The sequence below is a fragment of the Stenella coeruleoalba genome, assembly GCF_951394435.1.
Source record: "Stenella coeruleoalba genome assembly, chromosome: 9".
NCBI classification, from domain to species: Eukaryota; Metazoa; Chordata; class Mammalia; order Artiodactyla; family Delphinidae; genus Stenella; species Stenella coeruleoalba.
In genome coordinates, this window is record NC_137155.1 from 75189475 (window position 1) to 76062643 (window position 873169).

Sequence of the window (873169 nt, forward strand, 5' to 3'; positions counted from 1 at the left end):
CATATTTTCATGTACCTGTTGGCCATCTCTATAGCTTCTTGGAAAAAAAATATTTATCAGTTCTTCTGCCCATTTTTTTTTTATGCTGAGTTGTATCAGCTGTTCATGTGTTTTGGATATTAACCCCTTATTGGTCATGTCATTTGCAAATACTTTTTTTCCCATTCAGTAGGTTGTCTTAGTATCTTACCACCTTTTATGTCACACTTACTGATTGTTCATATTTGGGCTTTGGGCGCCCAAGATTGGTTTTTAAGGTTCAAATAATCATAAATCTTTTTTTTCTTTTTGAAGAGTGGTTTGGTAACATAGCGGAGCTTAGTAATAGTGGAACTTAGTAATAGAGTAAATTAGTAAAAACTTAGTGGGTAAAAGCTTAATAGGCTTTTGAAAAATAAAACAGGCTTCCGATCTATTTGCTTCTATGAAGATCCATGTTACAGTAACATTTTTCTCATACCTTAGTTGTTTTCTCATACCAATTTCTCCATTTCATTTTAAATATGCTTCTCTCTAAACAAGCTAAAAATTGTAAGCTTGGCAGGAAAGCCACATTAATATTGTGAACTTTGCTTTATTTCAGAATAACTTTGCCTAATTGAATAGTCTTCATAGGCCATGGTTGCACAGATATTTTCAGTCTTATTTGCACCTGTTTTGAGGCTAGAAGAAGTCAAATTATCTAGACTCATTATATTATTTTTGCATATCTGCTTATAACCTTGCCAAATTTTTCTTGAGCTCTTCTATTTTATTATAATTGCCAAAGTCAGTGGGGGGAGAGTTAACACCCAACACCCATTAGATTTTTAGATTTCTCCAAACACTTTCTGTAGAGATTCATGCTCAGGAAGAACTTTAAAGTTATCACAGAAGATAATTTACCGAATAAAGGAGCCAACAGGGATTACCACCATTTTTGCCTTTTCTTTACTTTCTTCCAGACTGCTTATTTAATACCATACATTCTTGTTTAGAGGGTTTTTTTCCCCCCCAGGAGCTACCTAGAATGCATGTAAAATACTGAATAATTAAGGCAGGTTAACTTCTGCAACAAATAACTTCTACAATGTCCAAATACTCAGTCTAATAGAATATATGATCTTAATAAAATCACAAACAAGCAAAAGAGGCTTCCATATAGGCCATGACAGTGTAGTTGGAAGTATATTTACCTTACTGTTAAGTGACTATTATATATGAGGAAACAGTTTTTAGTCACTGGACAACAGTCTGAACTTTGAGAGAAGAAAAAATGAGATGATCCCACATTCATCCCGGTGTGTGTCTGGGGTACATTCCAAGCCCTCAAGAAATAAAAACTGCGTGTGGGGTGAGGGAACCAGAAGATGCTGTAGGTAACCAAAACAGTATGGTTTCTTCACAGGGTAGAGAAGGCAGAGAGTAAGGTTCAGGGCTGTTGATGAGGAGTTTGTGAGAAAACATACTAAAATGGAGCTGTTTATCTTGAGCACAGAGTTGAAACCCCAAATGTGCCGTGCCAAAAGGTGAAGGAACAAAGTGTAGGGTACAGAACATGCCTTAGGAGTAAAGAGTCGGGGCAGGGGGAATGGAAACAGACTTGCATTAATATAGAAAAAAAGATAGAAACCTGACAGCAATCAGAAAATTAATCATTAATTTATCTACATACATAACAAAATTTAGTATCATTTAAATGACGAAAACACAGTCCAGACTCCCTAGCACGTATCATGTTTGGCATACAGTTAACCCTTACTAGGTAAGTGAAAAAGCAAGCAAATTTGACCTATAAACAATAAATAGAAATATATACTGGGTTTTAGGGTTTCAAAAAGAGTCATGTACCACAATGTTCATTGCAGCACTATTTACAATAGCCAGGACATGGAAGCAACCTAAGTGTCCATCGACAGATGAATGGATAAAGAAGATGTGGCACATATATACAATGGAATGTTACTCAGCCATAAAAAGAAATAAAATTGAGTTATTTGCAGTGGGGTGGATGGACCTAGAGACTGTCATACAGAGTGAAGTAAGTCAGAAAGAGAAAAACAAATACCATATGCTAACACATATATATGGAGTCTAAAGGAAAAAAAAAAAAGGTCCTGATGAACCTAGGGGCAGGACGGGAATAAAGACGCAGATGTAGAGAATGGACTTGAGGACACAGGGAGGGGGAAGGGTAAGCTGGGACGAAGTGAGAGAGTGGCATGGACATATATACACTACCAAATGTAAAATAGATAGCTAGTGGGAAGCAGCAACATAGCACAGGGAGAGCAGTTCTGTGTTTTGTGACCACTTGGAGGGGTGGGATAGGGAGGGTGGGAGGGAGACACAAGAGGGAGGAGAAATGGGAATATATGTATATAGCTGATTCACTTTGTTACACAGCAGAAACTAATAAACCATTGTAAAGCAATTATACTCCAATAAAGATGTTAAAAATAAAAGCTCAGGGTTCTAGTGAGAGAATAAATACGTGTTGTTACATGATTAAAGTGTACGCACAGTGTGAATCATATATAATTTGGATAAATTTAAAATAGACATATTCAAATATATCCTGAGTAAAGAGGATCCTCTCAGTTTAAATCAGTTAATGTGAAATTTCAAAGTAAAAGCTCTTTAAGTAATTAGACAGCACAGTGCCACTAACCACTTTTATGTTACATTTTTAAATGTTTTTTTTTTTTTTTTTTTTTGGTGGTGCTTAGGCCTCTCACTGTTGTGGCCTCTCCTATTGCGGAGCACAGGCTCCGGACGCACAGGCTCAGCGGCCATGGCTCACGGGCCCAGCCACTCTGCAGCATGTGGGATCGTCCCGGACCGGGGCACAGACCCGTGTCCCCTGCATTAGCAGGCGGACTCTCAACCACTGCGCCACCAGGGAAGCCCTTAAATGCTTCTTTTTAATGTATATTTATAATGTTTTGTTTTTTGCCAAGGATTTAAAACTTTATCCAATATATATATACATATATATATGTATATATATACACACTGGGAAAAGCTAGATACTATATATAGCAGAAAGGGACTTTTAAAGCAACTATAATATATTTTAATTGTCTTAAGAAGAATTAAAAATAATAGGTGAACAGATAGGGAATCAAAGCAAGTAAATGGAAATTATGTAAGTAGTATTTCAAAACTCTTAAATGTAAAATTCAGTGGATGGGTTATAATAAAGATGGGAGCAGGTTGAAGCCAGCAGAAAATAACAGTGGTAAATGGAGACACATCATCATAAATTATCCAATCCAAAGAAAAGAAAGCAAGGGATAAAAAATAAAGAGGAGGGCTTCCCTGGTGGCGCAGTGGTTGAGAGTCCGCCTGCCGATTCAGGGGACGCGGGTTGGTGCCCCTGTCCGGGAAGAACCCACATGCCGCGGAGCGGCTGCGCCCGTGAGCTATGGCCGCTGAGCCTGCGCGTCCGGAGCCTGTGCTCCGAAACGGGAGAGGCCACAACAGTGAGAAGCCCACGTACCACAAAAAAAAAAAAAAAAAAAAAAAAGGAAAAAATAAAATAAATAGGTTCAGTGAACAGTGGGATATTATCCCATGATCCAAAATATGCTTCATGGGAATTTCTGAATAAGAAAAAAAAGTTCGGCCTACCGTCTTGAAATCTGTGAAAACCCAAGCAGGATAGATGAATGGTATGTCTAACAGCCAAAAACATACAGAAAAAAGAAGTATCATAGATGGATGGTGAGGAGTAGGGGAAGACAGTACAAATAATTGATGACTTAACAACAAAAGGGAGCTGGAAGATAATGGGATGACATGTTTAATTTGCTGAAAGGAATAAAAAAAATTTTCAATCCAGATACCTATAAACAGCCAGAACAGTTCTTCAAAGAACTGAGAGTAAAGTAGATTTTCAAATAACAAAAAGCTATAACAATTTAAACAGCAGTATATCTTTAGTATGTTAACTCCTAAAGATCTTCATACTGAAGGGAAATGAAACCACCATAAGGAAACTGGGATCCGGGGGAGGGGAGTAGGGGGGGGAGTGCACCAGAAATGGTAAATATGTAAGTAATGTAAATGGCTTTCTACTAATTTCTCCTAAACTGACCTGCATCTATGATTCATAACGTATATAGAAATAAAATAAGTGATATCAGTAGCCCTTTGGATGCATGAAAATAAATTACATTGTTGAAATAGTCTTATATTTTGCACAGTACGGTAAAATACAAGGCCACTATCACTCATTAATATAAAAGCCACATTCCTTAACCAGTATCAGCAAATTAAATCCAGCAATATGTAAAAGTTACGATATAATCAAGGGGATTATTCCAGGAACCTAAGGACTTATTTTACATCTTGTTTTTGTTTTTTACATCTGACAATAGTTCATCACATTAACAGGATAAATAATAAAATCATGAGTTGATTTCAATACATCAGTAAAAACATTTGAAAAAGTCTAATACATATCCATAATAACTCTCAAGTATCTACTAATGGAAGGGAACTTTGTTCATTTAATAAAGGGCAATTACCAAAACGCTCAGATAACATCATACCTAATGGTGAAATACTGAATGCTTTCCCCTATAAATTGGGTTCAGAGAAAGGATGAACATGCTTCTATTCAACATTTTATTCAATACTTCTATTGAAATAGTGAAACTCTTTCTAATAAGATAGCGAATAAGTCAAGGCTGTTAAATCTCACTTCTATTTAATATCTTATTTGATTTCTAGCCAGTGAAGTAATGGAAGATAAAATTAATAAAGGGCTATTAATTAAGAAGGTACAAGTAAAATTGTCTTTATATGCTGATAATGTGATTTTTTTCCTTAGAAGTACTAAGTGATTTTATATATGTGTGTATATGTTACTTATATATAAATAGTTACAACTAATAAATTTGGTTGCTTGATTCAAGGCTAACATATATATATATAATATGTTTATATGGGAAACAATTGGCAAATAAAATTATAAATCAATTCCACTTATAATATAGTATCAAAAAATTAGAAATGAACTTAAGGAAAGTCATGTGAATTCTAGAAAATTTTCTGAAATTCTGAAACATTGGAAATTTCAAAATATTTACTAAAATAAAAAACCACCTAAATGAATATTTACTGTGTAACAGTTTCAAAAACTCCGAATGATGATGTCATTACTTTTTGTATGCTCAGTGTGAATGCAAACCAAGTACCTGCAGAATTGTTTGTGGAAATTAGCAAGCTCATTCTAAACATGTATTTAAACATATAGAAGATCTGGAATAGGAAACATTAAGGCCTTTCTGATAAGCTAACCTTGAGTCCTGACACCAAGGAACTAGTGATCATATCCTTCAGCCATCAATTTCTAGTTTCTTGTTAACATGCATGACCTAGTAAGTCCTAGTAATGTTACCAACCAGAGTTCTTGGCCTCCTTAATCAGTAGAAATTGATCAGAGGCCAGACAAGAAATTCAGGCAAGGCTTTTTGGGGGCCCTTGCTGCAGTGGGAGGGGAGGGAGAACAAACAACAGGTTACCTTGTTCGCTCCCCAAGGTGGGGCAAGCTTGCTTGTTCCTTATATGGGGTTAGCGTAGGGGTGGCTTAGCCGTTTTACCCACCCCGTAGGTGGTGGTGTGTGCAGGGGGCATGATCAGTGCCCTCCTTTTGCTACAGGCTCTTCAGAAGTGGCATATGGGTTTTTTGGTCTCTCTGTCTTTTGTCCAGGATTTGTCCTAATTGTGCATGCATGCAGTTATCTTTAGTCCCATACAGTTTCTTTGTATTTTGTAGCTCGAGGAGACATTTGTCCAGGTGCAAGCATTGCAGCACTGCAACAAAGGGTCCCAGGCCTGTCTCAGTAACATTCCAGTGAGGAATGTATAAACTTGGTCTAAATAAGAAAAAACAAAAAACTTATTTTCTAGATTAGATCTATGAAATCAACAGCAAAAGGTAAAAGAGGTTTCAGTAGCTTATTAAAGTAATAATCTTGGTTTGTCCAACTTGCATTGCCTTATATCTGATGTAATATTTACTATAAATTATGTAAATCAAATTGCACGATTTGACAAACCAAAAGTAATTGGTAATTATGAATATCATAATCCTCCTATGCTTAAAGAAATGCATTTTATAGCACTATCGGTACAGAGTTGAACCTGATTTCATGTTAATACTGTCACTTAGCTTTCATTTGACAGTTCTGCAGAGATTTATTAAAATTCCTTCTGAGAATATTTTTGGAATTCAAGAATTTAGAGACCTAATTCATGAATCCACGTGAATGTAAAAATTCTAAAAAAAAAAAAATATAGATCAAGTAAACAATTGGGAAATTGGAGCTTTAGTGAAAAATGAGAAAATAGCTGAAATGTTCAATGATATGCAAATATTTATCCTCAAACTGGACACAAGGTCACACACAGCAGGAGGTAATGGAACAGGTTTTTAAAACTCGCTAAACTACTCAAGGAAAATACAACCTCATCTTTATAATAGATTTATAGATTTTTCTGTGTATATATCATCTTTAAAATTTGAGTGCTTATGAAGAATATTTTTGCATATCTCTCCAAGTTCCCCTATGATGATTCATTATCAAGAGGAACTGATTGACCTGAAAGTGTATCATACGTATCTAAATAAACAAACTCATGTTATTTAGGTGCTAGGTTTATGAATTGCATATATTTCTGATAATGTGGCCAAACTCTGCATAATCTTGTAGCTACATGATTCTGAACATGTCTTATTTTCATGAAACTGTTTGAGTCCAACGACCTTCAACCATGCAACAAATGTTAATGCTCGAGTCAAAATTGTAATTATCCTCTCTGCCCCTCCATATACACTGAGACTAGTTTAGTGTATAAAACTACTGTATTTAAATTTCTTCACTCAAATTGATAAAAAGCTTAATGTTAGAACCCTGTAGTTATTTACCTATTAAGGATTCATTTTGGTAATGCTAAATTGTGAAGTTATTACCTAACATGCTATAATTCACCACGCTAGTTATTTAGGAAAAACTGTAGATATTTGGCAGATCATGTAATAAAGAATGACACTGAATCTCTTTTATATGAAGGCCCTTCTTTCATTTTACTATTAGAAATTTGACATTTAGAAATTTGGTAAACTCATACAGTACAGTACAAACCAAACTCATACAGTACAGTGTTCACAAAATCATTACTTACACTGCATTGCTTATTATACTACAGCAAGTAGAAGGGAATGCTGTGAAATCACCCTGGATTGTATATCCAGAGAAATGTTAGCCTGTAGTAATCTAGAGTCTTAAAAGAATTAGACATTTTAGTAAGACTTTATCTAATGAGAGTATATTAAATAAGCTCACAAAGGTTAAATCAGAAGTATAGGGTTGGGCATATATATCATATGTGGTATAGGGTAAAGAGGGAATACTGTATCTAAGGAAAAGTGAAAAAAGTGGTAAAAAGAAATTTCTGTTTTTACCAATACAGAATGTGAACAATCTGGGGATTTTCCCCCCACTACAACAGACAAGAAGTGAAGCATTCAGAGAAAAGAATTGGTGACTTCAAGTTTAGTCACACTTACACAAAGAACTGAAGCCTGATTGCATATATTCATGGATATTAAAATGAGAGGAAGATGTATCAGGAAATCTTTAAAGGCTTTTGTGTTCCCTGTAGAGTCAACTCACTTTTTTTTCTTGCCCATAGCAAGGGCCCTGTTTCTGTGAGTACTAAAGAAGATATATTACCTCTGTGAATACAGTTTTTAAAAAAATGCATCCGTCATAGGTAGAAAAGAATTTTTAAATTGTGACCCATATAGAGTCTCATTTTAGGCTGATGAATCATTTGTTCCCACATAATTTAAAAGTGTTGGTACTAAATAGCCTATGGCTTTACCTTTCAGTATGTTTATTTCTTTTTATTCTTTGCCTGTACCAAAGTGGGCCATCATTTATTTTGAGCATAGTTTGTTGCATACGTATATAATAAAAATCAATATAACATGATGAGCTTTTAGTATGTGCTATGCCTGGTGCTCAATATTTGGCATATATTAACACATTCAGTGTATCCGCCAAACTATGAGGCAGGCAGGATTATTAGCACCAGTTCACAAACTGAAGGAGTGGAGCTTTGAAGGTCATAGTAACTTGTCCAAGCTCAGAAAGCTAGTAGATACTGGAATCAGGAGCTGAACTCATACAGTCTGAATCGAAAAGTCAACCTTTAAATCATTATGCTATGTTACATGTGAATATATTGATCACTTAGTTGAACAGTTTTTCATGAATCAGTAATAACTCCAGGCAAAACTGTTAAGCCTAATTCTTACTGATATCGTTTTTTTGGACTATATACAAGAGTAAGCTCAAATTAATAATGGCTAAAACAATTTTCCCTCTTGAACAAGTCCAAACCTAAGCCTTGAAGGGCTGCTGTGTTGACTCTGCCTTGTCCAGGATCCAGTGATTCGAGTCTTTCCCTTCATGATTCCTAGATTATGACGTTTGTCCGTGATAGCCAAATGTCAGCCATTATTTCCATGTTCTAAGAAACTGAATGGAAGAGAGTGAAGATGTTTAATTGAAACAAATAGACTGCCAGATATTTCTCCAGCAAAGATGGGTTTATTTGGGATCTGCAGAGAATTGCAGTTCAGGGTCTGCAACCATGGTGAGCCACCTGCTAGTCCCCACATGGCAGGGGAAGAAGAACTCTTTTATAGAGGGAAGAGGAAGTTGGGAGGATTCTAGTAAACAAAGAGTACATGGCATTTCATTGGCTGAGTCCTTGCTAGGAAAGAAGAGGAATCTGTCTTCTCCCTGTTGGATTCTGATATGGTTGCAGGGTGTGAGAGCTTCACTTTCTGGCCTCCCAACTCTGTTTAGTTGAGGTTCTTGTTTGTTAATTTTTACAAGGTTAAGGGACATAACTTCATTTTCTGTCCTAGAAATTGTAATATCACATTCCTGCACAGCTTATTGACCATAAATTAGTCAATGTCCACATCTAAAAAAATGATGGTGGGAAATGTTTTTATGTGAGTGTAAGAATTGCTTAATTTAAAGGTTCTATTGCTATATAACAAGAGATACTAGGAGGTAAATTTTCTAGTTTTTGTCACGCACATACCTAAAGTTAAGAAAAACTTGAGTTGCCAGGCTCCAGAATAAAAAGGAACATAAAAAGTAGCATATTTTTAATTAAATTAACTCTATAAAATTGCTAGAAATAATGGTAAAACCGAACTTTTGACCTTCAGCAAATAGAATATAATCTTATAAAATAAAATACTTAATAGGCATATGTATTTTCTTGCCCTAGAAAAGGAAACTTACAAAAAAAACCCCAAAAACCAAAAAACAGTGTAATAAGGAAAATTTTCTACAAACTGGCTGTATTCACAAAGTCTGAACCAATTTCAGACCATCAGTTTGGGTCCACCAGAAGCAGCAGTTGAGATGGAGTTTAGGGTGCAGGATGTTAATTAGGGATCAAGGTCTCTGAAGGGAGCCGGGAGGAAGAAGAGTCGAACAGAGGATGAAACCAAGCTATGAGGTGAACTTGTCAGAGCTTTGACCAATTTAGTGGGAGATGTGGAGCTAGGATTGCCTGGCAGAGTTGCCTTCTGTTGACCTGAAAAGCCAGGCATGTCTAGCTTACTTCTGTCTCTAGATGTGATCAGCCTTGAGAAAGGGACGACTTGGGCCACTTTCGTAACTGAGGTGCTGGTCATCAAATGTGTTCTCCCTGCTTCTTTCTCTAGCACCCTGGTGGCTGGTCCAATTGACTCTTCCTGATCAGTCCTTTGTGAGCTGCATTATTGTGTGGCGCTTCCAGGCTGGAGCAATGCATTCTTATGTCCGACCCTTCAGAGCTCTTGTTCTTCCCTGTAGCATAGTGATCAGCAATTTATGAGGTAGTGGTTGCTCAGTCAGTCTGGGCCTCTGAAAGACCATCATGAGCAGAGCCCTCCTGCATGAAATAAATAAGTACACTGCTCAGATTAGGGGTTTATTACCGCAGCATAACTCAGTCCATCCTCACAGATACCCTCATGATTTCTTTGATAATAGAATTCTTACATTTAAGTAGGCGTATTCATATAGTTTCTCACTAAAGCTTATGTCCAGATAGAAGTCATACATACATAATACATTTTATGTATCTCTCTTACAAGCAGTGTATACTTTAAAAATGTAGTGTGATAAGCTTTTCCTTTTTTGGATATTTTTATATTGAAATATAATTCACAGAACATTATATTAATTTCAGATATGCAACATAATGATTCAGTATTTGTATATATTGCAAAATAACCACAATACGTCTAGTTAACATCATAACCATACATAGTTACAATTTTTTTTGCTTGTGATGTGAACTTTTAAAACTCATTATCTTAGCGACTTTCAAATATGCAAAACAGTATTATGAACTATAGTCACCATACTGTATATTGCATCCCCATGACTTGTTTATATTATAACTGGAAGTTCGTACTTTTGACCCTCTTCACCTATTCTTCCTACCCCACCCCCACCCCTGGCAACCACCAATCTATTCTCTATCTATAAACTTGGTTTTGTTTTTTTGGGGTTACTTTTAGATTCTGCATGTAAGTGAAATCATATGGTAGTTGTCTTTCTTTGTCTGACTTATTTCATTTAGCCTAATGCCTTTAAAGTCCATCTATATTGCCGTAAATGGTAAGATTTCCTTCTTTTTTATGGCTTCTTTTTTTATTTCCTTCTTTTTTCCTTCTTTTCTATGGCTGAATAATATTCCACTGTATATAGATATAGGTAGTTAGATACATATAGATAACCACAGTTTCTTTATCCATTCATCTGTTGATGGACACTTCGGTGTTTTCCATATTTTGGCTGTTATAATTAGTGCTCTAATGAGCATGAGGTACATATATCTCTTTTGAATTAGTGTTTACATTTTCTTTGGGTAAATATTCAGAATTAGAATTGCTGGATCATATGGTAGTTCTACTTTTAATTTTTTGACGAACCTCCAAAGTGTTTTCCAAGTGGATACACGAATTTATATTCCTACCAACAGTGCACAGGATTCCTTTTCTCCACATCTTTGCCAACACTTGTTATTTCTTGTCTCTTTTTTAAAAAAAATATTTATTTTTGGCAGTGTTGGGTCTTCACTGCTGCATGCGGGCCCCCTCCAGCTGCAGCGAGCAGGGGCCACCCCTCGTTGCAGTGCGTGGGCCTCTCACCGCGACGGCCTCTCCCGGTGTGGAGCATGGGCTCCAGGCACGCGGGCCTCAGCAGCTGTGGCATGCGGGCTCAGCAGTTGTGGTGCTCAAGCCCAGCTGCTCCGCGGCATGTGGGATCCCCCCAGACCAGGGCACGAACCCGTGTCCCTGCATTGGCAGGCAGACTCCCAACCACTGTGCCACCAGGGAAGCCCTTCTTGTCTGTTTGATAATAGCCATTCTAACACATATCAGGTGACATCTCATTGTGGTTTTGATTTGTATTTCCCTGATGGTTAGTGATGCTGAGCATCTTTTCATGTGCCTGTTGGCCTTGTGTATGTCTTTCATGGGAACTGTTTAAGTCCTTTGCCCATTTTTAAGTTCGATTGTTTGCTTTTTGTTCTTGAGTTGTATTAGTTATTTGTTTTGGATATTAACCCCGTATCATATATATCACTTGCAAATATTTTCTTCCATTCTGTAGGTTGCTTTTTCATTTTGTTGGTTTCCTTTGCTATGCAGCTTTTCAGTTTGATGTAGTTCCACTTGTTTATTTTTGCTTATGTTGACTTTGCTTTTGGAGTCATATCAAAAAAATAATTACCAAGACCAGTGTCAAGGAGCTTACCACCTATGCTTCCTTCTAGGAGTTTCATGGTTTCAGATTTTATGTTCAAGTTTTTAATCCACTTTTAGTTGATTTTTGTGAATGGTATAAGATAATAGGTTCAGTTTCATTCTTTTGCATGTGGCTGTCTAGTTTCCCCAGTGCCATTTATTGAAGAGACTGTCCTTACTTCATTGTATATTCTTGGCTATTTTATCATAACTTAGTTGAACCTATATGCATGGGTTTATTACTGGGCTCTTTATTCAGTTTCATTGATCTATGTGTCTCTTTTTATACCAGTATCATCCTGTTTTGATTACTATAGCTTTGTAATATAGTTTGAAATCATGGAGTGTGATGCTTCCAGCTTTGTTCTTCCTAAGACTGCTTTGGCTATTTGGGTTTGTGTGTGTACGTGTGTTGTGTGGTTTTCTATAAATGTAGGATCATTTGTTCTATTTCTATGAAAAATGCCCATTGGAATTTTGATAGGGGTTGCATTGAATCTGTAGATTGTTTTGGGTGGTATGGACATTTTAACACTATTAATTCTTCCAACTCATTGGACATATTTCCATTTATTTGTGTGTTATTCAGTTTCTTTTATCAGTGTCTTATAGATTTCAGTATATGGGTCTTTCCCCTCGGTTAAATTTATCCTAGATGTTTCATTCTTTTTGATACAATTATATAGAGAGTCATTTTTCTTAATTGTCTTTATGATAGTATTTGGCTTAACTGCTTATCAGATTAATACACTAATAAAAAACTGTTGGATTCAAGTATCAAAGGATGTTATGAAGCCAAGCACTGCAATTCTTTTTTTTTTTTTTTTTTTTTGCGGTACGTGGGCCTCTCACTGTTGTGGCCTCTCCCGTTGTGGAGCACAGGCTCCGGATGCGCAGGCTCAGCGGCCATGGTTCATGGGCCCAGCCACTCCACGGCATGTGGGATCTTCCCGGACCGGGGCACGAACCCGTGTCCCCTGCATCGGCAGGCGGACTCTCAACCACTGCGCCACCAGGGAAGCCCAAAGCACTGCAATTCTGAACATACAAGATACTGCACACAGTTCAGCCAGTCAGTGACTACATTCATTGTCAGGGAATGACAGGAAAGGAGATGGACACTGACAGCATATGTACAAAAAAAAAAAAGAACGGAATCCACTGCACAGAGCATAATCAAAGTTGAAATCCAAAACAATTCGTTTAACTTTATTTTTTAACATCTTTATTGGAGTATAATTGCTTTACAATGGTGTGTTACTTTCTGCTTTATAGCAAAGTGAATCAGCTATACATATACATATATCCCCATATCTCCCTCTTACATCTCCCTCCCACCCTCCCTATCCCACCCCTCTAGGTTGTCACAAAACACTGAGCTGATCTCCCTGTGCTATGCGGCTGCTTCCCACTAGCTATCTGTTACATCTGGTAGTGTATATATGCCCATGCCGCTCTCTTTGTCCCAGCTTACCCTTCCCACTCCCCATGTCCTCAAGTCCATTCTCTACGTCTGCATCTTTACTCCTGCCCCTAGGTTCTTCAGAACCTTTTTTTTTTTTAGATTCCATATATATGTGTTAGCACATGGTATTTGTCTCTCTTTTTTCAGACTTCACTCTGTATGACAGACTGTAGGTCCATCCACCTCACTACAAATAACTCAATTTCATTTCTTTTTACGGCTGAGTAATATTCCATTGTATACATGTGCCACATCTTCTTTATCCATTAATCTGTCAGTGGACACTTAGGTTGCTTCCGTGTCCTGGCTGTTGTAAACAGAGCTGCAGTGAACATTGTGGTACATGACTCTTTTTGAATTATGGTTTTCTCAGGGTATATGCCCAGTAGTGGGATTGCTGGGTCGTCTGGTAGTTCTATTTTTAGTTTTTTAAGGAACCTCCATACTATTCTCCATAGTGGCTGTGTCAATTTACATTCCCACCAACAGTGCAAGAGGGTTCCCTTTTCTCCACACCCTCTCCAGCATTTATTGTTTGTAGATTTTTTGATGATGGCCATTCTGACTTGTGTGAGGTGATACCTCATTGTAGTTTTGATTTGCATTTCTCTAATGATTAGTGATGTTGAGCATCTTTTCATGTGTTTGTTGGCAATCTGTATATCTTCTTTGGAGAAACGTCTGTTTAGGTCTTCTGCCCATTTTTGGATTGGGTTGTTTGTTTTTTTGATATTGAGCTGCATGAGCGGCTTGTAAATTTTAGAGATTAATCCTTTGTAAGTTGCTTCATTTGCAAATATTTTCTCCCATTCAGAGGGTTGTCTTTTGGTCTTGTTTATGTTTTTCTTTGCTGTGCAAAAGCTTTTACATTTCATTAGGTCCCATTTGTTTATTTTTGTTTTTATTTCCATTTCTCTAGGAGGTGGGTCAAAAAGGATCTTGCTGTGATTTATGTCATAGAATGTTCTTCCTATGTTTTCCTCTAAGAGTTTTGTAGTGTCTGGTCTTACATCTAGGTCTTTAATCCATTTTGAGTTTATTTTTGTGTATGGTGTTAGGGAGTGTTATAATTTCATTCTTTTACATGTAGCTGTCCAGTTTTCCCAATACCACTTATTGAAGAAGTTGGCTTTTCCCCATTGTATATTCTTGCTTCCTTTATCAAAACTAAGGTGACCATATGTGTGATAAAATACTTAGGAATAAAGCTATCTAAGGAGACAAAAGGCCTGTATGCAGAAAACTGTAAGACACTGATGAAAGAAATTAAAGATGATACAAGCAGATGGAGAGATATACCATGTTCTTGGATTGGAAGAATCAACATTGTGAAAATGACTATACTACCCAAAGCAATCTACAGATTAAGTGCAATCCCTATCAAACTACAAGTGGCATTTTTCACAGAACTAGAACCCAAAATTTCACAATTTGTATGGAAACACAAAAGACCCCAAGTAGCCAAGGCAATCTTGAGAAAAAAAACGGAGCTGGAGATATCAGGCTTCAGACTTCAGACTATACTACGAAGCTACAGTAATCAAGACAGTATGGCACTGGCACAAAAACAGAAATATAGGTCAGTGGAACTGGATAGAAAGCCCAGAGATAAACACACACACAAAACTTTCTTTTAGAAGCATAGGAAAAATTGTCAGAGAGGTGGAAGTTAATGGCTTATATGAGAAATTAAACCTGGATAGGGAACTGGGGTGAGCCTATCAAACCTGCTATTCCAATTGTTAACTGAGTTCGGAGAAGCAAGAGAAACAGGTTTTTCCTTCATTTAAATTCCTACCATGTACACTGTTTATACCATTTACTTGTCAACTAATCCTGTGCTGTTTTGTGAGCTTTCATACTATCTTTATATGTCATTTATAACATGCATTGCACATTTATTTTTATTGTGGTTATCTCTTTTTCCTAAATAGACAGCCATTTAAAAGCAGAAACTCTATGGGTTATGTAGGCAAAATGCCCTATAGCATATAATACAGAACCTATTGTATTATAGAACCTGATGTATTAGAAACAATTTAATATTGATAAGTATTTTTTCTATGTTCAGATATTGCCTACACTATTTACTCTCTGTTATCAGAAATTTTCTAGTCATGTTAACAAACCATGTGGACAAATTGGGTAAAAGAATGTGCTTTTCCCAGGTGCCTTAACAAATGGAGAAGTAGAAATTATTTATCTGTGCCCCAAATTTTTTGATAAAAATATGTATTGTCTTTATCAGTACAGTCAGATGGCCATTATGTCAAAATATTCATCAGTACAGGAAACTTGATTCTTAAATTATCACTGACTTGGATGTATTTGGAAAAGTTAAATTCTCTGATTCTTTGCTTTGCACATGAAAATGACAGATACAACATTTTAAATTTCCATTTTATCACATACTTCTCCATTGATTCCTCAGAACAAAACAAAGAGATGAATATACTACCTTCATTACTAGTTTTATTTTTAAGATGAAAAACAAAGGCATTCAAGACTATGTTACTTATAATAAGTGAGGAAAATGGGTTTGAATTTAGGCTAAATCTTAAATGTCTTCAGTACCTAAGTTAAATTGTTGTAATGAATGAAATCATCTATAGGTACAAATACAACATGGATTAGAAAATAGAGAAAGGGCCAATATTTAAACAATAACACCAAAAATAGATTCGTTATTCTCTTTGAAGTTAGGCTAAATCTAAACTTCCTTTTTATAATACCACCAAGAAAACAGTTACGTTGGGGCCTAGGGTCGGCTGCTTCCAAACATGCCTCAATGGCACATTACTTATTTTGAATTAAAGTTACATAGGAAATGCCCAAGGCAAAAGGGACACTGTGACCCTCCTTTCTTTCTCCCTGAAAGCAGGAAAGTAATCTCTCATGTGAAAGGTACCCTCCACACATTTAGAAGTAGAAATACACCCTTGTCACCAAAGATATGGAGCTCATGCCTAGAAGTCTAATTAAACAAACCTGTTACCTCTTTAATTTACTACCCCAAGCCCAAACTCGGTTTAGATTTTTCAGTAATTGGACACCCAAAACCTAAGTTTCTTTGTCCTGTCACTTCCTCCCAAATTTATTGTTTCTTTGTCTAAAAATATTAAAAGCTGCCTCCTTTGGCCACTTCTTAGATCTCATTTCTATGGGACTCCCCTGCACATGAATTTAAATGTTTCTCTTTCTTATTTTTCTCCTATTAACCTGTCTGTGTCAATTTTATTATTAGTCCAGCCACAAGAACTCGAGTATACCTCTTGAGGATATTTCCCTCTCCCTGACAGTTACCATACAAAATAAATATATAACATTATCTGAGTTTTTAATATGAACTATTTTAAAGAAGCTAACATAATACAACACATACCAATCTTAGTTATTTGAAATGAGGTAGGTGATGTAAGATAATTAGAAAAATACATGACTGGGAGTTAAAATAAGCAGTAGTATGAATATTTCTAGTTAGGGTACATTCTATGTTCCAAAATCTTGAACTATGTAGTAATTATAGTTATCATCCAACTTGAATTTGTTTTGGAGGTTTGCTGTTGAGAACAGAGAGTAAGAACAGAGCTCATGTCTTCCATTAGGTCGATCAGTATTTTTACATGTAGCTTTGATTGTTTTTAAAAAAAAAACAACTGCCTTTCTTCTTTAAGAGGTAAAAATATCTGAAATATATTCCACTAACTTTTAAAAATTAAATCTTTAAATTACTTATTTGGTATAGCTAACACATGCATATAGGTAACGTGAATAATTTTGCATAAAAATGAGTAATGGATGGTTCATCTCCTGTCCCATAAAATATGAACTTGTTTTGGTAGTGTTTTCACCTTACTTTGCAAGGTGAAAACATGTTGTTTTTAGGAAATATGATAAACATGTTTATTTAAAACTTGTTTTTGAACATGTTGTTTTTGAGAAAAGTTAAAAAGTGGAAAACATGTTTTTACCTAGAAAGTGTGTAATGGAAATAAGATGTTTGCATGAGAAAGAAAGCACAGGGAAACAGTAACAAGGATCTATGCTGTGACCTCTGGCTCCTTCACCTCCCTGTCCCTTACTAAAAGTTTTAATATTATGGCCTGCCCACTCATGCTGCCATTGAACTTTGAGCACCAAACATTAACCCCCTGTGTCTCTCATGGGAAGATCACATACTCTGCAGATGGTGACACACTAACTCTGAAGCGATTGCACTGTTCTTTTCAGAACAAAAATATCTTGCTAGTACAGTTGTGATTCAAAGGGTCACTGCGCTTCAAAGGCGGTGAGAGGCTGGCCATTTCTGATGATGTAGTATGTCCCTAATCCCCTTGCTCCTCCTGTGTTCACTACCTCAGCTAGTGGAACAAAAATATATGTAAATTTTACATTAAACAAGAGTGTGCTTGTCATCAGTGATACCTCACCATATTGTCTGCCTTTTTGTCCCCTAAACTTAAGCCTAGCGACCCCAAGCAGTGTTGAGAGACAGATAGGCAAGGCAGAAAATGTGGTAAAATCTAAAAGCTTAACTGTCTACCAGATGATAACCTATATGGTCCTAGTTCTATAGATTGCCTGGTATAAAGGCTGATGATAATGGTGGGTCCCTGATAGCTAGAGCAATGAGTTATAGAAAAGATTTAAAATGGAAAAGATTTAAAATGGAGGAGGTCACAGGAACCAGCTCATACATTAGGGCAGACCTACAAAATGTAAGGAAAGCGTTCTGCTGTGAGTCAGGAACATCAGAAGCTCCATGGCTCCTATTTATTTAAAGGAAGAAGATATCGGTTTCTGGCAGAGGAAGAGGAGAGCTAGAGAAATGTCACATATAATTAAAAATCAAAAAAACAATAGTCATGCCTAAAAATATTACCAAGTCTTTACTGAGGTGGATGTTCAAAGAATGGAAACATTGATGGCCTGAGCCTAATAAAGCCATCGTAACCCATAATAGCAGCCATTGAATTAGTAACCATATTGGTAGAATTAAATGGATATACTAATCACGACCAGAAAGGTTGGAGGACTGGCCTCTATATGTAGAAGAAACGGAATAAATTAAGAAGAGAGTAATGAGATCTGCACCACCAACAGAACAAAACTAAATCATGTAGCATTAGAGCTGCTATAGGAAAAAATTGAGGGATTGATAGATGCTTTGAGAATGACTGAGAAAATGCTCAGTATAAATCTGATGCTTCAAAAGTTAAATATAAAAAACACTACATATAAATACACACACATAGATGTGTGTGTACATGTGTGTTCAGCTGTTATTTATGAAGAAATACAGAGAAAAATATCTTAATTCATAATTGATAGGAACATCCCTAAAGACAAAATATGTTTATTACCTATAGGTAGCATGAAAGAACATTCATATATAATAAAAATGATAATTCAATGGCAAAAGGAGGAATGAAAACAAGGAAACACCCTTCACTGAAAACATTTTATGCCAGTAATACATAAACCCTGGTAGAATCCAGATCATTAGAAAAAGCTATGAAAGCCCTGGTAGAGAAACCATGTGTCTTATATAGAAAGCAAGACTTGGATTAAAAAACAAGACAAGAACACAAGGGAAAAAACAATGTACTCTAGCCTTACAGGGCTACAAGTCATCTAAACCCTCAGGTTAGGAAATAAATGACCTATATAGTTGCGGTGGTCCCAGATTTTGGTCAGGTCAGTGGAATTGCCTGTACACATACCATAACCATTAAGCATAAGTCCCAAAATGATAAAGAAGAAAATCAGTATGATTGACAGATACATATAGGCTCACAGGTAACAATAATTGCAGGGCAAGTTAGCCATTGGGAATGAAAAGAGGTAAAAATAAGGTTTCCTGAAGAGCAATAACCAAATGACAGGAAAGTGAACAATGGAGACAGTTTTCAGGATGGCCATGAAAAAATATATATAACGTGTAAAAAGCACCAATTTATGAATGAATAATAGGGGTGGGTATTATTTGGGGAAAAACTCAGAAAAATTGGGGACAAATAAAATTTAACAGCATGTAAAAAAAGATTAAAATACATGCAATCTTGATATACACAACATCAAATTGTAAATACTCATCAATATAATATCAGTAGTATTGGAAGATATCATAAAATATCTTTTAGAAAAATTCCTGATTAAACAAACACTATGTCCATATAACTCTCCACTTAGCTAGAAAAGAAAGTCTATGGGAAATAGAGGGTGGTTTTTTGGACCATTTTTCTTTTAACTCTTTTTCTTTAAATTTTTATCTAAAAACAACAAAAAAATATTGGAAACAAGGTTCAACTGGGGAGAAAGGAGAGGAGGAGATTCCTGTTGATTTTAGGAATTAAATAGAAAATATCACTGAAATAGCAGGATCACTTTACAACAAAGGATAATTGTTACACAAGATTTCAAACAGCCCTTAAAAATGCATGTCAGTCATATGTTTGAGCAGTATAGATTTTGCAGTATTACTAGTGTAAGAAAATCATGCCCACTTAGCCTTCACAAAGAAAGGTGCCTTATGTACAATTACTAGATTAATATAAGGGTGTATAAATAGTCTGGCAGTTGCAAACAATCTATATAGAGTTTTGTTGTATTTTTTAAGTCAATTAAAAGCAAGGTGTAGGGAAGGAAGAATAATCTTTCCTCAACCCTTCTAGGTTCTTGACTGAGACCGCTTATAATAAAAAACTTGATTAATGGGAGAAAAACAGAAGTTTCATAACATATATACGTCCTCTATACATGGGAGAGACCCAGGAGAACTGAGAAATTCCCTGAAATGGTCCAAGCCACCACCTTAAATACCATTTCCAGCTAAGGGCAAAAGATGATGATGGGGGATGGAGGAGACAGTTATGGGGGGCTATCAGGAGAAGCATAGTAAACAAAGGGTAAAGTTGTGCACATTCAGGTCATCTGCTTCTCTATTGATAAGAGTTTCTAGAGATTTAGTCATCCTTCTCTTGTACAGGGAGGGAGACGTCCTTACAAATAGAGATTTCCCTTATAAACATAAGCTTCTCTTACACAAGGGTAACTTCTACTGGTTTTCAGAGCTTTTCTTATGTCTACTTGGTTCTTAATAATCAGCCTAAAATAATTCTTATGCCAAAGATGCGTGTTTTAGGGTGGCAAGTTCTGCCCTTCAAAGGATTAATAACAGAATATTTTATTGATAATATATCAAGGGTGGGGGAAATAAGTAATAGGTAATTAAGAAATAAAAGATAATAATTGTGTGACTATAAAATAGTAGATAGTGTACGCTACAACTGTCAGTAAAATTGGCAAAAAATATGATTAAATTTTTAAGATAAAGCCTTGGGAAGTTAATTTACAACTGCAAAAATAGAGAATTTGGGAGAATTACTTACTTCTTAGATGTTTGTGTTTCCACTTCACGGGGAAATGAGAGCAGGACTTAGAAGACATCTGTAGGTCTTAAAGATGGGACATGCCCAGATTTATCTTGCCCTTGGGGAGATGTATTTATATTCTCAAAGATTAGAGTGACAACCCAGGATTCTATCCATTCTGTCGAAGGAGCAAAGGATTTTCTCTCTCCCTTCAGAAGGGGGATTAGTGAGAGGTAGCAGGTTTCTCCTAAGCAGAGAAGCCCATTTTCCTCTGTTGTCTATGTTACAGACTTTGTATCAGTAAAATATTTGACCTGGTTTTCATTGTATTATCCCAGGTATAAAAATAGGGGTATAGAAAAACAGAGTCACTGTCTACCGAGGTTATATTGCTGAGCACAATGTAAGAGTCGTGAGTTTAAGTTTTATTCAGGGTCTTACCGAGGACTATAGCCTGGGAAACAGTCTCTCAGTAGCTCCCAGAAAACCGCTCTGTGGAGATAGGGGAGAAGGCAGTATATATATGACTTTGGCTAAGGAATATGTGCAGTCAACTTGGTAAAAGGTTACTGTTAGTCCCAAGGAACAGATATCTCAGTTAATGATTTTAGTGCTTTTTCTATGTATAGGAAGATTCAGGAATCTAGCTTCATTAAAATTCTTCCTGAGGTATACATCTAACTATTTAAGGGGCCTGTTTTTCCAAAGCACAGAGTGTCTCATCTTGTTTTTCATCCTGCATTCCTCTCAGGGGGCACTGTTGGTCAACAACTGCAGTGGCTAATGAATTGATGCTTTAAAACTAGATAGTGAGCACTGTTTGTTTTACATCATTATTTGCTTTTTATTCGAATAATGATAATATGCCTCTGATACAGAGCCCCTTATGTGTACATTCAGGATAAAAATGAGATGGATACTAAAAATACAACAAGGACTCTTACTAAAATCTAAGAGAAAACAGTATTTAGTGGATGTCTGCACAGGAGTAGGGATGCCCTACCTGAGTATCTAAGAATTATTCAGTGTCCACTTCAAAGGGATTAATTAATAATTTGGAAGTCATCATTTGATGAAATGGTAGGTCTCTAATCAGTCAGATCCAGGGATTTATTTCACAGCTAAAGCAGTTCAGAATCAGACTAACAGAAATGGTATTATGTGAAACTTGTGCCTATCTTCTTGCCCCAAAACAAAAAATAGAGAAGTGGAATGAACTATTAAAAACAGATATAAAGGAAAAAATAAGTTCAAAATAAATTAATGAAAAATTGATGTAAATACTGCCAGATTTCCATTAGATAACTAAGAAAATATAAAAAGGATAATTTACCTTCTTCAGTATAGACGAATATTCCCCATTTACTACTGGAATAACTCCATCTTTGAAAAGTAGGAGGATTAGTTCCACTTAATGTATACATATATGTACATTATGGAGTAATGGTAAAAATTATCATTTACAGAGTAAATGATAAAAATTAATGTGATTCCTGGAAAGATGGTGGCCAAAGTAGCTACCCCCGCCCTGGTCCGGTACAAGAGGGGTAACAGTGGAAAAATATAATTTTCTATAAAGATATGAAAATATACTATATTGTTTTCTAGACAGGTATTTTCATTAAAACCATATTTTCTTTTACAAGCAATAATTTAGAGTTTTATGAGATTAGTTACAATAAAAAAGCTTGCTGATCCCCAATTCTGAACAGTTTTGAAAAGTATAAAGATATATTTAATAGGTAATTGCAAATTTCCACTTCTTGTTTGAAAACTGGTTATTAAATGATCATGCAGAAATCAAATACAATTGATGGTTTATTAGACTGAGTTATTTTTCAAACAATTATAAAAATATGGTTGTAGTTATAGACCAATATGTAAACAATTACAAGATTTATGAATCTACTGACAACCCTTTAGGATCAACTCATTTATATGTTGATGAAGCTTACTAATGTTTTGGAACAAACTGACAGTTATATTACTTAAAGGAAGCAACTTGTTTATTACTAACCAGATAACCTCATAACATTAATTTTTAATCACTTTAGTGATGACTTTAAATATTTTTAGTCACTGAAAATATAGCCAAATATACTATGATATTTTAGGTACTGTAGGGAAATGATTACTCTCTCCAAGGATTAATTTCTGAAATACTGCCATCTTGTGGTGGTCTTCACAGAACCTCTAAGAGTCATAAGGACTTTCGGTGAAAACAAAATTGTCCTCTAATGAGATAGACCCAAGTGAATACCCTGGAAACCTGGGGAGTGAAAATAATCTTTATCTTATCAATTATGAAATATCTCTTTAGTATGCATCTAGATGGAGAATTCTAGTGCAGTATTTCAGAAACAGAAGAAGTAATCTTATTTGCCTATACATTTCTTAATAGGAACTAATTCAAGGAGAAATCTAATCAAATATTGACGCTAATGAATATTCTTTCTGGAGAGAGAACTTTGTCTCGGATCAATTTATTTCAGTATAACAACTACTTAATGAGTATATTTTATATAAGTTTTACACATTACTTGGCAAACGGACACGGGACAGTGGCTACACTTTGACTTCCTTTTGGCTCTGGATGGTATCCAGTCTTAACTTGCGTTGTAATTTGGGCTATTGAGTTCCAGGGGATGTTTTCGTATTTTGACAGAGTTGAATTGTTTTATGCTCCAGGATCATTTAAATTTTCTTTACTCTGTCTAGCCACAGCATATAGAAATACAACTAATATAGAAAAGCAAGTCTTAGCTTACAGTCTGTTTCATTCTATCACTGAAATACGATTATTTTAGTTTATTTGTTCCCTTATCTACTAGTTTGACTCCAAATTAAGCTCAGCTGTTTCCAAAAAGCAACGCTACCTCTGTTGAAGGTAGGTAAAAAGATACTAAACATGATTTGCAGACCATTTCACAACTTTTTCATAAGGAACTCGCAAAATCACAATCTCCATTTGCATCTATAGACTCTAACTTGTTAACTCAAATGATCAATTATGTTAATTTTTGGCTTATTTTGTAAAGGTTCTTTGTTACATAAATATTAAATAAAAATAAGACTATCATGAAAATTTAGTTTTTAGTTAGAAGAAGGAGAATTTCTGTGGTCTTCTGTACCAAGAGAGTGCCTAGACCTGTAATGATGCACTGAGAGCATTTGATTATGAACATAAGAAAGAGGCCCGTAAACACTCAAGATCAGATTAGGCTTCCTCTGGTAACTGAAGCAGAAGGAAGCATTTTCAAAGTGATGCCAGGGTAAAATGCCCTAAAGCTTTGAGTATTTAAGCAGTTTTCACACAATGAAAGGAAAACTCCTTATTGGGCAACTTTGCCCTTGCTCCCAAGACACTCTTTTATTTTCTGCAGCGGAAATTAATGTGAGCACTATCGATGAACTCAACCTTGTAATAAGCTCTGGTTATATCTTTGCCAAATGTTTTGTGTGTGTCTCCATCCCATTCCAAAAATTCAAGTGCTTTTACTTTCCACAATGAAACATTAACTTACGGAGAAACCTCAGTATTTTCCTTCAGGATTGAACCCCTGACCCTGAAACATAATCAAGAATATTACTGCCCTTACTTTTCATGTCTTCAAATACTCAATTTCAAAGTAATCAATTTTAATAAGAGGAGAAAGCTTACTGGTTTTGACAAGAACCGTTGCTCATGTGGCAAGAACAAAATAATCTATTTTCCCATGAATGATACGGCCTCCACTAATGCTCATTACTGTTAATATTTTAGTTCAGAATAACATTTGAATATAATCCATAATGTGAAAGAAAAGCAATTTTATCGATAAAAATTGAAGCATGATTAGAAATGACAAAATAAGAATCTTAGCAAAATGCCACTTAATAAAAACATAATTATTTTTTTCTTCCAGTTTTATTGAGATATAATTGACATATAGCACTGTACAAGTTTAAGGTGTACAGCGTAATGGTTTGAGTTACATGCCTCATGAAATGATTATCCCAGTAACTTTAGTGAACATTCATCATCTCGTAGATACAAAAATAAACAGAAAAAAATGTTTTCCTTGTGATCAGAACTCTTAGGGTTTACTCTTACCAACTTTCATATATAACACGCAGCAGTGTTAATTCTATTTATCATGGTGTGCATTACATCCTTAGTACTTCTTTATCTTATAACTTCAGGTTTGTACCTTTTGGCTGCCTTCATCTGATTCACCCTATTCCCATCCCCTGCCTCTGGTAACCACATATCTTTTTCTTTGACTTTGTTTTTGAAATGTAATTGGCCTACAACACTATGTTAGTTCCTGTTACACAGGGATGTTTCTGTACATTTCAAAATGATCACCATCGTCAATCTAGTTACAATATGTCAGCATTCAAATATATTAGTTATTGATTATATTCCCCATACTGTACATTTCATGCCCATGACTCATTTATTTTGCAACGGGAAGTTTGTACCTCTTAATCTCCCTCACCTATTTCTTTCCTCCCCGCCCCAGCCTCCTCCCCTCTGATAGCAACCTGTTTGTTCTCTGTATCTATAACTCTGTTTTGTTTGTTCATTTATTTTGTTTTTTATATTCCACCTATAAGTGAAATACAGTATTTGACTTACTTCACTTAGCACAGGTGAAATAGGTTCATCCATGTTGTCGCGAATGGCAATATTTCATTCTTTTATATGCCTGAGTAACATTCCATTGTGTGTATGTGTGTGCACGCGATGTGTATATACATATACCACACGTTTATCCAGCAGTCTGTCTGTGGGACTTAGGTTGCTTCTGTATCTTGGCAATTGTAAATAATGCTGCTATGAAAATTGGGCTGCATGTGTATCTTTTCTAATTAGTTTTTTTGTTTTTCTTTGGATAAATACCCAGCAGTGAAATTCTTGGATCACATGGTAGCTCTATTTGTAATTTTTTGAGCAATCTCCATACTGTTTTCCATAGTGGCTGCATCAACTTACATTCCCACCAACAGTACACAAGGGTTCCTTTTTCTCCACATCCTTTCCAGCACTTGTTATTTATTGTCCTTTTGATGATGGCCATTCTGACAGGTGTGAGGTGATACCTCATTGTGACTTTGATTTGCATTTCCCTGATGATTAGTGATGTTGAGCATCTTTTTAAGTGCCTGTTGATCATCTGTATGTTGTCTTTGGAAAAATGTTTATTCAGGTCCTCTGCCCATTTTTTTAATTGGGTTTTTTTGATGTTGAGTTCTATGAATTCTTTATATATTTTGGATATTAACCCCTTGTTGGATATATCATTTGTAAGTAGAAAAGCATATAATTATTTTGGGAATATAAAATAATATGGACATATTAAATATGTAGCTCATGCACCTGGCATTACATACATATAAAGAAGATGCTTTATTATATCATGGTTTGTGTAATATAAAGGCACACTGTACCTGAAAAACTGTATGTTAATTACATTAATATAAAAATATTATAGATTGAGTTAAATAATCAATATTTCTAGAAAACATGAAAATTTTTAAATAATTTAAATCACTTCAATGCAAGTCTTTTTGGAATGAAAATACACATATTTAATATATAGATATTTGTACATATTTGTTGTTAGAACTTCTTTAAAGATATATATATTTTAAACAAGCATTTTACAGATGTCATTCTGAACATAAAACTAAGAAGATGCAAAAAAATCATATGTATTTAATTAAATCCTAAGGAGAAACTCAAATGTGCTCTGTTAAAAGGTAAAGAGGCACACTAACATTTTTTTTCCAAGAGTTTATCTATGCATACATATTTTGGAATCTTGTAGTGCCAATACCAAAGGTGGTTAGGGTAGCTCCACAGAAGCTAGGAGAGCGGTTTCTATAGGAAAGATCAGGAAGCAAAGCAAGGAAATTGGCTATAGCTTAAACAGTTGGCTTATTTAGTAAAGCCTAAGTGGTCGGTTGTGATTGTTCTTAAGTTTTATTTTCTTGGATTCGAGTACATTAACTCTGACTTAGGTTTTGCCTTGCTTGCACAGGCTACCAAGTAATCAGAGCCACCTCAGTCTAATGGCCTCTTTGTTTAAATATAGATTGTGTTTTATTTTTTCACACAGGATGGAAGTTTTGCTGAAATCTATCCTCATCAATTTTTGCCGTTTTTTTCCTTTGTTTTTGTTTTTGCTTCCCTCCACCCTCCATCAACCCAGTAGTGAGAAGGACAATTCTAGGAATTGTCCTTCTTTGGAATAAATCTAAACATGACCTTAAATTGTCCCTTCAAGCATACATACAAAGATATGAAATGATTAATAATTATTTGCAAGCAAATCACTATAGAAAAATAGTTCATTCTTTATAATTAGAACTAATCAATCTAAAATAAAACGACTTCAAAAAAAATAAATAAAACAACTTCAGATTATATAATTATGAAGAAAATATCCACAGTACAAGCATAGATTTGTTCATCCATGTCGTGTAATATCAGGGAAAACATTTGAAACCTGAATGAGTTAAACTTTGAGACTGAAAACCATTCATTGAGATTCTCTGTTTATGGGAATATTGTTGAAATACTTATTAATTTGGAAATTTTTTAAATAAAAATTTACCCTTGTGAAAATTTCAAAAGTATAAGAATTTTTGAAATTTAAGAAATTAGCACAGACTTAGTGAAACTGGCCATCTACTTTAACTTCTGCGGTGTTGTAGCCCAGGTTCAAGTTTTCAAGTTTCAGGTCTACAGCCTTCTCTCTGGACCAGGGCATGTGGAGGTGACAACCGCTTGAAGCTATCCTGGGCAGGCTGGCACATGTTTAGTGGGCAATAAATAGTGAATGAACAGAATTCTGGGAATGAAAAGAGAATATGGAATTTTTCCTCTGCTTGGACATTTATTAAGCAAGAATTGAGGATAAAGTCCATAAGAAGAGACGAAGAGTAGTGAGTTTGGCATTGTTTTGTTCAGTCATTCAACTTTCTACATAGTACCTGTTGTGTGATATGTGTTCAGCATTTAGAGAGCTATGTGTCCAGAAGTTAAACTCAATAGCTTTTAGATTCTAACCGGAGCTCTTGATTATATTTTCCCCTCTGTCAAAAATACAAACACTACATTCAGATGGTCAACATCAACATAATCTTTAATAAGAACCACAAGTGTGTCCCTGAAGTAGAGCAATAACAACCGTGTTTCCTCATCACATTTGTTTCCAGTGCTGAACAGAATACGAAGGTGGATACAAATGGAGACTAATTGAAAAGCCAAACATTTTTCTAAAATTCCCTCTGTACTTCCGCTGGATCTTTGTTTTATGATGTTATTATTTCAATATTCAGATCCCTTTGTAGAGTCTAAGAAGCATAAATTAAAAGTGGGGATGGAAACAAGAGACTTTGTTTTTCATGTATATATATTTTGACAGTTACCTATGCTAAGATTGTTTTAAAGCAAAATATATCAATGTACTTAGATAATTTTCAGCTTTATGGATCATTTTACTTGATATAAATTCAAATTTGTCTAATAACAGGGTGAAGGGGAAGGAATATAACCACTATTAATTTTAAAAATTGGGTGCCACATTATTTTTTCTAAGACCTTTTGATGAAACTATCATTTTCTCTAAAGTATATATTCATAGTATATAATAAATTGTTTTGTAAAGAAAGTTTTATTTCCAAATGCTCATTTAACCTTGTTAAGCTATTCATTTTCTTTCATTTAGCACAAGAGACATACTTAGAATAAGTTATTTTAATATAGTAGCTATTTCCATTATTTTATATATCAGTGATCCCATCTCTTGATACTTTTTGCTCCAAGTACTATCATGAAATATAGGAGGAATGCATGAGAGAAGGAAACTTTTGGGAAGGCCAGGGAAGACTGTTTGAAATGTAACTTTTGATCAGTATGTTGTGTTTGTTCCTGGCATGGTTTAAATAGTGTTGTTTAAACTTTCTCTGTTATTTTAGGTGTGAGCTTCCATTTTTTTTTCTTTCCCCACCATCCTAATCTTTACTGAAAATAGCATTTTTCAAATGTTGTGTTTCTCTTTGCTTTATAAATCTTTTTTATGCTGTTTATTTTTAGCATTTTTGCTTTTTTCAGCATAATACTTTTAGTATTATTGAACTGGGAAGCATGTTATGTTGTTTCAAATCACAAGTATTTTATCAAATAAATTTTTTGGCATGTATTATTAACATAGTATATATTTAACATAATCTATGACAAATTCTAGGTTTTATAATGGTTTTCCATAAGTAAGAAAAAGAGTTTTTGCATGTTCTGATTATTTATAAGAAAGATGGCTATTAATTCTGTTGGTCTGTTGATTCAAAATGTTAATATAAATATTTTTTGTAAAGCGTAGATTGTATTGCACAAAATATAAACTCATTCACTCATGAACCTAGAAAAATTACCAGTGAGAATTCATCATTATATTGTGCATAAAGATTAGCTGTGGTTGGGCATCGGATAAAATTATTTTTTCACCAATATACTTTATTGCATTTTGACTTAACAGCAAATATAACAGCCTTGCAAACTTAGTTGAATTTTTGAAGATTTAATCAATTTGAACATAATTTTTGCCTATTTCTCTTATTCTAACTAGTTTAAATTTCCTTTCTGCCCCTTCAGCTTTCACTTTTGTCATCAGCCTAGACAATGGCCTAGAATATGTTAACATTACAATATTTCTATAAATCAATGTATATGACAAAATGTGACAGATACATTTTTACTTCCATCTCCCCAGCAAGGCTGACTTGTATGTGCATGTGTATGTTTCCATTTGTGCTTTGTAGTTTTCTGTTTATAAGGTATCTGGATAAGTTTAAATTGGCTACCAGCATAATTCTTATGAGTTTCTCTAAAACCAAAGTATAGGAAACTTGGGAAGTTATAACAGAAGAATCTTAAATGGATTGCAATGTACCTAAAACTTAGAGCATTCTTAAAATCATCGGAAGCAAATTAAAAGATTATAAAACAATATATGACATTAAATTTTTAAAAAAACTAAGAGGTGTTCAGAAATAAAAAGGAAGATAGATGAGATGGTAAATTTATGATTTGAAATTACCCAATGCTTTTAAACAACAATGGCAAATTTTGCATTTTAGAAAACAGAATCAGTAATGTTGAAGGCAAAACTGAGAATTTCCTAGAATGAAAAGGCAAAGCAAAATTTAAAAGGTGATAATAAGAAATTTAATATATGAAGGTAACCAGTGTGATGAATAATTTGAACTTTCTAGAATAAACATCTTTATTTTTCACCACTTCAAGCTTCCTTGAATATCCATTTCCTGTCTCTTGTTGATACCTTGGGCTTATTCTACAGCTGTCTATTCATGTTCATTAATAAGAACACTATCCCTGTGGTAATTAAGACTCACTTTGTAATTAAAATGAGTTTACTGCATTCTAAACCATCACTTCATTCTAAACCATCACTTCAGTCGTATACCCAGCTCAATGCTTTGTCCCTCACTGTATTGGAGACTTGATTTGTGGCCAATATACCAGCAATAAGAAGGACGGTTCATTTCTTCTTTGGATCCTTATTTTTCACTCCAATTTGCATATCCTCTACCTTTTGTTTTTCATTCGCCGAAGAAAAAACAAGGTGAAAGGAGGTTAAAGAGGCTGATTCTCTTTTCTGGTTAGGCATTCCGATATTGCCACCTCACAGAATATATAAGTGTGCTTTTGTCCTGGAGGTTCTGTAGGAGCTTTCCCCATCGAAGAGAGTTCGGATATGATACATCCCCCTGGTGGTAACAACTTTCCATGCACAACCTCCAGATGTCACTCTCCAGAGTACATACCACAGCCCCTGGCCACATGGGACCTTTGGCCTAATCAGCTTTTTGGGCTGGAGCATCAGCAAGAGAGCTCAAGCTCAACTCCTTTCTGTGGCATCTACACAGCCCATGGTAAGGTCATATCCATTTGCCTTTCCAAAGGGAGGAGTAGTGACTCCATCTTTGGACCCCCTCTCCACCCTCTGTATTACCCAGTCTTCCAGGAATATGTGTTAGGCTCTTTCCAGAAATCTCTTATCACACTGAACTCCACAGTGGCCCTGAGGGCCAGAGGGAGACACCTGAAATTTTGTGGGCATCCTCAAAATCCATTAACAGTTTCTGTGGACTCCTCATGATTTGGCTTGGGAAGGAAAGACCCATTCCCTCACTTAAGGGTAGGGGATGGGAAGGAAACTGAAAACAAAAACAAAAAGGAAAGAAGAAGAATACTCCCAGTTTGAATTAGTATTCCTATTTTAGTATTTGAAGTAGAATCCAATTAATGAACAAAAATGTTCTGAGGGCTTACTAATACCTAGTACTTATTGCCAAGTATAGTATTTTGCCCTCTATGTTAGCACCTCACATTTATGTAATATTTTCAGTTTATTAAGTGTAGTCATTCATTTCTTGGTATCCACAGGGGATTGGTTCCAGGACCCCTCAGAATACCAAAATCTGCAGATGCTCAAGTCCCTTATGTAAACTGGCATAGTATTTGCATATAACCTACACATATCCTCCTGCATACTTTAAGTCATCGTTAGATTACTTATAATGCAGTGTAAATGCTATATAAATAGTCACTGGCATGTTGCGAGTTCAAGTTTTGCTTTTTGGAATTTTCTGAAAATTTTTTTCTAAATATTTTGATCATTGGTTGCATGCAAAACCCACAGATAACGAGGGCTGATGGTACACCCAGTCTCATGGTTTCATGTAAGTTTCACATAAAATTGTAAAAAGAGGTATGGAAGACATTTTTAATTTCACATTTACAGGTGAGGTAATGGAGGATCAGAAACGTTAAGTGGTTTGGTATGGCTAAACAGCTATTAAGTCAGAAGGCAGGTTATCTTAAATGATGTCTGGTATCATTTCCAGTTCTCCCTCAGCCCAAATTAATTATAAATGTGATTCATATAAGTATAAAGCAATCAGTTATTTTGATCCTATTTGAATGTTAATCTTTCATAATGCTAAAATGAGTATTCTAACATATGTGCTAGGGGTTAATATATAATTTTATTTATTTATTTATTTTTTTTTGGGTACGCGGGCCTCTCACTGCTGTGGCCTCTCCCGTTGCGGAGCACAGGCTCCGGACGCACAGGCTCAGCGGCCATGGCTCACAGGCCCAGACGCTCCGCGGCGCATGGGATCCTCCCAGACCGGGGCATGAACCCGTGTCCCCTGCATCGGCAGGCGGACTCTCAACCACTGCGCCACCAGGGAAGCCCTTAATATATAATTTTAAAGACACAGAAGAAAAATAAAAACAGTATATTACCCATGCTTGATAAGAGACTTGAGGAAGCTTATGTTAAGCAAAGTTATGTAAGCATTATGTAAGCAAAGTTTCATTGTTCCAGTTAAATAGATGAACTTGACCAAAGAGTTTCAAACAAGTAGCTAACTCCTTCTTTACTTTACTTGTCATGTTTATATATATTTATGTATGTATCTGTGTATAGTTAATATTATATTGAAACTCATTTACATGTGAAAAACTACATTTGCAAATAGTTATATTAATTTAAAAATTCTGTCCTTTTATACAATGAATACTAAAAAAAAATCTGACATTCAAGACTAGAGCCCAATCCTCATGGTTGTACAAATTCCATTCCATTTAATTATATTTAAGGGAATCACAAATACATTTACTAAGTTAATGTTAAAAAGAGAAATTCCACTGTATTTTTATAATTCTCAAATCATTGATAAAACTTATTTAGAACAAAGCAGACTTCAGTTTTCTTAATCTAATGAGTATCATCTGGAATGTGTATTATATGAATGTGTCATGTATTTGTAGATCTCAACATGACGTTTTATTTAACTGTCTGCACATAGCCAGTTCTACCAGAAATATAAAATCCGTAAGATATTGGTTAAGTAAACCTTAGGAAGAAATATTTACTTGGAAGTAGAGAAAAAAAAATCAAATACACTGTGTGCTCTGGCAGTCTGTGTCTTTTATTTTTCTCTCTAAAGTTAAAGGACAGTTGCAACCAAATAGCACATAGATATTTGTCCATTCATTAAATAAGTCTGTATATATTTCTTATGCTTCAGAACAAATGTCCTCAAATATTACGTGATAATCGATAATTCTTGACCTCTTGCCTGATGAGTTTCTGAATTAGTTGCCAGAGTAGGACTAGTAGTACCTCCATATTTATCGCTTACTGCCTTGCCAGCTTTTCCCTTCGACAACAGCAGCCTTGCCCTTGACTTATAAACATGTGCCGTCTGATGTTCAATCAAATAAAATACGGTCCTCACAGTACATCACGAGGAGATGAGTTTTAGTGAATCTGGTAACCATTAAAGTGATAAGTTCTTGTAAAACAGTTTGTGTGTATGTGTGTGATAGCAAGTGCAGTGGAAGTGCTCAGAAAACAAAAATCAAATTTGCATTCTTCTAGCTTTCCTAGAGAAGGCATCTGAAACAAGCAAGTCATTTAAATTCTTGGGCTAGAATCCTAGAATTTGATAGTCTCTCAAACCATTTCTTATTTAACTAAAGTCCCAGAGGCTATTCCCAAATTGTAGAATGTGCTGCAAGTTGTTTATTGTAAACATGAAGATATTGAAATTCCATTCAGAGTAAAACAAGTTGAGATCTAGTGAGCTTGAAGGTAAGCATTACAGTTTCAGCTATAGCTATCAGCTGGCTGGAGTGGACACAATTGTAATGAGCATATCTGAGACGGTTCATTTGTGCACTTTTTTATTTTTTGGGCTTCAACAGCATTTATTCAACAGAGCCTTCTGTTCTAGTGTAAAAGTTAATCATTTGAATATATTGAATATTCAAATAAGCACATAATTATCATAAGTCCTCTGTGAAAATTAAAGAATAAATATAATTTGCCCTCATGGAATATTTATTCTATGTAATAAGAGGAGAACAAAACATCCTTTGTGACTTGTATGATGTCATTGAGAATTAATACCTTAATGATATGTTTTGGGGAGCTTTGGTATATGGTTGTTTATTGCCAAAGTGATGGGTGAGACCACAGGTAAATGAGGCTGTTTGTAGATCATTGTAATACATTGCTCTTTAGAGATCTTAGTGACTAAAGAGGTAAATCATCAGCAAAGCAAATTAACTTATATATCAAATCATTTTTCTTGCTATTTTACTTTTTAATTAGTTATATCTCTCTAGTAGCTAGCAACAGGACAACCCATTCACATCAGCTAGATCAAAAACAGAATTCATTATCTTGCTTACCTAAGCAGTCTAGAGGTAATAGTGGTTCAAGTAGAGCTATTTGCTTAAATAATATACTTGATAAATTTTCTTGATCCTTTTACATTTCTGTCCAACTGGCTTTGCTCTCAGATTTTATGAGGTAGCCTCTATTTTATATCTCTCAGTGCAGCCAGTGAAAACAGTGGGCACTTTACATAATGACAGAAACAAAGAACTACTTAGAGTTCACACTTTTTGACCAACCACATTCACACATATATGTACATGTATGTGTATAGTATATATCATATATATATTTCCAAAAGGAAATAATCTCATAGTCATGACATCCAGCTTCAAATCCAGGCTTTATAGGTGATGTTAAGCTCAGTTATAAGTCATCAACATCTGATAACTTATAGTTGAAGTGTACATTTAGCCACAAATGTAATAAAAGCAGAAAAAAGATAGGGATAAGTTGTTTTTTTGTGTTTTTTTTGCGGTACGCGGGCCTCTCACTGTTGTGGCCTCTCCCATTGCGGAGCACAGGCTCCGGACGTGCAGGCTCAGCGGCCATGGCTCACGGGCCCAGCTGCTCCGTGGCATGTGGGATCCTCCCGGACCGGGGCACGAACCCGTGTCCCCTGCATCGGCAGGCAGACTCTCAACCACTGCGCCACCAGGGAAGCCCAGGGATAAGTTTTTAATTTGAGAGGAGAGGATGGAAAATGTCATATCACTGTTATTAATTCAAAACATACATATCCTAAAATAAGGAAGAGAAGGGACTCCCAAAGCTAGCAATGAACTAAGGTTTGTGTGGGTTTTTTTTTTTTTTGCTGTTATTTTGTTTTGTATTTTTACATCATCTGTACTCCCCTATTTGTTCTTACCCATTTTGAACATATCTGAGAAAAACATGCATGTGGCCTTCCATTCTGCAAGGTGTAGTCCTCAGTGGCCGATATCTTGTAAGCATGGCTTAGAAGGACAGGCAGAGAGTAGTAGCCTAAGGGTTTTGCTAATGCAGGTATTTATAGACCAGGCTTAAGATATATATTTTTTAAACGTCTGTCAAAAATATAACTTTTTTTTTTTAAATCAACTTCTTAGTTTATTTTTATTGAAATCCAGAGTCTATTAAGCAATGCTGCAGATCTTGCAACTTATACTTTTCTATCTAGAAAGCTGTCTCTGGTCAGCAGGCTTCTGTGCTCTGTTTATCCTGTTAGGATTCATGTTCTGGTTTCCATCTGGACCACTGGAAATGGTCCTTTTTGGCCTCTACACCCATTTTAACCTCTGACTTGGGAAATTCAGAATAATGGTCTGATGGGTTATGAGGAAGCACAGGCTGCTTGTCTCCTAAACTTTAGGCAGAGAGTTTCTGAGAGAAGTACATTAAATAAAACCAGGAAAATACAGCTTTTTTTTTCATATTATTATTTTCCCAAACTTGTCTTTAATATTATTATCTTGGTTCCCAGTATGGATCTCCTCCAACCCTGCCAGTGTCCAGGTTAAGTAATCTTGAATTATACGACACAAGAATAAATGTCTTCTTGTTTTATCTTCTTTATATTTTCAGAAAGTTTATTTTCTTAATTCTGGTCCTCTAGGAAACAGAACTTGAGAAAAGAATTAAGGTGATAATATTTCATTGTAGAGGAGTAAGTCCAAAACTATGAGAAAGGTGATGGCAAAGGAAGACATTACTGGTTCTCTACCCTCTTCTACTACTTTCTTATGTGCACTGATTTTTATTCTTCTGAAGGAATTTTAAAAAACAAAAATCTAAGATCATATTGTAGAAGATTTAAGTTCCTTCTTTTCAACATACGTAGTTTATTATTCTGTTTTAATTATTACTTATTATTAGTCGTCTTTGAAGTCTGTATTTAATGCATCACCATTTTTAACTACCCCACAAGAAGGTGTAATCCATTTCTAGAAAGAATAGCTAAATACCAAGTTATAAAGCTAAAATATGAAGTCTAGAAGATGGCTAAGAGTGACCATTTATTTCTCTCTCAATAATTTTTTTATTCTACCATAGTCTCAACTAAAATATCTACTCTAAGGCAAACTTTTAATGTGATGATAATAACTGCCCCTTAAAGCTTATTCTGTGTTCTATTATGTTTAAATCTTTATTTCCTTTGACTTAACAAAACTCTCATGACGATCAATTTGTATTTCAGGTTTTTGCAAGGCTGTTGTAATAATTGATGTTACACATGATGGTTGCTGTTATTGAAGTAGTTGACAGTACAGATGGAAAGGAATTGAAACATTTAAGACTTACATGGAGTATAGAATTGATAGGACTTTGTAATACAGGAGGTATGTGAGAGGAATAAAATTATTAGCTTAAGCTAATTAAGGGAATGGCAGTTCTTGTAATTTTCTATGATACCTTATTCATACAAACATAAACACAGGTGTGTTCCATTATTTCAATTCTTGATTCTGATGTATTCAGGTTCAATTAATATAGCTTTGAGTATTTTTATATCCAATAGTCATGTCCTACATTATCATAATAATTTATTAACATTTTGGAACTTGTTAAAGCCTGAATATTTTTATAAATGTTTCTTAGAATGGCATTATATAGTTTAACTAAAATAAATCATATTAAGTATTTGGGGAATGATGTTACAGCTATAGATTAATACTTGTAGGGACCTCCCTGGTGGTCCAGTGGTTAAGACTCCTCACTCCCAACGCAGTGGGCACAGGTTTGATCCCTGACAGGGGAACTAAGATCCTGCATGCTCCTCGGTGCAGCCAAAAAAAAAAAAAACTGCTTCTAATAAACTTATGGTTACCGGGAGTAAGGGTGGGGGAGGGAATAAATTGGGAGATTGAGATTGACATATACACACTACTATGTGTAAAATAGATAACTAATAAGGACCTATTGTATAGCACAGGGAACTCTACTCAATACTCTGTAATGGCCTATATGGGAAAAGAAGCTAAAAAAGAGTGGATATAGTATGTATATGTATGGCAGATTCACTTTGCTGTACACCTGAAACTAACACCACATTGTAAATTATACCCCAATGAAAATTTAAAAAAATATAAATCAGAGATACGTAGAAAAAAATTAATACTTGTAAGCAAGATACATGATTTGCGTCTCTAAATTGATAAAACATTTTTTATATTTCTTAATACTATTTTTTGAACTTATTTTATATTTTTATTGAAGTGTATTGATTTACAATGTTGTGTTAGTCTCAGGTGTACAGCAAAGTGATTCAGTTATACATATGTCTATATATATTCTTTTTTCAGATTCTTTTCTCTTATAGGTATTATAAACTATTGAGTGTAGTTCACTGTGATATACAGTAAGTCCTTGTTGGTTATTTATTTTATATATAGTAGTGAGTTTATGTTAATCCCAAACTCCTAATTTATCCCTCCCCCCATTTCCCCTTTGGTAACCATGTTTGTTTTCTATAGCTGTGGGTCTATTTCTGTTTTGTATTTAAGTTCATTTGTATCAATTTTTTTTTTAGATTCCACATATAAGTGATATCATATGACATTTATCTTTGGCTTACTCCACTTAATATAATAAACTCTAGATCCATCCGTGTTGGTGCAAATGGCATTATTTCATTCTTTATTATGGCTGAGTAATATTCCATTATACATATATCACATCATCTTTATCCATCCACATCTTCAATACTATTTTAATATGTATAAGCCGCATATATTTTTGTTCCTCTTAAAAAAAATTGGTTCCCAAATATTTTCTCTAGTTTATTATTGCTGGTGTAAGGAAATATGCTAATTTTATTGATTTTTATTTGTGTAATTTCTTGTACTTTTGTTTTTCCTCTCCAATAGATATTTGTCTTTTGTCTGAATCATCATTTAACTTTTCATGCTTCTAGAAAAGTTATTAAATGATAACAATAGTTAATAGTAGGCTTTGTTACCTTTATTTTTTTGTTGAATGAGAATAAGTATTTCTCTTATTTTTTGCCATAATCTCTCCTCATTCATGACTGCTCTTGGAGTAGCTTTGTAGAAACAGTAGAGTTCTCCAAAGCATGAACTGTTACTTTGAAGAATATCATTTAAATTTTATATCATTCAAATGCAGGTATTTAAAATTATCAAAAGATTGATAACTTTCAGAAATAGTCCCTAGTATTGCCCAATCTCAGTGTCCAAGTGTAGTTTGGCCACTGTTTCCAAAGTATTCAACACACCAGATTCTGTATCTGATGGTGCCAGAACCTGAAACCATTTCAGGACACAAACATCTTACAGATTATTGGCTGTGAATTAAAGAAAAAATAAAGGAAGAGTGAAGTGGGGGAAATAAACTACCCATGTGTGATAATTTAAGTGATGGAGAGGAGTATGTATACAGACACACTAAGATATATTTTATTAATTTTTTTAACATCTTTATTGGAGTATAATTGCTTTACAATGGGTGTTAGTTTCTACTTTATAACAAAGTGAATCAGTTATACATATACATATGTTCCCATATCTCTTCCCTCTTGTGTCTCCCGCCCTCCCACCCTCCCTATCCCACCCCTCTAGGTGGTCACAAAGCACCGAGCTGATCTCCCTGTGCCATGCGGCTGCTTCCCACTAGCTATCTATTTTACGTTTGGTAGTGTATATATGTCCATGCCACTCTCTCACTTTGTCACAGCTTACCCTTCCCCCTCCCCATATCCTCAAGTCCATTCTCTAGTAGGTCTATGTCTTTATTCCCGTCTTACCCCTAGGTTCTTCATGACCTTTTTTTTTTTCCCCTTAGATTCCATATATATGTGTTAGCATACGGTATTTGTTTTTCTCTTTCTGACTTACTTCACTCTGTATGACAGACTCTAGGTCCATCCACCTCACTACAAATAACTAAGATATATTTTAAGATGTGTTGAAGGAACAGTTTGGCTGAGGGGGTTGAAAGATTAGCAATAGAGCAAAGTGAATTATTTATGAGATCCCAGAAAGCGAGTGGCTGTTCATTTACAAAGCCCAACAACCTGAAGCAAATAATCCAGAATCTCAGCTATAATAGTACTGGAGCTTTTGAATAGAACAAGGGAGAACTGTCTGGTGACTTTGATGCACAGGAATATAAGCTTCAACATTTATAAAAATCAGGAGTCATTGAAATCAGTCATGAGATACAGTTAATTCTTATGGAGAAGATTCTTTCTATGTGTGAAGGGGACCCAGATACAGAAAAGGTAGAATTGGTTTTATGTTTAAGAGCATTATTTTTGTTGTTTAAAAATGACATGATAAGTAGATTGATAAGGATGTTTCTGTATAAATCATAATGGAATTTCAAGAAAAGACTGATAAAATCTTTATATATTATTTCATATATTTGATTTTTTTTTCAAAAACCTATGTCAGACTCATTTTTTGTTGACTTTTTTTTATAATAATAAAAAAAAGATTTGTCTTAAACAAGAGAGTATTTAAGAACAGAGAGGTAACATGTTCACAGTGAAAGAGTACCAGTAACTTGCTCAGGGTCACAGAAGAAGACTTGGAAACAAAAGAAGATACTTCAAAATTTTCCTGAGATTTTAAATAGAGCAGGAAGAGGGAAAACTGAGTTAAGTGTGATACAATTTTAATTGAGCCAAGATACCACACACAAAAAGCCTTTAAATTGGAATGACTACACATAAAAAATTTTCTTTCAGTGTTTGTTTTTATGTTCCAGACAGTAGCAGTGGTGAATCCAAGTTTTGTGGGAGCTTAAATTTAGACAATTTGCGAGACATCTTTAGATAAAAAATAAATGCAAAATTATTTTCAAAGGTTATATATGGTAAAGGGTACTTATTTAGAGAAAATAGATCATAACACTATCAATTTTAAATAGCTGACACATGACACAAACATAATAAAATCCAGAAAAATACTTATATTAATTATGTGACATACTGTGCATTATATTATTTGTTGGTCATCTTTTAGATAATAATCTGTAATATTATTTTTATAGAGAAAATAGAAAGCCTATCTTATTTTCCCCCTATTTCATTGGTTAAAATTTGTTATTATTGATAATTGTTAAATTTTACTCATCTTCAAAACTTGTTGCTATACTGGTGACTTAAACTTCTGGCCATCACGGAGTAACAGATTTACTCTGTCATCTTAAACAACTAAAAAACAGGAAAAAATGTATGAAAAGAATTTTCAGACACTGAAAAATAAGTGGTAAAGGCAGTAATTCTTGAGAGAAGGAAAGCTAATGAGGTTAGCTATGGATTATATCATGCCTGTTGCCTGGAGAGAATGCTTAGGCCACAGCAAAGGAAGTTTGCTGAGTTGTGGAAATAGTTTAGAGTTTAGGGAAACCAAGGTGGCAAGAATTCACAAGAGTACTGAAGAGAAGAAACCTACACGTAGAAGTCTGGTTGAGTCTTTTGCTTGATACCAAGCAGTGTACACCTAAAGCCAAAGCAACCACTCATGCCAACAGCAGGACAGAATTCCCAGAGGTCAGTAGGGCTCAGCATAGACAGAGTAGAAAAACCTACCAAGATACTACAAATCATGTAAAGTACACAGAAACATTTTGCCTTATTAGTGACGCCAACTTTTACCTAGGAAAGGTTACACTAGTCTCTGGGAATTTAAACGTAGCAAAAGTTAAAATCACACATTGAAAGGATCAAATCAGTTTTAAGTAATGTAACTAAATCACAGAAAAAATGCTAAAAATATTTCAAAGAATATAACCATCCTCTCCAATAAGTCTGGCACCCAGATAAAGTTCAAATGTATGATATTCAATTATTAAACATACCAAGAAGCTGAAAAATAATTCATAATTAGGCAAATCAGCAAATACTTCTAGATCTGGAAATAACAAAATTATTAGACAAGGCAATTATCACAGCTATTAAAAAGACTTCAATGTTGAAGGTAGAAAAACATACACATGATAGGGAAACACCTGGAAGTACAAAAAACACATATCGAACTTAGAGGAATAAAAATATAACATTAGAGAATACCAAATGATATTAATATCAATTTAGATATTGCATTCAAATAGAACCTGTCCAAAATTTTAAAAAGCCAGAACACACTAAACTGTGTTCCATCGATGAGCTGTAAGTCAGCATTAAGCATCTTAATATTTGTGTAGGGCCCTAGAAAGAGAAGTTAAGGATGTGGAGACAGCAGAAAAACATACTAACTGGTTGCCCACAATTTGTCAAAAATTGACAAAAACTCTAAACCCGCAGAAGCAAGAATTTCAAACACCAGCCACAATAAACATGAAGAGAACTACACCAAGGCACTTTATACTAAAACTAATGCTAGAGATGAAGAGAAATCGTAAAAGCAGCTAAGAAAGACATTGTACAGAAGAGAGAGACATGCCCAAAGGAGCAAAGGAGGATGACAGAACTTTTTTTGGAAATGAAGTAAGCTATGATGTTGTAAAGCAACATCCTTATGATTTTGAAAGAAACTTTCAAACTTACAACAAATGAAGAAAATGTCATTGGCTGCAGGCCAGGACTCTAAGAAACATGAAGTCCTTCAGGTAGAAGGAAACTGATACCAGATGGAAATTTAGATCTACAGAGAGAATAATTACTGAAAATGATAGATATACGGTAAATATAAAGTATATTTTATTTCAGAAGTCTTACAAAAGTTTCAAAGTTTAATGCAAAAAATAATTTTAACAAGTACTGTGGAGTGTATAGTGTATGTGGAAGTAAAACATATGACAATGATAGTGTGAACACCAGCTTAGGAAAAATGGAAGTATACTATGGTACAGTAGTATATGTGAAACGAAATAATATTATTTGAACATTGAATATGATAACTAACACACTTGTAAGCCCTAAAATAACCAATTAAAAATCAAAACAAAGATACAGGGGTAAGAAAAATCAGTGAAATAGATAAAGTGGAGTGATACGAATATTGAATCAAAAGAAGATAATGAAAAAAAGAACAAAAGTAGATAGTTAAAATAGAAAACAGTTACTAACATGGTAGATTTAAATCCAAATATATTAATAATCACAGCTTGTAAATGGTTTAAATATACAAATTAAAAGGCAGAGACTGTCAGTTTGGATTAAAATATTTAAAACAACTACTACAGCAAAAGGCACAACCATCTGAAGAACCGACTAGTTTAAGAATGGAAGAAGATATACTATGCTGGTATTAGTGGAAATAAAACTGGTCTGGTTATATTATTATTGAAATAATCATCTCTGATTGGTGGGAGCTCAAACCGATGCAGCCCCTTTGGAAAATATTTTGGCAGTTTCTTTTCAAGTTAAACGTACGCTTATCATTTGGCCCAGCAATCCCACAACTAGCTGTTTACCGAACAGAATTGAAAACATATGTTTAACAAAAAACTGTATGCGAATGTTTATAGTGTCTTTATAGATAAACTCCCCCATATGGAAACAACCAAAATGTCCTTTAAAAGATGAATGGACAGTGTTCCACTCACACAATAAAATACTACTCAGCAATAAATGCGAAGTCCAGATTCATTTCAACATGGATTACATCACAAATTATCCATAATGACAGAAGACACATACTCAGTGTTCAGATGATAATGTGTTACTTCACATACAGTATAAGTATACAACAGCTTACTTCCACTTCCCCTTATTTTGTGCTTGTGTCATTGTCATATATTTTATTTCTACATATGTTCACATATCTGTTGTGTAAATACGTGGGAATGATAATGGCTAAGTAATAATAGCCTAGAAGGAAAGAAAATGCAATTGATTTCCTACAGAGCATTTGGACATGAGACACATTATCTAGAGGTTGATTAGTTGGACTGTAGTGGACTATTTGCTGACCCCTTGGGATATCAGCTGTGATTGTCTTATGTAATTCAGTTCACTCTCAGAATCACTGCTTTGATTAGTGGCTCCACATTCAAAAATGGACATTAGAGGGAGAGAAGCCATTTTAAAGCTCTCAATTATTATCAGCATTGCTCAGCTATCTAGGATTAAATCTCTTTGTCATATGTATTGCTTCCAGGTAGTTCACTGCAAAGTAGTTGAATCATAAAAAATCAAAATTATGACTGAATATATTCGAATATGAAGTCTGAAGCATTCAGGACTTACAGGCCAGTTATCGATTACCATTACATTTTTAAATTACTAAGTTTTTAAACAAATTTTAATTATCCCAGGTAATTAAAAATTATGCCATCCAGATAGAAAAGATTAAAAAATTCTGTGGCCTATATTACTTGGAAAACTCCCTAATACTCTATTTTGTATTAAGTTTGCAGTGATGCACACATTTCAGTATCATCATTTATTATTCTTTGAAGTGTCCTAGGTATTGATTAACTTTGGGCATTCAGTAAATTTAATAAATAAAAAATATTGAGAGACATACTGCAGTGGTAAGGAAATTTCCTATTTATATACCCATTAACTTGAGTTATGAAGTAATGGACTTTATAGTTGGGTTCAAAGGCAAATCAATGTCATGCAGAATGGGACAATAAAATTGTGCCTCGTAAAGCTTGTCTTGAATATCAGCCAAATCATGGAATATTTGGCAGAATTCCTAGAGTTTTCTTGCAGAATGCAACTTTAGAATGCCTTAAAACATTCATAAGCACATTTAATATACATGTAGTCAGTAAACTAGAAAGCTGTAATAACTGTTCATTACTCTGATATTCAGAAGCTAGTTATAATCTCCAACAGCTCAAAACGTTTAAATCAGAAAACAAGTTGAATTATCTTAGAAAACGGAATTATCCATGTCAAGAGAGTGTACTGACCACAGGAGAGCTCTAGTGGTCTGGTCTGAGAAGTCTGAATGGAATATGGGGGTTAGTTAAAGCAGTAAGTGGCTGGAACTGAAAGGAGGTGACAAATGGGAATTGAATGGGTATATATTTAGAGCTTGAATCCTAATTTCACAAATGTATGAGGCAAGGAAATGCAGATGAATAGGAGATTCTCGAACAGCATACAAATCAAGGACATTAACAAAAAACTTTAAAGAATTTTGAAGAGAACCAGGGCAGATATTACACTGTTGGGCTTAGACACCCAATAGGAGTATCCTCAGAGAAAATGATAGGTTGCAAAAATGGAGTCGGGCAGAGTAAACAAATTTCCATGTTTGGAAGTGAGGAATTTTTAAACCCTAGCCAGTTGGAAATATTATCATGATACATCTAGATGTTGTATCTTCATTTATTCATGCTATTATTTAGCCAACTGATTTTACATTTGCCAATTTTGATTTTCTCTATTCCATTTGTTTAAATATACATTTCCAGGAGTTCCTCATAGGAAAAATACTGGAAATTCTGTACCTCCATATCAATGCTCTACATCCCTGGGACTTTTCTTCCTTGTCATCTACTGACTTTTGTACTATGTGTTAGAATTGGTGACTACAAAATGGACCTGATGCAGTTTCGGAGTCCCAGAATCTGATTCTCAATGTCTCTTATGTCAGTTTAGCTTTTGACTGTGTAGTCTTCCTTCTCAGAAAATATTTCTCCTTGTGATCTCAAGAGGGCAGCAGCAACAGCTGCTCCAGACCTCACAGGAGACCCAGGAACTTAGAGTGAAGGAGAGGTGGATTTTCAAAAGAAAAGAAAGATGTTAGCACAAGATCTAGAGGGTATGCGTGCTGAGTTGAAAAGAACAATAAAACAACAACAGCCATAGAAGGCACATTGTAATTTGAGTGAATTCTTGGACTCACTAATTTTTCTCTTTAGTTTTTCCGATTTTGCTCTTTAGCTCCCATTATAAGCTGGGTTGCATATGGCAGTAACTATTCTCTGGCTTGGTGGGCTTCCCCATGCTCCTGGATTTCTTCTGCCACTCAGCCAGCTCTTCCCCTAGCTCTCAAACTCACTGATCCTGCTACCCTGCTCACCATCATTAACAAAATGTTGATTTGCATGGTGGGTTCTGCTCCAGCACTCCAGAGTCGATCTAAATGTTGACTCAACGGTAACTCTCGTAAATCATATCTATTATCTTTTGCATTAGTCTGTTCCTGCTCACTTGGAGTTTTGGTTTCCTTTTTCATTCAAATCCATGTGTCTTTTCATAAAAATATACCTCCTTTTTTTACATTATTCAGTTATTTCTAGGGTTTTGGGCTCTATCTTCTACTCAATTTTCACATTTTGCTTCTATCCATAGCACTAAAATAAACACCATATTCCATTATCACCCATTCCTCCCAAATTGTAGATACTTTCTTTCTTTCCAAAAATACTATGGGTTTTCCTTTGTTGAGATGAAACCCGTTTTCACTTACTGGTCAGGACCAATGTTATTGTGAAACTCTCTTGTCATAGCATTCACTTCATTGCCTTAGCATGTTTATTTACTCTTTTGCATATGCATGTTTTACTTTGGAACACGGCTTTCATTTATATTGTGGGCTAAAATCATTTCTGTAGGACACTCTAAGTTATAGTAAATGTCAAGAAATGTTATTAGATTCAAATTGATATACTTACAAGTTTTCAGGAAAGTAGCCATTTTTACAACAAGGAAAATGTGTTTCGGTATATAAATATAATTGAATTTTGATTGTACTTATTGCTTAAAATATTTATATTTTAATGGTCGCAGATGCCACTGAATAATTGCATTTAAGCTTTTTGGAAAAAAGGAGAGATGTGCTTCCATCAGTTCTTTTCTAGCTGGTGTTCTGTATTCTTGCCATGTTTGTTCAACTTTAGAATTCCAGAACACTTTTTATATCTAGTATTGTGCTCCCACAGCAGGTGGGAGTTCAGCCTACTCATAGGCTACATTTATATAGCATTTAAAGCTCAGCTGCATAATTTACAGTGTTCTACAGTGTAGTTTCTCTTCGTGTACGTACGGTATAGAAGGTACTTGCCAGGGACACTTATTAGTCACATGAATTTTAAAACACATGAGCAGCTAATGATACCATTGCAGGCAATTATATAGTTATCGCACACTGACTAATCCACTTCTGGCAAATTATCAAAGACCCAAAAATAAGTAAGTAATGAATGGAGGGTCTATGTACTATTTTAAATGCAGATAGGAAAAACTTTAATAAGTTTAATAAGTTATTATTACATTAATGACACATATCATAACTAAAATATACAATTATATAATCCTTTTACATTATTAAAATTGGATAAATGATTGACGATTTTATTTACTGAAGCTACTAGTTAATTTAGAATAAAAACATTTTGAAAAGTATTTTCTCCAAACAATATGGAAAATAGAGATTTAGGAAACTAATTTCTATCTGGTGCTCAGATAACAGGAGATTTCAGAGCAGAATATGCCTAGGGTTTATCTACATGATTTATTTACTTATTGTAATAACAGTTATAGAATCATGTCAAGTTTTCTCTCCCATGAATAAAATAATCACTATTTCCTGATTTTGTAGGGAATAAGTATGTCCGTAGCCCATAGTCCATCTTTGGTGGAACAGATACATTGTTCTGCTATAAAAGACATGTGACAATCATAAGTGGCTCTTAATTGTCTTCTAAAATTTTACTTTTTAAGCCTTTAGGAAGTTGAATGTTTGTTAATAAAAATAAAATTTTATAAGAGTGATTTTTGAGAGCTTATTGGCACCAAATTCCCATCTGCCCAGTTGAGACCACCAGACTTTTTTATTCAGCAAGGTTGAATCAGTCAGGCAAGGGTGCTTACTTCAGGATTAGAATAGTTCTCTTTTCCCTGCTGCCCTATGCGAGAAGAGTCTGAAAACAAGCGAATTGGACTATGGAAAAATAAAGTGCCCATATAAATTTTGCCTTTGTCATGCTATATATATGTGTATACATACATATATATATATATATATATATATATATAGTCAATCAGTGTGAAGTGTGAACAATCTAATCACATCACGATTTTGATACGTGTCAGGAAATAGCTAGTTTGAATCGCTTTGATTTTCTTATTGAACTGGTGATTTAGGACAAGACAACTTAAGGATAGTAGCACATTGACCTGAAATATATTTATTTCTGGAGAGAAAAGGAAAATGGAAGGCAAGGAAGTAAAAAATTGAACAAAAATAAAATTTTGTGAACTCTAATGGGATATAAAAACAAGCCATAGAAGGAAGTACTGGTACAATATCATGTAAGTAAAAACAGTAATTTATTTTGCTTGACAAACATCTTAGAGCAGCAGATGAAAATGTCTAAGTCTCTAAGTCCTTATGTGTATTTACTCATTTTAGTGAAAACATGTTATTTCCATAGAAACCAGTAGCAGTAGAGTTACTGTTAAATATCATTCTGTGAATAAAGACCAAAAGGATGAAAGAACTAGCTATACCTTTCCAGGATACTTCCAGAACTTTTATGGAAAAGAGATGAAAGACACGATAATCTAAAACCAATTAGACCCTGTTAAAATGCATCTCTTTATTACCAGTTAATGAAAGATAGACAGTTATAGCTGATTTGACTATGAAATGGAAGCCCTTGCAGTCTTTTTGAAATGTCTGTCAACACTTCAGTGTGAACCCCTCCCAATAAACCATCTGCTTATAATTTACTTGAATCCCATTACCAGCAAAGTGTATCAAATCAGTGCAACAGGCAAGAGGATTTACATGATCTGTCTACTGAGATATTGTACCTAATATTTCTTAAACAAATCACCTCTTTATAGTCGCATACCTTATTTTTATTAACGATGTAGCTGTGTATTTTTTATCTAGAAAATAAATAACACAGCACTAGGAAATCATGATTTGCCAAATCATATAAAAGTGTAGATTCTTTTCTTCTTTTTCACTTACACGATACCCACGTACATTTGAGCTGTGTCAGCTGGCCTGTTCTGAACTAAAATGGCAATACCCCTACCCATCTCCTTTAAAAAAAAAAAATTCAATCTTCCATAGCTTAGTTGCCATATTCAAAATCAGTGAATCACTGGGTAATGACCTAATCATCTGATGTTGATTTTTGAAAGCAAAATACTGTTTTGGTTACAGTTATGATTTTAGTTTGTGTCTGCAGTGGAAATCTGTTTCCTTTATTTTCATGAGCCCATTGTTTCTGTATGACTCATATTGCTCATATCATACAAACTGAGCACATGGGAAACTGATGGCCACCGTATACAGCGATTTGAACTTGGTAGTGCTTAGATTACTAAGGATGGAATGTGCAACATAGATGAGACAAGGAAAGCATAATTTAAGTTTTTTGACTCTAATGCTTGGTAGTTAGTTCACACACAGACACATACTCCTATGTAAAACAGTGATAGAAGTAAATATCTGATAGTCCTTATATATCTTTTAGCCAGAGGTTCTTACATGTGTTTATAATTACAACACCTGGAAAGGGCTTTCTTTTCTTTTTTAAATTTTTATTGGAGTATAGTTGATTTACAATTTTGTGTTTCAGGTGTACAGCAAAGTTAATCAGTTATACATATACATATATCCACTCTTTTTTTAGATTCTTTTTCCATATAGGTCATTACAGCATATTGAGTAGAGTTCCCTTTTCTATACAGTAGGTCCTTATTAGTTGTCTATTTTATAAATAGTAGTGTGTATATGTCAATCCCAATCTCCCAGTTTATCCCTCCCCACCCCTTTCCTCCCTGGTAACCATAGGGTTTTCTCTTAATTATTTGTTTTTATTTTGTTTTATTTTGCTTTTTAAAAGAAGAGGGATTCTGAGGTTGCACCCGTAGAGATCTAGAGATTCTGGATCACTTAACTGTGGCAGGGTGTGAATATGTTTATAAAGCTCTTCAGATGGTCCTTGTGGCTACTAGGTTTGGAACCATATTTTAAAGCCAAGTCTTAGTTAACCTGATGCTTTGGTTCATCCAACATGTGTGTTTCATATTTAGAATATGCTAGATTTCTTTGCTCATTTGACAGAAATTGTCCTGCAGCATGGGTTTATCATGATAATTGTTCTAACATGAGATGGGAGAATGACTGTTTAATTTTATAAAAACACATGGAAATAAATGCATATGTTTGTGTTTCCATTCAATCAATATCTACTTTAAAAATCAGTTTCTCAAAAATTTGAAATTTGTGACTGGAAATGGACTAGAGAAAAAATTTGACCATGTCTAATATAACACATTGCCAAACTGTAACTCTTATTCTCCCTATTAATTCATATTAAATTGATTGATTTAACAAATACTTTATATAGCATTTACTGTCAAAATGTTTTCCTAGCATTTTACAAATATTGCCTAATTTGATTTTCAAAATAACCCTTATAAATTAAGTGCCATTTTTATTCCTGTTTACAGATGAGGAAACTGAAACACAGAGATAGGTTATTAAGTGGTTTTTACACGTCACAACAGCTGATGAATATTAGAACCAGGAGAAGTTTAATTTCAGGTACTCTCTGGCTCCTGAGTTTAAACTCTGAGCTATACAGCTAGATTTAGCTTCAAAACATAGATGGGCAACTTTATAACATTGCAGTGATTAATATAGTTTTAATTTGGAATGTCTAAAACATTTTTCTTTTAAAATAAAAATTGTCAACTTGTATTTAATTTATAAATTAATGGAATTTAAACACGTATGATGGCCCTATCAAATGATCAAGCTATTTTCATAATTCATGTGTAGGGATTCAAGATTATAACATACTGCATAGGGAGTCAATGCAAAGGGTAGGATCTGACCTACTGTCCTCATCTCTTTAGAAATTCTAAATGAAAGGTAGGTTTCCATTCTTCAGTGGTCAGTAATTTATGTCACTAAAAATGATCAAACTGATGTAAGCTAATGGAGGCTCCATGACCTTGTTCCAGCATCAAAGGAAAAAAGCTTCTTATCCTCTAAAATGACATATATCCTTATACTATGACTCAAATATTTCTCAGAAACCTCTGACTTCTAGAATCCTTACTAGTTATTAAAACTTATCAGTTAAGAATATAATTATTTGAGTTATTCATGTCCTTGATTATTAAAGAGTCCAACTTGAAAATATTCTTTTCTGTTCACCAATTCAATCCTATACCCAAATGTATGTATTTAGAATTTAATACATATTTTTCCAGAACCGGAATTTTTTCACATAATGATATATTGGAACACTTTCTTTGTCAAAGTGTATAGATTTACCTTATTCTACGTAACTGCATCCTTATATTCCTTTGATGAAATATACCATAATTTGTTACCATAAAAAATAAGTTCTTTTTTCCTAATATAGTGATGATGTATATAGGTGGTAATATTTTTCAAATGGACCAGAAAAATATAGAATTCAAAATAAAAGCCTTCATCTGTGTCATTCACGAAGACAGCCAGTGCTAAAAGTTCGTTTTCAGTCTTCTAATGTTTATATTTATCATTATGTATAAAGTTTATCGCTATCTTGAGCCTGTTTCCTTATTTATTAATTTTTAAGAGCATTTGTTGATGTACCATCATGAAATAGAATGCTTACCTTAATCATTATTTCTTACTCTTTTCATATGTATTAATAGGGATATTTTTATAATTACCTCTTGTGTTATTTTTATGATGTAACTTTTACATTAAAACATTATGTCTTGATTTGTAAACTAAGCAGGTCCTGTTGCCTATGTAAAATGTTGCTTTAGCAATTATCCACATTTTTTCCTCCATCCTCAGTTTTTTCATGTTCTACTGCATCATTTCCATGAACACACAATCCCAGTCTTCCTTCTTAAAAAAAAAAAATAATAGTACTGTTCTTATCCGCACTTTTCTACCAGCTACTATGTTCCTTTTTTCTCTACTTTGTAGTAAGACTCCTTTGAAGTAGTTGATTATAATTTCTGTCTTTCCATTCAATTTATTCATATTCATTTTAAAACATTTGATCTAAGAGTTTATTTTTTAAATCAAAAGGAATCAGTGCTAATAGGTCTGTGTGTTCATATTTTTTATGATTACTGATTTCTTTGGAATTACTTGATTTTTTTTTCTTAATCCATAAAATGTATATGGTTTTTAAGGGAGTGTTGAATCTATTCATATTCATTATGATTGCTTATTTATTTGAAATTACTTAACTGTATCATTCTGTATTTTGTGTGTAACATTTTTTTGTGAGCTTCCTTCATTAATCTTCCCTGACATCTCTTACACTGACTGGATTTCTTTGACTTTCAGTTTTCTTACTCTGTTGGTTTGGATGATGTATGCTTCTACACATACTTTTAGGTTTTCTTTCCTTAAATTTTAACAAAAATTACATATTTGTGCATATTTTCAGTAAATTAAAAGTTTGCTTTAATTTTCTTTTCAACTTTCTATTTGCTAATTTAGATATTACCAATATCTAAACTTTTAATTTTAAACACATCAAATTGGGTTATTCTAATTACAGTTTTTAAAATATAGTTATATGGATTAGCAATATAATTTACTGATTTAGTTGCTTACTTGTTCTTCTTGGAGAAGAACTTTTTTCCTGTGGTGCTTTTTAATTTTCTTTGTGAAATATATTCATCCTCTGAGAGTTTATGTACTCTCAGATAAATCAAAATACATTTATTTTCCTAATGAATAACAGACTGCTATTTCCTTGTAGCCAATCTAATCTGTAAAGGTTATCTATATTTTCTTTTTCTCCTCTTTGTTTTTGAGTATTTTTGTTTGGAGATCTTTCCTTTTCTACTCCATAAATATTTTCCTTCTTGTTTTCAAGATGCAGTATGGCTTTATTCCAGTATTTAATCATAAACACTTTCCTTTTTACAGAAGTTGTCTTCGCATTTGAAGTCAGCTAAAGTATTGAGAATATTTCAACAAAGTATTCTGGCATTCCTAGTTAGGAAAATATTCAGAGAAGGTAATACTGCATCTTTTACCATGATACAACCTTACATCATCAAACACACTCAACATACTGAATAAATTTCCCTGATAATGTACAGTTTACTGAACTGTTTCTCTTTGTACAAAAAGTGCTAGAAAATGTATTGCTTCTGAAGGAATTAAAGGGCCAGGAAACATTTTTTCAGATATCAGTGTCCTTTCTTGAAAGATTACTCTTTTGTCCTAATCCCCTAAGCTGAGGAAACTGAGTTATATCACCTCCCCATTCCTAGCCTCTTTGTCAACACCATTTCTCAATTTCCTGAGTCAGCGAAAGTCGGTCCGCTTATCACTATCTCTTGTCTACCCAGTTCAACAAATGGAGGAAACTGACCCTTGCTTCAATCACCTGAATCATCAGTTCATCTTGTATCTCCTGGAAATGCCTACAACTACCATAAGACTTTTCTTTGGTCTAGGATAAACATGTTATTCAGTTCTTTAACTTGCTTCTATTATTTCAGATGGTATCTTCTGGGTTTTCTTCATACCGAGTCTCTTTCTATGCATTAGCATGTATAGCTGAGTGTATCACTGTTCCATATGATCATATACTTTAGATATATGTATATATGCAGAAAATATTATTTGTATCCTAAAAGTCCCAAGCTCTGTTCTAACTCACAGATTTGCTTAATTTCTTCTCCTTAAGTAGAAATCATGCCCTCTCAGAGAAAGCATGTAAGTTGAATTAACCGTACATTTTCAATTTTGAAATACCCTGATTCTTCAACCTTCCTACCCCACTCCTCTACTTTCCCCACCTCCTTCCTATTGTTTATTTTATTCAAGTCATGTTTTTCTTTCTTCTTTTAGTCTTTCATAAAGTTTCTATAGGAAATTTGTGTGCTCACTAATATCTCCACTGCTTTTCCACTCTTCTTTCTGTGGCTAGAGTTACCCTTACAGATAATTTTTCAGTATTGAAAAAGACAACAGCAGCTATGTGATCCTCCAAATCCCTATTTAAACTATTCTATCTTAATATAATAAAACCATGTAAAATATTGTAGCAGTGTATGGATGATGCAAAGCTACTCAAAAGGGTTATTTATTGACATCTTTGTGATAAGGGAAAGATTAAGAATTGAAAGAGGCATTGTTTTAATTTTCACAAGGAATTATTTAGGCAAAGAGAAGTATGTTTAGATGCTTGTAGTACAGTGCCCAGAAAATAATTATTACATTAACAACTTCATTAAAAATCAAAACAAGCTCATTTAATTGAATTACTTGTAATTACAAATCAATTAGAAACACATCCAGAAAGGTTATGGCATTCTTGGGCTTCAGGTTAGATAACTCTCAGGGGAGAGAACGCTCATTAACGGTTCCCTGTTTAAAGATGAAATAAATTAAGACCTAGGCTTGTAAAGATTTAGACAATTTCTTGGAACATTTTAAATAAAATGTTAAGAAAAGGAATGAGAGTATGAAACAGATTTCTGCAGGATTCAAGATTGGAATGTAGTTCACATCCAAACAGTACACAGCTATGTAGTATAATTCCTAATAAAAATTATTTAAACTTTTTAGTGTTTTTATATTGTTGTCATCAAAATCGCATCTTCTATCAGTGATCTGGCATTGTCCTGCAGTTCAAACTTTGCAAGAAACTTAAGCCCTATAAACCATGTTAATACCTCAAATACTATTTCCCAGTTGTGTGACCCTGGCGAATTAACACTGTCTCTCTGTTTCCTGATCTGTAAAATGAGGTTAGTAATAGTATCTGCTTCTTGGTTATTTTGAGAAATAATATGTGCAAAGTCCAAATTGAAGAATATTTAGTAATTTTATTGGTTGCTGTTATTACAATAATAGTTAATAGTAATTATTAGTAATTGCTAATATCACACTTTGCTTTCTGCCCACTTGTACATTTCCATTTTGGGTTTACATGTGAAGGACAATTTATCATCTAGAGCTCCAAGCACAATCCACAATTTCCCTCAAATTCGTACCTTGGTACGTCTCTCCTCTAATGAGACAGCATCCTCTTGCAACCCTCCTATTTGATGATCTGTACCTCTGACATAAGAAAAATTTTTCCACTCTACCTTTTCTTTCTAGTGCTTTATTTGTGGAGACTGTACAGTTGAATTTAAAATCCACTGCTAGCTGCCCCCCAACACACACGCACACACACGCGCACACACACACACACACACATTTTTCTTATCTGCCATAATTTTTTTCTCTCTCCTGAGAATTGCTACCTTTGAATGCTTGTGGAATATGGTAGGTAACTGAAAGATCAGTACTTTGTCTAAAAGAAAAAGCATCAGCAAACAGCCAAAACAGGTTTGGTTTGCTCAGTTTTCTAGTCATAAAGACTGATTTTTTTGACTCACTGGATAGGCTATAAGAAAAATTTAAGGCACCTTCTACCATTTCCCAAGCAGTCTCTGTATAATGAGAAAGAGAAAAAGGGAGAGAGAAATGAAAAGGAACAAAAAAACATGCTAGGTGATAAAGGGAATCTCCGTAAGTTCTTCACAATAAAATTCCTGGGTCTTGGATAGGGGAGCATACGACAAGATTCTAACATTATATACTTCTCTTTATTCTGATTTTTAGAACTGTGAGTTTTCATAATTTTGTATGTACTTATAAGTATTTTAGTGGAGTGCTGGAAGATAATATTTTGGAGGTTGCTCATTCTCAAATGCTATTTAAATCCACAAGATTCAATAATTCTGTATATTTCTGGACTTCAGGAAAATGTCAAAGCTTGAAGGGTGGGTGTGCATGCGTCCTTGCGTGTGCACGTGAGAGAGAGAGAGTAAGTTTAACTTGTGTGTTCATGTTTAAGAGAGGAATAGGAAAAAAGAATGAGAAAAATTTTAACAAAATTTTTGTTTTTTTCACTGGGTCTCTGTCAGCAGGCCTTTCCCTGCTGATGCATATATTGATTTTCTCTAATATGTTTATACTCTGTACCTCAGTTCAAGACTTATGGAGCTTGAGTCAGTTTTTTTTCTGTAAATGAAAACAACTGTGACGTATCCCAAGCAGGATGCATGATTTTATGGACTAAAACATACCTAAGGCAAGACAACCTTTAACAGAAGCATAATCTTGTTAATCAATTGATATTATACAATCATGCCTTCATTAACTTGTTAGAGTAGCAATGTTAGTAAAGTATCAGTGGGTACTGCTAGAAATATTCCAACTTGGAAAGGGCCTGGTGCTCCTAATACCACAGAGTAATAATTAGACAGAAATAATGCCAACACATTTTGAAAATCATCTGATAACATGAAGACTTAAAGTTGTTGCCAATAATCATAGACTGTATTTACAGGTTAAATGTTGGATTGTCTTAAAAGAAAAGACATTTGAAGAGAATGTGTTAAAGTAGCTACATGCAACCCTGGGGTTTCTGAACCGTAAGACACCCGTATGTGTGTTTGTGTGTTAAATACACTGTGTTGTAGAGAAAATCTTGATAAATCTATTGATAATTGTATGCTTTATATAAGAAAGTTTTATGATACATAAAACTTTAAAAATTTTTTCAGTATTTTCACCATTTATATTTTCAACATCCAGACTCAAAGATACAGAAGAAAGTGTTCAGTTGATATTTCTTGAATGAAAGAATGCATGTAATTGTTTGTACACCATGTATTTTTTTCAGAAAAGATTTGTCAGTTTGTAGTCACTGATAAACATACATTTGAACGTTTCATAAAATAAAATAAAATTGATTTTAGCAATGTAATATAGACTCAGGAGAGCAGTTGCACACAATATCATGGAATTCCTATTTCTAAATTTGGGGCTTTATTAAAAAAACATTTTTAGGTAAGTTAAATTGTCTTACTAAAGCATTAATGGAGAAACATTTCTCCAAATCTACACATAGCTATACCCATTAATTTTCTTCTAAATAGACTTAATTGTTTAGAACAGTTTTAGATTTACAGAAAATGAGACAATATAGTAAAATGAGACCGTTTTAATCATTACTGATCATATATTTCATATAATATCCATCTGTTGGGATCTGTCTCCTTACTGGACTATGATTGTTTTTTGGGAGCAAGATCACAGAGGTAAAGTGCCGTTTTCATTATATCACTTTAAGGGCACACACCATTGGCGTTAATTATAACTGTTAATATTGATCTCGATCACCTTGCTGAGGTGGTGTATGTCAGGTTTCTCCACTGTTAAGTTACTATTGTTCCCCCTTTACATAGTACATTCTTGAGAAGAAAGTTACTCTAGGAAGCCCACATCTAAGAGGTAGAGAGTTATGCTACAACTCTTTGAAGATGTAGAGTGGATATAAATTACTTAGAATTCTGCAGGGGAAATTTTTCTCTTCACCATTTTTTAAATTAAGTCATTTATATACATCAGTATGTACTCATGGATATTTATTTTGGCAAACACTTTTTCTGCTTTAATTGATGTGATCACTTGGTTATTATTCTTTATACTGTTCATAAAAGGTGGATGGATTACCTTATTTCATTTTCAAATGTTGAACCAGTGTTGAGCACCTTCAGTAAATCTCAGTTGTTTGGGATGTATAATTTTTTGTATATTAATAGATTCAGTTTGCTAATATTTCATTATTAATTTTTAAAAACATCAGCCCTGGTATACTTTATGCATGTATGTTGATCAAAAGATAGATTGATTTATATAAATTGATATTAAAATAGTTCAAGATTCCTATGCTATACTTAAAGAAACTCATTAATCTTTAATATAACATCAGAAAATAAAGTAAAATAAAAACACTGTGGATGTTCTAATTTTAAAAAATTCACTACAAAACATGTGGATCTCTAAAAGATTATTCTATGGATAAGAAAAGCAATTATGGAACATGTTAAGACTGGAATCCTTAGGTAATTTTTAACTGTTTTTATTCTAAAATTCACCACTTTACTAAGTCATTAAGACTCTTAAACATCTTTTAAATGCTTTTTTCATTTTTAAATTTTTGTTAGTAATATTATTATTATTATATCATAACAACTTATAACATCTTAAGTCTGTTAGGTAAACATTTATATTAGTTATATTTTAAATGAACTCGTATTCCAAGCCTTTTTCTTCTTGAATTCTTTACTTAGGCCATTTCTTAATTGGTTGGATTTTGTCTTCAAGTAGATATATCAAGGAAGGTTCATGTCTGTTGTCATCCCAGCGTTCTTCCATAGTTGACACTGCCTATTAGTTTATATCCTACACTTGGAAAAAATCTAAATTGAATACAATATTCTTAGGTTACACTTTCCATCATTCAGAGCTTTTCAGCTCTGTTTTTAAGCATTTTATGGTATTAGGGACGTTTGATTCTGTGCTGACTGGTTCTCCTTTATAAAAGGTTTTTACCCATTTGGTGGCTAAAATAACTCTTTCCTCATACTTCAAGTTCTGTAACGTTTCTCTTTATTATAAGGATCATAAAGAGTCTATATCATTATGTCATTTCTACCTTGTACATTCTGTTTCTTGCTATTTTGAATTTTATTTTCCCAAATGCTATTTTTGCCCTTGATCTGACTTAAGTCTGCAAAGCTACATTTGTATCCCACTTTTTTCCCTTTACATTGTCTTAGAGGTATTGTTTTTTAATTAAAACATTAATACACTATTTTAAGTGTTTAAATCATTTATCAGAAATTTTCTTCTCTTTCAGCACCATACAAACTAGTCTACATTGTGCATAATATGATGCTTACCTTTATTTACATGAATTAGTTTGCATTGCTACCATTCTGTTTCTCTTTACTTTCTTCTTGCTTGTCCAGATCTTTTCTTTGCTCTCTGACATGTCTTCACTGTGATCTCACCATATCTATATTGTTCTGTTTTTCCTGCTTTCTTACTGTTTAATACTAAGTTATTTCCTGTTTTAACCACATTTCTGTAGCCCGAGAGCATGGCAGGTAAAGGAGAAAGCTCAAGTGAGCATGTGCCATCCTTGTTAGAAAACCCAAGTTCTGTTTTGGTTTCTGCAATAATGTTGAATGCTCATACACTTTGTCCTCAGTGCCTGCCATGGAATCTGGCACATTGTAGATGCTCAGTAAATGATTATTGACTGAAAGAAGGAGTAAATATCTTACACCAAAACACCTGTCATGTAATTGGATGGTTATTACCCTTCTACTACAGATTATTGTCCCTATTCCTTATACTTGAAATTCACACTTCAATTAGAATTAGCAGACTCATGCAATGCTAGGAAAACTGGAATTGACACACTGTTGCATTCATTCGTAATTTATTAGCCCAAGCAAGGTACACGGTTGGCCTGATATTGGGGGAAAAATATATCTGCCATCCTTAGGGAGGCACTAAAAATACCAGTGGGAAGAGGGTGGATACTTCACGTGAAGTGAATAAATATTCAGGAACAAAAATACAGTGGACCTTAATATTGTTCCATTCCTTTCATGTAGGCGGTCCTTTCTTACCAGTCTTAATAAATGTAAGATAAAGACACAGTCTCAGATTTTTATTCTTCATATTTGAGGCTAATATTAAGAATTTTCTGTCCTCTTTTTGCCTATCCTATGTCCCTCTGGGTATGTAGGCTTCAATAATCTTGACTGCCAATACTCTTGGCAGTTTTTCCAATTTCTAAAATCATATGTTAATTTGCTTAGTGGACATTTTTTAAGGGTTTTCTTTATAATGTCTAATTATTTTAATTAAAGAAAATGATAATGTGATGCAGTTCAGTTCTGGCATTTTTACATGATCTGTTCAGACTCAAGTTTTGGCCAAGGTCTCTAAAGCAATAATATGTACTCTGGTATTCTTTCACACTATCACCTCTCAACATTATGACCTTATGTGTAAGTTAGTTTTATCCATGCATACTTTCAGATATTTAATATATGATACATTCTAGATGGTTAGTCTGGTGTTATGCCTCTGATAATATTTTCTTTATTGCCTATTAATATTATTCACATTGAAGATTAAGAATTTATTTAAGAATTTGATTTATACACTTCTTTTTAAAGTTCAGGAACAAAGGCACTTCCTAAAATTTGCCAATATTTTAAATTTTATATTAATTTCTTCACCTTCTAAACTATTTTTTGAAAGCAATTAAATCTTTTTTAAAAATGTGCCCTTCACCTTAAACACTTTTAACAATATGGTGTTCTCCACATCTTTGCCATGTTCTATTAGGATCTGTAAGAAAATTGCTAGGTGGTGGGTCATATTTTTTGTATCAGAGCAATCTCAGGACTTCTACATAACCAGAATCTACATCCTCATCCCATTTGTTATCATTGGTCTTTTTGATGATAGCCTTTCTAACAGGAGGTGTGAGGTGATATCTCATTGTTTTTGATTTGCATTTGCCCAGTATTTAAGGATGTTGAGCACCTCCTCATGTACCTGTTGGCCATTTGAATATCCTCTGGAAAATTGTCTATTCAGGTCGTTTGCCCACTATTTAATTAAATTATTTGTTTTTTTGCTATAGAGTTGTATGAATTCCTTATATATTTTGGTTATTAACCCCTTATCAGATGTGTAGTTTGGAATGTGTAGTCCCATTCCACAGGTTGCCTTTTCATTTTGTGACTGTTTCTTTTGCTGTGCAGAAGCTTTTTAGTTTGGTCATCCCACTTGTTTTTTATTTCGGTTTTCATGTCTTAGCTGCCATATAAAAATGGATCTTGGATCCATTGCCAAGATCCATGTCGAGAAACTTTTTCTCCATTTTCTTCTAGGACCTTCATAGTCTTATATTTAAGTCTTTAATCCATTTTGAGTTCATTTTTTGTGAGTGGTGCACAATGTTTTTATTCTTTTTTTATATATTTTTCTGTTTTCATTCTTATTCTATTTTCATTCTTTTGCATATGAATATCCCATTTTTTAAATTAAAGAGATTGTCTTTCTTCCACTGGGTATTCTTGGCTTCCTTGTCCAATAATATTATTTTGCCCCCTTAACCATCTCTATCTCTACCTCTTTTATATTACAGGATATGAATATATCCAGCTATTGTTCTTTCTTTCCAGTTTAATATATAATATATTTTTTCACTGTAAGGTACTTGAATTTTATAAGAGCTTATGAAAGTGTGGAGGTGTTTGATAGGTGAAAACATGTCAGCATTGTTAAAGCTAATTGCCCAAAGATTTACAAGTGAAGACACATTTAAAGGCACAGTCATTACAGTAATTGCTGCATTGCATGCTGTGAACTTTCAATATATTATTTAATCAATGCTCTAGAGAGGTGTCATTTCTAACACATTATTTTTGATATGGCATCTCTTAGACATTTGCCAGCAAATGCCAAATTTATCACTGAGTATATATTTCTACAATTATGTATTAAATCATCCATAATCAATGAAAAAGTTATCATTCCAAAACACAGATCTCATCTACAATTAAAAGTATGAAGAATTAGATTTTAATATCTGTGGCTATAAAATAGCTTAAAATAAAATCAAAGAATTTTACTTGGTTAAAAAACAATTTTAAGGGTAAGATTATTAAAACTACAATACCACAGCCACCTGGTTTTTTAAAGTAAATACAAATGATGGCGCTTGCATAGTTTTAAAAACCAAATGCCTCAATGAAGGATAAATCTTTTTTTTTACAGTTTAGTAAAGGATAAACATAATTTAGTATAAATTATCTTTAGAAAGATAAATTATTTAATTGAGAAGGATAAATTATGTTTTTTACTGTTTAGTTTCACACTCTGTGTAAGGTGAATTGTAACAAAATTAATTTACTCAATCCAAAAAATCTCTACTCTTCTAGTTACTGAAATTCAATACGTGTATCTCTGAATGTAGGTGATAGTTGAACATCACTCAGAGGGGTTTGAGTCTCATGCCGAGGTTACAAGTGGCATCATTTGGAAGATCTGCTTTTAGTTTGAGATTTTCAGTTGGTATTGATCAAGATGGCCTTAATGTCCCCCCCCCCACCCCAGCTTTACTAAACTTTAGATAAGCTTCTTAATACTAACTATAGGCCTCTGACCTCCCTTAGAGCATTTACTTTAGAAAACTTGTAATTGTAAATTCTTCCTCTGCCCTTTTGAGATGTAAAACTTTTTAAAAGCCTCTTGCGAGTTTTACAACCTAGGAATGTTTTTCTCAAGGAATTGAGAACCACTTATTTGAAATATAATCATCAAGGGTGATAGTACAGGCATACCTCCCTAATTTTATTGTACTTCACTTTATTGTGCTTTGCAGATACTGTGTTTTTTGTTTTACAAATTGAAGGTTTGTAAACCTGCATCCGGGAAAGCTTATCAGCACCATTTTTCCAACAGTATTGGCTCACTTCACTTCTCTGTGTCACAGTTTTGTAATTCTTGCAACATTTCAAACTTTTTCATTGCTATTATATTTGTTACGGTAATCTGTGATTAGTGAACTTTGATGTTGTTATTGTAATTGTTTTGGGGTGTCATGAACCACACCCATATAAGGTGGCAAACTTCATCAGTGAAAGTTGTGTGTGTTCTGACTGCTCCACCAACCAGCCTTCCCCTCTCCTCTCTCCCCCTCTCCTTGGGCCTCCCTATTCCCTGAGACACAGCAACATTGAAATTAGGCCAGTTAGTAACCCTACAATGGCCTCTAAGTGTTCAAGTGAAAGAAAGAATCCCAAGTCTTTAACTTAAAACCAAAAGCTAGAAATGATTAAGCTTAGTAAGGAAGGTTTATCAAAAGCACAGACAGGCTGAAAGGTAGGCCTCTTGTGCCAGTTAGCCAAGTTGTGAATGTAAAGGAAACGTTTTTGGAGGAAATTAAACTTGCTACTCCAGTGAACACAATTATGGTAAGAAAGTGAAATGGCCTTATTGCTGTGATATGGAGAAAGTTTTAGTGATCTGGATAGAAGATCAAACCAGCCACAACATTCCCTTAAGCCAAAGCCCAATCGAGTGCAAAGCCCTAACTCTCTTCAGTTCAGTGAAGACTGAGAAAGGTGAGGAAGCTGCAGAAGAAAAGTCTGAAGCTAGCAGAGGCTGGGTCATGAAATTTAAGGAAAGAAGCCATTTCCATAACATAACGGTGCAAAGTGAAGCAGCAAATGCTGATGTAGAAGCTTAAACAAGTTATCCAGAAGACCTAGCTAAGATAATGAAGGTGGCTACACTAAGCAACAGTTTTTCAATGTAGACTAAACAGCCTTCTATTGGAAGAAGATGCCATCTAGGACTCTCATAGCTAGAGAGGAGAAGTCAATGCCTGGCTTCAAAGGACAGCTGACTCTCCTGTTAGGGGCTAACGCAGCTGGTCACTTTAAGTCAAAGCTGATGCTCATTTACCACTCTGAAAATCCTTGGGCCCTTATAAATTATGCTAAATCTACTCTACCTGTTCTCTGTAAATGGAAAAACAAAGCCTTGATGACAGCACATCTCTTAATAACATGATCTACTGTATATTTTAAGCCCACTGTTGAGACCTACTGCTCAGAAAAATAGATTCTTTCAAAACTGTTACTGCTCATTGGCAATGTACCTGGTCACCTAAGAGATTTGATGGAAATGTACAATGAGATTAATGTTGGTTTTCATGCTTGCTAACACAACATCCATTCTGCATGGACCAAGAAGTCATTTCAACTTTCAAGTCATGACCTATCACATCCTCCAGTAAATTTCCACTAGCTCATTCCAGCCTTGAGAAAGCCTACTATCCTGTACTACACAGGAGTTGAGTTTGAACTTAGTTCTAGCCTCTGTCCTCTATTGCAATAGTCTTGAATGCCTTCACTGCCTGATTAACTTTGTCCCGTTCAGTGTAGACTCAAGGTTCAAATTATTTTAGTAATTTTTGAAGGGACCTTTAACTTAGCTTATTTAGTTTCACAGTGGGAAACAGAGCAAAATAAAATATCTGACCTTGAATAACATAATCTGGATTTGAGTCCATTTCCTCCATTTGCAAATTATTAAAGGATATATAGGTCATATTTTTTCTGTAATCACCAAGTAAACATTAGCAACACACTAATGTAAAGATGGGATACATATTTTTTACTAACACTTGCTATGTGCTGGATATTTATGTCCCCCCCAAAATCAAACGTTGAAACCTAATCTTCCATGTGATGGTATTTGGAGGTGGGACCTTTGGTGAGTGATTAGGTCACAAGGGTAGAGTCCTTGTGACTGGGATCAGTGCCCTTATAAAAGAGACCTCCTCCGTTCTGGCACAGGAAGAAGACAGTGTCTGTGAACCAGGAAGTGGGCTCTCAGTGGATGCTGAATCTGCTGGTGCCTTAATCTTGGACTTCCCCCTCCACCAGAACTGTGAGAAATAAATTTCCGTTGTTTATAAGCCACCCACCCAGTTTTTGCTATTTCTGTTGCAAGAGCCCAAATGGACTAAAGGCCTTAAAGGCCTTATACTTATTTACCATTACCAGATTCATTTTTGTTTTCCTTCTAGTGGATAGACTTAGTGATGGCACAGGGTATGAATAATTAATCAGGAGCATGATTAAATTAGGTCTGAACATTATTTTTACATATTTTTTAAATCAGTATCTTAGAGAAAAGTACAATATTTTCTTAATGTAGTTTGTAGTTCTGGCAAACATTAGCAAATCTAAAGATGAATCAATTTAAATAAGAAAGAACACAGCAAGATTTATATAAAAAACATATGCTTATCATCATTCTAAATGGTAAAGCAGAGTTGTTATGAGATTTGCATAGACATCATCAAATGGCACTGTATGATCAGCAGTGACAACACACCTTCAGTCTACATATCCTTCCTGGTTGTGTGATATGCCTTTGATATAAGACTGATGTTACAATAATTATAATCACATTCACTAATTTACAGTTGCTTTATAAAAAATATTCTCTGAGTTGAATTATTTCATCCAGAGTTCCTGCCACTTAACTTGATTTTGGTTCGGAAAGATGGTAAGAGGAAAATCAGAAGCTATCAGGAAAAAGGCCAGCAGATTTGCCTACATAAAATGAAGATCTTCTGTATTAAAAATATCATAAATACAGTCAATAGACAAACAACAATTAGGGAAGATATTCTCAACATATATAGAAGGCAAAAGATTAAAGATTTCCTAAAATAAGCATATAAAATTAGTAGACAAAGGAAAGATGAAGCAATTTATTTTTTAAAAAATAAACTCTATTTTGTAAAAAAAAAAAAAAAAAAACAGAAAAAAGATGCTCAACAAAACCACCAAATTTTAATAAAAATCAAAACAAAAAATTGTTCATCTATCAGATTATTTAAAATGTAAGATTGTTAATATACAGTACTATTGATATTAATGATATCATTTTACCGAAAATGTTGATTTCTACAGAAATAATCCAAATATCTTGCATGTATATGAATGTTTACTGCAGCATTGCTATAATGACCACATACTACTAATAACATAAATGTCCACTTATGAGGGAATGATTAAATAAACTGATACACTCATATAAAAGAAAATTACAAAATCATTATATATAAATAGCAAGAGCAAAGAGATCTAACATAATGTTCTAGGAAAAGAGATTTTAACAGAAGCAAAATCGCAAGTTGCAAAATTATGTACAAGAAAGTACATTTTATTCCATATGTGTTAAAAACAATTATGTTTGTGTCTACACACACATAAACGCACACAAATATTTTACATATTCATATCAAATTTTTCCTGATTGTCACCTATGGGTTGTTGAGAGATTGGAGAATTAAAGCAGAGCTTTTACTTTTTTATCATGTTTGCTGCTTTAGTTTTTAACTACTGTGTATTCTTTTTACATGAGAATACATTGATGTGCTACTAGTTTTCTTACCTTTTTTAGTTCTGAAAGAGATAAAATATAAACGGTTTGATATCAAAATTATTCCAAATTATAATTATTTTAGAAAAGTTTTACCTGGAGTGAAAATTTCCATAAAGCTATATTTTAAAAATTCAATGATGGGTAAATTATTGAATTTTTGTTATTTTTGTTGTTGTTTTGTTTTGTTTAGTGTTTTATTACTAAGAAATTCTTTTTTTTATTCAAAGTCACAAAAATTATAATCATCCTCATCAGTTCACTCAATGCCATGCAATTGTTTTTTTCATCTTGATCTTTTGTTAGCACTTTTATGAATTCATCAGTTTTCCATTACAGTCCTGAAAATGCTTATTCATTCAGTTCAGCAATATAGTCAGTTACCAGAAACCTGTGCTTGTCAGAGTCTTTTCCATGAATTTACTGAAGATGAAACCCTTTTATAGGAACATTTTTGCAAAAGCATCAGAGTACACCCAGAACTGTCTGTAAATGACAAAAGACTTAAAAATGACCACGGTTAAAGATTTGATGAAAGTTCGTAATAATGCAATTGACAAGGAAATTTAGTTATTTCTGAGGTATACATTTTAAAATAATAACTAGGGCTTCCCTGGTGGCGCAGTGGTTGAGAGTCCGCCTGCCGATGCAGAGGACACGGGTTCGTGCCCCAGTCTGGGAAGATCCCACATGCCGCGGAGCGGCTGGGCCCGTAAGCCATGGCCGCTGAGCCTGCGCATCCAGAGCCTGTGCTCCACAACAGGAGAGGCCACAACAGTGAAAGGCCCGCGTACCACAAAAAAAATAAAAATAATAACTAGAATTATTACTTATAACATTATACCAGAACATATAAGATTTTTAGGAATTTCATGTAATGTCTGAAACATTTATATTAACATACTTCCATACAAATAACCCAATGAAAGTTTAGTATTAGTTGTTCTTTTTAATTTTTTAATTTAATTTTATTTTTTTATACAGCAGGTTCTTATTAGTCATCACTTTTATACACATCAGTGCATACAGGTCAATCCCAATCGCCCAATTCATCACACCACCATCCCCACCCCGCCGCGGCTTTCCCCCCTTGGTGTCCATACGTTTGTTCTCTACATCTGTGTCTCAACGTCTGCCCTTCAAACCGGCTCATCTGTACCATTTTTCTAGGTTCCACATACATGCGTTTATATACGATATTTGTTTTTCTCTTTCTGACCTACTTCACTCTGTATGACAGTCTCTAGATCCATCCACGTCTCAACAAATGACCCAATTTCATTCCTTTTTATGGTTGAGTAATATTCCATTGTATATATGTACTACAACTTCTTTATCCATTTGTCTGTTGATGGGCATTTAGGTTGCTTCCATGACCTGGCTATTGTAAATAGTGCTGCAGTGAACATTGGGGTGCATGCGTCTTTTTGAATTATGGATTTCTCTGGGTATATGCCCAGTATTGGGATTGCTGGATCATATGTAATTTTATTTTTAGGGTTTTGTTTTGTTTTGTTTTTGTTTTTGTGGTACGCAGCCTCTCACTGTCGCGGCCTCTCCCTTTGCGGAGCACAGGCCCTGGACATGCAGGCCCAGCAGCCATGGCCCACAGGCCCAGCCACTCCGCGGCATGTGGGATCCTCCCGGACCGGGCCATGATCCCGTGTCCCCTGCATCGGCAGGCAGACTCCCAACCACTGCGCCACCAGGGAAGCCCTATTTTTAGGTTTTTAAGGAACCTCCATACTGTTCTCCACGGTGGCTGTATCAATTTACATTCCCACCAACAGTGCACGACAGTTCTCTTTTCTCCACACCCTCGGCAGCATTTGTTGTTTGTAGATTTCCTGAGGATGCCCATTCTAACTTGCGTGAGGTGATACCTCATTGTAGTTTTAATTTGCATTTCTCTATTAATTAGTGATGTTGAGCAGATTTTCATGTGCCTCTTGGCCATCTGTATGTCTTCTTTGGAGCAATGTCTATTTAGGCCTTCTGCCCATTTTTGGATTGGGTTGTTTGTTTCTCTGATATTGACTGCATGAGCTGTTTATATATTTTGGAGATTAATCCTTTCTTCATTGATGCATTTGCAAAATTTTCTCCCATTCTGAGGGTTGTCTTTTCGTTTTGTTTATGGTTTCCTTTGCTGTGCAAAAGCTTTTAAGTTTCATTAGGTCCCATTTGTTTATTTTTGTTTTTATTTCCATTACTCTAGGAGGTGGATCAAAAAAGATCTTGCTGTGATTTATGTCAAAGAGTGCTCTTCCTATGTTTTCCTCTTAGAGTTTTATAGTGTCCAGTCTTACACTGAGATCTCGAATCCATTTTGAGTTTATTTTTGTGTATGGTGTTAGGGAGTGTTCTAATTTCATTCTTTTACATGGAGCTGTCCAGTTTTCCCAGCACCACTTATTGAAGAGACTGTCTTTTCTCCATTGTATATCCTTGCCTCCTTTGTCATAGATTAGTTGACCATGGGTGCGTTGGTTTATCTCTGGGCTTTCTATCTTGTTCCATTGATCTGTTTCTGTTTTTGTGCCAGTACCATATTGTCTTGATCACTGTAGCTTTGTAGTATAGTCTGAAGTCAGGGAGTCTGATTCCTCCCGCTCCATTTTTTTCCACTCAAGACTGCTTTGGCTATTTGGGATCAATTGTGTCTCCATACAAATTTTAAGATTTTTTTTGTTCTAGTTCCATAAAAAATGCCATTGGTAATTTGACAGGGATTATATTGAATCTGTAGATTGCTTTGGGTAGTATAGTCACTTTCACAATATTGATTCTTCCAATCCAAGAACATGGTATATCTCTCCATCTGTTGGTATCATCTTTAATTTCTTTCATCAGTGTCTTATACTTTTCTGCATACAGGTCTTTTGTCCCCCTAGGTAGGTTTATTCCTAGGTATTTTATTCTTTTTGTTGCAGTGGTAAATGGGAGTGTTTCCTTAATTTCTCTTTCAGATTTTTCATCATTAGTGTATAGGAATGCAAGAGATTTCTGTGTATTAATTTTGTATACTGCGACTTTACCGTATTCATTGATTAGCTCTAGTAGTTTTCTGATGGCATCTTTAGGATTCTCTATGTATAGTATCATGTCATCTGCAAACAGTGACTGTGTTATTTCTTCTTTTCCAATTTGTATTCATTTTATTTCTTGTTCTTCTCTGATTGCTGTGGCTAGGACTTCCAAAACTATTTTGAATAATACTGGTGAGAGTGGACATCCTTGTCTTGTTCCTGATCTTAGAGTAAATGCTTTCAGTTTTTCACCATTGAGAATGATGTTTGCTGTGGGTTTGTAGTATATGGCCTTTATTACGTTGAGTTAGGTTCCCTCTATGCCCACTTTCTGGAGAGTTTTTATCATAAATGGGTGTTGAATTTTGTCAGAAGCTTTTTCTGCATCTATTGGGATGATCATACAGTTTTTATTCTTCAATTTATTAATATGGTGTATCACATTGATTGATTTGCATATATTGAAGAATCGTTGCATCCCTGGAATAAATCCCACTTGATCATGGTTTATGACGCTTTTAATGTTTTGTTGGATTCTGTTTGCTAGTATTTTGTTGAGGATTTTTGCATCTATATTCATCAGTGGTATTGGTAATTTTTCTTTTTTGTAGTATCTTTGTCTGCTTTGGGTTTCAGGGTGATGGTGGCCTCATAGAATGAGTTTGGGAGTGTTACTTCCTCTGCAATTTTTTGGAAGAGTCTGAGAAGCATGGGTGGGGCTAATGACAGACTCTGGGAGGGCTCATGCAAGGGAGTACTTCCCAGAACTTCTGCTGCCAATGTCCTTGTCCCCTTGGTGAGCCACAGCACCCCTCGCCTCTGCAGGAGACCCTCCAACACTAGCAGGTAGGTCTGGTTCAGTCTCCTATGGGGTCACTGCTCCTTCACCTGGGTCCCCATGCGCACACTACTTTGTGTGTGCCCTCCAAGAGTGTAGTCTCTGTTGCCCCCAGTTCTCTCGAAGTCCTGCAATCAATTCCCACTAGGCTTCAAAGTCTGATTCTCTAGGAATTCCTCCTCCCTTTGCCAGACCCCCAGGTTGGGAAGCCTGACATGGGGCTCAGAACCTTCACTCCAGTGGGTGGACTTCTGTGGTGTAAGTGTTCTCCAGTCTGTGAGTCACCCACCCAGCAGTTATGGGATTTGATTTTGCTGTGATTGCACCCCTCCTACTGTCTCATTGTGGCTTCTCCTTCGTCTTTGGATGTGGGGTATTTTTTTGGTGAGTTCCAGTGTCTTCCTGTCAATTATTGTCCAGCAGCTAGTTGTGATTCTGGTGTTCTCACAAGAGGGAGTGAGAGCACCTCCTTCTACTCTGCCATCTTGGTTCTTCTTCCTAGATTTCTTAATTACAGGAATTCTCCTGAGCATCTAGCCTCCCCTTAGACAAACTAGAGCTGGTGGATGGATGACTACTCTGGTTACAGCTGCACGGGGAAGCTCAGCTGGTTATTTTAGCAATTTTTGTTATTTAGACATGCCATTTCTTCATAAAGTGATATTACACTTTTATAATTTTCATACTGTGAATATATAAATTAAAAAAAAATTATCCTGAATTCATTACTTTAGGTGAAATGATCAAAAGAGGCATTAGAGTTTACTATGAATTCTTTTCTTTTTTGAAGTATAGTTCGTGGACAATATTATATAAATTATAGGTGTACAATATAGTAATTGACAATTTGTAAAGGTTCTGTTCCATTTATTGTTATTGTAAAATATTGGCAATATTCCCTGTGTTGTACAGGATGTCTTTGCACTTTTCTTTTAATATGTAATAGTTTGTACCTCTTAATTCCTTACCCCTATATTGCCTCTTCCCCCTTCCCTCTCCCCACTGATAACCACTAGTTTGTTCTCTATATCTGTGAGTCTGCTTCTTTTTTGTTATATTCCCTAGTTTGTTGTAGTTTTTAGGTTCCACATATAACGGATACCATACAATATTTGTTTTCCTCTGACTTGTTTCACTTAGCGTAATGCTCTCTAAGTCCATCCGTGTTGCTGCAAGTAAAAAACTTCATTTTTTATGGCTAAGTAGTATTCTGTTGTATATATATTCCACATCTTCTTTAGCTAGTCACCTGTTGATGGATACTTAGGTTACTTCCATATCTTGGCAATTGTAAATAATGCTGCTGTGAACATTGAGGTGCATGTATCTTTTCAAATCAGTGTTTTGGGTTTTTTTGGATACGTACCCAAGAGTGGCATTGCTGGGTCATATGGTAGTTCTGTTTTTAGTTTTTTGAGAAACTTTCATACTGTTTTCCACAGTGGCTGTGGAACATTGTACAAAGGTTCCTTTCTTTCCCCCATCCTCACCAGCATTTGTTATTTGTGTTCTCTTTGATGATAGCCATTCTAATAGGTGTGAAGTGATACCTCATTGTGGTTTTGATTTGCGTTTTCCTGATTATTAAGAATGTTGAGCATCTTTTCATGGGCCAGTTGGCCATCTGCATTTCCTCTATGGAAAAATGTCCATTTCTAAATCAGGTTGTTTATATTTTTGATGTTGAGCTGTATGAGCTATTTACATATTAATTCTTATCAGTGGTAGTTGATTGGGGCCCCATGGGGTCCTGTGATCATTTATCAAAAACAAGATAAACTCATAGGTCATTTCTGATAATCACATTCTTATCAGATAACCTTTATTTCTGACAGTAACTTATCAAGTGGAACCCAAATTACTCTTCCAAAGGGTGTCACATTTAAGGGAGTAGACTATGATTTTCCACTGATACTGAGGATACTGAGTTAACCATGATCTTCAAAGCCAGCCTAACTGGTATAGGAATTGGACATAAATCTTCATCTGCCTTTAGGGTTTGGCTCTACTACTACACAGAAACAGTGCCTTAGTTTGTCACTTATGTAACTTGTTTCTACTGATACTTATTCTTTTGTTTTCAGGTGCATCAGAGAAAAGCCGGCAGCTGTTGACAGTTCTTCGGTGGAAAAGTAAGTTGCATATTACACAAGCTGCCCTAATGATCATCAAGCCCAAGTTATGTTTTACAAATACAGGTTTAAAGATACACTAAAGAAACCATACAGACACCCCCAACAGTATAAAAATTTGACAGTGAAGTTTAAGGATGTAGGAAAGTCAAATATGACAACACACATGAATAATTTATAAAATAAGCCTTTCAATCCTAGAAAACTAAAATGGGAAGACCTCAGGAATGGTAACGAACATAAAGTGAGAGCTAATAGCAAATGAAACAACCCCAAACATTTTCCCAATGACTAAGCTACATTCTTAAGCTACAGAATGTGATTTAATATAATTAAATTGCATATGTTTTATTTTTTGTCTTTTTGTTTTATGAGCAGCTGTATCATTCACTACTGGAATTTTAAAGAACGATAATTGTCAAAGAACGTTAAGCCCTTGTATGTTCTTTCATATTCAAGTAGAGAGAAAGCATTTCTAGTGGAGGTTGCAATCCATATTTTTTGCAAACCATATGCTAACCCTGAGAAGCCCTTAATGAATAGTAGCCCTTTCTGTTCCCTGGTTTCTGAATAGACTGAATGGTGATAATAGCTAACATTTTTACAGTTTTTGTAATGTACCAGATGAGAGTCTAAGTTACACTCTTCTTTATTCCTCAGAACTGTATGAGGTGACTGGAATTTTATTCTCATTTTATAGATTAGGAAAGTGAGGAAGAAAGAAGTGAAATAAGTCAGCCAAGATCATATATCCGGTAAGTAGCGGGGCTCTGATTTGAATCTAAGTTATTAGGCTTCAAAGGTTATTTCTTTTTCTTTCTTCCTTTTTGTTTTGTTTGTAGTGTTGTGATTATTTCTGCCTTTAGACTGCACTTCAGATATCAAATCAATTTATACATGAAGAAAGTGTTCACAGAGCTGAGATTCAAATCCAGGCAGTCTGATTCAGAAGCCAGGCTCTGAACCACTGCTTTGTACTGTGTCTTATTTCTATATCTATATCTATGCTTGTATATACCTATCAGTCTATATTTACATAGCATATATATGCATATATGAGCTTAATTTGCATAGCATGCAAAACACAGTTATTGTATTTCAGAGAAAATATTTATGTACCTTATAACTTACATTTTCCCAAAAACTAGCTCATCAGGCCTAATGGAGACTGATACGTGGAGCTCATCTTATTTGCGGGGCCTGTGTATGGGATTGGTTCCTTTGCTGTGAACTAGAGACAACTTACTGTGGCCATCTGGGACTGAAAACCAAGGGAGGTCCCTTATTCCCCAAGCAGAAACAGAGAACCTTATGAAACACCATAGTCAACGATGCAGCACTTTAGGGAGTCAAGTGAGAGTTTTGCCTCTAAGAATCTGTGGAACTGAACACAGCATTCTTCTGTCTTATCACCCATGGCAATTGGTCTTTCATGGGTTGGGATTTGTGGTGACAAGAAAGGTGGTATGGACCATGGACAAAGTTATTCAACTTGGCTAAGCTTAAATTTCCCCCTGTATAATTTAGGAATAGGAACTAAACTACTGTTTGTAATAAGTTTCTGGTAAGTAGTAAGTCCCCAGTGAAAACACAAATTACCACAAATTAAAAATTATCATAATCACTATCACCAGTCAAGTGATCTTTCTTGAGAGGAAGGAGAAAGTACAAACTGTAAGTTAGAGTAGAACAGGAGCATAATCTGAAGATGATCTTGAGGAAACATGCCCTGGGGATGTAAAATTAAAGAACAAGAAGCACAGAGAATGGAAGGGAGACCAAGGACGCTGTTCATCCTATACCTACAGTTAAAAGAATCTGGAGACAGATGCTGAGATTTGAAGAACTACTTTCATTTTTAAATTCAGCATTTTGGGAAAGTCTCAGGATTTGAAAAGCTACTTTCATTTTTAAATACAGCATGTTTTGGAAAGGCTCTAGAGTGACATTTCTCTAGAACTATAAAAAAAATTCTTAAGGGGCTTCCCTGGTGGCGCAGTGGTTGAGAGTCCACCTGCCGATGCAGGAGACACGGGTTTGTGCCCCGGTCCAGGAAGATCCCATATGCCGTGGAGTGGCTGGGCCCGTGAGCCATGGCCGCTGAGCCTGCGCGTCCGGAGCCTGTGCTCCACAGCGGGAGAGGCTACAACAGTGAGAGGCCCGTGTACTGCTAAAAAAAAAAAAAAAAAAAAAAAAAAAAAAAAAAAAAAATAGAATACAAGTAATGATATGTAATAGGACGAAAAATAAAGTAGGCTAAGGATATAAAGTCACTGGAAATTCTGCTTCAGATAATGTGGCAACAAGCTGACATTTGAACATGAACTTGAATTAAGTCTGAGAGCCAGTTATGCAAATATCTGGGGAAGAATATTCCAGATGAAGGACACATCAAGGGCAAAGATCTTGAGATGGATTGATAATTGGCATATTTGATAAACAGCGAGGTGTCCACTGTATTCTAAGCATGGGAGAGAAACAAGGGATTGATAGAGAAGTAGTCAGGAGCCAAACATATAGAGCTATTTAGGCAAAGATAAAGAGTTTGAATTTTATTCTAAATATGGGGGAATTTGGAGTAGAATAATAAGATGACCTGAGTCAAAATAAAAAAAATAGTCACTCTGTATTCTCTAGAAAGAATAGTCTAAGGGAGGAAGATTTATTCAGGGAGACTAGTTAGGAAGTGATTGTAGTAGTTTACATGAAAGATGAATGATTTTATGCCCTAGAACTTGTGACCTGTTCTTTCAGTACTCCTTCCATGTATTAGTTTTATGCCTGTTTTGAAATCAAACTCTATTCCTTTCTATATTTTTCAGATAATCATACAGTTTTTTCACTTAGATGTAAGAGGGCCAATTGAAACACTGGGTCAGGAAAACATATATAACCTAAATGTGATTTGACACCTGCAATAAGTCTCTTGATGGTTTCTCTTATTACTTGCCAAAACATTCCCCAATTACTACTTTGCATTTTCTTCATAAGACTCAGCATCATCTTCTGTCATCTCTGGACCAGCTGTTCTGATTGTGAAACTTCAAATAGTTTCTCTAATCACCAACCTCCCATGACTGTGTTTTAAGTTCTGAAAACAACCTGGGATAAATTTAGAAATCAAGAACAAAGCACATATGAGATTCAAGATTTAACAGCTTGTGCCTTTTAATGGCATCTGTCATCATGTATTTGAAAAACTATTTATCACCACAATTGCCTTCTGTACTGTTTTGAAATGGTGGCCTTTTTATCTTCTTCACCCAAATATTTCATGTAAGCAAAATCACTAGGATGAGAATAGGAATATCATATTTGATAAATAACCAATTTCTGTGTGCATTGGACAAACTTAAAGGTTTCTGCATCAGATAGATAAAAGTAAACATGAGATTTCCCCAAAGATTTTAAAATATTTATATCCAACATTACCAGGTCACATATCAAGTTAGACTTTTTTCAGCTTCACACAAGCATGGACAACGTGTGATATAGCAGAACAGAGTGGCTCATAAGAGTAAGAAGGCTCATATTAATGGTTTATTCTATGCTGTTGGGCATGAGCATCAACCATATGGGCTACAATTATCTCATTTGAGAAATTAGAAATTTCAATTAAGCATATTTAAGTTCCCTTTGTGGTATGAATATGTATACCTTTCTGAGGAATAAGATAAATCTTCCAGGTTTAGTTCCCCAACAAGATGATAGCATGAATCACTAAGAAAAAGGATACATTAGATCTTTAGCTCTACTGGTTCAGTGCAATCCATTATCAAGACAGATTTTTACTCCTGAAGTGCTTATTAAATTAGTAACACACAAAACAAAGTAATTTAGCTTGTAATTTTTAGTAGTTGCACAATGGGATTCTGTTGTATACTTTTAGAAAAATCATTATTTTTACACATTTTAAGAACGTAAGTCTGGTAAGATTCTCTTTACAATAAGTTCTCTTTACAATAAATGGTATCTTTTTCTCTCGCACCTGCATTAATAATACAAGTTTCCTCTCCTCTTTATTTTCAGCATCTCCCCAGTGTTCTTCTCTGAGAGTGTCAAAGTTAGTTTGCTAGCAGTAGATTATAAAGCAAACTAATCTCATCAGCACGAGGATGTTATTGGGCTCAAAATCTTGCCTGTCTGTGGACACATTTTTTGTCAGGGTCCTGCCATCTCTCTCTCCACAAATTTTCTTCTGCAGGCTCTTTGCTGAAATGAACAAGGCTACTCTGTGAAATGTAACATGCTGTTACATACTATTCTTTCCTGTTATATTTGCTTTACAGAAACTCTACAGGCCACATCAATTTAAACTATGAATAAACTCCATATTATCATGGAATGATAATTCAGGACATTTTTATTTTGTAGACAATTTCCCATCTATAGAAAATTAATATTTAATTTCACTGGGAAATGTTTAGTATAAGTATGTGTCAATTTGCCATTGTGGTGTTTTCTGTCAATTTCCTGTCCCCTGTGTTCTGAGTGATAGCGATTGATGCATCAGTAGGACAAACCAAGGTACTCTGTTCAGCCCTTCAGGCAGCTAAACTGGAATCTTCCTGCAGTGAGATAACAGCCAGTACAGGCATGAGCACTAGCAGAGAACTGAGTTAGTTCTACAGTTTTAGAAATAGTGAACTCAGTTTTTTTTTTTTTCAAGGAAAAGACAAATCATCTGTTAGTCATAGTCATAAACACGTGCAGGTCAAAATTAACTTTCTAAAGCTTCACCCTACACCCCCCCCCGACACACACACACACACACACGCACGCACACAGACACACACAAAGCAGAGGACCAATTGAGGCAGCGTGAATGATACATGTGTTACTATCAATTTCCAGTAACAAGATGTATCAGTAAGTTATCCAGATAGTGACCTCCCTTCACTTTCTTTTATCTGGTTAAATATAGCATTGGATGCTTTGTTAAAAAGGTTTTGTTTGGTTTTTTTCCTTCATCAGGGAGACTTTCTTCTACTCTTCCTTACATTTGGACACTGTCATGTTCTTAGACAAGAATATGACAAATACCCTTATTCAATTAGTTAACAAATCGCAGAGGTATATATGTGATAACATAGAGGGGATATCACCTCTATCAGTTTCCTTGATTTAGAGTTGCTAGGTTTTATGGTGATTCCTGTGTTAACTTCAGATTTCAGCTGTCAGTTTTATTTTACCTCGCTTCCATGTACACATTATTTCCAGCTGTTACAGCAGAGTGCCAATTATTTTGTACTATAGCTTGTTAGAATTTAGTAAACCTTAAGTATAGATGAAACTACACAAGGAGAAATGAGGATTTATGTGGCTTATGAGTATGTTTTAAGAAAAACATACTAGACAGTTATAAAAGTAAGTTTATTTGCCTACATATCTTATTTGAAGTGATGAGAATTGCCATACAGTTTACAGAAACCACTGAAATTATTTCATTCAGTCCTGTGACTCTTGAAACAATTTGATATAGTGATAAAATGCATGCACTATTTGCTATCCCTTCTCAGTGTGTTTGTTTTTAATTGACTGGTTTTTAAATTGGAAATTGTTTGATGTGTATTTATCTTCTATTGATACTTGATGTGAACATTGTGATATTTCTTGTGCATAAAATGAGATGTTAGTTTAGGGATACATTTTTGAAATATTCTTTACCCTCAAGTATGTCACTGGTGTTTTCTGCTATATATAGACCCCCTCATTCCTTAACCATGGTGCCAAACTGAAGATTTATATTGGATTTAAGCACAATACTAAATGCACCTTTATGTATATCTTCATGTGACCATAACTTTAGAACCAAACAGCAATATATGTGTTCTTACAAGTATAAAGATGATTTTTAGATAAGTAAAAACATATTTAATATAGGATTATTTTTGAAAAGCCAAAAGACAATGGATTGGAATATTAGATTGGATGCAAATTAGGTCCCAGGGCCCAATCTGGGACCTAATTAGTTTCCAAATGTAGAAATTCAAACTCAATTCCAAAATGATCTTTCATTACATCATTATATCAGTTAGACTCAAAGTGAATTAGCAGACATTTAAAAACCTTTTTATAAGAGTAGCTTTTTAACTTTGCTATAGACTTTTAATGAATCAACTTATTTTTTTACATCTTGATTTATAACTAGAATCTTTAGAAATACAATATTCTAAGAAATGATTGAGTACCCATTACCACCCATGGCCTAGCAGTTTAGGATGATCATCATTAGATAAATTAGGTTCCCAATTGCCATAAACTAGAGATAAATTGGAACTCAGAAACCATTTTACTTTTAACATAATTTGATCTCAAATGGGTAATCTTAATGAGAGTATCAAAAGGATTCTTAAGAAGATTCCAATTAATTTACCATGTGAGCTGAAGGGGAATGAACTGCACTAACATGAAGCAAAAAAAAAAAAAAAAGTAGAATTAATATAGCAAAAATTGTCATACTGCAAGCAATTACACTTATATTTTCAACAGAAAAATATTAGAAAACCTCAAGTGACTTGTTAGGGGGCATGACTATGGAACACATTTTTAATAATCAGAAATATAAGCCAAATTGCTTTTTTAAATTAGTATTTATTTGAAATAAATGTGTTGTCAGATAAAACTGGTTAAAAAAAAAAAACTATCCCTGAAATGATTATTTTTTAGAAATCATTCCTTGACACTTTAAGACCTGTCCTACACCTCAGAAACAAACACATTTAAAATTTAGCTATTTTATTTGGTAATTATCTCCATAGGTCAAAAGAATATCAATGTAGTGTTATATCTTGCTTAATCAATTTAAATCTTACCTGACAACTTCTTTCGTAAGATTTAATCATTTTGACTCAATTTTACCCTCTATTTTTCTCTCAATATAATTATGCCTCAATTTTTGCTTAAAAACATTGTGTTTCCATGATGACTTTTTAAATATTGTTCACTGCTGAGCCAAGAAAATGCATCTGATTACATTTACTTCCTCTACTTCTTTTTTTTTTTTTTTTTTTACTGGAGTTAAAAATTGCCCCCTTTTGACTTGGTTTACTTTCAGCCTATGACTGTCACCCCAGAAAAGCTCTGTGAAATGCCTCATTTTTTCATATGATCATAGCCTTTATCTCATTTTCAAGCATATTTTATTTTTCTGAATACCTGCCTAGCGGAGACATTTGACCTCCTGCTAAAATATGTACTCTAGGCCTACTATACAGCTATCATATGGATACTTCCTTTTTGCCATGATCCTGGGATTTTTTTCACCTTTCTGCTGTGTTAGATCTCCTGTTGCCTGGATCACAGTTCTCTTCTCTCTTGGTTTATTTCCTTGTTTTGACAGAAATCATCCTTAGATAGCTTCCTGAAAAAGGTACAGGAGAGTCAAATTTTCTATACTTTGAAAGTCTAAAAGTACTTTTATTCTTCTCTGATATTTATTAGGTAATCTGAAGGGATGGAGCATTTGAAGTTGTAAATAGATTTTTCCTCAGAATTTTGAAAACATTATTCAAAATTCTTCTTGTTTCTACTGCTGCATTTGAGAATCTGTCATTCTGATTCACCATCCTTTGTACTGGACCTGCCTATTCTTTCAAATATTTTAGTGTTTGTCTCCTATTCACCCCGTTAATGAGGGAGGGTCTCACACTCTATGGCTACAGGGATGTCTGAACATATGACCCTGACACTGAGCAGAGGATATTAACAGGGTTTTATTAGTCACGTGTACTTACTGTCCAGGGGAGGAGGATACTTCAGGGAGGTGCACTTGGGTAAAGGGCAGGGGGCCAGGGGAGGCAGGCTTTGTAATACCAAGGGGTTGGGCTGCACTTCACACCTGTGGGAGGATGTGATTGGCTTGTCTAAATCCCCTGGGCTGACAGGGAACTGAACCCCAGGGATAGGTAGGAACTCTGCCCGATCTCTTTGATAAGGAGTGTTGTTTGGCTAGGGAACCTTCTCTGCAGGAGCAGAGGGGGGTGGGGAGCAGGCCATTGACACAGTCCAGATTTTACCGAATATTAAGGCAGTGAAGAACATTAAATTGGGGACTTACACCCCATTTAGGAATTTCCTCTTACTTTCTATGTTCTAAAATTTTATGGTAAAATGTTTTAATAAGAGAGTCGTTTTCATTCCCTGTACCAAGCATTTTTTGGACCCTATCTCTCTGAAAAGCCATGTACCTATTTCTGAGATTTTTATTTTAATGATTGGTTTCAGAAGTTCATTTCCTTTAGTTTCACTTTTCTGCTTTTGTTGAAGTTCTCATAGCCAGATTTTTGATTACTTCAATTTCTCTACTAATTTTCTAATCTGTTTCCTCCTATTGAACATCATCTTGTCTTCTTTTTATTTTCCTGAGAGATAAGACTTGACTTTTCTTCCAAATAATTTTCTATTTTTATAGCTATTATATTTACATTTCCAAGACCCCTTTCTTTTTCTCTAAATGATATTTTAGTATTGTTTAATACTTCTCCAGTATCTCTGAAGGCATTATTAATATATATTTTTTCTTTCATCATTGTCACCATTTCCTTTTTTCCATTTGCTTGCTTTGTCTAAATCATTCATCCTTAAATGTTGGCAGCTCATTTATATTTACAAATGAGGTACTAAAAATTTATTGGAAGCTCTGTGTGCATTGAATTTACTGTAAAGCAGTCAGCTGTCCTGCCTGGGTGCAATAAATCTGGCTGCTGTTTTTCTGGATCTACTTAGGCAAAAGGTCAGGTAGTCCAAGATGAACCTAATGCACAAAATACATTCCACATTGTGCACCTACATTGGGTATAAAGCCTGGAGAAAAATATAGACTTTCCCCACCCCTACTTTTAATCAACTTTCCACCAGGCTCTCAGTTTTTGCACCTGTACCCACACTCAAACAGTATCGAGTATGTCAGATCCTGAAGCTTTCCAAAGGTTATACTGGCTTTTCCATTAGCCTTCCCGTTCCTTCACTCCCACTCCAACTTGAAGGCAGTTACGTATGACTTCTTCCTCTCTGCTCAGTCTTTCATCATTTATTTTTCTGCCTCATAATATGCAAATACTGTGGGACAGGTTTGCAGATTTATCCTACTCCCATTGAAAATGGATTCTGGGGTGTACAGTCTTGAATTTTTCTCCTTTTTTGATTTTCTTATTATTAAGGGAAATATTCTTAAGGTTAAGATCAAGGGTACTAAAGCTCAAAAATACCTTTTTTGAGACATTCACAGAAAGATAGACAAAATGAAAAGGCAGAAGGCTATGTACCAGATGAAGGAACAAGATAAAATCCCAGAAAAACAACTAAATGAAGTGGAGATAGGCAACCTTCCAGAAAAATAATTCAGAATAATGATAGTGAAGATGAACCAGGGCCTCAGAAAAAGAATGGAGGCAAAGATCAAGAAGATACAATAAATGTTTAACAAAGACCTAGAAGAATTAAAGAACAAACACCTGGAAAAGTTAAAGAACAAAGAAACAGAGATGAACAATACAATAACTGAAGTGAAAAATACACTAGAAGGAATCAATAGCAGAATAACTGAGGCAGAAGAACTGACAAGTGACCCGGAAAACAGAAAGGTGGAATTCACTGCTTCGGAACAGACTAAAGAAAGAATGAAAAGAAGTGAGGACAATCTCAAGAGACCTCAGGGACAACATTAAACGCAACAACATTCACGTTATAGGGGTCCCAGAAGGAGGAGAGAGAGAGAAAGGACCCGAGAAAATATTTGAAGAGATTATAGTCGAAAACTTTCCTAACAAGGGAAAGGAAATAGCCACCCAAGTCCAGGAAGCCCAGAGAGTTCCAGGCAGGATAAACCCAAGGAGAAACACACCGAGACACATAGTAATCAAACTGACAAAAATTAAAGACAAAGAAAAATTATTGAAGGCAACAAGGGGAAAATGACAAAAACCATACACGGGAACTCCCATAAGGTTAACAGCTGATTTCTCAGCAGAAACTCTACAAGCCAGAAGGGAGTGGCATGATATATTTAAAGTGATGAAAGGGAAGAACCTACAACCTAGATTACTCTACCCAGCAAGGATCTCATTCAGATTCGATGCTTTACAGACAAGCAAAAGCTAAGAGAATTCAGCATAACCAAACCAGCTTTACAACAAATGCTAAAAGAACATCTCTAAGTGGGAAACACAAAAGAAGAAAAGGACCTACAAAAATAAACCCATAACAATTAAGAAAATGGTAATAGGAACATACATATCGATAACTACCTTAAACTTGAATGGATTAAATGCTCCAACCAAAAGACACAGGCTCGCTGAATGGATACAAAAACAAGACCCGTTTAAATGCTATCTACAAGAGACCCACTTCAGACCTAGGGACACATACAGGCTTAAAGTGAGGGGATGGAAAAAGCTATTTCTTGCAAATGGAAATCAAAAGAAAGCTGGAGTAGCCATACTCAGATAAAGTAGACTTTAAGATAAAGAACGTTACAAGAAACAAGGAAGGACACTACATAATGATCAAGCAATCAATTCAACAAGATATAACGATTATAAGTATATATGTACCCAACATAGGAGCACCTCAATACATAAGGCAACTGCTAACAGCTATAAAAGAGGAAATTGACAGTAACACAATAATAGTGGGGGACTTTAACACCTCACACCAATGGACAGATCCTCCAGACAGAAAATTAACAAGGAAACACAAGCTTTAAATGACATCATAGACAAAGTATATTTAATTGATACTTATAGGACATTCCATCTAAAAACAGCAGATTACACTTTTTCTCCAGGATAGATCACATTTTGGGTCACAAACCAAGCCACAGTAAAGTTAAGAAAACTGAAATCATATCAAGCATCTTTTCCGACCACAATTCTATGAGATTAGAAATCAATTACAGAGGAAAAAAATGTAAAAAACACAAACACATGGAGACTAAACAATACATTACTAAATAACCAAGAGATCACTGAAGAAATTAAAGGGGAAATCAAAAAATACCTAGAGACAAATTACAATGAAAACGTGATGATTGAAAACCTATGGGATGCAGCAAAAGCAGTTCTAAGAGGGAAGTTTATAGCAATACCAGCCTACCTCAAGAAATAAAAATCTCAATCTAACCTTACACCTAAAGAAACTAGAGAAAGAAGAACAAACAAAACCCAAAATTAGTAGAAGAAAGAAATCATAAAGATCAGAGCAGAAATAAATGAAATAGAAACAAAGAAAACAATAGCAAAGATTAATAAAACTAAAGCTGGTTCTTTGAGAAGATAAACAAAATTGATAAACCTTTAGCCAGACTCATCAAGAAAAGGAGGGAGAGGACTCAAATCAATAAAATTAGAAATGAAAAAGGAGAAGTGACATAGAACACTGCAGAAATACAAAGCATACTAAGAGACTACTACAAGCAACTCTATGCCAATAAAATGGACAACTTGGAAGAAACGGACAAATTCTTAGAAAGGTATAAACTTCCAAGACTGAACCAGGAAGAAATAGAAAACATAAAGAGATCAATCACAAGTAATGAAATTTAAACTATAATTAAAAATCTTCCAACACACAAAAGTCCAGGACCAGATAGCTTCACAGGTGAATTCTATCAAACATTTAGAGAAGAGCCAACACCCGTCTTTCTCAAACTCTTCCAAAAAAATGAAGAGGAACACTCCCAAACTCATTCTATGAGGCCACTATCACCCTGATACCAAAACCAGACAAAGATACTACAAACAAAGGAAAATTACAGACCAATATCAGTGACGACTCTAGATGCAAAAGTCCTCAACAAAATACTAGCAAACAGAATCCAACAACACATTAAAAGGATCATACACCATAATCAACTGGGATTCATCTCAGGGATGTAAGGATTCTTCAATATATACAAATCAATCAATGTGATACACCATATTAACAAATTGAAGAATAAAAACCATATGACCTTCTCAATAGGTGCAGAAAAAACTTTTGACAAAATTCAACACCCATTTATGGTAAAAACTCTCCAGAAAGTGGGCATAGAGGGAACCTACCTCAACATAATAAAGGCCATATACGACAAACCCACAGCCAACATCATTCTCAATGGTGAAAAACTGAAAGCATTTCCTCTAAGATCAGGAACAAGACAAGGATGTCCACTCTCACCACTATTATTCAACATAGTTTTGCAAGTCCTAGCTATGACAATCAGAGAAGACAAAGAAATGAAAGGAATACAAATTGGAACAGAAGAGGTAAAACTCATTTGCAGATGACATGATACTATACATAGAGAATCCTAAAGATGCCATCAGAAAACTACTAGAGCTAATCAATGAATTTGGTAAAGTTGCAGGATACAAAGTTAATGCGCAGAAATCTCTTGCATTCCTGTACACTAACAATGAAAGATCAAAAAGAGAAATTAAGGAAACAATCCCATTCACCATTGCAACATAAAGAATAAAATACCTAGGAATAAACCTACCTAGGGAGGTTAAAAGACCTGTACTCAGAAAACTATAAGACACTGATGAAAGAAATCAAAGATGATACCAACAGATGGAGTGATATACCATGTTCTTGGATTGGAAGAATCAATATTGTGAAAATGACTATACTACCCAAAGCAATTTACAGATTCAATGCAATCCCTATCGAATTACCATTGGCATTTTTTACAGAACTAGAATAAAAAATCTTAAAATCTGTATAGACACAAAAGACCCCGAATAGCCAAAGAAGTCTTGAGGGAAAAAAATGGAGCTGGAAGAATCAGACTCCCTGACTTCAGACTATACTACAAAGCTACAGTAATCAGACAATATGGTACTGGCACAAAAAAAGAAATATAGGTAAATGGAACAGTATAGAAAGCCCAGAGATAAACCCACACACCTATGGTCAACTAATCTATGACAAAGCAGGCAAGGATGTACAATGGAGAAAAGACAGTCTCTTCAATAAGTGGTGCTGGGAAAACTGGACAGCTACATGTAAAAGAATGAAATGAAAGAATGAAATTACTAACACCATACACAAAAATAAACTCAAAATGGATTAGAGACTTAAATGTAAGACCAGACACTATAAAACTCTTAGAGGAAAACATAGGCAGAACACTCTTTGTCATAAATCACAGCAAGGTCTTTTTTGATCCACCTCCTAGAGTAATGGAAATAAAAACAAACAAATGGGACCTAATGAAACTTAAAAGCTTTTGCAAAGCAAAGGAAACTACAAACGGGGTGAAAAGACAACCCTCAGAATGGGAGAAAATATATGCAAACAAATCAACAGATAAAGGATTAATCTCCAAAATATATAAACAGCTCATGCAGCTCAATATTAAAAAAAAAACCCAAGCCAAAAATGGACAGAAGACCTAAATAGGCATTTCTCCAAAGAAGGCATACAGATGGCCAAGAAGCACTTGAAAAGCTGATCAACATCACTAATTATTAGAGAAATGAAAATCAAAACTACAATGAGGTATCACCTCACACCAGTTAGAATGGGCATCATCAGAAAATCTACAAACAACAAATGCTGGAGAGGGTGTGGAGAAAAGGGAACCCTCTTGCACTGTTGGTGGGAATGTAAATTGATACAGCCACCATGGATAACAGTATGGAGGTTCCTTAGAAAACTAAAAATAGAACTACCGTATGACCCAGCAATCCCACTAATGGGCATATACCCAGAGAAAACCATAATTCAAAAAGACACATGCACCCCAATGTTTATTGAAGCATTATTTACAATAGCCAGATCATGGAAGCAACCTAAATGCCCATCAACAGACGAATGAATAAAGAAGAAGTGGCACATATATACAATGGAATATTACTCAGTCATAAAAAGTCATAAAAAGGAATGAAATTGGGTCATTTGTAGAGACGTGGATAGATCTAGAGACTGTCATACACAGTGAAGTAAGTCAGAAAAAGAAAAACAAATGTCATATATTAACGCGTATATGTGGAACCTAGAAAAATGGTAGAGATGAACAAGTTTACAGGGCAGAAATGGAGACACAGATGTAGAGAACAGAAGTATGGACACCAAGGGGGGGAAGTGGTGGGGAGGGTGTGGTGGTGGTGGTATGAATTGCAAGATTGGGATTTACATATATACACTAATAAGTATACAATAGATAACTAATAAGAACCTGCTGTATAAAAAAAAAAAAATTCAAAACAAAATCTTTCTGAATCCTGATGTCATCCCTTCCTCTAAACTTTCTGGGCAACACTCTCCCTATATTTAAACAAAAAACAAGGAAAAATTATAATATAGACATCATACACGTGTTCTGGGGATTAAATCTGAAAATCATTAAAAATAACTGGAAGAGTGGTTAGCATATAGTAGAAGCTAAATGTCATATTATTGTTTCCATTTTCAGCAGCAGCAACATCGTCTGAATCTTTTTCATATCAGTCCAAATAACTGTTCTGCAGTCGCACTTCTCTATTTACCTTGCTTACCATTTTTCATTTAAATGTAGGCTTTCTAAATGTGAACATCTTTGGATTTCTCTTTATAGTTTCTGAACTTCGATACTTCCATTGTTTTAATCATCTCTATATTGTTGAGTATTGACAGAACCTCACCTCTAGATATTACCTGTTTCTAGAAATCCTGTCCTATGATTATGACTTTATTCTACCTAACTTCACCTCAGTCTTCCATTTGCTGTTGAAATTTAACATGTCCCCAAACACCAATGCCCCCACTATTTTTAAACTCTTTGCCTTTAACACTTGTAGGTTGATGACTTGTTCTCCATTCTTTAAAGTTCTCACAATTAAAACCTTAGAATCAACTTCGATTTTCTTAAAACTCATTGTTTTCATTACCAGTGCCCTGTCCTATTTCATGCCTTAATTTCTACTTGATTAGAAAATTAGTCTTCACACTAGTTTAGTCATCTCTATACATATAATTCTTTCAGTCATTCAGAAAGCATTTTTTGCTGTGTCCAACAGTATACCAACTTCTGTAAATGAGTGCATTGGTGGTGCCGTGTGAGGTGTATGGATAAAGTGATAAACTCAATTTTAGGAGTCAGTACTCTGTAATCTACATAAAAGCCTTTGAAAAATAGAGTTGGAAAAGTGTCATTTTTCCTGTGTGCTCAGCTCTTAACAGTGCAATATTAGAAACCCACAGTCTGCCAGAGCAGACTTGCCCTAGCCATGGGACAGGCCACACAGTATCTAGGACTGATGGCTCAATCAGGAATTGGATCCTGTGCTTTTGCCACAGTGGGAGACTACCTACATTAGCTATGCATTTATGGAGCTCACACTTACATTGTGGCATATAGTCAACATGGAAGTAGACCAGTTCTGCTGATTTGAAATTTAGATTTTTTCAGTTTTGTACTGGGGACAGGTTTTTGTTGCTTTACATTGCTTCCTTGTTTACAGTATGATGCAAATGATTTTCTAACTTAGTGTTAGGAGAAATTATTTTCCATCTTTAACCTCTTAGCTGTCTAAGAGTTAAATATTACTGAATTTCAGACGTTCAGATTGATCATCACAAATCCTTTAAAACAATTTCCTAAAAGGAACAAAAAATCCTGCCTTCTTTGTTGTGGGGAGAGAGGAGGGAAGGAAACGGAACAAGTTGTGTTTGTGTTAGCATATGGGTGATGTAAACTTCAAATTGGGAGGTGTTCTGACCCCCGCTCCCGTGTAAGCAATTCAATCAGTGTAACTTACAAAATGCATAAACATCTGACAGTTTGAATTTATAGTGTTGATGGAAGAAATCATTTTTAATGTGTACTGTAAAACTTGAAATACTCAGGAACTGAGTGAATCTGTTTGTTGCTACTTACAATCCCGACCTGTAAATCCCAGTAGTTTTGTTTTAACATGGTCTTTTTCAACTTTGTTTCCTGTTTAACTACAGATGACTTCTGTTGTAGACTCACAAGTTTAATTGTTATACTATAGCAGTATTACATGTCAACAGTGTGGTCATGACCTTTATTTATATAAAAACCAAATATTTAGTCAGTTTACTGTGTCTTAATTTAATCTTTGTACACCTTCCATTTTTAAGTGCTTAAATGAGTACTATTTGCAATAAAAATGTAGTGATATAATTAACCAGCCATTAAAAATTTACTTCCACAGATAAATAAACAAATGAGTTGGAAAAGTGTCAAGTCATTCTGTAGACAATTACTAAATTAAACTTTCTTATTCATACACATACTTATTCAAAAAGTTTCAGTTTCTTCATTTCCTATCAAGTAAAATCTAGCATATTCAGCTTGATATTCAGCCTTTTGACAATATGAGCCAATCATACTTTCAGCCTTCATATCCCAGTACCTATTTAGGTGCTTAAACTATTTTCTAATGTATCTGGATTGCTCATAGTTTCTTCAAACACTAGCCCCCCCCTCTTTTTTTGGTTATAGTCTCTTTTTTATTTCCTCATTTCGAGTATCTACCCTCAGTTTTTTCCTCTGACATTTCTGCTTGTGAAGCCCTATTTATATCCTCATTGAAGCATTTTCTGATATTTTTCCCGTATTATCCTTTTTTCCACAAACTTCCCTCATTGCATAATTTAATGTCTTTTGTAGTATTTATGATATTCAGCTTTTTATTATGTCTGTACTGGATTATAAACTACTTGAGGATTCCCTTTTGCTTATTAATGTGTCTTTCATAACAAACTGTGCTGTATTTAATAGGTGTTCAAATATTTGTTGACTTACATTTGATTTTTAATGCCAAGTTGATAATATAATCTTTTTCCCCCAAAACAAAAACTTTCCTGAAAGTTTTATTTTTCATAAATATTGTGTCTTCAGCAATTATGCTGAGTTTAACATCTAATTTTTTCCAAAGTAAGAGTGTTTTAAAATAACAATCAAGCCTCCAGTGCAAGTATCATTACTGAGTTTCTTCAGAGGTAGGAATTATCATAAGATGTTTGCTGTATAAATTTCAACTTAAGCTGAACTGCCAGGAAGCAGGAAAAAAACACAAATTGTCTTCAAAGCTAAGAAGAGCCTCACCTTTTTTTTTTTTTTTTTTTTTTTTTTGCGGTACGCAGGCCTCTCACTGCTGTGGCCTCTCCCATTGCGGAGTACAGGCTCCAGACGCGTGGGCTCAGCGGCCATGGCTCACAGGCCCAGGCGCTCCGCGGCACGTGGGATCTTCCCGGACTGGGGCATGAACCTGTGTCCCCTGCATCAGCAGGCGGACTCTCAACCACTGCACCACCAGGGAAGCCCAGAAGGTATGTTTAAAAATATCATAATCTATTAAACTTGAAGCTATTCACAGAATATTCCCATTTATGTATAATTCTTCTCAAGTTCCTATACTGCATTAATTTAACAAGATGCAAAATGTAATTCTTAATTGACCTTCTTAATAGTTATATTTATTATTTCTATATTTTATTACTTACTAAATGTATTATTTGCTTTTGATGTATGCCTTTGCCTATTTCTAACAGATGTTGTATTGTAAGTCATGAGTACACATATGTCACTTAGAGGGTTTCTTGTGGAAAAAATATCTGAGTACATATAGGATGGCTTTAGTGAGAACTCAAGATCCTACAGAAGAAAGGAATGGATCCGTAATATTTTCTTCCAGTCAGCACCTCTCCTGAGATTAGATTTTTGCCATTCCATTTCCAACTTAATAGCTATTTTAGTCATAAGAATGGACGAATATTGTGTCTTTTTCAGTCTCCATTACAATTTTTGTGATGAGACTATGGTATGGAAACGTTAATGTTTTATATATTTCTGACAGTAGTAATGTACAATTCTATTTTGACCTTTCCAGTATGATACAGATCGATTAGCTGGGCACTTTATTTCTTCCTTTGTCTACTGCTGTAATAGTCTATTAAGAAAAAGGGCAAAATGATCGATCAATCAAACTTTCTAATGTATTAGATAATAGTCCTCAACTTTGCCTAGTTAAGATAGACGTATGTTCATTGTTTAAATATACCCATAAATATATTCATGTCAGCATAGTGTTCTATTATTTTGAATATAGATTATAAATTTTTCCTTCTGAATTTTAGTTTTATTTAATATCTAACCTCATGCTCTCGACTGCCGGTTATGGATATTGGGGGAAAAAAAAGGAAGTAGCTTTTAGCTTCTAGTTTCTAGAAACTTGGGGTGCCTTTTTGGACAAAATGATTGTTCTAGGTATGTTGGACAAAGTAGTGGGGTCCCTAGGTATTATTTCAAAATAATAAAAGATCTTGAGGTTTCTGCACATATTGCAATACAAGCAACATGACTGAACTGAATATTTGAATACATAGTTTCAAATTATTTACCTATGATAATGCAGACAGAGGAAAGAACAATTCAAGTCTCTCCCTTTCAAAGGATCAATGTATTACTATATAGCTTAAACTGACTGGTTCTTATTTGTTCCATACAAAGGTACCTCTGTTCTGAAAACCAAACATTTCACTCCGAAAACTCTGCATGCAGTATTAAAAGCACTGCATTACAAGTGGGAGAGAGGTCTAATAAGTAGTGTCCTGCTGGCTCTGGCTCATTCTTAAGGAAATCAATTAATAGCAATACAGTGATTAACAGCACTGTAGGCTGAGTTCCCAGAGTCAATAATTTCCATTTTCACCACTGCAGGGATATCATAAAAGAAATACAATCTGTTATCCTGAAGTTAAAAGTAGTGTTTTTGCCACCTATTTGGCAGCCTTCAAAGCATTGCAAATTATTGAGGGTCACTGCTTATATAGTCCAGGTGACTATTAAACAATATTGACTCCCAGTTCGAGAATATTATTTGAATATTTGCAATAAAAAGTGTAGTGTGCATCTCTTTCCAAAGTGAAATAAAAATGTAATACAGTTTTACTATTTGGGGAGGACACAGCATGGTTTGAGATGCTGTAAACGAAAAGAACTGGAATTGCTTATCTTGTCCCCTGGTAACCTTTGACATCCACTCAATTTTTCCAACACATTTTTCCAGTGTAAAATACAAGGTAGATTACACTGTTTCATTAAAGAAAGGAGAAGGAGAAAGAAGAAAAGGAGTTACAAGCTGACACTTATTTGTATTCATGTGGAAATAAATGGTACAATTAAACACTTAAAACTCATACCTGTAACCCTGGAGTGATCCCTTCCTGAGTTTGATAACTGTCTCCTACACCATCTATATCCAATGGATAGTCAAGGCTATGCTTCCCCTCCTTACTGTCTCTACTACCACTGTCTCCTTTTACATTCAACCCATATTTGTCCAGTTCTCAGTTTGTGACAGGCACTCTGTCTTGAATTTTTGCACCTATTTATGTTGCTCGTGCCTCTAGGTTAGCCTCATCCATGACCTTCACTACCCTGCTGTTAGATCATTTTAGTGTCTCTAGATACAAGATATAAAGGGATTCACATACCTTTTACAGTTTGGACCCATAAACATTAATGTAATCACATATTCCTTAAAGAATTGGCGACTAACCCGCTCTCCAATAGAATCTCTTTTCTCTCACCTGGAAAATATTTAAAATTACCTAACAATACTCAGAAATAATGTTTTAGACTAAACTACATTGTTTGCATAAACTAATCTTTATTCCTGGACTTCTTTAACTTGCAATTGCTTAATTTCATTCTACTCAATCTCTTTAACCTACCAATCTAGATTATATAGCCCTATTATGTGCCCCCATAACAACTTGTGCTTTTTTTATCTTAGCACTTATCACTTTGCATTTCAGTTTTATCTCAAGTAAACCTTTTAGTTGGAGATCGTTGTAGGTTCATAGGCAGCGGTAAGAAATAATACAGAGAGACCTGTGTGCCCTTTATCCAGTTTCCCCCCATGGTAATGTCTTGCAAAGCATAATATTACAACCAGGTTACTAACATTGATGTAATCTACTGATATTACTCAGATCTACTCAGATTTATTGGACTGTGTGTGTGTGTGTGTGTGTGTGTGTATTTGGTCCTGTGCAATTTTAGCACAAGTGTAGGTTTGTGTATCACCCCCACAGTCAAAATACAGAACAGTTCCACCACCACAGGGATTCCTCAGGTTTACCTTAATGTGCTTAATTTCCCCTCTGTGTTTTAACCTGTCCTAACTGCAAGATAAACTCCATGAGATTGGGCCTATTGCTGTTTAATAAAATAAATATTGGATATTTTCTGGTTGAATGCTTGTGTGTGTGTGTGAATGGATGGATAGATAAACATACATATACAAACACAAAGATACATATATAGTTCTTTGAATTTTTTTTGTTAAATTGACGTTGATGAAAGTTCTTGTCAGTATCTTTGATTCACACATCCAAATGCTTTATTTCTTTTAATATGATAATTGCTATATAATGCTGTAGCAAAGCACATGGTTGGGAAGAGTGTGTGTGTGTGTGTGTGTGGTGTGACGCTAGAAGTTTGACCCTAAAAAGCTTAGTACAAATTGTGGCACAGAGAATATAGTGTTTTTGGAAGCTTGGATAAATCAGGAAATGTGTGATTTAGCACTTCGCATGATTACCATGATTCACACATATTTGAATTCATGCTGATGCTCTGCACTAAATTCAGTTAGGTGCCAAGATTTGGAATTTGGGTGCATCCACAATATTTTCCCCTTTTCTGTCTATCTGCTTATTGTGATTGGTGATTACCAGCAGCTGCTGTGCACATTTGCTGATAATAAGAAATGTTTAGAGTTTTGTATCCAGTTTCTCTTGCTTCAAACCTTCCGTGATAATCAGCTTATCTACATTTGGCTTTGACTCGATAAGATTATCTTTCCCCCTGTGAGTTTAGTCCTTCCATCATGGATATAAATCGCTGTGATTGGGCACACAGAGTTGTTGGCTAGAGAACAGGCAAGAATAGGGCTCATTCTGGCTCAGTAATTGGAATCTGCCCTCATTCCTTCTAGAAAAGATCTAGAGTTGGTCATCAAACATGCTTGTCTGCATATCTTCTCATTGTTAACTGGTCCCTGGGGATGGAAGACTGTTTCTTAATAGTGCTTCTGTGAAGAAGACCCAACCAACAGCCAGAACACTGCAAACGGATGCTCAGAGGTTCCTCATAGTTAGATGTTAGTGTGAGTGTGAGGTTATCAAAGGAAGGTTTCAGAGATGGTCAGCAGTCATTCTTCTCTTCCATTTGCATAGTTCAGTCATGATATGTGATCCAGAATGGTATACCTGGAAGTAGAGTCTAAAAGCCCATATTCTCTGCTCCAGTTCATGTCCCTGTCAGTATCTTTGTGCCAGAGTAGACAATCCAAGAGAGGCTAAGATAGAGCCACTCTCTTAGCCTCTGAGCCACCAGGGAAGCCCAAGCACCCCTATTAATGGTAAAGTCTAAATATTTACAAAATATTTTTGTTTCAGATTTCCTATTTCTGTGTCCTAACACATCTCAACAAAACTCATGATGGCTTCTCTGTTAGCTTTAAGAGTTAGAGGCATATAATTACATTCACTAAAATGTAGAGAGAACAGTTTGATGACCTTTGACAAATGTATACACCCATGTAAGGAACCCTTCAAGATATGTATTTTCGGGCTTCCCTGGTGGCGCATTGGTTGAGAGTCCGCCTGCCGATGCAGGGGACACGGGATCGTGCCGCGGTCCGGGAGGATCCCACATGCCGCGGAGCGGCTGGGCCCGTGGGCCATGGCCGCTGAGCCTGCTCGTCTGGAGCCTGTGCTCCGCAACGGGAGAGGCCACAACGGTGAGAGGCCCACGTACTGCCTATATATATATATATATATATATATATATATATATATATGTATGTATTTTCACTGTTCTTTTTTTTTTTCTTTTTTTTTTCACTGTTCTTATTTCCATCTCCATGCACCATGATTTTTAATGACTGGGTGGTTTTCGTTTGTATGGATGTATGTATGTTTGTCGGTGTCCTATTGATAAACATTTCTGCTGTTTCCATTTCCTCCACTATTAAATTTAAAATCAATATCCATGTGCATATATATCTGTGCACATGTATAAAATGTCTCCAGGGTAGATACCCAGAAGTATAGACAAGGCACATGTATCTGTTTACTTGTAATAATACTTCCAAATTACTTTATATTGTTTTAGATGGCTTGCCAGTTTTCCTTCAGATTGTGGAAATAGGGATCCAGATGGTGACCCCTATAATGACCAGGTTGAGCAGGGCTTTACATTGGACCGTGAACATTGTAGTGTGTTTCAGCAGTGGAGCTGACCTTTCTCCTTCTCACTCATTATTACTCCATATTTACTGTGAAAATGCAGATTTATATTAAGCTTTGCTGCTCTTTCTCTCTCTGGCCCCAATAACCATGGAAGAAGTCCCCACCACTTTGAGTTTAGGAGTTTATCTAGAGGTAAACATAACAGTACAGCTATTTCTGTAGCCATGAGTGGTTGATCTGTTTCTCATGCTGTCCTTCCATTAAGTACTTGTACTCAGCTGACTTTTTAGTTGTTTATAAACTTAAGAGTTTTCCAGTAGATTCCATGGCAAAGGCTGTTATTACCTATGGAACAGTTCTGTTTTGTGCCTATTATGGCTTATAGTTGCTTTTTATTTTCCACATATGATCTCATCTGTTTTTCTTCTAGTTTTTGTTACCTTTACCATTTCTTGTTTTATTGCTATTACATATTTAAAATAAATATCCTTTCTGATAATTCAAAGAAATTGAATTGAACGTAGGTAGAAGGGAGTAATAAATGCGTGTGTCCCATCTGCCACCTGCGAGTAGAATCCCTCTTTTGCTTCCAGTAATCACAACTTACACAGTTTCCATGACTGTCATCAACCCATAGTATAGAAGTAGTATCTCCTCACATTTTTATTCTCTTCCTGAAGCTAATAATCATGATACTATGTTGTTCACTGTTCTTTAACACAAAAAGGAGACAAATATTAAAAGAAAAAATAACAGTATTTGATTTAAACTCTTTGCTAGTATTGGTTTATTACTGCTATCTGAGCATTTCTGGTTGTTTGTATATGCATACATCTGTGGATGGATATGTATTTGCTGGAGTTCAGGGGGTAGTTTCAAACTGAGATAATCCTTGACTCAAGAGTTATTGCTGAAGAATGGATAATGGGTGCTTGATTCCATAAACAGATCATGAGAACTCACGCTGCCTTCTCTACTTTTCTGTGATTCCTTTAACTACCTTTTTCTGAATTAAAAAAATAAAATAGATTCTCAAAATTTGCAGGCACCAAGACACTTCTGGTCCTGATCTCAGTTCAAGATATGAGAAGAAATTGGATGGCATTAAAAAAATTGGCTTAGATGAGTTGTAACAAGTTACACTAAAAGCACAAGAAACCACTGACTTAAGAGAAAAGCAATGGAATTTAGTGTATAAGAAGGCCTAGTTCCAATTTTTAAATTGTATGTGAGTCTAACTAGGGCACAAACTTTTTGCAGGAAAGTGACATCTATAAAGGTCTGCTTTGATAGAAGATCCCTCTAAGTATTTTAGTATTTTGGTCATGGCTAACCAAAAAAGAATTTGGGGGACGTTTTTTGTTTTGTTTTGATTTTTTTATTATCTACACAAAAAGTAAGATAATGAAATGAGAAGAAATTTGCCCTGAACCCCACAGGACTCCTTCATATGCATAGCTTTAGACCAAAGGCTGCCAGGGACCTTGACCTTGAATGTTCCTGGCATAATATATACAGTTTGATAAATTGGAGCTCTTCCAGAACATCTTGGGAAATTTTAGTAACTTTAGAATCATGACCCTTATTAATACTTTTCCAATTAGGTGCAAAGATATTTTAATAATATACAGGACTATGGTTCACTAATAGGTTTTACATTTTTAAAATGTTTAAAATCTTATGTGAAAAACTTTGATAACTGTGCTTCAGAAGAATGCCCTAAAGTTTGGCATACTTATATGTGTTGAAATAGAGAAAATTTCAGGTCCAAATTAGGGTTTTATCATTTTGACTCATTATCTTAAGTTAAGGAGAAGTATTATAAGAACTTGATTTTCACATATTTGAACTACATGACTAAGAATGTTAGGGCACTTCAACCAAGACGTGGTACTTTAAAAGAACTCTCCATTAGGGGCTTCCTTGGTGGCGCAGTGGTTGAGAGTCCGCCTGCCGATGCAGGGGACACGGGTTCGTGCCCCGGTTCGGGAAGATCCCATATGCCACGGAGCGGCTGGGCCCGTGAGCCATGGCCACTGAGCCTGTGCGTCCGGAGCCTGTGCTCTGCAACGGGAGAGGCCACAACAGTGAAAGGCCTGCATACTGCAAAAAAAAAAAAAAGAACTCTCCATTAAAATGAAACATTCTTTGGAGGTTAATAATGGTATTACTAATACTTTTAGGTTTTGCTTGTAATGTGTAAAATGTTATTAGCTATAAAGAAAAAATATACAATGGGTTAATTTTTGATCTTATCAAATGAGTTTATTTGATCAAGAAGTAAGTGAATCATACTAACAGGCTACAAAGTTGTGTTTACCTGTAATATAGTATGTTTCATAAACACAGAATGAGAATTTAGAGATTCTGTGCCAGGTAGGGTAAGGTAAGCTACAGTAACAAATATACACAACATGTTACAGACTTAAGCAAAAGACAGTGTATTTCTCTCTTATCTAATAGTAGAAGGCTGATGTTCCAAGTCAGTGAGAAAAGATGTGTATTTGTAGCAGTTGTAGTGTTGGGATGGGGGTTCTTGCATTTTTGCATTCATTTCGAGTCCCAGACTAATAGAAACTCTTCAGTCTTCAACACATGGCCTCTCTATTCTAGGTAACGGCAACAACAACGAAAAAAGAAGGGGAGGGTTTAGAACATGTAAGAGTGCTCACAGATTTTAAAGGTCTGTTCTAGAGGTAGGCACATACCACTCCCTTCCCATTACTTTGATTGTAACTGAGTTTTGTAGCCACATCTAGCTGCAGTAAAGGTCAGGATGCTAGTGTTTGTAGTGTGCCCAGGTGAAAAATAGGAGAAACACAGAAAAGCAGAAACAAGAAAAAACAATATGCATGACTAATTTCTGGATGCAAGTTTGCTTTCTTTATGTCCATGGATCCTAAATACTTGAAGAGAGACTATTTAGTTTCCTCATAAACATGATCTGTTCTCCTTCTTTTTAGAATACTATACAACAGGCCTTTTAGCTCTTACACGTGTGTGTACGCACACGTAGATTGATTCTGTACTTGGAACAAGCCAAAAGCGGTATTTGAAAGGTAAATTTTCTGACCCTAGGGTACCGGTTTGGTTTCCTCTTGAACAATCAGCTGTGCTACGTCATGCCAGGTAAAGACATGAAGACAGGGAAGGTCGCAGGAGTGGGAGGGGCTGCAGGATGTGACAGCGGAAAGGAGTAGCCCATTACTCAATCACTTGTGCTGTAAGTGCAGTCACAGCTCAGACTGGTTTCCCCTCTTGTGAAAAAGGGTGCTGCCAAACAGTAGAAACAAGGGACTTCTGGGCAATTAGGAGCCCAAGACAGAGTAAAAGCAGGCAAGAGGACTTCCATCATCTTACAGCCATGGCCGCCTTCAGGCCTGCTTCTAAACCTTCTCCGTCCTTTGCAGAAGGGCGTACTGTACGAGGCACCAAGGTTTCTGACTGAGCATAGTTAGATTTCAAGCACTTAACCATCTACTCCTGGATTATCTTTCAAGAATCCTCACACTTTTTTTTGTTTACATCTTTATTAGAGTATAATTGCTTTACAATGGTGTGTTAGTTTCTGCTTTATAACAAAGTGAATCAGTTATACATATACATATGTTCCCATATCTCTTCCCTCTTGCGTCTCCCTCCCTCCAACCCTCCCTATCCCACCCCTCTAGGTGGTCACAAAGGACCGAGCTGATCTCCCTGTGCTATGCAGCTGCTTCCCACTAGCTATCTACCTTACATTTGGTAGTGTGCACTTTGAAGAGTCTTCCTTCCGTATTCTGTTTTGCAGTCCTTGGAAGTATTATACCACATGTTCGGAACACTCTCCTTTTTCTACCTCTACCACACTCACAAATCTATTCAGCTGATAATTGTTTTCTTCAGATCCCAGTGCCCTTGACTCCCTGAACATCCTAGACTGAATTAGCTCTCCCAAGTTGGGGTTACTCCCTTAGCAATCTGTACTTCCCCTTTTAGACAGATGCTGCACATCTGTTGATCTGTTAAATGCTTGCCTCGCCCTATTAAACTGTAAACTCCCTGTGGACGAGGAGTATCCACATTACACCACCCAGGGCAGAGCACAGCCCTTGGCATTTGTAGGTGCCAGTAAATAGGGTGAAAAATGTTTTATTATGTATCTTCCAATACATACCATATATCAGTCAACCCTTATCATAGACCATTCACATAACTGAAGCAATTATTTTAACCTTAGAGTCCCTGTACTAATTCCAGAAAATTGTTAGGGCTCAGAATTGAAGATATCCTACTTCATTCTGAAATCAAGTGTTTCCTGTGTTTATTTCAGTTGACCAAGCACCTGCGTGGTCAAGATTGTAGCACACCGTAGATTATCTCGCTAGTGTATGTTTTCACCATAAAGGATTACAAGCATGTGAATGGACATTGCAGGTCCGTCCCTATAAGCAAAACAAAGTAATTTAAAACAAATATTCCATCTCTGGATCGGTAGATTCGTGTGTTCAAAAGATTTCACAGAACCATAAAGGTAAGGTGTTAGGATAGCAGTATTTTCCAAAGTTACAGAAGGGTGTGACGTATCATAGTAGTTAAGAACATAGATTCTAGAATCAGATCATGAAGGTTCAAATCTCAGTTCCATTGTCTGTGTGACTTTGGGGGAGTTATGTAGCTTCTCTGTGTACCTAGTTCCTCACTGGTGGTGAAAAGGAATGAAAATAAAATCTTTTTTATAGATTATATCATACATACTTTGTTCCTTCTCCAACTCTTCCTTTTTCATTTGCTTATTAATTTTCAGAAGAATCGTACAGAAATATTATGTAGTTTGGGAAGCATCAACAGAACATGATTTCTGAAATTGTGTAGTCAATCGGCCATCGAAATAAGAACTCTACTGACTTATAAATTCAATACTATTTTTGTTAGATTACACTCAAGTAATGGTTGTATATACTGCAAAGCTTAAACCAATACCATGACTATATTATTTTTAAAAGCTACCCTATAGAAACTAAAACTTAAGCCTGAGATATTTCATCAAGACTATGTTCTTACTCTCAAATGGAGTAATGTTGAAAAATACTAATTATATCCAATCATAGCTTTAGTATCTCAAATTAAGAAAATTGTATCACCAAGCAACATTTTGCTTTGTGCAATTTAGGTTTTTCCTGATAAATGCTGATCCATTCTACTTGAATCAAACCTGTAGATACTACTTACAAAATATAATATTATTCAAAGAATCTTTTAAAAATGAAAGGGAAAAAAAAATAGGCAGCATGTAAGAAAAGCCACTCTTAGTACCAACCAGAAAATGTCATGTGTGAGATGATGTGTGTAAGAATTAAAAGACTATGTTGCAGGCAGAATGAGCCAGCTTTGGACACGGGTCACAGCAGAGTGGCTCTGTTCTACTGTGCTGACACATGGGCCGGTGACATAATTTGCCGATTGTCAAAATATTGCCTCTTAGTTTATTTATGATTGTATGTAGCACTATTCTGTGGAAGCATTTAATATTATTTTGAATGCTCTAGAGTTTTCCTGTAGGATTTATATGTATTGCATAGAATTTGGCTATTGTAATTATAACCCTAAAGTCAATTGCAACATTCCTTTAAACTTAGCATCTGTAGCCTGGCTACACTGTGTAGAATATCATTCTGGCTATATTTTTTAGTCTAGATGACCAATTATAATTATTCCACAGCATGCCACCATTGTGATCCATTTATCCAGGTCTGCTTATGAAAGAAATAGCTGATCATGGCGGGGGGGTGGATTTTATACTGTAAATTCGGAAAATGTTTCTTCCTGAGAACCTAGGAACAGAGAGATATTTGGCTTTAATAGTGTATAAATAACATTGGAAAATATAATTACTAAGATAAAATATCAATATTATATTCCCCAAATTTATCAGCCATTTTACAGTACAGACACTATCACCTGTGTCTTACAGTCCAGACCTAAGATTTCTATATCAAATATTGAAAACCAGAGTAATATTTTCACAGTTTCAAATCCATTGGCTGCAGGGGAGTGGAACTATCCATGGTCCCTAATCTATTCTCGTGACTGAAATGCCTCATGGACTCCATTTACGTAGTAAGACACAATCCAGTACTGTGCTCACAGCACAAATCTGCCACTTACTTGTTGTAGCTTTGGGTAAATATAATAATATATAAATATAATAAAATATAATGTTAACTGTAGTACAGTGCCTATATCACAGAATTCTGAGGATTAAATAAGCACATACTTAGAAAGCATTTACCACATGCCTAATAAGAGCTTACTGATTAATAAATTTTAAGTATTAATATTTTAAACATGAAAAAATATATTAATTCCTCTTTACTAGTATTCTTTCCACAAAACTCATACTCCCGAGTACTAAGTAATAGTCTCTTAAATAATAGATTTATATGTGCAAATGTTTTAGCTAAATTAATGATGAAATAAAAATATAGGCAAAGTAAAATTTCAGGTAAAACAGTTTCAAAAAGAGCAGTTATATGATGTATTTTAAGTAATTTCACTTTTAAGCAAAAATCAATTTACTTTTCTGTTTTTAAGTGTAACACTTAAAACATTAACAGTTCTCTTTTTAAAGGATCAGATTAACTCATAATAAGCATTTAGAATTCCCTGTAAACTAATTACTATTTAATAGAATGATCTTAACTTTATTACATTATAACTAAGCAAAGATGCACATTCCCAAGAACTCTTATATTAACAGAGTGTGCAGCTGTCAAGTATTTTTTGAAACGGCAATCAAAATAACTGAGAAACTAATTTTTGTGGATGACATAATCCAAGTGCTGAAATGCACTAGGACGTTCTCTGCATATTCTAGAGTTTAATGACCAGTCTCATCTTCATTCACCATTTTTCAACTACTTATGCTTAAAAGGATAGAAGTAGTTCTAAAGTCATCTTTCATACAAACACAGTATATACCTCTACAAAGCAGAAGAGCTGTAGGAAATGCAAATGTAATACATTTTCTGAGCAAAACATTAGTCCCTTACTTCTGATATTGCTTCACAGCTTTACCTTTGAAAGGTACTGCCAATTGCAAATCAGCAAACTGTGTGAAATCTTTTTCAGTGGAAGTGCACAAAGTTTAACAATTATTAAAGTTAGATAAAATTAAATACAACAAAGCTGTGTGAAAAACAGAATGAGATATCTTTTTTATAAGTACATTTATTGGGTGCAGATAACATATTGAAATTAATTTTTGGGCCCTTTCTGTTTGGAATAAAGAGCATCGCTAACTTTGGGATACCGAAGGATCAAATGTTACCATGCCAAATGATCAAAATGATCTCCTTATCCAGCAATTAATAGCCTCATTTAACACAAAAACATTTTACTGGAATGAAAACAACCTGTTTGATAATTTTTCATTTATAGATAACGACATCCTTCGATGGCGATGTTAACTTTGTTCTTTACATTACATTTTAATATATATCATGAGCAAATGTAAGTCATTTCAGAAGACAGTTTTGAGTCATTTTCAGGAGCCATAATGATTTTTTATTAGTTGATTTGTGTATGCAAAACTTCCATCTAGTCACCTCAGTTAGAAACATCTTTCTTTTATGGACTAGGTTTGGGTTAGAGGCTTTTTTGTGATTTTTAAATCTAGTGCTTTCAGGTAAAGGAAATTGTCAACCAAACATAAATATTTTTAAATTTATTATCACAGAGCATTCATATATTAAACTAGGTGAAGAGGTGAGATGTTTTACCCCAACCTCAGAATTTGGGGTTTCTTCTGAGCGGTCCCAGCTCATCCCCACCCTCTTCTACTTCGAGTAAGGTAATGAACTGAAAGTATTCAGGTTGGCAGCTTACTCCCTTCTGATTAGTTCAAAATGCGTTCCCCATCATTATTTTCCCTGTTCAACAATCTATTCCATTCCAGGATTGTGACAATGGTGTTTTCTCTTACGGAGCCATTGTGCTACTGAATTAATGTCTGTTACATACTTGGAGATCCTTGGATGTTAGATGATATTCTGGTGCCAAGTACATTATTATTTCATTAAAATTAATGCCAGGATGAAACATAATGTGGAAGGTCATGGCCTGGAAATTATTTCGTCTTAGCAAATGCAAGGGATATATTTGTTTGGCGGCTTTCTGAGTACAGTGTAAGCAGGTGGCCACCAGCAAACTGATACATAGAAGAGAAATATTTCACCCAGATAATTTAGATTTTAATTGAATTATTTACAAAGTATACAAAGTCTGGATTTCATTTGCAAAGTGGAGATTTAGATCAATTACTTTGTGAGAGGACAAATAGAAACCTGTAAGGAAAAAAAAAGTTTCAAATTAAATCACCAAAAAACACTTAATGTAGTGAAAGAGTATGAGCCTATGGTCAAGCAGATGGGCTTGAATCCAGGGTCTGTCAATGTTGAAGTTGCTTGACACACAGAATAGATCTGTCTTCTTCACTCCTGCATTCCGGCAGATAAAACTTATTCGGCACTTATTAGGGACTCAAAATCTATTTGTAAATGAATAAATGTGTGCATGACTTTGGGTAAGACGTTATAATGCAAATCTTTACTACAAAGCATTATGAAAGTTAACTTGGATAATAGATATAAATGCTTTGTAAGTATAATAGGACATAAATATTAATAAAATAGTCTATTGTTCTAAACCTTTTTATATAACATCTCCATAGGATTAAAAATAAACAAATCTGCTGACTTAGATAAGGATGTTGTTTATTTACCCTCTCTAGTTTAAATTTCCTCCTTTCAGTTTGAACTCAAGTCTAGAACCAGCCATACCCTATGTCCCTGACACCACAATACATGAAACAACACAGATTAATTTATAAAACATCGATTATAAAATTCTGAAATCCACTAATATTTATCTTATAAGACATGGAAAATATAGCAAAGGGTAAAGAATACATTTTAAATAAACTCTAGTACCACTACTTGGAGAAAATAATCACTGGCATTTTTCTTTACTCTGGTGCACACACATACACACACTCACAGACACATGTAAATACATAAACACATGCATGCTGCATTTTCATTTCCTGTTCTGAATCATTAAATATTCCTCAAAATATTATTTTGAGTGGCTACTAAATATATATTACTATTTATTTAAAAATTAATAGTTTATCATCTCTCCAGTGTTTAATTAAAATAAATAATAGTGTGATAAAATGCATATGTGAAAACTTCACAACCATAGCTTTTTATTTCCTGAACATAGATCAATTGATGAATTTTTGTTTAAAAGAGCATTAATAATAATTTAATGTTCTGATACAAAATGTGCAATAGCCCTCAAGAGTGTAAAAATGACGCTGCCATCAGCAGTTCCCTCATACTTAAGCTTATTGCTTGTTTATAGTTCATACTTTCTGACATATATGTCCATATTCTTTGCCCATTTTAGCGTTGTGCTTGATGCTTTTTATTCGGTTTATAATGAATTATATGTAAAATGTAGAACATGCTTTTTGTGTAATAAAAACATTATTTGTCATATATTTTCCCATTTGGAACAAAATTTCTTAGGCAGGAACATCCCCAGAGTGTTAGAGGGAGAGGAAAGCGGCCACTTGAGTGGAAAGGAATGAAGCAGATAATTTTAAAACATGATGTCTGAAGTGGGGGACTGAGGGCATATGGGCCTTGCAGGAAGTGTAAGATCATTAGCATTAACTTGAAGTAAAATGGGGAGCTACTGCAGGGTTTTGAGGAGAGGAGTCACTTAGCTTTTTAAAACATGACTTGACTCTGGCTACTGTCTTTTTTTTTTGTAATTTTTATTGGAGTATAATTGATTTACAATGTTGTGTTAGTTTCAGGTGTACAGCAAAGTGAATCAGTGATACACACACATATATCCACTCTTTTTTAGCTTCTTTTCCCATATAGGCCATTACAGAGTATTGAGTAGAGTTCCCTGTGCTATACAGTAGGTCCTTATTAGTTATCTGTTTGGCTACTGTCTTGAGAACAGCTTGTGAAGGAGGCAAAGTAAAAACAGAAAGACAAGTTAGGAAATATTATAGAAATCAGAGGAGAGATAATGTAGCCTTTTAGACTACGAGAGAAGTAGTGAAGGTGGTCAGAAAAAATCAGGCTCTGGAAATATTTTAAAGGTATCGCTGAAAGGATCATTGATTAGACATTTATTCTGATGTGATGTTGGCGATTATATATACAAGTCTGGATTTCAGGAGAAAAATCTGAGTTGGAGATGTAAATCTTAGAATTGCCAGCACAGAAGTAGTACTTAAAGCGCTGGGAATGAATGAGATCCCAAAGGGAACATAGGAGAACATGCAGTGAGCTCTGGGCCACTTTAACACTGAAAGGAAAGAAGGGAGGGAAGAGACAGCAAAGGAAGCTGTAAAAGGGGTGAAAAGTGAGGTATGAGGAAAGTCAGGAAAAATGGAAGAAGGTGAGTCAAAGAGAAGAGCTTGGGCAGCTGTGACAAATACTAATTGCAAGTCAAGTGTGCCACTGATTTAACAATGTGGACGCCATGACCACGGTGTCTGTGGAGCAATAGCCTAATTGCACTGGGTTTAAGTGAGAATTGGAGTGGAGGAAAGGAGGGTAGACAAGTTATTTTTACTGTAAAATGGGAGGGAAACAATGGGTAAATAGCAGGCAGGGAAAGTGGGTTTAAGTGAAACTTTATATTTCATTTCATACTTAGAATGGGAGCAATACAGTCTATCTGTAAGCTAATGAGAAGTACCTAGTAGAGAGCAGGCATTTGAATGTGTCAATTAAAAAAGCAAGATTCCATATATATGGAATCTAAAGAAAAAAACGTGGTTCTGAAGAACCTAGGGGCAGGACAGGAATAAAGACGCAGACGTAGAGAATGGACTTGAGGACACGGGGAGGGGGAAGGGTAAGCTGGGACGAAGTGAGAGAGTAGCATGGACATATACACTACCAAATATAAAATAGATAGCTAGTGGGAAGCAGCTGCATAGCACAGGGAGATCAGCTCGGTGCTCTGTGACCACCTAGTGGGGTGGGATAGGGAGGGTGGGAGGGAGACGCAAGAGAGAGGAGATATGGGGATATATGTATATGTATAGCTGATTCACTTTGTTATACAGCAGAAACTAACACACCACTGTAAAGCAATTATACTCTAATAAAGGTGTTAAAAAAATGGCAGTATGAAATTTAGTGCAGATGTATAGAATTTGGTTTTACATAGGAATAAGAATAACGCCCTTTGAGCCATGAAGTCGGGGCAAATGCTGTAGGTGTGTAGAAACGGTAATGGGAGTCTGTGGAAATTGTGTTCTCACAGTGTCTGATCCTTATTCCTTGTTCATGTTTTTTCTTGAGTGAACATTCTAATTTTTGATGTATTCAATCTTACTAATCTTTTCTTATAGGATTTGCAGTTTTCACATCTTTCATTAAAACATCTTCCCTTACTCGATATGATTAAGATATATTCCTATACAGTTCACCCTTGAACAACACAGGTCTGAACAGCATGGATCTAATTATATGCCGATTTTTTTTTTTCAGTAAATATATACTGTAGGACTACAACATCCACAGTTGGTTGAATCTGTGGATGTGGAACCACAGATGCAGAGAGCCGACTGTAAAATTCTACATGGATTTTCGGTGGCACAAGACATCAGCTCCCCTAACCACCCCCCATGTTTGTTGTTCAAGGATCAACTGCACTTTATTCCATAAATTTTGCTTTTTACATTTAATTCTTTAATCTACCTGGATTGCACTTTTAGATTAATAAGTATAAAAGGTAGAAGAAACGTTAGTAATCTAATTTGAATTTTAAATACTAAAAATGTGTTTGGGGGATAATATACAAATACTGTCTCATAATAATACATTATGCCGTTTCATTTATTGTGGTTTATTTTCTTTTAATAAAGTCCTACACATATGTTGTTAGTTATTTTAGGTACTTAATTGTCTGTGTTAGTACTGTAGGTAGTATACTTTTTTTAAAAGTTATTTAAGTATCTGCTTAAAGTACTGAACTTGGAAGAATAAATCAGGAAGCATCTATATTTTCATCCAACAACTGCCCTTAAACTGTTTAATCTCCTTCCCTCCTCCCCCGCCCCTTGAATAGCTCCTGAGACAAAAGCCATCCCTTTCAGAACACTTTCAGTGACAATTACAAAACAAATTTTATCTCAGTAATTACAACTCACTATTCAGTATTAAAATGATGGTTCTAATAGTTCAATTGAAAATTTAAATCTCACTCTCAGGTCATAGATTTTCCCTTTCCCTACCTCCGGGCTGACTTATGCCTTGGAGACCTGGAATAGAAGATTCTTTTACTGTTCCTTCCCTGTTCATTACTTTCCCAACCTCTCTGCAACTTCTGGGTTTCCCTTCCCTCTCCAAAGTAAGGGTGGTGTCAAAGCAAAGATTTCATTGGACAAAGTTAAACAGGCAAGGAAGATTTATTCAAGACTATTGCAATAGGGAAGAGAGGCCAGAGCCCAGTCTGAAATAAAGGGCTGGAGAGTTTTTAAGACCTGGAGTTGGGGAGTCTTAGGCCACCTGTGTTTGCTAATTGGCTTTGCCCAAGGGAAAAGTAAACTTTCTCTTCTCTTCATAAGAGGAAAGAGTTTTACAACTTGGAGCAAGGCTCCCACTGAAGTCAGGCTCCGTCCTCCCACAGAGAGACTGGGAGATAGTTGCTCTATCTTCCTTGATGATTACATTTTGAAGGTTGGCTCCCAGATCCTTGAGAAAGACAGTTTAGGTTGTAAAACCGGCAAGAGGCTTTTAAAAAGATTTACATGTCAACGTGGCAGGGGAAGAATTTACAAGTACACTTTTTACTAAAGTAAATGTTTTAAGTGAAGGGAGGTCAGGGCCTTGAGTCAGGAAGAAACTTGTCTAAAATTTAATCAAGCTGAGGGGGAGATTAAGGCCATCTTGCTCAGGGGGTGCACATTGCTCTTCCCTTTCTTTTGCCTTAGCCAAAATTTAAAGACAATAGGAAGATCCCTTTTTCATTTGTAACTTTTTCTAATTGTTTATGCTGGTGTTTAGAAATAAAATTGATTTGTGTAAATTGCCTTTGTATTAGTCCAGAAAACATATGGACCTCTTTTTTTTTAAATTGTTTCTAATCAAGTCTCTTGGGTTTCGTAGGTAATTATCTTGCCAGCAAATTATGACAGTTTTCCTTATTTGAGATTAATATTTCCTTTTTCATTTGATTTTTTACTTTCTGTGCTTACCAGCGCCTTCCTTATGATGTTCAATATATGCAGTGATGGAAGGCATTCTTTTCTTATGCCTGACTTTAAAGAGAATGCTACTAATATCTCACCTTTAAGAATGAAATCTGATGTAAGGTATTTGGTAGCATTCTACTGAAGAAGACAATACCTTTATATTTTTATTTTATTAAGAGCTTTTACCTAGAGATTACTTTTACAAAGGGATTTGCTCCCATTTTCGTAGGTTTGGAAATAGTTATAAATTTAATATATTTAAAGTTAGCAATGTTTTTGTTCTCTATGCTTTTTTTCTTTTAGCTATTTATACATTTTTTATTTGGAGATGAAATAGAAATTCACTGATGCTTCAAGTAATTTTTAAATGTTATCTTTTACTTATAAATATTTAGTGCCTCTGGAATTAATGTTGGTGAATGCTGTGCCATAGGGCTCTAGTAATTTTCCTTATTTGTGATATCATTAGAATTATCTAGAACATGTGCTATTATGATTTGTTTCTTGACACAGTTCTTTATAATACAATGGTGGATATCATACTGTGGAGCCTGAATACTCAGGTTCAGGATTTAGCTGCTCTACCTTTGCCTTTGTGTCTCTGGTGGATATTTAACCCCTTAGTGCCGAGTTTACTCATCTGTAAAGTTGAGGTAAGAATAGAAGTATGGCAGGGAAAATTCTAAAGATGTTCCCCAAGGATTCTCACCTCCCAGTTATTCCATCAAATGCTAACCTAGATACTGCTCTGAAGGGACTTTGCAGATGAATTAAGGTTACAGAGAGATTATCCTGAATTATCCAGGTGGGGTTAATGTAATTACTAGAGCCCTTAAAAGCAGAAAAGGAAGAAAGGAGGAGGAAGGTGGTCAAAGATATTTGGCTAAAGAAGCAGCAGAAGAGAGATGCAGTTGCAGGGAAAGTCAGAGAGATTCTGGGTATAAGAAGGACTCATTCCATGCTTGCTGGCTCTGAAAATGGGAAAAGAGGCCACACACATGTTATGGAATGTGGGCAGCCTCTAGAAGCTGAAAATGATACCTGGCTGAGAGCCAGCAAGGAAATGGAGACCTCAGTCCTACAACCACAAGGAAATTAATTTGGCCAACAATCCGAATGAATTTGGAGGTGGATTCTTCTCCAGAACCACCAGTAAGGAACACAGCCCCAAGACACCTTGATTTTAGGCTGGCAAAAGTCTTGTTTGACATCTGACATATAGAAACTGTGGATAACACATCTTTGGGTTTTTTTTGTTTTTATTTATTTATTTATTTATTTATTTATTTTTGGCTGTGTTGGGTCTTCATTGCGGTGCATGGGCTTCTCACTGAGGTGGCCTCTCTTGCTGCAGAGCACAGGCTTTAGGCATGCGGGCTCAGTAGTTGTGGCTCACGGGCTCCAGAGTGCAGGCTCAGCAGTTGTGACACACGGGCTCAGCCGCTCTGTGGCATGTGGGATCCTCCCGGACCAGGGCTCGAACCCGTGTCCCCTGCATTGGCAGGCGGATTCTTAACCACTGAGCCACCAGGGAAGCCTCTTTGTTGTTTTAAGCCACTAAATTTGAGGTAATCTGTCATGGCAGCAACAGAAAACTAATACCAGTGCATACATGAAAGAATTACTGTGCATGTTAAATGAGTTCATTTGTGTAAAATGCTAATAATAATACCTAGCTGGTATTAAGTGATATGTAAATTCTGACTTATTAAGCTACACCTATATTATTTCATTCACTCAAATCAGATCTTATTTATTATAGTGTTATAATACATATATCTGGTATAAAATTACTGACATTATTTTTCTTTTAAAATATGTTCTTGGATATTCTCATTCATTTATCCTTCCTCATTCTGTCAAATTTAAATCACCATTGGAATTTCTATTACATGTATACATTTGAGTCTATCAATACATTTTTACTGATAAAATCATATATTTTATAACCAGATTGTTATATGCTTAGTATGTTTGTGCTTTCTCAAGAATTACTTTTGCTGTTTCTCTCACTCTGATATCCATGTTTATATTACCTGAAGTCAGCTTTCCTTTCATTTTCAAGGATACATGTTATATTTTGTTTCATTTCATTCTCTTTTTTGTATCTGTTATTTATTGCTGTCATATTATTAATACCCCATATTTAATATACTAATGCTCTCTCATTCTAAATATTTGTCTTTATTCTCTAGACTATAAGTGACAGTCCTACAGTTTTCCTCTATAATACTGATTCTAATTTATATAGTTTTCATTCAAAAATAGATCAAGTTTTAGGAACTTTTTAGTTTTCCTTATAATATTTTCATATCCCAATGAGATTCCTCTTCCTCCCTTTCTCTCTGTTCTTCATTTTTATCAAAACTTTTGATTTCATTGTGTTATCTCATCTTTTATCTACTCTTTATGGTCAGCATTTTCTTGAATTTTAAAGAATACATAATTATATTTTTCATATTTATCTTCATTGCTATTTTACTTTTTATGTTGACTTTTTATCGGTTTAATTACAAAATTCAGGTGTTCTTTGTTTCCCAATCTTAAATGGAAAGGGCTCCAGGGTGGCTTAGGTTTTGATATAAATAGCATGGGTAAATTATTTCTGCTCTCCTAATTCTTTGAGTCAGAAAATAATCTGGATTGTAAAATATGTGTACCCAACTGTCTGCTGTTTAACATTCACATCTCACATGATTCTTCTGAAATTAAAGGGCTTTCATTTTTTCAATGATAGGAATTTATTACTGGAATATTTGAAGCAGGATGCGATCCTTTCCTTTTCAGAAACAGTACATGAGCCACTGTAACCCATAACATACCAACACTCCAGCTTTTTCCATCTCTGTCCTGCCCTATGATGGACTTCTCATCCTAGGGTGTAACAGGTCACTGGATGTCAAACTCAGCCCTGAAATGGAAATAAATGAGAACAAAAGCAGTTAGTGTAGTCACACTCTTGGGGAAGAAAACAGAAAGCTACTCCTATAAGGTGTATTCATGTATATTTTGGGTAGATAAAGGAATAGATATTTCCCCCTTCTAGTCTGGGAAGATTTGTTTGCTTTGCGATTGGTTGGAAATCTGCCATCATCTTCTTAAAGCTTTTCATTTTTTGCTTTAGGGTCTCATCTCTGTTATGGTTCAGAACTGTTTCTTTAGGGACCTGGCAAATCCTTGACCAGTGTTCACAGTTTTTAGTGTTATAACTTTGTATCTCTTGCTGTGTTTTCATGGGCATTTCAATGGGAATTTCGTAGCCTCAACTAGCAGTCGTTATTTCAAATTGTACTCAAATTTTTCTTTGTTTTTGCTATATGTTTCATCAAACGGTAGTTAGCAGAAAATCATGTGAGATTTTGGCAATAGATTGACTGCTGGTCTTTCCTTGTGAGGCTGAAATTTGGGGTACTATTTTGTATCTTTAAAGTATTTGAAATATTTTATGAAAACTGGGCAATGCAGTGTTTGGTAGCAGCTTATTTGATAATCATAAAAACGAAAATGTGATGAATAAGAAAAATGAAACTGAAATTCAGAATTTAAGGTAACTCATCCTTCCATCTATTTTCAAATTATTTGTTCACAAAAAGAAGATATTTTTGACATACTGCCATGTTTAGTCATAGTTTTCAGGAGAGAAGTCCTTTATGTGTTATGTGTCAGTAATAAACCCGCATAACTTTTTTTTTTTTAAGAAGATGTTCGGGGTAGGAGTTTATTAATTAATTAATTAATTTTTGCTGTGTTGAGTCTTCGTTTCTGTGCAAGGGCTTTCTCTAGTTGTGGCAAGCGGGGGCCACTCTTCATCGCGGTGCGCGGTCCTCTCACTATCGCGGCCTCTCTTGTTGCCAGGCTCCAGACGCGCAGGCTCAGTAGTTGTGGCTCACGGGCCTAGTTGCTCCGCGGCATGTGGGATCCTCCCAGACCAGGGCTCGAACCCGTGTCCCCTGCATTAGCAGGCAGATTCTCAACCACTGCGCCACCAGGGAAGCCCCAACCAGCATAACTTGATGGATAATGATATGAATGTCCACAGGCTGTGTCTTATTTTGGTGATGTTTTTCCAGTGCAATGCAACCACATAATAAAATTCTATATGTATGCTGACTAGGAGACTACATGTTATTAAACTCATTTTGAACAGCTGACATCAAGAAAGTCTCAAATGTTCTGACCTGTTTTAAGTAAGTCACAAAGATATTTCTCACCCAATTTCTCAGTTCCTATTATTGTTTTTCTATCTTATTCTTTTGAAAATAATTGACTTTCATGCCTCCTTTCATCTTTTTAAAAGCTGAATGAGAGCCTTTAAAAGAAGCAGACTGGGCAAAAAAAAAGAGAGAGAGAGAGAAAATGCTTCAAAGAAACAGTAAAGCACGATTTGAAACTGTCACAGCACTGGGAGCTGCTGAAAGACAGAAATGTACTCAGGCTTATGGAGAGCTGCCTGCATGGACCATGACTCCTCCAGTAACTCCTTTGGAGACTTATAAGCAGCGATGCATTCACTAAATCACAGCTTTGAACCCCAGTCAAAGAAGTGTCTCTCCTTCAGTGCAGCACTGCCAGTATTTGGCATCCACTTGGCTAGCTTTTGACCCTTTCCTCTAAGACAGACCTCTTATTTATATCACGCACTCCTGTCTTAGCCCTGCTCCTCTCTCTAAAATCACAAACAAAGGAAGGGAAAAAGGAAATATATCAGGATTTTTGATGGGAGGAACCATTCAGTGCTCTCTCCTTCTCTTTGCTCAACTCATACCCAGTCCAAGTCACAACCACAGGATATAGACATGAAATGTTATTAACCACCTGGAAAATATACAGTAGCCATATAAATAAACAGAAGATGAAGTAGATTTGTTTTCATGCCCATAGAGCATGATCTTTTTTATCTACTGATAAGCAACAGGAAGCTGAGCACACAGGGCTTTAAGTAACCACCACTTTATGTTTTGTGAGGCATAACTATGGGCACAGGCACACAGGTGATTCTTCTGTTCCATTGGGCATCAGCTCCTCAGTAATCATATTTTTCTGGCACCTAGATTGATCTGGATGGTCTGAGATGATTTTACTCATCTGTCTGGCAACCTTGGGAAGGAAGGAAAGGCTGAAGGCTGAGCTCAGCTAGACCCCTCTGTGATGTAGTCGTAGGGCCTCTCCAAGTGATCTCCCCAGCCAAGTAGTTGGACATCATCCATGGTGACTCAGACTTCCAAGAGACTAAGATAGTACTTGCTACATGTTTTAGAGCTTAAGCACAGAGTGTCACCCTTATTCATCAAAGCAGTCTTGAGCCAGCCCAGATTCAAGGAAAATAAGAATATACTACAGCTCTCAACAAAAGGGGAATTAAAGAATTTGTGGCATCCTGTTACCATCTCAGGACACCGTATATTTTCAGGGCTTAATAATAATATATGGAATAGTTAGTGTCCTTCAAGTTAGTTCCCCATGTGTGCACTAGGCTCAGTTCAGTGCTTGTTAATGCAGTGCTGCAGGTGACAGACAGGAATTCACATTTCAGTACAGTCACTCTGTACTGTGTGTGTGCACACACATGCAAGCAAGTCTTACCCCCCCAAATCATCTATGTTACAGAGTAAATTTGAGGCAGCTAGACTGAGTTCCAAAGCATTTTAAAGTGGTATGCAATAACAATCAAAGAAGATCATTTCTCTCTAGGGAACAATATGTCATAAGCACTGTACATTCAGCAGTGGGTGGGTTAATCACATGTTATTTATAAATTATAAATGAAAATCAAATTGCCAGTGGTTGATGAACCCAGGCATAACTTCTCTGAGCTCATCATCTGCTCTATCTTTAGGCAAAGACATTGGTGGTGAAGGCTGCAAAATGAGAGCTAGTAAAGTTGAAAGTGGTAAATCATGATAAAAAGAAGAAAATAGAGTATTCTTGTCTACCTGACTATAATAGAATAGAATTATACAAAGGAAAAAAAGAGGGAGGGAAATGTGAAAGAGAAGGATGAAAGCAAGCGGAGGGGAGGAAAAATACAAAAAGGGAAAAGAGGTAGAGAAGGAAACACTTCTCTAAAGAAGAGGTAGAGAAAGGAAACACTTCTCCTAGATACTTTCTTCATCTCAGATACAAATAATTTGTGTCCTGCCGAGTATCTACCTACACAAAATACGCTTTGCTGCCATGACGGCTATCCCCAGATAAATTATTTTAAGCTGCTTATTAACTACTAAAAGGGAAGAATTGCTTTGTTTACTTCATGGCCTTTCAAGTACTTGACATAATGTTAGGAATTGTGTACATATTAAAGCCAGGTTACATGAAAGAAAGATAATTCAATCTAAACATATGCCCAGGTTGGGATATAATGAATGGATCACAGGTATTGGCTTTATTATTACATTAAATGTACTACTTTATATCACCTTTGTAGATATCAAAGTAAAGCAATGAAAAGAATATTAAAGCAATTAGATATTTTGTCTTAATAACTAGATATTTCATCCTAATAACTAGATAAAAGGTCCTTTTCACTTCCTTGATAAAAACTTGCAAACTTGGTTAAGGATATGTCTGAGATGGGAAGGTAAGTATTAGCATATATCTAATGAACATCACACTTATATTTAGAACTAGTCTTTTTTTTTCCACAATGCACAGTTTCCCATATTCATCACAATGCCTATGACATACACAAAGCCATCATTGCCCTGTGGCATAACACTACCCATTACTGTAGCAAAATTGTGACTTGTTTTCAGGCCTCTCTTTTAGGAATCTAGAGTGAGGTTGCCATCTTAAGAAAGGCTATTCTAAGAATCTCAGGTCATTAAAAACAAATCTACACAGATTTGTTTTGGGATTCCAAAGGCATCTTCAGCTGAACATAAAGAACACCTTGTGAGTGTAGATTAAGAAATACATCACCTCTAATTATACATTATTTCTCTTTTATAATGTATCATATAAATATATAAATTTTAGGAACATACACATCAAAATCTTATGCAAACCTAAGAATGTAGCTTGACACGTATTACTGTGAAATTATATGTCTGATAGAAATGATTCCTGGCAAATAGTTATCTTGTTTATATGACCATGATTTTGTACTTGTTTTGTCAGTTTCTGGAATCAGTTGTATATAAATATTTTAAATAATCTTCATGTGAAACTATCAAGTTATAAGGGCTTTATATAAACACTATTTACTATAGAATTTAACTAGAGCCTCTACTTCACGTGTGAGTGTGTGTATGTGTGTGTGTGTGTGTGTGTGTAGTATATGTAGTAATTTCCTTGGAATGCCTCAGGGTTTATTAGTGCTATAATATTATACACCTTATCAGTGGTTCAAAATGTTTATCCAAGGCAATCTGCATCATATATTTCAAAGAAGAAGAAACAACAAAGACTATATTTATATAGCACTGTTGTTCTAGTAAAGCTATTCCTGGAAGGAAGGGTCTCTACTATTTATTTAGAAATTTATGATTTTTCAATATTTATTGTTTCAGAGAAAAGCAAAAGAAGACAGAAATTTCTTTAACTTATTATACATACTTCTCATAAATGTATCTTCTCCAAAATTCCCTATTATTTGTATATAAGAAATACACTTTATATAGGGTATTTCTGAAACTGTGTGTTTTGGGCATGCTCACCCCTACCAAGCACCAACTTCAACAGAATTATCACTGTATTTAAAGCTTTCCTCAACCAGTTTCAATTGCAGAACATTCTCGATAAAATTTTAGAATAATTAAAATACCTTTTTTTCTCCCCTAAACTCTGCAGCTAACTCACTATCAAAATTTAAATATGTGGGAGAAAAATGTATGCAGAAATTGCTTGATAGCAAATATGAAAATTAAAGTACTAATATAATAATTTCAAGATATTTAAATTAATGCTTAAATTAAGTCCATGCATATATACTTTGGACAGATAAGGTAGTGCATATTTCGTATCTGGTGTTATGGTACGTGCTGGAGATTTAATAATTATACATATGCTCTGTACACAGTTTATGAGATTTCCTAAGAGAAAAGATATATCCAAGTTGAATCAAAGTATATTCTTTGGTGACATGAAATATTTCTAATATTATTCTTTAATTCTAAAAGACTAATAGTATTTGCAGGTTACATCAAGAATCAAAACAAATGGTAAAATTAAATCACTACTCCTCTCAAAGTCAGAAGGGTTTAATTATCACTTAATCGAACATATAATCCACTAATCATTCTACATTATCCTTGACACATAAAAATTCAACTGTTTAATTCAAGAGCAGTCTGTTTCTTTCTTTTTTTTTTTTTGGCTACCTATAGGGGAAAGTTCTTACTTAAAATGAACAAAAACCTGCTGGTTGTCATTCCCAGGTTCGTTGGGGAGGGGAGTGTAGACAACTTAACTATCTAAATCCTAAATATTTTATTATCTATATCTCTTAAGTATATAATCATTTGCTTTTTATTTTAACATCTTTCTTTCCCACTGGAATACAATTTCCACAAGAGTAAGGATTTTCTTTTGTTGACTGCTGTTTTCCAAACATTTAGAACAGATCTTTCCCACTAAAAGGTGTTCCATAAATAATAGATGAATAGATAAACAGATACAATATCACAAGTATAAAGTAGAATGTGGCAGATGCTGTTGAAGAAGCAGCACATTGCCTTGGGCCATGTGAGTTCACCTGTTGCTACAGACTTTTTCCAACATGCTGACTGCATCTGTCTCCCTTCACTGCCTGAGGGCTTTCTCCAGAACCAAGGGAGCTTACTCCCCACCCTCAGATGAATTCTGTAGTGTGGTGGATTTATCACCCTTGAGAGCAATGCTCCACCAACACAGGATGAGAGTTAGTAGATAAACGCTAGAGTCTACCTTCCCTCGGGCAAAACAATTCTGGGAGTTTTTCCACAATAGTTTTCAGACCTTCCCCACACCCCGGGAGGATTGATTGAGCCTTAGTTGTCCTGAATTAGGAAGAGAACAAATTTGGGAGTCATCAAAATGCTACATTAAAATAACTTGTTCAATACTTAAACAAAAAGTACTAATAGATTTCAGGTATGTTCTGTGCAGCAATGTGTATCATCTTTAGACTTTCTGTCAGTGCCTGTCACCCTGCCATTCCTAAGTGCCCTTTTGGGTTTAAATTGTAGAGAAGAAGGCATCTTATACAAAACATAGAGTTATCATTTCATATTTAACAGTTATCTTTCCCAAAGCTTAAATAATTATATTTCAACACAGTTAAAACAATGAAATCTTTAATCTTGTATATTTCTTATCAACAAGGATTTCCAGACTTTGTGTATAAACATTACAAATATCATTTTGAATATTAGTTGTTTTCAGTGAGTTCAACTATGTTTGATTTTTGAAATATCTCTTCTTGAAAAGATAAACTTTAAAAAAGTGATGTGGAGTAACTCATTTTAACTTAAAATGAGGAACATCAAAACTGACATATGTTTTTGCATATATATAACTTAGTGGTACTTATTGCTATTTGGTGTGTTTATTTTGTGTGATTTTGTAAAATAATGTATAATGAGATCTGTCTTTTCCATTATCAAAAACATATTATTAACTAACCCATGTGATGAAAAGTGAAGAGGGATTCTACATTTGGTGAGAGATTCTATCTTAACATTTCTTTATGTACATGCTACGTAAGAAGGTACTATTAAAATGACTATGCCTTGTTGCTAAATCAAATGACCATAATGGGTTCAAGCCCCATAATACAGTGTCTGAAAAAAACAAAGTCTATTTCTTTTCTGTACTAGTTCTAAAGACAATTCTGTTCTACACGGACATTCGGAGACTCAGATATCTTCCATCATTTTGCAGCCACATCCCGCAAACCATTTTCATGTCTCAAAGCTGTATCACCGTTGGTTCTAATTATTATGTCCTTCTTGAGGACTAAACACAGAAGTAGAAACATCCCTTCTGCTCACATTCCACTGACAATCACTTAGTCATACAGACACACTTCTCCGCAACGGAAGTGAGACATAGAGTTTAACCATGTTACCAGAAAGAAGGGAAGACAATTTTTGGAGGACCACTCACTATTCCCTAAGGAAATGGTTAGGGCTTAGTCGCTTATAAGTATAAAACCATTTCATATAATTAGAATTCTTGAGATTGGTATAAGTTTAAAAGACAATATATATTGTATTCATCCCCACTGGGTTTGCTTAACAAGTGATGTTTGACCAGTTCTTATGAACAAGAATTTTAATTTCTAATATACAACTCAAATCTAGTTTATGACATACTTTAATATAATATTGATGTAAAGTAATCAGTAACCTGTCACATTCAAGGAAGTTTAGAAGCACAACATCTCATGGAGGCATGTATAACTGCTTGAACATATATTTACTTCAGAATTATTACAGAATCATTCTGATTCATAACCATTGCTAGATTTTTTTTTTGCAAAAGCTGAGATTTAGAAATTGCAATTATTGCACACATTCCTCCCTGGTGATAAAATTAATGGCACTGAGCCCATGCTCAGCAAAGACAGCTTCATTTTTCAGTGAGCTTATGTGTACATTAATAACATAACAAATAAAAATCCCAAATCCTCTCCTATTACTGCTCCTTAGAGAGATGAAAATGCCTAGTAATTTCATCTTTCAACACAGCATAATATAAAGTTGGTGAAATTGATTAGCCAAACAAACAATATTGTTAGAAACATTTACCTGATCTGGATATTATCATAAACTTTAAATATCTATCAGTATAATTATGATTATTATTTAATAATAATTGTCTCAGCCTTTCAGAGTTTCAGAAACAAGCTTCTTTGTACTGTTCTATTATGTGGAGATTGAAAACTATATAAAATTGATGATTTATGTACAAAACCATTAGCATTAATTTTACAAAACAAGGCCAAAATGAGTCAACTTGATAATAGTTTCATCTAGCTTAGTGAAATACGTTTCAATAGTACTTATTTTTGAAAGAAAGTAGGCTAATGGCCAGGACATAAAAATGCAAGGGTATTTATCTAGTTTACTAGGTATGTATGTAGATTTACTAGGTATGTAGATTGTATTATTTAATCATGATTCTGCTTCCTCATGCCATGGTTTAATATGGAAAAAAAATATTTTTCCACTGACTTTTGCCTTGGCCAGGTAATTTTTTTTCCACCAGTAGAAGGTGGATAGAACAGAGTTCGCCAGTACCAAGCAGAGGTTTTCAGAGACGTTTTGTGTTTTCTTTCACCACTCCAGTTTTTCTGTCTTCTACTATGAGAACATGTCTTATATAAGATACACTCCTTCATCCTGGTTCTCAAAGCAAGGAGACATGTGAAGCAGTAGTTCACCCAACTTGCATCCTACATCCAAGTCTAGCAGAGAAGCCCCATAGAGCTCTCAAGAGGAGTCATGACAAATTGTCAAACACGAAAGCAAGATAGAAATGCAAGGCATTGTAAATGTCAGTGTTGTCAGCTGAATGTTATGCACGATTATAACAAAACCAAACTAATACAGAAATTGATACCAGATGTAGAATGCTGCCACAACAAAACATGAAGTATGTGTCACTGACATAACAGGTACACGGTGGTTAGCCATTAGGCTGTTATTACAGACAATTTTCAACCCATGTACAACAATGGAACTAATTTGACAAAACTGCATCCTGAAATAACTTGGGGTAGAAATGTTCCTAATGAATTTCTGAATGAGGGCACAGAAGTCCCTTGAGCTGAAGTGATGCGTGCAGGTTCTGCGCAGAAACCTTAAGAGGCATCACATGTTTCTGTTTACCCCTCTTGCACTCTTCCCTCTTTCAGGAAAGCCGCATGTCCCACATGAGAGGTACTCCCTTAGTTTGTGTCCCACAGTGAGGAGGCATGTGGAACAGACTTAATCCTAATACTCACCCTGTGGCCCATCTCAGCAGAATCTAGCAGAGGTAATCTCAGCAAATCCCAGTAAATATATCTAAGTAAAGAAGCAGTCAAAAAATGCATAGCTCTAATGTGCAATTAACAAATGAAAGTTGCCGTAACCCACTGGGTTTCAAGCTTCTTTATTAATCAGCACTATCACAGCAAAACCTGATGAATTATACTAAAATGCGGTCCCTAGTTTACTTGTTTGTCATTATCAGCTTTGTGAACTTAAAGAAAAATAAACAACGTAAGAGTTGTGAGTTTCAATTTTATTCAGGGTCTTGCTGAGGACTGTAGCCAGGGAGACAGCCTCTCAGTAGCTCTGAGAGAACTGCTCTGAAAAGGCAGGGGAGAGGACCGCTGATGTATGGTTTCTGGCTGAGGAATACGTGTATCCAAGCATACACGTATTAGTAAATTAGCATACACGTTCTTAGTAAAAGATTACCACTAGTCACAAAGAACAGGTATCTCAAGTTGGTGCTTTTTAGTGTATGGGAAGATGCAAGTATGTGGGTTCATTAAAATTCTCCCTGAGATACACATCTAACTATTTGTGGGGCCTGTTTTTCTAAAGCACAGAATGCCTCATCCTGTTTGTCATCGTGAATCCCTTTGATGGTGCACTGCGGGTCAGCAACTGCACAGGTTACAACTCAGTCCTTCTTCCTTGCTTACCCCTTAGTCATCACTTTTACTTTATTTTGACCATTTTTTCTTAGAAAGTACATTGTTTCCTGACAGTATTTACTGTTATACAAAAACAACTGCACATATTTTTTATGGGCAATGCCATTCAACAGAAATAGAAGTTATTTGCAAGTAGGATGAATTCTACTTTATATGCATCCATTATAGTTCTTAATAGTTTCTTGGTTGAATCTAAAATTTTTCTTAAAGTATAATCTCAAGTGATCTTCAGTGTGCATTAAGTATTCTTGGGTGTTCTAATTGTATGTTTAAATTTCTTTAATGATTTAATGGATAAATTTAAATACTCAATCTTTCCAGTTATCTTCTCAAAAAGATCAGAAACCTGATTTTGTTTACAAAGTTATCATAAATATAAAATAATACACAAGGAAAGCTGAGAAACATGTTATAGTGTAGAGATTTTTTTTCTAAACCTAATTAGATATGCTAGAATATTAAGTAACTTTAGTAAAATCTGTGCAATGAGTAATTTACTTGAAATAATCTAAAAGGTAACCTATATATAAGAAAACAGTTTGGCTTTTTGTTTCTTTGACAAACAATTTAACCTTTATCATTCTTGGTTAGACTGGAAATCTTTGAATGACCTCATGATCATTTTTGGCCACAAGGAAATACAGTGTTTTATACATTGTATGTAAGAGAACAGATCTACTGTGCCACTTTGTAAAGAATCAGAGCACTGCCTCATGCAGTCTTGGACCATAGCAGTACACACAAATCTAGAAAAAAACAGGTTTACCTTCAACTCAAAACTTACCACCATTATAGAAATTTTATTACACAGATATGACATGACAGATATAATCAGATAATTAAAATTTCACTTTCACTGACAAAAATATTATTTTTGTTACTAAAATATTTTGAAAACAATTTTTTTACTTCACTAATATTTTTAAATTTATGAAATGATTGCATTTGTAATCCATTTAAATGTTTATCCTATTATAATTTTGTCTTTATATTGCTGCCCTATATCTTAGAGTCTTTTTGTGTGTGTGTGTGGTACACGGGCCTCTCAATGTTGTGGTCTCTCCCGTTGTGGAGCACAGGCTCCGGACCCGCAGGCTCAGCGGCCATGGCTCATGGGCCCACCCGCTCCGCAGCATGTGGGATCCTCCCGGACCGGGACACGAACCCGTGTCCCCTGCATCGGCAGGCGGACTCCCAACCACTGCGCCACCAGGGAAGCCCTAGAGTCTTGATATAGATAAATAAATCTTTTTTATTTAAGTACTCTTTCACCTAATAGAGGTATGAGTCTGGGATATCACTTTAGATTCTTGTGAGGAAAAAAATTAGTTGCTGGTTTCAATTAGAGGTTGAGCCAATTAAAAAAAAAAAATTCTAAGTTAGCTGGTGTTTGAATTGCATATATTCTAATATTCTCATTAAAGGCATACATCAATAACTTACCTAGGGATAATATTTTAGCAGGCAGTGTTTAAAAGAGTTTTATGAATTACAAAATCATTCACAAATCATTCCTCATCTATAAAAGATTCCTTCAATATTTTTTTGCCTGATTTCAGATTTTATATTAGTAATTACAAGGTTTTAAAACCTATCAGCCATATGCCTCAGTATCTTTCCAAACAAAATATCATATACTAAGTCACACTTTTCATAATACTTAAAAAGGTAAGTGTTTCAAATATGAATGTTCTTAGTAGCTATTTTGCAGTATTTTAATCTAAACTTCAGGCTACAAAAAATATTGGTAATAAGGAGATGAAAATATAATAATAGTTCAACTCTTTCTTGTAAAATGATTCCTAAATAACTTATGTATCCGTTTTGAGTAACCTGGTTTTCCTGTAGGTGGTTTTGTTCCTGTGTCATCTTTATATTGGATCAATTCAGTAACTCTTCCAGTCAGAATATTAGATTTAAATCTCCATCTATTATCACTTGTGCAAAGTGAAAGAAATTCATTTTTGTCTCTATTGCTTCATTTAAATGTGGACAATAATATCACTCATTTAGTTATTATGAGTAAAATTACTTATACCCAGGAGAGTATGTAGTATATAATTATCATGTAAATGTTTGTGCATTTCCATTTCACTGGGAAATTCTCATTTCACCCATATGTGATCACCAACATTGTTTCCAGAAGTCTTATTAGTAAAAATAATTTTATCTTCATACTTAGCACTGCCTATGAAGAATAGACAAAATATTCTGGTGCTCCATTGTACAAAGCAGACCAGTATATATTTGTATACATATAGGTCACAATTCTCAACACGTATGTATGCAGTTGTATTCTTAGAGAAATGTATATGGATATGTATGTGGGTGTGTGTGTATGGGTATGTGTGTGTGTATGTGTGTGCGTTTATTTATCAACATATTGTGAAAGAGGGAAAAGGATATGCTTTTTAATAGATAAGACAGGCTCTGTTAGAGTACAAATGATAAACAGCAGTAATAATGTGTAGCTTTGATTAATTTTTGAAATGACTTTCCTTCCCAAATGTAAGTGAACAAAATCAAAAATTTTAATTTGTCTATAATTAAAGTTCTGGTTCTTAACAAACGCCCATTTATTGAGCTACAACGATAAAAACGAGTACCGACACTTTTAGGCCCTGAATCTTTTCTCTGCCCATTGTTTGCCGTGACCCGTGGCTCTGCAGTTTTGGAAACTCCCCTTTATCCACTGTTCTCCTTGACCATATCTGAATTGAAGATTTTGGAGCATGCCATCCTCAGGACTGTACGGACTTTAAAGCTTACTGCTCATGTAAGACTAGGGGGTCTCAATGATTCCAAAAGTCAAAGGTATTTTTAGTTCAGCCGTATGGTTTCTTTACTAATAAGATGCCTTCACACATTGACTAGGCATTGCATTCACTGCTAACCACACCAGAAGTTCCTTCTTAATTCATGTCTCAAATCTGCATTATTTTTCTGCCACTTTGCTCTCATGTATCCCACCTCAACTTGGTCCTTAAGGTGGTCTCTGCTCCTTTCTCCCTCCCCCCCCACCCCCTTTCTTTCTTATACATTGTTCATCTAAGATATTTTACCAAAACTTTGGTTCCCATATCCCATTGTTTGGAGTTAGAAACCAGTGGCTTTTCAACCTGGAAGACCCTTTTATCCCTTCATTTCTGACCATAAACTGGCCGGTTTGTTCATGTGTTAAACTATCCCTTAGAACGTGTTTTTTAAATCCATCCCATAGAAGCCAACACACCCTAACAAGGTTTTATGTTCTAAGTCCTGCTTTCTAGACTTTTCCCCTCAAGTGGCTGACGCAGCAAATACATGCGTTTTTCTTTATTACTGCCGGTGACGACTTAGTAAATCTTTTGCAGTTACAAACATGGATTGCCATTTTTTATATCTCCAATATTAGTTTCCTCACTTCTGCCATCCAATGGCTAAGTCGATGCCACATATTTTTGGGTTTTGCTAAGGCAGAACCCTACTTCAAAAAGTCACTTTCTGTATTAGTTAGGAAACTAACTTTCTATATTAGTTAGGAACTGTATTTAAGAATGAGAAAGAAAAACTATTCATCAAATAACCTTTATCCTAGAATTTTAATGACATCAAAAAGAATGTTCAAGAAACCAGTTACTTTATGGTAAATGTGTAGAAAACTCAAAATATGAAGTCGGCTTGAGAAGTAATAATGAAATACAATGAAGGTGACATCCCCCCCAAGGAAAAGAAAAATACAATATAAATCATCTCTTAAAATACTTCCACTGCATTTTTAAAAATTGTGAATTAGGGGTTATGTTTACCTAACTAATCTTCCTCCAGATATCAAGGAAACAGAAAAAAAAAACAAAAACCTTCAAATAGAACAAAGAAATCGTTTCTTTACTGCTGAGCCAACATCTTCGTATACAATCCTGACTTTTTAGATGAATAATAAATAACAAATAAGTTGTTTAGAAATGGCTAATGATACCCTTCCCTCCGAATCAAATAAGGATAAAAACATTAGCTATAGAACAGAAGTTGTATATGTAACAAGGGATTAATTAAAGACACCCACAGCGTTTTATTCAAGGGTGGAGAGAGAGGCAAGTTTGAGTGAAGATTTCCTAAATATAAACAGAGGGGAAAAAGGAAATTATTTTGTTAAAGAAATAAGCTTCAAGAAATTGATTTCTTCTAATGATAATAGATAGAAATGTTCTCAGGAAAGCAAGTTCAAAAGGTAAATGAGTCCAGGAAATCTCAGTGCCACTTGCAGGAATTATTCCAGCTGTATTTTCTACATGTATGTAGAGAATAGGAAAAAGAACAAAAACCGTCTAAACTCAGAGCTACATAATAATGTGAAATTTAAATCTGCTAACATGGAAATAGAAGAACAATCAGGATAAAGGTACTTCAAAGATATACTTCTAGAATACAAAATAGAGGGACAGGGCTTCCCTGGTGGTGCAGTGGTTGAGAGTCCGCCTGCCGATGCAGGGGACACGGGTTTGTGCCCCTGTCCGGGAGGATCCCACATGCCGTGGAGCGGCTAGGCCCGTGAGCCATGGCCGCTGAGCCTGCGCGTCCGGAGCCTGTGCTCCACAACGGGAGAGGCCACAACAGTGAGAGGCCCGCGTACCGCAAAAAAAAAAATAGAGGGACATCTTTAAGATATATTTTGCATTTATGAAGAGAGAAAATAAAGCATCAATAATTTATGTGGCAGTAAATGGAATAGATGAGATACTAATGATAGTAATTAATGTGTAGAATTCTTTTTAATGTTTTATTTATATATTTTATCTATTTTTCCATTGGTAACAGTAATACCTAAGATATGGAAAAACTAAACCTCTACCTTAACCCTGCCCCTGGCTTCTCGTCATCCTTTCAGAGGCAGTCACTGTTGTCAGTCCTTGTTTGTGCTTTCAAAGATAGTCTCAAAGATATTTTAGGTATATATTAGCATATATCATATACAGTTATCCACATATGCATATTTAATTAGAAATATATCTTGAAATTTTTTTTTTTTTTTTTTTTTGCGGTACGCGGGCCTCTCACCGCTGTGGCCTCTCCTGTCGCGGAGCACAGGCTCCGGACGCGCAGGCTCAGCGGTCATGGCTCACAGGCGCAGCCGCTCCGCGGCATGTGGGATCTTCCCGGACCGGGGCACGAACCCGCGTCCCCTGCATTGGCAGGCGGACTCTCAACCACTGCGCCACCAGGGAAGCCCTCTTGAAATTTTTATATAAATAGATATGTAGCTTCTGTATTCTTAATAGCTACATATGTAGGCATATATATGCACACCTGTGTGTAGCTGTACTATAATTAGTTATTGTCAGCCTTATAATAAATCAAATAATACAATTGCTGTGTCAGAGAACATGTGAAATCTTAATTTTAATAAATATTTCTGTCTTAGAGTTGAACTCCAAAATATCAAAGTACAACAGTGCCTGTTGTCTCACTTTCACTCAGAGTATGTTATCAGAATGTGATTGTGCCTAAAGAAACTGTGAAAAATAGCATCTCATGATTTTAATATTTATTTTATGAGATCAAATATTCATATATTTGAAAGCTATTTATATTGACTTTCAGTTGAATTATCTGTCTACGTCCTTTGTGTTTTCATAATGTTACTGGATATATCATGTTGACTTTTCAAGTGTATTTAAAAATTAAAGAACTGGGGACTTCCCTGGTGGTCCAGTGGTTGGGACTTTGCCTTCCAATGCAGGGGGTGTGTGTTCGATCCCTGGTCGGGGAGCTAGGATCCCACATGCCTTGCAACCAAGGGACCAGGGCATAAACAGAAGCAGTATTGGAAAAAATTCAATAAAGACATAAAAAAGAAGTGGTCCATATCAAAAAAGAAAATCTTTAAGAATTAGAGAACTTAGCCCTTTTTATGTGATATAAGTTGCAAATATATTCCCATTCTTCCACTTGTCATTTTATGTATTTCTTCTTCATGCATATATTTTAAATGCATTTGAAATCATCAATTTTATGATGTCTAAATATTGTGTCAGATTTATTCACTCCAATATTATTATAAAATTATCCAATATTTTTGAAACTTTTATGTTTCAATTTCTCATGTTTTAGTTTCAGATTCATGTAGAAATTTGAAATGTATAATGTGGTAGAAAAGGATGGAACTTTGCATTTTTATGATGACAATCTGTTGTCCCAGTTGTCCCAACATCATGAATTGCATAATTTTAACCTACTGATATAATACATTAAACTCAAATGTGTATTTTTTCTAGACTTTCTAGTCTATCTATTTATTCAGCCATATAGCACTTTTTAAATAATTTCAGTATCTATTTTATTTCAAACTTTGGTAAGCCCACATAATTCTTATTTGTTTTGAAGTTTATTTACTAGCTTATGTTTTTTTTAAGTTTCTAAATCCAAAAAATTTTGTGTATTTTATTAAACCCTTAAAAAATTTACATGTAAACTTAGGAAAAATTAAACTCTTTAGGATGTTTAATAGTCCTGTCAAGAAATGTGGGATGTTTTTCTGTTTGTTTACATAATTTGTGTCCCAGGATATCATATAATGTTGTTTCTGTAGTTGAGATAATTGTAGATTCATTGAAGAGTATAATACCTTAATACATTGTTGGATTTTATTTGCCATATTTTGTTGAGAGTATCTGCATCTCTATTAAAGATAGATTGATCTGTAGTTTTCTTTTTTGTAGTGAATTTATCTGCATAGGTTTTTTGTTTTGTTTTGTTTTTGCGGTACGTGGGCCTCTCACTGTCGCGGCCTCTCCCGTTGCGGAGCACAGGCTCCGGACACGCAGGCTCCGCGGCCATGGCTCACGGGCCCAGCCGCTCCGCAGCATGTGGGATCCTCCTGGACCGGGGCACGAACCCGTGTCCCCTGCATCGGCAAGCGGACTCTCAACCACTGCGCCACCAGGGAAGCCCTGCATAGGTATTACTGAATCAAATTATTTAGTAGATATAGGTCTAGTCATATCATTGATTTCTCCTTGTGTGAGATTTGGGAGTCTGTGCTTTTTAATTAATCGTTCTATTTCATCTAAGTTATTAAATTTGTAGGCATGGAGCTGTCTGTATTATTCTGTTATAATCCTTTTATAAGATTATAGTTTCATGGGGTCAGAAGTGATGACCCTCTCTCATTTCTGATGTTAGTCATTTGTGTCTTCTCTTCTGTTTCCTTGGTTAGACCAGCTGTGAGTTTTTCAATTTTATTCACCTTTTCAAAGAACTAGCTTTTGGTGGTGTTGATTTTCTCCACTGTTTTCTTGCTTTCAATTTCATGTGTTCTGCAGTATTTATTATGTCTTTCTGCTTGCTTTAGACTTAAAATTGCTCTTATTGCTCTAATTTCCTGAAGTGGAAATGTAGATTATTGATTTTGGCTCTTTCTTCTTTTCTCACATATGCATTCGATAATATAACTTTCCCTCTAAACACTGCTTTTGCTGCATCCCACAAATGTTTATAAGTTGTATTTATATTTCCATTACATTCAAAATGTTTTTCTCTTGAGAATTTGAGTCATGTATTATATTAAAATTGTGTTGTTTAATGTCTAAATATTTGAGGATTTCTCAGCTGTTACTTGTTTCTAGGTTAAATCCATGTGTTCTGAGAACATGCTTTGTATGATTTCTATTCTTTTATATTCATCAAGCTATCTTTTGTGGTGCAGAAGGTGGTCTCTCCTGGCAAATGTTCCATGTGAACTTGAGAATAATGTGTACTTTGCTATTTGTTGGGTCATGCTTTCCATAAGTGTTATTTTCAGATAGCAGAAATTTTCTGTATGAGTGAGTTTCTTTATTCTTTGCTTTCCTCAAGCCAACCAAGAGCAGCGACTGTCTGGCTGCTCCCCTACAGTCTGTTTCATCACCCCTGCATTTCTGCCTCACTGAGATATTGCTTCCTTCAAAATTCCTTGTCTGTGTAATTCCTCAGTAAACATCATCTCCTTTGCTTATCTTTAGAATCACCCCAGACCATGCACTGATATAGCTATTGTTTCAAATACATGGTAGGTTTTTCAGAGAAGGCATACTCCACTTTTCAGAATATGGAGGATCCTGTTGGCTACAGGATTGCCCTACATCCACAGTGGTAAGTAGATCAATACACTGTGGTTAGTCAGATATTTCAGAGTTTTGTCAGGCAAGGCCACTTATTTACATGAGAATCACTTGATATTACTCTAATAAGAGTAATTTTCTAAAAAGCATTCTAAAGTAAAAATTCTTGAAAAAATTATATTTTTAATAAATAGCCTAACTAGGTGCTAAATATATAAAAGTTTGGGGAAAATGTGTTGATAAACTGCAGGGGGCAGAATAAGTAATCAGAAAAAGAATTTATTCAAAATTAAGTAAGCACTTTGTAATAATATGCTAATTATAAAACCAATATTTGAAATCACCCATTGTATGTTTTGTATGAAATGTTTGTTATAATGAGTGTAATTTAAAAGAAATGGAGACACTGATGAGGTAATGGAGCTGAAATAATCTCAGTTTTCTTTCTCTTAAGCAAATGTGCTCAACAGTCATTTGCAATATGCATATCAACCTCTTGTAGGCCAGAACTGTGATAGAAAACTATAACTGTGGTAGAAATTCAAGCAGTTGGTTGAAAACAGTTATCTTTAATATTTACATAATTGTCTGGTACTGAAGTGTATGTTTTAAATGAGTGTTATTTACTTAATCTATAAAAAGTCATCTAATTCCACCATAGATTTTCCTTATGTCAAAGCCTGTTAGAGTCTTCCCAGTGAAATATTAAACCCTTAGGTTATAAAACTTACAAATGAGCCATTGCTGTCTATTAGGTCAGTACAGGTGCTCTGTATGGGCCATCTCTTGGTTAAAACGGCTTATAATATTTCAGAGATAAAAATATCAGCCTGTATTACAATGATTTACTATAAAAGATGCCAAAAAACTGAAATACATAACGTTTTCCAAAAAAAACTTGAGATGTTTGAAAAAAATTTAATTTCTAAACATTTTTTTAAAATATTTCAAAAAATTATGCGGCTGTAAATTTTTTAGAAAAGTATATATTTATAGATTATTCAAATGCTATTCTAATTTATTCCCAGTTATGTGGGAATAAAACTGGAGGAATTATCCTAATTTATTCCCGAGGCTGGAGGAACGAGACCAGAGAAGAAGATGGAAAATTAGCAGTGTTGGGAAGAGGGAAAAGCACAGAACTTAGCATCCAGAGATCTGTATTGCAATCTGAGCTCTGACACTAACTAGCTCTGTTATCCTGGAGAGTCGTTGTACTCATTGTGTCTTCATTCTTACTGGCTCTAAAATAAGGAGCTTAGAGTGTAATTTCTAAGGACAATCTCTGGGTTAATTAAGTTCTCGATTATAAGTATTCAATACCTTATTTTTTTAAAGTTGAATTTCAAAATCAAATGTAATTTTTAATAAAACAAGTACTTAAAGTACTTGAGTACTTAAAATGCTTAAATCTAGTAGAGTCTCAAACTTTAGTTAATAATAATGGGTCTATATTGTTTCACTAATTATGATAAATATATGGTACTATGTAAGATGTTAACTGGGCACAGGGCATATGGAAATAGTACTATCTTCAAAACTTTCCTGTAAGTCTATTCTAAAATTAATTTTTTTTCTAGATGAAAAAATTCTTGTTAGCCTAGCTAGTTTATCGATTTTATTGAAATTTTCAAAGAGCTAGCTTTAGGGTTTGTTAATGTTTTCTATTTTATTTTACATTTCATTGATTTCTACTCTGATTTTTATTGCTGCTTTTCTTCTACTTGCTTTAGGCTTAAAATATTCCTATTTCTCTAACCTCCTAAGGTGATAGCTTACATTATTGATTTTAGATCAACCTTCTTTTCCAATATATTCATTTCGTCCTATAAAATTCCTTTTAACCACTCCTCTTGCTGCATCCCACACATTTTTATACATTGTATTTTCACATTCACATACTTCAGAATATTTTATATTATACCTTTTTTGTCTCATATATTACTAGTAGTATATTGATTAATTCCCAGTTAGAGATTTTCCAGTTATCCTTCTGTTTTTTAGCTCTAGTTTAATTCCATTTTGTCCTGAGAACATCATTTTTATAATTTCTATTTTAAAATTTGTTTAAGTATGTTTTATGACTCTGATCGTAGTAAATCTTAATGAATACATGTGAACTTGAAAATAATGTGAATATCGTATATTCTGCTATTGTTGGATGGAGCATTCTATAAATGTCACTTAGAACAAATACATTTGTATTACTGTTCAGGTCAACTATATCCTACTGATTTTCTTTTCTGTTTGCCCTATCAGTTCCCAAATGAAAGGTGCTGAAGTCTCCAACTAAAATAGTAGATTTGCCTATTTTCTTTTTAATTCTGTCAGTTTTTCTTTCTCATACATTTTACACTCTATTTTTGAGTGCATCTACATTTTGGGTTGTTTATTTTCTTGAAGGAGTGAGCCCTTGATTATTTAACACATCCCTTTAACCCGATAATCTTTCTTATTCATAGTGGGCTTTATCTGACATTAGCTAATTCAGATTTAATTTTGATTACTGTTAGTATATTTTTCTCCATCCCCTTGCTGTCCTTATGTCTGTTTCTTTGTATTGAAAGTGAGTTACTTTTAGACAAGATACAGTTGGACCTTTGTGTTTATTTTAATCATTTAGACCATTTGTATTTAAAGTAATTATTGCTATAGTTGGATAAATATGACACATGTATAACTGTTTTCTATTTGTCATATTTGTTCTTTGTTTCATTTGTTCCTTTGCCTTTTCTGCTTTTTTTTCATTGAGCGTTTTATAAGATTGTCTCTCTTACTACATCAATTACACTGCTTTTTTAAAAATTTTAGTAGTTGCTCTAGAATTTTCAATACAAATTTTTAACTGTTCTAAGTCCACCTTCAATTAACATTATACTGCTTTATATGTAGTACAGATACTTAAAATAGAGAATTCCCAATTCTTTCCTCTCATTCCTTGTAACATCACTGTCATTTTACTTATCCATATGATATAATCCCCAAAACATTGTTACTGATATTAAAGTAAGCATGTACCTTTAAGATCAATTCATAATAAAAGACTTTATTTTACCTTTATTTACTCCTTCTTTGTTTTCTTTCACTTTATATTGATCCAAGTTTCTGATCTATCTTTTCTTTCTGCTTGGAGAACTTCTAAGATTTGCAGGGCAAGTCTGTTTAGCAATAAATTCCCTCAGTTTTTGTTTTTATGAGAAAAATATTTCTTCATTTTTGAAGGATGGTTTCAATAGATGTGGGCATTTTTCAAATCTATATATATATATCTATAAATATATTTACTCCATTCTATTCTCTCTCTTACAGTTTCTGACAAGAAATCCACTGTAATGTTAAATTTGTTCATAAATAGGTAAGATGATTTTTTTCTTAGGCTTATTTTAACATTTATCTTTGCAGTTTGAAAATAATATATTTAGCTGTAGTGAGGTTTTGGGGGGTTTTGTTTTTTGGTTATTGTTTGTTCATGTTGTTTCAGTGTTGTTCTGTTTAGTGTTGTCTGAGCTTTTTGGTTCTGTGGTTCAATGTCTATCATCAGTTTTGGAAACTTCTCTGCCATTATTACTTCAAATATTCTTCTGATCCTTTCTCTCTTCTCTACTCTAGCATTCATTACACATTTTACACTTTTGAAATTGTCCCAAAGTTCTTGGATATTCTATTCTCTTTCCTCATTCTTTGTGTGTGTTTCACTTTGTTGTGTTATAAGGTGTGAGGAGAGTGAGCATTCTCTAATCTTCCAACTTAAATCTCCTTATTTTTTAGTGGCCTGTTTTTTAGGGGTGTGACCTTCACATGTGTTTCTCCAGTGGTATAGTTTTTCTTCCTCTGCTGCCTGTTTCTAGTATATAACAGCATTCCAGAACAGTTTTTCACCCCTCTTAGTTAAAACAGGAGGCTATATGGGGCTGAGATTAGGCTCAGAACTAAAGTTCTTTCCCCTGGAGAGTATACCTTTATTATGGTGAAGGTCTGGACATACTGCATTTTGTTACTCCTATCTTCTCCCTACCAGAGCCATGAAGCATCTTTCTTGGATCCTCACTGTGAGAAATTGGTGGGATTTCTAGAGATATTGGAGTCTCCCAAGACTATGATCCTGAGGACTTTCTCATTCTTGCACTAGTCACATTCAGCAATCCATCAAAATTATTTGGTAAGTGTTCCTACCACTTTAGGGCTCCAGTGCCATCTACTCCAGGTAAGCAGATCCCAGTTGTTAGAGCTCTCTGGCTACACCTGTTTCTAAAGATTTGGGCTATGCAACCTCAGTTCTGAGATGTGTCTTAAAAATCATTCAATTTCTGTTTTTCTAGCTTTTTTTGATGTAAGGATAGTGTAATGATTTCCAAGCTTTTTACATGTAAGAAATGAGATGTAAAGTGTAATTAAGTGCTTTTAAGCATAAAATTCTTAACTAGTGGTTCCCAGATGCCTGGTTTATTTTTCTTTTATTGAAATGGCTGTGTAAGCACCATTCAGGAAATTCTTAGAAAAACAGATCCCTAGAGATTTTGTTTCAGCAATTTTTCGGATCCAGACACCAGTATTATTAAAAACTACACTTAGTGATTCTTCTGTACAACCAGGTTATAGAAACTAATGTTCTCAAAAATAAAGGTTATTTTTGGCTAGAGCTATCAATTCATTATTCTCTGTTTTTCACCTCTTTTAAATGTCTGACCTACAGCTTAACTTATTTTAAAGCAGTTACTATGATCTTACATAGTCTATTTACCATTTTCCTTCAAGAATCTGGTCCCACAAAATACAATAATCAAACTGTTGGTTATCATCAATATGTCTCAAACTTGATTGGAATCAAGGTATCCATTAAAATTCTAGAAAGCCCTCAAAAGATGATACATGGAAGTATTAATCAGTTTCCTTAAATGATAGAGCAGTCCATTCAAATCATTGACAGGAAGGGAATACCCAAAGACACATTTAAAATTTTGTAGTAGAAAATGATTAAAATTAGGAAGATATAATTGCGGGGCTGGAAAATTTTATATGTAAAGTGAAGTTGGGGACCATGTTTAATGTTCTGTTAATAAAAGAATTAATTCAGATCCAAGAACACCCTTGACCTGTCACTACATAGTGCAAAACTAAACAAATAGAGCACTGGAGTGTTTGATGAAAAATTTATTATCTCAAAATCAAGGCTCATAATTTTGATGCAAGTTTTATTTATTGCTATAAGCAATATGTGTATATTTATGTATATGTTGACATATTCTCTCACAAGATTAAAGTTATGGAAGATTTGGAGAGACAGAGAACTAGAAAGCCATGTATGTGCGAAGTCTAGATTTTTAATGGAAAAGATTAACCTGGAGGGTGCTGTTCCTTTGAGCCCTGAAGGTTTTAGTCCTGCAGAGCATGTTATCTCTCCCAAAACTTTGATATGGATAAGGAAAAATTTTAAATCAAAGTTCTGTGCTACTAAAATACTAATACTCCAAGTTTCAGAAGCCTGAGCAAGAGATGTCACTCGGCCACAATCTATTAAAAAACTTAGCCAGTAACTTATTATTCCAAATAAGGATATAATGGTAGCAGCCTTAACTAAAATATTTAGAGACTTATGCCCTATACAGAGTGCCTAAAACATAAGCAAAGTGTACTGGTGCTAATACACTGAACTATTTCCTAGTCAATATTCCTCAAATTAGGTAGTTAAGATACAACACAGCCAAGTGTCAAAAATAGCAAAATAACAGTAGTTTCTCCTTCTCCAAATTTCAGTTCAAATTTTTCACTTCTCATTGATCTTTGACGCCCCCGCCACCCACCCAAATTAAATGTATTTTGCCATTGGAGGAGAAATGATATAGCAGGCTTTGTGTGGTTTGCCTCCTACCAATTACAGTATTAACCGTGAAAGTAAAATACACTGTGAATCCAGTAGCTTGCTTATGATTGTAAACTAACTGCATTGAGAAGATGCTTCACTTGGTCCCAAAAGGTGAGTACAAGTTCATTTAAAGTCAGCTTAGTTAGCAAGTTGTCTTCATGGTATATAATAAGATTTCTGGTACCCTGGATAAGAATAAGGAGATAAAACTTAAATCATAGTACATGATACTTGAAAACGTTTTTTCTCTCACCTAATTTAAGATTCATAACTAAAGCCAGGCTATGATTTTATTCTGACATTTCATCTGTTTAGCATAAGGAAGAGTCATCATGACCTCAGAATCTGAGCCAGCCACAGTCATCCAGCAATCTAATTTTATACACAGTAGGCTGGAATACTTTTCATCATTCTGGAAATGTTCTGGTTCATCTAGGAAACACTGGTTCTTGTATTTTTATTTTCTTAAATAGATAATCTTAGTCTGCATGATCACTGCTACTCCATTAAGTTCATTTAATGGTTTTAAAATGTAGATTTTTAAAAATCTTGTTAATGAGAATAATCCTCTTTAGGTATTTTGACAGATGCTTGGTAACAACTGTCTGTAGTGCAATTTATCCTGAGATATTTGCTTCTTGAAGTTTTCCTGATTAAGTGAATCAGAAGTACATAGAATGAAATTTATACTCCTCTCAGTTCCATATTGATCTGCAACACGAATTACTGTTAACTGTTAAAAATTTTCATTTTCATCCTTTCTTTTTCAAATTTTTGTGTACCTAATACTTTCCCTTTGTAACTTGGTTTTAATCTGATGCAATTCTATTCAGCATATATAAAGCTGGTGACATAAGAATCTATAACTCTTTTAAAGAATTACATTTCAAGATTCTGGCTCTTCTGCTGTAGATGAATAACACATTTTTGAATGGTGTTATTAATCCTACTAAACTCTAGATAAAAACTGAGTCCCATTTATGATTCACTAAAGCATCAGGATACACTGAGGGCTTTAGGCAGAGATAAAAACAAATCAGCAAGTTGGGTGTTGTGGGTAAGATCTCTAAGGAAAAGAGAATTGGGAAGAATATATATTTGATTAAATGAGAATGCTTCTAACAATTACATAGATCTGAAATCTTATAGTCAGTTTTAAAAGTATTTTTTAAACTGCCCACACAAATCTCAAAAAAGTGGAATGCTATGGCTGAAGCAGAAAATCAAGGAAGGGAGGAATATCCTTCCAGCTAATTATCTGCTCATTTTCCCCTTGAAGTAGCCCCAGAATTATCTCCAAATAACCCAAAGATTATAAGCTTATCTGCAGCAGTTTTTCAAAATTATTTTTTTAGTATTATGTCTCTCAGCAGTGCTTTTAGAAGTGTCTCTTAAAGGTGATGAGGTCAAAGAGAGTTATGACATTTATTAATGATGTTTAAAAGGTCAAAACCATTGAGCATGTGAAGCATGAAATAAAATAGCATTCTAGGGGTAGATCTATTAATACCTTACAGCTAAGAGCTGAGTTGGCTTGAAGCTATTACTGAAACTACAGGTAAATAAAGACATAGAAGCTCACAGACATGCACTGAACAAGATTAATAGCTCTCCAGATGTGATTTACAGGAAACTGGCTGTCCCCAAGGACATTGCTGGTTGCCTGCCAGCCCAGGTCTGTTGAATTAATGTTTATATTATTTATTTATATCCTGCCTAATTCCAAAGGTGATTTGGATTTAAAATACATACTACAGGAAAATGGAGTAAATTAGCTAAGATCCAAAGTATGATACATCCATGGAGATGTCATTACTTAAAATAATACAGGAAGTCCTACATCACTGTAGGAATTGATATAAAAACTAGGATGCATTCACAAATGTCTAACATAAGGAAGAATAATTATAGTGTCCATGACATAGTACCTACCTTCTCAGTGCTTACAGTCCAATCTATGAAACAAATATCCAGTTTCAATCCACTGCCTTATGGAAACCAATTATGATAAATTGGTCAAAACATGTGGCCTAGTGTAGTACAGGATAGACAGCAATGACACACATTGGAATGATGTTCTAGTAACCCAGGCAACTAAGGTAGTTGTAGTGGGAATAGAGAGAGAGAGAAAAGAAGTGGAAATTTACAAAATTCAGTGATTGCTTGTATATGGAACATGAAAAAATAGGAGGAACCAAGAAGGAATAGCACCATATCTTTGGTTGAGTGCACCATTTTCTAAGATTAAGAAACAGGAGGAGGAGTGTGTTCTGAGCAAGTAGAGATGAGTTTCATTTTGGACAAGGTTTGAGGCTGCTTAGGAGAAGTAGAACTATTTCTGGAACTAAGGACAGTGAATTTTTCCCCATGGGTCTTCTTCAAGAGAAGACAGTGAAACACAGTGAACAACTTTCTCAACACCATCTTTATAATAAATAACATACAGGATTTCTTAGGTCATGTCTTATATATTCCTCTACATAGTCCAAACATAATATTAAATATAGTTTAAAGGTTTTCAAAAGTATGTATTATCCAGGTAGACACCTTGAAGGGTTAGGCTGTGGATAATTTTCTTAAATTCTTTGAGTTATTACAATGGAAACTTGATCTCTTTGGGGATTATTGGGAAAACTATTTTTGCCTCTCCCTTCACCCTTGTAACTATTTCTTCTCAGGAGGAATGATTTATCTGATTGGTGGAATGACAAGAATCTCACAGCTATTGGTACTCCTTACTCCTTCCTTGGTTATTAAGGACTCCTTCCTTTGTTATTAAGGGTTGAGGTGTTAAAGACGACAGTTTCTATGTTATTTTCACTTTGCCTCTCTCTTCACCCTTGTAACTATTTCTTCTCAGGAGGAATGATTTATCTGATTGGTGGAATGACAAGAATCTCACAGCTATTGGTACTCCTTACTCCTTCCTTGGTTATTAAGGACTCCTTCCTTTGTTATTAAGGGTTGAGGTGTTAAAGACGACAGTTTCTATGTTATTTTCACTTTTAGGCTAGCTTATAGCAACAGACCATTCCTCATGGAATCCAGGTTTCATAAAATAAGCACATCTGGGTACAAGTCTGGGTCTGCCTTTTAGAAGCAGGTTTGAATGGGAGCCTAATTTCCACCCCAGCCCCACAGGACAAGATGAGTATAAAACAGTGACTTTTTCTTAGGCTGCCTGAGAAAATATTCAACTGCAGACCAAATCTCCTTTTGCATGGGTCTTAGATCTGGATTTTGGAAAACGTGGCAGAAATCTTTATTTTTGCAGCTTCTTATCTAATCTACTTTTCCCAGAAAGAAAATTGATATTTTGATGCCAATTTGATGTTTGTATACTTCAGATCTTCAAAAATTTGTAGTAGTAGTAGGGGTAAAATTGTACCCCAAAAAGAACACACACAGTCTCTCACTGGGATGAATTTTGGAGTATTCAAAGAATATAGGATGGGTGGTATACATTGCACTTAAAGTCTAGAGTAGCACTTTGGTTAGAGTAGCACTTTGGTTAGTATTTCTTTGGAAGTGTTTCTAGGTGTTTTGGTACTTAGGTTTACTGGAGAAAGAGCGAAAATGCATATTTCCCAACTCTTACCACAGATTCCAGATAAAATAGAGCTGGAGTGTAATCCAGTATATCTTTAACAAGAAGGACAGAATATTCTGATTCAGGTATTCATAAACCTTACTTAAGAGACAGTTATCAGTTTGGGAGCAAAACAGCAAATCTCTCAATCAAGCTTTTTGTTGAGTGTTATCCACCTTGGAGTCTAAAACTTTACAAAAGCTACCTGAAAAATAACCCTAGCTGTTATGAGTTGAAACAGTGTTGGGTATCTGACTCAAACTGATGGTGACCTATATTGCAGAATGAAATAACTTAGTAATGGGAACTGGAAAACACAAAAAGAGTGAGTAGGTAGCAATAGGATCAAAAGCCACAGTCACAGTTTATCACCTTTCCACTGAGTTCTGAAGAAGCAAAAATCAGAAACTATGCATATACTGTTATGAAACTGAGAAAAGATATTAGAGCAGAAAATAAGCCAGCTGGTAACAAGATAGAAAGAAATATCACATGGAGCAATGGAGTCATGCCCACGTTCAGTGATACCAAAGCAATAGCCAAACTCCACCCTATAGTTACCTGCTCTAAGTCTTTATTTGGATTTTGTGTGGTGGTTTGATGCATATTAATCATTACATTAAATTCCAAATTACTTTGTATAAGTTGTGTTATATTTATTTTTTATAAATGTGTTAAAATAGATGCCTCTCCTGGGCATCATTTTAACATGGTATCTAATCCAGAGGCCATAGACTTTATTTTGTTCACTTTCTGTTTACCCACAGTGTATGATATAATATTAACAAGAATACTTTAATACGTTATCACTATTATTGAATAAATAATACATAATTGTAGTATGCCATCTTTAATTTTTTTAACTCAGTTTTCAAAATATTGGAAGAGAACTTCTCTGTTAACTGAAGTACCACCTAGTTATTGTCCCTTGTGCATCTGCCTTTGGTGTTTGTCACCATTTTGCTAGAATTTTCACCTGCTCAAATTGTGTACTGTTTCTTTAATTTACCCCATCTGTGGGCCTTATTTAATAGTATCAGATTTGCTGAGGATTTTTACTTTTTGTTATGTAGCAAACTTAGGGACTTTAAAAATATTTTTATTAATTCTGAACATTTCTAGGGATGTTTTTAGATTAGTCTTGGTTTTCTTCCTTTAACACGAATTGGATCAGTCAGGATCCATCTAGAAATTGGAAACCAGTTTAATTATTTCTCATAGGGAATTGGTTGCATCATTGTTGGAAGACCAAAAGAGCAAACATGGGACTTTCTCAGAGAAAATGAAGAATTAATAATTACTGGAAGCAGCTACCACTTCTAAGTCTAGGGGAAAAGAGGAAGAGGTGGAGTCATAAGAACCTAATAGCTCAGAAGGGGCCTCACAGAGCTGGTGCTCAGACATCTGTAAAGTGAGTACTTCTCAATGCTTCTGCTACCTGGGGTGGAATACAGTCAGACTGGCTCTGAAAATGAAAAAACAAACAAAAAACCCCAGAAATATGGAGATTAAAGTTTGTTGCTGCTTCTACAGCAGCACTGATCCAGGGAAAACAGGAAGTAGTAAATACCTTCTTCTCAACTCCCACATTCCAAGCTTTCTCTAGTTGATATTGTCTGACCTAAATTAAAGCCAGCTAACAATGAAATGAATCCCAATAGAATCAGAGCAGAGTATAGAAGGTTTAATTTAGTACTGAAAAATAAACTTCACTGAAAAAATTACTTTCATATGTGATTTTTTATGTTATATACTTATTTTATACTTCTCATTAAACTTTCCTGTGAGTATATATGTTTTCATTTTAAGACTGTGACAACAAAAGCATATAAATTATAAATAAAATTATGATTCTTGCACAGAGAACTGCCATCCTACATGTAGCACAGGGTATTTTATGACTATTCAACTTGTAGCTCCTTGAAATATTTCATTCTTTTTTCTGTTCCAGTATATGCATTTAAAGCTGTAAATGTCTCTATATATGCTTTGTTGCAGGTGCATTGCACAAGTTTTGATAAGCCATGTTATTTCTTTTCAATGCAAAGTATTTTATAATTGTCATTCCAATTTTTTTTGACTCATTGAAGTTTATGCTTAATTTCCAAACATTTGAAGAGTTCCTAATTATTCTGTTGTTGCTTTCTAGTTTAATTCCCCTTTGATAAGAAAACTTCCTCTGTATTATTTGAATACTTTGCAATTTGTTTATACTTGCTTAAGTGTCTAGCATATAAATTCATTTTGGAAAGTACCCCATCGTTACTACAAATGATGTACATTTTCCTCCTCTTAAGTGTAGGACTCTATAAATGTCAAATAGAACAGAATTGTTAATTGTGTTGTTCAAACATTATATATTCTTTACAGTTTTGTGTTAGCCTTTCCTAATAGTTGCCAAGATTTGTGTTCATATATCCAAGTGTGATTGTGAATTTGTCTGTTTATCTTCTTATATCTTTAAATTTTGGCTTTTTGCATTTTGAAGGAAATTAGGATTGTTATATCTCCATTTATATAAAGACCATTTTATCCATATAAAAATGTCTTTCCTTGCCCCTAATATTTCCTATATCAAAGTTTTTTATGTTATGTAGTATAGTTACATCAAATTTATTTTGGTTACTATTCTATTTTCACAGTATACTTTTTTGAAGTCACTATCTATAGTCTCACCTAAAATGTGACTTTCATACAGACAGAATGGTGGAGTAGAAGGACAGAAGCTCACCTCTTCTTACAGAAACATGAAAATCACAAATAACTGCTAAAGAACCATTGACCAAAAAAATGCTGGAACCTACCAAAAAAGATACCCTACATGCAAAGACAAAGAAGAAGCCACAGTGAGATGGTAGGAGGAGCACAATCATGATAAAATCAAATCCCATACGTGCCAGGTGGGCGACCCACAAACTGGAAAATAATTATACCACATAAGTTCTCCCACAGCAGGGAGAGTTCTGAGCCCCATGTCAGGATTCCCAGCCTGGGGGTCTGGCAATGGAAGGAAGAGCCCCCAGAGAATCTGGCTTTGAAGGCCAGCAAGGTTTGATCACAGGAATTTCACAGGACTGAGAGAAACAGAAACTCCACTCTTGGAGGGCACTCACAGGATCTCATGCATACCAGGACCCAGGGAGACCTCGTAAGAGATTTGGACCAGACTTACCTGCTAGTATTGCCCCTGAAGAGGCAGGGGAGTGGCTATGGCTCACTGTGTGGGACACTGGTGGTGGTAGCTCTGGTGAATACTCACTGGCATGAGCCCTCTTGGAGGCTGCCATTCTCTAACCAAGACCTGGCCCCACCCAACAGCCTATAGGCTCCAGTGCTGGGACGCCTCGGGGCAAACAACCAACAGGGAAGGAACACAGCCCCACCCATAAGCTGACAGGCTGCTTAAAGTCATCCTGAGTACATGGCTACCCGATAAACACACCCCCTGACACAGAATCAATAGCAGAATAAATGAGGCAGAAGAACAGATAAGTGAGCTGAAAGACAGAATGGTGGAAATCACTGGTGTCAAAGAGAATAAAGAAAAGAGAATGAAAAAAAAAAAGGAAAGTCTAAGAGATCTCTGGGACAACTTTAAATGCATCAACATTCATATTACAGGGGTCCCAGAAGGAGAAGAGAGAAAAGGCCTGAGAAAATATTTGAAGAGAAATTAACTGAAAACTTGCCCAACATGGGGAAGGAAACAGTCACCCAAGTCCAGGAAATTCAGAGTCCCACACAGGATAAGGCCAAGGAGGAACACATACTAATCCAATTGACAAAAATTAAAGACAAAGAAAAAAAAATTAAAAGCAACAATGGAAAAGCAACAAATAATATACAAAGGAATCCCCCTAAGCTTATCAGCTGGTTTTTCACCAGAAACTCAGCAGGCCATAAGGGAGTGGCACAATATATATAAAGTGATGAAAGGGAAAAAACCTACAACCAAGAATACTCTACCCAGCCAGGCTCTAATTCAGATTTGATGGAGAAATCAAAATCTTTAACACCCCACTTTCATCAGTGGACAGATCATCCAGACAGAAAATCAATAAAGAAACATGGACCTTAAATGACACATTAGATCAGATGGACTTAATTGATATTTACAGAGCATTCAATCCAAAAGCAGAAGAATACACATTCTTCTCAAGTGCACATGGAACATTCTCCAGAATCACATTCTGGGCCACATAGGGAGCTTTGGTAAATTTAAGAAAACTGAAATCATATCAAGCATCTTTTCTGACCATGACCACACAAAATCAGAAGTCAACTACAAGAAAAAACTGTAAAAAGAAAAAAATAAGCATGTGGAGGCTAAACAATATCCTACTAAATAGCCAATGGATCACTGAAGAAATTGAAAAGGAAATCAAAAAAAATGCCTAGAGACAAATGAAAATACAATGATCCAAAACGTATGGGACCTTTTATGCTGACTCTAGAGTAGAGTCATGGCACTTTCAATTTTGTGGTAAAAGAGAGAAGGCATTGGCTGGTTGAGATGTCTCTGGTAAGACCTCATGTGTGAGGACAAAAGGGTATACTCTATTGCATAGCATTGACTGGGATTGGGATTTTGGTTGGACACCTTGTCATTTGACTCCGTCCCTAAAGTGGAGAATTGCATTGATTGATTTTCTCTTTTAGACTGAGGAGACTCTTGGATACTTGGCAGTATCCGTGGTAGTGGTTGGGAATCTCCTGTTCTCAAGTTAGAGAACTGTGACCCTGAGAGGCCAGTATGCGTTGCATTGATTTGTTTGCTGTCTAACAACACTGGAAGTGAATAATTAATAATGGGTAATCAGAGCCTTATTTCAGCTTGTAGTCCCTTAGAGTGTATTTTGGGAAATTTTGTTATTCTCCTATTTAAAAAAATGGGATTTTGAATGGGATGAAATACCTTATGTGTAGGCTTTTATGCTGTTATATCAAAGTGAGCCTTTTGGAATTGGTTTGGCTTTGATCATGTGTGTGAGAGTGTATATTTACATTAAAGGTGCACTATTTTAATTGGAAGGCATGGGAAACAAACATTCAGTTTCTAAAGATAGTCCTTTAGGACATGTCCTACAAAACTGGACCACCTTTAGTTCTGGTTCCATGACTAAAGCAAGAAAGATAATTTTTTCATAAAACCATGCGGCTATAACATTCTTTAGATTCCAGAAAAGAATGGCCAAGATGGAGCTCTTTTGACATTCTAAAGCTGGTTTTTCATGCGGTTAAAGAAATCCAGCTTGATAAAAATCTTCAGGATTCTGACCCTAAGGAAACAAATCCTTCTACAAGGAACTTGCATTTCTCTCCCTATGCTTTTGAGATGTAACTATTTACCTGGGCTCTCAGGAACGTTAATCTGAGCACCTAATTCCTGAGACAGAAGAGAAAAAGGTGGAAAAGATGCCTTTTTAAACTCAAGCTGAAAAACTATTAGATCTTTGTTGTCTATATGCATGTGTTATGTGAACAGTATAGATATGACATGTCTTTCCCTTCAGATGGTATTATCAAAATTACTTTGTAAATAAGCTTGATTTAATTCGCTGAAAGGAAATGAAACACCTATGTAAATTTTCAGAAACATAAAAGAAACTAACTCAGATGAATTTTAGGTTCACGTGATCTGGGAAATATTTAGTATTAATGTCTGGTATTAAAGTTAGTTTAAGCTTGTTGGTTTAATTCATATAGACATGTCTTTAAGGTCATCAACATTAAGCACAATTTTAACTGTACTTAGGGTTATTAGGAGTCAAATAAGATCTTATAAATAAGTTATTGGGTCAACACTTTGGGAATGATTATTTTTTAGGAATGTCTACTCAGTCTCTCCCAATTTTTGTAACTTGAAACTGTAGAGTTCTACTAAATTAAGGTAAATGATGGAAGGTTATAAACTATCTAGATCATTCCCAAATAAGATGTTGAAGCATTAATTACAAATACAGCCTTCCTTTATTACAAATACAGGCTTCCTTTTACAGAGAAACAAAAGATATTTAGGACTATTAGTAAGTTTGGTGCTACAAAGATATTTTCTATAAGGAAGCACATGATTTTAGAAATTATGAATAGTATTTATAAGCTTGCCAAGCTACAGGATGCTAATATAAAAGACAATTTGTAATTGCTTATTTCTTAGTTTTCACTAGAAATAAAGGTTTTATGAGTTAAGAATTCTAATTAAATATATAATTGAAACTAAAAGTTACACATGAAAACATCATTGTATGCAAGGAAAAAATATAAGAAACAAATACATTTTGTTAAGGGAAGGGAAAGTGATTTTGTCCTAAAGCTGGTTATTTCTAAATAGAAAAGAAATAGGGGATATACAGGGATATAGAAGATTTATGGAAAAGGAACCCTAAGAAAAGTGTTTTGTGCATGGTTAGGCTACATATGGATTAAATTTAATTAGGTAAATAGATTACTGAAAGTAGGCTGGTGCAGGATTGGAATTTGGTTTTTCTCTCCCTGTTAATAGATTGAGTTTTTTTGCCTTTTAAGTGATCTGTCGTACCTTTCTGTATTTGCCTCTAAAGTCTTTTATTGTTACTTTTGTTTAGTAGGTAAGTATTATTTCACAGAGACTTATAATCCTGTTTGCCCAAGGGTTTTGAAACTTTTGGTTATTTTTGACCAACTTCCCAAATTCCAATTAAATTTCATTTGACTTATAGCTCACTTTGAGTTTTCCAAAGGGCCTCTGAAGCATCTCCAACAGAGAGATTAAACCAATTGAGATTATGTTAAGTTACATGGGAAAGTGTTGTCAAATGAGTGGTAAGAAAGCTTTCTAGGTTATACTATAGGGGTACATGTCATTAATATAAATATTCTGGAAATTATATGGAATTCCTGAAAATTGGGTATGTCCTAATAAAATGTTATGTCATAATTCTAGTTATTATCTTAAAATGTTGTGGTCATAACAGTAACCAAGTTTCTTTATCAATTCCATTATAATCGAATATTTAACCATGCCTTTTTAAGTCTTTTGTCATTTATAGGCAGTTAATATTTTACTCTGATGCTTTTGCAGAAATGCTTCATCTTCAAGAAGACTCACAGAAAGTACTTTTTGACAAGTACAGGTTTCTGAACAACTTAAAATGGATTAGTTACATAGGACTGAGTGAACTGGTGAATGTGATTATAATTTTTATGGTTTTTGTCTGAAATACTGTGTCTTAATCTGTGTTTTCCAGATATAAGGAAACCTTTCCCCTCACACTAATTATGACTTAGAGCAACTTGGTAAATTATACTTTGTAAGCAGAATTGAAACATTTATCTTTTATCTCTACCTGATCCCTCCAGAAATTGGAAACTCTTAGGTCCCCAGCAGCATTATCATGTGAATAAGGGAGGTCACCTCCTGGCAGGTGCAGGAATCTCAAGATATTTTGGGGCCCTTAAGAAGAGAAGAATTCCCTCAAATCTATAGATAACACAGGCAGAATCTGTGACAAGCCCTTGGCATGCCTTTCTTGGCCTTGAGAGGCCTTTTAAAAGTTCAGCCTGAGATTTCTTATGAAAAGTTCCAGCACAGCCTATGTGATCAATTAACCAAAATTATTTTTCAAACAAATTAGTCTTAATTTGGATATATCTGATAGAAATGAGGGTAATTTTAGAGGCAAAAAGACTGTGTATAAATTCTAGTTTTCTTAATTGAGGTCTATACTTACTGCCTAAGACTCACTTCCCAGATAGCACTTTGTTGCTATGTTCTATTATTGTAAATTTTAATTGAATTATTAAAAGGACACTCTAAGTTTGTTTCTGAAGTTTATCCTAGCAATCTGTCTTTGGATGAAGATCAAATTCCCCATGACCTGCAACCAGGAGATTATGCATACTAGAAAAGGCATCATTTAAAGGACTGTCTCCAACCTAGAAAAAAGGACCCCTTTCAGGTACTCTTACAGTGAAAGAGAAGGGAACTGACTCTTGAGTTCATATTTCCCACTTAAGAAGAACCTTTGCACTGGACTGGTCTATAAAAAGGACTGCTGACCTCAAATGACACCCACACCAGGATGTAAAGAAGATGACAGCAGTGCTAGGCAGCTGACTAAAGAATCCAGACCAGGCCTGTAAGACCCACCCTACTAATTCAAGTGAACTGTTTAGCAAATGTTTGTCTCCCTAACAAAATTGAAATTTACTGTGTTACTTCTAACCATATTGTTACCCCCAGTGTTCAGGATAGAAAGGAAAGTCTCTAGTGAAGTTGTCAGAGTATAACTACTCATGACATGTATCACTGCTTGCCTTAAGTCTACTGGTAAAAGCACGTGTACAATGTTTGTGTAACAATTTGGTATAAATGATAAAATATATAGCCTATGTTTCCCCATTAGCATACTTGAGTTTGTCCACTATGTCTAATTAGTTTTCCCCCAATGTTAGTAACTAAGCAAGTATGTATGTGTGTGTGTGTATACACACAGACAACTTGGACCTAGCACCAAGGAACACGATGGACCCAGGACAGGGAACAACCACCCTGGCATTGAGAGAGAAATATTTTGATCATCAAAAGATTTGCAAACAAATTGGGTATATGATGATAGAAGAACTTTTCACATATTGTAGTATGGGGAAGTCATTCTGGCTTATACATGATTTAACTTAAACTAGAACAGCCTATTCTGTGGCTATCAAACATGCATTGTACATCTGCTTTAACTATTAAGGAAAAGAATTTAAAAATCAAAATAGAGTAACTGGTTCAGGCATCTTACTGAGAACTTGAATTTTCTGAACTGTATCAGACTCAAGGACACCACCAGTCTCTCTCCAAACAATATCTACTAGTAAATGCCAACTGCAACCTTATGATCTCAAGGTCTCCTCTTATAACTAGGAAATCTTTCTCTTACTTTAGGAATAGTAGTGGCAAATGAGACAGCTCAAATCTTAGCCTCCTAGCAGAAGGCACTAGATTCTTCAGCCAGAATGGTACTAGACAATAAAATTGCTTTAGATTAGATTTTAGGAGAAAAAGGAGACATATATGTAGTGGCCAATAGCTCTTGTTATGTATATGTAAATACCACATCAGAAGTTAACACCTTAGATAAAATTTGAAACTGGATACCTTACTACAGGTCTCCTCAGAAATGCCAAGTCCAGACTGCTTTTCAGGCTTATTCTCCTGAATTCCTCAGGGAATGAGATACATTCTCCAAGGTTTAAATGTTCAGATTGTCACTCCTCCTACTACTTCTACCAAAACAGTAGACCAAGGGACTAAGATCCTAAGCATGCAAGACTCAGATCCAAGACCTGGGACTTGGGAGTATTTCCAGCTCTGTGTCCATTCCCAAATTGAGGCAGGGTTATGCCCTGTTTCAGCAGGAAGTACCCAGAGCAGTCATCACCCCCACTTTCTCAAAGATTTGGAGAAAGTTAAAACGAGAGTAGGAATTGAAATGGAAGTTTCCCCCCACAAAAAATGTTCTCCTGCCAAGTTTAAAATTAACCTCTATCCAAAACTTTATTTCCGGTTATCCTGTTCTTAGGATTGAGGAGTATCAAAGAGAAGGGATGACTGAAATCAAGCAGAACCTTGTGAAGCCTTGCAGCACAATTTCCCTGTGTCCCCTACCTCTTTGTGGGAAAAGCTTTATCTCCTAGGCATCCCTGAGTTCCAAAGATCAGGCTCAAGCAGTTAACCAGTTAAGAAGGGACAGGAATGGGAAAAAGAAGAGGCAGTTGAGCAAGGAAGGAGATAATACCTTAAGCAGTATCAAACTGAGATGGGTTCACAGGACCTTAACTCTCCTTTAGGAAAACAGATAACAATGTCTGACACACATTCTGAAGTTGTTTTTACAGAAACCAGACCCCCACCAGGTGGAAACTGCTGACCTCAAACATGTAGACCATAGACTGGTTGGAGTCAGAAGGTTGATTCCTGAAACACCACCCTGCTACCTCACCACCAACCAATCAAACTGTCCACAAGCTGATGACACATCCTATGACCCATTTCCCGTAACATTGTCTTTTAAATACCCTTGCCTGAAAGCCAGTGGTAGTTTGGGTCTTTTGAGCACTAACTCCTTGTTCTTCTTGCTTGGTGCCCTGCAGTAAATGTTGTGCCTTCCTTCGTCACAACCTGGTGTGAGTGGATTGGCTTTGCTGCATGTTGGGTGAGCAGACCTAAGTCCTGCAAGTATTTACAAATGCATAAAATATTATGAGCAAACAGTTAAATCAATCCCTGCATATTATAATCTCAAAGTTTCAATTTGGACCTTTTATGCTGACTCTACTTTAGAACTTTGCTACAGTTTTTCATTATTTTTCCATATTATACCTACTTCTGTCTTCCAGAACAGAGGCAGAGCATTTTACTTTGCCTCTTCAGAGGCTTAGATAAGTTTTGATATTTAATAAGTGTTCATAATTTTAAAGTCTGAAATAAAAGTGACTTGTGGTATTCTAAAATGAATGCAATTTTAAATGATATATGACAGTATAATAAGACAAAAGAAATAGCTTGGGCTTCCCTGGTGGCGCAGTGGTTGAGAGTGCATCTGCTGAGGCAGGGGACATGGGTTCGTGCCCCGGTCCAGGAAGATCCCACATGCCGCGGAGCAGCTGGGCCCGTGAGCCATGGCCGCTGAGCCTGCGCGTCCGGAGCCTGTGCTCCGCAACAGGAGAGGCCACAACAGTGAGAGGCCTGAGTACGCCAAAAAAAAAAAAAAAAAAAAAAAAGAAATAGCTAATCAAAGAAAATATAAACAACTGAAAATTTTAAATGGTTGCTGAAGTATTTTTAAAATATTAAAATGGTAGTTATGCTGCTTATTTATTTTTAGGAGCTAAATAGCATATTACTTTTCTAAAAGATATAGCCATGGAATTTATACAGAATGCAGCACAAAGGGACTGGCAGTGAAAAGTGTGGGGGGGAAAAAAAAAGACAAACGAGGTAGTAAATAGAAAACAGACATTCTAAATCCCTGTAAAGGTAAATGAAGGAGAAAAGAGAATGGAAGAAAGGTTCTCTTTAAAGAAATAGAATACTCCAAAACTGAGGAAAGATGTGTATACACAGATTGAAAAGTCCAGGAATTGCTGGGCAGAAAAATACATGCAAATAAATATATGCAGTAGAATTATTAACATCAAAATAATTCTGAACCATGGCCATCATTAAAAATTCTACAAGTAACACTGGAGAGGGTTTGGAGAAGAGGGAACCCTCTCCTATACTGTTGGTAGGAATGTAAGTTGGTACAGCCACTATGGTAAACAGTATGGAGGTTCCTCAAACTAAAAATAATAGCTGCCATATGATTCAGCAATACCACTCCTGGGCATATATCTGCACAAAACTATAATTAAAAAAAAAATACATCCTTATGTTCATAGCAGCACTATTCACAATAGTCAAGACGTGGAAACAACCTAAACAAGCTAAATTTAGGTTGTTTCAACATTTAGGTTGAAACATTAGGTTGTTTCAATGACAGATGAATGTATAAAGAAGGTGTAGTACATATATACAACGGACTATCACTCAGCCATAAAAAACAATGAAATAATGCCACTTGCAGAAACATGGATGCAACTAGAGATTATCATACCAAGTGAAGTAAGTCAAAGAAAAAGACAAATACAGTATGATATCACTTATATGTGGAATCTAAAATATGGCACAAATGAACCTATCTACAAAACAAACAGACTCACAGACGCAGAGAACAGACTTGTGGTTACCAGCAGGGAGGGGTGGTTGGGGAGGGATAGATTGGGAGTTTGGAATTAGCAGATGCAAACTATGATATATGGAATGGATAAACAGCAAGGTCCTACTATATATAGCACAAGGAAATGTAGTCAGTATCTTGTGATAAATCATAATGGAAAACAATATAAAAAAATATATACACATTTATATAACTGAATCACTTTGCTGTACAGAAGAAATTAACAACATTGCAAATCAACTATACTTCAATAAAAAAATAATCTGAATGCTTTCAGACAAAAGAATATTAGATTTATAATAAACCAGAATCAGGGCTAACCAGAAGATGGCAGAGTAGAAAGACATGACCTCACTCCTCTCATGGAAACATCAAAATCACAACTATCTGCTGAACAACCATTGACAAAAAAAACCCTGGAAACTACCAAAAAGGTATTCTACATTTAAAGACAAGCCACAACGAGAGGTAGGGGTAGCACAATTGTGATAAAATCAAATCCCCTACCTGCCAGGTGGACGACCTACAAACTAGAAAATAATTATGTCACAGATGTTCTCCCACAGGAGTGAGAGTTCTGAACTCCATTTCAGGCTCCCCAGCCTGGGGGTCTGGCATTGGGAGGAAGAGCCCCCAGAGCATTTGAAGGCCAGTGGGGTTTGATCACAGGAATTCCACAGGACTGGGAGAAAAAGAAACTCCACACTTGGAGGGTGCACACAAGGTCTCATGCACACTGCAACCCAGGGAAAAAGCACTGACTTGATAGTAGCCTGGGCCAGACCTACCTGATGGTCTTTGAGGGTCCCTTGGGAAGGTGGCAGGGGGGAAGGCTGTGGTTCACTGTAGGGACGAAGGCACTGGTGGTGGTAGCTCTGGGGAGTACTCGTTGGCATGAGCCTGCCTGTCGGCCACTATTTTCTCACCAAGAACTGGCCTCACACAATAGCCTGTAGGCCCAGTGCCTGAATGCCTCAGGCCAAACAACCAATAGGACAGGAACACGGCCCCGCCCATCAGCAGACAGTCTGCCTAAAGTCTTCCTGAGCCCACAGCCACCTGATAAACACACCCCTTTATACAGCCATGCCCACCAGAGGGACAAGACCCAGCTCCACCCACCAGTGGGCAGGGTACCAATCCCTCCCAAAAGGAAGCCTGCAGAAGCCTCTTAGATCAGCTTTATCCACCAGGGACAGACTTCAGAAGCAAGAAGAACTACAATCCTGCAGCCTGCTGAATGGAAGTTGCAAACACAAAGTCAGACCAAATGAGATGGCAGAGGAATACGTTCCGGTTAAGGAACAAGATAAAACCCCAAAGAACAACTAAGTATAGTGGAAATAGGCAATCTTCCCCCAAAATAATTCAGAGTAATGATAGTAAAGATGATCCAAGATCTCAGAAAAAGAATGGAGGCACAGACCAAAAAGTTACAAGAGATGTTTAACAAAGAGCTAGAAGATCTAAAGAACAGAGATGAACCGTACAATAACAAATGAAAAATACAACAGAAGGAATTAATAGCAGAATAAATGAGGCAGAAGAACGGATAAGTGAGCTGAAACACTGGTGGAATCACTGCCATGAAACAGAATAAAGAAAAGAGAATGAAAAGAAATGAGGACAGTCTAAGAGATCTCTGGGAAAACTTTAAATGCACCAACATTCACATTATAGGGGTCCCAGAAGGAGAAGAGAGAGAGAAAGGGCCTGAGAAAATATCTGAAGAGACAATAACTGAAAACTTCCCTAACATGGGAAAGGAAACAGTCACCCAAGTCCAGGAAGCACTGAGAGTCCCAGGCAGTATAAACCAAGGAGGAACATGCCAAGATACAGTCTTTAATTTTTGTCAGTTTGATTACTAAGAGAAAATATTAAAAGCAACAAGGGAAAAGCAACAAATAACATACAAGGGAGTCCCCATAAGGTTATCAGCTGATTTTTCAGCAGAAACTCAGCAGGGCAGAAGGAAATGGCATGATATATTTAAAGTGATGAAAGGGAAAATCCTACAACCAAGAATATCCAGCAAGGCTCTCATTCAGATTTGATGGAGAAAAAATCTTTACAGACAAACAAAACATAAGAGAATTCACCACCAAACCACCTTTACAACATATGCTAAAGGAGCTTATCTAGGCAGAAAAGAAAAGGCTACAACTAGAAACAAGAAAATTATGAATGGAAAAGCTCACCAGTAAAGGAAAACATACAGTGAAGGTATGAAATCATTCACACACAAATGTGATATCAAAACTAACAGTCATGAGAAGATGAGGGTACAGATGCAGGATATTGGAAATACATTTGAAATTAAAAGACCAGCAACCTAAAACAATCTTGTTTATAGATAGACTGCTATATCAAAACCTCATGGTAAATGCAAACAGAAAATCTACAATAGGTACACACACAAAAAAGAAAAAGGAATCCAACACAACACTAAAGTTAATTACCAAATCACAAGAGGAAGGGAAGAAGAAAACACCTAGGAAAACAAATCTGAAACAATTAACAAAATGGCAGTAAGAATATACGTATCAATAATTGCCTTAAACGTAAATGGATTAAATGCTCCAAAAAAAAGACATAAACCGGCTAAATGGATACAAAAACAAGACATATATATATAATATATATATATAATATATATATATTATATATATATATACTGTCTAAAAGAGACCCACTTCAGAGCTAGGGACACATATATACTGAAACGGAGAGGATGGAAAAAGATATTCCATGCAAATGGAAATCAGAAGAAAGCTGGAGTAGCAATTCTCATATCAGACAAAATAGACTTTAAAATAAAGACTATTACAAGAGACAAAGAAGGACACTACCTGATGATCAAGGGATCAATCCAAGAAGAAAATATAACAATTGTAAATATTTATGCACCCAACACAGGAGCACCTCAACATATCAGGCAGATACTAACAGCTATAAATGGAGAAATCAACAGTAACACAATAGTAGTGGGGGACTTTAACACCACACTTTCATCAATGGACAGATCATCCAGACAGAAAATGAATAAAGAAAAACAGGCCTTAAAAGACACATTGGAACAAATGGACTTAATTGATATTTATAAAGCATTCCCACACAAAAGCAGCAGAATACACATTCTTCTCAAGTGCACATGGAACATTCTCTAGGATTGACTACATGATGGGACACAAAGGGAGCCTAGGTAAATTTAAGAAAATTGAAATCATATCAAGCATCTTTTCCAATGCTATGAGATTAGAAATCAACTACAAGAAAAAAACTATGAACACAAACACGTGGAGGCTAAACAGTATGCTACTAAACAACCAGTGGATCACTGAAGAAATCAAAGAGGAAATCAAAAAAAATACCTAGAGACAAATGAAAATGAAAACACTGTGATTCAAAACGTATGGGATGCAGCAAAAGCAGTTCTAAGAGGGACGTTTATAGCAATACAATCTAACCTCAGGAAACAAGAAAAATCTCAAACAACCTAACCTTACACCTAAAGCAACTAGAGAAAGAAGAACAAACAAAACCCAAAGTTAGAAGGAAAGAAATCATTAAGATCAGAACAGAAATAAATGAAATAGTCAAAACAATAGAAAAGATCAGTGAAACTAGAAGATGGTTCTTTGAAAAGATAAAATTTAGAAAGCTTTAACCAGACTCATCAAGAAAAAAATGGAGAGGGCTCAAAGCAATTGAATTAGAAATGAAAAAGGAGAAGTTACAACAGACACCACAGAAATACAAAGGATCATAAGAGACTACTACAAGCAAACATCAATATATGCCAATAAAACAGCCACCCTAGAAGAAATGGACAAATTCTTAGAAAGGTAAAACCTTCCAAGACTGAATCAGGAAGAAACAGAAAATATGAAGAGACCAATTTCAAGTACTGAAACAAACTGTGATTTAAAAACTCCCAGCAAACAGAAGTCCAGGACCAGATGGCTTCACAGGCAAATTCTATCAAACATTTACAGAAGAGTTAACACCTATCCTTCTGAAACTCTTACAAAAAATCACACGGGAAGGAACCCTCCCAAACTCATTCTATGAGGCCACCATCACCCGGATACCAAAACCAGGCAAAGATACCACACAAAAAGAAAATTATAGGCCAATGTCACTGACGAACATAGATGCAAAAATTCCTCAACAAAATACTAGCAAATTGAATCCAGCAATACATTAAAAGGATCATACACCATGATCCAGTGGGATTTATCCCAGGGATGCAAGGATTTTTCAGTATCCACAAATTATGATACACCTCATCAATAAATTCAAGAATAAAAACCATATGATCATCTCAATAGATGCAGAAAAACCTTCTGACAAAATTCAACACCGGTTTGTGATAAAAACTCTCCAGAAAGTGGGCAAAGAGGGAACATACTTCAACATAATAAAGGCCATATATGACAAACCCACAGCTAACATCATACTCAACAGTGAAAAGCTGAAATCATTTCCTCTAAGATCAGGAAAAAGACAAGGATGTCCACTCTTTACACTTCTATTCAATGTATGTTTGGAAGTCCTACCACAGCAATCAGAGAAAGAAATAAAAGGAATCCAAAAGAAAAAAATCTCCTATAATACAAACTTTCTTGGACATATTACAAAGAGAGAAAAGAAAACATGTTACAATCTCAAATGATAGAATACCTTATCTAATAAAATAAAATTAGAAACAGCAAGGAAGAATAGTTATTGCTGAAATCTGTATTCTCACTTTAAACACTGAGGAAAAGGACAAAGATTAGTGTGATAAGAATGAGATAATAGATACAAAGAGACTGACGATCCAAAAGAAATATCCTAAAATGGAGAACGCATCAGTGGAAATCTTAAAAATGAATTCAGAGAAATGACACAGCAAAACTTCCCTGAAATGAAAAACTGCATAAGTAGATTAAACATTCCAATTATACCAAAATGAATTAAAAGATAAAAATCAACATTGAGTTACATACTGGATGTTAAAAAGGTCAAATATTTTAAAAGTATATTTCATCTAGGTAGAAAAAAGGAAGTCATCAGCAAAGGGAAAATCAGGCTCGACTCAGGCTTATTTGCAAAACCAGAAAGAGTAAAGCAAATTTTTGAAAGCAATGAGGAAATATTGTTATGAAGAAAATTATATTCACCCTAATTTTCATTCAAGTATAAAAACAAAAGGAATATATTCTCAAATATGAATAAACTCAAAAACAGCATTCATGAGTCCTTTTGGGAAAACTACTTAATGAAATTTAGCTAACCAAGAGACAGTGAAAAGATACAATTCGGAAATGGAGATGCCATTTAGAGGAACTGCTGGTGTTTACTGAAATCATATAAATACAGAACTAAGATTTTGAAACATGGAGAACTGAAGAGACAGACCAGAAATGTAAGTGCTACAAACTCTAACCAGGTCCGAATGTATTCTAAAAAAAACACAAAAGTTGTAGGGAGGGAGAAATTGGAGTGAAAGTTATAGTGATAATATCTTCATCTCTCATAGTAGGAAGTTAATTTAAAAAATTATTACAATAGAAATATAAAATGGAATTATTATAAAGAAATAACACATTAATATTAGAAAACAGAAAGAGTTTAAGACGAAATTATTTCAACATATCCCAAACCCATTAGAGCAAAACTCTGAAAATGTGTTTTCTCTTCTGAACCTGATACAATCTAGTCCTTCACTCCCACTACCCCATAGAAACTGCTTTTGTTAACGTCGCCAACGAACTCCATGTTGTCATACACCATGGCTGTTTCTCAGCCCACATCTTATCTGCCCTATGTGCATCATTTGACACTTGGATTACACACTTCTTCTGGCAAGACTTACTTTCTTTATACAGGATATCAGAGTATGTCCTGATTTTTCTTCGACCTCATGGCCTACAGCTTTTTAACATTTCAATTAATCTTTCTCATACTAGCAGTTGTAAAAGTTATAGTGTTCCTAGGTTATGTCCTTAAACAACTTCTCTGTCTATACTGACTTCTTTGGGGATCATACATAATTTTCTCAATATACAAAATGAACTGACAGCATCTATATACTGTCAATTTTTAAAATTTTGTATCCAGCCTAAACCTGTCCCTGAATTCTAGACTCAAATATTCAGCCACTTCTTAGACATCTAAATGTGAATAACTAATAGACGTCTTAAACTTAACATGTCAACAGTGGAACTCCTGATACCACATCCCACCCCACTCCCCTTTTCACATCCTACTGCTCATCCAGTCTTCCCCATATTAGTAATTGGCAACATTATCTTTTCCATTGGCTCCTTGCTGTCATATCTGCAGTTACTCATCAAATCCCGTTCATTCTATCTTTAAAAGATATCCATCTCCATTTGTAGCTTGTACAAGCCACTATTATCTGTCAACTGTATCATTCCAATGACTTCTTACTGGCCTCTCTGCTTTTATCTTTGTTCCTATAGTCTACTCTCAGCAGAGCACTGAGAAGGAACCTATTAAAAATTCAATCATTTTATTTCCTTTTGTGCTCAAAACCAACTAATATATTCCTACCTGTCTCACAGTAAAATATAATAATAAAGCTTTCATTGGTTTTTACCAATGTAAGTCTGACCTCCATTACATCTCGGCCTCTTAGGTAATAACTTTTGGTCATCTGGAATGAAGGACTTATTGAAGGCAAGGCTTTGAAGGACCAGTAAAGCCACTATCGTAGAAAAATATGTAATGAGTAATAAGTAAGCCAAGGTGTTGGTTTGTTAGTTGTTTCTAAACACTGAATTTTTTTAAGGAAAATGGATTATAAATTTGAAGTCCGGGCTTCCCTGGTGGCGCAGTGGTTGAGAATCTGCCTGCCAATGCAGGGGACACGGGTTCGAGCCCTGGTCTGGGAAGATCCCACATGCTGCGGAGCAACTAGGCCCGTGAGCCACAACTACCGAGCCTGCATGTCTGGAGCCTGTGCCCTGCAATGAGAGGCTGCGACAGTGAAAGGCCCGCGCACTGCGATGAAGAGTGGCCCCTGCTTGCTGCAACTAGAGAAAGCCCTCACACAGAAACGAAGACCCAACACAGCCATAAATAAATAAAGTTTCTTTAAAAAAAAAAATTTGAAGTCCAAAATTCTTGCTTCAAAATCTAACCAGGAGATGAGGGATTTCTCTGATTCTATGTAAGAATTAATTGTAGGGGGGACCTTGAAGATGGCGGAAGAGTAAGACGCAGAGATCACCTTCCTCCCCACAGATACACCAGAAATACATCTACACGTGGAACAACTACAGAACACCTACTGAAGGCTGGCAGAAGACCTCAGACCTCCCAAAAGGCAAGAAACTCCCCACGTACCTGAGTAGGGCAAAAGAAAAAAAAAAAAAAAAACAGAGACAAAAGAATAGGGACAGCACCTGCACCAGTGGGAGGGAGCTGTGAAGGAGGAAAAGTTTCCACACACTAGGAAACCCCTTCGCGGGCGGAGGCTGCGGGAGGCGGAGGGGGGAGCTTCGAAGCCGCGGAGGAGTGCACAGCAACGGGTGCGGAGGGCAAAGCGGGGAGATTCCCGCACAGAGGATCAGTGCCGACCAGCACTCACCAGCCCGAGAGGCTTGTCTGCTCACCCGCCGGGGCGGGCGGGGCTGCGAGCTGAGGCTCTGAGGCTCGGGTTCGGTTTCGGACGGAGCGCAGGGAGAGGACTGGGGTTGGCGGCTTGAACACAGCCTGAAGGGGTTAGTGCACCACGGCTAGCCGGGAGGGAGTCCGGGGGAAAGTCTGCACCTGCCGAAGAGGCAAGAGACTTTTTCTTCCCTCTTTGTTTCCTGGTGCCTGAGGAGAGGGGTTTAAGAACGCTGCTTAAAGGAACTCCAGAGACGGGCGCGAGCCGCGGCTGAAAGCGCGGAATCCAGAGACGGGCGCGAGCCGCGGCTGAAAGCGCGGAATCCAGAGACGGGCGCGAGCCGCGGCTGAAAGCGCGGACCCCTGAGGCGGGCGGGAGACATTAAGGCTGCTGCTGCCGCCACAAAGGGGCCTGTGTGCGAGCACAGGTCACTCTCCACACCCCTCTTCCGCGGAGCCTGTGCAGCCCGCCACTGCCAGGTTCCCGGGATCCAGGGACAACTTCCCCCGGAGAACGCACAGCGCGCCTCAGGCTGGTGCAAAGTCACGCCGGACTTTGCCGCCGCAGGCTCGCCCCGCACGCCGTGCCCCTCCCTCCTCGCCAGCCTGAGTGCGCCAGAGCCCCCGAATCAGCAGCTCCTTTAACCCCGTCCTGTCTGAGCAAAAAACAGACGCCCTCCAGCGACCTACACGCAGAGGCAGGGCCAAATTCAAAGCTGAGCCCCTGTGAGCTGTGAGAACAAAGAAGAGAAAGGGAAATCTCTCCCAGCAGCCTCAGAAGCAGCGGATTAAAGCTCCACAATCAACTTGATATACCCTGCATCTGTGGAATACCTGAATAGACAACCAATCATCCCAAATTAAGGAAGTGGACTTTAGGAGCAAGATCTATGATTTTTTTCCCTATTCCTCTTTTTGTGAGTGTGTATGTGTATGCTTCTGTGTGAGATCTTGTCTGTATAGTCTTGCTTCCACCATTTGTCCTAGGGTTCTATCCATCCATGGTTTTTTTTTTAAATTTTTTTCTTAATAATCAATTTTAATTTTAATAACGTTATTATACTTTACCTTCGTTCTTTCTTTCCTTCCTTCCTTCCCTCCTTTAGACGACGAATCATCCCAAATTGAGGAGGTGGTCTCTGACAGCAAGATTTATGATTTTCCCCCTTTACCTCTTTTAGTGAGGGTGTATGTGTATGCTTCTGTGTAAGATTTTGTCTGTATAGCTTTGCTTCCAACATTTGTCCTAAGGTTCTATCTGTCCCTTTTCTTTTTTTTCCTCTAAATAAGAATTTTTTAATCCAATAACTTTATTATACTTTATTTTTACTGTATCTTCTTTCTTTCTGTCTTTATTCCTTCTTTCCCTCCTTCCTTCCTTCCTCCCTCCCTCCCTTCTTTCCTTCTTGCCTTCTTTCCTTCTTTCTTTCTTCCTTTCTTCCCTCCTTTCCTTCTTTCTTTCCTCATACTTCTACTAATTGCTTCTACTTTTTCTCCCTTTTATTCTGAGCTGTGTGGATGAAAGGCTTTTGGTGCTCCAGCCAGGAGTCAGGGCTCTGCCTCTCAGGTAGCAGAGCCAACTTCAGGACACTGGTCCACAAGAGACCTCCCAGCTCTACGTAATATCAAACGGCGAAAATCTCCCAGAGACCTCCATCTTAACACCAGCACCCAGCTTCACTCAACGACCAGCAAGCCACAGTGCTGGAAAACCTATGACAAACAACTAGCAAAACAGGAACACAACCCCACCCATTAGCAGAGAGGCTGCCTAAAATCATAATAAGGCCACAGACACCCCAAAACACACCACCAGACGTGAACCTGCCCACTAGAGAGACAAGATCCAGCCTCATCCACCACGACACAGGCACTAGTCCCCTCCACCAGGAAGCCTACACAACCCACTGAACCAACCTTAGCCACTGGCGACAGACATCAAAAACAGCGGGAACTACGAACCTGCAGTCTGCAAAAAGGAGACCCCAAACACAGTAAGATAAGCAAAATGAGAACACAGAAAAACACACAGCAGATAAACGAGCAAGATAAAAATGCACCAGACCTAACAAATGAAGAGGAAATAGCCAGTCTACCTGAAAAAGAATTCAGAATAATGATAGTAAGGATGATCCGACATCTTTGAAATACAATGGACAAAATGCAAGAGACAGTTAACAAGGACCTAGAAGAAATAAAGATGAAACAAGCGACGATGAACAACACAATAAATAAAATTAAAAGTACTCTAGATGGGATCAATAGCAGAATAACTGAGGCAGAAGAACGGATAAGTGACCTGGAAGATAAAATAGTGGAAATAACTACTGCAGAGCAGAATAAAGAAAAAAGAATGAAAAGAACTGAGGACAGTCTCAGAGACCTCTGGGACAACATTAAACACACCAACATTCGAATTATAGGGGTTCCAGAAGAAGAAGAGAAAAAGAAAGGGACTGAGAAAATATTTGAAGAGATTATAGTTGAAAACTTCCCTAATATGGGAAAGGAAATAGTTAATCAAGTCCAGGAAGCACAGAGAGTCCCATACAGGATAAATACAAGGAGAAATATGCCAAGACACATATTAATCAAACTGTCAAAAATTAAATACAAAGAAAGCATATTAAAAGCAGCAAGGGAAAAACAACAAATAACACATAAGGGAATCCCCATAAGGTTAACAGCTGATCTCTCAGCAGAAACCCTACAGGCCAGAAGGGAGTGGCAGGACATACTGAAAGTGATGAAGGAGAAAAACCTGCAGCCAAGACTACTCTACCCAGCAAGGATCTCATTCAGATTTGATGGAGAAATTAAAACCTTTACAGACAAGCAAAAGTTGAGAGAGTTCAGCACCACCAAACAAGCTCTACAACAAATGCTAAAGGATCTTCTCTAGGCAAGAAACACAAGAGAAGGAAAAGACCTATAATAACAAACCCAAAACAATTTAGAAAATGGGAATAGGAACATACATATCAATAATTACCTTAAATGTAAAAGGACTAAATGTTCCCACCAAAAGACACAGATTAGCTGAATGGATACACAAACAAGACCCTTACATAGGCTGTCTACAAGAGACCCACTTCAGACCTAGAGACACATACAGACTGAAAGTAAGGGGATGGAAAAAGATATTCCATGCAAACGGAAACCAAAAGAAAGCTGTAGTAGCAATTCTCATATCAGACAAAATAGACTTTAAAATAAGGACTATTAAAAGAGACAAAGAAGGACACTACATAATGATCAAAGGATCGATCCAAGAAGAAGATATAACAATTGTAAATATTTATGCACCCAACATAGGAGCACCTCAATACATAAGGCAAATACTAACAGTCATGAAAGGGGAAATCGACAGTAACACATTCATAGTAGGGGACTTCAACACCCCACTTTCACCCATGGACAGATCATCCAAAATGAAAATAAATAAGGAAACACAAGCTTTAAATGATACATTAAACAAGATGGACTTAATTGATATTTATAGGACACTCCATCCAGAAACAATGGAATACACATTTTTCTCAAGTGCTCATGGAACATTCTCCAGAATAGATCATATCTTGGGTCACAAATCAAGCCTTGGTAAATTTAAGAAAATTGAAATTGTATCAAGTATCTTTTCTGACCACAACGCCATGAGACTAGATATCAATTACAGGAAAAGATCTGTAAAAAATACAAACACATGGAGGCTAAACAATACACTACTTAATAATGAAATGATCACTGAAGAAATCAAAGAGGAAATCAAAAAATACCTAGAAACAAATGACAATGGAGACATAACGACCCAAAACCTGTGGGATGCAGCAAAAGCAGTTCTAAGGGGGAAGTTTATAGCAATACAAGCCCACCTTAAGAAGCAGGAAACATCTCAAATAAACAACCTAACCTTGCACCTCAAGCAATTAGAGAAAGAAGAACAAAAAAACCCCAAAGCTAGCAGAAGGAAAGAAATCATAAAAATCAGATCAGAAGTAAATGAAAAAGAAATGAAGGAAACAATAGCAAAGATCAATGAAACTAAAAGCTGGTTCTTTGAGAAGATAAACAAAATAGATAAACCACTAGCCAGACTCATCAAGAAAAAAAGGGAGAAGACTCAAATCAATAGAATTAGAAATGAAAAAGGAGAGGTAACAACTGACACTGCAGAAATAAAAGAGATCATGAGAGATTACTACAAGCAACTCTATGCCAATAAAAAGGACAATCTGGAAGAAATGGACAAATTCTTAGAAATGCACAACCTGCCAAGACTGAATCAGGAAGAAATAGAAAATATGAACAGACCAATCACAAGCACTGAAATTGAAACTGTGATTAAAAATCTTCCAACAAAGAAAAGCCCAGGACCAGACGGCTTCACAGGCGAATTCTATCAAACATTTAGAGAAGAGCTAATACCTATCCTTCTCAAACTCTTCCAAAATATAGCAGACGGAGGAACACTCCCAAACTCCTTCTACGAGGCCACCATCACCTTGATACCAAAACCAGACAAGGATGTCACAAAGAAAGAAAACTACAGGCCAATATCACTGATGAACATAGATGCAAAAATCCTCAACAAAATACTAGCAAACAGAATCCAACAGCACATTAAAAGGATCATACACCATGATCAAGTGGGGTTTATTCTAGGAATGCAAGGATTCTTCAATATACGCAAATCTATCAATGTGATAAACCATATTAACAAATTGAAGGAGAAAAACCATATGATCATCTCAATAGATGCAGAGAAAGCTTTTGACAAAATTCAACACCCATTTATGATAAAAACCCTGCAGAAAGTAGGCATAGAGGGAACTTTCCTCAACATAATAAAGGCCATATATGACAAGCCCACAGCAAACATCATCCTCAATGGTGAAAAACTGAAAGCATTTCCACTAAGATCAGGAACAAGACAAGGTTGCCCACTTTCACCTCTTATTCAACATAGTTTTGGAAGTTTTAGCCACAGCAATCAGAGAAGAAAAGGAAATAAAAGGAATCCAAATCGGAAAAGAAGAAGTAAAGCTGTCACTGTTTGCAGATGACATGATCCTATACATAGAGAATCCTAAAGATGCTACCAGAAAACTACTAGAGCTAATCAATGAATTTGGTAAAGTGGCAGGATACAAAATTAATGCACAGAAATCTCTGGCATTCCTATATACTAATGATGAAAAATCTGAAAGTGAAATCAAGAAAACACTCCCATTTACCATTGCAACAAAAAGAATAAAATATCTAGGAATAAACCTACCTAAGGAGACAAAAGACCTGTATGCAGAAAATTATAAGACACTGATGACAGAAATTAAAGATGATACAAATAGATGGAGAGATATACCATGTTCTTGGATTGGAAGAATCAACATTGTGAAAATGACTCTACTACCCAAAGCAATCTACAGATTCAATGCAATCCCTATCAAACTACCACTGGCATTTTTCACAGAACTAGAACAAAAAGTTTGCAATTTGTATGGAAACACAAAAGACCCCGAATAGCCAAAGCAATCTTGAGAACGAAAAAACGAACTGGAGGAATCAGGCTCCCTGACTTCAGACTATACTACAAGGCTACAGTTATCAAGACGGTATGGTACTGGCACAAAAACAGAAAGATCAATGGAACAGGATAGAAAGCCCAGAGATAAACCCATGCACATATGGACACCTTATCTTTGATAAAGGTGGCAGGAATGTACAGTGGAGAAAGGACAGCCTCTTCAATAAGTGGTGCTGGGAAAACTGGACAAGTACATGTAAAAGTATGAGATTAGATCACTCCCTAACACCATACACAAAAATAAGCTCAAAATGGATTAAAGACCTAAATGTAAGGCCAGAAACTATCAAACTCTTAGAGGAAAACATAGGCAGAACACTCTATGACATAAATCACAGCAAGATCCTTTCTGACCCACCTCCTACAGTAATGGAAATAAAAACAAAAATAAACAAATGGGACCTAATGAAACTTCAAAGCTTTTGCACAGCAAAGGAAACCATAAACAAGACCAAAAGACAACCCTCAGAATGGGAGAAAATATTTGCAAATGAAGCAACTGACAAAGGATTAATCTCCAAAATTTACAAGCAGCTCATGCAGCTCAATAACAAAAAAAACAAACAACCCAATCCAAAAATGGGCAGAAGACCTAAATAGACATTTCTCCAAAGAAGATATACAGACTGCCAACAAACATATGAAAGAATGCTCAACATCATTAATCATTAGAGAAATGCAAATCAAAACTACAATGAGATATCATCTCACACCAGTCAGAATGGCCATCACCAAAAAATCTAGAAACAATAAATGCTGGAGAGGGTGTGGAGAAAAGGGAACACTCTTGCACTGCTGGTGGGAATGTGAATTGGTTCAGCCACTATGAAGAACAGTATGGAGGTTGCTTAAAAAACTACAAATAGAACTACCATGTGACCCAGCAATCCCACTACTGGGCATATACCCTGAGAAAACCAAAATTCAAAAAGAGTCATGTACTAAAATGTTCATTGCGGCTCTATTTACAATAGCCCGGAGATGGAAACAACCTAAGTGCCCATGATCGGATGAATGGATAAAGAAGATGTGGCACATATATACAATGGAATATTACTCAGCCATAAAAAGAAACGAAATTGAGCTATTTGTAATGAGGTGGATAGACCTAGAGTCTGTGATACAGAGTGAAGTTAGTCAGAAAGAAAAAGACAAATACCGTATGCTAACACATATATATGGAATTTAAGAAAAAAAAATGTCATGAAGAACCTAGGGGTAAGGCAGGAATAAAGACGCAGACCTCCTAGAGAACAGACTTGAGGTTATGGGGAGGGGGAAGGGTGAGCTGTGACAGGGCGAGAGAGAGGCATGGACATATACACACTAACAAACGTAGTAAGGTAGATAGCTAGTGGGAAGCAGCCGCATGGCACAGGGATATTGGCTCGGTGCTTTGTGACAGCCTGGAGGGGTGGGATTCGGGAGGGTGGGAGGGAGGGAGACGCAAGAGGGAAGACATATGGGAACATATGTTTATGTATGACTGATTCACTTTGTTATAAAGCAGAAACTAACACACCATTGTAAAGCAATTATACCCCAATACAGATGTTAAATTAAAAAAAAAAGAATTAATTGTAGCCATTGCATTTAACCTACATTTAACCAAATTATAATATCAGCTGAATTCAGAGCTTTGAGCAGACTCACATGTGAAAAGAAAAGGGCCTGTAAAGCAACATAAAAACTCCTATTTTATGAGGGTCTTGATACGTTCCCTGAAGATATTGTGATGATGTCTCTAAGGCACTTTATTGGCCAAGGAAAGCACATTTATTTCATTACTCACTTCCAAACAACCTCCAGGCTTCTAGAGTCGGAGTCCAGCATTCCTCAAATGAATAATATAAATTTAAGCTCCCAAAGAGTATAAACTCAAATCTCAAGATATCCATCACCTTACATAATTACTTTTTCTGGTGAGACACTTTCATGTATATATTATTAACTATAGTCATCATTAGATCCCCAGACATTATTCATCTTATAACTGGAAGTGTATATCATTTGATCACTGTCCCCCCGTTTTCTCCATCCCCCAGCCCTTGGCAACCACAATTCTACTCTTGATTCTATGAGTTGGAATTTTTTAAATTCCACATATAAAACAGATCATACAATATTTGTCTTTCTCTGTCTGACTTATTTCACTTATTATAATGCCCTCAAGGTCCACACATGTTGTCACAAATGACAGGATTTCTTTCTTTTTTATGGTTGAATAACATACCTCTATATGTATGTGTTATATATATACACCACATTTTCTTTATCCATTCATCCATCAATGGTCACTTAGGCTGTTTCCATTCCTTGGCTATTGTGAATAATACTGCAGGGAACATGGAGGTATAGATACCTCTTCAAGATAATGATTTCATTTTCTTCATGTATATACTCAGATGTGGGATTGCTGAATCATATGGTAGTTCTATTTGTAATCTTTTGAGAAATTTCGAAATTGTTTTCCATAGTAGCTGCACCAATCTAAATTCCCACCAAGAGAGTACAAGGGGTCCATTTTTCCACATCCTTACCAGCATGTTATCTTGATTTTTTAGTAACAGCCATTCTGATAGGTGTGAGGTGATATGTCACTGTGGTTTTGATTTGCATTTCCCTGATGATTAGTGATGTTGAACAACTTTTCATATGCCTGTAGGTCATTTGAATATCTTCTTTGGAAAAATGTCTATTCATTTCCACTGCCAATTTTTAATCAGATTTTTTCGTTTCTGCTACTGAGGGTATTTTTTTCATATTTCGTTAAAACCCTTATCAGATATGATTTGCAAATATTTTTTCTTACTCTGTATGTCGCCTTTTTTGTTTTTTTTTTTTTTGTTTTTGTTATGTAGAAGCTTTTATTTGATGTAGTCCCACTTATTTACTTTTGCTTTTGTTGCTTGTGCTTTTAGTGTCCAATCCAAAAAATTATTGCCAAGACTGATGTCAAGGAGGTTCCTCCCTATGTTCAAATGGCTGTTTCTGGGATGCGATGAGTGTTAGAAACTCCTATGCCACCATCTTTATGATGTCACTCTCACAGCAGTTTTTTTGGTATAAATGTTAAGCAATTTCTAAAATTTATATGAAAATTCATGGGACATAGAATAGCCAAAATTAACTTGAAAAAGAAGAACAAAAAATTAACTTGAAAAAGAAGAACAAATTTGGAGAATGTGCACTGATCTCAGTACTTCCTATAAAATCAAGATAGTGTGGAAATAGTGTAGACATAGACAAATAGATCAATGCCAAGAACAGAATCACTAGAAATAGATCCACACATAAACAGTCAACTGCTTTTTGACTCAAAGCAATTTGATAGGGAAAGGAAGGTTTTTTCAAGATGGTGTTGAAATAGATGTATAGGAAATAAATGAAACCTCATACCATAACAAAAATTAATTTCAGCAGTATCATAGACCCAAATGTAAAAGATAAAATAATGTTTTAGAAGAAAGCAAAGATTATCTGCAAACCTGAGGTATGCAAAGAATTCTGAGAGCACAAAAAGCAATGACTATATAAAAAATAATAAATATGACCTCATCAAAATTAAAAATTTCTGCTTATCAAAATAAACCATTAAGAAATGAGAAAGCCACAGATTAAGAGAAAAATCTCCTAACTCACATGTCTGACAACCAACTTGTATGCAGAATATATTTAAACAACCCTATAACTTAAGAAAAAAATAAGTTTGGGGCCATTTTAACAGGTAAAATTCCGTGTTGACTTACAATTAAGTATAAATTAAATTTGGGTAATTCTAGATTTCATAAATAGTGTTCAATCTTACCCTATCCTTTGCAATATGACTTCAGAACTCCTCCCACTGAGGGGGGCTGGCACTGTGACTTCCATGGGCCAGTAAAAAGCAGGGTAATCATGATGGGCCATTTCCAGGCTCATGCACCAGGGAACCTTACATGGTTCTTCTCTCTTATATATCGGGTTGGCCAAAAAGTGCCTTTTTAAGAAAAATAAAAGACACATTTTTCATTTTCACCAAGAAATTTATTGAACAACATATTCACCCTTTTGTTCCAGTACATTCTGCCATTTTTCAGGCAACTTAATAATTCCATCTTCCCAAAACTTTTTATCTTTTTGAGCAGAGAACTGTTCCAGGTGCCTTCTACAGTCTTCCAGGGAATAGAAATTTTTTCCACTAAGAGAATTTTGTAAAGACCAAAATAAATGGAAATCCGAAGGTGCAATGTCTGGTGAATAAGGCAGATGAATCAGAACTTCCCAGCCAAGCTGAAACAGTTTTTGCCTGGTCATCAAAGAAACATGCGGTCTTGTGGCATTCTGATGGAAGATTACATGTTTTCTGTTTACTGATTTCAGACACTTTTGGTCGAGTGCTTCTTTCAGTTGGTCTAAGTGGGAGCAGTACTTGTTGGAATTAATTGTTCGGTTTTCTGGAAGGAGCTCATAACAGAGGACTCCCTTCCAATCCCACCATATACACAACATCACTGTCTTTGGATGGAGACTGGCATTTGGTGTGGTTGGTGGTGGTTCATTTCGCTTGCCCCACAATCTCTTCCATTCCGCATTATTGTACAGTATCCACTTTTCATCTCCCATTACAATTTGTTTTAAAAATGGAATATTTTCATTACATTTCAGTAGAGAATTGCATGCAGAAATATGGTCAAGAAGGTTGATTTCACTTAACTTATGTGGAACCCACACATCAAAGCGATTAACATAAATAACCAAGTTGGTGCTAATGATTTTCAATGCTTGATTTGGATATTCTGAGTATGTGGGCTATCTCCCATGTGGTATAACATTGATTGTTCTCAGTTAATGTCTGAATTTGATCACTATCAACTTCAACTGGTCTACCCGACCGTGGAGCATGGTCCAGTGAGAAATCTCCAGCATGAAACTTCTCAAACCACTTTAGACACGTTTGATCAGTCACAGCACCTTCTGCATACGCTGTACAAATCTTTTTTTGTGTTTCAATTGTGTTCTTACCTTTCTTCCCCTCTGTCTTCAATATTAAAATGGCTACACAAAAATTCACCAATTTTGATGTCTTTTTTTAAATGCACACTGATGTGACAGCTGTCACGTACAATCTAACAAAATTGTTTCAAATGAAGTTAAAGACAAGTAAGTGCTACTAGAGCCATCTTATGGAAGAAAACTGAAGGAACCTTTTGGCCAACCCAATAACTTTACCTACTTTCCATGCAAACACGCCCAAGCACACCTGTTGAGGATTAAGAGAACATAAGAAGAGATGACCTTTCTCACTTTAGGCCCTCCTAGACGAGCCCAACTTCACCCACTCAGCAGCTGACTACAAATGCATGTGTGAGCTCAGCCAAGACCAAAAAAAGCACCCATCCGAGCCCAGCACAAATTGTTTACTCACAGAATTACAAGCTAAACAAATGATTGTTGTTTTCAACCACCTTTTATAAAACTATCTCTTTACTTGTTAAAAGTCTATTTATATTTTGTTTTTCCTCTTTAAATATTTGCTAGAATTCACCAGTGAAGCCATCTGGGCCTGGACTTTTCTTTTTAGGAGGAATCACTCTTCTATTGTGTTAGATTCCCCTCCCCGCCCCCCACTGTATTCCCAGCAGTTAAAGCAAAGTTTAGCAATTAAAATGCTATTGGATTAGTTTCCCAGCAGGAATTGGGTGGCACACTCAATTTGGGATAATTCAAGGAATGTTTAATGAAGGGCAAACTTAACAGATGTGACCAGGTAGGAGAGATCATAAGGGATATTTTAGTTCCCTGGGTCTAGCAGCACTGATACAATACTGATACCCAAAGGATCAAGGGAATAGTGATTACTGGAATCTGGGAGAAGAGAAGAGGTATGCCCTCCTTTTAAGGGATATACTCAGCCCAAACAAACCAAACAGAGAGGGAGCCTCAACTTTACTTTCCTCCATCCTTCTGCTTTTTGTCACATCTTTGAGCTTGAACTCAATTGGAAACCAAAAAGTGGGAAGTCCATTCATATGGATAAATAGGTGACCCTCCTAGGGCAAAGAACAGGGCACAAAAAAGGATATATAATGATCTGGGAAAGCAAAATGATATAACTTGTATAGCACTCAAGAAAATACACATTTTTAAAATATATATATATATATACACATATTATGAATTAATAAATGGATGAATGTTGCTGTATAAATTGTTGCAGTTCCTCTAAAGGCAATTTGGAAGCATTCATTGGCATTTAAAATATTTGATTTCATATTTCAGAACCTAAAGAAGTATAGTATAAATGCACCAGGAGGTAAGTTTTGGAACAATAACTAAAGAGATACCTTTGGTAGCCATCTGGGATTAGTGTAAGCTTTAAGGAGAATCTTTATATTATCTGTAGTTTTTTAAAAATTAAAAGGATACTTTATACATATACTGCTTTAATAAAAGAATTTAAATTTTAGAAAAACAAATATAGTAATTGTACTAGAGCCAAGATAAGATAATTCTTGCCATTAATCATTCTATCCATGTGGCTTTTTGGTTCCTGGCTAAGGAAAATGAACAATATAAAAGACTACATAATATCCATTCATCAGTTGATAGATATGTGGATTTTTTCTACTTTCCGCCTATTATGAATAATGCTGTAATGAATGTTTGTGTATGGACACATGTTTTTAATTTTCTTTGATTTTAGTTGCTGAGTCAGATGGTAACTATATGTTTATTATTTCAGTAACTGTCAGATGGTTTTCCAAAGTGGCTGTACCATTTTACATTCCCACCAGAAGGGAATGAGGGTTCTAATTTCTCTACATTTTCACCAGCACGTTATTGTCTTTTTTTTTATTATAGTCATCCTAGTGGGTATGAAACGGAATTTCACCGTGTTTTTTTAAAATTTTATTTTCTTAATTAATATATTTTATTTTATTTTTGGCTGCGTTGGGTCATCATTGCTGTGTGCGGGCTTTCTCTAGTTGGGGTGAGCAGGGGCTACTCTTAGTTGTGGCACACGGGCTTCTCATTGTGGTGGCTTCTCTTGTTGCGGAGCACAGGCTCTAGGCATGTGGGCTTCAGCAGTTGTGGCGTACAGGCTCAGTAGTGTGGCTCGTGGGTCCTAGAGTGCAGGCACTGAGGTTGCTTCCATAACTTGGCTATTGTAAATAGTGCTGCAAGGAACACTGGGGTGCATGTGTCTTTTGGAATTATGGTTTTCTCTGGGTATATGCCCAGTAGTGGGAATGCTCGGTCATATGCTAATTCTATTTTTCGTTTTTTAAGGAACCTCCATACTGTTCTCCACAGTGGCTGTATCAATTTACATTCCCACCAACAGTGCAAGAGGGTTCCCTTTTCTCCACACCCTCTCCAGTATTTGTTATTTGTAGAATTTCTGATGATGCCCATTCTAACCGGTGTAAGGTGATACCTCATTGTAGTTTTGATTTGCATTTCTCTAATAATTAGTGATATTGAGCAGCTTTTCATGTGCCTTTTGGCCAACTGTATGTCTTCTTTGGAGAGATGTCTATTAAGGTCATCTGCCCATTTTTCGATTGGGTTGTTTGTTTAATATTGAGCTGCATGAGCTGTTTGTACATTTTGGAGATTAATCCTTTGTCCATGGATTCGTTTGCAAATATTTTCTCCCATTCTGAGGGTTGTGTTTTCGTCATGTTTATGCTTTCCTTTGATTTACAAAAGCTTTGAAGTTTCATTAGGTCCCATTTGTTTATTTTTTGGTTTTATTTCCATTACTCTAGGAGGTGGATCAAAAAACATCTTGCTGTGATTTATGTCAAAGAGTGTTGTTCCTATGTTTTCCTCTAAGAGTTTTACAGTGTCCAGTCTTACATTGAGATCTTTAATCCATTTTGAGATTATTTTTATCTATGGTGTTAGGAAGTGTTCTAATTTCATCCTTTTACATGTAGCTGTCCAGTTTTCCCAGCACCACTTATTGAAGAGACTGTCTTTTCTCCATTGTATATCCTTGCCTCCTTTGTCATAGATTAGTTGACCATAGGTATGTGGGTTTATCTCTGGGCTTTCTATCCTGTTCCATTGATCTATGTTTCTGTTTTTCTGCCAATACCATATTGTCTTGATTACTGTAGCTTTGTAGTATAGTCTGAAGTCAGGGAGTCTGATTCCTCCAGCTCCGTTTTTTGCCCTCAAGACTACTTTGGCTATTCGGGGTCTTTTTTATCTATATACAAATTTTAAGATTTTTTGTTCTAGTTCTGTAAAAAATGCCATTGGTAATTTGATAGGGATTGCATTGAATCTGTAGATTGCTTTGGGTAGTATAGTCATTTTCACAATATTGATTCTTCCAATCCAAGAGCATGGTATATGTCTCCATCTCTTTGTGTCATCTTTGAGTTCTTTCAACAGGGTCTTACAGTTTTCTGAGTATAGGAGTTTACCTCCTTAGGTAGCTTTATTCCTAGGTATTTTATTCTTTTTGTTGCAATGATGAATGGGATTGTTTCCTCTCTTTCTGATCTTTCGTTGTCAGTGTATAGGAATGCGAGAGATTTCTTTGCATTAATTTTGTATCCTGAAACTTTACCAAATTCATTGATTAGCTCTAGTAGTTTTCTGGTGGCATCTTTAGGATTCTCTATGTATAGTATCATGTCATCTGCAAACAGTGACAGTGTTACTTCTTCTTTTCCAGTTCCTTTTACTTCTTTTTCTTCCCTGATTGCCATGGCTAGGACTTCCAAAGCTATGTGGAATAACAGTGGTGAGAATGGGCATCCTTGTCTTGTTCCTGATCTTAGAGAAAATGCTTTCAGTTTTTCACCATTGAGAATCATGTTGGCTGTGGGTTTGTCATATATGGGCTTTATTATGCAGAGGTAAGCTCGCTCTGTGCCCACTTTCTGGAGAATTTTTATCATAAATAGGTTTTAAATTTTGTCAAAAGCTTTTTCTGCATCTATTGAGATGATCATATGGTTTTTATTTTTCAATTTTTTAATATGGTGTATCACATTGATTGATTTACATATATTGAAGAATCCTTGCATCTCTGGGATAAATCCCACTTGGTCATGGTGTATGATCCTTTTAATGTGTTGTTGGATTCTGTTTGCTAGTATTTTGTGAGGATTTTTGCATCTATATTCATCAGTGATACTGGTCTGTAATTTTCTTTTTTTGTGGTATCTTTCTCTGATTTTGTATCAGGATGATGGTGCCTTCATAGAATGAGTTTGGCATTGCTTGGTTTTAAATGAATCAATGTATCTGATATCACCTGAGAGAGTTTTTCTCCAGATTTTATGAAGGACACTGGACCACTAACTGGCCCAAGGTCAAAGAGAAGGAAGGAATTTTAATCCAGGTCTATCTGATTCCAAAGTTCCACTAATAAGTTACAATTTATAATAAAATAAGGCATTGAATTTAGTACTCCAAGCTATAAAAAATGTTTTACTGGATTGAATAGTGTCCCATAAAAATCCACATCCACCCAGAATCTCATAATGTGACCTTATTTGGAAATAGGGCCTTTGCAGATGTAATTACTTAAGATGAGATCATTATGGATCAGAGTTGGCCCTAAATACAAATTCTGAAGATGAGATCATTATGGATCAGAGTTGGCCCTAAATACAAATTCTGATATCCTTATAAGAAGGTCTTGTGAAGACACAGAGACACAGACACACAGCACAGAGGGAAGAAGGCCATGAGAAAACAGAGGCAGAAATTGGTGTGATGCAGGTACAGTCCAAGGCATGCCAAAGATTCCCAACAACCCCCAGAAGCTAGGAATAAGGAAGGATTCTTCCCTTTAACTTTCAAATGAAGCATGGTCTCACCAGTGCCTTGATCATAAGAGAATAAATTTGTTATCTTAAGCCACCAAGTTTGTGGTATTTTGTAGGCAGCCCTAGTAAACTAATACAAAGGCCAATTAATAAAGAAGGTATGACTTGCTTGTCACAGTGCTACTAGAAATAAATGTTCTTTAATTAATAATGTAGAGGAGGCTTTAGAACCTAGTACTTCCTCAAAATCATAATTAAAATCATTAATCATCCATCACAATTTTCTGGGTTTTTTAAAAAATTTGTTTATTGCCTATTGCCTAATTTGACTACAATGTTCCCTCTGTAGAGCCAAACCCAAGCATTCAACCCAGCATATTCTCAGTGCTCAAGTATTTGTCGGAGAAATGATTTAATGAAAGGTTAGCAGGATTCATCATTGAAACTCCCAGAGTACATGTATGGAAAAGCTGACTAGTTGAAAGTCCTAATAAAAATTTTGGCAAAACATTCAAAGCAGGGACTTCCCTGGTGGCACAGTGGTTGAGAGTCCGCCTGCCGATGCAGGGGACACGGGTTCATGCCCCAGTCCGGGAAAATCCCACATGCCGCGGAGCAGCTGGGCCCATGAGCCATGGCTGCTGAGCCTGCACGTCCGGAGCCTGTGCTCCGCAATGGGAGAGGCCACAACAGTGAGAGGCCCGCGTACCGCAAAAACAAAAAACATTCAAAGCAAATATGGGACCTATGTACCTGACTTTTCTCTTACATATACAAAAAACATATAAAGATGATGAAATGGCTGAAGAACTAAACTCTATCATTTTTACTCACAGCTACTGCCATTTGAAAGAACACTTGCCAAAATGTTGGACAAAGTAAGAACAGAATATATGGTTTGAGAAAAATAACTCTCAGATTGTCCCATCTCAGTAAAAGAGAAATTTTACCAGAAATTTCTGCACACAGGAGTCATGTCTCCAGCACCACCAAAAATCTCAGTAACAATAAAAACTGGAAAACTAAAGCTATTCAGTACAAGTTGATAAAGTTTCTGTATATTAATACCTAAACTTTAAACAACTGCAAAAAGAAACACTTTGCAATTATGAAGTTATCCTCATCCAAGAATCTACCTGGAAAAATGTGAACTGATTTGAACTGGCTTCTTAGAAGAGAAGCCAAATTCAAGAATAATAAAAAAGGAGCTCTAGACCAAGATAGGTCTCCATTGCCCTTAGTTCGGTAATTAATTCCACAACCACACCTTTAGATCTATCTATATGCTGTATTTTTTTTGACTTTCATATTTATGTTTAAGTCATCTGTTTAAACTTTGTGTCTTTCACACGTCTTTTCTGTGGTCAGTAAAACTCTTTTCTCACCAGGCAAGAGAAAATAAAGCTCACAATCTTCAAAACAGGAAGAAGAGATTGGCTAAATCTACTACTTATGCTTTGTGAAAAAAGAAAAATCCTCTCTTCATCTATTGAACTTATGCAGTAGCCATCAGCTCTGCACCCAACAATTTAGCGCTTTTAATCAAGTTGGAACAAAAAGACTGTGATATAACTGGACATATGATCCAAGAGTCTAAGCTGCCTTTTGTTTGGCCCTCTTGTTTCCATAGCTTCTCTGAATCCTAGAAGCTGAGTCCTAGAAGTTGCTGAGCGTGGCTGACATCACATTTCGCAGGTGTTCAGAGCCTCCTTGATGTTAACAACGCAGGACAAGAGAGATCTATCCTTAGGCACAGTGTGGATCTCCATGGGGACAACTCATTTCCTTTTGCTCTCTAACTTGCTGTAAAACACATTTTTTTTCTACAACTTTGTGCTTAAAGAAAAGATTAAGTTGTCCACAGTTAAAAATTAATAAAAACACTGCTTATAAATTTACTGAACTTGATTAGACCCTCTCAAGAGTCTCAGTGTTTTTGACAATTTAAATAAGAATTACTAAGTGGGTAAATTTTTTTCATCTGTTTTGACATATTTTACAAGTACTTCCATAATGGAAATAAAGTATTGTATATACACATTTCCAGTAAAATATATCCTTGTATAGAAAGCATATTAGACTCGCAACCAAAATCTTAATTAATAGCAATGTATTTAAATAGAACACTAACCCAGAAGACAACTCAGGTTATACTCCTTGCACCACTTATGAAAATGTAACCCGAGGCAAGTTATTTCACCTCTTTGAGCCTCAAACTTTTATCTGAAAACTCTGAATAAGAAGATATTCCCTATCGAACTTTATGGACTAATAACTGTGTTATTAGAATTACACAGGATATTAAGAAAGCAATATGAAATAAATGCATCCTTAAAATGTAGATATTTTACTTTAAATTGTTTTATTTTAAAAAAATCAAGCACGTAGTTTTAAAAAAATTCCCTAGTGTTAAAAAAAAAAAGTCAAAAATAATCATCTCCTTCTCCACACTTCTCTATCCCTTAGTCTTACTTCCCATATCAGCCACCTGCAGTACTCTTAAGTATTTCTTCTGCCATTAATCTCCATATTTCTAAATATGCTTATATAATTATTTCCATATTTAGAGTCACAGAATATTGATATTCTGTTATGAGTCACTTAGCTTTTTTGGATCTTCTGCTCTACCCTGTATTCCAAAACCCTTACCCTATCCATCCTATCAAAATTGCGTTACTGTTGACTATGTAATATACTAGTATTAAGTTTCCATTCTTGTAAAATTTTGCCTAGGGTTATTACTCATTTTGTTTATCTATGTCTCTGTAGCTAATTTTTAATATGCTCCAACAGATCTGTAAAAGCACAATAATTGTTCCAAATGCCCAGGTACCTCAGGTTCCTTTTTTCCCCTTGAACACCACCCTTCCATAGCTATCTTTCTAATTTCACTTGGACAGCTGTCAATATTGGGAACTGCTTCCATGATTCACCTTTGGGAGTCTCTTGTTTCATGAATGCTATCTCTTTTATGTTTCTTTCTTAGCATATTCTCCTGTCTTTTCTAAAAGAGGGAATTACAAGAGACATATATACTGTTTTCTGATTCCTTGCATACTTTAAAATCTTATAATGCATCCTGTCACTTGAGTGAACCTGGCCAACTATAGATATCTCTCTCTCCACCCTCACTGTATGGTCCCTTCTCAGAGGCTACATAAGTCAGCACTGGGCTGTTGAGTACTACAGTCTTGATTCAGCTGATAAGCACACCCAAAGGCATGGACTCTAGTGCCTTCCAGCACAAACCCTGTCCTTGCAGTGATACAGATAAGGTAGCAGACAAAGCAATGTGAATCTGCTAACACTGAAAAACATTAAGCTTACCAGCCTCCATGCCAGTGAGAGAAAAGAGGTTTAGAGTACCCAGAAGTTCCCAAATGCACAGGCTGGAATTTACATATACAAATCATTCTTTCTGTCCAAGATTCTGACCTTATCTAATTTTCCATCTAATGTCTCACTCAGGGTAGGGCCACAGATCTGCTTTCTTCTCTCCCCAAATCAGCCTGCTTACCTATAATGTTAAAATATACTGAGTGAGCTGGGCTTTTAGGCTGTATTTTTCATGCCTCAACAGCCATTTCTTATATTATGTATCTCTTTGAAATCTTTGCAGAGAAAGAGAATATCCTTTCCTTAAAATCTTATAGACAACATGGAATCCATATTAAATGGAATCCATCTGTTTTTTTCCCTACTTTAAGTACTTTGGGTTCCATTTTTTAATGCAAACCATTTTTCCCCCTCCAGATTGCTAGCAATACTTCTAAAATGCTATGTTAAGTTGAATTTGCTTATATATTTTATTGTCAATTGTACTCCCTTTCAATTTCCTCTCCAAGGTTGAAAATGAAATACCTTCTATTCCACTCTGATTCTTAGTTTGGATGTTTGCTTGTTGTATCTGAGTGGACTTCACTAAAGAGCAAGCAAATAGTAAGCTGACCCTTTTTTGAGGGTGTCCAGAAACTTCAAGGTAAAAGGATGAAATAAAACATTCAGAAGTAGAAATATATTTGCAAGAAGACCTGGTGTTTCAATTACTTCCCTATTTTTGCAGTTTCAAACTTTAATATTTTATAAGTGTACTAGGAAATAAAATTTATAAACCAAACACAGATACAGAGACTCTTATGGGAAAAAAAGTCTCTTTGGTAGCTAAAGGAGCAGACTGCATTGTGACTTAAATACAGAAATGTGATTCCCTAACATAAAAATGTTTATCATTAAAACATAAAATGCCAATAATTCCAGCTAAATTGCAACAAATACGACATCAAGCTCTGCATATTGGCCTGTTTTCCTGCTTCATGGTAATTGCCTCTGCTTATCATTTATTTCCTTTTTTTTTACAAATCCAACTCAAAGGTATCTATGAGCCTAAGACTATTTTGAACAGTTGAAGAAAATGGATAATTGTCAAATAGAACTAAATATAAATATATAATGAAGAGAAGCTGCCAAATTAAAAAATACATAAAAGCACATGTCCAAAATCATATATTGACCATCTGCACAACCTTAACACACAAGACAACAGGTCAGATTTTAACCTCATTTTTCAACATATTTTCATTGAGTAATAGTGAGGGTAAAAGAAATTTCCAAGTTCCTGTCCTTTCTGATCCACTGATTTGCTCTACGACCTTCTGTCTTGACACTGTTGGACCCCAATTTCACAATCTATAAAACCATTCCTGCTAGATTTACTATTGGACCAATCACTCTAGTATTCAGATACTTTAGGGAAAAAAAAGATGACACATCCATCCCACCTCTTTATAATACACGATTCAAAATAATGCATGCTTTCTATATTACCTATGCCACTCTATAATCTAAATTTCACAGATTATATTTTTAATTATTTTGATGTATTTTATATAAGTTTAAAATATTGTATTAGTGGTGATTGAAAAAAGAATCTTTATAAATTTGATTTAAAATACAATTGGAAAACTATAGAAAATATGAAATACATAATGGCCAAAATTGTATTTCTATAATAATTTTTTTTCTTCTTCTTGGAGAAAAAGGTTTCTTCTAATAGCACTGAAGAAAAAGATAATATCTAGAATTCTCAGTATGAAATACAACTTTCATGGACCCCTTACATAGACTGGATATACTATTCTCCTCTTTGCAGATATGAGCATTTTTGGTTCTCTAATATATATATTATAAAGTAGAGAAATTGAAAAGAAAGTTTGGTGATAATGACAATTGGGATTTTCATCCCAGGATGCACAGAGTAAATATTTTACATAAATTTGATGCAAAATGTATCCAAGTTGAGATATACTATCACCTCAACTTCTTTAGTCTTCATGCCTTTAGGTGGCCTTTGCAAACTTTGTAATGGAGACTGTTAGCATCTTCTCCAAACCTTCTTTGTTCACCCTTACTAAATCTTAAATATTGTTACATGAATAAAGCAGTATCATGAGGGGATTTAAAAATTATTTCATTCATAACTCAGGATTGTTAATCCTGAGATCAGTGTAATTGAATATTTTAACATTAGCCACTTAATATCTTTATAATGAAAAAGTTGCCTTCAATTTTGTTAAAAGTGAAAACTTCACCTTTACATTTATTTTAATTATATTTTTCGTCCTTGAGTGTGAGTCAATATAACTGGGTAGGTGGAATTGTTAAATTATGAAGGGCAAAAGGAAGCACATACGCCCTCAGTATAACAACGACTCTAACGGCACTTTTGAGAAAGGTTTCCTCACTAACCATAGAAATAAAATTAAGACAGGCTGAACTCAAATTTCCTTACTCCACACCTAAGCATCTGAAACCCTTACCTTAAGAGGAAAGGGAGCAACTTAAGTTGCTCACATAGTACTTCACACGTCTCCTTCAAATATTTATAGGCCATTTATTAAGAAACAAAATGTCAGCAAGTAGACTCTAAGTCAAAAGACACTTTACTAGTGTGAAATATCTTACGTGTAATGTAGCAAGAATAAACTGGACTTCATAAAACATACTGGCTGGAACATTAATTGTATGTTAATTTTATGGTTAATGTGTAATTAATAGAATATATTTGCATACAGTATATTTTGTACTAATACAAACATAATTAGTACAACTGAATAAAACAATTGATATATAGTACAATAATGTATATGATTAATACAATATGTTTAGTAAAAGGAATTTGGGAAGCAAACTTTTCCATTAGGGAAATATCTCTGGGTTTAAAGACCTAAAACTATTTTCCTAAAGGGTTCCTCTCAAAGCATCTAACTGCAATATTGTAACCCTAACCAATAAAATACATGTATAAAAATCAACTTTTATTTAATTATGACCTAAATTTGTTTGAGTCTTAAATATTCAGGTACAGTACCCCCAGAATCTATATAAAAGGGTTGTTTGAAAGGTTACCAAGAGGAGCAACTGTCTATTTCTCTAAAATATAGACATTTTAGGTTGTTTGATATTTGTTCAAAATGCTATGCTTTATTTTCTCCTCAAAGATTCTGCAAATCTCATTTTTTAGATTGACTGAGGGTTAAAAGTGTTTAGGTACAACCATTATGCTAATATTTTATGTGTGTGTGTGTTTGTGTGTGTATTGCTTTGTTTGTGTAAGAAAATTGCTGTAAACAATGTAAGATTTCATTACAATATTTTGATCCAAGATTCATAGCCCTTAATTAAATTGTCAGGAATGTCTATCAGTTAAGCAAGATGACTCATACATCATGTTATTGATTTACCTTTCTGCTCAGTATTTTGATGTTATTTCAAGAATAAGAGTAAAGAGAAGATAGTTTCTGGTAAATGAAATTCCAATTTCAAATTGTGTAGTTTAGGGCTGAATTATCACTTTGTCTTATTTGACCAAGCAATTATATTAAGATATATATTTTAAGTGTGTTGGATGCTTGCCCTCTTGCCATTACATAAAATAATGTCCTCAGTGCTGCCTACATGGTTTTAGCATTTTAATTGTTAATAGCATCAGAAAAGAGCCCAACCATCTATCACCTCTATACTGCACTTCCATCCTGCCCCATCGTGCACCCCCAGCACATCTGCGACACTTCTGATGGAGGGAACAGCACAGTGACTTTCTTTTCTAGGCACCTCTCTCTAAGCAATCTGACTTGCTACTTAGGCTCTGGTATCCTTGCATAGTGTACTTAACGAATACAAGAGAGAATAAATTGTCCAGGATTTGTGTGTATTCCTATTATATAACATTAGGGCAACAGAAGGCTAGACAGATTTCAGTTTTATATGATGTATGGCTAGCAATCAAGATTTCTGGAATTGACATGAGTCTACATTAGCTCCAGATTGCAGTTTTCATGTCAATTGCATAAGATGGCAATTTTGTTGAAAATTTGGCAATAGTTTGGAATTCAATCTTTAACTTTAAGCGTTTTGACTTTGATGAATCTTCATAGATACTTTAGAGGGAAAATAAAATACCATAGAAGCAAAACCCTATTATGGTCAACTAGCTATCAAAAAGGAGGTATGATTCCTCTTCCTTATTAGCTACTGCTGACATCAAGATTAAAGTACTATATTAACATAAAAGTGGGTGATAATCTTTAGTCTGAGCTAACACTGGAACAGAGAGCTATATGTTGTCTAGACTATAAGATAGTCATTTCTTTGAAAACAGTCACATACATACACTCACACACATGCACAGTGTCCTATTTTATATGCACTACATCGGAAATCCACACTGGCAATATTAACAAAAGTTTTACTTGAGTCGGCAGCTGTCTTGAAGGACAAATTTGTGGATTTCTCCAGCGTGGAAAGGAAAATGAAAAATAAGATAAATGGAAGGATGCCAGAGAAAATACATCAAACAAAAAATATTTCCAAATAATTATAGATATTTCTCAGGAAGAATCATAATAAATCCCTAGAAACATACAACCTATCCAAACTGAATTATGAAGAAATAGAAAATCTGAAAAGAGTAAGGAGGTTGAATTAATAATCAAACACCTCCAAACAAAGAGAAGTCCAGGACTAGATGGGCTCACTGGTGAAGTCTATCAAATATTTAAAGAATAACTAATGCCAATCATTTTCAAACTCTTCCAAAAATTCAAGGATAGGAAACATATCCAAACTCATTTTACTAGCCAGCACTACCCTAATACTGAACCCAAACAAGGACACTACAACAAAAGAAAATTACAGGCCAATATCCCTGATGAACTTAGATGCAAAAATCCTCAATAAAGTATTAGCAAACTGATTTATACTGCACATTAAAAGGATCATATAGCATGATCAAATGAGATTTATTCCTGCAATGCAAAGATGGTTCAGCAGTTGCAAACGGATTGACATAATACAAGATGGCAGAGTAAGAAGATCCTGAGCTCACTTCATCTCATGGGCACACCAAAATTACAACTATTTACAGAGAAACCACTGATGAGAAATACAGTCTACCAGAAAAGATCTTCTAAAAACTAAAGATATAAAAAAGGAACCACAAGGAGACAGGTAGAAGGGGCAGAGTCACAGTATAGTCAAGACCCATACCCCTGGTGGGTGCCTTACAAATGGGAGAGTAATTACAATTGCAGAGGTTCTTCCCAAGGAGTAAGGAGACTTAGCCCCACATCAGACTCCCCAACCCAGGTATCCTGCTCCGGGAAGACAAGCCCTGAGAATGTTTGGCTTTGAAGGCCAGCAGGGCTTACTTAGGGGAGACCCAGAGGGCTGTGTGAAGTACAGATCCTATTCTCAAAGGGTGCACACAAAATCTCATACATTCCAGCACCCAGGATAGAAGAAGTCATGTGAAAGGAGCCTAGGTCAAATGCACCTGCTGATACTGGAGAATCTCCCAGAGAGGCAAAAGACAACTGGAACTCACTGTGGGGGCAAAGACACTAGCAGCTGCCATTTTGGGGAGCTCATTCTACCATGTGGACACTGGCACTGGAAAGCACTAACCTGGAATCCTCCCTTGAGCTTATTAACCTCAGGACACAGCCCCACCAACCAGCCTGTAGGGTTGTTACTGGGATACCTCAGGCCAAGCAACTACTGGGCGAGGACACAGCCCCACTTACCAGAAGGAAGGCTGCCTTAGGACCCCCTGAGCCCACAGCCACCCCCAGACATGTCCCTATCCACCAGATGGCCCAGCACCCAGCGCCGCACACCAGCACACAGGCATAGACCCAGGACCCACAAGGCCCTGCCGCCAGAGACCCTGGGACTCAGTACTACCCACCAGTGGACAGGCACCAACCCCAGGACCACAGGACTCAGCTTTATACACTGGTGGGTGGGGGCACCAGGCCTGGGATCTCCTAGAAAATGACCCCACCCCCCACTGGGCACACACCAGCCCCAGGACCACAGCCGTCCTCCAGCCTGCCTTCTCAAGATCCAGCCAGCACACCAGCAGACCAGCCCCAGCCCTGGGACTCCCAGGTTCCAGCCCTGCTCACCAGCAGGTCAACTCCAGCTCTGAGACACTTTGGGCTTCTCAGCCAGTAGGCCCTGGATCCAGCCCTACCAAACAGCATACTGACACCAGCTTTGGTACCCCCAGGGCCCTGCAGCCAGAGACCCTAGGACTTGGCTCTGCCCACCACCATGCCAACTCCAGCTCTGAAATACCTTTGACTCTCCAGCCAGCCATCCTGGGATCCAATCCCACTAACCAGTGGGCCAACACAAGCTTTGGGACACCCCAGAATTCAAAGCCAGTCATGTCAAAAACCAGCCCCACACAAGACCAGGCCAACACTAGATCTGGGAACACTGCCCCCCCCTCCGCAATCACCCACCCCAGAACCCAGCTTTTCCTGCCAGTGAGCCAGCTCTAGCCCCAGGAACCTCCAGGTTTCCACAGCCATATGCCTTGTGACCCAGCCCTACCAAACACTGGCCACCAGCCTCCATACAAGGCAGGGCCTGGCAACCAACTGGACAGGGGCCAGCTACACCTACCAGACAACTCATAGTCAGCCTACAACAACAGACACACCCACCCAGCCCACAGAAGTGACACCACTAGAGCATATAGCTCTGGTGACCAGAAAGGCGTGTGCTGCTGGGACACATAGGGCTTCTATAAAAGGCAATTTCTCCAAGGTCAAGAAATGTAACCAACCTACAAGATACATAGAAATAAAAGCAGCAAATTAGGAAAAATGAGGTGACAGAGGAACATGTTCCAGTAAAGAAACAGGATACAACCCTAGAAGAAAAATTAAGTGAAATGGAGATAGGCAATCTACCCAATAAAGAGCTCAAAATAAAAATCATATAGGTGGATCAAAGAACTTGGGAGAAGAATGGATGCAAAGAACAAGAAGTCAGAAGCTTTCAACAAAGAGTTAGAAAATATAAAGAACAACCAGAAAGGAATACAATAACTGAAATGAAAAATACACTAGAAGAAATCAATAGTAGATTAAATGATACAGAGGAATGGATCAGTGAGCTGGAAGACTGAATGGTGGAAATCAAAGAAGCTGAACAGAAAAAAAGAATAAAGAATAAAAAGATATGAGGACAGTTTAAGAGACTTCACATTATAGGGGATCCAGAAGAAGAAAGAGAAAGAGGCAGAGAACACATCTGAACACATGATAGCTGAAAACTTCCGTAACCTGGGAAAAGAAACAAACATCCAGGTCCAGGATGAGTCCCAACCCAAAGAGGACCACACCAAGAAACACACATTTTAATTGAAATGGCAAAAATTAAAGCTAAAGAAAGAATATTAAAAGCAGCAATGGAAAAGCAATAAGTTACCTATAAGGGAACTCCCATAAGGCAATCAGCTGACTTTTCAGCAGAAACTCTGCAGTACAGAAGATAGCAGCATGATATATTTAAAGTGATGAAAGGGAAAACCTACAACAAAGAATACTCTACACAGCAAGGCTTTCATTCAGATTTAATGGAGAGATCAAAAGATTTACTGACAAGCAAAAGCTAAAAGATTCAGCACCACCAAATCCGCTTTACAAGGTATGTTAAGGGGACTCCTCTAAGTGAAAAAGAAAAAGCCACAACTAGAAACATGAATATTAGGAAAGGAAAAAACTCACTGGTAATGGCAAAAATACAGTAATGGTAGTAAATCAACTACATACAAAGCTAGTTGAAAGGTTAAAAGACAAAAGTAGGAAAATCATCTGTATCTGCAATAAGTAGCTAAAAGATACACAAAAGATGTAAAATACAATGTCAGAAAGAGTAAATGGGGGGTGAGGGAGTAAAAATGCAGGGTTTTTTAAATGCATTTGAGATGAGAAGATCAGCAATTTAAAATAATCATATGTATGTATATACACACACACATATCAAACTTAAAATCATAAACACACACACATACACATTGCTATATATAAACCTCATGGTAACCACAAATCAAAAATCTATAAAAGATACACATACAAAAGAAATCCAAACATCACACTAAAGATAGTCATTAAATAACAAGGGAAGAGAACAAAAGAAGAACAAAAAAGAACTACAAAAATAACCTCAAAATAATTAACAAAATAACAATAAGTACATACCTATTAACAATTACTTTAAGTGCAAATGGACTAAATGCACCAATCAAAAGACACAGTGGCTGAATAGATAAAAAAGCAAAATCCATATACATTCTGCCTACAGGAGACTCACTTCAGATCTAAAGAAAGACCAAGACTGAAAGTGAGGGTATGGAAAAAGGTATTTCATGCAAATGGAAATCAAAGTAAAAGCAATATGTATATCAGACAAAATAGACTTTAAAACATAGACTGTAACAAGTGAAAAAGAAGGACATTACATAATGATCAAGGGATCAATCCAAGAAGATAAACAATTGTAAATGCACCCAAGATAGAAGTATCTAAATACACAGAGCAAACATTAACAGACATAAAGGGAGATATCAACAGTAACACAATAATAGTAGGGAACTTTAAAACCCCACTTACATCAATGGACAGATCATTCAGACAGAAAATCAATAAGGAAACATTGGCCTTAAATGATGCATTAGATGAAATGGACTTAAAGGATGTATGTGGAACATTCCATCCAAACGCAGCAGAATACACATTCTTTTCAAGTGCACACGGAACATTCTCCAGGATTGTTACATGCTAGGCCACAAAACAAGCATTGTTAAATTTAATAAAGCTGAAATCATATCAAGCATCTTTTCCGATCACAATGCTATGAGAGTAGAAATCAAGTACAAGGAAAAAACTGCAAAAAACACAAACACGTGGAGGCTAAAAAAAATATGCCACTTACCAATGGATCACTGAAGAAATCAAAGAAGAAATTAAAAAGCACCTGGAGACAAATTAAAATGAAAACACAACAATCCAAAATCTATGGGATACAGCAAAAGCAGTTCTAAGAGGGAAACTTGGAGCCATACAAGCTTACAACAGGAAACAAGAAAAGTCTCAGATAAACACCCCAACTTACACCTAAAGGAACTAGAAAAAGAACAAAACCCAAAAGTAGTAGAAGAAAATAATCACAAAGATCAGAGCAGAAATAAATAAAATAGGGACTAAAGAAGCTAGAAAAGATGAATGAAACTAAGAGCTAGGTATTTGAAAAGATTTAAAAAAAAAAAACTGATAAACCTGGAGCTAGACTCATCACAGAAAAAGGGGGCCCAAATCAATAAAATCAGAAATGAAAAAGGAGAAGTTATAACTGACACCACAGAAATGCAAAGGATCATAAGAGATTGCTATGAACAACCATGGGCTATTAAAATGGACAACCTTGAAGAAACGGACAAATTTCGTAGAAGTGTACAATCTTCCAAGACTGAACCAGGAAGAGACAGAAAATTAGAACAGACCAATTGCTAAGAATGAAATTGAATCCATAACTTAAAAACTCCCAACAAACAACAGTCCAGGACAAGATGGCTTCACAGGTGAATTCTAACATATTCTTCACAGGTGAATTCTAACAAATTTAGAGAAGGGTAACAGCATATCCTTTTCAAACTATTCCAGAAACTTGTAGAGGAAGAAACACTTCCAAATTCATTCTATGAGGCCAACATCACCCTGATTCCAAAACCAGACAAAGGTATCACAAAAAAGAAATTCACAGGCTAATATCACTGATGAACACAGATGCAAAAATCCTCAACAAAATATTAGCAAACTAAATCCACAACACGTTAAAAGGATCATACACCATGATCAAGTGGGATTTATCCCAGTAATGCAAGGATGATTCAATATCTGCAAATCAATGTGATACACCACATTAACAAAATGAATAAAAATCATATAATCATCTCAATATGTGCAGATAAGGCTTTTGACAAAATTCAACATCCATTTATGATAAAAACTCTCCAAAAATCCAGTATAGAGGGAACATACCTCAAAATAATAAAGGTCCTATATGATAAGCCCACAGTTACCATCATACTTAAGGGTGAAAGGCTAAAAGCATTCCCTCTAAGATTGGGAACAAGACAAGGATGCCCACTCTCATCACTTTTATTCAACTTAGTATTGGAAGTCCCAGCCACAGCAATCAGATAAGAAATTAAAGGAATCCAAATTGGAAAGGAAGAAATAAAACTATCACTGTTTGCAGATGACATGATACTATACATAGAAAATCCTAAAGACACCACCAAAAAACTACTACTAGAACTTATCAATGAATTTAGTAAAGTTGCATGTTACAAAATTAATATACAGAATCTGTTGTGTTTCTATACAATAATAATAAACTAACAGAAAGTGAAATTAAGAAAAAAACCCATTTATAATCTCATCAGAAAGAATAAATTACCTAAGAATAAATCTAAGGAGATAAAAGACCTGTACTCAGAAAACTAAGACACTGATGAAAGAAATCGAAGATGAGATGACACAAAGAGATGGAATAACATACCATGTTCATGGACTGCAAGAATATTATTAAAATGATCACACTTCCCAAGGCAATCTAGAGAGTCAATGAAATCCCTATCAAAATATCAATAGCATTTTTCATAGAACTGGAACAAGTAATTCTAAAATTTGTATGGAACCGCATAAGATTCTTAATAGCAAAAACCATCTTGAGAAAGAAAAACAGAGCTGGAAGTATCATGCCCCCTGAATTTAGACTATACTTGAAAGCCCCAATAATCAAAACAGTACAGTAGTGGCACAAAAACAGGCATGTAGGTGAATGGAACAGTATAGAAAGCCCAGAAATAAATCCACCACTTATGTTCAATTAATGTATGACAAAGGATGCAAGAATAAACCATAAGGAAAGACAGTCTTTTCAATAAGTGGTGCTGGGAAAACTGAACAGCTACATGTAAAAATGAAATTAGAACATTTTCTCATACCATATATAAAAATAAACTCAAAATGGATTAAATGCCTAAATGTAAAACTGGAAACCATAAGACCCTTAGAATAAAACATAGAACACTCTTTGACATAATCATAGTATTTTTTTGGATCTAAGGCCAAGGAAACAAGAACAAAAATAAACAAATGGACCTAATTAAACTTAAAAGCTTTTACATCACAAAGGAAACCATCAACAAAATGAAAAGACAACCTACTGAATGGGAGAAAAATTTGCAAATGATACGACCGATCAGTTGCTGGTTATAACCAACAACTATAAACAGCTCATACAACTCATCAAAAAAATAAACAACCCGATTTAAAAAAATGGATGGAAGACCTAAATAGACATTTTTCCAAAGACGACATACAGATGACCAACAGGCACATGAAAAAATGCTCAATATCATTAATCAGAGAAACGCAAATCAAAACCACAATGAGATACCACCTCACACCAGTCAGAATGGCTGTCATCAAAAAGACCACAAATAACAAATATTTGTGAGGATCTGGAGAAAAGTGAACACTTGTACACTGTTGATGGGAATGTAAACTGATGCAGCCACTGTGGAAAACAGTATGGAGTTTCCTCAAAAAAATGAAAATAGAACTAACATACAATCCAGCAATGCCACTCCTGAGTATACATCTGAAGAAAATAAAACACTAATTCGAAAAGATACATGCACCACAATATTCACAGCAGCATTATTTACAATACCCAAGAAATGGAAGTAACCTTAGTGTCCATCAACAGATAAATGGATAAAAGAGTCGTGATATATATACATACATATATATGGGTCTTCTTTTTGTATCCATTCAGCCAGTCTATGTCCTTCGGTTGGAGCACTTAGCCCATTTACATTTAATGTATGATATGTATGTTCCTATTACCATTTCTTTTAACTGTTTTGGGTTTGCTACTGTAGGTAGCAGAGGCCAGCATGACATTTCAACAGTGAGGTACACCGTGTATTCTTCCAGGGAACTTGTCCCAAGATCGCGGGACCCTGGCAGTGGCGTGCTACACAGGCTCGTGGGGGGGGAGTGTGGATAGTGACCTGTGCTTGCGCACATGATTCTTGGTGGCTGCAGCAGCAGCCTTAGCCTTTCATGCCCGTCTCTGGTGTCCACGCTGATAGCTGCAGCTCGTACCTGTCTCTGGAGCTTGTTTAGGCAGTACTCTGAATCCCCTCTCCTCACGCACCCGAAACAATGGTCTCTTGCCTCTTAGGAAGTTCCAGACTTTTTCCCAGGCTCCCTCCTGAATAGCTTTTGCGCACTAGCCCCCTTCAGGCTGTGTTCACGCAGCCAACCCCAGTCCTCTCCCTGGGATCTGACCTCCGAAGCCCAAGCCTCAGCTCCCAGCCCCGCCCGTCCCGGCGGGTGAGTGGACAAGCCTCTTGGGCTGGTGAGTGCTGGTCGGCACTGATCCTTTGGGCGGGAATCTCTCCGCTTTGCCCTCTGCACCCCTTGCTGCGCCCTCCTCCGTGGCCCTGAAGCTCCCCCCCTCCGCCACCCGCAGTCTCCACCAGTGAAGGGGCTTCCTAGTGTGTGGAAACTTTTCCTCCCTCACAGCTCCCCCACAGAGGTGCAGGTCCTGTCCCTATTCTTTTGTCTCTGTTTTTTTTTTCTCTTTTGCCCTACCCAGGTACATGGGGATTTTCTTGCCTTTTAGGAAGTCTGAGGTATCCTGCCAGCAGTTAGTAGGTGTTCTGTAGGAGTTGTTCCACATGTAGATGTATTTTTGATGTATTCATGGGGAGGAATGTGATCTGCCCGTCTTATTCCTCCTCCATCTTGAAGGTCCGGCCTTGACATTTATTTTAATAGTTAAACTTACTGAAATGTAGAATGTAGGCACCCATATCCCAAACATGGAGAACAAAGTCTGAAGATCAGTGAGTGTTCAATAACAAGTATTTGTTAAATTTATTAGCTTTTGTTCAACGATATAAGTTTTGGTTTTTGAAACCTAGTTTGAATCTCAAAATATATTGATATCATCCATTCCCAATTTTGTTTTACCTGCATTACAAGATCCACTGCCCTAATATCACGGTATGTTGACCTGTTCTGCTAGCACTATTAAAATTGTATGCATGCCTCATTCGTATTTTATGATAATTGTATCATTTAGAAAATTCGTCTCCTAGGAGATGAGGACTTTTGTGTCTTATCAATTCTTTTTTTGAAACATCTGACCTAGGAAACAATTTAATCACAATATTGAACTTTTTTGTAGTTGCTCACAACCACTGTGACGACCAATGCAATTAACTGTTCAACCCCAGTATAATTTGTCCTGTCTAATTGATATTACCAGTACTTACCTGAATCAGTTATGATTGCTTCTGAAATACCTAGTGTTATAACTCAGTTCCCAGTCTTTACTGGTTCTTGCCTACATCCTAGGTTTTTTGTATCACAATTGCCTTCTGTAATCACAATTACTACTACCTCTTTCTATCTGAGTATTAGTCAGGGTAAGTAATGTTAGCTGTGTAATAAACAACCCTCAAATCTTGGAGGACTGATAATATAAATGTTAATTGGTGGCTGTTGACTTGTGCCAAAGTACAAAATGGTCCCCCAACTGTGGGAAGAAAAGGTTCTAATGCGTGCAGAATTTCAGAGAGCCAGTACGACTGACTCTTGGCCATTTCTAATATATGGCTTCAAATTCACATCCAGTCAACAGAACAGGGAAAGAAACAGATTGTGGAGCAATTCTTAACTGCCTTACCCCAGAAGTGGTAAGGGGTCACTTCTGCTCACACTTCATTGGTGGCAACCAACCAGTCTTATGACTCCACTTAGAATCAAAAGAACTAGAAAATAGTTTGTACTCAAGAGAAAGGAAAAACCTAATAAGCATCTGACCAATCTTTGACACAAATTTCACATAAACTCATGGATCTTACAGATTCAACTTGTTCAAAATAATTATTTTTTATCACTATCATCTTGATACAAAAACTGCCATGACATTTCCAGTGCAAGCTTTCACTACTTCCTGAAAGGATGTTAAGTCTGAAAAAAATCTAGGCAATTAAAATATATAAAAAGATCCTACTGATCTTTTTTATACTCAAGACAGGAAGTCAGCTAAGGTCCCAATTCCTTTCAAATGGAGAATAGTAGTAAAATCCAACATAAGGGCACTAGGGATAGACAAGGGTCAAGACTACTGCAACTGCTGGGTCAGTTTTAGCAGTGACATAATGGAAGACGTACCTGTAAGATTATAAATTGAAGTTTATTTTTTAATATATTATATCACTGTACTTTTTTTTTTTTTTTTTAATAGCAATGGGGTTCTAAGACTTTGACAGTAGTTACCTTGGACTTCAGTTAAAGCCTCTCCAGGCTCAGTTGGGAGCCTAATCAGAGTATTTCCAGGTAAATGATGCTTGAGTCCAGTTGTTTTTGAAATATACCTTTCTACTTATGACTATAATCAGAACGTTGGTCTCACTTCAATAGCTGATAGCCAAACTGTGTCAAAATTTTCCTGATCAGATAAATGGTAAATTGTACTAAAGATATACTATATTCTCTTATAGGGAGAATTCAGCTTACCATGCTATCACAAATTGTTATAAAATTTTAAAACTTTATATCTAACTCACAGTTTCAGGTTTCCTTGTTCCCTTCACACTTTGAACGGAAAAGCATCATCACTTATTTTTATTACTGAATCCTGAAATTCTAAAAGTTACTTTGCGTATTTCATTTGCTGGGCCTTTTCTGTTCCAGAATTCATTCATATGCAGAATTACCCATGATATTCTGAAGAAAACAGGATGTCATTCTCTAAATGAAACACTTGGAAGGAGGATTATTTCTATTTCAAGCCTCCAGTTTATTTTAATTTATTTGCTGATGGAGCCAAGATCTGCAAGAACAGTCCCACGTTCTCATGCTGATTCTAACTGCAAAAATCTACATCATGACCTCTGTATTAACAGACACAATATATCTTTAAAAATAGTGTTCCAGCTGTATGTGCCAGGGCCTTAGTGGCTTCAAATCTAAACAGACAACATTACTACAGAAAAGCTTCGGTCTTGAGAAGAGTGCCTTTCACACAATTGAATAAGAATTTTAGTTTTTTAAAAAAAAGCAAGTGCTGAGCTTAAAATACATTGTCAGAGTACCAGCGTCCAAAATAGAGTGAAAATGTATGCCTCAACTGAAGCAGTTTTAGTCTGTCACTCATTTCATGGTTTATAATCATTCTCAAGTGAATATTAGCAAGAAGGTGCTTTTGTCTCCCTCTCCCCTGGGTGTACCCTTCTGTACCTCCATGAACAATCCTCAGAGGAGCCTTAGAGGAAGACTGAGTTTGCTATTCACATTTGATGGCACAAGCTCCTGGGATGGGGTCAAATCAGTGATTTAGGAGCCTTTCTGTCTGTTCATGCTCATTCTTCTCCCTCTTCTAGGACCACAGAAGAAGATAAACAGCCACTAGCACGTTTAGAGTAAGCTATATGATGTCAAAATAATTGAATAGCTGATGTTTTGTTAGGATATAGATTGTCACTGATTAATATATCCTTGGAGGCCAACATCATTATTGTAAAGGAGAAGGAACTGTTGAAACTGATGGGCATGTGGTCAATGGGGACCAGAGATGCCCTTAAATGAACTAGCAGTTTGGATGTTTTCCTCAGAAGGTGGGGAAACAGATGCCGATTACAGTGTCAATTAACAGTGTATAGCATTGTAGACATTCCTGTGGATGACTTATTCAATAAGTGAAACCTGCAAGTTAGATGGCATAGGTATTCTCTACACTTTTCAGCTGAAGAAATGAAGATTTGGAGAATTTAAGTGATTTAGCCCATCTTCAAGTTAGGATGTGCTCGAGTCAGCATTTTATAAAACTGTTCCTGTGATTCAAAATCCTATGCACGCTCTCTTTTTACTACACTAGTGATTTTTTTCAGATTGTATTCTGCAGTGATATGGCTCTCTGGAATGGAACTTTAAGGATTGCCGTAAGGGGAAAGCAGAGAATCCAAGCAAGTGGGAATGCCAATAGCATCTTCTCTTAATTCAATCAAAGCAACCCCATGTCTATTGTTTAAATTGGGATTTGACATTAAGATTACACTTGAAAATTTTTTAAAAGTCATAATTGCAATAACTAAACAAAAGTTTTTAGCACAAAATATTGTACTATGTCATGTTTCTTTTACCAAATAAGGACTGCTCAAAGTGATTCCTAGGTAAAAAGTTCATCTAACAAGCTTACCTAGAACTCAAGACCTTCAGGTTGTGAGACCGATGCACTGCTGGCTACACCAAGATGGCAGCTCTAAGTTTACCTAGAGAAACACAGGAATTGAAAGATAAGGATATTCTTAAGGCTAACAAATTTATGTATGTATTTTCTCTGCTAATCTTGTTTAAAGATCAAGTTGTAGTTGATTTAATTTATTAGATTTAGCAGGTGTCCTACTGGGGGTCTGCACACCAGTTTTTCTATGAGAAAGGCAATGGATCCTTCTAAGACAGGACCCTGAATCCTGCCACAGCTGATTAAGGTTGACACCTAACCCAAGTTGGGCCAATTTCGTTACCTTCCACACACAGACACACACACAAGAGCCACCATCACTACAGTTAGGTACATCAAGCTGAATCTGAGTCACATTAATAGTGTAGCTACACAAACTACAAAACTTCCCAGGTTTCTTCTCATTCTGAAACTTATTTTCAATATTTCCTTTGACTCCTTGGCATTCATTTTTATTGTTTAAGGAGTTCTAGCTTTTGTTTTTCCTCTTTTGCAACAAACAATATCTTACCTATGAGCAGTAATTAAAAAAAAAACTACTTGTGGAAGCAGTTGTGTTCTATAATTCAGGGTGCTTTTTCTTTTTATCCTCCCTTATTAATGAGCTTAAGAAAAATACTTAATTACTATTACAGTTTACAGTAAGTCAAATACCCAAGTTTAAGAATTTTCTTAATTTGTTTCTAGGGTTTTTTTTTTGTTTTTTGCGGTACGCGGGCCTCTCACCACTGTGACCCCTCCCGTTGCGGAGCACAGGCTCCGGACGTGCAGGCCCAGTGGCCACGGTCCATGGGCCCAGCCGCTCCGCGGCACGCGGGATCCTCCCAGACCGGGGCACGAAACCGCGTCCCCTGCATCGGCAGGCGGACTCTCAACCACTGCGCCACCAGGGAAGCCCTCTAGTGTATTTTTATAATAAATACTAATGATTCAAATATAGGTAAAATTATATCCTTGTAAAGCCTATTAAAATCACAAATGACAAGGTTTTTCAGATATTAAATTCAATTTCTCTTTTCTTAATTTCTACCACTAATCCTAGAAATGCATTTCTGTATTTGAAGACTCTTCTGTTTTTTATGGTTATTGCTCTAAAATATTTGAAAACAGGCTACTTAATTTTACAATACTCTGATATGATGATTGCATATGGGTTTTTATCTGAGTACATACTCTAAAATAAGACTGTTCTTAAATAATCACCGAATAAAGTAAAATCCCTATTTTACACCACATTCTATTAGCAGAAATGTGAACTGTACAAAATGAGTAATTATATATAAAGGAAGATTTTACTGATGATTAAACTTCTGAAATTGTATTGTATTTCACAGTGTATTGTTTTATTAACCTGGGGAAAAGAGGACACTTTGCACATCTTTTAGCACCCATCCATCACTATTCAATTAAACAGACTATTTGAGAACTAAAATTCTCACGGTAAGCTGCTGAATTGGGCCATTCTGAAAGTCTTCTAATCATTTTTACGCTTTGTTCTTATTAGTTGTACATTACTGCCTTCTGTTTCCTTGGTTCAGATACCTATCAATTCACAATTGATTACAATAACCTCTCAACTGTCCTTCAGGTCCCTGGCTCTTTTGTCACCCCAAATGCAAGTCAACCTATACCCAACTTCTACATTAATCCTCATAAATACCTCATTCACCTCTCAGCTTGTTAAAATGGGATTAAAGTACTTTTCTGTTAATTTAACACTCCTGGGAGGTATTCAAGGGTCTCCAAGTTAACACTACCTTGCCCAATACAAACTACTTTTATAGAGTCAAGCATTTGTAATGCATTTTCTCTAATCCTCATAATATACATGTTAAGTATACTTAGTTATTCCAGTTTTACAACTGAAGAAACTGAGGCCCAGAGAATTTAACTGATTTTCCAAAGTTATATAGCTAATAAGTAGAGGCATCTGTTTTTGGACCCAAGTATATCTGGATTCCATAAAAGACTTCATTAAAAATAGGTTCCAAGTTCACATAAATTTAGGAAAATAATCTATAGCATATCCATCTTGGAAATTCAAAGTTTTCATTAGTATTTGAAGGAACTGAATAGTCCTGCCTTAACAAATGCTTTCCAATTTGATTAACCCAGCATTTTCCTAACACATTGAATCTCACTATCTTTTATCATGTTCTGCTAATAGCATTACTAGTAGACTATTACAGAAGTATTTTTGTCTACCTAATATACATTCACATGCCCCTTTTCAGGGCTTCACTAGGAATTTCCTTCTCTGTGTGGCCACAGTTGTGCTGTCAATACCCGCCTCTTTCCACTGCAGTGGTATATGCACTACCCAGGTTGTTCAATGAGAGTACCACATACTGTGGGACACAGTGATTACTTCACCCTTAGCAAATGACCTAGGCAAGGCCAATTCCAATCTTGCCTAGGCATTAGAAAAGTTACCTTTACAGAGGTAGCTTTATATGTGTATAGAATAAAGCAAATAAAGCCAAAGATATAGAAAGTAAGTAACTGAAACCTCTAGGTCCACGTATGTCTAAAGTAAACTTGACCCTTGAATTCCACAGACACAAATGACAATGAATTTTCATTTGGACTAAGAAAATTTGCATTGCGATTCTATGCTTGTAATCAACTAGTCCTGACACAAAGAACTATAAAATTTATGTATCAACCAAGGCACTTTGGCAAAAACTGCAGTCTATGCTAAAAAATGCTTTTAATTTTCTTCATAATACTGTAGATTGCAGTAAGCATTTTTTCCAGATGTGTTTTCAACTATTGTTTCCCTGTGATGTGATGTATATTTAACTACATGTCAAAAAGCTGCTAGGTTCTTTTTTTTTTGTATTATATTTACCTATAAGCTTGATTCATATTACTATTCAGCCAGTTACTACAACCTTGTCTTAGATGCTCTAGAAGCTTAGTCCCTGGATGGGGATTCTTGAGGCAGTGACTAAAATATTATTCTCAGGTGAAACATTTAAGGGGGTGAGAAAGACAGGAAAGGGGCAGAAGCCTATACAACACGTGCATGCAGATGAAATCCAGCCTCAGCCTAATCCTATGGGGAGTTCTAAGCAGAGGAACGTCCACAGAGCCTACCTACCCTGAAGCAAACTATCTCCCACACTCTAAGGGGAGTTCTAGGAAGAATGGTTTAGCTTCAACTGTTAGTAGCCCACATTCACAGAACCTGGGAGATGGGTGACCTCAGATCAGTAAAGGGAATCCTGGCAAGGCAACAACCGTCTACTACAACGAGCAGCTGCTTCCCAAACACACTTAAACTGCACAACATAGGCTAGAAAGAACTCGATTGTTCCAATCAGATTAATCTAGGCTAAACTCCAGCTCTGGAATCTCTGGGTCAACTTGAACAAGTTATTTCTCATCTATTGGCCTAGGAACTTTCGTCATGACTAGAGGTAATGTACTAGGTACTAAGTAGCTAATAATTGTTAATACGCACATATAAAATCAGGTACTTGGTAGCTTTTCTAATCTCTGCTAATCCAGAGAACATTTATTCGATATACAAAAATAATTTAAAATTTTGCTGCAGTCTCTCTCAAAAAAAAAAAAAAGGCCGATAGAGGTTACCTACATAATAAATGTCAAACTGCCTTACAATCTTCATTCTTAAACTCTGTCCTAAACTTGAAACTGCAAGTAGCTTGCCCTAAGGTTTCAGGCATTCTTCTAAAATATTCCAATCTACCTTCCAGAACACAGTAATTATTTGAGCATTTTGAATTTTTCCTTTTGTATTCGTTTGCAAGGGCTACCATAAAAAAGTACCACAAGCTGCGTGGCTTGACAAGAATGTGTCTTCTCACAATTCTGGAGGCTGAAGTCTGATATCAATGTGTTGCCAGGGTTGGTTTCTTCTGAAGCCTCTCTTCTTGGCTCACAGATGGTTGTCTTCTACGTTTCTTCATATGGTCTTCCTTCTGAGACATCTGTATCCTAATCTTGCCTTTTCTTATAAGGACACCAGTCATATTAGATTAGGGACCACCCTAATTACCTCATTTTAATTAATGACCTTCCTAAAGGCCCTATCTCCAAATATGGTCACATTCTGAGGTACCAGGGTTAGGATTTCAACATCTGAATTGGGGGAGAAAAACACAAGTTTGGCCTTAATACATTCACTTGGCTTGTAGCTAACGTTTACCAGACACACGGTTCTTTCCAATGTAAAGCCTATTGGCCTTTCTGGCTTCATGACATTGCTTGTCACTCTTTATTGTGATGTGTAAAAATGGCCCAGGAACCTCTCGGGCAAAGGAAAACTCTACTGGGTACTTCTGGGGCAGGTGAGAGTGAGTAACATGAATGGTCATGAATTAACATTTTTTCTGTTGCATTTTATAATTAAAAAGCATGTTAAAAATAGATCTTATAGTAAAACATCTCATTGAGATTCAACACTGGTAGTAGTAAAATATGATACAGCAGGCAGTGGTCATCTTACCAGAGATGTGAGGGAGAGCTGAAAGAAAACGTACTCTGTGAACCTGAGATTATTAGTTGAAGACAGTATGACTACTTCACCTTTTCCTCAGGCAAGGTTTTGTTTCATTTAATTTCAAATTCAGAGTGGAAAATAGACTGAACTCTTACAGAGATGGTGTTTACTTTATAAAATGTAGAGCTCTTGCAAACAGATATGATTACTAGAAAGAAAATGACAAGATCGAGATTATTTTGTTTACATATATATCCTACATATCATATATACCATGTCATAATTCTAGAGAGCTTAGTGTTATGCTTGCCTGTAACTGCTGCCTGAAGGCAGTGCCAGGGCTGGGCAAACACAGGCCAAAGAGAGGATCTCTGACATTTTGGGAGTGGGAGAGTCAGCTAGTGGGCTGGCTACCAGCCAGAAGGAGTCCCTTGTCTGAAGAGAAGAGTGTATCCTCCAGCTCAGAGAAATGGAAATCACTGTTGAAACAGCGTTAGGATCAAAATCCAGAGCCAGATAAGGAGGAGGTGAGAGATAGAGGCTATAACTTTACAAATTATTTAAAACAGAGAGAGAGAAAGAGAGAGAGAAACTTAAGACCAGTTATTAATATTTTTATTTAACTCTCATTTCTCTAAAGGAGATATTCACCATATTTTCTTAGCATTTAAGAAGTAATTTTCCAAGATCAATTTTCCTTGATTATTGATAAATAATCCAAAGCTTCCCATTCCTTTATTTCTTTCCAGTATGAATTTTTTAAAATGATCTCAATAGCTCAGAACCTTCAGAATCATCATTAACTTACCAGCCTTTATTTATTAATGTTCCTTCCTTACATCTTTTGCTCCCTTTTCTCTCAAGTATTTGTAAAATTCTATTCTCTTTAAACCCTTTGGCTACCATGAATTATTTCTGCCTTTTCCTCAGACTGAAAACTACAAATAATGTAACGTGTCTTTAAGTTTCTTCTTTTCCTTTTCTCCATTTTCAGTATCAGCTTTTATTATGTTAAAAAGAATCATAATCAGATTTTTATAAAACACTAATGACAATAGTATGACTTGTGATAATTATATTTTTCAGATGGCCTGGAACTATGTAAACATAAGACCCATGTAAATTTATGATGAATATATCTGTACATATATAAATTTATATATAATGGTGCATTCACATGTTGATGACATTATATACTAATACTAGCAATATGTACTAGGAATATTTGACAAAGTATTTAAGACAGATCTTATGTCAATCTCACTTAAAATATATTTTCTGGAGTGTAGTATGTGCCACCTAGATTCCCCTTCCAACCTTCTAACCTAAGCACACCTTCTCCCAGCTGCTGGGAGTGTTGGCTACTGATGGCTCTTAGCTGATTCTGTCTCAGGTAGTTGTTCTCAGCTGAAAAGAATATACTTATCTGAAGTCACATCTCCCTCCTAAAGGTCAGTGTGCATCCAGGGCCTGGGTGATACTGTGATATTAACAGCTGGTGTCCTTGCCTCAAGATGGAGCAATCTCAAGTATTGTTCCATCCCTAGAGCTCCCAAAGGAGAGACTGAGACCTATTGGTCTACATCACAGTTGAGTTCTTCCCTGTTTAATCTTGTTTCCTTTACTCTTCCACAGATATTGACCCTGAAGGTAGTCCCTTATAAATTTTCAGCATAAAAATTTCTGCCTCATAATCTGTTTTCCAGGCAAACCACCATAAAACTGTTGGTACCTGGAGGGGTCCAAGGAAGCAGGCTCTAAAACAGAATTTTGGAGATGGACCACCTGACAACCAGGTGCAAAATAAGACCCCATTGGTTGCAGACTGTTGCAATGCAACTGTTACATTTTGCCAATAGTTAATGTCTTATTTTTGAGATAAAACAAATATTATACCTGCCAGTATATATATCTTAAGTCCCTTGGAAGAGCAAGTTATAAGAACAATCCTATCTTGATAATTCTTGCTAAGTGCCATTTACAGACTGGAGGAAGACATTAAAAAGCAGGTGACTGGGCTTCCCTGGTGGCGCAGTGGTTGAGAGTCCGCCTGCCGATGCAGGGGACACGGGTTCGTGCCCCGGTCTGGGAGGATCCCACATGCCGCGGAGCGGCTGGGCCCGTGAGCCATGGCCACTGAGTCTGCACGTCCGGAGCCTGTGCTCCGCAACGGGAGAGGCCACAACAGTGAGAGGCCCGCGTACCGCAAAAAAAAAAAAAAAAAAAAAAAAAAAGCAGGTGACTAATCACTGAATAAAAGTAAGTGTGCAAGGCAGAAGTCCTCCTTGGTAGCATGAAAAGACTCATCTCCTATAGCCAGAGGGCAGTAAAGCTAAGGAAGAAACCCACAACTTAATTATGAAGAGTAGCAGAGTTCCAGGGAAGAGAGGATAGCTAATGAATTGGACCAGCAATTCAATGTAACTCAATGTAAGTAGCAAAGTTCAGGGAAGGTTAACTCTTAGCCCCGTCCACGTAACCCACATTTGCTATGCCAAGTGTGGTTGGGAAAAATGGAGTATTAAGACCTGGCTTGAGGACAGATGTTTCACTGCAGTCAAAATCCTTGAGACTCCGGAGTCCACTGAAGTCTCTCTGGACCTGCCAAAGCGGCCCACTCCTTACTGTTACAGGGTAGAACTACTAAAGCTATAGCAGACGCCTCTGCTTTCAAGACAACACGTGTACCCTTTCACACTTCATCTCATGGCCAGCCACCAAAGCCAAGTCACAACATGCCTGGGGAAGCTCTGGGCATTCTCCTAAGTTACAGGATATAATACTTTGGCAGGGATCTCAGGAAACAATATTAACATACAACTCCTGAAGTATAGAGAAAGTAATGGTCCACACTAAGTTAAATAGAAATGCCTGTGGTAGATGCTGAAAGGATCAAAAGGCTCAGAAGCAGGCATGTTAGAGTGGCTATGCTGTGTAAGGCTGGAAAATCCACTAGCTACCTATGTTCTGCACAAGGACCTGATGGGTACCCTATGTACCAAAATGGTAGAGAATGCACTAGTTAGAGGAACACACGCATTACTGTAAACCTCAATGGTTGCTGTCCCTTGTAACAGGGACAATGGTAATACTGTCATAGAATTAAGTTCACTGATAGTAATGAGGATTGCACGCTCCCTCTCCCCTTATAACAGAGGCCAGGTGGAAGTATTTAACCAGCAGAAGCAAGTAGAGTTACCATTATATTAATGAGAGACGAGGTTGGAGTAAAGGTCAAGAAAGCCTGATTGAAAAGAGGTGTGGATGTAGTTAATAGGATACAGCGTCTCTAGGGTCAAGAAAGTTGGACAGCTAACGAAGGAAGAACCCTGCAACACCACATCAAAAGCATGTGGCCCAGATCTCCATGGCATTTACCACTGCTGCACTCATGTCTCTACCTTTCACCTGGGGCACATGGGGGTAGAGTGCAGTCTCTATCAGCAAATGACAGAGGAAGGAAAGTAGCAAGCTTTGCTCAGAGGTAGGTTGGCTCGGTAGGTGGAAGCAGGCTAAAATGTTCTGCTGCTGTACTTGTGCCCCACTGAAGACAGCAGTAGGGGGAGTTCTCTTATTGAGCAAAGCTTCAGACAGTATGCTTAGTTACCACTTTGTGCTGGGGCCCAACGGAAAATCACTTAAGACACAGGCAGTGAGAAAAGACTGGGCTGGGGCTTCCCTGGTGGCGCAGTGGTTGAGAGTCTGCCTGCCGATACAGGGGACGCGGGTTCGTGCCCCGGTCCAGGAAGACCCCACATGCCGCGGAACGGCTGGGCCCGTGAGACGTGAACGCTGAGCCTGCGCGTCTGGAGCCTGTGCTCCGCAAAAAAAAAAAAAAAAAAAAAGACTTGGCTGATTGGGCCAGGCCTGGAAAGGGAAAATCCTAAAGATCAGGGCTAAGGGTGCAGGGGAGAGGCATGGTGACACCACCACTGACGTGAGCACAGAGGGTGAGGCTCTCTGTATTCCTTATTAACCCCCAACAGAGTATCCACCACAGAAGGAGCACTAAACAACAAAGGTGACAGAATTACTTGACCAGTAATTCTGATTTGATCAGCTGGCCTCTGTCATTGTCTGCCCCACAGCAGGCACGGTTAGGTTCACAAAGACTCATGGTGATAAGGATGAAAGATACCCATAGGGCCAACTGTGTAAGTTCCCACTCCACAAAGCTGATTTAGCCATTGCCGTTGCTAAACATCCAACTCTTAGCCACAAACACCAACACTATGTCCTGATATGGCATCCTACCTGGAGGAGGCAAATCCGCCCCTTGGTGTTACCGAACCAGGTTCCTCCTGCTCGAGCACAGTGAGCGAAAACACCGAGACATCAAGGTTTGCAGCGAAGTGAGGGTTTACTCAGGAGTCAGCCAAGCGAGGAGACCGCAGAACAAATCTCAGATCAACCTCCTTGAAGGCAAGGAGACTGGGTGTCTGTAGGCATAACAACGAAGCAGAGCAGGCTCAGGCGTGGGGAACGCGGGGAGCATGGGGAAAGGTGATCGGAAAAACGGTGCGGTGATGTCTTTCTGCGCAGGCGTAACTAAGCTCCAGGCTCTGCTCTTTTTAAAGGCCGCTGAATATGGACGCTTGCGCATGCCCAGTGGAAGGGTCCGTGGTCCGAGCCTGTCTTAACCAGTTCAACTGGAACTAGATGCAGCTGATTCCAAGTTCATAGAAAACAACTCAGGCAAACATCTTATTGGCTAGGCTACCTGCTGTTTGGAGGACATGCAAGTCTTAACAGGACCTTGATTAGTGAAGGCAGGTGAAATGGATTTAACCCACGGTTTCAGTGGCACGTTGATTACATTCAACTCCTTCCACCTTGTAAAAGCCAACAATTTTGAATAGAAAGAATACGAATCTAGGGCATAGGTTTGCCTTTTCTGCACCGCTATTTAAAAACATAAAAAGCATTTAATCCACTGACAGACCCAGCATAACACTGCCTTGCACTTGGACTAAGGAACCACGTCACAGCAAAGGGGTGCAATAGTACGCACATGACCACTGAATCCCCCAGTCTTATCAGATATCACGCCTCCCAGCAGCTCTTGACCTGGTGTGTTTTCAAGGGGTAGAATATATACATCTAGCAGCCATGCATGGAAGGAGTAAAAAAACAAAAAAAGAACTCTACCTAACCTCATCAAATGCTTACATTATTACTTTAAGAAAGATTAAGTACAATTCCCAATGTGGAAACACCTAGAAAGAAGAGTGAGAATTTCGACCTTGAACTCTTTGACTTACCTTTCGTCCACTATGCATCACTGCCTTTCCATATTTGCACCAAAATCGAAGGACTGAAAAAAGAGGCAGAAGAACAGCAGTGAAACTACACGTAAAACATTGACCAGCTTAAACTGGTTTTGTTTCCCTAAAACGCGTTGTTGATTAATCAAACCTGGAGTTGTTTTACAGAGACAGCCCTGCGCATGTGCGAGATGGGAACCCACGTCTCCAGGATGACCCCGGAGCAGTGGAAAGAATCAGAACATGTGAAATTCCTTAAAAATTAATTACTTAAATAATTTTGCCTGTTACACTTAATTAAAAAAAGAAACCCTTAAAAAAAAGGATATGAAACTCAATAGAAACGTTGCCACCTGACCTCTTTACAAAGCAAGAAGTCCTTCAATAAGAAAAATCTAGCTTCCAGCAACCTGAGTAGCTGGATTACCATATATGGACTGATTAGAGACTAGCCAATCATCTTCTGCCAAGTTTGAAATTCCCCTAACCGCTTAAATTTTACCCCAACCCTGGATGGAGGAGACAGAGTTGAGCCCTTCCCCCTGTCTCCTCGCTTGCCTATCAACCTCGAAATAAAGCTCTTTCTTTTCTCAAAAGCCAGTGCCATAGTACTGGCTTCTATGGGCTTCAGGCAGCAAGACTTTGCTTGGTATCAACAGCAGTAAACTGTCTCTCAGAAGTAGGTGACCAAGATTGCATGTTAGGGACTCATTTATATACATCATGTTCTTATTTGTTTCAATATTGACAAACTGAAATCAACCTAAATCGTCTAATAGGGAATTACTTAAATTATGGTATATATACAGGATGGATGAGCATGCAACCATTTAAAATCTTATTTTTCTATTGATTGATTTACCCACATTATAGTTAGTTACTGGTAGCACCTAGCCTACAACACAGGATGTTTAATGTCTAATTCAATGAGCTATTGACCGTATACTATTGGATTGGTCTTAATCTCCTTAGATATAACACACTAGCACCATCGCTCTCCCATCCTCAATCCATTACCTGTCCTTCCAAATTATGTACTTTATGTTGAAAGATGTAATCAAGTCCTGATTAGTAATCCCTATATGTGCCTATAATTCATAAATAAGTTTCATATCTGCCATTATTAGAAACAAATACATTTTATCTTGTTTTTTAAAGTACATAATGGCATAATTATCACTATATAACATTATGTAAAAAATCAGAATAAACATAAAACGTGTAAGCATGGTCTCATTTATAAACATTGGGTATTAACCATAATATGATGAAATTTGGTGTATATTTGTTGGGCTGCACCCCAGAGGCCTACAAGCCCTGTGCTTGCCCAGCTTCAAGACTGATGAAAGAGCCCAGTGTCAGCAATAGAGATATCAATGGTTTAATGGACGGGGGAGCTTACACGTCCGAAGCAAGGTCCTGGAGCGACACCCCACCGTATGCAACAGTTGACTGGCAGGACATGATAGCAGTCTTTGCTGTGGGGCCGGGGTGTGGGTGGGGGTGTGGAATTACCAGTTATAGGGGAATTGACATCAGGTGGGCTCATTGGTTACCAGGGAAACCAGCAGAGGGGCCCGCCCCTCACTGCCCCTTTGATAAGAACGATCACTAGCTGGGCCTGGGGCAAGTACAGAGGAAGGTCAGTCATGTGCTTAGGGTGTAGGTGAAGCAGGCAGTTGTCCGGCAGGGGACGTACAGAGAGCAAGAGAATAGCCTTCTTGCGTGGCCTGACCATACAATATTATTTCCTTCTTATAGTTTTCAAATAATTTTACAGTTTTATAATCTGAAAATGAGCTATATTAAGACAAAAATAAGGAAAAGTAAGCAAGAAAGAATGCAAAAAAACAAGTTAAACGATATAAAGCCCTACCCCAAATCTCTTGTGTAACTGATTTGAAACATTTTAAAGACGTTTTTAGAAGTGGTGTTTCTTTGTTGAGCATATTTCAATAATCTCTAAGTGAATTGAAGTAAATAACATTTCGCCTAAATGAATGCTAGCAAAGTTGTTCTCCAGGGAACAAAATTTGCTTGAAGAAAAGGCAGGGTCCATTAGGATTTAGAAGGAACACACAAGTTAGTACACTAGGTCAAATGTAAGCAGAAATTGCTTCTAAGGCCTGATGTTGCCTCTTTCAATCTCACTCCTCCTAATTCTTGTATATTAGTTTACCAGTGAAGTGGAAATGAATATTTGTCACACTCTTCCTCAATTAAGAATTAAAGCTCCACCCTGATACATATGAGAAAGAAATAAGGACTTAAATCAGGCAGTTTATTACTTAGAAAGCCACCTTAGTCTACACCTTTCTGTCTGTGTTCTACCCAAGTGATACAGCTACACTGAAGACAAAACCATTCCCTCCAATTTTAAACAATTGGTATAAATAAATAATACATTGGACATGATGCATGATAATTGTATGCCTCCTCTTTTCATGCAATGATACTTCATGGTAGCTACATTAAAGAGCCCAGTCATTCCCTGTTTTACCTCACCTCTTATGTGCAGTAAATTATTGCAATTTCTTTGCCCATTTGTATAGCTAACAAATCTTGATATACTAGTAAATACTGTTTGTTACCTAGTCACATTAAACTTCAAAATAGCTTTGAAATTACTACCCATGTGAAAATAAGCCATATAATCAGAAGGCAAGGAAGTGGTTGTTTAATTTCTAATATATTTCACCATATTTTATATGATTGGATGCTCAACAGAAATTCCATTAGCACACTCAAAATAGGATATACTTCAAGGACTGTTTATATAGGGGTTATTTACAAAGAGTGAGAGTTGGGGAACCAAGGATAGTGCAGTAACCTGGAGTTAGTAGTGAGCTTGGAGGTCAAAGGGTGGAGAAAGACTAGTTCCTAGAATCTGGGAGGAAAACGTCCTACAGAATCAATAGCCTTGGGAGGAAGAGTAATCTTCCATTGAGAGGCACAACCAATCCAAGGCATCCTAGCAGGAGCAAAGCCACATCATATCCCCTGATCTCAGTCTCCTCCTTCCCTCTGACTTCCTGCTTTGTTTGCCCATTTTCAAAATCCAACCTGATACAGAAGGCAAGAAAGCTCATAGATACAATCTATAAAGTTCAGTTTGTCAGGGCAGAGAGCAGGGGGAGAGCATGAAATGTGCATCTGCAGGGACAAAAAGAAAACATTCCACACGATCAGTGAACTTTTTCTCCTTCAACTTGAACATAAAAATATAATGCTAATAACAATAATAATAACAGCTTATATTTGGGTAGGTCTTTAGTTAATCTATATGTATGTTTAGAGAGTTCGGACTAGCTTTTTTATGATTTCTTCATCCATTACAATGTGATATGATATCCAGAATGGAATTTAATTTTCTAGGGGCTCACCAGTTCAAAGTCTCCTAGATTTCCAAGAGTAAAGTCAGAAAATGAATTGCTTTATATGTTACATTTGTTTAACCAGTGAAGAAAAATCTGTATTTTAAGGTTCAGTTTTAATTGCTGTCAAAATTATTCATGTTAATAAGTCAGTTATATAAAGTTTGCTGTGAAAAATAATAGTTCCCACCTCCACACTCCTCAATTATCCCTCTCTTTTAGAATTTATTTATCTTCTTTGCTCTATGGGACATTCTTGTAATGTGACTTTTTGATTGTTCAATTTCAGGTATTCATTTATTAGTTTTCTAGCACTGCTGTAACAAAATGTCACAGACCTGGTAGCTTAAACAACAGAAATTTATTTTCTTGCAGTCCAAAAGACAGAGCCTGACTGTCGGGGTTCTAGGAGACAAGTCGGGGGATGAGGGGACGAGGACTGAAATTTGTTATGTGTGTATTTCCTTAGCTCTCTTGCTCTCAGTACAGTATAACAACCCTCACTTATCCTCGTGTGCTCCTTCCAAAATTCCTGCTATTATACCTGCTCTTCTGGGGGTCTGGGAAGTCACCCCAACTGTGATGAGTAGAGATCTATGGATCTGACTGCTTGTGAAATAGTCTTAAAGAATGGAATATTACTCAGCCATAAAAAGAAACGAAATTGAGCTATTTGTAATGAGGTGGATAGACCTAGAGTCTGTCATACAGAGTGAAGTAAGTCAGAAAGAGAAAGACAAATACTGTATGCTAACACATATATATGGGATTTAAGAAAAAAAAAAGTCATGAAGAACCTAGGGGTAAGACAGGAATAAAGACACAGACCTACTAGAGAATGGACTTGAGGATATGGGGAGGGGGAAGGGTAAGCTGTGACAAAGTGAGAGAGTGGCATGGACATATATACACTACCAAACATAAGGTAGATAGCTAGTGGGAAGCAGCCACATAGCACAGGGAAATCAGCTTGGTGCTTTGTGACCACCTGGAGGGGTGGGATAGGGAGGGTGGGAGGGAGGGAGACGCAAGAGGGAAGAGATATGGGAACATATGTATATGTATAACTGATTCACTTTGTTATAAAGCAGAAACTAACACACCATTGTAAAGCAATTATACCCCAATAAAGATGTTAAAAAAAAAAAAAGAAATCCTCCTTCTTTCAAATTCCTTCCACTTTAAGAGATAGCTGGTTGTGACAATTCCTGAGAGTTTGGGGGATCATGTGATAAATTTGATTACTTTTGGTATTCCCCATTGCTGGATTAATTCTCACTTTTGACAATATGTTGAATAATTTACCACTTATCTTTGCATTTCAGCTTTGAAAACTGTGTTGCTCAAGTTTCTTTTCCTTTTCTCCTGACTTTGTGAATCTGTGTCTTACCAAATACATCCTTCTATTGTTTTAGTGGGTCTTCCAGAGAAAGCAAAGTCTGCCAACTTTAACTGAATGTCCAATATTTTTTCTTTCTGTTTTCTTAAGAACTAAATAAATTCATAGTTAGCAAAAATGCTAAAACAATATTGCAGTCCACTCAGCAACTACCATCAACGTTTTATTCTGTTACTAATGTAACAAAGAGCTTCTTTAAAAAAGGGGTTTAAAATGCTCTCGAGTTCATCCTGCGTCTTTTTCTTACTTCATTCCTAATATGGACCAACTCATATTTCCTGATAACATAACCAAATTATTCAGAATTACTGACCTGAAACTTAGTAAAGGTAAACTGTGACTCAGTTTTTTCTAATACCCTCATCTTTCCCTCCTCAGCAATATACTTTTACTCTGACCTCTGCTTTCCAGGGTCTCAGTTTTTTGGCCTCATTATAATTATTTCTTTGAAAACTTGTCACTTCTTTGTGTTTGATTTTCACTTAAGTACGGATAATGTCATCACATTTATATCCCGGCTCTCTCATTGGTCATTCAACTTTATATTCACAAGGCTTACATGATGTTTCCATATTCAAAATAAGCTATTGAATATGCTATTTCAGAGTAAGCATGTCCATATATTAACTCTTCTTCCCTCCCAGGGTATGTTATCTTTTCCCTATTCCTCAATTTTCCTTTAAGAAACTATCATTCTTCTGATTACTGAGGTTAGACAGTAGACCTTTTCCTGTCTGCTTCATCATTTTGCTTCATCTAACACGCCAATCAATCCTACCATATCTTTCTTTAAATAATCTCAAGATTTCCACTTCCTCTGCTCTCTTGGTATCTCTTTTCTAGTTCATCTTCTTGCCACTGAAATATCCACTCGGTAAACACGAGGCCATTTAATAAATATGTGTTAGATTGTCCAAATGATAGATTTTGCACACACAATAATCCAAGATGAATGTTGGAAATGTTTCAACCTCAAATTAAGGTAAAACCTGCTTCTATTAATTTAATCTACATAAGTATCACAAGGTATTGATCTCTGAAAGTGAAAGAAGAAACAAGAACCAAGTGAATAAATAGTCAGTGTTTTATTATTACATCATTGACTTAATTCATATGGACTTTGGAAAACACTTTCCCCAATATCTATTAAGGTAAAAGCATGTTAATATTTATTCAACATTGATTAGTTTATTCAGCACCTACTATGTGTCAGTTATTGTGCTGGGGTTTGGTTGTGCTTGGATGAGGATACAAATTTAAATAACGAAATGAGAATGTGACTTCCCAATGTTCCAAGCCAAGCAGGATGGCAAGCTTTTCTACAACAGGGTGTGATAAGTGCTAAAATAGAGGTAGGGACAAGGCAGATGGGGATAGAAAGAGTAATTTTCAACTCCATCCAACCATGTCCTGCTGTTAAGGACGGCTTCTCAGAGGAGGAAGCACTTGAAATGGGTATGGGTTGTTACGGGGGAGGACATTCCAAGCAAAGACACCAAAGAGGCAGAAGGACATGTTTAGGCAGCTGTGTATTAATTATCTTTTCACAAGTCATCTTTGTATTTCTAACACCTGGGATAGATCACAGCTCATACTATGTACTCATTAAAATGTTTTTGAAAATTTATTACGTTTTATTAATTTAAATGGACGGACCATACATGTTCATTAAAAATATATATATACTACAGGGTAATGCCCTTGGGTTTTTGATAGGTATAATTTATCTTTGCTCTTGGAACTATGCTTTACATACTGTAGTTCCCTCCTTCCGAATGATGAATATCCCTGTTGAAAATGACTGAGACTCATGCAAATGGCACATAATAGAACAATCTGTATGTATGCATGCGAAGTAGGAGGCTTTGTAAAAAGAGCTCTGAACCAGAAATCAAGAAACCTAGGTTCTATTCCCAGACTTCCCTCTAATTAGCTGTGTGACCTTTTTAGAATCAATTATCCTTTCTGTGTCCCATGTTCTTAATTTAAAGAGTGACTTGCACTAGATAACAACTATGCTTCTTTTCAGCTTCTAAGTTATACATGTCAGTAAAATGACAAACGGACAATTTCCCTTGCCTCTATTTCTTCATAATTGTGTCTGGCAAGGTTTGACCTTTGTTTCTAAGGTCAGCACAGAAGCCAACTTGTCTCTCTTCTGAACTCCCATAGAATTGTATTTCTAGCTCTCTCAAGGTTTAGTGTAGAATAAGATTTAGAGGGTAGGTTCTGGTGCCAGACTGCCTGGTTTTATGATCCAGTTTTGCCACTTACTAGCTGTATGATCTTGAAAAGTTTCTTTAATCTCTCTGTTTATTTGTTTCCTCACCTATTTATGGGGATTCCAATACTACCTACCTCATAAAGAGGCTGAAATAGGTTAATGATTTTAAAGTGTTTAGAAGAGGACTTGGCACAGAGTAATTGTTCAATAGATGATAAATTATTACTTAAGATATTTACATTCCCAGTGACACCCAGCCCATCCCCTGCAAAAAGAATTGGTAAGATACAGGACAGATAAACTACTGCTCTTTTGCAAGTGTAGAAAACCGTGAAGTGAAATCTTGTCTTCTCTTACTCTGTAGCACACATGTTCATTCTTCTTAGATGTCTGATGAAGGAGTATGGAATCCTAACTCCTTTGCCACAAAAAAAAAAAAAAAAAAAGCCTTGACTGGGGCACTGATTTCTTTGTGTCCCTTATAGCATCTAATAACGTGCCTTCATCTGATCCTTCATCCCTGTAAGTGAGGAAAAACTGAGAAATAAGATTAAGTAAACAGAACCAGCTACATAATTTGTGGGTCCTTGTACAAAATGCAAATACGGGATCCTTGTTCAAAAACATAAAAAGCTGCTAAACTATAAAACTTTTTCTTTCTTCTTCATACCTCCTCTGTTCATGCATATGCACCAGTGTTGCATCAGATTTCACTGAAAAAGCACCAATTCAAAGATAAAATTAAGAATTTCAAAACACTTACAGCAGATCATTAAACCAGAGAATCAAAATCTGCAAATCTGTATAGGTGAGACTCCCAGAAAGATGAGTTTATAGCTGAGAAAGACAGAGAGAGAAACCAAGAGAGAGCGAGACCCAGAGATGGAGAGAAAGACAGGGAGGGGACACAGGGAATGGAGAGGGAGGGAGCTGATTAAGGTATTCTCTACTCCATAATGTAAAATCAAACCTATCTATTGCTCTAATGTTGCCAGGGCCTTGTGTTATCAATGATAATTTAAAGGGGAAAAAGATATAAAATTAAACCTAGCATCTAGCATATTAAATTCATCATGTAACTCCTCCACTGTTCAGTGGTTCCCCAACATATCTGGGTAAAAATCTAAGTTTTTGAAATGGTTAAAACACTCTGCTGATCTGGACCTGTTCTACCACTCTGTCCTCAAGCCATACCATTTCTCCCCATTTCACTCTATTCCAAGCACGCTAGGTTCATTTCTGTTGCTAAAAAATGTTAATCAACCTCTTGTCTCCTTGCCTTAGCATTTTATCTTATATTGGCCTGGAATTTTTTCCCAAATGTCCACATGATCCATTCGCTTACTTTTCTCTTATTTCTTGAAGTTCTCTGATTAACCGGCACATATTAGAGGGTACCTCTATGACATTCCTAACAGAAAAATCTGTCTTTCCTTCTCTGCCTCTTTCTCTGTCTCTGTCACTCTCCACTCCTTCTTGCTTCATCTCCTTTGTAGCATTTATCATTACTTTTCATACTTTATTTATCTATTGCCTTATCACAGTATACTATACCACCATGTAGTATATGGTCAATAAATATTTGGAGGCATGAAAAAAAGGTATGAAGTAATATAGTCTATAGTCACTAGAGCTGTAGAACAAAGAGATAGACAAAAGAGGTAGAAAAATTTAATTAACATTTCAGAGACATTTCATAGATACCATCTACCTTAATAAGATTTTTTTAAAAAGCAAATTAAATCCAAAATAACCATAAGGAAAGAAATAGTAAAAGCAGAAATCAAAAAAATGCAAATGAACAAGTAATAGAAAAGGACAATGAAAACTCATTTTCTTGAAAAATCCACAAAGTTTATAAACCTGTAGCTAGAATTATCAAGATAAAAAGAGGTAAGACACATTTCAATATCATGAGTGAAAGAAGAAGATCACTACAGAGCTTACTGACATTGAATGAAATAAATACAAACACATTTATGCCCAACAAACATTTGATTAACTTTGACACTACAGATAACTTCCTTGAAAGACATACACTACTACACAACAAAAGTTCACTCAATATGAGAGAGAAGCGACAGCATTATATCTTTTTAAAAAGTGAAATTTTAATTAAATACCATCTCACAGAGAAAACTCCATACCGAGATGGCGTCACTGGTGAATTTTATCAACATTTTAGGAAGAAGTAATAAAAATCTTATACAACTCTTATAGAAAATAGAGGAAGAGAAACCTCATTTTATGAGGCGAGCATTACCCTATAGCAAAACCAGACATAGTCAGTATAAGAAAAGAAAACTAAAGATTAATATCTTTTATGGTCATGGGTACATAAAATCTTTATTAAAACATTAGCAAATCTAATCCAGCATTATGTAGACAAGAAAATAAACCATGAACAAGTGTATTTTGGTATGGCAGGTTTAGTATTCACAAATTAAATAGTGTATTTCATTATCTTATCAATACAAAGGAGAAAAATCATATTACTTCAAAAGATACAGAAAAATAATTTCAAAAATTGAATATTCATTCATGGTAAATAAAATACCCAGCCTATTAAGAATAAAAAGGAATTTCTTCAATCTGCTAATGGTAATCTAGGAAAAATACACTGCTAACATTATACATAAGAGTAAAAGACTGAATGCTTTTTCTCTAAGACCAGCGACAAGGTAAGATATCCATTTTCACCACTTCAACTGAATATTGTGTTAGGGACTCAAACCACTGCAGTAAGGTAAGAAAAATAAATAAAAGTTTTAAAAATTGGAAAAGAATTCAAGTCATCTTCCCATGCAGACCACAGCAACATTGAAAACCTAAATCAATCAATCAACCAGTCAAATAAGCAAGCAATCAAGCTACAAAAAAGCTACTAGGCTACTTAGCTTACCAAGGTTGCATGACACAAGGTCAAAACAAATTAGATTGTGTTTCTATATACTAGCAAGGAACAATTGAAAATGAAAAAATATTTTAAAAGCACTGTACAACAGCATTCAAAGATATAAAGTAATTAGGCATGAATTCACAAAATACTCTGCAAGTTACAAAACACTGCTGCGAGAAAATGAAGGAAACAAAGCAGTGGAAAGCTATATTACATTCATTCATCATGAACTGGCAATTATTCTCAACTGATCTATAAATTCATTGCAATTTCAACAAAACTTCTACAGGCTTTTTATGTAGAAATTAATAAGATGATTCTAAAATGTGTATAGATGTACAACAGATCAGGTGTAGAAAAAACAATTTTGAAATTATGAACACAGTAGGAGGACTATGACTACCTGCTTTTGAGACTTATAAACTATCTATTATAAAGCTACTAGTGTAGTCAAAGAAGTATAGTACTGATGTAAGGATACAGCTATAGATGAGTGGAGCAGAACAGAGAATCCAGAGATAGACACATATATATGGGCAATTAATTTTCAAAAGTTACCAAGGTGCTTCAATGGGGAAAAACGAGTCTTCAATAAAGGGTCCTCAAGCAAACTACATATTCATATAGAAAATAATAAACTTTGACCCTGATCTCTTGTAATACATACAAATTGACTCAAAATGAGTCACAGACCTAAATGTAAAAGATAAAACTAAACTAAAATAAAACTTTAGAACAAAATATAGGAGAAAAACTACAAGGTTTGGGATAGGCAAAACTTTCTTGGGACAGAAAAATCATTAACATGAAAAATAATTGACAGATTGAACTTCAACAAAATGACAAACTCTTCAAAAGAGTCTACAAAGAAACTGAAAAGGCAAGCCATAGAGTAGGAGAAGGTATACACCAGGGGTCCTTAACCCCCAGGCTTGGCAGTCCAAGGCCTGTGAGGAACTGGGTGGCACAGCAGGAGGTGAGCGGCGGGAAGGAGAGCGAAGCTTCATCTGCCGCTCCCCATCGCTCCCCATCATTCGCATTACCGCTGATATACACGATACATGTATCAAACTTTGAATTTGCATAACGAATATTTTTTAAAATGTTACAATTGAAAATTGAGTAACTAACCCAATCAAACTAGGCAAGAGATTTAAACAGACACCTGACAAAAAAGTTATCTAAGTGGACAAAAGGTACATGAAAATACTCTACATCATTTGTTATTAGGGAAATGCAAATTAAATCCACAATTAGATACCAATACATATTCATTAAAATGGCTAAAACTGAAAAGATTTACCATGCCAACTGTTGGTGAGGTTGTGGAGCAATTAGAACTGAAGGGAATATAAATTCTACAACTACTTTGTGAAATGTTTGTGGCAGTTTATTAAGTAACTAAACACGTATCATAAAACCTAGCAATTCCTATCCTAGGTATTTATGTAAGAGAAATGAAGATATATGTCCCCAAAATACTTGTGAACAAATCTTCCTAGGACGTTTATTCAGACATCAAGGACATGCCCTATGATTGCTTTTACTTGAAACTTTAGAAAAGAGAAATTTAATTTATAATGAAGAAAAGCAGATCAGCGGTTTTCTGGGGTTGATTATAGGGGCTTGAATTGACTGCAAGTGTACATGGGAAACATTTTTGGGTGCTACAAGTATTCCATAGTTTGACTGTGGCTACTCATTAAAATACACACTTATGTGGGGAAATTTTATTGCATGTAAATCAAACTGAATTAATTATATTTCAAAAAGATTTCAGGGTGTGTTTTAGATGATCAGTCCACTAATCATCTCCGAATTTATCACATCCTTCCGTATCCTGTGGTGTGAACTCTACCTAGGCAAGTCCTGAAGCTGAACTAGTCATCTTAGCCCCATTCTCAAGCAATCCTTCTCTTTACTAAAATTCCAAGATGCCTCGTAATGGAAGCCTCAAATTCGTGGAGGAAAAAAAATCCTGTCCTCACATGTAGCAGCACTTCTGCTGTCATATTTCTTCTGGAAATAACTTTGCTGATATTAAAGTTTGCATTTAGAAAATATACTCTGTTTAAGCTATTCATGACTCTACTATATTTCAAGTGAGAATTATATAATTGAATATGTAAAAAATTGAAATGCTTTGAACTCTAGAAATAACCTATGATTATATTCTATACAACCTGAAGTATGTTTCAAGAGGATTTAGAGAGATTTATAAAGAAATTATATCAAAAATATAAATTTAAATTATTTTCAAATGTTTGCCCCTCCTCTTTTCTGTTCCCAGAAATTACCTTCTCTGCTGGGTCCATAAGCATAGAATTAATCATGAGGCAGTAACTATGGCAATATAGTCTAGACTAGACAATTCACACAATTACTGATCGATTTCCTGTATAAAACACTAAAGTTTACTTTTATTTCCATCAAGTCAAAGACATTATAGTATTATTTTTTTTAATGATCACGTTTGCCCTTATTAGAAGTGTTTGTACTTTACTGTAAAAGTCAAAACTCAGGTAAGTCTTACGGATACTCCATCGGAAAATGATGCTGGGATTAAAGTAGAATGTATCCAGTTTTACATCCCATAAAAGTGAGAACTACATGATATGTGAGGCTGGCTGACTCTACTCTTTAACATGTTATCTAGACAATTCATTGTGGTGCCCAGCTAAATGATACACATATTAAAGTGACCTTGTTAGACTGGTTAGCTTACAATCTACTGTATTTGTTTATATATCCAATTAAAAACCTTTGGTAAATTTAGGGAAAGTGGGGGAGGGATAAACTGGGAGATCGGGATTGACATATCCACACTACTATATATAAAATAGAAAACTAATACGAACCTGTATAGCACAGGGAACTCTACTCAATACTCTGTAATGGCCTATATGGGAAAAGAATCTAAAAAAAGAGTGGATATATGTATATGTATAACTGATTCACTTTGCTGTACACCTGAAACTAACACAACATTGTAAATCAACTATACTCCAATAAAAACTAAAACAAAACAAAATAAAACCTTTGGTAAATTAAGTATTAATCATGATTTTCTTGTCACATATTTTTAAAATTTACATTTATGACTTAGCATAATATCCATTTGTTCAATTATTCAAACTCAACATTGCCATTTTGGGTGTTGTAAGTTGTCTGCAGAATTTTTATTTTACTCAAATAAGTATAAGTAGCTGGAGATATCCCTATTGACTGTACATATGAAGAGGCTCAACAGCTTACTGTAATTGCTCTAAAGATGATAAGACTTTGCCTAGACATAAAAATTCAATAATGAACATGTTTTATAAACTGAAATTGATGAGAGAATAAATCCAGGTAGAGTCTAGATACTTTGCAGCTTGTTACTTGAAGTCAAATTCTCTTTCCTTTCATAAAGTATATCTCTTGACTATAAGTGTCAATCCACCAACAATATTCTATGCAGGCACTAGAATAATGCCACCAGAATGGTGAGGAAAGAGAAGTACCTAACAGTCTAATGAATTTGGAAAAGTATAGCAACACCACTTACCATCCCTAATTCCAATTCCAAGTAATATAGCTACTTATATAGCAGAAATACATACAAGCAATGTTTTAAATATATACTGGTAAACTATTTTTATAGTGTCATTTAGGTTCCTCAATCAATTCTGAAATGTTTTGTTAATATCTATGCCTACAAACATGTCTTTAAAATGATGGATAAACTCAAAGTTCTTCTAAGATGGAATTTTATTATCTTTTTGTAACTCAGCTTGTTTTAAATTATGTTCACTTGATAAGTGCTTCTCCTGTTTTTCTTTTCTCAAGAGTAATGAGTAATGGAACAGTAAAAAACACTGTATTTAGGGGCTGAAGACAGCACCTACTACGGGTCGATCAAGTGAGATGCAAAGATAAATTGAATCCTATTCCATCCTTGCAGAATTTAAAACAGGGTAAATACTGTCACACAGGTATAAGGTTCTATGAGAGTAAAGAGGAGGAAGCATGCAGCTTATGGTTTTGAAGAAAACTTTTAAAGAGTAGGACATACTTGAGTAAGAAGTTACCAGATAGAGACGGGGAGGAATGGCATTTACATCAGAGGATATGGAAACAACAACAAAGAAATACAAAAAAATCTGGAAATGGCTAGTATTCTGACATATGTCTGTGTAGGTGATTGTTTGGGGTTATGGGGAGGGGAGGGACGTGCGTAGATTGCAGAAAATGAAATGGAACCATTGCAGGACCATGGTAACTTTATGCTCCGGATAATGATGAGCTCTTCAAAGTTCAGCAGAGGAGTGAAATACACGTTTTGTTTTTATCTTCTAATTTCCAATATATCACTGTGCACTGTAGACTTTGGGTGGAAAGAAAACTTGTTGGGGCCTCCCTGGCAGTCCAGTGGTTAAGACTCCAGGCTTCCACTGCAGGGGGCACGGATTCTATAGGTCAGTGAGGAGTCTATGGCCTTGGGCCAACAGATGAAAAGAGTTTATAGAAAGAATAGGAATGAAAGGAATGCATGCAAAGATTTGAGAGTAATTTTATACCTTGTTACAAGCACTTTACTCACAAAAGTAGCTAGTAAACTTTTCAATGACTCAATACAGAGACACTACAAGTATTTCAATTCAAATTCTTATTTTGCCCTATGCAATTACATTTTCTCATACAGCCAAGGGCTACATTGTTACCTCAGGAAGCAATGCCATTTTTTTCTGATCCAAGCTTTCCACCTCGTTTTCTAAAAATGACTCATCTTGTTAGGATCACTCTCACTCTAATACATCATTATGCTTCTCTTCATTTTCCCACCTAGGTCAGAAGTTACTTCTCCTTCTTTGCTCTGTGTTGTATTACTTATACCTTCTGTTCTAGCTCTTATTTTCTTTGCTGCCTTTACTATCTTATAGAATCCTTGAGGGTGGGGATGATGCTGTATTTGACCATCTGTGACAGATTTCTTTGATCATGACACTGGATAAATGTATGTTTAAAAGAAAAATAATTGACTCAAACTCAACCATAATTTCGTAATTTTATCTTCAAGTCATAAGAAACTGCCATGTGATACCTGTCATAACATAACACAGAATCCCTAGTCTATGGTTTTTTATGGGTATATTCATCTTTATTTATGTTTATATACAAAAGATAAGCATGCCTTTGAATTCCATCTATAAATGTGAGAGATAATTCTTATTCTCAAATATATTCGTGTACAATATTTCACATTTATTTTATTGTAATTTTGATTATGAAGAGTTTTATCATAACATCTAACTTCTAAGTTGATTTATTCAAGTTATTCATTACTACTAATAGCAAACTACTGGTCACAGAGAGTTTGATTACATTTAAATAACGTCATCTCAGTGACTAGAATAGAACACTAGAATGAAGTTTATACTTTATTGGCCTGTAGTTTATTGATAAGACTGAGTTATGAGTCCTGACGAGTTATTCTAACTGTACCTCCATTATTAGGGTACTTTGATGTGAGACCTTGATTCTTAAAAAAATTCAAGTCTTTAACATGTGGTCATCCATAATTTCACAAACACTACAATACTTTATACCTCAAAAGTATGATAATATTTCCCCAGACATTACAGTTACGATAGATGGTACTTTTCAAAAATGGCGGCAACAATATTTCTAGCCCCACATGATCTAGAATCTTGCCCCTCTTCCATCAGAGGTTGGAGTCTATGTCCTCTTCCCTTTACCTTGGAAGAGCCTGTGGAGGCAATAATAGAGTGCCGCTATGTGACAGCCAAGTTTAGACATGAAAGCAGTAAAGCTTCTGTCTGGGGATGGCTCTGATGCCTTCCCTGGGAATGCAGCCATCATGCTGTGAGGAAGACCTGGCTACATGGGGAAGTCTGCGTGTCTGAGCCCCGACCCAACAACTAGAACCAAACGTCAGCTGCATGAGTATAGGTCACATGGCTTAGAGACAAGCCTTCGTTGCCAAGCCCTAACCACGTTACAGATTTATGAGCAAAAGAAAATGACTGTTGTTTGAGGCCACGCAGGATTGTCAAAAAGCAATAGTCACATGAGCAAAAGTAAATAAAGCATTTGTAAGAGGTACATCTTGCTTTATAGAGTATTTCCTTGTAATGTGAATGTGAATGTCACCTCCAGAACAGCAGTGCTTGCTCTGTTTGGTTGGCTTCTGTATTCCTGGTGCTTAGAACAGGAGTTCTAAGCTCAGAGTATTCAGTACATAAAATAATAATAAATTTATGATGAGATCCATATAAATCAAGGATAATAAAGGCTTTTGAAAAACATGCAAACAAAAATGTTTGCAAAGTGAAATTTGTCAAAATGTTCCCCGAATTTATGAAAATATTAGTATACTTAAGAATTAGCAAAAAAAAATTTTTTTTGTACATTTAGAGCTATAAGAAACTCAAAATGTATTACATACCTTTTTTTCACATTCAATTCTTGTTTTGTTTCAAATATGCGTTACATAGGTTGACCTTCAACACTACTGCTAATTTAGCAAACAAATTTTTGACTTAGCTGTCTGTATTTGTTCATTTAATTTTACTATTACCTGAAGTACAGGAATTTATTTAATATCTCAAAAATATGATACTATATTTTAAGCTGTTGACACAGTATTTCATATTGCATACAATACATAAGTGATATTTTTCATTTTGTAGATGCATTATATTTTGAAACGTATAGGGTAGTTCTTAAGCTGACAAACACCCCTAAACATATAAAACAAAATGCTAATATCACTGAATAAAGAATGCAAAATTTATCGCCTCTTCTAATATTTATCCGAATTTATGAATAGGATAAAAGTGTCTATTGCAAGGAACTGTTAAGTTGAAGAGAATTTTAACATGATTTTCTTTCGAAAATGTAGAATACCAAATAGCTAATTGGTTAGTAATTTTCCAGACTAATAAGTTACTAATAATAACAAATAATTTTACTCAAAAGTATGAATAATAAGGATAAAAACCTATCTTATTCGTTCACTTTCCCAAATATCTATTGAATCCTTCAATTTTATTTATTCCTCATCTTGAATACTTCCTAAAGTATTAAGAAGTGATACTAGATAGAAGGGCTTCTGAGCTCCACCTTCTGCTTGTATCTTCTGACACTGCTTTCCTTAAACTTACTGCTTAGGAAACAATGAATGAGTTGTAGATCCCCATTTGATTCCTACTTCCATACTTTTTTTCTTTTTTTTTTTTTCCTGCTGTATCTTCTGGCCAGAAATGCTCTCAATGCCATCTTCACTTGATGAAATTTGGCTCAGAGAACTTAAAACTCAGTTCAGAGGTGTGTTGGGTGTCCCCAAGACCACCCCCACTATCAGAGATTGGCTGGAAAGACTCACAGCAGTCAGCAGATAGGTGTACTCCCCACTAAGATTTATTACAGCAATGGAGTAAGACTAATGGCTGGATCATATGGGAGAAAGGCACCATCTCTGGAGAAGTCCAATTTCCTACGTCTCTCCATTACATAAGGTGTCACACAGAGTGTACTCTTCCTTCAGTAACAAAATGCAGCTACATTTGTGTGATGTTTCTACCCAGAGAAGCCCATGAGAGACCTAGCTGGGGGCTGGTCATGCAGGCACCCTCTGCCTAGCATGTACTAACATTCCAGACTCCCAGAAGGGAAAGATAAAGTGTTCAGCATAAACCATACGGTTTGCACTGTCTAGGCAGAGTGAACCTTCATCTGTTAACTACTGACTCAGGGCCGAGTTTCCAGGTACCAGTCAAGGGCCAATCTTTCAAGCAGGCCTTTCTAAAGGTCGCTGCCTCCAGCCTGCTGTGATAATTCTTGTCTGCACATGAAGTAACCTGCAAAGGATTTAACTCTGATTCCTGGAGAGGGAGACACTGATCCTCAGTGCTCCAGGCCTGGATATCTCTCAGTATTTCCTACTTTGGAGCACCATTACTTGTACTTCTAGCCCTCTCTCCCACATTACTCCTGATACTTTTTCACATGAAACTTTGATGAAAATCTAAATAATAGAGCATCAAGTTCCTTTACTTGAAGGTTTAAAGTCTGTGCAGTTCATCCCCTCTCCCATCCCCTTTCTATCCTGAACAATTCATCCCTAATATCGGTAAGTAAGGCTGAACAAATATATGTCCATGTGTCAGGTGGAAAGGAGGCTGGTTGAGCTGTGGTGCTCCCACACAGGGTGTTAGGGATGCATGAGGAAAGGAGGGATTCCACAGGGTAGGGGAACCTGTATAGGATGTTGGAGTCCAAGTATGATGAGGAAGGTGTCCCAGTGGGGAGGTAACCCAACATGCAGTGTCCCAGCCTAGAGGGGTGAGGAGGGCAGCCAAGCAGGGGGAGGCCCAAGGGAGGATTTGGGATCTTGGGGCAGGAGCGGGGGAGGGGGGGAACAACTGGTAGAGAGTATTGGAAGTTAAATGGGGAAGAGTGGCAGAAATGAGTGATTGGCTTCGTAAAGGAAGATCAATAAAACAAATAAACCTACCTAGGATAATGAGAGATAGGACTCTCATTGTCAGAGAAAGGCACTCCAACCATGGAAAGGAAGATAACAAGAAGGTTGGATTGGGAGTATTGGAATGAACTCGTGTTTTTTTACGATGCAGAGAGACAGAGACAGAGAGACAGAGGGAAAGAGAAAGATTTACATGTATATATTTAAATTATTTATAACAATAGGCAACACGTATGTTGCTATTCTCTGTGGTCCTACTTTATGAGTACAAGAGAATCTGAAAATTTTTTTTAATGCTCTTTAACCAAATAGTCCATTGGCTATTTTGATGAAAATATATTCCTCTGTTAGGGAGAGAGAAGTTATTAAGGAAATAGAATATGAGCACCAGTGAAATGTATTACGGCTCTTGACCGCTAACAGGTTCTTACAGATTTTTATTTTCCCTCTTTCAGGAGTAAGTCACTGCATCTAAGAGAACTAGAAGTGAAATTACAGATCTAGATCAGGATCTGTACTAGTACAGATGTACAGTACAGATGTACTGTACAGGATCTGTACATTGGATACTAGTGTCCAAATGTTTAATATGAAAATATAAATTTGTAGAAGGACTGGAACCGTAAACTTAGGGCTTCCATTAAAGCCATACTATCTTGTGCACATAACGCTTACTGCAACCTCTGCCTTAATAATATGCCATTGTGGAAGGTAGCTCCTTCTTTCCCTAAATAAGTTTTCCTTCTATTTCCCTGTTTCTCATACTTATTCTCCCAGTCACTGGGCTCACAATTGGTGGCACGTTATCTTTTTCGCCTTAGCTTTCTATGCTCAGCAAATAATCATACGTGCTACATTTTTTTTCTCATAATTTGTCTTAAGTTCACCCTTCATTTACCTTTTATTGTACACTTTACTTGAAATAGCTGGGTTTTTTTTCTTTTAGTCTTTTCTCTTTTAGCTTTCTCCTACATGCAGCTATAATTATAAACATATTTGTTATTTTCTCTTTAAATCAACTAGAGAACTAGACATAGACAAAAAGTGTTGGAAAATCTTTTCAAACTCCTTTCTCCTCTAACTTCACAATTTCTTTTCCATGCAAGCAATACCTGTTTCCCCTACAGGACCTTCACCTCACATCATGCATTATCCCAACTTCTTTTTTCATAGTTTATGTTTTAAATGTGTTTACATATCGTAAAATATGTTTTAAATACTTAGGTCATTCTTTACACCTCCTTTTTACTATGAAATCTTTTGCTAGGGTAGAAAAGCTGAGCTTTCCAAAATGTTCTATTCGGAGTACAATTCATATTTCCAAAAAAATGGTATTGAAAATTAGACGCCTATAGGTCAAAACATCAAAGGCAATTACTTAATTAGCATTCTAAGCTTGCTGCCCTCCCCAAATCTATATGCACAGAACTCTTTTTAAAGTCAGTAGGAGTTCTGTCCTAACAAAGACTTCACCCAAGGGGAAAAGAAAAAGGATTTAAACATAAATAAGTAGAACAGATTTTAATAAGCTCTCTCTCAATGAGTATTTACCTGAGGGACTAGAACAGCTGCAATGTAAAAACCTGTTTAATAACCCTCTATTAAATAGTTTTCTTTGTTTAAATTAAAATCCAATGCAGGCTAAGTTGTAAACAAACAAGATTTACATAATATCAATTTCTAAAAGTAAGGTAATACAGGGATCTTCTATTAACCAAATATTTTTAAGTACTGTATTGTTCTGCTTTTCTTTTCACTCTGCTATTTTGAATGGTTTAGTAAAGCCAACTACATAATTGTGTATAGAAATAATGAAGCAAACATACTTTGTGTAGCAAAGTGGCTTGCTAGAGCACATCAAGTACTTTTAAAGAAAGTAAATAAATTAATTGCCAATTTTCTCACAGAATGTGGCTTCTTAAATGATGAAAACCTTATAAGACTTCTTTAAGATTTTCAACAACCGTAAACTATTGAAGAGTAATTTACCTGCTTTGCCAATGTTAGTAACATATGCAAGAATTTACCTTCCTCAGGTTTCAGAAAAATAAGGCTTTTGTTTCTTCAGAACTCGCACTGCTTCTTTCTCATTTGTAGTCACAATTCTCAGTTTATAGCACTGGAATTATTCCATGGCAATTAATCCAAAGTTATAAATATGATAATGAGTCCAAGAAGCAAATTTATACGGTCCTTCTTATCTTCCCTCTTTTCCCATCTTTAACAAATAAACAGTTGCTCAGAATAAAACACTTAGGGAAAATATTCTGAAGTGAAACTGACAAGCAATGCTATCTTCGAATTGAAAGAGATTTCCATGCTCTTTTTCCTCATCCCAGATATCAAGCTCCCTGACGGCAGGTTGACCTTGAACAGCTTGGTTCATGCTAATGTCCAACTTGGTCTTGCACATCTTAAGGGATCAGTAATAACAATGTGTTAAAAACTGATTTTTCCCCCTCTTCTTCTATCATAGGAACAACATGTGCATCACCATTTATGAGATCATGAATATTTTAACAACAAAAGTATATTCTTTATATTAAAACAACCACTGTGTTCCTTCATGACAGCCATCCCATGAGGCAGAATTGAAGCTATAACATGAGGGTTAGACTTTGTACATCTATTTACAAAATTTATTAGCCTTTCGGAGTTCCAATCACATAGAATGTGACAGGGTCTCAGGGCAGCATTGTGGGAACTTTGAAAGTCTAGTCCATTTTATTATATAAAATATATTTAAGATTTTCTGTATATGAGGAATAAAGCTTCTGAAAATGGGTTATTTTTAATAGGAGATGTTCAAAGTCTAAAAGGTAAAGAAGGGACAATCCTTTGAAGAGGATTTTGAAAAGGACTTTGAAAGTATTAATAAAGGGAAAAAGAAGTTAAGCTTAGGTTGCCAACTTATCTTTTTAATAGTGGTCTAAAAAAAGACACAGGGTCATTGCCCTTTCCTTGATGACCATATTCTAGGGACATTGAGGTATCTGAAATCTCAAATATGTTTTAGGCATTTAAATAGCCTTACCAATGCTGTTACTTTCTCTTGTCCCCTATACCTTTCTAGTATGTCAGATTTTATTTCTCTGAGGAACAAAGGCCGAAAAGAGACAGAGAGAGAGAGAGAGAGACGGCTTCTGTACATCTTCCAAAGAATAAAGAATCCAAACCAAAATTACCATTGGAAAAGTACATTTGCTAAACACAAAATAATATGGAACCTAGAAAGTTAATAAAAATAAACTGTATATTTTTCTATGGAATCATAGTTTTTGTGAAATGTTTGTAATTTATGATCAAATATTTGAAGGTAAAAATGTTGATTTTTTCTTAACATTTAACACTAAAACAAATGTGTTGTTTTAAGAAAAAATATGATATATAAAATTTGAAGTTGCTAGACCTTAAGGTGTAACTCACAAAATTTCAATTACTGGCTAAAGGTTTTGCTTATTTTTCCAGTTGATTGAATTTCTTTCTTAATTCAGGACTTTTTTTTTCCTAATAAGAGTATACTATGTTAAAATAACTTAATACAGCGTATTTAGGAAATGGGTGAAGGTGGTCAAAAGGTACAAACTTCCAATTATAAGATAAATAAGTCCTGGGGATGTAATGTACAGCATGATAACTACAGTTAACAATATTGTATCGTATATTTGAAAGCTGCAAAAATACAAATATTGTAAATGTGAGAGTACATCTTAAATGTTCTCATCACAAGAAAAAATTGTAACAATGTATGGTGATGGATGCTAACTAAACTTAAAATTTTATTGTGGAGATAAATTCACAATATATACATCTATCATATCATATATCAATCACATTGTATACCTAAAACTAATACGATGTTATATGTCAATTATATCTCAATAAAAACATAAAAATAAAATAAAATAACCTAATACAAACTCTTAGAGTTGTCTGAGAAGAGATTCTAAGAATATAGTTAGATATACTAATATATATACATATATATAAAATCTAGATATTAAAATTTGCTTATAACTGTGAAAAGTTAGCATAAGTGATTAAAATATGGGTTGAACATATGAAGTGCTCCCCTTCTCCATGGACATAGACTGACTCCCTTCCCTGGCCAGAGACCTCCTAGAGATGTGCCATGGGGGATGAGTAAGACAGTATGTATTGAATACCTGTCTGTGCAAATTCATCATCAGTACAAAAAACAACAAACTGGCAAAGAGAATTAACTATTGCAGATATTGGTGTGTTTATAGACCTAAAGGGATATGTGATTTAGGGTCAGAAGACCTGGGAATGAGAAAGTTTTTGACTCAGATGTACAATATAATCTTGGAAAATCATATAACCTCCTTGAGCTTTGTTTCCTATTGGCTAAAGTAAACATAAGAATAACACCCACCTCACAAGGCCTTTTTGAGAATCAACTGTAGTAGGTACACTGAGAAAGCACTTTTTTAAACAGCTATACACATGTGCATCATTTGTCTCATTGTTAAAGTAATTTGTTTTCCACTGTTCATCTTGGTATTAGATCAGCTTGATTCTCTATGAGTCTTTTAGAGAGTTATCATAATAATCTATAATGGAAAAAAGTACAAATTAACCATCTAATTACTCATTCATTCACTCAACAAACATTCACTCTGTTTCTACCGTGTGCCGAGTACAATGGTAGATACAGAGGTTACAGAGATAAAAGACCACTGCCTTCTCTTAAAGAGGTTACAGTCTAGTAGCTAAGAACAAGAAGGAAAGACAAATCTCATCTAATGTATTATAGCCTCTGATAGAGCACTTGAGGTGGACATCATTTTAAAGAGGTTAGAAAATGGTTCCTGGCTCTTGAGCTGAGTACTTGAGATGTGGGAAAGAGACTCATGAATCAAGACCCAGAATCAAGATAAAATACACCCAATTGTGAAAACTAAAAATAGCTGACCAAGACTGTGACTAAGCTAATATTAAGATATCATGAGATGAGACTTAACAGTTAGAAGAAGTTGAGACCCTGAAGGGTTCTATATTCTCTGCTAAGGACTGATTTCTGAAAAAAGATGGAAGAATACTGAAAGGGGTAGTGACATGATTACAAGTGCATTAAAAAAAAAAAAAAAAAAAAAAAAAAAAAAAAAAACACTGAATAAAAGACATACAGGGGCTTCCCTCGTGGCGCAGTGGTTGAGAGTCCGCCTGCCGATGCAGGGGACACGGGTTCGTGCCCCGGTCCGGGAAGATCCCACATGCCGCGGAGCGGCTGGGCCCGTGAGCCATGGCCGCTGAGCCTGCGCGTCCGGAGCCTGTGCTCCCCAATGGAGAGGCCACAACAGTGAGAGGCCCGTGTACCGCAAAAAAAAATCCCAAAACAAAAAGACATACAGACTGCGAAGGAAGAAATAATATTGACCCTGTCTTCAGGTAACATGATTTTTCCACATAGAAAACCCAAGAACTAATAAGGAAGTGCAACAAAATTGCAGCTACATGGGATGAAGTGAGAGAGTGGCATGGACATATATACACTATCAAATGTAAAATAGGTAGCTAGTGGGAAGCAGCTGCATAGCACAGGGAGATCAGCTCGGTGCTTTCTGACCACCTAGAGGGGTGGAATAGGGAGGGTAGGAGGGAGACACAAGAGGGAGGAGATATAGGGATATATGTGTATGTATAGCTGATTCACTTTGTTACAAAGCAGAAACTAACATACCATTGTAAAGCAATTATACTCTAATAAAGATGTTAAAAGAATTTTTTTAAAAATTGCAGTACAAGATCAATACACAACAACCAATTGCATTTCTATATACTAACAATGAACATATAGAAACCGAAAATTTAAAAACGTACAATACTATTTACAATTGTGCCAAAGAAAATGAAACACTTAGTTATAGATATAATAAAACATGTACAGGATCTGCATATGCTGATGAAAGAAATTTAAAAAAAAAAGAGACCTAAATAAACAGAGAGACATACTGTGCTTATGGACTGAAAGACTCAACATAGTGAACGTGTACATTCTATTAAATAGATTTATAGTTGTAATGCAGTGCCTATTAAAATCCCAGAAAGGTGTTTTGTAAACTTAGACAAGTTAATTCTAAAATTTATATAGAAAGACAAGGACCTAGAATAGCTAAATCAATTTTGCAAAAGTATAATTAGGTGGAAGGAATAACTGCTTCACATTAAGAGTTAAGATACAATTACAGTAATCAGGAAAGAGAGGTGTTAGTGAGGGGATAACACATATCAATGAAATAAAATAGAGAACCTAAAAATGGACCACAAAACTATACCCAACTGATTTTTGACCAAGTTGCAAAAGCAATTTGATACAGAAAGGATAGGCTTTTCAAGAGATGTTGTTGAAGGAACCAGCTATCCATAGGCAAAAAAAAAAAAAAGAAAAAAAAAGAAAAAGAATGTTGCCCTAAACTTTATATCTTATACAAAAAATTAAGTCAAAAATAAATGGACTTAAATTTAAAGTGTAAAACTATAAAACATTTAGAAAAAATAGAGAACATCTTTGGAACCTAGGACTAGGCAGAATTGTTAGACTTGACACCAACAGCATGATCCATAAAAAAAAAATTAAGAAAGGGAAAAATTCATTATACTCTTCTTTCTGTTTTTATGTATATTCACAACTTTCCATAATAAGTTTTTGCTGTTTGGTGTTTTTTTTTTTTGCGGTACGCGGGCCTCTCACTATTGTGGCCTCTCCCTGTTGCGGAGCACAGGCTCCGGATGCGCAGGCTCATCGGCCATGGCTCACTGGCCCAGCAGCTCCGCGGCATGTGGGATCTTCCCGGACCAGGGCACGAACCCGTGTCCCCTGCATCGGCAGGCGGACTCTCAACCACTGCGCCACCAGGGAAGCCTGCTGTTTGTTTTATAAAAAGGAAAATTTGATAGACTGGACTTCAACAGAGTTAAAAATTCTTTTGCTTTGCAAAACATCTTGTGAGGAGGATGAAAAGACAAGCTATGTATTAGGCGAAAATATTTGCAGACAACATATCTGACAAAGAACAATTGATAGAATATATAAAGAGCTCTCCTAAGTCAACAGTAAAAAAACCCAAAACCAAAACAAACAATCCAATTAAAAAATGGGCAAAAAAAGGAACATACATTTTGCTGAAGAGTATACAGATGGCAAGTACGCACATAAAAATATGTTCAACAAAATTAGCCATTAGAGAAATGCAAATTAAAACCACAATAAGATGTCATTATACACTGTCAGAATGGCTGAAACAAAAATTAGTGCTGATGCCAAATATTGGTGAGGATGCTGAAAAACCTTAACTGGTGGTACATAAAATGATGCAGCCACTCTGGAAAAGATTATGACAGCTTCTCACCAAACTAAACATATACTATCCTGCCCCTAGGTTCTTCATAACCAATTTTTTTTTAGATTCCATATGTATGTGTTAACATACGGTATTTGTTTTTCTCTTTCTGACTTACTTCACTCTGTATGACACACTCTAGGTCCAATAAAGACGCAGACGTAGAGAATGGACTTGAGGACACAGGGAGGGGGAAGGGTAAGCTGGGACAAAGTGAGAGAGTGGCATGGACTTATATATAGTGCCAAATGTAAAATAGATAGCTAGTGGGAAGCAGCTGCATAGCACAGGGAGATCAGCTTGGTGCTTTGTGACCACCTAGAGGGGTGGGATAGGGAGGGTGGGAGGGAGACACAAGAGGGAGGAGATATGGGGATATATGCATATGTATAGCTGATTCACTTTGTTATTCACTTTGTTATAAATTCACTTTGTTATAAAGCTGATTCACTTTGTTAACAGACCATTGTAAAGCAATTATACTCCAATAAAGATGTTAAAAAAAAACACCCTAAACATATACTTATCATACAACGCAGCAATTGTAACTCTTGGTTATACATCCCAAAGAAATGAAAACTTATGTTCACACAATAACTTGTACATGAATGTTCATAGCAGCTTTATTCATAATAGCCCCAAACTGGAATCAACCCAAATGTCCTCCAGTGGGTGAATGTTTAATCATAGTGTGGTACTTGTCATCAATAAAAAGGAATGAGCTATCGATACATGCAACAATTTGGATGGATCTCAATATAACTGGACTGAGTGAAAAAAGACACTCTCTAATGGTTACATATTGCATGATTTCCTACATATAACATACTTGAATTGATACATTATAGAGGAGAACAGATTAGTGGTTGACAAGAGATAGGGGGCAGTGAAGGAGATGGTTATGGCTATTAAAGGGGATCCTTGTAATGGAAATCTTCTATATGTTCACTGTGATGGTGGTCACATAAATCTACATGTATGATAAAATTAAACAGAACTAAGTATAAACACATAAAAATTAGTGTATGTAAAACTGGTGAAATCTTAATAAGGTCCATGGATTCTATCAATGTCAATATCCTGGTTGTGAAATTGTACTATAATATGCAACAGTTCACTTTTGGGGGAAACTAGGTAATAGGTATAAGGGATTCCTATTATTTCTGTATGAATCTATATAGAACGTATATGAATCTATAATTATCTCAAAATAGTTTAAAAAAATCACTCTAGGTACAGTATAAGGATAGAACGGTAATGAGGGTGGAATACACAAGGATCATTGGATGAGTGTGTGTATTTGTTGGGGGAAGTACTGAAAAACAGGACATGGACTATGAGGCCTGCCAGGTTTCTTCCTTGGGCTTTATTCATCCCAAGGAGAGGAAACAGAAGGAGTAGCTGACTGGAGAAGAGAAATGATGAATTCAATTTTGATTTTGCTGAGTTTATTTTCAATCAGCCAAGCAGAGTATGTAAAATGATAATACAAGAAGGAAAACCAGGAATTTCTGGACAAGGGAAGAATATAGTGTTCTGCTGGATTCTGTATGCATACTCTTCATATAGAATTTCAACACCTGAATGAATATTAAAATATCAGTTACCTGCATATCATGGCACAGGAATTTTTGAACTCAGAGGCAAGAGTAAATATACTAAAATAGCTGAATCAAATGAATTGCATTTCCATAATGCATTAAAGTGAAAAGGAACTGAGTTACCCTCCATGTGTGTCAAGTTCTACATTGGCGTTCAGAAGTATTTTTCTGCTTAATCTTCATGATAGGCCTCAAAAGTTAAGTTTTATTATCTATAATTTCTAAACAGAGAAGTTAAGTAATTTGCCAAATGAAACAAAGGCAATGAGTAACTTATTGGGCTAGAATTTGAATCTAGCTGTGTTTAACTTCTAAGCCTACATCTTTCCACTATCTCAAGAAGCCTGTGGAGAGTCGGGGAGAGCAGACCATAAAACCTTCTTAAAAATGCAGGCTCTATATTATTGCTTATTTAGATGTTTTGTAGGGTTAAACATATGCGTTTAGATTTGTAAGCGTTCAGTTCCCTACAGGCAAATTTTAAAGGTTCTGTTTAGGTCACTTGTCTCATCTCTACAGGATGGCATGCCAGTTTGGCATCAACTGATCATTCATGGCTTTCCATTCCCTGGATGCACCTGCATGTCTGCGTTAGGAAGGGGTTAACTTTCTTATACTAATTGCTAAGTAGTCCCCTTCTTTTTATTTTCCAGTTAACAGGTCAGGTCGTTGCTGTTGTTTTCAGGTATACAGGCTATACAGATTCTTTAACAAGTATCTTTCTGCTCAACTAAGACAAACAGATGAACAGCAGATATCTTCAGTTCTGTGATCCCAAACTTACACGATGCGTTAGCTATGACTTCATTAATTACTAACTTGGGATTCCCTAAGCCTCTACACCAGTAAACAAGTAAACAAACCAAAAATACCTTTCCATCTCTACAGAAAATCCTGTGCATTATAAGGTTTGTTTTTCTGCTTCTCTGGTGACTTTCTATATACTCCGTTTTTCAGTTCATGTCTTTTCTTTGAGGTATTCTATTTCAAAATTTTAAGGTTGACACATCACGCCTAAGATCTCTAGGGCCTGAAAGTTGATTCAATTTAAGGCTATACATCACAGTCCACTTACTTTACAAACCAAGAAGAGTCCAACTAGATCTTGAAAAGGTAATTTTCAGGTAGAAATTGGGCTTCTCTCCTTAGTCAACATAGATGAAGCTTCACTGTTTCCAAACACTCTTATTATTGTTGTTGTTGTTCTTGTTATTACTCAGTAATCTACATTTAATTTTGAAAGGCATTTCAACAGAAACTCTCCACATTACATCCCATATCCATCAAAATGCAGGCGTAGACCTGAGTAGCATATCTCCTATAAAGACTAAAAAGGTTGGTGGGGGCTGGATTTGAGGATATTTATGTGATCTGATGCTCTGTTGGGTCAGTTCATTTTGATCCTTCACCTTTCTAAAGCATCCAGACCTGAGGTGTGGATTTAACTTCTCACCATTCACGCCACCTAGTGGTTATAAATGTTAGATGCTTGGTTTTAAGGAAGATTCCTAATGACTTGGGGGCGGGGTACCCGAAAAACAAAACCGTTGAAAGCGACAATTTCCTAGTCTCCCACATTACTTACCCCTCACAGGGACCCCTTTACTTTAATCATTTTAGGTGTGCGCATGGATGCGCAGAGAAAATGAACGGGAAGGCACACTCACGGAGACGCACGCCCCTCGACGCTGACATTTAGAAAAGGGTTCTAAATCCTTCCTGTCATTTGCAAAGGACAGGAAAAGGAGTTGTGGCAAGACCCCGACCAAGGAGGCTGTCTGACTTTTCAGCAAGTGGGACAGATGACATATTAACTCTTGCAACGTTAACATCTGGTTCGAACAAACCGAAAGACCGAGAAAGAGGAAAAAGCGCTTAAAAATTCCGCCGCGGGGCTTTGCAGGTCTTGCTACCCAAGAGCCCTCAGAAGACAGCCAATTCCTGCGTTTTCCGCTCTGCTCACCCTCCTACCCAGCTTCTCTCTCTCTCTCTCTTTTTCCTTCACTCCCGCCTCCCCGCCCCCCCCACGCCCTCACGCTCGCCTTGAACCGGGACCCAGGGAGGCAGAAGCAAGGCATCGGTCCCCTTCCTCCTCTCCTCCACCAAACCGCCGCAGGCGAGCGCGTGAAGCTTCCCTTTGTTCAACGAGGCTCGCACTCCTCCCCAGCAGATCCACCTGGATGCTCTCCCTCGGTGACATTTTGCGCCGGGGCTGGTGCGTGGCTGGGGTGGAGCGAGAGGAGCCCGAGGGGGCGGGGGCAGAGAAAGGTCAAGTCGAGGGAAAGGCAGGAGACGCCTTGCATAACCTGCGTGGTGGGGCGTGCGCGCGGTTATTTATTTATTTTCTCCTCATTTATTGATCGCACGAGCAAGAGCGGAGCGGGGAGCCCGGGGAGATGCAGGACCACCCACTGGCGGGGAAGCAGCAAGCAGCCCTCCCGCGCCCCCGCGCTGCTGAGCGCCTCTTGCCTCCGCGCTCCGGCGTTTGCCCGCGCCGGCCCCGGCCCCGCCGCGCCGCCGCCGCCGCCGCCGCCGCCGCCACCGCTCGCCCGGCCGCCCCGCAGCCCCGCAGCCCCGCAGCCCCGCACCGCGCCGCTCGGGCCCCGGCAACCGCCGCGGCGCAGTAAGTTGGCAGGAGCGAGTCCCCTCCGTTCTCGACTCCCCCGCACCTTTTGAACTTGTTGCTGCTGCTCGGCTCGCCTGCGCCTGGCTTTTGGAAGGTGAAAAGGAGGAGGGAGGCACGGAGGAATGGGGGAAGGGGGAGGAGAGCTCGCTTGAGCTTTATTTATGCTCCCTCGGCGCATCGGATTCGGCTGCTCGCGAGCTGCTTTCTCAGCTTTTCCCGTTCCGGGTGCACCGCGAGGAGAAAGTCTCCGCAACTCAGCTCCGGCGCGCACTTCGCCAGGTATGTACCGCGGCCGAGGCGCGTTGTGCGCGGAAGCAGATGTTGCTGCCGCGGCGGCAGTGGCGGCTGCCAGCTCCCGGGCTCTGTAGCTGTCACACTGCACCTGAGCTGAACTTGACAAGAGAGTAAAGGGGAGATTGGGCGAATGCTTTTGGCAGACACGGCGGGTGCTCGTAGACGTGAGAGAGGAGGATCTATATTAATGCCCTCTAGCCGCGTCCAACGCACAGCACTTCCGTCTCTGCAAATACGTCCCGAGGAGTAGAGGTGGCGACCGGACTCCCAAAGAGACGTGGGGCAGCGGCTGTGACCGAACCTCGGAAGCTACAACAACAGGTCTCCTTCTTGAGATTCCTTTGGCGGGAAGGGCCACTTGAAAAGGGAAGGTTTGAAAGAGCTGAAAAGGAAGGTGGAAGGGTTCCCTAATTCTTCAAAAGAATACCACTGAGTGTCTGTCCTTCGTCTCCTCTATCCTGCACGACACACACTCCAGACTGTGTTAAGGGAGAAATCAAAGACACCTGTTTGAAGAAATTGAGGCATCGAAAGTCACCTGTGTACTTATTTGTGCCGGGGCTAGCCTGGTCCGACTGCAGGAAGAGGTTTGATTAGGTTTTGTTGGGTGTGATTGTTAGGACATTGTATTTTCCCCCCGTTACTCCAAATACCTGTCTTTGAGGGAAACTTGCCCTCTGAGAACTGTGACTTCACCAGGAGCCCTACCTTGGAGTAAGGCTGATACCTCTGGACCAGTAATATTTGTTTGACGGGAGGAAGTGGGTGATTGTGGCTACTTTGAGTGACCCATTGTAGAGACTTGGTTGCCCTTCTGGCCTGCACTTGAAGGAACCATGGCTGCGGGGGTAGCAGCGTGGCTGCCCTTTGCAAGGGCAGCGGCCATTGGGTGGATGCCTGTGGCCTCGGGGCCCATGCCAGCTCCCCCGAGGCAGGAGAGGAAAAGGACTCAGGATGCTCTAATTGTGCTGAATGTGAGTGGCACTCGTTTCCAGACATGGCAGGACACCCTGGAACGGTACCCAGACACTCTGCTGGGCAGTTCGGAGAGGGACTTTTTCTACCATCCAGAGACTCAGCAGTATTTTTTTGACCGTGACCCAGACATCTTCCGCCACATCCTGAATTTCTACCGCACTGGGAAACTCCACTACCCTCGCCATGAGTGCATCTCCGCTTATGATGAAGAATTAGCCTTCTTTGGCCTCATCCCAGAAATTATTGGCGACTGCTGTTATGAGGAGTACAAGGATCGCCGGCGAGAGAACGCGGAGCGTCTTCAGGACGATGTTGATACCGACAACACCGGAGAGAGCGCGCTGCCCACTATGACGGCTCGGCAGAGGGTCTGGCGGGCTTTTGAGAACCCTCACACCAGCACAATGGCCCTGGTGTTCTACTATGTTACCGGCTTCTTCATTGCCGTCTCAGTCATCGCTAATGTGGTAGAAACAGTGCCCTGTGGGTCTAGCCCAGGTCACATTAAAGAACTGCCCTGTGGGGAGCGGTACGCCGTGGCCTTCTTTTGCTTGGATACAGCCTGTGTCATGATCTTCACAGTTGAGTACTTGCTTCGCCTGGCAGCAGCTCCTAGTCGTTACCGTTTTGTGCGTAGCGTCATGAGTATCATCGATGTGGTGGCCATCCTGCCTTATTACATTGGGCTGGTGATGACAGACAATGAGGATGTCAGTGGAGCCTTTGTCACACTCCGCGTCTTCCGGGTCTTCCGGATCTTTAAGTTTTCCCGCCACTCTCAAGGCCTGCGCATCCTGGGGTACACACTGAAGAGCTGTGCCTCTGAATTGGGCTTCTTGCTCTTCTCGCTCACCATGGCTATCATCATCTTCGCTACGGTTATGTTCTACGCAGAGAAGGGGTCTTCCGCTAGCAAGTTCACCAGCATCCCTGCTGCCTTCTGGTACACCATCGTCACCATGACAACACTAGGGTAGGTGCCATCAAGGGAAATGGGATGGAGGTGGTATATGTGTGTGGTGGTTGTGCACCCATTTAAGTTATATACTTACTAAGAGCAAATAATCTTTCTCTTTCTTAAATGGGTTCAGGAAAATATTATCTAAATGGTTCTGAAGAACTCTTTTGATCTATGATATGAGTATGATGTAGTGATTGAAGTATCTAGGAAGTTGCTGGCCAGTGTTGAGTATTGATGCCTGAAAGTGATAAATCCAGAAAGAAATTTAGGAATTCCTGAATATAAAGATCATCAGTATTATATGTATGAAGACATAAAAATATAATGATAATGAAAAACACAAAATTTGTGTTCAAGTAAAGGTATGAAAATACACAGTGTATATTGAAATGCCTAGAAAGTGCTTCAGTGTATTGAACTGAAAAGTTTCCACGTATATTTGAAATATTATTTTCATGTGAATACTTCTGGCATGCATTTTCCCTCTCAGAACCATAATTCTCATTTTACAGCATTTTAAGACATAGATTATAGATATTATCAAAGGATTTTGTAATGTGTATGCACATATTCATATATATGCATTTTCATTATGGCTGATAAGTTATGCAGTGTTTTAGAATATCAGGGCTGAAACTGATCAACTCTACAAAATGCAGTGGAATGATATTTGCAACATATTTAAGTTTCTGCGTTCATAGTTTCAAATAAAGAAGCAAGTGACTCTTACCACACTTTTTTTAAGAAACTACAGATCCCATCAGGCAATGGGCGCATATTCATTAAATACACAGAGGGCAGAGCAGTATCTGATGAGATTGATGGTCACCAAGGGCTGGTTGCATTAGAGAATTTTGGGCCCCAATTTCCTTTTAGAATTCTTTTCTTTATTATTTTATTTGGTGGTAATCGTGTTTTGCCACCAAAGGGACATATTCTGAATTAATATTGTTCTTTAAAATAAAATTTAAGCTAGAATTAAGATTTTTAGATGATTGAAGAAAGATATGACATTACTAATAATGTTAAACTGCAGAAAAGTAGCAGCATTTATATATTAGAGTATATAGTAAAGTAAAATGGTAAGAGCCTTTTACTTTTATGAGTTCTTAGATAAGCCAAGTAGTGATGTTAGTGCCCTTTCTTCAGCTTTATGCTGCTTTTCTTGCATGGTTAATCAGTTCAATAGGATTTGGTAATGGCTGTAATAGAAAAAGTTATTCCCAAGGCTGCTTTTTAAATTTTGTGTTTCAGCCTAATTTAATTGCCTTCTTTAAATGACAATGTGGTTAAAGTCAACTTAATTTTATTAGACATATTGTGTTGAACAGAATTCTCATGTTGTCCTATGGCTAACTAATGGAATATTTTATATGTGAAGAATTTTGGGCTGAGTCAAGAAATGATGTTAAAGTAAAATATAATGACTTATGATTTTGATTTAGTCTCACATATTTTTGAAGGCCTAATAGTGGATTTTCAAAAATGAATCAGTGAAAATTCTATAACCTACTGTTTATATTTCCCTTTTATCCTGTTGGTAATTTTGTGACACATTTTGAAGAACATGCAGAATACCTTAGCAGTGCAGGTGCTTAGTTGTAACCAAGAGGTTTGTGTCTTGTTGTCTTTATGTCATTTGAAGTCTTTATTAAGGACAGTTGGATAGTATAAATCACTATCAGGACTTCAAATTAAAAGTACCTATGAATAAAAAGAGGACTCTATGTTAAGAGGAAATGAAAGAAGTATTAAAAGGAAATATATTTTTAAAAATTAGGTGTCTGTGACAGTGTTTTTCATGAAGTATCAGTAAGTCATTTTAATACTATATGCCCTCTACCTGATTGAATTTGAGCATTGTTACAATGAATGTTGATGAGATGCTAATTTCATCTGGCTAGAAATTTCTATTCTAGACTTGAGAAGTTAGTATTATTTTAAAACTTGTTTTCTGAAATGACTTTCAAATTTTTATTTTATTATGAAATCTATTTTTGTTTTCAGGAAAAGATGAGGAATTGTTAACCACTGATGACAATTTTTATTATATAAATAAAATGCTTAGAAGCATCTGCTTTTTGAAATGAATTAAGAAACTAAATCACAATACCTGAGTAAAATCTATGAAATGGTTTTAGTTCACGTGTTCTGAATGTTAGTATGTAAGAAAAATTAAATACACACACTTTCTCAGAACTTGGAAGTAAAATGGGAGTTACTTCTAAGACTTAAGTTCCACTATAGATGAAAATTTTAATTTTCAGGAAATTAAGGTAATTAATGATCCTGGTGTAATATAGCAGTCATGCTTTAAAGATGTAGAAATGTTGCAATCAAGATACAACCCATTTATCGGAGAATATATACAAACATTTAACAAAGCATATGCTTTATAATGTAGCAAAGTTTTCTCAAAAATGTCTTCTGTTTCTCATCAAAATATATTTTAAATGTATTATACTTTTCTGAAAAAATAGATTAAAAAAAATCCTGCCTTTTTGGTGTCTTAACTTTGGTTGCATTGTGACTCAATAGCTTCATTTAAGAATAGAAAGTATTAACAAAAGCCATTGCTTGAATTTATTTTTTACACTGTAGTCTTATACGATGAAGTGTAAGATACAAACTTTTTGGAAAATACTCAGTAGTTGCAGCTAAAATCAATCCATGTCCGATAGATGACCAGGAATTTCCCATTACAGTCAATGAACTCTTTTTATGTGGCTGTTATTTTTAATGGAGCTAATATTCATCAATTAATGATAATAGAAGTGAAAATGCAATCCTAGACAGTGGTGTTTGAAAGTTCCAGCTCATACAGACATTATCTACATGAAAAGAAAGGGCCAAGAATTTTGTAATTCAGGACTGGCAGAATTATCTGCTACCTCTCAGGTCATTTTAGACAATATTCAGTTGGTTTTTCGGTCTGAAGAAATGAGTGGGTCTATTGTGTATTCATCTAATCATTTTTGTGCTCCTTGAAATAGCATATATATCATTATTCCATATTTTAACCATGCTCGTTACGTAAGTAATTATTTAATTTGCTAGTAAAGTGAATGCTTTAAAATATAATTTGAAGTCTACCCATTTCCTATTAATTAAAGTATGAAACATCAAGAGCACAATTTTAGAAATCCATGAAAGAATGTCAGAAAGGTTTTTTTAAAACAATGTTTAAATTGGGTGGCCCTGTATATTTCTTCCTCCATTCAGTCCTTTCTTTCTGAGCATACTTGTTGACCTGCACTGGGCCCTGATGACCCTTTTACTTCCGGCCTCCCTCTTTTCTGCAATGTAACCTCTAGTTACTACCCTCAACTGCCTTGGGAGAATAAGAACCTGGAAGTCCTCTTTTGTCTTAATGACCTCTGGGCAGTAACATCCTGTTGTTATTTTTCATTTAGGTGGTAGTACTTAAATGGTGTCAAATTTAGGAAATTTCCAAACATTCACCCGTAATCAAAAACGATTTTACAAACATATATTTAGGTTCAGTTTACCATTGAACCTTAGGCTCATGACTTGTGAATTAGAAGAGGTACCAGGTGGCACATTAAATATTTGGGGAGCTATTATTTTAGGCAATACCTGCATTCTTGGTTTCCCTGCAAACCTGGGAAAACAAAAATTTCATTTATAGTGTACATTCATCAGAAACAAATATGGTAGAATTACGACTATGCTCCTAGAAAACTTAGTGTAGTTGTCTATTTATAAGACTATCAAAACTAAATCTATAATATTTTAATTTTGATATAGTTGGTAAATTGCTATTTTAAGAAACAAAAAAGCAAAATACTTTTACTGTAATTTTCCTAACAATGTATGAGGAAAATTCCTCTTTTTAGAATGGCATAATTGTAGGGGGATTATATATTTATATAAAATATGTCATATGTATGTCATATATGTTCTATTTCATATAACATACAAGTATGCTATATATCCCATACAACATATACATATATTAACTGTGTTGTATATGTTATATACTTTATATAGTATATGTTATAAAGTATATATTATTAAAAAGAAGAAGAAACTTTGAAATATCTTCCTTCTATTCATCACTATTCTGACTACATGGCTTTAGGGAATGTTGGGAGTGTATCTTGTGGAATCATTTATGTAGAGACTTCTGGTTTACCCAGCAATACTGAAAATGGGTGGAATTATAGTTTCTCCTGTGCCAGCACCTATGCATGAATATTGCTAACGTGTTAATCAAATACATCTTCACGAGGTGCCGGGCCGGGGGCGCGGCAGGGGGACCAAAATTTATCTTTTGGGTGAAGAGCCATTCCATGAGTAACATCCATTTTTCTTTTGGCATACTATACCACATTTTTTACAGAGTTCTTTATAGAGCATGTTAATTGATGAGAGCTGAAAATGAACTTTTAAAGAGATGTAGAAAATGTGATATGTATTCCTCCTTTAGCATTACAGGGAACCAAATCTTAAGTGTCTTCATTTTGTTTTAGTCACCATTTGAATTAGAGATAATATTTGATGTGACGTATGTATTTTTTGAAAGTGTGTATTCACCCAGCTTTCTATGTCTTTTTCTATAAGCCTTTGCTTGGTTGCAAGACAGAGGTATGTCAGGAGGAGATGAGATGTGTTCTCCTGGCACGGCATCCTAGAAAAGGGCCCGGTTTCTAATTTTCAGTGGGTCTGTTATGATTTTTTTTTTTCTTTTCAGGATTTCCCTTTAGAGTACAGATAGACTTGATCTTATATATATTTTATTTGTATAATTACTTCATTTAATTCTGATGTCATGTATTTGTCTAAACTTTTCTCCCAATTATACTCAACTTTGAAAACGAGTTCATGAAGTTCAAATTTCTTATTCCCTAATTTCTGAATTCCTGGTGGAAGGAAACTTAGCTGTTGTCTATTTAAAATCCGTCATTTTACACATACACAATTGTTTTTGGCCTGCCCATAGTTACACAATTAAATATCAGTAGTGCTTTTTGAAATTTCAATTTTCTACTCTTTTTTTTCCCCTGAAGACCTTAAAACATTATCTAGAAATGTGCAGTACTAATTAGCTGGGGGTTACTGCAGATGCTCAGGGATAAGAAAGGAATAAGTATGTTCTTTATTCTATTATTTTAATGCATTTCTCTCCTAGTTCTACTCTCTGTGACTCACTCTTTCCACATCCCTCAGTATCACTGCTAGCTCTGCATTTATTCATACAGTACTGGAGTTTATCATGAGGTGCCCAGTTGATATAACGCAACCCTGTGTTTCTCATCTGGTGAACTCTTAGGTCATTTGGGGGAAAACTACTTAATGGTGAAATTTTACCTGGCCTGATGGAGAAGAAAATAAATCAGTTACTTTGTCTGAATTATCTATAAAGGAGTTGGCCTGTAGATTGTTAAAAACTGTACAATTTAACTTCTCTTTCATTGAAAGAAGGGGAAAGGTGAAAAGAACTTTCCCTGAAAAGGAGGTATGATTCTTCCTGCAGAGCTGTAAAAATGATTTCACTCTTTTATTTCCCTACTCTCCATGTGTCTTATATTGTTTTCCGAGCATGAGTATATATATAGAAATAGGCATTGTTCTCCCACTAACTTCAGCAGATAGATTTGACGGTGTGAGTTATGATCTGGTATTGAAAAGAAACCCAGGGTGAAACACCATCTCTACACATTTCTGTGTACATTTACATATCTCCTTGCATTAGTAGATTCCACTGGATTTTTTTGCCCTTTAATTTTCTCCTTTGAGAGCCAGTCTTTACACTGACCTTCTCCATGAAGCCTTCTCAACCTCCCAAGCCTACATCTTCTATAGTTGGAATTACACTTGACATTAGTAAGTGCTATTTTTTTATATAATTTATGGTTTTACTTCTTGCCTGCCTAACTACATGGAAAGGCTTTTGAGGTTTGGGTCTATACCTTTTGGAGACTTATTACCTGGTTACTGTGTTGCTGGTCATGCTGTGAGATGATACATGCACACCATGGAGAGCTCCTTAGCCATGGAGCAGTGCCATCTCAACATTAGCAAGAATCGACTAATCTAATCACATGCTTTGTTCAATGTTAACAAATTTCAAGTTTTTTTTTTTATTTGAACACTTTGTCTTTGAATGCACTACAATCCATCCTTTTTATTTTTTCTCTTTTAACTAGGGAGGGCTGTAACTCATTCTTCTCTGCAAAGGTTAGAATTAATGGCTGTCGATGGCTATTTCCTTAATCAGTTTGCTTTCTGGTGAAGGCTGGGTAGATTGCAGGTGCCTCTGGGAAGCATATGGAGCTATGTTATAATGTAAGTGAATCTGCACAGAAATGTACTGCCTTCTCTTTCAAGTTCAGTCCCCTATCTAAATACGAGTAGCCCAAGTGACACATGGGTCAAAAAGATACCTGGGTGACAGTCACTAGAAAGGTGTTCTTTTTCTTACCCAGTAAACACAAATTGGCACTTTTTTCCTTTATTCAGGTGCACTCATTTCTGCATAGAATGGAATTGTTTAAAAATAGAGAACTATTGTCTGTAAATGACACATGAGATAAATGTATTCTCTGTTCAGGAAGAAGTTTTCATTCTAAGCGATTAAAAGGCAGTTTTACAAAATGTAAGTATACATGTAGATACCTATCCTGGCATGGTGCAATCCATTTTGCGTTGGAAGTTTTGACAAGTCTGTTATGTAAAGAAGATCATAATCATAAAAAGTGTGCGGAGAATAAGTGAGTTATCAGAAGTTAATAATGAGAAAAAATAATGTAAAAGAGTAGGAAGACAGTTGAAATAATGTCAAATAGAATGGGAAGGTTTTGTTCTAAAAGTAAAAGGTCTTGTCTTTTTTGCTCTTATGTGGGCCTGATTCTTCCATCTTCCTCACTTTCCTCACTTTTAAAAATACCAGTAATAGTGCTTTGGGAAACCCAAAGTCTCACCAGTAACTTATGCTCTTAGGAAATCAAAATGTGACTCATAGTGTTCAATTCCATTTAGCAGACTTTGGTTGATCATTTACTGCCTGTCATTGACCATGGCAGTAAGCATAACTGCTAACTTCCAGACCTTAAGAACTGTGTATTCTAGTAGGAGAGGCAGAAAGTGAACACAGATATATAATTCCAGGCAGTGGTGGGTGCTATTAATAAAATAAATCAGGGTAAGAAGTGTGCTGTTTTGTATAGGGGACAGACAAAGCCTTTCCTAGGGGAATATCTGAGCTGATGGCTTTCTGAAGGGATGAAGGGAGTCCTGTGAATATCTGGATGAAGAGTTTAGAAGAAGAGAGAAAAGTACCAAGACCACAAGGTGTATTCTCCCTAAGGCCACTGTAATTGAAGTAAAGCAGGGGAGGGGCTTCGTAGCAAATACTGTCTGAAAGGTTGTTGGGATGAGATGATGTAGGACATTGTGGACCACAACAAAGATCTTTGGTTTCATTTGAGACATAATAGACATTAGAGAGTTGTGAGCATGGTAGGGATGGGATATCATTTCTATATTACAAGATTCATTTGTAGAGTTGAGAAAATTCTGGGTGATGTTTCTTAGTGTGGATGGAAAGGCCATCAGAATTAGGACCACCTGGGACACTTACAAAAATGTAGACCCTTAGCAGCCACCTAAAACAATTGAAATAATGTCTGGAGGTGGGAACCATGACAACTGCATTTTCACTTCTCTCATAAAATTTTAAGAACCAGTGATTCTTAAAATTTCCAGTGATCTGGAAGATTGTATGTTGAGGATAGCTCTGATATTCTAATCTGGGAATATTTTTGATCTTGAGCTAGTAATCTTTTGAAAGGAGGTTAAAATACACTGTTTAAAACAATGACTCTTTGATCCATGGGTGAATTGAAGTGCATTTCTAATATGCAAGTGGGTTTAATTTCTATATAATTTTGTAATTTGTCTGTAAATAAGGGAACACTGAAAAATGACACTTTGGTACTTGTTTGTTTATTGTACTGGCCTCCTATGGCAAGTACTTGACATCCCTTAGGCATTATATACATATTCCACCTTTCTCTCTTAAGAGAAAACTAACTTTTCATTGGTCTGAAGAGCTTTATTCCATTTCCTTGATAACAGATAGTTGGCATATATTCGTGAGTATGCAAAGTTCATCATACAGTCTCATGTGAATTATTTTCATCTTTTGTCCTTAATTATTTGTCATTCCTTCTGGCTGGGATTTGGGCTGTGGAATTTGCATTGAGAGAGACCTGTGAGGGACAATAAAAACTAGAGCTGGAGATGAAAAAAAAACCAAAACCAAAACAATGATCTAGACGAAGTAGCAAAAGTGCTAGTTTTTAATATTACCTAATGAATATATATGTAGGAAGATAGATAGAAATTGAATAATCTTCAGTGTAGGTGATAAATGGATTCTTTTTTGCAAAAGCCCTATCTTATCTTGTGCCAAGGAACAAGGTGATGTGGATAATGGACATTAGTACTACTCTTCTGCAGAGCAACTAGAATAAAGACGATACAGCTGCTTCCTTTCGGGAGTTGGGGATTGTGAGCTTTTAAACTTACTGATTTCCTAAACTGTCAGGCATGAGTGGGCTGAGCTTTCCTCAGTGGGGGCAGAAGCTAACTGGCCAACTGATCATAATGAACATAAGGAATATGGAGTCTTAGATCGGGGTCTGTGAGTTAGGGAAAAGCTTATGAGAAGCCAAGACAGCACCCAGCGTAAAGTCAATCTAAATCTCATGAGACCAGAATTTTCTTAGAGTATATTTTTTTCTCTTTTTCCTCTTTTTTTTTCTTCTATACAAGCAGAAAATTGATTCAAAAGGATTTACTTTTCAAAGAGGATAATTTTTAATCACATGTCAGGGATTTCAACTGTGGAGGACCTAAATATAGAAAACAAATTACTAGTGCATTCTTAGATTATAATTGAGCATAAGGGAAGTTTTGTGTAAAAATCCACAGAATGGCTGATTTGATGTTGAGCTTTTTAATTGGCTTTTCATGGCTGCTAGCCTGTCCAAAATGACTTCATAGTCTTTCCTGGTAAATATAGGGAAGTATGTAATGAACGTTTTCCCGTGAGGTCTAGGTGCAAAGAAGGGTCTTGGGAAAGGTTGATTGAAGATTCCTATGGCCAGGAATTGAAATTCACTTCCTGCCTTGAAGGATGCTGTCTGATTAGCTGTGGCTACAGGATTTCTGGTTATTAACTTTGGTAAAAGTAGGAAACTTTTGGTCAAAAGTTATGATTCAGTCATAAAAGTCCTGATAAATGTAATCTCATGGAAACTTAAATGTCTCTTAGTGTCAAGATCAAGAGACCTGCCATGACATTTCGAAATCTTGGTTTGAAGTGAGATTAGTTAGATGATGCAGGTTTATTCCAAGTCAGATAAATAGGAAAGACAGTTTTATCAACCCTCTGTAATGCCACTTTTGCTGAACAAAATATATTTGGGGAGAGAGAAAAAGGGAAGGAGGGAAGGAGAGGGAGGGAGAATATGAATGAATGAATGAATTGTATGTGTGTAAGGAGATAATCTGACTTACAATAGGGCAAGGAAGAGTCTAGATTTATTGGGCCCATACTTTCTGGCAGGCACCACCTCCATAGACATAGCAGTGATATTTTTTCATACCATGCATGGGCTGTCCTTGCTTTGCCACATTTTCATTCCCGTTGTCAAGAATGATCAATGAAAATAAGTTAAATAATTATTCAATAAAATGGGAGCAAACCAAAATACGGCCTCTCCTTCAGAAACATGTTTTAGTTCACACAGCTAGAACTGTTATTTAAAAAAATCAAGCAAATTCTTTTAGTTAAAATAGGAAGCTGTGACCAAAACCAATAGAACATGTTTGAGAAACAAGTCTGAATTTGGATATGAAGTTCTTCTAGGAGAATATCAGAGAATATTCAACAGAAATTCATGATCCTGATCAGGTACCCCAGTAAAAGAATCTTAGGCTTCTACCAAAGATTGGAGCCAGACAGAAACATCAGACAAATACCACTCGCACCGTGCTTCAAAGTTCTGACCTGCTACTGAAATCTGCAATATTTAAAAAAATGGATTTAAAAATTTTAATCCAGAATATATTTTAATTGGGTCTATAATTTTTGTTCACTTTTATTTTAGTTGATTTAGAAGAATCTTTTATTGAAGAGCTACACATGCAATTTATTTTTAATAATTTGTTTCTGAGCTCATATTGTATTTCTGTTCATTTGCAGTATCCCTAGGAACCAATTAAGAAAAACAATCCCTGGATCAAAAATGATCTACCTGTAGCCTTGTTGTGTTTAAGGTGCCTCAATATGCCTGCTGACAAAAGTTCTCTCTTCAGAGAACCTCAGACTTTAGTTGAAATCTCTCCTGCAGGTTTTATAACAATGCCTAGAACATTGCTTTGTGGATCATGGATGCTTAATAAAGATTTTTTTTTCCTTTTTACTGTAGAGTTAAGTGTCCAACCCACTTTAGGTACTTATATCACTCATAATACTTTGTAGCTACTTCTCTCTCAGCTACACACATTCTCTGACACACAAATATCTGCATACAGAAATAAAATTCCCGCAGATGCAAAGTCTTCAGCTCAACGTACATTAAAAAATTACACATGAAATAAATGTCTAGAGTTTTGACATGCTGATTTTATTCCTCTGTAAAACTGTTCTCAAAATCCTTATTCACTTTCCTTAACCTTCTAAAGAAATCCTCTACATTTCTGTATTATTTCTCTCATCTCTGTGCTGTTGGCTCATAGCTATACCTATCTATCCTGGGCCATTGTTCTGAGCTTCAACAAAAATTTCCAGATTTATGTCATCAGGAAATATTATGGCCTTGGCTTTTATAGACAATCAGCGTAAGAAATGGCCATTTAGAGAATATTTCCAAATCTGATGCAAAACCATTAGACATAGACTATTGTCTAGCTAGCACGTTACTCACTATCCCATGTACTAAGAGCTATGGAAGTGTATATGTATATTTTTTTTCTTGTATGCTAACTCCATTAGAATTTAGAAGTTTCCTGTGTGACTGGTGAGAAGAATTTTCAGGCATGTCTAGGGTCACCAGTAATGGATGGCATGGCCAATTAGTGATGTCAGCCATGGTGGGGCATAGAGGAGGCTTTTGTTACGTGGCATAAGCAGCCTCAGTGGCAGAAAAATGCAGAGTGTATTCTGGGCACAGTGCATAGATTCCTTTGGCATTCAAATATCTGTCTAATGTTGACTGAACAAAAATCTGGAATTACTTGTCACGTTTTAAATCTTAATAAATTCTGCTCTGAATTAATTTGAAAGTAATTATTGTCACACAAATAATAATACCTTCACTTATAAGTTATATTTGTTCTCATATGTGTATGTTTTACTTTTCTCATGTGTTTTGACCCTCATAAGTGATCAATAAATATCCTTGGAATAAATGAAAGTAAATTAAAAATGTCTTTCTGAATACAAAAAAATTCAATTCATATTTGTGAAATTAGAGAAACAGTTCTAGCAGGAGGATGGAATAGAGATTGAATTAGATGACATTTGAATCTTGTTTTATGGTCTTAACACTTGAGCACCCTAAATAATCTGTGATACATGACATATGACTTTACCTCTCTATAACATTGTTCTCTGTAACTGTCTCTCACCATCACCTTAGAATTGGTATTTATTAATAATCTATGAAATTGTTGTACATCAGGTGTTGCATTCAGTTGAACATGCTGGAACATTACTGTTTAACAGAAAAAAATATGATGCCCAGAAAAACAGAAAAATAAATGCACGGTCATATGCAAAACCTAACAAATAAACATAGAATCCAGATTTCATTTAACTCAATTTATTGACTATCCCTATGTGCCAGACAATATATGCTTGGCACTATGAAGAAAAGATATAAGTATGAAAGAATAATTTCTATGCAGAACTGGAATTTTAAATCCTGGCTCTTCTCACTGGCTGACTCTACAGAGCCTGGATGCAGTTTAAAGATATATTTGTGTTTGCACTGTATAAGATGTGTGAAGAACTTTTTAACGCTCTGAAATGAGTGATTGTTTGCCTGGGTTGGAAAGAACAAGAGTCAATCATCAATTCTTGTAGTCAAGTTAGAGACTGTGGAGCAAATGAAATTACAAGGGTATTTGAACAGGGTTATTCTCCTATCGGGGCCTCCTTTCCTCCTTTGAGGCCTGTCCTAGTAAATAGGAAAGAATGGCTAGGATGCATGTGAGCTAACTTTTGAGTTCTGTAGCTGTTGGTTTTCTCTTAATTTTTTTGTGGGTAAAATATAATTGGTATTTGCTTTTTTCCAAATGGTTTAAGAGTGCCTATATCCATTGTAGTTTCAAATGATTCAAAACATCAATTTATAAATAGTTTAGTATTACCATTGAAAATATTATAATATTTGCTCTTTAATATAAATATGTTGATTCAGAGATAAGTACACTGAAATATATTAAGTCTTTACGTGTTCTATATTTTGAAAGACCCATTTCTATAATAAGAAAGCAATTAATTTAAATATTACCTCTCAATTTTCTTAGTGCTTTTGCTTCCTTTGTTCTAATTAACTTTTACTTATTTGCAGCGATATCCAAATCCCATTTGATTTCATGTTATTTGCTTAAGCCATCATACTCCATGAGACTTACATAAATTCAGTAACATGTTCATAGATACAGACATTTAAGTGAGATTTTTCAAACAGTAGTTCTTTATATTCTTAGAATCATAGAATCTTGAAACTAAAAACTTCTTGTAGATCACCTGGCTCAAACTTCTACCAGTTGAAAGCCCCTCTTTCTAATGTATTCTCTATATTTATATGGCCTTCTATGAACTTTTCTGAATAATCTGTGTAATTGGAAGTTTAAGGCAGCACAACTCACGTTTTTATCAAGTTTTAAAACGTTGAGCTGACATGGAACACTTTTCTCTATCACTGGTTTATCCAGATTAGGTTTTAGCGACAGAACAGAATGTTTTCTTTTTCACATCTTTTCCAGGGCTGTACTTGAAGAGAGATATCATGGCCCTCCTTAGGCTTTTCTCTGCTAGGGTGACTTTCTTAAGTCATTCAAACTTTGTCATGTAGTGTGATTTCTGGACTCCCCTCATTGCCTTGATCTCAGATATCTGAAGTTGATCTGACTGGAAGAAAGTACATTGAGGTCATGACCTACAGTGACACTAATACTGTGTATCTCTGAATAGGGCCTAAATGCAATGACTTCTACCGATCTTGCGGTAAAATAACAGGTCTTTTATTTTTACTTGAAGTGCTATAAAACCTTTCTTTCTTCTCTTTCCTTATACTGTTTACTACTTGAGCATAAATTCTATCAGATTTTTTAAATCCTTGCGAAATTTCATTCTGTGAGCTAATAAAAGTGCATTGTTTGAATGTTAACCTAGCTACATGGCTCAGATTTCTCCATGCATCTGTTTAATTGTATTATAAAAATGAAACAGAACACACAATAGACAATGTTCTTCTGGAAAAGCTATGTAGGAGTCCTCATCAATGGAAGTGTTTATCCATATCATTGTACCTGAAAGCATCTACCCAGTGCAAACAGACATTTAAAATCCAGTAGGGAAGGGAGAAGAGAAGGAGAGAGTATATTAAAAAATCCTAATTGAATTGTTCTAGCACCCACAGGCTAGTCTGGTTCTGTTTGACCAGAGGCTGAGGTTCATTCAGGTTTCTGATGATTTTTCCCATCACTCCCTAGGAAGATCATTAATAATGAGCCTATTAAGATAACTGGGATGGAGAGAGGAAAAGGGTCAGACATGCAGCTTTCCTGTTCCTCCTTATTTGATCAGATTAATTCCATGACATAAAAAATGGAGATGATGATGATCATGGTCATCATCATCATTATAACAGGAGCTCTCATTTAATGAGTAATTACCCTGGGTCAGGCACTACACTAATCTCTGCTTTACATACATTGTTTCTTATAACATGTGATTCTGCAATATAGGCTTTGCTTTTATTTCACAGGTAAACAAAATGTGACTTAGAAAGAATTGATTAGTTCTGTCTCCAAAACATGTACACTATCCTCAGAAACACGTAAGTCTAGAAATTATTTATATTTGTCAAGTAACTAGTAGTAGGACTGTAAACTGCTTTTCTAGAGGTAGAAATGCTGTAGAAAAAGGCTTGGTTCAAAGTGTGTCAAGACCAGCAATGACAAAACTAGATTTCCTGCTCTTGAAGTGTATTTAGAAAGACTATTATAATAGACTGTTCTAGCATGTGTTGTTTGTGATTTGCATCGTTCCTAATTGAAGTCATTCAAGACGAAACCTAATCCTTAACACAGTCATTCTAAAATAGTTTAGTGAAAAGGTGGGCAGGTTGTGGAGCCTTGTTTATTTTATCTTATTGCAGAGGGAAAAAGAACCTCTAGGATGTTTTCTAACATCTTCTGTTTGAAGTTATCCAAGCATCTTTGAAATGATACATGACTGGATAAAATACACATTCAGTACAGCAGAGAGGATTGATTGTGTCACTACTTTAGAAATAGACTTTATATTGGCTACAAGAAGTTAGTTGTAGGGGCTTCCCTTCCCTGGTGGTGCAGTGGTTGAGAGTCCGCCTGCCGATGCAGGGAACACGGGTTCATGCCCCGGTCCGGGAAGATCCCACATGCCGCGGAGCGGCTGGGCCCGTGAGCCATGGCCGCTGAGCCTGCGCATACGGAGCCTGTGCCCCGCAACGGGAGAGGCCACAACAGTGAGAGGCCCGTGTACGGCAAAAAAAAAAAAAAAAAAAGTTAGTTGTAGACTTTCATCTGACTTGCTTATTAGTATGTCAGTGGTAATGAACATATATAAGTCAGAAAATGATGCCAGCTTACACTTGATAAATGGACAAACAATATTTTCAACAATCTTCATCTCTTTGTTTCTTCCTGGAAGTAACTTATTACGTTATCCCTGATTTATAAAATCACTAGATTATTAGTGCCTTAAAAAATAAACAGGTATGATTACAAAGTAAATATTTATAAAGACATTTTCATGTAACTTAAAATTTAGAGACAACATACATTCAGGTTATAATGAGCATCTTAGAATGGTTTCATAGTTTACTAAAAATTAATTAGGACTTGACTGAAAGCCATTCCTATGATGAAAAATTTATAAAAATCATTAATGTGGTGAAGATTTCCAAGGAAACTATGCTTGTTAGGTAAACACTATGGCCTGTTATTGTGCATTTCACTTCTCTACATTTCTATTATGTATATTGTAGCTATGTACATAGATATGTACACATACATACATACAGAATATATTTGAGAGGCATCTATGTTTATTTATCTTGTACTTTCTCTCTTGTATTAAAAACTTTTAGAGGTCAGGAACTGTATCTAACTTAATTTGATCCAGCACTCTGGGCATTGAATACATTATTTTGCTGATTTTTATGTTGGTTTTGATTAAAATATGCAGTATACTGTTTATAAAGGGAAATTATCTCAGCTTGGAGATAATGATTTTCAATATGTAGCACTCAGAATTCATATTGAAAACAAGGAAGCAAACTCAATAAAACATCAGTTTAGTTCAGCTTTGGCTGCAAGAATATTAAAATGTTCTGTTTCAGTAGCTGTTAGAAAATATCAAGATTCTATTCTTTCATTTATTCAGAAAATATTTGCATTCCTACTCTGGGCATGCTCTTGCTAAGTGTTAGGGATACAAAGATGAATGAGGCATAGTTTCTGCCTTGAAGGCATATGCGACAGTGTAGTCTCTCTCTCTCACAATACACACACACACACACACACACACACACACACACTCTCACACTCACACACACATGCACATTACAATGTGAAGGGTACAGTAATAAAGTTATGCCAGGGAATTATAGGAGCCTTGGAGAGGGACACCTAATCTAGCTGGGAGTCTCATAGAGGGCTTGCTGATAGTGAGTCTTGAATGAACTACTTAAGGATGAGTATGGGCTCTTAAAAGAAATGAGGATGGAGGGAATAACAAAAGCAAAGGTCTAAGTAGGGTATTTTAGCAATAATACGAATATTAGATATTATGTGTTAGTATTTACTATGTATTAGTAATTGTGCTAATGGTTTTACATGGATCCTCTAGTTTTTGTCGTACTATAACTTTATAGAAATTTGCAATTTCTATCAATATTTTGCAGATGAGTTAGTACAAACTCAAGAGTCCAAATATGGGCAAGTTAGGATTCAAGTGCAGGCATCCTGACTCCAAAATCCCTGCTAGCAAGCACCTTTATACAGCCTTGACTTTTGGGTTGGGATACTCTCAATGCTTTAGAGTGGCTATAAACTGCTCCCCAAAGAAGGATTCACAACGATTGGGCTGGACTCCCTACCGTGAGAGTTCATGGAAATTTTTGAGGTAAACACTGAATACTCAAGTATAACCTAAAACAATTGGACTTCTTTTTCATGTGCAGTACTAAAGACTTAATTCTGTTTTTCACACATTGAAAAGGTTGGCATAACTCTTCTAGTGCTGGAGAATTTATCTGTAGTCATTCAGTATTCTTTTGACAGGTCAGGATTGCATTCGTGTACAGTATCAAGAAGTGTAAGTGTTGCATCTGAAGTTGACATGTCTTCCAATTCCTGAAAGCTGTGTTTAAAACAGACTGTTTTGTTCCAACTGACGTGTTTGAGGTCATGCTTCAAATGTGGTGACTTGTCCCACAACATTTTCAAAAAGTTTCAAAGTGCTGGATCTCATCAAGTTTAATTCCTAGGACCATGGAGAAAGGAAATCTCTATTTCAGTTTAATCTCTTAAAAGTGGATTCCTGATTTCAGATAATTTTTCTGAGAAACACTTCATCCTAATGACTAGCTCCATATTATCCTTCACTTTTAGAAAGGCAGAACTGAATATGTGCCTATAGTCTGATCATACGGGAATATTGATTATTTTTTTGAAGAAGCCTCTTTTAGTCCATAGTGAAGTAGTCTAAGAGTGAATTCTTTATAGTCATCCTAATTATCTGGGTGGTGCTCATCATATAAATTTGGAAGAATGCTTTAAATGCGATACTGTACTATACATAGTTACTGAGAGAAGCAGTGTTCCAATACTTAGAGAAATGAAGAATCAAACATTTGAAGTAGTCTTTGGATCTTCTGGCTAGGTCAGAAGAAACCAGAGCCAGAGCTGGAAAAGAGACATCATTACAAAGAGCCAACTGGGCTTCCCTGGTGGCGCAGTGGTTGAGAGTCCGCCTGCCGATGCAGGGGACACGGGTTCGTGCACCGGTCCGGGAAGATCCCACGTGCCGCAGAGCGGCTGGGCCCGTGAGCCATGGCCGCTGGGCCTGCGCGTCTGGAGCCTGTGCTCCTCAACGGGAGAGGCCGCAGCTGTGAGAGGCCCGCATACCGCAAAACAAAACAAAACAAACAAACAAAAAAAGAGCCAAGAAAGAACAATTAGAGTTCCCAAACACTAAACCTTCCATCCAGTTAGCAATTATTTTCTAAGAATTGTTTAAGCTATTGGTTTTTAAAGAATTATAACTTTGGTATGATAAGGAGACTGATTCCATTGTTTTTTATTAGTTGAACACTCTTACTTGACATTTATATTTCCATGATGCCTCTTTTAAATCAGATTATTTTTAAATAGCTTCTCTGCATTAATCTTATTTTTCAGAAACTCTATTTTTTTTAAACATTTCTAGTCATGGCTATTTTATGAATAGCTATCATTTCCCATGGTGTTTCAAGCCTCCTGGTCTCTAACTGAAATCTTTTGGACATTTTTCTTTTTATATTTTCTAAATTTGTTCTGTTGAGTAAACATTTTTAAATTAATACTCTTTCAAAGTGTGTTGATACATGAAAATCTAGTTCAGTGTTATCCAGTAGAACTTTCTGTGATGGTGGAAATGTTCTATGTCTTTTTTATTCAAAAGAGTAGCCACTAGCCAAGTGTGTCTGTTGAGCACATGCAATGTGGCTAGGGTGCCTGAGGAATTGCATTTTTAATATTATTTAATATTAATTATTTAACATTTAATAAGTCGCACGTGGCTAGTAGCTACCTTGTCATGTAGAGCAATTCTAGTTACTATATTTTAAGTGTGTGGCTAGTAAACTTTTGTATTACTAAAGATGTATAATTGAGGTATTAATTTAGAAAGGCAAGCACATCGTAAAAACGTCTCTATACACAGGTATCCCAGGCTTCTACAAGGACTGTCTTCTCCCTAGGTAATTTTATCGTAAAATTAGAACAATCACCAAAAATGGGAAACTCATTTAACTAGGGCACCTCGACCATGCTACTGTGCTACGATGTTGTTGAAAACAAAAATAAGTCTTCACATTGAGAACAACTGGAAATATGAACTATACCAGTCCACTGACTAAAATTTTCTGGCCGGGGCTTCCCTGGTGGCGCAGTGGTTGAGAGTCCGCCTGCCGATGCAGGGGACGCGGGTTCGTGCCCCGGTCCGGGAAGATCCCACACATGCCGCGGAGCGGCTGGGCCCGTGAGCCATGGCCGCTGAGCCTGCGCGTCCGGAGCCTGTGCTCCGCAACGGGAGAGGCCACAACAGTGAGAGGCCCGCATACCGCAAAAAGAAAAGGAAAAACAAAAAAAAAACCCCAAAAAACAAAAACTTCCTGGCCACTGATACTTTTCAGTCTAGCTATTTAGTGATTGATGAGTTCGTGATTTTAAATTGAATACTCAGTGTGATTCAGATGATGGATGATTGAGAGTACTTCCTTATCCAGCCATACATTTCTGGTGCTCCTGCTAATAAACTCTAAAAATAAGTGTAGAGAACCAGCACAAAAAAGTTTTCTGAGAGAAGGATGTTGATTTAAGCATTTCTTTTCATTTCTGCTTTGATGAATTCAAAACAATATATGTCAGAGCAAAGTAGGGAATGTTTCTAAAGCCTAATCTTGGAGAAAACACACAGAGGATTAAGATCCATTTTTATTCAGCTCATGCACAGTAATAATTGAGCACTGCTATTAGAAAGTATAGCTCTTAAGCTATGTCCAATACGGCTACTGGCTCTTGATCCAAGTAAAAGGGTTGAGGACAGATTCGCTGGTTAATGCAACATATATCGTTTAGCCTTACTTGTTATTACTGTTTGGTTCTGTTTCATCTCGTTTTCTTAGTAATACTTTGTACTGTCAGTAAAAGAAATAGGCAAATGCCATTCATAAACAAAAGTAAATAAATGAGTTACAATCAGTGAGTTAAGAGTTTGATAAGGAGACTGTCATAGCTTTTACACTTTTGTCCTTGTGTGTGTGTGTGTGTGTGTGTGTGTGTGTATGTGTATGTGTGTGAGAGAGAGAGAAAGAGAAACTTGCATGAGAAAATTCTCCTGGATATCTGAGGTTTTCACTATCTTGTTATTTTATTAATATTCACTCATTTTTAAACACCACACTTAATGTAGTTTAGACTTAGATTTAGCTATGAGTAACAGAAAACCTGAAATTAAAATGGCTTAAACAAGAGAGACATTTCTTTATTTCTTAAATAAATGAAGTCAATATTCCAGAGCTGTTTTGGCCATTTCTTCATCAGAGACACAGGCTTCTTTTATCAGGTTCTCTACCAAGTTCAACACATGGCTTCTACCTTAGGGTCAAGGTGGTTAATTGAGTTCTAGTTATCACATCTGCATTCCATATAGTAAGAAGAAGAAAAGGAAAAAAAGCGGGCAAAGTCTTTATAGATGTCTTTCGAGAGATTTCTTAGTAGTTTCCATAGGCAATTCCAGGCCTGATATGACCATGTCTCCCTGTGAGGTAGCTCATCCAGGGGTTTTTGACAGAAGAGATGAAACATTTAGGTTCCAGTAGTAAGATTTCCTTTTGAAGATTAATGCTGAAGTATTGACAGTCAGTAGATGACTTTCCTGCCTTATTGTAGAAATAGACAATTATTTTGGCACATACTAGAACTATGATATATTCAAAGCTCTGCAAATGAAAATCCAGAACTGGTTCTCTGTTGCAGCAAAGTTGGCATTAAGGAAGATCCACAGTAAAAGGGGTTGGTCCCGTTGAGGGAAACATTAGCGGTCCCAGGCCCTAATAAAGATATACTTGATAAGTGACAAACTTCTTTTAGAACAGTTTGGAAAAGATTCACTTCACTAGATTGAATTAACTTAGAATGGACTAATTCATGTTAGTAGGACATTTATGATTTTATAATTCCATTGTATTTTGTCCAGAAAATAAGAGGCAAGTGATAAAACTCATAAGAACTCCTCACAACCAACAAGTATAATAACTAAATGGTGTTTCCACAACAAGGAATCATAAATTCGTATAATGTCCTTGAGTACTGGATTTGCATTCTGATGCTGAATCATATTGTTTATCTTTAAAATATATAATGAACATGGATATTACTCAGGAAAAAAAACACTGAGTGGTGAACATATGCTAAGATTATATTTTCTTTTTGATTAAGTTATTTGTATAGTGACTGATGCATTGTGAAATATTCTCACAAATTTAACAAAACAGATTAATTATGGTTAAATGAAACTCTTCATTATCATCCAGGAACTTAACAGCTAAGAACTGTTCTCCCCCATATACTCCAAGTTCACTAAGCTTCCGATATCCACAAGTGAACTTCACATTAAGCACAGTTTCTATGGCCATTACTTTTTGAGGGTCCATGAGAATGGTTTACTTACTTTTAAAGTAACAGGAAAAAATGAACTTTTAGGTAAAAATATTTTAATATTTAATATTCATTTATTCATATTTATACCAACACAGTTGTAAAATATCATTTTTAATTCTTTAAGGGAGGAAGGCCCCACAAAAGTTATAATGTCCCCTTGGATAGCCAATAAGAATCTGAAGAAATACCTCCATTGGACATGAAGAATTGCATGTAACAATCACACAATAACACATAACAAACAATAACTTAAGCTTCTATAGTATTAACTATGGAGCCAATGCTCTTGTGTTTTATATTAATTAATTCATTGAATCCTTACAGCAAGCTTCTGAGGCAAGTATTGCTATTATAAACATTCCCATTTTTATGTGGTCGATGCCACTCTTTCACTTCTAGGCAAGATCTGGAAATATCTGCTTCTGAGCAGTAAACGTAAAAATGCTACAGCCACTGCATTATTATCTGCTTAGTAAAGCAATGAAGTAGAATTAGTCATCAAGTGAACGTTGAGTTTCTCCCGCCACATTTACCAAAGATCTCCTTATTTGGGGGGTGCATTACCATCCAAGAGCTTAAACAGGCTTTAAAGGGTTTTTTTCTGCTGCCGTAGTTGTTTCTGAGCTTAATGAAATGTTAGAATGATTTCTGCCAATTTATTAAATCCTGGAGTCACTTACTTTCTTTATAAATAAGAACTACAAAAACTACCACCATGTTGGCTCCAATTCCATGGCAGCTCAGTTTCTTCAGAGGAATGTGGTAACCTCTGAAATTATATTATTTCAATGTTATCTTTGCTGGCAATAGAATATGAGTTTTTCCAACTTAGAAATTTTGCTTGAGTTATGCACATAAAGGCAGCATTTCTATAAGCTAAGATTCAAATACGGACTATATATTGAAAGTATATTAATTAATCAACAAAAATGACAGAAATTGTGCTGCCGTCATGTTTTGCATAACCCCACCAGTGCTTACTTGAATAAGGGAACAGGGCAAACTGAAACAGGTAACTAGATGACTATTTCTTACTAAAATGCATGTTTGCTAGAATTGTATGTATAATTTCTGTATTCTTGCATTACTTGTTTCATCGCTAAATATGGCTTTAATTTACTTGTTGGAAGTTAGAACAAACTACACACAAGCTAGTATTTCGACATGTTGCTATTAGATTCTTTCTATCTTATATATTTATATATATGATATATATATAATACAGAGAACTATTTGCCTAGTTAATTTATCTGCAATAACCAGTATCACTAGTGAAGACTTCCTATATGTTCAAACCAGTTCTCTCTAACAACTTATCTAGCTATATTATTACTGTAATAAAATGAATTATTGCATATTCTATGCACTTTAAATAATATTAATTAATACACTAAGCATGCTATTAAAAAGGGTCTTAAATGTTTCATGTATAGTTGAAATGTTTGGATCTAAAAGAGTGATATAAAAACAGCTTATTAATTTTATTCTACCGGAGAATATAACGTCTTTTTGTTAGAACTCATGCACAAACTGTATTTAAAAGCATATTTCTGAACTAAGAAATATGGAATGTCTTTTAACCAGAAACCATCCCAGGACCATAGACAGTTTATCAGAATAAATCATATATTTGGAGAGCTTGAGTAGATTTTAGAGGGTACCTCATCTAATGCTCTCATTTTACATATGAGAAAAATGAGATGCACAAAGGTGAAGTGATCTTTACAAGGTTGCTCAGCTGTTTAGAAGCAGAGGTAGAGTAGAAATGAAAAATAAGATATTAGAACCTCAGTCTCCTCATTACTATCCTTTACAATACACTTTGCTACCTGTGTTACGTGTAGTACAATTCAAAGTTCTGTTGCTAATATATTTTACATTGTTTGGTAAACACATGTTATAAAGAAAAGATGGGAGATGTATATTACAAGTCAAAATGACTTGAGAGCTGTCTTTTGGCAATAAAATTTCCATAGATTATAGCAGGGAGAGATGAAGCAATTACTTCATGAAAGAAGATACTATAGTTTTTGAGAAAGAGTAGATGAGGTTTATTCCCAGAGATCTATGAACAGACTCACCTATAATTGTGAAAAACACAGCTAGTCTTCCTCTGTGGATTATGAAACAACAAAATTGGGGATCTTTTCCCACAGAAGTTGAGAATTGCATTTCCAAACAGAGCTACTATTTACTTTTTTGGAATAAGAGGTTTTAGAGGTTAAAGATCAGATCATTAAATACTTGTCCTTGAAAACTCAGAAAAGGCATTACAGTCAGGTTTTCATACCCATGGGTTCCACATCTGATTGTACTATGCCATTTTATATGAGGGACTTGAACATTCTTGGATTTTGGTATCCACCGGGGTCCTGGAACCAATTCCCCGAGGATACTGAATATGTTTGCTTATTGCTTCTTGATATTCTACCAAGGACAAAGTTTTGATTTTGGTAGAATTAGGGGAAATGCCTTTTATGACTTCAACCTCTTCTTGGACATGGCAAGATTTAGAACTAACTTTCATGGATATTCATCTGGAGCAGGAAATATAAGTTCAGACTGTCTTGCTAAGCATCCTGAGGTGGGTGAAATAGAGAATGTGCCTTTCTACTCTCATTCTGAATATATATATGTGTGTGTGTGTGTGTGTGTGTGTGCATACATATATATGTGTACACACATCTTTCTTCTGTGTGTCAATGTCTCTTTTAAAATAGTGTCTGCACAAGTGAATAACTAAAAAATTGATCTGTCCAAGAAAAAGCACAGTGGGATCCTTTTTTTCTCTTAGGGCTGTTGGGAGAATTAAATATTGTAACACATGTAAAATAAAGCACTTAGTCAAATGTCTGGCACAGAGTAAGTGCTCAATTACTGTTACTAATTGTGGGTGCAATGGTACCTTTAGCTGTTGAGTTGGTAAGGCTTTTTTCATATAGCACCAAAAGATGTTCTGAAACAACTGGGGCAAATCATACTTGCACCAGCAATGAATGAGAATGCCCATTTTTCTGTCACTACCCCATCAGCATAAATGTGCACTGCTTTCTTGTTTCTTTTTTTTTGCACCTCTGATATGTAGTGAAATATAAAATAAATCCATTTAATCATAGCAGAAATAGAAGTAATAATGATTCTATCCTAGGAATAGGTAGGAAAAGTTCAATGTCTTAAAACAACACAGCACATAGAAAGAATAATGACTTTTAGAAATATGGTTATTGAGACAAATTTTCTTAATAAGGTAAGGAGCAAACTGAATGACACCTGTTCTTTTCTTGGTAAGATTCCATATAGGTGGAGGCCTATAACAGTGTTCTCAAAGTGTGGTCCCCAGACCAGCAGCACTAGTGTCACCTGGGAACTTTTTAGATATGCAAACTCACATGCCCCACCCAAGGCAGTCTGCGTTAAGAACTCTGGGTGTGAGACCCATCAATCTGTGTTTTAAAAAGCCCTCCAGCTTATTCTGATGCCCGTTAAAGTGAAGAACCACTAATATATACGAAAGGCCTCTCTCACCCTCTTCCTCTTTCCATGTCTCCCTTTCAGTCTTCCTTCCCTTTACCACCATCTCTTCCTCTCTCTCTCATTCATCTCCCTCTTTCTCTCCCCAGTCTTCCCTTTCTGTTCCTCCTATCCTCCCTCTACTGTGAATAGGTGCTCGAAAGTAGGCAGTGAATTATTGTGAAACTAGAGAAGTTGACTAGTTTGACCTAAATACTCAGCTGATGATTAAATGAGCCTGATAGGAGTGCCTGTCTCCTTGCCTTCAGCCTGACATTCTTTTCACTGTGCCACAGTCTGCTAATAGGTTGAAATGCTCTTGAAGAAACCTCCTTCTATTGTCAATATTATTGTCCTCAGAGACACTGTCTCCCTGAATATAATAGAATTTCAAAGCTTACTGATTTAATCTTTCATGCTTCAGATCCAGACACTGCGCTATATTCTAGGTGAAAGATTGCTATTTCTTTATTATTAAAGGAGGAATTGTGTCCTAGCTATAACTAGTTACATCAGCCTTCACATCAAAAGGGTAGTAATTTTCTGAACCAGAGTTTGGAAAAGTAGTAAGAAAATAATTTTACAAGTGTCTTTTTCAAGAGCATGAAAATTATGAGGCTGTAGGTTCAAACTGTTCAGTTGAAAATGTGTCCAAGTTAAGCCAGACATAAATTTATATTCTTTCTATCTTTTTCTTTTCTTGTGGCCCTTCTACGTTGCTATGACATTTTATCTTACCCCGAAGGCATCATGAGGAGATGGCTAGATAAGTAAAAAAGTAGACAACCTGTAATAAAGGAAATTAAGTAGGTGACATCTTCAACCCAGAGGTAATAAGGGATTTTTTTCTTATATCTTAATGAAGCAATGATAAAGCCTTACCTATTCTCTGCTTCCAACTTCAGTCTCCTTTTTCCTCAACCATGAACTCATTGTTCTCCAAAGCGTTCCACTTGCATTTTCCTGCTCCTCAGTGGCTTTGCAGAGTCTATGGGTTCATTGCTCTTTCCTCAACACTCCAAATATTTCCTCCCTCGATTTCTATCTTTAAGTTCTATTCCCCTAAATGAAGCCAAACTTGTCTGTACTGAGTTTAGCCCAGGTTTTCTTGGAGGCATCCTGTAGAATTAAAGTCATTATAAGCTCTTAGTAATAAACTTTCTTACTGCTAACTTAAAATTCTTTTTTATAGATTCTTTTTTTTTATAAATTCGTTTTTTTAATATTTAATTTCGGGTACGTTGGGTCTTCATTGCTGCACGTGGGCTCTCTCTAGTTGTGGCGAGCGGGGGGCTACTCTTCGTTGTGGTGCGCGGGCTTCCCGTTGCTGTGGCTTCTCTTGTTGTGGAGCATGGGCTCTAGGTACATGGGCTTCGGTAGTTGTGGCACACGGGCTCAGTAGTTGTGGCTCATGGGTTATAGAGTGCAGGCTCAGTAGTTGTGGTGCACAGCCTTAGTTGCTCTGCGGCATGTGGGATCTTCCTGGACCAGGGATCAAACCCGTGTCTCCTCATTGGCAGGAGGATTCTTAACCACTGCATCACCAGGGAAGTCCCTACTTACTTAATTTTAATTTCGTGAGCAGGGTCTTAAATTTGAATGCTTTTTAAGGGCCCGGCCACTGGTAGCAGATCATTTTGTGAGAATATTCAAATTTACCTGGCTTTCATCTTTGCCAAGGCTTTCACCTGGCTTTCATCTTTAACATGTATAAGAATGGTACTAATCTTAAGATGTGGGCAGAAATGCGTATAGGGTAGAGAAGTTTGAGGATTTGTTGAAATGACATATGTAAAGTGGCTAGTGTGTAGTGGACCCAGACTTGTTCCTTCAGCTAGAATTTTGTGGCTCTTCTCTTAGCATCGGAAATCCTGTGTTGCTTTACAGTCTCTCTCCAGGGCCTCATCCATAAAACATCACTTAGACGTTACTCACAAAATTTACATATATTTTATAACCATACTTCTTTCTATTTGTTAATAGGCAACTATCTTCTTTTCTTAAACCCAAACATGATTTTTTGTTAAAAATTAGTATTTTTGAACAGTTGTTTAGTCATTGTTTTGAGCTCTTTATGGTGCCCTGTTTATGGAAAATATTCAATAGTTTCTGATGAATTTAGTTTTAAACTTAAAAAAGTAAAAATGAAATAGCAAAGTTTAGAAGAGGGTGAGACAAGTTGAAATATTACTTGTCACACTGTACATAAATAATATTTAACAGAAGTCCATTGCTTATGTTTCTTACTACCATTGTAAAAAACAAATGTTTTTGCAAGAAGTATCCCTAACTTTGTGAGGCCGTGTTCTTCATCAACTTACAATTGCCAGATTACTCAAAAACCTCTATAAAACAACAGGTTTCTCTGTGTGTAAGTGGAGGAGGGAGTTGTGTGTATAGGACTTTTTCACATGTTGACTTCTACACCTTCTGCTTTTTTCCTCTCTTCTTCCACCCAAATATTTTATATTTCCAATAACTTAAAAAAATATGGTGAGGCATGAAAAATCATCAGGGATAGCTAGAGACAGGGGAAAGAAGAGAAGAAATACCTCTAGGAGTAGGATAAAGCAGAAAAATAGAGAGTATTTATACCACTTTTTAGACTGGTAGCTTAACACTTTACCTTCCAGGACATTGTATTATCACAGCGTAATCGTCAGCTGAATAAAAGTGACTAGAAAGTGAAAATGTCACAGATTGATAAAAATAGTAAGTCACAAATCATATATGATTAGCAGCTATTACAATCAGGGATATATATAAAATATATATATACATACATTTTAAATAATCCTATTTCATGAACTTGTTTTTTTTTTGTCAAATTGGTCATAACGCCAGTAAATGGGGAAGACCAAACCGTCATAATAAAAAAGCACAAATCTTCCTCCCAGATAAGTGCACGCTGGACTATTGGGGGCTTGGAATACCTCTCAGGTTATTCTACCTTAAACTAAGACCTTATGGCTCTTGATATTTCGAGATATCTGAGATGGAGTACACAGAAGAGAACTTTTTAAAACAACAATTTCAAAAATACTTTTGAAATGAATTAAGGGAATTTAATCATGGTTAACTGTCAATTATTTAAATTTAAATTGGGGACTCTGAAGAACATAACATAATATGCTGTAACACATAAAACCATTCTCTATTAAGTTGTTAGGCGATCCAGCTGATTTTTGAAATGAGTTAGGTAAAATGTTACTAACATTTCTATGGTAGAAGCTATACAGAAATATTAATTACCACCCTGATGAAAGTCTTAATCAAAACAACCTTTATGTTAATGGCTATTATTATATCCGATGATAAGAAATACATATTTTTTACAATTGCCTAAATGTATGTTTACAACTATTAAAATAAAATAAAGGTGATAAATATGCATTTCTTATATAACTGACTTAAAAAAATTTTAGGGGTTTGAACATTACCTAACTACTTGTTAATACAATTAAATATTTAAGAAAAATCCAAGGGAATATTATTAGTTCATAAATATTACTCAGCGTCAAAATTACTGAAACATGTATGTACTAAATATCCCTCAGAGTTCTGCACTGTAGTCTTTCATACAAATTGTGAATCTGAGCCAATACCCTGCCCCAACCCTGGCAAAAAATAAGATATTTATTCTTAGAGGAAATTAAACTGCACTTTAAATAGTGAACAATATGCAGACGTAAGCATCATCCAGTCACTCTATGGTTTTGATTAAAGTCAAAGTTTATTCATAGGTTCACTTTTGAAATCCACGCTGTGTTTAAGATTAGGAGCAAGTTTTCATGTCTTATATGATATGTTTCTTTCCTCTACTAGATTTTTTTTTAAAATCTCATGTCGTCAGATAAGAGGCATATATCCTTTTGGGGAGCTTCACTTGTACAGGAAAAATAAAACTTTCATAGCAATTAAGGGGAGCATATGTTATTATGACTAGTCTTTTCCTTGTACTGATTTCTTTCAACAGTGGGAATTGTCAGCAAAAGGTGAATGTTTTTAGAAATAGCATGTGAGAATTTTTGTGATTGTTCTTTTACAAGGTGGCAAAAGTATACAAATATGGGGATAGTGATGTACCTACCTACTCAGTGCCTCTCTTACAGGTTTCCTATACAGGTTTCCTATTGTACCAATACAGTCTTATCTCTTGAACATAGTGCATTCATAATGTCATGATATTTGGGTAAAAACTATGACAAGCATGATTTCTTTCTCTTCTTCTTCTTGAAAATGGTTTCAAGAACTAGAAATTTGACATTTACCTCATTTCTGAAGTGAGACAATCTTCCCAGTAGTATAAGGAGGTTGAACAAGTAGAGAGAAGTGTTTAAACATGCCTGTGTGGTCAGATATCGGTTGTATCACGGCATGCATTACTCATGTTGCATAATCTACCCTGGAAGCATGCCTCAGCCACCTGAGTGCGGCATATCAGTGTGTAAAAATTGGAGTCACTCTGTAGAACGGAAGCAGGCTTTAATAGATGCTGCGCAAGCTTCTGAGACCAGACACCATGAAGATTCTCTGGGCTATTTCATTAACAAATTGTATCTCTGCAGCCTGCATTTCTCTACTTATTTATTGAACAGATAATAGGAAACAACTACTTTCTTTGTGAAGTCGTAAATAATATGACAGAAGGATATTAAATGCACTGAGATGTGACAGAAGAGCTTAAACTTGTGGGTTTTAGAATTTTATGATGCAACCTTTTTTTTTTCTTCATGAGTACATGTAAAGTAAACAGATATATTTGAGCTGTTTATGTGGGCAATTACCAATTTAACATTACAGCAGCTGAAATGCAACTATCTTAAACTCAGAACAACTTCTTATACTTCTTCCTGGAATACCACTTACTGAAGCGCTTTACTAAGAAAAAAAAAGTTATCTCTTAGCCTTATCCATAGTCCAACTTCAAATGATGTAAAACCTTTTATGATTATAAAGGTGGTTTTATGTCCATGCTTCTCATAATCACTGTGTGGCTCCTATAAAGGTGATAGGAGGGCACCAGCTCCTCTGGTCTAACATAGCTTTATCCTGTTTACTGAAATAGTTCCAAGCAGTACCATGCCGAGATGATACATTACCATTCTTACTGCTATCATGAGAGCTCTTTTGGTTTGTCTTTTGAGGGCTTAGTAGGATTTTACGATTATTTTTTAACAGTAAGTGAACAAAAACTCAAGTAGAGATAAAATTGGAGAATTAAGATTTCAAGGGGCCTAGGCATTGTATTTCTTATTATCAAAATTATCTCAAATTCTATTGGTCAATATACTTTGTTGATTCAAACACTGTTTTCACTTATTACTGATAACTGAAACATGTCTTAGATATGATCGTTTTGGTTTCCTTATCAAGAAGTCGTATTTGTTTTGTCTAAAGAAGTACAGGGGGCAGGAGAAAAATGGCCTTGGAGGCAGATACATCTAGAATTAATTTTGTCTTTGACCAGTTATCAGCTGTGTAAATGACAAGTTACTTAACTTCTCTGAGACTCAGTTTCCCTACCTGAATACAAAAAGTGAATGTTTCTAGTTTACAAATTAACTTGAACATACTTATCTCTACTCCTTTCTGAGACCTCATTAAACTGAGAGCAAAGACTAGGAGAGGAGGTGACAACAAATGAATGTTTACCATAAGTTTTTAAGGAATGGGAAATGTGTGGACAGTGGTAAATGACTCAGTAGATCAGATATGCTAAGACCTAAATGTTTTCTACAGGGAACACCAACAGAAAACAACGCAATGTGGTGTGCTGCAGGAAACCATGCAGCTCAAGAAGTGGAAAGACTTGGTATTTTGGAAGAAATGAGTGGGGAATGAGTTAAAGGTCTTTTTTGGGAATAGTTGTGAAGTACTTAGAACAGAGCTGGAGACCTAGTGAGCTGTCTAAAAAACAAACAAATACTTAATATTATATTTTATCTATTCCCTAGAGAAACTCTCTTATTCTTATGCATGTTACTTTCTTTTTTCTCTAGGGATCTATCCAGTTACATATAAAATAGTATGTTGACCTTCTGTAAATGTCAACCTTCTCTTATTAATATGGTGTCTCACCTCTATTCTCTGTTGCACGAAGCTTCTCTTTCTATAAAAGTTTTCTGGTTGAATTTCGATGAAGAATAATTCTCTTACCATTTGCCAGGGTCAGGGAAGAGTAGTTGCTTGGATGCAACAGGTGAAACACTGGGAAGGAGGTCTAACTATCCACGTAATGCCCAATTCATCCATGTGAGGTGGTGTTACTGATTCATCTCCTGCCTTTAGATTAACCTTAGCCCCTCTATCCAATCTCTGATCTTGTCATTCTCTAACTTAAAACTGTTCAGTAACAACTCTCTGTATACAAAAATCCAAACTTTTTATTTTGGCCTTCAAGAAAATCTCTTTATTGTCTACACACCAATCATGGGGAATTCTTTGACACAAGCAAACTTCTCTCATACGTTTTTGCCTTTATGCATTCTATCCCTTCTGCCTTACACTCTTTAAACTCTTGTGTACTTGAAGGATTTTCTACAATTTCTTCAAATCTTATTTCAATTGTTACTTTTCTGTGACTCCTTTTGACTAACCCAAAGGAACTGTTTTTTTTTTTTTTTTCATGTTTGCAGAGCACATGGAACATTTCAGAGAAAGGGAGAGAGAGAAAATGAGAAAGAGAATAACATTAACAACACACAATGTTAATTATAGGATTAAGAAGAGCTTTAAACTGTGTAAATAAAGAATAATGATTTATCAGAAGCTAAGTCACTTGTATTAACCTAAATTTTAAAAAATTTCATATCTTTCATAATAACAAATAAATAAGTTCATAGAACTTGTAATTATCTTTCAGTTAGTAGCACACCATATATTACAGTTTCTAAGGGCATTGAAGAACAATTGAACTTGATTTATCCTCCCTTATATTTTCTTTAAAAGAAAAATTTTCCAATACATAGATAATTGACACCTGTCAGCTATTATTTGCAGAAATCTCACATTGATATCTGGCTTATAACATGCGGATTGACACAGTCAGAGTATTGAGTCTGTTTTTATTCCTTTATTTCCCCCTATAGAATTACTATTAGTGTATATAATTGTGTTTAAGTAATGTGATTAAAGAAAAGCTAATATATATTATAGAAAGTTAAAGTATATATTGCAGTTTATATTTTGCTGGGTTGGTGGGTACCTTAGACTTATTGTATTCTTCCTTTCATAACATATACAGTTTTTTCTTTTTCCTTTTCTTTATTTAGGTTCTTGATAAAGAGCATAGAGGTGTGCCCCATCCTCTTGTTAGCAGAACTGTGCTCTTTGGGAATTTTTGCCAACATATCCATAATTCTTAGTGGAAGTTTCAAGAAGCTGAGATAACAATGTACATTTTAAAGATCTTTTAAGGGTTTTGTAGATAATTATTAAAGTGGCCTTTGTTATAAAGAAAAAAATTAGAGAGAACAATGTAAATATTTTATGTCAGAATTTCCCATTACAATGATAGTAGGGATTTTAATTAATTACAGAATAATTGGGATAGAGTGGGACCTTTTCATTTGAAGAAGACTTGGGAATGAGCCCAAAGTTTCTAAACTGCCTCCTTTTAGTAATAGCAATGACTGCTATTAGTACACACAATATTACACCTACGATATTAGAGGAACTATCCTGAATGGATTATCTCCTTATATCCTCAGAACTCTTAAGTGACAGGGACTTCTTTTACCCACATTTTTTAGATGGGTAAACTGATACAGAATTGTAAAGCAATTGCTAAGTTCACGCAGGTAGAAGATGATTGTGTAGAAGATATTTAGAAGGGATATTTGATTCAGTTGTGGGTATTTAAACATTGACATTCATGGGTATGGCAATGAACATCTTTAAGTACAGCCTCAGAGTATTATGTAAAGGCTTAACTAATTTTCCCAGGTTTTATTCATTTCCTAGATCAGTAAATGATAGTTCTAGCTTAGTCTTGAATGGATGAGCAAGAAGAAGCATTATCATCATTGGAATTACAGAAAATAAACACAAATGAATGGATATTGATAGTAGTAAGGATAAAAACCACAAAATAAAGTTGAATAAATGGATATATGAATGGTAAATGGGTAGGTGGATGGGTCTCCATCAACTATTTCAAAAAGATCCAAAAGGAGCTGTTTTGGTTTTTTTTTGGTCTGATGGGATCCTTCCCAACATTTTCACAAATCTTGGGCTTCCAGCTCTGATGGCATTACCTGATCTAGAAGGATCTAACATGGCACAGGGCATGGCACAGTTAAAGGCATTCTAAGGGCTTTTCCATTGCAGAAATTTGAAAAAGTGAATTTACTTACGGTAGTTCTTTTGATCATTTGGAACTTTATTAACCAACTCTGCACCCAGGAGGCCAAGAATTGTCTGTTTACTCACACATTTCCATTTTTCTTTGTGTGCACATGAAAACTTCTCTGGAAGTATTCTATCTGGTTCAGCAGAAGGTCAGTTTGAAGTAAACATACATAGAGATGCTTGTGGAATAGAAATTTACCCTCTGTTACTGCTGATTAGGAAATTATCTTAAATGAATTGATAAAGATAGTTTTTCATCTTATTATTCTAAGAGATATGGTATTTCTATTGTATATGTGTATACATGTATGCATGAAAATTAGATAGTAGATAGCTTGTTTCATTGTTAAGGTAAGGACTTTCGGGGGACTGAGAACATTTGTTGTTAAATGTTTTCTTGTGAAAAGAAACATCACTAAAATTTAAAAAATACATTATAACAATATTAAGTATAGAAAGCATAACTGTAGTTAATTGAACGCCAACCACATTTTCTGTCCCTTCTGTTTTTCCTTTCAGTAGTAATTACAAGAATTGGATGACAGAGATAGGAAGACTACTTGAAGTTGTAGCAGCTGAGTCTTTGTTGAATGCCTGTTGGTTTCTAAATTTCTTCTAGGTCTGTCCCTGCTGGTGGAGTACCTAAGCTTTGTCCTTTTTTAGAAAACTCTGCTCAAGATGTCTACAGGGAATTTTTTGTAAATTTAAAGAACAATGTCCTTCTTTGGAAACATGCAATATTTTTAGAATCCTGTGATATTATACTGTAAGACATAAGCCAACAGTTTACACATCCCTGTCCAGGAAGCTGAATAATAAGTAATCCTGGGAATTTAAACCTCTATTTTAAGCCTCCTTAAGGATACTCTCATTTCTTTTGTATAAATTCAAAAAAAGCAGAGTCTGATCTTTGACTCACTTCAAAAATAGCCTTATACTAGGGTAGAAAAATGAACAAGTGCAGGTGGAAAGAGCACTATTCAGATTGAGTGAACATATTTCCTATTTTTTGAAATTACTTTTGTGAAAGGTTATGTATAACGTGGGAGATATATTTATTATTTTCCAAATGCATTTTTTTGTATGTGTTACTTGATTGTTTAAGGTCAAACAAACAAGATCAAAGACCATATGGACCTCTTCTTTTTCTCTAACTCTTGGCTTAAAAGGCTAATTAGTAAGATGAATAATTTATAGACAGTATGAAAGAATAAATGCATAATCAAATTAGTACTTAGTAATTCTCTGGCATTTCATATATTTTATTCTGATTATCCCACAGTACCATAAAAAAGAAATTATAAATCCCCTTTTATGCATAGGGAACCAGATTTTAGAAGCTTGACTGGTCATTCATTCAGTAAATGTGTGTCAGAGCTGGGATAAGCAATGGATCTATAAACAACATAAAGAATGCCAGAATAATTACAGATTTGTTGCCTGTATACATTGCAATGCAAACCAGTACATAATTATAGCCAATCACCAAGATATATGTATGTAGCTTGCAATTCATAATAATCTCTACATACAACACGAGCAGAGAAATCTACACGAAATATGAAAAAATAATGAAATGTTATTATAAAAAGTTAAGTGTGTTAAAATTGCCTCTTCCCATTAGCTACATTGGAAGCTTATGTCACAGAGCTGTTTCTTTGCTGAAATACCTACATTATCATCACTGATAATCATCACTTTAAGGGAAACACACACACACACACACACACACACACGATATGCAGAGAATATGAAAAGTACAATGATTGAAAGATATATTGAAGTAAATTATCAATTTATTAATTGATCAAAGCTTAGTCCACTGTGAATTGCTTTGTAAAGGGGGAAAAACATTAATAAGATTTATTTCAGACCCATGCAACCTTGAAGGAATTGAACCTTGCTCAGCATTTCATTAGAGCTTCTGCTACTTTCTCCTCTCCCCTCCACCACCACATATACATGTGACTCACACTCACAAAAGCAGAGTTTGAGCAGACCCAGAATTTTCTGTGGAAATTGATGCATTCATAGGAAACAGTGTTCGAGTTAATAATTATCATACTTTAATCTGAAAAATCCTGGTTATTTTACAGTGACACAGCAAAACTAGAAAGAGTGGAACCCTGTGGTACTTGAGTTTTTCAAAGCAAAGTGGAAGACTCAGAAGCAGAATGGTACCTAAAACTGTCTACTCCTGCAATGAAACTCAGTATCTCTTACTTAGCTAGGCATAGAAAATAGCACATTTTTTGACTACGAAATATTTGACACATTTTGGTGCCGCTCTTCTGCCAACATTCTATTCTGGAGTGGTCCCTGAAGCCCCAGATGTGGGGGTCACTCTGACTCTGATAATGTCCCCTAGATCAGCATGTTGTAAATTTCCTGGTTCTCAACCACTATTACAAATGTAGGGAAAGTCAAGCAGTGAGGTATTGAGTGCCTTGTGGTTTTTCCTTGACCTGTTTTTTGTCCTTTTTTAATACTTAGTATTTTTAGAATTAGTGACTAGCTTCAACTTGGGAGTAAGCGGATTACTAAATCCAATGATGGTATACATTTTAGAGTGCACAGATCTTTAAATCAAAGGAAAGTATGTGCAATAAACTGTGGGTCTTTGGCATCTCTTAGCTGTTTGGTTTATATTGAACAAATGGCTTTTGCATATTTGATATATAAGTGTTTACACACATTGTGTTTAACTCTTGAAGGAGTATTTCTAGACATGAAGATCCAGTTATAAGATATAATTTTGATGATATTTTAAAAAACAATGGCTATATTTAGCATAATATTTGTAATTCCCCTTTCCCCTTACATATTCATATAAATTACCCTGTTAGGTAAATATTCAAATTATATTATATTCACCTTAAAAATTAGATAGTTATTATCTTACTAGGTTTTTTAGGTGAATAAACAAATTTAAACTAAAATCTTTGGGGTGAATTTCCAAGACTAAATGATCTTATTTAGATTGCTTAAAAATTATGTTTCAGTAGTGATGAAAATAATGAATGAATAGAACCTCAGTTTTCTTCCAAAATAATACCTGTTAAGTTTTATTATCAGAAGTAACATGTGGGTTATGACACTCCACAATTTGGGAAGTATAGCAATAAGTTCACAATACTGAATTATGTGATGTAGTACTCAAATAGAAAACAGACGGATTCATCAATTGAAACTAATTTTTAAAAATTTTCCAGACTTTTAGCATTCATATATCTATCTTTGAGTTTTTTTACCACTATCAAGTGGCATTTATGACCAATAATAGACTATTCTAATTTGTAGCTGACTGAGAAACAGCAAATATTGGTGAAGAGCTACAAAGTAACTCTTACTGGGATCCCTATGACCAATTGAGTTTCATGATGCTCTCTCCCTAATAATTGGGAGAGAAAAAGATTCTTAGAATTGTTTTTTGTTATCTGGGCTTTCATATCCAAGAAGAATGAATATGGAGATAACTAATGCTGACACATATTCTTAGATAAGACTTCTTTCCCTAAAAGTACAAATCAAAGCACTAGGAGAAAGAGAAGTTATCAGGACAAATATAGTTTTAAAAATAAAGCACAGATAAGTTACTTTCTCTTGATGTTACATCATTGTACTTCTTTATAATGGTAACAATTTTGATCTATTTTTGTCTTTTGATGTTATAAGAAGTGGTTTCAAGGGACTGCAAAAAGTGTGTCAGCGCTCAAGACATTTTTACTTCACTATTTGGACTGAACTAGCTAGGTTGAAGACTAGCTATTCATTCCTGAGAAGTGACCATAGCATAGATGAACTTTCATCTCTCATACTTGGAGGAAATGAATTATTTGAATTAGTGTCATGCTTAAAATGTTTATGTAGCTATTTTTTTTTCCCTTAGGGGAACTTCAGCAGTAGTGTTTGCTCAGCTCTACCTGTTAATGTCGAGTCTAGAAGGCTGATAGATGTGAAAATGTTGGGATTTTATTATATTTGGCATGGGTCTCTGAAGCATTCCTCAACATATTGGAAATTAGATGGTTCAACAAGACCTGGAAAATTAGTAAGATTTAGGACTGCCAAATTAATAGTACGTGAGATGAGGAAAACCAACTAGAGAAGTCAAAAGACTGCTTGATAAACAAGGAGTAAGAAAGTGCATTAGGGTGTGAACAGATTTCATCAGCAATAGGACTTCCTGGCAAACTATTAATCAGAAGAGAATGTGTGCACTCACCCAATCCTGGGCAGGTTCATCGTAGGAAGTGCAGCAGACTTAAGTACAGAGCACAGAATCTGCTAAAATCATCTCCTAGAATAGTTTGGAAGAAATAACAGCAACATAGTTTTTTTCCTAGAACTGTGCAGAATTCTGTCTCCTACTTGAACCCTCTAAGACTTAGTCTTTCAGTTTGTCATGCATGATGCATGTGTACTTAATGGCACAAACATATCCAATTTTTTTAATCCACTACTCTCTCTGTCTATTTTTCTTAAGCACTTTTCACCTAAGCGCCTATGACAATACTTGATGCTTATATTAGCTTTCTCAAACCCAAGGAAACCTAGCAGCTATCACACAGCCTTGCTGGTATTTTTGTGTCCGTTTTGCCATTGCTGTCACAGTTATTATACTTAGTGAACCTGGGTATTCAGCATCAGACTAAGAAATCTATCCATTGCAAACTGATGAAAATTGAAGATGATTAAATCATTGGTAACATTGCCAAAGCAGAGTTTTTATAGATGCATCAAAATTCCAGGCATCTGGAAGGAGTAGGCATAGCTTGAAACAAAAAAAGAAAAGTATAAAGAAATAAATGCATAAATACATCAATAATCAGTTTATGTCATTCTGAGGGAGGAACGTTGGAAATATTATTTGTTTATTCCAAAAATTTAAATATATCCACGGCTGATAAAGTCATAGTACATTATAAAAGAAGAATAAAAGTATCTCCACTTTTAGAAATTTAAAAGCTAAAACCATATTCTTTTTCATCTGCTTTAATGTGTTTCATAAGATATGGAAATCCAGGTGCTTCTGGTTTCCGTACCACTTTTCCTTGCACCTATTAAAATTCCAATTTTGCTTTGAGAGAAAGAAAAATGATTCCATTTCTAGGATTATTTAGCTAGCTAAGTGATGCAAAGACTGTTTTCAGATTTACATTCTTATCACTGCTCTGTAAGCTCAATTATTTTAACAAGATCTTTCCAATTTCCCCTAATGTTTTTCATAACTACCTCAAGCTTATGTTTAAATCAAAACTCCTTTTTGAAATAACTTATTTCTCCTAGACTTTTGAAGCTTTCAGCATCGTACTTGTATGAAGTTCCTGCTTCTACATGTGAAGTTTGGTATAAAGATTTTCTTTTTCTTCCAGTTGGTTTATTTGAGCTACAGCCAAAGTCATTAACGTGAATTTTAGGTTTACATTTTACGGGATATTTTCAAATCATGTTGATGTATTGACTACTTATTCTGGTTACTATGAAGAAGGACTAACCAAACTTCAAAACAGTAAAATTTCCATTATATGTGATAAACAGGTTCTCGAGATCAGTTTCACAATATCGTACTTACAGTTAACGATACTGTATTGCACAGTTAAAAACTTAGGAGAGTAAATATTTAGTTAATTGTTCCTAGCAGGAAAAAAAAAGTAAGTGTAAAGCTTTATATTTGGCAAAGAAATGGTATAGCTTTTTATTGTACTAAAGTATTGTGCTTTATGTTCAAGATTAAAAAAAAATCAAATCGTGACATACTACTTGCAGATCATTTTTGTAAATCATTTATGTATTCAGTGCTTTATTGAGCAGAAATATTATATATCTCAAACTTCTGAAAGAAGCTGTTAGGACTACTTTTATATCAGTCTATTTTATGATGAATGGTAAATGTTCTGAGAAAAATAAAGCCATCAAAACATGGCATCACATCCTCTAAAAAATGCATTAATTGTAAATTAGAATATTTTTACATGAATATTTCATTAACCTTTAAGATATTTCAACCACATTGTATATTTGTCATACCTACGTTGACACATAGCAAGTTTGTGTCCTTACTTGTAATTACATCCTTCTCCAAAAAAAGGAATGCGTTATGCTTTCTGCATTCAGATGTGCACAGCCTGAATTACATATCTTTCAATGAGAACATCTCACTAATTAAAAATGCTCATTTACAATATTTGGTCCTAATATGACTTGCAAGTTACAAGTTACCAAAGATTTAAAGATAGGTTTAGAGTCCTGCAAAGGGAGACAGATTGGTTTTCATCCTCCAACTTCATCCCACTTTGATTTGTGCGAATCTATGATTTGGCTGAGATTACAGTACATAGCTTAGAAATTAAATTGCCTTTGGAGATTATTGCTACCGTGCATGTGTAATTAAGTGTTCTCGTTATTGTCTGTAAAGCTGTACAAACCTGCAGTTTTATGGGAAGAGTGTAAAACCAATGATTTCAAATCAAATCAGTTGGAGAGAGTTTTGAGATGTTCCAACCATTAGTTTTGTGAAAAACTTAAAGAAACACAATCTTCCTGCAGTCAGCCTAGATGGATAAAGTAGTAAAAGCTATGCCATGTTAATTAAACAAGCATTTATTTAGCACCTGCTGTGTATTTGCCACTGTGTACGCTAGGGTGTGAAGGCTGTTATGAAAGATGTAAGAGTTAGGGAATGTTAGATTTGGGAAGAACTTTAGAGAAAATCTTGGTCCAATTTTTTTACTTTGTTGTTGAGACCTAGAAAATGTTAGTGACTTAAGCTCTCATATCTAAAATTAGTGTCGGTACTAAAATTAGAATGCACAAGAGAAAACACAGTTAAGCAAGTGAACCTAAGAACGCAGAGTAGGTGTTGGGTTGACTAAAGATAGTAAAGTGTAACTGTTCAAATAAAAGAGTGATGCTGGGCTTCCCTGGTGGCGCAGTGCTTGAGAGTCTGCCTGCCGATGCAGCGGACACGGGTTCGTGCCCTGGTCCGGGAAGATCCCACATGCCGTGGAGCGGCTAGGCCCAAGAGTGATGCCATAGGAGGGAAAGTCAAGGAATGATTAAATATAAAATTCTATTTTATTGTTATATCTATTTTATTGTTATATCTAGATCATAGACCTTATATTTTTCAAATGCAATCAACTATCACTGATTCCATGTGAAAGATGAATTCTCTGTTGATTAATTCATAATGACCAAAACATGTGGTGAATTAATTAACACTTTCATAATACTTTAAATTTAATTGTAACATTAACAGAACTCTTACATGTTTATGCAGCATATCTGTTTGCTCTAACGGCAATGCTTGCTGCTCGTGTGGCTTCAAAATACCGATACCTTGAAAAAACTCCCTAGTGGTCTAAATCCAGAGGTTGGGAATCAAATAAAAAGTGATGAGAAAGTTTTTCCTTCAGTGGTGTATGTAACATTTTTAGGGCTTCAAGGCTCTCTTCCAGGCCGCACATCATGAAGAACAAGGAAATACTTTTTTGTTTTTTGTTTGTTTTTTTTTTGCAGTACGCGGGCCTCTCACTGCTGTGGCCTCTCCCGTTGCGGAGCACAGGCTCCGGATGCGCAGGCTCAGCGGCCATGGCTCACGGGCCCAGCCGCTCCGCGGCATGTGGGATCTTCCCGGACCAGGGCACGAACCCGTGTCCCCTGCATCGGCAGGCAGACTCTCAACCACTGCGCCACCAGGGAAGCCCAAGGAAATATTTTTTATCAATCTAAACAAATAAAATTCATAGTGAATACTAGCATGCCAGATTCAAAAGATGGCTTTCAAAAATTTGTATTGATCATCATTACTATATTTCATAGCAATCTGGAAATTAAACAAAATAACCTATGTCGACATATGGTAGACTTCTCATTGTGTAAAGATTATTTGTATTTTAAATTATTCACCTATAATTTAGGGACAGTTTGATGCTATTGTTATCATCCCTGTTAGATAGTTTTCCTTTCACCCAGTATTTTTTACCCTTCTTGTTCCCTATAACATTACTACATGGAAGCATCAGAGCATTTCGTTTTATATTTTCTGAGCTATGGTTCCCTTCCATTAACCTAGTTAATAGAGATGATTCTAATACCTTTCTTCCTGAATGAACCCTAAATTTGCTGTTTGGTCTTTTTCTTATTTCTTGTAGGGCTCTAAATATAATCTCTGGCATTCCTCCAAAATCACCATGGAACAACGAGGGACTAGCTATAGAGCTATTTTTAGTTTTAAAAGAAAAACTGTAGAATAGTAATACACTGTACCAAATTATGCTTTTCTTAAACAAAAATCTAAGCCAAAAATAGGACACAGGGCTTACATTCTATATTCTGTTCCATAAGCTTCATACGTTATAGTAGACTTTATTATTAACGAAAGGCACAGGTTCTGGGCATTTAAACTTCTTTGTAAGGTAGAAAAGCTTTTCAAAATGTTGGTTATGAAATTGAAGGCAAGTGGAATATAGAAGCAAATTCTTTTCTCTGCTTCTAAAGGTAGGTCACAATAAATAACACTATAGTTAATTCACCTAAATGTGCCATGTTTTTAAACCTTCTTGCTTTAAGCCATTGAAGAAACAAAATCATGTCAAAATCACTTTGGAATTATTTAAAAATATCCTTTAGATAACTGTATTGCTAAATCAATACTTTAAATATTTCAAGAAACTAGAGATAAGATTTAATATAATTATATTCTTTATTCCATGAAGTCTTACTATATAAACATTTTTGCCCTCCATTTAATGTAGAAGTCATATAATCAATATTATACTTCATGTTTCTTGCTATATATTCTAATTAGCATCATGTTATCTTTTAAGCACTGAAGTATTTTCCTAACATTCAGATTTTAGCTGGTCAGCATTTAAAAGGTCCTGACACGAATTCCAATGTGTGAAGAGAGGGGTTTTCGCCGCACATACATCAAACAATGCTACAGACACCAGCCTGGTGGCCTACAATCAGACTCCACAGGCTAAGGGAGAAACAGTACAAGACCAGCCCCTTCCCCTACTTTTTTGATGCCAGGTGCATGCTTGGCATCACCTGTATTTATGACCAACTGGCTGTAAATCAGAGGTTCCCACGACCCCCTCTTTAGGTTTGATTAATTTGATGAAGTGGCTCACAGAACTTAGAGAACATTTTTCTTACTAGATCATCGGTTTATTATGAAAGAATGTAATTCAGGAACAGCCAGAGGGAAGAGATGCATAGGGCAAGATATGGGGAAAGGGTACTGAGCTTCCATGTCCTCTGCAGGTGCACTACTCTCCCTACATCTCCACGTGTTCACCAACCCAGAAACTCTCCAAACCTAGTCCTTTTGGGGATTTTATGGAGGTTTCATTACAAAGATATGATTGATTAAATCACTGGCCCTTAGTGACTGAACTCTCTCAGTCTCCAGCCACTCTCCCCTCCTCGGAATTCAGAGGGTGGGACTGAAAGTTCCAACCCTTTAATCACATGACTGACTCCACTGGCAACTAGCCCCCATCCTTGGGCACTTTCCAAAAGTCACCTCATTAACATAACAAACAAAAGATACCTTTATTTCTCTCGACACTTAGGAGATTCCAAGGGTTTTGGGAGTTGTGAGCAAGAAACCATGGAGGAAGACCAAATATATACAAGGAATATACTTTGGTCATCTGAATGAACAAATATGTATTTTTCTTATGAGTCACAATATCACAGTATTAAATATTAAAGTACATATATTACTTTAGGCTATAAAAATACAAAAGTAAGAAAATCATTTTTTAAATTTTAACAGGAAATATACTGAAATTAAAGTCTGTCTAGTCAGTTAGCCTGCCTGAGTGATTCTGTCCCACCTAGAGCTCTTTCGTCAGTTGGTACTACCCGCATAATAACAAACACTGAATAGTTTTAGAACTGTATGTGCCGGGCACTAGAAGTACACAGAAGTTGAGTAGCTCACAGACCCATAACATAGAGAAGTGTACAATGGATTACATAGAGATACAGGGGTATTAAAAAGGAAAGAGTAATCATATCTGTAGAGGGGACTTAAGGAAAACTTCACAAAGGAAGTGTCACTTCAGTCTGGCCAGGTAGAGTGACTATGACCCTGCCAGGTGTTCAAGATTGGAAAGAACATCCAAGGACTATCAGATACAAAACCTAGAAGTATGAGAATTTGGTATGTCTGTATGGTTCCGTGTGTCTATGTGAAGCATATAATGCAGTCGGGGTGAAGTCATGTAGGCTGCAAATAAGGGAGATGCCTCTGTGCTCAACAAAAGGACTTCAAAGACAGGAGCTTACTAAGGAATTTCAAGTCAAGAAGTACGATGTGGCTGCACTTTGGAAAATTGAGTAAAGTGGGTTGAAATTTAAAGCAGAAAAGCCAATTAAGAGTTTATCATAATGGCTGAAAAGGAAGAAAATGAGAGGGAAGATTGTTACAAAGGAGAGAGACACGGTTAGAAAGTAGAAACAAAGGAATGAATATAGTGACAACCTGAAAATGGGAGTTGGAGGGAGGAAGGTGATTACTGTGCCTCTGACCTGGTGGGGTAGAACAAGACAAAGAATGCAAGAACAGCAGGCCTGTTGAAGAAGAGAGGTTCAGTTTTGGATATATTAAAACTAAAGGGTTTGTGGAGATGCTTGGTACCCATAACAAAATACTTTATAAATGAATTAAGGATTGTTCAGTAAGCCTGTGTTGCTGTGCTTAGAATCTATATCCAAAGTGTAGTGTTTGAGAGTGTCCAATTCACAATATCTTCTAGTGTTAAGTGCTATCATTTCCATTCACTATTCATGCATTCATTAGTTAGTTCATTCAAGAGATAGTCGAAGATTTTGCTGTGTAGGCATGTTGCTGCATCATTAAAGACCACAGTCCAGCCTTCTACTAGTTTAATTTAGCAGGAAATACTAACAGATAAACTAACAATTACAGTACTGTGTGACTTACTCCATTGGAAATGGTAGTTTGTTGTTTAATTTGCATGTATGTGATTATTAGGACAAACATTTAAATCAATAGTTGTGTTTCTGTCTATGGTTTTTCTGTGTATATCTTTGGACCATCTCTTTGTTAAGAAGTCATGAGTTTAAACATCATTTGTCTAAGGCAAATGATTATTTTTTGTAATAATAATAAGCTTTGTTTATTGAAAATTGTATTGTCCACCTTTATATCTGATAATTTGTTGATTTTATTCTACTATTAAAACTACAAGCATGTGTTCACACTTTAAATTTAAAGATATCTCAGGTAGAGATGGAGACTACATGTGTGAAATGCATTGCATTGTGCCTCACAGAGAATATACACATCAACACTTTATTCTTCCATTCTTTGGCTTTTCTTTCTAGTCCCTTTCTTCCCATATACTGGCTAATGTTCTAGTTATGTCCAACACACTCTCTCTTCCATGCTTCAGAAATATATCTTGGAAAGAGGAAACCAAAATTTGGATATCTTTCTGTGCTCACCAATCCCTATCACAATTAATCACTCACACAATAAGCATTTATTGAGTATAGCATTCTGGAGATGTTAACATACATAAAATATGCCTAAAGTGCATTATAGAAGCTCAGAAGAGGTGACATTTACAGTAATGAGAAAAGATGAGTAGGAAATTGCCCCCAAAATACCCAGAGAAAGAGTAAGGATATTACAAGTAGAAAGACTAGGTTCAAAGATTACTAGGCATTAAATGATAAGTATATTGGAGGCAAAAGATGGTTCAGTTTGGCTGGAGAACTGCACACATAGGAGAAAGTCATGCAGGGTGGGAAAGGTAGCCTAGGTCAGATTGTGAAGGGTTTGTTGTGCCTTACTAAGAAACTTTAAGGTTCTTTTGGATTTTTGTTTGTTTGTTAGACATTGAGAGATGCCAAGCATTTAAATCAGGAGAATGATATAGACACACATTAAATGTTAAAAGGTGCCTCTTTTCATATTCGAGGGGATGACGGAAGAGGAGAGATGCTGAACATATTAATACATACTGATTTACTGCTAGATGGAGTTTTTAACTATTTTGTTTGTGCCTGTGTTATGTGTGTGTGTATGTGCTTGTGTCTGATTTCTGAAAAATGCATGTTGAGTATGCATGTTTGGTAGGGAGGGATAGAGGGTATATGGTAAAGATGCACAACTTTTATAGAAAGTATATCGAATTTAGACAGTTTAATGCCTGTGTTGATGAAGAATGATTGTTGAGTATTGAGACCGGGACATCTCCTGGAGAGGAATGGGAAGATTAGAGTCATTTTTCAGCTCTAAAATTCTATCCTTGATTCTAACAACCATGTTTTGTTTTATTTTTTTCATTATTATCAGTACTGTCAAAAGATAATTACTAGTAACAGGGAGAAGTTTGTGTTAAAGGAGTTAACATAGACATAGTCACTGAAATGTATGTTTTAAAAATTGAAAACATACTGGAATTAATAAAGTGCACACTAGCTATTGATCTGAGAATTAACAATAACATTAAAATAAAACAAAAGCCAGTATTTGTCAAGCAACACAGTGGTAGGGTTTTATGTTTTCATTGTGGGCATGCCAAATATACTTTTTGTGAGATTTTATATTTTCAGATCTATAAATGACCAATTGAGTTTGAGCAAGTGAGTATAAGGACCATTTAAAGAGTATCTTTTGAGCTGCAGAAGCTACAAATATGGAGTAAGAGATTAAGAAATAGAAAAAGGCAATTTGGACAATGAAACAGGAAAATAATAAGGCTGATGGATTAGTTTAATCACACACTATAAAGATTTGGGGATCTAATTTATTACATGGCATTTCTAAAAGGTCCTAAAGAGAAGCTATCATAAAACATCTTGAATATCTGTGAAGTAATCATTTACTGGAAAAGGAACTAGACGTAGGAGGAGGTAGTTCATGGTTAAGGCTGATGGCTCAGATTAATTGCACCTATTTTATTTATTTGGTCATTCCTAAATTCTTCAACATAGTAACTTGGCAAAGAGTCTTTACTTCTCTAGGAACCAACTCCAACTTTTATCGTAAACCTGGGTGAGAAGCAATCTATAATCTCCATTTTACCATTAATTAGTTTTTGTTACAGAGTAAAGAAAACTTAATTTCAGGTGAAATGAATCAGTATTGCAGTGAAAGAATTCTTTTAAAAAAGCATACTTGAGGACTTCCCTGGTGGCGCAGTGGTTGACAGTCCGCCTGCCGATGCAGGGGACGCGGGTTCGTGCCCCGGTCCGGGAAGATCCCACATGCCGCGGAGCGGCTGGGCCCGTGATCCATGGCTGCTGAGCCTGCACGTCCGGAGCCGGTGCTCCGCAACGGGAGAGGCTGCAGGAAAAAAAAAAAAAAAAGCATACTTGAAATCAATGGGGTATATAAATTAGTCTAGTTCATAACACTTTTTACGTCAAATATAAGCTACCTTTATAGGCTTTTAAGTTTTAGAAGTATAAGAAAATTCAACACTGAATTGTTCTAGATTCCATACTTTGCAAGTGGGGAAAACTGAATTGTTCTAGATTCCATACTTTGCAAGTGGGGAAACTAAGACCAAGGGGTACTAAATACCTCACGTGAGGTAGCATTTCCAGTCAGTGACAGGATTTGGAGAAAATCCAACTCCCTTCCCTTGTCCTTGGCTCTTTCTGCCACGCAGCAAGGACATGTTATGTCATATATTAAAGTTTAGGGTATTTTAAAGGAAACGGGTCATAAAGTAAACAAAATTATTTCTAATTATTATAATGTAACTTATGTGTCTTGAGATTGTTGTTCTAGTCTTGCATAGCTTAAATAAGATGTTATGCGTACTTCAAACAACTTATCCATTTAAGGAAGAAAATATTTATTTTTAATTTTGCCACTGACATCATCTAACATTTAGAAAATGTCTGTATACTGTTCCCTGGGTGTTACATCACTGTAAGAATGAAAGATGGCACTCCTCTCTTTGTTAGCTAGTTAGCTGTTAATATTGTCTATGATTTGAGTAAAACTCAGTAAGTAGTATTATTGGCAAGATAGGTAATGGCTGTCTTTTGATAACAATTTGTTCCGATAAATGACTTTTAGGTGTTGGATCAATGAATACTTGGCTTTTTATCTTGTGCCATTAAGCTGAAAGTTTTAAGCTAAATCCTAGATATTACTAAAAATAGTTTTTTAGTATAAATGTAATTTTCTGATTAATTTTGGCCGCACCATGTGGCATATGGGATCCTAGTTCCCCAACCAGGGATTGAACCCTCACCTCCTGCAGTGGAAATGTGGAGTCTTAACCACTGGACAGCCAGAGAAGTCCCAATTTTCTGATTTATTTAAAAAAAACAAAAAGAAAACACAGTTCTGAAACAAAGTCATTGATCAACACAATGGCTTTAATTACTGGATTCAAATAATGACCTGGAAAAAAAAACTGTTAGTATTTAAAAATAGAATCAGCCATTTGAGAATAACAGTGTCAGCTGGGTGTGAGATGACTGGTGATTCATATCAACGAGGTGACATTGACCTGTAATGCCACGTGGGGTCGACCTTTGGTCATAAAGGAGCCCAGTACCCACAGCAGGAGAAGACAACTGACATCAAAGGGAAAGCAGTAGAATAATAGTTCAGTAACCAGTGAAATTACGAACCCTGGTTTTCAAAGTTTTTCTTAATTGCAGAAATGGATTTCTTTAAAGACGCGAGTTTGATGAGTTTGATAAATGACATGGGGTTGGGCCCACATAAAAACTTACAAATGTAAAAAAAATAATAATAATTAAAAAAAACCAAAACTTATAAATGAAAGCCTCTCTGGGCACATTCTATTTTCTTAATAGATTTTTTTTTTTTTTTTTTTTTGTGGTACGCGGGCCTCTCACTGTTGTGGCCTCTCCCGTTGCGGAGCACAGGCTCCGGACGCGCAGGCTCAGCAGCCATGGCTCACGGGCCCAGCCACTCCGCGGCATGTGGGATCTTCCCGGACCGGGGCACGAACCCGCGTCCCCTGCATCGGCAGGCGGACTCTCAACCACTGCGCCACCAGGGAAGCCCCTTAATAGATTATGAAAATATTTGTATATACATTTAAATATTTATATTTAGTAAATATATGACTCTTTATTCATATGTTAAATATGCATTTCCTTGATTGGGAAAGACTGATATAGAATATATCCACGCACAGATGCTGCCTACTCTTCTTTTGAGCTACCTGAGAGGAGCACTCTGATAAATTGAATGTAGCCATTTTAGTACAGTTCATTAATAAATGTTTCATTACTTTATGACAGAGTGGAATAGAAAAATGACACTTGTTTTATACTTTGATCATGGACATCTGGTCAAAAAAAAGAGTGGAAACGTCTGACTTAAAGCAAAAGGTTCAAAAGGAAAGTGATTACATTGAATATTCTCATTAATCTATTTCTTTAAGTGACTTGTTCAGTCACAGCAATATGCATAAATGTGCATAAACATCCATGCATATTTATAGATACGGAAGTAAAATCAAGAATAATTGGTAACCTACTATTGTAGGAAAAATTTATTTCAATTTGTCTTTAAAATGGAGAATTGGGGGCTTCCCTGGTGGCACAGTGGTTGAGAGTCCACCTGCCGATGCAGGGGACACGGGTTCGTGCCCCGGTCCGGGAAGATACCACAGGCCGCAGAGCGGCTGGGCCCGTGAGCCATGGACGCTGAGCCTGCACATCCAGAGCCTGTGCTCCGCAACGGGAGAGGCCACAGCAGTGAGAGGCCCGCGTACCGCAAAAAAAAAAAAAAAAAAAATGGAGAATTAGAAGAACTCTTCTAGAATGTTTTACAGATAATTACAATCAGATTCCCTCAGAATAGGAATATAAAGTAATAAATCAAAATAAATATTTATTCATTTTGTTCTTTCACATGTTCTACAAATATGTATTCAGAGTCTATTTGTTTATCTTCTATCTTGCCCACAAGAATATAAACCACAGGAAAGCAGTGATATGGTCTGCCTTGATTACTGCATTATACCCTGCACCCCTAACTGTGCCTAGACAGTAATAGACATTCAATAAACATAGATGAATGAATGAATGCCTGTTAATGAATGATAGGTGTATGCTGGTGACCAAAATAGGCCTAGCCAGCTGCCTTAATGTCTAGCTGAGGAAGTGAGATAGGATGAAAAAATCAAATACTTACATCAATAAATATTTAGTGACAATTGTGTTAAACACTATGGAAAAAAATGACATTTTTTTCAGATTTGAAAATGTTAGTTTGTTGATAATAAATTTATCTTCTATGTTGTCATAAAATATGCAATCTACAAGGCTTGCTAAGTGACTTAAGTTTAGACTCAAAAGGAGAAAAGAAAAAGAATAAAATCTATGACTTTTCTGGCAGTTTGCATTCTAGAACTAAGGGCATGTATTTGAATATTGTTACCCATGGTGACCTATTAGCATAAAAGGTCTTTAGAGAGTGCAGGTGGTATTATGCAGGAACTATGTCAAAACTTGAAGATACAGATGTCCCAACATGAATTTTCACACACCCTAGGAGGAAAGGTTAATGATCACTAAATTCAGAATGTGTTTGTAAATGTTTTTATCTCTACATTTATCTAAAATATTTCTTATATAGACTAGTTAACGTTTAGAATTCCATCTCCCTCTCTTCCTGTATCAAGAATTACTCTCCCAAAAGTGTAAATAGGAGGATTTACTATTTCAAGACTATAGACAAAGCTTTGTTTGCTAGAATCGGTCCCAAATTACAGAACCTAAATAAATTTATGAATTAATTAGATTACAGGAAATAATTAATTTTTTTTTTTTTTTTTTTTTTTTTTTTGTGGTACGCGGGCCTCTCACTCTTGTGGCCTCTCCCGTTGCGGAGCACAGGCTCCGGATGCGCAGGCTCAGCGGCCATGGCTCACGGGCCCAGCCGCTCCGCGGCATGTGGGATCTTCCCGGACCGGGGCACAAACCCGCGTCCCCTGCATCGGCAGGCGGACTCCCAACCACCGCGCCACCAGGGAAGCCCAGGAAATAATTAATTTTAATATGAGACACATAATACACTGTTCGACACCTTTATAGCCTTCTTGAAATTGACTGAAAAAAAAAAAAAAGCACAACCTAAAGGCTGAGAATTCTGTTTCATTTGGTGGACTTGCTGAGAACTTAAGCCAAGGAGACAGTCTCTCAGAGAGCTCTGAGGGACTATTCTGAAGAGGTAAGGGAGGAGCCAGGATATATAGGAGTTTCACAACAAACAACCCCAGATAGTCAGAACATCAAAAGATGACTGGTAATTAAAGAAAAATCAGATCTCTCTAGTTAATGTATTTAGCACTTTTCTATGTATGGGAAGGTGCAAAGGTCTGGGCTTATTGAAATCATTCCTTTGATATGCACCTTAACTACCTAGGGCCTGTATCCCATTTTTCTCCATCCTGAATCCCCTCAGGTTATACAGGTGGGTGTGGCTGCAGTGACAGACTGCTTGATGGTCACAGCATACTTTGTTTACTGATATGGCAGGCGACAGACATTCTTTGTCCTCGTTGCACTTATTCAACTCTGTTTCATCATAAAGGAATGGAAAATATATAAACTCAGGTTTTTGGAAAGTACGTTACAGAGATGGTCGCTCTTGGTGTAGAAGAGGTCCTCTTTTAGAAAGCTTTAAACAAAACTTTTTAGGTTTTTTTTTTTTAATTGAATCTTCGTATCCACGAATGTGGTATAACGCTTCACTTATTCAAGTCTTTATTATTCTGAATAAAGTTTATAGATTTCATGTAAAAAAAATAAGAGCTAGGCGTATGTTGCTATTTCCTAATAGCAACATGTGTTCCTATTTCCTAATTATTTATACTTGTTATTATTATAATGTAGGATTTTTAATTATCTTGTAACTGGCAACATAACCTTTTAAAAAGCAAACTGTCCCAGGTCATCAAGAATTTTTGGCATTTATTTTTAAATTAAGTTATATAACATTTGTGAAAATATCTGTTATATAACATGATCGAATTCCCACTGAGTCCTTTCTTCCTTGGGTGAGTTTCAGAGCATGCCACAGCAATTAGGTTCCTAAGTCTTCAGGTTCAATGTTGTCCCAGATCTCATTGAGCACCTGCTAAGATCTATAACACATAATCACCCACTAAGACACATATCTTAATTTTGCTCAATTACTTCCTGTATTTTTTCCGCCTGCTACAGTTCTTGTATTTTATTTGTATTTCATGATGTACTGTCATGGCATTCCCAACTGGACTTTCTGGTAACATCTTGCAATAGCTCAGTCTTTATTGATAGAGGTTTCATTGTTTATTTCCATAGAACACTACACAGCTCTTATGAGGTGTTACAGAAAGATTTCCTAAGTGCTTCAGTAGTCAAAGTCATTATTAATTTTTTACTCAATATTTGATAATATTTTTTGAATATTAACTTTGTGCTAGGCTCTGTACATTATCTCCTTTAAATTTTAGAACCACCCTATTGAGTAGATGCTATTATTATTCTCACTTTATACATGAGGAAGCTGATGCTTAGAGAAAGTAATTTGCCAACAGCCATAACTAGTAAATAACAAGGCTGGGAATCTAGGATTATCTGTTTCCTAAGTAAGCATACTTAAGGACTGTGCTGTGAATAGATGGATCTGTTCAATTATAACATCAGGAGGAGACATTTTATCTTAAATAATGAATGAATGAACGAATGAATCAGTGAGTGAGTAAATTAGTACATAAAACGTGTCTCAACACTAAAGAAAGGCAGGAAAATATTATTAAGAAATGTAGCAAAATTTTAATCTATAGGTTGCTTATCTATCATTTTCAGGTTTTGGTTCTGAACTTCAAAATAGGAAAATAATTTTCTGAGCTTATATATAAGATGCATAGGCATACTACAGCCTTAATTTTCCTCAAGTATTGAGTCTACATATACATTCGAATTTGTTTTAGTTACATATTCTTTATATATAAATTATGTGAGTTAACAGATGATATTTCAATAAGTATGCATTTAATGTTTGTGAAACTCAGCTTTCAGTACTTTTAACCATCATGTTTTTATCTCACTGAAGTCATCTGAGAAATACCATAAAAATATCTCACTATAAATTGTTCAATTGGTTACTTATTTGCCCTGTCTTAATTCAGTTATGAATCCCCTTAATCTAGCTATTGGGCAGCTACTGCAATCTATTGTCATGGAAATAAAATAATACCATGTGGTAAGATGAAACTACAAGATAATGAAAATATAACTAGCTTAGTATGTATTTATACTCACGCATACTTTCTGATTCAGAACCTTAATATGAATTTTCCTTGCTATTTCAAAATTAAGTTACATCTCCCAAGAGTTCATTCTGATGCTGTTTTCATGAAAATTTCAAAATTTAATGAATTTTAAAGGAAAGAATTCTTGCTTTTCCCAGCAGAAAATGATGGATTTTTGTTCAATAAAGTGAGGACATATATCTTTTAATTGTCATGTTGTCTTTTCTGAACTGACCTCCTGCTTGCTCAAGTCCTTTTTGACAATGAACTATTCTGAGCTTCAGAATTTGCAATGATTTGATAAGAATTTTTCAGTTTATTCTTAAACTGGCCACTCTGGGTGCCAAATAACTGATTCTGTATAGGGAGTGAAGGAAGTTCTCTCTGCTATTATCCACACAATTAAGAGTTTTGTTTTTTTTTTTTTGCGGTTCGCGGGCCTCTCACTGTTGTGGCCTCTCCCGTTGTGGAGCACAGGCTCTGGACGCGCAGGCTCAGCGGCCATGGCCCACGGGCCCAGCCGCTCCGCGGCATGTGGGATCTTCCTGGACTGGGGCACGAACCCGTGTCCCCTGCATTGGCAGGCGGACTCTCAACCACTGCGCCACCAGGGAAGCCCTGTTTTTGTTTTAATTTAAGAGTCCAGTAAATTTCAGAATTTCAGAAAATGTAGAAAATGCTTGTTGATTGTGCTACAGATTTGTCCAGGTTATTCATGACTTTAAAATTCACGTATATTACATTTTATTTTACATCCCAAATGATTAAAGAAAATGCTCTGTTAATATTCACAACTGAGAAGTGTTTTCCATTTGTTAGTTTCTTTTGTTTTACTATAAATAAAACAAGATCTATAGAGGGAGTATATTGATCCAGTCTCTAGAACTGTATAGCCTGGGTTGAAACCCTAGCTCCCATTCACTAGATAGGTAAACCTTGGGCAAGTTGCTTAAACTTTTTATGTGTTAGTTTCTTCTTCTTTAAAATGAGAATCACAAAATACCTCCTCTAGATGGGTGTTGAAAGGACAAAATGAGTCCATCTATTTTAAATATGCAAAAGAGTGCCTGGCATATTAAAAAAAAAAATCAGTTGGCATTTGCTAACATTACTATTCTCAATATAGACTTTTTCATCAAACTCAAACACAAAAGCTGCTGAAATAAGAAAAAGGCACAAGAAACTGGTTGTACACTGATATCAAAAATGATGGATGAGTTCCACTTCAGAATGTGAAAAATGATAGAACAATCATGCATGTGCAGAGAAATTAATATATGTAAATATTTGGCTATTTCATTATTTTTATGCTACTGTTTCTAAATAAAGCATGATGCTTTCAATACCTCAGAAAGGATTTTAAAAGTAGATTATTAAGCATCAACGTTGTTAACTATGTAAAATTTACATACGAACCTAAGTGAAATTAAAATGAGGAATGAAACAGGTTCCGAACTGATTTGAGGATTAAAAAACAAGAATATTAAGTGGAAAATAACCTTTTAATGAAAACTGCATAGTGTGACTTTGTAATCAATTTCTTTCTTAATCAATTTTTTAAGATTTCAAAACAATATTGTTTTCCTGTGTTTTAGCTTTTCACCCTACCGGAGTTAACAACCATATAGCATGAAACATTTAAGGAAATAACATTTTTCCAGATTTAAATTTTAAACATATGTCTTATTGAATGTACTCATTTTAGTATTAGATAGTAATATTCAAGTAAATTAATATGCTTTAATTATAATTTAGTCACTATGATTCAAATTTGTAATGAAAAAGGATCAAGGTAAAGAACCTTTGCTTTTCCTTTTTTTACCTTATCCCTTTTTAAAAAAGTATTCTATTTTTAATAGTTGAATATTTTGATCTTGATAGTTTTCAAAATTGTTTTGTCCTTGGCCTGGGCTCTCAGGAGTGGTTTTTCATTATGAAAAAAGAAAGAAATAGAGACAGAAGGAGAAAAATACGTGTGTAGTCGAGGAGGGATTAGAAAGGTAGATTTTGCTGGTTTTAACCCTATTAACACAAGTAACAGAAAAGTGTTTTTGCTTTGCTTTAGCTTTTATAATACCACAAGTAATTGAATAAATTAACAATGGTTATAAAGTAGTCACTACGCTTATAATTTATTTTCTGGAAAAACATGTAAGAATATGCCATATTAAAAGAAAAATGCCACCATAATAAATTGTCTTGTGGTTCTTCTGAGGTAAGTGAAAGAATCCAAAGAACTCAAAAATCACCCTGATGCTTTGGCCGCACGTTTAAGTACCATATTCTAAGACTTTAGATTACCTTGATTTTATCCCATTCTCTCTAGCCAAAGGTCTCTCTTTTGCTTTTTGATTCTCCTTTTAAAATTTCATTTGTGTCCCATTCTCCAGCTCTACTTTCAGTGTCTTTACCCCACTATAGCCAATACCTACTGCAGTGGTATTAGTGAAATGTAAAGTAGTAAGCGAGTTTGTATCAGAAGCAGCTCTTTACCTTCCACCCGATAAAAACAGTAATGAAATAATTACCCTTAAAAATATCAGAGAAAGGCAAATATCCACTTGTTGAATCATTTTAAGTGTTCATAACTTTAAGCCAATTATCAATTCCTATTGCAGCATATCAAAACTGACTTTTCAGCGCTGCCTAACGTGAGACATAAGGCAATTTGCCAAATATACATTTTTTTGAATTTTATTTTTTTTATACAGCAGGTTCTTATTAGTTATCTATTTTATACATATTAATGTATACACGTCAATCCCAATCTGCCAATTCATCCCTGCCCCCCCACTTTCCCACCTTGGTGTCCATACGTTTGTTCTCAACATCTATGTCTGTATTTCTGCCTTGCAAACGGGTTTATCTTTACCACTCCTCTAGATTCCAATATTTGTGTTAATATGCGATATTTGTTTTTCTCTTTCTGACTTACTTCAATCTGTATGACAGTCTCTAGGTCCATCCGTGTCTCTACAAATGACCCGATTTTGTTCCTTTTTATGGCTGAGTAATATTCCATTGTATATATGTACCACATCTTCTTTAACCATTCATCTGTCAGTGGGCATTTAGGTTGCTTCCATGACCTGGCTATTGTAAATAGTGCTGCTGTCAACATTGGGGTGCATGTGTCTTTTTGAATTATGGTTTTCTCTGGGTATATGCCCAGGAGTGGGATTGCTGGGTCATATGGTAATTCTATTTTTCGTTTTTTAAGGAACCTCCATACTGTTCTCCATAGTGGCTGTATCAATTTACATTCCCACCAATGCTGCAAGAGGGTTCCCTTTTCTCCACACCCTCTCCAGCATTTGTTGTTTGTAGATTTTCTGATGATGCCTATTCTAACTGGTGCAAGGTGATACCCCATTGTAGTTTTGATTTACATTTCTCTAATAATTAGTGAAGTTGAGCAACTTTTCATGTGCCTCTTGGCCATCTGTATGTCTTCTTTGGAGCAATGTCTATTTAGATCTTCTGGCCATTTTTTGATTGGGTTGTTTGTTTTTTCAATATTGAGCTGCATGGGCTGTTTATATATTTTGGAGATTAATCCTTTATCCGTTGATTTGATTGCAAATATTTTCTCCCATTCTGAGGGTTGTCTTTTCGTCTTGTTTATAGTTTCCTTTGCTGTGCAAAATCTTTTAAGCCTCATTAGGTCCCATTTGTTTATTTTTGTTTTTATTTCCATTACTCTAGGAGGTGGGTCAAAAAAGAGCTTGCTGTGATTTATATCAAACAGTGTACTTTCTATGTTTTCCTCTAAGAGTTTTATAGTGTCTGGTCTTACATTTAGTCTTTACTCCATTTTTAGTTTATTTTTGTGTATGGTGTTAGGGAGTGTTCTAATTTCATTTTTTTACATGTAGCTGTCCAGTTTTCCCAGCACCACTTATTGAAGAGAATATCTTTTCTTCATTTTATATCCTTGCCTCCTTTGTCATAGATTAGTTGACCATAGGTGCATGGGTTTATCTCTGGGCTTTCTATCCTGTTCCATTGATCTATATTTCTTTTTTTCTGCCAGTACCATATTGTCTTGATTACTGTAGGTTTGTAGTATAGTCTGAAGTCAAGGAGTCTGATTTTCCAGCTCTGTTTTTCTTTCTCAAGATTGCTTTGGCTATTTGGGGTCTTTTGTGTTTCTATACAAATTTTAAGATTTTTTGTTCTAGTTCTGTAAAAAATGCCATTGATAATTTGTTAGGGATTGCACTGAATATGTAGATTGCTTTGAGTAGTAGAGTCATTTTCACAATATTGATTTTTCCAATCCAAGAACATAGAATATCTCTCCATCTGTTTGTGTCATCTTTGATTTCTTTCATCAGTGTCTTATAATTTTCTGAGTACAGGTCTTTTACCTCCTTGTAGGTTTATTCCTAGGTATTTTATTCTTTTTGTTGCAGTTGTGAATGGGATTTTTTCCTTATTTTCTCTTTCTGATCTTTCATTGTTAGTGTATAGGAATGCAAGGGATTTCTGTGCATTAGGTTTGTATCCTGCAACTTTACCAAGTTCATTGATAAGCTCTAATACTTTTCTGGTGGCATCTTTAGTATTCTCTATGTATAGTATCATGTCATCTGCAAACAGTGACAGTTTTACTCCTTCTTTTGAGGTTTGTATTCCTTTTATTTCTTTTTCTTCTCTGATTGCCATGGCTAGGAGTTCCAAAACTATGTTGAATAATACTGGTGAGAGTGGACATCCTTGTCTTGTTCCCGATCTTTGTATATGGCCTTTATTATGTTGAGGTCGGTTCCCTCTATGCCCACTTTCTGGAAAGTTTTTATCATAAATAGATGCTGAATTTTGTCAAAAGCCTTTTCTGCGTCTGTTGAGATGATCATATGGTTTTTATTCCTCAATTTGTTAATATGGTGTATCAGATTGATTGATTTGTGTATATTGAAGAATCCTTGCATCCCTGGGATAAATCCCACTTGATCATGGTGTATGATCCTTTTAATATGTTGTTGGATTCAGTTTGCTAGTATTTTGTTGAGGAGTTTTGCATCTATGTTCATCAGTGATATTGGTCTGTAATTTTCGCTTTTTGTGGTATCTTTGTCTGGTTTTGGTATCAGGATGATGGTGGCCTTGTAGAATGAGTTTGGGAGTGTTTCTTCCTATGAAGTTTCTTGGAAGAGTTTGAGAAGAATGGGTGTTAGCTCTTTGCTAAATGTTTGATAGAATTCACCTGTGAAGCCATCTGGTCCTGGACTTTTGTTTGTTGGAAGATTTTTAATCACAGTTTCAGTTTCATTACTTGTGATTCATCTGTTCATATTTTCTGTTTCTTCCTGGTTCAGTCTTGGAAGTTATACCTTTCTAAGAATGTGTCCATTTCTTTCAGGTTGTCCATTTTATCGGCATAGAGTTGTTTGTAGTAGTCTCTTATGATGCTTTGTATTTCTGCAGTGTCCATTGTAACTTCTCCTTTTTCATTTTTGATTTTATTGATTTGAGCCCTCTTCCTCTTTTTCTTGATGAGTCTGGCTAAAGCGTTATCATTTTTGTTTATCTTCTCAAAGAACCAGCTTTTAGTTTAATTGATCTTTGCTACTGTTTTCTTGGTTTCTATTTCATTTATTTCTTCTCTGATGTTTATGGTTTCTTTCCTTTTACTATTTGTTCTTCTTTCTCTAGTTCCTTTAGGTGTAAGGTTAGATTGTTTATTTGAGATGTTTCATGTTTCTTGAGGTAGGATTGTATTGCTATAAACTTCCCTGTTAGAACTGCTTTTGCTGCATCCCATAGGTTTTGGATCATGATGTTTTCATTGTCATTTTTCTCTAGGTATTCTTTGCTTTCCTCTTTGATTTCTTCAGTGAGCTCTTGGTTATTTAGTAACGTATTGTTTAGCCTCTGTGTGTTTGTGTTTTTTACATATTTCTTACCTGTAATTGATTTCTAACCTCACAGTGTTGTGGTCGGAAAAGATGCTTGGTATGATTTCAATTTTCTTAAATTTACCAAAGCTTGATTTGTGATCCAGGATGTGATCTGTCCTGAAGAATGCTCTGTGTGCACTTGAGAAGAAAGTGTAGTGTGCTGTTTTTGGATGGAATGTCCTATAAATATCAATTAAATCTATCTGGTCTGTTGTGTCATTTAAAGCTTGTATTTCCTTGTTCATTTTCTGTCTGGATGATCTGTCCATAGGTGTAAGTGAGGTGTTAAAGTCCCCCACTATTATTGTATTACTGTCGATTTTCTCTTTTATGGTTGTTAGCGTTTGCCTTATGTATCGAGGTGCTCCTAAGTTGGGTGCATATACATTTATAATTGTTATATCTTCTTCTTGGATTGATCCCTTGATCATTATGTAGTGTCCTTCCTTGTCTCTTGTAATATTCTTTATTTTAAAGTCTATTTTATCTGATATGAGTACTGCTACTCCAGCTTTCTTTTGATTTCCATTTGTATGGAATATCTTTTTCCTTCCCCTCACTTTAAGTCTGTATGTGTCCCTAGGTCTGAAGTGGGTGTCTTGTAGACAGCATATATATGGGTCTTGTTTTTGTATCCATTCAGTGAGCTTGTGTCTTTTGGTTGGAGCATTTAATCTGTTCACATTTAAGGTATCCATCAATATGTATGTTCCTATGACCACTTTCTAATTGTTTTGGGTTTGTTTCTGTAGGTCCTTTTCTTCTCTTGTGTTTCCCACTTAGAGAACTTCCTTCAGCATTTGTTTTAGAGCTGGTTTGGTGGTGCTGAATTCTCTTAGCTTTAGCTTGTCTATAAAGCTTTTGATTTCTCCATCGAATCTGAATGAGATCCTTGCTGGGTAGAGTAATCTTGGTTTTAGGTTCTTCATTTTCATCACTTTAAATATATTGTGCCACTTCCTTCTGGCTTGTAGAGTTTCTGCTGAGAAATCAGCTGTTAATCTTATGGGGGTTCTCTTGTATGTTATTTGTTGTTTTTCCCTTGTTGCTTTTAATAATTTTTCTTTGTCATTAATTTTTGTCAATTTTATTACTCTGGGTCTTGGCATGTTTTTCCTTGGGTTTATCCTGCCTGGGACTCTGCAATTCCTGAACTTGGATACCTATTTCTTTTCCCATGTTAGGGAAGTTTTCGACTATAATCTCTTCAAGTATTTTCTTGGGTCCTTTCTCTCTCTCTTCTCCTTCTGGGACCCCTATAATGCGAATGTTGGTGCGTTTAATGTTGTCCCAGAGGTCTCTTAGGCTGTCTTCATTTCTTCTCATTCTTTTTCCTTATTCTGTTCTGCAACAGTGAATTCCACCTTTCTGTTTTCCGGGTCACTTATCAGTTCTTCTGCCTCAGTTATTCTGCTATTGATTCCTTCTAGTGTATTTTTCATTTCAGTTATTGTATTGTTCATCTCTATTTGTTTGTCCTTTAATTCTTCCAGGTCTTTGTTAAACATTTCTTGCATCTTCTCTACCTTTGCCTCCATTTTTTTTCTGAGGTCCAGGATCATCTTCACTATCATTATTCTGAATTCTTTTTCTGGAAGGTTGCCTATCTCCACTTCATTTAGTTTTTTTTCTGGGGTTTTATCTTGTTCCTTCATCTGGTATATAGTCCTCTCCCTTTTCATTTTGTCTGTCTTTCTGTGAATGTGGTTTTCATTCCACAGGGTGCAGCATTGTAGTTCTTCTTGCTTCTGCTGTCTTCCCTCTGGTGGATGGGGCTCCACATATATTTTATTCATGCTTAAAAATTAGTGATACATTTACAAAACAAGTTTGAGGGGAGTAATTATGTCGAGTAAGGAAAAGTAGGTAGATGTGGGTGACATTTTTTGGAAGGTTCTTTACAAAATGTAAGAAACCCAATGCAGTTAGATTTTCATTTAATCAAGTAGTGTTTCCAGTACAAATGAATGGCTGTTGATGCCTTTATATCCCATACTTCTTCTTAAATGCTTCACTGAAATTTTAATACCCCGGCATCCCAGTTTGGAGCTTCTTTTAAAGGAGTCTTTCAGAAAACTTGGGACAGAAACCTGCTCTAGATGACCACATGGAGAGTTTTACAAAAGAGCAACAAATTATAAAAGCTCAGTGTTACTTGGTTGTTTAAAATGTGTCTTTCCTCTTCCCCCTTTCTCCCTCTTTCGTTTTACAGAATATATTGATATTAATCACTGACCTACTTTAGCTTATGGAGCCTAAATTTGACAATTTTATATAAAGGTTCACATAAAATCATTTTATAATAAGTGAAAAAAGAACTAGACAAGCCTTTTGAAATTAAGCAATCAGAAATTTGGCCAACACAATAAAGACAACTTATTTAGCAGATTCAAAATCATTTCACTTCACATGCTATTATAAATTATGTAAATCAATAAATGCATCCAGATTTGCTGTGGACAGTCTTTGGTGTTTTGGGTATCTTCTAGACTTTATCTTCATATCAGGTATTCCTTACAGAATTGTCTGACAATTGGAAGAGCATGGGGCTGGAGAACAAATACCTGAGTCTGATTCTGTTTCAGTCACTTACTTATCTTGTTATTCTGATGTGTTAAGAAAATTGAGGTTCAGCAAGATTATCTGTAAAAGAGGGTTAATAATTCATTTCTTGAATTCTTCGTAGGTTTATTGCCAGAATTAATGGAAATGATGTTTGTTTTCAAATTATAAAGAGCTTATAGTGATCAGAGATTATTATAACTACAGATTAGTTGATGTCATTATGTTCCAATGTATTTTTACTAGTTGAGTGGGTTTTACGAAGGCTGAGTTTCTTTTTCCAGTCAGATCAGCCACCCTGCAGATGGTTGCTGTCAATCACCAGAAGAAAACGATGGACAGATTCTTAGCAATTCAACCCCATTTGTTGAAAAGTAACCTAAACTGTACTCAAACTAGCAAACTCAGTTTCTAATGAAGCACTTCAGGACCTTTGCCACAATGGCACAGTTGGCAGGGTAAGAAAAATAAAATTTGAAAGTTGTGCAAAGAATTTAAATATATATATTTTCTAGAATGCAATCCACTTGTTGCATTAATTTTGACTCTCTGAAATTTAACTGATTATATTATAAGTATTCTTTCATTTTGATCAATACAGATATTTTAACTAGCCAGTTCCATCCATGATAACACTTTGGTACTGGATTCAGTAGAATAGCTATTAGCGTTAATAAAAATAAATTATTGTTGCCAGAATTCTACTCCATTTCATGTATTTGTAGGCAGTCTTTGAGGACCATCTTCCAAAATACTTTTCAAAACATCTCTCGGTGCCTTAGATCTTTACAACTTGTTAGTAAGTTTAAAATTTTTTACTTTTAAATGTCATGTAAATGTAATTTTTATTTCATATAAATTAGTCATAATCAGAATTTTGTCAGTGTCAGGGTGGAGAGATACTAGGTTCTTGAGGTAATATATCTGTTTGACATTTTAAGCTACTTTTATCTTCGTTTTCTGTTGTAGTGGACAGTTCTTTAAGAGGAGCAGAGGAAACTCTAGGTTTAGAAGAAGATAAAGTCTTAAATCCCTGTCATGGGAGCATCAAACTTGGTAAAATAGCCGTGGCAGATTAGCCTATAGAATAGAATATTTAAGCAACAGAATAGAAATTTCAAAATAGTTGAATGGATGACATTCTGAAGACTGATGATAAGTATTCTACCTATTTACAAAGGCTAGAACTAATGGCAGTCAGTGGTGATTCCAGGGTCACTCATTTCATCTTGTCTCTTTGGAAAAATGTTCAATTTTCTAATCATTTTCATCACATGTCTATAGAATTAGTTGCTTTCTTCTTTTGATCATTCTCATTTGTTTGGGCTAGGTTCACTATGTTTCTGCAGTAACTTATGTGTCCTTACGAGAGAGATGATAATTATTTCTGACTTGAAGAACATACATTTCAATCCAGGTCTGGAGTAAAAGTTAACCGTCTGAGAGCCTACAAACAAACCAATCAATGACATTCAGCAAAACCTTACTCTCCGTATTTTAGTGTTTGTCCTAAGAGTCTAGGCAACTTGGCTCATGGGTAAAAGGTATGCAGGGGCTCCACTTCGAAAACTTGCCCTCTGATAGGGAGAAGGGAATATGCGTGTCACTTCATCTTTAAATTCTAACAGGTCCTGGGGTCAGCAGTAGAAACTGTTTATTTGTGTCACTCCCAGGACCCACTATGCTAAAGTATCATGAGTCTTCCTAGTATGTAAGTTTTTTAGACATAAGATTTTAATCTGTGATGCAGTAAATAAAGAAAAACTAGCTTTTCCTTTTTTTTACCCAATTCTTTTCTGCACAGTAGGATACTGTCACAGTTTAAGAACCTATTCTCCAAGATGGATGTGACAAGTCATCTGGAGATGACTCCTTGAAGACTACAGCCTGACTGTGCTAAGTCCCCATCAAGTCACACCCCTCCTCCCACTGATGAGGTGAGGGTAGGGAGAGTAGGATTGGGTTTCAAGAAGTAGTACAGATAGGAGACATATAAATGACCCTGCTAGCAAGTCAAGGTGTGTCCATGTCTTTTATTTTTCTTTAATTTACTTCTTCCTTGCCTTGCCTGGCAGCAATAGTATGGGGATTGCCTTTTATAGTAAAACTTCCCCAAAGTTACTGCATTGGTAGCACAGTTTAATTGCTACATTCATTTTAATCATGGCTTTTTCCTATGTGGCTCAAATACTTAATCAAACTTAGGGAAGCACAAAGAAGCAATATCACAATCAATATTGCTAAGAAGTAAAAACTTATCCTAGTGTAAAAACTCAAAGCCATATATTCTAATTATTTTTTGCTAACCCTGTTGTTTAAAATGGGATAAACATTTTACATTTTTAAAAAATTTCCTGTCTCATTCCTGTCACAGAAAGTATTTAATCAGAAACTATCAAGGCCTTGTCAAGAATATTATATAATTAGGATAGGGTGGGTAACTATATTGGATAATGTCTTTAGCTATCTCCAAATCTGAGAGTCTTTGATTCTGTTAATAGTCACCCTGCTTTTTCACTTCAGTCTCCTAACCTTGAAACTGCCCCTAAATTGGCTATATTGTCATCCAAGATGAAAGTTCCACCTACTTTTTTGTGTGTGGTTAATATATTAGCTTGAGTTATTTCCAGATCCCTTGACAAATTCTGTCATGTGTTTGCCTATGTAACTTCTTCCCTAGGAATACCTTTGAAATCAGGTTCCAGGAATGGTAAAAATGTTTATATCTATTTCCTGAAGTTTAGTAGCATAGGGATATACTTAGTGGCAATAATATTCCTCTTAAAAATGGCTAAATAATTACACAAATCTTTCAGATTCTGAGTTGTGCTCAAGCCAAAATAATTCTCTATATGTCGAGGCAGTTAGAGTTATTCCAGTTCTCGAATTAAGTACTTTTGTGAAACAATCAGTATACTAAAGGTCGAGGGCAGACAGGATGAGAAAAATGTTTCCCTTAACCTTACAGATACACCCAGTGCCTTAGTATCAAGTAGGATGCTTATTAAAATCTCCAAGTAGGTAGAGGTCGGGGTTGCATTGACAGGAGAGCCTAGATCTGTATTTTGAAAAGGATTACTAGGCAATTCTCATAAACACTAAAATAGAAAAAAACAAAACAAACACTGGTCTAAGAAATTATCTTTTCTCCAGCAAGGATTTGTTTACAATCCCAAACTCTGTTCCCACATGAACAGTCACAACTGACTATGCACCGCAAGTAATTTTGTCAGCACTGGTTTGGTCTGCTTTTTTGTTGTAGTTTTTGTTTTCTTTGTAGAACTATATAATAAGGAAAAGAAAGAAAAATAATAGATGTCCTCACGAATGTACATACTTACCATACTTCAGGGTGTGACCCATATCTTTAAAATAGTATCTTTTTTAGCTTTGAAATAAGAGCAAGCATATAATATTATTTCTCTTTACCTGGCAAATCAACTGTGGTTCTTACATTTATTTAACCTTTGCAGGTAAGTAATTTAAAACATGAAGGATATTGTGAATGACTTTCCATGCAGGTAGTAATCTTTGCAGTTGAAGTCATTTTTTAATCTATTCAAACAAAGATCTTCAAACCTAATATGTATATGACATAAAATATAAGGGTCCATCAGAGATTCTATTTAACCTGGATTCTGTTGATGTGTTTGTTTTTAAATTTTGTTCACTTCTGTTCCTCTGTTGGTAAAATCTGGAGGTTGGAGTAGATTCCCAGTAAATTTCCTTACAATTCTAAAGTCCTATTCCCGTAACTTTAACTTTCTAGACCCAAGAAACTAATATATACATTTGTATAATGTATATATAAGCAAATGCATATATATATTATATATGTATATAATATGTATATAATGACAAAACAAGAGCACAAGTAGATATAGAGAGTCTTTGGAGGAAAAATACTCAAGAGAATCAGTTTACAAATATTTTAATGTGGTGTGGTTTTTGTTTTAAAAACAAAGTTTTTCCGTTTTCTAACATGGTAACAAGAATTTGCTCCTTCTGAGAAATGATTCTAAGACACTGTGTTCTTTTGAAGTTTTAAAAGTTTTTTTTTAAACATCTTTATTGGAGTATAATTGCTTTACAATGGTGTGTTAGTTTCTGCTGTATAACAAAGTGAATCAGCTATACATATACATATATCCCCATATCTCCTCCCTCTTGTGTCTCCCTCCCACTCTCCCTATCCCACCCCTCTAGGAGGTCACAAAGCACCGAGCTGATCTCCCTGTGCTATGCGGCTGCTTCCCACTACCTATCTATTTTACATTTGGTAGTATATATAATTGAGCTGCACAGAATAAAGTCTGTTTGAGCATGATATGCTGTGACATGGTGCATCAAAAATGTCAAGCTGTTTTACATTTCAGAGTCTCACAGTAATAAAAATTGTCCTTTTATCCGTTAAATATAACACCTTTACAGAAGAACTCTGACAGGAAGATCTTTAGAAATTTAAGCAGTTTAATGACACCACTGAGCACTTTGTTATTCGTGATGGCTGTGTTGTCTTTAGACACCCTAATTATGACCATTTCATTGACTCTTGTAATTTATTAGTTTTTTCTTCCTTTGTATCACAGCATGCTATGGTGAGCAGAGTTCCAAAACATAATTAAAATATGAAAAACTCACAATTCAGACATACTCTGTGGGTTTTGTTTCTTTTTAGTACCTCTTTCTAGTCACCTAGTAGTAGAACGTACAGTGACTTTTCTAAGTGATAGAGTCAGTCTTTGCTTGAGTTATTTTGGGAGGGAAACTTTAAAGGGCTTTGTTTTATCTACATTATTTCTGTTCTTGCTTTCATTTTTGTCTTCTTTCTAACGTGAAGGCAGATTTCTTAGAGCGTAGTATAGTGGTGTTTTGAAGTTACCAGTGGAATTCTCTACCTCAGATATTTTGTGAATTCTCTTTCCCTAGGCGTAGTATCAGTTGATGCTACTATTTTATCAACCTCATTGCCCGATAATGAGAAAACTTACAAAAGAGTTTCAATTTTAAAATGAGTGAGTGTTTTTCAAGGTTTTTTTTTGAGGGTTATCTACATCTGTAGACTCTTGATAATGTTTTTAAATTGACTGCAATTATATAAAAATTTTGTAACTGCCAGTTTTAAAGAAGTCATTTGGTTGATTCAGTAAACATATGTTTAAATGCACTAAAGGTTTTCTATACAGAGTTGAGTGTAATGAAGGGTACTAGCAGGCAAGAGACCTGGTTTCAGATTCTATCATTCCTACTGTCTTTAACTGCTGTAAAATATCAAGCAACATTAACCAACCTTGAATTTCAGTTGTCTCATTGCCAATTATGCAAAAGGTCCTCCATTACTGCAGTATTCAGGAATAGACTAGAAAATTATTATGGGAAAACATGTAGAAGAAACATAAACATCGCATACAAGGCTGGATTATATGAGCTTTAAGGTTCTTCACAATTTTGAGACTCTATTATTCTGTATATAGAATTATTAATTATCATTTAGATGTATATTATCATCATATTTTAATTATAAAGGATAAATTTCCAATTCTCTTTAGAGCTGTGTGTGTGTGTGTGTGTGTGTGTGTGTAGGGTGTAGGTTTGATAAGCTTATACTTCATTATTTGATCCATTTATTATTTTATATATTAATTGAGCACATACCATGTGTCTACTATTCTAGGCACTAGGGTTACATTAGGGGAACACACATACACACAGACACACAAAATATTTAGATAAGAGAAAGTAATAAATGCTATAGAAAACAAAGCAGAGCTAAGGAGAAGGGGGTTGGGTTGCATTTTTCACTTAAATGGTGAAAATTGATGTCATTGAGAAGATGTTATCTGAACAAAGACTTGATGTAGTTCAGGGCCATAGGCAAGCACATATCTGGAGGACAACATCCCAAGAAAGAGTTATGCTAGTGAAAGCCTTTAGAGCATAAGTATGTCTGGTGTGTTCAGTAAGGAGTTCAGGTGGCTGGAGGTGAATGAGTGAGGGAACAATTAGATCAGAAAGGAAGTGGAGCCTGATCTTGCAGTTACTATAGTACCTTGTTGGTGCTTGTAATGACTTGAGTTTCACTCTAAGAAGAGGAACTGGTAGAGGGTTTGGAGCAGAGGAGAGATTTGATACGATTTAGATTTGACAAGGATCACTGGCTGTTGTGTTGAAATCATTTGCACATAGGTGGAAGCAGGAAAATCAGTTAAGAGATGATTTCAGTAATCACTGGGATAATAATAATCATGGCTTGGTATCAAGTTGGTAGCAATGAGAATTGTGAGAAATGATTAGGTACTGGATATATTTTAAGATATTACAACAGGATTTCCCAAAAATTGGATATGGATGTGAGAAGGGAAAAATCTGGAATGAAGCCGAGATTTTTGTCTGAAAGCAACTGAAAGGATGGGTCATCCATTTAAATGAAAAAACAAAACAGACTGAGTGGAATAGGTTTGCAGGAGGAAGGGAATGAGACGTTCAGTTTTGGCCAAGTCAGTGGGAGATATCTATTTGGCAACTCAATGCATCTGGCAGGTAGGCAGTTGTGTATAGGAGTTTGAAGTTCAGAAAACATGTCTGGGAAAGAAGTTTAAATTCGGGTGACATGGCTGCTGTTATTAAAATGTATATGCTGATTGAGGCCACGGTGTAGTGGATGCAGACAGAGGAGAGGGAGAGAATACAGGACTGAGATCTAGGGAACTCCAGCATTAAGAGGTCTGGAAGAGGAGGAGAAACCAACAAAGAAGGTTGAGATGTAAAAATAATATTGTTAGAAGAGAATCAAGAGTGTGGTATCATGCAAGCAAAGTGAAGAAAATATGTCAAGGACAATATACTTGATGTTGATAAGAACTGAAAAGTGACCATTGGATTTAGCAATTTGGAGGTAATTGGTGATCTTGACATGAATAGTTTTGGTGTAATGATCAGGGGGCAAATCTGACTGGCGAGGATTAAGGAGCATTAGGAGAAATGGAATTGATATTACTGGGTATAGTCAAATATCTGAAGATATTTTGCTGCAGAAGGGAGAAGATAATCAGTTATAGCTGGTAGGTGAAACGGGGTTTAAAAGATGATTCTTTTAAAATGGGAGAAAAATAACATTTTTGCTGGTGGTGATTTTCTCTACTACATAATAAAAAATTAATAATGCAGAGAAAAGGGAATCAATTCCATTGTGCAGTTCTTGGATAGGTGATGGAAATTGTATTTAGTGCACAAGGGAAGGTTTTAGAGAGGAGTAAATAATCATTATCCAGAAACTTGAGAGAAAGCAAAGTATACGGGTTCAATTGTGGGTGAATACATGTCGCTGTGAGAGTTTCTGGAGATTCCTTCTAGTTGCTTCAGTTTTCTCAGTGGAAACAAAGCAAAGCCATCAACTGGGAGTATTAGGATGGAGGTGTTAGAAATTTAAGAAGAAAGGAGAAGGTATGAAATCGTCCTCAAGGAGAGTGGAAAGTACATGTACTAGTGAAATATAGTATGATTGTGGGCAGCCTTCAGAGTCCTCCAACACTTTTTCAAATTGAATTTTTGAAGTGAGATCATTCAGAGTTGCTGTGTGTTTCTACATGCATATTTAGCTGTACAAGTGTAGGTGTTGAAGAGATTTAAATCCAAGCAGAATTGTAATTTTGCCTAGTGAAGGGAGTTGACGGACTGAGATGTGTGTCCTTCAATAGATTGAAGGTCCCAGTGGGCATATGACTGTTAAGGTTGAGATACTGCAGCAAATGAGCTGGAAAAAGAGGAGATGATGGTCGGAGAACTGAGGCTGCATGAAACAGAATTGTGAAAGTATGGGCATTACTAACAATGAATAGGTCTAGAAATGGCCAGGCAGTTAATTGGCTGAGATAATAGGGAAGACAAGATATTTAGAGGGAAGAAGATTAAGCAAGCAAGAGGCCACATGTCAGGAAGGATCATATATGTATATATTGAAGTTGTCAATTAAATCAAGAGTCATGTTGGAGCGTATCCGGCCGCCGCCACGAGAGGAGCTGCCGCCATGTCAGCACATCTGCAAGGGATGATCATGCGGAACTGCTCCAGCCTCTTGATCAAGAGGAACAAGCAGACGTATAGCACCGAGCCCAATAACCTGAAGGCCTGCAGCTCCTTCCGGTACAACAGGTTCATTCACCGCCGGACTGTGGGCATGGAGCTGGCGGCAGACGGCAAAGGGGTCGTGGTGGTCATGAAGCGGAGATCCGGTCAGCGAAAGGCAGCCACTTCCAACATGCGGACCACCATCAACAAGAATGCCCGGGCCGCCCTCGGCAGCATCCGGCACGTGATCCGAAAGAACAAGTACCGCCCGGGTTTGCGCGTGGCCGCCATCCGGCAGGCCTGCGCGCCAGAAGCCTGTGATGGCGAAGAGAAAGCGGACTCGCCCTACCAAGAGCTCCTGAGCGATCTATCCACTTCCCCAATGCAGTAAAGCTGTCAGCTGACTTGCCTGAAAAAAAAAAAAAGAAAAAAGGAGTCATGTTGGAAAGAGTGACCGTTAGGCCAGAGCTAAAATATTTGGGAAACTTGGAGGAGTTAATTGCAAGGTTATTAAGTGACTTCAACAATGAAGAAAATGAGCAATATAATCTGGTGACAGGAGATTAAAAAACAGGATTTACAGGGAGGAGAAGAGAAAAATGGTATAGAAAGGATCATCTATAATGGAAGTGGACATCTTTCAATGTGACCTTTCATAAACGGCAAACTCTTACATGAGTTTTAAAACTTTATTCTGTCTAGCATAGTGTTGACACTCACTAAATAATTATAACTGGTTGAACTTTTATGTTGATATTTGGAATAGAGAAGTAAAGTACTTTAAACACAAAGTGTCGTGAAAAAGTACATAGATGAGAGATGCTAGAGAGAATTCTGTGTTAGAGAGAAAAAATATGAAAGAATAAGGCAGGTGTGGGTTCCAGTCAGGGCTCAGCCATTTGTGAGCTGCGTTCTTTCTTCATTAAGGTATTTCATCTCTGCAATGGGGATAAAAATAACTACCTCAAGGAGTTGTTGTGAGGGGTAAGTACAATGATTTATGTAAAGCACCTGGCACAGAATAAGCCTTCAATTAATGTTAGTTCCCTCCCTAAAAGTAGAGATTCAAATATTGAACATATTTACAGGGTACTGTAACAAAGATAGACTTCTGAGGGAAATAATTTCTATTTCTGTCACCACTGATAAATGATTCATGAACTCATTCATACACCAACTGTGTGTTATTTCAGTGACTTGAGAATGTGTTCATGGACTCTTACAGATTTTCTTTTTTCAATTTCTAGCTTTATATTACTTATTATAGCACCTACAGAGAACACCAATCAGAAGAAAATCTGGCCATTATTCTCTTTCATAGTGAATACTAAAGCGTTAATTTTTTGTTTTACTTTTTAAAATTATACAGATATATGATTAGCATGATCATTGAATAGTATGCAATTTTTAAAAATAATTAAATATTTAGAATATTTTATGAATATGGAATGCATATTATTGAATGATGAGAGTATAAATCTAAAGACAATATGCATTTTCTATTAAAATATGCTCATGTTGGGCTTCCCTGGTGGTTCAGTGGTTGAGAGTCCGCCTGCTGATGCAGGGGACACGGGTTCGTGCCCCGGTCCGGGAAGATCCCACATGCCGTGGAGCGGCCCGTGAGCCATGGCCGCTGAGCCTGCGCGTCCGGAGCCTGTGCTCCACAACGCGAGAGGCCACAACAGTGAGAGGCCCGCATACCGCAAAAAAAAAAAAAAAAATGCTTATGTTGAATGAATGTTATTAAATAATTGTATTTGCTTATATACAGAATTCCAAAAAGCATTGAGGTATATTCTCAGTCATTTATGGTCAATGAGGGAAGTAAAAAACGACCCAAGAAACACAAGGGTACCATATAAAGTTGTATATTGGGGCAGAGGGAGGAGCTTCATTCCATCCCTTCATTCATGGAGGTACTTAGGACCTTTGTGATCACCTAGAAGCTTATAGTCCTTATTGAATCCTCTGTGTACAGCCAGAAGAAAAGTACAAAGGAGGAAAGTGCATGAAATATTTTAAAAGTTTCATAGGCCAGGCATCAGAGTAGTTGAATGTCGTATTTGCCCACATGGCATTGGCCGGAACTAGTCATAAGGTTCACCCAGATGCAAAGAGGTTGGGCAATGCAGTCTAAACGTGTGGCAAGAAGGAGGATATGTGCTTATGGATGAACTAGCTGCTCTATTCTGGAGTTGATGTATTACTAGGTGTTAAATTAGAAGTTAGGGATGAATTCTGTGGTACTACAAAAATGTAGAAAATGGATAGGTCATTTTAAGCTCTCTGAGTACTAGATAGCCCGATAATGCTTCACAGAAGATATGAACGATCCAGGTAGGCCTTGCAAAACTCAGGGTATTTGGTTTGTCAGGAAAGGGTCTGATATGTTTTTCAAGGAGCAAATAACAGTGAGAGTAGGAATAAACTTGCAGTATATTTCAGCGATGAAATTAGTCTGAGGGGGAAATTGGCTTTAATTACTAAGGCATAAGATATCCTCATATATTGATTGGATATGTAAGTTGGACCAGACTAATGTCCGTACTGGATACCAAGATGAGAAATTGTGTGATTATTGAGAAGCCATATTTGCAATTATGTTGTATTGAAAGTAGTATAATGTTGACAATATACTTACTTGAGAAGTTCATAGCAAATGCAAGCATAATCTGGCATTCTACAGTTCGAATTTTTTATTTTATGTTAATCTGAATAAAGAAGTATTTTAACATGATATTCAGGGTAGCTTCTTTTTATAGAAAGCATTGTATAAACTGTTGAGTACTTATGCTTATTTCCAGGCAAGGGCTTAGAACCTCAACTATCATTCTAGACATTACTGATACTGATAGATCCATAATTTTAGACTTGGAAAGAACTTTTGAGGTAATCGAGTCCTAAGGCGTCAAAAGACTTTTCTAAAGCATCACAGTTTATCCTAAATCTAAATCTAGATACAGATCTCCTAAATTCTACAGTTTAAGATTGTTATGAAGGAAATCATATTTTCTGTTGTCTTAATTATACCAACTAAAGTGTGCATATCTTACATAGAAAGGGTCTTCATTAGGTTGTCGTATTACTTTGAAAAATAGCTTAATTTAGCTGCAGTTTAAGGAAAACTAGAATAACTAATGTGACACACAAGTGGATATACATTAGAAAACAAATTATGGAGAACAGACTATACCGCCTACTCAGAACTGAACCAGACAAGATAAAGCATATAAGAACAGATATTGCAGTAATGAGAGTGCAGCTGTTTAGGATTCTACGGAAATGTGGGAGACATTATTCATGGAACAAAGAAACTAAAGACAACTTTGAAGCAGCACCTTCATATTTAGCTTTATATTGCATATTTTACATATTTTAATCATATCTCACTTCCTTCCGAAATAGACTTGAGATAGTTTATAACAAGATAATGTTACAGTAGCATGGATGCAAGGATAAGAGAGGATGGGGTATTGGTGTAATAATACCAGATTACTCATACTAGTTTACTAATGCTAGGGGTAAACTTTTATTTAGGACAAACTTTTGGCATTTAGTTTCTTGATATTCAAATCAAAAAAGAAAAACAAAATTATATTTTATTTTTTGGTAAAATAATATTTAGTAAGATGAAGGAACAAGTGGGCTTTTATCCCCCCATAGTTCTGATCTCTAAGAGGAACTAATTTCTCAATTATTTAATAAGATGGTTTTACAAGAGTTAGCTTCACCATTATCCCATAAATAAATACTAAGCTTTTATTTCTTGCCTGGCTCTCTGCTGAGTTCTTGGGACACATAGATGAAGAGGAAGCATGCTTACCCTTAAGGAGCTCACAGATAGGAAAAAGGTAATTGGGCAGTAAATTCAATAAATGAGTTACTTGTAAGCCATAATGGTAGCCCACAGGAAAGAGTGTTCAGCACAGTCAGAGAGAGAAGACCCCCCACAGGGTAAGAAATGTTGAATTGATCTTAAAGTATGAATAGATCAAAGATTAAAAGAGAAATGAGCAGAACTTTCTCTTAAAAAATGCATAATTTTATGCAGCTATTTCTGAGAGACTCTTTGGAGAACCAAAACAGTATAGTTCAGATGCTTAAAACTTAGGATAACTGGCTGGATAAAAAGTACTAAAGAGGGGCTTCCCTGGTGGCGCAGTGGTTGAGAGTCCGCCTGCTGATGCAGGGAACACGGGTTCGTGCCCCGGTTTGGGAAGATCCCACATGCCGCGGAGCGGCTGGGCCCGTGAGCCATGGCCGCTGAGCCTGCGCGTCCGGAGCACAAAAAAAAAAAAAAAAAAAAAAAAAAAGTACTAAAATTTGAGGAATGAGCATTTGATTGATCCCTTCGACCCTATTTGAACATAATTGGTCATATATTTTTCACCTGGCAGTATGCTTTTCTGCCACATAAGTTGTAAGATTGAGACATTACAAATTTTTTTTTTTACTAAAGTCTGGATTATTTTTAATTGTGGTAGAATACATATTACATTAAATTTATCATCTTAACCATTTTTAAGTGTGTAATTCAGTATTGTTAAATATATTTAAATTATTGTGCAGCCAATCTCCAGAACCTTTTCATCTTGCACAACAAACTCTATATCTATTAAATAACTCCCCCTAAATGCCCATCGATAGACGAATGGATAAAGAAGATGTGGTACATATATACAATGGAATATTACTCAGCCATAAAAAGGAATGAAATTGGGTCATTTGTAGAGATGTGGATGGATCTAGAGACTGTCATACAGAGTGATGTAAGTCAGAAAGAGAAAAACAAATGTATATTAACACGTATATGTGGAATCTAGAAAAATTGTACAGATGAACCAGTTTGCAGGGCAGAAATAGAGACACATATAGAGAACAAACTTATGGACACCAGTGGGGGAAAGTGGCAGGGGGGTGGTGGTGGTGGGATGAATTGGGAGATTGGGAGTGATGTATATACACTAATATGTATAAAACAGATAACTAATAAGAACCTGCTGTATAAAAAAATTAATTAAATTAAAAAAATTTAAACAACAACAACTCCCAGTTTTCCTCTCCTCCGTTCCGTAGTAACCATCATTCTACTTTCTATGAATTTGACTATTCTAGGTCTCTTGTGTTAGTGGAATCATACAATTTTTTTTTTTTTTTTGCAGTACACGGGCCTCTCACTGTTGTGGCCTCTCTGGTTGCGGAGCACAGGCTCCGGACGCGCAGGCTCAGCGGCCATGGCTCACGGGCCCAGCTGCTCCGCGGCATGTGGGATCTTCCCGGACCGGGGCGCGAACCTGTGTCCCCTGCTTCGGCAGGCGGACTCTCAACCACTGTGCCACCAGGGAAGCCCCATAAAATATTTTTTAATTGGCTTATTTCTCTTAGCATGATGTCCTCGAAGTTCAGCCATGTGGTCAGAATCTCCTTCCTTTAAAGGGTGAATAATATTCTATTGTATGTATATACCACATTTTATATAACCATTCATACATCCATGGACATTTCTACCTTTTAACTGTTATGAATATTGCTGCTATGAACATACGTGTACAGATATCTCTTAGAGACCCTACTTTCAGTTCATTTGGATATACACCCAGAAATGGAATTGCTGAATATATGGTAATTCTATTTTTAACTTTTTGAAGAATCACTATACTGTTTTCCATAGTGGCTGCACCATTTTACATTTCCACCAGCAGTGCAGAAGAGTTCCAATTTCTCCACATTCTCCCTAACATTGATTATTTTATGTTTTTCTGATCATAGCCATCCTGACGGGTATAAGTGGTATCTCATTGTGGTTTTGATTTGCATTTTTCCAACAATTAGTGATGTTGAGCATGTTTTCATATGCTCCATGTTTTCATATTTATAATATTCGGTGAAAAAAATGTCTATTCAAGTTCTTTGCCCATTTTTTAATTGAGTTATTTAGGGTTTTTGTTGTTGGTTTTAGTTCTCTATATATTCTAAATATTAACAGCTTTTAGATATATGATTTGCAAATATTTTCCACCATTCTTTAGGTTGCCTTTTCACTCTGTTGATTGTGTCACTCAAAATGTTTTTTGAAAAAAATCAGAGGAAATCCAGCAGCTGAGATGTTAGTGGAATAGGGAAGGAGAGTCTTTGTCCTGGAAGGAAAATGAGAGTGTGAGTCACTAATTAATTCTATTTTAAAATATTAGTCGTTAATGCTTATCTTGACAAGGCTGAGATTATGGCTTTCAAGTCCATAAACCCAGAACAGACTATGTTGTCCCATGCCATATCTAATAAAAATGAAAAGACAATTTCAACTGTAAAATTTTGACTTTTCCAAATATGAGAAAAATGTATATTTATTATGAAAGTAAGTAGTTTCTTCAGAATTTTCTGCCTTTATCTCTCTTTTTCTCGTCTCTCTTTCTCAATCTCTCTTCTTCTCTGTTTCTGTCTTTCTCTTGCTAAATTTCTTTATACTTCTCCTGCCTGACTGGTGCCTTGGTCTCTCTATTATGTAATCTAGCACACTGTCTTGATGAAAATGTGAGAGAAACTTCTTTTAGATATTTCACTGACTGATATGAGCATTATTAATAAGAGCTGTCATTTCTGTTGTACATGCTAAGTGCTATTTTTGCTCTGCTCTGGAAAAGAGGAGGATATGAGAGGTTATTTCCCACATAGTTCTTTCCCTCAAAGACATAGTTCAATGGGGAAATGTGAGGAAATAAAACTGGATGAAATATGTTTGTGGCCTTCAGTGTCCCATAACTATTTTTCATTGAAACTGTAGTATGAACGACATTTACCCAAGTAGTTAAGTCCAGATCTTTATGTTGTTCTGAATAAGTTGCTTCTAAGAGGGTTTAAACTAAAAAATGTTAACTAGCATCTATATGATCTGTTGCTTTGAAGATTTTCCAAGCCTTTTTTTGGCCTTCCAATAAATAGTTCTTAAACTCATTATCAGGGTCTTCCAGCCCTTCAAATACTCAAGTAGTCCTAACAGGTTTTGGGCTGTGTATATACAGTTATGAAGACAAAGAGGCCTCATTCTTACCCAGCTTTTTAACTTCTGCCTCTGGGCCCTTCACTTATGTGGATTTGCAAACTCAGCAGCAACTGCATTAAGGAGCTGAGTAAGCTCAAGAAGGAAGCTCTCATGTTTGACACTAAAAAGTACATTTTCTAGATGAAGATAAATAGGAAATTATTGAACACTATAATGCTGCCTCTTTGATTTCAAATATGGTGAAGATTTCTCTCAGGTGTCCTACAAACCACCATTCTACAGAATGAACTGATTGTTACAGATGAGTCTGGCCACAGTTTTCCTCCTGTTACGGACTGAATGTTTGTGTCCCCTCACAGAATTCCTTTGTTGGAATCCTAACTCTCAAGGGGATTGACATTAGGAGGTGGGGCATTTGGAAGGTGATTAGGTCTTGATGGTAGAGCCCTTATAAAAAGATACCCCCAAACACTAGTTTGCCCCTTCCACCACGTGAGGTTACATCTAGAAGGTGCCCTCTCTGAACCAGAAGGCAGGCTCTCACCAGATAACGAGTGAACTGTGAGAAATAAATTTTTGTTGTAATAAGCCAGTCTGTGGTATTTTGTTATAGCAGCCTGAACAGACTAAGACACCTCCCTAAAAGGGCTAACAGAGGCATGGCTTCTGGGGATGCTGGCAGCTCTTGGAGGTCTTTCTGAATCGAACTTTAAGAAGCCATTGCTGATTGTGTTACTAAAGCCTCTAATGATTATTTTGTTGTTCAAATGATATTAAAAGATTGAAAAGGCTATCAATTTAGAACCAAACAAAGTGGGCTCATGTGCCTTGACAAAGATAATATATATCTTGCGAGACAAAGGTCAGGTCTTATCTGAGTCAGGAGTTTAGCACTAACCATTTTTGTACATGCAAGGCAGCTGAGACATAGTTCCTCTGAAATAAACAGAGATCAGAGCAGCCAGCCTGCTCTATCCTCCATAAAACCTGATCAAAACATACCTCACAAGCTCATTGTGAGTAAATGCAGTCTCCTAGATCCAGCATTCTTTCTAACAAAGAATATGAAAGACCAAAGTGAAAGGGTCCTATCTTGCTGCACCTTAATAGATGTGCTTTAGCCATTATTAAAGGTATGTTTAGGGATTAATCATATCTGTACTTTTTAGAAATATAAGATTGTACATTTCTAACTTTATGTGTTTTGACTGTTGCTTCTTAATTCCTGTAGTTTATTATAATATCCTTAGAAGGCAGATGCTATGCCTTACTCATCGGCATATCACTGGCATATCGGCATATCACAGGACTTGAACATGTGTCGCCTTCCTAGAGGGCCCATAATAATATACCAGATACTCAATAAATATTTGTTGAATATGTGAATAAACAAGTTGACATATATATTTGTGCTATAGGTTCCAAAGAATAATTTTAATTGACCCACTCTAGAATGGGTATCATTCCACTCTGTTAACATCTCCCCATGTCTCCCATTTATGGGAGGCTTATACTACTTGCCATTACCTCTTTCTCAATCCTCTTAAGATATTTAATTTTGTCCTTTTGCATCCACCTAAGGAAGACTCACCACGCTTTCCTGATGCTTCTCAGGGATTAATTAGATGAACATCTCAAGTGATGTGAGAAATATGAGACCATCATCATCACCACCATCATCACCAACACCACCATCACCATATCATGTATGAGCTACTCCCCCACCCCACACACATGATGCTTTCCAAGGGAATGTGATCATTTTAATAGTGTCTTTCTGAATTTAATGCACCTACCTTCGATGTTTATCCCCATGAGGTAACTATGAGTAAAATAGCCTGAAGTGCAGCCACTAGTCTCAGATAATATCCTTGGATGGATTTTCATTGTGGAAATACTTGACTTTGCTGGTCTTTTTTTTTTTTTTTGGAGTGCATAGTTGCTATGCTGGTTACTCAAATTTGCCCTGCTGTTAAACCTTTCTCAAGGACTCTTACTACCTATAAAGAGGAGCTTTTGAACTTCTGTATTATTGAAGATACCATCCAAGTTAATTTATTCAACAAATGTTTCTGTGCAGCTATTACAGCCCAGATACTGTTCTATACACTTTATGTGTCACTGAACAAACCCTGCAAAGACTCTGGCCCTCTTGGGGGGTTTAATTTTATTTTATTATTTTTTTATTTTAAAGTTTACTTATCATTTATGTTTGTTTTTCTATCTTTCATTCCTTTTAGTCTGTAGTTCTTTACAAACTTCATAAGAACAATGGGATCGTAATGTTATTTATTATTCCTTCTATCAAGTGCTTTTTTAGTTCCTTTACAAATGCAATAACAGTAATTGAATTAATTACATATTTGACAGGTAGATAACACTATACTGTATATGAATTTGTCTCCATTATTTAATGGATAAGAATTTTGATAACTTCATATAACATTATTTTACAGATTTTGTAGGTATATACAATAATATCGTTTTATGAGGTAACTTTATCAGTGTTTATAAAAACTACTAAGTTATTAAAGTTTTCATCTGTTACCATTAAATGAGGTGCTCTAAGTGTTCCATTCAAGAACACAGACAGCATTTTCATTGAGTGAGCATAGTTCATTTTCTCAACCAGTTTGTTTCATTAAATTGCAGAATCTTATGCTAATACAATGTTAAGATTGCAGATTTCAACCTTCATAACTCAAGGGAGTGAAAAGTCAGAGTTTTAATAACAGCATTAATTTCTTTACATTTCTTATGCCTTATAATAAAGTGTACACTTAGAACACTAACCAGCAATAGTGGAATTATATATAATCAATGTCGGACAAGTTAATGTTACTAAGAGGATCTTAACTTTCATATTCTCTGATTTGTTTTTATCTTTTTTTTAACATCTTTATTGGAGTATAATTGCTTTACAATGGTGTGTTAGTTTCTGCTTTATAACAAAGTGAATCAGTTATACATATACATATGTCCCCATATATCTTCGCTCTGGCATCTCCCTCCCTCCCACCCTCTCTATCCCACCCCTCCAGGCTGTCACAAAGCACCGAGCTGATCTCCCTCCCTGTGCTATGTGGCTGCTTCCCACTAGTTATCTATTTTACGTTTGGTACTGTATATATGTCAATGCCACTCTCTCACTCTGTCACAGCCTACCCTTCCCCCTGCCCCTATCCTCAAGTCCATTCTCTAGTAGGTCTGTGTCTTTATTCCCATCTTGCCCCTAGGTTCTTCATGGCCACTTTTTTTTTTTAGATTCCATATATATGTGTTAGCATACAGTATTTGTTTTTCTCTTTCTGACTTACTTAACTCTGAATGACAGTCTCTAGGTCCATCCACCTCACTACAGATAACTCAGTTTCGTTCCCTTTTATGGCTGAGTAATATTCCATTGTATATATGTGCCACATCTTTATCCATTCATCTGTTGATGGACACTTCGGTTGCTTCCATGTCCTGGCTATTGTAAATAGAGCTGCAATGAACATTTTGGTACATGACTGTTTTTGAATTATGGTTTTCTCAGGGTATATGCCCAGTAGTGGGATTGATGTGTCTATGGCAGTTCTATTTTTAATTTTTTTAAGGAACCTCCATACCGTTCTCTATAGTGGCTGTATCAATTTCCATTCCCACCAACAGTGCAAGAGAGTTCTCTTTTCTCCACACTCTCTCCAGCATTTATTGTTTCTAGATTTTTTTTTTTTTTTTTTTTGCGGTACGCGGGCCTCTCACTGTTGTGGCCTCTCCCGTTGCGGAGCACAGGCTCCAGACGCGCAGGCTCAGCGGCTATGGTTCACGGGCCCAGCCGCTCCGCGGCATGTGGGATCTTCCCGGACTGGGGCACGAACCCGTGTCCCCTGCATTGGCAGGCGGACTCTCAACCACTGCACCACCAGGGAAGCCCTTGTTTGTAGATTTTCTGATGATGGCCATTCTGACCGGTGTGAGATGATACCTCATTGTAGTTTTGATTTGCATTTCCCTAATGATTAGTGATGTTGAGCATCCTTTCATGTGTTTGTTGGCAATCTGTATATCTTCTTTGGATAAATGTCTATTTAGGTCTTCTGCCCATTTTTGGATTGGGTTTTTTGTTTTTTTGATATTGAGCTGTATGAACTGCTTATAAATTTTGGAGATTAATCCTTTGTCAGTTGCTTCATTTGCAAATATTTTCTCCCATTCTGAGGGTTCTCTTTCCATCTTGTTTATGGTTTCCTTTGCTGTGCGAAAGCTTTTAAGTTTCATTAGGTCCCATTTGTTTATTTTTGTTTTTATTTCCATTTCTCCAGGAGGTGGGTCAAAAAGGATCTTGCTGTGATTTATGTCATAGACTGTTCTGCCTATGTTTTCCTCTAAGAGTTTGATGGTGTCTGGCCTTACATTTAGGTCTTTAATCCATTTTGAGTTTATTTTTGTGTGTGGTGTTAGGGAGTGTTCTAATATCATTCTTTTACATGTAACCGTCCAGTTTTCCCAGCACCACTTATTGAAGAGGCTGTCTTTTCTCCATTGTATATTCTTGCCTCCTTTATCAAAGATAAGGTGACCATATGTGCGTGGGTTTATCTCTGGGCTTTCTATCCTGTTCCATTGATCTATATTTCTGTTTCTGTGCCAGCACCATACTGTCTTGATTACTGTAGATTTGTAGTATAGTCTGAAGTGAGGGAGCCTGATTCCTCCAACTCCGTTTTTCTTTCTCAAGTTTGCTTTGGCTATTTGGGGTCTTTTGTGTTTCCATACAAATTGTGAAATTTTTTGTTCTAGTTCTGTGAAAAATGCCAATGGTAGTTTGATAGGGATTGCACTGAATCTGTAGATTGCTTTGAGTAGTAGAGTCCTTTTCACAATGTTGATTCTTCCAATCCAAGAACATATTATATCTCTCCATCTATTTATATCATCTTTAATTTCTTTCATCAGTGTCTTATAATTTTCTGCATACAGGTCTTTTGTCTCCTTAGGTAGGTTTATTCCTAGATATTTTATTCTTTTTGTTGCAGTGGTAAATGGGAGTATTTTCTTAATTTCACTTTCAGATTTTTCATCATTGGTGTTTAGGAATGCAAGAGATTTCTGTGCATTAATTTTGTATCCTTCTACTTTACCAAATTCATTGATTAGCTCTACTAGTTTTCTGGTAGCATCTTTAAGATTCTCTATGTATGGTATCGTGTCATCTGCAAACAGTGACAGCTTTACTTCTTCTTTTCTGATTTGGATTCCTTTTATTTCTTTTTCTTCTCTGATTGCTGTGGCTAAAACTTCCAAACTATTTTGAATGATAGTGGTGAGAGTGGGCAACCTTGTCTTGTTCCTGATCTTAGTGGAAATGGTTTCACTTTTTCACCATTCAGAAGGATGTTGGCTGTGGGTTTGTCGTATATGGCCTTTATTATGTTGAGGAAAGTTCCCTCTATGCCCACTTTCTGAAGGTTTTTTTTTATCATAAATGGGTGTTGAATTTTGTCAAAAGCTTTCTCTGCATCTATTGAGATGATCATATGGTTTTTCTCCTTCAATTTGTTAATATGGTGTATCATGTTGATTGATTTGCGTATATTGAAGAATCCTTGCATTCCTGGGATAAAAACCCCACTTGATCATAGTGTATGATCCTTTTAATGTGCTGTTGGATTCTGTTTGCTAGTATTTTGTTGAGGATTTTCACATCTATGTTTATCAGTGATACTGGCCTATAGTTTTCTTTCTTTGTGACATCTTTGTCTGGTTTTGGTATCAGGGTGGTGGTGGCCTCATAGAATGAGTTTGGGAGTGTTCCTCCGTCTGCTATATTTTGGAAGAGTTTGAGAAGGATATTTGTTTGTTTGGTAGAATTCGCCTGTGAAGCCATCTGGTCCTGGGCTTTTGTTTGTTGGAAGATTTTTAATCACAGTTTCCATTTCAGTGCTTGTGATTGGTCTGTTCATATTTTCTATTTCTTCCTGGTTCAGTCTCAGAAGGTTGTGCATTTCTAAGAATTTGTCCATTTCTTCCAGTTTGTCCATTTTATTGGCATAGAGTTGCTTGTAGTAATCTCTCATGATCCTCTGTATTTCTGCAGTGTCAGTTTTTACTTCTCCTTTCTCATTTCTAATTCTATTGATTTGAGTCTTCTCCCTTTTTTTCTTGATGAGTCTGGCTAATGGTTTATCAATTTTGTTTATCTTCTCCAAGAACCAGCTTTTAGTTTTATTGATCTTTGGTATCATTTCCTTCATTTCTTTTTCATGTATTTCTGATTTGATCTTTATGATTTCTTTCCTTCTGCTAACTTTGGGGTTCTTTTGTTCTTCTTTCTCTGATTGCTTTAGGTGTAAGTTTAGGTTGTTTATTTAAGATGTTTCTTGTTTCTTAAGGTAGGATTGTATTGCTATATACTTCCCTCTTAGAACTGCTTTTGCTACATCCCATAGGTTTTGGGTCATCATGTTTTCATTGTCATTTGTTTCTAGGTATTTTTTGATTTCCTCAGTGATCTCTTGGTTATTAAGTAATGTGTTGTTTAGCCTCCATGTGTTTATATTTCTTACAGATTTTTTCCTGTAATTGATATCTAGTCTCACAGCGTTGTGGTCGGAAAAGATACTTGATACGATTTCAATTTTCTTAAATTTACCAAGGCTTGATTTGTGACCCAACATATGATCTATCCTGGAGAATGTTCCAGGAGCACTTGAGAAGAATGTGTATTCTGTTGTTTTTGGATGGAATGTCCTATAAATATCAACTAAGTCCATCTTGTTTAATGTATCATTTAAAGCTTGTCTTTCCTTATTTATTTTCATTTTGGATGATCTGTCCATTGGTGAAAGTCTGATTTGTTTTTAAATTTACAGCTTTAACAGTGCAGTAATGGAAAGATTTTGCATTTAATTTTCTAATTTTTCTGAAGCAGACAAGAACAGATAATAAAGGTAGAAAAGTTGATAATGATTATTTCAGCATGATGACTATTTTATTAGATAATTTAGAGACAATCCTGTGAATTTTTAATCAGTGTGTTTGACTTCAGAATGTTTATGCTTATAATATGTCCATGTTATTTCTTACCTCAACTCCTTCGGAAATTTCAACTTAGGGACAGATTTCTATTCACATGATAGCCTGTAGCTGAACACCTTTTTAACATATACTGCAAGTAAAATTAATTGTCAAGTCCTAAATTGTGGTCCCAATCATACTTATATTTTGACAAATACTGGTTTAAGCAATATACACCCAGGTCCACTCTGTGTATTTAACTGTTAAATCACATAAATTTGTAACACTGCCAAAATGAATCAAAGAAAAATCTATCTTAAACTGGTATATCCCTAGTAAATGTTGTTGTAAAGATATTTAAATGTAGTTATTTTAAAAAATGGCTTTTCATTACTTTAGAGAGTAATGGCTTCAAATTATATTTTATATAAAAATCTTGTGAATTAGCTACAAATATGCAAATTATTCTATTATGATGGAAAAGCCAGAATTTTGTAGAAAACATTTTTCTGTATTATACATTACATATCATATAAACTTTATTTTATGTTGCATATTACAGTTTACATTTTGTGTTACATATGTTTTTAATGTATATTCATAGTACATATCATGTTATATATATTATGTATCATATGTTACTTTTAAAAATTTACTCATTAGTTTAAATTGGATTACCTAAAAAATTGGGAGGATGCATATACACATACACACACACACACAAACAAAATCCAAGATTATCATTATCACAGACTCTCTCTAAGCCCCCTGCAGTGTTGGCAACAAACACAAGGTAGACCGTGAAGCATGTAGCAACATTGACACTGTGATTTAATGATCTTATTTATTGGTTAGAGGTCAGGTACTTGCATTCAGGGTTGTGGATTTCATGACTTTTATTTTCAAAGTTTAGATGAATATACACTTGGTAGGTAGTTGTCTTCATTGTATGATCTGACATATTCCAAAAAGTTTCATGCTGAAAAATATATCTCCACCTGTCTGCCATGAACCCAGCCAACTCCTGGTACCATATTCTCTGTCATCTTTTGTATCAGTGGTTATTCACCTTGTCTGGATAACAGATCTCATTTGAGAATGTGAAGAAAGCAAAATGCATTCTTCCCTCCAACATGCATACATGATATTCTCTAAAAATTACATATAATTTAATGAGTTGTATAGACCCACCTTACCCTTCCTCAAGCCCATCAATGGACATGTTAAGACTTGCTTTTACAAGTTTTTAGAAGACGTGTTTTAAAAATGGCTTAGGATTTTGCCAATTGAGGACAATATGTCAGCAGGTCAATCCTAGTATATAACTTAGCTTGTATGTGTTTATATATTACAGTATATTTTCATCTGGTAATTAGGTAGAATCTTCAAGAATTGAGACATAAGACAAAAAATTCAAAGTCTACACTTGTGGATAATTCAGAGAACACTTTGCAGTCATTAACTGATAATTATTAAGCATCAACTATGTTTCAAACGCTGTGCTGTGCCCTGGGATAAAGTGAAGATAAGGTAAAGTTTCTAACTTCAAGGAGATCATAGTCTAGAAGTGAGAAAGACATGTCGGATAATGTTTACAATAAAATTGGGAGAATTTTAAGGAGGGAATTGACAAAATAATAATCCTTAACATTTATTGCTATCGCTAGATGTCAGGCTATGTGATAACACTCTTATGAATTCATCTAGATAACATTCTGTGTGAATTATCTCATTCTGTCTTTGCAACCATATGTGATAAATACTTTTACTAATTTTGTCTTTTACAAAGGCAAAAGTATAACAGAGAGAGCTTGAGTAATTTGCCAAGGTCACTCAGCTGAGAAGTGGCAGAGGAGGAATTAAGGTCAGTATGTGTGACGCAGAGCCTCTGTTTCTCCATATTGCATCATCAGAATTTGCTTTTTCAAAGGCTAACTTTAGTAGGAGAGTAGAGGATGCATAGGAGGAGAAGGAGATTAGGGGAAGAAAACTGGTTATAGGGCAGTTTTTTGAGATGCTAAAGGCTTGAACTAACTCAATCTTAATAGTGTTGGACAGAAATGAATAAATGTAAGAGATCAGACTTGGTGACTAATTAGATATAAAGGGTTACAGAGAAAAACAATCAAGAGTGACTCCCAGGTCTTTAGCTTGAGTGATTTGTGTAATGATGGTGTCAGAGACAGGAAATGAAAGAGGAACAGCTTGAGGGAAAAGGAAGAAATATGACCAATAATCAGTTAAGATCCTTGAAAGAGCAGTGCCTATAAGACATCTACTGGACCCTTGAACATATGGGTCTAGAGCTCAAGAAAGGGTTTTGAGCTTGTGCAGGGTGCTCAAAGTGTGCTCCATACCCCGCTAGGGGTCTCTTAGATACTCTTAGGAAATCCATGGGGTCAAACCTTCTAAATACCATTCAAAGACTTTATTTGCCTTTTTCACAGTATTGATATTTGCACTGATGCTGCAAAAGCAATACTGAATAGAGATGCCTTAGCACAAATGAAGGCAGGGATACCAAATTTTCATATTCTTCATCACCACATTTTCACTGTTTAAAAATAAACAGCCGGGCTTCCCTGGTGGCGCAGTGGTTGAGAGTCCGCCTGCTGATGTAGGGGACACGGGTTCATGCCCCGGTCCGGGAAGATCCCGCATGCTGCGGAGCAGCTGGGCCCGTGAGCCATGGCCGCTGAGCCTGCGCGTCCGGAGCCTGTGCTCCGCAACGGGAGAGGCCACAACACTGAGAAGCCCGTGTACCGCCAAAAAAAAAATAAAAATAAAGAACCAGTTTCAGTTAAGAATGTGGAAGTGGTAAAAGTTATTAATCTTATTAAATTTCAACCTTTGAGGGTTTTAATATTTAAATATTTTGTGTGATGAAATGGTAAGTATTCACAGAGCACTTCTGCTTCAAACAAAATACTCTTGGTTGTCTCAAGAAGAAACACTTGTGCACTTGCTCAGGTGGCAAACTGAAGTAGCCACTTTTTTCAATGTAATACCATTGTTTTTGAAAGAACAATTGACATGCCTCCTGTGATTATTGAGATGTGGGTGTTTGGTAGACATTTGCTCAAAAATGAAAGAGGTGAGCCTGTCGTAGCCACTACAATGAGTTTTCCAGCTTCCTTAATACTTAGAGACTTTTATGATAAGGTGGGGTCTATGTTGAATATGTGTTTTTTTATATATTTGGTATATAATGTGGCAACATTTGAAAAGTGAGTATAACTCAGGGAACTGTATTTCACAAATGTTCAGTTCAAGGTGTTACAAAATCATGCATGGGCAAAAGATCCATTCACAGCGCAAAACAGAGGGATGGATTTTAATGTAAGAGAATATGGAAACTTCATCGATGGGCTTTCAGATTCCACCTTGCAAGTACTTTTAGAAACTGCCGCTAGTCAAGATTTGGTATAGTATCAAAGAAGAATATCCACAGTTATCTGAGAATGCTATTAAAATGCACCACCCTTTCCCAAATATATATCTTTGTTAGGCGGAATTGTCTTCATATGCTTCAACCAAAAGAACATATCTTAACAGATTGAATACAAAAGCAGGTAGGAGAATCCAGCTCTTTTCTATTAAACTGGCCATTAAAGAGATTTACAAAACTGCTAAACAAAAAGGCACTCTTTCAATTCATTTTAGAAAGTATAGTTATTTTTAATGATAAAGATGTTATTTATGTGAACAAATAATGCGTTTATTATTGCTTTTCTAAAGTAATAAAACCAAGAAGTGACCCTCTCTGCCTTGCTTTCTTGTTTATTGAAGCTCACTGGCACACATGTATCTTCTAGTAGGAAATTCATGCAGCAGAAACCACATTTTATCAATTTTTATCATTATTTGTAATTTCTGAGGAACTTAATAGTATTTCTAAATCCTCCATGAAAATTTCTTGCAATAAATGAAAATGTCTCTATCACTTCAGCAAATTTGCACAATTAATTTGTACTTAGCTACTTGGAGAACATTGTGTTTTTGTTTTTCCTGAATTCTGACAGTAAGGAGCTTTTAAAATGTTATATTTTAGAGGTAAGAGCTCCTAGGATATCAAAGAACTCATTTAGATGAGGAAACATTATGAGAAAGGGCAAACCAGTCTCAATGGGAGTATGAATTCTGTGATTCCTATGTGTTAACCTTGAACTGAGGGAGGGCACCTAATTCTTTATGCCAACTCCATATCAGTGATGCTCTAATGGAAAACCGCTGAGATGTTATATGCTCCCTGAGCAGACGGGATGCCATCCCTGGTGATTATATAATTATAACATTTTTTACAAAGCCATGAAATAATGTGTGCTCCCAGAGGTATGCCATTAACATCATACAAACTATAATTACACTGCTGAGAGTACCTACTTTAAGGATAACAGCAAGTAGTAGGCTCTATCTTTATAAACATAACATCTTAAGACATTGTAATGGCAATCCTGCATCCTAGATGAACATTTGGAATGACTACAGGTCCTACAGTAGTGAATCATGACAGTAGGTAAGAAATGAGATGATCATAAAATTGCAATTGTTGCCATGAATTAATTGAAAACAGGTGATCAGAGTAGAGGCCCACCCCCCCACACACACACACACACCCCCACCCCCCGCCCCTCCAGTGTGGCTCACTGTCTGGGTATAACCAGGTGTGGAATTTTGAAAAGCCATAGTTTTGTTAAAGTCAAGAAATAACTGAAATGGAAGCAGGAAAAAAAATCATGATTTTCATTCCCACATCCTCCCTTGCTGTCAGGTCCTTTCTGGCTTGCCATATTTTCTTATCCAGCATAGACTAAGAATCTAATATTTCTCATTCTCTCTGTATATTCTTTTATTTTGGCCACACTCTCCAGACTGGTCTCAAGCTCCCTGTGAATCCAGTCACTCTCTTTTATTTCCAGGCTAGTTAGCAGTGCTGGAAAGAACTATGTGCCCCTGTGGATAGCTATAAAAAGTTGGGGTAACAGACCGCGCTGTGCTTTTCAGTACTGCCTTGTCCCTAGTAAGCTCTTTATTTTTTTGTCTTCTGTACTTCACCTGCATCTATCAGACCTCTCATAATACATTTACCGCCTTTTGTCAGGTTTTTCCCTACCTTATTCTTTTTCTAATTGTACTATGTAAAATTGTCAAAATAGCCAATGTTTATTAAGCAAGTGTCACCAGAAATTAGTCAGTGCTTAACAATTTCTTTTAATTCTAATAATACTGAAAGTTAAGTGTTATTATTATCCAATTTTTAAATGATTAAACTGAAGGCCAACCTACACAGTTATTAATTGGAGGAGCCAGGATTCAAAGTCAGGGTTTTATGATTCCTAAGTCAAAATCATTTCCATTACAATGCGCTCTTCCTGTTTTATACCGGGATTCTTAAGTGATTTTTAACTCTCCTATACTAGCAGTAGTTTAAATCTTCCTTAAAGAGTACTTTCCTCTATAAGAATCTGAAATTCACTCATTCGTGTATACAAACATTTAATCATCTAACATTATTGCAACAAATCAAATATCCTGAGCAGTATAAGAGATTTTGTAAAAATTGGATAATTTTATTTCCTGCCCTGCAGAGTATCGAAGTCAAATAAGGGAGATATGAAAAGTATTCAGTAAATGCAGGTAGTGTATTAGTTTTCCAGGGCTGCCATAACAAAATACCACAAACTGGGTGCCTTAAACAAAAGAAATGTATCTCTCACAGTTCCGTAGGCTGTCCGTCCAAGATCAAGGTGTGTGCAGGTTTGGTTTCTCCTGAGGCCTGTCTCCTCAGCTTGCAGACAGCTGCCTCTTTGCCAGTGTTCTCACATGGGCTTTCCCCCATGTGTGTGCTCCTGGTATCTCCCACTCTTATAAGGACGCCAGTTCTAGGATTAGGGCCCCACCCGTTGACCTCATTTAACTTTAATTACCTTTTTTAAAGGCTTTATCTCTAAATACGGTCGCATTGTTGGGGAGAGAGAAGTTGGGCTTCAGCAGATGAATTTTGGGAAGACATAATTCAGTGTATAACAGGCAGCAAATATAATAATTGTCACCAGTGAGATTTTTAAAAAATACCATGGACGTTTAGAAAATTGAGAGTTAAGTATAGTACGGATGGAGGTGATCGTGACACATATGCTGGAGAAAAGGAGATACAAACTAGAACTTAAGTGGATAATTATAATCAAGAAAATTTGACACAGGAGAAACAGTACTTCTTATGATGGAAACTGTAAGAGCAAAGTTACTTCTCTAGGAATTAGTGAGGTATGTATAACTGGTGTATACAACAGGCTTTGGAAGATATGCCAATGCAGATGGTGATGGCTTTGAAAAATCCTCTCAGAGTTGGCATTAGGGTAGTCCTTCTTCATCCATAGCATAATCTAGCAGACTTCGGGTGTTTTGTTTCAAATATCAATACATAGGGGCTTCCCTGGTGGCGCAGTGGTTGGGAGTCCGCCTGCTGATGCAGGGGACGCGGGTTCGTGCCCCGGTCCTGGAGGATCCCACGTGCCGCGGAGCAGCTGGGCCCGTGAGCCATGGCCGCTGAGCCTGCGCGTCCGGAGCCTGTGCTCCGCAACGGGAGAGGCCACAACAGTGAGAGGCCCGCGTGCCACAAGGAAAAAAAGAAAAAAAAAAAGCAAATATCAATACATAATCTAAATTGGATTGATTCAAAGCTAAAATGATCTGTTGGTGGTAGATGAGGTAAATAATTACCATCGTTGCCCTGAGTTCAAACTTTTCATTTTAGTGCTGTAATGCTTGCAGTTTAAGGTTTCATTTTCTCTGTCCTGCATTATCTCATTCTTTCCCCCTCAAGAACCCTGAGTTTCTACTAGCTCAATATCAGCAGTAGCCTTCATTTATAGACCCTGTATCTAAGTCTGTCCTTATGCCTTTGCTCATCAGTTTATCTTACTTGAAGCGTTCCACCTAACTACTCTTCATTATTTTAATTGTTTTGTAAAGGCTGTATTTAAGTTCAGCTTGCATAGGTGTAAGCCTTGCTTGAGGTTTGTAATCAGTGAATTCCTAAACTATGTTTAGGGAAGCATTTGATAATATGCTAGCTATCTTGCATGTAACTTTGGATGTTCCGTGCAGGTAAATTTCGTCTCACTGTTAGAAGCAAGGATCTCATTTGGGGCCTCTGCATTGCATTGTGCATACAGCATATACATTGTAAACTTTTTTGACTACAACAGCAGGGTCTACTCTTGTGGCATAGGTCAGATACTTAAAAAGAGAGAGAGAAAGAGACCCTCACTAGCCACAGGTGGTATTCATTCATTGCTCCTTAGTGTTTCATCTTTCCCATTATGCTTCATGAGGGGTTAGTAGTAGTGGTATTTTACAAACTGGAATAAATAATCAGGTTATGATATTCAGTGCTTCCGATAATGGAACATATTGAGCTCTGTCTGAAGCCTGCCTTATGAATGGCAACTTTGGAAAAGATTCTATACCCTTTGCTTAAGAAATTTCTTGAATTTTCTGCCAATAAAGGCGCCCTTCCTCTCTTCTAACAGCACACATTCTGCGCATTAAAAGTAAAGTTGTTTAGACAATATGTGGGAGGAGGGGAAATTGTTTTATATTTGCCTCTCTCGTGACCTTCTGAACATACTGTGGCTTGTACCACCACCAGCGTAGGCCACAAAGTGTTTGACGTCTCCGAGCGTTTCAGATATTATGAGACCTCATGATATTTTAAGATCTTATGTATCTTCACAATGTTAAGTACCCGTACAAATTAAAAAATATAACAAGTTACATCTATTTTGTATAAATAGCAAGGTAAATTTTAATTCTCATTGTTCCCTTATCTTTTCTGTAAAAATAAGTGCCAGTATAAATAAGGGAGGGAGACTTTAATGGTAGTTGTATTTTTTTTTTTTTTTTGCGGTACGCAGGCCTCTTACTGTTGTGGCCTCTCATGTTGCGGAGCACAGGGTCCAGACGCTCAGGGTCAGCGGCCATGGCTCACGGGCCCAGCCGCTCCGCAGCATGTGGGATCCTCCCGGACCGGGGCACGAACCCACGTCCCCTGCATCGGCAGGCAGGCTCTCAAGCACTGCGCCACCAGGGAAGCCCGGGAGGGAGACTTTAAGAACATCTTCTTTGATAATGAAAAGTGCTTAGTTTGGGAACAAGTCCTGCATCATAAAAGCTTTTAACCAGAGAATCTACGTGTGAAAATTATGTAAATATGGCCTTTTGCTTTGGGGGCAGTATAACTCTCCATGCAGAATTCCAGGTAGGCTACTGAGAAAGATGGTAATGATTACTCCCACCAGCTCATTTTCACTATGTCAATTCAATACATTTTACTGACCTTTATTATGTATCAAATCTCCGATAGGTTTTGCAGGGAGAGGGCAAAGAGGTACCTGTCTTGATCTCAAAGGGCTATATAAGGTTATCTTTTGGTCTAATAATTTTTCTGACCAAAGATTTCCAAGGACCTTCTAATAGAGATAAAGTTTATCAAAGTCTTCTCCACCTACCCTTCATTTTACTGTGTGTGCTATCCTCTTGTCACATTATCTCATACTTTAATCTCTGATCTGGAAGCTTTTGAAAATCATCAGACTTAAAAGTTACAAGAATTTAACAGAATATACCCAAGCCCTGTATAAAGATGATGCCTTTGTGCTTTAAATGTAAAACTATTATTTGGCTTTATATGACATTCACTTTGAAAGTAGACTGAGTGGCTCTAAATAAATTTTTAATTAAGCATCTGATTTAGATGATTTGGGACAGAGTGAAGCTTAATTTCTTTTCCCTGTCTCATGAACCCTTTTTTCCATATCCTTTCTTCATTAAAGGAAATGTGATTTGGTGCTTACCTCTCAATATTGATGCTATTATTGCATATATTTCACTTAAAACTTAAATTTTAGGTACAAGAAAACAATAAATGGGACACAAATAAAATTCACAATTTTCAAAAAATGGAAATGGCTTTTAGTCCATTTTACTTCATCAAAGCCTTAAAATGATGTGTTCATTTTGTTTTTCTTTTTTTTCCCCCACTTTGTGTTATTTATGAGCCTACTGTCTGTAAGCAACAGGTAAAATTCTTTTAAAACATTTGTGCAGACAATGTCATATGTCTTTGTTTAAATAAAATTAAGTTCACCTCAAATACTCACTCTTTTTCTATAGACACACGTATTGGTAGGACTTTCAATATTGGACATTTATTGTGGCAGGAGAATCCACACTTGTCTGTGTGACTACGTACGGGTTTGGTGGTGCTTACATGAATCCCCAAAGTGGTCCCTCTGTTTTGACTTGCACAGTAGCCTTTATTCCTACAGGCTGAAAGTTACTGTAACCCAAGTGTACAGTGAATGCCTGAATTAAACCTTGAAACCAAGGGCTGCTTAATGAGTTGCCTTTAGCCCATCCTATCCTAAACATTTTCCTGTCTCGCTCTGGAAAACAAAATAAAAATCTCTTTCTCACTCCTTCATATAAGCAGAGCTCAGTCCCTAGAAATAATTTCTTATTGCATTCTGGAAGATGAGACAGATTCCCTTTTGTTCCCTAATGAATATAGCTTAGAAATAATACATAAGTTAATCTCTCAGTAGATTATCTGCCTGCATTAAATTTCCAATAAATCACCTTCCTGTGCTTATTAAAAAGGACAATTTGTAAAAGCCATTGATTCGGGGTGGAGACTTGGGATTTGAGGTGTTCAGGACAGATGAGAAGAATGAGAAACACTACCACACGGTGAGTGAGTTGCATGTTAAGTATGTGTGTGAAAAGGAGAGAGCCATGATGGAAGACTGAAGAGCAGAAAGGCAAAATCAGAAGTGGTTGAAAACACAGCTTTGACATTTGCACATACTGATTTGCTATAATCGCATTAATCCCTATTTGGCTCATTAATGTAATGAGAGAACCTGGTTGAAAGGAAGTTTCAAAGTAAGTTCTAATTCTCTTTTAAAGATTTTTGTGTGGCTGTCTATTTAATTACCTTAAGGGAGTCTAGTCTATTTCTACAGTCGGAGCTAAATAGGATGTACAGTTCCCGAAGAATCTAGTAGCTTCTTTGCAAATCCAGTCAACATTATGGCTGTGTGAGGATTTCCTGAAAAAGATATAGAAAGTACAGCTGAAAAAATAACCAAACCAATAACCTTCCATTTTATATAACTATAGGAGGTTATAATTAAAGCTACACAGTATTACCTAACTGCGTGGTATTTAATGTCATTTATTTTCATTTGATCCCAGATTCTTCCGGATGAAATTATAACTAAACCTGTAGTAGAAGAAAGTGCTGCTGTAAAATCTTAAGAAAATTTTTTTCTGAATTATGATAGTCCGGCACTCTCTCCATAAATAATTTTTTTGGAACTATTGTAATGTCATGGTTTTTATATAGCCCAACTCTACTCATTTAAATGTCTTTCAAAGTTAAAAGTTACATTTTTTTCTGGTTTCAATCCCAGACCATCTTATTGGTGCAAATCATTTATCTGCTTGACGTTTTACAATCCATAGTCCTATCCATCTTGAGGTTAACTGAAGGTCTGAACAGGCATAGAAGAAGAAGGAAAAGAAAAAGTTTTGTTTTCAAGGCCAGGAAAGTGGTGACCCTATGCTAATGGTCTGGTATTTAATTATATTTCCAAGTAAAAGTATGTAAATAGACCTTGAATGCTGCAGGATATGAATAATGGCAAAAGCAGGAAATCAGTTGAGAGCCCATGTGCTCTAATAGCTTACAGGATCTCCGGGTTCTAGCTCTAGCTCTGTAATAACTAGACGACTGACCTTTTGAAAGTCATTTATCCTCCCTGGGCTTCAGCTTCCTCAAGTATAAAATAAGAGGTTGCCTAATAACTTATTCTGCATAAGTTTCCTAAAAGTCATTAATTCTCTGACATAGGCTATATATTATATGGCTTCCTATCAGAATCCGTTCAACAACGAAATATATTTTATCTTTGGAAATTACACAATATATTTTCTGCTTTTCTACTGAACACTACTGTAGGTTGGACCAATGGTGAACAGAAGCAGGAAAGATTCCAGCAGAATATTTTCCCAATAAATTATGAATTGGGAGATAGGGAGGGGGAGGAGTGAAAGGGGAGAAGAGAGTTTTTTTTGTTTTGTTTTGTTTTGTTTTGCGGTACGCGGGCCTCTCACTGTTGTGGCCTCTCCGGTTGCGGAGCACAGGCTCCGGACGCGCAGGCTCAGCGGCCATGGCTCACGGGCCCAGCCGCTCCGCGGCATGTGGGATCTTCCCGGAACGGGGCACGAACCCGTGTCCCCTGCATCGGCAGGCGGACTCTCAACCACTGCGCCACCAGGGAAGCCCCCGAGAGTTATTTTTTAGGGTGACTCTGATATAAATCCTCGAGTGCCTAGTAAATCTCTCAGACTACATATGCGCAAACTTAAACTTCTGATCTTTTGCACAAAATCTCCTCTAGCTACGTCTTTGCTATCTCAGTTAATGGAAAACCATGTCCTTCCAATTTCCAGGTGAAACATCTTGGAGCGTCCTTGATTCCGAGCTCTTTCTCACATCCCACATGTTATCTAAGACTTTATGTTCTAAATTTATCCAGAAAGCAGCCGCTTCACATCGCTACTGCACTGGCCAGAGCCATTGTCGTCACTTACCTCAATCATCCCACCCTCCACTTAACCGGAATCTCTGCTCAACCCTTCCCGCATTCAGTGGCCAGAGTTTTCTTGTCAAAACCTGAGTTTGATCATGTTACTTCTCTACTCAGAGATGTGTCCTAGCTTCCCATTTGAAACAGAGTAAAATCCAAAGTCTTTATAATAGTCAACGTGGCCTTACATGGTCTTCTCCCATCCTGGCAGTCTTCCCTGACATCTCCTTACTTTTCTGCCCTTCTGATATGTCTCCTCCAGCTGTTCCTCTTTTTCACTTTGCCTCAGCCTCATTGGCCTTTTTACTGCTTTTCTTACTCCTGGAGCACGTGAGGGGCCTTTGTACTCACTGTCCCTTTGCCTGGAACACTTTTTCCCAGATATCCACTTGGCTAACTGCATCACCTCCTTCAAGATTCTGCATTATCATGTTACTGAATTATCATGTTATCATGATTATCATGTTACTGAATCCTGCAGCTTGGTCTGGTTCACTGATGCATCCCAAGCATCTAGAACAGTTCCTGGCACAGAGTAGATACTCAGGGAATATGTGTTGAGTGTATTAATCTTAGGTGCTGTATTTCTACCACTGGAACTTGTCTTACTTTCTTAGTTGCTAACCTCATCCACGGTGTGTCTAGTTTATAAATTCAACCCTGATATCAGCTTCGTACTTCGTTTTGCCAGGTTCTTTAAGGGGGACTTCACCATTGCCCAGTGTGCTATCTACAACGATGTACTAAATGTTCTCCAGAAGGAAGCTTGGTTTAGTAAATGGGGGCATTTTTGATATTCGGGTTTCTCTGGAGTAAAGCAATGAGAAAAGAGATCAGCTTTCAAAGTAAAACCATCCACAGACTAGGAGACGCACCTTACGGCTTGGATAAGTTGAGGCGATGACAGGAGAACAGAGATTGTAAGAAGCAAAAGAGAAAAGTTACAAACTATCACAAAGAACATATTGGCTTGCACAATTGATATTGTTGACAAAGGTGTAAAACTAGGCACTTAAAGATATAACAAGATGGTGATGCTATGACAAAGCTAAGGTGAAATTCACAGCTGTTGCTTATCTCCTCATATTCAGCTTTGAGATAGGAAGGAAGGAATGAAGGAAGGAAGGAAAGTAGGTGCTAGTTCAAGAGTACTAACTGACAAAGCCTGCTTTTGAGATGTATCCCGAGCCACGGAATCACTGTTAGACATGGGCAGCAAGAGTTCAAGGCTAGGTAGACAAGTCAAGACCAGGTATCATTTCAGACTGTAGCGATCCAGCAGGTTTCACGATGGGTCAAGACCCTAGAGACTAAGAAGACTGAAAGGCCTGGTCCAACATAGGCCGAAGGTCAGTGTATCAGCTAGAGATCCTGTTCCTCTTTTCAGTCTCTACTCAGAGAGCTCAGAAGAGTGTGTTTGCCTTTATTGTGGCCGTGGGTTTAGTCAGTGCCCCTAACAATCCTACCTTCACCTGAGGAAGGTAAGGACGGAGGTGCTAGGCCTGTAGGGGATGAATGCAGAGATGAGAAAAATACTGGCATGTCAATTGTGCAATTACTTAATACTTTTTGATGGGCATGGTTTAGGCTACAGAAAAAGAAGGAAATGGAAAATGTACCTGCAAGAAAAGAAAAATGAGGTTTTTTTCAAACTGAATGCTCTTGTTCTAAATAGAAGCTCTATGCACAGTATTAATGTAAATTTCTTTAAGTATGACAAACAGGTGTTTAGGTGAAGAATCATATATGTGTTAAAAACAACTTGTAAATAAGACAGTTACGGTGATCATCACTGTGATAGTTAACATCTCCTTCTAAAGCGCCTCTGGGACAGCCCAGCCCAGGAGACTTTGCAGGCTGCACATGGAGCATGGCATGGCTGCAAGGTGAGTGACAAGTCAGGAACCTGGGCAGGGATTGGTAGAGAGGATTGAACTAACCACCGTTACCAAGCCTCAGACGTGGTAAACTGCGAAAGGCTGCCTTTGGCCCCATAACCAGGGCTGAAAAGAAATCAGGCAGCAGAACGGAGAGAATTCAATAGTGGGCCTATTGTTAAGAGTTATCACCTGGGCTTCCCTTGGTCTGTTTTGGTTGGCTTTACTGGCAGATAACTTTGTGTGAAGAGGATGAGTCCCTGAGGGTGACCCCACCTGCTTCCACTCTACAGCCACACCGACCCTTCTACAGGGTTCTGAACACCTTCTCCAGCCTAATGGAACGCAGGCCACACACCCACATCCATGCAGATTCTAGAAACCTCCCAGAATACACCATGTGTGTCCAGGCAGGACCACTGTGCTTGATGCTATATGACATTGTGTCTATATGAAAGAGGAAATATCAGAGAGTCCAGAATCACATCCTGCCTCCTCACATCTTTTAGATGGTAAACTGAGTGAAGGCCGGCAGGACGAGGGGGTAACCCTTAGAAATATTGGTAGGTTTAAGGCACATGAAGTTCTGGGCAGAACTTCATTGGTTTAATTTCCAGGCAGACTGGTTCTCAGACACTTTCTAATGAGATGGACCGAAGGACCCTCATGGAATGTTCCTCCTAGGACTCCCTGCCATCACCTGTCTGCTGAATTCTACCCTCCGTGAAGGCCCCACTCAGTTCTCACCTACCTAGTGAAGCCTTCTCCAAATATTTGCTTCTAGAGGAGATTCTGCCTGTCCCACGCCCTTGGCAATAGTCACATATGCTTTCAAAAGAAGTATTATGGCCTTTGTTTTTTCTCCCAGTACAATGCACTGCACATAGTAGGTGCTCAATTAGTATCCGTTGATCTGTTTTGTTTTTGTTTTCATGAGTATTTTCGGCTTTTGCATTAACAGTCAATAAAACCACATTGATTTAGCCCCTAAAGTGTCAGAAAATTTAGATGTGGTTTGTGGTATAAAGTGATTGCTATTCAGCACAAATTAGAGCTTTTTATTCTAACTCCAGTAAATAGGGCTTGTGAGTTTAAAAATATATATTTTTAGTTTGCAATGTGTGATTACATAATGGAGGCCTAGTAATTTTTTTTCATTAATATTCATTTCACTTAGCAGTTCCTTTCTGTGTCTTTGTTTCTGATTCAAGCTGTCGTTCAATTTATTAAAATGGCATTCCTTTAAAAGAAGTTCTGTAGCAGACTTTTAAACTGGCATTCCCCACCCCTGTATTTCAGACTGGCCTGTGCCTGGGGCAGGTAGTTTGGAGTCAGTGGATTCATCTCCCGTTTTACAGGTGGGTTAGTAAAGCTCTGTTATCAAGCAGACCACCCCCCTCCCCGCCACCCCGCCGCAAGGGGTCAGCCCTTTGTAGGGAGACAGTCTGGTGCAGAGGGATCAACAGCATGGGTGAGGTGTCTGTGATGTAGGTGTCTATACCAGAACTAGAGGTGTGAACTCAGATAATTTAACCTCTCTGAGCCACAGTTTCCTCATCTTTAAAATGGGGATGCTAAGTCCTAGATTAGAAACTGCACCTGGCACGTGGCAGGCACTCAATTAATTATCTTATTGTGCATGGAGACCATGTGGACATCATTGGGTGCCTTGCTGCTTCTTCAGCTGACTTCATTCCAAGAGGTAAGCCGTATCTACCAAAGCCAGAACCCTGAGCTCTGAGCAAAGACAAAGTCCCCAAATCTGAGTACAGGGCAACACAGCAGGAGCTAGTGCAGACCACAGAGAGGATTAATGAAGAGCAACAAGAAATATGCCAGAGAGACGCATTGCAAAAGATAAGAATGCTAGAAAGAATGCCTGCTGGAGAAGTGGTAAATACACTTGACCATATTTGAGGTCAGGACAACCACACCCTAGGAATAAACTATTTTGTCCTGAGTAAATGTAGAGTCAGCCTACAGCAAGACACCAAGAGAGCACAGAAGAGCATAATCGATTATGATCAAGAGCAAGAAATGACACGGTGACCAATCCCCTGCTGTCCGGGGAAGATTCTCTCCCTGGGGAGGGACCCATGGTCAAAGTTAAACTCACACTTTTAGAATATGTGTGTAATTAGTGGAAAAGCTTAATTTAGCAGTTTGGTAAATTCCATTAGCAGTTTATCTAGGGTATGAAATGAAGCCATTTTCAAGCAAATTCTTTTGGGCTAAAGGCTCCAGTTGAGAATCCTGATGGAAGATGGTTCGTAGAATACATACCCAAATCCATGCAGATTCTAGAAACCTTCTAGAGCAGACACTCACGTAAGAGTCAGGGCTGGCTGTACTTGATTCTATATGACATTCCTAACGAGATGGAGGAGGCTAGATCAGAGAGTCCAGAATCAAATCCTGGCTCTGAAATTACTATGACCTGGAGTATGGTACATTTCTGATGTTGCTCCCTCATCTGGAAAGGGTGGTTGATAATAACTGCCTTATAGGACCTTTGGGAGAAATATATGAGGTGCTGCATAAACGGCTTAGCTCAGAGTCCAGTCCAGAGGAGGGGAGTCTCACAGAAGCTCATTGGCTGAACCAAGAGAATTAAACCAAAAAATAACAAGAAACAGCAGCAGAAGGATTGCCTGAGTGGAGAGGGCATCTGATGGCAAAACCAGTGTGCAGAGGAGGGAAACTGAGGCACAGCAAGATTGTGAGGGTCTCTGGAGCCAGGGTTAATACTAAACCCTGTCAGCTGAGAAGGTGAAAAAAGCCCTGGTGGTGGTGATGGTGGTGACAGTGGCACAACACTGTGAATGTTCCTAGTACCACTGAACTGTATACTTAAACATGGTTAACATTGTCAATTTTATGTATATTTTAGTCCAATAAAAAAAAGACCAAGTTAAAAAAAAAGCTTGTAAATATAATTGAAAAATAAAATATAGCACTTTGTACTAATTTAAATAGGAGTAAAATAACAATGTTTAATAGAAGTTTAAAATTATTATTCCAGAGTTTATTTAAAATATTCAAATGGAGAAAGTCAAATCTAAAAGGGCTTGTAGGGGTTGACAACTGTGCCCTTACTCGTAAGTGATTTTAGACAACTGTTAATTAAAGTAGAGATGATTCCAATTAGCAAACAGCAGCACAGTGAATCACATAGGCCCATGAAAAGTAAACTGATTTACTGAGAAATAAACTGAGAAAACCTTGAGTTGTGATGATTAAACACAAGCAGGGCAATGTGTAGAAGGAACAGTAGGGTAGGAGTCAAGGAGATTTTCACTTAGAGTTCACTACAATTTTTGAGGGAGGAAGGCCAAGGGGTGGTGATCTAGGAAATGTATCTCCGGCTAGCTGACTTTTATATTCCTTTCCCATGGAATTTTCTGAATCCAAACTTCCAAAACCAAGAAGTCACTTGGTGTCCTGAAGTTAAACTTTGCTACTGAGGATTTACAATGTAATAACTACAACTGGACACAGTATTTTGATGCACTATAGATAGTCTTCACGCCTTCATGCCTTCACGATTTTATCTTTTGAAATCCTGTTTCTATGAGGCAGCAAGTCCATCAATCTGGATATGTCCTGGGATTGGAAAGGTTGGGAGTCTTAATGGAATCAGAGGCAGAAAGTGTGAATGGAACAAATAGTGGGACCAAAGAAAGAAACGGCAGAAGAGAAGGGACTCAGCCCTAGTCCTGACTGTGTAGTCAGTGTTCAGGCCCTGCAGACAAATATGTGGGCAGTTCTGGGCTGTCCACTTGGCCAACTGGGTGTGTGATAAGGGTACCAATAAAGCTGAGATTATTTTAAAAATTAAATTAACTTTGTGTTTAAAATTTCTAAACAAGTGTTAAAATGGTCGCGCTGGGTAGAGTTCTATGTTGGTCTTCTCGGCCTTAGTTTAGGGTTTAGTACTCTTTTGTTAATGTTAAATTGTGCAACATAATTTTGTGTGGGGGCATTATTCATATAATCACTTTTTCAATTCTTAGGGCTGGTAATACAGCCCTGGGTATGGACATGGAAAGTAAACAGGGCTTGGGATTTGGGGAGAATCTCCTGACTGCTCCAGAATAACGTACAGACCTTTTTCTCCTAAGCTCCGGGCGCAGTACATTCACTATATGCTTGCTCTATCCCTGCTCTTTGCCTGGAACCCAACATGTGAGGAAGCTAGGTGTAGTTAGAAGACAGCTGTCCTAGAAAACAGCACACCAGTTTGGTTCTAACTTTCTCACTTGAAGTTCTCTGAACTTTTATCTATTCAGTTGTCAAAAGCACAGATTGAGCCAAATTATTTCCAGAATCTGAATCGTTATCATTACTGTGTGACCTTGGGTAGTTTACCAACTTTTTGGTCTGTTGTTTCCTCATCTGTTCAATTAAGTGGGATAATAGTTGTCAGCCTCACACATCTCTCCCTCCTTTCCTTCCTTCTTTCTTTATTCTAAGAAGTGAATGAGACAATACATGGGAGAGCATTTGAAGAATTCAAAATGTGTTATATAACCTCAAGGCGTTACTTCAGTTTCTATAGGTTAACAGCTGTTGAATGTTATGTGTCAGGCACATGATGTGTTTATAATGCATGGGTTTATAATATTGCATATTATAGTATATAATTTATAATGTCTTATCTCATACAGGCTTAGTAAATTGACAAGGTGCTTATTATACCTTTGCTAGCTGGCATTCATGGATGTGAAGGGATATGTTTAAGGTCAAAACATAAATAGCAGAATTTAGGATTCAGACCCTGGTGCGCCTGATGCCATTCTCCCAAGCTTGTTTCCTGTGGTTTTTAGAGAAGCAGATTCATGAGGTGAACCAAAGGGATCAAGCCATCTGGGGTTTTCTTGTTCTGTACTGTTCTGACAGAATATAATGACTACTCTTCTGTTATCTTTGAAGAAAGATAAAGGGGGTCTGAATAGCTTCTTCTATGGGGTAGAGCTGGGAGATAATTTTGGAAATAGTGTTTCTTTCCCTTGCGATATTAGCATCACTGCAGTATGTCATCACTAGCATCTTGAAGTTTTAATAATTGTTCTAAAGTCACTGTTGAAGAGGAAGTGCCTCTATGGGGAATTTCAGGACATGAATAACTTTAAAAATCCCCATAGGTGATTTAAACAGACCTTCCTTCCAATGAGAACGTCTATTCTATGGTTTAAAGCATTTAAAAAAAAAGTGGAGGGTGGGGAGAGGTCCTTGGCAAATTTTAGAAGTGTCATTCTGATTACTAAATAGCTGTGGGTTTGCTTTTCAGAAGAAGGCCCAGAGACTCAGCTTGTAGGGTCAATTAGTTTCAGAAAATAGTGATCAATTAATTTCATAATCATTTTCAAAAGGAACACATACCAATGAGGACACAGCTGTTAATAGCAAATCTTTCTCTTTCATTGTCCTATCAAGGTGACCAGGCAAGGGCTGCATCAATCCTGACAAATATCTGCTTTAAAGGTTTAAGTTCCTTTGGGATCTTTCTTGCCGGAGTGTAAAAAGGCCTGGGATAGTTGTTTTATTTGATATTAATTCAGCCGGGCAAGCCATAACCAGGAGTGTCACATCTAAATGTCTGAACACACAGCTCATCTTCCACCGTCATTGGTCTCAGATTATAGTACTGTGTCAAGGTTCATTTGATCCAAAGCATTTCAGCTTTAGCTTTTACCTCTCGCTGGCTCCAATGAAAGAAATTTCCAGAATGTAAAGGTCAAAGATTTCTTAACCTTTAATAATTTTATTATATTACGGTTCAGAATCTTCTTGCAGATCTTGAGATAATTTTCTCCTTAGTGGTGAAACTGCTAATTGTTGAGAATAGAATAGAGAGTTTTTATTTTTAGTGTAACTTCCTTGGGTTTCAACGTATTTCTTAACAATTAAGTATTTTTTTGTGTGGAAGCCAAGCTACTACACTGAAAGAAACCCATTGATGTATCCTTGATGTAAATTTTTGAAGTCTACTTAAAGTGCTTCTTAGTAAACACGGTAATGACCAAATTATCTTTGTTATTCTAAAAGCTAATTTTGCCTGCTAGAGGAAATCTGATTGTAACTTAAGAGCATTTGACAGCATTTTTATTTCTAATAAAATGTACAAATTTATCCCAAAGTGTATAAGCTCTCTATACATTCTATTTAAATTTTCAAGAGCAATCATTTTTACTAATTCTCCTTTATCATTTTTAGTTTGGTTAGTAATATGACGGTGTTTACAGGAAATTTAACTGTAAGTCAGATCTCTTGGATGTAATTATTAGTTTCCATTGAAAACTGAAAAGGAAGAAGGCTATAATGGAGACAGAGAATGCTTTCCTGGAAAATGAAGGACAGAACTAAATCAAACAGGGCATTGCGGAGAAATTGAACCACTAAGTTTCTCCTCAGATATTTTTACTTCATCAGATTTCAGTTATTCATTGTCCTTAATTCTGAGGATAATCTACAGCTGCTCATTTCCCAAATAAAACTGGAGTTACTGTTTGGACACACCTGAGTATGTTGATGGGCACTGCAGTAGAGGTGGTCTTTGGTATTGGTTTTATTATTTTTGCTCCTTCTTCTTTGATCAATGTACATGAGCTAGAGTTTGAGAGTTGACAGTGTTTTGGGGGTTGAGGTGAATTGGTTAAAGTAGAAAGGAATTTTGAAAAGTATAATAGCTTCAATTAATATTTCACTAGGATCCACTCAAACTACCCAAATGTGCACCAACCTGCTTTGTTGTTGTCTCAAAAAATAAACAAACAAAAAAAACCCCACAGACCCCACAAACCACCTGCAAAGCATGTGGCTAATTAGTTATCTCGTATTTTGCTTCAGTTTATTTTCAGCTCTGTGAAGTTAGAAAGATGTCACATCAGTGACTTGTAAAGATGCAAAAAGAAAAAGAAAAAAGGCACTATTTTAACCTTCAAAACACAACAGCTTGCAGGGGGTCAATCTTTTAAAGTATATGCTTCACTGGTTGCAATTATTAATCCGTTTCCTTCAGGAAATGTATGAAATTAAATATTAAAGTAGAGATCTAAACAGTGCTACAGTCTCAGGGCTTCTGAGAGCATGATTTTCTTATTAGCCTGAAATAACTGACCTTCCTCATTCTAAATGTAGAATCTGCATGAATATGAAATCTCTCATTCTGTCTCTATACCTCATCATTTGGGCTTTATTTACCTGTTAGCACTTCCTCTCTTAATGGGCACAGTTTCTTAGCAGTTAACTTTCCATGATGGCATAGTTCACTGCTAAATAAAGATTTTGTTTATAAAAAGGAGGCTTTCACATCATGCTCACTTTGTTGTTGGTTCACTCAGCTGACAATATTTATTTTCCCCCTATCCTGTGCCAGACGCTACTCGAATTGCTTGGAATCAGTGAACACAGCAAAGAACCCTAGCCTCCTGAAGCTTTCATTGTTATGGAAGCTAAAATATATTAAGCATATATCATAAGCAAATTACATGGTGATAAGTGCTGTGACAAAACTAGAAAAGAAAACGTAGACAAGTAAAGGGAGTCACGAGGGCCGATTGCACGTGTGGTGGGGAGGACAGTTACAGTTTTAAAAAGGATGACCTGTTTGCCTTGTTAGGAAGGTGGCATTTGGACAGAGACTTGAAGGAAGTGAGGGACTTAGCAGTGGGAATACCTCGAGGAAGAATATTCCAAGCAGAGGGAGAAGCTAGAGCAAAGACTCAAGATCAAAAGCATTTCCTGGACTGTTTAAGGGCCAGCACAAGACAGTTTGCCTGGAGGAGACTGAGCAAGGGGGTGGCAGGAGACGAGATTAGCGAGGGACCAGAGGGTGTGGCCCTGTGCAGGCCTCAGCGGGCATGAGTGACTATGCGAGGACCCAGTGATTCCTCTGAAAAAACTGGGAAGCTACTACAAAGGTTTGAGCGCAGAGTGATATCATCTGATTTATTTGAATTCTGGATACTTTCTGAAAATTGAGTCAACAGGAATTTCTGCTGGATTAGAACTGAGTTCAGGAAGATGCACAATTACATGTATTACCTGTGGAAAGCAGAGATATCTTGGTAACTAATCTTCATAGCAAATAATAATAGTAATAGTCACAGTAAATATTAATATCCAAAGCATTGTCGTATGTCAGATACTTCCTCTGTTTTACATGTGCAAACTTCATCAATCCTCACAACATACTCATGGAGGTAAACCATTATTATTCCTATTTTACAGAAGAAGAATGTGAGGCACAGAAAATTAAGTTCCTAGTCCAAGATCACACAGTGGAAAAGGGACAGAGTTGAATTTAAATCCAGCATTACAGGGTGCCCTGATCATAACCTGAACTTTTTATATGTTGAAGCAAAGATTATTCATAGGAAAAGCCCCAAATAGGAAAAGGTAATGAATTCCTCTTAATTTAGAATGGATCTTATTTTGCTTCTTTACAAGGAAAAGATTACAAAGCTGGGAAGTATTGACGACGCTGGGGGGAGTGACTATATTACATCAGATGGTGATATCTTATGTTTATGTTGAGGGGACAACCACAGTTTCTGAATGAAGGTTTATTTCTCCCTGGTGTGACACGTCTCTCAAGAGCCAGCTGCAGCTTCACTTCTTACTATCTTCATTCTTGGACTCAGGTGGAACGAACAGCCCTTATCTGGGACAGGTCCGTATCATAAATGATGGTAGAGAATGTGCCAGGCCACAGGCTCCCTCTTAAATCTGTCAGGAGACACACGTGGCTTCTGCCCACCTTTCGTTGGCCAAAGCAAGTCACATGACCACTCCTAAGCTCAACAGAGCAGTGCTATACACACATCCCACAGGGACAGGCCCCATAGAGAGGGACATGAAATTATGAGTAGATTGTAATCTACCACAGTGGCACTGGCTTCAGTTTAAGCCTACTTTGCAGCTCCCAATGTCCTGGCATTTTCCAAGGCTGGACCAAACCTATAAATAAAGCAACACACAGCACAGCTAATGGATTCCTTAGGTTGGAAGATCTCTTAGACTATTTAAATCAGTGCCTAGGCAGAGAACGCTTGTGAAGAACTGTGACAGGTTTCCTGATTGGGGCTCAGTGGGGGAACGGAGAGGAGGAGTGTTCTTCTGTATTTTTCTCAGCAAATGGATTTTAAGATTCCGTGAAAACCGTTTCTCCTGAAGGAAAATAAAAATACCATACCCTAAAATGCTCGGTGGTAATCTGAACTTCAGCCAGCCATACATATCTCATGAAGGGAGAGAATTAATAGGAGCTAAGTAAACTATTATTTCACTATCATATCTTCTTCCTTTTATTAGAAGACATATGTAATCTCATAATGTATCTGTTTGCACATTTCTCCCATGCAATGTGAGCTCCTTGAAAACAAAGCCTGTATATTGTCAGCTTTCTCTCTAAAGAGAAAAAGCTTTGTGTACTATCTGGCCTAGTACTTAGCAAATAGAGAATAGTCAGAATTCATGGAATGAATAAGTGAATGATGAATGAAATGGCTAACTCAAAACCAGGTGACTTTATTTGATCAGAGTTATCCTGAAAGCAAGTGGTATGCCAGCAGTTCTAATAATTTAATATTTGCTCTTTGTGCTTCACTTCATGAAATCTTTTTAAAATTTTTTTTTATTGAATGCAAGATTCTTTAAATTCTATAGTACATTACAATTTTCAAAAGCTTCACACACATGATTTCGTATAATCCCATAATAACCCTTTTTGCCCCTACCCCTGTATTGCCCTTCCCTCCTTCCCTCTCTCCACTTATAACCACTAGTTTGTTCTCTATATCTGTTGAGTCTGCTTCTTTTTCGTTTTATTCACTAGTTTGTTGTATTTTTTTAGATTCCACATATAACTGATATGATATCATACAGTATTTGTCTTTCTCTGTCTGAATTATTTCACTTAGTGCAATGCCCTCCAAGTCCATTCATGTTGCTGCAAATGACAAAATTTCATTATTGTTTATGGCTGAGTAGTATTCCACTGTGTGTGTGTGTGTGTGTGTGTGTGTGTGTGTGTGTGTGTGTGTGTATACATATATATATGTATATATACACACAAATGAACTTATTTACAAAACAGAAACAGACTCACAGACATAAAAAGCAATCTTATAGTTACCAAAGGCAAAAGGTGGGGCAGGGAGAAGTAAATTAGGAGTTTGGGATTAATAGATACACACTAGTATATATAAAATAGATAAACAAGGACCTACTATATAGCATAGGGAACGATACTCAATATCTTGTAATAATGTATAATAGAAAAGAATTTGAAAAAATATATATGTGTGTAAAAACTGATTCACTTTGCTGTACACCTGAAACTAACAGAACATTGTAAATAAGCTACCCTTCAATTATCTCACACCTTCTTTATCCATTCCTCTGCTGATGAACATTTAGGCTGCCTTCCATGTCTTGGCTATTGTAAATAATGCTGCTATGAACATTGAGCTGCATGTATCTTTTAGAATTAGTGTTTTTGGATTTCGAGGGATATATACCAAGGAGTGGAATTGCTGGGTCATATGGTAGTTCTATTTTTAGTTTTTTGAGAAACCTCCATAATGTTTTCCACAGGGGCTGCACCAATTTACAATCTCACCAACAGTGTAGGAGGGTTTCCTTTTCTGAAGTTCCTCATCAACATTTGTCATTTGTGTTCTTTTTGATGATAGCTATTCTGACAGGTGTGAGGTGATACTTCATTGTGGTTTTAATTTGCATTTCCCTGATGATTAGTGATGTTGAGCATACAACTCAACATCAAAAAATAAACAACCCAATTAAGAAACGGGCAGAAGAACTGAATAGCCATTTTTTCCAAAGAGGACATGCAGATGGCCACTCCATGAAATTATGAATGGATCTGCAGGATTGATTTTTCTCCACAGAGTTGGACTGTGTGCTAGAAAGCCTTCCTTAGGAATGGGCTGCTCAAGGGGAAGTAGACACTCTTGAATGTCATAAAAATGGTCTTTTATATGTCAGAGAACATGTTTTTTGTTTGTTAGTTTTGCTCTGTCCTCTCAGAGTCTCTGGTATTGTTTTAGATACGAGTTACAAACTGTGGTAGAAATTTTCTATCACACAGATTTAGGATAAGAGATTTAGGATAATTTTATGATACTTTTATGAGAGTAATTTACCCTGGTTATTTCTTGAAGTACTTGTTTTGCTGAAGATTCTCCAGTGTCCACATATTCAGTCTAATTTCTCCATAAACCTCATGCTCCCCCGCCCCCCGCCATTTCGTATACATCTAGAATTGCTCTAAATCAAACTGATCTGAAAAGGGAAAAATGTGGAATTCTCTCATGAAGAAATACTTTCAAAATTTAATATCACTATTATTATTCTACTATGCAATGACTAAAGGTTAATATTTTAAAATCTGAATTTATTTTATTTTTGTAAAATAATTTACTTCTATATATATGTATATATATGAACTAAATAGGTTTGCTTTGTTTTATTTTGCTGTGTTTTTGAAGATGAAAATGTCCTTTTACTTTGTAGATCTAGGGAAAAAATATCACAAAATTTGGAATGATGTTCCATTTTTTACAAAGAAAAAACTGTCTTATTGAATTGTAGACCCATTTCATAACAACTCTCGTTTCTTTCCTTTTTTGAAATTATAATTATAGAGCTTTTGCCCAAATGGTCAAAACTATGGGTAGAAAGTTATCTTTTTGGTTTTCTGGTAAACTTCTTTCGAGATAGGTGCGTTTTCCCATAGAGAAACAGGACTGCTAAGTTTGGCACTGTCAAATACTCCAGGATCAAAGCCTCTGCTCAGTCTCCAAAATGGAATAGCTGCCACCAGTCTTTCGACTATAAGTCTTTATGAACTTGGACATTTTGGACGCAAGTTAGAAGTCTGTCAGCTGAATTCCATTTATAAAGTTTTACTTCAGTTAGGTGCCCTTAGCTTCCTTTCCCCTCAGGGATCCTGTAACTTCACTAGAATTTTCTCTGAAAAAAATGATACCTTTCAGTGACTTGTGCCTGAGTCCTGTTGGAATTTTCATATTAGTTGCCAATGCCCTAGTACTTTTTTCCTTCCATATCTAACTAATTTTTAAATTCAGGATGTAATTTACTTGATTTTTATAGAGATTATTTCTACCCTGGGAGTTTTTCATCTTATTTTTGCCTTCCTCTGATCTAGTACTATATTTTTTAAAAAATATAACATTGATTTACTTCTTTTTTCCTCCTATAAAGAAGGTAGAAAAATACAGTAACCTGATCCTTTTGCTAGGTGGAGAGCAGAACTTGTACCTAGGTCCTGATCTCACTTCTGACTAGTATTAACTGGCATATTTCAATCCAGAATAACTAGTGTACATTTATCATCTCGAATTAGAAAGCAGGAGACTCTTTTATAAGAAATGATTCGTACGCAGGTCTAAGAAGCTCTTTACCTCCTCCTTACAATTGACTCAGCTTTCACTTGCTTCTTCAGTTTTGAAAGTGGTAATAAACTTAATTGTTCTTCAGGCCTGTCTGTGCTACTGTAAGGAGGGACATTCCATAGTTTTGGGGTTTGGTCAAGAGCTGTCTCCACACAGGAAAGAAGTGGTCATGAGTATAAACACTTAAAGCTTTAAATATCTAATACCTTCAGAATATGAACATTTAGATCTATGGATAGTAGACAAAATTTAAAAATCTATATGTTAACAAGACTTGTTAGACTGGCTTTTCCTTTAAACATTTCTTTATTTGTGTGGGTATTGTAAGGGAGAAAAAAATATTTTCCCTCTATACTTCTAGGTTCTTGACTGAGGCACCCCCCGCCACCCCTCTACCCCTGTAATAAAAGACAGATTAACAGGAGAAAAACCCACAGAAGTTTAATAACATGCATACTCGGGTATACATGGGAGATACCCAGGAAAACTGAGTAACTCCCGAAATGGCCTAAACCAACTGCTTAAATACCTTCTCCAACTAAAGACAGAAGAGGATGTTGTGAGCCAGGGATCCAGTTATGGGAGGTTTTCAGGCAACAGCACAGTAAACACAGGTATGGTTGTTATGTAGGTTTAAGTCTGTGTCTTCTCCATTGATAAGAGTTTCTAGAGATTGTCATCTTCCTCTTATGGTACAGAAAGGAAGACACCCTTACACATGGAAGTTTCCCTTATAAATGTAAATGTCTTTTACAAAAAGGTAGCTTTTGCTTGAGTCCTGTGTCTTCTGTTTCTTAAAAAAATAACCAGCTCAAGATAATCCCTACGCAAAAGAGACGTATTTTGGGGTGGCAAATTCTGCTCGCCTTCAGTATCAAATTTGCACTCAGAAAAATACCACAGGAAATTTGCTGACAAGTTTTCCTCTCCACTGTTAAAGAATGAAGGCAATGTCATTCAAATTAAACAAACCCGAAGTTTCTCGATCTCTATTATGAAAATGTCAGAAAGATTTGAAATATCATGAAAATTAGACAGTAATTTTATATTCTATAGTTCTGTATCTTCTGGCTGGTTAATAAGCCCAGAAATATAAACAGTTAAAATAGTTGATCCTACTACTAGCTTATTTATGGTTAAAAAAGTGGGATTCATAATTAGCATAATTTTGTTGAAAGTGCAGATTGAAACTATTGTTTTAAATTGCTTAAAATTGCCTTTTTGAGTAAGTTTTTACCTTATTTCATCTGTCCTAAGGAGAAGCTTGTCTATTCTAGCCTGAGATTAGGTTAGTTATATTTTGATTAAATGTAATTTTTGGCAGTTATGTTCATGATTATCATATAATTGTTTGACCTTTACATTTGTTTATTCTTATTACAGTGGTTACTCGTTAGTAGATATTCAAGTAACAAATCTTTAAACAAAATTTTAAAGGGAACCAAAAGGTATTTGTGATCAAAGATATTGCATTATTAATGAGCATTTTATAATTCTTCTTAGCTGGTTTACTTCCTTATACAATACAGTTTTGGGGGGGGATGAAAAAGAAGGTAGATTTAGACTAAAGACTAGCACAGTTATATTTTCTATTACTATTTTAAGATATTCCTTAGCTGAATTACTGCAAGTTCTCTCTCTGCCTTGCCCTGTTTAAAGATCACACATTGCTTTTCAGATAAAATTTAGAATGTGTAATGGGCAACCTCAGTCCTTTGTCATATGGCCCTACTTTTTCTTTCATCCGCAAACCCTTGTAGGGCATGTTCTAAATTGCTAAAGCACTTCTCCCAAAAGCACTTTGCCCTTTGGTATTTCCGTACCTTTAAAATTGTATTTCTTTTGCCTGAGTGAACATCTCCCCCTTCACCTGCCCTACTATATTTTAATAGTCCTTTAAGATATGTCTGATATCTGCCCTCCACAGCCCCAGATGCGGAAACCACAGATAAGGAGGGCCGACTGTGCTGTGCCTTTTTATACAAGGGATTGGAGCAGCCGCAGATTTTGGTATCCATGGGGGTCCTGGAATACAACATGGGGGTCCAGGAACCAATCCTCTCCTCAACTGTATATGTTCTGATGAGCTTCACCAATCCTCATCTATTCAGACCCAAATACTAGCTCTTTTCAGTGTTTACAGACCTTGCACCTTTCTGGAAAAGAAACGTATATCCCTGCCTTTTAATCATTTCTCACATTGGAACCTAAGCTTCTTTAGAAGAGTAGTCAGTTGCCTCGTGCTCAACGTTGGCAAAGTGCTGGGAACGTATTAGGTGCACAATGCATGGTTTTGTTTTGTTTTTCAGTTTTTATTTTGTTGTTTAATGAGTATTCCACAAACTCTGACTTAAAATCTTGAAAGTCTCTTAGACTGTGGTATTTATGATTTGTGTAGATATTGTTTGTTTTCAGTGGAACATACATTTTTGAAGGAATAAGTAAAACAGCTATCTTTTTCTTCACAAAACACTATTAAAAATAACAGCTTATTACGAATTATTAACTGAGGACTTCTGTCCATGCCACTTCTAATCAGAATATACTTGGAAATTCAGATTCCTTCAAGCTCCTGTATGTAAATGCTGTGTGGCATAATGCTTATCACATAGGATAGAAAGTCTTTTTAGAAGGAAGAATCACTGTTCACTTCTATTCCTTGTCAGTTTAAATGTACCATAACAATGGAAATATGCCTTTTCAACATGCTACATGAATTTCTATCAAGGCTTGATAACTGAACTGTCAGAAATCCTAAATTCATCAGAGACTGCATTATTTTTATGTAGATAAAAAGATATGGTTCTAGGGCTTCCCTGGTGGCGCAGTGGTTGGGAGTCCGCCTGCCGATGCAGGGGACACAGGTTCGTGCCCCGGTCCGGGAGGATCCCACATGCCGCGGAGCAGCTGGGCCCGTGAGTCACGGCCGCTGAGCCTGCGCATCCGGAGCCTGTGCTCCGCAACGGGAGAGGCCACAACAGTGAGAGGCCCGCGTACCGCAAAAAAAAAAAGAAGATATGGTTCTCCATTCTGTTATATTAATTGTCTTCACAATATTACGGTTAAAGCTAATGAACCATTCTCTGGCGTTTGAAAAGCCAGTTAACGTAGAGTTTACTTGCCGAAGCTCAAGTTTATAAATGAATTAAGTCTGTTTATGTGGTCGTTGTAATGATCATGGAATTATTTCTCAACATTATGAAATAACCCCTTTTTGCTCCCAGCTCAGGCTGGCATGACATACAAAAAGTAACAAGTCATTTATTTAATCAAAACAAGTTATGTAGGGCTTTAAGGGGGGCAGATAATCCTATAAGGAAAATTAATTGTCATAGCAAATATATCTTATTGAAATCTGAGTATTTGGTTTAAAGCAAAGTTTTTGTTTTCATTTTCTTTCCCTAATCGGTCAATCCCAGTGAAGCACACACACTGCAATGCGCTTGATATACTTCTACTGTAAGTAGACTTCCTTGTCTGTCAAACAAGCAACTATTGAGACTTTCTTGTCTCTTAAACAAGCAACTATTTTTTTTAAAAGTATCACATAAAATTCCCAGGGGGTTTTAATCTATATTCTGCTCCCTCGTCTTGAAATTACATTGAATTTTAGTTGAATTTCAGATATCAAAAGAAGGCAGTTGAATGGGGGGAAGTCACACTTACATTGTGAACCAAGAACCCAGTTACAAATAGACAATCCTTGCAAAAACCTCTTAGCAACTTTTGAGGAAATAATTTCAGATTTTCTTTGCCTTATTAAGAGAGTAAGTTATTGAAAAACATCATTTATGTTCACTTAATGGTAATTGACATTTCCTTATTGTTATTTTTTAAAAACTTTCTCTTATTTTCTTCTTATATAAAAATAAATACATTTAAATACAAAGTATTTTATAACATGAATGTAACTATAAAATAAGACATTATATGTATTTATATCTATGCATTCTATTAGAATCCCTCGACCTGAACTCACCCTCTTTGAAATATTTTTAGCCTATTGACACCATTTATTTCCATTCATTAGCTAATACTGCCTTTCAAGAATCATGAAAAACTTGAGGCTCTATCAGTTTTAGCTCAACGGGATGCTATAATGACAACATAAAAAATTCTTCCATACTGAGATTTTAAAAAATTTCTACATGTCTCTTTTAAAACATTTAGATGACTCTAAATTTTTTATTTTTGTTCAGCTCTTCTGGTAGTATTGGCAGAATCTATAGGTCAGGTTTTTTCTCTCACATAGGAGATGGGCTCTTTTGTGTATGTCTTCTATTAACAGTGTCTCTTAATGTTTTGACTTAAGGGGAAATGTTTTCAAATTAGAATTAGGGTTTTTGGTTAACAGTAGATATGGTATTGAAGAAAATGCTGAGATTGAACTCTGAAGAACTGGGTCCAGATTCTGTCTCAGCCATATATCAGCTGTGAGATTTTAGACACTTAACTTCTATAAAAGTTAACTTTGTCCTTCTAAACCTGAAAGTAATCATCTTGACTTAATTCCCTCTGGGAATTTTTAGAAGGATCAGAGAAATATGGGGTATAGATTTAATTTTAAAAGCAAATTATGTTATGTAGGTGAAGCATTTATCACAGAACATTATAATTCATTCCTTAATTTGTTGCAGGAAAATACATCCGTAGAAGGCAAACAACTAGAAATGTGGTGGACTCAAGGTTCCAAAGCCAGGAAGAGTTTATGTTAGGATTATTAAAGTTTGATTTTTTCACCCCTTGACTGGCTTTCTAAAATATATCCTATTTAATTTCCAAAATCAGTGAGTAGTATGTTAGTAGTTTTCCTAGATATGACAGAATTTTTAAAGATACCAATTTTGTATACCTGTCATTCCCTACGCCCTGACCTTAATAAAGAAAAGAGGGGCTTCACCGTAGCACAGTGGTTTAGACTCCACATTCCCAATTCAGGGGGCCCAAATTCTATCCCTGGTCAGGAAACTAGATTCCCACGTGCCGCCACTAAGAGTTCGCATGCCACAACTAAGGAGTCCACCTGCTGCAACTAAAACCCGGCGCAACCAAATAAATCAACAAACAAATATCTTAAGAAAAGAATATATAGGGTCAAGGCAGTATATTAAGGAGTCAAACATAAGTGTATATTCAGGCGTCCCACTAAGAGTCTTAAACTCTCTGTCTTTATTTGTGAGAATGGGAGCCAATATACTTATTTTGTACTATATTTTTAAATGACACATATTCTAGGAACTTACAATATTCTATCATATTTCCATGGTTTTGCACATGCTGTCCTGCCTGGAATGCTCTTACCCAATCTGTCCACGTAGAAAGCCTCTGTATATCCTTTACATTTTATCTCAAAAGGTGTGATGTCCTCAGCAATGCCTCCTGGAGTGCAGTCAGACAGCTTAGGTGTGCCTCTTCATGTGCTCACCCTACATATGAAATGTGACCCCCAGTAGAGCTGTTAAATTATTGGTTCATTGCTTTTTTTTTTGGCCTACCCTTTCCCAACTAGACTGTATACTTTTAGAGGAAAGAGAATGATGTGTAAGAAGTACTAGATAATTACTTAATAAGTGAATGAACATAGGAAACACCTAAGCCTAACATTTAAGGCAAATAAAAAGTGTTAGCTTAACATTTCCCTCCCCTTTATTTAAAAAAAAATGGTTTATATATATACCTTATATCTGTGGTCAAAATTATATACACATATGTATATATATGTGTGTATATAATTTTAACTTTCAAATAAGACTTTAAAATAATTTATATATGCAATAGTTAAAAATTTACCTTATGATTACCACACACCATGATTAGCATTTTGAGGAATAAAAAGATGACTTGTTAAAGGTGCAGAAATACATCAAAAAACATGTATTATGTGGCTTTCTTTCAGTAAGTACAAATTTTGACAAAGACATTCGGAATATAAACTTAGACCAGCAATCACAAAGTTTGTAGATCTCCTTTGATTAAACTCACACCAGCTGAAATGGAAGTTTTTTTCCCATGCAGTATTTTGTGGGAATTAAGGAATAAACTACTTAATTAAGGTATCTCAATAAATTATATATCTAAATTAGAAATTTCTTTAGTGACCCTCTATTTTCTCTAGTGACACAAACACAGGATTTTAAGTAAGTACAATAACTTAACTGAATACAATACAATAATAATTGTATAAAAGTCTTGTGTTAACTCTAAAAGATGTTTGAAATAATAGGTATTGTTATAAAAAATAAACTACATGCAAAGCAGTTTCACAAAAATGTGATTTTTCTTTTTTTTTACTGCATTACCTAGCCATATAAATCTTTTGGGATAATTTCTGCTTTCAACATAACTTTAAGAGCTCATTGTTAAGTACCAGCTCAAAAATGCCAACATCTCAAAAATGTGGCAAGAAATATAGAAAGTTTCCTTGAATAATTTGCTTTTTTTTGTTTGACTCTTACTTTTTAAAGAATATGGAATATCATATACTAGAACTATTGTAAGGATTAAAAGGGTGATAAAATCTTAGTTGTAATATTCCTTTTCTCAGTAGCAAATGGCAAATGTCTTCTGTAATCTATGTGGGAAATTTATATGCATGTTTAAGAGGAGAACTCATTTGTTACTGAAAATACAATAAAATGGAAATAAGTGGCCAGGAAATTTTAATAGTTGTTTAAAAGCAGGCAGATCTCTACCCATGCATATATTTGATACAAGAAATGTTTAATGTGCTTTTTCTTCAAGGTTAGCTCTTTCTTAAGAATGGAATAAGAAAGATGATTCTGACATATAGCATAGTCCAGGAAAGCAAGACAGTGTATTTTCTATGAACCATGGAATTTCCAATCTTGGTAATGCAGTTAAATTTGAAAATATCACTGATAATATTTTGGTTATGGGCATGCAGCCATGGAAGAAGTCCTTCATCCATATGTAATAACATATGTCAGGGAAATAGAAATGATTACTGAATTATTATTATTACTCTTATTTGGTTGATGGAATGATGGCACAGAAAAATTAGGTAAGGTGTTAGACTTTAGGGTCACAATTGATCAATTTCAACTTAAATTTCATGACCCTAGCTTCCTTGCCAGTTGACTATACTGCTTTGAAAAATGATATGTTAAATATTGTTTATTTCCATGAAATAAAATACACTCAAAAGTCTTTGGGTGGCTTCCAAAGGAATTTCAAATTGGCCTTTCTTGAAGTCATCCTTAAAATCCCCGCACACACAATCCATTTCTGTCTGTGGCCTAGAAACCTTTCTAAAAGATTTGTTTCTTATTCCTTCTTGTTGAGTACACATGAAAGTAGACTTTCCAAATGTCTTGAGTTAGTCAGACTATATAATGTTCTGCCCAATAAAACGTAATTTTGGGGAAATATGTGTGACATCTGGGCAGGGGCAGGGAAACACCACTACCCAAGCCTCTTGTCCAGAAGGGGGATGCACAAAGTCCAGCTGTCCTGGATCACTAGGTGTATCACATGTACAATAGCCCTGGAGTACTGCAGATACCAACTTTATATCAATGAGATATCAATTTTTCATTGACGCTAGTTATGATATTATGATAAGATACTGAGCTTTGGAGTTTGTTTGTTCCCACAACATAACCTATACTATCCTGATATATATCTTTTTTTTCTGAAGGAAATATGACATATGATATCTGCAATAAGTGTATTTATCTACTATGTGAAAATATGAATTTATGAGAAAAGTATGGCAAGCATCATAATGCCAGTTCAAATTGTAGATAGCTTTTAGAAATACTTACTGCACAAAGAAAAGGACATCAGTGGTTTTGAGTATTTTATACGGGAATATTATAAAACCTTACCAGAATTGCTTTACCAACATCATCATTAATAATACTAGAAACAGTACCAATAGGGACTGCAGTTATGTGGCTAATTGGTGTATTGCAGGATAGCATTGTCTTTGCCCATTCATCTATGTCTTTTCTCTTCCTGTTTATAAAGGACTGTATTTGTTCTGAAGTGAGTAGGATCTCTAAGTTGGGGGAGTGTGTGGATGGAGAATTGGTGCCTGACAGCTAAAGATCTGTGGTGGCTTCTGGTGCAGCACAAATTCCTAAGTAGTATGACTTTGGGAAATGACCAAGAAAACAAAAAAAGAATCAATTAATACGTTTTCAAACCTAACTCATCATCAGATGGAAAATATTTAATAAATTTTACTCCTTTTGTGGTTTTGCTATGAGCAAATTTTAGAGCTACAGACTTACTAATGATATCACATTAAATATTTTTGTAAGGAACCTATTCAGTTTTATATAGGTATTGACTACTTTAGGGACAAATCATGGCCACAATATATAGAAAATGCTGACAAAGAAAAATAGGGTAAGTCCTTTCCCTAAATCCAAACTGAGACAGCATTCTGCCCTACAGTATATAACCAGGTTTGGGGAATTTAAGTATGCATATGTATATATTATTAAAATTTTTTAGATGTAATTATCTCAAGAGCACTGACAATTTACCAACAATAGTGGGTTAATTAGATTATTTTAAATTCACAAAATGGTTTCTTAAGGAGTTGTCAAAAACACCAAAAATTTAAAGGTGTTACTCACAGAAAGTTTGAAGATATGAAAAATTTTCAGAATATATTGCTAAAGAAATCAGGTAACAAAATAATACACATAATGCAATTTTTATTTCATGAAGGTAATTATATACTGTAATTCGTTTTTGCTCAAGGGAAGTGATTTCAAGTTTTATTGTTAATAATATGATACACAATGAAAATAAGATATGGCAGATTTATTTGTGGCTACATTCTACCAAATTCTTTATTGTCTTGTTAATTTGATATAATGAGAGGGATGAAAGAAAGCCTTTTTTTAGTGCTAGATGGAAAAATAAGTAGTAAATTAATGGGGATAGAATAATACATAGAAGTGTTGTTTATAATTTCAAATATAACTGAGGAAGATTCAATTACCCTCAGAGATAAGATACTCCCAAATATTATGAAGAAACAAGGAATGTCAAAATTATGAGTAGATGGTTTCTATGAATGTGTAATTGTAAGGTTTGATTAGATTTAAATTTTATTTCTGCTAGAAGGTATTTTTAGGTAGGTAAAAACAATTTATATTTAAATGTGACTATGCCGTTAACTTTTAAGAATGAGAAAGGAGGGAACTAGTACTTTCTTATTAGATTTAATGGAAAACTAAACAATGATAAAACTCAAAAGTCAAATGCATAATTTTTGTATTTATAGAGATAAGAGTATAGTCAGTGGTTTTATATGATTTATTTACTTGACTTTATAGTTCATCTAGAATCCAATCAACTTTGTCATGCTGAACACATTTTTATTTTTCCTTAAGGAGTTCAAAGAATATGTAGCTGATTATGAAGCATATTCCAACTAGGAGAAAGCATTTTTTCTTTCTATTTTAATTCAAGAAAATAGGGAAATGTTTTAGAGTCTAAAAATATCCAACCTTCTTTTCCTCTCCCCAGATAATCTTCTCATTGTGTAAAGAATGAATATGAGACCAGTCCTAATCGGTTAGATATTGATTGGGTCATTTAAGAACACAGATGAAAATTTTATATAGCATAAATTTCCATGCTGGGAACAAGAACATGGTAAATTTGTTAAGCTACTGGGAGAGTACGAGCATAGAAAGTATTCTATTCATTTTAGAATATTTATAGTACATTTTCTGTCCCAAATGAAATAATGATGTTTACCATTAATAAAACTGAAATACAAACATAATGACTTAGTGATTTTTTTTTTTAAGTCCTACATGTTGCTAAAATTTCACTTTGAAACAGAAGTATCTGCTCCGATAACTCCTGTTAACTTCTTACCTTTTGCTACTCTGAGTTAATGATTAACATTAACAGGCAAACTTAAGTTTCTTTCCTTGAGTGTATTTTTCTCTTTTCTTCTTCCACTTTTATTGAGATATAATTGACATACAGCACTGTATAAGTTTAAGGTGTATGTGATTTGACTTACAGACATCATGAAGTGATTACCACAGTAGTTTAGTGAACATTCATCGTCTCATATAGATATAAAATTAAAGAAATAAAAACATATTTCCTCGCGATGAGGACTTTTAGGATTTACTCTCTTAACTTTCATATATAACTTACAGCAGTGTTCATTGTATTTATCATGTTGTACGTTATATCCCTAGTACTTATTTATCTTGTAAGTGGAAGTTTGTACCTTTCAACTACCTTCATTCACTCTTCCCCCTCCTCCTTCCCGCACAGTTGTCTCTGGTAACCACAAATCTGATCTCTTTTTCTATGAGATTGTGTGTTTGTTTGTTTTTGAAGTATAATTGACCCACAACACTATGTTAGTTCTTCGTACACAAAGGAGTGATTTGATATTTGTATACATTTCAAAATGATCACCATATGTCTAGTTATCATTCATCCTAACTTTCATATAACTAAAAAGTAGCAGCTAAGCAATAGTCAAATTGAATTATATTGTAGTATTGTGAAGACTTTGGGGATATTTACTAAAAAGATTCTATGGAGGCTTTCCAAGGATTACTCTTTAATTACATTTTAGATCATCTTTAAGTTGAAAATATAAGTTGAAAATGCATTTAGTACACCTAACCTCCGGAACATCATAGCCTAGTCTACTTTAAAAGTGCTCGAACGCGGGCTTCCCTGGTGGCGCAGTGGTTGAGAGTCCGCCTGCCGATGCAGCGGACACGGGTTCGTGCCCCGGTCCGGGAAGATCCAACATGCCGCGGAGCGGCTGGGCCCGTGAACCTTCGCCGCGAGCCTGTGCTCGACAACAGGAGAGGCCACAACAGTGAGAGGCCCGCGTACCGCAAAAGAAAAAAAAAAAAAGTGCTCGAACGCTTACGTTAGACTACAGTTGGACCAAATCATCTAACACAAAGCTTATTTCAGAATAAAGTGTTGAATAGCTCATGTAATTTATTGAATACTGTACTGAAAGTGAAAAACAGAAGGGTTGTCTGGGTACGGAATGGTTGTAAGTGTATCAGTTGTTTATCCTCATGATCGACTAGGAGCTGCGGCTCACTGCTGCTGCCCAGCATCACAAGAGTATCATACCACATATTGCTAGCCTGGGAAAAGATCAAAATTCAGAATTCGAAGTATGGTTTCTACCTAATTGCTTTCACACTGTCATAAAGTTGAAAACTCATAAGTTAAACCATCAGAAGTCGGGAACCATCTGTATTGCATTCTGTCTTCTCAGTTATATGTCTATTGATAACTTTTATGAATATATTAACAGGAAGCAAAAGACTGTCAACAAAGTAAATATTTAAAAAGTGCTACAGTATTAGTCACTACTAGCTCCATCAGCACAAATGGCTCCCCTTCCCTCCATCCATGACGCATAATTTCAGCGTGCATCTGATACTCCTATGCCTGAATAACATGCTCTATAGTTTTACAGTGAATTTTTGTGGGACTATTTTTTTTGAAATTGGACATGTGTGTCAGTTATCTATTGCTGCATAATGAACCATCCCCAAAACTTCATAGCTCAGAACAACAACAGTCATTCTTTTTGTTCATGAATCTTCTATTTGGGCAGGATTCAACAGTTACAACTGGTTTATGCCGTGCTGCATCACCTGGGGCATCTCCACTAGGGGCTGAAGGAGCCATGTCCAAGATGGTGCACTTATGTGGTGGGTGGGCTGGTTGAGGTATGCAGAATACTGCATACCAGTTGAAACCGTCCACTAGATGACTTGATCTAAATCTCTTTTACACGGGCATACAAAATCTTTTTAGGACTTTTGATTTTCCTGCCTAGAAGATGTTAGGCACGATATAGGTAGCAGGCTAAGTGAATCTTTGCTTAAAAATAACACTCCCAGATATTTTGAGAGCAAAATTCAGAACTGGTTCATATCACTGCCACTCACATTCAAGTGGTCAGAACTTAATCACATGGCCATCCTAGCTGCAGAGAAGGCTGGTAGTGTAGTCTTGAGCAAGGGGACCTTATGCCTAACCAAAACTCTATTCTTATAGAAGAAAGAATGAGTATTTAGTGAAAACTAGCAGTCTTTCATAACTTCGCAGACTGTTTAGTTATTCTTCCCTTTGTGTAAACAAAGATATTTGTACATAACTTCACGTAAAGCATGGATCCTGCCATTTTGTAAGGATGAGTTTTTTGAATGCAGGAATTCCCTGTGTATCTCTGAATATCCCATGCCTAGATCCATGCCTGGCCAAAAAAAGTAGGTGCTTAGTAAATATTAGTTGAATGGATGCATTTTGCAAAAACGTCCACGTTGTCACCAGTCATATTTACCTACCCCAATGTAAGGAGAATTAGCCAATAGATGAATACTGAAAAGGGGCAAATTTAACTTCTAATTTGGCATAGAAAAAGACTACTCAATTCTTCCAAATTCTTAGTCAGTAAAAAACCGCTATCAAAGCCAATAATTCAGACAGGAAAAAAATGCACAGTTCCAAGGGATATGATGTTTTCATTTGTAGACTCTTTACTGTTCTAGAAATAGCTGAACTGTGAGCCATGCCTAGCCAAAGACAACATTAAAGGTTTTGAGGAAAGAAAAATGTTCTTGATATACACAGTTTCATCAGTCCTATACCAGTATTTTCATATGTTTCTCCTTTTCTTTACAATTATAGCTCAGTTGGCCTATGCACTGGTTTCCAGTCGTTCTGCATTGAGCTATTTTCATTCTAGCACATAGTTATTTTCGGTCTCACCTGGAAATAAGTGCAGTGACCACCTGATGATACTGATTCCATCTAACCTTTGTATTCCAAGACGGAGCACACATTATTTTTGGTTTGACACTGCTTTGTATTGATCCTGAGAATTCAGTGCAAGCCTTTCCTTTTTTTTTTTTTTTTTGTCTAGCCCCAGGAGTCTGTCAGAATGACACAGCCATTAAAATGTAGGTTTGACGGTAGGACAGGCAAAGTCAGAAGCATTTGTACATTGTTTACGTCAGGAGTCGTTGCACTCAGATTTCAACTTGGAAGAGGACACTAGAATAGTTCAGGATATAGAAATATTTCTCAAGAGTTAAACGTATTTATTTTTATGTTTGTTCCACATCCACCTGTGAGATCTGTTTTATATGATCGTGTGTAATTGATGCATCACAGGTGATTAGTTTCTCTTGCCAACACCTTTCTCCTCTGGCGTTTGCTACCTTCTTGCCTCTCCCTTCTCAGTAGCTCTTTAGAGCACAGGGTTACCGAGGATGTCTCCAGGTATTTCAGGGCTAGCTGGAAACCACAGGAGGTGGCCCTGAACAGTTCCGTGCAAAGGGCCCAAATAGAAAGAGTAAATATAGTTCCAAATATGCCTTGGTAATCAGTTACCAATACTTATTAAAAAGGCAAAAGAGTTAGAATTAAGGCATCCCTTTCTTTTATATTTAGGAATTCAGAAATCTTTATGGGATCTGTCTTCTTTTTTTAGTTTTTTTTAACCTAAGAAGTACAAACCATTTACATTTATATTCTACTGACAAATGCTGACATTTCCAGAAATTTCACTGTTGAATGAAACATCTGGTCATTCTTACCTCCTCATAAAGAAGTGTCTTAGCATTCTTAACACTGTCTTAACATTGCTCGTTATTGAAGCTACTTTTCAGAAATTTCCTTGAAGGAAATTGAGGGGAAAATATTGAGGAATTATATTCTACTTAACATTTTCGTAAGTATCTACAATCAAAGTATGACAGTAATTAAAGGATGTTTCTGTCTTTACCAACTTCAGTTCTTTATTCAATGTAATTTTTCCAGCGAGGTCATTCTAACTAAACTAAATCACCATGTCCATCACCACTTGCTTTATTTTTCTTCTGGGCACTTGCCACTGTCTAATTTACTATATACTTTGTTTGTTGTCTTGTTTGTCATCTCCCTTCCGCCACTAGAATGTAAGCTCCTTGAAAGTACAGACTTTTATTCTATTTTGATTACTGCTAGATTCCCAGCTGCTAAAACAGTGTCTGCCACATAGCAGACTCTCAGTAAATATTTGTTATATGAATAATTGAGTGACACATTGAATGAATATACATGTGATATTTCCTTAAAATTCCATGTTATTTGTGAGATTCTCCAAGTTATTGTCAAAGAATTTTGGTATTAATTGATGTTTATGTAACTTTATTTTGCCTCTTAAAGGAAGTAAAGATGGTGACTTGGGAAAATTGCCACAAATGCTAAAAATTATGATTGTTTTCTTTTCTAATGGACAATTTAATGAAGAGTTTTTATTTTTTAATCATTTTTACATTTGAGTGGCTTATTTTTACGTATATGTCACTGCATAAGCCAAATGGGGACTTTTGCTCTAAATTTCTAAGCACATGGTATCTGTACCCCTCTCCCCTGGGTCTTATCATTATTCAAGCTATTAAGAAAGCAGCATGAAATCCCAATTGTATTTTATAAATTGATTAGGAATATAATTCTTCAAAATGTCCTTTTGTGAATGACAAAGATAGGGAAACCTTGATCACCAGAAGGTTGGACTAAATGAATATTCTCTTTTAACTTTTATCCTTTAACAGTTGAGGATTTATTTTTTCAGTAAGCAGTGCAACTTCTATTTGTTTTAATTTTATGGTACAAAAATAAACCTCCTCCAATAGTGCCTATCCTTTCTTAATAGGATACTGGTGATAGTACATTATTATTTTTACAAATATTATTATTACTATCACTAGTGAGGATTTTGCAATGTCTTTTGGCCATCATGACAGGTGAATAACAGTCATCAGTATACATTTATATAATCAAAGAAAGTATATGAGATTCTTAGGCTAAAATTCTGATATATTTGTGTTAACTGGCCATTGCCTGTTTTCCATAGAACTAGATTATTGTAAATGTGTTTATATTTTTAAAGTTTTGATATATTTAATTGTTTTAATTGAATGGGTTATTGTTTAAGTGTTTACTAATTATTTCTGGGAAAAATAGAAGTTTAAAGCATCTGGAATCGATCAAATTATTGGTAAAGTAGAAAACTTTATGGTGATGTAGAAATTAACCCCTGCCCCCAGGAAAAGTATTTTTATAGAATTGAATAAAAGCCAACTTTTAAATTCAGCTGTGTAGAGTTCTCTATGATCAGTGAAATATAACTGCTGATACAGATGAGAGTTTAGCAAGAAATATTCTGGCCTATTGTCATCAGCATAATCCATCGCCCTCTCCCCAGTGCCGACATAGGGTATTAGTGTGCAGAGTAGGTGCCCAATAAGTATGTGCTGAATGAATGAATGAGTGCTTGGTTAAATCCTCTTTTCTCAGCAAGGCAGAGGCCTGGGTTTCTGACTCAGATTAGGGTAAGAGAGGGATGTGATGGGGTGGGGGGTAAAACCTGTTTGTAGTTTCAGAGAGGGGGAACAACGGAACCAGAATTAAATTACCAAGCCAGGAAGTTTGGAAATAAAAGGATAGTTGGCAAACTTTAAATCCTTGGGAGCTAACTGAAAGCAAAAACCACCCCAGTGAAGGTTCTGCCAGAGAAATCAATCCAGATGGACTAAAGCAAAGCTGCTTCCATGGGCTTCCATGGGCATATTCTCAGACATGTGAGTGTTCTCTACAATAATTCTGCTTTAGAATGAGTGATACCTCTTTGCTGATAATCTAAAATAAATTAATATAAGCCTCTTTCTTGTTGAATATATATATTCTGCTGCTAGATTTTACTCTTCACTTTAAAATTTTTATGTACAAACATTTTGCTTCTATGTTGTTCTATTTAATTGTCTAGGGCTACTGAGAAAAGATAGAAGTAGACAATACATAAATAATACATTTTCATTAAAGGGAGGTCAAATGACCTTAGTCCACACAGTAGAAAGATGAATTTACATTGTCCAGTAGGGAAAGTGAGGGAAGAATGATTTTCACATAGCATGTTCAATAGGGTGGGCTTAGTGAATTCAAAAGGTCCATAAAGTAGCAGTTACTTAACTTGCCATGTGCTAAAAATTATAAAATTTAAAAATCATCCTTCACATTAACTTGTTAATGTAATTTAGAATTAACCTGATTTGTATTGGTTTTACGTTCTGTTGTGTTTAAATTGTAGCATTTTAGTTATTTTAGGCTTATGACAATTATAAGCATAAGAAATGTTTAACATAGATCTATATTTATATGGTTGTGCAGTATAGAAACAAACCTCTCCTGGGTTGTTGAAACCTTTATATGGAGCCCTTGGCATTTCTCAAGTTTCAGTTCAAGAAGTGGAGTCAAGAGAAATTCCTTTGGTCAGCTATTAAGGAGAGAGAGCTGGTTTGGACTTTTAAATCTCATTATAAATTCATGTTCATGGTCCTTATTGATTAAATGGATGGAAATTATTATTTCCTATTACAGTCTTTAAGATTACATTAACTAATGAGGGAAAAGTGAGCACATTAGCAATATCTCAAACCAAATACTTTCTTTTTTTTTTTGATTGGAGTATAATTGATTCACAATGTTGTGTTAGTTTCAGGTGTACAGCAAAGTGAATCAGTGATACGTATACATATATCCACTCTTTTTTAGATTCGTTTCCCATAGAAGCCATTGCAGAGTATTGAGTAGAGTTCCTTGTGCTATACAGTAGGTCCTTATTAGTTATCTATTTTATATATAGTAGTGTGTATATGTCAATCTCAGCGTCACAATTTATCCCTCCCCCCCAATCAAATACTTTTTGTATTACTTTTCTTTGATTTGATTTCATAAATATAAGATGTCTCACTACCTACTAATGAAAATATAAAAATGCATGACACAGAGTTTAAAAAGTGACATATTCCTTGTTTATAGGGATACATTTTGTGATGATGACTCTGATCACAATGATAATAATTTCTATCACTTAAGGGGAACTTACCACTTGCTAGTGGTATGGTTTATGTTATATGGTCGGCACTTGTATATTTTATCTAATTTAATCCTCACGGTAACCTCATGAGAAAGATACAGTTATTATTCCTGTTTTACAGATAACAAAAACTGAGTCTTTGAGAGCTTAGATAATTGAGCTAAGGTCACACAGTTCTTGCAAAGTAGAACTGGATGGGGTTCAATTTAATCTCTAAGCTACATAGTTCCCCTCAAAAGTGATATTAAAGTATTTTTATGTTTAAGATACAGTATTAAATAATGTAGTAATCAAAAGATAATTTAAGTAAGATAATTTGAGTAATCAAAAGATAGTTATGAGTTTTAGTCTTCTTCACTTTGTGTATCAATAAATACGTCTTTGTTCCTAATTTTTTACTTGTTCAATAATAGATACATATGAAACTTATATGTCATTCATCATTCCCTGGATAATTCACATTTAAAATTTGTATAGATTAGAAGTGGATGATGTTGCCCTTTCTTCTCCATTCATTCAAATATCAAATATCCAAAATATCAAATATCAAAAAACTTGGTTTTTAAAATGTTTAGAATGTTTTGAAAGAGAATATCTCTTCAAAGTTAGACCTATTAATAGTTTCCAGATTTATTGTATGAATATTATGACTAATTTTGTCCTTATATCTAATTTGTTCTCCAGGCTATTTTACGTAGAAAGATATTTAGCACAACAAAGCCGATGTTAATGACCTTGAAAATGATCTCCTTACTGGGGTGATTTTTTTGCTATTCTAGAATTGCTCCCTCAGAACTGTCATAAGCACCATTCTTCCTCTTGTAATGTTTATGTTACAATTAGTTAGTTCACAGGCACAGAGCTGATGTTGTCATTTAACATAACTACTGTATATAGGATATTAAAATTGACGAATACAAATATCATAGAATTCAGAGATATTTTATTAATCCTAAACTATTTACCAATCTGGCTTCCCTCTCCTATATCAATTTCAGTGGTAAGAATACATATTTAAAGCAAATATTATTTATCACATAAAATTCATATTTATTAACATACTACGTTGCTTTCACTTTTTTCCTCCAAACACTGTAATGGAGATGTTTGATACTCAATATGAAAAATGAAAGTTAATAGAATGAAGTTTGATAGCCTCAATTTATTTTCTTTTGTTTTCTGAATTGTCCAAAATACCCAGACCTTTTGAATTAATGGACTTTGAGTTCATTTCCAATCTAATGGAATTTACTATGTGACCTTGAAAAATATTTAATTTCTTTGAGCCTTAAGATAAATATATATAAAAAATAGGAATAGGAGTACACAACTATCAGACTTGGGAGAAATAAATCAGATACCAGTATGTTAATTACCTAGCATAGTACCAGGCTCAGAGAGAGACTGTGAATATTAGTTACTTTTACCTAATAAGCACTGAAAAATCATTCAAAATTCTTTAACTCTTAATCTTAGATACCTTCACAGAGAGAAATTTCTTAGTATCAAAGAAATACATTGACTTCTCACATCTCTTTAAGCAGGTGAAATGCACACGTGTACTGCTCAGAAGTTTTATGTGATGTTTGCAATGTTTGATGTACTTTCTTTCCTCTTTATCATATATCAATATAACCTTGCTAACGTATAGTTTGTTTAAACACCATATATCCTATGACGTTTGATTATGGAAATTTGTGAAGATTTAAGATTCAGAAATTTCAGGCGATTACTTTGTTTTGGTGCTTAGGTTACTTAAAAAATTTTTCATGTGATGATTTCCTCAGCACCTCACTGAAATGTCTCCAGATAAAGCCATCAGGCAACATGGTGAACAGGCGCATTCCTTTCTGTTTTTAATGCTTGAAATGTATTCTTAGAAATTTCTTGCAATTCTGTTGTGTTTAGTAATCCAAAGATATAAAATTCTCTAATCACCATAAATCTCAAATGGTGAAATTTTTGGAAGGAGAGCAACTTTTCACACTACTTTAAAAAACATATGACTTCATAAGGGAGAGATGTGTGATAAATTAATATAGGCAGATAATATATTCTATTTTAGGGCATAAATAATTGTTCTAACTATGTGCTATAATGAACTTGTAGGAGGAAAAATAACCAGGAATGGAAGGGACTTCTAGTGACTATCTGTTAGCTCTTCCTGCTGTCAAGTCACCACTTAAACCATCTAAATCAAATGAAATGTTCATATACGTCTTAAGATAAAAGTTGCTTTTACCTGCCTTTGGCTGAATGAGAAGAGAAGTAGTTTCTTTTAGCTTTATCTGCAAAGAAGCAGATTGTTCTTTGGCTACTTGATTGTCAGAAACATGCTGTTCTATGCCATTCAAATTAATGATGCTAAGTTTAGATTCCTTATTATTGAAACTCTCTTACTTTAAAAACTCCTCTAACCTTTATATACTTGATGCTTAGCTATGCGGGAGTTTATTTCTGAAGATTTTCTAGTTTCACATATCAATGGAGGTGACATTATTTCTGCAAAGAATTTGGCTTTCTTTGTATTTTTTTTTTTAATCTTCAATGTATGGTGAACTCTAAAAGATCATTCCACATTCTTTAGGTACAATTTTACATTGTACGTAGTAAACGTATTTGAGACAGTTTCCAGTAACTATTCTAATATTTAATTTCAAACTCAATATAGCTCAATATAAGTGAATGTTAACTAGTAAAACGGCTCCAGTTCTTTGACTTCTTATTTAATTTTCAAGGTAGGAACGTTAACATTGGCTTGGAGTATTGAATAAGTAATTTTTCCAGTGACATAGAAATCACATTTTTTTCCTCCCTAACCACAGTTACACAAAATTTTCTACTTTCCGCGTATGTAAATTGCCTATTTTACTTGGGGCTACACTTTATGTTCACCTACAACTTCCAACAGAGCAAATCCCAGAAGTTCAGCCATACACTGAGGTAAATAGATTACCCAAATTAATAGCTGAACTTCCAAATACAGTCAGATTAATAGGTACAAGTCCATAGTCTGACCTGGCCACATGCCAGCAATTACTTGTTTAATTTGATCCATGTAGATAGCTAAGTTGGTCAATGTCAAACCCAATATTCACTCTTTGACCTAAATGTACATTCTGTGTTGGTCAAATTAATTATAAGATCAATTAGTTTTCCTCCTTATTGTTGAGGACATTATGTGAGGCTGTGTGTAGAGCTTCGCAGAATCAACTAGTGTGCCTCAGCTAATAGTTTTCTGATTTATATCCTCAGGGTCAAGAAGTGTTTCTTATGTTAAATGTCCATGACACTCTGCTGACTTAGCCTGGAACAACTCCAAATGATTTATTCTTTGGGATGGCTATAATAGTTATATTTTAACATTAATAATGACTTTATTATATTATCTATATTATTATATATTCAATAGAACATTAGTCACCTAACTTGAAATTATATTTTTCACTGAGTTTGGTTTTTTTGGTTGTTTTTTTTTTTGCGGTACGCAGGCCTCTCACTGTTGTGGCCTCTTCTGTTGCGGAGCACAGGCTCCGGAGGCGCAGGCTCAGCGGCCATGGCTCACGGTCCCAGCCGCTCTGCGGTATGTGGGATCTTCCTGTACCGGGGCACGAACCCGTGTCCCCTGCATTGGCAGGCGGGCTCTCAACCACTGTGCCACCAGGGAAGCCCTGAGTTTGTATTTTTAACTGGCTGCATTGATTATTATTTGTGAGTTCTTATTAACATCAGGAAACAGTGTACTTCCAGGCAACTCAGTTAATTAGAAGGTAAGTGTTCAGTATTCCTGAGTTTAATTTAGCTTTTGTGTGTGCATATGTGTATGTGTGTCTAAGTATAACTCTAATAATTTCTGTATGTTTAACGAGTGTGAGCCATTAGTCATAGGGAGAGTAAATGGCAAGGGCAAGAACCTTTCAGATTCATCTCTGACACGCCACAGAATACCATGACCATATTATAAAACAGACCAGACATTAATGGGTTTTTGTTATTGTTGTTATTTTACCAAATGACCTGTCTTGCTAAATGACTTTACTGTTGTATTTTGTCAGTATTTAGCATGTCCCTCTAGGCTTTGGAAAGCCAAGCTATCCACATTTAATTATTTTCCATTTTCCTTAAGTTAATCTTTCTGAGTTGTTCCTGCGTTGCTTATCTGATTTTCTTTCTTAGTCTATCTGCGTGTTCCTAGGAATGAAGGCCCTGTATCTATGCACACATTTCATTCTCCATAGAATAAATAATGAGGTATTACCTTAACTCTTCACTTGGTTGAGAGAGATTACGTAGCAGCCAATATAAAAGTGCCTATTTTAACAGCTAAAATTAGCAAAATTCAAGTTAAATTTGGAGTCTTTTCATTAAGCTAGTTCACCAAAGTAGAAAATATCATTTTAATAAGATTCAAAACATATCCATGAATATTAGTAAAGTACCTGGCATGTATGACTACATATTTTGAACAGATTCTCCACTTATCCAATCAGTAGTTGGTATTTCTTTCCCTTATTCCACTGTTATATATAAGGTCCCTCGACTACAACTACAATACAGAATAAAAAGTTAGAAATTCTAAAGGATGTGTTTCTTTTTCTTGTATCATTGTCCTGCCAAGTCATGGACTTTAAAGCTGTCAGTTGTAGTACTATAAATAGTTTCTACATTTGCGCAGTGCTCCTCATTTTCTTTAAATTTTGCTATTTAACAACTAAATCATAACTTCGGTTAATCTATTTACTTGGTGACTGAGACCAAAATCTAATGACAAGCAATGGAATGAACATATTCAGGTTATAGTTTTAGCCTTTCTGTTAGATGGATTTACTTAAATAATCATAATGTCCTGGTAATTTGTATGTGTAAGGGTTTCAAATAAGTATAAAGTGCTCTGTAGCTATTGCTTCTTTTTTTGTTTGTTGTTGTTTAACTCGATATGAACAAACTAAGATGGTTTATAGAAAAATAGAAACGGAAAAAAGACATATAGATTCAGTCATTTAAAAACCGCTTTGAAGTTGGAGAAATGTCATTAAGGATAAAATAATAACCAATTTCAATATTAGAGGCAGCTGTATCATTATAAACTGAGTTTGAAAACTTTTGTTTACAAAGGGAAAATTTATTGGCAGTGAAAGACACATGCAGAGAATATCTTAATAGCGTGTTCAAGTAATCATGACAATTGATATGACACCCAAAGTCCTCAGTATATTCCAAACAGGCAAAGAAGAATAAACATTATTACCTAAGTATTTAATTGATGTTCATAGTGATTATCATGGTGATTTTGGTCAGTTCATCTTTATTGCTGTTGGTCCTTTCTTAAATTTCTGATTGTTTTATTTCTCTACTAAAATCACCAACCAAGCAGCCAGGCAACGAGCCTACCTGCCTTCTACCTACCTACCTACTGCATAAGCAAACAACAAATAAAGACATCCTGCGGTAAACAAACTAACAAATGAAAACATTCTCTAGCTCTTTATTATATAGGATGAAATGAAAATCCATTAGTGTGTGTTTGGTTCACTTTTGCCCATTTTTCTTTTCCAGAGTTATCTCCTGTCGTTCTTAGGGTCAATACAAAACCAGACACAGAGGACACTTCACTTTTCTCACCCAAAACTTCCTTTGAACCTCCATTGCCTCTGCTCTTGCCGCTTCTTTTGAGGCACTGGTTTTCTTCTCCATCAACTCAGCCTAATTCAAACTTTAAACTCCAATTCATCTCAATTTTCTAACCCTTTCCCCTCCTACCTCCGTAAATTTCCATAATACCTTGTAAATACATAGGTTATTTTCTTAGGCACTGCTTAGTAGCTAGAACTTGGGATTCATGAGGGTAGTAAAACATTTTGGTCATTACGAATTTAGCACAGTATTGACACCTATTAGACTCTCATCCATAGGTTACTGAAGGAATAAATGAAAAAAATGAAGGGAGCAATAAAGAGGTATCATTGTATTTTTACTAATAATTTAAAGTTCCCTGGGGGCTCTCATAAAAATTAGCATTTATCATACATCTGTAATCATTTTATGGCACGTGGGGCATGTTTTTATTAAAGTTTTATACACACACACACACAAACACATGATTCTACGGCTAGTGCTTGGGAAAATAATAAATTTGTTTTCCAGTGTTGTTTTCTCTTAAATGTCTTCCTAGACTCCACAATGTATATTTTACTCAAGTGTCTTTCATCCTAGTATCTATCCTGTTTTGTAACTCATTGTTCACATAACAGTATGTAATTAACATTTCCCCATATGATTAAATATTCTTCTATATTATCATGTTAGAAATTTCAGATATCTCAAGGTTTTATCTGTTTAAAAATATTGCTGTACTAAACAAGATTAGAGTTAAATGATTAAATACAATTATTTATGGTGAACAACTTTCTAAAAACTGAATCACTGCTTCCAATAGCTTGAACAATTTATATATATATACACACACACACACACACACACACACACACACACACACACACACACACAAATATATATATATTGCTCTTTTGCCTGCCAGATATATTATAAGCAATTATATGTCAACCAGCTGGTTGTAAAATTGGCCATTTTCTGAATGCATAGCAGCAGTACTGGGATAAATGTATGTGTGTGTGTGTGTGTGTGTGTGTGCGCGCGCGCGCACATGCGCAACTTCCTTTAACAACAAAATAATGACATTGTCCTAGTAGAAGTGATAATTGAAAGTAACACTAATAAATTTTGTAAAAGCAAACTAGGAAAAAATGTACATTGAGAACTATCCTGGATATAATATGAAACTTCTGTTCAATGATTATTCATTCATTCATCTTTCATTCACTTTTGTATATAAAAAATTATTTACTGAACACACACTATATTCCAGGCACTGTGCTGGATGACTGGGATACAAAGATCAGTGGGCCACGGCCCTTAGCCTTACACCTCTGCAGAGTATACTTACATAAAATAGATCCATTACTGTAAAACATGGCTGCAAGAGATACCTGAACAAAGTGTCCTGTGAGTGAGTGAGTGAGTGGGTGGGTGGGGAAGTTGGTAGAGGCTTCACAGAGAAGCTACTTGAGCTAGCTCTAATAGTATAAGTAGGAGTTTATCAAAAAGTAAAGGAAAAAGTAAGAAAAGTAAGCACAAACAAATGTATATAGTTCAAATAATGAATAAGTATTTGCTTGGTTGATTTTTATTTTTTATTTTTTTTTAAGTTTAAAAAAAAACTTTATTTCAGGTAAAATTATTTCCATTATTAAGGATAAAGCAAACACACTTCCTTGAGTCCATCATTTCAGGTGACTGTGATTTCCATGAACATTGGCGTTCCTGAGTATCATTTGAATAGTTGCCTACATGCTTGTGGGAAGCTTCCTCAGCCTTTTCCTGGTAGGAATTCCAGTTTTTCTGAATTCTTCCCTTTGCTTCAGGTATTCCATTTTGCATTCTTCATGAAAGTCTGGATCATTATAGTAAGCAGTTAGACATTCTTTCAATGCAGAATTTTCTTTCTGGCATTTTACTACCCCAAGGATTCCAGAGTCCTTGCAACATTTAGTGAAATCTTGAACTTGTTCAGAACATCTCTCTCGGGCCTTTTCTCTCATTATTTTAGGGATCAAAACATCTTTTTCGACTCGTCTGAGATGCGGCTCTGCGGGGTCGAGCGCCATGTCTGCGCCTGGGAGGTGGCAGCGGCCCACACAGGTCTGGTTGGTTTTTAAATGAAAGAGAAATATGATTTGGGCCCACATTGTGGAATACTGAGTGGCCCATACCTTGATAAGAAGTTCCATAATTAGTGTAAAAAGCAAGCGAATAGGTTTTTTTACTTTGATACATTTGTATGTTGTAGTATGATTGCCACTGAGGCAATATTTATCGCATTACATTATTATAGTACAGTATTATTGACTATGTTTCTTATACTGTGCATTAGATCCCTATGGCTTATTATTTACTGCTAGTTACAAGTTTGTACCCTTAAACACCATCAATCTAATTTCCCCCACCCCCCATCCCCTGGTAACCATCATTTTACTCTCTTTTGTACAGATCAGACTTTTTTAGATTCTACATATAAGTGATATTGTACAGTATTTGTCTTTCTCTGTCTGACTTACCTTGTTTAGCACAATGTGCTCAAGGTCCATCCTTGTCGTAAATGACAGGATATCTTCCTTTCTCATGGCTGAATAGTATTCAGTTGTGTATATATGTACCACATCTTTTTTAGCCATTTATCCATTGGTGGGCATTTGGGCTGTTTCCATATCTTGCCTGTTGTGAATAATGCTGCAATAAATATGGGTGTGCATAGATCTCATCAAAACCCTGTTTTCATTTCCTTTGGATTTTTACCCAGAAATGGAATTGCTGGATCATATGGTAGATATAATTTTAATATTTGAGGAACCTCCATATAGTTTTTCCTAGTGGTTGGACTAATTTACATTCCTACCAACAGTGTATAAGGGTTCCCTTTTCACCACATCCTCACCAGCATCTGTTTGTCTTTTTGACAATAGCCGTCCTAATAGGTGTGAGGTGATATCTCACTCTAGTTTTGATTTGCGTTTCCGTGATGATTAGTGATGTTGAACATTTTTTTCATGTACCTGTTGGCCATTTCGATGTTCTCTCTGGAAAAATGTCTAATTAGTTCGTCTGCCCATGTTAATATCAGATTTTGTTTGGGTTTTTTGTTATTCATATATGTTAATTCTTTATATATTTTGGATATTAACCCCTTATTCAAAATATGGTTTGCAAAATTTTTTATTCTATAGGCTGCCGTTTCATTTTGTTGACTTTTTTTTTTTTGGCCGTGTAGAAGCTTTTGAATTTGATGTTGTCCCATTTGTTGATTTTTTACTTTTGTCATTTGTGCTAGCAAAAGAGGTTTTTCAATAAGAGAGTGACAAACTGTTCATATAAGAAAAATACCATAAAGCAATGTAGAGAATAGACCAGAGTGGAGGAGAAACTTGTAGTAAGAAAATAATGAGGAAACTGTTAGAATAGGCCCCCTGATAGAGGCCATGGCTTAGCGGTGGTGGCAATGGAGAGAAGCTAGATTATCGTACCTACTGGGTGTGTTGGTTGAACAGAAGGGAAGAAGTAAAGATCTGAGGTTGCAAAGAAACCTTATTACAGAATAAGCTCCTTTACCATTCTACTGCCTGTGTTCTAGGGTACCATCCTCTCCTGGGATCCCAATCCTGAGGTACAGGGATCCCAGAGACATGAGAGGGCCAGTGAATGCACTGAATTTATGGGCAACAATTTGGAGACATGAAGATCCATAGTCTTCATCAGATTCTCATCTCAGATTCAAGGGGAAAACTTTTAAAAATTGTAAGTCGATGTGTTTAATAGGTACTTTGCTAGGGAGAGACTCCATGTTTTTCATCAGTTCCTTTTAGTAGATTATAACACCAAATAGCTGAAGACCACTGATCTATCTGAATACCCTTTTATGTTTTCACAGATTTTTCTTTGTATTTAGGTCCAGTTGTTAGGACAGGGATGCAGGGCAGTGTGGCGTAAAATACATGGGTTTAAGTCAGAGATACCTGGGATGGCATCCAGGCTCTTCAGTAATGCTGCGTGACCTAGGCAGAATTGCTTAAACTCTAATAACTGCAGTTTCTTCATTTATAAAATGAAGAGAGTAACATCTAGTTCAAATATGGGGCTATTCATAAGAACTTATTAGCCCAGCATTTAGTTGAGTGGCTGGTCAATAGAAGGCATTCAATAAGTGGTAGCAATAATGAACACTGTTTTTACATTTATTAGATAGCCATGCTGAGGCTCATCTCAGTTCTCTCCCCTCTATGAAGCCTTCATTTATCACCCCATCTAAAGTCAATCTCACCCTTTTCTGAGCTCTTTGCTTGTACTTCCTCTTGAGATCTACCTTACTTTTACTGAGATTATAGTGTATATGTCTTCGTCTCGTCCAGTTTACTAGATATTAGGGCTTTATTCATCTTGTATTCCCTTTAGTGGTGGCGATCATACATTCTACACAGGTGAGGCACAAAAGTTAAATATTTTGTATACAACACAGTATTTCATATTTTCACAGTATATTTGGTTCAGTGGCACCTATCAGAGCACTTGTCACACCAGATTGTCTCCCTGACAACACAGTGGATTCTGTGGGCAGAGTCTGTTGTGTATTCATGGTGCTTACATTGCATTAGAGAAAGAAAAGTTTGATCATGGGCTTCTTGCACTTGAAAAAACTTGGCTTTTACTTTTACTCTTTAAAAAATAAATATTAGATGTCCTGTCACTTATGTGATATGATATAAAACCTTAAATCTTTATATAGTGTTGGAAGTGTTGTATTAAAATGTCCCATATTTTCTAAAACCTCATGTAACTCAAACATCTGGAAAAACCTAGTAACAAATAATGTATCGATAGTTCAGATTTGGTTTTGATACTGTCATCCTTCACATAATAATTTCTGTATGTATTTTTCCGGTAAGTAATTTATCCCAAACTAATTATGTAAATTAAAATTTCAGGAAGGCTATGAAACACTAACAACTCAGTTATATTATCTCAAAACATTATAATCACCTCACTGAGTAGCAAAAATAGAGGTCAAAGCATTTTGGTTGTCTCAATGTGGCTCTTCTGTTTTGATTTTTTTAAAGTTACATCTGAACACAATTTTTTATATCAACAATGATGCCATTTTAAAATATCTAAATGCAAAAGGGCTGTACAATAAGGAAAAACACTGCGGTCTCATTGGAAAAATTTTAAAGAAACATTTTGTGATTTTTTTAAGTGTATAAAGTAGACAGAAAACAACTGGCACCCCATTAAAGCAAACTCATGTAATCATAGTGCACAGCTGTCAGACAACCACGTTCCAAAACATCTAAACCTTCCACATGCTTAGACGGCCCTGTGCTTATTTATCATAGCACCAATCGCTCTATTTCCATCATCTATTGACTTGTCTGTCTTCCACACTGGAAGGCATTACTTTCTTTTCAAACCATCTTTACATTCCCAGAGCCTATCTAGTACCTGGCACGTGGAAGGCAATAAATTGTTGTTTATGGAATCAATTAACAAAGTAAATAATTATCTAATTAATTAAATGACCTCTGTGTTTTCTAACAATTTTCAAACTTCCATGTGCAGAAAAATTACCTGCAAATTTAGTTTTAAAATGTAAAGCGATAACTTCTGCACACATGGATTCTAATTCCATAGGTTATGCAGCCTGAGAACATGCATCTTAACAAGGCCACCAGTGTTTCTGCTTCAGGAGCAAAGATCACTCTTTAAAAACATTGATAGAATATCATTCATGTGATTAAGAACTCTTCTTGATTTAGGTAAACTTCTGCAAAATCATTGGGCTGTTGTTCACTGATTCTGAATTGAGAGGGTCAGAGTGAGTGAGGACTGAACAGTGTAAGAAAAGTCCTGAGGGGCTCATGGGGCACGCTGGTGAAAGGCTTTGCTCAAACTTTCCCTGATTCTGTGTCTGTTAGATTTGTGAGGTTTGCATGAATAGCAGGTAAAGCTAAAGACAAACTTGACAATGCGGGCAGACTGCAGGACAGCCTAAGGATCCAAATAAAGTCTGGTCTTCCAGCTGGGCTGCACTGGGGTCACTGTCCAAGAAATAAGCAGGGAGAAAAAATCTAGGCCAGGTAACAGAAGAGCATCTCAAGATAACAGATCATGCAAGCATACTGACACCAGAAAACTCTGAGTGTGGCTTTGGATACCTGGACAAAGCCATCCTTCCTCAGTTCCTATTTTAAGTTTCTCAGTGTTAGCTGATGGGAGCTAGCAAAGTATCTGCTGCTCCCAGAGTTGGATAGGCTTCTTAGGTATTGGTCATAGTGGACTGTTAGATCATCTAAAGTGTTTATACTTTCAGATTCCCCAGAACCTTTGAAAAATATTGGTCAAATTCTTGGACTCTAAGCCAGATCTAATAAATCAGTATCTCCGGGGAGCACACGATGGGAATTGATCTATGAGCATTCTTTAGGTGGTTCAGATGATTGGCCTGGTGTGGGAGCCATAACTTTAAAAAGCCTTCATAGATATTTCATTAATGAAAAATTTGTATTGTATTTATTAGGAGTCATATCTTTCTGCCCCCCATCTTTAGCCCCACACATTTCTGCCTCTTGCACACAACTCCTGTCCTCATATGTCTCTTAGTAGCCTCCTGTCCAAAATTACTTTGTCGTAGACTTGCTTTTTTAGGTATTCTAACCCTCTACACTTAATATTAATTTCCTCCATTCCTTTTCCATCAATTTTCAGTCTAAAGACTTATTTTTCTCTCGTTTTATTTCCTCTGCACAATTTGTATCCTAAAGCACATTCAGATTTCATGTCATAATGTCATACACCCTCTCCCCACCCACTTTTTCATGCATACGCACATAGGTAGCACGTTAGCTGGCTTACATTTCTAAAAACAATCAGGGGCCGATGACTCTGTGTGAACAAGTGAGCAAGGTCATTATTAATCTTAAAATGTCAGAATAAAGTTCTAAAATGGAGAAAGTTGCTTAGAAAAATGGAAGATGAGTTCACAATTGAGCAGGACGCCTAAGACATTTTACATTCCGGCTCGTTTTAACAAGATTCTACTGCTTTGTAATTCATTTACAGAATGGTTATAGCCTCGCATTGGCTCAGTGCTCCCATTTATTCAGCGACTGTAAATAATAGCCATCAGCAAAGCTTTTGAAATCTTCAGATGAAAGGAACTAAATTAAGGAAGCTTCCCCTGTTCATCCCTTTCCCACAAGATGGATGCTGACTAAAACACAGAAAGCAAAGAACAGTGTAGTAATCTTACAACCCAGTATAGTCCACCTTTTGAGAACCATGAATGCTTCTTTTCTATGTACTGAAAGTTTTTTTTTAATAAATATTTTTTTTTTTGTGTGTGTGTGTGTTACGCGGGCCTCTCACTGTTGTGGCCTCTCACTGTTGTGGCCTCTCCCGTTGCGGAGCACAGGCTCCGGACGCGCAGGCTCAGCGGCCATGGCTCACGGGCCCAGCCGCTCCGCGGCATGTGGGATCTTCCCGGACTGGGGCACGAACCCGTGTCCCCTGCATCGGCAGGCGGACTGTCAACCACTGCGCCACGAGGGAAGGCCTAAATATTTTTTTCTCAATTGGAACATGGTATTTTGTCTTAAGCTGTGAGAGAGATTGGAAAAGGCAATATCAAATCAGTTACATTATGTGGATTAATGGCGCAGTAGTTTCTTTCTTCAGTTATTGCAAGCTGGTTGCTATTTTAAGGTTATTATTATCACATACTACTGTACCTGAGAGTGAAATTTTTCATTACCATCCAAAGATGCTTCATTTTGTTGCTTAGCAGGGGAAACTCTGATAAATAAATTCCAGCATTTTTTTATGTTCCCATGGACTTAAAATGTACCTGCAATTTTAAAAATTTTATACAGATTATCTTTTTATATTGTTTACTTACACAGTCTACATTTTTTAAATTATTAGATGATTGAGCTAGCAGTGGATGAGGTTATAATTTTAATGAAGTGCTAAACCTTCCCATGATATTACAGTTGAGTTAGGGAACCAGTCAGTACTCACTACTCTGGGCCAATGGTGTTTAATTAGATCAGTGTGATAAATAAAATTGGGAAGCATTACTTGAAATATAGAATATACTTAACTTAGATAACAATGAATTGGCAATTTAAAAATTTATATTAAAGCTCTTTGTCATTTAATCACTGTACTATATCTGATAATGTCAGTATTCAGTACTGCAGAATGCAGTAAGCAAAAGCAATGTTGCCTACTAAGATCAAGTTACTGCTGGGCACTGTATGGGATGTAAGAAATACAGACATGTTCTCAGCCTTCCAGGACCTCAAAATGCATTTGAGGGACAGATAGATAGATAGGTAAGTAGATAGATGGAGAGATAGAGAGATAGAATAGATAGATAGATAGATAGATAGATAGATAGATAGATAGATAGATAAAAGGATAGGTAAGATATATGGCATTTGTTTTCAGTAACACACATCTCACACTCCTTATTTTTCATGCAACTCAGCTGGCAATTATCTATACCATATAGCCTCTCCTATTCTGTAGCTTTAAATAGTTATTTAAATTCATGAACTTTTTGTACCTTAGAGAAGATACATTTGCTTGGTTTTTTGTATTTGTTTTCTAGAATAACTTAGGTATTGTGGATAAAGGAAAGCCCTGTTAAGTGCTAAAGTGTTCATTGTCGTCCTCATTATCATTTTGTTATTATAGGATGTAAGCATTTTTAAATGCACTGTTTATTTCCTTGATGTCTTAAAAAGAAAAAAATCGAGTATTTTTTTTTTTTTCTATTTAGAGGCATCATTATGTTCATCAGGGTTTGTGATCATTGAAAGGGAAATTGTCACTATAGAATGGAAATGATGGAAATCTCTTGGTTTCCCGGAAAAATGCATTATTGATCTACCTTTATGTCATTTTTATTTTTTCTCCTAAAAATGTGTGAGACAGGTGATTTCCTGCACCCCTTCTACTAAATTACTACTAAATTTAATAAGTGAATCAAAGGCTAAAGCATACTTCTTCCAAGGGGTAGTTTCATTCTGTAGAAAACTATCAACTCTATTATTGATATCAATGATCCTGAGTTTGTCAGTATCTTTGAAATGTCATCTCAGAGTTCCTCATCACCAATGTGAAGGATCGTCTACAAGACTGCAGTATTCACCCTGTCCTCTCTAGCACTTGCTTTGATTTTACTCCCAATGTAGGAAGGAGGAGTATTTTTAACTTCTGTAGTTTTTTAAAGAGAATTACATTTTTAGGGATGGAGAGCTGGAGTGTGGGCAGGATTTTTGTGACATATCAAAAGGTTAATAAAATTAGAAATCCCATGCTTAATGTTATGGCAATAATAAAATTAATAACTATTTGATAATGTCATGTTATCCTGAGAATCCTTCATTCCTAAATTACATTTGTTTTGTGAACATTCCAGAAGTTAGACTGTATTAAGAAATGAGTTTTCTACAAGATCATGAAATTCTTTTAAAGCTTCAAGGTTTTGCTTGCTATCTTTTTTTAAATGTCTGATGTAATTATCCCATTTCAAATGCCAAAGCTTGATTCTGTGACTAATACAGCTTAGTAAGCTGTATCTACTTATTTGTAAAATGCTTTTTTTAGCGAATGTGGTAGCAATAGTAATGGTCTCCCACAAAGATGCCTACATTCTAATCCTCAGAATCTATCAAAATGTTATGTTACATGGCAAAGGGCTGACCTTAAGATAAGTAGATTATCTATATTGTCCTGTTGGACCAAGGCTCCCTACAGAGGGAAGAGTGAGGCAGAAGAGTAAGAACCAGAGGGACGTCATCCTGAGAAGGGCTCAGATCATCGCTGGTTTTGATGCTAGAAGCGGGACGTGGCCCAAGGACTAGGGGAAGCCTGTAGAACCCGGAAAGTGAAAGAAAATGGTTTCTCTTCTAGAGCCCCAGGAAGGAAAGTAGCCCAGTGAGACCCATTTCAGATTTCTGACCTCCAAAAGTGTAAGATGATAAATTTGTGTTGTTTTAAGCCACTAGGGTTTGGTAATTTGTTCCAGCGGCAATAGGAAACTAAAACAGTGGGTATTCGAGTCAAAGGTAGGAGCATTCTTATGCTGTTTCCTGGAGAGTCAGTCAAACAAAATTGCTGAATTCCCATGTTTTGGTGATTGTGTGTAAGGGTGCTTCTCTGAAATTTGCATCATTCAGATCTTTGTACAGCACAAATAGATACACATCCCTAGGCCTAATGCAGAGCCAGGGTAGATGAAATACCTCTGCACTGACACATCAACATTTTCCTGTATTTCTTTTTAAAAGTAAAATTATAGAATCATCTTCTTATTTCAGTTTACATTGACTTTTCAAGTTATTAGACATCAAATTAGAAGTCTTATAAATGTTTTCTCTTTCTGTAATATTCTTGTTATGGTATGGTGCTCCCAGCTTAGCATTCCTGCTATGGCATACAATGAAATAGGCCACTGTGCCAGTTCTGTGTTTCGGCTTAGTGTGTCAGGATGCAGTTGCTTTAAGCCTTCGAGAACCCAGTACTGACAAGCCTCTGAGGCGACTGAGGTACAGTTAGGTTGGGTCCTATATCTGCAGGCTAGCCATAGGCTGAGAAATATAATATATAAAAATAACTGCAACTGTATAGCACAGGGAACTCTACTCACTGCCCTGTGGTGACCTAAATGAGAAGGAAATCCAAAAAAGAAGGGATATATGTATCTGTAGAGCTGATTCACTTTGCTGTACAGTATAAACTAACACAATATTGTAAAGCAACTATACGCCAATAAAAATTTTTTTTTAATGACTGGAAAAAAAATTTTTTTTAATAAAAATAAAAACAACACGCACACACACAAAATAACGGCAGTGACTACAGGTGCCAGTTGGGAATGGACCTGGACTCAATCAAGGATAAGCTCTTCTCCCCACAACCGTTATTCAATATCTGAAACTGATTTAACTCCACAGATGAGAATCAGCAGGACTCTGGAATTTGGAGATTGACTCTGAAGTATCGAAAGATTCCACTTGTTTTTATTTATCGGTTAAGTAGGGTTTCTCAGCCTCAGCGCTATTGGTGTCTGGATCAGATAATCCTTTACTGTGCAGGGCCATCCTGGGAAGTGCACGATGTTGAGAAGTATCCGGGGCCTCTGCCCACTGGATGTCACTAACAATCCCCTACTCTGGTTGTAACAGCCAACAAGGTCTCCAGATGTTGCCAAATATCCCCAAAGGGGCAAAATCGCCTCTGGTCGAGAACCACGGGGTTTCTGTACTCGAGCACTTAACCTTTTTTTCTGCAACCAGACTCCATTTTATAACCCACTTTTAGTAGATGAGCTCTGTTGTAACAGCACCTTTCAAGGTATCTGTATTTATAGCCACAAAGGGAACAGCCCCAAATTTAAATACTGTATTCTCCCTAGATCTCAGTCACCACGAGCAGTCATATTCTCAGCTATGAGATTGCACAATATCCTTCCTCCCTGCTCTTTTACCATGAACTATCTATCTGTAAAGCCTCTCTGATAAAATATTCTACCCTGCCAGATTTTGTACATTGACTTCTGGAGGCATCTTCCCTGATGGACCCAGCCTGATGGATACCTATAATTTTTTCATCCCATTAATCTGTAGTTTGTCCCATTCTACCAGAGCCTTATTTCTGGCAGTCTAATTTATTTTAAAAAAACAAATCTATCCTCATGTCATTTTCACACATACACCACCACCACCACCAACAGTTGAGGCCTGGGTACCAAGTAAGACTCTATTTACAAGTAACAGAAACCAAACCGAGAAAGCTTAAGTAGAAAAGCAATGCAAAGCAAACAAGAAATAAATGGTTAACTGATTAAATATAAGTTGTCTCAGAAAAATCAAAGCATGCAGAATGACCTCAGGATTGCATGCAAGAATTGGGAAGTGGTCCGGACCTCAGGGAATGTATGCATCCTTCTTCTGTCTCTGTCTCCTCCGTATTTCCATGATTCTCTTTTTTTCGGCAGGCTGGCTTTCTCGCATGCACTGTCCACATGACAAGATGGCTGAACCAAAGCTCCCAAGAGTTTATAAGCTCTGTTTTTCAGAGATTAACCCAAACTGAACTATATATTTGTGACCATAGGTGTGTGACAAAAATGCCTTTTCTGTGTAGGGAAATAGACATTTAATTTTTCTTCTGCATATAAATAAATAAATAAAAATATCAGGATATTTGAAAAAAAATTTCTAAGGGTTTTTGCACATTGTTGAAACTAATGTAAAAATAGAAATCTATTTCCAAGACAAAAAGGATAATACAGCCTTTGTGTGAAGGCACAATGATGAGTTTTTTCTGTAAAGCATGTTTGTTCAGACCATGCTTGAAAATTAATATTTCAGTAGAGAGCATACAGGAAATTTCAGTATGTTAAGACAAAAAACTGGGAAGTTTGGATGTTTATGTTTTCCTAGTAAGGAGGCTCTGCTTTATTTTCTGACAAGTTCACTGACAGAACTTTAGAGGTAACATAACGGTATCTGCACTTAGCTGTCAGCCAGGAATGAGTCACTCTTGAATTTACTAAAAATGACATGATCAACATGGCATAGTAATGAACCCTGGGGAGGATTTTAAGATACTATGTGGCACCAGATCCTCTCATTAGTGCCATGGGTCTTATTAGTACATGTCACTTTCTAACCTTTACAGCATGGCTGGTAGAATACAGCAAACACTGAATCTCTCTACATTTGTGACACCTCTTAATGTCACATCTCTTAATAAAAAAATACTGTTTATAGCTTGTTGAATTTTCTAAACATGTTTTAAAGATGCGGAAATGACATAAAGCAAGGAAAATGAGAAAAACCCTTAGATTTTATGAAAAATAAAAAGGTATGCTAATACAGTGAGTGGGAAGAGGTGCTTATTTCCTGTCAGTCCTTATATCCCAGGGAGGCAGCATCCCATAGGGGCTAGAGCCTGTGCTTCAGGCTAGGGTTCTAGACCCAGCTCTGCCAGCAATAACTTGAGTTTCTCTTAACCTCTCTTAGATTCATTTTTGAAATGCGTGATATAGGAAAAGAGCTATAGGATTGTTTTTTATTACACTTGTTTTTTTTTCAGCGCTCTTTGTGAATGTTTCCTCTTGTATCCCCCTCTCTCCATGGATGGATCAAATAACAAATGCCAGGCATAGTGATAGGCACCGCAGATAAAATCAGGGACTTCATTCTATATAGGTAAAGTTGAAATAAGATTGTAATATGTAAGTGGATTCATTCACCCCCCCCCAAATTCATATTTGACTGTATAAAAACCCTTTGGGGAACAAATTTAACAAAGTTTGAATGCTGTTTATTTGCAGTTAACAAGATGATGGAGAGAAGCTGCTGGATTTGGGATTTAAATGCCTCCATCTAAATTTCACAACTTATCTTGAGAAAGCAGAGGATCCACATTTTTTCAAAAGGACCAGAAATAAAAATATCCAGTTTAGCTTTAGCATTTTAAAGGCCAAAACATGTAATAAAGATTGTGTTAAAGTAAGTCCAGTACATCATTTGTTATTTTCAGTTTTTAAGTTAACATTTACCATGTGCTACTTCAAACCGACTTTACAAAGTCTATCATGGCTAGTACCTTGTGTGGCAAATCCCAGGGGTGTCCCGACCTTCCTCAAGGGTGACTGATAGTTGGGCAGGTCCAGGTGTACTGAGTGGTGAGGACTGATATGGCTACAACTGGGGTTTAGAAACAAGGAAGAGTAATGGAAAATACATCTTACTCAAAGATGGCATCTTATTCTGATGACTTGCCAAAAATACAGAATAATTTTTCATGTGAGATTTATAAAGAACACATTTCCATGTATATTTACATAAATATTTCAAGTAAAATGAGTAAATAAGCACTAAAATATATCAGCTACATGCACACCATTACAAGGTTATATCTGACAAGTTCATAACAATAAATGTCATCTCCAAATCAAAATTAAGAGAACAACAGAGTTTTTAAAAGTCTGATTTGTCAGGTAGTTACCGAACTACCTATCATCATATGACTAAATTGTCTTTCTAAAGGCAGAATCGTGACAGATATTAAATGTAGAATGAAGGTAGGAGGATTCAGTACTTTTCAAGGTAGTGGTTTAGACATCAGGAAAGCTATTGGGGAAATACCATATGCTAGTGCAACTGTAAATTGCATTGAGTGTTTATTGGTTTCTGTCATGCTATGGTAGGTATTGGTTAGTGATAAAAATGAAGGAAAATTCATTTGTTTGTAGCTTTCATTTTTCAGTTGTGTGCTTTCTGGTAGGTGTATTTGTCTTGTGTAGGAGGCAGAAAGGTGCTCCTTTAGAATTCAATTCTAATCACAGAAAAAATATTTTAATGTAATTGATTTGTTCTCCAGTGGAATAGGAGAGGTATAAAATATCTGATGAAGTAACTATGATGCATCAATAGTTAATCATAATGGATGAAATTTGTCTTTACTTCTTGAATACGGTTATTTTTCCCTGTCAAAGAATAATTATTTCAAATAAAATTCAAAGCACTGTCTTTAAGATATGCATTATTTCTTCTAGGAATCTCAAAGTCAGCCTCGTTTGCACAACATAAAATATGTAAATTCCCCATCATTTGAAATTCTCTTTCACTGCATTAATATAAAAGCTTATGATTTTAGTAAATCCCTTCTGCTGGTTTAGAAGCAGCAACAAAGGATCAGCCATTTATGGTGTGCCTGCTATATATAGTTGCCCTGGGTGGACAGTAAGAGAATCCAGGTATAGGTCAAAGGGTTTTAAGACATTTTTTGAAAAGCAAAACAGATGCATGCTAAAAATTTAAATAACTTTCTAGTCAATAGCAGAAATATGTGACAAAGTAGTACATGATTAATTGCAAAGTAATGGCTTAGGCAATAATTGCTAAAGGGGTTCATAGAAAAAGATCACTTCATTGAAGAGGTGAGCCACACATTAAACCAAGGGGAGGAATTGAGTTGAATAATGAAGGATGGGTCAGGGCCAGAGAGGCATTCTAGGCTGATAAATGCCCAGAGCTCAGACAGAGAGATGAGAAAGTAAAATGATTTTTTTAGATAAGAGTGAGTATGGATATATGAAGAGCTTTTGTATGGAGTGGAAAGGCTGGAAAATTAGCTGAGAGTTGGGGAATAATGTCTTTTGAATGTCTGGCTAAGTGATTTTTTTTTTTTTACAGCTTTATTGGAGTATAATTGCTTTACAATGGTGTGTTAGTTTCTGCTTTATAACAAAGTGAATCAGTTATATATATACGTATGTTCCTATATCTCCTCCCTCTTGCGTCTCCCTCCCTCCCACCCTCCCTATCCCACCCCTCTAGGTGGTCACAAAGCACGGAGCTGATCTCCCTGTGCTATGCGGCTGCTTCCCACTAGCTATCTACCTTATGTTTGGTAGTGTATATATGTCCATGGCACTCTCTCACTTTGTCACAGCTTACCTTTCCCCCTCCCCATATCCTCTGGCTAAGTGATTTTGATTTCATCCGTTGAATAAGTATTTTCTAGATCATAGTCATCAAAACTTCAGAAAGTCCTATGAGATGTGATTGCTATTCCTGGGGAAGGAGTAAAGGTAGGAGTGAAATTTAGAAGTTCAATATATTTGGGAACTTCTCAATTTAAAAAAAAAGTAAGCAAGTTCCCATATAACAGGTCTTCACAGAGCCCTTAACATATTAATGTGCATTGTGAAACTATAAGAGATACACCTTCATATATGCTAGAAATTTAAAATAATTTGATATTACTGAACAGTACTATATGAATAGGTAAGAGGTGAAAGGTGAGGCTGGAGAGTCATACTGAAGAGTTTTCACTTGATTGTGCAGGTTCTTGATTAAGTAGGTGATGGGGAGTCAAGGAAAGGTTATAGGAAGATTGTCATATTCAGGTTTACAGTTTTGAAAGGTCATCCTGGTGACAAGCCAAGAGGCTCCTATAATCACTCATTTAAGAAATGGGGGGGCTTCCCTGGTGGCGCAGTGGTTGGGAGTCCGCCTGCCGACGCAGGGGACACGGGTTTGTGCCCGGTCTGGGAAGGTCCCACATGCCGCGGAGCGGCTAGGCCTGTGAGCCGTGGCCGCTGAGCCTGTGCGTCCGGAGCCTGTGCTCCGCAACGGGAGAGGCCAAAACAGTGAGAGGCCCGCGTACCGCAAAAAAAAAAAAAAAAGAAATGGGGACCTGAACCAAGGCAGTGGCAGCAGAAATGGACAAGAAAGGTCTAGTTCAAAAATATCTAAGGATTGTCTTTTTGTCTTGTTTATGGTTTCCTTTGCTGTGCAAAGGCTTTGAAGTTTCATTAGGTCTCATTTGTTTATTCTTGTTTTTATTTCCATTTCTCTAGGAGGTGGGTTAAAAAGGATGTTGCTGTGATTTATGTCATAGAGTGTTCTGCCTATGTTTTCCTCTAAGAGTTTGATAGTGTCTGGCCTTACATTTAGGTCTTTAATCCATTTTGAATTTACTTTTGTGTATGGTGTTAGGGAGTATTCTAAGTTCATACTTTTACATATACCTGTCCAGTTTTCCCAGCACCACTTATTGAAGAGGCTGTCTTTTTTCCACTGTATATTCTTGCCTCCTTTATCAAAGATAAGGTGACCATATGTGTGTGGGTTTATCTCTGGGCTTTCTATCCTGTTGTGTTTTTGTGCCAGTACCATTGATCTATATTTCTGTTTTTGTGCCAGTACCATACTGTCTTGATTACTGTAGCTTTGTAGTATAGTCTGAAGTCCGGGAGCCTGATTCCTCCAGCTCCGTTTTTCTTTCTCAAGATTGCTTTGGCTATTCAGGGTCTTTTGGGAGAAAATATTTGCAAATGAAGCAACTGAAAAAGGATTAATCTCCAAAATTTACAAGCAGCTCATGCAGCTCAATGTCAAAAAAACAAACAACCCAATCCAAAAATGGGCAGAAGATCTAAATAGACATTTCTCCAAAGAAGATATACAGATTGCCCACAAACACATGAAAGGATGCTCGACATCATTAATCACTAAAGAAATGCAAATCAAAACTACAATGAGATGTCATCTCACACAGGTTAGAATGGCCATCATCGAAAAATCTACCAACAGTAAATGCTGGTGAGGGTGTGGAGAAAAGGGAACCCTCTTGCACTGTTGGTGGGAATGGAAATTGATACAGCCACTATGGAGAACAGTATGGAGGTTCCTTAAAAAACTAAAAATAGAACTACCGTATGACACAGCAATCCCACTACTGGGCATATACCCTGAGAAAACCATAATTCAAAAACAGTCATGTACCAAAATGTTCATTGCAGCTGTATTTACAGTAGCCAGGACATGGAAGCAACCGAAGTGTCCATCAACAGATGAATGGATAAAGAAGATGTGGCACATATATACAATGGAATATTACTTGGCCATAAAAAGAAACGAAATTGAGTTATTTGTAGTGAGGTGGATGGACCTAGAGTCTGTCATACAGAGTGAAGTAAGTCAGAAAGAGAAAAACAAATACTGTATGCTATCACATATGTGTGGAATCTAAGAAAAGAAAAACATGGTCATGAAGAACCTAGGGGCAAGATGGGAATAAAGACACAGACCTACTAGAGAATGGACTTGAGGATATGGGGAGGGGGAAGGGTAAGCTGTGATAAAGTGAGAGAGTGGCATGGACATATATACACTATCAAACTATCTATATACATATAGCTAGCTAGCTATCTATATGTATAGATAGCTAGTCGTTTGGTAGCGTATGTATGTATAGATAGCTAGTCGGAAGCAGCCGCATAGCACAGGGAGATCAGCTCGGTGCTTTGTGACCACATAGAGGGGTGGGATAGGGAGGGTAGGAGGGAAGGAGATGCAAGAGGGAGGAGATATGGGGATATATGTATATGTATAGCTGATTCACTTTGTTATAAAGCAGAAACTAACACACCATTGTAAAGCAATTATACTCCAATAAAGATGTTAAAAAAAAAATCTAAGGAATATAATCCTAAACTCCTGATGACTGAAGGGATATGAAAGTCAGGAAGGAATTAACAATGAGTGTTGAGCTTGTAGCTCTGGAAACTGAGTGAAAAGCAGTATCAGTCATCAATTCAGGGAACAAAAGAAGAGCAGAATGGGGTGAAGGGCAGGCATAATGAAGGAAGACAAACAGTGAGATGAATCTGTGGTGGGTGTTGGGCTTGAGGTCCCAGCAGTATATCCAGAGGAATCTATCGAAGAGATATTCAAATTTACATATCTGGAACCCAGGAGAGAGATCTGATCTAGAGTAAAGGTTTGCAAGTCACTGCATGCCATGATACAACATGTGAAGACATGGGAGATGATAACACTTACACAGACCATATAGTGAAGATAGTAAGATCACAAAGACATCGTCTGAGAAAAATGAAGAATATACAACAAAAGAGATTAAGATTAGCATTATCCAAACACAGTATTAGAAATTGTTTTATACTCCATTAGTATTCAGTTCAAAATGGGACTCCCTATTACTTCATGAGTTAGTTGTGACCAATGACCTCTCTCCACACACACACACACACACACACACACACACACGCACACACATACACACATACACACCCCACAGGGAGTTTGGGGCTCTTATTCACTGAGGAGCAGAATCAGATATAGATTATTCTCTTTTTTCCCCCCTTATTTATTTATTTATTTATTTAAATATGGATATCTAGTTGTGACAGTGCTGTTGGTTGAGAATACTACCCTTTCTCATTGCTTACCTTTGCTCATTGAAAATCATCTGACCCCGTGTGTAGGAGTCAGTTTTTGGACTCCATATTCTATTCCATTAATGAATATGCCTGTCTTTATGCTAATATGACACTTATTTCTATACCACTACACTTATAGGATTATACTGAGTCTTTAAATGAAATAGTGCAATTCCTCCAATTATGTTCATTAGAATTCTTTTGGCTATGATAGGCCCTTTGTAATTCTGTGTAAATTTAGATTAAGTTTGTCACTTTCTACAAAAATCCCTTCTGAAATTTTAATTGACATTGCATTAAATGTGTAGATTAATTTGGTAAATATTGGCAACTTAATAGTATTGTGTCATCTATTCCCTGACCATGGTATGTCCAATACTTATGTCTTTTTTACTTTCTCTTAGCAATCTTCTGTAGTTTTCAAGGTAAATATCCTGAGCATATTTTTATAAGTTTATTCCTATGCATTTCATGTTTTTAGATACTACCATAAATGGTATTTTTTTTAATTTAAATTTTTACTTGTCCATTATCCTTGAAGATTGTTGAGACAGTACCTATGGGGAAAAGCACACATCTTTTTACTCTTACTTTATACCTGGTTATATGTTGACCAGCTTAACTTATTTTCTTGCAATCACTATTTTCAAGAACTTAGCTTCAGATACAGATATTGGTGACCCCAATAAATTCTTTACGGTTCAAATTTAACAATGCTAAAAGAAGTTAAAAAGAAGAAATATTTCTGTTCTAACTACAGTTATCTATCAAGTTAGCCCGGTCAGATCCACTCTTTGGGTGTGACTATATGTATGTGTGAATAAAAGAAAGAGAGGGAGGTATACATAGAAAGAAAAGACCCTGGATACATAGGTATACATAAAAGAAAAGAGGAAGAAAGAGCACCAGACACCGAAGAAGTATTTGAAAATATACTAGCAAGAAAAGAACATGTAATACCTGTTTTTTACTTCTATATTTTCATAGTGAATGCTCAAACATCATATAATGTATAGGTTATATTACTAATTATTTACAGAAGAAGAGATTGAGGATTGGAAATATAGTGTCTCGCAGTATTATGGAAATGGTAAGTAGCAAATGATGTAGCAGTACTTGGGCCTTGTGAATCTCTTTTGATTGTACTATTTTCTTCAGTTACCTGGTTAGGGCTTTTGCAACTCATATAACTAAGTGCATCTTTCAAGAACTATACATAGGCATAATTATCCCTGCCTGAGTACCATCTAGCAGCCAGATGGTCAGTAGGTAAAGCTGGGTTCATGTATTTTACTTCTAACAATATCATACTACATTTTATTTTTTTAATTTATGTTCTTCCTGGTCCAAAAGAATCTTAAAGAGAAGGCTTCGCTGGGATTGCTCAATCAGGAGACAAGCGAAAAGAGGTTGATTTACAATAATTAATCCAATTATGGATAAACTGGATAACTGAGTCACTGAGAAGTTACATGTTTAATCAAACAAATAAATAAAAATTAAATTCAGAATTACTGAATTGTCATGAGCATAGTTTTAATATCATCTCTCTCTCTAGGAAATCAACAATGGTTGTCTTGTGATTGGGTTATCATAAGTTCTGCTCAGTTCTGTTCTTCTGTTTTCAAAGTCTTGATGTGCCATTTTCTTATCATGTAGGTTGCAGGGAGAGCTTAAGAATCTCACTATACTAGGTTTGCAGGTAATCTGTTACCAAGACTTTACTTTTTTATTTGGATTCACCTTGGTTCTTCATCTTTTCTTACTCCTTTTGAAAAATTTACGAATAGTACATGCACTATACCACTCCTTGTGGTCTCCTATATAGTTTATTTTTCTGTAGTTTCTGTTTTTCACCTCTAAGCCTGAAAATAACTATGTGGCTGATGTCACTCTATCCTGAGCTCCCCACTCTGTTTGATCACCAAGGATCTTTGTATTGCTAGCTTTTTCGAAGACAGTGCATTCACTGAAGCTATAGTAGTTTGAAATATATTCTAAATGCCTTCTGAGCTATTAATTTCTTCAGGAAACTCTGGCAGGTTTGCTTTCTAGTAGAGTATCATCCTGGATTGTCACCCAACATCCTAATGCTTTCATTTTAAGATTCTTCAGGCAACATTAAAACAGCAGCCCTTTGAAATCTACAACTTCTGCAGAAGCTCTGGCATTACTTCTTTATACCAGATCAAGTATTCTGCATTCGCATGTTAAATATAAATTCCCTGCTTTTGGTTAGTTCTATTGAAATCCTAACCAATGAAAAAGCTTGAAAATTTCCTGCAGTAGAAGTTTGATATGATATGGATAGAGTAGGAATTGTGACTAGTAGCACCATCCTCCCAATACTGTAATTAAGAAGACTTTATTTAAGAAGTAGGATATTTAAAGGAAGATTCAACATTCACATCAGTGTTGACCATGTTGATAGTGGCTAGTTAATGGAAATCTGCTGAACAATCCAGTGACACGGTAAAGTACCATTTGAGTAAAATAAAAATTTCAAGAATTATTGAAGACTGTTATCTATAGCATCAAACATTAATATTTCATTTAGATAAATGAATTTTTCAACTAGGAAATAACTAACAGTAGAAGAATTTTCAGGTACTAAATAAACCATAACTTTTCCTGGATTTATTTGTCCAGATGTCTCTACATTTGCATTTTATTAGAGAAAAATGTGTGTTTAATTTTTGACATTTCTTTGATATATAATAGCAGTAACTGTTCAATTCTCCCAAATATGTATATACACATGTATACATATACACTCATATATCTAGAGAAAGAATAATCTCAAACTATTAAATACAACATACTGGGGCTTCCCTGGTGGCGCAGTGGTTGAGAATCTGCCTGCCAATGCAGGAGACAAGGGTTCGAGCCCTGGTCTGGGAAGATCCCACATGCCGCGGAGCAACTAAGCCCGTGAGCCACAACTACTGAGCCTGCGCATCTGGAGCTTGTGCTCCACAACAAGAGAGGCCACGACAGTGAGAGGCCCGCGCACCTCGATGAAGAGTGGCCTCCGCTCGCCGCAACTGGAGAAAGCCCTCGCGCAGAAACGAAGACCCAACACAGCCAAAAATAAATAAATACAAATTTAAGAAAAATACAACATACTGAAATTATATTTTAGTAGCAATTTGATCCTTTTCGTGTAAGTTATCCTTGAAATTCTGAAGAAGCATTATACTACAGTTTACAATAAAACACCAAGGAAAAGTTCTTCAACTTGATAGGAAAAGAGAAATTCATGTTACTACCTGTTAGTTGACATTCCCTATCTGAATATTTTAAATAAATGCTTCATGTCAGGTGACTAACATTGGCTAGCTAGGGGTTTTTCTCTGTGGAAGACTTAGATAAATCAGTGCTTCCAGGATGATTTTTTGGCATTACAATATATAGTACTGTTTTATTCCTTAAACTGATTTATTATGTTTCAGATAATTCCTAAGGCAATTTCCTTTTTTCAGAACATGTACAGTAAGTTAGTCTATTAGACTGAAGTTCAATTTTTTCCTCTTGTACTAAATCTGATGATGAGGTTATAATTCTCTCCTGCTAGGAAAAAAAACCAGAAAATACAGAATTAAATCATCTATTTGGAAAACTTCTTCATCCTTTCTCATTCTTCATATTTTTTTATTTCATATTGAGAAGAGTCTAATTGTGTCATGCTTTAAAAATAACAATAACAAAGACTCACTCTAATACTTAATTTATATAGAAAATATGGTTCCAGAGGCAGAAACTTAAGACACTGCATTTTAAAATAGTTGAAACAGATTATTCTACTTTCACTTAGATCAAAAGCCATTTGGGATTATTCCAGAAAGTTTCCCACAAACAGTCACAAAATAATCACCAATTTTCTGGTTACCATTATCTCCATTTGACTATTTTGCTACTGTAGATCATTTAATTAATATTTATTGAGCACACTTATTTCAGTTTTCTTCTGCAACCCAGTTCTTTTTTTTCTTTAACATCTTTATTGGAGTATAATTGCTTTACAATGTTGTGTTAGTTTCTGCTGTATAACAAAGTGAATCAGCTATACATATACATATATCCCCAGATCTCCTCCCTCTTGCGTTTCCCTCCCACCCTCCCTATCCCACCCTTCTAGGTGGTCACAAAGCACCGAACTGATCTCCCTGTGCTATGCAGCTGCTTTTCACTATTTTAAGTTTGGTAGTGTATATATATCAATGCCACTCTCTCACTTCGTCCCAGCTTACCTTTCCCACTCCCCGTGTCCTCAAGTCCATTCTCTAGTAGGTCTGTGTCTTTATTCCTGTCCTGCCCCTAGGTTCTTCAGAACCATTTTTTTTTTTTTTTTAGATTCCATATGTGTGTTAGCATACAGTATTTGTTTTTCTCTTTCTGATTTACTTCACTCTGTATGACAGACTCTAGGTCCATCCACCTCACTACATAACTCAATTTCGTTTCTTTTTATGTCTGAGTAATATTCCATTGCATATATGTGCCACATCTTGTTTATCCATTTGTCTGTTGATGTGCATTTAGGTTGCTTCCATGTCCTGGCTATTGTAAATAGTGCTGCAATGAGCATTGGGGTGCATGTGTCTTTTTGAATTATGGTTTTCTCAGGGTATATGCCCAGTAGTGGGATTGCTGGGTTGTATGCTAGTTCTGTTTTTAAGGAACCTCCATACTGTTCTCCGCAGTGGCTGTATCAATTTCCATTCCCACCAACAGTGCAAGAGGGTTCCCTTTTCTCCACACCCTCTCCAGCATTTATTGTTTGTTGATATTTTGATGATGGCCATTCTGACCGGTGTGAGGTGATACCTCACTGTAGTTTTTTGTTTTTGTTTTTTTTTTTTGCGTTACTGGGGCCTCTCACTGTTGTGGCCTCTCCCGTTGCGGAGCACAGGCTCCGGACACGCGGGCTCAGCGGCCATGGCTCATGGGCCCAGCCGCTCCGCGGCATGTGGGATCTTCCCGGACCGGGGCATGAACCCGTGTCCCCTGCATTGGCAGGCGGACTCTCATCCACTGCACCACCAGGGAAGCCCGTAGTTTTGATTTGCATTTCTCTAATGATTAGTGATGTTGAGCATCCTTTCAGGTGTTTTGCAACCCAATGCTTGCAGTGATGGGTTGGTGCATGTTGGTGTGATACCCTAGTTGCTAGAGTCTAGTGCCTCATTTTGACCTCCTCATCTCCCACAAACGTTTCTGCTATGATTCAGGCAGTCAGTCTCACAACCGTGCTGTATATTTACCCCTCAAAACCATATCACCTCCACTAATTTAAGCTTCTTACTTTGTGAGTACACCTTTAATATTGAAGTATACCCCATAGGACGATTTTCCACTTCATCGTCACCTCAGTTTCCTTGATGTTACTGTAATTGTCCTCTCTTCATTCATCAGCTTGATTGTTGAAGTACCCCCGTATGATCATTCTTTCACCCCATCTGAAGGAGAGGCCTCTGACACCTTGTCATTATCAGAGGCCTCTCTTTCTTCCTTAGCTGCTCCCACTCTTTCCCACTAGTTTCATTTTTCTTCTTAACTAGGTTGAATTGCATGGATCATCATGTCACTATGTTCATGTCAATACCCCAGGTTCCGTTGCTCCACTGGCTTTCGCCTTTTGATCACGAAAATCCTCAAACCCTGATGAAGGCAACTACTTGTTTTATCTGGCCTGTATCTGTATAGCTGGGCTCAGCCAGATACAATAACAGTGCACGTCAAATTAATGCCACTATAATTAGTGTGTGTTGATTAACCTCAACGGGACTATCATTGCCATGTAATCCTACTACATTTTGTCATTCCCACCTTCTGAAAAGATTATTTCAAGCCTGCTCTATGCTCTACAAAACTCCAACATCCCTATTACTCCGTTCATTCCCTGTACATAACCTAGCCAAAACAAGAAAAAACAAAATGAAACAAAACCCTCTTGATAGCAACTTTCTCAAACCTTGCTATGACACCCCACCTGCATTTACACTGTCCACTTTTTATCCCGGCATGTTTTTAAATCCAGTCAAAATTTTTGGGTCTTCGGCTTATGGGATCACACCTTCCTTCTTGTTTTTTTTTTCCTATACCAACATAATTTTTTGTGTTGTTTTCCTCCTACCTCTCTGTTCCCACCTTCTCAATGACCTTTGCTTGCCCACTTTCCTCTACTTTCTGTTAAATCCTGGGATATTATAGGCTCAGTCTGAGGCCTGCCCTTCCCCCTCCATTCTATGTTTCATCCTAGGCTAGTTAACCCAGTGAATGGCTTCAGCTCAAAACCAGTCATTCATACCAATGACTCTGATTATATTTCCATCGCATTTCTCTCCTGACCTCCAGAGGAGTATATCAGCTGTCTTCTAGATATTACCAGTTAGATGTTCAAAAAAGCACATCAAATTCAACATGTTCCAAGTTATACATACTCAGTTATACAAGTTATACAGCCTTCCTCCTATGTTCCATCCCTTAATGGAACGGACAGCCATCTTCCTGTTTACAGAACCAGAAACTTGAGAGTCATTCTGAACATCTTTTTTTCTTTCACCTCTTATTCAATTCATTAGCAAGCCTTGTTGATTTAGGCTCCAAATATGTTTGAGTCACTCTTCTCAACATCACCATCATTATCACACCCAAGTACATCTTCTCTTGCCTGAACTGCTTCAATGGTATCCTGTCTGGCCTGCTCATATCTTTTCTCAGATCTCTCTCTTTTTTCTATAACAGCCAGAAATAGTTTGAATTATTAATCTTTCTTGGCTTAAAACTATTCTACCCCACTTTGTGCTCCAGCAACATTGGCTTTTATTTAATGTGTCAACCCCCTATCTATCTCAGGGCCTTTCACATACTCTTGCCTCTATTTCAAAGGTACCCCCCACTCCCTGCCTTGCCTTTCTCCCTCCATCCCACCACCACCCTTACCTACTTGTTTTTATGGTCTTGGCTCAGATATCACTTCTTCAAAGAAGTCTCCTTTGACACTCTAGATAATATTAGTTTCCTGCAGTTGGCTTTCACAGTATCTTATAACTGTTTGCCATAAAATCTGGTTTAACAACTCTAAGTATGTATTGAAATAATGATCAATTTCATGAGAAACAATCAGTCCAATTCAGCAAACGTTTACTGAGTGTCTAACACCAGACCCAGTCTATGCTCTTGAAAATCTCATAATCAGAGAAGTCACCCACATTTTTAAAAAAATAAGTGAAATGATACTTTCAAAGAATAATGCAGCCGTTATTTCAATTGAATGAATGTTTTCCAAGTAACTACCTTATGCCAGGCACAAAGGAAAAACATAAACCTGGCACTAAAGGGACTTAGACTATCAGGGAAAATATTTTAAAAAATAATAATATAATGAGCTATAGATAATGCAGATATTAAGGAAGTTTTCTGATGAGGAAAAGGTTGGGCAAGCCTGATAAGTATTTTAAAGTAAATACCCTGCTAGTTGGGGCTTCCCTGGTGGCGCAGTGGTTGAGAGTCCGCCTGCCGATGCAGGGGACATGGGTTCGTGCCCTGGTCCGGGAAGATCCCACATGCCGCGGAGCGGCTGGGCCCGTGAGCCATGGCCGCTGAGCCTGCGCTCCGCAACGGGAGAGGCCACAGCAGTGAGAGGCCAGCGTACCGCAAAAAAATAATAATAATAAAATAAAAATTAAAAAAACTCTGCGAGTAGGACATCTAGTTCTTAAATCCATGTTAATCACAGGAAATGACTGTGCCCCCCCAGGCAAGAAACATTTTAGTCTGTGGAAATGAAATTTCAAAGGGACTTATACAGAATCATGCATTTGGTTTCCTTGGTTGTTAGAATAAATCTGAGCTAATCATGTCCCATCCCCCTCATCGCTCCAAGCTTTTCATTTTTTCAGATGACTGAAGAGATTTATTGAGACCTTACGGCTGTTCACTCCCTAATAAAGTTCTCCCTCAGTCATCCTGCTAATTTGGTTGACTGGTCTATTTCTAAAAATTAGCAGTTTTCAGAAACAGCCTCCAGTATTGTGGCTGTGAAAAATCTGTTGAGAAGAAATAAAAGGCTAAAACAAAATCGAATACTGTAAGCAAGTATAAATTTTTTGGAATGATATACAATCCTGTGTTGTGCCACTTTAGTCCCTCAGGCAGGAAAAAAAGCAATCCGATTTTCTGAAACATTCAAATTTCTCACCTAAGCTCAGCTAAGAATACATCATTATGGGAAGCAGAGTGGAAAGTCACCATTTTATCCTTTAATTTACAGTGTCAGTGGGAACAGCACAGCACAGAATCCAAAGTTCAAAGAAAGAAAAATATCTGGCTTATGGTGAATATAAACCTAATTTCTTTGAACCAGGTATCCAGGCCCTGCTGTGTAGCTTTAACACTGGGCATTCTAAGACTTCTTTTAATGGCCTTTTATAAATTTCAGAAATATAATAAAATATTCACTTAAAAGAAATCACTAAATACCCACCTGGTAAAAACTGATCCAAGAAAAGATTTCATTTGGATTATGAAGTATTTTACTTGTTTTAAGATAGAACAACTTTTTTTAGATTGTCCTTTGTTTAATACAAAAGGTCAATTTTACTTTCTTCCTCAGTTTTGATATTCATCTCTGGTTTTTGCTCTAAATCCTATTAAGAGAGAGTAGAAGCTTAACTTTATCATCTTAATGCCAAGATCTGAGCAGCATTTATCTAGCTATAAACAAGGATGCCTTTCAGAAGGTTATATTCTCACTGTGATAATGAAGAAAGGGGCTCATACATTAATTACCATGATTTCACAAAATGTAGTGTTTAGTTAAGATTCATAAGCACCTTTTATTATTTTCCCAACCTGATAAGCAAGAAAAGTGAAGGAAAATTTATCTTGTGATAAAAAGATACACCTCAGGAACCAACTACTTTCAGCAACAAAGGTCTGCCTTGAACTGGACTTAATATAGATCCAAGACACCAACTGATCTCAACCCAAGCAGCTTATTAGAAGCACCCTGTACAGGAAGTGGGTGGCTTTCAGAAGTACCCATTCCCCAGATGCCTGACACACAGAGATTCTAATGAAATTGGTCTCAAATGAGGCTCTGTCATGGGTAATCGTTGATTAGTTTACCACGTGATGCCTATATTCATCCAGGCTTGAGAATCACTGGCTAGATGCTTGACCCCAGCTCACCTCTCTCAATTAATTGAGCAACAGCGTTCAGGTTAAAGAAACAACTTTGACTAACTGAAACTCAACTCTGAGAATGCCATCTGGCCTCCCACCCATACCACCCACAAGGAGTTGGACCATTTTTTTCACTTAATTCTTCCACCAAACAGATCCATTGCTTTAATATCCTAACCATTGCTAAAACGAGGCATTACTTTATTCAGGAAGGCAGGTCGTTCAGTGAAAAACAAAATCATGAGTTAAATCACTTGCTTAGCTAAATTGACACTTGCTCTCTGCTGAATATTTAGTCAGATAGCCCTTCCCCAAGTCCTCTGTTGGTGAAATAATTTATCACTGTACCACTGAATCCTTCTGCCTTTTTAAAAATATATAATTGAATATGAGTGACTCCCTGCATTATATTTTCCTCTAAAAAAGTACTGTTCCTATTGTCAAATCGGAACATATTTTACTTCCTATATATATCACCCACAAGTCATTTTTAAACCTGGATCACTGTCTATCCTGAAATAAAAGGTCTACTACAAGGGAGGGGCAACTTTTTCCTCCTGCATCTCTTAAGCTTCAATTCCCATCTGCTATGCATTGCCGAAGGGGCTGCTAATGCCTTTTCCATAGCTTCTGCATTTTTAGGAAGCAGAATTAAAATGATTGGTCAAAGAAAAGAAAACCCTTTAGTTATAAGTGATTTCTGTTAAATTTAAGTATATTTAGAACACAGATGAATCCCATTTGTCCTGGCAACGTGTTACCGGCATTTGTATATACAAAGGAATCTCCTTTTAATGCAGTTGACTAAACAGTGGGATCCGATATGAAGCCTCTCTTGGAGCTGATCCAAAGTGTGTTCTTGGCTACTGGTAACACCTCAATTGACAAGGCAGGAAGTGGCAGTGGTGGGAGGTTGTGTACATACAGTTGACCCTTGAACAACATGGGTTTCAACTGCATGGGTCCATTTATATGTGGATTTTTTAAAATAGTAAATACAACAGTACTACACATCTGCCATTGTTTGAATCTGGAAGCTGAACCTCGGTTACAGAGGAACCACAGTACGTGGATTTTTCTCTGTGTGAGGGAAGGCTCCCCTCACCCCTTCACTGTTCAAGTGTCAGCTATATGTGTGTGTGTGTATATTTACACACACGCATATATGTACACACATGCATATAAACACATACATATGTGTGTGTGTGTATATATACACACGTATGTGAGGACATAGAAAAAGTTAAAATCAAAAACACTATCAAAAGCTGATGGCCACAACCTATAGTCATGATCTAAGAATTAATTCCACTATTGTCAGGTTTTTAAAACTGGATTAGGAAAAATAAACATGGCTGGCCTAAATAAACTTCACTCCCAGTGACCCTCACTGCCTGAACAAAAAAAAAAAAAATTGTAGAAAAGTACTTTTTTTTTTCCTTCCTGACCCCTACTAACTGATCTCTGGGCAGATAATCAAGAACTGAAGGTCATCAGTTTTGCATAATGGTAAAAGTACAGTTCTCTGAATTTGAGTGCTGGCTTTGCCAGGTTGTTGCAGTTTGGCCTTAAGAAATTTTCTAATCTAGCTATGTATCTGTTTCTTTTTAAAAATTTATAACGAAAGAGATCTACCTTAGTGTTGTTATGAGTACTATATACAATTAATCCATGCAAAGTCGTTAGTTAGTGCCTAGCATCGAATAAGTTCTCTATAATTAGTAATGATTAATATTGCATTCCAAGAAAGATATTTTTACACGTGGACGTCATACCCATTTTACTTTTTTTTTTTTTTTTTTTTTTTGCAGTACACAGGCCTCTCACTGTTGTGGCCTCTCCCATTGCGGAGTGCAGGCTCCGGACACACAGGCTTAGCTGCCATGGCTCACGGGCCCAGCCGCTCCGTGGCATGTGGGATCTTCCCAGACCGGGGCACGAACCCGTGTCCCCTGCATCGGCAGGCGGACTCTCAACCACTGCGCCACCAGGGAAGCCCCCATTTTACTTTTACAAATATTCAGAGATTTAAAATTACAGAAAACAGAGACACAAAGAATTTATATACAGGAACCCACTACCTCATGCAGTTAGTGGGTCAATAGAAGAGACTCAGGGTAAGATTGCCTGTTTGGTTGAAGGCGCTCAACAATTATTTGCAGAATTAATGAAAATAGGTCTTGATGGGGGAGAAGGGGAAAGGAAGAGTTTGGTGATGGTGCCTCTTAAAAGAGCAGTTTCCCAGGTACTTAATGAGATGAGCTTCAGGTAAGTAGTTGGGAGACAATCGTACCTACAACTGCACGTTCAATAGTCAAGGACAGCTTCAGTAGAAGAGGTTTATATCCATCTGGAGTGGAGAGAGAAGTGTCTAAAAAAGGCATCTGATCAGCCTGCAAGTAGACAGGTGAAACAAAATCCATAATCTTGTCACCTTGTCTCTTGATGACTAAGGAGGTGGGATACATCTTCATTATCTGAGTACTGTATAGGTAAGAAGGAAAAAAAAACCCCAAATTCAAACTAAAAAAAAAACTATAAAGACCAAAGGAAGAGAACAACATCTTCAGAATGATGGCTGGCAAATATATCCTCTGAAAACTATTAACATAGGAATCAAGCATTTATATAATTTGGCATACATAAAATCATGAGCTATGTGAGACAGAAATTTATGAGAACAAATTGGAGTGCTGAGTGATATTGTTATAACAGTAACAATATACTATACTTTTTACAATAACAATCATAATTATGGCTGTTAATATTGTGGCAAGTATTCAATCCTATAAAACATAAAATATATCAATAAAAATACATAACAATAAGATATGACCAAAATATATTTTAAGTTATGATATTATACTTGACACTGTTAGATTTCCTAATCATAGTACTTGCAGTTCAAGTATCGCCACTTTAGTTAGTGACAGGTGTGGGTAACAGGGGTGATGCTCAGTCATCAACAACAATAATGTCAATGTCCTTTATGTATGAATTGAGCACTGTTATCATATTGTCATAGTAATTGTAAATGTAGATAATTACCTCTATTCTAGAGATGATGAAACTTTGGCTCAGAAAGCTTAGACAATTTACTCTGAGATAGAAGTACAGGGTAGAGCCCTTGTCTGTGGCCAGGACACTTCAGCCTTTCCTATGAAGTGACCTGCACACATGACATCCGTGCTGAAACTCAGGTTTCTATTTTGAATATTGGAGAACTGGACGTGTTCATCACAAAAAAGCAAGATGAAAGTGTTTTAAACATTTTACCATATTGTTGGGTCTGACCATGACGAGACTAGGAGTCTTTTTCCAGAGCTCCATGAGTGATTGTTAATTTTCAGCCAGGTTTAGAGCTTACCATTTGGAAACACCCTGATGAGAATCTGGCATGAACCATTCAATCTCACCTACTCCTTGATCTCAATTTATAGAGCATTCCCGTTTTTAGTTAGGACCATATGAATACCAGTCATCATTTCAAGCTGCTCCCTCTTTATTGAGGTACCACACTCTGAATTGCTAGGCTAGTCTACTTACAACCTAGATAGCAAGGCAGAACCCCTCCATCCACAATCTCAGTACCAGCCAGCCCAACACAACTACTCCTCACAAGGAAAGTGGTGGGAACCACGGACTTGCAGTCGCTTTTTAAGGAGTTGTGCACTGTGGAGCATCACATGTCAGAAGCATGGCTTCTGGGAAATTCCTTGTGGAGATGCAGCAGGACGGCAGCATGGCAGAAGGCTGTTCAGTACATTCTCCTTGCACAGTCTTTAGGAAAATTACTAAGTTCATGAAATGCTAAATGTAGAAAAAGAGTGAAGGGGTGGATCCTCTCATCTGGGCCTGACATATGTACCATGGTTGAAATTTTGCACACTCTGATGCAGATATGCCAAAAGCTGTACCTTCTTTATGTTCTCTGAGGATCTAAATATCCTCAGGGGCCTTACCGTTCTGGCTGGTAGAAAATAAATATAAGGTTCTCAAGCTTTCCTTATTTAAAACCTTTTGTTGTTCTTCAAAACATTTTGAAGCATCTCAAGAAAATATGCGATCAATTCAAATCCCAAATCCCACTCAGTGCTGTTTTTCCCTCTTCTCCCTCCTTCCTCAGTGCAGTTATCCTTATGAAATTGGAAAAGGATCCATTTTCCTTGGGCTAGCTTCTGGGTTGGTTCTGGTCCTACCTTCATGTGGTATGGTGGGTCTGTGGCATGGGGTACCCATTTCTGTGGGTCTCTGGCCTTTGGCGACTGCTGAGGCATTTCGAGCCCTCTTTGGTTCTCATGTGTTCCCTGTGAGTAGCCTCTGTTGCTGAGACTATCCACTGGAGATAACCATGATGTTCTGATTCTTCCCACCTGGTTCTCTGGACTCTACTTCTTTCACAGATGCCGTAAAACCTGAGGCTCAGACCCTTCCTCCATCCAATCCCCTGCTTTGGGTTCCCTAGTCTGTAGGCTTAGCTACTTGGTTACTCCACTCGCTGTGAATCTAGCTTCATGGCAGCCCTCTGGCCCTCAACTCAGCAGTTTTCCCCCTGTACACATTGTGACCCTGTGCGATTTGGGGAATTTCTTATACTCCAGGAGTCAGAGTAGCAGAGTCAGTTCACCTCATGCCGTTTTGTGTCTGCTCACTGTACTCCGTGTTTGCAAGGGAGCATGCTACAAGGCAGTCTGTCCCAGCCCTCAGTCTGCATTGATCCTTCCCACAGACACTTCTGAACTGCTGCCATGTATGTAGCTGCAGTGTCCTGCTGAACACAGGCCTTCTCTCAGAAGCTTGTGATCATTATGGGCTACACCCCGAGAAGAAAGATGCAAATCTCCTGCCATGGGACTTTCCCAAACTATCTGCTCTATTGTTTTGACCTTAAATGGAGACCTTGGTGTCCAACCTCTGACTTGACCTCTTCTCTGCCCGCAACTACCTCCCTTAGACCAGAGGACATTCATTTACTTACCCTCCTGTTTCACAAAATTCTCCCTTTTAGTCACGTTGCCTCCTCTAAAAGTAGCACGTGCCTTTCTTTCTAACCTGGGGTCATATGGTTGGAAGGGTTGCTGGTGAATATGATTTATTCATCATTCAGCTCAATGCTATTTGAAAAGTTTTCCTTTTACATTAGATTTGACACTAGAATCTGACGGAGGCAGTTCTTTGGGTATATCAGAAGTAAATTGTCAGGCTAAACCTTCAGCTTAACCCCAAAAGTAAGAGCATCCTGTGTTCTTAAATGTGCCTTACAGATCACACCTAAATTGATGCTTGGGTTGGTTGGTTGGTTTGTTTTTCTCTCATAAAGCTGCTTACAGAGTCTCCGTATGGTCTGAGCACAAGAATCTACCCCATTGAAGACGGGACACAGTTGAAACTGGGCTGACTTGTCTTCCTTTACTCTCTATGACAGACAGGAAATATTTCTCTCTCTGGAAGAACCCATTACACTCATGCTGCATTACTGGCTTTTATAACAAAATGTTACATTTTATTGCCTTGTTTACTAACCCTTCCTGTTCTGGTACACACTGCTGGCATTTTAAAATTTGGCTATCAAAACCAAACTGCTTCTTTTAGTATTTTACTCTTTATTTTCTGTCAGATTGTTTTAACTCAACTTGAGCAAAATAAATATAATAATTTTGGATATATTAATTCCCACAGCCCTTTAAGATAGATTTGCTTGTTTCATACTAGGTTTAACAATAAGACACTTTTCTTAATTCTTCTCATTTGATAAAAATATTAAAATGGTAGGTTATCCTATAGGCTTCTGAGGAAATGATTAATTATTCTGTATTTCCTTTAAGTTCTGGCGATAGCTGTGCCGTTGACAAACTGTTACAGCTTATGTTAATATTGATGACAAAGTTAACGTTATTTCAATAGGACTTGACTCTCAAGTCGGTGGAGCTTAGTAGCTACGAAACTTTGGGATCAGAACCTTGGGAGTTCAAGTCCTAGCACAGCCACCATTGGATTTGTGACCCTGTGCATGTTAATAATGTCTCTAAGGTTGTCATCTCCAAATTGCAGGTGATGTTAAATACTTGACGGAACTGAATGATGCCTACATGAGATAAAGTATGTAAAGAGTCTGGCTCAGCGTAAGACCTGTATGAAAGGAGTAAATATGTTATCTAGTGGTTCGTCACATACAATTTAGGGCAACTAATTAAGATGGTGATATCGGCATTGCCATGCAAAACAATCACAAGGAATAAAAGCGGTGGGATATTTTGGTCACAATCACTTCTATTAATGGTCATGAGCCTAGCTCTGGAAGCCAACAACAGATGCCACAGGAAGAAAGATGTAGTTGCTCGGGAGGTTTTTGCAATGTCTTCGGAAATAGTTCCCCTGTTTAATAAACAATGCATTCCTACAGCTGGATTTGACCTCATCCTCCACTTCATAAGTAGAGACCAGAAATCAGACCGTGTAAGAAATCTGAACCTAGCTACTAAAGAAAATAATAAGAGGTTTAAAAGTAAATGAAGTTACAAATAAATTGCCGGCTTATGGGACGATATCTGTGAAGTCAGGTTTAATCTACCCCTTAATCTAAAGGCAAATTAGGGAAGGACTTTTTTTGTTTTCCACAGCTTTAAGACAGAGCTAAGTATATTTGTGCTTTAGTGTGACATGCATTTTGCTAGTTTATTTCCACAGTTAATATCTGCTACTATCATAGATTTGTCTTGGAAAAAAAAAAACATTTCAAGGCAGCGTTTACTAAAAGGGGGAACAGATTGATTCAATTTTTCTAGTGAAACTTCAGAATCGTTACTCTCTCCCTGTTCTTTTTCAAAGGTGTATATAATTAGTTTTCTTTGTATTGCATATTTGTATATTCTTTTTCCTTTCCTTATGCTCTGCTATGTTTATATTTATATAACAGGTGCAAACTGAGCATCAAATGGAGTGAGAAAAGCAGTAATAAATAGTGACATCTTGGCACATCCCCTCCACCTAGGTTGTTAGAAATGCATCTTGCCCTATCCACTCTCATTATATAGAACATTTTGCCACTTTGCAAAGGATATTGGAATGAACACACAGGATATAACACACACTCACACACACACACACACACACACACCATTGCCAAGGCCACAGATATGTAATGCTTGCATGAGACAGTGTTTCTCAACATTTATTCAGTCAACAGCTATTTTTTGGGAGGGATTAATATGCTAAGGGACATGACATACAGTGATGAAATAGCTGAAGTAGACACATGAATTCTGCCTTCATGATGACCCCAGTGCCAGCATCACCTATTTAATTTGCACCTACCACTGCTGTACATTCTAGCTACTTTTATACTGTAGACATTTTCCATTCTCTGTCACAGGGTTTTCTCTGTAACTCAACTCTACTCAGATTCTCCCTTTGTTATTTAGCATAGCAGCATCTTGCTGTGAGCGTGCTGCAAAGCCCCTTCCTCTGATTCTAGACTGCACCATCCACCGAAGTCACATCATTTCTTTTCAGAGATGTACTGGAAGCACATTAATCCTGGCCCTATTGCCGTGCTGAATCATGCTTCCCCCTGGCTTGTGGGGAGAAGCAAATCAACCTTCTCAATCACCTCATCTGCTACACCATTCTTTTGTGTTTTTTTAAAATTCCCTCCTAAATTTCAGCAGGTTTTCTTTTGTCCCTCTCTCTCTCCCTTACAGTCTTCCCCCATTCCTGTCTCATTTTTATTTTTTATAACTTGCCAATTTTATTTTGGAAGGGAATTACCTGAAAATAGTACTAACTTCTCTATTTATATGTAAATTATCTTAGGTGTATCACTAATTGATCGTATTTTTAGAAATGAATGAGAAAATATCTCCCAGGTCTAAAATGAAGAGAGCACATAATTAGGTTTGTATGCAATTATAATGCTTCACTAAATGAAGGGAAGAAATAAAAAATTCTATTTCTTATACATATAATATTCCCTTAAACTGGAATTATTTTCTATATGTTAACCTCCCCAAAATATAAAATCCTATCCAAATTTAATTTTCATAACACTCTTTTATGTCATAAAGACAAGGATATTCATTTAGTAGAAATCAAATGGAAGAAAGAACTTAGGATTTCTCCGTGTTCTAAGAGACTTCTATAACATTGAAAAGTGATTTACATTTTTGTATTTTCAAGATGCTGATGACCAATTTAATTTTGGGCTTCACTCTTAAAAGTTAAATAACCAAACTAAATTCAAATGTTGTAATCATATTTCCTGCAGCCTTAGAATACACTACTCTCTTTGGAGAATAACATAGGAGCAACGTACTCTTTATATGCAGGTCTCCCTTGCATTTATAATATTACTTCTGATAAGTGGAAAAATCTCCATGGGAAATGTCTTCATTGTCAAGTGTATGTGGTGAATACAGAAAAATCCCAGACTGGCATTTTAAGCTAGTCATGTTCTCTCAAGTTTGCTTTGATGTAGAGAGTGGTCTCAGAGCAAACCCCCCAGTGTTTCCCAGTGCCTTTGTCACTGTTTGTTTCATGTTTACTTTCCCTAAGTTAGTGTCATTTTACTGTTTTGATCATAAACCAGCATCTGCCAGTATTTCACACAAATTTAAATTACATAAAGATCCCAAATTCCTAGGGCATAGCACATAGTTCCTTCTCGCAGCCCTTTTCCCATATCCCCTGCCACTGCTCAGGAACACCCTGTTCTAAGCAGTCTTGTCACTCTGCCCCTGTGGTCTGCACCACACACTCAAACATCATTCAGTGGACCAGACGATCTTGACGAATTTTAGCCGGAACCTTGGACTGACCATTTTTGGTCTCCACATGAGAAATCTCTTCAGACCGTTAACATCCACAAATGGGAAGGACTGAGCTGGGCATCTCAACATTTCACCCACTACTCTAGCAATGCCAAGGCTCTGGTATCAAGTACAATGAGTTGTGAATGGATTATTAAAAGCTGGCAACAAATGTGTATTTTTTTTACATGTGAAACAAACATAAAAATCTAAGAATATAAAAATATGTGAGAAAATGTTTATCCATTTTTATTTTTATAAGAACCTTTGTATCAAGGAATTCTTTAACTCTAGTAAAAAGATAATGCTGATATATTTTATTTAAAAAATTGAGATTCTTGTTTCGTTCGCTACTATTTTTTTTAACTCCATTGCTGCTGTGACTCTTTTCTCAATAGAGGTAACACAGTTATCTAATCATTGAAAAAGACGCCTATATCAGTCTCTCCCTCCTTTAAGTCTTTGACATGTCTGAAAATCTTTCAAGGTTATACATTTTTGTACCAATAGTATCCTTCTGTATTATCATAAAATTCTCAGAGCTATATTTTTCAATTTGACTATTATAAACACTTGAACCTAGGGCATTAAAACAAAGCACATTTATCAGGTTGAACTTGATGTTTTATATTATGGATATCAACCCATTTTTTAAACGTCTGCTCTACAATTAAAATTCTATAAAACCAAGTCAACAGGCAACTGCCTTAGTTGATTATGTGATGACTACTAAGAGTACTTGTTCTCATAGTGCTTAATATCTAACAGGGGCTGCATGCAGTAAAGCAATCAGTTCCAATATACTGTAGTAAATGCTGTGATAAAAGAGGTACAGATGCTGTGGGAGCAGAATTGAACAATGATGAAGTGTTGAAACCATAGCATTAAAGGGGCAAGAATAGGAAGTGAATATCAGGAGAAAAGAAAGAATGTTCCACTCAAAGAGGATAACATATGTGATGACTAGGAATCTGGGAAGAAAGAATATCATATTGAAGAAACTGAAGATGTGTTTGACTTTATCATGAAGCTTGATGTAGATGTGGTAAATGACAAAAGAGGAAACAGTTAAGCAGGGTCAAATTAGAAAGTACTAAACTATGAGAAAGCATTTGGGACTTTTTATTGAGGGAAATGGAGAACCATTAAAGAGTTGTAAGTGAATCAATGAACTCTGACTCTACAAGGAGGAATAAATTGGTGCAGTGCATAACATTGAAATAATATTGAAATAATTTGATTGAGAGATGTTTTCTGAACTAAGTAAGAGCATTGGTGATGGATTTTTCAATCAAAAGAAAAAATCAAAATTAATTTATAACTTACTCGGTTTCTTGCCTTTAATTCTGGACTACAAAAAGAACACAGGGCTTCCCTGGTGGCACGGTGGGTGAGAGTCTGCCTGCCGATGCAGGGGACGTGCATTTGTGCCCCGGTCTGCGAAGATCCCACATGCCGTGGAGCGGCTGGACCCGTGAGCCATGGCCGCTGAGCCTGCGCGTCCGGAGCCTGTGTTCTGCAACGGGAGAGGCCACAACAGTGAGAGGCCCGCGTACCGCAAAACAAACAAACAAACAAACAAAAAAACACACATAAGACTCTGTAACATTTCTTAAAAGTCCTCTATTTTGCCTCTAAATTTGTTAACCTCTATTCTTCTGATTCTCCATCACAAAACCAAGAACAGGGAATTGAAATGATTCTAGATGGCAGTCTTAAGGAAACATGTACATGGCGGTGCCTACCAGTGAGAGGGGAAGCAGGGAGAGGCTCAGTCCTAGAGGGAGGAAAATTAGCTCAGTGTGGAATCTTTTGAATGTTAGGTTTCCAGGGAAGAGACTAGCTCAAGGTGAGATTCATTGACCTCTAGGGTTCCCCAGGATGTTTCTGGGAATTCACAAGATCAAATCTAATTTCATAACATTATTAAGATGTTATTTTCTTTTTTCTCACTGTGTTGGTTTACTAATGGTGCAAAAGCAGTGGTGGGTAAAACTCTTGATAGTTTTGTAATAGTCTGTTGTAGTCATTATATTCCTCACTTGCAAAAAAAACCTTTAAAAGCCAGTAAATTACTAATTTTAATAAATGTCAACCCCTCGGTACTCATTTTTTAATAATATTGCTACCTAATGGGAGGTGTGCAAGGAGAGCTTGCACTGCATATAGATTGTCTTGAGGGGGAAGGGGGGAAGGCAAAGAAACCCTTGTGTGATTGTCTCAATTTGAGCTGAAGTAGCCAGTTTTTTCTTGGAGCACCATTTTTACCTGAAAGAACAACTGATAGACAGACTGATTGTTCAGATTTGGTCATCTGGCTGACATATCAAAATTGAATAAAATGAGGCCTTCACTTAAAGAAAAACTACTGACAGTATTTGTTGTCAAGAATAAAATTCATGTATTCTGGTAAAAATCAGAAAGTTGCAAAACTAGTGTCTGTCAATGTAAGCTTAACATCTAATAAAGACATTCTTGATGGGATTGGAATATCTTTTTAATATGACTTTTTTATTTGGCATAATGAAATATGTCAACATTTGGAAAATCTGTGTACCTCAATGAATTAGTATTTTCCAAATGACCTGTCTATGATTTTACAAAATTATGCGTAGCTAACAGATCCATTCAAAGTGAAAGCTGGACCAATGGATTTTAGTGTTACAGAGTCCTGAAGTTTCACTGATCTGTGTATTAGTTTGCTAGGGCTGCCATGACAAAGTAGCACAAGCAGGGTGGCATAACAGAAATTTGTTTTCTCACTGTTCTGAGGGCTATATGTTCAAGATCAAGGTGCCAGCAGATTTGATTTCTCCTGAGGCCTCTTTCCTAGGCTGGCAGATGGCTGTCCTCTTGCTCTGTCCTCACATGGACTTCTCCATCCCTCATGTCTCTCCTCTTCTTATAAGGGTACAAGTCATTTTATATTAGGGCCTCACACTTATAACCCCATTTAATCTTAGCTGCTTCTTTGAAAGCCCTATCTCCATAAACAGGCACGCTGGGGGTTAGGGCTTCAAACATAAAATGGGGGGGACATAATTCAGTACATAATAATCTGTTTTCAGATTCCACATTGAAATCAACTTTTTTTTTTTTTTTTTTTCCGGTATGCGGGCCTCTCACTGCTGTGGCCTCTCCCGCTGCGGAGCACAGGCTCCGGACGCGTAGGCTCAGCGGCCATGGCTCACAGGCCCAGCCACTCCGCGGCATGTGGGATCTTCCTGGACCGGGGCACGAACCCATGTCCCCTGCATCGGCAGGCGGACTCTCAACCACTGCGCCACCAGGGAAGCCCTGAAATCAACTTTTAAGCATATGTCACTTTCCAAGTTTTGGGGTAGTACTGAAGAATATCCATAATTACCTGATCAGGGTGTTGAACTACTACTCCCTTTCTCAAATAGATATTTTTGTGAAGCCAGATTTTCTTCACATACTTCAACCAAGACAGAGTATCATAAAAGACTGAATGTTTGCATCCAGCTGCCTGTATTAAGCCACACATTTGCAAAACGTACAACAATGCCACTCTTCCACTAAATTTTTACTTTCAAAGATATTTATCATAAAAACATGCTTTTAAAATACACAATGGAATTTTTGCTATTATTTTTAGTGAATCAATAAATTTTTATCTTAATCTAACATGGTCAATATCAATAAATACAACACACATAAACAAAAGCTCTTTAGGGTCCTCATTACTTTCTAAGTGTCCAAAGGGTTACTTAGGCCAAAAAGTTTAACATCTACTGCTTAAGAATATCAGCATAGATGTTAGCTATGTGAGTTTAGAACTTGTGGTTATCCTGAAGATGATTCATCAAAGTCAAAGAACAAGTACGAAGAAATCAGTAATTGACTTTATTTTTTTTTTTTTTTGCGGTACGCGGGCCTCTCACTGTTGTGGCCTCTCCTGTTGCGGAGCACAGGCTCCGGACGCACAGGCTCAGCGGCCATGGCTCACGGGCCCAGCCGCTCCGCGGCGTGTAGGATCTTCCCGGACTGGGGCATGAGCCCGTCTCCCCTGCTTCGGCAGGCAGACTCTCAACCACTGCGCCACCAGGGAAGCCCAAGTAACTGATTTTAAAAAATGCCTGAGAAATACCTGTATTTAAGGATCACGTAGAGAAAAATGAGCTGGAAAAGAAGAATGACAAGGAAGACCTACTTTTTGTTAGGTGCTATGCTGAGATCTAGGTACACAGAAATAAGCAAAACAAACATGGCCCATGCTTTCACTGGGTTTATAGTTCAGTGGAAAAAAGGCAGAAACACCTTTTCTTTGAAGGGCCAGGAAAACTAGTTTCAAGGAGGGAGAGGTCAGTGTCAATGACAACAGAGAATTCAGTTAGCTAAGGGCAGAAAGGTACTCCCTGTGGAATCAAGGGGTTGGTTTTGGTGAGCTTGTTGAAAGCAGAGTCAGTGGGTGAGGAATGGGTGTAAGATCTGGAGGCTTCTGCCTTTTCAGCACTTAGGGAAAATTTAGGGATCATCTTCCAGTCCTGTCTCAGATGAGAAAGGAGAATTGTCCAGAGTCTTTGAGGGAAGGAAAGCTTCTGGGTTACTCAGCCTCATCATCATTGTTTGGTTCCCATAACCCTAAGTTTCTCTCAGTATAACCACCTCTCTCTCCCTCTCTCTCTCTCTCTCTCTCTCTCTCTCTCTCTCTCTCTCTCTCTCTCTCTCTCTCTCTCTCTCACACACACACACACACACACACAGCCTTCCATTTGGAACTGTTCCTGAGAACTTAGATTAGTACGCAGTGGTAGGAGGGTTATCACTTCATGCAAAACATAAACCCCTGTTGATCAGTTCTAATTCCTAAAGCGCATGGCCTCAGGATGAATCTACATTTAACTCCACTAAATGTATGCTCATCCATCCTGGAGGAATCCTAGAAAACATCTTCTGAATCAATCAAAACATTAATATTTTCACTATTACAGAAGTTCAGATATTTAAAGACAGTCATTACTTATTCCTTTAGTATTTTGTTCCCCAATGTAAATATCACCAATTCTTTGAAGCAGTTCTCAGATGACAAGATTTCTATTACCCCATCCATCCTGATAGCTCCCCTCAAGACTTATCTTGGTATATTAATGCCTCTATAAAGATTGCTCAGGATTGCATACTGTGTTTCCTTAGGTGTGTTTACAGTTATGTACGTACATTGGAACTATTATTGCACTTCTTGACATAGACACTACATTTTTCTTAATAACTTAAGAAAACATCATATCAATGTACATGTACTTGTCTAGCGTGGCAAGGATAATGCTCAGTTTTGTAGAGATGTGTTTAAAATAGAATAATACCATTCATGCTTTTTATATATGCGTGAGTACACATCACACACATATATGTGTATGTGTATACAGTCACCATTTTTAGAAAGCAACTTGAAAATAGCTTTGAAGAGAAATGAAAATAGTTGTAACATTTTACTGAGTAGCACCATTCCTGATAATTAATTTTATAGCAATAATTTTTGAAAAGGAGAACCCCTCTGCAGTTGCGTGAGCTTGAACATCATTGTGTCTCTGCTGGAGAATCATTCGTCTCATCTGCAGTCCCTTCCTTGTCAGTCTGTCCGCTACATCATTCCCAGACGTATTATTCTAAGTCCCAATTTAGTCATTTCATGGCGCTACTTCAGAACCCTTCATGGTTCCCCATCAATTGCAAGGCCAGATCCCCTAATCCGATTTCCATGGCCTTTCACAATCTGGATCCTGCCTGTTTCCACTTCCATCTCCTGCTACTCCTCAACTGCGCCTCCAAGCTTCAATCACATAGGGTGGATGGGTCTCGCATCTCCAGCTGTGACTTTTTGGAGGATGCAGGAAGAGGATTTGGGAAGGGTGAGAAGGGAATAATAATCAGTATCATCTGGAATCTGTACATGCCCCTCTCCCACTTCTCAGATATTCACATCCCCCAACCAGAGGTGGGACCCCTTGTTGAGTGTGGCTGCAGTGATAAGCCATTGTTAACAATGAGAGAATGTCATGTCCTCTAGCTGAATCAGAAAAGATAAAAGATGCAGCAGCACTGCTCTCCCTATCTGTGTGCTATGTAAAATCCAAATCTTTCTTCAGAACTCTGTTCAAATTATTACCTCTACTCTGAAGCCCTGTCTGTCTCCTATCATCAGGGGTTCTATACATATTGTATTCAGTTGAACTAGGACAACCGAGTATTATTTGGTTATTTTGGGCCCTCAGGAAACTCACTGTAATATCATTCAATCTACTAGCAGATCTCTGAGCACATATCTCACAGCATTTAATCCTTCGTTTATAAATAAGTCTGTCTACCACTTAGACTGTTACCTCTCGAGCTTAGAAATCACACTGTATCCCTGATAACCAGCACTATTGCCTGGCATGTAGTAAATGCTCAGTAAATGAGTATTGAATAAAATGATGATTAGTAAAAAAAACTTTTAACCTAATACTCAACAGTAGAAGAAATATGACGTTTTATGATCATCAAAATTAGTCCAGCATTGAGAACATGAGCAAACATGCACTAATACTTACAGTATAACAACGGGATTAAAATACTATAGAAGATGGTTTATGCAAGTAGACGAAATTTGAAAAGAAGCAGGAAGTGTTAGGATAAGTGATGAGGTTATAATTATTTTTCTACTTTAAAAATTATGGTTTTTTACTTAATATTTTTAAAAGAAATGCATTTTTAAGCTTGGGTTAAATGCAGATTTGGTGTGTGACATACTATTTGCTTACTGTTGAGGGCCTAGAATGCTTTAAATCTTTGCATCGCCATAAATTTTCATAATGCAGGTGTGTTATATATAGATGACCAACAACCATTAGTTAAACAAATGGGAAATTTAAGTGCCCAAAAGATAGGTAAGGGAAGTAATGGCTAGAAAATATTTTGTTAAGGGATTCCAGTGAGTCAAAGCTAAACTTGCTTCATTGCGTTTGGAAGAAGCACTGGTGAAACAAATAAAAATGGGTCCAATACTGTTGGGGGTCTGACTCCCTCAGATCCCCTACCTGTATCCTTAAGGTGGTGGTGAAGCCAAGCTTCCTGGGAGAGTTTGACTAAACCACAGGAGGGATCTACCAGAGAAAAGATGGCAAGTTCTTGTTAGTTTTACTTTTTGTCTTTTTTTTTTCCTTTCGTGCAGTGGATGAAATTATCAAAGGAATAAAAGCAGGTGTGTCCATGCCTGGAATTTCTATCTCTTTCAGTGCTGCCAGTGTAGAGTTTCCAGAGAAGCCTGGGGCAGCTGAAGAATCATGCTCCTGACCCCTGGTTGTGAGCACTGTCTCTCATAAGCAGGGCCTTATGGTACTTGTGTCTGAGCAGAGGCTATTGGTCTAGAAAATACCATTTCTTGCTTGTTTCTCTTTCCTTTCTTGCATCTTATTTATCCCTCTATACCAATTTTCTCCTCTGTGAACAAGGCAGGAATTCATGTGCAATGAATTGAAGGAGAAACTACACTAAAAGAAGAAATAGTTAAACCAAGAGCTCCTATTCTGGCTGGAGTTTATTGCTTGTTTGCCTTTGGACAGTGGCCTCTTGTGGGGACACAAACTAGAGAGACCGTCAAAGCTCATGGGTCCCAATGTGATGCTTTGACCTAATTAGTTTATTTTCACTGCTGTGTAAAAAGATCTTAGAGAAAAAAAATAGACCTTTCCAGGTGTGAGCTATTACACTGAAATAGCATTTCCCACCTGCACTAGTCTGTAATCACTGTCCATTAGTAGATGTCAGAGGACACATTGTCTTCTATTTAAGACTCACAGGACTAGGGGATTTAAAAAAAAAAAGAAAGAAATGTGATATATTTGCATAGTAGAGAACTATTCACATCTAATCTGTAGGGAGAAAACATGAATAATTTATCTCGTGAATATTAAAATTCATATATAGAATAGAAAAAATAAACTTTAGACTAGCTACCCTCCCATTCCTTCTAGTTTACATTATGTTTTAGAAAACCTGTGTTTCTTAAACTTTAAAAGTAACTGGATACACAGTAAGGAAATCACCTCATTTTATAGGAAATATTATAAAGCGCAGGGTAATGATGGTTGTAACAAATGCAGAACCTTAGGAAAAAATGAATTGTGCATTCATACAATTTAGAACCGATTGAAACTTAAATTGGACATTAATAATAACATTAACAACAATAACAACAGAATTCAAAGGGGACCTAAATCACTAAACTGAACTACAGTTCCCTTGTACGCATGTTATAGCTGGCCTCAATGGAGCCCATCATCTCTGCCCTTTCCCATTTTTCCCTTTCTCAGTGGAGTATGCCGATTTGAATATTTGGGCAGTGGAAGTGTTTTCTCAGCTCCCCTAGCAGAGTTTGCTGCCCCATTAAGGCACTGTGCACTGTATTGAAGAAAATTAAGATCCAGGATTTAGATCTGCAGCCCTGTGATACCTGGTCTAATCAGATGCAAATGTTAGGAAATTGGTCTAAGACTGGAATATGAAGGCTGCAATGCTGACCATAACAAATTACCGTATGACCACAGACTGGAAAATTACAGTGCTTGAAACTAAAATAAAGAGACACACAAACAATAAAAGAAGGGAAGACCATCAAACTTTATTATACTTCTAAGATGGATAAACTATTGTTACATATAAAAAGATTACATTATTTCCAATAAAAATTGGCCTTCATCACTTTGACAAGCTTAAGGGGAGTATAAGAAAAAAAAAAAAAGGTAGAGAGGGTAGACAAATAGTTTCATGGTAGATATTAATATGTACTAAGATTCAGGGATGAAGGGTAATCTATACATAAAATAATGATAATATGTAGTTTAGTTAGGGAATAGAGATTAGAAGTTAAAAATTATTAGGTAGATTATGTAAATACAATATGTAAATACAATATGTAAATACAAAAATACATAGATTATGTAAATACAAAAATAATTAGGTAGATTATGTAAATACAATAATTAGAATGCAATATTTGATTAATAAGAGTTTTCCTATGTGTCATTCATAGACTCGTAGCAGAGAGAAGTCTCAGTGTATAAGCTCAGGTGTTCAAGCATGCAAAAAACACCGTCTTCTATATTTTTCTCTGGCTGAACTTAATTTGTATTCTGGGCCCCAGTTCCATCAAGTGGCAGAAACTCAATCTCAATGAGCTTTCACCGACTCTCCTGCAGGACTGTGTCTACAAATTGCCAGGTGGGGGAGGTTCCTTAAAAATGGAACCTCTGTATGGAGGTTCCTTAAAAATAGAACTACCATACGGCCCAGCAATCCCACTACTGGGCATATACCCTGAGAAAACCATAATTCAAAAAGAGTCATGTACCACAATGCTTATTGCAGCTCTATTTACAATAACCAGGAAGCAACCTAAGTGTCCATCTACAGATGAATGGATAAAGAAGATGTGGCACATATATGCAATGGAATATTACTCAGCCATAAAAAGCAATGAAATTGAGTTATTTGTAGTGAGGAGGATGGACCTAGAGTCTGTCATACAGAGTGAAGTAAGTCAGAAAGAGAAAAACAAATACCGTATGCTATCACATATATATGGAATCTAAAAAAAAATAGGTTCTGAAAAAAACAAGGTTCTGCCTAGGGGCAGGACAGGAATAATGACGTAGACATAGAGAATGGACTTGAGGACATGGAGAGTGGGAAGGGTAAGCTGGGACGAAGTGAGAGAGTGGCATTGACATATATACACTACCAAATGTAAAATAGCTAGTGGGAAGCAGCCGCATAGCACAGGGAGATCAGCTCGGTGCTTTGTGACCACCTAGAGGGATGGGATAGGGAGGGGGGGAGGGAGACGCAAGAGGGAGGAGATCTGGGGATATATGTATATGTATAGCTGATTCACTTTGTTATAAAGCAGAAACTAACACACCGTTATAAAGCAATTATACTCCAATAAAGATGTTTTTAAAAAAAGAGAATATATAGCTTCAATTATAAATAATATACTTAAGGTCCTTACAATCCTGAGATTTGAATTTATGATTATATTACATTTTCTTGTGTGTTATATCATTATATTTTGCAAAATAGTGAAACTAACAATGAACAATGAGAAGTTCCATATGCCTAATTTTTACACTGGAAAAATATGACATGTTAATCAACTTTTTTATTTAGTGCTCTTATAAGTGAAAGTGTTATAAATTCCTTAGAGAAACAATCAAACAAAAAATCAGATTTTATTGTATACATTCAGCCTGACTCATAGCTTGTTTTTGTTCATTTTCAATTTATTTATATATAGTTATTGAAATTATAAACCACATTATATTGTTTTAAGCAGCTTTTTTTTCCCCCATAACATTCATGCACTACTCAATTCACAGATGTTTATTTACCTTCTTACTCATGTCAGAACCCTGTTCTAGAAACTTAAATCATGTTCAGGATGGCTGGGTCTTAGTTCAAGAAGGTCAGTAGCGGAATAGCCGTACCTGATACTGCTTTGCCCCATACTTGAAATATTGGGTTGACAGAATCAAACCTCCACTTAATTAAGAAAGCAGACATTATGTTTTGAAAGACATTGAACTTTGAATTGCCTTTTAGGGGAAGTTAGTGTATACTGTGCTTCAAATATATGTTGCAGGTGCCATGTTTAAGGAAATAATTGAAATAAATTTTTCTCAGGATTTAGAGCCTACCAATTGCAATAGGATTTAATTGATTTTGAGTCAGAGGATCTTCAGCTAGTGTTTTGTTTTGAAATATGTAATAAAAATAATAGTTGTGGGAGGAACAATTGAGTTCCAATCTCAGATGCATCTTGGCTCTATAAAAGTAGATGCATTAACATAAAATTCTGAGAAATACTTGAATTTCCATTCTTCAGCATCAGTTCAATCATTTATACATCATTATCAAATAAATGCTAAATATTAACTGAATCCCTGTTCTGTGTTGGTCAGCATGGTAGACCTGGGTATAAAAGTACTGACAAGGCCTCCTCTTTAGAATTTAAAATCTTGGTTTATGCATGCACCTGTTTTTCCCACAACCTGACTCCTGAAATTATATCATAAAAATTGACCTTCCTCATTGATTCTCCAGGTATTTCCTATATACAGATTTTCAGGGAAAATACAAACCTGATAATGAGGTTGAATGTACTTATTTCCTACATAGCCTCTTCCGGGTTCTCTCTTTCATGCTACCTTGCCAAAAAAGAATATGTGTGTGCCCGTCGGGGTGCTTTTATTTACCTCTTAGAATCTCTACTCAAACCAGAAGTTAGAATGGCACAAATAACATTTGTAATTCATACTATTTTAAACATAATCCAATCTTTGAAGATTCAGAAGGCACAGAGGATTTTATAGTGATGCCTTCATCATTATGTAACATTATTTTTCAATCTCCTGTAAACGTACTGAATGTTGGATAGTAAGGAATTCCATTTGGTATATCATCAAATAAACCATACCAAATTGTAATTGAATTCTAGGTTTCCTGGAATCATGTTTACTTTCAGTATAGGATTATATTCGTTGGGACTCAGTATAGAAAAAGAAATTCTTAAGCTAGCTCAGTGATCTTGGTCAGTCCTCCTTGAAGAATTGTTGAAAACAAATATCATATTTTGTACTCATGTTCTAGGGAAGGAAGAGTAACAGGAATAAAATACAATTTAATATTTGACTTTTAGATGAGGCTGTTTACAAAATCAAAACAGATGGCTAGTGATTTCAGATGAGAGGTGGTGAACAATTTTCAAAAATGCAAGAATTTATTTCATTTTATTCATCCAGGTAGAAAGCAAGGTTTTCTTTAGTTACTTGTAGGTTTCTGAATTCACTTTGCTGTACAGAAATTGAGGGAATGAAGGCAGGTAACAAAATACTAACAAAATGTTTTAAAAGGAGAGTAGTTAACCCCAAATGTGTACTTAGAACTTCTGTCTCTCATTTGTTTTCATTCATATTCGTCCCAGAGAGGCGCTTCCAGAGCTCCCTGTATAACCAGCTCCCTCCCTGACCTCTCGCACACTGAATTGTGCTTGCCTATGCATCCTCCTGAAATGAGTGCAGAAATATTTTCTGAATCTCAGGGTTTCTGTGATCCTGGTGAGCTTTAATATATTCCTGGGTTACATCTTTCCGGGATTAATATATTCCGGGTTACATCTTTCCTGGGTTACATTTTCCGAGATTCTCTGAAGATATCTCTAATTATTCTATCTTTGCAAAAGAGAAATATCTTTAACATCAAGGACAGTTTTTCAATAAGCAAGTAACCAAAAATGCTCAAATTTTGAGGGTGTCTTTTTTCTGTGTCTGTAGTAATCTTTCAGTTGAGTGAGAAGTAGTCAGAACCTTTGTGCTGTTGATTCAACTTCCATTATGCACACTGATGGCACATGGAAATAAAATAATACAAGAGCACCTCACATTACACTACAACTAGCAATTTCATGGAAGACAAAATACATCAAACCAATTGCCTGGCTTTGGAAAGACAAAACTAGTTAGTGAATAAAAGGATAATTTCACAGATATTTTGAAATTAAACAATGTTCCGTAGTACCAGAGGGACCTGCATTTGAATCTTGAGTCTTTTCTTTGTAGTTTTGTGAAATTGTCCAAGTTATGTAACTTCTCTGTTATACAAATTGTTCACCTATTTTAATAAAATATGCCTAAAAGCTGTTAGGAGAATGAAATTAGTGTGAAATTTAGTATTATGATTAACATCAGAGGTATATGAGTATGTGGCACACAGTAGGACCTTAATATATATTTCTTTTATTTGTTGCACAACAAGTGGGCACAATCCTATTCATTTTGTTCTTCAGGAAGTAGCTCTTTGACTTTGAGGCTCATTTATCCAAGTAGGGGTTTACTTTTAATTCTGGAAACAAATGGCAGGGTGGGCTTTGTTTACTTTTTCTTTATGTAAAGAGCAAACATGAACTCTATAATAGTCTATAAAATAATAAATGACTTGTAAAAATAAATGGGTATCTAACAGGCAACCCAGAGAAAATGGGACAAAAAGTTATCTTTTGTGCAACATGTAATTAACCTGTAGACATTCTTCCTACACCTAGTTAGACAACAACTAATTGCTGAGTGAGTTTAACAAATGGTTAGTTATGGAACTGAAATTAATTAGGGGAAATCTCATGGTGCTTCAGGGAATCAGCTTATCAGAAAATAATGCATGTGCTCAAGATTTATGGTTACTACACTTTGCCCATGGCTGTAAATTTCTTTCTGGCACCTTGACTATTATTGTGAGTTTGTGTAAACTACCAGCAGGTTGGCAGCCAGGTGATATCCAAGCAAGTTCTTCCTAGTTTCCACTTCTTATCTTTTCCCTTTGGTTAACTGACGTCCAGGGAAACTCATTCAGAATCAGGGACAAGTCCTAGTTCTTGGTTAAAAAGTACCACAGACCCTGGCATATACTTTCTTGCAATTGAAACAGAGACTGCACACCACAGCTTTTTTCCAGATTCCACAGAGGAAGCTCAGAAGTTCCAGCATCAGGGCACGCTGCCTATTACTAAAAAAGAGAATCTTCCACGGACTGTACTATGTGGATCCCCCATTAGCAATTAAAGAAATGAAGGAAGGAAGCATTATGGTCTGGGATCTCAGGCTTGCAGTCCATGGGTCTAATGCAGTCAGTACATACATTGTGTGTCTCCAGCATGGTGATGGTTAATAGCACTGAATGCCAATACCGCTAAGTTCAGTGTGCTTTTCCTAGTCTACTACCATTCCCTCTGCAACCTGTTATCTTAAATTTGTGGATCTGAGTTTGCAACTCTTGATATAGAACCAAGAGTTGCAAACTCAGCTCCTCCTTTTATTGGATTAAATAATTAAACCTTTCTTTAATTGAGAAGGCAAATAATAAGTAGAGATTTTAACGAATTTTATAAAATACCAAATGCTATGCAAAAATATAAGTGGGAACCTAAAAGTCAGCAGAGTGAAAAAAGAAAACAGCAAATCTTTTTTGAAGCAACATGTAATTAACCTATGGAATATCATGATTTGCATAGCTGGAAAGGAATTAATTGCTGGGTATGTTAATATAACACACATCAAGTAATTTTTATAGACACACATCTAAGAAGTCACAGAACTTTTTCTAGAACACAAAATAGTCTTGTGACTGGTTCTAAGAGCACACTGTACATAGCCGTCAGTGCCCTCTGTACAGAGCTGGCTGGTGAGGCTGGCCGTGTGTGTCCATCATTTCCAGTTTTTGCTTTAAACCAAACTCAGGAAGAAACAGTCTAAGGCTATTTGAATTTTTTTTTTTTTTTTTTTTGCGGTACGCGGGCCTCTCCCGTTGCGGAGCACAGGCTCTGGACGCACAGGCTCAGCGGCCATGGCTTACGGGCTCAGCCGCTCCGCGGCATGTGGGATCCTCCCGGACCGGGGCACGAACCCGTGTCCCCTGCATCGGCAGGCGGACTCTCAACCACTGCGCCACCAGGGAAGCCCTATTTGAATTTTTAAAGATAAAGTAAAAGAAGAAATTTAAGGTCCATAAATGTTTTTAGGATTATTAATTGGCCACCTTTATTTCGGTCTGGGAGAGAAAGGGTATACAAGACTGTGCATACAGATGTGTGCATGCTTGTGTGTGTGTGACTCACTCTATCACTTCCAAGTATTTCTGGGCTAGTAGCTCTTAGTCATGAAGCACTGGAGCTGTGTCAGGTTTGACAGACAACCTCAGGTGTGTAGCCCCAGAGCAGCAGCTCCTGTGCTTGCTTTTAACAGCTAATCAGGGCGAGGCGTGCTGCTGAAATTGCGTTTCTGATGCTTGCTTTCCCACTATCTCTCTCAAGGCAATGTTACTGTGACAGACTAAAGAGTTAGGTAGAAGAAATTCTGGCTTTGAAAGATTAGATGGGATTTTCCTCCCCTTCTCAGGTCCTAAGCCCTCAGAAAAACTTGAATGTCTCACTAGTTAACGATTTCCAAGGATGGATGTTGGGGGAAGACGAGTTCTCCTACAGAGGAAAAGAATATGAGTAAGAGATTGGGGCCACAGCCTCTTTCCATGGGGAAATTGGCTTTGCCGCTATTCCTCTCCTGTTCCTTCTCACTGCCTATAAACTCCACCTGACTCACCTCCCCTTTGCCAGTTTTTCCCAACTCACTCACCTTTCCGATGAGTGCCAAATTCCTCCTGTTGAATCATAATATTCCTTATTCTCAATGCTTTCAAAGACTCATCATATCATTCCTCAATTACAAAACTTTCAAAGACACCCCATTGAAAAAGACAAAAAGTCTGCTAATTAAGACACACTTATTTGCATGGCATCTGATGTCCAGCATGAAATGGAGCCCGCTTTCCAACTTCATTTCTTACTGCTTCGTTTCATAGACCGTATCCTTCAGTTTTCCTCAACTGGATTGCTTTTGGCATTCTTGCAGGGGGTTTTGTTGTACGGCACTAATTAAAGAACCTTTAGCCTCCTTGGCTTTAGTGCAGTCCATGCCAACAGCACCTGTCAGTCATAGTGACAAAGGAAAATGCCCCACCCATTTCTGAACCTTCAGTGGGAGTGCTTTACTCCCCTTCAAGATGAGACCTGTTCTTGAACTTCACTTGCCTTTCTGCCTTCATTCCTTATTCATGCTGTTTCCTTGGCTTGAAATGTCCCTTATGTCTTCATACACTGACTCACGATGCCTTAATGAAATTACCGCAATCCCTAGTTCAAAGAGATTTCCCCTTCCTTTTGAATTCCCAAGGCAATTCATATTCATCGAATACCTACACATGCCAGGCAGTCTTGCTAATTGCTTTATATGCATTATTTCCACTTAACTTTGTCCTTCCTGGCTCACAATGAGTGGTATTGAAACTTACTTCCCGGAGGTCACCCCTCCCTACCTCTCCCATCTTCTTCCCACCAGAGGTCAAGGTAGAGGTTAAATCTAAGCTCTCTAATCTTATTAGACCTTTAACATTTAGCAGTTTCTATCCTAGGTATAAAGCACCTTTTACTAATTTTCATAAAGGCAATATATTGACTTAGTTATTGCCTAGACTTGCCATTTTCATATCTTACCTTCTCTACCAGACAGTAGCCCTTTAAAGTAAAGGCATCTGATTTTTCTTATTTACTAAGGACCCCTGCAGAGTACACTGGGGTCTCCAATAGGTCTCAGAAAATGTTTGCTGTAAAAATCTGGACACTGAAAAAATGACTCATGGATTCTAATTTTCACTGCTTATTTTAAAGCCCAGAGCAGTTCAAAAGAGTCAAGATCTAGAATATCAGGCTGCTGGTTGGGGTTGGGGGTGGTTGGGTGAGAACAGCTTAAAAAATTAAAACCAAGGAAACTTACGGAAGTAAACTTCAGCCTTTCAAACAAATACATAATAACGATGTCATACTATAAAACCAACATAAAATACCGGGAAAAATTTGGTATTTTAAGGATGTTAATGGGTAACCATTCAGAGCACATTAAGAAAGGGGATTGCACAATTCCCATTACCATCAATGAAACTCATATGGTAAAATTCACACATACTGCAGTGGAAGCATGACCTCAACTGTCATTGGACATGTTACTTTTCGTGGTGTGTGATTTCCTCCTCTAATTTGAGGCAATTTAATTTTCTGCCCACTTCACAAAGAAATGTCAGGCTGAATGACTAGAGCATTGATGTTGAACATCTTTCTTCATACATTGTATTTACAGTAAAATTGATTCTGTTATCCTTGATAACACCAAATAAAAAGCAAAAACTGCGATATTCTTTAACAGATACTCCCCTTTGAAAATCAGAATTTGGACACAAATTACAGTCATACTTGGAGAACATCTTAGTAGGAATTTGAAATTTTAAAAACAATTTTTTTTTGTGAACAAATAAGAAAATCCATTATTGAAGAACAATAATATATATTTGTCTTACTGTAAAATTTCGGGATGAACTATATATTGGCAAATTTTCAATACTTGGATTCTGTGTTCATTTTAAATTTCATAAATCAAATATGGAGTAGTGGTTAAAAGGACAGTCTCTGGAACCAGACTGTTCACAGATTGGCTCTACTGGTTATTGGCTTTGTCATCTTGGGTGAGTAATTTAACATTCCTGGGCCTCAGTTTCCTTACTGATTAATTGAGAATATTAGAATTTCTACCTCATAAGATTAATAACTTTAAAGCACTTTTAAGAGTACTTAGCTCATGGAGATGTCCAGTAAATGTTCATTATCGATATTATCTTATTATAAATATGGTAGATATTGTATTGGAAGAAACATAAATCAGTTCTCACATTTGTTTTATTATTATGCTCTTTCAAAATATATTTGCTATGATTATTCTATTTTGTTGTATATTAGGGAAAAGGATATCAGTGTAACACATATGTTATATAATTATTTTAGAGGACTCTTAATGCCTAAATATCAGTGAATAACCAAGAATGGGACTCATTAACTAATCCATATACAGTTTTTTATCTACTTCTCCCTCTCTTAATCCAACACAGCCATTCAATCTAATTGCTTGACCACTTCCACTGGATTCTTCATTTTTATCATTTAACTCTGGCTTGGCACATAGTAAGCATTCAGTAAATATTAATTTAATCCACTCTTTTTCAAAATAAGTATTTCATTTTATTTCTACAATTCTCCATCTAGTCAGTACGCCCAGCCATCCTTCATCATGCCCTGGGGGCTTTGATCTTTTGTCTTTCCCATCTGAGGAGCAGTTTAAGCTCCATCACCTCCTGATTCTTATATACTGCTTTTAGTCCACCCTAATCGCTGTCTCAACTCTCTCACAACCAGATTCAGTGCAATAGAATTTAGCGCTACATTTATTTAGTTTCATGTTGAATTTGACTCTTCAACTAGATCATAGGCATTTTAAGGGCAGAGATGAATTTGATACTTTTTTGTAATATCTCAGTTTGGTTAGAGTGTAATTGTTCCAATGTTAAAGCAAGGAAGAGTTGCAATATTGCATTTGTATATTACATATTTATAGATACAAATATATTATCATATGAAGTTGGGGAGTTAGGGCAGGATTCTAGCTTCTAACTCACTTATACTCATAGGCCAACTATGAGTTGGCTCTGTACTCAGTTTCTACTGTTATGGGAGATGGGGGATGGCAAAGCAAATATCTTGGAGTTTACTAGGAGTCTAATACAGCTATTAATCAGAGACCATTGAAATTGAATTAATATAATTTCACATGCCTTTCTAATGTATTCTGCATCTCTCAAAATTTGATGTACCTGGTTCTAATTCTGTAAAGACTCAAAGAGATTCAAAGTTATAGGGCAGTTAATCAAATAATGCAGTGTTTCACTATATAAATTGTAAGCATATATTTTATAAGTAATAGCTCTCCTTAATTGAGTTTGATACTGTTTTTTTTGTTTTGTTTTGTTTTTGTTTTCGTTTTGTTTTTTTGCGGTACACGGGCCTCTCGCTGTTGTGGCCTCTCCCGTTGCGGACCACAGGCTCCGGACGCGCAGGCTCAGCGGCCATGGCTCACGGGCCCAGCCACTCCGCGGCATATGGGATCTTCCCGGACCGGGGCACGAACCCGCGTCCCCTGTATCGGCAGGCAGACTCTCAACCACTGCGCCACCAGGGAAGCCCGAGTTTGCTACTGTTTTATCCCCATTTATATAGATGAGGAAATTGAAACTCCAAGAGGTTAAATAATTACTCAAGATCACACAGATTGGAAATGGATGAGCTGGGATTCAAAGCTAGGAAGTCTGGCACCACAGCCCACATCATAGCTACCATGCCATACCCCGTAGGTTGCTTACACAAAGCCTCTCCCACCCACTTCCTTTCTGAGAGCCCTTCTGTGTGATAGTCACTTTCCTGGTCTCCCTGAAGGCAAGGATGGATTATATAACCTAGGTCTGGCCAACAGGATTAGAAGAAATGCCTTCTGGGTCTTTAATTTTCTACACTGGCAAAAATAAATAAATAAAAAGATGTGTTAAAGGAGGCCCAGTTTTTTCCCTAATTTTAGGTATTGACATGTGATGATGCAATGCTTAGAGCTTCTGTAGCCATCTTGCAACTGAAAAGAAGGTCGAGAGAATTACAGAATCACTCAGTGGCTATAAATATTTAGGCTTGTGTACCAGCCCTGTATCTCCGTTCTTATGAATGTCTTGTACTGCGAGAATAATATATATATATATTTTTTTGCTTAAGTTACTTTTTGTTGGATATTGTTACCTGCAGTTCAAAACCTCCTAAAAGATGAAACTATAAATCTCTATCATTTCTTCTACTCTTAGACCTTGTCATAAAATATGACATTTTACTTCTAATTAGCAAGATTAGTATTCCCATCTGAATATTTATGAGCATCTTACATTATTTCAGGTTTTCATATGGGTATGATTGTATTTATAAGACTGGTTTTTTTTTCCAGTGTATAGCTACTTTTTATTCTTGGCCCGACATGAAATAAATACAATACTTTTATCTTTTCCAGTTTACTTTTTACTAATTATTAGATCACCACCTTGACTCATGAATTACTAGTTTTAAAAAATGTTCTAAATTGCACTGGCAAATTTGACAAAGAAAGCCTTAATTTTTGAAATGTGGATTCATTTGAATTATTTGCCCTTTTCATATCAGATAATAGTCACTGTTAGAAAAATGAAAGTATATTTCAGTTTCATTCCCTTCTTTATATTTAAATGGAACTTAAACTTGTATTAATATATTAGCATCTATCATACGACCTTCACCAGGCCCCTCTCACCTAAATCAACAATCATACATGAAGAACTGTAAATCTTTCCTTCAAATTGAAAAATTTGGTCACATTGCCCCTCTGCCTTTCCCTGAACAGATTGAAGGTAAGAATCAATCACCATTTAAGAAGATTTTAGATTCTCTGTAAGAGAAGGTAATATATTCCCAGTTTGTTTTAGTTTTCTGCTTATTTTTATAAAACATTGGTTCATTAGCAGCTAAACATTTTTAATATTTGAAAAATACATCTTCATTTAAAGCTACGAGTTTAACTTCATTGTGATAGGCTAGGATGTGAAGACTTAGATTTATTAGCATTAATAGAAGCAAATGCATGTTTAAACCATTAAGATAAGAAAATCATCCCTTAGGGAGTATTTCAACTGAGGAAGCAAAAAAAAAAAAAAAGTCCTTAGATAAGCATGCCATTCACCCTATAATTTAGTTGCAGTGCCTGACAACTGTGATGTCAGAGTACATAGCACCGCAGCCTGCTCTGCTCATTTCAAGTCTGAAATCGTAATGACGAAGTGCCAGTTTCAGCCTTTTGTGAATAAGATCATTGAGCAAAATTCAGAGGTTTGGATATATCACTGCAGTCACTCTCTATAGTATGAAATTTTGAAAAAGCAAATCAGTTAAGAATTCCTACAGTGAGACATCATAATAGTGTCCTCTGAAGATTCCATTGCATGAATTACTTTAATACATGTGTTTGGTTTATGTGAAGAAACTACCATTCTCCACCTAAGTACATAATAGGGGTTCAATATACGTTTACTGGTTTGAATGCGTGGTCTGATTTTGAGGTACTAGGAGAAGAGACAGAGGACATACAATTTGTCTGAGAGTGAGTATACAATCATCTAAAGTCATAGGCTGGGGGTCATGTTTGGGATAGAGCACATGTCCTTCATCTCATATTTTCATAAAGAGATTGAGACTTCTCATCCACTGTCCAGGAGAGAAGATATTAAAGTGAACGTTTATGATACATCTCCCTACTTAGCCTTCCCTGAAGAGGAGATGGGGGGACTTACCTGTTGGTGAGACTGAGGAACCTAACATCCACTGGGCCGTGCCCCAAGAATGGGCTGAATTTCCTTTAACTAAAAGTAGAAAGCAATCGTCTGCAATTCTCACTCTCATTCTCACTCCTCTTCCTTCTCACTCCCTCTCTCCTTCTCTCTCTTGCCTTTTTCTCAAGCAAAGCATTTCCCATCCCCTTTGCTTCCTATGTGCCCGTAGCTCAGGCAGAACTTTTTCATCGCAATGGTCCATTCGGTTTGAGGTAGAAGGCCTGAGTTTTCTGTTGTTGCATGTGACAATAGCGAAGCCGGTGCTGTATCGGCTTGTCATGTGGCTGTCTGTGTCTGCTAGCAGTTGGTTGGAATTTACAGGAGGAAACGGGTCGACTGCTTGGCTGACCTTGATGTCCAATAAATCACTAAATCCTAGGGAGCATCAGCTCTCAAGAAAAAAAATGTATTTAGGAGAACTCTGGGGACAGAGTGGGGAATTTGAATGACAGGCACTTTTGTTATATGATTCTGTGCAGAAGTAAGACATCGATAAAAGTTTTGTAGCTTATTTAGATGTTTCTTACAAAAAATAAAATAATAAAAATAATAGTAGGTATAATTGATTGAATATATTGTTATAGGCTTATATCAGTTATTCCTGACAGCTTCCAAGTACAGACTGACAAACTCCTAATACTAAATAATAGTGACTACAGTGTCTCTGTAGACTGGTAAAGCCCAAATGAATGACATAAGGTTTATACAGAATAGCTAGACACATGGCTCTGGTGATGTCACCTCTCCTTCCAAGACCATTTCAGACTTTGCTAATCAATCACAACATAATCACTACCAATCAATCTGTACTGACTCAGAGAGATGAAATGTCTTTGCCATCATGGTGCTGTCATAACCCCAGAAGGGTCTAAACTCTTGATTTCCTATGCTTAGTTGTCACTTAGAATTCTAGAAATATCAATGGCTTAGAAGAATGTTCCAAATAGCAAGTCATAGGCTAGGCCCACATGTACTGATGAATCAAAGGAATCATTTCCAGTACTCTTCCTGTTTTGTGAACTGTCTGGATAATAATCTATGTCTGTGATTACCTAAACTACAACAGAAATCAATAAAAGATTTTTTACTGATAAAATACTTTCTAATCTTATCATTTTCTTCCTATTTAAGAGCACATTTTACAGACTTTGAGAGGCAAGAAAAATATGAATATAGAACAGAACAATAAAGTCTATTAAAATGCATAACATTTTTAAATTGAAGGTCTTTGCAGCCTAGTGACTTAGAGAACAGGCTTTGGTGTCAAATATCTCTGGGTTCAGGTTCCAGCTCTGTCACTCTATTTCCCTGTGCAGGTTCTTAATAGCTCTACTCCTTGATTTGTACTCATTGTATAGGTTTGATGGAAAGATGAGTGAGATGAGATTTTTGAACGCACTTAGCATGGAGCCTTCACACATATAGGCCATTATTATTATTTTTACTTGAAGTATAGTTGATTTATAATGTTGTGTTAGTTTCTGGTGTACAGCAGAAGTAATTCAGTTATACATATATCTATATATCTATATATTCTTTTTCGTGATGGGTTATTACAAGGTATTGAATATAGTTCCCTGTACTATATTAACAAGGTCCAACAGTAGGACCTTGTTATCTGTTTTATACATAGTAATTTGTATCTGCTAATCCCAAACTCCGAATTTATCCCTTCCCCCTTTCCCCTTTGGTAACCATAGGTTTGTTTTCTATGTCTGTGAGTCTGCTTTTTAAATAAGTTCATTTGTGTCATATTTTAGATTCCACTTATAAGTGATATCATATGATATTTGTCTTTCTCTGTCTGACTTACTTCACTTAGTATGGTATCTCTAGGGCAATTATTTTTTAACTATTATTGCATATTAATGCCAGAAGACAGAGTTGATAGAGTGCAGAGCCTTCAAACCATGCTCCTCATGGAGAAGACTGGCAGGCCCGTCAGTGTCTTCCTCTTCAACTCCGCTTTTATCTGATTCACATGCATGGGTTTGGCTATAAAATTTCATTTGAACAAATAGTAATATGATGTTTTTGTCTTAAAATGACTGGTCTAATGAAAGGATTTCCTTTATAAGTAATGACTGGTTGGGTGACATTGTGCAATTGACCTAGCTTCTCTGAAACCCATTATTATAAAATAATGGCATTGGTTTGGATGATCTTTAATAATCTGTACAAATCTCAGAATCTATTCTTTAGTTGGTATTAATTTTTAGCATTGATTTAGCACTTCAAACTTTAATTCATGTACCCTTATCTTTGGTTTTCACAATATTAATATCTTTATATCAATATAGTACCTAGAGAAATTCAACTATTTATTTCTGTTTTCCTGGTTTACTTTCTCTCTGGGAATATCACAATAAGTAAATGCAATTTCATTACTATGAAACTGATTATCGTATTAGCTATAAATTTGAAATTATTGTCATGTTAATTATGTGTGTAAAGCAGCATTGTAAGAACAGATTTAGTCTAGTATTTATTTCACCTTTTAAAATGTGTTATTGAAAGCTATATAAAATTTTATCAAAGAGAGAGGATGCCAAAGGATTTGATCTCATTAAAACTGCATGAAAAAAGTCTGTGCTTTTGCTTATGTGCAATTTTGTATGGCAAGAATCCATACAATTTATCAGGTTTTCAAATTGTCAGTGACCCCGAAATCAGAAACGATTTCCATTACTTCTCATCTACTTCCTATCAAATCCCACCTGAGCTGCATTCTTTGCCTTCAATATGCTCCTCCCTATTTTTGCAAGTGACAAATAGGAAGACAGAAGTGGGGATTTGCAAACCACTATCTTCTATTCCATCTCAGGGTAATGCATATACATTTTGAAAAGTGGGATGTGACATTTATTATTTCATTAAATGGTTATTTATTGAGCACTGCATTGGTGAGGATTCTTCATTCCAAGTAACAAAGCCAAGTTTGGCTATTTAAGGAGAAATAAGTTATGAAAGGATATTGGGTAACTCATAGTGCAGTTGAGAAGTTTACAGAACGAAGCATAGGACTCAGCAAGCAAGAATTTCACCCAAAGCCATACCTCAGAACTAATCTGATAAGGAAAGAGCAGCTAAGAAAAGGACATGCTAACCGTCCCCTGCATCATGTGTACTAACTCTCCAGGCTGCGTTCTCTACGGCTGTCTCTGCAAGGAGGACCCCAGATCACAAATCTGGGCCCAGGACACAAAGGAAGCTGGGGAAGCAAATATTTAACACGTTTACCTTCTGCAAGTCAGACAGTCTTTGATTATCAACCAAGACTCATTGATGAGTCTTCCCACAACTTAGAAATGGTTTCAGATGCTAGAAGGCCAAAATGAATAAAAGTGTTTATTATTCTATTATTATTATCAGAATAATAATAATTATTGTAATAATAATATAATTATATTATATAATATATAAAATATAATATGTGATTATATAATATTATAATTATATAATGATAATAATTATTATTATTCATGCACTTATTATTCACCATAACCAGACAGTGTGTGTCAGGCCCTGTACCAGCCCTGAGAAAATGAAAATGAATAATTCATGTTCCTTGTTTCCAAGAGAAACAGTGTCTAATGAGAGTGATGGGCAAATGGAAAATTTAAATCTTATGTGATAGGGTCTATGGGACCATAAAATGAGAACCCCTGACTGACAAGATGAAAATATATACCAGAATTATTTGAGAATTGTCCAGTTATTAACTTTAAATCAAGAAAATGAATGGAGCATTCTTTCTACATAGAAAAATCCTTGGATTTTCATCCTTAACTGTGCTCTTTTTCTCACACCTTATATCTGATCCACCAGCAAATCCTGTTGACTCTTCCTTCAGTTTGTACCCTGAAAAGTATTATTATTATTTCCTAAAGCCTACTGTCTTTGCAAAACAAAGCAGCCAATGTGAACCAATTAAAGTGGAAGAGCATGGCCCTCAGAACCTTCCAATGGCCCTCAGTCTCTCCCAGAAGAAAATCCCCAGTAGTTAGAGTAGCCTGCAAAGCCCTGCAAGACTTGGCCTGTCATCTCCACCACTGCTGCGCTGGCCACTTCCTCCCTCATTCCTGTGGTCTGACCACACTTGCCTCCTGACTGTTCTCCCGGCACAGAAGATACGTCCCTACCTAGGGTGCTTGATCTCACTTGGTTCTTGTTTGTTCCTTCTTCTTACAATGTTCTTCCCCAAATTATCTGCATAGCATGGTCCTTCACTTCCTTTAGTCTTTACTCACATATACCTTTCTCTGAACACCCTATATAAAATTTCAGTGACTATTCCCACCCCCAACATGGCACTCCCCATCCCACTTCCTTGCTTTACATTCTTCCATAGCAGTTATCGCTGTCTAGTGTTTTACATCACTTGTTTATTTTGTGTGCTGCTTATATACTCCTCCCCTAGAATGTAAGCTCCATGAGAGCAAGGATTTCTGTCTGTCTGATTAGTTCTCCATCTGCAGTGCCTAAAACCCAGTAAGTTCTTGGCATATGGTAAACACTCAAAAATATTTGTCCAGTACATGATTGAATAAAGACCCCAAATGAAGGATAAAAACACATACAGATTTCCCTTTCTGCCATAACATTTTCTCCTTGTGCCTTGGAATTTATTTTCATAGTAATTTAACTTTAGAATCTTTTATTTGAACATCATATTTACATCCTCACCCCTATGAACCCACAGTCCAGGAATCCTCCTTGTGTTCCAGATAAATACCCTCTTTTCTTGTCCTCCAAATATCAGAGATAAAAGAACATGGAAATAGCACAATTAATAAACTGAGACTGCATCTTCTATTTGTTTCTTTTTCAATGCCTCCTTCCTTTTGCTTCTCTCTGGTAATGATTCTCATCCTAGAATTTAATCTAGGCAGAAGAGAATGTTTTCCTTGTTCAAACTTAGGTGAGGGAAATTCTTTTCCTAAGTGTGTCCTAGGCCACCAGCTTCCTCCATAACTAAACATAACATTATTATCTCTGTGCAGACTTAGTTGAGCTCTCCTTAGAGAATTTTAGTAAATGAGGACTATAGACCAGGCACCCTTTAGGAGCTTTCAAAGCTGTAATATAATTTAATTCCAAGAACAATATTAGAGCTCTAAATTATTATCCCCATACTACAGTTTAAAAAACTGAAGTTGGACAAAAATAGGCAGTGTGCCCACAGTCAGCTATCTAGTGATGGAGCTTACATCCAGACTCACGTCAGCCTGACTCCAGAAATGGTTCTTTTTCCACTTTCTTGTATCCTGATTGCAGACGTCTCTTCATGCATCCTCTCTCCTGTTTCATCATTCCAGTTTTATTCTCAGCCCCCAAAGACATCCTTAAGTTACTAAAAAACTTAAGAGAATTTGTTTCAACACCAAGACCTTTTTTTTTTTTCATTTTAACATTTGTAATTAGAATCTAGAATATAAACCACAGAAGCAATTATCCATTTTGAACACATGAAGGGAAGTAAGTTACCAAAAAAGCTAAAAACAGCCTGTGGAAGTATCAGAGGCATTTATATACTGATGCTGATTGTATTTTACAGGCTAACCAGAAACTAGAGGCGATCACCCTAAGTTGGGGGTTCAGTTTGCCCCTGACCACTTTCTTTCAATCTAAACAAAAAGAAGCACAAAGAATACAAAAAGATTTAAGAGGCTTGACACTTTTCTTTACAAATTCAACCAAGACAAGCAGTTCTTTTTTTATAGACTATTGGAAAAAAATTAATACCTTCCCAGGTAATTGAGACATGTTTGTTTTACTGCTTTGATACATTGCTTGGAAAAAAAGTTCTACTTCATGCTTTATTGTTAAACCTAACGTCTGACTTTTGTTCTGCTGTCACCCAGCACCTTCCTTGTTCCTGGATGCCAAAAGTCATAGGAGACAATGTGCTGCCTCGGGCCTCCTTGTTTGTGGTTATGGTGTCATTAGCACCTTCTGCCCCAGGCACCCCTGTTTAAAGAACTCCTGCAGCTCTTACAATGATTTGTACCACTGACAGGATAGCAGCTAATTAGCCTTGGTGGTTGGTCAGCTGCCACTGAGGTCACTCTCTTCTGTCCTTTTTGTGGAAAATATTCCTGAAAGCAGGTGCTTTTCCACTAAGACTCCTAGAGTAAATTATAATTACATTGTTTTCTCAGATTGAAAAAAACAATATTTCTTCCATCACTGCTGTTATCTTCAAGCAGCTGGGTATTTCAGGTATTTTGCTACCATGCCTCCCCCCGACCTGCCACTCCTGGTTCACTTTTTTTTTTTTTTTTAATGGTACGCGGGCCCCCCACCGCTGCGGCCCCTCCCGTTGCGGAGCACAGTCCCCGGACGCGCAGGCCCAGCGGCCACGGCTCACGGGCCCAGCCGCTCCGCGCCACGCGGGACCCTCCCGGATCGGGACACGAACCCGCGTCCCCTCCATCAGCAGGCGGACTCCCAACCACTGCGCCACCAGGGAAGCCCCTCCTGGTTCATTTTTAAGACACACAGATTCTTTCATCAATGCCCAGTTAAAACCTACTTGGCTCTGTCTCTTAGTTTCCTTTTCATTGATGTTATTCTTTTCACCACATGTATAGTTTTAGATATTTGGGGAGGTTGCTAAATATTTGAGCTACTATTTGAAGTTATATAATTGACAGAGACTTCTACTAACTGTCAGTTTTCTAAGAGGTGCAGGATGCTTTTTCAAAGCAAACTATAAATATGTATGTAGATTAATGGAAATTGTTATTTTTGTGATATAGAATGCTATTTTTTTTTTTGCGGTACGCGGGCCTCTCACTATTGTGGGCTCTCCCGTTGCGGAGCACAGGCTCCGGACGTGCAGGCCCAGCGGCCATGGCTCACGGGCCCAGCCGCTCTGTGGCATGTGGGATCTTCCCAGACCGGGGCACGAACCTGCGTCCCCTGAATCGGCAGGCAGACTCTCAACCACTGCGCCACCGGGGAAGCCCTTTTTGGGTTTTTTTTGAAAAAAAAAAACAACAGATTTCTGCCCTCATTTACTTTTGCTTTTGTCACCTTTCTAAAATCATAATCTTCCCACTCCTGTACTTGTAGTTTTCCATTGCAGGTCTAACAAATCATGCTTAGTAAATTCACAAAATTTTAAAATGTACTAGAGAAAGTTGGATCCTTACATGCATTCCTCTTTAACAGTAACCAAAAAGACAATTATTTTCATCAATCTAAATGGAAATTAAGGCACTTAGGATATTAAAAATGTCAGAAATAAAGTAATACGATTAAGTTCTTCACACAGTGGCCTGAGATGTGTAAGAAGATGCTGACAAATTTTTAGTATTGATTAATCTCTCTACACATAATTTCACTGATGTTTCCTTAGCACACTTCAAAACGTATTGTACAAAAAAATCCCCCCAAGGGCTTCCCTGGTGGCGCAGTGGTTGAGAGTCCGCCTGCCGATGCAGGGTACACGGGTTCGTGCCCTGGTCTGGGATAATCCCACATGCCGCGGAGCGGCTGGACCCGTGAGCCATGGCCGCTGAGCCTGCGCGTCTGGAGCCTGTGCTCCGCAACGGGAGAGGCCACAACAGTGAGAGGCCCGCGTACCACAAAAAAAAAAAAAAAAGAAAAAAAAAATCCCCCCCAAAAAGTGGATTTTTTTGGTGTGCAGTGGGCTACAAAGTTAAGGCCTTCAGCAGATACTTAAAATTTGTTATCTGAAATGAAATCCTATAAACAAGTTTATTAAACATGATAACATTAATACAAATAGAGTATCAACCTTTTAAAAGAGGAAAGTCCAACATGAATACTCACCGTTTGACACTGGTATAAAGTCTAGATTCTGCGATTCAGTCAGCTTTGCCTTGTTTAGAATAAATTTGCAGGTAAATGAGCATTGTAAAGAGTGTAGATAGTGAAAACCCTAACTGTAATGGGTCTCCGGCCAGGGAGAAATATTACCATTTCTAATAGTGCTGTTGTAATAGAATAATACTTATGATTATATAAGCCCCTAAAATGCTTTTGAAAATATATCATTATAGGAAATAGAAGAGTAAATACTTTCTGCCCTGAGTCCTTTCTCTGGTTGGCTTCAATAATCATCTATCTTATTACTTCATTCTGTATTAAGTAATCATAATCCCTATTTTATCATACAGCTCTTTCCATGAAAAGAAATGAAACAGGAATATAACTAGTAGAAAGGCACAAGAAAGGAAAAACAAATGAACTTTTCAAATAAGAACCACAATACAAAAACCATATCACTATAATTGATTCTCAGTGGAGTGTACAAATACTGAATATTAAAAAAGTGAGTACACTAGTTTGTTGCTCTGCTTTAATCCTGTTTTCTGTTTATATATTCACCCATACTCATTTTCTTACCATCTGTATGTCAGACTAAGACAGGTCGTGCACCTACTACTAGTTACCAATCACAAAATCTCAAAGTTTAGCGCAGCATAAGCTTATTTGTTCCCCTTTGAAGTCTTGTGGAGATCAGTGAAAGTAGCCTATAATTTACTAGTTTGTTCTGGTATCTATTTTTTTTAACGGAATCTTTCCCATACAAGCTAGGATAATTAAATCATGACTTAATTTTAAACGTTGGCAATATAGTGTGTCCTTCAAGACAGAAGAATTATGTCTTTTCAATTGTAATGATATAATCTAGAAGAATATATTAATTAAATCTCTCTTAAATCTCTCATAGTAAATGTAACTGATAATATCCTTAAAGTGCTGTCTTTTAAAGTTACTTGAGGGTTTTATTTTTCACATTTGTAATCTCTGAAGTCAGATCCATAGGTGTGTAAATGAGCATTAAGTGTTTCTTTTATTCTTCAAATTAGTTTGTATTGCAAAGTATTACAGGCAACACAGTGTGATAAGCAGAATTCCTCTATGCCTTTGGGTTACTCTGTCTTGTTCTTTTCCATTTTGATATGACCTAGTCTAAAATGAGAGACACATTCTTTCAAGTGGCTAATCTGTATAGTTTAAACAAAATCATTCAGCTGTCAGTCTTCTCTCTTTACTCCTGGGTTGTAAATTATAGGTTGAATTTACCAGGATCCACAATATTTGATTTACAGAAGGAAACAAAGGAGGCATCTTTGGTTGCAACCTCTTTTACCATTTATATCTTGGTTTATCAGAATTGAAGGTGACATTGCTGATTATATTACTCCAAGAAAAGGACTGCTGGTCATGGATTGAACTTTTAACCACACACGTGAAATCTTTGTGTATAGAAAATAATGCCAGTCTATTCTTGAAGGGTAAGAATTGAGGCATGGATATTGCAGTGGAATATCCTGACTGAATGCATTGGATAGTGCAAAGGTTTCTCATTTCTTCCTCTTGCAGCTGAGCCTGTTTTTTCAAGAAGAGCGTGTACTGAGCCACCCCAAAGCATATCACAGCACTGCCTGGTTTTCCCCAGGCTGTCATTTAGGCTCTACTGCTATATCAGATTGGGTTGTCAGGGATCCTGGCTCTGGCTGAGTCTATCCTTACAAGCTAGTTAGATAGTTTGATTTGCCTCTTTAAGGTTATAAATGTTTATTTCCACAGAGCCAAACTAATAGTATAACTAATTATCTGTCACATGAAATTTTTTACCTCCTTTGTTTATTTATTCCTTAGATATTATGTGAATAATATACAATGCCCACCTATCTTTAGGACACAAAAGCTAGTGGCTGAGGGAGCAGATACATGTAGGAATCCTACTAGCTGTTTGAACTGTGGTGTAGAATAAGGAGTGATTCATTCACTGAGATAAAGGGAGAGCTGGGGCTTGCTTAGGGTATTTGTTTTTTATTGCTACCTAGAAAATCACCACAAAATTAGCAGCTTAAAACAACAGTCATTTATTATCTCACAGTTCTCTAGGTTTGAAGTTCCAGGGGGTTTGCCTGGATTTTCTGCTCTGGGTCTCACAAGGCTGAAGTCAAGATGTCAGCTAAGTTCAGCTCTTACCTAGAGGCTCTGGGGGAGAATCTGTTTCCAATCCCTCTCAGGTTGTTGGCTGAGTCCCGTTCTTTGGGGCTGTAGGTCTGAGCTTCTGGTTTCCTTGATGGCTGTGGGCCTGGGGGTCACCATCTGCTCCTGGAGGCCACCTGCCTTCTTTTTCATGGGGTCCCCTTCATCTTCAAATCTAGCAATGGCATTTGAAGCCCTCATACCTCTTATGTCTCTGACTTTTCCCTTTTGCTACCAGCCAGAAAAAAACTCATAACTTTTTAAGGGCTCATATAATTAGAATAAACCTACCTAGGCAATCTCATATTTTATTTTATTATTTTTATTTATTTAGTTTTGGCTGCGTTGGGTCTCCGTTGCTGAGCACGGGCTTTCTCTAGTTACAGCGAGCGGGGGCTACTCTTGGTTGCGGTGCGCAGGCTTCTCGATACGGTGGCTTCTCTTTGTTGCGGAGCACGGGCTCTAGGTGCGCGGGCTCAGTAGTTGTGGCTCACAGGCCCTAGAGCGCAGGCTCAGTAGTTGTGGTGCACGGGCTTAGTTCCTCAGCGGCATGTGGGATCTTCCCGGACCAGGGCTCGAACCCGTGTCCCCTGCATTGGCAGGCGGATTCTTAACCACTGCGCCACCTGGGAAGTCCAACAATCTCTTATTTTAAAATTAACTGATGAGTGATCTTAATTAGAAGGGCAAATCCCATTTGCCACGTAAGGTCACATAATCACTAGAGTAACATCAGGGAGCAGAGGCCATGGGGGCCAGTCTAGAATTCTGAACACTAAGTTAGAGAAGTCTTTTTACAGATCTAAGGTTGAACCCCAGTATTTGGGAGAGAAAGGACAGAGAAATGGGACATTAAAGTTAAGGTCATATTGTGAAGGCAGCTGGGAAAGTCCAGTGTGGTTGTATCCAAACCCTCAAGTAATACCCATCTTGGATTCTTAGGGGAAAATATTATGCGATGTCATAGACTTTAATTCCTATGCAGCTAAGTGCAAATACCATATGGCAAACTGTATAACTGATGTATCAAGAGAAGGATACAATGAGACATAAAGAATGAGCACAGAGGAAGGGCATCTTACTCAGCTCTGGGCAGCTGGAGGTATCCAGAAAGATTTCCATGAAGAAACTTGAACTGAATTTTTAAAAATAAGCGTATATGCCAGGTAAGTGGGTGGGAATAATGAGTGGACCATGAAGAGAGAAATAAAATATCAAAGAGGGGAAGAAAGTGGTATGTGCAAGAGGAAGAGTACATTTCAGTGTTAAACTGATGAGATCAGTTTGTATGTGTTCAGTTAGAGGTGTTTGAAACGAAGAAAGGGAAATGCCTAGCCAGCTGTCCCTTAGACCTACTTGTCTGAGGTTTGGAGGTGGAACTGGTTAAATATAAAGATGTGAGCAACACTTGTGTATTGGGAGTATTTAAAGTCAGGGCTTTGAGAAAGTCATCCCAAAGGAGAGCATAAGGGTATAGGAGTAGAAATCAACATGCAGTAGTAAAGGATTAACGGGAAATAAATAGAGTAGAAAATATGAGTGGAGGCTACTCTTTCAAGAGGGTTGGCTTAGAGGAAAATGAGTGTTAATAACGTTAGTTAAAGAATGATGTGTCTTCTCAAACAGGGTTTCTTAACAGCCAATAGACATTTAAGGATGCATAACTTTACTACGGGGGGCTGTTCTGTGCATTATAAAGTATTTAGCAGCCATCCCTGAGCTCTACCCACTGGATGCCAGCAGTATAGCCCCTGCAAGCTGTGACAGCCAGAATATCTCCAATCATTACCAAATGCCTTCTGGGGGCAAATTCATCCCCAGTTGAGAACCATTGTTCTAGAAGGAGTTCATTTTAAATAAATAATCAATAAGCATAAATGCAGTTAGAAGAGGATAAGACTGAATATTGAAAGATCCAGTGGGGAAAGAGAAGCAGTCTGTTGATGGGATCACTGGGAAGAAGAGAGGAAAGAAGGAGGAAAATATGAAGAGTAATACTGTTCACAGGGTTTGGAGGAAAACTGAGAGAGGCTGCCAGACAATGCTATCATAGCCTATGATATTCTTATCATTAGATAGTTTTAAAAGGAAGCCAATTGTCTCTGTTCCTACCTGAAGACAGTCCTCCCACTTGTGTCCTGGATTCCAGCCATTCTCACCTTCTCGAGAACATTGCTCAAGCAATGCTCCCTTACTCTTCCTCAGTAATAAATTGTCCCTCTCTACAGATTATTTCTGTGGTAAAAATAATTCAAGATTCTGTGAAAAGAGCTCTTGACCCCACAGACAGGAAAGATTATGTGCATTACTTTCTTGTTGCTGCCGTAACAAATTACCCCAAACTTAGTGTTTAAAACAATGCAAATTTACTTGCTTACAGTTTTCGAGTCCAAAAGTCTGAAATGAGCATTATGGGGTTAAAATCAAGGTGCCTGTTGGTACTGTGTTCTTCTGAAGACTCCAGGGCAGGATCCGTTCCCTTGTCTTTTCCACCTCCTAGAGTCTGCCTGCATCTCTCCGCTCACGATCCCGCGTCTGTCTTTAACGTGCATCATTTCAACCTCTGCTTCCATCATCCCATCTCTTTCTTATGACTTTGACTTTTTTGCCTCTATCTTAGAAGGATATTTGGGATTACATTGGGCCCACATGGACATTCCAGGATAATCTTCCCATCTCAAGATCTTTAAAACATCTCCAGGGCTTCCCTGGTGGCGCAGTGGTTGAGAGTCCGCCTGCCGATGCAGGGGACACGGGTTCGTGCCCCGGTCCAGGAAGATCCCACATGCCGCGGAGCGGCTGGGCCCATGAGCCATGGCTGTTGAGCCTGCGCGTCCGGAGCCTGTGCTCCACAATGGGAGAGGCCACAACAGTGAGAGGCCCGCGTACCGCAAAAAAAAAAAAAAAAAAATCCTCCAAATTCCCTTTTGCCATGTAAGGTAACATACTAAGAGGTAGCAAGGATTGGGATGTGGGCATATTTGGGGGGCCTACTACTGTTTGGTGAAAGGAAGACTATGACAACATGATGAGAATTATGTAGGTTAGTTACATGGGATGGAGGAGGAAGAATTACATCTAGAAGACATTTTGGCTGAAAATAAAGTCAAACCTTGGTCATAATATGTGGAATAAAAGAGATGGGCCTATCCGTCTGTCGCTTGATTCTCAAGACTGAGTTAGAATAGGACCTGTGTCCCTAAGGAAAGGGTAATGCATGGTGGTTGTTAATGTGCACTCCGTGTCATTCTCATTTTTATCAGTCTACTAGAAAATTTAGCAGTTTAATTTCTGGTGCATTTGGAGACCATCAGGTGTTCTTTGAATGCAGCCTCTCAAGAAAATAAAGTTTCATCAGCACCATCTGGAAAGTCTGCATTCACAAGGGAACCAAGTGGCAGACCCAACCTGCTTAGGATACACATTTCAGGCCAATGTGTTAGGGCACAGATGCTACTGGTCTCACGTCTGAAATGGTCAATGGAGGTTGTGTTATTGCTGTTCTATTATTAGCAATATGAAATTCCCAATCTGTTTACTTTGTTTTGACACCTGAGATCAATTTCATAATAAGCTACACAGAACACATTCTACTAAGCACTGACTCAGGAAAGAAAAAACGATTGTAACCAGAAGTGGGTGTTGATGCCTAATACATGTAAATGTAGCAAAAAAACATTAGACAATGAAAGTTAGCTCCCAGATGGTACTACCATCTGGAACATAAATCCATAAAGGTACTTCTGTAGTATTTTTGTAATGAAAAATCAGGCCTTACTGAGAATTTTTAATGGCCACTTACAAAGCTCACTGTTAACATTAGTGTTGATAAATGATAATTATGCATATATATATATAAACATTCATCAAGGTACGATCTGGAAGCTTTGGACCTCTGTTAAAGAAAAAGTGTGTTGTAAACTAATTGGTCTCTGGGAGAATGCATGCAGCTGGTTTAGTAACCGGGGTGTGAAAAATTTTAATTCCCGTCTAAGTACAGAAAGCAGCATTTGTCTATTAGGATTTTTCTCTTTGTTTTCCCATTTAAATCCCTCACAAATATTAACTAAGTACTTTACTTAATTCTCTCTTACATTCTCATTTCACAGCTAGATGAGTAAGAGAAAGACAATTAGTAATTTATTTGCAGCTTTAAAGTAAATAACAAATGGAATCTCCCTGCTATAATACGATTTTCTCTAAAGCAGATAGGGAAATGAGGATGGCTTTGTCTGAACACTGTTTAAGGAGTTTCCTTCTTTTAATGTCATTACCTTATTCATGATACACATCTGTAGCACCCCCAGATAGTACTGTAATAATGGCTCTTTCCACTGATTATTTGCATGAATATTCCATAATTTATACTTGTAACATTCCTTTCCGGAAAAAAATCAAGTGACTTCTACTTGGAAACTTAATTTTCTATAGGATATTTTTAGAAAATTGTATTCTTTTATGGATATTTAAAAGGCCATAGCAGCAACAAGCCTATCTATATGCCACGATTTTATTTACATATTTATGTATTTTTTAACATTGAATTGGTTCCACTGTTGCTGTCTTCTACGGGATGAAAGTTGAAGAACTTTAGGGCTGAATTTCAATGTGATCTATCTGAGAAATGTGCAGTAAACAGCAGACAGATTGATTGCCTAGAAACCTGTCATAATGAGATTGCACAGGATATAGGCCCAGCTTCAGGCTTATTCTTCATTGATCCCCGACTGAAAGCAGGGATACTGCTGACCATGAAATCCCACTTGTTTCCATATTAGAACCTACTTAGGAAACATGGCCTCTGGATGATAATGGCAGATTCTGGAAAGATCCTTATGTATATGGCATGTAGATACACAGACACACACATGAAGTGCCTCTTATCCTCAAAGTTCCCCTCCACACCTTAAGTCCCTATATTTGAAAATTAAATTGAAAACTTACTAACTTTTGATCCAGTATGCATTTCATTGGTATAAATTCCTCACATGTCAAGCATGAGTAATTCACAAAACATAGATGAATTAGATCCTCTCATTTGTGAAGCTTGACACTTCATCTTTGTCATACCTCTCTAATGGAATAGGTTTAGTTATTAGCTGAATATAACCTTATAAAGATGTGTATTTGAAATTAAAATGGAATTCATGTTTTCATCCATGAGTGGCATGTTTAAATTCTGTTCACAGTAAAGTGCTACGTATACTTTCACTTTGGAATTCTAAATGCCTTTAGTGGATGCATAGCTTTTTAGCATTAAGTATGTCCTGCGTGTTCATTCTTAGCTCCCCGGTGCCAGAAAACTTCAACAAAAGGATATGGGAGAGTCTAACAACACTAATATTGTTAGGGAAATCATCATTAGTCAATGCTGTATTTCAGTAGAAGAGGATTGGGGAGCTCAAGTCCCATTTCCGTTTCTGTCTGTTTTTAACTGCCAGATGCATAGGCTATTTCCCCAGAAAGGTTCAGTGGGATATGACAGAGTCAAAAACCAAATTAGCGACCCTGGACGGTGGCCATGAACTGGGGTGAAATATAGATCAGCACAAATGTCTCTCATCTTCTCTGTTAGACCAATTGTGAGTGTTTTTCTGATGGAAACACTTATAAATCTGATCTGAGTCTGTTCAATTGAAAACTACCAAAATAACTGCATGATACGAGCATCGGTATTACTCCAATCAGAGGCTGAAAAATCTGTCTCTGGTTCATGAAGAAAGAAAAACACTGAATTTTTATGTCCTATTAGTAGTGTAAAAATATCACACTTGCCATTTTGGTTCGTTATACAGATTACAAATATTGGTTGAGCATTACTCTGAGATCTGAGATTATGACTAGTCATTGACCTCTTATGATAGGAGATGTAGTAAAATTTCACTTCACTTTCTTACTGAGTGTTGAACATAGATTCCTAGGGTGACATGATATCTGAAATTGTTTTCCTTTTATTAATAACAAGATTAATAGTCCTTCCATACTCGTGTATGATAATTGGTATACACAGTACCTCTCTTCCTGAGAAACACTCATGCAATCACAAAATAATAAAACTCAAACCTCGCATAGCACCATTTCACCACTACCACTACCAGCTGCATCTACTCAAAAGGAAGAGATAAAATTTACTTACATTATTAAATGAATTAAATTTTTGCCAACTAGGAATATCCCGAAGTCTGGGCTATTTATCCCTGAAAGCCCCCGGTTCCTTTTCCACTCAACGCACAAGGACTTTAACATAAGTGCATTGTGTGTGCCTTGCCTATTTGTCTCTTCCCTAGGTGAGCTAGTGTCAGCTTTTTTAATACAGATTGAGGGTTTATGTCCTAGATCTAACACCATAGTAACATTTTTTTTAAACTTAACCATGCAAAGGCTATTCTTCCCCTCATAGGCTATTCCTCCCTCAGTTCTCATCCAACTTCCGTAAACTTTTTAAATAGAGAATGTGGTTTTTTTTTGCTGGTGGTGGTTGCTTTTTTTTTTTTTTGCTTTCAGAGAAAATGGTAAGTAGAGATGAGAAGGAACTAGGTGACCTTTAACTTCCCTTCCGAAGCTAAGAGAGTTTAGGGGTTTATGATTCTATAAGAATTGATAACTTGTCTAGAAAAGGCATAGAATGGAACCATCATAGTGGACAAGGGGGAATAGAGAGGGATGGATGTCATGGTAACTCAATGCATTTGTTAGAATATCATGCATGTACTATTATATGACACTATATATGTAACATAGAATGTAGTTAAAATGCATCCAGTCTTCATTTATGGATTGAATTAATGTTCTTGGTAATACCTCACAGGCCAATGTGTGAATTGGTAACAGGGCTTAATAACTTCCCATATACATTTCATTAACTTAAATAAGAAAAAAGAAAAATGTGTGTGTGTATAACATTAAAACCATTAGAAATTACAAGTGAACCATCAATTAACCTACATGGAAGACACTGGAATTGGTTAATATGCTGATCAAAATTCCATGTAATTAACTGTCACACTGACTTATAGGCAAACCATACTTTTTATATATATATGTGTATATATATATATATATATCTATCTCAATCACGTAAATGAAGAACCTTTTAAGTGAGCTACTATGTTTTAATATGATAGGAAAGACTACATAGCTTCATTTATTAGCAGTACTTCTTAAGAATCTACTGGAAAGGTATTATCTTTTTTGCCTACCTGTCCTCAAATTGAAGATACCATTATTTTTTTCATAGTATAAATCCTCAAAATAAAGATAAATTATTGTGGCAGGTGTACAAATAATAGCAACTTATGGTTGTCTTGACTGGAATTATACATTCCTCTAAATGTTTAACTGGAAGAAACAATTCTTTTAAAAATATCTCCAAATTATCCCGAAATAGAAAACACATGCATGAAATATTGACACCACAGATATGGAATCGCTTACGTTTGATACTGCAGGGTATACCTTCTTTGACTTGGGTAGCATTCTAATAATGAGTGTCCAGAAATTTGAGCTCTTTACTGTCACTATCTGCCCACTTCACTCATAGCCAAGCTATTCAATCTCTCTGAGACTTTAATTCACTATAACCTCACAAGCACTGTCCTCAGGGACTATGCCGTGAGGAGACTAATGATGACAAGAGAACATTATTCTTTTGAAAATTAAACTTATTGGATAGGATACTGAATTCTACTCTCAGTTACAAAATATCAGAGTGTATGTCAAATATTCTTTAAAATTGACTAATGTAAAGTGTTGGAGCAAAGTTGTAATAATATGGTAATATTCAGTAAAGCAAAATGTAGGGGAAAGGAATCACATACCTTCCGTGGGGTTGAGGATCATTAACGGTAAAATCTTCGAAGAACATGTGGCCAATAACAAAACAACAATTAGACTAGAAGAATAAGCATTTATCATGCATCGAGTCTTACCTCAGTTAACCCTCACTGTATTACTATAATTATTATCCCCATTTTAGAAATAAGGAAAACAAAATTCAGGAAAGTGTTATAATTTACCTGAGGTTGTATTGCTACCAAGTGGCAAGTGGGTGGGAGTCTTGCTAAAAGGAATATGCCAGGATAGTGTGACCTCAGGAATGAGTGAAAAGCAGGCCAGGAAAAATGCCAGAAGAGATAGCACCTGGAGTAAAAGTCCACTGTGTCACAGTGGAAAGTGCATAGGCTTTAGAATAACGTTGCACTAATAGCAAATCCCTGTCATCAGCTTGTGATCATGGGCAATTTACCTTCAAGCCTCAAGTTCTTGTAAAATAGTGATAATAATATATTTTCTCATAAGATTGTTGTGAGGCTTGAAATACGTATACACACAGACTCGCACGGACACGAACAGACACACACATAGTTTGTTTTTCAGTTCTTTGTTGGTTGGTTGGTAGGTTGTGTTTTTGTTTTTGTTTTAACTTTCTGGAGGAAGCTTGGAGTATTGTGAAAGTTTCAAGCTTTAAAACAACCATAACTAGACTCTGTGAACTAGACTCTTAAAACTTAGGAATCACAAGGATACAGAATGCTATGAACAATAGAAAATCCAAAACTGACTATAATTGTAAGTTTGTGAAGGCAAATGGTGGCACTAGGGAAGACGCGCAGGAAAAGGTACAGCTGTGAACCTGGGAATCAGCATGTGGCTGAAATCCACAAGGAGTCAGTAAGAGTTGACAAAGGATTGTTAACAGTTAATAAAACTAGGAAGCAAAACCAAAAAGAAATCCATCTGTGAAAATATAGACCATGACAGTTAGGAGTGCCCTGATGGCAAGGATGGCTGGAGCCGGACCCGGAATGTGGAGCTTTCCAGCCACAACCAGCCCTGGGGCCTGCATGGGGCCAGCACACAGCCCCAGGTTTGCATGGAGGCAATGCTGAGGCTAGGATGCAGCCCTCAGGGGTGGAGGAAACTGAGCTCTGAGGAACGTGTGAGAGCTGGGTGTGGAGCTTGTGACTGAGCTGGTGGTTGATGGAACGTGATCTGAAGCGACAATGGGTTATGCTGAACTTAGAGGACTGAACCTTGCATGGCCACTCTCACAGGGAATAATGTGTCTGGTGACAACAACAAAAAGCACATTTTTGGAAGGCATCCAGGTCAGGTTTCATGACTTGGGGGCTCTGCACTTTCTGTGACTGAAAGACTCTCCACTGTGATCATTCAGCTCAGTCTTTTAACCATTCAGTGTGCTGCTCCAGTGCCATCTCCTTCAAAGGGCCTCCTCTGATCACCACACATAATAGTTCTTCTTCCTCCACCCTCAGTTATTTTTGTATCAGGATAGTAAATGTCACTCAACACCAACTCATGCTTAGAGGTAATGTAATTTCTTTTTATGTGTATGATTAACCTAGCTTCCTTTATGCTTAACCTATGCAGTGGTTAATAAGAAAAAAAAGCTTCTAATCCAACCAAAAGTATTTTTTTAATTCAATAATTTTAACAGTGTGGAGGAACATTCAGCTTTTATGGATAGAAATGCTCAGTCTTTTAGCTATTCTCCCGTAACTCTGCTTCCCTTCTCTAGTCACTGGGTATATCGGGGGAAGGAGGAGGGTTTGTGACCATATCATGAGAAGAGAGATTCAGTATCCCTGGGAGGAGATCCCAGGTCCTTGGGACTCAAGGTGGTGTTCTTTATTCAACTAGTTGATGCTCCTCCTGTGGTCATCCTTGACTGAAGTCTGTAGTCATGTCATTTTGATGTGGTTTAATGATGCCCCTTCCCCATATCCCATTAATCTCAGTGGTCCCTTCACGATGGCACTCCATGGTCTTGCTGCTCTTGTTGTCAGCCCCAGCTTCAGTGATGCCCAGTCCTTTCCACAAAGGCACTGTCCCAACTATTTTCTATGGCATCCTCCACCCACAAATTCCCTAGCCACAGCTTCTAATTAGGTGTTGTGGATGCCACATGGACACGGAGGTCTGCCGGTGCCTGACCATTCTGCTCTGCCAAGTTCATGTGAAAGCATCAGAGGGGCGTGTGGGGTCACCTGAGCGGTGGCTTCTTTTCAGAGTCCTTAATGAGGAATAAAAGCGAGAGCATTCTCTGCCCTTTGCTGCTTCTCTCAACTATGTAATATCCCCTAACCACCATCTCCCCACCTCAACACTGGTGATCTTCATCTAGTTTCTCCAGGGAAGGAGGGCAGGGGATGTCAAGGTCATTTGCTTCTCTACGTATTCTCGTTCTAGCCCTTGCCAATCAGGACCTCTGTCATCTTCTCTCCTCAGGGCATTCACTTTTGACCCTATAGGACCTGGTTTTAGATACAGTGAAATGTACCTTGCTCACCCAAAGTGAGCATTGTCCGTTTCACTCTTTGAGAAATTTTGCTGTGAGAAATGCTGATTCCTTCCAGACATTTTTACTCAGAAAAGTCTTACGTTCAGAAAGGCAAAAGAGAAAAAAGGGATTAAGAGTTTCTAAACATTATGCCCTTAAGAAACAAGAGGTAATTATATTTCTCTGTGTTTTCTTCAGTTTGGTTCTTAAAGTTGTACATAAATACATAGGAATACATTCTAGTGTATATCAGTGGAAAAGATAAAGTGAACTAACGTTTGTTGAGGGACTGATATGCACAGGGTGCTGCTCTGTCATTTCCTTCCCTCCTCCCTTAAGTAGGATCTTTGTAATGATCTCGCATACTGCTTGCTACAGAATAGGCTAAATGCTCTATCCCTTTCTTTAAAATTATTTGTAACTGAAAATGTGAATACTTTCTAAAAATGTCAAAGCCTTTTTATTTACATTTTTCCTGTGAGATCCTCACACCAGCTCTGTTGCTGTGGAAGAAGGTTACTGGTAGCTCTGTTTCAGAGGGAGAACCTGAGGTTCCCAGACTTTACATGACTGGTTCCAATGTCAAATAACAGAGCATGGTGGACGAGGAATGGAATGCATGGACGGAATGAATGTCATTTTGCTCTTCTCTTCCAAGTTTCCTCGTGTTTTTATAGCATTATAGTAAGCAACAGAATGTTTAATGTGGCGTTATATACGTTGTGTAACATTGCGCCAATATAACATTGCTGAATGTTCATCTTAACACAGATCTGACCAATTTGCTTAAATTTGGTTAAAATTAAAGACAGAAGAGACAAAATATTGTAGAGTTCCCACCAAATCAAATCCTGGTACCTCAAATTATATACTGACAACTGCCAGAAAATGGTTATGGGAGGATGCAAAATGCAACAAGTTTCAAAGGTGAATGTTCATCGTTATAACCAACCTAAGAAGTGCTACTTAATTCCATTAGAAAAGAATGTATGAGTTTTCAGAAAACAGTGGCTTTATGAATGTTAATCTTTATTTCTGTGTGACCTCAGCTATATAAGTGGTTGAGTGCATACAACCTAGGGAGAAATAATCCCAGTGACTCAGTTTTCTCATCTGTGTTAATAGTTCCTATCTGATGAGGTTGTCGTGAGATTTAAAACACGTAAACCAACTTTAACAGTGCCTGGCGCAGAGCAAGAAGTGTTTAGCTGTCACTAGAGTGTAAGCTCCTGAAAGCAGAAATTCTTGTCTGATTTCTTCACTACTATAATTCCAGTGTCTATAACAGTACTTAACCTAGAAAGATACTTTCAAATTTGTGGCAATTAATTGAACACTTTTTATTTCATCAAATAGGCAAACTAGACAATGTGAAGCTAACCAGCCCATCGCATTCTATTCATACCATGAACCCTTTAAGTCAATTAACACTTTAGACTTGACTCACCCTTCCTCATATTGAATTGTTGCTTTTCTGGTACTTGGTTTGCATATAGGTGTCTCTGTGGGAAGGGTGAAGCGGGGTAGGTGAGAAATAGTGCTTTTATACATATCCTTACTAATTGCACCCTTACTCCTCCTTTCAAAATATCCATTATACTCTTTCTCTTTTCAAAAGAAATTTGTCTGACTTATGTTAGAGTACAACACAACCTAATAAAGTAGAAAGAGGAAACTTTCAATCAATAAAAGGAAAAGAAAGAAATATCTAAACAGTAAGAGCCATTGCTGTGTTTGAGCATCACAATGGACTTGAAACACTTGCACAGCCCTTGACCTTCACAAATACCATCCAGCAGGGCTGGCCTCATCTCGTGACTAAAGCGGTATGTTAGGTAGCTATTACCACAGGACATTTTTGAGAAGTAGTTAGATTGTTCTATAACACCAGCATATTTCTCCCTTTGACCTAACGTCAGTGTATGAATGTTTAGATACAGATATGTAAGAGAGTAGCTACAGGATAGCTTGAATTTGTTTAGAAGTACCTCACTCTATACTACTGCTTTACTATAAGCTATCTATCTTACTGTATGCTAACTATCTTGCTATGTATTAAGTAGCTTAGAGAGGCATTCTGAACATTAAAATTTAATTTTAAGAGAAGAGAGAAAGAATTGCATGAAACGATTTACTAAGGCAGTTGGTCTGAGTAAGGCACTGCAGTCAAACATGCTGGACAAATTGGGATGGCATTTATCTAGCAACGAGTAAATTAGAATAATATAGGGCCTACTGAGTATTTCAGCAACATTGTTGGATATTCCTCATTTGGACTCCCTACTTGTAAGGTGAGATCAGCGTGAGTATCTTTAATTATTAGAAGACACATAAATTGGAGTCAAAACTAGTGGTAAGAATTGCTTTCTTTTTCAAAATTCTGCTCACAGACCTGTCCATTTATCTCTCATCACTAGCTTTTCTCTTCCAAATGCTTAAAGTGGATTCTGTCCCTTTTATGTGAATGCTAAGAATATAATAATAATTATTATAATAGTTATTTTAATCATTTGTTTATCTTTACTACAATTAATTCATCAACAATTTGTAGCAAAAATAAAAAAGAAATAGACCATATAAAGTCAATTACATTTATAATCCTTATGCTCTTAAAATTGCCCCTAAATGTAGCCCAAATGAGAAATCTGTCCTAAAACACTTGCACTTGTTAAAGCATTCTTCAAGCATAAAAGATTCTGTGCTGTAATATTATATATGATACTCTTAAATGGTGCTTTTATCACTCATAAATTTTCAGTATGTCATACATTGAAATTTACCTTATATCACCTATAAATTATCACTTAGTCATACTGGCTACCCCACTGATATCAACAAGTAAGGGCTGCTCATTTTCAGGTAAGAAAGAAAAAAACCTTGTCAATGAAGTAAGATTTTCACTTTACTATAGGGATGGTACTGGCACCAAATTCTGCTACTGTCCTCATTTTTTCTTTATACCAGAGGCCCATGGAAAGAGTGGAAATTAATTTAGCCTCAACTTAGATAATGAATCATGAAAAAAGATTTCTTTTCCTGATGTAATATGAAAAATAAAGAACTTAAAAAATTTTTAAATCTCTTATGATCTGGGTAAAGAATTGCTTAAATATTTTTGAATAGTATAATTACAGCCATAAGAAAAAAATTGAGTTGGAGAAAAAGCCCTACTAACAATTCATATTTCCAACTCTATAACAATTTCTTGTACTGGCCTCTGGCTGTAATGTTTTCTATCAGACTCCAGAGACAGGATCTTTTATCTCTTTCTTAGACAATCCGGGAAAATAACCATACGGGGCTTTTATAATTATATCCATGTAAAATAGAAGGAAACTTGATCCTCTCTACTTTAATAATGTATTAAACCATTAATATTTTTCTCCCTCATTATGCATTTTTATAGGAAGGATAGTACCTTAGAGTCTTCTTCTTGTTTCAAATGATATAATTCATTTGAATTTGATACTAACCAGGGAAATAAGTATTTTCTGCATCTTTGCTATAGGGAACAGTTTAAACAAATGCATTGAAATTCATGACTCACACTTGACTACAGACAATATCAACTTAAAATTCAAGGTTGTAGTGTTACAGATGTGTTGTGAGGCTTCATACATACAAGTTCATCAATGAGAGGCAAAGGAACAGCAAAACCTCATAATTTTTTTCCTAAGAAGCTTAAAATACATTCTTTTAGTGCCAGCTACATTGGTGTTTGTTTATCAGAAAAATTCTGAGTACATATTACAGATTTCTGTTTGTTTTCATTTCACATACAGAACATAGAGTTAAAGTCATATTTCAACTTTAATTACAGATTTAGTAGATCATTCTTATCCACTCAGATTTCGCCATTATATGTATTCTAGTAGAACATTGATCATACATATCCGTATAACAATAAGTTAAGATGAAAATTATACTGGGTGTTTATAAAATTTCAGCTTTCTTGTATAACAAAATTAACCTAACATTTTAAAAAGAGGTATATTATCAAACATTAAAATCTGTTTTTATCAACCCATGGAAATAAAATGGTATTTTCTTTGGCTTGATTTTGAAATACTTTTTAATTTAGTGAGTTAGTGAACTTTAAAGACAAGAAAGAAGTATAAGCATACAAAGTTACAAAAGAACTAGAAAAAATGTGTTTAACTACAAAGGACTTTTTATTCCTTAAAGCGTTCCTGTAACGAACCTCAAAACATATATCATTATTTTCAACAGTAGTTACTATTTCTTTTTTTTAGTAGTTACTTTTTATGGAAGAGTTATTTCAAAAAATATTTTTAAAATATATTCTGCTGTATTTCAAGGGATTTCTAAAATGTTTATTCTGGTAATTCTCAGCATGAATTTTCTATTTGGTTTGTATAAATATCCCTCTAAAAGGAGAGAGAATCAGAATACAGTACTCAAATAGAGAAGGAGTATATATAAACCATTATTACATGGTAGTATTGGGATGGTGATGAAGGCTGATACCTGCCCAAAACATAAATTTCTGTGCTCAATTATCAAGAACTTTATTCATAAAAGACTTCAACGTTTAAACTGATAAGATTACCATGTCTTATTGTTGACTATGTTTTGACCATATATATCAGCTTTCATGTGGTGATTAAATGAGTGCATTTAATATTGTTTGTAATTAGGTCTGTGCATATGCTAAATTTTCTTTCACCATTCAGAAGGAAGGTGTTTTAACACTAAGGTCGGTGGATGCCTGCAATAAAGGAAGAATACATAATAGAAATGACAAAGCATTTGCAAAGTGTTCTTCCTTTTTGATAAGGCATCATTTGAAAACTTTTGACATACATGTTGCCAAACCGCTAGAAGACACATGGTAGAGACACATTGTCAATTAATGATTGAATACTATTTTCTAAAAGGTATCATTTTGATAAAATGACATGATATAGGAATTTGTTTTAAAATACTTCAGGAAATTGTAGAGAGAGTAGTTGAAGTGAATGGGCAAAATCATGAAAACTGTTGAATCTGATGGTTTTATGAGGATTTGGTTTATTTTTAACTCTAGATTCCTATGTTTAATTTTTTCATAAAGTTTTTGAAAGATATCTTTTGACCATTAAAACTCATAAATTTATGGCTTCCCTGGTGGCGCAGTAGTTGAGAGTTCACCTGCCAATCCAGGGACACGGGTTCGTGCCCCGGTCCGGGAAGATCCCACATGCTGTGGAGCGGCTAGGCCCATGAGCCATGGCCACTGAGCCTGCATGTCTGGAGCCTGTGCTCCGCAACGGGAGAGGCCACAACAGTGAGAGGCCCGCGTACCGCAAAAAAAAAAAAATCATAAATTTATAATATGCAGGCATTTGTCATATTTGAAATCAGATTTAATTATCTTATTTCTGTGCTAATTTTAACATTCCTAACTTTAGAAATATATGGGGAAAATATGTCTTGAATTCTTTCGGGTCATTAAAATAAAATTTTTGTGGCATTTTTTAGATATCTAAAAAATTATGTCCAGAAAGCTCTTAGAAATCTGTAAGTCAGAATCTTTTCTTCTTACTTTTAAAGGCCAAATTGATTTTTTTTCACATTCTCATACATTTCCCATTTCACTTAGCATGTAAAGTTGCAGTCCATACACTACTCAAATTAGTTCTAAATGTGAATCTAAGGAGCGGTGAAACAAGACTCTCATCATATTTCTTGAGTTTAACCTGTAAACTTATCTATAAGTGCTCTTGTCCTAGAAGTAATCACAGGGTAACTTAATTGCATTAAGTAAGCTCTACAGCTGATATAATCAAGTCTAATTGGCTAATCTTGCTGAACCTGAAACTACCATAGTCTTTGGGGCAGTGAAGGTTAGTTGCCTACCTGAAGATCCACTCATTTTTCTCCTTACCTTATTCACAATGGCCCTGCACTCAACAAAAGGAGATATTTCACAGACTTTCTTGCAGCTATATTTTGAGAAACAAAAATTAGGCAACTTCCAGGAAATCTTTTTAAAGAGAGAAAGCGTACCCTTTATTATTTTATTCTTTATTATTTTACTGGTGCTCTCCTCTAGCTCAAACTGCCATTTGGGAGCATACCCTATACTCTAATAGTTGCATTGTATTTTTAATCATCATCACCACCACCATCATCATCATCATCATCATCATCACTGGCATTTATTGAGTATTTGTGTTCTGAGAACAGTGATAAATTGCTTATGATTAACAGTGTCACATTACTGATAACCCTTTAAATTAGGTTCTGTTATTATCTTCATTTAACATGTGAGAAAACCAAGGCTTAGCAAGGTTAAATGGTTTGAGAAAGTTCACAGCATCACTATGAGGTACAGCTGAGATTTAAACCCGAGGCTGTCTGACTTGAAAGTTTAGGTTCTTAACCACTGTGCTATAGGGCTTTTTGAAATAAAGCCTTTATATTTCATTTAGGAATTGACTTTTAAAAAAATTTCAATTAGCCTTTTTTACTGACACAATCAGAGACTTTAAGAAGAACGTAGTATTTGCATCAGATCTTGAAAAGTGTGTGACTTTCAACAAGGGGAATGCTGAGGAGAAAATCTCAAGAAAAGGAAACATGGTGATTTAGAATTTGTTCAGATTGAGTTTGAGATGCTGAATGATAAAGACGTGGAAGTAATCAACAGGCAACTAGAATATGAATCTGTATCCCTCAGCTTTTTAAAAGGTCAGGGCTATACATATAGGTATGAGAGTTATTTGCTTAGAAGTGATATTTTTCAATAGAAATATCTGAGATTATCTGAAAGGAACAGCAGAAAGCTAAAAACAAAAAATTGGTGAAGGATTCTTGAAAATATCTGCATTTAGAGAAAGGGAAATGAAGAATGTAGCAATGGCAACTGAGAGGATTCGGAGAGGTGAGAGGAAGCCAGTTAGGAACATCACTGTCAAAGTAGCCAAGGAGAAAAACAGTGAAAGAGAGAAACAGTGGTAGAAAATGTTACAGATACATTCAATAGGGCAGAGACTCAAGAGTTGAAAATTAGAAGGGTACTCGTAGCCTTGAAGAAAGCAATTTCATCCAACTTGTAAAATGATATAGGCTGTTTGTGTTACTGATAAGTAAATATCCGTTGAAGAATTAGACACACCAAGTATAGAATATTGTTTCTAGACGTTTGACAAGAGGGAAGAATGGGTATGATCGGGTATCTGAGTGGGGAGAAGAATCCAAAGAAGATGCTTTTGTTGTTATTGTCTTGTTTGAAAATTTCTTTTAGCATGGAGCAGTTTGAATTTGTGATAGCTGAAAACAATGGTTAAAGTGTTTTAATGTGAAGATTAAAAAAAGACAAAACAGAAATTTATGAGGAGCAAGGTAATTTATTGGAGATAGGAAGTGAGGGCAAGGCAGGTGTGGACAAAGGGCACTCTGATGTGACTATTATTAATCTATTTCATTATGAGTTTTTATTATCGGCTAATCCTTCATTTCTGCTTCTAGATTTGGAAAGGTCTCATAGCTATGGTTAAGATTTCAGGGGGTTGGACAGGTGTCCCTTGTCCTCTTGAGGTCACCAATTGTGGAGTTATTTTCCATAATTCTATAAAGGGTTTACACCTACTTTCTTTTATGTAGCTATGGAATCTAGCTTATTACATAGGAGGAGAAACAGACATCGCCAAAACGCAACACATTTCTAATATGGAATGCATTTCTGTTGAAATACGTTCCAACAAATACTTTTTTCCCTAAAATTAAAATGGTCCTTTTCAACATTCCCAGTTGAACTTGCTTACTATACCTTTTAATGCTTTTTCCATTCTAAGTGGTTTCATGTTTTTTCTAATGTATTTTATAGAACATATCAAATATATAATATAAAGCTCTTGCAGTCTCCAGTTGAGAGATAGATCTACCATTTATGTGACCCCCTCATTTTATTTTACAAACTTGTCAAGGTTGTATTGTTTAAGAAAAGCTATCAATATGAGAGTCTTATACCTTTGGGTTTTTTTTCTTCATAGTAAAATAAAATCACAAACATACCCTATTTCTAAGATCCAGGCTTACCTACGTTGTATGTATATGTGTGTACACACACACACACACACACATACACACATTTTCATATACATATATATGTAAAGAAAAATTAAAACAAAAATGCTTTGGAGGCATTTTAGGAAACATTGTGAAAACCTTTAATGTTTATGCTTTTATGTTTTTATTTTTAGTTTTGGATGAACTAGAAAATAATCTTTCATTTAATGTAGTACTTGCACCCATCAACATTTTGTTACAATAACTGGAGTTTTGTATTGTATTAATGATGAAATTTCTGTTGTATTCTGGACATTACTTCTTCAGCTTGTAAAACTCTCATCTACATCTCAAATCCTAAAATGCCCAGGGTTAATTATCCGAGAGTAATAAAATCTCCATTGTCCCTTCAAATAATGCCAAGAAAGAATTGACTGCATGGCAACATGAAATATCAAGGTGTGGGAATGGAAATACAGTGCCTGAACCGGAATCTGAACAATGACATATGACCATAGCTTTTCATAAAGCACAAAAGAAGAGAACAGTAGTCCTTGATTTGGTCAGACAGAAGAGTGACCTCGAGGTGTTCCACAGAAGACTTGCCTCGACTGGATTCCCTATGGACAAAAGATGTGCTCTGTGTGTGGAAGACACTAGAGAATTTTTTGAATCAACTAGGAAATATAAAAAAGAAAATTGATAACAATTGCCACCTCATCAAAGATGCTATCTGTTCTTCTTTGTGAAATAGTAACTTGAAGACCCTTCACAATATTTTATTATTTTTCCTAGCATGTGTTATGACCACACACTATGTTTCTTTGTTCTCTAGAAAATAAGCTACAAGAGAGAAGGGACCTTGTGTTATTCATTGCTGTATTACCAGCCCCTAATATATATAATGTGTTCAGTAAATATTTTAAATGCATAAATGAATGAATGAACAGATCTGAATGATTTGAATTCATTCACCCATGAGTTAATGTATTTTTGATGTACAAAATATTAATATAATAATTTGTGACAAGCTAATTATAAGCTATATGATAATGAAAACTATATCTAATATGTTTGAATGCTATTAACACAACCTTTGAGTTGTATTTCTGGGGAAAATTTTTGTTGGAAATTAACACTTAGATATGTTTGGTATAAGTGAAGATATATGTTTAGCTCTCCCCCATCCAGGAGGCCTACCAAGGTTATAATAATATAAAATAAAAAGGCAAAAAACTAGGGAAGTCGAAGAGAATATGAAGAGAAATGATGAATGAAAAATATCATAGAAATTTTGGAAGCCCAGCAGTGGAGGAGAGGAATGGTAGTTGACTCAGAAGACCAGAAAACAGGAAACCTAAGCCTACAGGAAGAAGCCAGAGGGTGTAAGGTGATTAATGCTGCAGAGCTCTAGAAGAAACACTCAGAAATTGCAGGTACCAAATTCTTCTGAAGGTAGAAGAGTTAGGTAAGACAGATTGATTACAAGTTAAGATGCGCAGGAGTTAGCCAGCCAACAGCGGTACTAGGAAAGGACCAGAGGTTTCCATTCCACAAAATGGAATCAGAAAACCTGTATGTAGATTCATGGACTCCAGATGCAGATAGATCAACGAAATGAACACAAAGAGAATGAGTAAACATTTCCATGCTGAATGGTGAGAAACGGCAGGCTTCTTTCTGTGTCTGGCTCGCTTCTTGTCTTCTTTCTGGTTTGGCTAACCCACAAATTACGTGAATCAGTTACAGTAATTGAGACAATGCAAAGGGAAATTGTAAAATACTACTGCCTACCAATGCTGTCCTTTTAAATATATATATAATAAGCCCAAATATATTTGACTAGACCTTGAGGAATGCTAGACATTAAAAAGCAAAATCAATGTTAACTTTCAATCCCAATTTAAATGAATTGAACTATTGAAAAATCAGAGCCACAAAGGAAACATGCTACCACAGAACAATTTCAATGTTTTTGACTGATGTAAGCAAATTGGAACTATATGAAGGATCAGGGCTGCAAATGGCTTTGAAAGCCATAAATTGTAAAACTCAATGCGCTAAGCTGCTGGAATCCAATGTGAAAAGCATGGTCCAGGAAAACTCTGGCGATCAGCCTCGCTCCCACCAAAACTGGTATCCATTCTGTAAGTTACATTTTAACAGGTTTAGCTTTCTTGCCACATAGGCCTACACATCTTACTAGAAATAAGGCATATTTTTTAAGTTAAGGAGAAAAAAGGATACCCTTAATATTAAAGCAAGCAACAATTTAGCTCTCAGTATCAGAAACTGAGGTAAATCACTCGTCTATGTACAACTAAGCACCAAAGTCCAAATAGGAGAAAAATGAACAACTATTTGAAAAATGGAATATCAGGAAAAATGAAGGACCTGGAAGATATGAGATAGAATTTTAAAAAGAGAGGGAGAAAAATAGAATGTCTTCAGCTATCTCCAAAGTCACTAAACTTCACAGAGTCTAAACAACAGTTCCAAGTGCATGGGACATGCACAGTCCCCCCAAGCCTTCCCCATCTATGAGGTGGTGTATAAAAGCTCTGTTGGGACAGCATCACCATCATTATGCTTGAAATTCTTGGAAAGGCAAGGTAATAAAATACTGAAACCGCATCTCACCTCAACTGCCCAGACTTCACCTCAGCTAAGACCTTTTTTCAAATAATATGAAAAAGATCTGAAGATTTGACATATCAAGTACAAAAACAGAATCAAAATAGTTATCCATTATGCAGACACTGATACAAAAAATGTGCAATTAAAAAGGGGGGCCAGGGTGGTACTACCAGTGGCTTTATTTTCATAGAAGGACTAAGGGTATATTGTTTAAAATATTTGTAAATCTTTTATTTAAGTATTTTCTGTAATTATGTATTAATACTTTAAAAATATTGTTTGTAGAAGATTATGTTATTTAAACATTAAAATAATGTATGTTAATGTAAAATAAAATAGGTTTCTTTATTTGGGAAAAAATGTTATCCTCATGCTTTTTATTTAACTTATTTCATGTTTATTTACTAATTCTGTATTCCCATTTATGAATGTCTTTTCAGTCCATTATTCTGTATTTGAAAAAAATTAAATTTAAAAAACATTATTGTCCTTTAAATAGAAGTAATATTAATAGGAAAGTCAACTTAATCACTTGTGACTTATTTTAGGTATCCAACATGCTAATTAAAGCCAAAGTATATTTTCCAGATTTTAAAAAAATAAGCACGTATTCAATAAGTGACTCTAAATAATCTGTCCAATTTTCCCTAACCATTTGAAAGTATAGAATGTTAGATCATTAGGATAAATCAACAATTACAGCTAAATGTTAACAAGTATCCTGATTAAAATTACCATTCTGCTGGAAATAAATTCTGTCTTTCTGCATATATATTAATATTCTGTATATTAAACATAAGCCAAAATAATCCTATACTCCCATCTAGAATAGTTTGTATTTGTGTAACTAATACATCATATCTAAACACTTAGCGTAAATAGGAATTAATTCATGCATAATAAAAAGGACCTTTATATCTATAGATCATTTTATTATTGTTATAACTATATTATAAGTTAGTTCTCTTTAATTGATATATGAATGAGTCAGATATGGGTATAAATTATATATGTTAATATTATTTATATATTATATGTACACAGTATACAAATTAAAGATTAATAACCTTAATAGAATAATAGTTCTATTTGGTTAGTGAATTTCTTTCTTGTTTTTCCTTTTTTTTTTTTTTTTAAAGAAGATGTTGGGGGTAGGAGTTTATTAATTTATTTATTTATTTTTGCTGTGTTGGGTCTTTGTTTCTGTGCGAGGGCTTTTTCTAGTTGTGGCAAGCAGGGGCCACTCTTCATCGCAGTGCGCGGGCCTCTCCCTATCGCGGCCTCTCTTGTTGCGGAGCACAGGCTCCAGACGCGCAGGCTCAGTAGTTGTGGCTCACGGGCCCAGCCGCTCCGCGGCATGTGGGATCCTCCCAGACCAGGGCTCGAACCCGTGTCCCCTGCATTAGCAGGCAGATTCTCAACCACTGCGCCACCAGGGAGGCCCACTTTCTTGTTTTTCTTTTGAAAGACAGGCATTTATACAATTAACACAGTTATACAAGTTAAGGTACAAACTTCCAACTGAAATAAAAGTCATCATCACATGCTCTAAATAAGTAACTTTCACAGAAATTCCACATCCACTACAAAGATCTCCTCCCCCTATCCCTGATGGATCGTCTGACTTGCTGACGAGGCATATTCTATAAAGTTATTTTTCCATGTTGCATTAACAGCGATTGCAATAGAGATGAAAGTGCTTTCATTTCAGTTGCTGTTATTCACTCAATCACACCGTTATCAGACTCAGTGCTAATCTGAAAAGTGGTGGTATTTTTTGTAGTTAAAGAAAGCACTAGGCTTCTTGTCCCATCCCAAAGGGACATAGAAGGAGTATCAGATTTAAAGCAGTAAACATTGTGGATCCTGTAAAGTTAAGAAATTATTAAAGATTACCTATATTTCCATTATGTGTGCTCTATGATAATTTTGGCAGACATACAGAAGATACCTGAAAGCATTTTAGATGGCAACTCAATCTAACATCCACCTTTATAGGTGGGCCAGCCAGATGAGCAAAAAAAATGGGCAATGAGGCGACTCATCCTGTCATTCTGTAAACAAAGAAGCACCTTCATTAAACTACACTTAAAACCTAGGCTTTGTCAGGGCAATCTGGAAGCCTAAACCCTAGGAGGGTGACCAGAATGCTCTGTCTCCACATCTCCCCTGGGCAGAGGACAATAGGGTTTGGAGAACAAGAATCAGAGATTTCAGTAATACTCTAGTGTCTGGAAACTTGGGTGGAAACAAAATTATTTCATTTTTTCCCAATCTCATTGATATTTATCATTTCCTCAAATGTGAATTTTCCTCAAATTTAGCATTTCCGTCAAATATTTGTAAGCAACAAACACAATAGTATCACTATCCTGCTGTGTCATCATATCATATTGCATTATGCTAGTTGCACTCATATAGAGTTTCAACTCATCTCTACTTTGTGATTCAGGTAGTGATTAGAATGCAATCCTAGATATTATCTTATCTGATTTGTTGATAACAAAGCATATCATGATTTAGTTTCTAATACATTTATAACCGAACTTCGGTATTAATGGTTTTTGTTTTAATCCCATGTATTTATTTTATGCATTTTAGAACTCTATTCAGAAAAGGAACCCATATATTTCATCAAAATTCCAAAGGCGTGCATGACACATAAACAATGAAGATGCTCAAAATACAGACCACGAGTTAAGCAGCAGTATCAGATCACATCAAGTCTAAGATGTTGAGTGATTTTTATGCCATAACTCTGTGGCTCTAGTCTGTACCTTAAGCACTCCCTAGGAGATTGCAAAAATGCTAAATAGCCACAAAGAGATTTGGAGTGATTGGATGGAAGAATTATTTACAAAAAACAAATATGGATAGCTCAGGAAATAAAATTTCTCTCCATATTCAGCATTAGTCATCACCATCTGGCATAAAACTGCTAAAGCAAGTAAATCTGTCATCTCATTGCTGAAGTTATACTGAGGTTCCGAGAATGATTGGACGAAGTACGCAGGCCACATCTACAAACCAGAGCGAGGGACTTAGTAGATGCTTAGTGACTAGTAAAGACCAAATGACCAAAGAGCTTCTTTTATGCTTTCACACTGATAGGACGTAGGAGAGAAGACCTGCCACCCAGGCTTCTAATATAGGATTAACAAAATAGCTCCAAATCATCAAAAAATAAGCAGAGACTTTCACATGTGTTCATCACAATAAGATTCTGAATCATGTTTAAGAAACATGAACACATATCACATTCCAAGTGTTGAGTTCACTGGGTTGAAGATACCACGGAGGAGCAAGAAAACTTCCTTATTGGGTAATACTGTGTTCCCTGAAATGTAAATGTATCAGTTAATCATGGGACAAGTAGCAATGGGGTGCCCACTGTGGGCTAGGCACTAATGTGTCATTCCTACAGCAATAGGAGACATATGATATCAGACATTCTAGCAACTTAAAGAAAGCTTTTCTAGTATTATAGAAAGGTTTCTCTTTCTTTTGAAGAGGTAGAATACTATGGTTGTTAGCCTATATTCATAATTAAAGGTAACTTCTTTTTATGTTTCATGGAGCTATAGTAAAAAGGCTCACCTCAGGCATACGGGAATAATAGTCTAGATTCCTAGTATATAACAGAGCAAGTTCTGTGAAGATTCACAGCAAGTAATCATATCTTTAAGTGTTAAATGCATAGGAATAATATAAAATCTTAGCAGAATACCTGTGGATTTATTTTAAGTCCTATGAACACTCTAACTCATTTAAAAAATGAAATCTCAGAATTCTGTCATCTCTTCATTTTAATTTTAGCTTTAATTCTCATTTCATGTATTTAAAATTTTAGAAGCAATTAGGAAATGTTTGAAAGTGCTACTACTATTGGCACTATTTATGTGATTAGTGCAATTATGTAATTAATGTAAATAATTACAACCTAGCAATTCTAGCTTATTATGTTTTAATGAAATATCTATAATGCTAAGAAACTTCATATAACAGTCGGAATTTTAATTTAAATCTTTGGCCTTTTGAATCATGTCTAATCAAAAATTTTATTAATAGTGCTGTGCAAAATAACAGTTACAATTTCATGTTTTCAAATGGAGAAATGTCTTCTTTATGCCTTGTATAAGTCTATTCCAGACATCAGTATTTTCCTGACCACACTATTTCAGGGCCATCAATCAAATAAGAAGCAATTTATTTCTCTAGATCTTGGAACATTTCAATTCCCATCTCTACTTATTCTTGTGGAATGAGGATCTACTAAAAAGTAAGATACACATGCAGACAGAAAATTATATATTCTCTGTAGTAACAAAATCATAACATAATGTGTGATTTAGAAGGAAGGTCTTAAGGTAGGAGGATTTCTTGAAGTCACTTTATAGATAAGCTCTTGTGTTCCACACCAAAATTTGTTAGCATCTCTCTACTAATACATTGTTTTATATATATATATATGCACATTGACATATGTATATAATGTGTATATATATACAAACATATATATATGCTTAGAAGGAAGCTTCTGTTTCCTTTCCAAACCCTTCCTATCCCATCATCTTATAAGCATCCCATAGAACAATGATTAGTATTTTTCTTAATGATTTAAGAAGAAATTTTAGCAAAAGAAACATGTTCTCTGCAAAAGAGAGAAATATATAATTGAACCACGATGATGATCATTGGGGATATAACAACAAAGAAGGTACAATCCTTCCTTTCAAGGAATTTAGAGTTTAATAGGCTGGAGACAGACATCTGAAGAAACAAGATGTGATTTCATAAAGAATTGATGCAAATGCAGAAGAAAAAAGGCAAATAGAAAAATTGGCAAAAATCATAAACAGGCATTTTCTTTTCCCAGAAGAGCAAACACAGAAACACCATAAACCTATAAAAAGATTCTCAATACTATCAAAAATAAGAGAATACAAATTAAGACCATAATAAAATAACATTCGACACCTACTATTATTTGTGAAAATTAAGAATTTTAACAAGGGCAAGATTTTAGTGAAGATATGAAACTTTGCAAACTCATATATGTTGCATGGGAGTAGAAACTGATACCATCAATCATGAAACTCTTGAATATTTGTATCAGGACATATGATCCAGAGTATACTCCTATACTCATAGGAGAATAGTCAGAATAGTGTTAAACAAGAAACATCTCAAATATACAGTTGGTAAATAAATCACAATATATTTATACAATGGTATCTTAAATCAGCCATAAAAGTTACTGACCTACAGGTAATTACATTCAAAAGGAATGGATCATAAAATAGTAGAAACATAGATAAGTATCATTTGATTATGTAGAGAACAGTATAGTTTTTTGACAGTTTAAAAATCAGCAAACAAAACAATTAGAGACACATATATGTGGAGAAAAAGCTACATCTTAAAGCAGTAAAATCATAAAATAAAGCGTAGCATAGCTGTTTCTTTTGGTGGGGAAGATGGAAGATGACACCCAGAAGGAGCAGTCAGGTAGTATCAAGAAGCAATAATGTCTGGACATTAAGTTAACTGATGAGTTTTCAGGTGTACATTATCATTATGCCCTTTAGTTTAGTATGCATTACATATGCTTTTTTTTCTATATATTATGACAACATGTTTAAAAGGAAAGAATTTAAATAAGATACTTATGTCACGTGAAAACGTGTCTCTAAAAAGAGCAACATTTAGAAAGCATTGCAGAGGAGCTGCGGTTGCAGTGGAGAGAGAAATCACCTGGAAAAGCTATATTTAGGTTAGACTAGCATAAAAAGTAAAAATTCGATAAGGCACGGGTCTGTATAGGAAAGTATCTCATGGCTTATGGACAGTTTTTGTTTACCTTAAAAATACATTAATGCTCCAAAGAAAAGTGCATTTAAACAATTCTAAAAATATCCAAATTTCCTCACTAAATCGCCCTGCTGTGGAAGCCAAATGATATTTTAATCTTCTAAAATATGGTTGGGGAATGTATTCTAATGCAATTTAAATTCTGCAGGAATTTGTGTGCATGGCATGCCATTTTATTTTTCGGTGCTCTAGACTAATGCATTCTTACAGGCAATGATTATATCACTGCATGTTAAAGTGTATCACATGTCTGAAAATAGTCAAAATATATGTAAATCAGTATTTCAAGTAGAACCTAATGGAACCATTTAAACAGGCTTGTTGAAGTTTGACCCATAATTGTGATTACGCCACTGTGTTGTCAATTTGACTTCCCACTGCTAGTTGATCACCAGAGGACATAAATAGCCCTGGAGTGTATAATTGGTGCTGCCTTGCCACAAGTAGTTATTTAAATTCAGCTTCTCTCTACTCCCCTGAAATCATGTGCATTAGTAATAATAAAGCTGCCAAAATAAGTGGATGCTTTGGAAATATAATCAAATCTTTAAAACGTGTTAGTTTTTTTTTTTTCTCCCTAGTATACTAACCTGGAAACCCTTCATGTTTACATTTTATAAAAGCTAACATTCAAACCTATTCTACAAGCAGTAGAAAAATGCAGGCTGTTTTTAAGCACAGTGTTGTTTTGAAAATTCATGAGATCAAACATTCCATTTCCAAAACAAAAATATTAGCAACCCACTCTTGGATATTTTAAAGCAGGACAGAATGATAACTGTATTTTAACCAATTCAATATGATCCAGCTCTTCGATGAGACCTTCTTTATCATGGTGAGATAAGAAACAAGCCTGTCAAACCAATTTGCCCGGGTCCTTGTGTCCCTTTCAATCAGGAAAGTTGGGGCTGTAATGTTACTGACCCAGAACTATGCAGATCGTTCATTAGCATGATGGCTGATCAACCAAGTGCATTTTAATGCCATTAACTTTTCCCCATCCCCAGGAAGGAGAAGAAAGTTAGATAGCTACAATTTTAGATTTGTCATGGGTAGATTTTCGGTTGAGATCCTCTTTTTCCTGAATTTCATAGGCTCAGAGTCACTCATAAACCTTCACTTCTGGCTGAGGTCAAGATTGGTAGGTGGATTACTAGAAAGAAAAGTGAAGACAACAGTCCTAAGTACTCTACCCATGTCCTGCTCCACCCACCTTAGGAGAAGTGTCTTCCTCAGTCTCAATCAGTAACTCTGTCTTTAAGGCAGCAAGAAGGATAAGAACTTCTTAGGCTTTGAGAAAGTATAATATTCTACCCTATGGTTGTTTAACAGGCAGTATACCAGGGACAGGCAGCAGGTATGTGACATAGCCAAAGAAATGCTAGAAGGGGATGAATTAACACAAGAGGCAGGCAAAATCAAATAAAGAAAAGATCGATATAGACAGGTAGCTTCAGGACTAAATACAAGTAAGAGGAGTCATTTTCAGAGGTTGTGGGAATCAAGAAGGCAAGATCAACGGCTGTTAGAAGAAAAGAGATCTTCTCTGGCTTAGAGACCTCCCTGGGCAAAAGCTGTTCTATAAACATCACTCTCCCTGAGAAGTTTCCTTGGTAGATAGATGTTGGAGGACTTGGATCGCTAATCTCAGACTTACTTGATAGTGTCACTCTTGGTCCGAGTTGAGGCCACAGTTGGCATCAGATGAGAAGGCCACGTGTTCTAAACTGTCTCGCAGCAGGTGGATGTGTTAACTGCTACCTGCTTCTTGAAGCTTTTCCTAATCTCTGCCCACTGGCCCTTACCTTTCTTTTCTCCAAATCTCTGTTGTACTTTGTAGCAGGTTTCGTACTCTGGTTTGTGTTTTAATTATTTTTGTCTTACCTTCCCTATAAGATGCTAGCCTCCCTAACATTTGGAATTACAGGTAATTTGTATACACCCCCTGTACTACCTAGTACAATCACTTGTTAAGCCGAAGAAAATTCATTATCCAACCTCATGAAAAGCTATTAATCTGGCTTAATGATGATGATGATGGCATTTGAATTTGTCCAGGTTCTTTTTAAGATAAAGATAATTTACAAGAACTGTCATATATTTGAGACTATGATAATATCCTTTCTCTGCTAAGTGTTATGTGTAGCATGTAAAAATACTGATTAATTATTCTCTTTGTTAACTAGACTGAAATGTGAAGTGAAAATAAAGGATACTGCTAACATTTAGAGATAAAATTATAAGCACATAAGAGCATCCAATTCTATCAAGATCTCTTTAATTGCATGGTTATTAATTTCCAGCAAGCTCCCACGGTTCCCTTCCTGTGATGTATATTTTAAGAGATCATCTTGCCCTTATGGTCCCTTTGGAGGGTCAGTATGGCCACAATTGGAAAATGAAATTATTCATAAGGGCAGGATACTGCTCGATCTTGGAAAACTTTCTGAAAAAGGTGAATCCTCAGAATGTTTAAAAGATCAGAGTTAACAAGTTGTATTCCCTAAGTTTAGGTTCACGTGTTTATTTAAGTTAGGATCATGTTAATAGGTTTTCAAAAGATCGAGATTTATATTTCCTTTGTGTCAGGAGGTAAATGTGGCTCTGCTCCACAAAGTCCGCAGGGACTCAGGCACCTGCCAGCCATCCCAGGTGTAACCATCCTTCTCACTTTCCAAGATGACAAGTGTCGCTTCATCCATTACACTCAATATCCATGGACAGGGGGAAAAGTGGCAAAGGTTGTAGCACTACCATGTTTTAAGGAATGATCCCAGAAGCCAGAAGCACAGAAGCACAGGACGTTCCCAACTGCATTTTATTGACGTGAATTTATTACATAGTCAAACTTAATACGAAAGAACCCAGGAAAGTAGTTTTACTTCAAATATTCACTCAAGTAAAAGTCAGGGGTTTGACTTTAGTGGGAGAAGACTAGTATGGATAGCAGAGGTCACCTAGCAACCTCTGCCACAAAACAGTATCCATTAAAAAGAAGGTTTTTAGAGAAATAAATGAATGAAACAAGAGTAGAGGAAGAAACAAGGTCTTCATAATGTTTGCAATTTGCCATGAAGGCTCTTATTGAATAATCACTTTGAAGAGATATCCATTTACCAACATTTTGTAAGGATCAGGTACCATTTTCATTGAGATAGATACCTTATAAGGCACGGTAGCTTCTAGGGGCTATTAAAAGAGCATTCAATAAACCAAATGAGAACAATATATTAAAAGGCACCCTGGAAACCCGAGCATGTTAGTGTCTACCTACAGGAAATAAATTTTGTTCAAAAGGCCTAAGCTGATCAGTGTAAAAAGTTTTTGTGTTTTTTAATTGCTTTTAAGGAGGACGAATGAATTGCTCTAGATACAATTTTCCAGCATGGTCACTTGAAGATATGAGTAAAAATATTAATATACTATTCACTTCATAGGAAAATTTTTCTTTGGGACTAACACAAGAAATCTGTGATTTGACTTGCATTTAAAATTATGGGCAGGAAGCAGTTCATCCACATGAGCCATGTATCATAAATTATATTCTAATTGCCTAACATGTCAAGTTTCTATACTAATAAATATTCAGCTGAAGCAAAGGGAGGAAAACCTCATTATATACTGAGCTGTATTTAAATGGATTCTCTGATAAGGGAAATTTTACAAAGTCTGCTCAGACTTATGGAAATTAATGAATGTTCAAAATATATTCATGTATTTTATCATAAGTACATTACAACTCAATTAAAAACAAATAATAATCTATATTATCCTGTTAGTTTTATATTTAAAGTTCCATAACAAAGGAGAAACCGTATTTCCATATTTTTATCATCAGTAGCAAAAAGACATTTTATTTCTGATTTTATATGCCATATTTGGGATCTGTACAATGTATATTTTAAAAATTGCAGCCTTACTTTTTAAGAACATAAAGCCATTTTCAAGTAATAATTTTCATCACAGAAGTTCTTATAAGTAGCGTGGCACTTTTCATCATATTGTTCTCTTTATCTAGAATGTCCTTCAATTTGCTCCAATCCCCTCTGCCCGTGTTCCCTCCCCATCACACACCCTTCTGTTAGAGCAAGTCCTACTTTTAAGACCCAGTTTACATGCTATTATGAAAATATTTTATACTGTCTCCACCTAAAATCCATGCCTAACTCTTTTGCCTTCCACATGTACTTGTCTGATGTATCATACAGCACATACTTCTATGGTATAGAATCCTGACTTCACCTTGTCTCTTCTATTAGATGCCTCATTTTTTGAGCACCAGATCCCTATCTGATTAATTCTGGTACCACCACTTGCCCCCATGTAGCACAGGGTACCCGGCACATAGTGAATGCTCAAAAAATACAGTAGTTGTGGATGTAAGATATAGCAACACTTAAATAAACACTGGATTATATTGGCATTTTCATTACATTATGTTTTGTACATGGACTTTTTTAGTTCCAAAGAGCTGATTCGCTCTGTTTCCTGATAATTGTTTTACTAAATTAGATACTGTTCTCAGAGATCAGAGAAGGTTTCTGACCATTTCTGGCAGTTTTTGGTGTGAGTTAAGAAGATTTTATTCGAACTGACAACAAAGTCCAGAGGTGGGAAATGACTGATTATTCTGTGCTTCACCAAATGCTAGCAAGGAAGGGCCCTGCTAGGTACAGCCTCTATTTAACCTATCATCTCCACCAATCATCTTAAACATTAAGTCAGTGTTCTTGTACTTAAACACTTCGCTTTTCCGTAGCTATAGTATCAGTGCTTATTACTTCTCCTATCGAGTTATAAAGTACAGTGTGTTTTCTGGCATATCTGACTTGATGCTAAGCCCTCACTCTGGGAACACTGTTGCAAATTTTGTGAGGAATGTCACAATTCCCAGTGTTAGAAGTTCCCAGGTGCTTGTACTTCTTTGAAATGCTTCCAAAGAAACATTTTTCTGGATAAGATGTTAAAAAAACCTTTAAATATCCTAAAGTAATTCAATAAAAAACCCCAAACTGATTACACCAAAGAATCTAACAGACAACAGCAATAGCAAAATAAAACCAGAACTCTAGGTTATGCAACTTTCCAAAGGAAAACAGAATTTCATCATTACATAACTTAAAATTTTACCTCATTTCATAAACTTTATTTTTTTAAAACATATGCATCTGTGAGTTATGATGAATGTGGTGTAAGTATTATTACTGAGAACATTCCTCCTCTAATGCCAAAACGTGAATAAATAATGTGACTTTTGGTTCACTTTTTCATTCTCTTGTACCACAAATAATGGTTAAATTTGTATTTGACTTCTGGCTAGAATTCGTTCTTTTTGTGTGGAAAAAAAAATGCAATGCTAAATTCACTAGGCTTTGTGAGAACGCATCAAATTTTAGCTAAAACCTAAAGCCATGTTTTCAGTATGTTTTTCTAGTAAGATTAGTTACCCCAGAATCTGTTAGTCCATGTTCTTTGTTTCTTAGTTGCACGAGTCTTTCTGCTTTGACATATGTCATCTTGGGGAACAGCCTCACAGCACAGTAATGACCTTGTCAAGGACCAAGAGGTGTGTCTTAAAGAATTATAATCTCTTGTTAGTCGATTTATGTGATTACTGTATAAAACAGAACTTGTTCAGTAATGATGGATGGCAATGCTGCAGGTATTGACTGATCTTTAGAAATATTTATATGACAGGTCCCTTAAGGTTTTGTACATTATAGTAGAGAATAACTGCATACAGAAAAGGAATGAGGTGTGATTCAGTTCTTGAACAATGCACTTAATTATCATATTTCTTCCATGCCCAGTCTAAAAACTGAACATCTGCCAGTGTAGTAGAAATAAGTGGCATGTAAATAAACGCCCTCTGCCCTTTCAGAGCATCATCTTTGTAAAAAAAAAATTATGATTTTGAAGAAAACAACAAAATTATTTGTTAGGTGAAGAACTTATGTAAAATCAAAATCTACTTGAATTATTTAGCTTCTAAAGTCAACATGCTCTCTGATACATTTCTAGGCTGGGAACTGCAGACAGACACAGACACACAAACATAAGAAATTCAGCCTATGCTGACAATTCTGCTTTGTTTAGGGAATTCCAACTGTTGTACATGAGATCATGTATTTCCATCTGTGGCTTTCTGTATTTCCCTGGGTGTTTCAGATTTTTTTAAATCTTCACTTTTAAATTTTAATTTTCCATGAAATACTTACTTCAGGTGACTAGAAGAAAAATGTTTGACAGAATTAAAGTTTTTCAGAACATGTACTTTAAAAATGTTTCAGTTAATTAATTAAACAAAGGATATTCACAGAAAAACAATCTGTAAAATTTATAAAATGTTTGTAAGCAGTGCTTTGAATGAGCCGAATGAATGTGATATAATCAAAAAGCATCTTTATTTTTACTTTGCTATCATTTTAAAATTTACTCCATGGGGGGAGGTCTCTAGCCAGTGGTTGAAATGTAATGTAAGGAGCCCATTAACTGCTACCTTGTTTAATAGCAAACTGAGTCCCCTATAACAATCAGTTCTATATGATAATCAAAACACTGATTTAACTGTAAAGTTTTTCATCTCCCAAAGCTGAGGCCTGATAATGGTTGGCTACTGGCTTAGAGAATGTAAGATATTGCCTTTCTTATCTCCTTCCCTCCTCCCAAGCTTTCACTCCTTTTTCCACCATCTTGTGAACTAAATTTTCTGACCTCAGCAGAGTTGCAGAAGAATGGAGAGAGGCAAACAGAGAGGAGAGGTAGAGCTCCTGACTGGTACCATGGCTTCACCTTGCCTGAGCCTAGCAGGTGTTTAGATTCTCTCATGGGCCACTTGACCTGGGGTCTGTCATCTAAAGTTCCCTCAGTCTGGATGAATGCTTCTCTATTCCAGCTGGTTGCTTCTTGCTTCAGCAGCAACTAGGAATTCACCAATCCACTTCCGGCTTTGGTTGGCTGAGGAGGTCCTATCAAAACAGGATTCTGTGTTCCTTTTCTTGAACAAACTGTAGGAATTCAAGTTAATTCCAACACAGCAGCCGTTCTCCTTCAGTCCAGCACCCAAGCAGTTAGCGAGCTTCTATCCTGTTAGGTCTCCTGGCTGGAAGTCAGACTCTGGTTCTTTGTATCTCCCATCTACAGGGAAACATATAAAGGTTTTCTAAGTGGTCTCATTAAATGCTGTCTGTCCTGACATGCACAGTCTCTCTCTCCAGGAAATCTGCTCTGTAAACCTACCACTTCATATCTCCTTTCCTAACCATGTCATGTGCTTGAAGTAGGTAAGGCGAAACTGGTTTTTCAGTTTTTACTTATCTGTTTTGAATTTTTTTGCAGGGTACATCCTCTTAACTTATCTGCTACCTATTGCCTTAGGGTCTAGGCTGAAATCCATTTTAACATCTTGCAAATGTAATCTCCTGCACTACAGCCACTTAGCAGTTCCTTTGCAAGCATCCTAAAGTGGATCGAATTCAAAGAGGAAAATAGAGGAGGAAGAGGAAGTTCCCATGTTGAATGAATATTGTGAGATTTTTCTCCAATTCATATTTTATGAAATAAAAATTCAGTGGCATATCCAAGATAAAAGTAACAATAATCCATACAAATATTGCAGAGTTGATGTTTTAAAACTTGAGATTACAAATTCATTTCTAAAGTAAGAGGGTTGAGGGACTTTCCTGGCGGTCCAGCGGTTAAGACTCTGTGCTTCCAGTGCAGGGGGAACAGGTTCGATCCCTGGTCGGGATATAAGACGCCACATGCCATGAGGCGTGGCCAAAAAAAAGATGGAACTAAAGTGAGAGGGTTGAAAGTTGTGGCCAAGAACACACGTGAGACTCGTGTGTCCTCTTTTCCGTCCCTAAGACTCAAATGATTTTCCACATAAGTTTTTTAAGCTTTCTGCTCTTTCTTCTACATCCCTCCCTTATACTCTCTTCCTTTCCTCCACCTTTCCTACCCCACTTTTCTTCACCTTTCTGCGTGCTGTCCTTTGCTCTTCCTCTATATTTGCTTGTGAAGATGATGAAAACTTGTCCACGTTCGTTCAGCTCATAATTCTTCAGTTTCCTCTACATTTAGTTCCTTCTCGATCCTGAGGTCCCCAGCTAGTTAAAACTGAAAAGACTTCCAGATGTTCATATTTACACACAGGTGTATCTTTTTTATGAAGCCTGCAGCCTTATACAGTTTGGGGTAGGGAGGAAACCATGGTAAGCGATAGAAATAAAATACAAAATAAGGACTATAAATTAAGTTCGGGACCTTGGAAAAGACCCTTGCAAGGAAAGGGCCCTGAAGCTTCATTAGCTTCGCAGCAGTCCGCCTCTGCATCCATATATAAAAAGCCTTGAAAACTCTTTTGCTCCTTCCTTCTGTCTTTCTAAAACAGTCGTAATTAGATAGCTGCTTCCCTATGTCTTTCCCCTAGGTTATATAAGAATAAATAATGAAAAACACTTGTTCTTTCAGCTCTTCAAGATCTGATTCTTACGTGGGTATTAAATATGAAAGATACATCACAGTAATTAGGTAACTCTTTTTGGTATACACAAATATAGTGTACAAAAACATAATTTTAGCTCATTCAACACCCTCACACTTACATAACTAGTAATGATGCCAAAATAATATTACTATGTCTCTTAAAATAATTCTTTAGTTCAAAACGTGCAATAAACAGAATGATTTTTGAGTTCTTAGACAGTTCCTTATTATGCTAACAAGATTACTTCAACCCCATGAAATATGGAACGTGTTCGCTTTCTCTTGTTTCACTATTATTTTGCATAAACCTTAAAATATAACCTCAAGAATATGGATCTATTTTTATCACTCATTGAAAAAAGCCTTCATGTTGCTTCTTATTGTAAATAACTAAATTTACAATGCTTGTCCCTTGTGTTATATTTGATGGCAGTTAATTGTTAGTTGGTTTTAATTATACGTCATAGTCTTTGTTCTGGAGACAATCCAAAGAGTAGATCATCTTGGTGTGTAATTTACTGAAACGGTTTCTAGGCAGGCTGCCATACTAAAGACCATGTGGTACAATTGTCATTAAAATTAAAAAAAATATGGGTATACATGTTTGAATTAAGGATTAGGGGGTGGTTCTATAAATTACGGAAAGCTCAGCAAAGTATTAAGAAGGTTTGAGTTCAGCCAAAGGCCTAATTTCTAAATATCATTACAATACACAGATGTACTTCTTGTACTTGTGGTAAGACTTTGATGATCACTGCTTCTGCTGGTAGAATTTTGGATCACTCATAAGTATTGATATATTCTTTTTTAGCAGGTGAGTAGGTAAATATTGTTAGCATCTGGTATTGGATAAGACACTAAGAAATCTTGTCCCATTATAAAATATAGAGCACTTTAGCTTTTTAAAATAAAGGGCCCAAATTCTGGTTAATATTTGTTAAAGATAACATTTTACCCAATTTCAAAAATAGTAAAAATGCTCAGGCAGTATTTAGTGTCATAAATTTATTCTCACGAATTTTAAAACAACTGCTCTGCTAGCTACCATTGAATAGCATCATTAAACGTTATTTTATTTTTGTAACTCAGTAAAAATGTGTCAGGCAGAGACTAGCATGAGCTGGCTGAAGATAAAAGCACTAGGCGGGCTTCCTTGGTGGCACAGTGGTTGAGAGTCCGCCTGCCGATGCAGGGGACACGGGTTCGTGCCCCAGTCTGGGAAGATCCCACATGCCGCGGAGCGGCTGGGCCCGTGAGCCATGGCCGCTGAGCCTGCGCGTCCGGAGCCTGTGCCCCGCAATGGGAGAGGCCACAACAGTGAGAGGCCCGCGTACAGCAAAAAAAAAAAAAAGAAAGAAAGAAAAACAAGCACTAGGCACTATTTTAAAATAAAAGGCATGTCTTTCCGCTCCTTCTTCCTCTTGACATCTATCTGAGGAATCTTCAAAAACAAATCTCAGGGCAGAGAGCAAAAGAAACAAAACAAGACACAGAAACAGAACTTGGGTTTGCTGAAGTAAAGCAGTGAGCTGCAAATACAACTCTGAAAATCTCAATCAATTGCTTTTATTTTAGTATTATGCCAAAACATTATTCTTTTACAGTAAAACTTAGGAAAATATAGAGAAACTGCATGTTTGTAATAAAATAACAAAAAACATATTTTTGGTTTTTTCTAAAATGGAATTTTATCATGTCAATCAAAAATCTAAGTTTCAATAAAGTCTCTTGCCCCTGGCCCTATGTCAGCTTACACACTCTCCAGCTTTGACAGTTCCCCCTCCAGGTCAACCTAAAACCAAGGAGCTATTTGCATGATATATGAATAGCTAGCATAGTGGTAAGAATTCTGGACTCAGAGTCGATATAATAGATAAATGAGAAAAACATACTACTGGAGTAGGGTCGTAAGGACCGACCTGCTTACTCATGTATAATTTTACTCACCATTCATTGTCTGGGTGCTAGTTGCTCTTCTAACGTCTAATTTCCTTTTTGACCTTGTATGGAAAAAGCACATTTGGCATTAAAATCTATTTTCTCATCAAAACATGTAGATAATTTCCTTTTAATGTTTTTATTCTTTAAATTTAATACAAGAATTTTAAGTTTTTTCTACAGTATATTTGCTTCCAATAATTTAAACTAATTGTTGATTTGAATCCCTGAAAAGGAAAAATGGCAATCTTGCCTTCTCTTTCAAAATTCTTTTTTTTAATTGTTTTTTTCCCCACAAAATTTGGAAGTAAGAAGAAATACATAAAGGAAGCAGATATTTTTTAAAGTGAAGATTATGGGATTATAGTTTTATTCAATAAATATCAAGCTCAATTCATGTGCCAGGAAATGTGCTAGATTCTGGGTACAAAATAAATATGATTCCTGCCCTTGAGCAGCATATAGGCAAGGGCAGTGGCTAGTTAATTGGATTAGAGCAGTGTACTAAATGATGCCAAGATCATAGATTCCACTTATGGACCAATTAGCTCATCTTTGTTCTATGGCCATAGATTGCATACAGACTAGATACTTTCATGGGTTTGTGCATTTGTATCTATTTCTCGCCAAAAAGAACTTGAAAGAGCATCCAGCAAAGATATATAGAGTACAGAAACTCTGTGGAAGATAATAGAAAATGTTTTTTGAGACCGTATTTCATAAGGCTATTCAAATGTACAAAAAATTTATTTCTATTTTAGCCTATGAAACACATTGAAACCGAAATGTACTTATTAATTCAGTAATCTGGAAAATATTTAAAACTGTGAAATATTTTAATAAAGAAATTTAACAATTCCCTAATTCATTTATTATAAACCAAGCCTTAAATATAGACTCTAGATTAAGGTTAACAGATACAAATACCCAAAGATAATAATATGCAGAATGAGAGATTTCTTAGTTGTAGCTAGACTATCTGTAAACAAATTTTCCGCAATAGAATTATCGGTTAGTCCTTTTTAATTTTCTTATTTAATTAATTTCTATATTATTTGCATAAGTCTTTCATTGTTGTAGGAATCATAATAATCATAATTTTATTCATTTTCTGAGGAATCCCACAAATAAGAAGAAAGTAAGGATGGAATTTCTGACAAATATCAGAGGCTATATCTATGCAGTTATATATGTTACATATTATGTATACATTGTTTTATAGTAATAAATTAACCAGTTGGCTTAATTAGTTCAGTTAAACATTTTTTCAAATGGTTATTTGACATTATTTAGTAAGACCACATATGATCATGGACCTTATTCTTCATCTTTTAATAAAATGTATTAAACATTTTAAGAAAATAATTTTTCTTAGTCTTGTTCTTCCAGTGCAGGGACTTGGAAAGGAGAGCAAGATTTAGATGTTGGATCTATAACAAACCCTTTTATGAATAGGATTTCTACTTATTTACCAGATTTGTGCTGAATGGGGACATCTGTTGATTTTTCTGTACCCACATACAGGGCAGAGACTTGCTGGTTACCCTGCATGTCAGTCCTTTTCTTCTTCCTTACTAATAAGCCCTGATTTTTAGCTAGACTTATGACCACATGGAATAAAGACCACATCTTTCAGCCTTCCTGCAGTTAGGTGGGACCAAGAGATGAAGTTCTGGCTAATGGGTTGTAAGCAGAAGTCTTAAATGTGCAATTTATAAGAAAGTTCCCCATATGTCCATTCCGCTTCCACCTCTCTGTTGGTTGGAATGTGCACCTGATGACTAATACTTCAACAGTTATCTTGAAATGTGAGGTGACCTGAGAAGGGGAGCCTACGCGTTATGGAATGTCAGGATAGAATGTGTCTGCATCCCTTTTATCATGAAGCTCCTTTTAGCTCTATACCTCTTAGTTGTGGACTTTTGGGTGAGAAAGAAATATATTCTTATGTTACATAAGGCACTGTTGTTGTTGGGTTTCTTTTTTAGATTTTTTTTTTTACTTGCATTCCAAACTAGTTATACTTAACATATAAAAAAAGCATTTTTGACATAACAGAGCATTATTATTATATAATATGTTGAAGTTGATTTTCATAATAGCATTTCATCAACCTAAGCTCCTTGGGGGTAAGTGTCAAATATTTGAAATTTTATTTTAAAACTACATTACCCTTAATTTAATGATAAGCTTGTTCTCTTTAGAATTGTTAAGAGGTATTGAGTCTATATTGGTACTTTGATTATTTTAATGAAATTCAGAGTTTTCTTTCCTTATTAGCCACAATGCAAACCAAGGCACATTTATAAGATTTTAATTAGTCTTTTATTTTAAAAAATAAAAATCATCAACAGAAAGAATTGGTTGATTTTTTCCCTTTTTAAAAAAATTTCTAAGTAGTTTCTAGAACAAATCAAAATTTTTTCTTATAATTAAAATATCACTTTTTCTATTATTAATATTATATCCTTTGCTGATATCCACAGTTTTACATTCTATTAGAAAGCTTGTTTAAAAAATCAATTGTAATATATTTTTGTTCTCTGGGGATCTGAGATTTCCAATCAGAAACGAGTATTTAACATTATCTGAAACTCTAAACAAGAGCTCTATTATTTTTTATAACACCCAAAATGAACTGATAGATTTTGAAGATTTCATACTCAAAGGAAGTTGCTAGAAAGATGGTCTCAAGGAAAGTAGCAGTAGATATAATTCTCCCATTCATTCTGCCCTCTGGCTGCCATACACTACTTATTCCTAGTAAGGTAGAAAGAAAAGAAAAGCTGTGTTTAAAAAATTAAATTATATCTCCCAAAATGATTGCTCTAACAGTCTTTTTCTAATAGTCTTTCACTACTGGTCTTAAAGGAGGTCAAGGTGATAGATGTCAACTAGACTTACTGTGGTGATCATTTTGCAATGTATACAAATAGTGAATCATTATGCTGTACACCTGAAATGAATATAATGTTACATGTTAATTATACCTCAATTAAAAAATGAATTAGGGATTCCCTGGTGGCGCAGTGGTTGAGAGTCCGCCTGCCGATGCAGGGAACACGGGTTCGTGCCCCGGTCCGGGAAGATCCCACATGCCGCGGAGCGGCTGGGCCCGTGAGCCATGGCTGCTGAGCCTGAGTGTCCAGAGCCTGTGCTCCGCAACGGGAGAGGCCACAACAGTGAGAGGCCCGCGTACCGCAAAAAAATAAATAAATAAATAAAAAAGAATTAAAAAATAAGTAAAAGGAAGCCATAATCAATGTGAAAAATCACAAATCCTTCAAATTCCAAAAATGCCCATCTTAGCTGTTCCCAAAATTCTGTAAGTTACTTTAAAAATTGTTCCGAACAGTCTATAAAATCATTGATCCAAACTATAGAAAGTTTGTTGTGCCACAAGAATTGTATATATTTTCTGCCAATTTTGTGGCATCCGCCAATGTTATTACCAAGGCAAACTAGATGAATCCACTTTTATCCTCTTCCAGATACACACTTTCAGGTTGCAAGTTACCTTCTATGACTTATTTTTTCCTTCAATAGTCCCTTTTAAAGAAATTAGGGAACAAGCTGTGCTTTTTCCCCAGCCTACTGTTTCCAGAGACTGGCACTAATTAAAGATTAGCTGAAATATTGGATACTAATAAAATACTAGCCATTGATAAAATATTAGAAACAAAACATATTTGTGAATATGCATGTGACATAAACTGGCAAAACATGAAAGAAATGTTTCTGCCAAGCAGTTTTCAAATCAGCATAAGGATGAATCAATTAAAACTTTTATTTCACTTGTAATTATACTTATAATGTAAAAATATTAGGGTCACTGTCACAGCCAAGACAAGTCCAAGAAAAAAATGACTACTAAATATAATGGGGTATCCTAAGTGGGATCCTGGAACAGAAAGGGGACATTAGGTAAAAACTAAGGAAATCTGAATAAATTATGGGCTTTATTTAATAACACTGTATCAATATAGCTTTATTAATTATAATAAATGTGCCACACTAATGTAAGATGCTAAGAATAGGGGAAATTGAGTGTGGAATATATATGGGAACTCTCTATACTCTGCAATTTTTCTGTAAATGTAAAACAGTTCTAAAATAAAAAGTGCATTTAAAAAAATACATTAAAATATTATGTGGTCGGGCTTCCCTGGTGGCGCAGTGGTTGAGAGTCCGCCTGCCGATGCAGGGGACACGGGTTTGTGCCCCGGTCCGGGAAGATCCCACATGCCGCGGAGCGGCTAGGCCCGTGAGCCATGGCCGCTGAGCCTGCGCGTCCAGGGCCTGTGCTCCGCAACAGGAGAGGCCACAACAGTGAGAGGCCCGCGTACCACAAAAAAAAAAAAAAAAAAAAAAAAAAAAAAAATATATATATATATATATATATATATATATATATATGTTATGTGGTCTAGAGATAGGCATTCAAAACGAATCTTATTTAGGCTGGAATTCTCACTTCAGTTTACAAGCTTCACAAAGATCGAATGTTTTACCTCTTTTGGCAACACACTAGAGAGGTCATATGGCTTGTTGGAGATCAAATACCATCTTAATTTTTTGGATGTTGTGTATTGGCATTTATTATATTTGTGCATAGAATGTCAGGTGCACCCAACATATTAATAAGTGGCTGCAATGGCATTTTCTGTGTTATGTCAATGCAATGTAAAAACAATTTCCAGTTGCACAACTATTTGCCAATTTATGTTCATGTAGTTAAAATGGATTTTGCCTCTCGTTCAGGAAATAATTCCTACAATTCTTGCAGTAAGGTATACAATACCTACCTAGGACTCAATATGTTAACCTTTGGATAGCCTTTGGTTCTTTCTTCTAACCAAGCGCTTGCCCAGGAGCAGGGACTTGTGAGGTAGCTATTGTGGTGAAAATACTCTCTCTCTTACATCTCTTACATCATTTATGACCATCTAGTTATAAAACCCTACAGGTTGTCAGTCTGTTTCTCCTCTATCATGTCTTGTGCTTCAGTGTTTGAAGGTTAACGTTTATGTTTTCCTATGTGACAAGAAATTCCCTAGTATATACATCACTAGCGCCAACGTTTGGGCTAAGAGGCCTTGATTTCCTGGCCTCAAAGACGCCCTTTTCAGCAAAATAGGTTGATGTTAGCATATGAAATATGGCATGTTCTAGCTGCCAGAGACAACTAGGCAATGGTCTAAGCACTCTACATGTATTCAAGTTCACGTTTCACAAACTCTTTGAGGTTGGCACTATTCTTAATTTTAGAGGAAGAGGGAGCTGAGGCCAGAAATTTTCAATTCACTTGCCCAAGATCATGAACTATTTAGTATTGGAACCAGGTTTTCAATCCAGGTAGCCTGGATCCAAATTCTCATCCTACACCACCTTCCGGAATCTTGTCAGTGCATGAAACTATTGAAGGAAACATTGTTTGGGGAACTCAAGGACATAAATCCAAGGGTCCTTAAAGCACTTTATCTCAATTTATTCATTGATAAATATATGCAATTTAACTAGATGCCAATTTCCCAAAGACTGGTTGGGGGAGGGGACTATTTGATGTCATATCTTTTAACAGCCCTCTCCGTGAATTTTGAAAATTCTCTATTTAGTAAGCACTAAATTCTTTCCCACATTCAAAATTAGCTGACAACTGTAGCTTGAAATGTATTAATTTTTAGAACATTTTAAGATGTTGGGCATACCATTCACAAATTACAGATATAGTCATCCTAACCAGTTTTCCCTACTTTACCCTCTGCCCCCCTATATCAGTTCTCCACAAAGCAGCCAGGAAGTCTTTGCAGACCTGAATCACTCCTCTACCCACACTTTCCAAAGGCTTCCTTCCCATTTTCAGGAAAAAAAAAAAAACACCCAAATCCTAAAACGGTCTGTAAGCCCTCACATAATTTATTATCTGCCCCCCTCACGTGAGTGCGTGCGTACACACACGCACACACACACACACACACACACACACACACACACAAACTTCTCAAAGCTTTTTCTAACTACTGATTCCCTTGCACACTCCTTACCAACCACTCTCATCTCCTCGCTGTTTCTTAACGTGTTGAGAACACTGCAACTCAGAGAATTGTAGTTCCTCTCTCTGGAGCATTTTTTCACCCAGAGAGCCCTGTGTCTCATTCTCACTTTTTCCACATCTCTTCTCAAAAAATCATCTTTATCAAGGAGACTTTACCATATCCTCCCTCATCCTAGACTTTACCAAATCCTCCCTCATCCTATGCATGCAAATCTTTGTTACTATGCTTCGCTTTTCCCCAAAAGACTTATCACCATCCAACATCATTATACACTTAATATTTTATTTGATTTTTATTTGTCCTGTCCTCCAAGTATGTCATCTTCTTGAAGGCAGAGGTTCTTTTTGTTTACTAGATATACTTGGTCCATCATGGGTGTTCAATAGATATTTGTTGAGTGAATAAATGAATGAATGAATCTAAAAAGCGTTATATACCTTATGCAGCATGCAGTGGGATACACATCAGTATTTTATTTTCTTCCTTGGTGATTTATACATCCTAAGAATGATTTCTACATTATTTGAATACAATAAATTGTTATATCTCGATTTCTGCACAACGGAGACATATGGCTTTAAGTTCTGATGTTGCCATTTCTATTAGTGGGGCTGTGTGTGAGGTTTTTGACCTTCTTGAGATTGTGCCCTCAACTGTAATGTGGGGATAATAACACCAATCTTGCAGATTTCAGTGAGGAGATAATACCTAAAAGATATTAAATTAGGGTTTTATGGAAATGTCAGGCTACTATACAGCTGTTCAGCATTGAGAACATTTATGTCCCTAACAGAAGAGGATCCCATACCAGCCCATTTGTATATGATAACAGCCCCACCTCCCCACTGCTTCCCAAACATGACATCAGTGGAATTTCTTCAGTTATGCTTCCTTTTCATTCAGATGATTGGAGCAACCTGAGATAAATTGCCTTCGCCCTAACCCAGATGTGTGAATTACCAACTACCATTATTTATTCATACCAATACCTCCCTTCATTGACATTGAATAATTGAGAGTTGATTGTGTTTAGGAAGATCAACAACCCCATAGTACAGTTCAGTTTTCAAAGCAGAGAATTCGCCAACCTTCAAAATGATAAAGAAGAATTAATGCATTTCAAAAACAATGCAAGTGCAAAATTTTTATTTACATTGAAAATTGGTAGTGATATTGATGAACAATATAGATTGAAGATAAAGACTGATAGAACAGTAAGAAAGATCTGTGATGTATGTAGTTGCTTATTTTGTTATAAATATGAGATTTTAAAGATTAATTAGATATAAATATTAAACATTTTAGTGTATATTATGTTTAGTTTAAAAAATTTTTTTAATTTGTTAATAAACAGAAAAAATTTATTGAGTCTATTGGGCTACATTAGCATCACATTAACTTCTTCTAACCTTCAGAAATTAGGAAAAGGTAGCAATTATACTCTTAACAATTTGCTTTAGAATCAACCAATTAATTATTCATTGCCCATGGCACTAATAAGTCATTAGTCTTGTAGGGGCTCATTATAAGGAGCAATATGTAGACAGGTTCATTTAGGTAATTCTTTCTGAATGTTGATGAGGTTATTTGTAGATGATACATGCATGTTAGGATCAATTTAACAAATTAGTGAGGGTTTTCTCTCTCCCTTTTTTAAAGGCAGGAAGGACAGAGACTGTCTAAATCAACTATGAATTACAGTTTTGAGATGTTGTTGAAGTTTCTTTAAAGTGGGTGAATGGAGCAATTTTCTAGTGAAACCCGGTTTTTATATCTTAATCTATTAGAAGCTCACAAAATTCTAATGATTGTGCACACACATTCTGAAGCATGTGTTGAGAAATGCACATTTGGAAGGTTTTAACTGTGGAAGACTTTGAAGCCAACCAATGCAGGCAATCAGTAGTGACATTGCATCACTATTTTTCTTCATACATACGCACACCACGCGCGCACACACACACACATTCATTTTTATTATCTTAATTCATTTAACTTTTAAACTCTTTTTGCCACTTATGATTCAGATTTAGGTTGTATCCATGTGAGGTTAAATAATTTAACATTTTTATAGACTCAGGTACTCCAGTTTTTTTGGTTGTTTTGCCTGGTTTTCATTTTTTTTTTATTGGAGTATAATTGCTTTACAATGTTGTGTTAGTTTCTGCTGTACAATGAAATGTCTCAGCTATATGTATACATATATCCCCTCCCTCTTGGACCTCCCCACCCCACCCCATCCCACCCATCTAGGTCATCACAGAGCACTGAGCTGAGCTCCCTGTGCGATACAGCAGGTTCCCACTAGCTATCTATGTTACACATGGTAGTATATTTATGTGAAACCTAATCGCCCAGTTCACCCCACCCTCCCCTCCCCTCCGTGTCCACAGGTCCGTTCTCTATGTCTGCAAAAACAAGTTATTAGACTAATTTATTTCACTGAAGTGACCCTCCAGTTTCATTTATGGAATCAACCAGTTGCTTTGCTTGATGAATACAATGTAGGTAGATGAGTATAAAGATACAGAGAAACCTAGTTCTAGTTTAATTAATAATAACACTTGGGTGTCGTTTTTTCCTAATTGCCAGCTGTTTGTTGATATATTTGCACATGTAAGTATAGGAAAATGCATCCTTAAGATAAAAATCACATTTAATGTGGACATTTTTATTTTAGGAAACCAATAAAGTGATTGAAAATATCCATCCAAAGGTCCTACAAATTAAAATTACTCTATACATCAGGAATTGTTTTGAAGACAGTTTGATTTAAACCATACCGTTACTCTAGCAAAACACCGAGACTAACATTTAATGTATTGTTACTAACAATTTAAATTCACTAATGAGCATTTAAATGTGAATTCATTAATAATACTGGCCCAAACTCTGCCCTTGGGTACTCACGTGTTGCTTCCTTTGAGGTGGGATTTATGCTGGAAGGACTAAGCAACTGATAAAAGGATATATTTTTTATCTATAGCATACTTATACTTATGGGGGTGTAGTTCCTTTGAAAAGATGTTGCACATATGAACAATATAAGTTATATCTGATTTTCACAGTCAAAACCTGGTATGATTGATGGTTTTGCTCATGACCAGTGACCTGCTCATTTTCTTACCTGTCCACACCAAAAGCCCAGAAGGCGAAGAACGCTTTGTAACTGTCAAAAATATGAAAAAAATGTCAAAAGAACATGAAATCAGTTGTGAAGCAGAAGTTATGGTTCAGTTTTCTCAAAGACAACATATAAATTGCAAATGTCCAAGTTATAAGCACCCCACTAATACATGTCACGCTGTGCCCAGGAGACTGATAACCTCATTCTTATGAATTAAATCAAGCATTACTTAAGTCAACTATAATGTATAGTCCTATCTAATATAAATATTTATTAAGTGTTTAAATAGGACATTCCAGTACCCAATCATATAAAAAATTTTAACTTATTTACAATTTACCTTTATTGCAACAAATTAGGTAATGAATGTGTGCTTCCACATGAGTTATTGAAGTCAGGAAGTTCACTTCTACTGAAAATGTACTCTTGTTCCATTTTTTAAAATCTATTGTTCTCTTGTTATATTATATTATACGAGCAAAAGGCCTCCAGCCAGTACTTTGTGTTTTTTTGCACAGCAAAAGAGACAGGTAGTTCTGAGTTGTTCTCACTCTTCCTGTTTGCTTACCCTCCCCACCAGCCAAAATGACCTAATGGTCTTCCCCTTACAGGCTCCTGATTTCCTGCCTCTGCCACTTCCTCTTATATTTTCCTGACCATCAATCTCAACTCATATCAAAGTTCTCATTCATGGCACAGTGGAAATACATATATGTTTTGTGGAGCCTCCCCTGATCACTGCATCTGGAAGTGTTTACTCCTTTCTGTCAGTTTTTATTGCTGTATCAGTCGGGATCCAGTCAGAAAAACAATCCATTACAGTTATTTTACCAGAGAGAATTTAATCAAGAATTTGTTTAAACAGGTATGGGAGGGCAAATGGAGAGGGGAACCCTGAGTTTATAAAGAGACAGTAATTGTAGGAGAAGATATCACCCTTAGGGCTGGGCGAACCTAGCTCTAGAGGTTGGGATTATGAGAACCTAGAATTTTGGAGGGAGTCCCCAGGGGGCTGGGACCCACACCTTCAGGACGCGACATGTTCTGCTACTGCTGATGCTTCAAGAACTCAAAGGAGGTCCCTCCACAGAATGAGGACTTGGAATTCTGAGAATGAGGCATCACAGCTGGCTTCACAGATTGAGAGGGAAATGGATTACTGAACAAATTGATGCTCTGAGTCGACTGCTGAGGTGATGCTGGTAGGAGCAGGAAGCAAAACAGTAAAGTGGCACCTTTCTTCTCCCTCCTTCAACCGTCTACTCTTTTGATTGGAGGAAACTATCAGGGAGCCATCTGGCAAAGGAGAAGCCAACTTCAGCATCACAAAATAGCATAGAGGGTGGATTTGACACTGAGAGATAGTAATGCATCTTAGCATTTTAATTATACCTCTTTCAAATACTTAGCATTTTCTTCTTTCTAATGTAGTGTTCTGTATTATCTCCTAAGATCCTTGAGAATGGTATCTGTCTATGATTCATGTTTTGATCTTCCACATTTCAATTAATATTGTTGAATAAGTGAATATGTGAATTCCCCCAAATCAAAGCCTTTTCCTTTTCAATTGTAAGTACTGAATGTTTCTTTATAGAAGAAGATCACAGAAAATTAGTTTTTCTTTTCCTTGACACTTGAAATAATTTTTCTAGGATTTTATTGAGTATGCTTCTGGTAATACATGTATCCAAACAAAAGCAGACAAGAAGTGTTCTTTTTAAAATTAATCTTTTAGTAGTTTATATAATTATGCAAACATTGCTTCAGTTTCTCAAGAGATGTATTGTTTCTCAGTCCAGCCTCACCCCATTCTCCTGTCTCTACCAAGAGAGAGAGCAGAGTCCAAGAAAGAAACCCTGATGGTGTTCCAAAGCTGAGCCAGCTGAAGGAGGAGGTTGTATAGGATAAGGCATAGAAGCATTGGGGGAGAAACTGAGGTTCAAGGTGATGATCTTTATGCTCCTCACATCCAGAAATGATTTACTGCTAGAAGCCTAAGTATATACTGCCTGACTCTCCAAGTACTGTAAATTGAGCTCACGAGGGTGAATCAGCTGAACTCTATTAATATAAATAGTCTGTATTTAACTTGACAGAAAAATGGGAACTCTGCTGTTGACCCACAAATACACATCCACTAATACAAAATACACATACATACACTCAAACATGTGGGCCGTTACATGTTACACTTCAGAGCTTCAGGAAGGCTTTTTAATGGAGAGAAAGGTTTTACAATGAGATCTTTCCTCATCAACTAAAGAAGTGTTGCATAAAATTCTACATAAAACTCAAGAGGTTCTGATGTTAGTCTGAGAGGTATGAAATCAGCATTATCAGTTGTCAAAATTTTATCTGCTCCAAAGGAAGCCATTTGTTCCAGTGAAATAATTTTATGTCTAGTATGTCAGGTTCTAATCTACAAAACAATGGTAAACTAGGAATTGATTATTCATCTTACAAATTATTGACTACACAATTACTTTTATTAATGTAACCTCGTGGCATATTAAAAAAGCAATTCCATTTATCAAAATTGGATTTGCACACAATTTTTCAGGTAATGATTTTTGTGAATTGATCTGTATTGCAGGAGGCACAATCATAGTTAAATCTGATGAGAGTTAGACCCTGTTAATTACATACTCAATATCCTCTTCGAAGAAAATAAGGAAAATGTTATTCTCAGTATAGTTGTTGAGTCAGAATTGCATCTTCTATAACTATTTCTGTAACTGTTGTTCACAAATTATCCATAGCTGAAGTTCAAGTTATAATTAATATCAGTAAGTTGTGAAGTGTCAGCAAAATCATTATTTAGTATCTGATTTCTAAAAGAAGCAGTGCAGCATAACAGTAAAAAAGTACAGGATTTGGGTTAAAATACAGTTTCCTTCACTTACTAGCTATGTGACCTTAGGCAAATTATTTATTTGAACCTCTCACTGTACAAAATTTCTTAAATTTGTTATTCAGATTAAAAAAATTCAGGAGCCCAAGTATTTAACACATAACTTCAATAAAGGGTGGCTGTTATGAATACTAGCTATGTGACCTTAGGCAAATTATTTATTTGAACCTCTCAATGTACAAAATTTCTTAAATTTGTTATTCAGATTAAAAAAATTTAGGAGCCCAAGTATTTAACACATAACTTCAATAAAGGGTGGCTGTTATGAATACATTGCTATTGTCAAATTTAACCATTTTTTATCTGTCTTCATTGCATATTTAAACATGAACAACTTATAAGATATTCATCTCAGGAGTGCATTTAAATATAAATCTTCTTGTATTTCACAATCAGTTTTCAATATTATACAGCTCTCCTTATCTGAAACCTTAATGTGCTGGTCAAATAGCTCATTTAAAAATATTTTAGGGCTTCCCTGGTGGCGCAGTGGTTGAGAATCTGCCTGCCAATGCAGCGGACACGGGTTCGAGCCCTGGTCTGGGAGGATCCCACATGCTGTGGAGCAACGGGGCCCGTGAGCCACAATTACTGAGCCTGCGCGTCTGGAGCCTGTGCTCCGCAACAAGAGAGGCCGCGATGGTGAGAGGCCCGCACAGCGCGATGAAGAGCGACCCCCGCTTGCCACAACTAGAGAAAGCCCTCGCACAGAAACGAAGACCCAACACAGCCATAAATAAATAAATAAATAAAATTTTAAAATATATAATTTTACACTAGTATGAGCTATAGGTCTTCTCGGAAGGTTCAAGCATATGTTTTGTTCCCTTCCTCTCTATACACTTCTCCTTGGGCATACTGCTTTCAGCCATTTATTAGTTGCATGTTCTCTGGGCTCTGTCTTCATGGCTCAAGACCATACAATCATCTATGCTTAAAGAAAGAGTTTGTTAACTAGGAATCTGTAGCCCTCTCTCTTCAAAAGAAGAGCATCAGGTCTGGGGATTAAAAAATGGACAGGGAATTTTCCTTATGTCATAGCATTATACTAGACCTTGTGTGTGTGTGTGTGTGTGTGTGTGTGTGTGTGTGTGTGTGTGTTATCTCATGATCAGAATTTGTTATTCTGCTGTAACATGTTTCTAAGGCAAATCCACACTACCCTTTCCATCCAAGGATTCTTTCTCAGGAATAGGAAATTGACTGAATACATAGTGTTGTTTCAATAAATTTCATTATAAATGAAAGAATTTATTCTTTCATTATAAATGAAAGAATTTTAAAAATTCAGTTGAGACATTGAGGTGAATGCTCACTACTTAAAACTAAAGAGGCTAAAAGGAAAAAAATGAAGCCAATAACTTAGGCTTCATTCCAAGAATAAGATGTTAAATCAACAGTTTCTTATAATTTCTTTCCTTGTATCTTCTGGAAAATGATCACAGTTCTTAACTGCATTTCAATTCAATTCAGTAGATTTTCCCTAAAATTCATCAATACACTAAACCATCTGCTAGAATAAAGTTCAGGAATGAAGTTATATGTACAGATTATATTCATTCACTCTACAAACGTGGATATGAAGTAGAAAAATATTGTTATAGTGAATCTAAATTTTATTATATTTGTTATCAATATATAGATAAGAAATGTGGAATCTGAGGTAAATAAGAGCTGAAGAATTAAAACAACAGTTTGTTTCAGTACAATAGCACTTTGCCATAGGATAGATCATGGCCTCCAAAGATGTTCGTGCTCTAATTTTTGGACCTTGTGGATATGGCACTTTTTGGAGCAAAAGAGACTGCAGCTGTTGTTCAAATTAAAGATATTATCGTGAATTTTCCAGGGAGGCCCAGCCTAATCACATGAGCTTTGAGAGGCAGAGTACTTTCTCTGGCTGGAAGAATAAGGAATGCCACAGAAGAGGAAGTCTGAGAGATTGGAAGCTTGAGACTGACTGGACAGACTGTTGCGAGTCTGAAAAGGGTGTGGCCAACATGGCAGGGAGCCCAGGTGGCCTTAAGCAGCTGAGAGCAGCTCTTGGCTGACTGCCAGCAGGGAAAGAGGGACCTTAGCCCTACAACAAGGAGCTGAATTCTGCCCATAACCTGGATGAGCTTGGAAATAGATTCTTCTCCAGAATTATACCTCATAATTCCACGTAAGAGTCTAGGCCAGACTAACACCTTGATTTCAGTTTTGTGAGATTAGGAGAAGAGAAACCAGCTGACCCTGACTGGACTTCAGACCTAAGAGAACTGAGACAATAAATTTATGTTGTTTTAAGCCACTAACTTTATGGTAATTTGTTAAGGCAACAGTAGAAAACCAGTATATATTTTTCCCCAGTTCTCTTTCACATGAAAGTGTTATTTCTGTAACAGAGCTATCAGACAAAATAAAATTTTTTTAAATAATAAAATGTATTCTTTTACATGTAGAGTTTTTACACTCAAGCCTGATTCATTACCTTCATATTTATTTAAAATAGTTTCTAAAATTCTTATGTGATTGAAGTTAATGTAATATTTATGCAATCAAAGTTAACATTAAGACATATAATGATTTTATCAGGTAAGCCATGAATATAAATTACAAATTATCATAATTATTTAAGATCATAATATTTTCCTGGTGAACATATTTTTTCAAAAGTCATAGTTATTCTTATTAATTTTGCAAGTGCACTTTCACAATGAACATATTAACAAGAGTTCTTTATGATGAATAAGTAATAATAACCATGTAAGAATAAAAATAATTACAACATGAATGGAAAGTCCTTGTTTAAATGTTTTTTTCTGCCATTTATGCACAGAGTTAGCAGAGGATATGGTATTTAACAAATATTGTCATTTCAATAATCCCAATTCTTAGAATATATTTTAATGAAATACTTCTAAATATGAAAAAGTTATGCATAAGGGTATTATTGCAGTGTCATTTATGGTAACTTCAATTTATGATTCTGAAGTGAACTAGGCAATAGCGATATGGTCACCCAAATTCTGGGATACAAACTCAATAAGAAATGATGTACCTGTATGAAAGATAGTTATAAGTATATAGAAACTCATAAGATTATGATTTTAAGTGAAAATACACAAAAACCCATGCTATTATAATAACTTAAAACCTTTAGTATTTGAAAAGGAAGAGAATACATACAAATATTAATAGCTTTTTGAATAATGGAATTATAATAATAGTTTCTTTTGTATTTTCAAATAATTTATGGTTATATAATTTGTACGATTTTATTTAAATGCATTAAAAATAGACATCATACCTATTTCTTAAACCCTATGAGTCTGATTGAAGTCTTTCTTCTCACATAATTCCATAGCTTAATGGAGTCTGAGCTTGGACAGCAATGGCTGTTGCATTATGCTTACAGTGAAGTATCAAAAAAAATCTTGAAAATGAGGGAGAAAAACTGACCCTTGACATTTTGCTCACAGAAATCAATAAGAGAGTCATTCTTTTCTGCTCATCTTTACCAGTACTGGTCCAGGCTACAGCATCAGTCACCTCATCTTCCTTCAATCATTTCTCACATCCCAGTGCAGTCAGAATGATGGATTTCAGTAGATCTGCTCACATCACCTTGCTTAAACTTTCTAATAGCTCTCCTTATCTCTGAGGTTAAAGGATAAAATTCTAAACTTGGATAACAAAGCTGAGCAGAGCCTGCCCCCACCAGACTTTCCAGCTCTTTTCCAAGGCCCTCATATTCTCACTCTCTGCTCTTCAACTGTATCGTTCTTCAGACAGTGTCCCAAACACGGCAGGCCTTTGCTCAGCATTTTCCCTCTGCACTACTTCCCAATCTGTTTGTGATGTTAATACCCAGTTATCCTTCAGATATCAGCTCCAACATCTTCGTTATAGTTCAGGACCTATTTGTGTTGTATATGCACTTACCTAATACTCATTCCTTTGCAGTGCTCATTTAAATCAATTTGTAAGTATACTTTCATTTTTGTGATTATTTGATTACCTGTCTCTGTCAACATAATGGAAACACTAGGATTAGGTCTCTTTGTTACCTGGTGCTTAGAACAATGACACGTAATAGGTGCTCAATAAATATTTTTGAATGTATGAATGAATGGGTACGGAAGTGATACTATAAATTAGCTCAATATAAAATCAAAAGCACCTTTAAGTAAAAATCAAATTGCTGGTACAATATGGCAAATGAAGGTGCCATTGGACGTCAAGTATTATAGTTTCATTGGCAAGGTTAGCATTATTGCATAAATAAATTATTGTTAGCATGAATGCATCAGTGTAGCTTAGTCTAATCCATCAAACATTTGAATCAACAAGTTGTTAAGTCTTTATGTTCTTTTTCCAATAAACCTTTTGATTCCAAGTTGGCTTTTGAAGTGATTAAGTTTACGGGAAGAAATGTGATGGCAATAAAGCATGAATATGCTGGCTCAGTTGTCAGTTTTGCTCATGGAAATTACTAAGTTAGTATTCTGATTTTATATAAAATTTTATAGATGTGTCTATGGCCCTAAGAAGTGGGGCTCTTTCAATGTGGTGACAGAATTAAGTTGTGGGATTTGCTGGGTTTAGCTCTAACCCTGAACTGTGAAAAATTTACTGAACACAGGTACTTTGTAATTTCTCATTGAATGAGGTCAACTGGCCTTTTCCAAACCATGTACAGTCATTTATAATGTGCCTTTTAATTTAATATGCCAATATTCATTGGCTTCTATGCAAGATGAAAAAAAAACCTCTATGTATCTATATGTATGAAAATAGAAGTTTTCATTTAACCAACATTTCCTAAATAGGATAGAGAGATGAAGAGAGTTCTTGACCTTGTGAAGGTTAGAGGAAATAGACATGAATCAGTGAAATAAAAGAAAATGCAGTAAACAAAAACAACAACAATAGCATGTATGCTCAAGGAAGCTTCTGAAAAAGAATAGAGAATATATAATTTCTGAATGAAGAAGTGTGATAGTGTGATAGTAACTAGATAATGAGACAGACATGAAGCTAAAGTTATTTTATTGTATTAGAAAATGATCAGCTGAACCAACTCTACATTTAATTTTTTTATTGGTGACAAGATGCTAGTAAATGAAGGAAAGATGAAAATGTAGAATTCAGAGCAGTTTAAAAAAAAAAGAAGAAGAAAAAGAGAGAGTTTGGATATGTATACTAGTTAAGGTAACTAATAATCTCCGGTTTTTAATGGATGAATATTATAGAAGTTTATTTGGCCCTCACATGTCAAGGTGGGTGGCTTTCCTCCATATAGTGATTCAGGAACCCAGGTTCCATCTGTCTTTTAATTCTACCATCCTCTTCTGCATTTAGGTAGCTAAAGATAAAAGAGAATGGAAAAGGCATGCCCACTTCCTGAATAATCTGTACATATTCCATTGGTGGTAACTAGTCACAGGGTCAAGCTTGGCTGCAAGGTAGACTGACTGGGAAATGTAGTCTACAGATGACAGTATGGAAAGAGGGTCATTAAATGACAATAGTTTTCTACCAATTAAGCTCTGTGAAATTTATGTTGAGGCACATGAGAGCAAAATCTATAATCTTAGCACCCTAACATAAGAATACTATAAATGCAGTGAAAGGAAAATGAATACATTCTAATTTAAATAACTTCACCCCAAAATATATTTTATCAGTTTCTGGAAAGCATGAAACCTAAAAACTCTCCCTTAGAGTACAATGTTAGGTGGTCAATTTCAATAAATCATTTCTAGGATTATATTCCAAATGTTTCCTTTAATTTTCACTCGTAATTGTGAATTACAGAAGGAAGAAATGATTACTAAATCAATTGAGCATGCCTCTTTTACCTGTGTCAGATTTATTTTATAAGCATGATTAGATCATCTTAAATTTGTAGAATATTTTTATCCTTCTTGGACTTTCAAAATTTTTAATGCACTGTTTTTGATTAAATAGTGAAAGTATTTAGATATTGAGTCACATGCAGCAAAGGAATAGATAAAATTGAATTTTTAAATATATTCAATTAATGTTTTGGGACATTAATTTCCCAGTGTCTAAATTGAGCATAATAATATATGCCTCAGATACCTCATAGAACTGTTACGAGTCAAATGAAAAGGATGTGAAAGTTCTTAGAACATTAAAAGTAATTTATAAATATAATATCTATCTGTCTATGTGTGTAGGTGTGTAGTTTGTATATGTACGCACACATACACACATAAGGACACCTAAAGTGTACTTCTAATGGGGTAGTAGAACAGCAGAATAATCTATTAGGTAAATTGGAAGAAAGGCCTATTTTCTGAGATGCATCTTGACATCCCTCTGTCCTGTATCATCAGCTAATTAGCTGCCTGAAGGCAAGTTCGATCTCTCAGGGTGCTGTCCACCTCTATTATTCTATGAAAAAGTAAAATCGTAACGATAATGGAATTGCATTTCACAAAGTTACAACTCACCCTTTCTAGTCTCAGCCTCCACTTTGATTTATTTCAGCTTTCGTCTGGGACTCCACCTGTCACTTTTCCTGATCACCCTCTTCTATAGCTCCATTTGCCCTTCTTGTCCCCCCTGTTGTTAGGAAGTGAAATTATTTTCTGCTGTAGTCCTCTATGTTCACTTTCATTTGGACTTTTCAGAAAAGGCCTTGTTTAAGCACTATTCTAAAATCCAAGTTAATCTACCCAATTGGACACAGGGTAGGGTACAGAATTAGAATGCACAAAGACTGAATCCTCAACCCAGGACTTATGGCATGACCCTGAGTGAATCACTTAATCTCGTCAGGCTTTAGCTAAGGGAATTACCTTAGTTACTCACTCCAGGATACAGAAATTGACAGATCAATGGGATAATATATGTAAAGTGATCTTTGGAAAGAAGCAGAAGGGTAAACAAGACTTCTTCGCATCCTCTTCTGCTTTTAGAAATGCATTGCTCTGATGTGCTTTGTTATGATCGCCATGTAAGTGGTTCACTTTCAAACACTGCTGCAAATCCTAGCAAAAGTGGTTGTTCCGCGTAAGTTAGAATAACGGTACTAAGAATCATCTGTGCTGGACCAGAGAGGGTAAATAAAAGTGATGAATATTCAGGTTCATTATGTTCTAAATCCCAGTTTGATAGAGCTGCTTTGTAACGTTAGAGAACTCACATTGGGTTAAGTCTCAGGTTCTGTGTCTCTCAAATCTGGTAAATTTACTGCTGGTTTCATGAATAATAAAGCAAATCTCTATAAAGTGCTCATTTAGTGGATATACTAAATAATAAAGGGATTCCTTGTATTCTGCTATTTTCAGTAATGCTTCTTGCCTTCGTTACTTAGACATACGTGTCTTTTCTATTTTTATTCCGAATTCATACTACTTTTCACTAGATTGTGCCTAAATTGAAGCAACCAGAGACAGAAAAAAACCAGAGCCTATGTAGGTGAACCATACAGATGAGGAGGATAAAACAGTCTCCAATTCATTGGATTCTAGAGTACCAGGAAGTGCCTTTTAAATGCAGGCTGTGTGTATAAATGGATTTAAAACACAAAGCCAAATGCAAAGCTGAGGGAAGCCAAATAGCCCTTATCCTAAACTGGCAAGGCGTAGAGTTCTGGTGCTACAAACCATCAGCTAGACATGGCATGTTTTCACGAATTATTATATTAGACTGGACCATGAAAAAATAATTTATTGTCAGGGACAATTCGAAGGGTGGAGAACAACCCTGATTGCCAAGAACACTTGTAAATTTTGCAACAGATACACAGTTCAGAAGGTTTACTACCGTCTGTTTCTCCCCTCTTCATCAGCAATGCTGGTAGGATCATAAACCTAATCATTGATGCTAATTTATTTCTCCTGCCTGCACAGCTGCACTTTTCTAAGACTTGACACAGGAAGTGATTTGAGTATGTATGGATTTCACCAATCTGACTGTCTAATTAGGGATACTATGGTGTAAACTGTAGCTTTACAATCTCCATGGATCTTCATTTTCAGCACTTACATCTTTAAAGACACCAATTTATTGTGTGCTTGCTAATATAATACTGGTTTTTAAATTCTTATAATAGTTATATATAGCTCTTATAATAGTTAACCAGACTAGTGAATTATTCCTATATGTAAATTTGAGCTGTCTGGACCACTAGATACAAAGAAAATGTAGGTCCAAATCCCTAGCTTTCATTCAAGGTCTCCTCAAATGACAGATCTTCCATAGTCTTCCCTGATTCATGTAGGGGGAAGAAATGGCTAACCTGGAACTGCCATAGTTCTTCTAGGAAGCAAACTACTTCCCATCTCATTTTACAGGTATGTCTACATATCTGATCTCTCCCACTAGTCTATAAAGTTCTAAAAGTTCAAGGCTCTGATTTATTAATTCTTCAGAGAAAACAGAATTTTTTCTCTAAAGAATTAATATACGCTTCCTACTGCGTATAGGATAACCACCAAACCTTTACTATAGCTTATAAGTAGAGTGGACGTAGCATTTATCTCATCTTTTTGAGTGAAAGGAGGAATTGCTACTCATTACTTTTGTGATAATAAGTATAAAGTGCTATTGTCCTGAGAAAATTGAGATGTATGGCCGCTGTACTTACACAAGTTCTTCATGATTTGGACATTGCCTGGATTTCCAGACTGATTCCCCATCTTGCTCTCATACGCACTCTGAACTATAGCCATGCTAAATTGTTTGCAATGCCCCATAGATGCAATGTTCTCTCGCAGGTCCAAAGCTCTGCAGAAGACTCAGCTGAAATGGCAGTTCTCTGTAATCCTTTTTTCAGGTCTCAGAAAGACCATCAGCCCTGTAGGACTGTGTGCAGATTCTGATCACCTTCATTGTTTTTTAATACTCCCAAAGAGTTTTTGACTTATTATAAGTATATCATTAATTATAGTGTTTTGAGAAAGATTTATTTTTAAAAAATTAATTATAATCCAAACTGGACCCAAATATTACATTCTGGTCTGAATATAAAACGAGAAAATAAAATCACATGGCATCAAATCTGGCTTTGAATTTTATATCTTTAAGGTGACCAGGGCATGACATTTACAGCCTGACTCACCCATAATGTTTAATAAATTGTTAAAAGAGAAGCAGTGAAATACTTGTAAGTCACCGTCTGTCCTTTAAATTGAGCCCATAACACTTCAGGTATGGTAAACCGTATTGTGATTGTGCTATTGACGTTAGATAGTAACTTCAGTTACTGGAAGCTATGTTCTTTATGTTCTATTATAACTGTGCTTGGTTTCTGCCATTAAAGAGTATTGTGCAAAAATCCAGGGAGACAAAATTTTATGTGTGCTTTGAATAATGAAGCAGATTTCCAGACATTTCAGAACAAATTAGTCTTATTTTGTTGAGTAACTAAATATTTAAAATACTAATGATTTTATCTGATTAGGTAGTAGTCTGTGTATGTATGTTTGTGTATCTTTACATGGACAAGCAATTTAAGATATAGATATATACAGATTTTTTTAAGCTGACATGATTTTTACATAAAAGTAATCATAAGCCAGAGTTACCAATTCAACATTTTGAAACATCTCAATGAGAAGTAAAAATACTGCTATTCTTAGTAAGCCAAAAAAAGGTGTTGCATCAGGAAGACTGAAATATGAAAAGTATAGAAGTTTCATCAGAAAAATTTTGAAAATCAGTATTGTTTGAAATTACAAAACTTAGAAAGTCAGCTAATGTCCTCAAAGGCCAAAGTCAGAAGGAACTAACAAAACGTACTAAAAATAATAAGGCAGTAAGAGCTGAGAAATAGGAGTATAGCCTGGTAGTGAAATAAAATAGGCAACAATTACATTGCTTTTAAAAGTTTTTGCTTCAGTTCCATGTTAGCTTTTAAAATATATATTAAAATGCTTTTACTTTTAAACTTAGTTTTCAGGCTGTACTAAATATGTACATAACCTCCATTTGCTTAGAAATGTAACTTCATTTTCCATAATTACCATCCTAACTGCTATTCCAGTAGGGCTTTGTTAATTCACACTAATGACAGGGAGACAACTGCTGAATTTTTGCAAGTTACTAAGTAAGTAAACAAATATTAAAAAAAAATGGATATTTCATTTCAGGATGTAGTTTATTTATTTATTTTGACAATTTTAGTATAGTTCTTAATTATTCTGATAATACTAGGACCAGTCAATATCCTGATGTGTATTCTATGAAACTTAAAATATAAGAGATGCTTTCTTGCCAACAAATTGCTTGGGTTAGCCAGCTTAGGGTACCAAATTATCCTGAGATAATTAATAAAGTTTACTTTTTTGGCGAGTGTATTCAATGTATCCCCATTTTGGGGAGTGTATTCAACATTTTGGGGGGAGTGTATTCAAAGCTGTTTTATACTATACCTGTCTTTGAGGACCTCACACTCTAGTATGACTTGGAACTTGTATTTTTTTTTTAAATACTTAACAATCTTCATTTATTCCTGATTTCCTTCTTTAGTCATTCTAAATTAATGAGGTATAATTATAATTTATCTTGAACTATGTTTTAGGCTAAAGGGCATTTATCTTTTGTTAGTTACTATTGGTATTACTGTTAGTTTTACATAGGATAAATTCCCAGACTCTGTGACACCTCCTAAATCTTTCCCTAGATGTTTCTTTGCTATTCTGTACAAATTCAAGCTATCACTTGAAAAAAACTTTAAAATTATATGTGTAAACTGTGATTTGGGGAATAACTTTTAAAATTTAGAGCACCAGAATAGAAATTGAGATTTTTTGATTCTGAGCCTAAGTCATAAAATGAACCAAGGCATGAGACTTACCCCCTTTGAGTCTCCAGAATTTTAATTAGCTTCTGAGTTCTTACCTTGCTTTCTGGGAATGTTTTTATTTTATTTCAGGGCACTAACTTTATTCAGAATTCTATGACTGTATAATCTTAAATCAGCATAATAGAAGCTGCTGTAAGTGAAATAAATTCAAAATTCCTGCTTACAATTCTGAGGACACAAGTATCTGGCAGGAAATCCCAGTCTTTTCCCCAGGGGATCACACACACACACACACACACACACACACACACACACACACTTGGAGAATTCATACTTTTGCAAGATTTGAATTGACTCACAAATCTCTCTACACCCTTCATATAATTTTCCAACATTAACATTATACAGTCTTTACTTGCTAATGAAAGTAAACACCATGTGCCTTGTGTAATGCCATTTATCCATTCAGTAATCATCTTCTAACTGAGTGAGTGAAAAAAGAAAACCTATCATAAATGCCCTGTTGACCCATACTACCTCAGCAAAATCATATTGAGACTTCTTACATTTGTTTCTATGCACACAATCCTGTTTGATTTCTCCTTTAGAAATGTTTTCAATTTTCCCATGCTAATAACCTCATTATAACATAATTGTGTTTACTGTGTTATTCTAATACTCATAGTCTAGACAAGCATGTTTGCGTCCTCTTCTCCGTCCTTTCTTCTCCTTTAACAAATGATAATCTCCCCTCATAATCCTGGGATTTCCCAAGGTCTCTAAAGCCTTCTTCACAGAACAGAAGTCACTGCCTTTTCTTGACCCAACAGATTCTCACTAGATCATGCTTCTTACCATGCTGACATAGGAGTGTGATCTATTCATTGTCTTTTATGAATTTTTATGTACAGTTCACCCAACATTACTTTCTGATTCTGATTCACTTCAGAATTCAACTAATCAATATTGACTGCACATTTTAGAAACACGGTATAAAAGAAAAAATGGATCTTAAATAAAAATGTTGGAAATGAATCCCAACTATAAATGTTATGTGGCTTTGGCAGAAAATAATTCCCTTAAACTCTCCTGAAGTTGTTTTCTCATATACAGAAGGAAGATTATACTTGAAAGTAAAAATGCAAGGATGTAAACATTACCTTACAGTAAAAATTTAAAGAAAAGATCTTATTATCTTCTTTTGTTCTGATTGTACCTAACAAAGGAATCCAAATACAGTGCTCAGTATCCCCATGCACCCCAAAAGAAAACTGATTTAATTAGTCTGAGAAACTTGATAAAAACAGTCTCAAATTTTGATTTTTTTCTATTTTTGAAAATATCATGTGTCCTATAAACCAATAAAATAAATGACTTAGAAATGAAACTTATTGTAGGGGGGAAAGATTTAATTAAACCCTTAAATATCATGTTTTGATAATTATTTATTGTAGAAAAATGTTCACCTAAATTTATAATTGTCCTACTTCTTGTTTTTTAAATGCCACGACATTCATGCTGGACGGGCTTCTTTCTTTCAAAATAGGAATCTGAGTGTTTTTGTCTTTCAATTTCTATTGACATCTTATTCGCTGTCAGAAGAACAATAAGCTGAACCCTCCAGAATCAATTTTTAGAAGGTAATGTCTCTTTTCGATACCTAAGAGCACATAAAATATTAGACTTTAACTCAATAATAACAGCAACGGACCATTTTAACTTTCGTAACCAATAGAGCTCGTGATAATATGATGAAGTACATCAGATTCACTGAGTTATTATGATGGTACTTTATCAGCTCTGCACAACGTGCTGGCAGAGAAGGTACATCGATATATTTACTCTAATATATATTGTTACGCAGTATGCGATAAATTCTCTAGTTTATGGCCTTCTGGGAACTGAGGGAAATGATCCAATTAGCAAGAACACGTGAACTGGGGGAAATTAAATCAACTTTAATAAAAACATCTATAAAACATGTTGCAAGCAAAGTATAGTGGTCATTAGGGGCCTCATTCCTGGAAATCAATAAAACATTTCAAGGGTCGTATTTTTATAACTTCTTCTTGCATGTTAGTTGGACTCGCCTCAAGGGCATCCCGAAAACTGCCAAAAACAAGACTCCTGACTTCAGCAACACCGCATTTCTAACAAGGTTGCTAGGTGTGCATTAGCCCTACGTGTGGAACTGGGCCTGTGAAAGCGTCACAGCAAGTGATACGTGAATTTAACGTTGGTAGGAAACACATGCCAGAAAGGTGGAACTCATGAGATTTTTGTTTTCCCTCAAAACTCAAGGTTTCCTTGACCAGATATGGTTTTCATCCATTTGTACCTATTCATATCCCACTCCTCTTTCATGATTGTGGGAGTGGCGATGCTTTCTGTTGCCTCTTTATACATTTATGTGTTCTTTTCAACTTTTCTAAAATACCTATGTATTTTTAATTGCCCTTACAAAGTAAATAAATAAATTCAAGCATATTTGAAACAGAGCAGAAATGCAAATATGTGCATGTCTTCTTCACTGCTTCCTGCTTCCCGTACCTCCATTTTCAATTCTACCACTAGCCTCTCAGGTAATTGCTGTTTACAGTCTAGTATGTGTTCTTCTAGAAATAAGTCGAATATTTTTTAAATTTTTTAAATCTCTGTGCACGTTTCAGGGCCCAGTTCAGGGAGCCACCTGACCCTAAGCCATTTTTTCCATCTTCCCCCTGGTCACATTGACTTCTTTTTTTATGTTCCGATAGTTCTTTGCTTAAACTTCTACTGCAGCATTAATTGCACTCTGCATTGTCTTATTATAGTTATGTGTACGTGTCTTTCTTCCACAGAGACCCTTAATTAAGTAAACATCAGGACAATGCCTAATACATCTTTACATTAACTGCCACACTCACAGGAAATATAAGGACATATTTATTAAATGAATAAATGAATGAATGTATGGCATATCTGTGAAATAGGGCAAGTAATGGATGCTAAGGGGCAGACAGGTTTGTAGAAAAGCGATATTTATCCATCTGTTTTGATCACAGAGAATTGCTGTGACCTAACTGTGGAAAGTGATAAAATAAATACATTTTTTAAATGTAGCTCTGGCTTTTACTATTGTGCTACACAATAACATATTACAACAATTCAGATACACTTACTTTTCTCTATGATTTTATTACTTTTCTGCTACAAAGACGAACATTGTTCCAATACTCTCAGACCCTCAGGGAAGGAAGAATGATTTTCACAGTAGTTTATACAAACACAGCTCTTTAAATTGGATCAGTAAAGCTTCTTTATAAACGACAGCAGTCATAGAATTTAGACTCTCAATTGCAATATAAAATTAAATTTTCAGTTTTTCCTAGCTGTGGAGAATGATTTAGAGGTTAGATTGGAAAGGAAAACTTGTTACATATGTAGAAGAGGTTTTAAAAGTGATTCATTATAAGAAAAACAAATTGATGACATTTTAGAAGGTCCTTAGCAATGAGCTATTTTCGTTGGGGTCCTTGAATCAATCTAAATGTAAAATTTGGGCAAAACATTAATTCGTAGTCATGTAAGGTATTATATGTCATTTAAAAAGAAATGAAATTGTCATAGGAGTCTATATCTTCTATTTTTTTGGACTCTCTCCATCTTAATATACTCAGACTAGCCAGCACCTTCCAGAACATGGAACAGAAATTGGCTCACCTTAATGAGATAACCCACAACAAGTAAATGAAACAGAAAGAGGATGCAAACTGCCCTGAAATGATAGTTGTCTTCTATGCAACCATGGCTACAGTATTACAAAATTTTTCCACTCTTCTGTTGCCAACTCTTTGGTAGTATTATGTATTTCTACATAATGATAACCCCTGTTTCAGTTTGACTACTGTTCTCAACTTCAGTGTCCCTTAACATTGACCTATGTGGCACATGAGAGAATAAAGCTATAGGATTCAGGGGACCTTCAAATTGACAAACATCTTTATAAACCTCTGTAACTAATCCCTTCCTATAATTTTTTTTTCTACTAGCAACTAATACAGAATTCAATGCAGGAAAGGTAAATATTATGAGTCGATGTCTCCTAAAAACAATATTTGGATCAATTCTCTGCTTAATAGTTTTCCTCCTTGGTTGTTGGTAGCTTTCACAAACAAGGAGCTTCAGTGAAGGTGGTGTCCAGCAAATGTGTGCTATGAATGACTATCTGGGACCGCATGGACCCATTTTGAAACTAAGTCTGGGCCATGCTTTCTGTCTCCTTTCTTATGTGCCCCTCTTAGGTTCCCACAAGCGCTAGTTATATTAAAATTTGTGATTCGATGGTGTCTACTTTTGAGCTTAAGTGAGAAAGAGGTTCTCCTAGTGGCTTATTCAATAATGAAACAGAGTATCTGAATTACTGGAATGTAAAAGACACCAGGCTATTTCACCTTCACCCTGTTCTTCTCTTCTAGAAAGCTTTTCATGGCAGCCCTCCAGCTGTTTTCCTTCCAGTTGAATTTGAAATGCTCCATTACCTTGGCTAAATTTCAACTATGTCAGTAAAATCCCAAAGAGCAAATCAAGCTAGCAGCAAAAGTGCCTTTCCTAAGTAAATAGACTACTGACCCCCAAATTTGAGAAGAGACACCATGCCATCAAGATTATTTCATTGTCAGTTTTAATAAAGGCAGTCATTTTCTTGTGCAGGGCTATCCATTGATGAACTCAGTTTAAAGGAGCTGCCTATCTCCTTGGACTGAACACAGCTCATGGCAGTACTTGAGTTCACTTATTGTGCTACCAGTATGACCAACACTACCCCAGTTGCCACTGTAAAATGCCAGAGACTGTCCTCAAAAGGGAGGCCATCCGTCTTCCCCTAAAAAGCAATCAGGACCAAGTCTACCATGTCATACATCCTCAATAACCTCAGCTTCTATAAACAACCCATTCCTTTCTCTTATGAAACAAACGAATCAAAGCATGTGGTTTTTGTTGATTACATCCACCATCCTTCTTTGTAGTGCTAAGTAACATTGTCTTCACTCCCAAAGTCATCACTGGTTGAAATCAACTACACTACTCTTTCATCATTCTTGGTGAGTCCAGGAGGGTCTTCCATCTAACACTGAGAGCCTTGGTCATGTCTTCTAATGAATAGCTCTTCTATCCCACCTTATGAACCCATTTCCAGGGTCTTCCTAGACCTGGTCAATCTCAATCATTATAGGCAACATCTCTAAAATCTCAATTTCAAATATTTCACTGTCTGAGCACTGCTTATTACCTCTCCACCTTCCTTCTATGAGCTCAATTTTAGCCATTACTCAGTCTCATAGGAACCTGCAATTCACTGACACTATTAATGTTTTACTGTCCCTCACCCCCACTTAACCTTACTGCCCTTATACATAGCTTAGGTTACATGACTCACCATTATAATTGTCACTCCCTTGCCTACTCCCTCATGTTCTTTGCCTGTTTTTTTCTCTTATCAACCTCACCTGTCAAACTTGAGCTTTAGTTAAAAATCCATCTCTCCTCCTACTGCCAGCCTACAGTGAGCAGTGAACATGGTTGAAGAAAACCAACAGCTGTACTGATTGATGTTAAATTTATGGCCACAGATTTATGACTCAGTATTGCCAAGAAATCCTCCTGCATTTCTGTTGTCAATCCATGCTCCCACACTGTGAAATGACTGTTTGATAACTTCTCTTCTCTCCTCAAACCTCAAGTGTCTCCTCCGCCATCCTAACTCTTTCAGCTGATTACCTTGACTTTTATATCCTTTAAAGAAAAGCTATCAGATGATAACTTTCTCATTATTCCACCACAAATCTACCAGCCTTTCTTCACTTTACCCATATACCCATATACTTCTGTTTACTCCTGTTTCAATGGGTGAACTGTCCCTGACACTACTGAAGTCCAGCAATTTAATCTGTATACCACCCCTTCTCATGCACTCAAAGTCCTTGCTCACTTTTCTCCTGCACCAATTAATTGATCGTTCCCATCAGCATACAAACGTTCTGAAATATTCCCACCTTAGGAAAAAAGCTTCTTTGATCAAAAGTCCCTCTCCAGCTGTCACCCTTTATAGAAAAACTCCTCAAAATGTTTGTTTCTATTACTTTCTCTCTTGATATATATATTTTTAACATCTTTCTTAGAGTATAATTGCTTTACAATGGGCTACAGGCCGGCTTTTAAGCCCACTTTGCTCCTGCAAGTTCTCTTTCCTGGGTCCCCAGTAACATCAACCCTGCGTACTTCAGTCAATTCTCAGCCTTCATTTTATTTGATAGTTGCTTTTGACACATTAACTTACTACCTCCTTACAAAAGGCTTTCTGTACTTGGTTCCCATGCCACGACACTTTTCTGGTTTTTAGCCTATTTGACTAGCGCCTCTTTTAATCTCATTTCTTGGTTCTTCTTTCCCTTTCTAAGAAATGCTGGAGTTGTGCAGCTATCTGACCCTGGGCCTCATCTCTCTTTAATCTGTATTCACTTTCCAGGTGATCTTATCCAGTGTTATTGCTTTAAATGTTGCACAAACTCCCAGCCTTAGGCTGAAAATTCTCCTCTGAGTTCCGCTTAACTGTCCGATGGGCATATCAAACAGAACACTTGATGTATGTAATGTGGGAATTAAGTCATATTTTTTTAAGTTCATATTTAAAAACCAGAGGGAAGGCAAGGAAAATGGTGATTCTTGCTAAATCTATGCAGTAATTGTACCAACATCAATTATATTTCTGAAATTTTCTCTATGATTTCAATGCATCATTATTTCTTTTAAGGTAAAAAATAAAAGCTATGTCCACATTCTTTAAATATATCAAATATCCATACCTGTGGACATGTAACATGGCTACAGAGAAATAAATAAAACAAATAGGCTCACATCCAAGTAAGTTGTAAAGTACAGACAATAAGCCTTTAAATCACTTAAACGTAAGCTAAATAGTTATTTTTAACATCCTAATACAATTGATGATGTAACATTAAAATTGTTATAATATCCTCGTTGTAAAATCCTGTATTCTTTCAATAAAAAGCCATGTCACAAAGCTAGTTGTGACATATCAACAAAAAATGAAAGTGCCCACTAGCTGAAATAAAAAGATCATATAGTCCTTTCAAATTACTACAAAAACAAAAGATATGGAAGACTACTGAAATTTAGTGGGAGGATGATGCAGAAAAGAAGTATAAAATAATACGAAAAATATGATTAAAAGTTAGATGTAATATATCAGTTATGAAAATAAACAAATGGAACAGAATGCACATTTGAATATTTTTACATATATATATATATATGTGCTTTTTATATGTCACCTCTAAAGCAAAATAACACTAAAATAATTATGAATAGTCATGAAAGAGGAAAATGCTCACAGGCAATATAAAATGAAGATATAGGATAAGCTGTTATATAGTCATATATAATAATGTCTTAAGAATAAATGCATATGCAAACATAACACACACACACACACACACACACACACACACACACACACACACACACACACACACCACATTCCCCTGGAAAGATATGAAGTACATGTTTACAGTAGTTTGCAGATGAAAAGTTGACAAATGATATTACTCTCTTCTTTTTACTTCCCTGTGTTTTATATTTTTGTTGGTAAATATTCATTATTTTCATATCAGCAAAGGTTAATATCAATACATTATTTAAATAAATTACAGCTCATCTTTAAAACCTTTAGTCTCCACCCATTTACAAAGTATTTCACCTTGAATTCAAGGACTTCCAAAGTCTACTGCACTTACCAACTTTCCAGTCATCTTTCTGATCTATTATGCTAAAACTGCTCCAACTAAAGAGGTCTACCTTCTGATCTTCAAGCACTGTGCAAGTTTTCACCTTCAGCCAAAGTTGTAATGCCTTCAAGGTCCAGCTCACATTTTAGTTCCTTCATGAACCATTTGAGACCATCATAACCTTTGGAGATTATTCTCACCACAGATTCTCAGACCATTTTTTCATCTGACATTTGACAATGGATTTCTGGCATAGTTTTTAAATTTTCAGTAATTATGTTCCCTAAGTATTAGATACTACTAAAGAAACAAAGTAGATACCCTGCATCAAGCTCAGAACTCTACCTACAAAGGCCCTTAAGAAATTTTGGTATTGTTCTAAAGGATAAAATGAACTCACATAAATCCATTACTAATGTTTGAAAATAATTTCTATTAAACCAAGACATGTATTTGTTTAACCTCAGATAAGTGTGAAACATGCTGGTTTTATGCAAAACTAGGATAGGTCATAGTAATTGGATAAGTGGGTCTACAACATCCCCTTCTTACTCCTCTTGTCCAGATCTGTCCATGGTCCCCCCCATCCTGACGTATAAATGTTTCCACAGATCTCTCATTGCAGTCCTTCAGCCACTGTAAGTATGGGGAGTTAATAGCTTGAATATCAATTCCATAATATAACTCTAGTTAAATAATAATTGATGCAGAATAATTAATGGTCTCCTTTTGAAAGTGACTAGTTTGAAAAAGGATTGAAAAATCCCCGTCATAAAATTGGAATGGTAAGGCCAAGAAAAATTCTCCATCTCCCTGATGCACTAGGTCATTCGTAGCTCAAAGATTTTGAAAAAAAAATCTTTGTTTTGTTTTACAACATTCCATGGTAGTCTAGAAAATGGATATTAAAATGTCTCTTGTATGAATCTCCTATACAGAAGATGTCCAAATAATTTATGTAGACACACGCCACTCAAGGAGGTGAAGTGTAATTCCTTCCCCTTATAGGCTGTGTTTGGTGACTTCCTTCATAATAGTAGAGTATGGAAGGAACAGGGAATAACTCACATTTAAGAAATATGAAAAGCACTACCTCAGGCGTGTGATCAAGGTTCACATCATCAGTATAAGTCCTACTGATAGAATGTACCATTATAAGATATAATAGGAATGGCATTTTACTGTAGTCTGTAGTCTTCCTCCCCAAAACCCTAACTTCAGTCTAACCACAAGAAAAATAACAGACAAATCCAAATTGAAGGGCACGCTACAAAATACCAATTAGTATTCCTCAAAACTTTCAAGGTGATCTAAACAAGGAAAATCTGAGAAACCGCCCCTGTCTAGAGGAGCCTAAGGATACACGATGACTGAATGTAAGGTGGTATCCTGGATGGGACCCTGGAACAGAAAATAGACAGGGAAAAAAACAATTAAATCCGAGCAAAGTGTGGACTTCAGTTAATAGCACTTAACCAGTGTGGGTTTCTTAATTGTGACAACGTACTGTAGTAATGCAAGTTGTTAGCAAGAGCAATTGTCGAAACGGGGAGGAGTAAATAGGGGTATAAATCTAAATCTATTCTAAAATAAAAAGGTGGTTTAAATTTTAAAATGTCTCTTGTACTATCCACTATAAAATAGCATTTAATGTTCACAGGAACATACCAGATCAAGTAGAGTGATAAAAGAAATTATTTTTGATCTTTGGTATGTAATATTCTTTAAATGAAAAGGGTTCTGATTAAAGAAGAATGTATCCTAGAAAGTCATTTTGTCACTCCAGCAAGACTGTGTTTTATGTATAGTCTTTGGTTTTAAAGAGTTGTAACTGCTACAAATACAGTTGAAATACATGTCTCAATAAATAAGAGGGAAAGTGGATGAATCCTAGTAAAACCTTACTATTATAGGAATCTTCTGGAGAAGTATGGGTTGTTCTGTATCCTTTGGATGTCTCCATTCTGCTGCAGCTAAAGCATGACTTACTTCCATCATTATTCCCTTTCACAGATAGCAATACACACACATGCTATGCGCTTGTCTCATCTGGCATACGTAGTTCAAGAATGCAGGCTTATTCTGATGATTTGTATACTTTGAGTCATAAATGGTTTAATAGTATTTTCCTCTCTGCTGTTCCATTACGATTTCTGGCTTCTTTGAACAAAGGTAATTATTGGTAGTCTATCTTAAAAACCTTTACTTAATAGGTGTTTTGTGCAATAGTTAGATGAGGACATGTCATTTATTTCTAGCAGAGTTTATTTTGGAGCTGGAAGGTAACAGAGTTCACTTGCTACAAAACCTTTATTCTTTAAAGGAAGAAATTGAGGCAGAGAAGGGTAAATCATTTACCTAAGGGTACATAGTTTATTGCAGAACATGGACTGGAAATCTGACTCCTACTGTTCTAAAATACTTCCCACAAACTAATATTCCCGACAGTTATTTTCCCAACATTTTGGATTTTAATAAAGTTATTTAAATTTTTAGTCATCACAGTTTCTGACAGAATATGTTGATACTCATATTTTTGACAAATGGAGCAACCATTCTAAAATCGTACTGTATCGTTTGTGGATGATAATAGGATATAAATGAATGTGCCACCCACAGCAGGATGAAGGATCCCGCTGGAGATAGTCCGTGATCCTCAGAAGACTTCAGCATGGTCCGTAATGCTGAATTACTTGGGTTCAGCATGGTCCGTAATGCTGAATTACTTGGGTTCAGCATGGTCCGTAATGCTGAATTCCTTGGGTTTTGTGTGTGTGTGTGTGTGTGTATGTGGCACAGCTGAAAGATAATTTAAAAGAAAATACAGTCCCCTATTTTTTGTCTTTTATGTATTCATGTGCTAGAGATCTCCAGGCAGTGTAGCCACTAGTTAAGCTAGTTATCCATTGAAATTATTTTGTGAAACAGACAATAATTATATATAATATATTAATTATAAGTAATATGTAATAATAAGTAATATATATCAATTATATATATTACAGGTAGATAAATCCATACATATCTTATAGGCAAGAACAAAGGGGGAGATTATTATAAAAAGTCAAATAAATAGATTATCAATTGATAGCTAGATATTACAGAATGCATATACACATATCTTTAACTTCATTCTTTCTCATAAGCAGTTAATTTGTATATTTGCCTTGGGAGCTCAGGAACATCTGTGGTAGCTCTCTGGATTTGGTTGCCAGAAGCCTCTAGCCTTATGAGCCCAAAGTCACCTCTGAAGAGAGCTTTGGGGCTTACGATCAGTGTGATGATTCCTTACAAGGGTACCGGTGTCTGTGATGCATCTGATAGAAAATCCTGCCAAAGAACACTAAGCACAGGGCAGCAGAACCAAGGAAGGAAGACGGGAAAATAAGGCTCTCAGAGGCGCTGACTGGCGTCCCCCATGTAATGCCTGAGGATACAGCTCAGGCGTCACCAAAAATGGAGCCCACTGATGGGGACCCAGAAACAAGCTTTGGCTGTTAAGCCTTGACCTGAGCTGTCCTATAGCACAGCTAGGCATCCCTATTAGCCCTGAAGTCTTAATAGCACAACTCGAAGACGTGTGGCACATCCAGAGATGAAAATAAGAAAATGTCTTCGACGAGAAGAGCAAGCGTCCACCATAGTGAAGCTTACAGAATGGGAGTTAGAAAACAAAATAGCTGAGGCATCACGTGAAATGATATACTTGTAAAATGTTTCAGCAGTAGGTGTTATGTAACAAGTAAAATGCTATTTAAGCTTACCTTGTGATACAAAATTCTCAAAATCTCTTTAAGGCTATTTTTATAAATTGTGCTATTTTAATGTGAGTATATAGGCATTGATAGATCTACACATTAATGATGTACTTTGCATATAGCCTTTAAGCTTCATGTCCTAATATAGTTACTTAAATATTCCCCAGCTGGTTTGAGAAGACCCATATATAGCAACTTTTTGTCATACCTTGTTGATATATTAGTTTTGTCTGTGTTTTCAAAACGTGTCAAACTTTGGGAGTGACATTACAGTTTTTCTTAATTAGAGCCTCAGACATTTGGATGATGCCAAAGGCTTAGATAAATATTCATATATGGAGTAATGCTCAGATTTCACACACTTCGTTAGCATGCCAACTACAAGAGAAGTTGTACCCAATAAAGCTGCCTCCTAGGAGGATGTCTGTGTCTACACAGGCAACTTTCAACCACTGTAGTAGGCAAGTCAATCAAAATAAGAATCAAATTCATCAAAATAATGTGTCCATTTTTGGATTGGGTTGTAAGCAATTATACTCCAATAAAGATGTTAAAAATTAATTAATTAAATTAAAAAAATAATGTGTCGACTTTCTTAACTGATTTCCTTGAATGGGACTGACACTGCTTCACTAAAAATAGAAATGTAACAGCTTTCATTGGTCAATGACTGAATTGGTTAGTGTCTGTCTATATAGCTAAAACATATTTCATAACAACAAAATAGTTAACTTACTGACTTGAGAGTTTCAAAATCATTTGAAATTATTTTATTCTTTTTATTAAAAATAATTCAAGATGGTAGAACTCAAAACAGTATTGCTCATTTATCCTCTCTCCACCCCAGCTTATGCTCTATTTCACTTTTTCCCCCAATACTTTTTTCAAATGTAGTTAAAAGGATTAATAGAAAAATAAAGACCTATAAAACACTACCTAATAGTAGATTCAAAAGTTATGAGTACTCATCAAATTGCTATTAAATTTCTAAACCTGTACTCTCAATTTCTGTCCTTATCTCAACTTAAATGTGGGGGAAGGGAAGAACCCTAGCTCCTTTGCATACCTCTGCTATAGAATAGAACTGTTGTTAACAAACCTGGCTGATCATTAGAACCACCACTGGGAAAGCTCTATAAAAGAGAGATGTCCTGATTGAGTGCATTTATTCAGATGATGGAGGAGGTGAGAGTATTTCCCGTTTAGATAAGAGTGTGGAATGCATCACCTACTCACACAAAAACCAGCTGCCACAGCACATCATGAAATATAGAAAAACCGGAGAGCTTACAAGTTCAAATTCGAGAATCCTTAGACTGGAGGAGGATTTTCTGAGCTCATGCATGAGGCTTGCATGCTCTAAGCTCATAAAACCCTTCAGCTGGCGGCCACCAGGACAGGCCATAGTCAGCTTACTTTCCAGCTGCCTCTGGCCACAGCCTGGAAGCACCAGATGATCTGAGAGCAGGTGGATCTTGGCCTCGGTGGTTTGCATAAACATGATGTGATAATTCTTCTGGTCAGGAGGAAAGAGAAATGGGCCATATTATGTCATTAATCATCAAAATTGCATGTCCATGTATATATTCGATAATAAATTCACAGGCATCTGGGCTAATTCATTTGAAAGTATTTTATAACCAATGTCATATTGGGTCTTCTATTTAGCATTTTTCTTTATGGTGAGAGATCATTATAATATTCCAAATGTTTACCTTAAACACATATCATTTTACAATCATTTTTGGTTTAATGAGATGTTTCTGTGACCTATTTTATTAAATATTTTAAATGCTTTGATATCAGGAACACGAGTCAATTATTTGCTTATTACAACCTGATACATTAATGGAGTTAGAAATAGAACCCAAAATTTCAGATTCTCAGGATTCAGCGCTCCAATTTGAAAGGCAATGAGTAAATCAAAGACAGTGTCAGTGTCAACCATCAAACAATAATATCAATATATTGGATTAGATTTCAATTCATTACAGTAAGCACTTTTCATACATTGGGTAATTTTATTTCATTTTCAAGTGTCAACACCTTGTAAGTCTTTTAAAATCAGTTTTATAACTGGCTTTGGGAGAAACACTCCCAACACTTGACACTATTCACTTAGCTGATTATCATGTATTATGAGAGTGAAGCAGTTTTAAAAGAAATTGACTCATTTTATTCCCTCTAAATAACACAGGATTTCTAAGGTGTTGATTCTCCATAACTGTGAGAAAAATAGTAAAATTGCCCTGGTAAGTGTCCCAACTTCTAGCACAGCAACAGCATTAAGTGATTAAGACCTAATTCTAACATTGTTCTAAGTAAAATGCCCTAACCAACCCTCCATGTTCTTTTCGGTTCACTTCAGCATGTTTCCAGATTGTTTAATGAAATGTGTCCTGTCAGTGTCTGACCCCTCTGGGAGCCAGTGAATACTTTTATTCCTAAATAACATTAGAGAGATCTTTACCTTTTCCAGTAATCTATTGATAGCATCTGATACAATTTGGAAGCCTGAGCACGTGGCTTGGGAAGCGTGACTCAATGTTGAAATATTGTCTATTGTAACAACTCTTTGCATTAGGATGCAGCAAATGACTTCTATTTATCGCTCACTTGCTATGGGTCAGGCCATGTAATAAATAATTCTAGCTGTTATAGCAGTCCAGCAAGGGGAGGAGTATCCCTGTTAACCTGTCCATTTGACCCTACTTGCTCATAACCAAAGTCAATTTTGATAAATTTGCATCCAGAAAAAGATGACTCACAGGGACACACCACACACACACACACACACACACACACACACACACACACACGCTGCAGTCAAACTGGTCTTTAAAGGTGTTGAAAAATATCACAGCTATAATTAAAGTTTTCTTGCAGACTATAGGTGGTGTCCATTGCATACGTTATAGAAATTCTTCTTTCTATAAGCTATGTTATCTCCAAAACTTCCAATCTCTTTCTTTTTTCTTCCAACATCAGTCCCTCTGGGCTTGCTCTGCTCTAACCACTCCCCTCTCCGGCCACTTCTCTGGTCTCCTCCTCAGTCCAGTGTCATGCCCCCTAGGATTTCTTCATTCTTCTCTAGTAGAGCAAGCCTTTCTTTGTCTTCTCCAGTTGTCCTCTTATTACATATCCTTTTCCAGTTCAACACAAGACTAGCACATTTCTGCTTTAGGAGATAGGGAAAGAAGGAGCGCATGTAAACCCTTAAATTCTAGAATTCTTTGTCACATTCGCATTTCTCAGATGGGAAAAATGAGATTCTGATAAGTAACTTGTTCAGCTGCTTAAGTCGTCAAAATACTGCTAAGTATTTTAACAAGAATTTAAAGAAAGTGTTTAGATTTTTTAAATTTATGTTTTTTCCACTACATAACACTGTTTATTGTGGTAGAAATTATGTCCAAATGTATGGACTTTAAAAACCAAAGATAGGTGTCTGGTATATAGGATGTATCCTCTGTAGGAAACTCCTGTGAGTCTCAAAAATCTGTCAGTCCCTTTTATTTTATCTTTCTTTTTAAGTCAAGGTTGCATAACCCATTTAAGTGTTTAATTTGAAAAGAATCCTCGGAATTTTTTCTCAGCCATTCTGCCTTCTGAATGATAGACATCACTGAATACAACTGACTCTTATTCATTTCTGATGAGAACCTGCATTTTAGACAATTATTATCTCCTAAAAAGGTGGGACTTTGTATGAGCTTTTTGGTGGCATGTGTAGTTGGGATAGACCATCATTCTAACCAGCTAATCTGAAAAACTGAGTCAATAGACAAGGAAGTGATGAACACATGACTCCTGAGAAAGCAAATATTAGTGATTGCTGTCTACCTCCATGACCAATTTGAATTATGGGTTTCCATAGGTAAAAACATTAGCATTCATATGGTAATGTTTAGTCCTCTCTGAACTAGCCACCTCCAAAAAATTAGTTTTGATTGAGATAGTAACATATTGTGAAAAATAAATTTCTTAAAGGGATAATATTCTATGTTAAGGCAAATGATAACAGGTTAGGAGCAGTAGGAAACAGGAAAGCAAAAATACTGCAGCTGGGAAGATTAGCAGAAATTCTAAGGAATGGTTCATGCTTGGATTCTATCATGTAATACATACAACCTTCTCTTACACACAATTTTGAGCAAGGATGTCATTTAACATCAATGTATTCTTTAATATTTTTCCAAATGTATTCTTTAATATTTTTCCAACAATGAAATTACAAAAAAAGCAATATCATCATTAAAATATCTTATTTGTTTTATTCTAAATTAAATTTTATCTAAGGAACTATTTTTAAATTAGTAGCCATTTATAAATTAATAATCCCTATGCAACCACAAGATACTGGAAATATTTTCATAAAGGATGGACATCAACCTAAAATTAGCAGTGGCCTCTTGACCTTGGCTTTGTAATTGGTTAATCCTTAAAAAAAAAAAAAAATCTGTGAATCATGGCTCCATCTGCAATATCAATTTAACAATGTCAGGATCAAATTCCCAGGACAAATTTTGCTCTCCTGCATTTCTGTCCTTGATAATAATTACACATGTTCCCACAAACTCATTCTCAGTGACTTTTGCTCATTTCTTAATTCCTCGGTGACTGAAAAAGTTGGAGTTCAAAATCACCTGATTTTCTTGGGAAGTCAAGTGATAAGAGATGATTAGAGCTGTTCTGTATAAGTCTGCTGGGAATTCCCTAAGTTACCTTGGAAATAAGAACAAGTCTGAATATCAAAAAATAGAGATAACGCTTACTTATAGAAAGCCTCTGAGAATATTCAATACTAGTAGTTCCTTCATGGTTCTGAAAGCTAGAGATTTTTTCACATTTCTATAAACTTCCCTCTCTCCTATCCAATCAAACATGGCCATGGGTGTAAACTAAATATTTAGATTCTAATCCTAGACATGTCTTTGAAAGGAAAAATGTCTTGCAAAAGTAACTTGATTCATGCTGTCATTATGTGCAGAAATTACCTCTACTTCCCACCCATCAATCTCTGCATTTCTAGGTACCTACCCCTGCAGTAGTTAGGCACTGAGAATGAGATAGTAGAATTGAACAACAAGGCAGATAGCCATCTTGCTAGTCCGCCCTGGTTGAAGTTAAGCCAGATCTCAGAGAAAAGATTGGAGAGCCTCGACTGATACAGAATTATTTGAACATTTGAGTAACAGGTCAGCCAGTATAGGATTGATACACTAACAAATGAAATGTGGGTTTTTAGCAAGCAAGACTTTGAAAACAAGATAGAAGTTATTGGTGTTGAAGCAGTTTAAAAAAAATACTCAGAGTTACAGAAAAAAAAAAGTCATTCTGAAATAAATGAAGAACATGTTCTAACCTCTCATTCAGCAACTGCTATTACCAAGAAAAAAAATCAAATTTGAAATAAATCTTCCTTCAACTAGCAAGCCATTAGAGCTCAAAAGTCATTGTTTTTAGAATCCAGGGTTATTAGCTTCTTGACTCTCTGAGCTGACCATATACTGAAAAATATACTTAGAGAGGGGAAAAATCGTAATCTACAAGGAGAGTTCGCTCAAGAAATTTAAATACAACCTACAAAACTAAAATATACAATAACTTATTCACAATATATATAAATGTTGAATTTTCTTCCCCAGATTTTGGCAAGATAAATATCAAATGGCAATTATCTGGCCTCTGTCTCTGCCTCCCAGTAGGATCCAACAATTCCGGAAAGTAATGATCTCTATTTTGAAAATCAAATTTATTAGTGGGTCTCAAGACTTGTTTATTGAGCACAGTTCTAATCCTGTTAATGCAACAGTGTAAATGGGTTGGGAAGGAGGAGATGGGTAAAATAGGGACATCAGCAGTAATACTCTTCTTTCCTTGAATTTTAGAGATGATCTACTTAGCAATGTGTGAGAGAGAAATCATTTCATAGGCACTTTTCAAAGTGATTCACATCCATTACTTCACTTGGTCCTCTTATTAACCCTGGGAATTAAGAGAAGGATGTTTTCCCTATTTCTCTATTTGAAATTGGAAATCCAAGACTCAAAACATTTATTTTCCCAAATCACATGACTGCTAAGTCATAGATGCAAAAGTAGAAGCCACCAGGTCCTTCTGACTGTTAAGTTCAAGTCCTCTTCTTTTAAATCCTTCTGACACCTGGAAAACATGTCCTTCCACAAGTTCACCCTGACAGTATCCAAATTGTGAGTTGGACAGCTGGGTTGATAAACTCTTGGGCAATAAATAGTTCATTGAGTACTCAAAAGAGAATTGTCTACGTGGATAGGAATACAATACACAATACAGACTTATATTTAGCACAATAAAAGAATTTATCCATTTTACATTAGTGTCTAGTATAATATGTATTTCATGCTGTCTACAATGTAATCTTATTTTTATAAATTTATTTATATCTTATTTATTTATCTTTGGCTGCGTTGGGTCTCTGTTGCTGCGTGCGGGCTTTCTCTAGTTGCGGCAAGCAGGGGCTACTCTTCCTTGTGAGGTGCGGACTTCTTATTGCGGTGGCTTCTCTTGTTGCAGAGCACAGGCTCTAGGCACGAGGGCTTGAGAAGTTGTGGTGTGTGGGATCTTCCCGGACCAGGGCTCGAACCCGTGTCCCCTGCATTGGCAGGTGGATTCTTAACCACTGCACCACCAGGGAAGTCCCTACAATGTAATCTTAAATACAAATCTTATGTCTTTAAACATTGTTTATGCTCTCATGTTGTGGATTTTCAGTCAATATAAAATAATCTTCATAATTTTTTAAATTTTTATCTTCTATTTCACTCTTCCCATGAAATCTAGATCTGTTATCAGAGTCAGAAATGATAAGTCATCTTATAACCAGTGTTCTTCAGTAACTTATAAACTGGTTACTTGTAAACTGTAAGCACTGGCACTACTAGAGTAAAAACAATTATTTGAAAATTAAATTTGTAATATACACGAAGTTACAAGAACTCCATCTGAATGCTCAGTAGTTATTTATATGTAAGTCTTCATTCTGTTACATGAAAGTGAGACTGAAAATGTCAAAGATAGACAGGCAGATTGTGAATGAATCAATTTTAGCCCGCATTGGAGTTGGCCAAAATCTCTTGGACTTTCACCATGAACTTCAGTAAGAGCTGAATGATTGAAATCATTGTCTGTTCTACTCTAATGGTATCTGAAGAAGTTCTACCTGTGAGTTCACTTTCTAGGAAAGTGGATTTTTGTGGGTCTTACTGTCCCTGAGCCTCCATTTTCTTTTCAGTTTTTACTGCAAAAGAATCTTCCCTTTTTCTTTGCTCTGGCAAAATGACAAGCAGAGACTGAGGGATATGCTTGTTGCAGACCCATAGAAGCTATTAGAACTCTCAGTTGGCTCTGCTTTTTCTTTCTGTTGTTGCTATTAAAGGGTCCAGTACATCTAGGGGTGATGTGGATTTCAAAGTCAGCCTGAGGATGTGGATAAATTATTCACTCATCTTAAAAAAGCACTTTACTTAAAATAACTCTAGGCAACTAAGAATTATGCTGTTCTTCTATGTTTAATTTTAAGTGCAAAAAAAGACTAACAGGTGCTTCCTGAATGTTCTTTGTATTGTCAGTGGTATAGAATGTCATCACATGATTGACGCTATGTGAATACTGACTTGAGACTTGAGTAATATATTAAGAATGTGAGGCAGTCAGCTTTGTTCACCTTCATTTGTCCTACAGATTTTTAGATACAGGCTTTTCAAGGATGGAGTGAAGCAGCAGTATTTCAGACAGAGCTCTGGCCTCAGACTGTGTGACAAACAAGTGTGACAGTGGCCTGGAGGCCCAAGCTCACGGGGACTCAGTTTCCACATTTCCGTATGGAAGCAGCTGTTCCAACTTTATGACCTTAAAAACGTTTTCCAGCTTTCTCAGTTCTGTAAAGAAAAGATGTTTCTCTAGCCAGCAACTGGGTGCTCCAGAGAATTGGCCGAGAGAAATGGCTGGTAGGATTTCCAACAGGGCATGCATTTACCTGGGTAATCACCACCCAGTTCAGGAACCAGAGGAGGAGTCTGGAGACTCATTAAAAATAACCAAGTTCTCGCTTTTGTGGAAGTCTGCTTTGCTTGTGACTTTTTACTAGTGTGAAATTTTGTGTCAGAATGAAATTGTCCCAGGACTTACCTGGGGGTGCAGTGGTTAAGAATCCACCTGCCATTACAGGGGACACAGTTCGATCCCTGGTCCGAGAAGATCCCACATGCCGCGGAGCAACTAAGCCCCTGTGCCACAACTACTGAAGCCGTGAGCCACAGCCTCTGAGCCCACGAGCCACAACTACTGAAGCCCACGCACCTAGAGCTCGTGCTCTGCAACAAGAGAAACCACCGCAATGAGAAGCCCACGCACCACAACGAAGAGTAGCCCCTGCTCGCCGCAACTAGAGAAAGCCCGTACGCAGCAGGGAAGACCCAATGCAGCCAAAAATTAATTTTTAATAAAAAGAATGAAATTGTCCCAAATCAAATTGTTAGGTGCGGGGGAAGGAATGGAAGGAGGAGGTAGAAACTTATTTTTGACTAGATGAACTAATTAAAAGCACCACTACTAGGGAGGTGAGCAGTCTTACTTAGTTTAAGTGGATGTTGTCAGTTTCTGTGTGGAGTGAGTTAGGAGAATCTGCAAGCCCAGCCTCCTCCAAAACGGCTTCCTGTCCAGCCTACCTTCCTCCTTCTAGCCAGCATGTATTCCCCAAAGAGACTGATTTCTTTGAGATCAAACAAGGGAGGTCTTGCCTCCATAACGCTCTTAGTGGGAAAGGAAGGTTCCACATCAGTACCTTAGCAGTACATGCTCATTAAATATTTGTTGAATGAATGAATTAAAAAGAAATGAAGGAATGAGGCTCTTGTGGCTTTCCCTTGGGAAGTATGCTGTCAGATTCAGTCATTTTACCAGAGCCTGCTGAAGGGGAACTGATATAGAAGTTATATTTCAGTGAGAAAGAAGGAGGGTGATGTTACCAGTGGCAAGCCTCATGGCTACATGATGCTGATGAAGACTGTAAAAAGGGCTGGACCAGAAAGGCTGGCAAAGGAGGTGGAAAGCACTGGACAGGAAGCAAATCAAGGGACATACCTGGGAGGACTGACCACAGACGGATGTCTAGCTCATTGACAACATGGCAGTGTTTCGTTTCAGTCACCGTTTCTGTTTGGTTGTGGCATTCAGATGTCGTCTATTTTACTCGACTTTGGATTCAAAAGAAGCACTCAGTTGCAGTAATTGCACTTTAACAGGGTTGGTATCTCAGGGAAAACTGACCCTACGTCCATTAAGATGCCAAAAGCCACAGAAACAAGGGCTGACCCTTTTGAAGTGAAAGCAGAAGGAGCACATCAGCTTTAGATGTGGAGACTCTAAAGGGAGGGCACATTCACACTATACTGTAATCGAGCCATGCTGGAAATTAAAAGCATGCCATTTTTAAGAGGACCTCTATCCTGATGATCTGATTTAATAAAACAACTCTTTCTGTTCTATAGATCAGTCACCATTTACAGAAATTAGCCATTTTCTATTGAGGACACAGGGGGAATATGTAGGAAAGTTAAATGGGAAGAGGACGAAGAGAAAGCAGAGAGATGAGAAGAGTCATTTTCTCTAAGCATCCCAGCACACTTCTGCCGCCAAGGCTGCACCTTTGCACACTTGGTGTTTCTGTGTTGATTAACACCAGTATAGTGTATCTGTTATTACTTAACTGACATGTTGCTGCAAATTATAGCTAGAGCACTGTAGTGGGTTACAGATACAAATAACATTTAAAATAATTTCTTTCCTTTATACCTGGAGGAATTGCGAACTCAACAGCAGGTTTTCCCTTTACTCTAAAAGTCCATCCTGCTAACTGAGTAAAATAGCTGTGTTTCGGTTCCTGCTGAGTTTTAGATGTAATGTGTTATAAGGTGTTTATCCTCTCACCGATTAGCTCCCATTACCATTAATGGGAGTTGCCTGAGCAACTGCTTCATGAAGAAGTGAAAGTATTATCTTCTCAGGATGCTTTCTAGGGAGATGCTTTCTTTCAGTGAATTATTTTCTTCACCTCAGCTATTCTAAGTGTGACATCCTTTCTTGTCCTGTCAGGTTTTGTTTTTTTCTATAGTGTTGGCAAATAACATAGAGCTATATCAAAAAGGATTATAATAAAGGGCGTAAAGATAATAAAGGAGAGTTGGAAGAGTAGTTGGAAGCATGGATAATTTAGCAATCTCCCCCAAGGGCACAGCCAATCTCACACAGAGCTGGACTTAGAAGGTGCCTCTGTGGAGGGATTTTTTGGATTGCAAGACACCCATCTTCTTAAATCCCCCCCACCCACCCATAACCAGCTCTCACTGGTTCTACCTGTTCTCTTGCCTTTTGGGGGAATGGTATTAAAATTGGAGTGAATTTTCTTCTCTTTTTTAAAGTTTAAATACCCTAAAAAGCGAAGTATATTACCAGCTGGCTTAGTAAGGTATGCAGTGAATAGGACTATTCTCATTTTACAAATGGAGAAAAATGAGGTAACACAAGATTCAGTGACATTTCAGAAATTGGCCAGAGATGATTATCTCTTAGCCCAGTGATCAGAACAAAATGATTAGAATTGTTCCATCACTTCATTTCATATTTTGCTTGAAGCAGGGAGACCCACAAGATATGGCCAAACTAAAGAGACAGAATGAATAATATTCAATTGGTCAGATCTCATTGTGGGCTGATATATCTGCAGATTTGCCATATGGTATTTGACTGTACTTGATTCCATTTTATGTTAAGAAACAGGAAATGGTTTTGCAACCAAGCACTTTGTCGTCAACCACAGGAAGCTCGCACGTTTGCATTCACACATGCTCTTCAAGGTCTCTAGGGAGCCATTTCAGGATAACACATGCCTTCATAACTCTCTGCCTGTAGAGTAAGACCAATTTGCCTTTTATGTTTGCGGACTCTTCCTATCAGTTTGAGAGAAAGCAAATTCTGAGGAGGGAGGCAAAATAATAAGTCACTTTCCTATGGACTTTCCCAGTCCAACACATGAATGGAGTTGGAAAAACAACCTTGAAATAGCACTTCTCAAATGGAAATACCTCCTTTTAAAAGATTAAATTAGGGTTTTAGGATCAGCAGCAGACCAGCTCTAAAGACAGAATTGTGTTGTGTTGGAAGCCCACAAGGAAGAAGGAGTAAAGAATAAAGAGAATTTGCAATTATTTATTCTAGAGAACCAAAGATTGAAAAATGCCAATCAATATTCAAGTACAATAAAAGCTTGTAAGTTTCTTTTCTATCCATTCAGAATTTTTAATAAACTGGCAGGACTCTAATAGAGTTCCTCTTTATGCTATGTTCAAGAGGGAGACTCTAGGAAGGAAAGGGGACAGAATAGTTACTTGGAAATATTTGAACAATTTAAGAAAGAACGATTTCCACCATCAGTAGGCATATAAAAATTTTCTTCTAAAATAAATTCTGTGCAATTATAAACCATTCATGTCTATCAAAGCAGATCCCTAAAAACCCCTAGTAGTGAAAAGCTCAACATATGGCTGCCTATCCCCTAAATTTCCTTTATTTGTTCATATATATTTACTCATTCATTGATCAGTTTTGCCAGGCCCTGTACTAGGTATTGGAGATGTAACATTGTGGAGAAAATTTGAAATTGTATTTCTATCTGTTAATAACATTGTACCTGTGAGTCAGGGTTTTTTATGAGATAGAACTCATCAAATTTTCTCAGTGCACAGGAAGACACACCATCACATTTGTTTCATTGTAAGTTAGCTTTCACACTTAAAAAAAAATTGCCACAGAATACCATTGTAAAAGCCACACGATTTCTTATTAGCTAAACCAGGAGAGGTCTAGATTTTTTAAGGCACTCTTGCTTTTCCTCCTCTCAAACTGTGTCTAAGCTATAAAGGATAGCAATGTCTGTTCGCTGTAGCCTGTAATCTGTGTACCCAGTCATTCATTCATCTGATATTCATTGGATGTTTATTATGTGCCAGGCACTTGCTGTGCTCAGATACTGAAGAAGTGAAGATGAATGAAACAAAATTCTTGCCCTCAAGTAGCCTCTGGAGTTATAGCACTTCCAAGAGGACATCAGATAACCAGGAGACAGAATGTTAGTGCTGGTTACAATGCATTTCTCTTTGACCTTCTTTGGGGATCATAGCAGCTTGGGTTGACACAGGATAAATAAACCCAATGAGAAATAGACTCTGAGAAAATAGACTGCAATCACTCTCTACCCTCAAGGGAAATAAAAGTCTTATATAAGTATATGCAAATCCTAGAATGGAATGTTTCCTTATAATCCCACATATGTAAATTATAGTGAGATCCAAGTATATTAAAATTTCAGTTTTACTGCACCAAAAGAATTCACGAAAGTTACTTTCTGTTGGATTAAGAGAATGGGCAGTGTGTTTATTCATTGGATATAGAGGGTTAGCTAATTATGAGAGGACATTTTAAAATCCACATTTTTTACAACTCATATTACCTATTCCTGCCATTAACCACCCCTCTAAACACCTTACCCTTTTGTCTATAAATTTTTTAGAGCTCTGCTTTGCTTTCACAACTGAGTTATAGGTCCCTTGACCGTGCAGCTCCTGCACCTACTACAATGTACTGTGCCCACTGGGTACTCAATATGCCGTTTCTGCTGCTACAGCTGTTGATGAGGTTGATAAATCATCATCTCAATCAATCTCTAAATAGAGAAACGGCCTGCATCTGTCGGGGATGATTTTAGACCATCCTGTAGCACAGAGATTAGATCACTCAGCAAAGGAAAATGATTCTCATAGTATTTATTGGCTGAAGGGATATTTTTAAAGAGATGGGCTGGAATTAAGTAGAGGAGAAAAGGAGATTCTAGCAGCTTTTTACACCCACATTATATGGCTCAGAGAATGGTGTGAATGGGAGCTCCCATCCTGGACATTGCAAATTTTCCTTCTCTCCCTTAATAAAAGTTTATTATGTGGATTGCTTAGGCAAAAACTGGAGGTCTTCTGGGTCATCTCATCCTGTGACCTTGATAAGCAGCTCACACCCTCACAGGCCTTAACATTTAATGTGCTTCATGTGGGAATTACTAGTGTTTTGTTATTACTCCCAACAGAGTTAGCCTACTTTCCTGCTGAAATGGAAAGGATTCAAAAATCAGTTTTGACCACAAGGACACACCAAAGAGTAAAAGGTAGCTTTGGACCCACGAGGCGGTAACTGTAGTTCAGAGAATTAACTCAATTAGGTCTTCTAGAGTAGATACCATATGTCCTTCCTGCTACTGCTATCAAACCATACTTGGATCCACTTACCCGTGCACAGTAAAGCCAATCTGCTGACACTGGGTTGTGGTGAAGGAAAGTACAGTGTTTATTGTAGGTACCAGACAAGGAGTACGGGGCCGCTAATGCTCAAAAAAACCTGAACTCCCTGATGGGTTATAGGGAAGAGTCTTTAAGGGCAAGGTGAGGGACGGGAGTCGCAGTGTGCGATCAGCTTGTGCGCAATTCTCTGATTGGTTGATGGTGAGGTAACAGGGCAGTGTTAAGAAATGAACATTATCACTTCTTAGGCTCCAGCCAGTCTTGTGGCCATGGACTCATAGTCATCATGTAGTTAACTTCTTCCATTTGCTGGGGGTTTTAACATCTGTAAAACAACTCAAGCATGGACATTAGATACGGTCATCTGTGTACTTCAGGGAGGAACTAAAGATTCTGTGACTGCCGTATGACTGATTTACTGTTTAAATTGTTACCAGTTCTCCTGGCCCAATTGCTGCTTTCGTCCCTACATGTTCATGTCCTTTCAGTCCTTGATTGTTGAGCCAGGCTTTTGTGACTCAGGGGAAGCCTGGGAGACTACAGCTTTTCTACAGACAAGAGGCAGGCAGAGACCATGGCTGGGGGGGTCTGTCCCTGATCCCCATAGGATCCTGCTCAGTTAAACTACTCCTGGCTAGTTTCACATCATCTCCACTATCAGGCAGAGCCACAGTTCTCAAACATCAACTGGCATCAGAATCACCTGGAGGCTTTATAAAAGATGGCTGGCATCTACCTCCCGAGTTTTTGGTTTAGTAGTTCTGGGATGATGCCAAGAATTTACATGTCTGACATTCCCAGGAGATGCTGATGCTGCCAGTCTTGGGACACATTGAGAGCCCCTGCATTACAGAAAGCAGAAGAAAGACGTTCTCATGGATCTTTGGAGTTAGACGCAGAATGAAACATAGCTAGCTGCTGCTTCTTACATGACAGGCGTTGCCCTCTCTCCTTCGCAGTTGCCTGACTTTCTTGATTTCTCCTAATCTCCTTCCTCCATCCATTCATTTACATACTCAAAGGCAGCAGTGGATCTAAGAACAAAACCCTAAGAATCTACAAAGTCCTGATTGGTCCCACATTTAGAGGTATGGTGCTTTTCTTTCACTATAATCTGAATTTAAAGGTAATTGTGTGCCAGGGAACCACATTGCTGTACACCCACCCAGAGATCTGCAGGTCTTTTATCTCCTGATATCCCCTCACAGGGACAATGGTGCCACGCGTTCCTGGTGTCTGCTGACCCCTAGTGGCTCGTGATGCCATCCCCTTTCCTATATTGGTTTTCACAAACTAGGGGAGGATCATGGTTGGGGGGATGGTAATAACATTGACCAATCATTTGCAATTTGGGGAAAAAACATGGACATGTTAATTATTTTTTCCTGCTTTATATTTTCTTAGTGGAAAGTAACATGATTGACAAAGTCTTCTACTCCATAAAAATGAAATCTGACAGGTCAGCTTCTTACAAATTCAAGACAGTGAGCTTTCTACAAAACCCAACTGTTTGCTCAGGATTTAGCTTCTTTTAACTGTAGAGATTAAAATCTGAGTGAAAAGGAGGTTTTGTGTGGTTGCAAAGAAATGAAATTTAAAGGCATATTTAAATAGGTGTAAAATGTGAATCAACTGTGAGGATAATGACACTTGTTTCAGGGAACACTTAAGTCAGATTAAGTTTCCAGTTGAGTTGCTCAGTATTCCTGAATATGAGCATATCTGCCATAAAACTTGCGGCTTTTAGTATAGTACATAGTTGTTAAATGAGTATACCCATAAACAACAAAAAAAAGAGATAGTTTTCCTTATGGACAAAGAAAATAGCTTAAAATGCACTAACATTCTATATTGTTAGTACTAAGGAATTATAACTTCTAGTGTTTAAACAAGGGGAAAGTTTAAAACTGAAAAGAACAGCATTGGAAATGACTGGCACTTGAGCAGTTATTGAACTAAAGGCAAACTTGAATGGACATATGTGAGGTACAAGAGAGTGCTGACTACTTATACAAACTCCTTCATACCATCATCTTGTACGCTAAGTTCCCCTACATCCGAACAAGTTCCGTTCTAAGAGCACGTTCATAAGTCCAATTTGTTCATAATACTTTTCACACAAATAGTACATAAAAGACAAACACAAAAAATAAGGAAAACATTTTTAATCTTACAGTATAGTATCTTGAAAAGTACAGTAGTACAGTACAACAGCTGGCACCCAGGAGCTGGCATCGCGTGAACAGGCAAGAAGAGTTAGTGACTGGAGGAGGGAGAGGAGATGGCAGATGGTAGAGCTGAAGGACTATCAGCAATAGGAGACGGAGGGCAAGCTGCAATTTCACTCACGCCTGATGCTGATGGCACAGGTTCTGGTTCCTTGCTGGATCCAATTCCATCTACCCTCTTGAAAAAACGATCCAGTGATGTCTGCGTAGTACTGTACCGGCTACATCACCGCTGCTTTTATGCTTGCTTCTGGACATCCTGGGCTTGAAATAAAGACACTGTACTACTGTACTCTACACAGTACTGTACAGCGAAGTACACAAAAGCACAACCACTCGTAGAGGATGCACTCACGTGACAACGTACGCCAGACACGTGAACTAACTTACGTGACTGGACATTGACAACTTGAAGGTTCGTATGTAGGGGACTTACTGTATATGACTTCAAAGAGATCGATCTTAAGTGAAAAAGAGTGACCAAAATAATCTCCCAACACTATTTGTTGTCCTCCTAGCTCTCCACGCCTCAAAAGTGAAGGGGCATAATGAACACTAAAATGAATATATTTTCTTGGTGAGCCGCAGAGGAGGAATCTTCTTTACAAAGAATAATCTGTAAATCAAGGGTTGGCTCGACTGTGCCAGAGCACACACACAGGGAGCCTCTGATTTCAACCGGGTTAAGGTGACCCATGATTCTATGTGTATTGTTAGAAAGGAGAAGAGAACAGAAGCTGGCGAGGAGGCTGTTCTCGGGGAGCATGGAGACGTGTGCTGGGGAAAGCAGAGGAGTCTGACTACGTGGACACCATTGCCACCTTGAAGGCTCTCCCTTTAGAACAGCTGGATCGCTACCCAGGAATTTGCTTCTGTTTTATCACTGTTTCAAAGTCTTTTTCTGGCAGATTCTTTTAGGATCTCATCAGATATGTAGCTATAGTGCTTTATTCACTATGACATTTTACCTTATTGGGATGCAGAATGAGGACTTGCTACTAAAGCACAGATTTGGAAGAGAGAGGATTTATTGCACAAATGCAGAGAGAAACAGTATTAACCTGAAAAAATATGAGCTGGAAAATGACCTAGACTTACAATATTTAATAAAACAGATTTACCTGTATACTAGACACGAAATATAAGTCACTGGAAGGAGTTTTGCGTAAAACCGACTTTCCTTGGGTAGAGGTCTGTCTCTCTGTTATCTTCGTCCCAGTTGGAGATTTTGCACTGTTGTTCACTAACATGTTACAGGTGTTACTGTGCATATTGTTAAATCAACGAGTGTGTTAATCTATAAAAGTTCCCAGCTCTTGAAGTTTGTAACCCAGGGTTTTATTTCTGAATCTTGCACTTGCTGGCTGCGAGTGTTTCATTTTCCTGTCTTTGAGGTAACACATTGCTTGTTCCTACCAATGAGAAATACTTTCCAGAATATTTTGTGTCATTTAAAAAAAAATGTTTATAGATATCTTTAAAACCGTATATAAAATGGTGAAATAAAACAATTTGTATAAGTAATAGCTCAGGTTCTCTGCCATGCCTTTAATCATGCTGTTGGTCTTGCTTGAAATGTCCCTTCGTTTCCCTCTTCCAATACAAAGTCCGTCTTCTCCAAGGAATACTCCTAAAACTCTCAATGCCTACATTTTTCTTGTTTTTATTCCTAATAACCGACTTACTGTACTAATAACATACTTACAACTTTCCTACTAGAGTACATCCATATTTTTAATTGATTTGCATGTCTCTCTACCTCTATAGCCCAAGCTCCTTGAGAGGTTCAGAACTTTGTTTTCTGTTATTCCTGAATTCCAACTAACAGAACATTAATACAATAAGTGCTCAGTAGAAATCCTTTGTGTTAAATTTCATGTCAAGACCCAGCCTAATCCTAGTTTTTGCGGCAGTTGTAGAGGCAGCTAAGAAATAATGAGCAATTAAAAAAGAATAATTCTTGTTCTGTGGTTTATAAGTACCAAACTCCTGAAGAAATATAAGAATTGAATATCTGCAATTGTCCTAATTGGCTAACTTCCTGCGTCCTGGCTGAGAAAATTAACAATATAGGCCTCTTAAATTTTTATTAATGTTTCCCCCTGATGCTTTTACTATTAATATTTTTCCCTAGCTCTACAAAGTATTCAGAGGCTTTTGGAAAATTATCATATAGATTTTCATGGCATGTTTCATTACGTTTTCATATAGTTTAGAACTCAACCAAAGGGTGCACCTCCAAAAAGTTATGATCTGATTATTATAAGGTAAGATTTTATTGCAGGATTAAATAATAAAAATAACTAGAAAACTGGCAAGGGAGAGAATATAAATGGCCCTGATGAATCACAAAAGGAGAGGCGTTGCAATCATAGGTAGCGGGACAGGACAGTCGGAGAAGGACAACTATCACACCCTTAAATTATAGTGTGCTTGGTGACATTCACAGTTCTGAAAACCTTTTCCTCCTACACACATACGCATCCTCATCCTAACTGTTCACTCCCAGAATGGAGGGGGACATTAACACCTTATTTTCAGCTCAGAAGTAAATTAATTTTATCTAGCTGTACATCACTTGGAATTCTAGGAAGAACTAAATAGGATCTGTCGGATATATGTGAACAACTAATTAGCCACTCTGCTTCTTACAATATCTTCACTTGAATGATTCTCTCATTGAAAATAATGGTCTTTTGTCCTATGGTGAAACAGATTGAGTCAGCTGTTCCCTGAGTTTTTCAAGTGATGAGCTGATGAATGTGTCCATTATTGGCAGGATAATTTGGGCCTTAAATTTCTATTTTTTTTATAACTGTCCATTCCCTCAAAATCTCTATCCCCTTTGTCTGTGTAGACTCAGCCTCGCTGATGAGAAGCAAAAGCAAATATTTAGGAAATCATTGCATCCAACGGGGCACAATAATATAAAAGGAGGGAGGTAGTCCAAAACATCATGCCAAGACCCTTTGGTTTATAAATTATCTGAATAGATAAATGATTGATAAGTGATATAGCCAGAGGTCACAGAGTAAATACTTCTTTTTTCTTTTACATTACTGACACGTAAACCTAAATATTGGTTAAAAAACATTAACATGTTACTACATCCCTCAGAAATTGAGTCACTTTTATGAGAATACAATTAGCTTTCAGCGCATAACTTTATTCCTTGGTGAAGTGATAGTCATCGTGCTATCATAAGCAAAATTAAGTAAAAATTATGTAAAGAACTTTGACTTCCATTTTATGATGATAACCACACTAGGACTACTACTAACTACTACTACTATTACTACACTACTACTGCTACTGATAATCACTACAGTTAGCAGAGTGCTTTCTATATGCCAGGCATCGTGCGCACGCCATCTCCCTTTCGATCTGGCAATTTCAAGTGGTCAGCACTACTCCTGAAGAGTACTCTTCCCATTCTACAGATGACAAACCAAAGACTTAGGCAGATTAGAAAGTCTCCTCAAGCTCATACAGCTAGAAAGGAGTAGACCAGGGAGTCAGGACTAAGTATCAGCCGCCACCCTTAAAGACAAGATTTACCCTAGGGACTACCAGTTCATTATTTTATAGGTCGTTATGACAGTATTTTCTAAACGAAAAAAATTAGGCAAATGGTCTGTTAGGAACAAAAAAGTATACTCATGACAAAGTGGGACAGTGTGCTTGGAACTGAGACTTTGATGGACAGTTATGACTGGGGGATAACTGTGATTTGGAGTGCTTGGTGGAATCCAGTCTGCGATACAGTAAGTTGCTGTGCACTAGCATTTGGCTTTAGTTAATTGTGATCTTTGAAACTCGACGTGCTAATCTTCCACATCCAAATCTGAGTTTATGAATTAAGTGTCTAATGATATTCATCAGAAGATGAATCAACACCTTAATACATAGTAACTCTGATCGCCAAAGGAGGTATTGTGAAATATTCACAGTCCTTTTGAGTAGAAAGTTCTCAGATAAAGGACAATGCTAGCATAAACAATTTAATGTTGCATTCAAAACAGCTTTCTGTGGACCATGATACAGCTGCAATGACTTTCCTATTCCTCTACTGAAATCATAACGTGACTGTCTTTCACAAAATAATAATTTTAAGCAGTGCATGTGGGCCAAAATCGTTGGGTCGATCTCAGGTAAAATTCAGCATTAATATGGTTGACTCATAAATAATTCATCATTGATATAAACACTCCTGATTTCCACAGGAAAATCTTTTTCCCAGTTCCCAGAAATCATTTTTGCAGTCCATTTTTACTACACAAAAGCTTGCCATAGATTAATCAGCAGAAGAAATTTTAGGTATTCAGTAGTTTTAAAAGGTTACATTTAAAAGACTTGCTACTTGAAGTGGAATGGTGAATCAGATTTGATTCAAAATATATGCCTTTTAAAAAATCTCCAATCAAATAACCAGTGGGAAAAGTGACAATAAAATATTGGAACTAGTCATTTTTAAAAGCCAATATCATCTTAAATGATAGGGATTCCGTTTCTAAAGAGCACTTCCTGGGCTCAAGGTCAAAACTTTAATGTGGTAACTGGCTTAAGCTAAAATCTTTTGCATTTGTGAGAGAGAAGGGCTTGGTGTTTGAAATAGGTGCAAATGAATGTTAAGACAGGGGAAATCTTGCAGAATTAAATTTAAAAAGCTGTGTTTTAGAAAATTCTGTCTACCAGCCTGTCTCACTGAACTAAGCAACAGGCTGAGAAATCAAGATCATTATTTTAATATCCCCCTGCCTGAAATTTTCTACATGATGTGTTTCTCTCAGTGTCTCATATTTGAAATGTTGAATAGTTGCTCAAATCTATTGAAGTCATAAATGTTAAAGGATCATTGGGATAATTCTTGTCCACCTTACTAATTTTAGTGGAGGAGAAAATGGATCAGAGAAACTGTATATGACCTGCCCAACGCTACAAAAATAGTAGGGAGCAACATGGTCAATTATTATGTCAAATGTTGATTAGCCTATAAGCCAGCCATTAGTACTGTCATATCACAGCAGCTTTACAAAGAGTAAGGCTGATTAACAAATATACCAATATGTTTGTGTACAAGTGATCAATCTTTCAAAATGATTACCTTTAGAGGATATACAAATATTCCAGTGATTGCCCAAAAAAAAGAGTTTTGGAGACCCCTTTTTAGAGCCAGATCTTCCAACATTTATGCATTTATTCAGTTATTTCTTAACAGTGACTGAGAGCCTACTATGCATTGGGCACCATAAATAAAGAGTTAAAAGCCGCTATGTCCTTTTTCTTAAGGACAGCAGTAGAAGTGAAGATGGACAAAAGGAGACATGAGTAGGAAGCACAGTTAATAAAATTCGAAGATTGATTGGATTTAAGGCACACAAGGAAGGTGGAGAGGGTGAAGGTTAATAGTAACTTACGTATACTGTATCAGGCACTGTTCCAAGGATTTATGAAAATTAATCCTGAAACCAACATATAACTGTTCTCATCTTTATTTTACAGATGAGGAAACTGAGACTCAGAAATAATGAACTTTCCCAAAGTCACAGAGCTGGGATATGAACCCCAGCAGTTCAGCTATAGAGTCCACATTCTTAATCACTAAGCTATTATAGGATGGTTTCGATGCCTCGAGTACCTAAGCAGATGGAAGCATTTCTAAAGTAAATTGGATGTGAAGAAGTACAAATAGGTTTATGCAGAAGGGAGAAAGATGGCCATTTTTTTTTTATTTGGACAGACTCAGGGAACTGTTATGGAGTCAGATGTTTTTACATAGTGGTCAGGGCTGCATTTATCTCTCTGGGAGTTATCAGCGCAAAGGTAGCAGTTGATAATATGGATATGCCAAGATTGTTCAGAAAGGGTGCACTGAGTGATAAGTGAGATTCTCTGAAGTACAGACACCCACACTTAAGGAAATAGAGCAGAAAATAAACCAGCAACATTGATTGAGATGGAAAAGTCAAAAAGAAAAGATAAAACGTAAGAATATTGTATTAAAAATTCAAAGATTAGAACACGTTCCACAGTGTCGGCTTCAAAGGCAAGCCATAGAATCGAAGGGTGAAAATATATCCACTGAAATTGATAACAAGGAGGTACCGAGTGAAAGACTAAGAAGCCATTGTGTGGTATGTTGAACCGTGAATTTTCAGTGGTCAGGCATTAGTGATGAGACGGACTTCTTGCTGAAAAAAATTTATTGTGAAGTGGAGAAATAGTTGGGGTTGAGGTAAGCCCAAAAGGATTTTTTCTCGCAGATAATAACATCCTGATTTTTATATAAAAAGATGTGAGTTGTTCTCTCACTTATAAAAAACAGGCTTTTAACTACATTCAAAATAAAAGTCTCTTAAAGGACGATTATTTGGCATCATTTGAAACATTAAAAAAATGAAACGCAAACTCTAATGCCATAAAGTAAAACAGATACCTTTTAACAAATGTACATTAACAGGAACTGCACTTGACTCTGAAGATCTGTACTGAGCAAATATGGGCACAGTCAGGAATGATTTGGTGAACAAAAGTAAATATGTCAAATTACTACAAGGTAATGAAATATACTATATGCCAGTAATAGAGTCAATGAGATGAAGTATCTTTGTGAAAAAGTATTTGGAAACTGTACTAATATTCAGGAAAAAAACTTCAGCCTATCTGCAATATGAACAAATTTGAAATGTCAGGCAACGTGAAATGTGTATATTCTTGGTTTACCTTAGATCTCAACCAAGCCATTTATTGTTTACCACAGCTAGAGGTTCTAATATTACAAGTGTTTCTCTAAAATAGAACCTTAACATACCTGTTAGAGGAAAGCTCAATGTAATTATTTTCCCTGGTAATCAAAGAATTATCCTTTCTGAGAAAATGCTATGTCTTAAAAGCTGAAAATTCTGTAAGGATACATGTACTGTGATAAAGAAGGAAATAAAAGGAGTGCCTGTCAAGCTCCATGAGCTCATGAATAGCTGGCTGAAAAATACTATGACATGTTACAGGCAGATCACTCTCAGAAATATTAAACATTCTTCCCTTTCCACTATTAGGAAGGATATGCAGTGAGTAAATTTAAGAATAATTTAGAAGAAAAATTCCAAAGTAGTGAAGGGCTTTTCTCTTACCGTAAAAGCCTTTCCTCCTGAATTTCCTGCCTCAGGTTACAACACTGTTCACTTAATTGCCCAGCATCTGAGATACCCTTCTCTACTCTTTGTTTCCCCATCACCCACATCAATCACTAAATCCTTTCAATTCTGTTCCCTTTCTATAGGCTACACCAATCTATCATCTGTTTCTCCACTGTCCCTACCTAGACTTGAATTATCATTTTTTAAGCCTTCAGACTGGTCACACTGCCTTCAATTCTGCTCCTCCCCAATTCATTCTCCGCACGGGTAGGGATCGTTCTAAAACGTAAATGTACTTCCTTCAGTGTCTTGCCATCACCAAAAGACTGAAGTCCAAATTCTTCAGCATGATGTACAAAATCCTTAATGATCTGCTTCCTGTTTTCTTTCACCTCTACATTCAGGTCCAAACTTAACCACCTGTACCACTTCAAATAGTCCAGGCACACTCCTAAATCCAAGCCTTTGCAGAAACTCTTCCCTCTGCATGGAATACCCTAACTGCACCTTTCCCACTTCTTAACCTGGATAACTACTGTTCTTTAATTTGTCCACATAAGTGTCTTCTCCTTCAGGAATCCCCCCATAATGTCCCAAAGCTGAGTTAGGTATCTCTTACATGCTCCCCATATAGCCTGTACTTAGCCCATTGGAACATTTATAAAACCACATTAAAATAGCCTGTCTAGAAATATAGATCAATGGAATAGCATAGAAAGCCCAGAGATAAACCCACGCACATATGGTCACCTTACCTTTGATAAAGGAGGCAAGAATATACAATGGAGAAAAGACAGCCTCTTCAATAAGTGGTGCTGGGAAAACTGGACAGCTATGTGTAAAAGAATGAAATTAGAACATTTCCTAACACCAAACACAAAAAAAAACCTCACAATGGATTAAAGACCTAAATGCAAGGCCAGACACTATAAAACTCTTAGAGGAAAACATAGGCAGAACACTCTATGACATAAATCACAGCAAGATCCTTTCTGACCCACCTCCTAGAGAAATGGAAATAAACACAAAAATAAACAAATGGGACTTAATGAAACTTAAACGCTTTTGCACAGCAAAGGAAACCATAAACAAGATGAAAAGACGACCCTCAGAATGGGAGAAAATATTTGCAAATGAAGCAACTGACAAAGGATTAATCTCCAAAATTTACAAGCAGCTCATGCAGCTCAATATCAAAAAAACAAACAATGCAATCCAAAAATGGGCAGAAGACCTAAACAGACATTTCTCCAAAGAAGATATACAGATTGCCAACAAACACATGAAAGGATGCTCAACATCACTAATCATTAGAGAAATGCAAATCAAAACTACAATGAGGTATCACCTCACACCAGTCAGCATGGCCATCATTAAAAAATCTACAAACAGTAAATGCTGGAGAGGGTGTGGAGAAAAGGGAACCCTCTTGCACTGTTGGTGGGAATGTAAATTGACACAGCCACTATGGAGAACAGTATGGAGGTTCCTTAAAAAACTAAAAATAGAACTACCATATGACCCAGCAATTCCACTACTGGACATATACCCTGAGAAAACCATAATTCAAAAAGAATCATGTACCAAAATGTTCATTGCAGCTCTATTTACAATAGCGAGGACATGGAAGCAACCTAAGTGTCCATCGACAGATGAATGGATAAAGAAGATGTGGCACATATATACAATGGAATATTACTCAGCCATAAAAGGAAACGAAATTGAGTTATTTGTAGTGAGGTGGATGGACCTAGAGTCTGTCATACAGAGTGAAATAAATCAGAAAGAGGAAAGCAAATACCGTATGCTAACACATATATATGGAATCTAAAAAGCAAAAAAAAAGGTTCTGAAGAACCTAGGGTCAGGACAGGAATAAAGACGCAGACATAGAGAATGGACTTGAGGACATGGGGAAGGGGAAGGGTAACATGGACATATATACACTACCAAATGTAAAATAGATAGCTAGTGGGAAGGAGCCACATCGCACAGAAAGATCAACTCAGTGCTTTGTGACCACCTAGAGGGATGGGATAGCGAGGGTGGGAGGGAGACACAAGAGGGAGGAGAAATGGGGATATATGTATATGTATAGCTGATTCACTTTGTTATACAGCAGAAACTAACACACCACTGTAAAACAATTATACTCCAATAAAGATGTTTAAAAAAGTTATTATATAGAAAAAAATCACCTTTCTATATATTTATATATTTATTTTATACATCTTTATTGGAGTATAATTGCTTCACAATTCTGTGTTAGTTTCTGTTGTCGATGCTACTCTCACTTGGTCTATATATTTATGTTTCTACTTGTAGCTACTCAGGGATAAACCGTGTGTCTTCTTTATTTTTAGATGTATACTAACAGGAAAAACGTGAATAAATAAATTTTTTAAAAATCCTCATTTCTATGATACTATACGAAAATATGTGAACAAATAACTTTGTCTCTGCAAGCCTCTGTTTGCTCATCCATAAAAGCACAGGAGCACTGAAAAGATCAAAAGGGATAATTAATCTAGAACTCATTAATAATAATAAGGCCAATATCTAATGTGTGCTATATTGTTGTCATTTTTGTTCAACTTTGAAATTGATGCCATAGATACAGCTGCTTTTATGATCAACTTGAGACAGCACCCTATGTTCTTGTCCATATTGCAGGTCTGGGCTCTCCCATTCACATTTTGACGGCCCATCAGTCAAAGGATTTCCTGGAGGAAACCACAACAGTAGCCCATGGATTAATGACTGGTTACTAAGAGTTTGCATCAATAAATTAGAGCTGTTTGATTAATAAAGATGTTACTCAACACGGATATAAATACATATACTTCTGCCATACATTTCTTAATAGGGTGTAATAGAATTAGATTTAAGCTCAAACACATCAGAATTAATTTAACTCTTTGAGGTTTTCTCCATAGAATTACTTGTGGTTTAGAAGTTTTAACTCAGGAGGTTTTACGTGCATTCTAGGAAAACATATGTAAAAATCAAGGGAACAAATGTATTTTTTATAAAGCATGAGGAGTGTCAAGATTGTCTCTAATAATCCTTATGTAGTTATATAAGGCCTTAAACATCTGATTCTCAATTTTTCTGTGTCTGTTACCTAAGATTTATAATAAAATATATAATTAATATTCCCACTGCTAGAAATTCTGATTCGGTACTCGAGTTCAGGGCTGAGGAATTTGCATTTTAATGAGAACCTCGAATGATTCTGATACAGGTTTTAATCAGTTCATCCTTTAGAATCCTCTCTACAAAATGTGCCCAACTTCATTCTTATTTTTAATCATACTTCATATATTACCGAATATGCCTGCTCATGGAGAGTGACATTTTTAGATGCTTGCAATGGAGGTGAGGTTCTCATTTTCAAAATTTGCATTCACTCATGCTCAATTTAAGTCCCAATAATATAAATAATACATTTCTCTTACATTTTAAGTAGGACACTATATATTATGAATAGATACCCACAGATCAAAGTAAAATCATTTTCCTGTGACTATTATCCTGTTATCGGCACTGTATTAGAGTGGAAAGACCTGAACTGGACACGAGGAGATCTGCATTGTCACTACTTCTGTGACCTTGTCCAAGGCACCTCATAGCTGTAGACCTCAAGATCCATATCTGGGCAAGGAGATTGTACTAATAAATACTCTTTAAAATGCTTTTCAGATTGAAGGCTATGACATTCTCATTTTAATTTACAAGAAAAAGATTTTTACATCTGACAATGGTTGCTAATCTGAATTTAAGGAGGAAATATGGGATATTTTCAAAAGCATCATTGCATTATATATTTTATGTTACTTATAGTCTACCCATCACAGAAAAGAGAGGGAATAAAACTTAGTAAAAATAGACATTCTAGGACTGTAACAGCCCCTCTGGTTGCATTTCCAGTCAAGAGAACGATGGCAAGCAATGAATAAAATTATCAGTTCATAATATAGCTGTGTTGACAGCTTTTCCGTGAAAAGCCTGTTTAGGATCTGGTAAGTTCTAACACAGTTGGTTTAGGGAATTCTGTTTGTAAGAATCTTTCTGCATAGGTGTGAAATCATAGATCATTTTCTAGAAAAGAATGAGAGTTCCTGAGATTTCATGATTTTCATAATGAACTGCACGTCTGTTAAGTCAAGGAAAAAGAGGCTTGGGGTTCTCTTCGTACAGTGTTCCTTCTTTGAATAATAAAAATATGACTGTATATCCTTGCAGAATACCTGAGAAGGAATTTGCAAGACTCTGCTTCTGTTCTACTTAAGAAATCAAAGTCTGCATTGTTGACAAGTATTTTTAACTTTCAGAAATTCTGTCAAGATGAGAATGATTAGTCAATTTTCCAGTGATTTAACACAAGGATTACAGAATCATTCTCTAATTCCTGAGTATACAAGCCATCCTATTCATCAAAGGACACCCAAAGGACTTAATATTGAGGGCTCCCAGACCATAATACCCATCCATAGGGGTTAGCTGATGGCTGTCATGGATAGTAAGAGCCCCTGCGAACTTCTAAAGCTAAAAAAAGAAAAGATGCTCTTGTTCAGGGACTTGTAATTTTTTTTCTCTTACTGACATGTGTATGTTGAGGGTGTCACTTTGGCATTTGTATTCATCTACTCTGAAATAGCAGAACATTGTATGGATTAGGGGAAAGGGAAAGAATTAATCGGGAAAAGAGACATTGTTTTCCTCATTGTTCTAAATTACTTGATGTAATGTAACCTATATATTAATATGTCTTTTAAAATATTTCTGTCACCTCTTTAGCAAGAATTTCCATTACTATTTTATAAGACTCACTGAGGCTCAGGGAAGTTTAACAAATCAACAGAACAGAACAGAATATACACACACACACACACATAGACACACACACACACACACACACACAGACAGACACACACACATATATAAACACACAAACTTATGGTTCCCAAATCTCATTTCCATATATTTTTCTTTTTTGTTATTGACATTGCTTCTTCTAAATGTTCAAGTTATTCATCGTTTTCACACATGATTTTCATAGAGAACCTTATACAAATGTATTTAAATACATTTACATTCCTACCTAAACCTCTAACAGTGGGCTAAGATCTTGGCTCATATATGAAGTTTATGATTATGCTTTACTGATGAGAGCATTGAAAAATGCTAAACATTTTGTTTGTGTATAAGCCTGTTTTGCATTTTTAAAAATAGGAAATTAGTTTTCATCAGTGCGTCTCTTATCAGACATGTCTCTGAAGGAAAAAAAACTCCAATAAAATAATCCTCATGTTCTTGCTCCTGTTGTGCTTATCTGTATTCAAAGACCATTGCAACCAACCCTTTTATTATCTCTTCAGCAGTCACAATGATTGCTATGCTTTTGCATAGAATATGAAAGTTCTTCTTTATAAAAGCTCTGTAATAGGTATAACCATACTCTGCTACCTGATCCGTGAACAGCCATATATAATTGTATATACTTGGGCTTCCCTGGTGGCGCAGTGGTTGAGAGTCCGCCTGCCAATGCAGGGGACACGGGTTCGTGCCCCGGTCCGGGAAGATCCCACATGCTGTGGAGTGGCTGGGCCCGTGAGCCATGGCCACTGAGCCTGCGTGTCCAGAGCCTGTGCTCCGCAATGGGAGAGGCCACAACAGTGAGAGGCCCGCGTAAAATTGTATATACTTAATGTAATTCCTTAGTGATCCAAAATTTCAATAGAAATGGTATCCAGTTTATATTTTTATATCATTCCCTCCACTTGATACAAATGACTGCCTCAAGTATATTCGTTGTTTTGAAATCCATGTATCTGTCATCTGAAAAATAGCCAGCAATCTGAAAAGAAAATAAATTTGTCACAATTTCGAACTCAGAGGTAGATTCTCTTTCAGGTATACCTACAAAGCTTGAGCTATAGTTTTGCATTTCAGACAGGAATATGGTAGAGCACTTTCAGAATTTTAGCTACCAGGGTGAGGACAACCCATAAACTTCTGCAATCACTTGTCTTTATATGCAAATATTTTCAGAGAGACACAAATATCTAAAATGAGTAAATGCTTTTCTCCTCCCAGTATAAAGCATTGCTTATAATTGCTTCCTGACACAATAATTACGCAGTATAACATTTTCATTAAGATTTATATTGCTGCCTGAAAAGCTGGTTGCAGATTTTAATCTTGCGCACTGACATCACGTGTACCATCATGCCAATGCTTAGGGAAGAAAATTAGATGTTTGTTGATAAGATCACAATCTGTAGGATCAAACCAGGTTAGCACTCACCTCTTTCATCTTTCCAGTTATACATAGGTTGTATCAATGGTGCATGTAGTGCTCCTGAATTTAACCAATGCATGAGTAAAGGATTAATTTAGGACTTCCCTACGTATGTTCTTGGAAATAGACCTACATGAAAAATGGTTGATACAAATCAGTTTCCAATTTAAAGCATTGAAAAAATATCCAGGAACATTTACATAAGCCTTTTCAACATAAGTAGAGGAACTAAGTGTAATGACTTTGAGGCAGGCAGCAGATAAACCCTTTTCTAACACGGAAGATTAATACCGTAGAAAATTTAGTGGGGTTACGTGAAGACTGCTCTATATTAAACTAAAAATCTCAGGCTTAAAACTCCGTAAGTATTCTGTGATGAATTAAAAATCATTTGACTCTAGAACTACTGAGTTTCTAAAGAGACTGACCAGATTCTTATTTATCCTTAGCAAAATGTTCATTCCCATTATTAGGATAAAGACTAATCAAGAAGAAAAGTCTTATTGAACTTCAAATAATTCAAATGACTATAGAGGAATGAGAAATTAAGACATTGCAATTCCTTTCAAAACACTTTTGTATCTTACTTTAGGGCAAAGGTTTTATCAAAACCAAACCCCAAGACTTCCAAAAGAGTTACTTAAGAAATGTGACAAACGTCCCAGTCATGGAAATATGGCTTTAAAGTACAATTAACAGTCAGGATTTTAACAACTAGAATTAGTGTTGAGAGGTGGATTCGCGCATGAATTCTGGGCCAGGCTGTCTGGTTTCTAACATTTTTTAATTTTGTATCTTCAGCAAGTTACTAAACGTCTCTGCGTCTTTAATCCCCTTACCAATAAAATAGAGCTAGTAAGAGGACCTACCCCTTCGAGTTGTTACGAGAAAAAAATGAGTTAATTTAGTAAGTGCTATATGTGTTTGCTATGGTAAAGATGATGAGGTTTTTTATGAATTATTTGGTATTTAGGAGCTGATTATTCATCTACTGCATAAAGGCAGGGTATGTCTGGTTTTGGGTTTTGTTTTTTTTTAAAAATTTTTGGTTCCCCTGGCACTTCCTAGATGTTCAATAACTGGCTGAATGAGTGAATGCATCATTCACTTCTAGTCACTCTATTTCTCACTAGCACCATCAGCAGATAGAAAGGGTAAGTGCATAGAAAGGGTAAGTGCATAGGGTAAGTGTAAATAGAGTAAAAAATAAAATGTTAATTTGGTGGCATAGTTCTGAGTTGATCCAGAAGGAAGTTTGCATTAATAAGTACATTTATTTCTCAATTTATTCGTGCTATGCACGTCTCTTTCATATAAAGATATTTCTGAGGTGACCACATTGTATGCTCTAGTTAGCACCTTCCTTAACTGTAGTATTACTTAAGAACCTTTACAAATAAGTGGATGCTCTAATTCTAGACTTGATTCCTTGATTAATCTAGTTCCTGGATTAATGATAAGAGAAGCAGAATACCCTCCAGTGCTGTATACCTAAGAGTACGATTTCTAATTGTTCATTGTTGCCTCTGAAAATTATTTATCTAATTATTTCCTGATTGCATCCCCTTATTTATAAATAAAACTTAATAACCCAAATCACTTATTTCACTTTGGGGGATGTTGTTATTAGTACAAATCAAAATTAAGAACTCAGACTGGAGTAATGAAGCCTTTTTTTTTTCTGCTGTTTACCACCTTTCACCACCCCCTGCCCACCCCCCTACACAGAATGCTCCTGCATCATGAAAAAGAAACACAATCGATATTTTAAAAAACCAGACTGACTCTGCATCAGTAAATATAAAATACTGTCGTATGGGAAATTTTTCCTACGTTTGCCAATTATATAACTAGCAGGTGTTACTTAAAGAAAATCTAGTTTGGAGAATAAAAAAAGAAAGATTTTTTTAGCTTAAATGATCTTTCCAGTAAACCACAGTATAATATCTCTCTAAAGTGATTTTTGTAAACTCTTGTTTATACATTGAGATTCTGAGATAGAGGACAGTGGAGGTTGATGTGTAATTGGAGAGCAGCCTGCACTGGGCCATGAGACTGACAGGTTGATTGAGCTGTAATGGAGACAAGGGACCTTTCAGAAGGCGGATTCATTTTTATTTGACAAATGCTAATGATGGTTGAAAAAAAGATCACTGAAACACTCCCACTTCTGTCTCTGTTAGGTAATAAATCAAGGATGTTTAGAGTATTTACACCCTCTGTGTGTAAATACTTGTTTTAATTGATGTTCCTCCTACCTCTTAACGTTTGTGTAAATAATTAGTGTTTGTTAGAATATAATTTTAGAATATCTGCATAATATAAGGAAATTAGATGTTTGGAAATTGGCGATTGAATTCTAGTGATATTTAAGTTTCTCCCTTTCCTTCAATTTTTCTCTATTTCAGCTAATCTTTGTGTGATCTTTGCATTTTCTCTTGTGCTCTCTCAAAACAATTAATTTATTACTAAATCTCATAATATCTTCTTCTATATTCATGTATAAATATTACCTTTCTCACTACAGATGCTTCTCAGTTAAGTATTTGACCATTCCTGTATTCATTATAGTTTTACCTCTATTATAGTTTGCTCACGTTGTTACCTTCATCTTCGGATTTCTTAAAATTCCAATCACCTAGCAGCATTTCTTTCACAAATATAACAACACCTATCCTGTTCTTAACAGCGAGTGTAACTTTTCCTTTCCTGGCTAATGTCCAAAGTGGTATAAACAGTTGGTATTTCTTAAATATGTCTTGTGTTAGTAATGTTAAAAGGTTTGAAAAATAAAAGTGCCACTGTGATACAAATACTGCTGCAACTTTGCCGAATCTAAGGACTTTCACCCCATTGCTCCTTTCTAGGCTTCTTTAGCGTTTCTGTGACCACACCCACTCCCGTTCCTCCGACACCCACTCCGCACCCCACCTCAGAGCTTCACCAAAACAGAGCTTGTACGTTCCTCTCCATTGCCACTCACATTCAGATATTTATGGTATGGTAGGTATATGGACTGTGTGTACCTAAGCATCTTTGCCTAGCTCAGCATTTACTATATTGACCCTTTATTTGTGACTAATAAATCTACTAGCTTTACAGCTTTGAATTGAAGAGAGAAGCTGAAATACGAATAAAATAGAGAAAAGGATTTAGAAAGACAACATTATTAGGTTTAATAAATGAATTAAGACTGAAATCAGATAAATGAAATGAAATCTTGGCTCAACTTGGGTACAGTTCTTGAAGCCCTGTGCAAAGCACAGAGCAGTGATTCAGTACGCGTTTGTGGAAGGAAGGGAGGGAGGGAAGGAAGGAGGGAGAGAAAGAAAAAGGCAAAACGTAAGGCAGTCTGGCTGTTCTTTCAATCAGTTCCTGAATTGAGGACAGACTAGCTTTCCATGCCTCTCTCACTCTACCTGGAAAAATGGACAGGAAACAATTCAGGTTTAGGTTTTTATTTTCCGTAAAGTATCATGGCAAGGAACTACTCCTTAGGGTTCCTTTGCATGTTCAACATCTGTCTTCTCTTTAGAAGCTACATAACTCTTTCTCAATGAACCATCTTCCACGATATGCAGCACCTAAACATCTGGCTAAATAAAACCAATTATACTATTAAAAATAAACCAGGATTTGCCAACAGTAAGATCCACTAGCCTAGTCTTCCTCAAAGGCAGGCATTTGTACTCCGGACACAATTGTATGGATTTGCTGTTTATGTTTTTCACCAAAACTATTTTTCCTCTTTCTTCTCTCTGATATCATTTCACTCTTAATCTCTACTCCCAGAAACCTGATTAGAATGGTAAAACTAAGGAATAGTGACCGAAAGGGGAACACTAGTGAGCAGAAATGCTTAGCTTCCCAACCTGGATTTTCCCAGCTTTATCTTTGTGACCGGTTTCTTATTGGTGGTGTTTATCTGCGTTCCTTCATCTGTGTGTCACTTGGGTAAATAAAAAGAATGATTTCCCTGATTCTTACCATATAGGCTTAGGCAGAAGCTGAGAATGGAGCTATTGCTTGATTTTTCTCATCAGTACAATGCCTGCTTTTTTTTCAAGTAAATTAAAATACAGTTCATTGATTGCTTAAACAATGTACAAAGACCATCTGTTCAAAAATATTTTTACATTCATATGAGAGTAGTAAATATCTAGGTGCATAGGTTGTGGTATTGGACTGGAGAATGGATTTCAAGCGCAATTCATTCTACACGATCACTATTTGCAAAGACAATGTAGAAGTGTATGGTTTCTACATATAGATCCTCTTCAGATTACTTACCCTTGTGACCTCATGAGAACACATGAGAGAGGATCCTACTACATATCGCTAGACTGGGAAAAGATCAAAGTTCAAAATTCGCAGTTCAGTTTTGTATTGCTGAATTCGTATTGCTTTTGTACCATCACAAAGTTGAAAAAAATCACAAGTCAAAACCTTGTAAGTCTAGGAGCGCCTTTTTTTTAAATTAATTTTTATTGGAGTATAGTTGATTTACGATGTTGTGTTAGTTTCTGCTACACAGAAAAGTGAATCAGTTATACATATACATATATCTACTCTTTTTTAGATTCTATTCCCATATAGGTCATTACAGAGTATTGAGTAGAGTTCCTTGTGCTATACAGTAGGGTCTTATTAGTTATCTATTTTATATATAGTAGTGTGTATATGTCAATGCCAGTCTTCCAATTTATCCTTCCATCCCTTTTCCCCTTGGTAACCATAAGTTTGTTTTCTACATCTGTGACTATATTTCTGGTTTTTTTTTTTTAAGTTCTTTATTTTATTTTTTGTAAACCATTTAAATTTATTTATTTATTTTTGGCTGTGTTGAGTCTTCATTACTGTGTGCAGGCTTTCTCTACTTGTGGCGAGCAGGGGCTACTCTTCCTTGCAGTGCACGGGCTTCTCATTGCAGTGGCTTCTCTTGTTGTGGAGCTCGGGCTCTAGGCACGCAGGCTTCAGTAGTTGTGGCTCGTGGGCTCTAGAGCACAGGCTCAGTAGTTGTGGTGCACGGGCTTATTTGCTCCATGGCAGGTGGGGTCTTCCCGGACCAGGGCATGAACCTGTGTCCCCTGCATTAGCAGGCAGATTCTTACCCACTGCGCCACCAGGGAAGCCCCTATTTCTGTTTTGTAAATAGGTTCATTTGTACCATTTTTTTACATTCCACATAGAAGCGATATCATATGATATTTCTCTTTCTCTGTCTGACTTACTTCACTCAGTATGACGATCTCTAGGTCCATCTATGTCACTGCAAATGGCATTATTTCATTCTTTTTTATAGCTGAGTAATATTGCATTGTATATATGTACTACATCTTTTTTATCCATTCCTCCGTCGATGGACATTTAGGTTGCTTCCATGTCCTGGCTATTGTAAATGGTGCTGTGATGAACATTGGGGTACATGTATCTTTTCTAATTATGGTTTTCTCCAGATATACGCCCAGGAGTGGGATTGCTGGATCATATGGTAGCTCTATTTTTAGTTTTTTCTGGATCACCGTAGAAGTGAAATGCCGTGTTTAGAAATGTCTTTACGAGGTTTATATGTGGTTTATTACTTGTACAAATGCTTATGTATACATCAGACAATACATTGCCTTATTCAATGTGACAAATTATGATAATTTAAATTCTATCTTTAAAAATTCTGATAAAGCAGTAAGCTTGATTACTTTAATCTCCCACAACAGGTAAATTTACACGTACAAGAAAAATAACTATGTCACTCATGTTGTAATGCTTCACTTTTTTTTTCCATTTTTGTTTTATATTACACATTATCAGTCTTCAGATGCAATTGTAAAATGCTCATTGGAAGCTAGCCTCAAGTATCATTTTCAAGGTTTGACTGAAACGTTGAAAGTCTACCAGAAATGCAAGAAGAAACAGATTTCCAAGCTTTGCTCATCTGAAGTTCCCATAGCACTGCAAATTGAAGTGAAGACTTTTCCTGAAACAGTTGTTCTGCCACTTGCGTTTTTCCCCCTTAAATTTATTTTGACAGTTACTGTCCTTACCCACCTCCTTCTCCTAGTAGTCCAGGGCACCTAAGGACATTTTTCATAACAAATGAAGGGAATGGATTTGGAAAATACATCTTCAGTTGGCATTTGGATAGAGGTTTCATTCATTAAAAAAAATCTTTTGGGTGCTATCAACTTGAGAGTAATGTAAATGCAAGCCTGCAAGGATAAATAAATATCCCTGTGAGAAGAAGAAAGAGCCTTTTGCATGTCTGATACAGTCACAAGGCCCAAACCTTAATATGTGGTCAAGTGAGATACCACATATTGAGCAAGATACCAGTTCTGTAAAAGTCTACTTAAATAAATTAAAGTTGAGAAGCTATTCTGAAATTAAATCAAGAAAAGAAAATTTAGAATCCTGTGAGAAATTCTATCTTCAATTTTCTGTATACTATTCTCATTTTAAATAACTTAAATTTGGGCATTAAAAAATATTTTTACATTGCTTTAATGCTTTAATCTCGGCAATTTTGTCCCTGTGCTAGTATTAGGCATTTAAAGTGAGGCCAAGTTAAAGATCCTCTTAGAATGAGGAAAAAATAAAACTAATTTAAGTAAATCCTAGAAAACATTAAGGCTTAAGATCCTCGACTTTTTCTTGTTCTTTCACTAGAGAATAATATTTATATTTTTCCATCACAGAAGTTAACCTAGAATATGAACAAAAATAACACTGTTGACAGTTGTTTATAATGCAGTTAAATGTATTCAGTTTTAAAATCTGAAGGACTTCCTTTTAATTGCCTCCAAAAGGAATTGATTTTAGGTGCATGTTGACCAAGGTAGCTTGAACTCAATCACAGTCAACTGTCTTGTGACCGTGCAAGTGAACAGAAATACTCGACAACAGCCAAGTTCCACATATCATATATGAAAGTAAAAATGAAAGGTGATTAAAAATAGCAATGACAATACTTGAGAAGGAACAAATGACAACAAAAATGGCACTTAATGTGCTCAAGAAGGCCTTTAGTTACAATATCTGATCAATGACCCAAACATTTAAAAGAAATGGAGGGCTTCCCTGGTGGCGCAGTGGTTGAGAGTCCGCCTGCCGATGCAGGGGACGTGGGTTCGTGCCCCGGTCCGGGAAGAACCCACATGCCGCAGAGCGGCTGGGCCCGTGAGCCACGGCCGCTGAGCCTGCGCGTCCAGAGCCTGTGCTCCGCAACGGGAGAGGCCACAACAGTGAGAGGCCCGCATACCGCAAAAAAATAAAATAAAATAAAATAAAATAATAAAAGAAATGGAGAACCCGGGCATTGAGTAAAAGGCTATTGCAGCAAAGGACAAAGTATCAAAGAACCAAAATAAATTATCAAAAATAATGATAAGCCGAGTTTGAGAGCCATCTAGACTGATGGCTCTCAGACTTGGCTGCACATTTAAGTCACCTGGGGAGCATTAACAAATACCAGATGCCAAAGCCCGAGTCCTACTCTCAGAAATTGTTTTCACTGAGCTGGGGTGCAGCCTGTGCATTGGGATTTTTATAGCTTCTAGGTGACTCTAATGTGGTGCTAGGGTTAGAAACCGCTGTTCTAGACTGTTTCTCTCAAGCATGCTCACTCACTCCTCTCTCTCTCATTCTCACTCTTTCTGTTCAAATCAGCTTTTGCAACTTGAACAAAACAAACAGTAATAGTTTGATCTTTGGGGGGACTATTATGGTGGTTTTTTAGAGATGTTTTTCTTTGAAGTATCCAAAATTTCCTTACTTATAAATAGAGCGGATCCTTACTATAGAATGGCTCCCATTCTTCACTCTTATGAAGAGATATATTCAATAAATAAATAACTCCTTATCAAGAGTCTCCTTATACAATGATTCTGACAATTTAAAATCTGTACACCTGGCCATATGGTGCTCAGAGTTTGGGGAACCTGCAATCAGGAGATTATGCTCTTATTCAGCCCTGAGTCTCAAGCTGTGTTTGGACTAGAAGCAAGCTGTGACTCTGGCATCACATTATGGACAAGCATACTGCTAACTCACATGCCCTTGGAAGAATCTTTTTCCATCTCTTACCTCAGCTTTCTCATCTCTAAAATAAATGAGTTTGACAAAGTCATGTCTAAAATTCTTAGCAGTTCTTAGATTGTACACTTCATTTTTTCACATCTTAGTGAATTTCTTTTCCTTTCTATATGTACATATACATTGCTCTACTACTCAAATAGGATCATGATGTATACAAAGTTTTACATCCTAATTCTCTCACAATTTTATGTCGTGGCTGGTTGGAACACATCATACCTATTGTGGCAAACAGAGAAAGGACAAAATTATTTTCAAATATCATGCAATTTTAAAGTACAATATTTTAATCACTGCACAGTGTTACGTCTTACAAATGTGTTAGCTCTTACGCTACTGTTAAACATTTAGGTTGCTTCCAGTGTTTTTGTGTTCATAAATAATGTTATGAGGAAAAACTTTGTGCCTTTAATTACCTCTAATTATTTCCTTGGGCTAGATTCTGTGGGACTGCAAGTTCAAAGAGTATGAATAATTTTGGAGTTCTTTATTCATATTGCCAAACTGGATGTCAAAAAAATTTGTTTGCAAATGTAAATTTCCTCTAGCAGCTTGTGAAAGAGCCCCAGGCACCATCCTGTCACAAAAATGAAGTATCTTTTTTGTTCAGTTGTATAAGTGAATGGAAGATTTACCTCTAAACCTGTTTTCTTCATTCTCCTAAGAAATAGACTACTCCATCCTTAGGCCAGTCGTAGAAAGTGAGAAGAATCCACAGATGATGACAGCCTGATAAAGACTGATGTGCACAATTGTGTAATGTTTTACTGTTAAAAAAAAAATGGATCATGTTGCCAATATCCTTATGAAGAATATATAAACATGTAATGATGATTTTTTAAATTTTAACAATGAGATTTTTAAATGATCTCTTTCATGTTTTAAGAAAAACTAAACATTAAATCTGGGAAGAGAGAAAAGAACAGTAATAATATAGCCGCAAGGTCATTTTGATTCTTCCCTTTTAATTTTTGTCCATAACTTATTGTGAATGTGCCAGTTGTGAACTATGCCTTTCCTGGAACACACGTCATTCCTGCAATTCTGTGAAGTGACTTTCTCTTGGCTGCAAGGATGAGAATGAAGACCTACTCGCCTCCATTTCAGCCCATGCTGAGCAGCACTTAGTTAACTATGTCTTCCTGGACGCTTAAAAAAAAACAAAAAAAATCCTTAGTATTCTTAAGAAAAAAGCCTTTCAGATAAGTTTTTATTCATTCAGAAAAAATCCTCTTGTGAAGCAATGAAACACCAACTTAAAATTCTACTCGTTTTATATTGCCATAAAAAATGCTAATCTAGCACATTAAATTTATCACTTATGGTTGCTCCATGAGCCTACAGTTAGCCAATAATTGCTTTGTAATTATTTTCTGTCCTCAGCAAGGTGAGTAATAAGATATACCATCCAAGAAATAAAGTTTATGAAATCTACATTTGTTCTTATAAAATGAAAACTATCCCTCCCTAGAATTCCACTCCAGAACGAACACTTTATTTTTTAACATCTTTATTGGAGTATAATTGCTTTACAGTGGTGTGTTAGTTTCTGCTTTATAACAAAGTGAATCAGTTATACATACACATATGTTCCCATATCTCTTCCCTCTTGCGTCTCCCTCCCTCCCACCCTCCCTATCCCACCCCTCTAGGTGGTCACATAGCACCGAGCTGATCTCCCTGTGCTATGCGGCTGCTTCCCACCAGCTATCGCTTTTACATTTGGTAGTGTATATATGTCCATGCCACTCTCTCACTTCGTCCCACCAAGATGTTTTTCCAAAGATGTACAGAGTCCACATATTTCTAATTTTGCTTCAAGTTAAAGAGCATTTATTTTAACCATAATAAACCAGAAATAAACTATAGAAAGAGTATAGCATAAAATTGGGCAATTTCCTTTTGTGCTAAGTATGCTAGAGCAGAAGAAAAGTTAAGCATTGAAAGAATGATGGAGGGGACCTAGACGCGGGATATGCCAGCAAATCTGGGAATGCCCTTAGTGGCCCAAGGCTGGACATCCTTGATACTGAGAAACATGTGGTTGAAGACTGAGTCTTAGAAGCCCCCAGTGTTGCCTGGATTATATCCATACCCACAGATAACATTTCCCATGAAAATCCCACTGTCTCCATCCCATTTCTCACAAATATTAATGTCCTACTATTTCCTTCAGGGTTTGCCTATCCGGAGACCATAACCATCCTCAGTAGGGCAGTGAAAACCTAGAGAAAAAGAATCAGAGGAGGCGAGTTAGTCCAGAAAACAGGTGTACTGTCCCTCCTCTTCTTCTTAGTCCTCTCCCCCCTCCCCTCTAGGCTCCCTCCTCCTTCTTCTCCCAGACAAACAGTCAGCAAAGCAGACCTGAAACTTGAGAGCCAGCAGAAGCCACTAATCCAAATTAGGACACTGCATCTTCTAAGTGATAATTATTCAGACAGTCTCTCATTGTTTACAAACACCTGCCCCTGTTCCAAATGTCTAATGTTTTCTGTTGATTCTTGAATACATTCACAATTCACCTTTTCTTAGAACTTGTGTTCTGTTAATAAGAAAGACATGATTTTCTTTTCCATTATAAGAAGCCATTTTTTGTGTTTGACAAACTAATGTCTTACGCTGTCTGCTTTGTAATTTGCAGCCAGAATCTGAAGATAACTTCCGTATCTTTAGTGTATGGGCTTGTTTTCATTCTGACACAATGATCAGCCTGAAAAGGTAGTGAGCCTGCCACCTGTAAAAGCACTCGAAGAAAGGCCAAATGACCTTCATGTAAGGAGAGCTGAGCAGGGAATCCTAAATTCAGGGGAAGACTGGCCTAAAGAATTTCTGTATTATATGTCAACTGCAATAATTCATATATGATACCTATTTCCAAAATTATTTGAGATGACATACAGTAAAATATGTACTATGAGTCTGCTAAACTGGAATTTGAAACTGAGCTTCTGAGAACTCAAGATAAATGATTCCTAATGCAATGCCTTATTAGCAGGTGTAATAACGAGTAGTATTCAGAGTTTTCTAAGCTTATTCATGCTGTTCTGAACAAGTTTGCTAAGTGTGACAGTGTCAACAGATTGTAGTTTTTAGAGTCAGTTTAAGTTCCTCTTTCTACAAGCAAGTTTACCGTTTGTTTCTCACTTGCCTATTTTCTGAGTCTGATAGAGTTTCTATCATACGTGGCCCTTAACACAGTCTTGCCCCCAGTAGGGACGATGTAAAAGTGTGTGGATTGAACTGAAGAGAGAAATATGCATCCTGATGGGGATATAATTAGATTGTAAAAGAGGGATAAAACACAACAATAAGGAGAAGAAGTAGCAACGGTTCAGTTCCTTTCTGTGTGGAGAGAAGCAATGCTCCACCTACATTTATTCCTCACAGAAGAAAAATGTGGCTTGTAGCTTTAGTTTCTGTAACTTTAGCCTAGTGGCTTTTATTTCTGCTCAGATAGAGAGTAGGCATGGTGAACAAGCAGCAAGCTATTTGCCTGGAATCCAAAATTGGCAGATATTAAAAATTTATCAAAATGTAAAAGGAAAAGAAAAGAAAGCCCTCGATCCCCTTAATGTTTAAGGATAATACATATCACTCTTCATCTAGAAAAAACAGTATAATTGCTCCCCACCTTTTCTCCTTGGATTTTTCAGAACCTGGTCCATGACCTCTCCCAGCCCCAATACTGCAGCAAAGTTAATCACTCCCTTCTCGCTGCCCCTCAAAGATCCAAAGATTCAAACACTTTCTCATCAAGATAAAAAAAAAATCATGTGACCCTTCTCCCACTAGCTCCTCTTCAAGTTTTAAAAATTATTTCTAGCAAATCTAAACTTTTCAATGAAGGGTTTTTGTTTTGCCATCATATATATCCTCCTCATTCTAATATTATGCAGTGAAGCTTCTGTTCTCATCCTGTACTGGTATTGTTTTAAGGACACAAATGATCATCTGCTCATTAAATTAGTCTGTTTCCCTTTACCTTTCTACTGCCTTTTCTATTATTGGCCACTCGCTGCTTCTCCCACAGGTTAGATTCTGTCACACTGCGAGGACTTGAGCCTCTTCCAAGCCCTCTGACTAACCCTTCTCCACCTCTTTTGCTGGTATTCTCTATCCAACCATTCTATAAAGTGTGCTTTTCCCTCAAGGTATTTAGCTTTGTGCTCGTTTTTTTCTTTATGTCTTCATCCTCAGAGATCTTATCCACTCCTAAACTTCCAAGGATTAAGTCAATGTCTCAGCAAATCTTTAAAGGATTATAAATAAACAAGCAAATACATAAATTTCCCCTAAAAAAACATCTCTTCATCTTTTGGTCAATTTTGGTCTTATCCTTGGCCCCAATCCTGGCCCAGCAGGCGTTTCATTTTGATTATTCTTTTTCTTTCCTTCCTTTCCAGGCTCACTTTCAGCTCTTATATAACCCACAGAACTTTCAGAATGGCTTCAAACAGTTTTCTTAGCTTTTAATTGTGGTCTGTCGTCTCTCGTCCTATCTGGTTTTCATTGCACTCTCTTTCTGCATATGTGAGTGTGTTTTGTGTGTGTATATCTTCTTTTCCAACTTCACTGTAAACTGCTGGAGGGTAGAAAGCATAGGATGTATTTGCAGTATAACCTATAGAACTAGCAGAGCGTCTTACTCATAGTTAATATTGAATAGGTACCTGTAACCATGATGATAATTGATAAGAACTCAGTCACTGTTAGGAGCATGGATAAGGAATATCCTGTACCCTTTCCTCCCTTATTTCAGATCTCCACTGTGATCAGTATGCTCCACACGCAGGACCACTCCACGTTCATTGCCATGGTCTCTAATTCTTCTTTTTTTTTCCTTTTTATTTTGTTGAAGTATAGTTGATTTACAATGTAGTGTTAGTTTCAGGTGTACATCACAATGATTCAGTTATACTTGGATATGTGTATATATCTGTTCTTTTTCAGATTCTTTTTCCTTATTGGTTATTACAATACTGAGTAGAGTTCTCTGTGCTGTACAGTAGGACCTTGTTGTTTATCTATTTTATATATAGTAGTGTGTATATGTTAATCCCAGCCTCCTAATTTATCCCTTTCCCCCCCTTTCACCTTTGGCAACCATAAGTTTGTTTCCTATGTCTGTGGGTCTATTTCTGTTTTGTACGTAAGTTCATTTGTATCTTTTTTTTAGATTCCCCATATAAGCAATATCATATGATATTTGTCTTTGTCTGGCTTACTTCACTTAGTATGATAATCTCTAGGTCCATCTATGCTGCTGCAAATGGCATCATTTCATTCTTTTTTATGGCTGAGTAATATTCTATTGTATATATGTATCACATCTTTATCCATTCATCTGGCGATGGACATTTAGGTTGCTTCCATGTCTTGGCTCTTGTAAATGGAGCTGCAGTGAACATCGGGGTGCATTCTTCTTGATGACTATTTTTATTGATTTCCCAAATTTATGTTTAAAAATATGATTTTTTCTAATGTGTTTTATATTATTGGTATAAGGTTGTACAGTTTTTGAAACTGAACTATGAACTGTTGAATTGAACCAAATACGTACATACAAATAGTTATGTTTATACAAGCACACACGAAGACGTATGTATGTGTGCAAGTGTGTGTCTATTATATTTTGTATTATTTTGCTAGTGCTGCCATAATGAAGTACCACAGACTGAGTGACTTAAATACCAGAAATTTATTTTCTCACAGTTCTGGAGGCTAGAAATCTAAGACCAAGGTGTCGGCAGTGTTGATGTCTTCTGAAGTCTCTGTCCTTCGTTTGTAGATGACAGTCTTCTCCGTGCTTTCCCATGGTCTTCCCTCTGTACTTTGCTGTGTCCACATTTCCTCTTCTTATAAGGACAACAGTCATATTGGATTAGGGACCACCGAAATGATTTCATTTTAACTTAATTGCCTCTTCAGGGATCCTATCTCCAGATAGTCACATTCTGAGATTAGAATGTATTCAATATATGAATTTCGGGGGGAACAAATTCAGCCACGATGTGTGTGTGTGTGTGTGTGTGTGTGAATGGTGAAAGAAACACAAGTAAAAAAAATTAAGACAGGGAAGTATGGGAAGACATTAAGCTTTGAAGGAAAAAAATATCAAACAAAAATTTAATCAACTATCCAGACTAATGTCTAAAGAATTCAGCTGGGAAGGCGTCAACCACAGGACATCAGGGAGGTCATCGGATTCAACAGTGTTGGGTCAGTGAGGAAAGGAAGTGGCTAATAGAGCCAATGGAATTTCAGAGGGTGTTAGTCATATCAATTTTTATTCCCTTGAGAAATTCTCTTGAAACTGAGGTAAATATCTGGAATGCACAGTTGACAGAGACATATGGAGCACACGCTTTACTCATATAAATAAGCTTTCTAGCCTCTTCAGGGGCATACGTTACATTTTGAATTACCTCATAGCACATATGCTGCCCTTGTGTATCAACAGCTTAGCCTTCCATGCAGATCCATTTCCCAAAACTTCCCCTAGACCTGGGTCGCTTATTGATTGTGTTCAGTCGTGGCTTTTACTGATCGTTGTTAGTTTCACTTTCAGGTAGCTCTTACAGCGCATTTTAAAGTCTCCTTGCTGATATCCCTGCTGTTACTTCTTGGGTGACTCATGTTGTAATTTGGCAAACTGACTCTCTTAACAGAAAGAAGAAATACGTTGACTCGGCTAAGATGGATTTTACGTTCAATGTCATTCTAAACTATCAGTGAAAAAAATTGAACATGTTAGTATTTGAAACAAGTACATTGGGAGCAATCTAAAGGCGCCCCTTTTAGGAATTAGCTTCCTGCAGAACATTCTCCTGCCAGAAGGACTCACCCCAACTCCCCCAAACTCTCACAGAAACATAATGGGACTCTCAGCAATCCTTACTGGTCATCCGCAAGACGTGAACCATGTACAATCTCTGTACAAGGCATTCTGCAAGTGCAGGCACACTGGGTGAAAGACGAAATATTCACTAAAACAAAATAAAAGCTGAAAATGTGCAGTCGTATTGGGCTTATTAAAAAATACCATATTAGGGGCTTCCCTGGTGGCACAGTGGTTGAGAGTCTGCCTGCCAATGCAGGGGACACGGGTTCGAGCCCTGGTCTGGGAAGATCCCACATGCCGCGGAGCACCTGGGTCCGTGAGCCACAACTGCTGAGCCTGCACATCTGGAGCCTGTGCTCCGCAACAAGAGAGGCCGCGATAGAGAGGCCCGTGCACCGTGATAAAGAGTGGCCCCCACTCGCCGCAACTAGAGAAAGCCCTCACACAGAAACGAAGACCCAACACAGCCAAAAATAAATAAATAAATCAAATTTTTTTTTAAATCACCTATAATTTAAAAAAATATACCATATTAGTTCTCATGATCAGCATTGAAATGAAAAAAAAAAATTCAGTGGCAGAAAAAGAAGGGACCCACAGGTAGCTAGGATTTCTTTGGTATATTTGTGTGAGTTAGAGCTGACTTTTTTCACCTGGCTGGGCACACCCTTTTCAGGATGGCAGCATAGGAGAGCACTTGGGTTGGGCAGGGCTTTTTTCAAACTCAGAGTTCCTGATACATACATAGTGTGCCTCTCTTTCTTGGGAATGACCAAGTAGAATAGTGACATTACTAATGCTTGCTTTTTTGTGCACATGAAGTGCTGAGAAATATTAGAGTTATATAAATTCACCTCAGTGAAAACATGTCAAGCCCTTAGATGACTCACAAGGAAACATGGAGGGAAGAACGTAGGCAGAGAAAGGGGGAAAGACAGGGGAAAGTAAGGAATATTACCAAGGTTGGCGAAGGTTTAATGTCGTCCAATTTGAATTTCTTAAAATTTATGGGAAAGGAGAGGTTTGTGAATGTGCTCACTACATAGGCACGACTTGGGCAGACAGAATAAATAGAGGAAAGAATGCAGAGAGCATACTGTGCCAGGACTCTGTGGAGGAAGCCAGGGTCCGAAATTCAGGTAGACTGGAAGAGGGTTAGTTTGTAGCGTATATTTAAAAAGGTAAGCGATCACACACCAGACAAGAAGGAGAGAAAGGACAGTAGGAAACAAGTAGAAGGCAGGCGCCACTTATAAAAGCAGGTAAAGAATGAACTCCAGGAGGCAGGGCAGGCAATCAAGAAGCTGGGCCAGGGGACTAAAGACAAAACGTAGTCAGTGATACAGATCAATGCTTAGCTGTTGGAACCAGGGACCTCCACCAAAAGTGATATTTGATAGCAATGGTAATGAATCTTAATCCCTTAAATGTTCACCGCTAGTAAATCAGATAGATGATCCTTCCCCATGTCTCTGAGCCATCGCTGCCTAGTCATTGAGTCCACATTAATGAGAAAATTCCCAGGTTTCACTGGGTTGAAATGGCAGATTTTCAAGACTGATCCTTTAACAGTCATGTGGCTCAGTCCAGCTCAGTCTATAAATTCTGAGCTCACTTGTGTAATCCTTTCTCAAGAAAAATACAACAGGCTACACTCTCTGATGTCTATATGAGCTTTTTTCCGCAATATATTATGTGATCAGATTCTAAATATCTTAGATAGCATACAATATAAACATACAGTGATTACAAACACACACAAACGTGTGTGTCTACATAAAAGACAGGTAATTGCAAAATAATGGCATTATACCTTCTTATGAAAATCGCGCCTGTATATTCCAACGTTAAACTAGTGTTGCTGCTCTTATTTATTTTTCTTGCTGAAGCCTTTTCCATTCTCATTTTCTCTATTTAAATACTGAAATGCTCATCATTGTTGTATTTTTTTGTCTTTGCTCTTGTCAATGGACAAAAGCAATCTTTGGTTACACTTAACATTCACCAAAATCTTTATTCATAATTAAACTTGTAAGATATGGTGTTGTTATCAAAATCATTATAAATTGAACCTGTATCAGAAATTGTCAGGTACAGATAAAGAATGTTCTGCCACTTTTAAGCAACTGAGTCTCCCTTTTCTCTACTGTATAAGTCTGTACAATTGTGCATTTTGTAGACTGTCAAAGAGCTGAAAATAGATTATTCGTGATTTCAGTATTTTATTGTTGAGATTTTCACTGCTTCCTCAATGGTTTCCTGACTTTCAGAGGATTTTTTTCTTTTTCTTCTTTTCATTTCCTACCGGGGTAGCATTTTAAGTAGATGTTATAGATCTCTGCCAAAGGCACATTCATAGCCCTGTTTGAATGGTTTCATTTAGGCCAAGACTACCCTTACTTTTCAAGTCTCTTCAACATCTTTTATCATGAAGAAATAACACTTTGTTTTCATTAAAGAATCAAGCCCAACTACCTAAAAAGCCCCCAAAATAAATATAGATGACTTCTTTGATTTTGGAATAGATCCAATATTATACCACATTATTAAATTACCTTCAGATTTCTACTTGAAATCCAAACATGGCTTTTTAGCCAGTCTTTTTTTTTTCTTAAGGATAGAAGGGGCCAATCTCTGAATATATACATTTTTAATATATTCACTATTTTAGCTCTATAAATCAAACACATTTGATGCCCAAATGCTGTAAACATTTTCCGTAAAGGCAAACAGAATTCTGGTATCTTGTTTTGCAATTTTAGTCAAACATTTTCTAAATGTTTCTAAACATTTCTAAATTTCTAAAGCATTTCTAAAGCTTCCAAGACCTCTAATTCAGCCCACAATTGTTTCTCTAAAATGCACCAAATCTAGCGGAGACGTGTTGAGTCACAGATTCAAAAGGGAACGTGGGAAATAGAAATCTTTCCCCAAATCCATTTCTAACCTAGACAAGTAGATACTAGGAATACTATTTTTTTAAAGGTGTCATAATTTTTCAAAATTTTAGCCTCAAGGCAGCTATATACTATTCTTCTTGATCTGTTTTACAATCAGTAAGAATGGTTTATTCATGTGGTCATAAGTGACAGGGGAATGCATATCATAATGATTTACAGGATTTTTTTTTCCAGGTGAATAGAGCTCCTAACAGATATATCTATCTTTGGGGAAGGAAAAAAAATCAAGTGAATCACAGATGAGATAACCTTTCTCTTCAACGTTTCTTTTGTAACATCAGTCACTTTGTTCTCTCCATATAATGATGAAGAACAACCACTTTCAGGTTTATAAATCTCCTATCTTCACAATGTCTCAGTCTCATGAAGTGTTACACTGCTTTTATAATAATGCATGAAGTCCATATTACAGTTCCTACTGTGTGCTGTTGCATTTCTTCTTATAACTTTAATTGTTTAGTGCTTCAAATAACATAAAAAATAATCTGTCAGTATTCACAAATGCTAATCCACAGACAGCTCCTATAGATTTTGCCGTAGACTCAAAGATCCCCTAAAGTCTGAGACCTGTGTTTAGAAGCCAAGGGTGTTTTACAAGTACTTTAAAAATATCTTTGTATTCATGTTCACTCCTGAATAGTAAAATATCAGAGAAAGGATACCCGCTTCACCCAGTAAATAACAAAACTATCTCTTTTTATGTTAACACATGTGCTCCTCTCCTTAGCTGAATGTTTATACTGTTATAATTTGTAGGACATAATTCTATGGTTCTTAATGTAATTAAAAACTCACATGAAATTTTTTTAACATCTTTTTTGGAGTGTAGTTGCTTTGCAATGGTGTGTTAGTTTCTGCTGTATAACAAAGTGAATTAGCTATATGTATACATATATCCCCATATCCCCTCCCTCTTGCATCTCCCTCCCACCCTCACTATCCTACCCCTCTAGGTGGTCACAAAGCACTGAGCTGATCTCCCTGTGCTATGCAGCTGCTTCCCACTAGCTATCTATTTTAACATTTGGTAGTGTATATATGTCCATGTCACTCCGTCACTTCGTCCCAGCTTACCCTTCCCCCTCCCTGTGTCCTCAAGTCCATTCTCTATGCCTGCGTCTTTATTCCTGTCCTGCCCCTAGGTTCATCAGAACCTTTTCTTTTTTTTTTTTTTTAGATTCCATACATATGTGTTAGCATATGGTATTTGTTTTCCTCTTTCTGACTTACTTCACTCTGTATGACAGTCTCTAGGTCCACCCACCTCACTACAAATAACTCAGTTTCGTTCCCTTTTATGGCTGAGTAATACTCCATTGTATATATGTGCTGCATCTTCTTTATCCATTCATCTGTTGATGGACGGTTAGGTTGCTACCATGTCCTGGCTATTGTAAATAGTGCTGCAATGAACATTGTGGTACATGACTCTTTTTGAATTATGGATTTCTCAGAGTATATGCCAGTACTGGGATTGCTGGGTCATATGGTAGTTCTATTTTTAGTTTTTTAAGGAACCTCCATACTGTTCTCCATAGTGGCTGTATCAGTTTACATTCCCACCAACAGTGCAAGAGGGTTCCCTTTTCTCCACACCCTCTCCAGCATTTACTGTTGGTAGATTTTTTGATGACAGCCATTCTGACCAGTATGAGGTGATACCTCATTGTAGTTTTTTTTTTTTTTTTTTTTTTTTTTTTTTCTTTTGAGGTACGTGGGCCTCTCACTGTTGTGGCCTCTCCCGTTGCGGAACACAGGCTCCGGACGCGCAGGCTCAGCGGCCATGGCTCACGGGCCCAGCAGCTCCGTGGCATGTGGGATCTTCCCAGACCGGGGCACGAACACGTGTCCCCTGCATTGGCAGGCGGACTCTCAACCATTGCGCCACCAGGGAAGCCCCCTCATTGTAGTTTTGATTTGCATTTCTCTAATGATTAGTGATGTTGAGCATCCTTTCATGTGTTTGTTGGCACTCTGTATATCTTCTTTGGAGAAATGTTTGTTTAGGTCTTCTGCCCATTTTTGGATTGGGTTGTTTGTTGTTTTGATACTGAGCTGCATGAGCTGCTTGTATATTTTGGAGATTAATCCTTTGTCAGTTGCTTCATTTGCAAATATTTTCTCCCATTTGAGGGTTGTCTTTTCATCTTGTTTATGGTTTCCTTTGCTGTGCAAAAGCTTTGAAGTTTCATTAGGTCCCATTTGTTTATTTTTGTGTTTATTTCCATTTCTCTAGGAGGTGGGTCAAAAAGGATCTTGCTGTGATTTATGTCAGAGTGTTCTGCCTATGTTTTCCTCTAAGAGTTTTATGGTGTTTGGCCTTACATTTAGGTCTTTAATCCATTTTGAGGTTTTTTTTGTGTTTGGTGTTAGGAAGTATTCTAATTTCATTCTTTTACGTGTAGCTGTCCAGTTTTCCCAGCACCATTTATTGAAGAGGCTGTCTTTTCTCCGTTGTATATTCTTGCCTCCTTTATCAAAGATAAGGTGACCTTATGTGCATAAAACTCACATGAAATTTAATGAGACTTTTACTGAAGGAAAGTGAGGAGTTAGTGGCATTTCTGATTTTAAATGCTTTTCTTATTATTTCATTATATTCTAAAAGATGTACAGAAGGTAATTTAGAGTCCCTGTCTCACTGTAACTTGCATTTGTAATCCTAAATTCCAGAATTAAAATGATGTAAATGATAGTGTGTCCTTTTGAAGGGCATATATAGTAACCATTGATTTTTATCATAGCTAGAAATAATAGAGGGAGGTAACTATGTAAAAAATTATGTATATATAATATATAAATATATAAACTCTATATTACATATGTATGTATATGTATATATAATACACACACACACACACACACACACACACACACACACAGGATTCCTTAACTCTATCAAATATGTCAAAAGTGAAGTGGTCCAGATGAAGCCCAATAGGTAGGAGACTGAATTCTTCCATCAGGAGCAAAGGGCCTAAGGGGCTGGTTTAGTTCTAGGATATCTCAGGATTTGTACCCAGGGCTCTTGAGGAAACAGTAATGAGCTTGTTTTTCCTGAATGGGTCCCTCAGACTAGAATCTGAGGGACCCCTCAGAGTAGATCCCTCAGAGTAGATCCCTCAGAGTAGAATCTAGGATCCCTCAGAGTAGATCCCTCAGAGTAGATCCCTCTGAGTAGAATCTAGGATTCTACTCAGAGGGATCTCTCAGAGTAGAATCTAGATCCCTCAGAGTAGTTTTTTAAGGAACCTCCATACTGTTCTCAGAGTAGAATCTAGGATCAGAACCTCAGAGACCATTTAGTTTGGGCCCATCATCTTAAAATTGAATCTAATAGGAAACTACCTATAGAAAGCAAAGCAGAATACTACTCACCCCGCTATTTACCAGGAAGGAAGGAACTTGATTCTGCTTCACAGCTGCAGTCACTCCCCCCTCCTCTTGACATCTGTGGGCCTCGGAAACACAAGCTTGTGAAGAAAACTACATTCACTCACCACTTAAGATGAAAACTTTAAAAGGCATAGCAAAATAGACAGAAACAGGAAGAGAACTGAATTAATTTTATACCATCGTCTAATGTATATTTTTAAATTACCCTTATCTAATTTCTTTAGGTTTGGGACCATTTATCTATCTGCCTATCTGGCAGTATTTTTTTCAATAAAGTTTCACAGAGCAATGTTGTGGAGTTTCAGAGTATTATCTCTTGCACTGTTTGAAAAACCCAAATTAAAATGTCATAAAGCAAAACAAAGTGTGCGTTGTCACAAAGCAAAGCAACAACATTCATCAAAAACACCTTCTCGGGCTTCCCTGGTGGCTCAGTGGTTGAGAGTCCGCCTGCTGATTCAGGGGACACGGGTTCGTGTCCCGGTCCGGGAAGATCCCACATGCTGCGGAGTGGCTGGGCCCATGAGCCATGGCCGCTGAGCCTGCACGTCCGGAGCCTGTGCTCCGCAACGGGAGAGGCCACAAGAGTGAAAGGCCCGTGTACCGCAAAAAAAAAAAAACACCTTCTCATAAGCCAGCCCAGAAACATTCTTCGGAAGACACAGGCCAAAGCTGATAAATACTTAACCGTAAAATTAGGAGCTGGCTCACATGCCTAGGCAATGTTTATTTGCACAAAGCTAAATTCGGTCATGCAGTAGCTTGAGAATCTTCTTTTTTTCTAAGATGAGAACTTAACATAAATAATGGATAATAGATTTTAAGTGTACGTTAGACTGTGGACTATGATGTGATAAATTCATGGTGTGAAATAAACATCAGAGGTGAATGATGAATATGCATAACACAAGAATAAATAGAAATTTTGACTTTAAAACTTAATTGTTAACACTCTTACCAAAATATACATTTAATATATAACATAATATACATAGACATATTGAAGAATGTAGTAGACTGTTGTGGCAGCTGAGACTGTAGATATTTTAAGCCATAAGACCAAGAACATTTGACAACCATTTGCTACGAGTGAAAGCATTTGCAAGAGGACAGGCAGTGACTATTGAAGTGCTTTCTAGCTCCCTGAGCCTAAAATCCTCAAATGCTAGGACAAGGCAGCAGGCAGTAAAGTTTATGATTGTTACTCTTTTAACATCCGATTTAATACAAAAAGTTTGCCTTTTATGAGTTCAATTATTTATGAGTTCAATTTATTTTAAAATAATTTATTCTCTGGGAAGAATAACTGCCATCATTTTTTCCCCAGTGGAGAACTGAAAACTTTACAAGTGAGTTCTGTTAATTCAGGTGTCTTTTCTGGAGTCAGAACTGGGGCAAGTTACTTGATCTCACTGTGCCCCAGTTTATTCCTATTTAGAATGGGGATTATGATAGTAGTAACTTTCTAGAGTTGAGTGGAAACTTGAGTGAGAACATCTAAGAGCTCAATATATGGTTTTATTATTATGATTACTATTATTATTATTGCCATTTTGTTTATTTCTAGTCAGAGAGAGGCCTCTGAAGTTTACCTGTTGGTTGTGTTCCTTAATTTTCCTAAAGGCTCTTAACTTCATCCTCTGCCAGTGGATTGTTTCTCCCTTTGATCAGTCACCAAAAAAATATGAGTCTTGCCAGAGATTTCAGCCTTCAAAGCCTTGATTTTATTCCTTATCAGAAGCCTGATTGTGGCAAATATTAATGGGACATTAAAACTATCCATTCATTTATTGGAGGGCTTCTGAATGTGAGGAATGTAGGGTGCTGCTAGATCCTTCATTTTACATAGAAGTTTTTTCATTACATATATTGCAACTGTAATTTTGTGTCTATATTTTTGGAGGGAGGTGTTCCAATCACAACTTTCATCTACTTCTCAGGATAGGTGGCCCCAAATCCACCTGTAGTGGTTTTGTCTTTTGTAGAATTTTTTTTTTTTTTTTTTTTTTTTTTTTTTTGGCGGTATGCGGGCCTCTCACTGTTGTGGCCTCTCCCGTTGCGGAGCACGGGCTCCGGACGCGCAGGCTCAGCAGCCATGGCTCACGGGCCTAGCCACTCCGCGGCATGTGGGACCTTCCCGGACTGGGGCACGAACCCGTGTCCCCTGCATCGGCAGGCGGACTCTCAACCACTGTGCCACCAGGGAAGCCCTTTTTTTTGTTTGTTTGTTTTTTGTAGAATTTTTTACCAAATTAAATTTTGGTGTTATATCACTGTCACCTATTTTTTAATGATACTTATTATGTAGATCATTGTTTAGGATGACCTTTATGATAACCTTCACAATAATCTTGTTATGAGGGCTTGATAAGAGAAATTTTACTTATGTCTCAGTGTCAGGAAAGGTTCTGAAAAGCTGTCTGTGTTTATAGCATAAGAAAAGTAAATATTTTTTTTCTTGGACTGCTAGAAAATCTCCACAGCAATTTGTATACAGGCTTTCCATGTTAAATTAATTATGGATTGATTATTTTCCTAACATGATACTGCTTCATCTGGATTTCCCATGCACTTTCTTTGAAAAAGTCAAAAATGAGAAGCCATTTCCCCAGTATATACCATCACCAACCATGTTCAATGCCTTTCAGTAAAGTTATACCTCAGATTTCCACCCGTATAGTTATGATTACAAATGAAACATTTCTTTTCAAATTTGTTGAATGCTCATGAGATATTTGGAGACTTTAGGTTCAAAACATGTAGCAATATTAAAGTGTACTCTTTTGTAGCTTACATTATTCTGAATTATTGACCACTGAATATCAAAGTAGCAGAAGAATGGATTGGCCTATAGAGGGAGACAATGTGGTTCAGTGGGAAGGGCCACACTCATGGAGCTGGAAAACTGATTCTAATCCAGCCTCTGCAACTTCAGGCAGAAGTTTATCCTCTCCAGGAGTAGAAGACAACACCAGTACATCTATACACCTCATGAGATTGGGTTAGGATAAATAAAATAATACAGCAGAACGTGTTGTGAAAAATACTGTAAGCTTAATCAAGAATTGTAACCTCCACCCAACGGCCAGCCTTGTCACTCTTCTCTGTGGCTCTTGGGGATCTTCCACTTTTCATAACCAGATAATTCAAAGGGCAGAGGTTTTAGAACTGTAATACATAAGGGTGTTCTCCCAAGGGACTCCAAATCTCAGTGAACACCAGGATCATCTTATAAACGCTTTTAAAAATGGGTCTGGGGATCTCACCTCCAACCAAGCTAACATGAAACTCTAGAAGTAGATCTCATGATATCTGGATTTGGGACAAGTTCCCCACAGTAAAGACATTTGGTAAGGGTGCAAAAAATAGTTGTTGAATTAATTCTTCGGCAGATAGTACAACCCAGTATACAGATTGGTTTTTGGAAATCACAGTTTACACCACAGCTCTTCTCTTCCTGTGGTGGAACAGATACTTCAAAGCCCCAAACATACAGGGAGAGTTAAAGAAGTCCTCAAACATTCAATAACGAACTGGAGGTTGGTATGTCAGAAGTCCACAGTGTACCTCTAGGGAGAGATGTTGCCTAAGACTCCTGCATACCAAGCAGCATAATCTCACTTCAGTTCCCACTAAACTCATAATAGAAATCAGTACTTTAAAAATCCATTTTAAAGAAATTGTTCTCTCCTTGCTAATATCTCAAAGAATACATTGGGGCTTAGAGACTGCCAAGTCAAAACAATCTCAATGATATTTTTTAATCCCCTTTTTGAGAGGCCATAGAATAAAAACAGTTGAGCTTTAAAATGATCAAGTGAGTTTCTCTTAAAACCACACTGTGAGTTCCTCAAAAGGTAGAGCTTTGTACCTATAGGACCCAGCAGATAGAAGGCACTCAAATAATATGATCTGGAAGAAAGGGAGGGAGGGAGGGAGGAAAGAAGGAAGGGAGGAAGGGAGGGAGAAAAGAGGAAAGGGAAGGAGGCAAAGAGGAGGGAGAGAGAAAGGTAGAGAAACTAAGGGAAAGTGAGAGTAATCTCTGAGTGAATGAATGAATGAAGGTGTGAATGACTCTTGTTAACATTGACCTTATGTTTGCCTTTTTGATAATCTTTATGAAACCAGAAGGTAAAGATGCTCACCCTCTTCATTATAATGATATTAAATGAATTTTTCCAGATAGTCTTTGATAAGTGCAACCTGTCTCTCTTTTATTTACTTAGATTCACTATGTCTCAACAATATTAGGCAAAGTGTATCTAATTTTCCCTGAAGAACTCTTTTATAATTATGTTAACTTTGGAACTTTTTAATGAATTAAATATTAGCCAAACTATTGCCAAATTGTTATTCATATATGAAAAGTGTGATACCGGCCAGTATATGCTTAGAAAGCAATAAAGCAAAGATACACTGGTTCCAAAAATATGAAGGATCAATATGCCTATTTGTAGTAGGAAGTTACATGTTAAAAGAGAAACTAACATTTTAGTTTAGTTTACATACAACAAAACCGTATGCTAACACATATATGGAATCTAAAACAAACAAAAAAAAGGTTCTGAAGAAACTAGGGGCAGGACGGGAATAAAGACACAGACCTACTAGAGAATGGACTTGAGGACACGGGGAGGGGGAAGGGTAAGCTGGAAAAAAGTGAGAGAGTAGTGCTGACATATATACACTACCAGATGTAAAATAGATAGCTAGTGGGAAGCGGCCGCATAGCACAGGGAGATCAGCTCCGTGCTTTGTGACGGCCTAGAGGGGTGGGATAGGGAGGGTGGGAGGGAGGGAGACGCAAGAGGGAGGCGATATGGGAACATATGTATAACTGATTCACTTTGTTATAAAGCATAAACTAACACACCATTGTAAAGCAATTATACTCCAATAAAGATGTTAAAAAAAGAAAACTTCTCACCAGCAGTGAACCTTAGTATCCCTTGGAGCACATATCCCCTCCTCACTTAGCTAATTTACAGGTCCATCTGCTCACGTGCGAGGCCAATATAGAAATCCATTCAGTGATTTTTGCAATTTGCTCACCTTGAAGAGGCAGATAAAAAAAAATTTCCAATATAAAACTGTCCAGTGAAGAAAAGAGCATATAATTTAGGACACTGGACAGCAGACAACATTAGTTATTGCTGTTCCCTATGCACTGAACAAAAGCTGGAGAGCTCCATTCCTACTGACAGAATTATGGCCTCCACTTCAAGTCTTTTGTGGTACAGATGTAAATAATAAAGTCATATAAACAGCAATAAGGGGAAATTTCAACATCCTCTACATTTATCAGATTTCCTCATTTTAGAGAATTCATGGGTGTTAAATGTATTAGCATGGAAATATATTGGACCTCAATGATCCTCTAAATGTGTCAAAATTCCTGGTGTTGGGATTCATCTCTCTGTTACCTCTTTTCTTCTACAAGTACACCAGCAAGGTTTTGTGTACATTTTCCTTGTTTGTTTTCCTCTTGGTCATCCCACTTCAGATGCATGTGCTTCCTGCAGTCATCTATCATCTGGACCCCCTGACCCAACCTCAGCATTAGGAAATTGTGAAAATGCTGAGCAGAGAGAGGGATTGATGCAGGTAACATAGGTGAGGGCACCCCTCTTAAGCTACAATATGGAGCTTGAATATTTTCCAGTCTTTGGAATATTTCATTAAAATTATAGAGTATGAGTTTCTAACCTAAAACACTAGTAGATATGTAAAGAGAATCCCCTTTAGAAATTTATCCTGCCTCAAAGAACAAACATCTCAAATCTTTTGAGGAATGAATGCCCCAAATTCAGAAAGACATCCACTGAGAATGTTACAAAGCTCATCATTTTCTTCTCCAGTTGTTTCTATGGAAACATTTTAGAGGAATTCTTGAAATAAAGTAGAGCAGATAGAAATAAATACTCAGATTCAGAAACAGTTTGCGAGAGTAAATATTACTCTTAGAAATCTATTGAAATGTTCCCTGTACCCCTGAGAGAGAGATAAGAATGAACTCAACACAAATTGTGTGAGAGATTCAATTATTAACCTACAAAGAAATAATAGAGCAAAACATTTCCTGGAAAAAAATGATGTAGTCTACATATGAGCTTGGTATAACAGAGAGAACACTACCTACAAATGGAACTAGAAGACCTGCGTTTTCCCACTCATTGACTTGTGACCTATTTGAATTTACTTAAATTCTTTGAATCTCCATCTCTTCATTTACAAAATTAAAGCCTAATAGAATCTGGATTACTATTTAATGGGTTCCTATTGAAGTTCAAATATAATAGCAAACATGGAAGCACCTTTTACAGCTCCCCAACCCAGAAGGAGACTATGATGGGTGTTCCTTCTAAGAACAGCTTCTCAAATATCCAAGGGGACTGACTGCTCCTGTGTCAAAGCCCCAGGCCAGACCGTTTCCAAGAGTCAGGCTGTCTGCGTTTCTAAGGGTGAGTGTGGTCCTGAGTTCCATACCACGATCTGAGTGCACAGTTAGGGTTTGAGGCTGGTGCCCAGTCCTGTAGTTGATGTGTTTTATCTGTTTTGCAGGGTTGTGATGAGCAACACGATGCCATAGAAAGAACAAGTGGTCAGCAGTGAGACAGGCATAGGTTCAATCTTGGCTCCACACCTATTAAGCCTCCCTGGCTTTCACCTCCTGTGCTGACTTTTTAGGTAGAGCCAGACATCATATCCTGGCCTTCTCCAGACCCACAACAAATCCCGGTGTTGAAAGTTTCTCTGGTCCCTGTCGTGTAAAAACATACTTGCAAAATGTTCATCACAGGGAATTTTATCTCTACTGGCAGAGATGGAGTGGAAGATTCAGCTCTATGTAATAAGAAATGCAAAATAAATCGTACCTTTTGTCGTACACTGATTCTTACGATTTAAGAAAGTTTTTAAAATTTAGTGGGAAGCTGGTATAATATATGGGCTTTGTAATTAAATAAACCTGAATTCAGGACCCAATCTTACCACTTCTTGCCTGTTTGTCCTGAATCTTATTAAACCCAGTTTCCATAGCTGTAAAAGGGAGTGATCCCTTGAGCCACACCTAATAGGATCATGTAATTAAATGCAATTTAAAATGGGCAGTGCAAGGCCTGACATTTAATGAATTCTAAAATGTAAAAGATTACTATTATTCTGTAAGTATTATGTGCTATTATTCTGATTACTGTTATTCTTATTAAGTGAAACTTGATAAGGATGCTTTACCTCTTTGTCTTTTTACCTTGGTATTTTGTTTGTTTGTTTTTTTTGGTTGTTTTTTTTTTTTGCTGTACGCGGGCCTCTCACTGTTGTGGCCTCTCCCGTTGCGGAGCACAGTCTCCAGATGCGCAGGCTCAGCGGCCATGGCTCACGGGCCCAGCCGCTCCGCGGCATGTGGGATCTTCCCAGACCGAGACACGAACCCTTGTCCCCCGCATCGGCAGGCGGACTCTCAACCACTGCGCCACCAGGGAAGCCCTTTACCTTGGTATTTTTAAACTAAGGTGGTATCTCTTCTTTCAGAGGATCCAATTTAGATTCAGAGTTCTCTCTGGCAATTAAAGTAGAAACAGGTGCTCCTTGCATTTTCTTGTCTGGAATATGAAAAAGTTTGATTTGTTTTTATTTATATATTTATGCTTTAATCATTGTGGAAAACAGAGTGAATACTTTTTAGTACTGTGTCAAGTACAGAATGTAACAGGAAAAATATCTTTTTATGGCGCATCATCTTTCATCTAACAATTATTAAAAAACTTTCATAAAAGTGACCTCTTAATCATTCTAGCATACCTTGACATAGGTAGAATGTTACTACCTATTATTCATATAGGAAAGTTATTTTGCAGATGATTCCTACTCTATCCAGTTGAAATTTGCTCTTCTCCTGAACTGCAAGCAACTTTTGAAATGACATCAGTGCAGTTTTTTGTTCTACATTTTTATTATTATAGTCATTTAATAATACTTCCTTGAGATCTTTTACAATACCTATAGGTCTCATCAGTGGTTCTCAGCAGGGCAATTTTGTCCCCCATGTGACCTTTGTCAAGGGCTGAAACAGTTGCAGCACAGCCATTATCTAATTTCAGAACGTCTTTATTACCCCCCAAAGAAACTCTAGACCATTATCTGTCGTTCCTCACTCTCGCCTCCCTCAAGGTCCTGGCAACCACTACTCTATTTTGTCTCTATGGATTTGCCCATTCTGGACATTTCATATAAATGGAGTCATACCATATGTGGCCTTTAGTATCTAGCATCTTTCACCCAGCGTAATGTTGTCAAGGTTTATCCATGTTGTAGCCTATATTAGTACATCAGTCAGTTTTATGGCTGAATAATATTCCATTATATGAGTATACCACATTTTGTTTATCCATTCATCAATTGATAGACATTTGGCTTGTTTCCACTTTTTGGCTTTTATGATTAATTCTGGTATTAACATTCATATACAAGATTTTGTGGGGACATATCTTTTCTGTTCTCCTGGGTGTACAATTAAGAGCGGAATTGATGTGTCGTATAGTAACTCAATGTCAAGCTTTTTGAGGGGCTGCCAAATTGTTTTTCAAACTGACTGCAACATTTTACATTTCTACTAGCAAGTATAAGCGTTCCAATTCCACAAATCCACATCAGCACTTATTATTTATCTTTTCTTAGAACCATCATACTAGGTGTGAAGTGGTATTGATTTTAATTTTCCTTACGGTTAATGATGCTGAGCATCTTATTGGCCATTTGTGTATCTTCTTTGGAGAAATGATTATTCAAATCCTTTGCCCATTTTTAATTGAGTTTTTTGTCTTTATTGTGTTGTGAGCATTATTTACATATTATAGATACAAGTTCCTTATTAGATATATGATTTGCAAATATTTTCTCCCATTCCAGGGACTGTCTTTTCACTTCCTTGATAGGGTCCTTTGAAGCACACAATTTTTAATTTTGATGAATCCAATTTATCTATTTTTTTCTTTTGTTGTCTGTGCTTTTGGTGTTATATCTAAGAAACCATTGCCTGATCTAAGATCATGAAGATTTACACCTGTGTTTTCTTATGTGAGTTGTACTGTTTTAACTCTTCTGTTTAGATATTTGATCCACATTAAGTTAATTTTTGTATATAATGTGCATAGGGGTCCAGCTTCATTCTTCATCTGCATGTGGATATCCAGTAGTCCCACTACTCATCGAAAAGATCATTATTTCCCAGTTGAATTGCCATGACATTCTTGTGGAAAATCAATTGACTGTAAATGTGAGAGTTTATTTATTTCTGGACTCTTAATTCTGTTCCATTGATCTACATCTATCTATCTTTATGCCGGTACCTCACTGTCTTGATTATTGTAGATTTGTAGTAAGTTTTAAAATCAGAAAGTGCGAGTCACAACTAGTTCTTCAAGATTGTTTTTACTACCTTAGGTCTCTTGAATTTCTGTATGAATTTTAGGACAGCTTGTCAATTTCTGCAAAGCAGCCAGCTGGGATCCTGATAGAGATTGTATTGAATCTGTAGATTAATTTGGGGAATTTTGCCATTTTAGCCATGCAAACACAGGATGTCTTTCCATTCACTTAGCTGTTTAATTTCTTTCTATGTGTCTTGGAGTTTTCAGTGTACAAGTCTTATGCTTCTTTTGTTAGATCTATTCCTAAATATTTTATTCTTTGTGAAGCTATTATAAATGGAATTGTTTTCCTAATTTTGTTTTTGGATTGTTTATTGCTAGTACATAGAAATATGATTGATTTTCACATATTAATCTTATTTCCTTCAATCATCAGAACTCATTTATTGGCTCTGTGTGTGTGTGTGTGTGTGTGTGTGTGTGTGTGTGTGTGTATTCCTTAGGGTTTTCTGTATACAGGATCATGTCATCTTCAAATACAGATAGATTTACTTCTTCATTTCCAATCTAGATGCCTTTTATTTCTTTTTCTTATCTGATTGCCCTGACTAGAAACTCCAGTAAAATATATTTTTCCTGATCTTAGGGGGAAGCATTCAGTATTTCACCATTAAGGATGATGTTAGATATAGGTTTTTCATAGATTCCATTTATTAGGTTGAGCAAGTTCCCTTCTCTTCCTAGTTGGAAGGATATTTTCATCATGAAAGAGTGTTGGATTTTTCCAAATATTTTTCCTCATCTGTTGAGATGATCATGTGTTCTGCTCCCTTATTTACTGATATTATGTATTACAGTGATTAATTTTCAAATGTTAAACTAACCCTGCATTCCTGTCAGGCTGCTAGCTTTCACTGTGATTACAGGGCTGTTGGTTTTAAAGACTCCTATGAAGCTGGGGAGAACAGAATGGGAATAGGTGAGTTAAAAACATGTAAACCTCACTTTTCTTATGGAGATGCAACCATTTTTTTCTTTGAATAAATGCTCTCCACGTTGTTGCAAGCCTTTGGTTAATTTCCAGACTTCTGTAAGAGTGTATTTTGATCATTTTTGTCAGTGTTGTCATTGCTTTTATGCAGGTGAGGTTTTCAGAGGTTCTACCTTGCCATTCCCACTGCCATCACTCCATTAATGCAATCTTTTTCAGGAAAATGTTTTCTTCCAGTTTTACTGAGACATTAATGCAATCTTAAGGATAACATTGAATATTTCTGAGTATTCATTGAATATTACTGAATATTCAATGTAACATATCTATAGGGTAAGAAACCTACAGACTTCCAATTTTATTTTCTAGTTCCATCCACTCTCTCATAAACCATGTTATTATTTATCTGTTTGTCCCTTTATCCCAGGTAAATATTCATTAAATTCATTCTTTCATTATGTATTCAGTGAATTCTATGCTTAAGGCACTTTTTAGTGTATACAAGATTACTCTCAATGTGATTAATAAGGCATGTGTGTGACTAAAATATAAGTCAAACATGATAAATCTTTTAAAAGGGATACAGATAATGGGATTTCAAAATAAGGGTGAAGGAATATTGCTCTCACCTCGGAGACTAAATAGGCAAGTTTCCACAGAGGCTGTACTGTTTGTTTTGGACAAAGCATGAGTAGGGGTGAAATGGGTAAGATGGAGGAAGAGGAATTCAGACAAAGGAAGCAGTAGGAACAATGGCATGGACATTAAGAAAACACTAGTCCCAGACAGGAAAAGGGAAGTAGGTCTGCTTGACTGTTGCTTAGACTATCTGAAAGAAAATAGTGACAAATAAGGTTAAAGAAATATTAAGCCTAGACTAAGGACTGCATTTAATACCAGTCTAAGCAATGTAGATTTTTTTTTTTCTTCTGTAGGAGGCATAGAGCTGTTGAAGATTGCATGATTAGATCTACACTCCAGAAAACTTATTGTTCATATGTCTATAATATCTGAGAAATTTAATTGAAGGATACACGGTGATCAAATATAATTCAGAATCAAGAGGAAAGCAGTATAGAAAGATGGAAAATTGTACATAAAATAAAATAGCATAGACTGCAGGATGAAGAGGGGATGGTGACACCAGCCTCCTGATGATTTTATAACTTACTTGTTTTAGATTTACTTGCTTTTCAGAGGTTCTTAGAACCAGCAATCTTTCATTACATGTGCAAGCACAACTGAAAGTCCCAGGCAACAGGATACCACACAGAGATAAAATTATCCAGGCATTTCTGCCATTTGCGAGTACATAGAAAGGTTTTTTTTTTTTTTTTTTTTTTTGCGGTATGCGGGCCTCTCACTGTTGTGGCCTCTCCCGTTGCAGAGCACAGGCTCCAGACGCGCAGGCTCAGCGGCCATGGCTCACGGGCCCAGCCGCTCCGCGGCATGTGGGATCTTCCGGACCGGGGCACGAACCCGTGTCCTCTGCATCGGCAGGCGGACTCTCAACCACTGCGCCACCAGGGAAGCCCATAGAAAGGTTTTTAATGGTGTTGCTACATTGTCTACTTACAGGGTCCTTGGTTATGGCACTTCTAGTTTTCCAACCTAATTTATAGGACCTCTGGTCCCAGCACAAGAGATTAATTTGCCTCTCGTCTTTTATTTGCAGAAATCCAAAGCTGAGCTGCAGCAGTCTTCACAGTCCTTTTGCTTTGTTTTCTTCTGTCATTTCACTTCTGCTGTTTGGGCTTCCCACAATTTTCTATTCTTTACTCCCAGCTCTCCAGAGTTATATGGTTTCCAGTACTTTAGTCACTCAGCCACATCATCAGGAAGACTAGGAAAATTTAACAGTTAACATTAAATATGGCCAGCAACTCCTCCAAACACCAAGTGGAAAAATTCCTTCACAGCTTGAACTAGTGTCTGATACCGTCAATCTGCCAGACTTCCAAAGGTCTGGTTGGCTTTCACGATTAAACTGCCTTTGTAAAAACGAAACAAAACAAGAACAACAGCAAAATCAAAAACAAGTAACTGACCAGTTAGTTGGTGTACCCTCTAAGGAGTCACACGTACACCGCCTAGTTGTCTGTTACACAGAGGAAATCTGACTCTTTGTGGGTCGCTTTCCTACTGAGGCTTAGATATGACCTCGGTTTTCAGCAGGTTAATCATCTCAGAACACCATGCTGGTCATGCAAAGCAGTTCATAATATTCTGAATGTTTTTCTTACATGGTTAAGAATGCAATAATACAACAGCTACTGAATCACTGTCTTAAGGACTTTGATAATGTCCATAGCATATTAAGTTGAGGGAAACAGATTCTATAATAAAGCTTCCATTTCCCCTGTGATGTCTTAGAGCGTGTTAGATTGACTGAAATTGTTAACTAACATTTTTACTTTCATTGATGAGAAGGAGAGGGTTGCACAGCCCTCTGTCAACCCTGACACAACTGTTCACATGATTTGGAGTAGTCTTGGGAACTTACTAAATATATTTCTTGGCAGTCAGACTTTGCCAGAAACGGATCTACTGATGTGGTCAAACCAACACTGGGGAAGGCTAATGCGTATAGTATGTATATCTTGACATCATCCGCTATTTTTCTATAATTGCTGTGCGAAAAAAACCCAAACTTCTGTGTTTGAGTTTTGTGAACTTTTGAAGCTTAAAGACACTGAGGATTTTGTAGTACAAGCCATTTCTGAAGAATTCTCCCATCTGTTGTGTTTGCAACGGGAGAAGTTAAGGCCAGGATTTCTGGTTAAATTTTAAAAGATCTGCTTACCACTAGATCTCTTCCACACAGGTCCAGCTATGTAATTTTCAAAATGAAAATGCCGAGCCTCTTGTACAGAAATTATTTTTAAATTTCAAGACAGTCATAGCTGAGCTTTAAAACAAGTGTAAGGCCATTGTAAACACAGGACCCTGTATGATGGTACAGGTCACACGCCCATAAGTCTGCCCTTCTTCCATGTACCCTTTGACTATAAATGAAGAGCAATACGAAAATCCTCTACCTTGGACTTGTGAAGTCCACATCCTGCTCGTAGGAATGCTGAATGTTTAAATATAAAGTGCTGTTTTGCAATAATTTAGAATGAGTACAGTAATTATCCCACAAATAACACACATCTATTTGAGTGCCTACTGTGTGCTAGGTGCTTTCAGATATATTATCATATTTACTTTATACAAAGCCCCCGATACTCAGTGGCATGTGTGACTAAACCACAGAAGGTGTCTGTCTGACTATCCTGCCCTTAACTTGAAGTTACAGAAAGGGTAATGAAAGTATGAAGCAGGCCTCGATAGCACCTTTTAGCTGAACCAGCTGTACTTCTTAGTCTCCCTGAGGATTATGGAACAATCTTTGAAACGTTTTAAGAACGAGAAGCCGGATCCCTCCTCAATAACTGAAAAGCTCACAGTGCTAGAACCAAGTGTTTCATGCAGGGCAGCTGGGTTTAACCACCTCCATCCCAAAATGCAAGAGAAATAGAGAATCTCCTGGACTAGCGTTTGTCCCACTCTAATATGCACATGAATCACTGCGGATATCGATAAGATGCAGAGCCTGATTCCATTGTGGAGTGGGACCCGAGATTCTGAATTTCCTACAAGGTTTCCAGAGATGCCTGTACTGGTGGTGGCCTGGACTGTGCTTGAGAGGCAAGGCTCTGGAGGAAACAAATCAATTACCTGCTCTGCAATAAACCCAGGAGAGCTATACTACTATGAAATCACTATTCATGAGGAAACTAACTATTTTCAGAGCTTTGTATACTCGTTCCATGTTTATGTCATTTTTAAGGAAGCTGCATTCTCTCTTTTTTATAAAACGTATGTCTATGTCTTCATACTAAAGGGGAGCATAACAGCATGCTCTTCATCTGCTCACCTTGTTTTTATTGCTTTTTTATGTAGATACATGTGTATTTTCAGGACTATGAACCAGCCTGCCCTTGTATTCTCTTCACCCACTCAGCTGTTCTTAGAACTCCAAGCTCCCATCTATCAAAAGCCATTTCTCACATCATTTCTGAAAACGCCCATCTTGCCATCCCAAAGAAATCACACATGATCTAAGTTTTACTTCTATCATTAAGGGAGGATAATTGATTACTAAGTACCATGTCCTGCAGCCTACAGCCGCCCTCTGGGAGTAGGGAACCGTGCCATTAAATGAAAGCAGGTGGGAGACAAGGTTGCCCTGATGACGAATATCTGGGCTCCTCTATGCTTTGTTACTTAAAAAATTCCAAACAGTTTTCAGAGAGTGTTTCATGATTATACACATAATTTGTCATTGTACCTTTTTGTGCTGTTCTAAAATGTGAATCTTCAAAGAGTTTTGTTATAAATTCAAAACTTCATGTTAAGAACAGAATCTTAAAGAAAACCGGGGTAGTCAACCATAAACTTTCAAGGCCACTTGCAGCAAGCGGTTCATAGACCTCCTCTGGCCCAGCCATGGAAGATTTGTGACTTGGTGCTCTCTGTTTTCAGGAGGTGTAGGTTAACATTGAAATGAATTTTGATGAAAGGATGTAAGTGGGTTTGGGATATTTATTTGGTTAGAGTTGGGGTGAAAGGGCAGAGGAAAGAATTGTTCTTAAAACTCTGGTCTGTGTCCAGAAAACTCCGATTGAATTGTTCAGATTAGAAAGGAACAGATGAATAAAGATGCAGAGATTAAAACCTGAGAGAGAGAATATAAAAAGATTTAATTTTCTGTTCTCCACAATAAAGTGAAAAACAGACTTTGTTCCAAGATGAGTCGCCTGATAAGATAACCTTTTAAGACTTCCTTTTAATGATATTTAAAACATCCTCTAAAGGTTACAAAACCTTGGAATCGTCACAGGGCTCTTGCCTGTGCTTGCTTGAGTAAACCGCTAACGGAGGTTAGAAGAGAAAAGGATGTTTCATAGGAAGATATCTTTGGCCCATGGTGTTTATACCACACAGGTGGGGCTCTGCCGTAACAGCTCTGTTGAATTTTCTCTTACCAAAAAGACACACAACCATCGGGGGTTCTCCAAACACTGAAATGCGCTTGATCCAAAATGAATGCAGCGACTTGGTTCTTACAGCTTTCCCAATCCGCCCTATAGAAAATTTAGCCAGTAGCTCTCTCTCCCCAAGATGTGTCTTCTGTGAGTTGCTGACTACTAATGAGCAGATACAGAGCTATTGCTCCGTTGCTAATTTGTCCCTGAATTTGTATATAAAGCATTGATAAACAACTCAGGCTGAATTTGAACAAGCAGCTATATCAGAACAAAGCACCACAATTCGTCTTTCAAATCCCCTCTGCCCAAACCCTTAAACTTATAGTGCATGAAATAAAGAGCGAATGTTACACTTTGTTCCATAGCCCTGTCTCCTCATGACACTCATTTTGTGTACAGTAGTGTTTCCCATTAAATAAAGTAATTAAGAGTCATTCAGCAGTGAAAGAAATAACACGTACGATGAGCTGCTGAGGTACTAAATAAGGTACTAAATAAATTATGAAGGAATATGTAGAAATATAAAACAGCCATGTCTGTTTTACTGCATTTCATGTGAGACATGAATATTTGTTTTACAACTTTTTCACGTTGTTCTTCAAATAATTAAATCTTACCCCTTTCAGAGTGTTGCATTGAATAGTCCGACTAATTACTGCATGCACACATTAAGATTCCAGGTCTTTATAATTCACTGGCTAAAGGTAAGTCCTAAGAAACCTGTGTTTCAATCATGGAGGTTAGTTCCTAGAAGAATGAGGCCCTTCTTATCGTATATGTAATGAGTTTTGGTTACTAGCCTTTATAATTTTTTGATCTATACGAAACTTGATAAACTTGATAAACTTGATAAACTCATGAACACTATAATCACGTGTCTCACTCAGTTACTTCTTTAGACATTTGAAGTAGGATGTTAAAATAATTGAATTTCCACTGATAAATTGGAAAAGGGTTGCATGTTATTCCCAGACCTTGTTTCACAAATCATTTTATAAATTCAAATTGTAAAATAAATGAAATTTCAGACAAGCTGCTCTTTATAGAATAGTGTGCATACGAATCTATTGATAGGAAAAGCTCAAAGATAGCCATAGAAATTGAGAGGAAATTCAATACATTGTATAGTAGAAAACTGGATGTTTCTCTTAATTTTCAATTCCTTTTTAGGGCCATGCTCTGGGTTTGAGGGACACCTACCAGCTGTTACACAGTGATTCAGAAAAATGGCATACCACAGTAGCTCAAAAGGTCAATTGGTCTACTCTCTGCCTGCAGATAGCTGGAAAATGCAAACCTCAAGAAAGAAAACTTGCAACCATTTGCAGTGACAGAAAGTGGCCTTGCCATTGACAGTCCTTCACTGAAATCTGGCTCCAAGATCATTTGTAAACAGAATTTGGATTGGCAGGTAGTTTGTAAACCCCACAGAGTGTGGCTCCATTCTGAAAGCCAAGGGTCTAATTAGAAGATATTCTTATGTAGAAATTGTTTGCTAGCCTAGCCCGGGGAAGTAATAGTAATGAAGTCCAATGTATTATTGTCTTAAAGGAGAAGTACTCTCCCATATTTCAAGGCAATATGCCCATTGTCTTCCTGGGGGCTGACACTTGTAGCTTTCCTGGGTGCATCCTTATTTGATAAGGGGCAGCGCCAACTCAGAGTGACAGGATGCTAAAGTGCTGCTGTTTCTTCCCGATAGCCAAGATCTTCTCCATGTGGTTTATTGTTGTTCCTTTAGCATTTCTCCTGTAAATCCTGCCTGTGGTTACCAGAATGTAGTTCTATATAAATCACCTTTTTAACTGCCCTGCTATTGTACTAGAAAATAGGAGAGAGTAAAATGTGGCAAATAATTGCTTCCCCAGGGCTTGGCTTTCCTAGTATTATAGATTCATGGCATGATCTGAAATTGCATCAGGCTACATGGGCTCCTTTTTCCAAAGGAGCCATTTCCTTCTCTCAAGACTGAATCCTTTGCCTTGAAGCTACTCGATGTTCAAGGATGACATGTTAAAATGACTGGAATTGCACTGACTTGCAAAGTTCAGGGAGTTCTTACTTCTTGGAATTTGGTTCTACCTCAATCACATAGGTTGAGTTTTTCAGTGAATTGAGGTAAACATATTTTCAGGGTTGATGGTGAGAAATATCTGGGATGTTATTATACTGGATAACAAGTTAGTTCAATAGAGCAACATGATTGGAACACAAGATGCATTATTGTTGAAGAGGTGTGATAGAACAGAGATAATCCTGGGTAATTTTGGAGGGTCTTGAGTGTCATTCTCATCTGAGTACCTCTGACTTTATTTCAAATGTTAGGGGAAACATAAATAATGGAGCTCAAATGATTCTGGAGGGGAAAACAGGAGGGGAGGGGAGTCATCATTCAGAGCCATCTAGGACATGGCAAAGACTTGAGATTTCATTCTAAGTGAAATAAACTACAATTGAAAGGATAATTCCAAGAGAACCTCATGCTTAGATTTAAGATTTACCTGGTAAGAGGATCCCTTTGCTGCTGTGTCAATACAGGTTTGTGGAAAGGAGGTGGAAAAGGAGAAGGAAGTTAGGGGGTAACTGTTACAATGATCTGAAGTAGGCTCATAAAGATAGTCATGAAAAGAAGTTGTGGGATTTGAGACCATCTATTGTGGATAAATTGCTGAAGATTCAGAGTTGTATGTTTAGAAAAAGGGAGTAATTCCAGATACCTGACTTCAGCAACTGGGTATATTGATTGAGAAGAAAAAGAATGGGAAAGACGAGTTGAAGATATTTTGGCCATATTAAGCTTGAGATATCTGGAAACATTCTCAGAATGAGAGAAGCATCATCACTCATGTGATGGCCAAGGAACTAGGAGATATCGCCCCAATTTCAGTGTTTGTAGAGCCTCATCAAACTCTACACTCAAACAATTCTCTTCGTCCCTCTGTTTGTATGACAGGAACATTCACCCGGAGACCCCTGGGGAGGTTTAGACACTCTTTTGAAAGTCATATAAACTATGCTAAAATGAACATTACAGCAGCATTAAGAATATATCCCAATGGAGATGAAGAGTTTTTTTCTCTCCTTTGCATATTTTTAAGTGTTTTACAATGTAATGTTGTCATAGAAGAAATTTTATCAACATTGTCAGAACTTATACATATTCAAACAAATTCTTTCCCCAAAGCAATCCCTTTAGGAGGCTGCATATCTTCTCTAGAAATGCTAGCTTTATTGACATTATTTCTAGAAACTTCCTTTGAAATTGCCTTCAGAGCTTTTAGAAAGAATATTTTTAAATGATGATAAGTTTTCTTCTCTAAAGGTTAACTAATTTTCAGAAACAGCTAAAGTTTCAATAAGCAAAATATGGTGTATAAAACAAGGATCAAAATTAGACAAAGGGACTAATAAAATTATAGTCCCTATAAAGGGACTATAAATCAAATGGACATATTTTCCCATATGGCTCATAACTGGCTGAAAAGACAATTACAAAAGAAGAATTACAGAATAATTGAAAGTAGTTGTAGCTTCCCATATTGACTCTTGGTTTCTACAAAATATTTTGACATTTTCTTAAAATCGTAAGACTTTAAAATCACACCAAACATTTCAACAGATAACACTAACTAGAATCAATTACTGTGAGATGCTTCACCTTCATTCCACATATTCCTAATAATTACAACCAGCATTAGCCACCATCTACTGCAAAGATGTTTCTATCTAAATTTATGTGTGTGAAATGGAAAAAGGAACTAAGCCCTTAGCTAATAGGTTGACTTCTCTTAGCCTTTGTAAAAAGCAATTTAGCCTTGAATGACTCTTTGTAAAGAGTTCTCTGTTTTGCTATAATTCTGAATCTTTATTATACATATTGTCAGAGAAATTGAAAGGCACATTGTGAATTTCATGAGTTACACCCAGACCTGGAGAATTTGACCTTTGATAAAATTAATCTTGTGGTAAAGAATTGCAGCTCTGTACCACCTGAGCCCTTTTCCCACAACTGAGATACTACTAGAGACTCTGCAGATTTCTCAGTGGGTTGTAACAACCAGCATTTAATCTCAATACTGCAAACAGCACCCTAGAGTTAACATGTGAACATTCAAAGGAATGTACCTTCGTCCCAATAAAGGACCCTCCAGGGTGCATGTACCAGTCTACTACCAAGAATCTGAGCTATGCTAAGTGTGGCAGATTCCTAGGTTACAGATCTTGACCTGCCAAATCTAGCATTGTTTCCCACTGGATAATGAAATTTACAAAAGACTGTCAAAAGAAGTTGCCCTAGATTCAAGGTCAATTTATGTCTATTTCTGCTTTGACTCTTATTGTGGTTTTGAAATGTCCCTCAGCCTTGACTTCTGTTTATCTTTCATTGGGCTATACAGGGTGTCAGGGTAGTCTTTGTTACATTTATGTTCTCAATGTATGGCACAGAGCAGGTTATGAATAAATCTTTTTGTGGGAAGGAAGGAAGGGAGGGAGGGAGGAAGTTAAGTTTACTGGATTTCACAGGCTTGAAAAAATTATGGCCTGGAGTCAAAATGCCTGTATTAAAATCCTATTTGCTGTTTAACAACTAAGTAATTTAAGGAAAAAATAATTTTCTCCCATTGAGTGCTATGCAACAAAATTTTTTGGATACAATTTGTACCAATCTGTAAAGGCTGTTGTAAGGATTAAATGAGATAACGCATATAAAGTTGTTAGTATAATACATGTGTACTGTGTACTATTCTAACTGTAAATAGTTCTATGTATTTTACCTTTTATCTTGAGGGGATGTCATGAATCCATTTCAGGATCTGGTGGATATGGACCATCTCCTCAAATAATTTTGTGACTTTAATAAGCTCTTCAAACCTATCCATGTAGTTTATATTAAGAGCCATTCATTAAAATGAGTCACTTCTTTTCAGCTCTACATCATGACTCATTAGCGAAGTCAAATCTACTTATTTTGTAAGGACCAGTAATACTTTTTAATGAAAGAGAATAGAATAAAATATAAATAAAATAGGATATATCTTCCATCTTATTTAAATAGGGGAAACAAAGGTAAAAGTTTCATGAAACTTTGTTTCAGGGGTGTGTGTGTGTTAGGTTATACTGTAAATTGCGTTTCTCAAGGTGAGTCAGACTTGAGCATCCTTCAGACCCTAATGCCTAATCACCTTCTTAGCCCTTCTTGTTCTTAGCTCCACCCAGTGTCCTTGATTCTCAGCCCTTTCTGCTTTTAGTTCCACCTTGTCTCTTTCTTCCCAAACATCTGAGCACAACATGCACATGCTACTGACCATAGGGTTAATCATTCAAAAATGAATTACCTAACCCCAGTGATCACACTAATCATTGTATATTAACCCCACCAGCAACGTAAATGTCATGTTCTGAAGATAAGATGTATGCTGTATATTCTAGGTGTGCCATGTGGATGACTTATATTCTAGAGTTTCACTGTCATACTGCCCTTAGGCTCTGACCTGGGGGCATGTTATACATGAAACGGGTATAGCAAGATGCTTCCAGCAACTATATTCTTCTGGGTGACATCCAAATCACCATTTGTACGCCACAGCGTGATACCTTATAGTGAAATTGTACTACAGCGTGATACCTTATAATGAAATTGTAATGAATGTGTGTTCTAGATTTTTGTAATGAATTGCTTTAAGCCAGTGTATCCACTTTCCCATCTTGGAAGCAGAATCAAACTATGAGTCAAATATGAGTCAAGTGACTCTTCTGTAAAACATAATTCCATTTCAACATTGAAAATATTTTCTATTTAAATTTTAGAATTAAATAGATAATATTGTGTTCACAAAAGCCTAAAAAGTTTGTAGTTAAATGACATCATCTAAGCTCTCTGTCTCAATGATCATTAATCTGTCTTCTTCCTAAAACATTATCTCATAAAAAAGGATAGTTTCTCAGTGAGTCTAAACTGAATTATAGCTACATTAACTTTATGGTCCCTAATTATAAACATGTATTATTTGGTGTTGAAGTTTATCAATTATTAATATAATTAACATTTAGCATTTGTACGACTGCAATTGTTTCACAAGGGGATACATAAAGTTATTTCAGAAAAAAATGCGAGCTTTTACTGTCTTCCTCCTAGTATATATTTTTTCTAATTATCACGTTAATGATTGATTTACAGTGGACTAGGATAGGCCTTTTCAGTTACAGTTTAATCTGGTCTAAATGAACTTCAGTCAGCAACATTTTGCTGTATTTCAGGCTGGAGCCATCAGTTAAAAAACCCATGAAGTATTTCTGATATCCTCTGTTCTCACGTTAGTGATTTTAGGAAGATTTGCCAGAGGAATCCCAGAAGTTGAAAGTCATTACTTATTTACTATTTCTTCTCTTAGATATTTGTCGTATGACTGAAGGATGAAATAGTTATATCAGGGGATGAAAACATGACTAAACTTTTTACCCTAACATCACCTGGCCTATGGAATAGTTGAAACAAAGCAGCTACCTGTTCGTACATGAATTTAAGAAATCAGAAAACCAACCAGTGTGTAATAAATATTATTTTGTGCATGCAAACTTAGAAAATATAATTCACAGGCATGAAATAGAATTTGTAACAATGGCAATGGAGACTAAACAACCAGAATATGATCACGTGACATGGTTCCTTAAAGGGCATTAACCCACCAGTCAGGAAGCCTTAATTTTATTTTTCTTATTGTCATGACGATTCGTGGCTTGTTGTAGTCTTTTGAAAACTGAACATCGAATTATGAATTTGTGAAACAGAAATACAAAAGCAAGATTCATATCTGCCCTATTCAAGATAGTGTGTGGGAGAGAGGAGGCTGAAATGGATTTGTTTTGCAAATAAATGTACCAAGCTGTGAAGTTATTCATAAAGCTAATATTTAGGCAATATGAGTATCCTGCTTCTAATGTCTTGAAAATCAACATTTCTGTGTAATTTCATGAAAAAAATAGTTTATATTACCTCAAATGATGAGATTCTTGAGAATTTTTTAAGTACAGAAATAATTTTATTAATTATGAAAAGAAAACAATAATTAAGTAACATTTAAAAATTGGTATCTTGAGTTTTTCATTTAAATACTATCACTCATTCTGTCATATGAAAAACTGGCAGAATTCTAACTGCAAAAAACTCTCTTACTCTTGAGAGGGATTCAGTCATTTTCATTCCTTTACAATCTATAAGGTCTTATCCATGAAGGAATATAATCTGGAGATCAGGGTAAATGTTGAGGGCAGGGACCATGTTTATCTCGCTTACTGCTATATCTCTAGCACAGTTCCTAGTAGTCAGAGTTCAGTTAATATATTTTGTTCACGTATTTTGAATAAATGAAGGAACAAAACTAAATCTAGGAAAACTAAACATGACAAAATTATTTGTGGTTTTAATACAGAAGAAAAAGATTCCTACAAGGTATTTTTTGCCAAAACATTCTATTACAAAAGACTTAAAATTTCTTGGGAAAACTAAGTGAATTTGTACCAATTTTTTTGTCCAGGAATTTGTAAAAACTCATGATTTTAAGAATTAGGCTACTTCTTTCCACTGATAGGAAGAGGGAAAATTGATATGCTGAGTCATACGGTCTTGATCCAAATAAGTTGAATGTTATTGGACAAGTAAAAATGGTCTTTGCAAAGATTTAGATCCTGGGCAAACCTTGGGTAAAATTAAAAAAGAGATCTTTAACATACCCCTGTGATATCTTGTCATCTTGAGCCTCTCTCTCATTCTGCCAAGTCACCCCCTAACCTTTTACTTGTGCTTCTGTTAAACACATTGAAGGATGAAGTGCCAATTTTTTCAGTGATTCTGGGGACAATACACCTGCCTGTGTTGCTTAACCCAGAGACTCCCAAATACAGGTTAATACATTCTGAAGTCTGTGATAAATATTTTAGTTTTCATGGGAGCAAAATTAAACAATACGGACAGTGAAGTGAGCTTTTCATTAAAGTATTTTTTTCAATTTAAAACCTGCTCTTTAATATAAAATGTAATTTTTATAAAATAATGGTGATATAAGTGTTGGGTTGTTTTTTCTAACAAAAATAAATAATGAAGTTGGTAAAATTTGTTGTCACCCAGTACAAATAATTCAAAACATGTAGGCAGCTGGTGATTGAAAAATACATTTTGAAACAGAATAAAAAGAACAAAAGAGAAAATGTTGCAGAGCTTTATATGACAAGAAAACAAGATTAAAGGGGTAAATTTCAGTATCTCCATTTACAATTGCCATTGACTGTGAAGGCAGAAAGTCTAGGAGTGCTATGAGTGGAGTTATTTCCTTTTTTTGTTCATCTTTTCTGAAAGAGTTCTGATACTTCTGTGAGGAATGGCATTCAACTATATTAAAAAATGAAGGAATATCTTGTTTTGGAGAATGAAGCTAGCTTTCTTTCTCAAAGGCTTATTTCTTTATTTAATTAATTCATTATGACCTGACCAAGTTATAAAGGAAACTCTTACAATATACTCTATGGGCTGTACTAGATTATAAGAAAAAGAAAATTGCCACTTATTCCAAAATAAAAATCCTCTACTTAAGTAAATGGCTTATTGCCATGTTATATTGGATTTTAAACAACCTAGAACTGATGTGTCTGAGTTCGTTTTAAGAGAATTCAACGTATGTTAAGCCTCTCTAGAAGAATGGTTTAATTATTAAGACATCAGCTTTAAAGTTTAGAGATCATGAAAACTAATATATTTGCATTTACAGGATTCTTTTTTAAGAGAGGGAGCCTGATGTTATGGAAAAAGCCAAACGAACTTTTTGGCCAACCCAATAGATATGACAGGTTTTCTATGGGATGACTGAATGGGAGTTTTTACCCAAAGGTTATTTACCAAGGGTTATTAGGTAATTTAATTAATTAATTAATAACAAAATATTAATGTAAATATTAAATATACTGTCTCATCATTTCTGTTAATAAGTAAACAAATAAATACATTAATAAAACATATCCTACTTTCCCACTGTATTCAGGAGATCATAGCGGAATCATGGAATACTCAGGCTAATGTCATTATTTTATTCTCTCAGGTTTTCAAATAACTCTTCTGTTTCCACACACATACACACACACATGCACACTTTAGACCCCCTTCCTTTATACTGAGACATTTGTGACTAAACCAAACCAGTGTACGTCCTATATTGTCAAAATTGAAAAAATTCTCCTTTGGAGAATTGTTAATTTTCAGATACCAATGTAATATTTATTTAGTACCTTCAATCAGTCCTATAGCAGAATCAAAGAAGCATAGAGGTGAAGACTTGAAGAGTCTTTGAGGAATTTCCTGGCGGTCCAGTGGTTAGGACTCGGTGCGCACACTGCCGAGGGCCCGGGTTCAATTCCTGGTCGGGGAAAAAGATCCAACAAGCCAAGCACAACAGGGCCAAAAAAAAAGGTCAGAAAAGTCTTTGAAATCAAGTTCGAGAAAAATAACACGTTCAATGGAAAAGTAATGTATGAGTAGTGATATAAATGACAAGTTTAGACAGGGGAATGTCAAAAAGAACAGAGAAAACAGCCATGGATTTAAATCCTGACCTGGACAATAGCTGACTAGTATATAATCTTTTTAAACCCACTTTTTTCTCATGTGTGAAATGAGGGTCCTAATAACTACATAGCATGATCATTGCGGGGATTGGAAACAAGACACCTTAAATGCCTAGCATTGGACCAAGTATACGCATTAGAATCAGCAAATAAGTGTTTATTATTATTAGTGGTACTCCATGGCGTAGCTATTATTGTATTGGTTGTGATCTTCTCTCCCTTCAGCATCCCCCGACCCTGGGTACTTTGTTTATAGTTTTCTGCCGACTTTCACTCTGCCTTGATTATTTAGTGGTCCACAATTAGTTGGTGCTCTGTGTGAGGGCAGGTATGATTGGCTCCCTCCACCATGGTGCTCCTCCAACTTTAATCACAGAGGGATCCTGTTACCATGAAGAGTCGACCCTGGCTCAGTAGGGCTCAGTAGTTCTCAGACGGATTCTGAGATTCTGCATTTTCAACAATGCTTCTGGTTCCTCTGACCACACTTTGAGTACCAAGGTCCTACAGCACTCACACCACTGCTTTGCATATGGAAGACATTCAGTAATATTTCTTGAATTAAAAAGATACCACGAAACACATGATTTAAACTGTCTAGTTAATTACAGAAACAATCATTTTTAAGGTGCTCAGAGGAAGGAACTGCAGAAAGCTTTATGAGTATTAACTCAGGTCCTGAAGAATTACAAAAGTATGAATGGTCAGAGTGGAAGACAAGCAATTCTAGGCTTGTAGAAGGTGAGAAAAATTGTGGAGGGGCGAAGGGCAAGGAATGTTCTGAGATTAGTACAGCCAATGTGCCCAAAGCATAAGATTTAGTTTAGGTTGAAAATAAGTTGGAACAAGTTGGTTGATGCAAATGTTTGACTAGTAAGCAATGAACAAATGTAGAGTTTTTGAGCCGCCTGTAAGGTGATCATTATGTTTTTAGGAAAGTTATTCTTGGTGGTAGTGTGTAAAATGGTTCAAGAGAAAATGGAAGATGGGCGATTCAACAAGCTCTTAACTTTAGCTTCTAACTGTCAATTCAATTAAGCTTCCAGGATTTAAATTTGACATCGAATAAAAGACATCCTTACACATCATTCCCTTTGCTATGTTAAATCACATAACTAAGCCTGAACAACATTAGATAGATGTATCAGTATATTTCGGACTCAAGATAAATTTGTTTCATGGATCCTTCTACCAAATAGTACACGTTAATTATTGTGCAGCCTTCCGGAATTTGAGCATCTCCAGACTTTTGGAATCTTCAGCAACTTTACCACCAAAAAGGAAAAACAACAAAAATAATTTATTGCATTCTACTGGGAGACTCATATTTGGCACAATTCTTATTATTCTCTCATATTTAAAAATATTGTCATTAAACAGTTAGTATGTGGAATTACTAACAACCCATGGGGGAGGAAGCCAATCAGATATCTTTCATAAAAAATTAAAATGTAAATAGAGAACATGGCATTGTCTGATAATATATTTAATGATAGGAGTAGTCATGTTTGGGAAAGCAGCTTTATTATATTGTAAAAGAAGCAACACAAGTTTTGATCAAATTTATAAAGTTCACAGCTAAGAGAAAATCACTCACTAATGTATATCTAAAAGCATCTAATTTCAGTTTTGCCTATTATGTGATTCACTTCCTGGGGAAGAAATAGAATGAAACTTGGCCCATATCGTATGGTCTTAACATATAACTATAGTATGTAGCGGCCATAAAATTAACTGAAAAGTAGCCCTCATAAGTGATATCTAAGATCAGGTGATATAGTGTACTGCATCACTTAGAACAGATGAAGCAGAGTAAGTAATTGGCAGAAAAAAAATTTTTTAAAGCATAGTAAAATGTCAAAGTAAAGCTGCTGCCATTAACAGTAAAATGTAATGATCTCATTAAAGACATTGCATGCAGTCTCCATTCCAGTTCTCACATCTCTGGATTTTTCTCTAAGCTTTGCAAAAATACTATCTACTATCACATAATTTTAACTTAATTTAAATGTAAAATAAGAATATATTTTAGAACTTTATTATAGGTTTCATATTTATGTTGCAGTGTTCCATATACTGTATCAATATTTCAACTGATTTCTTGCCCCCCCCTTTATAATCTGAGATAGAATCATTCATTCAATTCAGATTGAAAAGTCTCAAGGAAAGGGTCCATTAATCCATACTATATATGAGGGAGAAAAATTTATTTTACTTGTGGAAAACTCAATAGAAATCATGAAGAAATTCAAAGATTATTGGAATAAGGCATATTCAGAAGCATATCTAAGCTTTCCGAACTGTGAAATCTAAGAAAGTCATGATAATAACTTCCTTATGAAAAAGTTGAGGGAATCATGAATGTGTTAGAGAAAAGCAAGAATATAAGAAACGTGAAAATTTTGGATTCATTGCTACATTTTATTACTGATTATGATAAATCTCCAATATTTTGTCCTACCTGCAAATTGAAAAAGAGAAGTTTTAAGCTACCTTTACAAAATTTCTTTGGGAGAATGTAATTTTGAATATGTAGGTAAGGACATATGAAAGGACAAAGATACACTTTAAATTCTGTGATATTTTTAATCTAAAACGAGAACCTATTTTCAATTGTTATAACAATGTTTATACTTCCTATGGGATTTTAATTAATTTTTATTGGAGTATGGTTGCTTTACAATGTAGTGTTAGCCTCCACTGCACAGCAAAATGAATCAGCCATACACATATAGATATCCCCTCCCTTTTGGACTTCCCTCCCATTTACGTTACCACAGTGCATTAGGTAGAGTTCCCTGTGCGATACAGTATGTTTCCATCAGTTGTCTTTTTTATACATAGTTTCAGTAATGTATATGTGTCAATCTCAGTCTCCCAATTCCTCCCACCTCACCCCTTTCCCCCTTGGTATCCATACATTTGTTCTCTATGTCTGTGTCTCTGTGCTTTGCAAATAAGATCATCTATACCATTTTATATTCCTCATATATGGGTTATTATGCAATATTTGCTTTTCTCTTTCTGACTTACTTCATTCTCTATGACACTCTCTGGGTCCATCCACATCTCTACAAATGACCCAATTTCATTCCTTTTTATGGCTGAGTAATATTCCATCGTATATATGTACCACATCATCTTTTTTTTAACATCTTTATTGGAGTATAATTGCTTTACGATGGTGTGTTAGTTTCTGATTTATAACAGTGAATCAGTTATACATATACATATGTCCCCATATCTCTTCCCTCTTGCATCGCCCTCCCCCGCACACTCCCTATCCCACCCCTCTAGGTGGTAACAAAGCACGGAGCTGATCTCCCTGTGCTATGCGGCTGCTTCCCACTAGCTATCTATTTAACATTTAGTAGTGTATATATGTCCATGCCACTCTCTCACTTTGTCCCAGCTTACCCTTCCCCCTCCCCATATCCTCAAGTCCATTCTTTAGTAGGTCTGCATCTTTATTCCCATCTTGCCCCTAGGTTCTTCATGACCATTTTTTTTTCTTTTTAGATTCCAAATATATGTGTTAGCATACAATATTTGTTTTGCTCCTTCTGACTTACTTCACTCTGTATGACAGTCTCTAGGTCCATCCACCTACTACAAATAACTCAGTTTCGTTCCTTTTTATTGCTGAGTAATATTCCATTGTATATATGTGCCACATCTTTATCCATTCATCTGTTGATGGACACTTCAGTGGCTTCCATGTCCTGGCCATTGTAAATAGAGCTGCAATGAACATTTTGGTACATGACTCCTTTTGAATTATGGTTTTCTCAGGGTATATGCCCACTAGTGGGATTGCTGGGTCCTATGGCAGGTCTATTTTTAGTTGCTTAAGGAACCTCCATACTGTTCTCCATAGTGGCCGTATCAATTTACATTCTCACCAAAAGTACAAGAGGGTTCCCTTTTCTCCACACCCTCTCCAGCATTTATTGTTTCTAGATTTTTTGATGATTGCCATTCTGACCGGTGTGAGATGATATCTCATTGTAGTTTTCATTTGCATTTCTCTAATGATTAATGATGTTGAGCATTCTTTCATGTGTCTGTTGGCAATCTGTATATCTTCTTTGGAGAAATGTCTATTTAGGTCTTCTGCCCAGTTTTGGATTGGGTTGTTTGTTTTTTTAATGTTGAGCTCATGCATGAGCTGCTTGTAAATTTTGGAGATTAATCCTTTGTCAGTTTCTTCATTTGCAAATATTTTCTCCCATTCTGAAGGTTGTCTTTTCGTCTTGTTTATGGTTTCCTTTGCTGTGCAAAACCTTTTAAGTTTCATTAGGTCCCATTTGTTTATTTTTATTTCCATTTCTCTAGGAGGTGGGTCAAAAAGGATCTTGCTGTGATTTATGTCATAGAGTGTTCTGCCTATGTTTTCCTCTAAGAGTTTTATGGTGTCTGGCCTTACATTTAGGTCTTTAATCCATTTTGAGTTTATTTTTGTGTGTGGTGTTAGGGAGTGTTCTAATTTCATTCTTTTACATGTAGCTGTCCAGTTTTCCTAGCACCACTTATTGAAGAGGCTGTCTTTTCTCCACTGTATATTCTTGCCTCCTTTATCAAAGATAAGGTGACCATATGTGCATGGGTTTATCTCTGGGCTTTCTATCCTGTTCCATTGATCTATATTTCTGTTTCTGTGCCAGTACCATACTGTCTTGATTACTGTAGCTTTGTAGTATAGTCTGAAGTGAGGGAGCCTGATTCCTCCAGCTCTGTTTTTCTTTCTCAAGATTGCTTTGGCTATTCGGGGTCTTTTGTGTTTCCATACAAATTGTGAAATTTTTTTGTTCCTAGTTCTGTGAAAAATGCCAGTGGTATTTTGATAGGGATTGCATTGAATCTGTAGATTGCTTTGGGTAGTAGAGTCATTTTCACAATGTTGATTCTTCCAATCCAAGAACATGGTATATCTCTCCATCTATTTGTATCATCTTTAATTTCTTTCATCAGTGTCTTATAATTTTCTGCATACAGGTCTTTTGTCTCCTTAGGTAGGTTTATTACTAGATATTTTATTCTTTTTGTTGCAATGGTAAATGGGAGTGTTTTCTTGATTTCACTTGCACATTTTTCATCATTAGTGTATAGGAATGCAAGAGATTTCTGTGCATTGATTTTGTATCCTGCTACTTTACCAAATTCATTGATTAGCTCTAGTAGTTTTCTGGTAGCATCTTTAGGATTCTCTATGTATAGTATCATGTCATTTGCAAACATTGACAGCATTACTTCTTCTTTTCTGATTTGGATTCCTTTTATTTCCTTTTCTTCTCTGATTGCTGTGGCTAAAACTTCCAAAACTATGTTGAATAATAGTGGTGAGACTGGGCAACCTTGTCTTGTCCTGATCTTCGTGGAAATGTTTTCAGTTTTTTACCATTCAGGACAATATTGGCTCTGGGCTTGTCTATATGGCCTTTATTATGTTGAGGTAGGTTCCCTCTATGCCCACTTTCTGGAGGGTTTTTATCATAAATGGGTGTTGAATTTTGTCAAAAGCTTTCTCTGCATCTATTGAGATGATCATGTGGTTTTTCTCCTTCAATTCGTTAATATGGTGCATCACGTGGATTGATTTGCTTATACTGAAGAATCCTTGCATTCCTGGGATAAACCCCACTTGATCATAGTGTATGATCCTTTTAATGTGCTGTTGGATTCTGTTTGCTAGTATTTCATTGAGGATTTTTGCATCTTTGTTCATCAGTGATATTGGCCTGTAGTTTTCTTTTTTTGTGACATCTTTGTCTGGTTTTGGTATCAGGGTGATGATGGCCTCATAGAATGAGTTTGGGAGTGTTCCTCCCTCTGCTATATTTTGGAAGAGTTTGAGAAGGATAGGTGTTAGCTCTTCTCTAAATGTTTCATAGAATTCGCCTGTGAAGGCACCTGGTCCAGGATTTTGGTTTGTTGCAAGATTTTTAATCAGTTTCAACTTCAGTGCTTGTGATTGGTCTGTTCATATTTTCTATTTCTTCCTGGTTCAGTCTTGGAAAGTTTTGCATTTCTAAGAATTTGTCCATTTCTTCCAGGTTGTCCATTTTATTGGCATACAGTTGCTTGTAGTAATCTCTCATGATCCTATGTATTTCTGTAGTGTCAGTTGTTACTTCTCCTTTTTCATTTCTAATTCTATTGATTTGAGTGTTCCCCCTTTTTATCTTGATAAGTCTGGCTAATGGTTTATCAATTTTGTTTATCTTCTCAAAGAACCAGCTTTTAGTTTTATTGATCTTTGCTATTGTTTCCTTCATTTCTTTTTCATTTATTTCTGATCTGATCTTTATGATTTCTTTCCTTCTGCTAACTTTGGGGTTTTTTTGTTCTTCTTTCTCTAATTGCTTTAGGTATAAGATTAGGTTGTTTATTTAAGATGTTTCTTCTTTCTTAAGGTAGGATTATATTGCTATAAACGTCCCTCTTACAACTGCTTTTGCTGCATCCCATAGGTTTGGGTTGTCAGGTTTTCATTGTCATCTGTGTCTAGGTATTTTTCGATTTCTTCAGTGATCTCTTGGTTATTAAGTAATGTGTTGTTTCGCCTCCATATGTTTGTATTTCTTACAGATTTTTTCCTGTAATTGATATCTAGTCTCATAGCGTTGTGGTCGGAAAAGAAACTTGATACGATTTCAATTTTTTAAATTTACCAAGGCTTGATTTGTGACCCAACATATGATCTAGCCTGGAGATTGTTCCATGAGCACTTGCAAAGAATGTGTGTTCTGCTGTTTTTGGATGGAATGTCCTACAAATATCAATTAAATCCATCTTGTTTAATGTATCATTTAAAGCTTGTGTTTCCTTATTTCATTTCATTTTGGATGATCTTTCCATTGGTGAAAGTGGGCTGTTAAAGTCCCCTACTACGATTGTGTTACTGTCAATTTCCCCTTTTATGCCTGTTAGTATATGCCTTATGTTTTAAGGTGCTCCTATGTTGGGTGCATAAATTTTTACAATTGTTATATCTTCTTCTTGGATTGATCCCTTGGTCATTATGTAGTGTCCTTCTTTGTCTCTTGTAATAGTCTTTGTTTTAAAGTGTATTTTGTCTGATATGAGAATTGCTACTCCAGCTTTCTTTTGATTTCCATTTGCATAGAATATCTTTTTCCATCCCCTCACTTTCAGTCTATGTCTATGTCTTAGGCCAGTCTAGGTCTTTTGGTTGGAGCATTTAATCCATTTACATGTAAGGTAATTATCGATATGTATGTTCCTATTACCATTTTCTTAATTGTTTTGGGTTCATTATTATAGGTCTTTTCCTTCTCTTGTGTTTCCTGGCTAGAGAAGTTCCTTTAGCATTTGTTGTAAAGCTGGTTTTGTGGTGCTGAATTCTCTTAGCTTTTGCTTGTCCGTAAAGATTTTAATTTCTCCGTCAAATCTGAATGAGATCCTTGCTGGGTAGAGTAATCTTGGTTGTAGGTTTTTCTCCTTCATCACGTTAAATATGTCCTGCCAGTCCCTTCTGGCTTGCAGAGTTTCTGCTGAAAGATCAGCTGTTAACCTTATGGGGATTCCCTTATGTGTTATTTATTGTTTTTCCCTTGCTGCTCTTAATATTTGTTCTTTGTATTTAATTTTTGATAGTTTGATTAATATGTGTCTTGGCATGTTTCTCCTTGGATTTATCCTGTACGGGACTCTCTCTGCTTCCTGGACTTGATTAACTATTTCCTTTCCCATATTAGGGAAGTTTTCAACTATAATCTCTTCAAATATTTTCTCAGTCCCTTTCTTTTCTTCTTCTGGGACCCCTATAATTCGAATGTTGGTGCGTTTAATGTTGTCCCAGAGGTCTCTGAGACTGTCCTTAATTCTTTTCATTCTTTTTTCTTTATTCTGCTCTGCAGTAGTTATTTCCACTATTTTATCTTCCAGGTCACTTATCCGTTCTGCCTCAGTTATTCTGCTATTGATCCCTTCTACAGAATTTTTAATTTCATTTATTGTGTTGTTCATCACTGTTTGTTTGCCCTTTAGTTCTTCTAGGTCCTTGTGAAAAGTTTCTTGTATTTTCTCCATTCTATTTCCAAGATTTTGGATCATCTTTACTATAATTATTCTGAATTCTTTTTCAGGTAGACTGCCTATTTCCTCTTCATTTGTTAGGTCTGGTTGGTTTTTGCCTTGGTCCTTCATCTGCTGTGTGTTTCTCTGTCTTCTTATTTTGCTTAACTTACTGTGTTTGGGGTCTCCTTTTCACAGGTTGCAGGTTCGTAGTTCCCCTTGTTTTTGGTGTCTGTCCCCAGTGGCTAAGGTTGGTTCAGTGGGTTGTGTAGGCTTTCTGGTGGAGGGGACTAGTGCCTGTGTTCTGGTGGATGAGGCTGGATCTTGTCTTTCTGTTGGGCAGGTCCACGTCTGGTGGTGTGTTTTGGGGTGTCTGTGGCCTTATTATGATTTTAGGCAGCCTCTCTGCTAATGGGTGGGGTTGTATTCCTGTCTTGCTAGTTGTTTGGCATAGGGTGTCCAGCACTGTAGCTTGCTGGTCGTTGAGTGAAGCTGGGTGTTGGTGTTGAGATGGAGATCTCTGGGAGACTTTCGCCGTTTGATATTACGTGGAGCTGGGAGGTTTCTTGTGGACCAGTGTCCTAAACTTGGCTCTCCCACCTCAGTGGCACAGCCCTGACGCCTGGCTGGAGCACGAAGAGCCTGTCATCCACACAGCTCAGAATAAAAGGGAGGAAATAAATAAAGAAAGAAAGAAGAAGATAAAATAAAATAAAGTAAAATAAAGTTATTAGAATAAAAAATAATTATTAAGAAAAAAAAGTTTTAAGTAAAAAAACAAACAAAAAACCGGACAGACAGAACCCTAGGACAAATGGTAAAAGCAAAGGCATACAGACAAAATCACACACAGAAGCATATGCATACACACTCACAAAGAGAGAAAAAGGGAAAATATATATATATATATTGTTGCTTCTGAAGTCCACCGCCTCAATTTTGGATTGATTTGTTGTCTATTCAGGTATTCCACGGATGCAGGTACATCAAGTTGATTGTAGAGATTTAATCCGCTGCTCCTGAGGCTTCTGGGAGACATTTCCCTTTCTCTTCTTTGTTCACACAGCTCCCGGGGTTCAGCTTTGGATTTGGACCCGCCTCTGCATGTAGGTCGCCTGACAGCATCTGTTCCTCGCTCAGAGGAATCTCCTTTAAAGAGGAGATTATAGTCTTTGCCCTATGCAACCCATAATGTTGTTTGGAAGTTCAAATGAAGCTCACAGTAAATATGCTTTGAAAAATGTGGTACACGAAAGAAATACATCTCTGTAAGATTCTCCTACAGGAAACCTCATGCTTGTTAGCTCATGATCCCCAAGTTCCCATCTGGTGCTGTGATATGCAGGGTTAAAGGAGCAGCTGATTTGGGGGCTCTGGCTCACTCAGGCCGAGGGGGGTGGGGGCGGTGGGGGGGGGGGGGGAGGGAGGGGTCTCGATGCGGGGCGGGCCTGCGGCAGCAGAGGCCGCCATGACGTTGCACCAGCGTGAGGCGCGCCATGCGTGCGTTCTCCCGGGGAAGCTGTCCCTGGATCAGGGGACTCTGGCAGTGGTGGGCTGCACAGGCTCCCGGGAGGGGTGGTGTGGATAGTGACCTGTGTTTGCACACAGGCTTCTTGGTGGCGGCAGCAGCAGCCTTAGCGTCTCACGCCGGTCTCTGGAGCTCCTTAACGCGGTGCTTTGAATCCCGTCTCCTCACGCACCAGGAAACAGGCAAGACAAAGTCTCTTGCCTTTTCGGCAGGTCCAGACTTTTTCCCGGACTCCCTCCCGGCTAACTGCGGCGCACTAACCCCTTCAGGCTGTGTTCACGCCGCCAGTCCTCTCCCTGGGATCCAACCTCCGAAGCCCGAGCCTCAGCTCCCAGCCCCCACCCGTCTCGGCAGGTGAGCAGACAAGCCTCCCCGGCTGGTGAGTGCCGGTCGGCCCTGATCCTCTGTGCGGGAATCTCTCCGCTTTGCCCTCCGCACCCCTGTTGCTGTGCTCTCCTCCCTGGCCCCGAAGCTTCCCCTCTCCGCCCCGCGCAGTCTCTGCCTGCCCGCGAAGGGGCTTCCTAGTGTGTGAAAACCTTTCCTCCTTCACAGCTCCCTCCCACTGGTGCAGGTTCCGTCCCTATTCTTTGTCTCTGTTTATTCTTTTTTCTTTGGCCCTACCCAGGTATATGGGGAGTTTCTTGCCTTTTGGGAGGTCTGAGGTCTTCTGCTAGCGTTCAGTAGGTGTTCTGTAGGAGTTGTTCCACACGTAGAGGTATTTCTGACGTATATGTGGGGAGGAAGGTTATCTCCGCGACTTACTCTTCCGCCATCTTAAAGCTCTCCCCCCACAGCTCTCCCCCCACATCTTCTTTATCCATTCATCTGTCAATGGACATTTAGGTTGTATCCATGACCTGGCTATCGTAAATACTGCTGCTGTGAACATTGGGGTGTATGTGTTTTTTTAACTATGGTTTTCTCTGGGTATATGCCCAGTAGTGGGATTGCTGGATCATATAGTAGTTCTATTTTTAGTTTTTTAAGGCACCTCCGTACTGTTTTCCATAGTGGCTGTATCAACTTACATTCCCATCAGCAGTGTATGAGGGTTCCCTTTTCTCCACACCCTCTCCATTATTTACTGTTTGTAGATTTTTTGATGATGGCCATTCTGACTGGTGTGAGGTGATACCTCGCTGTAGTTTTGATTTGCATTTCTCTAATTAGTGATGTTGAGCATCTTTTCGTGTTTGTTGGCTATCTGTATGGCTTCTTTGGAGAAGTATCTATTTAGGTCTTCTGCCCATTTTTTGATTGGGTTGTTTGTTTTTTTGATATTGAGCCATATGAGCTGCTTGTATATATTGGAGATTAATCCTTTGTCAGTTGCTTCATTAGCAAATATTTTCTCCCATTCTGAGGGTTGTCTTTTAGTCTTGCTTATGGTTTCCTTTGCTGTGCAAAAGCTTTTAAGTTTAATTAGGTCCCATTTATTTATTTCTGTTTTAATTTTCGTTACTCTAGGAGGTGGGTCAAAAAGATTTTGCTGTGATTTATGTCAAAGAGTGTTGTGCCTATATTTTCCTCTAAGAGTTTTACTGTGTCTGGTAAAATATTTAGCCTATAGTTTTTGCTTTAAATTTAATATCACTATTAAAAATGTGTGGTCTACATTAATATTTAATCATTTACTTTTCTCACATTTTCTGTTTTATTGCTTGATAAATAAATAGTTTATAAATTTGCCTGATCCATTTTTGTATCTACATAAAACTCTAAGAAGAGTAAGTTTATGTACTATATGTATAATAAAAAATTTATCAAAAGCCCACTTTGCCATTAAGCATTACAGTGGAGAATCCATAAAAGAAAGAGTATGGCCTCTTTTTTCAAGTGTCATCTAATCCTTTGGAGATGTAACAAGGATTCATAAAAGTCAATGCCAATTATCATTCTGTATATTAATGTGTATATTTCTAATGAAATTTAGGTTAAAAGAGTAATCATAGCTAGGTGGTTCTAAGCAAGGTGATCCTGAGGTTAATGAATTTTGCAAAGCGTACATGGTTGGCTAGTTGTAGTATAAGTGCCGTCATCAACCAACACTATTTGTTTCCAACAATGGTATCAAAAACTGGCATATCTCCAAATCAGTCCATAATTAATGGCACCGATCTCTTCTGGAATACTGGAATTTACTTAAAAATAAACATTACAGTAGCCTCCACTGCAGATTAAGATGCAATTGTCTTTAAGATTTGAAAGCTGATTCATTGTGTGACCTTGGGCAAGTCATTGCCTTTCTATTTGTGAGATTTTCTTCCTATTTTTAAAAAGGAGATTATAGTCTTTGCCCTATGCAACCCATAATGTTGTTTGGAAGTTCCAATGAAGCTCACAGTAAATATGCTTTGAAAAATGTGGTACACGAAAGAAATATATCTCTGTAAGATTCTCCTACAGAAAACCTCATGCTTGTTAGCTCAGGATCCCCAAGTTCCCATCTGGTGCTGTGATATGCAGTAAGCAAAGTCTCTGTCTCTTTCAGTTTGTCTAATATTTTATCTAGAGCTGGTCAACATCGACTCCCATCTGTGCACAGTACGATTTTCATCATACACCACAAAGCTATTATATTCTGATATAACTTCGAGTAAGCACTTAGTACAGCAGGAACCTAAACGGGACTGGAAATTGAATCCACTGTTTCCATGAACCTTATTTAATATCTGCAATGTGTCCAGCATTGTGCTTGTCACGGGGACACAGAGAAGACATTGCCTGCCTTTCTGGGTCTTTTCAACTAGTTGAAGAGAAAAGCAAATGAACATAGAATAACATCCTACTTTTAATATGATTATTTTTAAAAATGGATAAAGAAGAAATGTTTATTTTAACAAAGAGGTATTTGATTTAAAAGGTTACAACAGGACTCTTAATGTTGATTTATGTCAGTTTTTCAAACAAATGCTTATTTGAAAAGTAAAGTTCCTATTAAATGTTAACCGCTAGAGTATATTTCAGCTCTAAAAGAATTGTTCTTTAATTTGATTCACTTGACAATGTCCTTCTAGCAGTCACATTAATAAGCTTCTCAGAGAGCTCATCTCTTCTATTGAATTAAAGTGATATGTTTTGGTCTATACTACAGTTTAAGGTGGGACGTTATGACAATGTCCCAAATAGTTTAATCAAAGATTTTCATGCATATAGAATTGTATATACCCACTGTGCAGGTACATTTATAATAGATTATGTATAATATTAAGACCATCTATTAATTTATTATAAGTAGGCCAGGAAACCATCCATTTATTTGCAGACACCTAGTAATTGCTGCTTCAATCACCTTTGCTGAAAGGCCTTAAGGTATCCAAAGTTAAAACTTTATTTAATCTACAATAATTAGTAATTTGAGAAATTTAAAAAAAAGTTTGTTAGGCCTGAAAGGTTCCAGGAGTCTTTGACCCTGAGTAGATATAACAATGCATATATATATATATATATATATATATATATATATATATATATATATATATATATATATATATATATATTTTTTTTTAATCTAAGAAGCACTGATGGCAGCAAATGTACAAATATATGGAAAGGAGAAAAACCATATAACAAGACACAGATGCAGTATAAAGAAGTAAAGACAGATAATAAGACAGATTTTGTTCATCTCCTCTCATGAGTTGATGAGAAAGCTAAGGGTATAAAACCAAACACATAGGCAAACCAAAACTCCATGCTATTTTCTGAACAATAGGGTCACCTGAGAGGTACTAAGAGAGAGCCCAGGTACTCTTAGAGTTACTGCATCAAACACAAAGAGAGCAAATCAGTACAGACATTCCACAGGCTCAAGGGAATATGTACATCACCAGACACTGAGGCAGTGTTAGCTATGGTGCTGCTAACCAACTGTGCCTGTCCTCACCAGAAATCTCCTCTGAGGTAATTTCAATTTTTTAATGACTGTTTTTCCAGGTGAGTAAGTCAGATTTTGAAGCAAAGTATACCTGCCTACCTATAATTAGGGACTAAGAATGCCATTTCCCTTGGCGTATATGTGTCATAAATAAGAATACATCAATGAAATCAGAACTAACCATGTCCCTATAGGGGAAAAATTCTTTCCCTTATGTTCCTAGGAATTCTAGAGGCTATAGAAGGAGCATATTCCATAAGCCCAAGTGCCCAGGTCCAGCCACCACATAAATGGACAGCACCCCAGGAAACTTGTGTAAATCTGGCTTTAATTACAGAAGTCTCCACACCATCACTTCATCTGGCTTTTCTGTATTAATTCAGTAAATTTGTATTGTTTTCCTGCATTGTGCCAGGCATTGTTCTTACGTGCTGATGAAACTACCGTGAAAAAGCAAAGTCTCAGAACTCAGGGACTTACATTCTAGTTAAAGGATGAAGATTATAAATATGCAATGAATTATGATGAAGCTGTTAAGAAAAATGGGGGGAGTAAGGGAGTGAGTGATACAGGAGCTCATGAAGAGTGTCTGATAAGGTGTCATTTCAGGAATAATTTAAATAAACAGAAAGAGCCACGCAGTATCTGAGAGAAGAATTTTCAAGACAGAAGAAATAAGTTCAAGGGCCCTGAGGCAAGAAACTGCTCAGCATGTATGAGTATGAGAAAGAGTGCTCAGGTTGGTCTAGAGGAAGCAAAGAGAACAGAATGAATTGGAACTGGAGGAGACAATGCAAAGCAAGTGATGTAGACCTTGTAAACCATGCATTGAACTTTTGATTTTATCAATGCTTTGAGTGAGGTGAAAATTAAATAATCAGACATATTTTAAATGAATTGTTCTGCCTGTTGAATGATGAACAGTGGGTAAGTGTCCAAGATGGAAGCTGCGAGTTAGTTGGAAGATGATTACAGTAGTACAGATGAGAGCTATATGGCTTCCATTGGGTAGGTAGGTGACATGGTTGGACTAGACAAGATTCTAGGTATATTTGGAGGCTGTTGTATGGACTGTGGTGTGTGTGAGAAAGAGAAGGAGTAAGGGATGATTCTAAAGCTTTTAGTCTGAACAACTGGAATAATGGAGCTGTGTTGGAACAGATGGGTGGAAATTAAGTTTGGTTTTGAACATATGAAGCTTGAGATGTCAATTGAGCATCTAAATGGAAATTAATTAGGCTGTTGGATATATGAGTCTGGAGTTCAAGGGAGAAGTTGGGGCTGAAGTTATAAATGTGGGTGTCATCAGTATACATACAATAATTAACATAAGAGTGTGTGCACCAAAGGAAAGAAATGCCAGCACTGTCATTTAAAGAAGATAAAGACAATTAGTATATGATCGTGGCATTTCTCTTATTGAGGGGGATGATCTCAAAGTATGGTAAACCAGTTGTTTTGCCATATTCGGCACTGAACCATGTGTAGATAGGCAATTAGCAAGTCACTTTCATAATGACGTGGAACACCGAGGCATTACTGACCCCAATACACTGAGCTAGTTACTCTTTGGCCAGTACAAATTCATTAACATTTTGGAAATGATTAAGGCACCATAGTGTCTTAAAAAAAAGAAACATGATACAAAATCTTCGTGATACAGACAGTGATGTGAGGAGTCAAAGTTGCTGTTGCATTTGTTTAATGTGCAAGAAGTTTTCTTTTTTTCCAAACTATCCAAAATTTTAGGTGTCAATTTCCATTGCTCTAGTTATAGAAGTATCCAGCTATGATTCAACAAAGTCCATTCCTTCAGACATGAATGGTAGAGAAACTGTTACACCAAAAATTCAGACATTTTTTATTTCATAAGAACTTGTTTTAAATATTTTTATAAAGGAACTATTAGGAAAGCCTAGTAAATAAAAATATCCATGTAATACTAGTAAAATTGCTTCTTGTTGCTTATATCATTAGGGAAATCCCAAACTACTAGAAGAATGAGAATTATGGTATCTCTCTTAAAGGCTATTGAGTCACATGTACTTTTCACAATATGGTTTTCTAGGATAAAGGACATGAATTTTTAAATCTTTAAGTTAAAATTTTGCATTTTCATTTGTTGTTGTGTTAATATGAAAACTATTCCTGGCAGAAGCAGACTACAACAGTATTTTAAGGAAGAAATTGAAATTAGGTACATGCGCCTGCTAATGCTCTGAGAATAGTGCTAACTACATCTGCTAACTAAATCTGTAAATTAGAACATCTTTGGTTTAGTGATCATATCAGCCTTAAGGATCTGCAGTTTAAAAGAGACTAGATGTATTTCTAACAACTGCTTCCAAAACTACTGATAGAAGAGGAAATGAATGCCTATTACCTTGAAAAATGTCTGAGATTTTTTTCATGGTAATATTTTGATCCTTTTTTCATTCAGATGACATTGAATCAAACATAGGGTATCATAAAATATCACTTTTGCAAGTTTAAATAATATATTCTCACAATCTTTATCCACTGAATCATTATCTATCCAACTCTTGTTTTCTGAGATGCTGATATATTTGTCTAGACTTAAAACTACGAATATACTAAAAAGTAGCCCAGCATTTAGATAGTCTTAACATTTGCATTTGTGGCCCAGTGATTTTTTAAATCAAAACTAGTGTCTAAAGTTATTGAAATTCATTACTTTGCAAAGGCTTAAAATAATGTAAATGTGAAAGACCATATTAAAAATGCAAGCTTTCACATGAGTCTTTTTCACTTTTTAGGAGGATACACAGAGAAATCAGCATTAGCGTTTTCCTCTGGCAGGAAATAAAATTGCATAGTCTACTTGATGCAGTGCTTTCTAAAACAGCATATTTAACTACTTTATGGAGTTGGATTTCTGGATGATGTTGGAAAGGAATGACTATTGTTTGGACTACACATCACTATGCATAGATTGCCGTTTATAGCTACAAATAGAAAATATGGAAAAGTAACTTTATGTACACATAGTTCATTTTATCTGTTCCTAATAAAAGCATCAAGTACCAATAGTTCGTTATTTTCAATTTAACCTAGAAATGGGGATTATAAACTCTTCATTATACAAATGTATAAATTCTCTTTAGAAAAATTCTTACAAAGGAATAACAGAGAAAGATTCAAATAATAGGTACCCTATGTGGTCAGTATTGTCCTCATTTTATTCATGTATTCAGTATGTTGTGGACTCACAAAATCAAATCATTAGGACACTGTCTCAATTCATGACGTCAGGGCTCCCAACTCAATTGCAGGTTCTTGTCATTACTCTAAGGCCTCAATTTTCTTGGAGGATAAATGGATTCCTATATATTTTTATAACCTCTCCAGGACATAACATGGTTTCTATATGATTAGAGAAGAGCAGTTCCAGTAAATTGTATTCATGATGCAGCATCTGCTATTAAAGTCTCCCAATTTTCTATTTCTAAAAAAAAAATGGTACAGAATATTGCATAGGTCTGCAATTTGCTATCATTAGGATGTAATTTCAGCAATATATACGCATGCATGCTGAACAGTGGGAAACAAGGGCATACTTCCAGAAAACAAATAATTCTGTCTTGTATACACCTTGCATCTAAGAAATTGAAAGTAGTTAAAATAAATGAAATTTTAAAGCTAGAGACAACAACCTGTAACTTACAGTTACTACTTTCTTTAGAGAGGTGAAGTACGTTACATACAGAACAAGAAACTGGCTCTGTCTGGATTATTTGAAGAGTGAGAGGAACATTCTGAATACATATATATATTTTTTTTACTACTGAAATATGGAGGTCATATTACTCATTACAAAATGAGAAAAAAAAAAGTATACTTGACCAAAATTTCCCATACCATGTCTATTTTATTCATTTGATTTTACTAAATAATAATAACCATGATTTATTTATTGCCCTCTGTATAATATATGTGCTAGGTAAATTAACCCACTAAATCATTACAACATCACTAAGTGTTATTTACCATCTCACAGATCAGGAAATGGGCCTGGAAATTTAGGTGGCATGCCACGGATCACACATTGAGGATCTGGGGTTAATATTCTGCTCTGCTAACTTTAGAGGTAGCCTGTGAACTTAGAAGGACTCCCCATTAGACAGGCCGGCATCTATCTGATTGGTTGTCTACAGTCTGTCTTCAGAGACACCAAGATTCTCCCATGACTGATAAGGGCTCACTTTCTTTCACTGTATTAGGGTGAATCTCCAACCTTGGTATAAGGAGAGACTTTAAAACCTGCAGTGATTCTTAAACTGTTAGTCAAGCTACAAGAAAAATAATTCCATTGGTAACAGCACACTTCCAGGCTTGATTATCCTATGTAAATCACACAACCTTGATTTATTGCTATTTCAAGTATTGAGAGAAATGTCTTCTTTCTTTCTCAGAGAAAAAAGAAATTAAGAGGTGGTAGGGTTAAAGGTGTCTGTTTTTCCATTTAAATTAATTGGCAATTTGCTCTTAAAACTTATTGTTCCTTCACTAGAGCTGTGGAAAGGAGAACAATGCTACTGGTTATAAAGTTTCTGTTTTTCGGCAAATTTGGCAGGTAGGTCCGAAGAGACTCATCCATTAGGGGAAACTATTTATCAATGCAAAGAAAATCACTTTTCAAGCATATTGAAGCAAGGCCTGAAGCTGCAATGTATTCATATAGAGAGAAACCAACTCTAATGCGGGCATTTAATCGATGGTCAAGAAAGGGCAATAGGGCTTCCCTGGTGGCGCAGTGGTTGCGAGTCTGCCTGCCGATGCAGGGGACACGGGTTCATGCCCTGGTAGCGGCTGGGCCCGTGAGCCATGGCCGCTGAGCCTGCGCGTCCGCAGCCTGTGCTCCACAACAGGAGAGGCCACAACAGTGAGAGGCCCGCATACAGCAAGAAAAAAAAAGAAAGGGCAATAAACATTTGGAAGAAAAAAGACATATTATTTCCTAGGACAATACTGTAATATTAGAGTCAAACTTAAGTAAGCACAGGTTTATCTGGATTATCTCATTTAATTCTCCCCAAAAAACTCATGAGCATTATTATTTCTCCTTTTACAGATGAAGTTAAGAAAGTTTAAGTGCTTTATCAAAATTACTGGAAGACTAAGGGCCTAAGATTGGAACCCAGAGATTTTAATTATGTAGCCCATGTTTTCAACTATTTTGCTACTCTGAATTCATCATATGGTGTATAAATGAAAAAGCTTAGTAGTCTCTTCTGACAAAATGGCAACTTCCGCATTATGGTCAAGAAAATCTCTAAGCCTGAACTTACGTCAACCTTGTGTTGTCTAGAGAATATGTCAAGTTTTATATTGGGTAAGATAGCAAGGATTTCAAATCTGAGCATTGGGCAAGCATTTTGAAGCTATTTGAGTATAAGGAAAACAAATTATCATAAATGCATGTAAATATATGGTTATAAAGATAAGGTCAGCTTTCTAAATAGTATCTAATATCACCATGAACTTTGACATTTGTAGAATCTTTTCCTTTTAGACAATGTAATATTGATCTAATCAATTGACTATAAAATTTGAAGCTACAAATTCTAGGCTTGTAATCAACCTTGGGTAAGAAACACTTTTCAACTCTTTGAGCCTCAGTTGCTTCATTTACAAAATGGGGGTATTACACAAGCCACAAATATTAATTGAATAATAATACTTGTATTACAATGCCTTTTTACATTAAGATTTTGTGTATAGGTTTAAGTGAGAAAGCATGCTGTAAACACACTAAAATTCAATCCAAGGATCGGATAGTATTACTTGTCTATTTCATCTCTACTCAAATGTCTCAAACATATTTCTTCCTTAATAAGACCAACACTGAACTGCTCCATTCACCATGTTTCCTGGCACAGGAATCGGTACTACATACACTGGATACTCAATCCAGAGCCCTGGGTGTTATATTTGTGATCACACTCAACTCACTTGCCACATCCTGTTTCTCACCTAGTCTGTTAAATGAACTCCAGTTAGCTCCCTAAGCCATCCGGCATAATTTACTGCCACCATCATTTCTCATCTGGCACTTGTGGTAACTCCTAAGAGACTCCTCATGTTTTTTCTTGCTCACCTCCTTCCTATTCACTTTGCCACCAAAGTGAAATTTTAAAATTACAAAAGTGACCATGTCACCACCCTATCTAAAGCCTTGTAATAGCTTCTCACTGGCCATAGGGTAAAGTCTGGTCCATATTGAGATCCCCATGACTCTTGCTGCCCCCCAATCCATCCTCACCTCAGGCTACTCCCCCACCTCCAGGTCTGGATGTCAGCGACTTTGGAACTGCTGCAGAACTACCTCATAGGTCCTCTTCCTCACATGTCAACCACGTCATGCTGGTCCCTCTTCCTGAAATAGTCTTGCCTCTTATTTACTCGGATGATTCCTGTTGATCCTCAAAATCTGTTTGTTGACATCGTTTCCTTAGCAAGGACTTTCCCAATCCCTCATACCGGGTTAGATCTTCCTGCTAGTGGGAATCTAATACCTTTTATTTCCCTGCTGAAAATAGTCATGACATTTAAGTTTCTTGTTTTATGAACTTGCCTGTCTCATTCACATCTGTAGCCCTAGAGTCTAGAGCATGTCATCCATAAATATATCGATATTCAAAACTGACTGTGTGATGTAATAGAGAAATGAATGGCTAAAATAACAATACTAAACATTCAGTTGGCTAGTATAGGAATCAACATATTTCATCTTGAGACCCATTGGAAGGACTAAGTATTGGCTGTGGGTGCTACCTTGACTTGGCAAGATATTAGTGTCTCATTATAAAGTTTGAGGGCAGGGGTAGTACCTTATTCTCTTTATCCTGAGAGCCAGAAAAATGCTGAGAACATTATAAGAACTACACAAATATTGGTAGGCATAAGGGAAGGGGTGAGCTTGTTTGCTAAAATGTGAAAGATTGAAAATACAACAGACAGTGTTGACCAAATGAAAAAAAAAGAAAATATGACAGAGATCATATAATCAGGTGAGTGTTTGTTACCTCCCTCAGAATAGACACCCTGTGTGGAGAAAAGGGAACCCTCTTGCACTGTTGGTGGGAATGTAAATTGATACAGCCACTATGGAGAACAGTATGTGGAGGTTCCTTAAAAAACTACAAATAGAACTACCATATGACCCAGCAATCCCACTACTGGTCATACACCCTGAGAAAACCATAATTCAAAAAGAGTCATGTGCCAAAATATTCATTGCAGCTCTATTTACAATAGCCAGGACAGGGAAGCAACCTAAGTGTCCATCGACAGATGAATGGATAAAGAAGATGTGGCACATATATACAATGGAATATTACTTGGCTATAAAAAGAAACAAAATTGAGTTATTTGTGGTGAGTTGGATGGACCTAGAGTCTGTCATACAGAGTGCAGTAAGTCAGAAAGAGAAAAATAAATACCGTATGCTAACACATATATATGGAATCTAAAAAAAAAATGGTTCTGAAGAACCTAGGGGCAGGACAGGAATAAAGACGCAGACATAGAGAATGGATTTGAGGACACGGGGAGGGGGAAGGGTAAGCTGGGACGAAGTGAAAGAGTGGCATGGACATATATGCACTACCAAATGTAAGATAGCTAGTGGGAAGCAGCCACATAGCAGAGGGAGATCAGCTTGGTGCTTTGTGACCACCTAGAGGGGTGGGTTAGGGAGAGTGGGAGAGAGACACAAGAGGGAGGAGATATGGGGATATATGTATATGTATAGCTGATTCACTTTGTTATACAGCAGAAACTAACACACCATTGTAAAGCAATTATACTCCAATAAAGATGTTAAAAAAAAAAAAGAATAGACACCCTGGAGCACATATGTTTATTCCAGGGATGCCTCCCTTTTTTATGATACTTGATACTCTTTTTAAAAAAATTATATTCAGGATGATAAAAACTTTCTTCATAATATCTGCAACAATTATAAGTATTTAAGCTTTAAGTATATCTTTGAATTTTTTAACCATACAAATTTAAGCGCTATGAATGGTGAGCTCTGATTTGCAAGGACAAAATATTGTTTTTGAGTTTGAGGGAAAAAAGTAGAAAAATAATGAAACTGAATTTCTTGGATGAGCCTTAAACTCTCCAAGAACAATTCTTAAAGAGTTTCAAAAACATTTAAGGCAATGGAACAGGAAGACTTCAAATGACAATATTCGTTTGCTTGCCCAGGGATGGGTATGTTTATTTAAAAATCAATCCCTGGACTAAAGGCACTTATTGATAAGCTTGAAAACACAGCTGTGGTCTTTCTGTTCTAGAAGCTACCATCTTTTGTCTGAGTAAAGTGGTTTCTGGGCCTCACTTCTAGTTCCACAGCTATTCTCTTGATTGATGGGTTTATTTATTCACTGATTTATTCACTTCCTTATTTATTTATTCTTTTATTTAACAAATACACAGTAATCAGAAATTATCTGTTAGATAAGGGATATGTAACAATGCCCTAAAAAGAATCTTACTTTGTGGATTGGGAGTCAGGACAAGACTATAACACAGGCAGCAGAAGTCAGGGCACGTCATAGCATTATGGAGGTTTAGTGAAAGGAAGAACTCAAGCTAGCTGCAAAATCTTCATTACTTTTATATAATAAGCACTCTTCCTCATTATGAAATATTTATGCTTGCACTAAAGAGTCTAGAGCATGTTTCTTTGTATTTTAATAATGCTTCACGGGCTGTGTTTGCTGTGGATGCTATTTTTTTTGCATAATTAAGTAATGAAGCAATTAGCACAGCAGGCACATGTCAACTAGATAGTGGTTAAAATTTGTGATTAACTAGATTTTTTGCTGTGTTTGCCAATATCCTCCTTCTTATCAAATGAAGCTGCACTTTTCTCACTTATGAAGAGATTGAGTTCCCACATAGCTGCAGCTTTGCCTGGATAATAATGCAACTAGATGAGTTTTAGCAAAATGTCTTGATGACATGAAAGAATGTATTAAAGAGCTGTCTGAAGATCTGTGAAGTAAACTACTAAGAACATCATTTAGGTTAAAAAATATTCAGGAATAAGCATTTTGCAAGATATCTAAACTGGCAGCTTTCTCCTCTGTAATCCACCAAGTAATAGCACAGCTCTTCAATTCTTTTACCCAGTGCCTATACAACCTCTGGCAAATTGACAACCAAATACTCTACTGTTAAGGACTTGCAGAACTATAAGAAGGAGAACTGGCACTTATAAGTTCTATTTTTGTGGCTCCATTATGTAAACTAACTGGAGAGAGAAGACAATTCATCCAGAATCAAGGTCTGCCCTGTAATTTCATTCAACAGGCATTCCTTGTGAACCATTCCATGCCAGCACTTTACTCTCTGAGCCAAAGATGAGTAAGAAGTGGTGTCTGCCCTTGAAGAACGTACAGTCTAGACCAAGTGAGTAACCAGATTTGCTTCATAGTTAAGTCACATTTCAAGACACATAATAAGTGCCAAAAAATGTTTGCTAAATTTGGGTGAGTCTCATTTCTCGAATTGAGTCTCCATAACTTGCCATCTAGCTTCTTTTCTCTTTCCATAGACTTCAGAAGAAGAGTTGAATTAAATAAGAAACTGGTGAGGATAGTAAAAAGAGTCCCAACATTATGTTTGAAAATCAAGTTCCTTCTCTGTGTCTTACTTGTTGCATAAATCGAAAACCTCATTGAGTCCAAAATACATGGGTGCTAATACTACCTGTCCTGCCAAAGTACAAGGGGTTGTAACCAGACTCAGATAAAAGATTTGAAATGGATACTGTTTTGCTTCCAGTTTTATTGAGATATAATTGGCATACAGCGCTGTATGTATAAGCATAAGGTTTGTAGCATAATGATTTGACTTACATACATCATGAAATGATGACCACAAGAAGTTTAGTGAACATCCATCATGTCATATGGACACAACATTAAAGAAATAAATTACTTTCCCATGTGATAAGAACTCTTAGGTTTTGCTCTCTCAACAACTTTCATTTATCACCTGTAGCAGTGTTATCTTTATCACGTTGTACATTACATCCCTGGTACTTATTTATCTTATAATTGGAAGTTTGTACTTTTCGACTCTCTTCATCTAATTCCCCTTCCCCCAACCCCAGCCTATGGTAACCACACATCTGATCTGTTTTTCTGTGAGTTTGTTTTTGAAGTATAATTGACCTACAATACTATGGTAGTTCCTGGTACACAACATAGTGATTTAATATTTCTATACATTTCAAATTGATCACCATGATAAATCTAGTTGTCATCTGACACCATACAAAGATATTATAAAATTATTGGCTATATTCCCCACATTGTACATTTTATGCCTGTGACTCATTTATTTTGTAACTGAAGGTTTTTACCTGTTAATCATCCTCACCTATGTCTCTCTCTTTGAAAAGTAGTATTCTTAGTCAATTTTTTTCTTTAAAATCTTCGCATTTCTCAACTATTTCTAGGCAATCGTCCACCTAAGGAGTAAGAAACAACTCTAGTGTGATTCCTTTATTGGTCATCAATAATACTATACAAATACAGAAAAGATTTTTTTTCTGTCCATTTCTGATATAAGCATTAACCTGAAGCCACAATTTATCTAGCCATTTCAATGCCTATATTGTTTGTGGATAAGTAAATTAACTTGATGTAATCACTGTTTAGGTGAAAAAAGTCCGTCTATGGTGACGTTTTACTAAGCTAGAATTGGAAAATACGTTCTCTAAACTTCTTAAGATAATTAAAGTGCTTGAAGTGTCTTTATCCCTGTCAGTAGTCTGGAGAATATGATAGCCATCACAGAGTTCCGGGACCTAGGTGGAAGACATTAGCTCCTGGGTGGCTTTGGCTGAGAATTTGAAAATGGAGACCCAGTGGAATGCCTGCCTCCCCCAAAGCTAAAATAAAGTATAAAGAAGCAGACACTGGAAGACAGCCATCCTTCAAAAATACGAACACTACTGATACAGGAAACAGTAAAATAGAGATATTAGATCATATTGGCTTAAGTGGCAGAGGAGAATAAAATGGCTTCAGTGAAGTTAAGGTCGTAGCAAAATTTTGACAGGTACATTTAGGATTAGGGTCTTCCCTCGGAATTTCTTAGACATGTACTGGTAAAGAGGATCTTGCCTACAAGCTCTCGGGCTGTTTTTATCTTTCTCATTTTACTGTTTAAGTTCAAAACAAATGAATGGAGAGCTGTAAAACATCTCCAGTGAAAACTCTCCGTGACTGCCTCTCTATCTGAGCTTCCAGAGATTGGGGATCTGTAAGACACACTGAACCGCAAGCCGACTGAGGGACAGACATAGTCGGGATGGCAGATTTAAGATAACTCCTAAGTGTACCTCTAAGTATTCCAGTTCCATGATAGATGCAATAGGAAACTAATTTGCAAAAGGGAGAATTTTCCCTAAAATTTGGGGAGAGATTTGGATTCTCTACGTAACTGATAACTAGATATTTACTTTACAACTTTCAAGTTTATTCTCTTGAGTGTTAAATTGCATGTAAATGCTAAAAGGGTCCTTTGGACAGAATATGATATTACCCCTTAGGAGAGGGTTAGAGATGATATATGTATAGTTCTCAGTGTGATGACAAAATCATTTCCTCCCTAAGATTTTGAGAATAATAGGTCTCATTTGTAAACAGTCTTCACACTGAGGAGGCTTACATACCTCCCTCTCCTTCAAAATGGGAAGTTCTGTCTGGAAATCAAGAGTACTTGCACCCAGCAGGTGCTTCAGACATGCTTTAGGCTTGTATAGAAATGAAAGAGACCATTAAAAGTGCCAACAACGTATAGATTATTTACAGTCATGACTCCCATTGAGAGAGAGGGCTTATAGTGTGTGTGTGTGTGTGTGTGTGTGTGTGTGTGTGTGTGTGTGTGTGTGTGTGTGTGTGTGTGTGTGTGTCTGGAGAGAGAGATTGATTTACCAAAGTGAAAAACAAAAATATATAGGTTGTCACTTTGCCAGATTCCTCTGTAGAGAGATTCTGCTGAGAGTGTTTTCAAGCTCATTTTCCCAGAATAAATTTTATAGAACAGTTTTCCTGTGGTGCCTCATTTATACTTGAAAGAACTTCAAATGCTAGCATGCACACACACCTTAGTATTATTAAATAAGGCCTAGAGAAAGAGACCCTACAGCAGCTTTGACGGCATTGATTTGGGGAAGAGATCTCCTTCTTGGCAACAGAAGATAGAGAAAATTGTGTCAATTTTTCTGACTTTATTCACAGAGCAAATGCAAGTGAAAAAGAATAACTCTGGAACAGCACGGAATCAGGAGGCCTGCTTTTGTGGTGGGATCTTAGGAAACGTCTCCTTTCAATATGATACATTTTTAAGTACCAGAGAACAAAGCTTGAAAAACAGGAATGCTGGTCTTTTTATAGGGAATAAAATGATTCCTTCCAAAGGAAGAAGAAGCACAACTATGGGCCTCTGTCCCTTCGCTTTAAAATATGCTACTGTCAGCTCTAGTGGGGAGCAGTGCAACTCCACCCCCTGGGGAATAAAAAACTGTGCTTCTCCCATTCTTCTCATTATTTTGATCATTTGCAACAGAATGGGCATAGTGTTTTTTTTAAGGATTCATGTTAATACTTGTCTATAATGCTGAAATATTAGACACATCAATTCAGTTCACACTCAGGATAGGGGAAAGATAAGCAAACTTTACTTCAATCTTCAGTAGCAGATACAAGTAAAGAACGTATCTAATCCAACTCACCGACCCTTAAAACTGAAAAGTGTGTCTGCCTGTTTTGTTATGTGTTTGAGACATGTGGAGGCTTATTCTGTGCCAGTTAGCAAGCGTGGTTTCTGGAAACTAAAAAATGCTTCGCACAAAGAGATTTCTCTACCTGCAGGGGTGGAGTTTGTGTCAACGGCCTAGCATCACTAATATCCCATAGTATTTTTTAATATATTTTTGTTTAATAATCTTAATTCTAAAAATTAGAAAGAGAGGTAAATGTTCCATATAATTCTCATACCCACGTATACGCATCATACCACTTCCGCCGCATTCACTTTTCAGACTTATGGATATTTTAAATGTAACTTTTTTAATAACATTGAATGCTTTCAAAGATTGATTATTCAGCAATATTTCTTCCTTCCCTCTGTAGTTTTAGCCTACCCTGTGGAGTGTGTTGATGAAAAGTCTTGTAATATATTGAGCCTTCACTGAAATTTATTGTCCTTTTTAGTTGACATACATAAATATCCTAAATGAAATGTTGGCACCGCCATCAAAGTACTAAAACATGTCATCATCCCTCTCTAGCAATTTCATATTTTACTTGTGTTTGATGTTAATGGGAATGTTATATTCAGGCTTAATAAATATATGGTAAGAAGAAAAATAAATGTCAATAGGATCCTTGAACTCTTGCATTAAATGGTTGTGTTGCATAAAAATGCATCATAAACGTAAGAGGCGTTGTAAACCTTATTTATCAACGGTATATAGTTCCACATATTTAAGTGATTTATATTTGTATAAATGTATATTTCCATAGAGGAGAGGCTAACGTTATAATGCAAACTCACAAAAACATGTCTCACAGGAGGAAAAGTTTTATGTTCATTGTGTTGTGAATTTGGTTAGTACTAACAGCTCATGGTGTAAATCCTTCATTTGGCTTCTTGCTCTGAAAGATATCGCCCAGTCATTGGAGCCTTCGAGCCGAGGACCAGGTTGGTGATATGATTTGCATTTTTTGCTACGTGGGCTACATTTCTCATAGGAGGATTATAGAGTAAAGGCAAGGGAAAGAGAGTGAGCTGAGAAATGCTCCTTCTACAACCAAGGTAGGATATCTGATTATCCAGAGAATTAAAATGGAATCTGATTGAAGTCCTCAGGGCTTCGTTTAGGCCAACTGCTTAGTTAACCTAGCAGATCCAATTACCTAGTCTCTGTGTAGATCTGGCATCAGCTCATTCAGGGGCTGTCATTTGGCAGCCCCCAGCTAATCCTGCAATGTTGAACCCAAGGAGAACACGTGGGGAAAATAAAACGAGATAGTCTTTCTGGAATGACTATTCCAAAAGGCCCTGAGTCCTCTAGATTCCCTGGAGACAAGCAAGCAAGATTTCCAGCCAAGCTTTTCCCCCACTGGCATGCTTGTAGAGACCAAACTCATCTGTGAGCTTGTGTAAATCACATTGATAATGGACATTTTCTCCAAGTATCTGCCTGTTCTTTCCACTGGGTACCTGAGTCCCACTGGCTTTAATAGGACTTGTGAGGGGGCGTCCCAGGAGAAATGCCCCCCAGATGCAATGGGCTGATAGATAAAACTTCAAAGTGGCATTGCTTAATATCCACGCAATGACATGAAATGAAATGACATTATTAATGTCATTACATCTCTGAATTGGATATTCCTTGTAAAGTGAGAAGCTTATTAAAACTTTTCTGAGCATTTTTCTTTTTTTTTTCCATTTGATACTTAAAAGTCCAATTATAAAAATTTCCTGGAAAGAATAACCAGTGTTCAGTGTTATGAAGCATAATGATAAAAGATAATGGGGGGAAAAAAAGAAAGAAGAGTGTTCATCTACTAACATGTAGCCAGAAAAATCAGCCATTGTCATTCACTAACAAGGTAAGAGCTTGTAGAATTTCCCTGTCCTTATTGGTGCTGGGATTTTGATGCCTAGTTTAAATTCATATAACAAAAATATTATTGAATCAGAATGTAATTAAAGTATTTCTGGATGTTTGCTCTTGAGAGCATCTTTCTAATGGGCTTAATTTTTCCTATATATTTATGAGAGCTGACTATTGCCAGGTTTTTTTTTTATCCTTTCCCTATTTGTATCACAAAAACATCCCAGGATCAAAGATATTGATCTTGCCGTCAAAGAGAAATCTGCAACCAGATCTGTCCATTCATATAATAAAAAATACCATTTTTATTGCATACACATTTTAGTATACATATAATATAACCATATACAATTTATATATAATATTTGTATGTCAAATGCTTATTTTTTAAATGCCTTTGTATATACATTTTTAGTATATAAAAATACTATGTGACTTTCATTAAATCCTTTAAGGAGAATTAAAAATTTTTCAATGCATTTTAACAGGCTTTTTTCTTTTCTGTTAGATATTCCACCTCTTTAAGTCAGGAACCATATTTTATTATAATAATCAACATTTATAAACTACCTCAGAATTTACAGAGCACTTTCACATACATTATCTATTTAAATCTAACTATCTCTCTATGAAGCAGTCATTGTAGATTAAAAAACTGGTTCTCAGAGAGGTTAAGTGGTTTGCCAAGATTACACATCTAGAAAATAAAATACTAAGACTTTAAGCATGTTATGTGATACCAAAATAGCATGTTTTTCATAATACATATCAGAATTTTTATAATAAAATTTTCAACTCTATGAAGATGATAACTTCCATTGTATAGCACACTCCAGCTTTCAAAGCATGTTATTCCATAATATCTGTCATAAAAATCCTTCCAGACACAACTGTCTCAAGCTTTGCACATAGTAAGTGTGAAAAAATGTTTGCTAATTAAAGAATGACAGATTAAGAGCAGTATACAGTAAGTCCCCGATACGAACCTTCAAGCTGCGAACTTTCAAAGATGCGAACATGTGTTCGCATGTCCAGTCACAAAAGTTAGTTCACATGTCTGGCGTACGTTGTCACGTGAGTGCATCCTCTACAAGTGGTTGTGCTTTTGTGTACTTCACTGTACAGTACTGTATAGAGTACAGTAGTACAGTATCTTTATTTCAAGCTCAGGATGTCCAGAAGCAAGCGTAAAAGCAGCGGTGATGTAGCCGGTACAGTACTACGCAGACATCACTGGATTGTTTTTTCAAGAGGGTAGATGGAATTGGATCCAGCAAGGAACCAGAACCTGTGCCATCAGCATCAGGCGTGAGTGAAATTGCAGCTTGCCCTCCGTCTCCTATTGCTGATGATCCTTCAGCTCTACCATCTCCCATATCCTCTCCCTCCTCCAGTCACTAACTCTTCTTATCTGTTCTTGTCTGTTCACTTGATGCCAGCCCCTGTATGCCAGCTGTTGTACTGTACTACTGTACTTTTCAAGATACTGTACCGTAAGATTAAAAATGTTTATTTTTTGTATTTGTTTGTTTGTTATGTATTATCTGTGTGAAAAGTATTATAAACCTATTACAGTACAGTACTACATAGCTGATTGTGTTAGTTGCGTACCTAGGCTTTGTTGGACTTACGAACAAATTGGACTTATGAACGCGCTCTCGCAACAGAGCTCATTCGTATGGAGGGGACTTACTGTATATTGGAATTTTTTACTGAATAAGGCACCATCCTCTAAAGCCTTTCTGTATTTCACATATAAATACTTTTTTGTGCCAAAGTAAGGAACTAAGAATATTAGACATGGGAAATACAGTTTTAATCTCATGAGTGACATTAACATAATAAGAATGAAATGTAGAAGTAGGATAATATTATTAGTTTTCTATGTTATTATTTTTATTAGCTATTTTCAGGGCATATTATTAGGAAAAACATAAGTAATCTAGGCTTATTTCTCCCTGTTATCGCACTAAAAACTATTTCAAAATGAACTTGGCAAAAGTATGTATGTTTTTAAAGTGAGATATGTTTAAATGTTAACTAACTTATACCCTAGTTCTTAAGAAACTGAATGAAATCTCCATAGGGACACAACCTACCAAGTTTGAGTTTAGAGTAAAATTTCAAGGCTAGGACAGGAATTTCAGAATGTTATATGTAGAGAAAGATAATATGATGGGTATTAGGGACATTCCTGTTTTCAGCTCTACTGAAAAATATATTAGTCACATACTAGAACTTAGTTCCATTTCTGAGGCTCAGACATTCCAGCCAGGCTCTACTGACAAATAAAATTTGGTGATTCTAGAAAAGTAGGTACTGTAAATGATAGACCTGTTAGCTTTACCAAGGAAACTGCCAGGATAAACGACTTAAAAATCAATTTCCAGACCCCCAAAAACGCACGAAGTGCAAGGAAATGGTCATATTTAGTTTCTATAATACTAAATAATGTTAGCACAAATATATCAAAGCAAAGAAATCATTAGCAAAGATTTTATTTCTGGTCAAGATGGCAGCATCCAGTTTTGTCTCAACTAGATTAAATGTTCCTTGTAAGCAGAAAATGTTTGTCTTTCACACAAAGATAGGGATGTGCACATCACACAAATTCACTTTATAATTTCATGATGGCTTTAGGTTCTGTTTACTGGTAAATTGTTCATTACTGTCAGAAGCCAGATCCTATCCTTGGAGTTAATTAAGAGCAGATTTCCTTAGAGTGAGAACTACAGACATTGTTTGTGTGTCTAATGTTTACTTCCTCTCCTAGTGCATCCCAGACTGGAAATGACTTTCTTTGATAATTCTTTTAAACCCTCATAGTGGTTGTGTTTACTGGCTGGGATTTGGTCCTAAGTATATAGGCTAGGGTTAGAATCTACTGAGGCCACATTTGTTTTGACAGTTAACAGTATGTGGACCATGATAGACAATGAATATTTGTTGAATGGATTCACAGTTACACCAGCTTATGTGTTGCTAGTTTGCTTTTTCCCTGTGAAGTTGTTCTGTCTCTCTGTAAACTTCTTATATGTCCTATATCTGCCTTCAATCTCTTTGTGCCTACTGCGGTGATCTGCGTTCAAGAGGACATTTGTTATATGTTGTTAAATGACTCAGGAAATTGGTTTAGTAAAACAGATATAAGTTCAGAAGTAGTTCCAGTCCTTACAACTAAATAAAGAGATTGAACAGAACTGTAGCCCTGGGCCTCATTGCTATAAAAGTCTGCCTGTCAGCTGGCCACGTGATAAATATCATGCTAATATAGGGTTTTGTGTCCAGTGGCTGGATATTTTACATTCATTTGTATAAAGCCATAAACTCAAGGGACACTTAGCAAGGTCCATTTTCCTTCTCTTTTAGGAAGAATTGGAAGCCCTCACATTTAGTGAGGTGAGAAAATAGATACCATCATGTAAGCGTCCACCACCAGGATGTGGCTTTGTTATCTTTTGTGCAGACCTGGACCATGAAATCACTTCTGTGGCAGTAGGAAATTAAAATGAGATCCGCTGGAATTATTTTGCAAGCCAGACATTTCCCTATAACAATCTGACCCAAGATTTTCTTCTTACAACCATTGGTGACACATTTAACAGAGCCCAGGAAGTGACTCTTTTTCCAAATAAGCGATGAAAAGAAACTTGAAAATCATTCACCCCACAACAACCATCCTATGGCGTTGGTATCCTTGACCTCCATGGCCTGACTCCTGCCTAGTTCCTGTCCTTCCACAATGATGGCTCCTTCTTTTCCCTTTTCCCAATAGCTCAGAATTGTTTCACTGTTAGATGCAATTATGGCCAAAGACATCTTTTTAAAAAATTATTTCTCTATTTGTGATTTTGTTGATTGTGATTTATTTAAAATTAGGTATTTGACTCTCAATTTTGCTTCTTGTGATTTCTTTTCTGTCTCAACTCTCATCTTTAGATTTGTTTTGCTGTGATGCAGTAATAAACTTTTCCCACTCCAAGACTATGAATAGCTGCATAGCTTCCATTTTATGGGGAAAAAAAAAAAGGAAGGAAGAAACTAGAGCTCAGTTTCTAAATGCGGAAGCTATTTAAAGCAAAATGCAAGGGAATATACAGATATCCTACCAGTAGGGAAAGAATTAAATCATTTTGTTTTCATCTCAGCAAGAAGATTCAAGACTGAATTAGTGCAAACCGTATTCCTATAGACAACAGTAAGAAAAGTGCATTTTCTGATAACCAAAATACAAGCCTAACTTTGCTTTTTGAACTTTCCTTCTTGATTTTATTTACTCAAGTGTGTTTGATCTTATGGAAAGACAGCTCATGGAACCCTTTTTTTTTAATTAAACTTTCAGATTCATTTCTCAGATACACAGGGTTTTAAGAAATAGCCTAAATGACAAAGTATTCACTGAAGATATTAGGTTGAGAGTATTTCTTTTATCTGAGGCACTGTGAAGTAATAATCTCTATACTGCTAGGTTTTGAACTTGACTTCCCTTGTGATTTGTTTTTCCATTTCCAGCTCTACCCTTATACAGTGATGCTCCCCATTGACTGAGTGTATCTGAATTCAAAGACTTGTGATCTTAATTTGCCTTCAGTTAAACATCATGTCAACCTTCAGGGCATAGAGTTTGCTTTCACTGTATCAGCCCCAGGCTGCCCTGACTGCATTGAACCCAGTTCTCTGTGGCTGGCTACCGGTGTGAGGATAGTACCTTGAATCTACAATACTTAAATCACAATTGCCATGGCTTTTAGGAAAAGAGGAGGATATATCACCATAGACAATCCCTGCCTATACTACTATTCCACAACAACCCATGGACCACATGCCACCATATTTATTTTACTCCTGGTAAAGCTATTTGTCTTCTGTGTGTCCTACACATCAAGATTCCTCTCACCTTTCCCACTCCCTTTACAAACATTAATGATTTGTTAGGAAAGCTATCTCATTAAATCAGTTTGTTTTCATATTGAAAATAAAGCTGTTTTTATTTCTAGTCAAATTAAGAAGCCAAGAGTTTGGTGAAAGATTTGGCTGTGGAAAAAATAAAGGCTAATTATTTTCTTTTACATGAAGGGCTTACCATTCAAGCCTAATTGTTGTTCAGTACAATACTATTAATATACTTCATCAAATATTTGTCAGGTTAACTTTGTTGTAAGTTTCCATTACTTTTAATATTCAATTCTGTCTATATGTGTGTGTATGTGTGTATACTATCTGGTATTTATACTTTTATGTTCACTTAACATGGATATCTACTCACAACTTTTAATAAATTTAGTGGAAACATTGACCAGAATATATAGATTTTATTCACATATATATGCTATATAGAGACTTAGATATGCTCATGAATATGCATATGGTTCTTTTGTGTATATACAGAGAGATGCGTACAGGAATCTTGCCTTGCTTATGCAGTCATGTCTAAGTAGAGTCATATTAGCAATGGCTTATAAACTAATTATTAGTTGTGTTTTATTTTTTATTGAATAAATAAGTGGATGAATGATTTCATACTTCTAACAAGGGATATGATTAAAATATCTTTTTCTTCTCTTCTATATTACCTGTCTTTTTATCTAATATTTTGTCTCCATGGAGAGAGGCAGAAAACTTGATGGCCCATAGTAGAGGCTCAATAAATATTTACAGTTAAAATAATGAATAAGTAAAGGTAATAATGATCACAGATTGGGATGAATGAGTATGTGTAGTGCAGATCAAAAAATCACACAGAAGAGGGATTAAAAAGATAATAAAGAGTAATGGGGGCTCAACTATGGGGTTACCATGGAAATGGAAGTAAAAACTAAATTCAGAGTAGCAAGTAGAAGGAAGAAAAGGAAAAATATTAAGGAATATAGTTTTAGAAAGACGTGAAAATAGAGAAGAAGAGTAGGGAGACAGACAAGAAGGATAAAAGCGAGAACACACTCACTGCAAGATGGAGGGAGAAAGAAGAGAGATGTGGAAAGGGGCAGATAAGGCATAGCAACACAGGTGAGCAGACACAAGGAGAGAGGAATTCAGACAGTGCAAAAATGCAAAGGACACCTCAGTGTGAGAGGAAAGGAACTAGGCCACTGTGTTAACTCTGTGCCTCCAATATACATTTATGACTTCGGGTTGACTTTAAATTTCAAATTTGATATCTTCCTCAAGCTTTTAAAAATAACAAAATCCATGATGATTAGAAGGCCTAAAAGCCCTGAAAAATTAGACTTTCATATGCACTATGTATACAGTTCACTACAGCGACCCTAAGATATAATTTACCTATGTATTCTATAACCAGAATAGCATTTTCTATTTATGGCTACTGTGTTTTTTATAACTTAACTTATATCTCTTAGGAATACTACAAAGTCACTGTAAATTGTATTTTAATTTCTTAAAAGCAAATTCTTATTAAGAGATGATAGTAATATAATTAAAAATTAATAATCACATTAATGAAGCTTTTGCTTAGCAAATTGAAATGCACCTCTTATAAATACAAGAAGTTTCATAGACTCCTTGACACTGGAAGAAAAGATCTTAATGACAGACTAATCTTAACCCCTCATTTAAATGTTGAGGAAAGTGAGCCTACAGTTGTTACGGGATTCTCCCAAGGACATGTAGCTAATTAGTGACAGAATAATTGAGTAGAACTCAAACTTAGACTTCTTTTCTCAGTGATAATCAAGATACGTAGTCTTGTGATTTATTTTATGTAGAGCTATGTTATTATCTAAGAAATGCATCATTACACATTACCACTGATAAGATTTTTTTTAATCCTATGGCCTTTTTTGTCCTATGAAGATAGTCAAAAATTGGAATTCATTACAAAGAAGAAGAAAAATCTTCTAAGATAAGTAAGCCAGTAATGTTCAATGGATAAACAATAGGATATTCCAAGAATGCTTACTTTAAGTAAATAGTTGGAGAGAGACAGAGAGGGGTAGGGAGGATGGGGTAGAGGGGAAGAGAAAGACAGAGAGTCCTAATAAGTTATCTTTCCTCCAAAGGGCAAAGATGTTTCATTGAGAAATAAAGGAAGTTAATCAACATTGGACTTAGATTAAATTGTCTCATATTTATGAATTCATAAAAGTCAAATAAAGAAAAATGAATCACCAGAATTCCATTTGACTAAGGTTTCATATATATGCGTGTGAACTTTTAAAAGAGTAATGAAAACCATCAGAATTTTGGGGAGGGGCTCATAAATATTTTTAAAACTTTCTTGTTCTGTAGAAATTATTCAGGATTTCTTCTAACTGTGATATTCTGGTCTAGTTTATCTAGCCATGTCATACTGTTATGGGGGCAAAGAGGAATGCCAGTATAATTCATAGTGGAGTTGGTTTTTTGGTTATTTTGATGGTCACTCAACTAGACATTTATCTAATTGTGTTAACAAGGTTTACCAATGTGGGTAAGAATTCAGAATTAATAGTTGATTCAGAAATCTCATAGAGCTGTGCCTACTGACCTATAATGAATAATACAAAATAAATATCATCCTGTTATTTTGGTATAGCTTGATAGGCTTTGTATAGTGCTTTCACATTCACTATTTTTATAACAACACTGTATAAAATAAGTAGGAAAAACCTCAGCTTGAAAGTGAGGTTAGAGGTAGATGAAGTGATTTGCCTAGATTAATATAGTGAGTCTTTTTTGAAGTTATGATTGGAATCCATTTCTCCTAATTCCTAGCTTAGAGCCTCTTCCATCCAGAAGATAAGCCCCAAGAAGGCAAGAAATTTTGTATTTCCACCAAACTGCTGTGCACATTGCAAAGTTCATGTTGAACTAATGAGTGATAAATCTACATCATTCTGCTTCTCACTGGTATCCTGTTTCCTTTCTCTAAATTTTAAATTTGAGTTCATAGATTATTTTAAGGCAATCAGTTATTCAACGCACCTTTTCATTGCCTTAAAATTAGTTTCTTTTTTAGAGTCTTCTCAAAAGGAAAACATTTGGTCCCCATGAACACCTTACACATTTCTGATTTTATCAATCTTCGTGTGATTCTGCCTATTTCTGGTGAATAATATGTTTCAATCCAGTTTAACAAAGCTGTTGGAAATCTGTTAATTTTAGTGTTAAGATACATTTCCTCTCTACCTCCCAAATTATCCAGAAGCCCTTCTGTCACAGATAATGCAATCTAATGAGAAATGGATCAGAGCAAGAAGAAGAAAGAACTAGAAGGATAGAAAGACATGCTTCTGCTCTAGATGCCCTCATGCCTCTTGACTTTAGCTGTCTATATTTCTCAGTGATTACAAAAACAAAACCAAAAAACATTGGGAAAACCCATTGTTAACTCATAACTTAGAGACTGTGGTAGTAGAGATAATGAATCAGAAGCCCAGATTTCCTCATGTAGTCCAAGAGAATGGACCTTGAGAACTAAGAAGACATTTCTGGAAATGATCTTAATTGAATCATATTTGGGGTAAGTGGCGGTGTACTATCTCTATGTGGTTCCATGAGCTACCTCGTAATGTTGGTGTGTGGAGGCTCACCACTTCATTGTCTATCTCAACTCTAATTTCATTTCCTTCTGCTAGAGAGAGGAAACTAGGCATAGCTTGAGTTTGGAGAGAAGAAGAGACTAAGGTATCATACCACAAAAGAAAGACAACTTTTAAGTTTTCCAGAACCTTTGTAATTTCCTCATCTTATTATAATTTTTACCCCCATCTTCTTTCTCCTAGTGATTAACAGGAAAACTTTTAGTGTATAGAAGATGTGTTTTTGGCGACCACAAGAACAGAGATGATTGCAGAAACTCACTTTCTCTTCAATCATTCTTCATGGAGAAGAACCCCCAGGGACAGTGGAATAGTCAAAGCCCAATAAGGGAAAGATTTGAGACCAAATCTCAGTGATTCTGCAGGACTTGGATCTCAGTTGGGCCTGAGAGATGCCTTCATTAGTTCATTTGTTCCCTAGCAGGCAGCATCTTGTCTTTCATCCAAAGCTTGAATTTGGTGTCGGAACGTCTTAAGACATGAATTCTGCCTTTACAAATAACTAGCCATACGACCTAGAATGAGCTATCTCTTATACATGCCAATTAGCTCATCTAAAACAATAATATTATTTACATCATGGATGTATTGTGAGGATAAAAAAGATACTGCTCAGCATCCACTTATTCATAAAACAAGCAATAGTTAACACACTTACAATGTAGCCAGTGTTATGCTAAATACTGAGGCTATACGAAAACTTGAGTTCCTGACCTGAAGGTCTCACAGTCCAGAAAGGTTGCTGAGAGGTCAGTAAATAAACACAAAGAGAAGGGCACACAGTGAGAAGGGGCACAATATAAACAGAGGACTGTGGGAATTATCTATGGGAAGAGAGAAGCACTAACTTTGCTTGGGGAAAGTTAACAAGCAATAGACTTGAAAAAAGGCGTGTTTTTATGTCTATTCTGTCTACCCAACTTTATTTTTTATTTATGCATTTATTTTTAGATTTCATTTATTTATTTATTTATTGGCTGCGTTGGGTCTTCATTGCTGCGCGCGGGCTTTCTCTAATTGCGGCGAGCGGGAGCTACTCTTTGTTGCAGTGCGGGCTTCTCATTGCAGCGGCTTCTCTTGCTGCGGAGCATGGGCTCTAGGTGAGCAGGCTCCAGTAGTTGTGGCTCATGGGCTCAGCAGTTGTGTCTCGCAGGCTCGGTTGTCGTGGCTCGCGGGCTCTAGAGCACAGGCTTAGTAGTTGTGGCGCCTGGGCTTAGTTGCTACGCAGCATGTGGAATCTTCCCTGGACCAGGGCTCAAACCTGTGCCCCCTGCATTGGTAGGCAGATTCTTAACCACTGCACCACCAGAGAAGCCCTGTTTATCTAACTTTAAACTGTGCCTTAAATGTACTCAAACCATTTCCAATTCTGAATTCTCTGTACAGTGTTCGTATATGGTTAGCACTCAAAAATGTTTATTATTAGCAGTTATTTTAATACCCTTTTCCATTAAGTTGTATTGTTTTATTACAGAGAAGGCAGGAGTGATTGAAATCTCTCACATGGTTCTACAGCTAGTTTTAATAGCAAGTTGTGCTTGATTCTTTCTTCAAATCCTAGGATGACCCCAAGAATGAGGGTTATTTGATATTTTCAGGAAGAAAAATGTTTTTTAACAGAATGAAAAATATCGTATTTAATTAAGAAGGTATTGACTGGAGATATGGTACTTTAACATAAAATACTCTATGAATGGGAGGAGTAATAGATACTTGTATCCATTGAGTGTTGGCATGTTAAATGGTACAGTTTATATGGAGAGTGACTTGGAAATATCAATCATAATTGATAATTCACAGAATATTTGATTCATCAGTACTAATTCTAAAAATGTATTGTGCAGACATATTGGCCATTTGTGAAGTAACATGTATAAGAATATTTATTGTAGTGGTTATAGTAGCAAAAAATTTGAAACCACATAAATGTTCAACACAGTAGTGAACTGGATTATTGAATTATTAGATAAATGTTAGACATTGTATGAATGTATATTCAGACAGTTTTATAGAATGTAATAATATACAATGGTTAAAAAGAATCAGATGGCACAATATGTACTGATATAACGTCAAGAAAAATGGCAAAGTGCACAATTGTGTGTGTAGTATAAAATCATTAGTGCAGAAAGATATAACTTTATGGATATAAATATAGATATAGCTTTGAATATCGATATGGATAAACACATATTGCATCTGTATATTCTTATATATTAATAGCTATCCCTAAAAGGATACACAAAAAACAGTCACAATGGTTACTGGGGAAAGGGAGAAAATTGAAATATTCACTTATCATTATATACACTTTTGTTCTCTTTGAACATGATATTATGTGTATGTATTACCTATTCAAAAAGCATTAAATGAGTTAACAAAAGAGATACCTAAAACACAGAATGTCTTCCCAACCATATTTATAAAAATTATCATGGTGGGAAGTTTTTCTGTAAATTCACAAGAGTTAAACATGTTAATCCATTTTTATATTTATGTAGAAGAAAGTTTGAATTTTTTCTAGAGGGAGAATATTTTAAAAATTCTTTAAATTACTTTTTCCCCCAGGAAGTCAATAAACTTCGATTACTTTACTCCAGAACAAGCAGCATCAGCTATAAAAAAGGGATGAATTCTATATTTGATAGCATAAATGAGGCATAATAATCAAAGGAAAAAACCTTTTGAAAAGAAGAATGTGTAAGCTACTGGATCCTTGGGACGGCAGCAGTAACTTACATACCATTACTTATTCAGGGTTGCATTCCTAATTACTCCTTGGAGAAAAAAAGATAATCATTATACTATAGTGATTACTTCTTTCATCACACAAGAGAAACAATGCTGATATAGGCACATGTTAAAGAAATATAACTCTAGTCTGTTGATAAAATTATTTATGTACAATATTTTAAGGGGAATATGTTAATAGAAAAAACACATTTCTTAAAGGAGCATTGAGCTTTCCAGTAAACTCCTGTGCTCAAGTTTTTCTAGAAAAAGTACATAATGTCAGTTTAATACTAGATTCTAATTGTTCATGACCTACTAGTTTTCTCACAGATGTTTGTTAAAGCAACATTACTGAACCATACACTTAAAAATGATTAAGATGGGGCTTCCCTGGTGGCACAGTGGTTGAGAGTCCGCCTGCCGATGCAGGGGACACGGGTTCGTGCCCCGGTCCGGGAAGATCCCACATGCCGCGGAGCGGCTGGGCCCATGAGCCATGGCCGCTGAGCCTGCGCGTCCGGAGCCTGTGCTCCACAACGGGAGAGGCCACAACAGAGAGAGGCCCGCGTACAGCAAAAAAAAAAAAAAAAAAAAAGATTAAGATGAAAAAAATGATTAAGATTGTAAAGCTTATGCTATTTTTTTACCACAATATTAAAAAAAAAAAAACTAATGGAAGATCGGAAGAATGAAAAAGGAAGGAAAAATTTGCCTCTTTGCTGTGAATAATTACCTATATTCTAATTAGAAAAAGTCTAAAACAGAAGTGTTAATGTTTGCCTACAATTAATTGAAATGATCTATCTCTATATCTATATATCTAATCAATCTAATTATATAGAGCAAGATTAAAGAAGAAAGGCTATACCTTGATTGCACACACTCAAACCGCAAACTTTGCTGGGTTTTTAACTGTTTAAAATTATATTTAGTTCATAATTTTGCAGAAGTACTTTAACAAAGCGGGGAGAACTTTTAAAAATTTTATTGGAGTATAGTTGCTTTACAATGTTGTATTAGTTTCTGCTGTACGGCAAAGTGAATCAGCTATACATATACATATTTCCTCTTTTTTGGATTTCCTTCCCATTTAAGTCACCACAGAGCATTGAGTAGAGTTCCCTGTGTTACAAAGGAGGTTCTCATTAGTCATCTATTTTATACAGAGTAGTGTTTATATGTCAATCCCAATCTCCCAATTCAACCCACCTCCCACTTCCCCTGCCCCTGTCTGTTCTGTACATCTGTACATTTATGTCTGTTCTGTACATCTGTGTCTCTTTCTGCTTTGCAAATAAGTTCATCTGTGTCACTTTTCTAGATTCCACATATAAGTGATATTATATGATATTTGCTTTTCTCTTTCTGACATACTTCACTCTGTATGACAGTCTCTAAGTCTATCCACATCTCTACAAATTGCACAATTTCATTCCTTTTTATGGCTGAGTAATATTCCATTGTGTATATGTACCACATCTTCTTTATCCATTCTTCTGTTGATGGACATTTAGGTTGCTTCCATGTCCTGACTATTGTAAATAGTGCTGCAATGAACATTGGGGCACATGTATCTTTTTGAATTATGGTTTTCTCTGGGTATATGCCCAGGAGTGGGATTGCTGGGTCATATGATAGTTCTATTTTTAGTTTTTTAAGGAACCTCCATACTGTTCTCCATAGTGGCTGTATCAGTTTACATTCCCACCAACAGTGTAAGAGGGTTCAAAGGAGGGAAACTTTTAATATACCATTAACTCTTCTTTATCCACTTACAGATAATCTATATCATGTATTTAAAACTAAATGGTGGGCTTCCCTGGTGGCGCAGTGGTTGAGAGTCCGCCTGCCGATGCAGGGGACACGGGTTCGTGCCCCGGTCCGGGAAGATCCCACATGCCACGGAGCGGCTGGGCCCATGAGCCATGGCCGCTGAGCCTGTGCGTCCGGAGCCTGTGCTCCACAACGGGAGAGGCCACAACAGTGAGAGGCCCGCGTACTGTAAAAAAAAGAAAAGAAAGAAAAAAAAAACCTAAATGGTGTTCCATACTAGCATGTATCTCTTTTCATGGCTGATCTGGCTTTCCTGGTCATCAGTTGGGGTATATTTATAAATACAATTTTTTTTTAAACTTGAGAGTTATGTTTTATTCAGCGGACATACTGAGGACTTCAAGCCTGGGAGACAGCATCTCAAGTAACCCTGATAAAATTGCTCCAAGGAGGTGAGGGGGGAGCTAGGATATATAGGAGTTTTGTAACAAACGGCAGGTAGTAGGAATAAAAGATTACTGTTAATAAAAGAAAACTAGATATCTCAAGTTAAGGAAAGTACTGTTTTTCTATGTATGGGAAGATGTAAGAGTCTGGGCTCACTGAAATCATTCTTTTGATATGCACCTCAGCTATCTGGGGCCAGTATCCTGTGTTTTCACATCCTGAGTTTCCTCAGGGCTCACCAGCTCACCATAGGAGGTGGCTGCAATCTCTGATCGCTGTGGCATCCTTTGTTTACTGATATGGCAGGCAATATTCCATTTCTCAGTTCCTCCTTTTGGTCCAAAATTCGACCAATGTTTGGGAGACATTTCATGACCAATTTTTGTCCCACGGTATAAATACAAATTTTATTAATATCCTAAACCAAACAAAATTCAGAAGGTGAGCATGTGGAAAATACTTAAGGTTATATTCTAGAGGCCAAAGTGTGTTCATGCTTTTTAGATTATGCACATCACTGACCCTTTACATTACTGTGGACTAGACTTGACTCATAGGTATTTAACCAAATGAACCACAGAAAACTCTTTCCTTTAATCATTTGTCACTGTAAAGCAAATGTCTAAATCTGAAATGGTAGAAATGGAGCTTTCCTTATATTTTTAAATACACAGAGCATGCTGAAATTAAGTATTTAGGATTCATATCCAAGTGTACCTATAATGTATTTTAATAAGGTCATGAATAATGAAGTAATTTGATACAATGTGGAAAAGCTGTGAAGTGTAGCATTCAAGTAATATTTATCTATGAGGTGTATCCATTTTATGGTTCTCTTTTCATAAATTTCATTTCCACTTATGGAGTTGTGTCATACGCAGGCTAATTAATATGACTTATCCTGTGGCTAGGCAGGAATGTTTTTCACTTTTCCTTTATCCTTTCACCTTGTGCAAAATTATTATTCCCCTCAGCACCTCATTTATCTCTCCCACTCACCCTAGGGAGTCCCTCGTGCAGAACAACTAGGTGTATATGGGGGAGCGACAATCTGGCAGCCTCATCATAAAATGTGGTATGTTAGCTACTTCCCTTTCCAAGGGACCTATCCAGCTGAGACTGTACAAGGCCTCTGGGCCACACATGCAAATGCAGCAAACTCACATCCCAAGAAAACTTTTTGCATAAAGGCAGAGGGAAATACCTCTTTAACAGTGCTTGCACAGAGGGGAAAAGCATTCTGTTTTCTGGAAGTTTGTCCTGTCGGAGAAATAAACCACGTGACAAGAGGAGATATTTTCACTGGACCAGATACGCATAGAAATGGAATTCAGTTCCATGCATTCTTACTGCTAATTCTGGGAAGATTGATCATCTCCAGTATACAAAGGCCATTTTGCAAAATTGAATAGGGTACTGTCAAAAACAGTAAAAAATAATTTGAGCTTATGTGATTAGAAACAGATTATTTTTGCCCATAACAGATGTGAAAACAGGCATTGATATACAGCATACCAGATTTTCTCTGATATTATGGTACTGGCCCCCATTTGAGCCTATTGCTGGCTCTTGGTAGATGGGAAGCTTTCACTCTTAGTTTATATTCATTAGGCACGTACTTCTCCTTGTGGCTGTTTTTCAATATTTGATAGATTTATGTAGGTTTATATATTCTGGTTTTCCTCTTGACCAGTAAAACACATTCTGAAGGATCTTGCTAATACTCATGCTTCAGCTTCTTATGGCCTGGATACTGGTTAACCTAATACCAAATCCATTTTCCACCAGAATTTGATCAATACCCCTAATCAAACTCATATGATATTTTAGACAAAAGGCAATTTTTTTCAAGAGGAAGAGCTATCAGCAGTGATGGTTGTAAGCCCCAAACAAGCAAGAAATTGAGTCTGCTTTGTTCCTTCTATATCCCCAATATCTAAAACAGCTCACGTATTTGTATTCTTTTGTGGTTTAGTGGCAGACTGCTATGCAGAATAATCTCCAAAACATGAAATCAGATGAGTGATTTCATTGTTTTAATCAAACCAAGTTATTCTGGCAAATATTTATGAGACACATAATGTCTACTGGGTGACATGGGGTTTAGACATAAATGACAAGCAGTTCATCACGTATGTGATTGAAATTACCATTATTTAAAGTAACCAAATCAGTTGTTTTTTATGTGATTCTCTCTTCATTGGATCAGTTTTCCAGAGCTCATTTTCAACCATGGCTGTTTTCCCTGATATTATGTGAAAAGTAAGTCATTATCTATGTCAGCAGCACCAACATATACTCCAACATTTAAACCTTAAAAGAAAAGGTCCTGCTTGGAGTAGAGTTGATTTACAGTGTTGTGTTAGTTTCTGCTGTACAGCAAAGTGAATCTGTTACACATATACATATATCTACTCTTTTTTAGATTCTTTTCCAATATAGGTCATTACAGAGTATTGAGTAGAGTTCCCTGTGCTATAGAGTAGGTCCTCATTAGTTACCTATTTTATATATAGTAGTGTGTATATATCAGTCCCAATCTTCTTTACCTTCAAACAGCCAGGGATTATTTGACAGAGTCCTAGCCCCAGCACGCCAAAGTGTTTCCTTTGCTCCAGGATTCACTCTCCTAATCATTATATAATCCTCTTATTGCCTCACATTTAAAATGCTATGTAACAAGTCATTAAAATGCTTTACCTGAAGGTGTTCTCCTTACATACACATTCATTCAACAGTTGTCCAGTGCAGTACGTGATAGGCATTGTGGGATGGCCCTATAGCAGCAGGAATGTGTTGAATACTGAAAAAATACAAAAATGAACAAAACTGAATCCTTCCTTCAAACTTAAACACCAAGAAGAGAGGTGAAATATATACAGGGATTGGAACCTTTGTGACTTTGTATGAAATAATCCTCAGTATATGACTAACAGAATGAGTAACGACTTAATCCATTTGGGCTGCTATAAAAAAAAATACAAAAAACTGGGTGGCTTATAAATAACAGAAATGTATCTCTTATAGTTCTGGAGGCTGAGAAGTCCAAGATCAAGGCACTAGCAGATGCGGTGTCTGGTGAGAGCTCCTGCCTGGTCATAGATGACCATCTTTTCCTTGTGTCCTCACATGGCAGAAGGGGCAAGGGAGCTCTCTGTGACCTCTTATATAAAGGCTCTAATCCCATTCATGAAGGTTCTGCCCATATGAACTAATGACTCCCCCCAAAGCCCCACTTCCAAATATCGTTACATTGGAGATTGTTTCAACATAATGAATTTTTTTTTGAGGGGGTGACATAAACATTCAGTCAATAGCGGTAATTTTTGCTAAGACTAGGGATTTATAAAACAGGAAAGTGCTGGGTGCCTAAAGGTAGATGATGGAAAGGGAGAAGAAGCAAATATGCCACCAGTGGAGAGAAGGGAGCAAAGAAAGATTATTCAAACTTGAGAGACCGGTTTCCCTTTGGTCCTGCCATGCCTTCATCTGAGCAGAAGTATGTAAAAGGTTTGTCTATACCTCTAGGATGAGGGGATCTGAGCTCCACATATCCTACAATTGAGCTGATGGGAGACAGCTCTCTCTTTGAAACTCTTCACTAACTCAACTCTGAGTTATAACTATAGCTGTAAAATGACACAACCACATGGACTCCCTGATCAGAGACCTTAATCCAACAAGCATGGCAGTAAAAGGCGCCACCTGCAAAGCAGTATTTGTGTGTGGAATTATGTGACATATTTAAATTCTGTATATACAAGGGTGGAAAATGACTGGCAAATGCACGGTTGCCTCCTACATTTAAATTGCGATTGTGAAACTTTTCTTTGATTAAGATGTTGTAGTGTTGATTGCATACCATGAGGAGAAAATAGTAAGTAAATTAGCAACTGTCCTTGTACGTCAATCCAATGAGTCATTTATAGTTAAACAGCAAACGAGTTTCCGCAAGGCAAATATAGCAAAAAAGATTACTTTTGGATTTTCTAGTTGCCTCAGAGATCAGTAGGAAAGATTATCACCCCCTAGAGATTCTGTAGGTTCCTTGTGGGTGAGATATTATGAATGGTCATGATTGATATAGTATGTTGCAAAGTAAACAACTTCTTGTTATAGACATTTCCCTCTACTACAACATATGGGCAAGGCATACTTTTAATTATGTTATTCAAATTCTACTATTTTTTTTTTAAGTTGCTTGGTCCCGAAGTGTTTCTTCAAATTAAAAGCAGTGAGCATTGTACATAAAGTCTTCTGATTAAAATGCATACATTCTTTTTTTTTAATTTTCAGAAGAGAAACAATGACTGATCATGTGAAGAAAGCTTCTTAATCAAGAAGAAAGTCTTTTCTCTAAATAAAACAAAAGTAGATATGAAAATGAATCTTCAGTTAAGAATGGATCATTTCTTTTCCCTATGTATCATGCCTCCTATTTCTTTCCAGTTGGTTGGATTTCAATAGAAATAACTTTTATGTTAAGTTTGTTTAGATTTAATTTACTATAGAAACTCAAACCATGCCATTATTATTGATTAGGATAGGGCTGCCAGCGTGGCCTTGAAAAACCATTATATGCTAATGTGCAAACATAGATCATTATAATATGAACGGAGGCTTGCTTGCATACAAAAGTATCAATGGTATTAGCATAGCCAAGAACATGTTGTAATGGCTCTGTAATTTCGAGCAAGAATACAGTATTCTTGGATTTGATTGAATGAAGTATTTGTAAAAAATGCATTCCTATCATGTAGCTTTTTTCTACCCACCATTTAAAAATGAACCATCCAATTGGCCTTTTTTCTAGAAAACGGGAAGAGAAGGAGTGTTCAGTACCACTTTCTTTCAGTCCTATTTTATATGGTAAACTTTCTCAAAGGGTATTTAGATCATGCTTTTTAATTTCAATACAGTTTATAAAGGCAAGTGGGTTCAAAAGATCTGAACCTGATCACTTTGGAGGAGTGGAGAGCAGAGAGGATTGACTCTCCTAATCCACAAAATGGCTGATCTGCATTGCTCCCAGAAGCAGAGACAAAACACCTTTATTTGTTTAAAAACTGGCCGTGAAGAAGCAGTTTATTATTTTTTTGAACACAAAAATATGCTGCGGTGCTGTTAGTCATGATACTCATGGCCACAGGCTCCTGAGGCTTAGAGTGAGGGACACAAGGTAAGAGAAGAAAGGAGAGTAGCACAGGCTACGAGATCCTGTGACGCAAGACTTTGGTGAATGGTGTTTCAGATCATTACACTTACAATACCTGAGTAAATGAAATAATACGTTGAAGAGTTTTTTAATGACGACCTACTCTGTGGCTGGACTTTAATAAGCTTTTACCCATTGTTTGAACAGTTCCTATAGAATGTTCATCCTGTGTTACTATACAGTGTTTACCGTAGAGAAAATGGCTAGATATTCCATACATTTTTTGTAAAATTTAATTGAATAAGCATTATAATCTTCTTCTAAATACCTCCAAGCATTTAGAATACTGTTGCTTTTAGTCAGGTAAAAGTTTTGGTATAACAATTATCATTTTGATTATCAGAAAATTCTGTATAACCTAGCCCTATCTGTAGCCCAGCATATTTCCCAAATAAGCAATGTTTCAATGACCTGATTATATTTCTTTCCTTACAACACAGTTCTACACAATGGCTTTTTCTACTTCTTGTTCCTATAATAGCCATACTTTACCAAAAAAAGTAAAATAAAATGTGTGATATTTATAACATGTGAGGGGAGGCAAGCTGAGTTTACATATCAAGTAAAAATATCTATTCTTCATTTTCTTCTTTCTAAATGAAGATGAAGTTATCCTTCAAATTCTCTTAACCTTTCTTACTCCAAATAACTCAACCACCTAAATAAAATTTACCTATGTACCAAATTATCCACTGAAACACAAGAACTGCAAAAAGAAATTTAAAACCAGAAGGTAAGGGTACAATAAAGATTTGGACCTGATCCTGATTTCTGACACCTATTTATTTTCTTCAATGGACTCCAAAGACTTTTACCTTACTAAATGACTTGGTCAGCCAACGCAACGACTGATTCATCCGAATGCGTTCAGGCTAGAAAGAAGTTTTAACAGGTGCCCCAACTTGTTTATAAGGGTGACTAACCAAACATATAACTAGAACTATTTTACTGATAATCAGGAGTCTTCTGAAGCTCTCCAAACCATTCAGGCCTGACCCCAGCCTGGGAAAAAGTATGTTCCTCTAGACCGCTATCTGATATATAATGTGACTTGGAAGGGTACATTTGTAACATGTGCTAGAACATGATGGATTGGAAGTACTTTAATATCTTCCTCTTCTTATTTCTTGGAGCACTAAGTACTTATCTTAGAGAAGTAATCACTTACTACTTTTCTTTTCTTTTACTACTGGAATCCACTTTTACTTCACGTCAATTAACCATATTAACGAAAAGGAGAGGTTACAAATGAAATCACTTTATAATCAAATTTCACTAATAATAAAAAGAGCAAAATAACAATTTTTTGATTTTTCATAAACTGATTTTATGCCTTCCCTACTTGCTTTTAGTTTTTTTTTAATTTTATGAAATGGGATAATTAAAAAATGACAACCCCATGACGGTCCTCCAATTTTATGATGATTTTGCTAATCTATGATAAATAAAAAAACTTTAAGAACAACAGCAAAAATTTTCTAAACTTTTACTTTTTAAATTTGCTAAATTTTTTAACTATAGAGCAAAACAGCTAGATATAACAATAAAAATATACAAAATGTAAAGAAAAAATTTAGTCATTTATCCCCACTATTCTCCAGTCTCATCTTTCTGAGTTAACCAATACTAACCTATCTATATTTATATTTTGTCACTTTTCTCTGTGCTCATAAAAATGTGTTTACATATATATGTATATGATTACAAGTACATGCTTAATTCTCTGTAATGTGACATGTGTTTCTCACTTAATTCTGGATCATGGGTAAAATTCCAAGCTAATGCAGCTATGAAAGAGGTTGTCATGAAAACACACTCTTTGCAATATCTCTTCACCTGCAGGAGCAGCCTCTTCTCTGTCTTTCAAGAGTCAGCAACTAGTTTTCTCACCATTATCTACCACAATTTAAATTTCCAGAGCATTTCATAGCATTTGTGCTCAGTGATGCAACTATAATTCTAGAGTGTTTGCGTAGGAGAACAAAAGTGAGTTAATGTCTCTATGACCTTTGATGACCTATTTCAGTGGCCTTCATTTCAATACTAAACACCTTTGCGATAAAGGCACCTGCAAGCAAGCATATACATGTACACTTGCATACATGCATGCATGTACACACACACACACACATTTTGAATCCTGGATACGTAATTTTAGACAATTTTTGTTTTTGCATTAGTGTCTTAGTTTTTTGTTAGTTGGCTGTTTGTTCTTCAGCCTTCTTATCATCATGAATGGTCTTGCTTTAAAAACAACTACTTTTACTTTACTTTTTTTTCAACATACTATTTATTTTCCTGCCTTGATCAAAATTGTTTATAAACCAATCATCAGAGCTTTGTCTGAAGTCATCATATGAATGTCTTAAGTCTTCACCAAACTGGTGCAAATTTTTATCTTTGTATTTTGAATTTAATACACTGCTGGACTCATGGTAGGATTTCTGCAATAACTTATTGAAAGAACAAAGAGAGAGAGGAAGGGAGAAAAGGAGCGAGGGAGAGAAGAAAGGAAAAGAAGAGAGAGGAAGATATAAGCCATAAGAAATACATATTTAGCAACACCATTTATAAGCTGTCACTGTAGGTTTTCAAGTAGAAGTACAATCATCGTGTGCCAAGGACAATTATGCTGGTGAGAAAATAGAACTCATGAGCCCCTGGTTGCAGCCGTAAAGCTTTGATTCCATTTCATCTATGACTTTCCAGATGCCTTGGCTATCACATTAGTGATTCAGTAATTATTCTAAGCCAGAGAACTCTGTAGGAGAGATATTTGCAGGTAGGTAAACTCTGCAGTAACTTTCAAACCAAACAGTAGCAAAATATTACCAATTTAGCATTTTAAATGCCTCATACCTGAAAAAATATATCTATCTTTAGAGATACTGAATATCATATTTAATTATCATTTGTTCTGGATTACCGCTTTTTATTTGAAAGATTCTTGAAGCCATGTTTTAATTAACCAGAATTGAAAGCACAGGGACCCCAAATGCTGATGTTTCCAGAAAAGTTGAGTTTTATGTGGATGGCAGTGGCACTCCAGTTCATAAACTTAATTCCTTTTTGCCACTCAGGTTATAGAGCAAACAGGTGGATATTTAAGGGGATGATGGAGTAGAAGGAAATAAGCTTGAGTATCACCATAATAAGATAATCTATTGAGTAATTACTGAAATAATCTGATTTTGTTTATGAGTTGGTTGGCTGATGAGTTGATAATTATTTGTCTTTTTATAGTTCTACATTTAAAAAAACATGCCAAAAAAAAAAAAAAACAACATGCCAGATATTTAGGTTGGACGTTACTAACGCATCTACCTCTCTCCTAGGCAATACCCACGCTTGATTTGTTTTACACACAACTTTACTTGATGTGTCAGTACACTTTTTAGTATCTTAAACTGAGTTAATTCTTCATTAACCAGTTTACTGAGTTGCATGCCTATGTAGCACAAAAACAGATTCAAGACCCTTATTTTCTTCCAAATATTGTCAACAGCTTTTATTCCTTGAGGGTACGGAGGAAAGGTGTTGTGTTTCCCTGTGGACTTGCGAGCAATAAAGCCAACATAAAATTAGTTAAGGAAGAAGAAGGGCAATTGGGAGGTTTTTCTGTGCTGCTTTTACTAATCTAAAAGAAATCACTGGAGTCATTTACTTTTCATTCTCTTTACGATCATTGACTAACACAGCCCATCTCTTTTTCTTCAAATAGTTCTGCAATGATCAAACTAGATTAGCTCTTTCTGTGGTTATGTCTTATTTTACAAGCATAATTATTAAAATAACAAATGGGAAAATCATCCAGAAGCACACAGAGCCAATCAAGTATAAAACTGCAATTGCTCTATTAGTAATTACAGATAGTATTTCAAATATGGTCCATATTTTTGCAAATAACCGAATATGCTAAATATTAAGTTCTTGATTAGACAAGTAAAATTTCAAATCAACCAGAAAATAATACTGGCGAGGAGGACAGAATTATTAAGAAAACTATTATGGGGTACAAGTCTCTGAGAAATTTGAAAGGATTTTACTTTAAAAGACCAGGCAGGTTTGACAGTTATTCACAAGCAACTGCATAATGCCAGTCTAGCATTACATCACAAAATATTTTTAACGTTGAATCAATCTGATAAATTGTTAGTTATACATCTAAATATGCCATGGGGGGGTGTTGGGAAAGGAACATTAAAGAACATTGTGATCTGTGACATTAAAAGGCAGAAATGATTAAAAAGACCACCATCAGCAAGGAGATAAAGTGAATTCCTACCAATTAGGATGGAGAACTGTAGTTAGTCAATTTTGAATACCTACTATGTGCCAGGTACCCCATTAGTGTCTAAAAATACTAAGATAAAAGATGCAGGTAATTTCCTTGAGGAATGTACAATCTAGTACTTACTAGAACAGTGCAATTCTGATAAAACAGGGCCTCAAAATGTAAATGATACCTTAGGTCACCCTTGGGAACTTCAGGTTGGAATTTTATTTCCCTATTTACTCAAGGGTAAATTAGCATATGTGCAAGTGAGAATGTCCCCATTTTCCTGTTTGTTGTCCAATGTGAGGTATGTGTAAGTCCTTGCAGGAGCATCTCCAGTGCCTACTATCTGGACCCAACCCTATGTTGCTAGGTTAAGTCAGCACAGTTAGTCTAACTCTTAACCACTAGGTCCCTCCACTTTATCTAAGAACAAACTACATCAAAGGATAATGCTTCAACATGTCTCTTTTTATTTACCACTTATATGTAGTTCTCTGGATAATACAAGGGGGCAAAAAAGCACCAATACTTAGGAAATTAACAGTAGAGAAATTTTAGGACCAAATTTATTCAATATGTCTCTAATTTGTACTTTTTAGCTACACAGAGGGAGAGACAAAGAAAAATTGAGGAAAGAGTAGGAGGAGAAAGAGGAAGAAACAGAAAGAAAGAGAGAAAGAAGCCTAAGTAATCCTGCAGAACCCTTCATGAGGAGAATATACATCACAAGCTGAATTCCAATCAACTGTCTACTAATTAGGCATAAAGTGGCAGGTTAATTTTAAGCTTTTAGCCTCTTTTTCCCCTAGTAGAATAAGACTCTTACTATAGCAAAAAGCATAGGCTTTGATTTCTCATTTTTAATTGGATAAGAAAAACCTATATGGTGGCTAGTTAGAGGAATGTAGTCCATTAACAAAGATTCCCAACTTTGAGGGACATCTAGGTTCTACTAAAAGCTGTGGATCTCTCCAGAAAAGTGCAGATGCCACATACATAGAAAGTCTTTTGCATATAGCTTCAAAGTGGTCTCAGAATCCATGCAGCCATCGATGGATCCAGGTTTGGGTTAATATGTTATCTATCTTAGCTTCATTTCCAATTAATGAATTATAGTAATAAGAAAGAAAAAAGTGAACTGCATACTGTATATATGTAAAAATCTAAGAAGTAACATCCTGGGTCAGATGAATGCATGTATGTAATAAGAATCTAAGGAACACCACACTGGGTGAGATTAATGGGCCTCTAGCCCCTTATTCAGTTTCTAAGAGTGGTCTTAAGAAAAGATTGGAGAGCATGAGAAATACCTCATAATTCCCATTTTATGTAAATTATTAGAACCCTTCAGCCAAATATCTCTAACCTTTTCATGGTTATCCAGTTTCTGTCTCTGTGCAGCAGACATGAACATGCCCGAACTTGTCTCTTTAACTGAACTTTGAAAAAGGAGAAAGAAATAAAAAAGGGAACAAAGAAACAGCTGACCCAGACGTGTCACTCCACTTTGACCTTAGCTTCTTTCCCTGACAAAAAACACAGATGCTCTTCTCAGGTGTGAGATGATGACATAGAATACCAAAGATGACATGTAATGCCAAAGTAAACTTATTATATACTGACAGCCCCAAATAGAAGCAGAAAGTGCCTTTAAATATGTCAGTAACTAAAAAGGTTTTTTTTACTATGCCCAAGTGACCCAGAGGAAGAATATACACATTAAAATATGTGTGTCTCATATCCCCCAAAATAAAATCAAAATTCACTGAAGCACTCTTAGATAATGGCTTACTAGGGGAAAAATGTGTTAAGAATAAATTTTTCATGGGACAAAGTTGCACATTTAACCAGTGTGCCTATATCATCAAAATGAATGGATTTTCTTCGTTGAAAAGTTTCACACATCAACAGTAACATAAAGTTCAGTAATTATCTTCTATCTTCTCTCTTTCTAACATGGTGTGGTGCAGTAATTATTCTATGTCAAGATGTAAAGCAGCTGGGACTTGAACAGAAATTAACACACATTTCACATAGGTCATGATCTGAGAATGTCTTTTTTCGCCCAAGTGAAAAGAACTGGGGGAAAAAAAGAGGAGGGATTTCATGAGAAAGGAAAGTCACTATTTCAATATGCCTTTAAAATAATTATGTCTACATTAAAAATGCCAAAAACTAAAATTCTAATGAATTCTAATAGCCCTTTGTGGAAGTGTTCCTGATTTTTAAAATGTTTCTTAACATAAAGCAATCAGGTGGCTGGTTGAACAGGAAAATTACACTGCATCAGCTTCAGGATATTAGTTCAAGTCTAATAAAATTTTAATAGAAATATGTTCGATGACTTTAACTTACTGCTGAATGAATAGTACTCTGCAGGATTTGATAGTATATGACCCAAGAAAAGACTATGAAGAAGATGTATAAGGCACTTTTATAAAAGATATTTGCAGGAAACCACTAGATGATGCAGAAAATCAATAATGCCCTAGTGCCAATTTCAGCAACATTAAAATTACAGAGCTCATTGATATTTATGATGATAGAGCTACCAAATCATTGCATTTTTATCTTTCACTACATTGGCATTTTTCTTTATTATCTAGGACCAGTTGCAAAATTTGATTAGTTCCTTTTAAAAGTGTTTTATAGATGATCCTGTTTCTAAACAGCTCTTCTCAAAAACCTTTAGCAGTCCATTCTTTCTAGTTCGTCATGTAGATAGATTGGTAAAGCTCTTTTCTTTTAGGGAAGCCATAATAATTGTAAAATATTAAGACATTCAAAATGGATCTTAGCAGAACCAACTAAATAGGATTTAATAAACAGAGTTAGTAAGCTTTCTTTATTTCCTAGAGGAAACAAATAATGATACTCTAACCTCATTATCTCCCATGTGTAAAATGGAGGTGATAGTAATGAATTTTACAAGAGGAGAATTCTGTGTAGGCTACAAATAAATCTTTTGAGTTTCAGCCATGTCCTTCTCCAAGGTCACTCAAATTATCATACAAACAGGAATATAGAGCTTACATTTACTTGGCTTCTGAAGTTGCTCTATGAGTTTCTCTAACCCGCTAGAACCAATGGAATTTAGATAAATTTATACAACTAGCAGAGAAAATAATGGATATGGTGAAACACTGTTTTCATCATTTGCTAACTTGGTGCTCTGGCTATAGGAAAACAAAAGCTATCTGACTACATATCTCAGTTACTAGGCTTTTCCACAGGTAAGGAGATACAAAGAGAGAATCCACTGAAAGGCTGTCTAGATTTCCTATCTCTAACTTGAGAAGGGCAAGAAAAAATTTAATGATTTCCCAAACTCTGAGCTTTTCTATATAGCTGTAGAATATAGAAACAGCAACTGGCAGAGGCAGAGTCTTCTCACTGGTGGCTTCCATGAATTGTGAAGTTGGCTTCACTCATAAGAACCTGGGAGAAACCTTTCAGATTTTATACTATACTAAAATTCCCATGCATCATCCTTTTTCCATAGTAACCAGTCTGGTATAGTCAAACAAATACAAGATCCATACATATATAGCATTCCAGTTGTCTCAAACTGGATATTTTGTAACTTCCTCAAAACTAACATGTTCAAAATTAAATTCCCTTTATTTCCCACAAAATCTGCATCTCTTCTTTTATTCCCATACTGGTGGTAAGCATCTGCATCTAACCAGTTGCCCAACGAGAAATCTGAGAGTCGTCATTGACATTAAGCCTCTTCAGCCACCATTCCTATTTGTGTTAAGTCTACAGATCTCAAAGTCATCCGACTCCACATCATTACTTCACACTTGAATGCATCATCAACCTCCTTACTGGTCTCCTGTCTTGTCTTGTCCTGCTCTAACCAATTCTTTGCTCTGCAGCCAGAATGAGCCTACCAAAATGCAGATCTTATTATGTCATTCCCTTGCTATAAATCCTTCAGTGGTTCCTCATAGACTATAAAATAAGGTCTAAGTCCTCATTATGGCATTAAATGCCTTCCATGACCTAGGGACAACATTCAACATCATCTGCATTTCCCAATCTATATTCCAGGCATTTTGAATTGTGTGAGTTTTTGAATGTTTCTTACTCATTCCTCCTGCCTTTATACAGCCTTCCCTTCTTTACCTGCCTAACTCTGATTTTTCCTTCAAGGCAACACAGATAACACCTGTAAAATGCCTTATTTAAATGACCTGCCACAGGCCAGCCTAATCTAGGTGTCCCTCTAATGACAGACGAAAGTATTTTATTTATATTAGTCCCATAATAGACTCTACCTGCGAATCTAAGGCACTCAATTTAAAGTCTGAAAAAGAGTTTGTATCCTAGGGTCTCGTATGTGTTCAATCAATATAAATTGATAGAATAATAAATTAAGGAATGAATATATGAGTGCAGGTTTAGGCATGTTAAATTTTATCTAGAATTTCCTGCGGGAAAGCTGTTAGTAGACCTGGTTATATTCTATGTGTCTGAGAATTTTTTAGACAAATATTTTCAGATTAAACAACCTAATCCCTCCAGTTATTAAATTTTCCCTTCTTCTGTTAAAAAATAGGTAAATCCTAAAGGTAATTTATTGGTATATCTTCCTAGTTCCATAAACTTCTAGTTTTGTGGCCAACCACACGTGCCTGCAAGGCCCAAGGCCCTCAAATTTAATATTAGTGCAGTTTACTTATATTCTACCTGGGGTCTGTATGTGGGGGGAGGGCTTTTCTTTTCTCAAAAAAGTAAAATAGTAAAGTGTGCCTTTATAATAAAATTAATTTCAAAATAAATGTGTCTTCAATATACATCACTTTTAAAAGCAATTTCTTGATATTTACAGAATTTCTATGATGCTTACTGACTTGATCTTATGCCAGCCTTGATTAGAAATTAAAAAAAAAAAAAAACTTTTCCAACCTACAACTTTCTTTGGAAATAAGACTTCCTTTTCTTACAAATCTTTCATCAAATCACAACTATTTCATCTATCTAGTTAATTAGAATCAATACAGATTTTAAACTCTGTTCACACTACCCTAGCTTGCTAACTCCAATGGTTTTTAACCTGATGATTCCTTATTGAGTGGCTGCTGTTTGTCTGTGGTGATTGCATGCTTATATGCAGCATATGTCTAAGACTCTGGAATATGTATAAGAATGAATCGTAGCGAGACTTCCCATCTGCCACAGACCTATTTCTATCTCAGACCTATCTGCATGCAGCTGGAACTGTAGATGTCAGGAATAAGAACAACCTCAAAGGTCGTCGTGCTCTCACAACACTTCTTATTTCTCAATGATTTCATTTATTATAGTATTATAATGAGCTATATAGCTGCCAACCCCTTGACTAGTTTGTAAGTTATCTAAGTGTAGCATCCACTTACTCTTTTTCCTATCCTCAGCAGCAAAAACAACCTAGCATTTAGAGATGCTCAATAAATGGGTTGTTGTATTGAACTGTTTTGGCCAGTTGCTTTTCTGTTGCCAATGTTGAAACGATTTTCTTTGATTGTGTGTGTGTATGTGTGTGTGTGAAGTCTTGTCTTTAAAAGCTTCCCTTTCTTTTTTGCAATTAAGTGGAATTTTATCATTAACTGAAAACATGGTTTGGATGTATTTCACTTTGTTTAAATGCAGTGTGGGCATCGCTTAGTCTCACTGTGCTCGGCTCTGCATCGGATCGACTTGGTTTCTAGATGTCTTTAAATTGTGTGGATTGTTAGTCTTTCTCAGTTGTAGAGTTACCTTTTGCATTTTCTGTGTTTGGCTTAACACGAGATTCATTCATTTTAGATTATACGGATTCTACATTGGCCACAGACTCATATTTCTTTAATAATGCCTTGAATATTATAATCTGATTCACTTGAAGATAAATATATTTTGAGATAGAGAGAGATGAGTTAAAAAGTGAGCAAAATCCTGATCAATTATTTACATTTCTCTTAGGAAATACTGTGCATATATTTGCCATGGTAACCAGGCTTGTTTTCTAGTTTTCTTCCAACATTTCCTTCCCTTGTGTTTCTGGCTATTTCAAAATACAATGACTAAAATGCTTACAAATCCAACTGTTCGATGATACAAGATAGAAATTAGAAAAGAAGAATCTGGGTGATCAAACTACATAAGAACTAAGAATGGTATCTTCTTTTAAAGGATTTAACTGTAGTAATCAAATTTTCTCTGTTGTTGAAGGACAGAAACCCGAAATCATAAAGTCATAACTAATTACGTTGGGTCCTGATTAAATAAGCATTCTGTTAATCCAGTGGGTAATCAAATATGGAAAAATCAAGCAATGCATGATCAGAGTGGGTTGAAAACTGCTATTCTTATCACAGAGACCCTGACAGTGATCAGGCTGCCAGGATTTAAGAGCAGAGGATGACTATATAACAATCTTTGGAACTGAATAAAGGCAGAAATCACAGCTACTGGGCCTGGTCAAAAAATTTATTTACAACTTGATATTTAGTGAAAACAGAGACAGTGCTAACAAGATGATACATTTAATACAAATGTAAGATGATACAAATGTAATACATTACATGACTGACATCAGAGGGTCTGCCAGTAGCCAGTCACCTTGAAAAAAATCAGTTCCAAGGAAGAATAAGCCAATAAACCAAGAACTGATAAGATCCAGGAAAGGATGATGAAACAGGCCACTTGTGAGTCCCAAAGACTCCCTGTCCAGCTAGTTTTTGTGAAATAGTTAAGGACAGAGATGGGTCCACTATTGAGTTGAGATTCCATGGCCATCTATAATTGGTGATGAGAATTCAAGTATATATGAAAGATCCAATGCTGATCTAAATGTTACTTTAAATTACAGAAATTTGAATATCCAGTAGATAGAATATAGGAACCTGAACTTCCAGAGACATGAAGAGCATAAATTAGATGAGGTTTGTCAGTCTTTGGGACATCATCTCCAGTTGTTATATGTGATTTTTGTACTTTCATTTTCATTTTCAAAGTGCTGAGATATTACAAAGACTAGCTTCTGTAGGAAAAGATTTCAATATGAATGTGTTCTTTAATTCCTAAGTTGACTAACGTAGGCTTATGTTTTAAAAGGAGATTCAAGCTTATTTCTAGGTCAGTAAGAATATGTATAGCAAGCGTTATTTTAGGGTTCATGAAACTAATCAGTAGTCCATATAGTTTAATCAGCGTTCCATCTGTATGTTTTATTGGAAACATAATCATTAATTTCTGAACCGTTTTGTTGAATTGTCAGTGCAATAGATGGCTTTAATGAATTGAGACCAAGGCTGATCCTTCACTCCATTTATTGAAAATACGCCTTATCTGAACAGAACACATGTACTGTGTTTGCATGGGTTACATTTAAACTTCATTGTGATTCTTAAATATTAATTCTAAGATGGTTAAGGGAATCTGATCTTAGCAAGAACATCACTTACATTTATACCAGCAGCTAAATAGATATTGTGCATTTCCAATTCCCTGTTGGATTTTATTGAATAGGACTTAGTTTTACAGTTTTTAATTCCCTAGAACTGGACTTCCCTGGTGGCACAGTTGTTAAGAATCCACCTGCCAATGCAGGGGACACAGGTTCAACCCTTGGTCCGGGAAGATCCCACATGCTGCGGGGCAACTAAGCCCGGGCACCACAAATACTGAGCCTGCGCTCTAGAGCCCATGAGCCACGACTACTGAGTCCGTGCTCCACAACAAGAGAAGCCACCACAATGAAAAGCCTGTGCACCGCAATGAAGGGTAGCCCCCGCTTGCCACAACTAGAGAAAGCCCTCACGCAGCAACAAAGACACAATGCAGCCAAAAATTAATTAATTAATTAATTTAAAAAATAATTATAATTCCCTAGAACTCTTACACAATATAGATATTGATATCGATATCACTACAGATACAGATATAGACATATCTATAGATATAGATATGAAATACATGTGTATACATATATATGCATATATATACATATATTAAAATCTTTCATATTTATGTATATATATTCCATCTCAATAAGGGTATATTGTGAATATAACAGTCTAGTTTGTGTGTGTGTGTGTGTGTGTGTGTGTGTGTGTGTGTGTGTATTAATTCAAAGCATAAAACCTTTCGGGACTTGATCCAGTTATACTTGACTTTAGAACTACACTTGTAAGGTAACGGTACTTTCTAAAAGAATTTTATTGCTTTTAAACCTTAAGCCCTTCAAAAGTACTAAATCTGGTAGCGAGTATATACAGACAGAATATATATATATGACTAGGCCGTTACACAACTTACGTAAACAGTGAAGTTTCTGTACTTGTATATATTTCCATCCTGTTCCATCGGATAGCCTATCCTGAGGCTTCATTTTATCACCCTTCTTGTCCCGTAAAGTTTCTTGAGATTTTCTTATTGAAAGAAACAATGAAAATGCCAATTAGTTATATTTTTCATCATAATCATTTTTTTTTATACTAAAGGAGCCCTCTGCCTTTTCTGTTCCTGCTTCTGTATTCTACTTCCAATGAGTTTCATTGCCCCAAAGCTATGATTTTTAGGCTACTAATATTGTTTTCTGTCCATAGGGCTTAATAACTACTTCTTAATGGATTTTGTTTACCTTAGACGCAGGCATTTTGGAAAATTCACCCTCTATTAGGGCAGGATTAAAAACTTCTATGTGGCTTTGGGAGCTTCTTCCCTCAGAAAATTTAAATGGTTTAATCTTTTGACTGAAAGAGAAACTGAAAGAATTCCTTTTAAAATGAGACATCTGGGGTTTGAAAGGGCTCACAAAAGACAACCCTGCGTGTATTTAAATGCATGGACAGCATATTTTATGCACATAATTAATTTAGTTCCTTTATTTTTTTTTCACCTGCTTAAAGAAATTGCTGCCTAACCAAGCACTAGAAGCAGAAGTTCTATTGCTCCACTAAGAATAACCATGAGGGCCTTCCCTGGTGGTGCAGTGGTTGAGAGTCTGCCTGCTGATGCAGGTGACACGGGTTCGTGCCCCGGTCCGGGAAGATCCCACATGCCCCGGAGCAACTAGGCCCGTGAGCCATGGCCACTGAGCCTGTGCGTCCGGAGCCTGTGCTCCGCAACGGAAGAGGCCACAACGGTGAGAGGCCCACATACCGCAAAATAAATAAATAAATAAATAAATAAAATAACCATGAAATCCAAGCTGTACATTCCTTTTAAAAGCTTTTTTTTAAACTTAAAATTTTCTTCATTTCTCTGCTCCATTTAATCATGAAAAAAATGTCCATTTCATAAGTGATTTAAATAACGCCAAATTCAATACACAGAAGGGGTCCTATCATTTATTCATTTGCTCACCTAAACATGCATCGCTCAAGTGCCCCTGATACCTACATAGATTGATACGAAGACCCAGAGTCGTCTCTTCATAATGTGGCTACCGATAGATCAGGAGAGAGGAAGAAGTGGGAGATGGCTTAAATTGGGGTAGGTAGACATATACAAGAGAATTAAAAGAGGAAGCTACATTTTGTTTTAGACATGATTCATTTACATGTGAATAGTTGTCACCTACAGTACAGTTTAAAGGACAGCAGTCACTAACTGATAGAAGAAACAACATGCAGAGAATAGTCATCATCTACCGCAAACTTCCATAGTACAAACAAGACCCAAACAGGGAAGGTACTGTGTGAGGAAGTTGAAATACAAGGAAAGAAAAATACATCATTCCTACCTCCTTACTATGTGTTGGGGAAGAGGCAAGATTAATAGAAATGAGCATTTCCTTCATTTTCTTTCCATCTTCTAAACTCCTCAGCACATTACCAATATTTCTCTTCCACATTTACCACTATCTGCCTTGTTTTAGTTATTACTATGTATACATGTTGTATCTCTGATCCTGGACTGTGAGCCCCATGAGGGCAACGACTTGTGACTGTTTCATCCACGTATGATACCAGACAGCATACCTCACAACAGAAGGCACATAGCAAATACTCAATGAATGACTATAACAAATTACAAGGCAAAATAACACATGCTAAGTGCCACATACATGGGAGCTTTGACCAAATGTCATATTACAGAGGACTTCTCTGGCCACCAGTCCATATTTTTCTCCAGGTGCAATCTCTCTAACCACTAACTTTGCAGAGTTCTTATTGCTGCCTTTCATTTCATTAAATATTAATTTATTTTCAGTCTAATCCAATACTACGTTAGCTCCTTGGGAGAAGGGAATTTGTTTTATCCACTGCTGTGAAAATCCCTTCATTCTAGAGCGTTGCCTGACACAAAGAAGCATTCAGTAAATATTTGTTGAATAAAGAAATGAAGAAATAAGGTAGGGAATAAGTAGTTTAATTTAATTTAATTTTTTTTTTTGCGGTACACGGGCCTCTCACTGTCGTGGCCTCTCCCGTTGCGGAGCACAGGCTCCGGACGCACAGGCTCCGCGGCCATGGCTCATGGGCCCAGCAGCTCCACGGCATGTGGGATCTTCCCGGACCGGGGCACAAACCCATGTCCCCTGCATCGGCAGTTGGACTCTCAACCACTGCGCCACCAGGGAAGCCCTAAGTTTAATTTTAGATAAAACGGATTTCAGGCACAAGTCATCCAGATACAGTTAATAAACTCTGAATCACTAAATCAAAAAAAGCAAGTCCCCTTTGGTCTTGAGGCCCCTGACTGATACGCCAGCATGGTACCATGTGTTGGCACAGCTGTTGGACTATCGGTGATGGTATACGATGCTGGTTAGTGCTTTACGATGAAACCCCATAGTTCACATTCAAGGACTGAAATTAGTTTCACATTTTGAACAACGTATTCATGGCTAGTGCACCTCAGGCTATATAAACATACAGTTCTCCAAAGGAGACTTACTTCAAAGTGGCATTTGGATGTCACGCGTGGCCCCTAACGAGTTCACTGCCCAGGACTGTTCATTTCAGAGCACTGGACTGAAATTAGGAGTGCCAGGACCTCTGTTGCTACTAAATAATTGAGGAGCCTTAGATTTCTATGTTTTAGTTTTCTCCTCTCTGGATGGAGGTGTAGAGGGTGTAGAGGTGGCATACTTGGATTATAAAATCCCTTCAGTTGTAATGCTTCCAGATTCTTTTATCATCAGTGAGGAAGGTTTTGATAGAGAAATGGGGAAGATGACTAACTGAACACATTCACTCTGCAAGCACAATTCTTCACCTGTGCCGACATCTGGTGACATTTCTGTTAGAAATATTTAAAATGCATCAGTAACAAATAATTTCTATATCTACCTCTATAAAATGAAGGCATAAGCATTATGATTTTACTAGAAAGTCACTAAACTTCCTTCTACTCAATTTTTATCAAACTATCCTATAAATGAGTTTGGGGCTACATAATTTCTCTCTGTCTTTTGGTTCTCACTATTTACATTTTTATTGTTGAATATCAAGAAGCCTATTTGTCAGCAGCATTGCTAAGAAAACACAGGAAGAGTATGTGAATGCTAGTTTTGATATCAGAGATAGGGGATTATTTTTAATACCATACATGGAAATACCCTTTACTGAATGTTCATATGAAAGGTTTTATTTATCTCATAATAACCTAATTAAGCCAACTAAGCAGCTAATACTAACTTAGAGATAATTAAATGAAACTCCCAAAAAGGCACAGTTAAACTTTAAGTAGATAACTGTACAATGGAAAAAATACTGTTTTTTAAGTGATAAAATCCTACGTAATGTAATGAATGTAAAGTAGCTTTAATTGCACTTTATTGTCTCATTTTCAAAAATATAATCTCAAACTCTGCTAGAACAGAAGTTATCATAGCTGGAAGCAATTCAGTTCATCAGTGCAATAGTAACCTTCCCTTATTTTCCTTTTTCCAAGTTAAGGAACGTAAACATAATTTCACAAGATTTCTGTATGTTTTCTCCAAGTGTAGGTTATTATCACTACATCAGTTATTTCCCTCAGAGATATGAGGAGGAATAAAAGATAATATTAACAAATATGAACTCCATAATACAGTACGTTTGTTGCTGCACACGGTAAATTTTATTATCAGGACACTTAAAAATTAGCCATCTTTCAGATGCATTTTCAATAATGGTCACCTTTCCTAATTAGTAGAATACAGAGTAAAATAAAATCTAGGACAGTGAAGTGAAATAACATGTAAAATGGGTTAAAATTCCTATGATGTGCTGTTCCTTCTATAAAACACCAATATACACGAAAAGCGCAAACACTCCATGGAACCAACTAAAACTGATCCCAGCTCTCCGCTAATGGTATAAAAACTGGTCCTACTGATTAGCCATCTTAATGATTATTGAAAGACACAGCACTCTCTTTTATAACAACATCATACAGCTAAAGCTGAGAGAAGTCTTCAGAAATGAAGCATTGACTCAGGATTATGTTAATGGGGAACGTGGTTGTAACTGTATCGGGTTAAGGTTTTCAGCTATATGTAACACAATGCCCAGCTAAAAGTACTTTAAGAAATAGTCATTTATTGTCTCTCTCTTAACAAGAGTTCTAGGATTAGGCCATTCCATGTTTGATTTAGTAGCTTAATAATGTTTATTCCACTTTTCTGCTCTGTCTTCATTTGGTGTGTTGGTGATTTCCCTACTTAGGGTTTTAAGATAACTATAGGAGCTGTAAGTACCGTGTCTTCATAGAACAACTTCCAGATGAATAGAAAGGCCAGTCTTCCCATGTGCTGGGACTTCCAGAAGACTCCCCATCTATCCTGTTGGCCAAAACTGCTTCACTTGTCCGTCTCAAAACCCATTATTGGTAGAGACAAATGGGATTGCCATGGCTGGCTTAGACAACCTATTGGTTTATCTCATGAAACACTGGTTGGATGCCGCTTTTTCAGAGAAAAACATTATCCCATACCTGAGTAAAATTGGACTTCTTTAAGGAAGAAAAAAAGAGGTATGGCTGAAGAAAAAGGAAACACCAGTATCTGCCACAGAAATTGAATACGAGTGCAATTTTTCACCTGAAAAATGTAATTAAATTCTGACTTTTAGCCAGTCTTGAAAGTAGAGACACTGACTGAGGAAATTACTTCCTCCCCCTAGCAATCTGAGCCAAGTTTTATATCAAACACCAAACAGAGTGTCTGTCATTCAGTGCATGTTTGATGAATAAATGAAAAAGTCCTACAGTTGTTGATTTGCTTTCTCTGTTGATGAAACTGCAAATGGAGATGGAGGAGGAACTTTAGTCTACTATGGACATACTAGTTGGCATTTCTTAAACAGGTCAGCAAGAAGACACACTAATAATGATGTGTGGCCAAGAAACTCTGTAGGGTATGGTGTTGAAAGATATCTGTGGAACTCAGAAGTGCTTTATCCTCTGTGAAAAGGGATAGCATCAAGAGAACTAATTGGAAAGATACTGATAGCATTTTTATAGTCAGTGCAAGAAGCATATACTCAAAATGAATGTGAAAAGTTCTATTTTCTAAGATACTTAGCAAAAGGAATAATTAAACTATTTAAATAATATTATAACTTATTTAAGATATGCACAATTTGAACATGTATAACACAATCAGGACATTCTATGCTCAGAGAAAAAAGATGACTAAGGAGATTGAAAATTTGAGGGTAGCAGTGTATTCAATGACAAGATCAGATGAGCATAGTTAACGACAAAAGCAAGTTCTAGTACAGAAACTTTAGTAAAATAGGGGATGAGAATTCTGAATAATCAAAAAGTTAAATCCCCTTGATTTTTCTTTAAGAAGAAAAGGAAATTAGAAGTGGAAGTAGCGCTCCAGAGATTCAGCAGACTTGAGAGTTGAGACCTTAAATGCAGATGGAGTAATGTAGGAATGGTGAAGTAAACACAGATGATTTCATTGCAGCGTGTATAAAATAACCTTGTACTTTTTTTTTTTTTTATGTTTCTGTGGCTTCTTATTTGGGCCATTGGGATAATAGGGTCCATCTCCAAATAGAGCCTTTATTTAGTAAAATTGTTGTAATAAGAAAATGGAGTACTTTATCATCACCTAAAAGCAAAAGGGATATTGCTGATTAACTAGAAAGCTTCTGTCAAGACAAGGCCTAATTTTGTACAAAGTACTGAACTCTGTGTGCATGCTAGCGTGAAGCCGCCTTACACCTGAGGCCTTCAAATATAGCAAGTTCATCTTTGCTAAAATATGTTTCATGAAGTTCAAGTTAGCACACTGCATTTCAGTGCCTGGGGCCTCGTGGCTTATGCAACTACATGTAAGTAGAAGTCATTTTTAAGGAGTCATAGATTAATAGAAAAAAATTACAAGAAGCACTCCTAGAATATCATAATAGGATATGTGAATTTCCCTTGTAGATAATGAGAGCTGTAGCAGATTGCTTAGTAGTTTTCATCCTATTCCCATTAAGAAATAAGAGGTTTTGCACTTCAAGCCAACTTTAAGCCACACAGGAAGGTACGTATTCTGGGTAGACTCTGGGTAATTACTCTGGTATATCTTCTGGTAGATCTTAAGTCTCAGACACAATTACTAATAAGGCCCAGAGGCAGCAACATAGATGAGCACTGAGAAAGGTAGAGTCCCTGTGTGTGTCTAAACCAAGACTAGGAGAAAGGTGAAACTCTCTCCCACTCCACTGTAAGGAACATCACCCTTACCGATTTGGTTGTTAAAAATTGGGCAGTTAAATAAGCACTAAGAATGTGTACGCTCTGAGGGTTCTTCTGTGTCATGAGACCTGTCTTGGGCCAATACAGACATCGATGCAGGAGTCTGTTCAAGTTCTCACAAACACTTCCCTCGCATCAGATTACGTGTCTGGGACAATAATCTGACAATATGCGTGGAGCCCTAGGAAGTGGATATGATATCAGATGCCACAGTGTCAGTTGGCAGAATTTGGAGCTCTGAGATAAATGCATGATCACAGAGCTGAACACAGAAATATCCAAACGCAAGTGTAGCCAACTCCTGCTCTACAAGCTATTTTTCGCTGCAGAATCTGGTCTCATTCAGCATTGCAATATCAACTCCGTATCTGCTGTCACAAAAGCAGTAAAATTTCTACTCCACAGCTTTGTTTGAATCCTGATAAAATATGTTTTGTTCTACATAAGGAAGAAAGCTCTTTCAAAAAACGGTTTTGAAGGAACATTCTGACAAGCCAATTTTTTAAAATTTCTCTACTACTAAGAAAAAGTAAAAGGTGATGCCATTCTGATAGGAAGAGAACTTTTCTTCCCCACCCCTGGTACTCAGGTGTTGTCCTATTAGAATCTGTTTCTAAAGGAGAAAAACCAGGGCTTCCCTGGTGGCGCAGTGGTTGAGAGTCCACCTGCCGATGCAGGGGACACGGGTTCGTGCCCCGGTCCGAGAAGATCCCACATGCTGCGGAACAGCTGGGCCCATGAGCCATGGCTGCTGGGCCTGCGCGTCCGGAGCCTGTGCTCTGCAAAGGGAGAGACCACGACAGTGAGAGGCCCGCGTACCAAAAACACAAAACAAACAAACAAAAAGTTTCTCTCTAGCAAAGGTCAAGATATTAGTCCCTGAGGGATATAGCCTAGAGCAGTGGTCCCCAACCTTTTTGGCACCAGGGACCGGTTTCATGGAAGACAATTTTTCCACAGACAGGGGTGGGGAGGAGGGGATGGTTCAGGAGGTAATGCGAGCTATGGGGAGCGATGGGGAGCGGCAGATGAAGCTTCGTTCACTCACCCGCCGATCACCCCGCGCTGTGCGGCCCAGTTCCAAACAGGCCACAGACTGGTACTAGCCTGCAGCCTTGGGTTTGGGGACCCCTGGCTTAGAGGGTCTTTACATCAAGCATTTTGCATTTCTGAAGGCCCACATAAGAATATCTCGATTCCAAATAAGATTAACTGGTGAGATATAATAAGCAATATTCTAATCAAGGTATTCTCATAATATTAAGGGCAAAAGATACATAATTCTTATAGTTAGTGAAATAGGGATTGAAATATACCTTTTAAAATACTTCACCTTTTTAAAACAGTTTACTTATTTCAAAAGTATCTCTTTTGTCATTGAAGTTCAGTTATTTAATTGTACTTATAAAATAAGGGTAGATAAATCAATATTGCAGGTATGGAAAGAATTCTGCATTTAGTTTAGACTATGAGGCTGAATCCTACTGCAATTTGGGTAAAGAATTTCTGAACTTTTTCTGTAAAGCACCAGAGAGTAAATATTTCCAGCTTTGCAGACCATACACACTTTGTGGAAATTACCCAACTCTGCCATTGTAGCATGAAAGCAATCACAGAAAACACACAAATGAACATGTGTGAGCTCCAATAGAACTTTATAGGCCCTGATATTTGAATTTCATACTATTTCCTTGTGTCATGAAAATTTTTTTATTGTTTTCAGCCATTTAAAATTTTAAGAACTGTTCTCAGCCTGCAGGCTGTACAAGAACATGAGGTAGACCAAATTCGCCCATGGGCTGTAATTTGACAAACTTTGCTCTATAGTTGGAGGTCTTCCCAGTCCCTGAAGATCCTCCATAGAGCAATGAGAATTCATTGTCCTTATCTTTGAGCTTCTGAAAACTATGTCTGTTATTCTCAGTCTTTGTTTCATTTTGAGACTCCATCTTCATTCCATAACATAATCTCTGAAGAAAAAAATGTTTAAAGAATAATACTCAAGCCTGGTTAGGATTTTAAAAATAGAAATACCTGCACCACTCTGAAAATACTTTTGTCTGTCTTTCCTAATGTTAGCACTCTCAAAACAAGATCTTTTATAAGACAGAGCATGAGGAAGGGAAGTCTTACCTCCTGTATGCCAATAGTTAGATCCAGAATATGAAAAAAAAAGAAAGGGAGGGTCGTTTGCAGATGGGATAACTCAGTGATGTATCCAAAAGCAGACTACTCATAGTCAGTCTTCTCTTCCGAATGGTACCCCCTCTGCTTTACCATTTTTCCAGATGCTAGAGAGAACCGTATCATGGTTATCACCCACACATAGCGTCATTATATTGCAGAGTCTTATTTCATGAGAAATGGGACCGTGAGCTGAAAAACGCACAGAGATGGGCCTAACTCAGATATTCACATTGCATTTTCTGTTTCTGGACAAGAAAAATGCAAAACAGGACACAAAAAATTCAACAGCACTGTACAGAATACCATGAAACACTGGTATTGTTTTCTTTTTGCTTGTCACCAATTTTGAATCATAGTGAATAATACTGCAAAAAATTTAGTTCCCCTTTTTATAAATGTTTGTACCTTGGATACATACATTGAAACAGGTACTTAATTTTGTCTTTGAACCAAAATATTTCCAGCTCAATAATCTAATTTTGTAGTTTGCTGTATTTTTGTTTATAAAGACTATGAATCTAAAATCACCATCTGTATAAATCAGACCTAATATTTACTTGAAATATATATAATAAATCTCAAATCATAAAATTTATGATGCAGGTTGCCCCTCACTTTATTTTTGGATCAATATACTGATTTACTAATAATGATTTATATGAAAACTTGGTCATAAATCATCACTATCCTTCTCTCTAAAACTACTTGGATAATGTACTTGAAGATTGTAATAAGGTGCTTCTTTGGAGCATGGAATTTGTGTAAGTCAACTTCATTTTGCAGTCCCTTTTTTATTCTCCCTAGGGACAAATAAATAAATGAGGTTAGGAAACTAAACGGCTTTTTTTATCTTGGGAATAGTCTCCATTAAGTAATTCCCCAGAGCATCCTTCAGCTAAGCAGCAAGATTCCTGACCCTCTGTACCAGGGTAGGGGAGTGGAAGATTTTGAAGGTAATATACTAGTGCCCATCTCTTAAACCCTTTTACCATCAGCCAGGGATGTGTTGAAGTTCTATTCAAATCAACAATACTTCTAGATACTTCTACCTACTTCCTGATCTTCTCCTTGGCACCCTGTAAATCACAGTATAAATTTTTTAATGTATTTCTGACATTAGAAAATATTTCTTTTTTCAACAATAATTTTTTATCAAAAATGAAAATATTATTTCTTTTCAGTGACAGACGTTCAATAGACAAGTATGCTCCCTGATACTTGTCCATGAAGAGCTAATGTATTATGCAAGTGTGAGGCATGCAGAAAAATACCCTCTTTAGGATGACTTTTAAATTGGCTTTATTCTTTTTTAAATGAAAACACACAGACACACAAAGATGGTTGTATTACCTTTTTAGGTAATACTTCTTAAGAAGGAAAGAAATTCACAAATAACTCCCAGGAGGTATTGATGACATTTAAGTGAAGACCTAAAGGCCTTGGATATCTAGGAAAAGAGAATTCCAGGCAAGTGCAAAAGCCCAGAGGCAGGAGCATGTATGTTGTTGGTAAAGAATAGCATGGAGGCCAGGGAGTAACACTAGTACAGGGAGGGCAGGAAGCTTTACCTGGGTGTCAGATGATGTATGCCGTGTAGACCATCCCCATGACTTTGGTTTCATCCACAGTGAGGTTAGAAGACAATGCAGGGTTTTAAGCAGAGCAGTAAAATCTATCAGACATTTCTAGCATCTGCTTTGTCAGGATCTCTGGTTACTAGACTAAACTTGTCTATGAGAGACAAGGCACAAGTGGGGAGACCAATCGGGAGGCTGTCACAATAATCCAGGAGAGAGAAGATGGTGGCTTGACCAGAGTGTTGGCAGAGAACATGTAAAGAAGAGAAGGGACAGTAGGTATATTTCAGATGTTGAGCTGACGTGGTTTGCTAGCAGACTGCACAGTGACTGTAGGAGAAAGATGTCCAGGATGGCTCCAAGGTTTTTGGCCTGAGCAGCTAGAGGAATGATGCTACCTTTATACTGGGAGAGGCAGGGAGTAACAGAACCAGAGGGGGAGATCAAGAGTGGAGTTTGGGGCATGTTAATGTTGAGATGCTTACTGGACATCAAATCGACATAACACCTGAGCAGTTGGACGTGTGAGTCTGGAATGTAAGGACAGGATCTAGTTTGGACATCATCTGAGTATAAATATTAGAAAGCCAGTCACTCTATGATCACCAAGGGAGTGAGCATGCATATAAAAGAGAGGTGGTGCTGGTCCTGAGGGCTGGGTGACTCCAGTGCAAAGGGGTCCATGCGAGGTGGAGGCCGAGAAGCAGAGGTCAGCTAGGAGGGAAACCAGCAGGACTCGGGGTCCTAAAGCCGAGTGAAGGAAGTGTTTCAAGGAGGAGCGTGTGTTCATCTGTGTCAAATGCTGTGAATGGACCGAGTCAGACCAACACTGTGAATTGATCTTCAGATTTAGCCACTCAGAGGACATTCAAAGGAGCAACTTTGGTGAAGTGGCAGGGAAGAAAGTCTAATAATGAAAGGAGATGCCCTGGGGATGGCATCTTTCAAAGAATGTTGCTATAAGGGAAGGAAGCAGAGAAACGAAGAGGCAGCCAGAGAGGGAAGTGGAGTCAAGAGAGATTTTTCTTTTGTTTGATGATGGGTAGTTGGAGAAGAGATAACGAGTCTGTTAGTGTGTGTGTGTGTGTGTGTGTGTGTGTGTGTGTGTGTGTGTGAGAGATATATTACATGAAGGCCAACTCCTAGTGCAACAAAGAGCGCCACAGCTCGTTAATCTACTCCAAGGGTAACTTCTGAAATGATGGTCCTGAACTATGATGCTTTGTGAATCACTTAACTCCAAATTTTCTATTAAATATCTTTGGAAGCTATCTTTTCTTTTTCTCTCCCAGTTTTGTCCATAAAGTAGTCACTTATTATAATGAGAGTAAATGTCACACGAGATTATGTTTATGTGACTGACAGAAGTCAAATTCCCCAGACTTGACAGACAGGACGAGTGAGGAAAAGAGATTTCCCAGGCACAGTCCTTTAATAAAAAGTTAATTTTATCCCAGAGTCCAAGACCTCCTGCAAGGAACCCATCCCTTCTAGGATGAACTAGAAGAGAGTTTTATCCAATAAGAGAGTGTCTTGCTGCTTGGGACTGCTGAATTTTGTCACTTTGTAGCAGGAGTTTTTATGTGGGGACTTTGAGTGCTCTATTCTGTCCAAACCACAGGGCCTGGGAGAGAATTCAGCCCCTACAGGGCACTCCATACTGTGAAGCTGCCTCAGTTCTATTCATTACAATGAAACTCCTATGAGGGAAGAAGCTTTATTTTCTATTGAGTGGTTGTAATGTGATTTAGCATAGAGTTTCTGCTCAGCTTACTCAAAGGAAGAGTAAACCTATGAAAGTCTACTAAAACAACTACTATCCCAGAAAAATGATCCAAAGAAGTATAAGATACAAACATAAAATAGAAATATGTTTCTTATTCAACTTATTCAGCTTCCTGATTCCAGAAATTCAAAATACAGAAATACCAGCAGTCATGCATTTTCAAGATCAATTCATCAACACGTAAGCATTTACGTTTTCTATCAGCTTTTTGGGTTCTATTCTAGCATAGTCTGTTTTTCTGTTTATACTTATAGAAAGGGGAAAAGGAAAAGATAGTAGCAGCCCTATTATTCACTCTCATAACACCATCTACTTCTGCTTTATACTTAATAGTTATAATTCTTTACACTCACTATTTCCTACTTTGATTAATGTTTGTCTCTTTTATTTATTAAACAGTAAGCTGATGTGGGCCGGGATCATTTTCCCACTTTGAGGCACCAACTTATATCCTCAGTGACAAACATAGTCCTTAGCAAATGGGAAGTGGTTTAAAAATAGTTTTCAGTAGATAATGAAAAAAGAATGAGAGGACCAAGGCAAAGAAAGGAGGGAGAGGGAGAAGGAGAGATAAAAAAGGGGAGAAGAGGAGAGAAAGGAAAGAAGTAGGGAAGTAAAATAGCCTTCTTTTACAGAAGAAAAAACTGAGACTCAGAGAGTTAAGGTCACACAACAGCTAGAACAGTGTCCTGTCTAAATCCCCAATGCGTCTATCTGTGTCTTTCCTTTCTACTCTCCTGGGACAACATGGGTAGCAATATGACAGAGAAAGGCCAGAAAGGAGATGAAACATCAAAACATTTGAAAATTGACAGGAATAATCTTCTCTGCCTACTTACTGGGAATTAGACTCAGAACCAACTCTTGGCAACCCATGTTGGTGCCTTGTTTCCCAAGCCCATTTGTGCCAGTGCCTCCAGCTTGATGCAATTATTGTCTACATTTCCCCAAACTTTAAAACTTGGTCTCTCTGTCCTATCTACCTTTTGGTGGGACAGGCCCATCCCAGCTTGATATTTTAGAGAACAGCCCTTCATGTTAGACACCTAGATCTAGGTCGGGTCATCACAGGTGGTCTTTACAAAGTATTTTATGTTCATAAGAACTGTACAGTCTGGTACCTGGGATTAATTAAGTCAGACACAATCTATAAATAACTAAGGATGACTTTGAAATCCTTTCTTCTACTGGAAATAGCCAGATATACACTCAAGGTGGTGGACAACTATCTCTTCTTTTATGAGCCAGGCCAGAGATAATGTCAAGTTCTAACTCAGCTGCCCTCTGTTCCAGTAGAATGATAGAATGTTTTTCCATAATTATGTCCTACAGCCTCCAATTATGAAAAAGACTAAGACTAAAATGAGTTAGAAGGACCACTGCAATTCTGTTTCTTGTTGATATTACTACCCATCATGATGCCTGGGGTGCTCTGAGATGTTTGCCCTTGCAAACTGTGAAGTTAAACCTCAGCATTGGGCAAGCTCAGAAATCACATGACTTGCTGTTCCAAGTAAGAAAATCTCTGTAAAATCACTGTTGTTGTTTGCTATTGAGTTATATGGGTTCCTTATATAGTTTGGATATGAGTCCCATATCAGATGTGTGGTTTGCAAATATCTTCTCCCATTCCAAAGGTTGCCATTTCATTTTGTTGATTGTTTCTTTTGTCGTGTAGAAGCATTTTAGTTTGATGTAGTCTCACTCATTTATTGTTTATTTTGTTGCTTGTACTTTAGGCATCATATCCAAAAAGTCATTGTCAAGACCCATGTCAAGGAGGATTTTCCCTATGTTTTCTTCTAGGAGTTTCAGGTCATACATTTGAGTTCTTAATTCATTTTGTGTTCATTTTTGTGGGTGGTGTAAGATAAGGGTCTCATTTAATTCTTTTGCATGTGAATATCCAATTTCCCCTATAACATTTACTGATGAAACTGTCTGTATTAGCATGTTTTTAATAATCCCCAAATGTGTTTGCCTTCAAGTGAAATTATAATGAAGAAAAAGCAGGAAGTGGCAAGTGCACGTGTGAACCTAATAAATACATTTATTGATGATGATGATGATGATGACAAAAACAGTGAAAATGGAAATTTCATTTTCTTCTTATCCATGCAGAGCCCTCTGCTTTCTCCTCTCTGCATTTAAAGCCCTTTATTTATTTATTTTTAGTAAAGTTTGAGATAATGTTAAGACTAATCAGAATACATATAAAGTTTTTCAAAGTAGAAGTTCACTGCGTAGTTTACAGATGTAAGTTGATTGACCACAAGGCCATGAGTTGATTTCAAAAAGAGGTGTAAAATGAAATGCCAAAATAAATCGAAGAGTCAACTAATCCTCATACAAGGAGCATCACTGACTGGAGTTCTATATCATATCAATCCTTTTACTTAATAGTCTCAACGGAAACCACTTCTGGGAGCATCAAACAAGGCATGCAGCCAGAATTGTCATTATCCCAGGCAACATTTCTATTGCATAAAGCTATCTAACTCAAACTGTAATTTACTTTTAGAAAAACCTGGTTTTATTTTTCCTAGACAACCCAGTGTGATGCTCTTTTCCATATGGGTTGCAGACATTCTTGGTTAGTAGTGAATGAGTAAAAGGAAATCATTTCGCTATATATGTTTTTTTTCCTCAACAGAAAAAAATTTTGGCTGAGCTAGAATATAAATTACCATTTTGTTAAGAGTGCCAGGGCCAAGTTGAATTTAACCATTCTCATTGCTAATTAGGAGGGGCCTGCAAAGACCCCACCCAACATGTAATACTTTAATGGAAGCGTATGGGGACCTCCTGGGTCATTTTTCCATATTGAAGTTGGTCATGTTACAAAGCTGTGTGAACTGAATCTAAACCTTAAATTGTCTTGCTTGATGAGTAAGTAAAATGCTTATAGATTATCAATATCAATATAATTACTTAAATATTTGAAAAATACATTTATATACATTTGCAAATAGTGACATTATCCCTTTTGTAGATCTTGAGGATATTCTATTTTGTAGAGCTTTGAACTGCTGAATCAGGGTAAATGTTATCATTTTCACATAGGGAGAGAGTGTATTGAGGGGATCAATCTTCCCTAAGTGCTGATAAATGAGTGAGTTTGCATTCTAATTACAGGTATAGTTTATGTGTTTTCTCCTTCCAAATGAGATTGCCATGAGGTAAAGTCATCAGAGGAAAACTTTTTATACTGCACCTGATAATTTTTGCATTACTTAACTAAGCATCTTTCCAGTGTTGATTTTTAGAATGCCAGGCTCTAAAAAGTTAATACTTTTTCCGTCTAGATGAATAAAATAATCCCCCTTTAGATTTATCTTTGTGCGAGAGGAATTTTTATTATAATTATTTGTTTTAGAAGCTATGAAGAGCTCCAGGATATTTAAAAAGAGCACCAAGATACCTCATAATAAAGAGTTCTTAGTCTGATATGCTAAACAGGTTTTAACAGCTTTTGCAGAGTATAAATTTTTCCTATATACTCTAATATGTAAGTCATGCATGTGGTGATATACAGATTATCCTTTAGAGAGGTTTCATAAAAACGTGAAAGCATGTAAAATGCAAAAGAGTGAGGAAGCAATAGATTTACCCTCACGGACCCACTGCAAGAAAATGAGAAGTAGAAGCTGAGAGGCTAATGACAGGATAATGGTAAGAACAGCAATCAACAAAGTTGTGAAATATAGTTAAAGTGGAAGTAGCCTGCCACTAAACAGTAAAATATAGTCAGCAGGGCCTGAGAGTGAAGAAATATATTTAACATCGTGTATCAACTGCTCTCAAATAAAATTACTGGACATTTTAGAAAATAATGAAGAGCTTTTGTTTATAGTTCACCCAATTGTGGTTGTGGATTTTTAAATATCACTATATTTATACTCTGATAAAAGGTCAAGGAATAATTCTTAAGGTTACCCATAACCCTCATATTTTAGGCAAGCATATTCGTCTATATAAATTTACTTTAAAAGTATATGGAGAGTCCCTTTGTTTATCACAGAGCACCTATTGCAGGTTACTTAAGAGCATGCAGCCTGTAGCCAGACTGCTGGACTTAACTTTCAGGTCTACTGCCTGCTAGTGGTGATATTCTAGACAATTTCCTTAACCTCTCTGTGACTCAGTTTCCCAATTTGTTAAATGATAATCATCACCATTATTATCATCATCTTCATTATCTACCTTATAAGGTTGTTATGAGGATTAAATGAGATAATACATATAAAACAGTAAGAAACAGAGCCTGGCACATTTTGTGCCCTCAGTAAATGTCAGCTATTCATGACTACCATGAGTTATGAGCTAGTCCACATGCTATCTCAACTTGAAATAATGGATGAAGTCATTTGTGCATAAAATCACTCAACAGATATTTAGTGAGTACCTACTGGAGCCAGGCTGTAGATTAATTGACTAAATTTAGAATAAATCCTAGTGTCAGACCCAATAAGTAGGTCAGGTTTCTAATCACAATTACCGTATAAAAGGAATTTGGTATTAGAATCTGACATGTATTTCTCCCTCACCACCAAGAAAACAGTTCTGTTTTGGGTTCAAAAGATAGGGAAATAAGAAAATACTACTATGATTATTCTGTAGTTCTTTCCTATACACTTAGGTATTTCTTTAAGGTGAAAAAAAGTCTGTAAACTTAATAGGAATTTACTTACGAAAAAAGACGAGTTGAGATAGGAGATGATTAAAGTCTAGCAAACGAAAAATGGATGAAATCCGTGAATAATGTATCCAAACTATGGCTCTATTTGCAAAGGTTAAGGAAACATTCACTCATTTATTCGAAAGGATTCCTTGAGTTCATTTGTATGAATCACTGTAGCAGATCCCAAAGACAGATAAACAACCTGAGCCCAGCTCAAAAGGAGCTAACAGCGGAGTGAGAATGATTTATAAGTAATTTAATAATACAACAGAGTGAAAATATTAAACAGAAGTAAGACCTTGGTGTTATGGGGCAAAGAACAGGAGCACCTGAGAGAGAAAATCCCCCGTTAAGGTCAGGAACATTTCCAGGCAGAAATGAAACTTGAAATTAATCTTAAAGGATGAATGAGTTTTCCGAAGCAAAGAGGAATAGAGAAGGAAAATAAGGATGTCATCACCCAAAAGAGAAAACACTGTTGGAGGAGAGGGTAGAGGCAGCTTTAGGTGGGTGAGATGAGCCTTAGGTTTGTAGATTTTGTTAAGGATTACAGAAATACAACTCTAAATTTCAGGAAATAGAATGTACAATTATGAGTCATCAGAAAATAGGTGGCATGTGAAGTGAGAGAGAAAAAAAACTCAAGAAAGAATACTAAGAAAAACAATGTTTCAAGCATGGTGGGAGAAAAGACACAGCGAATGAGAGTAAGGGGTGGCTGCTAAATTGGGAGATTCAGGACAAGAACTCCCACAGAAGCTGAGAATTAAGAGAGCTTCAGGGATAATGTTAAAAAGAGTGGCAAATGCTAAAGGTTGATCAAGATAAATTACATTAGTAAAGTCTCATCAAAGTGAGGATAGAGAGTGAGTTTACACTAATCTTTCATGAAGTTTATCTCTAAAGGAAAGGACACTAAAGTAAATGGTCCTTTAGTGTCTCACTGAGTGGTGAGAAGTGTTTGTTGTTTTTGTTTGTTTGTTTTTTTGTTCATGTATATTTACTGCAAATAATGAGCCAGTAGAAAGGGAGAAGCTTCATATGATATGGATAAGGCTAATTACATATAATTAATTGATATAAGGCTAATTGATATAAGGCTAATTACACTTGAGAAAAGATCACTTTTCTTTAAAAAGTCTTTTAAAAAGGACACTCACAAAGTTATCTGTATCCATATTAACTCTTTCCCACTAAGTAGGACTGTGCCTTGTGGAAGCAGTGGGGGACATGATCCCAGAGTGATAGCCTGTTCAATTTACAAAGTCACATTTTTATTTATGGCCATGATATGAAATTATGACATGATAAATAAGCTATCTCTTAGTTTTTTTTTTTTTTGAAGTCAATATTCCATTTAGATATGATCTTACAACCATGACATAAATCATAATTAATACATTATGGCCCTTGTCAACATGCAAACTTTTAAAAGAGCACTTAAAGAACAAAAAAATTAATTTTTCAAAAGTTGACAACAATTTTAATCAAGTTGGCAAGGTCATTAATGAAGCAAACAAATTTTGAAATCAATGTTTTCAGTTCTGCAGATGTGGCACAAAACTATCCTATGATGGTTAAGATTCATTTGCTCATTAAATATTTAGTAAACACAAAAGTACATAGGGTTGTGCAGAGTTATAGAGGGGAAGACAATAGCTAATAAATGTAATGTTAAAAAAAAAAAAAAAAAACCGGGCTTCCCTGGTGGCGCAGTGGTTGAGAGTCCGCCTGCCGATGCAGGGCACACGGGTTCGTGCCCCGGTCCAGGAAGATCCCACATGCCGCAAAGCGGCTGGGCCCGTGAGCCATGGCCGCTGAGCCTGCGCATCCGGAGCCTGTGCTCCACAATGGGAGAGGCCACAACAGTGGCCCGCACCGCAAAAAAAAATAAAATAAAATATGGCATTGTTTCTCATCATCAAAAAAAAAAAATTAAAAAAAAAAAAAAAAAAAAAACCTTCTGTCGTGTCCATTATGATCTGTATCAAGATCCATTTTGACCAGGTACCTTTGACCCTTACATATAAGAAGAATAAAGGTAGGACATAGAAGGCTGATACAGTGACTCCACAAAGTCTAGAGCGACACAGTCTCCTTCTAGATCACATCTTACCCTTAAGATGTGCCCTTGTCCTCATGGCCAAAAAGGGCTGCTGGTGTTCCATCTATTTCATTTATGTTTCAAGCAGTAGAAGGTAGAAAGGGGAAAAATATAGATATTCCCTTTCCTTTTTAAGGAAAATTCCCCCAAAGTTCTTTCCAACGTATTTGCATTTATTTCACTGCCCAGCACTTAGTAATACCAGCACATGGTAATACCTAGCTGAATTAGTATCTAGTTGAATGGCTGTAACGCATAGCAAAAAAAATTAGGGTTCTATCCTCCTTCATTGTAGGTGGGAATGTAAATTGGTGCAGCCACTATGGAAAACAGTATGGAGGTTCCTTAAAAAACTAAAAATAGAGTTGCCACGTGATCCAGCAATCCCACTCCTGGGCCTATATTTGGAGAAAACGCTTCAAATTCAAAAAGATACATGCACCCCAATGTTCATAGCAGCACTATTTACAATAGCCAAGACATGGAAGCAACCTAAATGTCCATTGACAGGTGAATGGATTAAGAAGATGTAGTATATATGTACAGTGGAAAACTCAGACATAAAAAAGAATGGAATAATGCAATTTTCAGCAACATGGATGGACTTAGAGATTATCATACTAAGTGAAGTAAGTCAGAAAGAGAAAGACAAATATCATATGATATCAGTTATATGTGCAATCTAAAATATGATACAAGTGAACTTATTTACAAAACAGAAACAGACTCAGAGACATAGAAGACAAACTTATGGTTACCAAAGGGGAAAGTGGGGTTGGGGGGAGATAAATTAGGAGTTTGAGATTAGCAGGTATAAACTACTATATATAAAACAGATAAACAACAAGGTGTACTGTATGGCAGAGGGAACTATATTCAGAATCCTGTAATAAAACATAATGGAAAAGAATATGAAAAAGAATATATGTATGTGTATATATATATATATATATGCGCAACCGAATCACTTTGCTGTACACCAGAAACTAACACAACATTGTAAATCAACTATACTTCAATTGTAAAAATTTGGGTTCTAGTTCTATTACTAAGGAAAATGTATACTAGCTATATTGACTTTATAGAAATTTCTGCCACACAATTCCACTCACAATGAAAATTAAAAGCTTCCAGAGCTCCCTCCCTGCCCAGCAGGGAAGGAGACAAGAAGTGAAGTAGACACTAGGTGAATTTAGGATGGAAATTAGGATGGCTAATTGGTCATGTTCTAAAGGAGAGCTCCTCTTCCTAAGTCATTTGCCTGGAAAGTTATATTAGTTCACTTTGTGATTATTCTTGTCTTGGCTCAGTTTACACAATTCTAATATATCCAGGAAAAGAGTGGAAAACTTGGTCTCAAATGTGGAATGTGGAATCTAGATGTCCTAATTGGTCCAGTGAGTGGGGGGCTAAGTTGGCATTATTGAGAAACTCTGGAATGGCTGCTGTCAAAGAGAAAAAATATCTGACCATGGGTCAAATTTTCACATATGCCACTTTTCACTGGAACATGAGCTGGATACAACCATCACTGCCACCACCTGCCTATTAAATTAACACCAAAATGATAGCTGCCTCTACCCCTCATCAGTAACTTCCTTTAGGAACTATCCAAGGCCAGTGTTCTTCCATTCTTACTGCTTCATGACAGGAGTCAGCATTTAGCCATCACCCTTCAGATGGTGATATTCAGGACCTTGGCAAACTGCCTTTCAAAGGTGGTGAACCCTAGTGGAGAATAATTACCTGGATACTGAACTGATTTTTTTCACCCTTTACAGTTAAAATTATTGGGAGCAATGTGGCTATGCTGACAGTGTTTTGTTGCCAATTTTTTCTTTCGGTTGACTGTAAGTGGAAAATGACGTGAGGCCGTTCATTGACTGTAACATTCAGAAGAACAGTTATCACACAGCCCTAAATTGGGGGCCTAAGTTCAAGAAGGAGAAAAGGAAGTGCATCCCCAGAGTGAGAAATTGGGTATTTGTTAGAGGTATGTGGAACTTGCAGCCAGAAAAGTGCTGATACATTGCAGGTGGCACTGGCCGCACTGTGGTGTCAGCAACGTCACATCAGCAGGTCAGATCAAATTTCCACGGCAATCGACAAGGGCTCTGACATGGATGGCAAAAAGCCAGGAGCAAACCAAACCCAGAAATCCCATCTTGTAGCTACGCAAAGCAGCTTTATTTCACCACTAGCCTAGCACACTTGGATGTCTCATGAAACATTTGACAAAATGCTGTGTTCATTTTAGGGAGCCATCCACATCACTGATGGTTTCCCTGGCATGTTTCTATAGCCAATAATAAAAATAGCAATAGCTAACTTACTGAGCTTTTAGGGTATGCAAGGCACTCTGCTAAATTTATATTCATTTCACCTCACATAATAATGGCTATTGGCCAAATACTATCCAGCCCTGTCTACATTCCTTCTAATAGAATCCTGAATGAAAAAGTCTAGGTAAAGAATATTACCTTTCATGACCTCTATCTGTTTATTCGAGAACAAAAATCAATATCAGTGTAATCAACCGTAGCCAAGTAGCAATTTGTAGAAAAAGGCACTTTTAAAATAGCAGAATTTCATAATAAATTCCGGTTTATTTTTGGATGATGCATTATTCAGGATAGTAGAATTCCCAAGGTGTTTTTTTTCCTAGGGACTTAAATAAATCTTCTAAATGCTTGAACTTCAGTTTGAAATACAGAAATGATTCTTAAATCTTAAAGCCCTGGTCAGGTACGCTGTTTTTCTTATAATGTATTTTTTCTTCAAAGGCTATTATTCCTTCTCAGTGAGAAAATTCACAGTCTTGAGTATTTATAAACCAAGGTTTCTGTTCAAGGAATATTTAAAAACTATTAACCAGACTGTTGATTTCAATGGCAAGCCATAATCATTTCACAGATAGCAAGAAAAGAAGCACAAAATAATAAGGGCATAACATAAGCCATGTCTAAATGCCCACATTTTGAATCTTATGTATATTAACTTCAACAAAATTGGTAAAATATTTACTATTTGTAGTCAACCAAGATCTGGGTTAAATCCTATTCTGGCCCTTATCATTTGGGTGGCCATTTGTCAGTTAATTTATCTAAGTTTCATTGTCCCTATATGTATCATACTACATTATGCATGGATTAGAAATAATATATGTAAAACACAGCAGGTGCTAGTGATAGCAAGTATTACTGTCATTTTTTCTAGTTTTTAAATAATCTACATGACATAAAGTGTAAATCCTTTAAAATGAATGAACATGTGGAATAAAATTTAAATCACTTTTTAAAGGAATTCATATTTAAATTTCTTGAATATTGCCTATTAATCTATTCTTTTGGAATAAAACTGTGACGTATTAGATGTGAATTTACCAAAGGTAAATCGTTTTTATTCAAGGAGTATTGGGCTATGTCTGGGATTCTTGTACATTATCAGAATAATTAAATTTTAATGGAAGGAAACCAGGAGACCCAAGTTCTTGGCTCTGCTCCAACACTTATTTGGGAACTTTGATCTGCATCCCTTGTAAGATGTCAATGACCTTAATGTAAAAATGAGGGACTTAATTGGATGATCTCTATGGCTTCTAACATCGAACAGTCATGTGTTCAAAGTCACATAAAATTCCATCAGCAGAAATTACTTCCTTTGGCTTTAGACACGGATAGGTAGTGTGGTATAACAGATAGAACGCAGTTTAGAGTCAGACAAAGGTGAGTTCCAGCCCAGCTTTGCTTTCCAGTTACATGATCTTTATTTAGCAAGTTACTCATCTGCTCGAGGTCATTTTCTCCCTTTTAAAATGTCGATGATAGCTACCTGCTGGGAACATTGTGAAGATTAGAGATGGTGTCAGTATTCAGTAATTTGGTGGCATTCAATTAATCATAACTATTATTTTTCAGAGTCCTCCAGTAAAATGCAAATTCATTGAGAAGGATGATTTTTCAGGACTTTTTTCCCTGCCAGGAACAGAGAGTCATTCAAATCCCAATAAATGAGAGATGTGAAGCAGGGATGTTATAATGTTACAGCGAGATCCATGGATCTCAAGACAGAGCATGTTGGAATGAGGACTTGAAAAGGAATAAAGGTCTTGCTCTCTCCCCTTTCTCTCTGCTCACATGATGTATTGCTCAGTTTCTCTCTTCTCTCTTTACCCATTCCAACCCTAGTCTACACAGCTCCCTGGAATCCCCTTCTGTCTCTCTTATCCCCATAAAGGGTTCCTTATTGACTAACTTCTATTTCACTTCCAGCTGTGGGCCAGAGTGTAAATCCAGAGGGTGGGATTGTGCAGTTCACTGTTCATTTTATAAAGTTAGATTAGAAGACCCTTCGGAACGGGTATATAACAGAGGCTAGTACCCCACCATAAAATTGTACTAAGGGTAACAGAAAATGCTTGTCACCGTAACATTAATTTTCTGATGATTAAGATGTATAGGGTTGAAGTGAGGATGATAACAGCTTTTAGGGGACCTGAAGCTTATATAGTTTTGAGGACTCTTTAAGACAAACATGCAAAATGAATGCAAAATTTCATAGAAAAATATTTATTTAGAATTATGAAAATATAGCAAATTATACATTTTAAGAAAGTTGAATAGTAACATAAATGTCACAAAATCCAGAAAATATTCCTACGAATTAATTGTTTACCACACATTTATACTACTTTTGCCTTACATTTTTAGGTCGCATATTTGTTGCTCACCTCTTTGCATAAGAATAGTATTTGTAGTATTTTCTACATAGAGAATATAAGCAGAATTCAGTCTGGGCTGTAGCAGAGTTGATCAAAATTTGGTTTTTATTTAACTGATAGTTGGGATGCATAAAACAGACATATTTATAGTTTGTAGTACTATTAAAGGTTTGTTTCCTAAAAAGGCAAGAATTCTGTCTTTCTAGAAATGTAACTAAGTACAATTCTACATTAAAATTCCCATTAAAAGTGTATGATGCAATGTACCTTCAGTTATCAATTCTATCCCTGACAGGAGAAAACTTGTCTTTTAACTTGACATTAATGAGAACTTAATCTTTTGCTTACCACTTGACACATCTAATGATTGGAAGAATTTTCCTCAGACTAGCTTCTGGATAATCTAGAAGAAACCCACCTATTTCCATTGCCAGATGATGCAGAACACATCTCTATATTGATACAGATTCTAGCCCTGTGCCGTTGGGTCAGGTACAGGGAGACTGGCACAGAGGTGGTAGGTATATTTCTGGAAATAATTCCTACACCAGGACAGCTATGACAATAGTAACTATTCATGGAACTGGCTATGAATCATATAAATGTAGCCCATGGAACTCAAACTACGTGTATGCTCAACTTAATCCTTTAGCCAGATCCCAAAGTGCTCCAGCACTTTCTGACCAAAGGGGAAATATGAAGATGGTAAAGTACAAGTAGAAAGAGACAGCAGTACCAGTCTATAGTGGGTACAATAACTTACTCTGGAAAATCAAACAAATATAGACTTGACACTGTGAACACATTGGTAGGACACTTCTCAGAGCCCTGGAGTTCATGCTTTGTTATCTGTCTCTGGTTGGGGTGAACAAGGGGTTGTCAAGCACTCAGGATGCTTCTGAGGGACAAGGCGGGCTGCAGTAGGATACTGCTCCATCAGCTTGAAGGCTCTGGGTGATAGAGGAAAGAAGACTGTAAGAGAGCTAGTGATGAGGGGGCAAAGTGACAGCAAATACCACCCTCACCTATCACAGTATTTTGCTCAGGGATAGTTCTACATTTGCCAGCCTTTCCCAGATGTTTCTGCTTTGGCAAGAAACTAGCTAACTTGACCTCAGACCTGGGATTCCATCAGGGAAGATGACACAGAGCCTGTTTTCCGATAAAAGAGGCATAAGGGAGACGCTAATTCTGTGACTGGCAGAAAGGGAGAGACAAAAGTGACAACTCAAAGAGAAGAAAGACACTTTTTTTTTTATCATTATCATGACAGTTGCTAAAATCAATGACAAGTAAAAGAAAACTAAAGACAGGAAGGAACGGCCTTCACTGTCTTTCTTTCATTGAAATGCTCTTATGCCCAAAGGGAAGCATGCTATCACAACGCAGTGAAACAAAACTGAGTCAGACAACATATAGATTCAGACCATGAACTATGGGCCTCCCGAGTAAATTCATTAGAAATTGATATGTGTGTATAAGAAAGAGCTTTGCCAAGGAGAGAGAATTAACAGAATGGAATCCTATTCCATACTTAAAGTTCAGCTAAATATCATTAAATGAGTGACTATGCTGAGAAGGAATTTTCTAGAAAAATATTTATACACACATTGCCTAATATGAATGGATAGTGAGGATAAGGCTAAAAATCACCTTCTAGACCGACTAGTATAAGCCTTCTAATAATAATAAAGTTATCTTGTGTTCACTGTGTACTATTGCCAGGACTGTCCTAATATTTTTCATGTGTATCAGTCTTCATAGATGCCTTATGAGTTAGGTATTTTCATGTCTTCCCTTGCCCAACTCTTTTCCCAGTTATCTCCTACTCACCTTCTATGTCTCAACTTAAGTATTTCACTACCCAAAATAAATTAGGTCTCAACACCCTCCCCAATTTTCTTTTTCAAAATATCCTTGTCTTTCTTCATAGCCCTTATCTTAATGTGTAATTATGCACTTATTTTTTATTTATCAGTTGAATTTCTGTCTTCCTCTTTACCATGTAAGCTCTATGAAGGTAAAGAAACTCACTTGTGTACCTCACAGTATACCCAGTAAGCTCAATAAATATAGGTTGATTAAATAATTAAGTGATGAGAAAACTGAAGCTTAGAAAAATGAGGCCATGGCTAAGTGGCAGAACATGATTTAAATCTAGCTCTGGGTGGCTTCAAAGCCTTTGGACTTAACCACTGTGTTACCCTGTTCATGCCAGCTAGGCTACGTAATTCACAGAACCGAGAGCAGAATAAAAATGCGAGCCCCTGTTCAAAAAGCATGAAATAAAGTCCCTTAAAAGTGTTAAAACGGAAAGTTTTATCCCTTCTTCCACAGTTTCCCTTCACTTGTCATAATTTTTATTTGCTACTTAACGGGGTTCTAAATAAAGAAAACTTACAACTTTAAATTATTACCGTAAATTTTATAGTTCATCTTTACATTGGGCAATATCAGAGTTAAATGCAAATGTGAATATTCCCCTTCTATACAGAAACACCAAAATTACACAGTCCGCATTTCATAATGCAAATACACATGTGTATTTTGGTTTTATAAGAATAATGGAAACGCTGCACAAAACTAACTCAGTTGTTTTTATGTACCTTCAATGATTAGCTCCCATTACACCAACATTGTCAACCTTCGGCTTGCTGATGAGTGAGGAAAGGCTGAAAGGAAAAGTTTTGGATTCCTACAGGTTGCCCTATCTTTCCCCTTTCCTTCTAGGTCATCCTTTTCAGCCTAAGTGGTCGGCAAAAAAACAGGAGGAAAAAGGGATGTGGTAGGAGTTCTTGTTCACAGTTCTTAGAATGCCATTTCTTCTTTCTGTGTTCGAACCACATTCTGCTTCAAGAGGAAAGCGTGACTTTTCAGGGCTGTGAGCACTCCCCACTTCCTCAGGCGGGGATGTAACACTCATCGTGTACTTGCTTTGAGTCTTGCTGAACTCCCACATAGTGTGGATCCACTAGGATTCTGTGCTCAAGGGACGTGTTATATGCAAATAGAGCAGCAAGGAACAGCAGATGCCCATGCTGTGTGCATCTCCCCCGCTCTTGTGTGTGCTCTGTCGTCCCACAGGATTGCACTTACAAAACACAACATCAAAGATAGAATTATTAAGAGTTTCAAGATGGCAGCAGCAGAACATTTAACCCAGCAGGGGGCCTTTGTGAGCACGTGGCCGTGTGTAAATGCAACGTCACACACCCATGAAGCCAGCCCTGTGCGCTGTCTGTATCTACTGTGTGTTGCTGCTTTGTACCTGATGGTTTAATCACACTTCAAATTCACAGTAATGAATCAAATTATAATAAGGTAAAGATCCCTAATTTCAATACACTGTGAGGACAAGAAAGAACGACAAATTGTTCCCAAGTCTCTTTTCAAACTTCTATTGTAACTGATAAGGAAGGCACATACATATGTTTGCACACCAGGAATAACGAATTATTTTTATTTGCAGACATTTATAATTGCTTTGCCATTGACTGAGCTATTCAATATTCAAATCTGAGCGGGGAGCAGGTAATTTAGTGAAGCAATATTTTCTCCTCTGTCTCATTATTAAAATTGAATAAAAGTTTAATTGTACAATAATGCAATTGCAAATAATTTAGCCAGGAGGACGTTGTACACTTCAGCCCCTTTGCAAAGAGAGATAGTCATAAAGGAGGTCAACTATCATCTCAGTTCTTTGAGCCTGGGTTGATTTTGCATTTTCCCCCAGTTTCTCCTGACATGAACCCCAGTTCTTAGGGCAAATGGTCTGGTAAGCATACCAAACACAAGTTTTCTTATTTATCATCATAACTTGAGACTGTCTTGGCGTAAGGAGCCATTCTAAGATTGGTACTTAGACTGTATCAAGAAAATTAACTAACTGAGGTTTTCAGCTCTGTTTGACAGATAAGAAAACTTAGTCTCGTCAAGGTTAAGTAATTCACACACAGGCTACATGGCAGCAGTAGGATTTTCACTCAGGGCTGGCAGAACATGCATTCCTACCTGATCCATTCTCACTACGCTCACTAAAGCAAGAGATACAATAATGATAATATCTGTATGCTCTTACCAAACTAGAGCTATTGTACACTTTTCACCCCTTGGCCTGATTTTTTAATTCACGTTAGTCAGTTAGCTATGTTCTTCTGTACGTTTTTAGGCTGTCGACACTGTTGCTTACATATTTTCTGCTTTTCTGCCACTATTTATCTGAAGATATAAATACACAGTATAGGTCCTTAAACTACACTACAATTAGAAAATTTTGTACTAAATATTTCCTGGTTCATATATATGATACAAAAATATAAAATGTAGATTATATATTACATTTATGTACTTTTTTATATATTGTATATAACATACAAATGCTTACATAAAAATTATAAAGAAATCATCAGTTGTCTGAGAGATGTCACATCCTCTCATCAAAAATACTGATTTTAGGGCTTCCCTGGTGGCGCAGTGATTGGGAGTCCGCCTGCCGATGCGGGGGACACGGGTTCGTGCCCCGGTCCGGGAGATCCCACATGCCGCGGAGCGGCTGGGCCCGTGGGCCATGGCCGCTGAGCCTGCACGTCCGGAGCCTGTGCTCCGCAACGGGCCACAGCAGTGAAAGGCCCGCATACTGCGAAAATATATATATATATATATATTGATTTTAGCATTTGATTAAGGATTCAAAAATACTGATTTCATCAGTATAGTGCCTATGTAATTTAGATCTGTAAGTTTATATTCCACATGCTGTATAACATTTATTCTTTATTCAATAAAGCCGAAGGTCAGTATATGTAAAGCAATGAATTTAACACTGTATTTGAATGACTTTCATTTACTTTACCAGGAAGCCTAAAACAGTTCAGTGTCTGTTAGCTATGAAGATGTTCTTTTCCAAACTTAATTTAAGAAATACCAAAGGCCTATAATGAAGGAAATTATGTTTTTCTTATGAAAGCAACTAGAACCAGATAGGCTGTGGGAGAGGGTCATGCCAGCAAAAGGGACCCAATAGGGTTCCCTAAATTAAATAGCCTTTCTTGTCACTGAGGATTTGACACGACTTCTTTGTATTTCTTTAGGAATAAGTGAAAGATTTTAAATGGTTTTTGTGTTTTATACAAGTTCTGTTCAGCTTTAGTTCAGAGAATATTCTGGTTCTATTCCTTGAGGCTTTGGTTTCTGGGCAAAAGCAATTCATAACAGACTTTTCAGTGTGAGTTCATTTTTTATTTTGGTTCTTTTTTTTTTTTTTTTTTTTTTTTGCGATATGCGGGCCTCTGACTGTTGTGGCCTCTCCCGTTGCGGAGCACACGCTCCGGACGCGCAGGCTCAGTGGCCATGGCTCACGGGGCCAGCCGCTCTGCGGCATGTGGGATCTTCCCCGACCGGGGCACGAACCCGTGTCCCCTGCATCGGCAGGCGGACTCTCAACCACTGCACCACCAGGGAAGCCCTATTTTGGTTCATTTTAATATGCAGGTTCACCAAGGTCTGTTTTTAAAGTTAGGAGCACAATTAATTCTATTGAGTTTCAGGCTATAATCAGGCAACACAAGAAATGAAAAAATAAAAATACACAAGCTAAAGTGGACAGTAAAAGAGCTGATTGTGTAATAAAGACTCTAAATAAGCTTAAGGAAAATTAAGAAGACTGAGCATTTATGCTCTAGAGTTGATAGCTGATGTCTCAGGTGCTTCCTCCCAATTTAAATGGTTAACAGTTGAGGAGATCAGGCAGAACTGGGGCTTCTTGCTCTACTTTTTGTCAACATGGATCTTAAAAGGACTGAGATAGAAAGCGCTCTCTCTTTAGTACGGTGGGTCTAATTTGTACTTGCATCCATGGAGCCTCTTTACCTTTTGAAAACTTCAGTTTTGTGGTTTTCCTTTGAATTTTGGATTTCTGAAATCTATTTTTTAACTTAGCTTTATAGTCTAGGAAGAATATACATGAACGAAAGAATATTAGATAGGAGAGCAAACAGAAGTCCATAATGAAAAGTGCAATACATTTCCACCTGAGAAAATAAATTTTATTTGATTTTAAAATAGAGGGAAACTAAAAGAAATAGTCCTCTAAAATTGGAAGTTCAAAAACCAGCTACAGGTCCCTGAAGTGATGGCTGAACCTAAATTTCCTGAACGGATTCAGGATCTACCTCCATTTGCTTCTTGAAAGACATTGATTCCACCTGCAAGTTCCAAAATGCCTGGGGTCAGATTTCAGCTCTGCCATTGATAAGCATGCATGTCATCTGCAGGCAAAGCATCATTTGTAAAAAAGGGAAAAAAGACCACATGCAAAAGCCCCTTGAAGAATGTGAGTTCAGGCCCATCTAGCCCTTCTTGCTTCTCCTGTGATTGTCCCTGCAGTTACTTAGCCCCTTTAAGCCTTCTTTCCTTTATCTGTAAAATAAGGGTAAATAATAATACCTACCCAATGATGGGGTCATGAACTTTGTATAAATATGATTTATGAAACGCACCAACTCATCTCTAACAGCAGAGTCCCCCTGGATGAGATGGTTTAGAGTAATAACCTCCCATCACAAATTGGGAAGCAAGCAGAAAGAGTGAATATGCTCATCCCCACATATCGCAGATAATCAGTCTCAAAGAGGTTAGATTATTCACTCTACGTCCACAAGTCTGCTAGGAGACAGGGCTGAACTTGACCACAGCAGTTCTGACTCCCTGTCTTGTCAAGATTAAAATGAGATGTCTCCAATCTTGTTGCTTCAAATAAAATGCCATCAACTGGGAAAAAGTAATAAGAGGCATAATATGCTAGTGTTTGATAACGAGTAACAGTAGACACTTTTTTTTTTTTAGTAAAATCCATGTAGGTTACAAATCTTGGCAATGTGCCATCAGAGATGGACATGATTTCTGACAAGTGTCTCCGCAATAAACCCTCATTCAAATGATCCTGTCATCTCCTGCTAATCTGAAATTTAAATGCATCTAATTTTTCCTGAAACAAACTAAAGTGCCAACTGGGGCTCGTTGACCTCTGCTGTCAATGGGAGGTTTTGTTGTAACGTTATGAGTTATGTGAACTGCACAGCTAAAATGTGAGGGTAGGGACTTTAGAAAGTCTGGATTGTGATGATACACTATTCTTGTTTTGGTTTGGTTTAGTTTTACTGGAATACCAGAAGCAAATTCAGACATAGCAAATATGAAAAATCCCAGTAACAATACTGGCTCGACAGCAAGCATTTCCCTCTGTGCAATGGCTTATTTCAGGAAAGCTATAAAATGAAAAAGCTTTTTGCTCATATCTGGAGAGTAGTAGATCCATTACAGTGCTTTCTTGAGCACATTGATTATTATTTAATCTCTAATGCTAATAGATAATGAATACAAGAAAATCAAATGTTCGATACATAATTCTGAGTCCTATAATCATTCAGTTTTCCTAAACAAGCTCACTTTTGTTTTCTTCCTAAAAAGTCATTTCCTTCTTACATGCGTCCATTGAGAATGTATGTTCAAGCATGGAGAATTTTAATCTACCAGCTAAAGTTAATCAGATAAAGCTTCCTTTAGATGATAAAGGAGTTCTGACAAAGAAATAAATTACTGTTTTTATCTGATTAGGTAAGTAAAAACATGTGTTGTTATAAACACAATGCAATTAACATATAAAAGGTGTTCAGTTATAATTCATAGATTTGTTTGTATTACAACCCAGGATGCGCCAACATTTTGCCTGCAAATAGCTATCCATGGAAACAGCTAATCACATTGATGTAGCTTACCGGTTGTTATTCCTCATCTTTGAACTCTTTTCTTCCAGAATTGTATATTAATTTGGAATCCGAAGAACTTAGCAATATTCAGACGCATTTCGCCTATTCTTTCTGTATTATCCAGTTTGCTCACATTTAATACTTATGGTACTTACCTTCCCCTGGGGAGGAGGAGTGTGTTCTATCATGAAATAGAAGATAAAAATGGAAAATCTCATCACGATAGCCATTCCTAACCTTTGGGAATTGAGACATCTTTCTCCTCTTGTTCTGAGTTTATAACGTGCACCCCTTTTTAGAGAGCAGAATGCCATATATAAAAGTTTCAAGTGAACGAAATAGAAATTAAATCACAGAAAAGCTTTTTGGAAACATCAAATAGCTCTTGAGCTAATTCAAGACTTACTGAGATAGTAGAACCAATGATGGTGAATGGAGAACTTGGAGCCCGAAGACGGTGCAGACGAACTATACAACATAGACCTCTGGCTCGTTTCTGAGGCTTTCCTTGGCATCCACCTTCTGGAGCATTAGAGACAGAGCACTCTCATAACTGAGCTAGCTTGACTGCTTCAAGAGGATCTTGGTTGGTGGAGGTGGGTCCCGTTGGTGAGTCATGTCTCTCTGCTTACACATGGCAGGGATTTGGCAGGGTGTTCCAAGTTAGGTGATCTCTGTTGTCCCAAAGTTAGTTCTCTTTTGCTTTTTGTGTGTGTGTGTGTGTGGTTTTTTTTTGTGTGTGTGGTACGCGGGCCTCTCACTGTTGTGGCCTCTCCCATTGCGGAGCACCGGCTCCGGATGCGCAGGCTCAGCGGCCATGGCTCACGGGCCCAGCCGCTCCGCAGCATGTGGGATCTTCCCGGACCGGGGCACGAACCCGCGTCCCCTGCATGGGCAGGCAGGCTCCCAACTACTGCACCACCAGGGAAGCCCTGGTTTTTGTGTTTTTGTTCTGTTTTGTTTTATGCGGGGCTTTTTAGGGTTGTTAAGGTTAGTTTTGGGGAAAAAAAAATTGGTAGTTGTGTAAGCAGGTAAAGTAAGAAAATCTTCAAGGTTGGTTCTGCCCCTCTGAAATTACTTGTACTTTACATATCCAGTTAATGAAAGAATAGAAAATATTACTACACTTACCTCTTTGTGTCCAGTTAACTGCTGGCTACTCTTCTTATCTGGATCCATTACCCCATGAGAGTGAGACGCTCCTGCTCTCAGAAGAAGACATCACCATATGAAGAGTGGATGTTCTGTACACAAAGGCATGAAAACAGCTAAAACAAACTCATCAAAATCATCCTCAAAGTCCCTTACTTGCTATGTCAGGATGCTGGAATTGCAATTACCGCAAGATTACATTTGTTTCTGAGTAGAAAAGTTGGGAGGAGGTTAAAACAGCACATTGCGTATATCATGAGAAAGATCATAGAGCTTAAAATTAACACATACTCCCATGACCCCACATCCTCTTTCATTAATGGTACCATGTTTCAGTAGGTATGTAGTGATGACTCTTCACAGGCACCAACATTTTCTCTGACTTGACATTAAAGCTAACATGTAGCTTTCCATGTGTTCTCTACTTGCTATCTTTACTGAAAACCACCTGTGTACTTGTTTGACTTTTGTGATTAACTAATGATTAGGGAGTTAAACTTATATCTTACCTAACAAAAAAACTACTTCATTTTATTTTAGATGTGAAATTTGTTTGACTTCACTCAGATAAATTTCCTCCTTGCCTACTCACTTAGTAAGCCTAAGCAGAATTCCACTCAAAATTATATTTCTAGGCTAGCAGGAGCTTATAATTACCTAGATTCATTCTTATTTCAAATCTTCTGTAATCTTTGGGATGTTTCAACAAGAAAGCCTCACTAAGGTAATAAAAATATTTTTTTCACATCTTATTCCTTCTAAATGATAAAATAATTAGCATCAAACTGTGTATAAACCATGTAAATTAAAAACCATGAATGGAGTTAGGAAGTTATATTAAAACTTGTTTTTTTTCTGATTTCATTGAATCGAGTTTCACTGAAGAAAAATGAAACATGTTGGCCACATTCCCTTTTTGACTTCCCTACATTAATTGGCTTATTGGGTTCTCCGCTCTCTTCTTTGCACAGAGCAAGGTTTCATAAATGCATGTTGACACGCCCACTGTAGGCTTACGCAGAAGGGAGGATTAATTCTCCATTGTGTAGCAGTCAAGTCCTATTCAGTGGTTTGTCTGCAGAGATCAATACAGGGTCTCTAAGGCATGATGGCTGGTTCCCTTCACTCCTGCTAGACAAACAAGTGCGCCTTTAAAAGTCAGTTCATGAAAAAAGCTTTTTCTAGACACAACCAGCCCTGGGTAAAACTTTCAAACAGTCCAAGTTTGGACTTCAATGCTGCAGGCTTCATTGCTGGGCCGTATTTCCTTCTTTGAACCTTTCTTTCCCCATTAAAATCTGCCTTCAAGAAACAATTTGATATATAAATTTAATCCCAAAGAGATACAAATGAGTTCAAAGGTTTAATGTGTTAGCACTCTCGAGAATAGTTGTACTTTAGCAAAGAGAAGAATTCTTAGGCAGAATAGGTTGCTCGTCTTGGAATTTAAGTAATTCAAAGAGCATGAGAGACAGGAAGTTGTCAGGAAGGTATCTCAGCTTCATCAGAGGAGGGACTTATTCCACCTCCTCAGAAGACCATCCCTGCTGCTAGGAGTTGCCTGGGAGCCTCTTAACAACGTATCCTTTCTTTTGATTCTTTGGCTCACTCCTTTTTATTCTTCTAGACTCAGTTCCAATCTGCCTCCTTTCCAAATACTTGTGGAAGTATTTCCCAAGTACACTCAACTCCCGAGGAATTCCCCAGTTATTTCTATTATGGTGGTAGTCACTTGTTATTTCCTGTGCAGGCTCTCTCCCTACTAGAAGTCACTAAGGACAAGGACTGCTGCTTTTAGCTCTGCCTTCCCACACTTAGCAGAGGTTTTGGAATATAGTACATCCTCCTCCCACCCTCTGTAGCAATATTATGTAAAGAGTAGACAGCAGGAATTCCCTGGCAGTCCAGTGGTTAAGACTTGGGCTTTCATTGCCATGGACCCAGGTTCAATCCCTAGTCGGAGAACTAGGATCCCACAAGCCATGCGGTGCGGCCAAGAAAGAAAAGAAAGAGTAGACAGCAAGCCAACAATCAACCTGTTTCCCCTTTCATCTGCTTTACACTCACTGACACCAGTAGTGATGGAGGGGATTGTGATGGGAAAGGAGCAGATGAGCTGGGATACAGAGGTTCCGCTACTCTCTTCCCTCCACAAGGTACATTTTTAGAGTCAAAAATTACAAAATGGGGGCTTCCCTGGTGGCGCAGTGGTTGGGAGTCCGCCTGCCGATGCAGGGGACACAGGTTTGTGCCCCGGTCCGGGAAGATCCCACATGCCGCGAAGCGGCTGGGCCCGTGAGCCATGGCCGCTTAGCCTGCGCGTCCGGAGCCTGTGCTCTGCAACGCGAGAGGCCACAACAGTGAGAGGCCCGCGTAAAAAAAAAAAGAATTATAAAATGTTTGAAGAAATATGTCTAACAGTATTGAGGAAACATTTAGTTGAATGGTTTCAAACTCTTCTACAGGAAAACAACACTTAACCTTTCCGCAGTGAGTTGATTACACAAAGAATGGCCCCTCTAAGTCAGAGGTTGATAAAATACGACCCACACGTCCAGTACAACCCATCTCCTGTTTTTGTACCACTTGGGATCTTAGGAGAGCATTTACATATTTAAATGGTTAGGGGAAGAAAATCAAAAGAAGAAGAATATTTCTTGACACATAGAATCATATGAAATTCAAATTGCAGGGCCCATAAAGTTTTTATTTATTTATGGGCACAAATTTTTATTGGATTATAGTTACCCTCATTCATTTACGGATTATCTAGGCCTGTTTTTGCACTACAACAACAAAGTTGAGTAGTTGTGACAGAAGCCATATGTCCTGCAAAGCCTAAAATATCACCATCTTGCCCTTTACAGAAAGAGTGCTCTGAATGAGCACGTTAGGAACAACATAGGCAACCTAATGACATTATTTACCTCTCATTTAAAAATAGTTCAGAAATAATTGAGAATGAGGAAAGGAGATTCACTTAGGGTTGAAGAGAGTAAACCATTGGGGCATTCCTCCTTAGTGTGAATAGTAGAGGTCTAAACAAGATAATTAACGATGTTTCCAGCAGAAGTTAGATCAGATAGAGCTCAATGCAAACAATAACCTTAGGCATCTTGAAGGTAAGAGAAAATATACATAAGTATTTAGAAACCTGAGATAATGAGAGTTCAATTGTTTGTTTATTGCTCTAACTTCCTTCCTTAACCGTGAGATCTTTGGGGAAGAAAAAAAAAACCAAGTGTTGAATTTATTATCAGTATCGAAGTACCTCACTCACTATAGGAACTAGATAAATTTTTGAGTAAGAAAGGGAGAGAGAAAAGAAAGGAAGAAAATGTATTTAAGAGGAATATTTGCTTTTAGCTTTTTTCATTTACTTTAACTTATTTTTTCTTTTTTATATGTGGAAGTTCACTACTTTAAGTAAAAAGCACTTCAAGTGCTTTTATCCAAGCAGACAATTTTATTTGTATGTATAAAACCACAAGCAAATGTTTCAAGGAATATTTCAAGAAATGTTACTTCTGCCGTTTCAGGTTTCAGCCTCATTTTCTCATAGTGAAAAATCAAGCACCATTGATCACATAGTGACTGCTTTTAGAGGTTAAGGCCCTGTGTTGTAAAGGCTTTACTCTACAGCCGTAAATAAACTCTCATTAGTGGTAGAAACATCAAGTTGTCAAATTTTAAGAGTATTCCAGCTTTCCATGTTATTGACATCTATAAGGGGACCACTATGTACTTTTTAATTTAAAGCAGACATCGTTTATTATTTTATTGCCAAAACCCTCATCCACAATCTTATATTTTCCTTTAAACATAAGAATATATTTTCTGTACTTAAATTTATAACTAATAGCTAGGCTCTGACATGTTTAGCTATAGACTTTCCTTACTATAATAAAAAACAACAACAAAAATAACAACAACCAAAGCAGATACTTCTGCAACAAAGAGGCTGACAAGCAACTAAACTAATTGTGGAACTCTATTCATTTTGGAAAGTAATTTGGTTTCACATCTATTCACCTGCCCTTCAAATATGCTTTAATTTATTACTAATGGCATTCTCAATGATCTGTTGAAGGATACAAACTCTGAAATGATTTATTCTAATTAAGAGCCTCTTGTCAGCACTTACCACAAGACTTGGAAGCCACAAGGGACCAGCTTTTATTACACATTGTGCCCAATTTCATACAAGTAGAACATTTTCCAATCATCTGATCTAATTGGACATCTTTATAAGATTGCTTTATGTTTGGCATTTTTTTTCTCACTCCGTCAAAACAGATATTTTAGTTCTTCAGCTTATTCTCAATTTACGATGGATTGAAACACACATATTTGGTAGAAACTGAAATACCTCAAGCCTGCCCTAGAAGAAGGTCCAGCTGTCCCTTAGTCCTTAGGGTAGGAAGCCTGATGTGCTTGTGATGTTTCCAAAAATAAGATGGCATGACACATGGCACTGCTACCCAGAGAGTTCCTATCAGTCTCACTACCAGGATTCTAATTCTGGTAAAATGTAATTTGCTGCTTTTTAGGGGAGCTCTGGAGTCGATCAACCAAATAACAGCTCTGCGTCTGGGTCATAACATCTTGGAATCAGAACGGACCTTAGCAGTGAGCTGTGGTGAAGTGGGCAGAGACCTGCTTTGGGGGGAAAAAGCCCTGGGTTCCAGTTGGATCATGCCTTTTACTAGCTACACCCTAGTGGTCTGCATTTCCCAGGCTGGCTTGTGAGCTGATTTTTTGCCAAGCAGGCCAAAGGGAGATTGGAAGGGGATGGAGGAGGAACCAGGTTTCCTTCTCTGCATCTTCTAAGGCAGCAGTTAGCCCTTTTCAGTGGCTCTTCTTCCTTCCCAAAGGCCTGGTAAGGACCCAGCTTCCATCAGGGTCTCTGCCCTTGAGCTCAGCAAGCTTCCTCCTCCTTTGCCCCTGCAACCTCATGGTGGAATGCCTTCGGGCTGCTGTGACCCCCTGGGTTAGACTCCAGTCCTGTCTCAGCAAATCCACCTCCACCCCGCCCCCGCCACCCCCAAAAAGAATTCCCTTCATTAAGTCCATTCTGTTGTAAATACTTGAGGTCCTTTCTGTTTTCCTGCTTAGACCTTGAATACAAACAATACTATTTTAAAAGTAAGGTATTATGCCTATAATCTAACCTCATTTCCAGAAAAATTAAGTACATAGGAACATACAAAAAGATGTAAGAAAGTATTAGTGTGCTTGGAATGTGAGATATATTCTGGAATTTTTTTAAATTTTAATTTCTAGTTTCAACTTATTTTTACATAATTTGTTTCCTCTTTTTCCTTAAAATAAAACTTCAGGAAAATAATGTTTTATAGAAGTTTCTTTTTAGTTGTTTTATGTTTTAACGGGTGCACCTTTTTGTTTCATTGTAAATTTTTGAAGCTAGATCCTATCACAGGAGAATTTTCATATAGGAATCTGACCAGTTAGGACTATAGAGGTAGAGACATGTATTTATTTAAGACCCTCTTCATTTATGTTTATCAGGATATGCCTTAACTTACATAGGTAATAGAAAAAATGATCATTCCATCAATGCTTTAATCTCCTAAGAAGAGGGGAAAGAATCTAAACACAAAATGAATATAGTATCTTCATTCAGTTTTAGAAAATAACTTTATCTCACACTGAACAGAATAGAATTGTTCTCCAAAAGCATCTTTAATGTAAATATAGGCCCTTGGATTCTCATCAAAAACAAAGTTTGTTTAAGGATATAGAAACTTTCTAGGTTAAATTGAAGACCAGAATTTTAGTGGAAATGCCTGGCTGTCTTTGGGAGGTTAAATCACAGCTTCTCCAATCTCACTTCCTATTATATTTAAACAGCTGTGACTATTTGCGTGAGGCATAATCATATTAAATTATTTTTGCTTAAAGAATTTTGGAATTTTTAACAGGAAAGAAGTGACTTTCCTGGTTAGTGACTGGGCAGAATGAAGCATAGGTAGGGAGGTTACAAGGCAGACATCTGACCTGGCTGTATGCCTCGTGAGAAACTGTTCGGTGCTAGTGAGCTCCAAACTGGATTCTCACCTTCACTACAAGACAGGAGGAGCCCAGCACCTGCCCAGGATGGTCAGCTGAGTGAGGGGTGCCAGGCCATTCATGGAACTGCCACTAGATCATGCTATAGACAGAATGTGCCCCCCCGCAAATTCATATGTTAAATGCTAACACTCACTGTGGTGGTATTTGGAGGTGGGGCCTTTGGGAGGTGATTAGGTCATGAGGGTGGAGCCCTCATGCGTAGGATTAGTGGCCCCAAATAGCTCCCTCCCTCCTGCTGCCATGTGAGGACATGCAAAAGGACAGCCATCAGTGAACTAGGAGGTGGGTTCTCACCAGACACTAAATGTGTCAGCATCTTGACCTTGGACTTCACAGCCTCTAGATCTACAGAAATGACACAACTTGTGTTTGCTGCGCCACCTTTTCCCTCATACACTGCTGCTGCCAAATCAGAACCTAATTGCCTGCAAGACAAGCAAGTCTTGTCTCCAGTACAATTAGAATTGCGTGCGTTCTTTTTTGTAAAATTTAAAGAGTAGGTAATAGGAGGCAAAATTATCAAGGCTTCCTGGGTGGAATTAGAAACGAGATGTGTTAGGTCATTACTGGATAATCCGTATTTTTTAAAGTACAGTTCAAAATAAAATAGGTAAATACTTGAAGACATCTTAAAGGTCTCATGAGGCCTATAACAGCTAACAGGTTTTTAGACTGTGTAAACTCAGGTGGAAAAAAATATTAAAACTTTCATGATAAACATCTCTACTTCATGCTTTTATTTAGCCCAACTGAATTCTCCTCTAAGACTGGTGCTGCAGGCAAAATCCTGGGGACCAACTCCTCCTTCTTCCAGTGGTAAAGGCACTTCAGAGTCTGAATGCATTGTAAACAATGAATAATTTTGGTGGTGTTAGCAGAGGAGATCAGTGGCTGGTTATAAGAAAACAGACTTACGAGCAGAGCTGTCAAAATGGCACTGGGATTTGGCTCCCTGGGTGACAGCCCGCAGTGCAGCAACAGTGACTTAGAACCAGGAACAGTGGGGAGCTTCCTCCCACAGAGTTACCTTTCAAAGGACAGCTGCAGCAGGTAACTGAAGAAAGTTCCCAGTGTGAGAGCAGCTCTGACCGTTGAAGATGAAACCCCTTGGGATGCAAAACCTGAACACACAAGAATTTGGAAATTGGTACCATCAGCCCAGAGCCAAGATGACCAGGTATTTGCAGGGACCTTGACTTGCTAGACGGATTAACTTTCTTCTGGTGGAAGATAAGCATATCTCCTCCAATATACTCCCAGGGCATAAGCAGAAAGGACTTTGTTTAAAAAAATGGGTACCAAACAATGACATTTTCAGAGAATTGCTGATGCTCACTATCTAATATTAGCAGCATCCTCGAGAAGACTAGAGAGATGTGGAAGGACTTAGCCATTTCCCAGGATGATATGTGAGATTCAGAGAAGCATGAGTCATATGTGTTCAAATTGCTGGGCACTTGAGGATTGCGAAACCTGTCAAATTTGAAGGGATTTGTATTTTGAAATTCCGGCCGGATACATGTTGGTTAAGCATGTGACAATGGAAAGCCGGTTGGAACTGAAAAGTGTCAGGTCTCTTGGCTTCTCTGTTCATTTTAAATCATGTAGGTTAAAAATAATTTCTCTGGGTATAAAAAGTAAGGTTAATTGACAGTGTAGAACTGGGTTATTCTGGGCATATCATCTAAGTATCCGAAGAGGAATTTAGACAAATTGAGGAGATGAGATGGTGCTGGGTGTGGAGAAGAAAAGGAAATCTGATCAAGAGAAAAAGAGCAGGAAATGTGTACTCTCCTTCACTCCCTCCCATATTTATTGTTTACCATCAAACCTCTCCCTGCAGGATTTATTTAAGCAGTAAACATTTATTGAGTTTCAACTATTTGCTCAGCACTTGGACAAGATGTGTGCTAGACTTGGGTTTATAATGGTGACGTGATCCTTGACCTCCTGGACCTCCTAGTTTAGTGGGAGAAAAAAGACCTGTAAGGGCTTCCCTGGTGGCGCAGTGGTTGAGAGTCCGCCTGCCGATGCAGGGGACACGGGTTCGTGCCCCGGTCCGGGAAGATCCCACATGCCGCGGAGTGGCTGGGCCCGTGAGCCATGGCCGCTGAGCCTGCGCGTCCGGAGCCTGTGCTCCGCAACCAGAGAGGCCACAACAGTGAGAGGCCCGCGTACCACAAAAAAAAAAAAAAAAAAAAAGACCTGTAAGAAAACTAATTGTGCTCTATTAGTTGCAAGCAGCATGGGAGGCATTGAAGAAGGAGGCTTTACTCTTACTGGACAGAGAGAAAATTGTCAAGAAGTTCTTCAAATAAGAACCAATGCCTTTAAAAAAATAAATAAATAAAGAACTGATGCCTGATCTTTGTCACAGTAAATTAGTTCACCCAAACGATTTATGCAAAGGAGAGTATTCTAGAACGAAAGTGTATACAAAGACATAGAGGAATGGAGGGAGGTAGTACATTTCAGTAATAGAAAGTTATTTGCTCCAGTTAGAGCGTGAGGGGTATGGGGGTGAGCAGTGGAAGCTGGGGGCCAAGTCATGAAGAGCTGTGTGAATCATGCTAAGAAGCTGGCGCTTTTTCCTGCAGGTGATGGAGAGACAATGAAGGCTTTCATGCAAGAGAATGACATGATCAGACTCTAAGATATGTGAGGGTGAAAGGATAGCTTCAGGCAACAAAGACTAGGATCCAAGAGCAAGGGAAAGTATTTCCGGTGGTCCCACAGCTGGGAAAGCCAGCTCCAGGGTCGTTTTGTTTTTAATACGCATGCCTCACAATAATCAATTGTACATATATTTTCATAACTTTTTTAAAAACGAAGAATAAAGTAAATGTGAGAATGGGGGCTCTGACAAGACTACTTTGAAAATAACAAAGCATTCTTTAAAGAAGACTATAAAGGCTTTTACTGATGATATTTATTTGGGTAAAAAATGTTTTATTAGGATATTGGGTCAGGGTCGTATGGTTTATTTGCAGCCTTTAAAGTCTCATTTGATCATTTAATAGGCTAAAATCAAGAGAAAAAATAGAAGACAGAAAAGAATTTGTGTTTGAAAAGGGCACAAGCTGGAGGAAGTTAGTGAGCCCCTGAAATCTTGTGTTGAGAGCTTAGTGTACAAATGGGAGTAAATGTGCCGAAAGAATCTGTCCTTTCCTCAGTTTTCCCCTTTTCTATACACAAACCCAATCCTTTAATTCCCCCTAATTTTTTACACTAAAAGCCTCGGTTAAAGGGCTCCTTACTGAAAATAATGCTTCAGTGATATTTCACATTACAGAAATCTACGTATCTTTCTACAGGAAATAGAAAATGCTGTCAGAATTCTGTTCCCTCTTTTTGGAAACACCCTAAACATAGATAATCTATGACATTGGTGAGGTTTTGTCCTGTTCAGCTTTCCAGAGGAATAAGATGCCCAAAATATAGCCTAAATATTGAATGTGTGTAGGCAAAGATAAGGAATCAGTACAGGCAATTTTCTGGAAATAGTTCTCTCTCTCCCTCAGCTTGTGAAAACCAAGAGATGCTGATTTCCAAACTTTCATTTAGGTTTTTATGCCCCCTAGTGGGCATTTGGTATTTCTGCAGTTGTAAAATAATGCTGGGATTTTCACAGCATTTCCTTTGTGCAGTGTGTTCAAACTGTTTATACTGACAAAGTGATATGTCCTTAAACATTCAAACTATACATTTTAAACATTATTTTGACTATTACACTTTCAATAATTTTATAAAAGGTCTGACAACCTTCAGGAAAATGCCTGTGAAGACAGAAACTATCATAGAGTTCCCTGACCCACCTGGATTTTACTCATGATTCCTTAAGAATCCATGGACTCCTGGCTAGGAACCTCTAATTATGGGAATAAGGGCTTACTCTAGCTGCCCCTTTCATTTAGTAGATGCTAAGATTATTAATGTTGTGAACAGTGGAAAAAGTAAAAACAAAAAATACACTTAAAAAAATTAGTTCAAGGGGCTTCCCTGGTGGCGCAGTGGTTGAGAGCCCGCCTGCCGATGCAGGGGACACGGGTTCGTGCCCCGGTCCGGGAGGATCCCACGTGCCGCAGAGCGGCTGGGCCCGTGAGCCATGGCCGCTGAGCCTGCGCGTCCGGAGCCTGTGCTCCGCAACGGGAGAGGCCACAACAGTGAGAGGCCCGCGTACCACAAAAAAAAAAAAAAAAAATTAGCTCAAAATTTGGTTTAGATTTAAAGAAACAGGAGAAGACAGAGAATACTCTAAATAACTATATGTGTTAGATAATCAAAAACAATGGTCAAATTTTCCACACAGCTAGGATAGTATAGTGACTGATCCTGCAGGAAAAGAGGTGGAAACAAAATCAAGGCAGCTTTTTAGGCAAACATTGATTTTTTACCGTGTCAAAGTAATACCAGGGCCCCTCTGGCAAACAAGTTCTGTACCATAAGCAGGTGTCATATAGCAACACTTTTAAAAAAGCTGTTTGCTATTTACACACATTGCAGCTACTATAAAAATTATCCATCAAACTGTGATCCTTCTAGAATACTAAGTTGATGGCAGAAAAATTCATGAATAACATAGCTACTGAGACCCTAAGGGGTAGAATTATTAGTTGAGAAGTGATCCAGCTTCCACGTCAGAAGAAATTATTTCTCGGACTTCTCTGACTAGCAGTCAGGTCTAGGAGAAATATTCAAACGCAAAATCAGTAATTAAAATACACACACACAAACACACACAAACACACAATCAGCTAAGTGCTTTTACCAGGATGTTATTATACATATCACTTACTTTTATCTAATTATTTAATTAGATGTCTTAGTCCATTTGGACTGTTATAACAAAATTTCACAGATTAGGTAGTTTATAAGCAACAAAAATGTATTTCTCAAGAGTCCTGGAGGCCGAGAAGTCCAAGGTTATGGCGCCAGCAGATGCTGTGTGGTGGCGGGTGAGGCCCATTGCCTGGTTCACAGACGGCCCTTCTCTGTGTGCCTTCACGTGCCAGAAGGGGCTAGGGAGCTTTGTTGGGTCTCTTTTTACAAAAGCATGAAGCCCGTTCACGAGCGCTCCACCCTCATGACCTAATCATCTCCCAAAGGCCACCCCCCGGACCCCACCGCCTCCTAACATCATCACAGGGGGCATCAGGATTTCAACTTATGAATTGTGTATGGGGTTGAGGGAGCATGTAAACATATCATAATCGTAGCAGATACCTAGTTTTCAAATACTTCTAACCCCAAATCCTGATTTATGTTCCATACAAAGTTGTTGGGTTTTTTTTTTTAATACTAATGTAGTAGCCGAAATATAGTATTTATTGAACTAGTACCTGCTGGATACAACGTACAGGATGTCCTGGACTTCAGTGCAACTGCACAGAATCCATTCACTCTGTCCCTTATACCTAGCAATTTAAGACTTTTTCATTGTAAAAAAGAAAAAGGGAGAGCAAGAGATTGAATTACAGTAAGCCTCAAGGTTTATTTTCAAATCAGCATTTCCTTCCTGTTATACGAAGATCTTTTCTACCTTTATAATTATTCATAAAATTCCTGGGTTTTGTTTTCTTTCTTGGTATCCATGGGAAATAGTTTCACAGATGGAAAGTCATGCCTTAGCTGGGGAGGTTTGCCTTATATAACATTTCTCCTTTATCCAATGAGCCTACGTTTATACTCTTCAAATAAAAAGAGAGGAAAAAATAGAACTGTGTGAATAGGACTAAGAAGCTAGAAGTATTGTGTTCACACTGTGTTAAAACAGTCAAGGAAATTGTTCTCCGTTGGAGATCTAAATGTTTTTAGCCATATGATTTCTGGAGACATGCCAAAAATGGAAAATTTGAGTAGATATTAGTAAAATTTGGCTTACACCGTATTATGCTTAAAAATTATTTAGACTTTCTATCCTATTTCAGTATTACTTGATAAATTGGGAAGATGGATAGTTAGATTGATAGACAGATGATATATTCATTCTATCTGATTGTCTGAATTAACCAGATTTACCACTTTTGGGCATTGAATGCATGCCAGAATTCAAGTACTTAGCATGAAACTTTTGGATAATATTAGAGATTAAAATCTTCTAGAATCAACGATTGAAACTCTTCTTGAGAAATTGGTCCTCCACTCAATATGATCTTTAACATATGGCAAAATATGTAATTTTAACCAAGTATTTTGGGGCAGTAAGTACATGTTTAGAATTAACATTTTTATGTGAATGACACCTCCATATTGTACCTTTTAACTGATGTAAGGAGGAAAGGGAGCAATAAACATAAAGTTTGGCAGATGTTCAGGGTGAAAAAGGAGCAGAAAGAAACTGGAGTGACTCTATATGGTGAATGTGGGAGAAAGAAGGAAAAGTTAGAAGAAGCAGAGGAAAGTAGAAGTATGGGGAAAGCTTCCCTTCCATTAACAAAGCTCAAGTCTACTCATTTTTCATTACGTAAAACTAATTGGTAGTTTTTCTTTTATATCACGCTATGCTCTCTACTGTTTTCTTCTAAATTTTAAGAATTCAAGATTTATCTTATTTGACTTTAGACGCCCCTCATACTCTTTGAATCAATTTCATTTAAATATAGAAAAAGATGTCTCTGTGGAAACAAAACCACATCTACGTAACTTTCTAGTGTAACTCTTTTTGGAAAATGGATTTTTGAAGACTTGAGGCATAATATTAAATTCTGAAGAAAACAAGAGTAGAATATATAATACTGCTGGGCTTAGCATAAATTTAAGAATAAGGAGTTGGGAAAAGTGAGGTGTGTTTTTATATGATAAATAAAAAATAAAATACCAACCGGCAAACGAGTTGCCTAGGATGAGAATAATCATTAAAAGATGGCAGTACTGTAGGCAATACGTAAACTTTAAAGTGATCATTTGGCCACGATAAGTGTCACTTCGCATTATGAAGTTTTCTATGCTACGCCTTTCCTTCACTGAATTTCAGAGATATGATTCCTGAGGTCTGTAAGGCTATTTTGCTTCTTACTACGAGTTGGAGTTTGAATACTAGTCAAAAGATCCTTTGTTGAACAAAGGAAAGCACCTGGTTTGCCAGAGAGCTATTTCCCATCCCTAGCAGATTCTGTGCTCAGTTACAAGTTTGCAGGTAAAAATTACCCATTTCGATTCTCAAGGTCGTTCCCAAGTGAGAAGAGAGACCAAATGGACAATGTAAGAACAGATACAAATCACACTGAGCATTTTCCATGATTCTCCGACCAAGTCAAATGAATGAAATGTGCTTCGAATATTACAAATATCAACAGCAGTTTAATCTTAATAAGGACAGGGGGCCAAGGAGAAGAGCAGAGAGGGTAGTAGATTCAGTACCAAGGGGTGTATGGAAGGGGGCAGCAGGTGCTCCTTTGCAATCACCCAAGCCTTGGGCTGTCCTTGCATGAGTGATCACAGGGCAGCCTGGACTACCTTAATATCCTGCTGGTTCCTCTCCCTTGTACTTTCACCATCTCCCTCAGCTTTGGCTACCATCCTAATTTCCTGTAATGTGTGAAAGATCTGTCTTTCCACCCAAGAGTAGAAAGATGAGAGATATTCCCACCAATGAGCACTGTACTCTCACTGCCTCTTCCCACCGTAATCATTGCGGTACTGGTCAGTCATCTCAAATGTTCACTTTCTTGATTGTGAAGGAAATCTGGATTACAAAACAAACATGACAAAGGTAAATAACAGATATAACTGTATTTGATGCAGATTAGCATGGCTATATGACATTAAACCACCCCTTTTGTATCTGTTATCTCTTTCCCCTTATGGATCCTTCTAGATAGGAATTTGCTGCCTTTCAGCAAGCTGGTTTATATCCTTACTTTCTCCCCTTTTGTTACAACACGAACGAGATATTTCATTTCACCCATTTTCCCCCCTCTGAGTAATGAGTTCAGTTTCGGCTTTATTCAAATTATAATCTCTGTTTATATTCAAAAAGGATTTACAGTGATTATTTTTCTAGTTGAATTCCAGGCACCTCATCAAAAATTGCTTTCTCAGGGAAACTTGCTTTATCAGTTGGCCCAGAATCCCTTTGACTGAATCCCTCAGAATCTATTTTCTCCCTTCTTTCAGGCGTGGCCTTTCTAAGGGCATGATTACCCCCCTCCCTATCACCACCATCACCTGCCATCTGAGTTTACCAACCTCTCTTCTTAAAGTCTTACTGAACTTTGGGTTCGGTTTAGCCCTTAATTTTTTCTAATAATCACAAGTATGCTGACCTTGCCCACTGGATGACATAGTGAGCCTAAAATACAAAAAGTAGTTAATAAATAGTCATTTTAAAAAATCTCTTAGAAAGAGGCAGGAAAAACTATATGATGGATTCATTTAGCTATTTATTTTAAAAGGTTTACTTTAATTATCGATACATGGACTTAATGCTTATCTTCTCTGGCTATAACAAATAGTTGAGTTTTATTTACTTTCCTTTTTGAGAGACACTTTGTAGATCCTAACTGTTAAACGTTAAAATCAAATCTCCTTTTTGAAAAGCTGTTTTTAAGTATGCATGTACATATGGGGAGTATGTGTGTTATAGATTTCTTCAGAGCTCATGCATAGTCAGTGCAAAAAGAAAGAAGATATTTATAAATTATCGCCGGGCACTCATGAACTGTGGTGAACATGGTAATTGGCTCATGTGCGCAGCATTGTATAAAAAGTTGATCTTCCACTGGCCTATCCTTATGGTAAGAAGGACCTCAGGCCTTTTACGCTCACCTTGTAATTTCCTTTAGTTTTGACTGTTTCCTCACTCACATAATCTTCAGATTATGATTTAGCTTCCCCGATGGACTATGGAAAGAGACCCTGTTTCATGTGGATGCAGCATTCCAGTTCTTGGGTTGTTTTTTTTCTTTTACTGTAAATTAATACTGTCGTTCTGATGCCAGAACCGTGTGGGAATTTTAGTTACAGTGAATTAGCTCAACTGCTGATCAGACACTGACAAGAATGAGTCACTGAGCCTTCAAAGCAGAGGACTAGAGCCTGGAACGGGGTCACAGAATGAAGTGCTAGTCAGTACAACCTGCTGTCACTCTCAGCAGCCTTTCCTGGGCCAATTCTTCTGCAACTTCCATCTCCATATTGACACATAAATGTGTTCCCACAAAAAACAATGTTAATTAGAATGATCGTTTCCTAGATCACCCTTCAAGATACAGTGTATCCCCAGGTACTGTCAAACTCCCTAAGTCTGGATTCCAGTATCTGTGCCCTGTTTCTAAGGACTAAACTGTCAGTGCGCTGAGCACCCTGGAGCCCTGAAGCAAGCAGGGAGTAGCTGGAGCTCCAGAGGTGCAGCTGGGCAACTTCTGCAATACTATGATCAGAAGATCTCTTTCTTGAAACTAATAGAATGTTATATGTCACTTATATGTCAATTAAAAATACATATATCAAATCGATATGTTGTCCACCTGAAACTAATATAATGTTATATGTCACTTATATTTCAATAAAAAAAGACCTCCTCCTTGACCCCCTCTCCAGGAATGAACTCTTAGAAGAACTCTATATCAATAAGGTAGAGAAAATATATTCATTTAACTAATATTTATTAAGAACCTGCTTTGTGCTAGTGAGATACAAAATAGAACAGCTCCAGCTTTATCAAGGTTATATTCTCATGTCAGCAGGGCGTGTGGGGAGCTAAAGAATAAACACATGAACAAATTAGGAAGTTTCATGTGTTAATAAGTACCGTGAAGATAGTCAAATGGGAAGGTGTTATAGAGAAAGACTGGGGGAAAAGAATCCCACTAAGGGGAAGATGGCCAGAAAATACCTTCTGGAATGGAGACAATGAAGTCTCAACCTGAATAATGATGATCTAGGGGCTGCACATGTGATAGAAATTCAGATGGCCAATGTGGCCAGAGGATGGGGAGCCTGGTGGAAGATGGCGTGAAATATAGCCAGAGACTAAAGGATGTAAGCCGGTGGAGACAAGAGTGAGGAGTTTGGATTTATTTTAGTTTCAGGTTTATTAGAAGTTTTAAGCAAAGTAGCAAGAGCCCAATCTCCATTTTAAAAACTATAACTCTGGCTGTTATATTGGTATGAATTCTAACGAGGTAAATGTAGAAACCAAAGTTCAAGTAAGAAGCAATATCCATGGCTCTGGGAAGCGATGATGATGGCTTAGATTATTGTAAAACGGAGGTTGAGGAAAGAAACCCGGATGGAATATAGTTTGGTTTGGTCAGAGGCAGCAAGACTAGCTGAGAAATGAGATGCAGGGACGAAAGATGAGTGGCTCTTTCTGTGTTGATATATGAGCAACTGGGTGGTTTGTGGTTCCGTTTAATTAGAGGTGGTAGACGATGAGAGGAACAGATTTGAGGGGGCTGGAGGAAGCTAGGGAAATAAGAGTTCCTTTTTGGCTAATTTAAGTCTTAATTGGTTCTTAAACATCTAGCGGTAGGAATAATCAGAGCAGAACCCACTGTCTGATTTTCAAGATAGACATCAGTGTGTCGATGTAAATTAGTGTATCCGCAGCATGTAGATAGTTCTAAGCTATGGGACTGGATAAAATCACATAGGGAGAGGATTTATACGGAGAAGATAAGAGGCTGAGACCTAAATTACTCCAAAATTTAGAAATCAGATAAGGGAAGGGAGCCAGAAAAGAAGATGGAGAAGAAGCAACCAATGAGGTAGAAGGCCACTAAGGAAATTTGCTAACGTTGAAGCCAACAGAAAGTATTTTAAGGAGAGAGAAAACCAATCAAATACAAATAAGAGATTGAGTAAGATCATCATGGCGAAATGGCCATTGGATTTCACAAGTGAAGGTTAATGGGACCTTGGAAAGTTCACTTTCTTAAGATATTATATCTGATGACAGGAATGTGATGTACCACTTTTTCTATTTAAATTTCCTAACCAGTCCAATGTTGAAAAAAATTAAGTGGAAAAGAGTGTTATCTAGACTATAACATTCAGCATAGAAATGTTGACTATAAGTAAATGTAAAGAAAAGTGTCATGTGATATAAAGGACAAATTAAACAGTTCTCATTACATCATCTGGCTTAAAATATTTTCCAGTCAAAGCAATTTGTAAATGTTAGAGTCAGTTTCTGCAAAGTTGAAAGGTAATTTTTATACTCAGATATTCCTAATGTCTAGTTTATTGAAGTCTTAAGCCATGTATATTTTAGCCATGAGGTAGAGATACATTGGTCCAAAAAATCATTTGAGTTAAAGCTGAAAACTATTTGTAGCAGATAGAAGTAACTTTCTATGACTTAATATATTTTTTTCTCTAACCCAAGGTATGGTGACATGGTACCAAAAACCATAGCAGGGAAGATTTTCGGATCCATCTGTTCGCTGAGCGGGGTCTTGGTCATTGCTCTGCCTGTCCCAGTGATTGTATCCAACTTCAGTCGAATCTACCACCAAAATCAACGAGCAGACAAACGGAGGGCACAAAAGGTGTGTATTCAGTTCTGTGCAACCACGATTTAGTGTCTCCCATTTTGTATAGTAAGCTTTAAAATCCCCTACTGGCTATTCAGTGTTCTGGATTTGGTCGATAGTTGCATCAGTCAGCACAAGCTAAATCATACTATAGTAAGAAAGAACCTTCATATCTTAGTGGCTTAAAGCAACAAGGAGTATTTCTTCATCGTGCTACAGATTGGTCTGGTGATAGAAACTCTGCAGTCATTCAAGCAGGGTGTAAAAGGACACGATGAATCACACACTGACTCCTAAAACCTCCTCCTGGAAGTGGGCCAAATCACTTCCATCTCTACTGCCTTAACCAAAGTAAGTCACATAGCCGTGTGTAACTTCAAAACAGGCAGGGAAAGACAATCCTCCTGTGCAACCAGAGACAAAAGGAAAGAAATATTTGGTGAACAGCACTAATGATAGTAGTAAAACCAAAGATAGATTCTTGGCAAATTTTATGAGAATCAGATTTCTTGATCTGATTCATTTAGTCTCTGTCCATCAGGGATCAAGCTGCTTCCAGTAGACAGGGGCTATTAAAGGGCACCGAAATAGGTCTCGGATGTCCAACATAGTTGACACAGGAAGTAGGAGAAATTTGATCATTAGTAGCTGAGTTTTATTTTGGGCCCAGCAGTTTACTGTTTCTCTGAACTTCACATCAATGAACTGATTTCAGAGTAAACAGGTTGCATACTCCTTTGTGAAAGCAGGAAAACAATACCTACATCACAATAAGATTAAGATTATATGTAAATGTATATAAATGTATATAAGCATATCATAATATTAACAAGATTTAACATTTACTGGTGGCTTCCTATGTGCCAGGTATTGGTTTGATGGTTTTTTTTTAATAATTTATATAGTCTTCTCAACAAGTCTAGAAGTTAGTTACCATTATTATTCCTATTTCGTAGATGAGAATTCTAAACTACCCAGGATTTGAGAAATTCTAAGGTTGCATACCTAAAAAATTGGAGAACTCTCACTCAGTCCAAGGGATCTGGCTTCCAGGTTCATACACTTGAACACTAAGATAGATGCCTCTCAGAAAAACTGAGTACAAGAGGGAGGGGATATGGGGAAATATGTACATGTATAGCTGATTCACTTTGTTATACAGCAGAAACGAACACACCATTGTAAAGCAATTATACTCCAATAAAGATGTTAAAAAAAAGAAAAACTGACTAAATGTTAGCACACTTCCCCTCCCCATTCTTTGTCAAAATAATCACCTTGAGAGTCAGGGCCCTTGTTACTTAAAAATAATTATGGAAATCTCTTTTATAGTTTCCTTGAGGCTATGGTGCTAGATTTCCAGGATTCTTCATGGATACTGTATCATGTCCTTTAAGAATAGATTTATTTTTTTAATATCAAAAAAACCTTTCATAACCATGACTAAAGTGGATGTACAGTATTGGCTATAACTCTAAAATATCATGAGAGATTTTGGTGCAGTTCATAACTGGCTTTGTAGGTAGTTCTAGAACAGGATTTTAAACGTGCTTTCGAACAATGTGATCTCTTTAGTAAAGCAAAAAGTATGCTTTATACTTCATACAGTATAAAATATAAAACCTCGTAAAGTAACTCTTGGGGAAGTTCAGGTTAACCAACGTGGTCACACAGCATGTTGTCCAGAGAATTTGTTGACATCCATTGTCAGAGGTCTGCTTCCTTTAGCAAAGAATCACTCTTTTAGCCTTGTAGTTTCTTGCTTTATGGAATCCCCCATTTTTGGACAGGTATCAAGCCTTTAACGAATTATTATAGAGAATAGTAATAAATAAAACTGATAATCCAATAAACAAGGCACCCTCTGGGCAGTTGTAGTCTCAGGCAGGGCACACTTTCACAAGCAGAGATGGAGGAATTTTGGCCACAGTTGGCCTCCATCAGGGCTTGTCATGTACCACAGCTGTGGCTCTGCCCACACACTACAGTCTCTCTACTGGGTACACACAAGTGCATCGTTTAAAAATAACAGAAATCCTACAAAAAGCATAGCTCTCCAGCATCCATCCATCTCCAGTCTAGAAACAACTTCTTTAATATAGCCACCTATCGTTCATTTTCTCAATGCCAAAAAAAAAAAAGAGCTACCTGCATGAAAACTGTTCAAAGTACAAATCTGATTTTCAAATAAACCAGTCTTCAAAATATCTGTTCTTTTTTTAAATTTTGTCATCTGAAACAAGCAAATCAATATAGAAAATCTTAGAATGTTTTAGAAGCTTTTTTATCTAAATAAATTTAGAATGTAAAAATAAATAAATATGATATTTTAAAGTACACTAAATTGAAAAGCATGATTTATGAATTTTTTATCTTTAAAGTATCTCCTGTATTCTAAGTTTCTGCCATAATGCAATGAATTTTAATATTGTGACTACTAGTATATAGAAAGTCAAATATAATAACCTAATGTGATATGTCCAGTAAATAGTCTGTGACCAAAAACTGAACATAGTCATCTAAGAAAGAAAGGTGGATATGGAAATAAATAAGTTACTTACCAAGGGATATTTTCTATTTTCCTTCCCAAGAAATTTTTTAAAAAACCATAAACATTCGTTAGGCTAAGATAGTTTCGATTTATCTGGAACTGGGTGATTTGACAAATATCAGAGTTATGCAAAAATAACCAGCTGATTCAGTCAAGCAAGATGTCCATTCAGTAAAAGTGTCAGTCAAGCTGAATAATAAATGTTACAAAATGCTTTTTTAGACCAGAATTGTTTATGTTTAGTCCCATTGACAGCACCAAGCTCAAGCAAAACCTTATACACAATTAAAATAAGATAGTCTTGCATATCTGCATTTGCTCTTTTCAATTAAAATAGCAAGTGTTCAGTATCTGAAGAAAAATCCTCTTCTACACACACACACACACACACACACACACACACACACACACACACACACACACACACACACACACACACACACACACACACACACCAGAATATAATGGCAGAATGTGGAGACATTCGGTCTCTTTTCTTACTCTCTTCAAATTTCTGAATCTTATGTCCCGAGTCCTGCATCCTCAATGTAACTTCCCCTTGACAGACCAACTCATAGGCATTTCTCTCTTCCTCCCAAATCTTACGTCACTTGCTATCTCTATTCTCTGTTTGGCAATTCTGTTTGACTTTATTTTGACTTTTATCTTTTTATGAGTATTATGTTCTTAGCCAAATCTTAATATATCTTGAGAGCATTACCATGTCTTGCATTTTAGTGCCTTATACTTATTTCCATTGTTTAATCTACTATTTCTGGTATTCTGGTTGAAGGCCAGCATTCAGCAGACATTTGGCATGGTGTACCACAAGACCAAGTAAACCAATTAAGTCATATAGTACTGTAGTAAAATGAAAGAAAAGTCGTGGATGAAACTGAGATGGGAGGTTCTTTTTCTAACACAGTACATGACTTAGCTAAATAGCTATTCTGTCTCTAAAACAACTGTTTCTTTTTCCCTAAACTTAGAACTAACTTCTGTGGTAGTGGTTGCCATAATATGTAGGTTTTCCATTATGGAAAATATGTCATTTTCCTTTGTTGGACAGTATTTTTGGGTAATGTACATGTTTCATTTATGAAAGAAAGTAATATTTCCTAATACTGAGGCTAAATGCTTGGAGAATGACATAGGTGAGACTAGTAACTATGATATAGGCAATATAATTGCATGCAGTGGTTGCAAAAAAAAAAAAAAGAAAGAAAGAGGAGGGGAAGGTTGAGGGAGGAAGGGAACCAAAAAAGGCAAATATATATTTGCTGGAACATTGAATGTTCCAGGAGCCCAGTGAGACTTTAGGACTGAAGTTTCAACAATACCCCTTTCTGGAAACCAAATGTATATTTATATTACTTATTTCTGAATTATTACGTCAATTCTAAGTCATTTCCAAATGTGCTTGTCACTTCCCGTTGTTTTATTGAGTCTGTTCTGAAATCCTGGCTGCACCATACAGCTTGAAGTTAAGCATTTTCTACCTTCCAACTTCATTCTCTAGTACTATCTCAGTATTTTGAGTCATCTAAACACTATCGTGCCAACCAAGAGTGAAACTTGTCTATTTTTCCCGTCACTTATAACTATGATCTATGTACAGTTTTATTTTAACCTGGAATCAGCACACACGAAGAAGAAATTCACAGAGGAAGAGAGAAGGGATGGGGTTGAAGCCAGATGATATCTTAATGCTATTCTGCGAGCTTCCAACATCTCGGTGCTACTGTCAAATGCTGTGGGTGTGGGTAAAAGGGCACCTTGGTACAACTGTGGAGGGAAGTTTGGTAAAACCTATCAAACAAAACAAACACACACACCCTTAGATCCAGGAATAATGCTGCTTCTAGAAATTTGTCTGCAGATCGGCTCATCATGATGTTCCAAGCAGGCAACATTTCTTGTATTAGCAAAAAATGCCTTAAAAGTTAATTGTGGTTGGCCTGCTAGCTAAATGATGCTTCTCATTCGTACAGTGGCATATTACACAACCGTAAATAAATGAGGTGGCTTTATGTAGATATGGGAGGAGTCCCACTTGTACTAAATGAAAACAGCTGAGTGCAGAAGAGTGTGCAGCATAGTCTCCCGAGTAAAAATGTATGCGTAGGGCTTCCCTGGTGGCGCAGTGGTTGGGAGTCCGCCTGCCGACGCAGGGGACGCGGGTTCGTGCCCCGGTCCGGGAGGATCCCACATGCCGCGGAGCGGCTGGGCCCGTGAGCCATGGCCGCTGAGCCTGCGCGTCCGGAGCCTGTGCTCCGCAACGGGAGAGGCCACAACAGTGAGAGGCCCGCATACCGCAAAAAAAAAAAAAAAAAAAAAAAGTATGCGTATATACATAGGAATATATATTTGCTTTTATATGTCTAGAATATTTCTGGTAAGATTCTCTAGAAATATTGCCACTGGTTGACTCTGAAGAACAGGAGTAGGTAAGTCCAGAGAGACTTACTTGTTTTTCATGTACTATTGTAGTCTCAAAATTTTTGTCATATGTATATATTCATTCTCCATTTAAAAAATCTAGATAATTAAAATTGTTTTATTAAAAAGAGGATTCCAGGGCTAGAGACTGAGATAGTCTTCCTCAGGGTTGTTTAGAAAGGGAAAAGACGGAGTCATTACAAGTAAGTCCTTACCCAAGCCACTCCAGTTTCTTCCTTACATACACTCGTTATATGTGTCACACGAAAAGAATGGTCACCAAAATAGTGCTTCCCAGGAAATGAAAACCAGACTCATACCATGACAGTCTGGGGCAGATATACAACAGCAGTTTTAAAGTAGAACAGAATATCAGAAGTCCAACCAGTAGACAAAGTGGATAAATTTAGGGTAGTGGTAAATTTTTTTTTTTTTTTAGAGAGCCCATGTTGTACAGCGTCTACACTGGTCAATTTAACAAAAGAATTGCAAAAACAGAATTTGATATTTGAGGATGCAGATACAACTGAATAGTTTTCTTTAAAGGAAGGACTGAAGGAAGGGAGAGAGGAAGGAAGGAAGGAGAGCGGGAGGGAGGCAGGTAAGAAATAGAGAGGAGAGGAGAGGGGTGGGGTAGGGAAGAGAGAAGGAAAGAAAAAAAAGAAAGGCAGTAGCTTCCTGGAACTTAGTTACTAAATTTAAAAGAACATTAGTTTAAATGAAAAGAAGTTGGCTGTTGGTTTGCTGGGTCTTCATTTCATTAAGTTACTCAGATTGGGATAAGTGAAAATATAAGCCGTACTGCTATTTTTCTCTTGATACAATTGACAGAAACAACACTGAAATAACGTGATCTTAGTGTAAAGATTTAATTACAATTCTTAAACATATAACCCAACTCCAAAGTAGTTCATCCATCTCACTGATAAACGTTAACTAAAATAAAGCACTTCAATGGTGAAAGTTTACTCTTCAGTAGTTACATGTGAGAAGCTGGCATGCTTTTAAAAATATGTGTGCCGACAGTAGGATTATGTAAGAATGCACTCAGTGCTTTAAGAAATCCAGTCATAGATCTTAATAGGACATTGCTTCTTCTTCTCTTACAGAAAGCCAGACTGGCCAGGATCCGGGCAGCTAAAAGCGGAAGTGCAAACGCTTACATGCAGAGCAAACGGAATGGCTTACTCAGTAACCAACTGCAGGTACGAGTCAAGCATTTCGTTTCCTTTAATGTTCAAATTATTGGTGCAATATTGATTTAGTTCTACTTAACCATATAATTTTATTGTGGGTAGTTGCGAAAATGGCTATGAAACAACAAAGGTGTCATCTTTTAATAACCTCACCCTGTACCATCTTTTCTCTTTTTTTTTTAAGAGGAAAGAAATGTGTCTTTACTAGAACTATCCATGAAAATTGTTTTCTAACAATGGCATCCCAGGCGGAATACAATGACTGTGTATGTTTAGTATACAGATTATGGTTTATAATACCATATTTGCACAAAAACAAACCAGGACTCCTTGGATATATAGCCAATTCCATGCCTGTCGCCCTGGACCTTACTGGCTGGAGGCTAGAAGCTGGGCTATGAAATATTGCCAGTGAATCATGATTCCCATTCATGGTCGGGCAATATTTCTGCACTATCTCACAGAAACTTGGGAAAAGTCAAAAATTCTCAACGACTCAAATACCTAGGTTGGTTTTTTTTTAATTTCAAAATTATGTACGCTCCTTAAAGTTCATTTGAGTGGCGATGCGATGGCGGGAGAGTTGACAGCTGTCTTGTTTTACTTCTTACTGAAGAGGGAACACCATTCTGTGTTATAAAGTTCACATGGTATGAAATATAATTTGAGAAACTTTACTTTTACCTCAAAACTCTCTTTTAATTTTTAGGATTCCAATCATCTTTACTAACATAATAGCTTTTGTGTACGTAAGCATGAAGGTGGTTTCAGGATTATCTAAGTACTAGATTAAATATTATTATCCCAGGCTTTCAAAGGTAGCTGGGAGATGAATGAGTAAAAGAAAATTAAATTTTCAACTCATGGAGGCAAGTCTAAAAGGCCAGACCGCTAATTTGATGAAAACGTAAATGCTGATTATCAAACTCAAAAGCAACTCTACATTTGATCCATTTTAGTTAAAAAAATAAATAAAATGCTGCCATTTAATCTCAGGAAATAGGCCAGATCTCTCTGTGGAAATATGTGGCTGAGGTTCTCATTGTTTGCAAATAAAATAGAAAACCCTTCTGTCTTCTCCCTGTTAATAGTCCTCTGAGGATGAGCAAGCCTTTGTTAGCAAATCCGGCTCCAGCTTTGAAACCCAGCACCACCACCTGCTTCACTGCCTGGAAAAAACCACGGTAAGGAAAAGGCAGGACTGGCTGCCCCTGCAACTCACACAGTAATCCCATTGGTTTTTGTGAATATTTAATGCATCCAAGCACAATTTCACCATCTGCATTACTGCAAAATATACTAAAAAAATCCACAGTAATTGAAATTACTTTGAAAGACTGTAGTGACATTTCAACTTAGAAAGTATTTTAGAGACTTATTAACATGTTTTTATCCTTAGTGGTAATCTTAACCCTAGGCTAAAATATCAGTTTAATGCAGATGGAAAGCTGTCTTCCAATAGCTGACTGCAAGTCCTATAGAATATCTTCTCCTGATTCTTAAAATGCTGATTAAACAGAAATAAAAATAATGAAGTTTAAGTGTTCCTGACATCTGGATAAAGGGGATAGCAATAGTAATAACAAAATAGAGAATAACTGAATATAAGCATTTCTTTCATTCACAGGTATAATAAACAGAGATTGATCATAAAAACTATCTGTTCTCATAAGAAAATGACGCATTTAATTACTGGCATACCCCTTGGGGCTGAGGATTCAGTCTGCATTTCTCCACTTGTAGGCTCCCAGTTGGACCGCCTCTTTAACAAAGGCATCTGTTTTCTAGCTAGCTTGTCAAAAGGGATCACAGTCTGTGACCACAGAGCAGAATAAAACTTTCACCGTATTTGAATCAAGTCTGCTTGTTCACTCACCAGAGACACGTATTTGTATTCTCAATTCTGACATACTGTCCATCCACTTATTCATATACTTCTATAGTCTTTCAACCAACATGTATTACTTGCCTATTATGTGCCAGACAGTGAGCCAGACCCAAGATACACCGTGAAGTCAGGTATGGCCTCTGCCCCCCTTGAGCCTGCAGGTTTGGGACAAAACGTGGATGTTACTGGAGAAGGACAACTAGCAGGGGAAGCAAAAATGGGGCCCCAGTGGACTGGGGGCAAAGAGGGTGGAGCCAGAGGGTACCAGATCAGGCAAAGCTTCCTGGTGGAACTTGAGTTAAGAACCACAGGACCATTATGAGTTAGTTAGGCAAAGAAATGAAGGGGCTAAAAGTTGATGTAAGCACCTGAGGAAGACTGGAACTTGGCCTAAGAGGAAGTAAAAGAACTTGGGGGTGGTCAGAGGAAAGAGGTACCATGGCACAAGTAGAGGAGGAGAGGAAGGCGGTGGCCAGATAACCTTGTGTTTTGGAGGCACGTAAAGAATTTTGATCTTTATCTCGTAATAAATGGAAAATGATTTGAGGGCTTGAAACAGATTATATTAGTATCTTAAATAATGATCTATACTTTATTAGGATAACTCTTTGAAAGTTAAATGATAACAATAATCAAATGTATGTATCCCTATCTTTTTCTTTCTATTTCCATTTTTTGACTATTTTACCTTTTAGGGCTTTTTTAATCAAAAATTATTCAATACTAATTAATATAGTTTAAATTGAGCTACCTACAAAAATATACCTTAACCAGCCACAGAATGACTTCTTCCCTTTCAATCACTGATGAGATAAATTAGAATGTCACGCCTTATGACTTGTATTATGTATGTGAAATGTGCATTGTAATAGAAGAAAACAGATTGTGACTCCTTTGTGAGCTGTATTTTTTTCTATAAAATTTAATATTTAACATGAAATTCTGTCTCAGCTGATCATATTATCCTCTGGACTCTAAACAGAATGTTAAACTTCATTTACTTCAAAATGCTTGTCTCAGCAAAGAAATGGCAAAATGAGTAACTAAAACAATATTTTTCCTATTAGCCAGTAAATTCCTTCAGTTGTTTTACTAATATTTTAGGATGAGAGATGATTAAGTGAAATTTGGCATGGACAAAGCCTTCTATTACAAGGCTATTCCCACCCACACAAAGAAAAAAAAAAGTAATTGAAGATATTCTCAGTAGTTCAGACCAAAAATGTTTTCCCTTATGTTTCTGAGGTAAAAGTATGGCATAGGCAATTTAGGAAGCAATTCTTTATTAAATATTTTAAAAGCAGATTTTACACTGTGTTTCACTAAGGCGTGGTATGTGAGATGATGTCCATCACTGCTGGCTTCTGGGTTAGAGGAACATAGACAGAGATCATGGGCCCAGCCAGTGATGTATCACAAAGATAAGAATGGAGACCTCAAAAGTTCAGTGCTAACCCCTTCTGGGTCAAATATAAAGTGATGCATTCCGATAAATTTATTTTACTTATTGAATAAGTCTTATTTTACTTACTTCATAAGTCATATTTTTCTATATACTGGGAATTTTAGAGGAGCATCTAAAGGAATGGGAATTGTCTTAGTTATCTCATTTTCTAATTAAAAAATATTTTCAATCCCATGTGAAAATATTTGCTAATATATAACAGACAATCTAACTTGGAACATGCTATTAAAATAGTCTCTTTCTCATAACTTCAGTCTGTCAATTTGTTTAAAAATAAAGTACATGTGAATTTACACATTCCCCACGGGTATTATCTATATTCATTTTTGAGGGTTTCTAATATTTAGTTGATAACTTCCAGATTTTATATTTAACTTAATAAATGATATTTCAAGGTAAAGTTAGTCTATAAACGGGTACTAAATCAGTCTGTGTATATCAATCTCAGGGTCTAACTAGAGAGATATTACTTTCACACAAAGGCCAACAAGAAGCTTTGATATTCTAATTATCATGAAAATGATATTTTTTTTACCCATAAGATAATGTAAATGTACGTGGGCATATTTCATTTCTAAAAAGAAAACTATTCAAATCTTTTTTTCAGAGGTAAAATGTGATAATACTGTAAGTCAACCATACTTCAGGAAAAACAATAAATACATTTTTTTAAGTTAAAAATGTGTTCCTGTGCTCTCTTCACATTTCTTACCACTATGGAACAGAATCACGAGTTTGTGGATGAACAAGTCTTTGAAGAAAGCTGCATGGAAGTTGCAACAGTTAATCGTCCTTCAAGTCACAGTCCCTCTGTCTCTTCACAACAAGGCATCACCAGCACTTGCTGTTCAAGACGACACAAAAAAACTTTCCGCATTCCAAACGCCAACATATCGGGAAGCCACCGAGGCAGTGTGCAAGAACTCAGCACGATTCAGATTAGATGTGTGGAGAGAACCCCGCTATCTAACAGGTACCTGAGATTAATCTGTATGCGTTAACACACCTGTGCTGCTTCTCAGAGCACATCTCCACCTACTGTCATGTTGCCACCTCTGTGGCAATTAAATCCGAGTTCCTCGGGTCTAGAATGAGACAAAACTGGTCTGAAACAAGTAGGAAAATTAATCTACTGTAATATTCACTAAGAGTCAAAGGTGTAGCTGAGTCAGTACTAAAAGAATAGAAAGAAGATAAGAAGGTCAGGCACACACAAATGTATTCTTACCTCTTCAACCTCACAACTTTCTCTTGAGCAGATACCTCTACACTCAGGAGTCCCCTAAGTCAACACACATGGCCTGAAATGATAGTCAACACAAGCAAAAGAGACAAATTAAATTGACATTGATATGATTGAAAGGTATTCAACAGCACCCAAAAATATTCAACGTAGTTAATGTCACAGTGAAAAATAAAACTATGCCGAAAGGAATCTTTTGAATCAGTATACAATTTTGATCATAAAGGTATTTGGGGCCTCAACAAACACAAAACTCAATCCAATATCAAAAAAAGATAAGCAAAATGCTGAAATTGTTTACCTCTGGTGAGTTTGTGGACAATTTAAGTGAAATTTTTCTATTGGTATTTTCCCTTTGCTTCTGTTTACGTGCTACTTGTTTTGACCAAAATCATACATGTGTAATAATAAGTATCAATAGTACATTTCAACTAGATAAATCATTATAAAGATCAATTTCTGTCCAAAGAATTTTCCTTTGTTCTTCAAATTAAAAAGCTTATCTTTTCAGATTAACAATCTGTTAATTCAGTGCTACTTCTTTGTTGGCATCGAACAGTCTTTGTGGAAAAAAATCAGATGTCTCTGGGATTAAATGGAATATTATTATTCCATTATTATTTCATTGCTCCAATATTAAATGTTGGAGCAATGAAAGATTTCTGTCTCTAAGATATTCTACCTGTATCTTGTTTTACATTTATTCCAAAACAAAGTAGAAAATGAAGAAGTGTTTATAAAGAAAATCTTAGGACAAACATTTTAATTAAGTTTTCTATGGAAAAAAAAGTAGTTTAAAGCTCCTATGTCTACCCTCCTTACTCCTACCCTCTTTCCCCCTCCCTACACAGAGTATATAACTCATGCAAGAATACCACTTGGGAAAATGTTTAAGTATTAGTAATGACTAACTTGGGTTCCTAATATTTGGCTGTCACTAAGTTGAGAGCCTTAAGGGCCTCATATATCCCAAAGAGACAAGGTAGTAAAGAGATTCTGTGGGCAAAAGAATTGAGGTTTATCCACAGGGTATGTCCCTTTCATGATGGTATCTCAAACCTCTCAGAGGTCCTGTCTTAAAGAAAACTATTTTACTTTGCTCAACTTAGGCTTTCCAAAACTCACCTGCTCTGCATTTTTGTAGAAAACACTTTGAGAAACACTGATTGAACCAAATTCAGCTGGCTTTTAGACATTTGTTTGATGTTAATGCCCTAATGTTCACGTTAATTTATCTTAAGGTTTGGTGTTTCATTTTTTTTAATCTTGGTGATTGCTCTTAGCCATTTAAAACGTTACTTATAAACATGAAAACATGTATTCCTCGTTATTGGAAAGAAAATTTTAAGTAAACAACTCACTTTCTTAAATCTATGTTTTCCTCATCAGCCGATCCAGTTTAAATGCCAAAATGGAAGAGTGTGTTAAACTAAACTGTGAACAACCTTATGTGACTACAGCAATAATAAGCATCCCAACACCTCCAGTAACCACCCCCGAAGGAGATGACAGGCCAGAGTCTCCTGAGTACTCAGGAGGCAACATTGTCAGAGTGTCTGCTCTCTAAGACAATTGGAATCAGGTCCAAGAGAATTTGAGCCCTGGCTGTGGAAAGAATCCCAACGTGGAAGAAAGAAGAAACAATAAACGTTTCGCAGATGAAAACGACAAAGCAAGGACGTTGGTAGTGAAACAAAGACAAAGTTTCCAAACTTGAAGATGGAAATAAAACCACCAAAAGGCATTTCTAGATGGAGTCTAACCTGTCAAACTGAGAAATAGTCTGTGGCCCTTTGACTTTGTGAATGAGCACAATGAAATGCCGCCTATTGATGCTTCTTATGACCAGAACTCTTTTTTAATAAAATAAATAAAATAAATCTTTGAACATAATGTTCCAGTTGAATGCAAAACAAAAAAATACGGAAAACATTTTGATAAAAATTTTTCCTGTTAAAACCATGAACATTGCCTATGATGAAGATTATTATTACACATTTAAAAAAAAAAAACCTCATACAACACGTTTGTATTGACTGAAGGAAACCATCATAATGCATGCTAGAATTCTTTGGAGCCGTGATCTCAGTTTCCTTACGTTGTCTTCAGAATCGGCATGATAAACTATAATTGTAGAAAGAGGGAATTTCTGTGTACTTACAACAAGCTGATCGTTCATGTTCCATGGTGGGCTGTGCAAATAAACTCCTTTTAGAACTGCAGTATTTCTCATGGGGATGCTCACTAGTAAATCTAAAGTGTTCAGATAGTTCAGTATTAATTATTGTTTTACCTTGCACCTAGATACTGTTACAACTGCAATAATTCATTGTACACCTGTTGTATCAGGAATCAGGATTTTCTGTTGTTGTATTTCCAGATCTTCTTAGATACAGTAAGAGCCACATTCCATAGAAAAACTTCTCGTGTCGCCAGGTTTTAGATAACTTTTTAATCCAAAACCCTTGTGCCGTAAATGTTTTTCTGTAATATTCTTTGGTCCACTGTATTCCTGTGACAGTGCATTATTTGTTCCTGTATTTCTATAGCACCTTTCTATTGGATTTATCATCATCAGCTGGACTAATGTTTTGTAGTTCAAAGGACTTTCCTACTTTTGTATTCTCCAACAAGTTATCTTATAAGTAGATTATCATCATCGTCAATCCCCTTGTCAAAAATCAGGAAAAAAAGGAGTTGACATCTATGAATTATCTCTAACCTTTTTGCTGTTATGGAAAAGCCCAGATACTGGATATATCATTGTATGTTTCATGAAAAGAATTGGCTGGGATTAGCATCACAGGATCAGTGATCCCAGAATCTCGCTTGATGTATTATTTATTTTGCTTTAGGTCTCGAATACATTTTGAGAATAACTAGCGTGAATTGAAATGCAGAGATAAACTGGAGTGCTTTATGCAGCAATATTTGTTGAAAGCATGCTTTCTACGCCACTGGGGAAGGCAGCACAGATTTGTCTCAGAAAGGTTCCTGCATATTGCAAGGAGCAATTTTCTCCTCTAAATCAGGAGGACAGGAGTTTGATGATGCAAAATTGAGCTCTATGTACATTTAACTGAAAAGTCTTGATATCTTTTCACCTTTAAAATATATCAGCAGACATGTCTGCACGTGACAGTGTAAAAAAGTTTTATGTCCAGTGAAAAGTTTTGTTCATTCCAAACCACCACTGTAAGGAATAAGTTTAGCTTCAATACATGGAAAGAGTTAATAATTATCCCTCTACTATAGAGATTTTAAAATGCTTATCATAATTTATCATAAAGAGGAAATAATCCAACCATTTTCAAGTAAAGCCAGAAATTCTTGCTTCCCCTTCCTAGACTAGCTTCCAGAACAATGCTGTGCGCACAGTAGATTTATAAACACTTGCTGAGTGAAAGTCAGATAAACTCTACTATCTCACGGGAAGAACTGGCTTTATTCCTAGTATGTCTTTTTAAAAGTTACTAATCTTCCTGAAGCGTGAATATTAATAATTATATTAACACCTGCCTCATGTCACTTTATGCTTCTAGAGCAAATATATAGTGAAACTTCTTTGATGGTATTTGTTGAAAAGCTTTTTAAAAAGTAGGCTAAAGAAAACTCAATCAGGAATACTTAGGTCTTTTGATTCCCAAGGAAAAGTTCTATTTTCATGTTCTTAATATTACATTTAAAAATGCAGTTAGATTATTTCTGTTGCAATTCTGCCTCCTTTTCAACTTATCATTTATCCAAAACTATTACTTTCTTTAGACTTTCAGAAAAGAAAAAAATTTTTTGGTGTTTTAGGTGATTTAAAAATATACTGTGTTGGTGGTGAATGACTATTGATGACTGTGTTAAGTGCATCTGTATTGTAAGTGAAATGTAATTATTTCTGTGTTCCATATGGAGTAACCAAGGTCATTGTTTTTGACAATTTTGTTTGAAATTCGTATATCTTATTTCAAAGGATAGCATAATATCTGCATTATGCTGGAAAAAAATAGACCTTTGGAAAATACTTAAATAAAACATGTGCATGCTTGAACAGGACATGGTTGACTGTTGCCCTGTTTTTTGTAGACTTCCTTCCTTTCCAAAATCTAGGGTGTACTACACTCTTCATACATATTTTGGAGAAGCCTGTAACATGGACAAACTCAAAGAACCCATCGATCGTGTGTGACACAAATCTACTCTAAATGGTGGAGATAATAATTTTCTGCCAACAATGGGAATTTAGGCAGAGACTTCAATAGAGAAGTTAATATCATTTAAGGATAAAAGAGTGCCACTGCTTTAAATAGTCATTTTTGGAAATATCTTGGCAACTACACCTCCATAGCTACTAACTATGATAATGTAAAGTGTATTGCAAGGTTTTACTGGTTTTAAAAAAAGATAGTCGGGTTAAAATCAGTTGTATTTTATATACGATATTTTCAAGTAGAATGCTTTCTACAATGTGTGACCCACAGTTATTAGCCTGTTCCCTAAACGCCGCTTGCCTCTTGCACAGTGTCGACCAGAGAGAAGTAAGGCTGATACCTGAAACTTATACACTTCTTGATCACCACTGCTTGAGTTAAGCAAAGAGAAGCTCTGGGGTAATAACTTTGGTCAGAACCCAATTAGGTTCTTAGTCAAAGACTCTTTTCTATCTATGGAAACAGGCGATTTATTTGTCTAGCTGTGTGTGTGTGTGTGTGTGTGTGTGTGTGTGTGTGTGTGTGTGTGTGTGTGTGTGTATTTATCTATATTTATACACAAACACACAGATTTTTTATTCTTTTTTTTAAAATATACACATACTGATGGTTTCTCTTCAACAGGGGACCAAAAGCAAGAAAATGTTAAGAGATTATTAGAAGAAGGAGAAAGAGTAAGTCATTTAGTTAGTACAGAGGGTGCTTTTAACTAGTGATAACTAGTGAGTCTCTTGAGTGGATAGTCTCCATTTTTTTCTTATTAATTATTTTCCTTTACAGTCCTTGATTTACTGAGATGCCAATCTTGCATTAAAAAGGTTCAACACACCTCCCTATTCCTTCAACTTAGTTATAGAGTTGACCTGAAAATAGCCTCCAGGGAGTTATATCAATGACTGCGGACAACATTGCTCAAGAGAATAAAAAGGGTTCTTGATAGATGACTCCTCTGAGTTTTATAAGAAAGCCAACTCCTCTTCCCTAGGGTGTTATTAAAGTGTTTGATTAACTCACAGGTACAAGAGTGGTTATTGGTCGGCACTGTGTAAACTTCATCAGAACTGTCGACACAAATCATGTAGGCGACTGTAATTTTTTGAATTATTAAATTATCCACCTGAGCTGGCTGTGTTTAGGGTGGTAAAACAGTCTCCAAAAAGTAAGATTTTGTACTTATAAGGAATTGTGACTTTTGAACACCACATTTGCTTAAGACAATTATTACATATATATATATTGCAAAAAGCTTTTAGAGGAAATAATATGAGATCCGTAATGTACCTTCTAATCCTGTGTTCTTTACTGCCCACCTTATCTTTTCCCTTATTTCTCTTCAAGCACTAATCATTCTTTTACTAGATTAGTCTCCCTCTTCCCCTAATCATTTTCCTTTCTGGTTTTTCTATGGAAATCCAATAAGTAAGTAATGTTCATTCTATTTATAACTCTAGTTATTGAGTGCATAGGATGGACTAGAGATCGTGATAGGTGCTGGAGAAATAGCATTCAGGAATCCAGACCAAATCCTCCTCAAGGACTTATGTAGGGGAAAACAGCTTGGAGTACTCTCTGCTTCACTTTGCTCTTCAGAATCCTACATGACAGGTATCCTCCCTTCTGTCATATTGACAGTCATTTTCTTACTTAATCTCCTGAAGATATCTCTTCAACAGAGTTTACATCAGATGGTGTTCTTTGAAGTACTTTCTAAAATCTCCCCATCATGTCATTAAAATCCTCGTTCTGTAGGGTATGGTTCTCTTTCTATGGGGGGAGGGGAGCGGAATAAGAGCGCATGAGTATTTCTGAAGAATGGAAAGCAAGACAAAGCAAACAGAAAAGGAGGTAGAACTTCACGTTAATGATTTGAGCATTGTAAAAACACAGCCTTTTCCAAGTATCCACTCTGCTCTTCCTACCATAGTTTCAAAAGATGTGAAGAAAGCTATTAAAACAGTTGTACAGGAAGAGTACCACACAGTGCTGCTGTGAATCCTAACACCACACCTCAAACTAGTTCATCTGACTATTCCCACTGAGACGCGTGCGAGAATGGCACAACAGAGCAGTAAGTCTAGAAAGAAAGGGAAGTTTATAATTAGTGACACTCACCAAAGAGTTGGGCCAGGGTGGTCTATGTTAGTTCCAAAACATGGGGCTGGCAGAAGAAGGGTATTAAAGGGTGGGACCAAAGATGTAGACAGAGATTTGGAGGAACCCTAGAAGAAAAGAAAAAAAGAAAACCCTAGAACAAAAGGGCTACAAGGTGATAGAGCAGCATCCTTGGGTTTGATTCTAATTGACAATCCAACATTTATTTTGGTTTGATCAAGTTAATTCCTTTGTTAGAGCTACACATTACAACACCAAAAGGTATTTATCTTAACCTATTATCAGTTTCTAATGTTTAAACATTGATAAATTGCTCAGTGATCTTCCAAGCTCCCTGTACAACAGAGAATGAAACCCTAAAATAGCAGAGTAAGGAACTGATACTGAGAAATGGGAGGGCTAAAAGAGCCAAAGCACGGACCTTGACCTTGGGTTGATGAATCTGTTAGATTTCCTTATCAGAGGCACTGGGTGTAAAAATTTCAAAAGTAAAAATGTCACACACAATATTACATAGGGCTTAATCTGGACTTAACGTGCTTTATTTTTATTCTCAACCAACCTCGTAAGAAATGAATGTACAAACCATAGAGGAAAAATTCTAATTCATTCTTTTCAATATACAGGTTCTTTCTTCTGTAGATTCAAAATGAGCACTAAGTAACAATGATTATAACAACCATGAAAAGATAACAATAATAGTGACTGATAATTTTTATTTAGTCCTAACTATATGCCAGTCACTGTGCTAATCACTTTCCATGCATCAATCCATTAATTACATGTATTAATCTAAGCTCTGTATTGGCCACATTCTGGTTGAGAAAACTTTAACACTGAAAATAGATGGGTCTGGGTTTTCCTAATTCAAATAATATAAAATTTTAAACTAAATCACAGAGTTCTATTTTGTAGAAATATTGATGCTATTTCTTTTCCTAGTAAAAGAGAAATTTTTTTAAATGGGAGGTAGGAGGAAGTCTAATTATATCCCTGCTCTAATGGTTACAATGTCGTTATCAAAGACGATCGATTTTTCTTTCCATTTTCTTTGATCTAAGTTTTTTTCTTATCTTGAAAAATGTGCTATTAGTCAATATTCCTGATTGACTATTGGTGAATTAAAATAAAAATGGAACCTAGCTGGGAAATATAGTGCTGTCCTAGCTGACAAAGATTTTCTAACAACTCCGTATCAGCATAGCAAACATATTGAGTTAATTTTTCAGGAACAGAGAGAATTATGTGTTAGAGCATACATCATCTCTTGCTCACTCCCCTTCTTGAGCAACGCTTGCCAAAATTCTCAAGGTTGTTGATCAGGGCTGTAGTTACATGTGCAGCATCTAATTGGCCCATAGTCCACACCCTAGAGGCTCATAATAACAGAACATTTTAGCATTAAAGTCAAAACCACAATTCCCACCCTTCATTCTCTTTTGTATCTTCCTCAAATTCCTGCAGACAAAAATTCTGGAGGATGATAATGAAATGCCTATTGGCATTTAATACCACATACAAAATAAGGCACAGAACTATTCAGATAGGCGAAGTGATGGCATAAATCAGTATTCCAAGTTAATATGATACGATTAAAAATATTTTTGGATTTTTCCATCCTCACAAAGAATTCCAAACTTTTTCTGTAGGTAGTGGATAGCTTTTATTTTCTCCTAATAAAATAGAAAACTTTAGGAAAGGTGTAAACACGGACATTTGATTTATATTGAACTGTAGAAAATTTAATGTACCTTTTAAAATGGTACTTGGGATATTAAAGTGGTACTTGGGATATAACTGTTTGTCATAAAACTTCTTTGGGTTTCATCATTTGCATGTTTTATGTTCCAAAATAATACTGGCCTATTAATAATTTATTTTTACCTTCCACTTCAATCTTTCCTTTCCTATTTCTCAAAAGGTAAATATATTACTCATTGGGAGTATCAATGTTGTGTCCAAAACTTTCTTTACATGAAAAATTAAGGTGCCATTATTATTAAAAAGAAAAGTATAGAAATATTAATATTACACATGGCCTATGATTTTCAAATCCTACTGAACATGATGATAAATTATAAAAATTTGCTTCCATGAAATAGTAAAATTTCTCCAAATTGTCTTACAGAAGGATAAAAATTCTCATTTCTGTTTTTTCCAAAGTAGGAATATATAGCAGGTAAACTCAACTATAAAAATCAAGCTATATTTTGAAAAGGAGACATAAATATAGTATCAGACAGCTCCACTAGTATCTAAAACAAAATGCATTTATTCATCCAAGTGTGCGCGAGCCCACTAATGAGAGACTAAGAAAGAAATGGGGCCATGGGTGACTGAAGGAACCTGAAACTCTATATGGTTTGGAAGATATAGAGTTTGAAAGACCAGAAGAATTCAACGTCATGTCAGTTTCTTTCACTATCTTACCTAGAATTCAGGTCATTGGCAAAGATTCTGAGAATTTAGTTCAATTACACTGCAGTTATTTACTATTAGATATAGACTATCAATTATGTAGGATTATTTGAAATTAATTCAAGACATTTCCCTCAACCATCTCAAACGAAATTTAGAATGAATGATAAAATGATTATAATAAACTCAATTTAGGAGAATAATGTTAAGGCCATAAGTCAAGAAGTGAGGTTATAAATGCTTCAGTTTATGGTGTCTGAGTGTCTCTGATTCTGATTAACTATGTTTCTGTAATAATCCCTGACCATAGTCAAAATTTAAATACAAATGAACTTCAGAGTGGCTATCGTTCATTTTTAATTAGCTGTACTTCCTTTCTCCTAACAGAGAAAAATTATGTTATTTCTTCTCATAACAGAGAAAAATATATTCAACGACCAAAATACACTTTAGAGCACAGCCTCAACAAACAGTGTTTCACAATATAAGGGAAAGTCAAACAAATAAGTCAACTTAAGCATCCAGTGCATTTCTCATAATAGAAACATGTAATATAAAATATTAGGGGCTTCCCTGGTGGCGCAGTGGTTGAGAGTCCGCCTGCCAATGCAGGGGACACGGGTTCGTGCACCGGTCCGGGAAGATCCCACATGCCACGGAGCGGCTGGGCCCGTGAGCCATGGCCGCTGAGCCTGCGCACCCGAGGCCTGTGCTCTGCAACGGGAGAGGCCACGGCAGTGAGAGGCCCGCATACCGCAAAAAAAAAAAAAAAAGTATCTATGAGCTCCTGCCTTATTCTTCCTACTTTTCAAGGGGCTAAGCCACTTTCTCTGGGCTTTATAATTTATAAGGTTCACAGATGTACACACATGCCCACATTCTCCAGTCCACGTTAGTCATTGTATATGACACTGTGGAGAACTGTGGACACACCCAGAGGAAGGAAGAAAAGTCTCCTCACTCAAAGGGAATGTTAATGCATCCTGAATATTAAGCAGTGAAGATGCAACTCAAGAAAGTTGTGTGAAGCCCCCCTAATGTATAGTTTAATGGCCATAGCTTCAAATTATATACATTACAAGAGATTTTCTAACAAAGAAGTGGATTTTTTAAGGAATGATTCTTGCATTATACTTCAGCTGTGACAAAAACAGTTCTGCAAAGGGGTATAATGACCCTCAGGCTATAGAGGTAACCATTCTATTCATTCATTTTCTTTGTGAGCACATTGTACGTTCCAGGCCGCGTGTTAGGTGCTGGGATAAAACAATGACAAGATCCTGTTCTTGTTGGTGTTGTAGGAAAGGAAAAATCATTTCCCTCTACCCTTCTGAGTTCCTGGCTGAGACGCCTTGTAAGAAAACATAGACTAACAAGAGAAAAGCAAGCAAAGAAAAATAAAGATGTTTCTTAACAGTATACCTCATGTATATATGTGAGGTACTCAGAGAAAATGAGTAAACCCCCTAAGTGGCCTAGAAGTCAGGATTAAATACCATCTTAATAGGGAAAGCGGGAGTGGGACATAGCCCTCTTAGGGGACAGTAGACGATTTTTAGGAAAGATAAATGGGCCCTTTGAAGAATAGATGGAGGTGGTGATCATTTATGACAAAGTGTGTCTGGATGTGGGGCAGACTTCTAGTCTCCTCTTCTGTGACAAGACTCAGTCCCCCCTGGTTGAAGAAATGCCCGGGGAGGAGAAATGATGACAGTTGAGTTGCTTTTGGAGGCTCTATCTTTATGCAGATAAGGGCAGTTCAGAGAACACCTGTTCCTGCCTTTGCTGTGTTTCAAGTGCCTATAGTGCCAAATAATCAATATACCAAAGCAGCGTATCTTGGAGTGGCAAGTCCTAAACTCTTACAGTCATATCCTGGGGTGGCATGTCCTGCTACCTTTCAGTATTTATAGTCTACTCATTGACTTGCACCCAACATAGGCAGACATATATAGACAGTTAAGCAACCTAAGCTCATAGTGACATACCAGGAAAAAAGTATAAAGTGCTCATATCAGCAATGCAATGGTGGTGTGGGGAGGAGTTGGGGGATACTTAACATGGTGTTGAAGAAATGGCCTGTAGGAAAAGGCATGTGAGACCTGCAGAAGGAGGAGCCAGACATGCACAGAACATTCCAGGCCTAGGAAGCACACATACATTTGCCTTGGGAATGTAAAGAGCCTATCTATTTTTTTTTTTTTTTTGCAGTACGCGGGCCTCTCACTGCTGTGGCCTCTCCCATTGCGGAGCAAGGCTCCGGACACGCAGGCTCAGCGGCCATGGCTCACGGGCCCAGCCACTCCACGGCATGTGGGATCTTCCCGGACCGGGGCACGAACCCGTGTCGCCTGCATCGGCAGGCGGACTCCCAACCACTGCGCCACCAGGGAAGCCCCAAGAACCTATCTATTTGATTTCAGTAAAATTCATGGGTTTTAATATTTCCCTTCTACTACCTGTTATTTCAGGCCTTTATATGATCCGGGAGTGAAATTTTTCTGGGTATTTTGAAGAAATCAACAGTTTATCATTCTTGGTTCCTATTTCTTTCCCTTTCATAGTTAAGTGCCAAAATAAAGGTCTTTCAGTGAAAATGACAGCTAATATTTATTCATGAAGCCGGCAACGTGAGCCATTCACTTCCTTTCAACTCTCTGCAGCAGCTTTGGAGTTGGAGTTAGGAAGAACATTTTCCAAGCGAGGAAACTAACTAGGCCTGGGCCACAGCACCAGTGAATGATTAAGATGGAACTAAACCCAGGTCGGCTACAAAGCCCGTGCACGTCCCCCCTCCAGCAGAGTCTCTCCTTTTGTTAACAGTAAAATTAAATAGTATCAACTCTGCATGTAACACACAATTCTGGATTTCATCACTTAAAGGCAACAGATCTAGGAACAGCTTGTGACTTGCTTATCTCTGCATTGTGTTTTCGTCCCTGAAATGAAGAAGTACTTGCATCAGCCGCAGTTCATTCATTCACTTCATTAATTCAACAGATACTGATTAAGCGCTGCTCTGCTAGACACTTGAAATAAAACAACAGATAAGACAAATACGATTCCCATCATCACAGTATCATTAAGCAAATAAAGACACAGATAATATATAATTGCAAATTGTTAAGATTCAAGGTCCAGAAAAGTTCTCTTTGAGGACCTATCTACTGGGACTCAAAGAGAGAAGTGAGAATTATCCAAAAAAGGGAAGAAAAACATTCCAGGCAGTCCCTAGAAGCAAACTTGAAATGCACAAGAGAGTAAAGCTCTTGAAACATTTGAAAACCCGTTAGAAGGGCTGTGCGGATGAGCCACAGTGAGTGACAGGGGGAGTGAACACAGGTTGGCAAGTGGACACATGGCAGAAGACATGTCTGAATTTATAGGCCCTTCCACTTAAGGATTTTGGATTTTGTCCTCCATCCAATGGGAAATCATGAAGAATTCTGAGCAGAAGAATGACAGGATCCAATTTGTGCTTTTTACAGCTCACTCTAGTTGCTGTGTGCTGAAGAATCATTTGGAGAAGAGGACAGGAAAGAAGCAGGAAGACCAATTAGGAACCCATTTCAGTAACTCAAGTGAGACACGAGGTGTGGCTGATTTAGAGTGGTGTCTCAGAGAACTGGACGACTTAAGGAACATTCTGGAGTTAATGTCAAAGAGACCTGGGACTTCCCTGGTCGTCCAGTGGTTAAGACTTCGCCTTCCAGTGCAGGGTTCGATCCCTGGTTGGGGAGCTAAGATCCCACATGCCTCCAGGCCAAAAAACCAAAACAGAAGCAATATTGTAACAAATTCAATAAAGACTTTAAAAATGGTCCACATCAAAAAAAAAAGAATTCTAAAAAAAAAGTCAAGGAGACTTGGAAATAACTGGTGTCAGCATGAGAAAATTCTAAGAAAGCTGTCAATTTCTGATTTAAGTAGTTGAGTGGAAGAAAGTGTCATTTGCTGAGACAATCAGGAGTTTTGCTTTGAACATGTTATGAATCATGTAAGGAGCGATCAGAAGGAGAATTGGTAAATATTATTAAATGTTTACTATATGCCAGGCACAGTTTTTAAGTACTTTAAATGTATTTATTTACTTATCATCAGAAAAGCCCTATAAAGTATATATAGACAAAAAAAGCAGAGGCACAGAGTTGTCGCAAACTTACGCAGAGTCACACAGCACACAACCCCATAGGGTCAATATACTGTGTTTCATGAAGGATTCCCAAAAGGAATTGCTTTAAACGTTTCCCAATCTCCCTAAAATTGGAAGGTCAAGACCAAGAAAACACGGAAAGAGTAAGGAGAATGAAGAGTCGGGGAGATGGAAAGGAAAAACCCAGAAGCCCAGGCTCTACCACCACCCGGCTGTGAGACCTGGGAAATGTATCCAGCCTTTGCGCCTCAGTGTGTACATCTCTGAAATGAACTTCTGCCCATCCCACAGAGAGATGAGAGGGTTAAAAAAAATAAAATAAAATGTGTGCAAAGCCCTTTCAAATGACAAGGTTTTAGGGCGATCCTGTCTACTCCCTCTGTTAGTGGTATGTTGATAGAAATAGCTGATTAGAGGTCAGTGGTTTGTTTGAGGATAGAATACATTTATTCAGGTGACCCTGAATGTTCCTCTTTCAAATTGTTCATATATTGTATGAGCTCAGCACATTTTACTCCAAAGCACACATTTCTACCGAAATGTGTCCATGTAGCTTCATAAACCTGATTCAGCTATTCTTCTATTTTTCTTTTATAAATGATTATTAGAAGCTTTGTTCTTTCTCCTCTTTGATAATTCTTGGTCTGAACTATTTTTATCGAATTAAAGACACAGAAAATCTCAGGGAAGGGCTGTCGGTTCTGAGTCGGGTTAACTAGAGTTTTCAGCATCAGTTTCTACTCCCATTTCTCTCTGTTAAAATCATCAAAAAGAATCACAGTAATCATAGCAGTCAGTGGTAAGCAGATGATTGTATTAAAGACCACTTACACATAAAACCCACACTTTGAGATGAAATGTGGATAAGCAAAATATATGTGCTCATGCTTGGTTATTGAGGTAACTGTGGCGTTGGACTTCAATTTTTCTTTTTTATTAGCTTTTTCCTTTCCTAACCTTTAATATAAAGGAAAAGGGCATTCCTAGGGGAAGCTGCTCATCTCCAAGAATGAATGAATAAAACCATCATAATGGCACGATTGATCCATCTAACTAATCAGAGAAACATGGAGAATTAGCGTCTCTTCATAAAACATTTTCAAGTAGAACATAAATTTCATCTATTTTTGTCTTTGTCTTCTTAGAAGTTAATTTTTTGTCATCAATTCTTTTTAAGGGCCTTTATTTTAAGAATCACTTTTCCGAAACCCCTGTGATGTGATCTGTGCTACAAACATGTTTACTTGCAACCGTTGGCTTCATCTTGATTGTTTGAGATTTTAGAATATTTTTAATATAAAATATTTTTAAAACACTGAAAAATAGGAAGAATAAACAAACACTTGTGTTCTCACCACTACGACCCAACAAATGTTAATGTTTTGCCTTGTTTGGTTCAGATATTTTTAAGAAATGAAGCATTAAAATGACAGGTGAAGCATTTCAGATTCCAATTTCCTCCTTCCCTTTTCAGGCACAAACCTTACCTGTGATTTGTAAGTTACACTGTCCCTTTACATATCAATAGTTTTTCTACATATATACACACACACACACACACACACACACACACACACACACAAATTAAATGAAGTTGAGATGCCAGAATGTCTTTGGTATATTGTAGATGGACACATTCAAATGCTTAGGGAAGCAGGAATTTGGAGTGAATTTGTCATGTGTGTCCCTTTCACCAACCCAATAAGTCTAGTGCAAGGGAGTGTTCAGAAAATACTACATTTACCAATGCATGGAGAAATATACTGGTAAGGAAAGGATCAACATCCTAAAAAGCTCAGGGTGCTTTAAGCCAGTGATGATGTTGAGAGATGCTCCCTCTGAAACGGGCTCCCTGATTCACAGTCTTAAGGGACAGCTGGAGGTGACGTCCACACGGGCAGCAGGATTAGAGAGCAGTAATCAAAATAGTTTAACCCACAGAGATCTTTGGTAGTGGCTAATTGATCTCTGCTTAACCCACAGAGATCTTTGGTGTTCCTAGACCAAATATATTTGGACACTGTATAATATAAGAAAAACATTTTTAATCTTTAATTCTTGTGAGCAGAGTCTTGACTTTTGCTGACACCATGGAGAATCACAATTTGCTACTCAGTTCGCAGATCTGAGCCAGTTTGTAAATGTGGCCCCATAATGAAAGGAGAACCAGATTCCCTTAAGGATCCCCCTTGCCACACTACCACGAGAAAGTTGTGTAAATCTTCTTCCTTGAGTTTCCCAAAGCTACCTGCAGTCATTTACTAGTGTGGCTGTGCACTGGAGAAAGAGGAATAGCAGACTCTTCAGAGATTATTGAACTGGCTCTGAGCTAACACTAATCTGGGGAGATCCTGTGCATCCCAGTACTCAGAGGAGGGACTTATGGAAGTCAGTGACCTACATTAAATGTGTTATAATACAGAGAAAGGAATGCAAAAGTCAGAGTCCATCTCACAGTGGACCAAGTGGGTGTGTGAACTCACCTGTGCTTACCTATGCAGCTTCTGAATGTAAATCATGCTTCAACAACAGAAAATATACCCACTGTAGCTCTTTGATCCAAGGAGTAAGGAGTGTAAAGCAGGAAGGATCAAATGACAGTGGTTGGACTAGCCCCCTCCCTTCAAAAATCACCGATAATATGTCAGAGATGAGTGCCACTATCAGATTTGATAGTGTCCTCTCCATTTAATTCACCTACGTGGTCTATGCCAAAGACACATGGATTTTGTAGACTTACGTGGACTTTTATAATCAAGTAGTGTTGCCTCTTGCACTGTGGGTCAAAATGTGATTAATAGCCTGTTGATATTAAATCTGCTAAATGCTTTTTCTCTAGACCACTTAGTAAAGACCAAAGAAGCAATTTGCTTTTATATGGCAGGGTAGTACTATAGATTCCATTTCTTAATTCAGGGCTTTGAAGACTCTGGCTTCTCTGTGGTAATCAAGTTCCAGGGATCTTGATCATCTGTTTGTCCAACCAAACATTATGTTGGCCTGCTATTTGGGTAATATCATTCTCATTAACCCTGTAATTAAACGTGTGGGAATACTAATACAGGGAAACTGAATTCCTGCAAGCTGTCCTTCACCTTGACAAATATGACACCATTTTCTCAGTGTGCAATCCCTTTTCTTTACTTTTTCCCTTTACCTGATTAAAAAAAAATCACATCTCTCCTCACAATTTTCCCTTAGGTAGGCTCTCGTACAAGATGTGCTCATTTTTTCCTTAACTTCCTGACCATTGCTTCTCTGTGTTTTCACTGGTTGTACTTCTCCAACACACACACAAATACTGCTCAGTCTCTGTCATTGCTCATAATCTCCTCATGTGGAGTGTGCTTTTGTGTCAGAATTTATGAGGAAAGAGGACTTCAGTCCAGAAATGTTGAGTAGAAAAGGTTTTAAGACAGGGAATTAGAAGCGTACCCAACTTGAGGGCTAGAGGAAGCAGAAGTAAGGCCAGAAGGTGACCAGAAGTTTAGAAGTGATTGCTCGCAGCAATGAGGCCACCAGTGAGAAGTCAGACTACAGCTGCCACAGGAATAAGTGAAGACTGAGCTTTCTGAACATCATAAAAATGCTCTCATTGGAATAATCTACCCAGAAGCCATATAAGAAGGACATTTTGAGGAATGATCTCCAGACTTATTTCCTATGAAACAGAGGAGAATGAGGAAACAGAGACACTGCTGAGTTAACAGAATCCAATTGTTTCCAAGGCCCCAAACAAGGCTCTAAACAAGGCTCTAAACAATCCAATTGTTTCCAAAGCTGTAAGCTCATCACTAATAAACATCTATCTCTAATTGGAGCTTCTCCTTTAAGAACCTGTATCATCCTGACTTTGCCATGACAATCTCAAATTTGAATCCAAAACAAAATCTTTTTTACATCAGTTCCACCTTCGAGCTTTCTCTTCTGTCTCTGGGACTGTATTCTCCTGAATTTTTGACTTCCATGTCAGGAAGTCAAATTTTATTTCTTCTTCACACTTTGTGAGTTTCATTGTTTTCTACTTTCCATGACTGGTTTCTTTTTTCTCAACGATGCTGGACACATAATACTGCAAGATGTCATTACCCAGTTTCTATATTTCTACATTCAGTTCTCCCACCCTTCAGAGTACTTTTCTTTCCATCTATCCTCCATGCTATATAAATGCAGATTTCAGAAATAAGGCTCTGCTGATAAATACCCATGTGGGGTTCTCCATGTCCACAGAATCTTCAGAATACAGTCCAAAATTTGTACAAGGCCCTCCATTATCTGACCCCAACCTACTTCTGTGTTTTTATCTTCTCCAGTCATAAAGGGCTTCTCTCTGCTGTGGACACACACGATGCTAACACCCATCTCTTTGATTTCCTTATAATGACCCTAACCTGAAATATCCTTCTCATTTTTTTCTCATTAAAATTTGCCTCATCACAAGTACAATTTTTCCATGATGCGCCAAAACTTCAGCCTACTTTGATGTCTTGCTATTTCTGAAATCCTGTATCTGTACCACACACTTTGCATTTAGCCTTAAACTATTTTTCAGTGTTTTTAATTCAATTCACACATTAATGAGTACCTTCAGTTGCCAGGAACTGTACCAGGCACTGGTTAACTATTCCATGTCCATTTGCCTATCTCTCACTTAAACTGTGCGCTCCTTGAGGCAGGGATTATAACTTATTTTGTTTTTCTGGTCTTCACAGTGTCCAGCGCAACTTATTCTACATAGCAGATGTTCAATGGCTCTCACTCAATTGAATTGAATTGGTCTCAAACTTGGCAAGAGAAAAATGAGAAGATGAATTCCAAAGAAAACAAGGAGAGAATAGAAGGAAATTAGGAACCATCATTAGACATCTGATTGTCAGATTGATTCATACTGAACCTCAAGCAGAATAATAGCACATTATACCTTCATCACAGCAATTTTCTTCAATTTTGCCAGAGCACAGCTTTCCAGAGGGAAATAGATTTCTAAGCTATGCATGTGTGGAGAACTTAACAACACAAGGGCAGTTAAATTCTCACACACTTAGTCCATTATATATAAAGGGTAATAGACCAAGGCTTAATTTTTAATTCTGGAAAATGCATCTATTTTTTCCCCTTTAACTGTTCGAGCTACAGGACGCTGACCTTTGACAAGCATTTAAACAATGAATTCTAAAACAGGGGGAACTTTCTCCTTCCTCAGTAAGTAACAGATGCTTTCTGTCTTTCTTTACTAGATCAATCAAAGATCTTTATTTATAGGCCTATTTCTGTTAAACCTTCTTTTAAGAATAAGAAAAAGAATATATTCTCAGAGCACCATAGAAATGTTCTGGGCTGGAGCATAATGAAATCCCTGAGGAATGGAAGAGATGCTGCATCTGATTGCCTAGCTTGTCACTGAATCATTGCAAGGTCCTAACTGACCAAGCTTAAGAGCAGGCTCAACATTTTATTTATTCAGCTCTGTCCAGGCAAAATTACCTTGAATAAAGCAGGCGAAATTATGCAAAGTTCTAATAAACTATTAATGACTAGACACTAGAGTTCATAAATTGCTCAGATGGTTAACAAAAAAAATGTCAGCAAAACTCAGGGCAGGACTGAGAACATCCAGTTCAAGTAGGAGAAAGGTAAGAAGTGAACCACAGTCCAAACAGGCCAGTAGAGACCTAGCCTATGGGAAATGGGGTTCAAACACTGTCAGAGCTTAAGACACCTCCTAAATTTCCTAGCATCCCCATGACAGTTTCCTCGTGCCCATTTTTATTCCCTCCCTCCATATCCTCTCAGAAGCAACGACCAATTTGCTTTTGTCACTACAGATTAATCTGCATTTTCTAGAGTTTTATACAAATTGAATCTCATAGTATGCACTATTTATAGTTTGGCCTCTTTCACTCTCATCAAAAGAATAATTCTTTTAATTATTACCGATATTGTTTTGAATATCCATAGGTACACAATAGGAAAAGGAATATGCCTTGGTACCGTATCTAAGAAATTGCCTGATCTGGGGTTATGAATTTTTTCTATATTTTCTTGTAGGAGTATTGTTTTAGTTGTATATTTATGTTTGTGATCAATTTTGAATTACTTCTGTTCATGGTCTGAGGTATGGAACAAAGTTGCAGGGTTGGGGGGAGTTTTTTTTGTTTCTGTGTATGGATATCTAAATTTTTCAGTGCTATTTGTTGAAAGGAAGGACTATCCTTTTACCACTAAATTGTCTTTGCCACTAAATTGTCTTTGCAGTTTGCCACTGAATTGCCTTTGCACTTTTGTCAGAAATTAGCTGTTCTTATATGTAGGGTTTATTTCTGGACTTTTCATTCTGTTTCATTGCTCTATTTGTCTGTTTTGACATGGGTACCACATAGTCTTAATAGCATTATAATATTTTTTGAAATCCGGTAGTATTCATCCTCGAACTTTGTTCTTCTGTTTCAACTTTTAAAAAATATTTTAATTCTTTTGCATTTTCATATGAATTTGAGAATTAGCTTGTTAATTTCTACAAAAACACCTTCTAGGATATTGATGGAGATTCTATTGAATCAAGAGATCAATTGAGGGCAAATTATCATCTTAACAATAATAATAAGTCTTCTGATTCATGAACGTGCTATATATCTTCATTTCCTTAGGTATTCCTTAATTTCTCTCAGAAATGTTTTATAGTTTTCAATGTATAGGTCTTTCACATCTTTTTTTATTCCAAGAAATATCTTTAACTTTTAGTATTTTAATGTAATTGTAAATGGTACTTGTAAATTTCAATTTCTGTATGTAGTATATAGAAAACAATTTAGTTTTTCATATTGACTTTGTATTTTGCATTCTTACTAAAATTGCTTATTAGTTCTAGTAGTTCTTCTGTAGATTCCATTGGATTTTCTACAGAGAGAATCATGTGGTCAGCAAATAGAGTCTGGATTCCTTTTATTTCTTTTTCTTGCCTTGTATAATAAAAAAAAGTTCTTATATATTTACTCATGCAGTAGGCCCTCTATTATCCTTTGACATTTCTTGTAGTATGGTCTTCAGGCAATGGATTTTTTCAGCTTTTGTATGTCTGAAAAAGTCTTCATTTTATCACCATTGAAAAGATATTTTGTATGGGTAGAGAGTTCTAGTTTGATGATGTTTTCTTTCAACACCAGATATTGTTCCACTGCAATCTTGCATACACTGTTTTGTCAAGAACTTGACTGTCATGCTGATGCTTGTTCTTCTCTACATAAGACTGTTTACCTCTGGCTCCTTTCAAGATTTCCTATGTATCACTGGTTTTGAGCAAATTGATTATACTGTGCATTGGTGTAGTTTTTTTCATGTTTTGGTTGAATATTAAGGTTGGGGTCCTTTGATATTCTTGGATCTTTTAAAATCAAACTTGGGAATTTTTCTAACATTACTTCTTCAAATCCTGCTTTTGCCCCTTTTCTTTGAGGATGCCAGTTACATGTATGTTAGACCATTTGAACCGGTCACAGCTTGATGATGCACTTTTCACTGTTTTTGATTTTTTTTCCCTATCTCTGGCTTCCTTTTGGTGTAATTTATATTGCTATGTCTTGAAATACATTAGTTTTTTCTTCTGCAGTGGCTAATCTGCTGTTAGTTCTAGCCAGCATATCTTTCATGTCACACTTTATAGTTTTCATCTCTATAAATTTGTCTTTATTAAAAATATCTTCCCTAGCTCTACGTAATTTTTTAACACATGGACTACCACAATAATTATTCTTTTAATATCTTTGCTAACTTTAACATATATTCTGGATCTATTTCAATTTATGTTTTTCTCCTCATCAAGGGTCACATTTTCTTGCTTTTTAGCTGATAATCTTTGATTGAATATCAGATTTTATGAATGTTCCCTTGTTGAGTGCTCCAGCAAGGAAACGTTTATATTTCCTTAAATATTCTTGAGCTTTGTTTTAGATGTAGTTATATTATGTGGAAATAATATGATAATCCAGGGTCTTACTTGCCAGTAGAGTCATATTTATTCGAAGGCTAATTATTCTCCACTACTGAGGTGAGACTTTCTGAGTACTCCACCCACCTCCCTGTGAATTATGAGGCTTTCTAGTCTGCTGGTGAAACAGCACAATTCCCAGTCCTATGTGGGCACCAGGCACCATTTACTCTAACTCTTTTGAATATGCTAAGCAGTACTCTTCTGAACACTCAAAGGGGACAGTCTACATATCCACTGAGCTTTTTGTTTGTGCATCTCCCTCTTCCACCACCCTGTCCTCCAAACTCTTACTGCCCTGGTCTCCTGGTATTCTGAGCTCCACCTTTTCTCATTATGGACTTCTCTAGGCTCTACTTAGATTCTCCCTTCTTTCACCACATCTTGGAAGCTCTCTCAAGGCAACGAGTTGGGAAAACCACAGGACTCACCTCATTTGTTACCAGTCTCTTATAGATCACTATCCTTTATTGCTTGATGTCCAGTGTTTTAAAAACTGTGTTTCAAATATTTCATTATTGTTATTTTTTCAGGCAGGAGGGTAAATTTGGTCCCTGTTATTCTATCTTGACTGGAAGTGGAAGTCTTATTTTGCACTCTTAATGTTGATAGGGTTAGACTAAAGAATCTCTTTTCTTATAGAAACAAAGACAGTGTGTATACCTTCCAAATTTTTAAACTAAAATAAAATTTTAATTAAATACATTTAAAGGACTCTAGCTTGTCCTTTAGATAATATCTATCAAAAAAGAATGTGTCAGGACTTCCCTGGTGGTGCAGTGGTTAAGAATCCGCCTGCCAATGTAGGGGACACGGGTTCGATCCCTGGTCCAGGAAGATCCCACATGCCGCGGAGGAACTAAGCCCATGTACCACAACTACTGAGCCCCCGTGCCACAACTACTGAAGTCTGCAAGCTAAGGCTCATGCTCTGCAACAAAAGAAGCCACCACAATGAGAAGCCCACACACCACAACAAAGAGTAGCCCCCACTTGATGCAACTAAAGAAAGTCTGCGCACAGCATTGAAGACCCAATGCAGCCAAAAGTAAATTAAAATTTAAAAAAAATGAATGTGTCACACACATACGAAACAAATGAGTATAACTTTTGAATATACACAGAAAATCAGGAATAAGTACAAGTTAGTAAAATTCAGCAATATATTAAACTGACAATATGTCATGACCAAGAAATTAAAAATAATTTAGGAAATTTGTTAATACAATAGCTCTCTTGTAAAGTAGTTAAGAGCATGGACTCTGAATTTAAACAAACCTGTTAAAATCTCAACAATCACTTACTGGTCATATTGGGTTGGCCAAAAATGTCGTTCAGGTTTTTCCGTAACATCTTACCCAGACAAACTTTTTGGCCAACCCAATATAATTCTGGGCATGTTCCTTAACATTGCTGATCCATACTTACCTTACCTTTATTATAAAACTGACTTCCTTGGGATTACGAGAAGACTAAATGAAACACTTTGACCCACTCAGCAAAAATGTTTTTGATACCACATATTTTTTTAAAGTTACTTCCTGGAATATGCATGGAAATTGCAACGTTAGTAGTGATCTGCTCCAATCTCCAACTCTCCAGAGATTTCTTCAGGGAGGTGTACTCAGCTTTTACTCTGTACACTCCCGGTTAAACAAATGTAGATTTAAAAGTTCAAGGATTGCGGGTTAGGCATAAAAGCATTTTATAAATCTAAGACACTATTATATTATTAGGCCACAGGTACAATTTAATAGTTCATGCAGACATTTATAAGACTTGGCCAAGCTCTAAATGCATTCTGCATATCCAAGCTACATCCATTTATAGCTAAAAAGTACTTAGCCTTTGATAACCCAGTGTCCTATCTCACTCAAGAACAGATGACCTCCTTTAGAGCAGTTCCTCCTTCTTGGAATCATTTTGGACAATAGCTTTTGATTCATTTAACCAACTCACAATTCATGCATATATTAAGTCGTATACACAGTGAATAGATTTATAACATACGTAAGAAACACTGTCTAGGCTTATGCAAAATGCTGAGTGGGATATGAAATGGCATAATATTTTCTTTCATGAGAGACCAGATGTATAAAGATAAAATACTAATACTATAAATGAAAAATAATATAAAATAGAAAATGCAAGGACCAGACTAGCAACAAATAAATACTGAGCTCAGAGGAGGACAGATTGGTGTGGGGTGAAGTGGTAGAGGAAAGCTTCACATAGGAAGTAGCTGTTGAGCTAGGACCTAAAAGATCGAGTGCAAGGTAAACTTGTGGAGATGAAGGCATGTCAGGGAAGCTCCACAATGCAAGCAAAATCAAGGAGGCAGGGGATGTGTGGGATGATAGAGGCAATGAGTGAACCATGGTTGGCTCATCTGGCAGTGTATAGTGACAAGTGGGAAAGTTTTAGGGTATAGGTTTGAAAGAATAAGTTCAAGTGGAAGATTTTATCCTGCAGGTAATTAGGAATGCAGCAGAGATGGCTGGTTGACACAAATACCCACTATCCTCTCTTTCTATTGTCATCGAATTTCCTGGTTTAACGGGTTACATGTATATCTGGAACAAAGACTATTTCCCACCCACCCCTCCACCTATGAGATGTGAATGAAAGCCGTGTATGCTACTGCTTCTGGGTATGTCCTCAAAGGGAAGAGGCATGCCTCTTCCCCTTTCACTTTCCACTTTTCTCCAGCCTGCTGCCTGAACTGTGAAAGTAGAGTGTGCCACCTGAGACCAGGTGAATGAGAACACTGTGGAACAGCCGAGTAGCCAGAGAGGAGTCTGAGTCCTTGACACCCTCAGGCAACCAACACTTGGGCTACTCAGACACGTATGTTTTATTAAATATAAAGTCACTTCTATGTCGTGTAAGTCACTGTATATTACAGCCAACCCTGTGTGCTGAACTATTGCTTCCCTTAGCCAGGCAAGATCTAGGCTGGCCAGTCACCTCTGACCTTCATGTACCCGGAGTGTTATAGAAACGACTTCTACACTAACAAATTGGGAAGCTCTGTCTTAGTTAAAACAGGGAACCCCTGGAAGAGTCTGAGTAAGGAAGTGACTTGCTAAAAATTGTGTTTTACAAGAATTAATTTGAGTAACATATAGCAGATCAGTGTTGCCTGGGGCTAGAGGTGGGGATTGGAAGAATTTATAGCAAAGGGGCATGATGGAACTTTTTGAGGTGAGGAAATGTGCTATATCTTGATTGTGGTTTTGGTTATGAGTATATATATATATATATATATATATATATATATATATTTGTCAAAACTAACTAATACTTAAAATAGGTTATATATATATGTGTGTATATAAATATATATAACCTCAATAAAATTTATTAAAGAACTTAAGTTGGCTGTGTGTGCAAAATAGGTCAATAGGAGGAGACAAGAGGTAGGGAGAACAATTTATGACTTCAAACAAACCTTTAGATTGTTTAGACTTGTTCTGGGGAAATAGTGGGAAGAATGAAATTAATAGATAAAAGACTCATTTTGAGGGAAGAAGTAGCAGAATTTGGAGACAAATTTGTCCTGGAAATATTGATTCACATGTGGGAGGATCTGGCTTTTTTTTCTGTGTAAGGCATGAGCTGAGCTTCCCCACAGGCTGGTGAAGATGCCACATCACAAAACGGAGAGGGAGGAAGATTGAGCCCACTCACTAGTTAAATATACTTCCTCAGTCTCTCCAAGTCCCTCTTTTTCATTTGTAAAATGAGGTTAATGATGCCTATAGATTGCAAAAAAAAGTTGTGAAGAACATAGAAAAAAATGTGGAAAACACCTAGCACCCTCTGGCCTGGCACCTAGTAGGCACACTGAATGCAAGAGATAAAGAATGGTTGTAGGGCTTCCCTGGTGGCGCAGTGGTTGAGAGTCCGCCTGCCGATGCAGGAGACACGGGTTCGTGCCCCGGTCCGAGAAGATCCCACATGCCACGGAGCGGCTGGGCCCGTGAACCATGGCTGCTGAGCCTGCGCGTCCGCCACCTGTGCTCTGCAACAGGAGAGGCCACAACAGTGAGAGGCCCGCGTATCGCAAAAAAAAAAAAAAAAAAAAAAAAGAATGGTTGTAATCACACATTATAATAGAAAATAAATGAGCTTCTAAGATGATACCAAAGACTCTCCATTGTGGTTCTAGGAGGTGCTCGGACGTGAGAAAATAACTCAGTTAATAGGAAAGACAAATCCACTTGTAAATCATGGGATGATAGGAAGGGGCGTCGGGTGAGGCAACATGGCAGTTGGCAGTATGTTTTCTAAAGGAGGAGGCTCCTTCTGCCACAGAAGTTTCAGTGGTGTATGCATTTCTCTTTACCTCCCTTGACTCACCTCCAGGAGTGGGAGTTGAGACGAAAAGAAGCTCTTATAGCATGCTGCTTAAGATTCCCCTCATGTAAGATTTGGTTCTCAGCCCACTTTCTGTCAGGCTTCCTGAGATCTGAAAGCAATGCATAAAAATTCTCAGGCTCGGCAGTGAACTCTCTTGAGCTCCAGACTGGAATTTACAGCCGCCTGTACACACCTCCGTCTGCACGTCCTGCAGGCAGGTCCAACCCAGCATGCCCCAAACCAAATTAATTACCCTCCCACACACCCGCTCCCCCTCCAGTCTTCTGTCCACGTTAATGCCATTGCCAATTTCCCAGGTACAAAATCTAGACATTTCAGTTCTTTCGCTTCTCATCTCACACTCCCCAAGATCGATCTGCTATCATTTTTTGTGGATTCATCTGTGCTCTGCACTGTGTTTTTGACTTGTGCTGCCCTAGTGAGGATTCGTCTCTCTCCCGCACCACAGCAACAGCGATCTAGCCAGTCCCCCTCCAGAAGATCCAATGTCCTGCAACTCCAGAGTGCTCCTTACCTAGACTAGCCAAAGGATGGCCCACCCTGAAGAGCTGTGTAATGGATGTACCTGTGCCCCTGCCCCCAGCTTCTCACTTGGCTAATCCAGTTAAATTGCAGAAACACAAATCACTTCCCTTTCTGAAAATACTTCAATGACTCACCATTGAATTTACAGAACAAAGTCCCCAAAGCCAGATTTCACTCATTTCCTTTCCCATGGTATCTCTTCAAGCCTTCTATGCTCTGTCTAACCACATTGAATGGCAGGCCCTGCTCCCCAAATAATGTAACTTTTTAACCTCAGAGTCAGTGGCTCATGGAATACTCTGCACAAGCTAGCTAAGCTCTTCCTGACTCAGGTCTCCTCGATGTAGCTACCTTCATTCCCCTGTCCTCCATCTCATATTCCTAGGCTGAGTGTTCCTATACTAATCTCATCGGTGGATAGCACGAGTGTCTCTCAATCAGATTTTACAGTGCTAGAGGACAAACACCGTCTCCTGTTGTCATCTCTCAATCTCCAAGGCCCTTTGAATTGACTGAGTCAGTTATTCTCACCAGTCTGAAAATAACTTATTACTTTAAGAAATGGTGATTTTTACAAAAGAAAGCTTTTAAAAGTATCAAAGAAACAGTTATTTGTTTGCAACGTACCCAAAAAGTGAATTCCCTCAACTCTACTATATTAAAGACACTTTTTAAAGTCCCTTGTAGTTTTATTATTCCAGGTGCACTGATACTATAAGAGGCCTTTGTAGTCCACTGCTATAAATGTCATTTGTTCCCATTAAGCAGGATAAGTGTATGAGATGGTTGTCTAAATTAATGTTAACTGTTTTAGACAGTATTAAGTGAGGTAATATATCAAAAATGTAGAAATTTATAGGCAACACCAGAAAATCTACAAACAACAATTGCTGGAGAGGGTGTGGAGAAAAGGGAACCCTCTTGCACTGTTGGTGGGAATGTAAACTGATACAGCCACTATGCAGAACAGTACGGAGGTTCCTTAAAAAACTAAAAATAGAACTACCAGACGACCCGGTAATCCCACTACTGGGTGTATACCCAGAGAAAACCATAATTCTAAAAGACATGTGCACCCCAATGTTCACTGCAGCACTATTTACAATAGTCAGGTCATGGAAGCAACCTAAATGTCCATCGACAGATGAATGGATAAAGAAGATGTGGTACATATCTACAATGGAATATTACTCAGCCGTAAAAAGGAACAAAATTGGGTCATTTGTAGAGACATGGATGAACCTAGAGACTGTCATACAGAGTGAAGTAAGTCAGAAAGAGAAAACCAAATATCGTATATTAACGCATATATGTGGAATCTAGAAAAACGGTAGAGATGAACCAGTTTGCAAGGCAGAAATTGAGACACAGATGTAGAGAACAAATGTATGAACACCAAGGGGGGAAAGCGGTGGGGGGGCTGTGGATGAATTGGGAGATTGGGATTGACATATATACACTAATATGTATAAAATAGATAACTAATAAGAACCTGCTGTATAAAAAATAAATAAAATAAAAATTTTTAAACGTAGACATTATTTATAATTTGGGCTTTTTTTTTTTTTTTTACTGAGCTCAATACAATATATGCTTGTTCTTTCTGTGACTATATGTCAAAAGAGAAGCAGCCAAAGTTGACTAATTATTCAAATAATTCAAATAACACTCACAGCTGTCAATTACTTGGGCATTTTAGCGAAATTATGGGAAGTTGAGTTGTTAAGGATATCAGAAAAAGAGATGCTTTTGGTTCTGACTGAGCAAGTTATCTACTCAATTTTTATTTAAATTATGGAAGAGATGAAATCTAGCAGTTGATTTCAAATATTGTATTCCTTAGACTCATTTTCTTTTAAAAATTACTTTAAGAAATTGGGATATCAAAACATTGAGAATATAAATTGACCTAAATGGGCATATGTTTGTATTGTATCAGACAGCTACATTATCAATTAGCTCAAAAGCCAAACTTGAACTGTAAATGGGTACTTCTTTGTCATTTCTCAGTGAAGGCACACACTCTTTTTTTTTTTTTCCTGTACGCGGATCTCTCACTGTTGTGGCCTCTCCCATTGCAGAGCACAGGTTGCGGACGCGCAGGCTCAGCAGCCATGGCTCACGGGCCTAGCCGCTCCGCGGCATGTAGGATCCTCCCGGGCCGGGGCACGAACCCATGTCCCCTGCATCGGCAGGCAGACTCTCAACCACTGCGCCACCAGGGAAGCCCAAGGCACATACTCTTATAGATTACTTTTGGATTTTGGAAATAGTTATTATAACTTTATTCAATCATTTCTTCTCATATTTTTCCCCTTGCTAATATTTTTGAACGGTGAAAGTGCTTACAATGTATAAAAATTAGACACAAATTTTTACTCTTTAGAAAATATTTATTGACACGTTTTAATTTTCTTTCCATTTTCTGAGAAATAAACATAATACACAAAATACAGTAAAATGCACTTTTCCCATTTCAAATAAATATAGTTTACTCTTATAAAAAATTTAATAATCTGTGAAATTCACCATAGTATCTTAATCAGTGAAATAAGGCAAAGAAAATCTCTAGCTAAATTGTCACTTATTTTTATGATTCTCTCAACTTTTTGCTGGGGAAAAGGAAAACTATTCTCTGTAGAATTATATTGAGACTTGGAGACTGCCACTTCTTGTTTGGAGAAAGCAAAGATAAGTTCCTTTACAAAGTGTTTAGTGTCAAAAAGAGTCTCAGTTTGGCAGAAAGATAATATCCAGGTCTTTGCTGAATGAGCTAAGTTATATGTAAACTTTTTTGTTAATACTTCCTAGAGACCAGACTACATTCTGAATTATAATGATTCCTTTGTGTCACACTAGTCATTTTTCAGAATTAGTGGTTAAGTATTTAAATTAATAGTTATGTATGTAATATAAACCCAAGACATAATTTTAAAGCTCTATTAACAGGGAAGGTTAAAAACAATGCTTCTATAACAGGACGAATGTATCCATTTCACAATTGTTATGCTTAAAGTTATAAGAACTGAAATCTACTGAATTATACAGACTTAACACAGACTCATATACACATATATCCCTGATCAGTTTAAGACAATGTTTAAGTTTGCTCTTGTAAGTAGTAAGAATATTTTTATTAACCAGCAAAAATCATGTTTAGGTAGTCACCAATCTTCAGAGTGTACTTATGTATAGCCTATTTACCCTCAAAAGAATATATCACCAAGTAATAAAAGTCATTAGTACTGTCTAACTTCCTATGTTAGCAGTTATTTGGAACTTTATATACTAGCAAGCTTATGGAAGTGAATCAAATTTACTATAGCTCCAATCCCACAATAGCATGGCTCATTTACATGGATGCAGAAATGCTGGTCGAACTATGCCAAAGCATAAACCTCAAAGCATAACTGTGTCCAGTAAAAATCTTACACAGGCTATAAAGTGGGTATTACATCAGTCCTCAGCATCATAAAGGGCATCAACTATTGTCCAGGTGGTGCCTTATAATATATATACTTTTCCCACTTTCTTCTAAAGGCTGGAACATTATGTGCTTGGGTATCCTTTTATGGCAACATTTTTATTTCTACACACTTCTGAAACAGTTAAGTGTCTGCTCAAAAAATTCACAAGTCCAATAAAATAAATTTGTGGTTTTCTTCTTTGACAGTCTTTATAATTCCTCCATCTCAAAGTGTGTGTTGAAGCTGTTTGCCATGGATGTGTGTTCAAAGATCCTTGACAGGCTTGGTTTCAACAGTTCCACTGAGTGACAAGGCAGGTGCTGATTGGTGTCATTCTTCAGGGCCGTCATTTGGTCTGTCCCAGGCTCCCTTCTATCATAGTAGAGAGCCCAGAGCAGAGTAATGGTGAGAATCATGGCCAGGATCTGTGTCACTCCAATGGAGATCCCCAGAAACCTGAGCACCTGCAGTTGTTTGGTTCCTCTCAAAAAAGAATACATCTTCTTCCCACAACCCTGTAAAAGAAAGAACACAGTCAATGTTACTTTGGATGTGTTACAGTGGGTCAAAATAGTGAAAACAAGTCATCTGTATCAGTTAGTGGAACCAAACGACTTGAGTTATAAACTTGAAGACAGTGACTCTCAACAGGGAACCCTTATGAGCAGCTGGAGGAGAGATAGAGGTGTGCATTCTTTGAAAAGCCTGCCCATGTGATTCTGAAGAGTCTACTCCTTCTGCTGGCTTCCCCACAATCTGAAATTGAGACTGGTATAAAATACAACATCTAGAGCAGGGGTTGGCAAAATTCTTTTTGTAAAGGGCCAGACAGAAAATCGTTTAGGCTGTGCAGGTCACACGGTCTCTACTGCTATCACTCGTCTCTGCCACTGTAACAGGACACAGCTATAGACAGTATGTAAATGGATGGATGTGCCTGGGTTCCAATGAAACTTCACAGATAAAAAGACAGTAGGCCAGATTTGGGGCTTAGGCCATATAGATGGATGACCCCCTGATACAGACTGATCGAGATTTTTGAAAATAATGTGTCATTATTATTATTATTTGTATTCACTGTTTGATTATAGCTCATTTGGTCAGACAGTTTTCCTTAAAGATCGAGAATGTTTCCCCAGTCTGTTGCTGAAACTTGCCAGTGAGTGGAAATCAATCTGTTGCCTTCCTCCTACTGCACACGTGTGCACACACTTCTGTCCACTGCCTGTAGCGGAAGTACACATGGGGGAATTTCTATCATGACACCAAGTTTTAATTCTACCAGGTAGGGGTTTGAAAGGTACCTTTAGCTCCCCTTCAGGCTAGAGACAGCTGACTTCAAAAGATTAGCAAGCTTTCTGTTTGTGCTTAGTTTTAACTACAAAGGCTAAGGAGTGCCTGTGGTAGATATAGAAGAGATCTCTGAAAGAAGAGGAGAGGAGGGGAAAAAAAGTTAAGAGAAAGAGGAGTCATGACCGAGGAAAATGGGGGGCAGGAGGAAGCAAAGAAAAGAAGGTAGAATGGGTCTAACAATTGTCATAAGTTACCTATTAGGTGATCAATGCATAGGCTACTTGCCCTGTCTCTAGTGAGCCCACAGCATAGAAAAGATAATTTACCCTTCAGAAGGGAAGCTGATTCTAAATTAAAGTGAAAAATCTAGAAAAAGTTAAAATTATAATAAAATTCACGAACTTTGAAGATTCTGAGATTTTTCTCTATTTGGACGATAACAAATTAGCCTGCCACAGTTTCATGGATGTTGCAGAAGACAGAGACAAAGGGCTTTATTACTTATAGCAATAGCAATAGCCAGGGTACATGCCAGTTCCTCAAGTCCCAAGGGCAACATGAAGAAGGCCAGATGATGCCTGCACACACAGAGGATTACATTATGGGAAAGGAACCCCAAGCTTAGGGAACCCTAATATTTTATAATGGGCAGTAAGTGCACCTGCCCCTCATATTGGAGAGAGACATTATCTTCATTATACTAGACAGTAAACAAACCTGCCCTCTTCTCTGAAGGGAGACACCGTCTATCTTCAAGGCTGTTTTCTATGCAAACACCCTTGAAAAGACAGTCCAGAACAAAGGCAGCGAGTGTCTCTACTTGTAAGACACACACAAATGCAAGAGACCCATGGAAAATTATCTCCCAACAAGAACTCGACTTTTTGAAGCTTTTATTCTGAGTCTGGGATAAAAGTGACTCAGTGCTTACCCTGCTGAGGCAGTCACATGAATAAAAGGAAACTGATAATTATTAAAATAACTGCCTCCTTGTTTTATTCCCCAGATTCCATAAGTAACTAAATCAAGGAAAGCAAGACTATTGAATCAGTTGCTAATTTGTGCATTATACTGGAGGAGAGGAATGAATAATATGTAATTCTTAGATTTCCAAAGACACTGATCAGTAAGTGTACCCTCATAAGCCATTACTCTCAAGAAATAAAAATAATGTAGAATTAGTCACAGACCCATTTCAATAACTACCATTTTTGGTATACTATGTAATGCAAATTAACAGCAAAACGTTAGCAAAGTTTCATCAATTTCACCAAAAAGGAAGTTAAAATATTTATAATTAATACTACTTAACACTGGTTTAGTAAAATCACTTCTCTGGTCTTCATACCTATTTAATACACACACACGGTGTGTGCATGGGTGCACGCGCACATGCGCATGTGCGCGCGCGCGCACACACACACACACACACACACACACACACACACACTGTGGGAAACCAAAATAGATGTCACAATCTCCGAAATTCAAATATTTTTCAAAGAGTTCCACTCAGGTAGTCTATCAGAGCCCATTCACTCTTATGCTTATGTGTAATTCCAACAAGCATCCTTATAGGACACCATATAGATCATGACCTGTAGAGTCAGAACTGTGAATTCAGATCCCTCCTCTGCTACTTATAAACTATGTGACTTTGGGAATGTTACTTAATCTCTCTGTGCTTCAGTTTTCTCATCTGAAAACATGAATGATAATAGTGCCTACCTGTTTGGGATGTTGGGAGAATTCAATGAACAAGCACATTTAAACATTTAGAATGTGATCTCACATATGGTAAGAGCTCAGTAGGAATCAGATGTACCTGGTACGCCAGCCCACAGAAGATTAGAAAGCACAAATTAAAAGAGATGCAAAATCTATGAAAAGCAGGTATTAATGGACAAGAAGGAGTACAACACCTTTTTAGAGTATAAAGTACCAAAAGTACAGCATTGTGTCACCACCGATTATTAATGAAACAGTCCTTGCCCACAAGAGCCAAGGTGGAGGTCACTGTTGCTCAAGACAGCGATGTAACTATCCAAAAAGATTTTTGCCACTGAGATGATGGATCATGAGCCTCGTCACGAAGCAGAGAAATCTTTAACATAGTTTGAAAAGAGACAACCAAAAATACTTAATTAAGAGGGTTTAGCTTCAGACATTTGGGAAATTAATTTATATTAACTTATCATTTAACATCATTGCTAAGTAATGCAGCACCAGATCATCAAATCCATCTTTAAAGAAATTGATATAAAATGGCTTTGCATTGTTCAGTTGATTCCTTAACTATGTTTTCAGTATTTATTACAAAGATGGTTCTTTAATGGATAAAGAATCAGCATGCGATACCAATATGTTGGTAATGATAATAAATTCCACAATTAAAGCTAAACTACTCATGAAATACATATGCTGATGATTCAACCTTGTGAAATGCTGTAAGTCAATTATTGTTTGATTTCTACCTTTTCAGTAGTCCCTGGTGCTTAAATTTTACCCATATAGTTCTTCCTGTTGGTATAAGATCTCCCACCCCTTTAGACTAATTCACTCTAAGCTGAATGTGCAGAAAAGGTAATATTTTTTTTTAATCTGTGACTAAAACAAAGCAGAGATTGATAACTAAGCTACAGTCTACTGTGTTTCATATTTTGGCATCAGGTAAAGTCTCTTTCAATTTTATTTTAAACAATCACATTTACCCAAAAATAAGGTACAGCAAATTATATCATCTAGGATGGTTTGGGAATGTGATATATTAGATAACACCGAATGTTCTAGAGTGGGAGGGGAACTTGGAAGTCAATAATTCAACTTTCTAACTTGTAAAAATATGGCTAAAAAGCACTTCTACAGTGCCATCCACAAAACTGGCAGAGAATAGTCTCTGAATAGTCTCTCCCCTACATAAACAATGAAAGCACTAGCAAAAATTGTGAGAATCAACTTTTTAGAACTCTGGAAATTAACCAAACACTTGCAGCAATCTGGGGAGCATTTATTCAAGAAAAGCACCTGAACCTCAGTAAGAACAAAAAGCTTTGTGGCACTTTAATTTGCCTTATTCCCATCTCCCCTCCCCAGCTCTGCAGGAGCCTTGAAAACAAACAGCCCACGATTATGGTAAAAACCCGTGGTCTGGCAGCCACCAAAGGCAACAGAATAGGGCTGGAGCTCCTTCAAAGCCCCATTCTCAGAGAATTGTCATTATTTGTCCTATCTGGTGGTTCCCTGGAAGAGCTCACTTGCAAGGCTGTCTTTATTTGACTCGACTTGCAGCTCAACCAGGGCGACAGCCTTTTCCCCTGGGGATAGTTGTCAAAAGCATTTAGAGGTAACTGTTCAACACTGAGGCTGCCTGAGGTAGTGGATAACAGTTGCACACAATGGGCTAGTCAAAAGTTTAAAAGGAAAAACTGGAGAATGTGAAATCCATAGGGGGTTTGGCAGAGCTCTAACATATTTGTGGGGATCTAGAAAGTTACACATGTGAGTAGAGCTCTGCTCAAGCCCAGGGCTGTGCACAAGCTCAGGAAAGACCTAAAAAGGCCCTAAGATCTCACTTCTGGTTAACCTTGAGGCTCTGTACACCCTTGGCAAAGGCCGGGAGACTTACTGGTTCCAGGTATCTAAAGGAAACTTCAGTTCATTCATTAAGTGACCACTAAGTGAGGCAAGATTTCAGTGGCCACACAGGACAGCGAGTACAGACTTTACAGAATTAGTTCAGAAAAGTAATTAATGAACAAACACAAACAACAAACTTTGGGAAGGGGGGAGAATCTGATTTCCAAAGTTGCCACATTATATTATTTTAAATGTCCAGTTATCAACAACAACAAGAATTATAACACATGCAAAGAAACAAAAATGTATGGCACACACACACACACACACACACACACACACAAAAGCCATCAAAAAAAAAAAAAAGCTCTTCTAAAGAAAAGGACTCCCTGCTTCACTAGACAGCCCTTTCCACACGTGGACAACACTAATGCTTAACAAGCATTTCCCTGTTGAAAACTGTCTTCCTAATAAGGATGCAGTAGTCCTAATTCTGCTCTTATGACTTGTTTTCCATAAGGTAGAGAGCCATATTTGAAGTGTCATCACTTTCCCTTTAACCACTCGCTTCCCTAGGCTAAATATTCCTATAGCTCTGTCATGTTTTCCAAATATAGACACTTCATCATCCTGATGATTTCTTTCTGGATGGTGTTGATTCTGTCAATGTTCCTTTGAAAATAAAACTGATTTCTAACTCTAAAAAACTAGAAAATGCAATGAAATATTAAGACAATCCAGGCTGTTGTGAATGGGTTTGGATGCCAGTGAAAAAAGCTTTTCAGTTCCACCAGAAGAGTGGACATGGGATTGTATCAATCTTGCTCGGTCAGGACCTGGCCTCCTTAGAGATCACTGGGCCCGAAGATTGTCTCCCTGTTGAGGTGGGCAAGGGTCGTTTATTCAAAGCAAAGGTTCTAGTGAGACTCCTCAGTTTTTATAAATAAGTCAATCTTATTACTTCCTCATTTAGTTTACAAAGATAACCCCCAAACAAGACAGAATTTTAGTATTTAGTTTAGTACTGTTTGTTATCGGAATTCATTACATTATATTTTATTATTCTCTATCAGGAACTCCTCAGAAAGAGGTGTTATCTACAGATTATTTAAAATAAATGAAATCAATTGATGTCTCTAGGTACTCTAAATTGTATCCAAATGTCAAACCAGACCACCAAATTCTGCCACGCTGGAATGTATTAACCTGTGCCCCTGCGTATTATTTTCCACTGAAGTGTATTTTAATGTTACTGAAGAACACCATAAGAAATTTCTCTACAAAATTTGTGAAAAATAATATTGAAGATATTTTCCTAGATAACTTAGAGTAGTAGATATAAAATCCCACTGGAAAAAAATACTTTTGGATTTTGCTCCCTTTGAAACATTAGAATACTTGCCCTCCAAACATTCAAATGATGCAGGTGATTAGGTGCCATTTCACCTGGGCTTTCAGAAAGCTCAGGGGCAAATACGGAAGTCAACCACAGTTACCCCATTTGCCTTCACATGAAGCATATCTAGCTACTCTTTCCTTCATCCTGACTTTCCATTGCTATTTATGTAGCTTTCCCTTCCAGTTTTATCAAGCTATAATTGACACACAGCACTGTATAAGTTCAGGGTGTACAGCATAATAATTTGATTTACATATATCATGATATGATTATCACAATAAGTTTAGTGAGCATCCATCATCTCATATAGATACAAAATAAAAGAAAAAGAGGAAACATTTTTTCCTTGTGATGAGAACCCTTAGGATTACTCTCTTCACAACTTTCATACATAGCACACAGCAGTGTTAATTATATTAATCACGTGGTACATTACATCCCTAGTACTTATTTATCTTATTCAATGCTACTTATTTGTATTATTCATCCATTGTATCCTTTTGTTGTAAGCTGCATTAAATCCTTTAATAAAAACAGATACAAAGTATAAATATATAAATAAAAGCACAAATCTCTCTACATGGCACACAATTTGATATTTCTTTGGTAACTTAGGAGGCATTGTAGAAACTTGCAGCATACTAGGTATCATGCTGAATTCCAATGAACTATTTACACAATTACTTAAAGTTAAGGATTAACTTTCCAAAAGAATATTCCTCTTCCTGAGAAGACAGTATTTTTCCAGATTTCTGTGTATAAAATAATTGTCTGCCTCAGCCACTCTTTAAATTCTTCGTAGAAGCAGCTCCAGGGTTTACTGTCCATTCTGCATCACCCTCTTTGAAGTAATTCAGTCTGAACACAAGTTGTGAGCTTATTCTGAGCCAGTCAAATAATCACGCATAAGGTTTACACTTTTTCAGTGTAAACTCGGAAGTTTTTGTTGAAAAGCAAGACACTAAGTCTAGAGAAGAAAAAATGGAAATATGTCTCTGTAATCTATTGTACTGTTCATAGATATTTAGTTGCATAAACAAACATTTCTGTTGAGTGGGTCAAAAGGGGAAATAGAAATGTTAGAGTTCAAAACTGCATTCCATTTCACAAAGGTTTTTTTATTCAAAATAGGAAGGAACAGAATTGCGTTTATTTGCTTTTCTCAAAATAAAATACTCTGAGGTGATTTATCCTGAATATGTTTTCTTCCTAGATAAAACCACATTAATAACCTCAGATAATTCAAAGGTATGAATAAGACAAGTTAGCCAGTCTACTTTACTTGCTGCAATATTAAAATTCTGGTCGACTGTAAATAACAACAGTACCTTTTTATCAGAGAAAAATCACTAAACCCCATATTTCCTGGAATCTATTTGAAGGCACGTCAGGATGCCTCATTTCACTTGAGGAAATTATACACTTGAAATTATTCTCTGATCTGTCTCCAAAATGAGTTTCTAAAATTAGAAGAACCCCCGTGGCTTTTCGGTACTCAATATTCACAAGCCACATCAAAAAATTAGGCAGACCTCTAATGTGCTTATGAAGATAAAGTATAAATAAAATCTAGGTGCCAATACATGCCAGTATTGATATTCCTGTTGTTGAGTTTTCATCATAAACAGAACTCCCAAGTTTGAAATGACGTGTTAATTACCAGGTACAAATATATAATATTCAGACCTATTTATTTTAAAATTGAAAGCTGAGTGATAGCAGTTCATGAGTTCATGAGCTTTAAAGAGGTTGGAACAAAAGTTCTCCACTGATAATCATAAGCTCTGCAGGGAAATAAATCCTTCCTTAAAAAATAAAATTCAACAGCAAGTAATAAAATTTACTACAGGATTTTCTGTTCTCTGAAGAATAAAGTTAGCCAAACCCATACATGGGAAATGCAGTAGAAAAAGTCTTCATGTATCTCAAAAAACTCACATCTCATTTAATCCTCACAAGTTCCCCATTAGAGAAGCACAATCCTCAAGTTTAAATGACTGTGTTTATTGAACATGTGTCATTTTCACCAGATATGTGGTTATAGAGAAACTAGCTTCAGCAAACTCAGAAGGTGGTATTCTCCCTAGGGAGGTGAGGTCCAGGGGCAGGCATTCCCTGCCTCACTGAGCAGAACATGTACAAAGCCCTCATCAGACGTCTCTCACTGGGCCCTTCTGTCCCCTAAATATTTGTCCTTAAGAAGCGGGAAGGTGTGAAAACAAGCAAAGTGGGAAACCACATGAAGTCCCCAAAACCCTGACCTAAATTCTACCTTCAACCAACACAAATAGAACTAGAAAATGAGTATTTTCCTGTATTACTAGCAAAATTCTGGGCAATTTGGTTAGTTAAAAATCTAATCATAGATCACTAATTTTTCTATTTACTCTAATAAATATGTTAACAAGTTCCTGTTATTGTCATTAACTACCACCATGCATTGAAGATTTGTGTTTATTATGTGCCTAGTGGTTTGCTAAGGGTTTCTTAAGTAGCTCTATTTATTTTTATAAGACCATAATGAGGTAGGTACTATTATTATCTCATTTAATAGACAAGAAAATTGAGGTTTAGAAGTGAAAAAAAATCTATAAACACTCAGCCTTCTCCTCACCATGTACTCCACATCTTGAAATTTTAGTGCCTAACTGAAGTATGGGCTTTGGAATCAAATAGATCTCCGTTTAGATACTTACTAGCTCTATGAAATTGGACTAGGTCACCGAGCCTCTTTGCGCCCCACATTTCTCATCTGTAAAATGGAAATAATAATACTGTACCTTCACAGAAATGTTTTAGGGCTGAAATGATGTAATGTATATAAAATACTTGCTCACAGAGTTGTGTATGTGTCTCCTATTTGAAAAATCCAATGTGTACTTTTCAATCCCTAATTTACTTTAACTCTCAGCTATTACTGTAGTAGATACTACAAACCTGCACTATTCTAAGGGTTGTAAACATGCTAATTCACTCACCAAACAACTTGAGATGGGTACTCTGGTTATCCTCACTTTACAGGTAATAAAAATGAAGCACAGAGAGGTTTAAAACTTGCCCCAGGTCACACAGCTAATAAGGAGTAGAGGGAAGGTTTAACCCAAAGAGTCTAGTTTTGGAACCTAGCCTTAACATCTGAACCACGTTTCTTCACTAAGGAAAACTCATTCTTAGAATCCTCTCCTTCTTTGACTTTCAGGACACTGCTTTCCATTTCTTCTCTACCTACAATAGGTGCCTTCTCCACTGCCCTTATGGGTTTCCATTTCCCAACTTCTGTCCTCTGCTGCATACCTTACACCATCTCTTTGTGTGGTCTTACCTCCTCCTGTGCATGTATTGCCTCATACACACTGATAACACCTGTAAACTGACAGTCCCCCCACCTGCTCTAGGCTGTTCTCTGCTCTTCACGGTAGGTGGCATTTTCTAGGGGAACACAGCCTCCTAGCCAGAGACCACATTTCCCAGCTTCCCTTGCAGCTAAGCACAGACATGTGAACCAAGAGAATGTGAGCAGAGGTGCTGAGGGCAGAGCTTCATGTACTGGACGTTCTCCTTCCTACTTCCTCCTCCTCCCAATTGACTGGAACTGGAGGAAAACAGGGGCAACTTTGGAAGACAGGTGTCATAAAAGGTGATGCTATCTCACCCCTGGGTCCCTGGGTGAACTTGTGCAGCAGGGCTGCCTGGCAGCCTGGACCAGCTGAGTGGTGCATGAGAGAGAAATACGAGTCCTACCTCATCCAAGCCACTGTATCTGGAGTCAGCACTTTCCTAATTAGTGCACACAAATCCCAGATCTCTGGCTGAGTTCCGTCTCCTGAGCTTCATACTTCCTACTGGGTTTCTGCACATGGAGGACTTGACAGGAACCTTAAACCCAGCATTTTCAAAGTGGAACTAATCAAATCCTATCACTCCCCTCAATGAACAGCTTTCTCATCTCTCTAGGGTCCAAGTCAATGTCAGGTGTCCTTGTCCTTGCACCTTCCCTGTCACTCACTCCCCACACCCACCCCAATCATCATTCAGTTCATTCTCCCTCTTAAATATCTTTCATATTCATCTCCTTGCCCTCCTCAGTGGCACACCTGAATTCCAGCCCTTACAATCCCTCACAGTGAATTACCTGCACAGTTTCCCACCTGATTTCCCCCCGTCAAGACCCAATTCTCACCTCAACTTCTGCTCCACAATGCCGACCTAATGATTTTTTTTTTTTTTTTGCGGTATGCAGGCCTCTCGCTGTTGTGGCCTCCCTCGTTGCGGAGCACAGGCTCCGGACGCGCAGGCTCAGCGGCCATGGCTCACGGGCCCAGCAGCTCCGCGGCATGTGGGATCTTCCCGGACCGGGGCATGAACCCGTGTCCCCTGCATCGGCAGGCGGACTCTCAACCACTGCGCCACCAGGGAAGCCCAACGACCTAATGATTTTTCAAGCACATATCTAAAGTTGTTACTTTGTGCAGTACTTTTTCAGGTCAAAATATTATAATGGCTTTCATATCAGTACCTTCTAAAGGCAAAGTTTGCAAGTCTCTACTAATAAAGCACAAGAGGAAAAGTTGCTTGAATACTGAATAGGTAACAGGAAGCTCACAACTGAACTATGTTGAGAAAGAGAATGAAAGAAAAGAAGAAGGCATTTGTATACCTGAAGCAAAACTGGCAGAATAGTTCAAGGCCTGATTAGATCAAGCGAAGCTTGAATGTAAAAGGGATTCATCCCCCCTCCACCAAGACCAAGCTCCTCCTACAGGGCTTCAGATGATAAAACAGATATCACCCCAAGTCCGAGTCAACCTGATCCCTGCCAGCAGTTACGGAGGAGATAATGAAGTCAGCAGAGAGGCACGAGGGAGGGTTTTGCCTTTATACAAAAGAAAACTGAGAATGGAACTTCTTAGGTATATTCCATCTAAATAACCCCTGGGCTTGAAAGCTGCCTATGGTTCACTATCTGGGCAGGAGATTCTTTGTGTGTTTATCTGAGAATAGAGCTTCATTATTAATAAATCAGAATCCCATGGCACCTCTGTTCTCAGTTTTACTTTCCTAACCATGTTTCAAATTTGTGAACCTGTTTGTCACTTCATTCGGCAACTACTCACAGACTTCAGGATAAAATGCACGCGTTAGCAGGATATACAGGGCTCTTCATGAGCCAGCGTCTGCCCTGTCCAGCCCTCCTCACGCCTGTGCTCCCGCTGTGCTGTCTCGCTTCCAGCTCTAACTCTGCACCATTGCCTCTGCCTGAAATGCCCTTTTGGGCCCCATACCCCCCAAATGATTTCTGCAACTGGCTAACACCTGCTCAGCTTTAAGATTGGAGGCCCAGTGAACTACTACCCGCTCTGTGGGCTCTCACTGCACATCTCAATCGCAAAGACAGTGGCAATGAAGGACTGCCCACCCAGTGTCAGGCTCCTTCCTGTGTCCCAGTCAAGATCATCTCATTCCTACCTCTTCTTTTAGCCACTGATGTGAGGATCATTTCTATGCAGATGTGATCAACCTCACATCAGTGCAACTGGATGGTACCTGGCCAGGGGCCTAAGCTGTTACCTCTTGCTTCCTGCCTTGGGCTTCTCTTTCAACACTTGCCCCTAATTTTGTTTGTTTGGGGTGTGGAAATTTACTTGGTCCCAAGAAGAATCTCACTAGCAGCTTAAGAGCTGGATTTCCTGGGAGAAAAATAATCCATCCCACAACTAGGTAGAGATTGCCATAAGGCCACACCCCCATTTCCCCACCATGTCCTTTTGTACCCACAGTACTCTGTCATGTTTCTTCCTCTGGCTCAGAAGTGCTGAGATAATATTTCTATGTGTAGGATGTTGTGTGTGAAAATTATAAAATAAAAGTTGTTTCTATTAGTCAAAGCAGACATATAGTACTGACTCACTTTCCTAATTCTCACAAAGATGATGACAGGGGAAGAGTGTTAATAAAAAGTGTTGAGAGCTGAGATACTTCCCCCCAAAATTGTACACTGATTATAAAACAAATACCGTTTGCCAAGGACAGCAGCATGCAAAGGAGATGGGTGAAGAAGGACCTCCAATCTGGGTGAGGGCTGAATTCTTAACTCTCAGCTCACAGAAAGGTTAATACACACATGAGAGAATAAAAACCTCAGACAAGCCATCCCACACGGTCACCATGAGCTGCCCCCAGCTTTAACCTGGGGGAGCACCCCTGCATGTCCATTTACTATCTGTGAGCATTGGAGACCTATACACACCATCACCATCTGGGTTCTTCATCTGGCAAGTCAGGACTCAGAAAGATCACATCCCCTTCACATTCACACCCCTGCCCTCTTCCATCTCTTTATTTGTATGTAGAGGTTTCCTGTTACTCAGAAAAGAAATAAACAACCTTTTAAAGAGGCAGAAATGGCGTGGAGCAAAATCATTTGCCGCAAAGGAAATTATTAAGAGTATTTGATATTCAAACCCAATACGCCATGGAACATATCAAGACTAAGCCTCCAAAGAACAAGTGTCCCAAAGGCACACAGCTTCGTAGAAACCATCTTTCTGTCCGGCCCTTACATAACCTCTGTGAATAACTATTCTGAAGAAGCAGTCAATCTCTTTTAACAGTAGTTTTTCTCCTAACTACAAAACAAAGAAATGTGGTTTTGGAAGCATATTTTACTTGACTCTCTCCCTCTCGGTTTTACATTTTGATTTGGTCCATTTGAAGTAGGGCCTGTTGTGAGCTTGTTTACATCCATTTATTTTTCTTGAGGTGGCATACAGAGGAGGAAAATGCCATTTCAGTTTCTTTGAGGAGGTGTTTTTTTCTTCATTTCCTACCTGAGAGCAAACACTGCAACTATTCCCTACAACTGTGGTTCTTCACACTTTTAGGTATGGAGCCCCAAGAAAAGCTGATGAAAGCTATAGATCCTACTCACTGAAAAATGCATATAAAATATCAAAAACAATTTCAACAATACCACTTTTCTCTTGAAGCCCATCCAAGAACACAGGTCCATGGGCAAGGGGTTAGAAGTCCCTGTTCTACCAAAACTTTTTTTCTACCAGCCTTCTTTATTCTCTCTCTCGTCTTATTCTCCAGTCAAGTCTAGAACTTTAGTAACTGGTATGATGGAAAACTCGGCAGGTGAAAGAAGGAAAAGACGCATCTCAGTCTTGTATTTTACCAACTTAAACTCTGAGTCTGAGGTTTTGCTGAAGCCAAGTCTCACACCCACTGTTTAGACAGTGTGGTTACACAAACAGTCCCAAATTGCAGGGTAGGAAGCAGTCAGGAATCGTTGGTCCAGGCCACCTCCAGGGGGGCTTATACACTGCGGTTCCCTAGGCTAAAAAAATACTCTTCAATGGATCTTTGCATGGCTGGATCCTTCTCACCAACTGGTCTCGGTTCAAATGCCACCTCCTAAGACAGCCTGTTCCTAAACATCCTATCTTAAATAATTCCCTCACCAATAAAGCCATTCTTTAGCACATGACCCTGTTCAGAGTCTTCAAAGTGCTTACCGCCACCTGAAATGATTTTTTATTGCTGTTTTTCTCTTGTTAAATGTCTATATCCCTAACTAGAACATAAGTTATACTGGAGGAGAGTTTTTTGTCTGAAACATTTTCCATGGTATCTTCAGCGTTCACAATAGCACTTGGAACCCAGGAGGCATTCAAAACTGTTTGAATGAATGAATGGGATAGAACCAAATTGAGGGTCAGAGATAGTTTTATAGATTTTTAAATCTATACTTCTATACAAGATTTTATACAATCTATACTTTTAAATCTATACTTTTATACAAGTGGATAGCTCATTATGGATGTTTGAGGGGCTGTGTGCCAAACCCAACAATACCACTGATGGAAATGTTTTTAAAATGTGCGATTGTTGCTATATTTCCGCTCTGTCATTTTTCACAGATTTCAAATATGTCATAAAATATGACATATGGGTCAGGGACCATGCAGGCCACCAGATGGTTGAGAATGATTTATTTCCTTGATTTCAGACTACTGAAGAAAGACTACAGGAAGAAAGTCAGTTCTTATCTCTAAGCTTACAGAATATGAAAGATAAAAGGGACCTTGAAGTTCATCTAGTCCAGATTCACTCTTAATTTAAAAATCCATTCTACCCACCAATGACATAGTTATCTGACCTTGACTTTAATATTTTTAGTGATGAGACACTCACGACTTTACAAGAGAACCTTTCTCACAACTGGACGGATTTTGATGAGCAAGGTTTTCCGTCTATTGATTCAAAATTTCCTTCCTGTAACTTCTGGCCCTTGGAGCAACAATGAATAAGTCTAGTTCCTGTTCGGAATGATGAACTTTGAAGACCTCTAAAATATCTCCTTTCAGTACTTGCTACTTCAGAATAAATTTCCCAAATACCAACAGCTGTCCCTCACTTGTTCACCCTTTCAGACCCCTCATCTTTCAGGTGGATAATCTCTGGGCACACTGCAACGAGGAAACGTATGTTCTCCTGGGCAAAGTGGAATTAAGTCTTATTTTTAATGATGGATTTAATTGTACTTTTGCCATAAAGCTACTAAGTGATCCACTTTTGTAAGTCAGCTATGCATATAATTATGCACTATGTTACCAGTCTCAGCATCTGTTATTAATTGTAAAATGCAAAAGCAGATTACTCTCATATAATGAACCTCTGTCTCTGCTGGAAGTTTGTCTAAAGAACATCTTGTCACTGATAATGTCAGCTTGCTTTTCAAAGTCTTTTGATGAAAATATGAGAAAACTTTTAAAATAATATGGGCCATCAATTTGCACTTGCACAATAGTGTGGTTTCTTTTAATCTTAAAATTCATGTCACAAGCAATTCTAGACATCCTGAAATTAAAGTGTCTCATTATGAATACTACTAGCAAAAGTGAATTGCATTTTTAAACAAAAAAATTTTATTAAATGTTTAATTGACTGCCTTTCAACTAAATAATAAAACTGAAGTGAATCTGTCCATACTCAGACTTTGTGGGAAGATGTGGTAAATTCATTCATGTTTTGTCATTCTCAGGATCAATATTGGTTATAATCATGTTACCAGTGTTGATCACTAAAGAAAGTAGAAATTATTACATATGTAGCCCAATAATTCCCCATATTGACTTGCTACTCCTAAAAACTAACAAAGGATTAAGTTCACACTAGGAAAGTGGATAGGTTTCAATTCACATGTCAACACTTACATCTATACTGTAATCCTCTGGGGTATTTTGGTTTTGGATTTTTCTGCAAAATGGTTTATTATCCCAGGAGGAGGCTCTCCCTGGGGCTTATATCTTAATAAATAAATGTCTGTCTGTAATCATCTGTTTTTTAAAACCTAGTGGTAAGTTATGTATTTGAATATCCACAATTACATCTGCATCTAATATTATCTTAGAAATATTAAGCTTGGTTTCCTGTTTTATGAAATCAATAGGACTTTAACTGGTGAACTTGTTAGGTGACCATCCCTACTACAGTCACCAACCAATATTTACCTTTCACTCAGAAAAAAAAATGTAACATAATCACTGCAGAACTCAGAGACACTGACTCAATAATTCTTCGTTTAATATACAATATCTTGTATATTCCTTTTCATTCAAAGCCAAAATGCTACTAAGCATAATATGTTTAAAATGATAACATCCAAATACAATACTTCCCAGTAGTGTGAGGCACGACTATAAGTATTTTGATTATCTTTTTAAGTAAACACCTGAGTTATTCAGTTGCTTCAACAATTCTTGTTATGAGATAAATTTCATCCCCTCTAAATTCATATGTTAAGTCCCTAATCTCCAGTACCTCAGAATGTGATCTTATTTGGAAATAGAATCCTTGCAGATATAATTAGTTAAGATGAGGTCATACAGGAGAAGGGTGGGCCCCTAGTCTAATATGACTGGTGTCCTTATGAAAAAGGGAAATTTGGAGACAGATGCAAACAGGGAGAATGGCATGTAAGCACAAAGGCAGAGATCTGGGTGATGCTTCTACAAGCCAAGGAACACCAATGATTCCCAACAAACCCCCAGAAGCTGAGGCATAGATTCTTCCTCACACGCCTCAGAAGGAACCAACCTTGCTGACACTTGATCTCAGACTTACAGCATTTAGAACTGTGAGACAATAAATATCTGTTGTTTAACTTACTCTGTGGTACTTTCCTGCCCTAGAAAGACTAACACAATTCTGAATCTCTTAAAGATATTTGGCACTCCTCTTTGTGGCCTGCCTTCAGAGGCCAAAGCACTTCATTTTGGGTATCCTTAAATGTGGCAAAGGCTTGTCCTCTAAGATGAACTTTTTAACAGTCAAAAGTCATTCATCTCTAAGACATGAATGAAATGAAACATTTGTGTGGGTAATCCAGCATCATTTTCAAATTCATTAATTTACACTATAAATTAATACAACTGATTTTCGAGCATCTCTACAACTGGCTTTGGCAGACAGCCTAAAAGACGTTTTGAACAATGACAGTATTTCCAGGGAAAATCAGATGTGTGTGTGTGTGTATGTGTGTATTATATTATGAATGATATAAATTGTTACTTTATGTTAATATGATTTGTGGTACCCAGATACTTGACTGGTGATGTATCTGGGAAATGATCCCAGCCCATCAGCCTGAGCAGCTTCCCTTCCACCTGATTCACATTTTGAGCTTCCATTCTAGATCAAGACTACAATGAAGCCTTCTATAAAGATGGAACTGTCTTATATCTGTGTTGGCCTACACAGGAACTGCTAGTCCCAAGTGGCTGTTGAGCCCTTAAAATGTGGCTAGTGCAACTGAGGAAATGTAATTTTTATTTTATTTTATTTTAATTGAATAGCCAATAGCCACTTGTAGCTATTGGCTACTATACTGGAATGGTGTAGTTCTAGATTTTAATTTGAAAATAGGATTTCTCTGCTAACAAAGTTTGAAAATCACCATTAAAGATGAAGGAATAGGAAAGCTTCTGCTAACAAAGGAATAACAGATGATTCTGATGAATTCTCCCGGAAAACATAAATATGCAAGTTTCTTAGCCACTTGATAACTGACTTTAATCCCACTGAGCATCTAACTTCATTAAATCAGCTAAAACTAACATCACTGATATTAGCCAGCAGGGGGACCTGAAGAGTCGAGGACAGCATTTTCTCTGGAGAGTAGAAGGGTTTTTGGGGGTTTTTTGGGTTTTGGTTTTTTTGTCCATCCCCTGCCCCCATGTTTTAGTCTATATGGAAGCCCTAAATACACATTATGCTCAAGAACTACAAACCTTGTCTTCCCCAGTGTCCGGAGTTAGTCACACACTCTGCATGTCTGTTTTTAAAGCGCTCTTAGGAAATGGCAATAGATCTTGGTTCTACACAATACAGTTCAAAATCCAATTAATTCTAAAACCTAGTCTTTCCAAATTTACTTTGTTAAAATGTGATTAGTATTCAGATTTTTATATTAACTTTTAGCTTTGTCTTCTTTCTCCACATTTCAGAGGAAAACAATTTTCGGGTCCCTCATATTTAGACAGAAGAGGAAAATTGCATTGGCATGTTGTTGATAATTTACTTCCATGATAAGTTAATGACATATGGCCTTACCTCTTGATAAAGGTCACTGAGATCTTCCTGGTGGGCCTGTTTGGAACATCCTGGGAATTCCCTAACACAACAGGAATCTGGGGGCCAGTCCATTTCTGTCATTTCCAGCCAGTCGGTGAAATAGACAACTCCACAGCACTTGAACTGCAAAAGAATCACTGGTCAGGCTCAGAAACAACAAAAATATTTTCTTAACTTATGGGAGACTGAACGTTAGATTTCTTAAATATTTGCACCCAGAGCTAAAGTCACTTCTGTCATCACCTAATGATATGTGCACATTTTATGTTGACAACAGAAATGTAATAGAGGACTCCATAATGGAACAATTCTGAACAATAATGCCCGTAACACATGAAGACAGATCAGGCATGACTGAGTCTTACCTCCCCCCAAATGTAAAATCCTCTACAAGTGATCACATAGCAGCAAAGTTAATACACACTAACAAAACAAATAGCTGAAATCTTATATCTAACATTAAACCTCTAGCTACTAGGGAATAGTTGATCAATCTATTTGCATATTGCCTAGTTACCAACTTAACTGCTTAACAAATTCAAATATTATATTAAAACTTTCCGCAATCTCTGTAGAAAGATTTTTGGCCAACAGCCCACATCACAGAGATTACCCAACTCGATTCATTAACCAGAACATTTCCAAAAATTTCTGAGATGGAAACATAGGTTTGGCCAACAAATTTTTATTCAACTGAGTGAGACTCTTGAAAAAAACTGTCATATTTTATCACCATAATCTCAGAAGAAATGATGTGTCTTTAGTGTCAATAAAGTTGGATTTAAGACAAACTATGTTGTCTTTGTTTCTTTTTAGTCTCATTTCACCAACTATTAACAAAAACCTTCTCTGGTCAAAGTGTAGAAACCCTGCTTAAGGACATATGTAGATTAGATTCAGAGTAATTAACTATGAAAACTTTCTGTCCTTGGGTAGAGGGCAGTTACTCTTCCATATAGTCAGAAACAAGGGTTATGTACAGGCAGTCACGGAGAAGAATTTTGTCAGGAGTGACTGGCTTTGAAAATTATGTAGCCCAACAAATCACCCTGTGCTCAGGACTAACACTGTATTGTAAAATATCACAATCCACCATTTCAAAATTTCAACTAAAATAAACTTTAAAGAATTCTGAATTTCTTACGTAAAATGAAACAAGGAAATACAAAAAATCATTTTACATTTTTTCACTTGCTTAAATATCTAATTTTTTTTTTTTTCTGTGGTACGCGGGCCTCTCACTGTTGTGGCCTCTCCCGCTACGGAGCACAGGCTCCAGACGCGCAGGCTCAGCGGCCATGGCTCACGGGCGCAGCCGCTCCACGGCATGTGGGATCTTCCCGGACCGGGGCACGAACCCGTGTCCCCTGCATCGGCAGGTGGACTCTCAACCACTGCACCACCAGGGAAGCCCAATATCTAATTTTAAAGAAAAAAAAAATGGTCATGAAGAACCTAGGGGCAAGACGGGAATAAAGAGACCTACTAGAGAATGGACTTGAGGATACGGGGAGAGGGAAGGGTAAGCTGAGACGAAGTGAGAGAGTGGCATGGACATACATACACTACCAAACGTAAACCAGATAGCTAGTGGGAAGCAGCTGCATAGCACAGGGAGATCAGCTTGGTGCTTTGTGACCACCTAGAGGGGTGGGATAGGGAGGGTGGGAGGGAGGGAGATGCAAGAGGGAAGAGATATGGGAACATATGTATATGTATAACTGATTCACTTTGTTATAAAGCAGAAACTAACACACCATTGTAAAGCAATTATACTCCAATAAAGATGTTAAAAAATAAAAATAAATAAATAAAGAGAAAAAAATCATCTTGAGTACTATAAATGATGAAATACTGATGCTATGAGTAATACTAAAATTTTCCAAGAAACTTTAAAAATAATTTTAGTATTTCCTTCTTATAAATGTGTTCTAAAATCCACAAATATACCACAAACATCACCAATTAAGTCAAACATAAGTTAACATCATGTATTTTACATAAGTCATTGAGTATCCATAAAAAATACATGTAGTAAAATGACCACTTTCTAAAAATCATAAACTACTACCTTTCCAAGTCAGTCTTTTTAAATCCTTGCATGCAGAAGAAACCTACTTCTCATTTCCTAATGTCATGTGTGTTTCTGTGTTGCTGACAGGAGGACGGTTCTTGGAACATGCTCACTCCGTCCACAATAGAACAGCCCATTTATCTGGCCTTCTCAGGAAGTGAGGTGCTCCACACAGATGACTTTTCCAAATAACTTATGCATAGCATCTTCTGTGCCAGATGCTTTTTTTTATTTTAATAAGTCCCTGAGATATTGTTGTTTTTTACATGGTTGTTTTTCTTCATCAATAGAAGATACTGAATTGATACTGAAAATTTTCCTGGAAATTCCCTTAAGCAAACCCATTCTTAAGCCACACATGACTATGGCCTACGTCTCCTTGGAGTCTTGCTGCCTCTTTTAGAGCCACATTGTGAGATGGGGCCACTCTTCTAACATGCTGTCAAACCGGAAAATTCCACCACCATTTTACATAAGCAGAACCTGAGGCTCTAAGGAACAGGACAAGTAGGTTGCCAAGATCACAGACCAGCCAGCGGTGGAGTCTATTTGTTCTCAAGCCTATACTCCAACTTCTATGTTAGAATCAATCAATAAATACAGTTCTTAGCATCAGTTTTTTTAAAGGTATTAAATAAACATCACTAGGGCTTAAGTGAGAGTCCACTAAAGTGAAGTACATGCCCAGACCTGCACCGAATGAGGAGTCAGGAAAACTGCAGCCTGACAAGGTTGCTCTACAATTTATTTTGGGAGAAGATGGTTAGCTGAATTGTGTCCTTCCGCCCCACCACCGAAATTCACGGTGAGGTTCTAACCTCCAGAATGTGACCATATTTGGGAAGGTCTTTACAGAAGGCATTAAAATAAGGTCATAAGGGTGGTCCTAATCCCATCTGACCTATGCCCTTATAAGAAGAGGAAATTTAAACACAGACACAGAGGGAAGATGACGTGAAGACACAGGGAGATGACTTCGGCTGTCTACAAGCCCAGGAGAGAGGCCTCAGGAAAAAAGCAATCCTGCCGATGCCTCGATCTCAGACTTCCAGCCTCCAGGGTTGTGAGACAATAAATTTCTGTTGTTTAAGCCACCCAGCCTGTGGTACTTTGTTATGGCTGCAGCCCTAGCAAATGAATACAAGGGGCTTTTAAAAATTCTTTCAGGAGGCCCAGAGGTCTTCACCACCTCCTCTGGAGTGAAATAAGCCTATGATGTAAAGGAGGGAACTTACCATACAACCAATCTAAAAATATGTGCGCTATCATTTGTAGCGCTGTACATTATCGACCTAGGGTGGCGCCCTCTTTGTACCATTAGAAAAAAAACTCATTTTGTTTTTTTACCTGGATTATCATGGTCCACATCACAACTGTCAGAAAATAAAGAGCTCTAGGAAGCTTCCACTCCGGGCAGTAGCTGAACACAGCTTATTATAAATTCCCTAACGCTTCACTTATTTTCCCTTCACGTTGTTTTTAGTACAAATGAAGAGTAAACAAACAAAGTCAGGAAGCAGTTAAATAAACAGGAAATCTGTGCTGCGGTGATAATTTTCACCATCTCAACAACTGTAACACAAAGAGCCAGATTTGGAGATTATCCTGGACTTGAACCTCTGCCTGTATCCAAGACAGAGTAACTGAGCAGGGAGCAGGACCTCTATTGTGCAAGACCCTGATTCTCAAATGCTTTGGAGCCCAGCTTTAAATGCCAGTAAAAGAAAGAGATAGACTTGGTCATCTGGGAATGTCACTCCAATCGCAAGGAAACTGCTTGGGAGAAGAACTTAGTTTGAATCAATGGTTAACTTCAAGTCACCAGATTTTAAACATCTAAATATAGTTCCTGTCTGAGAGGATAATGGGATGCAGTGCTATATGGAAGGTAGGTAAGAAAAGCTAAAAGCACGTAACTTTGTAATGTTATTGTTAACAATAACTTATGATCCCATTTTATCTTCGCAACACCTGGAGGAGATAGGTACTTTTATTATCCCCATTTTATAGATGAGGAGACTGAAGCTTAAGGAAGTTAAGTAAATTACAGAAGCTCATGTAATAGTAAGCAGCAGAGCCAGAATTTGAACGAAGTTCTTTCTGACTAGAAAGTTCATGCTTTTAATGATATGCTGAGTCCTAATTTCCAAATAAGACCCATTATTTTAAATTTTCAAATGATGTTTAAATTACAGATAGCTCTAAAAGTCACGAAAAATTATCCATTCAAATCGAGCTTGGGTAATTATCAAGGAATTCTCATTAAAAAAGGAAAATTTAGTTTAGCAAAAGGGCTTTTAAAAGATTCTAAAATATATGTGAACCGTGGGAAATGAAGCGGAAATGGTGGAAGAAAAGCAGGGCATAGAGCTACTTAAAGTATTTCTCAATAAAAAATTACACCAGTGGTAACTGAATCATCGGCTTAACTTTTCAGCACAGGGAAAATGACCAAAGCCAAAGCTTTGAACACTTGTTTTGAAAGTGTGTCATTTATTCCATACCCTCTACCTCAGAAAAGGTAGCACTTACCTCTCTCTGAAAAAAGTTCCAAGCATGAGTAAGCCACCGGTATCTCGGTAAGCCATAATTTGTCATTCTGGCTTTCAAAGTGACCATGTCTGACCACTGTACTGGAACCTAGCGATAGAAAAGACAAAGTATCAACAACTGTAACATGCAAACAGCCACATTCAGACACACATACATTCACAGATTCACACAAATACACTCACTCATAGACTCGTCCACATACTCACACTTACTTGGAATGTACTGCCATTGCCAAACACTGCCTTAAATTTGTATTTGTTTGTGGCTTAAATTAAGCTCAGCGCTATTAAATACGTATCAAACAATCTCTACTTGTAGATTTTTGTACTAAATGAGGAAGTACTTCATATTAAGCAAAATAATGCGAAATCACTTAATGCCGATATCAAGTTCAAGGAAATCACAAAGAAGTAAAGCTCTATGTTCTGTAGATACACCCGAGCTCCTCATAACAAGCGATCCCTGCTGCAAAATGCCCTTTCATTTGATTTCGTAATGCTATGAAATGGTTCTTTGAAGTGACTGCAGATTATGGTACTAAAATAAAGGGAGAAGAATTAAGGGAACGAGTTCAGCTCAAGCCAAGCCTCACTCTAGAATAAGTCTGTAAACTTTTCAAAAAGTGGATTTTAGGGCTTCCCTGGTAGCGCAGTGGTTGAGAGTCTGCCTGCCGATGCAGGGGACACGGGTTCGTGCCCCGGTCTGGGAAGATCCCACATGCCACGGAGCGGCTGGGCCCGTGAACCATGGCCGCTGGGCCTGTGCGTCCGGAGCCTGTGCTCCGCACCGGGAGAGGCCACAACAGTGAGAGGCCCGCGTACCGCAAAAAAAAAAAAAAAAAAAAAAAGTTGGATTTTAGAGGCATGCTAGAATTCTAGAAAAATTGTTCCGAAATGAAAGCATTTTTTTGTGCTCTGCCTCTTAAGGTACCTAGCACCATGTCCCTGAACAGTTTTTAACCATGACACAGCTTCAGGTACATGACACAACAGTTGGCAAGAAATCTAATTAGCATATCATGTTATGTTTTGTGTACAGTGCTACAGGAGATATGGGGTCACAAAAATCCTAGTCTCTCCACACGTGTGTTATTAAAGTAACTCTTGGGAAACTAGACAGACATCCACACCTGATTTATGGAGCAATACTGACCGGGCTAAGTCAAGCAAATTTGACACTAACTCAATATTCATAATATTTTGAAATCTTATTTTTAAAAATAGTAATATCGGCCTTTCCTGGTGGCGCAGTGGTTGAGAGTCCGCCTGCTGATGCAGGGGACGTGGGTTCATGCCCTGGTCCGGGAGGATCCCACATGCCGCGGAGCGGCTAGGCCCATACCGTACCGCAAAAAAAAAAAAAAAAAAAAAAAAGCAATATCAATAGTAGTTTAAAAATTCCTGGCCACAGAAAGTCTTCATTTTGTTCCTTTGTTAATTTTCTTTTTTATTACTTGGAAATGTACAATACAAAAGAAAACACCCCAACACCTGGGCACACAACTTTGTTCCCTAAATAATGGGCTGACTGGGTATACTGTGTGTTCATCTGGTTCCACCAAAGTTCAGAGAACTAACCAAAGTTCAAGCTATGCACTATAAATTCTTATTATCTCATATCCTTTTGAACATAAAATAAATAGAAGTGAAATAAATTCTCTAGAAATTTATAATCTGAAACAGTTAACATGATTGATAGATTTCATCTAGTGAAGGAATGATGAATGGGAGGTGAACATGTATACAAAAAACAGAAATAATGGGAAAATAGGCTGCCTGATGCTCAATCTCTTGATTTGGTTATTAGAACAGTCTTATTTTTAAGTTATTTTCCAAAATAAATTAAGTTGTTTCCCACTTGTGACCACAATTGATCTGAAACCAAATATAGCAAGAAACACAGGTGGTCACTGAGGCTCGGGCACAAAATACAGTGCTCTGGCCATAAAGGAAAACACACATGTATCGGCTCCTTGCATGGAACAGAGAAGAGCACAAAGCCCATTCTACGCAAAGTCTGGGTTCTGCAAAATTTCGCAGCTCATAAACTTTAACGGCACTTTTCATTCACGTTGCTATTAGTGCAAAGGCAATAATAATAAAAAAAAATTCTGACAAACATTTTTCCTAAAGGACTACTTTCCACATTTCACTTTTAAACAGCCCTTGTTTTATCCTGTTTTATCCTGGGGGAAGATTTACACAAGCAAAACAGTGATGTATGCCTTCAGCGGGCACGGCAGTGTACACCCATCTAGTACCATTGTGATACTAAAAAAATACTTGCAGATGGCCCCTTCACAGAATAGAAGCAAGTATCTAAAAAGTATCAATTCCTTTCTGTTTCCTCAAGTTCCTTAGAATTATACTAGAGTCAAAATATTTCCTTTCAAATACCTTAAATTAATTCATTTCAAACTTGTTATAATTTAGGAAATTTATCAAATATTAGTATGATATAAACACTGTTCAAGCCATTTTTTAAAATCCACTAGAAAGTAAACTCATTTTTAGAAACCTTTTAATTACCAAAAAGAACACAAAAGCTGAGATGAGGAGATCAAGAATTAATTATACAATTTACTACTCATTGCTTGAATGTTAAGGAGATCCATGTGTTTTTTGAAATTAGAAAAAATTAGTAAGACACCAAAACTGAGTCCCTGGAATCCATCACTCTTTCATTCCCTTAATATGCCAAGTTTCTAGGGATGGTGTGAAAATATGATTCTCAAAGACAACAAGAGCATTCCTATTGTAAGAGGAGATTTTGTTTTGAAGATAGTGTTTAACTTTATATTAAACTAGTTAGAACCTGCCCTGACTTTTCCATTTTTAATAGAGAAAAAAATAACCATAAATTCTCTCTTCTTACTGAGAGTTGTCCCACATTGAAAGCATGAGTGTTTTCAGAGGGGTTCAGCTGTGTAGCAGTGCCAAAGTATCGTTTACATGTAAATTGAAGTATGTAGAGTACCCACTAGTCTGTAATTACCACTTAGTATTCAAAACAGTGTCACAGTACAGTAGCAGATTTACCATAGAATCTTTAATAACTGCACCAGTACCAGAGATGTCTTCAATTTTCTTACACAACTGCCAAAATGCCTCTCAGAAACAAATGTAAAAGAATCTGCTTCATGGGTGGTGGTGATGTGATGAACTGGGAGATTTTGATTGACATATATACACTAATATGTATAAAATAGATAACTAATAAGAACCTGCTGTATAAAAAATAAATTAAATTTAATTTTAAAAAAAAAGAATCTGCTTTGCTTCTTAAGAGCTCTTAAACTTTAAAATGTTGAAGACTGACCTGGGGAACTTGCCACAAAGGCAGATACTCAGTCCCTGCGTTTTCCTCTATTCCGATCTAGCAGCTCTGGCCTAGAGCCCTATAATGTGAATTTTAAAGAATCACCCTGGTGGACTCCTGCTGTAGACAGTCCAAAGACTACATGTTGGGGGAAAAAAACATCATCTTGCTGAAACAGAATTACTCTACGAAGCTCACAGTGGAAGAATCTGACCTGCCACCACAAAAACAGCCAGACTTCACAGACATGCAAAAGTGCTCAACCTCATTGATAATCAATGCACCAATTTTCACCAGTGAAGTGAGCAAACATTAAATAAGTAATAATGCCCAATAGAGCAGAGGTGAAGTGGAGTGGTATACCGAACATGACTGGTAAAATCTTAAGGTTAAGAAACTCTTATTCTCATTCATTCTAACACACACTTCTTAATTTGGAAGATGGTTCGGCTTCCTGCAAACAGAAGGTACGTGTTTCCTAGCCATCAGTGTACAGCTGCAGTCAGCATTTTATAAGGTTTTCATGTAGCTTTTCAACTTTTCTCAAGTCCTGTTGCAAATGTGAATATTTCCTATTATACACTCAGAAGATGGTAAAATTATTTTAGAACATATATAATTTTCAGTCTATTATATCCATGTTTAAGCAATCTGTGGAATTAAAGATATATATAGGAATAGAGGAAATGAAAAATTACAAATTATGCTTTGGAACTATGCTTTAGACACAGAAAAGAAAATGCTACAGTTCAGAAGTATTGGGAGTATTCATTGTTACCAGATAGCATGAACATTCAAATTAATAATCACGTGCCTAACAACTCCAGAGTATCTGATTTAAAAGGCTGAACGAATATTGTTTCAGACTGTGGTTATATTCCATTTTGAACTCACCATAATTTCCTGCTCATATGTCCAAACACCACAAGCCAGTTCTACACAGAAAATGACAAGTAAACTTCCAAAATACTGTAGAAGAACAGAAAATGAATGCTGTTAGGATAGACTCAAAGTAAAATATGATCATCAGAGACAAGCTAAATATTATTCAGTGTTGTTTATTCAAAGGACAAGAAAACGGAGGCACATATTCAAGAAGCTCCCTCCCTTGGGAGCAGATGGGGAAAATTTCAGCAAATTTTGAGATATCGGCAGACAGCATTCAATACTCACCTAAGTGGGTCGTTTGGATGGTGCTTCATTTATCAAATGCTTTCATAATTAATTCACTCAATGGATAAGACTACCTCATTTTACAAATGAAGAAATTAATGTGAAAAGTATACAATAGGACTTGCTCAAGAACGTGCATCATAAAATAAATTTTGGAGCCCTAAAGGGACCACTGCAGCCATGTTCTTTGTGCTTTTCCTTGCCACTTCTCCAGTTGCGGAGGTCACTTTACAGAAGTAAACAGTAAAAGGGTGAGAAAGAAGAGGTTCTCTGAAAGTTCACTAATTCCAGCAGAACTAAAACAACTCCACTGCTGTCATGAATCCTCCGCTCCATTTATGGTGCCAGTCAGGGTGGAAGGATCGGGTAGTGATGATTATTGATTATTCCTCTTCACTGGAATGACAGCTCTATCAAGGGCAGAAATTTACCGTGTTCCTTGTCACAAAGTAGGTGCTCAATAAATTTTTTTTACATAATATATGAATAGATAAGAATATATGAAAACAAATCAGAATGTGGTGTGGAGAAAAAGGAACCCTCCTACACTGCTGTGGGAATGTAAATTGTTGCAGCCACTATGGAGAACAGTATGGAGGTTCCTTCAAAAACTAAAAATAGAGTTGCCATATGATCCTGCAATCCCATTCCTGGGCACATATCTGGAGAAAACCATAATTTGAAAAGGTACATGCACCCCAAAGTTCATAGCAGTACTATTTACAACAGCCAAGACATGGAAGTAACCTAACCTGCCATCAACAGATAAATGGATAAAGAAATGTGATATATACATACAAGGGAACATTAGCCACAAAAAAGAATGAAATAATTACATTTGCAGCAACATGAGTGGACCTAGAGATTATCATACTAAGTGAAGTAAGTCAGAAGTGAAGTATTTGTCTAAAGACAAATATCATATGCTTATATGTGGATTCTAAAAAAAAAAATGATACAAATGAACTTATTTGCAAAACAGAACTAGACTTAGAGACATAGAAAACAAACATATGGGTACCAAAGGGGAAAGGGAGGGAGGGATAAATTAGGAGTTTGGGGTTAAAATATACATACTACTATATATAAAATAGGTAACCAACAAGGACCTACTATATAGCACAGGGAACTCTACTCAATATTTTGTAATAACCTATAAGGGAAAAGAATCTGAAAAAGAATAGCTATATATATGTATAACTGAATCACTTTGCTGTACACCTGAAACTAACACAACATTGTAAATCAACTATATTTCAATAAAAAATTTAAAAAATAAAAGTTAAAAAAAAAGCAGAGTGGTACAATGGAAAGAGACTGGGAGCTGCCTTGGACTGGGTGATCAGGAAAGGGCTCCATTTTTGTGTGTGTGTGTGTGCGGTACGCGGGCCTCTCACTGTTGTGGCCTCTCCCGTTGCAGAGCACAGGCTCCGGACACGTAGGCTCAGCCGCGGCATGTGGGATCTTCCCGGACTGGGGCACGAACCCGTGTCCCCTGCATCGGCAGGCGGACCCTCAACCACTGCGCCACCAGGGAAGCCCTACGCCTACATTTTCTTTTTCAGGGAGCTCTGAGTCCTAGTCACCCTTGTGTTGATCACTGCACAGAGAATCACTCAGTCACTAGTTTAAGAGCTGGATCTGAGTGAGGCATCTATAAAACTTGGTGTTAATCCACAGTTTAAATAAAACAAAGCCAGCAAAGAATTAAGCAACAACTCCCGTTGAGCTCTGTTACGGCAGGTAGGGTACATACATATCACATTTCACCACAAAACCGTCTGCTGTCCTCAGCATTACTGAAACACGTGTATATCTCTCCTAATGACGTCAGTATGTGTCTGTCAAGCCCTTACTCTCCCAACACACGTGGTTTGCTGAGATGGTCTGTACCAAGCTAGTCTGCAGGGCAACTCACCCCTCTCCTCCATGAGTGCTGTCCTAGAACAGTGGAAAGAGCTCTGAATTTGGAGTCAGCAGACTGAAGTAACACACTCTGTGATCTCTGGAAAAATCATTAAACTGCCCTGACTTCAGTTTGCTCATCTGTCTGATGAAGATAAAAATAAAGTCTTCTTCACTGTTATCATCAAGGCTGATTTGACACATGGGAAATTGTTCTGGAAAATTTAAAATTTTGAATTTGTAAAGCATTATACAAATGCAATTCTGAACTCGTTTGTGAAATACAATCCACTATGGACTTGCCCTTTCCTCCTGGATTTGACCTTCATTCCCTGCAGTGTGCCGCAGTTTCTTCTTCATCATTGTTTTCCAGTATCTCATCTCTTGTTCTTTACCATTTTACCCTTCTCCTTCCCCTTGTGTGTCTGGGTATCTCTGTCTCCTGTATATCAAGCTTCAGAGGCTTCAGCTTTTAAACCAGTCGGCTGCCTCACCCACAATTCACTGCGCTCACTAACCTGCCAGACCATCGGTTCTGGCAGGCAGGGATCTTGTTCGTAAACATTATTTTATTCCCAGTGCCGAAGCAGGACCTGTCACACAGCAGGTATTTAATAAATGTCAGTGGAAATAATGATCAGCTTACCAACTGAAAAAACCAATTTCAGGTTTCCTTGAATTTCTCTGACTAATTTGAGCTCTGAGTTTCTTGTTAACATTTGACTCCCCTTGACTTTGCTTACACATTTCTGTACTACATTGCCTCTCTGTTTTACTGTGTGTCTTTCTGGAGGATTATAGTATGATAGTCCAGGGTGCCTTTAAACATATAAGACAATTTACATAGTTAAGGAACCATATGCAGACTCTCCCCATCTTTCCTGAGCTACTATCAACTGAACATTTTAAATAAATAAAGCCTGAGAAAGTGTTTATACAAGGGACTTAGAATGCAATTATTTGCATTAACAAACTATTTTATTTGCTTTAAAAATTAGTTGATACAGACTTTCTTAAAACAGCTAAGTTCTTCTACTGTAATTAAACTAAAATTTGTGTTCTATGAATAAGTTTTATCCCTAAACATATGTTCATGCAAAAACTGCATCAAGTAAGGCAAGCTGATAATAAGATATACCCTCAAAATGATGCAATTAATTAGTGATTTTTTTTTCACCAAATCTCTCAAGCCGAGAATAATTACCTTTCAGTTCAGAAATGAGTGTCCTTACTGATTTAGATAACAAAAGATTAGATAAAACACTGTAGGTGAAATTGCTTTGTTGACTTTTTTCAACTATACAAATGGAAGAACATGAGCTTTGAAATAAAATAGACCTGGCTTCAGATTCTGGCTCCTTTACATACCAGTTGGATGACCTTGGGCAAACCACTAAGCCTCAATTTCCTCATCTGTCAAATGAGAGTGTTAAAATTGCCTTGCAGTGTTGCACTAAGGATTCAACCAGGTAGAGTGCTGTCCCACAGGAAGCATTACCTAAAGGGTAGCCACTATTAACCATATCGTAGTATCTATTAGAATATAAACTCCATGAGTACAAGAGATATTATGTTTTAAATACTTAACATACTGCCTGGCATAGAACATGTACTCAGTGAATATTTCTTGAATGGATGTAACTATGACTGGAGAATGACAACAAGTAAAACTGTTCATTTCCTCCTAAAGACTGTTAGTGTCACTCGCTCTAAAGAGTCTTCTAAACCCACAAGTTATTTGGTAAAATCTTTAGTAAAATCCCTGTCTAGTGAGAAAATAGCTGGTATTTTTCAAAAGATCTTTATTAGGAAACGAGGGCAGGAAGGGCGTGGAGGGTGGGAAACCAAATTCTTTTTTAAAAATACTGAAATCAATTCGTCTGTTATTTTAAATAAAGCGTTGGCCACAGAATGGCAAGAATGGCACAGTTTAACTAGTCCCTTTGTCCCCTGGGTGTATTTGAGGAGGAACGTAAAGGCATGAAATCCCACCTTCCTATTTAACCCTTGGTGACCTGTAAGTCAATGCATCCTCCAGTAGAAATAAAGGGGATTCATTTCTCGTATTAAAGATTATTTCATCTCATTATATGTGTACAGACAAAAGAATAAAGTCTCCAGGAGGTCTTTTCTGAAAGAAACATTCATTTATGAAAATGAGCTGCTTCCCTGACACCTCCCCCACTCCCCAGGATCTCCCACTAAAGAAAGTAGATTAAACACACGTCCTTATCCCTTCTCCCTGTTGAAGCTTCACTAAAACAATAAAGGGATATTTTAAAAGACATAAACCCAGAGATAAAGGAAAAGGGAAAGAAGACAACAGCAAGTATATTTGGGAAGGTACAAAACAAACAGTTGAGTAGCAAATTTCTCAGCAGTCCCCCAAAAGCTGAACGCTTAATCAGTAGTGGAGAAAGTAGGGAACAACCTGATTCACATACAGAGTCCCTCCAAATGCTTAGGTGCTGGAAGCCCTGGATACTTGCAGAAGTGGAGGAAAGTAGGGCTAAAAAGAGGATGATCTGTTGAAAACTTGTTTAGGAAGAAGTTAGAGCCCTCAGGTCCCCTCCCCTACACTATGTAGCTGGGTACTATCCACCCCTACCAGTAAAGAAGTTAGGGGTTATTCTGTGGAACCAGTAAAACAGAGTCTCAGGACTGGGGACACTAGGTATAGTCGAGGATAAAGCAGAATACGGGAAATAGAACTGGAGTTCAAATTTAAATACCTTTTCCGCAGAGGTTCAAAACCAAAAGAGCATTGGATTTCTCAATAAAATATTGGAAGCTAGAGGCAGCAGGAGGATGTCTTCAAAATTCTAAGGAAAAAAAATGATTTCCAACCTATAATTCTATAGCCATTAGAATTAACATGGATGGACCTGGAGATTATCTTACTAGTGAAGTTAAGTCAGACAGAGAAAGACATGTATGATATCACTCCTATGTGGAATCTAATTTTTTAAAAATGATACAAATGAACTTATTTAGAAAACAGAAAGAGATGTGCAGATATCGAAGACAAGCTTATGGCTACCAAAGGGGAAATGTGGGGTGAAGGGATAAATCAGGAGCTTGAGATTAACATACACATATATACACTAATATGTATAAAATAGATAACAAATAAGAACCTGCTGTATAAAAAATAAATAAATAAAATTAAATTAAAAAAAATACACACACTACTTATATATAAGATAGTTAACCAACAAGGACTTACTGTATAGCACAGGGAACTCTACTCAATATTCTGTGATAACCTGTATGAGAAAAGAATCTGAAAAAGAATGAATATATGTATATGTAGAACTGAATCACTTTGCTGTACACCTGAAACGAACACAACATTGTAAATCAACTATACTCCAATAAGATTAAAATTTTAAAAAAAAGGAATTAACCTGTAAGGGTATTTAAAGCCATTTTTAGGCATGCAGGCTTTTTAAAAAATGTATTTCCTATGTATGTTTTTCAGGAAACTACTGGAAGATATGCTACCTCAAATGAGAGACTAAACAGAGTAGGACAATGACTTGGATTCCAGGAAACAAGGGATCTAAAACAAAAGGGAGGCAAAGGAAATCTCAGAATGGTAGTAAAGGGGGTATTGCATGACGGCAGCAGCTTCAGCAGTCTAGACTGGAGTGGGTCTAGAACGTGCTGAGAGATTTCTTAAAAAAAAAAATCATCGATAGAATACCCCAAATATTTGAATATATGAAGAGAAAACGTACACCAGGGGAAGTTTAGAGTTGATTTAGACAGAAAAACATAGAAAACAAGGAGAGTTACGAATTCCAAAAAAAAAAAACCCAAAGTATTATTCCAGAAAGAAAAAAGTAAACCTGGTAATTTACCTGGCCCATCTGTGAATAACATTTACATAGTCATGAGCATGTAAACACTGTTCTAACCAAAATGATAATATATCTGTGTCGAGCTGAGAGAGGAAGTATGCGTGGGGTGGGGCTGGAGGGTGGTGCGGCACTGAGGGCAGGAAAAGATACCAGTTCCTCATCTTGCACAGACGTCAATGGATAGGGCTTAAAACTAAAAGAATGAGAAGAGTTAGATAAATATGTGATTTAGAGATATGGAAGTAAATTCCAAGGGAATCTGCAAAAAAAAAAAAATTGAAAGCAGTTGCCTCTTTCTTAACAGTGGAAAATGACAAAGGTAGAGGACTACTATTTTTCATAAGAAGTATTTTGGAATTAAATTTACTCTACACTTTGTGTATGAAGCACTCTGATAAAAGTAAAAATAAAATTAAAACAAACAATAGCCCTGCCCCGAAGACTCGACAATCAAGAGAAAGACACTGGTAGCTGGAGGATTTTATATTTTTTACACAGAAAAGGTTATTCAAAAACGCTGAAAATTATAAGTAGCCCAATTACACTTCATGGTTATTGGGAGTAAAGGAGGGGGGGTGGCAACTGGAAACTTATACTCAGGTGCTGTCATCCTTTTCCTAAATGTACCTTCAGTAGCTGAAAATAGGGATTCCGTAACAAAATGCAAAAAGTTTATATTTAAATGTGATCTACAGACCCGACCCCCCCCCCCCCCGCCACCCCAGAGGTCTCTTTCACTAGACCTTATTTGGAAATTTGAATGTCTCCTCCAATATTGCTCATAAAACCACACAGGCCGTCTGCTCAAATCAATGCGAGCTGGATTATTTTCCAACTTGGAGAATTCACTTCAGTCACAAAATTTTGAAGTTTAGAACTCTATGTTATGGGCAATTTCGTTCAAGGAGGGAGGCTTGGATTTAGTTTATTTGCTCAAGAAACACACGTTTGTATATATAATCAAGTATTGTGAGTATACAAAATTAAAAGTATATAAAAAGTATGTAAAAAATAAAGTATTCTTATAGGTATATATGTGTATGTGCAAATGTATGTATGTACATTTATTATGTTAAAGGTATATATATACATTGTGTAAGTTATTCCCCAAAACATATTACAAAAATATCATTAGCTGTATGTTTGAAAAGAGAAAATGGAGCGAGGTACATTGAGAGGCAACAGAACACTAAGTTTTTCAGAGCACAGTTCCTGGATTCAGATCCCAGCTCTACCACTTCGTAGTTGGGCAAATCACTTAACCTTTCTGTGTCTCTGTGTCTTCATCTATAAAGTGGAGATAACAATCGTGGCAACCTTATAGTATAGTTGGGAGAATTTAATGATCCAATACACATAAAGCACATACAGTAGTGGCTGGCACATAGTACATATTATATCACGGATGTTGGCAGTGGTGTTAGCAATACCTCATGATCCATCATCTATAGACCCCTCCACTACTGAACACAAATGCACACAAGTACATGTTCACACGGGTATTTACAAAACCTTTCTTGTCTTTGAATTAAAACACCTACATTCCCATCTCTGACCTTTTCAGTAGGAAAAAAAAAAAAAAAGACTACCAGTAATATCAAAATTTTAAGGATGGCAAAAAAATTCAAATAATTTGAATTTAATTAGGCAAATAATGCCTAATTAAAGGCACAAATGCTGCTTTAACTACTATATCAAACTCCTTGACACTTTATCTCAGTAATTCCATCTCTTTTTATGTTTTGACCTTACATTAAATCAGTCAGATCAGCTTCTTTTGAAGTTAATAGTAAAATTAACTTTTGTTCTTATTCATCTTACAATTTTCATAATGAAATATAATGTCATATAGCCAATGAGTGCTTAACAGTTCATTAAATTGAACTTTCATAAAAACACTAATAAATGAAATAAGTATTACTTATGTACGTTAATAATTGATTTAATAAAATTTCAAAGAAAGTAATGTTTGTTTTGTACAAAATATTTCAAATAATTTTCACTTTGGGGAAAATAGATTTATTTAAAATTTTTCCTTTCTAACTTCTATCAATCTAATGAAAAGAAGAAAGCAATCTGCCCTAACAAAGCCAATCAATTTATTGAGAATATTAAACTTTATAAGCAGTTGAGAAGTATAGGAAAAGATACTTTCAATTACTAAGAGCTTTTTAATAGGAACTATGTTCTATTGATATAAAACTTATCCTCATCATATCCAGTTTTATGGATAGAGGACTCTGCGATATATACTATCTAAAGGAAACAAAAAATCCTATATCCAACCTACGATAAATAGACAAAACAGTTATTCTCCAAACTGTTTTCCTGTATAAATGCCAACTGGAAAAGAATTTTTACATTAACACAAAATTGTAATGTCTTCCACGAAACACTTATATATATAAATTTCTCTGTGTGAGCAAAGCAGATAATAAACCACATATCATAGAACCTCCTCAGTGAGAATATATTTCACTGGGTGAGAAGTAAAAAGTATAAACACTGTAAAAGTTATTTTAATCTGCTAGTCTCTTAATTCATAACTAAAAACTCAGATTGTTTTCTCATAAGTAACATTCAACATAATTTAAAACCACAAAAGTCAGATTTGCTTATCTTGGAACATTAATACAACCTGAGACTCACCTCTCCACAAATAAAAACTGTTTCAAAATATAACATACTTTACTGGACATTTGAATATTTTAAAAACACGGTGCCTTTTGACTCCTACCTACGTGCTACATAACCAACTCTTTTAATAAACAAAAAGTTTGATGAAAGGCCTGCATTCACTAAATGATAAATGATAAACTCCAGTCTCTACCCTGTCAAATGCTAAACTCTGCAAGCTTTCAGTGCTAAGTATCTCTATGTCAGCTGTTTATTTTTCCTTTCCCAGTGATTGGAGGTTTAAAAATATTATATTACTTAAAGTTAGTAAATAAGAGCATTCCACTGCCAAATATTTGTACAAGATAATGGAACGGCTGACATTCTGTTAAGAATCCACCGGGACTAAACTACTAACAGTCCAAGAGCACTTGTGCTTAGAACACACGTCCACACAAAGCCTCTGTTTTAGCCAAGTCTCAAAACGATGTCATAGCAGACACAGGCTTGGTACTTTCTGAAGGCCAACTATTCACCATGTTCTGTGTGTCTTTACAAAATTTTCCAAGAAAAGGCAGCATTAAATTTCCTTTCTTTTAAGAATTATAAATGAGATGAGTTCAGTCTAATTTAGAAAAAGCTAGAACTATAAACCAGTTTTTGAAGAAACAAAGTCTTGGCATTCCAGAGCCCATGCAGAAAGGTGAGCTAAAGTAAGAAAGTATCGGTATGCTGTGGTCCTTTGTTCATGCTTACATTTGAATAAATACATAGAAGAATCTTTGTAATAATGTATCTTAATTTACTCCCCTTTTCCATTTTATTTACACTGGTAATTTGTTGAGCTAGTTTCTCTATCGAAGATGTTGGTGAAGTTCAGATTAATAAGCGTTTGCTTCACACGCTGTTCAAACTCTGAGACAGAGAAACGTATTATGCCAAAATCAGAGGGACTTAGCCAGGGGCCACGGGTTCTCGGGGGCAGTGATGTATATTGTGACAGGTAACACATTAAGGGTAAGGCAATAAAGCAACTGGACACGCTAGACAGGTCACCATGTATATAGCTTCTGTTGCTTTGTAAGCCAGGTCAGCTAAAGTCTGCATGCTCGGCCCCATTGCAAAAGATTTACAGGGTGTTTCTGGTCTCGGAAGAGGTTGTTTCTATGTATTACTGGGCTATTCCTCAGAACGCAAGACAGGAGTCCCCATCACCAGAACCTGGGCAGGAAAGTACAGAGGAAGTATCCGAAGCAACACAGTCAAAGAACACCAGACTCAATTCTGATCCAACTCATGCCTCTCAGACGCAAACGCGGCCAGATACCTCACAAACACAAGAGGAGTGAGTCCATTACCACCGGCGTCTTTAGGACAACATCATTTACAAGACAACAGATTAGGAAATTGGAAATTTTAAAGGATTTTATTAGGTAGGAAGGGAATTCATACTTTAATATCTGCAATAACTTTTGAATCATTCTATATTTGTGAAAGTATCTTCTAAATCACTTTCTTTTGTTTTACCTTTATTTTCAGACAAGATATACATTTTAACTTACCTTTGTACATTCTCCAGAAAAACCTCAAACCTATTTGTTAAAAAGAGTATTAAAGGGAAATGTTTCCATTAAATTTTATAAATCCACGAATACAAATATTTATTATAAGTGAAGAGGTTCATTATTTTTTTCTTCTTGATAAATCTATTCCAGCAAAAACACTTTCTTCCTGAACCAAAAATATGTATTTTCTTTTTTAAAATAATAAAGTAGAAGAACACAAGCTGATCCACAGTCATGCTTAATGTTCAGGGAAAGAAAACCATATGTGAATAATGATAAAATCACTAAATTGTCACCAAAGTTGCCCAAACATCAGTAATTCAGTCTAATTGGTAGAAGGAACAATTTGAATTAAATAGCATGAATTACAGATCAATTTTAGAGAAATGCATGCTTGTTACAACAAATATTTTAGCTATAAGAATATTGAAAATTGATAAGCAGATCCTTAAAGACCTGCTTTTATAAACAGATTAATGATGATTTGAAAGGAGCATATCCATTATCTGTAGGTAAGTGCTTCTAACATGCTTAAAAAGTTTGTTCTCAAACAAGTTAAGCAGTTCTACAACAATCCTCTGCTACTAGTCAATTGTTTATGGAACGTTTTTTTTCCCCTGAGCCTGGGAAATTGTGGCAGCATTCCAAAGAACTACTGTTCAAACCATTCCACAAGAGCCCTTGGCTGGCTGGTCTCCCTAAGGGCATCCTAGCCCCACACCCAGTTTCCTGGTGCCTACTTTAGCTTACTAACTATAATTTTGCTATTAAACCTGAATTAAATACATCCAGATTAATAAAATTTTGTTTACAATGTACATCTGGGAAAAAAATTCTAAAGCATTAGCTAGACCGCCCCACCTGAAAACCTTTATTCCTTCATCAGTAAAGGCACATTGTTAGAATAAAATACGTCTTCCATTCTCTCTTCCATCATTAAAAAGGGTTCTCTAAATGTGAAGCCCCCTTAGCCCAGAGTGGCAGGACCAGGTAGCTATCTTCTCCCAGGTAAATGAGAAAAAGGCCCCGAAGAAAGCAAGAACAGACACTGCTTCCTGGGTTATGTAGCAAAAGAGATATCCCATCACTCTGCAGCTCCCAAAACTTCACACTGCAGACCATGTGCACAAGATATATTCAAGACATCTCCATAATTTGGCCCTAGGTCACACAGTCAAGTCTCAGCCTTGTAAGACTGGCACACGTCTATCCAATGACCTACACATGCCCTTTGCCAAGCACTCCATGAGCTTCTGAGTCTTTTCACAGCTGCTCCCTCCACTAGCCTTTCAATTCCTCAAAGTCCCTTGCTTCCCCTGCAAAGGCCCTTCTCCCACCTCTGCCCATGACTCACCAGCCATCCAAATTCTGCCCTCCCCCTCAGATCTCAGTTCAAATGATTCCTCATGTCCTTTTATTAAATGCTCTTGGTAGAACAAGGCTATCTATTGTTCCTTACAGTTCTTTTAAAGTACTTTAATAACACAAAAGAGAACTTTTAGAATTAAAATATTTTAATTACAAAAGGCAAACTTCTCCAAGTCTTGTTAAAAGTTATCAGTCTGTGTCTTCAACTCGGCTGTGTAAACCCTGCACAGAACCTGAAAATTTATAATATTTAAATGCTTGTTTCCTAGAAGAGGCACTGAAAAGATTCATATTTTTACTTAACTAGCAACAATTCTTACATTGGCACGTATCATCTAATAAAATTCCAACTTTCTTAAAGATGTTTCTAAAATGTCTTCATAGTTGTAACCATATTGCGGAAACTTGTAGTTTCCAAATTTTAAAGATTTAAAACTAAAATAATGGTAATCTAAAGAAAGTTCAGGGATAATCACTTATTTCCGAATAATTCAAATGTAGTGCTTAAGAGGAATACTAAGTGATACAACTACAGTGTTTATACATTTTAAATAAAATTTAAATTAGTGTTTCTGTCATGTGAGCTGAGAAGATTCATCTTAATCTGAGCACATAATTGGAGCCTGTAATAACCCTTTAACTGAATAAAGGGGGAAATGGGGACTTCCCTGTTGGTCCAGTGGTTAAGACTCCATGCTTCCACTGCAGGGGGCACAGGTCCGATCCCTGGTCAGGGAACTAAGATCCCACATGCCACGCAGCGAGGCCAAAAAAAAAAAAAAAAAAATCCCTGCTATGAATAAAGGGGGAAATATATGGATCACAATTCTGAAAAAGTAGGTGTTTTTAATTTAGGAAATTTCATGAAAAAAACCTTTAATTCATAAGCTATTATTTAGTCATCAAATTCATCAGATATTGCATATTAAGTAAATATTCAACATCATTTTTCTATACAGGTTTTCTGAAAGCTACTTTCCTCATTATAGCTTAAGCAACTTAATTCTCTCGTCTTTTACGTGTCATTTGCTTGTCTATTGATTTAACTCTGTTTCCTGAGTCATCTAGACACTGATATGATTTTGAATAGCTACTGTTTTACCTTCGCCAAAGGAAGTCAATAGATGTTGGACCCAGACGTGAAAGCAAAAACTCTACACAATTGCTGAATTAACCTCAAGGTAGCATTTGCTGAACCTGTAACCAGCATCCACAGCAGAATCACTCCTTCAGAGCACGTGCTGCCTGAGAAATATCTGTCACTGAACTCTGAACAGACTAGGGATATTCACCAAATCAGTGGGTATAGATTTATACGGCTTATATTTAACCAAAGCTATCGCAAATGTATATAATAAGAAACAATATATAACAAAGCTTAAAATGCGTACCATGACAGAGTTTACCTAAATTATACCAAAGTCAGAAATACAAAACCTTGAGCCATTCATACTTCAAACCCTAAAGTAAGCAAAAAGTCCAAAGAACACTCAAGATCCTGTCACAAAGACCCACCACTAAGGGCATGAATATCATGACATTTCCTTTCAGAGACGTCTGCTTGTGTGCTTTTCTGGGGTATAATTAGAGACAGTCACACCAACATCACTGAAGAAACAGAAAGGTTAATGGAACTCTGTCCTGGGCTTTGTGTGCATACAAAACCGAGATGTGCAAGCTGAGCCTCCGGATGCAGAAATGCCTACGTCATCTTCAGTTTCCTCTGCTTGAAATTTTTGTGAGTTTAACAACTAAATTTTAAAGCTATAGCTCTAAAAGAATTCTAGTTAACATGTCAAAATAAAACGCATATATTGAAGGGATATGTTTCTATTAGATGAAAAACGCATACATATTGAGTAATACCCCGTTTCCTCATGTCAAGTAATACAAACATTACTATCATGTGCAAAAATTCGATCTCAGCAAAGTCTGCTGAATTCAGCTGCCTTCCACTCAGTCCTCAAACCCTAGTCTTAGTCTAGACCTCGTGCATGGCTTCCAAAGACTAGGGTATAACCACTAACCAGCCTTCCCAATGCCTCCAGCCCTTAATGTTATCATTTCATTAAATGCTGGAAACACCCATTGACTCTCTATAGTCCAAGGGATAACATCAGACCCTCCTACAAAGACCTTCATGGTTGGACTACTTCATGCGCTTTTCACTGACACCATAGTTACACGGAACTTCTAAGTTTTGCCTAAACTTGCCATGTTCTTTCATTCTTCTGTATCTTTGCACATACTCTTCATGTGGCTTCCCTCCTCCACCAGAATACTCTTACACATTTTCAACATCCAGCTCAAATAAAGACTCTCCTGCCCAACCTACTGGAAATCTCCAACCGCTCCTTGTTCAGGGTTCCCACACTAATTTATTTATAACCTTAATACTGTATCGTGCTGTGATATTTTCTTTGCAGTCGCCCATTTCATCTTTGTATCTCATGTCTATCACAGACTGAGTACTCAGTATATGTTTACAGAGGGAAAAAGGAAAGAGAGGAGAAGGACAGAGGGAAGAAAGGGAAAGAGAAGTTGTTTGATTCTTGGACAGGATAAGGGAGAACGATGGTCAAATTTTTAGAGTTCCTTCCTTAATAAGGACATTAAAAGATTATATTTTTAAAAACTGAATGACTACTGAATACCTTGGATTACAGATGAAGCATATTTAAGTTTTATAGAAATAGTGCCATTAATTAATTAAATGTATTCCAGTCACTGGGCGTTGGAATGAAACACATATAGACTTGTATAAGTTGAATCTGAATGCTAATGAAAGCAGCTAGCAGGTGTGTATCTTCAGGCATCTTACTTCCCCTCAGGTGTAAAATAAGTCTAACCATATAAAGTTGCTATAAGTATTTTCTGAGAAAACAGAGTGAAACTCTGGGTAGATGCTGAACGTGCAATCAATGATATGATGGACTTTGATTTAGAAATAAAGGTGCTAGGCTATCAACCAAAACTATAAATAGCAAATAATAAAGATATTTAACTTAATAATTTAATTTTAACTTAATGGGTTATAAGGAGCTGTATAATTATTAAATGTATAACTAGTTAAAAGAAAGACTTAAACAGAGTCAGTAGAAAATTAACTACTATTTAAAGATATTCCTGTTTTGCATTATGATTTTAAATAACAGAAAACTGAGGATGGTTAATTTCTCCATGGCCATTAAAAACGTACTTGATTTCTCTTAAGAGAATCATTTCAAATCTGATTCAACCACTGGATATTTTAAGAAAGCTTTAAAAGTGCTTCCACACAATCACTAGCTATGTGCAAATTCTCTGGGATAATAAAAGTGAAAAAAAAAGAAAAGAAAACCTTCCCTTTTAAATACAAGGTACTGATCTTAAACATGTAAGGCGCAGGCAACTTAATTTCTGACGAGTGCCTGACAAGTTGTGGTTTGCTGGCAGCCGAGCATGTATTAGCATCACTCTCTGACAAATGACGATCTCCTGACGGTGACGTTCAGCTGTTGTCGATATTGTAAACATGTCTGTTCAATCTGTTTACATTCCCCCTGAGCTGGCACTGCCTTCCTAATGCCTCTGTTAATAGCAAGGTAGAACTGCAATAACAAATGAATTTCATTTAGTCTACAGCTAAAAGCCTTGGGAAGTACCCATCTAAAGCTTGAAACCAATTTCCATTTAGCTTTAATTTCTCTTGTAAAGAGAAAAGGAATTTCTGTTACCAAAATTACTTTGAAAGTCATGGCACATTCAAGCTTATCTTCCTATTCATTTTGGCTTGTTTTCCCAATATAATTAGAATTTAATTACTTGTAATATCCTCCTATATGTATATAAAAGTTGCTGTTCTGTGACAGTTTCATATTTATTAAGAACAAATCTGGTTAGAGCAGGGTTGCCAAATTCAGCAAGTAAAAATACAAGATGCTCATTTAAATTTGAGTTTCAGATAAAAAATAATGTTTTAGTAGATGTATATCCTAAATATTGCATGGGACAAACTTATACGAAACTATTATTTGTCGTCTATCTGAAATACAAGTTTTATTGGATGTCCTGTAGTTTATTTAGGAAACTTAAATTAGGGTGTTTTAGCAATCTGCATCTATAATTCAATAAAAGGGTCGACTTCATGACCAAGGTTCACCAGAAATGTTTTCCTACAGGTGGTCTCTTAGCCTGCAGTTGTTTTGTTGGAGGGGTGAGCGTGGGAAGGCAGGTCAGTTATAAAGATTGTTTTGAGCCTCTCTCACTTTTTCTTGATCAGTCTGATGAATAATGGCATTTTGACTTTTGCTTAAACAGCACCATAGCCCAGTTGCCAGACCTTTTCTTAGTAATCATTCAAGAGCTGTGGCAGCTCTCAGAGATACTGGTGGTCTTTTTTTTTTTTTTTTTTTAAAAAAAGCTTTCTTCTCTAATCTGGTTTACAGGTCTTAAAAGTGAAGCGCGATTTTGAGTACAAGGAAATGGACAAGTTGGATTGAATGCATTGGGCTTATTTAAACATTTGTATCCAAAATTAAGGAACCTCCTAATTAAAAAAAAAAAATTAGGATAAAAAGCTAAAGGATAAGAGGCCCGCATACCACAAAAAAAAAAGCTAAAGGACATAAAGGAAGAAATCATGTGAGTTTCGTTGCAAACACTTGCCAAAGACCTGACATCCTGTCATATCCTGCGTTAGTGCTCACCCCTTTAACAGGCCACTGTTGTCAAAACCTATGTAACAGCCAGGCTCCTCCCTTAAAATCTCACCCTCTTCACTGCCTTCCAGACACCATCCTCCCTATCTGATGTGCTGGCCACTTCGACTCACACTGTTCTAATTTCCTGTCTATTACTCGATTTCATAAAAAGTTATTAAAGCAATAGGCAAGATGAATGGTTCATATTATCAAGTTGTTTGTAGTCTGGCAGTTTGGGCTGGTTATAAAAAAAGGGAAATTTATAATAGGAGAAATGCACTGGACTTCAAAAGTTGAGACATGTCTGTTGGAGACATCGGTAAAGGCCCAATGAGAATGGGCTTGGCAGTCAGAAACACAGAGGTCTGAATCAAAGCTTTACCTGCTAGTGCTGAGTGACCTTGGACATATTACTGAACCTCTCTGAACCTCATTTGTAATCATCTCTCTTAGATGATTGTTGTTGAGTTTAAAATGAAAGATCATAGGGAAAATGTTTTATACAATGTGAGATGCCTAATCCTTAAGATATACTAAGTATTAATAATTAAATAACACTAAGATACTTAAACATTTAAGAAAAGGCAGCAATTACAGAGTAAAATAGTGAAGTTGTTGCAAACATGTTGTTCGAACTAGACTGTGATGATCTGAATACCATATACTCCATTTACTAGCTATGCAAACAGGCAAATCACTGAGCCAACCTGTGCTTCCTTTCCTCATCTATATTATGGGAATAATTATAGTATCTATCTCAAAATTGATTAATTAATGTAAAGCCCTTCATATAAAAATTTCATTTAAACCTCTACGAGTCTGAAAGCATTACAGTTTGTCAACACATGAGAAATGTTAACTACTTTGATTATCATCATCATCTTTGTCATTATTACAATTTCAGGAGGTAGTATTTCAGGCAAATTGTAATGGGCTGGTAGTACTGAAACAAAAGCATTAAGAAGAAATTCCCAGCTAAGGGACAGCAGGAGTAAGAGCAGGAAAGAACAGTCAGAAAATGAAGTAGGTAAGAAAGCTAAAAATGGCAGATGAAGGTTTGATTGCAGAAGAGCTTGACACAAGATTGAAGTGTCTCTAAACACTTCATTACCCAACCAGAAGTCTTTCAAGGTTTTGGAACAGAGGAGTAATGTGATCGCTGCTGCATTGTATTAACCGGCAGCACTGGTTTGGGGTAAATTAGGAGACAACAGAGGCAGGAAGTTTAGTTAGGGGGCTCTGCACTGTTTCAGCAAGAAGTCAGGAGAGGGACCTCTCTGGTGGCACAATGGTTAAGAATCCGCCTGCCAGTGCCGGGGACATGGGTTCAATCCCTGGTCCAGGAAGATCCCACATGCCGCAGAGCAACTAAGCCCGTGTGTAACAACTACTGAGCCTGCGCTCTGGAGCCCGCGAGCCATAACTTCTGAAGCCCGCGCACCTAGAGCCCGTGCTCCGCAACAAGAGAAGCCACCGCGATGAGAACCTTGCGCACTGCAATGAAGAGTAGCCCCCGCTCACGGCAACTAGAGAAACCCTGTGCGCAGCAACGAAGACTCAACGTAGCCAAAAATTTAAAGATAAGTAAAATAAATTAAGGAAAAAAAAAAAAGTCAGGAGAGCCTGAACCTGGGCATTCCAAATAAGAAAAGAAGGGACGGGATCCCGAGATTGTAAAACTAGAACCTACAGGATTTGACAACTGTTTAGAGAAGGAGGCTATGGAAAGAAAGGCAGAGAAAAAACTGCCTGAGAAGCAGATCAGATGCAGATCAGTTACGAGCAACAGGTAATTGGGAGCTGAGACCACAAATCATTCTTCAAGCAAAGGAAAGGCTGTGCTGGGTTTAGACAGAGTAACATCTAGGAACTTGCTAAGAGGAGACAGGCAGCCCGATGGGAATGGGGAACAAACTGCCACAGATAGTCAACAGGAAGGAACAACAAAGAGCTGACCGCAGCCAGGGACACGTGGAACAGCGATGCACCAAAAGCTGCTTTGTGGAAAAGGGTACATCCACCAAAAGGGGCGGGATGGGATAAAGCAGTATCCATCTATGCCAGTCATCCTCCTGGAGGAGAGGCTGACCCCTTGGGACTGAGCTTGGAGCTCTTCTCTAGCCTCAGTACTCAGAGTAAATCTTATTAGAGGTCTTGTCAGACAGTAGTGAAATTGCCTATCCACGGTGTATACACTGGTCTGATGGCAAAGGCTAATAGTGCCTATATTCTCCATAAATGTTTGAAGAATGAATGAATGAACAAGTTTCTGGCCCTTAGAACCTCAGTCCTCCATGTCACCTGTGCAGCATAAGGTTCTTTCCAACATCACAAACTAGCTCCCATGCACAAGTCTCTATGACTCATCCTGCCCCAAGGAGAGCCCAAATTACCTCGTTATTTGTCAAATTGTTTTACTTGCATTCAAGCAATCTAATGGAATGCGTAAATGGTTTTCAAAATATGTTCCTAAAAGTCTTTGAAGTTCCATGAAATACGCTATCCTACCCCACCCCACCTCTACAGTCCAGGGACCATCCAGAATCATACCAGTTGGGAGGAGGAAGAACAGCAGCTATATTTAAATTGGTTGTATACATAGGACATCGTTGTAAGATTGTGGTTTTAAAAAAGGATTCTGAGATTTTTTTTTTGAGTTTCAATACCTTACCCATCCCTTAAACTGTAAGTTTCTTATAAAGTAAGTACTTTAGTTTGTTTAAATTATTGTCCAAATTTCTTGAATTGCAACTTAGGTGCCAAACCCCTCCACCTCCTCTCCCCTGAGAGAAGAAAATTAATGACATATTATAAATAAAATACAGTCAAAAGCGTTGTATACCAAAGTGAACAGAAGTAAGGCAATGGGCATGTCCCCTTTCTCTGCAGCATTTTCTGTTTTCCAATCATGGACCTAAAGAGTTATCCTCCACGAAGCCAAGTAATACATTAACACAGGTTGTTCTTGTGAAATGCAAAGCTTTAGTTCAGCTTCACACTAAGAGTCTGTTTTAATGGGCTTGGGACGGGAGCTAGTCAAGCCCTGGCGTGCGGGAGCTGTCTCCTGAGAGCCAATCTGTGCTCATCTCTCCCCAGCTCTGCATTCAGTAATGGCAAGTTGGTAGCCTGAAATCGACCATGCTGGGAGTATTTACATCACAGAAATCTTCAAATGCTACAAATCAGGGCTTTTTTTCTGCTCAGATATCCAGCTTATCAGCACACCATAAAAAAACCTTTTTTTAAGTTCCCTATAAGAAATGAGTGCACAGATACCATTGAGAACTACGGCAAAGAAAGGAATATACTCAATGAATTACTTTTTAGGAATCTGATATGTCTGCAATTACATGTTAGCAGCCTCAACCCCCTGGGGCCGTTAACATATAATATTTTATACAATCAATGAGCTTCAAAACTCTATCTGTAAACTGTATTTTTAATTGACTCAAGTTTTTAATGTTAAAAGAGGGTTTGCTAATTTTTGAATTAAAGGCATAATCATAGATTTTGGAATCATAGAGCTTGAGTGCTGAAGGGAATTTAAGAAGTAATTTAGTCCAACTGTTCCAGAATTTTTTAAAAAACAAAACACTAAAACTATAGAAACTGAGACTCATATCCACTAACCTATGTAAAGGCAGTGCCGGGATTATGATGTCTGTTTGCTACCTCACCACCTGAATTTCCACATGGGTTTAAGTGGTGGGTTTGCTTAAAACAAGAAAAGAGAGAAAGAAAGAGAGTTCCATTATGACGTCTCAGTTCTAGTCCCGAGGGGGCTGTTGGAGTGGTAATAAGGTCCGTGACACTAGAAAAAATTCGTACTTTCAGATGAAAATGTCAACACATGGCCTGAGTGAAATAATTAAATAGTGTACATATTTCCGCGCCTCATCTTCTGAGTACAGCAAATACTTGTACTGAAATCGTCTCTCATGGAAAGAACACTTCCCTTCTCACAGGATGTTGAACAATGAGCACAGATTAGGGAACCGCTATCACAGTTCCCTAAGCATGTAATCTTGTGCACTGATGAACCAATTATACATTACTGGTTGGTCTTTTTAACCACAATAAAGAATAGATATAAACACCGTACCCATGCAAGAAGCAAGAGATTTCTTTTTACTGTTCCACAGTATCCTAACATCCCCACGATGATCAGGAAACAGCAAACAGCAATCATGACCGGATGAACCACAGGAAAATAAGTCAAGATGACAGCCTCCTCTACCCTGAAAGAAGAACAATAATGTCATATTATAAATAAAATACAACCAAAATGCACCCAAGACATAGTACAAGACACAACTGACTTGTGTTAATAATCCTTTAAATCATCACGCCTCAAAGCTGAAGACTGGATTTCTATTTCAGAATCACTGAACAATCACCAATTTGCTTGCTTGTTTTATTTTTTGTCTTGTTTGGTTTAGTTTTTTATACAAGTGGTAGCCTTCCTACCTCAGCTCATTTAAAATATAAGATAGGGGTTGTCAGTAAAAAGTCGATCTAATATTAGCTTTGAAGCCTTAACCTGAGGAAACCACGAGACTTTTCACTATTTCTTTTTTTGTTTATAAATTTATTTATTTATCTAGTTATTTATTTTTGGCTGCATTGGGTCTTTGTTGTTGCGCACGGGCTTTCTCTAGTTGCGGCGAGCAGCGACTACTCTTCGTTGCGGTGCACGGGCTTCTCATTTTGGTGGCTTCTCATTTTGGTGGCTTCTCTTGTTGTGGAGCACGGGCTCTAGGCGTGCGGGCTTCAGTAGTTGCGGTGCACAGGCTTAGTTGCTCCGTGGCATGTGGGATCTTCCTGGACCAGGGCTTGAACCCGTGCCCCTGCACTGGCAGGCAAATTCTTAACCACCGCACCACCAGGGAAACCCTTTTCAACATTTCTTAACTGAGAAGACTCTCCCTACTCTTCTCTGGTCTGGGACTCCATATGCAGTGTGCACTTTCTCCCCAACAAATGACCTTTCCCAAAGATGTGAAACACTGCTATGGAAGGGAAATTGGTCTGAATTAAAATGAAGGGAGGGAAATGCTTTCTGCTAAGACTGTGAAAAAATTATTAACTAGAGCCATAACAGTACGAGTAATAATTAAGATAACAAAAAACGACCGTTACAAAGTGCTTACTAAGCTCCATCGTGTTAAGGATTTTATAGAAATGTATCTCAGTTAATCCTTAGGAAAATTCAGCGTGGCATTTAATACAATCCCCATTCAGAAATGAAGAAACTGAGGCTCAGAGAAGTTAAGTAATTTGCCCCTTGAGATGTTAGTGGGTCAATCCTTGAAACTGGGTAAGAAAATGACATTTGGGGTTTGGTTTTCATTAGCTCAGGAATATGAAGGCAAGAAGAAGTTGGCGATCATTTTCTTAAGGAAATGTAGCTGTGTCGTCCTTTATACACAAATATGACATGGCTGGCACACTGTCAGAAGGACAGGCAAGTGGTATTACCATAACCAGAAGTGTCCTCCAGAACCAGTGGCACACCTTAATGATATGCTGGAAAATGCAAGTGTTGCCATGGGCAGGAAAAACTGTCCAAACGATCGTGGATGAGCACTACCGTCTAAACACCCTAGGGCAATGTTACTTAGAAACTAGTGTCTGAGGAAACCCTGATGAAAGAAATCAATCTTTTTTTTTTTTTTTGCGGTACGCAGGCCTCTCACTGTTGTGGCCTCTCCCGTTGCGGAGCACAGGCTCCGGACGCGCAGGCTCAGCGGCCACGGCTCACGGGCCCAGCCGCTCCACGGTATGTGGGATTTTCCCAGACTGGGGCACGAACCCGTGTCCCCTGCATCGGCAGGTGGACTCTCAACTGCTGCGCCACCAGGGAAGCCCTAGAAATCAATCATTAATCATAAAGCCTACCTTGTTTCTGCAGTTAAAGTCAGAACATTATTTAGGTAGTCCCTCATCCAAGCGGAAACTGCCAACACGCTGATGGACATTAACTGGGGGGAAAAAAAATACAAACTGGTGACGAAGGATTTATGCACCATGCTCTGCAGGACTCATAATAAAAAATTAAGGATTTTATTTACATAATCATTATGTTTTTTCCTAATTACCATTTACCACCTGTTGAAATTTACTGTTACTATAAATATCTGCCATTCTGTTTTGTAATCATGTCATAGCTACTAAATAGAATGTCACTAAACAGTATACAGATAGCGGAACTATCAGATACGGTAGTTCAGGACAGGAATTGTACAGAACAACTAAATTATCCAATATACAACATAAGCCTAAAACACGTCATATGTAAAAGCAAGGGAGCAATCAAACACTACTGATGTTGTCCAGAAACGTCACAGGAGCTAACTTCAAAGGACTTCCATTGGCTAAAGTTAGACAATTTGAGCATGAAAATAATAGTCATCATAATAATAATAAATGCAACGGTTTAAAACATCCAATATGCTAAAATCTATGAATTCACAATAATCGTTAAACAAAACTCATTAGCCAGCTTTGGAGGATGTTGGATATTCAACTCATTATTCAGAAAACTGATAAGAATCCAATATTTATCCAATCTTTCCTATACGAACTAAAGAAAAGAACCAAAGACTTAATGAAAGTTTTTAATGGAAGAATGTCTGCTAATAAGTACAGAAAGCATGACAGAATGTCACTATTGGATAATCTTTTCTGAAATAATGGCTCTCTTGGCAAAGATCTTCAACGACTGCCAAAATTATCAAGTCAGTGGCTCTCAGTCCCGTCTGTACATCAGAATCAACCAGGACTCTTAAAAAAATTACTGAGCCCAGATCCACCCTGAATCAATTCTTGGAAGTGGGGTCTGGGCATCAAAAGTGGATAAAGGCTCCACAGATATTCTAATGGGTAGTAAGGGCTGAGAACTACTGCATTAAGTGTGAAAGGCTGATGGGGACTTTTAGAATGGAGAGATAAGGTTGACATAAAATACCAGATGCCCTGATCAATCTTAGTATCATAAAAAGAGGCAACTGGATATAATAATGTCCCCAATATGATGCAATCAGAAGTACTCAGAGATACCTTTGAGGTTAATTTAACCAAAAAGTCAAACCTGAATCTAATCAAGCCTCCAGCTCTATCAGTTTATAGGAAATACAGGGAACAGATTTAAACTTGTTAAATGTCACCATGCGGATGCAATCAACAAAATCAAGAATATAAGAAATTTTACAGAACAAATGATCTGGTTTCTTCAATTTAAAAAGCTGGCAGGTGGAACAAAAAGAAGGAAGGAGAAACTGTTATAAATTAAAAGAGATTTCAGAGATTGTCCAAGGCAATGTCAGGATCTTGGTTTGGATCCTGATTTAAATGAACCAACCACAAAAAGCCATTTATGAGAAGACTGGCGATATTGGATATTTGAAAATATTTACAATAGCCAGGTCACGGAAGCAGCCTAAATGCCCATTGACGGATGAATGGATAAAGAAGATGCGGTACATATATACAATGGAATATTACTCAGCCATAAAAAGGAACAAAAATGGGTCATTTGTAGAGATGTGGATGGACATAGAGACTGTCATACAGAGTGAAGTAAGTCAGAAAGAGAAAAACAAATATCATACATTAACGCATATATGTGGAACCTAGAAAAATGGTACAGATGAACCGGTTTGCAAAGCAGAAATAGAGACACAGATGTTGAGAACAAACATATGGACACCAAAGGGGGAAAGTGGAGGGGAGGGGCTGGTGGAATGAATTGGGAGATAGGGATTGACATATATACACTAATATGTATAAAATAGATAACTAATAAGAACTTGCTGTATAAAAAAATAAATAAAATAAAAAATATTGACATCATAAAATAAATTATTGTTTATTATTTTAGATATGACAATAGTATTATTTTTTTTAAGAATCCTTACCTTTTACAGATACATGCTGAATGGTTTAATAAACAATCCCGATGCATGGGGATTAAGTGAGAAGTGGAGGCTGTGTTGGTAACTGGGGATTAATTATACTGTGCTTTCTACTTCTGTATGTTTTTAATTGTCCATAATTTTAAAAAAAAGATTTTTTTTTTAAACAGCAACTATCTGGAACTCATTCAGTCTTCCTGGGAGGCTTTTCTAAAAGCTGAAGGTTAACTCTAAGTTCTGAAGGCCTTTCCTATTTTGATGGAAATTTTTCTCAAATTGCCTTATACTTATCTTCTTAAATGCAGTATAATGAATTTCAGCTTAATTTGATTTTTAATAGTTTCTGGCATCTTGATGAACATTGATTACCATTACGTCACAGGTTTTCTGTAAATGCTGAAATAATGAACATACAAGATAGGAATGAGTCTTTACTGACTCAAGGAGTGGCTGTAAACATGCTTTCTGGATAAGGGCTCCTAGGTCAGCAGAGCACGTGGAGCTCCACCTGCCTGGAAAAGCAGCTAGTGAATTCACGCATCCTTCATCCAGTTGCAAATACAGTAGATCCCCGCCTTATCCGAGGGGGATATTTTCCACGAACCCCACTGGAAGCCTGAAACCTTAGAGAGTACCAAACCCTATATATACTAATGTTTTTTTCTATAATAATGGGCGGGTAGCATCTACACCTTGGATACAGTGGACAAAGGGATGATTCACGTCCTGGGCCTGACAGTAGGAGATTTCATCACGCTTCTCAGAACTGCACACAATATAAAACTTACGACTTGTTGATTTCTGGAATTTTCCATTTTATATTTTTGGAACACTGTTGACCGTGGGTAACTGAAACTACAGAAAGTGAAACCGAGGACAAGGGGAACTACTGTATTTACTCAGCCCCAACCATCTGCCTTGTACTGTCTGTGCTAGAGTACAGACCCAACAATGCATAAAAGAAGCAAGATGTCAGCCTCTGTGGAGCTTCTTACAGAACACAAGGAATAAATACGTAAACCAGATAATGACAGACTGTAAAAAGTGACATGAAGCACGGAAAAGTGAAGTAACCTGTTCAAGGTCTTGCAGATTCAACGGCAGGGCTGGATTCAAATCCAGGCCTTCATCTTTAAGCTTCAGGGTTAGTCACTAAATGCCTTCCAGGTTTACAAACGAGCCTTATATTCCCCAGACAGCGAGGAGATGCACCTGCATAGCATGCAGGGTTCCTTAAAACAAGGGAGGGGTGGGGTTGCAGGGGGAGGTCCTCTGTAGGGGTCAGGCTCAGTCTGAATGTCTGAACTACTTTCTTTGCTGAATGAGGGCTCAGGGCTCAATGGCTTCAAACAGGTTAAGAACCCTGGGATCACAGTTCAGAGGAGAATTAGGCCACTTATTACTATCCTCATTCCTGTTGGGAATGAAGAACAGATTGTAAACCTCATAAAAGTTACCCAGCGGATCAGCCACAGTGTATTAAACATGCTTCTAGCTTCTGTAAACTTGACGCTTTAACATCTGTTCTACATGCGTATGCTGGACACACCTTGGTCTGGACAAACTGATAATATGCCTGAGTCACCTTGCCTTGGCCACCTTCCACCCGCCCTTGTGAGAAGTCCTTCTTCAGGGCCCACAGTTTTCATTTTCAAATACAAACCAACCAATCCGGAGCCCACACTCCCAACCACCCCTTTATTGAGCTCTCTCATTCCAGGCCACTCTACACATGCCCGAATCACCGCAAGGTCCAGATGTCAGACAACTAGGGACAGAGGCTGCTGAAATTATTCAAACTAGCCAAAACCTACTTATCCTGCCTTGCCAGTTCCTCCTTGAAGAAGCCCCAATGAAAGCACTTGCTCAGTTTCCCTCTCTCCCTGCCTCGCAATGGACCCCACCATGAGGAGACCTGTACTCTAGCTCTTAGGATCTGTGAGTGTAACGGACTATCTTTTCAATGGCAGCTGTCTCCCGATCTGTCGATCTTACCAAACCTCAATAATCACAGTACCTATTACAACACACAGGGCTAGCAGGGGACCATGGACTGCTTGATTAAATCTGCGGCTAAGTGGCCTCCCTCTACTTGGCTATATGTGGGTCTTCAAATACCTTATATGTTTCAGGGGAACGGGAAAGTCTACTAATGTGCTATTTTATTTAATTACCTTAATTCTTTTGCAGTTATAAATAATTCTCCCCTCTCTTTATCATTCTTCGAAATAATAACCGATCTTGATTTCTCCATCCTTTAATTTCTTGCAGGCTGTTTAGCCAGTTTTCAATATCATAGCTCTAAGACAGCTATCAATAAATTATCAGATTCTTCATTTTGCATGATATAGTATCAGCGGTTGTCATTATATACACAGTACTTCCATTCATAACAAAAATGTCATTTTTTAAAACGGCATATTCCAAAACATTTCTAGTACTGTAGAACAGTTAAGAGCATGGGTTCTGAAGTTATTCTTTCTTTCAAAAAAATATGTATTGATCAGCTGCTCTTTGTCAGGTACTGTGCAATGTGCTAGAGATATATACTGATCAGCAATGACAGGCACCAGCTCAATTCTATGATGAAATTTACTAAGTGAAGAGATCACGTGTTAGTCAAGTGTTAGTCAATTCATCAGAGACACAAATGTGTAACTGCAAAGTGTAATAAGTACTAGGAAGGAATAATACAAGTTGCTGTAAGAACTTCTTTTGGGGGACTTCCCTGGTGGTCCAGTGGCTAAGACTCCATGCTCCCATTGCAAGGGGCCCAGGTTCTATCCCTGGTCAGGGAACTAGATCCCTTATGATACAACTAAAAGATCCCACATGCCACAACGAAGATCCCACACGTGCCATGAAGACCCTGCGTGCTGCAACTAAGACCCAGCTCAGCAAAATAAATAAATAAATTTTAAAAAAATAATAAATATTAAAAAAAATCCTTTTGGGGTGACTGACCTATTCCATGGGGTCAAGGGGACTTCTCCAGACAGCTAAGATCTGAAAGATAATTATCAAGTTCATTAGGGAAAGGGAGGTTGAAAAGAACATTCCAGTCAGAAAGAACAGCAAAGGTCCCAGGGTGGAAGGCAGCATGATATGTGCAAGGAGGGGAAACCGGCAGGGAGCAAGAATGGAAAGCCAGGAAGGGGTCAGAGCACATGGTCTTAGAGGTCATCGTGAGGCATATGGTCTTGACCATAAGAAGCCATTGTATCAAAAAGCCTTGGTTTGGGCTTCCCTGGTGGCGCAGTGGTTGGGAGTCCGCCTGCCGATGCGGGGGATGCGGGTTCGTGCCCCGGTCCGGGAGGATCCCACATGCTGCGGAGCAACTGGGCCCGTGAGCCATGGCCGCTGAGCCTGCGCGTCCGGAGCCTGTGCTCCGCAGCGGGAGAGGCCGTAGCAGTGGGAGGCCCGCGTACCGCAAAAAAAAAAAAAAAAAAAGCTTGGTTTGAATTTGAATTCCAGCTCTGCTCCTTTTCATCTATATGACTTCGGGTATGTCATTTAATCTTTCCTAAGCTTCAGTTTCCTCCTATATAAAATGTTATAATAGCAAGTCCAACTTCATAGAGCATTCACAGGATGAAAAAAGCGTAGGATTCTTACACATATTCCCTGTTACTATCTTATACATATTACCTATTCCTTTTGACCTCAGGCCTTTCTCTAAACCTTTCTCAGTTTAGGAGACGACTCTTAAATCAGTACATAGATGTGATCTTCGGATATTTGAAGGTCTAACAAATGGACGGGAAAGGCCGCTCTGGATAGAACTATTGGACTTCCATAGCCATTCTTATTTTTGACATCTCTAAAACTGAACTCATTTTCATTCTTCTCGAAACCTGTGTGTCCCTCCCACTGTTTTTCCTGTCTCGGTAAATGGTATAATCAATGCTTCAGTCACATCCACTGGCACCTTGGCAAGCAGCCTGAACCTCTCCCTCTTCCTCAGTCCTACATCTAATTGCTTTCAAGTCCAACGGATTGTTCCTGCAACACACCTGATAAATTCCTCCCCCTTTCCTGCCATTCTGGCTAGTTCAAGCCCTCAGTCTCTTGCCAGGCAATTATAATCACCTTATAATAGAACTCTCCAGCTCACAGATTCCACCTCAAATTCACCCTTCAGTTAGCTTTATAAAACACAGATCGAGCGATTCTGCTTATAAAGCTCTAATAGCTGCCCCTTGGGGCCCCTCCCCATCTCTCACTTCCACTTCCCCCAACTCTCTCTTAGAGAATAAGTTTAAACTCTACAGCAGGACACACAGGCCCTCTTCAGTCACCCTTTGACCTATCTCTTCAACTTATTTCCTGCCAACTCCTTCCCACACACATTCTGTCCTTGGATGAAAAAAGTCCTGCTTGTGCTTCTCTGATATGCACCACACAGACCTCCCAAACCTATGGCTTTGCCCATGCAGCTCCCTCTGCCTGGAATGCAATCCTGCCCCAGCCTTTCCATATCATGAGCAGAGCAACCTTATCCTTAAAGACCAGCTCAAACATCAGCTAGAATGTAAAGTTTTCCTCCCAGCTCCCTCCTTACCCAGAGTCAACACTCTTGTCTAGACTTCACAGAGCAGTTATCTACCGTCTCCTATTTTTACCCACCCATCTCATTCCACTAGAGGACACAGACCACTGCCTCTAGCCCCATCTCACAGTAGAGTACCAGGCCCAGTAGTAAGACCTGATACATATTAGATGAATGAATGAGAAAATAATTAAAGAAAGATGATTTCAACTTGCCAGATAAGCTAACTATTGGAGAACTTTAGCAAAATTAGGAGATGCTTTAAGTAGAACTGAGCTTTCTATCACTGGAAGTTTTCCAGTAGAGAGATGCTTGCTGAATTACATGATGAAAAATTTATATATCAGGTCAGAAGCTGGCTTAAGTGTTCTCAAAAGTCGTTTAAACTACAAATGTTGCATTCTACTTAGCCCCGCTGTTTTTTTCACTGTAGTCACCGAAGCATTGTAGCTGTGCAGAGAACATCAGTAGAAATAAATAATATCAACACAAAGCTTTATCTCACAGTAAACAAGCAATTCTGAAAATACACTGCTTTTTATTATGACCTTATTTCCAGCCGCATTAAATGGCTGAGAAAGTTCAATTCTCAAAGAGTGATTTTACTTATTGTTGAGAAAATAATAACAGTAACAACAAATACAGTGCATGCTATAGCAAGGAACTAAGCTAAAATGAGACAAGGTCACTTCAATAACTAATCCTAATGCTATTAAATCTAGAAGGACAAATTATGCAACCAATTCAGGACTCCTTACAAATAATGGTATTTTCTACTAACTTTCCAAATTAAAATAAAATAATTCTTCAACTGTCATTCATGATGATTAAATTATTAGGACACTGTAGTTATCACATGTAACTAGGTTTATAGCTCCTTACATCTTCTCCAATATTGCAAAATATTATCTGTAGTTCAAGGAAATATTTAGAAAATAACACAAAGATTACTTTAGAGAAATATATTTAATATACTACTTGGCAGGACCTCTGCCACCTTCTGTCTTGCAAAAAACGTTCAGAAAATGCTAGCTCTCAACAAATATTTATAAAAATGAAATTTGCTGTGTTGCAGATATATTCTGGTTTTGCTTGAATCTAATCATGTAAAAAAAATAACAAGAATCAAGTTGTTTCCTATATCAGAATTTATTATGAAATGTATACCTATAGTTTCCAGGAAGTAAGGTTGCAGTCAAAAAATAGACATTTACATCCTTCAACTGTCTGGCATATATAATATATATTCTTATATGAGGTGACAGTAACACTAATCATTTCTGCTCAAGGCGGACAGATGTCTAAAGCCAGCCACCTAAACTTTTCTTTTTATGTCAAATCTGTTAGCAAAGAGCAGAATGTGGAAGAGAGACCAGGAACTTAGTTACATTTCTGTCTCTACAGAGAACTTGGACGAGTAATTCAAACTTTTAGAAACTCTTTTCGCTCATGATGAAAATGGAAAAATTGAACTAGATGCTTTTAAAATTCCCTTTTTTTCTTAAAAACAAAAGGATTCCAATTATTATTTATTAAAATGTAAAGGTAAATCAATGTTTTTTGGTTTTGTTTTTGTTTTTTTGCGGTACGCGGGCCTCTCACTGTCGTGGCCTCTCCCGTTGCGGAGCAACAGGCTCCGGACGCGCAGGCTCAGCAGCCATGGCTCACGGGCCCAGCCGCTCCGCGGCATGTAGGATCCTCCCGGACCAGGGCACGAACCCGTGTCCCCTGCATCGGCGGGCGGACTCTCAACCACTGCGCCACCAAGGAAGCCCGGTAAATCAATTTTTGATAATTTGGAGGCTAGCAGTCCAAGGCAAGTACTTCCCAGGAACATGTCTGTCTCAGTTCCCAAGCCTGCTCCCATCCACCTTTTAATCAGTTCATGCCTCAACCAGCTTCCCTTCTGGGGGTCTGGGGGGGGAGCCGGGAGCAGCAGAAAAAAAGCAAACAGATCAGACTATTTGCCTGAAAGCACGGGCACTGTAAATGATGGCTGAAACAAGTTCCGAAGATTCCTTGTGGGTATCATTTAAGCACGAACATCTACTAATTAAGGATGAATAAATCAATAGCACCTTGGAGCTGTGCTGACTAATAGTTTTTATAGATCATGTTGCCCTGCAGACAGGGTGACCATACATCCTGCTCTGACCAGGATGGTTCCACTTTAAGCCTCTGTTGTCCTGTCATCATTATTAATAGAGACAACCCCTTATAAACTTCACTCTCAAAATTGTCCTGATTTCCACAATAAATGATCTGGTCACCCTATAGGCAATGCAGGCAAAAGAAGGGTGAAAGGCCTCATTCTACACCGTAGTTTCTGTGCAGCCCAATGGCCCAGCCTGTGACTGTTCTGAGTGGGGAACGATGCCTGAGGGGCCTGTGAGTCCAGTTGGCAGCAGGGCTGGGCCCCAAGGAAGCCTCCACGCCCTTCTCCTTCTCGAAATGCTTCCTTAAGAAGCATGCAGTGGCCTGTCTTTGCTCAGCTGAGCCAACCGCATTAAGAAAAGTGTATTAGCTTTGCCCCTGAGACTAAAGCTTATTGAATGTTTATTTTTAAAAAGCACTAACATTTCTCGAAGGGCTCTCCTTTATTCCTTAGGAAGAGTTAAAGTAAACTGGAATGCCTTTCATAGTACAAAATTGTGGGGGGGTGGAGAGCAACAATTCAAAAAGTAGTAGGGCTTCCCTGGTGGCGCAGTGGTTGAGAGTCTGCCTGCAGATGCAAGGGATGCAGGTTCGTGTCCCGGTCCGGGAAGATCCCACATGCCACGGAGCGGCTGGGCCCGTGAGCCATGGCCGCTGAGCCTGCACGTCCGGAGCCTGTGCTCCGCTACGGGAGAGGCCACAATAGTGAGAGGCCTGCGTACCGCAAAAAAAAAAATAAAAAATAAATAAAAAAATAAAAAGTAGTATTTTAACATGAGTATATAAATGCTGTGTGAATGCAAATACCCACTTGCCCAGAATCTCTTTAGGGACTACGGGGGTCAGACACCTAAGGTTCACTATGGAAAACCGGAGAAAAACAAACAGAACATTGAGTCTTCTGTTTTCTTCAGCTAGCTTGCATATATCCCAAAAGTGTGAACCAGATTTCCTGTCTGCTTTTTAGGTTTTCTTTTATAAGCTTCTTTTCGTATTTAGTCAAGGGTAGTTCCTCTCTCTTGCTACTCTTTGGTAATGGTAAGTGAAAGACAATGGCTCTTATCTGCTGGTGAGAAAAGAGAGTTTAAAACTACAGGTGGGATATTATACTTTTAGAAAATAATAAACAAACATGATGAATGTTAAGTGTTCACCAATTTCAAGAATTTCCAAAAAGAACCATATGTATCCATTTTTCCAACAGCAGAAAATTATCATCTAAGAATGGCAAACACTCACATCATAAAGCCACAGAAGTTGTCTTTAAAATGGAGGAAAGCTTTCATTTATGAAATACTATGGCATTTAAAAAGTAAAAGTGTGATACATTTGAAGTAAAAATAACCCATTTCCTTGCTCTATCGTGGCCAGAATGTGAATCATGGTCTCCAAAGAGCTCTCAGGGCAGTTTACTCACGTGCACTGTGTCTCATGTGCCTTTTCCCGTTACAAATCCACAAAACTCATGACAAACCTCGAAGGTCCAGTATCTGTCTGCCAGCCCCAGTAGAGCTGAACCGGGATCATGCTTCTTTACAAGTGAAAGAGCCACTTCAACAGATGGCAAATCAAGGTGACCGGATCCACAGCAATGAAAGAATGCAGTGCATCTGTGATCTTGAATATTCTGTGGATTGTTTCCTCTTAGACAGGTCTATACCTCCCACTTAAAAAAATCAAATATGCAAGATACATGTTTTTACTGAAAAAAAAAAATTCACTGTTTGATATTCAACTCCCAGAACAGAAAAACAAAATTGTATAGGTCCTCAGTGTTTTTCCAAATAAGATTTATTTTTCTTTCCCTAAAATCTTTGCTGGGTAGAGAAGGGGAGAGGGTACCAGTATAGTAGAAATAGATAAGAAAAAGTCTATTTCAGATGCTAGGAGAAGAGTAAAAGGATACAGCTTTTGATCCTGCAGTTAATGAGTACAGGTATCTCAATCCCACAAAACTAGAGGCCAGTACAGTCGCCCTCTCCACACTCAGGATGAGCTCAGGTTCACGCCACACTAGTTTGTTCTCCTTCTAATTCCAATGAGAACTAAAAGCAAGGACTAAAGCCTTGCTCCTCCAGATGGGGCACTCAGACCAGCAGCAACAGTGTCACAGAGGGGCTTTTGAGAAATGCAGACTCTCAGGCCCAGCCCCAGACATACTGAATCAGAATTTGCATTTTAACGAGATGCCCAGGTGATCTGTATGCACATGGAGGGTTGAGAAGCACTGCTCTAGGGGACTTGGAATGAGCAGGTGGACAGCTAATCCCTTCCTACTGAAGATGTTTATTTCTCTGCTGCAAATAAATTCAGCACCGTTTCCAATAGTACAACTTCTGCCGCACTTAGAGAAAAAGAAAATTGGACTTTGAATCCCTATTCTGCTACTTACTGGCAAGTTAATGAGCTTCACTGAGTAACTTCTCTTTACCACCACCCGCCATTTTCCAGGCGGAAAATGAGAATTAGATGAGAATTAGATGAGAATTGGATGAAAGAGTAGTGTAAGGATGCCCAGGAATGTGTGAGGCACAAGTAAGGAAATATAGGATCTGCAAACATTGCTTTAACTTTGAAAGAATAACACCAATGTCCCCAAAGTTATCATATACATTTCATATAATTCCAAAAAACTCCTGACAGATATTTTAATTGTATAAAATCATCTCAAAGAAAAAGAAACCTTAATCAAGACAAGAAAGGCAGGTGCTTTAAAAGAACAGAAGAATAAAAAAAGATTATATAAAATTCTAGAGAAAAATTCTACCGAAAAAACATATAAAAATTTGTTTATATAAAGTGATGCTCAAGCTCACTGATAGCGGGGGAGGTAAAGAATAAAGTAACAGTGGAATAACACTTTGAACCTCTTAGATTGGTAAAAATTTAAAAGTTTCATAAGATGGCAGCAACATTATATGTATATGATGTACATATAATGAGGTATATTGGTGCTTCTATTTCTAGGAGATAGATTCCCAGGACAGGATTACTGGGTCAAAGGCATGGAGGAGCGGTAGCAATAGTAGCAGTATTAATCACAACAATAACCATTACTACTACAAGGATTCCTTTGACTCATCCATCCATCTCCTGGTAATCTACTTATTACAGTAAACTATTCGTGAGCATCATTATTGCAGTAGTAGTAACGACTGCGGGTACTACAGCTACTGTTGCTACCGCTACGACGTAGAGAGCGCTTATTAAGTGCCACTGTTCAAGCACTTCACATATATTGAGTCTAATCCCCCAACAACTCTAAAAAACTCTAAAAAATAGGAACCATTCCTATTTTGCAGGCTAGGAAACGGAGACACTTAAACGTGCCTGGCACACATAGTAAGAACTACATAAATGTTAGCTATTTTGTTGTCATCATTACATATTCTCTGACATAGCAATCCTGCTCCTGCAACTCTAACCAAATGAGAAAAACAACCTAACAAAAAATGTCATGAATATCTATATGAATGTACATGAATGGGTATACGTGGACAGGTATGAGTAAATACATCTTTGTATGAAATAAAGAAAAATAGGGCTTCCCTGGTGGCGCAGTGGTTGAGAGTCCACCTGCCAATGCAGGGGACACAGGTTTGTGCCCCGGTCCGGGAGGGTCCCACATGCCGCGGAGCGGTTGGCCCTGTGAGCCATGGCCGCTGAGCCTGCGCGTCCGGAGCCTGTGCTGCGCAACGGGAGAGGCCACAACAGTGATAGGCCCACGTACAGCAAAAAAAAAAAAAATAATAATAATAATAAAATAAAGAAAAATACAGAGGGATGCTGAGTAGGCAGTAAACTCGGATTATTTTGTTGGTGGGGAGATGATATTTGGAGAAGAGGAGGGTTGGAGAAAGGGGGAAGCAATTTTAATAAATCAGAACACACAGAAAGTGAGAATGTTGAAGTACAGGATAACAACAAAGAAATAACATTTTACATTCTTTGGGGACACAAAGAGCCCTGGAGGAGTTTAAGGAATAGGCATTTTTAAGCAAATGTCATTACTCAGAAGAGTAATATTTTTGTTAAGTGATTTGGGTTCCCCTCCACACACACACATAATACAAGTTATTGAGAAAATTTCCAAAACATTGTTCTATGTTGCACAAAAAAAGTCCTAGTAATTCCAAGGTGCGAACACAGTAATCGTCCATGTAAAGGCACCGTCTAGGGGCAAGAAAGCTGAGTTCTGCTCCCGGCACTGTCACCATTGGGCCATCTGACCTTTGGCTTCCCGTCACTAACCTACACTTAGTTTTCTCATTCCCAAAGTAAGGAAGTTCGACCAGATCATCTTAAATCCCCTTTTAGTTATAAAAATGTGTTGATTCTGTAATTAAAAACAATAAAGTAGAAAAGTGAAAAACTAATAAACAGAAGTGACAATTATCACACATTTTAAAGGAACAAAGTTCAAAATCTTAATACCCTATAGCTAAGCAGGTAATTTAATGACCTTAATTAAATTAAGTTTGTACCTTAAATTAAATGTACATTTAATTTGTACATTTTTAGAATTAAAAACTGCAATAAGATCAGTTAGGTATTTTATATTTCCAAGTGGTGAATATAACTACTCAATGCTTTAAGTTTCATGTTGAGAAAAAAAGTTGCCAGTTTAGATATCTTTCAGATTACTTCCTGACGTAAGGCTTCATTTGTCACCTTAAAATGGAGCCATCCATAAGGAGTAGTTCAACCAAAATGTCATTCTCTAGAGACCACATGTCATAACCCTACAAAAAAAAAAGCTGGTAAATGCCAGCTAGTCAGCCAAATAAATAAATTACTCATTAAAAACTGTAACAGAACGTTTTGAATATAAATTATTAATAGAACACAAATTTGGGGGAAAAAAAACTAACTGCTTAAGCAGGACAGCTTCCTGAAGCAACATTCGACGTTTAAATTTTTACAGTTTCCTCAAAAGTTTTGTAAATAACAATGTGATTATTAATAACACTTAATGAAAATTTATGCCTGGGTGCAATGCATAAAAAGTCACTAACTCACAGGGCGTAAAGATTTCCATGAGCTTGTTAAATTTTATGTATTTTATTTCCTTAAATGGTTATGGGATTTTCCAAAAGCATACACAAAATTCCTTAAAGCTTTGCCAACTTAGAAATAGTTACACGGAAACCACCTTTTCAGACTATATGGAATCTCCCAGAAAAATCTACTTAGTCTTTTGATAGGATATCTGGGTATGAATTCCTACAAAAACATAGTAAGACTTCTGCCCCCACCAGATTTTATAGGATGACGTAAGGAAACAATTTATGGCTTGCACAGTTATCTGAAATTCCTGAAAACAAGCAGTTCCCTAAGTAGTGTGTCAAAATTTTCTTATCTACAAGCACAAGCACGTGCATTTATTTATATCCCCAGATTAACTTCAAGTCTAATTTTACTGCCACTAGTATCCAGCGGTGGATTTCTTTTTTCTAATTACAAATGGAACTTGAGCTAGATCAAAGGCATTTTAAGGTCAAAATTTACTTCTCTGAAAAATAGAGGGTGTGATCCCATGTAATTAATTAATACTTAGCCATGCCCTTTGGCGCATTACGTGGTGGCTATAGGAAACCGAGTCCAGCCGTCCCCACCTGTTGGTGCAGTGGACTGCTTGACTTACCCAAAAGAGCAGATTGAGCGCGTAGAGCAGGCAGCGCAAACACTTCACAGAATCTTCTCTGGCCATTGTGAGCCCCGGGAGGGAGAAGCCCCATCCTTTCACCACATCCTACCCCCACGGGCAAAACAGCAGCGATCTGCAGAGGGCGGGGGATAACAGGGGACTTCTCACCACCGCGCTCCTCACCCCCAGCCCATCCCTCCTCTGCCAGCCCTCAGCTGGGTGCAGGTCTGGTCCGAAGCCTAGTTCATTCGAGACATCGCTTCATCGAAAATCATTTGTTAAAGTTATAATAGTAACCTAAACTCCCCAAAGTTCCAAACAGGCTTCAGATAACACCTGCTGGGAAGAGAAAAGATTGTCTCCCCGGATGAATGAAGGCGCGCAGTAAACTCGGGTTCTCAGGGGACACGCGGCGGTGTCCTCTGAATTCTGATGAGACGCTCTTTAAAACCTCCCTCAGTCCACGCCCCTCCTCGGGGAGAGCTCTGCTCCGAACTGTCCCGAAGGTTGGAAACCACACTCCCGTCTCCCCCCCGCCCCCCGGAGATGTCACAGACGCCGCGGGCGACACCGAAGGTTAGAGTGTTCCTCTCACTGGGACAGTTCCTGGGCCCCCCACCTCCGCACCCCCTTCGCCATCCCGCAGCTCGGGTGTGAACGCGGGGCACTGGAGGGGGCGCAGCGCTGAGCTGGGATTCCGCCCGGCGACTAGGGTTTCTCCGGGAGAACACGAGAAATGATGTTTGGGCCCCGGAATGATGGATTAGCCGGGGGCGGCGGGCGGGGAGCGGGGAGGGGCGCACGGGAATTAGGGCCGGTGCAGCTGTGCAGACGCCGGGTTAGTCATTCACGTCCCCCTCCCCCGGCCCCGGCCCCGGCCGCGACCCGGCTCTCCCAGCCGCCCGAGGAGCACAAAGCCGAGCGCGGTCAGCCGCCCCGCCACCCGGGCGCGCGCCCCCGGCAGGGCGCGCGGGGAAGCGCCGGCGGCGGGGAGCCCCGAAGCCAGCACTCTAAGTAGTTTAGCACACAGCGCCGGGGGCAGCCGCCGCCGGCGGGCTGGCGGGACAGCGGGCAGGAAGGACGAGAGACGCGCGGCCACTCACCGTCGGCGCTGGGCTCCGCGCCCCGATCCCGCCGGGGGACAGTCGGGGACGCACTGCGGGGGCTCATCGGGGCAGCGACGCTCCTCCTGGAAAGCCGCAGGGCTGCATTGACTCAAACTGGAGAAGCTTCCTTCTCTTCCTCTCCCCCCGCCGCCGCCGTCGCCGCCTCCTGGGAAAAGGGGGAAAAAAAAAAGTCCTGGGCAGCAGTTGCTGGAAAGTCTCTGCTAAGCCACCTCCCAGCGCCGCTGTCCCTCCCAAGTCCTCGCCAAGTCCGGACGAGGCAGCGGCGGCAGCCAGGGCCAGCTGCACGAACTCTCAGCGCATGCTCGGGCCGCCGGCTGCCCGGGTTGGATCCTAATGGGTGTTTCTGGTCCCCTCACGCGGCGTGAGCCCCCGAAGGGACGCCTCACCTCTACAAGGGCCAGAGGGAGAAAAACCTAGGGACTTTGGAGAAGTCCGCGCAGCAAGCCCCTTAAAAATGGTGGTGTCGGAGGAGGGGAGGCTGGGTTATAACCATAGGGAACAGGCTTTTATTATATGAAAATATTTGTGTTTGAGAAGGGGGGTGAAGGAGTGGCCCAACCCGATTCCTGCAATGAGAAACTAGTTTTCACAACCTTTCTAGAACCACCTCCTGCGATTTGTCACTAACATGGTGCCCTGTGCTCCTTCTTATTGCTTTGTTGCCCTCCCTGATTTAAAAAAAAACAGTTCTTTCCCACTTCCATGGTGCACTAATAGCATTTACTTACACCCCAGGGTAGACATGTGGAGATCTGACGGCCAGAATAGGAAGAACATGTTTAACTCTTTCACAAGTAACGCAAAGTTTCAAAAATTTTCTCGCAATAGGATTGTTTGAGCTTTAACAGGGTAATTTATCTTGAATTGTGTATATGGTAATGGGTTTTGAATTTTTTTAACAAAAAATTCAGGAAGTATTCATAGTAGGAGACTATACTTCTAAAAGTACCTTCCCGTTTGAAAGTAAGAAATTTCAGACGTAAAATATGGTGGAATTTTGATGTTTTATGCCTTGTGATAGTCCACATCTATGACTACTTCTGTGTGCATTGTGTGGCAAATAAAACTTCACTGACAAATGTGAATTACTTGAAATATAAACATCTTTGAGAAAACCTAATAATAGGAGTCCTCCTTCAATTTCCTTGGGGGGTGGGGAATAAAATGGAGTCCTGTGTCCATCACTGCCTATCTAGAGTCAGTTGCTACAAGACCAGGGTGACGAAGAAACACACACTCTTATGTGGAGAGAAGTAAAATTAAGACCTAAAGAGAACTTGAGTGTCCTGGGTTATGGGAGGAAAAGTCTTGGCAAGCGAGTCACTAAGCTGTGTGTAAGGCAGCAAGCTCTAAAGAGCACGAAAGCCATCGACTCCAAATACCAAGACAAATGTCCAGTCATCCACCAAATGACACTACCTCTGGCAACAGAGTATCTTCTGGAGTCACAGAGAAGAGCAAAGAAACCCACTTTAATCCTCAGTTACTGCTCAAATGAGGGTGTACGCCAGTTACAAGCAGAGGGCTGCTGAAACCACCCACCATCTGAATGCTGTTGGTGCCACACATTCCTCTAAGTGATAGAAAAAACCCCACGTTGAGGGCAGTCTATGACTGCCATTAAAACTGACAGAAAGAGTGCAAATCATTCCCAGGTCTCCGAACAGAGATCCTCTTCTATTTCTACAAAGCAGTGAAGTACCTTTTAAGTCATAAACCTTGAAGGGCCCTAGAATAATAAAATTTTAGAGGAAGATGCTTTAGAAGTACATCTCCCACCACCCCCACCCGCTTTTAGTAAATGAGGAATAGAGAGCCACGAGAAGTTTTCAAAGTTGCTCATTTACACCTCTCGTTAAATCAGATCCCAAGCGAAAATCCAGAATCATACTCTCTAACTAGTTCAGTGATTCTCAAAATTGCTGTATATTAGAACCACTTAGGGAATTTTGGACAAATCCTAATGCTCAGGCTATAGCCCACACTAATTAAATTGGAATCTCTGCAGATGTGGCCTGGGCATCCAGATTTTTCAAAGTTTGCAGGGTAATTCTAATCTGCGGCAAAGTTTGAAAACCACTGCAACTAACACTTTACAGATGCCTTAAAACTAGCAAAGGAGTTTCTTCAGGTTTAGTTGGATCAAATCCCTCACCTGTGAATTGATACCTGGGATTATTCCTATGTTAGAAGTTAAGAAGAAAACAGAGCTGCAGTTACTGTTCTCATATTCCTGAAGAATGGTATATCAAAGTCTGTGATCAACATCTCAGCAGGGGAGACCTCACCACATTTGAGGCATTGCAGAACTGGGTAGTTTTAATAGCTTAAACCTGACCATACCTCCCTATAACTGGTACCACTCAACTCTAGTTCTTCTGCCTTTTGGAATCCACAGCAGGAGCAATCCTTCTCCCATATGACAGCCCTTCAACTCCCTGAGGGCAGCTTCTAGTCCCCTCCTCTCTAAGTCTTCTCTTCTCTAGGATCATAGAAGCGCAGTAAGACTTGACATCACAGCTGTCATTCTGTCGGCTCTACATTTTTCTCTGTGAGAATAACGTTTTTGTGCACAAAGGTAGGATAGAAAAATCCCAAAATGGGCATTACAGTTTGAATGTAGAATAACACATTAGGAAGGCGGAATGGTCTGTTCATTGCCCGTGAAGTAGGAACCCAGTTCTCTGGCCATGTATACTTCACTCGTGTACCTTTGAGTGTGTGGCCACATGCTGAAGATACTAAGAATAAGATGGGTCCCTGTGTGTCATTCCTACAGTCAGGAGCAAAACTCAGCTAGCTAAGCAGTAATGTAATACAAGTTCTTCACTCCACAAGGCAGCTCATTTGTCTACATCTTATTGCACTCAATCTGCTCAAGTTGTGCAGAGGGAAGGAACTGCATAGGTATTTGGTAGGATGACTGAATTTCTGTTGCTTCTTCCTTACAGTACACCTGCAACGGTCCTTCACAATCAATACAGGAAAGATGTTTTGAGAAGTATTATGTTTTGAGAAGTATTATGTGTCTGACATCATAGATGCTTCTCATAAAATGTCTTAGTAATTCCTCATAACGACACAGTTGGATACTGAGACTCGGAGAGTTGATTTCTCCAGGGCCATACTGGTAGTGAAAAGAAAGTGAGATTCTAAGATCGGTCTGACTCTTTCCACTGTTAATCTGCATTACAATAATATTTCAAATCTTGGTGGGAATTCACTGACAAGTTTCAAGAATAAAAATATTCTCGGCAATTATTATTACTTCTTGAGCATATGAGGCTGGATTTCAAATATGTATACTCTAACTATGACTGGCGAATCTACTTTCACCTTTTACTTCTGAAAGAGTATACTCAGTCAGACCTGAGAAAAGCCTTTCGGCACTGAATTACGTAGACTTCACTCACTACAAGCTTAAGGTTGGCAAATATAAAATGCAGGATGCCCATTTAGGTTTGCATTTCAGATCAACAACAAATAACTTTTCAGCATAAGGATGTCCCAAATATTACATGGGACAAGTATAACATTGGACAAACACATACTAAAAAATTATTCATTGTTTATCTGAAATTCAAATTTAATGTGCATCCTACATTTTTATTTGCTAATTCTGACAATCCTATGCAAACTAGAAAATTCAACTCAAAGTACTACAATAATGATATAAGTAAATATATAATTTCACATAACAGTGTGTGTTCAAAAATAGCAATCTATCCAGTCAGCAATGACATCAGTTCTTTTTCCAGCTTGCTTTTGTGATATATACAGTGTGTCAACTAACGTCCTTGGGCTACATCTTCTCATACTCACAAGATAACTGTGCAAATCCAGGCACTACGTGCAGTTATCACTTCTTCTAGAGAAGGAAGAAACTCTTCCCACCTATGGCTCTCCCTTATGATCAAGGAAACCTCTCCCAGAAGTTTTGCAGCAGGTTATCTGTTATGATTCATTAGCTAGAACCCGGTCACATACTGATGGATGCATGGATTATTGGCAAGGCTATGGGTCAGCCATGACTGGTTTAAAGCAATCAAGATGCCTTCCTTGTGCCTGGAGTGACTCTTCTCTGAAGCGCACGGCCAAACAGAGGAGGGTAGATAATAGAAAATAATCAGATTTTTGTTTGAACTGCGGGGTAGAGAAAAAACTGGGTGCTGCCGTCTTCTCTTGCATTCACTGCTGAAACAACCCAGCTCTCACCCAACAATTTCTGTGGCACTACTCAGCAAAGGCCCTTAGTTCCTGAGAGAACCACTGAAGCAGGAACCTCCTGGCAACAGCGAAGAACCCTAAGAAAACCCAGATCACATCGTTTCCATCCCACGCCATCAGCTTACATCCTGTACCCACATTTGCCTTTGTACACCATATGATTGAATAGAGAGCTGTCCAGGAGCGAGCATGAGCATTTGAATGAGAAAGCAGGTTCTGGCAGCGGTGCCCCACTCTGCCCAGCCCGTCCCGTGGGTTCTGCGGGCCGGTGTGGAGAAGTGCCCTTCTGGGGGCTCTTCTGCCCCTCGCCAGGGTTTTGAAGTTGGAGTCACAGGGGCCAATAACTCATCACGCCGGCACTTTGGAGGCTGCTGCTCTGCCGGCGACTCCGTGGAGTCCTTCATCTCCCGAACACTCAAAGCTGAGCAGGGAAGGAAACACGGCTGGGAAGAGTGTAGCCCTGGGACTGGGACAGTGGATTTGGGTCAGAAGACATGAATTTGCAAACTACTATTTTCTAGTAGCCTCTTTGAACTCACGCTTAATGATGTATGACTTATAGGGCTATTGTAAGGATCATTTTTTTAAAAAATACAAGATATAAATGGAGACAGACCTTCAAGATGGTGGAAGAGTAAGACGTGGAGATCGCGTTCCTCCCCACAAATACATCAGAAATACATCTACATGTGGAACAGCTCCTAGAGAACACCTACTGAACGCTGGCAGAAGACCTCAGACCTCCCAAAAGGCAAGAAACTCCCCACGTACCTGGGTAGGGCCAAAGAAAAAAGAAAAATCAGAGACATAAGAATAGGGACGGGACCTGCACCAGTGGGAGGGAGCTGTGAAGGAGGAAAGGTTTCCACACACTAGGAAGCCCCTTCACGGGCGGAGACTGCGGGTGGTGGAGGGGGTAAGCTTCGGGGCCAGGGAGGAGAGCGCAGCAACAGGGGTGCGGAGGGCAAAGCGGAGAGATTCCTGCACAGAGGATCAGTGCCGACCAGCACTCACCAGCCCGAGAGGCTTGTCTGCTCACCCGCTGGGGCGGGTGGGGGCTGGGAGCTGAGGCTCGGGCTTTGGAGGTCGGATCCCAAGGAGAGGACTGGGGGTGGCTGCATGAACACAGCCTGCAGGGGGCTAGTGCGCCACGGCTAGCTGGGAGGGAGTCCGGGAAAAAGTCTGGAGCTGCCTAAGAGGCAACAGACCATTGTTTCAGGGTTCGCAAGGAGAGGGGTTTCAGAGCTCCGAACAAACGAGCTCCAGAGACGGGCGCGAGCCGCGCCTACCAATGCGGACGCCAGAGACAGGCATGAGACGCTAAGGCTGCTGCTGCCGCCACCAAGAAGCCTGTGTGCGAGCACAGGTCACTATCCACACCCCACTTCCGGGGAGCCTGGGCAGCCCGCCACTGCCAGGGTCCCAGGATCCAGGGACAACTTCCCCGGGAGAACACACGGCACGCCTCACGCTGGTGCAACGTCACACCGGCCTCTGCCACCACAGGCTCACCCCGCAACCATACCCCTCCCTCCCCCCGGCCTGAGTGAGCCAGAGCCCCCGAATCAGCTGCTCCTTTAACCCCATCCTGTCTGAGCGAAGAACAGATGCCCTCAGGCGACCTACATGCAGAGGCAGGTCCAAATCCAAAGCTGAACCCCAGGAGCTGTGCGAAAAAGAAGAGAAAGGGAAATGTCTCCCAGCAGCCTCAGGAGAAGTGCATTAAATCTCCACAATCAACTTGATGTAACCTGCATCTGTGGAATACATGAATAGACAACGAATCATCCCAAATTGAGGAGGTGGACTTTGGGAGCAATGATATACATTTTTTTTTCCTTTTTCTCTTTTTGTGAGTGTGTATGTGTATGCTACTTTGTGTGATTTTGTCTGTATAGCTTTGCTTTTACCATTTGTCCTAGGGTTCTGTCTGTCCGTTTTCTTGTTGTTTTGTTTTGGTTTGTTTTTGGTTTTGTTTTTTTTTTTAATATAGTTTTTAGTGCTTGTTATCATTGGTGGATTTGTTTTGGGTTTCTTTGCTCTCTTCTTTCTTCTTATGTTTTCTTTTTTAAATTACTTTTTTTATTTTTTAAAATTATTTTTTAATTTTTATTTTAATAACTTTATTTTATTTTATTTATTTATTTAGTTTTTCTCCCTTTTCTTCTGAGCTGTGTGGCTGACAGGGTCTTGGTGCTCTGGCCAGGTGTCAGGCTTCTGCCTCTGAGGTAGGAAAGCCGAGTTCAGGACATGGTTCCGCCAGAGACCTCCCAGCTCCACGTAATATCCAACAGTGAAAACTCTCCCAGAGATCTCCATCTCAACACTAAGACCCAGCTCCACTCAACGACCAGCAAGCTACAGTGCTGGACACCCCATGCCAAACAACTAGCAAGACAGAATGCAAAACCACCTATTAGCCAAGATGCTGCCTAAAATCATAAAAAAGGTCACAGACACCCCCAACACACCACCGGATGCAGTCCTGCACACCAGAAAGACAAGATCCAGCCTCATCCACCAGAACACAGGCAATAGTCCCCTCCACCAGAAGCCTACACAACCCACTGAACCAACCTTAGCCACTGGGGACAGACACCAAAAACAATGGGAACTATGAACCTGCAGCCTGCAAAAAGTAAGTTAAGCAAAATGAGAAGACAGAAAAACACACAGCAGATGAAGGAGCAAGGTAAAAACCCACCAGACCAAACAAATGAAGAGAAAATAGTCAGTCTACCTAAAAAAAAATTCACAGTAATGATACTAAAGATGATCTGAAATCGTGGAAATAGAATGGAAAAAATACAAGAAACGTTTAACAAGGACCTAGAGAACTAAAGAGCAAACAAAAAATGATGAACAACACAATAAATGAAATTAGAAATTCTCTAGAAGGCATCAATAGCAGAATAACTGAGGCAGAAGGACGGATAAGGGACCTGGAAGATAAAATAGTGGAAATAACTACTGCAGAGCAGAATAAAGAAAAAAGAATGAAAAGAATTGAGGATAGTCTCAGAGACCTCTGGGAAAACATTAAACACACCAACATTCGAATTATAGGGGTCCCAGAAGAAGAAGAGAAAAAGAAAGGGAAGGAGAAAATATTTGAAGAGATTATAGATGAAAATTTCCCTAATATGGGAAAGGAAATAGTTAAGTCCAGGAAGCACAGAGAGTCCCATACAGGATAAATCCAAGGAGAAACACGGCAAGACACATATTAATCAAACTATAAAAATTAACAACAAAGAAAAAATATTAAAAGCAGCAAGGGAAAACCAAGAAATAACATACAAGGGAATGCCCATAAGGTTAAAAAGCTGATCTTTCAGCAGAAACTCTGCAAACCAGAAGGGACTGGCAGGACATATTTGAAGTGATGAAAGGGAAAAACCTACAACAAAGATTACTCTACCCAGCAAGGATCTCATTCAGATTTGACAGAGAAATTAAAACCTTTACAGATAAGCAAAACTAAGAGAATTCAGCACCACCAAACCAGCTTTACCACAAATGATAAACGAACTTCTCTAGGCAGGAAACACAAGAGAAGGAAAAGACCTACAATAACAAACCCAAAACAATTAAGAAAATGGTAATAGGAACATACATATCGATAATTACCTTAAATTTAAATGGATTAAATGCTCCAACCAAAAGACCTAGACTGGCCTAAGACATAGACATAGACTGAAAGTGAGGGGATGGAAAAAGATATTCCATGCAAATGGAAATCAAAAGAAAGCTGGAGTATCAATTCTCATATCACACAAAATAGACTTTAAAATAAAGACTATTACAAGAGACAAAGAAGGACACTGCATAACAATCAAGGGATCAGTCCAAGAAGAAGATATAACAATTGTAAAATTTATGCATCCAACATAGGAGCACCTCAGTACCTAAGGCAAATGCTAACAGGCATAAAAGGGGAAACTGACAGTAACACAATCATAGTAGAGGACTTTAACACCCCATTTTCACCAGTGGACAGATCATCAAAAATGTAAATAAATAAGGAAACACAAGCATTAAATGGCACATTAAGCAAGATGGACTTAATTGATATTTATAGGACAGTAAATCCAAAAACAACAGAATACACTTTCTTCTCAAGTGCTCAAGGAACATTCTCCAGGATAGATACATAGATAGATAGATCATATCTTGGGTCACAAATCAAGCCTTGGTAAATTTAAGAAAATTGAAATGTATCAAGTATCTTTTCCAAGCCTTGGTAAATTTAAGAAAATTGAAATCGTATCAAGTATCTTTTCCAACCACAACGCTATGAGACTAGATATCAATTACAGGAAAAAAATCTGTAAAAAATAAAAACACATGGAGGCTAAACAATACACTACTTAATAACCAAGAGATCACTGAACAAATCAAAGAGGAAATTAAAAAATACCTAGAAACAAATGACAATGAAAACACAACAACCCAAAACCTGTGGGATGCAGCAGAAGCAGTTCTAAGAGGGAAGTTTATAGCAATACAATCCTACCTCAACAAACAAGAAACATCTCAAATAAACAACCTAACCTTACACCTAAACCAATTAGAGAAAGAAGAAGAAAAAAACCCAAAGTTAGCAGAAGGAAAGAAATCATAAAGATCAGACAGAAATAAATGAAAAAGAAATGAAGGAAACGATAGCAAAGATCAATAACACTAAAAGCTGTTTCTTTGGGAAGATTAACAAAATTGATAAACCATTAGCTAGTCTAATTAAGAAAAAAAGGGAGAAGACTCAAATCAATAGAATTAGAAATGAAAAAGGAGAAGTAACAACTGACACTGCAGAAATTCAAAGGATCATGAGAGATTACTACAAGAAACTCTATGCCAATAAAATGGACAACCTGCAAGAAATGGACAAATTCTTAGAAAAGCACAACCTTCTGAGAATGAACCAGGAAGAAATAGAAAATATAAACAGACAAATGACAAGCAGTGAAATTGAGACTGTGATTAAAAATCTTCCAAAAAACAACAGCCCAGGACCAGATGGCTTCACAGGCAGATTCTATCAAACAGTTTGAGAAGAGCTAACACTTATCCTTCTCAAACTCTTCCAAAATATAGCAGAGGGATGAGCACTCCCAAACTCATTCTACGAGGCCACCATCACCCTGATACCAAAACCAAAGATGTCACAAAGAAAACTACAGGCTGATATCACTGATGAACATAGATGCAAAATCCTCAACAAAATACTAGCAAACAGAATCCAACAGCACATTAAAAGGATTGTATACCATGATCAAGTGGAGTTTATCCCAGGAATGCAAAGATTCTTCAATATACGCAAATCAATCAATGTGATACACCATATTAACAGATTGAAGGAGAAAAACCATATGATCATCTCAATAGATTCAGAAAAACCTTTTGACAAAATCCAACACCTATTTATGATAAAAACCCTCCAGAGAGTAGGCACAGAGAGAACTTACCTCAAAATAATAAAGCCCATATATGACAAACCCACAGCCAACATCGTTCTCAATGGTGAAAAACTGAAAGCATTTCCACTAAGATCAGGAACAAGACAAGGTTGCCCACTCTCACCACTATTATTCAACAGAGTTTTGGAAGTTTTAGCCACAGCAATCAGAGAAGAAAAAGAAATAAAAGGAATCCAAATCAGTAAAGAAGAAGTAAAGCTGTCACTGTTTGCAGATGACATGATACTATACATAGAGAATCCTAAAGATGCTACCAGAAAACTACTAGAGCTAATCAATGAATTTGGTAAAGTAGCAGGATACAAAATTAATGCACAGAAATCTCTGGCATTCCTATACACTAATGATGAAATATCTGAAAGAGAAATAAAGGAAACACTCCCATTTGCCATTGCAACAAAAAGAATAAAATACCTAGGAATAAACCTACCTAAGGAGACAAAAGACCTGTATGCAGAAAACTATAAGACACTGATGAAAGAAATTAAAGATGATACAGATGGAGAGATATACCATGTTCTTGGATTGGAAGAACAACATTGTGAAAATGAGTGTAGTACCGAAAGCAATCTACAGATTCAATGCAATCCCTATCAAACTACTAATGGCATTTTTCATAGAACTAGAACAAAAAACTTCACAATCTGTATGGAAACACAAAAGACCCCGAATAGCCAAAGCAATCTTGAGAAAGAAAAATGGAGCTAGAGGAATAAGGCTGCCGGACTTCAGACTATACTACAAAGCTACAGTAACCAAGATAGTTTGGTACTGACACAAAAACAGAAATATAGATCAATGGAACAGGATAGAAAGCCAGGAGATAAACCCATGCACATATGGTCACCTTATCTTTAATAAATGAGGCAAGAATATACAATGGAGAAAAGACATCATCTTCAGTAAGTGGTGCTGGGAAAACTGGACAGCTGCATGAAAAAGAATGAAATTAAAACACTCCTTAACACCATACACAAAAATAAACTCAAAATGGATTAAAGACTTAAACGTAAGGCCAGACACTATAAAACTCTTAGAGGAAAACATAAGCAGAACACTCTATGACATAAATCACAGCAAGATCCTTTTTGACCTGCCTCCTAGAGAAATGGAAATAAAAACAAAAATAAACAAATGGGACCTAATGAAACTTAAAACTTTTGCACAGCAAAGGAAACCATAAACAAGAAGAAAGACAACCCTCAGAATGGGAGAAAATATTTGAAAATGAAGCAACTGACAAAGAATTAATCTCCAAAACTTACAAGCAGCTCATGCAGCTCAATATCAGAAAAACAAACAACCCAGTCCAAAACTGGACAGAAGACATAAATAGATATTTCTCTAAAGAAGATATACAGATTGCCAACAAACACATGAAAGAATTCTCAACATCACTAATCATTAGAGAAATGCAAATCAAACTACAGTGAGGTATCACCTCACACCAGTCAGAATGGCCATCACCAAAAAATCTACAAAAAAATAAATCCTGGAGAGGATGTGGAGAAAAGGGAACCCTCTTGCACTGTTGGTGGGAATGTAAATTGATACAGCCACTATGGAGAACAGTATGTGGAGGTTCCTTAAGAAACTACAAATAGAACTACCATATGACCCAGCAATCCCACTACTGGTCATACACCCTGAGAAAACCATAATTCAAAAAGAGTCATGTGCCAAAATATTCATTGCAGCTCTATTTACAATAGCCAGGACATGGAAGCAACCTAAGTGTCCATCGACAGATGAATGGATAAAGAAGATGTGGTGCATATATACAGTGGAATATTGCTCAGCCATAGAAAGAAACGAAATTGAGTTATTTGTAGTGATGTGGATGGACCTAGAGTCTGTCATGCAGAGTGAAGTAAGTCAGAAAGAGAAAAACAAATAACGTATGGTAACACATATATATGGAATCTAAAAAAAAAATTGGTTATGAAGAACCTAGGGTCAGGACAAGAATAAGACACAGACATAGAGAATGGACTTGAGGACACGGGGAGGGGGAATGGTAAGCTGGGATGAAGTGAGAGAGTGGCATGGACTTATATATACTACCAAATGTAAAATAGATAGCTAGTGGGAAGCAGCCACATAGCACAGGGAGATCAGCTTGGTGCTTTGTGACCACCTAGAGGGGTGGGTTAGGGAGGGTGGAGGGAGATGCAAGAGGGAGGAGATATGGGGATATAGGTATATGTATAGCTGATTCACTTTGTTATAAAGCAGAAACTAACACACCATTGTAAAGCAATTATATTCCAATAAAGATGTTTAAAAAAATTGTCCAAATTAGCACTCTTGTATAAAGTCCTAGAAGAATTTCCTCTTAACGTTTATCCAAACCCATCCTCTGTACAAAGTTCAGAGATTTGGATTCATTTCACTGGCTAACATTTGTACAAATAATCCAGTCGTATTCAGTAAATATTTATTGAATTGTTACTACAAACTCAGAACTATGCTAGGAGATAGCAAAAGTTCTAACATAACTTTGACTCTCAAAGAACTTATAACATCATCGGCATACTTTCTCTTCAGAAAGTGAAACTTACAGAACTTAAGAACTCTTTCCCCTTATAAAAAGTCTTAATTGACAGTTCTCTGAAACAAACTAAAAGGAAAAGGAAGGAATATAGCTTCCATTTACAAACAGCTGCGAAACCCTACTTTTCTTAGAAAGATCCCTCAGGAGTTACTCCATTATCTGATGACATCAGCTTCTTATCATGTCCCCAATACAACAGCTAGGAGAAATAAACCAATATTTACCATGAATATTAGACATTTGTCTTCATCTGCTGCCCCTTCAATTCACTTGCCATGTTTTAAAACTTTTAGTTTACTCCAACAGGGCATTAATAAGACATTTATTTATTTATGCTAGATACAAATATTTAATTTTTAAAATTATTTGCAGTCAGCTAATCCAAACTCTCGAGTGTCCTCAACCTACCACATATAAACTATTTTATGTAACAAAAACAACTGTGATCTTGTGATTATAATTCAGCCTTTACAAAAGTTCTATCGTTGAAATTTAGACTTTCTATTTTTATGTTATTATTGTGTGTATGTGTATTAGCCATAACCACCGGTGGCAAACTAGAGATGTAGTGAATTTTCATTTCATATTTCATGGTATGAATGTGTGAAGGATTGACTGATGAATATGAAAAAAAGCTAGCATTCCTGCTTTCTTTCAGTGAGGGTACTGCTTTTTCTTTTTTCATTCCTAAGAACTAACAATTGTCATTATGTTTTACCATCTTTGTATTGTCACTATTCTCTCTTAGAAAGTAGTCTCAGAGGGTTAGTATTCACAGTAATAAAGGAAAAGATATCATGACAGGGACATAAGTCAACCATACGTAACTCATACAGGTAGTTTTAATAACTAGCAAGCATTTCTATTATCTTAATATATTTCTTAGCTTTATCAGGAATATTACTCACTGTAACTGACTAGAAAAAAAGACTTGGGATGTAATATGCTTGTTTTAGAAAACGTATACCTATCTTCCAAAATGACTAGTAGGAACTGAATTATGTGTTTTCCTTGTGAGTTTTATACTGATGGTGTTTTATGATCCCCAGTCACCTTAGCATTGGGTCACAGAAAGGAAACTTCTAAGTCTGCCAAGGTGGAAATGAGTTGGTTCTCACTTCAGAGAAAGTGGCTTCAAATGTGGCAGCAGCCAGCATGGGCTGCAAGACTGACCATATGTTAACTTAATTAACTAGGTCCCAAGATCCATTCCTTAGATCAGACATAAAAATGAGAATGTAACAACTGAAAGCTTATGTTAGTTAAGTTTACTCTCTGTCTCGATCTTTTCTTCCTTTTACGGTCCCCAACTTGCACATGTACTAAGAACACTATAATCATTTCTCCTCTTCCCTCCCCTCCACAAACTTCACTCTATTCAGGCCGGTGTCGCCAACTATCCCATGAACTTAATGTATTTGCTGTACATCCAAAGTTTCACAGACGTGCCTCATTCAGTTATGGGAGTGGATGGGGATGGCCAGAACCTGAAAATTAGACCAATCAATTAGGGTGTGACTGGAACTTGAGTGAGGAACCATCAAAGGGCAATGTAAATTCAGGCGGCCAAGCGGAACCAAGAATGAGGGGAATGCATTGGCAAGGGCGAGGTGGAAATCTCAGCAGGAAGACAGATGGCAGCATCAGAGAGGTCCAGCAAATGGTAACAGGCAGGTGCCCTGGCAGACAGACAGAACCCAGTGGCACAGGAGCTGGGCAGCAAAAACACGAAAAGTTTCCCAGAACAAGAAGAGGACCTGCCTCCCCCCAACACATCAAGGTGATTTAGCTCCTCTCTGCCAAGGCCCAGCCGGTGAGGCTGGTCCACAGAGATGAACGCAGGCTCCTAGAAAACCATGACTCAAGAACAAGAACCATCGTCCCAGAGAAATTCCTCTAGTTTCTACTTTTAAGAGTCATAATATTAAGATTACAAAAGTTTCTGGGTTCCAGATTAAGGAAGATCTTACATGCTGGGCTAAGGAGTTGGCCCTTTATTCAGAGGCAATGGCAGCCCCTGAAGGGTTTTGACGTGATCAGAAGAATAATATAACCAACAACAGCAGGGGTTTAGAGTCAGACCCGGATTGGAATGCTGGCTTCTCACTCGCTGGGCTGGTAATGTGATAATGAGCAAATGACCTCACCTCCATAGGCCTCAGTTTCTTTATCTGTATACCTACCTCCTAAAGTGGTCATGAGTGTTATGTCATAGGTGAGGGGCCTAAATTTAGCTGGGGTCACACTGTCCTTTGAGGTTGAAGTAGAATGGCTGAGCCCCTTTCCCGCAAGCAGTGGGTAAATCTGTTTTCCCCTTGTCATCCCTCTGCAGATTCTTGAGATGGGAAAAGAATGGGAAACAGTCCTTCTAGAGTTCTGAATCAGTTTACAGGTCACCTTGTCACCCCATGTATTCTTTTCTCTAAAGGGCGACAACCTTCAGAAAAAGATCCCTTCTCTCTCAAAGTATCGCCAGTACAAGCCTCCATTCGTAGCTGCCTTTGAAGTCTCAAAGAATCTGAGAGGATTTTTGTAGCAGCATCACATACAACTCAGAAACAAATATTAGAAATCCTGGGGCTATTCTAGTACTACTTATTTCTTCCTGGTTGACTTTTCCTGAAGTTTCCATGTTGACTGACTCCCTCTTCTCTATTCTGCTCTCCCTCTGTTTATACTCCAACCACAAATTCCTAGTCATTTCCCATGCAGACGACATAGCTATCTTTTTTGTCTTATAGTCTTCTATCAAACTCTGCTCTAGAGGTCTCAGCTTTCAGACAATTCTTTTCCTAAGAGAAATTCTGATGCAAGGAAATTAGCAAGAGATTAGCAGATCAGATTAAGATACAGCCTAGAGTATAGACAGCTAGTTTTCGGAAGAGAACCTGGGATTAAGATAGCTGGGAGGACGGTGTCCCTGATGGCGCAGTGGTTGAGAGTCCACCTGCCGATGCAGGGGACACGGGTTCTTACCCCAGTCCGGGAAGATCCCACATGCCGCGCCCGCGTACTGCAAAAAAAAAAAAAAAAAAAAATAGCTGGGAGGAGTCATTCTGGGATCAGAACAAATAGCAGACCCTGACCTTGGAAATTTCCTTCCAAGAAGCTACATTTTGATTGGATTAGGTTATAGAGGACTATTTGCCTGGTGGCATTACTGAAAACAGTATAGGCAACAGCAGCCAACTCGTGGAGTTTACCAGCTGTCTGTGGTCAAGGACAGAGTAGAAGAGAGCCCTACCCGTCCCACTGTCACCCCAGGCTGGCGGGGGCACACCCAGAGCTGTGCCATCCTGAGGAGCAACATAAGAGGCTTAACACCATGCCGGGAAATGGACTTCACTCAAATGACCCAGGCAATCCCTCAACAAACAAACAAGCAAATAACAATAACAAGCCCCAAAGTGGGAGGGAGTGACCAGAACCTAGAGTTGCACAGTGAATTATCTAAAATACCTAGTTTCCAACAACAAAAAAAAATGTTGAGGCCTGAAAAGAAACAGGAAAGTGTGACTCATACACCAGGGACAAAAAGCAGACAACAGAAACTGCTTGTGACAGTGACCTGATGTTGGGTCTAACAGAAAAAGATGTCAAAGTAGCCATTATAAATATACTTACAGCACAAAAGGAAGTACGGCTAGAGAAGTACAGGAAGGAGTGACAGCAGTGTCACATCATATAGCTAATATCAATCAAAAGATATAAATGATAAAAGCCAAATGTTTTTAAGTGCTCTAGTCTCAATGATATATTTTATATTTATACATAGAAATACATTTCATATAAACAAATATATATATATAAAACAACACATTATATCCATGAAATGTGTTGTTGGTCCCATGACATATAGAAATATTATTGTAATATGCTGGCCAATAACAGCAGAAGGAGGTGGGTGGGAGCAAAACTATAACAGGCTAAGGAAATGACTATAGGTGATAAAGTAATTACTTTATAAGATAGAAAGGAAAGAAGGAAGGGAGGAAGGGATTCCCCCGTCTACTTCATCAAAGATATTGACACCAGCCCCTATCTTCCTTAGCAGTTACTTGCTAAGTTCCTGATGCCCTTCTGAGTTCTCAACCCCACTCTGGTGCTGAAACAAGCCTGAAGTTGCAGTGCAGACGGCATAACAGGAAGGCCAAGCCTATTTGCTACCAGAGCTTCTGAGATTCCCTTTGTCCCCCAGCTGTGGCCTGTCCCTATTGTCCCGACACTGCTGGTCCAGTACTAATTATGAGCTCCTGCCTACTTTCCCCACCTGACATTCCAATTTGGATTCTTATTTAGAGTCAGAAATCCTTCCCTAAACCCTATCTTCTTGGCTAGGCCCTAATACTATTCTTAATCTCTTTCTCTAGAGGCTAGACCTAGCTCCCTATATTTCATTTGCTTTCTTACTTTTCCGGGACCCATTGGGAATGGACCCTTAAACCACTACAGTGCTCCAACCCGCTCAACTTGGAATTTTCTTGATGTTCTTCAAGATCCCCCCACCCCCATCAGCTCCCCACCACCATCACCACCCTCCAACACACATACATACACACACTCACACACACACATTGTTTGACCTTCTTGGATACTAAAACCCAAGAAGTTTTAGTCTGGGTCTGCCTTGACCCCTCAGACATGTACCTCAACCCCTAGAGCTGGGGCACTGTCCCCAGATCTTTCTGATATTGACCTGTAAAGATTTGATGGCTTCTGTGTCTCTGTGTTTGGCCCAAAGTTGCATGAGTTTAACAGTGAATATTTTAACATCTCTTTTCAGGACTGATCTCACAGCTTATGGAAGTAAGCAGGTTATTAGCTTCACTCCTGAGTGACTTTGTGACATAACTGTCTCCTTACTGTCAGGCTGGTTTTTGTTGGTTTGTTTGTTATTTTTGCTGGTTGTAGCCGGCTTGCAACAAGCTACATAGCTCTCCCCTTGCCTATACCTTGCTCTCTTTCCTGTCAAAAGCAAAGGAAGAAATCTTCTAATCTGCTTTGAGCAGAAAATCAGGAGAAGCAAGATGATAGAATGGAACTCAGAGTCAGAGGAAATATACTCTAATGGGAGTCTAGAAAAATGCATGAGTTTTAGTGTAAGGATTTCATGTTGTCTGTTTTTGCATAAGGAGTGTGCGCGTGCGTGTGCACATGTATGTGTTTTATCCATCTATGTTCTGTGTAGTTAAGGTTCTAAAATCAGTAACTCTGGTCATGTCATGAAAGTATTACTGAACTAACCTCTTGAAAAAAGTCTCTGAGAAAATATTTGAAGGAAAATTTACTTTTCGCAGATTGTGATATTCCAAATCTAATTTTGTTCTGAGCTACTTCAAGCCTATCTGGTGAGTGAAATGACCAGTGAACTGGGAAGCAGAAGACTGAGGTTCTCATCCAGATTTTTTCTGAGCCAGAAAGCCTAGAGTTGTTTAATGGCTCTCTACCTGGAGAGGTGGAAAGAGTTTTTCATCCCTAACATTCTATTAACTTCTTTCATTTTAATATTATAGTTCCAACATCGAGCGATTGGACCACATATTTTAAAATTTTGTCCTTTTGAGTTCTGACAAAAATTACTAGCAATAGTAGGTGTTTTAGAGGCAAAATATTCATGACCTAACATCCTTTACTTAAATCTAAACACAAAGTGCTGATATGGAGAATGTCCTTCAATTCTATTGATAACAATAGTTCAGCGTTTTGATATTATTATGACAAATCACATCTCAATTGTTAAAGTTCAAAGTTACAACATTAGTTTACATGTTATCTTTGGTTAAAAAAACAAAAAGCAATCTCCTGCTTCTCAGAGGCTTTAAAATGGTCCTCGTGTTACATAAATCAAATACTTATATCTCCTCTAGGTGTATCTAGAATTTTAAGTGTTAAATTTGCTTTCTTTCTATTCTTTTATCTTTCAAGTTTGAAGGTGGCTGTGAATTAAAACATACAATTGTATTATGCACCCACATTCATACTTAATCTTATAATTTTTTTGAACATTGGACATTCATAGAAGGCAAAATTGTAGTTTATTAATCTGTGCTAATTTGTAGTTACTAATTTCCTCTGTTCATTCAGATTCAAGACCATAAATCATGATTCATTTTAACCCATTATTCTTTCATTTACAGGATAAAAATGACAATATTATATGATTTTTATGACTTAATCGTCACAAAATAATTAGTACAGCAGTAATCAATTATAGTTCAGTATAAGTACATTTGAGATTCTCAATTGAACAGAATGAGGGAAAGTTCTGATTTTCAAAAGATATGTTTTCTGCTAAAACGAATGGTAGTGCCAAATGTTTTAGAATTTTTTGCCATGCAGATAATAAAACTGCAGCGATTGGACTAGAAATATCAAACTCATTTCAATAACTGGCTCATTCTTAAGACACACTTCCCACTTTGTGTTCTGCATCCTCTACATGAATACTGAAAAGGAAACACTTAACGAGCCCTGATGAATACAACAATTATAACACAAAAGAAATCATTAATGCATCAGAACAGAAGAGTATGGTTAAAATTAGGCTTTGGCTGTAATTATCCTCCATTTGAGAAATCTTCTTAATGTAAAAATGATAAAACAAATCATGAGTATTTACTTAGTCTAATTAGTTAGCAGCACTAAGGCACATTTAATTTAATCTGTGCCCTTTTTATATACTCTGTTCTAATGATCTATAGAAGATCTGAATAGTTTACCACTTTAAACCTTTTACAATACCCACATCATAAAATCTTTCTTCTACACCCTTAGCTCCGATCCCCACAAAACTCCCCCAGACCAATTTCCCACATTGTGCTTGGTTACTTGTGCTGAAGTGTTAAAAGAGGGAAAGGATTAAGGAAGCATTGTGTGACTGGAGTTAGAACAGAAGGGGAATGAGGGAGGGAAGGAAGCAGGAAAGGGGGAGGAACACGAGGAGGGAGGGGGAGAAGAGGAAGAGATATTGAGGGGAGAAAGAAGAGAAGGAGAGGGGAAGGGAGGGTATGGGAGGAGGGGGAAGGGGAGAGAGGCGAGGAGGTTGAAATAAAAAAGAAAGAAAGAAGAATCAGAAAAGGAAGAGTTAATGAGGCGGCTGAACTGGAGAGAGCAGAAACACAAAGACGGTTTTGCACTCATATCACTCATCCATGAGCCAAGCCTATGCTTTAAAATTATCTGTCTATCTACTTATCTATCTATGTTCCTGGCAGCAGATTTTTCTTTTTTAGTCATCCTTTTTTTCTCTGGGATAAAACACCTGAAGATAGGACTAAATTCTGCTTATAATTCTCCAAAACAGAAAATTCTCCAAGTTCCCTAATAATTTTTTCTGTCCTTCCATAACCAAGGAAAGTCCGGGCAACCCAGTTGGACTGAGAGTCTATCCTGTTTCTCAGGATCATGAGTTCTTGCTGTCCTCTGGAAATGTGGCCCTTAATCAACAGAGGGCTAGTAGGAGGGTAGGAACAAACAACCTGGGTGCTGGAAAGCAACTTAACGTGTGTACTCTCTGTTGGATATCCACTCCATTTAGATAGGCAGGCAGAGTTGACTCGTATCCAAATCGGTTTCTTCCCCTGGTCGCATCAATGGCAAAAAAAAAATTCTTAAATCAATCTTTCCTATTAGTACTTTAAAAAATAACTTATGGTCGGCAGTTTATTTGCTGATTACCTTTTTAAAAACCATGCTTAGAAAAGCTGTGGTAAATGAGTTCTTCCCGAATCTTTACGTATAATGATCCCGAGATAGTTCAAGTGCATGCGTACACTAAAACGTTGTTTCTATATACGAATGAAATCATGATTTGGATCTATAAAAACCATTTGATAATAATTCAATTTTGATTAGAGATCTGAGGTAGAAAGTAACTCTCAAAATAAGTAGCTCCAAAATCTTTTCTATCACCAAAATTAATGTGTAGTAAAATAAATACCTGATGAATGATCAAGGAATCGTGCTCAGATTCATTATTGAACCAAAATATATTAAAAAAATATGCTGCACACCATTGATTCAAGTTTTCAAGAGGGAGGGAACATTTGGGAACGCATCTAATTTCATCAGAGTTTATATTTATCTGGCAAGCATGGATATGGCTCTACTGGTCATTAAAATATGAAATGCTTCTGAAATAGCTGCTGCTCTGAGCCCTTGGCTCCCCAGCTACCTGGCCCACACTCCCACAATCTTTGACCATCTAGAAAATAAAGCATTGAGGCTGGGGCAGCACTTGCCCTCCAGGAACTATGGAACAGCCATTCTAGTTTGTTGTCGTCTGGACCATAATGGTATTAAGTATTTTAAGTGCAATCTCTGAATGGAATACATGCTGCCATTTTTCATCAATAGGAGAGAATATGTTTGCAGGGGAAGGAGTGATATGATAACCGTAGTCTTCTGTTTGTTTGTTTTTAAACTGCAAGCTTTTACGCACTTATTTCCTTCAACGAGGGCCAGCCTATCTCACCCTGTCCCTGGATATCATTAGAACTTGTTCTATATACAGGCACCAATACGGTGACTCAACTTCCATTGCCAATGCTGTGCTCCATTTCGGTACGCTGTTGCTCCTGGTGATGTAGGCATGACTGCACTGTCATTGTGCCTCCCTTCTTCTCACGGTTTTGTCCACTACTCCCTTGGTTGAAGTAGAAGAAGGATATGCATGTGGAGGGCTGAGCCAGTCCTCCTCCAGCCAGTGTAACAATTCTTTTAAGAGGTTCGTGATCAGAGCGGTTTGTGACCCCAGTATTTTCCTGTGCAAATTTTCATTTGCATATTTGAATATTCATTTGAATATTTTATTTAGTTTCCCGAGGCAAGCTTCCTTTGGCGCTGGGTTGAAGGTAGCACTTCTAACAGAGATCAACTCTCCTCACCAATAATTACACTGACAAGTCTAAAATGGGACAGCTTTGCTCTCTCCCCTTTTCAAATTGAGTTCCCTGGGATGAGGACCACCGTTGAGAGAAACCCCTCCTTCCTCCAGAGGTGCATCCCAAAGGCCTTGGTTCAGTTCCACCATGTCAGGGCACCATATCGCTTCCAGAAGGTAAATGAAGCCTTCTTGGCGCCATCTAGGTGTGAGATGGTGTTCAGGAGATGAAAAGCCGTTTTCATCTCCACCGCATGCACACAATGGGTCAGGCTACAGGAATGTACTTCCTTTCCCTATCTTCCTTACTACTTTTAGCATCTTCTCAATTATTATTCTTAATTGTTCCATCCTAATCAAAAACATATCCAAAATAATTGTTTGAGTTTCTATTTTACATGAAACAGTACTGAGGTGCTGAATAAAATAGCACCATCTCTTCTTTCTCCATTTTGTGAAAAAAAAAATTTTTTGCTGATGTAAACTCTTCTCATTTCGAATTCATTATTTTGTTTTCTCCCTCTTCTCTGAGGTAAAAGGGCTTTGGGTGAGAAGTGATCGAACATTGATGTGTCACATGAAACTTTCCCTTTTCCACTCAGCACTAATGAAAATATTTGCCTTCTACTTAACTAACAGGTCTTTTCTTTAAAACTTGCTGAACTTGTTTTTTAACGTAGTAACTTCGGTGCAGACCACAATAGGGATGCTTCAGATTTTCAACTCTTTCATTCCTTAGGGAAGAAAGAAAGAAAGGGAAAAAAATCCCCAAGCTTACAGGCTGAATAAGGAGAATGAAAAAAAGATTCTTAGTTCATAAAATAATCATTCAAAACTTCCATTGGCTTATTAAATGATTGCTTTCCATTAAATACCAAACAAAAAAAGCACTTACTGTCACAGACATAATAGATGCAAATTGCCAATATAATTTTATTTTATTTTATAATCATGTGGAAAGCACAAATAGAAATGATCACCCATCATTAACAGGTATATAGTGCTTTAGAACTTTAACAGTAATATTTACTGATTGGGCTAACTCAAACTGAACATATGGCATACCCAAGTTTTTTATACCCTTAAAATATCTCAATTCTACCTGGAAATGCCCTTCTGTAAATCTACCCATGCAATTTTTAAAAATTGGTAAGACATAAAGGTACATACAGTCAGCATAAGAATATTTTAAACTGTTTCATCTATTCCACAAAATTATTCCACTGAAGCTAAATAAATAGTCATCAAATTACTACCCAGAAGAGTCAGCAGCTGCTTCTATTTAAGGCTTTCATATATGTCTCTACTGTCCCCTCCCTACTCCTCTAAATTAACCCTGGAAGGAGACAGCAGGATTAGTTTCAAGAGTTCTTTCTCCCTGCAGGGCACTGGGAGATGATGGAATGGGGAACAGCTGCATTTCCTGAGCCCACTTTGCCCCTTCTTGTTATTTTTCTTCCTTTTCTTTCCCGCCAGTCTCACCCTACCCTTGTACCATCTCAATTAGTTCTCAAGCTTTAAATTACATTGATATCTTGACGACTCCTATAAGTACATCTCTAGGCCAGAACACTTCTACTGGGAACTCCAGATTCTAGCATCCAACCAGATACAGGTTATGTCAAGTTCATATGTGCAAAATGGAACTCTTAGCAATGGAACACTACACCACTTCTGAACAAGTAGTAAGTGGGATCACCATTGATTCGAACCATTTTTCAACCAGAAATCTAGATTTTATCCTTGATTCGTTCTTTTATATCGACACTGTATTCACTCTAATGGAAAGTTCTATCAATTCTACTGCAAAGCATACTGCAAATCCATCTCATTTTCTGTCCCCATTGCCACCAACCTAGTCAAACAAACTGCAGTCTCTCAACTGGACGACTCCCTCAGCCTTTGGCACATTAATATTTGCTCCCCTCAATCCATTCTCCATAAAAATACAGTAGGAATTACTGTCCTATTATGACAGAAAAGGGAAGTGAGGTTCCCGATGGTAAATAAATTTGCCCAAGGCTACATGGCATAAAGGATAGAGCTAGAATTTTAAGCCAGGTGGATCACGCCAGAAGCTCAGCAATTTATCCCATTCCATATAACTACAAAATGGATCTAGCTAGTTCAGATTTTAAATTCTTTTTACTAAACTATATTGCTACTCTATATTTAAAGGAAGAGTGACCAGAGGGATACTTTTCATGTCTCTGAAATTAAAATGGGCCAGAAAACTCATACATGCATATATACATATATATATATGTATACACATCTCTGTTATTCAATTTAAAAGGTGCTTTAGACAAAGACTTAATTGAAAAAGAATGAATTTCAGTAAGACTGTCATTGGAGATCTTTTCCCTTTCATAGAGCTCTCTTTAAAAACCTCAGTCTTTTTGCATCCAAATGTTGTCACCATCTTTGACCTATCTCTCTCTCTCTCTCTCAGATCATCCTATTTGATTCTTTTAACATTGTTTAGAGTTGGAGCCTGATATAAAATGCCTCTTTCAGAATTTCAGCAGCCACAACAGTACGTAGAAGACAACCCTTTTTATAGTTTCCACAAGTTTTAAAGTCTGACATTTTGCCTCAAATAATCATGGGGGGGCGCGGTTTAAAAAAAAAAAAAACAAGCATCTACTGGCTGTATGAAAAAAATGAACACTAGGGCATGTGGCTGGTGAGTGAAGGAGACCTTAAGGAATTAAATAGGCAACCCAAAATCTATAGGGACAATTGCTGGGCTTAGGGATTTTTCTCACTCCAATGGGGCATAGGATATGTGATCTCTGGGAGATTGTATGAGGGCAGAGCTTCAATCCCACGAAGTCTGAAGTTCGAGTTTTTGCAGGGTATCATTTACACTCTGCAGATCATCGCCTAACTTTGCACAAGGGTCTTTGGAGCCTCTGTTTGGCAGCCAGCCATGATTCACCGCAGCAGCATATTGTCAAGGCAGCCGGTCCTTGATCTGCACACACATATACACACACACACAGCCCACTGCAGAAATTAACCCTTTCTCACCTAACAACACATACACACCCTTGTTTTTACACTACCGATAAAAATCACATCTGTTATTCCATTGAGGGCCAGTTGTGTACCAACTCTTTTCGTATAATATCTCTGAGCTTTTCAACAACCCTATAAGATAGATATCATCATTTTCAATTTATAGATGAGAAGACTAAGAGGTTGAATATCTTTCCCAAGGTCTCAGATCTAGTGTAAGGCTGAACTGTAATTCAAACCAAGATCTGTCTGGTTCCCAAACGCTCTTGCCATTGATAACTAGAGATCTATTCATGCATCACACAATAGGACCTAGAGAAGGGGCAAAAGCTCTTTTGAAGTGCAAACTCATGAAAAGTCATTAGGAAGTTAGGTAAATTCCATTATTAAGGTTACAAGTCTGTCTTCATTATTACCAGAGCTGACTTGCTTGAGAAACATAAAAACCAATGATTACTTAAAGTGTGTGCTTTAATCACAAGGATATGTCATATTTTAAATATTCAGTACTTTAAGGAAACAGCGTATTTTAATAAAGCACTAAAAAAGTTATAAATGTTCCAGAAAAGGAAGGGAATTGGCAATAATGTGGTCAGAATGTAGTAGATTCAAGGTCAGTTGCCTAACTCTCAACGGGCCATTCTAGGTTGGCATTCTCTAGTGAATTTACCTAATCTAGACACTGACATCGACTTTTTGATATCACAGTTTTGATCTGTGTCTAATACTACAAGTGATTCCTACTAAATGAGAATTTGGGTTCCTCCAGATTGGTTTTCATGTGGAAAAAAATTCATTAATAGGTTATTAGTTAAAAAAATATTCAGTTTAGTATAGTTATATGTAAAAAAGGATTAGTTCTTCTTTTCAGTTTTCAGTTATTTTATAAACCTATTATCCCATGTAGAAAGCTAACACGTTTTCACAGTCCATTTAAAGGAGGTCTTTGGTTACTGTCTGGAACCAGTTATAAGTCTTGTTAATTAAACTCCTTTTAAACATTTTCAACTGCACTAATGCATCTAATATGCTCAATTTTTTTTCTATGCATATATGAATTATCTAACAAACTTAATCAAGTATTTGAGGAATACTTAGGAAATTAATAAATGAAACTTTTAAAATGGTTTCAAGTTTTCTTAAATCTTCAAATACTACTGGGTTGGCCAAAAAGTTCGCTGGGGTTTTTCCACATGGAAAAACCCCAACGAACTTTTTGGCTGACCCGATATTATAAAATTGATTATATTCAGTCTAGACACATGATTCTATATCACTTCTCATTTAGACATTTTAAAACAATATTACAAGCTTGAGCTGTTTTTCTAACACATAATGCCTCTTAGGCATTACAGATACTTAATTTAGCGAGTATATACACATTAATTAATGTAAAAAATTAATATTTCATTTTGGTTCTCTTGAATATTCCTACAATTAATTCCAAATCTTTCAGATATGAAAAATTCTTTCCCACGAAGGAAACATATCATCTCACAAAATTTTAGGGGTTATTTCCCCATATGACTTTTGGAGCTGTCTTCTAATCTGCTCAGTGACCTCAGGCAAGTCCTGGGATAAACCTGGATCCTGTCTGTGCAGGGCTGGAATGTACCGAACCCTGTAGATTATAGCAGCCTATAATAAGGACTTCCACTGTAAAAGAAGAAAACTTCATGTGGCTCATATCCATTAGAAGTGAATTACATCGTTATCTAATTTTCAAGTCAGGTTAGGGTCTCCAACTCCCACCCAGGTGGCCATATCTCTTAATTGGATTTTACTTTTCTGAGTTCTTAAGACAAGTAAATGTATTCACGTCTAGGTATAATGACATTGGATTGTAAGGCAATCCTGCATTTTCTCACATTAATCAAACCACCCAACTCTTCCCAGTATTAAAACACATTAAATTGAATTCTGAAATGTCTTGGAGACTTGTCTGACTCTACTGCTCACAATTTCCAAGGTCATCCTATTGACAGACTCATCTCTTAAGGGCAGATGCACATTAACCAGGCTCACAAAAGTAAAGTGTCAAAACAAAATGCCAATGTATTAATTTACAAGGAGAAACAGAACTGGTAAGGAAGCCGTGCACGTAAAATCCTCTGGTGCACACATTATTTTCCTATAAACAAGCCTCGTAAAGAGGTGAGCTTTTATCTGAAGGCTGCTTGCTGAGTACAGAATCAGAACAAGAGGAATTAAATATATGATTTGGATAACTAAGGACACCAGCACAAGACAATCTGATATACCTGCCAGGGTTTAAAGGAGCCTAACAGATAATATCCCTTTCTACCCTGTAAGTTTGGTACCAACTGAAAGGCAAATATGGAGTCAAACAGATGGAGCTGTTACTGATAAAGGCTAGAGTGAAGACACAGCTTTAGCTATGCAACTAAGTGCACTTGATAATATTTCTCCATTGAATTAGACCAACTGACATTGTCATTGGTACAGCTGCTCAATCCTAGGTACCACCACAGCCAGGTGTCTGACTACAAGGAAGCAGACAGACCAAAATTGCGTGTATACTATGGGAAGGTTGGTTTCCATATAGGGAAGAGAGATATAGAAAGAGAGAGAGATGGGGACAAAGAGAGACATCTTTCTCTTCCAAATTTTACTTATTAGGTAAGACATTTCTTCTCCTGTGGGAAGAAGTAAACAAGGAAAAGAAGGGCCAACAGGGTTTCTCTTAGGGAATCCTTCTCAATTCTACATACAGAATAGGAGATAAGTGCCCTACAAGCCCTGGCAATACCCACCTCCATGTGAGGGATTGCTCTGCTCTGCTGAAGGGCCAGGAAAGGGTTGTATACCTGGATCAGGACAGCTTCTACCTCTGATGGAGTCAGGATGGGCACAGCCCATGAGAAAGATTCTCATTTTCCCATCCTTCTCCTGAAGATCAATCACTTTTCTCACCTGTAGTTTTTTTTTTTTAAGATCTTTTAATATAAAAAATCAGGTTGATGTCAAGCTTCATGGGCCTGAAAGCTAGTCTGCCTTTCAAAATACTCTGCATGTCTCTGCTCTGATCTGTTATTATATTTCAATCTTAATTCCCTCAACTCCAAATTCAGGAAGGATGACCCTGTCTCCCACCACCCCAAATCATAAGAGAAGTACTGAATAGACTCTGTGGAGATAAAACTCCACCACGAGACGGAGAGGTTCTTTTCTGTTTACCTGCTCTTGGGAACCTTCATTTAATAGCAGTAATTGCTTTCTTTTTACAGATAAATCTGGCTTGCTGCTCAGTTTTTCAAAGCTAAAAAAAATTGCTTAGGAATAAATACATGAGTGCTGAGTTTATTTTTTAAGAAAGGGAAGATTAATATAAAAGTTAAGAAAGTAGTTACTTCTGGGAATAGAGGAGGGGAAATGCAATTGGTAAGGAACACAGGGGACTTTCAAGTACAGTTAAATGTTACGTTCCTTAATCTGAGTTGTGGGTACAGAGGTGTTTATTGTTACTGTGTATACACTAGTTATATGTTTTAGTATTTTATATATGAATAGTACATTTCAAAATTAAAAATAATTTACTGAATAAAAATTGTAAGTGTAACGATTCCATTTATGTAAAATTTTATGTATGAGTGTGTATGTGTAAAAATGGAGATGTATAAAATAAAAATTATTAAAATATCAATAGAAGATCTCTCCAGATGGTGAGACTTCAGATGTTTTTGGTTTGTTTATGTTTGGAGGGCTTTTTCTGAATTGTTCTTATTAAAATAATTAGAAAAATCAATAAAGCACAATTCTCATTGTGAACCAAGAAGAAATATAACTCCTGCACATAAAAATTATTAAATAAAATTGTATATGTAGCATTTTTTTCACATTTATTATTAAATTGTATTCCTAAACATGTATTTTTCTCAGATTAAGGAAAAAATAATATCTGGTATATTGTATGCTACATGGGTTCAAACCTCACTCTTGGTACCAAAATCTGTATTGTTTTTCTATTGCTGCTGTAACAAGTGACTACAAACTAAATGACTTAAAACAGCACCAGTTTATTATCTTATAATACTGAAACTCAGAAGTCCAACACAGGTCTCACGAGGTTGAAATCAAGAGGTTTGCAGGGCTGCATGCCTTTCTTGAGGCTCTACAAGAGGATCCATTTCTTTGTCTTTTTCAACTTCTAAAGACCATCCATGCTTGGTGGTCTATAGACTCTTTCCTCCATCTCTCTAACCATTTTGCCCTCTGATTCTCTCTTCAGTCTGAGAGGGTCTTACAAGCTCTCACATGATTAGGTTGGGCCCATATGGATAATCCAGGTATTGTCCCTACCTCAAGGTCCTTAAGATTAACTATATCTTCAAAGTGGCTTTATCCATGTAAGATAACACAGATAGCCACAGGTTCCAGGAATTAGAACAGGGACATCTTTAGGTGGCCATAATTCCACCTAGAGTAGTGGGCTTGCAGATACAGAAATGTAATTCTGATCATTCTACGTTTATACATATATAATTTTCCTCTAACTTTTAAAAAGATATATTGAGAAATTTCTTTTAATCTTCAGAAAGCACATCATCAAATGTGACCCTAATTTGAATTTATTCAAAATAACTTCTAAACAAAAAATGGAAAACATTGTTTATGATAATGACCCAGTCGAAAAATAGGTACTTTTTTTAATTGCCAAAGAGAAATTCAGTCACAAAATTACGGAAAGCCCAAACTTTATAGATCATTTAGGGATTTAATAAAGTAAGGTTTCTTCAACAAACTTTTAAAAAGATGATATAACAAAACTGCCACAAAGCTGAAGTAAGAATTATTGTACATATTATATATATACTTCAACTAGGGTTAGCTTTCCAAATGGGTGACAAGAAAGCCAGTGAGAGCCAACTGCTGCACCCTACTCAGACCACTTCTTACACCCCATCTGTTACCTGTGTCAAAAATTCCTCCAAGAGAGATTCACTCCTTTGGGTTCAAAACGTCTATTAAAATGCCAGTGCTAAGAATATAAGCTAAATATTAGCAAAAACCTCGGCTTGGATTTGTTAAAAACTAGTATAAAAATTGACATTTGAGGAGAGAAGTGAGCCAGAGGAAATCTACTAGAAGCTAGGAGTGAGTCATTAAAAAGGAAAATGCAACGATCTAACTTTACCTATTTTCTAATTTTTAATGCACCATCCTCTACCACTAATAAGACAAGTCATGTCAACCAGCCAGGGGATGATAAAAATGTAAGAATATACAGGAATTTTTATTAAATTAAAAAAATGTAATGTCCTGACCAGAGAGAAGAGTGACAAGGAATTCTTGATGAAATAATACAAAAGCTAGATATAACTTTCAAGAAATGGAAATAAATTTATGCAGCCTATCATAAATCATTGATCATATTTATGCCTAATGTTCTATAATATTTTCCCAGCAGTACCCATTGTTTATTCATATTAATAAAAAAATCACCTGAAATTAGTGCCAAATGCCCTATGAAAATACTGCAAAGCAAGGACATTACTTATAAGATTACTTCTGCTTCTGGTCAAAAGAGTTTGAAAGCTTTACATCACTCAGCGGCATATTTCATTTTAAGCAGCCTTGTCTACTTTCATCTTTGTGCTATGTATAGCATGCTGGACTATCTTCCTAAGATCAAAGGGAAACTCACTGTACTTTATTTACAAAGGCAATTTTAATGGGTAACAAGGGTACTTATTTTACTACACTGACTAGTCCCTTTGAACTACTATCTTCACTGATCCATAGACCAAGCTCAAATGTGGAGAAGGCTTCCTTGAATCTGGAAAATGTTCTTAGCCTAATTGGTGCACTTTCTTTGAACTGCATGCCATTGATTTTACCAGGCAGTAAGTGCACAACAGAGGTTCCTACAGGACACACAAGGGCTAAAGTCCTTTTGGAAACAAAAACCAGAACAAATAAAAAATATACCAACACTGCAAGATAGAAAATATTGGATCTCAAAATCAAAACTGGATAAGAATAACTCCTTCCAAAGTCTACGATTATGATATTAATAGTTTTTAAAGTAATTGGCACAGTTCTCTGTGTTATCTGGCTACGGGATAACTTATAATGCCCACTTCTACTTTGATGTAAGTAGAAAATATGTTTGTTCTGTGTGTGACATTGATACCAATGTGATAGTGAATATATGTGAGGCAAGGTGTTGCAATGGAAAGAATATAGATTTAGGAATTTTGCATTCCAATATATCACATAGGTAGAGGGTGATTTTGCCTAAGTTGCTAATATCTCTGAATCTCAGATTCCTTACGTTCAAAAGAGGAAGTCCCTTTTTGTGGTAGACATCAATGCTGCTCACCAGAATTTCTGGCTCTCCTGCTTTGAGGCACATGAGGAAGTTACATTCCGTTCCCCACTGAAGTGACACATGCTGCTGTAATTTGCTTTGACCAGTGAAATGTGAGTGGAAGTAACATGTCATTTCTGGGAAGAAACATTAAGTGGCATTATGAAACTTTACAGAAGTATCTTTGTTTTCAATTTTGGAAGGATGTATTGATATGATATGGAATTGCAAGTCTGAGCAGTCACGGGGAAAGGAGCTGCCTTTGAGAATTACCTAGATCTAGGCTCTTTTAAGCCACTGAGAGTTATTATAGGGTAACCTAACCTACCCTGACTAAACATCTTTGTGAGATGAATGAAAGGATGAAGTAAATTTTATATGTATATACAAAGCACCTAACTGAGTGCTTAGCACATTTTATTTGATTAACAAACACTGCAACAAAAGCCCAGGACCAGATGGCTTCACAGGCGAATTCTATCAAACATTTAGAGAAAAGCTAACACATATCTTTCTCAAACTCTTCCAAAATATAGCAGAGGTTGGAACACTCCCAAACTCATTCTACGAGACCACCATCACCCTGATACCAAAACCAGTCAAAGATGTCACAAAGAAAGAAAACTACAGGCCAATATCACTGATGAACACAGATGCAAAAATCCTCAACGAAATACTAGCAAACAGAATCCAACAGCACATTAAAAGGATCATACACCATGATCAAGTGGGGTTTATCCCAGGAATGCAAAGATTCTTCAATATCAATGATTCTTCAAATCAATCAATGTGATACACCATATTAACAAATTGAAGGATAAAAGCCATATGATCATCTCAATAGATGCAGAAAAAGCTTTTGACAAAATTCAACACCGATTTATGATTAAAAACCCTCCAGAAAGTAGGCATAGAGGGAACTTACCTCAATATAATAAAGGCCATATATGACAAACCCACAGCCAACATCATCCTCGATGGTGAAAAACTGAAACCATTTCCACTAAGATCAGGAATAAGACAAGGTTTCCCAGTCTCACCACTATTATTTAACATAGTTTTGGAAGTTTTAGTCACAGCAATCAGAGAAGAAAAGGAAATAAAAGGAATCCAAATCGGAAAAGAAGAACTAAAGCTGTCACTGTTTGCAGATGACATGATATTATATAGAGAGAATCCTAAAGACTCTACCAGAAAACTACTAGAGCTAACCAATGAATTTGGTAAAGTAGCAGGATACAAAATTAATGCACAGAAATCTCTTGCATTCCTATACATTAATGATGAAAAATCTGAAAGGGAAATTAAGGAGACACTCCCATTTACCATTGCAACAAAAAGAATAAACTACCTAGAAATAAACCTACCTAAGACAAAAGACCTGTATGCAGAAAACTATAAGACACTGATGAAAGAATTAAAGATGATACAAACAGATGGAGAGATATACCATGTTCTTGGATTGGAAGAATAAACATTGTGAAAATGACTATACTACCCAAAGCAATCTACAGATTCAGTGCAATCCCTATCAAACTACCAATGGCATTTTTCACAGAACTAGAAGAAAAAATTTCACAATTTGTATGGAAACACAAAAGACCCCGAATAGCCAAAGCAATCTTGAGAAAGAAAAACAGAGCTAGAGGAATCAGGCTCCCTGACTTCAGACTATACTACAAAGCTACAGTAATCAAGACAGTATGGTACTGGCATAAAAACAGAAATATAGATCAATGGAACAGCAGCTCAATATCAAAAAAACAAACAACCCAGTCCAAAAATAGGTAGAAGAACTAAATAGACATTTCTCCAAAGTACATATACAGATTGCCAACAAACACATGAAAGAATGCTCAACATCACTAGTCATTAGAGAAATGCAAATCAAAACTACAATGAGGTGTCACCTCATACCAGTCAGAATGACCATCAACAAAAAATCTACAAACAATAAATGCTGGAGAGGGTGTGGAGAAAGGGGAACCCTCTTGCACTGTGAGTGGGAATGTAAATTGACACAGCCACTATGGAGAACAGTATGGAGGTTCCTTAAAAAACTACAAATAGAACTACCATATGACCCAGCAATCCCACTACTGGGCATATACCCTGAGAAAACCATAATTCAAAAAGAGACATGTACCGCAACGTTCATTGCAGCACTATTTACAGTAGCCAGGACATGGAAGCAACCTAAGTGTCCATTGGCAGATGAATGGATAAAGAAGATGTGGCACATATATACAATGGCATATTACTCAGTCATAAAAAGAAATGAAATTGAGTTATTTGTAGTGAGGTGGATGGACCTAGAGTCTGTCATACAGAGTGAAGTCAGAAAGAAAAACAAATACGTTTGCTAACACATATATATGGAATCTAAAAAAAAAAAAAATCGTAATGAAGAACCTAGGGGCAGGACAGGAATAAAGACACAGACGTAGAGAATGGACTTGAGGACACAGGGAGGGGGAAGGTAAGCTGGGACGAAGTGAGAGCGTGACATGGACTTATATAAACCACCAAATGTAAAATAGATAACTAGTGGGAAGCAGCCGCATAGCACAGGGAGATCAGCTCAGTGCTCTGTGACCACCTAGAGGGGTGAGATAAGGAGGGTGGAGGGAAACGCAAGAGGGAGGAGATATGGGGATATATGTATATGTATAGCTGATTTACTTTGTTATAAAGCAGAAACTAACACACCATTGTAAAGCAATTATACTCCAATAAGGATGTTAAGAAAAAAAACAAAACACTGCTTCTTTTCCTTCTCTTTTTCTTCAATCTTGTGCACTTTTAGAAAAGTGAGCCTGCTGTTATAAACTTATTTAAAACAGTACAAAGTTAAAGATTTCCCCTCACCCCTTCCATGTTTTCCTATTACCTTATCACCTCTCCTGCCTCTTTTCCCTGATTCACAACAACCAGCCATTAGAGGCAGAGGTAAAAAAAGTACTTCATAACAATTTCCTCACTCCTCATAGTGGCAGTTTCAAGAAAGAGAATTTAAAGATTGTTTAAGGGCTTCCCTGGTGGTGCAGTGGTTGGGAATCTGCCTCCCAATGCAGGGGACACGGGTTCAACCCCTGGTCCAGGAAGATCCCACATGCCGCGGAGCAACTAAGCCCGTGCACCACAACTACTGAGCCTGTGCTCTAGAGTCCACGAGCCACAACTACTGAGCCCACGTGCCACAACTACTGAAGCCCACGTGCCTAGAGCCTGTGCTCCGCAACAAGAGAAGCCACCGCAATGAGAAGCCCGCACAGCACAGCGAAGAGTAGCCCCCGCGCGCTGCAACCAGAGAAAAGCTCACACACAGCAACGAAGACCCAATACAGCCAAAAACAATAAATAAATAAAATAATAAAATAAAATAAATAAATTTATTTAAAAAAATAACGATTGCTTAAAATTACCTGCAATTGCTATTTCTGTCTTTCAGAAGCTGCAAGAGTAGTCCTCTCTGGGTTATTATTTTCTTTTTTGATGCTCTCACCTTTGATTACTTCTTAAGAACCATGGCAGTTCTGAAGAGTATTTTCCATTATGTTTACTTCAGGGTCACAATTTCCCTTGGTCTAATTGGTCTGAGCATTAGCTATCATTTTGTTTAAATTACCTTGGTCTTAAATCGATTTTCTTAAATTTACTACTGGACCTAGAAAATGGAAGCATACAGAAACAATAAAACCATTTTTCTAGCTCAGTGGATTCAAGAAATGGCCCTGAACATAGTTTATATCATTAATGGCCAGCATATGTAGACCACTGACTTTGTGCCAGGAACTTTGCTGAGTATTTTGCAAGCCACCCTTTATGTAATCTTCTTTGCAATCCGATGAAGTAGGCGCTGCAATCAACAATGATGAAGTTGAACTTAGAGAAACTAACTCATCAACATCTCTATGTAGTATTGAGTGGAGCAGGTGTCCATATGATTAGTCTCCCAGCAAGCCATTCTGTAAGTTACCAACCCATATGGTTGTAGGCGTACAGAAACAGACCATTCTAAATTGGTTTCTTATATACCAAGCACCACTTGATAACTCCACCACATCCCACGTTCATCCATACTAAATGGAATGCCTACATCTACATACAGGAATATCACACACAGAGAATATTTGTGTCTGTAAATTTCCTGGAAAGCAAAGGGAGGAACAAGAGGAGAGTACTTTTATTTTCTCTTTGTCATCCAAGGCTGAAGTAGCAATTATTTGTTTATTGTACTTGGGTTATTTACAAGGAGTTATTTTTAATCCATATTTATTGAATTACTGGATATGGTTAGATAAATGATATTTATGAATGACTATTTATGAATTCATGAATATCATGAGTATTTATGAAACATAGAAGTCTGATCCTTGTCTCTCAAAGCTCAGTTTCAGAAGGGGAAATGGTTGAAATATATACTAGATTTTTGCTGTTGTGTAGCTGTTGTCACCTGGTGTGATGGGGAAGAGAGTAATACAGCTCTAGTTTTCTTTGCAGAATACTTCAATTTCATTCCATGGTTAAGTTAATTTAAACTGCTATGGAAAAGTATCTCTAGTGCCTTATACTTCCTAACCTCAACGTTAATTTTTTATCGTAAAGAGGCTGCTTACAGCACTTCGAAAGTTTTGAAATAGAAAGAAAGTATTACATAAAATGAACCAAGAGAGAAAAGGGACAAAATCAAGGAGCAAATGAATAGTTATAAATGTTGTTTTCAGATTAGCAAACAATATTGCTTTCAAACGGCAACTAGCTTCTTTATTTTCTCACATCATCTTTATTTCTACCTCAATTTGTACATATATGTATTCACGGAAATTTTCTAGATTCACGGAAAACTTCTTGAAAGTCCATCATTCACTCGATTCAGTTATAAAATACTAATTCTACAGAGACAAACAGAGTTAAATGGGAGAAGAATATTGGGGGCTAAAATGTGCCATATAGTTTCATATAATATAGTTGAATAAATATCCATACGACTATAAGTGTATGTGCCAAGCCAGAAGGAACTTGGGAGGACATCTCGCTCATACCATGCCTCTAGGTAGGGGAGTCTTTAAATTACCAAAGGCAGACAGTTATTAAGAACTTTTCCTTGATTAGCCATAAATTTGCTGCAGGCAAAAGAGCTAGTGATAAGGAAGCTGATGTTTCCTCAGACAGCGATTTTAAATTTTAATTTTGTTAAGTGTCGGTAAATTACAACAGGAACACATTCTAATTATAGCCACGGAACCAAGCAAAAGTTATACAAAGATAAAGGAAGATACACTACCCCATGTTTTTTTGTTGTTGTTGTTTTTGGTTTTTTTTTGCGTTATGCGGGCCTCTCACTGTTGTGGCCTCTCCCATTGCGGAGCACAGGCTCCGGACGCGCAGGCTCAGCGGCCATGGCTCACGGGCCCAGCCGCTCCGCGGCATGTGGGATCTTCCTGGACCGGGGCACGAACCCGTGTCCCCAGCATCAGCAGGCGGACTCTCAACCACTGCACCACCAGGGAAGCCCTACCCCATGTTTTAAATACCCTTCCACCCATGTAACAGGGATAACCTGCATTTCCACATGACCACTCAAATCAGTGTAAACACACATACTCACAGCCACTCTCTCCCTCTCCTCTCTCTCGCTCTCTCTGTCATTCTCTCTCCCTCTCTCCCTCTCTCTTTCATTCACATGTTTTGTTTATTGTTTTACAAAAAATGGAGTAACACTATTGTATATATTTACATTAACATGCAATCTGATTTTTTCCTTTAAAAATACATCCTTCTGAGTCTATAAATAGAATTCATACTTTTGAATAGCTACATTGTGTAGATGTACTGAAATTTACTTACCCATTCTTCTATTAATAACACTCAAATTTTTATAGTTTTTGACCATTAAAAAATCTTTCAATAAATTTTCTTATGTGCAAATATTTACAAACTGATTATCTTTATTTCTATATAATAAATTCCTCAAGGTGATTTTGGCCTAATAGTTATTTTTTGTAATAAATACTTCCAATATTAATCTCAGGTCCTGAAATCAATGACTTTCTAAGTAACTCATCTATAGCTGGTTTGCTTATAAGCATTTCCCTTAATGATCAATTTGTCTAAAACAAAGTCATATTGAGGCACATGGTAGACCATGTAAGTGCCTCATTTGGCTCCCCTTCTTAAATATTTCTTCAATATTAATTTTGTGGGAGAAAATATCAACTAATGATAATTAAATACCAACTTTAGGTTAAAAATAAAAATTTATATTATATATCCTAAATATCACATAGCATCTTAATTTTTTGTAACTTTCATTTATAAATCTCTTTCCCATAATTCTTTTAATTGTATTTTTTTTCACTGTGAAAGAACTCCAAAATAATCTACTCATCAGGAGGCATGTTAAAGGTTTGTAAACTTAGATAATAAAATATATCACTTTTTTTCCTGGACTTAGTATATGTCTGTAGAATTAGAGCATGGAAAATTAAAATAGAAAGAAGAAAATAGAAAAATATTTAGTAAGTCAAAAGGTGTGACTTCTTAATGTGGGAAAAGAAGTGGAGTGAAGGATAGTATGGTACACTGATGTTTCTTCCTTGGAGTCTCGCTGTATATATACACATATGCATATTAATGCATTATTTTTTCTATTCACTGAAACCATTATGCGCAAAGTGCTAGATGATATGGTGTACTACGTAGCTGAGAGGACATAGACCCTGTCCCATACACATATAATGCTGATTTATTTTGGTCTTGGTCAACTGCTCTTAGAAAAAGAATACACTACCCTTCTTTTATTTTATGCATCTCTGATCACTTTGTCATTAAATTCTCTCTTGCCTAGCTAAAGGTCTTCTGATTCCTATCATATTGTTTGATTGTTTTTAAAGAGCAAATATAGAATGATTTTAATAGTTTATATACATGTTATGTAATCTGAGGACAACTGAGTCCCAAATGGATCAGGTCTAAGTCACTGTGGTAAAGAATTCCTAGATAACAGAGATATCACACAAGAAATACTTACCTATACCTTGATCATAGGTAATATATTGCATTTTGATGAAACTATCTCCAAAAGAACTGTACTGTAATGCTTTGGTAGGAGTGACTTGTTATACCATTACCATTTCTATGAATTCATCCTCACTCCAATTGGAGATTTAGGAAGATAAGAAAAACACATTAAATGTTTATAGAAGTTTTATATAATTGCCAAAAATTGGAAACACGCTACATCATCTTCAGCTGATGAAGGAATTAACAACCTATGGTACACCCACCAATGGAATACCACCCAGTTATTCAGGGAATACACTTCTGATAAACACAAAACGTGGATCAATCTCAAATGCGTTATGCTAAATAAGAAGAATCTGACTCAAAACATTACATAGTTTCTGATTCTATTTATATGGCATTCTAAAAATGGCAAAACTATACGGACAGAAACAAAGCTTTGTATACCAGGGATTCAGTCTGGTAAAAGAGGATAATGACAAAAGGGATATAAGTTAATTTGAGAGGAGGACAGAACTGTACTCTGTCTTGACTGTGGTGCATTTTTCAAAATGCAAAAAGAATGACTTGCCTTGTATGCAAATTATACCTCAATAAAAAACAAATACCACCACCACCAAAAAGGAAAATATTTTCTGGTAATTACAAAGCATACTGTCATTAAGTGGAATATACTAACTCTACCAAAACCTAACGTATTAATTTTTATGCATTGCCCTAAGGTGAAAGATATAACTATGGTTTGGGACAGAACATTTTTGGAATTTAATTCACAAATGCCTACATAAACATGATATAAAGCCCATATGTCTGCCTCTTTAACACTGTATGTTTTTTTCAACTTAAGCAGCGAGTTGATGGCTTGGCAGCTCTTAGCATTTGTTCAGTTTTCATTATTTGATGAAATGAGAAATAAATCTCTTCTCTTGTCAGAGTGGCAAAAAGGTTCCAATTTTATTAAATAATTAGTTTTAAAAATATTTTTCAAATTAGAAAGACCAAACAAACCTATGTCATGGTTTTTAAAATAAGGGAATTAATTAACAATGGTATTTAAATTAAACATACATGATAATTTTGGTAAAAGAAAAATAGAATCTTTCAGGAGAAACTAATATGAAACACAAATAATTGCTATAAGATACAAAAGACATATACCAAAAAAGCACTTGTTGTATAAATCTGTTAGGAAGGTGGAAATATCACTTTAGAAAAGAAGCGATAACATGGAATGAGGCCATCAGGAATAGACATTTATTAGATTTCTGGAATTTTTGACCCTTTTCTCTCCTTCTTAAACTGACTGTGTGATCCATTGCCAGCCAGGGCCCCAATCCATACACATACAGAGCAGATAATACCAAATTCTATCCTGCATAATTCTTTCTAGCAAAGCACACTTAAAAATACTTTAATGACTTCTCACAGTGATATTATTATATCACTTATAATACCTAAGCAGGCATTAATCTTTTTTCTCTTCTGAGCATGTTTTAAGAAAATGTATCAATGAATTAACTTGGTTAACTAAAATAAAATATTGCTAGCATGTGGATTTATTTATTGTTTATTTCCACTTGTGATTCTTAAAAATTTTACGATCTATTTCAAATCAAATTAAATGATCATGCATCTGTTTTTCCATTAGCAAACTGATTCCAAGGGAACTTCACCAAAATCTAAAATATGTGATAAAATAAAGTTTCTTATAAAAATTGAGCTAATCCGTGAGATTTTCAATTTTTCTAAAAATGAATTTATAGGAATGCTAATTTTCATTTTATGACTTTTTAAGCCTATATTTAGTTATCTTTGCTTAGTAACAATCTTTTAATTGAGAAAAGAGCATCATATGTAAGATATTAAGAGCATGTGCTAATATATTCTGTTTAACAAAGTAGTGAAAATTGGATACATGCAAATGATTCATCAACGCCATGTTAATCATGGAGGAGAGAGTTGTCTCTTATTCTGTGATGACTGAAATGTGGACCTGAGTAACTCATGGATCCCTCACATAGGTGGACTCTGTGGAAGGTCTGTCTCTCAGGGCTCGCAAGTCCTACTTCTGCAGTAACAGCCTGAAAACCTCATCCCAGGAGGTGAGGAGAAGATGCCCATTATCAGATTAAGCCCTCATACTCAAACCCCACCCAACTGAAATAGAATGACATGGTCTCACACCCTTGCAAGTGGTGGAAAATATTGACGTGAGCCAGCAAAATTCCGTGTGAGAAAACACTATGTGCTTCTGAGTGGCATGGCTCCCCACTGAATAGAGGTATAGAGGTCAAAATTAAGTGTCATGGTGGCATTTATTCTTTCCAGAAAAATCATATACACAAGGAAATTGGAAATGGGGGAAACAGGAAGACTAATGGAAAGGTAAGTTGCCTTGGGAAGCAAAACTAGACAGACACACTCTTACTAAAAGAATGACCAAAGAGTGAGAGATTATGCTTCTGGTTCAGATGAACAAAGATGTCCCCAACCCCACAAGTGTTCATTTGGGAGAACCTAAATTCTCTGGGGTTTGAACTGCTTACTCTCAAGAGGGAAGAAAAGGATAATTTGTGACACTATATCTCTCCCCCACCAAGGGTTCCAAAAGCCGTGATGGTGCTGAAGTGATACCTTAGCCAAGATGCAGGGGTCAGTGCTCTGCCTCTGCCCAAGGCTGAGAAAAGAACAAGAACTCTCTCTAAAGTTATTCCACAAATTCTTAATTGTCATAGTAGAAAATCACCTTCCTGAAAGTGATTTTTAATTAAAATCAAGACTGAGGCTGTATCTTTGAGGGTGTAGGATGAGTAAAATTGAACTGAACTTGTGAAGCATACCTCAGGGAAACTTTCTGATGGGGCTACTGTGGGAGTTCCAGGGAGAATTAGGAATTTGAGTGTAAAGAAAAACTCTTGTCAGAGAGAGTAAAGAGTTCATCTTGGTTGACTAGTCTACACTCGTGGAAAAGCAAAAACCTAGGGAAATAGGATTTTGTTAGTATTTCTCATAGTGCAGATCAGTTGATCTCACCATCTTCAGAAAGGTTTAATTGCATAAGAGAATTGAAAGGAGAAGAAATTTGCAATAGCAAATTGTGTGTTCATAAAATACATTACAGACAGAATTTGCGGAAACTTTTATATCCATTATCAAAATCCCAAAGGAAACTTAATTGAGGTTGACTTTGTATTTGGAACTAATGCAAAGGGCAAACTCTGGAGCTGCCCTTGATATTTACTCTTTTTGAACTGAACACTTGGGTCACAGAACATGGGTGCACATACAGATAACTTGTCCAGTTTATACTGACAAAGATTCTCCCCATGATTGAAATTTAGTCAGGCTCTTCTGTGAGCTCTTTTTCAACTAGAAGTCGAGTTTGGGGCTTCTGTTTTCATCCCTGTATTGTTCAATTTTAGCAAGAATCCTGCGAAATTGGTTTAAACAGAATTCCTCATCCTCCATATCTTATCACCCTCAATCATCCTCCAAGATGTCTGATCACCCTGGCATGACTTTACCAAGAACCGTATTAAGTCAGTTTAGCCAGAATCCCCCTTTGCTCCTGATATTTCCTCTTAGTAATTCTCCGTCCAGCAACCCCCAGCTTGCTCCCTGGATAAAAATTCCCACTTTTCCTGGTTATATTCAGAATTGAGCCAGTTCTATACGGAGGTCTCTTTCCCCAGTTGCAATAGTTTTTCTGAATAAAATCTGTTTTTATGGCCTTAGCTACTGTCCAGGTCTGGTTTTTCTTTAACACCTAGTTAATGGGAAGGATGCTCCACACTAGATGTTGCTGTTGGAGAAGAGACCTTGCAAATATCTCTGGGCTGGACCTGATCAGGCTCTCTTCCAAATAGTTGCTTCTCCAGCAGGGCTCAGATGATAGTTATTCAATGCTGTGTTTCCCCTGCAGCATTTATGGCATAAACAGTCTTTACATATTTGGGATCCAAGTAGTCATAAATACAGCCATTGGAAGCTAGGCTCTTTCGCTATAGCTAGGTCTCTTATCAAGCTTACTCCGTTCAGGCAATATTCAAGGTGCATTGTGCCGGGGCATCCAGGCCTTCACTAATTGCTTTTTAAACCACATGATCCTTTTCATAATGGCTAAAACTGTAAGGTTCAAATAAGAACTGCCATCAACTCTTTGACTTTGGCAGAGGGAAATGTGTTCTTAATCTTTCTTATTGCCACCTTTTTAGTTGTGCCAATAAATAAAGTGTGTGTGTGTGTGTGTGTGTGTGTGTGTGAATGTATAAGAGAAAGAGAAAAAAGGAGACAGAGATGGGTGGGAGTGGGGGGACCGGGGCAGGTGGGCACATCTTCATACAAGTCTGGTTATTTGTAGGTTGATGTGTCTGTGCCTGAAATCCAGGCGTGGAAAGAGAGAACTGTATGGTTGAGGTGAACAATAAAATTTATGAAAAATAAAATTTTCAAAAACTACAAAAGTAGCTCCCTAACTGTAGAGGCCATGTCTTTGAAAATTCCTGTGTAGGAGAATTTAGAGTTGAGAAAAATAGAAAGAGTAAGCAAAGTCAGAAATTAACCAATTAAAGCTGTTAGACTTTTACGTTCACGACACAGAGTGGAAAAGAATCTATTATCCCTAAGGGTAAGATCAATGACAATGAATGAAAGCAAGTAATAATTTGATCCGTACTGGTTTTTTTCATTTGCCACCCAAGCCACTATCAATCCATGAGGTCCAGGATCAGATCAGCAATGCAGTCACAACCAAAGAGACCATTTTAAAGTAATTTAAGCTCTTCACATGTATTTCTTAAAGTCCATGAAGGCGGCATATTTCTACTGCAGTGCTTAAAATTCTCCTCCCTCCCCCATCAGCATCTCTCTCATATGGTAGCTTCTGTGCCCCTCCTTCCAAAATTCCTCTGAAAAACTTCCATGAAACTTTTATGCCTCAAGCCACTCTAGTACTCAAATTGTTCTCTTTCAGCCCACATTCCTTCTTTTAATAGTTCATCACGAAAGCGCCAAAGACAAGTGGAACAAGACAGGACCATTTTTGGAGATCAGTAGAAGTCTGGTGGAGGGTGAGGGGATGGGGAACTGACTAGATAAAGCCAGAATTTATTTTTATAGATAAGAGGGAGGAGAAAGGCCAGTGTCACTCATTGTTTAATACATTTGCCATCTCACATTGAGAAGACATTTTTTTACCCAAATGCTTAATGCTTTTCTGATTTGATGGCTTAGAGATGCTGACATCTACATGCCAATCCCTTCCCTCCTGCTTTCCTGTCCCCATATCCTTCGTTCATCTCCATCAGCTTTTTCTTGTACATGACCCAGTACATGCCTCTTCTGCGGACTAAGTTTTCTTTCCTTTAACATTCTTTATCTTTTCCAAGTCTTAATTGCAAAAGAAAGTGTACTTTCTCTACTATTTGGTTGACTTCTTTTTCTCTTCCTAACCTTATTCTCTATTTTTTATTGAAGCATAGTTGATTTATACTACTATATTAGTTTCAGGTCTACAACATAGTGATTCAAGATTTTTATAGATTATGCTCCATTTAAAATTATTTTAAAATAATGGCTCTATTTCCCTGTGCTGTACAATATATCCTTGTTGCTTATTTATTTTATACATAGCAGTTTGTGTCTCTTAATCCCATACCTTTATCTCACGCCTCCTTCCTTCCCTCTCCACTAACCACTAGTTTGTTCTCCATATCTGTGAGTCTGTTTCTGTTTTGTTATATACATTCATTTTAGATTCCACATATAAGTGATAACATAGAGTATTTGTCTTCTCTGTCTGACTTATTTCACCAAGCATGATACACTCAATATAATGAAATATTACTCAGCCTGAGCTTATTCCCTAATTATCAACAAGAGTAATTTGAAAAAGCACATATCGGGTAATTTACATAAATATATAAATAAATTTTAAAATGCTCAAATTTTGCCAAAGGAGAATTTTTATTGGGAAATGACTGCTGTATTTCCGAGTCTGCCTTCACTTATTCAAGTAAACTCTTAATCAAAAAGATCATGTTTTGTTCAAGGCATTATTGCATTACTTGACCTTGGCTTGTACAATTTGCTACGTGTTTCTCCTGCTCCCTGATTGCAAATGTCCCCTTTCAGCTTACTGCAACAGCTGCTTCAACATCCTGTTCACAGTAGTGTTAGGTTGCATCAAGGATCACTGAATGCCAGAATACTGGCTGTGGTCCAGGATCTTGGTAGTGGTGATATTATCTGGTCATTTTAGATAAAGTATGGCTTCAGTCGATGGTGATGAAATATATTTCAAGTATAAGATACAGTAATTATGACAAGTGAGACCTTACAAATATGCAACAGGTCACAATCTACCACTGTTCTTTTAGACCTTTAGTTTGGTTAGGAATCTGAAGCCAATATCACAGATTACTCTGCCTTCCAGCACAGCTGTTTCTGACGAAATGTTTCACTTAGTGCACTATTTCTCAATACCTTCTGCCTAGGCATATCTGTAGTGATAGCCTTAATTCTAATTTGGCTGATACAATGCATGCAATGTATTAGTGATTCAATATATGCTACATTAACCCTTCAAAATGGTTGCTTTAATGCTCAGTGAAAAAGACTGAACCTGTTTTTTCATAATTGTTTCCATGCTTTGTGTCATATGTCCCTGAAAACCTGGCCAAAACTTTACATCTTGCATGTATCAATGCCTGACCCAAAGAAGACCGGGCCCGGCAACTTCTAGGAACTCTGCCAGTCAGAGAAGCTATAGTTTGGGTAGAGACCCCCTTTCTGAGATCACCTGACCCCCTTTCTGAGAATATGAATGCAACAAGGAGGCTGCAGTTAGTAAAAAACAATAGAAGCAGACATTGGTGCAGCAGAAGTAGTAGAGACAAAGCATTAGGGAGAATGGGACCACACAGTTAAGGTCCAAATAAACACTTTGTCACTTACTAAGGCTACATGTAGGAAGGAATAAGGAGCCAGCCACAAGCTGAGGTTCCTTGACTGGCCTTCCTAGGGATTATGGTTTATATCCATCAAAGACGTGAGGAATTTTATGTCACAAAGCATGTTGATCATAGCAACATCTGTGATCATGACTTTTGAAAAGTTTTTTTCCAAATAATAAAGAAATTGGGAAAATACCTAAAGCTTTTTAAAATGAAATAATTACATACTACTTGTAAATTTTTGTGATAAATATGCATAACCTAAATTTACCATTTTAATCATTTTTTAAGTATACAATTCAGTAGTATTAAGTGCATTCAAACATTGGGCAAACTAAAGCACAGCAGGGCAGAGAGGGGTAAGGTTGGTTGGAATAACCTCCTGCCCATAATTTTTTTTTTTTTACATCTTTATTGGAGTATAATTGCTTTACAATGGTGTGTTAGTTTCTGCTTTATAACAAACTGAATCAGTTATACATATACATATGTTCCCATGTCTCCTCCCTCTTGCATCTCCCTCCCTCCCACCCTCCTTATCCCACCCATCCAGGTGGTCACAAAGCACCGAGCTGATCTCCCTGGGCTATGCGGCTGCTTCCCACTAGCTATCTATTTTACGTTTGGTAGTGTATATACGTCCACGCCACTCTCTCACTTTGTCACATCTTACCCTTCCCCCTCCCCATATCCTCAAGTCCATTCTCTACTAGGTCTGCGTCTTTATTCCCGTCTTACCCCTAGGTTCTTCATGACATTTTTTTTTCTTAGATTCCATATATATGTGTTAGCATATGGTATTTCTCTTTCTCTTTCTGACTAACTTCTCTCTGTATGACAGACTCTAGATCCATCCACCTCACTACAAATAACTCGATTTCATTCCTTTTTATGGCTGAGTAATATTCCATTGTATATATGTGCCACATCTTCTTTATCCATTCATCTGATAATGGACACTTAGGTTGTTTCCAACTCCTGGCTATTGTAAATAGAGCTTCAATGAACACTTTGGTACATGACTCTTTTTGAATTATGGTTTTCTCAGGGTATATCCCCAGTAGTGGGATTGCTGGGTCATATGGTAGTTCTATTTGTAGATTTTTAAGGAACCTCCAAACTGTTCTCCATAGTGGCTGTATCAATTCACATTCCCACCAGCAGTGCAAGAGTGTTCCTTTTTATCCACACCCTCTCCAGCATTTATTGTTTCTAGATTTTTTGATGATGGCCATTCTGACCGGTGTGAGATGATATCTCATTTTAGTTTTGATTTGCATTTCACTAATGATTAATGATATTGAGCATTCTTTCATGTGTTTGTTGGCAATCTGTATATCTTCTTTGGAGAAATGTCTAATTAGGTCTTCTGTCCATTTTTGGATTGGGTTGTTTGTTTGTTTGTTATTGAGCTGCATGAGCTGCTTATAAATTTTGGAGATAATTCCTTTGTCAGTTTCTTCATTTGCAAATATTTTCTCCCATTCTGAGGGTTGTCTTTTGGTCTTGTTTATGGCCTCCTTTGCTGTGCAAAAGCTTTGCAGTTTCATTAGGTCCCATTTGTTTATTTTTGTTTTTATTTCCATTTCTCTAGGAGGTGGGTCAAAAAGGATCGCGCTGTGATTTATGTCATAGGGTGTTCTGCCTACGTTTTCCTCTAAGAGTTTGATAGTTTCTGGCCTGACATTTAGATCTTTAATCCATTTTGAGCTTATTTTTGTGTATGGTGTTAGGGAGTGTTCTAATCTCATTCTTTTATATATGCCTGTCCAGTTTTCCCACCACCACTTATTGAAGAGGCTGTCCTTTCTCCACTGTACATTCCTGCCTCCTTTATCAAAGACAAGGTGACCATATGTGCGTGGGTTTATCTCTGGGCTTTCTATCCTGTTCCATTGATCTATCTTTCTGTTTTTGTGCCAGTACCATACTGTCTTGATTACTGTAGCTTTGTAGTATAGTCTGAAGTCAGGGAGCCTGATTCCTCCAGCTCCGTTTTTCCTTCTCAAGATTACTTTGGCTATTTGGGGTCTTTTGTGTTTCCATACAAATTGTGAAATTTTTTGTTCTAGTTCTGTGAAAAATGCCAGTGGTAGTTTGATAGGGGTTGCATTGACTCTGTAGACTGCTTTGGGTAGTATAGTCATTTTCACAATGTTGATTCTTCCAATCCAAGAATATGGTATATCTCTCCATCTATTTGTATCATCTTTAATTTCTGTCATCAGTGTCATAATTTTCTGCATACAGGTCTTTTGTCTCCTTAGGTAGGTTTATTCCTAGATATTTTATTCTTTTTGTTGCAATGGTAAATGGGAGTGTTTTCTTGATTTCACTTTCAGATTTTTCATCATTAGTGTATAGGAATGCCGGAGATTTCTGTGCATTGATTTTGTATCCTGCTACTTTACCAAATTCATTGATTAGCTCTAGTAGTTTTCTGGTAGCATCTTTAGGATTCTCTATGTATAGTATCATGTCATCTGCAAACAGTGACAGCTTTACTTCTTCTTTTCTGATTTGGATTCCTTTTATTTCCTTTTCTTCTCTGATTGCTGTGGCTAAAACTTCTAAAACTATGTTGAATAAGAGTGGTGAGAGTGGGCAACCTAGTCTTATTCCTGATCTTAGTGGAAATGCTTTCAGTTTTTCACCATTGAGGACGATGTTGGCTCTGAGTTTGTCATATATGGTCTTTATTATGTTGAGGTAAGTTCCCTCTATGCCTACTTTCTGCAGGGTTTTTATCATAAATGGGTGTTGAATTTTGTCAAAAGCTTTCTCTGCATCTATTGAAATGATCACATGGTTTTCTCCTTCAATTTGTTAATATGGTGTATCACGTTGATTGATTTGCATATATTGAAGAATCTTTGCATTCCTGGAATAAACCCCACTTGATCATGGTGTATGATCCTTTTAATGTGCTGCTGGATTCTGTTGCTAGTATTTTGTTGAGGATTTTTGCATCTATGTTCATCAGTGATATTGGCCTGTAGTTTTCTTTCTTTGTGACACCCTTGTCTTGTTTCGGTATCAGGGTGAAGGTGGCCTTGTAGAATGAGTTTGGGTGTGTTCCTCCCTCTGCTATATTTTGGAAGAGTTTGAGAAGGATAGATGTTAGCTCTTCTCTAAATGTTGATAGAATTCGCCTGTGAAGCCACCTGGTCCTGGGCTTTTGTTTGCTAGAAGATTTTTAATCACAGTTTCAATCTCAGTGCTTGTGATTGGTCTGTTCATATTTTCTATTTTTTTTTGATTCAGTCTTGGCAGGTTGTGTATTTCTAAGAATTTGTCCATTTCTTCCAGGATGTCCACTTTATTGGCATAGAGTTGCTTCTAGTAATCTCCTATGATCTTTTGTATTTCTGCAGTGTCAGTTGTTACTTCTACTTTTTCATTTCTAATTCTATTGATTTGAGTCTTCTCCCTTTTTTTCTTGATGAGTTTGGCTAATCGTTTATCAATTTTGTTTATCTTCTCAAAGAACCAGCTTTTAGTTTTATTGATCTTTGCTATCGTTTCCTTCATTTCTTTTTCATTTATTTCTGATCTTATCTTTATGACTTCATTCCTACTGCTAACTTTGGGGTTTTTTCTGTTCTTCTTTCTCTAATTGCTTTAGGTGCAAGGTTAGGTTGTTTATTCGAGATGTTTCCTGTTTCTTAAGGTAGGATTGTATTGCTATAAAATTCCCTCTTAGAACTGCTTTTGCTGCATCCCATAGGTTTTGGGTCATCATGTCTCCATTATCATTTGTTTCTAGGTATTTTTTTATTTCCTCTTTGATTTCTTCAGTGATCACTTCGTTATTAAGTAGTGTATTGTTTAGCCTCCATGTGTTTGTATGTTTTACAGATCTTCTCCTGTAATTGATATCTAGTCTCATAATGTTGTGGTCGGAAAAGATACTTGATACAATTTCAATTTTCTTAAATTTACCAAGGCTTGATTTGTGACCTAAGATATGATCTATCCTGGAGAATGTTCCATGAGCACTTGAGAAAAATGTGTATTCTGTTGTTTTTGGGTGGAATGTCCCATAAATATCAATTAAGTCTATCTTGTTTAATGTATCCTTTAAAGCTTGTGTTTCCTTATTTATTTTAATTTTGGATGATCTTTCCATTGGTGAAAGTGGGGTGTTAAAGTCCCCTACTATGAATGTATTACTATCGATTTCCCCTTTTATGGCTGTTAGTATTTGCCTTATGTATCGAGGTGCTCCTATGTTGGGTACATAAATATTTACAATTGTTATATCTTCTTCTTGGATCAATCCCTTGATCATTATGTAGTGTCCTTCTTTGTCTCTTGTAATAGTCTTTATTTTAAAGTCTATTTTGTCTGATATGAGAATTGCTACTCCAGCTTTCTTTTGGTTTCCATTTGCATGGAATATCTTTTTCCATGCCCTTACTTTCAGTCTGTATGTGTCTCTAGGTCTGAACTGGGTCTCTTGTAGACAGCATATATATGGGTCTTGTTTTTGTATCCATTCAGCCAGTCTGTGTCTTTTGGTGGGAGCATTTAATCCATTTACATTTAAGGTAATTATCGATATGTATGTTACTATTCCCATTTTCTTAATTGTTTTGGGTTTGTTATTTTAGGTCTTTTCCTTCTCTTGTGTTTCTTGCCTAGAGAAGTTCCTTTAGCAGTTGTTGTGAAGCCGGTTTGGTGGTGCTGAACTCTCTCATCTTTTGCCTGTCTGTAAAGATTTTAATTTCTCCATCAAATCTGAATGAGATCCTTGCTGGGTAGAGCAATCCTGGTTGTAGGGTTTTCTCCTTCATCACTTTAAATATGTCCTGCCAGTCCCTTCTGGTTTGCAGAGTTTCTGCTGAAAGATCAGCTGTTAACCTTATGGGGAGTCCCCAGTGTGTTATTTGTTGTTTTTCCCTTGCTGCTTTTAATATGTTTTCTTTGTATTTATTTTTGACAGTTTCATTAATATGTGTCTTGGTGTGTTTCCTTGGATTTATCCTGTATGGGACTCTCTGTGCTTCCTGGACTGATTAACTATTTCCTTTCCCATATTAGGGAAGTTTTCAACTATAACCTCTTCAAATATTTTCTCAGTCCCTTTCTTTTTCTCTTCTTCTTCTGGAACCCCTATAATTCGAATGTTGGTGCATTTAATGTTGTCCCAGAGGTCTCTGAGACTGTCCTCAATTCTTTTCATTCTTTTTTCTTTATTCTGCTCTGCAGTAGTTATTTCCACTATTTTATCTTCCAGGTCACTTATCCATTCTTCTGCCTCATTTATTCTGCTTTGATCCCATCTCGAGGATTTTTAATTTCATTTATTGTGCTCTTCATCGTTGCTTGTTTCATTTTTAGTTCTTTTAGGTCCTTGTTAAATGTTTATTGCATTTTCTCTATTCTATTTCCAAGTTTTTGGATCATCTTTATTATCATTATTCTGAATTCTTTTTCAGGCAGACTGCCTATTTCCTCTTCATTTGTTAGGCCTGGTGGGTTTTTATCTTGCTCCTTCATCTGCTGTGTGTTTTTCTGTCTTCTCATTTTGCTTATCTTTCTGTGTTTGGGGTCTCCTTTTTGCAGACTGCAGGTTCGTAGTTTCCATTGTTTTTGGTGTCTGTCCCCAGTGGCTAAAGTTAGTTCAGTGGGTTGTGTAGGCTTCCTGGTGGAGGGGAGTAGTGCCTGTGTTCTGGTGGATAAGGCTGGATCTTGTCTTTCTGGTGGGGAGGTCCACGTCTGGTGGTGTGTTTTGGGGTGTCTGTGGACTTATTATGATTTTAGGCAGCCTCTCTGCTAATGGCTGGGGTTGTGTTCCTGTCTTGCTAGTTGTTTGGCATAGGGTGTCCAGCACTGTAGCTTGCTGGTCGTTGAGTGAAGCTGGGTGCTGGTGTTGACATGGAGATCTCTGGGAGATTTTCACCGTTTGATATTATGTGGAGCTGGGAGGTCTCTTGTGGACCAGTGTCCTAAAGTTGGCTCTCTCACCTCAGAGGCACAGCACTGACTCCTGGCTGAAGCACCACGAGCCTTTCATCCACACAGCTCAGAATAAAAGGGAGAAAAAGTAGAAAGAAAGGAAGGAGGAAAGAAAGAGGATAAAATAAAATAAGATTAAATAAAATAATTAAAATAAATAATAATTATTAAGAAAAAACATTTTTTTAAGGAAAAACAGAAACGGACGGATAGAACCCTAGGACAAATGGTGAAAGCAAAGCTATACAGACAAAATCTCACACAGAAGCATACACATACACACTCACAAAAAGAGAAAAGGGGGAAAAAATAATAAATCTTGCTCTCAAAGTCCACTTCCTCAATTTGGGATGATTCGTTTTCTATTCAGGTATTCCACAGATGCAGGGTACATCATTTGATTGTGGAGCTTTAATCCGCTGCTTCTGAGGCTGCTGGGAGGTGTTTCCCTTTCTCTTCTTTGTTCGCATAGCTCCTGGGGCTCAGCTTTGGATTTGGCCCCGCCTTTGCGTGTAGGTCAGCAGAGGGCGTCTGCTCTGCGCTCAGACAGGACGGGGTTAAAGGAGCCGCTGATTCCGGGGCTCTGGCGCACTCAGGCGGGAGCGGCACGGAGGGCGGGGCGGGCCTGCGGCGGCAGAGGCCGGCGTGACGTTGCACCAGCCTGAGGCGCGCCGTGCGTTCTCCCAGGGAAGTTGTGCCTGGATCCTGGGACCCTGGCAGCGGCGGGCTGCACAAGCTCCCCGGAAGTGGGGTGTGGAGAGTGACCTGTGCTCGCACACAGGTTTCTTGGTGGCGGCAGCGGCAGCCTTAGCGTCTCATGCCCGTCTCTGGGGTCCGCGCTGTTAGCCGCGGCTCGCGCCCATCTCTGGAGCTCCTTTAAGCAGCAATCTTAATACGCTCTACTCGCGCACCAGGAAACAAAGAGGTAAGAAAAAGTCTCCTGCCTCTTCGGCAGGTTCAGACTTTTCCCCGGACTCCCTCCCGGCTAGCCGTGGCGCACTAACCCCTTGCAGGTTGTGTTCACGCCGCCAACCCCAGTCCTCTCCCTGTGCTCCGACCGAAGCCCGAGCCTCAGCTCCCAGCCCCGCCCGCCCTGGCGGGTGAGCAGACAAGTCTCTCAGGCACCGTTCCTCTGTGCGGGAATCTCTCCGCTTTGCCCTCCACACCCCTGTGGCTGTGCTCTCCTCCACGGCTCTGAAGCTTCCCCCCTCCGCCACCCGCAGTGTCCGCCTGGCGCCCGCCGCCCGCAAAGGGGCTTCCTAGTGTGTGGGAACCTTTCCTCCTTCACAGCTCCCAACCACTGGTGCAGGTCCCGTCCCTATTCTTTTGTCTCTGTTTTTTTTTTTTTCTTTTGCCCTACCCAGGTACGTGGGGAGTTTCTTGCCTTTTGGGAGGTCTGAGGTCTTCTGCCAGCGTTCAGTAGGTGTTCTGTAGGAGTTGTTCCACGTGTAGATGTATTTCTGGTGTATCTGTGGGGAGGAAGGTGATCTTCGTGTCTTACTCTTCCGCCATCTTCCCCCTCACCTCTGCCCATAATTTTTATTGTTTAACAACCAGGGCTTTTGCTACTAGGCAGGATTTAAAACTGCCATTCAAAAAAAGTACCTGTGGGGCTTCCCTGGTGGCGCATTGGTTGAGAGTCCGCCTGCTGACGTAGGGGACACGGGTTCATGCCCTGGTCCGCGAAGATCCCACATGCCGCGGAGCGGCTGGGCCCGTGAGCCATGGCCACTGAGCCTGCGCATCTGGAGCCTGTGCATCTAGAGCCTGTGCTCCGCAACGGGCGAGGCCACAACAGTGAGAGGCCCGCGTACCACAAAAAAAAAAAAAAAAAGTACCTGTGATAATTAAGCTACTTATTTATTATTTGGCCTGTGGGCTGTTCTTATCAAACTAAAAACTACATTTATTTTGAGCCTCAGACCATGCTAGAAAATATAGCTCTTGATCAAAGCCACTTAGTTCATATATGTTTTAACTACATACAAATACATACATATAGTCATTCAGGAAAAAAAATCAAAATCAAATATTTTGTATTTTTACCAATAAGTGCTTCATTTTGTAAAATCAAGTACTTTTTATTTATTTGATTGTAGAGCACGCACTTATTCAAACAATCACAATTAGAGAATAAAAGATTTCTGAACATCCTTTTAATTGTAAAAACTATGTTTTTATGAGTCATAGTGCTAGGGGCTCTTTTGAGAGAATAAGTCCTGCATCTGTACGTCAAAGATAACTTCCTGTGTTAAAACAGTACTGCAAACATTTATACATATTCAAATTTCAGTATCTATTCAACATATCTTTATGGGTGGGTGACACTGAAGCATGTAGTTTTGAGGCTTAGTCTTCCACTAATCTGGAATAGATCCTCTGCAGTTTTTTGTTTTGTTTTGTTTTGTTTTGTCTTGCATGATCTTGACAATTTTTCAAGACTATAGGCCACTTACTTTGTAAAATATCCTCAACTTGGGCTTGTCTGATATTCTTTCACAATTAGATTCAGGTTCTACATTTTTGGCAAGAGTACTACAGAAGCAATGTTGGGTTTTTCCAAAGCCTTATGTCAAGAGGCATATGATATTAATTTGCTTCATTTCTGTTGGTATTAATATCAGTCATGTGTTTAGGTAGTGTCTACCAGATTTCTCAAAATTATGATATTTCTCTTTTCACTGATTAGCATTTGGGCAGCGATACTTTGCGACTACTTAAATGTCCTATTTCTCATCACACTGGTACCCATTTGTTCTAGCATCCATTGATGATTTTTGCCCGAACTGATTGTTGCCAAATGGTTACTTTCAAACTTCATTATTCCTTCAACATTTAACAGTTGACATTTCTACTTAACTTTGCCTCCTCAGTCATTTATCATTCCCAGATTTGGCTAGCAAGAGCCCCTTTAAACTGATTCCTAAGGACAGATTAACTTTTTATTGTGTCTAATAGGAAAGACATGAGATGCATAGGTGTGGTATAATAAAAAACATATTTGATCTTTGTCCTTAGTTCCTGACACAGAGGTAGTACAACTCTTGGACTTCCTGAGTGATATGCATGTCTTTTATTTTTCATAACAAGCTCTTTTCAACCATACCTGATTTTTGCTGAGATGACTTGGCAGGCCCCTAGATGGCTTCCAAATAATCGGGACTAATCACAAGAAAACTCAACCAGGTAATGAGAGAGTTGGGACTTGCAGCATCACCCTTTAACCTCCAGGCAAGGGAGAGGGACTGGAGACTGAGTTTAATCATCAATGGTCAATAATTTAATCCGTAATAACATCTCAATTAAAAAAAAAACCACAAAACTAAACAACAGGGTTTGGAGAGCTTCCAGGTTGGTGAACAAATCGAGGTGCTGGGAGGGTGATGTGCCCTGAGAAGGCATGGAAGCTCCCTGCCACCCCTAACTCTTGCATCTTGCCTGATGGATCTCTTCCATATGGATGTTCTTGAGTTGTATCCTTTATAATAAGCCTTTAAATGTAAGAAAGGTCTTTTCCTGATTTCTGAGAGTCATTCTAATGAATTATTGAGCCTGAATGGGATAGGGAGTTGTGACAGTCTCACAATTTGCAGCCACATGAGACGAAATTACAGTTAACCTGGGGACTTAAGACTTGGGACTGGTATCTGAGGTGAGGGCAGCCTTGTGGGACTGAATCCTTAAATCTGTGGAGTCTGATGCTAACTTTGGGTGGTTAACGTCAGAATAGAATAGAATTGAATTGTAAGACACCCAATTGGTGTCAGAGAATTGCAGAATTGCTTGATTCTTAAAGACCACGGAGTAGGGATCAGCCAGTCTCCCAAGAGCTGGATACATGGAATTAATTTATAATATTTAACTAAAATAACAAAATCTTTGAATAAAAATCAGATCTAGGATGAAAATAACCTCAACAACCCTGGACAGGAACAGGGAAACGAGGAGAAAGAAATGAAAGTAAGACAGTAGGGAGTTTCACCTTTCACATCTGGTCCTCTGATGCCCTGATGTCTCCTCTGCTGTTCTCAGGATCTCATGATCCTCCCACGTCTTCACCAAATTGTCATGGAAAATAAGATGACAGGCTCCAATTTTATAGCTGGACTTCGTCAATCGCAAGGATGCAAAAATGAGAGAGGCACACACAAACTCAATGTGACTCCTGGCCAAACCTCATTTCCTTAATTGGACTTGCTAGAAGTGCAATTTATATTCAAAAAAGAGTCAAGGGATTTTCTTTAGGTACATTAAGTCATAAAGCAAACTGTTCGTGGCATTTAGGCTAACTTATGATAGGTTAGCAAACTTGGAGAGTTATTTAAAAGAGTGCTGATAGTGCATTTTAAAAGTGGCCCCAGGGGCTTCCCTGGTGGCGCAGTGGTTGGGGGTCCGCCTGCCGATGCGGGGGACGCGGGTTCGTGCCCCGGTCCGGGAGGATCCTGCGTGCCGCGGAGCGGCTGGGCCCGTGAGCCATGGCCACTGCGCCTGCGTGTCCGGAGCCTGTGCTCTGCAGCGGGAGAGCCCACAGCGGTGAGGGGCCCACATACCGCAAAAAAAAAAAAAAAAAAAAAAGTGGCCCCAGTATGTTTGTCCAGGGGAAATAAAACACAAGGATTTCATCAGTTCATTGAGCTCATAACTACATACATGGTTATGCAGTTTCGACTATTATAGAGATTGATTTCTTCTTCTAGAGAAAAGAGAGGAGGTTGAGTCTTAGAATGAACAAGACATTATACAAAACAGAGCTACTTTTAAGGGTAAAATTGCTGTGGTTGTTATTAAAACATAATGGCCTCTAAAGAAAGTGTCCTGGAATGGAGAGGACAGAGTTTCCCTAATAATCCCCAACTCTCCTGCTCCCTGAGTGATAGTCACACCCTTACTAGGTTTATAATAACTGTTGGGTTAGCAGAAGATTAAATGATGCCAATTTGATTGATCAAGTTTAAGGATATGTTATTGGTTGATGTACTCTCTTTCCGTACCAGGCTCCTCATTGTTACTATAACACACCAGGCACACTCCTCCCTCAGGGCTTTTTACTATCTGTTCCCTTTACATAGAACCTTCTTCCCAGAGATATCTGCCTATATTAGCCACCTTTGGCTGTTATACACATAAAGTGCCATATACTGGGTGGCTTAAACAACAGATATTTATTTCTCACAGTTCCGGGAGCTGGGAAGTCTGAGATCAGGTACAGATTTGGTGTCTGGTGAGAACTCTCTGCCTGATATGTAGATAGCTACTTTCTCACGTGATAGAGAGAAAGAGTGCTCCCGTCTCCTCCTCTTCTTCTAAAAACACTAATCCCAACATGGGGGCCCCACCCCCATGACCTCAACTAAACCTAATTATCCTCCCCAAAGCCTTACCTCCAGATCCCATCATATTGGGGATTAGGGCTCCAACATATGAATTTTGGGGTACACAAACATTCAGTCTATAGCACAACTTCTAAGCAGGTTTTAATTGCTCCAAGTGAGCTTAGTGCCTTCTTCTTCTTCACTTCTTCTTATTGGCCACCTTCTCATATGATCTTTTCTTTGATTATCACCTTCCTAACTCTAAAGGGCAAATTGTTAAAAGACCAGCTGGATCCAGACTGCAAGCTTAGAGCTAATGGAAAGTATTTCACTTCCTTTCCCCCAGCCTTTTCAATTTTTAATTTTGTGTTCTTCAAGAATACTGGGCTTCCTGGTGGCACAGTGGTTGAGAATCTGCCTGCCAATGCAGGGGACACGGGTTCAAGCCCTGGTCAGGGAAGATCCCACATGCGGCGGAGCAACTAAACCCGTGGGCCACAACTACTGAGCCTGCGCTCTAGAGCCCATGAGCCACAACTGCTGAGCCCGCGTGTCACAACTACTGAAGCCCATGAGCCTAGAGCCCGTGATCCGCAACAAGAGAAGCCACCGCAATGAGAAGCCCGCACACCGCAATAAAGAGTAGCCCCCACCCACAACTAGAGAAAGCCCGCATGCAGCAATGAAGACCTAACGCAGCCAAAAATAAATTAATTAATTAATTTAAAAAAATACTTTACTAGAAGTTACCGGAAGTAAACTTATATAGCTTGCCCAATGAGCTGTTACAGGAATTTTAAATGGGAAATGCTATCTCCTGTGAATTTCACTGAGTCACTGATATATAGTTTAATAATATCTTCTAAGGATTCCAACTTTAAAGCAGGGACCTACTTCTTAAAAAATTTGTTTTGCTCTGCTTTAATGTGTATTAAGAGATTTTAATTAAAATTACAGTAAATAAAATTAACTATAAGAATCAATTAATTTACACTAGCTATTGTAGTACATTTATTCTAAAATATACATTTAGAACAATTTTAGGTCATTAATTACTGTTTATTCAGGTTCTGAAATTTAATAACTGCTCAATAATTCTGCAAATCAAAATCCAAAATAATTCATTTACATAATTTGCCTTTCATTGTAATTTTTGTTTTAGAGAATTAAAAAACAATGTTTTGTTCTGAAAGTATTATATGAATTACAATATTCTTTGTGTAAATATCTCTGCTTATAGAAATCTGTGTCATTAATCATGACACTCTTTGGTTAAATCAGTTATATAATTATCATTTTACCACATTCTTGAATAAGTACTTTGGCTTATAGAGCTATGTGCCATTGGTTAGTCCACTGTTATGTACAATTGCTTTTCATCAAGGAAAACTTATACTTCAATCAATAAGAATACCAGAAACTTACTTTTAACAAAAACAAACAATAACCTCCTCCATGTAAAACTTGTTCTCTAGAGTAAACCTGGGGTAGAGAGTCACATTCTATAACCCAGATAAATAATAATTTTAAGGAAAACAAGTGGAGAAGTACAGCCTGGAAAAACAAAAAGTTCCATCGTTTTGGTTAACCATATAATATACATTTCCATGAAGTTAATATTCTTTCTCTTATTTCCATACATATTTTATCCAAGAGAAGTTTATAATACTCCTACTGACTATGAAAAGGCTTACACTGACCAGTGTAATGTTATTAAGCTTGAAAAGGAGCAAGGGATACTCTAAGTTCACCAACAAATGATTCACTGAGAGTGAAAACTGGTTACTAATTCCTGGATGATGTAATTGAGAAGTATGTTCTAGTAGGACTTGCATTTCTTGGGTTCTAGTTTAGCTGGATGGTGAAAACTAGGAGTAGCCAGAATCTGGATTTATAATAAATCACTAAGGCAGAAAAGACAGGCCCAGGCTTATCTACAGTTGTTGGAAAATAGAAAAGCCCAGTTCAAGAGACATAAAATAGTGTCTAGTATTGGCCAACAGATCATATACTTATACTGTGTGGTAAGCAGCCTCCAAGATGGCCCCCAATGATTCTCCTCTCCCGGTAGTCAGTCCCTTGTGTGCTCTCCTCCCCCATTGAATCAGGGCTGCTATGGATGACAAACAGAGAAAGGTAGAGGTGGAAGTGTGTGACTTCTGAGGTTAGTTCGTAAAGGGCTCTGTGGCTTCTGCTTTGTTCTCTTGGATTGCTTGTGCTGAGGGAAGCCAACCATCACACAGCAGGGACACTCAAATCCATGGATCTTGGAAAGATTCATGTGGAGAGAAACTGAGATTCGCTGTCAAAAACTGGCACCAATTTACCATCCATGTGAGAGAACCTTCTCAGAAACACATCCTCCAGCCCCAGTCAAGCCTTCAGATGACTGTATCCCTGGCAGACATCTTGACTGCAACCTCATGAGAGACCCTGAGCCAGAATTGTTGCCCATCAAGCAGCTCCTGAATTCCTGACAAAGTAACTGTGAGAGCTAATAAATGTTTACTGGTGTTTTAAGTCACAAAATTTTAACTTGTTGTGAAGCAATAGCTAAATAATGCATATTGTAATCATTATTAAGATAGTAAAGAGGCAGACAGAGCAATAACGTTGACTTAGGAACATTCAATATTGAAAGCACAAGCGTCACTATGACAGTGACTCAGATCTGTGGCACAAGCTCAGAGTTACATCAGCAGCAAGAACTTTGAGAAAAAAATGCCTAAATACATCCTATTGAAAATGTTGTGCTTTGACCACAGTACTATAGGGGGAGGGGGAGTACAGATGAGAAACTAGTAATTTATGGAGAGAAATCTAAGAAGCCTAAGCCTCTGAATTAGTCATAATCGTAAGAATTCTTCTAATGTGTATATAGTACAAATATGAATAAAAATTACTCCACTTGCTTTTTCAGATGGAACTTTAATGTGATTTCTGTGAGTCATGCTCCTATTTATACTGATCTCTAGTCCTGAGTTTGAGCTTTTTTTCCAAGAGGTTATTTTTAGCCATTGTAAAACAGGAACTATTTTAAAGTTTGCAATTTCTTGATCTGTAAATTAACACAAATTTACAATAATTCTGTGTTCAATTCTTTTTATCTTGCTGTGTCTGCAGAATATAAGTATTTGCCAAAACAATGATTTCCTTTTGTATTTTACTATTTCTTTTTTTTTTTAGCATCTTTATTGGAGTATAATTGCTTTACAATGGTGTGCTGGTTTCTGCTTTATAACCAAGTGAATCAGCTATACATATACATATATCCCCATATTTCCTTTTTAAATTTAAAGGAAATTAGTTGTTACTTTATGAGCTTCCCAAGACCAGATAAATGGATTGTACCTGCCAAAAATCATTTGGATTTTTAAAATACTCTTCACTCTGTTTCTCATTCAAACTGTATAGTGCCCTACTCTCACTTAGCTGTTAAGAGCTAATGAATAAACCAATTCCCAAAATACACTCATTTCTGACAACTCCCAAGGAATAGGCATTTTTATAAAAAATAATAATTTTAATGGTGGCTTGTTTATGAAGAAACTACTTTTGGAAGGAAAGCGTTCCCACATAGACATTTGCCTGCCCTGCATGAACTCAGGCTTGGGTGTGAGGATCAGCATGGAACTAGTATTTGGACAAAGGAGGACATTTAGACCAGTTAAACTTTGGAGTAAGGAAAGAGTAACACAGAGTTGTGTTAATTCAAGTCAAAGAGATTCTCATTCCTGCCTACCTTTCTCCACAGACTGGCACTTAAGGAAATTATACTCTTTATACACCTAAAAATACAATGGAATATAAACTAACTTCCTTCCTTCCTTCCTTCCTTACTCTCTCCCTCCCCCTTTTTTTCTTTCTTTCTTTTTCTTTCTTTCTTTCTTTCTTTCTTTCTTTCTTTCTATCTCTTTTCTTTCTTCCTTCCTTCCTTTTTCCTTTCTTTCTTGCTTTCCCCCTTTCTTTCTTTCCTTTTCTTTCTTTCTTTGTTTTTCTTTCTGTCTCTCTTTCTCTCTCCCTTTCTTTCTTCCTTCCTTTCTCTCTCTCTTTCTCCCTCTCATTCTTTCTTTCTTTATTTCTCTCTCTCTCTCTTTCTTTCTTTCATGCTTTCTTTCTTCTTTCTTTCTTTCACCTCCCTTCACTTTAACACACAAACTTGCTCTTTGGTTTCTGTCAAAAAATATATATAAAAGACTGTCTGAAACATATTTGGAGTCTCTGGGTACCATTAATTGAGTGCTTACCACATGGTAGGTATTATGATAACTTTTCATCTAATGTAGCCAAGTATGTGTTATTACCCTCACTTAACAAATAGGGAAATAGGAGCTTGGAGGAAAGAGCAAATAAATGACTTGCCAGTGCCACACTGACAATATAAGGTAACCCTGGGATTGGTTCCCAGGTCTGCCCAGCTCCAGTGCCATGATTTTAATGGCTACACTATATACTGCGGAGAAATGTAGCTGCTGTACTGTAGTGCTTACAAATGTCAGGGCTTCCTCTGAGAACTTTACATACAGCTACTCTTTTATTCTTCACAACAGCCTTATGAAGTAGGAACTATTATTATCCCTATTTTCCAGCTGAGTAAACAGAGACAAGGAGAGATTAAGTAACAGCCAATGAGTTATGGAGAAGGCATTTGATTCCATACTGCCCAACTCCTAAGCACATACTACAAACCAATACATCAACAAAAGTTAAAGAAAAAAAAAAAAACACAGTGTATTTTGAAGACACTACAATATAAAAGGTTTTGAGAAAAATTAAAGTTAAAAATTATCTCTAAATCTATTGCCATAACAATAAAAGCAATAAACAATATCTTATCAACAGCTTTGAATAAGAATCAGGCTTTGGAGACATTTCAATATTTTAATGATCCAAAAGTAACCTTTCAAAATTGCATTGTATTTTTTTGAAAGGTTCAAATGCATCTTTTTAATTTTTATTTTATATTGGCGTATAGTTGGTTAACAATGTTGTGTTAGTTTCAGATGTACAGCAATGTGATCTGGTTATACATGTCATGTATCTACTCTTTTTCAAATTATTTTCTCATTTAGCTTACTCCAGAGTATTGAGCAGAGTTCCCTGTGCTATACAGTAGGTCCTTGTTGGTTATCTGTTTTAAATATAGCAGTGTGTACATGTCAATCCCAAACTCCCAATCTATCCCTCCCCGCCCCCCCACCCCAGTAACCATAAATTTGTTCTCTAAGCCTGTATGTTTCTGTTTTGTATATAAGTTCATTTGTATCATTTTTTTTAGTGTCCATATATAAGTGATATCATATATTTGTCTTTCTCTGTCTGACTTACTTCACTTAGTATGATAATCTCCAGGTCCACTCATGTTGCTGCAAATGGCATTATTTCATTCTTTTTTTTTTTTTTTTTGTGGTACATGGGCCTCTCACTGTTGCGGCCTCTCCCGTTGTGGAGCAGAGGCTCCGGACGTGCAGGCTCAGTGGCCATGGCTCACAGGCCTAGCCGCTCCGTGGCATGTGGGATCTTCCCGGACCGGGGCATGAACCCATGTCCCCTGCATCGGCAGGAGAACTCTCAACCACAGCACCACCAGGGAAGCCCTATTTCATTCTTTTTAAAGGCTGAGTAATATTCCATTGTATATATGTACCACATCTTCTTTATCCATTCCTCTGTTGATGGACATTTAGGTTGCTTCCATGTCTTGGCTATTGTAAATAGCACTGCAGTGAACATTGGGGTACATGTATCCTTTTGAACCATGTTTTTCTCTAGATATATACCCAGGAATGGGATTCAAAATTGCATTATGTTTTAATTCATTTAAAACAATTACAAAGATGAGTCTTCAAAATTTGCGGTTTTTACTGCACACACAAATAAAATGTTAAGTTAAAGTTGATCTTCTTAACTTTCACTTGTCTAAGGGTTGATCATTTTTAAAGATCTTTATGCTAACAAGAGTAGATAAGGATAATGCAAGTTAATTCAAAACAAATTTTTGAGAAAATAGAAATTAAATGGTTAATAGCTGATGATGTTTTTGCAGACTGTAAAGAAACAAAAAGGAAATTATGACTAATTCAGCTCTAAATGAAATGAACTAAGAGATAAGGTGTGTATTTCTCTAAATCTGGGCTGAAAGTCAAATTTGAAGGTATTCGGAAATTCCATTTTCCTGTTGGTGAACCAAGTAATGAATAATCTTGATTTTGAAATAGATAAGTTGCCACCCATAAATTATTTCTTGGGTTAAAAATAGATGCATAGTTTAAAGTAAATTTTTTCATAAGAATGATAAAGAACTACTTATTCAGTATTTATCATCATCAAATTGCATGCATTGACATAGCTATCTCTAAGAGTCTGCAATGAAGATGGTTAACACTCATGCTTACTACTGAGAAAAGAATGTATGATTGCATAATCCTAAAAAACCAAGCTGTGCATGTGTGTGTTTATAACGCAGGCTGGGAAGGGAAGGAAGGAGGAGAGAAGAGAGGCATGAGTCCTATTAAGTTTATGTAAATGGTAAGATTTTAAGAAAAGTTAAAGATTTTCTTAAATAATTTAATGAACCTTGATTTTAAAGTTCTGAGCCTTAAAGGAAGGAGAAGGATGATACATTTGAACAAATAACTCTTTAAGAAAAAAGACAAAAACTAGGAAAAGATAACTTTGAACATTTTGGACACACATAGGTCATCATGAACTCTTATTCTACCAGATGGCATTAAAGTGGAAAGCATTGTGAATGGGAGAGAGAAAGAAAGCAGTTCCTTCCATGAAGAGGTTAATTTGGAGGACTCATAAGGGTCTTATATTTGATATATCAGCAGAAATACATCCAAAATGCTCAATCAAATGTTGGAGTTAGGAAGCTGGGGACATTATACATGACTCTGGGGATTTGACACTAAGAAAGGCTCATGGTTAGTGATCTTAATGTAAATGAGAAAGCCAGAGTTAAGCTGTAATTGTTGCAACTCATGACGAGGGAGCAAACCATTTTTTCATCTCTTAAAATTGGACTCTAAATCTTTTTCTTGGCAAATCATTAAAAAAAAAAAGGAAACACTAAACACAGAAAACAAAAAATGTGATCAGAACTAAAATTTGACATATGTTTAATAAGTGAAATAGAACACATTAATCTATTAGATTGCCTGCAAAATTATAACCAACCAGATATAAGATACATAGTTAAAATAAAATGATTCGAGAAAGGTTGAAAGAAAAAAGCAAACAAATCCTAATCATATGGGGAAAAATAAGATTTGCAATATTAATATTAGGCAATTATTAAGTCAAAGCAAAAAGTAGTAAAGAAAAAATACTTTAAAATAATAAAGACTGCAATCCACAGTAAATACCTCTCAAGGATCTTTATGAACCAAATAACAGCTTCAAAATGAAAAAAGGCAAAGCTGTAGGAAATATAAGAAGACATAGAAAAATAACGACAATAACAATACTTAGCATATGACAGATTAAGTAGATAGAAAGAGTAAGACTATAAAGACCCTCAGTAACAATATCATAGAACTTATAAGTATGAATATATATTGAAATCAATATCCTCAAAAACACAACCACAACTTTTCAAAAATTCCTTTAAGCATTTACAAAAATTTACCACACGTTAAGCTATAAAAATTCAATAAATTCTAAAATGTAGAACACAGAATCAAGTTAGGAAAATTAGAAGTCAACAAAAATAGAAACAGTAGCAACATAAAATCCTCACAACTATCTAGAAATTCAAAATTCTCTGGTAAAACAATTTTGGGAGTAAAAGGATATCAAAATCAACATTTTATAATATTTGCCATGTATAGTAATAACAATGAAAAAATAAAGCAATGCTTAAAGGAAATGTTAGTATTATGCATATACATTACTACATAAGAATGAATAGAAATAAATCTTTTAATCTCAAGAATTTGAAAAGGAACAATTAAATAAAATGAAAAAGAATTGTTTCAGTAAGGTTTTTGGTTGAAACCAATAGATACTAGGTCTGATAAGTTTAGGTAGTTAATGAATTAATCAGAGGAAACATTGGGTAGCTCCCCAACTCTCTGGCAGGACCTCTGAACCAGGCTTAGAAGCTTCACAACTAAGAACAATATAAAAAAAAATCACAGCACTGAATTGAACATACATATACAGTCACCACTAACTATGGAAAGTGCAGACTGTACCACCAGCTCTGCATGCTGCAAGCACTGGATGTGGACACCATCACATTTATCAGAATGAATTCCTCACAGTGCTGGCTTCATCATCAGTTTCTAATTTCTGATCTGATCCACTATGGGTTCATCTTATTGGCAGAGCTGAGATCACACGCTGTAAGGAAATCTGTGAAAGCAATCATCTACATGGCTTTTATTCCCATAAGATAAAGAATTCCCCAAACATAGGCAGTACATTCAATGAGCACTCAAAAATATGACAAATATCACCACAGCCCAATGCATTAGCTGCCTAACATTACACACACTCTTTTTTCAAAGCTGAACTTCTGAAAATTACATCAGTAAAAGCAGCCTAAAATAATGCAACATAATTACATTATCCCCTCATATAAGTGAAACCCTCTGCTTAAAAAGAGACCCTCTAAAATCTTATAAATTTCTACATCTAAACCAGCAGCGTCAGAAAGCTGGAAATCAAATATTTGAGAAGAGGGTCACTCTCACTTGAATTACATTCCAGGACTCACAACTTGAAAAAGTAACACTATATATGGGTCCCTGGTTTAGAGCAGATAGTATATCCCATCAGATAGTACATGAAATCTGATCGTCAATTGGCCATTCTACCAATCCATAGGGACAGATTCTTTTAGGATTGTTATGTGGTAAGATTTGTGAATCCTATGAATCAAAACTGACTTTATTCTCTAAGGAAAAAAATTATTGCCACTTCAAACTTGGAAGATCTCCAACATATTCACTCTATCACAAAGTTGCCTGGGCCTCATAGGCTAAGATCTGGTTCCTGTTGCTGTCAAATTTGACACATCGTTGTGGCAGTGACCAACTCAATCTTGATGAGAAAAGTTTTTGCTGTTGAGCCCAAACAAAATCTCTGTCCTTGCCCCAGTGCCCACTAAGCCAGCCTTGGAGTTGAAGCTGCAAAGTAACTGACTGACATCCACAGAAATGTGCATCTTTCTCATCTGATTATGGAAAGCTTATTTTGCAGTGGGGGTCTTTTGTGAACATTCATATGAGACACAGATATTCTCACGTGTTGGATCATCACCCCAAGCCCTTTGTTACCAATCTTCCAAACTGTCTTTCTTCAAGTCACAAATCATTTTGTTAAACAATTAACCATATCATGAATTGATATATCTAACTCCTTACCTTGTCACCCCACTGCACAATTCTTCAATTAGCATTGCTTCCATGCTCTTCAGACTCCACAGCCACAGCCCATCCTAATATCTCACCTTCCATCTGACTTTATCACAGGAGACATTCTCAGTAGCACAATGATACTCCATATAGGTTTATTACCACACCGCTCATCACCCTCTGACCAGGTAATAACCAATTCCAAAATTATACTTTAATGGCATGCTCTTTAAAGTTACTTCTGGTACCAACTGTCTCAGCTTGGGTTTCCCAGAAAGCAGAGCCAATAGGAGGATGAGTTTTTGACCTGGCCACTGCTTGTTCTCAAGAAGTGTATAAAGTGCATTTCCAGATAGTCACTTGGTGGGTTGGGAGGTGGAAAAAATCCATTGGTTTCCATGTTTCCGTGGTCAAAGAGTGTCCTCATAGTGTGTTAAGTGCTCTGCAGTTCCAGGGTGTGCATGCATAGGCAAGATCTCAGAGCAGAAGGAAGAAGTAAGAGGCATGCAGCATGGGCTGGAGGTAAGAACTGCACAGTCTGGGGGAAAGGGAAGACACACATTGTGTGAGAAAGATGCAAGGCACCTGTCTGTCTGTGTCCTGGTGAGGTCAGCCAGAGCTCAGACAGCTTAGAACAAGAAACAGGTGACACCAGAGGCTCTGAAGGTGTTCATAAACGGTGTCTGATATACAAGGACTCTAAAATATCTGTAAGTTCTTGATATTCAGTTCTTGGCAGCATTATTTCATTAATATCGTGAGCCAGCGTAGTATCTAGTAAGATGTTGAGATAATCAATGTCCCTATGGACTATATTGTGGCATGGAGCTGAAGCAAGATAGTGGAGGTGCACTGCTATCCCCTCTAGATGAAAGAGAACTTCTGATGTTCTCGCTTGAAATATAGAAAAAAGCATTTCACAGATCAAGAGCTGCATACCAGGGGCTGGAGGATGGGCTGACTTTCTCCTGGAAATAGACCACATCTGAAACAACAGCAGCATGACAGGTATGTGTAAGGAACAGTAAGGAAGTCTTCATGACTATAGTGTAGTGAGTGAAGTGAGAAAGCAGAGGAAAATGACACTGCAAAGGTAACAGGACCAATCACTCTGGACTTTGTAGACCATTGTAAAAACTGTCTTTTTTTTTTTTTTTTTTTTTTTTTTTTTGTGGTACGTGGGCCTCTCACTGTTGTGGCCTCTCCCGTTGCGGAGCACAGGCTCCGGATACGCAGGCTCAGCGGCCATGGCTCACGGGCCCAGCCGCTCCGCGGCATGCGGGATCTTCCTGGACCGGGGCACGAACCCGTGTCCCCTGTATCGGCAGGCGGACTCTCAACCACTGCGCCACCAGGGAAGCCCAAGATTTTGTCTTTTACTGTGACTGAAATGGTATACCATTGGAGGGTTCTGAGCAGAGGAGAAAAATCATTGGCCTTATCTTAAAGATAACTCTGCCAGTCACGTAGAGAATGGACCCTAGAGAGGAAGGGGGTGGAGGGAAGCATAGAGGCTAGTTAGCATTCTATTACACACACACACTACAAACCAATAACCAAACAGAGAGATGATGGTCAATTTTCCCAGGCAGACATCTTTCAATTTTTAATGGTAGGATTCATCTCTCTGACATTCCTGAAATGTATATCATTTTTGATAATTGGAAGTTTTAGGGTGCGAAATAAACTTTCCACTTGACCCTTTGTACTACTGTTACCAAATGGGGATTTTCCCACTTGCTCAATATATCTATTTCAACATTATATTATGGAACAGGGGAAATTATCCCAGACTGAGTTCAGAGTAGCATGGGGCCCACTGTGAGGCAAAGTCAGTTGAAAACTCTACTAATTACATGAATTCTATAAGCACTTATTTTCATTTGTGGACTATAGCATTCTTTGTACCCAAAGATTAACAATTAGTTGAGAGAAATATCCAAAGTCCCAGAAAATACACTTAAGTGTATTCCCTTAAGTGCCTATTGTTTCTTTGGGGAAAGTTAGAAAATTGATGGCATTGATTTATGATGATGCGAGGTCCCTTCTCTAGCGTACCAACCTCCTCTTCATTAAATGGATTCTAGGGATTCCACTCTGGTCTTGGAACGTAATACAGGGGTTCAGATCAAGCTCCTGTTCTCCAGACCTCGAATTTTTAGTTATAGAGGATAAATAGGACCTTAGTGTGCTGCCCAAATATTTAATCCACCAGGACCTGACCAACAATTAGCCATCACCAGAGATCTTTGCAGGTTAGATCATTCACATCGCCATTCAGGCCAAAGACCCAGCTCATTCTGCCCCTGGTAGTTAAATGCCCTATTTGAATGCTCATGCTGCTTTGGGTCCTAGCATCCCCATTGCAAACAAAGAGCTCATGCCAACTGCATCATCTTTTACCGGCATTCCTGGCTTACAGAATATTTCCCTAGAGTATTTTTTCAAAGTTAGTGGTGCTCTCCTCATAAATATGTTTCTCAGTGTCATAGTAAAAGGAAGGTCTTCTGGTCCACAAAGCAGACATGATTAAGGGGAGAGTGAGAAAATCACATTTGATAAGTCCATTTCAGCTTTCCTGCCTCCTTCAGTTTAGATTCTTCTCATCAAGGAATTTTGGCATTTCAACTTCATTAAATGTCGATCACTGTTAAATACACATTTAGCCAACCAGTCAGAGAACTACTCCCAACTGCTTGTCTATATGCACCCATATATATAAATCCACCCTTACCTAGAATTGTTTCTCCTTTCCTACTTTAGCATCTTTACGATCCGTTTCTAATTCTGTTCTCCAAAATAAATTAGCACAGTGTTGCAAATGTGGGCACATTAGCCCTCTCTTCTTTTTTTAAATTTTACTTTATTTTTTTAAATTTTAATTTATTAATTTTTTTTCTTTTGCGGTACGCGGGCCTCTCACTCTCGTGGCCTCTCCCGTCGCGGAGCACAGGCTCTGGACGCGCAGGCTCAGTGGCCATGGCTCACGGGCCCAGCCGCTCTGCGGCATGTGGGATCTTCCCGGACCGGGGCACGAACCCGTGTTCCCTGCATCGGCAGGCGGACTCTCAACCACTGCGCCACCAGGGAAGCCCTTACTTTATTTTTTAATTGGAGTATAATTGCTTTACAATGTTGTGTTAGTTTCTGCTGTACAACGAAATGAATCAGCTATATGTATACCTATACCCCTCCCTCTTGGACCTCCCTCTAACACCCCCATCCCACCCATCTAGGTCGTCATAGAGAGTCTGACTTTGTATTTCGTCTCTGAGTCAGGCTGGAATTTGATTCTAGTTGTGAATTTGAAGACAATCAGAGGAGATGACAGTGAGAAATGAGCAGAATTAGATTCCCTTGAGAGGTAACTCTCTCAGGAGTGCTCAATAAGGGATTTTCAAGTAAGGCAGGAATGTCCTCATTTAACCACAGAAGGAGGGTGTGGTTTTTCTGGCAGTGGATGCTAAGAAAGACTCGGGAATTGGGGATCTCTGAGTCATCTAAAACTTCCCACAAGACCCCACTCCTATTCTTCATCCCATACTCTTTCTTGAAAAAAAAAAATTGTACTCACACAAGATCTGGTAGGATTGTGTATTTCTGATGCTATAACCCTATAAATTGCAGAATAAAATTTGGAGTTTACAGATCAGAAAAATAAAATTATTTTATCACAGTTATAAATTTTTTGGAATTCCTTAAGCAAATAATTTAGGAGTTTTCTATTATTTTTTTTAACTTCTCCAGCACAATGTTAAAGCAAGAGCATACTGTTCTTGAGTTCCTCATGACCTTCCCACTGGAGACCAACATAATCCTAATACCAAAATATACATGGAAAAAACTAGAAAAGAAAACTACAAACCAGTAATCCTCATAACCTTAGACACAAAAATCCCTCAAAATATTAACAAATCAAATCTATCAAAATATAGAAAATATTACTACAGTATATAATCAGGTGGGGGTTATCCCAGGAATGCAAAGTTGGTTTAATCTTCAAAAAAATCAATCAACAAAATTCACTATCTTATCAGAACAAAGGAGGAAAATCATATATAATATAACTAGACTTAGGAAAAGTATTTGACAAAATTCAACACCAATTCATTGTTTTGAAAAACAACTTTCAACACACTAGGAATAGAATGGAAGAACTTCCTCAGTTGGGTAAATGCTACCTTCAAAAATCCTACAGCTATCATCATATTTAATGATGAGCTATTGAACACTTACCCCTTACAACTAGAAATGAGGCAGGAACATTTTCCTTACTAACACTTTTCAACATTATGCTAGAGGTTCTACCCAGTGTAACTGAGGACAAAATAGAAAAGAAGATGTAAATTGTCTGTGTTAGTTTTCTAGGGCATCTATAACAAAATTCCAAAGACTGGGTGGCTTAAACAATAGAAATTTGTTTTCTCATGGTTCTAGAGGCTAGAAGACCAAAATCAAAGCGTTGATAGGGCTCGTTCCTTCTGAGGGCTGTCTTCTCTCTGTGTCTTCACATAGTCTTCTCTGTATGTGTGTCTGTGGCCAAATTTCCTCTTCTTATAAGAATACCAGTTATATTGGATTAGGGCCCACCCTAATAACCTCATTTTAAATTAATTACCTCTGTAAAGACCCTATCTCCAAATGCAGGCACATTCTCAGGGGATTAGGACTTAGGAATTTGGGGGAGACAATTCAGGCCATAACCTTGTCTTTGTTCACAAATGACATGATTATATACCTAGAAAATATTAAGAAATTTACAAGACAAAAAACACTAAAACTAAGTAAATTTAGCAAGATAACAGTCAATATTTTAAAATTAATTATATTTCATATACCAGTAAGAATAAAGGAATGTTCTAGGATGACAACTGTGCAGTAAGCACAGACAACAACCAGTACCAATTAGAGTAGAATATAAAAAGAGAGATAGTGTGATGGCAAATTAAAGGCGGTTGAGGGTTTAGCATGAGAAAAATAGAAAAATAACTGGAAACTACAGGGAGAGAGAGACAGATGAGAGAGAAATAATCAATGGTCCAAATATAAAACACAGTAAAAAATGGCATGACTTTGAGCACCTAATGGAATGTATAAAGTGGTGTTGAAAACACTTTCTTTCAACTGTCCCCAAGGTTGTAACACTGGACCCCTAAAGAAGAAAAGCTTCTTTGCCTAAGAACTAAAAAACACTTTCATGGTGCTAATAATGTAAATGTTTCCTATTTTTAATCATTTAGAATTATCCTAGAGACAATGGAAGAAATATTAGTCTCTGGTTACAAGGCAAAACAGAGTATTAACAAATATGACAGTGTAACAATATAGCTACAGAAGGTGGGAAATTGAAGGGGAAGAGGTAAGATAGAAAATAAGGTGGGCACTCTAGTAACTTCATCTTCCAAGGGAGAAGTCAATAGGTGCTTCCTCAAGATGTTGAGTTAGGATTATAGTTATACACTTTAAGCGTATATAATTAACATTACAAATATAACCAATGACACAATTATTTATCAAACCCTGGAAGCAAGGAGGGAATGTAAGTGTTCTATATTCTCATCTTTTGTATTGAAGAGGCAATAGATCTTATCCAAAATTAATACTTTAAGAACTTTATAGACATGAAATTTTGAGTTCTGAAGGCAACTACTGGAAGAATTAAAAACAGAAACAGTAATTACCTCCAGAGAAAGGAAGGGGGCTGAGGAAGGCATTGCATTGTGTTATAAGCTATTTTATACTATTAATTTGTTACCACATGCAGGTGTTACTCAAAACAAAAATTCATATTATCTATTATCTATCCCCTCTATTTCTGTCTATAAAATTTGGGGACAATTGAATGATCATTTAGAAAAAAGTTATTTTAGATTGACTTTCTCATATAATAATTCAAAGCCAAATATCAGATTGTTTAAGCATATTAATAAAGAAAGAAGTCCTAAAATAACTAGAAGAAAATTGGGTGAGCATTAAAAATCTTAAAATAGGATTTTATTGCAACATGATGAAATTCTGAAACCACAAGGAAAATATTGATAGATTTGATTCAGACTGGGAAGATTCCTGGTCTTTTATCATGATTTTTTATTATTATAAATATAGTAAGAATAAGTAATATTATTATTATTTTTACCAAGGGGAAGGGTAAAGTTGAATATACAAAATGGCCTATCTCAAGCTCTCTTTAACTTTTTGGTTTTTTTGATGCCTATTTATTAATTTGGAAAAAACAAAGATATATTTTAAAAGTTCCTTGAACATGTAGAGTCCAGTGGAAAGAAAATAAATGTCTCTGAATTTCATTAAATCAACTACAAAAGAACATATGCTTTGGTAAAATGTGTTGGACTTGACAGTTCCCAGCAATAAGTTATTAAATACTGGAATAGTCTACCAAAAAAAATAGTATCATCAATTATACATTAGTATTAGGTGATACATTTCATTTTCTTAATATTTAGATGCCACTGGTTGTTTTTTGTTTGTTTTTTAGTGAGTCAAGAGTTGCAGGTATCAGTGCTCAAGATATATACTAAGAAGATAAGTCATTGTTTCTATATCTGTGGAACTTCTAAAATTTTTACTACACTTTTGTGTAAAATGTGGTGATATTTTTATTCAAAAATACAAAATTATTTTCTTTATTTTTATTTTTCTGCTTTTGCTATTATTTTGTTTTAGGGATTAGAGAAGTAGAAAAAGGAAGAAAACTATGGAGGACAAATGATAATATAATATAAAAATTTGTTTATCACTGCCCTCTACTGTATGATTTTCTCAAACCAACACTATTTGGTTAAGGAGACCACAATGTTACTGATAGGGATGGAACATTGACCCAAGAAGGTCGGGAACTCTTCAACTACAGCATCAGTCTGCAGCAGGTTTTCTCAAACTTGACGTTTTGGACCTACTAACTGTCGCAGGTGGCTGTCCTGTGCATTGCAGGATGTTTAGCAGCAGCCCTGGCCTCTACCCAGTAGATGACAGTAGTTATACCCCCAAGTTGTGACAAGTAAAATGTCTCCAGATGTTGCCAAGTGACCCCCGGGGGACAAAATCACTCCTGGTTGAGAACCACTGGTCTACTGTTTAGCAATCATATCTGTAATGTAGTCTCATTATGAATCAAGGCCCTAGGCATCCAACAATGTTATCTGTTCCCAAGGGTCCACTTATAATCTAGATGACATAAAGACTTACTTGTTTACGCCATCAGTTCAGTCCTAAAACACATGTGTTGAGCTAGATGAGAAGGCAGCTCGAGTGATAGCATGACGTTCATTGATGGTGCTCTTCCTCTCATCGTCACACCCTCCAGCCATCATCGCACAATCAACACAGTGTGAGAATTCTATTATTAATTAGTTCCAAAGCCTGAACAATGTTTTTTCTGCTACCTCAGCTGACCTTAACTTAGCATTTTGCATGTTGTCCAGTGTTCCAGGATTTCACTTGGCAAATAATCCTTTCCTCCTTGTGTTCTGACCTCATTTCCTATTTGTGTATCTGCTTCCCCCAGATCCTGACCTTTATGTGTCTGACCCAAGGCTGATAATGAGACTAGGTAATGAGACTCAAAATCCTGAATGTTTCCTTTGCTTAATGACTTGGCTTGGTATTTTGACTCTTGGACACCACTTTGACACTGATAGCAATATAACTCAGCATGAAAGTTTTTAGAGAATAAAACTGATTATTCTAAAAATAGTTGACAGATATTTGCTCAGTTTTATAGAACTTGGAAAAATTTGGGGATGCAGACACAACACACTACATAGGTTACCAATCTGATTGCTTTCATTTCCCTCTCATTCTCTCTCTTCATATATATTTCTGATTATAAAATAATTTTAAAGTTTGGAAAATACAGAAATATATATAGAAAATACAGTCACTTCTAATTCCACTATCGTTCAGAAATAACTATTGTTAACTAATTAATGTAATTCAAGTCTAAATCTATGTATGTCTGTAAGTGTGTATGGATCTATCCACATACACTTTTTTTTTTACAAAAGTACTATCATATTCCACACAGTGTTTGTAACCCAATTTTTCACTTTGTTATGTATCAAGAGTGATCTCCAATATAATTAACAACGCATATAGCAGAGGCTGGTCCCACCTGAGTGAGATAACTCTATCATAGCTACATAATAAGGGAGACTCAGAGAGTCTAATAGGAAGGGCCCGGGTAGCCAGGGTGGTATGGGACATTCTGGTGGCTCAGAGCAGCTGCTACTTACCAACCAGTAGAAGTATTTCAATTATTTATTTTTTTAATTAAGATTTTATTTATTTCTTAGAACAGTTCACAGCAAAATTGAGGGGAAGGTACGGAGATTTCCCACATACTCCCTACCTCCACTCGTGTACAGCCATTATCAACATCCTCCACCAAAGTGGTACATTTGTCACAACTGATGAATCTACATTGACACATTGTGATCACCCAAAGCCCATAGTGTAAAATATGGTTCACAACTCTTGGTGTTGTACATTCTGTGGGTTTGGACAAATGCATAATTACACATATAATGGCACATATCCGTCATATTATACAGAGTATTTTCACTGCCCTAAAAGTCCTCTGTGCTCTACCTATTCATCTTTCCAATCCCCCTCATAACTCCTGGTAACAGCCAATCTTTCTACTGTCTCAATAGTTTTGGCTTTCCCAGAATGTCATCGTTTGAATCATACAGTATGTAGCCTTTGCATATTGGCTTCTCTTAGCAATGCCTTTAAGGTTCCTCCATGTCTTTTCATGGCTTGATAGCTCATTTCTGTTTAGCACTGAATAATGCTCCATTTTCTGAATGTGCCACAGTTTATTAAACGATTCACCTGTTGAAAGACATCTTGGTTGCTTCCAGCTTTTGGCAACTATAAATAAAACTGCTATAAGCATCCATGGGCATGTTTTTATTTGGATGTAAGTGTTCAGCTCCTTTGGGTAAATACTAAGGAGCAGAATTACTGGACTGTATGCTAAGAATATGTTTAGTTTTATAATAAAACACCAAACTGTCTTCCAAAGAGGCTATACCTGTACTAGTTTGCATTTCCACTAGCAATAAATTAGAGTTCCTGTGGCTCAGCATTCTCACCAGCACTGTGTTGTCATTGTTCCAGATTCTGGCCATTTTAATAGTGGTATCTCTTTTTAATTTGCATTTTCCTGATGGCATATAATGTGACACATCTTATCTCAATATTTTCACAACGGGTTAGGATTGTACCCGTGTAAATCAGCTGATTAGCATTCCTGAATACTTATATAGTAATAAAACTATGATATATAATGGCTGGAAAATACCTGAATCTGTGGATATTTTATCCACTACATCTTTATATTGGTCTCCAGCACTTTTTCCTTTTGCTGAATCTACACCTTCACCATTCATCAAAGAAACCATCAGTTCTCAATCAAATTTATGTTATGAATTACTCTTGCTGAATGACCTAGTAGCATCCTCAAAATTTGACCATATTAAACCACCCACCACACTGTATTTACCTAACTATCTGCTTCTCTTACCAAGATGTACATACCGTAAAAGTGGAAACTGTGTTTTGGCCATATTTTGTATTAGTGGTATTTGCTGTTCAATAAATGTTTACTAAAATGAACTGTAATAATATTCTTTCTCATGTTCTCTAGGAGTCTTACTTATTCATCAAATTAATATTTAGAACTCCAAATGATTTTTTTAAAAGATAGAGCATCATGAATTACCATATTACTTTCATTTTCCCTCTGCCTACTCTTCTAGGCAAGCCTAATTAAAAGCTACTTTGGAAGTAAATCAACTTCTGAATCTGAGAATTTTTGGAAAACATTCTATTTAGAAAATTCTCGTCAGCATTCCATTCCAGTTACTTGAATGACCACTGGAATCCCATTTTCTTCACAGAGCTTAGTGGTTAGCAGTCATGATAACTTCATCTTGCCCTCTCTGGTTTGAACTTGGAAACTTATGAACTTGTGCTTGATATTCATGTATTCATTCATTCAAAAATGCATTACCTCTTTATTAAACTCATATTATCTTCAGATCTGTGGATCAACAGATGAATAAAACATGGTCTTTGCCCTTGAGGAATTCCAGATTAGTGGAGGAGGCAGGCTTTTAGTAGTGTGGTGAGTTTCGTAAGATATTTATGTACAGAGTGTAAGAAAGCACTGTATTGTCATATTTCCACATTCTATTTCTTCAGTGGTAGGAATACCCTAAACAAGCTTAGAAAAATGTTTTGCCCCTACTAGCAAAATAAGACTTCCTAGGCCTTAAATGATTAAAAACAAGATTTAAATAAAAATAAGAAAAAAAAACCTTGAATTTTCCAAACACTGCTTCTTGTCAATATCATAGAGCTCCTGAGTGATAAAGGAGAAAAGGAAAAGGAGAATCTTTGAAGGTTTTCCAGCAATGTTAAAAGTCCTTACAGTCGCTGAAATTTTTCATGTTGTATCACAAAGAGAAGATGCTTGATAATTTATCTTTACATTACCGGTCTCATGAAAATGAATGTTAGTAAGATTTCAAAATCAAACACAGAAAATAGTTATAGACCATGATGCCACTGTGTATAAATACATTTACATTTGCCTTCTGTGAGAAGCCCCTAGGTAAGCATCTCAGCGTATCTACCACCTGGAGCAGATAATTTTCTTAGTATACTCCTCTTAATAATTTAAGAAAATTATTTTCAAAAATAATCATTACATGAAATAAATAATGATAATAGCCAGAAAAGAAATTCAGACAGTATACATTCTTTTATTGAACTTCATTATATAGTCATGCTTGTAATGAATAATTAATTTTACAGTGAAAAGGAAAAAAATAATGGATTAATCCCTTTTAATTACATTTAAGCAATTTTTGAAAAGGGAAAACATATTGGCATGTTGCAGTAATAAAAAAACTACATTAAAATGTAATAGCAATTAAATATCAAACGAGAAAACTAACAATTTTTAAAGAATACATTTCGGGCTTCCCTGGTGGCGCAGTGGTTGAGAGTCCGCCTGCCGATGCAGGGGACACGGGTTCGTGCCCCAGTCTGGGAAGATCCCACATGCCGTGGAGCGGCTGGGCCCGTGAGCCATGGCCGCTGAGCCTGCGCGTCCGGAGCCTGTGCTCTGCAACGGGAGAGGCCACAACAGTGAGAGGCCTGCATACCGCAAAAAAAAAAAAAAAAAAAAGAATACATTTCAATTTTGAAGATATTATTTAAATTTAGGAATATGTTTCATGTATGAGCTAAAATTTGCATTTAACAAACAAAAGTATTACCCCAGCAGTTCATAGACAGTTTCACTGTTTTAAATTTAAAATACAAATTAAAGCTCCAAGTGATCATATAGAATTACGTAATTGAAATAACTCAAGTTCTGTGTCTTTGTCTTCACAAATCAGCATGCTTTCAATGTTTATTTCCAACCCACTATTTAACAGGAATATGTGGTGCCAGTTATTAAAATTCAATCATAACTTCAGAGGTTGTTTAGAACTTAGACCAACAAAATATTTTTTTAGGGAGAAATATTTTGTCACTGACACTGTTTAGAATCACTGGCACATTGTGACAATAAAAGCAGACTGTGAGGATTATTTTTAATCCTCTAAAGACAATGCTCCCTCTTATTTGCCTGCTCCCATTGTGATGCCCTTAGAATAGCACTTACTGGACCATTTACCTAATGGTACTGTCACTTCTACAAATAATAGTGTTTCATAATTACACTTCTGTGCCAGGCACTGGGCTAGGTACTCATACATTACTCCTTTGGGCCTCGCCACAATCTAACAGGGCAAAGTATCCTTCTTATTCTTATTTCAAAGGTGAAGAAACAGTATTAGGGATATTGAGCAACTTGGTTCAGGTCATATGAGCAAGTAACAGTGTTCAAACGTAGGTCTGTCTGACTGAAAAGCCCTACTATACCCAATACTGCTTCCATGTATTCATGCAAAAAGTAGGAATTGAGTGCCTTTGCAAGCTGGGAATAGCGCAGTGCATGAGAAACAGACCCTGTCAGCAAAGGGTTCTAAGATTAGTCAAGCACCTCACTTTCCGCAAAGGTAGCCACTCTCCTATGTCTATCACCCGAGATTAGTTTTACCTATTCAGAAACTTCACCTCCATGAGTATGAGTCATAGAGTATGTAGCCTTTAGTGTCTCCATTTTTTTTCTGTTCTCTCTGGAACTCCTAGCAACAGGTATTCAAACTTCAAGACCAACCCTCAAATTTTTCTCTTTTCTCTCTTTCTTGTTTGTTCTACTTTCTGTATTGATTTCATTAATCATGACATCCGAAACTTGCATTTTTAGAATTCCCCTATTTATTCTATCTGCTACAGTCTCTCAGAGTCTTCATTTCCTTAAGTGATTTGTTACATTTGAGCGTGAGCTCATTTCCAGCAGAAGTTCCTCTTCTTTGTGTCCCAGCCTGAGGAGCAACCCTAACGGGTATTAGTGTATTTGTCTCCATAGAAGCTCTCTCCTGTTTCACTGGGCCTGACCAGTGTTTACTACCTTGTTAAAGGGTCCCTGCGCCTTGTAAGGAGTCTGAATTTGGACTCTACACTCATGCCTGGGTGCAGGTCTGGGGTCTAAATTCCTCTGGGTTGCCTTTTCACTTATGATTCTAGGTAGATGGTTGGCAAGCTTCTTTGCTGTGTTCCCAGTTTCACAGAAGGAGCAGTCCTCTGAGATTACTGGCTTTTTGCAAGATGGTTAGCTTTAGCTCCCTACAAATCTATGACCTCAGGCTTGTCTTTAAAAAATGATTAAAGAAGACAATTTAGGTGATGCAAAAAAAAGTTATTTAACACTTCATGATGTGGACCATCTCCATTTGGAGAACTGCAAAATGGGTTTCCCACCACCTTACGACAATAATCTCTAGTTCTTTCAGCTCCAATTCGTACTCACTATTCTGACTTTGAGTTTACTCTTCTTTTCTGGCACCTGAGGGTTTCAAGCTTTTTTTTATTGTATTTATCCAGAATTTCCATTTGTCTTGGGGGAATGGTCTTGTGACAGCTTCAGAGCCAGTTATCCATCATTCTTCTCAATATTGTCCCCCTCCCATGTGCTGAACCTCCAGAGAGCAATCCCCTCTGCAAAGTCTCCTTAACTCTTATCCCACTAGTCACTTGCTGTCTTTTTCCTCTCTCTCCTCTTCTCCAGATTCTCCCATCAAAAACACCCAGGAACCAGGTCAGGAAAGTAGAACCTTCCTTAAAGCCATCTTTTTAGTTGAGTATTGAGAGTGGAAAAGGCTGGAAACTTCCATTGATATACAAAGTAAGACTATTATCCTACTGCTTATAACTTATCTATTAAGTGACTCAATGAATTTTAAAGATGTAAAATTAGGTCATGTAAAGACAGCATTTTACTCTGCTTTCTTCCCATATTATATCCCTGTCAGGGAGGATATATTGCTTGGCACAAAGTTAAGAAAATATTTCATTTCAAAGTTTCACTCTTGTGGCCTCTCCCGTTGCGGAGCACAGGCTCCGGACGTGCAGGCTCAGCGGCCATGGCTCACGGGCTCAGCCGCTCCGCTGCATGTGGGATCTTCGCGGACCGGGGCACGAACCCGCATCCCCTGCATCGACAGGCGGACTCTCAACCACTGCGCCACCAGGGAAGCCCTCAAAGTTTTACTAGCAAGTTTTCAAGATGATAGTTTTCTTTGCAAGATAGGGACATAGCAGAACCTTAAGACACAGGCAAAGGTTCCCCTGAGGTTATGCTATATGAAGGATTTAAATTTTCCTTTCTCTTGGACTCCTGGTAACAGTCATATTTTGCATCCGCTTTGAATCTCTTCCCTATATTCTAATTCCCTCTACTTAGCCTTCATGCAGTACTCTTACATAGCCTTACCCGAACCACTTCTCCTCTAAATTTGGTATGACAGTGGCAGTATAACAGTCGAGTCCTAGGTGGTCCAGCTTCAAAATAAGCAGGGATACAAGGCAAAGTAACAGTAGCACAAAGGAGCATATCTGCAATATGGATAAACTTACAAAGGGTCTTAACACTATTAATGATGATGATAATGGAAGCTGACATTTATTGTATCATAACATTTATCAGGCATTAACCTAACTGCTTTGCTTGGATGATATTATTTCAATCTAACACTCCTATAATTTAGTTACTATTTAGCTACTATTGCTATTTTAGTTTACAGATCAGGAAACAGAGGCACAGAGTGTTAAAATAACTTTCTCAAGGTCATAAAACTCATGTTAGATAAAGTGACAGAGAAAGGGAAAAAAAGGCAAGGAAAAAACCAGAGCGTCTCTGGGGTATCTGAGCAACAGGAGCCTGTGGACCACCTATTTACTGTGCTGGAATTAATGCAATTCTGCCACCCTGACTTCAGTTTTCAAGTTTCTTCATTCCCAATTTCAAATCCTAAGAGAATGCAACTAATAGGCCCAGCTTTGGTCTGTCGCTGGTAAGTTAATGAGCTCTGGTCAGCTAGCACAGTAATGTAATACAGGTATAGTCATCCCTATATATTAGGAGCATTGCCTAGAAATGCAGTAGTGGTTGTAAGTGGGCAGCTACTCCAAGTGGTATCCACTATATGACCTAATGATGTAAGAAGCTATCACATGTGTGTACCTATACAATTTTCTGCAGCTGATACATGGTCTAAGAATAAGAATTACATTCACTACAAACTCTTGGGTGTAAGATAGGCTCAAGGATGTCTTGTACAGCATGAGGAATATAGCCAATATTTTGTAATAATTGTAAATAGAAAGTAACCTTTAAAACTGTATAAATTTTTTTTAATATCAAAGCATTATATTGTACACCTGAAACTAATATGTTTTATGTCAATTATACCTCAACAAAAAAGAAACAAAAAAACAACAGAATTATTGATACATTCATTAATTAAAATATATAGAGTGTAGGTTTTATTATTTTTTAGTTTTCAGGAGTATGTATGTATATTGACTGAATTGGGAACCATATATTATCTCTTTTTCCTTAATATGGAAAAATCCCTGAAGAAGCTCAGTTTACACTGAAATGATGGATTTCTATTTCTATTTTTTCTATTTCTGACAGCATTCCCCCTCTGAATGAACCACCTGCTGAAAACAACAAAAAATGAAGAGTTAAAAAAAAATCAAATACATCGATGAAGTGGTAGGAAATGAAGAAATTCTCACAGGGAAAAAAAAGGAAGGAAGGAAGAAAAATGAGAATATCCTGAGAAATAATTGAGACCAAAGTGGGCTTCATACCTGTCTTGACCTTGGAACCCAGGAAGAAAAAGTCTCCCCTGAGAATCTATAACAAGCCACTTGGATTTGAGGCCCAAATTCAATCTATATGTGCAATCCAATAAACTTCAAGTGGAGAATTTAATCTGGTACTAGGATTGATGGTGTCTCCAAGCAACTTGCAGAAGCAAATTTTAAAAATCTCTAGGAAAACTCAGTTTTGACTCTGGCCTCAAAGAATTCCCAGTTACAACCCCAGAAACACAAGTGCAGAGTCCAAAATAACAACCCACAAGGAAACAGGCACCATGCGCAAAAGCTAGAAGAAACAGCAAACAGCACAAAAAACCAATAAAATTTTCAGTATTGGATTTAACAGAGTATAGACTATGTTTAATTTGTATAAGAAATTAGAAAATGGCTCAAAAAGAGAAGCCAATAGAACTCCTAAAATTAAAAAGTATTTGAAAAATTTGAGATGGACCATATAAAAGAAAGACTAAGTGAAATGGAGTTTAAAGTGAGAAAATTTTATTGATATCATATAGATGTTCTAAGCAATAATGGAGAAAAATAAGAAATGAGCAACTCTAAAGAGATAAGGGCTGAGAATTTTCTACAATTGTTGCAGGGCATTATTCCTGAGATTTAGAAATCCTCTCAAATCTTAAGCATGGTTAAACAAATTTTTTTTAAGGAAAGAAAGAGGAAGGGAGGAAAGGAAGGAATTCATACTTAGATTCACCACTGTGAATTGCAAAAATATCAAAGAGATCTTAAAAGCAGCCAGAAGAAGAAAGGGAGGGAGGAAATAAGACAATGCACTAGATTTTAGATAAAAGTACAGAAAATAAACTAGGTAATTCTTATTAGGATTGAGGTACGTTTCCTTTGATATTCATCAAT

General features: G+C 36.9%; 4 protein-coding genes and 2 long non-coding RNA genes across 7 annotated transcripts in view; 3 read left to right on the forward strand and 3 right to left on the reverse strand.

The window, feature by feature from the left end:
- Positions 1–87858, forward strand: part of LOC307191695 — a 99324-nt gene extending 11466 nt beyond the window's left edge. The window contains exons 2-4 of the long non-coding RNA XR_013829827.1: positions 70559–70606; positions 71307–71361; positions 87683–87858. This is a non-coding gene — a long non-coding RNA (uncharacterized lncRNA). The remainder of the gene's footprint in view (positions 1–70558; positions 70607–71306; positions 71362–87682) is intronic.
- A 6128-nt stretch (positions 87859–93986) lies between these two features.
- On the reverse strand, positions 93987–199679 carry LOC307191694. 2 transcript variants are annotated; one of them, XR_013829825.1, is made up of 4 exons: positions 199367–199679; positions 190600–190672; positions 108896–108984; positions 93987–94903 (listed from the first exon to the last, which is right to left on the reverse strand). It is a non-coding gene; the product is annotated as an uncharacterized lncRNA (long non-coding RNA). The 2 variants fall into 2 exon arrangements; XR_013829826.1 differs by lacking the exon at positions 93987–94903 and adding an exon at positions 98235–98613.
- A 30741-nt stretch (positions 199680–230420) lies between these two features.
- On the forward strand, positions 230421–702258 carry KCND2 (potassium voltage-gated channel subfamily D member 2). Its single transcript, XM_079932255.1, has 6 exons — positions 230421–232596; positions 687288–687450; positions 693535–693630; positions 694713–694805; positions 697700–697947; positions 699607–702258. Exons 1-6 carry the CDS (start codon positions 231482–231484, stop codon positions 699782–699784), a joined length of 1893 nt encoding a protein of 630 aa, XP_079788381.1. The 5' UTR covers positions 230421–231481; the 3' UTR covers positions 699785–702258.
- Positions 300757–301404, forward strand: LOC307191786 (large ribosomal subunit protein eL28-like). The gene has a single exon (XM_079931973.1). It carries the CDS (start codon positions 300960–300962, stop codon positions 301389–301391), a length of 432 nt encoding a protein of 143 aa, XP_079788099.1. The 5' UTR covers positions 300757–300959; the 3' UTR covers positions 301392–301404.
- LOC307191646 (COX assembly mitochondrial protein homolog) lies at positions 365215–365579 on the reverse strand (the record flags this gene model as incomplete). The annotated part of the gene is made up of 1 exon (XM_079931805.1): positions 365215–365579. One exon carries the CDS (start codon positions 365577–365579, stop codon positions 365259–365261), a length of 321 nt encoding a protein of 106 aa, XP_079787931.1. The 3' UTR covers positions 365215–365258.
- A 24108-nt stretch (positions 702259–726366) lies between the features above and the next one.
- On the reverse strand, positions 726367–792342 carry TSPAN12 (tetraspanin 12). Its single transcript, XM_079931669.1, has 9 exons — positions 792260–792342; positions 791850–792018; positions 790744–790879; positions 776382–776464; positions 774586–774721; positions 754206–754280; positions 749973–750080; positions 745346–745489; positions 726367–727976 (listed from the first exon to the last, which is right to left on the reverse strand). Exons 3-9 carry the CDS (start codon positions 790807–790809, stop codon positions 727671–727673), a joined length of 918 nt encoding a protein of 305 aa, XP_079787795.1. The 5' UTR covers positions 790810–790879; positions 791850–792018; positions 792260–792342; the 3' UTR covers positions 726367–727670.
- Between the last annotated feature and the right edge of the window lie 80827 nt (positions 792343–873169).

Bases quoted from the DNA above. Each gene is read 5' to 3' on its own strand.
- LOC307191786 (XM_079931973.1), top strand. From the start codon at position 300,960: ATGTCAGCACATCTGCAAGGGATGATCATGCGGAACTGCTCCAGCCTC.
- TSPAN12 (XM_079931669.1), bottom strand. From the start codon at position 790,809: ATGGCCAGAGAAGATTCTGTGAAGTGTTTGCGCTGCCTGCTCTACGCG. The intron at 774,722-776,381 runs GTAGGCTTTATG...TTCTTCTTTCAG, and splicing joins ACTTTAACTGCAGAAACAAG to GGTAGAGGAGGCTGTCATCT. The intron at 750,081-754,205 runs GTGAGTTCAAAA...TTCTATCGCTAG, and splicing joins CATATGAGCAGGAAATTATG to GTTCCAGTACAGTGGTCAGA.
- KCND2 (XM_079932255.1), top strand. From the start codon at position 231,482: ATGGCTGCGGGGGTAGCAGCGTGGCTGCCCTTTGCAAGGGCAGCGGCC. The intron at 694,806-697,699 runs GTAAGGAAAAGG...ACTATGGAACAG, and splicing joins ACTGCCTGGAAAAAACCACG to AATCACGAGTTTGTGGATGA. The intron at 697,948-699,606 runs GTACCTGAGATT...TTTCCTCATCAG, and splicing joins AGAACCCCGCTATCTAACAG to CCGATCCAGTTTAAATGCCA.